At 42.0% G+C, this 1,136,299-nt stretch overlaps 3 protein-coding genes, 1 non-coding gene and 3 pseudogenes across 13 annotated transcripts; 2 read left to right on the top strand and 5 right to left on the bottom strand.

Annotated features, from left to right (window-relative positions):
- Nucleotides 1-61,994: 61,994 nt before the first annotated feature.
- LOC123831086 lies at nt 61,995-62,984 on the bottom strand (annotated as a pseudogene).
- A 7,672-nt stretch (nt 62,985-70,656) lies between these two features.
- On the top strand, nt 70,657-113,009 carry LOC123831087 (cyclin-Y-like protein 1). The gene is made up of 10 exons (XM_045857715.1): nt 70,657-70,885; nt 79,348-79,422; nt 81,408-81,442; nt 91,506-91,606; nt 94,994-95,029; nt 97,454-97,505; nt 98,550-98,669; nt 101,837-102,003; nt 111,150-111,312; nt 112,899-113,009. Exons 1-10 carry the CDS (start codon nt 70,657-70,659, stop codon nt 113,007-113,009), a joined length of 1,089 nt encoding a protein of 362 aa, XP_045713671.1.
- A 32,686-nt stretch (nt 113,010-145,695) lies between these two features.
- On the top strand, nt 145,696-177,709 carry LOC123831088 (annotated as a pseudogene).
- FRMD4A (FERM domain containing 4A) lies at nt 175,789-757,990 on the bottom strand. Of its 4 annotated transcripts, none has more exons than XM_045857669.1 (23): nt 757,865-757,990; nt 362,220-362,285; nt 324,266-324,360; nt 310,957-311,049; nt 300,175-300,259; nt 287,679-287,735; nt 287,188-287,210; nt 276,103-276,186; nt 270,924-270,989; nt 270,649-270,706; nt 267,581-267,667; nt 240,681-240,757; nt 235,494-235,632; nt 229,803-229,944; nt 209,131-209,264; nt 205,425-205,547; nt 202,633-202,861; nt 200,319-200,375; nt 197,673-197,910; nt 196,720-196,887; nt 194,125-195,044; nt 191,852-191,948; nt 175,789-179,020 (listed from the first exon to the last, which is right to left on the bottom strand). In XM_045857669.1, exons 1-23 carry the CDS (start codon nt 757,907-757,909, stop codon nt 178,918-178,920), a joined length of 3,186 nt encoding a protein of 1,061 aa, XP_045713625.1. In that variant the 5' UTR covers nt 757,910-757,990; the 3' UTR covers nt 175,789-178,917. The 4 variants fall into 4 exon arrangements, with proteins under 4 accessions (XP_045713625.1, XP_045713626.1, XP_045713624.1 ...); XM_045857670.1 differs by lacking the exon at nt 757,865-757,990 and adding an exon at nt 490,250-490,362 and having other exon boundaries at nt 194,125-194,993; XM_045857668.1 differs by lacking the exon at nt 757,865-757,990 and adding an exon at nt 490,250-490,362.
- A 143,317-nt stretch (nt 757,991-901,307) lies between these two features.
- Nucleotides 901,308-1,102,065, bottom strand: FAM107B (family with sequence similarity 107 member B). 7 transcript variants are annotated; one of them, XM_045858006.1, is made up of 5 exons: nt 1,101,652-1,102,065; nt 1,026,602-1,026,662; nt 912,681-912,864; nt 905,219-905,369; nt 901,308-903,990 (listed from the first exon to the last, which is right to left on the bottom strand). In XM_045858006.1, exons 1-5 carry the CDS (start codon nt 1,102,063-1,102,065, stop codon nt 903,874-903,876), a joined length of 927 nt encoding a protein of 308 aa, XP_045713962.1. In that variant the 3' UTR covers nt 901,308-903,873. The 7 variants fall into 7 exon arrangements, with proteins under 7 accessions (XP_045713962.1, XP_045713966.1, XP_045713965.1 ...); XM_045858010.1 differs by lacking the exons at nt 1,026,602-1,026,662; nt 1,101,652-1,102,065 and adding an exon at nt 1,015,907-1,016,017; XM_045858009.1 differs by lacking the exons at nt 1,026,602-1,026,662; nt 1,101,652-1,102,065 and adding an exon at nt 975,147-975,315.
- LOC123831383 lies at nt 997,580-997,642 on the bottom strand. Its single transcript, XR_006787904.1, has one exon. It is a non-coding gene; the product is annotated as a U7 small nuclear RNA (small nuclear RNA).
- On the bottom strand, nt 1,028,244-1,030,490 carry LOC123831041 (annotated as a pseudogene).
- Nucleotides 1,102,066-1,136,299: the final 34,234 nt, after the last annotated feature.

The following is a 1,136,299-nucleotide window of genomic DNA, read 5'->3' on the forward strand; positions in this document are numbered from 1 at the left end:
TCAAGTAGGAAAAGAATAACTCTTCACTCCTGAAGTGTGGGCTGCAGATTGTGAATTTCTTTCAAAGAGTACAGTATGTTGGGGGGTGGGGGGAGAAGAACTTTTAAAGTGAAGAAATCTCAGCCAGGTGACCAAGGTTAACAACAGTGATGTCATGTTCATAGGGTGTACTCTCCATATAATGTGATAATAGTAGATCACCTCTGTAGTCTTTCTCCCCATAACCCACAACTCAGTCCAGTCCTGAGAAAATCAGCAAACAATTCTAAGTGAGGGACATTCTACAAAATACTCCTCAAAATTGTGAAGGTCATCAAAAACAAAAGTCTGAGGAACTGTCAAAATCTACAGGATACGATTAAATGCAATGTGGCATCTCAGATGGGATTCTGGAAAAGAAAATACATATAAGGTAAAAATGAAGAAAGCATAAATAAACTACATATTTTAGTTAATAATCCTTATCATATTTGCTCACTAGTTGTGAGAAGTGCATCCCATGTGCAGATTATAAGGGAACATAGGTGTGGTATATGGAAACCCTATTATGTTTGCTATTCTTCTGTAAGTCCAGTTATTCTAAAATAAAAATTTATTTTATAAAAGTGTTTGGGTAACTGAATAACCAAATAATAAAAATAAAGAGTGCTCCCCACTTGGCATAACAAACTGGCATTCTTCCCTGGAAACTAAAGAGTTAAATGTAGAAACTGAATTTATATTTTATTACAATAAAATACACATGGATATGTATATTGTAGTAAACTATTTTCTAAATATAACACCAAAAAATAATCAAAAGATGAATTTTTAAAAATAAATTTGACCTTATAAAGAATTAAACTGTTTATATGAAATTATAATAAACACATTTTACATATTTACAAAATAAATGGCAAAGGGTTAGTTTCTTTAGTATACTATACACTATTATAAATCAGGAAGAATAAAAGGAATGTATCCAAATAGAAAAATGGGCAAATATCAGAACACATATACAATGTCTAAAATAGAAATGCAAGTGACCACTATGTATACAGTGAAGATTACCATCATAAATAATCAAATAAATTTTAATTAGGAGAAAAGTGAAATTTTTCCCATTATATTAGCAAGGCTAAAAAGAATAACAATGGTCACTATTGGCAAGGGTGTAAAGAGTAGCCATTCTCATATACTGTATAAACATATTTAAAGCTTTCATAAACATTATCATACTTAATCTGTGTGACAGAAAATTATCTCTAGTTTTAATTGGTGAAAATACATGACTAAACCAAGTTGTAGAGCTTGTCTTGTACCAAATTCTTCACATCTAAGTCTTGATTAAAATCTGTTAGAGAAATTGCTCCTGAGGTTTTTAACCAGTTCCCTTCAGATAAAAATGCTAAGTATCTGTTTAAGGAAGGTGATTGCTTTCAAGTAGGTATGCTTCCAACAAACACAAAATGAATTAACTAACATTTGTATTATGTATTTTCTTCCAAAAGCACTCTGAACTGTTGGGTTTCCTTCTATATTTGTTGTCAAGGTAATTTGCCATAGAAATAAAAGTGCTTGACATAGCAAAGGCTCACAATATTGGGTTGCTCAGTGAGAGGATGGGTAGGTGGATGGACGGATGGATGAATGGACACATGGATGGGCAAATGAATAAACCAAACATGTTTTTTAAAAAATTGCTATGTTGATATCCTCACTCATTTTCTTCTAATTGTGGCATCATAAAGTCATAGATAATTGGAAAATTCTTACCAAAAAAAGACAGTAAAAAAGGCAAAAGCAGAACCTTATTGTAAATTTTAACAGTTATAATTTCTCAAACTAAATGAAAATATATTCTTGAAAGAGAAATTAATGGCTATTCTTGGCATTAAACACTAAGAAGTCTTTTATGATAATAGTACAGATATTTTTTTAAATGTAAAAGCCTCAAAATTATTTATGTAGGGTTTCAAATATATTTATATAAATCTCTAAACTGACTTACATCTCAGGTTATAATGTATCTAAACATAATATGACAAGTTTTGAATATTTTGATGAATATTTAATATATTAAAGGAACTTAAAGTTTACTTTGGAAAAATAGTCAATACTTTCTAAAATAGACCATAAAAATAACACAGACATCCTTTTGATCCTCATGAGTATACTTTACTTGTCCTTGAAAAAAATATGTCCAATGTACCTTTCAGAATGATTTATTAGATGTTATTGTTACGGTGTTCAATATTGTTCAATACTGAACTACTATACTGATTACCACTCTCCACTCTGCTTTAGTTCTATCATATGCTTTTATTTACCTCCTGAGGCAAAAACATTTTAATTGGTTTAGAGAAGCTTGAACTCTCCTTTATCAATGACAGATTTTATCAGAATGGAACTAACCCAGGAGCTGTAGTCCCAGTGCACAAAACCATGATCCACTTTGGGCTTCTAAGGTATAAGACTTACAAACCAACAGGAAAAAAAAAGCCTCTTTGAAATCTAAGAACCTTTTAAAAGATATGCATATATATGTATGTTTGCAAACACATATATACACATACATGTATATGAATGTGTATACTAATGTATAGCACTTGGGTATGATTTTGCAGAGATGTTAAAAATAACATATATTACAATGTCTACAAAAGTCTTTAACATGGCAAAAATGGTTTGTAATTCTAATAGAAAAAATAGAAGAAATTACTTAATGGTTCTGCTATTTTGTTTTTTTTTTAATGTGCTGCTTGCCAAATTATTTACATATTAAATTTCTAGAACACTGCAGTTAATTTTCAAATAATTTATAGTTATAGTAAATCCTGCTAACTGCATAAATGTAGGCATATGGTGCTTTATTTTAATAGGTCTATATTTCTTTAAGTATTCATTTCACAATGCTTTATTATTTATGAACAATAGCACAAGAAATAATTTGCTTGTTGCACAGAAATTGTATTTATTTTATTTAATAGATTTTAATCTTATACAGATTTTACTACTTCAAAAACAAAACCTACACTGATTGGCACAGAGCCAAGTATTAATTGTAAGGCACATGCAAAACAAATGCTAACTGCAGAGATAGACACCTGCTTTTGGCTGTCACTTTACATCATGGTATTGGGATAAGAACCCGTAACATGAGACCTATCCTCTTAACGTATTTTAAGTATACAATATAGTACTAGCAAAAGAATAAAAAATAAATGTTGGCAAAGATGTGAAGAAATTGGAACCTCTGTGCACTTTTGGTAGGAAGACAAAATGGTACAGCCAGTATGGAAAACAGTGCAAGAGGATCCTCAAAAAAATTAAAAATAGAACTACCAGATGATCCTGCAATCCTACTTCTAGGTATTTATCCAGAAGAATTAAATTCAACGTTTCTAAGAGATGTTAGTACTCTCCTGGTCATATGTTTACTGTAGCACTGTTCACAATAGCTAAGATGTGGAAACAGCCAAAATGTCTGTTAGCAGATGATTAGCTGTCACTGGTTTAAGCAAGATGACACCAGAAGCCACTAGACACAGGAGGGCCAAAAAAGGTAAATTCAAGCTCTCCCTGCATCCTCGTTGCAAAGAGGCATACATAGCCTTTCCTTGCATTGAATTCGAGTGAAATTGATGTATATAAATCCAGTGGGTACTCTGCATAGGAAAGGTAAAATGGCTTAAAGTGTCTGATAGCTGCTGTCATTTCAGTAAATTCTCTTAGCTTATGCCCAGTGAGATCTTCCTTAATTTTTATTAAGTACCAATTTTTATTGCTTTCTCCATTACAGATTTGTTTGGGATTTTTTTTCAATTTCTCTTTCTATATCAAACTGAGCGAAAGCCCTTGAGAACTACAGACGTTGATCTTAATGTTTCTCTCGCACAGTTAGAACATTTGCTTGCACAGAAAGTTCATTTTAAAGTCACCTCATATTACCTAGTTGTGTTTCAAGTAATAGTGAATTATTTCAGTGAGTTGGTGGAAGAAATTATTCTCTTCTACAAGGCAAACTTGTGGAATAGGTAGAAATACAATGCAATGTGAAGGGTACAGAAAATATATTTCATTTATAATACATAAATCCAGTGCATTCACATATAATCTCCATGCACTGAATATATACATGTATCCAGATACTGCATTACTTTCTCTTTGTTAAAAGCAAACAAACAAAAGAAATTCTGTGAATGTACACTTTCATGGACAAACTAATCAAGTGTTTAGTGCTATGCCCTAACCCTAACCTCAACCCTAACTTAACCTTAACCCTAACCTAACTTTAACTCTAACCCATTCTTGCTCTTTAGCAGCAGCTAATAATTTGATTAGAAAAATCAAGATGAACTCATGAAAAACATCAACCAAAAAAGTTTATATTACTTGAATTCCTAGATGTTATGATCCCAACCAGAGGTCAGCAAACTTTTCCTGAAAAAAGGCAGATAGTAAATATTTTAGGCTTTGGAGTACCCAAGGTCTCTGTCAAGACTGCTCAGCTCTGCCATTGTAGCAGTAAAGTAGCCAGAGACAAGGCTAAATAATGAATATATCTGTGTTCCAATAAAAACTTTACTTATAAAAACATAGTAATGGAACAAATACAATACAGATTAAATAAAAAATACACTTGGTGGGCTGTAAATGATCTGCCAAGGTAGTTTACTACCCCTAAGTCTTAAATAAATGTGCTTACATCATGTTAATGATGGCTTGGGAAGATCAAGATTTTTTATCTTTGAATTTTTTATCTCTTAATCTTTAATTAAAATACATGTGATATAAAACATTTTATAAATTTAAGCTATGCAGTATGTTAATTTTATACATTTATATATTGTAATATGATTGCCATTGTAGTGATAATTAGCACCTCCATCACATTACATAATTATTCTTTATTTTTCATAATTGGAATGATTAAGTTCTAGTCTCTTAGCAAGTTTGATTATTATAATACAATAATTGTGTCTGTATTCACAATATTTTACATTAGATCTCTAGGGCTTATTTACTACTGATTGCATATTTGTATCCTTAAATACCATACCCGAATTATCCCACTACTCCTTATCTGATGACACTCATCATTCTACTCTCTGTTTATATGGATTTGGCTTTTTCAGATTCCACATATAAATGATATCATAGAGTACTTGTATTTCTCTATCTGACTTAGCATAATATGCTCAAGTCCATCCAGGTTGTTGCAAATGGCAGAATGTACTTTCTCATGGCTGAATAATATTTACATATATGTCATGTGTATATCTCTGTGTGAAATTCTTTACCTATCTATCTGTTGATGGGCACTTAGGTTGTTTCCATGTCTTGGCCATTTTTAATAATGCTTCAATAAAAGTGGTGGTACATATATCTTTTTGACATCCTGACTTTATTTCCTTTGGGTATGGGGGTACATATATCTTTTTCAGATTCTAATTCATTTTCTTTGTGTATAAACACAGAAATGGAATTGCTGAATCATATGGTAGTTCTATTTTTAATTTTTTGAGGACCATCCATATTGTTTTCCACAGTGCTTGAACAAATTTACCTTCCTCTCTACAATACAAAAGTACAAGGGTACCCTTTTCTCTACATCCTTGCCAACACTATGTCTTGTCTTCTTGATGATAGCTATTCTAACAAGAGTGAGGTGATATATCATTGTGGTTTTGCTTTGCATTTCCCTGGTGATTAGTGATGTTACACATCTTTTCATATACCTGCTGGCCATTTAGATGTCTTCTTTGGAAAAAATGTCTATTAATTTACTCTACCCATTTTTAATTGGATTGTTTAGTTTTCTGATATTGAATCATCCATACATGAATTCTCTAAATATTTTGGATACTAACCCCTATCTGACATATAGTTTGGAAAAAACTTTTCCCATTCTGGAGGTTGCCTTTTCATTTTGACAATTGTTTTTTTTTTTTTTTTTTGCTGTGCAAAAGCTTTTAAGTTTATTATAGTCCCATTTATTGATTTTTGCTTTTGTTGTTTGTGCCTTTGGTGTCACATCAAGAAAATTATTGCCAATAACAATGTCAAGGTATTTATTTTCTATGTATTCCAGAAGTTTCATTGTACTGGGTATTAAATTTAAGCCTTTGATATATTTTGCATTAATTTTTGTGATTGGTGTAAGATAGTGGTTCAGTTTCATTTTTCTGTATGTATTTATCCTGTTTACCCAACATAGTTCATTGAAGAGACTCTCATTTCTCCATTTGTTATTCTTCGCTCCCTAGTTGAGTATTGTTGATCATATACATGGAGAGATTTAATTTGGGGGCTTCTATTCTGTTCCATCAGTTTTTGTGTCTATTTATATGCCAGTACTATACCATTTTATTAGTGTAGCTTTGTAGTACAATTTGAAATCAGGAAGTGTGATATCTCCACCTTCATTTTTTCCCCTCAGGATTGCTTTGGCACTTTGAGGCCTTTTGTGATTCCATACAAATATTTTCAATTACATTTTATTAATTATGTTATTACAGTTGTCCCAAACTTCCCACTTTACCCTCCTTTACCCAGCACTCCCCACTCCCTCAAGCAATTGCCCCACTATTGTTCATGTCCACGGGTCGTGGGTATACATTCTTTGGCTACTCCATGTCCTATACTGTACTTTACATCTCCATGACTACTCTGGAACTACCAATTTGTTCTTAGTCCCCTCACCTCTTCATGCATTCCCCCAAACAACCCTGCCATCTGACAATCATGAAAACACTCTCCATACCCATGATTCTGACTCTGTTCTTCTTGTTGGCTTAGTATGCTTTCTATATGAATTGTTCATAGATATATATTCATTGCCATTTTATTGCACATAGTTTTGATCTTCTTTTTCTTAAATAAGTCCCTTAATATTTGATATGAAATGGTTTGGTGATGATAAACTGCTTTGTTTTTTTCATGTCTGAGAAGCTCTTTATCTGCCTTTTGATTGTAAATGATATCTTTGGTAGGTAGAGTAATCTTGGCTTTAGATCCCTGCTTTTCATTACTTTGAATATTTCTTGCCAATACCTTCTAGCCTGCAAAGTTTCTTTTGAGAAATCAGCTGACAATCTTATGGGAACTCCCCTGTGTGTAACTAACTGCTTTTCTCTTGCTGCTCTTAAGATTCTCTCTTTATCTTTAAGCTTTAGCATTTTAATTATTATGTGTCTTGGAGTGGGCCTTGGAGTGGGCCAAACAGTCTCATCCTGTTTGGGACTCTCTGTGCTTCCTGGACATGCACATTCATTTTCTTCACCAAAGTAGAGAAGTATTCTTTCATTATTTTTCAAACATATTTGCAGTATTTGCTCTCTCTCTTCTCCTTCTGGCACTCCCAATGATGCAAATGTGGGAACACTTGAAATTGTCCCAGAGGCTACTTACACTGTCTTTGTTTTGTTTGAGGGGTTTTTTGGATTCTTTTTTTTTTATTCTTGTTGTGGACTGATTAGTTGTTTTTTGCTTCCTTATGTCCCAAATCATTGATCTGAGTTTCAGCTTCATCCATTCTACTGTTTTTTCCCTGTAAATTGTTCTTTATATCAGTTAATGTATTCTTTGTTGCTGGCTGGATGTTTTTTATGTTGCTTAGGTCCTCACTAAGTTCCTTGAGCATCCTTACAATCAGTGTTTTGAACTTTGCATCTGATAGATTACTTATCTCCATTTGTTTAGTTCTTTTTCCAGAGTTTTGATCTGTTCTTTCATTTGGTCTGTATTTCATCTCCTCATTTTAGCAGCCTCTCTGTGTTTGTTTCTGTGTATCAGGTAGAGCTGCTATGACTCCCTGTCTTGGTAGTGTGGCCTAATATAGTAGGTGTCCTTTAAGTTCCAGGGTCACAGTGTCCCCTATCACCCCACCTGGGTACTTTAAGTGTGCCCTTCATGCTGACTGAGTACATCTTCCTCTTTTAGTTGAGCCTTGATTGCTGTTGGCTGGTCAATGGGAGGCATTTATCCAGGCCAGTCAGCTGCAAGGACTGGCTGTGACTACTCACCATCAACCTCTACCCTCTGTGGGAGGACCGGCTATTCAGTGGCAGGGTGGTGGTGCTATGTTCTATAGTCTCCTGGGTATGCAGGCCCTGAGGTTTTCTGAGTTGTGCAGGTGAAGGTCATCCCCTACCTGTATTCTGTCTGGGACTATGCTACAGGAGCTATAAAGTAATCTGAGATACCTGCTACTTGTGCTAGGCTTGGAGGTTTCCTGACAAAGACAAGCTGTGAATCTAGGCTGGCTGCTGCTAGTGCTGGGCCTGGGGCCACTCAGCAAGAGTTATGGGGAGTAAGGCCTCACTAAGGATGGCTTTGCTTGTTTGAAAGGATTTAGTAAGTTGCGAAGCATTAGCCAAAAACAGCCATTCATATGAAAAAGTCACTGTTAACAACATGGGTAGGGCCATAAGTTGGGTAAGATGGAGTCTCAGAGGGTCTCCAGGGCAGAGGAAACAGTGTTAGCCAGGTTAATAGGTTCTCAGATAAGGCACCTGCCTGCTGGTTCTGTGGGGGTAATAGTTCAGTAAAGGGACAAAGGGCTCTGCCTGCCTTTCTGTCTGGGAAAAAGCTTTCCCCTGCTCTTGCTTTGATGCCAGACACTTCATTTTCTCCCTGTGTGTCACTGGTATCTTTCAAGCTATACCCCAATGCTGGAGCTCAGAGCGAATGAGTCTGAGTAAGTCCATGTGTAGGTTCCTTAAGAGGAACTGCTTGGGACTCCAGAAGTTTCTTACACTGACTCAACCCCTTCTTGTTTTTGCAGCCAGAATGTATAGGGATTTATATTTATGGTAATGGAACCCTGGGCTGGTGGGCCTGGTATGGGGCTAGGACTCCTCACTCCTGAGATATCCCTCTCAAATTTTTACCCACCACATGTGGACCAGCCTGTTCCACATTTACACCCCTCCTACCAGTCTGGATGGATGTGGTTTCTTTAATTCCATAGTTGTCAGACTGTCATTCAACTCAATTTCTGACAGTTCTGGGTGATGGTTGTTCTATAGTTTAGTTGTAATTTTAATGTGGTTGTGCAAGGAGGTAAACTGTGTTTACCTATGTTGCCATCTTGACCAGAAGTCCTCCATACAAATTTTAGAAATTTCTTTTTATTTCTGTGAAGAAATACTTTAGTATTTTGATGGGGTTGGTCACTACTAAAGATGACTTTGTGTAGTATAGACATTAAAAACATTTATTCTGATTCATGAAAACAGGATGTCTTTCCATTTCCTGTGTCTTCTTTGATTTCCCTCAGCAAAGTCTTATAGTTTTCATTATACAGATCTTTCACTTCCTTGGTTAAATTTATCACTAGGTTTTATTGTTTTGATGCTATCATGAATGGGATAGTTTTCTTCATTTCCTTTTCAGGTGTTTCATTATTAATGTATAGAAATGCAACTGATTTCTGTGTGTTGATTTTATATTCTTCAACTTTACTGATTATTGACCAGTTCCAACAAACCTTTTTTTTGTCTTTGGGATTTGCTATATACAAATATGTCATCTACAAGGAGTAACAATTTTACTTTTTTACATGAATAAAACACATTTGGATGTGTTTTATTTCTTTGTCTTGACTAATTGCTCCGGCTATGACTCTCAGTACTATATTCAATAAGGGTGGTGAGAGTAGGCATCCTTGTCTTTTTCCTAGTCTTAGAGGAAAGGCTTTCAGTTTCTTTCCATTGAGATTTTTATCTGTGGGTTTGTCATCTTGCTGAAGACTCTTCTTTCTATACCCAATCTATTGAAGGTTTTTATCATGAAAGCATTTTTTTTTCTGTATGAACAAGATGTTTTTTAAATAAATCCTACTTTACCTTTTTTTTTAATTTTAGGGATGTGGCCTCTTTATCCTCTTCATGAAAACTTTTCCTAACCAATGCCACAATTGAGTCATGTTAGAATGATGAAAGAGCCAGCTTTAAGAGTCTTTAACTGACCAAAATTGTGATAGTTATGAACATTGAAAAGAATAATATGTTATGATTGTTGAATGTTCAATAAAATATTAAATCGATAAAAATTTATGAATCCATATTAATACCCACAAAAAAGAAAAATATCATAAAAAAACTAATAGTCACATTTACATTGGCTATTAAATTATTTTTTCTCTGAAATTTTGAAATAAAAGGGAAATGAATAAGAAACTAATAAGAACTGTATTTCAGAGTAACCATATGACCCAAGTATATAAGGGAAAGCTCCATGTAAGAATGCCAGCTAACAATCACAGGAAAAAAGGATAAAATTATAAAATAATCATTACACAATGGTTAATTGAAAAATGGATGCATATATGATACCAAAGTATACCATGTAAATTATTTTTTGGTTGTAAAGTGAAATTAATTTTTTGAATTGCAATTCATTTTTTATGTGTGGGATGTTGTAACATCAGTAAATTGCTTTTAAATTATGTAGAATAACAAGGATTAAAAAGAAAGTGCCCTCTATCCAACTACTCCACACTCTCCTATGCCCCATTTCCTGGCCCACTCTCTAGCATATGTAGTATTGTTTTCATTATGACAGTTATTTTAACAAGAAAGAATTGGTTGGTTGGTTGGTTGGTTGCCCTTCTCCCTCAGAGCATAAGTTCAAAGAGATGTGGGATCTTGCTTGTCATATTCACAATTATAGTCTTAGACCTTGAAACATACATGGCACATAGTAGATTATCAGTAAACATTGCTAAATGTTCTTTTAAAAGCACACTTACACTAAAATCACAATTAACATTTTATTTTTGAAAACCTTTTGAAGATTTCCTGTACTTAACAAGTGGCTTCCTGTTGAAATATGTTGACAAAATTGGGAAAGAGATGATTTTTTAAATTTAACATATGAATGTAGTTTACATTGTGTACTGCCAGTTAACAAACAAAGAGGGTAAAAAGATAGAAAGATGTGGGATTTAATTCAGTGTTATTTGAAATAACATGTGAACAGTCTGCTGTGCACTGCTGGAAGACATCACTAGGAACTCTGAAGAGCTGAGTGTTCCAGCACCTGTTTCTGAGCTATAACCTGTTTACACTTCCTTAATAAGATGAAATTCAATGTTTTCAGAAAGCCAATAGGTGAGTGTTCTAAACATATCCTGTTGGAATTAAATCTTCAGTCCTAAAAATAAAGCTTTCAGTGTTCAGATGAAAGAAAATTAAAACATTTTATTTAAAAAATATGACATTGAAAATCATAATCTAAAGTAACTGTACCAATGTGAATAACAACATCTTTTCTATCTATAGGAGGCATATATTGAAGTCAATATTATATTTAAATTTATAGATTACAGACACTTTTTGGCTCAAAAAAATACTAGCAACAGATTTTTGTCATATATAGACTGGATTCCAGGGAAATCTAATAAGACCATATCCTTATCATTTGATGTCTTGACACTGAAAAATCTGCCTTAAATAAAAAAGGCCATCCAAAGACATCCACTAGTGACATGTCTGATGGCTTTTTGTGTATCTCTCACTCTAATCAAAACAAGGTAAACTGGAAATGAGCATCACTGGTGCTACCGTTGCAACAGAAAAGCACTTGCATGAACATATTCACACCAGGTTACAATTTCTTACAACCAGATTTCTGCTTCACATCCACGTTTCATTGTGATTGAAAGAGAAGATCATAAGGAGAGGTATAGAAAGATACAAGGTGAAAGCTTGCCAATAACAAGAAATAAAATCAATCTTTATCCCCAAGCTATGGTAATCTCACCTAGTCAGCAGATATTTAGTGAGCTTTTACCACTCATCACACACTGTGTTAAGAGCTGAGTGTAAAAAAAACAAAGGGAAATGATCTTTGTCCTCAAAACATACATTATAGTGGAAACTTTCCTGTTTTTATGGTGTGTTCCAGCAGAAGCTACATCGGTGGGGCAAAAGTTACCCTAAAGCTACACAGAAATAGGTCCGGAAGTCAAGCTTTTGAAATTAGTGTTTCCTTAAGAAGCGCGGGCTAATCTGCTAAATAATCTGTTAATGCTATGGTCTGAATGTTTGTGTCCACCTGAAATTAATATATTGAAACTCCAACCACCCGGTAGTTATACTAAGAGATGAGACCTTTGGGATGTGATTAAGATTAAGTCATGAGGCTGGAGCCCTCGTGAATGGTATTAGTGACCTTATAAAAAAGATCCCACTGAGCTATCCCCTGCCACCATGTGAGAATGCAATGAGAACTCTGCGACCCGGGAGAGTGCCCCCATCAAAACATGACCATGCTGGCACCTGTACCTGGGACTTCCCAGCTTCCAAAAATACCAGTTGCAGTATTCTGTTATAGAAGCTACATAGACCACAAACCCCCTGCCTGCAAAAACAAACAAACAAACAAACAAAAAAAACAGTGAATATGTTAAATGCGTGTACCATCTGGTGATTGATGGGACAAGGTAAAAGAAAATATTTATCAAAGTTTAAGGCATTATACAAACACAATAAAATATTAGACTCAGCATCCAACTTACTCATTGCCACTGGTATAATTTTGGTCAAAATTGAGCAGCTTCAAAATACCATACATTTATCTAAAATACACAAATGTATAAAGGTATAATTAACTAACATATCAAGATCAAATAGAGTTTTTTCTAGGAATACAAAAAGATCTCAATAGAATTTACTATATTAATATAATCACCTATATGGATGTCAAAAGGTTTTTGAGAGAATTCATTATCCATTTAGAATAGAAAGAAATTATCTTGATTTGATATAAAGAGTGTCAGAGACCAATAGCAAACTCTATACTTTAACAGAGTTCCCGACCATGTTTCCAGTATAGAAAACAGCACCTATCTTCTGGCTTTATTGTGAGGACTGAGTAAGTTCATGCATATGATGCACTTATACAATGCTTGATGCACACCAGTCTTTTATAACTTTTACATTTAAAAGTGTTAGAACTATTCTCAGTTCATGAATCATACCAAAACAGGGCATAGTTTGCCAACCTCTATCTAGAACTCTATAACCAACAGAAAATATCCATCAAGAATTACAGCAAAAAAATATTTTCAGAAAAGAGAGTCTCAGTAATGTTCAAAAGATTGAATAATACCAAGCAATTTTCTGATAACAATGCTATAAAAATAAAAATTTTAAAAATTGCATTCCCAAACCAGGAACATTTGGAAATGAAACAGTAACTTCTAAATAGCCATGGTCAGAAAAGAAATTTTAAGAAAATGAGAAAATATTTAAATGATAAAATCAGTAAAATTTTACAAAAGAAGAATTAACATTTTTCTCTTCTTCTTTGAATCGAAGTGTAGATGACATGTGAAATTATATTCATTTCAGGTGTACAACATAGTGATTTAGTATTTGTATCCATTGTGAAATGATCACAGCAGTTAGTTCAGTCAACATCCACCACTGTACACGATTATATTTTTTACTGCAATGAGCACATTTAAGATCTATTTTCATTGCTACTTTCAAATATGCAATACAGTATTATCAACTACACTTGCCATGCCATCCATTACATCCCTGTAACTTATTTATGTTGTAATTGGGAGTGTGTGCCTTTTGACCTGCTTACCCATTCCTCCCATCCTGCCACCCCCTGCCTCTGGCAACCATGAGTGTGTGCTCTGCATCTATGAGCTTGGCTGGGTTTTTTGTTTTTGTTTTTGTTTTTATTTAGAGTCCACTTGTGAGATCATACACTGTTTGTCTTTTTCTGTATCACTTTTTCACTAAGCATAATACCCTCAAGGTCATTCTATGCTGTCATAAATGGCAAGGTCACATTCTTTTTATAGCTGAATGGTATTACATTATGTTTATTTTATACACACACACACACATTTCCTTTATCTATTCATATATCAGTGGATACTTAGGTTGTTTCTATATCGTGGCTATTTTAAACAATGCTACAATAAACATGGGGTTGCAGATACTTTTCAAGTTGATGTTTCCATTTTCTTTGGAAAAATACCCAGAAGTGGAATTGCTGGATCATATGGTAGTTCTGTTTTTAGTTTTTTGAGGAACCTCCTACTGTTTTCCATAGTGATTACACAATTTTTATTCCCATCAACAGTGCACATCCTCTACAACACTTGTGGTCTCTTGTCTTTTTTGTAACAGCCATTCTAACAGGTGTAAGGTAACATCTCATTGTGGTTTTAATTTGCATTTGATGTACCTGTTGATCATCTGTAGTTCTTTGGGGGAAAAAATGTCTATTCACATCTTCAGCCTATTTTAATAGGATTGTTTGTTTCTTTGCTGTTGAACTGTATGGGTTCTTCATATATTTTTATATAAACCCCTTATCATATACATAACTTGCAAATATTTTCTTGCATTCAGTATGCTGCCTTTTCATCTTGTGATGATTTTCTTCACTATGCAGGAACTTTATAGTATGATGTAGTTTCACTTTTTTTTTTTTTGCCTTTGTTCCTTCATGTTAAGTTTCAGATCCAAAAACACATCACCAATACCAAGTCAAGAAGCTTACTTCCTATGTTTTCTTCCAGGAGTTTTATGGCTTCAGGACTTACCTTCAAGTGTTTAATTCATTTTCAGTTAATTTTTATGTATCCTCTAAAGTAGTGATCCAGTTTCATTCTTTTACATGTGGCGGTCCACTTTTCCCAACACCATTGGTGAAGAGACAGTTTTTTCCCCATTATGTATACTTAGCTCCTTTATCATAAATTGTTTGAACATACATGTGTGGGTTTATTTCTGGGCTCTCTATTTTGTTTCATTAATCTATGTGTCTGGTTTTATGCCAGTATGATACAGTTTGATTACTGAAACTTCCTAGCATAGTTTGAAATCAGGGACCATGATGCCTCTAGCTTTGTTTCTCTTTCTCAAAATTGCTTTGGCTGTTTGTAGTCTTTTGTGGTCCCATACAAATTTCAGGACTGTATGTTCTGCTTCTGTGAAAAAAAAAACACCAATGAAATTTCAATATGGATTACATTGCATCTGCATGTTGCTTTGGGTAATAGGGACATGTTAGCAATATTAATTCTTTTTTTAATTTTTTAAATTTATTTAGTTTTAGAAAGAGGGGAAGAAGAGAGAAAGGATGCTTCTCACAGGGCCCCCTACTGGGGAGCTGGCCCACAACTCAGGCATGTGCCCTGACTGGGAATCCAATCCAAGGAACCTCTGGTTCCCAGGATGGCGCTCAATCCATGAGCCACCCCAGCCAGGGCTAGTTCTTCCAATCCATGAGCACAAAATATCTATCTTTCTACTATTTGCATTTTCTTCAATTTCTTTCATGAGTGTCTTCTGGATTTCACTGTATAGGCCTTTCACATCCTTAGTTAAATTTATTTCTAGGTATTTTATTCTATTTGATGCCATTGTAAATGGGATTGTTTTCTTAATTTATCTTGCTGAGAGTTCATTGTTAGTATAAAGAAACACAACAGATTTTTATAAAGTGATTTTGTATCCTGCAACTTTACTAAATTTGTTTATTAATTCAAAGAGCTTTGGTGGAGCCTTTCAGGTTTTCCATAAATAATATCATGTTGTCTGCAAATAATGACAGTTTTACTTCTTCCTTTTTTCTTTTGATGGCTTTTATTTCCTTTTCTTAGCTCATTGCTCCAAGACTTCTAGTACTATATTGAATAAAAGTGGTAAGAGTGAACAACCTTGTCTTGTTCTTGACCTTAGAGGGAAAGCTTTTTTTTTGGCTTTTCATTGTTTAGTATGATGCTAGCTGTGGACTTGTTATACAATATATGACCTTTATTATGGTGAAGTAAATTCCTTCTATACCCTCTTGGTTGGCAGATTTTACATAAATGGACGTGAATTTTGTCAATATTTTTTCTGGATCTGCAGTCATGCGCTACATAATGACATTTTGGTCAGTGGTTTAGTGCATATAAGACTGTGGCCCTTTAAGGTTATAATGGGGCTGAAAAATTCCCATCACCTAGTGATGTTGTAGCCATCACAGCATCAGAGCACAGTGTGTTACTCATATTTGTGGGGATCCTGGTGTAAACAAACCTACTACACTGACAGTCACTTAAAAATACACTTATACTATTGTATACAGTACCTAATTCTTGATAAAGAAAATAAATGGCTATGCTACTGGTTTATGTGTTTACTGTAATGTGCTTCTTATCATTAGGCTGTATTTCTTTTACTTATAAAAATAGTTACTGTAAATCAGTATGCCATATTAGACCGGCAGCAGCCTCATACACTTCATGTTTATCATGTCCCTTGACTGCCTCATTTTTTTCTTGTATTGATTTAATCTCATATTATTTTGTACAGTAACATGCTATATAGACTTGTGGCCTAGGAGTAATAACCTCTACCATATAGACTAGATGTGTGAATACATCTGTGACGTTTGCACAATTACAAAATCACCTAAGAATGCAAATCTGAGAATGTGTCCCCATCATTAACAGCACTGGGCTGAATTGAGATGATCATATAACATTTTTTTATTGTGATGTATCACACTGATTAATTTCTGGATGTTGAACCATCCTTGAATCCATGGAATAAGCCCCACTTGATCAGAGCACACGATCCTTTTAATTTATTTTTGAATTTGGTTAGTGAATATTTTCTGCAGTAACTTTGCATCTACGGTCATCAGGGATTTCGACCTGTAATTTTCTCTTCTTGTGATGTTCTTGTTTGGTTGAGATATCAGGGTAATGCTGGCCTCATAAAATGAGCTTGGAAGTTTTCCCTTTTCTTCTATTTTTTGGAAGAGTTAAGAAGACTAGATAGCAAAGTTTTTTCAAATGTATGACAGAATTTACTAGTGAAGCTATCTGGTCCTAGGCTCTTATTTGTTAGGAGGTTTTAATTACTGACTCAATCTCACCACTAGTAATTCATCTTATAGATTTCCTACTTTTCATGATTCAGTCTTAAAAAATAGGATATTTCTAGGAATTTATCCATTTAAGAAAAAATATTTTAAATCAATGTTCTCAGCTTCCATAAAAAGAAACCAGAAGAAAGAGAAAAATAACAACTAAAAAATGGTTAACTTCTCATCATAAAGACTGGAAGCCAAAAGGCAATGGATTAGTAAGTTTAAAAAGATTTTTTAAAACTGGCAATTTAAAACAGAGATCAGCAAATGAAATAGGAACCAGGAAATATTTTAGGGTTTTCAGAACAAGAGATAAAATTGAACAACTCTTTTCACCAAAAGGCTAAGACAAAAAAAAAAAAACACATTAAATTAAACCTAAAAAGGAAAACATAATTTTTAAAATTTATTGATTATTAGAGAGAGGGGAAGAGAGGAAGAAAAAGAGGGAGAGAAACATCAATGTGCAAGAGATACATCCATCATTTACCTCTCGCATACCCCAAACTAGGGACCTGGCCCACAACATAGGCATGTGCGTGCATTGATTGGGAATCAAACCAGTAACTTTTGGTTTACAGGCTGGCAACATTCAATCCACTCAGCCACACCAGCCAGGGCAGAAAACATAATTTAAGAGTGAAAAACCATAGACCAAGAAATAACTTAACAATACAGAATATCAAAAAGGAGAAAATAAGATTCTTTGTGAAGATTAATAAAATTGATGTACCTCCATCACGATTGATCAATAAAGAAGAAAGCATAAATTATTGACATCAGTAATAAAAAGGGAAACTATGCCATACTTATACAAATATTTAAAGAAATTTACAGATAACAGGTTAATGATATGTTATCAGTAATGTTTTATTGATTAATATGAAAATTGATATGAAATGGAATAATTTCTTCCAAAACACTACCTATCCAAACTGACACAAAAGATTTTTTAAATTAAATACTTGATAGCTATGAAAGGATGTTTATGTCACCGTAAAATTTCCTACACACACAAAAGAAAACTCTAGCCCAAGATGACTTCAATGCTGAATTCATTCATATACTTAAGGAGAATAAAAATTCTACACAAGCTTGTTCAGAAAATATAGAAGGCAAAAATCTTCCCAAGTCACTTCACAAAGCCAGTATATTCCTAATTATACAAACCCTAATAAAAGTTCAAATATATAATTACAAATGTCTTGTAAAGATCATATGATCATGGGCACGAAAATCAACAACATATTGTTGAATGAAACCCAGCAATAGATCAAGAGAATGACACATCATGACTGAGAGAGGGTCCCCCAACCAAGAATGCAAACTTAGTTTCACATTCAAAATTGTAACTCAATACATTAACAGAAAGGGAAAAAATGAAATGATCACTTCAATAGAGGTAGCAAAATATCTGAAAAAATTCAACAACCCTCATTAATTAGAAAAAGCTCTGTTCTTACAAACATACTGAGAGTGAAATATTTAAACCCTTATGATTGGGAGAAAAAGCAAGCATATCCACTTCTACTGCTTTATGCAACAGTAAAGGTTCTAGTCAGTGTGTTGAGGAAATAAAAATATTTTTAAATAGTGTAAATATTGTACAGGAGTTACACTGTCAATATTAGTAGACATGATTATGCAGAAAAGATGGAGAATTTAGCAAGGTTTTGGGATGCAAGATCAATATATAAAATCAGTTGTATTTCTATATAATAGCAACAAATAATGGGAAAATAATATACAAACGTATAACACCATTTAGAAATAGCTTTTTGAAAATCAAATACCTAGAAATTAATCTAACAAAAGACATGGCAGATCCCTAAAGAGAAAACAAAATTTACTGTTGATAAAAATCAAAGATCTAAAAAATAAAAAATAAACAGATCAAGTTGATTGTATGTCTTCTTAAGATATCTATTATCCCTAATTGATCTTTGAATTCAACCCAATTCCAATCAAAATTTGATCATATTTTTTAATAAATTAACAAGGTGATTCTACCATTTATATGGAAATGCAAAGACTATAGACTACGAAAAAAAACCCTTAAAGCAGTAAAACAAGGAGGGAGGAATTACACTACCTTATGTCAAAAAAGTTACTGATATTAGTTATCTGTTAATTAATCTAGGTTGTACCATAGACCATATAATAGATTAATAGACTAATGAAACAGAATAGAGTCCAAAATGGAGCCACACATGTAGGATCTAGTGAATTTCTACAAAACTGAAAGGCATTTCAAAGGGGAGAGTGGAAACTTCTTAAGAAATAGTGCTGAGATAATTGTCATTCCATACTAAAATGTTAACTTGAGATAAATCATAGCCAAAAATCTAAAAATATAGAATATGACCTAAGAAAATATGTTTATAATCAAAGATAGTTATATATTTCTTAAAAATAAAAAGTATTAACCATGAACAATAAGATTTTTAGACCTCATTAAAATTTTAAATCTTTTAATAAAAAAGATACTATTAATAAAATAAGTATGGAAACCCTGGTTTGAAAGATATATTCTCAGCACATATATCTGGAAAGAAGCCATACTCAGTGTATCTAAGAATTCCTACAAATCAACAATAAAAATATGAATAACTCAAATTTTTTATTTTTTTATTTTTTATTGTTGTTCAATTACAGTTATCTCCATTTTTCTCCCATTACTCTCCCCTGCCCTACCCACCCCCTACCTCCTACATTCAATCCTCCCCACTCCCTGTTGTCTTTGTTCATGTGTCCTTTGTACATGTTCCTTGATGACCCTTCCCTTTCTCTCCCCATTATCTCCCTCCCCCATCCTATCTGGTTGCTGTCAGTTTATTCTTTATTTCCATGTCTCTGGTTCTATTTTACTCACTTGTTTGTTTTGTTGATAAGGTTCCACTTACAGGTGAGACCATATGGTATCTGTGTTTCACTGCCTGGCTTGTTTCACTTAGCGTAACACTCTTCAGTTCCATCCATGCTGTTGCAAAGGGTAGGAGTTCCTTCTTTCTTTCTGCTGCTGCAGTATCCCATTGCATAAATGTACCATAGTTTTTTCAGCCACTCATTTACTGATGGGCACTTAGGTTGTTTCTAGCACTTGTCTATTGTAAATAATACTGTATGAAAATTGGGTTGTATAGGTTCTTTAAGATTAGCGTTTAAGGATTCTTAGGATATAGTCCCAGCAGTGGAATTGTTGGGTGAAAAGGCAGCTCCATTTTTAGTTTTTTGAGGAAATTCCATCCTGTTTTCCACAGTGGCTGCACCAGTCTGCATTCCCATCAACAATGCACTAGGGTTCCCTATTCTTCACATCCTCTCCAGCACTTGTTGATTTGTTAATGATAGCCATTCTAACCCGGTTTGAAACGGTATCTCATTGTGGTTTTAATTTGCATCTCTCTGATGGCTAGTGATGCTGAGCAACCTTTCATATGTCTATGGGCCCTCTGTATGTCCTCCTTGCAGAAGTGTCTGTTCAGGTCCTCTCCCTACTTTTTAATTGGATTGTTTGTCTCCCTGGTGTTGAGTTGTGTAAGCTCTTTATATATTTTGGAGATCAAGCCCTTTTCTGAGGTATCATTGACAAATATGTTTTCCCATACAGTTGGTTTCCTTTTCATTTTGCTGATATTTTCTTTTTTTTAATATATTATTTATTTATTTTTAGAGAGGGAAGGAAGGGAGATAGAGAGAGAGAGAGAGAGAGGGAAACATCAATGTGCGGTTGCTGGGGGTTATGGCCTGCAACCGTGGAATGTACCCTGGCTGGGAATCAAACCTGGGACACTTTGGTTCCCAGCCCGAGTTCAATCCACTGAGCTACACCAGCCAGGGCTTGATATTTTCTTTAGCCTTGCAAACGCTTTTTATTTTGATGAGGTCCCATTTGTTTATTCTTTCCTTTCTGTCCCTTGCTCTAGGGGACATATCAGTGAAAATATTGCTGTGTGGAATATCTGAAATCCTCCTGCCTATGTTCTCCTCTAGAACTTTTATAGTGTTGTGACTTATATTTAAGTCTTTTATCCATCTTGAGTTTATTTTTGTGTATGCTGTAAGTTGGTGATTGAGTTTCATTTTTTTTTTGCATGTAACTGTCCAGATCTCCCACCATTTATTTTAGAGGCTATTTTTACTCTGTTTTATGCTTCTCCTCTTTCTGTCAAATATTAATTGACCATAGAGACATGGGTTTATTTCTGAGATCTCTGTTCTGTTCCATTAATCTATGTGTCTGTTCTTATGCCAGTACCAGACTGTTTGTAATATAGTTTGTAATCAGGTATTGTGATCCCTCCTACTTTGTCTTTCTCAAAATTGTTGAGACTATTTGGGGTAATTTTAGTTCCATATAAATTTTTGAAATATTTGTTCTATATCTGTGAAAAATGTCATTGGTATTTCAATAGGAATTGTGTTGAATCTATAAATTGCTTTGGGTAGTATGGACATTTTGATGATGTTGATTCTTCCAATCCATGAACATGGTATATGCTTTCATTTATTCATGTCTTCCTTGATTTCTTTCTTCAGTTGAACAGCTCAATTGTTTTAACAGCAGCAGACAATTCACAAAAAATAATATACCAGTGGCCAATTAGCACTTGCTAAGGTTCTCCGAGTCCTTAACAATGAGGGATATTCCTATTAAAACATAAGATGTGATACTACTACAAACTCAATGCAATGGTTCAGATTTAGAAGGCTGGCAACACCTTGTGTTTGTGAGGTTAAAAAAAATTGCAACATTGATGCATTTCCAGTAGGACTGTAAAATGTGACAATCACTTTGGTAATTTCCTACAACATTAGACATCTTGCTACCCTAAATCCCATCAATTCCCCACCCCCACCCCTGATATATTTATGCAAAAAAATCATCATCAGAGCAGCCTTATTCATAGCAGCCAAAAATCTGGAAACAAGTTATCAAAAAAGAATGGAGAAACACCCTGTCATTTAGTTAATATCATAATAATACTCAGCAATGAAAAGGAATAAACTACTGAAATATGCAACAGCACAGATGAATCTTGAAAATTAATGATGAATTAAAAAAGCCAGATACCAAGGAGTATACTTTGTGATTTCATTTTTATTAAGTTCTAGAACAGTTACAATTAACTTTCAGTGGTAAAATTCAGAATAGTGGTTGCTTCAGAAGCACATGAGAACTTTTTAGGTGGTGATAACATTCTAGATCTTGTTTTCAGTTCACATTGTATAAAGATATTAAACTAATACTTAAGATCTGTGTTTTTAAAGTATACCCTTAGAAGTATCATAAATTAAAAATATATATAGAAAAACAATATAGGCAGCACTGGCTAGTGTGGTTCTGTTGGAGTGTCATCCTATAAACCACAAGGTCATGGGCACATTTCCCAGTCAGGGCACATACCTAGGTTGTGGGTATACCTAGGTTGGTTCCCAGCCAAGGTGCATACAAGAGGCAGCCAATTGATGTTTCTCTCTCACATCAATGTTTCTCTCCTTGTCTTTCTCCCTCTCTTCCCCTCTCTCTAAAATCAATGAGCATGTCCTCAGGTGAGGATTAAAAAAATAATAATATCTGCAAATATGTTTTATGGGAATATTGTGAATATATTTAATGCTGCTGAATTGTACACTTACAAATGTTGTTTTCAGTATATTTTAGTATGATTAAATATGCATAATTGCACATCAAATAGTCATAAATGTACCCAACACTGATATCAGTGGTCACAGTGAAAAATAATATGAAATGATGAGGGCACAGGAAACTTTACCATTAACCTGTAAACCTCACCTTTTACCTATAAATATCCAATATTCTCATTCATGGAGTTGTCTTTAACATAAGAAAAATGTGAAAAAGTATTGCAGTATGATGAGTAACCCTTGAGCTATGCACCTTTCAAACTTTTCTATCCAGTAATAGTAAAATATTCCAATAGTAAACAAGTCTAAATCTGAGCAAAAAATATTCCCCAATCTTCCATGCTGTCCATTCCCTTCCTTCTGTCCCACCTCCTTCATCCAAGCTCACTTTACCCTCACGACAATGTCTACAAAGAAATGTCTGATTGACTCATTGTGCAGCCATCGCAAGTTGGAGAAATGTTTTCCTAAAAGCTTGGCCAGTAAGTTTCCTGGGGAGGGAAGATTTTCTGGTATCCCTTAACGAGCTTCAAGACAGACTGAAGTTCTTGCCTTTTATTCGTGGCTCTGGTGCTTCCCCGGACTACCAATTCTTCCACTGGCCTACACTCCTTCAAAGATAGAAACTTGCCTCATACACCCTTTTCTTTCCCCTTCCTTCTTTTCTTCCTTCCTCCTTTTCTCTTTTCCTCTTCCATTCCCTCCTTCCCCTTTCTCCTCCTTTCTTTCTTTCTCCCGCTCCTCCTCTGTCTTCTTGGTTTTGAAGCTTGCTCCACTTAGAAGTAACACTGATGCCAGAGGGAGCAGCTAAAAGGCTGACAGGCTGAAAAATGCTCCTGACAGCCAGGTATAGGCCAAGGGAAGAGGACCCGAATGTGGGGCCCTCACACTGGGGAGGAGGGGCTTGCTTTAGGTTGGGAATCCAAAGAGGGAAGTGTGCACTGGAAGCTGATAGGCTGTGATAGGAAGCACATTCTAACTTCAGAGCATCTCAGTCTCTAAAATTGGACTGAGATGATCCCAGATGGCTAGGGCTCTCAGGGGCCCAGCAAAAGCACATGTAAAGCCCCCTCTGGAGGAAGATTACATCATCCAAGGCCTCAAATTACTTCTATAAACAATTCTGCAACTGCAATATCCAGCACAAACTAAACAGTAACTAAGCACCAAAAGAGGCAAGAAAACATAAAAGAAAATGAGCAGAAATGTCACACCATCTAATCAGACCCAATGGAGCTCCAGACATTAATGTCAACAAAACACAGATTTGAAAATAAGAATGAATCGGTCAAATAAATGGTATTTCTGTTCATGGGAATCACCCTTACTAAACTGACACAGGAAGGGGATCCTACCAGAAATGAGAAGTCAGAGGAGGGTCCAGAGATGCCCTGTCCTTATGTCCTGTTCCTGGGAACTGAAGGGACCAGCCGTGCAGACCGTGCTGTGAGACCGTCATGGGAGTGGAGCAGGTAACGGGAATGGAGGATCGGGGACTGAGTTGTGGAATCTCACACTGCCCACACTCTGCGTTAGGTGTCTCGAGAGGGATCCTGGTGTCTTGTGCCTTTCTCTGGACACAATTCAGGATTACTGACACAGAGCTTGAAAGCTTGAAGGGATCTCCAGGACTTGAAGAATAAGACAGGACATCCTTGACAACTGGAATACAAGACTTGCAAGATGATTTTTTGAGTTAGAACGATTGAAAAGATAGTGGTTTGGGTATCCCCTGACATTCAGAACCAACCCTAGCACTACAAGTTTACTCACCTGAATATCATCATTGGCTACTTGACCGTGAGCTTCATGGTATCTGGAACTATGTCCCTCTTACTGTGTTTTTTTCCCAGTATTTATCACAGGCCTAATATTGATCAGCGGCTCTCCTCAACGAATTTTTATGTTAATTAAATTAAACTGTATTGAGATTAACCTATGCAAAGTCACTCTAGTCAGTGATTAAAGTGGTATTCAATTCAAGAATTAATAATAACAGCTAAAGCCCTGGGCAATACCTCAGCTAGTTAGATGATCACCCCAATACACCAAGGTTGCAGGTTTGATGTCCAGTCAGGGCATATACAAGAATGAAACAATGAGCTCATAAATAAGTGGAATAACAAATCGATCTCTCTCTCTCTCTCCCCACCCTACCTTCCAATTTTAAAAAATTTCTGAAGACTTTAAAAAATAAAATAGTAACAGCTAATACTTACATAATGCTAATATATACCAAGCATTATAGAATTTTATACATATTAATGTTTAAGGTGCATTATATTCCTTTTTACTAGGTATTTTAGGATTCTTATTTTACAGATAAGAAAACTGAAAAACAAGAAGGACAAGTAATTTCCCTAAGCTCACATGACTAGTAAGGGGGTAAAACTTATATTTGAATGAAGTTGTACTTACATCACTTTTGATTGACTTGCCAGCTATACCAAATCAATTTTTTTAAAGGAATTCAGATTTTTCTAATTTAAATATGGTGTATTTTGTGATTGCAGGACACAATGTTTGCAATGACACACAAGTTTTACTCTGCTGTTTTGTGAATCGTCTAGTGGCTCCTAAACCACTGGTCTCCATCAGGAACCCAGGGCCTAAAGCATGTGTCTCGCTGTCTGCAGGCCACTAGCATATTTGTCAGAACACAAACTATACTTTCTCTTCTACATATACACATTTTTTAAAGATTTTATTTATTTACTTTTAGAGAGGGAAGGGAGAGAGAAAGAGAGAGAGAGAGAAACATCAATGTGCGGTTGCTGGGGGCCATGGCCTGCAACCCAGGCATGTGCCCTGACTGGGAATCAAACCTGTGATGCTTTGGTTTTCAGCCTGAGCTCAATCCACTGAGCTATGCCAGCCAGGGCCATATACATATTTTTAAAAACACTGATTTGCTATGTCAGATGCCAATTTCAGGTAAGTATCAAATATGTGCATCATAGCTGTGGTTTGATTACATCAATATGTATAAAAATCTTCTATTGTTGAGTTTATTTAGGCATCAATACCCTTTTTATACAGATTTGTGAAAACTGTTTTCTGTACAAAAATTTAGTACAGAAATTTAGTAAAGACCATAAAGTGAACTTCCACAGAATTAAACCACCATTTACTCAAATTTAAATTGAAGGAGGTGTACTAAAATAATATAGCACTTGAAAAAAAATGCATGTTGCAAGCAATCCAGCTGGAGGGACCTCTTCACATTTTTAAGAATACTGATACGAGAGGAAAGCATTTTAGTGAATTGAGAAACGTATTCCCTTATGGGAGGAAATACCTCATTAGTGCAAGTGTGGCCCTGAACTCTATATGAGGTGGACCAGAGGTCAAAAGCAATGCAATCTGCAGAACTCAATTCAACCACATTCCAGCTAATATGGCACAAGTGAAGGTTTTCATGGACTCATCATTTCTTGTCACCCATTGCAGTTCCTGAAGGTCAACATTGCTTTAATTGCAGTTAAATAAAAACAAATAGAAGTTAGGCAGTACTACAGGGGGCATTCAATTGCTGATTGTGTGGCTTTCTTTAAGCAGTGTGAGTAGTCCACAGAGAAAGCCCCTACATTGTAACAAACAGTGATTACCACACCCTGTATCTTCCATTCACCCCCAGATCCCCTCCACATCCTTCCCCATGGATACAGTGGGAAGTCACCCTGTAGGGACCGCAGCAGCGTGTTTGCTTGCTCCGTGGTCTGCTGTTGGGTTGACCATTTGGGAGCCTCGCAGATGAAAGGGAAAGAGGGGAGTTCCCTCAGAATGGTCGTGTCCCTGGACGGATGTCACAGTTTTTCTCAAAACACATGATTTTCTCCTTGTAACTCCCAGTACCCCTATCTTCACTCTTTCTTTGATCCTGGGAGTGGGCACATCCTGCTGATATTAGCCCCCAGGTACTGTCCTGTCTCTTAAAGTCTCTGTGCCCTGACCACGCCTCCTCCACAGCTCTTTTATAAAACACCCCCTCCCTCCCAGTGCATTATCCCAATGTGAGTGTGCCCTCAGATTCTATTTGGGGCCCTGATGTGTAAAATTAACATAAGAAAATATTTTTAAGCTGTCCAGTGTCATAAAATAGTATCTAGAAGTTCTGATCTAATTCTTCTGAGAATCAGGAATGTATAACCTCCCTTTTGCTTGTAAATAGTTTAAAACATTTTAACTAAAATAACCAAAAGAACTTACTAAATCCGTCTTTATCCCTTACTGGACATGAAAAATGATTTGATACTACTTAGAAGACTACCCTTCATTTTTTATGGAGCACCCATCGTATACCAGGCACTCTGCTAAGCCATGGAGATGCAATGATTGATAAGAAACTGTCCCTGCCTCCAAGGATCTCAGGTGGATAAATTGATAATTACAGTGCCATGTGACAAGTATGACGATGAATAAGAGAAAGAGCATTCGAAAAACTCTTTCTGGGAATACAAGTGAAAATTTCTTGTTGGAAGAAAGTTGGGGTCATATGTTTGTTTGTTTGTTTAAAATGGAAAAAAGTGAATCCTTTTATGGCCTGGAGAAAAGGAACAAATTTCAGGAAGAAATACCAGAGTAACAACGAAATTAAGGTGTCATAAGCTAATTGCATATCTTTTAGAAAAAAGAAATACACAAGAGATGCCTTTTGTTTACTTGGATGACAGAGGACAGAGTGTTGTAAGGTATTAAAATCAGTTCGAGTGCAGCAATCCAGAAGGACTGCATCTCAAAATCAGGATTTATTATCACGCAGCCATCTCTGACCAGCAGTCCCTATAGAATTGTCCCAAATGTATTCTCCAAATTTAAATCTATGATAGAAAAAAAACTAGTACCCTTGCAGTAGGTGAATATCTGAATTCATTTTGAACAGGTAAGAACCAGATACCTGATATTTTATATTTTCATGACCCTATGGACTAATGTGGAAATACATTACTCTATTGTAATAAAGTAGAAAGAATTAATTAAATAAGCTGGAGGCATGCTGACTGTGGTTGGAACACCAAAAGGCCTACAAAATTGCAGAATATAGTTTTAAAGATTTACTAGTAAAATAGCAGGAGGCTCTTGGGGGGAAAATATGTTCAGTTTAGAGTTCCTAGTCCCCAACGTGGTTTAAATTGAAAGATTAGTCATTTTAAAAACTTTCTGGAAAATGCATTTTAAATTTGAATGTCTGCAAGTTAGATAACATGCGTGTGATATGGTTGGCAAAGGGGCAGAGTGGACCTCATGTTCAAAGGGCAAAACATTGTTATAGAAAAATTGTTAATTAGACCCTCCCTCAGACCAGGAACAAGGAGCAGCAGGAGCTGTCAGGAGCCCCGGGCTGACTCTCCTGGCAGCAGTCCTGCACTGGGAATGTCTCCAAATGCCCACTTTTCCATGGGCCCTAGTGCTTCCCCCCAGGCCCCCACAGGGGTCCGTGCCGATGGACGATGGACGTGTCAGTTCTAATCTCTAACCTTCTTTATGATGAACAGTGATAACCGTGCCCTATCTTCCATTCACCCTTCAGATCCACTCTTTTTTTAATTAATTTCTTTTTACTTAGTGGTTTTATTTTTAATTACATTTATCAGGGTGACATTGGTGAACAAAATTATGTAGGTTTCAAGTGTACAGTCCTATGATAGGTCATCTGCATATTGCATTGTGTGGCTTAGTTATCCCCTACAAAAGACACAGAGGAGAGGGTCTGTCTGCTCAGACCACAGAGCAGGAGCAAAGCAGGTCTCAGCTGTCCCCTCCTGGAGTGCCCTGGAGACCAACTGTGCCCTGCCCAAGTCTGATGCTGAAACCCATCTCCAATGAGTTGGCATTTGGTGGTAGAAACTTGGGAGGTAGAACCTTTGGTAGTGATTAGGTCATGAGGGTAGAACCCACATAAATGGGATTGGTGCCCTTTTAAGAAGAGACCCCAGAGAACTCTCTTGCCCTTTCTGCCATGTGGGGACACAGTGAGAAAAAAGACTTCTATGGACCTGGGACTAGGCCCTTGCCATACACTGAATCTGTAGTTGCTTTGTTCTTGAACTTTCAGCCTCCAGAACTAAAAGAAAGAAATATTTGTTCTTTATAAGCAGCCCAGTCGATAGTGTTCTGTGATAGCAGCCCAGACTCTTACAGAGTGCCATGACCCCTGAGGCCACCACACAGGACGGCTGGATCGAGATGCCTGGGGAGGATAGATCTCAACAGAGGTAGCCGCAGGGCAGCGGCGAAGGGGCCCCTGTGAGAAGGCCAACCCTGAGCCTGTGACACCTGTGGAACAAGGGCAGAAGCAAGCCAGCAAGGGTTTGCTTATTAACTAGTAAGTCAGTAGACACACAAAGTTCATATGCCTGTTGTCTTCCCAGGGTCATTTTTGGCTCTGTCATCAGGAGCTGTGCACATCCCTCCTTCCTTCAGAATGCATTGGGGTCATCTGCACATTCACTTGTGTATGAGTTTCTGTATGTTTCCTTAGCGGGCATTTATAAAAGGGCTCTTATAGGTAGAGTGTATGACCTTTTTAGGGTCTGTAATATACATAGCCATAACCAAAATCCATTCTCAAGAAAACATACCAATTTTCATTCCCACCAACAGCCTATGAAGTGTTGCCAAATGTGAGTAGTATCATTTTTTAATTGTAGTGATAAATAAAACATTGTAACACATTGTTATTATAAATTGTATACATTTACTAAGATTAAAATTGTCTTCCATCCATAGACACCTGTGAGGGTGTGTGTCGGTGTGTGTTTGTGAATGAGTTGTTTTACACGCTGGTGTTCTTTTAAATGGGCTATATCAGCATGTCACCTCTCTGCAAACCAAAGCCATGCCATGCTGAGTGTGATGGAACTTAGTCATTACATTGTCCAAGAAATGGCTTTCAACTGTTTGAGAGAAGTTTCAGAGGCAGAAGAATATTTCTACTTTGATAGAGGAAAATTATGTTTCTTTTCTTTCCCTTCTAGGGTAATAAGTCCATAGGCATACAAAATTTGTATAGGAATGTCCTAAGTTTAGTTTAAGGTAAACACTTCTAAAATACTTTAGATCAAGTATCCAAAATGTATTTATTCAAGAAAAGGGTGTACATGCATGACACTTTTCTCTCTTTTTCAAAGGTGAAGTGGAGAATAAACTCATTGTTCTAAACGATGAGTATGCCTGGGGTACCATCTTTTTACAGCCTGTCTTTATTCAACACATAGTGCATCTTTAAAAATATTTTTCCTTGTAAGCAATATCCATAACCATTTTACATTTAATCTCCTTAACCACATAATATTTCTGAACAACTCAAAACGATATTTTAAGACAGTTAAATATCTTTCAAATGTTCCCTCAATGTTGACTGTTAAATCTTGAAGTTTCTAATTAGCCCAAAGTTCTTCTTGCAACTATATTGTTAGAATGAATAAAAATTCACTGTCAGCACATTAGTGTGGTATAATATAGATCATTTCAAAGCCACTGCTGTGTTCAAAAGTCATACTACAGTAACTGAGCCACATATGACATGTTCACGCTTTCGTTTAGTGAGCAACCACTATGAGATGACCCTGTGCTCTGTAGTCATAAACATGAATAAGATGAAAACTCTACAATCAAGGTGCATAGGATTAGAGTTACTAGATTTAGCATAAAAAAGCCTTATTAAATATTAATTCCTGATAAACATATAATTTTTGGTACAAGTATGTCCCAGATATTTCATGGGATATGTTTATACTAAAAAAGTTATGGTATATCAGAAATTGAAATATAACTGGGTGGTCAGTATTTCATCTGTCAAGCCAATTATGATGTAATGGCAGGGTAATAAAGGCCATTATTTCTTGTAATAAATATAAACAGTTGTATTAATGTTATAAGACAGGAACTTAACTGTGCTATGTAAGCTGAGAGGTAGGGGCTTAGAGGGTTCATTAAAGAGTTGTTTCTAAGCTGGGTATCAAGCCAGCAAGCAGATTTAGACAGAGGATAACCACGGATGTCCCAGAAGGTGGGGAAAGTATGAGTAAAAATGGCCAGGAACAAAAGGACCATAAATATGCTGGTACTGTAGTTCCTTTTGACTGGCAAGGAAGTTTATATTGGGAGACAGGTAAAAAGGAGCACCACCAACAACGCATGTAGCAGTTACAAGTTATAGATTATGAAGGAGGTATCATATTAGAATTCTAGGATTATAATGAGAAATTATAGGGTATAATAATTCAATAATGTATTACAGGTTGGTGGTGGTATTTCTGCAAGGGGAAAAAGACTGTTTATAGCAAGAGTAATAGCTCCCTCTACTGGCTGAAATTAGAAAATCCTCAGTTGATATCAAAAATAAATGTAATGGTTTAGACAAAGACTGTACATTTCATTATAAACTGTCTGGTAATATCAGCAATATCGTGGAATATCTTCATTTAAGCTAAACAGTTTTTTTCTATATACTAAAATTCATAAACTTATCAGTGACAATACTTAAAAATATGGTGATTCATTGAAAGACATTAAATAAAAAATGGTAAATTGCTAAAGAAATCTCACCAAAAGTCTTTCATCCTCACCATTGTTGTCCTTTCTACATAACCTGACTTAAAATCAGAGCAAACAGTAAATCTGCTATTAAAATCATTTTCTAACTACCTGGATACGGTGGTGCATAGACCAGACTCACTCCATGAGCATGTGAAAATACTGTTTCTCTCCCAATTCCACTGAAACATAAATGCCAGAGGAGAGGTTGCCAATTTTACTTTTATAAGTTGTCCCTACGTGATTTGGGAAAGTGCTTCTTCGATGCACATCTTCCTTAATAACTCTTCAGCTACTAACTTGTTGCTCTGACTCCTGATTATCCTCAATTAATTAGCACCACCTGTTTAACAAAAGTGAATCGCTCCTTATTGCCTATTAGATCAACTCCAAAACCTCTCCCTGGCAGGAATGCAGGCTCTCCGCAGGCTGCTCTTGTCTTGTCTACCCACATCCCCATCCAAGGCCCAATCCCACAGGCTTCTCCCTCACCCTCCCGCCCTGCCACACTGCCCCCTGCAGAACAATTACCCTCAGGAAAGTGGGACTCCGGCACTTCTTTTGAGACTTACCTTAAATCTCTGCATCTACAGCATGCTGTGGTCTTAACTTTACAGATGCTACATGTCCTTCAGGTGTTAGACTGGCTCCTAAATGCTGTGTCATATTCACTGGTTCACTGGGCAGCCCTGGCACAATGTATGTGTGATTAGTTCATCTGAAGACACCAACACTAAAGCACTAGAATTGCCAAATAAAAATTAGGAAATATCCTTGTTAACATTTCAAAGACAATACTTTTTAAAATAAGAGGAACAGGAAATTATCCAAATTTTTTTAAATTAAATGTTGGGCGTATCTGACACAGAACCAACCAGGACTCCAGTAATTAGAAAACAGATGTACTTGCTAGAGCAGAAGCCCCCGGAATATTCAGACTTTAAAGCTGTTCTGTTTACTTCTTTGACATAAAAATGTTTGTCTGCAGTTTTGTCTCTGCTATCCTGAGCTAGAACATCAAGCTGTTCTGACAATGTCTATTTTATTCAGAACTGAATTTCAGCCAGAGCCCCGCATAGTACATGAAATGTGGGAATATATCCAATGACAGTTTGCTGCTTGATTTGAGACGCCCACCTGCCCTAACCTAAGCACTAGTTGACAAGCACCAATTTGATGTGGAAGCACCTATTAACCATTAACTAAAGAAACAAATAAAGCAAAACAGACAAATACAAATGTGTCAAATTTATGTAATCAGGTTAAACATACTAGTTGTAGTGGTTTTCTATTGCTGCAAAGCAAATCACTACAAACTTAGTGACTTCCAACAACAGCCACTGTCCTCTTGCGGTTGGGGAGATCAGGAGTCTGGGGGGCACGGCTGGGTTCTCGGGTCAGGACTGAAATCGAGGTGCTAGCTGGCTCCTCTGCTCTCCAACAGATCTAGAACAGTGATTTCCAACTTTTTCATCTCACAACACACACACTAATTCCAGAAATTCTGCAGCATATCAAAATGTGTTTTATTTTTTTTGCCAATCTGACCAAAAAAATAGGTATAATTTTGATTCATTCACACTGAACGGCTATTGCTGTGTTGACTACTGTCATTTTTTTGAATTTGACAGACTAAGAGAAAAGAGGTCAGTACCCCTGACTAAATAGTCAAGTATTGCATGTTTTAAAAATTCTTGCTGTGGCACACTGGTTGAAAATCGCTGATCTAGGAGAATCCACTTCCAAATTTATTCATGTTGTTGGTGGAATTCAGATCCTTTGCTGCTATAGGATTGAGGTCCCATTCCCTTGCTGGCTGTCAGAGAACTGCTCTTTGCTCCTGGAGGCCACCCGGATTCCTTGGCGTGCAGTCCCCTCTGTCTTCAAAAACAGCATTAGTACATCCAATGCTCCTCAAGCTTCGGGTCTCTGACTTCCTTTCTTTCCACTAGTCAGTGAAAACTCTGCTTTTAGAGTGCTGGTGAGATCAGATTATCAACTTTTCACCTTATTACATAACATAATCATGGGAGTGGTATCTCCTCACATGCAAAAGTTTCACCGCACTCAAAGGGAAGGGGATTTTATAAAGGAGAGGGTCACTGGGGTTCCTTAGAATCTGCCTACCACAAGTGTGTTACCTGGTAGTTATGCTTTGTTTAAAAGAAGATTGAGCATGTACTTATTAATTCAACAGACATTTATGGCACCCCAACGATGGACCAGGTGCTGTTCACACAAAAACTAAGAAACCAGGGTCCCTCCAGGAGCTTGACTTGCAAATCAGTCTTTACTGGGATGAGTATACAGAGACTCTACAGGTACAGTGGTAGCATGAAGGAGGGAGAGATGGGTCTGAATCCTGATGCAGCATTTAGGTGGGCAGTAGCACAAGTGGATGGGATGTAGCAGCAGATCAGAGCACAGAGGGCCTTACATGTCAGGCTATGGAAGTTCTACTTTACTTCATCATTGAGATAGCGCCATTGATAGTTACTAAGCAAGGGAATGACGTGAGACTTCTCCAAACATCTGACATGCAGACTATGAAATTATCAGCAGCAATAAATAGTACAACACACCTAGAGCATATGCAGACTGATTCACTATTATTTGTTGCTACATTTAGGAGCAGTAAATTCTAACGTCCTAGTGGACAAAACTGTTAGTGCAATTTTCAAAGAACCTAATTATAAACAGACTGTCGCCTAGGCACTGGGAAAATCTGACTCAGCCTGGCAACTCCTCCATCACCATTCTGTGACAAATTTCTAATTTGTCATAATCTACTATGTCATGCTTCCAAAATTCCGTGGCTTTTCCGCCCACCCGCTGCCAGGCTTTTCAACTACCCACAAAAAAGGTTTTCTTTTATAGACCTGAATTAAAACTTTGCACACAAAAAGACGCTGTACATTTTATACCTGCAGCTGCTTCCAGAGAAAAGGTTACAGGAACCTCAAATACATTTTAATGAGTTAGACTTTTTAGATCTCAAATGATTTCTGTCAGGAAACATTTGAGACGTTGCAGTAAGTGCGTGGCTGACATGAATTACTGTGTAGGCGTGCACCGCTCCACACACATCGGTCTCTCGATGTGAAGAGTGGCCGGTTTACAGAAACGGAATAATTGTTAGATGTCACCATTGGATCTCTAATAATGATAAAGAGATAAGTATGTAGAAAATCAAGTTCCTGCTTTCCAGTTCCTTAAACTTCTCATTAAGTTTCTTTCTGATGACAAAATGCATTGCTTTAAAAAAAAAAGGAAGAAAGAAAGTTAGGGAGGAAAGACTATTTCCTGATGAAGATAAGGAGAATAAAAACGAAGTCCCTTCCCAGTGTCTTCTGTATTAAACATCCACACCTTTCTCCCTCATGTTACCAGACATGTGGATGACTCGTGAGAGTCCAGCTGAAGTTTCAGGTAGGCTAGTCTCCCCCCAGCAATGGAGTTTCCTGTCAAAATCCACAAGGGTGTGAAATGAAGGAGCCTGAGCATTCAAGTTTCCTGACTTCTTACAAGACAGGTCAACATTTTTAAACAGGAAAGATTGGAAATCAAATATTAGTAATAATTTAAGGGAACATTATGTCATCTTCCCTATAGATATTATTTAAGAAATTTATATCACTTTCAAGTAATAGGAAATTTTAGGGCTTCAAATTATTAACTTCTGAAATATCTAAACTTCTTGAAAAGAATTTTATTTTGTTCCATCAGAAGGATATTTTCTGAGTACTGGCTATGGCTGGCATATAGCATGGGAAATACAATAGTGAACAAGGCACTTAGTCAGACTGTGTTTTAACCACAGGTGTTGAGAGTTCTGTCCGATTTTCACACACCAACAGATGATGGCAAGATCTTCCTCTTTTTTTGCTTTTTCTTCATTTTTTCATTTTTATTGAGATACAATTGTTATAAAACATTGTGTAAGTTTAGGTGTACAATGTATTGATTTGATGTACTTATTCATTACAAAATGATTATCACCATAGCATTTGCTAACATTTCCATCATATCATAAAAGTTGTCCTTTTTCATAGTGAGAGTATTTAAGATCTACTCTTTCAGCAACTCTCAAGTATGCAATGCAATGCTATCAACTATAATCACCATCATGCTGTGCATTAGACCCCTAGAGCATATTCACCTTACAACTGCAACTTCACACCCTCTGACCAGCTCCCCATTTTCTTCATCCCCCAGTCTTAGCAGCTGCCATGCACTCTTTGCTTCTATGAGTTTAGCTTGTGTAGATCCCACCTGTAAGTGAGATTGTACAGTATTTGTCTTTCTCTGACTTACTTCACTTAGCATAATGCCCACAAGGTCCATTGATGATGACACAAATGGCAGGACTTCATTTTTCTCATGGCCAAATAACATTGCATCATGTCGCGCACACACACACACACACACACGTATGGCATTCATTATCCATTCATATGTTCACAGACACTTAGGTTGTTGTTTCCATACCTTGACTATGGTGAATACAATGATCTTTCCCACTACATGCTATTTCTTTCTCCTCTGAAGATTTTTGCTTTTAATAGAGCCCTAACCTTCTCTTCCTTGTATTCTACTTATTGATGTAATTGTCCTCTTAATCATCTTTGTCATACCATCACAGTTCACTACTCCACCTAAACATACCTTTTTATGAATTAAGTCTCCTGAAGCAAGGACTCTGTGTCTGTTTTTTCTGCAGTCTTCAGCACAAGTGTTAAGGAAATATATGTCAAATATAAATGTTTCCATGAATTAGATTTAGTTGTCTATAAGTTCAGTGATTCAATGAAGATTCCAAGTGCATGATGGGAAGACAACGGAGAGCTACAGGGAGCTTTGTGTTGTCTCACAGCGCCTATTCCTTGTGGTTTTGTAGAGTTAGAGAAGACTCTATAACTTTGCCCTTCCCAGTGGTATCAAAGTGGCCAAAAACATAAAGTTCATTGAAGAGCAGTAAGCATTGATATATTATTTTCTTATACAGTATTAGAAAAAGGAATTTCTAGAATTTGAGGGATGTCTTGGCCTATTTCAAGAATAACTCACAGAGTCAGTTGATATCTAAAACCACGCTAGACAAATCTCTGTGAGATAAGGGCCCCACATGGGCTGACATTCAATCTTTCCTCCTTGCCTGAAAATGATTGGATAATTTTTCTCAACATATATAAGGGCATTTAAATCTCCATTTCAGTGTTAGTTAAGATATTGAATATTTGGAGGATTTACAAATAGATACCTTTTGGAACACTGGATAATTAGCAAATAATAATCTTCAAAAATAAAATTCAATTTGCTTACCAACAGGGTCCAAATCTGCCAATGTCGGGTGCAAACTAGAACACCTGTCTTTTGGCTGGAGTTCAGCTTCTGGCAGGTAGCTTCAACTCTTGCTACCAAGAGCTAGGGGACATGGTTTATAAATGATTTTCTTATTGGTAAACATCAAATCTTACAGTTTGCATGGGTTTAGACATAATGAAAATAAAAATAACTGGCCAGTTTGCTCGGTTGGTTGGAGCATTGTCATGTACACTAAAATGTTGTGTGTTCCATCCCTGGTCAGGTGCACATGAGAGGCACCCAATCAATATCTATCTATCTATCTATCTATCTATCTATCTAAAAAATCAATAAACATATTCTCAGGTGAGGATTAAAAAGAAAAATATATAATTTCTACTCTGAATCACACTCTAATGTTCTAACACCCACTCCCTGGAATCAGATAGAATCCTTGTTGTACCTGCAAACATCTTTGCAAAGTCCTCTTTTAACTTAATCCCCCCAACATCGCCTAACATCAATAAGTATTTAGATTTTGGAAGAAACCCTACCAGGGCACTGGTAGCCAAAGCCTTTATTCAACAATGCTTGCCAGGAGGAGGCTGCCAAGGGGCACCTTTTGTGGGGAAAGGATGGCTGGGTGTTGTATAAGGCTCTAGCAGCAGGGTGTGACCGAAGTGTCAGCTGTGTGACTGGTTCCTGAGGTAGAGGAATTGTCCTTGCATGAAAGTAGCCATTGTTTGGGCAACATGATTTTAACCAGATGGTGGAGAGGAGAACTTAATCGGGTAAAATCTAATGAAAGAGGGTAGGGAGGGGCAATTGCCAGGGACAGAGGCATGCAAATGTCACAGTGCTAAAAACTCAAGTCTCCAGGCCTTCACAGACCTCAAGGGTTCCTCACAACATTAATAAGCATCTTGGGAGTAAATTGTAATAGGAAGAACATTGGCTTCTAACAACATACAACAACACAACTCCACAGTAAGTACAGAGCTGCTGGCTCTGCTCATTTTATCCTTTCTAATAGTGGATTTTATTAAACTCTTATCCAAGTCCAGCTGAGTAAAGGATATTAATTTTTGCTAACATTTTGTAAAATGATGGAGTTACTTCTTGGCAGAAATCAATTTTGTATAATGATTGCACTAAATCTTTTAGTGATTTGAAACAATAGTAGTCTTGGTTACATGATCTTTATAGGTATCCCTGTCTTGGTTGCCATGAAAACAACAGGATTAACTTTTATGCATTTGTATATTTACTAGTTCATTTTTTAAATAAGTATTTATTAAACCACTATTATAAGTAAAGTGTCTTGCTAAGTATTTATTAAACCACTATTATAAGTAAGGTGTTTTGTTAAAATATTGTATAAAATGAAGTATTTGATTTGGAAGTATTGATCTGCTTTAGATAAAATAGAGATAAAATTCAAATATGTTAACAATATTGAGAATCATTGGTACATGGTAAACATCTACATATTTATTTTCCATGTCATAGATTTTAATTTATTTTACTATTAATTATTTAAAACTAATGCTTTTTATCATTTTAAAAACCCAGAGAAATAGATAAAAATAAAATACATTTTTAAATTATCACCTTCTAGTGATAAACAGTATTATGGCTTTATTTTATATCTCTGTCTTTTCCCCACAGTTACACTGTTGGCTGGAAAGACACTGTGTCTGTCAGCAGAGTGCCTTGGTGCCTACAGAAAGCAGTGGCAGGAGAGAAAAGTAAGGCTCTAGTCCCCACTCACCTATTTCACTTTTGTTTCTTGTGCTTTGGGTGTCATATCCAAAAAAATCATTACCTAGACCCAAATCATAAAGTTTTCTTATGTTTTTTCTAAGAGTTTTATAGATTGGGGTCTTACACTTAAGTCTAATTCATTCTTAGTTGATTTATGTGTAGGCTCAAAGTCCAGTTTCATTACTTGGCATGTAGATACCCAGTTTTCTCAAAACTATTTGTCGAGGAGATTATCCTTTCCTCATTGTGTGCTCTTGGTGTTCTTGTATATGCATTCTGTTCCATTGGTCTATATGTGTTTTCATTCCAATGCCACTGTGGTTTAACTACTATAGCTTTGTAATACATTTTGAAAACTGGAAGTGTGATGCCTCTATCTTTGTTCTTTCTCAACATTGCTTTGATGATTTGAGATATTTTGTGGTTCCATATGAATTTTATAATTGTTTTTCTGTTTCTGTTTTTAAAAAAGGTCATGTTGATTTCAATAGGGATTACACTAAACCTGTGGGTCTCTTTGGATAGTATGGACATGTTAACATTATTAAATCTTTCAATCCATGAACACAGAATGTCTTTTCATTATTAACCGGCCATGATTCCATTTACATGAGATATCTCAAATAGTCTGACTCAGAAACAGAGCATTAGAATGGTGGTTTCCAAGGGCTGGGAGAGGGGAAGTGGGATGCTGCTGTTCAATGGGTATGAAAATATAAACAGAAAAAACGTTAAGGAAAATGTGCTGAGTATGTCACTATGAAGATTTAAATTACATTTTTTAATTTTGAGAGGATTCCACACTGCTATTTATTTAAGTGAGGGCCACTAGGTGAGGGCCAGATTCAGTTTCATGTGAATTATATGTTCACATATTTTTACATGACACCTGTGAGATTTCTGCCCGGCCATATTCATTCCCATTTTCAGTAATAGCATCAGGCCCCCCAAACACAGGGGGTGCCTGACAGCCACATTTCTCTGACACCACTCTGTTCCTCTGGCCATAATTAATTCACATTATATAATCATATATTCTTAGAGTGCTGGCAACATTTTAATATGTAGTTTAGTTGTTTCCTAAGAAATTACTCCAAAAGGGTAGTCTTTAAATCCATGAGACATTTTTTCAGTTTTACGATGAATTCCTTTTATTTTGCTTTGGCTAGCTCAAGTTGTTGTCTTCACTTTGCAATCAAAGACAGGCACACATGAACACGTTCAGTGTCCAATCCAATCAAGAATATTTTTAGCCCTGTCTGGCATAGCTCAGTGGACTGAGTGTAGGCTGCGAACCAAAGTGTCACAGGTTCAATTCCCAGTCAGGGTACATGCCTGGGTTGCAGGCCATGACCCCCAGTAACCGCACATTGATGTTTCTCTCTCTCTCTCTCTCTCTCTCTCTCTCTCTCTCTCTCTCTCTCTCTCTCTCTCTCTCCTTCCCTCCCTTCCCTCTCTAAAAATAAATAAATAAAATCTTTTTAAAAAGTTTAAAAAGAATATTTTTGCAATCCTGGCTGGTGTGGTTCATTTGGAGCATCATGCCATAAACCAAAATTTCATAAGTTCAATTCCTGGTCAGGCACATGCCTAGGTTAGGGGTGCATATGAGAGGTAACTGATTGGTGTTTTTCTCCCCTCCCTCTCTCTCTTTCCCTCACTCTAAAATCAGTAAGCATGTCCTTGGGTGAAAATTAAAATATATATGTTTTCTCATATTAATAAATATAGTTTTACCTCATCTATATTAATTACTGCATAGTTTTGTATTAACAAATACCCCACCATTTATTTAACCAGTCCTTATTTTTGTACATAAAAAATGAGCAAAAAGCTCTCAAAAACAATCCTTATACATATATATTTGCATACTTTTTTGATTATTTTCTTAGAATAAATTTTTGTAGAACACATTCTGGGTCAAGTGGATGCTTCTTTTAAGACATTTGAGACATTTTGACAAATTGTTGTTCAAAGATATGTAACAATTCATCAAAATGCTATAAAGACTTTAATTATTATCAATAGGAGGAAAACAAATATCTTGTTTCAAATACAGTGTTTTGGTCGCTAGAGTATAGAATATTCATGTGTGGGTCTTTGTATTTCTTCCTTTGTTATTTCTTTATGTTTATATTCTTAACTAATTTTATAAGGGTCTAGAGTTTTTCCTCATCAACTTGTGAAAGATCTTTAACATAAATATATTAGTTCTTTGCTTTAACACATGTGTCACACATATATTTCCATTCTTATTGATGTTTAATATTCTGGATTTTGTTTTAAAAATTTATGAATTTACTATATAGCAATCTTTATTTTCTGTTTCTTTCTTTGAGAATATACTTAGAAATTCTCCTGTATTCCAAGATTATACAACCATTAATTGGTTCTCTTAGTTTTTCTCAGGGAGATGATCATCTCTGTTCTATTATTGTAAACTATTTTTAATGTTTCTTCTTCCTTCCTTCTACTTGCCTGCCTACCTGCCTCCTTTTTTCTTAGTCTCATTAAATTGACTAGAATTTCCAGGACAATGGTTAAAAAATAGCACTGATAGTAGGCATCATATGTCTTGTTCCAGACTCCAGCAGAAAAGCATCTAGTGTTTTTCTGTTAAGAAAAATGTTTGGCAATTGGATTTTGAGATAGTCTATTTATATTAACAAGGTAACTTGCTATTTATAACTTCCTGGGAGATTTTATCAGGTTTAAACATTGACCTTGCTTAAATGCCTCCTCAGCATATAGAGCTAATTTTTTCTCCTTTGACCTATTGATGTTTTGAATTATATTAATAGATTTCCTGATACTGCACCATCCTTAAAATCCTAGAATAAATCCAATTTTATAATTTATTATTATTTTAATACATGCCTTCATTCTTTTTTTCCTTTTTACTGAATTTATTGGGGTGACACCAGTTAACAAACTTCTATAGGTTTCAGGTGCACAATTCCACAACACACAATCTGTGCACTGTACTGTGTGTTCACCACCCCAGTCATATCTGCTTCCATCCCCCTTTATCCCCCCTCTAACCTCCTCCATCTGCCCCTGACCAAGCTCCCCCTGAAAATCACCACACTTTTAAAACCTTAAAATCTATGTTCATAAATAATATTGGTCTGTAACATAGTTTCTATGTCTTCTCACGTACTTGTAGAGTGAATATTCTTCCTACATAAAAAGAATTTGGAGATGTTATTTCCTATATCTAATAACAGTGAACTATGCAGTGGAGGTCTATTCTATTACTCATCTCTGCTGAATAATTCTCACCCCTCTCTCTCTTGTTAACTGTGTGGGTGTTTTTAAACTTTTTTATTACAGGAATTCTTGAACATATATAAAAGTAAGAATTATAAACTAAAAAGAAAATGACCCCTTAGATGACCCTTTGTGTCCCTGAGTGTCACGTTTATTATACAACATAAAATCAGAATCTATGTGAAAGTACAAAACAACTGGAAAATTAGACAAAGAAAGAATAATCCAGAAAAGTGGGTACAAAATAGAGAGAAGTAAATAATATTTACATAAATCAACAACAAGGATTTAATAAATTTAAAAATATATCCTGGTTTTGTGAAAAATAAAATATATAAAATACCTAAGATTTAAATTAACAATAAAGATCAAGATCTAAAAATGAAAAAGCTTTAAGCTCCCTTGGAAATGAGCAAAGTCAGGTTTTAAAAATGTGAAAAGCAGTATGAACTCGATAGAACAGCCGTATCGACAAAACACTGATGTGGCAGTGGCTCGGAATAACAATTCTGAAGTTTCTGTTTTTCATGCCCAGATATAGTTAATATGTTTTAATTATTTGTTTTAAAAATTCTATAAAATTACTTGCTTTAGTAGGAGTGGATGCAGATTTGAAGAGTTTCATTTGTTCAGAACTGTGCAGATCACAGCAAGGTAAGTTCCCAGGGCCTTCTTCTTGAATGGGAGCGGAGCAGACAATAGCTCCTGGTGATGGGCACGGAGGGCATGGAGGTGATGGCAGAAAAGAAATCAACTTCTATTTAAGGAAAACCAGTAACAGAAAGTGTTTCCAGGTATGAATACAAAACTAGCTCTACCCTGCTTTCAGGTGGTTAACATGTGTCCTAGGGAAATGATAATTTTATTTCTGGCCAGAATGGTGTGAAACATTTATAGAATTATAACCCGCTACAATGGTAGTATTTTCTATAGAGTATGTGAAAAAGTATTTGTAAAGTTAAGTGAATAACTCTATAACCAGGGCATAATATGAATTTTATATTGGAAACAAAATTAATTAGTGTAATTTGGGGCCCAAATGTCACATTTACTACACAACATAAAACATTTTCCCTTGGTATAAATGACATTTAGAGAATGTTTATGATGGTTCATTGGAGGCACATTAAGAAACACCTTTGGCCAAGATGCTGCAGAGTAGCTAGAATCTCCATCCACTTGCTCCCAGCCCCGCACCAACTTGTAGCTAAACTACAGAGTAATCAACTTAAAAATCCAGCGGAGTGTGAGTGAGTGTGTACGTGGGAGTGTGTGGGCGCCTGTGAAAGTGTGGCCCTGGCTCTCTTGGCGGAGCAGCTGCTGCTGCTGCTGCCCAGCCCCGTGCCTCTGGCTGTGCAGATTGGGGGCAGGAGCCATTTTGAGGTATTTTAAAATACCCTACCTGGGAAAAAGCCTCCGGGGAGCCCACACCTGGGTGCCCACACTTGTCTCAGTGCTCCCCACCCCCGGAGGGCTGTGCAACCTAATGCAGTCTGGTGCCTCTGGATCCAGGGACTGCAGTACTTACTGGGGAAGGACCCGTCACCTCCCTGACCCAGGGCCCAAGGCCAAGTCTCACTGAGGAGGTAGTGGCAGAGACCACCCAGGGAGCGCAGGGGCACCCCTGTGGTGGCTGGGCAGCAGGAGCCTAGGCTGACTCACTGGAGGGAAACAGAGCTAGCACACCCAGCCACATGCCCATGTTGTGATGTAGCAGCAGAACTAGAGGCCCTCTCCTGGCAGAGGAGGTCGTGGTAGGGGCTGAGCCCTGCAGTGGGGAAGCTCCCCTTACCCCCGCCTCAATAAACAGGCTCTGTGCCTTGCGGAAGACAAAACTGCTGGAGACAAACCAAACATTTCTTTTTCTCCCTTAAAGAGTGAAAGCACAGATTTTGTGTGTGCGGCTACCCGCCTTGGGTCCCAGTGAAGGGAGGATGGTGCAGTCTGGACTTGCTCAAGGAGAGTCTGTAGTGGGAGGCACTGGGGAGAGTTTTGTGGGAGCAGCTGTGGGATTTTCAGGGCCCTGATATACCTGGGCTCCACAACAACCATCTGCCTTGAGAAGAGCTACCCACCCCCAGGGGAAAGTCAATCACCTTACCCTGTGAAATACTGTTTCTCCCACCCTCTGTAAACCTGTTCGCGCCACTCAACACAATCTTCTTCCCCCCCTCTGTTGTCAGTTTTGCTCTGTCTTGTTCTGTCTTTCTTTTCTTTTTTCTTCTTTTTTTTCCCCCTGCCTTCTCTCCCATCCTGCATCTTAACCCTTGCTAAGGAGACAGCAACTTAGACAGCAGCCAGAAGGTATTGGCAAAAAAACACTCCAAGTGATGAATAAGAAGGACCTGCACCCAAGACTACTCTATCCAGCAAGGCTCTCATTTAAAATGGAAAGTAAAATAAAGCATTTCCCAGACAAAAGAAAGCCAAAAGAATACATCTCCACCAAGCCAGCAATGCAAGAGATGCTAAAGGGACTGCTTTAAGAAGAAGAAGCAATAAAGAGAGAGAAAGACAGAACACAGATACAAAGGGAAAATACGGTAGTGACTAAGTACCTATCAGTAATAACCTTAAATGTAAATGGATTGAATGCTCCAATCAAAAGGGATAGGGTAGCTGAATGAATAAAAAAAATATAACTCACATATATGCTATCTACAGGAGACCCACCTCAGAGCAAAAGATATACACAGGCTGAAAGTGAAGGAATGGAAAAATATTCCACAGAAATGGACTGAAAAGAAAACTGGGGTAACAATACTTATACCAGACAAAATAGACTTCAAAACAAAGGCAATAACAAGAGACAAAGAAGGTAACTTCATAATATTTAAGGGAGTAATCCAACAAGAATACATAACTCTTGTAAACATATACGTACCCAGTGTAGGTGCACTTAAATATATAAACTATGGAGGACTTTAAGGGAGAGACAGGCAGCAAATTAGTCATTGTAGGGGATTTTAAAACTCTCCCATCAACAATGGATAGATCTTTCAAATAAAATATCAACAAAAATATTGCAGAGTTGAATGACACTCTAGATCAAGAGGACTTAATTGACATTTATAGAACATTTCACCCCAAAGAAGCAAAATATACATTCTTCACAAACACACATGGATCATTTTCAAAGATAGACCATGTGGTAGGACAGAAAACAAGCCTTAACAACTCAAGAAAATTGAAATCATATCAAGCACCTCCTCAGATCACGATGGCTTGAAACTAGAAACCATCCTTAAGGAAAAAATTCAAAAACATTCAAATACATGGAAGATGAATAACAGGCTATTAAATAATGAATGGGTTAACAATGAGATCAAGGAAGAAATCAAAAAGTATCTGCACACAAATTATATGAACACACAACCTATGGGACAGAGTGAAGGAAGTAATGGCAGGGAAGTTCATAACAATACAGGTGAACCTAAAGAAGATAGAGAAATCTCAAATAAAAAACCTAACCCTACATCTATCAGAGCAGGAGGAACAACAACAAACAAAGCCCAGAGCAAGTAGAAGGAAAGAAATAAGATCAGAGTAGAATTAAATGACATAGAGATTAAAAACACAATTCAAAGGCTCAATGAATCCAGGAGCTGCTTCTTGAAAAGATAAACAAAATTGACAAACCTTTAACCAGACTCATCAAGAAAAACAGAGAGAGGACCCAAATAAATAAAAATCAGAAATGAAAGAGGAGAGATAACAACTGATACCACAGAAATACAAAGGATTGTAAGAAATTAGTATGAACAACTATATGCCAAGAAATTGGACAACTTGGTGAAATGGATAAAATTCTAGAAATATACAATCTTCCAAAACTGAATCAGGAAGAAACATAAAACCAGAATGACTGATAACAATTAGCAAAATTGAAGCAGTAATAAAAAAAACCACCAACACACAAAAGCCCTGAACCAGGCGGCTTCAAAGGTGAATTTTACCAAGCATTCAAAGAAGCACTAATGCCAGTCCTTCACAAACTATTCCAAAAAATTCAAGAACAGGGAAGACTCCCAAACTCTTTTTACGAGGTGAATATTACTCTAGTCCCCAAACCAGGTAAAGACGCAACAAAGAGAGAAAGTTATAGGCCAATATCCCTGATGAACAAAGATGCTAAAATTCTCAACAAAATACTACCAAACTGGATCCAACAGTACATTAAAAAGATCATATGCCATGATCAAGTGGGATTTATCTCAGGGATGCAAGGATGGTACAATATTCACAAATCAATAAATGTGATACACCACATAAACAAAATGAAAGACAAAACTGCATGATCATAGCAACAGATGCAGAAAAATCCTTTGATAAAATCCAGAATCCACTTATGATAAAAATGCTCAGCAAAGTGGGAATAGAGGCCATATACAAAAAACCTACTGCCAACATCATTCTCAGTGGGCAAAAACTAAAAGTGTTTCCCTTAAGATCAAGAACAAGACAAGGGTGTCTGCTCTCATCATTCTTATTTGACATAGTACTAGAAGTTCTGGCCACAGCGATCAGACAAAAAGAATAAATAAAAGGCATCCAAATTGGAAAACAGACAGTAAAACTGTCATTATTTGCAGGTGACATAATGGCCTACATGGAAAACCCTATAGACTCCAGCAAAAAACTACTTAACATAATAAGTGAATTCAGCAAAGTAGCAGGATACAAAGTATTCAGAAATTGATGGCATTTTGTACACCAACAATAAACTATCAGAAAGACAAATGAAAAAAAATCCCATTTACTATAGCAACAACAAAAAAAATGTAGAGTACCTAGGAATAAACTTAACCAAGAAGGTCAAAGACCCATACTCAGAAAATTATATGACACTGAAAAAAGAAAATAAGGAAGACACAAATAAATGGAAGTGTATGCCATGTTCATGGATTGGAAGAATTTACATCATTAAAATATCCATACTACCCTAAGCAATTTATGGATTTAACACAAGCCCTATTAAAATATTGATGGCATATTTCAAAGATATAGAACAAACATTTCAAAAATTTATAAGGAACCATAAACAACCCCAAATAGCCTCAGCAATTTTGAGAAAGAAGAACAAAATAGGGAGAATCACAATACATGATATCAAACTATATTACAAGGCCACTGTCATCAAAACAGTCTGGTAATGGCATAAGAAGAGACACATAGATGAACAGAACAAAGTAGAGAGCTCAGAAATAAAACCAAGTCTCCATGGTCAATTAATATTTGACAAAGGGAGCAGGAGAATAAAATGAAGTAAAAATAGCTCCTACAATAAATGGTGTTGGAAGACCTTGACAGGAACATGCAAAAAAAAAAAATGAAACTAGACCACCAATTTACACCATAGACCAAAACAAACTCAAGATAGACAAAAGACTTATAAAATATAAGTCACGATACCATAAAAGCCCTAGAGTAAAACATAGGCAATAAAATTTCAGATGTCCCATGTAGTAATATTTTTGATGATATATTTCCAAGGCAAGGGAAATAAAGGGAAAAATGGGACTACATCAAATTAAAAATCTTTTGCATGGCTAAAGATACCATCATCAAAATGAAAAGGGAACCAACTATATGGGAGAACATATTTGTCAATGATACATCGGACAAGGGTTTCATATCCAAAATATATAAATAACTCACACAATTCAACACCAGGAAGATAAACCAACTAAAAAGTAGGAATAAGAAAGCCCTGGTTGGTGTGGCTCTGTGGATTGAGTGCTGGCCTCTGAACCAAAGTGTCGCAGGTTCGATTCCCAGTCAGGACACATACCTGGGTTGTAGACCAGGACCCCAGCTGGGAGTGCACAAGAGGCAACCATACATTTGTGTTTGTCTCCCTCTCTTTCTTCCATCCTTCCACTCTGTCTAAAAATAAATAAATAAAAAGTAGGGATAAGACATAAATAGACACCTCTCCAAGGACTTACAGATGGCCTACAGATGGCCCATAGACATATGGAAACATACCCAACATCACTAGACATCAGATAGATGCAAATTAAAACCATAAAACTATAATGAGATATCACCTCACTTCTGTCAGAATGATTATCATCAATAAATCAACAAACAACAAGTGCTGGCAGGGATGTGGAGAAAAGGGAACCCTAGTGTACTGTTGATGAGAATACAGACTGGTACAGCCACTGTGGAAAATAGTATGGCATTTCCTCAAAAAATTAAAAATGGAATTGCCTTATGACCCAGCGATTCCACTGCTCGGCATATACTCTAAAAATCCTGAAAGACCAATTCAAAAGGACTTACACACCCTGATGTTTATAGCAGTGCTATCTATAATAGCCAAGTGTTAGAAACAGCCCTAAGTGCCCATCAGTAGATGAATGGATTAAACACTGTGGTTTATCTATACAGTGGAATACTAGAAAGAAAGAAGGAACTCCTACCCTGTGCAACAGGGTAAATGGAACTGGAGACTCTTATGCTAAAGGAAATAAGCCAGTTGGTGAAAGACAAATACCATGTATCACTTGCAAGAGGAATCTAATGAACAAAATAAACTAATGAGCAAAACAGAACCAGAGACATGGAAACAGGAAACAGACTGACAGCTGCCAGAGGAAAGACAGTCAGGGAAAGGGGGTAGTCACAGGACATGTATGAATGACCCATGGACATGGACAACAGGGTGGGGACAGACTGTGGGAGCGGGGGTGGGGGGATGGGTGGAAGAGTGCAAAGGGGGAAAATTGGGACAACTGTAATAGAATAAATAGAATAAAATAAAAAATTCTTTAAAGAATGTTTATGATGAAGCTATGAAAAATAAAATATATGAAATATCTAATCTAACCAGTAGCAAATATTGTGTGCATGGAAAAAAACAGGGCAGAATGAGAATTACAGTTAATAAAGAACATTCATAATTCTTTTTTTATCATTTAATAATATGATATAAAATGATGCAACATTATTCTCTGGAAGAGGAAAAGGAATAATAAATTTGAATTTAATACAAAGTACAATCAACATGTAGTATTACAATAAATAAATTTGTACATTTTTGTACATACTATATTTTCCTCATTTTGTAACTCTATATAGACCATTATAGTAAGGGAGATTTCACTGTGATATCCCTCTGTACATATGAGAGTGGTATAGAAGTAGAAATTCAACCTGAAACTAGTGGAAGTGGGGCCAAGAGGACACCTTGTATGGCTCAGCACACTTGATTATAGAAAAATTAATTAAAACATTAATTAAAAAATCAGTCACATCTGATGTGATCCCTGTTCTGGTTCCTGTGAATGACCATGTTCAAATAATTGAAAGATGTATCTGAAGAAAGACTTGCATTAGAGTTATTCAAAGAACTAGTAAAACTCCACAATGAGAAAACAAATTCCTTTAATTAAAATAAAAAGGCTTACATATTAATAGGTTTTTTTGCCAGTCCTCGCCCAGTGGCTCAGTTGGTTGGAGTGTCATCCTGGCCACCAAAATTTGTTGGTTTGATGCCCGGTCAGGGCACATACCTAGGTTGTGGGTTCTATCCTCGACTGGGGTGTGTATGGGAGGCAGCTGATCAATGTTTCTCTCTCACATTGATGTTTCTCTCTCACACATTGATGTTTCTCTCTCACATTGATGTTTCTCTCTTTGTCTCCCTTCCTCTCTCTAAAATCAATAAAACCTACCCTCAAGTGAGGATTAAAAAGTTCCTTTCTAAAGAATACCTATAGATACATAGGAAACAAATATATATAAATTGTTCAATAATGGGAAACTACTGGAAAACAAAATGCATCATGCATTAGGAGAAGCAAATTAAATCACCAAATCGATACCTTACCCATTTATTAGAATGGCTTAAACCCCCAACTGACAACACCAACTGCACAGTGTTGGTGGTGGCACAAGGACTGGTGGTCTGAACTACACCTGGGGCAATTCAGGGTCTGGGAGGGGAGCCCATGGGTAAAGCACGGGAGAAGGGCTTTTATTGTTGGAGCTGCTTTGAGTTTTTCTCAGCAGGAAGTGGAGGGCGAGCAAAACTTGAGCTGGAATCTGATAGACCAGAAAGTGCCTGAGAGCCCAGATGAGGGAGCACAGGGAGAAACACAGAGTGAGAGCAGCAGAACAAACTGGCTAGGCTAGTGCTTTGTATTATAGGTGGCCAGCCCTTCCCACCTCCCAACACAGTCTGCAGGGGGATCCTTGGGGCCTGAGGGTTTGGGCATGGGGGCTGGGCTGGCCCTGACTGGGCACACAGCACACAGATCTCACAGTGGCCCAGCCACAGAGTTCTGTGGAGATCTCACAGACCTCTCCAGAGGCCCGGCCTCCATGTGTTGGCATGGAGATAGGGTCTTGTCCCAGAAAAGAAACCCTCTAGCCCTGGAATGCATGGACTCCGAGTACAATGGGCACCAGTGTGGTTTTACTACACCTGGGCTTTTCTGGAGCCCCAGAGAGGGGATGTCCCCTTACTTGCTGCCCACCACCATGCTTACTACAGCACTGCAGGACCAGCTGTAGGGAAACTTTCCCAGAGGAGTTTCCCTGACCCTGGGTCTCAGCTGCAACTCCTTGCTTGCTGGACAGGCCGGGAGTGGGCAGAGCTCCAGGTGAAGCAGGCTGTGGTACCTCAGAAGTTGGTGGTGTAAGTCCCCTTTCCAGTCCCCTAGACCCTAGCAATGAAGTCAGTTCAAAATTCACACTGTGGAGGGCACATCCATGCAGCCAGCCCCTAGCTCAGCAGCCTCAGACGATCTGACAGAGCCTGAAGCCTGGGAGGTCACTGGGGGTGGGGTGTGCAGCACTTTCACCCCCTAGTGTGGGTCCCCTGGCAGCATGGGCCACACACTCACCTGGGCTTGGCCCAGTTTGAAAACTGCTCTTATACCTGTTAGTACCAACTAAATGGAAACTAGGCACCCATGTGCCCACACCTGTTCTTCCAAGCCCCAAATGTCTGCAGGCAGGATGCAGAGTTTAGGGTCTTGAAAGACCTGCTTCTGATTTTCCCTGCTTCATCCTTTCTCTTCTCAGAACTACACAAGACCTGGTCTGCTCTCTGTTCAAAGTCTGGCCGCATGGGGACAGGGTCTAGCCAGGTTAGGACCCAACCTTGGCCAGAGCCCTGAGAGCTGCTGTATCATTGATCCCTAGACTGAAGGCCCATCCCACCCCCAGCAGGTTCAGCAGAGGGCCCAGAAGAGACAGTGCTGCCTGGTGCCTGGCCCTTTCCCCAGCCTCCTGCTCTCCCTACCCAGGTGAGCATTGAGGGTGTCCTGGCCCAGCCTGGCCATGGATCTAAGGATTTCAATCACCTCTGGAGCTGAGGAAGGGAGCAGGGAGAGGGCCTGATTGAGCTGTGGCACCCTCAGAAGATGTCTAGTCCTTCCTACCATGTTGTTCTGGTCACTTCCGGGCCAGGGGAACAGTGCTGGGCTAAGGTGAGGGTTGGATGGGGACCATCTTTTCAGGTAAGAGGGCTTCACCGACACCCTTGTATTCTCCCCAGACCTCATACCTAACCCAAATCAAGGCAAGGGGTGCTGGAATGCTGAGGCATGATGGTGAGCCTGCGTTCTCTCTGGCCAGCAGCCCCAGCCAGGCTAGGCCTAGTGGCTGATTGCCCCATCTGGGTTAGGTGGGCAGCTCCAGAGCTCTGGGGTTTAGGTCCTTTTCTTGCTCTCCCAGTGTCCACCCTCTCTGTCTTGGTTGTGAGTGTATTCTGAGCCAGCTGGGACCTGCAGCGATCCATAGTTCCTCATGGGGACATCCAAGGTGATGTGGGGAGCCTGGCCATAAGGCCCAGGGATGCTTTGAGCCCAGCGATGCTCTGCCCAGCCCATAAGGAAAGATAGCCAGATGGGTGTCAGCATGGGTGGGGGGTGACTGACCCTCTAAGGGAGTGGCACTGGGGCTGAGCTGCCAGGTGCTCAGACTGCCACAGGCAGCAGCACTCACCTAGGGCAGGAAACAATGGAGGCAGTCAGTAAGTGCCAGAGCAGGGCAGAGTGGCTTCTCCTTCTGGGGTGCCAGAGTCAGGAGGTAGGCATGGGGACAGGGCTGGGGAGCCTCAGTCTCTGGGCCAGGATCACCCTCCAGCTGGAGGTGGCTCCACCTGCCCTGCTCAGGTGCAGTGTGGCTCAGGCTGGGTTTGTCGACTCAGCTCAAGGCACCCTAAGCAGCGCACTCACGGAAGGCACAGGCCCACTTTTGTCTCTCCTGGCCTTGCCTCCTTGTCAAACCCCTGGGTCAGAACCCCAGGTGCATGGTGGGCTCCAGGGAGGGGAGGGGAGGAGAAGGCTTAGAAGCAGAGGGGAGCAAAAAGCTAAAGTTTCCAAAAAGTTTACTGAAGGGAAGAATTCCTTTTTCCTCCTAGCTAGTCCTCTCTCTCCATCTCTCCCTGTGGTTCTCAGTCCTGGTTGAATCAGATTTTGAGGTGTTGATACAGTGGGTCAACTGCCTTTGGCATCTGACAGCTGGTAGCAGAGGAGGGAAGACCCCAGTCTGGGAGGAGGTGGAGGAAGGGGCATGGCTGGCACCTTGTGGCTCCTTAGATACAAGGGCAGGCTGGTGAGGGCAGGACAGACACAGCCACTTGAGGAGCAACATGAGATGGCTTCCTGGGCTTGGAACTATTGTCCTGATGTTTCCAATAGTGCCCCATATGGTGGTGGGTCTCCTCTGTGAACACAGCAGCCCATGTAGATCACTCAGGTGCCAGTGCCTCAGGAAGGAGGGTTCCAGCTGCTGTGGCACCTGTTGCCCTCAGCCCTCGTGGGACCCATCTACACCCACTCACCTGGCACAGCCATGAGGCTGTGGTGACAGAGCTGTCCCCTGCAAGACTACCCAGTCTAGTCTTACTTTCTCCTTCCTCCTGTCTAGGGCTGAGCCCTGGGCTCCGTGCCCAGTAATCTACCTCCAAGCCCTCACTGCTGGCAGGTAGCTGCTCCTCCCACACCACCACCCACCGCTGTGCTTGGGGCCACCAGTGTGCCCTCCAAGCCCCAGCACCAACGCCATCACAATTGGCTGTAAGGCCCAAGGCTCAGGGCTGAGACCCACGAAGCTGGCAGTTGGAGGTGGCAGCTACACAGCCCTATGAGTGTGGTTCCTGCAGCCCTGGCCTCACCTGGCTGCAGGGAAGTGGTGAGAGCAGTGTGGAGTGAAATCCATGGGGCAAGAAATTTGTGCCACTTGCTCTTACCATACTCTCCTCCTACAATTGCCTGTGGAAAGGGCACCAGCTAGCTGTTGTTAGGATCCCTGCTCCACCACCAGTCCATTCAGTGTGCTCCTGCTTGGCCTATGCCTGAAGACCTGGCCCTGTGGCACTCAGGGTGGAGGAGGCAGGGTGCAGCCTCCTCCTAGTGAGGCTGGTGGGTCCAAAACTTGAAATCTGTCCAAGACAGATTTCAGAGGTTCTACTCTCTGGGTTCGGCACACAGGTAAGTTGGCTCAGTAGTTGTCCCTGCAGTCACAGGCTGAGCTTCTGGCTGCCAGGAAAGCAGCTCCTAGATCCTGCAGGACTCCGTGGACAGTCTTTCAGGGCCCCCTCTTGAAGGACTGTCTTGGTAGCCAGTCTCCTTGCCAGGGGCTCATGGCCTCATCTACCCCTGACCTCTGGCCCCATTTGGTAGGAAAAAGGCCCACATTTCTTAGCAGGTACAGCCTGCTGTACTGGTGACTCCTGCCTGTCAGCAAGTGCATGGGCCGTGCATGTTCCTGTGCATGTTCGTGTCTGTGTATGCACCGAGGGCCTTCTCAGAGTCCAGACCCCCAGCTGCAGTCCGCCCTGCTCAGGCCATCACCAAGGAAGGGCCAGAAGTGAGCAAGACAGTGGAAAGCAGCCAACCTCTCCTAAAGTGGTGTCCCCAGATCCTCACTGAAAATGAGAGCTTGGCTCAGTGCACCCAGAGCCCTGGAAACTTCCCACACCCACAGGCACCCATCTGGCCCTCAGCTGTCTATCTGCTGCATCCCTGCTAGGCGGGTAGCTTGCATGGATCAGGCTGTGCTCAGAACCTAGAATGGCACCTGGCAGTGAATTGCAGCCTAGCCTGAAGGCAGAGAATTGGGCCCAACAGTTAGGCAAAGTGCAGGTTCTCCCTCCGGGGAGTCCCTAGTGAGAAAAAGCACCAAGCGGCAGGTCCCTCAGGCCCAGACCGAGCTGGAGCCAGTACTGGTGACCCCTGCCACTGAGGCCCACCACTGGGACGGCTTTCCTCAGCCCTCTCCAACAAAGTAGCCCAGAAGGAGAGCAGCTTTGGCACCTACACGGCAGGGGGCTCTGAGTTGAGCTTTCCAAGGGCAGAGGCCATGATGAGTGTTCAGGCTGGGCGTTCAGGATGGGCTGGGGGTCAGCTGCTGGGACACCCACCACCTCCTTAACCTGAGTCTTGTAGGCCAGGGGAAGCATGAAGACCAGATGAGTCCAGGGTCCCCCTCACACAAGCTGGGGCAGTGCTGGCCTGTGGGGACATGGGGCTCTCTGTTCCACATTTAATGCCTGTCAAAAGCCTTGAGTTTCTGCCTGTGTTATGAGCTGGGTGGGGGGGGGGGGGCAGGTAGGGATTCAGCACAGCCAGGGAGCCCTCCTGATTTCTTCAAGCACAGCTCTGGGGCCTCTCTGTGAGGAAGGATGGGCCCCGAGAGACTGTGTCCCCCACTGAAACTGTCCCTGAGACCTGATTCCTGTGGAGGTACAGATCCCAGGGTTCTAGACACCGTGTACTTCAGGTCAGGGGATGGCATCCTCTGGACAACTGCTGCCTTTCCCCTAAGTCAGGGTAAGGATGGTGACCTCTGCCAGATGCAGCATTTCATATGCCTTGTGTGTGTTCCAGGGTGATGTCTGTGAGGACGGTATATGTCTGATACAAGGTGGAGGGGCCCAGGCTCCCTCTCCACTGGGCCCTGCTATTCTCCCACCTGTGGGGAAGTCTGCCCCTGCCACCAGTCCTCTCCACTGAGGCAAGATGGCAGCCTCCTGTTTGGATACCTGGAGGCAGGGTAGCAGCACCAGGAAATGTCTGAGGGTAGGGGAGCACCTACCTCCACTGCAGGAAGAAAATCGGAGACCTTGATGCCAGGCGCCCTGGGCAGTGCATGGTGCCAACAGGCTCTGGTTTTACCAATTGCCAGTGAGTGTGCCATGTCCCTAAGCCTACAGGAGGAAAAGGGGGTTGCCAAGTCGTTTGTAGAGTGACCTCCAGGTGAGCTCCCTAGGGAAGGGTACCTTCTGCACGCTAGGGTCCCCAGCCATCCAACACCAAGGGTCACCCTGCTCCTCCCATCCACCACTGTCTCAGAGCAGGAGCAGGCTGGGCCTCTCAGACCCTTCTGGCCTGCGGCTCCCTCGCACCCTGTGTACCCTTTCTGGGCAGACAGGGGGCAGGGGACCTGGTACCCTGTTTTTGTTGGCAGGTCAGGTGTTGGCAGCAGGGCTGGCTTAAGGCTCCCCACACTGGCACCTTGGGGGAGGTATGTGAGCTGGCTGGGCCACCTTGGGCTCCATCGTTCCTGTTTTATTCAACTAGGAGGAAATTAGGGATCTTTTAGGGTGCTGGAGCTGGTAATTAACATGATCTGTAATTAAAGTTTCAACAAAAAATTAGCCATGATTAAAAATCTTTTGAGTGATTTCATTTAAAAATTTCAAATAGTATTAAGTACAATTTATCAGGTTTTAAAAAATATATTTTATTGATTATGCTATTAGAATTGTCCTATTTTTTTCTCCCCTTTATGACCCCTCTGCCCTGCATACCCCCTCCCTTCAGCATCCTTCGCCCTTAGTTCACGTCCATGGGTCATACATATAAGTTCTTTGGCTTCTCCATTTCCCATACTCTTCTTAACCTCTCCCTGTCTGTGTTGTACCTACCATTTATGGTTCTTATTCCCTGTACCTTTTCCCCCATTCTCCCTGCTGATAACCCTCCCCATGATCTCCATTTCTGTGATTCTGTTCCTGTCCTAGTTGTTTGCTTAGTTTGTTTTTGTTTTAGTTTTAGGTTCAATTGTTCATAGTTGTGAGTTTGTTGTCATTTTACTGTTCATATTTTTTATCATCTTCTTTTTCTTAGATAAGTCCCTTTACCATTTCATATAATAAGGGCTTGGTGATGATGAACTCCTTTAACTTGACCTTATCTTGAAAGCACTTGATCTGCCCTTGCATTCTAAATGATAGCTTTGCTGGATAGAGTAATCTTGGATGTAGGTCCTTATCTTTCATGACTTCAAATACTTCTTTCCAGCCCCTCCTTGCCTGTAAGGCTTCTTTGGAGAAATTAGCTGACAGTCTGATGGGAACTCCTTTGTAGGCAACTGTCACCTTTTCTCTTGCTGCTTTTAAGATTCTCTCCTTCTCTTTAATCTTGGGTAATGTAATTATGCTGTGCCTTGATGTGTACTTCCTTGGGACTTCTCTGAGCTTCCTGGACTTCCTGGAAGTCTACTTCCTTTGCCAGATTGGGGGAGTTCTCCTTCATTATTTTTTCAAATAAGTTTTCAATTTCTTGCTCTTCTTCTTCTCCTACTGGCACCCTATGATTAGGATGTTGGAATGTTTAAAGTTGTCCTGGAAGTTCCTGAGCCTCTCCTCATTTTTTTAGAATTCTTGTTTCTTCATTCTGTTCTGGTTGAATGATTATGTATTCCTTTGTTCTAAATCAATGATTTAAGTCCCAGTTTCCTTCCCTTCACTGTTTGTTCCCTGTACATTTTCCTTTATTTCACTTTTCATAGCCTTCACTTCTTCCTCTATTTTGCAACCGTACTGAAACATTTCTGTGAGCATCCTGATTACCAATGTTTTGAATTGTGCATCTGATAGGTTGTCTATCTCTTCACTTCTTAGTTGTATTTTTGGAGCTTTGATCTGTTCTTTCATTTGGGCTATATTTTTTGTCTTGGTATGCCTGTTATGTAGTAAGGGGTAGAACCTTAGGTGTTCACCAGGGCAGAGCAACCCACTTTACTGCATTGTGGTGCTGTATGTGGGGGAGGGGTCCAAGAGTGAACAATGCCACTTGCTCGGCCCTTGGTCAGCTTTCAGTCACTTCCCTGCTTCCCACAAGCAAATTGGGCCCTTCTAGTGCTGATTCCTGGGGGGGGAGGGGGGGCTGCGGGGGCCGCTGTGGGTTGTGTATGTCCCAGGACCCTGTGGGTCTTTCCAACTAACTCTCCTGTGAGGCTTGGAATTTCTCCTGCCACAACCCCCATAGGTGTTTACATTCAGACATTTTGAGGCTTTATTTCTCTGCGCTGGAACCCTGGATTGTGCAGTCAGTCTGGTTCCCCAGTTGTTCTTCCTGGTTTATCTGCATGCAAATGTGGGATCACCCAGTCCTCCTGCCACCACCTTGACACTAGTCCCCTCCACCCAGGCTGGCCATCTCCACCCCTCCTACAGATCTGGATGAATGTTTCTTCTTTAACTCCTTGGTTGTCAGACTTTCATACAGTTTGATTTTCTGGCACTTCTGGTTATTTTTTGTTTTTAAATTTGTTGTTGTCCTTCTTTTGGTTGTATGAGGAGGCAAAGTTTATCTACCTATGCCTCCATCTTGGCTGGAATTTATCAGGTTTGGAATCAAACCCATGTGACAGGTTTTGGCTTCTACACCTCATTTCACTGGCACTGGAGACCAAGGGACACCCAAGGCACAGTCCTCTGGTGGGAAAAGAAACCTGGAAATGAAAAGAAAGTAGGCAGGTCTTTCTGTGTGTACAGCTGGCAGCAGCAGCCATAGCCCTTGGCCACCAAGGGCTCCAGATGGCATGGGACTGGCTGTGGCACAGAGTCTGGGGACCTTGGACTGAGCCTTTGGTCACCACTGCAGCTCCCTGTTCCCTGCACACATAGTGTCTGCCAACCACTGCAGGGTGGGAGCAGCATCCGCGTCTGCACTGTGCAGCCTGTTTGTAGCCATGCCTGTGCCCAACTCAGAGCGCTGCCCTCCTCCTCCAGAGTCGAGGTCCTGCCCTAGGTGTTTCTGCATCTTGACTTCCTGAATGGAGAATGTGGGCTCAGTGCCCAGATGTTTTTAAAAAACTAATCCTCTCTGGAGGATATTTTTATTGCTTTTTAGAGAGGAAGAGAGAGAGACACATCAACTGGCTGCCTCCTGTATGTGCCCAGACCAGGGATCAAACCTGCAACCTAGCTATGTGTCCTGACTAGGGGCTGAACCTGCAACCTTCTTGGTGTATGGGATGATGCTGATACCAAATAAGGCACCCAGCCAGGGCCCCCTCATACCTTTGACTGTCACCCAGATTCTGCAGGAAGGCAGGCCCATGTCCAGTTCTTCGTTACTGTACAGACCTGGGTCCAAAAAGGCCTCGGAGATAGCCTGGAATCTGATTCTAACTCTGGGCAGTGAGGGAAGGAGGGGAATGGAGTAAGGAAACTGAGGCAGAGGATAGGATTGAACTTTGGAGGACCACCCCTGTCTTCCTCTGGTGAATACAGGAATAATTAGCCTGAGGTACTTCTTAGACCTCGTTTGCATAATTATATTAATGATTTTTTTCTTTTCCCATTCTGTATGCATTTTACCAGCCACAATTTACTTTTTTGAAAAATAACATTTTTTAATATTTTTAAAGCAAGAAAGATGTTTGTTTAAAATTCATGTCGGTAGTTGCCAATTGGATAAATTCTAAAGACTTATATTCAAGTGCTTGAAGAATTAGTGCATAGAAATTCAATTACTAAAAATCTTTGCTTAGATATCCCTGGAACTCATTGAAGATGAAATGACATATAAACCAATAATGGCACTTAAAACGCCATCACTTTCAAGACAGGCTAAGATATATGGGGATCTGTCCAAAAAGTATCCATCCATGTACTATGAAAAATAGACATTTACTGAAGAAGATACAAGGTACAAGAAACCTTATACATAGGACAGTAACACCTCAGTCCCCTTCAAAGCAGGCACCTTGGGACTTCATACAGGTCTCCCAATTGCTATCAGCTGCTCCATCATATTTTCCTGAATCTCATCAACAGTGTGAAATCCCTTCCCTTTCAAAGGTGACTTTAGTTTTGGGAAAAGTCAGAAGTTGCAGGGCAACAAATCTGGCCTGTAGTGGGGCTGAGTCACTTGAGTGATTTGATGTTTTACCAAAAAACTCTGCATGAGATGTGATGCGTGAGCTGGTGTGCTGTCCACAAAAAAGCTGCCAGTCACCAGCTGCACATAGCTGTGTCAGTTTCCATTGTATTGCATCTCTCAACCCAGGAAGAACATTGAGGCAGTACTTCTTGTTAATTTGTTTGGCCTGGAGGGGTATACTCATGATGGACAACACTTCCTAATCAAAAAACACAGTTAACATGGTCTTGATCTCCCTGCGACTTTGCCACGCTTTCTTCAGATGTGGAGAACCAGGCGACTTCCATTGGGATGACTGGGCCATAGTTTCCAGATAAAAGCCATAGACCCACATTATGACCTTTGTCTCCAGTCATGACCTTCCTGAGGAAATCTGGTTCATCGGTAGTGGTTTGAATCAAGTCATTAGCAACTGCAGCACATTGTTCCTTCTGCTTTGGTAGCAGAAGCTGTGGAGTAGATTTTGCCACCACAACACATTTCATGCCAAGATCCTGCATCAGAATCTCAGATATAGTAGTTTTTGGAATCCCCAGATCAGCTTCTAGTTCTCACACTGTCAGTCACCAATCTTTGTTGATTATAGCCCATACATGTTCAACATTCTCAGGCATTCTTCTCTTTGCAGGCCTTCCGGAATATAGGTCACTTTCAACAGATTCTCAACCATCTTTGAAGTGTTTGTGCCACACTTTTATTTGCATTGCACTCATTGCATCATCCCCAAAAGCTTTCTGAATCATCTGAAAAGTTTCCACAGATGAATGTCTTAGCTTAATGCTAAATTTTATGCAGATTCATTGCTCTACTCACTCATTCATTTTGAATGCCACAGCCACACAGTACACATGCTCACTCAACAGTGTCTACTGCCCCCCACTGACTAGTACAGTGAAGTTATCATTGTTCATGTATGTGTCATCCAGACCACTCTCCTTGGCTGCAGGTTACATGGATGTCACACAAACCATTCTCATTACACTAACTAGGGCTGGACCTTTTCCAGACAGACCTCAGTAGAACTATGAAGACATTCCACAAGTGGGTTCATTGACACCAAAAAAATAGTATTAAAAAAAACCTCAAGGAGGCAGAAACATAAAATGGAGTAAAAGTAGCCTCTTCAACAAATGGTGTTGGGAGAACTGGACAGCCATGTGCAAAAAAATGAAACTCGAGCAACAACTTACACCTTATACAAAAATAAATTCAAGGTGGATAAAAGACTTAAATACAAAACATGACACCATTAAAGTCCTAGCGGAGAACGTAGGTAGGAAAATCTCAGATATTTCATGCAGAAACTTTTTTACTGACATGTGCCCTAGAGCAAGGGACATAAAGGAAAGAATAAACAAATGGGACCTCATCAAAATAAAAAGCTTCTGCACAGCTAAAGAAAACAGTATCAAAATTAAAAGAGAACCAACTGTATGGGAAAACATATTTGCCAATGATATCTCAGACAAAGGTTTCATCTCCAAAATATATAAAGAACTTACACGACTGCACTCGAAGAAGACAAGGAATCCAATTTAAAAAATGGGCAAAGGACTTGAACAGACACTCCTCCAAGGAGGACATACAGAAAATCCAAAGACACATGAAACAATGTTCAATATTGCTAGCTATCAGAGAGATGCAAATTAAAACCACAATGAGATACCACTTCACACCAGACAGAATGGCCATCATAAACAAAGCAACAAACAAGTGTTGGAGAGGTTGTGGAGAAAAGGGGTCCCTAGTGCACTGTTAGTGGGACTACAGACTGGTACAACCACTATGGAAAGCAGTATGGAACTTCCTCAGAAAACTAAAAATGGATCTGCCTTTTGACCCAGCAATTCCACTGCTGGGACTATATCCTAAGAACACTAAAACACCAATCCAAAAGAACCTATGCACCCCAATGTTCATAGCAGCACAATTTACAATAGCTAGGTGCTGGAAGCAACCTAGATGCCCATCAGTTAATGAATGGATCAAAACACTATGGTACATTTACACAATGGAATTCTATGCAGCAGAAAGAAAGAAGGAGTTCCTACCCTTTGCAACAGCTTGGATGGAGCTGGAAAGCATTATGCTAAGCGAAACAAGCCAGGCAGTGAAAGACAAATACCATATGATCTCATCTTTAACAGGAACCTAAACAACAAAACAAAGAAACAAGCAAAATATAACCAAAGACACTGAAATAGAGGACAGACTGACAGTGACCAGAGGGGAAAGAGGAGGGAATTTCAGGAGAGAATGGGAAGGGTTTACAGGAACAAATTTAAAGGACACATGGACAAAAACTAGGGGGAGGGTGGTAATGGGAGGGAAGAGGGGAGGGTTGGGTGGGTGGGCTGGATTGGGAGTAAAAAGGAGAAAATTGTACTTGAACAATGATTAAAAAATAATAATAAAATTTAAAAAAAAATCTCATATAGTTTGATGGCATTTTATACCAACCTTTGGAGGAGGCAGTAATATAGTGTTAGAATTCAAAATACAAGGTCATCACTAACTGTGGACTGTTCTAAAGCATGTATGTAAATTGTTAAAAATGTAATATAGTGAAGATATTAGAATTCATATAAACTAAGAATTTAAAAAAGCAAAGTATGAATATTTAGTGAATTTATTCAAATAAAGGAAGCTTAAGTGATAGAGAACTGAAACTATTAGAAAGATATAGAAACTATCTATATACAATAGGAAATGAATATAAATTAGCCAACACTATATTGAACATTTCCAGCTAAGGATTCATACAAATACATATTCGCTTTTTTCTTTTATATATACATGATATGATAATTCTGGCAAAATAAAGCCAGAGATATTAAAAATATTCTCAAATTTTGAAGATGGTGCAGAATAAGTTTTACCAACAACATTCTACATGAATGGAAACTCCTGATTTAATTCCATAGTTTTATCATGCCAGAAGCATGGTTGGTTTTAAGTTTCCAAAACAGATATCAGTATTATACACATTGGCTTATTAATAATTAAGGCATTTTTGTACCTAAGTGTGTATAAAAACTGTTGGCATTGATTATTTGCTATGATGTTTTAAACTTTCAGAGTCTTTTCATCATAAGAAAATAGCTGCACACATCTGAGTGTGTTCTTATAAAATACAACCTTAAAAAAAGTAATAATGATTGGTCTTTGTGGTTTCTAATAATACATTTTCTTATTATTTTCACATAGCATAAAGTATATTCTTATGTAGGTTGCATTAAGATCCAGTAGTTTTTAAACAGTGTTACCAAATAACCATAGAAATCCCAATGCAGCAAAGGTGAACAGTCTTCGGAGTCTACTCTCTCCTCACTGAAGTTGAAGCTACTCCTTTCCAATAATTATCCACTTCAATGTAAAGCAGATTGTTACAGTTTTGTTAATGTTTTCATTATGCGGCTTTCTAAAAGCCACATAACTGTGATTTTTTTCCTCAGTTCACAGTCCTTTGATGAGACGTTTTTTGGAAATCAAACAGTTCAGGGATGTTCTGAATAACCAAATGTCTGTAGTAGATGAAGTCTCTTGATGCAACTGTAATACATAAGCATCTACATCCTTAGCTATATTATCAGTATATCCTGGAACCAAAGTAAGATGGTTTTAATGTTCCCATAACCCACTTAATTACTGTTTTGAGATGTGAATATTTTCATTATGTACAATTTCTGCTTTGATTTATAGTTCTGACCACCACATTTTTATGACTGCTTGAAGCTAGTTTAAACAAACTATTATGTATTCTTCAAATATGCATTTAACTAGTGACTTTACTAGAGACAACAAGACTATATAGCAGCCAAGTGAGATGTATTATTTTTCCTCCTGTAAACTATTGCTGAGTGCAAGAAGGCAACCCACCACCACTCCACCATCATCTGTCCTCACCAAATTAGCTACAAGTTCACTTATACTCCTCTTTTCCCAGACAGCGAAAGCTGTATTCAATCTCAAATTTCTGCTGAACAAAACTTGTGCCATTGTTTTATGGTTCTGAGACCCTCTGGGGGGTGGGGGAGGGGTGGGGAAACAGTATTCTGACAATGGGCTTTCTGTTTGCAAAGAACCAGAATCACTGCTATCACCACGTGATTTTTCAGGCAGGTGGCCCCCACAAGCCAGTTTATTTTATTTGCCATGTCACTGCCCCAACTTCTAGGGGACTGTTTCTTTTTATAACCAGGATTTGGAAGAGGATGATAAACTTTCTTTCTGTGGTACATCGCCATATGTAGTTTATCCGGGCTCATTGCAGCTTGTCCAACTGTGCTATTTATGTAAGTGGCCAACTGTTGCGTGGATTTCTTAACCTCCTTCATGCTCTTATTAGTGAAATTAAAGGTCCTTTTTCTAGGAAGATTAATGAAATGATCCTCAATATTATTACAAAAGTTTCATTTTTTTAACACCGTAGGTATCAGATGTCATAATCTCTTGAATATGGGTGTCCCAGCCCAGCTCTGGCACCAAGGAACTGCACCTGGAAGCCCAGAGAGTTCCTTGGCTCCTGACTGAGCCCCACTCAGGGCCATTCAAATGCGCCTGTCTGCAATGTATTTTAATAGAAAAATAAACCAGTAGTGTGTTTAGTTCCTTGTCCCCTGAAGATGGGTGTGTTTAATTTCATTAAACTTTAATGCAGCTGACAACAAAAAGTTATAAAATCAGCTTTACACAGCCTAAACACTGGCACTTAAAACAAATTATTAGTGCATTAGCTGTCCCACTGATAAATCTAAGGAAAAATATATTATTGATGTTTTTATAGACCTTTGTAAATGCACTAATAAAATAATGTATAATCACTTGAAAACATGGCTGGGTCCTGGTAAAGATGATCTGTCCTCTAAATAAGGCTTCATGTTGTCCCAGGTAGATTTTACATACTGACCCCTGTGCCCTTCCCAACCCTTAACTCACATCTTTCAGGGCAGAGACAGTGGAGGCTGTCCTAATACAAACCTGTTGTGCATGGGTCACTTTTTCATTCTGGCCTGACCCTGCCCTTGAGGTGGAATATTTGGTGTTTTCAGAGACTCATCTGACCTATGCACCAGGTCCTAGGAACCCCTGAGGCTGGTGCTGCTGAGCCCTGGGTGCACCCAGCCCTGCCTCTGGCTCCTAAAGTGAGAAGAGGGCTTCATAAACATGCAGAACCACCTTCGCCCTGCTCGTCGCCAAACCCCTGCTCAGAAAAGCCGGAGAACCAGTGATCCGGAACACATGCTTTCTGAAACTGCAGCGAGGATTCTTTAAAATAAACCTGATTAGGAAATTCACCAGATTGGCGCTGCTTCTCGGTGCATAACACACTTCCAGGAGGGGTGTGAGACTTCAGTCCGCACCCCGTCCGACCATCTGTCTCTTGGTTCTGAGATGCGCTGTGAGGAGACCTCAGTTGAGTTGCTGAAGCCCCTGCAGAGTGGCAGCTGCTGGCTCCTCTCCAGCCTGCAGGTAGAGAAGAAACCCATTGGCCTGTGAAGAGACAAAGACACAGGTACTCAGCTTCCTTGCTGCCACTAGCCCTGTGCAGGCACCTTTTACTTCTAGGGCCTGTCTCCGTTCCAATGCCAACAGGCATTAACAGGAAGAAAAGACCTCAACAGGCTTGTATTGAGTCCCAGAACTAGGGATGCTGTCCTGCAGGTGAGGAAGAAGGGGTCCCAGGTGGCTTTCTTAGGGAATTCCCCGAAATGTCCTTGGGCACTTCCGCACCCCTTAAGGACTATGCCCTCACCACTACACCCCCACCCCCAGCCACATGCTCCCACACCCCCACTGGCACCCTCTACTAGACAGTGCCCCGAGGGCCCCCCACCATTGGTTCCTGGAGTGCACCTAAGTGCCCCTCTCCCGCTGTACCCTCCCTGCCTCTCTTCCAAGCCTTTGGCACCAGCATCTAACACCCAGTGGGTCCACGCTTCCGCGTCCACCCAGTGCTCCTGCGGGTGGAGCCGGCACCTGGGGCTGGAGCATGTCCACGCGCCCTTAGCCACCGCGCCCCCCTCGCTGCGTGGTGGCACCTTGGCGTCTGTGTCTAGGCCCCAACGCATCCACACGCCCCCCCTTGCCCTGCCCACCCCACCAAGCCCGTGCCGCCAGCCATTGGTACGGCTTCTGAGGACCAGGGCACGGGAGCCATGCAGGCAGGCGGCCATGGGTCTCAGAGCGAAAATGAAGTGCTGGGTAAGGGTCTCTGAGCTTCAGAACCACTGACCTGAGCCTCGTGGAGATGACTGATGGTGAGTATATGCAGCAGCACGTGGAGGCAGTGGCAGAAGGCAAGCTCAAGGCAGGTCTCAACACAGCCATCCTGGCTGCAGGGTGGTGAGGTGGGGGTGCTTCCCAGGGACAGCAGTGGGGCATGGGGAACTGCAGGGAAGCGCCTGTGTACCCATTCCTCTGCCTGCCCGCGAAGGGCGCTGGCCCAGGGCCTTCACGCAGGCTCCCTGCCTGGACCACATGGACTTTTAGAAGCTGCATTTTCTGCTGATGAATGAGGAGGGCAAGCCCCCTGCTGTGTCCTGGGTGCAGCAGTAGCCCGAGGTGCTGGAAGGCGGCAGGTAGGAGTTCGAGCCACCAGGGAGGGTGCACCAGGGTGCAGAGCAATTTAGCCCTGCACCTTTGCCTGGAGGACCTGCTTTAGGGACCCTGCCCAGCCCTTGCAGCCACGTGCCCTGGGGCTGCGCTGCACTGACTCTGCGCCCAGCCGGCCTTTCCTTCGACAATTTGGTAACTTTTATTACGCTTTCATTCCAGTTAATGAATATTTCTCTTCATCAGCAGCAAAACAGATATACAAAGTTCCTGAAAAATCAGACAGCTACTGCCACCTCTGCCCTGCAGATCACCTACACCTCTTCACTGCAAATGCCCGCTCAGCTGTGGGGGCACTAACCTGCCACAGAGTTCTGTAACTCCTGTTCCATTACTTGAGGCTGCCAAGAATCTGATATGGGGTCTCCTAGAGCATTTCCTTTCCCTTACCAGCAAGAAATTCAATCCACTAAGCAGACTTTAGTTAGTAGAAACAAAACTTTGCTTGAGCTGGTTTGAATTAAAGTAGGAGAAAAAGTGCTATGCAAACAAGCAATAAATAAGGAATCTGAGTAGAATAGTCATTTGGACACAGTGTGGAGGGAAAAGCCCTGGAGAGATTCAGAGTATGGCAAGAGCGCCACCTCCACCCAAAGCGAACCTGGCAGTCTAGGGGATCCTCACAGTCCCACCTTAGGGAGCAGGCTCAGAGCCCTGCGGAGGAAGGTCTCAGCTTAGAGAAGCATAATCACAGGGAGACAGAAATTACTGCCAGGGACAGATGGTCAGGTTCATCTGTAGGCACTGACCTTAGACACACAAGTTTATTGTTATTAGTAATAATAGGCAATTTATTGTATAAAATGAGAGTTTAGCCATTTCTGTTCAAAGCGAGGAAAAGTTGGCAAGAGTAACCATTGACTTTGTTTTACTAGGTGGATCCTGGACTCAGGGTGGGGCCCAAATACTGATTCATTAGGAGGACTCACAGCTTTGATTTATCACAGGGAAAAGACAGGGCAAAATTTGCAAAGGCTCCAGGAGAGAAGACCTCGGGGATCATGGGCTCCCAAGGTCCCCTCCCAGGGGATCACTTAACTCCCCAGCCCAGAGTTCTGGGACAGGTGAGAAGGTGCCAGCAGAGACTCTGTGTCCTGAGATTTTGTCAGGGGCCTGTGCTGTCGGCAACCCCTACCCAGCACATAGCCAAGTTCCAGACCCCAGAAGGAAAGTCCGTGTTTAACACAAGCCACACTGTACAAACTGTTTAGGCACAAGGAGTCCCTCTTTACTAAAGGTGGTGGGAACCCTCCAGAAATCTAAGTTCCCAGATGCCAGCCTGGCCAGCTTCTGGGCAGGCCTTCCTGAGAAGAGAGCGGCTGACCTCCCTGCACCTTGGGTCTCATGTTGGCCTGGTTGTTTTAAGAATGTTGGAATAGGAAGAGGTTAAAACTTATTTAAGTCATTTTCTCTGTAGGGTTTTATTTGCACTATCCGTGGAGTCAAAAGGGGGTTAATTTTTCTCAGACAGCTGGGTTTCTCAGAACATAAAATTAATTGCCCCAGGCATTTGTGGAGCACCATGTGCTGGTGTCTGTGGCAGGCTCAGGAAATACAGCCGGAGCAGGACAAAGATTCAACTTTGAAGTCCCAATGTTGAGCTGAGGCAGATTTTTCTTCTAAGGGATATAGTAAAGCCAGCTACCCAGCTAGGTGCCATTAAATATGTGATGCACACACACCTCACTAAACGAGTGTGAGAAGGGGCATTTTTCCTACTGACATTTATTTAATAAACATTTACTGAACACCTAAAAAGAGAAGAAAAGAAACCCCTATGCTCAACACTGTGGGCCCTTAGAACTTGTCTCATAAAATGCCCCAAGGTTAGGTACTATAATTCCACTGGACATTTGGCGCTGACACTGACCTGCCCAATAAGCATTAATGCCCTGATGGTATGGCAAACTAACACCCTTATTATTTTTTTCACAGCATCACATCAAATAAATTAACATTCTCATCTCAAATGGTTCACTTGGCAGAGAGAAACCCACATGCTGTTAGTGAGAGAAGACGGGAGAAGAGTTCAGGACTCATGGAGAGAGGCGGATGGAAGGGGCACTGGACAGTTCATTAAAATGTATCAGCACCATCATGTGCCCACTTCCTGAAACGTCTGGATTATAATTTCCTGAAGCTGGGAGTGAGAGTAGTTCCATATCCAATCAGATGCAGGAATTCTTGGCATTTTTGTTCACATATGCCTTTGAGAATACCATGATAATGATAAACTCGGCCTGGGAAACATGTATATATTTCTCATACACAAAATCCTGTTCTATAAGGACCACTAGCTGTAATACTCAAGCTGCAACCCTACTAGTCACAGCACACACATGCTGTGTGACCCTGATCACTTGACTGCCATGAAATCTCTCTTACATCTAACCTGGTTTCATTCTGTAGCTTAAGCCTCTCTGCATTGTTTCTGTCCTGTTTGCTTAAGAAAAGATTATTACAGGACTGCTTGTATAAGTTTTTCATATATGCTTGCAAAGGGTTATGAAATTTTATCATTTTTCCTGAAATTGAAACTTTTCTGATCTTTCCTTACAGAGTGTGGCATAGAGTGCTAGTTACTTTCCAATACCCAGTTCTCCCTTCAGTGTCAGTTATCACCTGTATGATTACATTTTTTTGAGCCTCTCTTGCAGCTAGGTGTAGTCAAGTAATATTTAAACCAGCAATATATAAGCATTGTGCAATGTGGATATTCTGAAAACTCTCCCTTTTCTTATCCCGCCCTGCTGTCTGGAATGAAGATGCAGTAGCTGGGGGTCAATGGCCGTCCTGAGCCCTGAGCTTGAGGTGTGATGGGCAACACTGTGTGCTGACCCTTCTATTAGAAATAAATTTCATGAGAAAAGGCACTTTGCTTTTCTCAGTCAAACCCAGCATCTAAATATATGTCTGGTGTATAGTAAGGGCTCAGGTATTGAATGGGCACTGAATGAATAAAATGAATGAGAAAATGAGTTTACTCCAGACTATGTAAAACACTTATCATAAAGTCCTCCCAGAGGATATTCAGCCCACAGTAGCAAATGCAAAGTCTCTGTTTCTTTCACAAAATCAAAGTCTTGCTTAATTCAAATCATATTACTCTTAATAGCTTCCCTTTGCTCTCTTTGACTTGCCACTGTTATAGACAGAGAGGGTTTTTTCATTTGTTTGTTTGTTTTTACTACTCTCCTTTTGTGCTCTTCAAAGAAAATATTTTAAAATCTACTTTCTTAATAGTTGTTCAATTTATTTTTTTTTGCTTAGCAAGTTTAAAATCCTTTAATTTTCAAGGTCATGCATTTCTGTTGGTGTGTGTTTGTTAAATACAGGCACTATTCTGTAACCTAATCTTAGGTATTGTCTCAAGTCTACAAGAATCATTCAAAATGGTATCTAATGACCTTACTAGAAGTGCAGACAACATTATTACCACCATGGAATGCAGTCATTGGGTCCTAAGGATTTAACTAGATGCTGCTTACTGAAACTGAGCTTCATCAAATCCTTCCCCATTCCACTGTGGTCTCCCACATTTCAATACATTGCTCATTCTTTTCACCAAACCCGACTTGTATCTTTTAAACTATTAAATTGAATATTAATCATCTCTGCTTCTCTGATTTTTGAGGTGACCTTTCTCTCCTGCTATCCTTTCAATAAAGTAGAACACTCCCTCTGGTCCTTTTTGTATCCCATGAGATTAAAGGGTTTATAAATGTTCACACTTTTTGCAACTACATGTCATTTTCTTTTTAATATTTTTTCTTTACTCCCCCAAATTGCTATTTTTGACTACTTGGGAGAAATGATTAGCCTCTTCTTCTTTTATGACATATCTATTTATAGTAAAGCTCCTTGGGTTTTGTTCAAATTTCTTTTCAATCTACCCACCTTTTTGTTAGGTATTTTGAGCTTTTTTAAAGTGTGGACTTCTCTATACACTATCCTCTTGATAAGGCAACTCGAGAATTAAAGATTTTAGGCTTTGTTAATAGGCTTAAGTGATTAATGCGTGTGGAAATCCAGTATTCCAGGAACTGGCATGCACGACTCTAAAAGGTGACAAACAATTCAGCCTTTGTGCCCCAGGGGTCTGCAAGCTGACAGAGATGGTGTCTGAGCCATTCCAGGGAGGGAACTCCAGACACAGATCAAGAATCGCTGACCAACAGATAATGAAGTACTAGGAAATTTGCTGAACTTTTTTCCAAACCCCTTACCTACCCTTTCTTCTCCTTATAAAAAGGTCAGCTTGAGATGAGATATTAAGACCATCTTTGAGGGCATATAACCTGCAGTCTTCTAAGGTCACCGGCATCTGAATAAAGTGCCCATAAAGATACAATCCATGTCTCTATTTACCGGTTCTGATAGTGACAGGCAGCATTAACTTGATGTCTAGTTTCACTCTCTATCCCAGAGTAGCTTTCCAAACAGAAGACTTAAAATAGAGAAAAATAGGGTCATCAGCTGAGCTCTTCCTAAATCTCTCCTCTACCAGAAATGCCTCAGTGGCCACACAGGTCCTTTCTCCCTTCCCGCTTTCCTATCTTCCCGAAGCTAATCCACCCCTGCTCTGGAGTGCGCCCACTTCTGCCTCCTTGGGGGGGGCTCTCTCTGCCATTCTCCCTTCTCCTCCAACTCCATCCTTTTTTTATTCCTCCATCAGCTCTTACTCTTTAATATACAAACATGCTCACATCTTAAAACAATGTATTTCATCCTTAAATAAAAAGTCCTAACAGTCTATCTCCCTCTAACTACTACCACATCTCTCTTCTCAGCCAAATGTTTGGGAAGAGACGCCCTCCGTTGCTGTCTTCTCTTTCTCACGCCCTACTCACTCTTCACTCATTGCCCGCCATCCTGCTGGCACACACCTCCAGTCATCCAGCTGCCATAGCCAACGGCATTTGCAGCTTTCCTGCCCTCCCCACAACATTTGACTGTGTTTAGGGAGTGATGTGTGGAACCCAAGGCTGGGCCACTGTAGGCAAAGTGGGGGGTGGGGGTGGAACAACTACAAAGTGGGGGGAGGAGCCAAGCATTCAGAGTGGCATGCCTTCTCTGTAAGGTCCGCCCGCCCGTGGAGAGAACTCTGGGTGCAGTTGGTCCCTCGTAACCAGGTGACCATGGAATGTGTTCCGTTGGCTGCTGGCCGCCAGGGGAACTGCCTTCAGTTGAGAGGCCGCTGTGGAAGGAGGAGGAGCTTCGGCTGTGCTCTCTTCTCGAAGTGGTTGTGGTTCTCAGCAGTTGTCCAGACCCCACACCTTTTAAATAAGTCGGGCTGCTCCGTGTCCTCACAGACTGGTCAACTCAGGGGAGGTGGCAGCAGCTCAACAACATCGCCGGTGGCAGCAGGGGCTGGCCGCCCCTGATCCTGGCCCGGGGTCCCCCAGTCCAGTGGCCCCTGCACTGCACAGGGCTTTGCCATTGTGTGGAGCGAAGGGGGCTGCTGAGCTAAGGTGGGGACAGCAGTGAGGAGTGGAGGCGCCTCATGGGGAACAAACTGACCTGTTGCCTAATGCCCACTGCCAGGCGCAAGCCAGGCCGGTGGCACTGTGGGTGGGTGGGGTCAGATGATGGGTCTGGTGTCTACCAGGGGGATTCCAGGAACTCGGCGGCAGCACCACCAGTTCCAACTGCCCTGGAACCTACTGGGTTGAATCTCCACGCCTGCGAAAGCCACCATGTGCTGCATATCAGTGACCTGGAGATGTCCAAAGGTAAGGAGGCGGCAGGCATTCTCTGCTCTCAGGTGCATCCCTATCTCTGCTGCTCCCCAGAGTCCCCTGGAAGGGAGCCACCACCTTGGGCTCCTTTGTGCCCCTAGCCAGCTGGCTCTGGCTGGCATCCTCTCCCCTTATTTGTTTCCCATCGTGCCTGCCCAGTTTCTTTCCCTCTTATCTAACCAAATGCCCAATTCTGTCTTCTATTCCCGTTTTCCATCCTGGCCTGAAACACTCCAGTCCTCTACCCTTCCTATTTATGTCTCTGTTTAATGTCTTGTGGGACTCTGAGAAGACTCTGAGTATATTTTCTCCCTTTTCTCAGTGAAAACTTGTCCCATCTTCAGAGTATCCATTCCATCTCCCTATCCTTACCTCTCCAGATGGTTCCTAAGTGAAGGAACCAGGTAAGGCCTAGTGGTACCCTTTCTCCCACCCATGAAGACATCTGATACTTGGGACAGTTCAGCCTAAGATTTTAGTGTTTGTTATTTCAATTTAACATAGAGACTGACATAAGAGAGTCTATATGGGGTTTTTGAGTAGGCTGTTTTCAGTTGCCTGGATAGAAGCTGCTTTATTCCTTCCAACTATAATTTGAACACAGAAGGAAAGAAAATGGTGGGAGAGGGAACTTAAAGTTACTGAATAGTGTGAAATGTTACTGCCCCTACAGAGAATAGTTTATTTTTGTTTGGTTTGGTTTTGCCCAAAGGAGAACCCACAGGGTTCTGATTACTTTAACATAGCCACTCAGGCACAAGTAAGTCTTCAGTCTTCCTTCAGTGGCTGAACAGACTTCACTTTCATGTTGCCTGTTCTAGAGGAGCATGGGGGTGGCTCGCCAGACTGTTGGTCTAAAGTTCCAGAGGAGAAGAATACAAATTTAGATTTTGTACAAAGTGTTGGGAGTTAAGATGTCAGGTCCTGCACCAGAATGTTTGTCTCCGTGGCTCCCTCTCCATTCTCTCCCCTCTTGCCAGTAGATTCCTGTTTAACTGTAAGAATGTTGGGTTCTAAAGACCAAACTGCTGATGGTGGGGGTGGGGAGAGGAAGGAAGAGAGATGAAATGTTTGGTTTACCCTGACTGGATAGCTTGGTAGGTTGGAGCATCACCCCACAGGCCAAGGTTGCAGGTCCCATCCCCAGTCAGGTCACATACAAGAATCAACCAACGAATTCTTAAATAAGTGGAACGACAAATCCTTGTTTCTCTCTCTCCCTCTGCCCCACCTCCCTCTCTCCTCATCCGTTCTCTCTCTCCTCCTCCCTTCCTTTCTCTCTCTGAAATCAATATATGAATTAATTAAAATAATTCTGGGTAAGAGTGTAGTTAATGAAAACTGTGTTCTATTTCATTTCATAGAGGAAATGCCTTATAGCTCTTATTCTATTTAAATTTTAATTGAATGCAGGTCATATTTTCTGGTCTCTCCACAAAGTGGGCCTATCTCAATTTAGTCCAGTCTTGATTACTTTCATGTGAAATTATTGTATGCAATTTGGAAGAAACATTTATCCTTCCATCCTGTGTCTATAAATGCTTTGCAATGGATAAGAATAAAAGTAGAAGTCATGAAATAGCATGAATATACCACATTTACTAGTTGATATATTTTAAAGAGTTTGTTCCAGTGACACATTGAAGCTGAGAATCCTCTGGACAAACAGGGACTTTAAGGGAAGCTGGCAGAGGGCAGCTCAAGTAACCAGGATGAAGGCTGGGCCTAATGCAGAAATGTGTTAAATCAGAAAGTTGAAAAGAAGTAGAGTTCATGGGTATAGAATTTACATATTGATGTTAAATATGATATTTAAAATGGTATTTCAACTTGTCTTTAATTTTGGGAGGGCATTTAATAAAGTGATAAGAGAAACCTCATCTTCAGCATTTGCCTATTGTTTCCATAGAAACAAGGTCAGAACACCAAATATAAAGCACAAGTACATTGAAAATTTGCTTTTAATGTATTTATTTCAGACAATTTTATATCAGTTTCCCTGGAAACTAAGAACTACCTACTTAGATGTAAAACATTCAGAGTTGAATTATTTGGTTACTTACACAAAATTACACAAGAATGATGCTCTGCCTTGTTCTTCTGAAACAGAAGAACACAATTTCTTTAAGTCATTTCAAAGAGACAATCTTAAGAACCTAGTACAGATTTCTGATAGACTTAAAAGTATTTCTCTACTACCTTGCCTTTAACAGAATATCTACTACAATTGGTGGTATTATCAGTAACACACAAAAAAGACACTAAGTTTCTGTTATCCTATTTTACTATTACTAATCAACTTTTCAAACAGCTTTTAATGTTCTAACCTTACAAACTTTGCTAATTTGCCAGCTAAAGGTGTCTCTCAAGTGACCTCTTCCTCCCCCTACCCCCGAGGAGTGAGTACATAAGAAACTGGCAATGTCATGCAGAAAAAACTCTGCGCAACAGATCTTTACTTTCTTGTAGCTATTTTAACCCAACTTTTTTGTGTGACAGTATTAATAAGCATTTGATGTAAAAGATTTGAAAAATACAGAAAAATCATTCACTTGTGCTCAGAATACTCGGCACTTTTTTAATATTTTAGTGTTTATTCTTCCTGAACCTTTGGGTATATATAAACTTAACATTGTGTTTATTTTACAAAAATGAGGTCAGTCTTCATGTGCTGCCTTCTAACTCTTTGTTATAACGAGAAGTAATGACATAAGCTCCTGGAACTGTGCCCAGCAGCTAGAGAGCACCCCCGCGTGTGTTTCCAAGCAGTGCTGGAGCCCTACCGCAGCCTTTCAGCAGCTGCTCAGTGCGCCATCGCGTGGTGGAGCAGCTCAGTTACCACCCGTTCCTTAGGACTGGCCATCTTTCTTCTTCTTTTTTTTTTCTTTAAGATTTTATTTATTTATTTTTGGAGAAAGGGAAGGGAAGGAGAAAGAGGGAGAGAAACATCAATGTGTGGTTACCTCTCACATGCCCACTACTGGGGGCCGGCCCCCATAACTCAGGGATGTGCCCTGACTGGGAATTGAACCATGGACCCTTTAGTTTGCAGACTAGCATTCAATCCACTGAGCCACACCAGCCAGGGCTCTTTTTTATTTTTTAATTGTATTTATTTATTTATAGAGAGAGGGGAAGGGAGGGAGAAAGAGAGAGAGAGAATCATGAATGCAAGGGAGAAACATGAAATGGTTGGTTCTCATACACAGTCTGACTGGAACTGAACCGGCAGCCCACACATGTGCCCTGACCAGGAATGGAACCAGTGACTTTTCACAACCCAGCCAACACTGGTCAGGGCTGGTTAGTCATCTTTCAAAGTGAAACCATGCCCTGGCTGGGTGGTTCAGTTGGTTGGAGCATTGTCCTGTGCAACTGTGTGTTCAATCCTGTCAGGGTGCATGTGAGAAACAACAGATCAATGTTTTTCTCCCACATCAATGTCTCTCTCTCTCTCTTTCTCTCTCTCTTCCCCTCTCTCTCAAATCAGTTAACATATCCTCGTGTGAAGGTTTTTTAAAAAGAGAAACCATACACATCTTATTGTGTACAGCTTCCTAAAGCATTCTGGGGACAGATATGAAAATGTATTCATTGTACCTACATGTAGAATTAAAATTATATACTTTGTTATAACTTAAGATGTAATTTTTGTGGTTAAGATATTTTAGCACTAGATGTTTTCATCCCACATTTAAGTTATCATTGGCTTTTCATTGGACATTAGAACTTCTCTTTTAGGTTTCTTGGGGGTTTGTGTCTTTAATTCTAAATAACTACTGCTCTAAGACCTGAAAGAAATGCTGATCTTAAATGACAAATCAAAAGATCGCGTTAGATAAAATCTTAAAAAATGTAAAACAGTTGGGAGAAACTTCACTGGTTTGGGGTACACGGAGACAGCTGTGTCTCAGGGCACCATTCCAGATGCAGGATGCACAGTGGCACACAAGACAAAGGCCCTCCTCTAACTCAGGTTTTCCATTCCAGAAGACTCCAGGAGCATACAGCACATGAGCAGTCAAGAACATCAGGGTGGTTAAAGACAGCTGCTCTCTTTAAGTGACACTGAGCAGTTCTAGAAATGAGAGGGAGCCCTGTGAAGAATGTGGGAGGAGAGGCTTCCATGCAGAGTTCCTCAGATGGGAATAGCAGAGTGCAGGCCAGCAACAGAAAACAAGGGGAGGGGCGTTGGGGTGGCTGTGACCCAGTGAAGGGGACATCAGTAGGAATATGGTAGATTAAGGCCTTGTATACCTAGTGGGCCTTGACAAAAATAAGAAATTTTGTCCAGTTGCAGTGTAGGATTACATGCAGGGAAACAATGCTAATTCTATAAAGAGTGCGAGCCACAGTGAGAGAGAGCAAAGCTGATGTGTGAGAATAGGGTGGGAGCAGGGAGTCCAGGTAGGAGGCTGGTACAGTAGCTCAAGTGAGAGCCAGTGGTGGCTCGAACAATAACAAATAAAAAAAAAAGGCCCAAAATAGGCTGACTTAAAGAAATGAACTACATCTAAATGTAGAATGAAGAAGTAACAGAAAAAGAAAGGCAGGTTACCTTTAAACATGTCTTTACACTTAAGAGAAATGCAAGCTATGCTGTAGTTTCTCTCCTGTTGGGAGAAGATCCATAAACTTGACATTGCATTCTTTGGTAAAGCTGTGAAGTAACAGTCAGCTTCATATATTGCTAATGGAAATGCAAAATGGTTTGGTGACAGGAAGGGGATGTTGGCACAGTCTCACCAACAATGTGAATGGCAATAATCAAGAAATCCTACTTAGAGGAATTTATTCTGAGGACATTGCCACAAATATGAAACCACATATTCACAAAGTTTTTGTTGAATTATTTTTAAAATAAATACTGGAAATAACCCATGTCCAGAAAGGAACTGGTAAAATAAACTGGTACATCTACACAGTACACTACGATGGAGCTGTAAAAAGGAATAAGCTACTTCTTTACTGCTAGGTGGTGATCTCCAGGATGAGTTATATTAAAAAAGGAACAGGACATACAGTAACCTACATGACAGAAACAGGGGAAATACTCATTTGTTTATTAAAAATAAAAACCCCCACTGAGAGAAATTCTTGCTAATTGTGTGCCTTTTCTTCCTTTCCCATTAAAGGGCAGTCAAAACATGTAATTACTTAAGATGCTGTTTGTATATGGGTAGTGAATGGACATTTCATATACTTTCCAACCAAATGCTAACTGTTCATATTTTGCTTTGAGTTAATTTGTGAAAGCTTTGTTTATGATTTTTCTGGGCTCTATATGTAGTATATAAATTGCTCTTGCATTTCATTTGCTCCTCACAATGTTTTGAGTTAGGTAATACAGGAATTATATCTGTTTTACATGTGAGAAGACAGAGTTCTGAGTGGTATAAATTGAGTTGTCAAAGGTTTGATAAATGATGCTTGATAGAGCAGGAATGTAAACTCCAGATATGTGGCACATAGAAATAGAATTTTTAGAATGACACATCATGTGAGCAGCTTTGAGAATACTACCTTTTCCCACACACACCCTTTTTCTAGTGTATTAACGTAATTAAACTTTAAGGTTAAAATAGTTAACATTACATAATGTGAAGTAAAATGGAGGAAATTGCTGTGCAGAAATCTTCTTAAAAGTCCAAGACACTGAGCAAAGTACTTTTTGAAAATACTGCATGAAAGCATCATGCAAATTAACAATGTTAGGGCCCTAGTGGGTACAATACATATAGTTATACACAGGACATGCAACTCAGCACAGTGGAAACGACACTGTTCACTGTGGTCAAGCTGTGTAATCAAGGAAATGCAAGTTACAGACACTGTGAGGTTCCTCATTCACATAACTAGAATTGTGTTTCAGGTATCCAGAGCTGGGGCAGACTGAAGCTGCTATGACTGGCAGCATTATCCACGAATATGCCCTCACCTGTTTTAGGACGCAGCTCAGTAGTACATACTGAGCCACTGAGCCCTAAAAACGATCTAACCTTTTGGTGTAGTCATTTTATTTTAAAGAGCTGTTCTGGGGAGGTTTTAACAATTGATTTAAAAATAGGATATACACTAAAGTTTTCTTTTTTAAAAGTTTTATAACAATGGAACTTTGTAAGTACTTCAACTCCAGTAAGAGGTTGGCTGGGTAAAGTACAGGAATAATCCTTGATGGGCCATTATGTGTCCATTAAACAGCAAATACACTTGCAAGTTAAAGAGAATCTATCTCAAAATAGCTTAAAATTTTTTAAAGAAAAGTATTGACTTGTTTAACCAGAGTTCACAAAGTAAAAAGCAAGGTTCTCCTTGAACTGGGAATTAAACCATCTCAGAATTGTCTCAGTTCTGCTTTCCTGTTGATTTCTCCTGAAAAAGGCTTTCCCCGAGTGCTGGCAGAGGGGAGTTCACAGCTCCACACTCTCTAGAGATCCCAGCACAGCTGTCTTTCTGTTCCAGTTCTTGGGAGGTCCCAGGCCAGCTGTGATTGATTGATTGGTCAGCCCGGGGCACGTGCCTGCCACAGAACCCTAGCTGTAGCACAGAGGAAAGTTCAGTTTTTGTTTGTTTTTTGTTACTTGAGCTAATTTTGATTTTTCTTCCCTGCATATTGTCATTTCTTTTCTTCCAGCATTCTTGATGTTTGCATTTAGAGCCCTAGCAGCACATCTTGGTTTGAGGCAAGTGTGTGAGTGAGTGTGTGTGAGTGAGTGTGTGTGAGTGAGTGTAAGCCTGCTTCTTCTTTGATTCTGGTACAAAGTTTTCCTGGGCTTCCCACTGAAAATTTTAATTAAACTTTATCTTATCATCAGCACTGATGCATAATATGGCTGCTTCTACAAACATTCGTTCTTATTTATTTTTATTCAATTGCAATATATTTGCTTTATTTTTGGTGGGAAGTAGTCCTGATTTCTATCAGAAGTCTAGCTTAGAGGCTGCTGTGACAGACTCTGGCTGTCACTTTGTATAAACTAAATTAATTTTTCCACATGGCTAGCATTGTCTAATTTTTCAAATGTGTGGGAAAACACCTTTAAAATAACTTTATGGGTATTTTACATTGGAATGTTGAATAGAATAGTTTCTCCAAAAGCAGTTTAAGGAATTTTCTTGAAGAAAAAAGCAGTTGGTTTAGCAGTATAAATTTCTAATGTTAACAGTGCCATTAAAATGGATGGCTCAGATGTCTCTTAAACCAGGAAGTCCCAAATTATGTTTGTGCAAGATTCTAACTGTATTACTTGGAAGGGAAAAAAGAGATTCTAGGTAAATAAATTTGTGAAATGATGTGTTAGACATTATTTATTACTAGACTGATTTGTTTTTAACATATCAATGAACATTTTGATTCTCTAAGAACTAGGCATATAGCTTATTTAAATTTGATCACCAAATCCCTTTAAAAAAATAAAACCATTTTTATGTGGCTTGGGAAATATTGCTTTAACCAGGACTGTCTTGGGATCTTGGTCTACTTTCTTATAAGATTGGTTAGGTGGTTTGAGATGGACGTTACTGAGGACTATCATAGGGTTTGTTTTTTAAATTGACAACTTTATTATTCCACATAGTGGCAAACTTTATGTTATTAAAATTCAAGTACCTGTTTTGTATTCTTGCCTAAATAGATCATTCTACCTTGGGGCAAGGCGGACTGCAGGCAGACCTACCTTTACATAGGTACAGCAAATTCTTTTTACAAGCAGCCTTATAATCAGCTCCATAAAGTATTTTTACTGAAGCCCCAAATTAATTATGTGGCATGGAAGGAAGAAGTGAGACTTTAGCTTTGGAAGTTGAGGATAAAATGTTAAAAATCACTTTGATGAGAGTATTGAGAGTCACTAGCATGAAAGCATTCCTGCAGATTGGTGCACTGGACTTTTATGCTGCCCTTCGAACTCTGCCACGATGAATAGCCCCAGGTAAACTATAGCTAACTGATTCATTTCTTGGATGGAGTTAGAATTAGCCTAAATGTCTAAAGAACATTTACCAAAAACAACTCACTTGGTTTGGGCATATTTGATGTATTAGCTGGCGTCTGCTACTCACTGGCCGCAGCACAGCTTGCTTCTAGAGACTGTTCCTGGAATTTGCTAGTAATATCAGCACAAAAAAGAGACTGTATTTCTAATTGATAAGGAGAAGGGGGAAATACATATGTGATGCATCTAAAAGTTTTATAGATTATTTAAATGCAAGTTTAAAAAAAGCTTAAGACATAGCCTGTTTTTTCCACCTGTATAGAGAGATTCCACAGTTTTGTATTTTCCTCATAGAATTTTTATATTGTTGCCTTTATTAAAATTGGCTTGTTACATCACTAAAAACTCTTCCCAACACTGTTAAAAGTAATTAAAATTGGTGTGTAGCTATTTAAAAAGTTATGTCTTTTTCTACTCAACTAAATTATTATGCCTTTTTCTCTTCCTCTTCCTCCTCTACAGAGTTGGCTTCAGAATTAATACCATCTGACCATCCAAGGGCAAGCACGATTTTTCTGAAGAAATATCAAATAGATGGTAAGTTAAGATAGGATTTAGGTCATAGTTAGGTTTTATTTGAACAAACCAAAAAATCAGGTGTCTATCTATATACAAGGATTGAATTTGTGATTTTGGCTTTGTTTTTATGGTTCTCAACAAAATGATCCTATCTCACATCTAAAGCTTTTTTATAACTTTATTTTTATTGTTAACACTATTACAGATGTCCACATTTCCCCACCACCCCATGCTCACCTCCACTCAGCCCCTGCCCCCCTCCCTGTGGCTGTCATCCCACTTTTGACGTGTCTGTGGGTTATGCATATAGGTTCTTTGGCTAATCCTTTCACCTTATTTCATCCGGTCCCCCCGCCACCGTCCCCTCCTCTCTAACAGCTGTGAGTCTGTTCCATGTGTCCATGCCTATTTCTGTTTTGTTCATCGGTTTGTTTGTTTGTTTCGTTAGATTCTACATATAAGTGAGATCACATGGTGCTTGTCTTCCTCTGACTGGCTTATTTCATTTAGTATAATATGCTCCAGGTCCATCCATGCTGTCACAAAGGGTAATAGTTCCTTTTTTTTTTATAGCCACTTAGTGTTCCACTGTGTGAATGCACCACAGCTTTTTAGCTACTCATCAACTGATGGGCACTTGGGCTACTTCCAGATCTTGGCCATTGAACTAGTCAAAATCATCTCATCCTAATGTAATGCTGCCAAGGTACATCAGAGCAAACGTAGCCTGATGGGGTTTCCTAGAAGCTTAGCATCAGCATGTGAAACTAGTGGCAATTTAACATGTCCTGTTTGTTTTAGGATAAGGATCAGAACTGTAGGATTCTACGTTTCTCTTTGCCTGCTTATTTTCTTTAATGTTTTGTTAAATCAAGTTTATTTTCATGGTGGGTGTCCATTTTGCCTGTCTGGCCGTGATTTTTTTAGTTAAGACTGCTATATTTCTCAGTTTCCTCCAGAGCCATGGGCTGCTCTCATGTAGAGTGAGTGGTGACAGTACAGGAAAAGCTGCCCCATGTCCCCCTCTTCTGTCCTGAGGAGTGTGTGGCTATGATGACCTTCCCACATGAACGGAGGCAGTGTGGGAAAACAAAGTGCAGCCCAGATCCACTTGGGAGCTTTTACTCTTCTGGCATTTGTTAGAGAAAATGATTTTGTGTGCTGTAGATATGTTCAGGCAAGTTAGCCACGGTCATTTTAAAATTTAAGTTTAAATGGGTTACTCTTCAAATGAGGAAAGACCCATTTAATTTTTTTAGTAAGATATTTTAGTTGATTATTTATAAGTGGTTCAGGATGCTTTTGGGGTTGCTGGTACATCTATGGATTAGTGCCTGAACAGAAACAGGTTCTAAGAGCTGTGAACTGTTAGATCCTAGTGATTCAAGTAAGGTGGATTCAAGTATATGTGTAAATGCAAAGTTAGAAACTAGCCCTGGCTGGTGTGGCTCAGTGGACTGAGCACCGGCCTGCGACCCAAGTAGTGGCCAGTTCAATTCCCAGTCAGGGCACGTGCCTGTGTTGAGAGCCAGGTCCCCAGTAGCAGGGTGCACGAGAGGCAACCACACATTGATGTTTCCCCTCTCTTCCTCCCTCCCTTTCCCTTTAAAAATAAATAAATAATATCTTTAAAAACAAATAAAATAAAATAAAATTAGAAACTACTACTGAATAGTGGTTCAGAAATGCAACAGGTAAACTGTTTTAACAGGTAAGTTTTTTTCCCTGGCCTAGTTTGCTTTGTCCTTTTCTTCTGTATGTGGAAAGACTTTTATTTGTACCTAATATAGAATACCTGTTAGGTCAAAAAATAAAAGTTAAATTTTACTTTATGGGATTAATCTTGCCAGGTGATTTAAATTATTAATTTTATTGGAAATTATTTAAAAGTAGAATAAAATTTTGTCTTATTTTGTACGTTGACAATCTGTTAGATAGTCAGTAACTTTTGTTTTTCTATGCCATTATTATCAGAATTGATCAGTTAATTTTTTTATTCTTAGTACAAGGAAAGAGGAAGAAGAACTTTTCATATCATGTAAGTAAACAGTTGAAAAGTTAAGTAAGAAACTAATAATTTGAATTAAAAATTGTCTTCCATGATTTTAAAAAAATATATAATGTACCCAGCATCATTAGCATGGACCTGTTTTTGTAGATTTTCTAAATCTCTTCTATTTTAATTATCAAATGTACATATTTAGGAAAGATTTGGCTTTGTAACGCCCATTTTTTTTAAAAGTTCTGACATTTAAGTTAAATTTCAGTAAGGAAGTTGGTGGTACCAAGAGCTGCATTAATTTTTTAACCTTGTTTTTTAACAAGATGAACTACAACTTTATAGCTAAGTTAATTTTTAACACTACTGACTTCCTGTCACAGCAACTGAAAGCTTAGGTTTCTCACTCCTCTGTCCCCGCATGTATGATGGTGTTTATTAAATCAGAATTGATGTTTACATTATTATGACTGTGCACATACGTTTTACTGCTGAGTCATGTAGGTCTCTGGCTGTGCCGCCTCCTTGTACACCCTTCATCCTCCTTCTCAAATGCGACTGCAGTCTGAGTGCTTCCACCCTTCTCCAGGACAGTCCAAACCCCTCTTCCTCCTTAACATGATCTCACGTAGCCAGATGCAGTGAGAGGCTTCTCTGCTGGTTTCTCTGCTTTCAAAAGTAACTTCTTTTGTACATAACAGTCTAGTCATTTGGCAGAGAAAGATGACTACCAGACAGAAATACTACATATATACTACATTAACTGAATACTTAGTTCATTTTCCCAAACAAGGCTTCATTTTTGTGTATCTGGAATTTTTTGACTACATACACTTTCCTGTTTCTAACAGCTCTTTTTTCCCCAAAAATGCTGTAACATTTGTCACAGGCTTGTCAAAAATATTTTCCATTTCCTAAACACATCTGTTACATTTTTTATTGGAAACAATCTTCCCCAGCCTTTTGTCATCCCACTCTGGTATAGACTGGTTTTCCCTGGGCCTGCTCTGTTCCTGTTTTTTTTTTTTTGTTTTGGGGGGCTTTGGGGGTTTTTCTTTGGCATGTTTCTTTGACATCTTTTGGGATCTCATATAACTGCTCTCTTGTGTCGGATCCCCTATGTCCTAGATCAATGGTTTTCAACCTTTTTCATTTCATGACACACATAAACTAATTCCTAATATTCTGTGGCACACCAAAAAATGTATTTTTTGCCCATCTGACAAAAAAATAAGTATAATTTTGATTCGTTCACACTGGACGGCCATTGTGTTGGCTGTTGTCATTTTTTTTAACTTCACAGTCCAAAGGAAAAGAGGTCAGTGCCCCTGACTAAATTGTCAGGTATTGCATGTTTTAAAAATTCTTGCAGCACACCAGTGTGCCACTCGTTAAAAATCACTGTTCTAGATTGCATGTTTTTCCCTTTCTTATTATATTCTTTTATTTTACTGGAACACATTTCCCTGGGAAAGGATACATAGACAGAAATTTTTAGAGACCTAGCCTCTCTGAAATGCCCCCTATTTAATAAACTATAGAATTCTAGGTTAAAATTAAGTATTGCAGTTCTAAGGACATTTTTACTCTTCTTATTACAGTGTTGCTCTTAAATCAGTTGGCATTGTATGATACACTGTATGTCACCAATTTTAATCATTTTCACCCCATCCCTTTCTTCTCTGGAAGCTTTTAGAACCTTCTCTATCCCTGGGATTCTGAAATTTCGTATGGTTTGGTACATACCTTTTTCATTTCCTTGTGGCCATTAAGACTGAAGATCTTCCCCTGCCAGATGTGGCTCAGATGGTTGGAGTGTTGTCCTGAAGCCAAAAGATCAAGTGTTCAATTCTGGGTCTGGGTACATACCTGAGTTGCAGGTTTCATCCCTGGTCCAGGCACATATGATCCCCAGCCCAGGTGGGTGTAGGAGACAACTAGTTGATATTTCTCTCTCACACTGATGTTTCCCTCTTTCCTGTCCTTTCTTCTCACCTCTCTCTCTAAAAGCAATGAAAAAAAGTCCTGGTGTCAGGGTTTAAAAAAACACAACAAAAGCTGCAGATCTTACTGAAAAGAATTTTTGTTTCTTTGATATTTTCTCTATTCCTTCTTTTTTCTAGTATTCCTATTACTCAAAAGGTGGAACTCTTAGACAAGTTTTCCTGCATGGATCTCTAAATTTTTCCCCCTCTTATTTTCCCTTTTGTCTTTTTCTACTTCCTGGATATTTCATTGACTTTATGCTCCAACTCTTCTATAATTCTTTGTTTTCTCTATTTTGTTTTTAATTTATAGTGTTTTCTTGTATTCTGTCATTCTCTTTAATAGCATTTCATTCTCTTACCAATGCATTTTTTGCCTTTCTGAGGTTAGGATTTATTTTTAAGTTTTTATTTGTTCCTGAATTTTATAACTCCCATTAACTTTCTTTTCTTTTTTTTATGCAATAGTTCCCTCCCCATAGGACAATTCGTTTCCTAATACCATAGATTCTAAGTTGCTCTATTAAAGTAATCATTAAAAAATGTGATGTTCATAGCACACAGATTTTAGGAAATATTTTCACTTTTTTATGAGTTCAGATTTTTGGGGGTTTTTTTCATTTTTAAAAATTGTATTATATTGATTATGCTATTACAGTTGTCTTGATATTTCCCCCTTTGCCTCCTTCCACCCAGCACACCCAACTCCCTCAGGCAATCCCCCTGCCGTAGTTCATGTTCATGGTCATATGCATAAGTTCTTTGGCTACTCCATTTCCTATAGTGTACTTTATATCCCCATGGCAATTCTATAACTACTTGTTTGTACTTCTTTATCTCCTCCCTGCTTCATCCACTCTCCCCCACACCCTTCTCCCATCTGGCAACTATCAAAACACTCTCTGAATCCATGATTCTGTCTCTGTTCTTCTTGTTTGCTTAGTTTGTTTTTCAGATTCAATTGTTAATAAATTTGTATTTATTGTCATTTTATTGTTCCTAGCTTTGATTTTCTTCTTTTTCTTAAATAAGTCATTTCATATAACATTTCATATAATAGTGGTTTGGTGATGATGAACCCCTTTAGTTTTTTTCTTGTCTGGGAAGCTCTTTATCTGCCCTTCAATTCTAAGTGATATCTTTGCAGGGTAGAGCTATCTTGGATGTAGGTCCCAGCTTTTCGTGACTTTGAATATTTCTTATCAGTCCCTTCTAGCCTGCAAAGTTTCTTTTGAGAAATCAACTGTCAGTCTTATGGGAGCTCACCTCTAAGAACCTAACTTGTTTTCTCTTGCTACTTTTAAGATTTCCTCTTTATCTTTAATCTTTGGCATTTTAATTATGATGTGTCTTGGAGTGGGCCTCTTTGCATCATCTTGTTTGGGACTCTATGTGCTTTCTAGACTTGCATGTCTATTTCCTTCACCATATTAGGGAAGTTTTCTTTCATTATTTTTTCAAATAGATTTCCAATTTCTTGCTCTTTCTCTTCTCCTTCTGGCACCCCCATAGTGCAAATGTTGTAACCCTTGAAGTCTCAGAGGCTGCTTTTGAAAATACTATCCTCATTTTGGGGGATTCTTTTTTTTTCTTGATGTTCTGATTGGTTGTTTTCTGCTTCCTTAAGTTCCAAATCATTGATTTGATTCTCGGCTTCATCCACTCTACTGTTGTTTTCCTGTAAATTGTTCTTTATTTCAATTACTCTTTATTTCAATGAAGTGTATTCTTTGTTTCTGACTGGATCTTTTTTATGTTGCTGAGGTTCTCACTAAGTTCCTTGAGCATCTTTATAAACAGTGTTTTGAATTCTGCATCTGATAGATTGCTTATCTCCATTTCATTTAGCTCTTTTTCAGGAGTTTTGATCTGTTTCATTTGGGCCATCTTTCTTTGTCTCCTCATTTTGGTGCCTCCCTGTGTTTGTTTCTATGTATTAGGTAGAGCTGCTTTAACTCCATGTCTTGGTAATGTGGCCTAACATAGTAGGTGTCCTGTAGAGTCCAGTGCCATAACTTCCCCTATCACCCAAGTTGAGTACTCAAGGTGTGCCCTTTGTGTGGGCTGAGTACATCCTCCTCTTATAATTGGGCCTTGGTTGCTGTTGGCAGATCAGTGGGAGGGATTTATCCAGGCCAGTCAGCTGCAAGGACTGGCTGTGACCACTGACCACAAACCTCCACTTTCCGTGGTAGATTAGCTGTTCAGGTGCAGGGTGGTGAGTGGTGCTCCCACATGGTCTGTAGCTGTCCACGGAGTGCATTGGCCATGGGGTTTCTCTGGTGGTACAGACCAAGGTCAGCTGCCACCTGTGTTTTGCGTGAGCTGCCCTTCCTGAGCTATAAAGCAATGTGAGATGCCTGGTACTTGTACTGAGCTTGAAGATTCCCAGGTGAAGACAAGCTGTGAACTAGGTTGGCTGCCACTAGTGCTAGGCCTGCAGGTCACTGAGGCCAGATGTTGCTTGTTTGAGGATTTAGGAAATTGTGAAAAGCAGCTTGGGTGGGCCCATAAGTTGAGTGGGGCAGAGTCTCTGGAGATCTCCAAACAGAGGCAAACAGTATTAGACAGGTTGATGGAGCCTCAGGTATGGCACCAGCTTGCCAGCTCTGTGGGGGAGGGTTTAGAAAAGAACAATGGCCTCTGCTCACTTTGATGCCAGACATTTTAGTTTCTCCCTGTATACCTCTGGCACCTTTCAAACTGCTACTCTGTTCCTGGAGATCAGAGGGATTGGAATCTCAGTAAGTGAGTCCATGTGTGGGTTCTTTAAGAGGAACTGCTTGGGATTCCAGTTTCTTCCACTGACTCAATTCCTGCTTGTTTTTGCAGCCAGAAGTTGTGGGGACTTATGTTCCTGGCATTGGAACCCTGTGCTGGAGGCTTGGTGTGGGGCTAGGAATCCTCGCTCCTGAGATATCCCTCTCAAATTTTTATCCACAACACATGGGTGACGGACCAGCCCATTCCATGTCTGCACCCCTCCTACCGGTCTGGATGGATGCGGTTTCTTTAATTCCATAGTTGTAAGACTTCCAATCAACTCAATTTCTGATGATTCTGCATGATTGTTCTTCTATAGTTTAGTTGTAATTTTGATGTGGTTTTACAAAGAGGCGAGCCATGTCTTCCTACACCACCATCTTGAACAGAAGCCATATTTTTTAAATTAAATTTACTGAGATGACACCTCTAAGATTATGTAGGTTTCAAGTTTATGTTTCTATGATACATGACCTGTATATAGCATTGTGTGCCCACCACCCCAAGTCAAATCATCCTCTGTCACCATATATTTGGCCCCCTTTACCTTTTACTAACCCCCCACACCCTTTCCTCTGGTAACAACTGTACTGTTGTCTGTGTCTGTGGTTTTACTTTTATATCCCACATATGAGTGAAATCATGTGGCTGTTAGCTTTTCCTGACTGACTTATTTTGCTTAGCATAATACTCACAGGGTCCATCCATGTTGTTGCAAATGGCAGTATTTCATCTTTTCTTATGGCTGAGTAGTATTCCATTGTATATATGTACCACATCTTTTTTATCCATCTATCGAAGGAAATCTTGGTTATTTCCATGTGCTGGCCACCATGGATAATGCTGCAATGAATATAGGAATACAAATATCTTTAAAAATAAATGTTTTCAAATTTTTCAGGTAGCTACCCAGAAGAGAGATTTCTGGATCATATGGTATTTCTATTAATTTTTTGAAAAAACTCCATACTGTTTTCTGTGGTGGCTGTACCAGGTTATACTCCCACCAGCAGTGAATAAGGGTTCGTTGCTATAACTTGTCTTATTGACAAAAGTCATTCTGTTTTGATCTCTCTTACTTATTGGCTTCCCTCACATGTGTGGTGGTCCCTGCCTATATTTTCATATCAAATTGAAAGAACTAGGAGTGAGCAGAACTTTAGTAAACTGATAGGGCTTCATTACAAGGATTTGGGGGCTAGATTCTGAGCCTGCCTTGGGTTCTGTAAGACAAACTTGTTTTCTTACTCCTGTAAGAAAAGTGCCAAGACACTCTCTTTAGGCACCAAAGTTGTGCTTCCTGTCCTTTGTTCTGCCTTGTCAGTAACCACTCCTTTTTTTAGCCTTCAACTTTCTTTTTTTTTATTGTTGTTCAAGTACAGTTGTCTCCACTTTCCTACCACCACTTTCCCTTGACCTACAGACCCCCACGGACCACCCTCAGTCCTAATGTCCTTCGGCTTTTTCAGTCTTCAATTTTCAAACATTAAAAATCATGTGCTGTTTATCCTATACAGTGTAGCTTTTTTTATGCCTTTAATTCTAGTAAGATATCTCTGAAAATGAGGGGAGAGGAAATAGATTTGTGGTCAGTCCACCATGTTTAACTGAAATTTAGAACCTATATTTAAAGTAAATCAAAGTTTAAAACTTCAATTCAATAAAATTAAAGATATTAATTCAGAGAATATTTTTTGGTTATACCTATAGTTAGCATACTACACTTTTCTACTAAAGCCTTGTTTAAGAATTCTATTCAAACCATGCACTGTGCCATATTGTCCCATTTACTTGCAACATAGAGCATTTTCATTAAAGTATAAAGTGTTAGAAAATTTAAAGTTAATTAAAAGTCATTAATTCTGAAAATATCCAAAACTGGTCTTATGAAAAAGTAGATGGAAAACAATAACTTTCAACTTTATTTTTTAATAAGCACAGTAGGTGGGGGCACGATTTCTACAAGTGCTTGACTTGATAGTAAGGTTTGGGGTTTCACTTAGGAAGTTTATGGGTATGGTTCTTTTTCTGGTCTTTGCTGTTAAACTTGAAGCCCACTAAGTAACGCCTTCCCTTTCTTCTGAAGACTATAAAAGTCCATCTATTCTGTCACTAGTGCTAAATGAATGAAAGAAGATATGGTGGGATACTTTTGTCCCTGTCTATTCTAGAGACCTACTGAAATACCTATTAACACTAACTTTTCAATAGTATTTTGCTCTTCAATTGTTTTTTGGTATTTGCACTTTTTATCTTTATGTTTGTCAGTATAGTTTATTGAAGTTGTAAGCCAGCAATAGTAAGGCTTTAACCATAAAGAAAAATTGTCTTAAATTTTTAAGCAAAATGAGGGGAAATTAGCTGTCTGATAGCCAATATATCCAGGCTTTGCTAAGAAGCTTAATTCTGTCAGGGGTGCCCCACCTGTGGCCTGCGGGCTGCCTGTGGCCCAGGATGGCTATCAATGCATCCCAACACAATATCATAAATTTACTTAAAACATTATGATATTTTTTGTGATTACATGTCACAATGTATTTAATTTGTGGCCCAAGACAACTCTTCTTCTTCCATTGTGGCACAGACACACCAAAAAGTTGGACACCATAGGATAATAAGTGTTTAGTACTGAAAATTTTGAATAGTTAGGGGTAGGCCTGAAATGATGGCAAAGTGCTCCGTGTTTCTTTGGTTGGTTTCTTAGAGCCAGCAGACTCTGAGTTGTTGATTTACTGAATGAGCCTCTATAGGGCTGTGAGCCATGTCTAATTAAAATTTTTTAATGTTTTAGGACTAGTATTTTCAAAGACAAATCAATATGCATTCATAATAGAAAAAATTTTAAATAGAGGAAAATGGGGGCATAGATTATCCAAAGCTTTACCAACTAGTCTAAATTTTTGTCTATTCTTATTACTACCCCGTATACAGGTTTCTGCTCATAACTGACTTTATTATGGCATATTACATGCCATATTATACCTTCATAGTAGTGATCTTAAAAGGTAATCTTCCATTTAGAATAAAAGTATTTGAATGAAATTTTATATTTTATACTATATTTGGTTTTTGTTGTTATCGTTGTTTTTGAGGTCCCAAAAGCAAACTGCATGTTAACTGCATAGCTTAGGGAACATATTAGAGTTTTAGCTATAATTAAACATTTCTAGCTTGAAGGAACATTTATTCCTCCAAATAGTGATTCTTTTAAAAAAATATGCCATCTGGAACTTTTGATTAATGAAGAATAAGTGACTTTGAAATAAACTTATGGAACAGGAAAAATGGTGTTTTATATAATATAAAGGTATTTCTGATTATTGGCTACTGGCAATTTTTAAATGCTCTGCATTTTAAAAGATATCAACTGGCTTGATTTTCTTCCTGTCCTAACTTTTGTGTATTTGTGGGGGATACTGATGGGAAAGTATGCTGGCATGATGAAAGCTATTATATATTAACATGAGGGAGGGAAGGCTTATCTGAATTAGTTTATAAAAATGCAACAGAACTGACAGAGTAGACAGTTAGACAGACATGAACAGAGAAGAAACAATAGGCCAACTATGGAAAGTCACCAGGGTGGAAAGCCCTGGGTACCTAGCAATAGGCAAAGTTGGAAAACCAAGTATTATAAGATGGCACCTTGCCTCCACAGTGACATTTCCTCCCCTAGCAGATTGCTGCTCATGTGGTTTAGACCCCTTAACCTTTCATATCACTGGCCATGTGGTTCAGACCCTCCTCTGAACTCTCCTCCCCTGGCATATCAACCCCCTGAGAGGAGGAACAAGGGGGCCGGAGAATAGCCTCACAGGACGCCCACACAGGCCCTTGCACCACCACTCCCTCAGACATTAAGCCCTCAGGAGAATGAGGTTCTGGCCTGCATCAATTAACCTTAGGAACAAAGCCGTAGTCTGTTGGCCACCGAGACAGAGTTTTGGTCAAACTAGAGATAACATCTAGGCTTCAGTTGTGTTTCCACTCCAGGCTCAGAAAAAGCAGCAAAACCAGGTGAGATGACACCATGACTGACATCAGGACCAGCTGCAATGACTAATGACCCCTGCCCTGGCACCAATCAATCAGTGGAGACCATGACTCTGAGGGGACACACCTGAAAAGCTGATGAACATTCTCTTGAGATCCTACCCTGAGACATCCCTAAAATTTCTGCCTTTGGATAAAAACCCTTAAGACGAAGGACCCAGCACGCGCTTGCGCTCTCTCTCTCTCTCTCTCTCTGTCTCATATCTGTGGCCTTCCCCACCCTCTTTTTAGGCATACTTGTCTTTGGAGCATGCCCACACTTTTTGGTCTCTACTTCCCTCAGGCATGTATATCCTTGGTTTCTTTCTCCTAAGTTTCAAAGGCCTTTCCTTTGCCTCTGTACCTTTTTTCCTGAGTCCACACAACCAAGCTGGCTCACTTTTTCTACCTCTGTAACTTTCTAACTAAACTTTCCCTTATAATTGAGAAACTTGGGTAAGTGGCTGCTGGCAGAGGTTTCTAGGAGGTAGATGCGGGGAGGGACTTCAGCTAGCTGGGAAAAGGAGGAAGAGAAAGGCCTTGTAGGCAGAGCAGCATGAGGCAAGGTGGGGTCCTGATGGGTATCAAGTAACTTAGAGAATAGAATTAACATTTAGAAATGAGTGGAAAGTATTCTCTGAGGTTCTCATTTGAGTAATGCACTGATAGTCTTACTTAAACATGAAGTGGGAGTTAAATTCTCAGAGTTGTTTGATCCGTTTTTTAGATGTGAAAGGATCTTAAAACAATACTTCTTCATCTTCTAGATGAGGAAACTAATGCCCAAAGAGGCCTCAGGTCCCCCAGCTCATCAGCCATCGGGCAGCCCCAGCACAGCACACACACCCCTCCTCCTCAGGAACATTTGTTTCATCATGCTGACTCCTGAACTGACATTTAGAGTTGGCTTTCATTTACTTCAATAAAAATGCTCTTGCTTCAATATTACATAAGGCATTATGTTTTAATGTAATAAATAGCAAAAATAGAAATCTCAGCTACTTTTCATTTCTTAAGAAAAGCTCTGAAATCTTATTCTAAGTGTTTTACATTATTATAAAGGGAATTTATCATAAGTGTTTGCCACATTTGATTATAGGTAGCATTTTATAACCCAATCCTCAAATCTCATCTGTGGAAGTTGAAGTATTTAGTGGGTTCCCCATAGAGCTGTCCCCGTTATCACACTAAAGCGGTTCAAGGAGTATAAGAAAAACCTTAATTCCTAATCGATTGGCATTTTAACCAAGAAGAAAAAACCCACAATTCTATAAGTTTAACTTACTGTAATATTTAAAAAAAACATTTCTCTTTCCCGTCAGGTATCTCTAAGTCACCTTACTGAAAAGTACAGCTCGTGCTCAACAATATTTTTAGATGACAGCACAATTTGCCAGCCTAACCTTGGAATCACTGTACAATGGTGAGTGCAAGTAAGTTGCCCAGGGCTCACTAACAAACCCCCATACTAAGAGCATCCTGCCCATATGTAATTTTAGTCATTCATTGTCCTTTTCAGTGATCAGGTTAAGAAAGTGATGTCAATCATATATTGATTTCAAGGACCTAAACATGAATTTCCAATTTCCATTTTACTCTTAGAGTAGATGGAAGAAAGGAAAGCCAGTTGGCAAATAAAAAATTCCCCCAAAAGTATTTATCTTTATTTCATGCATTACTGTTTTTGAGACATTGTTGAACACAATGAAAGGAGAGATGCTTTGTATTGAATGTTTCTAGAAAACATTTCTTTATGAGGTTCAGGCCTAAAACAAAGTGTACTACTTTTTTCTCTTTTAAAAAAATTATTGTTGTTCAGTTACAGTTGTTCCCATTTTCCCCCATTACTCTCACCTGCCCTACCCACTTCCCCACTTTCCACATTCAGTCCTCCCCCTTTCCTTTTGTCTTTGTCCATGGGACCTTTATACATGTTCCTTGACTTGACTCTTCCCCTTTATTCATCCTTCCCTTCTGGTTACTCTCAGTTTGTTCTTTATTTCCATGCCAGCTGTTCTTTTTTGCTCACTTGTTTGTTTTGTTGATTAGGTTTCACTTATAGATAACATCATATGGTATTTGTCTTTCACCACCTGGCTTATTTCATGTAGCATAATGCTCTCCAGTTCCATCCATGCTGTCGCAAAGGATAGGAGCTCCTTCTTTCTTTCTGCTGCATAGAATTCCATTGTGTAAATGTACCATAGTTTTTCGATTGACTCATTTATTAATGTGTGCTACTTTACAGGCTACTCTTGGAAGAAGGAACAGCTTTTCCCCTACTGACACCAGAGTGTATCTGCATTTAAATTTAATTGGATTTTGTCAGATTTCCCCCATGGTATATTTTTTCCCTACACTATTTCTATATTAAAATTCAATTCTTCCAAAAAAATGTATCAAACCAGTCTTAAGGAACAACTTTTCAAGTTAATTTTTTATGGATAAAATTTGTTCAACTAAGGCTTTAATTTAATAGACATATTAAATTTCATTATATATGTATATGTATAGACATATATACATATACATATATATCCAAGACACTATATCAGTCCATATATAAGAAAATCACAGCAGAAAAAAAGTGAGAGATTGAAGATGGGCTTTAAAAACACCCTAAGATGAAACATTCAAGCTTATTTAAGAGCAAAATAAAACCAAAATATGACATAGAGCTTCCTGAATCCTGCTGGGATCATCCAAGAGGCATTGCTGGTGTCTCCCTGGGATATGAGTGCTGATTTTTCAGAACACAGTTTGGGAAATACTTCTTTAAAATATTAATATTCTCATTCCTAAATTTTATTTTTCAGTCTTAAAAACATAATTTGCTTATAAACTTAATTTTGTTTCCATTGTACCAGCTTTTTTTGCTAATTAAATTATCAATAACTTCTACTTTAATTAAAAATAGCAAGTTTACAATCATAATAATGTAACTTTCTTCTCCCACTCACAACAGTAGTTGAGATCAGACTGTGTTTCAGCAAAAATTGAGCCCCTTCTCTCTCCCAAGTCCTGAGCTTGGCGTCTATCACATAATCTCCAGATGTTTTTATTCAGGCAGGACATGAAATCCATGAGTAAAAACCCCCTTGATTTTGCCTGAATTCCATAGCTTTTCTTGAATCCAAAGGTTCCAATGTTACAGTATATAATTCAAAAGTAGTTTTAAAAAGTAACCTTGCTCATACAAGCAGTTTTTATGTTTCTTATCTTTACATTAGTCTAATATTTGGAAATAGAATAAGTTTAATTTGCTGTCATTAAATGTTGAAAATGCTCATTCAGTACACTTACTATTGATTGGTAAAATAAAAGTCTACTGAGAAAATTAATTGAGCTAATTGGCTTTTCAGAATGGCTTTGAAAAAGTGTTTATATGGGGTAGTAGTGCATTTTTCTCAGTGGGCTGAGTGAGCCTTATTAGAATCGCTTATACAACTTTTTACAAAATATATGCCTCTAACCACATGCATTCCGTTTCCCCTCCCCCAACACACTCTCTCACTCTCACAGGCTTTTGATAAGCTGAGGAAGGATGAGAGGCATAATTACATTGAGAAAACCATCCACAGTGATTTTGATTTCAACCCTAATTCATGTGTTCTCAAACTTTGCTGCATATTGCAGTCACCCGAGAGAAGCTTTAAAAACAATCCCAAATCATACCCATCACCAGTTAAATCAAATCACCTAAAGGTGGAAGCCAGGCAGTTGTTAAGGCTCCTTTGATCATCCCAATGTACAGCCAAGATTGGGACAACTGCCAAGTTAGAGTGTCGGAGACAGAAAGATGCTTCTCATGATTGGCAGACCTAGAGCATGTCACTTCTAAACCTTGGTTACCCTATCTGTAAAATGGGTTGTTGAATTAAATGTTACCAAAAGTTTGTTTGTCCTTTTCAGCTTCTATGCTTCTATGATTTTAAATAGGTTTGAAGATGAAACTGTTTGAAGCACTATAAAAATATTTGTCTTTGTTGCTAACAATAGCGTAAGCCTTTTCACAAGTGCTAACATTCTACAGACCTAGTTATCAAATTCAGGTTTGCTTTCCTTCAATTATTTTGAGCTTCATTTTATAATAGATACTGAGGGCAAAGAGGAGAAGCATATAACCTAGACTTAACCTATAACTTAACTATATCCCTTTGTGCCATATTACACAGCATCTGTGAATAACTTAGTAATCCAGTAATTTACATAGTATTGGAGGACTTACATCTGTTCATGAAAATTTTATTTAAGCTTACTGGAAATACATGTTATTAATATCACACTGTGTACTATTATGCTGCATTGTTAGCACTACTTATTTTAGGAGTGTTAGACCTATTGATTTTTGTGGGTTCTTATATTTGCTATTAAATTTTCTAATAATTATGTAACAGTGATCTTAAATGGTATTATTTGGTATAGAGCATTTACTTACCTTTATGGAAATGATAGAAAATGGGAAAAACTACTGTATGGCTTAAATTCAAGCAAGCATACAAATAGGTATAACTTGTACCAGACAAAAGGTTGTGTGGGTAGAAGGACAGATGACAGGGGAAACATGTAATAACATGAAAATCAACTAAAACATGTCTTCTGTAAACATATTACCCAGCATTTTAGTTTTCCTAATTTCGCCAAAAGACAAAGAGCTACAACAATGCAAAAAGTGCCTGTGTGATACTGCCCTGAATTAGGATTCCATAGCCACTGGGCAGCTAGGAAGGTCTCCCCCCACCACAACCCCCTTTAAAGATTGTCTTCAGACCTAACAAAATCAACTGTTACAATTTTTTTCCCTCCACAGCCTGGCCTTAGCACTCTATTACCACATAAAAAACAGGTGAGTCTTTAAAACCTGTCTTGTTATTTCAGCTAATAAACTTACAAAATATAAACTTTAGTGTTAGGTGATAGCTATAGGCACTATTGGAGTAAGCTATAGAATGCTTTTATTATGTTATTGAAGTAAATCATTTGTTTTTGTCTTAAGACTCTTAATGCTTAAGTTACTGAGGATCCCAAAGAGTATTTGTTTATGTGGGTGATATTGATATTTACTGTATTAGAAATTAAACCTTGAGAATTTAAAAGTAAGTCCATTGTGTGTTAAAACATGGTTTGTATAGCACTGTTGAAATTTTGAGCTAGATAAATCTTCATTGTGGCCGATTGCCTTGTGCCTTACAGGACTTTCGGCAGCATCCCTGGCCTCTACTCACCAGGTGCCAGTAGCACCCTCTCCCCACCCCACATTGTGACAACAGAGAATGTCTCCGACCATGGCCAAATGTTTCCTGGGGGACAAAAATCACCCCTGATGTGGAACCACAGTATTAACAAACTTGTTATAGAAAATAATTATTTTCCACAACAAAAAACTAAGTGGAAATTGTGTCATTCACAGTTTTGCAAATCCCTTATTATCTGGTTTAATAGGAGAGAACGATTCTCATGTATACCCTGTCATCAGTCAGTTGTGATTACTTCAGTCATCTCCATAATTTTTTAAAGAATCAGTATGAAGAAGACCCAGCCTCATATAACTTTGTGGTTAGAAAAGGGGTGTATTTCTAAAGCCTTCAGATAATTGTGGATATTTTTTGATACTTCACCAAAAGTCCACAAATGCTGGTTTCTTAAATTAGTTACAGTGGAATTTTAAATCATACCTGTGAGCTGGTAGTAAGGTCTCTGTTAAATTGATATCCATTCATATATCTTGTTTGCTGAATGGATCTTTTTACTTGTACATAGTTTTATAGTAATATTATACATTGGTCATTTGGAAACTATTGGTTCACATTTCTCTGTACAGTGTTTAAACTCACTTTTGTTGGTATCATATCACCACCAGTCTTACCAGGAAAGCCTGTAAATATTGAAAAGCTTTCAAGCTCACAAAAAGAGATATAAGTTTTCCACAATCTTGATTTTTAGCCTGATAGCTTGAATTGTGTGATTGGCAACAAATATGCAAGTCATTTCCCCTGAAGTGACAGGCTCGCTTTTCAGTTGTGAGAGAATGACAGTTGTACTATCAAATAAAATGTTATTCTGTGGAAAAAGTGGCTTGTTCTGTTCACAACTAAGCCACCAATGGTTTTCCTCAACACAACCGTATTCCAGTATGCAGAAGTGTGTAATAAATGCTGCTTTGCATTTATTCAGAATATAAAACATTATGTAGAATTTAATTACATTGTTAATTCCTGCTTTATCAAAGATGTTCTTAAGTAAAGTAGAATTCTTTTCTCAGCCACAAGTGGCAGTAAGGGATAGAATGACTGCTAGTGCAGTGTGGTACCGCTGCCTTGATTCCATGGGCAGAACCAGTTTTATTGACCTTTGCTTTCACACAGCCTTTGCAAATGTCAGTGTAAAAGAGGCAATGCTGCAATATTTTTATAAAAACAGTTTTGGCCTCATGGGCCTCCTGGAAGGGTCTAGGGGAACCAGAGGCCTGCAAAACACACTTGGAGAACCACTGTTTAAATGAGTAAAGGGTGTTAGTGTGGTGAACTGTTAAAAAAAAAAGACTGGTCACATTTCACATTTAAAATAAAAAGGCAAGTTTTAACTCAAACTATTTAAAAGAGACAAGAAGAAATACACAATAAGAATATAATATAGTGCCCTGACTGGTATGGTTCAGTGGCTTGGGCATCATCCTGCTATCTGAAAGGTTGCCAGTTCGATTCCCGGTCAAGACACATGCCTGGGTTGCTGGCTAGGTCCCCAGTTGGGGGACATGTGAGAGGAAACCAATCAGTGTTTCTCTTGTACACTGATCTTTCTCTCCCTCTCTGTCCCCTCTCCCTTCCATTCTCCCTAAAAAATTAAATAAAATCTTTAAAAACAAGAATATAATATAGGATACTAATAAGAGAGAAAAGTAGGGAAAAACACGAATCTCCTATTGATGTCAATTATTGCCCATCACTACTGCTTTGTAAAATGTTCTCGTGTATTCCAATGTGAGGTGAGAGGAGTGTAAATATATTTGGTTTACTAACATTGTCTGTTAGGGAGGGTCAATGTTTATAAAGGCAACTCTGACTGCTCATTGTAGAAAAGATTTCACAGAATTTGGTGTGCCGAGTAAAAAGAGGCCAGAAAACACAGAATCCAAAAGAAGAATTTGTAGAAGGGCTTTGTTGAAGGTAAAGCTTCTCCCTCCACCCCTCTCTCTACTCCTAGCAAATGTGTTACTAAGACATAAGCAATTACTAAATTAGTTTTTTAAATGCATGTTCTTATTTTATAGAGATGCAGATAGATCCAAGGATATTTTTGATGAAAGGTTACATCCATTCACAGTAAGTGTCAGTTGTATTGATTTTGTATTTTTCTCTTATACAATTGTGTTTATAGTTCATGCTGATTTGCTTTGAAATTAATTACTAGAACAAAATGACTTCCTCCAGCCAGAAGTCAAAATGATCTTCCTTTAAGTTTTCTTCCCCACCCCATGTTGTAGCTAGTTATTTTACAAAAACAGTGTTGTATAAGAAATATGTTAGTAAAAACTGAGTTGCAGCTTTGTATAATTAGTGAAGGTGAGTAAACATACCCCCAAAACAAAATGTATCTTTTTAAAATTTTTATTGATGAGATAGAGCCAGAAAGAGAGAGAGATATCAATTTGTTGTTCTACTTGTAATTTACACATTCATTGGGTGTTTCTTGTATGTGCCCTGACTGGGGATCAAACCCACAAACCTGGAATATAGAGATGACGCTATAACCAACTGAGCTACCTGGCCAGGGTAAAGTGACTCTTTTTATAAGATCATTTTCAGTAGCATCAAACAATATAAATATTTGTAAGTAAACCTAATAGATATGTCACAATCTCTATGAAAAATATTAAACATCTATTTAAACTTTGAAACAATTAGAATGAGAAAAATTTTCAAATTCACTTCTTGAGATGCTTTGTCACAGAGCCTATAGCAGTATGTGGCTGGCGACTGCTGTGCAGGACAGCACGGCACAGCTCTGGAGCCTGGTGGCTCCAGGAAACTGAAAATGTATCTTCAGAGTTGATCACAGTTTGTGGCAATCAGTAAGGCTTTTGAGCCTTAAAATAGTTTATGTTTAGATAGAATTCTACAGGGAAAGGTGGAAAGAAACATATAAATTTTCTGAGGTTGTGCCTGTACTTTTCTTTAATGAGTGGTAGTATTGAATCAGTATTGTTTTTTAAGGTCCCATTGTTTATATGTAAAAGACTAGGAAACATGTCACCCAATCAAAATTATTTTACAGGGCACGTGGGCACAAGTAGAAGACTGGTATCATAAGAGTACTTAAGGATTTTTCCTCAGTGGATACTTACATTGCATTTTTTCTCCTTTCAGCAAGAAATGGTTCCAGAGGAGCACTTCAGTCGTGACCCCGACCCTGACTTCATTTACAGGTTCATCAGTCCTTTCTTCAGTGCCACACAGCTCAGAGCTGAATACGCGATAACAACTTTGGTAAGCTGGTTCTTTCAGCAAGTACCTTTTCTCTCTTGTCCACAGGGTATGATCTTAGTTTTCAAATAAAAGTAGGTTCCTGAAATGATCATCAGACCTTTATTAAGAGAAACATATCAAAGGAACTAAAATACACACATTTGAGCTTAATAGTTATAATTTAAAACATCCTTGCTTTTATTATCACCAAACAATTGCTATTAAAGGCAGCAGGAGAGATTTCTGGTTTTTCACTCTCCAACTCAGGAGACCTCTGCACACACAATGCACACAAATGTACACAGACAAGCCATAGGATGCAGCAATAACAAAACCCTCTGGTCCTCAGACAGAGGCTGATCTCATGTAGTTTTAAGCTGAGCCCCAAGCTGTATTCCCTAGGCAGTTCTAATGTGTGTCTTGATAGAGAACATAGCCCTAAGTTCTCTGTTCCTTGGATGGTGGGTGTTAATTCATCCCTGCTGTCTTCTCGTGTCTGCCTGTGAAGCTGTCTAGGACGTAGTGCCAGTAGTGCTTGAAAAGTGCTTTGCTGGTTTCCTCCCAAGCTACAGCAGTGCACTGACCTTCATGTCATCTGTACAGAATTCCTATGGTAAGAGTTTATCATTTGGAACACGTAGTCCTATTCTAGTGAGAAGTAATTGGGATTGTATTACTCTTCCCTCCAATAGTCCTAAAGGGTAAAGTCAACTGCATGGTCTGGAGGGAAAGAATGCTTAGGTCAGTGCCTCCTCCTTTAGTATCCAGTTAAAGTTTTGGAGAAGCAGCCTGTGCTTCTGAATACAGATCCCTCAATAGGCACTGGATCATACACAGGCCTTTTCATGGAGCTTTTAGCCATTTGGAGTGCTTAGCACATGCTGGAGAAAAGCAAAAGTACTACTTCCATGTGCAGAGCTAGGTGATACAGGAAGGAGAACATCTGCACTGGAAGAGCATGAGGTGTGGTAGAGAAGTTAAGCTTGACACACCTGCAAGACAGCAGAGTGGTAATTTCTTGTCATCATTTGAATATGTGGAATTAGAGCATGAATCTGACCTGGAGGTAGGGAATTAAGAGTAGCTGTTCAAATGCAGAGAAAGCATGTGAAAAATGAGTGTATAGAAGATACAATAGTGACAAAGAGTAGGTATTCTGTGGGTATTTATGGAATGAGCAAGTTCTTGGCAGCATTCAGCCTTTTGACCACACTCTCTTTCTTGAGCCTCACTTATCTTGACTTCTCCTGGTTTCCCCATCACTCTAAGCCACTCCTGGGGACTTGTCCATTAAGTGCTGATTGTCCTTACAGATCTAAGTGCTGAGGATAGAGGAAAGAAAAAGTTGAATAAAGTTTTTGCCTTTGTGGAGCTTGTATTCTAGTGAGGAAGACATAAGTATTTTTTAAATGAGTGTATTTAAAAAGATGAATATTTCTGGTAGTAGTAAATGCCAGGAAGATAAAGCATGGTAAAGTGATAAGGTGATTACAGAGTCTTACTGTTTTAGGTAGTATGATCAGGAAGAGCCTCTCTACACATGTAATATTTGAACTATGACCTGACTGAAATGAGAAAAATAAGACAGAGGGGACAAGCACAAGATTCTGAGACAAGAACAAGTTTTGTGTGTTCCAGGAACAGTGAGGTGTGGCCGATGTGGTCGAAGTGTGTAATGAGAGAAAGAATGTAAGAGATCTGGTCAGAAACGGAAATGCCCTATCTAATAGAGCCATGAGTTTGCAGGCAATGGGGAGAAGTTAAATTTTTATTTGTTTAATGGGAAACCTCTGGCAGACATTGAGCAGGGTGGTGAAGTGCTCTTAAAGAGACTATCCTGGCTGTTTTGGGAGAAGAGACTGTAGCTGTGAGTCAAGAGAAGTCAAGAAGTCAGGAGGCAGTACCAGTGATACAGATAAGAGGTCACAAATAGAACAGAAAGTGGTCAGATTACCAGTGACAGGTAGAGGTAACAAGAATTGCTAACAGATTGGAGCAGGCTAACATGGTTGGAGGTTTTGGGCTCAGTGCCTAGGCAAATGGCAGTGCCCTTTTGTTATTAGGGAAGGCTTGGGGGTGGAGAGTTGGGATGTAGGGCTCTGGTTTGTAAGTGCAAAGGCACAGATGACCTTAGCAACACTAGTTTCAGTAAGGTGAGAGTGGCAGGGGGCAGGCTAAAGTGGGTTACGGAGAGAATGGGAGGAGAGAAGTAGTATCAGGGCATTTACTGTGAGCAACATGAGAGGAAGCATTCTAGGGGCTGTGGGGGTGGGGTGGGAACAACATGAACACATCCATATTGGGGGAAATCTTCAGCAGACAAGGAGGATTTGCTTCAAAAAGAGGCAATTGTGGATGAATGCACATGAAAGAAATCATGAAACTGCACAAGCTATCTGGCAGGTTTAGAGGAGTGCCAGGGACACAAAGACTGGCAGCTCTGATAGCACCTTGATACCAACAGAACTGACCAAGCTTCAGGTTGTGTAAGACAGAGATACATTTCATGAAAGAATAATGGAGATGTGAAAATTAGGGGATATACAAAGGACTGTCCTCTGTATGCATGTGTGTCCCGCACAAAGGCACTAAGTACAGGGATACCTGACAGTCTTGCAGACCTGCCTCAGTCACACCTGTGTGCACTGCATGTCCTGCTGCACCATGCAGCAGCCAATGGGAGGCTCTCTCAAAGACCAGATTTTATCTTCAGTCTGTGCCACAAAGGACTAATTACTGTAAAAAGATGATGTAAATATGCTCAGTATTACCAGGGATTACATATTCAAGTATTATGTAAAATCACCACAAAACTACCGGCCAGGTGTGAAATACCGCACATGGTAGGTACTCAGGTATTTACTGAACAATGTGAATCTACGCTGGGCCTGTTTACACTGCCCTTTACAAGTACCAAGGTAATAGCATTTCTTCAGGAAGTCTTTTGCTAATATGTCCACTGATTTCTGTGACCAAAACTTGGGCTGGAAATTCACATGGTCAATATAGGCAGTAGAAGTATCTGATTTACAACTGTGACATAGCCTCTGGCTTTGGCTGGCCAAGCAGTCTCTGTAGAACCTAAGAATAAAAGGCATGTCAAACACAGATGGAATCTGTCAACCTAACAGTTCTTATTACAACACTTAAACTGAACTAAATAAAAAACCAGTGTTCTACTTTTGCAGGTTTACTTAGAAAGACTTTTAATTTATGCTGAGATTGACATTTGTCCCACCAACTGGAAAAGAATTGTTTTGGGAGCCATTATTCTTGCCTCTAAGTATTTGCACGATCTGGCTATATGGAATGCAGACTTCTGCAATATCCTCAGGAGCATTACAGTTGAGGACATGTGAGTTTTCACAGTTTTGGTGAACTTTCTTACCATTTTCCATTACCTTATTTTCCTCTTTAAAATTTACATATTAACAAATATTTTAAAGGTTATATTATTCAGAGGACTGAAATAGGCATATAATTACATACATTTTCTACCCACATTTGGTATAATAATTCATATTCCTCAACATTAATTACTGGGTCTTGATGTGTTTGTTGTAATAATCTACATGATAATTTAAATGGAGTTCTCTGGTGGTCTTTGCAAAACATTTTACAGGCCCACTTCTAAGAACAAATTTACTATAAATTTCTTCATGGCATAGAAACACCCTCCTGGTTTTTGGCAGGCCCAAACTCTGGACTTTGGAGGCCGCACCCGCTTTCCTACTAGTAGCTCCACCCCACCAAGTTTCAGAAAACAATCTGCACAGACTCAACATGTGGTGCGGGGATGGGGGAACATACTACCATCTTCTGTGAAGTCTGAATGGCATCTCCCACAGGAGCTCCAGGAGTCCCATCCTCCCCGGAAGCCCTTTCAGAACCAGTTCAGCCAGCAGCTAAGACTAAGACTAGTTTAAGACTGACAGCGAGTTAGCAGACAGAGGCTGGTGGAGGCAGACCTCACTGTGCCTTCAGTCATTTCCTGACCCCCTCCTGGGCCCTGTGTTAATAAAATCCAGCCTTGCAGTGCAGCAAGTCCCATTCCACATGCAGCCAAGCCTGAAGCAGAGAGCCTCAAACAGTGGATCATTTGTGCCTTTGAGTAGGCTACTAATGGCTAGACAGGGACAACATCTGGCATTAGCTTACACCAGGTTCTGACAAATCAGAGCCATACCCAAAGGGAGGGCCCAGCAGGCAAGCACTAAACTCTGCTGAGATGAATTTCACTTCGTTCTTTTTTTAATTTTCATTATTTTTTCTTTTGGATAGCATTTTCATATTTTTTTTCTTTTCTTCAACTATTTTCTCCCTTTTTCTTTATTTTTTTTCCTTTTATAGCTCTTATTTTACTTTTCCCTTTCCTTGCTCATTTTTCCTTCTTATTGTTTTTATTCTTTACCTTTCTTTTTTTGATGATTTCCAATTTCTATCCTTTCTCTTATTATTTCTCTTCCTTCCTTCCTTCCATAATAATTTTCCTTTTCCTTTTTTTTTTTTTGGCTTTTCATATTCTTATTTTTCATTTACTCTTCCATTTTTCTTTGTACTTTTATTATCCGTTGCTCTTTTGTCATTGATTCTGCTGTTGCTGTTGGGATCTTTCTTTGCTTGTTTTGGTTCTTTTTTGTGTGTTATTTTGTTTTGTTTTGTCAGCACTGGTACAACAGCATACAAAATGTGGTGGGGGTGGAGCCTCACAGTCAGCCAGCTGGAAGGGATATCCTACCAATGAACAGGGCAACAATAATCATCCCAAATACAACTGGAGAGCACACATAAGCCACACAGGGACATTCCTCAGGCATCTAGCTCAGGATATTGAGGAGACTGCACCACTAGGTACCACAACACTCCTACTATATAAGACTACTCAATGAAAACAGAGCATCAGAACAGATCTATCTAATACATAGAAACAAACAAAAAGTCAGCTAAAGTGAGGAGAGAAAAAAACAACCCCAAATGAAAGAAAAGGAGGAATCCCCAGAGAAAAAGAGTTCAGTGAAATTGAGGCAAGGAAATTATCAGACATAGAGTTTTAAGTAATGGTTATAAGGAAGCTCAAGAAACTTCATGAGAACTACGAGGAACTTAGTGAGAACTACATCAACATGAATAAGGACATAGAAACTATGAATAAAAATCAGTTGGAAATGAAGAATGCAATATCTGAAATGAAGAACACACTAGAAAGAATTAAGAGCAGTCTAGATGAAGCAAAGGATCAAATCAGTGAGTTTGAAGACAAGCTAGAAGAAAAACATCCAATTGGAGCAACAAAGAGAAAAAGACTTAAAAAAAATAAAGATGGTTTAAGGGAACTTAAGGACAACATGAAATGTAACATTATCAGCATCATAGGGATATCAGAAAGAGAAGAAAGTGAGCAAGGGCTAGAAAAGCTGTTTGAAAATAAAGACAGAAAACTTCCTTAACCTGGTGAAGAAAAAGTCACACAAGTTCAGGAAACCCAGAGAGTCCAAATCAAGATGAACCCAAAGAGAGCCACACCAAAACACATCATAATTAAAATGACAAAGTTTGAAAACAATGAGAATCCTAAAGGCAGCAAGAGAGAAACAGTTACCTACAAGGAAGTTCCAATAAGTCTGTCAGCTGATTTCTCAACAGAAACCCTTTGAGCCAAAGGGCCTTGTTTGCATGAAGTATTCAACATAATGAAAAACAAGTATCTACAACTAAACTACTCTATACAGCAAGGCCATCATTTAAAATTGAAGGTGAAATAAAGAACTTCCCACACACAAAAAAAAAAACGGCTAGAGGAATTCATTAACATCAAACCAGAATTGAAAGAGACTTTAAACACATTGCTTTAAGAAGAAGAAATAGAGAGAGAGAAACAGGTATAAATGAATAAAATGGCAATGTATAACTACCTTTCAATAGTAACTTTAAATGTAAATGGATAAAATGCTCCAATCAAAAGACATAGGGGAGCTGAATGGATGAGAAAACATGACCCATACATAAACTTTTTACAAGAGACCCACTTCAGGAAAATGATTTGCATAGGCTGAAAGTGAAGTGATGGAAAGAAATATTCCATGCAATTGTAGACAAAAAAAAAAAAAACTGGGGTAACAATACATATATCTGACAAAATAGACTTCAAAACAAAGGCTGTAACAAGAGACAAAAAGAAATATTAAAGGGATAAAACCAACAAGAGGATATAACCCTTATAGACATATATATACTCAATATATGAGCACCTAGGTATATTTTCTATACCTAGAAAATCTTGGTGGGCTTTAAGCAAGACATCAACAACAGTAGATTCATTGTTGAGGGTTTTAACACCCTGGTGTTACCAATGGATAGATCTTCCAGACAAAACAAAATCAACAAGGAAACAGTGACCTTAAACGACAGACTACATTAAATGGATTTTAGTGATATTTACAAAGCATTTTATCCCAAAGCTGCAGAATACACATTCTTTTCAAGTGCACTTGGAGCATTCTTGATGATTGACCACATGGTCAGACAAAATAAGTATTAACAATTTAAAGAAAATGGGAATAATATTAAGCACTTCCTTGGATGACAATGGTATGAAACTAGAAATCAACCTCAATTAAAAAACTCAAAAATATTCAAATATATGGAGGCTAATAGCATGTCATTAAGTGTATGTGACCATTCTGCATGGCATGGGCCCAGCTCCCACTCAGAGATGTACAGGACCCATGCCAGAGGATAGGTTCTCCTGTGGGGAATCAGGCCTGCAATGTACCTAGGCCACTTTGAGACTTGCTTTTGCTAAAACTCCCTCACCTTGATTTGAAGCAGCAAACATTTACTGCAAAGTAACTTCCTAAAATTCATGCTAAACCTTCCAAAAATGAGTGTAACCATTTCAACTACTTTTCCCTTTTCATGTGCAAATATCCTTCTTCTGTGATGTGATTATCAGCATCGGCTCCTTTGTTTTCAGTAAAAGGTAACCACCTAAAGTGAACCTGTGCATAGTAAATGAGGACCATCATGTAATGTGTGGAAAAAAGAAATAAAGGCCTGTCAAGGCAGAGGCCGCAGCTTTTGTTCCCCTTGAGAGAAAAGCCATGCTCACCCTATTCCTCCACAGGACTCAGTAGTTCGTGTGAATGTCTCATGTCTCATCCACAATGTGGCGGACCCAATGAGCCGGGGTCCGCATCAATTAAGTAATTAATGGGTCACCAATGAGATCCAGGAAGAAATCAAAAAGGACCTGGAACAAATAAAAATGAACATACAACAACCCAAAACTTATAGGATACAGCGAAAGCAGTCCTGAGGGGGATGTTCATAGCATTACAGAGCTATCTCAAGAAGATAGAAAAATATCAACTAACAATCTAAACTCACACCTAAAAGTACTAGAAAAACAACAAACAAAGTCCAAGGTGAGTAGAAGGAAGGAAATAATCAAGATCAGAGTGGACATATATGACATGGAGACTAAAAAAAATAATACAGAAAATCAATGAATTCAGGAGCTGGTTCTTTGAAAAAATAAAATTGATGAACTTTTAACCAGACTCATCAAGAAAAAAGAGAGAGAAGCCAAATTTTAAAAATCAGAATGAAAGGGGAGAAATAAAAACTGATACCACAAAAACACAAAGGATTGTAGGAAAATACTATGGACAACTATATGCCAAAAATTGAACAACCTGGGCAAAATGAATAAATTTTGAGAAACATACAGTCATCCAAAACTGAATCAGAAAGAAGCAGAAAACCTGAAAAGAGTGATAACAACTAATGAAATTGAAGCAGTAATAAAAAAAAAAAAACTCTCAGCAAACAAAAGTCCTGGGCCAGATGACTGCACCAGAAAATTTTACCAAATACTCAAGGAACTAATACCTATCCTTCTCAAACTATTCCAAATATTCAAGAAGAGTAAAGACTTTCAAGCTCTTTTTATGATACCAGTATTATTCTAACTCCAAAGCCAGGTAAAGACACAACAAGAAAGAAAACTATAGGCCAATATCCCTGATTAACATAGATGCTAAAATCCTCAGCAAAATATTAGCAAATCTGATCTAGGAATGCATTAAAAATTCATAAACAATGATCAACTGGGATTTATCCTGGGGATGTAAGGTTGTTACTATATTAGCAAATCAATAAATGTGATCCATCACATAAACAAAATGAAAGATAAATATCACATGATACATCAATAGATGGACAAAAAGTATTTCATAAAATCCAGCAGCCATTTATGATAAAAACTCTCAGCAAAGTGGGAATGGAGGGAGCATTCCTCAACATAATAAAGGCCATACATAAAAAACCTATAGCCAACATCATAGTCAATGGGCGAAATCTAAAATAATTTCCTTAAAGATCAGGAACAAGACAAGGGTGTCACTTTTGCCACTCTTATTCAACATAGTAAGTCCTAGCCACAGTGATCATACAAAGAGAAGAAACAAAAGGCATCCAAAGTGGATAGAAGGAAATAAAACTCATTATTCACAGATGACATTATATTGCCATAGAAAACCCTATAGACTCCGCCAAAAAGTACTAAACCTAATAAAAGAATCTGGCAATGTAGCAGGATACAAAATCAATACCCAGAAATCAATGGTATTTTTATACATCAATAATGAACTATCAGAAACAGAAACTAAAAAACAATTCCATTTACTATTGCAACAAAAAAATAAGATACCTAGGAATAAATTTAATGAAGGAGGTAAAAGACCTGTTCTTGGAAAACTATAGCTCACTGAAGAAAGATGTAAAGGAAGATGCATAAGTGGAAGCATATACCATGCTCATGGATGGAAGAATTAACATCATAAAATACCATAATACACAAAGCAATCTATAGATTCTGCACAATTCCTATTAAAATACCAATGGCGTATTTCACACATCTAGAAAAAATATTCCAAAAATTTATATGAAACCCAAAATAGACCCTGAATTTCTTGAACGATCTTGAGAAATAAGAGTAAATTTAGAGGTATCACAATGCCTGATGTCAAACTATGCTAGAAGACGGCTGTAATAAGAACAGCCTGCTGCTCTGGGCTGCAAAGCCTGGCGTGGGACTGAGAGCCCTTTCTTTTAAGAGGGGACCTTTGCAGCAGAGATATCCCTCTGGATTCTCAGCACAGCATGTGGGAGGAGGGCCAGCCCTTTCGGGATCTCCACCCTTCCGACCAATCTTAGTGTGGCTTCTTTGTAAATCCTTGGTGATAAGACTTCTGTTCAGCTATGATTCAATTGGTTATTCAGATTGAGTTTTCTATATTTTAGTTGTAATTCTAGTTTGGTCCTGGGAAGAGGCGACTGAACTTTTACCTACTGTGCCGCCATTTTGGATCCCATCCCACATTTTCCTGTTGTTTCCAGTCCATTTTTAAGGAGCATACACCTGGTCTTTGAAATAGATTTTTGGCCAGTGTTACAGTCTTAAGGCCTCATGACTATAGAGGGGGTTATTAGCTTAAACCTGAGTCACACATTGTATGTTTGCTTTTACTGATCTTTTCCTCCTTGTTATCTGAAATTCTGTTGTTAAAAAAGCCATGATAGAAAATTAGCCACATATAAAGGTGTAAGATCTCTGTGCTCTTTCCTGCCTTTTAAAGAACATTTCACATGTTTAAAAGGAGGTCTGATGATTTAGGAAGTTCCTACATCTCAGGCAGTCAGAGAAGCATCACTGGGCATCTCCCAGTGCTCATCCCATTCAAGAATTTTTAGGGACACTCGGCAACCACAGCAGTGCTTTGTGGGAGGCCACAGGTGAACCATGAGGGTGCCCCTCAGAGCTGGCACATGAACATGGGAGTGAAACACCAAACTTAACGAAGGCTGTAGATGTGGCTACGTTAACCACTGTGAAGGGCCCTGAGGGTGGTGGTCAAGATGAGCCAAAAATGTATTTTCCACAGACTCTCAAACTGCCTGCTGGACAGTGAAAATGTCTTTGTGTAAAGGGGGTCAAATATATGGTAATGAACAAGGATTTGACTTTGCATTGTGTACACACAATGCAGTGTACAGATGCTGTATCATAGGACCACACACCTCTTGATCATAGTGAACAGTAAAGGAAAATTGATATTATGGCAGGCGATGGCAAAAGTTTGTTTCTGTTATCTCTGCTCGTTACTTCAGATAAGACTCATTCAGAATAATCAAAATGCACATTTACAACTAAGGTGAGGAAGCTTGTGGCTAAAAGAAAGGACCAGGGGTTATCAGTAGTCGTAAAGTGGTTTTCAGTAAAATTACCCACTGTGGTAATAGTGTAAACTGAGTAGTCATGGTGATATTGCTGGTAGCTATCTTAGCAAGTAGTGTGACAGCAAATTATAAACTTAAAACCAATGGAAGTACTTTTGGAGGTTGCAGAAGGTAAAGTAACTTTGACACCATTGCCATTAGTCTTCAAACTGGTCCCCTGGAGGAAGGATAATTTGTACTCACAAACACTAGCCCTGCTAGGATAGCAGCCGATGTTTTCTCAAAACTGGCAACTAAGCTGGCTGGGGCTCTGGTCCTAGTTATGTCATCTGAGAACATGCAGGGAAATGTGTGGGTTTTCACAGGTGTGAGCTCCAGGGGCAAGGGTGGCCGTGTCCACCTTCAGGAAGACTAGTTGTAAAGAATGTTTTTATGTATGAACAGAGAAACACCAGGAGCTCTGCCTATAGTAGGCTGCTTTTGTTTATGATCTTTGGAAATTGGAAGGCATTACCAAAGGTATTCCAATGTGTTTAGAATACATTGGTATCATTCCCCTACCATTTTTAATGTTCTCATTTTGAGTCTAAGTTGAAAAATTGGTATCTATCAGCTTTTTCTTCAAACTTTCCAACATCTATGCATCTTTTCAGAATACTATTTCCCTTCAAAAGAATAAGTTAAGCTGAGCAGCTGCTATTCATAAAATTTGCTGCACCTATAAATGGTATGCTAGTCAACCATGTAGCCATAGAAAAAACAACGAAAACAGATGTTGCATAATCTGTAGGCATAATGATTTTCTTCCATGATTAACCTCTACTAATAGACATGGTAATCTGATAAAGGTACCATATTTTTTCACAATTACCATGTATTAGTAAAGACAATATAAAGGGATAATAATGCATTTATTCCTGTAGTATATTAAGTTTTATTGGCTGATTATCAAAACATCATGGTTTACATCTCTATAGACTTATGGCCAAATGAACAGGAAATTAAATTTGGAAGTAGGTTCAGTTAGGTTTAAAGTTTAGCAAATGGGAACACCTTATCTCTGCTCTGATTCTGGCTGCTCTCCATACAGGAGAAGGCCAAGCCTCTGTTGGCCCATCCAGTGGATAAATTATTAAAACTTTAAAACTAACAGACCAAATATGTTAGAAAATAAGCCTCTCTCATGTTTGTTCAAGGTACTTATCATTTTATTAACTCTATGAATGGGATGACTGTGGAAGTAGTACAATTTCCTCTGATTTTAATTTATTTAACCACTTGGCCAGGGATGGCAGTATGGTCACGTAGCAAAGGACTGCTCCAAAGTTTCCTTTCCCACTTTGCTGAACTCACCCCATGAGGGAGTGTTCCCCTCCTGTTCTGGCAGAGGGCAGGGGTGCTGGACATGTCAGGACTGCATTCCCAAAATGGGAGAAGCACTGTTTGAGTCCAGTGCTCTATCAGAGGTCATATTGTAAGATAGGTTTAGTCCAACTGAGATATCTATCTTTAATCTTTCTGCCTTCCAATTTTTAAAAGTGCATTCAGTTCTATCACAGTTACAGTTTCTCACCCCAGTAAGATTAAGGTGAACAGAAACTTGCATTATGCTGTTTAACCTTAGCCCCATGCACTGGGGCAGGGGAGGGATTTCCTTTTCCATTGAAAGTGGAGTATTTATTTCTTTATTAGAGGTGAATTCTTGTTGCCTCAAAAGTTTTCTCCCTCAGAGATAATAGTGGTGGCTTTCACATGTTGCTGTGGTGGTGCAGACTCCTTTGTCAGCACACTCTCTACTTCAGTAAGCCCCTTCCTGTTACCAGCCTAGTGAAAATGTCGGCAAGTTCTTCAGAGCTAAGAAACAGCATGCATCATTCCTTTCATCTGATCAGTACAGAAAGGCCTTGAGAGTGAATGAGGAGCATGAACCATACAGCTGCACTGATGGGACCCTGAACAGTGAGCCCCAAGGGCACCAGAGAGACACCACCTCCTCCCTCTTGTACCAAACTCAATATGCTGGGATGTAAAAAGGACCACAAATAGCTGTACCTTGTTCGCTTGTTCAAATGTTAGTGAATTAGGACAGGCTTTATTTGTTTCAAAACAAGACTAAGAGCCATCCTGGTAGCTTCAAATGATAATTTTGAAAATAGCCAAGTTGTCTACAGTCATACACCCTGAATGTGCCCAATCTCATATGAAAACAGCCAAGTTGACTAAAATTGTCCTGTGATGGTTTTGTCCTATTTTCTTCCCCAGGAATGAGATGGAAAGGAATTTTTTAGATCTACTAGAGTTTCGTCTTAATATTTCTGCCAGTGTCTATGCCAAATACTATTTTGACCTTCGGTCCTTAGCAAGGGACCATGGACTGCCCATTGTATTTGCTCCTCTTCAAAAAGAAAGAGCACAGAACCTAGAGGTAAGGCTGTGGAATCACTGAGTGGAGTTTTCTGTCAGACATCAAAGCCAACATCTGTGGATAAATCATATTAAGCAAAGATTAGGGAAATGAAAGGCTTTTTTAGATTAACACACTGAAGACTTATTAACCCTTTCATATCATATTTCTAGTGTCTTTTATGGTTTATATAAGAATCCCACATTATAAGAAAATTATAGCCCTGGCTGGTGTGGCTCAGTGGATTGAGCGCCATCCTGTGAACCAAAGCATCACCAGTTTGATTCCCAGTCAGAACACATGCCTATTGGTAGGCCAGGTCCCCAGTAGGAGGCAAAATGTGCTCAACCACACATTGATGTTTCTCTCCCTCTGTTTTCTCCCTCCCTTCCCCTCTGTCTAAAAATAAATAAAATATTTTTTAAAAATTATAGATCTATTCTGTGACCATGGTTCTGAATATTTTAAATCAAACAATCTGTTGATAGTTTATTTGAAACTGTCCTGTCCTAACTTATATATGAATATTTTTTTACAATTGTATCACTAATCATATCTACAAACATAATTTACTTACTACTCTTAACTCAATTTGCAAATTCATTCAATGTATATATGTCACAGTTAAGTCCCACAAGTTTATGAGACAAAGCTAACCAGAGAGACCTATACTTAGATTGTATAATATGTGTTTCAAATACTGGATGAAGAAAGTACATGAGTTTTTAATGGAAATTGTAAAATTCATGGGACAAAGTAATATCCATGGCTTATGACTTTTGGTGAGTATACAACAAAATTATTCACAAATACTTTGGTGGTACTTTGGAATAAGACATTTTCTACCTTGATTAATGCTCAAGTGAAATAGTACCTTATGGTGCTTCAATCATTAGACCTTTCCTACTTTTCAATAAAGTACAGCACATGCTTGTACTTAATTGAAATATAACTATTTCATAATAACTAATAAAGATTGGATAAAATTTAAGTAGCTGAATAAACACTGATTTTGCCCAAGTGTAAGTTTATTATGTTTAAGGAACCAAGTATACTGGCAACAGATGATAATGTTGTTAGGAGCCTATCCTGCCTTTGATATTGTTGAGAATACCTGAACTTTAAAAAATTCTAAGGTCCTCTTTGCTCTAGCAATCTAATCATAGCCCCTAAAAATTCACTTAGAGAATTAGCATAAAGTAGAATCCCAAGGACCTATCAGTGTAGATCACAGCTACCCTAAAAGTCAGTTACTAAATCTATATAAAGAAGTGGGGCCCTGACCCATGTGTCTGAGTTGGTTGGAGTATTGTCCTATAGACTGAAGGGTCATGGGTTCAATTCCTGGTCAGGGCACATGCCCAGCTTATGGACCAATCAGTGTTTCTGTCTCACATTGATGTTTCTCTTTGTCCCCTCCTCACTCCCTCCCCTGCTCTTTCCCTCCATTTTTTCTCTAAAAGCAATGAAAAAACATCCCCAGGTGAGGAGTAAAAAGAAAAGGATGGGAATGTGTGACTTATCAGTGATGTTTTCTTTGTTAAGGCTGGAACTCTTTTTGTTTTTAATTTTGACATACCTGTGTTTTATTTGATTTCTTCTCCTAGGCTATTTCCAGATATTGTAAAAACAAAAACCCCTGCAGAGTGGCTATAAAAAAATCTAGCAGTGCTGATAATATCACCAATATGCAGCACGCTAATGCCATCCTATCTTAAAGGAGCAATGAGGGGCTGTAACATGCTGAGCCCCTCATCTACAATGACTGGAGAAACATCACCTCTCCTGTTCGAAAACCAACAAAGCTAGAGTTTCTCACAAGGGAGAAATGAGGGGTTTTAATATTATAAGCCCCTCATCTACAAGGAAGAGAACTAACGAATGTATTACCTCCCCTGCACAAAAGCAAGCAAAGTTAGTATTTCCTCTTTTAAGGAAGAAATGAGAGGTTGTAACATCATGAGCTTCTCATCTACAAAAAGAGTCAAGACCTGGAGATAGATCACCTTTCCTGCTCAAAAACAGGCAAAGTTGGTATTCTTATAAACAAAGGAAGCGTTATAATGTGAACCCTCGTGTACAAGAACATGGACTGGAGAACTATCACTACCACTCCTGCTCAAAAACCAGCAAAGCATTTTCTATCTTAAGAAAGAAATGAAGGGTTGTAACATCATGAACCCCTCACCAACAAAAAGGAGAACTGGAAAAATAGCACCTTATTGCTCAAAACCCAGCAAATCTGTCATTTCCTCTCTTAGGGAAAAAATGAGGGGTGGTATGGTATCATCAAAAGCCCCTCATCTACAAATACAAGGACTGGAGAGATACCACCTCTCCTGCTCAAAATGCAGGATCAAAGTAAGTATTTCCTCTTTCAAAAGAGAATTTAGGGGTTGTATGAGGGGGAACCCAAAAAAACAGGAATTATCTTCTGGAGGGCAGGCCTGTTTGTAGTACAGGTTTCCCCCGCTACATGAGTGTTCTTCTGTACCAGTACCAGATGGCGCTGTTGTGAGAGGCTGCCTTTGGCTTCACAACATTCTCAGAAGTTTTTAACATCATGAGGCACTATTTTAACCTAATCTTACTTAATTCATGAGCCTTAGTATTTTTATTTCCATTTTGATTATTTTAACTTCTAGAGGATATTACATTTGTTTATTTTTGCTTTCAATTTTGTAGAAAAATGAAATATATCTCAAACTTTTTTTTAAAGTTCTAGTTAAACTTCTACTTGGTGGTATTTTCTTTTGAGCATTGGAGCCCTCATTTAGAAAGTTAAAAGAATATATTTCTATATACTTTAATTTCAAGTGCTTTAATATTTACTTTGGCACTGGGGGGGAAAGAGATTTTTTTTTGACATTAGAAAATTTCTTAAATATTTTTTGTTGCTTCTCAGAGCAAAATGGGCACTTTTTTTTTCATTATGTTTCCTTTCCGCCTCAACTTTTGGGCAGTGTAACTGTATGTGAATTATTTTAAAACAATTTTAATTATGAGTCTTAATTTTGCATTTATTTAAGTTTTCAGACTGGAGGTTTCTCTTCAAAAGAAATAAAAAAACTACTTTTCTTATAAAAATCATATATCCTGTGGTCTTCAGCCTTTGAAATTCTTATGTAACTGACCTGAAAACTGCCAGGATGAACTAGTGGTACAGAAGCTAGATAAAAAGAGTTGCTGTTCTGTTTTTCTTTTCAGGAACTATCTTGCTTGTAGGTGGCTTTTGATAATTGGTATTTCCAAGTGCTTATATTGAATACATGACTTATTCTACCCCTAAAGCTTTCCATTAACTATCATCCATGGAAGTTGTTATTAAAGAAATTAGCGGACTTCCAGAAAGAAAATTTGGATTGATTGTGATATACAGCTTGCTCTCCCTGTAGGACTGAGTGTCTGTGACTCACTGCTGCCCCCTGGAGCTGGAGTGTGTCTGCGATGGCAGTGTTTGCGCTCTGTACCACTGCAGGCACACCAGTGCATTTTTATGACCATGCGTCCGCAGGAAGAATTTTTAAAACTAACTCTTCAATGGTGTTGCTTTCTCCGCCCTTTCAACATAAACTTTCAAAAAAATTAACATATTTTTAGAGTTGATAATACAGTTGAAGGAAATGAGTAGAACATATTCACAAGAATAATAGTCAAAAATGGCATTAAGATTGGTTTTAAATATTTTCCAGTTTTAATGAGTTGCATGTAAGCATGTTTAAGAGTTTCATTAAGGATATTAAAATTTTGATGGGAGTAGTTGAACTAACTTAAAGTTCTTTTAAAGATTAGGAGCTTAAAGCCTGTCTCTATACTGAAATGTAAGAAAATAGTATGATCTTTTTTGTAACATTTTAAATTAATATCTTAGTATATACTGCATACTTATATTCTATAGTGATAGGTTAAATGGCCTCATAATATGTTACCATGGATACTTCAGTAACTAATTTAGGTGGGCTTACTATAGTGAATTCCCCTTTGAAAAATATATTTTAGTAATCTTCCAATTTACTTTGCCTCATTTTCTTTTTTCTTTTTTTAAATATATTTTATTGATTATGCTGTTACATTTGTCCCACTTTCCACCCTTTATTCCCCTCCATGCCCCCACCCCAGTTCATGTCCATGGATTGTACATGCAAGCTTCTTTGGCTTCTCCATTTCCTACATTATTCTTAACTCCCCCCTGTCTATTTTGTACATATAAATTATGCTTCTTCCCTGTACCTTTTCCCCCATTCTCCCCCTCCCCATTGATAACCCTCCATGTGATCTCCATTTCTGTGATTCTGTTCTAGTTGTTAGCTTAGTTTGTTTTTGCTCTTGTTTTTTGTTTTAGGTTCAGTTGCTGATAGTTGTGAGTTTGTTGTCATTTTACTGTTCATATTTTTGATCTTCTTTTTCTTAGATAAATCTCTTTAACATCTCATATAATAAGGGCTTGGTGATAATGAAGTCCTTTAACTTTACCTTATCTGGGGAGCATTTTATCTGCCCTTCCATTCTAAATGATAGCTTTGTTGGGTAGAGTAATCTTGGATGTAGGTCCCTCCCTTTCATGACTTTGAATACTTCTTTCCAGCCCCTTCTTGCCTCTAAGGTTTCTTTTGAAAAATCAGCTGATAGTCTCCTGGGCACTCCTCTGTAGGTAACTTTCTCCTTTTGTTTTCCTGCTTTTAAGATTCTCTCTTTATCTTAAATCTTGGCTAATGTAAATATGATGTGCGTTGGTGTGTGCTTCCTTGGGTCCAACTACTTTGGGACTCTCTGAGCTTCCTGGATTTCCTGGAAGTGTATTTCCTTTATCAGATTGGGAAAGTTGTCCTTCATTATTTTTTCAAATAAGTTTTCAATGTCCTGCTCTTCCTCTTCTCCTTCTGGCACCCCTATGATTCAGATGTTGGAATGTTTACAGTTGTCCCAGAGGTTCCTAAATCTCTCCTCATTTTTTTTTTAATTCTTATTTCTTCATCTGTTCTGGTTGAATGTTTATTTCTTCCTTCTGGTCCAAATCATTGATCTGAATCCTGATTTCATTCACTTCACTGTTGGTTCTTTATACATTTTCCTTTGTTTCACTTTTCATAGCCATCACTTCTTCCTCTATTTTGCAACCATATTCAACCATTTCTGTGAGCATCCAGATTACCAGTGTTTTGAACTGTGCATCTGACAAGTTGGCTATCTATTCATTGCTTAGTTATATTTTTAGAGTTTTGATCTGTTCTTTCATTTGGGATATATATATTTGGTCTGGGCATGCCTGTTACATAGTAAAGGGTGGAACCCTAGGTATTCACCAGGGTAGGGCAATCCACATTGCTGCTTTGTGACCCTGTATGTGAGGGAGGGGTCCAAGAAGGAGCAATGCCACTTGCCCAGCTCTCAACCAGCTTTCAGTCACTTCCCCCTCTACCCACAAGCAGATTGGGCTCTTCTGATGCTTATTCCCAGGTGGGTAGGCTTGTCTATGTTCTAGGACCCCATGGGTCTCTCCATCAAACTCTCTTGTAAGGCTGGGAGTTTCTCCTGCCATCTCAACTCCCACAGGTTTTTTCAGTCAGAGGTTTGAGGCTTTATTTCCTTATGCTGCAACACTGGGTGGTCAGTCTTGTTCCCCAGTTGTTCCTCCTGGTTTATCTGCATGAAAATGTGGGACCTTCTGCTCCACCAGCGGCCACCTGGCTGTGGGTCCTCTCTGTCCTGCCGCCTGTCTCCACCCCTCCTACTGGTCTGGATGAATGTTTCTTCCTTAACTCCTTGGTTGTCGGACTTCCATACAATTCAATTTTCTGGCAGTTCTGGTTGTTTTTTTTCTTTTAAAATTTATTGTTGCCCTTTCTTTGGTTGTGCGAGGAAGCACAGTCTACCTACCTCCATCTTGGCCAGAAGTCTACTTTGCTTCATTTTAAAAGTGGACATGAGTAAAACTGGATTTTAAATTTATTTTTATGGTTGAATAAATTTTAAAAGTTTCATTAACTAAAAATTTGAGAATTTACCTTAGTTGACAAACAAAATGAACTTACATCATAATTTTTATTCCGCGCAACAATCTATTTTACCTGTTCTTTCCTCTAGTCCCAGCTATATTCTTTTTCTTGTGTTTTATGTTTTCCACCATCCTGCCTGCTAAGCTTTTTATTCTGCTTGCCTCCTTTTTCTAAATCACTGTCTTGATGTCAAATTTTATAGTATATTCCCAGTCAAATTATTTAGAGATCGGGCGCAGAAAAATTAATACAATTTGGAAATGTTTAGAATTTTTATTTTATCCTGAAATTTTAAATGTGAAGTATTTTCCACATCATCAATATTACATTCTGTACAAACATCAATTTCATTGGTTTGTGTGGTGTGTATAGTTTTGACTTCTGGTAATGCACGCTTGTTTGCAGTAGTGAATACTCAGGTTCAATTTCAGTTTATTTCCCACACAAATGAAAAGATTATTTAAGCCACTGGAAATTTAAAGATTTTAAAAAGTAATTTGAAATATTTGCCAATTAAAACTAGACTTTGAAAACCTAGCATATTATAACTGTATCAGTTGCAAATCAAAACTTTTTAATTTTGAATTTTTGCTGAATCAATTTCCATAGTGAGAATTAAGTACTAAGATCTGCTTCATAAATATATATACACATAAGAAATTGTTCATTTTGATAAACTAGGGTTGGCATTTTGATTCGACTTTATCTGTGGGGAGCCGAGACGCTCTGAGTGGCAGTCTCAGCTCTGCTGCTGACTGCTGCGGGCACAGGGGAGGGTTCTCCTCTGAGCCCCTCCGCCGCTGTCTCTGGGACGTGAGGACCAGCAGGGCTGTGATGCGGAGTGAGTGAGGAAAGGGGCCTGGCACTTGGAAAGTGCTAAAGATTACCTTTGGTTTAAATGCTTTTCTTTTCATCTTTTAAATTTGCAATAGTACTGTATTAATCAACATAAACTAAATAAGTTATTGAAAACTTCTCAACAGTTATATGAATTAATGAAGAAACAAACTTAAAGCTGTCATTGAATGTATATAGTTTCAAAATACTATGCCTTTTATTTTAGTTTTTTAATTTAATCTTTATTGTTTTTCCCCCCATTACTATTTAGTCCCCTTACACCCCCCAGCCTCCAGCAATCACCACATTGTTGTCCATGTACATGAGTCCTTTCTCCTTTTTGCTCAGTCCTTCTACCCCCTAACCTTCCCACCCCCACAGCTGTCCTCCTGCTCTCCATCTGTGAGTCTGTCCCTATTTTCCTTATTAGTTTACTTTGTTCATTAGATTCCACATATGAGTTAGATCATATGGTACTTGTCTCTCCCTGCCTGCCTTATTTCACTTAGCATAATGTTCTCCAGGTCCATCCATACTGTCACAAAGGGTAAATTTTTCTTTTTTACAATCTATAGTTACTTTATCCACTCATCTACTGATGAATACTTCGGCAGCTTCCATATCTTGGTGATTGTAAATAACAGTGCAGTGAACATAGGGGTGCTTATGTTCTTTCAAATTAGTGTTTCAGGTTCCTTCAAATATATTCCCAGAAGTGGGATCACTGGGCAAAAGGCAAATCCATTGTTAATTTTTTGAGGTATCTCCATACTGCTTTCCATAGTAACTGTACCAATCTGCATTCCCACCAACAAGGCAAAAAGGTCCCCCTTTCTCACATCCTCACCAGCACTTGTTCTTTGTTGATTTATTGGTGATAGCCATTCTGACAGCTGTGAGATGGTATCTCACTGTGGTTTCAATTTGCATTTCTCTGATGATTAGTGACATGGAGCATCTCTTCATATGTGTATTGGCCATCTATATCCTCTTTGGAGAAGTGTTTATTCAGGTCCTTTGTCCATTTTTTAAGTGGGTTGTTTGTTTTTTTATGTTGAATTTTGTAAGTTCTTTATAAATTTTGGATATTAAACCCTTATCAAATGTATTGGTGAATATGTTCTCCCATTCTGTGGGTTGTCTTTTTATTTTCTTGATGATTTCCTTTGCTGTACGAAATCTTTTTAGTTTGACGTAGTCCCATTTGTTTATTTTATTTGGTTTCCCCTGCCTAGGGAGATGTATCCAATAAAATACTGCTATGAGCAATGTCCGAGATTTTGCTGCCTGTGCTTTCTTCTATGGTTTTAATGGTTTTGGGTCTAACAGTTAAGTCTTTGAACCATTTTGAATTTATTCTTGTGTGTGGTGTAAGAAGGTGGTCTAGTTTCATTTTTCTGCACATATCTGTCGTTTCCTAACACCATTTATTTATTCACATTTGTTTAATAATTAAGCATTAAACCTAAAGATTTTATATTATAAGGAGGAAGATTAGCTATGATGATTTCACTTGGCTCTATGGATTGAAATATTATTTAAAAGTACAAGACTTATTACAGTGATTTGTGAAGCATTGTAATTACAAATAATTTCTTATATTTTAAAAACTATACTAGCCTAACTGAATTGAAGTGTTTATTATTCAATCACCCTTCCACACTCTCAGTATTTTATCCATTTAGTTTTAATCAAGGTAACTAAGGTGTTAAAGTATAAATTTATATTATAGTAAAGTTGAAAATAAACTGAGAATTTTAAGGGAGTAAAGAAAGAGGGAAAATTTTGATTGCTTGAAATATTTACAGCCTGCTGTGTGTATCTTGTGTCATTTATTTGCCATGTGTAGTGCTGAAAAGTGTCTTTTATGTATAGCTGCCTTGGCTGTCGAAGAGCTTGGCTTTGAGCGATTTCATGCATTAATTCAGTAAGTAACATTGGAACATTTAAAATACTTACCTTGTGGACACATTGCCATTTTAAGTCTGTTCATACTGGGGAAATGTACTTAGACTTATATGCCTGAGGATTAATTTGTTTTCATATTTAAAAAATAATTTGTAAATGTGTACTTAAATTATTTGGATTCCCAAATTAACTCTCAAAATACACTTTTTATAACATTAAAAGTTTTCCATTATTATAATGAAAAAATAATTTTAGCTTAATGTTCCTATGGCCTGAGTGAGTAGAAAGGTTTCTAATAAAATAAATATTTGAATTTTTAATTTTTTTCAAAATATGCTTGCTATAATTTTCATTTAGAGCACCATGGTTTCATAAGAGCATTTAAACATTTTATTATAAAATAAATTGGATTAGCATAGGATACCTTCTATTAGCATAGGATACTTCTATTAGCATAGGATACTTCTACTAGCATAGAATAGAAGTATAGGTAGCATTTAATTTGAAATATTAATTTCTTTTAAAATAAGTCATAAATGTACAACTTATCTTTGGTATTTTCAGATATTTGTTAAATAATTTGTTTGTTCTTAAACTCATCTTAGAAGAAGGCCACATTCCCAAATACCAGTATAATTATTGAAGAATTTATCAATGCCAGACAGTGCAGCTAAGAGATGAAGAGATTCCCTACAAAATAGGCATTCTACCTTAATGAGATGTGTTGTATAGTGGGACAGTTGTCAGCAATAGCTTTTGCTCCTAATGGCTAAACTTGTATTTGAAAATTTCAGATACCTACAAAAAATCTTTTATTTGTATGCATACATTTTAATGTATAACACAGTTTAAGCATTTTCCCATTTATGGATGTAGTAAACATCATGATGGCACTGGTACTAATAGTTAATTCTTTTTACCCTCCAAAAAAATGATCATTCAGAAGTTTTCTAAATTAAAAGATGCTGTCTTGCACCAGTATTCAATGTGGGGAAACAAATTTGGAGTATTGCCTTTTCTGTATCCTGTGTTAATGGCAAAGTTTTGTTTAAGAAGATGCTTCTGTGGCTTTTATTAGTTTGAGTTTAGTATATTTTTCCTGCTATGAGGAAAAAATGTATTCTGGATGCTGCTTCTAAATCTCAACATGAAAATTTCTTATGCTGATAATAATTCTGTTTTGTAACTACTTGCTTATTACTTAACCACTTTGAAACTTAGGTTCACTCATGGCCTTCTGGACTTCAGAGGTTATCAATAATGTGCTAATTATGAAATGCACTCGGTTTTTCTAAACTTTATTTTCTTTGCTCTTAGCAATGTCTGGCAATTGACACCTTAACTCCTTCTGGAAGCGCCTTCTAACCTCCACTCCCTTTCTTAACTTAGCTAATAAATCATTGCACTAAGTTCTCTTTCTGTAATGTCTCCTAATTACTCTTTTGTTTATATCTTTTTGTCTACCTTTACCTGTTATCTCCTGGTTCCTTCTCTTCTAAGCTTTTATATTCCAGAAATTTCAGTCCCTCCCTGCATCCTGTATTCTGTTTTTTTAATGGGTACTTTATCCTCCTCTCAGGTTACCTTTCTGTGTTTAAATCCAGTAAGTATAGCCCCAGTCTCATATCTGTAGTAGTCTGTTAGTCTCAATTATCCTACTAAAGTAACCATGTCTACAATCAAACTTCTTTCATCGGACAAATATTTACTGAGTATTTACTTTTTATTAGGTGCTGGACTTATAATGTGGGATACACTTGTATTTAATGATTCCTCTTCAGTGTTGTAAACAACAATCAACACATTAATTACTTCCATTATGGCAGTGTGTGTGTGTGTGTGTGTGTGTGTGTGTGTGTGTGTGTGTCTGTGTTGTGTGGACAAAGCATGAAAGGAAAATAGCAAAGGGTATGCCTAAGATTATTTGGTGGGGCAAAGGAGACCTTGTATAGATGAGGCAAAGTTTTCTAGATGAAAGAGCTCTGGGAAGATTTTCCAAGCAGTGGGAATAACAAATATAAAGGTACAGTCAGTTGGGGGTGCAACATGTGTCTGGGGACCTTTAGGTGGCTCCGTACCACTGCAGCATAATACACCAGAAAGGCAACTGTGGGAGATGAGGCTGGGCAGTTATGTAAATGAGGTTTAGAATATGAAGATCTTTGTATATTATGGAAAAACAGTTTAGATTTCATGTGGCCAAAATTAGAACACAACAAGAATTTTCAACAAGGGAGTAGCAAGATGTTTTTGTTAATAAAAGATTCCAGAAATCAGGATAAGAGGTGTGCTGGAGGGAATTGGTGTGTGTGTGGAGTGTATGTGTAGGTTCAGGGAGACTAGAAACGTGGTTTTTGAAATAGATGAACCTAAGCTAGGGCAGCGACAGTGGAAATGGAAAAGGGCATATTTAGAAGCATGTTTTAAATTTAGAAATTTAAAAACACTTAGTAGGATGTTTAAGTGAAAGAAGCAAAAGTACCCGGTAGTTGGTGAGAAATGGTGAATGCCAATGGTGGAGGTATCTAAATGACTGGTTTCTTGTAACTTTGTCTTAACTGTTCATTATTCTGCCAGTTTTTTATGCTTAGGACTTTAAAAAAATTAATTGATTGATTTTAGAGAGAGAGAAGAAGGAAGAGAGAAACATCAATTTGTTGCTTATTTATGCATTTATTGGCTGATTTCTGCATGCACTCTGACCAGGGATGGAACTGGCAGCCTTGGGGTATCAGAAGGACACTCCAACCAACTCTATGCTCAAGACTCATGATACCTCCTCTGTCTCTTGTCCTTTACAGCCAATAAACCGTCATGTTAGTTGTTCTTCCTTGAGCCTGTCTTTAAAATGATGTCCCTTCCCTCCCTGATGATTACGTCACTTGTCCCTGTTGTTCATTTTGGCTTTATCAGAGCCTGCTTTGTAGTGTTGTTTACAAAGAAGGCAGGTGCAGGATCTCATGCTTGTTTTGTCCCCCTACAGGTACTTACACAGTCATTACATATTTTGATCATTGGTTAATCATCTCATTAATCTTTAGAAGTGGACTGTAGTCTGACAGAACAATGGTTTAATGAGTAGCACAACAAACGGCATATTGTCTTTGTTGTTTTGGAGCTGATCAAGTGCAGATGCCTATGACTTCTTACAGTGATCCAGTATCTAGACCTTTTGGGATATGGATGCCTTTTTGGGGATTAAAAATACCATAAAATTGTTTTTTTTATATTTTATTTATTTATTTTTTTAGAGAGGGAAGGAAGGGAGATAGAGAGAGAGAGAGAGAGAGAGAGACATCAATGTGCGGTTGCTGGGGGCCGTGGCCTGCAACCCAGGCATGTACCCTGACTGGGAATTGAACCTGCGACACTTTGGTTCACAGCCCAAGCTCAATCCACTGAGCTACACCAGCCAGGGCCCATAAAATTGGTTTTAAGAAAATCTTCCTGCCCTCTGAATTTATATTAATGTGCACTGACATAATTTGTCAGTATACATTTAAATTACCAATATTTGTGAGAACAATCAGAAACAAGCCTTCCATTTTCTTATGTATCAATTATACCTTTTGTGTATTTAAGTTTATATCTCTATCAACACTCATGTATGTATGTATTTAGTATCAATAAGGTTTTTAAATGATGTAAGAAAATATATCAAATACTTTATCAGGTATGTTAGTTTTGAATTTAATTTAGCCTAAAGTCAAATAAATATTAACTATGGTAAATAATTTTTTATCCTCTTCAGATTTAAATCTTATCTCTACCTATTTAACCAACATTAGATCTATTACTTTTATTCTTTATATAAAACCCATGAAAGAAAATAAAAAGATATTCTTGGAGAAACTACTTCTTACCATTATCATCTCAAGGGCAACCCTAATTCAAATCTGGTTAGTTCTTTGGGAGAAAATTTATTTAAATAATTGTGTATGAACTGGTCAATTTTTAACCTACTATGATTTCATTTCTAGTTTTTGAATAGCATATGATTTCACTTACATGTGGAATCTAATGAAGAAAATAACCAAAATAGAGATAGACTCATGGATATAGAAAACAGACTGACAGCTATTAGAGGGGAGACAGCTATTACAGGAGGGGCTAGATGAGAAATGTGAAAGGATTAAACAAAAAGAACTTATAGACACATGCAGCAGTATAATGATTACCAAAGGGAAAGGGGCATGGGGGAAGGTAGAAGAGGGTAAAGGGACAATAAATGTTGACAGGGGACTTGACCTTGGGTTGTGAACACACAATACAATATACAGATGATGTGTTCTAGAATTGTACACCTGACACCTACAAATTTCATTAACCAATATCACCCCAATAAATTCAATAAAAATTCACAATAAATAAGCCAAGACTATTTGGTTTCTTTAGGGTACTGGAAACATAAGAAGTGAAATAGAAGATTCCACTGAACCTTTGATATATCCCATGTATGGACGTGGCAGGTAATTAGCTAAAGCTATTGTCTCCTCAAATGGACTTTATTTTTTTTAAGAACTTGACTTAGAATAAAGTACTACAGAGTCAGAAAATTTTGCTCCTCAGTGTGGACAGCATTAAGTCTATGAATCTGAGCAGTCTTGTGCTTTATGCATTGGTTACCTTATGTATGCAATGTTAATTTCCACTTTAGGTTCATGTATGCGGTGTGTTTGTTGCAGCAAATATCTGGTCTTAAGATAGCAGCGGGCATTATAACAACTTCTGCGTGATGCCCCATTTATGAAGCTTTAACAGATGCAATTTATTCATTTTGACTTAGATATAAATATATTGTTACCTATTTATAAATGTTTTCCTGCTTGGAAGAAAGAAAATGTTTTCTTATTTTTTTTCTATGAGACTACCCTTCTTCTCAAGCCTTTTCATAGCTATTTCTATTAAAGTCAACATAACAGTGATTACTAACTCACTCTAAAAAATAAGTACTTCTTTTTAGAACTTTCTTCCTCAGAGGTTAAAATTCACATATGTTCCATGAAACATAAAATAATAACATTTATTTATGTATTTTAATGATGATTATAAATCTTAAGTAAATTATCAGTCTAAATATCATTTTTATTTAAATATGATATTTTGAATAAAGCTGTAAAATTTATCTGAATAAATAGAATGTTATACCATTGTGGTGGTTCATTTAGTGATAGAGTTAACAAGGCTGTTGTTGAGTATATAAAGTAAAAAATGTAAGGCTTTTCTCTAACTTTGTTTCTTAAACAACATAATTTAATGTAAAAATGATTACTTTATGCCCTACCACAAGGATGATTTTATTTTGAAAATTAGTTTATTCATATTTTAATTTTTATTGACAAGCAAAGCTTAATTAGCCTCCTATTGAGGAGACATGCTATTTCTAACATATGGGATAGTGAGAGAAAATGCTCAGGAGTGAGTATATTCTTTGTGTGTTTGTCTCATTTATGATTTATATTCCACAAAAATACAGTTGGTTGCTATTCATCTGTTTAATGGCTCTACATTACTTAGAGGTTCAGATAAGTGGTTTATAATAAAATCCTTTACAGTTTTCAAGGCACCATAACATGTAGAATATCGAGTTTGGAGGTACACTTGGGCTCAAATCCCAAGTTTCTTAACTTCTCGAGCTTTTAGTTTCCCCTAGTATAAAACTGGGGTTGCAGCAGTATCTTCCTTAGAAAAGGTAAAATATAGATTGCTCATTATATATAAACCTAGTACTCATTTATGCAGTAGTATCTATAAGTCTGGAATGCTATCACATTTTGCTAAAAATGGAGGAGAATTACTACAAGTATTGTGATTTGAAATATTTGCTTTGAGAGTCTAGTGATTTTTCCTGTATTACTTTTAATGTACATAATTTCCATTGAGATGCTGAGTGAATTCAATGTTATCTGAGAATTTTAAACCACTACCTCCTCCACCACTATTTCCATTTGTGGTCTCAATTATTTCTTTCCTATAGCTTCATGTGTTGCTAGGGACACTGAAGTGACACGCCTTTGGCCAGTTCACCCAGTTAAAGACACCTGATATGTAGTGCTGAATAAAATGTTCTTCAGCTTATCGCTGAGTTGTACTAAATTCATGTATTTATTCACTCAACTTACACTAAATGAATGTATTTATTCATACAATTTATATTGAATAACTACTATGTACCTTCTATTGCAGTATGTAGTATAGAACACGAAGTTCCATAGTCCCTATAGTTCACAGGGAAATTTATTTCTTCTATAATTAGATAAAACTGTCACCAAATGATAGAAGCAAGTATTATGATTAAGAAAATAATAGTTACTGATTTTTAATCCCACTTGTATAAGTGAGTCTTAAATTTGAATTATTCTCAAATTTTAGAAATAAGTGCAGTTAATTAACAAACATGAAAGATATTAAGAAAAATCAGTAAATATTATATAATTTCAGAATTAAAAAGCAATTCTTGAGAATATCATGCTAAGCAAAATAAGTCAGATGGGAAAAGTCAAGAACTATGATTTCACTCACGTGAGAGAAAACTAAAAGCAACAAGTGAACACGACAAACAAAAGCTCATTTACACAGACAACAGTGTGGTGGTTACCAGAGGGAAAAGGGGTGTGGGAGATAGTAAAGGGTAAAGGGGTCAAATATATGGTAACAGAAGATGATTTGACTTTGCGTGGTGGGCACACAATGCAATATATAGATGATGTATTCTAGAATTTTACACTTGCAACCTATGTCATTTTACTAACCAATGCCATCCCAAGTAAATTAATTAACATTTTAAAAATTGTATAATTTCAGAATTAAAAAGCACCTCAGCACAATCCAACCTTTCATTTTACTGTTTAAGTAATTTAAGAACTACCCTCCCTCCCTACATTAGATAATATAAGGAAATTATTCACTTCATGATAAGGTTAGAGTGAGAACCTAGTTTTACTAATTTCTGGTAAAGATTGACATTTAAACAATAATATTCACAGACAAATAAGTACTCAAGTTATCTTGCTCAGCTTTTGTGATAGAGCCCATCCTCTCTTCTTGAATCCTCATTCTGATTGACAGCTGAAAGCACTTCATCGTGCCCATTAAAGACATGACAGTCTCTCTGGGGTGATATGCAGGTTTCTCCCCACACTCCCCACCATGCCTCCTGCACATCTCCTCTTCCTTCTTCTCTCAATGGTTTCTAGGTACTGAGGTATCTTACATCCTATGAGAAGATTAGGGAAGGGATATCTGGTTCCTGCTGAACTTTACCTGAGGTCTCATCCCACCTGGCCTCTGTTCTGACTCCTATGTGCTGTGGCTCAGAACTCTTTCCACCTGGACTTCTGTGCCTTGCTCTGGCTCTTGGTGCTAGTTAGCAGGCTCCATCTTTCTACACATTCTGCAGATACTCCCAGGCCTCTCCTCTTCCCAGAACCAGAATATTCTTGATGTCTCCCTAAGTAATTCTTTACGAGCCAACCGTAGGCTTTTTTTCTTGTTGTGTACTATCTTTACAGAATATTAGTCAATTATCTGAGTTTTGGTTCTTGATATATACAAATTCATCCTTTTCTATTTCTTAAAATTCTAGCCTTGTGAATTTGTTTTAAAAACAGTTAAAGTAATAAAAATAAGCAATGACTTCGAAATAATTATTTTAGAAAAGAAAATACACAGTATATAAGGTCTGTCTGGAAAAAATCCAGCCATTGTTAATATAAAAAGAATGGTTTCCACACCATCAATGTAACCTGGCAGCCAAGGAGAGTGGATTGGAACACACATGCATGAACAATGAGGACTTCACTATACTAGTCAGTGGGGGCAGTAGACACCATTGAGTGAGCGTGTGTACTGTGTGGCCATCACATTCAAAATGACTGAGTGAGTAGAGCAATGAATGTGCATCACAGTTTACATTAAGCTTTAACATTCTTCCAAGGAAGCTATTCAGATGATTTAGAAGTCCACAGCTATGCACAATTGGTGATTGGCAGCTTCTACATAACAGTGCTCCAATTTATGCATCACATCTCCTGCAGAGTTTTGTAGTGAAACATCAAATCAGCCCCGCTACAGCCCAGATTTGGTACCCTGTGACTTCTGGCTTTTTCCAAAACTAAAGTCACCTTTGAAAGGGAAGAAATTTCAGACCATCAGTGAGATTCAGGAAAATAGGGTGGGGCAGCTAATGGTAACTGGGAGAACTGTGTGAGGTTCCAAGGTACTTACTTTGTCGGAGACTGAGGCATCATTGTCCTGTGTACGATGTTTCTTGTATCTTCTTCAGTAAATGTCCCTGTTTTTCGCATTACATGGCTGGATACCTTCTGGACAAACCTTGTAGTTCCTGAAACCATGTACTGTATTCTACCTTAACTGTTAGAACTGTCTTTTACTTCTGCAATAGACTAGAAATAAAACTGCACTGGAACTAGTCACCTATTTCCTTCTTGCCCACCCCCTCTCAGTCCTTCACAGTGGCCACCATCATGTATTTAATACTAATCCAGGTCATGATAGTCTTACTTAAAGCCATTCAGTGGCTGTCTTGTCCATGCACTTAACATCCAAGCTCCTTACCTGGGCTCTCGATCCTTTTGTGGTGTGGCCTTGCCTACCTGCCATCTGTCTCCATTCCGTCCTACTGCACGAACTCAGGCTGAGGTTTTCTTTGCTTTTGTTTTCCTATAGATCAGTTTTCCCATGGTATCTTTTTTGTTTAAAAGGAACCTCTCTGTATTTGTATACATATGCATTCTTCTGTAGGTTTACTTGATGATTATTTTTATTTTGTTTTCATTTTATGTGATTGAGGTAGCTCTTGTAAACCAAAAACCTAGAAAAGTATTTGGTTTAGCAGAATTTATGTGAGAAAAGATCAAAAGTACTTATTTTCTCAAAATTTTATAACTTGTAAAAATATATTTAATTAGCTAGAACTAAGTTTCCAGACAAAATATATGGAACTCCCAGTTAAATTTGAATTCAGATAAACAGTGGATATTTTTTAGTGTAAGTTTATATCATACAGTATTTGGAATGTACTTAAATACTAAAAACATATTTTCCATCTGATACTTAAATTTAACTGGGCATCTTGTGTTTTACTTGTTACATCTCGCAGCCCTAGCTAGATGCCAGCTCTCTAGCAACCTGACATCTTGGAAATCCAATAAACAACCAGCAAGTGGGTTTAAAAAGCTCCTCACTTTCAGAAATAGTTTTCACAGAGGCCGTGGCTCAAATTGCATGTACTTTGCCCATAAGATAACTAAGGCTTTCTTAATATGTTATTGCCTTTTATTTTAGCTTTTCTAACTTTCTTATTAAAAAGTTGCTTTTAATTTTTCAACTGCCAATTCCTTTTTTTTAAAGATCTTATTTATTTATTTTAGACAGAAGGGAAGGGAGGGAGAGAGGGAGAGAGACATCAGTATGTGGTTGCCTCTCACGCATACCCTACTAGGAACCTGACCTGCAACCCAGGCACGTGCCCTGACAGGGACTTGAAGCAGCAACCCTTTGGTTTGCTGGCTGGTGCTCAATCCACTGAGCCACAGCAGCCAGGGCTCAACTACTGATTCTTTATCTTACTTACCTAAGGACCTTATATAATTTCATCCCAGCTAACTTTTCAGGCACCATGAACCTATACTTAAACGAAATCATGCTACTTTGTCTTTGTTCATGCTACTCCTTGTGCCTGCACCCCTCCCATCTATGTCTGACCAGCCCTGCGGTGCCCCGGCCATGTGCGGTCCCTCCCCAAGGGAGCGTCCGCATTCCCACAGCTCCAAGGGGTTTGTCTTACCTCTGAGCGCCATACTCAAGGCTGTAACTATTTTTATTTGGGGAGGATGAATTTTTTAAAATTGTAGAAAGAATATTTTACAAGAGATTTACCAACTTAATGAAATTTCAAGTTAGGATACAGTGCAACCATAGAGGGGTTGTACAGCTGATGTGTAGAACTTATTCCTCTAACGTAACTGGGACTTTGCCCCTGTTGAATAGCAACCCCCCATTTCCTCCTCCTCCCGGCAACCACCATTCTACTTCTGTGAGTTCTACTTCTGTGCTTCCATGAGTTTGACTGTTTAGGAGATTTTATATAAGTGGGGTCATTCCGTATTTCTCCTCCTGTAACTGGCATATTCACTTAGCATAATGTCCTCAAGGTTCATCTATGTTGCCACATATGGTAGGATTTTCTTCTTTTGTAAGCCCGAACGATATTCTCTATCACATGTCCCACAACTTCCTTATCCATTCATCCCTTACTGGGCTGTTAGGTTGTTTCAGCATCTCAGCTACTATGAATAGTCTTCTTTGTCTTCATATTCCTACACTGTGCTTAGCATTGCTCTTTTCAATACTTGGCACTCAAAGTGTGTTTGTTAAATAAAGTTAACGCATCAAATTTGAAAGGCCCTAGAGGAATTTCTGTAGACACCCTATGACAGCCGTGGGAAGTGAGAGTTGAGAATGGAGGGGAAGACTATATAAAAGAAACTCAGAAATACAAAATTCTGCATATATGCAGTCAAACTGACTGATGCAAATAAGGGTTGATGGGGACCATTAACAATTAACCTTAAATGCTAGGCTAAGAAAACAAAATTAGATAGAAAATTCTAAAATATAATGACATAATTATTAGAATTTTCTGCAAATGTAAATAAACTTCTTTTATTCTATTACTCAAGAATTATGAACAGCTATTTTATTGTATTGAGTACCATGATATTATTATAAATAGACTATTCTAGATATTTGTTTAAAATTCTAAAGAAAAATATGATGTAGTATCTGATCATAACACTAGGTGGTAGTAACTAATTTTATGTAGAAACTAAAGTGTGAAACTATTTCTAATATACATTCTTTTGAACTTGAAAACATTCAGTACTGCTTACATTTCAGAAAAAAGGAAAGGAAAATTTTCAAGGTTATATAGTACCATTTCTATCTGTTTGGGTGGCTCACCCCCACTATCCTTCTTCCTTTGAATGTCCTTTATTTATACTCTTAAAAATTAGTGAGCATCCTGAAGACCTTGCTAATATGGGCCATAAGCAAATAATGATCAGTGTTTTTCTTGTTAGAAATTAAGACAAAAATTGTTAAAGGTGTATTAATTTATTTAAAAATAACAGTAATATTCCCAATACTTGTTAATATAAATATTTTTGATAAAAAGTAACTATTTTCCAAAACAAAAAAAATAGAGTCAGAAGAATGACTTTGTTTCAAATTTTTAAAATCCTTTTAATGTCTCGGTTATTAGTAGACAGCTAGATTCTCATGTTTGTTTATAGAATCAACCTGTTGGAATACAGCATATCATGTAGTCTCTGGAAAATTTCACTCTACATGCATGAGAGTGTAAAAGTAAAAAAAAAAAAGGCAATTAATGTCTTTTTATGAAAATCATTTTAATTTTGTCTATTTTCTCAAAGGGTCTTGTAGACCCCTAGGAATCTAAGACTGCAATGTGAGAACTACTGCTGTATCCTCTGTGCCTATAGGAAGCTAAAGAAGGCATACAAAATGTATGCATTCATGCCTTCTATTAATTTTGAATTTACAAATCCTAAACATTAATCTGCCAGTGTTTGGCTTATATCATCTAGATGTTGTACATAAGGACACATAGTAAAATATGTACAACAAAAATGACTGGTTACTACATTAATTGATAAGAAAAACATAATTTCCTGGTAAAGGACAAGAGATGACCAGATAGTTGAAGGATGCAAAGTTACATATACACTATGTTTTCAATAGACATGATTTTTAACCAGAAAAAGTACTTATTAGAAAAATGTAAAAACCCAGATTATTATAGTTCTATTTAATGTGCAGTAGCTGAAAACTGTGGTCTATGAAGACTTTGATATCATCACAGTTACAACTCTGCTGTGAAATAATCTCTTGTCTCTTCGTTGTCACTTTGTTCTTTCTGACCCGCATCCAGGGCGTCAGCGCTCATCTCTGTGCTGATGCTTCCCGGCACTGTGTGCCCGACCCTGGCCTCTGTTCCCGTCTTCCTGAGCCTCACTTCCAGTTGTGTCTCTGTCTCTAGGCAGAAGTCCTGAAAGTCCCTCAGTCTCAGGCTGTGTAAAACCAGCCTCATGTTCTCCCTTCACATCACTCCAGAACCTGCTCCTCCATCATTCTTTCCTTTTGTCAGTCACCATTAATCAGATCCCTAGGCCAGAACCCTTTAAGGAAGCTTTGTCAACTCCTTCATCCCTGAAATACATTGATTCTTCATATCTCTGCTGTTTCCTCTGCCTTGAATTTTCTTCTTATCCTGTTTTGACCTGGAAAATTCCTACATATATTTAAAGATCCATCTCAAGTGTTACCATTTCTGTAACAGTTAGCAGACGATCTTATATACTGTGAGTGTGTTTGTGTAAACAGAGAGAGCACACATTTTCCATCTTTCTTCTTTGTTATACTAATAGCCTTTATATGGCAGGTACTGTATTCTGTTCATCTTTATTTCCCAGTCTTAAGCGTACTGCCCAGGTTTATTTACGGGAGAGAGGGATGGTATCAGCTGTCCATGTCTCAAGTATTGTGCAAGTTCACCGCTAGCCAGTGATACATTTTACAAATTATGGTTAGCATATCCATTTGTTTTCCTGAATCAAAGTCAATTCAATTAGTCATTTTGCATGGATATGATAAAGTATCTTTCCTCGTTTATTTTTGCTAGTAATTCCTTAGTTTCAGGGTGAAAATATCTCCATTAAAAAGTTAACGCTGAATATAAAGTTTCTTAAATACAGTTTTTAAATGCTTACCCAAGGTTTGTTGATTTTAGAGAGAAGAGGAGGAAAGAGAGAGAGAAGGAAAGAGAAACATTGATATGAGAAAGAAACATCAATCGGTTGCCTTCTGTACGTACTCCAACTGGGGGTCAAACCCACAACCTATGTTTGTGCCCAGACAGAGAATTGAACCTATAGCCTTTTGGTTTATGGGACGGTGGTCCAACCCACTGAACCCCCTGGCCAGGGCTCATAAGTATATTTAATGTATATCTAAAGTATCACAAACCTGATCTAATGGTATTTTACAGTCAGTGGTACTATAATGATGACTTGATGTAAACTCTTAACAATAAATATGTGCTAGGTTTTAAGTATAGTTTTGGCCAAAAGTAAGTTTTGGAGTAGAATATATATATTATACAATGAGTATACACACACACACACACATTTACATAGAAGCACTTTTCAGGTTTGTATGCTAATACAGTGCTGACTTTTTTGCAGAACTTCTTGGTGTACATGAACAAGCAACTGTAGGATTCTTAACACTAATGGAAGCTTTAAGATACTGTAGGGTAAGTTGATTTTTAAGGTACTTTGAATGGTTTTTACTCACATGTTCACTCTTGTGGGTAGTATTTTTCTTCTGTGACAACGTATTTTAGCTTACTGCTGTTCTTCTAGGCTCTTCAGATTCTTCCTGGGTTCCCTTCCTAAACTGATGCGCTTATTAAAGGTAGAGTTAAGCTGGCTGATCAGGCTTTGGTTCCCGTGTTTGAGGTTTGGTCTTTTTGAGGGCTGGGCGGAAGAACCTTGTGCAGAATAATTTATGCAAATAGAGACATCTGTTGTTGGATATAAATGCACTTTTTGGTAAAGTGAGGGGAAAGGACATACTGTTTTTCCTCACCAACTGACGGTGCGCTTCACTGAAACAACTGGCAGTCCTCCATCCGGCAAAGAAAAAGAAGCTGCTGACTGCCTGAAATTCTGACTCGTCTGCTCCACCTGAAGAATGATGTCACACCAAAAAGGGAAGTCCAAGTATCTGACAGCATTAAACTGTGCAACACACATACTGAGTTCAGAAGCTCTCATTTGTTGACATATATTTCATTACTTTCTTAATTTGAGAAAACTATTGGATATTCCAAATAATTTTAAATGGGGTTTAAATCATTAATGATTTGCACTTAACATGTCCTCATTTGGGAGGAGGAAAGACCTACTTTTCTTTTCCGTTTATCGACAGAGTGGCGGTTCCATGGTGGTGGTTCAGGTGGTGGGGGTTAGTCTTAGTGACAGTGACAGTGTTGTGCCCGCCCGCCCTCCCTCCACCCCTCACTCTCTCAGTCCGTCCTTCCTTCCTTCCTCAGTCCTTCCTTCCTCCCTTTTTTCCTGCTTCCTCCTTCATTCCTTTTTTTTTTTTTAAACAGCATTCCTCTTTCATGACAACCCTTGGACACAGGTGATATGGTATGAAAATCAAACAGGTTTCATCCTGCCCTTGTTCATTGGTAGTGATCATAACGTTAAACAGTAGCAACTCTTCCTTTTAGTGATTTTAATTACACAAGCTAAAACTATTCTGAGTGAGCCTGACAACCATAGAATCAAGCTGCATCCCCTTCTCCTAATATACACACACTTAATATATCCTAAAAGGTGCTAACAATATAGAGGAGACGGATTTGGTAATTAGCCTAATTGTAGTGATCTCTACACAATGTATAAGTCCTTCTTCAAATGGTGCCCCGGAGACCCTTTCCTTGACCATGTCCTCAGTGACTCTTTTCAATGTTGTTTTATAGGAACAATTGCTCCATAATGATCTTTATTTATAATGTTGAATTTGTTTTTCTGTTGTTGTCATTCCTCAAGGAATATAGACTATTTGAAGCAATCAGGCACATTGTTTCTGGGTACACAGCCGGTGCTGAATAAATATTTGTTGCATGAATGAGTGGAAAGTTTCACCATAATCGTAAGCTTTTCTAAATGTGTGCCTTGGCTTTTCTCTAACTGTGAAGTACAACAGAGGAGTGTGTTTCCCCCAGGAGCTCAGTAGAAGTCACAGCTGCTGTGTGTTCCCCTGCTTACATGTTGCTCCCAGGGGTGTCCAACCTTTGGGCATCTCTGCGCCACCCTGGAAGAAGAAGAGTTGTCTTGGGCCACACATTAAATACATTGCAACACGTAATCACACACAAAAAAATCTTATAATGTTTTAAGTAAATTGACGATTTTGTGTTGGGCTGCATTCACAGCCATCCTGTGCTGCATGCAGCCTGTGGGCCACAGGTTGGACACCCCAGCAACTGTGCTGTTTGGTAAGATTTTAAAATTCCTTTTGTGGTAGACGCAACACTCTAGCACTTGGCTAGAGGAAAAGCAGAACAGCTAGTTACTGATGGCTCCCAACCAGAGAGGGCCTCTAGGCAGGGCCACCCAGGGTTATACCTGCAACCAAGCCTCCAGCAAGCGGCAACCCTAGGGGGCACCTTATGTATGGGAGTGGGGTCTTGAGTCAGCTAAGTTTCATGGACTCGGGGTGGTTTAGCTAATATGAATAGTTTCCATGAACTCTGAAGCTTAAGGGCTGGCTCTCCCACATCCTGTGGTACCAGCTCCAGGGCCATGAGGGCTGTGCCTAGTGACTTGGAGTGGGAGAGACCTCTAAGGAAAGGGGTTGGGGTGCAGACTGCCTCAGCAGTCTTTTTTAAGGGAACTGGCTGGCCTCTAGCCAAGGCCTCAAAACTGAGTGAAGACAACATTTTTTCTAAACAAACTTTATTACACTGTGTTGTTCATATGTGTGTACTGTAGGTATCGTTACCAAAATCTATATACATTTACTTTGTGCCAGATGTTTAGAGAAATGGCATTAAGGAAATACTTGTGCTTGTGTTAGTTTTGTGAATCTGAGCATTTCCCTATTTGGTAGTGTAGCAAATTGCCCTTTGGAAATAAAATTAACATTTTCATATCATTTTGACCATATGTGTTCATATTAATACAAATAAAGTAATATTTCTCCATTTCTCTCTCTCTCTGTATATATGTACACACATGAACAAACAAGGTGACTATGCCCTTTTAAAAATAGATATATAACACCATAAAATTTACTACTTTAATATGTATAATTCAATAGTTTTTATGTGTTTATCAGTTAATGGATATTTCCATTTTGGGGTATTATGAAAAATAGTGTTATGTACATTCATGTATAAGTTTTTGTTAGCATGTTTTTATTTCTCTTGAGTATATGCCAAGGAATGAAATTACCTGGTCATATGGTAATTATATGCTTAACTTTCTGAGGAACTGTCAGATCTGAGTTTTAATTCCAGCACATACTGGTTAGCTGTTTGTATTCTGACAAGGCACTGATCCCATGTATTTCTCTGTTCCCTCATGTAAAATTGAAGAACTTGTACTGCACATCTCTCAGATGCCTTCTTCTCTGACCTGGTGATCAGAGGTTTTCCCTTTTCATTGTCCTGTGGCTGTAGTTCTCTGTTGTCCCCAAACCAACCTTCGTATTTTGCTGGCTCACCATTGCCATCAGCACATCCAGCTCATCCCGTGCATCATAAGACTAAAATACTGCTTTTCTGTCCCTGAATATAAAAGAGTACCTGTTTTTTACTTCCCTCCCAGTGAAAAGGGTAAAATGTATCGGGGCCTGGTGGTGGTGAAAGCAGGGCATCAGATCAGGGCAGTTGGCAAATCGGGGAAGAGCTGGCCCCGGCTGCTGCAAGTAGCCACTGGGGATTTCCCGACCCAGGGAGTCTGTGTGAGAACAGAAAATTAAGCTCATTCACTTGCAAGATTTGTTTAAGTCAAAACCTTTGTCCTCATAAATATGTGGAATTGATTGACGTGAATGTGATTGGTTTTCACAGGTCTATTTTTGTTGAATATTAAACTTTCTTTTTCTCAAACACACAAAAAATGATACTTTCATGTTTTTGGTACTGTCGCTTTTAGACATTAGATATGTAACCCTTAACCCAAGCTACAGGTGTAACTTCTTATGCATTTTAAAGAGACTTCATATTGTAAAACTGTAAACTTTTACTTCCTACAGGAAGAGTCAAATGACAGGATATTTTTATATACTTAAATGTTTTCGAGTATGTACATATTTTGCTTTTTGAGAGATTATTTTATTATTCTACATTCTCTGAAGATAGGATGTTCTTAAGGCTTTTCCCCTTATTTATTCATAAATCTACTCATTTGTTAATTTAAAATTAGTTTCCTGCTCAAGCGTATAGTTTTAGGGTTTGAGGTGCCAAGCTGAAATTCTAGAAGTAGCCATTCTGTGTAAGACCTTTAGTGAAACCTGGGAACCATTCCTGAGGTCAAACTCATCATTTCCAGCTCTGTTAAATCTGTATGGAGGACAGCATAAGCTTAGTCCTGGTCGTCTCTATGGCATTCGTTTTGTAGTCACCCTTTAATCTTTATGGGCATTCCGGCACAGAACATTATTCCATTTAAATATGAATTGGACACTCATGCTGTGTTTCAGACATCCCTAGGCAGTATAAAATGTTCATTTGTTTGCTTATTTTGCAACATTTGTTCTACGTTGGTTCTACTTGAAATCTCCAAAATTCCCTATTTGGATTGTTGGCAGTGAAACTCGCCTCACCATGTTTTTTGCTAAGTAATGCTTACAGTAGAATTTTTTTAAAAATATGACATCAGCAAACAAGTAATATAAGTGCACATTTAGTTTGGATTTTTGTGCAAATGTCAGTGTATTCTCACTATCAAGTGGCTTGTTTGAAATCTAAAATACTATTACTGAAGAACATATTGTTATACTGCTCTGGTTTCGGAATCATTTTAATAAAATCTGTGATGACTTAGTCATTATAACTTCTTTATTTTTTCTGATTTTAGTGCTTTGGCTTTTTTTTTTAGAAATCACTTGTGTTACAATAAAAATAATTGACTTAAAAAGTTTTGGATTGTTCTTTTGTAGAGAAGACTAAAATGTCACTTACATGATATAAAATAATTTTAGTTATAACATCTCCTAAGAAAATATGGGAACTTAGAGTCAGAATTCTGCCTTCAATTCTAAGATACAATGTTTTAAAAACTTACCATTTAGAAAAATAAATATATCCAATTATAATTACGTGGTGCCCTCAATTGAAAGATACATCCCTTTTTCACTGAAGTTAAATGTGAAAAAAAAGCATCTTAAAGTAATGAAATATAGCCCATAAATGTGTTTTGTTAGATTTTTCTAACACTCAGGGGCTGCTCAGAGTCAGCTTTTCTCATCATCATCCCCATCGCCTACCGCAGTGTCTTGTCCCTCCTTTGGGTGCTAGGAACTGTAGGCACTGCTGTCACAAACAGGACCCTCCTCCCAAAACGAATAAAGTGTGTATTTTGGGTGTGGTAGTTAACACAGAAGAGGAGGGTAGCAGCCAGTGCTAAGGGATGGATGCTATGTATACCAAATGGCAGGTAGTTTAGGGAGGGTCTGGCAGTGTCTTTTTTACCACTCCCTTCTGGTCAGTTCCCAGCCCAAGCCCCAGCTCCTGGCAACCACCAACCTGCTTTCTATCACTATGGTTTTAAGTTCAGGATTTCAAATCAATGGAATCATGAAGTATGTGGTATTTTGTGCCTGGAACATTTCCCTTGCATAATGTTTTAACACTTTTTCATGCTGTCGTGTGTCTCAGCTGTTCATTCCTTTTATTGCAGAATAGTATCCCTTTGAATGGATAACACCACAGTTGGCTAACATTTGGGTCACTTCCTTAGCCCAGTGGGGAACTATTGAGTCTTTCACTGCTGAATATAACTTTAACTTTATGGGGTTTTTTTTAATGATCTTTCCTAGTTTGCTGTCTTTAGCCTGTTGATATGCTGGATTACATTGATTGATTTTTGGATTTTCATATTGTTGGGTGCTGGATTTTTTGTATTACTTAAAAAATGTTGGCCCTTCATGTGACATGCAGTTACGTTAGCTGGAATCAGTTTGATCCTTTTCAGTCTTGCCTATCTTCTGTGGCAGGGTGAGTCAGAGCAGCCTTCAGCCTAGGGTACTTCAGCCCCACTACTTGGGTGATTCCCTTCAGAATGCTCTCTTCCATGCCCCATGAGTGCCTATCCTGTGTGAGCTCCAGATGTGGTATAGCCCAGCTGTATGGTGTTTCTTACCTCCTGGGGAGTTTCATCCAAACATGTGCGGGTTAGGATTCAGCCAGTGATTAGAAAGGACACCTCGGCAGATTTCTCAAGAATTGCTGTGAACACCTCTCTCCTTTCTCACATTCTGCCCCACACATGTAGCTTCCTCAGCCTCCCAGAACTGTAATCTCCTTTCCCTCAACTCACTGGGCTCTGTGTGGCTCTCTGGCACCAGGGCTGTATCCTGGAAACTGCCTCCAGGTAGCACCCAGGGCTAGTGCTCATCTCGAGTGTTTCCTTTCTCCTAGGAGCCATAGCCCACTGCTGCCTGTTGCCCTATGTCTGAAAAATAATTGTTTCATATATTTTGCCTGTTTTTCTAGTTGATGGCAGGACAGAAGTGCCTGTAGCAGGTACTCCTTCGGGCAGGAGCAACACTCCTCTGTGCCTTTTCACCATTTCCTAACTATCGCTGGAAATGTGTACTCCCTTGTCCTCTTTAAGATCATTTTCTCCTCTTGCAAAACCCCATAAAAATTACAAGTGAAGTGTGCAATTTACATGCTGCCTTTGGGAAAGTGAACATTTGCACCAGAATTACAAAAGCAACAGTGAGTTTGCTGAGGCCCAGGCATGAATCAGAGCAGCGGCCCTGAGCCCTTCCTGGGCACTGGTGTAATCCACCCCTCCATTGTCTTTAAAGTATGGTTGTTCAGTTGCAGTTTCCATTCTTTTAATAATATTTCTGTCAAAAGTGTTTTTGTAAAAGATGAATTGTTAACTAATATATATGTAATCCATAGATAATCAGTATATTTGTGTAAGATTTCCAGGAAATCTGGAAATTCAAAGGAAGCGAACTCCAGCAATCCCACATTCCCATGCCAGGAGACTTGCTGACTTTGATCCATTAAAACCAAACCTTTGCTTGACCAGTTTCGACATAATCATAGGAACAGACTGTGCTGACTCACACAGAGAGAACTTTCAGGCCCCCTTGTCCTGATTTCTTTGTTCTGCTAATGAAAACCCCTGCCTGCGCTGGATTGTTGAGATGGGCTTTAGGACCAGAGTCTGCCCTCTTCTCAAGCTGCGGGCACCGAATAAACGGTCTTTGCTCCCATCAGCACCTGTCTCTCCAGAGTGCTTGCTTTCGAAGGGCAGGCAGCCAAACCTGACTTTGGTGTCACTCCCACACACAAAACAGCTAGTTTCACTTTAAAAATATTCTTAATAAGGAGTAAAAATTATTAATTCTGTCAAGTCTCAACAGTGGAGTAGGCACCTCTTTAATATTCTGTGGAGTGAAAGAGGCAGTGAGCACACAGCCCTTGTGCTACGCTCTGAAGGGTGACGCTCAGCTCTAGGAAAAGCAAGTGACTGAACTGCAAGATGAAGTAGCTCTTTTGTTGTTGTTGTTTGTTTTTTAAATGGGACACTACTTTCACTTGAAGGCTAATCAAGAGACAAATTGTGGTCATTTAGGCTTGAGTATTTGGCAGATGTCTTCTTACAGATAAACAGGGATCCTGTCACTTAAAGAAAAGGACTGACCATATTTTTTGCTAGTAATAAAATATGAGTTTTCAGTCAAAATTAGCATTTTACAATTAGCAAGTTGTATCCATCACCATGAGTTTATTATCTTCCTAATAACTGAAAGGCTTCTCTGATGGGATGAAGGGGGTAGTATTAATGAATGTGATTTTTAAAATATTATATAATAAAGTGTGTCAACATTTGGAAGATCTGTATAAATCAGTGAACTAATATTTTCCAAATCACCAGTGTTTACATCATGTGTGATGTTACAACAGCACGCATAAGTAAAAGATCTATTCAAACTTCAGGATAGACCAATGGGTTTTTAATGTAACCGTATGAAAAGTTTATGGATATGGTTTTAGATTCCACATTGCAACTGATTTTCAGAAAACTACCACCTGTGTTTGGATATAGTATCAAAGAACAATGTCCACAGTTATCTGATTAAGATACTGTACTCTTCTTTTTTCCAGCTCCACATCTGTGTAAAGCTAGATTTTCTTCATATACTTCAAACAAAGTTACATAACACAACACATTGAATGCACAAGCAGATGTGAGAACCCAGATACCTTTTATTCAGGCTGGACATTCAAGAGGTTGCATTAATGTGAAAGGATGGCATTCTTTTCCCTAAATTTTTGGAAAACATTTCTTACAATCATATATATTTTGTTTTAATGTGTATCATGGTATTGTTATTTGTAAATAAATTATTTAAATTTTTGTTTTAATTTCTAGTATGGTAAATATCGATAGTCATTACCCATATGAACAGAAGGTTTCTGAGGCCCTCAAGCATTTCTAAGAATAGAAGGGGTCCTGAGGCCAGTAAGTCTGAGTTATCTGTTGTTTAAAGATGATGTGCATCTCAGTAATAATCAAAAAGAAAAAACTGGATCTGCTGGCTTTTAAATTGAGGCACCTACAATCACCTCATCTTTCTCTCTGCTATAATTGCTTATCTCAGTTTTCTACTTTTTATTGAACAATTTTGGTAGCTTAACTTTTTGTTAGGAAGTCATTAACATCCTTTGGGTTTCTGACTTCATTGCTACGGATTTGCAGGTGGTATTTCTCATATTTCCTTTAACACTTTTTGTATCTTGGTTAATTCTCTCTAGCCAATATCCCTAGCCAGTCTGTGGCTATAGCTGATAAACGAATTCAGCTCTAACATAAACGCTGGTTGATATTTTTGCATAAATTAATGAATAAGACAAAAGCAAAACAACGAAGATGTATGTTCAAACTTCCCATTTCTCAATAATGTGACAAACTTCTTTACTGAAGCAGATAATAGTTTTCCAATTGGGAAAAAAATCTCATCTAGTCTTTTCCCACTTTACTATGTAACAGCTATAGCACTTGAACATTTAATTTGCTTCAGTGATTCTCAAGTGGAGAGAGATGTTGCTCCACAGGGGACATTAGGCAAGTTCAGAAACATTTTTGGTTGTAAAACTGTAGAAGGGGTGCTACTGGCATCTAATGGATAGAGTCAGGGACATCCCTCCTCCCCGAAATTATCTGGCCCGAGGTTGAAAAACCCTGGTCTGTATTATTAACATTTTCTCTATCACTCTTTAAAGTTTAGACAATCAAGAAAACAATAAATCAAGTCCATATTTACAGCATTTACCGATGTTTTGTAGTGCCAATATTCCCATTATGGCTGACTGCAAGCTGCCAGTGGGACATCCTCAGCTGTTTTGTCTGTAGAAGATGTGCAGGGGCCACATTATACAGTGTTTCCACTACAAAGATGCAATAATCATAGCTAACTCCAAGAGCATAAATAATAGTAAAATGTAGTAATATAATTAGTAATAGGCTCTGTATACTTATTACCTGTGTTTATAATATAATATGTTTAATTGTAAATAAATATTTACCTTTTAATAATGACTATGCTGAACAGCTGACTCACAGAATTCTTAAAAATTTTGCAGTGGGATCTTGCAGGTCAGAATGAGCTGCTCTGGACCCAGCATGCCACTGGCATGGCTCTTTACCACTCTCACGCTCACATGTCATGTTTCCTATGCATTGGAATGATTGACCCAATCCCAATCCCAGTTTCCTAGGGAACAGGCTCTGGTTGGCCCATTTGGGTTGGCCCCTGCTGGAGGCATAATCACACAGAGCAAGCATGTGACTAGGGCTGGATCCAAAGGGGGCCTGCCCCCTTCCCGTCAGAAATCGTAGGCAGTGTCACTGGGAGTAGGTGGGCGGGTGCCCTGAGAGGCACCCACAACAGTGTTGCAGACTCAGGCCTCGGCCTCCACTCCTGCTCACCAAGGCTCCAAGGAGACTGAGTTTCTGACTCATCCAGTTTTTTCCTCCCAGAGAGATTTCCAAATATGTATTAGACCAGTGGTTCAAAGTGTGACCCCTGGATCAACAGTAGCTGCCTCACTCAGGAACCTGATGAAAAAGCATGCTCCTGGGCCCCACCCACAAGCTCCCAAATGAGAGATGCTCTGGGGATCAGGACCAGCAGTCTGGGTTGCAAAAAGTCCTCCTCATTATTCTGAAGATTGAGGCCTCTGTATTAGATCATATAGTGTTTTTTTTTAATCAAAAAGAAAAGAAAACAAACAAAAAAACCAAATTACATTTTATCCTTTAGGATAGCAACAAAGCAAACCCAGGCCATCTTAATTGAATCTGGTATTTCCTCCAGTGTCAGGAAATGACAAATAATCTCTTAGGATGAGTTACTCCAACAGAAGAATAATCTTATTAATCATATATTGATTCTTACTATTTCTTCTTTTAGAAAATGGTCTGTAATTTCTATGAATATTTTATTATAGAACCATATATGATATTAAATCATATTTATCTTACCTAATTTACCTTTTCAGGATCTATTTCTTGATTCTCAAGTTAGCCAGTAATGTTCTCAAGGATAAGACTGTTTTTTTGTATTTGTTTTAAGCTACAGAATCTAAGGTAATACAGAGTTCATAAAAATATTTAAATATTGATTGAATAATTATAAAGATTTTAAAATATACTTTGTCTAATCCTTTGCTTTCTTTTACTGGTATTATTTAAAATTTATCATACACAATTTCTAAATTAATTATGCTGGAAAAATTTATGAAGAATTTCAATAATAATTTAATAAAAGAGAAAATGATTACTATCCAGATATTTTTTCTGAATTGTGGAATTTGTACCAAATTGTGGTGCAAATTGAAGAAAAGAACTCCCAGGAGTACCACTGACTGATAACAACCTGATAGTTTTATATGTTTTCTTCTAATCATTTTTCTGGGTTATATGCTTTTCCTACCACATCCAGATTATATGCTATATTTTTAGTTTCATTAATTATTCTTCTTAACTAAATATAATGACATGAGCACTCTCATATCATTGAATATTTTTGAAACGTGGTTTTTAATGTTTCACATTATTCAGTTGTATGTATGAACTATAACTTATTTAACAATTTTCTCATTTAGGACATCTGGGTTGTTTGCAGTATTTCACTTTGAATTCTATTTTGATGGAATGGGAAGCATATTTTAACAATGAATACATTCTCCCTTAGAGTCAGGACTCATTGGTTCTCTTGAGTGTTTCTAAGCTCTCATGGTCATCTCTTTTCCCCTTCTGCATTGAAAAGTTTACTCATTATTTTGGTTGTTCAAGTACTCACCTCTGTTACGTCTTCCATCTCAGGTCTTACATGTTTATATAAACATCAAAATCAATGCAAATCTGAAATTTAATAGGAGCCTGCTTATTTCCTCTGGTTTACACTAATTTTATCCAGGCTGGCCAGCTGTGCTTTTGCGTTCTCTGTAGACTTCCCTGATATTATCCTCTGTGGCAATCTTTCAGGTTTTTGTATCATAATTGCTAATCCCTAAATCAGGAAAATCCTAATAAATGATTATTTGCTTATTGAATTACAAGTGACTCAAGAAACAGATATTCATGTAAGAATGTTAGCATGTTTATTAGCTCAAGGACCTTTTTTTTTTGTAAAGTATCTTAAGCTTTTAAAAGCCTTAAAAATTAGCAAATCATCATAGGTCAGAGAGAGAAAGTTAACTCAACAATTTATTTCTGGCAAAAATCAGATACCTTTTGGATGCAATATAACCAACACACACATATATAATAAAAAACTTAAATTGAACTGAACAATTCTCTATGATTTTGATAAGCCATCTTACCCATTATCAATTGACTGAGAATATTTCTTTCTTTTTGAGTGGGAAAAACTAACATGTCAAATATTGTTCAGTGATTATCAGTAGAACAAAAAAAAATAAGATTCAATGGCATACAGCCAAAAAGAAATGCATTGTAAACAGTGTTTAGGGTCTTTTTACAATTAAAATCTCTGATGTAATTTTTCTCCACAGTTTATTTTTCTTCTTGGGTTTGACTAAAAACAAAATAATTCCTGATTGTGTCTCCAATCACATCGCTGAAAATCTTTATTGCTGAACACATGATCAAAAAGATTATCTAGGCTTGGAGTAAATGTTCAATTATGATGTAAACAATCTAGAACTGAGAAAGACAAATTGGGCATAGTTGCTTAACTTTACAGAGAATTTAACAGTCTAGCAATGAACACTGCCCTTCTACTTTGTATTAGTGAGCTTGTAGTATTGTTCAGGTTTTTCTCACTCTCTAGGTCTAGTACATCAATTTTGGCAAGCAGGAAACTTGAGAATCTCTGATGTGAACTTCTGGTATAATAAGTAAGGATCTGGCCTTATTTAACATAATTGAAGTGTTCTGTAAGGAGGTTTTTGGACCTGAACTAGACTAGCAAGTACAAGCAGGAATGACAGCATCTAAAAATGAAGCATGTCGACCTTCACACAAATTCAAGATTTCATGTTTCAGTTCACTTCACTTGTATCTGTAGTAGTGAGCAGTACAGGCGCACTTCCGGAGGGCGCCGCCAGGGGTCGCTAATGCACAGCGCCTTCGTCCACTACAGGCGTACAGGAGAGCTCTTTCCTCGCCTCAGTTTCTGCCGGAAGTGGCCCGTCCTGGTGTTTTCTCCCACTATTTGCTTGTGCATTTTCTAGTGGGCTTGAGGCTGGGGGCTGGATGAGGCCTGGGGCTGGAAGAGGCTTGGCGCTGAATGAGGCTTGGCGGGTAACTCGAGCTTAAACCGGGGTAACATGGATATTCTGAGGTCGGAGATCCTCCGGCAGCAGCAGCTGGCGGAGGACTTGAACCTGTCCGCGGTGAGGAGCCTGGAGATCGTGGGAGGGGTTGAGTAGCGGTTAGGGAAAGGGGAGGCTGGGGTTGGAAGTGAGGAGACTGGTACTGACAGGACTGCGGCGGGGGTGGGGCTTAACCAGGGGGCCCCGCCCCCTACCTGGAGCCGCCCCTACAGGTCCACCTTTGACCCTTTTTACTTGGGAGCCTCAGGGCGTTAAGTTGGGAAGTTATAGGAAAAGTCGAGATTTTCGTAATATTTCCCCTAGCTCCTCGCTATTCTCTCTCAGTTTCCCTAACTGTCCCTTATTCTCCATCTCATCTGTCGGAATTCTGCCCCAGTTCTTCTGGTCGTTCACGTTTGTGGTTTCCTAGCGGTTTGTGCCCAGCTGAAGAGTAAAGGGCGGGCCGACCCAGAATTAGTTTTTAAATCTTTGGTTCCGACTGGTAAAACCGGTTTTTTATTGCATTCTCTTCCCTACCCCCCAGCCCCCACCGTATACCCATAGAAAAGCCTGTTGGTCAGCTCTTCACTGACAGGAAGGCTGAAACTGTGTTGGAGAAACAGTGGAATTCTAAAGAGGAAAAAGAATTACGTGACCTGGCAACTTCCTTAGTTGATCTCCGTTACTTTATTGCATAACAAAAACTTAGATCACCGGTTCTGAAAGCTTTTGGTTTAAGGACCCCATACACTCTTCCAAATTATTGAGGATCTCAAAGGGGTTTTGTTTATGGGTTTATCGATATTTACTGTGTTGGAGGTTAAAGCTGAGAATCTTTAAAAATATTTATACATTGTATTAATTCATTTATTATTTGATGGTATTGGTTTACTGAGTTACATCTTCCAAATGTTGATATATTTCATTACCTCGTATTTTAAAAACTACATTATTTAATATCACCAGTGATGGCATGAGAAACATCTTTAAGTATTGGGACACCATCAAGCTTGTGGGGAGAGATCTAACATCTCCACAGTTTTAATTTTTACTCAAAAGCTAGCTTTTTATCATAGGCAGCTAATACTATCAGTAAGTGGCAGGTTCACCTTGTTAACTTTTGGGAAGTTGACCAAAGTCTGAATGACTATCGTTTGTAGGTATTCTTTCATGTAAAAATAATATTCCATGAAAAAGGCAGCCAGCTTAGTTTGTAACTTAATCACACAAGTGCTTTCCTTCCAGACAGTCATCATACTGCTTTATAAATGAGAAGTGCTGTGTATGTACTCGCCAAGGCTCAGGAGACTTACCCTTGCTTTTCGTGCTCAGTGCAAAATGTCCAGGCAAATAGTGCCTTAGCGCTGAAAAGATGTTTGACCTCACAGACCCTCGCAAAGGATCTTGAGGATCCCATGTCTGGGGATCACACTTTGAGAACATCTGCTCTGATACTGGATGTAATGTAAGATTAATGTATATGGTGAGGTGTGAGTAAATTGGGATTATTTGGTGAATGGAGCTCATTAAATAGAATATTATTTAGCAGATGAAGGGGGGAGCTTATTCATATTTGTAATTAAATTATTTTTATCTCTACTTCAGCAATGTTTTTCTTTAGATGAGTGGTTTGAGATATTTGAAAAAGTAATTTAGATCTTGGAATGCGTAATTGATATGAGTAGGACCAGAATGTTGAAAAATCTAAATACTTGAGAGGCAAAATTGAATCACGAAAGGCTGAGCTTTCCCTCCCAGGTTTATAATGTGCATATTTGCATAATCAGGTGGGTGAGTATTCTTGAATAATACAGATATACTTCATTTTATCGTGCTGTCTTTTACTGTGCTGTGTTTTATTGTGCTTTGCTTTGTTGCGCTTCACAAATGTTGCATTTATTTTTACAAATTTAAGGCAAGACTCTCCACCAGCAAAATAGTTACAGCTTGCTTTAATGCAATACTCACCTGATTGTACTTGTCTGGAGCAAACCTGCAGTGTCTCCAAGGAGTGCGTGCGTCTATAAGAAAGTGTGTAACTAGACACCTTTACTTTTTGTACCAATGGGTAGACAGCTTTTTGATTTGTAGCTGTATAATGTTATAGCTAAATAGAAACAGTTGCTTTTTAGTCTTTAACTTTCTGCATCATAGTGCCAGTAACTTTCATTCTTTTTTCACTGCTCCAACACAGTAAGAAGTACATTCTTATATTTTGTTGATATGTATATGAAAACTTTCATGAAACAATTATTACCTTAACCACATGTGATTCTATCATTTGTTTTATTATTTTAATCCATTCTGTTTCTTTTTTCTTTTTTTAATGCTGGTTGCAGATCCCTGAATTGTTTTCATTGCCATATTTGTAGCTGGGAAACCCCCATCTCTGTTGTATATTGTTCTTCCAGAAGAGCCTCCTCATCTTGGTTATTTCTAGTGGTGTCCCAGTTTTTTATTGTTGCCTGACAGTTGAAAATTAAATACCTTATGAGTGCCCCTTTGTTAAACTGGAGAAGCTCCTAAGATAAGCCTGCTATCACCTGTCCTGAAACAATTCTGTCTGGTGTAACTACTTTGAGTTAATTGCTCAAATGCTAGTGCTTTGGAGCCCTGGGGTTGGTGAGTCATCAGCAATGCCTCATTTATTTGGAAAACTGGGCTTTTGGGTCATAATTAGCAGTTTTATTAGTTGTAGTTATGAGGGTGGGCTTTGTGTAAAATTATAGCTTTTTCCCCCATTATTATATGGGGAAAAAGATGTTTCCTGTATGTGTGATATTGCACTCTGCCACAGAGGACTGAGAAAGTAATGCTTGATCGTTTTCTTTAAGGAACATGCATTCAATTTCACAGAGAAGAAAGAAGCCAACAGGCAAGGAATCCCTCCTCGTTTCCTCTAAGATGAGTGAGGCATTGGTTACAGCTTGATCCAAACCTTCCACCTGCACATTGGATCCCAGCTCCTCCTTTTAGCGTCACAGGAACCTTAATATCACCTACTCCTTTTCTTCCTGTGTCTTTAGTTTCTGTTCTGGCTTATCCCCATCAGCAATGAAACATACAATGCCTCCCACACCTTTAAAAAAGTGTTTTGTTTTTGTTTTTTAGCGACTCTTTTTTTTCTATGTAGCCAAGCTTCCTAAAATAAATCTTAATTCTCACTCATTTCCTCACCTAATACAAACTGGTTTCTGCCCCCACAGCTACACTGACCCCCTTCTAACCAGGGACAATAGTGACCTTCATTTTTGTGACTCACAACAGCACCTGACACTCTCCACTGGTCCTCATCCTTTTCCTTCCCTTGGCATCCCTTCCATCACAGCTGGCTTCTCAGGCTTCGTATTCTTGATCTCTCTGTCAGGCCGTGTCTTTTTGTTTGTTGGGTTGGTTTTTCTTGTTTATTTTTTGTCCTGTAAATGTAAGTTTTCATGAAAGTTCAGGCTTAGGCCACTCTTTCTTCACATTGAATATTCTCTTAATTTTATATTAACCTCTAGATTTCAGTTACCATCTGAGCCTTTTGGATGGACTAAAGAGTATCCATTAGCTCCTTGAAGTTTTATAAAAAACTTAGCATGTATATATATATTAGGTTGGCTAAAAAGTCCGTTATGGTTTTTCCATACAATGACAATAGTAGCACTTAGTTGTCTTTAACTTCATTTGAAACTATTTTGTTAGATTGTATTGTGACAGCTGTCCTATCCAGAGGCCACCTGTCTACCCTTCTGTCTCATACCCAGGCCTCTTCCTTCCTCCCATATTAATAGATTATATCAGTCTTCTTTCAGGTCTCACATTGTCCTAATGGGGTGGGGGAAGGAAGGGAAGAGTCCCGCCGCTATATCACAGCATGGGGCTGTGGCTGGGGGTGTAAGAACCCCTTCCCTCCAGTGAGTCAGCCTCTGGCTCCTGCTGCTGAGCTGCCTCAGCTGTGCCACTGCGCTCCCTGGGTTGTCCCTGCTGCCTGCTGGCTTCCTCAGTGCAACTCCGCCTTGGGCCCTGGGTCAGGGAGGTGACAGCTCCCTCCCCAGTAAGTACCACAGTCTCCGGAGGCAGTGGGGTGCACAGCCCTGCCTGGGGTGGAGGGCACCGAGACAAGTCTGGGCGCCCAGGTGCAGGCTCTCTGGAGGCCTCTTCCCAGGTAGGGATATTTGTTTTTTCAATTTACAAATATTTTTATTGCTAATAATGAGTCAAATCAGGATGCATGTGTTTTTTTCTCCTTGAATGCTGTTTTTCTTTTTTTTATTGTTGTTAAATTACAGTTGTTCCTATTTTTCCCCCATTACTCTCCCCTGCCCTACCCACCTCCCACATTCAATCCTCACCTCTGTTGCCTTTGTCCATGGGTCCTTTGTACATGTTCCTTGATATTTAAAAATTCCTCAGAATGGCTCCTGCCCCCAATCTGCAAAGCCAGAAGCACCAGGCTGGGCAGTAGCAGCGGCAGCTGTTCCACCAGGAGGGGCCATGCAACACTTCCACACGCGCCTATACACTTGCCTGCATACACGCTCACTCACACACACTGTCACTCACACTCGCCTGGATTTTCCAGGTGATTGCTCTGTGGTTTAGCTGCAAGACCAGTGCGGGGCTGGGAGCAAGTAGATGAAGCTTCCAGCTGCTCTGCAGCATCTTGCATTCCTTGGTCATTATTTCTTCGGTTATGTTTTCAAACCCATGATCTCTCTCTGGTAGCCCTATGATGCGAATGTTGGTATACTTAATGCTGTCCCAGGGGTCCCTTAAACTATGTTCATTTCTTTTTATTCCTTTTTTCTTTTTTTTAAGATTTTATTTATTTTTAGAGAGAGGGAGAAAGAGTAGAAGAGAAACATCAATGTGAGAGAGAGAAACATCAATTAGTTGCCTCCTGTACATGCCTAGGGCAAGGACTGAAACTGCAGCCCAGGCATGTGCCCTAACTATGAATCCAGCCGGCGACCTTTTGTCTCACAGGATGATGTTCGACCAGCAGAGCCACACTGGTCAGGGTTGGATTCATTTTACTTTTGCAGCTCCAATTGGGTGTTTTCTGCTATTTTGTCTTCCAGATGACTGAGTTGATCCTCTGCTCCATCTACTCTGCTGATGATTCCTTCCAATGTATTTTTCACTTCAGTTACTGTGTTCTTCATTTCTGACTGACTGTGTTTTATGTTTTATGTATCTGTGTTGAAGTTCTCACTGAGTTCATCTATTTTTCTCCTAAGTTATTGATCATCTTTATAACCAGTGTTTCAGTGTTTTGAACTATGTATTTGGTACATTGCTTATCTCCATTTTCTTTAATTTTTTTCTGAAGTTTTGTTCAGTTCTTTATTTTGGGACGTGTTTCTTTGTCTCATTTTGGGTGACCCCCTGTGTTTCTATATATTAAGTAGATCTCCTCTATCTCCCATTCTTGGCAGTGTGGCTCTATGTAGTATGTGTCCTGTGACACCTAATGGTGAAGTCTCCTCATCACCTGAGCCACATGCTCCAGGGATGTTTCCTGTCCCTCGTGTGACTTATGTGTGCCCTTCTTTTGTAGTTGAGACTTGATTGCTGTTGACACATCTGTGGATAAGATTGACCTTCACTCTGACTGGCTGTGAGGGCTAAAAATGATTACAGCAGACAAGCTGTTGCTTTTGTGGGATCTGGCTGCATGAAATGGGAGTCGTTTTAGGGGGGCTCAGGTGCCAATTAAGTCTACCTTTCTGGTGTGTTGTTTGTGGTGCAGTGCTCAGGTGTCATCTGAAGCCAGCCACTAGGTATGTCAGTTCTGGAGCCTCTGAAGAGGGGCACCCATGCAGGTCAATTCAGCTTCCTTTTGTGCCCAGGTCGGGGCCACTTGGTGGGAGTTACAATGCAAGTAGAGTGATCTGTGGTTGGTTGCTGCTTGTACTGGGCTTAGAGGCACTTGGGAGAGGCTATGCTGTGAACCGAGGTGAGCTGCCACTAATGTCAGTCTTGGGACCCACTGGTGGGCTCCACAGTGAGCTCCTGGCAAATTAGGTCCTTAATTTGCCAGGTTGAGGGCCACCTTACGGGAGTTACAATGCAAGTCGAGGCTGAGCCAGGCTTAGGCTTGCTTAGCAAGAGGTACAGGCCATACTGAGGCCAGCCACTGTGTTTGTTTGGTACTTTTGGGCCTCTAAAAGATTTTGGGGAAGTCTTCAGCACCAGCCGAGGTAAGCTGCTGGTGTGGAAAGGCCTCCACAAGTGGCTCCAGCCAGGTGTGTGATTTGGGTGGGGCGGGGTCTCAAGGAATCACCAATGCTGGGTGAACAGTTTTAGCTGTCAGTGGGGAGCTCAAATTTGGCACCTGACAGTTCATCCTCCCCAGGAGAGAGTTGCCCTTACCTTTGCCCTTCCAGCCCTTGCCCTGAATCTAGTCAATTTAATTCCTCCTTGTATGTCCCTAGTACTTGTGAGTTGCTGCCTATGTGTTGGAGCCCAGGGCAAGTGAACTTACAAGTCAGGGGGTCTGTGCTCAGGCCCTTTAAGAGCATGCCTTGGTCTTCATTAGTCCTCTTTCTTACTCAGAAGCAGTTCTTTGACGCGTGCTCACCGGCCAGCAGTGAGCGCAGAATGCTGCAGATGGCTCATGGAAACAGGAGAAAGACATACACAGATACAAGCAGTTTCTATGTGGAAGTAAAAACAGAATGGCCACTCTCTCTAGTGGGGAGAGTGCCCCATATCTAATCCCAAGCAGATTTTTGTTGAGAATACAGACTTAGTTTGTGGATTCACAGTCTGGCAGAAAAGATCAAAAGAAGTAGGTGACTTACAAAGGTGCAGACAGAACCCCCGCTGTGATTCTGGGCAGAGATTGGAGTTTTAACATATGAAAGGACTACAGGTTCCAAAGGTTTCCTGTCTGTGCCTTTAAATTCCAAGTTAATAGCATCCTCCAGCAAACAGATCTCACAGGATCTTGCATATTCTATGTCCCAGGCCTGATTACCCCGAGGGTCCGCCATTTCTGGTCTGGGCTGTACCGCCCCTGCTATTTCCACAGGCCTGAGTTAACAGAGAAGACAAAGGCAGCCAGGAGACTTGGATTTCTCACAAGGACTCAGGCTTTGACAAAGCCAAGGGGGCAGGGGTTGATGTCCATCACCCCTTCATTTCCACAGCTCCAAGTCTCTTCCCTTAGGGCATTCCCACGTGATCGCGTCTGTCTTAGATACATTCTCTTCCTTAGAGAATTGTTACCCATCATTGACTGCTGATCACACAATGAAAGCCAGGCATTAGAACAGACAGCATTCATACCAGGGAAATAAGTTTTGTCTCCTTAGTGGCTTCTGGTCCAGAGGTCTTTCACTCAGCCTAAGTCATGGGGGGTTACAGCTTCCTGAGACCAGGCAGGGTGGTCCCCAACAATTCTTGCTGGTTTTCACAGGCAAGTGTTATTGGAGCTCCTTCCTGGCACTGGTGTCCCAGTTTTAAGAACCTGGTGTGAGGCTGGACCCCTCACTCCTCAGAGGGGACCCTCTGCATCCAAGAAATCCTTCCTGATTCAGAACCGCCGCACAGTGAGCTCCATGTCTCTCTCCTCCTGCCAGTCACATAGTGGGGACTTCTTTATATCCTTAGTTATATGGTCCTGTTCATCTCTTCTTTAGGTGGATCTCAATGATGGTGGTTCTATAATTTAGTTGTAATTTTGATGTGGTCTAAGAAATTCCTACAAGTCCATGAACCCCATTTTGAGAATTGATCTTTTAGGCTTAAAATCTTGTCCAGTGTGTTCAATGAAATTGAGACATGAAGTTAAAGATATTATTTATAGATGAATTCATGGATTCTGGCTTGCTGAGTCCTTTACTTTCTTCCTGAGGGGAAGATATATCTTCTCTTCCTCTCATATCTGTTCTTTCTGAGAGGACATCATATGTGTTTGTCAGCTTATTTATTTAAAATGTGACAATTACCTGCTACATCGTCAAAGGAACGATTTATGATGCTAAAATAACATTTTAGGAGTGTAGAACTGTAGCTTGGAATACTGGACAATACAAAGGACTTAAGGATCAGAGTTCTAGTCCTGCCTCTGTTACTCACGAGACCAAGTTATGGGATTGTCACCCTTCTAATTCTTAACGTGTCTCACCTCTACCACGAGATTCATGTTATTTGTCCCCACCTTTCTCAGGGTAGTTTTGATATTCAGATAATAGCATCAGTTCCTTAGCCCAGGTATATCTTTGTTACATCTGTAAAGCTGTGCTGGGTGTGTGGTAGATGTTTACTGAGTTAATGTATGAACTTTTAATAAATTTTGTTATGAAAGTTTTAAACATACCTGAAAATGTAATTGTATAATGAGCTCCTGTCTACTCTTCACGTAACACATATGTAACTCTAGAAAATATGAACATGTTTTTTGACATAAATAACACCCCTTTTTATTACAAAATCTTTTTTTAATATATTTTATTGATTATGCTATTACAGTTGTCCCATTTCCCCCCTTCATTCCCCTCCACCCTCCACACCCTCTCCCACCCACATTCCCCCCTTTAGTTCATGTCCATGTGTCATAAGTTCTTTCCCTTCTATATTTCCCACACCATTCCTGCCCTCCCCCTATTTTCTACCTATTGTCTATGCTACTTATTCTCTATATCTTTTCCCCCTCCCTCCTCCTCCCACTCCCTATTGCTAACCCTCCATGTGATCTCCATTTCTGTGGTTCCGCTCTTGTTCTCTTTGTTTACTTAATTTGCTTTTGTTTTAGGTGTGCTTGTTACTAACTGTGAGTTTGATGTCTTTTTGTACTGTTTATATTTTTTATCCTCTTTTTCTTAGATAAGTCCCTTTAACATTTCATATAATAAGGGCTTGGTGATGATGAACTCCTTTAACTTGGACTTATCTGAGAAGCACTTTATTTCCCCTTCCATTCTAAATGAAAGCTTTGCTGGATAGAGTATTCTTGGATGTAGGTCCTTGCCTTTCATGACTTGGAATACTTCTTTCCAGCCCCTTCTTGCCTGCAAGGTCTCTTTTGAGAAATCAGCTGACATTCTGATGGGAACTCCTTTGTAGGTAACTGTCCCCTTATCTCTTGCTGCTTCTAGAATTCTCTCCTTCATGTTTATCTTGGGTAATGTAATTATGATGTGCCTTGGCATGTTCCTCCTTGGGTCCAACCTCTTTGGGACTCTCTGAGCTTCTTGGACTTCCTGGAAGTCTATTTCCCCTGCCAGATTGGGGAAGTTCTCCTTTATTATTTGTTCAAATAACTTTTCCACTTGTTGTTTTTCCTCTTCCCCTTCTGGTACCCCTATAATTTGGATATTGGAACATTTAAAGGTGTCCTGGAGGTCTCTAAGCCTCTCCTCATTTTTTTGAATTCTTGTTTCTTCATCCTTTTCTGTTTGGTTGTTCCTTTCCTCCTTCTGGTCCCTTCCATTGATTTGAAACCGAGTTTTCTTTCCATTGCTATTGATTCCCTGTGCATTTTTCTTCATTTCACTTATTGTAATCTGCATTTTTTCATCTAATTTATGACCAAAGTCCACCAATTCTGTGAGCATCCTGATCACCAGTGCTTTGAACTGTGCATCTGATAGGTTGGCTATTTCTCAGTCACTTAAAAAAATTGGCACAGGGGCTTTTAACTCTGTTTGAGCCATCCTTTTTATTTTATTTTATTTTTTTTTCCTTTGGTCTGGTCGCTCCTGTTACATATGAGGGGTGGAGCCTTAGGTGTTCACCAGGGCGGGGCACCTCAGTTGCTGGGTTGTGACGTTGTATGTGGGGGTGGGATCCGAGAGGGAACAATGGCACTTGTTCCACTCTCACCAGGACTCGAGTCCCCCTGCCGCTTCCCACCAGCAAATTTGTCCCCTCTGGTGCTGGCTCCCGGGCGGGTGGGCCTGTGCACTCTCTCGGACTCTGTGGGTTTCTCCAAGGAGCCTCCTGTGAGGCTGAGAGAATCTCCCAGCCTCAACTTCCACAGGTGTTTTTAATCGGTGCCTTCAGGCTTTGTTTCCCGGCACTGGGTCCCTGGGATGCGCAGTTTGTGTTGTGCTGCCCATTTTCCCTAAGTTCTGCGCTCGAATGTGCGGCTGCGGACAGCCAGCTGCCTTGTGCACCTCACTGGGTCTGCTGGTTGCCTCCACGCCCAGGGTTTGCCACAGGTCCGTCTGATGCGGGCTGTGGTCTGCGCCCTGCATGCGTGCGTCTGCCAACCACCGATTTTTCCTGCCAGTACCCCTCCACCCCTCTCCATAGGCCTCCAATTCTGCCCCTCCTTACCGGACTGGATGTATGGTATTCAGACTTCCCTTGGGTTCATTTCTCTCTGTTCTGGTTGTTTTTTGTTTGTAAATTCTTGTTGTCCTTAGTTTTGGTTGTGCGAGGAGGTACAGAGCAACCACCTATGCCTCCATCTTGGATCCTCTGAACATGTTTTTATATAAACAAAATGACACATAACAGAATTAAAATTAGGTCCTTAGTATCATCAAATACTCCTTTCATATTCAAATATCTGCAATTGAATTAAAATATACACATAGATATCTTTTTACAGTTGATTTTTTTAAATCAGCCCCACACAGAACACAGTCACAGTCCTTTCATCTGTTTATTTTAACCCCTGGTTTCTTGTAACTGTAAACATCTTTATTCTCCTAGATCTGCCCCTTTTGGATGCCATTAACTTGTTGGAGAAACTAGGGGTAGTTTTGTAAAACTTTAGTGTTTGATTGTTACTTGGTGGTGTTATTTACCTTATTCCTCTATTACCTTCATTTCTGGTAAACTTGAAGGTAGACCTGAATGTTTGATTAGATTCATATTGACCTTTTTGGCAGGAATGCTGTATTGGCGTGTACTTTCTACATGTATCACACAGGATAAAATGTTCACACAGTATATAATATAAAACATAATGTTTTCTTGATGCCAGGCTTGATCAGTGGGTCTGATTAGCAGCCTGGTCTTTCCATTGTCCACCGTCAACCTTTCCTGTCTTAACATCCATTGGTGGCCATTGCCTGAGTGAATGAGCTTCGGACTATGAGTGTTAAATACCTGAGAGGAGTGGTACTGAAGTACTATTAAAATTACTACTAATAAAATAGGCATCGTCTTTAGTTAAGCAAAGTCATCAGTGGAACAAGAACTTTAGATAGTAACAAGCCTCCAAATTAGGGACTATAGACTTAACAGCAAGTACAGGCAAAAATAAATGAATGGGACTATATCAAATTAAAAAGCTTCTGCACAGCAAAAGAAACCACCTCCTTCAAAACAGAAAGCTTCCCTGGCCGAGTGGCACAGTTGGTTGGAGCATTGTTCTGTGGAACAGCATACACCAAAAGGTTGTGGGTTTGATCCCTGGTCAGGCATATATCTAGGTTGCAGGTTCAGTCCCCTGTAGGTAGGGGTGCGTGCAGGAGGCAACCATTGATGTTTGTCTCCCACATGGATGTTTCTCCCCTCCCCACATTAATATATTCATATATCCTTGGGTGAAAATTAAAACAAGTTACTCTCAGCACCTTCTAGTATGCTATACAGTATTAACTATAGTCACCATGTTGTACATCACATATTAGTAACGTGCATATTTTACAACTGCAACAGTCTATTTTAAGTTGATTACAGTTTAATTTTGAACACATTCTAAACCTCTAAATTTTTACTTGACCGAGCCCATGTTTTGTTTTTGATGTCACATTTTACATCTTTTTGTCTTGTGTATCCCTTAGTTAATTAGTGCAGTTACATTATTTTTACTACTTTTGTCTTAACCTTCATACTACCTTCATACATGATTGACTAATTCACTGCCTTTATATTTACCAGAGAGATTTATACTTTCATATTGTTTCCTTGTTACTAATCAGCACCTTTTCTTTTCGGCTTAAAAAAGTCCCTTAACATTTCTTGGAAGTCCAGTTTATTGGTGATGTACTCCTTTAGCTTTTGCTTGTCTGGAACACTCGTCATCTCTTCTTCAATTCTGAATTATAATTTTGCCAGACAGAGTGCTGTTCTCTCCTGGAAGTTTTTTCTTTCAGTACTTGCAGTATGTTGTGCCCCTTCCTTCTGGCCTGCAAAGTTCCTGCCAGAAAACCTGCTGATGGCTTGAAGAGTCTCTCCTTGTCTTTAACTTTTGACATTTTAATTACAATGTATCTCAGTGCTTTCTAAGCTTTTGCCAACAGTTTTCTGCAGTAACACCTCCATTTCTCCATATCCTAGCCACCACTTGTTATTTTCTGGGGTGTTTTTGTTGTTGTTTTGGTTTGGTTTTGATAATAGCCATTCTAATGGGTGTGAAGTGATATTTTATTGTGTAGTTTGCATGTCCTTACTTACTAGTGACAGTTGAGCATCTTTTCATTTGCTTATTGACCCTTTGCAAGTCTTCAGGTCCTTTGCCCATTTTTAATCACATTGGTTGTTTTTTGTTCCCAAGTTGGAGTTTCTGTGTATTTTGGATATCAATCTTTATCCCATATACGATTTACAAATATTTTCCCCCTTTCCATAGGTCATGTTTTCACTCTGTTGATGGTGTCTTTGAGGCATAAATGTTTTTTAATTTTGATGAGGTCCCACTTACCTATTTTTGTTGTTGTTTGTGATTTGGTGTTGTAAAGAAGAAAGCATTCCCAAATCCAATGTCATGAGCTGTCCCCCTCCCTATGTTTTCTTCTAAGAGTTTTATCATTTCAGCTCTTACATTTACGTCATGGATCCATTTTGAGTTAACTTTTGTAAATGGTGTACGGTAAGGATTCAGCTTCAAGGCTTCCATTTTATTAAATGGTCACAAGCTGGATGTGAATAGAATGTAGAATTTGCCGCTGTTAGAAACGTGGTGATAGCCTGGGATATAGATGAGATACTAGTTTTATGCTGTTGGCACTTACGGATGTTTAGGGAGTGCAGGGCAGCCTGCAGCTGGTTCTCAGTGACGGTGGGTCTGTCATCCAGCTGTGATGGTGTTCAGTCCTGGGAGGAGCAGGGACCGCGTTTGCCGACTCCTCCATCTCCATTGGTCGTCTGAGATGAATTGTACTTATTAGTAGTGAAAAATTAAGTGAAACCTCGGTGAAATTTCATACTACGTTTAATTTTCACCTTTCTCAGGGATAGAGGAATGATCTGAAAACAGCTTTGGATAAGATCGAGCAACAGTAACTGAACGAACCTGTGGGTGATCAGGAACTGGGAGAGGAAGACACACAGAATGATTTGAAATTTCATTAAAAAAACACCACAGTTGAAGAGTTAGAGGTAATTGCTACACTTAGTTTACCTCATCCCCCGTCACACCTTTCATTCCCTGCAGCAAATGGTCGAGTTCATCAGTTTGCTCAGTTCTGAGAACACTGTCATCTTTGGTCATTAGAAAGGGTCTTCTTTCATTCCATGCTTTTTATTTATTCACTCTTTTTTTCCTCATTCTCTGTTCACATTCCCCTACTTCCTGCCTTCAAAAGCAGTCATTCTAATATGTGTGATATACATTGTTTTACTTGTTGGTGGTCTTCTAAAACCAGCAGTGTTTTGTGTGAATGTTTTTAATTTCCATAATAGCATTGTACTGTGAAATTCTTCTTCCTGTTTTTTTTGCTTTTCCTTTTTATACTTTGAACTATGTTTTTAATATCCATCTTTGATGCCTTATGTACAGCTAAATCTTTTCTTTTAACTGCTAAGTAATAGCTCATACCCTGTGGTACTCATTGCCTTTGACTTTTGTTCCCCACCCTCAGTCCTGTAATGACAGACAACTAGGTCACTTCAGCTCCCTATCCCCACAAACAGCTCTGTGGTGAATAATCTTGTACATCACCCCTCTGGACTCAGGAGTGGGATTGCTGGGTGTGTATACTTTAATTTGTCTAAGTACTGCTGAGTTGCTCTTCAGAATGGCGGTAGCAGTCTGTACCCCACCAGCAGGGTGTGTCTTACATCCCTTCATTCCTTTCAACACTGGCCAGTCTTTTGCCTTCTAATTTTTGCCAGCGTGTGGAATGTGAGCTGATATTTGTAATCTCAATTAAGAGCAATGTTGTATCATGTAAATAGAAAACAATATGGCTTAATTAAAGCTCTTAATACTTAATAAAATGTAAACTGTTAGTTTTCTTTTTCCTTTCATTCCTAGCTCTTGCACATGCAGACATCATTGTTGAGGAGGATTCCTTTTAATTGCACCTCCAACCCCAAGACCTGCCTGTGGACCCTACGTTTTACTAGAATAACTGGTGTGAGAAACCACTTCTGGGCTTTTTAAAAAAATTTTCCTTTTCTTTAATAGCTTTATTAAGAAATTTGAGCCCTGGCTGGTGTAGCTCATTGGATTGAGCGCGGGCTGTGAACCAAAGCATCGCAGGTTCGATTCCCAGTCAGGGCACATGCCTGGGTTGCAGGCCAAGGCCCCCAGCAGCTGTGCATTGATGTTTCTCTCTCTCTCTCTTTCTCCCTCCCTTCCCTCTCTAAAAATTAAATAAATAAAATCTTAAAAATTAAAAAAAAAATTTGCATACTATAAACTTTACTAATTTGAAGTGTACACACAATTCAGTGCTTTTTAGTATATGCATGAGGTGGTACAGTTATCACCACAACCTAATTTTAGAACAATTTCTTTCCCCTGAGAAGAAATCTCATGTGCATTAGCAGCCACTCCCCTTGCCCTCTCTCCTGTCTTTTGATCCATAAAGATAACATGCTTTCACAAGTTAAATGGCAAATTGGTGTTTGAAAAAATGTTTATCTAGAAATTCCATCAGGTTTTTAAATGGCAATTAGTTTGTATAATAAAGAGCCACATTTAGACTGGTGTTGATAACGTATCTATTCAGTTGTTGCTCTTCACTGATGAGCAGGAGCATTATTCTTCCTCAGGCTTTGGGGGAGTCTTTAGGGAAAGGTGATGATCATAAAGACATGGACATCACCACCAACTTCTGTAAGGTATGTGCTGTTAGTCTAAGAAAGGAGGACGCTTGGATTGGTTTTATATTTTTGGATTGTCAATAGTTAAAGACTGGGAAGGGAAAGCTCAATAAGCATTTCTGGCATGCGCACTGTTTATGATATTTCTCTGTACTTGGATGTAGAAGTTAATTGAAGACTGTACATTTATGTTCCTCAGACACTTTTTTAAAGCTGACTTACTAAAGTAAACACAGAGAAAAGAATTACAGCAATGGAATGAACAAGAAGTTTGGAGAGCTCTACTTTTTTTTTAAACACTAAGAAGTAGTGCAGTGAGGGGAGAGTTCTAGAAGCTTTTATGAGGGGTGATGATAGTAAGGAGAGGAAGGAGGACATTGGCAGTGAAAAGAGCAAGCACATGAGTAACCTTTCAGAGACTTCATTTTCTCAGCTCCTCAGACAGCTGCTTATTCTTGTTATGATAGGCCCATTCCATCTTCCTTCTCAGCATTTCTATCTTTAGTAAATAGTTTTCTTAGAGTGTGTGCAAATCCCAGATTTATTTCAGCATTTATTTACAACTTATTTGTGTTCAGATCACATGATTTAAATGCAGTAAATGCTTTTACTTGCATTTACAGTTTAAGCATAGCGTATCAGTCATCCAGATTCTGAGTCTGTTGAGGAAATGATATGGAACCAGGTAGGGCATGGGGACTAGTTATGAACTAGAGTTTTCTCTTAGGGTGGCAGCCTCTCCTTAAATAGGATTGCACAGGCCATGCCACTGGGGGCTATGTTCTCCTCAGTCTTCCCTGTTTATCTGCCTCTAGGTGCTCTTTGTGCAGGTAAACCCAAGGCACCGAGGTAGTTTTCTGGGGTGGGGGAGGGTCGGGGGAGGGTATGGGTCATAGTTTCTTTTACTTCTGGATCTTTTTTTCTTTCCTTCTTCTTTAGTTAGGCCCTTTGGTGGGAATTTTTAATTGGATTTTTTTTCTACTGCAAAAATAGTCTAAATGTTATCTTGGGTAATTATCACAGCACATATGGTATTATGGCTGATAATCTAGGTGGAGTGAATTTTACAATATGTAATAGAAATGAATAAAAGTATTTCTATCCAATAGTTACAATATTTAAATAATTTGGTAATTATTTTTAGGGGGAAATGGATTATCTTTAAGCTAGGAATATAGAATAGGGATGTTTGTGCATTGCTGAAGGCACTACTTGGAAACATACATAACAGAATAAGCAGATATAGTTCATTAATTAAATATTAGTGGATGATATTGTAATTAGTTGAGGTATTTACTCTAAAGATGACAATTATACTGTTTTTTGTGTTAGGAAACTTTTAAAGTTGTTCAACCACTGGGTGGCACTGTAGTCTAAATTTACCCATTCCTTCCACAGTTCCTTCTAGGTGTTTGGGCTGAACAATTGAATACCAGAGAAGATCCTGTGGCAGACGCACTGTGCAGGTAACCTGTGCAGGTAAGCTGACCAGTGCTACTTAGAAACAGGCTGAATCCTGTCTCAGACCCCTTTTCAGAAAGCTTCGGAAAAGGGTGAGTTTTCTCAAAAAACTGTTTTATTAACTCATTTTTTAAAATAGAATATATAAAATCAGAATAAATGCAGTCTGTAACTACACACAGTAGCTTCCAAAATTAGTTATGCTTTTATCCTTTTCCAGAAGTTTTCTGCTGATATTAAAGAATTCATAACAGATACTATTAAACTCATGTTACGGAGAGACTGTGTGAAAGTGTGCTCTCTGCCGCGCACTGGAAGCATGAGTATCAGCCTATTTAGGGTGTGTGCATAGTATGTTCATTTAGTGCAGTAGTGTTTTATGTAGGAGATTTAAGAATCAATGTGAAATGAATTAGTGGTTAAAAAAAACTTTTTTTAATGTATTGTTGGCTTTATTGTTGGGCATTCAGTATTAAACTTCCAGACCACACTGTATTTTTTATTTATTTTAAAGTAGATGTAAAGATTCTTTAAATCATAAACTTGGTATAGGTAATGTTCATTTCATGAATGAGACTGAATTTCAAAATTTATAAATTGGTGTTTATGGCTTAGAACAAATTTTCCCATAGAAACAATGTTACATAGATCCATTTCACAGGCCAGCTGTAAAAACTTAACTGAATTCATAATATAGCTTGCACAGTTGTACTAATGATAGAGTGGAATCTGACCGCCCTTTATACTTGCTTCTATGGGAATGTGTTCCATGTCAGCCCGCCAGCGCTCATCTCTCCCATTTCAGGACCGCAGCAGCGGCAGGCCCCTTGTTGGGGAAGACTTGCCGCTTGCCCCCTCCCGAATGGGCCCTGGGAGGCGGTGGCGTGGGGGAAGGGCTCAGGTGCCCAAGCGCAGCTGGGGTCGAGTTTAGAAAGGGGAGCGTGGAGGGCTCTTGGTTGGTGGAGCAGAAGGAGAAGGGCCTGATGCACCAGTGGTGGAGACGGGAAATGGGACGCAGCTTGGTGGGCCGTAAGCCGAGGGTGAGGAGCGGGGCTTCTGCTGGCTGTGCCTCCTGAGAGAGTGGCAGTGGAGAGTTTCCGCGCGGCAGTTCCCGGTCAGTGGTCAGGGCTCCAACAGCACGGTGGGAATGCCCTTGCTTCTTCCTGGGCTCTGCATGTCTGTGCTCAGAAGGGGCCGCTGACCTTCCTGGGTGACTGGGTGGTCTCCTTGATCAGAGCCTCAGGCTGATGAGGCTAAAGTATTGTTTTTACTCCCTGTATGGGAACCAGTTAGTTTTATCAAGGAATATGTTTTTGTTTTTATGGATATAAATTTTATTCTGAGATGGATTCTGTTAGTTGCATGCTGCTTACCAAGGACAGCATTGGAATGGATGGGTAAGGCCACCATCACTACAAAAGAACTCAGGTCACCTGCCTTTACTCTTGTTACATTTCTCATTCTCATGTATGAGAATCAGGTGAAAGTTTATGTTGTATAAATTGCACAAAGAACCTAGAAACTTTAATAACCTGTTTGGACAATTTTCTTTGGACATTTAGGCAATCTAAATATTGGAAATTTTCTCAGTTAATACCTAGTGTTAAAATGTACACACATGGGGATCAGTGATAAAAATGTATATATGTCCTTTAGAAATTAAGCTTTAAAAAATTGAGTAGAGCTATTTATGGTGTTTGACTTTTTTTTTTAAATTAAAATCTCTTTGAGGCCTGGCTATACAGGCTTCTCTGAAACCCTCAGGGTCTTTTAGAATTTCCTTACTCTCTATTTTGATTTTCATCCTCTTTTCCGTCTTCACAAGTTGCCAGGCTTGGTTTAGGAAAAGAACCATTTGCCTTTATTGGTTTCTGTCTTTATGTTTTATAGCTTTTATTTTAAGGTTCTTGTCAGGTAGGAGGTTTGGAGAGGCCCAAGTGAACCAATCCCATCCTTGAGCTGTTTGACTCAAGGGCACATATTTATTCTCTGTTTACACCCCCGCCATGGGCCTATGTAGTAGTCCCAGTGTGCAGAGCCCCCGCTGGTCTGACTGCTGTGCAGGGAGTGGGCACCGGTCAGGTTGGACTGTGGGGAACTAGTCAGCCTCTGTGTTCTGTGTGACCACTGGTGGGGAGGACTAGGTAGAAAGGAGGTCCAAATGAGAGTTTCTGGCAGTACATCAGATTACCTGCCTGCTAATTCCAGATCAAAATGCAGTAATATTCAGTGCTCAAAGGCTGCCAAGGAATGTTTGTCTTTTTACTCACAAGGTTAGCTTTGGTTTCTCTTTTTCCATGGACATTTGTGGTCTGGGCAGGGCAGTCAGTCATCCCATATTTTAATTTCTTTTGTTTGGCTAAGGGAATGAAATTTACACTATAAAGAGCTGTGAAATACTTGAAATAAAAATTTAGGTCAACATAACATTTCTGATTTCTGATCTCTTCTTAATCTTTCTTTTTAGGCTAATGATGCCTATCTTCAGGTGGCCATTGGAAATGCCCCTTGGTGCACTTGTGTCACTATCCATTCAGAGCTGGTAAGGAAAAGATGTTCTCCAAGATTTTGCACATGTTCCGAATGGTGAAACAAGAGTGGAAATACATTCAAGTAAGCAGCTTGGAGGGAAGACATTTCTCTGGAGGTTAACATTCTCCAGTTCCAAAACTGTACATTTTGAGAGCAAAAGAACTGTGGCAAATAAGATATAGCATCATAGGATATAAGTCTACTTCTTACAATACTTGTGTTAAGACATCTGCAGTGAATAAAATACAAGGAGAGACCAAAAAACCCCCCAAATTTATTTATAAAAATGTGTAGTTATTCTTACAAGTTTAAACTTCAGTCACCTTCAAAGTACTCCATATCGAGCCTTTTTTTTTTTTTTGCACTGCTCAAAACAGATTTTGAACTCATCGATTTTGATGCCTTTTAGTGCTTCTGCCATTTTTTGTTTGTTTGTTTCACCTCTTCCACATCAGTAAAATGTTTCCCTTTGAGGACTTTTCTCATTGGGGAAACAAAAAAAATCGCTTGGGGTGAGATCAGGTGAATAGGGAGGGTGGGGTATGGGGGTCATGCCGTCGTTGGTCAGAAACTGCTGAGCCCTCACTAAGCACAGTGTGGGCAGGTGCGCTCATAAATCCCCCGTCATGAAATGAGCAAACACGTTGAAAGAGTCTTCAAAAAATATTCACTGAAGCCGAACACAGCCTCTCACACCGTCAGCTGGTACACTGATACAGATGGGCTCCTAGAACACTCACCTGGGGGGGAAGCTTGTACTGCAAGGGGCCCACCCACCAGAAGATAATTCTGGTTTTTGGGGGTCCACTCTCATAAAGCCTTTTGAGTTTTATATATGTTGCAAGACAGGGTAAAGGGTTGTACTTCTACTTCCCTTAGCATTGAAATAAGACTATTGTGTTTGCTGTGGGAGTTTAGTGAAGAGCAGCAAATTTAGAGTATTTTGAAGTAAATCTCATTTTGTTACTTTTTAGGTAGATTTAATATCTACTAGGATAAAAGGTGTAAATTAGTAAAGATTTGGTTTTAATGAACATAATTTTTTTAAATAGCGTGAAACAACATTTCTCTACACAAATAGGTCTGAAGTGCTTTTAGTTTATTTTCTTAGTTGTATTACACATGCTTTACATGAACTTGTGTACACTTGTTACAGGTTAAATTTTTCTGCTTAGTGAGAAAAAAAAAACTGTATTCTTAGCTTTTGCCAAATTGCCAAAAATCCCAGGCTGTGGCTGTATAATGACTTTTGCTGAATGTTCATTCTAAAGCTGAAAGACGATACTCTAGAAGTTAACTTAAAGTTGAAAATTCACTTAAAATGCATAAAATGCTTTCAGATTTTATGCCAGAGAACAATCATTACCATATTCATGAATTATCTTTTTGTTTGTATTTCCATTCCAAGTGCTGAATGTTAATTTTTGTTATGCTTTATGCTTTATTCACATATATTAGCATTTTAAAAAATGATTTAACCTGGTTTTCTGTATAAATGATAGAATTTATAGAGTTCTAATATAGTTATGGAAATTTTAGAACATTTCCATTTTTTAAAAAAACTACCAGTGAATGTATTGAAGGCAGAAAAACTTTTAGTAGGAAAAGTTATTTGGCTTTAACAACAGAAAACAGTTTCCATTGAAAATTTGTTAGTGTTCAGCTATACCCTGTTCAAAGTACAGTGTATAGAAAAGTTCATATAATTATATAAATTATCTTAATTAAAAAATATTTTTTTAAAAAAAGGACCTCCTCATAAACTGATTTTCTTTTTAAAAGTATATCTAATATTTATTTTTAAAGCTTTCTGGTTTATATTGGAAGCTACATGTTGACCTGTTCTCCTTCAGTAGTTCATCCCTTTTAATTGTTACCTTCTCATTTTAAAAAATTTAATATTTTATTGTTTATGCTATTACAGTTGTCCTAATTTTTGCCCCTTTGCCCCTTCCACCCAGCTTCCACACACACACACACACACACACACACACACACTCCCTCAGGCAGTTCCCACACTGTTGTCTCTACATGGTGAATAGGGAGTGTCTGTGTAAAAAAAAAAAATTCCCTCCAAGATTATTAGGGAAAATTGGTGAATGTACCATATGTGAACTTTGGGAAGGTGTTGGCCTAAACCAAATAATTTCTTTATGGACAAATGTAGACACAACAGCACAGTTAGGTGATGGCTTGTTGAATGAGGAAAGCCGTGGAGCACTGAGTAATGAATCTATGCTTGGATGCGTGCTAGTGACATGCACCACAGGTTCTTAGTGACCACAGTGCTGTCCTGGTCAACATTTTAGTGACTTGTTCAGATGATTAAACAGAGAGGTATATTTATCAGATTTATAGACAACAAGATAGTAGAATGTATATGGTGGGTGCTAAGAGGTAGGAAAAAAACTGGTATACAAGAAGTTCTTGACAGACTGAAGAGCAGAGCAGATTCTAAAAATACAGTATTTAGCAAATAAAGAAATTGGGATCCAGTAACCTAGTTGTTTGAACATACATCTGAGCAATGTATAAGAAGAAGAATTTGGGAATTTAGTGGGCTATAAGTGTGATAAAATTAGTAATATATGGCCACTGCCACTGGGATAGCTTGATACATTATTAGATGTAATAATTTAGTGTCAGTTCCACAAGGCAAGAACAGTTCACTGCTACACCCCCAGAATCTAGAACGTCCTACACTCGTGGTGGGTGCTCAGTGAATGTTTGCTGATTGAATGAATGCTATATAGCAGCAGTCCCCATCCTTTTTGGCACCATGGACCAGTTTCATGGAAGACAATTTTTCCACAGACTGGGGTTGGGGAAATGGTTTCGGGATTATTCAAGCACATTACACTCAAGCTCGCCTCCTGCTGTTCAGCCTGGTTCCTAACAGGCCCTGACCACTGGTACCATTTTGCTGTCCCTGGAGGTTGGGGACCCCTGCTCTATAGGACAAGTGAGTCCTTGAGAAATGAGACTCTTGGCAGGGACCTGGGCAAGAGAGTTGTAGATAATGGAAGAGCTTTCTGATGGAAGAGGGATTAAACTTGTCATACAGTATGTGGTTACAGACTGATTAAGGTACAGGAAGGAAGACAGAGTTCTAATCAGTGTAAGGAAATGCTTTTATTTAACATTTAATTTTGAAATAAATATAGGCTCACAGAGGTTGCAAAAATAGTCCGAAGAATCTCTTTACCAGGCAGAATTACCTGAGGTAGGAATAGGGCCACTCTGTAAGAGATGGGGGAGGTCCCTACGACGTGATGTCGGCAAGCTTCGAGTTACCCATGCCCTTCCTGGTCCTTCTGGCCCTTAGATGCTCTGGTTCTTTTCTGCCATTGCCCTAGAGGCCACTGCTTACACCTGAGGGTGTGGACTAGCATGCCCTGTACAGTCAGGTAACAAGTGAGCTGTGAGTCGAGGAACACCTGTGTTTTGTGTCCCCACTTTTCCCACAGGCACTCCCAGCAGCAGTATTCATTTCCACTCAGCACCCCTGGTGAGAAAAGCGGGCGGTGCGGGCACAGAGTGACGTGTCAGCCAGTGCCGAGGCTGGTGGTGTTGGCGGCCCTGCAGCTCATTGTTTCCTTGTAGGAGTGTGCTTCCAGCGTTGCTCCATCTTTCTTTCTTTGTCTGAGCAGCCAAATCTTGGTGGTTTTTATTTTAAGTGGACACTCCTATTTTTAAAATATTAGCACCAAATTTTAAAAAATTAACACTGTGTCAAGACCAAATAAAATCTTAATGTGTGATCTGTGTCATTAAGCCCATAGTGCAGCTCAAGGCGAAAGAAGGCTGCCACCCCTGTGTTAGAGTTTTATCAAATTCTTAGTTACTTTAACTGAGTGATTTTCTAAGCTGTCCTGTGAATCTCCTTGTTACTTTGGTATCTGCATGATGTTGATTTGAATTATCCTAAAAAAAGGGACAGTTTAAAGATATTATTTGAAGTTTAAGTCTGGTGTCGGCAGACTTTTTTTAAAGGATCATAGGCCTCTGTCACAAGTACTCACCGCTGCAGCTGCAGTGCGGACGCTGCCTGTGGCTGTGCTCCCCTAACACCTCCTTTATAACACAGTGTAGTGTGTGAAGTGCACTAATCTTAATTGCAGAGCTCAATGATTCTTGATGTGTGTAGTTTGTATTAAGACGCAAAACACGATCTAAATATAGAACATTTCTAGCGGCACCCCGAAGTTTCCTTCACGCCTTTCCCCAGCCTGAGTCCTCCTCCTCTCATCAGACCAATAAAATGTTACTAGGGAAAGTTATTTCTTACAGTTGATATGCTAAGAATATCACATTTTTTGGTTATTGCTTTTGTAAAGCAACATGGAGTCTGGTTTTAGTAAATGAGGCATCCAGTGTAAAATAAAACTGTTAAATGAAAACATTGAAAAATTGTATTGTCATTAGAGTATATAAAGTAATTGAAGCCTTGAGTATAAAAGTGATTGCTTTGAAAGGTTATGTATAAGAGAAAAAGGGGACTTGGAGAATAGGGAGATTTAAGTAACATTTAAGTGAAGCCTGTAAAGGTGAGCAGTGGCGGTAAACAAACCTGAGTATTTTCAGGAATGCCTGACCCGGTGAGCCCTGTGAGGGATCACATCTGCCTCTCATTTCTGTTACAGCAGCCGCTACTTCAGTGCCAGGCTGGTAGGCGCTCCGTACATAATTTCCTACACACAGTCGAATGTTGTGGGGAGGGCAGGAAAGCTGCAAATGCCGTTGGCTATGGCAGGTGGATGACTGGAGGTGTGTGCCAGCAGGATGGCGGGCAGTGAGTGAAGAGTAAGTAGGGCGTGAGAAAGAGAAGACAGCAACGGAGGGCGTCTCTTCCCAAACATTTGGCTGAGAAGAGAGAAGTGGTAGTAGTTAGAGGGAGATAGACTGTTAGGACTTTTTATTTTAGGATGAAATATATTGTTTTAAGATGTGAGCATGTTTATATGTTAAAGGGTAAGAGCTGATGGAGGAATAAAAAAAGGATGGAGTTGGAGGAGAAGGGAGAATGGCAGAGCGAGCCCCCCAAGCAGGCAGAAGTGGGCGCACTCCAGAGCAGGGGTGGATTAGCTTCGGGAAGATAGGAAAGCGGGAAGGGAGAAAGGACCTGTATGGCCACTGAGGCATTTCTGGTAGAGGAGAGATTTAGGAAGAGCTCAGCTGATGACCCTATTTTTCTCTATTTTAAGTCTTCTGTTTGGAAAGCTACTCTGGGAAAGAGAAGATAATGTGTAGAGAAGTCTACACTTCAGAAAAGCTCAAAATTCCTAATAAAAGGCAAATAATATCTTTCCTCAAAAGCAGATTGAAAAAGAAATTTAAGCAAACCCAGCAACTCTACCATAAATAGGTATGTGACAAAAGTAGAAGAGAAGGCTTAATCATTTCTCCCAAATAATTAAAAGAAATAGCAACAACTTTTTGGAGTAGAGAAAAAATATTAAGAAGAAAATGACATATTTCAAAAAGTGTGAACATTTACAAACTCTTTAATCGCATAAGGTGCTAAAAGGCCCAGAGGGTGTGTTCTCCTGTATTAAAAGGATAGCAGGAGAGAAGGGTCACCTCAAAAATCAGGGAAAGTTAATATTTAATTTAATAGTTTAAAAGATACAAGTCGGGTTTGGTGACAAGAATGAGCAATGTCTTGAAATGTGGGAGACCACAGTGGAATGGGGAAGGATTTGATGAAGCTCAGTTTCAGTAAACAGCATCTAGTTAAATCCTTAGGACCCAATGACTACATTCCATGGTGGTAATAATGTTGTCTGCAGTTCTAGGAGTGTCATTAGATACCACTGTAGATGATTCTTGTGAACTTGAGACAATGTTTGAAATTGACACATCGAATGGTGCCTGTATTTAATAACAAACACACAAAAAGAAGTGAATGACCTTGAAAATGAAACAATTTTAAACATGCTAAGCAAATATATATGTGTATATACATATACACAAACACACACATGTGTATTTGGAAGAATTGTTAGGAAAATAGATTTCAAAGTATTTTGTTTGAAGATAACACTGGAGAGCAGTAACAAAATTATAGCCCTCTCCTTCTATAACAGTGGCAAATCTGGGAGAGCAAAGGGAAGCTAATAGGAGTAATGAGATTTTAATTAAGGAAGAGTTTGATTTTTGTGATAGAAACAGAGACCTTGCATTTGCTGCTGATGACTGAATATCCTCTGGGAGGACTTTACGATCAGTGTTTTACATAGTCTGGAGTAAACTCATTCATTTATTCATTTATTCATTCAATACCTGAGCCCTTACCATATGCCATGCACTTTTTAGGTGTTATTTTCAAATTTCCCTTAGAGTAAAAAATGGCTGTGCGTGAAGTAAACTGTTTTCTTAGTATCTATCATGAATATAAAAAATATATGAGAAAATGCATAATTGCAATTTTATCATTTGGGGGAAGTGTCTTGATATGCTTTGACTTGTTAATACTACAATTTTTTCTAAGACAGTGACTCACATGACACTAATATGGGCCAGAATAGTACATGTGTTTTTTGTCCTTGTAAAAAAAATGTTTTAATCTAAACTTTGGAAATTGGCCTCTCCTTTATATAATAGCAGATTTTAGAGCCGTTGAGTTTGTTTTGACTAGGAACGTGGGAACCACTAGTGAGTTGACCACCCACCACTCAGGTGAAACACTAGCTAGACTGCTGGTCGGTAGGTGCTGGTTGTGAAGTTGTTCGCTCTCGGCTCCCACTGCACCTTCCACGCTCTGCTTGATGATGAGACTGCAGGCAGGTCACGTTTCTCCTTTGCTGGCTGGCGTTTTGTGAGGTGGTTCCACCAGTAGTAAGCATGTGAGAGATTGGAACCAGAGGAAGGAAGATGGGATCTGCTGCTCTGTGTTAGCTTTGTCCCTAATAGCGATGCCACAGCCTTGGTTCTGCAGCCCACTGCCAACAGCTACTTCCTGAAGGAGGAATTGGTGCCACTTCAACGTTTTCCACACTTGTACAGTTTTGTCATTGCACTCAAAGATCACAGTACTGTCAGACAGTGCCCCGGCTATGGAGGTTTGAACCTGGCTCTAGGGTCCTGCTGAGGTCCCAGGGCACAGGTGCCAGCAGAGCAGCATCCACTCCTCAGGTCTGACTCCCAGCTCCTTGGGCTGCCACCTACAAGCTTCTACTTCCTAATAATCCCTTGCCTTTGTTTCCCATTCCTAAGAGCAGTAGCTGCTTCCTGTGCTTATCATCTCTGTGACATCTCACTGTCCTCCTTTCCCGCTGTCACCTCTTCACAATCTGGTTAACAATTTTTGTTTTTGAAATCTCTGTTAAAATAATTGGTGTGGGTTTGGTCTTCAGTGAAATAGGCAGCCAGATTCACAGCTCCTGCACAAAGCGAATGAGACCCAGGTGCTCACCCCAGCAACCCCAAGCTCAGATTGACATTCACTAGCATGTGTCACCGTGACAGAGGGACTTTTCCACTTTTCAGTTATTAGTTTGCATGGTTCACTCCACACAGGGATAGCCAAGGTTGTGGGAAAACAAGTATTTACCTACTGTCCGGTCATGAAGCCCTGGCCTTGCTCCCTCACTCCTTTATTTCAACTCTGCTGTTTCTCTGTCTCTTAGAGTCATCCTGTTCATTCCTCTGTTTGATGCTTTGTCAGCACCTTCTGGCTTCACTTTCTATCTAGTCCATCTAGAAGTCATTGTCATCATTTCAGTCACTCTCACCAGGACCTCGACTCTCTACCCTTTTGTCCCTCTGCCACGCCACACTATAAAACCTAAACCTGTGTCATTCCATCAGTCTCCTCCCAGGCCATGGCTAGTAAGTGCCAGGAGGGAATTCACAGCCACCAAGTGTCCAGTGGCAGCTCGGCCCTAAGTGAGGCCTGGAGGACATCCTCCATCTTTATTTCCTCTGGGGCTGCTCTATCGTACAACCTCTTCCTCGTGACTCCGCTCCATCCTGACCCGACCACCTCTTGTCCCTCTCACCCAGAGAGTGGTCTCACCTATCTGTTCTCACAGCAGGGTGAGCCTGGAGCAAGATTAAGGCCTCTTTGCACTTCCACTCTTGCCAGCAGCTTTTCTTGCCTGACTTGGAGGAAAAGGTATTCCTCCTGCTTGTCTGAGGCCAAATCTTCCACTGTTCCTGTGTTCTTATCATTTTATACACCTTATATAACTTACCTTTTCTTTTCTCTAGCCATCCACCCTGCACCCCCAAATATCACTTAAATTTTTTAAATGCAGGGATTTTACATTCATTTGTTTCACCGCAGACGTGAGGTGTGAGAGACAGAAAACGATCATGGATGAGTCCAGGATTTTTGGCCCAGGCACTGGAAGGCTGGAGCTGCCTGTAGCGGGGCTGAGGGAGATCTTTAATACAGCAGCCGTGACGGAGGGTCAGATTCAGTTCCGGACGCATTAGCATGTCAGACATCTGTGTGTGGATGTTGAGTAGGCGGTAGGAAGTACAGGTTTCAGAGAGGAGGTCCAGGATGTAGGGATGAGTGTAGCTGCCATCAGCACAGAGATGACCTTTAAAACCACGAGATGACATGAGAGCTACCAGAAGAGCGACTGTGGATACAGGAGAGAAGGAGCCCAAGAACTGAGCCCTGGGTCATTCCACTGCTAAGAAGTCAGGAGATGAAGAAAAACTCCCAAGGGGACTGGAAAGGAGTCCTGTACTCAAAGGAGGAAAACCTGGAGTTCAAGGAAGCTCTTAAGAGGGATAGGCTGTCACACAAAGTGAAAACAGGTGGACTTTGGCCTTGTAGGGGTCATCCTTGACCTTGACAAGAGTGGTTTTGGTAGAACAGGGGGAATGAAAGCATGATTGGAGTGAGTTTGATAAAAAATGGATGAATGAATGAGAAATAAAAGGATAATTCTAATTTGGTGGGACTTAGGAAGAAGAAAAAAGTTTCAGATAAAAAAAAATCTTGGGGGCAACTATAAATGAGTGAGCTGTATCAAATAATTTGCTCACTGTTCATACTCCTGAATTGCAATCCAGGCCCCCTGCCCCCTTGCCTGAATAGATATTGACGTGCTGGAGGCATGGCCTTGTCCCAGGCCACAGAGGCTGTAGCTCTGCAGGTTCTTTCGGCTTTTCTCTGCCATCTCTGGCCAGCCACCTCCTTGAATGAGGAATCAGTGAGAGCTCCTGTTTACACACTTGTTGATCTTTTACCCCTGGGACTCATTTTAATCCTTTCCTTCTGTTTCACGCTGGTGAACTGACCTCCCTCTATGCTGTGGCCATGTACCAGTTCTGTTTAATACTTCAGACCGGAAGCTTTTGAAGACTGGACGTAGCACAGAACATGCAATGAATGACTTCAACTACAGACCAGTGCCTGCTTGCTAGCCCTCGTCTGTGGTTTTCTGATGCCCCTCTTTTAGAGAGAATTTTATGTCTTGAGTTTTCTTGACCTGATTTTGTGGGAGAAAGAAAAGGCCTGGCTATATCTAATGCATCCTTTTAGGCTTTGGTGGTTTCTTTTGTGTTCTCTAATAACCAAGATAACTGGAATTGCCTTGTTGGTACTTTGTAAGGGGGCAGTGGGGGGGGGGGGCGGGTGAAAGGTAGGAAGGGGTGGGGAAGAAATGGAAAGTCCCATCCTGCTCTGTATAAATTGCTATCATGTGCTAGAACTTAATGAGTGATGCTAGATTTATTTTCTGAGCTGTGACATACTTACTTTTAAAGACTTATAGAAGATCCCTGTTTGTTTGAAATGAGTGTAGATTATCTTGAGATACAGGGGCCCTGGTTGCTTTCCCAAGAGGCTTTAGGAAATATAAAATGCTGTCTTAATGGGCTCACTTCCAGACATGCTTTGCATTCTCGGTGGATTGCTCTCGTTTTTGGCAGGGGTTAGCCTGCCATGGTGGCAGATACTTCAGCAGGGCTTTCCATCTGGGGAGGGCTCTTCCATCCAAGGACATTCTTAGCTGTGAGATTCTAGTTTCCTGCTAGTGATAAGATGTATGTCAGCTTAGGTTAAGAGGTGGGGATTCAATTATAGCACATCTCTTCTGAAGTCAGCCAGTTACCTTTTTGCCCATGAACATGGGACTTTTCATACTTGCAGAGTTAGAGCTGTGGTGTGAGCACAGAGGTGGACAGCAGTGGAGGTAAAGACCCTGAGCATCCTGCCTGGCTCCCTGATTGGCCCAGTGTATCCTACACAGAACCAGGGACCACAGGGAAACAGACTAAGGTTGACCTCCACAGCCCAGGGCCCCTCCTCAGTGTTTCTTCCCCAGGGCTGTTCTGTGGGAACAGTACCCATGCCTGGCACACATAGGTAACTGGTGGTAGTGAAGAGCAATACAAATACTAAAATAGCACCCTGAGAAGGATTTGATCTCTAATCTCACAGCCTTATGTGGAGTAGGAGAAGTACACAATTGAGAATGTATTATCTGTCTGAGTAATGAAAATAGAGTAAGAATTAGCATCTCCTAGATGAACTGAGCTTTTTGTCTACAACGTCAGGCAAGGGAATAAGAATAGTATCTGCACAATAGACAAGTAGATATAAAAGCTATAGTATACATGTACAATAATATTCGGTCATAAAAAAGAATAAAATCTTACCATTTCCAACAGCATGGGTGGACCTAGAGGATACTATGCTAAGTGAAATAAGTCAGACAGACACCATATGATTTCACTTACATGGGAATCTAAGAACAAAATAAACAACAAAAAAAATAGAAACAGACTTGCAGATACAGAGAACAGACTGATGGGCACCACAGGGGCGGGCAGAGGAGGGGCTGGGCGAGAAAAGAGAAGGGATCAAGAAGTATGGGTTGGTGATTACAACGTGGTCACAGGGATGTAGAGCACAGCGGGGAGAGTCAGCCACATTGTGGGTACCCAAAATGTCCAGGGGATCACTTTGTGAAGTATAGGTGGTTTGTCTAACCACCATGCTGTACACCTGAAACTACTACAAAATAATGTTGCATGCACACTGTAATTAAAAAATAAAATTTTAAAGAAATTTAATAAAAAGAAGAGCATCTATAGATTTACTTTAAAAAAATGAGCCTGGCAAGGACACAAGCACCTGAGTTACAGATTTCCAGAGCATGCTTAAGCATTTATCACTTAGAAACAAACAAAATCTCCAAGAAGCAACTGAGATCTCTTCATTTTGAAAATGCTTTAATAAGTGTTGACAACACTGTTTTGCAAAATGTAAAGGTACTATACAAATTCTTAATACAAAAAGAATAAATTAAAAGCAGATTTTTTTTAATTCTGCAATTTTGTCTACAACGTACATCTTTTCATTGATTACAGTTGAACAGAATCCAGTAAAATCATTTTACATGCTCTACAGTCAGTTTCAGGAGCAACCTAATCCTTTTCCCCCATTATTAAACTAGTGTCTATTTTACACAACTTGTAATAAACTGTTGACGTTAATGTATATGAAAAACTTTACACCTAGTTAACTAAGCAGTAACTGGTCATCTGATAGCACCAGGATGGGGTTTGCTATATTTAGAACTAAACTAATACTGAATGAAAACAAAGTGGAATTTTAACTTCTCCAACATTCACCTCCATATAATAAAATAAAAAACCCCACCTGTCTAACAACAAAGTCTGATGTGTTTTCACCAGTCTTCTGGCTAAACAGGCCATTTTTACACGTATCCACAGAATCCAATAGGGACTTGATATCAGACCAGGGGCTTCATGGTTCATCTTGCTGTTTTAAAGAAACAGGGACCTATAAAGAGCTTGCAAATGCTTGTGTACAATAACTGTATCGTTTCCCACCACATTGCTTATTCCTTAATTATGTCAGTCTCCAAGGACTAATACTTTATGTACACTTTGTAGTAACTGAACGCAGCTAAACAGTAAAACCTGTTTTACTTAATCTCCGTCTTTACTACCAGACTATTGTGATGTTTGTCTGAACTGTAATCCCCCTCGCACTCCACTCCTTTCCACTCCCGGAATCCAGAACCCAGGTGTTGAGAAAGAATTTTCATCTCTCATTCCTTGTAACCCAGTTGGGCTGAACCCTTGACCTGATTGACTTCAGTCTTGATGTCAAACTCCTGTACCGATTGTGTAACCTTATCACCTTTTCTTTTGTAACCTTTCCCTTTTGACCTTTCCTGTTGGCACATAGCTCAGTTTGATTATCCATATGTCAGCTTTTGGGAGAAAGAAAATCGACCGCATGTATAATGTTTCCAAATTGGGAAGGGAAAAAACCTGCTGTTTGTACTTTTACCATCGAAATAACAGCAACAAAAACACAGCCCCCCCCCCCAAATCAATCCTCAGAACCACTTAATAACATTAAAACCAGTTTTATTTATCCTTCCAGGTTCATCCCTAAAGTGTTCTGGGAATATTAATCCCTTCCACAAGCTGGTATTACCAACCCGGCCTCAGGCAGAGCCTCACAGACCAGGTCCTGAAGGGTCCAGACGGTCCCAGCCTGCTGAGTCCACATGCTTGGCCAGCTGCAGCAGAGGGTGCACCATGGTTAGTTATTTTGTATAGTGCTCATCCATGCCCTCCTGGTCTGGTGGAGTCTATTGTTATTCTTGGATTACACATACTTAAATAACAAAGATTTTTCTCTTTATGCTAAAGCTAACTTCAGTCCTGCTTTCCCACGAAACTACCCCTACCCCAGCTCCTGTCTCTGGCTGTCCAATGCTTTTCCCTTAGGAAGTCTTACAAGTGAGAAAAAAATATCCCCCCGCCCCTCCCCACTTGCGCTAATAAGCACAGCATACCACCTCTGTGGAGACCGTGTTTGTGCCATTTTGAATAACCCAACTAAGAGTGTGCACTTGTTATTATTATAAAAGTAGTTCTGAGGCCTTTTGAAGATTGATGGCTTTCCAGTTGTGTATTAAGCACAGCTTAAACACATGTAAACGTGCAGCTCCCCCACCTTATTTTTGCTCTTCTTTCTTCTATTGGTACCTGCAGACAAATGTGGTACGTCAAGGTGGCTGACGCTGCTGTGAGCATATGGGCCCCCTGGGAGCTGGCATTGTTTTCGACCCTGCTTTGCCTAGTAGACACGTGAGTAAAATCTTTCTACCGAAGGGCATAGTTGGGTTGAGTAAGTGACACATTGGTAACCAAAGTCGGATCTGAGCTCTTTGTCACACAAGTGCTAACAAACATAAAATGAGCCACAACAGTTAAACATTGGAATGAATTGCAATGTGCTTTTCCCTTGGTTTCCCATAAAAAGTAAAATGAAACACCTTGTGCGAAAAAACAGGATGCAGTTTTTACTGGTTGTTTTACTGAGAGAACCACTTTTGGCATCACCACCTTGCATTTCCTACAAACCCCAAGAGGAAAGCAGCTTTGTGTCCTGGGCACAGACAGGCTAACAGTACACTCCGCTGCTCCCCACAGGTCTGCTCCACTTCACGTCCAGACTCGCGGAGCTCCGCGTCAGCTCCGCGTCAGCCATGCCAGGAGAGGCCCCACCGACGTTACCAGCAGCACATCAGCTCAGTTCTCAGGCTCTCCACTGACAGAGAAGGTGAGTGTTAAGGGGGAGGGGTAGAGAGGGGAAACAATTTACAAATGGTTGACTCTGACGTGTGTGTTGTAGCAGTTTAGAATTTGAAGGGTATTTCATTGCACAAAGAATGTCTTCCTCTTGGCCCCTCTTATTTGTTTTTATTTTTTAATTTTTTAAATCTTTGGCAGCATAGAACTGATTGTGATCCTCTGATGTATCTCTGACATGTTAAGCTTCCTTTTTCATTCTTCATTACCTCCCCCTCCCCGCCAAGGAATATGTCAGGTGTCAACTAGACATTCCCACCAGGCTTCCTCTTCTTGAAGTGCTGGGTTGGCCTCCAGGTGGCAGGCTGGCCACAGCTTAAAAGTCTTTCTGGGTCACCCTGTATGTAAGTCTCCTTTCCTGTTTTCTGTACATGCTACTTGTCCACAGGAATGTGATGCCAGCCAGCTTCCCTGATGGTTCCTGGCCAGGGGGCTGTCATGGCAGGGGGAAGCCACCAAGGTGCCATTGAGGATAGGTGCCTGGCTGTCTGTAGGCAAGAGAGCCAGGGGACACACAGTGGGACCGGAACCTTGCAGAATGTCTCCTCAGTCAGGTTTTTGAGTGTGAGGGGATGCGGAGACAGGAGAAGAAAAGTGCCGAGGGTCGAAGCTGGTGCAGGGTGACAGTGCGTCTGGGTAAGGCAAATGAGAGGCAGTGAGGTGATCTCAGAATGGCATTGATGCGGTCAGATTGAGGCCGCTGGCTCACACGAGGGTCCCGGGCTTGGCTTTCTCCTGCCCGCACCACTGGACGTCAGCTAGTTCTGGATAGAGGGAGGAATCCAGGAAACAGCTATCACTGTAGCTCCTACAGGGAATCCAAGGAGAGAAGGTGGTTAGTTGGGAATGGCATTTACCTGCCTGCATTCAGAAGTGCATGCTTACTTATGTAGGGTTTCATACCGGTCAGCAGTTTTCCCTGGCCACGAGGAACTAGGCCTGATGCAGTGCTGAGTAGATAGAAAGCTTTCGTGGACTGAAAAAATCCATGTAAAGAGGACCTAAACCTTCAACATCTCTGAAAGGAGGGGAGTGGAGCTAACACTTCCTTATGCAGCTGGGCTGCAAGCTGGAATCACTTGGGAAATCTCAAAAATACTCAGTTATGGGCCACACTCCAGAGGTGCTGGTGTAATTGGTCTGTGGTGTGTTTGACTCTGGGGAGCTTTTGGAGCTCCCCTGTGCCCCAGTGGCACAGAACCCCTTGGGCTGGATCCCTGAGGATTCCTTTTCCACTGAACAGTTGCTTTGGGTTGTCCTCCCTAGGGCCCTGGGGCTGACCAGATTTCACCAGATTTCACCAGATTTTTATTATGTCCCAGAAGTATATTTAAAATGTCAGGTTTTCCCATAGTGAAACTGAAGTCATATTTTGAATTCAGTTTTTAAAAACTTTGGATCAGTGCTATTTTAAATAAGTGTTGTGATTATTAAAAAGGTACATTGAAAATATACAGGAAAGTATATAGAAAATAAAAGACTTTAAAAAGTCTCGCCCTGACTGGTGTGGTTCAGTAGGTTGGGCATCATTCTACAAAGCAAAAGGCCATCGGTTCGATTCCTGGTCAGGGCACATGCCTGGGTTGCAGGTTTGGTCCCCATTTGGGACATACGCAAGATGGATGTTTCTCTCCCTCTCTTTTACCCTCTCTTCCCCCTCTCTAAAAGTAGATGAATCTTAAAATATATATTTTAAAGGTAGGTATCACTATGTAGATTGAGTAGAAAGAATTTTTACATATCAAGAAGTGATCACACAGACATGTATGTTGAAGCCGATAATCATCACTAGGACTCATTTTCAGGAAAAGGAGCCCCTCTCTATGGTAGCTAGCTCTTTCAGGACAAGATGAAGGTTGGAATTTGCCCAGAAGGCCCCCTGTTCAGCAGGGAGCAGCCTATAGGGCCCGAGGAGATGGAGTCCCACATTCTCTCCCCAGCCCACTGCTGACCTCGCTAACCTGGGCGCTCCGTTTCTACAGTTGCAGTGTGGTCTGGAGTGACTTGTGTGTCATTCTTGTGTTTTTTGCTCTTACTAGTAGTGTATTTTCATTTATGCTGACTCCTGAAGGGATGAAACCTCTAGGCCTTTAACACAGCCTTCAGTTTTTGAAGTGACATCCCTGTGAATGACATTGGGCTGTGACTGTGAGTCAGTAGATTTGTGTGTTGTTAAGGCGGGATCTTCATGTTTGACCTCCCTGGAGCATATGCCAAATAGGGGCAGAAAGGTCTCTTTGGAAACCCCCTAAGGATGTTCCATAAAACGTCAGAAGATTCCCTCCCCCGCTGATCTGCCTCCCCAGACCTAGTGCTAGGGTTAGGGTTGGGATGGATGACAGGAAGAGCCCCCAGTGTGGGTCAAGAAAAGCTTTTTAAATGCAGCCTCATGAACCAGTTTATGATCCAAAATGATTCAGTTGTCGCCACTTTTCTGTTTGATTTGCTCACTTCTCTAGGAATAATTGGATGAAGGCATTCTGTATTTTGTAAATGTTTCTCATCTGCCTTAAAAAAAAAAACCCAAAAAACGAAAGCTGGAAAATCCTGAGGCATCTGTGAGCATCCTGTGGGCTTCACTGAGAGTCTCATGCCCAGAACCTTGGCTAATGCTTACATGCAGCTTCAGGTGCGAAGTGACAAAGCTCCTTGGTTATGTACAGACGCAGCCGTGGACATCAGACGCAGAAGAGTGTTTACGTGGTAAACGGCTGACTGCATTACACCCACCCTGCAAACTCCTTATCTGCCCTAATGAAACAGACTTTTGCCATTGTGCCTGAGGAATTGGGAAACTTTTTATGGCAAAAAGTACTTGGACCCCACAATGGACATAGGCTGTTCCTTGGGCGTGCGGGTGGAGCTGGCACCCTGATGGGGTCCCTCTGGAACGTCCTGTGGTCTTGGAGGTACTCTCTGCCAGCTGTCACCCCAGACTCTCACCAAGGGTAGACAAGTGCCTCAGGTGGGCCAACTAGACTCCTCCAGCCACCGTCACTGGTTCAAGGGTGGGCGTGTGCCAAAGCAAGGCCAAGCAGCTTTCACAGGACAAGGGTGGCAGTCTTCCCTGGAGAAGGCAGGACAGCAGCAAGAGTGGAGGTGGAGATGGAAAGGCAGCTAGCAAGCCCTGGCCCCCCCTTTGCTCTTAGCCATGAGCCGTAACTTCCTAGTTTAGAAAGAAGAGTTGGGTCCAAATCAGTTCTGGAAGATGGAAAAAATTAAGTTTACTTGCTCGGAAGGCTAAAACTTATCATTACTAGTTGTAGAGAAGACACTTAAGATTTTTTACTTGCCTAAGTTAAAATTTTTTTTTTCTGTTAAGAATTACCTCCCTGAAGTTTGCATTTCAAAGAGATAGCCCAAAGGAGAACTCCTGGAGAAAACCAGGCAGAACATTTATATCTTAAAGGCACAGGGAACAACTGTTTCCTAAATCCAGATCCTTTACAACCTTTTGCAATCCTTTTGAGACATGTAAGGGAGATTTGGGGATTGCTAAAAAGGATAGGCGGGATCTGAATTGCTTCTAGTACTGCTTTTCTGTTCTTGTAAAGATTTTCGATTCCTTGAGGAATGAAGGTACAATTTAACTGAATAAAGCCAGAAAGGTCTTGAAGTGTACTCAGTTGAGTTTTGCTTTTTAACAGATTGGTAGCACTGGTGGAACCTTAAGGAGCTATGTCATGGCTTCATGGACAAGAAACACAAGTACTCTTGTTTCTGTGAATCTTTTGAATTCTTTTTCTCCCCATTTCTGAGGGCCATGGGTGAGTTCCTCTGGATCCCAAGCTCTGCTCTCTTTGTGTTTTTGGCAATCTAATCGGCTTCCCAGTGAGTGGGTCAGTCTAGACCAGCAGGAGGCTCTAATAGAGCACCAGTCATTAGCTCTCGCTTAGTCCACAGCACCCATTTGTTGAGGTCTTTGGGTTCCATCCAGTTTCACTTTGGGAACTGCTGGCAGTGTACACCTAAGGCTTTCTCTTGGCTGGTCCACAGTACCATCTCTTTGGTTACTGCTGGTTTCTGTTAATGTGCACATGAGGTAAAGGAGTAATAGTTCTCTGGTTAATGGGCATCTTAGAAGCCAAAGCTGCAAAACTGATGGCCATAGGTTGGGCACCTAAAAGTTGTGAGAGTGTTTGCCGGCTAACTCTAAGACTCATGCTAGGATAAGTTGGTCACAAAACAGACACCAGACTGATACTAGATCACCTGCCAACCTCACAAAAATTTTTACGCATTTTATTAATTTGGCTCTGAGAGATCTAATGCTTAAATGAAGAAATGAAATCTTCAAATTTCTTCCAGAAACACCATTTGCATCCACCTGTTCTTTTAATGAGTTTTACATCATCATACTTGTCTCAAGGCTAATATTTAAAATGAAAATTGTCATCTATATGTTTATGTATGTATATTATAAATGTGTACTATTTTTCTACTTCTGGATGGTATTGCCAAAATTAGTTTGTAAATGAGCCCTATTTAATTGGCTTAAAGAAAAATAAGTACTTATCAAATTAAGTATTCTAAATGCTCTGAAATATACAAACTTAATTCAGATGTTTTTCAAATTTATGTGATCTAAAGTAAATATTTAGTAAATAAAAGCTAGTTTAAGTTTGTTAGTTTAGTTAAAATATATATGTATTCAGAGTTACCAGCTTTACTATAATGCAGAGAAGTACAGCTTTTATTCTACCTGGGCTTACTAGTCAAAGAAGTTTGTGATCTCTGTTACAAAATTTGCCATCAAGGAAGGCACTTAAGATTTGGTTTGATGTTTAAATCTTGAGAAACTGTCCTGATTGACCTAAGCACAGTTGTTGTGAACAAATATGGATTGGTCATGGTCTGTGTGTTTCTCACTGGGCAGAAGCTTTTCCCTATTGATAAGCAACTATCTTTTTTGTAGCAAAGACATTTTAGTTGAAAACATCATCCCTACATGGGATTTTTTTTTCCCATAGTGACCTCAGAACTCACTTTACTGGTCAGGCAATCCAGGAACACTGCAGAGTTGTTTCTAAGCTACATAGAGGCTGCATTGCCCATATCATCCTCAGGACTAGTCTTCAGGACTAGTAGCAGTGACTCGTGCGGCATCATTAAAACCCAATTAGGAACATTTTGTGAGTTTTAGAAACTTCACTGGACCAAGGTACTGTCACTGGTCCAAAAAATCTAAGGTTGTTCTTCCTTAACTTTTGAAAAACATAAGCTTGTTCCCTGCAAAATAGTACCCTGCAGGACCTTGCATCTGCCTCCGTCCCCATACTCTGATCATCACATTGCACATGGGACCTACGAAACATTGCTAGTTACCTGTTCTCTACTTCCAGAAACATCTCTCAAAAGTTTAAGAAGCCTGTGCTGAACAAGAATACATCCTGACATCTGATTCCCCTCATGACCTACTTTCTGGAGAATACCACTCCTGAAAAAGTCGTAAACTTAAAGGACTCCCTCTTCCTGTGTTGGAAAGACCTTTCCTGGTACTGCTCACCAATTCCTGTGCAGCTAAACTTGAAGGCATCTGTGTCTAATTTAAGGAGTCACAAGACCTAAAGGGACTAGGAAGGCCATCGGTGATCTCACACTCAGAATCTTCGAACAGCCAGAGCAGGCAGCGCTGGATGTGGACAGCTACCCGAAACACTTAACCAGGCCTGTAGAACATGAAAGCTTGATTTCTGGCACTGTTCTCCTTTACTATGAAATCACAAGGAGGGAATTGGACTCTTCTACTTTTCTCTTTTTTGCTCCTATTTGCTGTTTTCCCTTGGTCCTTGATCTTGTATGTATATCTAATACCTTTATCTGCATCTCCCGGGTGACTGCCAAGGGTAGTAACCTTCCAGGCCGCTGGATTTGCCACCTGAAACTCCATATCTCCTGTGATGTAGGACACCCTGGTCCTTCTTGTAACTGGTTTTTCTTCTGTCCCTAATGCCACCATAAACAATACCCTAATTCCCTTCGGTGTCAGCTACAGTGTGTACTTCTGCTGCCAGCCTCCCTGTGCGTCCTTTTTCCCTTTCTCTGATTATAATTATACTTTCTCAGTTAGACAAAAATACCTAAGCACACCGTAGTACACTTGTGACCCCCAAGTTCTTATGATTATCTAACTCATACCTGCCCCAATGATGAAAAAACCTTACCAGCAGCATCCACCTTTGCAAGGAATTTTAGGCTAAGAGGTTTAGGCTAAGAGGTTACTTCCCAGGTACACTAAAACTCTAAGCTATTCCTAGGCTGGCACATAAATGGACAATGTGCTTAGGTTACATACTATACCCCTAACTGTCCACAACCTGTCCATAGCAAACTGAGATACCTCACTAGTCAACTCTGCTGAATTTATATCAAGTTAAGATAGGACTTACCAGGAGCATTCAGGATTCACTTCCTTTGGCAGATCCCTACTTGTCTGGTGAGAAGTGAGTACAAAATGAGGCTATGATCACAAAACCCTTTAACCCTTGGAAACATCGCCAACTCTACACTAACGTCTCAGCTGCCCAAACAAAATCTCCAAGACTCTCTGGCTAAAGTTGCCCTTGAGAACAGGACAGCACTTGATTACCTCCTCCCTGAACAAGCAGGTGTCTGTAGTCGGCACCACTTGTACTTGGGTACACTTTTGGGAAACTCAAGATTCAATTACATAAAATTCAAGGTCAAGCACAATCTGACTCATCTTGTAATTTTGATTTATTTAGCTGGTTACCAGTGGGATTGGACTCATGGGTTTTCTATCCTATTTGTCACTTTGTTTTGACTTTTAAAATACTCAGTTGTTGTCTTTGTAAAAATAACAACATGATAGATTAATGCTTGCCCAGTGTTTCATACTGACACCTCACACCTGTACCCTTGATCCTCCACTTCGATCCACTACAGGAAGTTGCTCAAATGTGGCCTTTTAGTTGCTAACAACCCCGAAAACTTATCTCACCCTGAAGGAAGATGCCCAGTCGTGGCATGGTGGAGAGAAATAAACAAAATGGGTAGAGTCCATGCAGAAGAAATACCCAGTGATAAACTGAGTGATCAACACCCCATAACAGGGACTTGATCCAAAAGTAGAAACGTAGACCCAGACTAAAATGGAGTTACTTATGTCAGGGACAAAAGGGAGATGGTCAACACAGGCTTATACATGAAATAACCTTATCTTACAGGAATTTATAGCTCTTCTCAATTCCCCAGCCACCAAGCCTGTCCATCCCCAAGTCTGGACTTCCTTGTTCCCCTGACTCAGCTACTTTGATCCAAATACACTGTTTGTAGACATTTCTTGTTGTTCCAGTGATGCCCGTGAAATCCACTTGCCATTCCCTCTTCCACGGGACTAGACACCTGTGGGTGACCCTTCTCTGCTCCAGGGGACATATACTGCATCTTACAGCATCTTTGGTCAAGGGGGAAAAAAAAAACAGAAGGAAAACAACACCTAGATAACATGGTTGATCAGTGATACTTTCTGCAAAAGCTCTTGATCAAGAGGAGAAATGTGGCAGGATTTCAACCTAAAGTGGAACTGGAGGATATTAATTGGAAATTCCACCCAAGTGTCCTCAGAAAAGCAGAACTTAAGAACTAGGAGACCAATTTCCTGCCTGATTAACAGAAGACCAACACTTATCTCCCAACAAGTGAACATCCACCAAGAATTTCTGTCCATCCTCAAGCCAGTGAATTTACTGTTTAGACTCTGGCTGGACCCTCCTTGCCCACTTTTCATTCTTGCCCATAAATACAGCCCCCCCAACCCTCAATGGGCTCACCTGTAGCTTGCTATATCATGCATTTCCAGAATCTCAACTCCTCTGCTATTCCTGAATAAAAATCAGTTTCTGTCCATTTGAGCTTACTTCAGTTTACCTCTTACACAAATGAACAGCCATTATGGGAGTGTTCCAATTAGACCACAGCATTGATTTAAGTTATTCACTTGAAAGTAAGGGTTCCCCCAATCAAACAGAATGGGATACCTATTTTAATTGTCATGCAAATCCTCCAAAAGGCTTCAAGATTACAAAATAGCTTCACTAAAAGATTCACTGCACAAGACTAATACAAAGTTAAAGACACAGTGGTACTTAAAAGACAATAGGACTGACATGACTCTTACCATACTCCTCTACCCTCCTCCACCTGAGTGCTCAGTCTAGTTTCCAAGTTGCCTTTCCAGTCTACGGCCACACCGCCCTGTAGGCAACCAATCTCGTCTGAACTGCCTTTCCACTCTAAAGAGACTGTAAGACCTGAACAAAAGTCTGTCAAGTCTGTGGCCTTACAGATGCCCCCAAATGGGCCCCTCTCAAGGTTGATGGGACTCTAAGGGATTTTGCAGTAAACTGCTACCAGTTATTCCCTTAAAACAACTGGGGAAAACAAAAGTCAGTGGAAAAACTTGCCAAATTCTGGGAGATAGCAGGGTTGCACTCTCTAAACGCTACTCTCTCTGGAGCCTGCAGTGTGTGGAGTCTGCAGAGTGGGTCCTGCGAAAACTGGCAGAAGCTGGCAAAGGTTGAGAATTCTTCCCAGAGTTGGCACTCCCCGGTGTCTGTAGCGCCAGGTCTATCAGTCAACATGGTTTATGGCACACTGAAAAATTTACTGTGAGGGAGAACATACTTCTAAAAATTAAGAAATATAATAATTACAAGTTTGCCAGCCACAGAATGTTAGTGTAACAAACAGTTCACAATTACATCTTAGTTTTCACTAGGAATTAAGGATTCTAAGGGTTAGACTTCTAGTCCGAGCATTCTAGAAACTTTATGAAATTCCTAGAAATATGATATGTTCTGGTATTATCAATCATAATTCCAGTTAGTATTGGAAGATGTACATCACAGAAATAATCACATTCCCCTGTCAGTTTCATCACAGTGAACTCTGGCCCGATCTTTAGCAGTGGGCATCCCAGGCACTCCCGACCGCTGACACCACTGTCAGGTCATGAGGTGTCGAACTGTGGTGCGTATTTCACAATGAGCAAGGCTCACCTGACCTCTGGTCCTGTGCAAGAGCTGGAGACCGCACAATCAAGTGACTGGGGAAAACGTTGCTGACATCAGAGTAGACTGCTTCCCCCCACAATGTCAGATCAAGAACATTTCTTTCCATTCCTCCTTCCCTCTCTATTTTTCCCCTAATTCTTACACTAGGATTCTTTATGACTCCTTTGTCCACCTCTTTTGCTTTCCCTGGCCTGGGAAGATAATGCCATTGTTTCCATATCTCTCCGGCCATTGCAAAGGGTCGTCATCTAACCTCCAAGCAACTGCTGGTTTGCTATGATGGTGGTGATTCTCTAGTTCTGCTGGTCCCAAACTTCTCCCTGAGTTTCAATCCCTCTGATCCTTGGGGCACGCTCAGCCTCCTCTATTGTGTCAGAGTCCCTAGCCCAGGAGATCCATCTCCCTTTCTCTGGTTAACAACGCAGACTAGGGAAACTCTGCATCCATCCAGGCTCCGTGTCCAAAGACAGGGACGTGAGGCAAGGCTACCCGGATAAAACCACCTGTGCAATCTCCAGACCCTTAAAGTTCACTGGCCTGCACGGTTACCGTCTTTTAAGTCCTGTCCCACAGGCTGCTGTGACCAACACCACTTCTGCACCTGGACTGACACTTAGGGGACGTTGAGACTCAGCTGCATAAGATCGCTGAAGAAGCCAGTGAGCTCCAGAGCAGCAGCTGGGAGTAGAGCTAACGCTTTACATGGTGATCGCATTTCTCCGCTAGGCTGACAGTCTGATCAAAGAGTGGAAATGGTTCAAAACAAGACAATGGGCTCAAAATGGAACTGCCTGCTCCCAGACAGAGACTTAACTACAGTCTGGGCTCTCCCAGAAATGGCATCTGAAACCTGCAGGGGCAGCCCCAGTGCACGACCTGCCTGAGAGACCCCTGCCGGCCCCGAAGGGAAGTCGCTCTGCAGGGACCAAGCCTCTTGTTCACCCAGAGTGGCTTCCTTGTTCCAGCTGCCTCTGCCTGTAACAAGTTTACTCGGTCCGCTCCTCAGAGCTCCTTTGTCTCCGATAGACTGAATGCTGTCTGATTCACGAATCAGTGAATAAAGCCAATAAAATCTTTAAATTTACTCAGCTTTCATTTAACACCATTCCTTAAAGGCAAAGCCCCTGTTTTCCTAATCCTTCACCTGCCAACTCAGGGGACCTGTAGTTAAAACTGTTCCATGTCTCTCTCCTAATGTGTTCAGACTGAAGTCCAGCTCTCTCTCTCTCTACAGCAAAACGAGACTCTTTGCTGTTCCCCAGACACCCTGCTTGTTTCTGCACCTGTGTTTTGCCCTTGGAATGGCCTCTCAGCTGCCTCCTTTCTAAGCCAACCCCCCACCCGGCCTCTGAAGTCAGAATCAGGCAGCATCTACAAGAAGCCAGAAGTCCTTTCCCCTCAGATTCCTTTCAGCACTTTGTTCAAAGTCTCCAAGTACTTCATGCATAAGTGCTGCAAATTTCTTATTCCTCTTGTATACAAAATCCTGATAGGTTTACCAATTGGTGATTTGAACTTGAGCCCTTAGGACTCTGGTCTCTAGCATGGTTCCTAAAATATAGTGAGGGTTCAATTTGTTTGAAACTCTATTCACTTCTGAATACTATCCTTATCTTTTTAGTTAACCCTTGAAACACTACTTAATTTCAATGTCTCATCTTCCAGTCCAATTCTGCTGGTCCCCGAGGACAGGACCTGGACCCGGTGTTGCTGTTCTTATGCCCACCACAGCAGTACATTCGATGCACCCAGGGACCTTGTTAAAGTGCAGATTCAAATTTAGTAGGCCCAGAAGTGTAGCTTTCTAACCAGCTCCCAGATGATGATGCTCTTGTATCTTGCAGGGACCACATTTTGGAAAGCAGGACCCACCCTGCAGCATTTGGGAGAGTATACACCTGTCACTCAAGAATGCTGGAAGGAAATCATGGAGATTTTCCGATGCTCCTGGATCAACTCTGCCTGACTGTGGTGCTTTGGAACATAAACTGCACGATGCTTTTCTCTTCGTGGATGGGTTATTAAATGAGTAAAAGTATCTACCAAGTATTTGCACATATGTAGAACCTGGGGAGATCTAAAATACACTCTGGGGTCTTTTCTGGGAAGTAGCATAAGAATCTCTAACGTCTGATGTAAAAACATACACATAAACATATAGTTCCACATGTATCCAGAAATCAGACATAAAAACAATGGCTTCCACACCATGCAGATGTTTCCTTCTGGAAATTATGATATGGGCAAGGGCAACACATATGCAACACATCTGAGATCACAGACTTATAAGCAGTGAAGGGGGAAGAGCTGTAAGAACAAAACATTCCCTTACAATACCTCTACTCATCAGTACTTTGGTGAGTTGGAGACTCAGACCCGTCCATAATGGGCGAGTGTTCTGTTGCTTCTCTGAACAAAGGAAAGCAGAAGGAGGAAGAGAAGAGAGGTCACGTTAAAGAGAGGAACCGACACAGACATGATTTGTAGCTCATCGAAACACTGGAGAGACCAGTTGAATACACCCCCGAGTGTTAGTGACTAGTAAGTCATGCAGGACTTTCAACCCCGTGAGGGAGTCAAAAGACCTCTCTAGTTTGTTAGGAAGGCAGCTTTGGTGCTTTCTGCCCATTTCTCATTTTCTTGTCCCTTCACAGAGAATAGTTGTTAATGATCATTCAACTCAAACTGATAAAAGTTTTAGTACAAGGACCAAAATATCTTTTTGTTTCACATTTCTTGAGTCCTCACTAGCTCTGTGTGGTGAGACACAGGCAGTGTTAAGATCAGGTCAAGTGTGTAGGCATGCGAAGGGGACTCATACATTTCCAAGCTTGCTGTCAGGTAAATAAATCTGTTTGGATCCTGTGAGACTGGGCATGATCCAGAAAATCTGGAGGATTCAGAGAAAGAGCCGGGAATCTGAAGTCCCTTATTCAGATGAAATGGTTTACCACTGGAGGGGCCACAGATTACAGAAGATCAGTTGTTTTTTTTATGAATTGATCTTGGTGAGAGTCGGGCACTAGGCCTAGCAGCAGCTGCCAGACCACACAAGCTAGAGCTGGGGTGTGGATGGTGTGTAACGGGGTGTTTGCATGGTCTGCAGTAAGGACAGAAGGGAAGTTGCTGCCCCAAAACCAGACCCAGAAGTGGGAGTGGACATAAGAACACTGTCAAACTGGAGTGGGCATCAGAAGACTCTGGAGGGTTTGCTAAAACACCGACCGCCAGGCCCCACCCCCAGACTTTTTGACTCAGTAGGCCATGGATGAACCTGAAAACCTGCACTTCTAACAAGATCCCCCATGGTGCTCATGCTGCTGGTCTGGGGACCGCACTTGAAGAACCACCAGCCTGGTGGAAAGAGGGCTCTGGGGTCACAGAGTGCAGGGCTGACATTCCAGCTCCATCCGGCCCGTAACTTTGGGCAAGGCACTTACTTTCTGTTAGCCTTGTCTATAAAACTAAAAGATCAGCTACTTCCTGAGCGAGGTTGCAGTGAGGATTATGTGAGCTCATATACATTAGAAGAAGCTTCCAGCATTTGAGTACAAAGCAAGCACTTAATAAACATTAGCTCCACTATCTTCTGTCAAATATGAAGGCCCCATAAAGCCTGGTTTAAAATCACTACAGATATATTTGCAGGAACAAAAAATGTCTGCCAAGCACGAGAGTCAGAAATGCTATCAGTGGAACCAATTCTGGTCCTGTTGTTTTCTAATGATTCAACTCACAGAGCTTTCAGACTTTTTCAGACATCCCCACTGATGCTCCAGCAAATGAGAAACTCACTAGATCTGGAGGAAGGGACCCTTTAACTCCCAGCAGGCATTGGGAGTACGTAACCACTTAGAGGTGATGTCTTAGGAGCAACAGAAGAGGCGGGAACCGAGCAGAAAGCAGGCTCTGCGCACCCACAGACTCTGTAGCAGACCCGCACAGCCTAAGTGCCCTTGAGACCCTGGTGTCCGTGTACACTGCAAGCTATAAAAGGGGCTGTGTCTTGGTTTTGTTATCTTGCTGTGGGCCACGTAAAGGTCTCAAGGTACATGATCCCTTTTGTGTATCGATTAAGCGGTTGGCCAGGACAGAGACAGGACTTGAGCCTTTTTTCTTAATATGCATCCTGATACCAAACAGCGGCACCCTGAGGAGCAGGTCAGACACGGGACCGGGGCCGACACAGGGTGCTTACCCTGGTCTCTCTCCCCTCCCTCCTTCATGCCTGGCATCAGGAAGTTGTCCTGGTAGAACCAGAACCCAACTCACATGCCACCTGGAATTCTGACCAAGGTGGCGCAGTTGGACTGGCGGTACCACCTCCCCCACATTCCTGGGGCCACTGCCTACGTTACAAGACGGTAGAGAGAATTCTCCATCTAAAGGGACAGATGGAAAGAAGAGGAGTAGAAGGGGCAGTCCGTGAGGCTTCTTTGGAAAGGAAGGAAGAAGTTTCCAGAAATGAAGAACACTCATCATTCTTTTACAGATAAACCCTCTGTTACTAGGATCTCATACTCATTACACTCTTCCTGACTGACAAGGAAGGCTGAGGATCATTCTAGAACCTGGGAGAGGATGAAAGGTCTGACAGGACTCACCCAGTCTGCCAGGTTAGGATGTGGTGGGGACTGCTTGGGGGGGTTGCTCCAATTTCACTCGAAGGCGTTGAGCTTCTCTGGCTTTGAGGTAAGGCAGCTGTACGTAGGCGATGCAGAAAGACAGGGGTCAGACACCGGTCAGGTGAAGGGGCTTCTTTCCCGAGATGCTGGGTATGACCCTGTAGCAGGGCCACACAGTGGAAGCATGCACCTCCCCCACATTCACCCAGTCACATCTCCCCAACCACGCAGCAGCTGCACCCCTAGTTCAGCTAACCTGGGAGCCTAAGTCCCTGCTTTGCCACTGGGAAGTGGCCGCAAGGACTGCAGTAGCCTCCACGGGAGCACAGAACCTGCCGCCCCCACAGGCCCTGAGGGAGTCCTGGGCAGGGCTAATGCGGGAGTGCCTGTTTCCCTGGACACTAGGGCATTTGTAGGTGTGGCCCCAATGGCAAAACTGTGCCTTTGTCTCGAACAGAAAGGTTCTCAGCTTGCCCTCTGCCGTTTCAGACTTGCAGTCTACCCCTTTGGACTTTTCAAGGGGACTGGGGCTTTTAATAGCTCATCCAAATGTGACTACGGGGAATTTATTGACAAGGGCAGAATTTTTCTAGTTGGGAAAATTTAATAGGAAGTAAAACCTCCTTAAATGCATATCCTTTGCTTTCTTGGGAGTGGAATCTTTTTCATCAGGAAATCTCAGATAATACTTCTTAAAATTTTTAGTCTAAAGCATGTTCCAAAAGATTATAACTAAATCTCTTTAAATAAACCAAATCTACTACACAAGTGCTAAGATTTTAATGGAACCTGAACACCCCTGGCCCTCTCTCTGTCAGAGTGCTGCTGCTTCTAACAGGGTTGCAGAGGCCCGAGGTCCTAAAATGGCATGAATGGCATCCATTCATTCACCCTCATCACGCACTGGGAGGTCGACAGCAGGTCTCACTGGGCTATTGTACAGACGAAGGAGGACTGTGGAGATGGTTGTAGGACCATGAGGAGAGACCATGGTTCTCTCCTGATTGAACAAATCTTTCCATGATCATCTCTGGAACTTGTCATCTGATGGAGGCACCATGTAAAGGAGCCAACGGGATATGGGGATGGAATGCATTAGCCCTGCACACAGGGCAGCCGGCCGGTCCTCCTTTGCCCTGCTCTCTCCGGGCCCCCAGAATCTCAGGTCCCCAAACATGACCCCCATTTTCTGTCTTTACAATCACCCCTTTCCCCCCACCGTCACCCTCTTTCCAGGCAGAAGTCAAATCCTGACTTGCAGGTCCTTCCATCTGCTGCTGATTCTCATTTTATTCTACTTTTTAAATCATTTTTGTGTCAAAATCGTTCCCGTTTCTTTTCCCACTTTCAGCAAGAAGCAGTCCCCCTCTCCTAATGAGCCCTGAGCCTGTGAATGAGTGAGTCTCTGCAGGTGCCCAGAGCCCTGCCAGCCCCTGGGGTCTGCTGAACAAGCGTTGTTACCACCATGGTCGTCTCGGAGAGGAGTGGGAAGAGAGAGTGACTTCTTAGGACAGAGCATGGTTCCTGCCCTTGGCTCTAAGCATTACCTAATTCTGCACTGCTCAGTGCTCTGAGAACAAGAATGAGGTGAACCCTGCATTTGGTTGTGAAAATCTGAAAGCGCTTTCCAGAAACGGACTGTGGTTCTGTCATAACACCAGAGTAAGGGGATCGCGAGGAAGCAGTTATCCCCATGGTCACAGCGAAGTCCAGGGCCGCGCTCCGCACTCCAGTCCGTGGCCCGCCCCACCTGGGGACACACCAGCCAGATCGAGAAGCCAAGGCCCAGAGCAAGCCTTCCTCCGCAAGGTACCACCCAGGTCTCTACCTTACTAATGGCTCACTCTCCACCAAGGTGAAGGTGTGTTTTGCTGGATAAAGCCAGAGACACCATTTCAACTAACTTGGATTTCTGCCCTTACCTAGAGAAGTGGCTTCAGGATAGTTCGCACCCCACTGAGAAAGCTGAAAGGGGAGCAAGTTGGCCCAACCCACTGGTGCTGACCCACCCTCTCCGAGGTCTTTGTCACTCTTAGCAAAACCAGGCTCAGAATGAGAGGAGGTAAAAGGGGGAGAGCTGAAAAACCTCCAGTCTCACACATCCCGCAGACAGCTAGGTTTTAGAACCAACTACTTGATTCCTCCTCACTGCAGCCTCTGAGAAAATCTCCAAGCCCTTGAGACGAGTTAGTAATCCACACCTAGGCTGAGCACGTGAGTGTGCAAAGCCATGCCCACTCCATCCCACTCACCTGATGTGGCCTTGCACATCTGGGGCATCCGGGTGACTCTGCTGTGGGCCAGGAAGGTGCTCTGGGAGGAGGTGCTGTACTGGGAGCCACTGTCGGAGGAGGTGGAGCTGGTGTGCGACAGGCGGCTGTGCTCCTTGTGGGAGGCAGTGGAACGCTGGTACCACTGGCGCAGCTCATCTGATACAGCTGTGCGCCCTGTGCCCTTGTCATGGATGCCCTCGCGGCCCATCGACGGAGTCCCCAGAATCTGTGAGCGTGATGGAGTCAGACGTCCCGCGTCGCCCTCTTCGCTGGCTCTCCAGCTCTCCCGGAAGAGGCCACCCGCTGTGTAGGAGTTGGAGGTCTTGAACTGCGCTTTGACGCTGTAGTGACCCTCCTGATCGCTCTCCAGGCTGCGCACGACCACGGGTGTGGCGCCCCCCTCAATGTACAGCGGGTACTCCTTGATCCGGTACTGCGAGCTGGGCTGGCTCTGGCTGTGCAGGTAGACCCCAGGTGCGCCCCCGCCGCCACCCCTCGCCGCTAGGTTGGGCATGCTGCCCGAGTTCGCTGCGCCCAGCGCGCCCGCTGCCCGCTGTCTCTGTCGCTGCCGTGCGCGCGCCTTGGATGGTGAGTCCTCCGCCAATGTGGAGTAGTTGGCGTTCATCTGCGCTGGGTAGTAGTGCTCCGAGCTCGAGTGACTGGTGCAAGATGAGCAGTCGTCCATGGGGTCCGAGCCATTGCTGCTACGAGTCCGTGGGGTGTAGAAGTCAGGGCTCCCTGTGTCGTTTTCCGAGCCCAGGAGCTTGCCCTGGGACTCCAGGCTGGAGCTCCGCTGCCGAAAGTGCAGGGCAAGGCTGTGCAGGCGCGTTGGGCTGAGGTCCACGGACCTGCAGGGAGAGGCTGGTGGGTCTGGGGGGCCAGGGGAGGGGTTGCGGACTCTGCAATCAGAGGATTCAGAAAAGAGTCTCCAGCAAATGCTCAGCTGGGAAACAGACAAAAGCTGTGCTGCTCTGGGAATCCGGGGGCTTTGCATTGTTCCCAGGTGAAGAGGACAAGGGAGAGCAAGGCTGATCCCTGGAGTCAAGGCGAGCCTCGGCTGTGATTTTCGGTTCCCAGTGGGAGGTGGGACTGAAGACAGCGCCCACATAAGGGTTTCCCCTGAAAAAAGTGTGCCAATAGCCAGGGCTTTTTATTTTTTTAATTTTTTTTAACGTGGAAAGGGATTCTATAGATACAAAGAGAACCAAGGAACCGAGAAAATGACTACTCTAGCATGATGGAATACCTAGTATGCAGATGAAATGCCCACTTCTGTAGGTCAAAATGGGTCCATATGGTTCAGCCAAATACTATTTACAAGCCCACATAAACAGATTTCCACTCCCACAAAGACTTTACAAGGGAAGGCTGATGGAACATGGAAAATGCCCAATGCAAAAACTTACCATGCTGCCCCTTTGTTTATAATCAGTTCTGTTTCTCTGAACCCACACTGTGAATAGCCATCAGCAATGCAGACAGTGCCAGGGCCACATGTGAACTTCAGGGTGGCTCTGCTGGCCAAGTCCACAAACACGAGTTCCAGCTCTGACTGTCACCCAGGGGAGAGTCTGAAGTACCCACCATGTGGCCCTCTGGTCCACCCTGCTACATTAGTCTGTCCCAGCCATACTGGCCGCCTGGAAACACACCCAGTTCAGGCCAGTGTCCAGGGCTATGACTTTGCTGTTCCCCAGGATGTCCTCACAGCCTGCTCCCCACCTATTCAGATCTCTGCTCCAAGTTCACCTCATGCTTCTCCAAAGCTTCTATTTAAAAAATGATCTCTCCTTTCATTCTGTAGCCCCTTGCCCTGTTTGTCATTTTTCTTCTTTGTGCTTATCACTGCTTGACATGTATTTACTGTGACTCCCAACTAAAATGTAAGTCTGATGAGAACAGGGGCATGGTCTGTTTTTTCACAGCCTCATCCCCTAGGATAATGCCTGCTACACAGAGGCACTTTACACATACGCGTTGCATGAATGAACGGCAGTGTGATAGAATGAATGAGGCAATCTTGCCTGGAGCGCTCCATCTTATTTACCACGGTTCACTATGCTCAGAAGATCACACCATCTGTCCTTTGAGGTGTGGTCCCTAAGGACTCAGTTTTTGATAAAATGGAAGGGTGGCTTTGGTTTTGCCTCTTCATTTTTAGAAAATGAAGGTGTGGTGCACTGGAGCCTCACTTTCACCTTTCATTTTGTTCTTTTATGAATTTATACATTGAGACATGAAAAATCCCGGATAAATCAGGCCCCAGTAGAAAGCCACACAAGGGCTGTCCAGTAAAGACCACCCCATCGGAGCAAGGTCCCACACGCTTCCCTGCTAATTGGTCTGGCCTCGCTGCCTTCATGTCACTCAGGACCCTGCCACGCTCACTGTCTGATGCCCGGTGCCCACGGGCATGCTGCCAGCGTTCAGTTTTAAATTCTGCTTTGTTTTAAGAACAAACTACCTCACTAGTTCTAGTTCACCCATTACTTGAGCCATTTGGGGCCAGAGATGCCAGGTAGGGCAAGGGTGTGGCCTATAGGAGGGAGTGGCCTGAAGGCTGGATGGACTTACCTCGTGGAATGAACGTAGTGGGGACTCCGGACACGCAGGTCTGGTGTGGAGGGCATGCTGGACTGCGAGTTCCAGTGAGGGAGGCTGCGGATGGGGCTGTTCTGGAGGGAGCTGCTTCCCCCTCCTGCTTCAGCACAGCTCCCTGTGCTGGGGAAACGCTTGTGGCTGCTGCAAACCAGAGGAGGCCGTGCTGATGGTCACCACCAGACAGTGCCACCTGTGCCCAGGGAGCTGACTAGCCTCCAGGCATCAATCTGGGTGTGGGGTAAGCTCGCTCAGGACTCCCAGCTCCCCCCGCCACCTCAGATCCCTACTCTGCTTTTCAGCCTTTCCTCCAGAAGTGGGAAGAGGACGCTGTCCCTGAACCCTGGGCAACGTGAGACTAAGACCCTTGTCAGCCTTGGCTGGAACAGGAGCACGACTACTCTGTGAAGCCAAAGTCCTGAACCACAGTTTCTGTTTCCCAGAGACAAATATTTACCTGTCAGAGCACCCACTAGGAGTTTAAACGATGTGATTAAAGGAAATGAGAAAACCAGAGAAGCTAACCAAAACCCCCTCTCCAAGCTCAGCCGAGTAATGAGCTGATAATGCATGGATAAGATTACAGTTGTTTGGCTCCAGAATTCTGTTGGCTGACAGCTTAAGGTTCCGAACCATTGGGGATTCCTACGAAGTCGGCTCTCACTTGCCATTTTGGAACAGTGCTGTCCAGGACTTCCTAATTAATTGCAGTAGAATTTAACAATACATTAAAGCCATCTGCCAACACATTGATTGTGAGCCAAGAACCCCAGTTTCCCTTTGAATGACAAGTCCGCACCTGGACAGGGTCAGCAGCCCTGGGGAAAGGCGCATGAGGCTGCCCTGGGTTCCTTCCAGTGGGAGGGAGCTGTTCGGGACAGCACTTGGATGCCTATAGTGCCTCATCTGGCCTTCCCGACCCCACTCACCTGGAATGGCCGTGGGAGGAGCGTTTCTTGACCTTCTCATAAGGCTCATCTAACGAGGACTCACTCCACATTTTGGGCTTTATGGGTGACTTGTCATAGTCGTTGCGGTGATAGTGCATCTGTCTGAGTCCCTCCAGGGACTGGGGAGGAGGGGGCCTGTTATGCGATGGTGGCCGAGGAGGGAGTCCCTTGTGAGGAGACTGTAAGGGGGACAGTGTGCTGATGACCTGAGAGTCTTCTGCACAAAGATGGAAAGAGAGGAACTGAGCAAGGGTCATCCTTCTGACCGACCCCAGGCAGGCCCCACCACCTCTGCCCCAACATCACCACCTGTGAGGCATCAAAGACGCTTTCCCAGTTTTCAAGACAAGTCAGTCCAGAACAAACCAAACCTGAACTCTGAGCAACATTAAATGGAGACAGGAGGTTCAAACCTGATAAGCTACAAATGGAGGAAGCCTGATTTTCATTAAATACCATAGATGAATGATTGCTTTATACCAAACAGCAAAATGCCATTATTGTAAGTATTCTTTTAATAGACAGGAAGTGTCTAACTTGCATTGGGGGGGGTACTTTCAGCTCCATGAGGGTTTTCTCTAGTCTGTTAACTGCAATATCCTTAGTGTCTACAATGATTACTGACACATAGTAGGTGCTCAATAAATATTATAAAAAATGAATAAAAGCATATCTTTTTAGTGTAATTATCTACTGGTGGCTCTAGGTACCTACTCTGCTTTTTTCCGAACTCTCTCTGTACATTGTTTTGAACGTGTTCCTCTACAACAGTTTCATTTCAGAACTGTCTTGGATTCTTTGGGAAGGACACAGGCTCCGGCTAGCTCAGAGGAGGGGCATGCCCTCCCTTCAGTGGAGCAGCGCTCTCACACATCAGTGGGCTCTCGGACTTCAGGAGGAAGCGAATTCAGTCAGTCAAGGAAGGAGCTGTGCTCCAGGAGGGATTTTAGCAGTAGCCTGGCAGAGAGGAGGAGGAAAGAAGAGGCCAGGAGCACGTCCAGCTGGCAGAGCAGCTGGTAAGGAGGAGCAGAGGGAGCGAGAGAGGAGCTCTGATCAAGTGCAAGTCAACACCTACTGGGAGCACTGAGATAAGTAAGGTTCCCCCCACCCCCCGACAGGAGGCCTTCAATGCTAGCTCAGGCCTCAGGATCAGGTCTGAAAGCCACAGGAGTGTGAGGCATGGATGTGTCAGGCTGAAATTCCTGTTTAGTCGTCTGGCAGGGTTCACACATGGGCAGGGCCTGCAGGGAGGGGTTAAGGAAGAGATCCAGTGCTGAGAGTCCAGGGCAGGGCAGCAATAAGCAGAGAGTGGCAGGGAAAATTCAGTGTCCTTGTGAATGCAGAGGTGGGAGTTTGAGGGGAACGACACCCAGAAGGAAACCTCAAACCCCAATAACCATTCCCGTGATCCTCAGTCCATTTCCGACTAATGTTCTTTTCACAGCCTACTCCTCCTCAGTCCCCCAAGACCTGGGCACGTGCTGTGCTTCCATTGCTCCTGCACCTCTCAAATCAGTAGAGGAAAGAGCCTCTGGAGGGAGCGAGCCTGCAAGGGGCGTGGGGTGCCGGTGAGGCAGCACTGCCCCCAGGCATTCTGGGGGGACAGGATATGCGGAGGAAACTAATGATACATGAATCATCAGAATTAGTCAACGGTGATACATACGTAACTCCTGCAACACCTCCATTATAAAAGATCTCATGAAATTGTTCTCATTCCCTCCCCTGGAGAGACTGGACTCCACGGAGGCCAAAACCAGAGCTGGATCTCTGATACTCCAACCTCCCTGCTCCACTGAAGCCCCGCTTCCTCCCACCCACATAACGAAGCTGACAATAAAAATATTACGGTCAGATTGCTAATAGCAGAGCCCAGACAGCTGGGTAGATAACCCACCATCCTTTCCCCACATCAGTAGCAATTATTATTATTATTGCAATTATCCTTATTCCTCCCACTAGGTTGGACCTTTTCATGTTTTCTGTCTCAATAGGCACTTACCGCTGCCCACCTGAGGTTTCCCTATGGGGCAAAAAAAGTTAACTGCCACTTAACATATTTCCATTTCATTAACGTCTGGCCTCTCAAGTTTGGGGTTAAATCCATAGGAACGGGCTCAGAGACAGGTCTGTGTTTGGAAGGCACCCCCCACGTGCGGTGGTGAGCTGGGGGCCGGGCGAGGGCCCTCCTGTTCTGCCCGCTCCCTGCAGGGTCTCCTAGCAGGCTTCAGTCTTTGGTTTGTGATCCAAACCAGTGTCTGCTTCTTTCCTTCAGAAATTATGAACATTCAAAAGAAAACTCTGTACGGTGCTCAGATTTCTTTGATTAGTTAAAAATGTGGTTCTGGCAGCTAATAAGGTAAAGTACCACTCACTGAATGTCACCTTCAATGTGACCCCTGAGCCACAGGAAATGCTAAAATTCCAACAGACGTGGTTTACGTGGCGCCCACCCACTCCCACCCTCCCAAGTTGAGGACTCTCAGGAAGCGAGAGAATCGCAGGGAAGCCTGCTGCCATGTTGGCCCGGCTCTGGCCTTCACACGGGCCTGTCCCAGACCACACACAGCTTGATCCCCGTTTGACCTGTGCCCCTCATTCTCAAGCAGGAAACGGACAACCTACCATCTTCTAGAACGAGGGCATCTGAGAGAGAACTGTCTTCACTGGCAATATTTCCATCTGAGAAGACAAAAAGTAAAGGTCTGAGAGCTTATCACATCACTTCGACTAAAAATCATGTATTTAGCACTGTCCCATGTCCTTCTCTTTCCAATCGAAAGAACCCATGACATACAATCAAAATGCTATCAGGCATTTCTTTTGATAGCCCCTGTGGTGGGTTACCAGCTCATTCCCCAGCCCTGACACTGCAGTGTGCTCCTGTTTGTGTTCTTCTTTGAGCTCTTTGTGCTCTTGTTTGATAGGGCACCGCAGTACAGTGTAGCTTAACATCCATAATACAGGCCGCCCCACCTGGCTGGGCCACCCCGGCCCAGCCCAGTGCCCGCACGTTCTGACTGAACCGAAGGAGATGAACTGCGGTGCACCGTACAGACGGGGGGGAACTAGGTGAGGAACTCGGCCTCGCTCACAGGGCAATAAATGGCTCCTAAATGAACTTGAGTCATTAGTAGAGAAAACAAGCTGCTAAACACAGCTTCTGTCTCTCCAAAGCTTCGTTTCACAGACACCCTTCAATTAACTGTGAAAACATGCCAAAGAGGGGGACAGCAAGATGATCCTCCCCCTTGAACAGCTGGGGAAACCGAGGCACATCTAGGGAGCTGGTTTGCCTGGGATTGTTCCGCTCTCTTGGCAACATCAGCAAAAAGTCCCAGGTCTTCACATACCAACTCCAGTGTTCTACGTCTTGAAATAAAAACCACGCTAAGGAACTAAAAGGAATCTTAATTACTTTCTCTAATCCAAGTGGGCCCGTGTGATGAAAACATTATTTGAAAGAGGGAGCAAAATAGAGAGGCTATATTCTTGAGGGGTTAAAAAACGATGACTGCAGGCCCGGCTGGGTCCCGTCACGAGTTCGTACAACATGGAAACATGGAAACAGACGGTCAGCAGCCCTAACAGAGCGGCATTCCTGGGACAGATGCCCGGAAACCCGGGCTCTCTGGCTGCCCAGTGAGAGGCCCATCCCTGCAGCACCCCCAGACTGGGCTCTGAGGGCCAGCCTGGCTGTTCCCCTGGAGCCAGGACTGGCACATGCCCGCAGGGGGACAGAGGGGAAGAAGGGCTGTGGCCTGCAGCTCTGCGAGGAAGCGGGGGAGTGACAAAGTGCCGGTCACGGACAAGAGGGTGAGACGGGGAATGACAGTTGTTCCTCACTGACTAAAGCAAAAGGATATTTTACGGCCTCTCCTTTTATAAACCCAGGGATTCACTTCATCTGTGTTGCACAATGGACTGCGAACACCTAGGAGACACAGCCTTGGCTTTGGCACCTTGGAAGCCAGTATGTTGTTGTTTCCCCAGCACGCCCACATTTTTAGGTTGCAGATTTTATATATATATAATTTGGTAAAATACACATAAAATTTACCATTTTAACTATTTCTTCTGTGCAGTTCCGTGGCGTTAAGCACACTCACACTGCTGTGTGACCGTGACCACCGTCCATCTGAGAACTCTTCCATCTTCCCTGACGGAAACTCTGACCCCATTCAATGCTAAGCCCCCGCCCTGACCTGGGCCCTTTCTACTCTGTTTTCCTGGAGCAAAAGTGTTTGAAACATGCAAAAATAATAAAAGAATACTTAATATACATATTTCAAAGAATTTTCTTATTTAGGACAAAAGGATTTTAACACTTGGGGTACCTGATGGTTGTTGGTGAATTTTGGGGGTCCTTCTTGGGTTTGCCGGATATAATCTCCCAACCCCTGCTGGCCCTGGTTCAGGGCTCTAGGCAGTCAGGCTGGGCAGCCCAGGCCTCCCCAGCTCCAGCTTTGGAAGCGGAGCCCCTGACACAGAGCAGCACAGAGGGCTGGCCAGCCTGCAGTGTAGCCAAGCTCCCTGTATGTCCTCTCAGACCGGGGAAGGCCGATCAGGTGTCTGAAGTGTCAGAGGCTGGGCTGCTCAGACTCAGCTGAACTGGCCCAGTTACCTGGGCTTAGCTCGTGGGAAGGCTGGGAGGAACGCCCAGCTCATGGCTGCAGGCTGTCGCAGGGAGACAATAAATCGCGATAATGATAGTTTGATTGGCATAACCCTGTCATCTGTGAATTTGAGTGCACTTTATTACTCTCATCTCACCTCAGGGCTTACTGTCTTCATTTTATGGATGGAAAAATGAAGTCCCAGGGTCCTTAAGCAGCTTTACTTAGGACACTGGGAGCTGGGCTCTGAGCCACTCACAGGACTGGTGCCCATTCCCAGGGGCAGGGGGTGCAGCCCACTTGGGGGTGGGGTCAGCACTGACCGTCGATGATGAGCGAGGCCCTCTGGGTGGGTTTCTTCCCAGACTTGATGCGGTTCTCGTTGATTGCATTCTCAATCTCCTGCAGCTTCTTCAGTGCATTCAGATAAGAGGTTTTCCTTTGTTTCTTCAGTTTTTTACTGACATTGGGGTCGCTGGCAAGGCGGCGGGCAGCCTCCGTAATCTGGGATTGAATGGCAAACTCTCGTTCCAGGCGTTCCAGCTCAGCTTCCTGTGGGAGGGAGAGCCAGGGTTCACACTGAGGGGAGGCAGGGCTGGGGCACCCCTGTCATTTCTGCCCCTGCCGGTCCCAAAGCGAGCCAGCCTTCCTTACTCTTGGGAGACATGGGTACTAAGAACCCAGCAGTCCCAGTGCCGAACCCCCGCCCTGCCTGAACCCGCAGTGGCCCTGATCCTTCTGTCTCTGGCAGCCAGTGCCCTTGGCACAGGCACTTTGAGACTCTTGGAGACCACGACGGTCTGCACACGGGCACCAGCACTGAGAAGCAGAGTTGCCCGTTCTGAGGGTCTTGGAATTGTTAGCTTCATTTCCACCATCTCCAGCAAGGTTCACAAAGAGCAAGCCTTTGCAGAAATTCGGACCCATTTGGCTGGTATTTCCTTTCCATTCTGGGCACAGGATGCAGCACTGTTTTCAGAGCAGCTCTCTGCCCTGCTCTCCTGTGGGTCTGCTACCAGAGAGCACAGATGTGCCCTTCTCTGCCACCCTCCCACACTCCCGTCTCCTGTGTTTTGAGCCCTTCACGTTGGGTTATCTCCACTCGCCCATGTCTCTTTGGGAGCCCTTTCTGCAAGCTCCAGTGTCCCTCTCACACTGGCTACTCGTAACAGCTCTGCCCGGGCTGGGAGGCATGGATGGCAGGTGGTGGTGGGACCAGTGTCGTCCACTCCTAGGACTGAGTCTGGGCATGCTACTTCCTCTCCTTGTATACCTCCCTTCTACCTCTACTCCCTATTCTGGCCAGGAGGAGGAGATGGATGGATTTTCCCTCAGACAGGGCTTTGATCCTGGGAGAAATAAAGCTGTGTCAGAAAATGACCTGTGGACCCAGAGGACAAAACCCAGGACAGTGCGTTTGCTGCTGCCTCTCTGCCACTCATCAGCAGCTTCTTCAAAGCTGACTGACCCACAAGCCTGGGAGACCACACCTGCATCCTGTCCGAGGTGACCCACAGGCATGCCAACATCGGACAGAAACTCATCTAGCTACCTAGGAGCACAATGCCAGGTTTGCCAGGATCAACAAATCTTCCTAGTTAGTGGCTGAACAAAACACTCCAGCCTCAGGGCACCACACAACTGGCCTGAGGCCTCCATCCAGCACAAAACTGTTAGTTTGATTTCATTCTGAGCAATTCGAGCCTGAAGGGAGCACAGACCAGGAGTGAGAAAGAAAGGTGAAGGTTAAAGAGAATGACCTAGACAATAAAGAACTTTCAGATCCTTCCTAAGCCAGTGCACCCATTCCCTGGGAGGGAGAAGATTCTCGGGATAGACTCCAGCCTGGGACCCGGCATGAGTGTGCCTCCACCTGGCAGCTGTGCTGCCCGCCAGCCCTGGTTCCAGTCCCTGCCCCAAAGTTTTGTGGACACCAAGGACAAACTCTCGCTACTTAAACTGAGACAAGCAAATGCTGGCAGCCCTGTCTCACAGATGGCCGCCTGCTGTGTGAATGGGCAGCCAAGTGCATTTGCAGGAGAAACAGGGAGCTCTTCCCTCCCAAAGCAGCTGCAGTGGGCCAGCGAATCGTGCGGCCCTTCCTTTGAGTAATTTTGGAACAACACATGCAAGGAAAGGTGAGGGAGACGGGGATGCAGATGGGATGCGCAGGGAACTAAAGGCACCTTTGCTGACAAATGTGAAAGAGCAGCTGGTGAGAAGGTGTCAGGGGAGGGGACTGTAGGAAGGACAATGGGGTGGGGATGGAGGAACACCCACTAAGGTGGGCTCTCCTCATGAAAGCTAAGTGAGTGCCTGGTGTCTGCTGGGCACAGGGGAGAGGAAGTTCCTTGGGCAGACTGACAACAGATTTGAGAAATACTTGACCAGATGGTCTTCAAAATCCCTCCCTCCCTCACCCCAGTTGTGACCCTGATATAATCCTGCCCCTGCCCACAGCACAGCACCTGTCCTATAATATCCCCTCTCCACTCCAAGCCACTCCTGTTACAGATCATCAAGCAGTTGTGAAGACCCAAGTTAAATTTCCTCCAGCTACTAGCTCATTTAACCCTAGCGATGGCCCAAAGAAATAAGGACTCTGAACTTCATTTGATAGAACAGGAAACTGCCTGGTCGAGCTTAGATTTGGGTGAAGCATCCCGGTGCAGCCACCAGCATCGCCAGGACCTCCTAGTACAGATCTCAGGGCACTGGGCCACCCCTTCCACTGGCTCCAGGGCACCTGTGTGCTTGGGAATTCCCCTTTGCGCCAGCCCACAGGGGGCTGGCTCTCAGTGACAAAGGGCTGGCATGCCATTAAAAAGACACGCCATGGGTGTTATTAGAAGGTTCTTCCAAGATTAACTGAACAGCTTGCTACAGGCCTATTGTGTCAGACAAACAACTTACCCTGAAATCAATGCTAATCCTGCCATGGGAGCCACACACTGACCAGCCTGCCATGGTAACAAGAGGCAAAAGGAAAGCTACTGAGGAGGACAGGGGAAAGGGCACTTGGCACTGTGTAGGAGGCAGAAACTTGGAGGAGACCTGGAAGCCCTGGCAAGTGAGGACAGCGGGAGAGAATCCAGCACCAGGAAGAAGGACCCACCTCTCCCTTGGGCAGGATTTTCTGTTCATCCAGCTTGAAGGCCGTCCCGATTCTTCTTCGAACAATGGGTGGCTCCTCCCCTGGATCTAGGGGATATTCATCGGGCAGTTTGCCCGTCAGCTCCTGCAAACGTGCAATACCAAGAGAAGGTGACAGGAATCAGAGGGAACATGTGTGTCTAAGACACACGCACACACTTTAATGCATGGATTCAAAATAGCACCCCTTAAGCAAATGCCTAAAAAGACTTTCTGAAATGTGATTTCATTTCTCTAAAAATGGGTTTCAGCAGTCCTTTCTTTACAGAACAGAGGCACTTTGAAAAGCGTTTCTCACAGTCAATGTCTGCAGGTAAACAAAAGTGCGTTGGCTTTCCTTGTGAAACTTGCGTTTCACCCAAGTTAGTCCTGCCCCCACCCCCAGCCCCCGTCTCTGGTAGGCCAGCTGTGTGCCCACAGGGCCACGCAGCTGGAAGGAGCAGAGCCAACACGGGCCTCCGGTCTTTCTAGCTCCCGTGCTCTCTCTGCTGCATCAAACACTCCCTCACCAACATCTCAGGTTAAAATGCCTTTCAAATGAGCTTTCTTAGGAAGACTGGTATCTACATGGCAGATCCCAGAAAGAATGCATATGAACAATTTGAAATGGAACATGATAATAATTATTCCACTCAGGCCAGGCACTCAGGGAATGGGCTGGCTTAAAAGACATTGAATGTACACAAGTAAGAATTTCAGTACAAACTGAAAATAAACCCATAATATTGACGAGTCTATTAAAACAAACCTGTTGTAGGTACACTTTGGGCTCTGACAATCTAACTGTTGTCAGTGTAATGACAGTGAACTCAGCTGACACGCCACGATGACAACGATCCCACAGACACTGAGGGCCATGGGATGAGCCCTGATTAGAGCTGGGCTCCATATCAGGGGCTATGTCTGGCTGAATAAAGATCAAATCTGAGTCAGCAGCTCATCCACATGGTGACGCAAGGCATCAGCTGCAAGGAGTCACTTCCAGCGACCAGAAAACCCTGGGAGAGCCACTGTGTGCCACCAAGCACATAGGTGGCAGGTCCAGGCAAAGCCCAGCCCTGGTTTCTAGTCCCAAACAAACACCTGTGCTGCACTGACTCAAGAAGAGCTCACAGCTCATCATCCACACAGAAAGCTGTTGGGTCTCAGGGCCCAGTGCGAGGGCAGGTCCTTGGGAAGCCTGAACCATCAGATCCCAGGGGCTGGCCCACTGTCTAAGAGGAGGCATGATCTGGCCTCTGCCCTTTACCACTCTGTGTGTGTGTGTGCATGTGCTGGGTGTGTGTGCGCTGGGTGTGTGTACATGCACTGGGTGTGTGTACATGCACTGGGTGTGTGTATATGCACTGGGTGTGTGCAGGCACATGCACGCACACACTGGGGTGATGGGTATGTGTGTGAGTGCCTCTGGTGCGCACAAGAATGCCCACTCCCTGTTCTCCTGGGCCCCTTCCCTTCCATGCTCAGCCACCTGGGGACGAGCCCTTGGATTTTCCCCTCACTACAAGCGCTTTGGAGAACAAGGGCCGACTGTCTGAGTCTGGAATGCTCTGCCATCTTCCCCCATTTCTTCCTTCTTATAATGTGGTTCAAATGTTGCCAAAGTCATCATGGGCTTATTCTGTGACATTTTTGTCTGTTTCCCTAACAGTCAATAAATAACATACACACTGAGGATTTTATATTGTTAGAACTTTCTTCTTTTATCCTGAAACTTATAAAGAGTAGGAGAAAGTTGTTAACATGACTACTGATTCATAAGTCTAAAATATCTGTGGTTTTAAAACAAAATACATTTTTAAAAAACTGAGGCTACTGATTTTCCACCATCTGCTTGAAGGTGTTTGAGTTAGGCCTTGATTCTCCACATTTAATCTGATTTCATATGTAAAAAGAGCCACACGGGGAAGGAGAAATTTCATGCACTGTTGTGGTGACTTGGCTTGGTTCCTCTTATATTGGTATTTCTGCCAAATGCTCCCACCCCACCTCTTTCTGGCCACCCTGTTAGCTCCCCAAGAGACAAACAGTGCTGCTCAATAGTCTGAGCTGAGGGGTAAGAGCAGTGTTAGCCAGAAGGGTCACCTGTTCCTGACCACAGGTTGGTCGGGGGACCCCGATGGAAGGCTGCACAGAGCCATCTACCTGCCTGCGGCCAGTGCAGTCATCTTTCCTGCTCCAACTCTGTTTCCTGCTGTCATCATTACAAGAAGTGGGGGCTTTGTTTTCCGTATTTTGCTTTTAGTTTTAAAAGACGCAGGGAAAGCTTCCTTAGTGCACAATAACCTTGCCCTACCATGTTTCTCCACTTTTCTGACGCTGACTCCCTGCTGGGTTCAGGGACACTGCTGCTCTTAAAAACAAAACCAGGCTTTACACATTATTAAATGCAGACACCCAAAGCCATAGTTTTTTAAATTCTTCCAGCATATTTGTTATACAAACGCCTGTGGCTGCTGCAGACCAGAGGCAGCCACGCTGGTCAGCACCGGAGAGAGCCACACCAGCTCCCACGACACTGACCGGTCTGGGCCTCTAGGAAAAGCTGCTCAGGATGCCCGCTGTTCCCCCCAGGGCACTTGCTTCCTGAAGATTTGTAATGGGTCTGCGTTAACTGGGGTCTGCTTTGAGCTGGCTCCAGTTTCAATCACTCCAGCGCATAATTAAGCCAAGTGGAAATGTAATGTGATCTCACTCTCAGGCCCCTTGTTCCTGAGGCCTGGGGTGAGGCACTGTTCCTGGGGGGAGGGGAATACAGTTTGGGAACCTCTTTATGCTTCTGAGTCCCCACTGTTCAGTACAGCTCCATGTAAAGTTATATGAGCTCCTATGTCTCTCGGGAGAGCTCCCACGCTAGCCTGTCCAGGTGCGAGCACAGGCACACGCAGGTCCAGGCACGCACACGTGCACGGTAATGTGTGCTGCTTTAGAAACTCAGTTCTTCAAACGTGCTAACAGAATTGCAGCATAAACAAGAGGATGGAAATGGACATTCAAGTAAATACAACAGTGGCCAGTCCCAGCCTCTGAGTCCCCATGAAACAGGAGACCTGTGTAGAGACAGGAGCTTGAGGAAGTGTTGCTTCGCATAAAACTTAGAAATATCACTAAGATTTCTTTTTTTGAAAAAGAGTACAATCATCAGATGATGACTTTTAAAGGGCATTATATATATCAGGTGAAATCCTGGTTTCTTTGTTGATTCCAGTGACGCTTCTCAGTATGATTTCCAAAGATGTATCTGAAACAACCTCAAGAGGAACAAAAGCCACCTCAGCGGCCAACTCAGACACAAAGCCTCAGCAGATGGTGGCAAACCGCCCTCCTCCGGGAGGCAGTATCTCATGAGGGAATGCTGTATAAACTAAGGGGCACCATGCGCACATTATGATTTACAGAGGCTGCCATTATTGGAATTATTTCTTGTCAACTGGCCTCGTGTAAGGTCCCACTGGGGACCTTGCCAGGACTCACTTTAACGGGTGTCCTACTGTCCCACTGATGTCAACGACGACTTCTGTTTCTGACCCGGCACATTTGTGTGTGAGGAGAGGTCTCGCTTTCTCTCACCATCTCCTTAGGGTCCATCCTCTTTTACAAACATGTGAAGACAGATGAGGGAAAGAAACAGCCCCAAGATTCCCCCGCTCAGAATAGCAATTGCTTACAGCTTCTCGGAGGCAGAGTTTCTTGAGCTCCTCCAGCCGCTGGCGCAGTGTTTCCTCCAGAGCTTCCTGCCGGGACTTCAAGGCCGCCAGCATGTCTTTCTTGGCAGACTGGGAGCTATCTGATTCCTGAGAACCTGTCAATAAACAGTGGGGTTACTAGGCCAGCTCACGAGGGGAGGGGGGGACACACATCTGGACCACTAAGGAATTTAACTGGAGCCCACACTGTGGGTCTGGGATTTATCCCAGGAATCAAGGAAGTGTGAAATAAAACAGGTGTTTCGAGGTTCCAAGTATTAAAAGAGAATTCTCAGCACTTAGTGGAATTTACAGCTGGTCAGAAGCACTAGCAGGAAAGTTTACACGTCTGAGAAATGTCTGAAAAGACATTTCTCTCTCTTGATTATCTTAAGATATGCTGCATACCTGTTTTAATTTCACTAGCAAATTTTAATAGACTTTGTACAATGAAGGGGGAAATGAAGTTCAAGCCAGTAATTTTAATGCACAGCTTTAATTTTTTTCCCATTTAAAAATGCTGAATTTTTTTTTTGCTTAGTACAAAGAAAATGCATGTTGAATATGAACATTCTGAAAATGCAGGTGTGTATCAAAATAGTCCAGAAGCTGGGTGGCCAGAGATAGCCATAGTCATGTGTTCTCTTTTAACCTTTTTACATAAGCCAAACATTAAAAAAAATAAAATTAGATCTATATTGCACTTTTTAACGCAATGCTGTATCATGAGCAAATTCCCTCTTAATAAAAGTCACACATAGTTTTACAACATGGCAAAACAATCTGAATGACGACTCCAACCACAGACAGCTAGACACGAAATCTCTGCGAAAGGCAAACTGTGAACCCGACTAAAGGCAAACATGCTGAGATGCCGGCCAGAGAGATTTGGGTTAGGAGAAAGCATAACCTGTAGGCTGTGCCATTCATATTCTGAAACAGGTTTCCTGCAGTAAAGCCTCTGCACCTTCTCCACCGTGCTAAGTTAGGCAAGCTACACTGAGTCCGTGGAAGAGGACAGCTGAGTATTCCTTTGCTTCTCAGGTCCATGGGGAACAGAGGTGTGAGAAAGGGGCAGGTGACACTGGGTGTGCATCCGAGGGCCTCCCAGGAATCAAACAACATCAAACACCTCAGGAGAATTAAAATGAAAGCTACGCAAGGTATCTACAGTGACAATTACAATATCTTGCTGAAAAGAATGAAAGACCTGAAATAACAGACATGTAGCATCATCATGGATTGGAAGCTTGACATAACGAAAATGTCAGTATTCCAGGAATTAAGCAATAGAATCATTGCAATGCCAGTAAAAATCTGAGCAGGATTTTTGCAGTGAAGGGATAGCAGTTGCATTTCCATATACAACATTTTTGGACAATTCAGTCCAAAATGGGTGACACATGTGAGAAAATCTAAGTGGAATTCCCAGTCATTGGCCACTTTCTCCCGATGGTAAAGAAGGCAGCTCAGAGGGCTTTGAGTCAAGAGGGAGTATGTAAATGCTGTGTTCACCTCCTCCCACAAAGACATCAGAATTAGAACTAAATGACAGAACCACCCTCCTTAAGAACCACCTGAAGACTAGCTGAACAGAATCCTATAACTAAAAGTATACAAAAGAAACCACAAAGAGACTGGTGAAAGGTGCAGAGACACAGGCCAGGTCTCACCCACGTGTGGTGATTAAGAATCAAGAAGGACATCTTCATGCAGGTCCCCCGAGAGGAGCGAGGGGTCCCAGCCTCAGGCCCCAGTGCTGGAAGAGGAGTCCCCACAACATCTGGGTGTGAAAACCAGCAGGGATTGCATCCAGGTGACATGGAGGGCTGCTGTAGACTCAGGTGTCTCCTACAGAGCCCGAGCACAGGTTCACCTGCTCACAAACTCACTCACTCTGGGCTCCAGTGCAGAGGCAGCAGCTGGAAAAGCACCACAACATATGGGGAGGAATTAAATTGACTAGCTTTAGGGCAAGGGCTGGAAAGGCAGGGGCCGGGCTGGGCTGCCTGGGGACAGGAGTGCTGGCAGGCAGTGCTGTTCCCCTGTGAAGCCCTCTCCCAACCCAGACAACAGGAGCAGGTGGGCACCAACTCTGTACTCCCAGTAGCCGGGCTAACACTGTCTGCCCCACCCTGGGGATTCCCTGAGACCTGACCCAATTCATGTGCCTGGTCCCAGCCACCTTCCGCAGCTTTCCCACATGAGCAGCCTACCTCGGGTCACTGTTTTCCTAAACTCTCTCAAAAGTCCACAACCAAACAAGTAGTGGCTGGCCTCAGTATGCCCTGTACCTCTTCCTGAGCAGCCCCAAACCTGGCATAAGCTATGGCCAGGGTTGGACTGGAACATAGCTTCTACTTAGTGGCCACAAATCTGGCACAAGTGGTGGCTGACCTCGGGTCACATTGTGGTGCCCACCAAAGGGCCCCAATCCAAACAATAGTGTAAACTGTTCACAGCACAGCCTCTCCCAAGTGTCTCCAAGACCACCACAAGAAGGAACCAACCAGAGATAACCTTATAGCTCCCACCAGGTGGCCCTAAACTGGGCACGAATGGTGGCCAACTTTGGCCTGCCCCAGAACCCCTCCAAAGAGATGCCAGAGCCAATACACCTGGTGTCTGGCTTCAGAACACTGCAGAGCACCCCTCAACCAGCTCTACAAACAACACACCTGAAGGGCAGATTCTGCTGGCACTAGGGACCTGCCAAAGCAACTCCTGCTAAAGCAGTGGGAACTCTGTGGAGTTGGCTCCTGCACAACAGCTTATCCACTGTAGTCACAGCTAGCTATTACACGCAGTCAACCTGAGAGTCAATACCACTGACTGATGTACCAGTAGGAATCGAAGTTCAACCACAAAAGGAGGCTCACAAGCCCACACAGGGGCACTCCCGGAGCACCTGACTCAGGTAAACAGGGAGACTACAGCACTGGGCCTCAAAGGAAACCTACTACATACGCCACCCTGCCAACACTGGGAGATGTAGCAGATCTATCTACCTAACACATAGAAACAAACTCAGGGAGTAAAGCTAAACAAGACAAAGTAACATGTCTCAATGAAAGACTAGGAAACACTCTAGAAAAACAAACAAACAAAATATAGATAAACAATCTACCAGACACAGGGTTCACAACACTGGTTAAAAGAAAGCTTAATGAACACATGGGAAGAACAAATGAATTCAGTGAAAACATCAACAAAGAGATAGGAAAACATAAAAAAGAACTAGTCTAAATAAAGAATACAATAACTGAAATCAAGAATACATTAGAATCAACACCAGATTAGAGGAAGCACGGGATCAAAGAAGCAATTTGGAAGACAAAGTAGCATAAAATACCCAATCAGAACAGCAAAAAGAATAAAAATATGCAAAAAATGGAGGATAGGGAATTCTGGGACATCCTCAAGCATACCAACATTTTCATCATAGGAGTACCAGAAGGAGAAGAGACATAACAAAGGATTGAAAACCTGTTTAAAGAAAAAATGACTTAAAACTTCCCTAACGTGGTAAAGCAAATAGTACAAGTCCAAGAAGCATAGAGACCCCAAACAAGATAAAGTCGAAGAGGCCCACACCAAACTTCATCATAACTACAATGACAAAGGTTTAAGACAAAGAGAGAATCTTAACAGTAGCAAAAGAAGAGAAGTATAGCTAATACAAGGGAGCTCCCATAAGACTGTCAACTGAGTTCTCAACAGAAAATTTGCAGGCCAGAAAGGACTGACACACAATATTCAAAGGAATGAAAATTAAGACTTACAACCAAGATTACTCTACCTAGCAAAGCTACCACTCAGAATTGAAGGAGAGATACAGAGTTTCCCAGACAAGAAAAAGCTAAAGGAGTTCATCACCAATAAACCAGTATTACTAGAAATATTAAAGGGATTTCTTTAAGTAGAAAAGTCAAAAATATGAATAGGAATATATATTAAAAAACTTCTCATTGACAAAGGCAAACAATAAATGCAGTGAATTGATTAATTATAAAGCTAGTACAAATGTTAAAAGTCAACGGTAGAAAAACCATGTGTAATTACAACAATAAATTAAGGGATGCTCAGAAATACATGCACAAAAGAAAAATATAATGATGAAAACAGAAGTGTAGGGGATGAATAAAAATGGTACAGAATTTAGAAAGCAGTCAAACTTAAGTGACCATCAAGTTACAATAGACTGCTATAAACATAACTTGGTAAAAATGGAGCACAAAATAACCACAAACCAAAAATCTACAAGAGATATACAATAAATAAAGAGAAAGGAATTCAAATTCAAACACAACACTATAGAAAGTCATCAACATACAAGAGAGAAAGAGAATAAGAAAGGAACAAAGTACAAAAATGATGAATAAAATGGCAATAACTACACACCTGTCAACAATTACTTTAGACGTACATGGATTAAATGCTTCAGTGAAAAGACATAGGGTGCCTAATGAATAAGAAGACAAGATCTGTACATATGCTGCCTACAAGATACCCACTTCATATTGAAAGATCCACAGAGACTAAAAGTAAAGGGACAGAAAAAGATATTCCATGCAAATAGAAATTTTAAAAAGCTAGGGTAGCAATACTTGTATCACTCAAAATAGACTTTAAAACAAGAGGCAAAGAAGGGCACCACATAATGACAAAGGGACCAACCCAAGAAGACAATATACCCCTTGTAAACATCTACACAACACAGGAGCACCAGTGATAGGTATGTCATTGTATAAGCATAGTATAAAGCAAGTATGGCAGACATAAAGGGAGACACTGACAATCAGCGTGTGCAGGCTCTAGGAGAGGCTGAGTTGTGTGGCAGAGACCATTTTTCCCTCAGAGGAATATAACACCATTTGACATAAATTCATTAGATCATCCAGGCATAAAATCAAAAGGAAACAATGGCCTTAAATAACACATTGGACAATTTGATATTTTTAGCCCAAAGCAGCAGAATATACATTTTTTTTCAAAAGTAGAAGGAGTATTTTTCAGGATAGACCTCATATTAGTATCTATCTCAGTAAATTTAATCTCAATAAATTTAAGAAGATTGAAATTATATCAAGTGGTTAAAAAGATGGCAGTGGGGTAGGTGAAAGTTACTCTCACCACCTTGCAGGTCCAAACTGGAACTTAAATTATAGAACAATCAACCTGAATAACCAGCTGAAGACTAGCTGAAGAAAAGTCACATAACCAAGGATTTACAGAAGAAGCCACATCGGAAATGGTAGAAAGGACAGAGATGGAAAAAAGGCTGGTCCTGAACCCCAGTGTGGCAGCTGAGAAACAAAGGGATAACTCGACTTCAAAGGTCCCTCCTGAGAAGATTGGGGTCTCAACCCCATGCTTGGCTCCCCAGCACAGAGCACCAGAGCCAGGAAAAGAAGCCCACATAACATCTGTCTGAAAAAAATCAGTAGGGATTCTGTCCTCCAGGGAGAGACAGAAGTCTGCTTGAAACCCAGGTGCCCTCTTGAAGGGCCAGCGCAAGAAATCTCATTTGTGGTCACTTACCCTGGTCTCCAATAGAGTGAGGGTGGATCAGAGTGGGCCAGAGTCATGGAAAGACAGAAAGGCATCCAAGAAGGGGAGACAAAGCAACATGCCTCAAATGAAAGAGCAGGAGAAATCCCCAGGAAAAAAAAAAAAACAACTAAAAGAAATGGAGGAAAGCAATATACCAGATACAGAGTTCAAAACAATTATTATAAGGATGCTCAAGAAATACAGGAAAAGAATGGCTGAACTCAGTGAGAACTTAAGCAAAAATATAATAAATTTAGAAAAGGACATAGGAACCATAAAAAAGAACCAGTCAGAAATGAAGAATACACTAGAAAGAATCAGTATCAGACTAGATGATGCAGAGAATCATATCAGTGATCTGGAAGATAATGTATCAGAAAACATCCAATCAGAGCAGCAAAAAGAAAACATATATATAAAAACGAAAAGAGTTTAGGGGACTGATGGGCAAGTGTCAAACATAACAAAATCTGCATTAAAGGGGTACCAGATGGACAGAGTAGAGAACAAGGAACTGAGAACTTATTGGAAGAAAAAGTGATTGAAAACTTCTCTAACCCAGTGAAGAAAACAGACACACAAGTCCTAAAAAAGATTAACCCAAAGGGCCCCACACCAAGACACATAATTAAAATGGCAAAAGTTAAAGACAAAGAATCTTAAAAGCAGCAAAAGAAAGACAGTTATTTACCTACAAGGGAGCTCCCAGAGGACTGTCAGCTGATTTCTCAACAGAAACATTTCAGGCCAGAAATGATTAGCCTGAAATTTTCAAAGTGATGAAAAGCAAGGACCAACAATCAAAATCACTCTACCCAGCAAGGCTATCATTTAAAATTGAGGGAGAAATAAAGAGCTTTCCAGACAAAATAAACAAACAAACAAACAAACAAACAAACAGTCTAATGGAGTTTATTACTACCAAACCAGAATTACAAGAAATGTAAGGCTCTTCTTTAAGAAGGAGGGAAAAAAAGAGTAACATAATTATAAAGTATAAAAATGGCAATAAATACATACCTATCAATAATCACTTTAAATGTAAATGGCTTAAATGCTCCAGTAAAAAGATATAGTGTGGCTGAATGGCTAGAAAACAAGACCTAAATATATGCTGTCTACAAGAGACCTACTTCAGAAGGAAAGATACACACAGACTAAAGGTACAAGGATGGACAAAGATACTTCGTGCCAATGGAAACAAAAAGCTGGGGTATCAATACTGATATCAGACAAAATAGACATTAGGCTTCACAGGTAAATTTTACCAAACATACAAAGAATTAACACCTATCCTTCTCAAACTATTTCAAAAACTTCAAGAGGAAAGAAGACCTCAAAGCTCATTTTACAGGATCAATATTATCCTTACTCCAAAACCAGATAAAAACATGACAAAAAAAGAAAATTATAGACCAAATCCCTGATGAACATAGATGCAAAAATGCTCAGCTAAATGTCAGCAAATCGAATTCAGCAATACATGAAAAGATCACACACCATGACCAAGTGGAGTTTGTTCCTAGGATGCAAGGTTGGTACAATATTCACAAATCAATGAATGTGATACACCACATAAACAAACCAAAGGATAAAAATCACAAGATCACATCAGCAGATGCAGATGAAAAAACAACTGACACAATCCAGCACCCATTTATGAGAAAATTCTCAGAAAAGTTGGAATCTTCCCTCAACATACTAAAGGCCATATATGACAAACCTACAGCTGACATTCATACTCACATGAAAAAATAAAAGCATTTCCTTTATCATCAGGAAGAAGACAGAGGATGTGCGCTTTCAATACTCTTTTCAACACAATATTAAAAGTCCTAGCCACAACAATCAGACAAGAAGAAATAAAGAGTATCCAAATTGAAAAGAAAGAAATAAAACTGTCATTATTTGCAGATGACATGATACTGTTTATAGGGGATCCTAAAGATTTCACCAGAAAACTACTAGAACTGATAAATGAATTCCATAAAGTAGCAGTATACAAAATAATATTCGCAAATTGGTTATATTATTATATACCAATAATGAACTATCAGAAAAAGAAACTTTTAAAAATCCCAATTACAATTACATAAAAAAATACATAGGAATTAATTTAACCAAGAGGGTAAAAGACCTGTATTCAGAAAATTATGAGACAATGAAGAAAAAACAAACAAGGTACAAATAAATAGAAGCATCTGCTGTGATCATGAATAGGAACAATTAACATTGTTTCAATGTCCATACTATGCAGAGCAATTTATAAATTCTATAAAATTCCTATCAAAATTTCAATGAATTTCTCACAGAACTAGAACAAATAATTAAAAAATTGATATGGAACCTCCAAACAACACTGAATATCACACACGATCTTGAGAGAGAACAACAAAGTTGGATATCATCACTGCCTGATGATATCAAACTATAGTACAAGGCTATAGTAATCAAAATGGCATGGTACTGGCATAAAAACAGACATAAATCAATTGAACAGAATGTGGGCCCAGAGATAAATCCACACCTACATGGTGAATTGGTCATGAAAAAAGGAGAAAATATACAGTGAGGTAAAGACAGTGTCTTCAACAGTGTTGAGAAAACTGGACAGATACATGCAAAGAATAAAAATACACCACTTTCTTATACCATATAGACAGGCTATCTAGCTCACGTGGAAACGTCATTGTGTTCCCTCTCACCCCTGCCTAACCTCCCCACAGGAACTGTTGCTGCACAAAGTCAAGCCTACGAACTCACTGTGTTCAAGGATGACACAAATCATACAAAATTAAACTCTGGGAGGTAAAGCGCAAGGTTTTTAGATAATTTTATCTGCAGTTGTGGGATTAGTTACACTTTGGTCTTGAATTACAGGCCTCATTAGCGCTACCTGAATTTTTTTATTTATATTAATTAGCCTAAATACTCAACTCATGTAAGACAGACTGGATGGCTCAAGAGGCCCTCTTCATGTCTGGCACCCCTTAGTCTAGCTCTATTATACCTTTAATCTGGAAATTGTTTCATAAGGAATGTGGTGCTGGGCGCCAAGTTAAATCTCTGCAAATTGAGTCAGCCTCGCCTGGCCATGGGGATCGCCATTTTATTGGTAACTGGACACCTGAGTAGAGGGTCGAACAGCTCTGGGCTTGAGGAACTCTACACCACTCACTGGATGCTGACTGTGGGCAAATGACCTGTCTGCCTTATTTCTTTTTAACAACTAAGTGATATAATCACACACGGCACCACTGTGCCTGGAGTAGGTAGGTAACCCTCCAATCTTGGGTAAAGATTTAACACAAGCAAGCACGTATCTGCATACATGTACACACACAATACACACACACCTGGTAGAATCAGAGAGAGAGAGAAATCACTGAAACCACCTCTTCACCATTGCTCAGGGAGGTATTGGTCGAAGAAAAGATCCTCACTATGCAGTTCAGCATACCACTTGGACTACAAAGCTCACCTCTAAAAGGAGAAATACCAGCCTAGGCAATATTTTTTAACTGAGTCTCGAGCCCCTGGGTTTTCAGACATGCCTTTGGGGCTGTTGTGAATGAGGGTGGGAACAGGGTCATGACATTCCATGGGTTCTGGGACACCCCTTTTGTATACTTCAAGTTAGGCTACCTCCTCTTTAACCCGCTTCATGCATACAGGTTCATGGTCAGATTGCATCTGAAAAGAGTTCCCAGTGCCTTTGTTTGTTTCAAAGAAATCCCCTGTTCTGGGGCACAGACTCTGAGTTCTCTAGGCTTCTATATTTCAGAGCTTGTGGGATCTGAGCCTGTGAAATTGTTACCTGCAATCAGGCAGATAGACAACCATAAAGAGAGGTGGCAGAGTTCCTAGTGACAACAATGCCCAAGTAACAGCTCCACAGAAAGAAACTCAAGAGGCGTCAGAAGAAGGAGCCCCAAGTGGTCTATGATGGTGAGGAGCTTCCGGCATCCACAACAGTTCTCCAGAAAGCCCCTGAATGGCATGGTTGACACCCCAAATGGAGAACTGCAAGTTAGCCAGAAATTAGGAGACAGAGATTCACTGCTAATCACCCAAGGGATGAGCCTCAGGGGCGCAGGTCAATGGGAGTCTTAACAAACTAAAGGTCTGTGACCCTGTCAAAACTGATTCTTGCCCTGGCTGGATGGTTCAGTTGATTGGAGTACTGTCCTGTGCACCAAAAGGTGGTGGGTTCAATCCCTGGTCAGGGTGTGTCCAGGAGGCAACTGACTGATATTTCTCTCTCACGTGTTTCTCTCTCATGTGTTTCTCTCCTTCTCCCTTCCTGTCTCTCTAAAATCAGTAAACATATCCTTAGGTGAGGATTAAAATAAATTCTAGACAGAGAAAGAATTTCAAATCAGCACCTTAGAGGATGGGAAAGAAGCTCTGTTTCCATGATTTATTCATTTCCGGTTACTTGAACACACATGAGTAAGCAAGATCATACCACAGTTGTAAGGTTAGCCCCTCAGAAATTAAAAACATGTAAATCTGCTATCTTTGAGAGGGGCAGTGAAGGACCTGGATTATATCACATATGAGCTATTAAATGGTGTGATGCCTTGGCTCAAGATCCTCTCAGAGCCATGATGACCCTGTCTAGAAATGGCCAATTAACCAACATCCAGAGGTATCCAGACTTGAAGAATCTATTACTTAGTAAAGCAATTCCTTAGGCAGTTTCCTCTTGCCTCCAGCAGTGATTTTTGCAGTTTGTACAAAAGGAACTTCATATACATTGTCAACTTCCCTCTTTTCTTTACGATTCCCACCTTTAGAAAAGATAAGCACACTGCCAATGCTGTTCCTTACCCCAGTTACCACAACAGTTTGCCTCAAATTGGAAGGGAATGTCTAACGATCAACCAGTGCCTAAAGAATTTATCATCTTCTCAACAGACCAAAGCAAATTACCTGTAAGCTTGAATGCCAAACAAGAGTTTAATCTGAGTTGTCTTTGGGATTAAAAAGTAAGAAGATGGATGGAAAACTCTAAAATCAGAAGACTGAGATTTCAAAATTTATCGATTGATCAAACAGTAGCCAATTTACTTTGAAAGGGCTGTCCACACATAATGAGTGGGGCAGGATGCAAAAGAAAATCAGATGTGAGTCGAATATTTTTGAAAGATACAGGCAATACATAAATACTTCATTGTCAGTCCAAGTTTAGAGCAGCACCCAGGTGTATAGGGAAGAGTGGTCTAAATATGGTGTGGAACATACACTGGTGTTGCGGCCTCCAGAGGCCGAGTCTACATGTGGCCGCTTAGAGTTACCAGATCTGGGCTCACGTCCCAGCTCTGCAACTCGCTTGCTGTGGGACTTGGTAGAGTTACATGACCTAAGTCTCAGTTTCCTCCCCTATACTACTATGGGAATGAAAACAGGACTTCTTCAAAAGTTGGGAGAAATGGATGAGATCATGCTTGAAAGATACTTAGAACAGAGCTCAGAAGGTAAGTGCTACCTGAATATTCATAGTTATTTGCATTAAAGTGTTTCCCACCTTATACATTCAGGAAACCTGGGAGGAATAGCGAAAAGACTAAATAATGTTTTGGGGTTTTGGCTACATTATTATCATGTTTCAATTAAAATCCAAAGGATTTTTACAGAACTCTTCACAGGAGCTTCCCACATGTTCCACTTCATTTAACCCCCACAAAACCAGTGTCCCCATTTCCATAGACCTCACCGGGACATAGGGAGGCAGAGCTGGCATTCCAGCTCGGCCCTGTGAGGTCTGTACTGTCCCTAGAATGAAACCATCACGAGCGCAGGAGCTTTCTGTCTTGCTGACTGCTGAGTTACCACAGTAAAAATGGTACACGTGCAGTCATGCCTGCCTCTCCAACCAGACCCCTTCCACAGCGCTGCGTGGATTAACACGCAGGCAGAAGGCCAGATGAGGGGGAGCCAGGGGGCTTCTTCAGACGTGCCAGTGAAACATGTCTCTGGAGCACATTTGTGTGCAGGTGGGGTGGGGTGGGGTGGGGGGACAAACGACTGGACAGGGTCCCAACCTTGAGAGGCTTGTCTGAACATGAAAAGCTGCCCACCAGGAGGAGGCAGGAGGTAAGCCACGTGAAGGCGATAGGCAGCAGCTACCACCTGAGGAAGAAGCCCACAGCCCAGGGCCAAGCAGACAATCTGGAGAGCTGATGGCGACCCCAGTCTGGTCTGCACAGGTGAGGTGCTCCCGCTGTCTCACTGCCAGGTATCACCCGGGACAGACCTATTTGCATGATACTGGACTGAAAATACAGTGTTTCCATTTTTTGGCTACTTTATTATCATGTTTCAATTAAAATCCAAAGAATTTTATAGAAACAGACCACCAAAAACTGGGCCAGTAGAGAGGAGAAAAAGATCTGACCTCAAAGAAGGTTATTCCTACCAAACACGCTCAGGAGAGCTGAGTATGCGCTCAGGTCGGGCGGTCGTTTTCAGTGGGTGTCAGGGAACCTTCTGCGTGAACTCTCTGATGCCATGGAGGTTATTGGAGGAGATGTGGTAAAAACCTCTTCTGCTACCTGTATGTATCTGCTGGTGTGTGTAGGGGGACACGCACCAGCACACAGACACGCCAGCTCCTCTCTTGCAGGCAAACATGTGGAAGGATATCCTTGTTCAGCTGTGATAGAGAATTTGCTCCCATCTTTCAAAAGACCCCGACTACTCAGCACCGGATATGAGTGCTCATCCTACAAAGGGAATGTTCTCAGGAACTGTGGCTCATCTGTCCACACAGATGGAATACTGATGACCAGCCCGCTGATCTCAGGAGACAGAGGGGTGCCTTCCTCTCCAAGAGGGGGAGAAATTCAAAACAAACAGCACCCCAAAGAAGAAAGAAATCTGTTACCCTGAAAGTAAGCAAAGGAAATGACAATCTGTTTAGGCCTTCAGGGAAAAAAAGGAAAATGAAGAAGGCGTATTCAAGGCAGATATGTAAAAGCTGTCAGGGAAAGTTTTGGCAGACACCCAAGAATAAATATGAAGAAAAGGTTTGAACTCTCCTTTATGAAGAGACATTTATTTGCCATATAGAACCTCAATTATGAATTCCTTACTTAAAATATGTCCTAAGAGGCAGTGTGAAACAGTGCCACACGGCAGATTTCAAGACAAATGTGTGGTGCCTGGAGAAGGGCGTGGAGAATTAAATGTGATTTCTGTCAAGAAAAATGAATGCTTGGCAAACTTTTCATTACGGTCAGAAATTGAAAAAATGAAACAGCTCACTTAAAAGGGCAGAGAAATGGAAGTTCTCTGCAAAGCAAGCACCTTTGGGTGGCAGCGACAAGTGCCCGGGACAGCCTTCCTGCAGGCCAGGCCGTGGCTGCAGGCACTTTTGCCACAAGGTGAAGAGTCCAAGTGTCATGGGGAGAGGAGAGACACTGGGGAGAGGGAAGAGAGAGGAAAGGAACGGTTGGTTATAAAAACTAGCAGCAGCATCTAGTAAAATACCTAGATGAAACTGGTGTTCATGAGTAACTCATACAGTTTCCATTTCTGAAACTGAAACGAGGGGGCCCACCTTCCTGGCTCTGGGACTGCGTGATTCTGTTGCAGTGCAGAGGGGCTGACCTAAAGGGGAACAAAGCAGTGCCTATGAGACTGATAGTGATATTTCTTGTTGGGTGTTTAAAATTTCATCATTGGAAAGCCATTCATTCAGGTTATAAATTGCCAGTCTGTTTGCTTCTCTTTACTTTGCAAATATTCCTTTACTGGAACACCTGATGGCATAAATACATCAGCATAAATGACTTTAGAAGGTTTTCCTTCCCCACCATGAGAGGGGACAGGGACATTTGTCATCTCAGCTTTGACTCAGGCCTGTCCCACTCAAGCAAGTCCAGAAATGCCCACTCCCCAGAAAGAGATGTCACAGCTTCCCTGGTCACCCAATCCAGCCTGAACATGCCCTCCGGGAGCCGAGCCCGTGGGCAGCACTGGCAGGGCTGCGCCCACCTGCGGAGACCTGGACTCCCACTGTCATTACACCTAAAAGGGAGAGAGCAGGTGGCAGGTAACAGAACTCTCAAAGCTGGATGGAGACACAGGGAGGAGATAAAGTGAGAGCAAAAAAAGAAAGGATGAAGACAAAGAGAAACCTAAAAAACATTATTTACACCAGCATAAGGCGGTGTGTTTTTGAGCATAAAGCTGGCAGGCGCCTATCAAACCGCATGTCTGTATGGAGAGATCAGATAGCTGGCATCTTCATTGTTACATTAGTTATTAATAAACTTCCCAACAATGGGAGGAAGTGCTAGCATTCAGAGAATGAGAATGTGAGAAGCGTTGAGTAATGCGTGGGGACTGATCCCAGGGGCAGCGAGGCCCCATGGCCAGCACAGCACGTCTTCTCCAGAACAGAAACCACCAGAGTTGAGGTACAATAGCACACTGCAGGTTTTGTGTGTGTGTGTGTTAAAAGAACCAAATCATCACCACATTCTCCACAATCCTGCTGCTCACAGTGAAGATGTCTCATTCCTATTTATAGACACAACATGTCCTTTTGTTTTGTAGAGAATGGGTGGCTTATGCCCCTACACTTCTATTCAAGAAGGTCAACATCAGTCTTTTTGTTCCATTCCTTTAAGAAAAGAGGCACAGTAAGAGTTTGTGTTTGGGTGGTTAATGCAGTAAGTCACGGGGCTTGCAGAACACTGGGTATTTCCTCAGCAAGTTGGTGCCATTTCCCTCAAATGGCTGAGAACAAAAGCTCATCGCCCTTGGCTGCTACACTCCCACTGAAATAAAAATTGTCCTGTGACAGCAGATCCCTGAAACAATGCTTGGGACAATCCTACATGCTCTCTACGAACAACAAATCAGTTGCTGTTTTCTTTGTTTTGTTATTTCATTTGTCTCTCCTTTCTAATAATCCTTTTTAAGATTTCAAGAAATGGGGGTTGGGAAGAGAGGAAAACATCCTTCCAAGTTCCCACAAAAAAGGATTCCAGATGCTCCTATTGAACTCTGAAAACATCATAACCAAATTGTGTGAATTCATAGTTGTCCTCTCAAACTCTACTTGAGCCTCCAAAATTGGGTGCCCTGAAACGGAAGAGCACAGCAATGCTCTCGCAGGACAGAGAGAATACAGTGTGCCCTGCTCACCCCCTGCGGCGGCCAGTCCACAGGTTCAGTGAGGGCCCACCGTGCAGAGCTTATGGAGGGCAGGGGGTGGAGCTCTGCCGGCCTGGCCTGGGGGAGCTGCCCCAACATCCCCTCTTCCAGGGGACTCTGGCAGGCCAGGCCATCTCTCAGCACACGTGTTCTGGGGGCAATGGTCCTCACATCCTTTCCAAGCCCAGCCACCAAAGCCCCTTCAGCAATGGATTCAGAACATGGGTTCCATAATCTTCCCAGGGTCTGAATCCCATTCAGTGCTGGATCAGGAGGTGAGGAATTGATCCCTTTAATCTGACACGTGCCTGGCAGCTCAGACTCAGAAGGCTCACTGCCTCTAAGGTTTCCACTAGGATATGGGACTCCAGGTCTCACTGGTAGGAGCCCTGTGCATCACCAGCAAAGAATTAAGGTGCCTGACCCCAAGCCTTAATAAGTAATTCTAACTTCATGGACCTTTTTAATTTGAAATATTAGCTGCTGGCTCATGGCATGAGTACTTGTAAACTTCTGACTTTTTTAATAGACACAATGATGCTTCATCATATCTTTAGCATCTTAGACTTCAGTCATTTTAAAGGTTATTATATGCCCTTAGTTACAAGGAAAATCACCTTTAAAGCTGTGAATAGCTTGGAAATACTTTATACCTGCTTGGCACCAATAAACAGTATTCCAACTCTGTGAGGAGAGGGTTTGTAACTTTTTGAATGCTATGTCTAGTCCCTAGCAAAGTTTGGGAGCTGGAAAAATGTGCTTATACCATAGAAATGTTACAGTGTTAGTGTTACGTGGCTCAGTGATGCCACAACTCAGGTACAGACAAGGGTGGAAGGATGGATAAAAGATAACAAGGATGGACATGGTTTGCAGTAGGAGCCTGACCTGACAAGAGTCACTTTTAAAAGTCTGATACCAGCATGACAGAAGTGATGCAGCACAATTTGAGGGAAAATATTGGTGGCAGGTATATGGGAGTTTTGGACAAGGCCCAAGACATCATACACTCTGGGAACAGAGTAGGTCCCTAAAATGGGGCACAAGAAAAGGCAGGCTACTGAATGGGAGGAACTAATCAAGCACCGTATATCTGATCACATAAACTAGCCTAGCAGGCACCCCAGCACAGATTGACCTTTGTTTGGAGTTTCTAACTTTGCTTCGATTAACTGGGGACCTCACGCAGATCACTCTAAAATGTTTAAGGTTTGTGTGATGCTCTCTTGCAATTTGCTGAAAGTTGCATCCAAAGACCAAGACTTAGTGAGATGTTTATCCATACCTAGGCAATCCCTGACATTGATCATTGCTAGGAATGTTTCTCAGGGATGAGCCTGGATGTTTTTGCAGGACCAAGGGGTGAACCAGTGGAAACCACCTGATACCAGCTGGAGCGGCCCCAAGGACTCTATAGTAACCTCCTCAGGAACCTTCCTCATGATTCCCTCATTTCAGTACTAAAATCTGTGCCCAGGGATGGAAATTTGCTACCACATTGAACATGTGATGTACACAGGACCATGTTTCCTGACTGACCGTATGCTGGAACGCCCTCACTCACACACAGTGATGAAGACTACCTTGGTATTTATGCGTGGCTTCCCCCAATAAATAAATTAGATACTTTGCTCAGGGAAACACTGGTCTGAGAACAATCCCAGGGTATCCTTGCTTAATGGCTTATAGTAAAGCTCCTACTCAATCCACTGTTGTTTTTTAAGATTTTATTTATTTACTTTTTAGAGAGAAGGGAGAGGAGGGAGAACAAGAGGGAGAGAAACACTGATTGGTTGCTTCTTACATGCCCCCAACTGGGGAACCTGGCTTGCAACCCAGGCATGTGCCCTGACTGGGAATCGAACCTGTGACCTTTTGGTTCACAGGCCAGCACTCAATCCACTGAGCCACACCAGCCTGGGCAAAGCTCCTTCTCATAACATCATCTCAGAGCTGTCTTTTGGCTGACAACTATTAAATATTTGGACTTGGTGTGGTCTGGTAACAATCCAGGGTTACTATCCAAAATACACAAAGAGCCCATCCCATACAACTCAATAGCACAAAAGCAATCTAATTTAAAAATGGGCAGAGAATCTAAATAGACATTTTTCAAAAGGAGACAAACACATGCCCAAAGGCACATGAAAAAAAATGCTCAACATCACTTGTCATCAAATTAAAATCACAATGAGATATCACCTCACACCTGTTATGATGGCTGTTATAAAAAAGACAAGAAACAATAGGTGCTGGGGAGGGTGTGGAGAAAGGGGAACACTGTTGGTGTTCCCTTGCACACTGTTGGTGGGTCTGTACATTGGTGCAGCCACTGTGGAAAGCAGTACAGAGAGTTCTCAAAAAATAAAAACAGAACAAGCACATGATCCAGCAATTCCACTTCCAGGCATTTATCTGAAGGAAACAACATCAACTTCACCCCCAAGTTCACAGCAGCATTACTCATGAGAGCCAAGACATGAAAACAACCTGAATGCCCATCACTGAATGAACACATCACAGAAATGTGGGGTGTGCATGTATATATACATGCATCATACAAGCACAAAATGGAATACTATTCAACCGTAAAAAGAATAAAATCTTATCATTGGCAGCAACCTGGACGGACCTGGAGGGCATTGTGCTACGGGAACTGAGGCAGAGAGAGAACAGACTGGTGGTTGCCAGAGGGGGTTGGTGAAATGGGTGAGGGGGCAAAAGGTACAAATTTCTAATTATAATATAAATCAGTCATGGGGATATAATGTGAACAAATTTAAAAAATTGTGTAGTGAGCACCTACTGGATGTCAGGCACTGGGATAGAGGTAGAAAAAGAATACTTTTCAAATGATGATTAATTTCTCAAAAATGCTTTTAAGGACTATTTCTTAGATACCTTTTTGTTTTTTTAAGCATGAAGCAATAGGTGAAGGAGAGAAAACAACTGATCAAATCATATACTAGGTTGTATGTATCATGTTTGGTGAAGAAAAGGTGGAATATGGGGTCTGGCAAGTGCCAGAAAGAGGGCTCACGACCACAGCTGTCCTGGAAGAGCCAGGCCCTGACAGTCTGTGGGAGCATGTGACTAAAGACATTTTCAACAGGCAGTGAGGCAAGAGGACATGAGAGGACAAAGAGCAGGGCGGGACCCTCGCCTGGATTTCCACACTGTGGACCATGGGAAACAGGTGCCTTCCAGGTGGAACTTCCAAGGACTTGTGTCAAGTGAAGGCATTTTCTCCTGGCACAAGAAAAGAGAGAGGGGCAGTAATCAGCAGCCCCAGGAGCGGTGACCAGATCTGTGGGTTCTAGAAATTCCCTCTGAAGACTGATGGAAGTTTCCTGTCTACCAGCCTCTCCCTCCACTGCCTCACTGTCTCTCCTAAGTCAAGGAAAGGAGGCCTCCACACGAAGCCTCAGCCTCACATCCAAGGACCATTCCTGAGGCTCTAACTTGAAGGCCCGTCAGGGCAGAGCTGGATGTGCCGCCTGGCCAGTTCTGGGGCCCGGCTTACAGCTCCCAGCAAGGGGCCGTGGCTGCCTCCACCAACTTCCTAACAAACAGCATAGCCTGAGGCCTCCATCACCAGTTATCAAATATGTGAAAATCACTTTAATATCTTGGAATGAAGAGGCTTCTTTTAGGGGTGGAGGCGGATTCAGCAGTAAAGTTTTCTTTGGCTTTTCTCTAGCCCACCAGACTGATCATTAATGTCAAGGTGCTCTGTGTCTTAAAGGTGCCTGGGTCTCATTTCTGATGGTTGAAGGATGTCAGTTCCATGTCCAGGGGTTTGGGGCTCCTGGTCACAAGCCCATCTACTACAACTGCTGTTAGGTTATTGCCTTGGTCCCACCAGAGGCTGCCAGAGACGAGGGACCCGAGCAAATGGACCAGGACACAGGTATAAAAGTGGGGACACCTGGGTCCCATGATCCTGAGCACGGCCACCTCAGGCTTTTATCTCTTCTTCAGCAAGAAGAGTGTTCTCCAAGTGTGGTCTGATCCCCAGACTAGCAGTATCAGCATCACCTGGGGCCTTGTTAGAATTTGTTAGAACTTGTTAGAAATGCAAATTCTCAGGCTCACCCTCTGAAATTCCCTCTGAAGACTGATGGAAGTTTCCTGTCTACCAGCCTTCATTCCAGAGCTGGAGGCCAGTTATCTGTGTTTGAACTTGCCCTCTAACTGGTTCTGATGCCCAGGGAAGGTGGAGAAGCCCAGAGCTAGATGATCCATTCTCCTTCTGGGAATAACCATGCCACGTACAGAAAGGAACTAGATATCCAGATGGATATGCAGCCACAGCAAAAATGCACCCCTTCATTGAGAATGAAGAAGGAGTCCAGCTCCTCTGTGGCTGGAAAAGGAGGCTGGTGGGTGGATCCCTCCAGGCTGGAATCTGAGACTCTGGGTCTTAGCGGGGGTTAGGAAAGTCTAGAGGACAAACACAAGGCTGCTCTGGCCGGCCCCTGGCCATTCAGCCTGGGGCTGGGAGTGGCTGTAATTCCAGGCAGGGGCTCAGGCTCTGAATGGCATTCTCTTTGGTAAAAGAAGACAACATTCTCTTAAGTCTTTATTGTAAATCTCTAGGCCTCAGAAATAATGATTTGGCCCATTGCGTTAATGAAAAAACTTTGAAATCCTGAAGCAGGAAGGGGTTCATGGGGAACCCTACAGTGATCTGGCAGAGGCAGACCAAGGTGCTTTGGGGCTTGAAGCTTATATAATTTAGGTGACTTTTTAGGAAAAAAGAATGTGAAATGTCTTATGTTTGCAGATTTGGTGAAAACACACAGCCATGTGAACATGAGGCTGGGGCCCTTCCAGGGCCTCAGGAGGGTCTGTCCAATGAGGGGCCGTGAGCCACAGTGCTCGGCCCCTGTGCAAGCTGCCTCTCGGGCCAGGAAGGGCACACTTCCTCTCCCCATCCTGGCTCTGCCCACACTCCAGCAGCCCAGAGGGTAACTGGATAGCTTACAACTTCTCCTCCTCACCTGTCTCTTTTCCTTTTTTTCTTTTAAATCATATTGTTGCGAGCAGCCACTAGACATAGTTATAGAAATGGCTCTGGGAGTAAGGACGGGCAGAGACTTCTTGCTGTACTTTCATGGCGCAGAAGCAAGGGCACACTGTCCCCAAGAACAATCAGACTTTGACCATGTGGCCTGGGGAGTGACTTGCATCAGTAATATTTTCGGTAACATTTCCAAATAATTACCGCCTCGTTCTCTCCCCCTGCTTTTCCTGTCTCACACTGTAGTGAACTGAGTCTCTTCCGAAGACGGCCAGATCTGAAACTTCAGAGCCCTTCTGTCCCTCCCAACATCCAATGACACAATGGCTTGCCCAGGACCCTCAGAAACAGCGGAATCAAGTCCTTTGACTCTCAGTTTCAAAACGCACTTAATCACTCTACCATCCTCAATGATATCAAGCCTCTCCTTTCCAATGCTCAAGAGTATTCTGGACTTGTTAAAGTTTCAAGAAGTTCATCTAGGTACAGAATGTGGTGTCACTCAGCATGACCCTGACCATCAGTCCTACTCTAGTAAAATTCTCCTCTAATGACACACAAGTGAGTCCCACTTCTGTCCTGGGAGCTGACAGCCCTGACAGTCTGCCATCGACATTCAGAAGGCTCTGGAGGGTGCCTGAAGACACCTGTGTGACCAACAGTCTACCCCACACTGTGTGGTTCCACTGCTTCTTTCCCCGCAACCCTTTCCTACCGCTGGCACTTTTATTAGATTCCCACTTGACCCAAAACCTCAGTCTGCAAACTAGAGCCAGCTCCCGGCGAGCCTACCAAGCTGTCTCCTTAGCAGCTGTTGGTTCCTGCCTCTGCTGGAGCCACCCCAGGGCTGAAGCAGGAACTTCTTCCACGTGCTCAGGAAGGTGGCTCCCAAACCCAAGACCGTGCTTACCTGATGACAGGAGACTCCCGCTGCTCCCACTGATGATCTTCCCTTTGCTCCCCATGTTGGCCAGCTTTGAGGTCTTCAGTGTTCCAGTCTCAGTCAGGTCAATAGCGATCTCACTCAGGCTTCGTGCAGCATGGATTTTAGACTAGAGTGAGAAAGACAACCAGGTCATAAAGGGACAATCGTTCATCTCTGAGACAACAGGAATCACTCACCTGCTCGCAGTCCTGAAATTTGGCAAACTGACTCATCTCCTAACCTGCAGCATTGTTGTTGGTGTCCCTTGGTCCCAAACACTGACCACTGGAGCTCTCTCTCTGCAGGAGTAGGTATGGCTCAGGAGATGATACCAGTGATTACTTTTCTAAACCTATTATTCGACAGGCTACACTGTCCATCCTTAAGAGGAAGGACTTTGGAGTCAAACAGACCTTCCCCTCAGGCCCTCCTCTTTCCCCCTCCCCTCCCCCCCCTACCTGGTCCATACCTCTCAATAAACAGTAGTGATTATTGTATAACTATTTTGTGTTTAAAGGAGGAAAAAATATTTTCAGCTTTGTGAATGACCTAAGAGCTATCTGAAACAAATTCATAAAATTTCAATAAATTCTGAGGTGATTTAAACTTCTTAAATCATTAGCCATGTGACCATGGAAAGTTTAGAGGACAGGAAAGTGTCAGCGGTCCAGAGCACACATAGGGTGTGCACGGGTAAGAGCTCATCTAGACACGGGAGTCCCACCAATAAGCACCTGATGTGGTGCTTTGCCTCTGTTTTGATACCTAAATGTCCTTGCCAAAGTCCTCAGATTCTGGTTAACTTTCTACTCCATTTGTTCTGCATATTAATTGGCTCAATTTGGCTAACAGCAACAGCAGGTGAGAATAATCAGAAGAGGACTCCTGTGTTCACAATTACATAATTACATTTCTAAAAGTCACTGTTAGTTGGAAAGTCATCTGCTATAATTACCATCTTTGGTGAGAGCAGGGGCTAGCATTTCCTGCACGTGTATTTGATGTTTGTTTTTTCTCCTCTTCTTCAGGAAATCTATTTTTGTGATAGTTCTTAGGCAATGGGCTGCATGTATACTATGGATTTTATGAAAAACAGTGATAAATGCTGGGATAACCAATACATTTGCTAATCTTCCCATGACCCCTAGTGATAGCACACACATGGATGGAACTAGGTGAGGTTTTCAGTCACTTCACCTGTGTTCACACCTGGCACGTGTGGAACCAAGTCTTTCCCACACACTGGAGAAGCCACGGAGTGCAGATAAGGATGCCAAGGAGGCGAGGGGACGCCGTGTCCCAGGTGCCCTCAGCCGTCCAGCACAGGCTGTCTGAACCCCAGTGGCTCTGCCCTCCCCCTGCCTCCGTGTGGAGGCTGAGGTCGGGGAAAGACAATGACTTCCAACCACTGAGCACTTTCTCGCATCAACAAAATGAAAGTCTGAGCAACAGAGGAAATGCTGAGACTTTTGCTTGTTTTGTTCACCGGCCATGAACTGCCTCAGCCTCACTCTCTCAATCCCACTGGTCCTTCCACAACTGACATCTCCTTTCCGACCTCAGTTTGGCCCCTGTCTACAGAACCAGGTCACCTTCAGCTTAGGGCCTCCTTATTCATAAAATAAGCGCTCTGCAGGCCCTCGTAGGGTCCCCCCGTAGGGTTCTGACTGGCAGCAGAAGCAGGAAGGGCCTTTCACTTAGTTTGACACAGCGCATCAACAGCACCCACTGGGTGGACTTTTTCCTCCCCGCAAGCAGAGAAAGCACAATCCATCACTTCCCTTCTTTCAGCACTGGTTTTACCAATGCCCACGCTTTGATAAAAAGGGGCCCAGGCTTGCAGTTACATCACAACAACCCACGAAGACGCAGTCCAGTTCAGCGTGGTGGAGAAGGGCTGAGGCTCTGAAGTCAGAGAGATTTGAGTTGGAATCCTGACTCTTCCGAGTTCATCACAGTTTAACCTTGATCTTCAACCTCTGACCCTCGGGTTGTTGTTTTTAAAATGGAGATCTTAAAACCCACACCACAGAGTTGTGATAGGGACTCAATTAGGTAACACACAAGAAGGCCGATGGACTTGGAATAGAAATCAGCTGTAAGGCAGGACCTGGCAGTAATTTGCTAAATGAGGTTCAATCGATGACTCAACATGGTATTTTAGGGACCTCATTAATCACATGGAGGACCGGTCCCCACTCCGTCTCCACTGCTGCCACATATCAACCCCAGAGGCAGAAAACAAAATATGGGAAAGTAACCAACAGGGGAGACTAGATTCGTAGAAGTTTTAGGGACTGTTGGCTTCTCTCTAGAATGGAAATACTCAGATGAGTACTGATTGATTCCTTGCCAAATCAAGTCTTTGGCCCACCCCAAATGACCCTCTCCACTTCTGACCATTTTGCTATGAGGGTCTAGCCATACAAAGTGTTATTACTGACATGTTGTCAGAGAGGTTTAACTGTGCCCCATCATGCGTCACTCTGCCTCTGGTCCAGATGGAATGCAGACCAGCAGACTGGATCAGGAATCAAAAAGATGGAAAGATGTTGGGATGGGAGGCCATGTCAAGAAGTCTCCACTCAGAGTTCAGAGGAAAAGTGTCTAACATTTTTACTCTAAACATTTGACCTTTCAAACGTTTTCCTCTGAAGTCCACAAGACATTTCTCGGCTCTGGGCTACAAAGGTTGTGGGGATCCCGCTGACAGCATTTCCGATCTTGGGGGTCATTACACATGTGTTACCACCTGTAACTGGTGCCTGCAAACCTCTCATTCAGAATTCGCCACAGGAAATCAACAAATACAGCCTCCCTTGCACGCTGTCTTCAGTGATGGAGTGTGTGTGTGTGTGTGTGTGTGTGTGTGTGTAAGAAAGACACGGTGGGGGGGAAGGTTGATTTCCTTAGATGATTTACATAATGACGCTGAAAGGAGAACACAACCAAGTACCAGGGGAAGAACACAAGACTTCTTGGCTGCTCACCCTGCTGACTCAAACCACGAGACCGCACTTGTTCCTGGGGCTGACAGGCATCACTCGGGAGGCCCAAATTTTCTGAAGTGCTTCAGAGACAGCGGAAGGGTTGGCACGGCCCGATGCAGTAGGGTGTGAAGCAATGGACAGCGCGCTAGCCCACACTGGCGGCTCAGAAATACCTGGAAGCTCTTCCTCCCAGGCCTGGCCGCCTTCACTCACCTGGAGGCTGTTCTGCCCACCAAGACAGTTCACACCACAGTTGCATAAAGAACAACATTCCAGAAACAAAAGGTATTGCAATATAACTCCTACAGGGGATTTTATTATCTCTGATTTAATTTGGGGAACTCTTAGAGAATGTAAACTTTACGTAAGTATTGGCCAGGCAATAGTGTACTGGATTAATAATGATAATAATAAAATATAGCAACTATCTCCTAAGGCAATGTCACAAACATTGTGTCTTTGGGCCAATCAATAATTTCAGTCAGGAATTTCCTTTCCTGCTCCCTAATTGAGGAAAACACAGCAGGGTCACAGAACTGGAAAACAGAGCCCGTGGACTTCTCCGTGGGGGAACTTGCTCCTCACCCCTCCCTGGAGGTGGAGGAACTGGCCCCTAGCAGAAATGCACGGGCTCGGAAGGTCTGTGTGCAATCAGAGCCTGTGGGACCAAGTGCTCCGGCCCCGGGAGTGCCTGCACTCCCTTCAGTCAGGGCTGCTGAGGATGGCGGAAATTTTCTTGTTGCTGTGGGCATTTGGTTTGGCCTTTTAGAAGACACCTTGTTAATGTGCTCTTTGATCATTCCTTTTTGAGGTTTGCTTATTGCATCAATGGATTGCCCAGTAAGCCTGATGAACAAGGCTTCTCCGTCTGCACAGTAAGGTCACCTTTGAGAATGGGGCAATAGAGCCCTAATCCTGAGTTACCCAAGAGACTATCTGAGAAAAAGCAAACAAACAAACAAACTAAACAAACGGCATGGGGTGGGAGGAGGAGTTCAAACAGCTAATGTATATCCTTAGGGTGAAATACTCTTTTTTCTCTTTCCCCTGCTCAAAATCGTAGTATGATTGCATGGGGGGAGGGCATCTGCATGCAAGAGGAACTGGCAGTGGGGCTCAGGAGGATTGTCCTCACCCCCTCGTTGCTGAACACCACAGAGGGTGGATTCCGTGTTCTACGGTTTTGGCCTCTAAGTCCTGCCCCTGGAGGGCAAAGTGCTGACCCCCACCCACTGACTCCCTCCAAAGCGTGAGTCAGAACCCTTGGGCCCAGTTATCTTTTGATCTAATCGGCCCTCAAATTCCTGGGCCAACGCCCATCAACACTCAGAGAGCTGTGGGATACTCGCATGATTCCTAGCAAGAAAAATGCTCCATCCTGTGCCCATTTAGCTGGGAAAGTAACCAAAAAAGGGTCAGGAAGAAGACTGAGTGGAGGAGAAAATGTTACAAAGGAGACACTGCTACACAGAAAAGGCACTGATTGAAAACTGAATTAAACCTTGAAGGGCTACTTCTTTCTTCCCGCCCTACTATTTTACTATCATTCTCTTACCTCCCACTCAATCCCAGCTCTCTCCGTCCATGCCTCTCCCCAGTCCAGGGAAGAAGCAACTCCACCCAGATGGAAAATAAGGTAAAAGAGAAACCTGAAAAGACCCAAAATGGCCCCGATCCAACTAATCTTATGCCTGGTAAGCCCAGGATCCTGCCAAGTCCACCCCTCCCAAGAACTCATACAATGGGACAGAACCTCCTACAGGTGGTGGTACTGACCAGGCCAGGGGCCAAGGTAGCTGTCGCTTTGTAGTTCTGTATTCCACCCACCCCCACCCCCACCCCCACCCCCAGCCCCAAAGCAGCAAGATCCTGAGAAACGCGCAAGACCCATCTCAAAATGCTGTTCACCTGAGGGGTAGTGAATGGGAGTGGTTTGTGGGGGCAACGCCAGGGAAGCTGGCTGGGCAGACACGGCTGGAAGAAGAGGGGGCAGTGTGCTAGTGTTTATATAAGCTGTGTGTGAACTGAGGAGACGTCACTCTCCCACCCACAGAACATGCGCCCGTGGGGCTGGATGGAATCCCTCTCAGACGACTGTTTACCAAGGCCTTAGGCTCCAGGTCTACCTGAGGGAAACAGAGTTGTTGCTTTCCCCCTCCCCAGTTTCCTGCTTTGCATTTTTTTAAAAAATGGAGTTGGCTGTTGGAAATGCCTGGAGGGTTTTCACAGCAATTACCCTAAACAGTTAGGTGGTGTCTATTAGTTGAGAATGATTGCTTTTTTTTCCCCTCAAAAAGAAAACAATATGTCACTGTTTAAACACCAAAAAGGGCTTCACTGCGTGCTCCTAGAAGAGGTTCTTGAGGTTGAAGCATGGTCAGAATTCCTCCAAAGGGCCCTACCTGGCTGCATTCATGGCCTGAGTGGCTCTAACAGTGGCCTGGCCGGAGCCCCTTGACCGAGGTGTGAGGCATGTGCCCTTTTGAAGGGCTGCCTCATTCCTCCCACAGTCCCCACAGCAGGTCTGAGCCTGTGCGCATCTCAGAGCAAAGGACACAGTGCTGTCCCCACCCATCAGATCCTCAGTCCCCAAACAATGAGATCCAGGCAAGGGCTCTCGTCTGACCTCCCTTTGGCGGAAGTCTGGTCACAGCAGGGTCCCTCCCAGTCCCAGACAAGGACTTACCTTACTCTGCTTCCTGTCCAGATAGAACTGGTGCTGGCTAATGGCCATAGCCCAGATGGACTTGATCAACGCTGGACACGCGTACCACGTGTGTACCGCAATGCCACTGTGCCCGAACGTCCTCCTCGTCACAGACGCCCTGCGAAAGCACGAATCAGAAGGGTCGACCACGTTTCTGTGTATGATGAAGAACTCCACTGACCGGTCAACAGCTTTTCCTGAGCACCACTGGGTCCTAAATGCCCTGATGTGAAGGTGACAGATGAGCAGGCACATGTGCTTGCTTTGGGACACTGGTAGCAAAGGCCATATTTTTATTTCTTTTGAATAAAAATTGTATCCAAGGTGTACCACAGGATGATTTGATACACACAGACACAGTGAAATGATTCCTACAGGCAACCTTATAACATGTCACATTCTCACACAGTTACTACTTTTGGTGTGATGGGAACACCTGAAATCTGCCCTTGGCGAATTTCCAAGACACGATACAGAATCAGTAACTGTAGTCACCGCACTGTCCATTAGCTCTCGACTTATTCACACTACATAACTGCAACGCTAGTGCCCTTTTCCAACACCTCCTCCCTCCCCCCACCTCCCCACGCCAGGTAACCACTGTTCTACTTCCTGCTGCTATGAACTTCACTTTAGATTCTACTTATAAGTGAGATCATGCAGTTTTTCTTCTGTTTTTGGCTTATTTCGCTTAGCATAATGTCCTCCAGGTCCACCCATGGTGTTACAAACAGCAAGACCTCCTCCCTTTTTAAGGCTGAATAATACTCCATGGTGTAAAAATACCACAATTTCTTTATCATTCGTCTGTCAACAGACACAAGTTGTTTCCATATGTTGGCTGTTGTGAATAATGCCGATCTTCTGATTTACTGGCTCCTTAATGTTAGAATGCGGCCACGCCTCTGCTTGTCTGTGGTAAGACGGGGCATTCTAGGTCACTGGATGGCCCTTGCTGGTCTTTGGCTTCTAGCTTTGAGCCAAGACTAACTCCAGAGACAGGAAAGCCTTGGGGCAATGTCCTTTACTGAGCAGGTAATGCCGCCTGTGGTGAAGGGGGAGCCGGTCCTGGTCTGATCTCATCCTGTTGCACAGCCTGTGGGAGGTTCTGAGGGGATTGGGACTCCTTATATTGCTCTCGCTCCATGTTCCTTGAAAGAGTTGGTCATCAATTTCTCAAATGCACACAGAGGGCAGATAGGATATAAAGAAGCAGGAGTGGGCAGGCAGACAGAAATGAGCTCAGCCAGCCCCTTCCAATACCCTGCTGCACATGTACATGTATGGAGAAGACATGGAGTACATATATGTACGGAAATGAGACTTTAAAAATTAAAGTGGGAACACAGGCCCAACATAACTCAGCACAGCAGTGGCATTGGGGGAGAAAGAGCTGTACAACTGCGTCCTCAGGGGAGTGCATTTATTATAGCAGTGTCTGCACGCACGGGTGCACAGGGCAAGGTGACAGGACAGTGGGTGGGGCCTGAAGAAAATGTGCGTTTTCAAGATTAGAGTATCTAATTTGAAGGAAACTTGAGGTAGTCAGGACTTATGAATAATCACATTTTCTTTTTCACAGCACACTTTCCCTTGAAGAAAATTTAAAACCGCTCCCACCACCTTCCCTTGGGAGCTAACATTTAACAGTAGGTCTTCTTTAAATCCAGTTCTTAGGAGAAATTCAAATCTGGTGGTTAGTCGGTGATACTGATTTCAGGCAGGGTATTTTTCCCTTCAGTTAGAACAAAAGTTAAGAGAAAATGCCAGTGCATGAAAGACAGTTGATGGCAAGGGAAAAGGAGCTGGTGAGAGTGAGGAGGACACCCCCAGTTACCTGTAAATTTGTAAAGAAACTGATCTGAATGCCTCTTTTGGCTTCCATAGCAACAATGGCTGCTCCTGGGAGTAAATACATTTTTTTCTCCCAGTAAAGCAGAATTAGAAAGGAAAAGGAGCTTGCTATCTATTTTAGTGAAAGCGGTGAGCGTTGTACCAAGCTAGGTGCTTACACTTTCCAGGTAAAGTGAGTGAGGCTGAGTAAAAAGGCTTCGGGTCTGAGTGGTCCCAGGCTAGCCAAAGAGCATCTAATCAGACACTGAGAGTCCTTCTCCTGTCTCCCGTCGCATCATTAATTTATCTCCTCCCTACACGGTTCCCTTCAGCCTCTTCCCATCCCACCCACATTTCTGTTTCACCTAAACCTTAGAAACTGCCTGTTTTCCAGGCCTAGAGAACCACATGAACGCAGTGGGTGTTGAGTTGGGCACATGCACAGGGGAATAAATCCCACTGCATCTTCTGTGATCCCCTGTGCTAACACTTCAGGAAGTACCCTGTGCCCCTAGTTAGCTCCTTGCCCCCAACATGTCCCATGGACGACATCTCATATCTTCAGGACAAGTTCTCCCCTGGACTTCCATCCTGTTACTTTGGTTCTGACTTCCTTCCTGGTTTGGGGGAGGGGCTAACCTTTGAACCTTTCCAAAATCCAGTCACATTTGTTCTCCCTGCTCAAAACAAACAAGGACACAGCAACAGGATGACCGCTGAATTTAAGGAGCACCATGAAGCTGTGCAGAGCCCCTACTGAAGGCAGAGACAGGGCTTACAGCTTAGGCTCTGCCACTAACCTGAAGCAATTCTCTTTGTCCGCCTATTTGGAAAAGATATCTCTAAAGCTGCAGTGGACTTGGGCTTCCAGCTCTGACATCGATGACGACACCTCCCTGGCCTCTCCTGGCCTCCTCTGACCCTTCCTGTTTGCCTCGGGCCGGAGAAGCTGTTTTCCTCTAGGGGCCGTGACCCTGCTCTCTGCTGAGGCTGCCTCGGGCTCCTCGAGGTCTCTTCCCCTCCTGACACACCTTTGTCCCCCTGAGGGCCCACCTCGAGCTTTAAATCCTGGTCACCCTGGGAGGTTCTGCTCAGATCTCTCCTTCTCAGGAAGCCGCTCCGGCCAGCCCAGCTTTGGGTAGCCTTGAGCATTTATGCTTCTGCCATCTGGGCGTTGGCGCTGCTGCCCTGTGTACAGCATAGCAGTACGGTGTGTGAGCTCTGACGTCAGACTCCTGGGTTTGAATCCTGCCTCCATCACGTACTAGCTACTTACAACCCAGAGCAGGTGACTCTGCTTCTCTGTGCCTCAGTTCCCCAGAAGTAGGACCGGAACACTAGGGCACCTACTTCCTGGGGTTACAGGGAAGACCTGAAACAGTTCATGCAAACAAGTATTGAGAAAAGGGCTTGCACGTGGTGAACACACAATAAATATCACGTCCCTTCTTCTGCCTGTCTCTCCAAATATGCCAGAAGTTCTTTAAGGGCGGTGGGCCCTGTTCTTAGTGCCCAAACACAGAAGCTATCCAGCAACTTTGTGACTGATCGCTTTCATTTAATAGGCAAAAGGCCCACCTAATAGTATTCCGTGAGGTTTGGACTCTTTCCTATATCTTTGGGCCTTGGGGAAGGGAACTTAGTATTATATCAGAGATATGACTCTAGACTCAGAGAGAAAATGAAAATACACACCCACCCATACATGCAAGGATCTGTTCAAGATGCCCGAGTTAGCAGAATTTCCAGCAGAGCACAGACATGAAGGCGGCCTAGCCCTCAAGCTCGGCCCCTTACACTATCCTGTCTCTAGCTTTTCTCTGACAAGCACCCCCTCTCTGCATCTGACCCAGTGTGGCAACACTCACTTCATTTCACTCTTTTCACATAAGTTTCCCCTTCTTTAGCACTACTAAGACTGGTCTGGCCCAGTTCACCTGGACAAATAGCAGTACATTCCATCCTGGCTGGACTATTATTTGCAGTGTCTCTCACTCTCCCCACCACTCGCCTGCACAAGTGCATTCCTGCTGTGCAGAGGCAGGGTCTCCGGACTCTAAGACCCTTCTTAGGACCCTGAGAATGCTGGGCAAGTTGTTCTTCTGCACAATGCTATAGCCTTGACCTGACTGCAAGGACCAGACTCTCAGACGCTCTCCGTCTGCGCGTCCTGTAGTGACTGTGGGGCGTGGGGTAAGCGCTTCCCCTACCCAAGGGGCTGTTTCACGCAGATTGCACAACCAGGCAAGCAGCTCAGCAGCCTTCCTGGTTATCACCAGCTGCAGGACCCAGGCTGGTGTGTAAGCCTAGGCCCCTGGCCGGGTGATGCCTCCCTTGTGGCCTCAGCTCTCCAGGAGGCACAGCGCAGCGGCTTGTTCTGAGTGCGCACAGGCCATGTGCGAGGGGAGCGGGTGCCAGCTCCTCGTTCCCGGGCCAGGGCTGGGGCGGGGATGGCACCTAAAGTCCACATTTGCTTCTTCATGGAGTCTGACCTTTCTTCTGTCTCCCTAGACTGCCTTCTACTTGCTGTAAATCTGTTTTTTAGACTTATACAAAGCAATTTGCTCTTGGGAGTCAGGCTTGATTTTAGGGAATTTTGCTTCTGTTTCTGGGCTGCCTGAACTCCAGGACTGCTAGCAGACAAAGGGAGGAAAAGCAGCGGGCACGTACTGCCCCAGAACCTTCCACGCAGGGCCCGCCGCAGTGCAAAGCAGCACCCTATTGTTCAGCATCTGACTTAGCATTGATTTGTGCGCTAGCGCAGCCTGACAGGCAACGTGACGTGGAGAGAAAAGCAAGTGTGTTTCTTTCACATCCAGCCACAAGGCTAACACTCTAACATTACTGCTCCCAGAATCAACAATTTAGCACTTTGGGTGTGCAGCGTCCTACCAGACTCATTCTCAGAAGCTCTGACAAACCATCCTTCAGACGCTCCTCAGGCAAAAGCTTCCTAAACGGACTCAGTCTGCCGCTGCCTGGCTCAGTTTGGTGTTGGTTATGAAGAGCTACCAATCTTCCCTAAAATGCCCTCAGCATGTAAAGTCAACTCCACACATACAAGCAACTAACATGTGTGGGTAGATGAGATGACCGTGGAACGGCTAACTTCACACACACACACACACACACACACACACGAACCCGCCACATGTGTCAACACACACGGTACGAAACAAAGCTTCACTGTCTGATTCCAACTCTGTTCTCCATGACCACCCACCCTCTCCCCGCCAAAATGAACAGCAACAATGACAGCACAAAAATAGGGTCATAAATAATAATGCTGGGTGGGCCATGCCCTCCCAGAAGTAAAAGATTTTCCTAGCTTACCTGCGTGGGTCATGAACTTCCACAGAAAACTTCTTTTCTCTGAAATACAGGTTTTCCAACTGCCTCCACTGGAATATCTGCACAGAAAACAACGCAGTTTACATTGAGGAGTGCTTCCCCGCCGCCTCAGTCCTCTCCTTGCTGCTGAACTCCCACAGCTGGTCGTTTCCTTAGCAAAGCAGAGACTGCACAGTTGTTTTCGCCTCCTCTGCCTCTGGCTTCTCTCTCTCTCACTCACACACACACACACACACACACACACACACACACACACGCCGCTCTCCAGTTCAAAACCTGGCAACGTGGGTGTGGATTTTCCTGCAGGTTTCTGAAGGAGAACAAAACAAGTTCTTTTCAAGTTGTTGCCGGCTGCTTTGCCTTTGTTGAGTTCTCCAAGACAGTTCCCAGCTCTGCAGACTTTTCCCTCCAAGCAGAGGGGAGGGGGCGAGGACCGAGAGGGGGCAGGCTGGCGGGAGGGGCAGAGGGGCCAGCACAGAGCCGCTCAGGAGGAAGCAGTAGCCATCTGTGAGAGGGCTGCCCTAGGCTTCCTCCCTCCAGTGCTGAAATGGGAAGGCGCTCAAATTCCCAGCCTCCCATCGGGACTCGACTTCCTGCCACTAATGTGTAAGAGCTCGGACTCACCCCGGTGATTCGGCAGCTCAGGAAGCCTGCCTGAGAAGGGCGGGGGCTGCCTTGACCTTATTTCAGGCTAGGCAACTCAAGATAACAACGTGAGCCTGTCAAGCCCCTGCTTCTCTCTGCAGCACAAAGCCAGCCCAGGGTCCTGCAGCAGGGGCTCCAGTGGGGAGGGGTGAGAAGGGGAGTGAAGGGGGTTCTGAAAAGTGGGCAGTAAAATGAGCTCCCCAGGGGCCCCCCTCAGGCCCCGGTGGGCATTCTTCCTTCCAAGGGAGAACCCCTTAACTAAGAAGCTGACTGCGGGGACTGGGAGTAATTAAGGCTGCAGCATTGCTAGGGTGTGGGGAGGCTTGCCTTTCATAGAAAGAAAAAGAAAGTTACTTACCCCTCTGGGAAATGTCAGAAGAGGTTAAAGTTATGCACATGTTATTTATATCTGATTCACACTGTACCCCTTCTATATATTTAGAATTTTAATTTATTTTGTGAAAGAAGAGTACAGCAAGGATCCTCTTCTTGGCTGCCCAGGCTCCTCCCAGCAGCATCTACTTTTCAGGATGTCACCCTAGACCCACAGCCCCGTCATCTGGGGCTTCTGACCCTCCCCGACCTACTCATGGCTTCTCCTTAAAGACCTGAGGGCAATTTCCCTGTGTCCTCTCAACCCCTCCCTCCAGGCCCAGGACTGCTAGTCACAGCTGGGCTAGAGGACTCCACCCCTCTGTCAAATGGCTGGAATAAAAACAGTTTCTAGAATGACTGCATTCTTTTCTCCTCAGAACCTGTTGGGCAGAATTTTATGATTGTTTTGTCCACACAATAAGGAGGAGGACCCCCATTCTCCTGTGTCACGGAGCCACCTCCTTGGTCCACAGCTCAAAGCACACGTGACTCTGAAGCCAAGGGAAGCTGTAATTTTCTTTCTTCTTCAGGGGCAATTCCAAGTGGGTGGAGGGACGTTTCAAGGAAAGCAAGAGACCCAGAGCCCTGCCCTCGCTCAGACAGTTTCGTGGCAGGTCACAGCTGAAATGCCTCCTGAGGAGAACCCATAGGACTCAGATGACAGGACCAAGTCTCGGGCTCCGTGCTGATGCCCTGTGGTGTTAACTAAACTCTCCTCCGTGAAAGCCCTCACAGTTCCTCTGAGCCCCCGTTGAGAGACACTTACTGACACTCCACTTGAACTTAGCCACAGCCAGAGAAGCACCAGAACCATTGGATTCCCTGACTCTGACCTCATAACCTGGCAGGAGCATCCGGTCCCAAGAGGCCAGCACTCATGTTCTGGAGTCTGACTGGGTCTGTTTGAATCTAGGTTTTCCTACATCCAAGCTGCCTTATCTTCGGCAAGTGGTAGCACTTCCTTTAGCCTGTTTTCCCATCTGTGAAATGGCACTAACGGCCCCTTCCAGGGGCAGACCCTCCACATGGCTTTGGCAGAAGCTAAGCACCCCATGAACTAGATCTTATCATGATTCCTAACTGTTCTGACTCCTCCCAAATCCTGGGAAATAAAAGAATAGCTCAGAACCAAGATTACTCTTAAATTTCCCTGCTTAAGCTCTCAACTGGGGTTTAAGAAAATACAATTTGATTATTTACACACTGGAAACCTCCAAGGAAGTGTCCAATCATTCCCTGCCTCTTTCTCTCCCCGCTTTTGAGGACAAGGGTGGATGGATGATGGCTGGTCCCTGGGGGGACCCTCAGTGCCTGTGCTGCCCCCACCTTGGCCAGGACCATGGTCACGGGCGTGTGACCTGAGGGCCCGGAGCTCAGAAGGGCCCCTTTCTGGTGTAGCACTCCGCTGTCACCACGTTGAAATTCTCTAAATCTGGATGAAGGGCCCTGCACTCTCATTCTGCACCAGGCCTGCAAACTATTCCCTGGCCCCCATCTTTGGTCCCTGCTGGTTTGGGTGCCACAGGCGCTGTCCTGGGGTCAGCAGCATGTGTGGTAAGGTGCTCACTCTGCGTCTGCTGTCTCCACTCTATCAAGAAGAAAGTAAGGAAACCTGGTGCAGGCTTGCCTGCAAACATCTCCCTTGGGCCTTTTATCTGGAGCCCCTACTGCCTGCTGAAGGACCCTCCAGCCAACACTCAGAGCCATAGGCTCACTCCCTGGCAGTCCTCCCTCCCCCACTCCCTGCAAAACAGGACAAACTGGGGCTTCCCTTGCAGTGCTCCCCATGTGGTTGGTGCAGAGGGCCCTTCCTCAGCCTCCAGCCCAAACCACCTGGCTCTGCTGCGGGCCCTCCATCCGCCACTGCCACAGCTGCTGCTGCCACCCAGACTCCCGTCCTGGCCCTGTACCCTGGTCGCCTGGCTCTGGCTTCTCCCTAGGATGATGTCTGTAGACATTTTCTAACAGGGGCAGAGCCATGGCTCTGCTTCACATCTGCTCTAAGATGGGGTTTCAAAAACTATTTTTGCAAATGAAGTGCTGGGAAGAGAGGTGGGAGTGAGGTGACTGAACGCAATTGTTCAGGACAGCATTGCACTGGGACATTAGCAGGATCCCAGGAACCAGGCACACTGGCCTAACCCTTTCTCCTCCCTCGAGGGGATAGGAGGGGCTGGGCAGCAGGATTCCAGGGCAGCCAGCTGCTGCTGTGCATCCAGGGGGCAGGCCACCAGCTGGTTGCCCCTGGCCGCAAGGGCACTGTCCCTTCACCAGGGCTGTGCATTTCTGCCCCTGAGCCCCACCGCTCGTACGTAGGCCCTGCCTGTTAAACCCTCCACTGAAGCTGGCTGGGGAACAACAACAAGCAAATAGAAGACACTTGACTGTGCCTCTCGGACAACAGGCTACAACAGTGCTGGTTTGGGGGCAGCTCCTGATCATCTGTGTCACTTTAAGAGAGACTTCCTGGCTCAGTACAGCTGCTTCAGAACTCTGGCATGAGGCAAAGATGTCCATGTGCTTTGTGACTCCAAACAGAGACCCATCAGACACACACACGGTGATCACTGTGACTGTGCTAGTTCTTTAGGATTTGGCGTAACTCCCATGGCAATTATGCCCAAGGAGCTAATTCGAAGATAAAATACCTGGGTTGATTGATGACCGAGGATTTATTAATTAATAAATATTAAATCAAGGCCTTTCTAATACACTTCATTGGGGCTTCTTTTTATTAAAGATTTTATTTATTTATTTATATACTTATTTATTTTCAGAGAGAGGGGAAGAGAGGGAGAAAGAGAGGGAGAGAAACATCGATTGGTTGTTTCTTGCTCACCCACAACTGGGGACCTGGCCTGCAACCCAGGCATGTGCCCTGACAAGGCATCAAACCGGTGACCTTCTGTTCACAGGCCAGTGCTCAATCCACTGAGCCACACCAACCAGGGCTTCATCGGGGCATCTTTAAATGATCTGTGAACATCCCTTCTTTGATCTTTTAGCATCCTGAGAAGAGTGAATGGGAAATTTTCTTCTTGAGGAAAATGAGGCTCAGAGAAGCTAGGAGAAAGTGCCTAAGGCCACATAGCAAGTCAGTGAAGGAACCAGAAATAGGGGTCAAGGGCACCTGGCCCATTACTCTAACCTCCAACTATGTTCCTTTCCACACGGGTCACTGATTGGTGGGAAGAGGTCTTACTCACTAATGGCTAGTTAACCTTATGAGTAGAATGATTTTTACAAATGAGCAACAGTGTGACTGTAAGAAGTATAAAACCAAATCTGTTTAGTCCTCTAGAGTGACTTTTCTTCCCTTTTATGCTACAAGTGATGTTACTTCTTTCTCTTCTTACAGTTTTGGATTCCTCTAGTAGTCTACTCATAGGTGTCTTAGTATTCGGTAATGCTCAAGAGAAGACCAACAACAAAAATCATAATTAAGAATAGCCTTAATCATTTGTGCTTGCCCTGATTAAAATGAAGAGAAGTGGTTTTTTTGGAAGTGGTTTTAAGGAAACAGGGTTTGTCACCATTGTTGGGATGATGGCTGGTACTAGATGTGGAGTCGTTATTTCTGACTCAGACTTCTGATTCCCAAGAAATCACAGATCTTCTACTTTCCCTTTTGGGGAGAAAATGTCCTAAGGCATAAAATAGACAGAAAATTGTTTCCCATGGACAGCAAACAAGAGTGGCTAATAAATGCCACTTTCAGCCCCAAGCGGGACAGGGTGCATGCAGACACCTAATGGGCAGGACCTGGTTAGCGGGTCCCATTAACTGGTCTTCTGGATTCCCACATCCTGTGTACAGCTGCCGGCCAGAGCAGGAAAGGGCTAACGATACACCACCCCCCCCCCACACACACACACACCAGGGACAGACGAAGGAGCCCTGACTCCATGAGACTTCCTCCCTAAAAGTGTTTACTGAGTGCCGGGACAACACGTGGGTGGTGGGAGAGCTTACAGAATGATGCAGAAATAAAGTCTTGAGAGGAAGCTCACTCTAGTGGCTTTGATTCTTGACTAGGACTTCAGGGAGTCCTGTCTTCCTCCTGTCCCTGAAGCTGAATCACCAAGTCTCTTAATGACCTCTCTCTGAGTAACTTCCTGCTTCTCCTAGAGAGACCATTATACAGAATGCCAGCAACCATCTGGTCTAGCCCCCTCCTTTCGCAGATAAAGAAAGCCCAGTGGAGAGAGGTTAAGGGACTAGCAGAGGTTAAATAAGTAACTGCTGTTGGGACCCACTCTTGTGACTTCTGTCCTGGGCTCTTTCTAACACACCAAGGAGTCCTGACAATGAGTGAGAACAAGGCTGTTTCAAGCTGATGATTAAGTAAATGATCACTTTTTCAAAGGCCCTTGGCAGTCTACATGATGCTGAATGCTTTTCAAATACCAGCAAGGAGTTGTCTTCTAAGAAGACTAGACTCATGGCCAGGAATAATCTCTGGGCTCAGAGGAAACATACACACTATTCAACTTCTTTATTTTACTTCTGCTCTGTTCACTTTCTAGAAAGGTTGTCACTCACTACTTTCTGGGTATATTTATACCTTCAGTAAATAAAAAATGAGTTGCCATGAGGGCTATACCTCGAGGGCTACAGGACAAAAGGAGTAGGTGGAGTTTATTTAAAATGGAAATGTACCACAGGAAACCCAAGCCCATGTGCTTAGAGAACATTATCAGGTGAGCCCTGATGAGGTTCTGATATTACAGGAGAACTAATGCTAGGGAACAATGAAAGCATGTATATGTTTTTAGTGGGTTAACACCATATGTCAAACATTTTTTATATCAGTTCCGTAGGCATGCAATATATTTTACTTTATACTTAAAGAAGAAAGAAGCAAGGCCTTGGGGTTTTAGGCAACATGTAATCCCCATCCCCCTTTCAATCACTCAAGTAGTGGTGTCTGCTTTGTAGGAGCCTATGCTCATAGGAAAAGGAAGGACATCATGTCTAATGCACATTTGTATTGTAAGAAGCTTGCAATCTAAATCTATTTCAGAAGATGCAACATCCACAAAGCAGATGGTACTCATGTAGTAATAACTTCCTAATGGAGTTTAAAATCATCTACAGTTAATTGAACAAGACACAAAGAAATGGAAAGATATTCTGTGCTCATGGATTGGAACAATTAACATTGTTAAAATGACAATGTTTCCTAAGGCAATCTATAGATTCAAATGCAATCCCTATGAAAATCCTAAGAGCATTTTTCACAGAAATAGAATGAAAAATACTAAAATTTGTATGGAACCACAAAAGACCCCCAAAAGCCAAAGCAATCCATGGGGGGTTGGGGGGGGGGTGGGGGGTGGGGGGGGGGGGGGGGGGCAGAGGTGTCATACTCTCCAACTTCAAACTGTACTACAAAGCTATAGTAATCAGAACAGTATAATACTGATTGACAGAAAAATAGACACACAGACCAATGGAACAGAATTGAGAGCCCAGAAATAAGCCCACACATATAGGACAAATAAGTGATGACAATGGAGCCAAGAACATATAACAGAGAAAGGAAAGTGTCTTTGATAAGGGGTACTGGGAAAACTGGACAGCCTCATGCAAAAAAAAAAAAAAAAGAAAGAAAGAAACTAGACCATGATCTTGCACAATACGCAAAAATCAACTTAAAATGGATTAGAAACTTGCATGCGAGACCTTAAACTACAAAATAAATAGAAGAAAACATAGGTGCTAAGCTCCCGGACATCAGTCTTAGTGATGTTTTTGTGGATTTGACTTCAACAATGAGGAAACAAAAATAAGAATAAACAAATGGCACTATATCTAACCAAAAAGTACCTACACAGCAAAGGAAACCACCAACAAAACAAAAAGGCAATTGACCGAATGGGAGAAGATATTTGCTAATCATATATCCAATGAGGAATTAACATTCAAATTATAACAAGAATTCATATGACTCGACAATAACAAAACAAACAACCTGATTTAAAAATGGGCAGAGGACTTGAATAGACATTTTCCCAAAAAAAAGACATACCTATGGCCAATAGGCAACTGAGTAAATATTTGACATTACTAATTATTATGAAAATGCAGATCAAAACCACAATGAATTAGCACCTCCTATCTGATAGGGTGACTAATATAAAAAAGACAAGAAATAAGTGTTGGAGAAAGGGGAAACCTTGTGCACTGTTGGTGGGATTGTAAATCAGTGTGGCTAATATGGAAAACAGTCTGAAGATTCCTCAAAAAATTCAATTAGAACTACCACATGCTCCAGCTATTCCACTTCTGGCCATTTAGTCAAAGAATACAAAAACACTAATTTGAAAATATACATGCATCCCTATGTTTATTGCAGTATTATTTACAATAGTCAAGATATGAAAACAACCTAAGTGCCCAATGATGGATGAATAGGGAAAGAAGATATGATATGCACACACACACAGGAATTCTACTCAGCTGCAAAATACTTGGAGATGAAATCTTGCCATTTAAGTCGATGTGGATGGACCTTGAGGGTATTATGCTAGGTGAAATACATCAGAGACAAATATCGTGATTTCACTCATATGTAGAATAAAAAACAAAACAGAACAAAAACAAGATGTGGATGACAGATGGGCGGTTATCAAAGGGGAAGGGGTGAGAGGAGGGTGAAATGGGTAAAAAGGGTCAAATGTATGGTGATGGTTGGAAACTAGACCCTGGGTGGTGAGCATGCTGTAGTGCATACAGATGCCAGTTTACAATGTTGTACACCTGAAGTTCACATACTGTTATTAACCAATGTTACCTCAATTTGAAAAAGTAAAAAAAACCACCTGTAGTTTCTGTATCAGGCTTTTAAAAATCTATAGAGTTGTCACACTCTCTTACTGAGATACCTCTCATGCTTTTGTCTTAGATAATCAATATTCATTCATCACTACTCTCCATCGTTCAGTTCATCATTTTGAGGGGCAAGAACGCTGGTGTGGAAGTCAGGAGGCCTCAGTGGTTGCCCTGACTTTGTAAGTCCCTCTGCTTCTCAGCTTCCTTTCCTGTAAAAGGAGGGCTGTGTGTGGGCATTCCCACATCCTGTGGATGGGTTGAAGGTCAGCACTGTAAATCCCCGCATGTCACACTGCTTCTCTTTGGAATTTAAAAAATCCAGTAGCTTGTCTTAGCACAATTCCTACTTGGGAGACAATATAGACTAAGACTGATTAAAAGCATGGTTTTCAAAGCCTCACTGTCTGCCACTTACTGGCTGTGCATCATTAGCAATATAATTTGTGTTTTAGTCTTCTCACCTTTGAAATGCTACCACCAATAAGAAGTTTTGTTTTCACAGGGCTGCTGTATGAATGAATGAATATATATAAAGTGCTTAAAATGGTAGCTAGTATATTTATTTTTTATTTGTTATTATGTTCTTTTCCCTCCATCATTTATATGCAAGTATTCTTCTTAATGTAAAAAAATAAAATTCTGAATACTTTGAACATGTATCAGGCCAAAGTACAGGTCTGTGTAATTTTCTTTAAAAGATGGCTAACATGGTGTCACGGGCATTTAAAAAAAAATGTTCCCTGTTCACTGGATCAGTTATAATGCAAGCAGAGGCCCAACCCAGCTCAGGGGTTACTGCTGCTGTTCGCTGAATCATCTGTGGATTTCTTGGTCCCCGTTCTGAGCCAGTCAGCACCTGAGTCGGTTTTGACCATTTCCTGCTATAACTTCTAATCCCCAAACCTTCTCCCTGAGAAGAAAGTACCCAATAGCAATGCAGCTCAGTACTCAGGGAATGGGTCATACTGGGAACCAGACAGGCCCCAGCACTGGCCAACTACGCCCACAATCTGCTCACAAAGCACGTGTGAGCATGCCCTCCCTTACCTGCACTGAAAGAGGGCTCCTGGCAACTGTCACCTCCTGAGAGGGGCACAACCCCAGCAAAGGAAACAATGGCTAATTCTTCTCCGCAGCCAGACCTAATGCGATCAAGATGTCCCTCTGGCCGGCTGCTTCCTCCTCACTGTCGGAGGACACGAGCTCTAAATAGATTTGGTTCATTCAGTGACAGACACCCAAAGCGCTGGGCCTTGACCCCTTTCATGGATGGCCTCTTTTTAACCCATCAAAAACCTTTTAGCGTTGGCCTGATGAGTCATTACTACCAGAGGAAAAAGGGCAAGAGGGTCACCAAGGGTTAAACAGGCCTACAGAAAACATGCCATTTTATTTTTCCCCACTGGACTCAATTTCCTTTTCTTTTTCTCCTGGGAGGGCCTCTTTCTCTATATGATTTTATTCTGTGTACTTTGGCTTTTGTTGCAGAAAAACGTATAATAAAGCTTTGGCAAATGTAAAAACTTTACAAAGAAGTTGAAAGTATTTTTCCTTTCTTATCCTCCGCATACTCCTGTCATTTCTTCTCTTCTCAGAGGGGCCGCTGGGGCATGGACAAGGCTAGTGTTCGAACGGAGAAGCCGGCCAGGCAGCACCTCTGGGTCCAGCTGTGGGCTTTCTAGCCACGGGCGAGGTGACCCAGCTATGTGTGGCGTACCCTCTCTGTGCTCCAGGGTCCCCTTCAAAAAACATTTGAAAGCTAATTACACTTGCTATGACTATGTCAGTGGGAGGAGTCAAAGGAGGAGTTAATTCAAGGCATATCTGACATCTCTGAATTATGATGGGCCATGTCACCTGCAAGGGCAACTGGGATGCTGTAGGGGGTTTTGTTTTGGCTACTTTGGAGGGCAGACTTTGAGGAAAGCATATGGGCTTTTTTTTCTGTTTTTGTTTGTTTGTTTTGGGTAGGTGTTTTTTTTTTTTCTTTTAGCATGAGAGGCAATTTTCAGCTCTCTTACACCTGGCAGCTCTGTCAGAGGTGTGGCATCATGGTAAGTCTCCCGACTTCCCTGTGGAGGCATCTGACTCCAGAGAAGACAGGGGCAGTGGGACAGAGAATGGGTTGGCAACTGGCGCTATGTGGAAACAAACATATATACTCATGACTAAAACCTGCACAATCAAACTAAGAAAAAAAAAGATGAAAATGACAAAACTCTACCCAATGGTATCCGTGTGAAACAAAGCTGAAAGAAATTAGGAAGCCTCGAGGCCCGGCGGGAATAACTGTTTGCCAGAGGCTTGTGTACACTTTAAAACAGCAGTGCTTCCCAGGCTGGCCCATCCTGGTCCTGCCGGGGAGGGCCTGGTCCTGCAGGTGTGGTTTCTGCGGGTACCGTGCTGGGAGGAGGCGGATGCCTGCCGCCAGGGCCCTCAGGGGTGAGCTCTAGCCGCTCCTGGTTGGAGAGCGGCTCAGGGAGCACGGAGGCTGAGTGGGCACGGGGCCAGGGTTGGCAGCTGGCTTTTCAAGTCAGGCTGCTGCCAAAGACACTCATGGTCTTGCCGGCTGCTCTGCAGTGGCGGCTGCAGCCAACACAGAGGGGAACCCGGGGCCTGTCCCACCTCAGCCCTGACTTCCCACTGGAGGGTCTAACCCCAAAGCTGCCTGAAGGGCAGGAGGGGCCATCTCTGCAGGTTGGGCCCTAGTTGAATTTGGTGACTTCTCTCTCAGGATCCTCTTGCTGGGGCAACTGTGTATCTGCCCCACAATTCTGCCTTCCCAGAAAGAGAGATGAGGGCGTTTTCCAGAGGTGAGAATGCTAACTCTAGAATCTCTTTCGGGCGGGGGGCAGGGGCAGCTCCTATTTAAAGCTCTGTTTTGTTCCTGTTTCCCCAGAGGAATTCTGAGGGAGGGCAGACCAACTTGGGGAGCTGTGAATCTGGGGGTCGGGGGTGACATCAGAGGAGGAAGTGCAGTCTTCTACTCAGCAGCCTGCCCTACACCCCTTTCTTTTCACCAGAGTTGCCCCGAACCCCAGCCTCCCAGCCCCATCCACGCTAGTTCTCCCAGATATTCACATACACCCCTCTGCCAGAGCAATTACCATCCCATGTTGCAATTCTCTATTCTACTCAAATGTCTCCTCTACCCGACTAAGCTCTTTGAAGGTATTTTCCCGGCACCTAGCCCAATCCCTGAGGCATATTAGGCACTTAATAATTATTGTTGAGTGAACGAATGAGTGAAGAGCTTTATGAGGCAGGTATTACAGCAACTGAAGTGCAGAAAATTTAAGTCACTTTCTCAAAGCCACACAGATGAGGAGTGGTGGTATTTGAACCCTGATCTGTTTGCTTGAATTTCAGGCAACTTCCATGATAGCAGGAACCATCAGTGGTTGAACCCAGACATCTTGTTAAAAACATGTTTCCACACTGCAAGGCATGTGGCAAGAGGGAAGTGGCCGTGAGTGCCAGCTCAAGAGCCCAACCCAGGACCATAGCCCTTTCTCCTTCTGCGAGTTCTGTCTGAACTACGCTGGATTTCAAAGTGAATGGGGGGCATCTAAGATCTTGGGAGATTAGGGGCTCAAGCTGGAATCCTAGTCCTGACCTGCAGTGACTCCTCCCCACTCATTCTACCTGGAAACTGCCTCAGTTCCCTCCCTGTTCACCTGCAGGCACTGCCACTGAGCTTCAGGGCACTGGGAGTGAGGACAGGTTCACAGTGATGCCTTTGGTCTGTGCCAGGTTCACAAGTGTTACACAGGTTCACACTTTCAGGAAGGTCAGCTCAGCTTGGGCTTCCCCTTTGAACCATGTTCATTAAAACAACGACAACTCAAAGAGCTTGCTAAGTATTGGACAGCTCAGCAGAAACTAGCTGAGAGCTCTCTACTGAGACAAGGTGAAGTTTACCAGACTCATCAAGCAGTGGTTCCCAGCATAATGTTTCCTGTTTCAAGGAAAGAAGAGACTGTCAGAGAGCCCAGAATTGCTCAGTGGTCTGCCGTACTCCTGCAATTCACTCTCGGTGTCTAGTTACTGTAGGTTCTTGTGGTCCTTTTAGTTTAAGAGACAAAAAGTAGAATTGAGAGACAGTCCACAGGGACCGTTGGGACTCTGTATACTTTTCAGTTTCCCATCAACAGTCCGAGCTGTGAGAAGCCCTCATGCCTCCCTCCTGCCTTCCTCTCCCCATAACACCTCACTCTCAAACCCTTCCTTAGAGGAGCTTTACTACTCGTCCTTATTTCAATGAGGCCACCACATACACGCACAGAGATGTTCTTGAAATCGGAGATGGGTCACAACAAGCTTTTGGATATTCTGCCCTGAACGCTTTCATTCGTTAAACATCTATTTATTGAGTGTCTACCACGTGTCAGGTACCATGCTAGGCACACAATAATAAAAAAAAAAACAGACAAAACCTTCTATGTGTTTTTGTGAGGGGACAGGTAGGCAAGTAAGAAAACTATGCAGTAAGGCAGTCAGAGGATGAACATAAAGGTGGGTCAGAGGGGCTGTCAGAGCCTGCACCGTGTGAGGATGAACAGCAAGTGTGAAGACCCGAGGGCACCGGCGTGCTGTGTTACTGTGGAAGGCGCTGAAGTAAACATCAGAGGACAGGGGGATATTACTCAGCCCCGAAATAAAGTTCTGATTCGTGCTACATCATGGAGCAACCCTCAAAACATTAAGTGAAGCAAGCCAGATACAAAAGGTCCCAGATTGTTTTCCTCCATTTGAAATGTCTGAAATAGGCAAGTCCAGCTGGTCAGAAAAGTGGGTTTGTGAGTGCCTTGGACTCAGGGAGACACTCGAAGGGAGTAGGAGCTTCCCTGTTAGGACCGGTACATTCTAGACTGGGTTAATCATGAATCATAAGACACTCTCCAGTTAAAACTCCCTAAATTATTTACGAGGAGCTGGCAGTCCAGGAAACCCCTCCCCCCAATCTCTAATGATGCCCCTTCTTCATAAGAAACCTCCCTCCTGAGGCACCACCTCCCACCTTGTCTGGCGGTTCTCCTACCAGGCCCTCCTCTCAGATCTCTGGGGTGACCTCTGCAGATGGCAGCTGTCCTCCCCCAGTCTGACAGCTCCGGCTGTCACAGCTGAGGCACCTCACAGGGGTGTCCTCTGCTGTGTGACCACCGCTGTCTTCCATGTGTCAGCAGGTGAGAAATCTGGCCACTGACTCGTTTTGGATGGCTTTTCCAACCCCACAGCTGAAAGCATCAACTCAGTGACATATTTACAGACAGACAGGTGCACACATGCACACACAGAGGAAATTGACTCAGCTGTGGCTCCTCATGCATGTTGTAGGCAGGCTGGGATTTGGTTTCCAGCCAAACGTCAGGCCTGGAGAGCATGGCATCCAGACCCTTTGGAGTCTGTGCCCTCCTAAAAGCCTGGGACAAGAACACTCATCACAAGGAGGCTGGGTCCGCTCAGGGGTTGGGATTGGGGAGCCTACAGGCCACATTCGGTGCCAGGATGCACCTTCCAGAATGATTGTAAGGACTGGCAAGCAGACTTGCAAAGCTGCACGCAGTACCAGAAACACCTGGGGGCACTGCTGAACAGAACGGGGTGGTTGGATGGAAGGGCTCTCTGAAGTCTCCCCAGCTGCTGGCTCAGCGACAGCTTTGGCACAAATCATGCTATCTGTTGGGTAATGACTCCACAGCACAACCAGAGCCCCAGGACCTGAGAATGGAAGTCCGGGCTGAGACTATGAGATGATCAATCTCCTTAAAGTGAACAGTGAGCAGAAATGTACGGGGAGAGGGAAAAGAAAAAGACCAAGAGCTAGCTAGCTAGGCAGGTCCCCGTGCCGGTGTGACAGGCCACGACGGGCCCCGGGGAGCCTGTGAGAGCTGTGCTCGGTTTCAGGCTGTGTGATGATTAACCAGTGCCCTTGTTCACTTTCAGAAGTGTCTTAGTTTGGACACTAATACCCTATGGTCACAGAAAGACAAATGCTGTATAATACCATTCATATGAAGTATCCAAACTCATAGAAACAGGAAGTAGAACGGTGGTTGCCCGAAGTGAGGGGGAGGGGAAATGAGGACTGGTTTGGTGGGACAGCTCAGATTCTGCACGATGAAAAACTTCTGGAGATGTTTGCACAGCAGCGTCCATATACCTACTGCTACTAAACCAGACACTTCAAAATGGTGCTGATGGTGAATTTCATGTTACGTGTTTTTTTACCATAATTAAAATTTTTTTAAATATTAAATCCTTATGGTTCAGATGACTCTCAAACCCTTTCCCTCAGCTGGAGTATAAAACATTTAGGAAGACAGAAACTGAGGGAAGATTTTAGAAGTAAAAACATGTGCCCTGGGCGAGCCCTGCCCAGAGAGGGGCGCACGCCTTCAGCAAACCTACTAGCAGAGGGTAAATGAGGATCTTCGGGAGGATGAGGCCAGCATCTCCTGGGGTTAAGGCGCAGCTAAGCCTGTTGCCTGACTCCCGCCTGAGGAATCTCACCAAGCCAGTGTGGATGGGTTGGGGAGGAGAGGTGCGGCCAAACTGGGAAAGCGGAGACGGTTTCCCTTTAAATCAAGCTTGGAGCTCTGGTTCTTATAAAGGACGGGGGCACTCTAATTTCTTAATAAAATTCATTTTGCTACTTAACGTGACTGTGTGACTTTGTGTTACCTGGAGTGGTGTGAAAAGTCAAGGGTCCGACTGCATTATTTTTTATCTGAACACATTTGAAAGGGCAGTGTGAGATGAAAGCATTTTGCTTCTCGAGTCTCAGGTGGTGAGTGTTCTTCTCAGATTAGCAAAGGCTTTGGTTTTTCAGCCAGGAAACCCAACTGTGTTCCTCAGTTTCTGGGTTCGTGGCTCCTTTTGGAGTGGGTAAGGCTACTGGGCGCTCTTCTGCGGGGGATGCTCCTCTGGGATGCAACAACAATGCTCGGTTTTGATTTGTTTCTTTACGTTACATCCAAGGTCAGTGGGGCTCCCTGAGTGGTGGGACTCTGCTTCTGTGAGTGACTGAGAAGCTGTCAGCCTCAGGGGGCTGCTGGCCTGTCAGGCTGGGTGTTTATTTGCATGTTAAAAATATCAAATGTGTTTGACCCTGACAGTCCTCACAATCAACGTAGCTGTTTAAATGGCCTTTTCAGCTGTCACAGGTGCCTGTTCGTGCAGGGAGGACAAGCCTGAGACCAGTCCCTGCTGTGGGCAGTGGATGAGTCCTGGAGACCTCGCACCCCACAGGAGGGACAGATGTGTCAGTCTGGGCAAGGGAGAAAGAGGACCTTGGTCATCTAATCAGATCTAGCTTGGGCTTTGGCCAAACTTGAGAACAAAAAGAGACCTACCTGAAAATGAGCATTTTCTCTCTCTACCACTTTCTTCTGGGAACATGCTGCTTTTTTATTTTTCCTTTTATTTGTTGCTCCTTTCTGGCTGTGCAATGGGCTTATCCTTGATGCAGTCCTCTGACTTATTTCCACTTTCAAGAGTCTCTCAGCCTCGAGGGTCCTGATCACCTACAGCAACAGCCGTGTTGATGAGGACATTGAGCCCCCAGGGAAGTGAGTCGTCTTGCGGAAGTGGAGCTAGAACTGAGCTTTCTTGACTCCTAGAGCAGATACCTCTCCACTCCATTGAACAGGGTGGCTGCACGGGGAGCAGGTTTGTAGCACCCACAGGGTTATATGAGAACCCTGTGACCAGTACCCCAGGGGCCAGGTGCACTGTCCTCCAAGAGGTACCTCCATGCGTGTCACCCTGAGAGAGATGTGGACCTGCCTCTTCTTAAAGGTGTAATTCCACCTCTCTCTTCTGGCACCACTACAGAGAAATTATGCTCACATTATTGCTGCTCTCTAAGGGTTATCCACCCAGATGGGGCAATGCTCTTACTTCCTGCTCACAGCACCACCTTCTTCAGAGTGACAGTCTGACCCTAGCACGGGTACTGTGGGCACAACTTCAATAAGAATATGACAAGAATACAAGCTGGTGTCCTTGGAGGTTTGACCTACTCAGTGCCAGACTCCAAAACAGCCCCCACAGGAACCTGTGGGAACAGAGGGACCCTTGGTTCCCAGATCCCACGACCAAGAAAAAAATTAATCCTCTTAACAAAGAGACATTGTTTGCTCTTCGTGGCGATCCCACCTCTCACGTTAAGTATAAAAAAAAACTGTAACGATATTTGCAATGTCAAGGACAACAGCACTTTAATCTTGGGAACAGGAAACTCTTTGAGACATAAATGTATTCAAGATGAAGAAAGTTAGACTACTTCTCATTTCTTAGTCTCCATTTCACAGACATAAAAGGAGAGGCATAAGAGAGGTGAAATAAGTTGTTCATCACAACTTTTTTTGAAAACACTGTAAGTGACTTAATAGCATCAAAACGCCTCTTTGGTTGAAACATTGACATTTACTTTGGGCCTTTGAGTGGGTATGGAGGCATGTGGTTTACAAAATCTTTTGTTTTTGAAGGTGTAACTGCTCTAGGGAAAGGATTTGGGTTTAGCACAGACTAAAATATCTTCCGACACTAAAACTGCAGAGTAAAATCACATGGAAAGGTCCTCGCTACCTGTCTGTAGACTAGTGGTCCTCATGCTCCGCAGCCCAAGTCCGAATCACCTTGAGGCCCGTGAAAACACAGGCTGCCGAATCTCGCCCACCCTCCAAGCTTCAGAGTCCATGAGCCTTGGGAGGGGACTCAAGAGTTTTTAATTCTAACACATTGCCAGGTGACACAGATGCTGCTGGTCCAAGGGCCACACTTCGAGAGCCACTGACTGATATAAAAACTGCTATACTGACCTGCTTCTCCCTCCATTCAGGACTGAGGATTTCTTCTCTCTCCAGGAATCACCACCCTGCCCAAGGTCACGACCTTTTCCCTCAGAGTCACCTACATCTAATGACTGCTTGGTGCTGGGGTCCTCAGCCTCAGGACAATGGCCCTCAGGGCCGTTCCAAATTCAGAGCTTTATCCGAGATTTCAACACAGCTCAGCTTGTCACTCTGCCTGGTCCTGCTTCCTTTCCTTTCCTCACCAGCTTAACTCCAGAGCACTTCCCAACACACTTCCTGCACACGAATCCATCTCAGACTCTGCTTCCTGGGGAGCCCAGGGTGCTACACTCGCAGAACTTCTGAGAATCTCCTCTTTGGGAGGCCACTCCAGACCACCCACATGCCTCCCACTCTTTCTTAGTCTGATCTGTGCTCTTTGTAGAATTTGGTGCTCTAATACTATACATTACAGGTTTACTTAATGTTATCACTAAACCATTTTCCCCACCAGACTGTAAGCTCTGGGTGGGAAGGGACCTGTCCCTTTTGTTTATTGTCACATTTGCAGGGCCTAGAGTAGGACCTGGCCCACAGTAGACACCTAGTAATTCTCATGTGGGGACCCTTTTACTGGAAAGGATTTCATATTCAACACCCTCTACTGAAGTTCTAAAGCTCCAACTCAATGCTTTTAGGTGACTGCAATTCTTGAGTGAGCAGAGACTGGCATTCCCAGTGCAGAGAGAGAGATTTCAGCCATGCTTAATATTGATGCTTTGAGAAGAGCATGTCTACTACTAATGCTTTGAAAAGAGCATGCTGATTTTCTTAGAATGCAATTGCTTTTTGTGTTTCTTTCTTATAGTTATTTTAGATGGCAGACTCTCTGCCCTCCCCCCACCGCATGACTCCTCTGGCAGGCCTGCTCACAGCTGGGAGGCAGGCCCTCGTTGATGACCCACAGCCAGAGCCTGTCACCCCCAAGCATTGAACCCTTCCAGGTCTCTCAGCAGAGTGAGATCTGAAGGACTGATAGGGGACAACCAGAGAAGGCCCTTTGATCCAACCCTGTGAGAGAGCAAAGACTGCAAAATGCTAAAAATGCTAAAAGTATTAAGTGAAGTTTTTCTGCTCTGGGGTGCACAGGGTGTGCTTTCCAAGGGGAATACAGATAACGGAATGTGGAAGGCACCCACCCAGGGCCAGCCAAGGTGGAGGACTCAGCCACCCCCAAGTGAGCCAAGTGCATCCAAACAGAAACTGAAAACTAAGTCAGCAGTGCACTTAATGGAGTGCTTAGCACACTGAATAATTTAGCAGGCAAACTCCACTGGGAGTCAGTTCACAGTTAATGGAATATTTCCTGTAAATATTATTTTCTGTTCCTGTCTCATCATCTCAGACAGTTCAAAAATCTTTACTAATCTGGGGGGTGACAGTAATGCATCAATTCCCTGAGCTCATACCCCCACTTCTGAAATACTCTTAGGAACCAGAGGAAGCCACACTGGCTGCCTGGGGACGGGGGCAGGCCATTTAGTCTCGTTCTTTCTCCTAATGTCTCAGAGGGGACCCCACAGGGCTCCTAATTGTGCATCTAAGTGTACATAAAAGTGCCCCTAATTGCACATCAAATAAATAAGTAATTGCTGTCTGCTGAATATGTAACAAGGACCAGCATTGCCATTCTTCTCCAGTGGAGACAGCTCATTAAATATGGGCTGGTGAGTGGGATGGAGCCCTAAATGATGATTTGGAGATACTGAATATTCCTTTTAGGGAGGTTTTTTGGAGTCACAAGTTTTACACTATTTAATGCTCATAGTTTCAGACATGGCCGGCAGGAGGGGCCTTTATTCTAATTCTCTTGGCACCCCGTTCAAAAAGCATTTCATCATAATTTATAATGACTTCTGATGATTAGATAGCTGGTGTGTTTGAAGAGGGCCAACTATAAGGGTACGAAAGAATGCAGCTCAGTTTGGAACTGGTGGGGGAGTTGAGTCTCAAGTGTGGGAGAGGCTGACCTCCCAATGCCTCTGGTCCTGTGCTGCAAAGAAGGGTCAGATTGTCCCAGAGGTCGGAGCTTTTGGACGTTCTCAGGCTTTCACCTAAGGAAGGCAAGTTCACTTCTAAAAGAAGGAGCCCTATGTGACAGATTTCATAGTCTTATTTATCTCTGCCCCAGGTGAACCTAGTTCTGCAAGAATTAATAAACAGTGCCTCTTCAATATATATCACTAAATCTTCATTCAAACATTCTTAAGGAAGAAAAGGAAAAAGTCTGGCTTGTACCGGTGGCACCACAGCCCAAAGACAATGGGATAGCCAACCCAAAGCAAATCCCCACTGTGGTCACTTTATACACATGGCTCTTTCATTTCCTTTTTCTTAATTTTATTTTTAAAGATTTTTCTTATGTTTTTAATTATATTTTATTGATTAGGCTACTATAATTGTGCCAATTTTTCCCCTTTAGCTTCCCTGGACTGAGCACTCCCAACTCCCTCAGGCAATGCCCACACCATTACCCTTGTCCCTGGGTCACATGTATAGGTTCTTTGGCAACTCCATTTCCTATACTGTACTTTACGTCCCCATGGCTATTCTGTAACTACCTATTTGTACTTCTCAATCCCCACATGTCTTCACCCATTACCCACACCTCCTACCTAGCAACCATCAAAACGCTCTCTGTATCCATGATTCTGTCTCTGTTCTTATTCCCTTAGTTTGTTTTTTAGATTCAACTGTTGATAGATTTGTATTTTTTGCCATATTACTGTTCATGGTTTTGATCTTCTTCTTTTTCTTAAAAAGGTCCCTTAACATTTTATATAATAATGGTTTGGTAATGATGAACTCCTTTCGTTTTTTTCTTGTTTGGGAAGCTCTTTATCTGCCCTTCGATTCTAAGTGATATCTTTGCTGAGCAGAGCAATCTTGGATGTAGGTCCCCACTTTCCATGACTTTGAATATTTCTTGCCAATCCCTTCTATCCTGCAAAGTTTCTTTTGAGAAATTAACTGACAGTCGAATGGGAACTCCCCTGTAGGTAACTAACTTGTTTTCTCTTGTTCCTTTTAAGATTCTCTTTTTATCTTTAGCCTTTGGCATTTTAATTTATGATGTGTCTTGGAGTGGGACTCTTTGCATCTATCTGGTTTGGGACTCTCTGTGCTTCCTGGATTTGCGTGTTTATTTCCTTCACCAAATTAGGCAAGCTTTCATTCATTATTTTTTCAAATAGATTTCCAATTTCTTGCTCTTTCTCCTCTCCTTCTGATACCCCTGTGATGCAAACAGTGGACCTTTTGGTGTTGTCCCAGAGGCTGCTTACACTATCCTCATTTTTGTGGATCCTTTTTTCTTGTGATTCTGATTGCTGATTTTTTGCTTCCTCGTGTTCCAAATCACTGATGTGATTCTTGGTTTCATCCACTCTACTGTTGTTTCCCTATAAATTGTTCTTTATTTCAATTAGTGTATCCTTCATTTCTGACTGGATCTTTTTTATGCTCTTGAGGTCCTCACTAAGTTCCCTGAGCATCCTTATAAGCAGTGTTTTGAACGCTGCATCTGAGAGATTGCTTATCTCCATTTTGTTTAGTTCTTCTTTTGGAGTTTTGATATGTTCTTTCATTTGGGCCATGTTTCTTTGTCTCCTCATTTTGGCAGCCTCTTTGTGTTTGTTTCTATGTACTAGGTAGAACTGTTATGGCTTCCTATCTTGGTAGCATGGTCTAATGTAGTAGGTGTCCTATAGGGTCCAGCAGCACAATCTCCCCTATTACCTAAGGTAGATACTCAAGGAGTGCCCTCCATGTGGGCTGAGTATACCTTCCTCTTGTAGCTAAGCCTTGATCATTGTTGGCAAATCAATGGGAGGGATTCACTTATGCCATTCAGCTGCAAAGATTGGCAGTGACCACTTACCACAAACCTCTACCCTCTGTGGAGTATCAGCTATACGGAGGCAGGGTATTAGTACTCTGACATGATCTGTAGCTGTCCACTGAGTGTACTGGCCTTGGGGTTTCCCGAGTGGCGCAGGCCAAAGTCAGCCCCCACCTGTGTTTTTCCCAGTGGTACCCTGTCTGAGCTATAAAGCAATCTGAGATGGTTGCTACTTGTGCTGGACTGGGAGATTCCTAGGCAAAGCCAAGCTGTGGAACTAGGCTGGCTGCTGCTAGTGCCGGCCCTGGGGCTCACTGAAGCTGGCTTTTGCTTGTTTTAGAGGATTTAGGAAGTTGTAAAGCACAAGCCAAGACCACCCATTCATAGGGAAAAGCCACTGTTAATAGCTGTAAGTTAGGTGGGATGGAGCCTCAGGGAATCTCCAGGGTCAGGGCAAACCAAGTTAGCCAGAGATGGAGTCTCAGATATGGCACTCATCTGTGGGATCTGTGGCTCTGCGGGGCGTGGGTTCAGAAAAGGGACAAAAGCCTCTCCCTGCCTTTCTGTCCAGGAGAAAGCTATTCCCCAGCTCTTGCCTTGATGCCAAATGATTCACTTCCTCCCTGTACGCCACTGGTTTTTTTCAAGCTGCTACCCCAGTGCTGGAGCTCAGAGAGAGAGAATCTGAGTAAATTCATGTTGGGTTCTTTAGGAGGAACTGCTTGGGACTCCAGGAGTTTCTTCTACATACTCAATCCCTACTGGTTTTTGCAGCCAGAACTTGTGGGGACTTATCCTCCTGGCACTGAAAACCCTGGGCTGGGGGGCCTGGTGTGGGGCTGGGACTCCTTGCCCCCGAGATATCCCTCCTGAATTTTTATCTACCACACGTGAATAATGGACCAGCCCATTCTGCATCTCTGCCCCTCCTAACAGTCTGGATGGATGTGGCTTCTTTAATTCCATAGTTGTCAGACTTCCATTCAACTCAATTTCTGATGGTTCTGTGTTATGGCTGTTTTATAATTTACTTGTAATTTTGATGTGGTTGTAGGAGGAGGCAAGCCATGTTTATCTATGCCACCATCTTGGCCAGAAGTCTCTGGCTCCTTCCTTCCTTCTTCCTTCCCTCCCCCCATTTCTTCCATCCTTTGGCTTGGGTCTCTTTGCTTGGCTGTAAATGCAAACTAAGATGAAGCTCAAGATTTACTTCAAGTGCCCAAATGTCAATCTGACAATGTTTCATTATTCCCTGAAGCCAACAAAACTGTCACTTGTGAAATAAAGGACATATTTCTTATGCAGCACTACAATTCTACACATGTACACATGCTAAAATGGAGTTTGGCAGGTAGGAGCAAACAGGGTAAAATTATCTTTGACCTTCTTTCCACTTCTTTCACCATTGCAAACCCCAGACAGTTACATATGTAGATACTGCCATTCCCATACTCCGATACAACACAACTGTGCATAAAAACCATCAAACCCTAACTGTGGGAAAGAAGGTGAAGTGGGATAAGCAAAATGGATGTTCTGAAGTATCACATAGCAGTTTTAGTCAGTATATGAACACAGAAGTGGGGAGGCAGGCCAAGTGAAAGGGAAAACATGGTTGGGTGACAAAGAAAAATAGAGGGAATTAATGAATGTTGATGGCATGATATTTAAAAGCTTATAAGAAATTCTGTAACCTGTCCTCAGTTACTGTCTGTGGTTCTGCCTTAAAATAACTCATACATGCAAGCAAGGGCCAGTAATCTGAAGCTATAAATGATGTGTAGTTTTTTTAAGTCTTATTTACTGATTTTCTTTTTTACAGATTTTGCAGGGCTGTTCTTCTGCACATATAGTTCTAAAACTTCTGAAGTTGACTTTTGAGTGTCTGAATGTACACAAAAGCCAAAACACTGTCAGTGGGCATTCCCATGTTTCTGGCTATTCCCAACAAGTGCCCCAAGGGCAGAGGGGCTGGTTTAATTCTGACAAACATCAGCAGCCTGCATGCTGGGATGTACCACTCTACAAGGCTAGGTGCCCATTTGTTTAGAAGGCCCAGGCAGCATATAGGGTGTGTGATTGGAAGGAGCCCAAAATGTTCTCTCCCTCACACCTGTTAGGCACCCTGTGCTTGACTCCATGTCTCCCATAGCTGCTGTGGCTTCAAAAGGAGGATTAAGCAACTTAGGGTAGACTCTGTGACCAGAATGGCAAACTGCATCCCAACCAGAGAACCTGGAATAAGCTACTATCCTGCTCATTTATGAACAGCAATCAGCCACCCACTTTGTTTGGTTTGTTTTTGGTGGGCCATATGGAAATACTTGAGTACATTCTCAAAAGGAGGGTGCTGAGCTGCCTGGCATGCTCATGGTTTGCTGGTGCCATTAGAGCTGTGCACACCAAGGGTGCCAGAAGTGCCCTAAGGCTGTCCAGGGGAAAGGAGCAGGCCCAACCTGCCACTGCCTCTACTTGAATGTTGGCTCTTAGTATTGTGGTGCCACGTGACACAATTATAGTAGCTGGGTCCATGTGTGAGGAAGGACCTCTGTCTTGGCTGCAGGTCCAGCTGTTGCTGTAGAAGGGCCCCTAGGTGCACAGAACTAGGCTCAAGTCCCGGTTTCTTGAGCATTGCTGGGGGTTCAAGACAAGGAGCCCTGCCAGGCCTCAGTAAGAGGGAGTGGCACCACCTGGGGAGCCATTTCTCAAAGGGGCTGGGCCAGCCTTGAGCCCTGTGCCTCAGAACACCCCGGCTCCTCACAGATGGAGGCACTACCAGGCACACATGTAGCCTGGCTGACCCTCCCCAAGTCTGAGTTTGGAAAGGAAGCACAGATGTCTGGGTGATGGTCTCCAACTCCAGCTACACGCAGAGTCAACTGGGAGGCTTTCTAAACGTTCAGTGGCTAGGTCAAGGATGGGGTGAGTGGGATTGGGGGACACTAACATCTGCAAGTTCAAATGGTTTCATGTGATTTCTGATTTTCAGCCGTGGTTAAGCATCACTGGCCTAGAGCACCGAAAGCAGACTTTGGGCACCTTAAGCATGAATCTGCATTGAGAGTGGTTACTGTGTGCGTGGGGCCGGGCGGGGAGCACAGGGACTAACAAGTACCTCACAGGTAACAAAGATCAGGTCTTAGCAGAGGCAGCTACCCCTTGGGCTAATGAAACTTAGGCTTCTCTTCTCCTTATGGGCCTTTCAAAGGCCTGTTCTTAACTTCATACTCAGATTGTACATTCATTTCTTAAAGAAGACTCTCCAAATTACCTAAGATTCAGGGCCCATGCAACTTGGACCTGCCTCTGTCTCATAAGCAAGTCATAGTAGGGACCTGAAATCTACTCACAGCTACTGGTAATGTTTCTGATGTGCCGAGTGCCTCTCCCTTTCTTCTCTCTGTTCAGTCTCTAGTTCAGTTACATGTTGGAGGTTCTTGATACTCCTGAGCTCCAACTCAACACCTAACTGCATACTTGTCCCAACTGCCTACTTGTCTCAGCTACCCAAATGTCCCACCAAGCCTCAAACTCTGCATGTGCAACCTGAACTTACTGCCCCTTCTCTTATATCCCATGCTTTGGTAGAGCAGCCTGGCACCTTTCTAGATTCTCCTCCTGCTCCGACTGCCACCTTCTTTTACCACACAACTGGTTAATCATATCTACTTCCTACACATCTCACTTCTATTTCCCCTTATCCATCCCTATTACTGATAGCCACCCCCAACCCCCAACCTACACCACTGTAATGAGGTCCTGGTTTGCAATTCCTATCCTGCATTCTTTAGACCCACCTCCACAGAGCCGATTCTGTGACAATGAAAATCTGATATGGCCACTCCCCTGCTTCAAATGCTTGAGAGATCCCACTGCCTTGAAGATGAAATCCTCTTGGCAAAGCCTTCAGGGCCCTGGGACCTGGCTGCTGGCCTCCTCTCCAGCTGCCCTCCTCTCACCCCTAGTTCCAGCCCCATCAGGCCGTAAGGCTCTTTCACAACCAAGGGTATCTCAGCCTGCACATTTCCCCACCCCATCCATTCATCTGCAAAACTGTCCACCCTTCAGGACCCAGCCCCACTTTGCTGCCTGTGAAGGCTTATCTATCCTCCTTAAGCTTAGTTGTTGACTCTGATTCACCAGCGACCCTCACAGAGACCTCTGGTGTTAGCACTGAGGACCACTAATGCAATTATCACAAACACCTCTTTCCCTAATAACCTGGGCAAGCCTGAGGATATGACGTGTTTCTTATTTAGCTCAGCACCCTGCAGTCTGTTTGGCACATACCAGGCATACAGTAAACATTGTTTGAGTGAATCAATGAATGAATGAATCAATCAATCAGTCAACACTGACTCTGATGGCTTGGTTGTTCCTCACAGGCACAACTACTTCCTCAGAGGCCACAGAAGCATAAATTATTTTAAGTAATAACTCAGCTTGAGTAGAGCCAACAATCTAAATAAATATATTTGCCTTTTAACATTTTTAAATGTTAAATGACCTGGATAAGTTCCACCCATGAGAGTAAATTCTCTTATTTAGTAGCTGATTATTCACACCTCTGGCTTCCTACTTCTTACCTTGAAGCCTGCTTTAGAGTCCTAAGAGACTCTAAATTTATGGAGTTACAATTTATCAAGCCCTTGGAATGTATCACACCCTGCTTTTTACATACATCAATTATTATCTTGTTACCTCTTCAGTCTTCATTAGTACCTCAGAGAAATAAAGCAAGTTTAAACATATTAATAAATTAAAAGAACACATACGAGTACTTGTTAACATGTCTTTCAAAATGCTCTTAGTGGAGAATTCAACCGTTGAATTTTAATGAGCTCAGCTGTGGATCTCAAGTATCCATGCTGGCCTTGGCCTTCCCCCAATGTGGGCGATGAAGAGCTGGGTAGAGTATAACCAGGATTTCGTTCAAGTATCTGGGAGTATTTATTCCTGACTCTAGCAAGCAGGAAAAACTTTCAGACTTTCAGACAGGTTGAAAAGAGAAGACGGTCGATTAAAAAAGGAGGGGTGAAGAGAAAGCACGAGAAGAAAAAAACACAGGTGCTTAAAAAGCCACATAAGAAAGAGGCAGAGGGGAACTGGAAGAAAGAGACCATGTGACCAGGGAAAACAGAGGGGGAAATAAGAACACAGGGCCCACTCCCATCTCACAGGATGTGAGTGGAAACTGGAGAGCTTTTGAAAGTAGCCCCAAAATAATGTGCTCGGAACAGACAGGCTCCTATTGGACTGTTCCCGTAGAAGAATTTCTTCCCATTATTCGCTCAAGATCTTTTCTTAGAACTTAACTGACTTACTGATGAACTGAGTGAAAATCCTCAACACTGGGCCACTTTCCCGCTATCAACTTAATAAAAAGCTGGCCAAGGGTGGATGTTAACCAGATAGACAACGATAAGCCCAGCTACGCAGTATGGGTTTCAATCCTGCTCGTGGATAAAGAAGCTTGGAGTGCAATCTGGATGACATAATGGATCGAAATTGCTTTCTCTCTCCCAAAGCAAGTGTGGCTTTGATAGACTTTTACTCTGTATTCCAGGGTTTCAACTGCATACCGTCTTCTCTGCATGATCGTCTGCCAGAGAATCTGAATGACAGCTCTCGCCTCAGAGGTATTTTTCCATTATAATTTTTCAATTTGTTCTGGTCTGAAGAATGTGTGTCAAAGAAAACAGAAAACTCAAGCCCTGCACCCACTTCAGACATTCTGTTCTGTGTTTACAATGACTTTGCAGATGCCCCTCTGCTTCCCCTTCTTTTTGGCAAATGACCTTATTTTTTCCAGATTTCTGATCACTTCTAATACATGACAAAATATTTACCAGATTTGCAGGAATACCTCTCACGCCTCTTTATTTTTCACCTCTTTTTGACCTACAATCTCTTCTAGCTCCCCTGCACACGTGCATGCGTGTGTGCGCACCCCCCCCACACACACACTCTGAGAAAACTCAGATTAGCCTCAGGATTCAGGAGTGATGTTCCCCTCCTTTCCCAAGGGCACAGCTCCCCAAGAAATTAAGGAGCAGGACAATCCCTCAAAGTCCTTTCATCTGTTTCCTTTGGGAAAGCTGAGCCAGTCTCCTTACCTTAAATAATTATAGCTGCTCAGGTTTCCTTAGTGACAGGGGGGAAAAAAACCATTTACCCAGGGAGCTTGGACTGGATTTCTGCGCGGTAAATTGTATGCACTCAAAGCATCAAGGGCCTGGTGAGCCCAGAGGCCCTCGGGCTGCTCAGCATAACATTTTACTCACTTCTCTGCCTGCCCCCTCTCGTCTCACAGAGGAGAGCACACTTACCTTCCTTGGCTTCACTTTATCGTGGTAGTCATACTGGAAGATTCCTTTGTAGCTCAGACCCAGCCACCATGGTATCCCTTGCTTGTCCTAGGACACCAAAAGGAGTATGGGTCAGTATGGGGCCCAAGGGGATAGATACTAACCAAATCTCCTGGTTCGTCTCAAGACAGGGGAAAATGCAAATTCCTTGAAGTGAGTGGAGCCCATCTCTCTCCACTTTTTACCTTAACAGATGTGCCTGGCCATCAAATGATGCTCAATTATAAGAACAGGTGACCTGGCACGTGCCCTGGGCTGGGGACCCAGCTCTGCCCCTCACCAGCAGCACAGCCGCAGTCCTTTCCCCCTTCACAAGTAAGTGGCAGATGCCTTGTCCTCTGTTCTCTTTCTAAGATGTTAGGTGCTGGGCCCCTCACTCAGCACAAGGGAAAATCTGAGAGGTGTTAACATTCTAATAAAATGCCCCAGCAGGGCAAGGGCCGTGCGGGGCGGCCCATTAACTGAGACCTCTTGGCACCAGATTGTAAGTTGGGGTGACTGAGCTGTGAATTAAAGCTCCCCAATGCTGGGAGCTGGGAGTGGGCACATCGAGCAGCCTTTCCCTAGATTTGTCCTAACTGCCTCCTCCATGAATCAGCTGCTGCACCTCATTGCAGATGTCTTGAAAACTCAAAACTGGCTTATGGTTTTCAAATACTTGTGAGCATGAGTTCTGTCAAGGTAAGCACAAAGATAAAGGGGAAAAAATACATTTTGAAATCTTAGAAAAGTTTCAAGGTACATGATTTCTTAAAAAAAAATAATTTAAAGCTATAAAACCCCTGTCTCTGGAAAGTGCCTCTGTGCACAGCCATGGTTTCAGAGGACAAAACGAGAGGACACCCAGTGCTGCTGCTGCCTATTCAGGTCGACCAGGTACCAGTTATCATCACACTACAAAATGTCGTATCTGTGCAATCACAAGGCCACCACACAGGGCTCTTCCTACAGTTGGTTTAGGCTTATGGGATTCGTGCGATTTCTCCAAGCAAGCGGTAGAGCACTTGCTTACACCTGGGGACCCCAAAACCCAAACACACACGTGCACTTGGCACTCTGAAAGTCACAAGGTCTGCTCCTGGTCTCTAACACACTGCGGGGGAGCGAGCATGTTTCTAAAGTTTTACTGGAAGGCAGAAGGCACATATATCAGAGACCAACTTTCTATCAAGCTCCAGGGCTGACAAAGAAATGGAACACAGGTGTAAGCAAGTGAAAGGCAAAGCGAAGCTTTATTGCAAAGACTTCCAACCTATCCATCTCAATCTTAATTGTCTATCAGTACGTCTCTCAATGCATCTTGATGTCTATCAATGCGTCTCTACAGCCTTTCAACAACTAGAAGACTTTTGTGGGGGTAGCTGGAGAAGCAAATTTCTTAATCTCTTCTTTAATTAGAAGTAACAGAAATGAGATCAAACTAAGAACAAACAGAGAATGTGGTCCAAGAACTCCTGAGTTCCTGGTTCCCAGTCTTGAAAGCTGACCGCCTTGCTGCACATCACCAAGGAGTATTTCCACAACAGAGAAAGACTCACAGTGTTAATTCTATGAAATGCCTGTTATAATAACGTCAGGAACTATTGTTGGATTCTTGTATTTCCTTTATGGCCACAGCATGGCAAAGTGGAAATGGGCTCCACCACCCTCACCAGCAGTGAGTCCTACACTGGCAACCAGCAGTGGAATGTGAGCCTCTTTTCATGAAAAACCCAACTGGCTGCCCACTGACTTCAATGGCCACGTTCCAGGGCATAGCCTTATGCAGGGTAATCTCCTTAGAGAATTCATCTTTCTCGTACGGGATCAGAGACAGCTCCAAAGGTTCGAGCTATCATGCTCCTCATGACTGCAGTTCAGGCTTGTGAAGGGGAGGGATGGTTGTGATGGTTCTATGAGTTCTGTGAATCATGATGAAGAGGGATTAAGAGCTCCCATTGGTGGAAAGAGCTGTGGTAGGACATTAGGAAGAATTTCACCACTGCAGGCTTTGGAAGATACTGAGCTGAGCTGCTGGGTGGGACTGGAGTCCCTGCACATGCCTCAGAACTGGGCTCCACAACTAGTGTTCCAACACTTGTCCCCAGGATGGAAATGCATATATCCAACTACTCAGTTCAGTTTCCAATAAACACTCTGTAAATGTTTACTAAGCATTTGCTAGGTGCCAGGCTCCACACTGGGTTCCAGGAATACATAACAGAATATAACACACAGTCTTTGCCATCAAAGGACTGCGGTTCAGTGGAAGATACAGGCAAGCAAATGTGTCCCAAGGACACGCAAAGTGTGTGAGCTGCCACGAGAGACACAAAGGTAAATGGAGCATGACCCAGGTTCTTGTCTAAAGGAATTAACACTATGGTTGGGCAGAAACAAGAGAAAAGAAATTGTTAGAAGGGCAAGAGAATCTCAGATTTTCTGGTGAAAGTTAACATGAACTCAGAAGTGTCTTCCACTCTTGAGTGCTCCAGGGGCAATGACTTAGTTAAACTTTTCATGTTGGAGTAATTTAAGGAAGGGAAGTTATCCTTTCAAATCACAGGAAAGGATGCATGGGTACATGATTATTATTTCAAAGAAGGGGCCTCAGTCTTGGATATTATGAATAAAATTAAAGAGAATTTAGAATGGAGTCCATGTCACATTGGACTTGCCATCACAATATTGAAGAAAATTCTGCTTGAAGTCTTTGTTCTTTCCGCTTCCAAGTATTTAGATGGAATCTTCCTACTGAGGGCCCCTGGGGTCCTGATCTCCCAGGGCCCCCCTGAGAATGACAGGGGGTGGATCTGTCACACCCACTTCATGAAAGGGAACCTGAGTCTTGGAGAGTAACTGAATCGAGCCTTACTACCCTAGGGGAAAAGCCCCATTGCTCTACTCCCCCAAGCATGCAATCTTCCTGACCAAGCCCTCCCCAACCTCCACTCCCCCAAAACTCTTCAGGGAAATTAAAAAGAAAAACATGAGAATTTTAAGAAATTTTAAGGCCAGCTTGGCAACCTTCACCCAATGCGTTCACTTACCTTCACCGCATAGTAGTGAACTCCATAGGTGGGGAGAGACTCTACGATGCTCATGTAGCTGGGAAAGCAACACAGACACACAAACAGGGTGGTTATTTGGCAGAAATACTATCATGTACATATTTGCATGTCTGTGCATGATGATAAAGTTCTCAGAATAATTATTTACTTGGAAATTAAACTGAATCATTAACCCCCTGGGGATATGGCTCTTTGAGAAGAACTGAACAACCCTGGCATAACACACTCTCAGGAGCACTGGGAGGGCCACTTACTTCACAATTGCTTGACCTCTGGTCTGGCCGTTCAGTTTCTTGTAGTGCTCAATCACTCGGTCCTCACTGGAAGGACAAGGAAAGGACTCGTTAATACACTGCCTGGGTCCACAGCTGAGCACCGTGCTAATGCAGATGCTGCTTCTGAGCCCGAGCAGCCTCATGAGAGCCTCCAAGGAGCCGACAGCTCCTGGAAAAAGCGTTTGTCTGAAAGTGGCATTTCTGAACTGATTTGAAAAGTCTGTTTTCCCCTCAGAGGACTCACCCTGTCTTTATCTTGGATTTATAACCACTGAATTAAGATTAGAGCTCAGGTTTGGTGTCAGCTCCTTGCAACAAATGATTCCATGAAAGAGGAAGAAGCGGTGAGAGGCCTCGCAGTAGGGAAGGACCCGGTCAGGGGACAGGAAGAGAACTGACCAGCCAGATATCACTGTAGATGCTCTGGCTGGACTCCCTCAGGCCTCCTTCTACCCCTCTTCATTTTCCACATCCTGTCTACACACGGCCTCCGGGGGGAGAGTAGGTATTGACCTCAACAGAATTTCCACAGCCTACCTACGCTGAATTAGTCAGGGTTGAGGGCTTTGTGGAGGATGAGAAAGTTCTGGAATTTGAGCCTGGTTAACACAAGCCATGATAAAAGGCCCAGAGGGAACTCCTTTTTATCTTCTGAACGCTAAATTCTAAAACAATAAGAGATTAGCTCCTGCCTTGGGAGATCGTGGCCAGCCAAAACGCTTCTTTGACGGGGTGGAGGGCAGGAAGGGCCTCCCTGATAAGTGTCTCTGGGCCCAGGGAGATGGGAACTGTGGCCGCTCCCACCGTTGCCTTCGGAAGCTCAGAGCCAACCTCCAGAGTCAGAGGGGAAGCACTCCCACCTGCTGAGGAGTCAAGTCCGAAGGCCTTGGCCTTGTGACCTGGCCCCACTGCTTTCGAACATTATTTCTCACTCTGCTGCCTCACTCTTCCTCCCACAGGCTGGTGGATGTCATGACAGGACATGGTCCTAGGGATGGGCCCTCAAGACCTCCGTGACGGATCTTTAGTACCTATTGTTAACTAGCTTATTGTCCTAGGATTGATGAAAAGCCTTCTTTCAGCCACCTTTTTCTTTTCTAGCCAGACCAATCTCAGGGTCTGAGAATGAACATGTTTTATGTGTTCATTATCTACTATTTGAGGGTAATTTATTTATCTTCCAATTACTATCTGGAAGCAATAGATGTGCATAACCTTCATGAGCAGCTCTTCATGTCAGTGTTCTGAAATTTTGTGCATGCACAATAGTCTGACTCTTCACATGAAAGTGTCTTCACAAATGTCCAGAACTGGGACCAGCTAGCTACAGGGGCCTCGCTCCAGCTGGAGAGTCATTTCTGTGGAGTCCAGGCACTCTGTGTTCACAAAGGTGCAGAAGCAGCCTTGTGTCTCCTCGGCTCCCACACTCTATGGAAGTTCTACACCGAGTGTGACCAAGCCCTCTCCTGACAATTCTCCAGAAGCATCCTCTCGGGGGTAGACGCCAGCATCAACAGATATGCGGAGCTGTGTCAGGACGTCCCAGGATTGTTCTTCCAGCTTCTTCCCCACCCACCAACTGAACCAACGGTGGTGTGGCCACGTTTCCTACCACGGGATTTAGCATTTTGGGAGGTTGACTCCTAGATCCAGGCTCCAGCATGTCAGTGTAGTACGATCCTATTTCCTTCTTAGCTCTGGGAGAGAGGACCCACCTGGGCTCAGCTGGAGAGTCAAAAATCAATCTAGTGCTGTAGTTGCAAACACAAGCAAGGCTCAGCAAAATGACACTGAAAGTCAGAAACACTGTCGGGCAGCTGTTTACTGACTAAATGGCCTGACTGGGGCATCCACCTCCCCAACAGCTGCCGGACTCTGCCACCCAGCACCTCGCCTGCCCTGTGTCTTCTGCTGTCTGAGGCCATCTGTGAGGACACAGTATCTACCTTCTCCTTCCTCGGCTTCCTCGGCTTCCCTGCTCCTTTGCCCCAGTTGAAACACTGTGGCTCACGTGTCACAATGCATGCCAAGCAGACTACGAAGACTTCCTGCCTCCTGCTCTCACCAGTCCTCCTCTACAAGTTACAGAAGGCTCAAGTCACCGAGTTCTGCAGACGGCTTCCCAGCCACCCCAGGTCTGTGGTAGGGACTCCATGGAATAACTATCAGAAACCCTTTGGCCAGGGTAAACAGAATCCCAAAACACTGTTGGGAGGACACAGCATTTCATGGAGGGAAAAGACAAATGACTGCCACCAACTGTGTCCTAGCCATGTGCTGGGTCAATTGTGAAGCTAAATCATCTCTCTGCAGATGAGGGGCCCAGACATACGGGGTGAGGTAAAGGGAAATGAGGTGACAGAGATACGGTTCCCTGCCTCAAAGGAGCCACTGGCCTGCAGATGTCAATGACTCTGGAGAAAAGGGAGATGTCCCTGCACACCTGTCTGGGCGGTGTGCACGTTGGCTTTCGCAAGCTAGGCGCCCAAGAGAATCCAGGTCAGGCACCCGATCCGGACTCGTTCTGCGGCCCTCAGCACATAATTCTTCCTTTCCCGACAGGGAAATCACATGGCATGAGAAGCCCAAGCATGTTAAATGCCTGGGGAAAACTAGCAAAAAAGGATTATTGCACTGCTATTCAGCACTATGATATACCTACCACTATTTTCTAATTGTGTTATGTAACTTTTTACTTTCTCCCTCAATTATAGTCAGAATTAGGTTGGGGTGGTTACTTCCACTTTGCAGGTGGGGAATCAAGGCAGCAGAGAAGCACCAGCTAACTCAGGCAGGTTTCCTGGACAGTTGTAATCACCCCACAGTTCAGGGACTCGGCTGAGATTCGCAAACCCACTGCTCTGCTCATTGAGTGGAAGCGTGTGCCTCACGAGTGTGATGGGGCACCTCATGGCTTATTTTGGCCCAAAACTTGTCCATCGCACCTACGAAGGCCAGTGAGAGAAAGAAGGCCCTGAGGAACAGCAAATGTGCATCCCTTGGTAAGGAATGCATGGGCAATTCAAGGCTATGGGCACTGGATTGAGCCTGTTGTGAGGAGCGAGTAAAAGTCTTCTCCAGCAATAACGGTCACAGTGAGTCCTGCCAATGAGAATTACCTTCAAATAAGCTTGGGAGGCTGGCTCTGTCTTAGAAGAATAAGCAGCATTTATCCCTTTCCTAACACCGCTGCATTTTAAAAATCCAAATAATTAGGTAGGAATGTTAAAGGCAACCACAACCAGCCAATGATAATGAAATAAGGTGAAAAGACCCATGTTTGTTTTGCTTTGTTTTAGCAATGCATCCTCAGGATGGCCCATGCTACTTACTGACTTATTTGTTTACAAGCTGGGCCGTGAAGGCCCAGGGCAGAGGCTTCACAGAGCATCCCTCTGGCTGCCCTGCCTTCCTCTCAGTGCACTGAGATGGTGCACGGGCGCCACTGGGTCCACAGGAGGCCCAGGAAAGCACTGGCCTGGTCATGGAGATGTAGGGATGTTCTCACTAGATAGCTACAGATATCATGGAGGGGAAGGTGTTCATGCTGACAAAAGAGAGCATACAAACACAAAGGAAGGAGTTTCTGTGCCAGTGAAAACATGTGAGATAGGGCTGTGCAGACAGAGAGAAACAGAGACAGAGGCAGAGACAGAGAGAGGTGTATTAAACGGGAGAGAGGAGGTCACAACTCTGAAATGAGCATAAACTGTAAAAACTGTTTGGAAACAATAAATAAAGAGATAACTGGAGGATACATTAGGCTGCAAACCATTGTGACTCCCAAACACCCACCAACGTCATAGTCGCCACTGGCAAACAGTGCCCCACTTGGTGGAGGAACTACTGGTCCCTAGGGTGACACCCTTGTGCCTCCAGTTCCTTCACCAGCAGTTTCCTGAAAAGAAACAGCTTGGGGGAAGGGAGAAGATAAGCCCCAGGGGGCATGCAGACCTGGAGAGAGGGCCACAAAGTCCCATGCGCAAGGGAACAGGGACACCGTCTGCTGAGGCTCACACGTAACAGATCACCAGGCTGGAAGTCTGGAAGCTGACACATGCAAAGTTGCAGTTGAACAGATTCTGTCCTTTTGGGGGCAGATTATAATGATGTAAAGCCACCATATTGGCATCTATGTTACTGAAAAAAGAATGGCAATAAAACCATTCAGAGGGATGAAATCGGGGAGGCCAGCCCACTCGGCTCTCTCATTTCCAGCCCAGCCGCCCCATGCCTTGGCTTCTCGGGGTGAGAGGGTTCCGTGCTGCAGTTTGCTCCTGCCAAGGCCCTCTGCATCAACACACGCCCCACCCCAGCCGAAGGAATCTTCTCAAGCCACCCAGGCGGCTGAAAAGGTGTCTATCGAGGTGAATGATTAGCAATCTGTATACTTCATAAAGCACATCACAGAAGTACTTGCAAGGGTCAATTGCAGTTGATCAGGATCAAAGTGTTTTGTGATTTTTTTTTTTTAAAGAAGGTATGATGCTTTCTGGTAAGGGGTCAGAGGGAATGCAGGGAAGCTGCACTGTGCTTTTCTAAGGACAGTGTGGTCAGGGTTGGTGAACCCCCCAGAATTTCAACACACCACCCCGTAATGCAAGCCCCACTTAACAGTGACCCAAACCACAATCTGGGCACCTTTCATTCAGAATCCGTCACTTCAAGCCCAACAGATGAACTGCAGCATAATGTTACGTGGCAGCTAAAATTAGGAGATAGGAAACATTGTAGGAAAATGAAAGAATCAACCTTCCTCTTCTGCAAAGCAAAAAGAAAAAAACCCTGCAGCTCTCCCCCATCGGAAACGAAACCCCTTTGCATCTTGTCATCAAGCGATGAGGACTCCATGAGGAAACTTGAGCAGCACATGAAAGGATCTCCAAGGAAGCAAAGCTTTCAAAGTGAAATTTTAGAAGGTTCTCTTTTTTAAAAAATAAAGGAAAATGTAAAAAGGAGAGATGTCACACATACCACATCATTTAAATGAATGCAGAAAATGGTTTCATGGAGACCCAAGCCACTTAACACAATTGAGCCCAGGCTGACCCTGCAGTAGCCGGGACGGTGGACTCAGTCACCCGGCGCCCATACACCCCGGGAAGGGCTCACTCCCCGAGAGGCCACTCGAACCAGCGCTCGGAGAGAAGCAGCTTACCAGTAGGCCAGGGACGGGTGCTCCTTCAGGGCTTGGGTGGGAAGTGCTGGCAGCTTCTTCAGGTCACTCCTCACCACTTCATTACTGAAAGACGGGGGAGACAGAGGGAATGCCATGAAACTCACTCACCATCTAAGTAAACCAGTGCACCATGCCTCATCCAGGAGACCCCACATCTGTTCCCTTTTCATGAAAAGTGATGGGAGAAAGGGGTGCTTTCCATTTATGTATGTATGTATGCATGCATGTATGCATGTATGTATGTATATAATACAGAGGGAAAAGCACACACCGCATGCAGAGCCAGAGCTCAGAGGTGACTGCGGTTCCTTCTCAGACCCTGCACACAGAGAGGGAGGGGCACAGACCGGTGCCCCCTGAGCAGTGCAAATCTGGGAGGAGGGTCCCCAGTGTCCCTGTTGGGTCTCACAGAACCTAGGAGGAGCTTCTCGGGGCCCTGCCAAGGCTCACGGGGCTCCGAGGATGAGCCCCCTGACTGCTTTTTCCTGAGAATTATTTCTCTCCCGAACACATGCCCATTTTCTTTGCTAGGATTGACCGCACGTTGGAACCTATTTTCCGGAAAATGACAAATAAATAACTTCTGCGGCTGGTGAGGCACGGAAATGACTCTGAAAGTGTGAAGTGGATTATCTGGTATGAGGAGGCAGTCAGGACACCAGAAATTCTTTTCCCCACAGACTCACGTGTTCTCAGGTTTGGAAGATACTCTCACCTTCCCTAGTTTTAACCACTGTTCTTCAAACACTTGACTCCCCTATGGATACTCAGCACACATCTGGGTATTTCACCTGCTCTCTACCTCCACAAGCAGTTAGTGGCACCCACTTTGGGTGGTGCTGGTGTGTAAAGGGTCCACCAAAGCCCCTTCAGGGGTCACAGAAGCTCACACGGTTCTAACTTGGGCAGTGTCAGCAGATTCTGTGCTGCTTGCACCAACTGAGGCAAACACTGGCCACTGGGACCTTGGGCAGTAACATCTAAAAAGCCATGAGTTGGCAGCTCACTAATTAGATATGAAGGAAGGAAAGAACACACAGTTATACACGGGGAGCTCCTGAGGCATTTGGACAACAAACACCCCAACACCTACACGGCTAAGTAGAGGACGTGCTCTCCCATGCACCCCCACCCAGCTGGAAATGCTGTCCACAGCAACAGAATCAGCAGCTACCCTTCGGATGACAGGCGGCACTGGGCAAAGCCATTCTAATACATTCAGTTCACGCATGTGGTGACAAAGAAACACATGTACAGTGGGTGGTGGTGTCACAGCTGTTCCCAGAAAGGGCATTTTTCAAGTGGACAAGGAAACCCTGACAGTGGGTGTTTGCAAATTCTGGCTTTGAACAACCACCCAGAAGGAAAACTTCAACTTGTCATTGAATCAACAAATCCAAGGACTGGATCTGTTATCATGTAAGTGGGAGGCCAAGGATTTATCAATTAGTAACCCACAAGCTCCTGCTATGTGGGCAGTATGTTAGGAGATACAAAAGAAAAAGGAAAAAAATGAGCCGAGGTCCTCAGACAAAAGTTGCTCACAATTTAAAGCAGGAGGCAAGAAGTATGAATGAAAAGATAACTGACCATGTGGGCAGGGTTTGACCATGTTGGTTTAAACAAAATTTAAAAGTTCAAAGGAAAGAAGGGGCCCCCATGGGCTCTGGTGTGAGGGCAGGCTTTGGGGCAGGGCCTGCGTGGAGAAGGGAGAGGGGTGTCATGGTTCTTCTCGATGGAATGTTGCAGAGCACGGAGGTCGTGTCATCCGAACCAAAGAGAGTGACTGGAGTGGACGGTGTACCAGGAGCAAGGGAGCTAAATAAAAGGCAGATTGAGCACACATTTTGAAAACCTTTACTACCAGGCTGACAGAGTTCAAACGGATCCAGTACACAATGGCCAGCCACATGCAATTTTCAAGCAGGTAAGCTCTGGGTGGCCAGAAAAATTCAATTCCTAAGCAAGATTTGGAATCTTTTATTCACATTCTGTTAAGGCATAGTTTAAACAAATATTCAGTTCACCAGACACACAAGAGCCCAGGAGGATGAACTTCTGGATCTTCTTTCCTCTGATTAGCTGTAACAGGGCCCCTGAGAACAGGGACTGGAGTCACTGATTCATCAGCGCCTAGCGTGGCACCTGAAATGTCTATCAAAGGCACTTTTCTGGGATGACCTTTTACTGGATGGAACTGTGAGAAATGCAGTGAAGCTGAATTTGAGCTTGGGTTCACTCACGCTCTTCACATCTAGAGTTTATTTGGGGAAGGAAGGAGCTGAAGGAGGAAGCGATTGTCTTACCACCAAACACTAGTTTGTTGGCAAACAAGTTTCCCTGATGACAGTCCCAGGCTGGCTTCCTAGCTGGGGCTTGCAGTGCGTTCTCAAGCTTCCCCCCAGGGTGAGGTTACATAGACAAATATAACGAGAAATCACTAAGGCATGAAGCCTGTCCAAGTCCATTACATTCTGGAAGGGATCCACAGCTCTTAAACCTTCCCCAAGGACGTCGATGTAGAAATGTTCTATTTGCCTTTGTGCTGTCTGTAAACATCTGGAGTAACTTAGCGGTGGCCAGCCCTGTCCAACGAGCTGGCCAAACTCTGTGGCTGCATCACAGAAAGCTGCCCTAGTGGGGACTGGTCACTCAACCTCCAGAGACATGGGAAGCTAAAACCTAATGAATATGCTACATGTTCCACCCAACCATTTCCCCAACAGTTCAGCGCACCTGATAAATGCCACCTTACCAAACACCCTAAAATGGTTCAGGTTCCAACAGCAATCATGCTGCATCTGTAGGGGAAAAAACAGAGGGGCCCTGGCTGGGTAGCGCAGTTGGTTAGAGCGCTGTCCTGATTCTCCAAGGTTGTGGGTTTAATCCCGAGTCAGGGCACTTACAAGGATCAATCAATGAACACATAAATAAGGAGAACAAGAAACCAATGTTTCCCTCTCTTGTTTCCTTCCTCTCTCTCTCTCTAAAATCAATTTAAAAAAAAGAAAAGAAAAAAGGGCTCTGAGAGACTCAATGGCTAAACTGAGAATATCACCATAGTCTTCTTGTTTTAATACTAATCAGATTTTATTTTAAACTTTTAGGTGGTTATTAGTATTACCAGCAAAAAAGGGGTCTCTCCATGCTGTGCTGGTCTTGGAGGGGAGTTTGGAGATGATGGCCACTCTTCCACCACTCACACTGCTCAGAAAGCACGGGACTTTCAAATGAAAATCCTAAGACTTCTAGCAACACATCAACTAAGGAATTTGCCACAAGAGCAATGACAAATGTAACCAAGATATCATAAAGTAAAGAAACCAAAAATTAAATTTGATAGGATTTCAAAATCCACAATGTATTTGTTTTCCTAAAAGGGAAATCCTTCTCCAGAAGATTCCCTTCAAATAAAATTGGATGTCATAACTGGCAGGAGAAACCAGGGCCCACGGAATGCGCTCAGGTGGGAGAATTCTTCCTGAGATGAGTGGTGTCAATGTGCACACCAGAGCTGAAGCAGTAAACAGAGCACGAAACCTTGAAAGGTACACCCGAGTAAGGTAAAGACTAACATGAAACTCAGAAACCCAGTAGGCCGGTGCCATACCGACGCCTCCATGTTTTCTGAGCACACTGGGAAGGTCCAGTTCTCCAGAGAGAAGTATTCCACGAGTGAAAAAGGTCCTTATTGTCCACAGTTTCAAAACCGCACAACTCTAAGAAGCAACCTCTCTAGCCCACTTGGTGGCAAACCTTTTTCCACACGTTAATACTTGACCTTTCTCTCTCCCGTGCGGTGTGCTCACCAGTGCAGCGGAGCAGGAGCGGGAGCTGGAGCTGACTGGTGCTGTGGCCTGCCACCGGTGTCAAGGAACCACTGGTTTATCTGTCTAAATCCTACAAACTTCTGAATTTGGAAACATTGGGGCCCTACAGTTTCAGAGATACACTGTGGATCTGTATGTACTGCATATTCAATGATGCAATGGGTCTAGAAAACTCTTGAAACAGATTCATAACGTTAATAAGAACACTTTTTTCTTCTTTGATCTTTAAAAGCCACACAGGAAGCATTTTCTCTCCTTTCCTTTCCCTTTCCTTCCTCCCTCTTTCTGCTTTTGTGAACCTAGAAGAAGTTCAGGTTTCAGCAGAGAAAATGGGAACACTTGCATCTCTCTATGAGAGCTCTTCTGTCAGGCGTGCAGTGAGGGCGCCCAAAGCTGGCGGCTGGGGGCACTGCCTGGGAAGCCTCTCCTGACATCCTCCCACTGTGTGGCCATTTGCAGACAGAAGGAAGCACCTGGGGCCCTCCTGAGATTTTTTTCCAGCACAGGACTCTAGAGTCTGGGCACGTGTTATGGATGACTACGCCACACCAAGTCACCAATCGCAGAGGGGCAAAATTACGAACATATTTATGAATTACGTGCTTTTAGTTCTGATACAAGTTGCCAACTTATGGAAGGAAAGATTTCCTCCTTGACCAATGACTAGGGTTTTGTGAATGTTTGTGAAAATTTTGTGAATTTCTAGTTAAAAGCTTGTAAAATCCAAACAGAAACTTTTTATGTCTACAATTTAAGAGAATAGTTTTACTCAAATAGATAAGAAACAACTGATTAATTTTCTACAAAGTCACCCTTTAGATTGGGAATCTAAACTCTGAAAACTGACACAGCCTCATAGCCATGAACCTTTTTTATTATTCCCACAGTCAACTCAAAATGTGATACTGATATTAAGCAAATGCTTAACAAAACAGACAAGCTATCATAATACACAGTTTCCTCCTTGCTTTATGTCTAAATTCCCACAATATTTGAAGAATATTATCCTGCAAAATAACCTATCTGAATACTATTCTATACTTGGAAAATGTGAATTACACCCTTGAAAATCTCAGTAAAATGGACTTTTGTGCACAAAACAAAGCTTTTTGTAACAATCTGTAACTTTTCCCCTTGACATTTTGTTTCAAATTTTCATAGATTCTGTTCCTCTCAAAAGGTCTTGCTGGCTTGAAATGTTCCAATGGCTTCTCCCTCAGTCTTTAAAGCATGGGAAAACATCACACACCACTTTCTTCTGTTTTTGGTAAAATAATATATGAGAATTATATAAATTTAAATTCTTCCCACAAAAACTATTCTTTGGGATAATACATGTGTTTCAAACTTAATGAATAACTTTTTTCTAGGAAACTTCCAATAGTAAAATTTGAAGGTTTGGGTATTCCAAGATATTATTAGGTTATGTAAGTTGTATTCCAAATGTTGACTATTACAAACACAGCTGTTTGAGTATTTTTTACTAATTATCTAAAAGTCTCAGCAAATCTCTTACTATATGATTAGTGTCAGCTGTTTTCTTTCAAGAGGCTAATGAAAAAACAGTAGGAAAATATACACCAAATGATCAAATGCTCTAATAATGATTTAAAACTGAGCTTGCTTTGACTCGTAGCAGTAAAACCACTTATGTAAGTGCAAAGTAATGATATTAGTAGACTCAGATTTGTGATTTACAGACTGCTGCTTTAGATTAAGCAACTTTCTTTCAGTGCCATTAGCTGGGCAAGAAAATAACATTGTCATCTTTTTAAAGATAGCAATCTATACAAATGTTTATGCTACTAAAATGTCTTTAGAAGTAAACTAGCTTTTTGTCTGCTTTTCCTGCTGACCTTCTAAAATTCTCCCTTTAACCTGCGGCTGCCTAAATGACATCATATAGTTTAACATAATGGCCTACGAACCTGGAATTTTCAGATGCCAGTAGGCCAAGTTTCATTCACATTAATTCACAAATGCTCTTCATAAAGGAAGAACAGATTTCAAACAGAAAACAAAAATCAAGAGGGTTTTTTTTTGTCACAGAAATTTCATTTATCTTTCCTGACTAGTGAACACATGGTCCGATGGTTTACAGAAGATAAAATATTAAAAGGTTTGTAGTTTTGGCTTCTGACTGCTCTCCTAGAGCACAAAGAACATGCAGCCTGCGAAAAAGGAAAGGAATTTTTCAGCACAAGTAAATACTCCAACCTCTGTTCTGAAATGGAGGTGAAAATCAATTTCCTTTGTTAATGAAAGACTGCTATTCATTTCTATTGACTAAGTAATGCATTGCTCTATTTCTAAAAGCATTTTTTAAAATAAATAGCATTAGAAACCTGCAGGTTGATAGATCAGGGATACAGTAAGGTTTCTTATTGCCCAATGAACTCTAATAAACTGACACTCCCTCACAGGGACAAGCATTTACCTTTGTGCAGATGTCATACATGTGGACCCCTGGGTGTTCAATCATAGTTTCGCTTCTTGTCCTCTAGTCGCTGTGTTTATTTAAATAGAGAGCCTACAGATGCATGGCCCCTCTGTTGCCTCCCATGCACAGGACAGGCCCCACTGAACAGGTAAGCAACATGTGGCCCGTGGACCTTTACATGGAGTTCCCTTCATATCAGCCTTTTTCAGGTGCTGTTTGCTTACAGGTCCTAATAAATCTCATGCTGGTAGAAGCCTGTTTTCATGATTAGCATTAGTGCATCCGGCCCTCTGTAACACAGATACTTCCAGGTCCCAACAGATGGCCCGGATTAACAGGGCTGTAGTGATCTGGTTTTGATAAATCTTGTCAGCAAGAAAAATTCTACATAACAGACGTTTTTTACTAGCTCCCATTAATGTATGGGTGATTTTTTTAATAACAAAGGTAGTGTGATTTGGGCATTTATTAGTGCTATGCAGCATAAAGTATTTTTTAAACAATTCACTGATTTGCAAAATGTTGTTTAAAATAATTTTTTCCCTTCTTTTTTTGGTGGCACACTTTCAGACAGGCTGACAGAAAGTAAAAAGTGAGGCAATTCTTAAAATCAGAGTATGGAGATTGGCCACGGGGGTGTTTCAGTTAAGGTCCGCTTAGGGAAAGAAACAGAAACTCAAGTTCTTGAAACACCTCACTTAATACAGCGTAGCAATGTCTCCTATTAAACCAAATTAGAATGTAACTATATAATTTGAATGTCCTCTTCTGTAGATTAAATGAGGTGATTCCTGCATTTACCTATTTAAAGAAGAGACTGCCTGGCTGGTATAGCTCAGTGGATTGAGCGTGGGCTGCAAATCAAAGGGTCACTGGTTCAATTCCCAGTCAGGGCACATGCCTGGGTTGCGGGCCCGTTCCCCAGTGGGGTCCATGTGAGAGGCAACCACACATTGATGTTTCTCTCCCTCTCTTTCTCCCTCCCTACCTCTCTTTCTAAAAATAAGTAAACAAAATCTTTAAAAAAAGACAAGACTATTATTTTCCCACAATAACCCAAGGCATAAAAAATTTTTACAAAATAGGAAATGGGCAGTGTTCAGCACTCAAAACTACTGCAGAGTTCACACTCAATAAAGTATGTATGTCATAAAACATAGCTGACTAATGTTCAGCAGTGACTATCAAATGAGAACATTCTGTTTTTAAACTGTGTTGACCCTTTGCAACCCAATATTTACCTATAAAAGCTGCCATGGTTAACAGTTCTTAGGCTACTCAATTGTTTTTAAGCAGAAATGCCAACTCCACTGATTTCCTGATGGCTGATGAACATTCATTTTTCTACATAGATATGCACCAGGAAATGAAATACGATGACTACATGCTGTGCTAAGGAAAATAATACAAGAGAGAAAATATTATTTATAGATAAGACTATTTCCTAAATTTCAACGATATCTTACAAATTTGCCCACCATATGTTAGAATGTGAACATGCGTGACATATATTTCTTCCTATCACAGGCAATTCTTCTTATCTATCTATACCGGAGTCATTTGCTTTCAGCAGGGCTGAACCCAAGATTTCATTGTCAAGTTCAGTACGACAAGGAAGCGAGCATTTCCCTTAACTGGAAAGAAAAGGGAATGTTAAGTAAAAATAAGGCTTCAAGGGTCTGCTGAGAGAAAAGAGTCCAAAAGAAGACACAGAACAGCCTGTGGGTTCCCTGAGAAGTTACGGTTCTGGGCTGCCCTGCAGTCCACTTTCTATGACACTGTCTCAGCACTTTCGACTTCTCCCTTCGGTAAAAATAACCCTGTTCCTCTTCTTGTCTTCAAGAAAATTGCTGCCATAATTTGTAGGATTTTAATACTCATACTACATAAATTTAATTTGTATATATTCACATATACAATATAGGTAAAAAGAAAATATATGGAATAGTAGCATCCTGGGCAAAGCAGCCTAATAGGAAGTTACAGATTCAGGGCCCTGGGGCTGTGAAAGAGATACTGTGCCTTTTGGGTAGGACCATTCGTTCAAAAGGTTATTTGACTCTCCAGGATATTCTAGAATATTCTAGGATTATGCCCCGGACCATGTATTACAGAAAAGACTTCTCCTGTGTTCTGTGTGTTCTAAGCTGACATCTCATTTTATTAGTGTTGTTGAGGAAAACATAATGTATTTACAGGGTGTGTTGCAAGTCAAAGCCATGCAGTTAAAAACAACTAAGGTCATACAGCCCTTCATGAATGATCAATAGAGCAAAAATAATTTGCTATAAAATGAAATTATGAGAGTATGACATCTAAAATGCCTAATTAGTTCAGCCACCATGCCAAATGTAGTCATTGCCTTCAATGTTTCGGGATTCTTCCAGGTGTAGATGGCAAGAAGCACCAACAAGGAATTTAGAAGGACTAATTCCCAAACTCTGGGCCACTTGAGCCTACGGACCACAGGCCTGTCATGGACAATGGCTGTCTGTGAGGAGTCAGTCCCAGTGACAGATCACCCCCACTGGGAGAGGTGATGGGCATTTCATGGGGGAGATACACTGACCTCCTGGATAAGGTGTCTGACCTCTCCCTCCCTGACAGCTGCTGTTCCAAATAAACTGCAAGGCTGCGCTTTGACAAATGAAGCCAAACCAGGATCCTGTTCCTCTGAAGCCAACAAGCTGGCATTCCACAAGCTCATTAGGGGGCCCTGAATTACTGCCAGGCCGGGCCTGCACTTCCCCCTCCCTGTGGTCACGCGTTCCCATGCTCTGTGGGGCCAGATAATGCTGTCCACAGTGCACATTCCATCCTGTCAGGGCACTCTCGAAAATGAGTAATGGTTACAGCGGAGGTCAGAGCTGGCCAAAGAAAGGGGGAAAGTATCTCCAGAGTAAGTAGGCCAGACAATAGAAACCACTCGATCTGTGACTGTCAAACCATTTTTCACGGGACTCCAAAAATCTTCATCAGGAGGTGTGAACTTGCACTTACCAAAACTCCCCAACTCCAATACCAACTGAAGGGCATAAAAAGTAGCAAAGGAAGAGAACACAAAACAGAGTATAGTTTCTATATCCTGAAAATGTTTCATTCTGCAAATTCAGTGAGTGGTGATTGGCCACCTGTAGTGTTCAAGGTCCCTTGATAAGGCTGTAAAAAAGCCTCAGTTTAAAAAAGATAAAAAGGACTACCTCTGCTTTATAGCAAGAACTTGGGAAACCCAAATAGAAGGGGCCTGGAGGTCTCCTTATGCAAATATTCAAACTGAGCTAAAGGGACTACGTTTCAGAATCAGAGGTCAGCACACTACACCGTGCTGGCCCCATGCAATCCTCTGCTGGTTTTATATGGCCCGTGAGCTAAGGATGGCTTTTTTATGTTCAAATGGCTGGGGTAAGGGGAGAGATCAAAAGAAGAAGAATATTTTACAATACATGAAAATGTGTAAGAAATTCAAATTTTCAAGTCTATAAAGAAAGTTTTATCGGACCAATGCTGATGGTCTATGGCTGCTTCTGTACTTGGGGAGAGTTGAGTCATTGCAACAGGACTCCAAGGCCTGCAAATCCCAACACATTAACCATCTAGCTTTCACAGAAATCATTTGTCTATCCTTTAGATGATCAAATAAATTGTTGCTTTTGCTGAGAAATCTGAGGACATTTACCTCAGGGTTTGTTGTAAATATTTAGAAATGCACAGGAGAGAAAAGAAAAAGCAGCTAAGACCTGAAGAACCAGTCAGCATGAACTTGACAGAGCTAGTCAAATACAGGTAAGCCACCACATGAAGTAGTTAAGGTTGCATTTACAGATCAAACCCTCAAAGCATGACAAAACATAAAAGTTCCACCATGAAGGAAAGGTGTAATTAGTGCTTCTTTTTTAATACTGATTTTGCTAATTGCCCATTAATGAGACAGAATCCCATGCCCCGTTGCTCTGTTTTCTTGCGCATGTGGTTTGGTCTTTCTGCTTCCAGAACTTGACTCTAAAGAGTTGGCTCTCCTGGGCTTCCCCCATGGGAGCTGATGCAACAGAAGCCCAGGAATAACATCTGTCTCCGAGCAGACAGTCCCGTTGGTGGATGGCTACAGCCACCTATTCCAAGAAGGCTCCAGTAGTTGAGAGGCACTTCAGCCATGCTGGTCAGCAGGCAGTGCCTATTGAAATGAATGGCAAGGCTGAAGTTTGCACTCTCCAGGGTTACTACTAAAGCAGTGCACAGGTTTTGCAGTGGTCTAGTCTGTCTCTGTTCTCTCTAACATGACAGATGGACCAGGAAGAAAAGTAGAAGTGGGATATTACTTCCACAAACACAATCACCCTATGGGATAGCAGTCTGTCCCTTGAGGGTCAGAGACTAAAGCTAAAAAAGAAAAAAAAGAAGATGTCAACTTCAGTATGAAGACTGCCAGGGTTACCTGCAGCCTTATGCACACCACACTGGTGATTCACAGCATCACAGAGGCACTTGGACAACCTGATAAACCTCAATACCATGGCCATGTGTGGCCCTGGGTTCTCATCTCAGCCTTTCAGTGAACTCTAGGCTTTTATTTAGCATGGAACATCCTTCCTGCTATCACTATATTTTCTATGGCTGATGTATCTGTTTTAATAGACATGTTGAGAGCTGGATCTCAGCATAAATATTTATCATTAATAAATTGACCTCCTACTTTCTTTTAGCAGAAGACTTTCTTTTAGTAAAGATGCAACAGAATATATTTTTAACCGCCCCCCCCCCCAAAAAAAAAACACCAAAAACCTTTTGTAGACTTACCTAGAAAAATCTCCTTTCGCCTCCTGTGGAAGAAAAATTCAATATCAGTGAACCATTCCAGTTCAGTGTTAGAGACTTTAAAACACACTCTGTAGTCAGGGCAGCTCCGCCATGGAGTGAGCCCAGCTGACCAGCTACCATGGCCCTCTCTGCCACAGCAATATAATTGAGAAGACTGCATGCATTTGCCACTTAAATACGAGACACTAAATTAAACTTTAGAAAGTTACATACAAAGCAAGTGATTCATAACGACAAATTGCAAGTTTCCACCTCTAGGCCCAGCTCTAACTTTTTCTAGTTTCAAGATTTTGAATCAGAATGTGTGTCTGGGTAGAACACCAGAAGCTCCTACTGACTGCCTCGATGTGGCATCCCTAATTTTCTCCCCTCTGCTGCAGCAGAAATGATAGACACTGAGTAGCTGGCTGTGCACTCTAAGTCTTAGTCCTCCTTCTTCTGGGTGTAGCCAGGAGGGGAGAGCAACTTACCTGTAAAATATAGGAGGCTAATTCAAACACCACTTCACTATCTACATCAATCAGTTCCTGCAAAGAAAAACCAACAAGGTGAGTTTGGTACTTTAACGACTTCATTATGACATTTCCCTAAAAAGAGGCCTGGTCTTCCTTTTCTGAGGAATTTCCCACAATCTCAAACACTCAGGGAATATCTCTGGTAACCAAGGCAACTTCTCTGAATTACTTGGCCCCAAATGCTCCCTGACATCCCTTTACAACTCTTGGCCAGAATGGCCCCAGTGGAGCTGGGCTTACCCAGTCATCTCTTAGGTCTCATCTTCAAATCTGAATGAGAAATTAAGAAGTGGGCCAGTCCCAACTTGTTACAAAACAGTGAATCTGATTAATCGATGGAGTTAAGGTTACTTGATAATGAATCGTGTTTTCTTTGTAAACTCCACTTCAGAACCAGTAATAAGGCTTTACTGAAGGAACCTTTATTATGGGATTGTGACTCTTTAAATTAAAACAAATTAAAATTAAAAATCCAGTTCCTCAGTTGCCACATTTCTCTCATGCACTCAGGAGCTCAGTGTAGCTGCTGGCTGCCAGAGCATGTGTAGAGCCTTTCCGTCACTGTAGAAAGTTCTGTTGGTCAGCATGGTCACGGAGTTCAGGGTCAAAAACGTGTCTGTCCTATTGCTCCTTCCCCCAAATATTTAATCATGATCTATGGACATAACTTAAAAGGACATAAACCTTTTGGAAAAAAATCTAACATACATTTTTCTTTCACTTAATATATACTTGTTCAATTTGTATATAGTTCACATCTCCTTTCTAAACAGTTTTATTGAGGTGTCATTGATACACACACAAACACTGTGCATGCTGAATGTATACAAGTTGCTGAGTTTCCACAAATGCACGCCCGTGTGCAACATCGCCTCATTCAAAGTAATGAGCACATCCACCAGCTCCCAAACTTTCTTTGTGTCCCTTTGTGTGTGTGTATGGGGGGATCTTTTGGTGTGTGTGGTAAAAACACCTACCATGAGACCTAACTTCTTTTATTTTTTAAAGATTTTATTTATTTATTTTTAGAGAAGGAAAGGAGGGAGAAAGAGAGAGAAACATCAATGTGCGGTTGCTGGGGGTCATGGCCTGCAACCCAGGCATGTACCCTGACTGGGAATCGAACCTGTGACACTTTGGTTCGTAGCCCACGCTCAATCCACTGAGCTACACCAGCCAGGGTGAGACCTACCTTCTTAACAGATTTTAATTACACAACCCTGTATTATTATCTACAGCTCAGATCTTAAAGATGAGGGGAAACCTAGACTCCATCAGTATGGAAGAATTAACTGATGTTCTATTTCTCTTGTCAAACTGCTGATCCCTTTCTAAAATCACTAGATCCCAAGTGAGTGACTAGAGCACAAAAAGTTAGAGCTGGGACAGACCTGGACATAGCTAGCCCAGCCACCTGCTTTTACAGAGAGCAGAAATCCAGAACTATAAGGGACTCACCCAAAGTCACAAGGCCTTAGGGGCAGTGATGGTGCTGGAAACAGCCCCAAACTTCTTGGCCAGCATGTGACCTTCCTGAGGGTGTGCATTTCCCCAAATTAATCAGGACTCGGTCATGGCCAACATATTTTCAGAACCACATCTATCATCAAAAGTAGCTGAAACAAGAATTGCTTTTTATTTGAATTATACACTAACCTCTGATTCATGGATTTTCTAGTTATTTTTGTTTTCCTGTGGTCCAGAACTGGCCCCTGTAATTCAAAATAATGCACTAAAGCAAGCCTGTATCTTCTGAGGGAAGGCTATGGTTCAGGCTCTTTAGGGCTTAGAAATTTCAAAAGCAGATAATAATGTTTGCTACTGAACTGCCTTAGAAGTGTGGGCTACGAGAACTAATGAGAGCATATGGAAGAATGGAGGACAATAATTCTTTATGCTTAACCAGCTGAAGGGGCTTTATGACCACTGTAATTGATGCAGACTGTCAGGGCTGGGATGCGGAGGAATGCCTGGAATCACGTTTCTGGGATTACCAGGTCCCAGAATGTAAATCATTTAACAGCACACAAATGACTTAACAGAAACATGGTCCAGACTTTCCACAGGGGTTCATTTCTACTCAATGTTCATTTCCATCCCCACCAATCGGCTTCCTGAAGTTGCTCAGGTGTACTTGTTAGTGTGTCAGGATGTGTGCTCTTTGGTCAAACATTTACACCAACGCTGCAGTTGAGGGTCAATGGTGGGCTAATATTTAATATCCGAGGAGAGGCTCACTTATCGTGGAAGTCAAATCCAACCATCAGGAAACAATCCTTTTAAGTGAGGACACAGCTTTGAGCTCATCCTTTGACTCACCTGCTAAGCAAGAAGGTCTACACTGTGGGGAGAAGGAGGGTGGGGAAAGCGAAGGGAGGCCTTTTTAAGTTAGTTTGGTTTTTATATAGCCTGTCCTGCAGTTTCCAGAGGGACTGCTGGTCACCAGTCTGGGGCGAACATTAACTATAATGTACTTAGAGTTAACCTACTGAAAATGCACAATGAAGTGTCTGACCTGATTTACCCATATTCTTTCTCACTGTATTTGTCCTCAGGGTAAGTGGGAACCTTTAAGTGGGGGGGAGTTTTCACCTTCTCTGACTTTGATCATTTCCCAGTGAAGATATTAAACACAGAGAGAGCCAAAATCTGGTGGGGGGAAAGGATTAAAGAAGAAAGTGGCCCAGACATCCCACGCATTTGCAAAATCTGAGGGAAAAGAGAGTTGCATTATGACTTCTTACCATTTCCTACCTAATCAGGATTGTGCTCAAGACTCATCTCACCTCTCCTCAGAGAAGCCAGTAAAAAGATCTACACCGTGTGTGTAAGAACCAACGTAGGAACGGTGGGAAGACACAGTTCTAATTGTGAAGAAAGTACTTCTCTACCTTGCAGCCTCTGCCTACTTTCTGATGTCTAGTGTTCATAATACCTTTTCCCCTTTTACATTCAGCCCTCCCAGTTGACTTTATCTTTGAAACTCCACTGTGATGGCACAGAACTCTTGAATTTCTGTTCATGCCACACATTTCCCATTGTACTTCAAAGCCTGGAAACTGAGATTGCTGTGTAGAGGAGTGAACACATTTCCAGGATTCTCCTCTCAGACACACGCTGCCATATAATGTTAAAGAGACAGCTGTACCTTTTTCTCATCTGACTTCTCTGGCAGCCCAGAGGTGGCTTCTTTCATGTGTTTCTGCACATGCCGAGAAAATAAACTGAATGAGACCAGAAAGAGTGTGTGCAAAATCCCCATGCTTTTCCTGGGCACTGGGTTTTCCCTTGACTGGGAACAAAATGGGAAAGAAGGAGGGGGAACAGGAGAAGACATTTCATGGAAGACCTATAGGCATTTTCCATGTGGCACCAGTCAGACGCTGGTGACATGACATTCCTTTGCACCCCCAGTGCTCTTGGACCACTTGCGGGGATAGGGCTGGTGGGGGTGGCAGGGTTTGCTGAGCAGGAATCTGGCCTGGGAATCTAGGGTGCTCTGGTGAGCACATAATGATTTTATCTTGAGACTCACTGGTAAGGCGGAATGTTGGAGAAGGGAAGGTGATGTCTGGTAGTTATTGCGGCCATTTGGTGTGCATTTTGGGGTGTCTGTTTCATGCACTACTGAATAATGTGTGCAACTTTCTTTGATCTTTTGAAAAATGGCAGGGAAAGACAAAATGTGACTACCTGCAGGTGTGTGCATGTGTGTTCAGAGCCGGGCCAGGAGGATGGCCCCACTTCCTCCCAGTCAGCACGGCTTTCTCCCAGGTGATTAAGTAGCTGAAGGAAGAGGCCTGAGGTCATTTATCAACAGTGTAATACCTAACAATATTCTCAGAAAGCTTTCCATCTTAGGGTCTTCAAGTGTTCCAAACAAACTGCCCCATGAGAACCCCAAGTGGCAGGTGTTATGGACTTTCTCCAAAGGCCTGGGAGCTGCAGGATCTCGTCATGGTCCCCTGGCACTGAGGGCTGTGGTGGTGGTCTTTCCACTCAATGAAGAGTCTTAATGAAAAGCATTCCTCTATGGTCAGGAATAACAGAAATTCCAACTTTCACATAAGATTAATGAGATAATTATAACAAAATATGACTAACAACCATATGGTAAGTTGAGAAGATTCCAATGAGGACGACCTTTGCACAGTCCATTCAGAACGACTCACAGGGCTGACCCGCTGGTTTTCCAAATGAATCTAGTCACTGTGACTGCCTCTCTTCTCACCCACAAAATATCCAAAGATTATAGTTTTTTGCCGTCCTCCTTAAGATCATTCTCCATTTACCCAAAAGTTCTGGGTTCTAGTTCTAACACCCAAACCCCCAAACAGCTCTGGAACACTGAATAAATCCCTGATCTTGAGTTTTATTTTCCTTATTAGTCAAATGGGAATAGCGATTTCTTTTCCAATTATTTTACTGAGTTTGGTGAGGCATAAATGTACAAGTGATTTAGAAATTCTAAGATACCCTACAAATATCACATCTGTATTGCTTATTTTCACTGATTGGTGTTTACAGATAATCTGAACTCCACAGTCTTGCCTCTATTCTTCAGCATTTTGGGCATATATAGGAATCTTTAGTAAGACATATACATTGTTAAAGAGGTGGGCAGCACTGTGTGTGTATGTGTCTACATATGTGTATACCATCCGAGAGGGTCCTGATGCCCACACTGAGTCTTCCCTGTGGCTGTGCAGCTGTCCTGCCTTATTGCACAACTCACAATGACTACACAGAGTCGTCCCCAGGCCAATAGGAGCTGTGATGGCATGATAAGACTAATGCAATCTTGCACAACTTTTCCTAGCCCTTTGCCAGTTTTTCATCAGTCAAGTCACTTCATGTTTGTCTAATCATCTAGTGGGGTGCATGCCGTTCATGCTGCACCCCCATCTCTCATTCTGTGGCACAGGCATGGCTCCTGCTGTCTACAGCCCATTTAACGACCCTAAGGAATCTTTTAGAGGCCATGGGGACAGCCAAAATGAAGAGCCACACGAGTTCATTCCTAGACTTGAACACGAAAGGCCTCTTTGTCCTCACCTTCCCCTCTCTGTCAAATGAACACACACACAACACCTGCAATAATCACACTAGGAGCTACAGGTGAGGATTCTGTATGCCCGAGACTAATATTCACGTTGGTTCCTTTGTCCTGTGGGACTTGATTTTGGGCTTCATTTCCTCATCTTCAGAGGAAATGATATCATCTACTCATTAGGAGAGCTCTTTGAAGATCTTGGAGAAAGACCATTTATTTTAATTTTGTCAAGAGTAATGGTATTTAGACCTAAGTGGCAAACATGGCCCAAAGCTGATTATTTAAGCTGCAGTAATATGCGAAGCTCCCAGACCAATGTGGAAATCTTGGAAAAGAAGGGTGGACGGGACCCCCTAGCATATCTAACAGGAATTTTAAGATTTTTCTTTTATAACATGATCTTTTTTATCTCAGTGGGCACATGTAGGCATCAAATTTGGTAATTTCCCAGGAAATAAGTGAATCCTTGTTCTCTGGGTTGAAAACTAATCAATCAAAACAAATTTACAGAGCACTGACTATGTGACTAGTTCAGTGACCAGTCGCAGAAAGTGATCCTAACAATTCACTCAGAAAAACTCTCCTGCCAACTCTCCCTCCACCCAGGCAGGCGCCGGTCTGCCCTCAGATGGTGACTGTGGGCCCTGTTCCTTTGGTTATCGCTGTTGGACAAGGGAAGTGCCGAGATCAAGCGTAATTTAAATTTGACATATAAAGAGTTAACAGTCAATCCCTTCAGGTCTGGACAGGATTACACAGTCTAAACATGAGATTCATAATTGCACACTAATTTGACTAGTCCCTCACTTCACCCAATTAAATCATCTAAGTGTCAAATTACTCTAACAAGGAACAGAATGCAGATAGAAGGTCATTCAGCATGGGAGCCAATTTTCTTATCTCTCTGTGAAGAATATTAGGGGCCAGATCTCGCTTTATTTCCCTTGTAACCTTAAGGGAATACTAAAAAATTAAACAGATACTGACACTTTATGACCTGGCACTTGTTGTATATAAGGCTACTGCACACTATTATGGTGACTAACTTTTGGCATCAATCTCATTTTGTCAGTGGAGAAGTCGGAGCAGCAGGATTTGATCCTGCAGCCTGAAGGTGGGGACAGAGCTGATGAGATTCCACATCCACCCGACCGCTCTCGTGCAGTGGGACAAGTCTGCTGTCCCCTGGGAGGCCGACAGATGGGCCTCTCCAGCTGATGTAGGAGTCCACATCCACAGAGGGAGAGAAGCAGACACAAAGCTTGGCAGAAGAGCTTGCCTTCTCCAGCTGCTTCCCAGGGAACACACAACATCCCCAGGCATAATTCCCATGGGAGTTTGCCATGGGACTAGACAGACTTCTAAATGAATCTACCCATCCCTGGTCATAAATTTTCTTGCTGTAACTTACATTTCACCTTAGTTGAGTTAAAATATGTCAGCAGTGCTGTTGGAGCATGTGGGGCGTCAGTGGCCCCATTCTGCATACTCCCTCCTGCTTCACCTAAACTAGACAATTACAGCCCTGCTTTCTCTTGACCATGGTCTGTTTTTCTGCCACTTGAATAGATTAGGACAGTGTTTTCCTGCTCTCTTTGTAGAAAATAGGAGGGCTGTGAAGCCAAGGGAAAATGAGAAAGGAATCCACTTTAGTCATGGGTTCTGTCTCCTGGTGAAGGAAAAGTAGAAAGTAGGAAGGTGGTATTTGTAGTTTGGGAAAAATAATAAAACAAAACCTCTTTTCTCACTTTTCTGCTGTTGAAGCCCAAAGTTTGTTTCCTGGAAAAGATGAGCAGGAAGCTGGGGTGATGCGGACTGAAAGCCCAGGGGTTAAAAGGGAATCTCTACCCCAAATGGAGGCTGTTGCCTGCCCCAGACAGGAAGGGAAGACTTTCCTCTGGAGAGAGTGAGGATCCACAGAGAAAGGACACCCAAACACTGACATCTGGGGCACCCACTGAAAGAACCAGCTTGGTGTGGACCACTGCACAGGGACGCCCACCAGGGGTGCATCCCCACCTGGGCCTTGGGAGTGTCAGCTAGGCTTTAAGTGCCTCACTCTTAAATGTGGATGAACAGACCAGGGTCAACAGATAATTAAGGAAAGCCTCCCACATGAAATACACAAATTGCAATAAATAGTAAAAAAAAAAAAAAAGAACTAAATAGACAGAAACAGAACATGCAGGATAATTGATATTATCAGAGCAGTAAGAGAATATTAGGTTCAAAGACAGTAACAGAATAATATATGCACAAAAAGAAACACCAGATAATATGAAAGATGTCTTGGAAATTAAAAACAAAGTTTAAAAAGTCAATAGAGGAGATTAAAGATAATACTGATGAAATCTCCTAGAAGATAGAATAAAAAGACAGAGATGACAAATAGGAGACATGAGGTATCAAAGCAGGCAACTCTGAAGCAACACCTGTGATCCCCTGAGAAAAATCTTCATTCTGTATTTCCGCATCCAGTCAAACCATTAGTCAGAGATGAAGGTGGAAAACTTTTTTTAGATGTGCAAGCACCCCAACATCTTACTTCCCATATGCACTTTCTCTAGGTTTATTGTAGGATGTTCTCCAGTGAAATGATGGTGTAAAACAAACCGCAGGATGACTCAAGATCCAGTAAACAAAAAAGACTGGATGGGGAAGGGGTGTCACATAGTGAGGGCTGTTGGGTAGGGGGACTGGGAACGGGGGCTCTAAAAGGGGGGTCCCAAGAAAAACAACAAAAGTTGGTGACAACAAAAACAAAACCAAAAAGGACTGATGAATTAATTACCTGATGCATTTGGAAATTTACATTTGTATGCATTTAGGAATCTGTAGGAGCCTTTGGGGGAAAAATGATGGGCACATAGAAGCTAAACAACTAACAGCAAGGCAACGATTACCTCTAGGTAAAACATCTGGTTATTGAAAAAAAGAATCACAACCACAGGTGCTACCTGTATTAGTTATAATGATGTAATGATGATGGCTGTGGCTTTCACTCAGCACTGGGAAAATGGGAAAGGCAAAGTGTGGATGGTGATATAGGAGAACTTAATCCTCACCTATCTTAACAGGAACTCAATAAATCTAAAATGGGTAAATCAAGGACTAACGCCCTGTACCAATTATTTAGAAAGAAAGAGGCAAATACCAGAAGAAACAGCTAAAATTGTTGAAAGTGGCAGGACTGGGGGTAGGGTTCTTTTTCATAATTAGGCTCTTAGAAACATTTGGCTTTATATATATATATAAATTATATATATATATACACACACATATTTATATTTATATTTGTTTGTATTTATATTGATTTGAGAGAGAGAGAGGAAGGGGGACAGAAGGAGAGAGAGAGAAACATCGATTTGTTGTTCCACTTATTTATTCATTCGCTGTTGCTTCTTATATGTGTCCTGACCAGAGACTGAACCCACAACCTTGGCGTATCAGGTGGACACTCTACCCACAGAGCAACCCAGCCGGGGAAGAACCATCCTGCTTTTAAATGTCACCACAGATTGTGTGGCCACACACTGCTGAGCCGGCTCTGGCTTCTAGACACCCTAGAGTACTGTGCAGCGTCCTGTGCTCATAGCCCCGCTCAGCCCCTGCAGGCTCCTGCCTCGGGCTGCTTTTACAGAGTCAGTCCATCTCACATTTGGTCTTCTCTTTTCTTGCTGCTTTCTAGTTTTCCCAGCACTCTTGTTTGTTATATATTACTTTGATAAACAATAAATATTTATGCTTTTGAAAGTGAATGAAGAAGCAGGAATAAACAGCTTATTTTATCTGAACAGCTTGGGTTCCATTATACCATAGGAACCATGCCTGAAGAAACGGGAAGGGAGCTGATATTAAATCTATGCTGTGTCAACTGAAGCCTCTAGTGTCAGTACTATCTACAGGTCCTAGTCTGGCATCGCCCGCCAGCCCGAGGGCGGAGTGCCTGACACAAAGGAGATCAGAGCCAAGATGAACACCTGGGGCCTGAACCCCTGTGAGCCGCTCTATCTCAGCACTTTGCTGACTGCTGCCGTGCTTTATCGAGTTTCATTTTCTCAAGAAGGTTGTGGGTAGGGTTTCTTAATATTCTTGAAAACCGAAGAGGAACACTAAGCTTGGAATCATCACAGGTGCCCACATTTACAAAGAGGCAGAGCTGGGAAGGGAACCCAAGTCCTTGGGATACCAAAGCTAAATAAATCCCTAATCCCAAGCACTAGGCCACTGGAACTCCCAATGTTTTTGCACGTTTACAACTGTGCACAGTAGGTCACACCAGGTTCTTTGTCTTTGAGTAAGTCCCTTACCCTCACTGACATCAGTTTCCTCCCTTTGGAAAGTTAACGTGCCCTGCTCAGCCCCACTCACGTGGCTCAAATAAGAGTGTGAGCTTTTTAAAAATTAAATTCTCAGTGTCTATTTATGCAAATTTAAATGTTATTTTTGATGACAGGAAGGGAAACAGGTGGTTTGTGATGCTATTCAGTGTCCTACATAAACTGTAGGATGGCCATCCTTGGGTCACTGGCACAACCAAGCTCTCGCACAGCCCCAGAGACGAAGCAGCCGGGATTCTGAGCACACACACCACCCATGTCAGCAGGCAGGCTGATGCTGTGGGCAACGTGATCGTGAATGATTGCATCACCACCTTCACTTGGTTCTAAGGATTTATCTTTCCTTCTTTTTTATTTCCCATGAATCCCAGAGTCCTCAGAAGTGTTGTATTCCTCAGCTCCCACTTGGCATTTTGAACTAGAATGAATTGAGCAGCCCCAAAAGAGAGAGAGAGAGAGAGAGAGAGAGAGAGAGAAACTTTCTCTCCCTCTGTACAAGCCCAATTTGGGGCAACTTTTACTTGCCCAAGTCCAGTGTGATTTTGTCAGTTCAGTGACTCCAGGTATTCACTGCCCGAGTCTGCCACCTGGTGGACAGCACTCACTTTTTATTCCTGAACGTTTTCAAAGTGCTCTCACATTCATTAAACAAAAACCAACATACTCACATCTGTAAGGTACGTAAGGTTGGTATTATTATTTCCATGTTATAAAGAGAAAACAAGGGCTTGGAGAGAGGAAGGAATCTGCAAGTTCCTGGAACTACAGTTAACGACTTTTCCCTCCATTCAGCAAAAACCCAAAGTGCTAGTCTTGAGTGCTCTGGGTTTGAGCCCAGTTTAAGCCCTGTCTCAGCAACCATCACCAAGTGAGGTCCTTTCACAGAACTGAATTTGATCACTACCAGGCCCTCATTATTTTGAATTTTGCATTTGGTGGAACCATTCTGCACAACGAATGTGCTGAAGTACTTCCAGAAGGAAAAGTGATGACTGATACTACATTTCAACCTGTGTGTGTTAATGGTTATGGGTTGTTGAAATTGCCCAAAACTGGGTTTTGTTAAATATGAAATATAGGTAGTAGGATCTCCTCGGACTCCTTTGACTACAACCATTGACCATTTTATAACATGTGTACTTGGCTTTGAAGTTCTCTGGCTGCAGGGACATTTTCCATTCTAAGGACAGGATGCCCTGCAGGGCACAGGGTGACCAGCTCAGTTGGGATGGACACTGCCATTCACTAGACATGTGACCTTGGGCAAACTGTATAACCTCCCTGTGCCTCATCTTCCCCATGGGAAAACAGGGACAAAAAGTACAATAGTATTCCTCTCAGAGGTGTTGAAAAGATTCAGACCCCAACACCCAGCCTGCCGCAGCAGGGCCTGAGCAGGCATCATGTTATGGTGTGCTAACGGCCACATCAGTGAGGCACAGGGTGCATGCTGGGAGCCAACGGAGGGGGTGTTTACTTCAAATACGTTCTCCTGGTCATGGCTCTCAGCCCAGCTGGTGGTCTGCCCCTCCCCAGGGAGGGGGTGTATGCTGGAAATGCTGTGAGCATTTGGGTCACCCAATGAAACGAAACACTGCAAAAATGTGGGGGAATTGGATGTAGTGCAAGGGACTGTCCCACCCAATTGAGAACTGTCCCTTGAATAGACATTTCTCTACAGAACACGTGTAAATGACTGATGAGCATGTGAAAAGATGTTCAGTATCACTAATCTTTAGGGAAATGCAAATGAAAATCACAATGAGGTACCACCTCACACCATTAGGATGGCCATGACCAAAAAGGAAACAGAAGATAAGATTGTCGGTGAGAATGTGGAGAAATGGGAACCTTTATGCACTGTTGGTGGGAATGTGAATTGGTGTGGTCACTACGGAAAGCAGTATGGCAGCTCCTCAAATTAAACACTGAATCACCATATGATCCAGCAATATCACTTCTGGGTATGCACCAAAAAAATTGAAAGGAAAGGCTTGTATAGATATTTATAAATCCATGTTCATAGCAATATTATTCACAATAGCCAAAAGGTAGAAGCAACCATTGATGAATGTCCATTGACAGTGTCCACTGATGAATGAATGGATAAATAGGATGAAGCATATCCATGTAATTAAATATTATTCAGATTTTAAAAAGAGGGGATTTCCATTCCAACATGTAGTAACCTTGAGGATATAATACTAAGTGAAATCAGCCAGTCACAAAAGAACAAACACAGGGAGGGGTAAAAGTAGGCTTACAGTTGTGAGTATGTGAAACACAGTTTATCTTTGTATTACTTATTAATTATTATATTATTTTCCATATGAACAATTATAAATCTCCCTTTGCCCCACCCTGTACTGTGTGATTCCATTTATATGAGGCAGCTGCAGTAGTGAGACTCATAGAGACAGGGGGCAGAATGGTGGCTGCCAAGGGCTAGAGACAGAAGGAGTTAGTGTTTAATGGGTACCAAGTTTCAGTTTTGTAAGAGGAAAAGAATTCTGAAGGTAGATGGTAAAGATGTAAATGCACTCAGCACCATGGAACTGTACATTTATCAATGGTTATTAGAATAAATGTTATATCTTAGCACAATTTAAAGAAATTTGTCCCACCCAAAGTCCAATAGCGTCTCTTTGAGGGATACTGCTAGGACATCTAAAAATGGTGGTTTTTTTATGCATCTTAACCAAGATGCATTTGGTTACAAGAAATTCATTCATACTAGTGAGACGTAAGTTGACTAGTGCATTTGTCATACTTACCTAGGTTTCCTCTTTGCCACAGTTGTCAAGTTAAGGAGACCCCTAAGACCATGTTAAGGAACACCTCAAGGAGCCGAAACACAGTGATGGGATCAGAAGCAGTCACATTAAGAAACTGGTAGCTCTAGTTTTATGGAATTCTCATTTACTTATAGTAGTTCATTTATAGGTTACTCCTACTAATCAATAAAATCACATCAGAGGCAACAAGTTGGGATGTACAGCTTCAACTGATATTTTCAGATTTCAATGGGAAACTTTGAACAGGAAGAGAACGTTCTTACCTTGTAGATACAGGACTTAGCATTCAGAAAGAAGAGCTCAATGGTGGCATTATCTTTTAGGTATGAAATGCTTTCTATGTAGAACCTGGAAGGGAAAAATTGCAAATGAATCACCGAAGCACTGACCAACCAGACAATCAACCATTCTTTGAGCTACCGGATTTGACATGAGGACTTGCTCTCCCTATCCTAAATGAACAAAAGGAAAAGGCACCATCTGTTATTTTCAAATGACTCCTTTTTGAGAGAAAACAGTGTTTTTCAAGTCCATTTATAGTGGATTGAGACCATCAGGCTTGAGAGCCCTCACTGTGGCAAAGAACTGGGCCTGCCATCAACTCCTTAGAGTTGACTTAACCTTGACCATCTACTTTCTTTCCCCTCACCTGCTTTCCTTTCTTCTTTTCTTTGTACAATGTTATTTGTTTTCAGTATATCACATTTTTACCCTAATCATTGTTGAGCTGGATTTTTAAAAGATAATTTCTTCTGCTTCATCAAATGGGGGAGCATATTTCTCTTAGAAATGGTTATGAACTCTCTTCCCAAAGGTGGTGATGCATGGTTTCATTTCTGCACATCCAGAGGGCTGTGAAAGTATAACACTGAAATATTAATGCATATTAAGCCAAATGAGAATTTAATTTTTACCCAGATGGAGCTTATAAATTTTTTCAAGATGAAACATGCTGAAATGATCTAAGTTTACATTAAATGAGCCTTTACACATCCACCGTGGAGTTTATTAAATCCTGAATTAGTTAAGGTTCTTGCCCTTGTCTAAGGATCAGCTGCACTAGGGAGAGCAGTAGTGATAAGGGGAGGAGGTGACTGAAATGTGGAGTCTCGGAGGGGAAGAGGGCTCTGAGGGGGCCGGACAACTCTCGGAGGCACTGGACACCTGCCTCGTAGAAACTGGGGACAGCAAGAGGGTGCTGAGTGTGGAAAGAGAAGAAACAAGTGGTATAACGTTCTCGAACAGCATTACAAGTGATAGAAAGAGTCCTGAGGAGGAAGTCAGGAGGCCAGCAATCTGGTCCCAACTCTGAGATTTAGAGCAGGTCACACAATCTCTCTGGGCCTGTTTCCCAGATTGTAAGAGAAGACAGCAGGACTCACTCAGTGGCTTTACATCTGTGAAGTCTACTGCTTTCAAGTACTGGAAACTAATTCAGATTAAAACAACAATAACAACAGCAAAAACAACAAACCAACATTGTATGAGGCAAACAAAGTATGTCCATATGCTAGGTCAAGTCCATGGCCCATGAGTTAGCAACCTTTTGTCTACAGACAAAGTAAATAATGTATCCTGTCATTTTTCAAATGTGTGCAGAGGCTAGTGTGATTAATACAATACAAATTCATTTAAATTTGTGAGTGAATCCAGAGTAACGTCAAGCATTAGAGGATACTTTCAATCAGCAGGTATCAGTGCAATTACTGCCATGTGAGTGTCTACAGAATTTTTGGAAATTACAATACGGACTTCATTCTTGCAAAGCCTGGAAATGAGAAGGCTGGTTGATCTCTATGGCATCCTCTCCCCCACAAAAATAAACAACCAAACAAATACATGAAAGCTTCTGCCCCCTGGAGCAAGGCCTGAAAGGACTGCAAGGACTGGAGGCCTCCCTCCAGCACCTGCAGTGGTCTCAGAGGAGCTGCAAAGTTGCATATAACTCGCAGTTCTGTAACACTGGTGACTTGCAATGCAGTAGCATATTCTACATCTCAAAGCAAGGTAAGTTAAATTTAATTTAATGAAAATGGGCATCCGCTGTAAAGGGCTTCTGGAAAGGGTTAGTCAGAAGAGCAAAATGAAAAAGGAAAGAAGGAAGAAAAAGAGGAAAGAAGGGAGGCAAGGTGGGAGGGGGAAGGAAACTCAGGTAAGTAAAGGGAAAAGAAAAGAGGGGGAAGGGAGGGAAGAGAAGGGGAGGGGCGGGAAGAGAAGAGGAAGGGTGGTGAGGAGGGGAGGGAAGGGTGCCAGAGCCTTGGATCCCACTCTAGGTGGTTCAGAAGATCAGCAGGACAGCTTTCAGGTGTGGCCTATTACACATGAAGCTTGCTCTGTGTCTTTCTTCAAGCTATTCCTCTCACTGCCCCCAAAACAACCCTCCACACCCCAACCCACTCCTGCTCTCATCAGCCCTTGCTCAGGATCACCACACATTTTATCTGATTGCACTGACTCTCCCTCAGAAGAGCCCCTCCTGGCCACCATGACACGCTCTGCCTGTTGTGTTGCCTCATGGTCCTGTACTTGCTCCCTGGGATGTCTTCTTACTAGGCTGCTGCTGCCGCCTCCTCGTAGTGAGGCATCTCCAGTGCCACTACAGTGCCTGACATAAGCGTAAGCTTACTAAGTATCTGAGACTGAAAGTCTGATTCTCAGCTGTTCACTCACCATTGGTTGAGCTCCTTATAGAACAGTGAAATGGGCAATGAAGGCAATGCAGAAGGGAGGAGAACTACGGATGTCACCGAATTCTAGGTTAGGGAGTTTCACATTCCACCTCCAGCCCCTGCCCCCGCCCCTTCCCTCACTGTTAACAGGGAAAGTTGTTCAAACAGCGCTGCTGCTTGCCTTGACCCCCAATGCCAGAACAGCAGCAGAGGCTTCTTGGGCAATAATCATTTTGAGTCTAAACCCGTTGGGTCTAATGTGACTTTATTTTCAAGGTAATGCCTTAGGTCTTTATCGTATGTTCTGTAATTCTCAAGAATTAAACAGTGAAGGCATTCTGTCTCTCCAGCCCCTGTTTTCTCAACAGTGTAGTGAGGAAACATAACAATCCCCTTTCAACTCTCTGATAATGGAAAACTGAAATGAGATGGCAAATTCTACTTTCTGTGTGTGACAGCTTTAATTTCCACTGAGGTCTGTGTCGTCTGGCTGTCCAAGAGGCAAGAATGTAGAGGAAATAACAAGCATATTCGCAGATGAAGAAAAAAACATCACCTCCTCTTGACAGAAGTTGTAAAGCAGTTTCCTGTTAACCTTTATCACGGAGAAGCAGCCGGGAAAACCCTGTGAGTTCCAGGCCCGTCATATTATTATTCTGTAACCTTGGATATGTAACTCATCCTGAGGTTCCCATCTGCGCTAGGGAACTGGTGAGTCAAAACTGCCCGGAGAAAAACAGACCCCAGACACCTCTGTTCACGTGCTGAGGCCCAGCGTGCTGGGCAGAAGCGACTTCTGGGGAAATGGGAAATGGTAGTGGTTTTGGTTCAAAGTGGAGATTTTTAATTTCCTTCTTTTTCTTATACACAGTTCTGTTTTTTCTTTGTTTTTAAATTTTCCTGAGAGCCTTGTCAAGCATCCTCCTTTTCAGCAGTAGGTGGCGATGGTGCATTTCTTTAACTACCAGTGTGTGGCTTCCTCAAACACCCAGTTCACAAAGAAAATTCTAGGTCTCCGGTTAAACCCAAGAACTTGATTTGTAGATCCAGAGTGTCTGAATGGACAATTCCAAGTTTGGTTCTGTATTAACCACGGATTAATAAGACATCTGGGACCTCCCAGCATCAGCCAATGCCTAGAGATAGTAAAGGACTCACCTGTGAGCATGACTTTCCTATGCAGACCAACCAGTCCAGAGCCCACGCACCCTTCCAGTCTCCTCTGCTGGTCTCTCCCACTCAGGGCCACTATTCTCCTACCCTAATCTCTCCAGAGCCAGGACAGAACAACTTGGGACAGTCCCTCTGCCCCACAGTCCTCAGAAATTATTCAAAGTAGCCAATGACCACCCATTCCTTCCACAGAAAGCATACAGGCGGGCTCTTGCCCACAGTTTCCTGTCCCTCCTGACCCTCTGCCTCCTGACAGAGCCTGATGCACCCCCGCCCAGCCTGGTGTGTGCCCTCCTCTTGGGAACTACAAGCAGCCAACTTTCTTCAATGGCAGCTGTCTCCTGATCTATTGGCCTCACTGTACCTGAATCATAACAAAACCTACACTTTTAACAGGTTCTTCAGCAGACTTACCAGCACTGAATCTTAGGGCTTCTTTTCTGAGGCAAAGGGAACGGTGTTCCAGGCCAAAGGCGCACCTGGCCAAGAGTGTTCTTTGGGTCCCATGAACAATGTCACACAACACCTGGCCCAGATGATCCCTACCCAAGCATATTTTCTCATACTGTCTGAAATGGGCATCAATTTGTGCTATGTCGTGCATTTGCACACATCAAACACTCAAGAGGCCCTGACGCCTGTAACCTGTGGAAGCCTCAGCCTGCAGCGGACTGCACGCCGTCCCGCCAAATGACGTCAGCCAGCCCCCTCCTCTGCCCTCCACTGCTCTTCCCTCTCACATCCACCCTCTGGCACTTGGGAATCACTGACTATTTACAGCAAGTGTTAATTAAATGGACCAGTGATTTCATTTTGTAATAAACAGAAATGTCACATTCAGAATGCTGACTTTTGGTAGCAAAAAGGAGTGATCCTAATGAGAAGGATAATTGAGACTGCTGTGAGTTTATGTGGCCAAATCTCTCTGATGATCAGTTTCAACAAAACTGAAATCTTAACTGGCACACCCAGATGAGGTCTAGCAAACTCTGTTGGTAGGTGCCTCGCTTTAGACCCAAGCCATCGCTGACCCTGTGAGGGGCAGGAAATAGCACTGGGGTCTCCCCAAGTCAGGAAAGACACCAACAGTCAGGTCATGAACTGGCCGTGTATCCCCTCCCCCGAATTAAAGCTCCCTCCTTCTCTTTCTCTATTGCCCACTTCAATTCATTATTTGTGAAAGTCTACATTTGAAGAGACAGATCTCATCTCTGTTTAATTTCATACAAACAGTGCAGGTGACCAGAGAGCCCCAGGGACACTGAGGGGAGAATGAAAGGAACAGCCCAGACAGGAGGAAGCATTCTGAGCACAAGCTCGTGTCTACACAAAAAGACACAGACTTCCTTAGGTGGCTTGGTCAACATTCCTTGCATTTTTTTTTTCTTGACCTATTTCTCAAGCCTGCCTGGTGAACACTCTCGGAGGGTCACTGTTCTCCAATGTGGGGAGCTTGCCACACAGCACTAGCAAAGGTCTTTCGTTGCTAGTAAGATATGTGTGTGAAAGGTAAGGAGGTGGGGAAGATGGCACCAGGAGGGCACGAGGAAGTCTCATCACCATGGACATGCCGAGGACATCCTTAGTGCGATAATGGGAGTCCAGGAAAATTATGAGCAGGGCAACCGGTGAAACTTCTAATAAGATGCTCTGTGGTAATGTATGGGAGAGACTGCAAGGGGCCAAGACCAGAAGCAGAGATGGGCACAGAGATTTCAGGATACCCTAAGTCTGTAAAGGCCCTAAGTAGAGCCAACAGGGTGTGCACAGAGGGGAAGGTAGGGATGTAACAGCTAGTTAGGATGCAGACATCACAGGAGTTCATGACTGAGGGCAGAGAAGGTAGCAGGTAGGAAGAAGGATCAGGGTTGACACCCAAGTTTCTGGCTTGGGGGGCTGGATGGGTGGTGGTGCCAAGGACAGAGACAAGGGGGTACCACAGAAAGAAGAGTGAGTTTGGGGGCAGAAAGCTGACACCAGCTGACTCAAGCAGAAGAGGGCAGAGAAGCGCCTGTGGAATTTGGGGCCTAGAGACTTCCACTGACCATAGGGGTGATGGGACCAGAAGCTGGTCTGTCACAAAGCGTGGGCCCTGTGGGATGAGGGGAGGGTGGCGGCACATGCAGACCCATCTTCTGAACCTTTGCTGTGAACCGAAGGGGAAGCAAAGGGTAGCAGCTGAAGGAGGATGCAAGTTGGGAAAGTTTTTCCCTCTGTTTGGGTGGGAGCCAGGTGGCCATGTCAGGGAGGATCTGTGGAGAAGTAGCTGCTTCAGACAGAGAACAGGAGAAAGGAGATGGAGTGGGGCAAGCTCCAGGAGCTGAGGGAAGGGCTGGAACTGGAGGACACATGAACCTGCCAGGCTTGGATGACGGGACAGCGGTCACTATTCCTCTTCCTAGGTGTGCATGCACCGTGGGTGGGTGAGATGCCACAAAATGAGGCGAATGCAATTCAGTCTGTGGGTAAGGACATGGAAGGCTGATGGAGCTCACTCATGCTAGCTTGCATTTTCTCTTTGAAAATCATGTTACCTTCTTGGAACAAAGGGAGTGAGGTCTGGTTTGGAGCCTGCGGCTGAGGGAAGGAAAGCCGCTGTGGGCACACAAAGGCCCTGGGAGGCACACGATGGATGATCTCTGTGAGACGGTCACAACCAGCCATGCTCCAATGTGCAGTTGTGTGACTCCACTCCCTACCTGCCACCACATGTGGCAGCTCGGGGGCAGAAATAAAAGAAGTGTGTGATGGACTGGTCCAGCTTTACTGGGATGTGTGTGTGTGCGCACACATGTGCACACATGTATGTGTGTGCACCAAGCAGCAAGAGGAAGTAGGGTCCAGGGTAAGGGAGGGGCTGCAGTGGTGCACAGAAGGGTTTGGACTGAATTGGCAAAGAGATGATGACAAGCACAGCTGCTCAGATCTTAGAGGTTGGAGAAAATGCATAAACACCCCTCCTTCACTCGATGTGGAGTTTCCTACAGGCCGCCAAGCTCTGTGGCTGTGGCTTTGCCTTTCAGGGGGTGCCCTGCCAATGGTGTCTGAGCTGGCAGTGCTAAACAGGAATGCCAGGCCTGGGAGGGCTGCTCTCCATGCATCTCTCACCCGGCGCTGGGTGCATCTGTCCCCGACACCATCTCTGCAGAGGGATGCTGGTTCTGCAGACGGGGCCAAGTGTGGAATGCGAGATGAGCCAAGGTCAGGGATCTTGACTTGGGTGCCTCTGGCCCTCCTGCAAAGGGAACGACCGTGGCAGTCTCTATTAAACAACTGTCGTGTCACTTTTTGCTTATGAGGCAGGCAGCATGGAGAACGGGGCAGGGCCCAAGGTTTGGAGTCGGCTCTGACTGAACAGATGTCATAGCTTACTAGTCACGCTGGGGGAGAATTTACCTGACGCTCTTGGGCACCCACCTCCTATCTTTCATTAGGAATAATAAATAATTCCTGCTTCAAGGGTTGTTGTGAAGATTAACAATTATCCTGAGTAACAGGTTGCTCCCTTCTCTCTGACCTGTTTCCTTTGAGGTAATTAGTGAGACCCAGAAGCCACTGTGATCATTCCTGGTGATCTGACAGGTGAGTTGCAGGAGCAGATCCCTTTCAGGCTATGTTTGGAGTCAATGAAGATAGGTTCTTAGTCCTCCATCCTGTCATTTTGAGAATGTTCTGTAGTGTCACATAGCTTGAGACCCTCTGCAGGAGAAATGCTCATTAAAAAGATGCACTCCGGCTTCAAGGTTGAAGCAGAATTCTCTGAGTTCAAATTCATGTGATTCAATATACTTAGGTCCTACTTCTCCTATTTGGTTGAAAGGTGGCGGTAATTCTGCCCTCCCTCTCACAGGTGTTTTGTTTTGAGTATGCTCTACAGAGGAAGAATACAAAAATGTCAAATGACAAATCATCCTGAGACAGCAGCCTGAACTCAGATGCTCAGTGACACAGGGTTAATATTGCCACTCGATGAATTCCTAAAACTTGGCTTTAAAGAGCTTTATAGTTTCCACAGTCTCTTTTCTCAGGTGGTTTTATTCCACTTTCCCACACAGGCTGACTGTACATATATTAGAGAGGTGTAATGTACAGATGTTTAAACACGAGCAGAAAGGCTCTGAGGGACTGGAGGGTCGGGCTGCCTCCAGGTACGCGTGTGTGGCGGATGCTCCCGTCAGAAAGGTCGGTGTTCCCGCACAGGGAACGTGCTCAGCTGGACGGAAACCTTTGTTAGGACTCCAGCATATTCCAGGTCTGGGTCTTGCAGGAAGACAATATATCATACCACTCCTCTGGAGAAGAGGGCCCTGGGCATTCCTAGAAAGGTATCAAGTTATACATTGGGATTTCTTCCCAGGTTGATCACCAAGGTAAAAATGCAGAATTCACCTACATGAGAGAATCTGCTTCCTCTCTCAAAAGAAACAAACTATCAGTGTTTCATTCCTACACTGCTCAGCCAGCTGGAAGGTGGGGACTCAGGGTCATGGGGTTTCTGGGAGCCAGGGTCCTCTGTGGCCAGTGACGCCCACCCTGGGAGGCAGTTGCAATAGATCATGTGACAGAAGATGAGGAGAGGGCAGGACAGCCAGAGATTTGGGAAGTAGCAGCTGAAAACTAATGCACGTAAGAATGTGGGAAAGAAGAAAGTTTCAAGACCAAAAGCCTAGATGACTGAGCGGATAATGATGTCACAGATTTGAGGGGACCACAGAAGATTTGGGGATGTGGGAGTGGGAGAGAAGACAATGAATGTGGCTTTGGACCTGCTGTGTTTGAAGTTCTCAGGTGGCCAAGAGGTAACTGGAAATAGGAACATGAGGCTCTCCAGAAAGATCTGCTTTGTGATGAGCTGGAGAAGGAGCTCAGCCTATGGTCATACTGTTAGAAGTGTCTCCCTAAATGTGCATTTGGCGAGTTTTTCCTAAGATGCCTATGAGATGCCTGCTGTGGCCAAGCAGGGCAATGAGAGGCAGTGGCAGAGGCAGTGCTGGGTCTTCATTCACCCAGTCCCAGTTCTCTCTGCTGTCATCACCGGCTCTGCCTCTGCAGCTTCCTCCGTGCGTCTGGCTTCACAGACAGCAGTCAGTGTGGAGGGATTCGGAACCATCTGCATATTCTCAGGGATAGGCACTTCACCTGGCCACCTCATGGTGCCCCAAGCTTTCCTCTAGCAGGGGTGTCCAAACTGTGGCCGAGGATGGTTATCTATGCGGCCAACACAAAACTATAAATTTACTTAAAACACTGTGAGGTTTGTTTTGTGATTACGTGTCATAATGTATTTCATGTGTGGCCCAAAACAATTCGACTTCTTCCAGTGTGACCAGAGATGCCAAAAGGTTGGACACCCCTGTCTAAGGCATCATAGACACCTGAAAAAAAACAACAACCCTGACATACAAGCAGCCCAGTATTTTCTCTTCTTAGTTAAGGATGTTGAAAAGCCCCAGGAAGGAGGAAACAGCCTAACGCATGTATGGCAAGTGTGCTCAGCCACCTTCCATTACAGGTTACTCTTTGTTTCATAACACCACTTTTCCATTTATCTGAGAAAATGCAGACACCATTCAAAAGAACATGACATTGAAATCATGCCCAACAGTAATAAAAATGGCTAAGATTGGCTCTGATATGTTCACAGCTGTTAAGCAAACAAAAAAGGCATTAGCTCTGGCTGGGTAGCGCAGTGGGCTGGAACATCACCCCGTACACCAGAAGGCTGTGGGTTAGATTCCCCACCAGGGCACATACCTAGGTTCCAGGTTCAATTCCTGGCTGGGACACATATGGGAGGTAGCTGATCGATGTTTCTCTCTCTCCCTGCCCCACTCCCCGTCCTCTCTAAGATCAATAAACACATCCTCCAGTGAGGATTAAAACATTTTTTAAGTCATTAAATGCAAGTTTAACTTTACCCCACCAGCTGTGTAAAGATACACACCTCTGCCTGTTAAATGGGGCCCTTACCCCTGGTTTTAGCCCCTTCTAATGCCTCCTGTGGTATCAGGATGGCTGTGTCCAAATCTACATTCCTGGCCACGCTCTTTAAGAGGTGAATTGTAGTAAATTTGCAGTAAGTCAATATGTAGCTCTCGAACTTCTGTTCACACATTTTAAAAAAGCTGGGTCCATCTACTGAGTGGAAGGGCTGGTGTCACTGGCAGACCGAGGCACTCACACCAAATGTCTCTGCGATTGTGTTTCAGTGAAGGTTCTAGACAGACACCTGATAAAGCCAAAGGGTTCTGGCTCCACTGACTGGGGTTCAGACTCTAGTTTCGCTATGATTTGTGCTCTCCCCCAGAACCAATGACATGATGCCCTCTGGCTTCACGCAACCTTCTGCAAACCAATGTGGTAAGTCTGGCCGGCTTCCTAAGATTGTTGCAAATATTAACTACAAGAAGCAAATCCAGTTCTCTGCAGTCATTGAATAAAACTTACAATAGATTAGTGAATAGGAAACTGTTTCTGATATTATATTGTACCATATCTTATCCTCCATTACCAGAGAGTGCATTGACCTATGGTTTACTGCTGGGGTTCAACTCCTCCTTTTTGGGAGAAAGTGGTAATTTTCAAGAGGCCAGGTGGCACTTGTGATAGAAGGAAAGAATATACAAGCTTCTGTTATGTAGCTTCAAACAGCCACTGAAACACAACCCAAGAGTTTGTTATTGTAAAAGACTCAGTTTGAGATTTATGCCCCCCACAAAAAGTGAGGAAAAAAGGCCCTGGCTGGTGGGCTCAGTGGACCGAGCACCAGCCTATGAACCAAAGGGTCGCCAGTTCCATTCCTAGTCAGGGCACATGCCTGGGTTGCAGGCAGGTTCCCAGTTGGGGGTGTGTGAGAGGCAACCACACATTGATGTTTCTCTCCCTCCCTCTTCCTCTCTCCTTTCCCCTCTATCTAAAAATAAATAAAATCTCTTTAAAAAGTTAAAAAAAGCTTGTTTCTGTATTTCACACAAGCATCCCACACAAGAGCACAAACCCACGTGTCTGTGCACACACACTGACATGCCTCACACGCTCACGCTGCAGGTTTGTATCTACTGGAAATGTGGCTATGGCATGACCTCTGTTCCTGGTAATGAGCCGAGACACACTTGATTTCCCTTTCTTTTGATCACTATCCCCTCCCAGACTTTTCTGACAAAGAAAAGAAGAAACAGAAGAGTGGATACCGGGCATACATACCTGACACAGAAGTATAAAACCACGGGTCCTGACTTTTTGGGAAAGTCATGTTCCAATACTCTTCGGTCTAGCTGAAGCCAGTTTAAGTGTCCCCTGAGGAAAACAGAGATAAAGTGATTAGGACTTTGGACTTTGCATAAGTTTCTTGTGGCAAAGGTGTGTGTGCAGTGGAATGGGCTGGATCACAGTTAAATGGGGACCTTTGCCTCGCTATTATGTTTTCAGTATTTGAAGAACCCAGAGGGGTATCCAGGGAAGACCGCATGAGCCAGACACTCTGTGTGACGTGAGGGAGGACAGCGACGCTCAGAGCCAGGGGTCAGAGACCGGCTGCTGCTGCTCGGGCCACACTACAATGAAAATGTAATCATGCTCTCTCGTCCCAAATTCCCATCCCACCACGCCGTGGGCTGCCTTTTTTCCTGAAGGCCTAAAAACACACTTCAGAATTATGATATCAATCTTCACAACATTTTGCTGGGAGCAGATGGGTTGAAAAGTCAATAACAGTCAGTTTCTCAAAAAATTAAACTTACATCTACCATATGACCTAGCCATTCTTCTCCTACGTGTTTACCCAAGAGAAATGAGAGCATACGGCCAGGCCATGAAGACTTTCACATGCAGATGTTCAGAAATACATTATTTTTCATAGCTCAAAACTTGAAACAAACCAAATGTTTATCAACCAGGGAAATGTATAAACAAATTATGATATAATGATATAATGGAATACTATGCAGCAACAAATGCAATACACTATTGATATACAGAACAACATAGGTGAATCTCAAGATAATTATGCTGAGTAAAAGCAACCAAGCAAAAAAAGAGTACAAATTGTAGCTTCCATTAGATGAAACTCTAGAAAGTGCAGATTAATCTACGGTGACAGAAAGCAGATTGGTGGTTGCCTGGGGTGCGGGGAGGTTAGAGGGAGAGATTATGGGGGGCATATAGAAAATTTTGGGAGCATGATGGATTACATCCATTATTTCTTGGTGATGGGGATAGTTTATTCGTGCTTACATGTGTCAAAACTTATCAACTCATGCACTTTAATGTGTATCATTTATTGTATGTCAGTTACACCTCATTAAAGCTGTTTTAAATAGTGGACCACAGGCATACTTGATGATTCACAAGTGGAGCAACTTGCGTATTTGTTTCTTCTTTCCCTCCTTCCATCTCTTCTTTACTTTCATATATGTCAACTGACCACCTTCTTTGATAAAGGGTCTATGGGTGCAGCAGGGAGCAAAGTAAACACCATCCCTTTTCCCCTCAAGCTTACATGCTTGGAAGGAGACACTCAACTGCTACTTCCACAATTAATTACACAGTAACTAATAGTAGTAGGGCCATGAGTGATGAGAACATGTGAGGATCTGACCTAGTTTGGGGGTCTGAGAAGCATTGCCTGGTGTTTGAGTGAGATCTGCAGAATCATGAGAGTTACTTCAGCCAAGAGGAAGGGGAACCACTTTCCAGGCAGAAGAACCAGCATGTGCAAAAGGCCCTAAAGTGAGAAGAAACCCAGCACCTTGGTGTCATGTCAGTAGAAAGGGATGAGGCTGGAAGGGGCAGGGACCTGCTATCGGGACCTTGGAGGCCACGATGAGGTTGGTCTCGGAAGAGAGAGGCAGAGCCACATTACGGGTATGAGCAGAGAAATCTACCCCTCCTTTTCCCTCTCCTCACCCAGTCTCAGTCTATCACCTCAGAGGACTCAGAGCCCTAATCACCTTTACTTCACAAACTCATGCTGAACATACACAACTGGCAGCACAACGCCACTTTGGTGCCCAATGCCATGTCACGCCGATATTCAGGTGCACAAGCACAAGCGAAGGCGCTCACGCTGTGCAGGATGAGCAGCAGAGGCTGTTGGGACTGACTGCCCTGTCACAGTGTCTGCTCCTCAAAGCACGTGCTTACCTCCAGAAAGTGGAAACATGCCAGGGGCTTCCCTCTCTGTCTTAGGAACTCATTTAGGTAGTACCTTCTGTATACACACACACATACACACACGCACAAGTCTCTTGTTCCCTGAAACCCCCACCTGTGGCCTATGTAGGGCTGATGTTTGGATCTGCTTCTTTCTCCGCCTTTTCAGAATCTCCCTCTGGAAATAAACTTTTTCTATGAACTTTATTTTCACTTTTGGTTACTCTTCTCTGAACATAGTAAAAGTGAAAAATAATAGGGAAAAAAAGTGTTTTACATAAAATGACTGCACCAACTTCTTCCAGCCTGGGATAAATTCCCAGCCAACTAGGACATGGATCTGGAAAGAGAAAGCCAGGGTGCCAACTTTGTTTCTGGTTATACCAAAATGCTGGCCTCTGTGCCTTAGCTTATCTTGTTCCCTCTGCCTGGAATGCTCTTCCTCTCCTTCATTGACCCATCCTTCAAGACCCCGCTCTCCTGTGCCTCCTCCAGAAAGCCTTCCCTGATGCACCTTCCCCACACCACACCCCAGCCTGGGACTGGGCTTTCACAGCACCCATCCTGGGCACCTCTGTGGCTGTACTTCCTGCAGTCCAGAGAACTTACTCTGTAACACCTTCTCCCCCACCCCCCAACAGCCTTTTTTCATCTGAAAAGCACAGCAAGATCTTCCTCATAAAATAAAGTGTGTGTTTTTGATCAACTAAAAGGTGTTAAGACAAATGTGAGACCTAATTATTGGTAGTAAGAAGCTCCAGCCACTCCTTTCCTGCCTCTGAAACTGTCCCAAGTCTCCCCGCATCTTCTGCATGTGCTCAGCCTCCTGCATGCATGCCATATGCACACGCTGCGTGCTGACTTTGATCGTGCTGCTGCTCCTAATTGGAACAGTCTCTCCATCTCTTTATCTGAACGCTAGCCATTGTTGGAGGCTGAGTGCAGCCCAGTCTTTCAGTGAAGTCTCCCCTGATTGCCTAAGCCTGGGCTTCCTTTCAAACTCCTCCAGAGCTTCTGGTTTGTGTCGTCTGCAAGGCATTTATAGTACAGTCTTGTACATGTAGTTATTTTAAAAAATACGACCCATCTCTCCAACAAAGTTGTAAGTTTTCAACATTAAAAAAATCATCCCAGAACCAAGCACAAGACCTGGCAAATACTCAGTGCTCAAAAGCCTTGTTTATTGATTGGATGACAACCTCCCAAAGCAACTGATCTGTGCCCAGATTATTTTTTAAGATTTTATTTATTCATTTTTAGAGAGGGGGGGAAGGGAGGGAGAAAGAAAGGGAGAGAAACATCGATGTGAGAGATACATCAACCAGTTGCCTCTTGCACGCCCCCAACTGGAGACCTGGCCTGCCCTGCAACCCAGGCATGCGACCTGACTGGGAATTCAACTGGTGACCCTTTGGTTCGCAGGCCAGCACTCAATCCACTGAGTCACACCAACCAGGATTCAGATCTTAATTTATAAAAATAACTGAGCGACCACACAGAGAGGTCAATGTCATGGAAAGTAAAACTGAATGTTATTTACAGTTTCCCTAGAAATGAGAGGCACACCATGCCAGGCAGGACCACGCCAGGCAGGACCACAAGGGGAAGCACCAGTGTGAGTCAGGCAGAAAAGGAATGAGGAGGCCTAGGCCTTTGTTGGGGTTTCCATGGGGAAGGCAAGGCAGGACAGGGGAACAGCTTAGGGGCGAAGGGTGGCCCCAAGCTGCCGGGTGCCTGGCCCTGAGCTGATTCAGGACAGGGCCCTCCAGGGCTAGGTGTGCGAGGGTCAGACAAAGGGAGTGGTTCAGGGAGTGAGCTCTGCACAGCAAGAGAGATGTACACAACTCTAGCTGTTAGTTTGCCTCTCTAATGGATGTCAAATAAATACAGAATTGAAGAAAAGTCAAGAAAGCAATCCACCCAATGGCCATGTAAATTTAAATGTATTCTTTTGCCTTATAATAATTCTTGACAAATGGTCTTATGGAAATGACCTTTGCATAATCCCCAAGAGATAAACTCTCACCCCACCCCAATGGCACATGACTGACCACACAGACTGCTGGCACTGGTACTTGGTCTCCGGGGTACATGGTTCCTTCAGTGAAGAACCTCAAAGTGGGGCCCTTGTGCACTAAGAGACACAGAGATGGGTGTCTCCCAGCTACCACTCTGCTGGGTTTGCTCACAGCCTGTTCCTCTTCATCCATGTTAACAGAGGACAAAAGAGGGGTGGATTCCCTCTCTAGGTAATTTTACTCCCCATGTTAAACTTTGTAAAAGATGATATTTTAGCAATGAATTTATTTAAATGGAAATTTCTTTGTCCCCAGACATATAGTAGTTTTGCCTTTGTCAGGTAATGAACTGACTAGAAAGTAAGAAAATGGCCAGGAAGCAGAGAGAACAAGGAGGCCAGAATCACCCCTGTGGTCTTTAAGGAAAGGTAAATTTCCTTTCTCCACTCCCCTATTCGAACTCCTCAGCCCCAGTTCAGTGAGGGTTGGCATACGTGCAGGGTTCTGATGTCCATGCAGAGGTGGGCTCCCGCACATTTGTGTTGCTGGGACCCTCAGACAAAAATCTTTCCACTGAAGGGACAGGTGACTCATCCAAGGCCCCTTGCAAGTGCTCAGTATTTGGACAAAAGCCAAGAGATGGGTTAAGAAGCAAATCGGAAACCCTGGCTCTGAAACCATGCCCTCTGGCTGCAATAGGACTTAAACTATTTTCTGCTCCCTGTTTGGGGTTCAGTCATATTTCCTACACCCAGCAGTATTAATAATTCCTCACTTTCCAGGGCTTTTTCCTTCCTATGTGACACCTTATAGTCCTGACATCAAGCTCCTTTCACAATTTTTTTTTATTTAAGTCAGAATGGACCAGGGAGCAAGGAAGTAAAAAGAGCATAAAAACATTTTCTAAATACACCGTAACTAAGTAAGAGATGCCTGATAGCTTGGTTTTCATTATTCTCATTGATTTTTCATTTGAGAATGCATATCAGTGCATTTGCTAGTAACAAAGGACAAAAATTAAAAATGCCCCAGCAGACACTCAGTATTTTTTTATTGCTTGACTGATAACTATCTTTAAAGCTGCGCAAGATAACACTCATTTGGTTTATGGTAGCAATAGGTCAAACTGTTGGGTCAGTAATAAATACGCAGTTGCTTCTAGGCAACGGAAATTGGATGCATTTATTTAATGGATTGCTTTTAGCTTCTACATGTAATACAAATAGATTTCTGGTTCAAGTGTTGGCACCTTCAAGAGAGATGGCCATAAGGAGAGCTTTGTTTATGGAGAGTTACTGGAGGGTGGAGGTGTATGATACGATGATCCAAACTGATCATTCCTGGACTGCAGGGGAGAATGATACTCTATGACTTTCAGAGGTTTTCACTGTAGATGGCTGGCTTCATATGGAATGAGTTTCTACGGAAAGTCAAAGCAAGAGCATGAAATTCTTACAGATGTCCCTAGATGGAGGGGTGGGTAGGGAGCTCTTCAAATGTAACAGTGTTTAACTTTTAGTGTCCTGACTCAGAAATACATGTGCTCATCAACATCAGGTACAGTTAGGGGATAATGATTTAGCAAGAAACCCTCAAATAGTGGTCTTCCAGTGTGTGAGTGTGTGTGTATGAGAGAGAGAGGGTAGGGAGAGAGAGGGAGAGGGGTGGGGGGGGGAGAGAGAGAGAGAGAGAGAGAGAGAGAGAGAGAGAGAGAGAGAGAGAGATTGTATCTGCACCAGACACAGACAACCACAGAGAGAGAATAATGATAATGTATTGGGGAAACCAGATGACTAAAACATGGGCTATTTTGTCCACCTGAATTTATGGCTTTAATTTTGTTTAATCCTCACCCAAAAACATGTTTATGGATTTTAGAGAGAAAGTAAGGATAGGAAAAAGAGGGGGGTGGGAAGGAGAGAGAGGGAGAGAGGGAGAGAGGGAGGGAGAGAGGGAGAGAGGGAGAGAGAGAAAGGTGTGAGAAACACCAATTGGTTGCCTCTAGTATGTGCCCTGACTGGGAATCGAACTCTCAGCCTTTTGGTGTATGGGATAATGATCCAACCAACTAAGCCACCTAGCCAGGGTTATGGCTTTAATTTTCTATTTATGGAGACTTTGTTTTAAATCTTCTCCTATTGTTACAGGGTGCAGCCAAGAGGGGGGACCTGAAATGGGCATTTGAAATGGGGTCCAGAACTTAAGGTGTCCAGGAGATTTTAAGATGTCTCCATCCCCCCACCCAGGGTGTGGGTTGGGGGAAGGGACAAATGGAGCAAGGCCATTGAGAGCTGTTTTGCATAGCAACAGCCTTGCAGCTACGATCTGGCGTGGTCATTTAACATATCTATAGCCTTTGGCTGGTCGCTTAGATATGTTAAATAGCTGTGATCATCTCTGAGCCAGGGGAATGGAAGTAACTTCCCCACCAACATGTGACTGGGAGCAGATCCCCCCAAGCTACAGCGCCTGTGTGGGAGCTCGGAGAAGATTGGCTCCAGGACATGAGGCCACGCCTGCCCAGACTCAAGATGGCAGCCCAGTAAAGCTGGAAGGATATGAATTCTGGCAAGTGAAGCCAAGTGTGGGAGGAGCCGGAAATGAGGCTGCAGAGGAAGATTGGCCTCGGGGATTTAAAACCCAGACTTGGTGGCCATTAGGAAAGAGAACCACGCGGCTTTGGCAGAGTGGGGACTCTCCCCTTCCCGCAGCCCTAAGAGAGAGAACCATGCTGCCCTGAGAAGGAGAGCCATGCACAGCCCTGAGAAGGGAGAACCATGCTGCTTTAGGAGAGAGAACCATGCGGCTTTAGCAGAATAGGGAGGACCTCAGCCATTGAGAGAGAACCGTGGTGCTTTAGGAAGGAGAACCATGCTGCCTTGAGAAGGAGAGCCATGCGCAGCCCTGAGGAGGAGAGAACCATGCGGCTTTAGCAGAATAGGGAGGACTTCAGCCATTGAGAGAGAACCATGCTGCTTTAGGAAGGAGAGCCATGCGCAGCCCTAAGAGAAGAGAAAACCATGTGGCTTTAGCAGAATGGGGAGGACCTCGGCCATTGAGAGGAGGAGAACCATGCTGCTTTAGGAAGGAGAGCCATGCGCAGCCCTGAGAGGGAGAGAACCACACGGCTTTGGCAGAGTAGGGACCCCCACAGCTTTAGAAGGGGAACCACCACCTGGTTTTAGCAGAGATCCCGGTGACTCAGCTGAGGGTGCCAGGAACCCAGGGAGGTCTCCCAGTCGAGATGGAGGACTAACTGGGAAGAACCAGAGGACTGCCTGAGCCATGGACTTCTATTTCCTTTCCTGAGATACGGTACTCTGGACTGGGCAAAGGGGGAAGGAAGGAAGGACTGTGTCTGTTTGTGGGTGTTTTTAGGGACGTTAGGGTTTTTGATAAAGACATTAGGTCACTACTTTAAGTTAGTATAGCATCAAATAAACATTTCCTTTCCTTTTCACGAATCTCTGGCATTGAGAGACGTCTTTCCTCTGGTGGCGGACATAACGGACCCGGGGCCTTCTTTCAATAATAGTATATCGTCCCAGGCCCCCCTTGTTGTGTTCTGTAACACTATTGTACCTCCAATGCTATATCTTATTCACCTCCTAAACTAAAAATGCAAGCCATACAAGGGGTCAAAAAGTCTCATTATTTCTGGTGCTGAAGAGTGGATGCCAAATAAACATCTGCTAAAGAACCAGCAGGTCAACCTCAAATTTGCCCATAGACCAATATTATTGTCAGTCCAGGGCCAGCCAGCCATGTGTAGACATAGCTCCTGCCCTCAGTAAAAGAAGGGAGGGAGGGAGTCTCCACAGTCAGTGAGAATTCACTCTGCTCCCCCTTGTCCAGGATCTGAGCTCTAACGTAGGACTTTCCTTGGGAAAGGAAGAAGTCAAGACAAAGCCTGGATCCATTAAGGTCTCCTTGGATCACCCCATTCTTTTTTCATTTGTCTTAGCCACACACAGAAAGAGTTCTGCTAAAGCCCTTTTCTGGCCACAAAATAGAAGGCATGGCTGTTAGCCATACGTCTGCCAGTCTCCAAGGTGGCAATGAATGTCGAGTGCCATGTCCAGAAGCACCTGTTACGACTCAGGCCGAGAGGTTGTAGCCACTGATCTCTCTTCAGTCTCATGGTTCCGGGCATTTAATGAATGGAAATCCTAAACCTATTATTAAATATTAAATTGCTTCCCCAGAGCAACATTGTGTCATTGTTTCTTCCATGATTGGAAAACCGCTGTTCTACTTTGCTTATTTTTAAACTGTACATAAGCTCGTGGTTGGGAGTGCTCATCAACTAGACCCTGTTCAGAGGGCACAGCCAGTGCCAGGTGTGGTTCTGGTGGGACGGAGGGGGGTGCTCAAGGACACAAGGACCCGGCAGAGCAGAGGGTGTGCCCCTTTGTCCCAGCATTGGGTCTATGGACCCAACTGATTAAGGACACACTGGGCCTTAATTATCTGGATAAATCAGACTCTCCCAACAGTACTAGTCAATGTTCAATTAATTAAAACATTGCACCTTTTGTTTTTTTTAAATCCTTAATTGGTTCTTAAACTAGGATTCTGGATTCAGGATGTCTGTAAACCCTGTAAAATTTAAGCACAGATTATTTTAAGTGTAAATTTTTGTGCAGGGAAGGGAACATACCTCTTAAACAAATGTGAAAGGGGTCTATGATTAAATAAGAGGCTAAGAATTTCCTTAATTGATAGGTGAAATTTCTTAATTGGCATGTGAAAATACATTCTAACTGTACCTGGCTTTTAAAATGTGCAGTGATTTTTGACCAAGTTTCTTATCTTTCTCCCTCAACTTTCCAAATACCTCTTAAAGGTTTTCATTACATGGATACTCAGTTACAGCATCTGTCACACAATTCTTAAAATTTATGACAGGAGATTCATATTAAAATTTAAATACATTATTATAATCATCACTTCAATTTGGGGTATGTTTGACTGTTTCTGCTAAATAGTCTAAAAGTTGTTAAGTTATAGCTTTTGAGCATGGAGTCCTCTGTCAACAATTTTCTAATTTAAAAATTAAAAACATAGTATCTGTAAATGTCCAAGCTCACCAAACTGTACACATTAAAGATGTGCAGTTCTTTGTAAATAAATTACACCTCAATAAAGCTGTTTTAAAAAAAAGAAACCCAAACAGATGAAACAAAAACTATGATTGAGAATAGATCAGATAATTAAATAAAGGGCTTCACTGATTTAAACCATACAATCAAAGCCATGATCTCTGAAGACAAACAAATAAACAAAACAACAACAACAACAAAAGACCCCAGCAACATGAGTGTTAAAAATAGCAATGGAAATATTTCAACAATAAAATGTGAAAATAGCCTTCCTTCAGTGGTGAATGCCAGTGCTTCTAAGTGAAAGCCTCAGCCTGGCTGCGTGACCTGAAGGGTAAGCGCGAAGGTGAGCTCCCCTGAGCTGGGTCTCTCGCACTGCCGGGCTCCAGGCTCCGTCTGAAACGAAGAGACTCTGTAACTGTGCGGGTCCCTGCACTTATCACGACCCGCCCCAAATATTCTAAGTTTGAGTGATATCAGCTTCTCCCTGGATCTCGGGGGAGGGGACAGAGGAAATTTACTCCAGTGTTCCCCTCTCTCTGGAACTGGGGTTTTCATAGTGGGATGCGTGTTGGGAAAATCTTACCGCTCAGGCCACCCCCAGACAATTAATCACAATTCTAGGGGCAAGCCCAGGGCACTGGCACTTTAACAGAAAACCACAGCTTTAGCAAAACATAAACAATTAGTTTAGGATCAAATTAATACGAGGCGCTTCCTTTGCTTCAGAATGTGTTAAGGGTGGCCAAAATGTCACTGTTTGCTTGTATCACCACAATGCAGAGCACGTACAGATAACCATCTGTATCTCTTTTTATTACGGCAGATTTATAAAACGGAAAAAGGCATGCACGGGAAAACTGGTGACACTGGAATGAAGACTATAATTTAGTACCTATAATATACTAAGTTTAATTAACACAGTTTGTAAAATATCAACATTTGGGGAAGCTGGGTGAAGGGTACATGGAAACTCTGCACTGCCTTTGCAATTCTTCTGTAAGTCTAATTATTTTAAAATATAAAGTTTAAAAATTAAATTTAAAAAAAGAGAAGGTGAAGTTAGTAATAATGTCATGACAGTGTGGATTAGCTAGCAACATTAAATATCCATGGGCATAAAAGTCTTGCACTAGGGGCTCAGATACCTTATTTAAAAATACAACAACTTATGGGGCAAGAGAAGCTTAGAGATACTTCCAATTTTCTGTCTGCATTCTGCTGTACATAATTTTTCTCCAGGTCCATCCAGATCCTACAAAATGTCATCAACAGCAGTTACTACTGAAAGGCTCACTGATAATGTATGACCTAAAAGCCCTATATTCTACCATGAGTCATAACATGGCTGCTAATATCTTACACTTCTACAGCATTTTATACTTTATAACACTTTCCAAGTATTAGTCTTATTTGATTTGCATGAGGAAATAGACAATACACAGGGTGTGCCATGGGCCAGAATAAAGGCTGAAACTTTAACTGCATTTGATTATAAAACGCTGTGTAGCGCCTGCAGAAATCACACACACACACTACGCCAAAGCACAATGCACAATTTGAAACTGCGGTTTTTAAAAGGCCTTATGTTAGTGTCTAGGGGCACATGTTACAAGGCTAGTGCTTACTGACCTCATATGATCATCGACCTAGACTAAGTCCCACCCACAGGCACAGTTTTCATTCTTCCCTTTTTTGACCAGGAAAAGAAGAAAAGTTTAGATTATCAAAGAGGCCACCAGCCAACCTCCCTTGGCCCAGATGTTATCGGGCCATGACTTTGCCCTGAGTCATGGCTGTCCCCTTTGTTTCTGCTGTCCTTAACTTTCTGGGGGCCCCTGATACTCGCTGTTTCCCCCGTGAGTCAGGTCCACCTGCCAGGTCTTTCTCAGGAACTGTCTGCCAGCTGCTGCTCTTTTCCACTGATCTGGGGGCCGCTGGCCACTCCTGCAGTTGCTGAAGAAACCCTCCCACCCAGACTCAGGTGGTGGCCACTCTTTCTCTAAACCGTGCTAGGAGATGGCTCACATCCTCTTCATCACCACCCCCACAGATCCCTCCACGCCGCCAATGCCTCTCCAGGCTGTGGGCCACGTTCCTCCAGCCTAGTCTCACACACATAAGCACCTTCCTGGCCCACCCTGGGGACCTGGGCAGCTCAGACCAGAACACACGGTGCCACTCGATAGGATACGAGGCCTGTGCTGCATGCCCCCACTTTCCTTCCGGTGGTGTGGTTCCTGTTCTCCTCCATCCCAGGAGATGAGAGACTTTCTACCTGGCATTGACTCCTGGCTGGTGCCGTAAGGGAAGTGATTTGACACACGCAGCAGGCGCATTTCTTCCTTGTTGGTGCAGGACAATATGCTCACTCTTTGATTCTTATTTATTCAAAAGGGAAGTCTCACTGGGACTCATGGAGAGGTCATGGGACCTTTGAGAGGAGGAATGGTGTTTGAGAAATGTGAACAATGGGATGTGATTGACTGAAACTTCTGGCTTCCTTCTAATTAGTGCTAATGTATAAATAGCAATTTCAGGGGTTTACAGTGATTCTCAGGAGGAAGGGTAGAAACACCTGCACTTTTTCAATGTTTGTCTTAAGGCAGGGGTGTCAAACTCATTTTCACCGGGGGCCGCATCAGCCTCCCAGTTGCCTTCAAAGGGCTGAATGTAATTTTAGGACTCTAAATGTATCTACTCCTTAACAGTTAAGCAAGAGCTCAGCGATGCTGCCGGTTAGAAACAAGGTGCCAGGATAAAACAAGGTGGAGGGCTGGATTCGGCCCGTGGGCCTTGCTTTTGTCACCTATGTCTTAAGGCATTGGCTCCTTCCCTCCACAGCCCTTCACTCACAGCCATGCTTACTTAGCTGTACCCACAGGCACAGCAAACCCTCCAGAACAGGGGCCACATCTCCTGCCTTCCTTCTGGCTCAGTTTCCAACAGGCTCAGAGCCAGGGGCTGACCTCATTCCTCTTGGCCTTCTCAAGGAAGATGCGACTGCTCCTGCTGCCTGCTCCCTGACCACCCCACCATCTGAACTGTCACTAATTCGGGGGGTGATCATCTGTCTGTTCCAGTTTGCCCAAGACAGTCCCAGTTTATACCGCCTTTTACTCTAAGGGTCTCAACTTGTGGTTCCCCAAGCTCAGTGTATCCAGGTGCAGACATATCTGATCTCTCCTACTCATCAATGCAGCTGCCCCCTGTCATTGCCTCTGAGCCCATCCTGCCTTGACAGCACCATCTGCTTGATGGCACATGGCCTCCCCTGCACTGTCCCATCCAGCCACTAACTCAGCCCTGATCTCTTAGTATTTTAGAAAATCATCTCAGTAAAGCTAAAGATTTATAGAAGTGTGTGTGTGTATGTGTGTGTGTGTGTGTGTGTATAAACAGAGGAAAGAAAATTATTAAACATCTACTTAGAACACATTCTTATTAGCAATCTGTGCAGGTTTTTACTGTACTCTTTTGCTAACAGTATATCAAGAAGGAAATTCAAATTTTAGTAAAGGTGTTTCTTACTTATGTTGCAAAATGCCACTTCATAGACCCAAACTGAAAGACCACTGAGAACAAATGGACTTTTCATCAGATGGGTGATCAAATAGTTTTTTTTTTAATTTTTATTCATTGACTTGAGAGAGAGAGAGAGAGAGAGACATCAATTTGTCATTCCCCTTATTTATGCATTCATTGGTTGATTCTTGTGCCCTGACTGGGAATCAAACCCTCAACCTTGGCATATAGAGAGGATGCTCTAACCAACTGAGCTACCCGGTCAGGGCTAAATTTCTGATTTTTATATTCTCTGTATTTCAGCTTAGGCAGTGAAACTGCACAGATACTTTTCATTTTGAATTTATCATCAAATTCACTTCCTGTTATTGTTATTCCAACACTGGAGAGAAAAGTTTAATTTCCAGAAGTTTTCATTTAATTTTAATAGAAAACAAACCCATGCAAATCTAAAAAAAAAAAAAATTGGTTCCGAACACAAACATGGTTGATTATAAGAACTAGTTTACCTAATAATTTCATAATATGATCATCACCCTAATTATATCCTTTGGCTGTTCCAGGCATGATCACAAGGCCTTTGAAATTCAAATGATGAACTTGGGCTGACCCCATCCCACAGGACCCAAGTGGCCGGTAGCTGATTTCACTGCTGACAGTTGCAACAGCGTGATTTCACATTTCCCCTCAGGTTCCCCGGGCTCCTGGAGCACTTACGTCTCATCTGTGAAAGCTATTCCAAAGTACTCCTTTTCCTTCAGGTTGAAGTGCGAGGCCACGAGGTCAAGCAGCTCCTTGGCCAAAAGTTTGGGCTGGAGGGAGAACAAAATGGGAAAGGGGTGAGTGACAAGAGCTTACATTTCCTAAGTCATGCAATTTCCAATGTGCATAATTTTCTAAATGTAATGTATCAAAGTTCTAGCACATCAATACAGAAGGTTTTTCTAAAACCCAAAGGAGCAGACAACGAGGACGCCACTGAGCAAACAGCCAAGTACAGATGGAGACCTTCTGCCTTATCCCACAGTAGTGCGTCCTACCAACAAGAGTACTCGCTTACTGACAGTGCTATCAGACCCTGCGTCTCTCCTTCTGGCCCAGGAGAGCATGTCATGCTGAGCTGATAGGAAGATGCCTTATTTAAAAAGTGTGTCCATATGTACACAGTAAATATACATGTTATATGTTATAAATTATATAACACATTTTAACATATTTAATTGTAATATTAACATTATAATGGACAATTCTATATTCTATACTTCATGTTACACATATAATTTACATATACAAAATATTATAACATTTATTTAAAATATATCAATATACTTTTAAATATGTTACATCATACTTATATTAATGTTATAATGGCATGTCACATAATATCTATTATATTACACATTTAACATATACTTACATAGTATTTACTATCTGCCAGGCCCTGTTCTAAGCACTTTACAAATTCCAGTGTCTTTAGTCCTCATCGCAGCCCCATGAGGTGGTCCGATCGTTAACCCCATTGTACGGGGAGGAAACAGGCAACCAGAAGACTCAACATCTCTGTTTAGGTCTTGGGACTGGGATTTGAAGCCTGGCTCTGGACACTTCACATGTGAACACACTATATGCTCCTATAAGTAACAATCCAAGCAATAAAACAGTACCCTCATGCAAGAAATGTTAAGGTCATGGCCAAAGGGCGTTATGAATAGTATTTAAGCACAAACTGAAATATACCTTCCGTCTGCCGTTCCAAAGGTGAAGATCAGCCTTTACCTAAGGACATTTTTATCATACTCTTTCCCAAGCATCTCTGCCAATGTAAAAGACTGTTCCAGAGCTTTAGGCATGAAATCACTGTAGATGCCTACACTGTTAATATGCCATTCACTCGGGTCCATCACTGTTGAGATGACCACAGACTGCCAGGCTCGGAAGTTGGGGAGCCAGGGAAAGGCTGTCTGCTGGAGATGCAGGGTTAACCAGGGAGAGTCATCTGAAAATCGGCTCCCAGGGCAGGCACAGGCAAATGCACTGCCTTCATACTACCGCAGCAACTCCATTCCAAGAACGCTTGCTGGATCCTCCAAGCTCAGAGCAAAAACAGATTCCAGAAGAGAAAATGTATGTTTGTTTGTGCACGTACATGTACAAGGCCTGTCCAGCAAGTATCCAGCCATGTGCTATGAAAGAGAGATACATTTACTGACAAACATACAAGATACAAGAAACATTGTATACAGGATAATGATGCCTCAGTCCCCTTCAAAGTGGGCACCTTGTCACCTCACACAGTTCTCCCGGTCACCATCAGCTGCCCTGTTGTATTTTCCTGAATCTCATCAATGGCCTGAACTCTCTTCCCTTTCAAAGGTGATTTTAGTTTTGGGAAAAACAGAAGTAGCAGGGTGCCAATCTTGGCTGTAGAGGGGCTGAGTCACCTGAGTGATTGGATGTTTTGCCAAAAAACTTCACATAAGGCGTGATGCATAAGCGGGCACATTGTCATGATGAAGCTGCCAATCACCATTGCCCATAGCTGCAGACTTCTGGATTATCTGAATAGTTTCCGTAGAAGAATGTTCAAGCTTAACACAAAACTTGATGCAGATTCGTTGCTCTACTCATTCAGTCATTTTTAATGCAATGGCTACATAGTACCCATGCTTACTCAACAGTGTCTACCGCCCCCACTGACTAGTATGGTGAAGTTGTCATTGTTCACACATACACATTCCAGTCCACTTTCCTTGGCTGCCAGGTTACATAGATATTGCACAAACTGCTTTGGTCATATTAACAATGGTTGGACTTTTTCCGGACAGACCTTATATGTGCGTTTATAGCTTTCCTGAGTATATTTCCTATTCTGGTGTGTACTCTGTTGTAGTTCACTATAAGGAAAGTGCATAAGACATGTAAATCAAGATTTATGTGGCAGTTTTAGAACTACCATATGATGCAGCAGTTTCACACCTGGGTATTTATGCAAAGAAAACAAAAATATCTATTTGAAAAGATACAGGCGCTCCAGTGTTCAAGGGGGCACTATTTACAATAGCCAAGACATGGAATCAACCTGAGTGTCCATCAGTGGGTGACAGGATAAAGAAGATAGGTGTATAAGTGCAGTGGAATACTGATCAGCCATAAGAAATAAGGAAATCTTGCCACTTGCAATAACATAAATGGACCTGAAGATATTACACTAAGCGAAATAAGTCAGGCAGAGAAAGATAAAGATCATTATAATCTCACTTATATGAGGAAAATTAAAAACTTTTTTTTAAGAACTCATACAGAGAACAGATAGGTAGTTGCTGAGGAGGTAGAGGGGAGTTGATATGGGTAATGGTGGTAAAAAAAAAAGAGAGAGAGAGTTACATGATGGTACGGTTCCTTATTTTCTTGTTTGGGTGCTGTTCTGGACTGCACTGTGTCCCCAACCAAATTTCTATGTTGAAGCCCTAACCCCAGTGAGATGGTATTTGTAGATGGGGACATTAGGACATTATTAGGCTTAGACAACGTCATGAGAGCAGTCTTCTATGATAGGATTGGTGTCCTTACAAGAAGAGACACCCAAGGGCTTGCACTCTGTGTCTCTTCACCATGAGAGGACACAGTGAGAAGGTTACCCTGTGCACATCAGGAGGATAGCCGTTACCAGAATCCAACTCTGCTGGCACCTTGAGCTGACTTCCAGCCTCCAGAAATGCGGGAAAATAAATTTCAGTTGTTTAAGCAACCTAGTATTTTGTTATCACAGCCCTAGCAGACTAAGAAAGGCACACTTCCTTTAATTCAGCATTGCTGAGTGTCTAATGTGTGCTAGGCACTAGCCAGTTCTGCAGGAGATACAAAATGAGCAGCATGCAGCACCTGCCAGTAAGGACTCAGATTTTAGCAGGGGCACAGAATAAGGGCTGGTGTTCCTTTAAAAAAGCCAAAGCAGATGGTTCCCTGATGCTGCCTCACTCCTGGGTTCATAGGGTGCCAGGCCCTGCGCCTCAATGACCATCAATTTACCAGTGCAAACAGCTGGAAAGGACAGGAGTGGGTTTGAATTGAGGGCAGAGCTTCCTCCCCTCAAAGATGTAAATCAACAGGAGAACCCATCTTCACCAATCAAAGCCGTCTAATATCTATACCTCCATTCACACTAAAGTTTGAAAAGGTGAAAAAGCAATCTCTGACCAGCAGGGAATTCAAGACTTCATGTAAGACCCTCCTCTATGAACAGCAGCAGCCACCACGAGGAATGTAGCCAGTGCAGTATGTGTGGCTGGTCTCAGAACATCTCTGGTCGATTACTAAGTGGGATCCAAGAAGAGGGGTGCTCCTGAGGCTTCTGGCTGTGTTTGCTCCATTCTGCAGCAGGCTGTGTTGACGGCATCACCTCCACCCCCAGAAAATTCCTGGCTGCCCAGATACAAAGCATTTAATGTACAGGTTGTGACTGAATAGAAGGCAATATAGCTGATTTTTAAATTGCAACACAGCATAATCTATCTGTCCAAATGGTTGCTGGCCTTTTCATTGTGTTTCTACAATGCCTGAAATTTCTTGAAACATTTCTGATAATCTTTTGGATCTGCCTTTGAAGCTTGTGTCCCATTGGTAAAAGTATTCTCACTGTTGGTAAATCTTTGCGCTCAGAGTGAATGTTTTTTGGTTATTTTTTTAATTGTCAAAAGTCACTTGAAATCAAGTCTACTGAATGGAGACTGAGAAAGGGTGGTGAGCACACTGCTCAAACCAGTTTTGTAAAATGAGGTATGACTATAAAGTAATTATTGTGGGTTCTGAGGGTTATGGTGAGGTTTCCAGCCCCAACTTAGAAATGATAGAAATAAGATTGAGTTCTCTTTGAGAGGTAAACTTTAAAGCCAACATCTCAATAGAATTGATCAGAGATACAAAAATTTACCCAGAAAGAGAAATAATTACAGTCATGCACCACTTAACAATCGGGACACATTCTGAGAAATTCGTCATTAGGCGATTTCATTGCTGTGCGAACATCACTGAGTGCACCTACGCAAACCTACATGGGAGAGCCTAGTGCACACCCAGGCTGCGTGACAGAGCCTGTTGCTCCTGGATTACAGGCCTGCAGAGCATGTTACTGTACAAAAGAACAAGAGATCAAGTCAAGCACAAGAGAAAAGTGATGCCATCAGAGACCCGGTAAACATGAGATGTATGAGGTTGCTGCCAGCATAACACAGCACAGTGTTTTACAGCAAACTTTTTCTTTAATCCTCACCCAAGGACATTTTTCCATTGCTTTTTTTTTTTCAGAGAGAGGAAGGGAGAGAAACACTGATGCAAGAAAGAAGCATCAACTGGTTGTCTCTCATACACGCCCAGACCACGGATCAAACCTGAAACCTAGGTATGTGCCATGACTGGGAATTCAACCTTCAACCTTTTGGTTATGGATGATGCTCCAACTAACTGAGGCACATTGGCCAGGGCACAGCAAACATTTCTTTACAGATAAGTAGAAAGAGTACATTCTAAATTAACAATAAAATATATAGTAAATACATGAACCAGTACCATAGTCATTTATTATCAAGTATTGTGTACTGTGCATATTATATGTGCGACACTTTTATACATCTGGCAGTGCAGTAGGTATATTTATACCAGCATGACCACAGACCTGTGAGTAATGTGTTGAGACCATTACGAGGCTATGATGTCATTAAGCAATAGGAATTGTTCTGTTCCATTATAATCTTATGGGACCGCTGTTGTCTTATGTGGTCCACCATTGGCTGAAACGGAATGTGGAGTATGACTGTACTTTTAGGGCTGGAACAGTTTATGACATGATTAAATATAGTAATCATTCCACAGAAAGGGTGGGGTGAATGGGAGGTGTGTGTGGGGAGGGGCTGGAGGAGCAGTTTGGGAAAGGGAGGTGATCTGGGGAAGCAAACCTGGTCCCAGCCAGCAAGCCTTGAGCATCTGGGCTCCAGGGGTGGGGTAAAGCCTTTGATGTGGCAGCAATGGGGCTACTCTAACTAATCCTATTAAACACTCAAATTACCTATTCAGCTCCACTTTTAACTCCATCCTTCCAAGGAACTCACTGAGGCCTTGCTATCTTAGATATGGTGCTGACCATATACATTGAGTGGGTTACCAAAAGCAAGAGATCATTCCTTTGCCAATGCAGATTCTGGCCTGGAGATGTCAGGCAGGCTGGGACGCAGCACAGCCAGGTTCCAGATGAAATCCAGCTGGCCTCAGCGGTCCCTGCTGACCCTCTGCCATCCCTCCTTTTCTCTCCCTGCTTCTCATCCCTTCCTGCTTCTACTTCCTGGACAAGAGGTCAAGGATCACGAGCCAGGAAAGCCTCGTCTGGATGAGAGTTACAGTCTATCACTCACTTAAATCCAGTACACTGAAGTTTTAGACATCAGTACTGACATTCTAGATATCAGTACTGATAATGCATCAGTACTTTGAACTTGGTTCAAAGTGAGTCTTCCCTGAAAATGGAAAATCAGGTTTCTAAGCCTGTAGAGCTAAAGATCTGATGCAACACACACTGAAGGAAGTCACCAGAGTAACAGATGTCACCCTCGGAGCCTCATGGAGACTGACTTTTGGCCCTTCCCTGGTGACGTACCCCTATGATTTAGCTTGTTACCAGAAACCATTTTACATTGGAATTTCAACAGTGAGAAAATGGACTTTATTGGCAACTCATAAGCTGAAGGCAACTAAAAGGCTATCAGCAACAGCATCACCACTGGAACAAACATGGTCTCAAATGCACTCTCTTCAATGACTGGGCCCGTCTGGATGCCTGCTGTTGGTTTATAACACTTTGTTAGCCCCATTACTTCCCAACGAGGAAAAGCCTATATTTATTGTATTTTGCCATGTATAATGCACATTTTTGCCCCACATTTTGAGGGAATAATAAGGGCACACATTATATATGGGTAGCACTAAGCCATGGGTGTGTATTATATATAGGGGTGCATTACACACAGCAAAATATAGTATTACCCACAATTTACAAATGGGGAAATAAAGGCATTTTAAGGGGTTGATGCAGATTTGGGGTTACAACTCCCAAGTTTTAAGTCCCTCTGAAAGCCATACCCTACACAACTACCGAATCATTATGTTGTACACCTGAAATGAATAGAATGTTGTCTGTCAATCAAATCTCAATAATAATAATTTAAGAAGCCACACTCTATCGTCCCCTGTGATGGCTCCATCAGTGACAGCACTCCCACAAGCCGGATGGCCGTGCGGTGTGAGTGAGGAATGAACCTCACTGTGGAGTCACCGCGATGTTTGGGGTCATCTGCCGTCAACAGCATAACCTAACTTATCCTGACTGATCGGACACCAAACCCTTACTTCTCTGTATGGCCGGTTTAAGAGCATTTAAGGTATCAGACTTGAGATTTCCTGATCTTGCAAACTAAGACAATATCCTACCTTGACCCCATAGTGATTAATGTAGTACATTGTTCTAAAATTTTTTAAAACCAATTTAGAGAAAGTTGCTGGATAAGCAGAAAGCTTTATGCTCTTATGTACTTTGAAGGGATGTTTACAGAATCCTGCTGATTATAATTTGATGATTACTTGTACTATAAACATCTGTGGAGTTTGCAGGGATTGGGCTGGGAACCAGGCCAGGAAGGCTGTAGCCCAGTCAAGTTCCACAGCACAAAGTGGGCAAGGCCAAAGTGTGGACTCAACCAAGGCGACACTGTGCATCTCGGGTTAGAGACAGCCTGTTCTGGGGGTCACTGGTGATTTCCGGCCCTATGAGGTCACTAGAGAATGGGGCAAAAGTAAGTTTATAGTTGTGAATACATGAACAGTTTTTTGTACTATTATTTATTAGTTATTATATTACTTTCCTTAAGAACAACTGTAAACCTACTTTTGCCACACCCTGTGCATTTACAGCTGACTTTCTTTCAGCCTGTAATTAACCTTGTTTACTCAGTAACTTCTGGAAGAAGGGCAGAATAACTCCTTGCCATCACTGGTCTGACTCTACCACCCAGAGCCGAGTTCCCGAGCACTCTGGACCTTTCCAGTGGGAAACCATGCACATACCAGCGCACACAGGGCTCTGGAACAGGCCTGCCTACTTCTCCACCTACTTCCGAGCTGGGATGGGATCAGAATGTAATTCGCTTCACGCAGCTGCAGGACCATGCAGTGCTCTAGGCACATGCCCTGGACAAAGATCCTTTAGGGTGATCTCTGTGAGCCGCTCAGGCAAAGTCTGGGGAGAGGAATCTGATGACGCGGTGGCACCCTGGCACCTGCCCAGTCCTCCACAAAGTATTTTTACCACCACTGGGCCATGACACATACTGCCACTTTAAACTTCACACGGTCACATCCCAGACAGAGGCTCTCAGACAAACTGCATCACTTCTCTGGGCCTCAGTGACCTCTCTCTGTAAAACGTGAACTAGGCTGGTGAAATGGATTCTTGCCCAGAAAAATTACTCTTAATGTTATTATTAAATGGAGCTTCTTCAACCCTGACTTCCACCCTCAGTGGGCTGGGCAACATCCCACAAACCAAAAGATTGCTGGTTCGATTCCCAGTCAGGGCACATGCTTGAGTTGCAAGCCAGGTCCCCAGTTATGGGCGTGTGAGAGGCAACTAATTGATGTTTCTCTTGCACATCACATCGAGATTTCTCTCTTTTTCCCTCCCTTACTCTCTCTCTAAAAATAAATAAAATCTTAAAAAAAAAACAAAACATAGCTTTTTTCTTCCCTAAAAACTGCCCAACCTTCTCAAGGGTCTGTTTACCCCTTTGAAAAATCTTTATAAACATTTTGGATCCTGCCTTATAGCTTAAAACTAGTCAGTTAACACACGCCACCTTTCTTATATCATCTCAGGCAAGTCATTTAGCCAATCTGTGCCTCAGTTTCCTCAGCTGAAAAGAGGGGAGGATGACTATGTTCACATCATAGAGCTGCTATGAGGATTAAATGAGTTAATATTGACCTGCATAAGTGCGGAGGACAGTGCCTTGCACTAGGGGAGGGTTCACTGTTATTTCAGACCCTTATTACCTCAGTTAGCAATTATGGTATAGATTTCTAGATGGTAGCAAATGCCAGCCTGATAGTTAAGGCCACTTTCTGAATATGGGCCCAGTTTACCTAGTCAACCTGACTTCTGCCCAATCGCCTACAAAATCACTTCTTGCTGTTCAATCTATTTGCATTGGACTTAAAAAACACCACCAATTTCATTTTTATTTCCATACCCTACTAGCTTGCTCTACCCTCCCTTCCCCCTTACCATTTAAATTTTATCCTGCTCAAGAATACTTCTTTCAGGAAGGCTTCCTCGACCATCTGAATGGTGTCTCCCTCCTCTGAGTTCCTCTAGCATTTCCTTCGTCTGTGTACCTCATTTGCCCTTTGCACACATGCTCTTATGTAGAAATAAATTGATTTTAACTTTAAAATATTTTTAATTGTGGTAAAATACACAAAGCATACAATTTCCGGTCTTAACCGTTTTTAAGTAGATAGTGCAGTACTCTTAAGTATCTTTGCATTGTCATGCAACTCATCTCTGGAAGCTTTTCTTTTGCAAAACAGAAGTTCTGTTCCCATTAAACTTCCTACTGCCACCTCCCACCAGCCCCTGGCAACCACCACACTACTTTCTGTCTCTATGAATTTGATTACTTTAGACACATCAGATAAGTGGACAATTTGTCCTTTTGTGAATGGCTTATTTCACTCAGCATAATGCCCTCAAGGTTCATTCATGTTGTAGCCTGGGTCTGAATCTCCTGAAAGGGTGTCCAACCTCTGGCGTCTCTGGGCCACACTGGAAGAAGAAGAGTTGTCTTGGGCCACACATTAAATACACAAACACTAAGAAAAACTGATGAGCAAAAAAAGGTTTTAAGTCAATTTATGATTTTGTGTTAGGCCGTATTCATAGCCATCCTGGGACGCATGTGGCCTGTGGGACATGGGTTGGACACCCCTGAAGGGGGACTAATATTCTATCGTATGGTTACAGCACATTTTGTTTATCCAGTCATCTGTCACTGGACACTAAGGTTGCTTCCCTGTTTTGGCTACCATGAATAATGCTGCTAGGAACACAGTGAGTGAATTTTGTGTGACATTTGTTACACCCTCTTGGCCCAATGGTGGCCTCTAAAACGGTATATCCACACCCTAATCCCTGGAACCTGTGAACTTTACAAAACATGGGATTAAGATTGAGAGGAGGGTCTTATCTTGGATTATCCAGACAGGCCCTGATTACAATCATGTGGGGAGTGGCCGTTTTCACAGGAGACAGACCAGAGGCGGCCACGTGAAGAAAGAAGCAAGGTTCCTAGTGACAACGCCATATGTCAGGCAAGGCTGGCGGCCAGCAGAAGCTAGAAGGGGCGAGAAACGGGCTTTGCCCTCAAGTCTCCAGAGAAAGCAGGGCTCTGCTAGCAGTTTGATTTCAACTTCTGCCTTCCTGAGCTGTGAAAGAACCCTTTTCTGTCACGGTAAGCTACCAAGTTGATAGTGATTTGTTACAGCAGCCATAGAAAACTAATACGCACCTTCAGACTGAAACCCCAAAGATCTCTTAACTGCCATACTGCTTGGCACACACTTCACGATCACGGGAAACTAAGTATTTGTTGGTTGCTTGAGATGTGCATAAACTAGAATCTTGGTTGAAAGCCTTTATTAGTGGTGCATTCTGTCTTTACAGCATTGGTAAGGTAGACAAAGCAGTCATGTGCAGGAGGGCAGGCCTTTGTCTCAGAACTCACCCTAGGTCAGTCAATGGCATAGTGAGCTTCTCCTCGGTGAACGCTCCCCTTAAGCCCCTTTTGGTCACCCACCATTTCTTTGGGCATCTCCCAAATTCTAAATCAATGGAATTGCCACTTCTGAATTTAACTGCATTAAAAAATTTAAAACATCAAATGACTCCCATCTGTGTGCTTCCTGAGAAACCAGGGTCTGAAGACTGACCCTGTCACTTCTCCCTCCTCCCCAAGGCTGTTTTGGACAATTTGCTTTGCACACGGTGACCTCTGGGCTGCCGGGGTAACAGCTCTAGGGCTAGGCCACAGCCAGCCACCCTGATGGCACTGCTGGGCCTCAGGACCCACAAAAGGTGATTCCCTGTCCTGTAGAAGTGGCTGCAGCTACGAGCCAGCAGGAAGGGTTAGGGGGCTGAGGATGGGCAGAAGCATGGTCAGTCTGCCCTTTCTTTCAACTTTTCTGGAAACCTGGAGAGAGGGCAGTGAGGAAGGGAGGCTCTGAATAAATGATGCAGGAGCACTGATGCCTCTTTGAAGCCCTTCCTGTTATTGTGATTCCTGGAGCAGCTGGGAGCTTGGCTCCTGCCCTCCCCCTGCCCCTGGGGGCTTGGTAATAAGCAGGCAATGCTCATTGGCTGCTCTGTATCCCTTGGGAGGGGCCGTTGGTGAAGGGCAGAAAGCATGAGGTCATTCTGCACACAGACAAGGGTCTGGCTGCTCCCCCTCCAGGGCATCCTCCTGGTGCTCAGACAGATTAGCTGAGAGGCTCCTTCCTGCCTGCCCTCTGAGCAGGTCCTGGGTTCAGGGAGGCTACTTCCTTAAAGCAGGCCCCTGTGAAGGACAATGGGGCCTCTGCTCTTCTGGGGAGGCAGGTCCTAAAGCTACGTGGGTCCTGCCAGAGGGAGCACCTCTCTACCTTGCAGGTCTCTATTCAGCCTGAACCCCAGCTCATTAGCGAACATGAGATAAATGCTTTATCTCCATCCAGCTTAGAAGTGGCCAGCAGCAGAGTATCTCAGCAAGGCTGTCTGAAGACATGTGGTCAATGCTGCTTCCCTTTACTGTGTGCAGCCTGACTTCCAGTGCTGCCCTGATTTCCAGTGCTGCCCCGGGGTGCCGTACAGGAACCAATAGAGTCAATCCTCATCCAAGAAGTGGATGCCAGGATTAGCTCCATTTGGCAGAGAAGAAACAGAAGCTCTGAGAAAAGTAACTTGTGCAAAGCACGCAGCTGCTAACTGGCCGACCTTAACCCTACATACAGTAAGGTGGGTGAAGGTCACCTACAAATTCCGCATTACGGGAAGAGCCAGACAGACCAGCTACCTAACCCATTTCACTTTCCTGGAAGGAAACTAAGCCTCAGGGGGTTGGGAAGCCTGTTCAAGGACAAGGAAGGTCAGTTAGCTGCCAGCATGGGTGGGGCCAGGTACCTGACCAGCCTTTCTGCTATTCCAGTAAGGTGGGGACTGAGCAGGCCACATGGCTGCAAAGCTCTGACGCAGAAAGGAACATAGCAAAGTGCATTAATGACAAGGGATCCTCGAAGGCAAAAAGTGGTCACTGGCACACAGTAGGCGAAGGTCCAGGTTTCCTACACCACCTCATTTAATCTTCAGAGCAACCCTGCAACATTTACTGATTGCAACATGGGGCTTAGAAATGTTAGTGTGCCCAGGGTCACAATCCCCCGAGGGCCCACATGAGGAGCTTAAGTCTGGGGGTTGCCTCCGAAGCTTTGATTTTACACACGACGGTATCGATCCAACAAGGAACAAACAGCCCAATCAGGAGGGACTGGAAACTCCTTTTTCTAAATGTGGTAAAATATTGCCAGAGACAGTAAGTTCTGGGTGGGCAGGCATCAAGTTTTAGCAATTCTATAGCCTTGCACTCTAGCACAGTCCCTGACACACTGCAGGCACCTAATGAAGGTTGTATATCCATGTCGTTCCAGTGGGGTAGACCGGAAGGTCATTGTGTGATTGTTACACAGGCCCAGCAGGAAAGCAGACCACAGGAGACGGTGGGCTCTGCATACTCTCTCCAGACAGGCCTAAAGCAAAGAACTGCTGGGCAGAGACAGCGGTGCCGCAGGGAGCTGGATGGTACCAGATGCCATATGCTCAGATGCGAGAGTTGCCGGGTTTCAATCCAATCATCTGCCTCCAGGAGCCCGATGGAGAAGGTGATGCATACTTAGGCAACTTGCTTGTAAACGCAGGCCAGGAGGTGCAGTGTCTGTACTCCTAATCCTACCTCAGTGCACCTCTTCCTCCTAACCCAGTGTCTCCCTGTCACCAACTCGTTCACAAATGGCTCCTTTAATCACTTCTCTCCACCTCCTCCCCATTCACTAGCCTCCCATTTAATTCTGCCATTTAACCCAGAATGGGGGACTCCCAGGAAGCAACCTTTTTAGTTTCTCAGTTCTCTCCCCTCACCCTGCTTTTATACTATTCCTATATACTCTAGCTTATTCTCTAGTTCTTATTCTCTTATTTCCACATTGTTTCTTCCTCATTTTGCTAAGATGCACCCAATCTCAGGTGCAGAAAAGTTGGGATTGTTATCAGTCTGGGAAGCCAGTCTCCTCCATGCATTTGAATGATGCCCGTCGGGAAGGCTCTGACAGGCGTACATAATTATTGCTCCTCCAGAAATGCAAAGTACTTCTGCCAGCCAGCTGGGGAGCCCGCTCGACTCAGGACCTGCCCCCCCTCGGGACTCTGGGCTGCGGGCATGTGTTCATTAGGGAGCGCCTGCTGATTAACATAGAAGCCCCCAGACTCCAGCCTGCTCAGGGCAATGTCATAAGGACAGCTCATCCCGGGTGACTCTTCCCGGCAACCTGGCTGCATTACTGAAATGAGAACTGTCTCAGTGAGGCGAAAACACAAGATGCACAACACTCAATGTACCTCTCCCAGGGAGGGCTGTCAGGTCTGCAGCCCCAATGTGGAGATATTTCTAGCAAATATGGGGATGCACAGGTCCTTGTGATTCAAACTTCATCTTTCATGGCCTTGTATACCACTTCCATTTTTTTCCCTTTTAAAAGAAGCCTGTTCTGCACACCCTGTAATGACTCTACCTTGTCCTACTAGGAGTAATAAATTACTATTTTGGATATAAAGTGCCCATGCATTTTCTAGATGGAGTGAATTCTCCAGGACCAAAGTGGCACATCAGTAACCTTTCCAGGGGGCCAAATAGCACAGGACTAATTCAAACTTGGTCTCTGTGACATTGCACAGTGAATCACTCCCTTCACCTGATGCTCAGGGGAGGGTGGAAAAGGTGTGCAGGAAATCAGAGCTCTGAGATAGGGTCTCTGTGGGTACACATGGAGGCCGTGAAGGTTTCAGGGTCATTTGAATAGACAGTTTTGTAGTCAGGAGAGGCTCGGAGCTCTTAGGAGTCTTATTAGCAAAGGTTGCGTGACAATAGGCCAGAAGGAAGAGCAAGGTGGGGCCATTTTCAGGGACAGGTAAGTCAGTTGCTGCTACCTTTCCAGCATACATAGGCTCACCTGACACCCACAGTCCTTTGCCTGGAGTATAGCTTGGCTGGTGTTCAAACGATGTGGTTTGCCTTCCAGTGTGATGGTAGTGAGAGTGAGGAGCTGCATTTGGGTAAAATAACAAATATATTTACACACACCCAACATATGTGTGTGCATGTGTGTGTACCTATATACACATACTGCTGTGACTGAAAATGCAAACCCAGGTAGTAGATTTGTGGTGAGACCACAGGGTTTGAAACCCCAATTCTTTTCAACATGTAAATGGATCAGCATTTTCTTTCACTTTGAAACACTGGGAGGACAGTATCCCTCTCACAGTGTTGTTGCAAGGATTCCATAAATGGCCCTTTATGAAGTACCTAGTACATGGAAAGTGCTCAGTAAGAGTAGGCTCCCTCGTCTCCTTCAATTGGTAACTGAATCCCCATAGAAATTACTCCCTCATCACTGTGACAAGGACCTACTCTGACTAGAATCCAAATCCTCTTTTGAGTGAACTGTCATATCCTTTAACTCAGGAACCATGAATAAATCATCACTACACAGTAAGGAGAACAGAAAGCAGACAACTTCCCTTGGAATTGAACTTACTCGGGCAGACTCACCCTAAATAGCACACCTTCTCCATGCCCATTGTCTGCTCAGCAACACCCGCCTCCACGCACTGGGGATTAATTTACCTTCTCACATCTGTCCCTGCCTCCTGCTTCTTTAAAGTTAAAATAGCATTTACTGGCTAAAGAAAGAAGAGAAAGAAGTGTCTGCTTCGGTGATACACCCAGAGACAGGGCACTGGCTTTGCCATGTTTGTCAGCACTTGAACTTGGAAGTTCCCCGAGACTCCTCCCTATGGGTCCCTTCCCCATTGCTTTTGCTTTTGCAAACTGCTGGCAGGTACCGTGCTAGAAAGATACACCATGCTCTGCTGGTGATGTTATCTTCAGTAAAATGAAAAGGCCCCCTCACTGGGGTATAAGGGGGATGAAGAAGTACACAGGTACCGGTTTCCCAGGAGGGAAGATTAACTTAACGGCTGAAAAATATATACTGCTGAAGAGCAGTTGCACTGCAGTCAGACCAGCAACAATGCTGAAAGCACAGCAGCCCGTCCTTGCCCTTGCACCACGCTGATTCAGTGCGCGAGAACAGATGCTGTGCCTCGGGGGTCCAAAGAGAAATTGCAAGCTTATAATACCCTCATTCTTGACTCAAAAATATCATTTTACTATTTACCTGCAGCCCCCACCCCCGCTTCCAGAAGGTCTGGAGGAGGCTTACACAATTTTAAATAGTATAAAATAGGGGGATTAAAAACATAAATAAAACAGCCCACTGAAGACGATTGGACTATGAGATAAAGTACTGTCTGCTGCTGGCACAGTTTACTAGGGGACACAGGCAGACCGAAGAAACAGGCAAGCTCACACACACAGGCAAGCCTTTCCCTGGAAGTACACCCAAGAAGGAATTTCATGGTATGGTTCCACACATAAGTGAGGGACAGCAGAGAGCCCATCTTCAACCTAGTCCCCGGGAACGACAGAAGTACAGTTCACGGGACCCATTCCTGTGTCAGAGCCAGCCCCAAGGATGCCCGGTGCATGAGCACTCTGTGCACCACACTCCCTGTTTGGGGCGGATTTTAAAGCGATGTCCTGATGCCTGATGGGATGTTCTGGGAGAGACCTTATGTCAGATATTTGTATAAGTGAATTTGGCCAGGAATTTTGGAGGCAATATTTTATTTGTTTTTTAACACATGCGAAAGACAGCCATTGGGCAGCTTGGCATGGATACTCTGTCTTGATTCTGAAGCCAAGCCACATAAGAAACATGAAGTCAGTCCCAATTCAGGCAAAGCAAAGTAGCCCTCTGCAGCCTGATATGGCGAGAGGAAGGAATCCCATCTAAAAAACACACACTCATAAAAGCGAGAGCAAGTGAACTAAGCTAAGTACTCTTAGATCTGAGGGGGATGGATGTGAGGTGCTGTGCAGTCAGCCAGGAAGCAGGGAATGGCCTGGACTCGCACTGTCTCTTAGGCAAGTCTGCCAAATGCACTGCAGGAGTCGGACAGGGACAGGAGAAAGAAGGAGGCTCCTCTGCTGCCACCTGCTTCTGAGGAGCCCTGCTTATTACTGGGGGCTCTACCATTGCATATATACTCCCATGGCCTCCATGTACCCCCCTCTTTCTCTGCTGCTCAAACCACCTCTCATTCAAGACCCTTCGAGGGAACTGCTCTTTAGAGAGGGCTACCTTGGTCTCACATCCTTCTCTCCAATTTCTACCCTGGCTGCCCAGTGGCTCGATGGCGGAGCTCCACACACACAGTCTTTCCTGATGCACTCATCCCATAGCAGTTCCATCTTATCCATAGTCTATTTCTTTTCAAGAATGACATCTTGGGAGCAGAAATAGTGACCTATGTATCTTTGTTTCCACACATGTTCAATGACTGCATGGTGGGTGGGTGGATGGATGGATGGATGAATGAGTGAGTGAATGAATAAAACTGAGGTGGAGGTAGAATTTGAACAAGGGAAGCCTTCATACTGATAAAAACCAGCATTCTCTGAGTTCCATTTGTAGATCAAGGCCCTTCTCAATCTTCACATGGGTCTTGGGGGAGCTTATCTCTTTCAAATTCAGGTGCCCCCCAAAGCCAGAGATTTCTTCCTCAGTAAGCACCAGAGAGGCATCTTTAACTGCTGGGATCTCCACTTGTGCAGTAGGACTCTCCTGGAAAAGGGTCAGGCTTGGGGCCAACCCCTCTCTCAGTGGATTCTCCTTTGAGTCTCAACCACCGGCAATAAGTGGAGCTGAGGAAGTGGGTGTGTGTGGGTGGGGGTTGGGGCCGGGGGGCGTCTGTCAGTGTGAATAAAGAAAAGCCAGGATGAAGGTACACATTCCAGTCTCTTGTCACCTGCCTGTCTCTTTGTGTCAAAATCATTTCATCAACATAAATCAGGCGCCTGGCAGGGACATCTGCAACATTTAACTGGAAGACTTTCAGTGAGCTGATTCGCATGCGATGCGGAAGACCCACTGGCCCCTCTTGTCACCAGTGTTTGCGTCTAGCGATGGCCCATCTGGGGATCAGACCATGTACCTCCCCATCATGCCCTCACTACTCTCTCTTTAAGGCCTTACACTTGCCTTTCCAGAGTAGCATCAATACACTTTACATTCATAATAGTGTGTCAGTCTGCAGGGAGAGAAATCATCACAGGCCGTGACCCTGTGGCAGCAAGTGTCACTGGTTGCTAGGCAGGGTGTCTTCTGGGCAGGAAGCTGTCACTCCTGGCCCCCCTTCCCTTCACTTTTATGGGGAAAGGTCAGCCTAGGGCCCAGGTCACAAACATAAAAGAGATTCTGTTGTCTGTGCTGCTGCCTTTCAAAGCCTCTCTGAAAGGCTCTTGTCAAAGAAGTCAAGGATTAGGGATGGCACCAGCAACAGGATGAGACAGTGAAGAAATAATGAAAATATAGCATCTCTTCTGCCCAGAGCTTCTCCAAGGTCATGGTGCAGTAGAGAGAACCCTGGGCCAAGATCAGAGATCCAGGCACTTGTCCTGACTGTGCTGGCCATGGAGCTCTATGGTTCCAGGAGCAGAGAGGCTGGGATGCACAGTCAACTTCCAACTGTCCCATTTCTCCCAGTCCCACCCTGCAGAACCACCAGGAGGCTGCACGTGAGCCCAACACTGCCGTCCAACATTTTATTAGAGGCTGAAAGGAAAGTTTGACTCTGTAAATTTGTGTTCAGGGCCATACAGCGTGTGTGTGCACGCACGTTCACACAAATGCATACACACGTACACTTAGTATTGTTAACTTGCTTTTTAAAATTGCTCCAGACATATGTCTTTCCACAGGATACTTCTCAGCTGGACAAGGAGGCACAGAGAAAGTGGGACCCTCACCTCCACAGTCCCTTCTGGGTTTTTAGACCACATACAACTCCTCTGATCCTTGGAGTAGAGATCCCCTGGACAACACTGATCTCCCAAGCTGCCATCTGGAGACCTGGGTATCAAATCACGACCAGATGAACCCAGGATCACCGTCAGTAAACAGGAGAGCTTCAGAATCAGAGACCTGGACCTGAATCATGGCTCAGGAACTGCTGCAGGGCCACAGCCAATCAGTTTAATTTCTCAGAGCTTCAGCTTGTTTTCTGTAAACTGCATATAATGCTACCAACCTTATGAATGTTGTGAGGATAAAATAAAACAGCATGTGCACAGTGGAATTTGGTTCTGAACACGTGATTATTACCAAACGCTTGTAAATTCCACCTACACTTTCTCTCTTCACTTCCCCATCTACACCCCAGTCTCACATCTTCATTTCACATTCCCCCAGGTTGTCATCACTGGGGAATGTCCAGGCATTCACTGGGGGAGAGGTTGGGTTACTGTGCAGTAGTCCTCAAGTATGGGTGGACTCTCATCTCCATCAGAACTCATCAAACCCAGAACCTCAGGACCTTCTAGCTGAACCAGAAAACATCTCCTGTTGACACATCATGTTCAAGACTTTCACTTCCTTAGTCAGAGTGGAGGGAAAATTAAACAGCAAAATCAAAACCAAAACCCTGTGCTGACCTGCATTCTAATACATGTGAAGTGGGCTTTGGCAATCAATTCGACCAGAAGAACCAGTTCTCCCCTCTCAGGACCCTGGAAGGTCAACCTAGATGCAGCACTTCCTGAGGCTCTGACTACCTCCTTCAGCATCTCTTCAAAGGTATATCCTAGGCTGTCCTTTCCAGCTACTTGACTCAAGTGCCCTCCATGTGAACCAACAACAGCAACAAAGTCAAGGACTGTACACTGTACTCTAAAAACGTGTTCCTCCAAAGGTATCCTGGTGCTCTGCGCAGAGCTGGAGCTTCTAGAACACTAGGCGGGAGGTCTGGTCAGAATGTCACCTGGGATTTTGTTCTAAATTAGCGATTACCAGCCTTGACTGCACAGGAGGATCACCTGGGAAGACTAAAAAGCCAAGGCCCCCTGAGCCCCACCCTAGAAGAAAGTCTGATTTAATTGGTTTGTGAAGGCCCCAGGGATGAGGGGATTCTAATGTGCACTGGATTGAGATTCTGTGCCAAAGACATTTACTTATGATGTTACTAGAATTCCGGTGTCTTTCTACTTACAGACTACTTCACCTACATGGTCCCCCTGGACGTGGGGCAGCCTTTCTGGAGCACCCACCATGTGCTGGGAGGTGGACTATGTGCCAGGGGGCATGATGGGAAGCCACAGCCAAGATTTCCAGGAGCTCACAGTGAAGCAACCACAACTACAGACACTTAGGGGGCACCCAGTGCCATGTGGTTAAGAGCCTCCATTCAGGAACCACTCACCAGCGGGTGGCCTCAGGCAAGTTAAAGGAACCTCTCAGTAAAATACACCATCTCGTCCTTGTGTTGTGAGAATTAAAAGGTTCACAAAAGGTAAAGCCTTAGAATAGTGGCTGACATCTGGTTAGGTGGTTAGAAGTTTTCAGTACTATATATATTATTGTAATCTTCTCAACGATGTCGTGAGGCCAGTAGTACTGTTAGTGTTACTCCTACAGGAAAGGTCATAAGAGAGAGCGGGGCTTCAGGCCGGGCATTCTGACTCTAGCTCCTGTGCACTTACCCACGAGGAAGCTTCAGGTGCTACTTGTGGGGCCAGATGGTGAGGGGGATGGAGAATTAAAAACCAACAAAAAACCCACTAAATACAACACAATGGGTGAAGAATGTTATGTAAGCAGGGCCTGCATGACAATGAACCCGGGTTTGAGGTAACAAGGGCATGGACCTGTAAGGAAAGGTAATGGACTTCTGAGCCCTGCCACAAAGCTGGGATCTGATTCCACAGGTTTAGGGGGTGACATGACCTGATGTGACCATTATGATGATCAGAAACTCAAGAAAAATAATAATGGCCCCTTTTAATGTCTAGAGAGGCTGAGGCACCAAGATTAGGGCCAAGACAAGGACCAAAGCCAAGCCAGATCTCCCCGCCCCAAATCACAGAGCTGGCAAGGGGTAGATTCCAAATTCAAACCTGGTCAGAGACTGCCAAGTCCTCTCAAGCACAAGCGATACCACGTCCTGTCAGTGGAAATGCTTAAGACATCTCTACTTCCATTCCAAAGAGAAGCTGTAATTTAATGCTCTAGCATTTTGTCTGCATGACCCATAGGTTGGGTGGAATCCCATGGCCAAGGTCTATGCTGTTGGCCAGGAGTGGAACATTTCAGAAAGCCAGAAGGCACAACCCTTAGCAGGACTTGCCAGGAATCTCTGTGATTTCTAAAGGGAGGGTGAGTTTGGCCAGAGAAGGAAGAGGAGGGAGCAGCCTCTGACCATGACTTCGTGGGCCTCCCCCTTTCTGGAAGCACCTCCCGGCTACTCTCCTTCCCCAGGCATTGGTTCAGCAGCAGGAGTGACACTCTTTTCATCTGGATTTCCCATCATTCTCCAAGGAACACCCTCCAGGCAGCAGGCTGACATCGGCCTCTTTCAGGGTTGCCTGATTTTTCATTTCACTCCAGTGTTTCATGAATATAGCATATTGAAAATGTAAGAAATGAAGATCCTCAATAAATATGAAAGCCCAGTTGTACAGAAAACACACCAATTCCTTAAGAACCTGATCCTAATATTATTGTCTTTGTCCGTAGCCCACCAGCACTTTAAGAACAAGAGTCACATATGTTCTGCTATTTAAACTGAATCTGAAAACTATGGATTTTTAACTATCTTTTTTAAAAGAGCATCCTGAGCTCTGGCTGGTGTAGTCCAGTGGATTGAGCCCAGACTGCAAACCAAAGGGTCGTCAGTTCAATTCCCAGTCAGGGCACATGCCTGGGTTGCAGGCCAGGTCCCCAGTAGGGGCCACATGAGAGGCAACCACATACGGATATTTCTCTCCCTCTCTTTCTCCCTCCCTTCCTCTCTCTCTAAAAATAAATAAATGAAATCTTTAAAAAATATATACATATAAAAGAGTATCCTGAAAGAAAATCTTAATGAATTGAGACACTGACCCATATTTTCTCCTGGTCTGAAAGGGGGCAGGGGAGTAAGAGTCACATGCCTGTCACTTGAAGCTACATGCCCAGTTCTTTATGCACACCAGTGTTTGTTTTCAATTTTACTGACACAGACTGTGCAAAAGGTCTGTCAATCTCTTCACCCATTTCTTTCTGAATAAATCACAGCCCTGACACTGAACAGCAAGCCACAGGAACAGTCAAACTTAGAATCTTCACGGAGTGAGCACCTACTACGACAGGACACACAGAACTTAACTCAGACAGGTGAGATGTGGTTTGGGCCCAGTGTGTTTACAAAGCCTCAGAATGTAAACAAAGCTGTAGGACAGTTCACACACTGCACATGGACCTCGGAGAAGGGGGACCGTACCTCTTAGTGCGGGGCACAACCTTTGTACTTGCATTTCCAATAACTGTCTCTGTATGTACGTCAGAGGCATAAATAAGATGCGTATATTTGAAACAAGACTTTTATAACTCAACACTTTAAAAATAGCAGAATGCTGGCAAACTTTACATAGTTTGGTTTCTTGAGTATAAACCCAGGATGACAACAGGGAGCTAGCTCAGGAGTTGAAAGCCTGATGGTGAGGCAGTTTCCAAACCAAGAGAAAGAGAGGAAAGGTGGGGTCCCACGGGACAACCTAGTCGACACAGCAGGTCAACTCCTGCACTGACTCTTGCTCTAGTGTTCACCCCCAATGCCCACCCCACTCCCTCACTGCCTGTGCCCTCCTCCTTCAGCACTTATTTTAGGTTCAGTTCCTGTTGAAATGCTGTGTTCCTAGAACTCTTCCTGCCCAGTCTTCCTGTCTTGGTGCCAAGGAGGAAGTGAAACCCTCCGCCCTGCTGACTGTGCCCTGGGCCCAGCCCATGGGGGCTCGGGCCTCACTCCTCACTCTCCGATCCCCGTCAGCTTTTCAAGGCCAGGCCTTAGTCCCAGGCCACAAGGCTCTGGAGGGAGAGCCATGGAGAGGTAAAAATTCCTTGCCTTTCCTTCACAGAGACCCTGAAAGTTCCTAATGTGGTTCCAGAGAGCCCATAAGCACCCCAGCCATCCAGGGACCATGCAGCTTCATCAGAAAGGAAGAATGAGTGGCTGGGGGTCTCAGTGGGCTCAGGGGAGAATCACTTCTTGGCTGTGGCAACAGAACTAGCTAGACTTTTTGATGGTTTCACAAATGTATATACATATCAAAATGACTCACTGTATACTTTAAATATGTACAGTTTGACATATGTCAGTTATGCCCCAATACACTGTTAAAGATAGAATTAAAAAAAAAATACAGAAAGATGGCACATGATACAAACAGTAAAAGGTATCCAACAATGAAGAGCACAGAAGATTACCCTGGCCCCCAGGCCCCCAGTTCTAGGGGACTTTTCGGACAGAGGCCCTGGTCACACACAGAAGCAACTCTGCATACTCACAAGTCAAGCCTGAAGCAGACACTTCAGGAAGAGGTTCTCTTCCCTGAGGATGTGTGAGCCAGTATGAAAAATACCCAGTACTGACGCAGCAGAGGCTGCTGGTTGGTGCTCTTAAGAAACCAGTCTCTGGACACACATTAGTTGAGTCTTTCCTGAAAACACAACTTTGCCTGAAGACATGAGCTCAGTACCCTGTTCTCATTTCCAGGAGGAAGAAAAGTGGGGAGGAATCAACCCTCTTACCCCTGAGGCTCCTTTTAGCTTCCCAAGTATTAATTTTGGAATAATCAAAGGCTACCAGAATATGAAAGCCTGATGTTAGAAAGAAAACTTTTGAAGAGACTTACTTCATCCCCCAGGGCACAGGGAAGACTAAATTGATGTGGCTGAAATTTCTGGTCCAGAGAATAGTCTGCGGGGTTACAAAGAACATCAATAGAAAAAGGAACGGGGCCTGCAGGAGGCGAACAGAGAGAGCAGAGGCAGGCCCGTGTTAACATTCGACATACTTCCAGGAAGGCTATTAAGAGGGGGCGATTTAAATGAATTTGAGAGAGAGCCAAATGGCTTTTTAGCCGACAGTAACATTTCTCCTCTTCACTACACAGACCTCACTCTTGCCTCTGAAGTTCTCCTCTGTGCAGCTTCTTTTCCTTAGTCCCCCTTTGGTAAGTGGACTCTCAGACAATTAGATAATTCCCCATGAGGGCCATGGGCACAGAGCACCTATTAGCACAGCATCCTCCACCTAATACCAACGACTCAGGCTACCAAGGGAGGGCCTGAGACAGCGGTCATTAGAATGGACTAGAAAGAAATACACTTCTTTCCCTTTTCAAAATGCACTCATTCAGCCCTGGCCAGGTGGCTCAGTATATTGGAGCATTGTCCCACACACTAAAAGGTTGTGGGTTCGATCCCCCATCAGGGTACATATGGGAGGCAACCTGTCAATGTCTCTCTCTCACACTGATATATTTCTCTCTCTTTCTTTAAAATCAATAAACATATCCCCAGGTGAGTATTTAAAAAATGCATTCATTCAGCACAACAGCAAACTTGATGGTTAAGAGCAGGGCTCTTGTATCAGACAAACTTGGGTATGAGCCCAGGTACTTCACTCCTGGAGCTGTGGAACCTTTAGCATTTTACTTACTAACTCTTTGTGACTCAGTCTCAGCAACACTAGAATGGAAATAAGAACAGTTTCTCCCAGAGTTATAATGAAAAAAACAATGAAAACATACAATGAACCAAGAGGGTATTATGCTAAGTGAAAAAAGTCAGACAGAAAAAGACAAGTACCACATGACTTCACTTAATATGTGGAATCTCAAAAAAAATAAGTAAACAAAAAAGAAACAGACCCACAGATGTAGAGAATAAGCTGATGGTTGCCCAAGGGCAGGAGGTAGGGGAATCGCAATGAAATAGAAAACAATGTATAAAATGTTTAAAACTTAAAATAAAGGTATTGCAGTTAAAAAAAAAACATACTAGCATGTCATGTAAATATTAATAATTTTTATATATTTTAGATACTTTTTATATGCAGTTATATACTTTTTGTATGTTGTTAATTTTTATTCATTCATTCGATAACTATCTTAAGAGTGCCTACGATGGGCCTGGCACTATGCAGCTTAGCACAGAATTATTCATGGAATGAGCACCAGTCTTTCTTGGAAGAAACCCTTAAGACATTCATCTAACATTTAGGTGGCACCATCTTCCTAAGGAACTCAAAACATTTCTTGTTATTTCCTTGATGTTGGTAGCTTTCTTGGAAAGGAAAAAGAATGAACTCTGTAGAAATCAGTATCTTGACTAGGAAAACAGGGGCATAGAAAGGCCAAGTGGCTTGCTCAGAGCTGTCGCATTGGCCCCTGGTGGAGCTCTCACAGGACATGTGTCTTGACATGGAGTCAGCTGTAGCCTTTCCCAGAGTATTACGATAGAGGCCCTGGTCCCACAGGACCTCAATAAGCTGGACCGCCCAAAAGGAGTCTGTGGTCTAAGGGAGAGGGATTTTCTTGGGTAGGGAGGCCTGAGAAGACAGGCTAAGCAGGTACCTTTCCAGCAAGCCTCCTCAATGGTTTTAACAGATAAACGTGCCCACATCTTAGATGGGAGCGTACTGTGAAGCATTTCACAAACTCACTTAACACAGAACCCTTCCCTCATGGAGAACCTTCTGGGCCTCATATCCCATGGAGCACATTTTTGGGAATGCTGGCTCAGGGAATGGTTTCCTCAGAAGGTGGCCCTTGGAGATGACTATCCAAAATTAGCAATACAAGGTTACACCAACCAAACTGCCTCCTTTCTCTCTCCCTTAATATGGTCACTGAGAATGCTGAACTGAGCCTGGTAAGGATCAAGGTCCCTGACACTCAGGTTCTACGGTCCCAAATGGGTTCTGAATCACTGCTTCTCCCATAAAAAGCAGCAAGAAGCCAAGAATCCCAGCCAAGATTCCTGACCTGTTTAATGAAACTGTTTAGAGGTTTCCATGAATCAGAAAGTCAGCAGTGGGGAACATAAGACCGTTACAAAGGATCAAGGGTCATGTTTTCAGCCACCATGCTTTTTCAAACAATCAGTCAGAATGGCCAACTTCTGGTTTTTTATCCTCTTGAGCAACATTATTCCTCAAAGTCAACCTCCCCTCTGTGTCGGCATCGCACATATGTTCGCACAGTGCTCCGAGTCTGAGAGTCTAACCCTGCACTCACCAATAAGAAATGCGTGAGTGCGGCAGCAGCACAATTTCCTGCTTTCTTCCCACCGAAGCCCAATTCCGCTCCTGTTCTGCAAGGTGCCCCGTCGATCCACACACCGACTCCAGTTACACAGCACTACTGGGTGCCTTCTGCTCACCTGCTCACACTCGCCCTTTTGCTTCCTGTTCAGACCACACTGGCGCCATCCGTTGGTCTCTAGCCTCCATGGAACCCCACCCAGTGAGCATCTTTAAAAAGATGGGGGGATGGGGAACAGGCTCAACTCTGCCAGAAGTCATCCTTTCCATGACATACAGGGCATAACTTTTCTTCTCCAGCCATTCCCTATTCAGAACGCCATGGGAACGAATCTCTGATTCCCCCACACCATTTAAGGTGTACTTTCGCCAACTCATCTTTCACGACTGCACTTTTAGTTTCTTGTCTTGTCTCCTGTCTAGAGTTTTTCCCCCAGCATTTTTGCCTGTACTGGCATCATATTCTTTAAATGGTAAATTCCTGGGACATTATAAGCTACGCACTGACCATGACCATAACAATGAATAAAAAACATCTGCTGATGATCGAAATAAACACAAAGATTAACATAACTTTAGGGCTTCGCTAGAAGAATCACCATATGTAAAGACATTTTGAGGTGGTCACTAAGTATTTCGTCATCTATCTGGACAGGAGACTAAGGAAGTTATGAGGAAATACTTTTAAAATGACTCCCCACAGTGGCAATCTCAGCCAACAGGATTCCATTATACTCGGAGGAACCCTGTAGACGTAGATGTAAAGTCCAAGGTTTTCTTCGGTGAGGCGCCAATTGATTTGGCTTTGGGTTTGATCAGCATTCTTTTCTTTTTTTTCTCCTCTATGCTTACTGAATGCCAAGAGCTTAAGATTCAGACTCGTGTGCTTTTCCAGATTGCCACATAGCCCTGTCAAACACAGCGGCTCCATGTTCGCCAAGCCCGCACCTACATCACTGCTCGCAGCATACAGTCCCCTGGCTCCGGAGGAGAGAGGAGCCTACAGGCCATCCTCACCCGTGTTTATAGTGGTGGAGATTAGGAAGCAGTGGACCCCTCCGGCCACAGCCACAACTCAGGTCTGAGCTAGCCCCGTGCTGACCCATCTGTGAAACCCCGAGTCTGAGACCAGCCCCAGGAAACACCCCCTCCCAGGTAAGAAGCCTGAGGCTCATCCCAGGCAGCACAGTGGGTGTCCCTGTGAAAATGACAGCGTGAGGCCCCCACATGCCCTCAGGACATCAATGGCGGAGGTTCTACCCACACTGATGTGGTTCTGCTTCACCACTCCCCTTCAAAGGAAGGGTCTTTTATCTGCTTTTTATTTTCTTTTATTTACCTTCATTAAAAAAAGTGATGCAGATTCTAAGGCTTAACGCAGTCATTTTCTCAAGATTACTGTCATAGTCTGAGTTGTGTGCTCCCCTGCCCCAAGTTCATATGTTGAAGTCCAACATGACTGTATCTGGAGAGGCAATGAGAGGTAAATAAGATCATAGGGCGGGAACTTACAAGAAAAGGGAGAGACACCAGGGATGTATGAGCACAGGAAAGGCCACATGAGGACACAGTGAGGAGGTGGCCATCTGCAGACCAAGGAGGGAGACATCACAGGAAACAAAACCTGCGGATGCCTTGATCTTGGCCTTCTGGGTCCCAGAACTGCAAGAAAATGAACTCCTGTTCTGTAAGCCTCCCAATCTGTGGTACTTCATTATGACAGCCTGAGATGACTAACAGGGTCACACAGTTAAAAAGTGATCTGCTGTCAAAATTCATGGCTGGAGGCAGTAATAACTTCATACATTACCTTTGGTCTTGTTTCAACAATCTCAGCCAAGCCTGAGGATTCTGAATGCCTGTATCATTAGCTATTACTGCATAATAAAGAATTTGATTGGCTTTTGCTCCTGGGAGGAAGACTCTAAATCCTTGGAACAAGAGTATCTTTCATATTATCGTTATCTCTAATTCTCATCACAATCCTGTAAGGTAGTTATTATTATAATTCCCATCTTAGCAACAACAGAGCTAAGATTCACAAAGGCAAGTATTTCCCAAGGCCACACACCATCCACACAGGAACAGAGAACCAAGACTCCAACCCAGATCCAACCTGACCCAGAGAGCGAGTTTCCACACCAGTGCCTCCTCAGCCTTCGCACGTTTTCCCATGTGTTAGGGTTGAAACAAGAAAACTAAGCTTAATGTGTGTAAGCTTCACAAAGCTAAATGTGTCCAATGGAGGAGACCATTCTTTACTCTGCTTTCATATCCCTTTTGAAATAGTTTTCTTTTTTATTCTATAAGTCAAGGTTACAGTAGTCAGCAATATTTTTTTAATACCTTTCCATGGCAAAAAAAAAAAAAGAAAGAAAAAGAAAAAAGAAAAAAAGAAAACATTCCAGTCTTGCTTTCCTTTATCATTAAGTTTTCTGGTCCCTTAAATCCAAAAGTCTGGGGTGACTGCATTACACTGGCTGTGGGCCACAGAGGAGCGCTCCAGAAAGGCGCACTGAACAGCTCTCTCCTCTGTGTTCAGTCCTTCCTGCCTCAGTACACTGCGTGCTGGGGAAGCACGCGACTCTAGGGGCTGAGTGCCCTGGATCGGACTCTTCCAACAGGTTCCCGAGTGCCAGTGACGCTGCCAACCCAGGAACTCACTTTGAGAACCTGGTGAAGCCCATCACATTAAGTATCTCTTCTGCAGTGCCTGGTTCAGATATGGGAACGTGAAACAAGTATGGTCTGAGGTGGAGCAGGGAAGGGAGGCGTGGGAAGGTTCTTTGTCCATGATAATAAGATTAACAAGGAGAAACTTCCTTTCCTATTTTTGAATGTTGTTGTCAGAAGATGAGGTGCTGGGGGAGCCCCTCTGTAGCCGGCACATGACCCATCTCCTAGGTAGGTGCTAAGGACACAATCAAGGAGCCCACTGACCTTTCCAAGAACTAACTGGATTTAATGTCACTGTGTTAAAAGTGAAGATGAATGGAAAGTGTATTATTTTTTTCATGCTTACAAATACAATTTGGTGAGAACACTGTTGATGAACTAAGAGTTACATGGCAGCGCTACCCCCTAAGTAGCACTGTGTGCATGTCTTACTGAACCAGCTTTTAATGTGGAAGGCATTTTGCTATTACAGGATCAATAGTTTCCACAGGCATCACTTGTTTTATTGTGCTTTGCTTTATTGTGTTTTTACAAATTGAATGTCCGTTACAACCCTGCGTCGAGCAAGTCTATTGGCACCAAAAAAGTATTTTTGAATTACGGTGTGTACATTATTTCTTTTAGGCATAACACTGCTTGCACAGTTAACAGACAACGGTATAGGGCAAACATAATTTGTATACGCAGCGGGGAACCAAAACTGTGTATGGCTTGCTTTACTGCACCATTCACTTCACTGCGGTGGTCTGAAACAGCACTCACAGTGTCCCCAAGGTTTGCCTGAGTATCGTTTTCTTAACCTCTAAAAGGTGGATGAGAAGGCATTCACCCACCCCTCTGGCTCTGTTACGGATATGTGACAAAATGAAAGGTAACTTGAAGGATTATTACAGTTTGAACACATGTTTGTATGAGACTACTTATGCTTTGTTGTTTTATAAATCATTGGCACTATTACAAGAGTAAGGAAGGCAAAAAAAGGATTTTTATAATACTGACAGATGGCTCACTTTAATCTAATAAATGTTTCTTAAGACCTATCAATATTTTAATATGTAAGCATCATTGTACTGACCTATTGCCACCCTTAGAGGACTCTGCATGAGATTTTAAAATCTTCTTTCCTTAAAAGAAAACAAAATGTTGACCAGTTTCACACTGGCAGTTAGGCATTTTCAGAGCCCGGAGGTCCTCCCAGGAGCCACCGGACTGGGGAGACCCAGCAGGCCTGGCTCTTCTGCGCCTTGCAGAGCCACACAAAGCACTCCCGAGGGCTCCGAAACACCCCTCCCACTCTGTGATACAAAACCTGGCCAGAGCTCTGCACCCTCTGCAAAGGTTCCAGCCCTAAGTGGGAAACTTGTGAGTACTTCAGTTTGTGAGTGATGAGCTGGGAAACCAATCACCAACTTGTTTATGGGGGGTAATGTTTGTCCTCAGTTTTTTCCCTCCCCTATGTCACAGCCAGCACGATCCACTTGTGCTTCAGGATCATTTTAATGTAAAGCATTACAAACAGGATTATTTATAAGATACTGGGCTCAAACTGTCTGGTTTTTTTTTTCCTATTTCATCCCCAGGAATGATGAGTGATTAGCATGCTTTGACATAACCGGAGGTCAAAACCAAATTCACTTATCTGGGTGGTTATTAGTACTCTGCATTATGTCTTGCCTGTCCTTGTATGACCTTGGCATATGAGTTGTATATGACACTGGCAGGATTAGCAGTACATGAAGAGATGAGGGGATGATGTATTGGGAAGCCTGGAAAATTCGACAGTTAAGAAATTTTTGACAGACAGTCAACTGTCAATTGTCAAGTGAACTTACAGTGAAGTCTAAAACTGCTCCATAAAGCTGTGCACTGAGTCATAATAAAAACCAAATGACTAGGAATATCACAACAAATTATGTAGCGTTTCCCCAGAAGGCTGAGGTAGTCATTCCCATTTTATAGATGGGCAGCAAAGGCACACAGCTTGCCCAGGTTGCCGTAGCTACTAAGTGATCCAGCCTGGGCATCTGATTCCAGCTGAGCGAAGGCCCTCAGGTGCCAGGAAGTCTTCTGAGCACTTCACATGTCCTAATTTGCTGAATCCTAATCACAACTCTACAAGCAGGGACTAGTATCAGTTTACAGATAAAATTACACCAGAAAGGCTGGAAGCAGCTATCACTCCAAGGTTACAGATAAAGAAACTGAAGCTTAAAGAGGTGGTACAATTGGCCAAGGTCACGGAGCCACTAAGTGCTGGGGTGGGGCGCTCTGCGACCTTGGCTAGTTTTGAATTTTGGCCAGGTTCTGAAGCCAGGCCGTCTGGCCCCAAAGCCGGTGCCCTCCACACACTGGTTACAAGCTGCTCTTACTCTGGAGCCAGGCCGCCGGATTTTCAATCAGGTCTCCACAATTTACCAGCTGTACAACTCTGAACAAGTCACTCACTCCTCTGTGCCTAAATTTCCTCATTTGAAAAATGGGGACAATAACAGTCACCTACCTCTCTGAGTTGTGGAGCTGATTACCAGCGGATGAGTTCGCACACACGAACCCTTAGAACAGCCCGGTAGAGAGAGAAGTGCTCCAATCACTAATGTGATGATTAACCTCTAAGCTATAAAATTTCCTGAAGCATTTAAAACATGGCTTAGATAATTAAAACTTGATTTACATTTAACTGCTCAGGAATGTGTTTGTTTGCATAAAGTAAAGGGTATGTGTCCTTTTCTATCATCTGGTTTCTACCTAGAACAGTGATTTCCAAACCCTGGGGGGTTCTGCTGGACCCCTCAGGAGAGTCGCTCCTGGCGGCGTGGGACAGGCTGGCGGGGCTCAGCCCTCCTTGTTTATATGACGTCAGACAAAGGACTCTGAGTGAAAGAAGCCTGAGCACCAGTGGTCGACGAGATAAGAGGAGGGTCACACCGTTGCTTCTGCCCATGACTATGGATAACATTCCTGTAACTATAGTAACATCCAGGACCCCAGCGATGACACCATGGGGCACATCCCGAGAAGAGGCAGAGTCAGGAGCAAAACTACCTTCTTCACCTCTTAAATGTTCTGCTCTCATAAGAAGGACAGGGTCACACTGTGGAGGGATGTGATAGTCCAACAGAGGAATTCAAACAGGATGAAACTACGAAAGGCTCTGAGCAGAGACGTGCCACAAAGCAGCAGTTAAGGGACAATAACCCACTTGTGTTGTGCAGGACAGACTGGGGCGTCCAGGGCGTGGAATCATTGAGACTGGCGAGAAGCCTGCTACAGTGCTCCAAGCACACCGAGCAGGGTTGGTGAGTGCGCTGATAGTGTCAGGTCTGGGGTGGTAAACGCCTACACAAGGTGAAGGCAGGAGTGGGGAAGGAAGGGCATTTCCTTGAGACAGGAAAAAACTGGAAAGACTTCAAGGTGGGGATGGAGTTGAGGAATAAATCAACAAAGGAGTCTGGGTTCTTAAGCGGGGCTGCCTCGGAGAATGGTGGGCTCACCTTCAGAGCAGGTGCCAGAAACAGACGCCTTAGATTTGATGAGGAGCGGGGACTACCAGGTTTGAGATGGGTATGTGGAATCTGGGTTGCCAGCTCCGTAGTCACTTACACATTCCTAGCAGGCAACCAAGGTATGGGACCGGGGCTTGGCCAAATCTGGAATCTTCTGAGTTGCTTTAATGGCTAAGTTGTTAGTTCAGTGCTAGGCAAGTGAGGAAAGAGGAAAGCAGAGAGATTCAAGGGCTATGGGGAAGGCCCATTGGGGTGAAAGAACCAGGGAAAAATACAGAGCAGCTAATACTCCCTCAGACCTTCCGATTCCTTCCTCTTCCACATCTGGCGCTGGGCAACTCCTTGTTTCCTAAGAGAGGGCCTCCCTGCCTCCCTCCCTTCCTTCTTTCCCAGGATGGGACAAGCAGCAGCAGAAGCTGTCAGATGAAAGATCTCCACCCCCGAAACCCCCCTGCACCCCCTCCTTACCAGGAAGGACAAGGTGCAGCTGGTACAACGGCACAGAGAAGGGGGTGTCTCAGCCACAGGAGATTATTGAAGGAACAACAAAAAAACCCACCCACCCCCACCTGATTTGTAAAAATCATACAAAAAAGCCTGAATAATCATTTCTCACCTCTAGACATGACCCCTTTCTCCCAAGTGAGGAACACTTAGATCAGCACAGCACAGCAGCAGACAAACAAGAAAAATTCACCAAATGAGCAAGAGCTGGAACTGAGCGATGTAACCAAAATCAATCCCTGAGTTTGGGATGAGAAACAAAAACGCCCAGATTAACTCCCACATTCCGGGGACACCATCCTTTCCAGACGGTGAGCTTTCTCCTCACTTCCACCCTCTTCTTAGGGGTGTGTGCCTATGTGTGAGTGTGTTTCCCCTATAAGCATAATTATTCACATTTTGTTGAACTGCACTGTATGTTAAATTTGTTTTAATCCCCCCTCTTACCCTCTTGAGGAGAAGACAAAAATTAGGAGCCTACAGTTTATAGGCATCACCGGAGGTTCCTTATCTGCAAACACTCCCATTGGGCTGCCTTAGAGAGTATGTGGGAATGATCCTGTGAAGGGATCAAATAGAAACGTAACCAAGGAGTAACAAAACCAAAAGCAAAAACAGAAACCAGTTTTCCGGAGGAAGAAAATGCACTATCTTCCCCCCCTCTCTTTTCTCTCCTTTTACATTCAGTCAGAACCAAATGAAACTTATCTTTCAGTAGGGGAAAAAACAGCTAAATATTGGCCATTTCAAAATTGGTTAAGATCAGCATCAGGGAGAATAGGACACAGACATGGCAGTGGGGTGGGGATGAGGAGGGTAACGTGGGGGAGGGAAGCAAAGATGGGGCTGTTGCTAAGCAACCAGAGCTTGGACCAGACAGCCCAGGGAGATGGTCTCCTCTCCTCAGCCTCTGGCAGGCTGAGCTGTCTGGTCCTGGAGCTGCACGTGTGTGCTGGGGGGGAAGGGGGTGCAGGTCCCTGGATGATTGCATCAATCTGCTGTATCCTGACACTCTTCCCTCTGTCACAGCCCCACAGGGCGACTGGGACTCTCTTTGTTCCCACCCAGCACAGAGCTCACCACCTTTTCCATCAAGGCCTTAGCTACAGAAAGGAGGCGTGTGGTCCCTCCCTCCTCACCAAGAGGGAAAACTCTTTAGCGGCTTGTGTCAGCCAAGGGTATACTTTATGGACTGTTTCTGATGCCTCTAAGGCACTAAACAAACTTTTGATTACTGTGGGGTTGCTGTTATATTATGTCTCTAACCTACACCTTAAAACCCATTTGCTTCTCAGTGTATCTTTAAAATGTAAATATGGTCAGCCATCCCTAGGGGCTAGAAAGACATCTGTTTGGCTCATTGGTGTGGTGCCCAGCTTTGCAGCAAGAAGTAGAATGACTGATGATGGCAATCATGGTCAAGTTTAGGGTTAGCCCAAAGCAGTGTGGCCTCACACCCCTTTGGCTCTTATTTTATGGGGTGGGGTGGTGGCCTAGGGGGTCCCAGAGAGACAGTTCACAAAACCAAAGTCCTTGGTCTGTGCCCAGCTTCTGCACGTGGCTTCCCCTCCCTGGCTGACACTGGACCTCCTGGTGAATTCAGACCAGACTGGAGCAGATGGCAGACCTGGCTCGCACATCAGTAGATGGACCAGCAAGCAAACTGAGCCACCCTTCTCAATAAAAAGATACAGAATCAACTCTATTTTTTTTCTTGGCAACATGTGCTATGGGGGGAATTCCTGCTTTACTTGGGTTTACATCCAAGTAAATCCCTTGTATTTTTACAGAAGAACATTACAAACCACAGAAGTAGCTGAGAATGGGGTGTGAGACTGGGTGTGTGCGCACATGTATAGAACCCAGGTCTATTCATTTATTCTGTGTAGCGTGATTAGGGCTCCAGATTTTTTTTAAAAGTCATATACGTGGGGAGGGGGTTAGGGTATTATAGGCCAGAATATTTACTGTGCCTTCAACGCCGCTTTACTCAGAGTGCATATTAACTTAACCCTTCAGACAGTGTTACTAGCACCATTGCCTGAGGAGGCAGCACCGCTTTAATCTGTTTATTTAATTTTCTTCCACACCTGATACCCTCAGCTTTATATAAATGATGTGAAAATCCTTCATAACCATGTGTCACATGTCATCTTCACTAGGTAGATTGGAAACTGATGGCGAAAAAACAATGATCCGGGTAAGCCCATCTTCAGTTCTTAACCTGAGATGAGGGTCAAAGTCTTTAACTCCAGTCACTTACAAGGCTGGTGTTAGGGGCCAACGCAGCAGCCGCATCAGAGGTAGACTGTATCGTGTCCAGGGTTTTCCTGCATATACACTTTACAGTGCTGTGAAAAGAGACTAGGATACAGCAAGCCCTGTTGTTCAAGCTGTATGTACTATTGTGTGACCTTGAGCAAGTTATTTGTCCTTTGCATTTGTGTCCTCGGCTGAGATAGCACCTGCACTATTTACAGTTAATGTGGTGATTAAATAAGATGAACTTCCTAGAAACTTTATAAAGACTGTAAAATGGAGTCATTGCTGTGGAAGACACCCGGTATTACAATTGGGTGACCCTAAACAATTCTGCCACATTGATAATGGTCTCTCTGGTTTAGACGATCTCTCTATTCTTTAGAGAGAGCTTCCTAACAGAAACATAATGGGAGCCACAAATGGGACCCCGATATGAAATTTTTACTTTTTAGTAGCCATATCAAACAAGGGAAAAGAAATAGTTGAGATTAATTTTAATTCTATATATTTTAATCATTAAGGCATTTTACTCTTTTTCAGTGTGGGGACTCCCACACCGCGGTGCACATTTTATGCCAACGGCACATCCGGTTTGGACTGGCCACATCACGAGTGCTCCAACTGTACTTTCCAGCAGCTTTAAATCCTCCCTGGTTTTCTCAAGGTTAGGGACACCCTGTCATGTACAATAAAAACCCCACTGCTATCTTTAATTTTCTTGAAAAACACTGACTCGTTGAAGTTTTTCAGAATCACAGGACACTCGGTTCCTCTATTTTAACAGAAGTAGATGGTTATAATTTTGCTGCCAATGGCCATTGAGAAAAGGGGTCAGAGGGGCAAGACACTGTGGTCCTAGAATATTGCTTCATTTCAGCGGACAGCTTCCTAAACAAAACAAGAAGTGGGGTTCAACTAATTTGAAACGACATGTGCACTCTTATGTTCACTGCAGCATTATGTTCAATAGTCAGGACAGGGAAACAACCCAAGTGCCCGTCAATAGACAAATGGATGAAGATGTGCTACATACACACAATGGAATGTTACTCAGCTATAAACAAGAATGAACTCTTGTCATCTGTGACAACGTGGACGGACCTGGAGGGTATTGTGCTAAGCAAAGTCAGTAAGACAGAGAAAGACAAATGCCATATGATTCACTTAAATGTGGAATTTAAAAAGCAAAATAAATGAACAAGCTTGTAGACAGAGACAACAAAAATGGAGGGTCACCAGATTAAAGGGGGGTGAGGGTACACACAAAAGGTGAAAGAGATTAAGAAGTACGAATTGCCAGTTTTAAAAATAGTCATGGGGATGTAAAGTTCAGCGTAGGGACTACAGCCAATAAAACTGTAGAAACTACGTCTGCTGTGGTATGGGCACTCGCCTTAGCAGGACGGTCACTTCATAAGGTACATAAATGTCTAATAACTATGTTGTACACCTGAAACTAATATAATACTGTATGTCAACTGTAATTAAAAAATAAGGTTAATTGAAAAGTGTAGTTCACTGTGGCAGAGTTGGGGGATGGAGAAGACTCTGGAGACATAAAATCCGATGAGATGTCTCATTCTGGCTCTGGCCTGTCTTCCTGCGAGACCACAGATAGCCCAGTACCATGCGCCGCACGAGAACCTAATGAGGAAGGGCCACACTTCAGCCATTCCAAACTAAGGAAAACCCATTCGACTTTTAAGATAATCAAGAGAAAGAACCTGGAACCTTCCCTATTAATGGCTTCTATCTTTTGACCTTCACTGTCAGGAAATTCTTTTTGTTCTTATTTAACTATTCTTACTCAGGCTAAACCACATTTCCCTTTCTTTGCTCTCAAAACGGTCCCCTAAATATGCATTCAGATCGGAGAAAAGCAAAGAGTCATTTTAAGGGAACCACCGTATGAAGACAAGACTTGAAAAGCTCAATATCGAACATGCACGGCTCCCTCTGGTATGGCCAGGGAGGCCTCAGGTACAGGCTGACTGAGAGACAGACAAGATGTGGCCTCTCATTTTGACATGGGCTTTTCTAGTACATTTCTAATTGTATGAAACAATTTTGGATGACAAAGCAAAACACACTGTCTCTGGGCTGGATCAATGACCTGGGTTGATTTGTTGCTGAATGCTCACATCACCATTCCATTTGTCGTTAAGTGGAACTGAAAGATTTAAAGAGCCACACAATAATGTCCTAGGTGTCAGGGACCCGCCTGTGGATTTAGAGATGAGCCTTTCGAATATTAAATCCTAGTATGTGTACTCTTGACCTTCGTTCTTTTCCCCTTATGGGTAATATGGGATTTACACAGAGCAATCAGAGATTTGGAAGCACAGATTCTGCTCAGAAATCTCAAAGGGCTTTAGAAAAAGCATTAAATTTGGGGATCATGGCCATTTTGTTCTGTAACCCAGAGAAAGGAAATGTACCATCACAGGGGCCACGCCTACACCACTGCAGAAAATCATCTCTGGGGTTGACTGGTTACCAGCATTCTCCTGGTGGGAAGCAACTGTTAGTTGTTGATTCTGTTAGCTCAGTCTTGCCTGCTTTTGGAGATCTGAGGTGTAGCCTTTGATGCGTCTCCTACCCCAATGAGGATGGAAAAACTAGTCCTCCCACCTCTGCTGCTACTTAGGAATGTCTATAGGTCAGTCACCCTAGTGCTTATCTCCCTATGCCTCTCCATGGGAGATAAGCAGTCCCTGGAAACCTGAAACCCAAAACCCAACTCTCCTTCTTCTAAACCTTGTCAGGTAAACAGAGAGACATTGAAAGCCATTGCTTAGTCTAAGGCTTGCTACAAATATTCTGAAATTGTTCAACAACAACAACAAAAACTCTAAATGTACCCAAATGGAGGAATGATCAGCTAATAATGGTATATCCATTTCTATGCAGCCATTAACAAAGATGGCAATTTATAATAACTTGGAAAACGCTAGCGAAAGACAATGTTAAGCGGAAAAATAAAATGTATAGCATTATACCTACATAATGATCACAACCATGTAAGAAATATAAAATGAATATAAATATAAATATGATACACACTGAAATGAGAACAGTAGTTGAATTAGTATGCTGTGATTATGAACTATTTCCAATTTTCTGTTTCTTCTATTGCGTTTATAATGCCTTTATAATTTAACTCCTATTCAAAGTATTAACTTTTTAAACGGCAATTGGAACGTTCTGAAATCCAGTTCCAGGTACAAGGGAACACGAGATGAGGGTACTCAGATGTGACTCTCATCATGGAACAGCCCGGTCCTCCGCAGTGAATGAGCCTGTGGGTGTCATTTCAGCCAGCTGACAAACCGTAGCTTCTTCATGGCAAATGTGATGGATAAGGAGCACTGCCCTAAAAATCTGGTGGACATTTGAGAATGTCACGCAAATATAGTTACAAATGTTGGAGTTGAGCAACAGATTAGGAATTAATTTCTTTAAATCAAAGTTGGAAACTTCATCATTCTTTAGGGCTCTAAATAAACACTGTTTTTTTTTTCAAGAGTGAGCTGAGCAGGACCAGGGTCTATGATTCTAATTATTTCATGGACTTCTCTGACACGGCTGTGTTCTTAGTTTAGAGACAAACTGACTGATTTCCCCCGTGTCCGTTCCTCTAGATGTTCAGCAGAGACGGGGTAGGGGTTTACAGCTCTTAAGAGGGGAGACAGGGTCAAGAGATTGCTTCTCTGTCTCCATGTCTCTGAAAGCGTAAGTTGAAAATAATGAACTGTTTTCTAGACAACTAACCCAGTTTTAGCTGCAGCAAGAGTTATTTAGGTTACATTATAATTAACTTCTTCCAAGCATAAAGAATAGCTAATGGCAGTTGTGGAATTTCCTGTTCTAGAGATGTGCAACAATAGGTTAGATATACATCTGACCTTGAATGCCTAGGCGTGGTGTGCAAAGAAACAGAATGAACAAAAAAAGCAATCACACACATAAATACCAGGGTGTGTCCGACTCTTCTCTCACAGATTTTAACACATTTAAACTGAAAAAACAGTTTACCTTCTTGCCTGCCCCCCAGCTGAATCAGAGTGTGAACCACATCAGTCACAGAAGAAATTTAGAAAGTTGGCCCAAAGTCATTTACCTGTACCAGGAGTTCCAGCTTCCTGTCATCAAGAAGATGTACTTGACATCGACGGCCCTCCGTCATCTGAGAATAAAGAGAAATGATGGTCACTGAGGGTCTAGCAGCCTGACGAATGTACAGGGTCTTGTCTGCTGGACCCCCCACCAGGCACGCTCCTCTGGGTGAAACTTCCCCGGGCTTCGGTGCTACATAATGCCAACAAGCAGCAGGACGGGTTCGTTCATTCAAAAATATTTCTGAGCACTTTCTACGTGCCAGGTGCTACTCTGGGAGCTGGGTGTACAGCAGCACACAAGACAAGGTCCCTGCCCTCGCGAGCTTACATTCTTAAGGGGGAGTGTAACATAAAATAGCAAATACAAACATAACACAGTGTCAGTGGTGACAAATTTACTTATTCTTTAGTCATTCTTCCATTTGATAACTTTATCACCATGCATTAGGGACAGAGTTCAGTATCCAGTCTCTGCCATCTCTGAACTCGTCCCTCTTTAATGATCACCAGATGACCACCCCTCTGGCCACTGCTCTTGGTTTCTGTGTCACTCCTCCCCTCTCCTTGCTTACGACCCGAGTCCCACAGTGCTTTCACCTGTATGACAGAAGAACCCTGGAGATAAGCACTCACAGGGAAGCCTGACCCCTGCCCCTGTGCCTTTCACGACTAACACACCTGTGCAATGCAACAGAAAGAGCCCCCAGACAGCACCAGGAGGCCCAAGTTCAGCCCTGGCGCACATGTTGCTGGTTGCAGGACTTCAGACAAGCCTCTGCTCATCTCCACAGCCCAGTCTCACATAGAAAAATGAGTGGGCTGGGCCCAGTGGGTGCTGGTGAATATTTAATAACTGTCTTTCTGAATGGAAAAAAAAAAGCCTTAATTTGTAGCATTTGCTGGGGCCCTGGCATCAATCACCCTCAAAGGAAATCCCCTGAAGAGTGAGGCCTCTCTAAGACATCAGCAGGCCACCACTCTCACCGAGCACCGTCTCGCTGTGCCCCACACAGCCTCACCACATCCAAGTTCGAGCTGCTGTCACGACAACACTGACGGCATGTCCCACAGACACAACACACAGACGCAACCAACCTCAAGAGAGTGGATGGCAGTAAAGCACAGTAAGATAATTAGAAAGTGATTGATTTTGAGTACTTATTACCTTTATTTTTCATATAATTCATTTAATGCTATGTTTACATGATTTTAATAATGGCTATATTTTACAATTGGCAAGCAAAATTCCTGCAAATGTAACAATAACAACGAATGTTAACTGGCTCCAAAACTGCTCCCTGGACCAGAAGCCACATAGAGCTCCTTCTAGCCCTTGGATTCTTACTTGACTCTGTAGCCTTCCCTGAAGCCACCTTCTTTTTGCCCCAGCGACCCACCACTTCATGAAGATCCTGGCCTCACCTATTTGTACGTCCATCGGGACCAGGTCCCTCCTCCCCAGCACTTTCTCCACAAAACATGGGAAACACGGCCTCTTCTCTTCCTGTTCAACAGTGCTTTCTCTCAGCCCATCAGCCTGTCCAAACTGTCACACACGCCCATGAGAAAACTCTCAGTCCTTCTTCAAAACAAGCCAACCCACCATCTTCCATCAATTCAGACTTCCCTAGCAATGGAACCTGCTTGGAAGAGGCTAAAGCGATGGCCTCTTGAATCTGAGTTAGCATGGCTCAGCAGTCCCCAGCTCTGAGAAAAGCCATCAAGGAAAGTGTCACATACTTTCAAGCCCTCTAACAGAGGGTGAAATCGAGGAAAAATTGAGGGGAAGCTTAGGCCCAAAGGCTTCTACTTTGCACATGTAAGCGAAAGCAGGCGGCTGTGATGGGCCTTTATTCACTCTCTGAAGGCTTAACTTCAAGTGTTAATTGTCTTAGCCACAAACCAGGCTCAGATTCCATGAGAATCCATCAACCTTGCAAATAGTGGTCACCCAAGTTGAATGACTTACTTTAAAAATTCACCAGCTTCAAAAAATAAACAAGTGGGACTACACCAAACTAAAAAGCTTCTCAGAGCAAAGGAAATTGTCAACAAAGTGAAAGGGAAACCCACCAAATGAGAGAAAATATTTGCAAACCATGCTCCTGATAAGGGGTTAATATCCAAAATGCAGGAAAAAATCATACAACTCTATGGAAAAGACAAAAGAAAAAACAACAAAACAATGAACCAATCTGATTAAAAATAGAGGATCTGAACAGACATTTTTCCAACAAGGACATACGGAAGGCCCACAGGTACATAAAAAGGTGCTCAACACCAATGATCATCACGGAAAACAAATGAAAACCCTAAGGAGATATCCCCTCACAATTTCAGAATGGCTTGTATCAAAAACCCAGTGTTGGTGAGGACGTGGAGAAAAGGGAGCACTTGTGCAATGCTGGTGGGATTTAAATTGGTGCAGCCCCCATAGAAAACAGTGTGGAAGTTCCTAAAAAAATTTAAAATAAAAACAAAAAAAAACTCCACCATATCATGCAGCAATTCCATTTGTGAGTATTTATCTGAAGATGAAAGCACTAATTAGAGAAGATCTATGCACACCTACATTCACTGCAGCATTATTTACAATTCAATGTCAAGATATAAAGCAATGGGTGAATGGATAAAGAAAATGTGGTATATATACAATGGAATATTATTCAGCCATAAAAAGAAAAATTCTGCCATTTGGGACAACATGGATGGACCTTCAAAGCATTATGCTAAGTGGAATAGGTCAGACAGTGAAAGACAAATGCCATGTGATCTCAGCTATATGTGGAATCTGAAAAAAACAAATGAACTCATGTGCAGAGAATGGACTGGTAGGTGCCAATGGTGAGGTCGAGGAGGTAGGGGAAATGGGTAAAGGTTGTCAAAAGGTACAAACTTCCAGTTATAAAATAAGGAAGTCCTGGGAATGTGATGTGTAGCATAGTGACTGCAGTTAATAATACTCTACTGTATATCTGGAAGCTGCTGAGAGATTAGCTCTCAAGAGTTTTCATGATAAGAAAAACAATTTGTAACTATGTGTGGTGCCGGATGTTCACTAGACTTATCATGGTGATCAACTCGCAATCTATAGGAAGACCAACTCATTACGTTGTACACATGAAACTAATACAATGTTATAAGTCACGTACATCTCAGTTTAAAAAAGAAGAAAACAAATTCAAAGTCAATAAATGACTTTACTGCGGGGGAGAAAGCCCATCAGCTTCATTTTAATCATTCCCCTATTCAAATTCAATGAAAGATACTAAAATGTTAAATTAGACTAAAGTATGTACCTCACCCCAGAGAGTATAAACGAGTCTTTCATCAAAACAGTACACTGAAAGTGTCAACAGGGCCGTTTACAGCAATGGCACAGGCACCTTGAGTAAACTCTAGATAGTCAGCAATTCAGTCCTGATTGTAGAAAGAACCTGATTCTAATCAAGTAAACGTTCTAGGAAGGCAAGGGCTATGACCGTCCAGCATTTCATTTTAAAACGCCTGAGAAAATTCTCTGATCAGTGGGGATGGCAGAATTTTAATAAAGGAATTCTGTTTGTCCTTTGCATCTTTAAAACCCAAAGTTTTGAGCTTCACTGTACTGTAAAAGGTCAAGGATATAAACACGTTCTTGAGTTCCTTATTCATATTCTAATACATTTTATAAAAACAAAGGAATATTGGTATCTGAAAAACATTACTGTATCAAATAAACTTTAATCACAGGAATAAGAGGTAGTATGTCATTTTCTCAAAATATTTCAATAGATGCCAAGTGTGGCGTGACACTGTGTTTGCACCCGTGTCTAAAAGTTTTCTCTGAGATTACTGAAATATAAAATTCTCATTACATTACTCTCACTTCCTCTGCTCACCACTTTAAGGAAGCAACATGCATTGAGACTATAATATCCACCCAAGGTGTATCAAGTTCACTCGTCTCTTCAGCAAAGCCCGAAGCTAAGTCCTGGGGAATTTCTAAGCATGCTCCCTATTTGAATTGGGAGTTTATAAGCTGCCTCCCTTTTGGAAGGCAGTATGTTTCTTTAAAGAGTCAGGCCAGAAACGTGAGTCTAAACAGAAACTCAACTCTGAATCATCATATGGTTGAAAGTATGACTTTCTTTTAACAGCACTGCTGTAGTTTTTCCTCAAAAGAAGGACCCGTTTGTTTTCTCATCCTGAAGTAGATGGGAGTATCCTGTTATCAGTTCAGAAAAGGTTTACCATTCTGGGTGTGTGCGGAGAGCGCAGGGACATCTGTAGCTTTGTCTGGCTTCCAGGCATTCTGAAATTTCCTTTGGAATACTAACAACTGTAAAGTAATATTGCTCTCCTTGTTTTCCTTTTCAGCTGCTCAGGCACAATCAGAGCACTGGCATCGCCCTCCAAGGAAAGTCTGTCGGAGAACAAGGCTTCTCGTTGATGCCAGCCGGCTGGCTACCACTCCACCCATAAATCGTCTGGCTACCACAAAATTCTATACCAAGCAGAGGCCTGCCAAGTGCGCTGTAATTCCAAAGAATGTACGGAAAAGTGTTGTTTTGAAGGTAAAGGTGTCTACCCCATTTACCTAACTTTTCTGTTAAGATACACAATAAATTGCAAAGACGATGTAAAACGCAGACTTACGATGCTGGCTTAAGCGAGCACAGCGGAATGTGAAATGACATGTGAACTGAAAAGTCAGCTAATAAAGCTGTGCAGGGGAACAGGAATTAGGTGGCACAGATAAAACAGCTGATGTGCTAGGGTAGTAAGCTTACGGGTAGTTCCCCCCACTCCACCCAAATATCACACAAAATGTTGTTGGGGGGGTTGGTTAGAATAATAAAGAAAAATTATCTAGAAAAATGAATGAGAGTGTGTGAGGTCAGCCACAGGAAATGGTGCCTGAGAAGCTTCTTTTTCAGCAAATTCGTTTTAGATGGCCTGTGTTGTTAACACATTAAATCAAATTAATTAAGTTACAAATGAGAATTACAATAGTCACATAGGTCAGAAATCTGAAGATTGGAAGTCTGACACATTCTCTCCCTGCAGGCAGAATTAATAGGATGCCAATTGTGACCACAGTGGTTCAGTAACACAGAATCTCAAAGGGGGAATTACAACTAGTCCGTCTGAGGGCGTCTGCCTACAGCAGCTCGACCTGTTCCTGATGGGGGAAGGCACCGCTGTCCAAATGTGGAAGGGGAGTCACCCCACTCAGGGCATCACTAAACAAGAAACAACGAACTAGCAGTGACAACCCCCCAAATGGCGATTTGGAGTTGCTTTATATAAAAAACTCAGCATGTGAAAATATGCTTTAAGAATATTTTCTCTTCATATTCAAAATTAAGTACCAGTATATACTTCTTATTATCACTTTTTTCTGATATCACCTCCTCCCCTTTCTGCCACTTCTTGGATGTCTTCTCTCCTCTTTCCCCCTGCCTATCAACGTGCACACTATGGGAGACACACAGAGGGGAAGTGCTCGGAAGAAACAACCCTAGTTCCACTGTTGAATGTTTTTGTAGAAATCTAATGCAATTGTGGGAATGACTTATCGGGTAACAGATTCTGAAAAAAATATGTGGTTTATAAAAACAAAAGCTAAAATTATTCAATTAGCACATTATATTTCCTAATAATTTCATTATAATTCCTAAAGCTAATTTGTACTGAAATTGTTATCACTAGGGTGCAGGGGAGTGGGGGGAGGAGGGCTGGGCAGGGGGAGCAGAGCTGCTGAGAGGAATGTTCCCAGCCTTGCAGAAGCACTTTCCCCCCAGTTACCACATGCCTCCTTGTTTGTGTCCCTGTGCACAGTAAGTTACCAAGCTGTGACTCATATTCATTTTAGAGACAATACCTTTATAAGACAATAACAGAGAAATAGTAAAGATGAAGTAGAATTATATAAAAAGAAGAATTAACATTTCCCAATCATACTTTGCTTGGGAAAATTATCCATGTTCCCCCAAACAACCTGAAGTTTTATTTCATTATTATTTATTTTTAGAGAGAAGTGAAGGGAGGGAGAAAGAGAGGGAGAGAAACATCAATGCCAGAGAGCGACATGGATCAGCTGCCTCTCACATGCACCTTGACTGGGGACTGAATCCCCAACCCAGGCATGGGCTCTGGCCACTGGAATCAAATTAAGACCCTTTGTTCTGCAGGACCACTCCCACCCATCTAAGCCACACCAGTTAGGGCTGAAATCCTTTCTTTTAAAATTTTATCATCAAATAGAAAATTCGCATTTCAAAAGCATGCCAGTCAAGGCCCAAACATGGAGAGGTAAGTCTTCCAGCATGCCCTCCCCCATCACGGCCCTAAGACATGGGACTGAACGTCAGAAGAATCCGGATGTCCTACGGCAGCACCTCGCAATCGCCCCTTGACCCAGGCCACTTGGAGGCTCAGAAGGAAATTCCAGAGACATGACTACAACTTCCCAGTAGAACTCGTTGTGGGAGCTTCTGCCCCCAGGGTCACCTCAACACGTCCCTGCCCGCTCCACTTCAGCTTCTGCCTCAGAAAAATGAGGACCCAACAGCCCATGTAGTACCAGAAAGTCACAAGATCACAAAATCTCAGTAATCCTAAAGCTGTCACACCCAGGAGGTGAATGAATGTCATACATTCACAGTGGCCTTCAGAAACTCAACCCCACAGCAAATACACATATAGAAAGACTTCAGGCAAATTAAAATTTGTTAAAAATACTTATCCATTTACTGCTCACTTTCACCCATACCATGGAAATACCAGATATAATAGTAGTTATTATAAAGTAATATCATATTATAATATAAAAGCAATACATGGGGGGGGGTCTCAGCTCATAACCTTTGAAGGTACAGTGTCCATTTTCATTTTAATTTTTCCCTCTCTGATTCATCTCAAGCTTACCTTTTTTTGTGTGTTTGAGTGACATCATATTAAAATCAGATAATGGAAAAAAAGAACACACAAGGTGCTAGACACCAGAAATCTGAGTCAGAGAGAATGACGTTGTCCCCACTTTGCTCCATGACCTCTGGCAAATTATCTTACCTTTGTCTCTCCCATGAGTCCCCTGGATTCTAAAAAAGGACACACCCAGGCCTGTCCTTGAGACTCTTTGCTCCTCAGTACAGTTGTAGCTTATAAAACCCAGATGAAAGTGATTAAGTGAATCACTCTGTTAGAAACAAATTTACATGCCAATGTACTGTAATATAAAAATTGAAATAGCCTCAAATTCTTCAAAGCTCATCCCTCTCCTAGTCTGCATTTGATGAGATCATAAGTGGGGCCAGGGTTTGACTGGAGGATCTCTGTAAAGTGTATCTTTGTGCTGCTGTCATACTCAGATCCCTCTCTCCCTCCGTCCCTCCCTCGCTTCAGCAAAAGGAAGTAGGACTTAGGAACTGGGTAGGGCTGCTGTGTCTGGGGTAGACAGTTTGAGTCCCCAGTGCTGCTGCCCTGAAGAACACTGCTGTGTGTGGTCCTGTGGGACAATCCATTTCAGCCCTCTCCAGATGGTACCACAGGGCAGAGGATCAGAAAGCACTAATTGGCAGTCTCTTGGCCTAAAGTTTAGAAGGCAAGGAATGGACCCAGACAGGTAAGAGGTGAGAACATCCAGGAGCTCCATCAGTGGTCTTCTGTGATCCCAAGGAAGAGAAACTCCAGCCCAAAGCTAAGCTGTGGCATGTGGGAAGGAAGAGTACTCTTCACGTTCCAATAGGACATTGCACAATATTTGAGGACAAACTGTTGACATGGAGGTTGGACAGGTGAGTCTCAGACATGGAAAGCCAAAGTCCTTCCTGCATTTCACCCCAGGTCCAGAGTGTTACCAACAATCCCCCTCTTCAGTCTGGAAGACAACCCTCCAACGAAATGGATGGGAGAAAATGGACACTGGGAGACGAGAATGCATGGGCTCTGGAGTTAGGTTGCGTATCACGGCCACCACCCTGGTGAGCACACAGCAGGAAGCTCACTTCAGCTGAGTTAACTAAGGTGCTATTAAGGATCCACGAAGGTTCCAGCGCTCTCTGCATTACACTCTAGCCAACTGGACACTGAAAGAACAGTAACCAGACTGTCACACTTGGGTTCTGCAGCTGCTAGAGTAGCTTCTGAAGACAGGATTTTCTTTACCTCCATTTTAGTATATTATTAAACTCTCTTGTTAACACATTCACACACATCTGCAGGCTTTTGCTTTCTACCCAGGCTTTCTACAATGTTGGTTCTGTGACAGAGGCAATTGGAGTCTCTGAAGATATAGAGACTTAATCCCACTCCACATGGAATGTATTCTTCTTCTTCTTGGAGAGGCTTCAGAAAAGGGAAGAGTACGTACTCCTTCCAAGGGAAAGGAAGGTGGGAATTTCCATCAGAGAGTGAGTCCTGAGTAATCCGGAAGGAGGTGGACAGGTAACAGCAGGTGAGACTGGGTAGAGATCGGAATACTGAGCACATCTCAATGGAAGGCCTCGAGGATCCAAGGCTCTGGGAGCAGATTCCTGATGTTGTTGTAAAGCATCTCTCCCTCATTATGCACTGTACCACCATTTGTGAAATATGGATATCTCAGTGCTGGGTAACAAGTCCTCTGAGACCTGGCCTCACCTAACCTTATCTCCTTTTTTTCAAATGCTCTCCTTCCCTGTCCCCTCACTCCCAAGGGCTAGCCATGCAGGACCTCTGAATTCTTTCCTCCAAGGGCCACCCTCTCCCATGCCTCTGGGCCTGGTCCACACTTCTTCTCCACTCACGTCCTCAAAAGACCATCTCTGCATGTCTCCTCTATGCCGCATGCTGAGCCAGGTGCTGGAGACACGGTGGTGACCAAAGAAATCAGTCCCACAGAGATGGGGGTCAGGCTCTGGGCTCTGGTCAGGCTCTGGGGGTCAGGTCTGTTTTGTCTGGTCTGTTTTGTCCTCGAATCACCAGGGAGGAGCACTGTGTGACCCTCCACAAGTCACCACATCCCCTTGTGCCTCAATCCCTAGTCTAGGAAATGGAGACCACCCTAGCACCAACCTCGAGGGGCAGCTGTGAGGAATAACTAGACTAGTGCAGGTAAAGAGTATGTAACTCTGCTTGGCATGCAGTGGGCTCTCAGTCTGTATCCCCTTCAGAGGTCCCTACTCTAGGCAGGGACTGCAAGGTGCTTCTGGGCAGTAGTGTCAGAAAGTGTACTCGTCCCAGACAGTGTACCCCCAGGACCCCCCTCCCCCGCCATGCACACTCCATCAGGATGGCTGGGTGAGGCTACAGCTTCCTGTCTACTCACACCAGATTTTCTGCTACCGTGGAAGGGCAGGTAAGGAGGCTGGTCAGGACAGGGTTCCTCTGGGTGGCTGTTCCTAGTGCTGGGCAAGCACCAGGTTTCCACACAACAGAACTCCATGGGACTCTAACCAATAGGTAGAGGGGACACTTCATCCACAAGGGCTCTGGGAGGCCCAGTCCTTCACCTCAGAGTCATCCTGGGTGGGCTGGCACTCACCCGGAGAGCCAACATAAGGCATGCCGAAGCTGGCTTAAGACTGGAGGTTTAAGGAAGTCAGCACATGGCATGCGGGACACCACCAGCGAGGACAACGAGAACTGCCAGGCCACAGACTGCAATGTTAACAAAGGAGAAGAAAGGCCTCTTGCTAACATGAAGGCCTCGCCTGCTTCCCTTGGCAGGTTCCAGGGGTTATTCTAACACACACACTGTTCACAACACAGGTATCCATGCAGACATCCCTTAAAGGTAGCCGAGTGAGGTATAAACCCCGAAGAAACAAAACATGCAAAGAAGCAACAAGAACCGGTAAGAACCTACACAGCCTTCCAACACCCACGGCCCTCCGCGCAGTGAGGACAGATGAGAGTGACACTTGGGCTGCGACGCACATAGCTGTGGCTTCAGCATCTTAGGGACAGGCTGTTTTGGGTGGAACGAAGAGTTTTTTTCCAAAGGAAAAGGCAAATGTCTACTCTTTTGGGGGTTTTGGTGGCTGCACTTGGACTTTTAGAGAAGAGATAGAGTCCCAATGTACAATTCAGATGCGGACCACACACTCAAGGAAAACAATCTGTAAAATTCCAGAAACTCTACGGATATAAAAAATTTCATTTGCATGAGATGAAGATCTTAAAAGTAAAAATTTGATAACACGGTAAAAATAAAACTCAGTGAAAAAGTGAAGGTTGAGACTCCCGATGAACACAAAGCACCCGCGCGGAGCGCTCCCAGAGGAGACCAGATTTCAGCAGCGCGAGTGCGTGTGTCAAGGGCAGAGCGCGCTACTCCTGTCATGCCCATAGATGAGGGGCGGCGTAAATTCAGAGGGACAGGAGTAAAAAACCAAAGCTGAAATGTAAAACAAGGAAAGTCTCGGGACAATGAAAGACCCTTTAAAGATACGTTGAAAGCAAAACGATCAAGGAAAGGAATGTTTTCATTGTTCAGAACCAATGGATTTTTTTGTTAAAAGATGAACCGCTGAACTACTCATACTCGGTTCCTGGTTTGTTTCAATATTCTCAACCAAGACAGGAAATGGTAGGCCTAACCACTACAGAATATAAACCAACTGCCCCTTTTCCCCCAAATAAATTCCAGGTGGTTCATAAAGTTATATATTAAAAATACACAGGCAATTATTTATTAGACCTTTCTAAGCATAAAAGCAATGAATGAGCCAAAAAAAGAAAAAAGTAAAGATGTAACTACATTACAAATATAATTTTTTAAATTTCTACTCCACAAAGCACTGTAAACAAAAAGGAAAAAACAAATGTAAATTTGGGAGGAGGACAACAACTATGAGGGGTTAATATGTTAAAAATAAAATTATGTTATTAGTAGATAATTAGAAATTAATTGGAAGCCCCTACAGGAAATAAAACTAAAATACAAATTACTTTCATATTCTTTGACCCAGTAATTTCTCTTCTAGAGAAGAGATCTCTCTAGCAATCAAGAGAGTAATCTAGTAATCTGTCCTAATGAACTAGGGAAACTGGGGTTAAAGATTATACATAATAATGGCCATTATAGTGTGTGTTCATTCAGGAAGTGTTTACGATACATTAATTATGCACCAGACATCTTACTAGAAATATAGTGATGGACCCAATTTTGTTCCCATACTTAAGGGGCTTCCGTGTCCAGTAGATAAACTACCCAAATTAACAGGTGAATGCAGGGCAATTCATGTGACAACAGGGTGGGTGTAAGATGCCATGGGGCAGGGGTTAGGGGGACCCTAACTCATGCCTGGGGAATTGGTCACTCAGGTGAGGAAGCAGTATCTGCAGAACAGGGCATCTGGCAGAGGCGACCTGGTGTAAGAAGGCCTGGAATGAGAAGGAACATGGCACGTTCTGGAAACATGAGCCAGAGCAGAGTGGTGGGTGGGGGAGAAGCAGCAAGGAGTACAACTGGAGAGCCCTATCTTCACTAACAAGAAGGAGAAGTGATCATACATCCGATGGTCTGAGGACGGCTAAGTCACTGATGAAATAGTAAGCAGCCAGTGAACATTGTTTTCAAAAGCACTTAATCCTAACTGATGCAGAAAGGGGAGTCTGGAAAGAGGGCTCAGTGACTACAAGGATAAGCAAGCACTTGGGAAACTGCAAAGAACTACTAAAACATAAGCTGTCTTTCTCAATATGCGTATTACCAGGCACCCCCCACCCCCTGATGATTCGTGACCAGACACAGTGTGCTGATCAGACTTACAGTTGACAAAGAGGCTTAGGTGGTGGCTTCAATTTTTTTCAATTGGGATCATACTGTTTACAGTTTTATGCCCTACCCTTAGCTCACAGGCTAGAAGCACAGCATTGTGAATAATGAAATTAAGAGGTCTCTACTCTACAATGGTTGAACTATTTCTGGAAATCTGTGTTCAATTCTGGGTACCCGATTTCACGTAGGCAATGAAAGAAACTGGAGCCAGGCCAAAGAAGAGTGACCAGACTGGGGAAAGCTGTGGAAGCTGTGTCTTCTTGGGACAATGGGAAAATGGCCAGTGAGCCTAAATAGCAGATCCAGGGTAGAGTGCCCTATAATCTATTGTTCACGCCAACACATTTTCTTGAGTGAAAAGGGAGCCATTATTGATTCCATGGAGATAACAGGTAAAAACTGGACTGTCTTGGTCATGTCTGGATGTGCAGACTTGCCAATTTGATGACTTAATGCTAATTTGATGATTCAATGTGATAATTTAATGGCAAGGGAGAAGAACATTGTTTTGGTGGGCAGAAATGGGATCAATGAGCGGAAGTTCCAGAAGACTCAGCTGGACTCAACAGAGGGAGAACTGTCCAATGAGCATCCTTGTTCAAAATGGAATGGGATGTGCCATCACCACTGCAGGTGACCCGGACAGGGACAGACACACTCTAAGCCTTAGACAAATGTGCACACCTACAGACATGAATTCCAAGAAAATACATTCATTCTAATAACTCATACATTTACTTAAAATGCTTCTTATTACAATATTACACATAGCTTTGTAAAACAAATACTCATATCATCCATTTACTATTTCAGAAGACTTTTTAAAAAAAATCACACTACAGACCAGTAGACACAAACATTTTTCCACCTTTTTTCCCTACCAATTTCCTTTGTATAAACAGGCAATCAAATGTCCTCTATTTAAAATGCAATGTTGTGTGTGTGAAATGGTTATGTGTACCTGCTGCTGGTTTAGTATTCATTATTTGATAACAAGAACCTCAATAACATTTTCTTGGTAACGTGAATTTGCCTATTTGGCTCCAGTATTTAATTCAATGTTTGCTTATGTAGTGATCAGCAGAATGAAACAACACTATGTACAACTACATGTCTTAGGAAGCAAGAAGTAATCACATTTTTATTGATGTAAATATTTTGTTGATGTTAAAATGATATACATGTGTGATTAAAACATAATGACATGACTGTGATAATAGGCACTCTGTAAATATTTTACATGAATTAATAAATATAAAACCAAGTAACATATATTCTTACATATAACTTCAAGGGTGATTCCAAAATCCAGGTACTATACAATTTCATCTGCATTCAGGGGGACACACCCCAAACACAGACTTAGAAACAGGTGCATTCTCTGTAGCTCATGTTATCTACACCAGCACACACGGAACGAGCAGAACTGACACCCATCTGCCATCAGCGGGAGCTAGAGGTCTTGCCACACAGATAAGAATTTGGAAGTGGGTTTTCCTTCCATAAACATCCCCTTTGTGTAGCATGATAGTCCAACTCTCCATTAGCCCTGGGGATGAGTGTGCCCGGGGAGTGGAAACAGGGGGAGCCGGGAACCAGAAAAGGGTATTCTAGACCATCTGAAAGCTATTGGAATTCTGTCTTTGTTGACTCTTAATGCACAGTGGGAGAACAGCCACCTGCAACAGTGGGGCGGCCCTCCAGGCCACCTGCTTTCACAGAAGCTGCATGGGACTCGAAGCAGCCACCCACACCCTAAGCGCCTGAGTCCAGGGGCCCAGTGCCCAGATGCCAAGTCTTCTGGGTATGCAAGGAAGGACTCCAGCCCAATTGCTTACCCTCGTGAGACTCATGCTTACATCAGACCAAATTTCCAGTGACATCATAGCAGAGGAGATCCAAGGAACAAGGTATTCCCAGTCTGGAAAGCCACCAGTCCTGCAGGGTGGTCCCAGCTCTGGAAGGCAGCAGCAAGCCCTTACCCCTCCCCCACCCAATATCCCAATAAAAGGTGCCAGAAGAGCTTGGGAGCCAGCAGTGCATACACTAGGGACATTTTTACAGCTACCTTTGACATCTGTATGGTACAGTCCATCTGGGCTGGAGCCTGCATGTTTACATAACCGTGTTCTCTGGGAAGGATTCTGCTGGAGCCCGAGGGCAGGGACTTCTTCCTCCTGCATGAGCCAACCTGGCAGTTCCATCCCTCAATACATCTTGTCTGAGGTTTCAACACTGGCTGGTTGCCCGTGAACCACCCCAGACACCTCCCGGAGACCTGCTTCTGCTGCCCCAGCTCCATGCTCTCAGGACAAGTTTCCAGAGCTGATGCATTTGTTCCCCAAAAACATTTAAAAATAGGGGTGGGGCAAGAGGTTGGGAGAGGAAGGAAAATGGAGAGGGGTAGAAGGGGGAGGGAGAGGATTCTGAACCAAAAGTTAGTTTCCCTCCTTTCATGGAATTCTCCTCGGATGTAAATGCTGTCACAGGAAATCAGGCAGTGCCTTCTAAGGCAAAGGCCACTGCAAAGGGAAGCTCCAAGGATGTCCAGGGTGCGTGCCACGAGTCAGCAGTTCCAGCAATAAAGATGTTATGCTGTATCTGTTAGTCAAATCAAAATTCTAATTGGACACAGAACAATTTCTCACAGCTTTCTCACGGGCAGTAATTACGGTGTTGACTGTACAGACTGAGAAAGGATGACACCGAACCTACTGTTCAGGCTGCTCCACAAAAGGAAGGAGGGATATGTCTTTGCCTGTATCCCAGCTGATTAACAGATGGCAGTGCTCCTAATCTCTCCTCTTTCCTGGTGTCTGAGGGTTTCCGCATGTTTTTTCAAACCCTTTGGTAACGAGACTTGAGTGTGTTTTCAGCAAGTGCTTCAGGAAAGCCCTGGAAATAAGTGTGTGACTAGATCACTGGATAAGGAAAGCCAAAACTTTAAATCAGAGCAAATACATGAGGCGGGGGTAGTGATTACAGTTGATATCCTTCATAGTATCTAGCATGGAGCTTCAAACACAGAGGAGTCTCAGTAAATATGATTCATTGGAAGTAGGGAGTTATAATTCTTGGAGGCGGAGATGGTTTTATGGGTGCAAACATATGTCAAAAGTTATCAGACTGTATGTACACTGTTGATATGTGCTGCTAATTATATTAATACATTCAGTTAAAACATGAGAGTCACCAATGCTCCCTCCACCTATCAAAAGAGACAGACCACCAGGACCCGGAGAGTTCAATCTGTGCAACCGCACATCTCAGCGGGTTCTTCACATTTCCAGGAATTACTTTATTTTTTTATATCTCATGTTCCTTTAATCTGAAGTGTGGTAGTTACAACTTTTCTCAGACATCGTCATATTCAGGACTGAGCCATGGAGACGTTAAATACCACCTCTCCATGGCTGAGATCCACTTCATAGCTCTGCTCCGACTTTCTCCTCTCCCAGGCCTGGGTAAGACTGTATACAAACTTCGCCCCGCCCCAGCATCTCCATCTGGATGTCTGTTGAACATCCCAAATCCTACGCCCCAGGCAGAATTCTGAATTTCCGTGCTCCCCAAGCTCCCCCCACTGCAGCTTTTCCCTCTCCCGCAATGCCAATGTTCTGTCCCCATGCTCTGTTCTTTAGGCCCCCGAGTTTTGGACTTGAACTTCTCTCTCACCTCTCACATCTCACATCAACCCACCAGAAAATCATGTGAGTTCTCTTAAATTATCCAGAGCCTGAACACTTTTCATCATCATCACTTCGTCACTTTCTGGATTCTTACAATGACCACCCAACCGGCCACCCTGCTGCTACCTCTGCCTGCCTTGCAGTCTGGTCCGCACACAGCAACCTGACTGTCCTTGCGTGGCCCAGGTGCAATCGGGGTGCTCCCCAGGTTCATGTTCCGCAACAGTCCCTGCCCCCAGCGCAGAGCCTCTGTGCCCCTGGCCTGGTCTGCTTTCCCACACTCATCTCCTTGCTGCTCCCTACTCTTCGGCCTCAGGGCCTGTGATGAGCTCTTTCCTCTGCTGGTAATGTTCTCCCCCAGACACAAAGGGCTCACTCACCTCTTCACATCCTTTGAAAGTTTTGCTCAAATACCACCTTTTCATAACATCTTGTCTGTATATAAAACAGCAAACTTGTCATACATCCCATCCTCTGCATTATTTTTCTTCACAGCAATGACCACTTTCTAGCACACTACATAATTTTTACTAATTTATTATGTCTATTGCCTGCCTCTTCCCCTTAGAATGCAAGCTCCCTGAGGGTAAGAATTTTTGTCAGTTTTGTTCACGGACACATTCTTGGCCCACAGAGGAATACCAACAAGTGTGCGTTGGATGACTGACTTACTCACTGACCGACTGAATGACTGACTGAATGAATGAATGAATGAATGAATGAGTTGTGGTGTTTAGATACTTTCTGTCATCTCGCCAGCTGGGGTTTGCAAGGCCATACCCACATAAAGGATAGCTGTGCTGCACCATCCTTATTCTCTCCTCTTGGACAACAAATGTGTAGACAAAGTAGCCTGAGCTGAAAAGCAGAGAGAAGGACAGGTAAGGACACTAGGCCTTGGCAAGGAAAAAAATCATTCTAGCTATGTGCGAACAAAGAAATGAGAAACATGATATATGTCAATTATTACTCAATTTATATTTTGAGCACCTACCAAATGAGAGGCATACTGTTAGGTGCTGTGAAAGAAAGTAAGACATGGTCTTTCCCTTAGAAAGGTGTGGGGAGACACAGGTACAAAGATCAGTGCAACAGATTGGTAACTGATGAGGATGCTTTGGGAGAATACAGGAGGAAGACTCGTTCTGCTGGGAGGAAGAGGAGGAGGTCACTTTGGAGGTTAGAATTAAGGAGTGAGCAGGGGTGTCCTGCAAAGAAGGAAAGGGAGGGGCCTCTGCATCTGAAGGTTGAGCATTTGCAAGAGGATTTGTCCAGAAAAAGTCAAATGTGCTCAGGGAAAGGGAAGGGGTGTGTGTGTGTGTATGCGTGTGTGTGTGTGAGAGAGAGAGAGAGAGAGAGAGAGAGAGAGAGTTTAAAGGGACAATTTGTGATTTGTGACAATTTTGTAATAACCCAGGAAAGAAAGAGGAGGCCCTGAACTATGATGATGGCAGTGGACACCTCACCCCAGAAGAATTCGGGAAGGAACCATATGAACAAGGCATTAGAGAAACTAGTGTAAAAGGCCAGAGGAGTTAAATACTAACAATGTAGCAAAGAGGAAGAGTGAGGCAGACGTGTTGAGTCACTTATCACAGGACAATGATTTTCAAACTTTAGGAGGAAGAGAAACGGGAGTGATCAGAAACCCATGGGTGGAGCTAGTAACAACAAAGGGGACTCAGGAGGGCATTTGCTCACCCTGGAATACTCTGAGGGAGTAGTCCTTTGGGAAATCATACTTAGGGAAAGTTGATAAATTAGCCAAAGAATCAGGTGTTCCAAGCCCATCTGACAGGCAGCCTCCCACAGTGCAGGTCTGATGAGAAGGGGTGATAATGCTGTGTGCTGGGTCCATCCACCTTTCTGGTCAGCAGCGAAGGCCGTGGAACTGATCGTCCTTGCTGTCACCCTCCCCACCTATGAACAAGCAAATGTGCTCACACACTGACTTTCTTCTATTTCCACTATAAACCAACAGCCACACTATCAAACTTAAGTTTATGGAATTTTTCCACCAGTGTTCATCATTTCTCTAGGAGTGTGATCAATTCTATCCACAAGAAGAAAAGAAGAATCTCACCATATAAAAAACAGAGAACTGTGGTTTTGGATTTTATTCTCCAAGTATTGGGATAGCTTTCCAAGTGGGAAGTTACACAACGTAGATCTCTGTATCTAAATAGCAGCAAATCTCCATTGACTAATTTACAACCTTAGGAACAGGATGGCAGGAGAACCAAACTGTGGCAGGCAGCAGAAACCATATTTTCCACAATAAAGAAAGCAGGAACCACAAGCAAACACCAACTTATAACTTCTCCCTAAAATTACAGACACACTCCACCCTGTCAAGGCAACCAATGCCCACAAGCTGTCTCTGAGGCTTCACCTAAAATACACCCTTGTCCTGGATGTAGCCATCATGATCTATAAATACTTTCCCTGCTTTTATATTTGTTTCATGCTCTGATTCGACTGCCTGTGTGTGCCAGTTTAACTCATCTCCAGAAGATGGGGCATCTATCATTTTATTTTATTTAACAACTAGAAGGTTATTAAGTGCATAAATAATTTTTAATGACTAATACATAAATTGGCATGTTGATGTCTTGTGCTACAAGGAAACTCTCTCGGTATTTTCAGAGTGCCAGGTGGTGGGCTCAATGGAAAAAGAAAACCCACAGCCATCCAGGACACTCTTGGGTTCTAGGCTTATTTCTGCGATTACCTCACTGGACTAATTACTTAAGTAAAATATAAATTAAAAATAGGAACTAAAAATCTTCCTACTTAATGGCAATGAATGGAAAGAAACCAAAGAACTGTATACAGTATTTGGATTTTTGCCTTTGTTGCTAAGAAAAAAAAATGGCACCACCACTGATTAACAAACCTTGCTAATTAATTCTTATTTCTGTTATCAAATTTTTTCAAGACCAAAGCCCTAAGAACTTCCTGATAATTTCTGAAAATTGAAGAATTTCAGAAAGAAAGGGTGGCAGAATGAATTCACGCAAAGGCAAAATCCTATTTCTCCTCTTCTTCCCCTCCCCCAACGGACCCTCTCCGTATTAACATTCCAGGGTTCACTAGAGACTCATGGATGCAGCAGGATGTATCTGTCTGTCTCGATAAGGTGACGGTCACTAGGGCAAGGCCTTTACCTGCAAAACCCTCTCTGGAAGGCCAGGTGACATTTATGAAATATCAGAGCTAGCAGTTGTTCTCCTTAAAGCTCCTTTCTCTTTATAAATTTCATGTCAGGATTGTAGGTGAGGAGGTGCCACTGAAGTAAGTGGTACCTCCATTTCCATGGTGACTGGCCTTCTTACACCCCAGTGTGTTGCAGGCCCCCGGAGGTTGGCATTGTTGGTCACGTGACATAAGCAGGCCAAATGAGAAGTGCAGAACACAAAGATAAAATGTCTTATTTTAAGAGTCTCCCATATTTTTTCTTTTTTGTGATAGGTGCTTCACAGATATTATCTCACTGGCTCCTGTGAATATAACTTCAGTTCTAAATTAAAAAACTGGGCCCTGGCTGGTGTAGCTCAGTGGATTGAGCACGGGCTGCGAACCAAAGTATCGCAGGTTCGATTCCCAGTCAGGGTACATGCCTGGGTTGCAGGCCATGACCCCCAGCAACTGCACATTGATGTTTCTCTCTCTCTATCTCCCTCCCTTCCCTCTCTAAAAATAAATAAATAAAATCTTAAAAAAAAACACCTGGGGCTCAGGGAGATTTGGTAATTCACCCAAAGCCTCTCAGCTACGGAGGATGCAGAACGAGAAATCAAGCCAGGGCTCAGGGACACCACAGCTCCATGCGACCTGCCACATAGGCTGTGTCACATAAATGCTTGTGAGGTGGTAGGGGCTTGAGTCTTGGCATGGCAGCTAAGACCCTGGTGAGGTCTCCGAATATCTATAAGCAGTTCTTCATTTGCAAAAATGATCTACATATCCACCTTTAATTGCTAAGACTCCATCCATCCATCTGAAATGTTTGACTTGACTGATAAACCTCAACTCTCGTCTGTGCATGGTTCGTGGACTCCACTGCACATCTGGCGTGACTTCAGCTCTTGCCACTCTGCTGTACTGGATGTCTCTGCTCTCCTGCCAAGACCTGCAGGCTACATCTGTGCTACTGGTCACTCTGTAGTTACTCTGTTACAAAACACTCAACCATCCTAATAAAGGGGGATTGAGAAGGCAGAACACTGCCCTCCATTGTGTTCAGCTCCAATCTGGTTCTTGTCCTCACCACCCTCCCTCTCTTCTGCTCTCTTTCTTTCTGAGCAACAGAAAAAGAAATCTCCAGTATTTACTGAGGATAGCCAGTGCGTGCAGAGAAGTGGGTAAGCCCGCGCTACTGCCCAGCTCAGTTTGTAGGTGTATCACCCAGTCCAGATGGCTCCACACTATTTGGTTCCCTAGTTTGCGTTCATCACATCTATAATACTTGTTCACAGGCATGCAGTGAAAGCATAATTGTGCATTTTATGGTTATGAATGGCACAGCCTGGCAACTCTCCAATTATTATTTCCATTCACTGTCATGCATTATCAATCTAATTCCCCCACACCATTTTTTTCATACATCCTTCACCCAGCAAGGATAAAGAAAGGCAAAAGCCCTGTGAATAAGACTGCAACTCCAGAAGAACAGGCTGATTTCGATGGAAACTGGGAAGGTACAGCCTCAAGTTGGGGGGATTAGCTTTGGGCTAATCTGAAGTGAAAGTTGTTAAAAGGTTTATGCATTAGTACCAAGACTTCTGACCCCAAGGTTGGCAAGCCATTGCTGTGGTAACAGGGCCATACCACAGTGTGAACTAGGAAAAGGTCAGACACAGGAGGACCTAACAGGTGACATTTCACTTTAGACTACTTGGATTTCCAGGTTTCTAAAGATACCTAAATACAGGGTGCAGCACAAATAACACCCCTATTTTATGAGCTGCTAATCTATACCAAAACTTGTATTACAAAGTCATAAGCATGTAATTCTGTAACATAACAATAGCACACCCAAGCACACTATATGACATTTTAGGTAAAATGTTCAAATTGCTCTCCATCGTATGCAAAACATTCATGTACCCGGCCACCCACAGTCAATGGTATTACTTCTGCTAGACCCTGTACATCGATGTTGGCATGTGGCATGAAAGTTTGTCTCAGTGCTTTACTTACTCCAACAGGATCTACTGTGTGCCCACCATGAGCAGAGGTTCAATATTAAGTGAACAGAAGGTATGCAGTAACCATGAATTGGCAAATAACTGCTAATAAGGCAGGAGCAACGTGGAGTACGTGGATGGAGCCAGAGTTTGAGGAGAAAGGTGCACACAGACAAACAAACATTCTTGATCGTGGACAACTAGTTTCGTCTTGTGATGTGTTGTGGAGCAATTAGAGCTCCAAGTTTAAAACAAAACCCAAAACCACCACAGATAGAAGATCTGGCTTCCTCACAAGCTAGGTCCTACATGCTGCATTTCGGAATTAGCATTACCTCTGCTTGAACATTTGCAGCGGGACTACTCACTCAGTTCACACGCAGACTACCAGCTTATTGCTTCTTGATTATTTCGTAGTAATAAGCCCACTGAACTGAGCCAGAGCCCTCAGTCCTTCTGACAATCACGGCATTTATTCTTAGCAGTAATTTCTATCATCAAAGAGACAACTATTTCTCTTTTGGGAGAAACTACCTAATTTCAACTGATACAATTGAGAACTGGACACACACATAAGCATGAATGCAAGTCATTAAACAGTAGAAACAGCTCTGATCTTCCTTTGAGAAAGGCATAATGGTAGATATTTTTAGAATAATGCTATTAGTGGTGGAACAGGCTGCCTCAAATGTAAGGATGTGCCTAGATTATTCCTTTTAAGAGAAAGACAAGGTGATCCAATAGGTCAGTGGAAGGGTGGCAGCTGATAGATTTGGGGAACCAAAAGAAAACTTCTGTGGAGAGAATTTTTAATAAGCCAGAGTTATGCTGACTCAGAAAAACTTCTTACAGAGGAGCAGTAAAACTGGCAGGCCTTGGTGCACAATGGTAACCTGGAGGCCCAGAAGTCCAGGATCTGTTGGACCAGCTCTTGAGATCAAATGGCCTAGGAAAAATAAGCATCAGAATGAAACCACTGCCAAAGGACTTCAGTCTGATGATGGCTGGAATGAACACCACAAGGTAAAACACTCAAATCTCACCCTTCTCCAGCAGGTTTTATTTCTAGCCACCTCTTTCCCCAGATTCTCTTGGTATTTGAATTTGCTTAAGGTAGGAAAAGTTCTAGAACCTATATATCCTACAAAACTAATAGAATGATCCCTTCCCTTCCTTTTCTCACTTCAGCTCCTGTCTTTTAGGAAACACCCAATGTTTTCTTTTATTCCTTTAATTCCTTTGTCAGAGAGTAATGAACAGCAAAGAATCAGAAAGCAACAAGGGGGAGCGAAAGGATGACCAGTGTCCCAGGAGGTCACAAGGGAACCTGGGCCTGAGGCACCTACTGCTCCTGTCCAGGTAAGGCAGTTCCTCTCTTTCCCCTCCCTTCACTCAAGAAAAACACAGTTTTTAGGATTTAGGTCAAATAATCATTAATTTTTATCCTATGGTTTCTCTTCCTATGAGATCTTAGAACTCAGAAATTCTTTTTACTTGAGATGCTAGAAATTTCTTTCTTTTTTATTATTACTATGTTTTTAACTCTCACCCAAGGATATGTTAATTTAGAGAGAGAGAAGGGGGTGGGGGAGAAACAGTGATGTAAGAGAGAAACAACAATCAGCTCCCTCTCATTTGCACCACAACCTTGTGGTGTGTGGGATGGAGCTCCAGCCAACTGAGCCACCTGGACAGGGCAGAGATGCTGGAGTTTTCCACAACTAATACACCAAAACAGAGAATTTCTGCCTCAGGTTTTATTGACACATCAGGTACTCTCCAAAATACAAAAGTTACAAATTAAAGTCACAGGTGAATCCAAACTTACACACTCTGACATTGTGCAGAAGTGGTTTAAAATAACTCTATCAGCTATTTATCTGTTAGCATGTCTATTTCTCATTTTGGAATATTTAAATGGAAATTCTCCATAAGCTGTACTGTTCCTTTTTAAAAAAGTATTTACATATGCAAAATATCTAAGAATGAAGCTTTAAATTTTAAAGTGCCCCATCATCTTTTCATTCAGTTTGTCAGACTAAATGTGACTCAAAACAGATAAGTATGTAGCATGTGAGCAGAACTGGAAGTATTTTACACACACACACACACACACACACACAGATCAATGTGACCACAAGTGATATACTCATGCAGTAAAGTCAGTAAGGATCTTCCTTGGAGGAAGTCTCACTGTACCCCACACTCACGAAAAGAGACAGGTACCCCAAAAGGTCCCTTTGACACCAAAGTTCCTGGATCCGCATCTCATCACTGCCTCTCCCATCACAAACCATCCACACTTTTTTTTTAATCAACTTATCAGGGCTGACTCAAGAGCCCTTCCTTCACACCTCTGGTGTATGTATACACCATTCCACAGAGCTTTTTCCAAGTTCCAGAACCCAAGCAAGGACTCACACTTGGCTTTGCCTTTGACCCCAGACAGGAGCTTTGCTGTTATGATGAAATGGAGCACTGTACACATCTGGGATGCAGTTCTCATGGATTATGAAATCAGCAGCTCACTGAACCTCCAGGGGTCTTAGTTTCCCCAACAACAAGATCATGCTAATGGTAGGAGCCACCTGCCAGGCTATCAGGGGACTTGGCAACAATGTCTGCAAATTACACAAAGGCCCTGTGCCATAAATAACAAGTCTTATTAATAAAATTAGTTCAAGATGAGAGCCAAAAAAGATTATAGCAATAGCAGAGGCAGATCACCCTCTGTCAGAACAAAAGAGGGTTGGGAGACTTTCTGATCCTCATTTCCAGTGCCACAGTTCCCCTTTTCATACAAGAAGAGTTTTTTGTCATTGTTTTATTTTTCTAAAAGGTTACTTCTACCCACAACTTTATACATCAGGTGTTACTTCATTTCACATTATCTGGAGGCAACATTCTAGTCATTGATCAGACAATAAATATAGTGTTGATTCAAAGCATATCCAATATTGCTCCCATTAATTGTGCTATTTAACCTTGCAGTACCAAATGGATTCTAACCTATTGCATCAGGATCCTGCTTCCTGCTGTGCCTTAAGTAAACCCAAATTTCATTTGCACTGGAATGGGTCCCTCCCTCAACAGAAGTGGCTCATCCCCTGACACTCCAAACTGCAAGAGACAAGTGGCAATTTGAGGATCAAAATCAGATTTCTGCTAATCTGGAGATCTGCTCTTCTGGTCCCGACCAAAACAGACTCCAAAGAAATGGGGCAAAATTTTATGAATGAACTTGAAGCAATTCGAAGACTAGAAACAAAACAATTAAACCCCCATGTCCTCCCCCAAACCCCATTGCACATTTTAAAGATGGCACCCAGTTCTCTGAGTGCAAGTGATAGATTTTTGCATCCAGCTCCTGAGGTACTTTCCCCAGGGTCAGGGGTGGCTTCCCTGGGTGAAGTCAGAAGTTGGCTCCCAGCTCTGGGGTGCTTTCCTACAAGTCACAGTCATGCTTTTAGAAAGGAGGAGACTTATGGATGCTGAGGTGGAAGGGGATATGAGCAGTTGTTCAAAACTCAATCAGGTAAATGAAGATCAAGTCAGCCAGGCCAGGTGTCTAAATACAGGCAATTCCAAAATTGACCTGAATGGCTGGGATTTAGAAATGTGTCTGTCTTAGGTGTTCTGAAAATGCCTTCAATCAAAAGCAGTGAGAATTCACACTGAAAGAAGCCAGAGCAGCAGCGGCAGCAGCAGCCTCTGTTGGGATGTTCCATTCACAGGGGAGAGAGAGCTTCATCCATTCATGGTAGGGTCAGGGAGTCCTCTCCTGCGCTGGATGGCCTTTCTCAGTGAGATGAGCTTCCGGGGACACTGGCATGGCTGCATCTTTCAGAATGAGTATGTCTACTAAGTAGCTACAGCCAGAGCTATTATTAGCACAGCCATCCCTTGGATATCCCACAGAATTTGCTTGAATTTACGGAGCAGTTACTCTGCTAACAAGGCATGGGAGAAAGACACCGAGTTCCTGATTACACACCCGCAGTCCACACAGCTTTCAACATGCAGGGCTGGTTAATCTTTTCTAAATGTAATGTGTACCAACATTTGGGCAGCTGCCTGCAACACAGAAGCATTGCGTGGGGTCATTTCTAAATGACCACGTACTAAAGGGGGTTTCCTTCACTCCTCCTCCCCTTCCTTTCCGCATCAAACTTGCTGCAGCCATTTGGAATGTAAAGAGCAGTCCATTTTGGCAGTGCCCGGCAGCCGGCGATCACGGCCTGTCTCTGGCCACCCTTGTCTGAATCGCTCCCTTTTACACCCAAAGGGCAGAGCTCCCCTGACATTTCCACAAAAATGGTTTTTAAAAATAATCCCACGCGGTCTGCACACAGCCACGTCCTTTCTTTCTCCCTGGGTAAATTCAGAGAGTTCGGTGCCCGAGGAAAGTGCCTGTGGGAGGGCAGGGGGCTGCGGAAGGGAGTAGTGTGGGCCGCACGTGGGGTTTGCGTTGAGAAATGTCACGTCCGCGACACTACATACTCTACGTGCTCCTTATGAAGTGTCATGTCCCTTTCACCGGCCCAGCATTTAAAAAAGGACACACAAATGCTGCATAGTCAATCGCCCCCCTGTGATAGCGCCTGGAAAACAAAGACACATTCATTACCTTTTATTTGTTGCGCGTCTCAGGGAGCCGAGGAACTTCTGGTTTGCAGCGGCGGATCCACGGAAACCGGCGTCCCATCCGCCCTGGGAGCGCAGGCCCTCGGCCTACCCCGCGGCATCCACGCCCGCCCGGCGCCTCTGCCTCCTCCTCCCCGGCACCCGCAGCCGCCGCAGCCGCCGGCCGCTGCCCCCGCCCTACCGCCCCCGCCCCGCCGCCGGCCCTCCGTCAGCCCATCGCCCGCTCGCTTCTCTCCCGCCGAGCCTGGCCCTGAGCCAGGGCGCCCGCCGCCGCCGGCCCGCCCCTCGCCCGCGGAGCCCGGCCCGCATAGTGCGGGCGCCCTCCGCCCCTGGGCCCGGCGCCACGCCCCCCGCGCACCGAGCGCTCCCGCTCCAGCCCGCACCGGGGGCGCGGGGCTGCCGGCGCTTCCCGACTTCACTGAGCGGCTGGCGGGACAAAATGAGAGCCCCCGCCCGCTGCCCTCCACGGCCGTAAAGCCGGGACCCTTAGTGGCTCCGAGCTGGCCACGCACACGCAGTCAGGACAAAGTTAGATCCCTGAGCAGGCTGCGGGCCTGGGGAGGCTGTGCGGGAGGGAGGGAAGGGAATCTGGAACGGAAGGTCTGCCTGTCCCCCCCCACCCCCCCACACACGGACACGCACAAAACCTACCCTGCGAGCCGGGGAAAGAGGCGACTCTGGATGGCCTTGGCTGAAGGTGTAGCTCCCTCCAGCTAGTTCAGTTTTTTTTTTTTAATTTGAATTTTAATCTCCCCTCAACTCTTTGGGAATGGAAATTCCTGCGAGATAACCCAGCCAAGGGGCTATTGTCAGGGATTCGCAACAATTACTGGGGGAAGGAGACTTCCATTTCCAGAGACCCGAGCGGAGGAAAACCTGACAAGTGCTCAGTCCAAAAATAAAAAATAAAAAAAGAGAAACAAATTCGGAGAATATCCCTACCAAGAACAATAACTCAATTCACATGGTATGTCTAAATGTTTATTGCTTCAGGAGCTCAATTTGCCCTAGACACATTTTTTTCATGAATTGTCAAAACACAGTTGATAAAATAAAGAGTAAAGCAGACAGGGTCACCGCTCAGCTAGCGTGGAAGAGCTAGCTTGTCTCAGGGGTAAAATCTTTTTTTTTTCTCTAGAACGCAATCATCGCCGAATTTTCCAGCATCCATCCGTTCACCATCCATCCACTATTCAAGGGACAGATTGGTTCTCCTCTCACCACAGCTGAAGGAGACCCTGGTAGACCCAGCACCTGTATTTCCAAGGCACTGGCAGGGGTGAAAACTTAACAAACTCTGTAATGGGAAGAAATCTCACAGTCCTATCTTCCAATGGGTCTTTGTACAACACACCCACTGTGTTCTTCTCTAAATATCTCTGAAGAAAAAACTGGAGAGTTCATGATGTCTCGCAGCCAGTAAAGGGAAACTCTGAACACGGTTAGTGTCGGAGGAAAAGTTGAACACGTGCGCCGGGACGCCTGTCTCCAAGCTGCGTTGATCGTGCTGGTGACGGGTCATGACTCGGAATTGAGTCAGGGGAAGCCCTTCTGAAAGGGATGTGCCCCTGCGTTTGGGGAACAGTTCTACTGCAAAGCCCAGTTCTTTCCAAATGCAATTGAAACCCATCTTCTCCTGTCCTGAGACCTCCAGGGGAGTGTTGTTTCTTTGTATTTGACTGTTTCCAGCGCTGATTTGCTGTGACTGCTACACTTAGTAGGAAATAATTGAGGAAATGTTCAAATCTGCCATTTTCCTTCCTATAATTAGTTCCCATCGCCAGAATTCCATCCACCCGCGGCTTTACCACCATTGGAATTTTCAGTATGTCCTAAACTGAGCCTGTCTGACCAGAAGTCCAGGCTCCCTATCTCACAACATGTACCTATCCAACCCCCACAAGCCAGAAACAGGGATAAAGGGTCTTTTATTGCCTTCCATTCACTCATTCAGGTCATCCCCAAGCATTCCTCTTAAAAACTTTGAAAAGTTCCTTAAGAGCAGCACTTGTGACTTGTTCCACCAGTGCCTGGTTCTGGTTAATCTTTGTGGACAAGCAATCCTGCCCAGCCTCGCTGGGTGCACATTGCCTCAGGGTGTCCCCACTAGCCTCCTGACTGGGCTCCATCCAGTCTTGTCTCTGAAACACATTCTCCTCGCCAGCTGCAGTAACTCTCCTAAAACTCAGATCTGATCATAGAACTTTTTTGCTTAAACTCCCCAGGGCTTCTCTGGCTCTTAGAAATAAAGTCCACCCTTCTTTAGAAGGCTAGGATGGCCTGGGCACCAAACCCTCCTTATCCATCCGGCCTTAGGTTTTACCACCTGACCCCCACAGGGCCCCCACCTCTATACCCTTCTTCCAGATCCCTGTATTCCATGTTCTCACTCATCTCCTTGTTACCCAGCAACCAGTAACTTCAGAAACAACTCAGATCATGTCACTGCACAACCGAACCACTGCCAAAGGCTTCTCCTTCTCTTGAAGCATCCTCTCCATCTTCATCACATGTTAATCTCCCTGTCCCTTTATGCTTACCACACAGGCTACCTCTCTGCCCTCGAGCAACTGTTTTCTTCTCTTTGCTCTTCTTGTTCTTCCTGACCTGAATGTTCTTCCAACCTCACAACCCCACTCTCTGTACAGCTGGCTCCTTCTCATCCTTCAGGTTTTGGCTCAAAGTCTGCCTCCTAAATAACCGTTCCCTGATCAACACAAGGGAAAAGGCCTAGCCCAGGTACTCTTTGTATCATTATCCTGTTTATTTGTTTCTAAACACTTCGTCACAATTGGTATTCACAGCCCCATGATAAGGGCACAGATGGATTTCCGGCTGCCTGGGCTTGAATCTTGCCTCAGCCGCCTGCTAGCTATGCAACCTTGGGCCAGTTTCTCTGTGCCTTACTTTTCTCATCTATGAAATGGGGATGAGAATACTGCTTACCAAATAGGGTTGACATGAGACTAAATGAATCAATATAAGTGAAGCACTTAGAACAGGGTCTGGCAGTATACGCATAAGCCCTACAAGGGCCTTTGTTTTATTCACAGTTTCCCTACATGGCACAGAATCTTTTTACTCCCTAGGCCTTTTTGTTTTTGGTGCCCAAACAGAGAATGAATGAACATTTAGGGAAGACAGCCCTGGTCAGTGTGGCTTAGTTGGTTGGAGTGTCATCCCATAAACTGAAAGGTTGAAGGTTCAATTCCAGGTCTGGGCACATACCTAGGTTGTGGGTTTGACACCCGGACCAGGAGTGTGCAAGAGGCAACAAATCGATGTTTCTTCCCCTCCCCCCCGTTCCCTCTAAAAACAATGAAAAAAAATGTCCTTCGGTGAGGATTAAAAAAAATTAGGAAAGACAAACCTTATTTGTAGAATTTAGGTACTAAGAGAAAAAGGCCATGGTAAAACTTGATGAATGAGATAAAATTCAAAATTTATCTAGAAGTTAATGAAAACAAGGAGAAAATGTATTCTCTACATCATCAGTGAGATACTTAGAGTTGATGAGTGACAAGCTCTGCCAGTCAGAATTTTGTAACGGTCTACTTTCCGAAGAGCAGCCTGTGCCACCTTGGAGAATGCAGGCAGTTCCGCTTAAAGGCCTAAAAAATCAAAGGACCTTTGCAAAGTGTTGTTTCATCTGCCCACTCTAACAGGCGGTTGGGATGAAAGAAGATAGTGTTTCCATTTTCAGTTCCAGTTTGATACTTTTTGAAGAGTGTAACTGAAAAAAGAAACATTGGCAGGCTGGTTTCTGGACATTTGCCTTGGTGTTTTGATTTCACTGCTGCAGACCTTTCAAAAAGAAAGAGAAAGACTTTCCCTGTGCCCTTGCAGAGGGCAAGTAGGATTGAGACCTGAATATCAGGGGCTTCCCTTGCCTCTCTCACACAAAGTTAAGGAGCTTTGTTTTGAAAAGAGTTGAACTCCCAAAGAGAGGAGAGGTGCCCTGATGCTTGGAAATCTGGGGTATAAAAGGGGATGGGGAAAGGCCATAGCACGCCTGGAAAAGGAAAGGGGTCACATCTGTCTACGTGCCTCAGGAGGGCACCCGTGGTCACTGGGTGGGGGCACTAAATTTTAAGAGGTGTGTCTTAGGCAAAGAGTCTTGGGGTAGGGCCAGTAGGAATGGGGTCTTTCCTGGCTTTCTTGGCTTTAAAATGGACCTCAAGTTCTTGGATACTGAACATCTCAGTGGTAATGAGTCTGGTTGATGATAAGAGACCCTTTTCCCATCCTGAGATACAAGGTGAACTGAAGGAGAGGAAAGAGTGAATTCTGGCCTCTTGCTGACTGAAGATATAATTAGACTTAACTGGGTTTAGAGAAGTACTGTACTTTGCCGTGTATAATGTGCACTTCTTTGCCCAAATTTTTGAGGGAAAAATAAGGATGCACATTATATGTGAATAGTATTAATTCCATACCTATATAAATGTTTTTAATTCTTTTATTTATGCCTATGCATTAAAAATGTACTCTAGAAATCAATAATGATATCTGTATACACAATACTACCTTGGAATATAATAATTGGGTTTATTTCTAAATATAAGTAAATAAGTAATTGAATTAAAAATTAAAAGGAAAGATTTTTTCCCCCTGAAAGTTTGGGCCAAAAACATGGGTACAAGTTATACACACAAGATACGGCAAATTAATGGGATGTTTTCCCACGTTCAAAGTTGCATAGCAGAAATTATGCCCTCCATCCTAAATATAAAGTCCCAGGTTCTTAATTCTGAGATCTGGCGTCACAGCTTTTCCGACAAGTTCTGGGCAAGATGCAGGGTAATTAAGAGGAGATTCCTCAGCTAGAATCTTCACCAATGTCACTTATATGGGAGAAAATAAAAAAACTCTCCACTATGCCTTTGCTTATCTGCCTTGCTGAGGACAGAGGACAGGTGCCAGAGTGGGGGTGGATCTGAGTGAGAGCTACATAACCCCTTCTTAGGGGCCAGTGACAAGGGACAGCCTGGGACCCCTGCTCTGAAGGCCCAGTGTGACCTTCAGTCTCTCCACTTCTTGGTGCCCATTTCTTCACCTTTAAAATGGGCTGATAATAATGTCTCTCTTCAGCCTTGTGAAGACTGGATTCAACATAGATTAATTCCAAAACCATACAACTGATAACAACTGAAAGCCAGCTATTATTTCAGTATATACTCTGTACCAGGCATGGCACTAAGAGCTTTCCAAACACTAGTTAATTGGATCAGCACAAGATGCCCAGTGAGGTGAAGACTATTCTTATCCCTTCCTACAGATGCAGAACCTGGGATTTAAAAAGGTAAACAATGTGTTGAGACAACTCTGTTAGCCCAGAGTCATTATTTTGAGGTCCTGAGCACGACCTTGCTTGCCTGGACTGCCACATAGTATACAAATGAAATCTACAGGCCATCACAGTGAGAATGGCCACAAACGTACTTTACATACAACTATTAATTATAGATCGAATGAAGCACAGCTAGAGTTGGATGGCACGTGGGAGGTGACAGCAAGCTATATTGTTACATTAGTTACATTAGCTCCCAACCTGAACCATATGAGCAAAGGTTTCCATCTAATACCCTGTCTTTCTGGAGAATGACACTGGCATCTTTTCCTTCTATACTGCAACCAGTTTTAAGGAAAAAGACCCCTTTGGGGCAGGATACACTGCTTGACTGGTTTTAAGGGAACCCTGTTCTATTTTCATACCCAATCCTTTTTCTCTTCACTCCCAGGTCAATTAAAGGCCAATGGTGAACCACTTCAGTCAAAAAGAAAGAATTTCAGCTCCTCTCCTGGCCCAAGTAAGTACTTAAAACCATGGTCCATGGGATATATGAAGAACTCATTCAATAGCTGTGCTTTATTTCATTATTTTTCATAATAGTAATGTCATTTTTAATAGCTATGTTTTATAATCTTGTTATGTTCTCATTATATTAGATTGTTGCTTATAATTCTTTTCCTGGTTGGGAACCATGGTTTAGACAGCCACAACTCATGGCAACAAAAACCCAGGGCAAGTCTTTCTAAAACACAGAGAAGGGTCAATCAAAGCATCACAAGCTAATTAATGTAATTTGGAGCCCCTGGGAGCAGCTTTATTACGGTGAGTGCCATAGTATAAAATCGGTGTGCGGTGTAGGTACACTCAAGTACATAGGTAGCTCTATCACCACACCTTTTCTGTATATTCACTCAGAAATATATATTAATAACTAGTTAACACTTAGTTGGCACTTACCAAACACCAGACACTGGTTAAGTGCTTTACACACAATAACTGAGTTAATCTTCTCAACAGCCCTGTGAGGCTGGTACAATAGTACCATGTAGTAGGGAGGAGGCACAGGGAGAGGCTGCACAACCCATCTCAGGTCCTACAGATGATAAGTAGGCAACAGCCCATTCTCCAACTCGGGCAGTCTGACTCCACAGTCCACATTGTTGCTCCTCACTCATCGGATCTTCCAATTGTCCAGTATCTGGGGGCCTGGCATCCCTCACAGCATCCCTTTCAGCTGATAGGCCTAGCACAGTGCCTATCAGCTGAAACTCAGTAGTCACTACTTATTCGTTGGCCCATTGCTTCATTATGAAAAGGAGCTGTGAAAGAAATATCTGTGAAATTGAATGAAAAAAACTTTTCAGCAAATATTCCTTTTCCCCTTGTAACTTCCAAGTGTGAAGTTGTACGTGCAGGTGACAGCAATCAATCAGCCTCTCAGGGAAGCAGCAGGAGTGTATTAAAATGATGAGTCAGCGTGGGAGGAACAGCCCCAGGACTCAGCAGACACAGCCCCTGTGCCGGAGGGAGAACACAAGCCAGTCTCTCACAGGCGCAGGTGAGACGGGGCTGGAAGCTGTCACGGAGTGATGTGATGTGATGATTTCCCCTGCCACCGAGTACAAGTCACACCTGCCCCCGAATTATAATGGCACAGAATTCATTATAATCCACGTCATAAACAAGGTGAGCTCAGTGTAGCACATTTCTAGGGTTCTGACTTCACCAAATGGGAAGCTGGTTAGGCTATTTGTTAAGATGGGGACTGGATACACAAGTCTAGGACTCACAAAGAGATAATGGGGGTGGGGTGGGGGCAGGGGGTAGATTTCAAATTGGGATATGTCAAGTGGCAGTCCACTCCCAAATATGCCAAAGTGGCATATTGATTATTTTGAATTAAAGTTACTTAAAAAGCAGCTGGTACACAAGGTACTCTGACCCTCCTCTGTCCCTGAGAGCAGGAAATAAATCTTCCCTGTGAGAGGTACCCTGCCTGCACCAGCAGGAAAGAGGTGAATCCTTATCACCAGGGAGAGAGAATTCAGGGCAGAGAAGCCTGTATAGCAAACCTTGTTACCTTCTTCTAATTTCCTATCCCAAGCCCGCATTCTAGATTCCTTACTAACTAAGCACCCAAACCTAAGTTACTTTGTCCTGTCAAACACTCACAAATTTGTTGTTTCTTTGCATAAAAAGTATAAAAGCTGCTTGTTTTGGTCATTTTTAGTTCCCCATTTCTATGGGACCTCCTTATACATGTACATAGTTAAATTTGATATTCTCCTATACGCTGTCTCACGGTCATGTAATTCTTAGACCTGACTGAAGAACCCAGAAGGGAAGAGGAAAACTTCTTCCTCCCCAGAGGGCATCTGAACCTACAGAAATTGATGAGATTGTCTAGAAGAGATACTCTAGGAAGAAAGGACATCTTGGGAGGTAGCTCTAAGACAGTGGTTCTCAGATATAAGTCCATACCTGGTAGGCGACCAAAACAGATTCCAGGGCTCACCCTCTCATGCCCGCCAAGTTTCAGATTTGTACATCACTCTGGGTTAGCAGTGTAAGAATTTCGTTTCTAACAAGTTTGGTGATGTTGCTGCCAGTGGTTCATTAGCACCACTGTTCCACTGCTTAGGTCTTCACTTTGCTCCAGGCACCCTAGCTGCGCTGCTGCCCTCCCAGGCTCAGGCTTGCTCTGGCCCCGTGGCCTCTGCCCTTCCCCAGATTTCAGCAGGAGTCAAGCCTGGCCTTTGCAGGTCTCTGATCCAATCTTACTTTACTAACGAGATCTTTCCTGACCATCTTTCTTTCATTCTTTTATTTTTTTAGTAGAAGGAATGGAGCTAGTTTTATTTCTTTTTCAGAGATGTCACTCAATGTTTTAAATGCCCCAAATTACTGTGAACTATGATCATTCTTCTTAAAAAACAGCAACTTCCCCTGCTGCCCTTCCACTGCTATCCTCTCCCTAATCCCTTCCCTGTTTTATTTTTCTCTATTGTCCTTATCATCTTCTAGCAGACTATATAGCTGTATTTTACTTATGTGTTTGTTTATTATTAGTCCCTCCCCAGAGAGCAGGGGTTTATATCTGTTTTGTTTACTGCTGGCTCTCCTGAATCTAGATCCATCCCTGGCACGTACCGAACATTCAATACATATTCATTAAAAGAATAAATAAAATGAACCAACAAACATCCACATACGTAGAATTGTGGTATGAAGAATTTAATTCTGATGGAAACCTTTCCTAACTTGGGACCCCCATCTCAAAAATGAAATATAACCATGTTGTTCCATTCTGAAAAAGCTCTTCTCGTGGACCTGGGGTGCACAGTCAACGCTCCCTGGCAGGTGTTCGTCAGTAGGCACTGGGTCGGGCAGGGACGTGACAGGGAATAGACTCAGTGTGGTTCCCGGCCCCCTTCTGCTCTCTGCCTGGTTGTAAATAGGGCCCTCCTGCCTGCCCATCCAGCCTCACCGCTCACTGGCCTGCTGGCACGTCACCCCCCAGCCGTGGGGAGAAACTCACGCAAGTCCCTGTTGCTTCTTCCTTCTGCTCACACTCTACCTCTGGGCAGAAGGCCTTCCTCTGCGCCCACTCCTCTTCCCCAGGCCAACTCCTCTCACTCTGTGTGCTCATCCTCCTGGCCACCTTCCCAGAGATCCCCTCTCCAGTGCTCTAAAATAGCCCACGCATGTCTGTACCCATAGCACCTTATTATAACCCTTTCTGCACCTGTCTGTATTCCTTACTCCGCTGGGGGTTTCTCATGGGCAAAAATCAGGGCAATGCTTTGCTCATTTTTATTTGAGGGATTTTATTTTATTCCAAAGCCTTCAAAATTTGTTAATCTGTACATAGTGTATTTAATTTCACTTTACCGCTTTTTTGGGGCCAAACATTATGATAATTACCCAATAGAGTTTTATAATTAAATCCATCCAGCTAATAAAAAAAGAGGAGAAGCATCTGTGATGGAGGAGAACAGCATCTGACCCGTGTTTATATGCAATTTCATATAATTGTCTTAATAAAGACAGCCTAAATTATAGTCAGTCTGAAACTGTCAGTGGGCTCTGCCTCTCCTAAATGAACAGGAGTCGGCTGCAACGCTGCCGTGCAAACATCAAAGCCCAGTTTGGGGAATCACTACAATATGTTCCAAAGATTCCTAAGAGCTCATTGAGGTCTAACAAAAGCACTTAATAATCCAGCAGGTGTAATTTCTATCTTGAGATGGATGCGCCTTTCATCTCTCCTCTTAGTCCCTACTCAGTAATCTCTAAATTATGTTTGCTTTGGGAAACCAAAGGTGCTTCCTTTGTTTTTAATTCTTTAAACTTCTCTCACATGGTCTTGGGATGATCTTCCCAGGTCTCTTCCTGTCTCACCCCCCTTTTCATTCTTTCGGAACTTCTAAACAAGGCAAATCCACACTATGGTCTGAAGTTGAGCCTAAACTGGGGCCTGGATACCTCAGGACCATTTTAGTCCTGTGTTTTCAGTAGAAGAGGGGATGTGCTGTGGAGAGAAAGGAAACTATCTTTAGAATCTTCAAGGAAAGCCTGCTGTACTCTCTACAAAGGACATCTACCCTTGGAAATGGTTATAACCTGAATTGTTATCAGATGATATTGATGATGATGATGATGATGATGATGATGATGATGATAGCGACTATTATTTACTGAGTGCTGCCAGGCATATCAGGTGCATTATCTGTAATCCTTGCAGCAACATCACACAGTAAGGACTACAGCCATGTGATGGGTAACAACATTTTGCTCAAAGACGATGGTATATCATAGCCCAGGTTTGTAGTAGGCTACACCATCTAGGTTTGTGTAAGTGTACTCAGTGATATTTGCATAATGATAAAATCACCTAAGGATACATTTATTAGAATGCATTCCTCTCAATAAGCAAAGCATGACTGTATTAATTTCCATCATATAGATCTGGAAATTGAGGCCCAGAAACATTAAGGTCCAAAAGTCCAAACCCAGAAAGAGACAGATCTGAATCCAAGTCAGAGTTCAAGGTCTCCAAAGTATGTTCTTCGCCTGAGGCTTAATTTTGAGCAAAAGCAGAAACCGGTCATTCCAGAGCTCACAGCAAGAAGAATCTCAGGACTGCTTTCTGGTGGAGGTGGGGCCCAAAGGACCAAAGGTACTACTATTCATCTAGGTGACATTTTCTGCTGATTGCTGCTCCCAGCTGCCCGGTCTTCACAATCATTCCCACCCAAGCTGAGCTCTACAGACACATGGAGGTGTTCTCCAGCAAGGCCAGGTCCAATGACAGGGCATCACTGAGTCATTGCTGGCCCCCGTTTGCCAGCCTGGCATAATCCTTGGCTGTACTTCTACAACAGTTATCTGAGGATTGTTGTTTTTAATTTTCAACATAATGCTCATAGTTAGCAAAGTCACATCCCTGATTCTCCTCCTCATCCCTGAAGGGTGTTGAAAGAGTTAATATGACCTTCCTTACCCGGACCTTCCTTATCCACCTACACAGCATGTTGAAACTGGGGTTATGATTCACTTTCCTGCCCAAAGGCGCCAAGAAAGTAATCTTAATGGTTAAGAGTTTATGCCCGAGTTTGAATCACAAGGCAGCAACTTACTGGATGTATAGCCATAGGCTAATGAGTGCTAATCCTCTCAGTCTCACTTTCCTACTCATAAGGTTGCCATGAGGATTGCATTGCATAATATGTATAGAGTTTTGGGCACAGAGTGTGTGTTTAATAAAACATATGCTATTAATATCCTTATTTGCATTATCTGCATCAACTAATGACATAAAATCTGGCAACTTGGTCTATAAATGATACCCACTTGCCCACTACATCAGATGTGGATTCTTGGTTTGAGCCCTATACCTACGTGCTGTGAGTTTTAATGAGACCCAGATGAGTTAACTACTGTAAATGAATGATAAGAAATATCCCCGTCCTGAATAATTATGTCCTGAATTCCAGCCCTTTCCTCTGAGTTCACCCTCTCCTTGTAGAGTGTTCACCCTGCTCATCTGTGATTACCTTCAGAGTGGTTCAAGTCCATTTAAGTAGCCACTGGGGAATGTTGTTTGCTTTAAAAGGATGCCCCCTAGGAGTTACAACCAGTCATGGCACATACATCTAAAGGGTCTCTCCATCTGATCATCACATGTGTGGTGTAGCATGTCGACCACCCACAAGCTAACCTGTGGTCTGATGCTTGTAGCCCTACATCACTCAGAAGTCAGCAACAGCACCGACGAAGCTGAGTCAGAGCCCCAAAGTTTCATTCCATTTATTAGGAGTCTAAATTAACTTCTGTTTTTCTGGAAGAAAAAATCTGTAGAGGATGGAAAATGAGCTTGACTTTTATAAGTTTGTCCAATCTCCAGTTTAGTGGGAAACACAGGAGTTACTCTAGATTAGACAGAACAAATTAGGATGAAGCAGATTAGGATACAGACAGTCCTGCATGGCTGTGGTCCTATTTGCCATCCATCTGGCACTCTGAGGGGTGAAGGCTTGTGTGAGCACCTCCTCAGAAAGATGAGGAAATGAACACCGAGGAGTTCCTGGCCTGCCCCAGGGCCCCCGGTGAATTATGGGAGCATCCAGAATTAGAAGAGACGGCTTCTCACGCTTGGCCATGAGCACGGCTCACCAGTATCTGGCACCTACCAGTATCTGCACCAGTGTCGAGTTGTTGCTAGACCAAATTTTAGTACACTCCTAAGTTGGAGGTGGTGAGTTCCTCCTAATACAAACATATATAATTTCTTTTAAAATTTTGATGTCCTTCTTTAAGAAAGAACTTTAAATAATGGAACAGGATAAGCATTCAGAAAAGTACAGAAAATATATTAGACTACAGGATAACTATCATTAAGATTGAACATTTTGCCTTGTTTGCTTTAGACTGCTTTTCTTATTTTTTTTCAGACATGATTGACATATCAGTCAATTATGTGTAAGTTTCAGGTGTATAATGTGTTGATTGGATACATTTATATCCTGCAATATGATTATCACCCTAACACCTCCATCCAGTCAAATAATTGTTTTCTTTTTTGTGGTGAGAGCAATGAGGACCTGGTCTCTTAGCGACTTGGAAGTTTGCAACAGCGCATCGTTGACTAGAACCACTGTCTGTGCGCTACATCACATAAATGTCTACTGGCTGCAGTCTGCACCCTCTCACAGCGTCTCCCCAGCTCTCCCACCTCACACGGTCTGGTCTGTTTTTATGAGGTTAGCTTCTTTAGACTCCATGTATAAGTGATATCACCCATTATTTGTCTTTCTCTGACTTGTCTCATTTATCTGTTCTCACACTAAAAAACAAGTTACTTCTAAGTTTCCACAATTACAGTCAGGGCCTTTGCTCTACGGTTTCCTCTGCCTGGCAGGCTCACCTCCCAGTTACTCATTCATTCAACGATATTCTCATAACACCCACTTAATTCGCTCCTTTATTCCTTCAGAGTTTTATTCCATTGTCACTGGGACTGCCAGATAAAATATAGGGTGTCCAGTTAAATTTGAATTTCAGATAAACAATGAGTAGTATAAGAGTATCCCAAATATTGCATGGAACATGCTTATACTTAAAGTCACTGATTACCTGAAATTAAAATTAAAGTGAGTGTCTTGTATATTTATGTGTTAAATCTAGCAACCCTAAATGTCACTTTCTCAATGAGGCTGTTTCTTGTCCATCCTACTAATGTGTTTAACCCTCTTCTTATTCCCTTTCTCAGTTTTATTTTTGTTTCTGCCCTAATTACCAATTTACCTGCCATATATTTTCCTTATTTATCTTGCTTATTTTCTGTCATCTTCCTCTAGAAAGTAACTCCTAGAAGGTAGGATTTTTGTTTTTTCCCTTGCTATGTAGTAATACTTGAAAGAGTCTTTGAGACATACTATGTGCTCAATAAGTATTTGATGAATGAATGACTACATGAATGGAAGAATGCAAAGATTATCCTAGTATATGTTTCCTTAGTACATGATGAGAATCTCCAAGTGTTCTAGGATAAACACTTCGAGTTTTTTTTGTAGATATGTGTATTTACTAGGTGTTGCCAATTTGTTGTTCAAAGTGATTAAACTGATTTCTATTCCCATCAGCAATCTATGAAAGTCCCATCAGCAACCTATTGCCCCACATCCAGTGTCATTCTTTACCTTTGAACATGGAGTAATTTTAATTTTGTAACAACAGTCGAAACCAGCATGAAAATATAAGATACTGCCCCTGGCTGGCGTAGTTCAGTGGATTGAGAGTGGGCTGCAAACCAAAGTGTCGCAGGTTCAATTCCCAGTCAGGACACATGCCTGGGTTGCAGGCCATGGCCCCCAGCAACCACACATTGATGTTTCTCTCTCTCTCTTTTTCTCCTTCCCTTCCCTCTCTAAAAATAAATAAATAAAATCTTTAAAAAATATATATATATATGATACCCACCAGTGAGTTACAACTAGTGAATTCATAATAAAGAGTAATTGTGCATCCAAAAGGTATCAGATGTTCTTGGGTGCTTATTTAAAAGATGGTTAATTGTTACAGATGTCCAAATAATCTTAAGTCATGGTTTCTCTTGTGTAAGAAAACAAACAAAAATTGCATAAACCCATCACTATCAAAGTGACATGGTAAAGGCCATTTTCTACAAATTTTGAAGAAATGGCCTGATTATCACTATTTTTCAGCTAAAAAGGAGGAAGTCTTGGCTCAAGGCCATGAAATGAAAACACACATAAAACTGCATGGCACACTGTTTAAGATAAGATTCAGAATAATCAGAAACATGAAACTCATATTAAAAGAGAAAACTTAATAAAACCCTTTGCTATAGAAATGGTCAGTCTCTTCAAAGTCCAAAAAATGAACTCAAGCTATATAAAAGAGCTATGTGGTCAAAGGATACAACAATGTGACACATTCAAATGTTCTCAATACACTCTTGAGAAGTCATGAAATAGGTTGTGTGGTCTTTGCAGAAATGGCCACTGTCCTTTCCTTCTCCTGGTATCTGGGATCCTGGTCATGTGAGTGGGAAGTGATAACTGGAGGTGAAGTCTATTATCCTTCCTCCTGAATCTGGATCTGGCTTCTGACTTACCTTAGCTAATAAAATGCAGAAAAAGTGACAGTATTTAAAATATGGGCAAAAGGGGGTTAAATAGGGATGGAAAGAAAGTTTGCTTTGGTTGATAGGCACATGATGCAGTGTGTAGGTGGTGTTTTGTTGAACTGTACACTTGAACCTGAATGGTTTTGTGAACCAATGTCACCCCAATACACTCAACTAAAGATCAGTAAATTAATAAATTGAATAAAATGTAGCTCTAAAAGCTCCTTCACACTTCTACTTTATCTACATAGCTGTCATATAAGGAAGCTTGTGCTAGCCTGCTGGGAGATACAAGACCAAATGGATCACAGCTGAGTCAGTTTACTTATTGTCCCAGGTGAAGCCACAAAGAGGTGACAGAGCCCAGCAAGATCAGCAAAATTTCCTGCTTGACTTCCAGCTGGCCACAGATGCATGAGGCAGGCTAGAAGAACGGCTCTGCTGAGCCAGGCCTAAATTGCTGACAAACACAACCGTGACCAGAACAAATGCTGGTGCTTTTAAGCCACTGAATTTTATGATGATTTGTTACACAGCAATGGTTAACCAGTACACAGGTTCTGCAGAAAGCAGAGCTATAAATTTCTTCAGATTCTTTTCTTTTCCTCTATTTGTGCTGATAAAATTGAATATATTTTGATTTGCAAAGGGCTGATCATTTTTTACACACAATCTGTGAATGCTTTATTGAGCACAATGCCAACTGGAACCAATAAACAGTCGTGTGCAAAGCTGGGCAACCCTCGGTGACAGGCACCAGCGGCACTACAGCCTCCACCCTATGCACAGACTAGCAGCCATGGCCGCATTCACCAAGAACATGGTAACACGGCACTTTATAAGCCCCTGGGAGTTTCCTGACAAAAACCTAGTGATTGGAAAATTTGTCTTTTAAAGGAAATTGGTAAGAAAATAACAAGTACCTCTGAAATTTCACTTTTTTAAAAAATAAAATAGCATTCTGAGCATATCCTTTTCCCTCAACAGAAGTTGCTGGCTGAAGTTTTAAAACTCAGAAATAAATTGTTAGTTTTATTCATGGAAAGCAAATAAACAAAAACCTTTTCTAAACATTTTTTTTAATGTTTACATTTAAAAAATCAAAGTAAATAAATTTAATAATGAGGAAGAGTGGTTCCAGAGTTTTTTCAAGGCTAAACTTTCACAGCTAATCAGCTCTAAGCAAAGCTATGAATGTTTTTTTTCCTGCATGTGGGAAGATCATGTCTATAAAGAGAAATTTAAACAAATGAATGCAGATAGTTGATGGGGGACAGTAAGTCTTTTGTAACTCTTAATTTCATTTCACGCTATGAAAACCATAGTACTGGTGGGGGAAAACAAAAAAAGACACCCTCAGTCATCTTACTTGATGTAAAAAGTGTTAGATACCCAAGAATGTAAGAGATTGACTGGTGGCCTAGAGACTTCTAGTCCTCCGGTTCACCATATAGCAGAAGATGCATTTTTTTGTGACCCTCTGAGTTTACCATATACCAGAAGACATATTTTTTTTTGACATTTCCATCTGCAGAAGTCTAAAAATGCTCCATAGTTTGGTACTATCACAGAGGGTCTCTGGCACCGCATATAAAACAGAGGGAGAAACATTGCTTTTTCTACCCTCATATTTATTGACACCCAGCTTCTTAAAATGCTGAGACACCAAGACAGAGAAAAGAAACTCCCAGGATGCTGAAAGTGACAGCTCTGGCTTTCTTCAGTGCAGCTCAGTTTTTTAAAATGGATAGGATAGGCACAATAAAAATGCTTCACAATTTTGCTTTTCCTTTTGCCCCCTAATGGTAAATAATTTAAATTCAATATGTAAAATTTTCATATAATTTATTATTTTTTATGCTCACTTGAGGACATTTTTCATTGCTTTTAAACAGAGAGGAAGGGAGAGAGGGAAGGAAGGGGAGAGAGAGAGAGAGAGAGAGAGAGAAAGAGAGAGAGAGAGAGAAATATCAATGTGAAACATCGATATGTTGCCTCCTATACGTGCCCTGACTGGGGATCAAACCTACAAACTTTTGGTGTTTGGCTCCAACAATTGAGCCACCTGGCCAGGGTTCTGGTGCATGTCTTCACTCTTGTCTGCCATTAGGGTGCTTGGTGCTGGAGGAATGCTATAATTATTACAAAAAGTCAGGAGACACTTAAATAGGAGTGGAGTACACAATCTCCATTTTTAAACCTAATGAATATTGAGATCCTACAATGGTCCAGGCATTATTTTTAGTACTAAGGATACAGTTAGTGGACAAAATAGACACCCCCCCCCAAAAAAAAAGTCCCTATCCTTGCATTCATGAGGCTAACATTCCAGTGGGGAAATCAGACGATAAAGAAGTAAGTAAATGAGTGCAGAGTGTGTAAGATGAAAGTGGACTGTGGCTGGAAGGACGAGACCAAGGAAGCCAGACTGCAGGGAGGGAGGGCAGAGCCTCGGAAGGACAGTGGTCATGAGTGGGTGAGGAAGACTGGAAGGTGACATGCGGCCTGGCCACTCCTCTCCACCTCCCTGGGGCACCTCTGCATCCTAGAAAGGAGACAGCCATGGTCAAGATGAAAGGCCTGTCCAGGAACTCAGCTGTGACCCTGCTGCACTGGAGAAGGGGCCGGCACCAGTGGACACCTCTGCTGTAAGGGTGCTGGGGGCCACAGAGAGCACCGGCCTGTGTTCTGGCCAGGGCTAGTAGGCAGGCTGGACTTTGGTGTCAGTGAAACATTTCTCAGAGTTTCTCATCTACACTGGAATTCTATAACTGTAATAAAAGGTCTGGAGACAGTCACGTGAGCATCTATCCTCACCAGGTGTAGGTTCATAGCTACTAAAATCACCATGTACAAAGATGGTCAGTTAGTGAAATAATATAGTAGATATCAAGTGAAAAGATACTCAGTGTGCCTGTGATGAATACTGACAGTAATAACACTATCCACAGTATGATCAGTTAATATTATTATTAATAATATCAATAATTAATGACATTAAGTACTATTAACAATAATAATAGCTCTAGTCTAATAAGAGCTTCATGGGCCTCTGTACTTGGTTATATATGATAACTATTCTTATTAATTCCTTTGCTGAATTATGAAGAACTCTTACCAAATTAAAAAAAATGAAGAAAAGAGCACCTGAAATCTATGTAAATTTACTAACATATCACTCCAGTAAATTCAATAAAAAGTTTTAAAAATGACAAAAACTTAAAAAGAAAACTGAAAATCAGAATTCAAAAAGTCTGAAAATAGACAACTATGGATTTAACAATGAGAAATATAGGTTTCCCCAAATAAATTACATATATGTAGGATGAAAAAAAGTAATATTAAAAAAGGTATCCTGAATTTTATTGACAGAAAGCTTTTAATAGAAGTCCAAAGGGTTGTGTGCTGGCCCCCGAAGCTGGTGCAATATTAGTAACAAAATAAATCACGTGTTCTCAACAAGGGTGTTCCCAGGACCGATATATTTGGAACCTGTAGGAATTACTGTTCAGTTTCATCAGCTGCATTTGAAGATGAATGCTTGCGAAATTAGCTATGTCCAGAGGAGAGCAATTGAAATGAGGAAGCATTCAGGGCCACCTTCTGTGGTTGAAGGGGATGGGGATGGTCCCCAAAAGAATAGCTCCAGTGGAGGGGAAGTGGGAGCCAGGTGCCCGGAGAGCTGTCCCCAAGGAGTCCAGGTGTGTAAGGGCTGGAGCAGGAACTAGGACCACTACAGGGGAGAGGGTGCCCACAGGAGCACAGACTTCACAGAAACTGTGCTGAGGTCTTTGTGTAACTCACAGCTGCCAATCAAGGGGGTGGCTTCCTTGTGAGGGAGTAGGCAGGTATCCTAACACTGAAAGTGTCCCTGAAGAGGTGGGCCCTACCTGTGATCATGCCATGGTGGGGACCCCTGCCCTGGGTGGGCGGTTGGGTTCCTGACCCTGAGGTCCCTCTGTCCATCTCAGGCAGGGAGCAAACCCTGCCAACAAGGAGCTCTAGTTGGGTGGGAAGCTCAGACACTGAGGGTTCCCAATGCTCTAATTTGTATTCAGAGAGCGAACATAACAGTGTCCGAATTTCACTGCCACTGAAGGCTCAAGCTTGGAAAAGTGAGCACTATCTGGACTGCTGCTGACCGCAGGTAAATTAGAAAAGCAAATCTCTCCAAGATAGAAGCCTTCTTCTTGTTTGTTAAGGCCAGCACCCCCTAGTGCTGCCTGATGGGGCCTGGCCCTGGAGTCCTGAGAAGGTTCCATCCCACCCTCTGTCCCCTGTGGGCTGTTTCAGGGACCCCAGGCAACTCTGTCATCTGAACAGCCCATTCCAACCTGCCCGCCACGGCGGCACACTGTTCACTCTGGTTTGGCTTTCCGCCTTTTTTGGGGTCTTCTGGGTTGTCCCTCCTGCCAGAGGCTGCTTTCATCCAGTCCTGGGCCTCACTGTCCCCACATCTGCTTCACTCCACATCTGCTCTTGGGGGTCAGCCCTTCCCATCCACCTCCTGTGGATCTGGGGAATTGTAGTCCAAGTCCAGACCTTCGTCGCCCGGAGGGAAGACCAAGAGATGTGTGGTTGGCACTCGCTAGCCCCATAATAGTGTCATTCTTTGACTATGGACAATGTGCCAAACACTTAGTGGTCTGCATTTCATTTAATCCCTGTAATATTTCAGAGTGCTATGCCCATTTCACGGAAGGGGAACCTGAGGCCCAGAGGCTAAATAACTTGCCCAAGGTCACTCAAAGAGTCGTAGAACTAGAACTCAAACCGCTCTCTGTTTCCCAAATTTCCATTTTCCTCTGGTTATGAGTCAGCAACTTCCTAAAACTATGCCAGGTTTTCAGTCAATATTTGTTTATTTATTTCTTTTGGGGTTTTTTTTTTTGCTTATTTTTTAAGGGATGAAGAAAAATATCCCACTCATTTTCCCAAAAAAAGCCATAATCTTATAACTTTTATGTAAAAGGTGACTGAGTATATTGAAAATGAAAGCTTTGTGTTTGAAAATTTGCTTTAAGGTTTTATACTTGGATAATTTCAAGTAGGAAAAAAAATCTTTGTGGGTCTACTGAAGTTTTGGCTCTCAAAACTTAAGAATGAAATCTAAAAAAAAATTCACTGCTGTAGAGCAGGGGCGAGTTCTACTTCCTGATAAAGATGCTCATCACCAAGAAGTGGTTTTAGTTGGATGAATAACAAGTCAAGTGATGGTCCAGATGACAAACATGTGCACTGGCAAATGTGGCCGAGAGTGGCCCCAAGCTAGCTCAGAGTTCAAGGTCTCTAAGTACGGGATGGACAAGGAGGGTCACATCCCATGTTGTCAGGAGATTCTTCAACTTCACCCAGTTTTTCTCTCTTGTTATATCTTAATACTTTTCACAGACTTCATTTAATAATAAACACACACTATACTTTTATTCCCCTTGGGGAGAACAGAAACCAGGACCTGTAAACATCAAACTCCATGAAACGGCAGTCCTGAAAAGAACACACACACTCTGTTCCAGGCTTCCCTGGGCTGCTGTTGGCAGGAGTGACACAGATGGACACGCTCTTCACATTACCAGGCAGAGGGGACAGGAGATCTGGGCCAGCTCTGGGCACCACCACCCAGGGGCTATATGGCATTGGCCAAGCTATTTAATTAGTTTCTGACCCTCGGCTTTATCATCAATAAAGTGAGGACTATGGAGACCTCCAGGGTGCAGGTGAGGGGACTTGGGAGAGTGCACAGTGAACTCTAAATGCTCTACACAGAGTGGTCACTGTCACTTTGGTCCATAGACTCCTTCCAATGGGGAGAATTCAACTGACCTGCTTTTAAAAGGAGATCCCTTATCTAAAATTGCCCACATTTCCATCACATATTTGTTTTTCTCTTTTGTACTCACTTCCTAACATAGTACATATTTCACTTATTTGTTAATTGTTTGTTGCCCTATATTCAATGATTTCCTTAAAGGCAAGTTTTCATCCCTGAAGACTTTGTTTGTTCTCTGCTTCATCCCAGAGCATCAAACAGTATACAACACATTCTAGGCTCAATAAATTCTAGTTGGATGAATGCATGCTAAAGATATTTCTGGTCTAAATAACCTCCATCCTCACATCCAGCTCGAATAACACGAATAAGCAGCCACAAAATCGGAGTTTCAGGACCTTGAGTTTTGGAAGTGGGATTTGAGGTTTCTTCACCTATTCATTCCTTCACTTAACTGATGTTTACTGAGTATCTTCTATGAGCAAAGCTCTGGGCTAGGCAATGAATGAACCAGGCTAAGGGATGGTTGTAAATATTAATCAAAAGTACTATAAGACAAAGCAAAATGGGCTTTGTAGAAAAAAAGATTTCAAATACATATTTAAATGACAAGGGTTCCCCTAATTCCCAGAGATCATTCTGTCTGGAGTCTTTACAGCCCAGATATAGACATCTTTGCTTCTGGTGGCTTCTTTTTAGATTGAAGAGGTTTATTGTAATTCCCAATGTGACATCTGGTTGGATGCTAAGGGAAAGATACTGTATTCTCTGTTTTCTTCCAGCCTTGTTCCTAAAATAGTTGCAATTGCTGTAGGTGTGTGGTTTTAAAAGATAACATTAATGAGTACAGTTGATGTGAGAAGAAGTCCCCTTACGGAAAAGGTCAAAAAGAAAATCTGTGTTCATATGTGACGACTTGTCTTGATTTTGTTTACACTGCAGTTGGGTATCATTTTGCTCAGAAAACTGTTCATTCATCATTATGCTAATAAGTTAATGAGTAACTAGGCACCCATATTTTCCAATGATGTGTCCACTTCCTTTCTGGACAGCAACAGCACGAACATTTTGAAAGGAAGAATCCAAGAGGGAAGAAAACATAAATAGCTCAGAACCTTTAGAAATTCAGTTGTGGCACACAGATCTCAAAGAACACATTTTCACTTAGAGTACAGAAAATGCTTCCCAATGAAATACAGATGCCAAAAAAGCACCAATAAATTTAAAAGTAGCAATTAAGGAGAAAGATACCTGTTTTGAAATTGAAAGCAACTTTTTAAAACTTTGGGTTGAAACCGTGCTCCTGGATGAACATCTGACCTGGTTTACACAACACAATAGGGCTCCTCAAAGAGGCCAAGGCAAAGCCCATGAATTATCCCTCCACGTACCCAAATCCCTCCTCTCTATCGGAAGGAAAGCAGGACCTTCAAAGTAGTCGAGAGTTAGCACAACTGAAGAAAGCCCTAAGAGTGTAAGCAGCCATTGAGTTGCACCAAATCTTTCTAAAACCAGCTGTGTGGAGGAAAAATGTCAGACATTCCAGCCTCCTTGTAACACCAAGGCATTTTTGGAGGAAAGCAAACTGTGTAGCTCCTGACTCGATGCTTTCATTTTCATCCAGAGGTTCTGGCCTAGTTAGGATAATATGGCAACACTATCCTCACGGCTGAGATGAGGTCCGTTAACAGGACACCTCCGCAGCCTCCCTCACATTCTGCCTGCCCTCCCACTCCTGCCCCATTGTGTAGAGAGTATATTAAACTTGTTCAGCCAGAACGCAGACTTTCTGCAGAAGGTGATTAAGGAAATTCTTCCTAGGAGGTAAGAACGTGTCATATAATAATACCCTTTGGCTGCATCCAAAGTTGGGCACCCAATGTTACAACTAAATTCTAATACTGTAGGTGTGTTTTGGATAACCACAGTATTTGAAGAGTGTTTCTCTGACATCAGTAGGAAGTCAGATTAAGCACAGCATTCTCCTGACTGGCACCCCTCATTATTATTCCAAATGTTTTTTCATGTACCAGGCTTGTTTGGGCCCAGGAGGCAACTTTTCTTTTCAATGCTTTGCTTTCTTTTTATCATTTTAACCCTTCTGTAGCTCTTAAAATGGGACCAGTTATGTATAGATGCTTCAGTAGCAAAGTAGTAACTAACATTTAATAAATTCTTACTGTTTGCCAAGCATGGCACCAATCACTTTATCTCTCTTAATTCACTTAGTATTTGTAACTTTCCCATTTTACAGATAAAGGACGCTCACAGAAGTAATTCGTGAAGTTTAAACTGAGGCAGTGTGGTTTCAGTGCCCTTTCATTACTCTGTGTCAGAGGTCCCCACCTTTTTAGCACCAGGGACAGGTTTTCTGGCAGACTGGGGTAGGGGGTGGAAGGGGGAACTCAGGGGCGGAGCTCACGTGAGTTTCTAGCTCACTGGCTATGGAAGGGGTGGCAGGGAGGAGACAGGAGGCAGAACTCAGGTGAGTTTTGCTCTCTGCCGGTTCCTAACAGGCCAAGGACCCTACCAGTCCATGGCCCTGGGGTTGGGGACCCCTGTTCTATATTGCTTCTTATAGCAACCTTTGCCTCCTTATAGATTAAGAATTTAGAAATTTTATATAGTCACAGCTATAGACTGAATCATGTTCCCCCCAAATTACTGTTTGAAGCCCTGCCCTTGATGTGATCATATTAGGAGGTGGGGCATTAGGAGGTCACTAGGTTAAATGAGGTCATGAGGGTGCGGCCGGCACATGATGGGACCAGTGCCCTTGTAAAAGGAGGTTCCTCTCTCTTCTATGTGAAGACACAGAGAGAAGGTGGCCATCTGTAATCTGGGACGACAGCTCTTACCAGGAACCAAACCTGCTGGAACCTTTCTCCCGGACTTCCCAGACTCCAGAACTGTGAGAAAGAAATGTTTGTTGTTTAATCCACCCAGTCTGATGTTTTGTTACAGCCATCCAAGTTCACTAAGACAGTGACAAGTCACCTGTTTTTGTGTCTATTCTTGATATTGGTGATATGCAGTGAAGAATTAAAAGCTAAGGTGCTAGGGAAGTAAGCAGGTGGTCAGTGCTCTTTAAGATTGATGTCAATACATGTATCATAATAAAGATTGCAGAATTTCTCAGAGTCAGATAATGTGTTTGAGACTATGTGGTATGATTCTTTTATCCTATAGAAAAAAGTGGAACCCAGAGAGGGTAAGTGACTTGTTCAATGCCACATAGAAGTCAGTCCAAGGAGTAGATTTTATAGGATTAGAAAACATTGGTTTCTATCTATAAGGTAAGTGGACTTGGCTGTAAAATTAAAAAGCTCTCATTCTCCTCAAAGTGTGACTTAAAGTAGCAGGGAAAATTCCTCTTTTATTATACTAATGACAATGTCTCACTGCTTCTGACTAGAAAAACCAAAATGTGAGATACAATTAGAATCAGATGATGCCAGTTAAAAATTATTTAGAAACCAACAAGTTCAATAATTTGTATTCCACCACCGCCCCCCCCCCCCGCTGTCTTGGACATAGTAAAACTGAATCATTACAATGAGGCCTGTGACAAAAATGTTGACTATTTCTGCCATGTCTGTCTATTTATGACTTCCTAAGACTCCAGTAATTGTCAGTAATATGTGGACTGCATTCAGACAGTAGGATTGGTTTGCTACTCAGCATTACAACTGACTGTGAGTAGTTCATTCTTTGGTTAAATTATGCTTGTAAAAAGTGAGAAAATTGGGATAAAAATACATTCCATCCACAATGATAACCTAGAGTAGTCAGGTGTTTTCATGAAAGAAACAGCAAGGCATGCACCTGGGACACGAGTAGTGTGGTGAAAGACTCCAGAGGGGGAGGTCTCTGTCAGTGAGCCTTTCCAGGCTGCCATTTTTATTAAAAATATATATGTTTGAATTTAAGAAGCTTCCCCACATGTTTCCTTGAAGGTGACATTTAACTAAATCATGTCTTCCTTTTCATCTCAGGGGATTCTACAGGGTACATCTTCACATGTTAGCAAACCCCAAGGCCAAGTCAATATATCAAGGAACACCATGCACCAGCCAACAGACAGGTGTTCCTGGGCATGGTCTTTTCTGCTTCCAAAGTACAGGTATCACAGCATCAGAGTCTGGCTCTGCCTAAATCGACTTCTGGTGACACAGAAGATCATGTTGTTTCTGCTCACACAGGCATGTTCAGGCACACACACATGGAAATCTAAACCAGGCGTGTTAGCATAACATTATGTGTTCTATATGGTGCTTTTGGCCTGATCAGCAAATGGCCCAACTTGCTTAGACCATAAGACTTCATCAACTTATACATTTTAAAGCAGCTATATTCCATGTATGCCTCATACTAAGTTCAAGGTCTGCCAAATACCAGTTTTTTTGTTAAGCCTAAACTGTTAGAAAGATGGGCCTTATCTATCTTATACACAAGCAATTAATATTTTCTTCTTATTGGTACAAATCAGTCATAACAGGATGCTAAAGAATTCACTGATTCAAAAAAATTCTGTAAAATTCCTACTGTGTGTCAGTTTGGGGAATGGAGAGGTAAATAAGTTACCTTCCTGTTTTTAAGTGTGGTGCAGTGTTGAAGGGAAGAGAGATGACCAAACCCACAAGTTCTAGAGCAACATGATGCCTGCAGTGCGTGCCAACACTAGGGAGCATCACCTGGGAGTGTCTAACTGGGGTGGGGTATGGCTGGCAAGGGGCAAAAAGACTTCCCAGTGGAGGCTATTTAGGTAGGTTAAACATCAAGAATAAATGTTTTTAGATTCTTGATCTTGTTATTTTCCCCATTTTGTATTACTTGCATGTCTTAGGAACATACTTCCTACATTGGTCAGCCAGGGAGTAATGAAGACAAACTCGGGCTGTGGGGCCTGGCCTCTGATAGTATATTGTCTAGGCATCTGATACAGCGATCTTCGAAAACCATGAGCAAGGTTACATTATGCCTCAGCTAGAATTCTCAAAGACCCCCATCCAGTTAGGAATAATGTCCAAGTTGCTTACACCAGCCCCCCAAAAGCAACATTATTTGAAATACTTTCTCCCTACTCCAATTCATCTCCTCTCACTTTCCTTCTGTCCCCCTCCTTTTAGTCCAGTCCCTGGACAAGACTTGCTCCCACCTCAAGGCCATCATACTTGCAGTTCCTTCCGCCAGAAACTCTCTTCCCTTAGATATAGTCTCTCAGTGATAATCTCTGGAATCATATAGGACTTCTCTCAGAAAGAAGCCTTTCCTGATCACCCAATCTAAACAACATCCTTTCCCCTGCTATCATTCTCTATCCCCCTGACTGCTTTATTTTCTTCATAGCATTACCCATTATCTGACATAATGTAGGTCAGTTTATTTTCTGTCTCCCTGGGTCCTCTCAAAGTGGAACTTCCATGAGAGTGGGCATGCTTTGTTCTCTGCTTTATCTCCACTGTTTAGAGGAGTCTCTGGTACGTAATGGGTTCTTGACAGCCACTCATTGAAGGAATGACTTAATACAGAATGTAGTTTGAGTGTTTATTTAATATAGGCACAAACAGAAAGACTGTGCAGTCACTTTGAGAGATCATGAGGATTGTGGGGACTGATCTCATCATTGGTCAGGATTCAGATTCAATCACCGCACCAATGAAGGGGCTTGAACTTGACCAATGGGCAAAGGAGACAGAGAAAAATAGACATCATATGAAGAATTTCCTCTAATCAATCTTTACAGTCAACTAAAACTGGCTGTATGCTTATTTTTGTGTGCAAATACCCAACTTCTCAATGATCAGATCATTTCCCACTCTCCACTGTTGTTTATTCAGACCATTTTTCTAGGAAAGTTAATTTGTGCCAGAGGAAGAACACCAAAGCTCTTTAATTTTAGCTTCTCTCTCTTCACTAAAATCCATTTCCAGTATTGTACCATGAAACATTCTACTGCAGTGAAAGTTGTGTGTGTGTGTGTGTGTGTGTGTGTGTGTGTGTGTGTGTGTGTGAAGTTTCCCTTTACATAGGTGATTTCATGTTACCAACCAGTAGATTTATTTGGTTGACTGAGTATGTTGCATAGTAAAAAATTGCTACTCACAGAAGTCAACTTTGCATTTCTTCCCTTCAGGTGTCTTGTTCCAGGAAGAATTCTTGACTACAAAGATTTGAAAACCATAGTGGGGGAATATACTCAATTTTGACCCATGTCTGCTTTTGCACTTTAACTGAGAGTCACATGAAGAAACAGAACAGAGGAGACAGTGAGGTTATATACCGGAAAACATTTTTTCAACCTGCCCTAGCAAATAGTGCACACAGGTCCCCAGAGAGTCAGTGAAAAGCTTCTTGTTGGGGTTATTTGCAGTCGGACTGGTCCAGACACTTGATGTTTACGGTTGGGAATAATCCTGTTTGGACCCCTCAAGGCCCAGGGAAAGGCAGGGCAAAGATGATGTAATAGGCTATTCCCTTTTGTAATGGGTATTGATTAATGCCAAGCAATACCCAAGGCGATTCCAGTCCACAAAAAAAAGCTACTCAACAATAGTGCCAATAATCAGCCAGCAATTTAGAAGTCAAAGCTAATGATTAGAAGCCTGGATAGTTATCTGGAAGCTTCTTAATGCCATCTCCCCCAGACACTAGCATAAAACACATTATTCCTTTTGTGGTCCACCAATTGCTGTTGGAACAGTTTCAGCTGTAGCAGTAAGAAAGGAAGTCCATCTTACTCAGAGCTCCCTGACCATGTCTATTTTTATGTGTCTCCTTCTATTTAGGCTATTTCCTTACACAGACAAATAAAAACCATGTGCTTGAGGTGGAAAGATACAAGGATACACAGAATGGAGGGAATAATAAAGACATCCAGAGGTACCACCAAGCACCAGATGCTTCTAGAACAGCTACTGCAGGGTCACTTTGGGAGGCAATGTCCAACTTTCTTCTTACTTACAGCTACCCCTACCTTTTCTAAGAAGATTCATGGTTAAGTTCTTCCACGTTTAAAGAGTTCAATGTAAATCTCTATTTACAATTTCTATTTACAATGAAGCCCAAATATCAGTGTTCTCTCTCCAAGCACACAAAATCATTCATTTAGAAAGATTGATATCTATGACATTGGAAATGTTTCTTAGAACCGAGATATCTTAGTCTGTTTGGGCTGCTGTTATAAAAGACCAAAGGCTGGGCAGCCTATAAACAACAGAAATATATGTCTCACAGTTCTGAGGGCTAGAAGTCTCAGGTCAGAGTTCCAGCATAGCTGGACTCCTGTGAGCACCCTTTTCCGGGTTGCAGACGGCTGCCTTGTCCCTGTTTCCTCACATGATGACAGGAGTCTGGCAGCTTTCTAGGGCCTCTTTTATAAGGGCAACACTCCCGTCTATAAAGGCTTCACTCTCATGACCTATGCACCTCCCAAAGGCCCCACCTCACTTTGGGCATCAGGTTTCAAGATAAGAATTTTGTGAGGATACAAACATTTAGACCAGAACTCTAGACATACCCTAAATTCATTTCTGCCTAGGAATTTCTGTGCAAAGATTGATATTTACAGTTTACTGAATCATATATTGGTATCTGATTTTTCTCACACTACTCAAGAAGTAAAAATTTTGAACTTCAGTTGGGTTTAGTTGATTTCTTCCTTTTACCTGGACACAAGTTCTACAAAGATCAGCAAGATATTTTTCAAATAGATAAGAAATATCCTCTCTAGGAGGACAGGATCAGGAAAAAAGTCTAGTTATTTCCATTAGTCTGTCTTCTATTAAAAGCGTGCTAACATGATCCTGGATTCAAAGACCCTATAAATCCATATATGTGGCAAGACTGTCAGCACAGAAGAGAAGGCTGCAATTTCATAGCAACATATGGAAAGCAAACACAATTAGATATTTAAATTCTAAAATAGTTGGCAGTGTTGGATGTTCAAGATATTTAAGTTCTTTTGGAACATGTAAGTTAAGCCAATGATCATAAGAAATAAAATTGAATTTTTTCCTAGTATCATTTTTAGAGTCCATTTTCAGAATTATACTGAGTTGTATTCAGGATTTAAAATTATAGCTCAATGATCTATTTTTAAAAGAAGTTCAAGCAGAATTTTAAAAGAATGGTTATTCTTAACATATCTTTAGTTGATTTCACAACTGAGATTTTTTTCTTCTACTTAAAAAAAATCCTAAACTGTGAATTCTAATCATGAAAATCAAAGTACTTGCACAAATATTTGGATTGGTCATTTATATCTTGAGCTGAGGCAAACAATCCAGGTGCAAATTTTTTAAAAACCTGTGGGATTAAAAAAATACAGACTCTTTCTAAAAGACTAGTGGCTTTTTCAAATTGCTGATTTTAGAGACAGAGAGAGAGGCAGGCAGACAGACAGACAGACAAAGGGGAAAGAAACATCAATTTGTTGTTCCACTTATTTATTCATTCATTGGTTGAATCTTGCATGTGCCCTGACTGGGGATCACACTCTCCTTTATCTTTGTGTATTGGGACGATGCTCAAACCAACTGAGCTACCCAACTAGGTCGAGCAGTTGTTTTTTATTTTAATGATTTCATCTCATTTCTTTTTCCATTTTGTCAGTGATAAATGAAGATATATGTTCTCCTTAATAGCCTGTTTTGTGATTTCACACCGCACCGAGGCTCTGTGGAAGTGTCGCTAGGCAGGAGATGGGGGACTGCTGGGAATTATGGCCTATCCCCGTTCAGTCCACTCTAGAGCCAGCTGGACACTCAGCCACTCAGAAGGCCCAGTGGGTATAAGTCATGAAGGACTTTTTCCATTTCCCCTTTCCTCATCCTTCCACCTTTTGAGAGACATGTGACAGAATAATGAGAAGCAGGAGACCTACTTAAAATAAAGTCACATGGAATGTTTAATTTAGGAGGACCTCCAGTTTGCTCCAAACATGACTGAGCATTTGGTGGCATATTCGAAATTGGTCCCAACCGTGCTTGGGATTCTTTTCTTCCTGTGCCAAGCCATCTTGTTATTCTCACATATTATTTCCTTATTATTTGTAGATGTGTTTGGCTGCAAAGCAAACTACAAATTATCTGTGGGATGGCAGCCAGCAGCAATTTTTTATTTTTAAATTAAGTTACCACTTGACATACAAAATTTTCTGTAGCCATATAGTAACTGTGGCAGCCCCATCTTTTCACAATTTGTGGAGTCCTTTCTCTTCCCACATGGAATGACTAACAGATAGTCTAGAAGACTTCCTTATGTGTTCTCCAGGATGAGCTCTTGCTGAAGACTCTCCTGAGCTCCAGCTACAGGAGACACCCTCCATGGAAGCTGAGCACTGTGTAGAAGCAGCCCCCTTGGCCTCAAGTCTGCCCATGTCTTGGGTCTCCGTTAAGGAGTGATACACCTTTATAGTTTTCAGTAGTAAAGTTTGGAGAGAAGTGTTGTCACTTTAAGTTGAAAACTGCCTTATGAAGATGAGCATTTTAGTCACCAGTGGAAGGAGAACCCAGAACAACTAGTGTAAGAGGTGGCACTTAGCTTGATGTTTTCACCCCAGTAAAAAGAGGGGAGGGGGAAAGAGCTCCCCAAAGTGGGAGGCCTAGTTCCTGATGTGAGCTGTAAGGAATTCCCACATGTGAACTTACACAAATTTTTTATAACCTCAGTTTTTAAATTCTCAGCAGGCCAATGTCAATAAGGTATAGTGGTAAAGAGGCAGGGTCTGGGGCCAGCCTCTGTGGGTTTGCATCTTGACCATGCTATTTGCTAGCTCTTTGATGAGGCAAAATTAAGTCAAAAAGTCTGTGCCTCAGTTTGCTCATTTATTAAAAGAGGACATCACCTGTCATAAAGTTGTGGGAATTAAATGAGATACTTCATGAAAATCACACAGGCCAGAGCCTGGTCCATAATAGGCATGTAATAAATATTAGCTAAAATTATTATAATTATTATTATTCCATGTCAGGACATGGAATGAGAATTAGTCCTTTTCTCCAAAAAAAAAAAAATACTTTGACTTTCCAGAAAGAAGAGATGTACAATAATAATATAGCATTTCCAACTTAGTAAAAAGAGAGAGATGACTTCACCAGTGCACAGAATTATGATTTGTGGGTCACTTCCAGCTAAATCCCAGCAGACTAAGTCAGGTGTTTGTGGGGATGGATTTGATGCCCCTCCCTCACTCATTACACCCTGCTTTAATCAGAGACCGTGCACTGCATTTGGTGGCCTGTGGGGCTCTGGATGAGAACTACAATCAGGAGGTGATGAGTGACAACAGTGTAGGTTCCTGCCACTCCGACTTCTCCGTTAAGTGTTTGATAATGCTGGTCTCTGCTAGATAAGCCCAGGGGTTACTTGTCCTGTATGAGTTTTCCAGGGAAACAGAAAGGAAGCGGTCAGCTCCACAGGTCAGTTGATGCCTGTGGAGGCAGTTAAGATGGTCTGGGGGGTTGTTATCTCAGCAAGGTACAGTTTGTTTCTAGAGTACAGATGATGCTCTCCAATCTACTGTAAAATCCAGTCACAAGCAAAGAGCGTCACTGCTAGCCATTCCCAAAAGGGCTAGGAGGAAGAGACAGATACAGGGTTTCAACTTCAGGGGGAAATGTTGTTCGAACAAAAGAACATTTACAGAGGAACATCACAGTGTGGGGTTAAAAACAATGGTAAATGAGACCTTTAATTGCCATGGACTCCCAGAACAGTGGTCCTCCACCAAAATTGTGCTGGTCCCAGGAAACATTCTAGAATTTTAATTTAAGACATGATAGAATGATATAGAGGTAAGGGGGGAGGATTGGGTCAAGATAGTTCAGTTCTTCAACTTGTTGCCAGGAAGGGAGCTGAGCCCAGAGAGACTGATGAGTCACTCAAGGCCCCACTGCAGGACTAGAACCCAGGCCACTGGACCTCCCACTTGCAGCCATTTATAAAACTCCACATTCCCCTCAGGACTGGATGGCTCCAGCCAACTGGGAGCTTCATCCCAGGACTAACCAAATCCATGCTCCCTCTCTAGTGTTGCCCTCCTGAGGATGCTTTATAATGATGCTGCTTACTGATGAATTCCTCTGCACCCCTCATGTTTCAGAGCCTGGAGTCCATCTACTACACCACTCAGTCAGCAGTTAGGGCCTTTCCTGACTGCTCAGCAATAGCTGAATGATTTTCCCTGTGCTTCTGAAACCCCCATTGGGCTCCCCATCACCAAGCATCTCATGCTTGGGCATATATACCTGTCCTTGTGAAAGAAAATAAGGAGTTACACAGGAACATAAAGACCCAGAATTAAGAAACAATAAGGCAAGCCCTGGTCAAGTAGCTCAGTTGGTTAGAGCATTGTCCCCATACTTGAAGGTTGCAGGTTTGATCTCCAATCAGGGCACATACAAGAAGCAACCAATGAATGTATAAATAAATGGAACAACAAATTGAATTCATTCTCTCAAAAAAAGCAGTAAATAAAATTAAAAAATAAAGAAACCATAAGGGAAACCCTTGTACACTGTTGGTGGGAACTGTGAATTGGTGCAGTCCCTATGGAAATCAGTATGGAGATTCCTCAAAAAATTAAAAATAGAACTGCCATGTGATCCAGCAATTCCATTTCTGGGTGTTTATCCAAAGAAAATGAAAACACTAATTCAGAAATATATGTGTACCCTTATATTTATTGCATTACTTACCAGATCTAAGACATGGAAATAACCTAACTGTCCATCAATGGATGGCCGTATAAAGAAACCATGATAACACACACACACATATACACACAATGGAATAGTATTCTGCTATAAAAAGAATGAAATCCTGCCATTTGCTACACTATGAGTGGACCTTAAGGACCTTATGCTGGGTGAAACAAGTCAACCAGAGGAAGACAAATACTGTATGAATTCACTTACATGTGGAATCTATAAATAAATAAATAACAGGACACATAGATACAGAGAATAGATTGGTGATTGTTAGAGGCAGGAAGTAGGGGGTGGGTGAAAGGGGTAAAGAGGGTCAGAAGGCAGAAACTTCCAGTTATAAAATAAATAAATCCTGAGGATATAATGTACAGAATGGTGATTATAGCTAATAATGCTGTATTGCCTATTTGAAAGTTACCAAGAAAGTAGATCTTAAAAGTTCTCATCACAAGAAAAAAGTATACCTCTATATGGTATCCGGTACAACTAGGCTTCTTACTGTGGTGGTGATTTCACAATGTATACAAATACCAAGTCATTATGCTGTATGCCTGAAATTAATATAATGTTATATGTCAATTATAATTCAATAATAAAAAACAATTAGGCAAATTGTCTCTTTTCCCCAAAGAATTAAAAAGAAGTAGTTGCAAACCCAAACTGTATCATCCCCTAGGAAAACCTATATGTCTTGTCCCCCACTCCCCACTAACTCTAAGTTTGCAAAAGCAGCACCCTGGTCCTTGTCCTTTGCTCTTGGTGTCTCTTCCCTGGCACACAGAAGGTGTTCAACAAATGGGGTCTAATGATGGTTGAATGAATGTATTATTTTTTTAGAAGATGTTATTTATTTATTTTTTAGAAAGATGGGAAGGGAGGAAGAAGGATAAGGAGAAAAAAAATCAGTGTGTGAGAGAAACATTGACTGGTTGTCTTTTGCCTGGCCCCAACTGGGGACCTGGCCCACAACCCAGGCATGTGCCCTTACCAGGAATCAAACCAGTGACCTTTCAGTTCTCAGGCCAATGCCCAATCTATCAAACCACATCAGCCAGGGCTGAATATATTAATTTTAACTAAGAATCGATTTTTTCCTCCCTGTGTCTTTCTTTGTCCAAACTAAACATCTCTATTTTTTTTGGTTTGCTTTCTCGTAAGACATGGTTTTCAGAATTTTCATCTACTGAAAACCTCTCCTGGGCACACTATGGGTTATTGAAGTTCTGGTTAGCTGGTGACACTAAAGAGGCTATGCACACTCTAGGTGGGGCAGGCTGGACAGCCTGACTCATCCCTCCCATTAGTTGATCCCTGTGCTTCTATCAATGAGACTAAGATTTTGGGGCCTCCCTTAACCTCTGGGCACCACTCTTAGCTCATCTTGAACTTAGACTCATCCAAGACTACCTTCTATTTCTAGAAGGGCTATCCTCAAGGAACTTACAGTCTACCTAAAGAAATAAAGGACATTATCTGGACTTCTGGCAAGATGGAGGCATAGGTGGATGCACCATACCTCCACGCACAACCGAGATTAGAAAAACAACAATTTAGAGGCAGAATAACACCCGCAACTGACAGAGAATTTATCTGAATGGAAGTTGGACAGCCAAGAAGTTGAAGTAGACACGTTCATCCAGACCGGTAGGAGGGGCGGAGAGGAGCAGCCGGGTGCAGGTCGCGGTGCACGGAAAACAGGGAGAACTGGGCGCATAACGCAATTGGGAGCACATAAGGCATATGAGGCGCACAAGATCGCAGCGGGTGGACCCTGATTACACAAGCGGCGGCTAGCAGACCCAGTGAGTCGGCGATTGTGGACCAGGGCAGAGAGCGCAACCCAGGATCCCAGAGAAGGGACTGAGGTCCCAGGAGAACGGAGCTACTGCCATTGTTCCCTCCCCCTCCCACACCCACCCCCACCCCCACATACAATGTCACAATCTAGCGACTGGGGTGCCCAGCCCTGGTGAACACCTAAGGCTCTGCCCCTCACTGTAACAGGAACGACCAGACCAAAACAAAGAGAGAGAGAGAGAGAGAGAGAGAGAGAGAGAGAGAGAGAGATGGCTCAAACAGAAGAACAAATCAGTGCCCCAGAACTCACCCTTTTGAGCGACTAAGAGATAGCCAACCTATCAGATGCACAGTTCAAAACACTGGTGATCAGGAAGCTCACTGAATTGGTTGATTTTGGGTACAAATTAGATGAAAAAATGCAGGTTACCATAAAAGAGATGAAAGAAGATGCACGGAGAACCAATAGTGAAGGGAAGGAAACTGGGACTCAAAACAATAGAGTGGATCAGAAGGAAGAAAAAAACAATCAAACAGGAAAAAATGGAGAAATAAGAATTTTAAAAAATGAGCAGAAGCTTAGGAACCTCCAGGACATCTTTAAACATTCCAACATCTGAATTATAGGGGTACTAGAAGGGGAAGAGGAAAAGCAACAGATTGAACACATATTTGAACACATAATAAAGGAGGACTTCCTCATTCTGGCAAAGGAAATAGACTTCCAGGAAATCCAGGAAGCTCAGAGAGCCCCAAAGAAGTTGGACCCAAGAAGAAACATACCAAGGCACATCATAATTACATTAGCCAAGGTAAAAATGAAGGAGAGAATCCTAGAAGCAGCAAGAGATAAGGGGACAGTAACCTACAAAGGAGTTCCCATCAGACTGTCAGCTGATTTCTCAAAAGAGACTTTACAGGCAAGAAGGGGCTGGAAAGAAGTATTCCAAGTCATGAAAGACAAGGACTTATATCCCAGATTACTCTATCCAGCAAAGCTTTCACTTAGAATGGAAGGGTAGATAAAGTGCTTCTCAGATAAGGTCAAGTTAAAGGAGTTTAGCATCACCAAGCCCTTATTTTATGAAATGTTAAAGGGACTTATCTAAGAAAAGAAGATAAAGAAAAAACATGTATAGTAAAAGGACAGCAAACTCACAATTATTAACAACCACACCTAAAGCAAAACCAAAAGAAACTAAGCAAACAACTAGAACAGGAACAGAACCACAGAAATGGAGATCACATGGAGGGTTAGCAGCAGGGGAGTGGGAGGAGGAGAGAGGGGGAAAAGGTACAGAGAATATGTAGCATAGATTGTAGGTTGAAAATAGATAAGGGGAGGGTAAGAATAGTATGGGAAATGTAGAAGCTAAAGAACTTGTATGTATGACACATGGACATGACTAAAGGGGGGGATATGGGTGGGAGAGGGTGTACAGGGTGGAGGGGAGTGAAGGGGGAAAATGGGACAACTGTAGTAGTATAATCAATAAAATATATTAAAAAAGAAATAAAGGACATTATCTAAAATAATAGTGATGACACACTAATATACAGGTGTGGGAATACTCAAACAGGTAATTGATCTGTTTCACTGTAATTAAGAAATCATTTTGAACCTGGCTGGCATATCTCAGTGGATTGAGCGTGGACTGCAAACCAAAGTGTCGCAGGTTCGATTTCCAGTCAGGGTACATGCCTGGGTTGCAGGCCATGACCCCCAGCAACCGCACATTGATATTTCTTTCTCTCTCTCTCTCTATCTCCCTCCCTTCCCTCTCTCTCTAAAAAAAAAAAAAAGAAATAATTTTGACTACATTTAGAAAAGTAAATAGCCCTGGCTTAGTAGCTAGCTCAGTTGGTAGAGATTTGTCCTGATACACCAAGGTTGAGGGTTTAATCTCTGGTCAGGGCACATACAAGAAGCAACAAATGAATGCATAACTAAGTGGAACAACAAATCTCTCTCTCTCTCTTTTCCTTCTCTCCTCCCTTCCTCTCTCTCTAAAATCAATAAATTAAAAAAGAAAGAAGAGTGAATGGTTTCTGTATTATATACACAACTGAAGTCACACTCCAGATTTAACTAGAAGGCAACAATACAGAACATAGCAATAGAGAACCAGATATTTTTAAAACTCAGATTTGTCTATATTTAAAATTTTCCCTCTCAGTTTTTAAATGTAAGAAGTTTCATGATTTTTATTGCTATTTTGGTTAATTGTGGCCAATATATGTTGCCTATGCCCTGTATCTATTTCCCTGGGGACCCTCTGGGTACCGAGAGAAAGGACCCGTCATCCTCAAAGACTTGGGCAACAGATGAATTGGCCAAACAGTGGTGGGCAGGTAGAGAGAGAGAAGGAGGAAAAGCTCCTTTTACTATCAGCCAAGCCTAACCCTGGGAGTAACTGAGCAAAATATAGAAATATCACCAGTATAACTGCTGGGAAACATAGCATCCTTGACAGCTCCATAATTATTATGCAGAAAGTAGCAACAGCCAAAATCATCTAAGGTTGCAAAGAAACATTAAAACCATTATGAATGAAGATATAGAAGATGTGATAAAAAAAGTGCTACAGAATTTGGCAAACACCTATAGTGGGGTTAATTAAATGTTCACACTTGGGAAGGAAATCTATGAGTTCTATGCCTAAACAACACTGATGATGACAGCATTGGGGGCGGTGAGAAATGTGGAAGGGGGCCTGGAATGGGGGATGAAAGAACAGAGACGGGGCATGTTTATCTTATTTCTTATTGTATCTAAGTCAAATGACAACTGGAACAAGGAACAGATTCTAATAAAGTCTGGACAACCTAACTTTTTTAAACTGTGCTAGCCAGCCACACAGAGAGAACTATTCATCACGTGTGGATGTTATCTTGGAGAAAAGTCTGAGTTCTTTCCCTCAATAAATACTTAGGAATCCACTTTATTCATTTAATTGCTGGATAGACAGTCTCACTTTATAGCTGGAAAAACAGGCTTCTAAAAATACCCTTGCCATCCATTTCAAATGCTTGTAAAAATTGGAGAAGTTGACTGTCCTCTAATGTTCATTAACCAAAGGATAGAGGAAAACAAACTACCCAGTGATCCCGCTTCCATTGCTGTTGGTAAATACAGAAGCTTCCTGAGAGTATAAGCTCTTTCACAACACATTTGCTGAAAGACAATGGTCAGTCCCTTCTCTGTCAATCACTTACAGAATATTTTTACATGTATAGCATTAGACTAGAATGCTAAATAGGTTTTCATCCAGGTAAACTATAAGTAGACCACATAACTACCTTGTAAAAGTCCCGATGGCAGATTATAAAGGGAACACTGTAAATTTAAGACTGAAACAGCCCTCATTCTAGAAGTGACACCAGCTGCTGGATAGTACTCCAGAAAGTCCCATGGTAATTTGCATACAATATTTTAAGTAAAAATATTTTTATATAAGGTGTGCCATGTTTCCCAGAGAATGGGTGAAAACAAGTTTATGATCTCTGATATTTATTTTCCAGTGGTGAAGTGAAGCAAAGACCAGTTAGTAGAGAAAAGCTCCCTTCTCTGAGAGCCCACTACATACCAGCGGTACATCACACTCTTGCCACATAGGCCCCCACAGCATTCTCAAGCCTACCACAGCAACTTGGCTACCGCATCCTCCTTCTTACAGACCAGATGCTGAGGCTCAGGAAGGTACACAAATTCCCTAAAGATATGCATCTTTTGAGTTGAAAACCATGACTTCAACCAGTTTGTGTACTTCTTTAGTTCATGGGCTTCCCATGCTTTGCAGTCAATGACAGACAGCATGTAGGATGGTGGTCCCCTAAGATTAGAGTGAAGCTAAAATGTTTCTGTCATCTAGTGTCATGGCTGCCATACATCATAGCACAATGCGTTACCTGTTTGTGGTCATGCCAGTATAAACAAACCTACTGTACTGCGAGTTCTATGAGAAGTATGGCACATACAATTATCTATAGTACATAGACAAGGTAATGATAGCAAATGACTATGTTACTTTTTAATGTATTTACTGTACTATACTCTTTATTGTTGTTTAAGAGTGTACTCTTTCTACAAAAACTTGCTGTAAAACAGTATGACGTGTTATGTAGGCAACAGCCTCATGCATCTCTTGTTTACCATATTTCTTGATTGAATCATTTACTCTTGTGCTTGATTTAATCTCAGGTTCTCTTGTACAGTAACAGGACTGTAGTCTAGGAGTAGTAGGTTGTACCACACAGCCTGGGTGTAGTAGGTTCTCCTATCTCAGTCTATGTAAGTGCACTCCATGATGTTCTCTCAATGACAAAATCGCCCTAATGTTGCATTTCTCAGAACATATCCTGTCATTAAGTGGCACATGACTGTAACAATAAGATAGATATGTATGTCCAGAAAAGAAAGCTTCATGGAGTGATTACCATATGAGTTTAGAGGAGAGTCATTAGCTTCAGCTGGACTCCTTGTGTTAGGCAGGGCAGTTGTCATCATTTTAATCACCAAGGGGTGGAGAAGTGTCAAGAATGACCCAGATCTCGAGTCTGAGCTCCCAACTGGGCCCCTTGACACAGTCACCCATGTACTTTGGGTGGACCAAGAAGTGAGGGGTGAATCAAGGATGCTTGGTTTGCTTTGATCCCAAGGATATAAGGATCTATGTTACACTAATTAAAAAAAACTTTCTCTTACAGTGACCAGAGGGGAGGAGAGTAGGGGATAACAGGAGAAAGAAGGAGGCGAGGCAAGTCAAGGAACATGCATAAAGGAGCCATGGACAAAGACAACTGCGGGAGGACTGAATGTAGGAGGTAGGGGGTAGAAAGGGCAGGGGAGAGTAATGGGGAGCAAATGGGGACAACTGTAATTGAACAACAATAAAAAACAACTTTCTCATTATGTCACATGTTCATTATTTATGCAGTAAACTTGTGTCAACTGAGTTTTTTCCTTTAAAGAAATTGTTTTGACATTTCCTTGTGCTATATCTGATCTGCTTAATAAAAGCTGCCCATGACAAGAAGGGTACTAATAGCATTTTTGGCTGGACTGGCCAAAGGAGCTGTCAGTTGTCAGCAAGGTGGAAAGACTCCTCAAAGCGAATCAGTGGTTGACAAAGTCCTCTCTAGGGGTGACATTTTTGCAAACTTTTAGGTGAATAACCTTCTTTATCCCCTGGAAAGCTTCAAACACTTGCCATCCCCAGAAGCTATACATATTTGGAGATAATAGCAAACCTCAGGTGAGTTGTAAAGAAGGTTCTTTCCTCTTATTACAAAGGTGCTTCCAGCAAGATATGAAGTACTTGACCCTGTAGAGAATGTACTTAATGAAACAGAGAGAGTGACAAAAATAAAACAATAGCTAGCAAATAAACTAACAAAACAAAACAAAAACAAAACCCAAAAAACTTTAGGTTCACTCTATAGATGAAATCCCAAACTATAATTGCCTACCACCAGCATCCCAGTGCTAAGCCTTTCAGTGTCCTACTTATATTCAGGATGTTGTCCCTTTGAACATGGTCATGGATAAGGAGCAGTGGGCTTTTGGTTTAGATCTTCAACTAAGCATCAAATTTTCAGCTCTTTTACACTCACGCTGCTTTTCGGTTAAATGTGGTAGTGATATTCATTATCCTTTGTGAGAGAAGTATGCCAAGGCCCTCTGGGCATTGGTGCTCATAAATTAATATTTATGATGAAGATTAATAAAACTGAAATAAAAAAGGACTTAAAATTAAAATTTAAAAAAGCTCTTTAATCTGTAAATCCATGCCCAGAGAAAGGGACGGAAGAGCAGTTAGTACCACGCATGCTCTGAAACATTTATCAGTAGCCAAATCTCTTAATTGTAACCATTATATTATGCTGTGAATGATCCACTAATCTCTCCATTTCATTCTCCACCATTTCTCATATAAACATATTCTCATTTCCCTATCCCCTGTTTGCCTAGCTAAAGAAGGAAAATACTTCTGGTGAAATAATTTATTTTTCTTTATATTCTTGTATACTTACATGCCTTTCTGAGCATACTTTTTGTTAACAATAAAAGAAACCAAATGAAAAGTTTGAAAAAGGACTTTAAGGAAATTCTATTCTATTTATGTGCCTCCACCTAAATCACCTACAAATAGTCTTCTAATCTAATTTTTTGAAAACCTTCAAAGAGGGGCACTGAATACATATCATTACTAACCACCCTTAATTTTAGAAAAGCTTTACTTGTGCTCAGAAATGACTCCTGCTTTGGTTTCAATGGACTGTTTTTGCTCTGTTCTTATATAGTCTCAATAGATCATAACATATATTCATACAGAACAGATTTGGGGTAATTCTTGGCAAACTTTGTACTGGGCACTGAAGGGTTAACAGAGTGGTTCATCACAGGCAGGGTGACTTTGCTCCCCTCCAAGGGGACATTTTTAATTGTTACAACTTGAGAGATGCTACTGGCATCTGGTGGATAGGGCCCAGGGATGCTTTTAAAAATCCTAAAATGCACAGAACAGTGCCCATGGCACAGAATTATTTGGACCAAAATGTCAATCAATAGTGCTGGGGCTGAGAAACCCTGGGTTAGGAGGAAGTGGTGGCTACATGGGAAGGGGCGACCCCAGAAACAGCTGTAGGGATTTCACTCTGGTTGTTCATAGTCTCCTGGGACTAATCAACATAGAGTAAGATTAGAGAGAGAAACCAACCTGGAGATCATTTGGGGTTTTGAAAATTATTAACCATATGATTTTAGTTACATTTTGGATCTACTTCTTATTTTACCACAAGATTACCAATCCAATTTGCCTCTATTTTATTATCAGGTAAAATGTAATTCATTATTTGGGAATTCTAATTTTTAAGGAAATGTCTTTGGCTTGGCTGGCTTAACTGTCAGCCTCTTGACATACTTCCTTGGCTTAAAGAGTGGGATTTACTTGTAATATAAACTCTGGCTGGTTAGTCCCTGGCTCCAACTTTAGAAACTGCCACATTTTTGTGTGTGTACTGGTGGGGAGATTGTACTTTCCCAACATTAATGTGAGAGCTTGAATGTTATTTTTTCCTTCCAGAAAAATGTCTATGTGTCAAATGTCAATGATATAAAAGTATTCCTAATTTCATAGCAAGCATGACTAAATATAGAGTGGAACAAACCCTTAAATGACTCTGTGGAGCCAACGACAACAAGAATTATCTATGGTACTGCAGTGACCATCTTGCCTGACAACTTCTGAATGTGCCACACGTCTTTCAGCAGGACGGCCACAAAGGAAGCTGACATAGAGCCTACATTAAATCAGATTTCCCATCCTGGCAGCAGGAAGGTTTTTCCATCTTATCACCTTGGTTGTAAAATAAGGCTTAATTCCTGATAATAGATAGTTGAAGTACTTTCTAAACTGCAGAGGGATACACACTTGTAAGACTCATCGAGGTATTAACTCCCAGTGTTTTGGCGAAGAGAACAGCACAGCTCTTTGATTGAAATAGATATGGGAGAACAACTTGACACTTGCCGGAGTTCTGTCTACCATGAGCCATTTGGCCCCGTGAGATAGAAAGGGAGAAATACTACCACCACCCATGCTTTGCCTGGTGAACCTGAAGGAGTTTGTGCAATATCCTTCCTTCCCTGGGGTCTGACACTGTCTCACTCAGAGCAGTGTCAACTGAGGCCAAGGTCAGGGGGTGACACTTCCCAAGGGCAGTCAGCTTCTTCAAGTCCGGTGACCGAAGCCAGACTCCCTGGCCCTTTCCAGCTGTCCATTTAAAAATATGTGAACTGCTGTAGCTGGAAGAGGCAAGAATGTTCCATCGCTCCTCCTGGTCCACTTCCCAGAAAGGACATTCTTCAATGTAATGTTGACCTCTTGTGCAAAAGGCAGGCCTCTTTAAATTTAATATGATGCCATATGTGTCATCATTTCTTGCCTATTTTCAAAAATACAATGTTTTGTGTTAAAATTAGATTTCTGCATCTATTGGCCTGCTAACATTCCTCTTTCTCAATCTTGATGCTATGAGTCTGGAGCAGGAATGGCTCCATCTCTGCTTCTTCACACCACATTACCTGTCTTTCCCAGTGGATTCTGAAGAGTAACCTGGGCTGTGGGGGGAAGAGAATGCTCACAGGGCAGGGTCTGGGTGCTGCCTTGGGAGAACAGCTTCAAGGTGGGGCTTATCCATGCAACCTGACCTCTTGCCTTAACCATAGACTCACAGAAGGTTACAGCTCAGAAATGTCCTAGGCTGTCTGGACTAACCCTCAAGTAAACTGTGGAGCACAGTGGTTAAGCATGTTAATAGTTACCCAACCCACCCGTGGCCAGGTTGGGATTATTCCTTTATTCTGCTGTGCCACTAACTACAAAGGAAGGAAGCAGGCCTGAGGGGAGCCAAGAGGCAGAGAAGGGGTGATACCAGGAAAGGTGTGAGGTCTTCCAGAGCTGTAACTCTTGCTTATTCCTCAGGGCCATCCCCTGTAAACACCAGGCCCTGTTCTGGGCCCATTAGTAGCCCCTGCACCTGAGATAGAGACTGGAGGGGTCATGGGAAGGAGCAGGTTGGGAGCCCAGCATGCCCAGGACATACCCTGAATTCCTTGCTCAGATGACCTCTGAAAGATGCTGCCAGTGGAGCCTGCAAAGACAAAGGCAGGAGCCCCAGATCCATGGGCCAGCCCTGTCACCTCCATTCTGAGTGGTATTACATTTTCATTGCATTCTCCCTGTGATGGAGGAGGCATAGCCTTCCTAATGTTGCTTCCCCACTCTGTAAACGGTTCTGTGTCAGGCTAAATGACTCAGAAAGTTTCTGGTTCAGCCACAGATGAAAGTGGGAAAGGCTCATTAGAGGCACTAACGAGCTCCTTCTCCTCTTCAGTGCTATCTTGGTTTCTCCAGTGCTGGGACCCTGTGCTCTTCACGGAGAGTAGGAGATGCTGATAGACTGAGGTTGAACTCTAGGAACAGAATCTAAAACAAGACTGAAAGACAAGTCCATCTTGTAGGCATCTGAAAGAGATCGTGGAGCCATAGGTACCAAGGTTTCATCAGGGAAGGAGTGAGGATGGCTGAGGGCCCGCCTGGATTTCTATTATTAGAACAGTGTGAAGGACATACAGTGCTATAAACTGAATGTTTGTGTTCCCTTCAAATTCATATGTTGAAACCTAATCTCCAGTGTGATGGTGTCTGGAAGCTTTGGGTAGGAGTCCTCATAAGTGGGATTAGTATCCTAATAAAAGAGACCCCACAGAGCTCCCTTGCCCCTATGCCATGTGAGGACACAGTAAGAAGAAGGCATCTATAAACCAAGAAACAAGTGCTACACTGGCCGGTGTGACTCAGTTGGTTGGAGTGTCGTTCCATAACTGAAAGATTGCAGGTTCGATTCCCAGTCAAGGGCACATATCTGGGTTGTGGGTTCGATCCCAGGTCAGAGTATGTACAATCCTGGGTCTGCGTGCATATGGGAAGCAACCGATTGGTGCTTCTCTCTAGCATCAATGTGTCTGTCTTTTTTTTCTCTCTAAAAGCAATGAAATAATGTCCTTGGGTGAAGATAAAAAAAAAAGTCCTCACCAGACACTGAATCTGCTGGCACCTGGATCATGGACCTCCTGGCCACTAGAACTGTAAGAAATAAACTTCAGTTGCATTCAGGCTATTCAGTTCATGGCATTTTCTTACAATAGGCCAAACAAACTAAAACATTGGGCTTGAATTTTTATTGGCCAAGATGCCTAGCTAAAAAAGGCGTGAATAAATTGTTTCATACCATGTTTATGAAGATCTCTGAATTGTGTTCAAAACCAGAAAGACGTCTTTCCTGATGGCAAAGAAAGGGTTAAAAAAACTGTTCTGCTATTATTTTCTTTGAGAGAAACAAGATGTGTTGTGGTTTACATCATAAAATGTTTGATCATTCAAAGGGAGGGAGATTTCATGAATTATAAAATGCTGTGGAGTCATTCTAAATTTATGGGTTGGTTATATGTTTCATATTGTAAATTTCTGATATTTGTGAAGAACTTTTCATTTCCATATAGCAAAGTGTCCAAAACAAGGACATAAAAGCCAATCACAACTCTTGATTGAAATAGTTAATTTGATGAAAAATAGGCCTAAATAAAAAAAATGTATAATTCTCATTTTCTTTAGATACTATTACAGACGAATGTTTAACATGTCTTTAAAAATAGCTGATATGAAAGTAGGCTGGTGGGCTATGGGTTACATTGCTGTTGAAAATCCAAGTCAGAGTGGGCTGGAGCAGAGGTCCTGCCGAGGTGGCCAGAGAGGCACACCACGTGTCAGTGAAAGGGATACGACCATAAATGAGGGGAGCCATTGGTAAGAACACTCAAATGCTTCTTCCACCTGGAGACAAGGAAATTAAAGAGTTGGAGAAACCACAAGAGGCCATCTGTCCAGCGCCTCCCTCCAGGCAGGTGAATATTGAAACCATCAGGCTGTCAGTTTCTTGGGGATGTTTTGTGAAATGGAGTCCACAAATCCATTAGCAAAGTGTGGCAGAGCATGACACCATTTGGTCTGTTTAATGTTCAGGGTGCTTTCCCTGGCAGTAGGCAGGAACTCTCCTGTATGTATGTTCATAGTTCATTTTGGAGACCAATGCAGCCTCAGCTGCTGACTGACTATTCTGGAAGCTTCTTTCGTTAAATGGGAAGGCTTAATATATACATAATGACAATGTGCCTTCACTGCCTGGGCACACAGCAACAAATAGAAGGCAGCCACCCTCCCTCCAATGAAGAGCATTGACCCCCTGAGTCTTGGCAAGACCTGGCCTGATGAGGACAGTCTGTGGACAGCCTTCATCATAGGGAGGTCAGCATTATCAGGTGGGACCGACTTGCCTCTGATGTCCAGTGAGCAGGGATTAGCAGTGGCTTTACTCAGGTATCTCTGCCATTACAGCGGCCCCTCCATGCCTTTCCACCAGCAACGGTGCAGTGGGGGGAACGGGAGGCTAGGCAGATACCCAGCTGCCCAGACTGACGCCAAGTTTATACCCAACAGGCAAGAATGCCGCATAAGTAAATGAGGGGATAAAAGAAAGGCATTCCTCGGGTGGGTCTGGTGAAAACTGCCAGTCGGTGTCTTAAATATTTTCTCTCCAGTAAAATTTTAATCTGTTACCTTGGCATGAGGTCGGTGCGGTTAGTCTCCTTCTAAACACGGGTCCAACAGCATAGTTTGGTCATATGATTTTTCAAAAAATGCAATGGTGAATTTTTAATAGGTTCCTTTCTTCTCTTTCCCTTCTAAAACAGGCCTGGGAAAGGAGTTTAAAACCAGAATGCTATCAAATCCTTTATGAAACATTTGGGGTTAATTACCTCTGCTGGAAGTCTCAGAAATTTTTCCCCTTGCCTCTCTCTTTCTCTCCTTCTTCTTTTTTTTTTAATTTTAATGGAACACAGTGCATGTCTCATAAATGCTTAAATATGTAGTCGTAAAGTTTGAGATGTCTCATGGGCTGTGCTGTCTGCAAATCTGCCAGGCAGGACTCTGTGGAGGTTCCAATTTGCCTGGGTTCTGCCTCTCGTACAGCAAGTTATATAAACTGGGCTGGGAGGCTTTACACGTTCCATGCAACATCATTTAATAAAGCTTGCTCAATTCTATATCCAGGGTCATCCCTGGAAGTCTTGCCACTTCCACATCTAAACAATGTGGGAAAACTAAGCATTTGGCTGGTATTACTCTCTCCTTATCCAGTCATTGCCGGCAACTGAATCCTTCATTTCTCTGATCATTAATTACTCCAGGCTTTGGGGAAGAAGCCGGACCAGGTTAGAGTCAGATGCCCAGTTTCACCTTCATTTGGCTGAAACCAAATCCATAAATAGGTGCCCAAACATTATTCACACCTTCTAGGGTCCGCCTTCCCCTGTCTCAGAGAGATACACCAGTGGGTTCAGGGAGGTAAAAATAGGAGATTTGGGATCCAGAAAAAGCAAAGGAAGGGATCTGATCTACTTTGAACTCTGTTTGCTTATAACCCTGCCCTGGCCAATGTGGGGGCTGAGGGGGCTGGGATAGCCAGTGAAGTCAGAGGCACAGGCGATTGCTTCCTGAACCTCAGATCTAGAAGAACAAACTCAGCTAGACTACCTAGGCAGGCGCTTTCCTGAACTCAAGGAACACATGTGATGCTCAAACGCCTGGAGGCTGGAACCAGGAGGCTGAGATGTGCTGGTTACCCAGAACCCCCTGTGTTACTTCCTCAATCTTGTCAGAAGTCAGTCAATCCTGGAGGCTTCTCAGGAGAGAATTTTTTTTATCATAACAAAAATTTCAGGTACTCCTGTGTGATAGTCACTTTTTTTTTACCTAATATAATTTTCCCAAGACATACAAATGTGTCTTTTATTCAGTGAACACTGTTCATATCCTTTGGGTCACGACAAACTCTAGTGGCTGCTGACTCACTTTTAGTGGTACTTTACCACGGAGACAGAATCCAGTATTTCTTTTTTCTTGTCTTTTTTTTTTGTTTTATACCCTCTAACTTCCACTTATTTTCTCTCAGTGTCCTTTTCCTGGCTAAGGAATAAAGTGACCAATCAGTTAAAAATCGGCACGGGTAGCCTACAATAGTTATATGAAAACGATGGGCAGGCAAAACACTAAAAGGATCAGTGGTTGCTGGGGGTGGGGGAGGAGGTAGGCAGAGCACAGAGCACTTTCAAGGCATCGAAAATGCGCTGTACCATACTGTCATGATGGACCCATGTCATTGTAATTTTATCTAAACACCAAGAGTGAACCCAAAAGCAAACCAGGGACTGTAGATGATTATGATGTGCTGATATGGGTTGAGCCTTGGTAATATATGCGCCACTCTGGCCAATGACGTTGAAAGTTGGGGAGGCTGTGCATGTGTGGGGGCAGGGGGCATATGGGAAATCTCTGTACTTTTCTTTCCATTTTGTTGTAAACCTGAAAGTGCACTAAAAATAAAGTTTTTTTTAAAAAAAAATATTGCACATGAAAGAATTGGTGCAGTACAATACGTATCAAATGGGTGATGTGTTTAGTCGGTCGATCTGTCCGTCTTGGCACTTTGGGTCTGTGAAATTTTGGAGATGCCTCATTGCGTCACTTTCTCCATGTCATGAAGAGTCAATGAGGGTAACTCTGTCCCGGCCTTTTCAGGTACTCAGGCCTGCACATGTCTACTCACGTAAAAAATATGTACCAGAGCATTCCAGGGAATTCTTGTCATTGTGCAACCAAGGATGATTCCCACTGAACGGCCTTGTAATAAGCAAATTTGTATATGTTTATGCTGTTAAAATGTCATTCTTCAAATCTGTTTTATATACTGGGTGTTTAATATATGATTCTACATTTTAAAAAGTGTTTTTCTGCTACAGTGTTTGGTCCTGAAAGGCAGTTGGGAACCACAGAAGGTATCGATGCTCTAGCAGGCAAGTGACTTACCCAGTGACGGGTAAGACAAACAGAAGGTGAAGCCATTAGGATAAAAACGGGGAAGGAACTAGAGGCAGCAAGTGGGCAGCTCCAAGGTATGGGATGGGCGAAAAGGGCCTGAACAAAGGGTGGAGATGGGGAGAAGGCACCAGCAGAATGGGTAAGCCCTTGGAAAGGGAAAAGATTTTTGAAAGTTAAAGTGCAATTAATTTTCTTGATTATTCAAACACTTTTGACATTTGCACTAGATCAGTGATTTTCAACTGGTGTGCCACAAGTATTTTTAAAACACGCAACACCTATTTAGTCAGGGGCACTGACCCCTTCTCCCTCAGACTGTCAAATAAAAAAAGTGACAGCAGCCAGCACAACAGTAGCCATCCAGTGTGAATGGATCAAAATTATACCTATTTTTTGTCAAATCAGCAAAAAAATGTATTTTTTTGGTGTGCCACAGAATTTTGGTAATTAGTTTACATGTGCCATGAGATGAAAGGGTTGACAATCGCCGTACTAGGTACATACCCTTAAGTGTAGCTGCTAATGAAATCTTTCATTGAATATATATATTTCAAAACACAAAACCAAATGGTCTTTCATCATTATGTAACCACTTCTTTCAAAAGCCTTTCACTTGCAAGGTCAATGAACTCAGTGAAGGCAGGTCTGATGGACACTCAGGGCGAAAAAGAGTTGTTGATCCTGGGGAGCGGGAATCTGTGAGAGGAGCTAATGCTGTGTTCTAAGCGAGAGGTCTTCTGCTTGCATTTTCAAAAACTTAATTGTTTAGGTGCAGCTTTGCTTACTTCCACAGCAATCAAGTCCACACGGGAATGAGTACATGTCTTCAAGTGAGTGCTCTTTGTGTGCTCACAGGCCTGATCTGGGAGACACAGCATGGGGCCCAGGAGCTCATGTCCAGGGCCAGACTTAGTCAAAGGGAACTCTGGGATTATCTTGTTCTTGCAGCTCCACGTGATGGAGACTGGCATTGATGCTGCCAGCATTTTTCAAAAGCTTCAAACATACTTAAATTTTACAAGAACTTGTATGACTGACAAACCAATTTCACAAACTTGTGATCTTTATGATCTTTATATCAACTCTATTGGACAGATTTCATAAATCCCTATTTTATAGATAAGGACACTGAGGCCCAGACTGGGTGTGTGACAGTTAATAAATGCTACCTCACTGATACTGGAACCTATGTGTGATACTGTGATTTGAAATAAGAACTATAATATTTGGTCCTCATCCCTGTTCCTGGCACAGAGCTGTTAAAACCCTCTGAATTTCCTAAGTCAAAAGAGTGATAAGGTTAATGGCATGACTTTTGGAAAGTCCCCAGAAATGAGTGGGGCTTGGTTGTCGGGAGAAATAACTGTGTGATTAGAGACCAGCACTTCCAGTTCCAATCCTTGATTTCAGGAAAGGGGCTGGAGTTTGAATCAGTGGGTAATACCCAATGATTCAATCATGCCTATGTAATGAAGCTGCCATTAAAAACCCCAAAGCATTGGGCTTGGAGAGCTTTCAGGTTGGTGAACATGTGGAGGTTTGGGGACAATGGTGCTCTGGGAGAGAACATGGGTCCCCCATGTCCCTTTCCCAAAACCTTTCCCTATGATTCTTTTCCATCTCTCTATTCCTGAGTTACATCCTTTTATGATAAAATGGTGATCCTGTCAGTAAAATGTTTCTCTTAGTTCTATGATCTGCTATAGCAAATTAATGGAACCCAAGCAGTGGGTGGTGGGAACCTCCTACCTTTGGTGGGTCAGAAGCACAGGTGAATACCTGGATTTGGGATTGGCACCTGAAAAGGAGGTGGGAGGCAGGGGCAGTCTTATGGGACTGAACCCTTAAGCTGTGGGATCAGACATCTCCAGGGAGGTAGTTTCAGGATTCAATTAAATTATATGATACCATGCTGGTGTCAGAGAATTGCTTGATGTGTAGAAAGCTCACTCATCTGGTGTCAGAAGTGAAGTAGTGTTGCAGAAGTATTGAGAGTAGAGAAAAAAACATAAAAGTGTTTCCAAGCTGCACCCTAAACTACTGAGATTCCTCAGCTCCTCGTTTCAGAAGCAGTGGATATGGAGAGCAGACATTCACATCTATGTACTTTGCTGTTTGGAATGCATGAAATAAGATGCTAGTCATTTTCCATGTCATCAAGAGTCAACACTTCTTATGACAGATCACAGCATCTCAGAAAACGTTTCTTTAATTAGCAGCATTACTGACTGTGCAACATGTAGACGATTTCCCCAGGAGAGAGTCTCCTCAGTCAGTTCAGTGTGACCTTATTCTGTGTCAGGAACTCTCCTCCACCCACAGCTGGCCCTGTGGGGATGGAAAACATGCACACACCCTGAAATCTTGTCCCAGATGAGCAGCTTTGGGGGATGCTAAATTCCCAGTTAGGCGGAGGCAAAAAAGAACGGGACACTTGGCTTAGTTGATCTGGATAAATTTTACTGACGTTTCAATGTGATGTTATTTCTGGCATCATGTTGATGAGTGACTCAAAGGGTGGTTTTCACTCGGGGTAAGTCTGAATCTTAACAGATTTCATTTCTGTCTTATTCCCTTCACTAAAATTCAACTAATTTAATATTTTGTTGATCTGGTGCTGGAGGGAATAGAAAAACGAGTAAAATCTGATATTTTTCCCCACTCAAGACGCCTATAGTAGGAAATATAGATAATGCCATTACAAGGCAGAATGATAATGCAGGAATTTAACATTTCATGGAGGAGTCAACCTTTCCATTTGCCCTTTCTTCCACTCTCTCCCTTGCTTACCATGTTCTAGCCATGTTGTCTTCTTCTTCTTCTGAGAACAGAACACCTTTTTTTCTGCCTCAGGACCCTTGCACTTGATCTGCCCTCTGCTCCACTACAACTTTGCTGCCTAGCTCTTTTTCATCATATGTGTCTTAGCTAGATGCCATTATGTCAGGAAGTCCTTGATGACTTTCTCCTGATTATTTGTTTAGTTATCATCTCTCTTGCCCAAGAGAACATAAGCTTCATATATATATGAAGCATATAAATATATGAGTCATGGACAAACTACCATGAATATGTGGTACCCAAGAAATACTGAAATGCGAAGGGAGTATGGAGAGAGAAGAAAACAAGACTGAGGATTGACCTTTGGATTGATGTATTTAGGTGGAATGAGGAGCAAGAGAAAGTGGCAATGGAAGCTGAGAAGGGAAAGAAGGAAGATGGTACAGGGAGACAGAAGCCAAAGGTGCTGAGTACCTGCAGACAAAAAGATGATCAAAGCTACAGAAACACTGACCAGGAAGGGAAATCAGCATTGGATGTGACAAGTGCATGGTCACTGATGATCTTTGTGGGAAACAGGACAGCAGAGGCAGCGTCCAAGACTGGGAGGGCTTAAGAAGTGGGTGGCAAGGATTTGGTGGTGATGGTCAGTACAGAAAGGAGAGAGTTGGTGTGCCATCCTGAGAACACAGCAGCTTGAGAGAACTTGCTTTCTGGATAGTTGGGGAGATCTAAGCCTAAGTGTAGCCTGAGAGGAAACTGTAGAGGGGAAGCACTGAAGATGACAAAGCGAGGACAGTTTACAGAGGAAGCTACTGAGAGAGGTGGGAGAAGCAGGAAAAAAGAAGCACAAGTGAAGGGATTCGGCTGGCCGAGTTTGGGAGTGGGGGATGTCATCCGAATCAACAGGAAAAACATTAAGGACGATCAGGTATTATGACCTAAAATGTTACTGAGAAGTGAGAGGTAAGAATATCTGTTCTCTTTGCTTCTCTGGGTTTTGCGCTCTTAGCATGTTCTTTAAGATTTACATCTTAAATTAGAAGTGCCTTCTTTTAGAGTTAATTAAATGTGGTTTAATTTAACATCTCCTTGATGAAGCAAGTATGATTGCTTTTCACAATGTATATTTTTTCCACCCTTTTTTAATGCTTTCTGTTTTCTGATTTTTTAGGTAATATATGCTCATTATAAAAAAAAGTTGAAAAGACAGAGAAAAGTGAAAGGAAGTTAAAATATGTCTGCAGTCATACTACCCAGAAATAACTGCTATATTAGAGCGTAGTGGCCAAGAGCATGAATTATAGAAGCATCTGCCATGGTTCAGGATTGGCTATATCACATCTTACTGTGTCAACTGCCCAGCAGGGCTGTGGTGAGAACAAGATTAGGTGACCTCTCCAGAACAGATAGGCCGATCCGTGGCACGTGGGACGTCCTCATGTCCCACTGTTAGGATGCTGGCGTTTTCCACCTGACTCCTCCAAAGAGGCTCTTCCTCTTGTGAAATGGGGAGTGCTCTGCAGGGACAGCTGTGTGTCCTGTGTTCGTTCCCACATACCATTAAATTGTGAGCATTTTCCTATAACATTCACACCATTTCCTTTTTTATTCTGAAGTGAGTGAGGGCAGGATTCCCCCAAGAAACAAAAGAACTAGAACTGCTTATTGGCTTTACCTCTGCAGTGCCAACTCCTTTTACTCTTTGTAAAATTAAGAACCTGGCCTGTCATAATCACACAAGAGGCTCACTTTACAAAGCTCACCACAGGGCAGCAGCTGGTCCTTATTCCTTCTCTACGAAAACCAAACACAAGCAAAAATGAAGGATCCGTGCTGTGCTAGGACACCAGGGCAGAAACAGACCAAAGTGTGCATACTCCTCAGTTCTCCATCCAGTCTTTCCTGATTTTCTTTACATCGGGTTGTATTTGTATGGACATCAACTAAAGGAGAGACCTCTTTCTAATCAGAGTTTCCTACAGTGCTCAGTGGCCCTGGCTGTTCAATGGGGAAAGGTCGTTGAATGAGAAACAGGGCTTAAGCGCCATCAGACCACTCCCAGACAGGGGCTGCCCAGTCCCATCCCCACTGTGGTAAAGTTTCTCCAAGGTGGGAAGTCTATTGCAGACCTGCAGGCCTGGGTCCAAAACCTTGCACCAAACCTTCCTCGAGCGCCCATGTGAAATGCAGGGTCTCCACACAAACCTCTCTGTTGCTGCCCTTTTAATTTGTGATAGTTTAGATGACAGGTAGGCTATAAATAATCAGTGAATTGTCTTTCAAAGTAATTTGAATTTTCTTCTAAGAATGAATGCCGACTTCCATTCTTTTAGCCATAGACACAATTTTCTTTCTTAGACAGCCCCCATTTTTCAAATGCCACAGGATCTTAACAAAGCATACATCATATTCAAATGGGCAAAGTAGTCATCTAACCTGATTTAAAAAAATTCTTTTAAATTCCATTTAATGGATGACCCATTGTACTCCAACCCAAATTACTGAGGTGTCAATGCACAAAGAAGAACACGCCTGGTGAGGGTGACAGTGCAGCAGGGGGACAGGTTCTCTCTGGCTCCAGGTGCCTCCCTTCTGTGAGTGGGACTGTTAGCCCACTATTGCACAGGGCCAGGAGCTAACCTTTGAAGTCTGGGCTGCAGTTCCCTCCTTAATTAAAAACACATTGTAATACCTGAGGTGGTGCCTGATGGCAGGCTGATTTGTCAACGTGGAGCCAGGGCTCTGCCAGGGTCTGCTTTGCTTCAGAATTTCTAGTTTTAAAGGCCCTACAGAGAAACTGTGCTCCATATGTGCAGATAGCCTTCCAGAAAAGCAGATTTTAAGGGGAGGTGGGGGTTGATTAGTAGTCAATGCTGGGAGGGGGAGAAGGACATTGTTCTTAAACATAAAGCAGTATGTATGAATAATATTTCTGTATTTCTAGGCTCCTCCACTCTCGGTTTGAAATTGGTAACGCATGTGAAAAATATCAAGGTGGTTTTCATTTTAAGCCCTTTCAGATTCATGTCTAATGCTGCTGCAAAGGGTCTTCCTAGCAAAGCTAGATTTCCAGGAGTGCTTAAATGATGGATAAAGGATTAACAATGAAACTACTCCATTTACTGAACACCTTAGATGTGCTGTACCATATGCTAAGTGCTTTAAGTAGGACATATTATCCTTAAAACAATTGTATAAGAAATTGATTTTCACTCCATTCTCCAGAAGAGGAAACAAGCTCATCACAACTAAGTAGCTTGCCAAGTTCATGCAGCAGGTAGACAACGGGCCTGTATTTGTTGGAGACAGGTTGTTGGACCTGTATCTATCTGACACCACAGTCTCTGATCATCTCATGTGGGCCATGATGCAATCCAAAATTGTGAGCTGTACCCCTGTGTTCACTGCAGCATTGGTCACGTTAGCCAAGGTATGTAAACAACCTGAGTACCCACTGCTGCAAAGATGGATGAAGAACATGTGATACATACACACAATGGAATACTACTCAGCCACGAGAAAGAAAGAAATCCTGTCATTTGCAACAACATAGATGGAACTTGAGGGCATCATGACAAGAGAAATATGTCAGTCAGAGAAAGACAAATTCCATATGATCTCTCTAATATGTGAAATCTAAGAAAATATAATAAATATTAAAAGTAAACCAAATTTATAGAAACAGAGGTCAGAGGGTGGGGGGAGAGGGTCAAAAGGCACAAATTCAGTTACAAGATAAATAAGTGTTATGAGTGAAATATACAACACGATGACTATAGTTAGCACTAATGTATGATAGACAGTAAGGTTGTTAAGAGAGTAAATCTCAAGAGTTCTTATCACAAGGATAAAAGAAAGCTTTTTTTTCTTTTTTTATTTATGAGATGATGAATGTTAACAAAACTTACTGTGGTAACCATTTCACAAAATATGTAAGTCAAATCATTACGTTGTACACCTTAAACTTATAAGTGAAGTATGTCAATTGCATTCCAATAAAAATAGGAAAAAAGTAAAATTACTAGCCAAGGAAAAAGAAAATAATTGTGGATATATAGATGTATGTTTGTCCCCATGGCATGGAAAATTGAACTAATTTAGCAGTAAGTTTTCAGATTCAAATTAATTGACAAGAATTTCTGAGCAGCATTAACAATTTGGGCAACAGCATGAGGCTGGGTAAGAAAATAAAACAAACAGGCTACTCCCACGTCTTGGCCCTCAGCAAATGTCTGGGACGGGCCGAGAGCAGAAGATGGTGAGCATTTTTGAAAACTTAGGTTCACAATGAGCTCCACATTCAGTTCGGATCCTCCCTCCAGCCTCCACCCCAGACACGTCCTCAAGCCTGAGAACTGAGTGTCTGCTTGTCCAGGACATTCTTGTTAAATAACTGGCTTAGAAAGTTGTGAAAAGAGTCACAGGCTCTGAACCAGAGGGTAAGCCAAACAGTTTATTTATAGGATCAGCCCGCTCTCTAGCGCAGGGATGGCTGTGACTCTGCACAGACATGTGTGGGAAAGAGAGTCTGCCTTGAAGCTGAAAGATTAGACAAATAGGCACGTCCCTTTGAGAGGCTCTCCTGTCCAACTGTTTGTTTATGAATCTCACCACTTCTTTCTGGTTTATACTTTATCATAAGCAGAGACCAAACAAAAATGAGGTAGTGTAAACCTTCCTTTACTGGGGAAAGCACAGTGTCTCATATTGAGAATCTAGTGGGAATAGAGAATCCTTGGCACTATTTCTGGCAGAGATATTAATTCACAGAGTTAGCTTTTTCTGTCTTCAGTCCCATTCCATTCATTTCATTTTTGTCCTTGTGTCTCTTTGGTCCCCATTTTTTTCTCTCTCTCCCTCTACACTGTCAGCTACTTAGAAAGTTGATCATAGGTAGTAACTATGAACACATTACATGTTTTTCTTTTCTCCTGCATCTTTTCTTTTGCTTGCAATGTTTTTCCTATTTGGAAGCCCTCTCCTTTCTGACAGCCTAGAAAAATTCTGTCTATATCTTCCTCTGAATCCTGCTGACTACTGGTCTCTTCTTCCTCTGAAATCCAACAGTGATTAGTTGCTGTCGGAACTTCTCACTCGGCCTCTATCAGCTACTGCCTTGTATCCTAGTTACCTTTTATTGATTACCTGACTGATTTACTAGTTGCTTTGAAGGCTGTAGCAAACACCTCACCCTACCCTCTCCTGTTTCAGTATTAGCACGCTGACTGGCATGGAACGCAGTGAAGGTGTGTAGACTGGACTGTGAAGCAGTAACGTTAACATAACAGCAGCACCTGTTCTTGAAAGATCACTGTTGTGGGGGTTGGCAGTGAGTCCCCCCAGAAGGGGCTGCCCTGGCATGCATGTCATTTTGAGCTTATAGTTAAAGCCCATCAAACTCAAGGAAACGTTCTTTACCTCCCCCTTTCCTAAGAGGTTCAGATAGAAAATGCTGCTTCAAGGAGAGAAGTTTAACATAGTCATTTTAGCACATATGAATTGTGTGGCAGGCAGAAGGGATCCAAGCAAAATCTGTTTGCTATATCCCCCTTTGCATCCAATTGCTTCTGAATGGCCCTGTAAGAATTCGTTTACCAAAGGTTTGCTCTTTCTCACCTACCTATGAATTGTGTACCTCCCCATCCCTAGTCCAAAATGGCATATATATCTCACTATCTTTGGAATTTTCAGGCATATGTCAGTTCCCTGTGTGAATGTATTAAAATTTGATTTTTCTCCTATTATTCTGCTATGTGTCATTTAAATTATTCAAACAGCCAGAAGAACTAAAGGATAAGGGGACAGTTTCCCCAGTCAGACACTGTCTACCAGAACAATGCTAAGACTTATATGCAGTATCTCACTCATTACAACAAAATTCTGAGGTCTTATATATCCCTGTTTTCCAGTGGCAAAAACTGAAGTTCAGTAACAAGAAGCAAGCACACAGCTCTAAGGTGTTGGCCTTAGAGTTATGGTATGCTGTAAGTACCTTGTCATCCTGTCCTGATCAAGAACTATTTGATGAGTGATTAAAGCCACAATGAGACAAGACAGAAACATTTGAGTTTATGATTCACGTGACAATAGAAATGGTGGGAAGGCCATCAGAACAGAAGAAAGAATGAGATGACATATAGATTCTATGAAAATACCTTTGCAGTCAGCGGATTCTCCTCCTGTACCCCCAGTGCAGGCCACACTGCCTAGCACTTCAAACCTTGAACTCTGAAGTCAGATTTGAGTCTTGGACAAGTGATTTGGATCCCCATGACTCCATTTCATTGTGCATAAAATTGGATGGTAACAGTACCTCCCTCATCTGGTTGCCTTGAGGATTAAATAAATGCATGTGAAGTGTACTTACACTGAGCATTAAATAAATGTTAGCTATTATTATCAAGATTCCTTAACTTAGACCATAGACCAAAGTAATAGAATCTAAGCTTATAGGCAGAAGTTGGGTATTTTTCCAGATTTCAGGAGATGGGAAAGAGCTGTTCTTATCCTTTAATCTCAAACACAACAAAGAACTTGAAGAGAGATAGTTTCAGAAGGAGAGAAAGGCAACTCAGTGATTGTATCTTAAGGATTACCAAACATGGCATCCAGGCTGACCAGAAACTCATCATGACTGAGGTAGGTGAGAGAGATGGGGGAGGGAGAGGAAGGGGAAGAAAGGAGGAGGAGAAGAAGGGGAGGGGGGGAGGGACAGAGAGCGAGAGAGACTGACTACACTTAGATGGCTGTTGGAGCCAAGGTGGGCACCAGGAAGGACCTCCTATAGGTAGCTGGTTACACTAAGCATAGCGATGAGGAGCCAACCTAAATCTGGCCTATTTCTTTCTTTTGAGCCATGTGACCTGGTCTTGGTGATCTAACCTCCATCTCCTCATCTGTGAAATAAATAGTCATAGTTGCTACCTCATAGGCTCACTAGGAGAATTAATGCACTTGAAACAAATAAATATCTTTACTTTATTTAACTTTTTATAGTTATAACTAGTCTAGACAAGTAATTTCCTTGCTTGAGATGTAGCCTCTGACTAAAGAGAAGGGATTACCTTCGATTGAGTTAACAAGATTCCCCAGCACTCAAAACGTTTTATTCTGTAAAGTGCCTTAAGTATGGGAATTTTATTAGACAGCATTGGCTGGAATTCTCAGAATCCCTTCTTCCCAGCAACACCCTCCATGCAACCGTTATCCAATAATGTCTATACATATTCGAAAGCTGTGATTCCATTGTTGTAGTTGTTGCTAAGAGTTAATGTCATCAGGTGCCAGGCTCTAAATATCCTGTGGAGACATTTTAGAGTAAGGCCAGGTTGTGTCAACATCTGAGCAATTGTTTCCAAGGGTTTATCTAAGGCTTCAAGGGCATGGGAGGTGAATTAAATGTAACATCAGGTGTTAAAAGGAGGCCATGGTGACCTCATCCTCTTCCTCAGTTCCTGACCCCTGAACACACAATGAGAGCTGGCCCTTACAACTTATGCCTTTCTGCTGCCTGGCCCGGGTCAGAGCCCTTGGAGGAGGCATCAGCTGCAATTTGCCTCCCAGAGCTGGTCAACAAGCGCTAACTTCCTCTTACTCAGAAAATGCTCGAGGGTGTCCTGTGCTCTTGACTTGCCCAAGAGTGAAAACAAACTGTGGGTTATTTGGCCCAGACCAATAGACGCTGTGGAAAAGCCAGAGTGGCTGCCCTGGAACAGGGAAATTGTAAACAAAATGTTCACTTGAGGAAGCACAAACAGAGCTGCCTGGTGTGGGAGCAGCAGCCCCCGCGCTTGGACCCAGGCTCTTGCGGGGAAGGGAGAACAGAGGGCCCTTCAGATTTCTAGGAACCACTAATCTTCCTTTCAGCTGGGAGTCCCGGCAGTGTCTGTCACCTAAGACACCATAACTCCCACGATGAATCTTGGGCCATAGCTTACTTATTTCTTAACAAATCTATCTGTCAAAAAAATACTCTCTTAAATTTCCCCTGGAAACTTACAGGAGGCTCAGGAAGAATAATTTTATCCAAACTTTGATAATAAGGGCTGTTTTTCTTCTTTGCGAGACTAAGGTATATTGTTTTGTATCCCAACTCATTTCTGAGACAAAAGGATTACATTTGCTTTTATTTTGTGGCAAATGAATGCATCAATAATGAAGGTTTGATGTTTATTGAGTATGTACTATTTATCAGGATTGGTCTAAATATGTTACATGCAATGCCTCATTCAATCCTAAAGATAACACTATATGGTAAATAGAGGTGTTATTTCCATTTTATTGATGAAAAGATCTGATCTGGGAATTGGGACTTATATCTAATTCATTGACTTCAGAGCACACGTCCTTATTCCAGGCTAAGCTGCCCCTTTTTGACTGGTGAGTCAGCTGCCCAACCACCAGCATCCCTGGCAGTCAAGGGTGGCTATGTGATTGCATTTTGACCAATGGGATGTGAGTAGAAGGAAAGACCCATAAAAACTCTCATGGGTACTTCCCTTCTGTTTCCCTTTGCTCAATGAATAGGCCACTGAGACTTTAGAGGAGGGTAGTGTTCCAAGATGACCCTGAATGACCCCATGGAAAGTTGTCTACCATCCAGAGCATTGCTGGACTTACTATGAGTGAGGAATAAATTTCTGTCAGGTAAAGTCACTGAGATTTCCAAGGAATCACTGTGGAAGCCCAATTTACTTTAGTTGATGTATGCTGTTATAAAAATGGATCAATTCTCCAAAGTTAGATAATGACTGTCAGTATACCCTTAATCCAGAATTGGTACCTAGTTCTGAACTGCATGTCTTGTCTCAATCTGCAGGGTGTGTGGCCACAATAAGGAAATTCTCCTCTTAGAAAAATGGTAGAGACCCCATACCCTGCTTCCATCTTTCAAAGGGAGTCAGCATGACGTGAAAATAATCAGATTGTACAATTTTCATTTACTGGGAACCCATCTGGTGTGGTAATGAGCTCACACCCTTGGGAATAAAGAAAATTTCCAGCTGAGGCTGGGTGGTGAAGTTTTCAAAATAGGCCAGCTGGTTTTCACAAGGTCCAACGTGGGGTTGGGATAGTTCTTAATGAACAGCATCCAGTGGTCAAGCAGTATAGTCACCATTATTATAAATGATATAAAGCACATTATATTTATTAAATAAGGACTCATGATTGTTAGGCCTATCCAACTCAGTATTCTTGTCTTGCCATCTGCTGCAGCAACTTTGGGTTAGTACACTGTGTTATTCCTGCCCATCTCCCTTTCACCTCCTCTGCCTAGTGAGCTGCCACTTGTCTTGAAGATCTCTGCTCATGCACTGCCTCCTCAGGAAGGCTTCCCTGACATCTCAAAACAGGTAAGCTCCCCTGTTATACCTTCTTGGGCCATCACGTACCTTGTCCTCAAAGCATTGACCTCCGACTTTCATTTTACCTGAGTTTCTGTAACTACTGTATTAGCACTGTTGAGTAAATGAATGATTGTCAGGTTTCTACTATTGGAATGTAGCCTCTAGAAGAATATGGAATCATGTTTGATTTTGCTCACCATCCCATCTCCATAACCTAGCACAATATCTGGCACATACCAGGTGTTCCTTTATTATTTGTTAGATGAATAAACAAAACATGAATGAATGAATATGTGAATGAAGGAATCTTAATTTGTGGGGAAGCTGAGGCAGAAATATGCCATACCCTAATTCATTGTAAAAGCTGGAAATATAATTTAGAATATCTGACTTCAGCATCTGCTGCTAACCATCTCCTTCCAAACGACTGTTGAAAGGGACAACTCCAAATCTGGGATCCTTTCCCACAGGAGGCCAGCCACTAACTTCTCTGAGCTTAGTGCAGTGCCCCTATATACACCTTCCCGTGGCACTGAGGGTCAAAAATAAGAGGAGGCATTTCAAAGTACTCTGTAAACTCCAAAAAGACATGCATGTATATATTTTTTGAAGTTAAGATGTGTGAAAAATTGTCTTTTAATTGATAGGACTTTGAAAAGACACCAGTTTATGAGGAATAGGACTTTCCAAAGATGTTTGGCAAAGATTAACCATTTAGTTAAATATTTTTAAGGCAGTGACAGAGAAATTAGATCCTTCATATTCTCCATCAGCCCCACTCCAAGAGACTCCCAAATGAACATATAATTTAAGTAAAAACTGGCTACACACTTTCCAACAGGATTACTATCTCCAGACCCCACCTAAGCAGAATTTTAGAAGCCCTCACAATTCAAATGCAGTCAAAAGCTAAAATGCAAACTTGATTTTCACAATGTTTTGAAAGTCGATTAGCAAATGTTGGGAGGAACTGACCCAATGAGAGACAGCTGAGGTAACTGACAGAGAAGGTTAAACCTCCAAACGTATTGTGCTCACTGCAACTAGGAAAGTGCTTTCAAGGAGGATGAAAACATGCCCCACATCAGACTAAAAAATATTTTATGAACAGAGTAAGTGCAGAGCTCTTATGTTATTTACAAATACTGTCCATATCAAAGAGGGGAAATTACAGAATTTAAAAAATGAGAGTTTTGCTTCCACTCCCATTATGAAGACATGATTCTGTGTCAGTGTAAAAAAATACTGGGCCCTGGCTGGGTAGCTCAGCCCGTTAGAGCATCGTCCCGATACCCCAAGGTTGCAGATCTGATCCCCAGTCAAGGTGCAAACAAAAACCAACCAATGAGTGCACAAATAAGTGGAACAGCAAATACATCTATCCCCCCTCAAATCAATTAATATAAGAAAATACTGTTGCAGGAAACGAGGTGTGTGACATTTGAGTGCACTAGTGGGGATGCAGACACTTCCTCCTTTACTGACAGGCACCGCAGCCTTAACGACTATCAGAAAAGGTTCAAACCAACACACAGACTTACCGAAAGTTACAAACAAACATAATAAATTCACTAATTGTTCTTCTTGGTACAAACCCATCTTTCCCCCTTTAACTATAACACATGTTATAGATCATCAGAGAAAAGGCTAAGCCCCACACCATATGTAGGCATTAAATAATACAAAGGGCACAGCCCTTTGAAAACATACATTGCCATAATGAAATGATGAAAGAGGAACAGCAAAAATAGCAAATTGAGAATCAAAGCCTAACTTTCCACATGTGGAAACGTTTGTTTGAATCATGGTGTAATCCGTCGGCTCCAGACTGGTTGTACTAGTTGTTTAAGAAGATACAAGTGAATTATTGAAAACCCAATCTCATTTTAGAGGAAGTGCTCGTCATTAGAATTTACTACTGACATCATCATAATTAATCATGAGTATAACTGATAAAGCTGCATTTTCAAAACAGTTCATATTTCTAGAACCTTCCAGTACAGAAGCACAATTTCTACTAAGAAGAAAACACAAATCATTCTCTGTGATGACAACGCCCACCCCCCAGGATGATAAGGCAATCTCATATATTAGCTCACTTGTTGTCCTGTTTTTCGTACAGTGTTTGTAGGAAATGTGGTTTACAGGTCATTGCAGGCCAGGCTTTATGGACCGCAAAGAGTTATTGTTAAAGCATGGGGTTAGAATAGGTATGTATAAATTTAACAAAGGACCCTCCCCAAATTCTGATACTTGAGTGGTCACTCTAGCCAGTGGTCCATATTTTCTTGTAGAAGCAGCAGAAATGGGTGAACCACGGATGATTTTAAAACCATGCAACAAACCACACTTCTTGGAAGAAAGTGGGAATGTCCCCTGGGACATGGTCCCTCTCCTAGTTTCTTTGATAGACTGTATGTCTTAAAACCAGGAGGAGCAGAGATGTTGCCTCTTTTGTGCTTTGTCCAACAGGTATTAGGAAATAGAAAGCAGAAGGCCCTGGCCAGGTAGCTCAGTCTCTGAGAGAGTTGTCCCAATACACCAAGGTTGCAGGTTCGTTCTCTGGTCAGGGCACAGACAAGAGTCAACCAATGAATGCATAAATAAGTGGAGCAACAAGTCAGTGTCTCTCTCTCTCGTCTCTTTCTCTCTCTTTTCCCTTCCTCTCTCTCTAAATCAATAAATAAAAATTTTAATGAAGAAAATAAAAAACAGAAACAAAGTAGACCATTCTAATGAATGATGCATTTGCTACAAATAAACCAAAAACAAAACATAACAAATAAATAATGACATCCAACTTAAAAAAATAATAATCTAAAACAGGCTTACATACACCATACATATGTTCAACATTTTGGGGGCCAAAAGCAATTTATGGCAGGGCATATTTGAAGTTATTGGTCTTATTTATTTTTCCTATAGTTTGTATGGCACAACCAGAGGTGATGCGGGGTGCGTTGGAAGGTACGGAGGTAGATTTATCATGAAGTTAATCAAGCTTATACTTCAGTTGTGACTAATGTCTCTTTCCACAATAACTTCCCCTCTGTTAAACTTTCCTTCTTCATCAAGTAGCATCAGAATCACCATTAAAATTTTTTGGAATCCAGCAAAAGAAAAGCTGAGTTGGAATGCATATAGTTTGTGTTAAGTAGGATGTGTTTATGAAGTTCACAGTCACTTCCATCTATGAAAAGATGAAAATGAGTTGTATCCACGTAGCCATGGCCCCCTGCATGCTCCTAAGCCAAAGTCATAGATGGAAGTACAGGGCCAGGTCTTAACTGGGTATTACATCTCATAGCACCTGGCTGTAGAAGAATGTGGCCTCTACATAGGAGAAGGTTCAAAACCCTAGAAACCAGAAGCTAGTCAGAGGAGAAAACTTCTAATTATGTGACAGTAAATTATAAGTAGAGGGTCCAGTTCTCATAATCTGAGACTCCATGCTTCTCATAGAAGCATGTCTCCTGTCCGGGGTATATATAGTATACAACATGCACCATTACAAAAGTACCACATAACTTTTTCTTCATTAAAGGAAATAGAATTCAATTGAATTTTTTTTAAATTCAGGTGTTTAGAGGGCATACACCTGTTCTTTTACTATAAACAATAAGTTTGTTTGATAATAGAATATAAAAACAAAAGAAACTTGAAAGAGGGCTTTCCAGACTTCTGGTCAAGATGGCAATGTAGGCAGACAAGGCTCACCTCTTCGCACAACCACCTCAAAATTACAACTAAAATACAGAACGACCATCACTCAGAAACATTATTAATCAAGTTGAATGGAAGTCTAACTACAGAATTAAAAGAACCACATTCATTCACTCTGGTAGGAGGGGCACAGATGTGGAATGGGCTGATCCCTCACCCATGGGTGGTGGATAAAAATTCAAGAGGGATATCTTGGTAGCAAAGAGTCCCAGGCCCACACCAGGCCCCATGGCCCAGGGTTCTAATGCCAGGAAGACAAGTCTCTACAACTTTTGGCTGCAAAAACCAGCACAGATTGAGTTGGTGGAAGAAACTGCTGGAGCCGTAAGGAGCTTCTCTTAGTGAACCCACACATGGACTCACCTACACAGACTCAATCCCTCTGAGCTTCAGCACCAGTGTAGTAGCTTGAAAGGCACCAGTAGCATAAAGGGAGGAATTGAAATGCCTGGCATCAAGACAAAGAGAGGCCATCATCTCTTTTCTAAACCCTCCCCCAACAAGGCTGGCAAATTGGTGCCATATCTGAGACTCCAGCAACCTGGCTAACACTATTTGCCCTGCTTTGGAGATCCCCAGAGACTCTGCCCCACCCAAGATGCTTTTCCATATGAAGGGATAGTCTTGGCTCATGCTTCACAACTTCCTAAAATCCTCTCAGACAAGCAATAGCCAGCCTCAGTGAGCCCTAGGCCCAGTACTAGCAGCAGCCAGCCTAGATTAATAGCTTGGCCTCCCCTGGGAATCTCCAAGCCCATCACAAGTAGCAGCCATTGCAGATTCCTTTATAGCTCAAGCAGGGTGGCTCCTGGCAAAACAAAGGTCAGGGCTGACCTTGGCCTGTACCACCCGGGAAACCCCAAGCCCAGCACACACAGTGGACAGGCTACAGACCACATCAGAGCACTGTCACCCTGCCCCTGCACAGCTGATCCTCCACAGAGGGTGGAGGTTGGTGATCAGTGGACATAGCCAGTCCTTGAAACTGACTAGCCTGGGTAAATCCCTCCCATTGATTTGCCAACAGCAACCAACGCTCATTTACAAGAGGAGGGTGTACTCAGCTCACACAAAGGGTCCACCTCGAGTACCCAGCTTGGGTGATAGGGGAGGCTGTGCCACTGGACCCTACAGGACACCTACTACATTAGGCCATACTGCCAAGACATGGAGTCAAAGCAGCTCTACATAACACATAGAAACAAATACAGGGAAGCTGCCAAAACAAGGAGAAAGGAACATGGTCCAAACAAAAGAACACATTAAAACTCCAGAAAAAGAGCTAAAAGAAATGGATATAAGCAATCCATCAGATGCAGAGTTCAAAACACTTTTTATAAGGATGCCCAAGGAACTTAGTGAGCATCTATCAACAGTTGAATCTAAAAAACAAACTAAACAAATAAGAACAGAGACAAAATCATGGATATGGAGAATGTTTCAATGGTTGCCAGATGGGAGAGGGGTGTGATGGAATGGGTGAAGAGGTGAGGGAATTAAGAAGTACAAATAGGTAGTTACAGAACAGCCATGGGGATGTAAAGTACAGTATAGGAAATGGAGTCTCCAAAGAACTTATATGCATGACCCATAGACATGAACAATGGTGGGGATATTGCCTCAGGGGTTAGGTGGTACAGGGTTGAGGGGGCAAAGGAGGGGAAATCAACATCTGTAATAGCATAATCAATAAAATATAATTTTAAGAAAAAGAAAGAAGGCTTTCCAAATTTGATAACAATTTTAAAAACTTGAACAGTATTTTCAGTAAGTTGTGAATCAGAAAGAAACATGTCTAAACTAACATTAACATAGGGAAAAAGTTTTGATCAGCAATGCTAGAGGAAAGGTCATTTCATCTTCCTCTCTATCTCTACAGAAATATTACAAAATCATTTGAAGAGATCAAAGAGTAAGTGGCCAAACACTGAATGCTTTCCAGGATAGGCCACCTGTTAGGCTACAAAACAAGTCTCCATAAATTTAACACTGAAATCATATCAAGTATCTTCTCTAACCACAATGGTATGAAACTATAAATGAATTATAAAGAGAAACTTGAAAAACACACAAATAAAGAGGCTAAATAACAAGCTACTATACAATGAATTGGTTGAAAGTAAATCCAGGAATAAATAAAAAGATATCCTGAGACAAAAATAAAAACACAATGACCCCAAACCTATAGAACACAGCAAAAGTAGTTCTAAGTGGGAAATTCATAGTAATAATGAATTTAATACAGGTCTAACTTTCAAATAAGCTAAATAAACCCCTTCAGAAACTTAAACAAAACAAAACCCATAAGGAGTACAAGTAAGGAAATAACTGAGATTACCAAAACAGAAATAAATAAAATAGCCTAAAAAATACAAAATAGCAATGAATCCAAGAGCTACTCTTCAAAAATACAAACCAAATTGATAAACCTTTAACCAAATTCATCAAAAGTAAAAGAGAGAGGACCCAAATAAGTAAAATCAGAAATGAAAGAGGAAAAGTGATGAGCAACACCACGGAAATACAAAAGATGGTAAGAAAATAGTGCCAATAATTATTTGCCAGAAAATTGGACAATCTGGGAGAAACAGATAAATGCTAGAAACATACAATCTTCCAAAACTGAGTAAAAAAAAAACAAACAAACAGAAAAGCTAAACAAACCAATAACTACTAACAAAATCAATCAGTAATTAAAAAACTCCCAACAAACTTAAGTCCTGGACCAGGCAGCTTCATAGGTGAATTCTACTAAACATTCAAAAAATTGATACTTATCTTTTTCACACTATTCCATAATATGTAAGAGGAGGGCAGGCTTCCAAGCTCATTTTACAAAGCTAGTATTTTCCTGATTCTAAAACCTGACAAAGATACCGCAAACAAAAAAAAGTATAGGCCAATATCCATGATGATCATAGATGCAAAAATCCTTAACAAAATATTAGCAAACAAAAATCAGGAATACACTAAAAAGATCATATACCAAGTGGAATTTATTGCTGGCTTGCAAGGTTTGTATAATACCTGCAAATCAATTAATATGATACACCACATAAACAAAATGAAAAATAAGAATCATATGGTCATATCAAAAGATGCAAAATTTTTATGACAGAATTCTGCAGCCATTTATGATAAACCCCCCAGCAAAGTGAGAATAGAGGGAACATAACTCAACACAGTAAAGACTGTAAATGACAAACCCAAAGCTAACATCATACTCATTGAGGAAAAGGTAAAAGCATTTTACTTAAGATCAAGAATAAGACAAAGATGTCCACATTTACCACTTTTACTCAAAACTGTATTGGAAGTCATAGCCACAGTAATCAGACAAGAAAAAAATATAAAATGCAACCAAATTCAAAAGGAAGAAGTAAAACTGTCATTATTTGCAGATGTCATAATACTATATACAGAGAATACCCTAAAGATCACACCAAAAAACTACTAAAACTTATAAATTCAGTAAAGTAGCAGGATACAAAATTAATATGCAGAAATCAGTTGCATTTTTATATGCTAATAATGAACTATCAGAAAAAGAAATTAAAACAATCCCATTTACAACTGCATCAGAAATACCTGGGAATAAATTTAACCTAGGAGATAAAAGACTTGTTCTCTGAACATTATAAGACCTTGAAGAAAAAAATGGGAAAAAAATACAAATAAATGGAAGCATATACTGTGCTCATGGATAGGGAGAAATAATATCATTAAAATGTCATACTACTGAAAGCAATCTATAGATTCAATGCAATACCTATCAACGGCACTTTTTACAGAACTAGAACAAATAATCTTAAAATGTATATGGAACCACAAAAGACCTCAAATAGCCACAGCAGTAAAAAAGAATAACAAAGTTGGAGATATCATGCTATCTGACCTCAAACTATACTACAAAGCTAGAGTAATCAAAATGACACAGTACTGGCATAAAAACAGGCACATAGAACAATGGAACAGAATAGAGAGCCCAGAAATAAACCCATATTTATACAGTCAATAGTCTATGACATAGTAGGCAAGAATATAAAATGGGGAAAAAACAGTCTATTCAATAAATGGTGTTGGGAAAACTGGACAGATACATGCAAAAAATAAAACTAGACCACCTTCTTATAACCATATGTAAGAATAAACTAAAAATAAATTGAATACTTAAATGTAGGACCTAAAACCATGAAACTCCTGGAAGAAAACATAGACAGTATATTCTCTGACATTACTCTTAGTGTTGTTTTTGTTGATATAGCTCCTTGGGTAAGGGGAAAAAATAAACAAATGGAACTTTATCAAACTAAAAAGTTTTTGCACAGCAAAAGAAACCATCAACAAAATGAAAAGACAACCTACCAATTAGGAGAACATATTCACCAATGATATATCTGATAAGGGGTTGATATCCAAAATTTATAAAGAACTCATACAACTTGGCACCAAAAGAAAATCCAATTTGAAAATGGGCAAAGGACTTGAATGAACATTTCTCCTAAGAGGACATTCAGATGGCCAGTAGAAATATGAAAAGATGCTCAATGTCACTAGTCATCAGAGAAAGGCAAATTAAAACCACAATGAGATGCCATCTCACACCTATCAGAAAGGCTGTCATCTGTGAATTAACAAACATCAAGTGCTGGCAAGGATGTGGAGAAAGGGGAACCTTTTTGCACTGTTGCTAGGACTGCAGACTGGTGCAGCCACTGTGGAAAGCAGTATGGAAATAGCTCAAAGAATTTAAAAATGGATCTGTCTTTTGACCCAGTGATCCCACTTCTGGGAATATATCCAAAGGAAACCAAAACACTAATTGGAAAGAACAAAAGCACCTCTCTGTTCATTGCAGTGTTATTTACAATAGCCAAGGTATGGGAGCAACCCAACTGCTCATCAATAGACAAGTGGATAAAGAAGAAGTGGTACATATATACAACAGAGTATTACTTGACCATAAAAAAAAAAGAATGAAATCTTACCAACTGTGACAACATGGATAGACCTAGAGGGTAGTTCTGAGTGAGATAAATGAGACAGAGAAAGACAAATACCATATGATTCTACTTATATGTAAAATCTAAAAACCAAAGTGAACAAATAAAACATAAAAAGACTCACAGATAGAGAACATTCTGATGGTTGCCAGGTGGGAGGGATACTGGGGGACTGGGTGAAAAAGGTGAAGGGATTAAGAAGTACAATCGGTAGTTACATAATAGCTGTGGGGATGTAAAGTACGGCATAAAAAATATAATCAATAACATTGTAATAACTATGGATGGTGCCAGGTGAGTACTAGGCTTACTGGTATGGCATAAAAAATATAATCAATAACATTGTAATAACTATGGATGGTGCCAGGTGAGTACTAGGCTTACTGGGGGGATCACTTTATAAATTATATAAATGTCTACCCACTGTGCTATATATCTGTAACTAATATAAAAATATTGAATGTCAACTTTACTTTAAAAAACAAAAATTAAGAAAAAAGAGTAAGTAGCCAAAATATACAGGAGAAAAAAGAATTAATAGAGATGTGTTAGGCAGTTAATTAATCAACTTGTGCCATTTTTCTGGATTTTGTGATGCTCTTACATTTGTAATGTGCTGTAGTTTTCCTTGCTCACCTAAATTTGTATAATTTTTTTTCTCTTTTTAAAGCTTCTCCACCCCCAAATGTGGATGTTTCAGGCTCCACAATTAACTGTCGTCTGGGACAGTAATGTGATCGAGAAGTACTGGGTGAGAGGAGAGACCAAGTTCCTGCAGAAAGGAGAGTGGAGCTGCCCACGGTGCTAAGGGCACCGGAGCCACTCTGGGGATCGTGATGGGGATCTGGGGATGGGGCGAGTTTCCCTCCGGAGTACCAGAGAGGTCACTGCCATCCTGAGAGAGAAAGCGCACTCTCCTCATGGTTTTGGGTAAACATAACAAAAACAACATTTATTGAGTGCTTTGTATGGACCAAGGAATGGACTTAACTTGAACTGAGTTAACCTCTGATCTTTATTCTATTTATTTTAAAATCTTCGCCCAAGGATAAGTTTATTGATTAGAGAAAGAATGAGAGGAGAGAGAGGGACACTGATGTGAGAGAGAATCATCTATCAATTGCCCCATGTATGCACCCTGACCAGGACCCAACCTGAAACCTAGGTATGTGCCCTGACCAGGGTTCAAACCTGTGGTATTTGTGTATATGGGATGACTCTCCAACCAACTAAGCCACACTGGCAAGGGCAATACATACATTTTTAAAGTATCCTCTTCCTCCAGTGATTTTGTGCTGCCTGTTGAGGGTTTTGTAAGCCTCTGCTCACTACCAGATAGTAAAAGGAGCCTCCTTCAGCTCAGGGGCTCTCCAGTCGGACTGCACATGAGTCACCTGGAAAGCTTTGACAACATACCAATCACAGGCCTCGGTTCAATTAAACTAGGATGTCTGGGAGTCGGGTCTGGGCATGGGCGAGAGTAAAAGCTCCTGAGTTGACTTTCAAGTCCAGCCAGGGTTTGACAGCCATCACCTTAGCCAACAGAGAAACTGTGAACCATGAAAGCATTGCTATGAAGTAGCAGAAAAAATATATTTTGGTCTCTGTTCCCAGTTCCTGGCACAGAGCTCATAAAACCCTTGTCATTTCCTAAGTGATAAAAGCACTAGGAGCATCTTTTATTTTAATATTTGGCTTTTGACCTTGGTTCCTGACACAGAGTTAAAAAATCCCCTTAGAACTTCCTGGGTGATAGGAGTGTCTTTTGATTTAGTGATGTGATTCTGGGTGGGCTCCTGGAGGGGCTCTAACCAAGCCATGATTAGAGACTTGGAACTTTCAGCCCCACCCCCATCCTCTAGGAAGAGGAGAGGGGCTGAAGACTAACTTAATGACCAATCATGTTTATGAGATGCTGCACGCATCCACGAAAATCCCAAATGTAGGAGGTAGGGGTTCCAATAGTGTTCAGCAGATTGGTGAACACGTCTAGGTGTCAGGAGGATGACACTCCCCAATGTCACGGGGACAGGAGCTCCTGCCCTTGGGACCCTCCCAAGCTCTATGTTTGTCTTCATCTGGCGGTTCATCTGCATCCTTTATCATGTCTTTTGCCCTACAATCAAAGCGGTAAATGTAAGTGCTTCTGAGTTCTTTAAGCTGTTCAGGGAGGGGCTCATGAAAACCTCCAATCTGTAGCCAAGTTGAACAGAAGTATGGGTGGGTAATCTGGGGACCTACCACTCAGGATTGGCATCTGGGGTGGGGGGCAATCTTGTGGAACTGAGCCCTTAACCTGTGGGGCCTGCACCAGATCCAGTCAGTCAGAACTGGTGTGGGGGAAACCCTCGTGCATGGTGTGAGAAGTGCTGTGAGTGTGAGAGGAGTAGTGTGACAGTAAAGGAAACATGGCGGTTTTCCTAGACAATTAATTGCCTAAACAAAATACACAAAAATGGCCATTAGTCACCTTATCACTAAAAAAATAAAGACAGTCTTGGTGAACTTTTCCCAAGATAAAAAACAGTAAGAATACTGTTAAGAAGTATATTATAAAACAACATTTCCCATCTGTATACACTTAGTATGTGCAGCACACTTCAGCAAATGTGCCCTTATTTAATTCTTACGAGGCCATGAAGCTGCCGCCCTGCCCTGCCTCTGTGCAGGAGGAAGTAGAGGACGGGCACATGCTACTTGCTTCTCAGTAAGTGTCTGATGGACTGAACAGAGGTTGAGCAGCAACAAATTTTTTTTTTCCCAAACCTGGTAGCAAATAAAATTCAATGTTCTTTTCAGTGTACTTATAACATTAAGGGAAGTCCTGAAAAAAGCCCCTTGAGGTGAAGCAAATGCACCCTGCCCTCTTGATTTAAAATCTTGGCTTTTATATAACTTTCTGAGAAATAAAGAAGACAAGCAGGAGATTAAAAAGAAAGTGGGAGCCTGGGCTGGTGTGGCTTGGTGGACTGAGCACCAGCCTTGGAATCAAACGGTCTCCAGTTCCATGCCCTGTCAGGGTATGTGTCTGGGTTGCGGGCCAGGTCCCCAGTTGGGGGCATGTGAGAAGCAACCAGTCAATATTTCTCTCCCTCTATCTTGCCTTCCCTTCTTCTGTCTCAAAGGAAGAAGGAAAAAAAGGAAGGAAGGAGGGAAGGAAGGAAGGAAGGAAGGAAGGAAGGAAGGAAGGAAGAAAGAAAGAAAGAAAGAATCCAGGGTCCTCAAATTCATTCACAAGCACAGCAACAACTAAGAAAGAATTACCTTGATTAAGAAATTAAGCCCCAATGCTAAACTGTTTGAGATTTGACTCTAAAGCCACGTTTCTGAAAAATCTTCAAATGGACGAAACAATGACAAGACTAATTGAATCTCCCATCAGGGAGATTTTTTTCCAGATTTCTTTCAGATTCACAGCCTGTCATTGGAAACCTCGCATAAATGTTTCAGACTGTTGTCAAGTTTGGGAATGCTTCTCTCACATTTCATTTATGTAAGGTTGACTATGGACATATCTGCTGTTAATAGTAAAACTATAGGTATGTGCCCTTCAAACACAAAAATTCTGGGGGGAAAAAAATCTCATTTCCAGAAATCACTTACTGGTTTTCAGTCTGACTGCCAATGGGCAGCCAAAGAGGAGGGAGCAGGGTCCTGAGACAGCTGTGGTCCTCTGTAAAAACCAACCCAGGGCTTCTGGGCACATCTTCCCCAAAACTGTCGCTTCAGTGTAAGTCCAGACATTCCACAAGGAGGGGAGGGAGGAAGGGTGGCTACATGGTCCGTGTTGTTTAATCATTACAGTTCATTAAGGGATTATACACCGCCAAATTACGCCTAAAAATACAAAGGCCAGCTGTGCCTGCTTGGTTCCAAGCATGTGATGAGCCAGCTAACAAGGAGAGAGGGCCAAAACTACTCAAGTCGACTTAGTGAAATAAACTGGGTTACAAAACACCATCAGCTGAGGAAGAAGCAGTGACACCCCCATCAAGAACCAGGGCAGGAGAAGCCCTGCCCTGTCACCTCTTTGCCTTCACCTCTCCCATCCTGACCCCCACCCCCACCCAGTCTCCTTCCTCTCGGGGCTGGACTAGGGATGTGAGGACTGAAGTCTCCGTGGCAAAAGGACACAGTCTGGAGGGATGCACAGGGAAAACAGATGCTCTGGTCTCCCCCTTTTAAGGGCTCTGCACCCCCAGCCAATTGATTCAGAAGGGCTGCATTCCTACAGAGAATTTTTTCTTTAAAAGTTTGTGTGAATGTGTGACTTCAGAGGCCACTCTGTAAGCCACCAAAGAAACAGGGAAGTGAGAACAAAAACTGGATATTGTTGCTGAGCATTCTTCCCTCCTTGCCTCCTGTCCCCAGAGCCATACGCCCCTTAACAGCTTGCCACCCCCAACACACACTTTGAGAAAACAGAGACTCTTGTAAGAGGAGCATGAACTCATGGAAAGAGCATCCTCATCTTTGTGGCCAGAAAATCTTTGGTTTACATGGCAGGGCCCTGGCTTTACCAGCTGGGTGACTTCAAACCGCTCAAGTCCATCCCTGAGTTTCGATAACCTCATCTCCAAAATGGTAACATTAAGCACCTACTTTATTTGGTGGTTTGGAAAACAATTAGATACAGATTACAAGGCACCTCTCACAGTACTTGGTACCTCGAAGAGGATGTTCAATTAATGTTAATCACCTCCCCCTGCCCAGTTTAGCATAACACACTTCACAATCCAAAACACATGATAATAGTTTTTGCCCCTTTGCCACCACCCCCAACATTTCTCATGTGGCAAAGAATAGCTGCAGGTCCCACCTGGTAGACAGCCTTGGAGCAGCACCATGGTTTCAGCATCAGCTACAGGACCCGAAGGCTCTCCCCTCGGCAGGTCCTCAGCACCCGGCAAGCAGGTCCCACACCAGCTGGTCCCAGCTACAGAGCAGGTCCTCCGTGCCAAGCGACCCTGCAGCCCTGCAAGCTCTAGGCCCCGCCTTTACCCTCTGGTCCCAGGCCCCACATAGAGAGCTGGGTTCTTTTAGTAACGAAAAGTTCAAATGTCACTAGATTTAATCAGGCAAGGAAAAATGCAGTCAAAATAACTTCGTTTCCTCTTGTTCCACTCTCCTCTCCCCTACCTTCCCTCACCACCACCCCCACCAATCTTCAGGGACTGTTTTCCCATAAGGATTACCAAATGGCTCCTGATTGAAAATGATTTCTCCTTGTCTCTGGCAACTCTCCAGGGATGAGGTGAAAACAAGGCTCACCCTGCAGATAACTGCACATCCCTCCCTCTCCGGGACACCAAGCTGGCTTTTGGGGCAGAATGGAGGGAAGAGCATGAGCCCAGAGTCATCACAGAGTTTTCCTGGTTCTGGGAGTTCGTCCAGGGTGAGAAGCAGAGAGGAGAGAGCCGCAGCCTCCCTGCCAACATTCCCAAGGCATTTCATCTTTTCTCTTAACTCTTTCATACTTAGAAAACCAGAGTGTCTGCATGGCAAAGCAAAAAGGCCCATCTTATATCAGCTCTGGAGAAACTGCTGTTTCTGTGGCCAATTTGTAAAAACCCAGGCATTTTCTTTGGAAATTTCCCAAGTGGAGGTTAGGATTAAAAGGACTGTAAGAAAGCTTACCTGATGATTTAACATCAATATCCTCAACTTGGGAGGAAAGCAGATAAAGGAGGTAAAGGCAAAATAGCCCACATTTCCCCACCATGGGGCATTTCCTCCAAAGCTCTATCAAAGCTTTGAATTCCTGAGAAGGGTGAGACCTAATCAGGCTATTCTTTATTATATCAATATACTGGATCAGCCCTATATGAATTGCAACCCAAGGAAATCTACCAGCTGAATGTGGTACAGCAATTTGAGATGTCAACTCAGTTGTTTTGAGTTTGATTGCTTTAAACCATGTTTCATAAGGGCATGTGCATCCTAATTTAATAGATTTCAGAGCAGGAAAGAAAGGCAATGGGTAGGAGAGGTTCAGTCACAACATCACCTGGACAATTCAGAGAAAAAGTGTGTTTAGTCTCAATAGTATCTTGGTTGGATAGCCCTGAAAAACCATGGTAGTTACTGAGGAATATTTGCCTTGTGCACATTCTTCCTATTTCTCCTTCTCTCCTTTCCTTCCTTCCTTCATTCACATCTCTTCAACTTGAACATGTAATATCATCAGAACAGAAGTAGAGCCCTGGCTGACATAGCTCAGTGGGTTGAGCATGGGCCTAAGAACCAAAGGGTCGCTGGTCAATTCCCAATCAGGGCACATGCATGGGTTGCAGGCCAGGTCCCCAGTAGGGGGCGAGTGAGAGGCATCCACACATTGTTCATCTCCCTTTCTCCTTCCCTTCTAAAAAATAAAATAAATTAAAAAGAAAAAAATGGACGTAGTGCACAGACTCACTAACCTGAAGTCAGGCATAACTGAGTTTAAATTTGGCCCTACCACCTACTGTACGACCTCAGACAAATTATTTAACTTCTCTCACAGATTTCTTCATCTGTAAGATAGGAATCATAGCAACCTCATAGTGTTGTTGCGAGGATTAAATGAGACAATATACTTAAAGTGGATTACACAAGGCATGACATGTATCTAATTTTATTTATTTTTTGGAGCACTTTCCATGGCCAGGTATTTCAAAGATATTACTGACCGCTGATAACATGAAGGTCTTGAGATCATTTCAAAATCTGTATTTCTTGAAATTATCTTCTCTTAGTCCCTTTTCTCCTTCTGCTATGGATTGATACATTGATTAGTTCAATAAATAAGGGAAGACCATTTTCCTCTAAACTTTCCTTTGATGAATTTTATCATTTTTCCATGAGTAATAGCTCTGGGGTACAACATTATGCATGATTTCATTCCTGTATGCTATTCCTTTATTTCCACACACTCTGTAATAAAAGGTGTGGGAGGGATACTAAGGAATCTTGCCTTTAACACGCCATTAGCAGAGATAATTTTATTTAAGAAAAGAAGAATGGCAGAAAGGAAAGAAAGGGTAACAAAGAAATGAAAGACAGAAAGAAGCTAAATTAAAAAACAAATGGTATGTGGAAAATGACTGTCCCATTAACATTACCTAACCACCTTGGTATTTTCAAGGAAAAACAAAGACCAGCCATATCTAGTTAGTTTCGCCTGTGTCCCTGAGCCCATGCTCTTCACCCTCTGGGGATGTGGGCTGTGAACACAGCTCTTATCCAAAGCGTGCAATTATGGAGTAGATATGGACAGTTTTAAAGGTATTGTTTATCCTCTGATTAAATAATGTGACTTCAAATTTTTTAAAGTTAAATATAGATTTAACTTATGGTCTGGGAATCTTTTAAGTCTAAAGTTGCCATAATAAGCTTAAAAAAATGCCTGAATACCAACAGTATTAATTCCTGAAAAGGGTGAGACCTAATTAGATTGTTCTGAAGTCTTTACCACTTGTGGGGACAAGGACATCCTCCTTGCAGACTTGCTGTGGAACCTGCAATCTGAGCCCGGTGACACCAGCAGGTGTCTTCCCGCCCTTGGAAGCACAGGACACAGGAACAGGGTACATCCCCATGCTGGTGGGGGATGCTAGCCAGTCTCTTCAGTCATATCTGATTCTGTCATAGATTCTATGCTGATAATTCAGGCTTTAAAAATTTTTTTTTAATATTTTATGTATTTATTTTTAGAGACAGGGGAAGGAAGGGACAGAGGGAGAGAAATATTGATTGCCTCTCATATGCACTCAGACTGGGGACGGAACGTGCAACCCAGGCATGTACCCTAACCAGGAATTGAACCAGCAACCTTTCACTTTGCAGGATGACACCCAACCCACTGAGCCACATGGGTCAGGGCACTAATTCTCTTTCAAAGGGCAGCTGCCACAATGGAATCTGAGAGGCTATGTGTGCAAATATGATGCCGTTGACCATGATGTCCTTGCTTTCCCCCGCTTAATCCTCACCTGAAGGCTATTAGCTCCAGAGAGAAAAACATTGATTGCCGCCCTGTCTCCATCCCCACACTTCTGTGTTTTCTGTCCCTGCTCCCAGACCCTAGCTCACTGTTGTTGTAAAGATGGAGGTATATAATAAATTTTTAAAGCCATAAATGCCTTCGCCTGATTCTAGGGATGTTTTCAGCCCTAATTGCCACCTTGAGAAGAACTCAGAAAAATTCTAACTTGCAAGTAATGTGTAGTGAAATTATGAACAAAATTATCAAATACCTGAAGACAAGGGAAATTGCACACACACGGAGAAGTATACATATAGCAACTAAAGAAATATATGCAGAAATGCGTTGAAGGTAACCCATCTTAATTATCTGGTGATTATTTAGTGACATCTATTTTAGAAAGTAGCAGCCCTAAGATTAACTGGAGAATGCCTACACTCTACATCAGGTCAAAGGCACAAATAGTATGTTTAAAAAGATTCTCTTAGATGGGTTTTGTTATCTTTTCTGACAGAATCTGAAGGTAAAGGGCAGTTTCTCCAACATCAAAGCCCAGTCCAGCTGAGGCCCCAAATACCAAGACATTTCAACTTAAATTAAGGCCATACTATAAGCCACATCTGTTCTCTTGAAAGAACTAAAGAGGATCAATAGGCAAGTGACTCTGAGAAGGTGCTGGGAAATAAATAAATCCCCAACAGTAAGGGGAAGGCAGGGATGTTGTCAGAAACATCCATGAGCCATACTTTCAGGCTTTGTAGAAAACGAACTCCTTTTGGGTTTTGTGTGCAGTTGACTCTTCTGCACCACATGTGGAACTTCTCAGCTCTTCGCTGCAAATTCTCATCCTAATTCTACATTCCCTTCCTGACTTCCAGCACAGGACTCAAACATAGGTTTAAATCTATTGCACATTTTGTTTCTTCAATCCACTGAATGCTTTTATTATTGAATCCCCACGTGTAACCAAAATGCTGCTCTGGGGCAGAGCTGGATGTGTGTTCGTTAAGTGAAGGTAGCCCATAGCTCTTCACTAGTGTTCTTTAAAAGCAAAACACTTTATTGAGATATAAATTATGTACGAAACACTTTGTACACTTAAAGTGTACAATTGAGTGGCTTTTTCATTATATTCACAGGGTTGTATAACCATTTCCACAATTCACAGGGTTGTGCAACCATTTCCACAATCTAAATTTAGGGCATTTTCAACACCCCGAAAAGAAACTATATCCATTAGCTGGCACCACCACCTCCCATTTCCCTCCCTCCCCCACATTCATGGACACTGGCAACCACTATTTACTTTCTGTCTCTATAGATTTGCTTATTCTGGACATTTTACATAAATGTGATTTTTAGGACTGGCTTCTTTCCCTAAGCATAATGTGTCAGACATTCATTCATGTCATCATAAGTATCAGCACTTCATTCCTTTTCTTGCTGCATAAAAGCCCATTGGATGGACAGACTGCACTTTGTTTCTCCGTTCATCCAGTGGTAGGCATTTGGGTGTCCCCACTTTAGGGGCTGCTATCAATAATGTTACTGTGGGTATTCATGTACAAATTTTGGGGTGGATATACATTTTTCTTTTCTCTTGGGTTGACACCTAGGAGTGGCACTGGTGAGTCATATAGTAACAATGTTTAAGCTTTTGAGGAACTGCTAAGCTGTCTTCCATAGCGGCTGCACTGTTTTACATTTCCACCATCAATATATGAGGGGTCTGATTTCTCCACATCCTTCCCAAACGTTCCTGCCTGTCTTTTTTACTTTAGCCATCCTCGTGGATATGAAGTGGTAGCATTCCTGCATTCCTAAATGAATCCTACGACATGGCCAGGGGGCAGGGTGGGATGTGGGGAGCAAGCAGAAAGGGCTGGCTGTAGGTGCTGGCCTGCTGCCCCTGACTTGGCCCAAGCATGCTGCCATGGATGGGCTCTGGGGAAACAGGTGGAGAGCACCTAAGAGCCCAGCAATTTCTCTTCCTTTATCAGCAGGTCCCCTCCACCCCCTCCTCCTTCTGCTCCTGACACTCTCACGCCCACCATCTGGGGCAAAAGTCCAAACGATGTTGGGAGTTCCCATTTGTCACTTTATAATCCCAGTGCTAGCTCTTTGGGGAAAGGCTATTTAGAAATAGCACTTGTACGGTGAAGTGAGTGGACAACGTGCAATAACTGAACCCAAACAATCTTTTGAAATCCTGGAGCACTTCAAAACTGCTCACTAACACATTTAATCCCATATTTGGGTCTGGAAAATGTCCCAGCCCCGATGAAGAGTCATCAATGCGTCATTGTGCCTCAAACTGAGAACCTGAGAGACCCGTTTATACAAACGTGAGGGAGTGGACTCTGTTCATTTGGGGAAAGGAGAATAATTTTTGAAAAATGCTTGTCTGTGTATATAAAAATATTTTGGGTCCTTGGGAAAGTAGATGAAGGGAGGCAGGAGCTGCCCTCTGGTTTAAGTGCTCCAGGGTTGCATGCCAAGAGCTATGTTTAGAAATATTTTCCCCAAGCTTCACAAACTGTTATACAAGTGATCCTACAGCCATAAAAGTGATGTCATCCTATCAATTACCCTGGTTACAAAAGTCAGTTCTCATATACATGCCAGACCCCAATAAAATCAGGGCTGTCTGCACTAAATGGACCCAGTCCCCGAATGAGAAACCCAATGCCCCAGCTCCTCTTTTCTTAATCTCCTGGTATTTAGTTTCCATGGAACTGCGGGGCCAAGGATGATTTTTGAACATACCTTTCACAACATGTGTTTGTGTGATCACTGCCTTATGTGAAAACGTATAAGTCTTGTTTTATTTTTTTTAAGATTTTATTTATTTATTTTTAGAGAAAGGGGAAGGGAGGGAGAGAGGAAGAGAAACATCAATGTGTGGCTGCCTCTTGTGCACCCCCCATGGAAGACCTGGCCCCACGACCCAGACATGTGTCCTTACTGGGAATTGAACTGGCAACCCTTTAGTTTGCAGGCCAGCTCTCAATCCACTGAGCCACACCAGTCAGGGCAAGTCTTGTTTTATTTAGGAGATACACACACATGGAAGTTTGCCATGGTCCGGGGTCTGTCAGGAGTCAGGTTGTGATGTAGGGGTCCTATTCACAACAAATGAGGGTCTGCCTGCTTGAGAAGTGGGTCTCCACCAAGAAGGGCAAGAGCTGGAGAACCACCTCCTTCTCCCAGGAGAGGATGAAGATGAGTTAATGCACAGAGGAGAGTTGCTGAGAGATAATTAACACTTTCTCTCCAAGTAGGAACCTAGAAGCCCTTAGAAAATTTGTGTCTAGAAGTTGTGAAGTTAACATTTCCCTTCCAACATAAAGGAAGGCAAGTGGAATTTCTAAGAGGTAAATAGTGATAAAAACTCACTTAGTTTTTACCTGTAACTTAAATTCCATTTAACCCTTGACCCAATTGCTGGTAAAATAAGTCCTCTTAACATCTTTCACAGGTTCTGTGACTTTAAGAAAAATGACACACTGAAGCCAATTTTACCAATGGCTAATTAACATAAACAAGAGCTCATCAACATTATAACAAAATGACATTTATCTAAACCACGTTATTTGAGGATCTTCTTTAGTGTTCTGTTTATAATATATTAGAGGGTTTTCCTTTAAAAAAAAAGTATTACTCATTTCTAGTAAAGTCTTTTTCCTCTGTAAAATTCCTCCTTCTAATTTAACAATCTTACTTTATTTTTATCCCTAGTGTCTTGAACTTAATAGGAATGTCATGAGGACTGAATGAATGAAAATATGCATTTTGTATAAATGTGGAGGCTGTGACTTTTCCCGCTGCTCTTGCGTGACATGCCTTCAGAACATCTGCCCTGGAGTAGCTCAAACTCCCTAACAGGAGGGGCTGTTTTCTGTGTTTTGGCTTCTGAAAGAGCCTGCATATTAGCGTTAGTCCTGCATCCCCTTTCTTATTCAGCAATGAAGACTTGACATACCATGACAATGACAATGCAGGAGGTTGATAAATGGGAATGGAATGGCCTTGCTAATGTAGGTAGGGTCAGCATAGCTTCTGTGGGTCAGATGCAATTTTGGTGAGCTAATGACTTCGGGAAGCCATTTTCTCAGCTACATTTTTGTCTCTATTTCTCAGAATGCCTGTCTCACGGGGGGAAAGGACACTGACATGTAACAGCTGCCTGGCCATCCGAAGCACCCAACTGGGAGACTATCAGACCTCAGTGCTCTGCATCCTCAGTTAGCATCAGTAAGTCCAGGGGTAGAGACTACAACAAGCCCACAGTTATGCCTGGTTCTAAAGACTATATTCCCATGTGGCTATGGCAAAAAATCTGTTTTATTGTAGTCTGTCACATTTTGTGAACTTAACAGAAGTCCTCTCACCAAGCAATACCAATAGCAACAATGACAGAAACCCCTCAAACACATAAAACAAAACAAAAAGCAAGCACAAGTTCTGTGCATTGAGTTGGTCAATGAATGGGGATTGGATTAACCAGTGAATTGCCACTACAAGTTTGTATTACAAATTTAGTGTTATTTTAAGATAATCTTATTAATTGTTTGAGTTGTCTAGGCGACCACTGAAGATTTTAATCTGTACTTTCTCATTAAGATATCTAATAAATAAAAATATTTATTTGGAGTGCTGCTTTTTGGAACCATTTAAATTATAGGTAGCATGGTCTGTTTGTACCCAGGGCTGACCAAGGATAGTAGGGATGGCTTAGGATTTAGCAACAGAGCTAAGAAAATGAGGAACAATATTGGGGTTAGAGATCAAGGCAAATTATGATTAGGAAATTAAGACAGTAATCACAGACATCCAGAGTCATCCAGAATTTCAAGGTGAATAACAAGTTCAAAGCAGGTAAGCAAAATATCTGTGAATAATGAATTCAGAGTTCAGGTCAACCAGGAAGCCGGAAACTATGTGGTTTGAGAGCAAATATAATCAAAGATATATAACAAAATAGCCATGGTGATCACAGCTGGCTGAAGGGATAGCAAAACGGGCTGGACTCTGCTCTGTCTGCCAGGAGATTTTATATCCTCCCTGTTAGGGCAGCAGTCAAGCTCCCAGTGGGGCACAAGTGACCTGCAGGTGGATGTAGGTAAGTGGGGACCGCTGCAGGGCAAATGTGCAGGGGAGGAGAAAGTAAGGTTCTTCCAGGTTACCTTCATCAGCCATCTGAAATCCCCTCCACAGTTAAGCACCGCAGGTATAGCAGTGGCCCCATAGGATTATAAGGGAGCTGAACATTTTCTGTTTCCTAGTGATATCATAGCTGTTGTAATGCTGTTACACTGTGCTTGTGTTTTAAGCTACTATTACTAAAGAGCCAAAAGTTTAAAAGTGTTAAAAAATACATAAAGTTAAATGTTACAGTATGCTAAGGTTAATTTGCTATTAAAGAAAAAAATATTTTTAAATGAATTTAGCGCAGCCTGACTGTACGGTGTTTCTAAGGCTACAGTAGTAATATCACTCACGGTGCACTCACCGACGCACCCAGGACAACTTTCAGTCCTGCACACTCCATTCACGGTAAGTCCCCTCTGTAGGCGTACCATTTTTACTTCTTATACTGTACCTAGACACTCATATATTTGCCATGTGTTACAACTGCCTGTAGTATTCAGCACAGTGACATGCCGCATAGACTCAAAGTCTAGGAGTGACAGGCTCCACCTGGCAGCCAAGGTGAGCAGTGAGCCATACACCATCGAAGTGTAAGTGCACTCCATCACGATCCTACAGACTGTTTAACACCGCAGTTGACTGATGATATAGTTCTCAGAAGCATCCCTGTCGTTAAGTCATGCACGACTGTGCTGGGATCTCCTCCATGTCCCACCAATTTCTGATGGAGACTGAGGGGCCCATATAAGTGAAACATCCACTTAACCCAAGGCTTTGTGTGTTGCTGAATTTGCAAGAGGTCCTTTCCCCCAACTGGCAACCCCAAAAATGGAGAGGCAGGAGGACCAGGGAAGTAACCTATGGAAATAAATTGAATTTCCTTTAATAATTTAAGAGAAAAAATGTAATTATACCCATCTAGGCCATGAAGTCACCTGAAAATCTATAAGGAAAACCAGCTTAGAATTTATTATTTGATTTGTCATAAAAACAGAATATCTTTTTTTTATTTTTAAAAATGTAGTTGTAGGTAAACTTCCACTAGAGAAAAAGGAAATCGGATTAGGGTGTTGGTTATTTCCCCCTCGAGCAGAAACAAAGGTGATGATTTAAGATTCTCCTTCCAGGAGCCGCTTAAGAGCTAAGTGCCTTCTGTTAGTGTCTCTTAATAAACCTGGGACAATGGCTTTGTTGTAGCACAGCTGAGACCAGACTTCTCGTTAATTAAGCACCAGCAAAGGGCAGGTCTGAGATCTCCTTCCTGAGCTGGGCCACAATTAAGCAGCCTGAGGCACTCTCTTAAGGGAGTACCCTTCTCTAAAACTCAGGATGGATTTCAAAATGTGGAAGCCAGAGTAGCCGTCATGGCAGGGGTTTCAGGAAATTGTGTCTTTACAGCTCAGACCTAGGTCAACTACCCCTCCTCATGTCCTGTGTGACACATGAAGCATCCCCTGTCAGGTTTCACACCCCACAGCCCTCTGCATTTCAGACATTGTTTTAAAATTGCGATAATATGGAACTAACCATTTGACCACCTCTAAGTGGTATTACATACATATATTCACATCGTGCAAATGCCACCACCAACCATTTTCAGAAGGCAAGACTGAAATTCTGTACCCATTACAGTTCCTCACATGAGTGGAGTCACATGGTGTTCACCTTCTTGTGACTGGCTTAGTTCACCAGCATAACGTCCTAAAGGTTCCTCTACGTCAGAGCACGTGTCAGAATTTGCTTCTTTTATAAGGCTGAAGTCCACCATATGTATACATCACTTTGTTTGTCCTTCTATCCTTTGATGGACCTTGGGTTGTTTCCATCCTTTGGCCCTTGTGAGTAAGGCTGCTATGAATGTCGACACACATAACTGTTCAAGTCTCTGCTTTCATTTCTTTTGAGTGTGTACCCAGAACTGGAATTGCTGGATCATACAGTGATTCTATATTTGATTTTCTGAGGAAGTGCCATAACATTGGATACTAATCTTTTCACCTGCTGCTTCTGCCCTGTTCAGTCCCTGGGTCTATCCTGAGGAGGGCTGGGTCTTTTCCCACAGACAGCCACACTGTACTCACATTTAGCATCTGTTTGTCCCAGTGAGTCCTGCTCGGTGGTCCTGGGTGAACCAGTGCTCACTGGCCCTGCATTCACTACACCTCCTCAATCTGCGTTCTCAATTCCAGGCCAGAATTGAAGTGCAGCTCTGACCTCCAACTCACACGGTTGGGGCCAAGGCATCCTGCATGGCCCTCACACTTCCCTCCTCCTAGACATTCAGCAGTGACCACTCTGTTTGGTGTGACCATGGGCCCTTGGTGATAAGGCAGGCTGAGGGCCAGGGGCAGGGAAAGAGGTTGGGGTGGGTGGTGCCACTGAGCAAATCACACTGGCTGTGCCCCCGTTTAAATTATCCTGAACATTGGTTAGTGGGTGTAAGTCAAGGTCAGGCACCAGGACATGGAAAGCCACCAGAGAGGGATTAGGGTCCCTTCTTATCTGAAGAAGGGCTCCCTACTTGAAGCAGGGTTAGGAAGAGTGGAGCAGGATGTTGCGAGTGCAGCCCTGGCAGCTCCAGCCTCCATGGGAAAGCAGAGGCAGAGCAGGACCAAGGGCACTAGCCCCCTGGCTCAGCCTGAGTTTAGGAAGAAACAACCACACCTGGGGACATGCAGGTCTTTGGCACACCCTCAGCTACTGGATACCAGGCTTCTGAGCCAACAGACTCTGCCTCCTGGAAGTCCGCCAGACTTGATCAGAGCACGTTTAGGGATGACTGTTGGCAGTTTTCACACTGGTAGCCGCCCCTGTGAAAATGCTTTCACCCAGGCCCCACCCCAAGGGACTAAATTTTGTTCATGTGAGGGAGGCAGTTGGTATTACTATTTTTAAAAAGCAGCCTAGGGGTTCTAATGTGCAGCCAAGGAAAAGAACCGCTGCTATCGTCTGGCACGGAGGTCACTGTCCTGCAGATGAGCTCCTGTAACTCATGATATTAGTCAGTGGTTCGCACATGCCAGCGTGCATTAGAGTCGCTTGGAGAGCATGTTAAAATACAGATCTCTGGGCCTCACCTACAGTTTTTGGCTGAGTTGATCTGGTATAAGGCCCTGGTATAAGGCCATTTGCATTTCTCACATGTCCTTAGCAGAGGCTGAAATTCAGGCCAAGGGGTTCACACTTTGAGAACCCCTGATCTAGGCCCACAATGCCCCTTAATTCCTGGATGTAGGGTGGCTGACAAATAGATGTAAGAAATAGTGTCACTCACCGTAGTTACTGTTTACAGTTTCATCCTTGACACCAACACTCTCTTCTAAAGAACGGCCATTCACCTCTGAGTATCATGGAGGAAACCCCCCAGCAGGGCAGCTGGCCCTTCCTAGGGGCTAATGAACCACCCCTTCTCCGTACACAGAGTGGAAAATCCGCACTTAAGGACCTTCCACCCAACTCTTCCTTGCCCCTCCCCTGAAAAATAATTAAGCATTAAAAGAAACATTTTGTTGAAAGGAATCAAATTTTTCTTCCCACCAAGAGGGCCCACTTATTGACTTGAACAGCCTGAATGTTTAGCAACACACATTTATTTCTAAGTTAAAATGGTTCCTTACGATGAGATACTTTGGTGCTTGAGTTCCCCAAAGGCAGGAATGAAGCAGCCACCCTGAGACCCTGACTCACTCACTTCTTTGTCCCCGTGGCCCAGAGGCCAGAACATTCAGAGGTTACAATGTGCCTTCAACAAAGAGCGTTTAGACTCTGGGTTTAGAAATAAGTGACTCATCTTTGGGTTATTTTCTTGTCTATCTCCCTTCCCTCTCCCCTCGTACCCACCACCAGGAAACTGCAGGCAACATACTTTCTCTTCTTTATCTCAATGCACAAAAACCACAAATATTGCTGATCTCAGAACCTGACTTCCTGTTATTAAGGAAGACATGCTACAATTTAAGGGAGCAAGATTTCTAAGCAAAGCAGAAAGTGGAATGATTTCAGAGTTTGCTTCCCACCTACGATTAACTAGGTCACAGCTGTAAAGGAAGAGAGAAAACAAATTTAACTCTGTCCAAGGCAGGGGCACTTGACATCATCTGTGGCCAAAACACACACACTCAAAACTTCTTTTTTAAAAAAGGAGGAGCCCTAAATGTTATGGAAACAAGTTAATTTCAGATATGATAGAAAATGAAAAAGAAATTTGATCAGACAATAGACAAAGTATCCCAGGCCTACCTTTTTAATTTAATATTTGTACAAAACAGAGGGGAAGAGGGAAATGATCGCCTTTATATCTAGAGGCCATGAGCTGCCTTTAGTCCATGCAGAAGACTTCTCTAGGATTATGCACAACACATGAAGATTCCCAGTTGGTCACAGGGGCTTACACATTGTTTAAGGCCCAGGACTGTTTCAAGTCTATAGGATATCCAGATTTGCCAAATGTAAAATACTCCTAGTGGATTCTTTGACGTTGGTATGATGTTAAGGAGGGAGACTGCTTCAGAGTGGATTATATTTTTAAGGTCCACATATCCAAAGAAAGCATGCTTTTCAGAAGGAACGTGTCCATTGCTATGTTCCTTCCTCTCTCTTTTATGACCCCCTGCACCACGGGGGTTTCATTTCTCATTAAGTGGCCTGGAAAGTCACACTAATCTTGCCCAAATGTTTGTATGAAATAGTCCTGGTAGAGATGATAGATAGACAGGCAGACAGACAGAGAATGTGCAATAAGTAAATAAAACATAGATAGATAGATAGATAGATAGATAGATAGATGATAGATGATATCTGAAACAAAGATGAGTAGAAAAATAAATTGTGTCCATATACCTCAGTTAGGACACTTTACGATCCTGCTACTCGCTGAGTCCTCTGTGGACCCCAGGAGCAGTATGACCTAGGGGCTTGTCAGGAATGCAAATTCCCAGGCCCTGCTCTGGACCTGCTGAATCAGAACCTGCATTTGACAAGGTCCCCAGGTGATCCCTTGGTATACTGATATTGAAGACACATAACTTTAGAACCTAACAGTCTGGAACAGTGCTTTTCAATAACTTTTATTTTCAGTAATGGAAATCTTCGTCCAAATGAAATCTTCAGTGGAAACATAAGCAATATCTCAGAAGAAGAACTCCTCTGATGAAGGCAGGGGTGAGGAGTCTGTCTTCCCGGGCCCCTAATGGCATGTCCCACCCCCAACCCCTCTGTGACAGTTGCTTCTACTTCTGTGGGGGCGGCAAGGATTCCAAGTGCACATACCCTAACGCCTCCGGGCCTAGAGGACACAGGCTACCATTTCAAGTTTCTGAACAATTTCTAAGCACTGGCATATTTGGGGTAGTCAAGAAAGTAGATGATGACTAGCAATTGATTTTAAAGCCAGATCATGTGCAGGATTGAGCTCAGAAGTTCCACAGAAGGGCATAGGAGGAGAAACTAAAGAAAGCAGGGAGACAGCTGACTTAACAGGAGAGGAAGACAACACAGAGAGATGGAGAAATGGCAGTGGCCCTATGGTGAGGTGAACTACAGGACACCCGGTAACATTTGAATTTCAGACAAACAACATAAGTCATACTTATATTAAAGAGCTATTTGTTGTTTATCTGAAATTCGAATTTAAGTGGGCATCCTGTGTTTTCGTTTGGTGAATCCGGCAGCGCCAGTTCCTCTCTCAAGGGTGCTTTTCTCAGCAGCTTGGGCCCCAGAGACTCACTCCAGTTTAGACTTGGTCAGATTCCCTCTGGACTCAGACTGCCTGGGTCCAAATTCCAGATCTGCCCATGCTGGCTGTGCAACTCTGGGCAAAAGATTTAATCTCCCTGTTCTGTTTTCCTCTTTTATAAAGTAGAGATACACATGAAAGTCTGCCTCATAGGGCTGTCTGGGGATTAAAGGGGCAACTGCCAAGCAAAGCACAATGTCCTGTACACAGTAGGAGCTCAGTGAAAGATGTGCTTTATATTGTTATCTATCAGGTCAAGGTCTCCTGAGTCTTGGCGACTTCCTATGTGTCTGAATTTGTTTTTGGGACCTGAGATCAATCTGGATAGGCAAATGAGGGGAGAAGAGGATGCAGTGCCTGAAAAGCCATACTAGGAATAGGAGGCGCTTTCCTTTCTTTCCCTGGGGCCCTGGCCTGACATGTCCATCAGGTCAGTGCATTTCCTTCCTCCCACTCCCAGAGGGCCATGTCTGGGAATGAGCTAGGGAAGGAGGGAGGAAAACATGTCACTTGATATTTGCTCCTTGACCCTGGCTGACCCAGTTAATTCACCCCAGGATGGAAGGAAGAACATTCAGGAGACCTTCCTTTGCTGGAGCTTCTCTGCCTTATATCTTAGCAACCAGGGAGTAAGCAATGGGAGTCCCAAGGGGGGCAAGCCCTAGGAGAGTGACATCTTACATCTTGAGGTCAGAAATTCCCAGAAAGCTGCTATATACTGGAGTAGGCATTCAGGGATGTGTTATTTCTTCCTCTTGGTGCAAACCTGACCCACCATTGAAGCCTCATTGTCTACGAGCTTTTGTTCTCATCCTTTCATGAACTTCAAGATCAGCGACTAGGTTCCAGCAATGGTCTCTCGTAAACACTAAACAAATAAAACAAGAAAACCAAGGTATCTGGGAGCGTGCGGGCCTCCAAGTTCCCCTGGAGGAGATGCTGAAGCCAGCTTCTGTGGTGGATTCCGAGCCAGAGTCCCTAATGGAATTGGACGATTATCCCGAAACTGCTCTCTGAATGCTGTGGTTTTCCTAAAACAGTGTTCTTGGCTTTACTACTCCCCTTGGCACCGACCCATCGCCTACAGCCACAACTGTTTCCCAGGAAGCTATTGTTATTTGTGATCTGATAGTTTACAGTGGAGTACACTGACAGCAACATTTAGAAAGGAAAAGAAAAAAAGAAGTGTAGGTGAAAAGGACGAAACTCAGGCTTTCAACATCCTGGTGGGAACTGAGAAGCAGAAACCACCTCTTTTTCAGCCCTCAGCTCAGCCAAGTCAGGATTCTATAGCAAAGTGCCTCCCAGGCACAGCGCAGTTTGTATGGAAGGTGGGCATCAGACCTGGCGGTTCAGAATGAGAATACCCACCACTGGCCCTCCACTGGGGATCCCCTTTATAGTATATTCTCTGATCTTCCCAGGAATACCCTTTCAGCTGCCACCCGGAGCTGCACTATGTCACCGAGGACACACAGCATATACAATGGGGTGAAATGGAGTGGCTCTGTTTTATCTGGGCTTAACATTCCAGATAAATTTATTCTTGTCTGGGAAAAAGCAGCACCTTGTCCAGAGTACCATGTTCCCATGTCTCAGCTTACCATGAAGCATTTTTGATACACCTGTTGGGATCATTAGTCCTGTCAAGAGAAGAAAAGTAGCATCCTTTGTTCTATTTTTTGTACTCTCAGTGAACCATGTTTCCATTGTGTTGGTTTCTCTTACAGAAACTAACACAAACAGGAGAGAAAGTTACAGGATTTCATGCTGCTTGGCAGACGTGCAAAATATATACACATGAGCGCTAACTGGTGTGGCTCAGTGGACTGAGCACTGGCCTGAGAATGAAAGGGTCACTGGTTCAATTCCCAGTCAGGGCACATGGCTGGGTTGCAGGCCAGATCCCCAGTAGGGGGCACATGAGAGGCAACCACACATTGATGTTTCTCTCCCTCTCTTTCTCCCTCCCTTCCTTTCTGTCTAAAAATAAATACATAAAATCTTTAAAATATATATATATATATATACAGATAAATATGTACTTGGATAATAAGGGTGTAAACTAGGAAATTAAGGATAATATTAAACAGAAGAAGGAAAAGAACTACTTAAAAGGATGAGATGAAGGTGCAAAGGTATCTAGAATGAGTCAACTGGACCACAACCATAAGCTCTGAGTTCCTGGTAACAAATGTAGAAAAAAAAAGAAGTAATCATATTGAATCACTTATTTCTTATTATCTCCTAAAAGGAATTAACAGGGTAAAATTTATGTAAGGGATATTAAAAAAACATAAGGAACAAAATCTTTAACTGAAATTTTTAAAGAGCCTCAGAAGTATTTTTAACTGTTTCTTTTGTTGGCTTTCTGAGCCAAGAGGTGTCTCAGCCACTCCTTCCTGCCCACAGCCCAGGCTGCACCCAGACACCCCTGCAGCCTTCTGAGGGGTTCATGCTGTTCCTCAAAACACTGCCTTATTCCTTTTGCTATGAATCTACTTCTTCTCTGATTTCTCTGGTCCCCATCTGGCTGTTTCATTCCAGATACTTCCAGCTCCATCTAACATTTTCAGATGCATGACCCATTCCCCTGTCTGTGGGGCTTGTTTTACAGATCGCTGCCACCTGCAGTCTCCCACCTCTTGCCTGGGTTTCATATTCTGTAAATCTTTCCCACCCTGAGCCATGTCCTGCTGGATACCTGGGCCACTTGGCCCCAGTTCAGGCCCAGAATAGACAGCTGCATATCTAAAAAAAGAATACTGATCATCAGCCTTTAATAAAGATGAATTAAATCTTAACTCAATAAAATAATCTCAGCAGGGAGTTGAGAAAAAAATGGACCAGGTATATTGATATTTGATTATTTAACTTCATAAGGCTGTAGAATAAAGGGGGCAAAGTAATGAATAGCTAGCAGGTCCATTGATCTGCTTTTCTTGGGTATCAGATATCCCTAGGAGGTTTTGACTAAGTACCAGAAGGCAGCCAATTCAGTTGCCTTATTCCACAAGAGGCAGAAGTAAAGATATTCTAAGATTAAAATGAAAGTCGTACATCTCTTCTGTGGATATGACAAGTGAGGGCTGCTGATCAGAAGGGACTGTTGAGAAGGGAGTCTCCAGCTGGAGGACAATTTCACCTTGACATCCTGAGATAGGAGTTCCTATGGGTAGAACCAATGTTTTCATCAGGAAAAGACTTGTGAATCCATTCAGATTCTTGCTTAAGGACCTGGCTGAGGCCCCAGGATTCTCCTCTGTCAAGCACACATAGATGATTTAGAATGGAAAGGGTTTTGTTCAGCTGTTACCAGTCAACCACCTTGATTATAAAAGAACCTCATTTTGGCTCTCATGCTACCTCTGGTTTTGAATTGGACCACATGCTGCTGGTTTATAAATCTGAGTTAGTAGCAAACTAGAGCCCAAGGTGGTGGAGTGATTGCTTCATTGGATGAAATTGTTTGCTACGGTCACTTTAACACCAGAGAACATATGCCAAAAGCAAAACAATGTGGCTGATGCTAATCTGCCTTATCAGGTGATGATTAGACTGTAGGTTCCATTGTTTCTTAAGTTTTATTCCTCTTGCTAGGTAACAAAAGCATGCTCTAAGCAAACAGCCCTGGACAGTGTGGCTCAGTTGGTTGGAGTAGCATCCTGTGGACTGAAAAGCTGATCCCCGACTGGGGCCTATATGATAAGGCAACCAATCAATGTTTCTCACATTGATGTTTCTCTCTCTCTCTCTCTCTCTCTCTCTCTCTCTCTCCTTAAAAGCAATAAAAAAAAATGTCCTCAAGGGAGGATAAAAAAATTAATTAATTAAAAAAAAAAAGTAAAGGGGATGCTGTCTTCCTATTCCCCATAGCTGGAAGATGTGCATTCAATTTATCTAAGTGTAATTTAGAATTTGCATGTGACCTGTCAAAAGAGTTTTTTTAATATTTTGATTTAGCAGTAGGGTTATGATGCCAACTGGAGGGCCTGAGGACCTACTCGAAATTAGTTTTTTGTATCAACACGTGTCCTCATGAAATTCAAGACTGGAGAGAGAGGATCTACAATATAGTTAGTTACTTGGAGTGGGATAGCACTCATTCTGTTGTAGAAGTTGAAAAATGGCATCTTGGCCAAATGTGGCCTGCACATGTGCTTTATCTGCTACGCAATGCTTTTCTCTAGGCTTGGAATAGTAGACAGCATATAAATATTGAGACATTTCAACTCTCTTGTATATATTATTATAAGAAAAGTGCACAAAGGTTTTCTTTTGAAAAGTCTGAATTTCCGGAAGCACCAGCCCCAGTTTCCTGGTGGCAAGGCTAAGGAGTGGCAGACTTCGGGTGCTAGGCACCAGTTCTTTGGTCTGCAAAGCACCTCTTTCCTCACTGTCCTACACGCATTGACCAGTGTGGCTCCTAAACGCACTTGAGCTCCAGTGCGTGTCCGGGGCCCTATTTTATGAGACAACTAGAATGAATAGAAGCAGCCAGGATTAAGATGAAGGATTAGGTCCTTGATAGATACAAATTTTTGAAAATGGCCTGTTTCTGATGGGTAGATCTTGGAAGGAGCAAGAAAAGTCTTGCCCTGCACAGGCCCTGTTCTGCTACACATTACACATGTTTCTCTCAGGCCACCTTAAGGCCATTTCACTGAGGGGAAAAAGGAGTCAGAGCATCTTGAAAATACTTTTGTTTGTTTGCTGGAAGGCATATTGTTCCAGTATTGCCCAGAGGGGACCACAGAATACATGTCCAGGAATTACACTAGGAATAAAAGAAAATTAAGATGATCTGTGAATGGGTTCTGTGGTTGAACTAAATGCCATAGGATATGGGGTATTGCCCCCAGAAATGATGTTGAATGGATGGCATTTGGCCTGGGGAGCCTGGCTCCTGCTCCTTGGTTGGTCCTCAGGAGGGACTGCACAGCTGTCATTAGTGGTGAAGGTGTGAGGGTATCACTCTGTACTACTGATTTCAAATCTACAAGTGCCCTTGTGTATTTCCAGAGGATTTTGTTTCTTTAGTAGCTCCTCTCCCTAAGTGTTCTACTACTTGAAAACCCAGGGCTTCAGCCCAGCAGGATGAGGGGGTTCTCTCTCTATTCCCTCTCCTTAAGTACTGGGTTGACATCTTAATGACAGGGATTCCAGAACCTGGCACCCACACTGCTGCCTACGTGGACAGACCTGGCCACACAACACAGCAGTGCAAAAGCAAGGGTGTTACTGCACATGTGCAGAAGAATAGCTTTCTCAGAGCACTAGTGGTGAAGCTTATCCACACAGATTGTGCTTGGGGAATGAAAAAGGCTCATTCACCAACATCAGCCCAGAATTGTGGGAGGGACCCACAACATGGCTTCTGTTAAAACTGTTGTTTCACTCATTGGAGTTTGATGTGCCAGAGGCACCTTCTTACCTAAAAGGAAATCAAGAAAGGAACTATGTATTCTGTAACTGGGTGAACATTCTGTTTTCCCAAATATGGGTGGGATCTACATAGAGGACTATGTTCAAATTGCTAAAGGCTGTTACTTTCTTTAAGCTTCAACTGGCAGATGAGAGCAAAATTTTCTTTACACAAATGCCACGAAGACCCAATGAGATAGGACATGATATCAAAGACATGATTTCTTCAAGCTCAGTGCAAATCCATTTGCTTTCACAGACTAGGCCTGAGTCCTTAAATACAGAGTTCAAATTAGGACATGCTCATTTCTGGCATTTGGTGGTTGGCCCAACTATAAATTATGCTTCCTAAATAAATTATTGGACTCAGCTGGATTATGAAGTCCTGACACATTATAACATGAACTCATCAAAAAAAATTTTTTCAGAGGCATCCCTGGTCAGGTAGCTCAGTTGGTTAGAGTGTTGTCCCGATATATCAAGATTATGAGTTTGATCACCCATCAGGGCACATACAAGTATCAACCAATGAATGCATGAATGGCTAGAACAACAGATTGATGTGTCTCTCTGAAATCAATAAATAAAAAATTAAAATTTTTTTTCAGAGGCAACGAAAACAAAAGAGGTTTTCTTCAGATACATGTTAGGAAAGGCAAGATTTAGGAGTGAGTTGCTGGCTTTGATGCAGATGATCAACCTAAGACACTGAAATCTGTCTTTCACCTTCTCTCTTGCCTTTTTTTCCCTTGGCTGGACAAGTGCTAAGGGACAATTGCAGTTCCACTTTTCTGACATAGTGGTTTAAGGGGGTCCTTCTGGAAACAGGAACTCTGTGTTTCCAGGGTACCACAGGGAGGAAGGTTCATGGCTGGCCTTGGTTGTCACAACCTTCACCCATCATTCCCATTGTGGCCTCCATCCACTTGCTCTGTCAAGACTGACCTGAGGTTGACTAACAATCATCCTACCAGCATTTCTTTTTTCATGTCTGCATCATTTCCCTCTCTCTATTCTGTACTCTTTTCTCTACCTGATTGGTGCCTATTTTTCTGGAAAACTATACTTCAGATACTATTTCTCAAAGTTTCATCCATGTCATGTGCCCTAGAAGTTGAGACTCAGTGTGTCTGGGGTGGAGACCACACATCTGGATGTTTAGAGAACACCTGAGTGATTCTGATGCACACAATTTTCACACAAACTTTTTGATAACAGTGAGATGCTTTTAGTCTTTATCTTTGTTGACTATTGGCAACATCCCTTCTGAGAATTTCTCCTCAATTCTCTTTCTACCTGAGTGGTTACTCCTTATTTGTCTACTTTGCTGGTTGCTCCCCAAGGAACTGAACTCTAAACTTTAGAGTGGCCTTGGGTCCAATCCTCTGACATTCCCTTGTTCCCATCCACACACATTCCCCAGGCAATACCACCAAGTCCTGTGCCTTTAAACACCATCCTTCAGTGGTGTACTGATAAATGTTTGCCTATCAACTCTCTAGGGAAAAAAAGAGCCCTGATTTGTAATGTTTGCCAATTTCCATGGTGTAAATTCCCCCGCTAGGGCCCATTTCAAGCTACCCCTGTGTCATCCTGAATGTGTAGTTGTGAAGAGATGCACATGATCAGCTATTGAGAGCCTGGAGAAGCCAGCTGCAGCACACCCCAATAATGTCCACATTCATATCTCCAGTTCAGGCATCTCGCCTAAACACAGAACTTACATTTTAATGTCCTCCATTTGAATTTTCCATTAATCATCATCCAAACAGAGCTCTTAATCTCCCCTGTCCCTGGTATCATCACCAACCGGCTCTTCCTGCAGCATTCCCCATCTCAGTAAGTGTCAACTCCAGTCTACAGCTGCCCAGGAGTTACTTTTGACTCCTCTCTTCTTCTCTCGCTGCCCCCCACCGAACCCATCAGCCAATCCTATCAACTCTGTCTTCTCCAATCATTTCTTATCACCTCCAGAGCAAATCTGGTCTAAACCATCAACATCTCTCATCAGTTATTACACTAATGACCTAATGAGTCACCTTGCTTCCATCCATTTCTCTGCCAGCCTAGTGGCCACAGTGACTCCTTCAAAAAATGTCAGCTACTATCATCCTTTTGCCCCCAACCACTGGTGTTTTTTTGTCTCACTCAGGGTAAAACCACAATGTCCTTATCATGGCCCGTGCAGCACTTCGGCATCTGAGCTTCTAACACTTCTCTGACTGCTGCCTCTCCCCACGTACCCCATCCCCTTCATGATGCTCCAGCTCCAGCTGCCCCCTTGCTATTTCTCACATCCATTGAGTGCCCTCTAGCATCACACCTTTTGCACTTGTGGTTTCCTCTGTCTGGAATGTTCTTTCCCCAGATAACTACCTGGCTTTCTTCCTTACTCCTTCATGCCTTTCCTCAAACATCATCTTAAGAGAGAACTACATTATATGAAAACATGGCACACCCCATTTCCTCTTGCTTCTTATCCTGCTATATTTTTCTTTGGAGACCTTATTAGCACTTAACATGAAAGCAGATACTTAACTGTATTCCCTGGGCCTAGAACATTGATTAGCATATAGTAGGTACTAAATAAAATTTGTGGATTAATAAATAGGGTGTTGGGCTCTAGATATTACATTCTCCATGGTATTTATGTTCTGAAATTGATTTTGTCTGATTGAACTTAGAACACATTTCCCAGAAATAATCAATATACTCATAAGTCCTATTGGTTTTCCTGATTAATGTTCCAATTGAGAGGCTGAAGCAAGCATTTAAAAGAAATCTATCCACATGGAAATGTGACCTTGACATTTTTGAGAAAAGTCAGTAAGTAGTGGAGGAAAATACCCACAAACCGATCCTGACTGGGAAGGAAAAGGGCTGCTCACACTCTTTAAAGTGTGATCTGTGTGGTCAGATTTCACGTTTCTCAGGACCAAGTTCTCTGCAAAGAACTGCTTTCCTCACATTGTAAGGTCCATAAGTGTTAAATTATTATGTGGTTCACCTGAAACTAATACAATATTGAATGCCAACTTTACTTTAATAAAAAATATAAGTTAAAAAAAAGATAAACTAGCACCTTAAAATGGCACTGTGTGGATGCTGACCATAATGCAAATATCCTTATTCTGAATAAGGAGAGCAGGCACACAGCCGCCCTGCCCTTGGGGTGACAGTGCTGTGTGATGAAAGGTCTGAGTGTATGCCCACGAAGATATTCTTTTAAATGATTTATTCCATTTTATTTTTTATTGTATTTCATTTCCATTACCATTTATCTCCCCTTATACCCTCTTCTACCTCCACCCATACCCTCCCCCCTTCAAAGACATTCTTTTTATTCATCTACTCACATTCAGTCAATAAATATTTATTTTCCCTATGTATATGCCAGGTACTGTTCTAGGCCCTGGAGAGAAGTAGAAAAACTGACCATATCCTTTGAAGCAGTTGGTTATTGAGTTACTGGAAAAGAAAGAAAAAAAAGAATGAAAAACATCTACAGATGTGGTTCATCCACTCCCAGATTAGAAAACAAAGATCCATTGCCATAGTTTCCTCTATATTGTTTCCTACACATAAAACAATATTGTTCTCAGAGGTGTATTTATGGATCAATACAAATAAAAGTGGATTGTTTTCCACTGTGTGTTCAAAGAAACTCTTATGTCACACAGGTGGGTAGTATTCATTCTATTAGAGCAATTTATAAAAGATCTGATTTCAAAACACCTATAGAAAGTGTTCTGAGAATACAGGATTGTTTTTGTGAACACAGCTACAAGATGGCGGGTTGAGAAACCGGGAAGGGGCTCTTCCGTGCTCCAATGGGGAAGAACGATGCAGGAGGAGTTGGTTGGGGGTTTCTGATCTCAAATTGTCTGGAAGTTCTGCACAATATTAGCCTCTTTGACTTCAGAAGGCTGGTTTAATTATCCAGAAAGTGGCCTCAAAGTGCTAGTAACTGCATAGGATGTCCCAGGAATATGGACCCAACTTGCAAGGAGCTTAAATGTTTTTTCTCCTGATGGGAATAATGCTTTTGACCAAATATCCAACACAATCAACTCATTTATTTCCTTTTCATGCAAAGACAAAAGAAAACACAGGAACTAGCCAATCTTAAAATAAGGCCAGCATTGTACCCAATAATCTCACCTTGGGCTGCACACCAGAGTCAGCTGGGGGCTTAGATACTGATGTGTGGGTCCCTTCTGTAGAGATTCTAATACGCAGTGGTCTGGCTGACAGCCTGGGCATTGGGGCTTTTAGAGCTCCTCAGATGCTTCTAATGTGAAACCAAGGTTGAGAAACACTGCTTTAGGATGAGTCACGGAATTTGACTGATGGCAATAGTGATAGTCCTAAGAGGTAGTCAGAACTTGGGGAGGAGTCATCTCAATAGAGAAACCGCCATCTGGTTTCATGCTCAGCTTGACAGCCACCATTTGGTGCAGGACAGTGCCGCTCTGGGGGTCCTGACTTTTTTAAGAGAGATTTCCAGTCCTGTTTTCCACATCAGCATGAGGAGTAAAACTCAGGAGTGGAACCAGTAGGAACAGCCTTTCTACTACACAATCTCATTCTGGCCAAGATGACTAAGTCATTGGTTTAACTTGACATAAGCTGCTATCAGAAACAAAATTAATGTTGGTTAACCAAGCTGAGGTCATTTAAAATTGTGTGAGATTAAGCAACATGGGCAAAATGATCTTCAGCACAGCCTGTGAGCCAGAGGCCCGGAGTCCCTGAGATTCCATGTTCTTTCTTCTCCAGAGAGGTGTATATTTATAGAAGAAACAAAACCATATGCAGGATGAGGGGGTTAGATAATAATATGTGTGATTACCCTGATGTGTCTGAACAGTTTCTTGGCTGTCTGCTTTCAATGGTAATAAATATCCACTAAAAGCCGTCTGCTGTGTATGTTTCTGGTGAAGTCTTACACTTCTCTGCATGATTACACTCAGAATGTAAGCACCACACATTTGACTACAGAGGCTCTGTTGTACGCGGAATTCTTAAGTTATGCAGCTTAGCAGCTGTGATAATGTAATGGTTTGCAAAATGATAGACTGGCAATAGGTCAACCTGGAGCAACATGTCAAATAATGAATAATGTGGGTGCAAAAAGGTTTCATTTATACTGTGTTAAAAATACCGCTCCCAGAAATATCACACCATTTCAGTCTTTCCAAGACAAAAAATTCCTTTCACTTAAATATTCAAATAATTGTGGTAAAAGAGAGAATGCTTTCTTGCTGCTCTTTTTTTTTTCAAGAAAAATGTCAAATTTACATTAATCTGAAGAGATGTGTCATCGGAGTCTGGTCATTTGTTCACACACACACACACACACACACTTTGTAGGACTATAAGATTTATGGGATGGTCTTAGAGTTCAGAATAAATAGGAGAAGAGCATCTTTTGCCTCAGTTTGTATTGATATAAGACTGAACACATTTTCCACCAACAATAACGAGGCTTGTGGTAATTTAATATAAGAAGGGAGGCTATTCCTGTTAATATGTTAATTCTGATCCTCTTCCCACATTTTCTCACTGAGGGGAGTTTTAAGAACTCTCAGACTTCTTCCCTCTTCTCGTCTAGGAAATATTATAACACTCCTGCCATGAACAGGGCCCAAGATGTGCTCCCTGCCCTCAAGGAGCCTGTTGTCATGTGGAGGACTGACACGAAGGGAGCAGGGTGGAGAGAGGAGGATGCAATGCAATGTGATTCGTGTTCTTATGAGGGGAATGCAGACAGCTACAGGAGCCAGAAGGAATAGCGTGCTTTCAGACTCAAGGAGGGTATGGGGTACCTAGAAAAGCTTCCCATAGGATGTTAAGTTTAGACTGAAGGGTGTGAATAGGAAGTTAAGAAGATGGAGGGAGGAGGCAGTGTGTGTCAATAAGGCAAAACATGTGCAAAGGCCCTGAGGCAAGACGGAGCATGGCAGTTTGGAGGAACTTCACACATATCCAGTATGGCTGGGTATCACATACCCAGGGTAAGGTATGGGGAGAGATGGGGCAGGAGAGGGTATCAGGATCTTGATTAAGAAGGGCATGCCTTGTAATTACATTTGTGCTTACCTTAAGCAGGAAACCATTTAGGGTTTTAAGTAGATAAAGTGACACACTTAAGCTTATGTTTTATAACAGTGGTTTTCAATCTTTATCATCTAATGGCACATATAAAGTAATTACTAAAAATCTGCATATGCCAAAAAACATGTTTTTTGCCAATTTGACAAAAAACAGTTATAATTTTGATTCATTCTCACAGGACATCTATTGTTGTATTGGCTGTTGTCATTTTTTAAATTTGACAATCTAAGGGAAAAGCAGTCAGTGCGTCTGACTTATTAATCAGGTAATGCACGTTTAAAATTTTTTGCTGCACACTAGTGTGCCTCTTGCAGCACAACGGTTGAAAATCGCTGTTCTAGAAAGATCACATTGTCTGCAAACATAGAGTGTGGACTGGGGCAGACCCAGATCAGCAACTGTGAAAAAGTGAAACACGATGGTGGCCTGAACCAGAGGAGCAGCTGGGTACGAGAGATATTCTGGAGCTAGAACTGGCAGCATGTGGTCACTGACAAGGCAGCGGAGACCACCACCAGGCTGGAGGCAGGGAAGGTCCCTGGGTTCTAGTTTGGGTGTTTGGGGAGCTGGTGGGGTTGGAGGAGGTGCAGGACCGTGGGCGAGATGACGAATCCCGTTTAGGGTATATTATTGAATTTGAGGTGCTGAGACATTCGAGAGAGCAGGGATGTCAGGTCCAGTCTGGGATATGTGGGTCTGGACGGTAGAGAGAATGAAACAATGGGGAGACGAGCTCCCTGAATAAATGCATGCGCTAAAGCAACACAGGCTAGACCACATAAATAAAGCTTTGCCCCCTTATCCATGAAGTTCATTTTTACCTCTGGAGCAGAAACACCCATCTTTAGAGGGAAGAGGCCCTATGGAAGTAATGGGCTTGAGTAAGTCTAATTATTGACATTGGTGTGCAAAGAGTTTGAAACACTTTGTCTTCCATGTGTCTTACATAAGATTGGGAGTCCCTAAAAGAGACTTGACCACCAGGAAGTACTACTGTTTTGACTTTTTCGGGTGAATATCTCTTAAGAACCTCCCTGGGTAACAGTGAGGTGTAACTAAGAGTGTATGTAAAGGGCCACCAGTTATTAAAAATACAAGTCAAGTGGTTCTCCACTCGAAGATAGTCAAACTTGGAAAAAGAAACAAACTATACCTATTGTCAATGATTGCCTTCTGTGTGCCAGGTGTTGTGGTCAGTCCTTACCTACTGTTATCTCAAATCCTTAACAAATGAAAATAAATATTTATTTATGTAGTTGAAGAAACTCAGGCTGAGAAAGCCTAGGCCACTTTGTCAAGGCCACACAGTAAACAGTTCGGGACAGTGTGGCTGCAAACCTTTCCACCCCACCTGGCTGCTCCCTGTGGCACCTGAATTGTCTTTATTACTTATATAGCAGAATTAAAATCCTATTATAGTAACTTAAAATGGTTTCACTTATATAAACCTATAACCCTAATCTCTCCTATTTCACCAAACATAGCATCCTATATTTCTTTTATGTTTTCCACCCTGCATGGTGATGGGCTCATGGAAGTCTGTAAAATTATACGAACAAGAAGCCTGGCCCCCCGGGCTGAGCGAGGGTTTCTGTAATCAGGATTTGAATGTCTAGGTAGCACAGTTAAAAAGGTGCTCTTTTCTTTCAACTCAATTTCTAGGCAGCTGGAAAACAGGAACAACTGTTTCATCCTGGACACCTCAGGGCACATGACGGTCAGAGCCCTAGAAATCATTAGCTGTTCTCCTGGTGCTGGCATCCCTGCCTTAGGTAAGTCTTCCACATTCCCTTTCAGGTGAGGTTCTGCTGGCAGGCTGGCTCTAACGCACTTCTCAGGGCCAGGCTGCAATGTAGGAGCTCCCCAGGGAGCAAAGGTGATGGATCACGGGCTCAATGGCAGATCCTGCTCTGTCGCTGACTGTGTGCCCTGGACGGGAGAAGACTAAATCTCTTCATGCCTTGGTTTCCCTGTTCAAATAGGTCAAAAGTAACAGCCCCGTTCTTTGCATCTCCTTAATACCTCACGATGGTCAAGTGAGGCAACGGACGAGAACGTGCATTGGTGTGAAGGTGGCATAGACACGTGAGGCTTTGGCATCACCAAACACCATGAGACAACTCTGACGACAGTCACTCTCTCGGCCGCTGATGTAACTGAAAAAGCTGCCACTGCTTTGAATTCGGGGAGTCCCCATAACAGAGCGCTGGGCCTCAGTGCCTCCCCTTAAAGCAGATGCTGCTTCTCACCTCTCCTGCCCTCCCATCATACAGATATATGACTCTGATCCTGAAAATTGTCATAAAATCAGCAACAGTGTAAAACATCCCACTATAGTTGACACAGCGCTATATATTCTAATTAGTCTCACCCTCCCTTGTGGTGGAGGGTGAGATCATAGGCTCAGAGGAATGCAAGGAAGGGCGCTCTCCCTGCGATAGCACTCCAGGTGTCCCAGCGCTCCAGGTGTCCCAGCGCATCCAGCAGGGACAGTGGCAGCATGCCTGGTGCTCCAACGGTGGCCGTGCTTCTCTTAAGGGCCCAGAAGCTTTCAGATCAGACTCCTAAAGCCTGGGTAACACTGGCATGTGCCCAAGGGCAAAAAAGAGGTCTTTGTGTTTTAAATGTAAGCATATGCCAGCATAGACAAACACTGACATGTTTTATATATGACACTGTGTTCGCATATTGTCAGTTTTAATAAAATTGGTGAACAATGAAACAGAAATGGCAACTGCATACTCCTTGGATTTAGTGGGCATCCAACTGGAGATGATAATGGTTACATAGAGGTTACCAGGTCACTGTGAATTTTTTTGTGCCTGTACGTAGGATAACTCTCTCATTAGTATTGCCATGCGGTACAACTACAGTGGATGCAGTTCGAATTTCCAAGCAAGTATTGTGAACAGAACATGTTAAGTAACCTTAGTTACCATCCAGGTTGAAGCATTTTCCCCGGAGCCTAGGACCACATCAACATAAACCTGAGAAATCTGTAACTTTCCCCATAGCCCTTGGTCCTATGCTTTAAAGCTCCTGGTATAAAAGTGAGCACACAGTACGTACTGAATACACATGAGTTATTGACCCTGATATTGAGCACAAGAAAAATGTTTCAAAATAAGGACCTACATACAACCAGAGCAGATATGGAAGTTTTACATCGTTACTCAAATGGCAGAAAACATATAACTCATCAAATGTCAGGAAATCACCCTGCCTTAGAAGCCTAGACAGCCCTTCATATTTTTAAACCTTTAATTATATTTTCCTTAAACTTACAATTTACTGAGCACTAAGTATACAAACCAGAAAAAGCCACTTGAATTAAACACTCTTCCCCTTTGTAAGATGTGGCCAGTTGCTATCTATCAAGAGAGCTCCTGGCCTTGCTACGATCAAATTACACCTTAACCTGAGCCCTCTCGGTAGGTGCTCACAGCTCACAGAGCAGCTGCCATGATTCACACAAGGGCTGGGGGGGTTCCTGAGACCCACCAACGATTCCGCCGTGTGTGGGTGTAGGCCCTGTTCCCGCACAAACGAGCCCACGGTGTTTTGAACAACCAGCTTTGCATCAACTGCAGTTGATCCCCGAACAGCAGCAGTTGCTCCAGAGGAGGGCAGATCCTTAGTGTTGTTTTACAGCGTCTTCCCTGCCAGAGGCTACCGTGAAGTAAGCATGCTTTCAGAAAACTAACAGCGTAATTTTGAGCCAAAATCCATAGTAGTAAAAAAATAAACCAAAATGATAGCAAGGTATTTGAAACAACAACAACAACAACAACAACAGAGGGGGTTTTAGTCAACGGGCTGTGCAATTTAAATTTCAAGGCATCAGAGCTCCTTAACGTCATGGTCACCTCCTTTGAAGACACTGTCACCCAGAGAGGAAATTTGCAGCCTGCTGCACTAATGGATCTGTTTCACTAAACAGAGAAGAAAACAGGTTTCACAGTCCCTGCAGCCCAGACACTTTCCCCCACAAGCTCGCCCATCTTCCATATCCGTCACAGGGGACAGCCCCCACCCCAATCTTTTCCATTTTTCATCCTAACCACCCCCCACCACATGCACAGCAGACAGAAATTTCTATTTCAAATTTCTCATCATTATCAATTAAGAAAAAAATAGCATATGACTTAGTATCCTATAGTTCCAGCAATTCGAATTTTCCAGGAAAGCTGGACTAGTACAAGGATGCTATGTACAGTACAATGAAAGCAAACATCTCCCTTTCTTCGGAGCAACTGCTGGGTGAAGACAAACAGCCCGCCACGTTGCTTACCCTCTCCACGCTGCGTCTTCTCAAAGATCCATAAGGAATTTTCAGTAAAAGTCTTTGGGATCTATTCGGAGCCACTGCAGCCTGAACCACCATGGTGTAGAGCTGTGTGTGAGTGTGTGAGTGTGTGTCTGGGTGTGTGCGCACGCACGCCAGCGTTCCCAGCAAAGGGAGAGACAGACGCTTCCTCAAAACAAAGTTATGGTCTCCTGGAGGTTTCCCAAATATCAAATAACTGAAAGAGTTTTCTTTCAACCGTATGAGTCAAGATGTGGTCTGTCAGGAGGTGGGGGGATGGGGAAGAAGAAAAGTAGCCCCAGTTCTGCAAGTTGAGTTTCAGCTCCCTCCTGTCTGTCCCTGTGTGTCAGTCCCTCCGCGAAGCTGCACGTCCCAGAAGTGGGCAGGCGACGCTTCTGGGGAGAGTGATCCAGAAACGTCAACTTTGCTTCTCGTGGCTACAGATGGTAACCAGGTCAGTTGTCTAGTCAAAGCTCTATCAGACGTATTATTCATTCTGTCACGTGACGCCGGAGCCCCTCGGCTGTACAGTAGGTCACATGTTCACCTTAAAAAGACTATTTGGAACATCACCATCTGGTGTGGAGATTATGGTGAAATCCTGCATTCTGATTTTACTCTCTTCCCAACACAGGAAAAAATATTTGAAGGCCAGTGACATAGCACACTGGGGACTTGGGGGGGGGGGTGCATTCCTCTTTTCAGTCGTAAATTATACATATGAGCGTCAGATATGCATATCTGTTTTTTTCTTTCTGCTTTCCAACACAGGGAAAATAAATGTAGGCACACAATTTAATTATATATGTGAGCGCAGCCCACAGAGAGACAGTGTGAGAGACGGAAGGGAAAATGTTTGTGTCACGTGGCTGAGATGTATCAACTCAAACCTACTTGCATTTGGCACCTCCTCATTTAAGTGTCCATTGTAGAACATTTATTTTTATGTGTGCCAGTAAACATGAAGAAGTTATGTTTGATTTAACCAGGCTCTGAAAAAAGGGGTCCAAGCTTGTATGCATCTGTTACATTTGCCTATTATTTTCTAATCTTATTGTATAATTCTGTATCAAACAATGTCCTCGGGTTGTCTGAAGGTACACATGGCCTCAATTTTAACTTTTCTGTAATACTGTGTAACTGATATATTGTTTACCTTCCCCACCCCCCATTACCACTCCCCCCTAAAGCTGCTTATTTCTGTAGCAGAGAAAATTACTCTAAAGGAAAACGAGTAAGGGGCTTCCAGGATTGGAGGTATTTTAGTTTTCTTTTAAACGTATTTCTACATCTGCTGCTCTGGTCCAGTCTGGGTTCTATGAAAGAGATGCCATTTCCTTTGTAATCTTCCCATGCTTTTTGGGTGTTAACCTGATATCACTCTCATGCTTTGGGAACCAGCTTATATTTACTCTCTACAGGCCAGTTTATTGAAAATGATGGAAAAGAACGTTCTGTTTATTCAAAGAATCTTAATAGGAAGTGGGGGTGGGGTGTGAAGGGAAGGAGGGGATTTTATACCACTATAAAATGAATCAGGAAAAAGACTCTTGGAAGGAGGGTAAGGGTGGGGGCAGGGGCGGGCAGGCTGGAAACGTGGGTCTGATCACCCAGTGCAGACACACATTAAGAGGTAGTTAAAGAAAGCATCAAGTTGATGTGGGAAATTCCAAATATATAACAATCGGGCTTTGTTGGTAATTGGTTCCACATGTGCAGCCGCAGCGCTGGTGAGAGGGTGAGAGGGAAGGGAGAGGCGGGGAAGATGGAAGGCTGTAGTATGCCTTGCAAGCGTCTTTGGCGAGGTAGCTCAGGCTTCCAGACCTTCCCTCCTGTTTCTCACTTCCTGCCTGCACTGCCTGGTTTCAAACTATTTGGGGGTGGAAATAAATCTGGAATGACACCCAATTATTTGGCCAAATAATAGAATCCCTTTCCTTTATAAAGCCCAGCTTCACTACATAATGGTGTTGAACAAAGGACAGGCGCATTTTCAAAGCACTTTTTTGTCCCGAGTGTTGGGAATTTCTTCCTGCTTCCCCTGTGCAGTTTGAGAGGGAGCAACGGATCAAATCAACTGAGAAGTCACTGTCTCCTTCCTGACCCAGGCCAGGGCAAAGCCCCTGGGAGCTGACTTTATTTATATTTGACTGAATGCAACTTCCTGTTTCCCAGGGGCATTAATGAGCATTTCACCGGAGAACTTAAGGCCTCTGGCATAGTTCAGACCATGAGGGATACTTTGATGAACTAAGTGCAAATAAAACAAAAACATGTGCAATTGATTAAGGTTAAAATACATATAGAAGAGAATGTTAATGGAAACAAAAATAACCCTGGGCCAGACTCCCACACATTTGAGCCCCACACATTCCACCCCCACGGGGGTGGGGAGTAGGATCGTTTTGCATATCAGCATCAGCACCACCTTCCAGCTAATGGCGACAAGAAGGTGGCTCAGAAGCCCTCCCCAGCCCTCAGAGGGTAAGTAGCCACCTCTTCAGGGAAATTTGAAGGCTCTCAAAGGTCAACTTGTTCGAGACTATCTTTCTGATTGTAGGTGTTTGAGATTTATATGTTTAAAATTTATTGTTAAGTCTAAAGTGCTCATTTTAGAAGGCCGTTGCTATAATACAAACATGTTTCCCTAGAGGGGATATGTACCTATCTTAGTGGATATGACCGCTTCAGGACAGATGAGGGGATTTAATGTTTACTGAGTACCCAGTAGTCACCAGGCAACATGCTGGGAGGTTGGTTACCAAAGGCTGTCTCAATGGCAAAATTGAATCTTATTATCTATCTTTTACAGATGATGAAACTGAGGCTCAGAGAGGTTTATTAAGTTGACTAAGGTAGCACAGCTAGAACTGTCAGAGACAAGGTGAAAACTAAAGTCAACCTGTTTGATTTCAGGGATCAACTTAGTCTACTATACCCTCACCTGTCACAGAGGACTTTATCAGATTATAGCAGGTTGGAAATCCAAGAAGGAGACACATCCGTGGGGCCCAACAGGAAAATGAAAAAATCTGTCTTTTAAAAAAAGAGATAATTTCAATGTAGGAAATGGTATTAGATTTAGCAGTTCTCGGGTCTCTGGAACTACTGCTTCAATATCTGTGGGAGCTAAGCACAGGTGATGGAAGAGGAAGAAGCCCACAGGAGCTGGTGAGGCAGCCAAAGCCAGCATAAGCCTTGGCCTGAGAGACACAGGGAGGAGCTGGTTCCTGGAGCCAAAGGCCAGGGTCATGTACCAAACAGAGGCTGGAACACTGTGGACTGGACCACAGCTGGAGTCATCTGCTAAGGCCAAGTAGGGGACAGGAAGGACTGGCTTGCTTGTCCCTTCTTACTCTCTTCCAATCTTTGACCACTGTCTTTCATGCACTGAAGTCAACAATTGACACAGACTAGCCACCCAAGCCAGGGAGGGGAAAGGGAACAGATCTGAGGGTCAACAGCCAAGGACAAGCACTGAGGGACCCGGCATTCATAGGAACAAAGAAATGGAAGATGTCAAATTAGGAATAACTGAAAGAGAGCAGAGTATGACTTAAAAAGAACGTATTTCTGCCAGGGTGGTGGATGAGGGAGTTTTCTGTGCATCTGAGGAACAGCGTAAGGGCCATGGGACAGATGGGGAGGATGGGACTGGGATAGGGTGTCAATGAACCCTGGAGAGATGGGGTGAAGAAGACACCTTTCTGTCCTAGAGTCCCTGAAGCTGCTGCTTTTGAAGCCTCTTGGAACAGAGCACTCAGGCCAGTGAAGTTTCTGGGTTGTTAGTTTGGGATATTTCCTTCCCATCTCAATGAAAATGTTTATATTCAAACTCTGAAATTAAAAATGCATAAGAACTCAACAATATTTCAGAAAAATCAGTGGTCTTGACACACTGAAGCAAGACATATCAAATCAAATGGGTGCTCTTGATCAGGAACGACAGCAGGTTTTGAAAGAAGGCCAAGGGAACCCCACCTGGAGAGGCTGGGGTATAGGGTCTAGGTCAAGAGAGGAATCTTAAATGACTTAAAGGGAGGCCTCAATCTTGCAGGGAATTACACTGAGAACCCCTCACCAATGGGAAAGGGGAGGCAGGATCTTCAAAGGCCCCACAAGGTGCACCCCAAAGACAAGAATTGGGCTTAAATACCTGTCAGTCCCAGAGACAGAGAGACCTTCCTGCCCTGACCTCTGCTGCACAGGAATTAGAGACCCATACACCCACCTTTCCTACTGCAGGGATCACTCATACCAGAGCTGGGGAGGGGAGAAGCTGTAGCCTTGAATGATGTTTGCAGTTGTCAATTATTGTCACATAAAACAGGAGAGAAAAGAAATAGGATGAGATTAACCCAAATGCACATACGATGAAAACAAAGTCCTTACCGATTTGGACAATTCCTAGGGTAGGAGCAGGAGGGGGTGGGGAGTTTAGAATGGAAGTCCTGTCTTCCTTCAACATCCCACACCATATCCCTGAGCTCCTAACTCAGCTAACCTGGGTAATTCGTGTCACATCTCATTAGAGGAAGCTGTGACTGAGGTTATGCAAACAGAAACACTGCCTACATCCATAATTTTCTGTTTGAAAAGTGGCCAGAATTTAACCAAACATGAAACTTAATATCCCTAAGAATAGAACGGAGATATCAAGGAACACAGTTATCACCAGATCACTCATGGCCAGGGCCTGGGAGATTATCTACAGTTCACCGGAGCAGGATAGTTTACCATTCTCTTGGTTTTAAATAAGGTTTGCATTGCTGCAGGGCACTGTTGGCATTGCCCATCTTTGCATAGACTTTTCCTGCTCCTGTGGCATTTAGAAGAAACTGTAGGAAGAACAGTAGCTAGCTTAGGTGAGAAGACCAACTTTTCTTTCCCTCTCTGCCTTTTCTTTTTCCTTCCTTCTTTCCCTTTCCCTTGACTACTTGGAATACATTCTGGGTTTCATTTAATAGTTCTTCATGAACAGCCGGGCAAAAGCAATAAAAGAAGTTTAAACTGAATTGTTCAGTTTGATTTCTGAGTATCAAGGTTGGTACAGCTGGGTGGACCAGGTAAATGCCTCTACTACTTGCTTCAGAGATTACATTGTCTGTGCTCTTCTGGTCTTCGATGCCAAGTTCTGTGGTATTGGCCTTGGCCTTGTCTAAACCAATGTTATTATTCACTTTATTGCTTATGTCACATCATTCATTTACTAATTATTTTTCTGAGTGTCTAATAAAACAATGGCAACCTCCTTATATGGCACATTCCATTGCTGTAAATATTCTAAAGGTTTTAAAATATAGTAATTCACTTAATTCTTAACAACCCTTTATCAAATAGGTACTTTTATTTACCCTAAATGAAGATGAAGACACAGAGGCACACAGAAGTGAAGTAACTGCCCAGGTGACACTGTAAGTGGCTTCTGAGTCCATTAACCACTGTAGTGTCCTGTAGGGCTACTATGCATCACGCGCTGGACCAACAATTGAGGATATGAGGGAAGGCTTCCTCATGGGAAGAGTTTTCTCTTGTTGTTCAAACTCTGTTCCTGTCTGTGGAGATATCAGTAGTGAACTGGAAAAAGCTTATCCCTGAGTTTGCACCTCGAAAGTTACTGAACACCTACCCAACAGGATGGAATGAAGTAATGTTTGCCAAAGTCCTTTGTAAATGGCACGCACAGACACACACACCTCATTTGTTTCCATTCTCAATTCTGCATACTATTTTCCTTTTGCCTCTGTCACAACAGCCTTCCTGAACCTCATCGTCTATCTTTCTCCCTCTTCATACGTGTTCTGTTGTGATATCCATGTTTTATCCACCTGAATGGCCCAAAGGTGGTCCAGTTTAGTCATGTATTTTGGGTGGTAAGCAGGTTTCTTCTTGGATTCTTCTGAACTTTCTATTTAATGTGTTCCATTTAAGTAACTAGGAGAAGAGAAGCAATTAGCATAAGACCCTCTACCTCCATCAATGAAAAAACTTACAATCTCACCAAAAAGGAACCCAGACCTTCATTCTTCCAGAGTAGGAAGAAAATGCAGCATTTGCTGGGTGAAAATCTCCATGCTAACTGGGCATCCTAGAATCTCACTCAATCTTCATGGCAATGATCAAGCTGTAGAGGATGTCAAATAGAAAATATATTAATAGCCTGTGTAGAGCAGGGGTGCCACATCAGCCTTGCAGTTGCCTTCAATGGGCCAAATGTAGTTTTAGGACGGTGTAAATGTAACTACTTAATAGTTAATCGAGAGCTCGGCTCTGCTGAACAAGGTGCCAGGCCAGAAAAAACAAGGTGGGGGGTCAGATTCGGCCTGCAGGCCTTGTGTTTGCCACCTGTGGTATAGAGGATAAGTCTACATTTTCTCTTAGCGTACCTTGCTTCATGGACATCAAATACCATGCTCATCAGCATGCTGACAAAATCATTCAACTATTCACTGGCAAAAAGAGGGAGAGACCCTATCCACCAGCAGCGGAAGATTTTATTCCTTCACACACAGGGCCCTCACATCTGGTCTTGGTATGCTTTGCTCCATCAGAGCACCACTGGCCCTTCCCAGCAGGAGGCCAAGTCAGGCAGTCTATGGCTGTAGCGTGGGATATGGCTATTCTGCATGGTGGTAATGGCTTACTGCACATGCTGTTAGGAACGATGTCATGTGTAGGTCCTGACAAATCAATAAGATGTCCAGGATGCCTGTGTGATTAAATAGGTAATAAGCTGGCCTGTGTGGGGCAGGCTGTGTAGATTGGTTTTCGAGGCCATTTTGCACAGCCCTTTTTCATGTGCTATCAGTTGTGGATGGATTTTGATAACCAGCATTGATTTGCCATATTTATGAAGTGAAGTTTGCACAGGGTAAACTGTTAATTGCACCTAGAATGGTAAAATAAATAATGCCCTTATCTGTGGTATTGACTACCCAGGATTAGTGGAATATATATAGCACACATTCAAACAGTCAATGGATGTTGACTTTTGAGATTTACTAGGCTTAGTTTCCAAATTTCAGCTGTCTTAGATAAGCATTGGGTGGTTAATAATCAACTTTTAAATTTCCTTCTAATTTCTATGCAGGTTCCTTTTTCACATGTCATTTTCTTCAACAGGAGAAAGGTCCATCTTGGGTTAAGTAATCCCTGTGGTGCTTCAAAGGAGGATGGCTTTCTTTTGGGCCATCAGTCTGGAATGTCTCTCCTTTGCCCAGGAATATGTCACTTTCAAGAGCACCTGCCCATTTGCTCGGGGGTCTCTGGGATAAGCTACGTGGCCTGCATTTTCCCAAGGGGAAGAAAGAACATGTTTGTTATAAATCCATGACAAAGATGGGTGCCTGGAAGTCTCACATCATGGGAATATGGTTTATCTTGAATGTGCCCTAGAGGATTCCCAACATATCAGAAGTCAAATGCCAAAGGGTTTCTCAGCAGGAGATTATGACCAGAATGGGCAAACTCTTAGATATTTCTCCTTTAATGGACAAATCCTTAGATATAAATGAGGATGGGTAGGGGATTATAGTTGTAACTGCTTGCTTAGGGGTACTCCATTCTATTTGAATTTTAAACCTCCATAACATGAATACATGAATACAGAGTGTTGTTTTGAAAATTAAATGAGGTAGTAGAATCACATGTGTGAGAAAAAAGGCGGTAGCAAATGATAATGAGACCAGATTCTGAGTTGTACAGTATACAAAAATATACTTTAGTCCTTATTCTGTGAGCAAAAGAGAGTCATTACAAGTTATTTTTTTGGAAGGAAATGAAACCATCTAACTTACATTTATTGAACTTGAGTGACAGAGGATGAATGATACAATGGAAAGCCTAGGGGGGCAGTTACAAAGTTGTTGCAATTGTCCAGACAAGCAATGATTAGGTTCAGAAGTAGGATAGGGGTGAGAAGTTGAACACAAGATGCTGAGGAGTCATACAAGGTAGAGGAAGGTATACAGTGTTTCTCTATACTGAGGGCCTAGAGGAAGGATGGTTCTATTAGTTAAGTACACAGGAGGAGGCAGAGGTTTGGGAAGATGAAAATAAGTAGCTCTAGACATACAGAACTTCTGGTACTTGAACATTTTGACCTGGAACTTGAGAATCAAGCATGGAAATGCAGCTCTGGCTTTATCAGCAGACAAGTAACCACTAGACAAGTTATTAAGTGTGAGGGCAGATATTCAAGAACAAAAATTTTACTTCTTACTTACCTCTTCTCAGTAGTTTACTGGAATACAGTCTCCAGCAAATGAAAGTTAGACCTACACAGAGAAGAATATAAATGCCAAGAAAGAAAGAACTAATCACAGGACAGGTGAGTTCCCAGGGAGCTCCTAGAAAAGGGAGTTCCCAGAATAATGGAAAAGAGGAACCTCAAGAAGACAGCCATACTAGAGACTTAGAAGCTAGTGCAACTGTTGCAGGAAGATGAAGGGACTGAGAAAGAATGTCTCAAAAATTAGAAAAAAAAAGAGAATATGTTGATTATTCAGTGAATTTCCCAAATTGAGAGAAGATACAGTTCTACTGAAGAACTGAGAAATGATTGAGGGATACCTAGAATATTAAGCAGACAATGAAACAAAGTAGTTATTAACTCCTGGAAAAACATAAAGACATAACATCCAAGATATGTAACACTTCTCTGCCATAAACAATATTTGGTAGTCATAATAAAACTGACATTTGATTTAAACTGTGATATAGATATATTGAAAATAAAAAAGAGATACACGTGTCCTTGCAGGGCTGTGGAGTAAGGCTTTAAGTAAGTTAAAGCCTCATCCTTCAGGGTAGCAGCATAAAATGTCAGAAATTGAGTAATTAGCAAATCACAGTGTAATTATATTATGAGAGCCTAGAGTTAATTACTAGAAGGAACAGCTGAAAGAGATATCCACAGGTGCCCCTGGAGAGAGGGGCTCAGAGATTGAAAGGGTCTTAGTGCTTGTTTTCTTTATAAGCCCTGTAGTACTCTTGAACTTTAAAATGTTATTAACATTGCCAGGCATATGTATAATTTTGATAAAAATAAGAATTAAATTATAAACAGATGGAGCAATGTTAGAGAGTTTAAGTCAGATAAAAACTGAGAGCAGTGGGTAGCAATCAGAAGGTCACTGATGGTCTTGAGAAAGTGTGCATGGAATGCTGGAAGGGAGAGATGGAGCTGCCCAGCCTCTTTCTGAATGGACAAACTTGAATCTAGATAAGTGGGTGATCTAATGCAATAAATAGCTTTTCAGGTGGCCTGATTAATTTCCTGTTTTCTTTCCTTCCATGTACGTTATAGGTTCTTAGTCCATGGATCTGCTAGTGACATGGCAGCTGAATGCAAACTCTCCAACCTATGCTTTGGACAGAAGCCCCTTCAAGCCTTTGAAACAAGATGAGGATAGACAGAGAGAAGAAGCAATACAACTACATCAGCAATGGCATTGCCAGCAATTCTGGAGCTAGTCCTGACATGTCCTTCATAAGATTTGACTGACTTCACCTTTTGTGCTCTTTACTTTGGTGTAGTGGTATGTGTGTATGTGCATGTGTTTGCACGTATATGTTTGTTCACATGCACATGTGTATTATTTTTGTTCACGAATTCAGCAGCATTGCAGCAGCTCTGGGAGCCCCAGAGTGGTGACAACTAATTATGAAACACCAGATCTAATGTGTCCCTTTTATCTCATCTTGCAGAAGCCTTGCAATCCCACAAAACCCCCCAGTGGCCTTTTGTAATCCTGGAAAGGAAGTGTCAATATGGAAACAGCTGTTCTTGAGATAGTGGGACGACATCCTAATGAGAATGCTAGGAGCTATAGAGGAAAGCCAAGGCTAATGGCCCTCTGATGGAAATATTCTTTCTAGACAATTAGACTCCTGTGAGCAAGCCAGCAGTCCCTAGCAAGGATGAGAAGGGAGATACTGTCCTATGGATGTCAGGTGCCCTCATTGTTATGTGGACTTTTATCTTCCCAAGCCCTGTAGGATGTCAGACACTCTTATTGGCTCTCTCCAGGGAAGTGACTTTGGGAATGCATCTCAAAGTCACCTTGCTCAGAGGCCCCACCACAGAAGCCCAGCTGGAGAGCCAAAAAAACCCAGCACAGTCCTGTCCCCCAGGGCTCCAGCCCCCTGTTAGCTGCAGAGCTCGGGACCTAGTGCCTCTTGCCATTTTGGTAGCCAGAGAAACAGCCACAGCTGTGGTTAAAGTAGGGAGTAAATACTGTGCTTTGACAGAACACAAATCCCTGATAATTCAAGGAGATGCTTCTGTGATAACAATAAGAGAGAGTTTGAGGAGTAAAGGAATGAAAAGTAACTTTTTGTGGGTAGGGACTTAAACCAATACCTTTTCTAGGAGCAGAAGAGGGTTAACTCACCCAGTGCCTCCTTTGAATCAGGCATGGCCCTATTACTTGCTCTAAATTATCTCTTTTCAATATTCACTGTGATCCTCTAAACTGTAGTATTAGCTACATTGTATTGATAAGGAAATCAAAGTTCAGGAAGCTCAGAAAGATTAAACACTTGTAGACAGTCGCAAGACTAGAGAGGGTGCTGAGCTGGGATTGAGACCCAAGTCCATGCAACTTTAGAGCTCATTCTCAATATTCTTTAGGGATGTCTACATGGAAGTATGTCAGAGTATTCTGTTCTTCTTAACAAGGATGGCCCTAAAGAGAAAACCAGAGGAATTTTCCCTTTTACCAGAGGAAATGATACAGAGAAAGTATGTGAAAAAAAATCCAACACCCATTCATGATAAATACCCTCACTAAACTAGGAATAGAGGGGAACTTCCTCAACTTGATAAACAATGTCTACAAAAAGCCTACAGCTAACACCACACTTAATGATGAGAAACTTGAAGCTTTCCTGCTAAGCTCAGGAACAAGGATGCCCCCCTCCCCACTGCTGTTAATCGTTGTATTGGGAGTCCTAGCTAATGTAATAAGAAAAGGAAACCAAAAGTATACAGATTGGGAAAGAAAAAATAAGACTGTGATTGTTCACAGGTGACATGATTGTCCATGCAGAAAATCTGCAAGAATCGAACAACATACTTCTGGAACAATTATAGCGAGGTTACAGGATACAAGGTTAATATATAAAAGTAAATTGCTTTCCTCTATACCAGCAATGAACAAGTGGAATTTGAAATTAAAAACACATTACTAATTACATTAGCACCCCAAAATGAAATATTTAGGTGTAATTCTAACAAAATACAAGACCTGTATGAGGAAAATGGGAAACCTCTGGTGAAAGATATCAACAGAGGACTAAGTAAATGGACAAGTATTCCATGTTCATGACAGGAAGACTCAACAGTGTCAAAATGCCAGTTCTTCCCAACTTGAGCTATAGATTCCACATGATTCTAATAAAAATCCCAACAAGTTATCAACAAACTGATTCTGAAATTTATATAGGGGGCAGAAAGCCCAGATTAGTCACCTCCATATCAAAGGAAAAGAACAAAGTTGGAGAGCTGACATTAATTGGTGTACTGTAGAACTACACCAATTAAAACAGTGTGGTATTGTGCAAGAATAGACAAATGGGTTGACAGAACAGAGAGTCCAGAAAGAGAGCTCCATAAATCTAATCAACTGATTTATCAAAGGAGCAAGGGTGGTCTAATGGAGCAAAGATAATCTTTTCACTAAATGGTGTTGGAATAACTGAACATCCACATGGAAAAAAATGAATCTAAGCATAGACCTTATGCCCTTCACAAAAATTAACTCAAAATGGATCATAGACTTAAATATAAAACACAAAACTATGAACCCCCAGAAGATAACACAGCAGAAAGCACAGGCGATGTTGGGCATGGTCACACCGTCTTAGATACAACACCAAGACACGGCCTGTGAAACTCAGAATTGATGAACTAAACTGCAGAGCTCATTGAAATGAAAATTTTCTGCTCTGCAAAAACAACACTGTCGATAAAATAAGAAGACAAACCATGGGCTGGGAGAAAAATATTTGTAAAAGACATATCTGACAAATGACTGGTATCTAAAATATACAAAAAACCCTTAAAATCAACAATAAGAAAACAAACAACCAGATTAAAAAATGGACAGAAAACCTGAAGAGACACTTTGCTAAAGAAGATATGCTGATGGCAATGAAGCCTATGAAAATATGTCCCACATAATATATGATTAGGGAGTTGCAAATTAAGACAACAATGAGATATCACTACACACTGATTAGAATGGCTAAAATCCAAAACACTGACAACACCACATGTTGGCATGAATGTGGAGCAACAGTGTATGAGAGTTCACTACTTGTCAGAATTTAAAATGGTACACTTTGGAGGTTTAGAAGACAGTTTGGCAGTTTCTTGCAAAACTTAACTTACTATTATTACCATGTGATCCAGCAATTGAGCTTTTTAGTATTTACCCAAATTAATTGAAACATATGTCCTCATAAAAACTTGCATATGGATATTTATAGCAGTTTTATTCCTAATTGTTCAAAGTTGGAGGCAACAAAGATGTCCTTTAGTGGATGAGGGGATAAATAAATGTAGTAAATCAGACAATGGAATACTACCCAATGCTAAAAAGAAATGAGCTACCAAGCCAAAGAAAGACACGTTAGAAATTTAACTGCATATTGCTAAGTGAAAGAAGCCCATCTGAATAGGTTACATACTGTATGATTTTAACATTCTGGAAAAGACAAAAACTATGAAGACAGTAAAAAGATTAGTAATTGCCGGGTGTTAGAGGGGAGGGAGGGATGAGTACATGTAGCACAGAGATTTTTAGGGCAGTGACACTGTCCTGTACTTATTGCAATGAAGGATTCATGTCCTTACCCCGCTGGAAAACCTAGCATGTACAACACCAGGAGTGAACCCTAATGGAAGCTATTGACCTTGGGTGATAATGATGTGTCCATGCAGGTTCATTGATTGTAACAACTCTAGTGTGGAATGTCCATAGGGAGGGTGGTGTGTGTGTGTGTGTGTGTGTGTGTGTGTGTGTGTGTGTGTACTTACTGCTCAATTTTGCTGTGAACCTAAAAACTAGTCTAAGAAATAATTTTTTGTTAATTACAAAACTGGAGTGCAGGGTGGTTGCTCTGGAGATGGCCACTGCAGGATGAACTGGAGGGATGCTGAACGCAGGAGAACAGACGGCTCATCCGAGCGAGAGAACTCAGCTGGGGCCCTGAAACTGTGGGCTGTATTTACAGAAAAGGATGGACTGTATGACTGCATTTTCTTTCAAAAGGGAGTGAGTGCATCTTGGAGCTTCCAAACAAGATCATGGTGGTGGAGGTGTTGGGGAAATGGGGTGGGGTAGGGGCAGTTAAGGAGAAAAAGGGAATACATTAATGACTTTGCCATATTTAAATAAAACAACTCCCTAGTGAATTTTGCCCCCGAGATGAGCAAATGCACACGGGCCCTTTGGCATGTCACAGACCATCCCACAGGGGAGCCTACCCCGCTCCCCAAAGCCCCCACAGAGGCGGGCTGAGGTGGCTGGTCAGAGGACATCAGCTGTCAAAGAAACTTCCCCATCCTGCCGCTCATTCTCTATTCCTACTTCAGATAAAGTAAGGTCGCCACTGGCCGCAAACCTCCCATCACTGGAAACCCGGAAGGATGTTCTGCTTTCTTGACCCTTTCCTCTTTAAGTCATAACTTCCTTACCCTATGGTCAAATGAATTCTGGTACCCAGCCTGGAAAGGCTAATTCCTTCTAGGCATCCTGCCAGCAGAATGTTACCTCAATTTGAAGACAAATTATAAATTAATAAAGAAAAAGAGCCCCAGACTCTCACGTCTGCCAAAACACATCATTTCCTGAAGGGTTCCTGAAAGGGACCCAGTGATGTATGGTGAGAGAGCCCACCCTCCGCAGCCTTTTCCAGATTTGAGACGCAGACTGGCTTGTCCTCAAAACGTACCACAGCCGCCTTTCCCGAGGCAGCGCCCGTGTTGTTCTTGGAAGGAGAACACCTTTCAGCTGTGTTCCCACCTGCATGTTTTACACAGTCTGTAGTTCCCCAAACCCCATCAATAATGCAAAACAGACAGACCTGTCACCAGCAGAAAATCCTGAGAAAACACTAAGAAGGTTTGTGGTTGGTTTGGGGTAGAAGTGATGTTTAAGTTGCTACAAATGCCAGGAGTTTTCAAAGATTGTGTTTCTTAAAAGCATCACAAGAACAGAAGTGTCCTTGTCAGCTGCTGTTTCTTTAAAAATGAGTCACGCAAACAGCCTCATCCTATAAAATCAACTCTTGGTAACCTAATACCTATGGAAGTGGCCAGGGTCCAGGCACTGGGGCTCCGTGAGAGTGAAGTTCTCACTCTGTCCTGCCCTCAGCATTCTCCACCTGAAAAACACAGTATTTTGAGCCTCCCCTCCCCCTTTTTCTGGACCAATCATTCCACTTCACACACAAATCTGAATCTCTTAAGGAATGCCTACTGAAGCTGCTTTTGTCTCTTCTGACAACTGTGTTATATTTCTTCACCCCATTTCTTTAGACTTCTGGAAGTAGTTGATTTAAAAAGTCACTTTTCTGCTATGTAATCTGTATAGACCATCCCGCCCCACTCAGGCATTTAGAGACTTTATGGTTTTCTCCCAGCAAGGCTCAGGAGTAAGACGTAAGGACGCTGCGTGAGAACTGCACAATTGCGGAGCAGATTCAGATTCAGTAATGGGGAGAGTCGCAAACAAAGACTTTGGGGGTGGCAGAGGAGGAACTATTGTGTGTGGAGTAAACGAAAGCCTTTACTTACAAACACGTCCATGAGCAGATGTTCCAGCGTTACTTCAAAGTCTTCCAGTTTGGCAGCTAACGTCATAATGACTGTTCCGATTTGTTCTTAGGCTGACAGCCCAAACCTGCACACTCTCAGCTCAGAAACCACAGCTGGCGTCAAATTTAGTCACAAGGCAGAATTGCCACTAATGGGAAGTGGAAACCCTTAAAACAAAACAGAACATCGCAGACTGTACTGCTGGTGCTTTGTAGCCACAGATCTTAAAGGATTTTTTTTAAAAGAAAGCTATATTAATGGTGCTATGGGACCAGACTGGGCACAAAGTGATATCTCCAGGTGATGAATCTGGCCACTGCTTCCTCTTTACAGCACAACTTCCCAGTCTGAGGCGCTGCGCAAAACGCAGGGAACCTCATCGGTGGGCGAAAGAGAAAGAGACAGGGAGATGGGGTGAGAAGCCAGAGTGGGAAAAAATGGACTAAACTGTCTGGCTCTGATATTTATAGGGCCACATGTTTTTGACTCTAGCCATTTCTCAGTTCATTTCTGACCTTTCATAAATGGCCAAACACACTGGAGTGTATTGTAGATGGGGGCAGTGGGTCTCACAGAAGTTGGCTGTGACCAAGGCTAGGGCAATTCACACAGACATGCCATCAATAGTTCTTTGTAAAACACGCATCAGACCTTGTTCTGTACACGATGACAGAACAGCACATAGTCTTGTGAAAAACAAGGAAACGAAAATTGTGGGGGTACTAAATTTTTCCTCAGAATATTATTAGATACCCTCACACTCTCCCCCATCCTCCACCCCACCCCCTCCTCTGCAAGAGTAGATAAACATCAAGGGGAAAAACTTAATCTCTTGTGTCAACTCCTCAAGCTTCTGCCAGTTAAAGAATATCCACTAAACCATGCAAATGTCTTCTTTCTTGCCTCCAAAGTTTGCTTCTTTTTTACTTCAAAAGTTTGAATTGTGGTAAAATACATGTTACATAAAATCTACCAACTTCACTATGTTTAAGTGTAAAGATCAGTATTGTTAAGTACGTTCACACCGTTGGGCAGCCAATCTTCAGGGCTCTTTCCCTCTTGTAAAACTGAAACTCAGACTCATTCAAGAACAACCCCCATCCTCTCTGCTTTCCAGCCCCTAACAACCAGCATCCTACTTTCTATCTCTATGAATGTGAGTGCTGTTGGTTCCTCCTATGAGTGACATAAGACAATATTTGCCCTTTTGTGTTTGGCTCATTTCACTTAGCATAATGTTTTCAAGGTTCATTCAGGTTGTAGCCTGTGTGAGAATATCTTTCCCTTTCAAGGTGGAAATTTTATATCTTAAGAAAGACTATCCCTGTAGACAACTTCTTAGGCCTGAGAAAAGTCTCTTAGGAGCACTTGCTTATCAGACCTAGAGTGGCTATTCTTGCTGTGACTATGGTACGAAAAACAGCCATGGTCTGCAAGCAACTTCTGTTCCCTAAACATTTCCGAGCTTCACAATCCAGGCAAACTCCAGTCGTCTCTGACTCCAAACAGGGTGTGACCACTTAGCAGCCAATATTGATAACAAAAAATAAGGTAGCCCACATGAAACCGAGAAGAAACTATAAACATAAATGGTCTTTGCTCCGTAATAAAACTTCCCCTCTTCTCATCAGAGCTCTCTAAAGTGGGAACAGATGAAACTCTCCAGTTTAGTATCTTTCCATGAATTTTCATTTTCCCAGAGGACACACAGATCCACTTAATTTGGCACTTAACATTTAAACAAAGCAACCATGAAGTAAAGAACACAGAAAAAAATGATTAAAAAGCACCATATTATTTCTAAAGCGCATTTGGAGCCTGTCCGAGTGGTTTAGCTTGACAGTCAGTCATAAACTGTACATAAGCATTCTTTGAGTTATGGTTTGGATTCTGTTCTCAGGCCTCCAATAGAAGAATTGGAGTGGGCTTACTGACAGGCATCTTCTGTTAGGTAAAGGCACTAGGGAGGGGGCACAGTGCTGTGATGAGTGGCTCCAATAGCCAAAAATGTATAGAAAATATATTTCCCTGATGAGCAAACTCATATTCACAGAGCTCCCTATCAGCTACTGTGTTTGCCATGTCTGTACTTGATGCAATGACCAGTGCAAGCAATGCCAGCAATGAACATTCCACTAGCTGCTGCTATCTTCTGTTAAAACTACAGCTGCCATCATGTACTCAAAAAGCTGGGTGCCTCCTTTCACCAGCTAAGATGGGTGAGCTATCAACCATACACCCAGGAGACTATTGGGGAAGATTTGTGTTACACAGATGCAGTATTTTTCTGGTCTCCCAGAAACTTCAGGAGGGCTTTCAAAACCAGGTTTTCTCTAGCCCCTTTTCTTATGAATTTCATTGGATGAAGTATTTGGAATAGTTGAAACTTCATAAAAGATACACTTGTGTATTTCATTAATCCTCTTCTTAGAATGGATAAGGTATCAACTGATGGGGAACAGTTAATATTTTTCATTTAAAGCAGTATCCTATCCCCAGCAATGATTTTACATAGCTACTTTAACAAAATTGTTACATACTGATTTAGAGAGAGATATGAAGGGGGAGAGAGAGAGAGAAACATCGATTTCTTGTTCTAGTTATTTATGTATTCATTGATGATTCTTGTATGTGCGCTGACCAGGAATCAAACCCACAACCTAGGCATATCAGGATGATGCTCTAACCAACTGAGCAATCCAGCCAGGGCCACATGGCTATTTTCTAAGACCATTTTTTAGGCTTTAAGGACAGTTCATGGCAGTGGCTTCTTCTAGAGTATAAACAGCAAACTTCAAGGACAAGAAACTGCATCATTTGAGCAGTGTCAGTGATTAGTATCCTTGAGCTAGGCTTCCAAGGAGTATGTATCAAGAATATCCTATTAGCTTTGGGAGATAATCACTTTAACTATTTTCAAAAGGGAGAAATTGATCAGAAGGGTGTTAATGTGAAAAGAGAATGAGGAAATTGGTAGTGGACTGGGGACATTGGTAGTGGTAGTGGAATGTCTCATTTATGAGACACTTATTATGAATTCTGGTGTTAGTGGATGATATATATGAGCCATGTGGGGTAAGTTGGTTCCCTAGAAGCAGAAGGACCTCACCAGTCTGAAGGCAGGGAGACCCTTGAAGATACATTATAATAAGGCAGGTTTACTGCCATCAGTGCCTATCAGTAGATGAAAACACGGTAAAGAATGACTTGGGCAGATTGGGGAAGCTCTTTTAGTGACTATATTAATGTTTAATTGATATATTTTGGGTAATTATGGCGAAGTTTTGTTGATGCTTATGTAAAATCTGAGTATTTGTTTATTTATTCATTCATCCTTTCAACAAATATTTATTCAGAAACTGGACCAGATACTGGGATGAATATTAGTCCTGCTAAGAAGGTTAAGACACAGCTCCTTCTTCAAGGCCATGTAGTCTTGAGAAGACATGGCAAGATGTGATGTAATTGTATATGGTATATCCTTCTATCTGCTAGGGGTATGTTCCAAGACCTCCAGTGGATGCTTGAAACTGTGAATAGTACTGAACACTATACATATATATTCCCTATACATGTGTAACTATAGTAAAGTTTGACTTATAAGTTAGGCACAGGAAGAGACAATGACTAATAATAAAATAGAACAATTATAACAACCTACTCTAATCAAAGTTATATGAATGGCTTTAGGGCCATTATGAAGTAAAATAAGGGTGGCTGGAACACAATAACTGAGCTACTGTGACAGTAGGTCAGACAACCTACATGGCTACTAAGTGACTCATGGGCAATGGGCAGGAAGCGTGCACAGTGTGGAGATGCTGGACAAAGGAGTGATTCCCATCACAGGCAGGGTGGAGTGAGATGGTGCAAGCTTTCATCACAATACTCAGAATAATGCACAATTTAAAACTTATGAATTGTTCATTTTCAGATTTTCCATTCAATATTTCTGGACCGCAGTTGACTGGGTAACTGAAACCATGGAAAGTGAAACCATGAATAAATGGGGACTACCGTACTATCTTTTGGGGAGTGTGTGAAAAAAGAGTGTACTTCCTCATTGGCGGCACTCACTCTGGGACTTGGGGGATGAGGGAGAGCTCACTGATAAAAGGGGAAAGGAGAACATTCCTCCCTCCCCATAGGAAAGGCAATGAGCAAGAATGAGTGAGGTGCAGAGCATGCCTCCTGAGGAAGGGATTTGCAGCAATAAGTGACAGAAGCATGGCTGGGGGAATGATGGATCTACCGGTTTGAACCCGTAGACCACTGAGTTTCAGGAGGTGGCAACCAAGGACTCAGTAGAGGCAGCACTGGATCCTGATTCCACCCCAGAGATATCACTTTGATGGTATAAATCACAGATGGAAGAAATACACTTTACCCATTGATCAAAGATTACTGACCACCAAGAAAAGATCTGACCAGACCACCAGGCTGTGGTTCACCAACTGAGAATAATTACTCAGCAAAACACCTGATAGAGTAGACAAATGCTAGATTTGTTCTACATACTTAAATAATAATAATTATGGTTGTATTTTAAAATTTAGAGTTTGTTTCTGTTTGAATCTTGGGTGACCACCTCCTTCTCCCATGTCTATGAAAAATCTTCACAACATTTTGGTGACAGGACTCAGATAGAAGAAGAGTCTCTGGAGGGTGAGGATTGGCTGAAGTCCCCATACAGACAGGAAGCTGGTGTCCCCGCAGTCTTCCTTAAAGACACTGTGGGTACACCATCCTTCCAGAGAGAACTATGTTATTCTACAGACTTAAAAAGAAATTACGCACTTCAACAGCATGAGTACTCCGCAGAGGTGAGGTCCTTGCTTCAACTAGAGCACAGTTCCATACGTATCAAACAATCTCTGTGGAGTGCAACAGCATGCGACCCTGAGGCAGTGGGCAACAGAATATGCAAAATGTTTTTCCGGAATAGTCTCTCTGTCCACCCTAGTGCAGTGATTTCCTACTCAGCAAAAGCATTTATTTGAAGGTCAGGCACAAAGCAGTGGATCAGACCACCATAAAGTTGCCCTGAATTGGTCATTGAGATACCCTTGTTAACCATTTGTATACCTCGATTGGTGAAACTAAGCAGAAATTTGAAACAAAAATTAAATAATTACTGAAAAAAATTTAAAGGCAAAATCAGTGGCTTTTAGTTTGACCATTCAGTTGTAGTCTATAGACCCAGTTTATTCTGCAAGCACCCCCACAATACAGCAGTCATTCCTTATTGACGTTCTGTCTCTCAAGCTTCTGCCTTAACTTAAAACTAGAAAGAAAGAGGATTTTTAAAGATATTATGCTTGTTTTAGTGAAACAGTCTCTTTTGCTGGCCCCACAGACAGCTGCCTGTCTGGGTCTAGTTATAAAGGTTCTCCTGTCTGGTGTAGCTGTCCCTCAGGACAGATGTTAATTTAAAGGCTTGCCTCTGTAGGGACCCCCGCAGGCTGGCACTGCAGTGGATCGGGGCAGTGGTGCCAGCAGACCATGCTCGCAGTGTCTGCCTCATTCTTCCCGTGTTTGTGTCAGATCGTTGACACAACCAACCTTGTCTTCCCCACTCACAATGCATTTTCAATTTTGACAGCATCTCAGATAAGGACAAAGACTCTATTCCTCCACATCTGTCCCACCCACCCCACTCCAGCCCTGGTTCCTACATCCTCCCACCCTGCCTGCTCACAAGGATGAATTTCAAGACTTTTAAAACTAACAAACAGTGAAATTGGTGTCAGGCACATGCAGTGGTGCGCTGGGCTCATGATGGAGAGAAACGCATAATAAGTCGTCTGGTCTTTCAGGCTTGCTACCTGTCACTGGCTGTACAGTTTTGAGTAAAAGGTACTTGTAGAGATTCTGCAATCAGCACCAGCAGGCAAACTGAGAATGTTCCAGGATAACAACCTCAGCCCCACCACCTGCACTCTAACAAATGCAGGTTGCAGAACAGAGCCTTGCCATGTTCTCCCAAATCTTGTACAGACGTTTTGACAGTTCTTTCTCATTTGTAAAAGTTACACAGGGTTTAAAGATATCCAAGCCCATAAAGATATTATGCCTGGATATATGTGATGATGCATATATTATTTATATACATATATAATATATCACAAATAGTAGCATATTTACAACTGTAAATAGTACTTCATTGTTTGAAATATCTCATTTAACCTATTCCCTAATGACAGGTATTTGAATGTGTCACTAATACAACAGAAAGTGTGTTTTATATAAGTGCCAAAATATTTATAGGGTAGGCTTCTAGAAGTAGAATTTCTGCCTCAAAGGTCATATACATTAAAAACAAATAGATATTGTACATTTTACCCTCCATAGAGGTTGTATCAATTTACACCCCCCAACAGAGAGAATGCCTCAGTTAGTCACATGGTATGAGAGCCAACTTTTGAATTTGGGGCAATGTGATGAGGGAAAATGGCATCCCCTTTTTAATTCAATTTATAATCTCCTTTAATAAGAAAAATTACTGGTTCAGAAAATTCCCTAATACTAATTCCCCTTTTTAAACCAAGACTTCATTGATCAAAATGGGTCCAGCTGTGTCCCATGAACATTCCAATAATGGGCATAAACTAGTGATTAGCAATAAGATGTGAGATCCATCTACCCACGGAAGTTCACATTTACAGGCAATTTAAGAGAATCTTTATTAATGGTTCCCTTATGCATCTCTGTATGACCTATGCCAAACACACCTGTTGGGATGAATGGAAACTAAAACCACACTAAGCAAAACAAAGGGTAATTCATCCAAATATTCCCCTTCATAAAATTTCCCTTTGGCCTTGAGACAATATCAAAGCAAAGAAAATGTTGAATCTTGAAAGACTTTGGCCCGAGATACCTAATCAGATATGAACTGTATAAAATTGATAGCACTTGTCAGTTACTCAATTTCAAATCTCCCAAATTCAAAGCTAATCTAATAAAGGATCAGCAGCATAAGCAATAAAGGAGTTTAGAATTCCCACTATGTGCTAAGATATACGAGAGCATTGACACCTTAAATACGGTTGCATGTTCCCTTGAGACTTGGTTGAGCAAAGAAAGACTTGTTACCAATGACTTTTATCAGTAAGGCTGATCCCACTGCCTCCCTAAATTTATAGTAGGCCTCCAGTTCATTCTGTTGCTAATCTCTTTATGTTCCCACTTATTCTTAAGGTCACTAGCTGTGTTTGGAAAAAAAATGATAACAGTGACCTTTAGGACATCAGTTCTTGAGCATCTTTGAAAGGGACAATGTAGGTACCTTTACTTTCTTAGACACATAAATAATCATTACAAAATAGCAGCTAATAAACTGAATAATTCATTTAATTCATTTAACAAAATTGAACATTAAATATTTACTGAGTTTGCTATTTTCTATTAAACTTACATTGAGGTTGTAATGATTTTTGTTGTGTACTACGAACACCAAGCTATTAATCTTGTGACTGGAAATGCTGGAGTGGTGAATTATTGGAAGGCTATTTTTATGAACTATTCTTAGACTGTGTATTGGTATTGTTGTTTAATAACAGCCTTTTTGCTCACAATAAGTTAGATGTTAGATATTGTATAAGTGAGGCAGGTCTTTTACATCTAAGTATGTGCATTTGTAATTTCTAAGTAAGATCTTACTGATTGCTCATTTGCTTAGCTATCTATCTACTCATTTCTAATAATTTACTCTGTGCCTTATAAATATGAACTTATTTAATCCTCACAACAGCCCAGTGAGGTGGTTATTAATTTCACCCTTCCCATTTAGCAGACAGGGAAACTCAGGACCAGAATGGTTAAGTCACTTACTCATAGTCTCACAGCTAGTCCAATGGCAGAACTTGAGTATGAGCCCCATTCTTCTGGATCCAGAATCAGTGATATAACCACCACACTGGGCTTGTGTGTGTACAGCAGTCTAGTTTTGTGAACAATCACTTGTTCCCTTTTACTGAGGGAAAATTATTCTTCTGTTGAATAAAACAGAGAGAGTTCTTGTGAGGAAGCAAAGTTGGTTAAAAAGTGTATGTGGTGGTGATGGGGAGGTGCTTACTGGAAAATGTCTGGTATTCATTTACAAGATAATCTTAATAGCATCTCCATTGTGTAATGGAGAGATTCAATAACGGCACTAGATGAATTTAGTTGAGGTTAATGTTAGGGCAAAAAACATAGAGTGATGCAATTCTTAAAGTTGGGAGGGGTGTAAAATTGATCCCAGATGAACTGTGTTTGGGACATGAGGGAACAGGCCCTGGGGACTTTGGCCTCATTCCTCCCATCTGCTGAAGGCCAGCCTGGAGCCAGTGACCTGAATACAGACATCATATCTCCAGGAGCAGACAGCACTCTTCCTTCCTTTCTGCATGAACAGAACTTCAGACTCCCAAGGTGCCACAGATCAGCTCAGGTGTCTCCTTGACCACTCTGCAAATTCATTCTTCACAGGAACTGAGGTCACAGAGAGGCAGAGTTCAGCCCCTCCACAGACACAATGGTTCAGTGTTCACTCACGCAGGCATTCTATTTAATGAGGTGTTGTTGGGAAGGTGGCACAAACAGAGTATGCAGGGTATGCGGAGAAGGAACAGCAAGGTGTCACACCAACACGGCTGTGTAAATTTACTTGTCGGGACTGAACTAGCACACACCAGGCCTTCAGAGGGGAATAACTGTTTTATTTCCTCTTAATTAAAGAGATTATATGACTCCCTGGTGAAAAAGCAAAATGACTTATTTTATCTTAATGAAGCTCTGAGAATTGCAACTTGCAGTACTTCGAAAAAGTCACAGAGTATATGGAGTTACACTCGATTCTTCTGTTGTGTTTTGTTTTTCAGTTTTCAGGCTGAAATTGGCAATTAGAACACTTCTGCTTTCTCCAAATAAAACAGAGCTCTTTCTGTCTTTCAAATTCTTCAGAGCTGTTCTTTAAGGAGGCCTAACTTGGTTTCTTCATGGTGTTTTTCAAAAAGCCTTTCTTACGACATTCTTTGAAAAGTCTTGCTTGGCTGTGGTGTTTGCAGATTAGCTTTCCATCATTAAAATTTGTCTGTTTAGAACTTCACTTGTTTTCTGCACCAAAGGGGAAACACACTATAATCTTCCTACCTGAGCTATTTTGTTAAAGATTTAAAATTGGGAGACATTTACAAATAAGCTTCACATCTTGGCATATACCCAAAGAGATGTGTCTGTATGAGCACCAAAGTCATGCCCAGGAATTTCATAGCAGCATTATTCATAATAGCTTGAAAATTAACACTATCCAAATGCCAATTGGAGGTAGATAAACATGTTATATATTGATACTGACAAACCTTATAATGGAATGAGGCACAGCAATGAACGTGAATGAATCTCTGTTACACTCAACAACGTGGGTAGATCTAAGAATACATCTTTAAGTGAAAGAGGCTGGACACAAAAAGGTGTGTACCGCATGGCTAAACAATGTGAAGTTTAAAAACAGTGAGTATCTTAAAGGTACAGAGAGAGAGGACAGGACACAGAAAAATTTTTTAAATGGTGTCTTTACTTGCAACATGTTACTATGTTATCTATGTATTGACAAAAATGATTTCTTCATCGGAAATCTGAGCATATATAATATTAACATATAATATTAAAATTGCTGAGGATTGAATACACATATATATCTGAGGAATTATGTTTTTATGAGTAATATTTGCTATGTATTCCATGTTATTTTATGAAGAAATCCTAAAATTTCATGCATGTTGTCTAGATATAAAGGGAATGTCCTAGAATGCAAGTTTATATTTTATAAAAGGATTAAATCATGATTTATTAAAAAAAACAACAACTGTTCTTTTCTTCCCCATTCTGCTCTCAGTCCCTGCCCACTGGCTTCCCTCATTCTCCCTCTTTCATCATCTCTCTTCCTCCCCGGTATGCAGCTGAGCTGTTCTCCAAAATCCTGTCTCCGTCCTCTTCATTCACTGTCTCTCAGTCCCGGCTTCTATCCACTCTGATGATAAGTTCTCCTCTCCTTTTGCTGAATTTATCCTCAATGCCCTCTACATGCCTTAACTTCTGCCCAGCACTTCAGCTCTAAATGTCCGCTGCCTGGATAGCCACCCATAGCAACATCTTTTGTTAGCTTTGATCAAGGAAAAGTGACATCAAACTAATTTCTCACCAAACTAACTATAGCGTTCTCCTTCCTTACCTGGGTTGGGGGCACTACCCCTCACCCAGACACCCAGTCCCAGATCTCTAGGCCATCTTTAACTTCCCTCCTCCTCGAATCCAACCCAGCTGATTCTGCCTTTCATCTCCTCTTCATGCCTAGTGTTGCTGCTCTGGGCTTGGGCTCCTCACTGTTCTGTCTGCTGCATTGGACTCTTCGCTGATGTCTCTGAGTTGCCAATCCTTTCCCCCTGTTAATTTTTCCTACTTTTGACCTCTTAATTGGATTAAATAGTATCCCCCTGAAGTTCATGTGTACTTGGAACTTGTGAATGTGATCTTATTTGGAAATAGGGTTTTTGCAGAGGTAATCAAGTTAGGATGAGATCCTCCTGGATTAGGGTGAATCCTAAATTCAATATGATTGATATCCTTCTTAAAAGAGGAAAAGTTGGATAGAGACACACAGACACAGTGAGAAAATATTATGTGAAGGCAGAGGCAGAGGCTGGAGTGGTGCCCAGGATTGCTGGCAACCAGCAGAAGCTAAAACAGTGACATGGGACAGATTCTCCTCCAGCCATCAGAGGGATCATGGCCCTGTTGACACCTTGATTTCACACTTCCAGCCTCCAGAACTGTGAGAGAATAAATTACTGTTATTTCAAGGCACCAGGGTTGTAGTACTTTGTTACAGCACTCTGGGAAGGCAATAGAGCCACCACCGTAGGCTACATAAAACTACTTTTAACCATGACACTTCTCTGCTCAAGGACCTTCAATGCCCGTCCTTTGTCTACCAGATTAATTTCAGTGATGTTGTTATAGTCAGGCTATATGCTCTGGTCCTTCTGCTGTTACAACTTCATGTGAGTTATGCTGGAGCCTAATAAATCTCCTTGCTCCTTTGGCTTACCCTTGCCTCTTCTATCCCATGTGTGCAAAGTCTGCTGGGACTTCTCCCTTTGACTTTTCCCTAGTGGAACTATGCTACTTTTCTCAGGTGTTCAAATGCCCCTGTCCTTCACGACACTTTTCTTGATTCAGCCAGGGTATGTCTTCCCTCTTTCAATGGCTAACACCTCTATTATATACTGATCATAGTTTCCCTGTTTTATAGAGACTTATATACTTTACACAAATTTATTAGGAAATATTTATGGCATAAATATAAATAAATGCTGTTTTAATAGATTGAATCACTGAAATGTACTTTCAAGTTTACTAACCAAATACTGTAGCTATTGGGATCATCAGCTCTAATATATTCTGTTATAAACACAAATTCTGATTCACTTTCCTTCACACATTGGTTAAAATAATTCAAATATTTGTACAGGACATACTCAAACATTACATCGCTGCTGCTCTATAGTGACTCAGTGATCAGAATTGGTGACATTTTTCTCCGCATGAAACCCTGAGGTGAAGCTTGTTAAGGAATAGGAGGACCCGCTATCTTCCTCATCTATATTATGCTGCAGGAATGTTTTTCAATGTTATAAAAAGGACACATAGAAACATTCAAAGTTGTCCTATAACTTTTTGTGAAAAAGTCTTTTCTAGATCAGTTAAGTGCAAAGGGCTTAATTTGGCTATATTTTGGTGGGTAGGGCAGGAGAGAAATGGGGACAACTGTAATTGAACAATAACAATAAAAGAAAGTCAAAGAAAAAAGAAAACAAAGGCAGAATTAATTTAATACTTGTTAATGCCAAGGCAGAGGGAATTTCAGCTTTACTCTGTTTCTTGTGGTCTTACTCCTGGGTCCAGCCTTTCTGGTTCCTGACGCCATACAGGAAATAATCTGTTTGTTCAGGGTGAGGATCAGCCATTGGCCTTTCACAGGTTGATGCCTACATAGGCAGTGATACAGTGTCCTGCCTGGATTCACCCCAGACCTGCCCAAAGAGTGGTGAAACTAATGACCCTGTGTTTGCTCTAATGAGGAAAATCTAAATTGATCCTAATGTGGTGATATAAAATTCCCACCAAGCAGTCACTACTGCCATTGGGAAGCATGGTCATTGGGGCTGGTTGTGGGAAATTATCTGGAGAAGAGAAAGAGCAAGGTCTTTATAAACTATGGAGTTGTACCCCGGGCCATGCTACTCATATTCCTTCTGATCTGTGGTTGGGCTTCCTTCTCCGACACCACTCTTGGGATATTTTGATGACCCCTGTGAGGCACAGTGATGTTCTGATCTAAACCAAAGTTTGATGGCTCTTATGTCAAAATTTCAATTCCATTAGATTTGTTGAGTAAAGAATGGTTTTTTCATAGTGAAAATATGCCACTGCAAATTGCTTTAACATCTTTATCCTTTGGGATTTTGCTTTTGTTGCTGTCCTTTCTTCTTGGAAAAGATGAGAAGAACAGCTCCTTGGTTCCTTGGGAGTGACATCGGCCCCGAGATTCTGATGTGAGTAGATCAGCATCTCACAGTGAAGCCCCAGACAATGACACTGCTTTGGAGGTCTGGGCTCCAGGGGATGGCAAAAACATTCTCTACATGCCCGCCTGTTAGCATGTAGTCCATAGACACTCCCAACTCTCCTCTTGTCCCCTGATAAGAATGTTCACCCTCAAGGAGATCTGGAGGAACTGGCCTTGGTGGGGATTTCTGGAGTGGCAGCTGCCTGTGTCTGAGGGAGACAAAGGGTCTAGGCTGTCAGCACCATAGCCCACTGTGGAAACTGGCCTGGAGCCTGATATCCCAGGCCCAGGACAAAGGGACAGGTTGTCTTCTGGAGCCCAAGCCTGGAGTGATTGGCCTGGTGTTGCTTTTGCAAATGGCTAGGAAGGACAGAAGGCTAAAAGCTGGAGTTTCCCCGTAACTGTGGCCTGGGCCTAAGCTTGATCATCTGGTGGCTTCTGGAATATCTTCTTTTAAAAATTGTTGATTCAATGTTGATCACCTTCATGAGGATTCTTACTTTGGGGAGTCATGGTATCAAGGGTGCTGAGAAGCCTCAAAGACCATGCACAACACGTGCATAAATAAATATATATACAAGGAAGAAAGAGAAGCCATTCTATTCATTTCAGTTTTTCAAGCCAAAGTGGTCAGTTTCAGTGATTTAAGAGGCAGGGGGTCACTCAAAGGGGTTGATATGTACTCTAAACTATCTTTGTAGCATCTGTGATGAGTATCAGCTGATGGGGAAGATGATTTAAATATTCCTATTGATTCCTCTCCCAGCTGTGTTCTGAAAACTCAAAGAAGAACCTCATTGTATTTAGTTCTGAATAATCCAGAAAACAAAACTGACTGTAATATGAAATGTGAAACTTTAGGGATGAAAAGTACTTTCCATTTTAGAAATTTCCCCTTTGAGGGATTTCCAAGTCCAAGAAGTATGGGAGAATGTGACCCTTTTGGGTTTTAACACCAATGAGTGGCACAAAATAGAAAGAGGCTTTGGAGTTATGCAGAGCAGAGCTGGAACCATGGCGTCCCTGCTTCCCCTCTGCAGGACCTGTGGCAGGCTTCTGAAGTCCAGCCTCTGCTTCCTTCTCCACCAATGGGAAAGACAGTACCCACCTCACAGAACTGTTTTATCCATTTAATAAAAAATGTGAAGTCACTTAGCATGCAGCCTAGCACAAAGTCACTCAGTAAATAGTAGATATTATTTCTGTGCTGTTAATCAGTAAGATCCCAAGATAATGGGGGTGGAGGAGGTTAGAGTTCTTAAGGGGGAGGAGGAAATTGAAGGGAAATAGAGGAAGAATGTGGTGGGTGGGGGTGGTATAGGGCAGTAGCTAATGATCCTGAATCAGGTTGAAGAGTGAACCAGCCTACCAAAACATGACTGGATGGCTGTCACTGCCCTGAAGACAGTCCCTGTGAATATTCAACCCGATGGGGCTGGGATGAATTTGGATGGCAAAACAGGAGCGTGAGACTTTCTGACCCAAGAGCTTTGAGACTGCCCTATTCACAGCATTAGCCTCTCAGGAGCACAATCCCCCCATTTATATGACTAATTTTTTTTTCTTGAAACTCCTCACTTACTACATTATGGCGCAGTTATGCAGTAATTAAAACAACAGTAATTTTTAAAACAAAATGGGGCTCTCCCTGGATGTTACAAAGACAAACATGTTTCTTTCCTTCTGGCCATGGAGGTTTCCGTTCACTGACTATACCTCCAGTTCCTGAAGTCTGCTCAAAAATGTGATGAGAGTTGGTCTGCAACAAGATCTCTTACTGGCTGTGTGGAGGACCCACTTGGAGCTCCAAGAACGGGGTGCCTGGAATGACCGTGGCCACCAGAGTTCCGTGTTCAGGAAGAACCTGGGATCACGGAATTGTGAGGCAAGAAGTCTACAAGTCAGTCACTCTGGGAAGAAGTGCTAGCTTTGCCCAGGGCTCTGTTCCCGATTTATTGGTTTAATGTGCTGGTTTAATTTGTACCTGAAAACCTCTCTCTTACCTTTTTCAGATGAAGATGTTTAAAGGCAGTAAACACAACAATGAAACCCATTAGAATTACAAATGTGCGATGGGGGTTCTGCAGGGTGAGGAGATAACTGTCAATACAAAAGAGCAATTAAGGTAAAGTGTGGAGTAGTTTCAAATTAGATAGAGTATTTAAAATAGATTTGAGCCCTGGCTGGTGTGACTTAATGGTTTGAGTGCTGGCCTGAGAACTAAACAGTCACTGGTTCATTTCCCAGTCAGGACACATGTCTGGGTTGTAGGCCAGGTTCCTAGTAGGGAGCACACAAGAGGCAACCACACATTGGTCTTTCTCTCCCTCTCTCCCTCTCTTCCCCTCTCTCTAAAATAAATAAATAAAATGAGATAAACAAAATTTTAAAAAATTAAATAGGTTTGAGAACAGTAAGTTGGAGAACCCCACTGGCAAGCATTCCAGAACTTTGGGAACAAAAGGTAGACTCTGGCGGGAATCCCCCCAGTGAGGCTGTCGGCGCATCAGCCAGGCTGTGCCCTCCCGCTCCTCATGATTCATAGTGGTCTAACATGAATCATTTTCCGCCCAAATTTCCTTAGAGACTGTTGGATTTTATCTTTATTTAAAGTTGTAAGGGAAGGAGAAGAGACTCAGAGAAAGACACACACAGAAAAGAAGGCCTGTGAAGTTGAGATTGGAGGGATGTATCTATTGACAAGCTAAGGAATGCTCAGCATTGCAGGCTGGGAGAGAGGCATGGAACAGGCTGTCTCTTGGAGCCTCCAGAAAGAACCAGTTCTGCCAACTCCTTGGTTTTGGATTTCCAGCCCCCAGAACTGTGAGAGGAATAATTGTGTGGTTTTTAGCCACCCAGTTTGTGGGGATTTTTACAGCAGCTCTTGGAAACTGACACACATACCTTACACATCTTCCTGGGCCCTCCCAAGACACATGGGGGAAACATTTTGAGGGATTCCTGCACAGATGGTGGGGTCCAAATCACAAAAACATTGCTTTTTGATTCTCTGATTTTTGTTTTCTCTCCCAAGCTAATAATAGCTATGAAGAAAAGGAGGTCATGGAATTACGTCTCTTTACACAGTGGCATGTTAACAGAGACCCGGGACCACTGATCCCTAATGGCAGAGCGTGGCTGATTAGCTGCAGCCAAGGAGGATCAGATCACTGTGAGTCATTCTGCTCTGGCACAAGTAAACACTTTTCAAAATGTGAGGATCTTGAGGCGAGGGTGTGCAGGAAGCCCCCTGTGCAGTCTGGACACCATGTACATCACATGGCTTTGCTGTCAGCAGAACCCGAGCCCTGCAGATTTCCCCCAGTTGGAAGCTGGGATGTTCTTCTCCTCCATGTTCTTATGTCCCTAGAACTCCACTTCCAATGCACCTTTCCCATGATCTTCAGCTCACTGTCCTCACACAGCTCAGGCAACTCCTTTCTTCTATGTTCCCTGAGTGGCTTAGTCCCCTCAGGTTGCTTTAATAAAAAGACCACAGATTGGGTGGCTTGTAAACAACAAGAATTTATTTCTAACAGTTCTGGAGGCTGAAAGTGTGAGACCAGCGTGGCAGTGTGGTTGGGGTTTGGAGAGCATTCCCTTCCAAGTTACGAAGTTCTTTGTATCCTCACATGGCAGAGAACAGAAAGGGGGAGCAAGCATTCTTACAAAGGTACTAACCTCATTCATGAGGGATCTACCCTCATGACCTCATCTAACTCCAATTACCTACCAAAGGTTCTACCTTCTGCACTATCACATTGGGGTGGGAGGGTAAGGTTTCAACTTGTGAATGTGGGGGGATAAAGTCCCCCTTTATCTGTGGGGCATACATCCCAAGACCCCCCAGTGGATGCTATAAGCCACAGAGAGCACTAAACCTTACATATACTATGTTTTTCCTATAGTATATACCCATGATAAAGGTTCCTTTATAACTAGGCAGAGTAAGAGATTAACACTAATAAATAATAATAAAATAGAATAATTATAACACTATATTGTAATAAAAGTTATGTGAACGTGATCTCTCTTTCAAAATGTCTTATGTGCTGTACTGCCCAGGTTATATGATGAAGTGAGGTGAATGACATAGGGACGGTGATGTAGTGGCATTAGGCTACTGTAAGGGAGACTTAAACACAAGCCCTATGAAGCCATGACAGTTGATCTGATAACTGAGGTAACTAAGCACCTAAGCTGGGGGAAGGGGGAACATCTACGACTTGGAGACACTGGACAAAGGGATGATTCACATCTCAGGCGGGATGGAGCAGGACAGTGTAAGATTTCACCACACTACTCAGAACAGTGTATAATTTACAACTTATGAACTGTTTATTTCTGGAATTTTTCATTTAATATTTTTGGACCACAGTTGACTGTGGGTAAGTGAAACCATGAAAAAAGAAACCGTGTGTAAGGGGGGAGGTAATAGAATTGATTTTTCACTGCTATGACCTAAGAGTCACCCACCTTTGACATCTAAGTAAGGTTACACTTGCTTTTTTACACTCATTATGGTGTCAGTCTATCTCCATCAAAAAGGCCCCACTATTTCTGAACACTTCCTGAGGCCCTACAGTGTGCTCTGGAACAAACAGCACTGGTCCCTCAGCTCAGGGTCTTTCATCCACAGCTGCACCCCTGTCACCTCCTCTGCTGCTGGTGACTCTGGAGAGACGGCCTCTCCCGACCCAGCCGCTGCCACGGGCACAGGGCACAGTGCTGATTCCTGCCTGCATAACTCTGTCCTAAGAATGGACACAAACATTGCCCTAATTTTCCAAACTACATCTGAGACTAGGCTGATGCTTTTAATAAGTCTTTATTGAAGAGTCAACAATAGTGAAAAGAAAGATTAAAATTGCTTTGTAGGTGTAGACCCATTGTAGAGTCTGGTAGAGAGCCAGCATCCCACCTTGAACCTGAACAGTCTCCAGTGACCAGGGAGGACTCCCAGAACCCATCCAGGACCAGGCCTCTCCAGGCTCAGGTTCAAGAACTGCCTTCTTGCATTTCAAGGGAGGGAGCTTTTCCTCCACTCCTATCTCAAGTCCACTTTGCAAGTCTTTAATTTTTACTTCTTCCCAGGAAAACAGGAAATAAGAGTATGGATTCACTCTGGAGAAAACCCCACCCCAACAACATAGGTATCACCTGGACACTTGCTGCCAGTAACTCAGCTATGGTCAGTTTGTTAACAAATTAATTAATACATCAATGCACTATTTTCTTCCAAGACAGATTCAAGGAGCTTAGATTATCAGGTTACTTTAAGTGAACATACATTTGTGGATCAGTTCTTTCCGGATGCTGTGTTCATCTTATTGACTGTTCGATGTGTTCTGCCTACAAAATGAGATCCTCAGGAATAGAGACTAAGTTTTCTATTCCCTTTCTTCTGACTTCCTCATGCCCTCAATCCCTACACTGTTTCAGCTGCACACACACACAGATCTACATATGGATATTCACAGAGACGCACATGTCACACATGTACACACACATGCACAGATACACATACACACACTCAAAACCTAAAATCCATGAATTAGAGGTGGGGGGTAGTTGGGGGAGTGAGTGAAAGAAGTGAAGGGAAGAAGAAGAACAGATTGGTACTTACAAAATAGTCACAGGATGTAAAGTACAATATAGGAAGTATAGTCAATAATATTGCAATAACTTTGTATGGTACCATTTGGGTACTGGAAACATGGAGGGAAACACTATGTAAAGTATATGACTCTCTAACCACTAAGCTGTGCACATGAAGACAATACAAAATAAAGTTGAAAGAAAAAAAGAAAAAAATGTTATGCAATTACAGAGTCCTAAGCAACCACTCAATCTAATTCCATATTTATACTGATTAGGTAGGGTTTATAAAGTTTAGAGAAGTTATTCATAACTGTTAGCCTAGTATAAATAATTTACTCTTGTAATTTTTTTAAAAGACATTTTCTTTGAATTTTTCATGATCCTCTTAAAGTTTTATTTACTAATACACATCTTTCTTGAATAAACAATTCACAAAAATAACTAGTTCCAAAAATTAAGTAAATAAAAATCAAATCAAATCCATGAATTAGGTCCACAAAGCAGGCACTGAATGATCACCAGATTTGCTTGTTTTCTCACAAATCTCTGAAACAGCAACTGAAGGATCAAAAAGACTGTAAGGAGACCTGCCTTCATTCTAAAGATATTTGCTCTTTTCTGTTTTAACACACCTACTTCATTCCCTGTTAAGTTGAAAAAAAAATATTTTTAAAGATTTTTTTCAATATTTCTCCAATACCAGCCTCAGTCCACTTACCACTTCCCTAGCCCCCTGTTGTGTACATGGCATCACAGATTTGCCATTGGCTTTCTAAACTGCCACTTACACATCTGCCACCCTATGCAAACCCAGAACCCATCAGAACCCACCCCACCATCTGCTGGGTTCATTTACAAGCAAACACTCAGTCATTTCAAATGCATCACTAAGCTATTTGCTGCTTCTTTGTCTACTCTAGTGAAAGCAAGGAGTTCCTTCTAAATTCAAAAGAAAAGTAACATTATTACTTATAGGATATTTTGAAAATTCATTGTTCTGGCCATCTCCCCAGGTAGCAAGTGAGTTTTCTATGGTTATATTTAGCCTTACCAAGACTGGCAGATTATGTTTGGTTACAAAACCTTGAAGCCTTGGCAAATGGACCCATGTGTTTTATATCTCCACTTGTCATATCTAAGAAGCAGCAGACAAAAATACTGCAAGAATCTTCTTTAGTCAGGTGTAGGGGATGAGGACTCAAAGAGCTTTGCAATTAAAGCATGTTGCTTTTTAGGTCAGTGAAAGTTATGTAATATAGTATTGTCAATACAGATCTTAGACTCGGTCATTTGCCTCTCAGATGAGGCCATACAAGTGGAGAACACACTTTTCAAATTCCAATAAACACAACAACACTGAATTAAGTGAAAGCAATAAGAGGGAGGTTTTCTTCCTTCTCAGTGCAATCTGAATATATTATCTTCTTCGCACACTGTCTTCACCCTATAGAGCTGGGTTTATGAGAATATGTCATGTTGACAAATAACAAGAAAATAATAAACACCAGGCTCCATGTCTATTTTGTATTATTACTTCAACTCAGGAAATTTCAAGAAAAGTGGAAACATGAATCAAACAAGACAAAAGCTAATGCATGCTGCAAGCAATTTTGATACCAAAGAAGCCCTTCCCATCTGCTGTGTTCATGCACACCCTTGACTCTCATTTGATGCATCAGCCTCTCGGAACCACGCTCAGTTTGCTGGTCTGGGCAGTGGATATGATTTAAAAAACAATAAACTTACCCCAAAATAAAAGAACAGTTTTGATCAGGGAAGTGATATCTAGTTTCCTACAAATGAAACCATTCATTCATCTCCACCCAGGTCTTAAACTGAGCCTGGCATACGTGTGTTCCCTCTCTGGTTCCTTCAGTGGATGGAGCTGTAGAGAAATGATTAGAAAAGTCTGGCTTGGGTCAGGGGAGTGGGGCAGGCTTGGGGGCTTTCCTTTACCAAATACAGTCTGTCCCCAAATGCTGCTTTCTTCTTTTCCCAAATCCCTTGCGGGGGATTTCTGCTATTTTCATGCTAACTCATCTATCACATAGAATTAATTGATTTAGGGCCAATCTGAAGTTTGAACTTACATATCTTTTGGTTTTTCTAAGAGCAAATTGTAGTTAGATATATATGCAGTTTGAAATACATACTTTCAAAATTTTCATTTCTCATTCTAGAATCTTTTTCCCATTTATCTTTTAGATACACTGACCAGTCTCAATCAGTTAAAAAAAAAAACTAGTACAATATTGAAGAATCTGAGATAGAAGAAATGTAAAAGGTATTTTTAACACCTATGTCACTATTCTTATGAAGGACTTTCCATTTTCCAGAGTGTGGTAGAATCTAGAGAAAAAATGACCATGTTTTGCAGAAAGGATAAATACAAAATTCATTGTTGACTAAGGACCTAATCTAGGTGAGCACAGATTGGACCCTCCTGGTCCTCTCTCCACAACCTGAGTGGCCAGAGGGGATGGGCTGGTGGGAATGCTGCTGACAAGGGAGCATGGCTATCCCTGAGGGCAGCTTCTAGCGCCTTAGTGAAGGGACAAGCTGCAGAGCTCTCTGCAATTATAGGGTTTGTCAAGAATGGTCTGGCTGCACCAGTTTATACATACCCACTGGCTACACCACAGATCAAAATGCAACGTGCAGCACTTCCAGGCCACACGTCAAGTTTTAGGTTGCAGTAATCAGGTATAATGTCTACCCTTGGTTTAAAAGGTGGTTGGGAGCAGGGGAAAAATATGCACAAACAAGCTAAAAATGTTTCTCGTAGTCAAGGTGATAGTGATAGATTTAGATATAATAGATGAGAAAACAAAAAATAAAATGCAAAGGATACCTAATTTATCTGATAATTTTGGTTGAAAAATAACTAACTGAACAGCAAAGAGCTTATTCCAAATCATATCAGGGTGAAAGAGAGAGCCAATCTGGTCCAAATCTAGTTACATTTGTAACTGTGGAGTCTAAAACTTGTGTGTACATGAATCCAGGTGGCACTGTTAGCCTCTGTCTCCTCTGGAGCCCCAATATTACCCGAAAAAAAAAAGAATAATGTAGAAGCTGAAGGTGGAATTTTGTGGAAACTCTCCCTCCACCTATTGGGGTTTTTGGGAATGGAAGGTTTCTATGAGTTCCCACAGATCGTTCTTGTCCTCCTCTAGAGTTCAGAACTCTAGTCGGAATTCTGAAGCTGTCTGGACTCAAGTGACACAGCATCTTTTGGATAATAAAAATAGATTTTATGTACTTTGCATTTACTAAGTGTCAGGCATTACTCTAAGCACTTTATATGTATTGATTTATTTAATAATTACAATTTTTATCTATTTTATAGATGGGAAAACTGAGGCATAGAAAGTGAGGTGAAGTAACTAACCCAAGATGACTGACCCAGCTAGTAAGTGTTGGGAGAATCCCCACCCACTCAGTCTGTTTCCAGAGTCTCTGCAGGTAACCACTGTGTGCCCGTCCTCAAAGTTTAAGCAATAGTTAGCATGCATTACACTCTCCCTCTGTGCTAAACTCTAAGCACTTCGCATGAGTTCACTCATTTAATTATCACATCAATTCTCTGAAACAAGTACTATTATTATCCTATTTTTCTTTAGAAAAAAGTGAAGCACTGAAAAGCAAAATATTGTGCTTGAGGTCACATAAGTTCACAGTCTTTATAAGTGGACAGCTTGGGAATCAAACCAGTCACTCTTGGTCCAGTGATATTTCTAATATGCCCAAAGCACTTGCTTACAAGCCAATTAGGAAACAATAAATAAAACCAAAGGCCAAGAATATAATCTGGCAGTTTTATTTTTTAAAAAAGAGCCAAAAACAGTCAGTAAATATTTGAAAAGGTATTTAAGAGTCAGATAATTAATATAAAACAAGGTATAATTATTATATCTCAACAAAAGAGAAATAGTTCCCGCCCCCCCCAAAAAAAACAAATCAAGGTATTATTTTTTATGTATTATCAGATTGACAAAAGGTGGAACAGCAGGTGCTAATGGTAAAAATATAAGTAGATGTAATTGTTCTGGAAAGTAGTTTGTTAATATTCTCTTTATCCCAAGAATTTTCTAAGCTAACAAGATTCATTTCCATTAGTTGTCGAGGCCATTTGGTGAAATGATGCAAAGGGGAATTTGCTGGGAAATATTGTCTTTGTGAAGAAAAGAGCTGAGCAGAGAAACACTTTTTTTTTTCATACCAGTATTGTTATGTGATGCCTAGAAATGTGGCAACATGGTGTGACTCTGAGGGACAAGCTTGAGGACCGAGTCAACATATTGAAAACCAGATGATCCAGATGGAAGGAGACTTTGGATTTAGTGACATTACTAAGTTGGTAACTTAATTCTAGAATGTCCCAACTTCTAAACTTCTTATTTGACATCATTGATTCTTTATTTTTTTTTATTTCTTTCATTGGATGTCCTATACTTTGTAGATGGAAGCATTCTGACAAAATGAATCAAAAGTCAAAATGCACATACCCTCTGAATCCCAAATGTCATTTCTAGAAATATATCCCAAGGAGGTGATCAGATAAATACACAGAGATGTATATACAACACTGTTTATAGCAATGAAAAACTCAGAAACCACTTTAATGCTTTTCAAAAAGAAATTGGTTAAATATTGGGTAAAATCATGCACTTTTATATAGCCAATGAAATGATGATGAATATCTACCTTTACAGACAAGAAATTTTACTTTAGATATACTGCTCGGGGGAAATCAGTAAGATTTCATTTATGTAAGATGATATGTATCTGATTAAAGAGGTATGCAGTGAATATTCACCAACTTGAGGGTGAGTGTGGGGCTGCTGAGCCATAGACGTATAGGAAAGGAGACTCTCAGAGACAAACACAGGCACGGTCTGTCTGGCCCGTGCTCACAGGAAAGGGAGTTCTTTCCACTAGGTTCCCTGTACTCTTTTAAAAAAATTTTTATTTATTGATTGATTTGAGAGAGAGGAGGGAAAGAGAAACATTGATTTGTTGTTCCACTTAGTTATGCACTCATTGGTTGATTTTTGTATGTGCCCTGATGGGGGATTGAACCCACAACCTTGGGGTAGTAGAACAATGCCTTAAACAACAGTGCTTCCTGGCCAGGGCTCTCCTCTTTTTTTTTTCTTTTTTTTTAAGTCTTATATCATGTGCTTTAATTGTGTATCCTTAATTTAGTGATAAACTCCTTACAGTTCTGTTTTGTGGAAATTCATCAGAGTACAACAAAATGTTGGGCAGGTAGTTGCCCCTTAATAACTATCTGGCCACTGTCCAATCAAACTAGGTTAGCCCAGGGATCACTGTTTAAAAGCATACAATCTTGTATGTGGATTTAGCACACTCCCATCTGATACGCATTTTGAACTCCTTAGGATTTTCTATTTGCTGCAGTATAAGAAGACGCTGTAGTCAAAATATGAGAGTTACATCTATTTGCTATATGCATGCCGTTAAAAAATTACCCCAGGAATTTTAAGTGCACCAAAAATGAAAAAATCTGATATTAGAAATTTACAGCTTCCCTGAGACATTTGAGGCCAAGTGAATGGCTCAAAAGCTTAAGAGCAGCAATATATCTACCAAGGATTAGAAAAATCAAGTCATGTTTTTCCTGCTACTTAAGTCAATGCCAAGGGTAAAGATTTTGCAATCAGAAGCACACTAGCAATTCCACCAGGAAGCGCTCAGGATGGAATGCCACTTAATCCCACCCCCTCCTGCAGCTGGATGGGAGCTACAGGCCAACAGTAGCCAAGTGTGTCGTCCTCATAAGATATGACTCAGAAGCATTCACAGAGCCGAGATATTGAGGTCCTAAAAATAGCCTATTTTTATATTGGTGTTTTCCCCAACCACAGCTTCACTGAAAGAATGCATGTGTTCCCAGTTCCACTTTTCCTCACATAGCGCTTTTAAATTACATGTCGTTATGGCCACTTCCAGCAGTCCCAGAAATATGTTTTATTGTAAAACAGTGCCATGTGCAAGCTACCATCTGAGTATGTAATTCCTCCACCCCACATTGCCATGGCCACTGGAGAGGGATTCTTTTCTTTAGCCTTTGGAAAACAATAAATGCTTATTCCTAGGAAATCATGGTTTCTTCTGCATGAACTTTGAAAGGCACTTTGCTGGTGCCGGTTGCTGTGGCACTCCTGGTGAAATGCAGCCATCAGAATATTATGCTCACTTTTAACATTGAGGGACTAAATCGTTCATTGAAACAGCAACAGAGGCAATTTTAGAAATACAAAACTTGCAGTGATAATAATGTATTATAATAAAGCCACCAGCCATTTATCAGGTACTGTACCATTCTTCAGCATTTTCATAGTACTATTTTGAGTGGAAGAGAATGCTAAACCCATCATTGGCACATAGGGTCTTTGCTCACACCTATCATTGATGTTATATCCTACCAGTGACAAGAGGAGACTGATGATGAATGGTAGGCAGCTTTCCTCCATTAGGTCAAACTTTTTCTAGTTCTCATCTGAAGTTGCATCTGTGTGGAGGCCTCAATGCAGTCTTTCCCAATTCCCCACTGAAGTTCCTAAGTCATAGAAAATGGTAAGAACTCACTCAAGTACCTCCAAACTGAAACATCAAGAAACAGGAATTTGGGAGAAATTTCCACTATTAGAAAGGCTTTTAGAATCAAAGTTAAATAAATAGTGGCCTAAGCATGCTTAATGTTATGAAACAAAGAAGCCCTACACCCATGAAAGAAGAAAGACATGCTGTTCCTCCTTTGCATGCCCCCAAGGCTGACAGTCTGGTGTCTGAATAAAGCATGAAAAAGAAAGGCTCATAGTATTTTCTTCTCCATGGAATGCTTTAGAGGTGACTAGAGTCCTAGCTCCTGATTCTCCCTGATAACATAATTATACTGACATACACATCTTGTGACTTTCAGATAACAACAGAAAAGGAAATGAGAAGTGAAGAGTGTGGGGCATGTGTGTATGTTAGTGGGTGTTGGGCTCTGAGACCGTGGTGGCTCAGTGCCTCTGGGAAGTGCAGCCTTCTAACACCAAGTGTAATGGACTGAGTCCACTAGAAGCGCACAGCAGAGAGAATGTTGAGAATGACTCCGCTGATTCAGAGTTGTGGAAACCTGGGCAGCTTGAGGAGGATGAGACCCAGTGTGGTAGGACAGAGCCACATTAAGAACTGGGTGGTGAGCTGTGCACTCAGACCTGCTACTCTTATTGAAGATTGGAATGGGGGGCTGGCCCCACAAAGCACAATTGAGCCAATGTCCCACATCTTCCTCTGGTGAAGGTGACTGGGGACCCTGCCGGCATGCTCAGGGTATGGATGGGTACACCAGTGTTTCCTTGGCTCAGAACCTTGAGGTCAGGAACTTGGCTGATTAGCTTAGGTGTTTGTGAATGAAACAAGAGAATGCATTGAACCTGAATAGAGAGGATGAGTGAAGAGGATAAAAATTCCATGTATGTGTGTTGAAAATGGAGAGAAGATTATAAAAAGGGGACTCAGAAGAACAAGGAGCAAGAATCACCCAGCATTTGAAGGATTCAGAGGTGGAGCCTACACCTGTGTGCTGCACACTGAGCTCAGGGCCAAAGGACTCACAAGGACTGAGAAAGTCAAAGCATATTGTGAAAGGATAGAATCCACAGTTGCAATAAGCCAGGAAACTATATGTAGCAAATAACCTAACATAAAAAATACACAAAGCAAAAACCATTACAAAGTATAAAGATAATTGGAAAGAAACATTATTGTTATTGACTGATTGAATAAACACTTAAATAATAATATGGAATAATGTTAACAATCGTAGGGTTATAGCAATAGATGTACACTCAACCTTCTATCCTTCTCTGAGCCCATACAAAAGCTTGTAAGTCACATAGAAAATACATTTTTTATGGAAATCAGTAATAAAACACTAATAACCAGAAAATGAAAACACTATATAACAGAAAAGAAAGTGAAAATGAAAACACTATATAACAAAACTTAAAGAAAAGAACAGCTACACTTATAAACATCAGCCTTATTTATGACAGCAGAACTAGGAAATGACACAAACAAGTCAGCTCCCTGGCCTGTCACCTCATGAAGGACATCCACATGAACGCATACCGTGTGTATGCACATTCACAAAGAGGGCCGTCTCCTTGGTCGGAGCAAGCATGAGCACAGCCAGCGCTCATTCCAGATATCAAAAATAATAACTAGCACAGGAGGACCTCACTTGCACTGGGCAAGTTCCTTTCTACTACAAATATCTTCTCCATCTAGGTGTTGTCCCATCTGAAATTCTACCATTAAAGTCCATTTTGATAAGTTAAGCAGTGCACTTGGTAGGATTATCTTTGGCGTACACATAAGCCTGAGAGGAGGAAGGTGTGAAGTCACTAACAGCTTAGCTAGAATTGCTGGCCATATGAGAAAGTCGAGCTTTCCTAGATTCAGGCCCCAGCGAGTACGAAGGTGTAACGAGTGTCAGTGGATGGAACAGCGGGCCATTTTGTGGGTTGCTTCTCTAGGTGGTGATTATACCGCATATCTGAGGGGAACTTTTGAGAGAATAAGCCAGTTGTAATCAAGAAAGAATAATATATACCAGACCCTTGATGTGCATTGTTTTTCCTGTGATTTTATCATTTAAGTGTGGGGCAGAAAAAATCTAGTTCAATAAAGCTTTGATAAATTACAATGTAGTATATTTCTATTATTTTGTTCAACATGTTTGTTTTTAAATCTGACTTTGCTCTATGCTAAGTAGCTAAGAACTCAGAGTTCTTAACCTTGGGATCAAAAAGGCTCTGGGGGATGGGAGGGCAGTTTGCATCCCTTCCCACTGAACATCATTAAAATGTGCAGAAAGCATAATACTTTACCTTTGATATCACTTACTCATGTGTGAGTGTGAAGTTCTTGCACATATATTATCACAGACTGCTTGGCAGCAGCTGAACTCAGGATTTTCACCTACTAGGACATTAATTTTATTAGGGTTAATTGGAATTGTTTTCTGTCTCCCACGCCCCCAGGTTAAGTGAAATGAAGGAAGCTGTCTTATATAGTCAGCTCACTCTCTCCCTCGTAAAAACATATGGACTGATTTGTGGGTGCATTACTCTCTCCTGGCACAGTGCCTTGCTTTCATTCTCTCTCCAATGTCACTGTTTCCAATCACTCCTCCTCCCCCCGCCCCGTCAGTCTCCACTCCTGACTCCAAGGGGGAGAGAAAGTGGATTTGCTGACTTACTTTTCTGTGTGGTTGTCCTCTGTGTTATATTCTAGGAGTATTAAATAGTTTGGCTAAGTCAATGCTGAACTGAGGTCATGCGAATTTGATTCCTTGGTCTGCCACTAATTTACATGGTGATAGACTGTAAGTGACAGAACTGCCATGCATTAGTATTCACTGCCATAAAATGAAGAAAGATGGCAAAGACTACTGGCCATGGTATGTGTAAGTCAAATGACAGATCTCTATGATGTACAGGGTTCTCTGGAGTACAAGTGCTTATCTTAGAGATGAACTCTCTGAAGTTCTTTGCCAAAGCCTGTGTGCATGTGCATATTTCCTTGGGAGAGGATTCACAAACTTCATCGGAGTTCACAGGAGCCTGTATGCCCCGGGGCCTCTGGGACAGCTGTTCACAGACACTGGTCTGAGGACCCATGAAGAATTTTTTATTGCTCAATGATGAAATGTGAAAAATATGAACAAGTATAAGAGAGTTTCCACCAAAGCCAAATATATTCAGGCTTAAAGATTGTATTTTATTTTATAAGTATGCATTTTCCAGGTTTTTGGTGTCTAACTTTCTGTTATGATACTGCTAATAGGACAGTCATCCCTCCCTCTGTCCCAGTGGCTTCCATTGGCAAAATTTAGAAGTTGGGTTCAAAAAGCTTTTTAAAATTTCATGGCCTATAAAACCAAATATTTGGGACTTACAGCTTTTATAGAGGAGTCTCCTGGCCCTTTATTTCACTTCTAACTTTTTCTGTCTCTCTCTGGCTATTTTGAGAGTAATATTAATCAAGTATCATTGGGCTGCCTCTAGGGCCAGTCCAGTCCACACAAATCAATAGCCATCTGCCTTGAAGAATGAATAAGTCTTTGCCATGGCTGTTCTTGAAGGAATGGTTCACATAACACGTCACCATGTGTTCAGATTTTCTTTCCTCTCAAATCTCTCACTGACCAGAACTGCCCAGCTTCTTCCCCTCTGTTCCCCTGCATCCTCCAGCTCCTCTGAGCACAGCACCGTGCCCCATCCAGGGCTCCTCCCCAGGGACCCTCCACCTTGCACAGACTGCTGTTCAGTGCAATCCAGTGTCTACCTCCTTTCCTCTATCTCCGCCCCACAAGAGTCCTACTGGAATTGGGGAAGATTAAATCCTTCACCTTCTAATCGAAGTTACAGTAGTTCCCCCCACACATCTGCAGGGGATATATTCAAGAGCCCTATTGGATGCCTGGAACTGCAGGTAGTACCCAACCCTATATGCACTGGGTTTTTCCTATACATACAATACACTTAATAGCTTCTCTTTGGCAGATCTGAATTGCCAGCATCACTACACTTGCGCTTTGGGGTCATTATTAAGTAAAATAAGGGTTATTTGAACACATACACTGTGATATTGAGGCAGTTGATCTGTTAACAGAAATGGCTACTTAGTGACTAAGAGGTGAGGAGCATATACAGTGTGGAGATGCTGGAAAAAGGGATGATGATTCACACCCCAGGCAGGATGGAGTGAGACTAGGGGAGATTCTATCATGCTACTCAGAGCAGCATGCAATTTAAAACTTATTAATTGTTTATATCTGGAATTTTCTCTTTAACATTTTTGGACTGAAATTGATGGCAGGTGACCAAAACTGTGAAAAGCTAAATCACAGATAAAGAGGGACTACTGTGAAGTTCAAATAAGTGAGGTTTTAAAATGGCAAATAGAAGCATTCTTCATCTTAATCTTTCAATTGATTTGGTTTTTGCCCTAGTATTTTTCTTCTGTCAACATTTATTAGCAATATAGAAAGGCAGTCCACTGGAGAAGAACTGGATGGAAGTAAAACGGTCAGGGAAGGTAAACGCTGAAGAAAGGCAGAGACGAAAAGAGCTGGTCTTCTATCTGAGCAGGAATAGACTTGTTAATGGGATGCTGTCAGGGGGTTAGGAGCACTGTGCCTCTCATCTAACTCAGGGCTCTGAAGCTTCCTTGGACTGTTACACATGCTGTTATGCTATTTCTTGGTTCATTCACTTGTCTAACAGCCATTGAATGCCTACCATGTACTAGACACTGTGGCAAGGCCCTGAGGATGCAAAAGTGAACAAATGCAGACATGGTTTCTGCAAATGGGCTGCTCAGAGCAATGCTGAATCAGCAGGGTTGAGAAGGGTATGTTTCAAGATCATTGAGCTGACAGATTCATTGCCACAGGAAGTTTCCTTAACTTCTTAAAAGGAGATGCAAGGATTTACACCAAGATTGATGCACTAATCAAAGGGAATTGAAGGGTTGAAAGACAAGATTAATACCTTCAATCTTTAGTAAGTATTCTCTAGGGGAAAGACACAAACTGAGGTGACTAATGTACTAAGGCAGACACCACTTTTCAGAGAAAGAGCCCAGATCTCTGAACACTCATGTCCTCACTTTCTTGAGTGGCCTTTTTGTTGTTCCATGTGGCCATTCCATCTGTGAGGACATTCAGGGTCTCAGAAGCCAGTCCAGAGCAAATGTAAATTCAAGGCAGATTTAACATGCCGACGTAAAAAACTGCTATGCCATATTAAAAAAAAATTAATCAGGCTGCCATCTTCATTTGGCTGGGGAGGAAGTCTGATATCAATGACTTTTAAACACTATTAATATCAACACTTCCCACTATGTAAGTCCTGTTTTTTTCAGCAGAAAGGTAAATTTACCCTTCATATCTCATGCTTATTTTACCAAAACACAGGAGAAAACTTTGGTTTAAGATGAATTCCATAAAAAAACACTTTAATGGAAAAGTTTTCTTTGTAAATAATCCAGCAGTTTTTTTTTTTCATCTGAAAATACTTCATGTAAAGAACCAGTTTAGGAGAAAAAAGACCTACCTTGCATTAGAAAACATTTGTAAATCAGGAGAGGGAGATGTAAGATGGGGTGAGGGAAAAAGTTAACATTCAAATTATTATTGACCCTAAACTCTGTTCTTGAGGGGTGAATAGCCTGGAACTTTGGAGATTTGTCTGTGTGTGTGTATGTGGAAATAGGCAGAGTAAATGACCAGACATGTGTGGAAAGATGCACTTACTGGGCATCTTCCCCAAGGTAAGCATTGAAGGAAGAAGACTAAGACCTGGTGAGAAGACTGGGTGATGGTGGGCACTGAGGTGCACTTGGATGAGGTAGGAACTGGTGGCTGAGATGAGAGGGAGAGTGAAAGAAAGAAGTATTGGGAAGGATTTCTTTGTATTGCAAGATTTCTTCTCTTAATTTTGTGGCTTTACCACAAAGCACAAAGGACTATGACCAACATGTAATAAGTCTTCAATAAATGTTGATGTTTACACCTGAAATCCAGCCATTAGACATGGATTCATGTTAACAACTTCCTCATTAAAATAAAAACTCTTTTGGGAAGGTTCAATTCAATTGACCATTCATTCTTTATGATGAATGTTTAATAAGACTGCTTTCTTCTGGATATCTAGTTGAGATAAGTGGAACAGTGAGAGTTTCATGGCAGAGTGGATAAGGAGAGGCAAGACATTTTAGGGCCAAGGAGATGTTGGGCTGAGTTTGGGTGCAAATGAGTCTTGGGAAATCACAAGTTACAAGTTCTTTGGGATAATGTCCTCAAAGTGCCAAGTGAAGGAGGTATCAGGAAGAATAAGCCAGATATAACAACCATGGCTATGCAATTTTGGGCACAATGCAGGATTCACATAATTTCTTCTTCATTCTTAGCATTCTTTGGAAAAACTAAAAATCTAAAATATTGTTATGATTAAAATGTTGTGAGTCGATGCAGACTTGTTTTCAAAAGCCTAGTGCTCTCTGAGCCTCAGTGGCATTACCCCAACATGCAAGTATCCACATTTGCTGTCCAGATCCAGGAAGCTCTGATTTTCAGCAAGTTGTAGAGTAGGCATTTGACAACAGTAGAAGCAGCACCAAACCATCACCACAAAGGATCATTTATCAGTTATTTTGGGAAAGGGGGGGATTTTTTTGGAAGACAGGAAACTATGCTAATAAGCTCTTTGTCTGCACTCATTCCCCACTGAGACCCCATATCAGTAATCTCAGTTTGCTACATATTTAGCCTTAGAGGAAAATGAGGTGGGATGGAGATATTTGGGTCATAAAAGTAATAAATCATGCTTCTGGAAAATAGATGTCTATCCATCCCTACTCTGTACCTCCCAGTCATGAGGTTTCTTTCTTCAATGCAAGTCTTAGTAAAGCATAGTTAGGGATTCTGATTACTAGAAAAATATATACATGTGCTTATAATTTGTATGAAGGGAAGGAGAGAAAGAGTCAGAGAACAGGGATTAAAGAAACATAACATAGTGTAGAAAAAAAAGAAAAGAAACAAGGACAAGGCTTGCTCCATGAGGATACCCTGTAACATGTATCCATGCCAGCTTCCCCGACAACCCAGGGTGCCTCACATCTTTTGGCTCAGATGTTGATGTCAGGTAATACCTTCCATGCATGTGCTCTCCCTGATGATCTTGCTGATTGATATACCTCTTACAATCCCTTTAGTAGACTGTGAGTGGGAGTGACCTGCATGCTGGATTGTTGATGTGAGAGAAGGGCTACAAGGAATTTGATGGGATGAATCTTAAAAGCATCTTTGTACGAAAAGGTGGTGTTCTAGGTCATGAAGAACTAGATCCTTTGGGTTGTCTGCAAGAAGTGTTACATCCTCAAGTTCCTACGTGATTCACTAAATTTGTCCATCCTGTTTGTATGGTTGGTTTTGTATTGTGTGGTTGAAATTAAACACTAAGGATCCTAAATATATACTCCAAAACCAAAATACAACTGGTGCCCAATGTCAGATATTACATGGCTGGTATCCATGATAGGAAAGATGTCACACAATGGTGGATGTGGTTGGTGGTGTCTTGCCTGGTCTAAGGGCTATTGTTGGGGGAGGGATAAAGTGATGGACAGTTCAGGGAAAAGAATATACCATCTTCATGTTTTTTTCATGATCCTATTATGACCACCCAAATGGTCAAATTGAAATCTCTGATAACTCATGTGTTGGAAGACTGGAAGTTGTTCCGTATGAGTTGGGTCACCAAAAGTTCCCCTTCAATTTTGTGTAGGCAGTACCACAGCACCAACAAAATACTTAAGTGGCTAGTAGGTTGGTGGTCCAGGTGAGTTGTAAGGGTGCAGGTTATAGAATGGAGCTTCAGGGGACAAAGTAAAATAGAAAGTAGTGGAAGTTGGGAGGGTAGGGGAATGCTCCAAGTGTGTGCCAACTGCCCTGTGACCTAAGTCTTGTGCTCCAATCTTCTCTTTGTCCAGAAGCTGAAGATCAGAATCAAAGAGTGCAAATGTTTAAGACCTGGGTCTTCAACAAGACAAATTATCAGCAGTTGAGGAGACATCACAGATATGGTGAAGGCTATACACTGCTGCGCAGGACAGCAGCACTTCTGTGCCCTGGTGTAATGCCCCTAGGAATTAACACTTTTAGAGTTCATGCCTAATGAGCACAGAAAAGAGGAAATGTCTCACCTAGTGGTGTGTTGGCTTGATGTACACACATTTGGTTGTAGAACTAACTCCTCCCCCTAAATTTTTTTTTTATCTGGAAAGTGTCCAGTAATGAGTTTGTTTACTTACTGTTACATACAGATGAACTGGAAACAACCCCAGGGGACGAGAGGAGACTCGCACAGGGCAGGAGGGGATGTTAAGAAGGTAACACTTGTAAGCCATGGCTAACCACGTGAAGCTGGGTGATGGGAGGCTGTGTAAGAAAAAAGCCTTCAGGTCTTAACTTCAAGGAACTTAGTCTTAGATGATTTAGTCTAGGTTCTACAGAAGCCTGTAATATAGCAAATCCTGTAGACAGGGATCTCAGATTACCCAGAATTAGTTGACTCTCTCTATATTCTATGAAGTATAGTCAAAGAAAGAGGCCCCTAATAATTTTTTAAAGCTCTAATAACTCAAGCCAACTTATAGCCAATATAGCATTGCCAAGAACAGATTCTTCAAAATCATCAGCAATGACTAGATATGGCTTAATTTAAATGACAATCACATTCACATATAAACAACAAGTGATCTACATCTCTTAATTTTTTTCTGTAGTAAGCACTTTATGTCCTGATGAGATTCTGCTTATCTGGCTATTGGGAGGAGCAAAGACAAGGAGGGGAGGAAATATTATTTCCTTAATTAGCTCAGGTACATATTATATACTTCACCTTCATTATCATATTTAAGCATCACTACAACACTACGCATTACTTACTATTAATTCTGTTTTTCCAGATCAAGAAACCAAAGTCTGAAGAGCTTACAGAGCTTTCTCAGCCACTAAGAACAGACAGAACTGGAACCGGAATCTATCTTTTCCAGAAATGTTGCTCCTTCCAAGATACCATATTGCTTCCCAAAATCAACAGTGAAAAAAGTACACCTTAGTCCAACCTCAGCTGAAATATTTGATCTATGACTGAATGAAGTTTCACTGGGTATGTATGATGCACAATTTTAAAATATAGGCTATATATGAGGATGGCTGGAAAAAGTCCAGCCATCGTTAATATAATGAGAGTGGTTTGAGTGACATCACTGTAAACTGGCAGTCAAGGAGAGTGGACTGGAATGTGCATGTATGAATAGTGACGACTTCACTGTGCTAGTCAGTGGGGGTATACACACCACTGAGTGAGCATGTATACTGTGTGGCCATTACATTCAGCATGACTGAGTGAGTAGAGGAAGAAAATCTGCATCAAATTTTGCATTAATCTTGAACATTCCTCCATAGAAACTATTTGGATGATACAGAAGGCCACAGCTATGGGCAACTGGTGATTGGCAGCTTCATCATGACAATGCACCTGCTCATGCATCATGTCTTGTGCAGAGCTTTTTGGCAAAACATCAGATCATCCAGGTGACTTGGTCCCCCTATAGCCCAGATTTGGTGCCCTGTGATTTCTGGCTTTTTCCAAAATTAAAATCACCTTTGAAAGGAAAGACTTCAGACCATCGATGAGATTCAGGAAAATATGACAGGGCAGCTGATAGCAATTGGGAGAACTGTGTGAGATCTCATAGTGCCTACTTTGAAAGCGACTGAGCATCATTGTCTTATGTACAATTTTTCTTGTATCTTGCATCTTCTTCAATGACTGTGTCTACTTTTCATGTTATATGGCTGGATATTTGTGTTACACATAATATGTATATGCATATATATGTGTATATGTTTAGTATGTACAGTGTGTATGTATCTACATGAATAATGGAATGTACCCTATTTTGCCATGCATAATGTGCACCCACAAATTTGTGTGCATTATACATGGGATTATTATACCATTATTATACCCATGTTATGTAATCATTATACCCATGTATAATGTGTATCCTTATTTTTCCCTCAAAGATTTGGGCAAAAAAACTATGCATTATACATGGCAAAACACAGGTATATGCGTACTCTATTAAACATTAATCTAGGGACCACAGTCTCAATTAATGATAGTCCTGCATTGTTATTAAGACAGAGTAGGACTTCCCTAAGTTATAGGACTTTGTGTGTTGCTGATGATTTGTTCACAAATATTTGTATGTTGGGCAAAATTTTGCCTAAGACTTTTTTTACTTGTAACATACCACCTACCTCTAGCCACAGAAGGGTACTAATATTTACCAGAAGAATCTGACCTTAGCAGGATGGCTACTTGGTCTTGAGTTTGCCTGTCACTTCTGAGCCTCTGAAAAACCAGCCTCATTGCCATGACCCACCACATACCCACCATGCACCCCTTTCCTATTCACCCATCCAGAATGGGTCAATAATGCAGCAGCCCAGAACTGTGTCATGAAGGCCCAAGAGTGATCACTGAGGACCTGGGAGTTTTTGAGTATGGTTCGAGAATAAAATGTGCTTGAGTTTAGTTGTCATTTCTGGGGCTGGGTTAAAGCTGTCATTTTAAGAAGCTAAAATGTGGAAAGTTTTCAAATATATTACTATTACCTTTGGGTGGAAAAATAGGTATCAACATGGATAAAATTCACTAATTTTCCTTTTGCCACATTTGTTCATATTTCTCCTTAATAATTATTTAATTAATTTCTTCGTGTGTTAATTTCACACATTATACACCAAACTGTGACAACCTGCTTAGGATACAAAGCTGAATGAGGTGTGGTTTTTGTCTTCACAGAGCTCACAAGTAAGGGAGACAGGAGAAAACAGAGTGATGAAGATTTACTCAGCTGAGAGAGGAGGTGTGCGAGATTAAGTGTGTTTAGGTGAGAACACAGTCTGGACATTTATGGAGGAGCCAGCCCTTGGAGTTTCAAGCTTTGATCCTTTTAATGGAGGGCCTGGGTCTAAATGAACTTTGAAGTTTCCATAGGGAGTAGCTCTGTGTCACTCAAACACTTTAGGAGGTGAAAAGAAGCCAGGAACCTCAGGTTCTGCTACAGCACCAGGTAGGTACCACAAGGGACTAAAAATGTTGTTAGGAACTGAAGAAAACCCATTATTCAAGAAATACATGTAATAAGAATCATACCCAGGCCCCAAATTGTTTCTATCCATAGCTCTTCTTTCTTACTGGTATGCAAGATTTGGACCTGGGCAGCTGAAATGTGGGTCCCTCTTTTGCTGCTTGATGATGGTGAAACCCTGGAGGTGTAGCTTTCTCATTCATTAAGTAAGGATAATCATAATCATAATTATAATAATAATGCCTACTCCACTGACCTCTCAAGGTTGTTATAAGGCTCAAAGGGGATAATGCATGTGAAGGTGTTTTGTCAATGTTAAAGTGTGCCTGTGTATTATAGTCATCATTATTAGTATTGGCAAAATGTCAATTTCTGCATTCCCTTCCATTGCAGTGGAAATGCTTTGCCTCAGACTGCTATTAGGAGATCACTCATGTCAATTTGGAGAAGCCCTTTGCAACATGGGAGTTTGATGTTGCATGTTGTGAGGAAAGAACCATTTGGAGTAACCTGCCCTAAAGGTTTGATGAATGCATTAATTTTTAGAAGCAAATACAAGAGAAGCACATCTATTTGAATTGAGGTTTTCTACCTAATGCTCAAAGGATTATATAATTAAATCATAGACTACAGCTTCTGAAATATTCAGAAACAGTCCCATTCTCATATAGACTCGACATCCATCTTGAATAGTCCTGCTGCTGGTTTTTAGGAGAAAGTTGTGTTACACAGCATGTGATTACACATGCACAGTCACCCACACAAGTAAGGCATCAGGTAGAAAAGAAGATGAGAAACTGTCATAAAATGAACCCAATTGTACAAAACATTACATGATACTGAATATTTTCAGCCTCAGTGCACCTGACAATCACCCAGGCCCCAAGGATTAATGACCCTTGTCATTAGATTTCTGAGACAGAAAACATATCATTGCAGGGGACCATTACCATGAATGAATAATCCTAATAAATGCACACATAATAAATATGAGACAGATGTTCATATTCCACAGTCTGCTTTGCTGGATCCTGAGTGAACAACAGATCTGGTCATAGCATTCTCGGGTTTATTTTTTTGGAATCCCAGGAGTAGGAATGACCTGGGTGGAGTGGGGGTCAGTCTGCTTTGTCCCTTGTCTCTAGGCAAGATTTCCTGCAAACTAAACCAAACAGTGGTAGAGACCACTTTGACACTCCTGTGATAGTATTCTTAAGACTTTAACACCCTGGGTCTCAGGAGGTCTTCTTGCTGTGTGTCAAACCTTCCATTTTCTCATGGCCAGACTACAACTAGAGCAATCAGACTCATTTTCAGTGGCACACAGAAGAAAGCTGACTTTTCACACCCTCCAGAAGAGAGAGTGGGTGGCTTAGCTGATCTACTGCCTAACTGAAAACTGCCTCATTCAACAATCATTTACTGAGCACCTATTATGTGCAAGGTGCTCTCTGGGACAGATCGCATTTTGTAGTATTGGTATCTATTTTCTCCTGTGACCCTCACAATAACTTTACAAGTTAGGGTGTGGTGGTGGTTGTGACCCCGTATGATGGGTGAAGAAGCTAAATGCTCACTCTGAGAAGTTACGTGAATTGCCCGAAGTCCAAAGACGGTAAAGTTCTAACTCAGGTCTTCTGGCTCCAAACACACGTGTTTCCTGTTGCACCACGTCAGCCTCTCTTTACCCTGGCCACAGTCCCTTTCTGTGGAGATGTGTGCATCTGCACTCAGCCCTTTCCAGCTGTCTTCGTATCAAGGTTCCGTATTCTGGGCGAGACCTAAGAATTCCCTAATAGGGAAGCACAGACTACTGCTAGATTTCCCTTAAGGATTTTGAAGGATTTCCCTTAAGACTGGGACAGTCCAGGGTTTGGTCATCTTGGAGTGCCCAGGTCACCAAGGTACCTCATTTTCCATCTCATTGACCCCAGCCATCCAGAGCTGCTGCACAGAAAGAGGGGCCCAGCCTATGCCTGCAGGGTGGTTGGGAGGTTCGAATCCCAACTCAGCCTCTGGCCAGCTATGTATGTCAACTCTCCATGCTTCACTTTCCCCACCTATACATTGGGGATAACATCAGCAAATACCTTATAAGGTCAACATGAAAATTAAACATATGATGCCACAGAAAGCTCTTGAAACAGGGGCCAGTACTGAGTAAGCATTCAATAACTGTTAGGTATATTTCCCTAAATGAAAGAAAAGCAAATGAGATAAAAATGATAGAAAGGTTCTCTAACAGATCCATTAATGAAAATTATGAGTCCTGATTCCATCTCAACAGCCAACATTAACTTTCAGATAATAAGCCTATATAGTGATGGTATTTAATGAAGTGGGAGAAATCTACAGGGCTATTAGGCAACAAGTTTGCTGTGGCCAGAGAGTGACAGACTATGTGGACTTGGTTCTGTGTGTCCTTTGGTACCTCGAACGTCCCAATATTTAGCAAGGCTGTATGATGATAGGAGTTGGCAACTGAGTGATCCTCCCCATGTACCTGGAATGTCTGATAGAGTGACATTTCCCAACTATCCAGTTTTTCTGCCACTTTTCCACTTTTAAATTTGTTTCTTGTGCACCAATTGAAGGCTTTTATTATGTTCTGTGTTCACTTCTCCCTTCCTCCATATTTTTCCAGCCTCTCCTTTCCTCTATTTTTCCAGCCTGTGGACATTGGAACTGATTCCTAGCAGAGACTAGCCTAGGAAGGGAGCCCCCCAACACCAGATGTCATAAACCCTCCAGCACCTCACACCTTCTTTCATCCAGCTCTTAGGGAACAGACTTGACAAGCAGGGAGTGTTCTTTGTTGGTGTCTTGCCCTTTCCTCATCCTTCTCTTGTGCCTTTGGCCAAGATGATGAGCCTCTCCCAGGCTGCAGATTACATGACAGCACTTTGCTAGACCAGACGACCCTTTGGATCCTGGGCATGGCCTGTAATTATTAAAGGGGACACTGGAAAGTAATCATGCAAGCCCCTCATTTTGAAGGTAAATAAACTGAAGACTGAGATGGAGCAGGACCTGCCAGCAGGAGGCTGACCAGGAAAAGAACCCAGGGTGGTCAGCACCCAGTTGGGATCTTCATACCTCATCTGCTGCCTCCCTGATCATTTGCCAGGCTTGTGTCATCAGGGTGACAGACTGATCCCAAAGAGATAAATGTGTCAAGGCAGAGAGAGGCAGAACAGGCACCCTGGTTGAGGTGGGGAGCGTATTGTGCTGCTGGGCACCTAAGATGGCTCAGACTTGAGTGGTGGGTGGTCGTCATCTCTGTAAGGGGAGACAGCAAGCATCATCCTAACCAAATCACAGCTCTGGGCTGCTTTTATATAAAGATTACTCATTTCATAATAATGGCCCATAAATTAATAAATGCCATTAGGTTTATGGGCTTCTCCTACCCAGCGTCCTTTTTAGCTATCAATTTAGTTTTTAATAAACTCTCCAGGACTTGTAAAACCACAGTAGTCAATTTTAGTCTGTGCTAAAGTGACATTTTGAATATTGACGTCCTCCTGTATGTGTGTGTGATGAAGCGTAAAGGACCAATAGCAAACCGAAAATTAGGCCCCAAGACATTGGTTAGCTTATTACATGAGGGCAATGTGCCTCTTCCAGGGTCTGGGTGCCTGCATGGGAGTCTTTTAAGCACCTAACTGGGTAGCTCAGCTGGAAGAATAGATAGGAGAGCCAACTCTGATCAAAATACTCTGAAGCAGAACTGGGTGGGAATCATGGCGGACCCGGCATTTCAGAGTTCATAGCAGTGACTGAGGGTAAAACAGGTAAAAGTTAGTAGCAAGCTCTATGTCAAGGAAAATGTAAATGCTCAATAATACAATAATAACAACAATAACTATCATATATTGAGTATCTCCTACCATGTAAGACACTATGCCAAGCACTAGGCACCTATTACTGTTTTCAATCTCTGCATTTCTCTTAGGAGGCAAATATCATTCCCCTCGGACTCAGAGAGGGCAGGTAACTTGTTTGGGGTGACAGAGCTAGCTTATTGTGGCAAGTTCAGATTTTCAATGCTGGTCATCTGTCTCTAGTCATGGTCCAGTCATGGTCTTGCACTGCCCTAGACGATTCAAATTGTAATTTTTATTGAAGTGTATCCCAAAACACTAATTTGAAAGAACATAAGCACCCCTATGTTCATTGTAGCATTATTTACAATTGCCAAGTTGAGGAAGCAGCCCAAGTGTCCATTAACAGATTTGTGGATAAAACAACTATGGGACCTTTACACAATGGAATACTACTTGGCCGTAAAAATGAGAAAGTTTCACCCCTTTGTGACAGTATGGATGGACCTGGAGAACATTATGCTAAGTGAAATAAGCCAGTCAGAGAAAGATAAATACCATATAATTTCACTCATATGTGGAATCTAATGAACAAAGTGAAATAACAAGGAAAATGGGACTCATAGAGAGTAAGACGACAACTAATTGGGGAGTGAGGGGGTGGAGGAACTGAGCAAAAAGAGAAAAGGACTCATGGACATGGACAACAGTGTGGTGATTGCTGGGGAGAGGGGGTATAAGGGTACTAAATGGTAATGGAAAAAATGCTAAAAAAATTATTAACAGCTGATATTTTTGAGTCCTTATTCTGTCCATAGAATAGATATTTAATCCTCTAACCAATCCTATAATATAGGTTCTATTATTGTAGTTGCATTCTAGAGATTATGGAGGAGAAGCCTGTAGCTCAGAGAGCTTAGGTGACCATCCCTGGTCACTGAGTTGGTACAAGTCAGAAGAGGAACCCAAATGTGAAGCTGCGGAGCACTGGCTCTCAGCCGGCGGGATGTGTGACTAGCAGGGTGCAGAGCGAGGGTGGAGTGTGGTACACTGCTCTTGTCTCTATTAGGTTTTGTCTTAGCATAAAAGGAACTGGATTCTCAGGTGCCTCCAGGTGGAAGGAAGGCTGACAAAGGTGGTCCCTCCAGGCATGGCTTCAGTCTGAGGACACACCTAAGGGCAGAGCCTTTACTGTGCAGTGACAGGAAAGTTGAACAGTATCTCTAATCGCTCATCTTAATGCTACTGTTTAGTGCTCACCATTTAGAGCAGATTCCTCTCAGGCACAATTCCTTCATTTATGGTAGCAAAACAGACAGACGATTGCAAAAGACATAGGTAAAACAGAAAAACTTGGTATGAGCATCATGTTATTAAAAGCTCATGACATCAATAACTTTTTCAAGTGTCTACTCCCCACCTTTGTCCAACTAAAACTTCAGTTAATAAAACTTTGGTTGTTAATGAAGCAGATGATCATATTTCTAAAGGAATATTTCCATGATTCAAGCACCCAAGCTAATAAAGACTCATTAAGAGAGGTCACAACAAAGAGTACACGAGCACGTTTCAGTCCTCTTAGACTTGCAAACAGCCCATCTGCAGTGTGCTCTGAAAACGGTGAAATCGCCCCATAAAATGTTCATAGCCATGACTGACGCTTATGCTGTCATGGGGAAAGTAAAAAAGCTGCATGCACCGAGTGGTTTTAGGTGCCCTTTTGGATTAACCATATTTTTTATTTCCTGTGTTTTATGATGCTTTGAAATCTCGGCGCCTTGTGGACTGGAGGGCAGACTGCATCTCCCAGGGTTAACTCATTCCTAGAGGGAGCAAGCAATTTGCCTGCAGGCACAGGTTCATAAGCAGACTGATCAATTCTGAGTCCACTCCCCACCCACCTCCTTTTAGCAGGGTCCTGCAGTCTAGGATATCATCCCCCTGCCCTAACTCACCCCAGGTATGAGACAACTAGATACCAGCTCCGCAGCTCAGAGTCTGCCAAAATTAATTGAAGTATTCAGTCCTAAGCCTGCTCAGCTGCTTACCCTGCTTTCCCATGAAAAACCATAATAAAGGCGTTTGCCCATGCTTTCCCCCCCGCTCCTTCTGCCTGCTGAGTGACCCCAGTGCTTCCCTGCGTGGCCCTGCATGGTGTATACCCCCTACTCTTGGGAGTGGTGAGTAACAAAACTCTTCATTCCAATGTGCTCACCATACCTGAATAAAAACAGAACCCTGGGTACATTTTGAAACACTTTCTGCCTAAATGCCAGCATATATTCTCCTGATTTTTACTGAAGAAATCACTCCTCCATCTGTTTGTACATCAAGAGGTGTTCTGCACATGCCCTGAAAACCTTCTCACAAGGGAGGTTACCCCGTGCCATTACTGGGCAGTGGCTGCCTGTATGGAAGCTGGAGACAGAGAAGTGGTTGGTTCAACCACTGACTCCTATTTACTCACTGTGTGACTATGCAGTGGATTCCCTCAAGGTCTCGGTTATTCCATGTGTACATGCCAACGTGAATATGTAAAGCCTACAGTCATGGGCTTTACACGAGGTGGTGGATATGAAGAACACGGTGTGTTGTTTGACTTCCAGTTAGCACTACACCAAGGGGAGCTTTAGGCAGTTCTTATTTTCTCTAACTAGCAGCCTTGGCACTGTTGTACCTTGGTGCAACCCCTGAGTGAGGCTCCAATACTTTTCAGGGAATAGACACCCTGATCAGAAATTCTTTCTGTGACAGAGAGATTGAGCAGGTCTCAGAATCGCTGACCTGTCAACTCAATGCTCTTGGGTATGCTGGGAAAAGAGACTGCCTCGCTCACCAGACACTGTAATGTGCCAGCCAGAGCGCAGCCTGTGGAACGAGGGGGAGCTGTGGGTGTGTATTTTCCCATCTATTCATTTGCACTCAGCATCCTGTGAAAACCTCCTCTCTGTGAAATTGGTGCAGTCACGATTTGGGGGACGGACCATCTGCCTGATCCCCAATGTGATTCATGAACTTGGAGGGATTTCATTAACTGTTCAGTTCAGCAGCAGGGATTACCAATTCATTTCATAGCTTTGAGAATCAGCATGGCTTTTGGGGGACTGTAGCAGACATGCATTGCTCTGCCATTTTGATTACATTGCAACCAATTTTTCTTCTTCACAAAATCCTCTGCCTTCAACTTTAAGGTAACTGGCAGTAATCCTTTTGTAGCTAGGTCTCTTAAGAGCCCTCCATCATATACAATGGTATGTATTTCCACTGCATATGCATATATAACTTTAGTAAATGTATGCATTTAGTATAAGTGATATGCTTTTCCATTTATCTACAAAGAAATAAAACTAGGTAGACTGAGGAATGGAATATAATGATTAATTTAATTATTTAACTAAAAGCTGAACAGAAAACTCAGTGTGGTTGCTACCACTTTAAAATTTTTTTTTTCAAATGTACCAGCCTGCTTTTCTGCCTTACTAGGCTGAACATTTGATTGATCTTTGATAATTCAGCTTCTGACAGTGCCTCAAATTCACTAATATGAACATCAAATCTATCAACATAAAAGATTGGAATCAATGTTCATATATTCTAAACAAAGTTGACAAATTTATTTTAAAGAATTCTTAATAATTTCCTTTTTTATGATTTACACCTTACCTTTTATAAGTAGAAAATAAGGCTATTTCCCGATTTTGAGAGAATCAAGATTGATAAACCTGCTCAACTTCAACTCAAAGGGAAATGGCTGTTTCTGACATTGATTTAATGGATTTACTATTCTTTCAGGATCATTTTTGGGGCAAAGGTTGTGGCCCTCCTTGATCAGAATATAACATTGCCAAGTAAGCTTATGTGGACAACCTTTTATGTGTAAATCCCCTGTGAGAGTTTATTTACATAATGTGTGTTTTCTGGGAATTGTGTGTGATCCCCATGGCATACAGAGACATCACAGAGCAGACTCATCCTTCACCTTCTGCCCGACTCCAGGAGTTCCCCAGCCCTGCCTTCAGTTGGGCCAGTGACTTCATTGCTCTCCAGCTCAGCTTTCTGGTTTCCTGGATGTGTCTCAAAGTCCTTCCCAACCCCAGAAATCTGGGAATATATGGTTCCTTATGCTAGTGTGTGTGTGTGTGTGTGTGTGTGTGTGTGAGAGAGAGAGAGAGAGAGGTAACCATTCTGATTTGATCAGAATTGAGAAGGGTTCCTGAGACTCTGGAATTTTCCTGGGAACACTGGGAAAGTCACTGGCAAACCAGGACCAGGTGGCCAACCTAGTGGGGTGTGCGTGTGTGACATGTGCTGTGTGAGAGTAAAGGCTCTGGTTTATGTGACAAGTTATAATTGTATTAAAACTCCGAGGGTTGGGGTGAGGATGAAAAGGAGATTACATAGTTAAGTACTTAGCATATTCCTGGCACATAAGCATTAAGTAAATATTAGCTATTCATATTGTTGATGTGTTTCCACGACTTGTACCTCATATTCACAGCAATTCTGTGAGTCAGACAGAACACTTAGACTCCAGAAGGTGAAATGACTTAGACAGACCTATGGTTTGTGGTAGAATCCAGAGCAGGACATGAGCCTTCCCAATTGAAGGGCTGGAACAAGCATCCACCCTGGTACACTTATCTCTGTCTGTCTCTCTGAGAAATAGAAATTGAATGTGAAAATCCATTTTACATGGTGCCTCAAACCATCTCAGAAGATGACTGTGATTTAAACAGCCTATATGCAGCATAGGTTTCAAAGTAATTTACAATAAAGAATTAATCTGAACACTACTGTGCATGCTACATTATTAAAACAGAAGAGGAAACCTAGAGAATTCCTTTCAAAGGCTCCTGTTGCAGTGGCTTCTGTTAGATACTTAAAAGCAAATTCTAGTTGGGAATTGTCATTCATGAGAGGGGGAACAAGATTCCTTATATTCATAAAATCACCTTGATGTCTGGAAGAATAGCAGAAGCTATCAGATCTACTTAACAGTTTAGGATGTTAATTCACTTGGCCTTTTTTGTATGAATATCCTTATCTGTAAAGAAGGGGAAGAGAAATAGTGTCACTGTGAGGAGGTTTGACTGAGACAGAGACAAAGACAAAGGAGAGCTGAAGACCGTGCAGATCAAGCAGCCTGGGCATGTGGGACACTGCCTCCTATCTGCTCACACATCTCTCCTAGCTCAGAGTACAGACCCATCTATTTAGCCTCTGGGAAGCATGTCAGGATTATTTCTAAATCTTATGTGAACTATATCTAAATCCCCACTCACTTGTCCCTGGAGCAAGGCTATTTACAATAGACATTTTTGTATTTATTCCTACTGGACCCGGTGCCCTACTTCTACCCATCTACTCCTTTGTCTAACTATCCATCTGTCTATCGATTCATCTTCTACTTACCTATCTCTACCTGCCTGTGTCTGTATGTTCATCTGTCTTTCCATGTCTTTCCATCTATCTACTTATCCACCTATCAATCTGACTACTTATCATCTATTCTCTAATTTTTATTGACCCTTGGTAAACACTATGGTGTTTAGAAGCTATAGTCTCCCTTGCATATCTGAATGCCCTCCACTGCTTGTCAGCACTTGCCCAATGCCCTGGCTCATGCGAAGGCTCCGTCCTGCCACACCCTCTGGGAATTCAAGTGGTCTTTAGAACCTGCAGACAGAAGGAAAGTTCACAAAGAACTTCCGAGTGACTTCCTCCCATCAGACCTTCTCCTCACAGCTCCACATCTTTCTTCATATGACAGTTCTAGATATATTTGAAGATGGCTGTCCTGACTGCCCTAACTTTTCTTGTCTGGCTAGCCACAGGCAGGCCCTCCAACTAACTACTCCTGATCTAAATACACTATTCCAGATTTCCAAGCTCCTCCTTGAGGGCAGTGATGGAAATTGCTCATAAAACTCCAGAGGGGGACTGTAAGCTTGGAGTCAGAAAAAACCACTACTTATAGAGTTCAAAAAATGACAGTTCCGTGAACAGAGCTAGCTTTTGACAGTTTCAACAGTGTGTTGACTCATGGGGAGCTTATTGATAGTTAAATCCCCTGTGCCATTTCTGCACAGTTTACTGTCCACTAGGATCAGCTTTTCTTTCTCATGTGCATCTCACAGTTCCAGCCAGTTGTGGTCCTTCTAGGTACTCATTCTGTCATTGACAGATTCCCTACTCCTCCCAGCTTGTGTCATGGCCAAGTGCACAACAGAACAGTGAGCCTAGGAGGGAGACAATCACTGTGAAGCTGCCACTGGAACTGGCAGGTTTAATAACATAGATTGGGGCTGGCCCTGTTCCCAGCATGCTGGGTGAGAGGTTGGGGGTACTGAGTGTGATGCTCACTGGGTAAAACTAGAGTCACTGAAAGTTCACTATATGGAGTGTCCCAGGTATGTACTTTGTAGGTATCTGCTCATTTAATATCCACATTAATGCTATGAAGCAGGTACTCCTATCCCACAGTGTAACAACACCTCTGCTGGTGCCTGTTCTGATCCCCCCACCTGCGTGTGCACCCCTGCTTCTGGGGGCTTTGCTGCTATCAGCTTGCACTTGTTGCCTCCTTCAGAAACTGGCCCTCAGGTTACTGGGGCTGTTTTGCTCAAAGAAGAGAGCCAGAGACAACTTACGCAATGACTTGGCAGCTGAGAGGGTACAGAGATGGGGCCCCTTTCCTCCAGAGGCAAAAACTCCATGATGCAACTTGGACTGCAGAGCTGCCCAAGATCCAATGAAGTTGAGACTTACTTCACCTGCAGTCCCAATCTTCATGGCTTCTTTGCCCACCTACTCTGCTCACCCTCCTCTCCCTGCTCCTTTCCTGGATTTCCTGGAAGCACTTCCTCAATAAATCACTTTCACTCAGATGTGTAGTTCTGAGCCTGCTTCTGGAAGGACAACCCACTCAGTGTTGCAGAGGAGGAAAATGAGGCACAGGAAGGGTGAGTCACAGAGCAAGGTTACACAGCTAGTGTGTGGGTTCGGGGACTTGGATCCCAAGCAGGCTAGGGATTGGGCTCCTGTCACACCTGTTGCTGCTCTAATAATGAGCCTAATGGCAGCTTGTCTGGAAAGGGCAAAGGCAAGGGCAGGGGTGGACAGGGAGGCACTGGGAAAGGGCCCTAATGATGAGTCCTCATTTATGAGAATGCCAATGGGGCACGTCCAGCCACTTCTGGTCTCCAGCACTTCAAAGCCTCTTTCTTGGAATGTCCCCAGCGCTTGAAGTCCGTTTACTTTCCCAGCTGATTTTACTATCACAAAGGTTGCTCCCGACTTTACCTACTTTCCCACAGGCCCCTGGCAATGGCTCTCAGAAGGTTTTGTTTCACAAGGAGAGAACAGTGAACAGCTGACTGCCATTGGCTCACTTCCCACCCATTTTTCATTCTTTTCTCTCTCAGGGCCTCCAATCAGCCCCTCAAGCACATACCAGTGCGGTTCCCAGAGAGGATGGGCCAGCCCTACTCGGAACTGTTACCTGGTATAGGGACAACAAAGACCCTCTACCCAACCCCTCAGCCAGGATGCTGGGAACAGGGCCAACCCCACTCTATGTTTTTAAACATGCTAATTTTGGTGGCAACTTGGTGATTATCTCATTAGGGTCTTGGCCTCGATATACCTTATTTATTGTGGATTGAAAATAAAAGTTTACCTTCTCAAGCTTAAAAAAAAACAAGCCCTGGTTATACTGGAAATTTTTCACTTGTGGGAAAGTATCTACCTGGCCCCTTGAGAGATGCCATCGCCAGCAGTTCAGATTTATTAGAGGGGCTGGCCCGGCTCCATGGAGCAGGAGCTCACAGCCCAGATGTCTAGGTAACTTCCAGACCCTGCTTTGTTTCCTCCATCCCCTGTAGGAATCCATGGATAGAACTGCACAGGCCAAAAACCTCCTGATTGCTTTGTGTAAATTGCATAGATTTTTTTAATGAAACAAAAATAAATCTTGCTCTCTCCTGACAGAGCAGGGCTGATATTCTTTAGGAGAGAGGGGGGATTGTTGAAACGGCTCTAGAAGGTATGGCAGTTCTGTGATCACGTAACCCAAACAGCATGCATGAAATAGTGAAACTCTGCCGCAGGGGCAGACGGTTGCTGGGAGGATATTTATAGCAGGAGCCTAGAAATAACTGTAAAGGAAAAGCCTTCTGAGTAATAGGAGATGGGTCGTCAAGGTAACACTCAATCTAGAAGATATCCTTGCTTTTGTCTGGAGGGCTCCTCATCCTCGACCTCCCAAGAGGGAATATTTGTGGTATTCATAGGGTGCACAAAAATTGAACCATACCTCCTATAGCCCTGGGCTGCACAGATCTGACAGATAGGACTGAAAACAGGAAGAGAAGTAGCATTATTAGGAGGTAACTGGTGAGTCTTGCACTGCACACTGTGGAATTGCAGAGAGTCTGAGGACACTGTAGTTAGCACAATGGTGGGCACCAGAAAGTGATCTGAGTAGGGCACAGCAGGAAATGCAGAATTAGGTCTAGGGGGTAGGGTCAAATCAGGGTGCACCACCGAGCCACACTGTGCAAAAGCCTAAACTGGTTGCCCAAAGAGTAGGGTTACTAGTTAACACAATTAGGCCTGGGTACTATCTGTAATTTTGTCTATATTTCTAACTTGAGAAACTGCATCAGGAGCACCTTGTGGCATGGCTTCAATGCTCTGCAATAAATTTTTAGCCTTTGTTATAAATTCTCGAGCTTCAGGTTTCACTGAAGAGAAGCACCCAAACCAAGTACCTGGACGTACACCGAAGTCAGGACCCCCGGGCCCTGACAGTGTAGATTAGCGAAACACCAAACAGCACCAAACTGGTGAGAGCTCCAAGAAAGAGCAGAAAGAATGTTTAGACTCCTAAAAGGAATTTCTTAAGTAAGTCATTTTATCTTTTAACATGCTTTAAAAAGCAATCTGGTGGTATGTGTCTGTGTATGTGTATGCACACAGTGAAAAAGGTATCACCCACACAGCATTGAAAATGAAACAAAACACTACCATAACCAAATAATGGAGGGAATAACTGCATTAAAAAACTGCACCATGTTTTTAAAGATTTTTTTTTCTAAAGAGCATCCCTTCCTAAACTGATTTTTTTCCAATCCTAGTCTCCCTATTAGGGTGGTTTTTTTGTTTGTTTGTTTGTTTGTTTTACGTCTGCCTCATTTCAATGAGAGAACCAAGGAGGAGCTTGGCATTTACTTACTTGCTTTCCAGCTAGTAGATCACGAAGATTTATTATGTGTGTCTTTAAGTCCCCACTGGAATCACTAATGTTATTAACTACCCACACTGCTCACTTACAAGATAATCAACAGAGTATCAAAAGCACAGCTTTTCTAGAAGGTACAACTGCTCACTGCACATGGAAACAGCTTCAGATGATTTTATCTTCTTATCGAGGGATAGGTGATACTCTGCTCCATGCCACCTCGAGATCTCTTGATCATCTACACAATTAAAGCGAAGGTGTTGTGATTTTAAATATTTGGCACATTGATCCTTCTTATAGCAGGTTAACCAGGCAGGACTCGAGTGGTTCAGGATTTCACACCTCAAACCAGGCAGGTCCCTCATGCCTGCTCCGTGCTGTCCTTGCTTAGTGGAGATACTGGACCATGCGGATCCAAGAAGACAGTGACTACCTGACGATTCAGCACTCCAGTTCTCTTCTCACATTGAATAAAGGTAGCCCCAAGCTGCCTGTGGATAGCTGTTAAAAGAGTTTCACCTGAAACTGAGCAGGACACTTTGCTGACTTCAGGCACAGCCAGCCATGGCCCAGTTTGCTGCAACAGGACTAGCTCAGGGAGTGACTATGGTCTAGAAAAGGATCTGCCTGCCAAGGCTGGCAGGGCTGGGAGTGGACTCAGTTGCTGGCCTTGGAGAAGGTGCTGAGCCAGACCACAGATTTGAAGGAAGGCTGTAGCTCTCTAATATCAGGAACCACATCTCATATCCGTTGTATTTCCAGGAGCCAGCTTGGAGCCTAGCACACACTAACACTGTGCAAATGTTTGTTGAGTGTGCACATCAGCAAAGCTAGAGTTTTTAAATGGTGATTCTTGTTGGAATCACATGATATCCAAACAGCTCTGTGGAGGATACTGTTGGAAACTCAGAAGTTAACAATAACCATCAATCAGAGGCATGCAATTGGAAAAGGACATCTGTCATTATACAGTGGGCTCCCAGGACCAGGCTGGGATACAAAGATGGGACTTCAGACTTACTTTACAGAGTATATGGTAAGGGTGAAACCAGACCAGAAAGGGTCAACCAGTTACTAGGAAATAGCAGAGACCGAGGTGCAGAAAGGGATCCTGAAGTCATGGGGGTTGGAGTTGGAGGTGAGGGTTGGAGCAGCAACACAAATGACACAGTGATGCCATGTCTCTAAGAATGTTCGGCCAGAAACAGAGCTCCCTGCATCTCTTCTACCAAGGTTGGCCAGGCAGGGCCATGCATGGAGAGGAGGGGTGCAAAGGCGATGAAGTGACAGAGCCTGCATTCTGGACCTGGGGAGGTCAACCTCCCCAGCCTCAGGCAAGACAACAGTTCACAGAAACCACCTTTCCAGTTGATTTACAATTGTTTTCTTCTCTTCTGAACAAAGTGCTTTTAGGTTAAAAACCAGGTAGCATATAAATAAACTAACAGAGTGTATGCACTAAGATTTTGGTGTCCTCTCATAAATTTTAAGTTTCAGAGTCTGCCTTAAGCAGGCAATCTAAGATTCTAGGTCTTACCTGCTGAGAAAGCTGTGACCCTGAGTTTAATAGGGTGAAAGGAGTGTCTGTCTTGATTGAAAAAGGGAGATGATGGTTATGTAGAGAAAAAGGAATAACACTTAAATCCTTGAAGTGATCATGGGCTCTCTTGCCTTCAGAGGAAAACACACACACTTATACCCACTTGCACTTATACACAATCAGTTTTGACTGAATGAGTAGGACATAGCTATAATCATTATTTTCTGGAAGGAAATATGTTTATAGGCTATAAATAAATGTCTCTAGTTTTGACAATACTATGAATACAACCAGAATAGGAATTATCAACAGAGTGCTAAGAAGTTTGACGATAAATCTTGCATTTGATTATTTGGTAAGAACTACATGTTCCACTTAAAACTGCAGTTGGTCTTCCATCGCTAATGTATATCAGAGCCCACAGCTCACAGCAGGATTTCTTACACTCAGGGCTGGCTATCCTGGACTGTTCAACAGCACTGGCCTCTGAATGCCTTTCAGAAGCAGCCCTGTTTCTTTCACATTTCACTGCCATCTAGTGAACTTACTTGGGAAAGAAACACAGCTGGGAAGGAAATGCTTTGGAAAAAGCAACAGCTTTACCTAGTGACTTCAATTGTCGAATTATAATGGGTGCCTGAAGGAGGAAAATATAAGCTCCTGCCAAAAGAGCCATGGTGCAGAGAATGAAATCAGCCCCTTGGAGTGGAACACATAAACAAGCCACTATCCAGGGGAGCCTTCTGGAGACTGGGGTAAGCAGCTCATGGCAGCATAGCACAGGGTTTTGAGCAGGACCGTCTGGCTCCACAGAATTGGTCTGTTTCTTTGATTGCCCCTCAGGTTGAACCAAAATGGAGGGCCCCATGTCCCATTGCCCACCCAGTGCAAGTGTTAGGGGCTTGGTATACAAAGAGAATGGCTGGAATGACCAGGCCCATGTCAGGGTCACTGGACTGGAAGGATGCCTCTTCTTTCATCATTCCACATGTAAACTGCACAAGAGGTGAACATGGATGCTGATTCAGTGAGCACTGTGTGGCTTAGTCTGGTCTTCCTGGGAGAACCTGTCTGCTTCTGAATCTACCCTGCCTCTCTCTATTGGGATTTCGAGAGCCCTCAGCCCTGCCCAGGATTTAAGTGTATGCTGGAGAAGAGGATAGCTCAGATTCAGGGAGGAATACCCATATGGCTCCCTGGAGAGGAACACTGAAGATTTGCAGTGGCTACTGCCATTGGAATGTGTTTAGATGCATGTGTGCACATGTGTGTTCATGGCTGTATACATGTGCATGTGAATGCATATGTGTGTGCATATGTGAATACTAAGGAGCTAATGATATTGAGTCTCATTATCTTATTGTACATTGTCTCTGAATAGTGAATTTTAATGACTGTGAGAGTTAATGACTGTGAGAGTTGAGAGATGGCGCAAAGCTAAAAAAAAGAACCCAATGATTTTAATAATTAATTGAGACCAAAATGAAACTCTAAGATGTATTTGTTCACTCAGAGGATCACTGACCATTTAATTCATGACATCTCCCCCACAAGTATCCTCCAACTGTAAATGATTTTCTTTCCAGGAACTAGTTCAAGTTTTAAAAGATTGTACCCATAACTGAGTGCCTCCTGCTTGCCATCACTTTCACATTCAGATTTGCCCCATGGAGAAATTCCTGATATCAATTGGCATGGTACCATTTACTGACTTGATGCTACTTGTATTATGATTTATAATTGTCAATTGAATTGGAATGCTTGCACACTCCTTTGGGGATGTAAGTTATTGATAGAGCAAATGCACTAAGAGCACAACGATCCCATTGGTAGGGGATCACTCGGTTAAATTATTCTATGAATGTGCATACTTCCAAACATACTATCAACTTTAGCACTTTACACCCTGTGGGCCAGTGCGACTCACTGAATCCATTTCTCCAAAATCATTGTTTCTATCCTGTAAGGTGGATCAAATCCTTATTCCAAATGAAGTAATTAAACAAAGACCACATGTTTAGACATTAGCCCACCTAAATGTACACATAATTGAGCATAGCTAACATGCTTTCCAAATAGTAACCAGTTCCTCCGCGGCTTAGTAACACTGGGCTTCTTCCATAGGTTGGTGGTCCCACTTCAGGGCAAGCCCAAATTGCACCAATGCAAAACAACCAGAGCACTCGCTCTGCATGGATCAATAAAACCAGGAAAATAAGCTCCTGGTGTTGGGTGGCTCAGTTGGTTGGAGCATCGTCCAATACACCAAAAGATTACAGGTTTAATTCCCAATCAGGGCACAAACCTAGGCTGTGGGTTTGATTCCTGGTTGTGGGAGGCAACCAAACAATCATTTTTTTCTCCCTCACATTGGCATTTCACACTCTCTCTAAAATTAATAAACATTTCCTTGGGTGAGGATTAAAAAAACAGGATAACAAGAAAATTTAAGGAGTAAAAGAAAAAAAAACTGGAGCACTATGGTAGCACTGTGGATTTGGATCATCTGTAACCTATTGAGAGAGGCTATGAAAATAATCCTCACCATCCTGTTCTTGGGGAAAACAATGCCAAGCCTTCTCAATTAGTTTTTTCCCTGGTAGCAACTTTGTAGAGAGACCCTGTGATCTGCAAATCCTGCTAAATGTAAGGAGCTGGCATAACAGAAGTCCTCTGGACATTGAGAAAAATTACTTCTTAACCCAACTTTGCAAACAAGTAAGTTTTAAAATATTAGATATTTTCTTCCAAAGTTACAAAAGATATTCACTTAAAGAGGGTTAGTTTTAAGTGACTAATTTTGTATGGGGCTCACTCTGCTTGGCCATGAAGAGTCAGATTGACCTGGACTCTGCTGTCAGAAGTGGGGACCCAGAAAGGACACATGGGTCTGAGCCAAATAGGCAGTGAAATTAAAAAAGTTAAGCAATGTGTGATTTCCTATCCTTCCAGTAGAGGTCATTAGCAATGTAGCTTGTTTAGGTGCATTGAATTTTATTCATTCACTAAAGAACAAAAAATGCCTATTTGTGGAAGACATAAAGCTACACACCACAATTTCTCTACCCCGGTGTGTAAGAAACATTAGAAATATAACTTTTGAAAATTTGTAATTGTTTAAATAAGGTCATAATAAAATGTAAAACTTCATTTATTCTCATTCTCTGCAGGCTTTTGTTCTCTGGTTGATAGGAAGGATGAGGATAGTAAGGGATGTTAATTATTATAATGATAATAAAGTAGCCAGTATGTATTGAGCACTAACTATGTGCTAGGCAACTGTATTATAACTGCTTTTCAGTGATTCATCTTTTTAATCCTAATTTTCAAAATATTAACATTACTGCAATGGATTGAATGTGTGTGTTCCTCCCAAATTCATTTGTTGAATCTTTAGCCCCAGTAATATGGCAGTAAGAGGCAGGACCTTTTGGATGTGATCAGATCATGAGGGTGGAGCCCGTATGAATGGAATTAGTATCCTTTATAAAGGAACCCCAGAGATTCTTATGCCCTCTTTCTGCCATGTGAGGACACAGTGAGAAGTTGGCAGTCTACAACCTGGAAGAAAGGTCTTACCAGAACCCAACCATGCTGGCATCCTGATCTCAGACTTCCATCCTCCAGAACTGTGATAAACAGGTATCTGTAGTTTATAAGCCACCAAGTCTATGGTACTTGGTTATAGCAGGTCAAACTAGCTAAGACAATCATTCTCTCGGCTTTACACAGGAGGAAGTTGAATGTGAAAGGTAAACAATTTCTGTTTGACAGAACTGAGATTCAGACTTTGGATTGTCGGATTCCCAAGCCAGTGCCTTTAGTTTGGTTGTTATACATATGGATATATTATGCCTGTGTGTGTGTGTAAATTTTTTCTGTTCCCACTTTCCTGACCCAGAATACTCTCAGTGAATTATTTTAATAGTCTTAAATTTGTCACTACTGACTCCTATCTCTGCTCCAACAAATTTATCACCATAAGCTGCCATTAGAGTTATGTTCTTAAAATGCAAGTCATATCATTGCTTCCAATACCTCAAAGCTCTCAATGGCTCCCTTCACTGGACTGATAAATACTTCTGTATATAGTGCACAAAGATCCTATAACTCAGACTCATGTCCTATTATATCCCTCACATCCATTTGAACACATTTGTTCAATGTTCAAAAGGTCCAAGACTTTTGTTCATACTATGTTCTCAATTTGGCTTCCTTCTGGGCGGGGGGTGGGGGGGTGGGGGGTGCAGTACAATATATAAGCATGAATACAAGCTGTGAATTTGACTGTACTTTGATTGGATTCCCAGTTCTACCACCTGCCAGCTCTGTGACCTTGGACTAGTTGTGTAACTGCTCTAAACCCTTGTTTCCTTCATCTGAAACATGCATTGTTGAGAGCATCAAATGAAATAACAGATGCATTCTACCTAGCATAGTGCTTGACACACAGTATTTAGTAAGTGGAAGCTACTTTCATCTGCCTTGGGAAATTCTCTGCCCTTTCTTAGGTCTGTGTTTCAGGGGTACCCAGGCATATAGGACTCTGTCTGTTTCCATTGAGCTTCATACTCCATTCATGTCCAATTTAGGCCTGACTTTTGGCTTAAGCCAAGAGGCCAGCTTTCTTTTGGACTCCCAGATGCATCCAGTAAAACAGTCTTTATATACTCTAAATTTACAGGACACAGTTAGCAGAGGAATGGGAGGTAAAGGAAGGTAAAAATCAGAAAGTTGTATAATAATTATGATCAAAATAGCTAGTATTCATTGAACACTATGTGTGAAATCCTGCTTTATGTGGATATATATGGACTTACTTAGCAAATATCCAAAACATTTGTGCAATTTTTATGGTCCCTATTTATAAATGGAGATGCTAATGGTTAGAGAGATAAATAAGTTTTAAGAGACGGCCGGATTTGAAGCAAGGAACCTGGTTTTAGGGCATGCACCTTCTTCCTCCATCCACTGAGTGACTCTTACCTGGATTCCCTGCCCTTGCCATTTATACAGACTTCCAGGAGGTACACAGATTTCTAGTTTTCATCCCAATATGATAGCCTTTTTTGGCTCCCCAGTCCTTGTTTTACAGTGAGCCTCAGCAAAGCCAGTTGCAGTATTCAGGTTGCCCAATCACTTAAGCCATCATTTCCATTCTCATCTTGATTCATGGGATCTTATGAATTTAAAATCACTTAATGCATGTGGTAAAAGGAAGCATTTCATTTGCTATCACTTTTTTTTTTTTTGGAAGTAGCATCCATGCTGGTACTTCAAAGAATTTGTTAGAACTCAGCTGTAGCCAGAGTTTCATACACTTGGCCACTTGGGGAGAAAGATTTCTTGTTGCAAAGGTTTTCAAATTATTCTATCATTATCAGCATGGATTGGCTGGGTCTGGGTTCTGGGAAATCTGACTAGGAAGGTTTTAAGAAGAGATATTTCAAGAGGACTGTTCTACCATACATTTCTCCTCCGTAAAAATCTTAATAAATGAAATAGCTCAGACTTTCTGTATGCATATACAACCTAGAATTTGATTTTATATAGTTGCTGGGTCTCATGATCAACCACACAGTTGAATCAACATGAGAAAAGAGAAATCTTTTAGATCATTGAAGCTAAGATTATTGAAATTTATTTCATGCTGGAAATGTAGCATAGAATTGTTTTTGATTGGTGGGATTTTAGGTGGAGTTCATTTTCCCCATATACTTCCTATACTTTCTAGGTTTTCTAATAATCAGGAAAAAAATCCAAGGGAAAGTCAGTAATTTGATCACTGTTGTGGGGAAGCACCAAACTAGATGTGCTTCCCCACAACATGTTTGGAGTGTTGGATCCAGCTTTCACTTTTCTCTTCCTGGCTAGCAAGTCTTTTAACATCTCAGAGCCCAGACTTCTAGATCTTCACAAGATGCAGGTTAGATGGTACAGTGGTGTTTAGACTCCAGACCCCAATCCCAGGTGTGCCTTCAAGAATCTCTGGCATTCTCCCCCCCTCCCCCCTTGATGCCCACCTAGGTTTCTACCAAAACTGCTATTTTATCTCCTCTATGGTTTACATGTTAAGAATCCCCATACTGTTTTTATTACAAAATATTTCATGTATAATCAGAAAAGTCTGAAAACCTTGGGTCCAGGTAACAGCTAGGTAAAATTAGATAGCTTCTCATTTGTGATTTCATGATCCTTTCGTCAATCATGTATCTCATGAAAAATGATTGGATTTTCCAGAACTTCCTATGATTATCCTTCTTGGGGGAAATGAACTGACAGTAGAACTGATTCGCAATAGTTAACTTTACTAAGACATTCCCAGGCTTTTCTCTTAAACTAGTTACTTGCTGCACAGTTAGTCTTATGATTAGGTAAAAAAAATAAAAGTCTATGTGGTCAGTTGCTCCAAAGATGCTTCCTCAGATACTCACCACTGGCTGAAATTCCAATGAAATTTAATTAATTTACACTTTATTACAATTAAGGTATGAATTAATTTTAACAGATCTTTTTGAAACAGAAAAAGAGAAGAAAAAATGACACCAGGAATTGAAGGGGAAAAGACATCAGGTAAAAGACAAAATGGTGACGAAAGGAGATAAAGAGAAAACCAATGATACATTCTACCTACTCCATTCTCTACCATATTTGGACCCAGACTGTGTGGACACCATCCCCATGCTTGGGAACTTCTGCATTGCACTGTTAAGCCTGGGCTCTACTGCTAACACAACACATACAACACAATACAGAACATCTCTCCTCGTGATTAATGCCCACGAACTATTCACAGAGCAAATCACATTAGTATGTTGACTCCCTCCTCCTTTCTTCTTCATTTTGGCATTTCCTATGAAGGTCATCTCATCCAATTTTAAACAGATGTTGGGTCACCATTATCTCTCAATTATTTCTAGAGCCTAAATAAGAAAATTAAGCTGCTTTTACTGGCTTGAAGTCCAACCCTGTACTTTAGGGAATAGAAGATGCAGATTTCCTCCCAGTTAAGCATATTTTGCAAAACAAAACAAAAAGTAAGATGTAAAAGAACTCAGAAAAAGCTACAGGAAAAGAATGCAGGTAGGGTTGCCTACTGATTGAGAGATTCTTTGAAAAGTCACAAACTTGAAGGTACTACAGTAGCAAGATGGCTTCAGTAATATATATTCATAGCATGTTGCTTAATCTCTCCAGAGAAGGGGTGAATAATGCCCTGCTCATTTCTTATTAAGTAAGCTCTGATTACACAGTTATACCAGGCACCCTGACCATGGGGTATCCAGACCCCACTGAACCTCACATAATGCATATGATGTTGGTCTGCTGTATTACAATCTGCAATTTCAAAAGCTTTGGGAATTAAGAGACTTTTTAATGGGAAAGGAGACCTATGAAAAGATTTCCTTCAGGTATATTGTCTTCTGTAAGTTTTCTAACTTTAATACACAACAAATATCTGAACTTCAAAGACTTCATTAGATGGACTTGGCTTCTAGTACAATGTTATTGTTAAGTCTTGAGGAGAAAAAACATCTCACAGAATATATTCTTAAAAAGAGCAGGGCTTGGGTGTTCACACTTGGCATGTAGCCCTTAAATAGATCTGACAGCTCAATTTTCCAATATGATATGCAGGAAATATGAAATTAGCTCCCAATTATATCTGGCACAGTGGTTATGTGCATGGAAGGTTTCATGCAGGCAACCTGTCACAGCAACTTCCTGAAGTTTTATTTTCTAAAATTCTAAACCCAGCCTATAGAAAATCAATAATACTTAAAAAAATGGGAGGAGGATCATGACATGATTTACTTTTTGTTCTGTCTGTGTGTCTCCCATGCCTGGCTCCCTGACCCACTGCTCTCCTTTACATGGTTGTCTTGGACAACAGCAGACTCCACTACTAAAGTGACAGAGACTGCAGTGTCAACCCAAACCTGCTTTATTCTATCCTCTTCTCCACATAACAAAACATGTGTTTTAATCAGATCAGCAATGAGCCCATCTAAAGGGAACATACATGCATTCTTAGGCAGACATGTTCTGTGACTACACTTTGTCTCATGGGATGTTGATGAGAGTCTCCTTGAACAGGAGGGCCATAGGCTTTTCCCCCTTACTCCATACTGTAGTGTGGAATACAGATATGATGCTATCTGGGACAATGAGGCAATATGCTAAGGGTGGTGGAGCAAACAAAATACAAAAGGTTGGGTCCCTGCTGCCCATGGAGTGACCACCTCAGCCTTGGATTGCCTACCTGCAGACGGTTTATCCTGAGAGAGAGATAAATATTTATCCTGTTTGCACCACTGTTAGTAACCCTGATAAACCTTAGTTTTTCTATTATATTCAGCTGCATATAAACCTAGTTGATATAATTACCATCTTTCAAATATCAGGTTTCAATTAGTACATAATTGCTAAATTAAGACAACACTCTCTAAGAGAGGGCCTAATCTCATCTTTCCACTCCATGGGCCAGAATTTTATGTGGAATGGTTAGTTGGAAGGTCACCAGATATTTACCTTCCTCCTTTTCTTCTTTCCTGTCATGTATATTTCTTTCTATAATAACACTTAGAAGTTTTTTAAAACTCCGAAACTCATAAACGTGACATTAAAATGCTGACTTGGAAATGATGGAACCCAGTCTAAGCTCTAAGAATTACATACAGTCGGCAATTCTTTCTCATCTTAAGCCAACCAACAATAGATAAAGTATGGTAGCATTGTTGTTCCCCTTGCTGTGAAATGGATCAAGCAGAGCTAAGAGAAAGGTCTTTCTCATTCTGTTTTCCATGCTAAGTGTCTCTCACCATTCCCATGCCGGAGAGATGTGACGCCCACTTCCCTGTTCTCGCGTACAGTATGAACTACACAGACCTCAGTCTCTGCCACTAGAATTGCTTCATGTCAATAACCGTAACTAGGCCCTAACCTGGTTTTGTCTTCTCCAAGATGGTCCTGCTCCCCGAAAGTGAAGGCAATGTCATAAAGGTCCCATCTACTCCTTCCTGGTCTTAGGCTCCATGACGATCCTGCTGAATCCCTCAGGTTTCAAGTGTGTGCTGTAACCCTAGCCTGGCCTGCACATAACAATAAGAGATATAAAGCAAAAAACGATCCCCAACCACTCTTGTCCCCATGGGCCAATCCCAATATTCAGAATAGTGAAGTTGGACTATGTGAAATTGCCAAGAGTTAAGTACCATTGACCCAAGAAGCTGGCAATGTCCTGTGGTTCAACTTAGTACTATTGCTCTTACTGTCTGTGGCTCTCCCATAAGGTGAAAATGAAGTCATCTCACATGATCCTATCAGAACGGCAACCTTTAAAATATTCCGAGTTGCCTGTGCCGTAGGAGCAGGGCTGAGCACTGTGTCCTTGGATGGCCTCTGGGGAGGGAAGATCAGGGAGTATCAGTGTATAATGGACCCAACTTCAGTCACACCACACTCTCCCACACTAGGCAGGACTTCTAGGCATGGGGTGCCTTCTTTGTGGGGTGCCCTCCTATTATTCCAGATCTTCACATGGCAGATTACCCCTCATCCTTACAATCTCAGCTCAAAAGTCCCATTTAACCACCACTTGGTCCCTAGCACTGAGCCAGACAGACAAGGAATGGGTTATATTAAGAGCTAAATGTGTTCTCACTCACTTCTTTTCTTTGGGCCTTCTCTTTACAATTTTTTTCCAACTTTATTGATATATAATTGACATATAACATTATGTAATTTCAAGGTGTACAACTTGTATATTACAAAATATTTACCACAATGAAGTTAGTTAATATGTCCTTTACTGCACATAATTACTTTTTTGTTCTTGTTAGGGTGAGAACATTAAAGCTCTACTGTCAAAGCAATTGTCAAATACAGGGTATGGCAGCAGTAACACCCCTGAGTGTGGTTGTTAGGTTATGTGAATGCCTTGCATAAGAGGGACAACAATTTGAACATTTCACCTATGATGTTATATGGTGTGCTTGAGTGTGATATTGTTATGTTACAGAATTATGTGCTTATGACTTTGTAATAAAAGATTTTTATGTAATAAAAGGGGCGTTATTTGTGCCAGATGCTGTATCTAATACACTAGTGTTAACTATAATCATAGAGTGCATATCAGATCTCCAGAACTTATGTATCTTGTAACTGAAAGTTTGTGCTCTTTGACCAACATCTCACCACTTCCCCCACCTCTCAGACACTGGCAACCACCTTTCTACTCTGTTTCTATGAGTCTGAAGTTTTTAGATTCCACTTATAAGTGATATCATGTAGTATTTATCTTTTCCTGACTTATTCAATTAGCACAATGCCCTAAGGTCAGTCCATGTTGTTGCAAATGGCAGGATCTTCTTCTTTCTAATATTTCATTTTTATATGTATATAAAATACACATATTTATATATATATGCATATATAAAATGGAATATTAGAGATATATATACCACATCTTCTTTATCTATGTCTGTCAATGAACACTTAGGTTGTTTCCATATCTTGGCTGTTATGAATAGTGCTGCAGTAAACATGGGGGTGCAGATATTATTTTAAGATAGTAATTTTGTTTCATTTGGATGAATACCCAGAAATATTCATGCTGGGTCACATGGTAATTCTATTTTTACTTTTTTGAGGAACTTCCATACTGTTTTCCATTCTGGCTGCACCAATTTACATTTGCATTGAGTACAATGTACCTCAAGCTCCACAGTCTCCAGACTAGCAGGGATTCGTGTGCTTTCTGAATTGAATAAGAAATATGGGCTGGGAACATGCTAGTTCAGTAGAAGCATCTCAGGAAAAGCCTTGGAACTCACAACAATGGGTGAGGTACTGTGCCCTGCACAGGCTGAGAAGGACTCACTCATTCATTCTTCTCCGTAGTCAGCTGTATAGTAGAGCATAGTGTCCAGTTTGGTTCACTGTGTGTAGAAGTTACAAAGAAAGTGAAAGATCTGCCCTGGCTGGTGTAGCTCAGTGGATTGAGTGCAGGCTGCGAACCAAAGTGTCGCAGGTTCGATTCCCCGTCAGGGTACATGCCTGGGTTGCAGGCCTTAACCCCCAGCAATCGCACATTGATGTTTCTCTCTCTCTCTCTATCTCCCTCCCTTCCCTCTCTAAAAATAAAAATAAAATAAAATCTTTAAAAAAAATTCTAAAGTTTTTTCTAAAAAAAGAAAGTGAAAGATCTGCAGATAAGGAAAAAACTTAAAAGGATGAAGAATTAATGTTTTTAAGGAGTGGTAAACAGAATTATGTTTATTTCTTCTGAAGAAAGTAAAAGTAGGAGGTATGCCATTATTTTTGGGGGGTGCCCTTAAATTTGAACATATTCTACTGCTGGAAAACAAAACATATAAATGTATTTCCTTTTGTGTCTAAGCTGTCAGTAAAGTTTTTAGCAAAATTGACTGACAATTGCCACAAACTTCTCAATGTAGTTGCCTAAAAGTCTTCATTATTTCTATTTCTTATAAGTGGTCTCTCCTTTATTTCTAGATGTATTACCTATGGGCCACTTTTGACAATTTTATCAAAAATAGAGGAGGTAAAAAAATTATGCACACACAAGCACTGCTTTCAAATGTATAAGAAGGATTATATGAAGAGGCTACTAAAATCTTTCAGTCTAGTTTAGAAGACCAAACAAGGAGAAATTGGTTTATTTTTTAAAAGCTGAAAAGAATTCACTTGAAAGAAAGAGAACAATCTTTCTTGTCCACGATGAAACATGGAAACACAGAAATGGAGTGCGGAAATATCTGAGACATTCGTGTCTTGGAAAACAGCAAGTGTGAAGGTTTTATAAATTGTAAGGTGATTTATAAGGTTTTCTTGTTTTTATTATTTAAGAGGAAAACGCATAAATAAACATTCTGCACAATTGAGATACATGTATCTATTTTTTTTTTTAAAGGCAAGATTGGAAGACCTTCCAAGGAAGGGCCTATTTAATCACCTGAACTACATTCAAGCAGATTTCTCACTTATTTTGAAAAGTATCTGTTGATCCCTTTGTTATGCCAACAATCAATACATAGTAAAATTGTTGAAATTAAATTATTAATTGTTAAAATTATTATTTTCTGCCAAACACTGCTCCCACAATTCTCTCATGAGTTACTTTTTCCTTTTTAATAGTTATTTAAAATTTTTTAAAAAATTGTTGTAAAATATGCATTGGCTAGTGTGGCTCAGTTAGTTGGATCATCATCTGGTAGATGTAAAGCTTGTGGGTTTAAATCCCAATCAGAGCACATGCCTAGGTTTTGGATTCAGACCCTGGTGGGCGCTGCGAGAGGCAAACAATCGATGTTTCTCATGTGGATGTTTCTCTCCCTCCCTACCTCTTTCTCTAAAAATCAATAAGCCCTCATGTGAGGGTTTAAAAAAATGTCATAAAAATACACAATTTGCCATCTTAACTATTTTTTAAAGATTTTATTTATTTATTTTTAGAGAGGGAAGGGAGGGAGAAAGAGAGAGAGAGAGACATCAATGTGTGGTTGCTGGGGGCCATGGCCTGCAACTCAGGCATGTGCCCTGACCGGGAATCAAACCTACGACACTTTGGTTCGCAGCCCATGCTCAATCCACTGAGCTACGCCAGCCAGGTGCCATCATAACTATTTTTAAACATACAGTCCAGTTTTGCTAGGTACATTCGCCTTGTGGTACAGCCAATCTTCAGAACTATCTTTAAAATTGAAACTCTGTCCCTGTTAAACAACTTCCCACTTACCCTTCCCCCAGGCCCTGGAAGCCCCTATCCTACTTTCTGTCTCTATGATTTTGATTCTATGATTCTAGGAACCTTATATAAGTAGAATCATACAACATTTGTCATTTTGTGAGTGGCTTTTTTCTCTTAGCATAGTGTCCTTCAGGTGGATAGACAATATTTTAACTCTTACTTATTTCTGCTTTTTAAAATCACAGGCCTCTATGCCATGGGTTTCCCTGAGTTATGGATTCATTGAGAATGATGGGATAATATCCCAAGCTGCAACCTAGCTCACAGTTTTGTTGCCATTGGATAGTTGATAAAGTGCACAGATTCTAGCTCGGGGATTACTCTCCCTTACACAGTTATTCCTTTAAGACAGCAGATACTTAAGCAACACTATGTTCTCTTCCTGAAGGAATGTCTAAGCTTAAAACACCATGGTTGGGTCTACTGTGGGAAATATCCAAGCATAGAAATCATTATCCATCAATTCATTCATTCATACATATAAGAAATGCTTATTGAGCATACCTACCACAGGCAAAGCATTATATCAGGTGCCAAAAAGAATGTCATGATCCTTGCACTGAGAAACTTGAAATCTTGATGGGAGATGAGGTAAACACATTTTTTAAAATGAACAGTACGTGCTATAGGCTGAATGTCTGCTTCCCCCCAAAATTCGTATGTGGAAACCTAATCTTCAGTGCAGGTCCCTGGAGGGTGAGTAGGTAATGAAGGTGGAGCCCTCATGATGGGGTTAGTGTGTGTATAAAAGAGATCCCAGATTGCTCCCTAGCCCCTTCTGCCATGTGAATAAACACCGCGGGGGGGCCCTCATCAGATACTGCTGACATCGGCTAGCACCTCTGCCTGGGACTTTAACAATCTCTAGAGTGTGAGATACAAATTTCTATTGTTTATAAGCCACCCAGTCTGTGGTATTGTGCTATAGCAGCCTGGACAGCCTCAGACTGTGTACAATAATAGTATAAGAGATTGTCACAGGATTCTATGATTAACTGACAAATTAATGACAAAACATTAAGTGCTATGTGCTCCAGAGAAGGAGGATGTCCCACAGGGCAGGTAGAATGGAGAGTAGGGTTCACACACAGCTCCTGATACATTGCAGGTACTAAATGATTAGTGAAGGAAGGAAGGTGTGGCATTTGTTTAATCTTTATTGTATTTTTTCCACTAACAAGGAAAAGGGGGAAGGTGTAGCATTTGAAAAGCCAAAGAGAATGACAAAAGAGATCTGTGCTCTGGGGAATAGCAAGAGCGAATGCTTGGTGTTGGGAAAGTTCACAAATTACTAGGGAAACACTAGCAGACTGGTTTTTCAGAAGGAAGGGGACAATGTGGAGGTGCCTGAAGGTGAAGGTCAGCTATGAGAATGTGGGCGCTGCTGGGGAGGGCCTGGAGCAGCTGAGTCCATTTTTGAATTGAATTCTCTAAGTAATTCTCTTAGGAGCTATGAAGATGGGTGAGCAGGAGTAACATGATTAATGTGGCATTTTAGGAGGATTAATCTGGCAGGTATGTGCAATGGATGAGCGCAGAGAAGAGAGCGGAAGACAGAAAGAGCTGTTAAGAACACTTTGCGTGCTCTCCATGTGGCCGTGTCTGCACTTTCTCTCAATTGATTTCAAAAGAATGAGATGGCCTTTAAGAGATAACAATAGCTCTGCTGGGACCTCACCGTCTTCACACTGGAGGCTGTGCTCATAGGAAGGTAGTGATTAAACTTTATTTCTTTCCAAATTCAAAAGGACATCCATTGTATACTCCCATCTTCATCTTCACTTAGTGGGCATAACTATTATAATTAAGGAGATATACAGAGAGGTTATCAAATAGGGACTCTGTTTAAGTACATGTTAATTGTGAAACACATACCAAGAGGGTAGCCTGAATGACTTTAGGGTGGGGAGACAGGAGCTTTTGTATCTAATAGAGATTTGTACTTAGAATCTCTGTTAAAGACAGTGATTTTGCACACTTTAAGGGGAAACCAGCTCAAAAAATGCTGCATAGTGCATTGATTTTTATTTGTGTCACTGTAGTTATTAAATTAAATGTTCCTTTAAAAAATACAACTATACATAATTAACCCATTCTCAGAAATCATCTGTTGCCCATTTCTTCAAGTTTTCCAAATCAAAGACTAATTAGTAAAGCCCTAACTAGAAATGTACATATCCATATATATGTACATATATATGTATATATTTATTTACTGAATATATGTGTGTATATGTATATACATATATACATATACATGTGCATATACATACATATATGTATATATGTATATACATATATGTATTAATATACCTATATGTGTGAATATATGTATACATGTATATGTTTATGCATATATGTATATATGTGTATATATTTATATTTCTTCTTCAGAGAATTTCTATTATTAAAGAGAACACCTTTGTTTCCTACAGAATCATCATGGAATCAGACATCTTGACTTCCAAGGTCAAGGATCAGAAAGCTCTCCTTGTCTGTTCTCCACACCACTCCAACTCATTCTATCACCAAAGATGCTGAGAGCAAGTGTGGCTTGGCCAGGCCACAGAGCACAGACTGGCCTACAGTCTCAGTGGGCAGCTGTTTCAAAGCTCAGCATGCTTGGGTATGGCTTCCATTGGAAATTTTCTCTTTTCCCCAAGGCTTCTCTGAAAGTTTGCCCCTGGCCATTGCTTGCTGTGCATTCCTACAAATAGTCAGGGAGAATTGATGACTTGGGCAAGCTCCACCCAGACTTAGGGAGATCTATTCCATGTTCTCACTTATCCTTTTTCTTGGGCTTTCCCCTCCATGGGCAAGCTGTGGCCTTTCCACCAGCCAGGTCCTACTCTCTGAGATGTGGTTGGGCTTTGAGATCTTCATTCAAGCCTGCTTTGGTCCTACATTACTCATAGCAGCCTTGCTCCAGTAAGAGAGTACTCAGAAGGCATTTGGCTCAGCTTATTGGAGCTTTACAGAGGAGTAGGAGACCACAGCCCAGCTAACAGTGAGAGACTCCTTTACTGCTCTTGATTGTGTGTGCATGTTTTCCTAAAACAGTCATTTGGAGATGTAGGTGGGCAGATCTGTGTGTCTTGGCCAAATAATATCTAAACATCACCCCAGTTGCTTCTAACTTTCCAAATACTTCATTATCCTAGATACAGCTTAACCTCATTTTTCAGAGTTCACCTTCCTGGTAACACCACTCACCTCCAGCTAGGGACCAGCAGGAAGCAGAAGTCCTGAGACAGCCAGTGAAAAGAGAGAAAAGTCCATGTGCCAAACCCTCTGCCTACCCCTGACAGGATGGCCCCACATGCCCTCACTCAGAACAGATTTATTCTTATTTTTAGGCACAATTCTAAAAATCCTTTTTTTTTGTTTCCTCAGCCCTCATTCTTTATGGCCTATAATTTAGGAGAGGCAGACCCACAAAGAGCAGGAAAAAATGACCACGGGAAACCTGATGACGAGGGAGCAGTCTGAACAGTTACTCTAAACAAGAAAGGTGACCATACAACCAGCAGAGAAAAGAAAGGATGGAACACATTTCTTTTGGGTCAGCCCCCTTCAGAGAGTTTCTGAATCCTGCAGATCTGCTGGTAGGTGTCTCTGCTTGCAAAGCCCTTATTTGAGCTGCCAGGATTAGCACATGTATGGGGCTTTAGCACAGGATCCGTGATGACCATCTGCATATTGGATACCTTAGAGCAAGTCCTAAGCAGGCTCTTTAGAAGGTACAAAAGTGCTGTGGAAAGTACTGGTGGTAGCGTTGATATGTACTTCACTCACATTCATCCACTCAGCAAACATCTTAGACCACCTCACACATTTCAGAAAGTGGGCTGTGTTCCAAGGATACAACATGAGAACCCACCTCCTGGAAGCTTACAGTCTAGAGCAGCCCTGTCATCAAAATCCAGAGAGTAGTTTATACTTAGAGCACCCCAGTCCAAACAAGACACATTGCAAGCATACAACAGCCACATGTGGGGGGAACTGCTATACTATACAGTGCAGATCGTAGCATATCTGGCTATTCCTTGATCATTACTAATGCAGTGTGGTTGGACTATCTCTAGCCTATTTAGTATCTCTAAGGAAATCACAAAGTGCAGAGGAAACATAAAAACAACTCTTTTACCTAGGTAGATATACCATGACTAACTAGTCTTACAGTCTTCCTACCATAAACTAAGGCATTGCTTACATGACAGTTATCTCCACTACCTTGTGCATAAAAATCAATGTAAAACTCCATTTACCCCCTTGCACCCCACCTCTTTGTCTACCAGCATCTCTGGCTATACTACTGTATTCTCTCTAAAAAATCTGCCCATAATAGGCACTCAGTAAATATCTTGGAGTGAATGACTGAAGAAAAACTTTGTAAATGTCATCGGCACTTACTTATTTCAAAGCACTACAAAACCAGCACCAATATTCAGGAACACTTCAGATCTCGTGTGCATTAGTTGTTTCTCTCCCCGGGCTATCTCAGCTTTCATGCATGTAAATAGAGGGGCTGGCTATGAAAATTTCATGCCCTGCCTCATTGCACCATCTTATTAGGAACCAGAGCTGACGCAGAAACACAGGGACATGTTTCACTTCAGAGGCATGTGTAGCATCTGTTAGGAAAACCTGAACACTGCCTGACACCTTGGTTTTCACCTTGGATTCGAGAGAAGAATGCACACCAGTGGGTGGTTTTTGCATGGTTATTCCTGTTAATATCGGAACTGGTAGGTGGAACAGACTTAATCAAGTATTATGCCTCTTGTGTTTCCTGCCTCAGATGAAAGCAGATACTGAGAATTACCCCAAAACTTGCTTATACTGGGATCTGCCAACCTCTGATACTGCAGACAAAGAAGCCTGAGTATGAGATGGCAGAAGGGGGGAAAGAGGGTGTTCCATTGCAGGATCGAGGTCCTGGGACTCAGCTTCTTCACATGCAAAGACCCCATATGCAGCTGCTTTAAAAAACACAGCCCATTTCATGAAAACATCTGCACAGTCCACCTCCCACCATAGGTAAAAGAGTGCACTCAAACCAGCACCTGGCCTAATTGATAGTCACCTGCCCCAAATTATTCCTTTCCTTTACAAGATAGGAAGTGGCTATTGTCTGAGCAAACAAATCTAAGCCATCTCAGGATGATGGATGTAACTTCCTCTAATGTTACACCTGACTTTGTGCCAAAACCCCCTCATGCTCCCTTTCTCACTCTGGTTCTGGTTAAAGCATGACTCAGTGGCCACCAGAAGAATGCACCTGGCAGACCTCCGACGGCAGAGGGTGTAAGTGGTCGACAGCTCTGTGCTATGCATTGAAATCTTCTGCTGTATTAGCATGGAGGGCCTCACTTCCCATGGTCTGCTCCCCACCACTGACTGAAGGCAGTGGAGATACTAAGGCAGACCCATTCCTGGAAGATGCTGGATTCATTTGTTGGCCAATTTAGACTCAAGCACTCCCCATTGGCTCATTTAGGATGCATCCACACAAACTCCTTTTCCTGTCTTAGTCTGTTCAGGCTGCTTTAACAAAATACCACAGACTGGGTGGCTTATCAACCACAGCAATTTATAGTTGACCTTTGAACAGCAAGGGTTTGAACTGTGCAGGTCCACTTATATGTGGGCTTTTTTCAACAAATACTGTAAATGTATTTCTCTCCTTATGATTTTCTTAGTAACATTTTCTTTTCTCTATCTTCCTTTATTGTAAGAATACATTATATAATACATACTGGGTGGGACAAAAGTATGTTTACAGTTGTGAATATGCAAAACTGTTTATTCTTATATAACTATTTATTAATTATTTTATTCTTTTTCCATATGAACTATAAACCTACTTCTACCCCACCCTGTATAACACACAAAATATGTATTAATTGACTTTTTATGTTATTGATAAGGCTTCTTCTGGTCAACAGTAGGCCATTAGTAGTTAAGTTTTGGGGGAGTCAAGAGTTAGATGTGAGTTTCTGACACACAGGAATTCTGTAACCCTAATCCCCACATTATTCAAGGTCAGCTGTATTTCTCAAGGTTTTAGAGGCTGAAAGGCTGAGATCAGGGCACCAGTATGGGTAGGTGAGAGCCCTCTTCTGGGCCATAGACCCCTTGCTACATCTCCACGTGGCAGAGGGGGGCAAGGGGTCCCTTGGCAGCCTCTTTCATAAGGGCACTAATTCCATCCATGAGGGCTCTACTCTCATGACGAAAGCACCAACCAAAGTACATGCCTTTTAATATCTTCACCTTTGGGGGTTAGGACTTCAATATATGAATTGGGGGGGTGAGACAAACATTCAGAGTCTAGAACTCCCTCTTTCCTTCTCTCAAGATCAGACTTGCATTGGCTTTGGAAGACTCTTCCAGCCTTTCCTAGCCCACAAGCATTTCCTCTAATAAAATCCTTGCATGTGTAACTTTGTCTTCGTGTCTGTTTCTTGCAAGGCCCTGCCTCACACAGGCTCCTTTCCAGAGGAGACTGAAGACCCAGAGGAAGACAAGAATCCACTATAACCCGGATCTGAATAGGGCCTCACACACAGTAGGCATTCAAATAAAATTTGCTGAATAAATGAGTGAGTGAATGAATGAATGAGAGACCCTACACAGCTAAGGACACAGCCCTAGTTACACAGATGAATCTTTAATGACATGGTACAAGTGACAGCCTGTTGGCCTCCTTATTATTGAGGCCACTGCCCTGAATTCCTAAGGAATCAGGAATATCATTACCTAGAAGTTGATTGGGGTAAGAGGGTGGGGTGAGGGTTCTTCTAATGTCATGGGGGCCACAGTGAGTCCAGGTCTCTGAGACTCTAACTTAGAAGTCAGCAGCCAACTTTCATTGAGCTCCATGATCCTAAAGTGTAAGGCAACAATCACTTCCTTTTCACCTAGTGAGACCAGAGAAAGGAGGTCCCATTAAAAGCCAACAACTCCAAGTAAGACCTAAAATTCACTCCAAGCAAGACAGGTTGGTTACCCTGAGTAAGGGAGGGTAGAAGAGGATAGAAGAGAGCTTGAGAGCTGGCTCCTCTCTCAACATGAGTAAGTGCGGACATCTACTGATGCAGTGAAGCCTTGACTTGCCCCCATGAGGCATCCTTCTGACTCATGGGAGCACACTTGGCAACACCTGGAAATCCAGGACAGCTGTGATACATTTCCTCTGCTATGGAGGGTGATCCTGGCTAGACCCTGGGTTGAGGTATAGATTCCCTAAATATTCAAGCAGTTAGCGGTGAATTCAGTAATGGTGATATTCAGAGAGATTGTGGAATTGCCAAAGAATGGTAACTTTGAAGCTCTAGGCCAGTTTTATCAAACACCTACTACACCATGATTCTGGATCTGGGTCCTGAGAATCTGAATTTTATCAAGTGCCCAAGAAATTCTTGGCCCTAAATGTAGTCTGCGTGGGCTGGTATTGAAGACACTACAGTTGGCAATCTTGAGAGAGATAGAGCCAATTTGGGGGGCAGCAAACTGCAAAAGTTGGGAGATTACAGACAGAAATTTAACTGGGCAAACTTCCATTATTAGCCAAAAAGAATCAAAACTTCCATACCCTTCTTCTCCTGAATACCCAGAGTGTCAGAGGCTACCAGCCCCTGTTAGCAGGGAGGTAAGGAAACAACAGCAGATGTTTGCAACAGTCTGGAGAAATGGCTGGCAGAATGGACAATGAAATCGTTGTCAGAGGCTGAAAGTGTTAAGTGCCTGTTACGAATAATGTTACAAGCGAGCCAGTGTTGATGAATTTCAACCCCATCCCTCACAGGCATGAAACAGAAGCAGCCAACCACTAACCTCTTTTCTGTTTGTGGCATGTCCACAGGATGGATTTCTTGCTGGGCCAGAGGCAATTTCCTGCCATGGAAGCTAAAAGTATTTGGTGCTCATTCACTTTCCCAGGCTACCTGGAGGCAGGCTGTGGGCACGAGAACTGGGCACATGCATTGGCCTTCCACCTGGAGTGGGAAGTTGGTGTGGAGAAATCCTGGACACAGGAGACACCCCAGCGGCAGCAGCAGTGGGGGAGGGTCTGCCCCCCGGGCAGCAGTGGCAGCCATCCTCGTGAGAGTATCTGGTGTCCAGGTTAGCAGCTCTGGGGTACGAGCTGCAGAATTGGGGCCTGATGTGGAGGTGGTGGCATCCTCAGGGGGCCCATTTGGTGGTGGCATTTGGGGCATCTTTCCCGGTCATATAAGCCTGAATCCAGCAATACTCTGGTTCTCATGGAAATTTTTTAACCTCCTGGGTGGCTTTCCTTTTTACAAATTTCCTCCCTGCATAATCAGCCAGATGCATTTCTACAGTGAGAAACTAGGAACCCCAGTGGACTGAGTAGTCTTTTGTTGGGGGAGGTCTTGGTTTCAAACTGAGCATGCAGTTCAGGGAGGTGGCTGTGAGCAATCCTGAGGAATCCAGGGGTCTCCTGCCAGCAAGCAGGGCAAGCCAGGTGAGCATCCAAGTTCGGAGGGATGACAGACTCGGAGAAGAACAACTCATTCTCACCCCTGCTGACACCAGGGCTACAGGCTTCTGTGAACAAAGAGCTTCCAGAACAGCATTCTGCAGGACCATCCTTGGCTGAAAAGAGAAGGTCAGAAGAGGAGGAATCATGCTTTCAAACAAGACTTGAACTTGCAGTACAAGAACCTGCAGTCTGTAGGAGACAGCGTGACAAGGAGAGGGGAATTCTGGGCCTTTGGGAGAACTTAAACCTCCAGGAACCTTCTCATGGGTGCATTTGCTGTGGGACAGTTTTCAGGGCCCACAATAGGGGGAGGTGGGATGAGCAAGCTTCCTTGGCATGCAGATATTCCATTCACTTCCCAAGGGTTCATCAGGAACAGAGGCTGGGCCCATGACAGTGATGTGGGCTGTGATATATTCACAGTGTTTTGAAGCAGATCAGGAAGCGCTGCCAAGGTTGCCCCAACACTAAGCTTCAATCAACCCGTCTCTTTTGCTTTCAGAATATCCTGTGATTAATGGGAGCCCGAAGCCCAACAAATGAGAGGACGTGACATTGTGTGTATCGCTCTCTGCTCTGATTAAGTTATTAATCACTCCCTAATTATGAAAGACAGAACTTTGTGTCCTGTCCCACAGGTCTTCTAGAGGATGTGTGTGGGGCTGACAGGTTGGTGGGGATATATGGTCTCCAGCTTTTCAGAAAGCCCAGCGCCACCCACAACTGGCAGAAATGTGGGAACTCTGTGTGCTCCTCTCTAGGTAACGCGTCCTCAGACAAGGCAGGTGACAAGTGTTCCAGGACTAAAAATGTGGGGTGGTTTAAAGCAGCTGGCACCTCTGCTCCTGCAGAATTATAAAGGGTGCTTCAGTGAGGAACCTCAGTGTAGGGTGTGTGTGTTGCTGTTTTCTGGGTGACTAAGTGCGAGGGTAACATACAAGTGTGTGATCAGAACTGCTTGCCTCTTTTCCTGCCATCACGGGCCAGACCACAGGCTCTCTGCTTCCCCTCTCATAGGACACAGGGAACCCAGCCATTTTGAATTGCACTGCTTCATGTCCTTACCATCCCTGACACTACCATTCAGCTGACTAACATCTCAGTTTCCAAAATTGAGTTTCTCCATAGCTTCACACAGGCAGCTTGCTTGGCAGTCTGGAGTCTTCAGACTTCACTCTTTGCCGTGTTTATTCCTTCCACATGTATAAACTTGTCTCAGTATCACTTCCTCCAGGAAGCCTTCCTTGATATCCCCACCTGATACCCTCTCCTGTGTTCCCAGAGCAGTCCTGCTTACTGCTGTCCACAGTTCTCAGTCACTGGGCTGCTCATCATCTTTCCCTCTGGATGCTGGGCTCTTTGTAAGAAGGAGCAATTTTATTGATCTTGTGATTCCAAGTTCCTCCATACATCAGGCCATAACAAATGTTTGTTGAATGAATAAATGAATGGACGGATAAGTGAATCTTACTCATTATCCATTAAGCAGAAATTTGTTCATTTGCCAAATAAATAAACAAACAGTTGAAAGCTAAAAGTTTCTAGTTGAACCGTGGTGGAAACTGCTGGCTGCCTTTCCTCCCGAGCACATGTTCAGGTCACATTTCCCATGTTCCCTCACAGGGAGAGGGGGCCGCAGAGTCTGAGGGGGAAGTCATGGGCATTGCTTCTGGTTTGCTGGGAAGCAGGGCCCTCCCCACTGATTTGATTGCACAAATAAGAAATATCTATTACCTTAAGTCATGGAGACTTGGTTCATCTGTCAGAGTAGCTGCTGCTACTTTAACTAGCCCACCATTTTCTAGTGAAGGACTGTGTCTCCTGACTGATGTCCCTCCACACGGCACTGAGGAAAGCTGCTTTTCTCCACTCCCTGTCTTGGAAGTAGTGAGATCTGAGGGCATTTCCTCAGTGCAGCCTCATCCTGCTATGTCCTGGGTCAGAGTGTCTCAATCTTTAAAGTGTACACATGGCACCTGGGGATCCTGTTGAAACACAGTTGTGATTTGCAGATCTGGGTGGAGCCTGAGACTCCACAGCCCTAAGAGGCACCCAGGAGATGCCCATGGTGCTTGTTCACAGACCACACTTCAAGGAGAGAGAATGTAGGAAGAAGGGCCAGCTACTCTTCTGGGTTAACTGGAGAGAATGCCACCTACAGGTGTGACAGGGCAAGGCCAGATTGCCTGGTGCCTTGATTCTGGGACGAGGCCTGACAATCTGCATTTCTAACAAGTTTGAAGGCTGCAGTTCCCATGAGCACTGAGAGCCACGGGCTTCCTGGCTCACAGCGCGCACTTGGGAGCCATTCCAGCTGGCTTTAAAACCTGGCCCTGCCACACATTAGCTGTGCAAACTTGAGTGAATTACTTAACTCCTGGTGCCTCGGTTTCCTCATCAGTTGAATGGACATGATGTTAATAATAATATCCACTTTATCAGGTGATTGTAAGCATTACATGAATGAATGGAAAGTGTGTGCCTGCCACAGAATGGCTCTGTAACAGAATGAGCTATTACTATGACATGATTAGAGGTATGAGTGTGGACTTGGGTTCTAATCCTCGCTCATCTACCTCCCAACTTGGTCCCGAGACAAATTACCTAACCTCTCCCGGCTTCACTGTTTCCATTTGTTAAATGCAAATAAAAGGACTTGTTTCACAGGGATGCTGTAGGGATTAAATGAGAAACCGCATATAAAAAATTACGTGACTCAAAGGTATCTGCTGCTAAAGTTAATGACACAAGCCGCACTTCAGGCAGATTTAGGCATGCTCTTGCCCTGCCATCCAAGCCAGGCGATTGTCTGGAGCCACTCTGCTCTGCTCCAATATCTAATCTGCTGAGAGGCAGGTGGTTCACGCCAGCCTTGTCACTGGGCACCGCTGCGAGCTTGGGCTTGCCTTACTCTTCTGCTGTGCTCCAGACTCTTTTTTCATGCCAGTGTCTTCAGGTTTATGGCTGAACCTTTCAGCAGCTGTGTCCAGTTGCATTACTTTTAACACTGGGAGGGCTGTGAAAACAAAGCTGACTCCCATGGGATGGAGCACTCCCAGCTCTCCCCCTACATAAGGAAGCAGGGCTTCTCCAGGAAGGTCAGGCTTCTCTGCAGTCTCTAGGGCCACCTCACTTGCCTACCTCCAGCTTCCCCATCTTTATTTCTGGTTGTGAAGGGATCCCGGGCTGGGTCTGCTTTCTAAACCACGCTCCATGTACTGCCTTTCTCCTGTGGAAATGGCTTCTGTATGCTAGACATCCCATTTACCTTTCAAAGCCTTGAAGAATTCTGATGTGCTCTGGCTTCAGTCTGAAAAGAGGCCAGCAGGCTATTTCAGAGCTGAAGTTTATGTTTAAACACCCATCATTAGTTCACCTTTTTGTAGCATATTATATTCCCAACGTGCCCAGCAGTCACTTAGGTGCCTGAGTGGAGTGTCTTCATTTTCATCTTCATAGGCAGCCCCCCAAGTTTTTCAGACTGATTGGTCATTTTATTTGCAACGTACAATACAACTCATTTACTCTCCAGTGTGCCATGAAGGGATGTGGAGGGTTCTGGAAAATACTACAGCCAGCCGGGATTAGGGCAAATATTTGGCCCTAAGCCCACCATTCACACCCTCATCACCCTGCCACCTGGATAGTGCCAGTCTCTGGGTGCAAAATAAGTGAAGCTGCTTACTGAGCAGACACTACGAATGCCCGCTTTCCAGGTGTCCTCACTCAAACGGAGCTATATGGTCTAATCAGACCAGGCTCAGGGATGTGAATTTGTCCCAGCTTCCCAACAAACTCCTTTTGTGATTTTTGACATAATAATTACAATCCCCAGGAAGTGAACCCCTATTATGTGCCAAGTACCATGATCCTGGCTTGATCTGTGATTCCCTCAATAGGTGCTGGCAAGGCAGGTGTTTTTATTCCCAGTTCAAAGGAGAAAACTGAGGCTCAGACACACATAAGCAGCTGAATAGGTAGAAAGTGGTGAAGGTAGGAATTGGACCAGGGGGCATCTGATCACTAGAGAGGACTCTGTCAACACTGGGTACAAACCTTTCCTGGTTTCATTTCTCTCACCTGTAGAAAGACAGGTTTGGATAGTGCATAATTCTCTGTCACCTCTGGGTAAGCCCTTCCTTGATGCCTATGGTAGGACCTGTGAGCCTTTGAGTACAATTATTGACTCTGTTTGCAAAAGGATGGAGATAGGAGATGCTATTTTGTTTTGCCACATCAGCTTTTCTAAGCAGGTGAGCATGAACCCCTACATAGGGCTGTTTTCCAACTTCCTTTTACAAATGAGGTTGAAGAAAATAATGTTAATGAAGCAACTCAGCTATGACGGGAATGTAGCAGCAAGTAATCAAGTCTGGACCATGGGACGGTTGCCATGACGTTCCAAACCATGCACCGCGATTGCCATTTATGAGTATTCCCTCCCCTGATGGATGGCGGGTTGCCTCTTTTTTCTTGTAGGCAAATGTGATAACAATATTAAACAATTACAAGTAATGTCCCCCAGCTGCTTCTTCAGTGCTTTTGAAATATTATTTCCAATCTGCCAAAATAATTGCAAACCTATTAACAAGGAAACGTACCTTCCAAAGACAAAAGGGTGATAAGCTTCCTTCTAGGACATTCAAAGACACAACAACCCTGCCATATAGCCTGAGGCTTGCAAAGGTCCAATTGCATTTGGAAGAAGCTTGCTGGATGAACTCTAAAAATGCAACCAAAAAAGGCACAATCAGGAGTAAGGGGAGCTGATGAGGTGGGCATTTTGTCAGCTCCTTGGTTAAATGTAACTTTCCACCAAAGTGTGGCTATCTCACCTTCACAATGCTGCAGCCAAGCCATATCCAGCAGATATTTATCGACCACTTACTAGGGACAAAATAATAATTTGACATGAGAAATGTAAAAATGTGTGTATGTAATCCCATGCACACATGTACATGCATGTGCACTCATGTCTCCTGCTATCTCGGCACTCTCGGGTTGGTCTAAGGAGGAAATGCAAACGTTACTAAAGTCTGATACAAGGAGGGCTATGATAAACAGGACACCAGAGGGCCCAACACAGTACAATGGAAGCAAACAAGAAACCAAGATGAATTCAGACTCGCTTTAATTTATAAAACTGACAAGGAAAACTGCATGAAAATCTGGTTTGGATGACTCTCAGTTTACTCATGGTTTTCCATCCTGGTTATTAGAAACTCCATCCATCCATCTGTCCACCCAGGGGTCCACACCAGAAAAGGAGCCTTCTATAACACTACCTTCTTTATCCCTCATGTCCCCAAACATCACCAAGTCCTGTTCACTTTTACCTACTAAACTTCTCTCTATTATTTCCAACTCCACTAGAACAACACTGGCTACAAGCAGTTGGGGGCACCAGCAGCTGGGGCAACTGGCAGCCTTGGTTACCTACAAGAATAGCCTTCCCTCAGTTTGCTCAGGCAGCTTATGTCATGGGCCACACCTGGGCTAACAGCAGTTGCCAGAGATGTTAAATAATCAGAATCTCCTTCTGGAACAGGGGATTGCTGAACATGGATATCTGAATAAACCATAGGGTTTATAGGAAGGAGAAAGAAGATAACGCTTTTTGAAGGGTAAAAAAACAATAGTAATACATCTCAAGGAAAAGCACCGTACATATTCATGGCAAAATTAGTATTTTGCCATATTCCATATTTATTGTGGTTCTTGAGGTTTTAGGCACCGCACAAAGCTATCATTTATTCATTTGACAAGTATTTGAGTGGCAGACATTAGTGACACAATGTTGAACAAAAGTACATAGGGTTTCTTCCCTCAAGGAGCTTGGATTCTGAGAGGGAGAGCTGACATCAATGACAGGTTCACACAATAAAGAAAAGTGCAGCCCTGCTGCAAGGAGGAGACCCACCTGCACACAGGAGGCTTGGAAAGTGGAGCTGACATCTGGAAGGAGTCAGAACAGCTTCTGTGAGAGACAGCACTGGAGATGGGGAAGGGGATAGGCAGGGGGTGGAGGGAACACTCAGCCAGCATAGAGGCTGGCCCAGGAGGATGGCGGATGGCTAGCGAAGAGGAGGAAACACCTCTGTTTCAGAAGTTACTGTTGAATTGCTGAATTAACCAATGATGGCTCTCTCCTGACATCTGGACTTCTTGTTTTCTAAGATCAAATATCTTGTTTTTGGTTCAGCCAATTTGAGTTGAGGTCTGTCACTCACAACCAAAAGCAAATGACTGACATTGGCCCTGTGAAGTAGAGAGCAGGCCTCGCCATGCCTTGGGGAAGCTAAAGGTGGAGAAGGGGTTTCATGCATACAGACAGGAGGCTCTGGCATGTAGCACTTGAGGATGGCTTCTGGAGTTGGACTACCCAGACCCAGTTCCTGGCTTTGTGACCATGTTCTCTCTGTGCCTCAATTTTCCCATCTGTAAATGGAATGACGATAGTGTCCACCTCTGTCTACAACATCCTTAGCAATGGGACCAATTATCTACCTTTTATGCTTTTTACTCAGACCCTCTTTCCTGTGCCCTCTGTTATATCCCACACTTGGATCACTTATTATTCTACCAACATGGTCACGTTTTTCTCTTCCATGCCTTTGCTCAAGATATTTTCTCTTCCCAGAATAACTCTGGTCCTTCTCCTACCAAAATCCAACCTGTGTTCCTTCTTCAAGTACCTTCAGCCATCTTTGTTTTCTTTGAGCTCACTTTTACATGTTGGGCCATCTTCCCCATCACTTCTTATCTTTTGCTTTCTTATATAGTGATGGCACATATGTGATTCTTCCCCCTACTTGAATGTGAAATTATTGAAAGTAAGCACTCTTGGCATAGTCGTTGTATCCCAAGAACCCTAGGCACTCAAATCTGATGCAAATTTTGGTATGTTTTCTCTGGGCAAATTAAACAGATTTGCTGGTCCATACATAGCTTTCCATATTGTAGCTGGGCAATCTAGGATGTAAGGTTTTCTCCCTTCCAACTTAGCATCCCATACATTATTGCAAAACCACTTTTCCAGTTTTGTAGGGAGAAAGGCATGTGGCAATTCTGCGGATTGTAACGTACTCTATGCATATTAATTGCTGTCATCATCATCATCATCATCATCATCACCATCACCATCACCACCATGGCTGCTGTCATTGCTTTCAGGCCTGACACCATCTCCAGTGTATCTCAGCCCTCCTTTGACCTCACTGACCTCATCTGCCCTACATTCCTCATTGCTGGATTGTGAGAGTCAGGTAAGGTAATGAACGTGAAAAGTGCTGGGTGCATGAACAGAAGGGACACTGCTTGTTTTCCTGCTGAGAAAATAAAATTGGTTTGCAAGTCTGCCTATAAGTAGCGCAGGTGCTGTTCCCCCAACACCACATTCCTCCTCCTGACCCCATAACTTGCCTGATGTGGAAAGACCTTTCCAGGGGCAGCACCCCCATCCCAATAGCCTTTAATTTTTTTCTCTCTCTTTCCACCATTGTGAATGGCAGTGTAGCATCTTATTATAGTATATCTAGTTAATAATTCAAAGAACCAAAGCATAAAGACATTTTTTTCTTTGATCATTTGATTTAAATCACACACACAAAAAACCCAACCAAACAAAAGTCCCTCTGAGAGCTTCAGGGTTGCTTACTGATTAAAAATCACCAATAGTTTATAAAACTACCATTATTATTTCTGGGAACTGCAGAGTGCAATCAAAACTCAGCAATTTAAAAATGAGCTTAAGGTCACAGAGACGGTCAATACCAGAGTGGAAAGGACCAAAGCCTGACGTCAGCTAGTGCCCTGCTAGGAAACAAACCCCCGGTGGCCCATCGGCTGGGCAGGAGGCCCATCCCTTGAACCGGAGTCTCAGGTCACTCCCACTTGTGCAGGAGGGCCAGGTCTAACAGCTCTGCCAGTGGGGCCGTGCACACCCAGGGTAATTGGTCCTGTGTGCTGTTGCATCTGTTCCCTCAACTTTCGGTGTTCCTGGTAAATATCTGAGATAGAAGACAGGAAGTCTTATATTTCACCTTTGGATGATGTTAAAAGCTTTAATGAGCATTAAACAACAGGAAGTCAGTGGTTGATATTTGAAGTTGGCCAGCACCTTTGTCCACATGCACCCAAATTTTCTATCTCGTAGGCACCTGGCAGCTGGCTCTCCATGCCTGAGGCTTTTGGGAGCTATTTCATTCAGCTCCTTCCATGTTGTAGACATCCTCTCCACTCTTGTGGTGCCCCAGGGCCATTCTTGCCACCTCTCTAGTCTGTGGTCCTTCCTCTAGATTCAGGCTGCTTCACTGCTTGTGCACCTTCCTCGCTTGCTCTCCACCCAAGGCTTCCTCTCCATGAGCCCCAGGTGTCAGCCACAGGTGGAGGGAGCATATTTCCTTTTGCTGTTACCAACACTTCTTTCTCCCCATCCCTAGGATGTCTTCCATTCTTATCCTTACTATATCCAGAGACCTTTTGTCCTCCACTAACCTGGGGACTTTTCTTTGTGACCCTTGCCACAGTCAATAATCTTAAATTTCCTCTTTAGAATTTATTGCAAAGTTTGGTCTATAAACAACAGTTCTAGGTGATATTGTTAAGTGCAATCCCATAATTGCCTGTGATGTGATGATCACATACCTAAATATTACATATAAGCCACATAGGGCATAGATATCCCTACCTGTCTGATGTACACATTTGTAAATATATGTATATTTATTTAACACAGAAAATAAGGCTTGATACATTGATGTCAAAGCTCCTAACTCCTGGCTCTCGGGAAGCCCTGATACCATTTAGCCTGGCTTCAAGACTCTACAGTTTTTAAGTTCTCCAGTGGGACATGCAACTTGCAGTCCAGGTTAGAGTTCAAGCTTTCATCTGAGATTAAGGGACCAAAGAGGAATCTAGACCCTTTGGGTGGAATCTGGCATCTGAAGGGAAAGAGTAAGACTGCTATTGTTTCTGGAAAGGGCAGCCACACCCGAGAGTGTTAAACCCACTTGCAGCCTCCGCATGGTTCTCCTATAATTGGCCCTGTTGCACCATGAGTGCCTAGCTGAAGCATTTGTGATGTGGAATTTAACCACACAAATCCCCAAATTATACTTTTGCTAGAACAAAGGAAACAATGAATTGCAGAGTTCACAAATCTCTCCTCTAATTATGCCACACCCAAAATACCAGGACTGGCAAAACCACCAGAGAGAACAGAGGCTGAGGTGATGTGGAAGTACTGTGGGGTCTGCAGAGCAGGCTGATGATGGAAGGTGGGAGAAGGAAAGAGGAGAACCTTCCAGCTGTTTAACTAGTTAGCCCAAGGCACTGTCCCCCAGGCACCCCTCTCTCCTTTCTTTGGTGTTTCTCCTGAGTCACCTTGGTTCAATGCTCAGCCTTGATGACGAAATACAGTTAAGTGTGACTGTTCTAGCGATGGCTGGAAAGGACACAGGTCCAGACATGAGCAAAACAGACAGCATAACTTAGTAAACTCCCCTTGGCTCAGTTGTGTGGCTCCTCTGGCTCCCAAAACAAATGTCTGGAGCTTCCATCTGAACTTTTTGACCCACACTCATCAGCCCGTTTCAGGAAATTTGGGCATAAATGAAAAGACTTTAAAACCACGGCTCAGGAGATGCAGTCACATGGGTACTGCACTGCTAGATGGATAGGACCATTTTCTGCATTCCTACAACTCAGGAAACCTCACTCTTCCTTCCCTGCAGAGCCTATAAAATGCTGTCAGGGCTGAGAGCTGGGCTATTGAAATCATGGGCCTCTTGTCTTACCTTTTAACCCTCACAATACCCTCTTACCTCCTAATCAAAACACTCCCCACTCCATGCTCCCATCTGAAGACCCCTGCTTGGCTAGCAGTTACCCTCTGGTCTGCAGTCACACAGGCAATTTCCAATTTCTTTTCGCTGACCAATGGGGCAGAAAGCTCAAACACACAGTCAGGTGGGAGTTCCCACGGAGCTATGCTTTCGAGCTTGTCAACCAATCAGACTGAGAAATATTGGGAGAAAACAAGAGCAGAGCGAGTGTGCTGTGGATGGAGAGGGTGCCAAGGGTTCACAGGAGCAGAACACAGGCAGAGCTCACCTCTTAATACCTTTGACCCTGCTGACATTGTTGTAAACCTCATTGGTCCCTGTTTTCTATGAGCCTCCCCATGGCAGCTGGGAAATTTGTGAAGCCCTTACTGCAAGTTGGAGGCAGGAGGGAAGCAGAGATGGCTGGTGCTATGGACTGAGTTGTTGTCCTTTCAAATTCATGTGATGAAGCCCTAATTCACAATGCAATGGTGTTTGAAAATGGGGCATTGGAAGGTAGTTAGGGTTAGATTAGGTTATGCAGGTGGGACCCCACGATAGGAAGAATGACTTTATAAAAAGAAGAGGAGGCAAAAAAATTAATCTGTCTCTGTCTCTCCTCACTCCCTGTGTGTATTCACCAAGGAATGGCCATATGAGGACATAAGGAGAAGGCAACCATCTGCAAACCAGGAGGTAAGCCTCCACACCAGACACTACACCTGCTCACACCTTGATCTTGGACCTCCAAGCCTCCAGAATTGTGAGAAATGAACTTTTTATACCCGTCAGGCTATGCTATATTATAGCAGGCTGAGCTAAGATGACTGGGTTTTGAGTCTTTCCCACTAATCCCCATTTCTTTCTCCTAAAACCTTGCCTTTGGTGTGGGCAGGCAGGTAGTGGCTGTCCAAATGAGTTGAACAGCAGGACACACCATGGCTGTAGTGAAGCTCAGACATAGGCCTGGCTATGGGAGGACCACAAAAGTGATGCATCACCAGCTCAGTCCTGCCCTCTGTGAGTCACAGGATGGATGGAAGGAGGACACTTTTATTCCAATTTAGGCACAACCTGGTCCCAATTGACCTAGGCAATAAGAGTTGGGCTCCTATCATCATTTCAAGTAGATTCCACAACAGTAATTCCGGGTACCATTAGAAATCTGGAGGCAGAGAAGCAGACATCCTGCTGATCTGATTTATAAAGAACTGGCCCTCCTTTATGCCCACATCAGTAAGATCAGAATAAGAAGGCAGGGAAATTGATGAAACTGAAGCAATTTAATTATTACCAAACTTCAGAAGATTTGGTTCAAGACTTGACTGTGGAAGAAAGAGCATTGTTGACAAAAGTGATTTCAATATAACATACTACTGAGTCAGCTGATGTTGAATTAGCAAGAAAAGATGATGTTTTGCTAAGGGGTCCTTGGGACATTGCTATTTTTGGCCAAGCAAATACCAATTTGTGAAAGCCTGTATACTTTAAATATAAAGCTGGTGTATAAAAAATTGAGTAAATAATGAAACAGTTTGATTTTAAGTGCCAAAGCAATGTTTGGGAATACAAAAGTGAAGTGGACATTTGGCCGTAGGTTTCCAAAGCATGTGTGGGTCCTTCATGCCCAGGCAGCACAGCTTTCCCTAGTGCTTGGCCATCTCAATAAGAAACAGGGCCATGGGTCATATAAGAAGAGTCTGATGGCCACGGCTGGGGGACAACCTCAGCCAGCAGGGCCCTATCAAGTCCACTGGTGGCTGCTGAGGCCCAGCTGGCAGCCAACTGGAAGAGAAGGGACTCACTTCCCTATGGTTCACTGTCTCCTGTATGTTATATCCTTCATGGAGAGGTGGGTACAATAAACCTCTACTCCTTGTTTGTCTAGGGCCCTCCCCCTTTTCCATAACTGACTAGGACAATGGAGGTGGCTTTAAAGCCTGCTTCTTTCGGTTGGAATCTTGTGATTCTGTAGTCTCTGATAAAAGCCCATCATTTAGAAAACAAAGGGCCTATCTCTCCACCTCCAGAATTGAAAGCTGGTCTCACACAGGGTGATTCAGACAGGAAAATAGAGTTTGTTAGGAGCATGTGGGGATGGACAGAGAGGAGAAAATGAGATGACATTCGAAGAACCTGATTCTCTTTAACATCTGGTACGATCTATGATTCCTGGGACAGGCTCTTTTCCTCTGTTTGTTATGACTTCTAGAAAATTTAGAGCTACTTCTCTAATCTACCTATTGATAACTTTTATGATACTTCTGGTAAATATTTCTGTAGGGTACCTTCACCTTGGGCTTTCTTTGACTATTTTCCTTTTGTATGTCTTTGTTTCTTTTCTGTTGTAAAGCATTTTTTTGTAAGATGTCTTGAAGTCTTTTTGGAATAAACCTTGGGCACCATGAACAGATGAGTGGGTGGATGGATGAATGAATGGACAATCATATAAACAGAGAGTTGAGAAAGAGACAGTGATGGAGACTTGGGCAGTCAGGGAAAAAGCACAATATATGCTACCCCTCTCTGGCTGTTGACAAGGGAGAGAAAAGAAAAATAGAAGAATTACTGAAGCCGAGGATTCAACTACAGTTAGAAACACATGGTCACCAACTCTATCATGGCAAGGTTCAGAATATGATGCCCTTTATAATTACATAAAAGGGAAATAAAAATGATTTTAAGGGAATATTGGACTTGGAACTGCACGGGTTACCTAGATTTTTTCTATTTCTATTTAAAACATTTAAAATAAGAAAAAAGACTCTTTATATCAGCAGGATTGACCTAAAAATTCAGCTTTCTGATTCAGTTTTTCAAGTTCTTAGAATCAAGAGATGAATTCTAAATGCTCAACTGATTGTGAACATATCCTGGACCCTCCCTAACCCTGATCCCCCTTTCATCAAGGTCTGTCCTAACCTTTTCACTGGCCTTTCTAAGGAGGCTGTTCCAGGTTTTATCATCTCATTAATTAGTCCCTAGGAAATGGTAGGATTCAAGTGTTCATAATTAGCATTAAATTAGCATTATGCATTTGGCAGAAATGTGAAAGTGAGAGGAACTCAGGTACTGCCAGGGAAGCAAAGATGTGCCAGTGCAATTCCCACGGATGCACATAGCTTGCCCTCTTTCCCACAGGGTAAGCTCGTCATGATCAGTGTCATGGCCTCTCCACCCCTCAGTTATCAGCAGTTGCTGATTATTCCAACTTAACCAGAGCTGCACCCACCATTAGGAGAAGCCACCAAGGGTCTTGCTATTCTGAAATCCTGAAAGCTAGCATACATGGACAGGTTTTTATAAGATGACTCCTACTTTTCACCTTTACTGCCCTTCAACTGAAATGGAAGAAGCATAATTTGAACTTTAGTTCATTAAAAATCATCTTCCTTAGCATGAATAATTATCCCCCCCATTCTGACTCTGCAATAAGATTTGCAGTCTACATGCAAGTGCATTATGTCTTTTGAAGTGGGTTTTCAATTCTGCCTGGGAAAGTGTATATTTTGAGTGATGAAAAGTGATAAAAAGGTTTGACTCAACAGTAGCTTTGAGTTGGTTTTGTGCCTTTCTCCTTTTCTTCTTCTCCCATTGAAACTCCCACCCTTTGAATTTTGCCTTGCAACTCCAGAGCTATCAGCACACACCAATTTTGACATCAAGAAGTTGTTTGCCTAATGTGAGTGAAGTGATTGAAGTGGAGTAGAGATGAGCAGAGAGGCATGATAAAAATTCAAACTACACAGCCCAGAAAGACCTCTTCACTGCATGTAAACACCTCGGAGATGCGGTTCCCTGCTCTCACCTCCAGGCCCCAACTTCCTTGCCTACCCTTGATCATCTCTCTTCTCATTAGCTGCTGATTGCTTATATGTTTTTCCTACCTCTGAATATGTGTGTTCTGCTGCCCTCCTCCTCTGTTCTCTAATTTAATTTGAATTCTATCTGAGCACATTTTCATACCTGCTTCCTTTGCTTCTTTTATGAGATGGAGTTATTTAAGCCCCAAGTGCTTTTTCTCTGGGCACACCAAAATACTTTGAACAAAGTGCTCCACACACACCTGCCAGTAGCAAGCCTGGGCCAGCTCTTCACAATAAGACAGTGGTGAGACACAAAGGCCACTTTAGCATCCTAGCAGGTAAGCCAAGGACCAAAATGTGTCAAACATATTTACCTAAAGGGAATAGAAAATGGGTTATTGAGTTTTCAGCTAGCTCTGGATTCTGAAGGAATCAAAAATCAGGTTGTTCATTCATTCACATGCATTTATTGATCACTTTCTAGAACATATCTCAGTGTCAGACATTGAAAACACCAAGGTGACTCTGATGCGCCTTTGCTCCCCATGATTTCATGATACGATGAGCAAGACAAAGCAACTGAATCCACTATGTCTAGTGGAAAAGACTCTCTGCAGGGGTGTCACCTTTTGGCATCTCTGGGCCACACTGGAAGAAGAGGAGTTGTCTTGGGCCACACATTAAATACATTGCAACATGTAATCACAAAAAAAAATCTCATGTTTTAAGTACATTTATGATTTTGTGTTGGGCCACATTCATAGACATCCTGAGCCCCATGCTGCCTGCGGGCCAAAGGTTCGATACCTCTGCGTTGAGTCTACAACATCATAACTGACTTATCTTCTTTCTAAGATAATGATCTATTTCTAGCAATGCAATATATGTCTGATGTTTATTACCATGTTTGATGACAATGATAGCAAAGTAAATAAGTTCAACTTGCTTTGACAATGGACCTGAAAAAAATTGGAGGCCTGGTAATTTTAACTTACATACTTGCATTCTTGATGTTCAGCCATTACACCTGCTATGCTATACCAGTTGTTAAAATACTGGCACACCTCCCACTGGTTTAGCTAACCATGCTCTTGAGCTCCATATCCTGGACTGCCATAGTGTCCCCCTTCTCATTTCTTCTTTAAGGTGCACCTCAGAGTGCCTTTCCTGTGAAGCCTCACTTGATTATCACCCAGCCCTCCCTGCTCCTTGCCCCACCCACAGACAAGGTTAATTGCTTCCTTCCTCTACACTTTCACATCAAAATTGGTTAATTGGTTGCTTCTACTTTCTTCTCTCCAGTGCTTCTCACCATGTGGTCTTTCTGGTTTAGAATTCAATGTGTGTGTGTATATATGTGTGTGTGTCGCACGATATTACCATCTTCTTGTGTCATTGGATCCTCTGATGTCTAGCATATTGAGTGAATTCAATAAAGGGTAGCTGACTGACAAATTTCATTCCCTTGAAACATCACGAATACATATTGGCTCTAATAGGCTATATTGTCACAAAGAAAATTTCATGAAAAAAATGGGGTTTGAGTGACTGGCCTTTATTGGGATCAAAAATATATGATAAAAACTCTGTTGCAGATGGAGATACTACAAGGAATGAAAAAATATTTTTTAAACAGAGGTGCTACTAGCAGTAAAGTGTTTTTTCTGGTTAGAAAGTTTCAACTTCCTCTCTGCTATGCAATAATTGGTATTCAAGATGTGTACATCATTTATATACATGCTCTGGTGACATTCTCTGAATTGTTGAGCACAGGTTTTCTAAGTAAAGTGTATTCTTCACTATTAAGGGACGCTGTCACGCAGTTTAAGCAGAAAATGTCACCTAGTAAAGTGCTGACCCTTCAGAAACTGTAATCTCATGGTGATTACTTCTTAGAATACAAATACTGTCAAAACCCATCATACCCCCTAAGAGAATTAACTGGAAATCTGGCTCTAGGACATGGATTTGTAGAGTTTGTGTACAATAAGCTCCCCAAACCAACATTTGAATCATTATTATCATCAAGGACTTTCCAACCTGCAAGAGAACTTGAGAGATAATATAACTGTTATTACAGATGAGGGAAACTGAAAGCAGAGTGCAGAGAAGTACTTAAAGCCAGAGAGTACTTTAATGGCTGGAATTAAAACCCAAGTCCCCGAGTGATCTCAGCTTGGATCTTCCTGCCACTTCTGGCTGCCAAGGTAGTGTTGCTGGTGTAATAAAAATAAAGCACAAAGGCATTTTCCTCACTAAGTGAGGACACAAAGGGCGAGAGTGTAGAAGAGCTAGAATAGAATGTTAAAACAGAAAAGATGCTTAAGTGTGGGCAACATAAGTAAGTAGCAGAGGAGGCCCCATATGCTCCTGGGGAGGACTCGAGGCTCCCCCAGAGTCTTCCTGCACTACTGGCTCAAACTCAAAATGTCTTCCTTGGAAGTTCATTCATTACACTTAAGGTAGCATTAAAATGCAAATCAACATTACTCCTGGGAGCAACAGCACAATCAGTCACAGGGTCACTAGTGCCTCAGAGAAGAGGGTCAGGGGCTCCCCTGGAAACTGGTTCTGAGGGGGGAAGGGAGGAGAGAAAGCAGATTCTAATAACTCAAAGAATTCTTCCTTATTTTTCTTGTTCCTTTAAAAACATTTATAATGTGCTCAGGTGAATCTTTCAAACAGTACAAATAATTATCCTTGCTCTGCATCATACACAATTGACATTCCACAAGTTGAAAAGTACAAAACCCTGGTCGGTTTCCACTGTAAACCACAGCACTGGCAATAAATGTGTCTCTACTGCAGTTTTCTATCTGCTGATGGTGGCATTATCATATATTTGGTAATCGTCTCAGCATAATTTGTGTCACTCAGAAGGGCATTATCACCGGGTGGGAATCTGATCTGATGGATGGAATGGCCATCCTTGAGCCTGAAAGAGGGGGCACAATCTCCCAAACTTTAGGTGGACCATGGATTAGCTTTTGCATGAGAAAAACCTAGACTGTTTCACATTCAGCTTGCTTCTGGACTAGGTAGGAAGAACAATGAATGGGATGGTGAAACAATGGCAGAAAGGGATGTGGGGCAAAGAGAAAGTTTGGAGAAGGAAATTACTGGATTAGGATGAAGACAGGGAAACTGACACAGACTCTGTGCTTGATTGAACTGTAGTTAGGTTCCTCAGACCTTGACATTCAGTGTCCTTCCTTGTGTCCTCATCAATCTCACCCTGTCCAGGTGTAGCAAGAATCTCAGCAAATTGATGTACTCAGGATCCCCACCCTCAACAGCTAATCACTCTCAATAGCTAAACAATTTCCTCGCCTGTTGCCATCCCTGAGATGATGTCTAACTACCCTGGCTGGCCTTTAGCAAGAATCCTGTCAAGTCATTTTATCCAGAATCCCCCTTAATCCCTGATGTCTCCCCTTAGTAATTTTTCATCCACTGACCTCTCACCCTTGTGCTCGGCTATAAATCCCATCTTCACCATCCTGGATTCAGAACGGAGCCCAATTCCATTTCCCCTGGGTCTCCTTCCCCTGTTGCCATAGTTCCTCATTAAAATCTGTTTTTACTGCTTTAACTCTAATTTTCTTTTATAAAACAAACTCCTAAACAGAACTGAAAGGTCCTGCAAAGCCATTTAATATTGCCCTTTCATTTTACTGAGTCCTGGAGAAACTGCTGGGGTAGATAGATTTTGGTGGTAGAGAAGGGAAAGGAATCCAAAGTCACTTTGAGGTTCATTTCTGGGGTGCCTTGGAGAACAGTGTTGCCATGAGCAGACATAAGTTTACACTGAAACAGAAAGACAGAGCAAACACATACATAACAGGACCAGTGGAAGAAGTGTAAACAGCTCACAGGGTGGGAACAACCACAGGGCAGAACAGCCAAGTAAGCAAAAAAGCCACAAAAAACTGTAATTCTAATCCTAATTCTACCCCTGATGATTGAGTTACTTTGGGAGAGTTGATTAATCAACCTTCCCCAGATAAACCCATCACTCTCTTCTTTATATTGAGATAATGTATACATTAACTAATGCTCACAGATATAAAAAGTGAGCTCTATTTGTAGGTCATTGAGAGACTCAGTATCTCAGATCCTATGTCCTGTTCTGAGTCCTGCTCCTAAGTGCGTGTCCCCCAGGTTCAGGGAAAAGGTCCCAGCAACACTAACACCTATGGGCATTGTGCTCAGCCATCTTTTACATATGCAATTGATTAAAACATTATGACAAGGCTATTTTGCAGATATAAATACTATAAAATTTGTATTTACTTTATGAGAAAACTGAGGCACAGAGAGGTCAAGCAACATGTCCAAAGTCACAAAGCTGATGGTTGGCAGAACTAAGATCTGAACTTATGCTGCTTGCGTCCAGGAGACAGGCTCTCAGTTTCTCACTATGCTGCGTAAGAGATAGAAACTGGTCCAAAGAATTGGCGGGGGTGGAGGGTATTCACCTTTCTTAGAAGCGAGGACTTAAGGTCTCTGACACAGGATCAGGAGCATTTTCATTTTGGGAGAAGAGTGGGCTTATTGGTAGTGACATAACAAAATATGATTAGTGGATTGTGGGCACTTGAAGGCAGATTTCAGATGAAGCTGAGAACATTTTCCTAACAATATAATCTAGAAAGAAGATAATCATCTCAAAAGGCTTGCTTTAAGAGCTTTACTATCTGCTGATGTGTGACCTTGAGCAAATTACTTACCATCTTTGTATCTCAGTTTCCTCATCTCAGTAATGTCAGTAGTAACAGGACCTACCTCACAGAGCTATTGGAAGGATTGAGTTGATATGCGGGGAGTGCATAAAAGGCAGCTCACAGAAAGTGCTCAATAAACATTAATAAACTTGTCACTGTTCCCTGACTTTGTTGAATGTGGTAATGGCAGCTAGATGATCATGTGACAGGAATAATACAGGAAGGAAAAGATTCCTACACGATGTGGAAGGTAGTCAGGATGGGTGTTTCCTCCAAAGATTTATGAACCCGACAGCATTACAATATGATACATACAGTTCAACGCAATACAACACAATACATAGCAAAACAAGATCTAGCATTTTGATCAGTTCTCTATTCATCTTATAGTTGTTGATGCCTATTGTGGCTATTATCCCACATATAATGAAGTAACTGGTATCTGTTAGAATCCTGATAATAGAGGGATTAGCTCTCCCACACCTGACTGATTTTTAACCTGTCAGAACCTTTACTTTGAACATTTACCATACAGTGAAGCACTATATCATCTGCAGTCTGGTTCTCAGCTATCGGCTCTTGTGTGCCAGCCTTTCCCTGGCACTAAGTGTCAGCATGTAGTCACATCTGAAACATCTTTGTCTCAACTAGAGCACATAGCACTTGACTGGCACATGGCAGGTTCTCAGTAAAAATGAGTCTATTGGTGGGTTGCAAATATATATGAAATAAATATAAACAATAAATGTGATCAGTTGGGGCAAATGATAACAGAGTAATAATTAAATGTAATGCTTAAACTATAACAACTATAATCATGTATTTTCTTCATTTCCTTTTTAGGCTTGTAAAATAGTTTTCTATATTTAATTGACATATGTACATATGTCTTTATTATAAGCTGCTTCAGCTCCACTTTGTACACAAATATAAATTATTAATAAATAACCAAAATTCCAGACAGGCCAGGTCACTGGAAGATGGCCTGGATTTTGCAGGATTTAGAAGCCCTAGGACATATTGTCTTTTGGAAAGGATACAAGTTTTGCTTTTCTCATGCCAACCTGCAGATGAAGAACAGTGTATGAGCCAAAGCAGGTGAGAGTCTAAAGAGAGGCAGTGGGTGAGATGGTCCAGAGCCAACCTGAGAGGTGTTCATTATGTGCCTAAGGTAAGTCAGTTGTCTCTAGATGCTGGGGCCAAACCATAACTCCAGATCAGAGATGCCATAGAGCATTGCTAAGCCTGTGGGCTCTGGACTTTGTCTGCCTGGGTTCAAATCCTGGTTCCTTCACTTATTATTTGATGTTGAGACAGTTAGCTCAAGTTTCTGTGTTTTAGTTTCCTCATCTGTACAAAAGAGTAGATGGTCCAAATAATTCCTACCTAAATGAAGCTACCTTAAGGTGTTATAGTAATTTAATTCCAGTAGGTTCTTAGAACCCTATTTGGGCTGTTATCTGGTATCATTCCCTATGCCAATGTGTATTGTGCTACGGTGAGTTACCGAAAAACTGTCGGAGAAGATTCAGACCCCCCCAGTATTTGAGGAGTGCACATGTCCTACTTACCATCCTGGAGTCCATGAAATATAGTCAGATGTTGAAAGACAATAAGGTCTTTTAACCGCCCTTCTTCAGTTTCTGGATTAATGAGCTTCCAGGAGTTTATATGTCATGACTGTTTTATTCTTTTCATGTCTGTTATAGAAACTACCATTCCATCTTTCAACTCAGTTGACCAAAACTCATGGTCATGAGTTAATCATGACCTCAGCCAGGAACTCTCCTTTGCATATAATGAATAAACAAAGAAGACATTCTCAAAGGGATTAAGAATCAAGAGAAACCTCATGCCCCTTCCTTTTTTTGGAGAAACAATGAAAATAATCTACCTCCCTCCCACCCCAATTCTGTGAGGACTTGCAGATGCATGGATGTCTAACTCTGAGGTCTGGGGTAAGACTTTACAGTGGTAATGTAGTTCTGAGGTTAGAAGAGGGTTACTCTAGCACTTTACTTCCTGTATGTATGCTCAGGCAAATGCAAATACGTACACACTTGTAATCACAAACAAGCTATAATATGTGATAATATCGACATTGCTGAAAATAAGCTTAATTCACACACCAAAACACAGAAATGGTAAAATATCGATAAGGACGATTCTGGGAAGCCATAAACATCTTGAGCAAGTCAAAAACTAAGTTTTAAAATTTATGGATCTGTACCCATTTACAGTTAAGCTCCAGTCCTTCAGGGACCATGGCTTTCACAGAAAACTCAGGTCATAGAAGAATTACAATTGAAAAAATTAATTACAACATTCATAAGCAACTAAGTACCTCTCATAATATGCTTGATATTTCAATATTTATTACATTAGAGGCATAGAAGTATCCAGTGGGTTTGGAGCAAATGGCTTTTAAATACCTCCCTCATCATCTTAAATCCATAGGTCCATTTCCCACCCTCAGGAAAGGTAGGAGAAGGGGGCGCGTACAGACTGTTAACTCTGTATGTTTCATGTCCCCAAGTGGCATCCCCATCCTGGCCAGCTTTCTTTCACTTAAGTTCGAGGTCTGCACAGTTGATTATAAAAGGAAGTATGTTAAAGTGTAAGGACACATCACACATTCAATACATTGTCCCCCTTAGTGAAAACAAACCAACACCCGTGACTTGTGGTAGAGTTAAGTAGTGTCAACTTCATTCGCAGATGATAATTAGATTGTTATTTTCATTTATACTACAAAGCTGAAGTAGAGATAATATTATTTCCTTTGCACATTGAATAATATTTTGCATATTAATGAGACTAGACTGTGTTTTGCCCAGCCAATGTACTCATTTTTATTTCTCCCACTCTATACTGCTTTGACCTCATCAGCAGTTCCAAAATATTCCACTAAGAATAGAGCATTTTCTTTATTAATTGGGGCACAGCCAATGATTTTTTTCTTTCCCTGTGCATATTCACCTTCATATTCCTCACTCCTCTCCTATCTCAGAGAGCCCACGGCACTCCATCACCGTGGTTTCCTAGGAAACACGCTCACCACTGGGAACCCCAAACTACACATTTCCATTTTCCTCCCCACCTCTTCTGCTAAGCTTTAACTGGTGCACAGGTGAAAATACATCAGCACATTTAAAAATTACTCCACCGATTTCATGCTCATTCATGGAAAGACAACATAATTGCAGAAGATGGGCTTTTCCTAGAGACATCTCAGTTAAGAATCATACCTGATATCCTAAGTATTGGATTTATCAAATGCTTAGGGATTTTGCATACTGCTCAGAGGCTAAGACTGAAGTTATTAAAATTCTTGACTTCCCAGTCCAAAACTCCATGGGGTAGTTCCAGTGGTTACTTGCTGGTGTACGTGTGTGTGCAGAATAGTGTCTTTCCACTTAAGAGAATGAATGTCTGCCTGAAGGGACAGTGTTGGGAACCGCCCTGACTGGTATCAGAGGCTGAAACCCCCGCCTAGCTAAGGCTAAGGGAACACCCTTGGAACCGTAAGCCAGCAAGGAGACAAAAGCTTATCTTCCTGGCAGGAATGCTGCTTCTGCTGCTTTATTCATAACTGAACCCCCAAAAAGCTTGGTCGGTTAGCCAAAGATGGGTAAGATTCCCCACGGGGGAACGACCTAAGCCAGGCACGATCACTTTGGGAGGCCCCCCAAAAGAAGGACTTGGGGGGGGCTGCAGCAAAAGGGGGGTGATGGACCCTCGCTCCTCGGCTTTGACATAGCCTGAGTTCTCAGCGTCTGGAAGAAAATCTCCTTATCTCTCGGTTGCCTTAGTTCCCTTGCTCCACCTAAGCCTGAAACAATGACAGGGTGGTGCAGCTTGGTACTGAGAAGTGCGGATTCCCCAGGGTGATCAGGCCTAAGAAAGAATATGTAAATTACTGTGAAACCTCCTTTGTTTAGAATGCTCTCAGTTGAATGAGAAGGGTCTTAGGAGGAAGTTAGTTTGTTCCTCAGTCTTACAGCTCTTTGACCCCCCAACTCAATAGACCGGCAGAGTTCTTTGTTTTCTATAGTTCCTTACTTCCCCCGAATGAGTACTGTACTTTACCTGAATTATTATGCAAAATGAGCCTAATAAAAGCAGGTACGGAAGGTAAATCAGCGCGCTCCCCACTGGGGGGGGTGGCCATTCTGTCCCTACTTCCCTACAGAAACTAGTTTGTCTCTGTGCATGTGTCGTTTTTTCTCGCGTGTTTATCGTCGAGCCATCCACAGCGTTCCATGGTCACTGCTGGCCGGTGACCCACGCACAACAGGACAGAACTTTCTCCAGTGAGGGTGGCCCACCCTGCCTGTAGCTCTTTCTCCCTCCCGCTCCCAGGGTGGATTTCTTCAAAATGCTGAGGTTAATTTTTGGAGATGTTTAATTAGTTTTTATCCTTGTATTTTTCTCTCCTTTGTTTTAGGAAGGCAGCAGGCTCCAGGGCCCCTCACTTAAGCAAAGTTCCTACCTCAGCCCAAAGCCAGAAACTGCTTGCAGAACACCTTCCACCCCAGCTCTAGTTTTCTGAAACCAAGCTTGTTAAAGATGCCAGGATTCCCAGGGGTTGAAGAGAGAGGGGGTGGTACTTTGAGCAGCATGAAGGGAAGGCAATGTAATATATCTATGCTGTCTCTCAATATACTAGAGTTTGCCAGAAAATAAATAAATATATATCCAAACCAGGATATATTCATATACTCCCATTAGAAAACTCTAAAGATAGTAACTCAGTCCATGAAACTGAAATTAAAATAACTGGCTGGCATCTTGGTTGTACTGACCAACTAAGGACAAATATCTAAGGACAAATATCAAAATATCATCAGTTTGGGCCCCCTTTGTCGGGCAGTTGCATCTAAGAATGGAGAGAGGAGAGACCCCCTCAGCCTGTGAAGGGGGCAGAGGTCAGGTTCCATGATCCATGAATAGTAGAGATCTTTAACCCCACCCTCCCAGGAAGAGGCATGACATAAGGGACTTCTGGGAATAATGGCCTTGAGCACTGGGCTTCCAGGCTGTGGCAAAGACTCCTGGGTCCCACACAAGGCAGAAAAGCAGAGAACTACCCAACTTCCCTCACGCAGACTTGACAATGAGCAATCAGTGGTGACCATGATGGACTGGAGTGGAGAGGTCTTTCCTCACTTTCCACTCACCATATAAGAAGAATGATGAGATTGGAACCCCCACAATCTCATTGGAGAGATAAAGACTTAGATTCAAATTACTTCAATTTAAGAAACAAAAGAAGTCAACATTCATGCCCACCTGCATTTGTGAATAGCCTAAGATTCATATTGGCTATATAGAAGTGCTAACTTCTTTATGTTGTCTATTGAAAGATTTTTCTGATGAAGCCAGCAGATACAGATAGTATATACCAAATCTGGCCTCTTGAACTCATCACAGACATTGTTCATCATTCCATCACAGATGGAGTTGCAGGAACTTCAGCTTGGGCTCCAGGCAGCCACAACAGCCAATGGGAACTGGTGCAAAATGGGGATCCTATCTGCCTTCCCTACAGTGAGGTCATACCCATGCAAAAGGTGGAATCATCCAAAAAGGGTTCTTCCCAGAGTCAGTTATCCGAGAGAAGTGGGCAAGAGCACCGAGCTCTGGAGGAAGCCTTCATGTGCCTGTTTCCCTCCCTTCTCCCTGCTGTGTGTCCCTCTCTGTTGCCTTTGTCAATGGGAAGTCACGAGAGAAGGTAAAAGGGAGGCACTTTCCTCCCTGCTTCTCCCTGCTGCCTCCCCTTCCCTCTGCCCTTTCCTCCATGAACTTGGCTCCCAGCTGCAATCCCTGGTGATTCTAACTCCTGACACCTGGGGTTCAGCCTGATGTGTTCTGGTAACATCACCTCCTCCCTGTGTCCCTACAGCCTTATGGGGGTAGTGGCTTCCTGCAGTCACTTCACCACCCCTGCTTGGCTTCTTAGTTCTTCCAGCACCGGGGTAACTAGCTCCCGTCTTAAATAATCTGTGTTTGAAATACTATACTGGAACCTGACTGAAACAGGAAATTACCCCACACAGGTTGAGCAGGGAGCCTCCTCTCTTGATTTCAGGCTCGAGGGTATGGCTTCTGAGAGCCTCTGTCAGCTCTGTAGGAACTGTAGGGTGACAAAGAAGGAGGGCTTCTGACAGAGAAGGGAGCAAACAGTAGGCTCCACCAGGACCTGATGCTGAGGATGAGGGAATTATGCCTCTTAATAGAAGTTACCATAGCAAGTCTTCCTGTTCCTATTTTGTTATCATTAATACTTTAAAGTGATAAAGAAATGTTCCAGCTGGGTCTCGGCTGCACTGAGAGGTCTCATTTCACTTTGTAGATGTGGTGGACCCCTTTCGAGGACAACCTGTTCCCGCACTTCCAGTGCCGACCTAACTTATTTTTGTTGTAATTTTGTTACTTAAATGTGTACAAGCATAAAAAAAAATCTCTTTATGCTTAGAGTTCTTACACAACTATGAAGTCAAATTTGTAAATTATATATGTGCATGCATATAACTAATAAAATTCAAATTAACACTGTTGATTTAGCCTGATGATGATTTTTTTTCCCTAAAACAATATTGCTGCTTTTAGCATGAATACATTTCTAACTCCCATGTATCTGGTTCTTTCAAGGGTGCCATGCCGATACTACCATGTGCCAGGTGAGGAGTCAATTCTCCTATCATTTTCTTCCTGCTCAAACCTCTGCACGTTCTTTAATAATACAGGGTGAGGCCCTTGACCTACATTTGGAAAAACCACATAAATTATTGTAAGTAAGTCTCTACTCTTCCTCATTAGCCTGAAGGGAATATGGTGACAGTGCAATTGCAGCCAGTGCTCGGCTATGAAGCAGATATCAGATGGTGTACAATCCTCTCCTACTCTTTGTATTTTGAAGAGTATTGTATTGAAACATACAATAAAAATTCTTATAGCAGCTCCCTGAGAAATAGTACTAGTAGTCATGCCCTTGAGACCAGCTGAGTAGTGCTGGCAATAAATAACGAGCGGTCCCCAGGGAAGGTGGATTTCAAGGAAAAGAAAGAACAACTCCAAGGATTAGGTGAAGGAGCTACTGTCTCTTTCAACGTAGAGACTTGAACAGCCTCAAAGGGTGTGGGCTTGGTTTTAGCAACAGAGTCTAGCAGGTTCCCTTTGAGTTTTATGAATTTTGTGAAAATAAAATAAAATCAAGTAACCTCTGATCAGGCCATACTGATTACCAACACATTAATTAATCATTAATTAACATATTAATTACCTATATTAACACCATACATATATAACAAAATTCACACTAGGGAGGGCACTGAGACATCGGGGCAATGATATTGAAAGTACCTGTGAGAGTAGAATGAGAGTGGATGGAGGTTTTGGAGGGAATTAATCAAATCTCTCTCTTTGTTTTAAGGATGCAATGCAAGTATAAAAAATTCCTATATGTAGAAGGGACTATTTACACAGTTCCTTTTTTAGCATCATTCTCAATTATGTGCAGATGTACATACCACAAAACACAGTGAAGACAGAGGTGTTATACAGGGAAACAAAATACAGGTGTTTTGATAGTCACTGTCTTCGGAGAGTGTAAATATTGGAATATCCATACCTCCTAGCCAGTAATTCCCCTCCCAGGGGTAGACACTGGGAAGACCTTTCCCCATGAGCTCAAGAATGGATATGGCAATATTGTTTGCAATGATTAAAAAGAGAGAGAGAGAACTGTCCACCCACAAGAGAACAAATATACGACTGGTGATATATTCATGTGCTGTTGTGCTCAAGCAATTCCTTCAGGAGGGAGAATGAATGAACTACAACTCAGCATATTTATGTTGGTGACTTGCACACACAAATGTTTAGTGTCAAGGGCAAGTTGCAGAAAATTCATACACTTAGAATATACAAACATTCATACCATTTCTGGAAAGCACTAAAATATACATAGAATATTATTTATTTTCATTATAAATATTTGTAATAGAAATATAAATAAAGGTCTGAGATTACAAACACCAAATCCAGGGAATCTCTGGGAAGGGAGGAATAGGAATACAATTGGGGAAGGTGCACAAGGTATTCTACTCCTTCAGCAAAGTTGTATTTCTTAAGCTAGGTGATACACACACAGGTCTATGTGTTTTCATGTGTTTCGATGTACCCCAAATAAGTCGTGATACATAAAACATTTTAGCAAATCAGTCACCTTACATAAAACTCAACTCTGCTTGGAAAACTCTTTAATGGAAACCTTTGAAGCTTCCACAGACTCCTGGAACATAGCTTGTAAAGCTGAGCACAAGCTTTGCCTGATGATCTCATTGGGTTTCTCCATCAAAGAGGCTTCTTTGCCCACTTGTTATTTTATCAAGACTCTCGGCATGAAAACATTAGCCTGTAAAGCGAAAGAAACTTACAGCAATCTGGATAAGTGTTTTCTTAAAACAAATACACCCATATAAAAGTAGTTGGTGTTATTTTTGGTGGTGGTTCATTTGTTTGATAGAGGAAAAGCTCCTGGGAGCTGCATGAAGGAACACATATTTTCACTGACAAAACTTGCCACCCCTTGGGAACTTCAGGGTTCAGGTCTGAAAGCTGCAGCCCAAGTCAAACCTGAATCTAAAACTGAGTTGGAAAACAACTCCCCTGTGCTCCTCAAAGGAGGTCCCATACATCAGATCAATCTCACGAGGGGGAATACCGCCATTGCTCCCATGTCCTAGGATCTGGTCTTCACACAGACAGCCAGGGTCTTCTCCATGACCTCTCATCTATCTCTGTGTCCACATGGAGCTCTCTGGCCCACCCTTCATTCTTTTTCCTGAGGAACTTTGTCACATATCTCACACTCAGAATACAACCAACCACAAGACAAATCTGGGAGGCATTTAGTACAGTGGAACAAGGGTGGGATTTGTGGCCAAATAAAGATTCAGATCCTGGCTCTATCTCCTTAATGACTATGGGGTATTGGGAAAGTTACTTTGACTTTTTCAAGCCTCTGTTTCCTCAGCTTTAAAATGGGTATGAAAACACCTAACTCATGAATTCATAACAGCAGCTGGAAGTCAGCAGATGACATCATTGTCCCCAGCCTCCTGGAGCCCAGCCAATACCGGCACTGACACAGCTCCTGCTGCAGGAGAGCCCCGCTGCTCTGGGTGGGGTGAAGGCCATCTGGTCTTATGCATCTGGCACCCATACATCTGTAGGTGAATATTAGCTTTATATGGCATGGTGCACACAGCACATGAAGCAGATATTTAATGAATGAGATGCTAACTCTGTACCTAGCCAATCTTACAATCCATGGGGGATGATTCTGAGAGCTTACTCCTTAAATGACAGTTTTATCTGTTTTCATAAACTACCTACTGAACACCTATATAGCAGGTGTGACATGTATACAGGGTGGGGGGCAATGGGCGAAACCATAGGGACCTGGGAAAAAGTGACTCTATGTCTGCCCTCAAATCATGGAAGGATTCATGAAAGGAGTGACACTTTTGTCAACTTTGGGAGGACTACAGAATCTTCAGGAAGACAAGAGGAGAGCATAATCTGGACACAAGAATCAGCAAGGACAAAAAGCAGGGCCAGGGGAGCCATGAATTTTTGGTGAAGCATCTGTAATGGGCATAATATCCCAAAACGCAGTGGCAGCAGCAGAGACTGAATAGGTAGGTGAGGATCTAACTACAAAGGGCCTGAATGTCACTGTCACCATAGGGGGAATTTTGAGGTGAAAAATGACATGATCAGATTTGTGTTTAAGAACAGTGTTTCTCTCTGTAGTGAATTAATGGATTAGATGGAGTGGGTTGTGAACACCAGAAACCAAGCTAGAAGACTATGGCAAGAATTCAGTCCAAAGATGGCCGCTTGCACCAGAACTATAACCATGTGGATGGTGAAGAAGAAACAGACCAAGGTATACTGAAGAGATTAAATAACAGGATGTGGAAACTGGTGGAATATAAAGAGCAGGGACTAAGAGATGGTGTGTGAAGACCCAGGGGTTTGGCTTGAGCCTGGTTGGAGGAGGTGGCCACCTGGTGAGTAGGCAACACACAGAGAGGAGCAGCTTGAGGAGCTAACCATGAGTTCAGAGAGATAGAAATATCTTTGGAATATCCAGGTATTAATTTAAAAAAGCACTACAACAAAAACAAACAACAACTTGGGTAGCCATGAAACTTGAGAGAGAGAGGTGTGCTTCAGAGGTAGAGATTCTGGAGGCCTCACATAATAGTGGTTAACAAGACCGAGAACTTGGACCTGTGATTTAGGGTGGTGTGGAGGAAATGCCCCCTCTGCTGATAATGCCTCTACATAGAATGCCTTGGTATCTGCAGCAACTGGTTCTAGAAAATCCCTACAGGAATGCAGTTAAACAAAAGGGAGAGATCTGAAAGAACTCTTGAAATGGCAAAAAAAAAAAAAAAAAAAAAAGACAGAGAGAGAGAAACTCAAGATTAATGTTAAAGTGACAGGGAGAAAAATGTGGAAAATAACCACATTAACCACTTAGAATGACTATGTTCCCCTGTGTCCACACGCCCCCTCTGACCTGACACTGCGCCCCTTCTGCACACGGGAGCACTGAGCTAATTCTTCCTTTGTGTTGACCTGTAGGGGCCTGTAGTTTTCACTACAGGGGCCAAAGCCCTCTGGACATTCATCCCACCAAATATGCTTGTAATGGAGGCCCTGCATTCTGCCAGTCATTACTACAAAATAGCATTGGGGAGAGACTGCATCATCAATATAAGCTATTAGAACAGCAATTGTCATTTACCAATATTAGACAAAGCTCAGTTTTGTGGCTTCTTCAGTTGTACCAATAAATTGGTTAGAGCTGCCCTGTCCAGCACAGGGCCACTAACCACATGCATCTGTTGAGCACACAAAATGTGGCCAGTTTGGACTGAGTTGTGCTCTAAACATAAAGGCACATTGGGTTTCAAAGACACTATGAAGAAGAATGCACAATATTTCATTATTAGTTTTATATTGATTATTTAGAGAAACGATAATGTTTTGGGTATATTTAACTAAATGAAATATATTGTGAAACAATAAAAATAAAGGGAAAAAGAAAATACATTGTTAAAATGACTTGCACTGTATCTTTTAATTTTTTTAATGTGGCCACCAGAAACTCTAAAATCACGCATGCGACACACGTGGTGGTTGGAGCTGCATTCCTGCCGGCCAGCACTGCGCCAGAGACCTGAAGTGTTCTTCGCTCCTGGCCACACACCATGGCGCACCCCAGGCAGCATATACTATGGCATATCCTGGCACATACTATGCTTCATTGTCTTATGTATCCCTAAAATTCAAAACAAAGTAACTTACTGCAAATGTCAATATCTGTCCAACCTATGCCTCATAGACATGTGAAGAGCCCTACCCAAAAAGGGACCCATGATTTACTCAACCTGTGAAGTTAATAAAAAGTTGCTTTATGGCCTGTAAAGTAACATCTAAATCCTGCTCCATTCCTACCACATACCAACTGGCATTGGAATCACCTTCAGAAGCATTGACTTGGAAAGTGACTGATGGCTACATATACAAACTTGGTAAATATGAATTCTTAAGTGGACACTTAAGAACAACAGAAAGTCTATGTATATAGGTGGGGTTACTCTAGTTCTCAAAGCTCATTGTTTACATAAGGACTTTGGTCTTGATCAAGCTGCTCAGTATCCTACACTGTGTTTCCTACGCTGCCTTACCCAGTGTTAAACACAGTGTTTTACTTGGAAATCTTAGGAGAAACAACTGCAGTCTAGTTTCCCCATTTAGGAAAGATGTCCCAAGTTTACACTCTTTGTGTAAAATAAAGGAAATCTTACAACACTAAATAGGATCCTCCTTCGGGCATTTTTATCCCTTTTAAGACAATCAGTTATTACCATTAGCGTAGTAATTCCCTTTGAGTATCAATGTGGAGTTAATTTACCCAATTGCTATCATCCACTTCTTTAAAAGCATCACAATTAGTGAAAAGTGGCCTTTGGAAAAAATGATCATCTCCTGCTTCTAACTTCTAGCTCCCATTTGTTTCCAAGGGGAAGTGACAGGGTTGCTTTGTCTTGTTTGTGGACTCTTTAACACTTCCCCTTTTGTTTGTACAACCATGACAGAAGGAAACATGTTTATTGCCTGACACTTGATATGAGCACTTAATAAATCCTTGTTGGATGAATAAGTAAATGAGATAGAAACACTGCCAGATTACTTTTTCCTTTTCAACAGCTTTGCTGCTAAGTGTTCTCTCTTCCTGCTTGAGATGTAACCAACAGATCTGACTGGGAAAATGAATAGAATTACCATTAATAAATCAATTCCCCTGTTTTTTATATATCAGAAATCATGTCCCCTTCCCTCCCTCAGTCATGTTACATTTTACCTGCCACACTCACATTCCAGTATAACGATACGGCAGGAGGCAGAGGCCTGAGGCCTCTCCTCTTTCTTCTTTTAACCAATTGACTAGTGCCCCCAGCAATTGCAGCCCACCTGCCCCTAGTAGTAGCCACCCAGGGCCCTGTTATCCCATTTAATGAAGCCAGTGGCCCGTGTATTTTCTCATTTATCAGAGCCATCCAGACGGCTCCCACAGAGGCTTCATAAACTCTCCTGGGCCAACAGGAATTTTTTGGCACATGATGGCAAAAGGCTTTAAATCAACCATGGCTTGAAAACCCAGCCGTTAGCTGCCTGGCATTTGCTGTGTGTTGCTGGCTCTTTCTTCTACCGTCTGGGGTGTGGAGCAAGCCTTGAATCCTGCATTTGCCCAGGCCTAGTCTTAAAGTGCCAAAGCCATCCCTGTCTGGGACTAGGAGAGCTGTTCCATCTGGGGAAGCTGAGAAGGGGTGTCCCTGTGCCTACTCCTCGTGCTTCCTCTCAGGCAGCTGCCAAGGAACCCCAGGCTCCTGTACCCCAGGCAGCTCTAAAGACAGACTCTGCAGCCAGTTTCTGCAGCTCCTGTGATATGGTTTCCTCCGGAGTCAAGCTGTCTCAGGATTCATGTGGTTCAAATTAAATGAACTGGTGGATTAGACTAAGCTAACACTGTACACTTCACGCTCCCATTACTCCCGGTTTACAAGGAGGTAATGGCAAATTCAGACTCTCTTCCTCTGATTTCTTCATTTCTAAGTTGATCACAGGGAACAGAAAGAAGGGGGTTTTGGGGCCAGGGAGCTTTGGGTTCAAACCCCTGCTTTCTCCACTTACGATTTCCGTAGCTCTCAGGAACCCCACCTCTTGGAGCCTTCATTTCCCATTTACAAAATGAGGTTAAAATACCTACTTTTCAAAATTCTTATAAGTATTAGAGGTTTTTTAAAGTAAAATACTTGTCCTTTATAGTAAATGCTCAGTAAATTGCAATCATTATTATAATGATTATTAAAATATCATATTATTTAAATAGTCTATATTAATATTTTATAATTAATATATAATATATTTTATTATATACTATATTTATAACCAATACCAATATTATATAAATTATGTATTAACATTGACATTAATAAATATCTACTGAAATACATGTATTATATTATATTAAAATGCTAATATGACAGCTATTATAATATTTATATACTGTTACATTGTATTAACATAGTGTCATTAGTTCACAGTTACTTTAAAATATTGATTAATATTGCTTTGTATTGATATAAGGAGTTAACTTGTTTTACTGTTTTTCAGCTAGTCTCTGCTCCCTATTGAGATACTCCAGTAGTTAAAGAAAATAAAGTCAGCATTTTTTCCTATTTGCCTAGAGTAAATACCATCTGGTTTTATCTGGAAGAGTTATTTGCTTTTTTCAATGAAAGTAGAGTCATTAAGACACTTCGGAGTAGAAAGTTCCAGCTCTAAGTCAGGAGTAACAATAACCCTGAGCTGAAGTTAACATTAGCCCTCAGTTATCTCCATGCTACAGTCTCCTAACCCTGGAAACTATTAAAACATTCTGGCAATGTTAACTATTATTACTAACCAGAAACAACAAGATAGGAAAAGAAAAACTAAAATAACCTACCCACTATTTGTCCCTGAAAATTCAGTCTTAGGGGCAGTCACCCTGTGGAATTTGCCCATCCTATTTTGTGGAGACAGTTCTACACTGTATTTACCCAGCTATTCTGGCCTCATGACCTCTGCTCAATGCTCAGTATTTATTAAACCTACATGAGCCCTTAGAGAACTACAAGAGCTATGTGTCCTGCATTTAGTCACTAAATACATAGCGAGAGCCTGCAACTTTGCTTGCACCATGCTACCTAGTAGGCAAATAGGGCAAACAAAATATGATGAAGCCTGATTTCAAGAAGCTCCTGGTCCACTGCAAAGGAAGAAAATATACCAGTACATGTGGTTACTGAATGTGAGGAAGCCTGGGGCTGAGGTAAGCAGAGCATACTGTGGACCCACCCTAGTCTTGGGCATCAAAGATTTTCCAGAGGGTACGTTAGAGCTGTCACAGGGGCCAGACAAGGCAAGGTAGTGAGGGCAGGGTGGTGAGGGCAGGGCACGCTCAAAGATCTGGCATGTTCAGGGAGCTGCAAGGCCTTCCCTGAGGCGACTGGATGGATGTCAAGTTTTTCAACATGTGGTGAAAGGATTGCCCAAGTCAGCATCCTCCAGCCTTCCAACAAAATGTGGGTTCTTGGGCCTCATCTCAGACTTAATCAGGATCTCTGGGAGAGGTGCCTGGGAACTGTTGAAAACACTTCAGGTGACTGCACTGTGCAGCTGAAGCCTGAGAACTGCCAGGGTAGAATGTCGAGGAGGAGAATGAAGAAGCACGGGACAAAGTAAGTGAGCAAGGGTCAGGTCTAGACAAGCCTGGAAGGCCAGATACGCTGCTTGGACTTCACGCAGGTCCCAAGTGGTGGTGTGTTGGTAAATAGCTAAAAACCAGCTCTTGGGTGGGAGGGCCCTGTTTCATAGCTGGCTGATTTCTGAGTTGTAACTACTGTATGAAAGATCAGATGAGAGAATGTATGTTCAACTTCACAAGATTTAAAGCACAAAAGGAAGATTATTTTTATGAAGGGGTCAGTTAAGATTTGATAAAACCAAGGACCAGCACAGAAACACGATTTTCTTGAGGTCCTGGACAGGAAAAATTTTGGCTTAAGCTGAATCTACCAGTCTTTTCCACTAAACTATCTATTTACCATAATTATTTGTTGTGAAATTCCTTATTGTGATAAAACCTGACTATGCTACAAAGGCATCTGCTTTATTCTGAGCTCTCCATAGGCAAGGACCCAACTTCATAGGGACCTTGCAGGCAGGAAAAGTTTTCTTTCTGTGTCTGAGCTAACAGCATCATCCTGATGATAGATCATCTGTCTTTCCTACTGCATTCATGACTGTGATGACTTATTCTGCACATGTGTCATGACTTGCCTTTCTGCACATACTCATCAGCATATTTGTTCACACATTCATACCAGTAACAGTTGTGCCGAGACCTTATAGGCCTTGACTGTTGACTTCTCACAATACTCACTGAGATAGGCTATTACTGTATGCATCTTATACAGGAGGAAACTAAGGCTCTGAAAAGTTATCTCCTAGTAAGTGGTGGAGCTAAGGTTTGAACCCAGGTAGTCTGATTAAGATAGGGTTTGGTGCCTCATATCCCTCCTTTTCATTAACCGAATAAATTGCCCCGGAATCCCCAACTTCCTTTCCATGATTCACGGATGCCTTGAAAGTGGTCATTTGAAAATCAATAAGTGTGTCCTGTTTGCACCCAACTGCGTTCAGTGGTTCAATAAAAACATTACAGTACAGTAGCTCTTTGTAAAAGAATTTGATGCATGCCTCATAAACAAAACTATTTCTGCTTTTATTGGCTCTATGGAAAAAAACTCACAGCATCATAAAAACAAGGAATGTCTTAAAGGCTCCTCTTGACTTCTTAGGTTGGATCCTCCCTACCTGTCTCAGAGCCTCCAGACTAGAAACTGTATCAGCCCTTCCTCAGGAAAGCATGTTAATGTCAAGAAACATTGCCTTGAATTTAATCTAAAGCTGTCATGCTTCAACGCCAGCAGGTTTCCTCTTATTTAAGCCTCCATTAAGATAAAGTATAGCCTGTCGTTAGCTGGTGAATAATGTTGTGTATATTTAATGTGCTTGAAAGTAATTGTCAAGCCCCCCTCTAGTCTTTCCCTACTCAGGCTATACCATCCTTCAGTCCGTACTGTGGTCTAGTTCACAGAGTTCTTAAAAGGGAGATTCCAATATTTAGTCAAAACCCATGTATCAAGCAGGTGGAACACAATGGATCATTTCAGACATTATTCCCTATGGAGACCTGGCAAAGTTTCAGGTAGATTTAGCATAATTCTAAGTGATTTTAAGGGTTTCATATAGTGTATGATAATTGGCCCAAAGAGCCAGAGAGCCTTTGACTATGCTCTCTTGATTCTTTCCTTTGCTATCTATATTGTCTGTAATTTCAGAATTTTCACATCTCACATCTGTATCAAATGTACTTCCAAAACTGCAGTGTGGTTGAAACGGACACTCCTCGAGCTAACTGTAACTGTGGGGCACTTACCCCGGGTGTGCAAGAGCAGAACTTGCAGGACACAGTCCTTGTGTTAATCTCAAGGGCTCATTCTTTGTAAGTTCAGCATCCATTTCTCGGTAAGTGTCCCTTTCATAAATGGCCCGATCCTTTCAGAAGACATTCTTTAGAAAACTACTTTGTGCCACAAATCAGAAGTCATTCCTTTCAAAAAGTAACTGTATTGCAGTAAATGACACAATGTCTTTGTGGCAGAAATAAGAGCCATTCAGACAGATAAAAAGCACTTTCTCTAGGGAATTAACTAATTATAAAGGAGAGCAGATAGTAAAGGCAGCAGCATCACAGTATTCTGAAAACCCTAGTTAGCACACAAAATAGTTACTGAATTATCAAACTGAACTTTTTAACAATTAATACTCCATCCTTTATAAAGAGGTTAATTTTTGACATATAACATTATATTAGCTTTAGGTGTGCAACATAATGTGATATTTGTATATATTGCAAAATGATCACTATAATAAGCCTAGTTAACATCCATTCCCCAGGTTAACTACAATTCACTCACCATTTACTGTATCAACATTTAAGGAAAAACATCTGTATTTTTGTTTGGATATGAAAGATGGGCCTCCAGTCCCTCAAAAAATTAAACATAGAACTCTCACAGGCTTCCAGTCAAGAGGGCGACATAGGTGAACATGGCTCACCTCTTTGCACAACCACATCAAAATTACAACTGAAGTATAGAACAACCATCACTCAGGAATGTCAGAAATAGAGTCGAATGGAAGTCTGACAACTACGGAATTAGAGAAATCACATCCACCCAGACTGGTAGGAGGGGCGCAGACACTGAACAGGCTGGCCCCACACCCACATGGATAAAATTCAGGAGGAATATCTCTAAAGCTAGGAGCCCCAGACCCACAATAGGCCCCCCAGCTTAGGATTCCCATGCCAGGAAGAGAAGTCCCCACAACTTCTGGCTGCAAAAACCAGCGGCAATTGAGTAGGTGGAGGAGGCTGCTGAAGCCCTAAGAAGTTCCTCTTGGAACTCACACATGGACTCACCTACTCAGACTCACTCCCTCTGAGCTCCAGGACCAGGGTGGCATCTTGAAGGGCACCAGTGGTATATAGGAAGAGACTGGGGTGTCTGCATCAGGGTGAGCAAAGGCAATTGTCCCTTTGCTGAACCCTACCCCCTACAGAACAGGTAGGCTAGTGCCATATATGAGACTCCATCACCCTGGAGATCCATAGAAGCCCTGCCCCACCCAATTTACGAACCCACCTAAGTTGCATTTCCATAAGAATGGCTCGTCTTGGCTCCTAAATCCTATCAAACAAGAAACAGCTGACCTCAGTGAGCTCTAGGGCAGTCAAATTAGAGTTACAGCTAAGCTTCCCTGCAGATCTCCAAGCCCAGAACAAGTAGAACCATCTCAGATTGCTTTACAGCTCAGGCAGGGTGCCCCAGGCAACACACGGGTAGGGGCTGACCTTAGCCTGCACCACCCAGGAAACCCCAGGGGCAATGCAACCAGCAGACAGCTACAGACCACGTTAGAGCAACACCACCCTGCCTCCTGCACAGCTGATCTTCCACAGAGGGCAGAGGTTGATGGTCAGTGGTCACAGCCAGTCCTTACAGCTCACTGGCCTCAGTAAATCCCTCCCATTGATCTGCCAATAGCAACCAAGGCTCAACTACAACAGGAGGGTGTACTCAGCTCACACAAAGGGCACACCTTAAGTACCCAGTTGGATGGTAGGGTAGGCTGTGCCACTGGGCCCTACAAGACACCTACTGTATTAGGCCACACTACCAAAACAGAGTCAAAACAGGTTTACCTAATACACAGAAACAAACACAGGGAGGCTGCCAAATCGAGGAGACAAAGAAACATGGCCCACATGAAAAAACAGATCAAAACTCCAGAAAAAGAGCTAAACAAAATGGAGATAAGCAATCTATCAGATGCAGTGTTCAAAACACTGTTTATAAGGATGCTCAAGGAACTTAGTGGGGACCTCAGCTGCATAAAAAAGACCCAGTCAGAAATGAAGGATACACTAATTGACATAAGGAACAATTTATAGGAAAACAACAGTAGAATGGATGAAGCCAAGAATCAAATCAATGATTTGGAACATTAGGAAGCAGAAAACAACCATGCAGAACGACAAGAAGAAAAAAGAATTTAAAAAATGAGGATAATATAAACAGCCTCTGGGACAACTTTAAGAGGTCCAACATTCACCTCAGGGGCTGCCAGAAGGAGAAGAGAAAGATCAAGAAATTGGAACTCTATCTGAAAGAAAAGTGAAAGAAAACCTCCCCAATGTGCTTCAGGAAATAGATGAGCAAATCCAGGAAGCACATAGAGTCTAAATTATGATAGGTGCAGAGGCCCACTCCAAGACACATCATTATTAAAAGACCAAAGGTTAAAGATAAAGAGAGACTTCTAAAAACAAGGGTAAAAAGTTAGTTGATCCCCAGTAGGGGACACAGGAGAAGCAACCACACATTGATGTTTCTCTCCCTCTCTTTCTCCATCCCTCCCCCACCCCCAAAAAATGAAAGAAAAAAAGAGGTTAGTTACCAGAAGGTTGCCAGATGGGAGGGGGTGGGAGAGAATGGGTGAAAAGATGAGGAGATTAAGAAGTACAAATAGGTAGTTACATAATAGCAATGGAGATGTAAAGCACAGTGTAGGAAATGGAGTAGCCCAAGAACTTATACGCAAGACCCATGGACATGAACAATGGTGGGGGGATTGCCTGAGGGAGTAGGGGGTACTAGTTGGAGGGGGGGAAAGGAGGAAAAATCAGGACAACTGTAACAGCATAATTAATAAAACATAATTTAGAAAAGTAGAACTATCATATGACCCAGCAATTCTGCTTCTAAGTATAAACCATAAGAAAACAACATCACTATGTTGAAGAGATATCTGCATCCCCCATATTCATTGCAGCATTATTTACAATAGACAAGACACAGAAACAACCTCAGTGTCTTCAAATGAACAAGGAAAATGTGATATATGTGTGTGTGCGCGCACATATACAAGATGGAATTCTATTCAGCAATGAGAAAGGAAATCCTGCCTTTTGTGACCACATGGATGAGGCTTGAGGACATTATGCTCTGTGAAATAAGTCGGAGTGAAACAAATACTGTATGATTACACTTTGTGGAATCTAAAAAATATTAAATAAAAAAATCCCAATTCATAGTAAAGGAGATCAGATTTGTGGCTAAGAGAGGCAAGGGGTGGGGAATGAGAGAATTGGATGCAGGTGGTCAAAAGATACAAACTCCAGTTATAAGAGTGATAGGTACAGGGGATGTGATATACTGCATGATCACTATAGCTAATTCTGCTGTATGGTATACATATTTGAAAGTTTAAGAAAGTAGATCCTAAAAGTTCTCATCACGCACGTACACAAATTTTCGTGTCACTATATGAGATGATGGACATTAACTAAACTTATTGTGGTAATCATTTAAACATATATAAAGTCTTTCTCCTGTGCATTTTAAACTTACACAGTGCTATTAGGTCAATTACATCTCAATAAAATTGAAAGAAAAAAAGATGTCTCTCCAACCAAGTCCTCTTTCCTCCCTTCTCCTCTCCTCTCCTTTCTTCTTCTCTCCTCTTTCCTCCCCACTCCTTCTTCATCTTTTTTTTGACACTGCAGCTTCTCCAGAACACACTCCTTACACCCATGAGAAGTGAAGACTTGGCTTGATTTCACGTTGCAGCAGGCACTGGCAAGCAGGCAACACAAGAAGCTGAAAATAAGGGGAATTTTTTTGCCAGCCTCATTCACTAGAGGCAGTGCACAGAGGATGAAAGTGAATTGTGAAGGTTGGAGGATTGAAAATCAAATTTAAAAAGGACACATTTAAACAGTACACACAGATGATTAATCCTAAAATTCTCTCCTTTACTCTCACAGGAGAAAAGATTCGATCAACATTTCTCTTTTTTCCCATTTTCCCCTCTGCCTCTGCAAACATCATTTGTTGTGGTTAGAATCCTGAGGCCTGTGTCGTGGTCTCCCAGGAGGCCGGTCAGAAGTATATCCATCAGCCTAGAGACTCCATGAGATTGCATTACACATAAAAGGAAGGATAAGTAGAGTACCCAAGTGAATCCAGGCAAAAGCCAATAGCTGTGCTAAGCCCATGTATTGGTGACAACACACTGTGACATGGGGAAGACAGCTGCTGCCCTGTTTCTAGGTATGTCAGGTGTGGCCACCACCCAGGACACAGTGCATGCTCAGGTGCCCTCTATGCAACCATCTTAATTTTAACACTCATGAACATGTTGCCCACCCCATTTTGCCACTTCCAGTTAATCTCATGCATATTTATATGCCGATTATGCAAATCCCAAGATAAAAATGCATTAAGCACCCATGATTTAGACTAGTTAAGTATATTACATGGTGTAATGAAATTACTGCATGATGTCCAATTTACCTCAACACTTGCTTTAAACTGTCAGTAAGTTATTAAGTAACCATAACACACCAACACTCAGCGCTAGGAGGCTTTCTTTCTTTGTCCAGCCCATCACGGCGCCATGAAATCAGAAACTTCAAGCGACATCCTTACTGAAGGGGAGAATATTCCAGAATAGACTTAAAAAGACATAATGTGGATCAAGGTTTAAGAATGAAAACACATTGTCTCTGGCAAATAATTTGGATCGATTTTTCAAAGTCAGTGGGTAATATCTACAACACAGGACATAGCCATTTACAAACTAAAGCTGGTCTCGTCAATCAAAGTTTTACACTGTCAGGTCTTGTTCCCTGAGTCACAGTTACTGTAGGTCCCCGAATTCAAATGTAATTTGAATTTTTCAATATGGAAATATCTATTTCCAGTGTCATAAATAAAAATATTTTAAAAATTCACTAAAGCAACTTCACACACACACACACACACACACACACACACACACACACACCCCTTGAAACCTAAAAATTAAGGGGTTTGAATGAGAGTCAGTTTGCTCTGGAGAAATTTTGTTTGCTCTTTGGTGGGACCCAAGCCTTCATGGTATCACTGTTCATTAGGTGATATGTTGGTTAAGGAACAAGCTGTGATGTGGATCACACTGATAAACATAATATATGAGTGGCCTGACCCACTGCCATCCATCTCTCTCCCTATTACAACATGCCATTTTAATCAGCCCACAGTGTGATTTACACAGTGCCAGGGTCCTCACTCATTTGCATAGGGAACTCCTCAAAGTCTATGAGAACAGTATTTGCCTTCAGTTATGAGCTCAGATCCACTGATCTGATGGGAGCCTGATACAGTGCACACCACCGGGACGAAGTGTATGAGGCAGCAATTTCAAAAGTGCACAGAATAAACAGATGACATTGCCATCCACTAAAGCATTCAAACCTCATCCTGTCCATGAAGAGAAACAGGCATCTAGTGCTGTTTGCCATTCTCTTCACAGTGGTACCTCGATGTGAAGCAGCACCTGCTATTCCCACAGCACCTCGGATTGAGGTCTGCTGCTAGCAAGCATCATGACTTCATCATCAGACTCAAGGACAACAAACCAGTCACAGAGGGGCTCTCCCAGCAGATCAGCCAGGCAGCTGAGGGGCTGGGATTAGAACCTTTGGTGACAAACCCTCACGTGGGGCTCTCCTTCTAATGAATGATGATCAGAGGGCTACTGAGCATGACAGGGAGATTGGAAATTCTCCCAAATGAGGGGATGCTTTCATGCTTAAGACCCTAGTTTTAGCATTATCTTAAAACATTGTGGTCATGCTTATTAACTAACAGCAGAGAAAATGTTCAGTGACAAAAGAGTCTGTGCTGGAATCACTAAATTGAGCATCAAAGAGATGAGGTCAAAGCCTTTTCTGTTGGCATTAACTCTGCACGTGCTTATAGAGCCAGATTCCTCCTGATATTTTGGAAATTTCTGAATAAGAGAAGTAGTATTTCTAGCATAATTTAGAAATTTTGGCCCACCCATTCAGAGTTTTTTGTGGAATTAGCAGAAATCAAATAGCTTCCTCATTACCTGAGCTTTCAATGAAAGCCCTGTCCTGAGGCAACCCTTTCTCAAGTGAAAAAAAAAAAGAAAGCAAGCTCCCCCAGAGCAGAACAAGTTCCCTGAGCTTCCTGGAGACTGTCAGCAGTTCCCCCTGAACATTTCAGGTCCAAGTTCAAGATGTCAGGCTAGTCCAGTGTTCTGCATGCTTTTCTGCCTATCTGGCAGTTCTCTGAAAACACGCTGACTTCCAGAATGCATTAACCTACTTTCCACAGAGGATTCCCTGGCCTTCTTGCTCTGACGGAGAGGAGGTGGAAAGAGGAGATTTCAAGCCGGAGCTGGGCATGCTCTGCTTTCAACGTGTTACTACTCCTCCCGCTAAACAGCAATGTAGCCTGAGCAATTGGTACTTCCTGCAACGAACAGCTCCCAGGCTTGCCTGGCCCCCAAGGAAGAGTGATTGGAAATCCTGCTAAAATATGGCTGTCTAATCAACCAAGAGGAGAACTCATTTACTAAGATTTCCATTGTCCACACTGACAGATGGCTCTCTCCCCGCTGCGCTCCCCTTTCTGCACATCAGGCTCTCTATGAGGCGAACCTATTCTTTGAAAGATCCAGTTACATTTGCCAGCCTAGTTCTGAAACAAGACAAAAGCTCAGTGAGCTTCCCGTTCTCAGAGGCTCTCGGCACTTCAGCTGCCTTTTCTGTCCCTCCAAGCAGTCAAAAGAAACCGCGATTCATTCCCCTTACCTTCGTCCTCATCGGAGACAGGAGCCCTTCCATTTTGGTGGAATTCTCATGCCAGCTGCTCTCCTCTCCAAGTTACTCCCTCCCTGTGCAGGTTTTAAGCATCCCACACGAATAGAGCCATGTCGGGAAGCGCCCGCTGCTCCCCTCTCCCGGGCGGCGCCTCAGCACTGCCACCCTGTCTAACTTGAATCCCCAGTGCCTGAAAAGCGCGCTGTTCCTGGAGAAGCCTGCTCCTCTCCTCGCCCTCTTCCCTCTCTCTCTTTCTCTCGTGCACTCTCTCTCCTCCCTCTCTCTCCTCCCTCTTTCCATAATCTGCCTACAGCTCTCTGTGTACCATGCTCACTTGACAAACGATCCCTGTCTTAGGTACCACATTTGAGCCAAGAAAAGTGATCCGAACCAAACCGCAGGGGCGGCTCACACAGGACAGGAGGCGAGGGGACTGAGCTCTGCCGGGGTGTGCTCTCTCCCTAGCTGACAGCTGAAGGCACAGCTTTCCCTGCTCATTCATTCTTCTTCTAAGAAACTGGGACCCGACAGCAGTGGATCCAGTTGCCACCATTACTCGGGTGGTTTTCTGGTTTAAGTGCAGAAAACTGAAAAAGTAATCTCACCTCTTGGATGTTTCCACATACCCTCTTTTTAACCCAGTGTTGACCTAACATCTGGATAGTTAACTGGATTTTTTTTTCTGTATGACCAGATGTTCAGAAGCATAGTCTCTTCTTAGGAAAAGTTTCAAAACTAGAGTTATGGACTTGGTTCCTGACCAGCTGAGAATTAAAGAATAAGTGTGTGTGCTGTCAGGACTCCAGATAAACCAGGACTGAGTTTTATTCATCATGGACAGACACCTGTAAAAAGCAGACAGTGAAAAAATATTGCGAAGACCTGGATAATGAAGTTGAAAAGATGAGATTTTCCTCAACTTTCTTATGCTTGAGATATTCTCTGTGTGGAAATAATTCAACATCTCTCCTTTACCCGGTGACTCCTTAATCATAGCTGAGAAAATCTTACCAAAGCTTTCACGTCATGTATGTAATACACATGTACCATACGTGAGCTTCTCAATGAAAATTGAAGCTGATGCACCTCATCCCTTGGATTGAACTTGTCCTTCTATCTGCTATTATGCCAACTCCCAATACATCTCTGAGGTGGGGCAGTCCACACACTCTCGTCCAGATGGTGTCACAGGATGGCCCTCTTTTCCTGCCTCTTGCTTCATTCATGTTCTCAATTCTTGATTAACCCATTCTTTCCTCCTCCCATTCATATATCTGCATTCTGAAGAACATCAGAATCTGCACAACTATGTTACCTCCTGACTTGCCATTTCTGGGGACCTCTGGATCTTATTTCTCTTGTTATTGGCTTAAATATTACTTTTCCTTACTCAGCATCCTAGTGTTTGAGGTCTCTTACTCTTTTATTTTATTCATTTAATCATTCAACAAATAGTTGCAATGTGCCTACCATGTGCCAGCATCTGTTCCAGTTTCATGTGACAGTAAGGAACAGGGCAGAAAAAAAACATTGTCCTCATGCTCCTCTGTCCTCTCGCAAGTTTGACTTGAAACTCAACCAACTAATCAAGCCCTCCCATCAATCACCGCATTTTTTATATCAACCTCTACCCATGTTATTGTGTTTTTCTCTACAGGATTGTAAACTGTCCCATGAGATTCCCCTTCCACAACAGCTCCATTCCCCCTGCAACCTTTCTGCTAACTGGATAACCATTACTGACTTTCTCTGAGACAACTAAAAATGAATTTGTTCCACGAGAATTCCATTCTTTCACTTCCATCTTTAATTCTATTCCCCACATCCTCCTTTATTCCCTCAAAAGCTTTTTAATTCTTTTGGGTGGGGGAGAAAATTACTCTTGTCTTTTCAAGGCATATTCACTCTTGTCTTTTCAGGCCACATTTACTACCCTGGGCATTACAGCAGGCTTGCTACCCTGCTCATTGTTGAGACATCACTCATTTTATGTGTAACACGTAGACTTTGTCCCATTTGATTCCTCAGGGACTTGGGCAAGGTATATCCATTGTTTGCTTTTTACTTCCGACAATTCTTTTCTGAAGCATTCTGTCCTGGTCTTTGTCTCTTCCCAATCCCAGAGACCATCTCACCAGACTTACCAATCAGGATCACTTTTCTTGAATTTAGTCCTTGACCATTTTTGTCATTGGCACAACCGATCAACCCTGCTTCTTCTTACTCCCTTTGACCCTAAATCTCCAAAGGGGTTAGTTTAAAGTGGTAGAACAGAGTAGGACTGTGTCAAGGTTAAAAAAGTTAGACTGATTACATGTTTAAGGCTAATTGATTTCTTAAAAACTCCAGTCATATTATTCAGAACCAGAAAAGGCTTCCTGAGCCAGCAGAAGAGTCTTTAGAAAGGAATTTTGAATACCCTATATCATTACCACACTACATAAGAAATGTGTAACTTTTCTGGTTGTTCACATCATTCGTCTTGCCCCTGGAGTCTGGGGTAGTCCACCATGTTTTCACAGTGGTATGAGAGGCCTCTGACTAAACCAAACTCCTGGAAATAGACAAGACCTAGAACCAACTTAGAATATGGGTGGTGGTGATGAAAATGAAGATGACAATAGCTGTTGAACAATTCCCTTGTACTAGGTACTCACTGCACTAACTGATTTTCATGCATTAGTTCACACACTCCCCCGCCTCAGCTGCCCTATGAGAGAGGGACTACTCTTATTGCTATTCCTCAGAAGCTTCAGTTAAATAATTTGCCCACACAGGGGGCCTACGTTTAGCTCCATGAGACTATTTCTAGTGAGAATATTTTCTTCTCATCTCCTCCAGCAACATGAGACACATAAAGAGTTAAATGCATATTTAATGATGTATTCAGTATTAGTCAGGGACTGCAAATTTTTGAAACTATTATTTTAGGCTATAATGTTAACTTTTAGCACTTTCATTTATTTGTTCATGAAACCAATATTCATCAGCCATCCACCTAGTAAGGCACTGATAAATCTTATGTTATTAAGATAAATGGTTATTTGTAAAGTGGAACATACCAGTTAATTTACAACCTATCATTTCCAAGTCCTTTAAGTACTGATTACTCCATCTCTTATGCATCTGCATAAAGTAGCTCAATTTACTTGGGGGTGAGAGCGAGAGGAGGAGAGGTGGCAGTGGTGGTGGGTGCGAGGGGTTTAGGAAATCATCTAAGTTGGGCCCTCGATGTGCAATGCCAGTGCCCAATGATCACCAGACTATCAGCCATCCTGACACTCTGGAGAATGATCAATGTCACAAAAGATTCATAAAGGGCAATGATATAATTCCCAGATTTCTTTAAATGGGGTACTCTCTGCTTGCAACTTTATGTTCCAAAAGAGTTCCGTCAACTTCAAAAGGAGCAGAATTTACAATCTGGATTAACTCAGCCTTGGAAGAAAAAGTCAACAAGTATCAAATATATAGAACCTGGTAAAGTGTCAATTAAGTTTGCACTGCAGGGAAAGGGAGTGTAAGCTGAGATCTGGCTCGAGGAATTTCCACTGTGCAGGGAAGCTTCTGACTCACAGAGAGAAAGTCCCTGTACCAGGAAACTTCTCTTAGCAAATTTACTCATCCTGGGGACCATTCTTCTTGATAATAAACCTCTCTAGACCAGGAGCATTTGGAAATGTCACAAAGGCCATTAGACAGGTCACGATCAGATTTCCCCTCTCTGCTGCATTAAAATGCTGACCCTTTCTTCCCCACGTCTTTGCTATCTTCAAGGTCAATTTCTTTAGGCCCCTCGTAGTCTCTGGGGGCCTCAACCAGTCACACAGTTAAGGGTCATTATCTGAGGACTGTGTTGTCCTGCTTCACAAACAGTTTTCAATTTATTAAGGTAAGGGGATTGTGTTCTAACAACTGTATAGGTTTTTTTCCCCTCTGTGACCCATCACACTACTTCTTATTGGGAAATATCCTCATTAAGACCTGGGCTTTAGTGTGATAGAGAATAGAAAAGATTTTATTCCTGGATTGGCTGAGATATCCTGGGCAACAACTAAAAAAGTTACTACCTTGTGCTGAAAACCCTCTTCCCACTCCCATTCCCTTTTGCCTCTGGCCCTCATCTCAGGCCACACATTTGCTTCTCTTTATAATGTAAATGTCAAAGTATATCACAGAAAAAATTTCACTCGATACACGGTAATGTAAAATGATCAGTGAAAACTTTGATTTAATATCCAAATGCTTGAATTTACATTTGCATCTGTGTAAGGATAAGCATTCTATAAGTTACAGCAATACAAATATTATATAGCAATTGACATTCTTTCACATGCTTTCACATGTGTTACCTTTTTAAAGTCTCACAATAATCCTGTTAGGTGTGACAGGTAATAATCTCCATTTTGCAAGTTTGGAGAGGCAAATAGAAAGAAAGTAATATCTGCTGAGCATCAACTTTGTTCCAACCTTGAGCTAAGTACATAAGTGCCATCTCATTTAATCTTCAAAAGTGTAGGATTATCCTCATTTCACAGATGGAGGAATTGAGATTGAGAAAATTAAGTTTTGTGGTAGATTGCATCATTTAGTCTCAATTATTTATGCATTTTTTATCCATGCCATTTGCCATCCAGACTTTGCCACACTCTCTCACTTTCTCTATGTGGCTGATTTGGCCAATGGAATTTAATACACATGGTAGAAACAGAAGCTTGAACATACTCATGGAAGGACATTTGATCCCACAAGGGGGATGAAAGAAGACCCAACATTCAAACTTATGAGCAAGCTCAGCTGAGCCCAGTCTAGATCAGGGAACCCTGCAAACCTCTCAACAACCTATGTCTGCCATTGTGTCGCACTGGGCATTGTGTTTCTTATGCAGCTAAGGGATACAATAACTCATCTGAAATCACAGAGTTCCTAAACAGCAGAACCAGAACCCCAGACTCAGTTCTTCTAATTCCAAATTTTAAGTTTGTCCTGCTCTGAAAGCAAGCCATGTAGAGGAATAGAAATTCTTTTGGATGATGAACATATTTTCCAAATCTCTGGATCAATATTTGAGCTCTAAGATACCCATACCAGCAATTCTCTGTGAATGAATATCAAGTATAAGCCTTACAACATTTTACTCTCATGTTTTTCTCCCTCCACCATTTTCACCCTAAAATTGCAGAAAACTAGAGTGAGAGTGGTGCTAGGTTCTGTGCCTCAGTTGATCAGTCACCTTGTCTTTATGATCTTTCAGACTTTCCGTCCCATTTTCTGAAGAACAGCGACTGCCGAGAGTTATCAGCAATGAGTACAGCAGTTAATTGGAATCTAGCCCTGGGAGACTTCTTCCTTCAGCAGTTCTTGTCTTTTCTGGCAAAAATGCCACACAGGGGGAAAATAAAACTGCTGTGTTTTCATTATCCTGGAAATGGGTCTCTACCTACCCCTGTGTTTTATGAAAAAGTATGAAGAACGAAGTGACATCACTTTACAAAATGTTTGACAAGAGATATTTACATTCTTTCTTCCTTCCCTCTCTCCTTCCCTTCCTCCTATCCTTCCTTCCTTCTTTTCTTTAAGGTTTTGGTTTAAGTGCTTTTCTCAAGAGGGAGGAAACCAACAGCTGCCTCGAGACCTCAGATCATTACTCCAGTGTTGGCTTAGAGGACCTCTGGGAGCCCAGATAAGGAGAAAGCTGAGCAAGGGGCATCTGGTGGAAAGCACCAAGGAGGCTGCTGGCACTTTCCTTCCTTCTAATCCTCACAGAGAGGGAAGCTTAGAAGCTCCTTTAATTCTCTCCACCTGCAAAAAAGGGCAGTCACTTGAATTTTTATTCTCCTGTTTCTCCTGAGGCACTTATTTCAAAGCTCCAAAATAAAGCATTGTGCTGAAGGATATTATGTAGGGAAACTTTTTTTTTCTTGCTATTTCTCTCAAAGTGCTCAGGAAGGTCAGGACTTAGACAAATCACTACCTTTCTTTAATCCTCACCTGAGGACATTTTTTCATTTCTTTTAGAGAGAGCGGAAGGGAGAGAGGAAGGGAGAGAGAAAAACATCGATGCAAAAAAGAAGCATCAATTGATTGCCTCCCATACACACCTGGACCTGGCATTGTATATGCCTGGCTGGGGACTGAACCAGCAACCTAGGTTTGTGCCCTGACCAGGAATTGAACCCACAGCCTTTCATTATGGAAGTACAATCCAACCAACTGAGTCACACTGGCCAGGGTTAGACAAATCACTTTTAAAGTTGCCCTGCAATTCTTTATCAAAACCTGGACTTGGACTGGACAAAAATGACAGTGATCAACAGAGATGGGAATCTAAGCAGTTTCTGCTTTGGAAATGTCTTTGAATCCTCAAACTGTGTAAACAGAACACGAACTTCTTTCTCCAGTGGGCCCATCCCATGTTCTGGGGCTATGAAAGAACCCCTCCCCCCTCCCTGCCACTCCTCCCCTACCCCTGCTGCCCCATCTCCTACTGGAAAAGTGTTTCATTAACCTCTGAGCTTACCTATGCTTGGCCCTGGGGCACTGCAGGGTTCCTGCACTCCACACATATGTGTTAAGAAATGTCTTAGTCCATGTGGGCTGCTATAACAGAAATACGGTACTTATAAACAGCAGAAATTTACTTCTCATGGGTGTAAAGACTGTACGTCCAAGATGAAGGCACTGGCACATTTGGTGTCTAGAGAAGACTTGCTTCCAGGTTCATAGGCATTCCTCTTCTCCCTGTGTCCTCACAAGGTGGAAAGAGGAAGGGATCTCTCTGGGGTCCCTTTGATATAGGCACCTATCCCATTCATGAGAGCTGCACCCTCATGACCTAATCACTTCCAAAGGGTCCCATCTCCAAACACTATCACACTGGGGATTAGGTTTCAACACATGAGTTCGGGGGTGGGGGGACATAAACATTCAATCCACAGCAAGAACCTACATATGCCAGACCCTGAGTTTACCTAGGTAATGAATACCAATCATGGCTCTTGAAGAATTCCAAGGCTGTAATGACAATCACTTGAACAAAAAACAATCTAACAGACAGAGAACTATACTATACTGACAGAGAACTAGCATAGAGGGTTGGATAATTAAAGTGGACCAAAGGTGGGGGAAGTACTGATTCACCTGACTTTGTGGATTAAAACTTCATCAAGGGGACTACTCTTGTGGCTCTAAGGCTGCAGAGAGGATGTCGCTATGTTACTGCTTAGGATTGTCAAGATGGTAGATGGGCATGGAGACAAGTGGGACTGAAGAGAGGTCAACACATGCAAAGGAAACACAGAGGCAGAAAATAACATAACATGTTGCCTAATGAGCAAGACCACTGAGGTGTGCAGAGTGCTGATATATGGTCTTCAGGTTATATGATCTCAAGTGTTATCTTTTTAAAATTTAAAACTTAATTCACATTTCACCTTGTTTGATAAAACCTATACTCCATGCACAAATAAAATGAGACATAGTTTACTTTATGTAAGTGTTCTTCTGAAAAGTTACATATTAACTTATTTAAAATTCTGTAGGAAATTCTTTTCTATTATTAATTCTCATTCTTCTAAGTTATTTAATTTTACAAGATAAAGTGTGATGATCTCTTTAATTAATAGTACAGAGACCACCTAATTAATTAAATTACATGTATAATGTGACCTTTTAAACATCAACGCTGCCTTAATATGCATTATTTTCATAGCATTATTTCAAAACTCTGAGGAATTTCTCAAATCAGTCCTGCATCTAAAATTTTGTTGACCAATTTGACCTAAGTCACAAAGGAAACTAAATGCTTGGTCTTACTGTGTCAAAAACATGAAATCAATGCTAGTTATCATTGGGCATCTTTTATCCCAAAACTTGGAAGTATAGCCTATTTTACAAACTGTATATTAACCTTGGTATCTAAGTATGTGTCTTAAAAGTGAAACTACTGACTTTTTTCATAAACAGAAAAAGAGGCACCAGTATTTAAGGTCACAAAGTCACTGGCATTTTGATCAGACCCAAAGAATATTTTTGCCTCAATTCTAAAAAAATACATGATTTTTCTGATTCAGAACTTCAGCCTGAACCTGAGAAACCCAGCTTTGAAGGTGAAGAGTATTGACCTTGCACATAATGTAATCAATAATAATAACCAAGAGAAACTGTAAGACATGAAGCACAGCTGCAGAACAAAAGGCTTTATTTTAAAAACTTTGCTATGGTTTCCAAGCATGGTCATGGAATAGCCACCTGACCACCATCTGTGGAAAGGGATTAGACCTTTTTATTATTATTATTATTGATTGATTTTTTTTAGAGCAAGAGAGAAAACAGATTTGTTGCTACATTTTTTATGTATTCATTGGTTGATTCTTGTATATGCCCTGACCGGGGTTCAAACCTGCAACCTAGGTGTGTAAGCATGGTGCTCAAACCAACTGAGCTACCTAGCTAGGGCCAGGATTAGAACTTTTAAAACCAAATCATCAAAGCTCTTATAGAACTTGTTTTCTATATCTACCTTGTTGAATAATCTTGGTTATTTGCCTAGCTTCTCTTAGCCAACTTTCAATAATATTAAATGGAAAATGGAAAAATTACCTACTAGTTTTCTGCAAAAAAAGTATTATCTTTCAAATTTTAGTAAATTCATTTGTGCAACAAAGATTGAAGCTCTCTACATAGGCACCATGCCCATCTCCTGAGGGGTACGCTGAATGTTTGCAGAAGCACATGCCCAGGCTGGGCAAGGCACTACTTCTTTTTGCCTCTCAAAGCAATACATCTCCTGAAGCCTTTGTTCAGAGAAGCCCAGATGTGTGGCACATAGGCGATGCATCAGAAATGAAGGGAAAGAAGTTTGGGGAATAAAGACATGTTTCTTCTCTTTTTTAAAAGGAAGTGTTGGATTTCCTTACTGTGTCCTCATGCAAGGATCGCCAGGCTGCAACTCTGGGCACAGTGGAGCATAAATAAACATGACCACAAAAGTAGTTTAGGGTGTTTCCCTTTCATGTCTGAATATGTTTGGACAGTTAAACAACCAGAGAGCTTGGAATGAAAGAAAACAAAGGCCAGGAGAGAAGAATGCTTTGAATCTAAGGCACTGGAGCTTGATTTGCTTAATTTTCTTTGTGAAATCAACCCAAGGTGTTGCACATGTTGATCATCCTTTGCCAGAGACTGTGTCTGGACAGGTTTGGCCTAGGTATATAGCTCAGAAACAATCTTTCATCCTATTTTTCCTATTATGTGTATAATATGGCATAGCCTAAAGTTACTGCATGTCTGCATATCTGTTTCAAGAAGCCAGAAAAACATCATTTGCATAAGGCTCTTGCTTCCTGGGAGACCCTAGAAGAAGGATTTAAAAACATTTAGAAGAAATAAATTGTTTTAATCTTTTCATTTAGTCCTAGACAGCCACAGAAAAGATAAATGTGATTTAACCCTGACACCTGCAGGGTGTTCTTGCGGAAAGAGGTTCTGCCCCAAGCGAGATGGTGTGCTAAAGGTCAGAACATTGCAGCAGAGGCAGATCCCAGAGCCTGGGCAAGACCTGCCACATTGTGCCATTTTCCTGATCCAAGTTAACCTTTTGAGGACTTAGGCTAAGTCCATTGAACCAGAAAACTATATTACTAAAATGTCAAAGACATATTTTGGTAGAAAAAAAGAGAGGTCCAATGTACAGAAACGGAGTGTGCCTCATGGGTAAGAAGCCACAGTAGATAACCTATCACACTGGTGATAGCATCAGGAGTTGGCCATCATGGTGGAGAATTTCCAGCAGCCACATGAGAACAGTGGCCATGATAGCACGAGAGAGTGGCATCTTCAGCAGTTTTAGAAGGGTGTGATGGTGGTGGCAGTAGAGAAACCTGGTACCAGCCCAAACAACAGGATAATGTAATTCAGACTAGTCTCAGGAGGTGTGGGACTGAGCTGGGCTGGAGCCAGCAGAAGCAGCAGTGGCCAGGTTCCCAATAGAATGGGTTACAACGATAATAGTACTGATGCAGAAATAGGCATAGAAACAGCTTTAAAAAGCATCAGACAAAATGGCAGCAAGAGCAGAACCATTTTTGGTCAAAAGTAGTGATAGGAGCAAGCCCAGTGGATCAGCTCTACAGTCTGTGGTCAACAAAGCAATGGATTAGGTAGGGGTGTGGGCTGCGACCCATGTAGCTGAATAAAGGAAACATGGTGGGGACCCTGCTGCTCTTTTATTCAATGTTGCCCACATGTGACCCACAGGAATATACTGTGTGTCTTATTCTCTCTTAATTATATTTGTATCCTCCTGAAAGAGGAGAGGGTTATTCAGCCTCTGAGGTTGCAGCTGTTGGGTGGAGACCCAAGATTTTTGACTAGAGAATTCAGCCAAAGGACTCCATGGCCTCTAACCACTCAAGGTGGCCCAGAACATAAGTTGTACTCTTAAAGAATAATTTACAATAAGAAACAGCTCATGTTCTATAAACACAAGGATGCTACTTCTCAAAGGCATTATAAGCCTGCATTACAGAAACCCGTAGGATATTAGAGTTGAAAGCTATTCCATTACAGAAACCCACAGGATACTAGAGTTGAAAGCTATTCCAATTAGTCCATCTATCCATTTTACAGATAAGTAAATTGAGTATCAGGGAGCTCACTGGCTTTTCTAAAATCACATGAGTCCTCAGCCTTCCCAGTTTTCCTCCAACACACTATCTGCTACCTATATTCTTTGTAAATAAAGGCATTTAATTTAGACCAGCCTGACAAATGCTGGTGGAATGACTTGAAATCTTTTCATGAACATTTGCTCTGATTTGTATCCAATGCATTTCCTCACTCACACTGTAAAGCACGTAGGGAGAAGGACAGCCAGGTATGATGGCTGGAGTTACAGAGAGGACATGAGCCTATCACAGAGAAGATACTCAAGAAACACTTGCTGAATGAGGACATATTTTTGGATTAGAAATAGACTCACAGAATTTGTTTTTTATTTGAGTCCATGATTTGCTAGGAGAAAAGAAAGATATGAAAAGACAAATAAAGAGAAATGGAACAAAATGGAAATATATGGCTCACATTACCTTAGGGAACTGGCTGGAAGATTAAAAAACAAAACAAAACAGGTCCAATTCTGCCCTGGTAATTAGAATTACATGATGCCTAAGCAAGAGGTATTTTTCAATGTTGGCCAATCCCTGAAGAGAGCATAAAATGTGCCATTAGCATTATGGGTCACAGAGCTGTCGGCTTTCAAATTCCCCACAAGGAAAGTGAGGGGTAGCCCCCACAATGCAAATTTCCCACCTCTGACACCTTATAAGAAAGGTATCTCCATCTACTTGCAGTCCCCTCAAATTTTATATATCCAAAACTCAACTCTAACCTCTTTCTCCCAAATGAGCTCCCTTCCCAGACTTTCCAAATGCTGCTATCAACGGTAATAATTCCTCTGGTCAGCCTTATACTCATCCTTGCCTTCTGCCTCTCCTCCTATGCCAAGGCCCTATGACCCAGTGCCTAGGCCATTTGGGGGATCTCCTGTTTGCTTCTGCCAGTGTTTCTCTTTTAAATATTACAACTAGGTATATAGCTTTCCTTATTCAAATATGTACACTTGCTCCTCACTAAGGTAAATGAAGTTCAAACTCCTTAATTTGGCTTTTAGAGTTATTTACCATCTTTTTTCCTATTTACCTCCTCTCTCCTGCCAAACTCTTTATCCAGTCATTCCCACATCCAAGCGACCATTACCACCTTCCCACTTTTATTCCCTTATCAAGAATACCCCACTTCATCAATGAGATAAAGGGAGCAAGGCACCCAATGCCCATTACTTAATAGTGTCCAAGAAATAATAGCTCTCTTCAAAGTCTACATCTACTTCTTTTCCTTCAGGAAGCTTTTTCTTAGCAACCCAGCCCACTACTTATCCATATTGTCCATTTGACAGTTAGGTTAGGTTACTTTGGTGTTATCTTTTAACCTTCAACTGCAGTTTATCCTCAAGCAGACTCTCATAATTCTGTATTTCAAGCACTATGTATAGTATCCTGTACATAGTAAGAGCTTAATACTCTTACTTAACATTCAATACTCTTGAACTGAGGATGATTCTGTAGCATCATTAGAATGTTAACTTTAGCTCTGAACATGCTTATGTCACTGGCTCACATTTTAACTCCTATAGCAAAATTCTAGAAATGCAAGAATTTTAGATGGAGAAAGGGGTAGGTGGAAGAGGAAAACAAATATTTACTGGCTACTTTCTGTATAGAAGCTAACATTATTTGTTCTTTCATAAATGTCCTCTCATGTAAAGAAGAAATAATATGAAAGAGCAAATTACTTCAGTCAAGATAACATATGTTGGTGTCATTGCTTAGCACTGGAGCTTATAAACATCTGATTCCTGCTGAAAAACAGCCAACACTGAGGTGAGCTTAGAAGAATCTTAACTCAACCTAATACTCATTAATGAGAATGATGGTGAAAGTGTTGGGAACTTGAGTCCACCTCTGTAAGAAAACTGTTATAAATTTTATGAGTAATCCGAAGAAACTTTTATGTGTCTTAACTTTGCTTGTAAGATTCATGCTGTTTCCCCTGATTCTAGGTTAAGCCATATAGCACCTTGACACCCATCACACATAAATGTAACGTATTTGGGATTCTCTCAAAATGTACATCACCTTCAAAACACATTTGGCAAAACCTATTTAAATGTTTAAGACATTATCCTCTCTTTTTTCAATCTTCACCAAAGGATATGTTTATTGATTTTAGAAAAAAAAGGAAGGGAAAAAGAGAAACATCGATTGTTTGCCTCCCATATGTGCCCCAACTGGGGATCAAACCCAGAACCTAGCTATGTTCCCTGACTGGGTATTGAACCTGCAACCTTTTGATGTATGGGACAATGTTCCAACCAACTGAGCCAACCAGCCAGGGCAAGACTTTACCCTTTGAGTAAGAAAAAGGCTTTGGTCATCACTCCTCTTACACAGACGGGAAAACAGAGATACCCACCATTATAGAGACTTGTCTAAGGTTTCACGAGAAAACAGTATGACCCTACCCTAGTAGGCTGGTGTGTTGCTCATCTTAGAGAATGATAGACATTTCATGGTAGTGACTTCCATTCATATATTGGTGGCACCTTCTAAGACAACCAGGCATTACAAGAAGAAGGGGGTCATCTGCTTGAGGAAACTTTACCTAGTTGGACACATCATTCATGAAACAATAATATTGTTGATACACAGTGGTGGCTCATCAAGGCAAAGGTTGACACCCACATATAAGTGCCTGCAAACAGAAGAAAGGTTATCATGAGATGGCTCTTGCTTATAAGGCTCAGAACCATTGCTAATGAAAAGTCCCCCATGGTAACTCCCATCACTGTGTCACTAATGAGGAAGTACAACCAACTGCTTCTCTGTTTCCTATGCAGTGCATCAGGCATCATGTGACTACACAGAAGAACAAAAAGTAGCATCAGGCTGTTGCTATGGAGACTTAAGAACCATCTGAATTGCTATGGCATCATAAAAGCAAAATTCCAATCATCAGTCTTTAACGATAGGGCTGTTTAAATCAATCTCATTTTTAGAATGTGTGATATTTAACACATTGATGAATATTTCCAGCTCTAGAATACATTCCCTGCTTTCATATTTAGATGGGATTTCTCAGCTCAACTGGCTGGATTTTTTTTCTCCTCAGAAATGCTCCATTTCCTTATGGGTGATTGCAAAAATTTCCTAGATGTTGCTTCATTCTTGCTTCCTATTTTCTCCTTATTCTATAATTAAAATCATTTTCTCATTGGATGCTTATATCTACTTCTATCAGACTAACCCCAGTCAGATGTTTCATATCCCTACTTAAAACATCACCCAGGTCTTAATCCCCATGGGTCTTACGTGATCATACCATAAGCCTTAGTTGCTAATAATCTAGACTTCTAAGCCCCAGCTAAAGGTGCATAAGCTATTTCCCTCATGATTCTTTACCTCTGAAGCTATCATTCCTTTATCATTCAAGAGGATCTCAATGATCTAATTTTTCAGGCTTTGTATAAAATCTTTCTTTTGGATCTGGAATAATAAGTAAGTAATTTCCACTGTTCCACTAAGGGAATTGCTAACAGGATTTTGCTTAACTCTATACACCACCATTTTGGATACAAGTATACACACACCTACCCCTTCCACCACAGACTCACTCACAAATACATTGTTTATCTAATTTGAAAGATCCTAAAAGAAACTGATTAGCTTGTTAGCTTAGAAAAATTGTAAAAATGCGAATATATAATCAGGAAGTACAAATTCTGTGCAAAGAAACCTAAGTTAGTACTCTGTTGTGTGGTAAGCTTCCTCCACTCCACACTCCTTCTGTTTAGCCAGCATCAGCCACTTTGAACCTTCCAACCCATGTAAGAGACTTCTCCTTTGAACTTCTTTCCTTAAGAGGGTTTTAGGATCTCTTGGGTTATTTATTTTCTTCCCCTCTCAAACCTCTCCAGAGAAAAGTCTTCTTGCTCCCTCTACAGAATAGACAATAAGCTCAAGCACATCACTGAGTGAGGCATTAGCAAGGTGTGACTTTTATCTGTGAATTTCCAGGAACTGACACTTCTGCCTCTACATTACTGAATGAATTTAAAAATATAACAGATTCATTGAAAGCATTTTCGAGTCAATTTTCTTCTAGAGGTCATCGGAATCTTCCAGAAGATGATTTATTTATTCCCTATTACATCTATAATCACCCTTAACAAGCTGCAGTTGTCAGGACTGTGTACATAGCTATGTGAACTAAATATATTTACACAGAGAGTAATACCACAGGAAATAAAAAAGAATAACAGCCTGTATTTGCTGACTCCAACATCAAGGACTGTGCTGTTACCTTTGTCAATATCTAGGTCAGGTTAAATATTATATTCAGAAATTCCACTCTGGGCCAACCATGGCTAATTTTGTTGTTTGTTTGAATACGATTTCTGGCAAGCATGATCTGGTGAAGAACACACTCTTACTTCAGTAGATTTTAAACACATTCGACTATCTGCAAACCAAAGACCTGTACTTTACCTTGCTGTTTCCTCCTTAATCAGGAAATCAATATCAACCAATCAATCAATCAACAATAATGTACCAAGGGATTGAGAAACTGCACTGAGAACTGTGCTGCAGAGGCAACTAGAACCTTTGCTGAAGCTTTTACTAAACTGTTTCAGGTTTGAAGCCCTTGTCTTATCAATCGGAAACTAAACTCCAAGGAAACAAAAATATCATAGTGTATAGTTTTATAATCCCCACAGTGCCTGATCATGTAACAAGTGTGCAATAAAAACATAGGAAGTGAATAAAAGACCATAGGAACAAATGCAGAGCTGGACTCAGGTGAGTCTTCAAGAAGCTTACAAATTTGTTGGGTTGAGAAGAGACCAGAAACCATTCTTACTTAATAAAAGATGGTCTATGCAATCATACAAGATGGTGTAATAGAGACCAGAAGTGCTGCGAGGATTCCGGGAATGGTGAGGCCAGTTAAAGAGGGGAAAGATTGAGGGAGACATTATGGCTTCCTGGACATATGGACTGGGTGTTTGAAAAACAGGGAGAATCTAGAGATGCAGGATGTAGATAGAAGAGTGAGAGACAGAGTGAATGGCCTCAAAGGACTGCTCTACACAGGGAAAGAAGAGCAGACAATGCTTCCAGAACTGAATGATCCTTAGACACCATGGCATAGGTGTACTACATGTCAGAAATTGTCACTTAGTTCTCTATGCTTCCAGTTTCCCCCTTCAGCAATAATTAAAGGGATCCTTTAAACCTGAGGTTTTATAAAGGTCAGTGGATTCATAGGAAAAATGCAACTACCATGGTAATGGGTCAATTCACTTAAGCATAGTACATTAGCAATAAACTAAAAATTACACATACATGTATACATACATCTCTGTGTACACACATATATAAGATGATATTACTGATGTAGTCATAGTTTAATTGCTACTGTATTTGTAGTTTGCTGTCTACAAAGTTCTACTGTGAGCTCTAGATTCCTCTTAGTAAGCCACTGGCACACTCCTCAGTTTGGTGAGGCTGAGGGAACTGTATTGCCCCTTCCTAAGGCCTCTGTGCTTTTTGTAATCAATTGGTTAGGTTGTGAACATTGATCTCCAGCCTCTATCCCATGCTTATCTGAAATCTTATTTGTGTCAAGCTTTATACAAATAGTATGGACATTCCCATTCTTTCTCTAATTCCTTGAAGATCAGACTTTTAAAAATAGAATTGTTGTAACTATAATTGAACAACAATAAAAAAGAAAAATAATAAAATGGAATTGCTGTGAGTTAGATTTACATAACTAGCTGCACATGTTAGTGAAGGCACACACTGTAAACGAAAACCCCATGGAGGTTCATGCCCCTTCACCATGCACTCTGTGAGATGAGCTGCTGCTGCCTGCTGGTGCCCAGGGGTGACTCCTGCTCTCTGTGGTGTGTTCCGTGTGTATATGTATTGGGGGTGGGGGAGTTTGTTGAAGACTCTGAACTTTCACAGGAAGATAATTACTTCCAGGATGTAATTATTTTCTTTTTATTGAGGTGAATATTTCAGTGACATTTAGTACATTCAAAATGTTGTACAACCACTGCTACTATCTAGTTCCAAAATATTTTTATCACCTCAAAAGAAAATTGCAACTCAATAACACCAGCAAAAAAACCAACAAATAATTTGATTTAAAAATGGGCAGAGGATCTGAATAGACGTTTTTTTCCAAACAAGATATACAGATGCCAACAGGTACATGATGAGTTACTTAACGTCACTAATCATTATGGAAATGCAAAGCAAAACTACAATGAGATATCACCTCACATTCTTTTGAATGGCTACTATCAATAGGACTAGACATGACAGTGTCAGAGAGGATACAGAGGAAAGGGGATCCTTGTGTACTGTTGGTGATCTTGTAAATTGGTGCAGCCACCAATTTACTGGAAAGCAGTAACGGAGGTTCCTCAAGAAGTTAAAAATAGAACCATCATATGACCCAGCCATTCCACTTTGGTTATTTATTAAAAAAAAAAACTCAAAAATATATATGCACTCTCATGTTTATTGCAGCATTTACAGCAGCCAGGACATGAAAACAACTGAAGTGTCCATCAATGGATGAACGGATAACTCAAATGTAGTGCATATATACAATGTACATATACAATGGAATATTATTAAGCCATAAAAAGATTAAAATCTTGCCATTTGAGACAACATGGGTGGACTTGGAGGGCATTATGTTAAGTGAAATAGGTCAAAGAAAGACAAACCCATATAATCTCACCTATACAAGGAGTCTAAACACCCACACACAAAGCTTATAGATACAGAAAACAGACTGGTGGTTGCCAGAGTCAGGGGACAGGGGTGTGGGCAAAATGGGTAAAGGGGGTCACAAGGCAAAAGGGAGAAACTTCCAGTTACACGATGAATAAGTCCTGGGGATGTGATGTACAATGTGGTGATGGTAGTTAACAATATGGTGTTGTGTATTTGAAAGTTGCTAAGAGAATAGACCTTAAAAGTTCTAATCACAAGACAAAAAATTTGCAACTATGTGTAGTGATGGGTGTTAATTAAAGTTACTGTGTGATCATTTCACAGTATATACTAATATTGAATCATTATACTGTACACCTGAAACTAATATAATGTTTTATGTCAATTATGTCTCAATTAAAAAATCTAATAATGAATAATAACAGTCATGGGAAAACACAGAATGATAAGTTAACAGTTGTGACCTCATTAGTGCTTATTAGCTCCTTTTCCTCTGTGTCTAGACATAAATAAAAATGGGATTTCTAGCCATTTTTTAAAAGAGGAAATGGCATACCTAGTAAACACTTGCTCCACATTCCCCCCTCTCCCCAGGCCCCGGCAACCATCCATCTGCTCTCTGTCTCTGTAGACTCACCTACTCTGGCACTTCATTCATGTCGGTGGAATCATATAATATGTGACCCATATTGATCTGGCTTCTTCCACTTAGAATACTGTTTCTGAGGCTTACCATCTGTCATAGCATGCATCAGAACTTTATCCTGTTTTATGACTGAATGGTGTCCATTATATGGATATGCCAAAATTGTTTATCCAGTCAACAGCTGATGGACATTTGGGTTGTTTTCACCTTTTGCCTCTTGTGAATAGTGCTGTGGTGAATACAAGTATACATGAATTCATGTGAACATCGGTTTTTAATTCTTTTGGGTATATACCCAGGTGTGGAATTGTTGAGCTATATGGTAATTCTATGTTTAACTTTTGAGAAACTGCCGCAACAGTTGTTTTCTATAACAGCCGAACCGACATCTGGATTTAAGCTGGAAAATACTCAGAGCTCCAGGGATTCTCTTGGCCTGCTCCTCTCCCCCAACAGGTGAGTGGGGAGAGAAGTGGGAGTGTGTGCTTCCTGACAGGAGAGACGGCCCCCATCTTCCCCAGTAGAACAGACACCTGTATGCAGGTGCTGTGATGAAGCAAAAGGAGAAACACATGGCAAAGTGGATCAAGAGCTTGAAGAATGCCTTCCCTTCTAGATCTAGAAATTATCCTAAGGAAGTAATCTAAGATGGCATTAACTATTTATAGACAAGGAAATCATTAGAGAATTATTTTCACAGTAAAAACTTAAATCTGCAAGAAAAATTACTTATATCAAGGTACATTGAATCAAATTTTAAACAATAGTTTATTTGAGAAAACATCACAATACAGTACTAATTGGAGAAAGAGTTATTGCAACTATATTTACATCATGAAGTCAAGTTATAAAACTGATGTTATGGACTTATACACACACATCCGTGTGTGTATGCACATGTCTACATGTACACGTGTCTGAAAAACAGATAAATGTGCTAAAATATTTACAATGAAGTCTTATGTGATTATCTTCATTTTTATACTTTTCTTTATTTTCCAAATTTTCTACAATGACCTTTTATAACATTAAGCAGCAACAAAATAAAAAAAGGTAAACAACAAGCCACTGAGCGGATGCCAAAAGGCTCACTTGTTCTTCAGTAACTCATCCACCTACACACTCCTTCACTCACTCCTCAACCACGTACAGGTCCCTGTTCTCACAGCACTAGGCGAGGCACTGTCCGGTGGTGGTGAAAAACAAGGATGTTCTCACCACTACAGACTTTACATTTCTGAGCTGTGCTCATCCTCTGTGGAGAGGATGACATCTATGGTATCTCATATTTCATGATCCCCTCTCACTCATCTCCTTAAATAAAATACAAAAGCTTTTCCTTTTGTTGTAAAAAATATTGTTCTAAGGGTTGGCCAAAAAGTTTGCTTAGTATTTTTCCATGAAATGAAAAGCACATTCTTTCATTTTCACCAATAACTTTATTGATCTGGATATTTTGAGAATGTTGGCTGTCTCCCACTATTGACTTCTAGTGGCGGAGGCCAGGGGTCAAATGCTCACCATCTTCCAGTGCATAAGTCAGCCCCACAGCAAAGATTTGGCCAAAATGTCAATAGTACCTAGAAACTTCGCAAACCACTTTGACATGTTCAGTCACAGCACCTTCTCCAGACACTGCACAAATCTCTTTTTGCATTTCAGTTGCATGTCTACCTTTCTTGAAATAATAAAGCATAATACGCCAAAAATGTTATGTATCTTCTCCCATCTTCGATATTAAAATGGCTGCTCAAAAATCCACCAATTTCGATGTTTTTTTAAAAATATGTGCTGATATGACAGCTGTCACAATACAACCTAACAAAATTGTTTCGAATAAAGTTAAAGACAAATAAGCTCTACTGGAGCCATCACACGAGAAAACATAATGCGCTTTCTGGCCAGCCCAACATTTATATTTCAAATGTCATCTGAAAGCACCGCAGCTGACATTGAAGATGCTGTTAGATGGACATTGTGACGCACACCCTGGTTTTGGACAGGAAAGCCCCTGCTGCACAGAAGGTCAATTGAGGCACTAAATACTCTCTCTTTGCTCTCTTTCATTCCTTAAATATTAAATGGCAAATCTTATTCTTAAGGCAGGTGTAAATAGAACAATGAGAATTATTATTAGCAGTATCTGTTATTTCTTTCTGCTATAACATCAAATATAATCTACACTATTCCCTTGACACTTCTTTTTATGTAGGCTAGATGTCCTAATTCTTATTTTTGCCTGAGTGGAAACGCCCAGAGGGGTTGAGGATATTGCCTATTATAATACAGTAAATTAGAAATGGAGCAAGAACTGGAAACCAATCTCCAAAATCTAACCCAGGATTTCAGGGAAATTTAAAAAGAAAAACATATGCTGGAAGAGAAGCGTATCTGCATGAGCTAGTAAATCTTTCTCACAAAAATAAACCATCTCTCCTGTGCTTCCTTGCATAAGAAATCAGTTGCCATCAGGAAATAGCAGAGAGACTCAGGGCTGCAGTTATAAACTGAAAACTATGTGTAAAAATTATTTCCCTCAGGTTCCCCATTTATTCCATTCTCTCCTCGGATAATAAATAAACTTGCTCAGTTTTGAACATCAAGTCTGACTCTTCTTGCGGCAAGATCTCCAGGTGTCCCCTGTTACAGGAGGAGTCAAGCTGGATCCAATTAATTTCTTACATGATTGCCAGGAACAAGGCAGCAATATTCATAACCGAAAAGATCAGCATGAAACCATCTCCTTTTCTAAGGGCGTATCCCATTATGAAATTCATAGTAGCAACTCCTTGGGTTAGATCCACCAAAGCCTTCAGCACACCTACAGCCCAGGAGCAGTTACACAAAGGAAGGTGGCCCCTATATACTCTGTCATTGTTTCTTGTGCCCACGAGGAATATACACAAACTAAAAATCAAACTAAGTGTTTCTCACTTCTTCACAACACTGAAAATTTTTATTCAGTATATTCAGAAACCAGCTATCATGTCTCATTATTTGCCTTTTGCAAAAGATCAGCAGAAACAGAGATTCAACAAAGATTTTCCCAGGGAAAGGAAGTCAGTTAAAATAGCCAGGAACTGCAAAAACGTATTCTGATTTCCATGTTAAAATGCTCCCAGCATAACTGCAAACCACACACACAGACACTTGTACAAGCACAAGGGAATGTGGCAGGAACCTCATTAGTAGAAGCCTAGAATATCTGGGGCTGAGGGGGACCAACAATGAAACTAACAGCCTTGATCTACTCAAACCTGATCCGTCCTCCAAGGATTGATCCCAGGGTCTCAACAGGCTGACCTTCAGCCATGGACCCAAAAGCTCAAGCTCCAGAAGCTCCAGAAAGGTTGTAAAACACTAAAATGTACCTATTATCAAATGCCTTTGGGGTACCTGGAGAACATTAAAAAATCAAATTGAAGGCTACAATTCAATTTAAAGAAAATTCTGAAGGTTCTATTTTTATAAAAGAAAAAATTCAAGCACAAACCAAAATAGTACTTCCTACATAAGGCATAGTTACGCAGAAACATTGACCTCAATGGGAAGGTAGTTCCACTTAGGCTTATTTGGTGTTTCACTAGCAATGCCTTCTTAAGTGTTGGTCCATAGAAATCTCTCAGTAAATGTTAACTATTATTGTGATACCAATGCCAACTGCAAAACTTGAATTCTAATATTGAACTCAATAGAAAATGATAGACAATTTGCCCCCACCCTCTGTGTCTGACCCTAATTCTCTAAATAGGGTGGGCAAAGTTCTTAACTCAAGGAGGGACGATGTTGAAGGGAGGTTAAGACGAGTCAGGAGAAGACAGACAACTCTACACAGGATGAGTCCATTCAGTCCCGCTAGATTGTCAGCCTGACCTCCATGAACTGGAAATCAGCTACCTGGGAGAATCTCACAAGGGTGACTACTGTCCTTCAAGTCTCAGCCAGGAAGTACCACCACCACCCAGAACCGTCACTGTGGATACTCAAGTTGGCTCAGATGCTGCCACCAGATGGCGCTACAACAAGGCTGTGATCCATAGCTCACCCAGCTCACTTGTTCAGTTACCTAACCTTACAATTAAGGAATCTCATATTTTACACAGTTGACAAATTGGAACTCCTTATTGTGTCGTGGCTATGGTGGTTTTTTGGTTTTGGTTTGCTTTTTTGGTTTGCTTTGATTTGGGGCTATTGTATTATGATAGCTTTTAAGGGTGAAAGGAGACACTATAAAAATGTTGGAGGAAAAGACGAAAGCCAAAAATTATTCAGGGCAAATAGGATATAGAGTTACTCTAGTTATGACAAGGCTTATATCATCATCATCATCATCATCATCATCATCATCATCATCACTGTATGCCATTATATTGCTCTGAAGTTATTTGCAACACATGCAAACATACATGTAAACGTTGGTGACTAAAATGCCAACATCCTGCTAATGCCTGAGTGTCTAAAGCTTATTAACCTTAGAAAGTTAGCATATCATGTATGTAAGCCTTGATAAACTAATATCCCCACGTATTCCAAAGAGACAGTAAAGTCCTTCTTATTCAGTACCCACCACATGTCAGGCCAGTTCAGAACTATTTCCTGTAGACTCTGCTCCTCCGTGAGGCAGAGTCTACAAGGCGAGCCATGCCATTTTGGTTGCTTCTCAACACTCGCATTCAGCCCAGCAAAGCACATCTTGTTAGGAGATATGACTGAATAGTTTCTGGGAATTCCCAGACTTTGAAAACACATTCCCAAAGCCCAAGAGTTGAGATGGGAACACAACTCGAAGTAACAGATACCAAAGGGGTGGGACTGCTTGGACACAGAAGATCTTTTCTTTGCAATTCCCAGGGCAGATCTCTGCAAGGACTGGATTTCTTGTATGAGGATAGAGTCTCAGGGTGAGGGATTTGAAGGTATTAAGTTAGATGACTTCATTTGGACCTACAAGCTGGTGTGGCCTGGGATGCTGTGGCAAGTGCTGTGCAATTGTTATGAGTCTGTGAGACATGCACAAGTCAAACTAGGCAGGCCACACAGGGCCTCTGATGGGCCAAGGCTGCTTTGGAAGGCCTCTTTGTCAGACAAGATAAAGGCAAGGCCTAAGGAAGGGCCCAGGTCATCTCATTAAGCTCAAGGCAATGCACAGAGGAGACACCCCAGGCTCTGAGTGAACAGGGGACTGTCCAACAGGGAAGGTGAGGACCAGGCAAAGCAAGCCAGTTTCACAGGGGACTTTCCTGCTTTCCCAGATTCTTGATTTTTGTAATTTTGTTTCTTCCCATTTCCCCCTCATCCTCTTTTCTGATTTTGCCCTAATTTTATCTTATTACAATGTTGAACAAATCAGTAATTCAGCATTCTTTGGTATCTCATTACATTATATGTACTGATCAATTTGTTTTCCCTCTTTCTACTGCTCCTAAAAACTTGGGCTCTACATCTAGCTAGGTCTAGCTGAATTTAAATTCCAACTCCATAATTTTATGAGCTGTGAGAATGCTCTTACATTTCAGTCTTCCGATCTATGAAGTATGGGAACTTAACAGTACTAGCCTAATGAGGCTGCACGATGTAAATGAAACAATGCATTCATGGGACTTAGGACAGTGCCTGTCATTCATCCTCTAAATGCTTAGTAAGTGGGAGCTATTACTTTCTATTACATTTAAGCTCTCTGTTTCTATCTTCTTTTTTTCCATTTTTTTCTTCTCTTAAAATTAATTTCTCTCTCTTATCCAAAAAAGAGTTTTAAAAAAACCTTTGTTTAATTCATTTTTAGGAGGGAGAAAGAGAGAAACATCGATCAGTTTTCTCTCGTTCGGACTTCCTCCCCCGAGCCCTCCCCACACAGAAACCCAGGCTTGTGTCCAGACTGGGAATCAAACCAGTTGGTGTCTTTTCAGGACAATGCCTGATCAACTGAGTCACACTGGTAAAAGCCAAAAAAAGAGTTTAAATTCACCTTGTTGAGTTTTATTTTAAAGTTTATTTGTTGATGTTATCTCTTGTTTAAGTTTCATTTTTAAAATTTTCATCTTGTTTGTTAGCTATTGTTTTAATGCTCATTTATTTCACTTACCCTTTATGCATTAGATTTTTAATTTTCTTATTTTAATTAATTAATTAATTAATTTCTTGTGACAACATTTAAGTTATATTCTTAGCAAATTTCTATCAGGCAATATAATCAACTCTAGTTACCACGCTATCCATTAGATCCTTAGGCCTTATTCATCTTATAGCCAAAAGTTTGTGCCCTTTGGCGAACCTCTCCCCATTTCACCCCCACCCCAGCAATGGCTTTTCTACTCTCTGTCTCTATGAGTTTGAACTTTTTAAAAAGTCCACAGACAAGTTATACCATGCAGTATTTGTCTATCTCTGTCATTTTTTCACTTTTTTTTACTTTAAACATTTCTGTATTCTTGTTTCTTTTAATTTTTCCTTATCTCATTATAATTCATTTGAATCTTAATTTTTTATCCTTTTTACCTTCCCCTGAGTGACAAAAAGATACTATTTTAAACAGAAAAACATATAGACTTCCTCCGCCTTCTAAAAAAAGAGACTGATCATGTTTATTGCCAGGATGATGGTGCAGGGATGCAACATTGGAGCAGTTAACTGGGTTCATTTTTAAAACACAAGACAGCTATAGAAGTATGTAGAGAGAAGACACAAGAGGAAGAGAGACTTGATTGAGGGGAAGTCTTGACTTATTTTAGGGGGAAGGGAATCATAAAATGCTGAACACCCTACAATATATATTGCCTTTCAGATTTCTCTACAGAACCCTCAATAAAATCTGTATGACCCTCTGTACCAGTAATTTCAAGTATTGTTTCTCAGTTTCAAATCCACCCTTCCAGATACTTCTTTCTGATACCTGGGCTGGCTTACAGGTCACGTTGGACCACGAGTCTCTTTTAGGCTCTGCCCATAGAGGGCGCTGGGGGGAGCTCACCAAGCTGCCTGGGGAGAGGGGCTCATTTCTGCTTGTCTCCGTCACCGCGGTCTGGCTCTTTCTACCTAACCCAGGAATTGCGTTTCAGCGGCAGCTAGATCATTTGCAGTTTTCCAATACTGGCACCAGCTGATGATAACAACCCCAGAGGCCCCAGTACCCGCTTCTAGAGCTGAGAACGAAGCCCCATAGACCCTCTCCTCCCAGCCCGCAGCCCCACCATCACAGCGCCCCCTCCCCACCGGAGAAGTGACTTACAGCTCCACGGAGCTCTCCAAATTTCTCAGTCACAATAATCCCAACCTTCTGTGGTTCCCAGCACTGGGAGTGGTAACGGCTTCTCCAGGGTCCGTTTCTTGGATCTAGGTTTCCTTTCTTTGTCTTCCGCGTTCCCCAGTTAATAAGACATCTTTATATCAAATTCTCCCTGTTGCAATAACTGCCATGGTTTCCATCACCTAACTGGAACCTGACTGATACACTTTCTGAAAAGTGGATTTTACTTCTGTGGGGAAGGCAAAGAATTCTGAGTGTTGCTTCAGGGTTAGTTTGCGGGGGGAGAGAATCCCACGGGTGTTTCAGAAGATGACATGCCATGTTCAAGTTAGACTGATGCGGTATTCCCCTTAGTTTCTGCTACCACATAATTTATTTGTCATAACCCTCAGCAAAGAGTGTGGTCTGGGAGGAGAGAAGCTCCTCACTAAACACTGGAAGCGGCTGCTCACCCCTTCAGCTGTTCCCAAAGATGCCCTGCAAGACTCCCCACTCTGAGAAGCAAGAATCTTAGTTTTCCCTGGTCAGTGATTCCCCACAGCTGTGATTCTCTCTACACAGGTGGTGCGTGGCTTTATTGGAACAAGGCTGCTTCCTGACACCTCACACAAACCATTCTGAATAGGAGGACCTTCATGTTGTTGAAAACCACATAGAATCATTGGATTTTGGAAGCCAAGTCAGTGGTGGGCAGTAGTGTGCAACCAAGGAGAAACCCTCCTGTCTGTGCACAAGCCTGGCATTGGTCAAGAAGCAGAAGGTGGTGATGCCCCTTGAATGGGGGAGGCATAGCAAAGGGGCTCTGGAATGAAGAGAATTAAAGTGAAGAAACTGAAGTGAAGAAATTGATAACTGATATTGTTAGTTTCTTATCTTCCATCTCAAAATTTGGTAGGGACTGGCTCTTCTAAAATGAGCCTAATTATCACACAAGTCATCTTCCTGTAGCTAATGGAGAATGTTTCTACAAAGTCACATGCACAATAGGGGCCATCCAATAAACATGTGGCTTAGATAACAGTAGATTCTAGACAGTCTCTAGATCCTGCAAAGTCAGCGGCGATGTTAGTTAATACACAAAAACAATGCCAAGTGGCTTTTGTCTCTCCGTAGTGAACATAACAGATATTCACTCTTCCAAATGTACCCCTATTTTCCCATAGTCTTAAATTACTTGGTTATTGAATCAGTAAGTGCTTCCCACAGATATCACCCGCCTTGTTTGTCGTCTTGTCATCTTTGGCTCTGTTCCATCATATTAGAAATCTTTGCAACTTTCCCTTTATTTTGTTTCTGTATTAATTGGTAGTAGAGTGGATAAAAGGGGTCTCTTGCAGGCAATGGGAAAGCTAGTGTTTTACTTGGACTCATCAACTTTCTTACTGAACCAGGTGCCTTTGTTTGAAAAAGTACTGAAAAGAAGGAAGACTGACTTGCTTAAAGATACCACTATGTCATCCATAAATAACTATTAATTGGAATGACAAGGCTTTAAGTAAGAGTGGAAACTCACAACAGATTCAATAAACTATCTTACACAGAGTGAGCTGCTACAGCCAGGGTTAAATCTTTTTTTTCTCACAACTGTAGAGTCGACCAGCACCCACTTCACCAAGAAATACGAAAGATAGGAGACACTTGGTCTGTTAGGTTCCTTCTATGGGGTCCCCTATTTTCTTCATTCAGTTGTATTTTGTTTATTTTTCTGTGTGGACACATCATAGAAACTGTCACACTTGATCAGCGCCTGGAGAGAAAGATGACAGTGTCACACTCACATCTGTGCAGCTGGAACAAGCAGGGAGAAACTGAGAAGATTAAGCAGGGAGCTCTCCTGCCTGAGATAACCCAGCTGTGTGAAAAATAAGCCTATTGAACATGAAAGCACTGAACCACCAAAATAACCACTCTACCCAGGAAGGAAAGGAATAAAGTCTCTCGCAAAGCACAGAGAGGGACACAAACCCAGTCTCTTCACCCTCAGCTCTGTGCCTCTGCCTCAGTTTACCAAAGCTCTGCTCATTCCACCTTCTTTTTTCAGTAAATGGTTGCAACACTTCTTTGTATAAATCAAAAGTTTGTCTAAAATAGGATTTGGACTTTCAATATTGTTATCTATAAAACTAAACAGTTTTTTTATTGCTTGTAACCTCTGTGCTACCCAGGGGAGCAGCCAAAAGCAGCCACAGGTGACCACTTAAATTAAAATTCATTAGAATAGAATAAAATAAAAAATTCAAGTGTCATTTGCACTAGCCACACTTCAAGGTAGTTGTAGACGTAGCAGAAAGTTCTCGAGGCAATGAAAGGACTATGGAACTCTGCTCCCAGCATGCAACTGACTGTGCATTCCTATGAACTTCCTGACACTCAGAGAGTCTGCCTTCCCTCCTTCATGGATGAGCTCCTGATTTACTTCAAATGTGAACTCAGATGTTAGGAGTTTCCCAGGGACAAGGCAGCTCAGGTTATTTAGAAACTGTGTTCAGTCTTGCAGGCTACTCAGCCTCTGCTTCACTGGAAAACAAAAGGAGCCTTCTCTTCTTAATCTCTAAAGTAGCCTCCTGAGATCACTGTCATGGTTAATTTTGTAGGTCAGCCTGACTGGGCCATAGGTGCCCAGGTTAAACGTTATTGCTGGGTGTGTCAAGTGAGATTAGACTGGTAGACTCCATAGAGTAGATTCCCCTCCCCAGGGTGGCTACCCATGATCCAGTCCATCAAGTCCATAGAAAAAAAGGTAAAAGAAGGATGAATTCACTTTTTTTCTCATGCCTCATTGATTGACCTGGGACATGTCATCTCTACATTTCTTGTTCTTGGATGAGGATTTACACCATTGGCTCCCTTGGTTCTCAGGCCTTCAGACTTGGACTGAGTTATGTTGCTTGCTTTCCCAGGTCTCCAGTTTGCAGATGACAGACTATTGGCTTCTCAGCCTCCATAATATGTGGGCCAATTCCAATCACTCTGCTCATCACGGTAAGTGTACAGTTGTGCAGATGCTTTGTAAAAGCCAGTGGAAAGGCTAGTCCATAAACTTACTCTGCCCTGGACATGATGCCTGTCAGGCCCTCTCATCCTGAAAAGGGCCCACCTCCTGGCTTAAGCATTAGCCAATGCCCAGCAGTAAGAGAGTTCACACTTCCACTTTCTGAAATGCAACAAAAATTTTGGAAACCAAGGATAAATAGGGTAAGGGTAAATAGAGACTATTTGAATTGGCCAAGCCTCCAACTTCATTCCCAACCAAACAGGAGGTTTCATGTCTGCTCTGGTCTGAACTGTTGGGGTCTGCTGCTGTGCAATTATTAAACAAGAACAGTGACTAATCCCAGAACCTGTCACTTCCTGAAACTCTTATTTCTTCCCACGACTCACAGCATATTCCAGAGGGAGCGGTTCAGACAGAAAAAAACTGGGTTGCCAGGGGCCAGCCCCTGTGCCAGTGCCCCAGTCTGCCCTCTATTTGATGTGCAGCATGTCCAGCTACGGCCCAGCAAGTGACACGTTGTTTGATTATTTTCAAAGCTAAATATTCAGAATAATCCAACAAACCCCCATATAAATACACAGACAAGCAAGGTTCTCATAATCTTCTCAACATGAAAGTTCACATTTCTTCTTCCCATCCTGGCAACAAATTAACAACCAGCCAGCACTTAAATTGGAAAAAAAATTAAAAGAAGAATCAACCACCTATAGGTTTTCTTCTAAATTATTACAGCTGTTTTTTCCACACCAGAGGCCTAGGTTTTGAATTTTAATATGTATTCATCTATTTTATGCTTCATTGCCCATTTTAATCCTCATTTATTTTCACTGTCTCTTATTTGTGAGCTCAAATGTTTCATATTAAAAAGCAATTTCAAAACATAAGCTTTAAAAGGAGAAACAGAATATATTTTTAATTGCAAAAACACTGGAGGCAAGATCAACAGGCTCCTGCCCCACTGATAGGAATCCAAAATGGTCTGATATTTCTGGGAAGTAATTTCATTTAGACCAATCAATGGCTTTAAAAATCATTCACAATGGGATTCTGGTCAGAATGGTGGAATAGGTAAACCCTGTGCTCCCCTCCCCCCATGACCACCTCCAAATTACAACTAAAGAACAGCTATTACTAAGAACCGCCTGAAGTCTTGCTGAACAGAAGTCCCAGCACTAAGAAAATACAGAAGAATCCACGTGCAGACTGGTAGGAAGGGTGGAGAGGAGGAATGGACTGCCCTGTATCCATGGTGGTAGTTCAAAATCTGGAGGAATCGCTTGGCTGTTAGTCTCTCTTTCCTCAGTTTAATTTTCAGGGGCCCAGGCACTCCATCTAAGTGGATAGAGGAAAAAGTTCTTTCACCCCCATTGTTTCACACCTTGGGCCTCCAGAACTGTGACATAATAAATTTCTGTTGTTTTAAGCCATCAAGTTTACAGCAATTGGTTACAGCCCTAGCAAACTAATACAACCCCTTATTCCAACACATCCTCAACTTAAATTCCTGACCATGTCATGGGACATTCTGCCTGCTTATATGTGCTCATATTCAACAGTATTGCCCTGAACTACCATTTACTGAGCATCTACTATGTGCCAGCCTCTGTGATAGGTGAGAGAGAAACACAGATGGTGAAGTCAGAGTTCCAGCTCCCAAGTAGGTCTGTACACCTTTAAAGCCCAGCACTTATGTTGCACTTGTACCACAGTTGTTTGTATTTTAGGGAAGCGTTACCATAAAGGAAAAACTCAATTTTTAACTTACATGAAATGGATTTCTATTTCAGACACACTTCCCTGTTTCATCAATACTACTGAAATAAATTAATTATTGGTGTTGGAGGATATGAATGATATCCATAGCTAATTTCCATCGAGAGCTTAGGTTGTACCAAATGTATTCTAAGGACTTTGGTCATTTAATCCTTCTAACAACCCTGATATGGGTACTGTCATAAACCCCTTTGCACAGGTGAGAACATGAAGCTTGGTGAAGTTAGGGAACTTGCTCATGGTCCCAGAGCTAGCACTTAGATCGGCTAGATCTGAGTGGCAGATCCAGGATTTGAACTCACTCAGTCTGGTTTGGGGTCTCTGCTTTTAATGACTGTGTTATTACAAGAGCCCCTTAAGAGATCAATCTCTATTTCACAGACAAGCAAACAGAGACCCATAACTATTTCTGAAGATCTGCAATAGGAATCAGACCAACGTATGGGTATTGTTTGTAAAGGGCCACTTACTGTTTCTCTTAAATCCTCCTCCCACCCCCAACCCTACTGCCATGATAGGACCTTCAGGGGGCAAAGATTGTATTTCACTTATCGTGGATTCCCCCGCAGCTTTACCCACAGTCTCCAAGAGAGAAAATGACAATTGAGTGTTTGCTACGGGCCAGGCTGGATTATGAATTTCAATGATCCCAAGACCACAAAGTGTTTGGAGCTGGGATCTAATATTTAAGTACAAATCACAAGAATGAGTCAAATTAAGTGACTTGAAAAACTGTCAGACATTACAACACATTATAATTCAATTTCCAACGGGAAGCTACAGACAGGTTGCCAGGAGAGATATTTAAATTTGAAATGCTTAAAAGCCCCAACTCCATCTTAGTGCTGCCTCCACACAGGGAAATGGGCCACAGGATTTTCATCATCTCTCTTTAGTGGAAATCTAAGTGGGATAATGAGGCAGAATCAAACTCCAAAATGATGCCTAGGGTATGAACAGACACTCCCTTTGATGCTTTGAGACAGTAAGTCTCTTTCAGGACTGGAGAAGTGCCCCAGGATAGCTCCAAATTGTCCCTCCTCCCCCAGGGGGAGAAAGAGGACAGCCCTCCTCTGCGGGGCCATCCCTTGCCTTCCCTGTGGGACCTCACTAACAAGGCTGCACCATGATTCGGAGGCACTGAGGCCTTTGTATGGGCAGCCCTGGGAAGAAAGCCTTTGGGAAAATATTAATTATAAGAAACAGCACATCACAACCCTTTTACATCTTTCGATCTGCTTCTAGCGCGTGGTGGAGCTGTTCCAGCTGTCGTCCCAGCCTCACCTAAGTGCCCCCCATGCTCTCCACCTTATCAGAGAAGAAGCAGGCACATCAGATGTCAGCTCTGAGTTCCCAGCATCCAGTGATCTTATTTCCCCCTTAATGGAAGAACAGATCTGCACTCCCGATACTGGAAATCATTTAGTTTTTGCACTGCCAGCCACAAGCTCAGCCAACTCTTCTTCTCTAGACCGAGAATACCAGGAAAAGAAATAGATATATCCTTCAAGCATATGAAGATGCCTCAAAATCACAGCAGGAGAATGACTGGGTAATTGTGTGGTGCATACTTCTTGTAGGTAACATGGTGAGGTGTTTTTAGAGAAGGTATTTAAAATTTGAAAACTGTAACTGACTTAATGACATTTGAATGAATGGCACCGTGCTTTACAGTCACCAAGGGAGAGATGCCAGGAGAGCTTTGCTCATGAACGCATTTTTCTCAGCGGCCCAGGCACGTGCCTTTAATTTTGTTGCCTTGAAGAAAAGGTGGAGATTCCCCTCACCACCCCGAGGCCTCAGAGCGATTGCTCAGACAAACCCAAGACTAAGTTCAAAAATCTGGGGTGGATCACAACTCTAATAATTAAAAGATTAAACAGGCGTTTCACACTTACTGCTGTAGACTGAATATTTGTGCCTCCTCCCCTGCCCCTCCCCGCCCCCAGTTCATGTGTGGAAATCTAATCCTCAAGGAGACGGTTAGGGGAGGTAGGGCCTTTGGGGGAAGTGATTAGGTGTTGAGGGTGGGACCCTCATGAATGGCATTAGTTCCCTTACAAAAGAGACTCCAGAGAGCTCCCTCCTCCCTTCAGCCATGTCAGCACCCGGGGAAAGGACAGCTGTCTATGAACTGGACACTGAATTCACTGGTGTCTTGATCTTGGACTTCCCAGGCTCCAGAACTGTGAGAAATAAATGTTGGTCGTTTAAGCCACCCAGCCTATGGTATTGTTTGTTATAACAGCTGGAATGGACTAAGACACTTACCATAGACCAGGTGCTCTGATAATTGCTTTATATGCATGATTTCATTTAATTTTCACAACTACCCTGTGAAGTGGGCACAATTATTATCTTTGAATTCAGAGTGGTTAAGTAACTTACCCAAGATTACATAGACAGTAAGCGGGGGAGCCAGTATTTGAGTGCTAGTCAAGCTTTAGCATTGCCAAGGATTCTTGAAGCAACCAGTCCTGTTGATTTGGCTAGATTATCCCTCAGGGCTGCCCTGGGCTAAAGTTAGTCCTCTTAAACAGGAACACAGGCCGGGGAGCAGCAGAGCCAGAGGCAGGAAGCGCATCTCACCGCACCAGCATTTCACCTTCTCTGCCCATATGGATCCCACCCTTTGTGAGAATTTCTTCCCTCACAAAAGGTGGAAGGTGGTCATCAGAGTCCCTGGAAGGACACCTAGAGATGTACAGTGCCCAACCTCACAACTCTACCTGGAAGCTCTGAGTGTGGGCCCTCAAACTCAAATCCCATGGCAGCTATGAAGCTGTCCCTGACCCCCCACCTGGAGGAGAGGTAGGCAGTGATGGAACCTAAAGTGCTGGGCTGGGAGTTAGTGGACATTGGATCTGGCTTTGACTGTGCTGCACGTAAGCTGACTCACCCTACACAAATCTTTTCATCTTTCTGGACCTCCATTCTGCTTTTCCAGAAAATAAGGGAGTGAGACTAGGTGAGTCTGAAGTTCCTCCTAAGCTCTCAAATTCTATAACCTGTCTCTTCTGAACTCAAAACATTTGTAACTTAGCACTTAATTCACATTATCTTGTATAGCATTATTCTTTTCACATCTGTTTCTATCATATTCTCTAAACTTTGTGAGTTTCTTGCAGGCAGGGTCTCTCTAGATTCTCAATCAATACTTAATAACTTTTGATGTTCAGAGTTCCACTCTCCACAGATAACCTTGTATTTGACATATTCCCCATGTCTCTAGAAGTCCACCATCATTGTACCACATGGAACAATAGAAAAGGAGGAAACCAAACAGTCAACTGTGGTTTTTAAAAATCTTCTTTGTATTATGCCTAAATGTAAACAAAGAATTATCTAAGTAATAGCCCCCTGCTAATTTGCACTTTAATATCATAATCTATAAGACTGAATCACACCAATAAAGTTAAAAGGCATGTAATAAAAAGCACATTATCCTAATTTTTTTGGCAGTTTATTATAGTGGCTGAATTAAAGCCAGCATGATGAACTGGGTCACTTAATCAGATTAGATTTAAGATAAGATAATGTGAAATTTAAAATGCCCACGGTTAAACTATTAAATGGCAGGATAGAAACCAGTTAGGTCAGAAAAAGGTAGATGCTATCAACTCTAGAAGCCATTGTCTTGGCGTTAATGGAAAAGCCATGGAAAATAAATACATTCCAGGCGCTCAAAAGTGATTTTAAATTCCATGTGTACATGTACGTGAAAAACAAGCCAGGCCCTGAAATAATTAAAGCCATCAATCTGAACTGCTTAGGGTTGAAAGGGACTGATATTTCTTCCTCATAAAACATGAAACAAGATGTGCAATGTGGTTTCTTTGCCATCTGCTGCTTGAATTGCAGGTATCATTTAAAAGTTAATTTAACACCAGAATAAAATTATTAAGATAATAGATGCCCAATCTTAGCCAAAGCAGTAATGAAAGGCTTTTTTACTGTAATTTTTTAACTTTATAAACTAAAACTAACAGAGTGATTTTAGATTTTTCCTTTGTTTTCCCTCTTTTAGAGGAAAGAAAGCATTAAATGGAAACAAAATCAAATTTAATAAAATTGAGTGTAATAACACAACTCCCCACAGAATACTACGTCAAGGTGTTCAGCTGTTTCTCCCATTCATGTTGAAAGCTTTCCGTACAGGTACTGTTTATAGAGGAAAGCTTGACAGACTAGTATGATGAGTGAAAGCTATATTAACTAAGCAGTTGATAAATTTACCGGTTTTACTAAAGAACAAGGAAAGTCTATGGTGAAATTAACCATTTCATGCTCTTAAAGAATTTAGTCATGGGATTCTCAGTTGCTACTTCCCATTCCTCCTGGCTGCCTTGCATGCTTGGCCAGAGAACCTCACTATCCTAAACAGCCATTCCATTCTCTTATTGGAAGGAAAAAAAATGCTTTGATTTCTTTTCCTTTTGAAAACCCTGTCTGCTGGCATTGTAATCCCCACCGGGAAAAGTTCAGCCATGCTTTCTGGTGGTGACACCTCGAGCCTTGTCCTGCTGCTTGAGGATGTGGACTCTGTGTTTGGGCTTAGGAAACCCTACCAGCTTCGCATAAACTGTGGTTATTTGCAAATTCCCTTTAGCGTGCTGAGGTGAGCTGGGTAAGTATTCACCTGGTCCTTACTGTTCATGATCGAGTTGATTTCAGACATAATCAAAATCAGTTTGGTTTTCTCTCTTCTCTTCCTAAACATCCCCAAGTTGCAGGGCTTTTCCTTGGTTTCTTACACTTAATGTGAATCTCACAAGAATCTTAATTCCAGTTCCAGGTTGGGACACTACCTGAGTTTGCTTAAAAGTAAAATAGACTTGTGGGTTTTTTAATTACCTCTGTTCATGGGAAGAGGATGCTTCAAGTTTCCCAAGGAAAATACAAATGATTAGTCTTGTACCCACTACCAATTCACCAACGAGCCCTTCTCCTGGGTGAGATGGAGAAATCCCAGAGACCAGGGCCAAATCCTTCAATCCTTTGTGTCCAGAACATCCCTCTTTATTTTCCCCCTTTTCCTAATACCCCATCCTTTAATTATTTCACATATGTTTCCTAAGTGTCTATTATATGCCCCAAACACAACGGGCTGCTGAGGACACAGGAATGTACTCAGATCTCTTCCTGAAAATGAGTCTACATCATTTACTCCACTCCTACTTCTGCTTTCTCACTTTTGTCATATACCTGATGCATTCACCTTTTTTGTTTAAACATTTCAATATGCAGAATAAGTTTTCAAAATAAATATGCACTCTTTCCTGTAGACAACTTTAAAAGATATCAAATGAAATAACCCCAAGTACTGATCCTGAGAGGACCACATGGTTCCCACTCTGGACTGCCCAGAAGGGTTGACAGGTGGTGGCCTGCATGAGAGCACCTGGCCACAGGGATGTTGACTGGAATCCAGCCCAATTTCTGCAGTCCAGACCCCTCTCCTGGGACAGGGCTCTCTCCACCTGCAGGAAGAGCCACCTTTGGAAACTCTCACAAAAGTGCTGTGAATGCTGGCAGAGTTGCCTCCAAAATCATCACCATTTATCTCTACTCACTCTTTCTCTTGCTTTGCTATCCACATCCAATCATTGCCCAGTTTCATGATGATTAGGTTTGTTTGAATTGCTGTGAAATACAGTTGAAGATTTTCTTAAAGGTTATACACACTGATCCTTTCTTCATCCCATATGAAGGTTACACTCACACCAGCAGAGAATTTAATTGATTGTTGGACTAATTTCTTCTACCCAAAAGTCACAGTTGTTTAAATGCTCATTAACTGTCTTAGATTAGAACTCAAAACTGCTGAGTCCCCATCCATAGGGTAAACCCACTGGGTTAACCTTAATACAAGCATCAACCCCACCAGTAACATCATAATTTTTTACATTTGTATAAGATCTTATAGTTTACAAAGTTCTTTTGTATATAGAATCACAGGCTTTCTCACGTGATTCATCTAAATTGTGGTAGGTCATAGGGCTGAATTAAGATGGATCTTAGCTCTGGATTCACTCATTAAAGAAGAAGGTAAGAAAGAGGGCTGGGAAAATAGGAGGTGAGAAGGAAAAAGAGAATAAGCAAGAGAAAGCCAGATATACAGAGCTCAGTCTGTGTGAGAAAAAGAACTGAAAACAGAATGATAAAGACATCTCAAAAGCCAGTGTTTCTGTTTCAGTTGCATTGTCTGAGCATGGGGGTGAGTTCTCTTTGTGACTATGAGCACGTTGAGTTTCTGGATGCTCTTTGTCGGGGGCAGCAGCTATTCTCCTCTGTCCTAGGACACAGTCTGTCCATGAGGATGTGAATGTCCTGGAACTTGTATCAGGATTGGTGTGTTTGAAATGAGCTAAACTACCATGTTCCACAAATACTTACTGAACACCTACTACATGCCAGCACATTCTAATCCTTCCCCAAATCTGCAGAGTAAATATGACTCTTTGTGTTTTATTCGGATAATATTATCCTATTCAATGAGGAAACTGGCTCAGAGATGGCAAGACATTTATCTGAGGTCACAGTATGAGGCAGGCAGTGGCCGACTTGGGATCCCACCAAGTTTCATGCTATGAACCTTTGCTCCTTTTAATGAGTTGTGCCACCCCATGTAACCCTGTCTCCAATAACTACATTTTAATTTTATCATGTTTTGTTTTTCAAGAACTGAGGAACAAACAGACACAGCTAAGCCAAATAGAATACCTTCAGACAGGGGCTCTGAGAACTCCAGAAGTACCGAGGGAAAGTGGGCAGGTGTCTCTGGACATCCACAATCCAGACTCATTCAGGGAGCAAAACCTGACTGCAGGGAGGAGGAAATTTGGTTTGGGTCAGGGCCTGAATTTTTAAGATGAATCCTATTAGTCCTGCCTGAAGCTCTCAAGTGCCTGCAGTCAAGAGTATACAAGTATTTCCCCCCTTATTTCAAGACAAGAGAGAAAATGTGGCAATTCTTAGAAGCACTTTTACGAGATCTATTAGGAACCTCATCATAGAGACTACCCGTGAAGCAGGAGACTGATTTTTGAGGGGCAGGTCAGGGCTAACTGCCCCATCTACTTTGGAAGAACTTTTGGGAGGGACGCCATGCAGGGGGTTCGGGAGGTAATTGAGCTCTAATTTCACAGAGTGGAGAACTGCAGAGAAGGATGCCTGAGAAGTTGGGTGCAGTGGAGAAAGCATTGTGTGGGGGCAGGCACCAAGGATGGGCTCCCTGATTGTGGTGTTCCAAGTCTAGCCCTGGATGGCGTGATCTGGGGAGACGGACCTCAGCTTCCTTCAACACCAAGTCAGTGTGCTGTAGCTCTAAAATTATTACCTTTAAAAAGGTTAGTAGAAACTCTCCCTATGTCTATATTTCTTAATTCATGAAGTTTTCATGCCAGTCACTTTTTTTGAAGTCACCTGTGTTATTGGAAGGGGCACAGCTGGCTATTGCATAGTGAGGCCCAGGTTTACTTTTCTAGAAAACAGGCTTAAAAATGACAGATGCTTCTCTTGAGGGCAGGTGATCACTCCTATGGGCCTCGCTGTCCCTGCCTTCCCAAGAGAGAAGACCATGTGCTTGCCCCCCAAGCACACACATGCCGTTATGTGTCCAATGTCTCAATTTTAGCTCATCAGCGAAGTATGAAATTGTTTTAAAATGACATAATTTTTGATATTCAAATGAAAATCAATCTGGCAAGGAAAATTACATGATGCTAATTATCCTTTGTGAATATAAATCAGCTGTGAAATCATGTGAAACTCCTGTGTGTTTGGGTTCTTCATTAGCAGTGCAGAATAATTTTCAATAAACCTCATAAGCCTCACTTAGCAAAAGGTCTTTTTACACAGTGTGAGCGCAGCTTGGCTAGATGCTCCCTGGCATGCAAAATGCTAAGCTCAGTTTGTGCCCACCACGAAGCACACCTAAAGAAGGCACATGATGGTGATCCAGTTGCCCAACAATCAGAATCACCTTTGGAAAGCAGAAGGCATGGGAACCTGATTTGATTAGAGGGAAAGGGAAGAGAGAGAGAGGGAAGCTAAGCCCTCTGCAAAAGTGGATGTTCTAAATCTAGAGTAGCAACTGAAACTTAAAAATTAAAAGCTACTTCTTATGATGACAGTCATTATGTGATTCTTGTCACATGACCCCTTCCCGTCAACTTATGCTACTTGCCCCCTCCCCACTGCAGAATTAGATCATGACACTGAAATGAATAAGTTCAGGGCATGACTAGAATGAAAATACCTGGAAAAGGTAAATATTTACTCTTTCCTTATGCTTTCGGGTGGCACCATTGGCTATTGGTGATTATAGTGGGGTTCTGAAGCTAAATAACCATTAAGAGCCATTGGTATGGTGACTTTCCCTTCCCATGGGAGGGAGACCTCCATGGTCCAGACTGCTGGGGGAAGCAGGCACAATTGCTCAGCTAGGTCAGTATAGCCCTCTCTGCCTCATACCACCTTTTCTCTATAGGTCCCAGGAATGCATGCTCCCTCACTGTGCTGAGCAAGAACCATCCTCCTCCATCCCCCAGACCTATGCTGGAGACCAAATCCATGCCTATCTCTGTAGGAGTTGCTTTCTGGAAGGCAACAGACTCTACCACCATTGCCATGATACATTTTCTTTGAGGTTCTTGGAGAAATGCTTAAAATAGCCAAATGCAATTTAGGGGCAGAGGTATTTGTGACTAGGAGAGGATCTTTTGGCACCTTCCACCTCTGTGGCTGGCCTCTCCTCTGCAGCCTGAGAGACAGGTGTAGCATGGATATCTCCCTTTAACTTGTTTCTGCTAAGGGCTACCTAAGAAGATTTGAGGGGACTCCTCTCTAAAACTCATCATTTGCAGCAGGAAGTTTGGCCCTGTGTTCCCTCAGCTCACTCTCTTTGAAAAGCTGGTGTGCTGAGGTGACATTCACTGTCCATCACTCTGCTCAGGGAAGAAGTCCCGCCCATCTCACTAACAGGACTGGGTTGCTCTGTTCCCTCTAATGGAAAGAACTAGCCCTTCTCTTTCAAATCCATGCCCCACCTCCACCCACTCCCCCCTGCAAAAGTGAGCAGGAAGCCAACTCCACGGAAATAGCCATTGTCTTACCAGTCAAGGTCCTTCTTCCTTCATGAGTTGCACACACCAGCAGAACTAAGCCATCCTCCAGATGGGTTTGCCTGCATATCCTTATTCTTCTGCAACAGCCTGGGCTGTCTTAGAACACCTGCCACTGCATGGGTATTACTGGCCTGTGTATCTGTCTCCCCATCAGATACAGGCCCTTTGAGAGCAGAGCTGTGTTCATTTCACTTTGTTTTTCTTTCCTCACTTCCACACCCAGTCAGACCAGGAAGAAAGATTTGAAGTCTCTCCGATTAAAAGACACGTTAATACATTTAACTTGTTTTTCAGTGTGAAAATTGCCCCTTTACTAAATTTTGAAATATTTTTTTTCCTTAAAAGAGCGTTATCATACCAGCATCTTGCAAGCAAGCCTACGTGGGTAAAATCCCGACTGTTTGGTTCACCATTCAGGGCCACACCCCCATCACCATCCAGAAGCAGTGAAACATGAAAGAGGAAAGAAACTCATGTTTATCTCCTTAGAGCTGATGACTTTTCTGATGGATTGTGTTAAGAGGAGACACTTGATTAATTTAATTTCACTGGCCTGTAGCTGTGGAGAGAGAGGGTTATGTTTTGTCAACTTTACTGGTAAGTCCAACTTGGTGGGTGATGGACAGCAGCCCCAGAGAACACTATTATTCACCTACTCAAAGTAAAAGGAAAATATTCAAGAGGTCTCACACCTTAAATAAATGTACACTGCCTTTCCCATCTTGATACCCTATCATCTGAATTATAAAAAGCTCTAAAAGCAAAATTTCTCCAGAGTAGTAGAGCCACCTGACTCCAGTGAAAATTGGCATTCTCATTAGAATTAGCAGGAAGAGTGAAAGGGTGAACATTAAGCTGATGAGAGTAAGTTAATAATATTTTACAAAACAGCTTTTAAAATTTGCTGAAAAAAAATTAAAAAAGAAAGAAACTCTAAGGTAATAAAAAAATTGCTGAAAAACATTTAGCCTGAAATAATTACTAACAAAATTATTTCTTGAAAATATTATATTTATACCTATTTAAGAAACTGAAATAAGGGCTACAGTGAGTTTTTTCCACCCTTTTCCTACTTTATGGCCAGGAATGTGGAATGAGGGAAATTAAACTTTAAAATCAACACATAATGGATTAAAGCAGAAAAATACAGAAATATTTCAAAGAAGGTGAACAGGTCCCAGGGCAGCAAGACAAGCCCTTAATCTAATTGAAGATATTAATATTCTAAAGACAAACCTTGTCTTCATTAGACAGGTTGGGTCATCTATGGAAGCAAGGAAAGTCATAGAGATGGAAGTTGGCAGCATCCAGGGCAGAGAGCTGCCAGCTGAGGGCTGATGGGGACAAATGGACATACAGTCCACCTGGCAATCATCCCTTGATCCCCCATGGGGAGCACCACCTCAGCTATTGGAGCCTGATATCATTACCAACTCATTTCATTAAACTTGCCCCCTTGTTCTGGTTTCCTGTGCACCAAACAACCTCCTGATCATCTGTTTCTTTCTGTAACTCTTCTGTAAGTGATAGAAGAGGCTGGTTCCATTTACCAGTTCTATATCTTATTATAAATTCATCATTTGGTATTTCGGTTCTAGATATTACCTTCTGTAAGCTTTGTGAGTGTGAGTCAGAATCTCTGAGTCTGTCCTGGGACTGTCTCAAAGAGGCAGTACTTTACCTCAAGAGGTAGCCAAGGCTAGCCCCCAGGTGACCTGCCATTATGTTTGACATCCTGACCTTGCTCCATACTACTTTCTTCCTAATTCCTACAAGCAAGCAAATATTCTAAAACAGCAACAAATAACAGAGCCTTTCTTGTCTATGTGACATGTGAGGACAGTGTCTAGTACCAAAGTAGTAGTAGGGCTCTTTCAGTTCACCTTTCATCCTGCCCACTCTTCCCAAGGTCCATTCCCCTGGTGTCACTTCCTGTCTACATGCAATGATCTGGACCTGGAATGCCAACACAGTTGTCTCTCCTGAGCCCTGACTGCCCAATGGCCAGTTGGACTTCCTGACTCAGAGATTAAACAAATACCTCAAAGCCAACATGTCAAGCTGAGTTATCACCATCTTCCTTAATGTGCTTCTGCTCATTTGATCCTATTTAAAACTGCACGTGTCCAAGCTTAAAACCCAAGTAGCCATTTGTATTAGTTTCCTAGGACTGCCCTAACAAAGAACCACAAAAATAGGTGGCTTATAAAAGAAATTTTTTTTGTTCACTGTGTTGGAGGCTTGAACTCCAAGATCAAGGCGCCAGCAGGGTTGTTTGCTTCTGGGGGCCGTAGAGGAAGGACCTGTTCCAGGCCTCTGTCCTTGGCCATAGATGACTGTCTTCCCTGTCCTGGTCTGTGTCTAGGTATCCCCTTCTTATAAGAACACTAAGACATAGGATTTCAACATATGGGTATTGGGGGAAGACAATTCAGCCCATAAGAAAATCCTTAATTCCCTGCCTGCCCTCAGCTCCCACATCAAAGCCATTAATAAATCCCACTGATTCTACCTCCCAAATAGCTCTCCCTCACTGTCACTGCCCTCTTCTAGATCTCCACCATTTTCTTCTTATCATCTTCCTGTGCCTGCCACCCCAGACCCAAAATCCATTCTTCATATGTAGACTGGGAGGTCTTTCTCTAAAGCACTTGCTATGGCCTCTAAAGCAATTCAGTGGTGCCCCCTTACCCTGACAGTAAACTCAAAATTCCTCACCACAGTTTTTAAAGCCTTTTGAAGGTGGGGCCCACTCACCCAGAATTATTGCCAGACCACTCCCTCCCTGCCCAGGTCTGTGCATTCCAGGAAGAATAACCCACTTACAAAGCCTTGAAGGTGCCAAGTTCTCTCTTGTCTCCAGATCTTCGAACATGCCCTTCCCTCAACACAGAACTTTTGCTTATCTCTTCTATGCATTCTTGAGTCCTCAGTTTGGAGATCACTCACACATCTATTTATATTCCCATTGCATCCTTTCTTCCCTCATCATAAAATACTGAAATGGTCCTTTTATTCATCTCTATCCTCCACTAGACTATAAACTTCATGCTAGGTTGGACTGGATTTATTTGGCACACAATCACATCCCTATTGTCTAGCACAGGTGCCTGGCTCATACTAGGTGTTAAACAGCATTATTAAATCATTGTTAAAAATAATCACTTCACAGTTATTTTTTTCAAATAAAGCTTTCTGACCAAAAATTTTAATCAAATTGAATTTTAATCAAATCAATTTAGATCCAAAGTAGGCAACAATGTTGGAAGACTGTTACTATGGTTTTAGTTGCAAAACTCATAGCCTGGGAAAACACATCCTAGTTATATACTCACAGACAGGATACAATGAAAGTATTTTCAGACTAGTGTGGTGACCATATGTCCCCATTTGATTGGGCCCACTGGCTTAAGCTGATTGTTTGAGCATACTTATTGACAACACTCCTATCCAATCTGACAAGCACACTGGCTTGAGTGATTGATTATACAGTCATATATTCATAGACCAGTTCACAAATGTTTTCTTTTGTAAATGAAAACAGTGCTTTCCTAACTCTGTTTTATCAGGAGAAAGTAAATAGCTATGGTCCTAAGTGCAGAATATACTTTGTTTCAGAAAATGGGGTTCAGAAATAGGAGGGTGACAGTAGGTAAGGTTTGTAAGATGCAGACTTTTGCCAAAAAGCAATGAAACAATCAGTTTGAGTCAACTTGTGACTCATGTATCTAGAGTAATTGCATTAAAACAAATTAGATTTGGGATTAATACAAATCACTAATTTCTGCTTACTTAGTTTTTTTAATCATTGAGAAATACATCCAATTAATTTATTACATTTAGAAAAATTATAATCAAACCCTCACAGTGAAAGCAAAGAGCCAGAAGGGGATGCAGATTGATTTTATAGAATTCCCACATCAGATTTCCCAAGCTTGCTTTGTGAATTATTTTCAAGTGCTGAGAATCCCCATAGTATCAACTGAACCACCATATAATATAAGCACAAAAATGCACCCCACAGCCTAATATAAGAACTACTGGGGTTTTCTATTAACAGGGATTTCCTTGTCTTTGTTCCCCCTCCTCCAGCATCAATTTTGGAGAAATGTTTTTATAATAAAAATGGACCCTTTTTAATGATGGGAGGGTGGGCTGGATTTATACCCAGGATAAGATTACATTGTCATCTTTTGATGATTCACATTTTAAAAGTATGTTCAGAAACACAGGTTCTAGTAGAGATAGTGAAATGAAGGCTCTGCCTAAGCTTCAACACAGGGTTTAAACACATTAACTGAAGGCCAAGTGGGTTACAACAGGTGGGTATGTGGTATGTGGACATGCATGTGCATATCTATACCACCATTTAAATTTAAATTTGTACTATTTGGACCCTCCCATCCCCAAAGAGCCAGCGAACAGTCACCATATCTGAGTCTATATCAACCTGGCTAACACTGATGCTCCTGTACTGTTGACTCACAGAGGCCCCACCCCACCCTACTTGCAGGACCACTCAAGCCATTTCCAGAGGCTTTTCCATACAAATGGCCTCTCTTGCTCATGCTTCCTAGACTTTCCTAAAATCTCTCAAAAAAGCAGCATCTGGCCTATGAGTACCATGCACCTCTTGCTAAAAGGCCCCAGGTCTGACACTAGTGGCAGCTGGCCTTGGTTCATAGCTTAGCCTCTCCCGGGCACCTTCAAGCCCAGCACAAGTAGCAGCTATCTGCAGATCACTCTGTAGCTCATGCTGGATGGCCCTAGGCAGGGCGCAGGCAGTGGCTGGCTGACCTTGCATCTTCCTGGAGGCTCCAGAGCCAATGCACTTGGTGAACACTTCAGAACACACCAGATTAAAAACCTAACACCTCCATGAGTGACAAACTCAAGGGGAGGGCTCGGAGATCATCAAAGTCCCACTGAAGCAATTCCTGCTACATAGGGTCTGCTCCTGCACAGCAGTTCCTCCTCTATAGTTGCAGCTGGTTTTCACAGCTGATCAGCCTGAGAGTCAATCCTTCCCAGTGATGCTAACAACAATCAAGGCTCAACTACAACAGGAAAGCCCACACAGCCCACACAGGGGCACAATGGAGCATCTGGTTTAGGTGACTTGAGAGGCAGCACCACTGGACTCTACAGGACTCCTACTACACAAGTCCATTCTACCAAGTCCAGGAGATATAGAAGCTCTACTTAGTGCATAGATATAAATATAGGGAAGCAGCCAAAATATGGAGACAAAGAAACAGGTCTTAAAGAACTGGAGAAATCTCCAGAAAAAAAAAAAAACTAAATAAAAGGAGGCAAGCAAACTACCAGATACAGAGTTCAAAACAATGGTTATAAGGGCACTCAGGAACTTATTGAGAACTTCAAAACATAAAAAGGACATAAAAAAAACACAAACAAATAAAAACGCCACTCAGAAATGAAGGATACACTAACTGAAATGAAGAATCTGAGATGAAACAGAATCAAATCAGTGATTTGGAATATAAGGAAGCAGAAAACAGCCAATCAGAACAGCAAAAAGAAAAAATTCCAAAAATTGAAGATAGTGTAAGGGATCTTTGAGATAATCTTTGCACCATAGGAGTGCTGGAAGGAGAAGAAAGAGAGCAAGAAATTGGAAACTTATTTGAAAAAAGTAATGACAGAAAACTTTCCTAACCTGGTGAAGGAAGTAAACATACAAGTCCAAGAAGCTCATAGTCCCAAACAAGACAAACCCAAAGAGTCCCACACCAAGACACATCATAATTAAAATGCCAAAGGTCAAAGACAAAGAGAGAAACTTAAAAGCTGTTAAGAGAAAAGCAGTTAGTTACCTACAAAGGAGCTCCCAAAAGACTGTCAGCTGATTTCTCAACAGAAACTTTGCAGGCCAAAAGAGAGTGGCAAAAAATATTCAAAGTGATGAACAGCAAAGACCTATAACCCTGATTACTCTACCCAGCAAAGCTATCATTTAGAATGGAAAGGCAAAGAAAGAGTTTCCCAATGAAACTCTTTGAAACTCTTCCCAATGAAAAAGTTAAAGGAGTTCATCACCACCAAACCAGTAGTACATGAAATGTTAAGGGGCCTTCTGTAAGAAAGAAAAAAAGATTAGAAAATATGAATAAAATGGCAATTGATTCATATTTATCTACAATTGAATCTGAAAACAAAATGAAGAAACAGAACAGAAACAAATTCATAGAGAATATTTTTATGGTTGCCAGATGGGAGCAGAGTTAAAGGGGAAGGGAGAAAAAGGTGAACAGATTAAGAAGTATTAATTGGTTGTTACAGAATAGAAATGGGGATGTAAAGTAGCATAAGGAATATAGTCAATAATATTCTAATAACTATGTATAGTATCAGATGGGTACAAGGCTTACTGGGATGATCACTTAGTAAGTTATATAATATCTAATTACTGGGGTGTACACCTGAAACTAATATAATGTTGATGTCTACTGTAATTAAAAATAAAAATGATTTAAAATATAATAAAAAGAACACAGAAATTGTTCATGAATTAATATAGACTAATTTTCAGAAAACACTGCTAAATGGAAAAAATGAAGGGAAAATACTTTTTCTTCCTGTAAGAAAGAAATTATATGAAATAATAAATGTATCTGTTCATCTGTGCAAAGAAACACAAAAAGTTGCTAAACTAGAAACTGGAAAGGGATGTTTTAAAACTTGAAATCAATTCTGCACAACTCTGGACTATATTAAATGTACTTAATTATTTAATTTGATGAATTATATGGTATGTGTATTGTATTTCAATAAGGCTGTTTTTGAAAAGTCAAGGTGAAGTTTATTTTAAATAAAAAAATAAATAAATAAATTTATGCTATTTGAAATATTACACTTCCTTATGTGTTGACACTTTAAAATTATATTTTATTGATTATGTTATTACAGTTGTCCTGATTTTCCCCTTTGCCCCCTTCCACCCAGCACCCCACACTCCCCCAGGCAATCTCCCATCCTTGTTCATGTCTATGGGTCAGTCATGCATGCTAAGTTCTTTGACTACTCCATTTCCTATACTGTACTTTACATCCCATGGCTATTCTGTAACTACCTATGTGTACTTATTAGCCCCCTCACCTCTTTACCCATTCTCCCACACCCCACCATCACTTCATCTTTAACCTTTGCCATTTTAATTATGTTGTATCTTGGGGTGACCCCTTTGTGACAATTTTGTTTGGGACTCTGTGCTTCCTGGACTTGCATGTTTATTTCCTTCACCAAATTAGGCAAGTTTTCTGTCATTACTTTTTTCAAATAAGTTTCCAATTTCTTGCTCTTTCTCTTCTCCTTCTGGAACTCCTATGAATTGAATGTTGGATTGCTTCAAGTTGTCCCAAAGGTTGCTTACACTATCCTTGTTTTTTTGGATTCTTTTTTCTTCTCATTGTTCTCATTGGTTGGTTGTTGCTTCCTTATGTCCCATATCATTGTTTTGATTCTTGGCTTCATCCACTCTATTGTTGTTTCCCTGTGAATTGTTCTTTATTTCAATTAGTGTATCCTTCATTTCTGACTGGTCTTTTATATGCTGCTGAGGTCCTCACTAAGTTCCTTGAGCATCCTTATAACCAGTGTTTTGAACTCTGCATCTGATAGATTGCTTATCTCCATTTCATTTAGCTCTTTTTCTGGAGTTTTGATCTGTTCTTTCATTTGAGCCATATTTCTTTATCTCCTCATTTTGGCAGCCTCTCAGTATTTGTTTCAATATATTATATATTAGAGCTGCTATAGTTCTGCCTTGGTAGTGTGTCCTAATGTAGTAGGTGTCCTCAAGGGTCCAGTGGCACATCCTCCCCTATCACCCAGGCTGAGTACTTGAGGTGCATACTTCATGTGGGCTGAGTACACCCTCCTGTTGTAGTTGAGCCTTGGTTGCTGTTGGTAAATCAATGGGAGGGATTTACCCAGGCCTGTCAGCTGCAATGATTGGCTGTGACCACTTACCACTAACCTCCACTCTCCCTGGAGGATCAGCTGTGTAGGGGCAGGGTGATGGTGCTCCAATGCATCCTGTAGCTGTCCACTGGGTGTGCTGGCCCTGTGGTTTCCCAGATGGTACAGGCCAAGATCCACTGCCACCTGTGTTTTGCCCAGTGCCACCCTGCCTTAGTTATAAAGCAATCTGAGATGGTTACTACTTGTGCTGGGCTTGGAGATTTCCAGGTGAAGCCCAGCTGTGAATCTAGGCTGCTAGTTCTAGGCATGGAGCTCACTGAGGCCAGCTTCTGCTTGTTTGAGAGGATTTAGGAAGTTGTGAAGCATGAGCCAAGTCCAACTATACATATGGAAAAGCAGCTTGGGTGGACTCTGTGGGAGAGGTACCCAAAAAAGGGGCAATACTCTCTGTTCACATTGATGCCAGACACATCAGCCTCCCTCTGCATACCACTGGTTCCCCTCAAGTCATCACCTCAGCACCAGAGCTCCAAGGCAGTGAGTCTGAGCAGGTGAGTCCATGTATGGGTTCTTTAAGAGCAGGTGCTTGAGAGTCTAGAAATTTTTTTCCACTGACTAAATCCCCACTGGTTTTTGCAGCCAGAATTTGTGGAGACTTATCTTTGTGGCACCAGAACTCTGAGCTCAGGGGCCTGATGTGGGGCTAGTCCTATATGGTTCCCAAGATATCCTCCCAAATTTTTATCCACTACATGTGGATGTGGGACTAGCCTGTTTCACATCTGCACCCCTCCTACAAGTCTGGATAGATCTGGTTTCTTTAATTCCATAGTTGTCAGGCTTCCATTCAGCTATGGTTCTGAGTGGTGGTTGTTCTATATGTTAGTTGTAATTTTGTTGTTGTTGTGCAGAGGTGAACCATGTCTGCCTATGCTACCATCTTGACCAGAAACCCCCTGGTGCCATTTTTAAAAGTAAAATGAAGTATAAAAATATGGTAACCAGAGAAACATATATTCTTTTTAAAATGAATTTGAATATCCTGTTTTTTTCCTTAAGAGCAATTACACAGGGCTGTCATAGTACATCACAGATACACAAACACACACATTTTTACTTCAAAAACCAAGCAATTCAATGTCAACAGGTTCTATATCAAACATAAAACAAAAGTTTTGATTTCACAGAGCTCCCATACTGAAACAGAACTAGATGCTCAGATAATATAGGTAGCCTATCTTCTTCACACGTGGTCATTCTGCCACAAATCGAAACTTGAATTGTGCTGTGAATTATAAAAGTTGAGTTCATGCCCCTTGAGAATTGGAAGAAAATACAGTTTGCTTCATTTCATCCCTATCTCCAGAGAAAGGCTGATCTAATTGTCAGAGATGTTCTAGATCTCAGCTGCTCAGAGACCTTCTTGTCACTGCCCATCTTTCTAATGACAGCATTGGGTACACATCTCTGAATAAAGCATAAGTCAAGGTGTGTATCTCTCCTTTAAAATCTATAGAAGACTCATTATAGTTGCTTGTTTGGGGGCAGTGTTGCCCATTGTTGTTACCACTGGGAAATAGTTAAAAACTTGGAAGCTGGATACTGTAGACCTGGGTGTAGTGCTCAACTCCATTGACTACAAGTTGTGAGTCCCTGAGCAAATTTCTTTAGTCGCTCTAGGTGTCAGTCACCTTGTTTGTAAAATCAGGATAAAAATCATGTCTAAATCACAAAATTATTATGAGGATTACAAGGACAATGCAAAGACTGTGGCACCTGGCAGGTGCTCAGTAAATACTAGTCATTTGTTGTTGTTGTTGTTGTTGTTGTTGTTGCTGTTGTTGTTGTTATTGGGTTTATCATGGCTGTTATTATTGCTACTCACCAGAGCTACCACTGGCACTCCTAAGCCTGTATAATAATTTTTCATCGTACAGATAGAGTGGTGAAGTAAAAAAATACAGTTTATGAGCAGACAGTTCTGTGTTCCCACCCAGTTCTGACACATAGTAGTTATGTGACACTCTGCCATTCTCTTAACACCTCTGTGTCTCAGTATTCTTATCTATAAAATGTGGATAATACTTACTTTACAGGATTATTATGAATTAAAGATAATGTCTATAAAAGTAATTGAGAAAATGAGAGTAAGCAGTCATTAAATTGTTGCTATTGATTTTATTATCAATAATACTCTTCCACCTCCAGAATAACAGAATAGAACAATAATATTCTTCTACTTCCACCAAGGCATAAAAATAGGCAAAACCATCTGACTTCATGGTAGTGCCCTCATATAAAACACAATCATTCTGGACACTTTTGTGGCCCTAGTCATTTAAATGTAGGATGTAAAACCTTTACAGATTTACAGAAGGAACAGACTAGAAGAGAATAAAAAGAGGTGAGTGAAAAGAGACCCATTGGCTTTGCTTCCCTACAGAAGAATGCACTCAGCATAGGGAGACAGGGAGGGGCAGAAGCAGCTGCAATTAGAACCACTGTCTTACAGTTGACTGGCATTTGCAATTTGAAAGCAAAAGTCAGAACCAGAATCTGTTTCAGGTTTTAATTCAGCATGCAAGGGCTGGAAAGATGCTTTTCAAAGTGAGGCTGAAATAATAAATCAAGGTGACATAGGGAAAAGATTCTAAACAGGCAATGTTTCCCATTGCCGAGAATTCAAATATCTCTTCTTTGCTATTGTGCCATGATGAAGGGCAAAGAAAGAAATCCCAAGATGATGGCATAAAAAGCTACCATATACTCTTGTAACACTGAGCTCAGAGTACTCTCTAGTCTTACTGTGCTCAGGGGCAGCAAGCAGATAAGTGAAATGCATCTTTCTTGTCTGAACTCTTGACATAGCCTCTCTGAAGATAAGTGTCAAGGATATTGATTGCCTATTCACTAGGACTTCAGGGAAGGGGGAAAATTCATCACTGGTTGAATCAACCACTACAACATTATGTCGCTGGATTGGCTTGTGTCAGTCCCTGGTGAAAAGTCTATACATTTTGAGGCAGCCCATCCTACTGATGAAAACATCAGAGACTGATCTGTTTTACCTTTGTGTTAGCATGAAGCTCTTGTCAGCAACTTCCTCTCCTCACTGGTCCTCTGGGGCCCTTGGAGGGATCTCAGGGTTGATGTGAAATAGTCATGAGAGAATTTCTTATAGGCAGGAATCAGCCCATCTTACACACAGCTGGCTACTCAGACTTATTGCCCCAGTGGAGCCTGAGAGAGCTGCACTCCTGCACTTGAAAGGCTCACTCATCCCCAAAGCAGGTCTTGCGTGCCCTGGACAGTGAATGTTGGAGGTGGACCACACTCAAAAGGAGCACAGTCTTGCTTTAGAAACAGAACTCAACTACATGTGAACTTGATGCTAAAAGCCAATTCTTCTTTATTAATATGGCTGAAACCTTCAGCCAAGAGCAGCTGGGGAAATGTCTCTGTGCTGGGCATTCAGATGCTCTGCTTTTATGATCAAATTCTACAGTCGTCATGGTCTCACATCTAACAGCCCCCAAGGCTCCACATTAGATCACTGACTTCTGTGTCTTGTGCAGGATCCATGGATTAGAGGGAATTTTTAGAGTTGCTCTAAGCTTGTTCTAGTCTAGGCTTTAAAGTATTTATCTTTAACAACTGTACTTTTGTAGCTCTGGTTACTTTTTTCTTATTTGCTACTACATAGTTACATGCAGAAGTAGAAGGAGTACCTCTCTTCCAGTTAGCAATGAGTCCACCTATACTTGGGCTCATTACAGTGACATTTTCTGGGTCTGTGCTGCTTCCATGGGAGGCCTTTTGGGGCAACCCCCAACTTCCCTCACACACTCACCTCTGCATTGCCAGGAAGTACCGTACGTTAGCAGTCCCTATATCACACACTAGCACATCGTTCAGGCCATTGTTAACTACTGTCCATTTGTCACATGAATGGAGTTTTGATATTGAATATTTGTTATGCCTGTAACATATGTATTACAGAATCAGCCATTGCCACATGTCCCATAGGAGAGCGTCCCACCAACCACTCTCCAGTCAGCCCAAGACAGCTGTGTTCTTGCAGAATTCACAGAAATGAATCAAGAACCCCACGGTACAGCAGGATATCTTCTGTCCTTGAGACTATTTGCTGTTTTTGATATCTTGCAGGCAAAAGAAATCACTAAAATTACTTTATCAGCACTTTATAGAATAAGCATAGATCATAATCCTCATTCCAAATTATGTTCACTGAGGATTCTACTAAGGATCAGTCAACAAATCCAACCTGTGACATTAAAGATGCAATAACCCAGGGAAAAAGAGAGTGTCTGAGCCCCACAAAATCCCACAACAAGATTTGAGCAAGACCAAGAAAACGATGAATCAGAAAGAACTCCATTTAGTCCCATGAGTGACTGTCCTCCATGAGGTCTCTGAGTCTTTCTTTCATACCTTTAAGGCTGTCTGTCCAAAATGAATGTTCTTGTTGCTGCACTTGCCTTCAATCTAATAGTGAAGAAGAGCAAAGAAAATGCCTTTTCCTCAGTCACTTTCCATTCCTCAGCCTTGCCCCTATTCATAGGTCTTAAGGGGAATGTTTTTTTTTCCCCCAAATAGAACACCTTAACAGTTGAATGTGATCATGATTTATCAGCGCCATGGATGAGAATTCTTGACTATGACCAGGAAAGCAGCTCTGGCTGATTCTTGTCTGATTCAAGCAAAAAAGGCATTATTGGAAGGATGTGGACAGCTCACTGCACTGAGAGGGAAACTAGAGGGCCAGCATCAGAGAATGAGTGACAGCGAGGGATCTAGGTGGCAGCTGAGGAGACAGCTGAGGTCATCCCCTCCAATCAGCTAGGACAGCCAGCCCCACACCACCAGACACTTGATGCTGCCGCTGAACATGGAACATCTCTAACCATCTCTACATGCCCCTGTGTTGATTCACTGCCTCTGTAGATGCAAAGAACTGGGCACAACAGGCCATTGGCTGGGTCTGGGTCACTTGTCTGCATCCAGCTGCCAAAGCACAGGGAGAGGAAACAGGTTGTCCTGCTCAAATTCCAACCTGGGTAGCAAGACCCTGTCTTACATATGGTGTGGGAGATGCCCATAAATAGGCAGGGAGCTCAGATGATGGCCAACTAACAAATAAATCAATAAACAACCCAAGAGACAAACATTCAGAACAGATGAATTTAACAATAAGAACAATTAATGTTTTGAGGAAAATTATCCTTAATCCTGTGTGACCTTGATCAAATGACTTAGGGTTTTGGGGTCTCCATCTACTCATCATTAAAGTACAGATAATAAAGGCTATATTTCAGGAGGTCTGTAACATTTAGAAATACTGTCCATAAGGTGCCCACAGTAGGAGCTCAAACACATCAACAATGATTTACTATTCATATTTCAACATGAAAAGTGACTTCACCAAAGAGGGTGATGGTAAGAAAAGGTTCAACCTCTATTTGGCTCATTTGCTTTCTCTACAGAACTTAAAAACAAAGTCACACAATCTGAAGACGTAAAATATGGTACATTCTCTAAAAGAGAGGAACTGGGGAAGGATGGGATTGGGGAGTTCCTAGGGAGCTTTGTGATATCATTAGTACATAGCAGGGAGATCGTGTTGAGTTGAGAGCTTAGAAGATGGGGAGGGACTTTGTGGACACAAGAAAGGAGAACTAGGGACTAGAAGCTGGTTGAGCCAGGGACAGACTTCCTCACCAATCTGCCTACTGAAGAGACAGGAGTGGGAGAGCAGGTGGAGTGGAACGGGGTGCAGTGGAGGGCTTCAACCACAGCTGACTAGCAGAGGGCAGAAACTTCTTATGAGGAGTGTCTGGAAAGAAATGAGGAATGCTGGAGTCCATGGACTAGGTCCCAGAGAATGGCAGAAATTATTTTCTGGATTTCCTTTCAGTTAGGATGACCAATAGTTCAACTTTGTCTTGAACTGAGGGGGTCCCCTAGAAGGTAGGACTTCCCAGGCAAACTGGGACAAGTTGGTCACCCTGCTTCCAGTATTAGGCTAGATGCCTGGTGGAAATTCCAAGTGAAAGCAAGGCAACTGGAGTCCAGACAGTGGCAGGAAATGGGAGAGAGGCAGAGGACTATCATCTCCTCACTTTGGGTATTCTGATAGAGATGAAACAGAAGCAAGGTAAATGTGGAGCACTTCAGAGACCTCTATTTCCAGAAGCAATGCAGGGCATGGCTGAGGGAATACCATCCCTGAAGGGCCTGGAGAAAACTTTGTAGCAAAGTCTCCCACCATAGTATAACTACTGCTGCCTTGTGGTTGGCAACTACCCTCCACATACTGGGGTTACTGTACTTCGGAACCCGTTGGCTTCTTTCCACACTGAAGAGAAGCCCTGTGGGTTTCTCCTGCTAAGAGAATTGTTAAGGTGGTTGGAATGCACCAGGAGCATCTGGCTAACTGCTGAATGTTGCAGTGCCTGGTTGAGCCTCCATCCTTCACTAGCTACACTCCCTAGATTACTACGCCCAGCCCATGCTCTGAATGGCATAGGCATAATCATGTTGCCCAGATTTTTTTTCCTGCAGCTCAGATCTTTCTCCTAAGCTGAACTCATGTATCCAACTATGTGCCTAATTACCACTTTGATGTCTAACAGGCATCTTAAACCAATAAAGAGCTACTAACTGGATGCCTCTTCTAAACCTGCTCCTCTGTGATGGTAAGGAAAATAAAAATGGCCACAGAAAATTACAAATACCAAGTTTTACATTTCATCTTTGGAGTCCACCAGCAGAGGTTTGTTGTTTTGTTTGTTGTTAAATTTTATTTTATTGTGGTAAGAACATTTAATAAGAGATCTATACTCATCAAATTTTTTAGTGTGTGATACATAACTATTAACTATAGGTGTGATATACAAGAGAGCTCTAGAGCTTTTTCATCTTGCTTAATGAAAACTATACTCGTTGATTAGCAAGTTCCCACTTCTCCCTCCCTACAGCCCCTAGCCACCATTCTTCCATCCTTTGATGCTATGAATTTGACAAATTTAAATATCTCATTTAAGTAGAATCATGGCATATTTGTTTCTCTATGACTGACTGATATTACTTAGTATAATGTCCTCAAGGTTCATTCATATATTGCAAATTGCAGAATTTTCTTTCTTTTTAAAGTTGAATAATATCCCATTGTGTGTATACCACAGTGACTTTATTAACTCACCTGCTGATGGACATTTAGGTTGTTTCCACATTGTAGCTATTGTGAAGAGTGCTGCAATAAACATAGGATTTGAGCTGCCCCAGTTAAGACCTGAAGCCCTCATGGGATTTAGTGATGCACATTGATCATAATTTGACGTCAATGCATCAATGACCCACCTCATGCCTTTCATATCCTTCATTACTTAATTGGGCAGGAAAGATCAATAGCTTTCATTGTGCCATTAGTAGTAGTTGTCATACTTATTACATTAGCATGAGCTATAAATGTGAGTTACAAGAAAACATACACACGTGTTAAATCACTACAGAGACTGGCTACTGGACTATAACTGCACTTAGTGTGATTCCCCCAAGGAGAATCTGTAAACATTTTAGACATCAAGAAGAGTAATAATATTTCTGAATTTAAATTTTAAGGTATTTTTAAAAGTTATATTTTATGTACATGCTGAAACTTCCCAAGATTCAGTCTGTTTCATTATCAATGTTTATCGTGCCTTCAGCACTAAATAAAGAAAAATACCCCTTCCACTAAGGGATATTTGGTAGAAAGGGAACTTTTCAAAGTTTGTTACCTAGCACATTGATAAAACAAGCATTTGTTTTTTATATTAACATGTTTTCAATAAGCAGTGTTTATACAACAGATCAAATCTCCAGGAGTGCAGAAATCAGGACTTCCTTGTGCTCAGGAAAAGCTGGGGCTCTGCATTCTGAACTAGTAGCAACTCTGATGCTCATGAATAAATGATTTGTTCCTCTACTAGAAAAATATCCCACCGAATGGTTTTTGCTTTCTGATTTTGGTACCTATAGTAGTTAATTACTAAAGAGGTTATGATGACCCAGACCAACTGTATTGGGTCTCCAAAATCTCAGCTGTGGTGTGATTAAAAGAACATGCCCACTCTATTAGTCATTTATGCACAGGCAATGAAGGAGGGCTCTGAGGGTCAAGTTCACAGTGGCATGAGGGCACAGAGGCACCTGTCAGTGAAGGGGTGGTCAGAGCAGGCGTCCTGGAGGAAGTAACCTTTAAGCTGAGACCTTAAGAAAGAGGAATGGGCCAGTCAAAAGGGGTGTGAAGGCAGAGGGGGGACAGGCACAGGGAACAGCAGCCATAGGGATAGAACTTACTAAGCAACGTTCTTGTCACCTTTCTTCTTTCTTCTTCCTCCTATTCCTCCTTCCCCAACTCCTAAAAATTAATAACTGGCACTTGTTTCATTCCTTCAGTTTTCTGAATGCTTTCACATATAGCTTGTGTCCTTATTCATATAGCCTCATAAGGTATTTATTACCTTATTACCATCTTTATTACCTTACCTCCTTTTTCACAAGTGAAGACCAGAGACCCAAAGAGTTTAAGTGGCTTGCTCATGGCCACACAGCAGCCAGAAAAAAGAGCATGAACTCAAACCCAGAAGTTCTTGTACATCCCACTGAGTGACAATGAGGAACCCAGCTGGGGAAGGTGCTCAAATCTAAGAGCTCAGCCCTTCCTGATTTTCCACCGGCCCTTGCTGGCCTCCCACACAGAGCTTTGTGGTGGGATTTCCAAGGTGGGAGGTAGGGTGGGTGGAGAAATTAGATCATTTACATTTCTGTGTGAATACAGCAAAAGAAATGGATATTACGGACACATAAAGGGCTTTGAGCAGTGCTCCAGTGCATCCTGGGCCTGGGCAGGACCACTGTTAAGGAACAGCAAATTCCTAAGGACACAGATATCTGGCTCCATGAAAGACAAACCCATTTGACAACCCATGACAAAAGCAGGTCTTCCTTGTGCCCTGTTGAATTTTGAATCCCAATAATTTTTTTTCAATTTTCCAATATTTACAAAATAAGCAGCTTTGAATATGAACCTGTCACCTTCCTAAGAACATAGTTTTTGTTCTTAGTGATATGCTGGATTGAGAGCTTCTCTGTGAAAGGCTTGCAAAGCTGTCTTAGTCTGGATTTCCCTGAAAGCAGGGTATGAGTAGTTTGAGGGGAAACCTCAGGAATTATCAGTAAGAGGACAAGTAAGGGAGAGAAAAGGAAAAAAATGTTGAAAAAGGCTTATTACTAAGCTAATTACTGCTCTGACTAGAGGGCTCAGTCTCAAAAGGAGCACTCCAGGAAGCCTTGTAGAATGTACCTCAAAACTATCCCCATAGAGACTGGAAGCGGGGACATTTATCCACTGACTCCCACCCGCACTGGTTGAGGGGTCCCTCAAAGTGGGTTAATTTCCTACTTCAGGGTCAGGAGACTTCTGGGGAAATTCTGGAGTTTCTGGCCACATATAGGTGCTGTATCCTCAGCTGCACTAAAGCCAAACAGGACACAGGGATATGACATGGGTACAACAAGCATTGTCAGAGTACTTTAAGACTAGAATGTGGGATGTGGGGCAGAGACATGCATTAGGTCCTGGGGCTTATGCTTCTTAAGGCTGACTTATTTAATCAGGGAGGGGTAAGGCACAGATTTCAGGCACCAATTTCTCTTCCAGAGCAAGTCTCTCTCTCTCTCTCTCTCTCTCTCTCTCTCTCTCTCTCTCTCTCTCTCTGTCTTTCTCTCTCTCTCTCTCTCTCTCTCATCTCCCTTCCACCTCCAGGCTCCTTTTCACTGACCCATTCCTCTCTTTCTTCAGGTTTCAGCTTAAAGGTTACTTTCTCCAGGAAGCCGAGAGACAGAGAGTTGAGTCCCAGCCTTATTCATGCCAAAGGGCTGTTGCTAGGATCCAACAGGATAATGTGAGGAGTTATGAAGTGTTGGGCAAATGCTATTCATTATGTTGACCACTTAAGGTCCCTTCTGGGAATCCATTATTTACTCTGAGTCTGTGAGCATCACTGTAGGCTGCTCAGGTTATCAGTGAAGCCCCTCTCATCCCCCTCCTTCCCCGACAGACTGTTGGAGTAACAGGGCTGATGTGGCATTGGTTTCATCTGCTTTGTGTAGCATTTATTCCCTCTCCATCTGTGTCATTTTACAGAGGATCTGTGCCATTAACAGGACTCTTTCAAACTGCCTTTAAACTCAGGGTCTCTAACAAGATAGACAGGTTGCAAACACTACTCTTCCCATTCAAATAATTCACTGTCCTTTCTGAAGTTCTCCTTAACAACTTCTTTCCCAGCAATCTATAGTAAAAATAAGGTGTCAACCACCCTAACGTCTGTTATAAGCTTACCATGTGCCAGGTACTGTACTAATGGTCTTATGTACTATGTGTCATCTAATCTCATAATTATATATATAATATGAATATAATATATAATTATTATCCCAGACTTCCTGCCAAGATGGAGGTATAGGTAGATATGCTTTGCTTCCTCACACAACCAAAAGAGGGACAACAACAAATTTAAAAACAAAGAATAACTAGAATAGCCAGAAAATAAAACTGTATGGAAGTCTGACAACTGAGAAATTAAAGAAGAAACATTCATCCAGACTGGTAGGAAGGGCAGAGACAGGCAGCTGGGGTGGAGAGGATGTGTGACAAGGGAGCAGACTGGGTCAGTGAGGCAGCAGCTGGTGGACTGAGTGGTCCCACACTCATGTGAGGATAAGCAAGGAGGAAAAACTGGGGAGGGAGACAGACTGTGCAACACAGGGTTCCAGTGCAGGGAAACGAAAGCCTCAAAACCTCTGGCATTAAGAACCTGTAGGGGTTACAGCAGCAGCAGAAACTCCCAGCCTCACAGGAGAGTTCATTGGAGCATCAACCTACAGGGTCCTAGAACATATACAAATCCACCCACCTGGGAGTCAGCATCAGAAGGGCCCAATTTGCTTGTGGGTAGTGGGGAAAGTGAATGAAAGTGGTAGAAGTGACTGAAAGCTGACCAAGAGCCAAGCAAGCAGCATTGTTCTCTCTCTGACATCATTCCTTCTCCCACATACAGCACTACAACACAGTAATGTGGGTTACCCTGCCCCTTACAATGTATCACGTCTGCTGAGACAAAGAAATATGGCCCAAATGAAAGAACAGATCAAAACTCTAGAAAAAGAACTAAGCAATGAGGAGAGAGCCAACCTATCAGATGCAGAGTTCAAAACACTGGTAATCGCCCTGGCTGGCATAGCTCAGTGGATTGAGCGTGGGTTGCGAACCAAAGTGTCGCAGGTTCGATTCCCAGCCAGGGTACATGCCTGGGTTGCAGACTACAACCCCCAGCAACCGCACATTGATGTTTCTATCTCTCTATCTCTATCTCCCTCCCTTCCCTCTCTAAAAATAAATAAATAAAATCTTAAAAAAAAAAACAAACAAAAAACACTGGTAATCAGGATGCTCACAGAAATGGTTGAGTACGGATACAAAACAGAGGAAGATGTGAAGGTTATACAAAGTGAAATAAAGAAAAATACACAGGGAACTAACAATGAAGGGAAGGAAACTGAGACTCTAATAAACAATTTAGAACAGAAGAAGAAATATACATTCAACCAGAACAGAATGAAGGAACAAGAATTCAGAAAAATGAGGCGAGGCTTAAGAATAGGGGTGCCAGAAGAAGAAGAAGAGCAAGAAATTGAAAACTTATTTGAAAACATAATGAAGGAGAACTTCCCCAATCTGGTGAAGGAACAAGACATGCAAGTCCAGGAAGCTCAGAGAGTCCCAAAGAAGTTGGATCCAAGAAGAAACACACCAAGGCACATCATAATTACATTACCCAACATTAAAGATAGGAAGAGAATCTTAAAAATAGCAAGAGAAAAGGAGACAGTTACCTACAAAGGACTTCCGATAACGCTATCAGATGATTTCTCAAAAGAAATCTTGAAGGCAAGAAGGGGCTGGAAAGAAGTATTCCAAGTCATGAAAGGCAAGGGCTTACATCCAAGATTGCTCTATCCAGCAAAGCTTTCATTTAGAATGGAAGGGCAGGTGAAGTGCTTCCCAGAAAAGGTCAAGTTAAAAGAGTTCATCATCACCAAGCCCTTTTAAATGAAATGTTAAAAGGATTTATCTAAGAAAATAAAAGATCAAAACTCTGAACAATAAAATGACAACAATCTCACAACTACCAACAACTGAACCTAAAAAACAAACATGAACTAAGCAAACAACTAGAATAGGAACAGACTCATAGAAATGGAGATTACATGGAGGGTTATCAATGGGGTGGGAAAGGAGATAGAATGTGGTTAAAATATACAAGGAATAAGAAGCACAATTGGTAGGTACAAAATAAACAGGGAGAGGTTAAGAATAGTAAAGAAAATGGAGAAGCCAAAGAACTTATATATATATGACCTATGGACATGAACTAAAGGGGGAAGGAATGAGGGTGGAAGTGGGGTACAGGGCAGAAGAAATAAAGGGGAGAAAAATAGGACAACTATAATTGCATAATCAGTAAAATATACTTAAGAGAAAAAAGAAAGTCAGAAGCTTTCCTTAGCTGCCTTAGATTCTGTGCTCCTGTAATCTGATAACAGCAGCCTGATTTATGAAATCCTGCCATGCGAAAAGTGACTCCATGGGGCTGTCTGCACAGTCAGCTTCAGGGGTTTCCATATGACTCAAGCCTGACCAAGTGGGCATCAACTGCTCTGGTCAAGTGTTGATTCAAGAGTAGCTGTGTGACCCAAGACAGGCTAATAAGTCTTATTTTATGAATTTTTATTAGTATTAAGAAGACTATCTCTTTCTGTGGAACTTAGAGCATTGAGGATATACTTCTAGAGTTACCAGGGACTCAGGAGAACCCTGTCTTAGAATGAAGCTGACAGAGGGAAGAGAGGCAACTGACGGAAAACTGATATGAGAGGCATTGTTTAGGCATCTGGATCCAACCATGCCTGAAGCCCATATATCGCAGGAGGTTTTAATTAAATGAATAAATAAATTCCCATTTTTGTTTTAAAAATATATATATAATTATTAACCCAATTTTACAGGAGAAATTGGAGTTTATCTAGCTTAAATAACTTGCTTAAAGTGTCTCATCAGTAAGTGGTGGTGACAATAAATGAATCCAGGACTGACCCCAGAGTCAGAGTCCTGAACCAAGGTATGACCTTCCATCCAGAAATCACATCATCACCCACTTTATTTATTCTTTAGGGAAATAATAATATATGCTCCCCCATCACTTTTCCAAAGGACATTTTAAATTTTTTCTTTTTCCACTTCTTTTTTAAGCAAAGTACACTTTTGTCCCCCTGTTGATTAATTTCTACTCTTCCTCTTGGTGACCTATAAAAGTCTCTTCTAAATGCAATTCTAATGTTGAGAATACAGAAAGGCAGGTATGATGTTTCACCCTGAAGCTACTGTCATTTTAATTATCTGGCACATCCATAGAAAAATGTCCCAGAGACGCTTCCTTTTCTTTTGCTTTGCAGTAACATAGCTGGATCATTATGGCTGAAACCTCTGAATCAGGGATGTTGTTTAGAGTGTGTCACACCATAGGGATTAATATATTTATGTACCACCTTAATTCATTTTAATTAAAAATAGCTTTTTAATTCGTTTTTTAAAAAGTCTTGCTGAGAATTGTTTCTTTAAAACTGGTAAAGGCAGGGTGGGGTCAGGCAGGTTTCTCCTGATCTACAATCTAACTAATCAAACCACAGGAGTCCCAGCCCGACCACTGAGACTGCACAGCTTGGCCAAGTAGAAAAAGAATAGGTAGGGAAAAGATGCTGGCTCCATGCATTTGCTCAGCTCAGAGTGGTGTGATCTTTAGAAATACCCACTTGGGCCCTGATAACATTGAGCTAATCTATTCCATGAACAGTGGTGACATTTTGTGCTGAAATAGATGTAACACCTTTAAAAGAGCAACTAGACTTAATGTGGTCCTTTGTATCTCAGAAAGTGAATTACATCATGAGCTATTTGGTGATCTGTCAATCAAGTATGTATGGATTTAGAGAATGCTCTAAGCATGCGCTCGCTTGGGCTGTATGTTGGTAATACATGGTATGATGTTGACTGTTGCTAGAGTTACAACCCCAGTACTGATAGAGCAAGACATTGTCATTATGTCTTTTCTACTCTATCTTCCCTTCCCTTCCAAGCCTTCCCCAACAGAGGCAGAACAGTCACACAGTACATGTAATGTTGCCATACAACTGAAATGCCATGTTGGATGTTTTAGTCAGAAACCACACAGGCAGGATTGAGGTATCAGCTGCATGACAATGATTTCCGATTTCCCGGACCTTCCCCCAGTGTTTTCCTCTCCCAGTGTGTGCGTGACATTTCTATCATGTGGCACTCTCAATATCTGTGTCAGGCCTTTCCCTAAACAAGACTGCTGGTGTATGATGATAAATAGTGTCATGATCTGCAGTGAGTCCCACCCCTCCACATGCTGGCAAAGGTCGCCTAGCAACTGTTGTTAGGGGCAACACCAGCATGTTTAGTTTAATCCAGTGCAACAGGGCAGTTTTGGTCTCCTGGTAGAAGTTCAGGTTTATGCCCTGGAGATTCAGACCCCCTCACAAATCCTTACCAGTTATAACCCTCCTTGCACTTGCATAAGGTTTCACCATTACTACTAAATTTGCTCATTTGGCAAGATCAAAAGTGTCATTCTGAGTATACCACACCTTCCACACAAGCAGTAGGAAAGGGTTCCTTCCTGTCTGACTGTTACAACAAGGTAAGAGGTTAGCCCCATCCCCTCCCCTGCTTAATATTCACAACACTGACTTCAAAAGGTTTCCAAACTATGAAGCTCGTATAAAAATAAAAAAAGTAAAAAGAGGAGAAAAAGGTGTCTTATTAAGCCCCTGCTGGGATATTTTTCTCTTTAATGTACTTCAAAAAAAAAAAAAAAAAACCCTGCACAGTTTTGCATTCAGATACATCAATACATCAAGGGAACCACTCTGAAAATGTCTGTGTTGATGGATTACACCACCCCCTACTGATTGATCCTCTTAATGTTTCAGCATTTTGCAAATGAAGAGGCAGTTACCCCAGTTCTGTTGGCTATTAATTCAGTCTACCTAGTGTTCTGCTGATTTAATGAGAACAGAGTATCTCCCACTAGAATGCAGTGCTTTTGAGGTAATCATAAAACTTCCTATATTAAAAATAGCCCATAACAAAATAGTCACTACTGTAAAATTTAATTTTACATTACCATATTTATAAAACATCCAGTTAGTCTCCATTCAGAAAAAAAAAGAATATATCAAAAACATTTGACTTTGACGTGAGTTCTGTATATTAAACTACTCAATAGTGAAGCAGTTAGAACTGCCTGCAGATGTTATTTAAAATAGCTACTGAAACCTTTTTGCTGTTGTCAGCACTTTGAGGATAACCTTGTATTTAGTTGAGGCTGATCATTCAACTACAATTAAGATTTCAATTATGAGTTTATTTTTAATTCTTGGTTTTAAAATAGTCTTCCATTCTTAAAGAGCAGAAATATGAAAATTGCAATGATTTGATGGACAGCCATGAACCCAGACACCTGTGTTCAGAGTTTATATAGTTCACATTCAAATCAGTCATTAGCCAGCATGGACTTTCACAGTGATTCTAACTCCCTTCTACAGAGTGTTGGAGGGGATTCGTTTTTCCCCTTAAAAAAGCCAGCTGAGAATTAAACAGAGGTGATGTCAGGAGCAGAGATGGCACAATAAAATGAGATAATTAAGCAACAGAAGAACTGTCGCTTGCATGTGCATTGCTGCCTGGAAGGCTGGGAAGGTGGCTTCCTGGGGACTCCAAGACCATGCACGTAGGGATTCCTGGGGCCATATACCAAGTTAGGCACTTTTGTTTTCCTAAGCTTGTGTCACCACCAGGCTGCTTTTCCTGGGATGTGAAACACACAGGCAGGGGACACCGCTGTTTGCTGAGGCAATGCTGGTGGACAGTCTGAGTGTGGAAGTGAGTATCTGACTCTGGGAGAACTTGTCACCATTGTCTGTGCACCATGCTTGGAGCATTTAGACCTCTCTGAACATGCTAAGCACATGAGCTTAGGAAATTAAAGTCCCTTCAGGACTTGAGAGATGTGGAAAAAATTCACCATTTCAAAAGCAAAAGGAGATAGATTCTATTGAGAAAATGGGACTCTCTCCACTGATGGGATATGAGTGGCCATCTGGAGTTATGTACAAGGAACATTGCAAATTTAACTATAACCCTCAAGTATGTTTTTCCCCAATATAGTAGCACATAGTTAGATACATCCAGTACACCTCTGAGTCAGATGCTAACTAAACATCAAACACATTACTCAAATTAATTTTGCTTCCACAAGTCTCTAAGGGCTGTGTTTCTATATTAAGTTTTGCAGATATTTCTTACATGTCATTGCTAATGATGTTGAAGAAATTCAGTGATAGATAACCCAAAGGTATAGGTAGTATATTAATGGTAATAAAAAATGACAAAAGTCCAATAAAGACATACAAAGGATAACTTCTGCATTCACATGTCTTCTGTGAGGATTTAAAGTATAACCTATGTCTCTAGCTCATGACCTCTGAACAAAATTACAAAGTAAAACAGGATAAGGAGGCAATAAATGCCAAATTAAGTTATGATAGATGGGATGCAAGAGGTACCCTGTGCTTGGTGCAATAATGTGAAAGATGCAACTGATACTCCCAAGCTCTCTGCATGGAGGTCAGCCAGGGGGTAAAGAGTAAAAGGGACATGGCTGGTGGGAATGTAAAGTGGTGCAGTCACTATAAAAATGATATGGCAATTCCTCAAAAAATTAAAACTAGGATTACCATAAGTTCAGGCAATTCTACTTTTGGATATACACCTAAAGGATTTGATATTTGCACACCCATGTTTAAAGCAGCACTATTCACAAAAGTCAAAAGGTAAAAGCAACTTAAGAGTCCATTGATAGATGAGTGGATAAACCCAATGCAGTCTATACACATGATGGAATATTATTCAGTCTTCAAAAAGAGGACATTCTGACACATGATATAAAATGGGTTAACCTTGAAGACATATGCTAAGTGAAATGAGTCATAAAAGGTCAAATACTGTATGATCCCACCTGTAGGAGGTGTGTAGATTAGTCAAATTCACAGGGACAGAAAGTAAAATGGTGATTGCCAGGAAATGGGGAGTTATAATAGGCATTGAGTTTCAGTTTGGGAAGATGAAAAACGTTCTGGTAGTGGTTGAATAACAATAGGAATGCAGTTAATGCCACTAAACTAACCTCTTTAAACTAACCTCTTTAAGTTTTATGTTATGAGCACTCACCACAAAAGGCAGAAAAGCTGTCAGCACCAGAAGTACAATCTAAGGACTCTCTGGTTGGTGCTAAAATGTAGTGTGGCCCTCAGTTGTGTGTCTCAAATAAAAATGACCACCTCTGGGTATCATTCTGTGCCTGAGACATACAAACACTCACCCTATGTCACATGCAGAAAATCTTGCTCTCAACGTATGGTCAAAGTGCCTCCTTTTTATAACCAAATCTATGCAGCTCCATCACTACAGCTCAGAGAATAGTAATTGGCTTCAGGATATTCATAGATAATTCTCCTCAAGGGTGAGGAGTGAAGAGGACATGTGGCTAAATCACTTAGTCCACTTAATTAGATTTAATTAGGACTTGCTTGAAAGAGAGAAATGGAACAGAATACAATCGCTTCCAGAAAAGACAGGACAAGTTGTAAGAATGTCCTTACCCTTTACTGAACACCTATAAGCTAGTGAAGTGGCATCACTGCTATTTGCCCGCTACTCCTGCCTCCACCATGCAGGCACTGGGAAGTCTGCAGGTGAAACTCTCACCCACCCCCCCCACCCCCGCCACCCCAGTCCCAGGTGGAGGCATGTGACTAGGCCTGGCTAATGAGCCTTAAGCAGAAGTGACATGTATCACTTCCAAACTGAAACATTTAATTACTTGTACAACATTCTCCTGAGACTTCCAGTAACAGTGGCTCTTCTTTCGAGGGAGGAGTCATGGGAAGATATGCTGTATGAGATATGCAAATACTTGTAGTTATAAACTACTAAGATTGGGGGTCATTTGTCCCCCTTTAATGTTATTGATCCTAGCCTATTTTTGCTACAAAACAATAAACGACCTAGTGGTGAACTGGGAGCCTTACATATAATAAATAATCTATAATCCTACAAAGAGACAACATGGCAAAGAGATATCACATACCCATTTTTCAGCTAAAGCAATTGAGCCCAAAATATCACACTCAGTCAGGCAGCACTTATGATGAAAACTCCAAGACTGTTCCCTTTCCCTGCAGTAGAATGTTGCCTTTAACATTCTCATCTCATTTGACCATTTAGAACCATTATGAGTCATTTTGTTTACTTCTAAATGGCTATAATGTTCTCTTTCCTCAAGATAAAAAAAAGATGAGTTCTCTGTCTTGCATTGTTAGTGTCTAAATAAGCACCATGTTTCTGGAAGAACAATCTCTGGTAGGTAGAGAGCATCTGAGCTCTTGAATACAGGATCTTGCCCATGTCCTAGGACCCCAGGTGTAACACGAGGGTAATCATGACCCTGGTGCTCGTCCTCACAGACGTCACACAGCCAGAGCCTAGCTTGGGTCCTGAGAAGAAGCTGAGTCATGAGGGTTTCTCGGGGTTGGGATTAGTGGGATAGAGGAGGGTGGCAGGTTGAGGTAGGGAGGCGGATCAGCACAGGGAAAGAGCATGGAGCTGCGATCAGGCCTCTGGTTCATGGGTCAAGTGCCAGGTCTGAAGCATGGGCATATTGTCCTCTTGTTTCTTTATGAGATGGGGACAAAAGTAATGTCTACCCTAAAAGAGTGATGTATAGAGAAAATTAGTTCTTACATATAAAACACCCAGGTTTTCATTCAATGAGCATGTATCCTAGAGTTAGTATTTAGAGTTAATATCTAGAGTTAGTATTTTGGGCATCAGAGAAGAGGAGAGTGCTTTTTGGAAGCTGCATGAGGTCTGTCATGGGCTGGATTGTGTTCCCTCTCCAAACTCCATATGCTGAAGACCCAAATCCAGGACCTTCGCCTGTGACTCTCTTTGGAGATAAAGTCTCTACAGAGGTAATTAAGTTAAACAAAATTATTAGAATGGTTGTCTCTATTAGAAGAGGAAATCTGGACACAGACATACATAGAGGGAGAAGATGGCCATTTACAAGCTAAAGAGAGTGGCCTTGGGAGAAATTGACCTTGCCCACAACCTGATTTCAGACATCTGGCATCCAGAATTGTGAGAAAATAAATGTCTGCTATTTAAGCCACCCAGTCTGTGGTTCTCTGTAAGGTTATCTTAGCACACTAATACAAGCTCTTCTTGGTTGCCAGTGGCCAGAGCAACTCTGAGGACCCTCATTAGATACTGGTGCTGGACAACCAAAGCCAGCTTTGCCATAAGTCCTAGAATGGACAGAGCAGCCCCTCAGCCACAGACAACCCCCACCCCTCACCTGTCTTTGCTGCAGTCGTCTTGTGAACTGATGCAAAGGGAGGCTTCAGGGGCTCCCCAAGATCAGCCTCCTGCTCCCCAAAGGCAGCTGCAGTACGAGGCTCAGTAGTAACTGTCAAGAGAAATTGTGGGACAATGCTGGGTTTCTAGTTGAATCACCAAATTTTTCTGATGTCTAATTAAAGATCTAGGCCTTCAATTTAGAAGTTTTACAGAGAAATGGAGGCAAAGGCAATTTATGAAGAAGAAACTTTCTATCACGGAAAAACACAAAACCTAATGTTACTGGTATCAGGAAAGGGCTTTTCATACACCCACACGGGCCTAAGAAGTGCGACTTCAGAAATGACTAAGAAACACACACACACAGCTTTTGTCCACTAACCTGTAAGTAATTCAGTTATTTTGACAAGACACCAAGTCCACAAGGCAAAATGTTCAACCCTATTGCCAAAGGATGCATGGTGCCAAAAAAAAAACAAAAAAAAGGAGGTGAGAACCCTCCTCAAGAGAAATCAAGAAGAGAGAAAATATGGAGACAATGAGGGAATAGATACCCATCAGAGAAGGAAGACTGTGCTTCAGGTGAGAGAAGTATGTGGCAGGCAGGAGGAGGGCATCCAGGTTAGGGGCCTGGAAAAGGAGGCAGCTGTTGTCACAGGCACACAGCAGGACTGGAGAGACAAGGTAGGCTTTAGGGGCACGTGAAGCCATAGAAACCTTCAAAGGAGGCTTCTCCAAAGAATTTAATGGTGATGGTAGTTCTCCACTTCACTTTTTTAAAAAATATTATTTATTGATTTGAGTGAGAGAGAAAAAAGAGAGAGGGGGAGAGAATCGATTTGTTGTTCCACTTATTTATGCATTCGTTGTTTGATTCTTGTATGCGCCCTGACCAGAGATCGAACCCACAGCCAGGGAAATCCACCTCACTTTGTACATAGCTCTTTCAGTGTGGGTACCAATATCAGTTGGGGTATAATATAAACAGCTTATCCCCTCCAGTATCCAAATGTATTAAGTTACTAGCTACACAGAGGGTCTAGTGACCTAAAGAGAACAGTGGGAGCTATGTGACCATCTCCAGTGGAAGTCAGTTTGCTACCTACACAGCTAGGAAAAGCCTCAGAAAAACCTTGAGTTACCTCCCAAATGGTCCAAACTGCTAAGCATTGGCACATGAGAACTGAATTCAGACCTCAGGCCCGGGCATATAGACATATACCCTGTGCACAAAGCAATGGCAAATTGAAAATTCAGCTCATAGCACCTGTCAAAAGAAATAAGATCACATTAAAATTCTTGCCATTTCCTTTTTCCGAAAAACAAGCCTTCATGCAGATAGGGCTCACTAGCGCTCGCTCTTTCTCTCTCTGTCTCTCTCTCCCCTCAATAGTCAGTTTTCTTGAGTGTGGCCCAAGGATCTAGGTGTCACAGCCTGGCTGCAGAAGCTGACAGAAAATACACATTTATTCTTTTCCTTTCAAAATGTTTTGGGAAATTAGCTCCATTTAGGGAGGTTCAAATCAAGATAAGGAGAGGGAGTGGAAGGCCTCCTGGAGCACAGGACCCGCTCAGGATGCTGAAACCTCAGCCTTGAAGCAAAGCCCAGCCCCTACTCTCTGCTTATATTTGCTGTGAATGAATAGAATAGCTTGTTTGTAATTTTTAAAATGCTTGCAAGCATTGTATCAAAGTCAGAAAGCTCTGCTGTACCCTCACACAAAACAGCAACAAATAAAACAAAATTTGTTTTTGGTAACAGGCAAACGTACATGGCCAAACCCTATTTTCAGCCAGGTTGCCTTCTGTCCCCTCTGTCCAAAACCCTCCTGCTTCCCTCCACCCCCAGTACCCCAGTGCTCACCCAGAGTTTGCATCTGCTATCCGACTGCCCACATGACATGAGCTAGAATGGACTGAGCACTTGCTTTGTGCTGAACAGAGGGCTCAGCACCTTATAAACATCACATTTTCATTTTCACACAATGCTGTGCATTAGATAACTATTGAATAATATATCTGCCCAGATATAAGGAGACCCATCTTACCTAATGAGAAGATTCCCCCAATATCTCTTTTTTCAATTATATAAACTATTAGGGCTATAGCTAATAAAAATATGACTTACGAAATTTTATTAATTCAGCTGCACATACATATTTAAAACCACATACTATTTAAATAATATATTAATGTAGAAGTATTGCCTTTTTTCAGTCTTACATATCATTACATAATTTTATTCACCAATGGGTTCATTATTTCTAGAGCCAATTTTGAGTCATTCAGTTCATTTTTCCAGGACATATAATCTTCATTTCCATCTCAGTTGTTTGAGATATAGCACACTGTCACTGGAAATTTTATTCCAAGCCATGAATGCCCAATAATATAACATTAGGACAGTTGTTTTACTTATTTATGAGCCCACAGTGCAACCATTTACCTTGTTGCCTTTTAAAGGAATCTTCAGAAGGTTTGGGTACAACACCTATTGTATTCCACTATTTGCATTCATGAAGTCATATTCCCAGAAATAATTGCTAAATCTGTGTTTCATTTAGTTGCCTCTTCTCTATTTACTGATTCTGTCAGGAAACTTCTGTGAGCATCCCCAACCAACACTGACTGAAGCCATTTCAAGCCAGTGTATTTTCTTTAAACAATACCATTTTTTTACGTAACTGAGACAGCATTCTAAAATCTGAGACACTTGATAAGAATGTCAGCATTTGGAACTGACTTCTTTTCTAAGGGATGATTTTGGTAACCCTTGGACCTGTGTTCTGATTTACATGGGATCATTAACCTTATTTGACAGATCATGAAACTGAGGTTCAGAGGTGGAAGGAACATTGCTAAGATCAAAGAGCTCGTGTCTGAATGAAATGAAGCTGGACTGCAGCCTGGGAGGCTACACGTGGACCAGCCCAAGCACTGCCGGTGGCCTCCCACTGTGGCCCTGACCTCATGTCCACTCTCTGCAGCCAGTTCCCTCTCCAGAGCATCCTTGCCGCTCTCAGGATCTGTGATAACTCTTCCTTCCTTCCTTCCTCTGACTCAGTAACGTCACTTACAGGAATTTATCTGAAGGAAATCATCAGAAATGTGCACAATAATATTTAGCCCAAGGATATGCATAATAGCATTATTTTGAAGGGAAAAACCTTAGAAACAAACTAAACATCCATGACAAGGGACATTTTAAACTAACTTCTTGCTCACAATAGAATACTAAGCAGCTGTGTTTAACATTTATGAAATATTAAGTAGAAAAATGAGAGGTTGTATAATATAATTCTAGTTTTATTTTACTTCTAAATAAAAGCATATACATATCCACAAAAAAAAGGACCAGAGGGGAGCATAGCATGGTCACTTGGTTAATCCCTAGGAGAAGGACTTAAATGAGATGGCTATTTTCTTAATTGTAGTTTCCTGTTTCTGCCTTCCCCCAAATCATTCCTATTCCAAAACAATACCTTCAAAACAGTGAGAATTCAGGGACAAAGAGAGAGGAAGTGTGCCACATGGAATGACAGGAGAAATACCTGGGAGAAAAGGATGTCTTGTTTTATAAACTGTTGCCTATGCTCCTTTCACAAAGGAATTGCCCTGCAAGAGGATTTTCCAATTAAAGGGAAAAGATTAAGGTTGTAATCCTGGGAAGTTATCAAGTCCGAAATCTGTTTGGTCTCTGTTACAACTGCACAAGTGTAATAGCCAAGACAGGCTATTACAGACTATTATAGACTGTTACAACTGTACAGGTATAATAGCCTGCCTTATAGAACCAACTAAGTGTGCAAACCACTTGGCCACATTTCAGACTCTTGGCTATGGCCCAAAACCAAGTTCTCCTAGAGAATTAACCAGAGCCCTTTTAACCCAGTCCCTGGCTCAGGATTGTGCTAGGTGAGAAGTAACAGATTTAGCAAGAATGAGACATTCCTCATCCGTAGGGAGTCTACTAATCCAGCACAGACATGCTGATAAAGACATGGACACAACGAGCAGAAAGGGAATGGGCACTCTCTGAGGGTGGCCCAAAGTTACTGCCAGTCACCTGCTGGTTTGTGGGAGTAACGTCCAGTACCTAGAGGGCTAATGGTACTGGATGGAAAAGGTAACATGAGCCCAATTTGTGTTCATTGCCAGTATGAAGTAAGGCTGTCTTTTAGAAAGTTACCTTTCCATACGCCTGTTACCAGGTTTCTAGCTTCATTCAAAAACTGGCCTCTCTACTACTGAGCCTGGTATTGCAGCTGTCTTTGGGGAGTAGGAGGCTGATCTCGGGGAGTCCCTGGGAGAGCCCCTGAAGCCTCCCTTTGCATCAGTTCACAAGACGACTGCAGCAAAGGCAGGTGAGGGGCGGGGGATTGTCTGTGGCTGAGGGGCTGCTCTGTCCATTCTAGGACTTACGGCAAGGCTGGCTTTGGTTGTCCAGCACCAGTGTCTAATGAGGGTCCTCAGAGTTGCTCTGGCCACTGGCAGTCAGCAGGAGCTTGCTTTAGTGTGCTAAGATAACCATACAGAGAACCATAGACTGGGTGGTTTAAACAGCAGATATCTATTTTCTCACAATTCTGGACACTGGAAGTAGGAGATCAGTGTATGGGAGGATGATATGTTAATTTCTCCTCCTGCATGACAACCCACTCTCTACGAGCGAGTGACTCTTGGCAAGTGCCCCTCACTTCGTCTGAGGGGGAGAAGGACATTCCCTCTCAGGAGGGAAATCACAGGACAACCTGGCCACTCTATCTAAAGAACTCCCAACTCCCTCATCGTCTCAATCTTGCCTTCTCTTATACACTTGTACATGGGCTTGAAAGGGGAGCTGGCTAAGGACAGAAGAATCAGAAAACAGTCACCTGTTTTCCTTTCTTTAAAATATGAGGGTTTTTGTCACCTTCTGGACCTCAAGACAGGAAGTGTTATTTGACACTTGGTATAAAAGAAATGCTTTGTGAATTGTATTATTCCTCACTGCTAATTAAATTTTCATAAGAATGGCAGCCTAGGTTTCAAGGTGAAGGGCAGGTGGGGCAGTCAAGGCCAGTGCCAGTATTCAGCCGAACCCTCCTGTTCGCATGAAGGCCTCTGATGGAGGGGCCTGGTCTGCAGAGCACTGGATTCCCGAGTCGTGCTTCATTTACCTCCCAACTGCTTAATGTCCTGTTAAGGATCAGGCTCTCAGCCCAAGAAGCAAGATATACCAGTTTCCCACCAAAATACCTATGATGTAGGAGAAAAAGTTAAGAACTTATAGCCCTTTCAAAATTAGAAAGGGTAACCAATTTGTCGCTAAAATCCAAGGAGGGCAGGATATCTGTGTCTGCAAAGATGGCAGAAAATGCTAGTAAATGAACCAACCAACCTCCTTCAAGTAGAAGAAAAACCACTCCTGCTTCTCCCTTGTCTGTTTTTTCTGCTCATCAATCTGCATGAGGCTGAAATCTGGGTAGTCCCCTCTGTTGCCTAATTGCTGCCCTCTCCGGGCAGGGGGCGGGGACTGTAGTTCTGTCCACAGCACAGTTCTCCCCCATGAGTTTGGACAGAGGGAGTCCCAGCAAAACAAATCGGGCCTGAACTGGAATATAAACTGGTACTGGAACATTGTATCCAAGTGTGATTTCCAAAAGGCGATGTAGATGAGGACACAAGAAGAGCCTTGGCAGCACTGCTTACCAGAGACTGTACATTCTGACACACCGTAATATTGAGAGTCTCAGTGCACAAAGCAGTGCAGGCAGGAAACAATCAGATCAGCAGAGCAGCACTCGCCGGACCCTGGGAGTCTAGTTGTGAGCTGAAGACACCAACCTGCCCTCAAGCTGAAGATCTGAAAAGGAGACTAATCCAGTCACCCTAAAAAGAAACATTAAAGGGACCAAAAGAAAAAATAGAGTTTAAATTTTGGAGGGCAAAGGGGGATAAACATAATTTTTTAAATTATAGAATTAATAAAGGTTGTTTTAGTAAGCAAGCAAATAAAATATAAGTATATCAAAATCATTTATGCCCCTAAAATGCCAACAGAAACTGGTTTAAAAATGTAATAGGGAAAAATACTCCATTTATAATAAAAGGCATTAAGTGGAAAACATCTAGGGATGATGCTAATAAGAAATGTATAAGAACCCATATACTAAAAACTATAAAGCTTTGATGAAAGATATAAAAGACTTACATAACCGAAGGCATATATAGATTTCTCTGTGGCATGATTAAAATGGAAAAAGTGACATTTCTCACCAAAATTATGCATTGATACAGAGCTAGTTGAGAAGAAACTAAAATGACCAAAATTTTGAACAAATTATTCAAAGTTTCATCTTGAAGGATAAACCAAAAGAAATAAAAGTGATGACAGATTTTCCTCATAATTATTAAAACAAATCATAAAGTTATACTGGTTAGTACTAGTTAGTACAAATCTCAAAAGTAGTAATATAACAAAGTGGTCATTAAATTGGCCCTAATATATGTGCTTAAGAAGACCTTAGAGGAAGCACCAGAAAGGGCAAGAAATGAACTATTCCACAAGTAGAAAACAGCTATTTTTAGAAAGCGTATGTGCTCATACATATGCATTTATGTAAATTTATAATCATGTGTGTGTGTTTACAATGTAAAATAAAAAATAAGTAAATTGATTATTTGGGGGAAAAAACTTACAGTGTAACTACATACCTTATTCCCAAATTTACTCCAGATTTTAAAAAGTTAAATCATTAAACAAACTGAGGTTAATATTTAAACTGATCTCAGGATGAGCAAGGACTTTTGAATCTTAAAGCAATGAACCAAATCACAGAGTATAACTCATGTATACGGTCAAATGATTTTCAGCAGAAGTGCCCAAGTAATTTATACTGGGTTAAATACATGTCCAGCCAGAACCTCAGAATGCGACCTCATTTAGAAATAGGCTCTTTGAAGAAATAATTAAGCTATGTTAAGATGAGTTCATATGGAGTAGGGTAGCTCCCAATTCCAGTAGAGTAATAGTGGTGTCCTTACAAGTAGAGAAAACAGAGATACACACAGAGAGGAAAGACCGTCATGTGAAGATGGAGGCAGAAATGTGAGAGATGCAGCTGCAAGAGTTGTGGACTCCTGTGCCAGCAACCACAGGAAGCTAAAAAGAGGAGGGAAGGACTCACCCCTAGAGTCTCTAAGGAGAATATTAGCCCTACCAACACCTTGATTTTGAACTTCTAGCTTCTAAAACTATAAGAAAATTAATTTCCATTGCTTTAAGCCATGCAATTTGTGGTATTTTGTTAAGGAAGCCCTAGAACACTAACAAAATTCAGTGGAAAGAAGGAAATATTTTCAACTAATAGTGCTAGAAACACTGGATAGCCATATAGAAAAATAAATAAAACTTGGTCCTTACTTCACATTGTACAGTCATGCTCCACTTAGCAATGGGATATCTTCTAATCTAAGGAATGCATCATTAGGCAATTTTTGTCATTGTGTGAACATTGCAGAGTACACTTACACAAACCTAATGGTATAGCCCACAACATACCCAGGCTATATAGTACAGCCTATTATTTCTCCTAGGCTACAAGCCTATGCAACACGTTACTGTACAAAACAGCACAAGATTAAGTCAAGCATGAGAGAAAATAGAGAGATGGATGAGGCTGCTGCGGGTACAATAGCATGCCGCGAACCCACTCCCACCCCCTGCCATCTTTCCCTTCTGTACAAAGGTTTGGAAAGAGATCTATTTATCCTTGAGTAAGCTAATAAAGGAGTTAAGTCCCCACAAGTCAATGTATCTAGCAGAGGGAGACTGCCCAGTCTGCAGATGCTGACACCAAACAGTGACTGTGTCAATGGGTCAAGCCGCAGAACAGCTGCAACAACACAGGGAAGGCACTTATGTCCTCTTGGGCTCAGGGTTCACACACTGATCCAATCAGATGATTATCAGTTGTCCCACACACTCATTAAATCACAAGTAAAGAGTGTTTTCTTTCATGGTCTGATACCTCAATGAGAGGGCTGAATCATTTCTAAGATCAGAACTAAGGCCAGAAATATTACAATTCAAGGCACATGCTGATCTTAACCACTTCGAATTGGCCACCCCTGGCTACCTCCAGTCAAGTAACACAACAGATGAAAACATTCACAGCCACATTCGCAATCTTTACCTTAGTTCTCAAGAGAAACACCCAGCAATATTGAAACATGGATTTTGTTAAGGCAATCTATTTCCTGGACCATAAAAATGTATTAACATAAAACATGAATATGGGTAAAAATCTGGACATTTCCTAAGTAGCAAAGAAGATAGTTCAGAATTTTGGACTCCAAACTTAACACTGGGGTCAAGTTTTGGTTCTGCCACTAACTTTTTTGGGTACATCTTTTATCTTTCTGGGTCTCAGTTTTCTCTCTGGTAAAATGTGTTGAAGGACATGATCTCTGAAAGCATCATGCCTCATCACCTGGGAAGAATTTTAATACAAGATGGGATCTGGGCAATGAATGCATGATATTGAGAGAATACAGCCTGGTCTTGAGCCATAAGAGTGGTCCATGACAGTGTTCAATCTTTCCTTTTTTGTTGGGGGTAGGGAGCAATATGTCTCATGACTTAGCCTAGGAAGTAGAGGTACGTGGAATCATGACTTAAAGGAGTATCAAAACATACTGTTTACCCCTGGCCAGTGTGGCTCAATTGGTTGGAGCTTTGTCCCATAGACTGAGAGGTTGTGGGTTCAATTCTCAGTCAGGGTACACACCCAGGCTGTGGGTTCAGTCACTGGTCGGGCACATACGAGAAGGCAACCTCTTGATGTTTCTCTATCATATTTATGTTTCTCTCTCTCTCAAAAGCAATAAAAAAATGTCCTCGGCTGAGGATAAAAAAAAATCATACTGGTTAAATATTTGGAAATAATATCCCCACTACATTTGCTTATATGCTTGCTTATGGATTCCTAACACATGATGAGCTAAATACATATTTGGTAATTAAACTAATGAATGAACAAATGAAATGTGACTTCTGTGAAACACATTTTAATTTAGCTAACATGATTGCTCTTGTCTATTTGGGCACCAGCAGAAACCAATAAATGAAAGAACAGATATCAGAAAGTGAAGAAGAGATATTTAGAAAGCATTACTAATGGATATGTAGTAGAGTTATTACACAGTAAGCATTACGACACCATTATTAAATGAGCAAGTGATGCATACAGAACAATGAGCAGTGTGTTTAAGGATAACATATAAGAGGTACTTATGGCATTCTGAGTCCAGGGACTAAGACTTCTGCTATTTAAATCAACTGTTTGTGTTTCATGATTCCAGCCCCTATTAACAGTTTTGGGGGCTAGCTAGGTCTCTAAACATGTAAGCAACTCCCTAACTCATCCCAGTAAATGTTTCCATCATTTTGAGATACAGGGGAACATTCATACTGAAATTGAGAAGTGAGGAAGAGGAGACGCTGCTCCAAGCAGCTCTGAAGTCAGCAATCTTGGGCATGTGTGAGCAGGGAGGGACTTTCGGATGTGTAAGAGCATGTGATGCACCTGTTTGGGGGGAATTCCTGGGAACAACTAGGAAGCATGAGGTGGGCTAATTTTAGCTATAAAGACAGTGAGAGCTCATGCCTCACTGACACTGAAGGTATCAAAAAGAAGTGAGTGGCACTTACTAACCTGAGGTTGGTAGGCATCTGCTATTTGGACTCATCCAAACTAGTGAAAGAGTGGACTCATCCCTTCAGAGTCCTCCATCATCAGAGCTCCATCAGAGTCCATCATAAGAGCTAGTGCAAACTGTGTGCCAGGTAGTTTTAAATGGTTTATGAATGTTAACCTATTTACTCTTTATGAACTATCCTATGGAATAGGTACTATTCCAATCTCCAATTTTATAGACTAGGAAGGTGAGGGAAAGAAGTACAGTTTAACTATAGGCTTGCACATGGGCTAAGAGACAGGGCAAGGATTCAAACCCAGGGGTCTCACTTCCAAGTCCACATCCTTAGCCCTGCTACCATGAGCTCCTACACCTTGGAGGGAATGAGGTTGGAGGTATTTTTTTAAAGTATTATTCTCCATCTAGTAGCTGCCCTCTCAGAAGAAGAAGGAAAATAAAAAGGAATAAAACATAAGCTCAAAAGAAATAGACATTCTCCAAGGCTCTGCGAAGTGCCTGCCTGACATTCCAGAGTCACATTAGGACAAATCCTTTTCCGGTGATTACTTTCTCTGGTCACTATCCTGAGAAGTGATAAGATGGAGCTCTGTTGTGTGCCCGCGTGTATTTTGCTGCAAAACTGATTGTCAGACTGTGCCCTCTTATCTTCCTATCCAGGTAAGCCCTCAACTGAAAAGCAGCCTACTCCTGCCTCTTCCCTTTGAGGACTCAAAGCAAAGCTATCACATCTGTCATTGAAACAGCTCTCAGGGAAGCTGGTTCCCAATAGCAGCCTTTTCTAAATGTTATTCCTTCCAAGGAGCATGTCATTGCAATGCCTCCATGTTCCAGTTCAGTCTGGTGACCTTGTGCCCCCAGGGAGCAAGGTGGCAAGCACCGTGCAACAGAGAAGACCCAGGCCCCTAGTCCAGCTCTGCAGGTTGCTGGTTGTATGGCCTTGGGGAAACCATTTAAGTTCAGTGCATCCTAGTTCTTTTGTCTATAACCTGGAGGGTTATATCAATGAGCCAGGAGGGATCTATTCCCCCCCCCCAGAATTAATGTACTTAGTAAAGATCTTTTTAAAAAACTTTTTATTTATTTTATTTTGGGGGGTGGGGGGGAAGAGAGAGAGAAACATCAATGTGTGGTTGCCTTTTGAGCATCCCCTACTGGGAACCTGGCCTGCAACCAAGGCAGGTGTCCTGACTGGGAATTGAACCAGCAACCCTTTGGTTCACAGGCCAATGCTAAATCCACTGAGCTACACCAGCCAGGGCAGTAAAGATCTTTTAATACTTACTCAACTGGGGTCTTCAGTGCCCACCTGTGTCGAAAGCAAACTAAGAGGCTCCAACCCAGACACTGTTGTCTAAGGGGGTTGTTAAACTGTGGCTGGTGAAGGGCAGCTATTTATTCACTCACCAAATGCACGCGCGCGCGCGCACACACGCACACACACACACACACACACACACACACACACACACACACCTTGTTTCCCCTGTTTCTACTTTTCTCTGTTTCTGTCTCCATGTCTTTTCATCATTCCTCAACATACTTTCTTTGCCTCTAATCACTTCCAAAATTTAAAGAGTAATCTTTGGTTCATGAGTAGAAAATCTTCATTTAGCAAAACCACAAAATGCAGAGAGGTCATACTTTAGTCCTTGGCTTTCTCCAAATTTCAACATGAATACTGGGTTGAGAAATTACTTTCCATTACCCACCGAACATGGTGATCTCTTCTCCTGGACCCTAACACTAACTAGGTAACCCTGGGCAAGTTATCTCATTCTTTGAATCCTGGTTCTATACAATCAAATGCTAACTGCATGAAGTTGTCATGAGTGTTCAAATTTCAGTACCTCGCACAGTGTAAATTCTTGGTAATTATTACATGTAAATATTTTCAGTGATACTTTCTGTAATGAGATTTGTTCAGAAGGCTCTGGAATGCAAGTATGTATGGTGCTGTCAGCATGGTCAGAGGCCTAGAGAGGCAGGAGTGGAGTGCATGTCCTCAGAGGGCTGAACTGCCCTCACCTTATGCTTCTGACTCAGACCCTTGCTGGAGCTCAGGATTTAAAAATACATAAAGACTCCTGGGTGGTGAGTAGCAGAAGGAAATTGAAATTAGCCTCATCCTTTTCTTTGAGGAGCTGAGAGACAAACAATAGTTCTCCAAGAATTATAAAAAATGCACACAGCCCATCACAAACCCACAGTTGTCTTGGGGTTGCAGACTGCTTGGGCGTTTGATAAGGATCTCAGGTGTGTAAGTGGCACAGTGAGGAACACTCCGATTTAAAGAATATTTTTGTGTCTGAGTAAATTGCACAAGTCATCATACTGAATTGCTATGTGAGTCATCAGGAAAACCAGAGAGCAAGCCATGAAAGAAAGAAATAGCAAATCCAGTTCATGCTGTTCTCCTTCTGTCAGTCCGAGCCAGCAAGAGGGGTAAATAAACCAGCACAGCATCCTCTTGGCCTGGATCCCTACCCCATTCTTGCTCAGAAATCTCCTTTCTGGACAAATGACCTGGAGGGGACCTGTGTGCTATTTTCTGATGGCTGTGTTCAAGGAGATAGAGCCATAAATTTTGGAGTGACTTGATTAAAGAAAGCAGGACATGGACACCTATTCTTATGAGCTGGCATGAAAGCCTGATGACCCAGCTTGTTTCCCTCCCCACCAGCCCCATCAGAGCAAAGCTCCTGCCTGGCAGGGCTGAGGCCTCTGCACAAAAACAGACCACATGGCCTTGACTTCAGTCAGTTCAGGAGGAGGCAGTGGCAGGCCACATAAATCAATTAAAGCTGCTGGACAGTCTTACTGCTAAAAATTGCCCCAAATTTCCATCGTCTTCCTTTGATTCATAAACTTATTTTAATCCTCACCCAAGGATATGTTTATTGACTTTTTAGAGACAGAGGAAGGGTGGGGATGAGAGAGACAGACAGACAAACATTGATGTGAGAGAAAAATATCAATCAGTTGCCTCCCTTACATGCTCTGATCAGAGATCAAACCCACAACCTAGGTATGTGCCCTGGCCAGGAATCAAATCTGCAGTCTTTTGGTGTACTGGATGATGCTTCAACCAAGTCACCTGACCAGGGCTGATTCATAAGCTTTAAAAAAAATAGTAAGTGGATCCATTCCACGTTCTCTGGAACCTCAAAATACCAAGGTTCTTAGCATTATGTCCATCACCGTTCACCAGCAAGTCAACCCCACTCACAGTGGGCTCTGCGTCTATGGAATCTGTCCCTGCACCATACCCCATGTGCCCACTTTCCCAGGAAGCTACTGTGGGGATGATCATAGAGGTGTTATGTCAGTGGTGAAATCTTTGGATCCCAGAGTTGGCTCTCTAAACTCCTTAGTATTCTGGGTTTAAGGAGTGGGCAGTGCAGGGACAATGTTCAAGGAGGCCCTTGGCATCATTAAAAGACCTATAGGACACAATTTCTATCATGACTCATGCCTACCCTTGACAAGTGTCATAGATTAAATGTCTGTGTCCTTACCCCCCAACAAAATTAACACATTGAAATCTGTCCCCCAAGGTCATGTGGCAGAACCCTTAGGAATCAGATTAGCACCCTTGTAAAGAGCCCCCTTAAAGCTCCCTCACTCCTTCCATTATGTGAGGACACAGCTAGCAGACAGCTGTGTGTGAACTTAGAAGCAAGTCCTCACTGAATATGCCAGCATCTTGATCTTGGACTTCCAGCCTCCAGAACAAATTTCTGTTGTTTCTAAGCCACCGGTTTATGGCATTCTGTTACAGCAGCCCAAATGGACTAAGACAATATGCAAATCCCAAACCTAATTAAGACATTGCAGCAACCAGGTCAGTTGTCAGGAAAGGCAACCCAGAGGAGGCACATGGGGGTAGACTGTGGCAGAAGAATAAGCAGTCTGTGGGCATCAAAAGGAAGAAAATGGTCAAAGCAGCACTGCACTCTTCTCCCCTGAGTGAGCATCACGCTAAGCACAAAGAGTTGCTGCATTAATTACATGTCTCCTCACTAAAGATTCTCTCCTGAAGTGTCTAAGAAAACTAATGAGCACAATCACAGCACATCTCAAAAACATTTCACCTGCCAAGCACTTTGCAAGATTAGCTCATTAATCCACATTGCCCACCCGTGAAGCTGGTACTTATTATGCCTAGTTCAGAGATGGGGCAACTCAGCAGAGATGAAGCAAGTGTCTGGAGTTCCCTGTGCATGGCAGCCCTTCTCGGTTCATGAAGCAGAGCACAGGTCCCTGAGCTACACTGTTTCTGTCTTTTCTTTTATTCCAAGCTTCCCAACTATTATGAGTATTCCTGAAGAGGGTAGAACATGTATAGGCTGCATCTGCATGTCATGACATTCTGGGCTGGTGAATTCTTTGCACTGGGCCACTGTGCAGTGCATTGTAGTGCATTTAGCAGTATCCTCAGTCTCTATTGACTAGATGACAGTAGCACCTTCCCCCAGTTCTGACAACCAAGTCACTCCAGACATTGTCCAATGTTCTCTAGGGGGTAGGGATTTGGAAGGAGTGGGAATAAAATAGCCCCTAATTGAAAACCATTGTTTCTCTATCAAGTAGTTTCTCTCTAAGTCATATGTTGGAGGAGGTGCCTTAAGATTATTAGTAATATTCTCAGATACAATGCCATTGAACTACTGAATTAAATGTTCCCATTTCTGCTTCCCTGAATGCTTAGGATTCCACGTGTCTGTGTGTTTGTGTGTGTAAGGCTATGCAGGGTAGTTTCACACAAATACCCAGAAAAGCATAAAGTAGAAAAACCTATTTGAAAAATGTTCCCCAGAAGATTAATAACATAAATAGAATACATTCATAAAAGAGAAAACATGAGAAAGAAGAAAACTCATATTTTCATACTTGAGAGTATACATTAGTTTAACTGCCTTTATGTTCTTTCTCATCATGAAGAGACTCCAAGAAACATAATTGCAAATATAGTCAAAAGTTAATGATACTATTATAAATTATATCCTTTTACTACTCGCCAGGGAGCACTGAGAACTTTAGGGTGAATAGATGTGTATAAATGTGCACATTGTAGTCAATACACACTTTACATCATTGAGCTAGCATTAAATATAATGAATTCACACACTGTATCATGGAGATAATCAAGAGCAGAACTATTTCTTCTTTGGAATTCCTAAGCACCATTTAAGTTTCAGTGTTGCTAGCACTGTATATTGACAAAACACATTTTATTCAAGAGACTCAATGCCTGGGGCAGGCAGGCAGACACAGCGAACAAAGGAGTCAGAACAAAAACACGCAGGGAAGGCATAATTGGCTCACATTCTGTAAATCACATCTGTGGCTGAAGAAAGAAAGGGACATAAAAAAAGAGGTCAAGACTTTGGAATTTTTTAAAAATTATTATTTAACTACTGCATTTTTCTTTCAGACAAATGAGGCTGTGTGTGCAGTGTGGTTCTCGTGAACAATTGTCGGGGGTTTAAAAGGTGGAAGGAAGGAAGCAAGGAAAACACAAGCAGCTCAAAGGTGAATCTTCATGTATTGTCTCACATAATCCTCTAATATCCCTAGGAAGTAGGTGTTATTGATCCATTTTAAAGATGAGGAGACTAAAGACCCAGTAAGCAACTTGCCCAGTGTCCAGTGATAAAGACACTACAGCTGAAGCTCAACTCTATTAAATGTCAAGGCCTCCCTCTTACTCATAAGCTACTTGGCATAGGCAATCTGGCTAAAATATCTATTTTTATTTCCAGAATGAACTACTCTCTTCATTTTCTTTCAGTGTCTGCAAGTCAGCCAATTAGGAGTTCATTTAAGTTAACAAATAACCTCTTTAAAATTCTAAAAACTGTGGGTTAAATGATTGTACATCATATATGTGTTAGTGTGAATACATACAGGCAGGTGAACAGGTTTTCAGAATTTAGAGTCCTGACTCTGATTTACTAGCTGTGTTGCCTGGAGAATGTCATTTAGCTTTGTGGAAACTCAAGTGCCTTATTACAACATAAATAGACATTGGTGATCCAGCCTGGATACCTAATCATGGTGTAGGATTATTTATAGGAAATAATGCCTTTGTATTCTAAGTAACTGATTTATCAGTGAAAGATTATATTCTAACATTGAACAGAGGATACCTACATCTTAAGTATCTAGCTTGAATTTAGCCATTTATTAGTGAAATTACCTGTCTGGTTTTCATAATTTGTACAATGTTACTTTACCTATATTGTCATGATTTTGATATAGATGCCAAATGGATAACATATCCAAGTGCTTCCGAAAGTGACCATAAGGGTGCTATTATTACTATTATTGCTACTTAAGTGTGTGTCTGATTTTCAGCTAAGAAAAATTAATTACACTGTGTGTGTGTGTGTGTATCAATTTGTTTTGTTTTGCTCCAAGTCTAAAATACAACTGTCAACTCATGATACTTTTCAATAAAAATGTCACGTAGCAAAGTGCAGATTTTCCCAATGTTATAGGTCACTTCTACTGTCCACAGTAATACATACTGGGTTGGCCAAAAAGTTCTTTTGTTTTTTTTTTTTTCTGTAAGATAGCTCTAGCAAGGACTTTAGTTGTCCTTAACTTCATTTGAGACAATTCTGTTAGATTGTGTTGTGACAACTGTCATATCACCATGCATTAAAAAAAAAACATCAAAAATGGTGAATATTGGTGTAGCCATCTTAATATTGAAGATAGAAGAAAATATACATTTTCAGCATATTATGCTTTATTATTTCAAGAAAGGTAAAAATGCAACTGAAATACAAAAAAAAAAAAGATTTGTGCAGTGTCTGGAGAAGGTGCTGTGACTGAACACGTCAAAAGTGGTTTGCAAAGTTTCTAGGTACTATTGACATTTTGGCCAAATAATGCTTTGCTGTGGGGCCAACCTATGCACTGGAAGATGGTGAGCAGCACCCCTGGCCTCTGCCACTAGAAGTCAATAGTGGGAGACAGCCGACATTCTCAAAATATCCAAATTAATAAAATGAATATGAAAAACATGTCTTTTATTTAACAGAAAAATCTAAAGGAACTTTTTGGCCTAGTACAACAGATCATTGAATGTGATTTTTGGGGTAGATGCCTTTGTCTAATCAATGAACACCTTGGCCTCCCTTCATCCATAATACTTCAGCCCTTGATCTATTTATTTTCTATAAATAGGCATAAACACTACAATGTAATATATTGTAAGATTCCCTCAATTCATTTATGTTTTCATTCATCTTCATTTTTAAAAATAGCAATAAAATTGCTATCGTTTTTCATGTGCCACCTACCTGCCAAGGGCTCCAACAAACTAGTGAAGATTAATATTCAAAGACAGCCACTTATATTCTGAAATATCTGATGCCTTATGAAATCTCCATGATATCCCTATGGAAAGGCAAACTTAGCTGCTCTTCATTTGCAATGCACGTGCATGGACAAGACAGTCAGAGGCAATGTTCTGCCCAGGCTAAGCCGAAAGCCAAAGGAAGCAAGTCAGCATTTCCTGTGATGCCAAATCATCCAGGGAGCCAAGGCTAATTTTTCAGAATGTTTACACATTTTGTGCTTATCCTTAATTTATAAATGAAAATTGTATTTCAACATAGTGCCCTATTTGAGGCAGCCATTAAGTGATAGTTGTCCACTAAACACAGCTCTTTGGGAGTAAAGCCAAGGACAGGTGGCCAGTGACAAAACTATCTGAGGTTTGGGTAAAAAAAATAGGGTACAAAAGAGGGGACCTCATGTGAGTTTCTGCTTCTCTCTGTAGCAAGATGATTCACTACTGAGTTATGCAGTCATACTACAATAGCTCTGTGAAAGCCATTGGTTTGGCAAAGCCATGGGATCGTGCAATGGCTATTTGTGAAGGAGTGAGGGACAGGTGGGCTGTATTATTAATGCCATATTATTCATAAACTCAACAAAAGATATATTTGAAATGTAATCACAAGATAGGTAAGTGGCATGAGAAACACTGGCTGCTTTATGAGAAGTCTTAACATAGTCCATGGTTGTATTATTTTCCTATTGCTACTGGAGCAAATGCTACAAACTTAGTGACTGAAACAAGACAATTATCTCTTTTGTAGGTCAGGAAGTTCTGTAGGTCAGAAGCCTGGCATGGGGTCTCACTGGGCTAAAATCAAAGTGTCAGCAGGGCTGTATTCCATTCTAGAGGCTCTGGGCAAGAGACTCTTCCCTTGCCTTTTCCAGCTTCTAGAGGCTGCCCACATTCCTCAACTCATAGTCCCTTCTTCCATCTTCAAAGCCAGCAAAGAAGCATTGCTCTGACCTACTCCCATTGTCACATCTATTTCTCTGACCCCAGCTGGAAAAAGTTCTCTGCTTCTAAAAATTTAAGTGATTACATTGGTTCCACCTGGATAATCAGGCTACTCTTTCCATCTGAGGGTGCTGACCTTTATCACATTTGCAAAATCTTTTTACTATCAAGGTAATACATTCACAGATTCTGGGGATTAGGATGAGAACATTTTTGGGGAGCTATTAACCTGCCTACCAAAATGGTCCACAATCTGAAGATTCCCAAGTCCAATATCCATCTATTTCCTTTGACAGGAAATCCCTCCCACCCACTTCAGTGAGTGCTTTTGCCTGCTGCCTATTAACCCTGAGAACCTGTTATTATCATTACTCATTTATATAGCAAACTCTCCTCGGTCTTCCCGATGAGAGCCATTATGACAGTTCTTGGGATATAGCTATTCTCCATCACAACTTTCTTCTTTCTTCTTAAGGATAACATCTTCTTATAATATTGAGTTTGGTAGATCTTTGAATTAAATTATTTTTTTATTTAATAATCAGCATCTACAAAAATCTTAAGCTAAGTGAGAGGGCAGTGAGGCATTTTCCTGGTGTTCTGTGACGTAATTGGCATTTCCAAAAATGTACTTTATAGTGGTTACTGGGATAAAAGTAACCAGTCCTGCTCTGAACACTGCAGAGTGCCAATGTCATAGAATCAGTGGAACTCTGATGGCTGTTATTTAATAATTAGATTAATTAGTACACTTATAATTAATTTTCACTTTATCCAACCACCTTGGCAGAAGAGTCATAAAGAGACCTATTATACTGATCAGTTCAGGCTAGGCTCTGGTACAGCAGTAAACGAATCTTGATATCTCAAAAATATCTAATAAAATCAGGGTTTTTTCCCCCTCATATGAAGCCTAATGCCATTCATGTAACATTCCCCCATCTTATAGCTACATTATGTAGAAAGTATGGTTGCCAAGATTGCTGCTGTCAGGAAGAAAGAAAGAGAGATTATATCTACTCTTAATTGCCTTGGCTAGGAAATAGCCTGTGTCACTTCCCCTCACAGGATTGACCAGAAATAGTCACAAGACACTAACTATATTGCAAAGGAGGCTGGGAAATAGAGGGGAGTGCATGGGTCACTGGTGAAGGCTGTCTATACCATTCTGTCACCTTCATACCCTTCATTGACTTCCTTTGTCTTCTTATTGTGAACAATGAGCAAATGGAAGTAGAAATATCTGCAGCTAAACCAACCAAGCCACCGTCTATTCTCACACCTCCATCAGTGTTCTGCCATTTTGCAACTCTGGAATTTTATGGAAGGTAGGATCATTTTCTCTCTTTAAGAGAGAGTCTTTCAAGGTTGCCTAATATGACTAATTTCCATCAAAATCATGGCAACTCCAGTGACTTACACTTTGAGGTCACATCATTTGTCTTTCCCTGAATGATTTACCCTTAGGATGGTCAATAAGGTTGACTCATTCAAAGCTCATACTTCATAAAGGGGCTTGAATGCCACTTTCTCAAATATGTTTAAAGTTAACATTTTAATCTATTTAATTTGCAAATATTTTACTCAGGTAGACATCATAGGCTCTGAAACATCTTCTTATTAATTTTTTAAAACATACCTTTCCTGGGAGGAATGGAGTAACCAATTCTGCCACCTTAGAAAGCTATAGGGATTTGAAGTTACAAAGCCAGATGGAAAAATGCCAGTTAAAGATTCCCTGTTACTCTGTTGATCTATGTTCAAGTATTCAATCATCTCTTAATCATAACACTTCCTTCCTACAAAATTCAACAAAATTATTTTTGCAAATGAAATATTAAACTAGGTAATATAAAATGTATTGGCTCACATAAGCTGGTGATTTCTTTTTTCAAGTGAATGAAATTAGCAGTCTTCCCTGCTCACCTTTTCAAATTAAAATAGAGCCTGGATTCTAGGTAGAAGTGAATTCTAACCTTTTCACAGACCCTTCCAGATCCAGACACTCGACATAGGTATGATAAGAGTTACGGTGGGACCTCATCTCCATATACCTTCAGCTTGGGGCTCCAGGTGGCCAGAACTAGCTCTAGGATTCTTAATTATAACAGGGCTCTGTGCCCTCTGCATGAATGGGTAGGGGGACTTTGGTTCTTTTGACAAAGTCTCTGGAAATCAAGCCTCAGACCATCTCATAGAGAAGCTGAGATTCATTCAATCATTCAATAAATACTTCAGAGGCCTCACATTGTGGCAGAATATGTTATACAACAATGAACAAAAAAGACACCATCCCTGACCTTTCACGGTTAGAATCTGGTGAGAATGAGGCTAATGGAGATGGTAAAGGGGAGAAAAAGTTTCAATAAAATAATTACCAGTAATGCTGATTGCCATGGAGAAAATAAACAGTGCTAATGTTTGTTACATTAGCTAATACAGAGAACACCAAAGGGAGGTGTCGTGCATAAATGGGGAACACCACTAAAGAGTGGCAGGGACAAAGGGCTACTGTCCTGATCCATACACAGACTCAGGGGGAGGTACCAGACAGGCCATCGGTTCAGGCCTGGGAGCCACACACATGAGCTGTTCCCTGAAGGGGATGACAGAACTCAAGGACCACCTTCTGCCCAACTATTTGCAGCTTAAGATCAAAACCATTTCTTGAGGACTGACCTCAGCTCTAAGCATGGCATGTGAGTGAACTCATTTTACACATAGGAAACTGAAGCACGGAGAGGTGAAGTGACTCAGCTCAGGTCACACAGTGGCAGAGCCACACGTCAAACCCAGCCTGCCACACTCCAGGGCCCACATTCTTATCCACTCTGCTATTTTACCTTAAGAAAGACACAGACCCCTCTGGGGAGAGGAGATGCTATGGGAAATCCTTAAGCTTGGAGAAGGAGAGAGGAGCACCCAGCCAGTCATCTGGGAGGCTGTTAGAGCCAAAGATTCTGAATCCAACCAGGACCCTTCATATTTATATGCATGGCTAGAAAAGCAAGGGATGAACCTCAACCAGGGTGCCAAGGGAAGGAGATAGACGAAAGAAGGGACAAAGAAAGAGGATCTGCTTCCACAATGTAGAAACATCATAATAAACGCATACTTCAATGTGGATTTTTTCTAGTGCTTCCTGTCCAACCAAACTCCAAGCACCTGGCAAATCCCGAGACCAGCCAACCAGACAGGCTAGGGTACACCAAAGCTGTTCCAAGGAGGCATCTGACCCTCCCTTCTCCTGTTCCAGTTTAGCACCAAAACCCCAGTTCAGCTCTCACTTTTCCCCGTGGTCTTGGCATTGGAATTTGAGTTTGCAGGTTGACATCTGTCTCTCCCTCAGTCTTTGGTCTTGAACCATCCTATCAGGTAATCTGTGTTTCCCTCAGTTTCTGGTAGGACACTTTCTGTCTTGGTCAACACTTCAGAACCCAAACTCTGACTCTAGCTGCTGGCCAATGACAGGCAGTTCCACCCTGTCTTTGCAAGGAGAGGGTCTCATTCCTGGGTACCAGGCTTTCTGCCCCATCCCAAACACATGTAGACCACCAAGGAAAGATCTCATGAATCAATGACCTCTCAGGACTTACAATCAGATCATAGGACCTACACCAACGGAGAAACAGCCAGAAGGACTGCCAAAGTCTCAGCCCCTCCTAATAGAACTAAAGATAATAAAACCTACCTAAACTTTATAAGGAAAGGATAAAAAACCACAATGTTATATGGTGGAGATGGAAAAACTATATCAGGAAGTGTGTACAGCAATACTGCCTTTCTTTTTAGCTAAAATATTCTAACACAACTTGTATTTCTACAACAACATGATCGGTGTCCATTTGAAGATGTTGAGCACATATCAAAGACATCTGACAAAGCAGAGAAAAGGAATATAGAAAGGACAAATGAAGGAAAATCTTCAAGAGCAGAGAATCAAGCCAATTTATAGTTTCTAATAATATTTAAGTATATTCTAAAGTTTTTGCCTTTTCTTACATTAGGCAATCAAGGTGGTTGAATATAAACATCTCTGTATGCAGGTAAAAAATTAAGACTTTTCTACCAGGAGTTCACACAGGTTTTTAAAAATACAAAATGGTAGGGTACAGCAGGATACCAAGACTCTGGCTGGACTTGGCCCTGATGGTTTTTGACATTGGCCTCAAGGGAATATTTTTCTTTCCTACCAGAAAATAGTATGTCATCATATTAGTTAACCTGTAAGGACACTTTCATCTCTAAAAGTCATGCCTCAGAGAACAATCCCAAGGACTTCTAGTCTAGATGGCAGCACAGGTAAACACAGCTCACATCCTCACACACCCACATCAAAATACAACTAAATTGTGGAACAGCCATTACTCAGAACCATCAGAAATCGAGTTGAATGGAAATCTGAAAACTACAGAATTAAAGAAATCACAACCATCAAGACTGGTAGGAGGAGCAGAGAGGCAAAAGGGCTGGTCCCACATCCATATGTGATGGATAAAATTTCTGGAGGGATATCTTGGGAGTAAGGAGTCCCAGCCTCACACCAGGCCCCCCAGGCCGGGGTTCCAGTGCCAGGAAGATAAGTCCATATAACTTCTGGCTACAAAACCAGTGGGTCTTGAATTGGTAGAAGAAACTATTGGAATCCCAAGCAGTTCCTCTTAAAGAACCCACACACGGACTTACTCAGACTCACTCTGTCTGAGCTCCAGCACCAGGGTAGCAGCTTGAAAGGCACCAATGGCATACAGGGAGGAACAGAAGTGTCTGCCATCAAGGCGAGAACTGGGGGACAGTTTTCTCCCAGACAGAAAGGTGGGCAGAGGCCTTGTCCCTCTGAACCTTCCCCCCCGCCGCCCATAGAGCCACAGAGTCCACAGGCAGGTGCCATATCTGAGACTCCATCAACCTGGCTAACATTGTTTGACCTGCCCTGGAGATCCCCTAAGAGTCCATCCCACCCAACTTACAGCTGTTAAAGTGTCTTTTCCCTATGAATGGTAGGTCTTGGCTCATACTTCATAATTTCTTAAATCCTCACAAACAAGCAACAGCTGGCCTCAATGAATGCCCAGCTCCTGGTACCTCTTTCTAAGTGACCCCAGGCATGGCACTAGCAGCAGCCAGCTTGGATTCTTAGTTTGGTTTGTCCTGGGAATCTCCAAGCCCAACACAAGTAGTAGCCATCTCAGATTGCTTTATATCTCAGCCAGAATGGCACCTGGCAAAACACAGGTGAGGGTTGACCTTGGCCTGCACCACCCAGGAAACCCCAGGGCCTGTGCACCCAGTGGACAGCTACTGACCATATTGGAGCACCATCACCCTTACCCTGCACAGCTGATCCTCCACAGAGAGTGGAAGTTGGAGGTCAGTGGTCACAGCCAATCCTTGCAGCTGGCTGGCCTGGGTAAATCCCTCCCACTGACCTGCCCACAGCAACCAAGGCTCAACTACAAGAGGAGGGTGCACTCAGTCCACACCTCAAGTACCTAGCTTGGGTGATAGGGGAGGCTGTGCTACTGGACCCTACAGGACACCTGCTTCATTAGGCGAATAGGTGTCCACACTTGCCATAGTAGCTGCCACACTACCAAGACAAAGAGTCATAGCAGCTCTACCTAATGCACAGAAACAATTACAAGGAGGCTGCCAAAATTAGGAAACAAAGAAAGATGGCCCAAATGAAAGAACAGATCAAAACTCCAGAAAAGCACCTAAACAAAATGAAGATAAGTGATGTATCAGAAGCAGAGTTCAAAACACTGTTTATAAGGATGCTCAAGGAACTTAGTGAGGACATCAATATAGAAAAGATCCAATCAGAAATGAAGCATACACTAATTGAAATAAAGAATAATTTACAGGGAAACAACATTAGAGTGAATGAAGCCAAGAAGTTAACTACAGAGGAGTTCCATAAGACTGTCAGCTGATTTCTCAAAAGAAACTTTGCAGGCTAGAAGGGATTGGCAAGAATTATTCAGTCATGAAAAGCAGGGACCCACAGCCAAAACTGCTCTACCCAGCAGAGCTATCATGTAGAATTGAAAGACAGATGAAGAGCTTCCCAGACAAGAAAAAACTAAAGGAGTTCATCACCACCAGCCATTATGACATGAAATGTTAAAGGAGCTAATTTAAGGAAAAGATGATCAAAACGATTAACAATAAAATGGAAAAAAGTACTTATCAATAAACTGAATCTAAGAAACAAAAGAAGCAAACAAGAAGAACAGAGACAGAATCATGGATATGGAGAATGCTTTGATGGTTGCCAGATGGGAGGGTGTGGGGGAGAATGGGTGAAGATGAAGGGATTAAAAAGTACTAATAGGTAGTTACACAATAGCCATTGGGATGTAATGTACAGTATAGGAAGTGGAGTAGCCAGAGAACTTACACACATGACCTATGGTCATGAACAAAGGTGTGGGGATTGCCTGAGGGAGTGAGGGGTGCTTGGTGTAGGGGGGCATGGGAGGGAAAATTGGGACAACTGTAATAGCATAATCAATAAAATATAATTAAAAAAATAAAAGTCACGCCTTGGTGTTATGAGTATCAAACACTGCCTGAGACACTTGGCCATCTGGGGACATTGTGTACTTCTGAGAGCTGAAGGGAAACATTTGAATAGAAGCTAAATGTGACCTGCTTCACAATCTGAGTTTGACTCAACTTGGACACTCCCTCTAAGGAGCCTTCCCAAAACCCCCATAAAAGCTTCTTGGCACAAATCTCGCCACTCTCTTTTTGCTTTCCTCTTTACCTCTTGGGAAACCTATTCAGGGGAAAAGCTCCCTTCAGAATCTCTTAATGAGAAGGCCCCAGACCTTTGGCCGTACAGCTTAAGAACTCTGTGTCCTCATTTTCAAGGTCCAAGTTGTCACTTTGGCCCTCTGCCTCTGGCTTCTATTCCTGCCCTCAGAAGTGTGAAGTTGGTTAAAATCAAGTGAGGAAAGCTAGCCCAATCATGGTCCCACACAGGCAGAAAGAAGAGGCGAGAATCCTCACATCCCCAGAGCCAGAGAGGACTTTATTTTCTGTCTGTTTATGTGTTGACTTCTCTATGGTGTTAAGCCTGGTCTTCCTTGACAAGGGGATCAGTAGTCTGTATGCCCCCTCCATTGTTCACATCCCACAGTTTCCAAGTTTGAGGAGCAGATGTTGTGGGCACAGTGCCCTCCTTTCCCAACCAGATGTGATGCTCAGGAGAAGCCCTTTCAGCCCTTAAGGAGAATGGTCTGAATCTGAACCTTAGCCTCAGGAAGGCTGGACAAGTCAGGTTTTGAGAATCATCTCCGCAAATGGAAAGCAAGTTCTCTTCACACACTATTATTACACACTCTGTCCAGTCTCCCTTTCCAGCCTCTCTTCCTCACACCAAGTTGCCTACTGAGGATGCTCTGGATTGAGCCAAAGTTCTTTGTTTGTTGGGGAAGAGGGTCTCAGCTCGGCAGGTCCCAGGGACAGGGGAGCTTAGGTTTTCTATGACTTCCCAAGGTCATGTCCTCCCACTGGCTTGAGCTCTACAGTATGAACACCACTGTTTGATTATAAACTTGGCAGTTTAAATTCAACACCAAGGTAGCACCCATGGAGAGGTTCTATGGATAAGATCACAAAAGAATCTGGCTTGTCCTGGCCTGGGGTTTGAAGGAGGCCAGGCATTTTCCAGCTGAACATGTGAAATAGGCTGTGCAGTCTTTATAGCTCCCACAGCTTTGGGCCAGATGAAGCAGTTGATTGCATCCTGTCTGACAAATGTTACGAGGAGACCAGCCGATAGGAGAGTGGGAGGACAATCTTTATTTTATGCTTTTTTTTTTCATTTAATTTTGTATTCTCAGGATAGAATTTATGGTTTCTTTTTCCCAATTAATCACAGCTGTGCTGTTTCAGCTCTCCCCTTTCTCTTTAGTACTTCATTTCCCTTGGTATATCAGCTGGGGAAGGCACGGGCACCTGGCAGGGGTCCTAACCATTTCAGGACATACTCCATCAAGCACACCCACTGTCCTTGATTTATCAGTATTTGCACAGCATGAGGACATTCAACCCCAACTCACTATCAAAGTGAATTATTTCCCTGAGGAAAAGGGGTTATTCAACTTTTATAAAACTCAGGCAAAGAATCTGAATTTACTACTCATAATGTTCTTCCTTCATACTTCTTCCAAGCAAGGCAGTTACTCAGCACATCACATGGAATTTCCAGCATTGTGATTTAAAATCATAGAACCAGCCCTGGTCCGGTGGCTGAGTTAGTTGGAACATCATCCCATACATCAGAATGTTGGAGGTTTGATTCTCAGTCAGGGTGTATACCTAGCTGTCGGGTTGCTGCTTTGATCCCCGGTCAGTGTGCAGACAGGAGGCAACCAGTTGATGTTCCCCTCTCACATCGATATTTCTTTCTTTCTCTCCCTCCACCCTTCTTCTCTCTAAAATCAGTAAAATATATTCTCAGGTGATGATTTAAAAAATAATACAGTAAAATCATAAAACCAGGATGTTCTGAACTTGGAACAGAAGCTTAAATGGTGATGGTGATGTTGATGGTAATAATGAATGCTTACCATATGCTAGGTATTCACATGCATTATCTCATTTAATCCAAACAACTACTCCATAAGAGTCTATTACCTTCCCCATTTCAAAGAAACTGAGGGTCAGAAAAAGTAATCTGCTCAACCTGACACAGTCTTCTAACCCAGGTCTGTGTGTCTCAAGCTCGCATTCATAACCTCTACATACTCTTGCCATCTAGTGCATGTCCCATGCTTTACAAATGAAAAAACTAGGGCCCAGAGAGGTTCCATTGTTCAGTGTCACCATATTACTATATTTTGCCATGTTTAATGGGCACCCATGTTTTTGGCCCAAACTTGCAGGGAAAAAAATCTTTCACTTTAATTTTTTAATTCAATTTTTTATGTATTTATATTTCAAAACAAAACCAATTATTATATTCCAGGGTATTATTTTGCATATGGATATTGTTAACACTTTTTAGAGTTATAGTTTTAATGCATAAGCATAAATAAAAGAACTAAAAACATTTATATAGATATGGAATTAGCACTACCCATATATAATACACACCCTTATTTTTCCCTCAAAAATTTGGGCAAAGTGTGTGCATTATACATGGCAAATACAGTAATTAGTGATAGAGTGCTTAGGTCACCCAGGGCTCCTAACAACTCTTTATCTACTTGGAGTAGAATCTGATCCACCCAGGACATATTGGTCATTTGTTTTTAAGGACAATAATGCCTAGGGCTGGGGAGTGCAATGTGGCAGTGGAGGAGAGCACATGTAGCAGGAGGGAGATGCCCACTTCCCCTGTAACATCATCATGGAGAGACCCCCGCTTGCTGGGTCACATACAGTACACCTGGACCTTGGCCATACACACTAGTGATTGCCTCATCTCTCAGACCTGCCAAGATCAAAGCCACAATGTAACTGATTTGCATGCATAAACAATCTAAATTTATACAAATCAATTTTTAAAATTAAATACAAGAGTCATTTCCAAACAGATTCCATTGACTAATAGTTCTAGTTCTGGCTATAAAAGTAAGTCATTGGATCCATTATCTCCTGTCCTGCCAGACTTTGTTCCCAGGGAAGTATTTCAAAACACCCATGTATCACAGTTCTGAAAGTCTTTCAGTATTTGAATTTTGAAAATGCTTATAGACAACCCTCATGCCTCATTTCAGAGCCACAGAGCTAGAAATTGGACTCGTTTTGGGGGGGTGGAGGGCAGGGGAGTTCCTTCTAATAGCCAAGTATAATCTACTCTTTTTAAAAAATTGTTCTTATGGGCTCAATTATGTTCTCCACAAATTCATACATTGAAGCCCTATCCCTTATTTTAAGGTTTAGGGGCTTGATCCAGACCTGAAGCAAAGAGGCTCATGGCCTGCAAAGTCAACTTTCCTGTTCATAGACAAGATAAACTAGCATAACCCTAGAATGTGACTGTATTTGGAGAAAGGGTCTTTGAAGAGGTAATTAGGTGAAAATGAGGTCATTAGGATGGACCCTAATCCAATATGACTGTGCTTTTCAGAAGAGAATATTAGGACACAGAAGGGTAGATATGGAAGACCTCTGAAGACTCGGAGAAAAGACAACCATCTACAAGCCAAGGAGAGAGGCCTCATGGGACACAACTCTGCCAACACCTTGATCTCAGACCTCAGCCTCCAGAATTGTGAGAAAGCAAATTCTGTTCTACGTGTCACCCAGTTTGTGACACTTTGTTATGACAGTCCTATTACAACTGTGGTAAAATATACATAGCATAAAATTTACCATTTAAATCATTTTTAGGTGTGCAGTTCAGTGGCATTAAGTACATTGACATCATTGTACAACCATCACCACCATCCATCTGCAGAGCTTTTTTATCTTCCCAAATTGAAAGTCTGTACCCATAAAAGAACTAACTCCCCATTCTAATTTTTTCTGAGTCAGCACAATCTCTTCTTACTTGATTCCAACCCAGATGTGGCAAACTCATACAGGGACATGTGGAAAGAAGTGAGTCAATAAATTGAAGGAAATGCATGTGAGGATATAAAGGGGCTGGCAAGAGCCTTTCATAAAGGTTTTGGGGCTTGATCCAGACCTGAAGCAAAGAAGCTCATGGTGTGCAAAGTCAACTTTCCTGCTTACAGACAAGATAAACTAGCAACTATGGTTCATCTATTTTTCCAGAAGGCTCAGTAGTCTCCAGGCAAGTACTCTAATAAAATGAGTAATTGCTTTTGCTTTTGCCATGAGGAAGCAGTAACAACTCAGCAGATTAAGTAAGAGTAAGAGAGGTGGGGAAACTAATACATTCTAACACAGCCTTGTCACAGACTTCCAAGGAGATTTTCTTGAGATGCCTCCAATGTTAAACAAAGCTAACCACAATCTGAGAATGTGTGGGAAACTTCCAGGACAAAATGCAGAAATAAACTATATATGGAAAGAAATTGAGAATCAGCAAAACTCAGACTTCAGGTCATAAGTGAATTTTAAAACTGGAAAGGGACAGGTTGGATAAGAACACACCTGAAAAGAGGAAGGTTCAAGATTGTTTGCCATTTGATCAATCATTCAGCAGTGGTAAGAACTTGAAAACAGCGTCCCCCAAGCAAAACTTTCTATACACCACATCCTCACTTCTGCCTACTACTCTTACAAGTCTTCTTACACAAGGGGGAAAGTACTCCTTCCTTTCCTGTCCCTAGACTGTTGAGCCTAGAGGCACTGGTTAAGCCTTAGATACAACCAGAAAAAGTGGCTTCTTGGCATCAAAGTGCATCCCTCCAGAAAGGATTATGAAAGCTAAAGTCCAAATAACATATCTTCAAAGGACACTGTTGAGTTCCATGCATGAGCCTGAAGCTCAAACTCACAACTTTGAAGGGATTATCCATCATCAGTGTCAATGGAGAGCAGCACTTGCTAAATATCATTCATAAGCTTCTCCAATCATAGTTCTCAGCTAAATCTCCCAGCTTCAGATTTTGGTTCCTAGTGAGAGCTGACTTTAACTTAACAAGTTTTCAGGTTCAAATGGCTTCAAATCAGAATGACCACTGCCAAATTTTGCAATTTTTAAGGCAGCAGAGTTTAAATTGGTAATGGCCAAAAAGTTGATCACTGACAGAAAATAAGGCTAAATATAAAGGAAATTGCATAGCACACTTAACTACAGACTTACATCATTGTTTTAATCAATAATATATATTTGTACGTCAAATATGGTAAAGTTAAAAAAAAAGACTGGGAAGATTTCAAAAAAAAAGAGGGACTTAAAAAATTCAAGAAGGGAAGATTTTGGGGGATTGGCCCCATGTATTGTTACTCAAAACTCTCGAGTATTTAATCTTGTCTTGTGTTCACCTACATTTACTCACCATCTCATAATGACAAAAATTCCTTTGACTGTGTGTAGTGTTGACCTTCATTTATTTACTTATAAAAACTGTTGTTTTAACAACTTTATTTTGCAGATCTGCCTTGCAGGTCATTGAATCTGAGCTCTAATTAAAAAATATGCCATACATGCCTTAGAATCAGATACAATAGTGTTCATTTTGGGAAAAGTTTCTTAATCTCCATAGTAATAACTAAAAGTAGCTATACTTCATTGAACACATAGGTACTGGGTCAAGGGCTAGATATAGATCATCTCAATTAATCCTTCAACAACCCATTGATGAGTATATTATAATTACTTCCAGTTCACTGATGAGGAAGTGATATTTGGAGAGATTAATTCCTTGTTTATGGTCAAACAAATAGCTAGTAAGTAAGAACTTGTTATCTAGACACAAACAATCCAACTACATTGTTTTACCTGGGAGTTTCAGTTATCTTAAACATAAAATATGACCAAATATACATAACTGATAAGATGTTGTCAAATTTAAATGTGATTACACATGTAACCAACATCACAGAGGCTGACACAAAGTAGTTTCTCAATAAGCATTGGTTGCAAATACTGTACACCTTCCTCAGGTGGCCAACATTGTCTCCATGCATATCACCATCAAATAACTCTACTTACTCAAACTTAATGTAGGCATGCCAAATAACACTTTTAGATAGTGGTAATGATAACTGTAATACATAGCAACTAAATAAAAACAATTATAAAATACTGTTCCAGAGTGAAAGACACTAATCTTTCAGAAATAAAATATGTGTAGTGACTGTAAAATGTGCATGTTGCTATGTGCACTATGTAGTACTTATTCTATATGCTTGTGTGGTGGTAAATACATCTTGAGTTCTCATTCCTGCCTTCTTTTCCTAGAAAACCCTTATTCATCCTTGAAGGTCCGCCCTCAGTATTTCTTCCCCTGCAAAGCCTTCTCCTAAATCCGTAGGTGGGAACTGCCCTCTCTCTGTACTACTACAGAACTCTACTAGACACTCGACAGCAGTGACCAGATCTTAGGAAACTTTGATACACAGGTCCAACATGGGGCCTGATGCATAGAAAGTGCACTGTAATTGTTTACTTAATAAAGGAACACTTTTATCTGGTTTTGACTTCTTAAAAAACTGAATACCAGAGGTCATGTCAAGCAGGATTTAATATATGTTATGCAGAGTTTAACATTCATTAGACTTTCTGCATTAAAATAAGCAATGCCACTTCTCAACCTGGCTACATTACCGGTCAGACTTGGTGCAGTGATCAAAGTGTACTACAGACTCTGAAGCAAAACCTCTCTGGGGGTGAGAGTCACTCTGGGACTACAAGCTATGCTCCAACAGCTGCCAATTTTCAAAACATGAGAAAAGGTATGGCTGAAAAACACTAGTCTGAACAGTGAGGTTTAATTGGGGCACCTTAAGCGGGGAGCATCAGAGGCTTCACTGGTGAAAACTGGGTCGCACTTGGGAAGCAGGAACCTAGCTGACAGTGCTGCTTCCATCTCAGCCCTGGTGTAGTGGAAAGAGGGCAGCTTCAGAGGGATGCTGGTCTGTGCCCTGGATCTACCACACACTACCTGTGAGACCATAGGCAAGTTACTCAACTTACCTGACCACCTGTGAAATGGGATAATACTATGTCTCAAGTCTGTTGTGAGGAGTAGAAAGCACTAAATGTTAAGTACCTACTGTTGGACATAAAATCCAGTATGCTCAATAAATATTAGTTCCCTTATTCTTCTCTCCCTATCAGCTTCCTCTCTAAACTAATCTGACTCTCTCACTTCATGGTTTAAAATCACAGATCAGTGCCAGCTGATTGGTAATCAATAGATCAAAGTCTCCATTTTCCTCAAAGCTAACCAGTCAAATTAGGGTGATGATGTTTTTGTCTGAACAGTTGGGGGTGGGAAATGCTAGTTTCTTTCCAATCTAATCAAAACCACAAAATGGCAGATCTGTGAAAGAACTTCAGTTCCTAAAATATCACAGCCATGCAACAGAACATGTGGACCATTAGAATTCTCCTCAGGCACTATGGTGCTAATTTAAGATCAGAAATTGCCCCTCAATATTTTGTTTTTCAAAGCTTTGGCATTCTTACCTAAGCCCCAGTTCGTCTTGGACTCAGTAAATGGATTTGTATTTGGCTAGCTGAGAAAAGGAATAGCAAATGCTTGGTAGATATTTCTACTCTCATCCTCTCAACATTGAGAAATGCAGTCCAAAATAGAAGAAAAAGATATTATAGCTTTGGATTCTATTCTTGCTCAACTATCTCCTGTCTCTTAAATGAAAGGATGGGCAGGACAAGAAAGTCTCTCTTGAGCTCCTCAGCAGCATTGTCAAATCTCTAGGCTAAGTGAGCCTCTTGCCATAACAACTTTTCTGCTGAAAATGCATTACATGCTGCTCTCTCTTAAAGAATGGCTCCAGAAAAAAATGTGCCAGAAAAACACAAAAAAATTATGATTAGGTAAGAGCTACATGAAGAGAAACAACAATTCCCTACTCTCTGGTGAGGCTATGTATCTAACAGCATCCCAAAAGTCAAGAAGCTGTGTTTCCAGTTAGAGACCAGGAGCATGCCTGCTTTGATGCCACAAGTCACTTTTATTGTTGCAAAAGGATCTTTTTGAGGCCACAATCTTTACCCAGCAGGGGGTGGGGGATTTGGAAAATTCTTGGTCTGCTCTGCATAAAATAAGCCTAAAATATTAAACCCTCAAAAAAATCAGATTGGTTTGGAGGCAGGGAGGAGGTGGCAGGAGACCAGGTCCACATGGGGAAGTTTGCCAAGGACAAATGAGGGACAGGAACTGGTTACCCTCACTTACGAGGCCAGTGAAAGACTTGAAATGGTAGAAGTCAAATGGCCTCTTGTCATGCAATAGGAACAGCATATTTTCATTGTCACAAGGAATGTATTTCAAGTTGCCTTTGGAGCTCTGTTCGGTTAGGGTGAATCTTTAATAAAACTGCAAAGCAGGTGTTTATCTTCTAGTTTCACCTACCAGTGCCCCAATCCTTCTTGCTTTATCTTACTCTGGGCATGCCACACCAGCTGATGGGTACACTGGCCATTATGATGTTCCTCTTCTATGTGTGAGTAAACACCGACCCCTTTGCTGTAATTACAGCTTTCTGATGTGTATGACACCAGCCTGCAGGGTCCTTAAGAGGGCAGACTGATTCCTCCCTTTTAATATCCCCTGACCTTAGCAGTGGTTTTGGCATTTAGTAGTTAGTAAAAACTACATTTTTTAAAAAACAAATAAATTGAGACATTAGTTGATAACACCTTAAGTGTATTTTCTCTCAGACAAACAAAAGTGTTTACCAACAAAAGACCACACAACCTTTAGGAACCAAGGAGTAAGATGTCGGTCAAGAGGAGGGGATTCCACTAGCCCATCCAATACCTTTTCAGGCCAAATCATATTGGTAGTTACAGGTAACTCATAAACAAGACAGCGCCTGTTATAAATACATTTATCCTTTCACTAATGAGGGAGCAGGGTCCCTCTTTACCCTGCCCACGTCCCTTTCTCATTAGACACCACCCACCTGTGGAAGCATTCTCAATCTTTTCAAGGCTTTTCTCCCTGCAAGCTTTCATCGTCTCTCTTGCAAAGGCTTGTCAAATGGGAATAATGGTAAATGTCAGGTTTGAGAGAAATAAATGTTAAGACAATAATTCTTTAATATCAAAAATGACAAAACAACTCTTATCCAAGAAGCTCAAGGAGCCTTATAGACTAATGATAGGAATCTTTCCTAGACCCCATGGAGATTCCCTGTGTTTATCTTCCATTTTGGAGAAAATTGATTCTCTAAAATGAAATGACATTTTTCCAATGCAAGAGATGGGAATAACAGACCCTGAGAAGAAGGGCTTATGACAATCCACCCCCCTCATCAACCTTGACATCTTCATTACTTTTTTTCCAAAAATGTGAGTATGTATGACCTAGAGTATTTAAACAACTAGTTAAGAATGACAGCATTCATAATAAACCTCACAGTTCAACTTCCCAAAAGTAAAGTTGGATATTCCATTACACCAAAAAGAAATTGCAAAATCTTACTGTAAAATCTTCAGTCCTCTTGAAATGCACTGAGGTGGAGCAATCCAAGATGGTGGAGGAGTAAGTAGAAGCTACTCTAATCTCCTCCCAGGACCAATCTGGAATTACAACTAAATTGCAGAGAAATCATCTGGAATAAACAACTAAACAATAGCGGGAAAGAAACCGTATAACCACAGACAGAAGAAACAACTTCACCACAACGTGACTGGTGCAGGGTGTGGAGGAGATGTCAGAGGGCTGGCTGGACTCCTAGGGGAAGCAGCTGAAGTGCTGCTGGACTATTTCAGTGGCTGAGGGTTTCCCTCTGAGTAGTGTGGGGTCTAACCCCAAGCTGGACTCCCCAACCTATAGCACTAGAGCCCAAAAAGAACCCAGACAACACCCAGCCACAAATAGTGGCAGGGTTTCTCTCTGCTAGAGACAGATGGCTGGAGTCACAGAGAGAGCATTTTAAAAGGGCAAAACATAAAATTTCATGTGCAGCCACTTACCTTGGGTGCTGACAAAGGGAGGACAGAGAGGACTAGAAATTCTCGAGGACAGACTGGGGATGGTGGCTTAGGGGAGAGAACTGAGGAACATCTGACAGGATCCCTGTGCTGAGTCATCCCGCAGAGAGCAGAAGCCATCTTTCTCAGATGGAGCACTTCCCTCCAAGTGTCATCAGCCTGAGGGGAAGCAATAGCCCCACCCACAGGAATTACTCTGCTCCACCACCTGGTGCTTAAACCTCACTGCTGATAGCAGAATGAGTAGATTAACAGCTGAAGAAGTCAGCCATAGAACGTGGATGCTGGTAGTCTTAAACAGGCTGCCTAAGGCCAGACTGAGACACCACTTGACATCACCAGAGGTGGATCCAGTAAGAAAACACAGTGGTAAATACTAGGTACTACCAAGACAAATTCCACCATGGTCTTCTTCATGATTTGCAATATTTTCTCTCCTGTATAGCTTTTTAACATTCATTTCTTGTCCTTCAAGTTTGGGCATATTAAATCACTAGATTTTATGTTATACTTTATTTCAAATCTCATATTTTGCTCCTCCATTCTCTTATCCCATTTTACCTTCTTCTTTCCTCTTCTTATTTTCATTTTAAATTTTGTTTTCTCTCTTGCTATGACTTGTTTTCATTCCACATTCTTACCATTTCTCCCCACTCCAGCTTCTCAAATACATTTTTCTTGTCATTGGTCATCTCACATTCTTTTTCTTGCTCTTAAAATACCCCTGTTCTCTCTCCACCTTTATCAGTCTTTGCTTGTTGGTTGTGGATAGGGGGTTGTTGCATTTCAAATCTCAAATTTTACCATTCCCCTCTCCTACTGCACTCTGCCTTCCTTCTGTTCTTTCTTTTCTTCATCTCAAATTTTAATTCTTCCCTGTCTTAGTCTGGTTTTCATTCCTTGCTCTTAGTATTCCTTCTCCCTCTATCATTTCAAAATCACTCCCCTTTCCTCAAGACATCTCTTAAGCTTGTCTCTCTTTCTTTTTTCCCCTCTTATTCCTATCCCACCTATATTAATCTTAGCTCACTTGTTGTAGATAGTGCTGTGGTGGATCTTTTTCTCCAAATTGGTTCCTATTTTTTTAAATGTATTTACTTATTTTTTCCTTTTTCTTTCTTTCTCTTACTATATTTTGTTTTTAAGTTTCTGTTTAAACCTAATACTGTTAGGAACCGCCCTGACTGGTATCAGAGGCTGAAACCCCCGCCTAGCTAAGGCTAAGGGAACGCCCTTGGAACCGTAAGCTGGCAAGGAGATAAAAGCTTATCTTCCTGGCAGGAATGCTGCTTCTGCTGCTTTATTCATAACTGAACCCCAAAAGCTTGGTCGGTTAGCCAAAGACGGGTAAGATTCCCCATGGGGGGAACGACCTAAGCCAGGCACGATCACTTTGGGAGGCCCCCCCAAAAGAAGGACTTGGGGGGCTGCAGCAAAAGAGGGTGATGGACCCTCACTCCTCGGCTTTGACAAAGTCTGAGTTCTCAGTGTCTGGGAAAAAATCTCCTTATCTCTCGGTTGCCTTAGTTCCCTTGCTCCACCTAAGCCTGAAACAATGACAGGGTGGTACAGCTCGGTACTGAGAAGTGCGGATTTCCCGGGGTGATCAGGCCTAAGAAAGAACATGTAAATTACTGTGAAACCTTCTTTGTTTAGAATGCTCTCAGCTGAATGAGAAGGGTCTTAGGAGGAAGTTAGTTTGTTCCTCAGTCTTACAGCTCTTTGACCCCCAACTCAATAGACAGGCAGAGTTCTTTGTTTTCTATAGTTCCTTACTTCCCCTAATGAGTACTGTACTTTACCTGAATTATTATGCAAAATGAGCCTAATAAAAGCAGGTATGGATGGTAAATCAGCACGCTCCCCACTAGGGGGGGTGGCCATTTCGTCCCTACTTCCCCACAGAAACTAGTTTGTCTCTGTGCATGTTTTTTCTCACGTGTTTATCGTCGAGCCATCCACAGCGTTCCGTGGTCACTGCTGGCTGGTGACCCACGCGCAACATAATACTATACACTTCCTTTCTCTTGCTTCATTCTGCCTTCTTCACTTCTTTTTTATTTTAATGTAATTTTTACTGTCTTTCTCTCTCTTTGCCTTGCTCTGATTCCCTACTCTTGTTATTGCTCCTCCCTCTACCTTCTCAAGGTTTTTTTTCTTTCAGTTAGTCATCTCATTTTGCTGCAACCCAATAAACATAATATACCACATAAAAAAATGAAAGGCAAAAATCACACAATCATATTACTAGGCTCTGAAAAAGTATTTTATGAAATCCAACACCCATTTATAATAAAAACACTCAGCAAAGTGGGAATAGAGGGAGCATATCTCAACATAATAAAGGCCATATACGAGAAACCTACAGCCAACATCATACTCAATGGGCAAAAACTTCAAGCTTTCCCACTAAGATCAGGAACAAGTCAAGGATGTCCACTTTTACTACTTTTACTCACCATAGTATTGGAAGTTCTAGCCACTGCAATCAGAAAAGAAAAAGAAATAAAAGGCATCCAAATTAGAAAGGAGGAAGTAAAACTGTCATTATTTACAGATGACATGATAGTGTACACAGAAAACCTAATAGGCTCCACCAAAAAACTACTTGACCTATTAAGTGAATTTGGCAAAATAGCAGGATACAAAGTCAATATTCAGAAATCGAAGACAGTTTTGTACACCAGCAATAAAATATTAAAAATAGAAACTAAGAAAAATCCCATTTAATATAGCAACAAAAAAAAATAAAGTACCTAGGAATAAACTTAAGCAAGGAGGCAAAAGACCTATACTTAGAAAACTACAGAACACTGAAGAAAGAAATTAAAGGACAAACAAATAAATGGAAGCATATACTATGTTCATAGATTGGAAGAATTAACATAATCAAAATGTCCATACTACCCAAAGCAATTTATAGATTCAATGCAATCCCCATTAAAATACTGATGACATATTTCACAGATTTAGAACAAATATTTCAAAAAATTTATATGGAACTAAAAACAACCCTGAATAGCCACAGCAATCTTGAGAAATAAGAACAAAGTAGGAGGGATCACAATACCTGATATCAAACTATATTACAAGGCCACTGTAATCAAAACAGTGTGGTACTGGCAAAAGAACAGACACACGATCAATGGAACAGAATAAAGAGTCCAAAAATAAACCCATGTCTCTATGGTCAACTAATATTCGACAAAGGGGGCAGAAATATAAAATGGAGCAAAAATAGCCTCTTCAACAAATAGTGCTGGGAGATCTGGAAGGGTACATGCAAAAAAAATGACACTCGACCACCAACTTACACCATACACAAAAGTAAACTCAAGATGGATAAAAGACTTAAATATAAGCCACAACACCCTAAAAGTCCTAGAGAAAAATATAGGCAGTAAATTTTCAGATATCCCACATAGCAATATTTTTGCTGATACATCCTCTAGGGCAAGGGAAATAAAGAAAGGAATAAACAAATGAGACTACATCAAATCAAAAAGCTCCTGCACAGCAAAAGAAAACATTAGCAAAATGAAGAGGGAACCAACCATATGGGAAAACATATTTTGTAATGATACTCAGACAAGGATTTGATCTCCAAAATATATAAAGAACTCCTATGAGGAAGTTCAACACCAGGAAAACAAACAATCCAATGAAAAAAGGGCAAAGGGTTAGACACCTCTACAAGGAAGATATACAGAGGGCCCAGAGACATATGAAAAGATTCTCAGTATCACTAGGCATCAGAGAGATGCAAATTAAAACCACAGTGAGACACCACTTCACATCAGTCAGAATGGCCACCATAAACAAAGCAACAAACAAGTGTTGGAGAGGATGTGGAGAAAAGAGAACCCTAGTACACTGTTGGTGGGAATGCAGACTAGTACAACCAAGTGTGGAAAACAATATGGAATTTCCTCAGAAAACTAAAAATGGAACTGCTTTTGACCCAGAGATCCCACTGCTGGGATTATACCCTAAGAATCCTGAAACACCAATTCGAAAGAACCTATGCACCCAATGTTCACAGCTGCACAATTTACAATAGTCAAGTGCTGGAAACAGCCTAAGTGCCCATCAGTAAATGAGTAGGTCAAGAAACTCCTTTAACACTGAGACAACAGAATACCACACTGCAGAAAGAAAGAGGGAACTCCTACCTTTTGCAACAGCATGGATGGAACTGGAGAGTATTATGCTAAGTGAAATAAGCCAGGTGATAAAAGACAAATACCATAAGATCTCACCTATAACAGGAGCTTAATTAACAAAACTAACAAAGAAGCAAAATAGAACCAGAGGCATGAAAACAAGGAACATACTGACAGGGACCAGAGGGAAGGAGGAGGGGGATATGGAGGAAAGAAGGGGAAGGGCCTAGTTAAAGAAGAAGTGTAAAAGACCTATGGACATGGACTACAGGGTGGGACTTGATTGTGGGTGAATGGGGCAGGGGAGAGCAATGGGGGAAAATAGGGACAACTATAATAGAACAATTAAAAAATACAGATTGGTAATTACACAATAGTCAGGGGGATTTAAAGTACATCATAGGGAATATAGTCAATGATATTCTAATAACTATGCATGGTACCACGTGGGTGCTAGACTTATAGGGAATCACTCCCTAAGTTGTGTAAATTTTATGTTTAACTACTATGCTGTACACCTAAAACTAATATAGTATTCAATGTTAACTCTAATTGAAAAAGAAAAGAAAAACAAAAAAAGAAAGAAATGCACTGATGTGGTTTGCCTAGAGTTGGGGGAAAACACAATTTCATACAAGGGAAGATACATACAATTTTATATTGGGGATTTAGACTTCCTACTATATAAACAAGCCATCACCTTGTATTAAAAATATCTCAATAAACTGAGGGAAGTGACATTGTGGTGTAGGAGGAGAATGTTCTTGTGTGCCTCAATCTTGTGGGATCTTGGAAAAGTTACTCAGCTTCTCTTAAAGTCACTTTTTTCATCTGCAAAGTGGGAATTATGATAGTTACTTCACAGGGTCTTGGGTTCCAAACATGTAAAATATATGAGAAATGCCTGCTGTGATGCCTGGCACATGAGAACTCAGTAAAAGGTATCTATTGCTACCACTGAAATTTGACTTCTTTATAAATAACTGACACCTTAAGAATGTTGGATTTAACCACAGAAGGTTGGGAAGAAGATAGAATGAGAAACCCTAAATTGTGATCTTTTACCCTCAACAATTACCTCCTTAGTGTGAGACCTGGAGAAAGGGAAGATTCATTAAATTAGTTATTTTCTTGTTATTTTCAAGTTAGTATAAAGATAGTAAGAATGAAGAACATGGGTTTTCTTTTTCCTTGGACACAGATCCAGAATTATGGTAATAATAAAAAAATAAGAAATTGTAAAATATATAAATTACATGTATTTGTAATGCCACCTAAAATTTTTAATGAATTATCTGACTTTACAGGTGAGGAAACTGAAAATCAGAGGGAAACTAGTGTTCATTCAGTTAAAACCTGGTGGCAGACAATAACATTGAGACATGGATTTTACTGTATTAAAAAAGTAAGCTAGAAAGAGACTTAAATATAGATATTCTGACTCAGGGTATGGATCTTTCTACCCACTGCAATGTCTTAAAAAGACTACCCATCATATTTCCTTGGTTTTATGCCAGGATGAAAGATTGGCTTAATAGTTTAATGTAACCCCCCCTCCATTAACAACTTAGAAGACAGATAATATCTGATCATTGATGTAGATGCAAAATAATAATAATAATTCAACAAAATTTAACATCTATTCATGGTAAGAATAATCTTAGCATATTGGGAATAGAAGGTAAATTTATTTCCTTAATATCCTAATAAAATATATCTATATAAAACCTTCATTAAAAAAACACATTTAATGGTAGACCATTAAAAGCATTCTGTTACTTTGTAAGAACAGAAACAAGCTAAGAATCCTCACCATGGCTATACCTATTAGAATTCCTAGTTAGCAGAGTAAAATTTTTTTAAATGCATTTAAAAGAATTGAAATAAAGAACTGCCATCAATTACCATTGATATAAAAAATCCATGGATCAATAATTCATAGTGGAGTTTACAAAGATGAACTTAAATAACATATTCACTTAAACAATTTTTAAGCATTAGGTGTTAAAGCTACCATCCCAATAATTATACATATGTACATATTTCTCAGAAATAAATTTAAGTGCCTACAAATGCATTCACAGAAAATGAGAAATTTTTAATGAAAGACTTCAGAGATTTAACAAAATTGAGACCTAAATAATTCACAAATAAAAAGAATCAAGTAGTAAAAATGTTAATTTCCCCCAACTGATCTGTGTATTCGATGCAGTACTGTTGAAAATACCAAAAGGAATATTTTATGGAACTGGATCTGCTGATTCTACAGTTTATATGGAAACATAAAGGGTTCGAAATAGCCAAGATGCTCCTAAAGAATAACTTGGCTTAGAGATATCACACTTTTTATGAAGCTGTAGTAATTAAGACAGTGAGATCCTGGCACCGAGTATGAGAAACAGACCAGCTGAACAGAAAAGAATGCTCAGAAAATGCCCAGGCATACATGGAGGTTTCACTTACCACAGAAGGGCAGTGAACAAATGGAGAAAGGATAAAAAGACAATTCAGTAACTGCTGCAGGAACATCATTCCACATGATAAAAAAACCAGATTGCATATCTTTCTGATATGCTGCACAAAAATAAGTCCCTGGTAGATTTTATTAAAGTCCACAGGGGAGATGATGAAACTCTTAGAATACATAGGAGTCATCTTCATGACCTGCAGGTAGAATTTCTTAAACAATGCACAAATGTGTAATCTATAAAGAAAAGATCTGTAAGTTTAACTATATTCAAATCAGGAATTTCTCTTCTCTAAAAGGTATTATATTAAGAAAAGTGAAAATATAAGCCATCATAATGGAGATAATGCAATACTTATAACTGACAAAAGTTAAGAATCATGAGCATGTAACAGATTGATAGGAATTAATAAGAAAAAGTCACCTGGCTGGTGTAGCTCAGTGGATTGAGTGCAGGCTGCGAACCAAAGGGTCGCTAGTTTGATTCCCAGTCAGGGCACATGCCTGGGTTGTGAGTCAGGTGCCCAGTGGGGGCCATGTGAGAAGCAACCACACACTGATGTTTCTTTCCCTCTCTTCCTCCCTTCCTTTCCTTCTGTCTAAAAGTAAATAAATAAAAATCTTTAAAATAAGAAAAAGGCAATTGATAGAAAAATATGCAAGAGAACAGGAATTCTACAGGATAGGAAACATGCATGTCCACTAAACAGAAATGCTCTATTTCACTGACAATTAGGAAAATAACAATGATTCAATTGTTATTTCACAGTATCAGTTGGTAGTTCTAAATTTTGATGAACACATAGACAAAACAGGTAATGCTTATCCAATGCTAGTTAGAGGTTAAATTAACACAACCTTGTTGGAAACATTCTGCATTACACATGTATTTATCCTGAGCCACAGAAATTCCATCCTTTGGCATAAGCCCTGGAGAAACGCTTGCATGCGTACACCAGGAAACATACTGAAACACGTCCATACAGCATTGTCATGCCAGCAAAAATCCAGCAACAACTCAGATGTTTATCAGTAATCCAACGAATCAATAAGTTTGGCATATTAACAACTGAACTTTATATTACTGTGAAAGAACCTCAAAGATACTGTTAAGTTAAAGAAGAAAATTAGGGAGGGGTACATACAGGATGATTCCATCTACATAAAATTCAAAAATACACAAAAATGAATGTCTCCTATGAGAGTAACTACACAGTGAAACTACCAAGAAAATCAATGGAATAATTGACAGAAAATGCAGGTTGATCCCTCCAGGTGGGGTGGGACAGGGCGCGATCAGGAAGGGGCACCCAGGACTTCCAAGTGCAGCTGGTACTCTGCACCCTACTCAGAATGGCAGCACACTGGTTTTTATTTTATTCTTCCTCTTTAGACTGGACATACTTTCATATATTCTTTTGTGAATATGATCTATTTCCTACTTTTTAATTAAAGAAATGGGCATGTTTTGCTTTAAGCCATTAGCAATGCTAAATGTCAGGGCCTTTAAGACTGGAGTTCCAAATGGCCTAGCATGGACTAATAAAAAAAAGGACAAGTAAACAAACAGATTAGGTGTCTTCCACATCCCCCAAATAAAATAATAAGGCCATGCCTGCGGCTTTGCAGTAAGTGCAATATGTCTGCAAAATATTGCAATCCATAGTTCACTGACCCTTGATATGGGGATGATTACCAAGCTCCCTTCATGCGTAGCCTAAACTGGCCCTGAATTCAGGCAGACTCAAATGGATAAACCAGTGAAATCGAGGCCTTTAGTATCTTTCAAAAAAAAGTCTAATAAAGACATAAAGGGTTTTCTTCTACAACAGTGAGCACATTCTGCATTGCGCTAACCTGCTGACATTATTTGTAATGGCATTAAAAGGTCGTTGAAGCCTAAATCTGCTTGGCAACATTCCCTACCACAATGTTCTTAAAAATACAAGCTTTATTAAATATCAGCTCTCGTTGTATTTCCAAGAAGGCCACCTAAAGGTTATGGTGGGCTCAGGTGTGCGGAGTGGGGCTGTTATTGTGTCCTTCATTTGCATAACTCTGCCCTCTCAGTCACTCAGCATGCTTCACTTAAAGTCTCATATTAATATTCTATCTACCCTGGCCACATAGGGATGTGGTAAACTGGGCGTCCCTGCTTTTTGTAAATGGGGAAACTAGAGTCCAACTCAGAATGTTACTAGTAATGAGATTAATTATCTCCTTAAAGTAGTGACTCCAAGGAGGCCAGCCTCTTTAAACTCAGGTTTTGGGACAAGTGTGAATGGAGTGGAAGAGATAGGAGGGCACCAACATAATGTGACCAGTTCCAGGTTATCCTAGGGGCTTGGCCCCTTGAGACGCTGCAGCATCAGGTGTGTGGTGGGAAAGCTACCTCAAGATTACATACCTACCTCGGCGTGATGCCCTGGTTTACAAGGAGAATTTACTATAGCTGCTGAAACACCTAACTTTCACTAAGGCTCTAATCACCGGGAAGCTCTGATTTGCTGGAAAGTCAAGTGATTACAAAACCATAAACACAAGCTGATTTTGTTTCTGTTTGCTTTTGGGTGTAAAGAATGGTCCTACTGTAATCTCTCTGACCCCACATAACCTGTGAATTTTCCATTTCAGTTTTTGCTGCCTCGGTCTCTCCAAGCTTCCTAATTGTACCCAGGAAACAGCACACAGCTCTCATTTTGTGACAGGCTCATCAGAGTCATGTGCCAAAGGCACTGTTGAAACTCTGGGCTACCCCTTGTCCGGTGGGGCTGATGTGTGAGAAGACAGGGAGAGGGCACAGCATATAAAACATGTTTCCAGCTGGGCTATGAATGTACAGTTCACCCTAGAAGAAGTTTGTGAGGAGGAGGTGGGCAGGAATACAGAAATTGTAGTTTAATTCATGTTTGAAAGAATAAAATTGATTGCTTAATATGAACAGCCTCTGCATATACAAAAATGTACATGAATTCAATATTGTGAACTTTCAAAAATCTATATTATCTCAAAAATAATTTCAGAATACATAATGCAGCATTTTAAACTGGGACAAAGTAAACAAAATTAAATAATGTTTTTGGAAGTGTAGCAGTATGTTACAGTTCTCTTTGCCTAAGCACGTTATTAAGAAATCATCTTCTTGTTATTGTTTCTAGCTTTTAAGTTACCTAACAAAAAGTGTTTTTGTGCTTATGCAAAACGGAATCACCCAGCGTAACAGGGAACTACTATAGTCATCCCATAAGAAGAAAAAAGCCAAGAGGGACTGGGCACTGTATACAAACTCATAAACATTTGTCAGATGGGGCTATTTCCTGTAAAAGCTTTTGGCCAAAGTAATAAAATTCTGGCCTGATCCAACAAGGCTACTCACAGGCAGATACATGCAGATAGAATAATAGGGGCCTGCACCCAATAGAAAGAGCTAATGCGTGGGGTACAATGTGCCCTTAGACGTACAATAGGAACCCTCTGCCCCTTTACCTTCCACTTACCATCTGCTCAGAAAGGCTTCCTGTCCTTGTCTCTGGCTCCATAGACCTCAGGTCTATGACTCTGTCCATCCAGAGGTCATATTTTTGATCCCTGTGCCTTTATCAGCCTCCATCTGCCCTTGGGTATCTGTGAGATCCATCTCCCTACAATGCCTGGAATTCTCAAATGACCTCAGATACACCAGTAAAATGGGTTAGGACCTCTGGCTGCTTATTAGTATAAAATACCAATATGAAAGCCAAATGAGAAGAAAGACCAAGTGCTTACTGCCAAAAGGGGATTAACAATGAATTCCTGTCTACTGTCTCGTTTACTTTCTTAAGAGTCATTACCGTGAATCACAACACAATTTTTTCTGCCTCAGCCTCCTTCCTATTGGGTCCTCTCTCCATCATAGCATCTGTCTTCCTTAGAGCTTCATCTTCATTACTGTCCCAGAGAGGAACAGCAAGGGGGAAGAAAGCAAATTCAATTTCTCATTCCCTAATCACCTTCCTGTCCTATATTAGTGATGAAAAGATGTAGCCTGTGTGCCCCTTGCTTCCTTCTGTGCCAAGGCAGACATAGTTCGTTGATCACAAACTTGTCTTCTCCTGCCCTCTTTCTCTCTCTCCCTGTCTCTCTCCAAGCCTGAATACAGTCTCATAGCACTTCTCATCACAGTGCCATGGGCATCGTGGCTGCCTATCAACAACTGACCAGAAACAACCCACAAGTTCAAACCTATTTGTCATCTCCCTCTTCACTCTGCCAACTACAGTTCTGCCAGGTCCGGAAAACCCTACCTCTCAATAGGCTCTTTTATGAAGTTATTTTTCCAAACTTTTAGAAAGATAAATAAGATATAAAGAAAAATATGCACATCACTCAGTCCTCCATTTTAAGAAATCACACTTGGAACAAAAGTGAAGGATGAATACTTCTGAGGCACAAGAGGGTCAAGGTATCATAGACTACCAAGAGAAGAAAGACCACTTTGTCATATGTTCTGCTAAGCTCCACCACCTCTGCCTTCCATTCTTATGCCTACAGCTGCCATCATATCACTGTGTCCAGCAGGGCAGTATTAGGGCCTAGGGGAGGCTGAGCCAGCAGTGGTTGAATGAGAGCAAGAAATGGAAGGATCTGTGCCAGGCTCTTGAGAGTTAAAAAGCTAAGATCTGTAGGATGACCTACTGCTTCCACTTTCCTAGGACTGAGAAGACTTTTCTGAGCTTCAGGACTTTTACTGCATAATATACTGGAACAGATCTGGGGAAATGAACATTTGCTCAGCCTCACAGAGACAAAGAGACCTGTCTAGGGGCTATTTTGTAGGCCAGATGCAAGGTGATAGGACTGCTAAATGCAGAGGTCTTTAATCCATTCTGTTCTAATATTCCACTTCTTGCCAAAGTTTCCATAGAAAGAAATGGCCTCTTCTTGCCTCCATATGCACTGTTCCATGTGCATTCTAACCATGACCTTTCAGCAGCAAAACCTTACCCTGAAAGACTATACTGATTTAGTGTCAGGAACGTGGGCATGTGTCTGACTGTTGGAGGAGCTATTGGGTAAGAAGCTGAAGGGAGGAAATGGTAAGCTTGCTCCTGCAATAATAACAACAACTCCCATAGAAGGAGTACTTGCTATGGCCCAGCACCTCACTTAGTATTTATAACAACTCATAGAATGCAAGTATGGTTTTTACCCCATTTTGCAAGTGAGGTAGCTGAAGAGGTAACTTGCCTGATATCAGAGAGCTATTAAGAGTGGAAGCCAAAATTTAAGTTGAGTAATCCTAACCTCTCTGCCTGCCTTACTTCCCTCACTTCAGTCATCACCTCCTCTGTCCTTATGGGGGTCCTGGCCATAGGCATTGATGTTCACCTCCCATGAACTAAATGATCTACTTCAGACAAGACACGTCAGCTGCCAGAAAAGAGCCTGAGGCCTGAAAGGAATTCAGAGGAGATCCACATGGATAATCAAGGGCTGAGAAAGATTTCTCTGTCAGGAAAGATTAGAAGAATTCAATATATGTAGTCTGGCCAGGCTGAGACAGAGGGAGGAGGAGGCTGGGGGCAGGGAGAAGCAAGAGAGCAGAGTCATCATGGAATGCACAGGCTTTCCGTGCGCTACTGCACAAAGAAGCACTTGCTGAGAGGAAGACATAAGAGAGAAGAAGCACAAGAGGAAGATTCTAGAGTGATCTCCCATGAAATAAATTTTGTCCCGGAATTCAGAAAGAAACCCAGTCCAGACCCCCACCGACATAATGTAATCTACAAAGACCTACTGGGCAAAGGTCAGTGAATGTATAAAAGCTCATTTTCCCTCTTTCCAAGAGAAATGCATTTCCTTAGCAAAGCATTAAATTCAAGGCCTTTACCATGTCTCTCCAGCCTCCAGGTATTGGCCAGGTCTCTCACATCTGAAACTGAACTATTTTATTCTTTACAGAGTCATCTTCAACTAATCAAGAGAGAGTGGGCTTGGGGATGTGGAGGGCTAACACAGACATCCACTTTGCCAGGCCCCATCTCAAGCATCTCACAAATATTCAGTCCTTGATTCACTTATCCAAAGTCACATAAGTGGTTGTCAGCCGGTCTGCAAGTTGTTTTTTCCTAAAAGCACCAATCTGTACTCACTTGTTTCCTAGGTAATTTATTAGCACCCCCACACTGTGCCAAAAGCTGGACTTGCAGTGGTGACCAAGGCAGGCTTTGGTCCATGCCCTCATGGGATGTATAATTCAAGGAGAAAGACAGACATGAATGTGGTACTGATGCCAATAGTCTGGCGGCAGATTCCCCCACCCCTGGGCGAGATGGCAGCAGGAGGAAACATTACACTGAGCATGCACAAGGCTAGTAAAAATAATTGGATGGGAAAAGCCCTCTGACTCCCTTTCACTACCTGATTGGGGGTGGGACCAGAAGGCAGGCATGTGGGCCACAAAGGTCAGAAGGGTGGTAAGAGAAGAAAGGGATGTGCTTTTTTACCCACCTTGCAAATGTACTGGCTGGTGCTTTCATGAGACCTTTTGACCCTGGAAGTTGCATGGCCAAGGGTGGCACCAGCACCACACACAGCCTTCAGGAGGATGCCTGAAGCAGGACAGTAGCCCATTTAGCTGCTGTGGGCACCAAAGGACAGAACTTTAGAAACAGAGCAGGAATTCTGGGCATTGTCTTTATTTTTTGTCTGACTGAGGGCAGCTGGGTTTTCTCTGGATTTCTCAGAGAAGATGGTTTTTGAGACAAGGTATGTCATTCTCCCAGGTTGTGCAGCATTTCGATAATGACCTCTTTCCTTTCTAACCAACCTCTGCCTCTGGAATTTGCCTATTGGTGGATGGGCAGCCAAAGCCCACTTTGGTTCAGTAACAATACTTACTCAAGTCATTGATGTAAATGGTGTGAAATACTGTGAAGGAAAAAAAATATGGTGTTTATGAGACCATAAAACAAATGGATAGCTCAGTCTTAGGAGAAAGAAAGGCTTCCCTGAGGAATGGATGAAGAAACGGAGGCCTGAATATGAGGTAGGAGATGAGGTGCTGTGAAGAATTAACCTTCTCCAAAGAGTGGTCTCATGTTTGCCCTTAGCTACTGGAACGTGACATCTATAGAGGCTCCTGGACTGTCATGCTTGATAGAAGTGTCTTTGTTTGCCTGAGGGCTTTGGGCACTGGGCAGTCTAGTAATATGACTTATGATGGGGGCTTTAGGCCACACTGTATTAGTTCTGCCTCCAGAGGGTTGGAGGCTAAAGGCCAGCCATGTGGGAAGTGTATGTTCAAATTCCAGTAAAAACTCTGGACACTGAAGTCTCAGGGGAGCTTCATTGGCTGGCAACACTCTGTGCATATGTCAAACACCAGTACAAGGAAAGTAACACTGCCCTTATTCCATGGAAAGGACAATGGAATATGATCCAGCAACTCTACTTCTGTCTATACAAGGTCTGTCCAGAAAAAGTCCTGCCACTGTTAATATAATGAGAAGAGTTTGTGCAACATTGATGTAACCTGGCAATCAAGAAGAGTAGACTAGAATGTGCATGTATAAACAATGGCAGCTTCACTGTACTAGTCAGTGGGGGCAGTAGACACCATTGAGTGAGCATGAGTACTGTGTGGCCATCACATTCAAAATGACTGAGCCACAAATCTGCATCAGATTTTGTATTAAGCTTGAACTTTCAGATGGTCGATGAGATTGAGGAAAATATGATGGGGCAGCTGATGGCAATTCCAACAAAGGATTTTGCAGAGTTTTGAACAGTGGAAGAAATGCTGGGTGAACTGTGTGAGGTCCCAAGGTGCCTAGTTTTAAGGGGCCTGAGGCGTCATTGTCGTATGTACAGTGTTTCTTGTATCTTGTATCTTCTTGGATAAATGTCTCGATTTTCTATAGTTCATGGCTGGATATTTCCTGGGTGGATCTCTTATATCCAAAGGGACTGAAATCAGGATCTCACAGAGATATCTGACCTTACATGTCTGTCAATGGATGTCCAGATTAAGAAAATATGGTTTATGCATACAATGGAATATTATTCAGCCATGAGAAAGAAGGAAATCATACCATTTGTGATAACTTGAATACATCTTGAGGGCATTATGCTAAGTGAAATAAGTCAGAGAAAGACAAATACCACATGGTTTCACTTGTATGTGGAATTTTTTAAAAATCAAAACAAGCAAAAAATATATATATAGTCAATAATAGTGTGATAAGTTTACATAGTGACAGATGTGGTGTTCACATCATGATATATAAATGTTGAACCATATAATGAATTCACAAGACATGCTCACTCAGTATTAGAGAAATAGGAGGGAAGAAAAATAAACTAAGATTTTAATAAATGTATCCATTTTTAACTCAAAATTAATATTTAAATAATTAAATTAATTTTATGAAATTCAAAACTTTGTAAATATGGAAATAAAATTCTTTTCAAACATACCCTAAAAAAAAAGCACAGTGGTTAAAGCTGTGATCTTTGGTGTCAGACTCCACATTCCGACTCTGTTATGGACCCGTCTTGAGCAAGTTATTGAACTTTTCTCTGCTTCCAATGTGTAATGGAAATAATAATAGGACCTACATTATTGGGTTTTCGTGATACTTAAATTAGTTCACACATATGGACCTCTTAACATAGTGCTTAGCACATAATAATTATTCAATAAAGGGTCACACCATTATGTTCTACCCTGAGGTAACACAGTTAGAATGTCAGAGTACTGGCTATTTTTTAAAAGCATCCTCCAAGCCCATGATTCCAATGTGTAACCAGTGTTGAGAACCACTGCGATACAGCCTACACAATTGCTTTTAAAATTTTAATGTGCACAGGAATCATCAGGGGTTCTTGCTGAAATGCAAAGTCTGATTCAGTAAGTCAAGATGAGACTGCACAGCTGAGACTCCGCAGCTGAGACTCCACATTTCTAACAAGCTCCCGGGGAATGCTGCTGGTCAGTGGATTGTGGATGCTAGGACCTCCGTACAGGTGGAATTATACAATAGTAGTCTTTGTGTTTGTGCATGTGTATGTGTCACTGGCTTATCTCACATGCATAATGTCCTCAAGGTTCATCCAAGTTGTAGCATGTGTCCAAATTTCCTGCCTTTTTAAGGCTGAAATAGTATTCCACTGTGTGTAGACTACATTTTGTCTATCCATTTATCTGTCAACAGACACCTGAGTTGTTTCCACCTTTTGGCTCTTGTGAATAATGCTGCTATGAACCTTGGTGTATAAATATCTCTGAGATTCTGTTGTCAATTTGGGGGGTGTATTTCTAGACATGGAACTGCAAGATAATATGGTAATTTTATCTTTAGTTTTTTAAGGAACTTCCATACTGCTTTCCCTAGCAGCTGCACCATGTTACATCCCCATCTACAGTGCACAAGGATTCTAATTACTCCACATTCTTGCCAACACTTGTTATTTTCTGTCTTTTTAAAAAATAGTAGTCATTCTAATGAGTGTGAGGTCATCATCTCTTTGTGGTTTTGATTTGTACTTCCCTAATGGCACATGATGTTGGGAGGAGTATATTTAATAAAAATAGATGGTAGATGGCCTCACTATCAGCATTTACAGGCAGCCTCCCATTATGCCACAAGTGCGAGTTTCAGCTTCCAGCTAAACCAAAGACTGCTGGAATCATGAAGACAGACTGCCTCTCTCTCTCCTGTGGCCTCAGAGTATGTCTAGTCCAGCTAAGCCAGAGTGGCTGCTCTGTGCTCTGACACTATGGTAGCCACTCTCTGTGTCTGTCAGACTCCCTCCTCTATCACTACTGCTCACTTAAAAATTACCTGAAGACTTCTTAGCCTGGTAGAAGGAGAATCCTTTTCTACCACAGAGCACACTGGAAGTGCCAAATCAGAAGTGCTGTGGAGGAACTGGCCCCAGACCAGCCGTCAGCCAGTGATGGATGGAGGGCTGGTGAACAAAGACTGCAGCTGTGTCTTCCCCACACTGGGGGAACTCTGAGGCCTCTTACACCCTGTCTCTGAAAGTTTCTTGATTGAGCGGCAAATGCTCCCAGTGGAACTCTGTGACAACACTTCCTTACCCTGCTTCCTCGCCTTTCCTGCCTTACTTCTCCACTTCCCTTTGAGTGTTTTCTCTGATCGATTGCCTCCTAAATAAACAACCTGTGCTCCTATCCTTGCCTAAGGGTCTGCTTCCGGAGGAACCCAAATCAACACAGGCAATATTGTACTTCTTTTCAGTACCAGTATTTGCCAGCAGCATAGGTCTGGTGTTGGTTGACCTGAAAAAAGTTGGTGAAATTTTTTCAGATTGTGAAAATGCTCAGGATAGTCCATGCTTTTCCCTTAACCCATCTGCCAGGTTCTATAATTTACATTTCCCCGGAACATGCACATGCCTCAAGGAGATTTATATGTCCCAAACACCTTCAAGTCTTTGAAGGTAGCATAGTGCACACAGGAAATTGCTGAATAGTGGCAAAGCAGTTTATACAATATATATAAGTAATATGGTTTCTACCCTTTCCCATTAAAAAAATACTTGAGTCCCCAGTACAATAATGTAACATATATTACAACCCACATCTCTTTCCTGCCGAGGAAACACCTTCATAACATTTAATGTAAGTAATAAGGTAATACATTTAGTAGTCACAGCAGACCTGCATGCCAGGTGTTCTCTGCTGGGTGCCTCTTGGTGATTAGCTATAACTTCATAAATATCTGATTCATAACTATTGATATTATGTAAAAAGTGAGACTACAGAAAGCCACTGTTACATGAAAACATAAAAGGTTTTCCCAAAGGGCATTGTAGACATGTTTTAAAAGACAGTGAAAATTAAAATTAGCTAAGTTCAAAATGGAAAAGAGAGAAAGGAATGGGGAAGTGTTTTTTCTGAACCATAAGTATTATCCTGGTGGGAAAGTAGAATTTACCCAAGAGAAACTTGAGGACTACTCCAGCAGAAGCCAAAAGTAGTAACTAGTTAATACATATAATACAGCAAACAGCTGAGCAAACTGAGATGATACTGGAATGATCCAATGTTTGGTTTCAAGGTTATGGCCATAACAGAAGAAAGCAATAGTACCCAAGCAATTCTGAATTTCAGGATGTACCCACATCCTGAGGGTCTCTCTACCAGGCACCTGCTCATCCTGTTCTGACATTTTGATGTAAGTCCATAATTTGGACCCATGCACAGGTTAGAAAAAGAAGGAGAAGGAGGACAGGAGAGGGGAGGAGGAGGAAGAGGAAGAGAAGGGGGGAGGAGAAGGAAGAAGAGGAGGAGAAGAAATGCTGAGGTAACAATTCAGTAAACTTTCTGCAAAGTCGTCTCTGTTTAAGATGTAGTGGTTAAACTTTTTAATTTAAATTTCTACAGCTCTTGAAAGGGTAAAATGATATGTCCATTATACATCCAAAATTCTGAACCCAAAGCATGTTCAGTGAGTTTGTGCACAGGGGTACAGGGGGCAGGAGGGTGGGGGAGCTGGAAAGAGAAGCCAACAATATTTAACAAAATCATAATCCTATAGAGGAAAAAAATTTTAGCTTCCCATAAGACCCTATTTTTATGACTAATGCAGTAAGCAGGAAAGTGCAAAATACCTGAAATGTGACCATGTTGGTAAAAGGCAAGTGCTTTGGCTATTTACAAATTCATTCACACCATTAATTCTGTTGATTAATTTTCTTTGATGCTTGGTTTCTGACTTGTGACACTGCTCTTTGATAAAGCATTTGCATCCATTCGTCATAAGCAACAAAACACACATTTGTAAAGCCATTAATTCCCACCCAAGGATGGATCAGAGACAATTACACACAGAGGAAAATCAGCACTTCAGAAAGGGGTGGGGCCTTGTGCAAAGCTGTATTTACCAGATGCTATGGACTAAATGCTTCTGACCCCCAACATTTATATGTTGAAGCCCTAATCCCCAGTGTGACTATATTTGGAGACAGCACCTTTGTGGAAGTAACTTGGTGAATTGAAGTGATAAGCATGGGGCCCTAATCTGATTGGGTTGATATGCCTGTAAGAAGGAGAGGCACCGAGGCTGACTCTTCCCCATGTGAACACACAGTAAGGAGGTGCCATCTACAAGCCCAGAAGAGAAACCTTGCCACATACTGACTTCCCAGTACCCTGATCTCAGACTTCCAGCCTCCAGAATTGTGAGAAATCAATTACTGTTTTTTAGGCCACTCCGTCTTTGGTATTTTGTGATGACAGCCCAAGCTGACTAATATAGCAATCAAAGAGAACATCCCCAAGTGAGAAATCACTCTCCCTAAAAATGAACCGTGAAATGGAAAAGAGCATGAACACACGACATGTTCTGCTCATTCCGGGGGGAGGCTGTCATGAGTGACATTTACGCAGTGCTTTTGAAATAAATCTTGAAGAGCAATTGCTAAACCTCTGGTTCTTCTCCTTTTATGGCCACACCTTCCAGAGCCAGAACTACAAACATAGGCTTTGTCCTGCCTGTTGGGGCTGAGAAAACACCTCTTCCTGCTACACCGGTTCTGATAACTGCAAAAGAAAAACCCAAAGGGAAGAAACAAAAAAGTAACAACTGTGTGGCAGGGACCATTGATTCCATAGAGATTCTTTCAGAAATGAGGAGAAAATATCAGGGAAGTTCCATAGACAGTTTTTGTTGAGCAATATTTATTTCCCTTCTCAAACATTGCTTCTTACCAGATTCCACAGAAGGTAAAGGAATTAGTGTTAGTGGGGCCTTAAATTTCAGGCACAGTGTCTGGGCAAGAAAAAGATATTTGCCTTCCTCTTAGACCAACTCTAGTCCTGGATCCTAGTTCTTTCCTGAGGCCCTGACTCCAATTTTTCACTTCTCTGCTCCACAGATTCATTACAAGACACATGTTAAAAGTCAGATGCAACACCTGTGATGGAAAGTATCTAAGATGCACCAGACACTATTCCTTCTTGCCTAATCAACAGTCTTTGATGCAATAAAGGAAAAAAAATCAATTTTCAATACTCTGAAGCTCAGTCTTTTAAACAAAGGAGAACTTTCTCAATGAAAGTTCATTTTTTAATCATTTAGCTACAATATAATGCAGCCATTTTTTAAGAGCATTTCAAAGTCTATTGATATACAATTTGTACTATTGATTGGTATCAACTGTACACTCACTTTCTCATCCAAATCTCTTTAACTGGTCTTGAGTGACACCCTTTTAAATGACTTTTGGAAGAAAAGGGAGAGAAATATGCCAAGGAAAACTCAGACAAAGAGAATGCACATCCTGTCTTTGTTTCCTTTTCTCTGGCATAGACACTGACTACCAATTTACTTATTTATTTTTTTTCTTGAGGAAAGTAGTGAGAACATGAGCAGCAGCCTGGATTTTTCTCATTCTGTCACCATAATTAGAAAAGTAGAATAAAATTATGCAGGAGCAGACTGAGGGGAAAATATAGCTCTGCTCATATGAAAGAAAAACTCTTTCTTAAATTCAAAGGTTTTTCTCTGCCTATACATATATCTTTTACCTCTGAGTAGTTACTATACCTCTTTTCAATCTATTGTCAGGTTGAATGACAAGTGCACTCTTTGCAAAGTTTCAGGTGTTATGAAGTGTGTTCCTGGCCATCACCGCTATCACTATGAAGTACTGCCTTGGTCCATGGGTGTCTTCCTAGTGGAGGTAAGGGAAAGACCACCACACCATGATTACAGAATACTGACAAAATCAGATTGGAAATGGAGCCAGATGAATCATTTTCACATAAATTAAAATGTGACCTATCAAATCACCCTTAGAACAATCATCTTCATAGGCCACAGCTAATATTTGGAAGGACTGTGAAAATTCGTTCAGCGGATGCCCACTTTTTACGTATCAAAAGAGTTAATCAAGGGTTTTAGCGCTTTCTCCCTGACTGCTTTTCCCTCCATGCCCTCCTTTCTTGGAGGGAGAAAATGCTTTCTGCAAGCCCATATTCCAACCACAGTCAGTTCACATATACACATATTAGAGCAGAGAATTTCCCAACATGTGGTTCTCACACCATGTGCAACCAAATCATCTAGGGAAGTTTTGAAAAATTACGCATTTATAGACCCATGCCAGACCCAGAAAATTAGAATCTCAGAGGCTGCACTTGAATTTTAAACAAACTCCCAAGGCAGTTGTTGTATTGTCTAACATTTTGACAGCCTCTGAGGTACTTCAAAATGTACTGTCAGTAGGGCTTTGCTGAGCTGGCTTTCAAAACTCCAGTCACCCTGCACGTTCCTCCTGACTCCATACCCAGTAGATGTTACACATCCTCACCTCTCAGGTTCCTGTGTCTTTCCTGTGACCATTTCCCAACTGATGGGCTCACCTCCATTTCCTTTCCCCAGTAAAACCCCACCCCTGCCTCAAGAATCTGTAGTGGACCCTCATTTGTTACCAAATTCAAAGCAAACTCCTCAGCCTAGAATTCAAACCTTGAGAGAAGATTCCTTTCTGGCCTGAATCCCTACCACCACCTCACCCCTGCTCCATCTATCTAAACTTTCTGAATGACTGGTTGCTCTTCCAATGCTCCACTGACATCCTCGTGCTGTCCTTAGCTCATCTTAATCTCTCTGGTGGGCGGCCTCTCTCCCAGCGCCTCTTCTTCAACCCGACAGGATGAACTCCAATGTGACCTCATGGCTCACAACCTCAGGTGCCACCCTGACACCCCAGTCAGCTGGGATCTGCTTCTGCTTTGAACCTCTGCAGTACTTTGTCGATACCTTTCTTGGGCTCTCACCTTATCTGACCTTGCCCTTTCTTCTTCTGCACACTAAATTTGCCCACACTGTACCTCATTGAATGAAGGAACATTCTTTTTTTTTTTAAGATTTTATTTGCTTATTTTTAAGAAGGGGATGGAAAGAGAAAGAGAAGGAGAGAAGCATCAATGTGTGGTTGCCTCTCGTGTGTCCCCTACTGGGGACCTGGCCCACAACCCAGGCACGTGCCCTGACTGGGAATTGAATTGGTGACCCTTTGCTTTCTAGTCCGGTGCTCAATACACTGAGCCACACCAGCCAGAGCTGAAGGAACATTCTTGCTCAGCTTTTCACTGTCCTCCAGCATGGGGTTGGAACACAGTGGACCATAGATGAATACTTACTGAATTATTTAATAGACTTAACCCTCACCTTCTGCATGTATCACCAAGGCCTGTGGCTTCTGGCTTTGAAATTCCCCTTGAGTTGCACCCATGCTACTGTGTTTCCCCAGCAGCATGCCACTAGTCCAGGCCCTGTGAGTCCCCAGGCCTGCAGTCCTGCCCAGACCCCCACCCAACTCCCCAACCTCAATCTCCTCCTCCAACCCCCACCCAAAGGCTTTGTTTAAAGAAGAGTTTCTTGAACATCTATCCAGATCCTGAGAAACAGCTGTCTTAAGCTCAAAAGGCTTAACAAATTTAGATAAAGTCACAAAGCTTTGGAACAAAAGAAGGAAGGCATTTTTTATGTGGAACACTAAGAAGAATCCATTCCAAACTGAAGTTGATGAGAGCCCAGAACATGACCCATTTTGGATCTACAGGACCATTCTACATACATTACATAACCTCTGTCCCCTAAACACTCCTTCCAGTGTATCACACTCATTTCCTACTATTTCCTGTATATTCCTGACAAGCATGGCCTTTTGCTACGTAGTTCCAGCCACCCACCCAAACTTACTTCAGCCATCGCACACACTCTCCCTGCATAGCCCAGGCCTTACCCAGCTCCATATGCTCACGGCAGCCACACCCTCCTCCCAGTGCTTTCCCCTCTTCTCCCTCCTGCCCCACAAAACAAAGCCAACACCCATCTGTCTCACAGAATCCCTAACAGCTCCCACACAAAGCAACCTCCTTCTTCATTGCATTGCCCAGCATGAATAGTTAAATTATACAGCTTAGCGCTTATAGATTGTGTTTTCATTTGTCCTTTAATCATTTAAGTTTCATGTGCTGATTTCTCAACCTAGATTGTAAGGTCACTGAAGTTAGAGAACACGTGTCATAATTTTTCTTGTATGGCTTTCCTCAGAGTGAAACAATTATTGGGGCTCAATATGTATTGATGGACTAAACCCCAGCCCCAGATATCTGCTTAGTAAAACATGTAAGATAGTTTCTTTGTGCTTGTGTTTAAGATTAGTTGGTTATGTGAAAAAGTGCAATAAACCATTTCTTGAAAGTAAAACAAGAAGGTGGGGCACAATCTGAGGAAGAGATGACATTTGGGTATAATTTTTGGGATATAAAATTAAAAGGCCATCTGCCTTTGAGATGCAGCAGCTGCGTAATTGATATTCACTGCTCATTTGCCACTTGAATTTTGCAGACATTTAATGCTGTAATTGTTTATACAGTAAAATTCTAAATACCCTTTGGAGAATAGCCCACTTTCCTTTAGTCCCTGTATTCCCTACCAGCAGATAAGAATTGTTCCTTATATTCCTAGAGCTTCAAAAGTAGAATTTTTAAAAACAAATTGGCATGATGCCTTTTTGAAGACAGTATGACAATATCTATGAAAATTTGAAATGATATCCCCTTGATTTGGCATTCTTCATTTAGAAATTTATCCTACTGTATACTTAAGCCATCTGCACAAAGATGGATGCACACGAATATTCACTGCAGGATTGTTCGTAATTACGAAACATTGAAAATACCCTAATTCCATCAAGAATGGTTAATTAAATAAATTATGAGGCATTCTCATACAATATGATATTACCCAGCCTTCACAAAGAATGAAGTAGTACTGTAGAGAACGACAAGGGGATATGTTGCTTTTTAGTAGAGAATTTTGTGAAAGATACACAAGAACCTAAAGGATTAAGGAATGGGAGTGGGAGGCAGGTGTGCATTTTTTAGATCCCAACCTCTATAGTGGAAGAGAGCAATCTAAGGAGGGGGTGTGGGAGGAGACTGAGTAAACCAATCTTTAACAAGTCGCATAAGTGACTCTGTTCTGGCCAATGAAAAATAAGAGGAACTACTCTGGGTACCTTCTTGGAAAGATTTTCCTCCTTGACAGAAATAAAGAGAGACAAGAAGAGCTCTCTTTACTGTCCTTCTTCTTTTTGCTTTTGGACACAGGAAAAGAGGACATGATGCTTGGAGGTATAGCAGCCATCTTGGAACCATGAGGAAAAGCACTGCTAACATTCTCCCCAAACCCCTTGTATTTTTCATCTTTCGATCTCTGTGAGTTTCTGTCTTTGAATCTGTAGCAATCCTCCCAATTTCCTCATCTCTGAAATCCCTGTCTTGTTTCCTTCCACTCCTTAGACTCCCATCCAGTGTCTCTTCTCCCCATCTCCTACATTCACCACTGTGTGTTTCCTTGTTCACCTCCTAAAATCAAATCACCTAGCTTTGATTTTATCACATTCAGGAAGCTTCTCACATTGAGGTTACCACTGCTATCCTGATTGGCGAATCCAGTTAGTAGTTTTCAGTTTTTATTTCCCTTAATCTCTCTGATGTACTTGATGATGTTGATCATTACTCCTGTCTTTCTTGAAATTCTCTACTCTCTTGCCATCCAAGGTTATCTTCCAGGACCTCTCTCAATGTCTCTCACTTACTTCCTTTGCCCCTTTTATTGGCTTTCCTTCCACTCCCTGCCCCTTCCATTCCTCACCCAGGCTTAGACCTTCACCCAGTCTGCACTCCCCAGATGTTTTCACTCTCCCGTGTTGTTCTAATCATCACCTGGATACTGATGACTCTGAATCTGGATGTTCAGTCCATAAATTTTACCCAACTTCACATGCATACAACTGATGATGACTAAACACCTCTACCAGAGTGTCTCACAAGCCCCTGAAATACATCTATTCAAAATGAAGGTATCATTAGTCCTTTTAAACAAACTCTTCCCTTTGACCTCCATGTGCTTGCTCACCCAGCCTAAAGATCTGAGGTCATCCTTGACTCCTCTTTCTGCCTCACCTATTCAATTGAAATCTTCTCAACTGCTGATTTCATCTTGCCATGTGTTACTTGCATTCCTACAGCAGTTATCTACACATTGTTGGTAGAGTGATCTCCAAAAATACAGATTATTTCATTCTCTTGCCTAAACTGTTCCAATACCTTTTCCTTGTCCACAGAATGTGGTCCAAGCTCTGCAGCAGAGTACAGTCCTTCCTTACTTCTCCAGTCTTGACCTCTGCCTCTCCCTGACTTGGATTTTTGTCCCAGCAATTCAAACCTTTTTGGCTTTTCTGAAATGTATCATGCAATTGTATGGTTCTTTACTTTTGCCAATTTAACCCTGTCTAAAACTCTTCCTCTACATCATCACCTGGGTTGTGCCTTCAAGCTCAGATACTACCTCTTCCTAGATGCCTCTACTCATTCAACAACTATTTGCTGAGCACTTGCTATGTGCCAGACTCTGAGCTAAGAGATAAAGAATGACCAGTGAATGAGACATAGTCCCTGCCTTAAGAAACTTATGTTCCACCTGCTGACTTCCCTCTGCCTCTAATTCTCCTGCATGAATCGAGTGCCCTTTTCTGTGCTCCAGTTGTAGATGCTGTTGGTCATTTATGCAGCAACCATACCCACCTTCTTCCTTCCCCTTTATGGAAGGCAGTGGGAATTGACCCCGTCCCAAGCTTCAGTAGTAAATACTGATGTATCATGGCAAGCATGGTGACTCTGGGCCTCTTGGCTAGTGCCCAGTTCTGCATCCCAGGCTTACTTGACGTTTCTCTGGAAAGGGCACATTTGCCCTGAGTTGGCCCTCCCAACAAGAAAGGAAGAACTTATTATTCCTATTTTGAGGAGGGACATTTCTTCTCTCCCCACCAGGCTTAATCAAGGAAGCGTATTGAACAGTTGCTGCTGGCTGCCAAGTAATGGAAGCCCCCCTTGAAGACAAAGCCCCAAAACCACAGCCGTGCCAAGAGACTCAAGGGGTGGAGGTGGGGGTGGAACCAGAGCCAGAGCCTGGAAACAGCTGCACTTCTGGACTTGATATATGGACTAAAGAATTTCTCTATTTTTAAGCCAGTTTGAGCAGCCATTTATTTTACTTATTAATGAGAGTCATTACTAACAACCCAGCTTCATCTGCCCCTTCAATAGCTCACAAATATCAGCTCTTTTCTCCACTCCCTCAGCTTGGCATTGGTTCCAGCCCACATTATGGCTTGCCTGGATGACATCCACATCTTCCAATCTGGAGTCCGTCCCCTCAGGTCATCCCTTCTTTCAGGCCACCCTCCATGCTACTTCTAGAGTGGTATTTCTGCAACTCAAGTCTGATTGTGTCGTCCCTGCTTAAAATCATTCCTGACTATTATTAGAACTCAAGATGAAGTTCAAACTTCTTACCATTTATTCAGAAGACATTTTGTGTCTGCCCCTAACCAGGGTTTTGGCCTCCTCGCCTCCATTCCTTTTTGCCCTCTCCATACCAAAAATCACATAGTCGCTGGAACACACAGCTCTCTCATTTGCATTTGCTCTCTTATACGCTCTTCCCTATACCTGAGACTCCCCCACAGTCATCCACCTGTCCCACCCCTAGTCCTTCACAATTCACCTGAAACATCAGCACCCTATAGAGCTTCCCACTCTGGGCTCCTGTGCACTAAGGAACTTGGATGATTTCTTTGTTATAACATTTCTCTCACTGTGTTAAATTGTTTGTTTATTGGACTTTCTAACTAAACTCTAAACCTCATGAGAACAGGGATCACATGGTGTTTAGACATATGTCCCCATATCCTTCGTGCTTACCAAAGGGAGGGGAGGGAAGGGAAGCTCCAAATTTGCCCTGCCCTTGGTGCTTCATGCCTTTGGAGCATGAATTAAAAAGGCGCCTCACTCAGTAACTGTGGGGAATGGAGAGGAAACAAAGTGTTGATACAGGTAATGTTCATGTTCCCAATTGTAGCAGCATAAGGCACTAGTTGTAATGGCCTAACATAAAGCATTCCCAGGCAATACTAATGACCAACTGGGTTAATGACGGAGACTAAGCCTCAGGCCATGAACACATTCTCCCTCTCATTAATCCCCGGAAAATGACCTCAGCCATGTTCATTACAGCTCAATTACGCTCACACTCCTCAGGAGGAAAAAAAGCATTTCAGTCCTAATACCAAGCTATGCCCCTTCTTTTACCTTGACACGTGGGCAATAAGACACAAAACAAGTTATTAGTCCAAATAACAAGCATGTAATGGAAACAACACTGTCGCTTTATTAGCTCCCAGTGACCGGTGGGCACTGAACCTGAGCACCTTAGAGGTCACAGGGAAGGCAGATCAGGACACTCGTCATGATCCGCACACTCCCTGGGTGCTCTTTGAACGTACACCATGGAAGCAATGAGCACATGTGACTCCCTGGATGTTTAGAGTTTGGATGGTAATCTGTAAACTCAGAGGCAACTTTTGCTAATAGGCAAAAAAAAAAATTGGCTTCTTCCAATATCAATCATTCAATCAATCAATACTCACAGATTGCTTCTGCTGAGCAAAGTTCCATGGACACGTTGTAACAAATTCACAAAGTAAAAAACCCCTCAAAGACCAAGAAATTAAGTTACATAGAATAAATACACACTGCAGTGGTTTTAAACATATTGGAAAATATGTTGACACGTGTTCATCAAGAGGTAGGTTTACGTCCTTTCCCTTTACATCTAAACTTTAATGACTTACTTGCCACCAGGAAAATGCGGCAGAGGCTCGCCTGCATGACCTGTGAAACTAGGTCATGAAAGGTCACGCGGCTTTGCCTTGTTAGCTCAGATGCTCACTCTCGGGTCCTGAGCCACCATGAAAGCTGTCCAACTACCTTGAAAGAGCCACGTTGTGAGGGAGCCCAGGACGTGTGGAGAGGCCCTAAAAAAGTGCTGTGGCCCACAGACCCGGCTGTGGTCTGGCTGATAGTAGCACCCATAGCCAGACACGTGAGTGGAGACACCTTCCCGAGATTCTAGACTCCAGCGGTTGAGTAGCCCTCACTTCGGCTCTTCTCAGGTCAGGCCCCAGACACTACAGAGCAAAGACAAGCCAGTCCCACTGTCACCTTTTAGACCTCCTGACCCCCTAAAACTGGTGAGCATAATAAAATTGTTGTTTTAAGTCACAAAATGTGGGAGTAGTTGTTATGCAGCAATAGTAACTGAAACACACACACACAAAGAACCATCCAGCTGCCTTATGAATTTTAGTCACAGTTTTGCATATATACGCTCCTAGCCCAGCTGTGCCCAGAGAAATCTGTGAGGAAGTGCAGTCATCTAATTGAACTGCACTTAGCTTGCATCTAGCAAAAGCCTCTGAAGCTGCTTCAATGAGGCCACATAGTACTTTTATCATGAAAATAACTAAGGCCAAAGTCAAGGTAACATTGATGTGCTACAAATGCAGCCTTGTATCACAAGGTAGTATGAACTCTTTCTAATTGTGGCTGTTAGCATACCCCTTTTACAGGCTTGACCATCTGTTATTTTCTCTCTGTGATCTTTCTTCAGGATCCCTGTGCTTCAAGTCTCACTCCCAGACCTGCCCCTCCAAATTTAATCACTGACTTAACATGACCACTGTCTCCGCCGACTGCCGGTCAGCCATCCCTGCTGGGAAACTCCATCATTACCTCAGCACCTTCCATGCAGTGCTCCTAAGTTAATCGCAGCCTATTCTCCAACTTCTACTTCCCATCCCAAAGTTGTTCCTCTGTCACCACTCTCTGCAGCTCTGTGTCCAACACCCGGCCTGCAGTCCTGGCTCACTCCTCCCTGTGCACGGCCCCTCTGGTCCTGATGATTCTGCCTTCAGAATGGTCCTTGAGTTTGTCCACTTCCCTCTTTTCCTACAGCCATCACCATGCTGCCTCTTCACCTCCTACCTGAATCCCTACATGAAATGAAAACAGCAGTTGTCTCTAAACTGTTATCCTCCTTCCTGCCTCTCCAGCGCCCCCTGGGTACTACCACAGGATTAAACTTCCCAGCCCCCACACCCATTATGTCAGTCCCCCTTCTAAGAACACAGAGAAGCTCCAAAGGGCCTGTGGTCCAATCCAATCCAGGTCCTTGCAGGGACCATCTGCAACATCTGCTCTTATCTGCTTCCAATTTGCTTCACCAGCTTTCCTCCTTCTCCACAAGGCAAGTCTTCTTCATTCAATCTTACATGCTCCCTAATAATTTTTTCTTCACACCCCACCTCTGCCCTGTCCCCTTCCCATCCTTGGCCATTCATAATCATTTCTTCCAGAATTTCCTCCATCGCTTTTTTCCCTTTGCTGGGAAGACACTCTCTCTTCCCTCTCCCAACAAAAATAAATGCACCCTAGTCCCATTTCTGGCTATAGATCCAAAGGAGATGAAAACAGGATTTCATAGCAATATCTGCATCCCCCATGTTCATTGCAGCATTATTCACAATAGTCAAGACATGGGAACACCTGAGTGCTCATCAGCATATTAATGGATTAAGAAAATGTAAGAGAGGTGACAAAGAGGATCAGGGAAGAGGACCCAGGTTAGAAAGGAAAGGAGGGAGCAGAAACAATGAGACCTGGTGATAATTGGACAAGGTGGATGAGGGAGAGGAAGGAGTCAAAGGTGAATCCTGGGATGACAGGGAAATTGATGCTACTACAAATGAAAGTAAGACGTGTAGAGTAAGAAGATGGTAAATCCTCTGTGGGGTGAACTGGGTTTGAAGTACCTGTGGGACAAGCCAGAGGATAAATTTGAAAACATTTGCATTGGTCATCATCAGGAGCGTGGGGATAAGGCCTGAGCCATAGATACAATCAGAGAGCCATTAGTATAAAAATGAGAGTTGAAACCACAGCCATGCATGACTTTGCTCAGGAAGGGAACTGGATCTTATGCTCAGGAAATTGCTTCTCCAGGTCTAGACTGAGGGACTAAGATTTCAGTGTCTAGGGTCATAAACGGCACTCGTTGCTATGCAACATGAGTCACAGACCAGTGTTACTTTGACACTGGAATTTTGTCTCCTCATTCGGTATGCACCACATGGTCTTAGTCAAGCATGTTTCCAGGACCTTTGATTATGACCAGGTTAAATACCATATGTTCCAGTAGGCTTCATATTTTGATGTAGAATTCAATGAGAAGCTGCTACTGCACCAGTAACATATGCTCTCCAAACAACTGCTAAACTTCGTAAAGCAGCATACAATTAATTTTTAGCAGAGGTGCACAAATAGCCACCCAGTCATGTGGCAGAACTGGATGGCATGCATTTTGCATGAGAGAACATATTGCAGCTCATATTTTAGTCATCTCCCTTTGAAGGATAAGAAAATTTTGTTAGTTATTCCAGACAGGGATAAAAATTTAAATGTTTGCCTGACCTTATGAGCATCTGTTTTTCTAAAACCATTGCCTGGTTGTCCAAAGGTGGTCACTGATCGTCCAGAGACAGGGATGCAGAAAAAGAGAACAACTTTTTCTTTTAGACTGGCCCATTCAGGGGTCCAATGAGAAGAGTTCCGGCAGATGGTTTTTTCATATTATTTTAAGATAAAACAAGTGATTGCTAATATGTACTGTGTTTACTTTAGTCCAGGAACAGTGCTAAGTAATTTACATATACATCTCACTAAATTATGCCAAATCTTTTTATAAATTATGCTGCACCTTATGTGGTAGCTATTAAATATTATCTCACTTTGTAGATGATGAGACTTGTTCAACCTAGCATAAATGATTTAGATAATTAAGTTTTTCCATTTATACTTATTTTAAGGAAAACTAAACCTATGAATTAGGGTTTACAGATGCTTTCCCCAACTAGTATTATAAAAGCCCTATAATGGTATATGAACAAAATGCAAAGACCATTGTAATAGATTTCTATTGTTCTTCCCTTGCTATGCACCTTCCCCTCTTTTGGTAAAAGAGTTCTTTTCCTTTTGGAACCCGCCCTTCCTTTTCTGTATGACTCAGGTAGAGTTATCAGCCAATTGACCCACCTCCGTCCTCCCCACAGGTCTGGACAGAGAAACCAGGCAACCCATCCCTGGACCCAGCGACTGGCCTAGGATGAACCTACTATCCAACAGGGCCAAACAGATGGTAAGAGATGACCTTGTAAGGAAAGTCCTGTTCATTTGTCTGTGTTCACTAACTCTAAGGACAAGTAGTCCCAGAGCTGCTGGGGGAAGAATCTTCCAGGGCCGAAAATAAACACAGAGCAAAGTGGACTCAAGACACGGGGAGAGCCCTGGCTGGCATAGCTCAGTGGATTGAGCGCGGGCTGGGAATCAAAGTGTCCCAGGTTCGATTCCCAGCTAGGATACATTCCTGGGTTGCAGGCCATAACCCCCAGCAACCACACATTGATGTTTCTCTCTCTCTCTCTCTCTCCCTCTCTCTTTCTCTCTCTCTCCCCCTCTCCCTTCCCTCCCTAAAAATAAATAAATAAAATCTTTAAAAAAAAAAAAAAAAGACACGGGGAGAAGCGGAGAAACAGGGTCCTGACTTTGTCACCCAAAGTCCTTGTTCCAGCTTTTCCTGAAGCTATTACAGTTCTTGGACTTCCTGGTCGCATCAGCTAACACATTTCCCCCTTTGCTAATGTTAGTTTGAGGAGGTCTCTGTCACGTACAACCAGAGAAAGAGATTAGACAAAAAAAAAAATTAAATAAAAATACATTTAGCAAAAAAAAAATCCACAAGAACTTGTTTGGGTGTCTAGATTTCAAACTTCACCTTCTGAGAAAGACGAATATGTACATTAAACACTAACCACAAAAGTTATTAACATCAAGATTTCAGCTATGCCCATTAGGAAAGTACACCTTAAAGGTAGATAATTGAGTTTAAGAAGGATTTTAGCTACTGAATTTTATGACATCATAACATGACATTCTCCAGAGACTTTTTGATAACTATCCTATTTTAAATTCACCAGAAAAATAAACGATAAGAACCAGTCACACCCACAGACCTGAACACCCAGGGCCCCTGTCCTGGGCCCCACGGCCTGCTCTGGGTACAGGGCCAGAGAAGGCCATGCCCTGCATTCCCGCTGAGTTATCATTCTCCACATTTCCATACAGGTCTTCAAAATCACACTTTCACATTTATGCATTAACCACCATGGAAACCTGGGCAGTATCTCAGTCTCATCATCAATTAGCCGAGTCATCTCGGGCAAGCCATTTGACATCTCTGGGCCTCAGCTTCGCCATGTCAAAGAAAGATGGAGTAGCTGTCTCCTTGGCCCATAGACAACATCTGTGAGACAGCAACTGCAAAAGCACTCAGAAAAATAGTAGGATTATTTTTTATCAACTCAAGAGTAAGATTCCTCAAGACAGAATTCAATTCTATCTTATGCCTTTTGCCAACTGGGATCTGGAGAAAATCCACAATCTTACCAGATTTTCAGAATAGAGACCTGTCAGAGGTCAAATGTAGAGAAAACCAGGTTACAGTGAAAGAACTAGGACCTTGGTATCACTTCCAACCTAATTTTTTGACCATTTAGCCCTTTGTCACCTGTAGAAATTCTGTCTAAAACCAGTCGACCTTCTATCTCCCAAACACAATCCAGACTCTGTTGTAACCCACTCACTCTCTGCACCTCAAATCTGCTCCCTTAACTCATCCACCCCTCAGCACACTACTTTAAACACAAAGAACTAGTTCTCCCATGCTGATAAGCAGTGCACCCCAGGACTCATGAACTCAGGGAACCCAGAGCTCACTTGGTGATAGGTTACACATTGTATAATTAAAGTTCCTACATGATTCTCTGACATTTTCCTGAGAATTCCTTGTTATTACAATCTCTACGTGTCTCTACCTGGTCTCTCCAATTAGATTGTCAGTGCACTAAAGCCAGTAGCAGGCGTGTATTTTTCTTGTGCAGAGTAGATACTTAGCAAATAATTTTTGTGTTAATTAAAAATAGAAACGTTCAGCCCTGGCCAGCATGGCTCGATTGGTTGGGCATCATCCCACAAAGCAAAATGTCACCAGTTTGAATCCTGGTCGGGACACATGCTTGGGTTGTGGGCCTGGTCCCTGGTGGGGGTGTGTGCCAGAGGCAACCAATCAATGTTTCTCTCTCATGTCACCACTTCTCTCCCTTTCTCCACACCTTCCCCTCTCTTTAAATAAATAAAATCTTTTTAAAAGTCACCAATCGTTGTTTTTGGTTTAATTTTAAAAAATAAAAATAAAAATGTCCAAATGAGGAAAATGACTGAGGAAAAAAGAATCTATATAAAACAAAATGAAATGAAAGATTAAATTATAGGACAGAATGTTATCAATTGGAGTCTATTCAAAATAGACGAAAAAGCAGGTCTACTCAAAAGGATTTCCCCCCAAATTTTAACCAAATATTACATTTTTTTACTTCAGGGACTTAAATAGAAAGTATTGATGAAAAGGAAAAATCCTACCGTGGCTGGTGTGGCTCAGTGGATTGAGTGCTGGCCTGCAAACCAAAGAGCTGCCAGTTCGATTCCCAGTCAGGGTACATGTCTGGGTTGCAGGCCAGGTCCCCAGTAGAGGGTACGCAAGAGAGGCAACCAACCACACACTGATGTTTCTCTCCCTCTCTCTCTCCCTCCCTTCCCCTGTGTCTAAAAATAAATAAACAAAATCTTTTTTTAAGAAAAATCCCTTAAATACACCTCCTCTGTTGATAATATTAGCTAAAGGTTTATGACAAAATTAATTTTTACCATTAATCCTAAAGACTTAACCACATCAACTTCAATCTCTGGCTTTGCTGAACTTTCTTCCACCACATATAAACACTTGAACTGGATGATCAAAGTTGTACCAAGGCAAGTCTTTTATCAGGCAGGATTCAAACATCACTGACCAGTACGGGAAATGGGTTCTTGTGTGGTTTAAGGAGCTGGCAACTTTTAATGTACTACTAAAATTTTATTGGAAAGTATGGTCAGGCAGAAAATGAACACATTTCCTGGAAACACACAAACTTTAAGCATTCTTACCTTAAGCATTTTTGAATGAATATATTACATTTCCACATACTTTTACAACATTAAATTTCACAGCCAGGGAAGTGTGGGACTGATGGGAGTGGATGAGGCAGCCAGGGAAAATTTTGGCAGTAGTAAACAATGACTGGGGTGCGGGGGGAGGGGGGACTGGCGGTGAGATAGAGAGCGAGGAAGATCAAATTCTTAGAATGCAAAAAACCTTTAGGATAACCTAATTCACACCCTTTGCTCAGTAAAAATAATTACCCACTAATTTCTCTATTATAAATTAAGGTTTTACATATTTAATTTCCTAGTGTAAAACATGACTCTTAGAAATTTCTTAGAAACAGAGTCCAAGAGAATAGGACCTTGAAAAATGGCAAGTCTTTAATGGATATAAATATATTTCTTCTTCCTAGAGTCAAACCAGAGCTCTTGAGCCAGACTTGTGGTACCCCTTTTTGATTTTATATTCCAATGTGGAAAAGCACAATGATAAACAGGAAGTCAAGATATCTGCCTAGAAATGTGCAAAATGCGAATGGCTCAGAGGTGAGGCCCCTTTGAGGGCCTGATGCAGTGTTAGAAGATCCTGGTAAGTCAGGTTCACTAGCTTTGATGTGCTATCAAAGAAACTACTGGCTTAAAGTCTGAAGACCTCAATCTTAAGACTCTGAGCCGTCAATTTCATTTGTGTGACCATTGGTAGGTTCCCAAGTTCTTATTATTAATGTTATTATTTTGTCTTAAAACTGATTCTTAAAGGGATTGAGATAATATATATAAAGGCACTTTCAGAAAACCATAATTTGCATTATTACTTAGCCAGTTAACTTACATTAAAATCTATCTAATCCAGCTGTCTGAACATTCAGAGCCTAAGAGCCAAAATATCATAATACTACTTTTATGACCCCTTGGTTATGCATCTTTATCCTGTAATTAAAGAAATGGTCCAGAACTCCTTGGCTCTAGTATGTTCCAGCCCTTGCAGTGGTTCTCAAAGTCACGTGGCTTCAGTAAATAACAAATAACCAGCAGCTTCCTGCTCTACAGTTGCATCAGGCTGAAGGCCCCCATCAGTGTGGCGAACACAGGAGCATCTTTCTTGCTTCCCAAGATTTCTGCACGCATCTGTGAAGCTGTCCCGATTGCCAGCACCTCTACCCTCTCTCCGACTCCACCCTTCCTCATTTGAGAGGCTCCGCCTTGCTTGCCTGATAGCGTCAGTGAAATCCTCCCACCTCAAGAAAGTCAGCACATATTTACAACCCAGGACCCTTAGATGCCCAAACCCTGTATCAGCTTGGAAAAGCATCTTAGGTACTTCTCAAATGTCACCTGCTCTTGTTCAACAAAATAAATCAGGATCCCACTCCTGAAGCAGGTGTGAAGGAACTCTTAATGATCACCCATACCAACAAATAATCTGAGACATACTTGCCCTGGCATTAAAGCCATGTGGGTGGGAACAAGTCCCACCACCTAAAAGCAACACTGTTTATGTGCTAGGGTGCAGAAAAGACACAATGCTGAATAAAGCATCAGAGTTGCCTACCAAGGAGCTCTGTTCTAGACACCATTCTTAGAGGTCTTAAATGGTGTTTAACAGAGCTGAAAGGGACCTTAGTGATGAGAACACCACCTCAATTAGCAAAGGACATAATTAAAGTGCAAAGAAAGCAAGTGACATGCCCAGGATCACACAGTGAGTGTCAAAGCTGGGAACAGAACACAGGGTCTCCTCTTCCAGACCCTGTGGTCCCTTCCATACCAAACAAACACACTGCCTTGATTCATTGGAGTCTACACTGAATATTACTTCAGCTGCCTCTTTATTTCAAAGCAAGGGGCAAGGCCCAATGCTCTCCCTTGGTTCCCCATAGCCCAGCGACTCTACAGCACGGGATAAAAATTGCAGTCAGGCCACTTGACATCGGCCTGCCCCCAGACAGGGTGTTTATTGAGCTCCTCCTGCTCTTGCTCCTGCACCATGCTACTTTTCTCACTCAGCCGGCGCTCCGTAAGTGCTGAGATCTGATTGGCTGATTGATTAGCTAATAAATAATAATATTTACAGCTTTCTTCCTGAACTCACAGCCTAAGCAGCTTTGCTAAATGGCCTGTGTTTCTTCTTTCTTTCCTCCTCAACTTGCCTGTAAGTTTTGAGACTCATCATTCAGTAGGTCAGGGAAGCAATTACTTTAGGGTTTACCCTTAAAAGTGAAAAAGCAGTGCTGTCTACAGGGGGAAATCCCTCTACACCAGTCATGAATCAGAAAACAAGTATTGACTCCAATTATACACGGCACTCCAGGGTTCTCCAATCTAATGGCCCATCACAATGTCAAGAGGCCTTTCCCCAACTTCTGGGAGATACCTGCACACAATCCTTTAATCCAGACAGGAGGTGAGAACAAGGGGCAGATAGATCTGAAAAGGCAGAGGCTGCTGGCAACAGAGGATAAAGTCTCAGCTGCAAAGACCTCCAGAACAACAACTGTAATATTTGAGAGGCCCAAGACAAGGAGGGCATGGGTACATGTGTGTGGCAGGAGCAGCTGGACCAGGTGCTTCTTCTTGGGTGCTGGGGCGTTATCCTTAGGGCCCAAGTAAAACAGACACTTATCTGCTTGCTCGGAAGCACAGGGAGAATTCAGAGCAGGAATCTGGAGGCAGCAGGCCCCGCTCTCCCAGGAGCTATTATTCACGAACACATTTCTTATCTATATCAACATATGCAGGATTTAGTGATAGTTCTATTTAATAATATTAGAGAATATGCATGAGCATGCCTGCATGTGAGCATATGCACTTCTATTTTTTTACATATAACCCAGACCCCCAGTCTCCCAGAGGCCTTTTGGTCGTCGTGGACACTGCCACTTAGCACTGGCCACATGCACAGATATGTCAGAGCCTTTGCATCCACTTATGTGACCACAGGTAGACAACGAGGATAAAATACCATCAGACAATAGAATTAATGATGGAAGAAAGACAAAGAAAGGGTAATTTCTCCAGAAAACAACTTTCATTTTTTTCCACTCCTCCCCCAGTGAAATCGGAAGTCAGCAGAGGCCCATGAGGTTTCAGGCACTTCAAATGAATGTCTCTGTGGCCTAAATGATGTTTGGGGTCACAAAGAACCCAGATGTCTGTGTCTCTTAACTTGACCGGGCTGGCCACTCTGGAGGCAGGACCCCCATCACTTCTCCTCCATGCGGCCTTAGGAAACTCATGCGGATGTGCAAAGCTGCATTTCCCCTTCTCAGTCAGAAAACAGAGATCAACACACACAGCAGAAGCACTCATGCTTTGTTCATACAATCTCCCGTGTAACTGTTAGAAACATCCCCACGGCGGGCTCGCCAGGGCTACTCCTGTCAGCATCACCATGGTGTGTGAGCTGCCCTGAGGACGATGGAGGAGAAACAGGACAGCAAAAGCAAACTCTGAACCTAGAGTCAAGCAACATGTCATTCAGATTTTAAAAAGGTGATGCCACTGTCCTTGTTTGCTTAAATATGCTAAGAGCAATGGCCTTCTTAGCATAATGGAACTCATAAAGCAACCTAAAGTAGGTCAGTGGTCACACATGGACAAATGCCTGGACAAGGCCTGACAGTGTCTCCCAGCCACTGTAGCTGGGAGACAAGCTTCCTCAAGCTCCAGTGCCACAAAAGGTCACAACAAACCTCCTCAGCTGCATTTATGAAGAAATCTGAGCAGATACGCAGGCACCTCGAAAGAAGGTCCTATTCAATTGCCCTGTGGGCAAAAAATTCCACAGTTGCCATGAGAAGACATTTTTAAAAACCACCAAACAAACATAATTATCTCAATTTAGAAGCAAAAGGCATTGGGGAAAAGGATGCTGAGAGCCAGGGAGAAGCGTTGATGGGAAACTATTTCCAGGGGCTCTTAGCACCTGTTTGCAAGCACATCTCTCAAAATAGCATTAAGCAACAAGTTTCTAAAATGGCAAATCTAATGCTTCATTTCCCTGGGAGTGCCTCGTCATGGCTGATACTCTTCACCCAGGAAATCATTTCAAAAGAACCTGCAGGATAAAGCAGAGCAATTTTAACATCTGCAGCCATGGCTGCAGCAGCAGACCGCACAGGGGTGCGATGCAGCAGAGGCTACGGAGCTGGGCCCCACCTCCCCCCAGAGCACTCACCGTCAGCAGGCTGAGCGCGGAGTCTGGCACCAGCTGCACTGCCATGGTCTCCGATTCCCATGCACAAACACTTCTGCACAGTCAGTCCGCCTGGGCCCTGGGTGACTGCAAAGCATCCACAAATACCTGCAGAAAGACAGCCACAAATCCAGACTCAGGGTGCAAAAGGCTCAAGATGAAGACAGGCCACCTTTCACATGGGGTGGGGGGAGGTCAGGGGGATGTTGGGAAGAAGGGGTGGGAATTGGTACTAGGGAGAAAAAATAGAGGAGGAAAGCAGGTTATTTAAAGGTGAACCCTGCCTAGCTTCGCTAAGCTGCACAAGCACAGAAACCACATCAAACACAAATATAAAAGCTTAGAGCACAGAATTTTTAACTGGCACCTTAGTCTCGGCAGCAACTCTTCTTTTAACTGACAATTAAAATAAAACATTCCCTATTGCAGATAAATCAACCAGCTCCAACCCCCCCTCCCCTTCTCTGCATCTCTCAGCAATTCTGCTGCATAAACATGCTGAATGTCACAACCTACCGCTTGCAGTCTGGTCAGTGTCTTCTTTCCTGCAGAAAGGTGTGTCCCTTTTGCAAAATCAAGTATCTGGGAGTCAGGGAGCCGAGCCTGACCACCAGCACCTGGCGGTCACTGGAGATCAGCATATGCCCTCGTAATAACTGAGTAAGAAGTCAGTTATAAACTGACCCCTTCCACCATCCCCAAATCTACTTTTCCTCCCCAAGTGGACTGGCAAGCTTAGTTCCCAGTCGGGCTAATGCACTTCCGAGGAACATGTAATTACACTGCCTGTTCTGTTAGCGTTCAGATCTCCCTGCCTGCACCACATGTACGCAGAAGACAGACACCCTCTACCTCTCTCCCTCCCTTCCTCCCGCCCTTCCTCCCTCCCTTCCCTTCCCTCCCATCTCTCCACCAGGCTGCCTGTTAGGAATTTTGAAGGAGCCTCTCTAGCTCAGGGAGGCACGAGAGGCTAATTTGTAGTAAGGGACACTGCTTAACACAAAAAGGCAAATCAGCCTTGAAAATCATATCATGCAGCATTTTCCTTGGAAGATGTCAGTGGAGAAAAAACAGGAAGTCTGCCCAGTCTTGTTACTTAATGAGTGGCTCGAAAGGCTTCCCAGAGCCAAAGGCTTGAGAAATTTAAAGCATCTTTTTTATGAGCACCGCCAAGCTTCTATCTTTTTATGGAGTCTACTCATTCAGCTAAAAATAGCCATAGCCATTACTAATATTTATGGCAATAATTTTTATGTCCTCTTCCTTTTTCACTCACCTGCTGTAATGACTCCAAAAATCCCTTACAATGAACTAGACAATGTAAAATGTAGGGACACAGAAACCAACTTTCTCAATAGAAATGGGAGGGGAGAGGAATGCTGCTATGGACAAATATAGGTTTTGTCCCTATATACTTTATACTTTTAAAAGTATTTATTTGATCATCACAGCATTTGGCACGAAGTAAATGCTCAAAATGTTCACTAATTGGATTCCAAGAGTCCTCTCTCACTGCTTATCCTATGGCGGGCCCTGTTGTGTGATTGAGTTCTAATGCCCTTAACCTTAGGAAACTCTGAGAGTCACTGCCTATGGTCAAGTACCTGAAGAATCATATCAGATCTGAGTCACATGAGTGTGGCCTCGTACCTGAGCTATCAGAACATTTTGGACTTGATGGTGGGTCTCATAAAAAATATTTTTAATAATAATAGTGATTAATATTATTACTTAAGAAACACCTCTGTCATGTTACCTTAACCTTGCAGATAGGTTTCTAAATGTATTCAACTGATATTTGCTGATTGCCTACTGTGTGCAATAGTCCATGATAACCCTTCTAGAAGATACAAAGCTGAATCATACTCCCTGCCCTCATAAGCTTTTCATTTGGTAGGTGCATTGATACCCAAGAATCATTTGTGATACAAGACCATATGTGACAAATGTCCTAACAGGACTTACAAACAAATAGAGCAGGGAGAGTTTACTTTTGGCTTCAAGGTCATAGTAGTTTTTCTGCTGGAAATTGAGGAATAGGCAGAACAACTTTTTATGACTTTTGTTTTATAATTCTACATGGACTATGTGCTTGGAAAATACAGAACACATAGGGAAAAGTCAATACTGATGCTGTTGCAACTTGTGGATGTGGGCGGAGAGAGAGTATGCCCCGCAGAGGAGTGAGAAGGAGCAGCACCTGGTGTGGAAAAGGCCAGGGCACGCTCAGGGAAGAGAGGAAGGCCTGAGAAATGTGTTGACCACTGACGTTAGGCCTCAGCACACCTGCCTTCTGGTCTCTGTACCCTGCTTGGAAAGCCTTGCCCTGAATCTTCGCCCAGTTTCCCTAGACAGAGGCTGCAGCAGATTCATGTGTGAAGACATTACCAGGAGGTGCGATCTCGGGGCAACCAGAGTGAAGGAGCTGGTGAGGTACATCAGGGGAGGGCTGAGCATGGGAACATGGTGGTGATCTGGTTATAGCACAGCTGCTCAGTTGCAAGGAAGGGCTTTCTGGATGAACTGTGTCAAGGAATAGAGGAAGAGAAAGGGAGTTACCAGGCTGCTCCTGCATTTTTTACTGACTCTGGTTGTCAAATTGACTGCATATGGCATGAACTCCCTTGTACATCAGAGTTCTATTACCAGCTCCTCCAGGTAGCCATGAATGGAAGGGCATGACATCTGAGCCCAGAAACAAAGGGAGATGCCACGGCTTTGCAGATCAGTCAGATAAGGCTTGGGCACTGGAGCTGCCGAGGCTTCTTCCTCAGAGTGTATTATAGAAATTGTCCTAAAGCATGGCCACACCCTGGAGGAGGCTGGGATGGCCATGGTCAGCAGTACTAAGAATTGAAATGACAGTGGCAGGACATGGGCTCCCACCAAGCAAATAGCTAACCCCAGGGGCTATGTGGGAACCAAGCAAACCTAGAAGGTGCATAAACTGCATCTGATGAAAGTGTCTATGTTTACATAACTTTCAATGTCAAAATCCTCCATGAAATATTTCCGGATTATTCCATTTAGGCATTTGTATTTGCTTTGTTTATACCTCTTTAAGTGACTGTTTTTTTTATGACAGTTATTCACTTTCCTCTATTATCCCCCTGCTAGAGAGTAATCAGCCTGACATCAGAACTAGTACCATCCTTCCCCGCATACTCCTAGAGCTTGGAGCATCAAGCTCAGAGAGCAGAATTGAGCAGATGCTTAATAATGTTAAATGGGGTTCCAATACTGATGCTAAAATGTTAAATACAAAGAGAAGGAGGCAAGGACAGTGCCCAGGAGGGGGGTGCTGGATAGAGAGTCTATGACGGAAAGTAGCACCTGACAGAGAAGGGAACCCGGGAATTCTTTTGACAACGTTGGCTACACAAAGGTACCTGGAGCTTTTAGCAGAGTTATAAACATAGAAATCAAATTATGAAAAATTGTGGAATTTGTGAGGAAGCGGAGTTAATTAGTGTAATATAGACCCTCACCCAAAACCAAAAAACAGACCAGTGAGGCAGGAGCTCTCCAGGTCTTTTCAAAACCTTGTCCAAGAGCAATCAAGATCACAGAAGGAAGAAGGGGTGGGGACAGCACTTCTTTCCTCTGAGTAAATAAATTTCATCCTTGGCTAACCTTACCTCCCAAGAAAGTGACTAATTGCTTTCCGTGTAGCTCTTCCCCAAAGCTCCTCAGTTGAAGAGCAGTTCAATGTCATACCCACCAAAAGCCACTACAAAATAGCCATTAAAAACTTCTTTTAATACATGTGTAATATGATGCTATTGTGAAGACATGTTATTGTGATGCTATTGATCATGGGCTCTCTCACACTTGCCTGCATAAATTGCTCCCTATAACAAATGTCGGTTGGAATTTAGTACAAGGAAAATGTGTATCTCTTTTGCGGTAGCTGTGTGCTGGATGGCGCTGGCTCCAGAATCCCCACTGTGTCATTTTACTGGTGGAAATCAGGATGCCTATTCCCTCGTGTGCTCCGTGACCCCGGGTAAGTGCTACAAGGGCAAATCAAGGAAAATATTATTGTATCTTTTGTGAAGCTGCATATAGTAGGCATTCAATAACTTCATTCCCCTACATCTCTTTTTTCCTTCTGATAATAAAAACAAGGAACTAATCGCAGTTGGCACATTTGGCTGCCAGAATACCCAAAGCCCAATTTTACTTTCAATTAGACAGATATTATCATAGCTGGCATTATTACATCTTTGGTTTTTCTTAATCTTTTTTCTTCCTTTTAATTCATAATGTAACACTCTTATTTAGTAGGCCTTTTTGTCAGGAAGCCATCTGAAATCCTCTTTTCTGGAAGGAGGTGGAACGTAAATCATTCTTTAATGTATAAATGGCTCTTAAATTTGGCAAACTGTGGAATATTTTGCAGCTACTAAATAACAATTATGAAAACTATTTATAAATATGGAAACTATCTCTCTGAGCTATAATGTTTATTTGACCATCAAATAATACATATACTCTCATTACAACTATGTAAGTAGTTGTATTTTAAGAGGATACGAAGGAACTTATGGTCCCAGTCAAGATGGAGTAATAGGGATGAATTTGCCTTCCCACCAGAAATAAACAAAAAACAAGCAAATTATATGAATGAAAACTTTTCAAGACACTGAATATAGGACAACCAAGGACAATGACTCATGATAAGCCTTACAGGTGTTCTGGACTATTGAATTAAGAGTGTTTCCATGCCAAAGAGCAGAGAAGGGAACCCAGGGAAAACAAGTGGATTCCCTAAATAGAAGAGACAGAGCTAAGAGGTGCAGAGACCAAGATGAGTAGAGTTCCACTAGACAAGAGATAGGTGCAGAGAGAGAGGACTTCAGAGATTTGTAAAAGAATCTCCTTTGGGTATTCAGTTGAGTACTGACCACCACATGTGCAAGAAGAAATTATCTAAAGCTAGGGAAAGAACCACTAAAAAGAATTAGAAACACTGATGATCGGTGCTCACGCAAGGCCAGACACAGTGCCTGTTCACACCAGCCTGACTCCAAGGCCTCATAATTCATGGTGCATTAGGTAGGATGCTCAGAGGGTTCTTGCCTTGGTAGTGAGGAATAATTTGCCAGACTGATCGCTCCCCTGTGCCTGCCTGACAAATGTAAAAAGCAAGACCTGAAAAGATCAAACTGTTTCTAAGCAACTTAACTGTGTTCCATAACAAAGTTAAAGAGTGTTTAAGAAATACAAAAAATTAGTCAGCATCCAACAAGGTCAAATTCACAATATCTGGCATCTAATAAAAATTACCAGGTATAGAAAGAAGTAGGAAAATATGACCACTGAAGAGAAGACAAATCAATCAAATATCACCAAGAACTAACACAGATGTTAGATTTAGCAGAAAATATTATTAAAATGGTTATTATAATTTTATTCAATATGTTCAAAAAGCTGAGATATGAAAAATATAAAACAGAACTAATCTGAACTTCCAAAGATTTAAAACTACTCAAAAATAACAAGGGAAAATGGTTAGGATTAATGGAGATTAGATATTATAGAAGGAAAAATTAGTGAATTTAGAAACATAGGAACTATTCCAATGGAAATATAGAGACTTAAAAAAATTTAAATGAAACAAAATGAGCATCTGTGAGCTGTAAGACAACTTCAAGCAGCCTAATATACATGTACTGTATCTCACTAAAGAAAGGGAGACACAAAATATATTTGAAGAAATAATGGCTAAAATTTCCCCAAACTATATAGTGAATGCATTCTGAGCATTAAGAAAACTACACCAAGGTACATCATGATCAAATTGCTCTATATCAGTGGGAAAGAGAAAATGTTGAAAGCAACCAGAGGAGAGCAGCCATAGGAGAGCAAATTTCTTTCATATAGAAAGAAACAAAGATAAGGATCATTATCCCTTATGAAAAAGAATACAAAAACTCTAAACACAATTATGGAAAATAATACACAACAATGTATTTTTAAAAATGCATTGTGATTAGCTACAGCTTATCCTAGAAATACGATAAAAAATGTTTTTTTGTGTGTGTGGTTTTAAGTAAAAAGAAAAAAGAGCAACCAGGGTAACTCATTGGTAACAAACTAAAAAACAAACAAACAAAAACACATGGTCAGCCCAACAGACAGAGAAAAAGCAGTTGACAAAATCCTATATCTATTTATAATTTTTTTAAAAATCTACAAAAAACTGCCCTGGCTGAAGTAGCTCAGTGGATTGAGCGTGGTCTGTAAACCAAAGCATCGCAGGTTCAATTCCCAGTAAGGACACATGCCTGGGTTGCAGGCCATGGCTCCCAACAACAGCACATTGATGTTTCTCTCTCTCTCTCTTTCTCCCTCCCTTCCCTCTCTAAAAATAAATAAATAAAATCTTTAAAAAATCTACAAGATACTACAGCTATTATCATATTTAATGTGAAAGACAGAATGCTTTCTCCCTATAATCAAGAACAGGGCAAATATATCCACTCTCAGGACTTCTCTTAACATTATTATACTGGAGATTCTAGACAGTGCTATGAGACCAGCAAAGAACAACAAATATTCAAATTGGAAAAGAAAAATAAAACAGTCTTTGGTCACAGCCAACCTTATCTTTCATATAGAAAATCTGATGGAATTTACAAAAGAAAGCTACTAGAACTAATAAGCAGGTCTAGCAAAGTTGAAGGACACAAGAAATATTTTTAAAAATTGTATTTCTATACACCAACAATGAACAATAAGAAATTTAAATTAAAAATACAATATAATTTATAATAGCATCAGACAACATGAAATGCTTGGGAATAAACCAAAGATGTGAAAGATCTGTACACTGAAAACTACAAAGCATTGCTGAGAATAAAGACAATAAATACAGAGATATACTGGGTTCGTGGATCGGAAAACTCAATGTTATTAAGATATCCGTTGTCACCAAAATGATTTATAGATTCAACAGAATCTCAGTCACTAGCCCATCTGTTTTTTATTTTGGAAATCAACAAGCTGATTCTAAACTGATAGGGGAATGCAAGGGACATAGGATTGCCAAGACAACTTTGAAAAGGAAAAACATCATTGGATAACTAACACTATTTAACTTTAAAATTTATTATAAACTTATAGTACTCAAACAGTGCAGTATTATCATAAAGATAAACAAATAGGTCAACAAAACTAAACAGAGTCCAGAAAGTGACCCACAAATATATAGACAACTGACTGATGGCACAGGTACAAAGGTAATTCAGTAGAGGAGAATCTTTTCAACAAATGTTGCTGGGACGTGGATATCCACATGCAAAAGCATGAACTAAAGTTCCCAATTCCTTGCAACATATACCAAATTTAATAAACTAATTGTATCATAAATCTAATTATAAAACCTAAAACTATATCAGATTTATAGATGAAACATGGGAGAGTATCTTTGTGACTTTAGATAAAGCAAAAATGTCTTAGATGTGCCACCAAAATCAGAATCCATAAAAGAAAAGATTGATATATTTGACTTCATCAAAATTAAAACTTCTATTCTTTGACAGACAACATTAAGAGAATAAAAACACAACCCATGGAATAATAGCAAATACTTGGAAAGCATATTTTAGGCATAAGAATTGTATGCAGAACATATAAACGTCTCACCATACTCAATAATAAGAAAACAAGCAACTTAATGAAAAATACACAAAATATTTGAACACACACTTCACCAAAGAAAAAATGAATTTATATATATATATGTATATATAATTTATATGTATATATACACATATATATATGAGACAAAAAAGCACATGAAAAGATACCTCACATCATTAATCATTATGAAAATGCAAGTTAAAATCAGAGACACCAACATCAAACTATACTACAAGGTTACTGCAATCAAAACAGTCTGATACTGGCATAAGAACAGACACATAGATCAATAGAACAAAATAGAGAGCCCAGAAATCAACCCAAGTCTTTGTGGTCAACACAAGGTTCTATTAATATTTGCCAAAGGGGGCAGGAGCATAAAACTGAGTACAAACAGCCTCTTCAACAAATGGTGTTGAGAGATCTGGACAGCTACATGCAAAAAGAAAAAAGAAAAAATGAAACTCGACCACCAACTTACACCATGCACATAAACTCAAGAGGGATAAAAGACTTAAATTATAAGTCATGACACCATAAAAGTCCTAAAGGAGAATATAGGCAGGAAAATTTCAGATAGCCCACATAGCAATATTTTCACTGATATGTCCCTGAAAAGAAAGAATAAACAAATGGGACTACATCAAATTAAAAGCTTCTGCATGGCTAAAGAAAATATCAGCAAAATGGGAAGAAAGCCAACCATATAGGAAAATGTATTTGCCAATGATGCTTCAGAAAAGGGTTTGATATCCAAAATATGTAAAGAACTCACATGACTCTACACCAAGAAGACAAACAATCCAAAGAAAAAATGGGCAAAGGACCTAAACAGACACTTCTCCAAGGAGGATATACAGAGGGCCCAGAGACATATGAGAGGATGCTCAGAATCACTAGCCATCAGAGAGATGCAAATTAAAACCACAATGAGATACCACTTCACACTGGTCAGAATGGCTATCACTAACAAATCAACAAACAAGTGCTGGCAAGGTTGTGGAGAAAAGGGAACCCTAGTACACTGTTAATGGGAATGTAGACTGGTGCAGCCACTGTAGAAAACAGTATGAAATTTCCTCAAAACACTAAAAATGGAACTTCCTTTTGACCTGGCAATCCCACTGCTGGGATTATACCCTAAGAATCCTGAAACACCAATTCAAAAGAACCTATGCACCCCAATGTTCATAGCAGCATTATTTATGATAGCAAGTGCTGGAAACAGCCTAAGTGCCCATCAGTAAATGAGTGGACAAAAAAAACTGTGATACATTTACACAATGGAATATGATGCAACAGAAAGAAAGAATGAACTCTTACCCTTCACATCTGCATGGATGGAACTAGAAAATTTCATGCTAAATGAAATAAGCCAGGCGGTAAAAGACAAATACCATATGGTCTCACCTATAAGTGGTACCTAATCAACAAAACAGACAAGCAAGTAAAATAAAACCAGAGACATGGAAATAAAGAACAAACTGACAGTGACCAGAGGGGAGGAGGGAGGTGGATAATGGGGTAAAGAAGGGAAAGGGTCAAGTCAAGGAACATGCATAAAGGACCCATGGACAAGGACAACAGTGGGGAAGATTGAATGTGGGAGGAGGGGTGGGCAGGGCAGGGGAGAGCAATGGGGGAAAAATAGGGACAATTGTAAATTAACAATAAATTTTTTAAGATGTTTTATTTATTTATTTTTAGAGAGGGAAGGGAGGGAGAAAGAGAGAGAAAGAGAAACATCAATGTGTGGTTTCTGGGGGCCGTGGCCTACAACCCAGGCATGTGTCCTTACTGGGAATCAAACCTGCGACACTTTGGTTCACAGCCCACGCTCAACCCACTGAGCTACGCCAGCCAGGGCTAAATTTTTTTTTAAGTCAGAGATATCACAACACACCTACTAGATGGCCACAGTTAAATAGATTGACCGTACTAAGTGTTAGGCCTCATGTAGAGATCTTGTGGGAATGTAAAATTGTATAACTACTTTGGAAAACAGTTTTGCAATTTTTTAAGAAGTTAAACATATGCCTGCCTTATGATCCAGTGATCCCAAGAGAAATAAAAATTAATGATCATACAAAGGCTTATACATGAATGTTAATGGCAGCTTTATTTGTAATAGTCAAACTGTGAAACAACCTAAATGTCCATTAATGGCTTAATGTTTGAACAGATCATATAGCCTTAAATGAGATCCTATTCATCAATAAAAATGAATGAGGTACTGTTACATGCTGCAATCTGGACAAATGTCAAGATTATGCTAAGTGGAAGAAACCAGATGCAAAAGACCACATACTGTTTATTCCATTTATAGGAAAGACACAAAAAAGGTAAAGTGAATTTGCGGTTACTTGGATAAGACTGATTGAAAATGGCAAAGTATATTTCTGGATGGTGGAAGAATTCCTGAACTGGACGTTGGTGGTGGTTGCACTATTCTGTAAAGTTAGCAAAATTCATTGAACTATACACTGAAAATGGGTGACTTTTTTTGTATGTAAATTATACCTTTAAAAAGCTGGGGATTTTTTTAAAGAGAAGGAATGAATTATTGAAAAAGACAACAACAGAGATGAATCTCAAAAATTATACTCTGTGAAAAAAGACAAAGAAAGAATACATGCTGTGTGATTCCACTTATATAAAATTTTGGATAATTCAAATGAATGTAACGGGACAGAAAGTTGATGGGCAGTTGCCTGGGGAGTAGGTTTAGCATGGGAAAGGATAAGCAGGTAGCATGGGACAGGAGGGAAGGATTGCCAAGGGGCACAAGGAAACTTTTAGAGGTAATGCATGTATTAATTATCTTCATTATGGTGATGCTTTCATGGATGTATAAATAAATATGTCATAATTTATCAAATTGTACACTTCAAATATGCAGTTTATTATCTGTCAATTTCATGTCAATAAAGCTGTTTTGTAAGGGACATGAATGGCATAATAACTAAAAAACTAAATCAAATTAGTTCCTTTAGAATGGTGAGATTAGGAGTCATTTTTCCCTCTTTCAAGTTTGCTACCTTGTATTTACATCATATTTTCAATAATTAAAATGATTCTGATTTTAGAAAGTGGTCCTTACTTAAATAAGAAGGAAAGGATAGCCCTGGCTAGGTGGCTCAGTTGAGATATGAATTTCTATTTATTTCTCTTTAAGTGGTGTTAAATGTTTTTTTTCTTGTTTCTTTTGTGTGTATATATATATACCCACATATATTTGTCTGTTGAGACCTTGGTGTACTTTTGATGCTATAAGCTCTTTATATGTTTCATCTACTATATTAGCAGATTTGTCAAATTTCAGAAACTCTAAAGAACATTTAATAACACTGCCCATGAGATATAGTACTTGGACTTCCTGCAAGTACTTTAAAATATTGTCTTTATTTTGCTAAGATTTTGTCTTTGTTTCATTTTAATTGTACAGACATTTGGATTTATGTATATACCTTTGCCAATCTTTTCTTTATAATTTCTTGAATTATCAAAAATGGTTTTATTCTTTGGATAAACTATCTTTTTGTATATGATTTCATCTTTTAATTCTTTGAGATAAATTTGGGTGTTTTTTTTTTTGCCATATTGAAATAGTTACTCTAGCAGCATGTATAATACAATTATGTTCCTTATAATTCTATTACACTCATGGCCATATATTACATTTTCATATATATATTTGAAGTTCTTTATGTATGCTCTATTTTATTTCAATGGTCTATGTTTCTCCTTCTAAGTCAGTGTTAAACTGATCAGTTATTATTGTTTTTTTAAGAAAACACTCTAGCCCTGGCTGGTGTGGCTAAGTGGATTGAGCGCCCACCTGCAAATCAAAGGGTTGCTGGTTCGATTCCCAATCAGGGCACAAGCCTGGGTTGTGGGCCAGGTCCCCATTAGGAAGCATGCAAGAGGCAACTACACATTGATGTTTCTCTCCCTGTCTCTCTCCCTCCCTTCCCCTCTGTTCAAATAAATAAATAAATAAAATCTTTTTAAAAATGTCATGAGATAATTATTATTTCTTTATTAACTCTTTAGTATTTTTTCTATCTTCCCAACTATAAATTATTTTGAATTCTATAAAATGCCCATGACATCACTGGTATTTTAACTGAATGTGTTAAAAATGCAAATTAAACCAGAAATAATTGCCACCTCCATTCAATGTTCCCATCCAAGAGTAGGAGATATTTCTCTATATCATCAAGCTTTTCTTCACCATTAAAATTCTGTAGATTTTTTGGGTAGGTATTATATACCCTCATACAAGTTTAACTAACATATAATTCAATTTTGTGGCTACCATAAATTGAAAGTCTTTCATTATTATATTCTTAGCTGGGTAATAAAGACATATGAGTGCAAGACTGATTTGTGTTGTTCTATCTTCTGATCAGCAATTTTGTTCTACTGTTCTATTATCTCTAATAGCTTTTGGTTATTTACTTTAGCTCTTTTAGGTGTATAACCATAGTTTTCTAATGAAATTCCTTTTAAGCCTTATTTTTGATACTTTATTACATGTACAAGAAAATATAAATCTCTACAAAATAGTCATTGTGAAAGCCATTTTTTCTTTCTTGCTGTTCATGCCAAAAATATACTTATATCTGTATTTTGTGTCAGCAAAATTTGCTGGCTCCACCTTCAAAATACCCCCAGCACCCCAGCCCTCCTTACCATCTCCACTCCACCACCCTGTTCTCAGCCACCACCCCTCTCATGTGGATTATCGCCATGACCCCCAATCACCATTTAAAAGAGCAGCCAGAGTAATTTTGAGAACTATGGTCAGATGTTGTCACACTTCTGCTCAAAACCCTCCAAAGTCCAGATCATTCCTTATAGAGCCCTGCATGGTCTGCCTCCTCCATCTGTCCAAACTCCTGCTCTACTCCTCATTCCTTTCTTTCCAGCTCCAGGAAACTCTGCAATTTCTTGAGTGTACCAAATATATGCCTGCCCCAGGGCCTTTGCTTTTGCTGCTCCCAGTGCCTGGAAAGTTTTTCCTCAGGTGTTTGCATGGCTCATCAATGTTCTCAGCCAGGCCTACTCTGACTCTGCTGTGTAAAATTACCTTCTCCTCTCCTGCTCCTTAAGCCTTTTCTGCTTCATTTTTCTCCATTGTGTTTTTTGCCATCTGACATTCTACATACAGTTGCCCCGCCTTATCCATGAGGTATAAGTTCTAATACCCCCCAGTGGATGCCTGAAACCACAGATAGTACTGAACACTACATCTACCATGATTTTTTCCTATGTATACATATTTATAATAAAGTGTAATTTATAAATTAGACTGCTTTACAGATAAATTTGTTCTTACCATAGATCTCAGTAACTTTAGCATATGATTTCTTTTTCTTCCCTTATTAAGTCAAGAACTTCTTGCTTTTTCAATTAAAGGAATTGCTTTATGGTTTTTCTTTAGCATATCCAAACCACCAGCATCACTATTCATGTGCTTTGGGGCCATTATTAAGTAAAATAAGGGTTTATTGAACACGCGGAGATACCTCGATGGCTGATCTGATAACCAGGAGGGCAACTCAGTGACTAAAGAGCCACAGGCGTGAACAGCGTGGAGCTGCTGGACAAAGGGATGATCTGCATCCTGCGCAGGATGGAATGGGATTCACGAGATTTCATCTCCAACTCACAACAGTACACAATTTAAAATGGATGAATTGATCACTTCTGAAATTTTCCATTTAATATTTTTGGACTGTGGTTGACCACAGGTAACCGAAATCATGAAAAGTGAAACTGTGGATAAAGAAAACTACTGTATGTATTTATTTCTAATCTGCTTACTCACCTCCTTCCTACATCCCCCACTACCACCAAAACTAACATATAAGCTTCAGAGAGCAAGGATTTCTGTCTGTCTTGCTCATTACTGTATCCTTCGCATTAGAAAATAGATGCTTGATAGAGTATATTGTTTCATACCAAGTGGAAGGTGACTTACTCAGAAGACATATAAATTCAGTATGATTTTTATCTATATATCAAGTGGGCCTTCTATATTACAATAAGGAAGAATATTTTTATTCTTTTTTTTCATAGGCTTAATTAGGAATTGGCACTAAATTTTATTAAACAATTCATCAGCCGTGTGTAATTTTATATACCGCCATCCTGCAGTGGGTTAATGTATTTCACTAAACATTTCTCCCTTGAATGATAAAATGAAATTAATCTCCAGAAATTATTCCTAAAAATATTGGATTTATTGTCTGCCTGGGCTTACTGCCTCCTCATGGTTGCAGGCCAATGACTGTTCCACTAGAGAGCAAAGAAGAGGAAATTCTAGTGATTTAGCCAGAATGAAAAACAAGCAATATGAGGAGAAGATGCTTTGCTAACATGTTTTAAATTGCCCCCTGTGAATGTCTTATTTGTTTGTGTATATTACATTGATTAATGACTGTCTCTGGGTTAGTTGATGGAAATTTCGGTTATCAACCCCTTACTTCTATTCATACAGTGTTTTGTAGTTGTATTACATAGCCCATTAGTTACAATTTCTTTTAACCTCCTTGATTACCTAACTCTTTTAGCAACATCTGGCAGTTTCCCTAGTCCCTACTATTTCCTACCAAAAAAAATAGTCCCACAGGTAAAAAGTAATGGAGGTTTTAATTCCAATAGATGTACCTGTGATATCAGCACAAGAAGTGTTGGAATATTATAATGAATAAATTACATTAACCTTTATCTTTCAGTGTCAAAAGTCTGGTGTTTACAACAGTACAAGATTTACTGTTTACAACAGTAAATACTCAGTAGTAATTTTTGTGTTGTTTATATACTTGCAAATATTTAAAAATCAAATGAAATTTTAACCTGGTCAGAAATTCAAACATTTTGTCAATTTCAAGTAGCTTTTATTTATTCCATGCCTACACAATCTCTCACTATCCAAAAGTAACATAATGGTCAGAATTTGTTTCAAGTGAAAGCTGTGTTCCTGATATGTAGCACATGAATAAATTTCTTTATTGTCTTTAATGCTAGACCTGATCAATACTACCTCAGTCAGGTAATCAAGGTCAATATCAGTAGTGATGTCATGCTGATAACATGTCTTCTTGTTATGATGTGATGAAAATGGCACATTAGCCCTGGCTGGTATGGCTCAGTGGATTGAGTGCCTGCCTGCAAACCAAAGGGTTGCCAGTTCAATTCCTAGTCAGGGCATGTGCCTGAGCTGCAGGACAGGTCCCCAGTGGCAGATGCTCGAGAGGCAACTACACATTGATGTTTGTCTCCCTCTCTTTCTCCCTCTCTTCCCCTCTCTCTAAAAATAAATAAATAAAATCTTTAAAAAAATGACACGTTATTTCTAAGGTCCTCTTCCCCAAAATCCTTAACTCCAGTCTTCTCATGAGAAAAGCATCAGACAAATTCCAATTGAGTGATATTCTAGAAAACACCTGACCAGTGCACCTTAAAACTGTTAAAGTCATCAAAACCAAAATAAGTCTAAAAAAACTGCCACAGCCAAGAGGAACCTCAGGAGAGGTGATAACATAAATGTAGCATGGTACCCTGGATGGGAGCCTGACACAGAAAACAGACATTAGAGAAAAACTAAGGGAATCTGAATGAAGTGTGGACTTCAGCTAAAATTATGTATCAATATTGACTCATTAATTTTGGCAAATGTACCACACTAATGTAAGACGTTAACAATAGAACTTCTGGCCAATGGAGGTGTAGGTAGATATACTGCCTCCCAGTACAATCAAAACAAGGACACCAACAAATTTAAAAACAAAAAAACAATCAGAACTGACAGAAACTCAAACTATATGGAAGTCTGACAACCAAGGAGTTAAAGAAGAAACATTCATCCAGACCAGTAGGAGGGGCAGAGACAGGCAGCTGGGATGGAGAGGACTCTCAGCAAGGCAGTGGCTGGTGGGGTGGGCAATCCCATATTTGCATTCAGATAAACTGGGAGGAACAACTGCAGAGTGAGACAGACTACACAACCCAGGGTCCCAGTGTGGGAAAAGAAACCTTCAAAACCTCTGACTGAAAAAACCTGTAAGGGTTGCAGGGGCAGGAGAAATTCCCAGCCTCACAGGAGAATTTGGAGAGACCCACATGGTCCTAGAATGTATACAAAACCACCCACCTGAAAATCAGCACCAGAAGGGCCCAATTTGCTTGTGGGTAGTGGGGGGAGTAACTGAAAGCCAGCAGAGACCTCAGCAAGCAGCATTGTTCCCTCTCAAGCTCCTCCCCCATATACAGCATCACAACACAGCAACCACCCTGGTGAATACCTAAGACTCCACCCTCTACTACATAACAGACACACTGAGACCAAAAAAAAAAAAAAACCATGGCCCAAATGAAAGAACAGATCAAAGATCCAGAAAAAATACAACTAAGTGAATGAAGAGACACCCAACCTATCAGATGCACAGTTCAACATACTGGTAATCAGGATGCTCACAGAAATGGTTGAGTATGGGTGCAAAAAAAAAGAGGAAAAAGTGAAGGCTATGCAAAGTGAAGTAAAGGAAAATGTATAGGGAACCAACAGTGACAGGAAAGAAATAAGGACTCAAATCAACAATTTGTATGAGAAGGAAGAAATAAACATTCAAACAGAACACAAGAAGAAAAAGAATTCAAAAATATGAGGAAGGCTTAGGAACTTCTGGGACAACTTTAAATGTTTCAGCATCCAAATCATAAGGGTTCCAGAAAGAGAAGAGGAAGAGCAAGAAATTGAAATTTATTTGAAAACATAATGAAGAACTACTCCAATCTGGCAAAGGAAATAGACTGCCAGGAAGTCTAGGAAGCTCACAGAGTCCCAAAGAAGTTGGATCCAAAGAAGCACATACCAAAGCACATCATAATTACATTACCCAAGATTAAAAATAAGGAGAGAATCTTAAAACCATCAAGACAAAAGGAGACAGTTACCTACAAAGGAGTTCCCATAAGACAATCAGCTGACTTCTCAAAAGAAACTTTACAGGCAAGAAGGGGCTGGAAAGAAGTATCCAAAGGCAACAAAGTCAAGGTCCTACATCCAAGATTGCTCTATCCAGCAAAGCTCTCACTTAGAATGGAAGGTCAGATAAAGTGCTTCCCAGATAAGGTCAAATTAAAGGAGTTTATCATCACTGAGCCCTTATTATATGAAATGTTAAAGGGATTTATCTAAGAAAAAGGAGGTAAAAAATATGAACAGTAAAATGACAACTCATAACTATCAACAACCGAACCTAAAAAAAAAAAAAAAAAAACGAAATAAGCAAACGACTAGAATAGTAAGAGATTCACAGAAATGGGTGTCACAGGGAGGGTTATTAGCTGAGAGGGAACAAAGGAAGAATGGGGAAAAGTACAGGGAATAAGAAGGGTAAATGGTAGGGACAAAATAGGCTAGGTAAGTTTAAGAATAATATGGGAATGGAGAAGCCAAAGAACTTACATGTACAACCCACGGACATGAACTAAAGTGGTACACTGGTGGGAAGGGGGGTATACAGGCCAGAGGGGAATAAAGGGAAGAAAAAAATGGGACAACTGTAATAGCATAATCAATAAAATATATTTTTAAGAAGATGTTAGTAATGGGAAACCTTTTGCATATTATCTTCTCAGTTTTTTTGGTAAATCTAATTATAAAATAAAAATTTATTTGAAAATAGAGTTTTAATTAAAAAGTTTATAAACTGTATAAACTTGAATTTAGAAAATTTAAATATAATAAAATTAATAGAATAAAACATGATTTAAACTTAGTCACAATATTAATTATTATTATTATTTGTTTTCATAATTGATAATAAAAGAGTTCTAAACTTATATGTAAAAAATTTAGTAATATGCAATATTTTATAAGTAAGTGGTAATACAGATTCAGGCTGATTTCTCTTCAATTTTTGAAGATTTCAAGGTGATTTTTGGCCTGAATTACATAGAGGATTATTTGAATATTCTATGTTGCTTATATTTGTGAAACAAACCTATCGTTATAAAAATCAAAATAAATGAGATAGCAACACTGGGTCTAACCAGTGGTAAATAAGGAACAGGTGTGTATCTAAAGTTTATTAAATGCTATGATAAATATTTTCTCAAAACTAATGATTTCTTTGTAAAATATATGACAATTGGATTTTTCTCTTTGTAAATCTTGATTTTCATGCACTACATTTACCTAAAACAACACATACTTCTACAAACAGTAGTCTATACATTATATCTGGAGATGCAAACCAAAGATCACCCTAGGAACCAGGTGTCAGCTGACAAGTAATAACCATAATGATGTCTATAAATAGACAATTGGATAAAGAAGATATAGTACATGTGGAATGGAATATTACTCAGCCATAAAAAAGGAATGAACCCTTACCATTTGCAACAACATGGATAGATCTAGAGGGTATTATGCTAAATGAAATAAGTCAGACAGAGAAAAACAAATACCATATGATTTCACTGTATGTGGAATCTAAAAACCAAAATAAACAATCAAGAAACAAACTCAATTCAGAGAACAAACTGATGGTTGCCAGATGGGATGGTGGTGGTGGTGAAAAAGATGAAGGGATTAAGAACTACAATTACAAAACAGTTACACAGAAATGTAAAGTACAGCACAGGGAATGAGGACAATATATTGTAATAACTATGTCTGTTGTCAGATGGGTACTAGACTTATCGGGGGATCACTTCATAAATTACATAAATGTCTAATCACTATGCTGTACACCTGAAACTAATATAACATTCAATATCAACTGTAATTAAAAATAATAAATTTTTAAGTTATATCCAACTTCCGGCCAAGATGGAGGCATAGGTAGACACACTGTGCCTCCTCACACAACCAAGATAGGGACAACAACAATTTAGCAATAGAATAACAACCAGAACTGACAGAAAATTGAACTGTATAGAAGTCGGACAACCAAGGAGTTAAAATAGACACCTTCATCCTGACCAGTAGGAGGGGCGGAGTCAGGAAGCCAGGCAAAGAGGGGTCACAGCACACAAAGAGCGTTGGAACCAGGCACTTAAGACTGCAGCGGGCAGACCCGCTGGGGACACAAGTGGCGGCTTTCAAACCCCAGCAAAGGGGTGGCAACCGGCAGACCCAGCGAGGTGGCGATTGTGAAGCAAGGTACTGCACTCAACCCAGGATCCCAGTGCTGGGAAATAGAGCCTTGGGGCACTGATTGAAAACACCTGTGGGGGTTGAGGTGCAGGGAGAGACTCCCAGCCTCACAGGAGAGTTCGTTGGAGAGACCCACAAGATCCTAGAACATGCACAGACCACCCACACAGGAATCAGCGCCAGAAAAATTCAGTTTGCTTGGGGGAAGCAGCGGAAGGAAATTAAATTGGCAGAGAGTGGAGCAAGCACCATTGTTCCCTCTCGGACCCCCTCCCCACATACAGCGTCACAACCCAGTGACTGGGTTGCCCTGCCCTGGTGAACACCTAAGGCTTCACCCCTCATATGTAACAGGTGCAACCAGACCAAAAAAAAAAAAGAGAGAGAGAGAGAGAGATGGCTCAAACAGAAGAACATATGAAAGCCCCAAAATCCATCCTTTTAAGTGACCGAGAGATAACCAACCTATCAGATGCATAGTTCAAAGCACTGGTGATAAGGAAGCTCACAGAACTGATTGATTTTGGTCACAAATTAGATGAAAAAATGAAGGCTACAATAAGTAAAATGAAGAAAAATACACAGGGAACCAATAGTGATGGAAAGAAAGCTGGGTCTCACATCAATGGAGTGGACCAGAAGGAAGAAAGAAACAACCACACAGAAAAGAATGAACAAATAAGAATTCAAAAAAATGAGAGGCTTAGGAACCTCTGGGACATCTTTAAATGTTCCAACATCCGAATTATAGGGGTACCAGAAGGAGAAAAGGAAAAGCAACAAGTGGAAAACATTTGAACAAATAATAAAGGAGAACTTCCCCAACCTGGCAAAGGAAATAGACTTCCAGGAAGTCCAGGAAGCTCAGAGAGTCCCAAAGAAGTTGGACCCAAGAAGGAACACACCAAGGCACATCATAATTACATTAGCCAAGATTAAAGATGAGGAGAGAATCTTAAAGGCAGCAAGACAGAAGGAAAGAGTTATCTACAAAAGAGTGCCCATAAGACTGTCAGCTGATTTCTCAAAAGAGACCTTGCAGGCAAAAAGGGGCTGGAAGGAAGTATTCCAAGTCATGAAAGGCAAGGACCTACATCCAAGATTGCTCTATCCAGCAAAGCTTTCATTTAGAATGGAAGGGCAGATAAAGTGCTTCTCAGATAAGGTCGAGTTAAAGGAGTTCATCATCACCAAGCCCTTATTATATGAAATGTTAAAGGGACTTATCTAAGAAAAAGAAGATAAAAAACATGTATAATAAAATTACAGAAAACTCACAATTATTAACAACCACACCTAAAGCAAAACCAAAAGAAACTAAGCAAACAACTAAAACAGGAACAGAACCACAGAAATGGAGATCACATGGAGGGGCAGCAACAGGGGAGTGGGAGGAGGAGAGAGAGGGGGAAAGGTACAGAGAATAAGTAGCATAGATGGTAGGTAGAAAATAGACAGGAGGAGTGCAAGAACAGTATGGGAAATGTAGAAGCTAAAGAATTTATGACACATGGACATGAACTAGAGGGGGGAATGTGGGTGGGGGAGGGTGTGCAGGATGGAGGGGGGTAATGGGACAGCTGTAATAGCATAATCAATAAAATATTTTTAAAAAGATAAAAAAATAATAAATTTTAAAAGAAGTGTCAGAGAGCTCTGGCCCTACACACACAGTTGAAAGTAGTGCATCAGCCAGAAGAAAAGGTTTCTGCAATTTGACAATGAATAATAAATCCATCACCATCCCACAGAAGCTAACAGGATTGGGCTCTATCAGGTCAACAAATTGAAGACATACAACCCAAACATACAAAGTTAGCACTCTTTACTTATCACCCTGAGCTAATTCCAACACAAAATAGTCAAACAAAGAGCCAGGAGCAAAGAAAGTTTTGGGTTCATAAACTCAACATTAATATGAAGTTGAGTAAACATATCACTAAACTGGAACTCTTTGTGTCTGTGTCTTTCAGGATGGACTTCTAACATTGTCCTCAATGAAGAATCAAAAGCAAACATTCCCTAGCAATGTGTTTAATATAAAAGGGTGCAATGGGGTTTGAGAATGAATGGCAGGAGTTGTTTCCAAAGGTCTAGCTTCTATGTGCATGAGCAAATCCACCATACACACTGACTTGCTACTTTTTTTAAATTTTTTTATATTGTAAATATTTACTAACATAAAAGGATAGCAACATTAGCATTTCATAGGAATGTACTAAATGTGATATCTCTATTGAACTTCTCAGGAAGAAGTTCACTGAGAACACTATAAATATTAAAGGGAGAATGTTAATAAGTTAACCATACACATTATAGGAAATTTCCCATTCCAGAATATTAAAAAATAAAATTACTCAAGTCATGTAGTATAGAAAAGAGAGAAATTAAACTAAAAATCCCAAAGAAAAAAATGTAATGTAGCTTTCCTTTCTCTCCTAAATGTTGTTATATCATCTTATGAAATAGTTACCATTAAGTGCCTTATTTCCATGTTTTTCACTCATTCTTCACAATAACTTAAGCAACAATTTCTCCCAGGGCTGTATATGGGAGGTCCAGTGTTAACATGGAATTTAAATGTTATGTTTCTACTTAAGAAATAGTCAAACCAGCTGTTGGCAGCCCACATCTCACTCCCCCTCTTGGTTGCTAACAAGAGTGTCCCAGGAGACCCTGAGCCCACCCCAACACAAACACAAAAGACCGTTGAAAAGAAAACAAAAAAGTGATGGAGATATCTTCGCTCCCTATTTTTGCTAGAAAAGAGCTAAAAAAGAATGAATTATGTAATTTCTGAAGTCAATTCCCTCCCCCCATTAGTTTTCCCAAATGAAAATGGAAATGCAACCTAGTTAGATCCTGAAGAAATGCAGAGAATGTTCAACATAAAGTAAATTAATACCAAATGCCCAAAGGGTTAAAAACTAGATGGTAAATTTCAGACTCCTCTAGCCATCTATTGTGGAATGGTCTTAACCATGTAGTCATGTTAAATATTGATGCTCCTCTATGCTATTTGTTCACATAAAATGAGAGAAAATATGTAAATGTTGGGAATTCTACTTTAATTACTAGAGTTTTGTCCATTTCACATGTAGCTGCTGTTGGGGGTAGGTATTGAGTATATGGATGAAATATAGTTAAGATTAAAATTAATTATACATATTATCTACTCATCTCTCTCATTTTCTATCAAAGTGACCAAACAGGTCTCATTATGTCCCAATTATCTGCTCATTAGGGCTCTATAAAACCATTCCCAGGCTTGTACACTTTTTAAAGAGTTTTAAAAATAAGATTAGTCCTTCTTTTAGAATTTGCAAAGAGACAGTACTGCCAATTCTCAAAAGTCCATTCCAAGGACTTCATTTACATACTGAGTCACGCAACTGCTTTTTCCTGGAGCACCATGGCCCCTCTGTGTGGGGAGAGGATGGAAGAGCTCTAGGTGAAGGTGTCTGCCAGTCAGGTGGTGGATTGGCTTGAGACTGCCCAGGACAAATCCCTTGTTACCACTTTAAACAGGAGGCAGGAGGCAGTACTACTGAGTCATCAATCCTGGCTAGTAGTGTAGAAATTCTGGTGCCATCATTTTTGTTTCTGCAGAAACCAGTACTGTGTTTCAGACCCCTTCTTATCCCTGCAGCCTAAATCTAACTCCTTAACACAAATTTAAAAAGAAACACTGGCCTGAAGACCCAGAGTCCCAAGGCCCAGAACCGTTGACAGCTTGGTAGACTTTGAACAATGGGCTTATTAGAAATGTATAGTAATTGATTTTTCTGTTTTGATTCACTTCCTTTTGGTTGGTATGAATTGCTGTGGTGACAGGGAAATTCTGGGGGCATATACAGTGGGCAGCAGGTGAAAGTCATGGGGTTGAGACAAATGACCTAGCATCAAAGCTATTTGTTACAATGCTTAACTTTCCCAGCTTCTTAGGTGGTCAGTGGGTTGACATCTAACAATGAGGACAAGTCTAAGATAAGAGGCAAGCCCAGCAAGAGGGTGCACTCAAACTGAATTCAAAAAGGTTCCAAGAAGGAACTAGGCCTCTGCAGCAAGAGGGAGGCAGTGAAGCAAACAGCTGACTTAACAGGTCAGACTGCCTGCTAACACCTCCACCTCTCAACTTGGAGGCTCAAAGAGCCTAGTGAGGTTCCATACAAATTTATCTGAGAAGGTCAGATGTCCAATGTCAGGGCATGTGCTCACAGTTTGTATTCCATTTGTAATTTTGTGTCCCCACTGCTCTGTTTATTCTCAACCCTTGGACTCCACTGTTCTCTCAGTCCCTTTGCAGGTGACTAGCATCAGGATGCCTGTAGAAGCTCTTTCTGTGAAAACTCCCACTCCTTCCCCCATGCTCCCTCCTTCACCACTTGGGGCACATATCCTGCTGTGCATTGCAATTACTTATGAACATGCCTATGGAGCCAAGCTGAATACTCTTTGGTGGAGCCAAGGCTTCTGCATCTTTATGTCCTCCTACAGGACCCTGAAGATGTTGATACTCAATGAAGATTTGCAAAATTAATAAACACATGAAAAATGGACAGCACATAACTCATTCCAGATGACCAGAATTATCATAATTTTTAAATAAGATTTTTTTTAGATTTTATTTATTTATTTTTAGAGAGGGAAGGGAAGGAGATAGAGAGAGAGAGAAACATCAATGTGCGGTTGCTGGGAGTTATGGCCTGCAACCCAGGCATGTACCCTGGCTGGGAATCGAACTTGGGACACTTTGGTTCCCAGCCCGAACTCAATCCACTGAGCTATACCAGCGAGGGTAAGAATTATCATAATTTTTCATGACAATAAGATCTTTCTAGATCAACTTTGCTTATATCTGGCACTGTGCCTTTTTTATCCTCATGATTCTGTGACAATATAGAGTCCTAATCTATGATTATTAATTATATATGGGTTCAAGTAATTTTTTTCAAACAACAAATTAGAGAAGGTGCTTTCTATTTGAGCTTTAATAAATGCAAATTGGCATATTCAATGCAAAGAAGAACTTTTCTGCCCTTGAGGGGTCTTCTTCTTCTACTTATTTATAAATGGGTTCTTGTTTATAACTAAGATTTAATGCATGAAAAAAATCCCTGCTTATATCAGCATCAAGGTAGTAAATTAAAGATAGATATATAGAAGACAGACAGGCTTACATAAATAAACACACATGAGTAGAAGGTTGAACATGAATTTGGACTTATTTTGTATATTCATATAGCATAAATGCAAAATCCTAATCAATCTTGGAAAATTTCTTTCAAATGATGAGATATGACTTAGACATGAAAAAAATGTGGAAGGACAGAAGGTTTACCAGAGGGAGATTACCAGCCAGAAAGAGAAGCTCACATGGTGGACTGGGGAGGGAATGGCAATGAGCTCATAGCCAAGTGAGTGAGTGATGACCAATGGGCTCAGGTAGAGAAGTCAGAACCAAACAGTGGGTTTTAACCTTAATTATGTTGACTAAGTCATTAAAGATCAGTGCAGGTGGATTGGTAGGGATTCATTTACTATAGAAATGGTTTCATTAATTTTTCCAGAAGTTTCAAGAGAAATATCATTTATACATAAGGATATATGCTCAATATGGATAAATACAATTTATTTGCATATACAGAAACCCTGATAGGTTAGTTGTAAATTATATTCATGACAAATACACACACACACAGAGGATTCCCACAGATTATAGATTTAAATCTGTTCTGTCAAAAGGTAGGAAGTAATGTTACAGGACAGACTAATTAAGAAATTAATTATTTTTATATTGTTCTGTTTTGTTTTTGTACCAAAGTTTTCTCACCACAGAATTATGTATTTTCCCAGCACTCCAACATTCAGGAAGACAGTGCAAGGCATTTGAACCTGAGAAATCAAGTCTTATTTTGCCTGAGAGAAGGTAACACATTTTGTTTTAAAATGTAAGTTACTAAGTAAGAGAAATGACTTGTCCAAAAGAGGCAAGATCTGAGGATTTGAAGAGAGGAATCTGTCCCAACCCAATCTTGATTCCTCAGGACAAAAGGAGGGGAAGAGGGAACGCAAAGGGATAGCACTTCATAAAAGTGATGGGGACTTGCCCTCTGTCCCCAGGCAGCTCCCTGGAGACGGAGGCTGGACATTAAGCCCACAGCTTTACAAGCTGCTGCAAAGATCCCTCTGACCAAGCTCAGGTTCAGGGGAAGACCTCTGCAAGGAGCTCCCTGCATTCTCCCAAGGCAGCTGGCTGGAGACCAGGGCAACAAAATGCCCAGCAGCAGATGTAGCCATGGCAACAATGGTGCAGTTATCAGGATGTTTTGGTTGTAAGCAACAGTAAAAAAAAAAAAATGATACCAGTGATTGAAAAGGATAAAGGGTGTTACAGAATCAAAGAAAAAACTGGAAAACCATGTCTCCAGAAGGACAGATATCAGGACAGTTTAGGATAGCTCGAAAACCAGCAACATCTACTCTCCTTGTGGCTCTATTGTTAGAATGCTTTGGTTCCCACTCTTGTGTTCAGGTGTCAAGAAATCGATTTCAATTCAAACTCCCACAGAATTGAGTATGATTGACTTGGTGAGTTGGATGCCCACCGCTAGACCAAAAAAGGGCAGGGCACTTAGTTGACAATCCCCCTAAGAACTATACAACTAAGGGGGATTATTTCCCAAATGAACACGAGGGACCATTTGCTAAAATGGCAACACCACAGGTACCTGCTATGGACAGAGGCCTAAGGCCACTTCCACTGAGCTTCCAAGAGTCACATCGAGCCAGGGTTTTCTATGACCCAGTGTCATACAGGGGAGCCTCCTAATGATCAACAGGTCTTTGTGATCTACTATAAAAATAGCATCTCAAGCCAGTTTTGTCTTAATTTAGAAAAATAAATCGATGAGCTTTTTCTTATGCCCAACAATAGTGGATTAAACTCATTCAAGCATGTTCCAATGTAGTCGCTGGTGATTTTCCATTTGTTTTTCCACATTCCCTTGTAGCCTTTATTGATCCTTCAGCAGGCTGACCTGTGTAGGCTGCATGAGGGTTCTCTTGCCATCTGACTTCTGGCTGGGTTGGGCCAATGAGGGTTAAGAGTTTGAAGAGCCAGAGGAGTGCGAGGTTAGGGTGCTTACTCCCTCAGCCCTTCCCTGCTGGGTGGCCACAGAGTAACTGCATCTCTGAGCTGAAGGTCACAGCTCTGGTCAGACAGCCTTCTCTGTACAACCATTCTCCCCAGGTTCTCAGAATTTCTCCCTTCCCTTGTCCCTTCAGGGGAGATAACAGCTTCAGATCACAAAAGGGTCCTTCATCATCCCTTGTTGGTACCCCTAAATGATGCCCTGCCCCACATCATAAAAAGTCTCTTTAATTAACTCTGTACAATTATTCCAGTGGAATATTCCATCTGTTTCCTGCAGGCCTTGATTGATACACATAGTAAAAACAAATTCAAGTGGAAGAATCAGGAAAGCAATAGCCAGCATGACTCAGCCAATCACACCCTGTTGTCAAGTGTGAGTGCCAATGCCTCCTCCTCCCAAAATTAAATATGATTTGAGCAGCTGTGGCAGCAAATTCATGTCTGGCGCAGAGCTCAGGAAAGATCAGGGAGCAGCTTACTGTTCGGGAGAGCACGGAGCCAACAGTCACTGGAGATCCATGAAAACCTCCGCTCCTTACTTCACACCAAAGAACACAAATGCAGGTTCTGCCATTTTCACACTTGAAGAGAAGGAGCAAGATGGTGGCTGGGTTTGGACACCATCACAACCTCAAGCTCTTCCTCACCGGGTCACACATGTGCCATTGCCAGAGCGAGGTGCACCCCACCGGCTGTCGGGGGCGGTGCTAGGGTGATCTTGGAAGGTTTGTGCTCCAGCTGCCATAGTGGAAGACAGTGGCTAGACCACACACATTACATATGTGTAAGTGTGTACTGGTGCCAGTTAGTAGCATGTGTTGTTGATCCTATTTCAAAGGCACCCGACAGTCAGCTGCACCAGGACAGAGAGAGATGTATTGCTGATCAGAGGTGAATTTAGAGACAGAATGCCATGTGCTACTATTGTTAGACAGAGCTGCAGCCTGTCCCAGGAATAGAATTATGAGAACAAAAGCCATGGCAAAGGGAGGCGGTGCATAGAGGTTTCAAGAATCACCTTCTGTCTCTAACATGTTGGGAGGACAGACCAACCATCTGGTAGTCCCTCCTATGGATTGGAGAATAACTACCATGAATTGTCAGAGCTTTTTAAAACCAGAGTGTTACTGTCACCTTCACAAAGAAAAGGATAGAAAACAGTTAAATCTCAAAACCAGAGATTGCCAAAGGACAAGGATTGGAGCCTAGAATTTAATAGTATGCCAAAAGTAGAAACTATGTAGAAGTTCTGAGACAGGAAAGTCTCTCTGAATTGATCTGGAGGGTTTTTTCTTCCCGATATGAGCCAAGATTGTAAAGAAGCCTCCTCCCACCTCTAGCAGATGCTAGAGGCTGGCTCACTCAGTATCCATGCCCACTCCTTTGTGTGCCTTCCCAAAGATTCAAATGTCAAAAACTGCATTTCTCAGACTCTTCTGCATCCAGATAAAAGGGGCTTGGCCTTCAATATATCGTTTGGGGGGATACAAAAAGAAGTCCTTGTTTTCCCTTGCATGGGAGGGTCGAAGTTCACTCCGAATTCTTATTGTGGTAATGACGGCCTAGTTTGGTGGTTGCTGAGTGAATTTAAAAACATTTCAACTTTCACTCAATAGAATGTGTCTGGCATCTCAATTGATCCTTTTGTTGCCTTTAAAACAATTCAGAGCTTCAGTAGCCCCTATGGCATATAAGACTTCTACACTAAAATCTAAAAAGACACTATTGAGAGAAAACAAAAATCTTTGAATTAAATGAATCAAGGGGTAGGCTATCCTCACAGACTTTGGGACATGATATTGTACATATCAATTTTCCTCCTAATGAATCTATAGATTCAATACAATCCCAATCAAAATCCCAGAATTTTTTTAAAGAAATTGATAAGCCAATCATAAAATTCTTATGAAAATACAAAAGGCCAAAAAGAGCGAAGGCAATCTTAAAGAAGAGGAACAAAGCTGCCGAATTTCCACCTCTAGATATCAAAACATTATAAAGCTGTGGTAATTAAGATAATATAAGAATAGAAGAGCCCTCAGTGGATTGAGCTGCAAACCGAAGGATCACTGGTTCGATTCCCAATCAGGGCACATGCCTGGGTTGTGGTCCAGCTCCCCAGTGTGGGGCATGTCAGAAGCAACCACACATTGATGTTTCTTTTCCTCTCTTTCTCCCTCCCTTCTTCTCTCTAAAAAAAATAAATAAATAAAACCTTTTTAAAAATAGAAGAGACACAAAAATAAACAAACTGACCAATGAAATAGGATAGAAAGTCTAGATAGAGCCTTATGTATGCAGTCCCATCAGAGCATCCTTGGAGCACACAAAGATTTCTTAAATAGAATGCAAAAAATACTGAACTTAAAGAAAAAGTTGATAAATTAGACAATATTAAAATTAAGAAATTCTGTTCATTAAAAGACACAATTAAGAAAATTCCCAGAGCAGGAGAAATTATTTACACTACATATCTGATAAATGGCTCACATTCAGAATATGTAAATATTTCCTACTGATCAATAAGAAAAAGACAAATAACCCAAGAGAAAAACTTGCAAACGATTAAAAGCCAATGTTTCACAAAAGAGGATTTACAAATGGCCATAAATATACTGAAAGTGTTCACCATCACTAGCCATCAGGAAAATATAAAGTAAAGCTACAATGTGATACACACCTGCCCAAACAGGTTAAACAGAAAAGACAGGCGATAATTTGGAGCAGTGGAGCCCATGTGCACCGCTGAGGAGGCTGCAGATGTGCACGGCCACTGTGGAAGCCCATCTCATCGTGGCTTGTTGGGCTGAGCACCTGCAAACCCTTCTGGGATGCCAGTACCATTCTGGACCTTGGTCTAAGTGTTTACTTCACAAAAATTCATTAGCTGTATATTTTGTTCTGTGTACTTTTCTTTATGAATATTCCTTCCAAAAAGTCTGAGTTTTTTTTCTTTAATAGCCCTCTTGAATATTGCTAAGCAAAAACACCTAAACCTGTAGGACCTAACTGGATGGTCATGAGGACTTTGGAGCCTTGAGTCATTCATTACCCCAGGTATCCCTGTTTAGGTGTACCAAGAAGCAGACCCCATATCAGAAGAATGTAGGAAGAGGACCCAGGAAACATTGATAAGGGGAATAGGGAAAGGAAGGAAGCCAGTTAAAGGCCCATTATCAAACTGGTTATCACTAAGGCCAACAAAAGCTCCATTCCAGAGTCCTCTGGGGGATGGACAGTGAGGCATAAGAATGCCAGTGCCTTCCCACGAACTCCCCATCATGGATTCAGAGATGTTCCCCGGCCACCAGCTCCCTAGCACACCTGGCTTGCCCTAACACAGGCTGGGTGTGGTCCCAGGACCAGGAAGAAATCTTTGGGCAGAGTCACAGTTTTTCACCATAAGCTGCCTTCATTGTGGGGAAGAATGCTTCCTCGGAAGTGTCAGCTTCAGTATAGCATCTGTATCACTGAGCTCCACTCATGTCACATGGTAAGTCCACTCTATCTTTAAGATAGTGGCCAGCCCCCCGCCAAAAAAAATAATTAAATAATAGAAATGGGTTGCAATGGGGGTTTGTTAGTGGGACATGCTGCATATACTCAGATGGCCACAAAAAATGCCCACTGACAGCAGTGCTTTTAGAGGTTCCTCTGCTATTCTTCAGTGAGGTCCCATCCAGGCTGTGATGGGCCACAAGCATAGCTGCAGAGAGCAGTCTCCTCACCGCAGTGACTACCACAGTGCCACTTACTACATCTAGTTCCACTGCCACCAGGGCCAGAGAGCTGCCATTTGGGTACCCGCCATTTCCCAGACTGTGTCAAAGCACATCGTACACGTGCCCCACTGAAACCTAGGGCACAAGCCCACATCCCCGGACCCCTTTATGTTTCATTTTGTTTCGTTTCATTTCATTTCATTTCATTTCATTTCATTTCATGACTCCTTGTACAGTCCAAAATAATTGAAGGCCTGAGGAGTTTTCGCTTATGTTGATTTTATCTATCAGTATGGGGTGGGGGCGGAGAGAGAAACATCAATTTGTTGTTCCACTTATTTATGCATTCATTGATTGATTCTTGTATGTGCCCTGACTGGAGGTTGAACCCACAGCCTTGGTGTATCAGGACCAACTGACCTACCCAGCCAGAGCCCAAATGATGATTTTTTTCCAACCAAAAGACATTCCAGTGAGAAGAGTGGCATGCAAAACTCTTAAGTATCTGGTTTAGAAGAAAACAGCTGGATTCTCATATATGCTTCCACATTCACAGAGTTGTGATATCACTTTTCCTATCATTTCTGGGAAACTCCACCATACACTCGTGGGAGAATGAAAGTGGAGAAGGGCAAATATGTCCTAGTACCACTGTTAAGAACAGTTTTTGCCCTGGCTGGCGTAGCTCAGTGGATTGAGCTCGGGCTGGGAACCAAAGTGTCTCAGGTTTGATTCCCAGTCAGGGCACATGCCTGGGTTACAGGCCACAGCCCCCAGCAACCACACATTGATGTCTGTCTGTCTCTCTCTCTCTCCCTTCCCTCTCTAAAAATAAATAAACAAAATCTTTTTAAAAAAAGAACAGTTTTAACTAGAGGAAAGATAATAAAAGTTCCTAGATTGTTAAAAAGACTCATCAGGTAACCTGTGTACAGTGTACTCTATAAAGCAATTGTAGCTATTATTATACCCATTTTATAGATGACAAAACTGAGATAGAGAGGTTAAACAATTTTTCTAGGGTCACCATGATAGAAAGTGACAGTCAGAATTTGAACCCGAGTCCTAACCACAGAGCATTCTGTGTATTTTCAGTCCCACTCCTTTTCTCTACCAGCAGGTGCCAATGTGAGGTCAAGAGAGCGGGATGCTCTTTAGAAGACGCCCTTGTAGAAGAGTGAACTGCTAGCATCTTCGCAAATGTAACCTGTGGAGGCTGACTTATCAGTACTTTGGTTTCCTCTTTTGTAAGATGGGAACAGTAATTTCTAACTCATAAGTCTGCAAATCACTTAGTACATTATGTAGCACATAATAAGTGCTTATTAAATGACCATTATTATTATTGTCTACTTAAATAGCAACAATAGAAAGTATTCCAGGTTCCCTAGAATGGCATTCAAGGCTCCTACCTGTGTCCTCAACCTTGTCACCTCACTCTGTAACACTGTAATCGTAGTCCCCACTCAACTCTGTGACTCTGTATAAACTAACCTCTCCTCCTGGAATGCTCATCTCACCCTTTGCATTTGTGTTCTCTCTTCCAGGAAGCTTTCCCTGATGCCTCTGTCTCCTCCCTGTGACAGTGATCTTTGCTCGCAAGTACAGCTGCAATGTACTGAAAAGAAGAAAGCACAGCATGCCTAGACTGTCCAGTGGAGAAGGGCTGCTGTCCCGGGGCCACCAAGTGTCCCCACCCAACCGCCCTAAGAACCCTTGCCCCGCACAGCCTCTTCAGCCAGAGTGAGGCTGGACAGTGGCAAGGGAGATGACTAAGCTGGTGACAGTTCTAGCACACTGGTTGGCAAACGTCCCTATGCCTCCTGGTAGGAACCCATATGGTCCCTGAGGACATCGCCACTCGCTGTCAGCAAGTGCTCCCTCAGCCTGAGCTTTACCTCCACAAAGTGGGAACTACAGTCTGCACAGGACACCTTCTATGCTGATGTAAAGTTAGACTGACATCCCAGCCCATAGCTGCCCAAGCTTGTCCATAGTTGTTTAATCAGTTAGCTTGTCACACTGGACTTGCCTGTTTGCCTTCCTCCTGTAACTGCACTGTGGGCGGGACCAGGATAAAGAAGGTTTTAATTCATCATCACATCCCAGAAACCAGCCTCAGACAGGTGCATCAGCAGCACTGGTCAAAACACTGAGTTATCTGCAGACTGGCCAAGCTCTCTTCCTTGATTCAGCTGAGAGCTGGCTGTATAGATTCCCAGAGGCAGAAGAGGGAACAGGGCACTCAGCTGTGAGGACGACACACTGAGCTGCTGATCGCTCCAACTTCTCTCCTGCGCCTTTCTGAAGACAGAGGGCCCTTCCAGCAGGGCTGACAGCCACCTCCGGTCAACTGAGCCTTCAGGAGGTGCCACCCACACAGCCAGGAGGCCGAACTGAACAGGCCCAGCACCACATCATTAATCCTAGCTAGAGAAAGCCATCATCTGGCACTGAACGTTCTCTATTCCATCCAATTTAAATAATACTGTCCCCAGGCTTGTCGACACACTCCATTTTAATAGATCAGCCTACTATTTTAGGGATAGCTGGAGATATCTGCTGTTTTCAAATTAGCCTCCAGTGCTCATCATTAAGTCATCAAATCTTTTCCTGCCAAAACTCATATACCTTAAAGTTGAAATGTTTCCTGTTTTATTATCTCCAGTAAACAGCCGATTCTCCCCACACAGAGTCGGCTTTCAGCCAGTGATCTGCCCTCCGGCCAGGGATCAGCAGCACTGTTTCCTCATTCACGATGCTGTGCCCAGTGCCTTGTCACTGCTAATCGCCTCCTCATGCCGAAGCCCCCTTCCTGGCCAGGTTTCGTGCCCACAACTGCTGCTCCCCATGGGCAAGCTGCAACTATCCGTGGGATATTTGGGGAACATGTTGCAGACCAGTTGTGTGCTGTTCACCTGGGCTCTGCTACAGCACAGTTAGAGGGGGAAGTGCTCTGGTGCCAGGGTTCAAATCCCAGCCCTGTCATTTACCATCTGTGGGACCTCAAACAAGTCACTTATCCTCTCTGAATCCCAGTTCTACTGCAAAAATTAGCTGGTCATACTCATCTCACAGAGTTTTCAGTGTGAAAATTATACAGAATATCTATGTAGTGCCTGTTATATAATAGGTCTTGGATACATGCTAGATCACCTTTCCATTCCCTCCCCTCAACTAGAGTGGCATTAACTATTGTCTTATATTCTGTGAATCACTGAGAAGATTAGAACTGGGAGGAAATTTACCTGAGAGTCTTTGGTGCAAGCAGCTCAGTTTACAGGTGAGGAAGATGAGAGCTAGAGACCAACCTTCTCATCAAGCAGATAAGGATTAGTGGCTGTGCAAATCCTCCCTTCCCCCTGGCCTGGCTCCCCTGTACAGCCGGAACCCCTTCACATCCACCAGGAAAGAGACTCTGCCTGAGGCCTCAATACCGGCAGGTAGGGCTGCGCAGCCTGTACACTGCACAACTAATGAGTGCCTTCATATAAACCACTAAGTGAATGGCACCACCAGAATTTGAAACATGGATCCCTGGGCTTCTCCATGAGGAGGGAGACACACCTTCTTTTCTTAGCTGGAGCCAACCAACAAGAGGGACAGACACCTCACACCTGGTCACCAGCATGGAGCTCATGACATGGCAGAGAGCTGACTGAGGTGCTGGCCTTGGAAATCAGAGCAGAGACTCAGGGGCTTCTGCCACCTAACCAGTGTGGAAAGGGGCCAGATTGTAACCACTCAATTGGTAAACAGTTATGGAAATTCTACTCTGAGGTTTGCGATAGACTGCCACAATAACAGGCCCATATTTGTCCACACCTCTCTGTCTCCATGCCTCTAGGCACCCCCTTCCACACTGGCTTGGCCAGATCACTTGCTCTGGATAATAGGACTTTAGAAAATTGTGACAGAATCAGGGTCTTAGAGAGTGCTTGTGCCTCTTTGGTGCCCTTGGTCCTGGCCGTCATTCTGTTGGCAAGCCTACACAAGCCTGCTGGAGGATCAGAAGCCATGTGCAAAGGGGTTCCAGTCATCCAGCCATCCAAGGTCAGACTGTGACAACCCAGCCCTTCCCAGCTGGCCCTCCAGCTGACTGCAGACATATGAATGAGCCCAGGTGAGATAAGCAGAGTGCAGCCTAAACCAAAATTGCCTAAATAAGCCCAGCGCAAGTTGCCAACCTTTAAAATGATGAACTAAATAAACAATTGTTTTAAGTTTTAATGTAATTTGTTACACAACAAAAACTAACAGATACAGGAACATGCTAGGCTTTGTAAAGAATTCCTGAGATTAATTTTAAAAAAGAAGAAAGGAACTATAAGGCACATCATCTCATTGGGAGAAAGGCTTGTGCGTATAAACACACCAGAGTACAGCTAAGAGTTGAATGGGGGCTAAGTGCTCAGGGCTGGGAAACTTGAATTATCTTTGAAAGACTTCACTGGTTCGACCCATTTGTCATGTTTAATGGGGCCAGGAGCTGCATCACACATAATTTGTGTTTGATATGTTGCTGTTGTCATTTCTATTATGTCAGATGGGGCTGCCATCCCCACTTGCAAATAAGTCATTTTGCCCAAATTCACACAGGAAGAAAGTGGCAGAGCTGGAATTCGAATCCAGGCAGGCTCACTACAGAACCCAGAGTCATCATCAAATAGTTTTCCTAACTTCAAGGGTATATGTGCACAATTCAACGTGCAATTCCTGGAGGTGCTCTTGTGCCCTGCCCATCAGCTGTAAGATGCCTCCTTATTGAAGCACCCCTATAATTCCACCTCAGATACTTTATACTCACCTCATTCTTCCTGCCAGTGACAGCAAATGCCCAAGGGAATAATTTTTCCCATTTATTGCACCAACCCGGGTGGTGGCAGGTAAGGAGTAACACAAAGTGGCTCGGTGTTTGGTGGTCGAAAGGGTCAGGCCAGTTTCCCAGTTATCCTGACTCTCTTGATAGCCTGTGGCTCCATCGAAATTCTCTCCCACTGCACACAGTAGACTCCTGGCACCAGCCACAATGGCCAGTGGTCAGACTGACCCTCCTGTACCTGGGAACAGCCTAGGCCCTTCACCTAACCCATTGTCCCTGCTTACATCCTGGATCCCTGAGGCTGGAAGAACAATAAACTAACCTTTCCCCTATCCCCTCATAAACCCCCTGCTTTTTCTTTTAAAAACCCCATTCCTGCCTCCCCTTGGGGCTGCAGTCGATTCCAACTCAGCTCGCCGTATGCGCAGCATCAAATAAAGGCACTTGGATCAGATCATCTGGTTCCTCCCGCCTCTATTTCTAACAGTGGTGATGGTACTGGTGGGGAAAGAGCCTCCCTTCCCACAATGCTTCTGTCATCCAGGGGCAAGAGATGGGAAGGGGTCAAAGGTAACATAAATGTAAGAGGAAAGGGCAAGCATGACGAAGCCTGCCTGTGAGCATTCAGAGAAAACAATGCTAAGGAAATGATACCAGACTCTTTTTAAGTCTCTGAACAACTAACCAAATCCTTTCACATGTATTATCTTTACTCTGGAACTATAACCAGATCTGGGTTCTATTTACGTCCATGTATTATGGGAACTACAATGTCACTCCTTTGCACCTATACAGAGAAGATACATGTGGTTGGCTCATATAACTATGATTTAAAAGTGCCTAGAGGTTTTCAAACATGGAAGGTCATGAATGTAATAGCAGTTAATATTTATTGGATGGTGACCAAGCACCAGGCTCTGTGCCGACTGCTCTTCGTGTATGACATCAGCTGGTCCTCTCAACAAGGCTATGAAGGCAGGACTATCAGTTTCCTCTTTACAAAAATGGGGAAATGACTTATCTGAGGTCACATGGTTGGTAAGTGACAGAGGCAGAACTTGAATCCCAGCAATCTGGTGTTACAGCCCACGCCACTCTGCAATACTGACTTGACTTCTACACAAGACAGCAAACAAAGGAAATGACTTTTCAGTGGTTCAAAAAGCATTACCAAACAGACTGAGTGACATCTCCTGATTCTTTTTGCCTGTTCAGTACATTTTATCTGTTTGGTAATGTGTAAACCAGAAATATTCAGAGGCTGTACTCAGGGTTTCTAGCTTGAGTTAGACATGTGGAAGGGATATTAGATATATCAGAAACATTGTCCTAAATCACTAGGGATAATACAGAGTGGAAATTTAAAACCCATTTTAATTGGTATTGGATTTAGCTACAAGGAACAGAAAACTGTTATAGTAACTAAAACTACAAGGTCAGAAACTTATTTCTCTCTTACGTAAATGTAGGCACTTAAATCTCAATGCAATGTTCTATTCACCCCTACACATGTCTTCCAGCTGGCCCAAGATGGCTGCTCGAACTCCAGCCATCATGTCTGTATTCTAGCCATAGCAGGGGAAAAGGAAGGAAAAGGCCCACCCTCTCCCTTGAAGGGCATTTCCTGGAAGTTCCACATATCACTTCCATTTATGTCTCATTGGCTGGGGTGTGGTCACATGACCACACCCATTTGCAAATGAGGTCAGTACATATAGTCATTTATCCAAGAGACCATATGCTAAGCCAAAATGGGAGACTGCACAAAGGGAGCAAGGGTATTGGTAACAAAACAAGCACCATCTGTCACAGAACGTCAGCTAAGGACCTTTAGGATCAGGTCACATCTTCCCCTGCCTTTGCCACCAACCTACATTAACACCTCTCCATCTCAGCCATGTTGAACTACCGACATTTCCCCAACACACTGAACTCTGCCACACCTGGTTCCTCTGCTCTCTGCCTTTTTGAGCCCCTACGCATTCTCTCTTTCCCCAGCTTTCACTGCAACTCATTCTCCAGCCCCATTCTCCTGTGGGGGCTTCAGTGACCCTGTCCAGCCCTCCTCCCCGCTAGCTGCTCCTCCAGGCCCCACAGCCTCCTGCACTCCCCTCTGAAGTGCCTCTCAGTACAGTGTGTTGTCACCAGCTGTTAACTCACTTGTTCATAGGCGAGTGCCTCCATGGCAAGTCCTGTGTCTTTGTCCCTCTGTCTGGAGCCCCTGCCTTACACAGGTTGGTATTCAAAAAATTAAATGATTATTAAAATTCTTTGTACTGCCCTGTACCACTTTCAGAAGCCAAGCTGTGAGCCACTGAAACCTACATGTGGCTAGGTATATCTTTTCTTATTTTTAAAAATTTCTATGAGGATAAAGCATTTGCATGACTCTAATATCAAAACTCTAATAAAGAAATACACCGAGGGGTCTTGCATCATGCCCTTATCTGCTCCATTCCTCTTGTCCCCCAAAGGAACCATTTTCATTAATTTCTTTTCTACCTTCCAGTGTTTCTTTCTGAATATGCAAGCAAAATTCAATATATGCCTGTTTTTCTCCATTTCTTATGCAAAAGTTAGCACTGCACCATTTTGCTTCTTTCTTTCTCCCACAAATAAAATGTCCTAGTAATTCTGTCAGGAAAAAGAGTACATTCTAATTTCTCCTTTAGTGGCATAGTCTGCTGCTGTGTGTGTGCGCCGCTGCCTTTTCCACTGGTTTCTCTTTCTCCTCATGAACAATGCTGACAATGTTATTTCATATGCGGGGAAGTGAACCTACCAATTCCAAAAGTGGGAATTTCTGAGTGAAAGGTCAAACACTTTTGTTATTTTGGTAGCTATTACGGCATACCATTACTAAACATATAAATAAAAATCCAAGTCTAAAGAAGTCTATCTTCTGATCATTTTAAAAATCACCTTTTCTAAGGAAATAGACACGGAAGATAGGGCAAATGGTCTCATTGTCACTGAAATGTTTTGTCACATTCACAGTGGACCAGGAGGAGCACCAGGTGTGAAAAATCACTCTGGCTTAGCTCTTTTTATAAACACAGTGAATCTGAACCCAGTGATTTTCTTGGCATTTACAAAAAGGCCATTTCTGCCTGGGGTTTGTACCACTACACAGCTTTGAAAGGAGCTATGGACAAAATGACAAATTCCCTACATGGGAGGCACTTTCCTGGAAGCAAGCATTGCAGCCACACGTGTCACCCTGAGAGCTTTGCAAACATTGCAGCAAATCAAATCCCTGGGCCATCTGTGTTTTTCTGTCCATGGGTGGGGAGGGACAGGAGCTTCCTCCCTGGACCTCAGCAAATGTTCTGGGACCAGGCCATGGCCCACGGCCATCTGCATCCATCCAACAGATGTCCTTCCATGAGCTCAGAGTCCCTGCCTTCTGTGTGAACAGGCACAGAAACTACCAACTTAAACATCTTCCTTACGCGAAAGCTTGTCTTCAGAAAGCTCACATATTTAGTGGCAAGTTTGAGGTCACAAAGAGACCAGAGCTGACCACGTGTCAAGGACTAGAAAGAGATAAGGAGAGCCCAAGCCTCCAACTCTGCCACAAAGAAGCCTGAAGTCCTAACATGCTGTGCAGGAAGCAGGTAAGTGCCACTTGCCACAGCACAGGGAGTGGCTGCAGCAGGACACACATGACAGGTGACCCAAACTACAGGACCTGGGACATCAGGGTGAGTGGGTGACCCCTCCAGGGAACTCTGAGGTGATTCTGGAGCCAGATGTGTCTGTAAGAAGTCAGAGGGATTTGGGGCAAAACTTGGCATAGACCTCATTATGGAAAAGGTAGCGCTGGTCTCCAGGGTCTGAGTCCTCCTTTGTACAGACATCTCTTTGCAGTGTCCCCACTGCCATTTCCTATCTGGGCTGTGGCCCAGGCAGCCAGTGATACTTTCCCAGCTAAGTCTGACCAAGCAGCTCTGCAGCTCAGAGCCTACAGTGCTGCCCATTTCATTCAGAGCAAAGGGTGGTGCATGAGCTGTCCTCCCCTAGCCTCTAACCTCATCCCCTCTCCCTCCCCCTGCTTCCTCTCCACCAGCCACCAGGCCTCCTTGCTGCTCCCTGGTCACCATCAGAGTTGCACCTCCCAACTTTTGCCTTTGTCAGTTCCCCCTGCCTGGAACTCCTCCCACCCCCACAGCCACAGGGCTTCTTTCCTTCAAGTCTTTGTTTCTCTCTGAGGCCTTTCCTGACCATTCTACGTAAAAGGGTGTCACTAATCCCCCTTCCACTGGCTGTGGAATTCCACTGGAATTCCTGACCTCCCTGAGCTTTACCCTCCACCAAAGTACTTATCACCATCTGTATCCCTTGTGGGTGGGGAGATTGTTACTCTCATTGTTACTTATTTCTTCATTCTGTCCCCCTCCACACTAAAATATAAGCGCTGTGAGAGCAAGGGCTAGTATCTGTATCCCCCACATCTAAAACAGTGCCCGGCATGCAGTCAGAGCTCAAACGTGTATTGAATGAACGAATGCAGGAACAAGGGTGATGCATTCAGTCAAAGCGACCTGGTCTCCCTGGTCACTGAAGAAAAGAATACCATATAGAAACCCATGTAGGGTAAGGCTGGATCACTGTCCCCCTCCCTGTCCAGCACCAGTAGGAAGAACGGGTTGTCTTTGCTACATTTGCATGAGAAAGGCCAATGTTGAACACAGGGAAAGATCTCCCTCACTGCCATTTCATGTCAGTGAGGGAGATCATTTTGGATAGAGAGCCTTCCTTGGTGTCCAGGGCCACCCATGCCGTCTGTACCAGGCCAGCCTTGGGGAGTGACAGAGTGAAGGGGGTGCACAGCCAGGGTGGAGCTGTGTGAGACAGCAGTTACGACACCACGTCACATGCTGGGAGTGAACTCCAGTGCCTCAGACCTTGTCGGCCTGAGGAGTGGCAGCCGAGTATGACCCAAGCACCTGGCCACGGCAGCTCAGGTGCTATGACCTTCATGAGCAAATATGGGGGGACATTGTTCTTCTTCCAACACTTCCACCAAAGCCAACCTGTCCTAGCTCATTTCTATTAGACATCAAGGCCCACTGACAGTCGCTTTCAAAATATTTTATTTCTAAAAAGAACTAATGGTGGTTGATACATTTTTATTTTATCACAAAATAAAAAAATATGTAATATATTTATATTTATACATGCAGGGAACCAGGAGAGGAGGCCCAAAGTCCTCTGTACAGTCCTTTCTTCCCCCCAAGGGCAACCACAGGATCTGGGAATGTCTGTCACTCCCTGCACTTCCAGTTCCTAGGCTGATCATAAGACAGTTAGGCTAGAGTCCAGCTGACATCTTTCAAAATGGCCAGGTTTTATCAAGGCCAAAGCAGCCCATGCTCTGGCCACAAAGGAACATGTAAAGAGGCAACTAGAATAAGGTGATTATACAAGCTCTGGTGGATTCCCAATCAAAGTTTCCCAAAGCCCCCAGTGCTCCCAGCTTGCTTTCCATGGAGCCTTCTGTGGTTTGATGCAAACAGTCAGATACGAACTGCTTATCAGGATGATAACACATGTGGCCCAGTTCTGTGGAACCTGCTCCAAGTTAGGTTGTGCTGTCTGCTCTGACAGGTGTTTACAGAAAGGTCAGATATGATAGTGAAAGCCCGTATCTGTTTCACAACATAGACAACTAGCCATCCTCAGCTCCACAATCATTGCTACTGACAAGAAAAAAATTCTGAGATGTCATAATCAAATTATAGCAGGCTGGAGGGTGGGAGGAAGAGACAGGAGAAGCTAATCAGTAAACAGACACAGGCTGAAACCAACAACAGGCTGCTTGCCTTCCCGGATGTATGTTGAAATTTTGAACTAACTTCCAGGTGACTGTTTCCATGATTACCTAGAGAGAAGAGCTGAACAGTCATCCACCAGGTGCCACCCTGTCTTGCTTATGCATGAACTTTGCAGACTGTCGCACAAACCAACCCAAATGAGCAAACACCCCTTCCTTAGGGACTATCCCAGAACTAGCCAAGCTTCACCCTATCCCACAACCTTTATTTATAGCCTATGAAAATTCTTCCAAAACAACTAATCTCATTTTCCCCCAGACTTTAATAAATATTAAAGAGATCTATAAATCCCAGGGTGGCAAACAAGCTGTCCTCTTCATCCAGCCCTGTTGCAGGTGGTTCCAACTGCATGCCCCAGGACCTGGTCCTTTTCTGGATAGCGTATGGCTCAATAAACCCCTTCTTTCAGAAAATCATTCTGCTGTAAAGGTTTTTAACATATCTCATCATTTACATTAATCTAATCCATGCCCCAGGAAGACTGAAGTATGATTATCAATTTGAAAAATGATAAAAGTTCTAGCTTTGGCCATATCCTGCATTCCTAAAACAAGCCGGGCCATAGCTAAAGTTCTGCGTACTGAAGTCAAAGTCACTGACTGCCTCAGGTTGTCAATCCACTGCTCTCTTTCTAGAAGGCTTTCTTTCTTGCCTTTTTGTGTGCTGGGTGCCTGGACTTCCCTTCTGCTGACCAGCTGCATCCTCCTCTCCCAGCCTCTACCTGTGAGGTACGCTGTCTGGTGCTATAGTCTGAATGAAGCCATCTGTATACAGATGACTCTCAATTTTCTATTTTACACCTGGCTTCTGGGTGACAGGTTCACAGCCCAACTTTGCCTCTTTGGTGTCTCCATCTGGATGGCCAAGGAGCACCTCACACATCAGATGTCCAATGTGGTACACTGATTGTTCCCACCTCACCTAGATGCTCCATTGTAGTAAATGATGACATTCTCCATCCAAATCACATAAGCCTGACTTGAAGGCTATTCCTGGATCCCTCTTTTTCTCAAACCCTACACTGAATGGAGCAACAAGCCCTGTCTACCCTCCCTCAACAACACTTCCCAATCTCATCATCTGCTCTGAACAACTGCCTCAATCTCCAAACTGGAGTCTCTGCTTCCCCTCCTTTCCTACTCCAATTCATTCTCCCCACTGTAGCAGGGTGATGCTTTAATAGTGCACATGAGGTCTCTCCTCTGCTTAAACCCTTTGGTGGCTCCCAGTTACTTTGAGAATAAAGTTAACATTCACAGGCATGTTAAGGGCTCTGTGATTGGGAGATCCTCTTTGGCCTCCTATCCAGTCCTCCCTTGTTGGCTCTAGCACAAGCCACCCCCCTCTCCCTACTACCCAGGCTCTCTGGATTTCCTGTGTCCTCTGAGCACCTCTTCCACCAGTTCTTATTCAACTTCCCAGGCTCAGTCTCCATGTCACCTCATCAGAAAGGACCACCCTGCCCACCCTACCTGACATTCCCTGTTGTGTCACTTTGTTAATTCATTGTCCTCAGTGCACTCACAGTTTAATTATCCTACTTGCCACTTGTTTATGGCCTGCCTTCCCCACCAAATATCAGCTCCATTGGAACAGGGTTCTCATTCCTCTCCTTCACTGCTGTATTCCCAATGCTAAATACAGTGCCTAGCACATAGTACGTGCTCAACAAATAGTCATTGATGACTAAGTAATGTCAGGCACCTCTAAAACACCAGGCTTTGCTGTTGTTCTTTATTTTCACAATCTAACATGGGCATTTGTTTTAGTCCATTCTTCTAGTACCTCATTAAATGATGCTCCTTATTTGTACAGTGAAGATAAATGGGACAGCTTACTGTTGAGCATACATTACAATAGAGCTGTTAGCAGATATTAGTTATACACCACTGGGTATGCTTTGCAGCTGCAGTAATGGAGATAGCATCAGTCACACCTGATGGGCATGGCCATGCTGCAGATAAAGTGGAAATGTGAAATGAGGGTGAAATAACCCATCCAATGAGTCCACCTCCCAAGTCAGACATGCAAGCCCAACAAAACAGGAAACAACCCTGAAATGGTCTCCCTCTAAACCAGCCATGACCTGAGTAGCTGGTGGTTCACTAAGGACATGGCATACACCCCCACCTTTGAGAGTTTGGAGCTCTTCCCCACCTTGATGCCTATCCTCAGAGTAACCTCACAAGCTTCCCTAGTGACCACTCTCAGCCATTCACATGTGCTTTCTGAAATTTTACTTTCTGCTCCTTTCCAATTCGCCCCTTGCTCCCTTGGTCTAGGCCCTTGCAAGCCCTCACCTGGCCTCCAAATATCCTTTCTAATGGTCTTCCTGTTACCAGACCTTGAGTGCCAGGCTCTTTGAGTCTCAATGTCATAGAAATCAGTATGTAACCCAGTAAAAGAACAAGCAGAGTTTATTGAAAGAGCTTGTGCACACAGGAGTCAACCAGAACAGACAAGTTGACCTCTCATAGAGGTTCTTGTGGATGCCTTATACAGAGGTTGTGGGGGGAGGGGTATAGGGCTTGGGAATGAGGATAAGGTCAATTGTCCTACGATCGTCGTCAGGTGGCAGTTGATCCTGAGGTAGTCACAAATCATTTCCATGGTGAGTGGACCACTCAAAGGGCCTGTAAAATAATGCTTGCACAAATATTCTAGTTACCATTTAATTGACAAAACAACTATTTTGCAGAACATGATGTTTTAAAAAGGATGTTGTTTTATGTTCTTTAAGGATGCAGTTAGCTTAATTTCAACTATGGAATTTTATTGAAAGCAAGGAGTCATAGGCCTCTAAGGCGGAGTTCTTTCAGTCCAGGTGCGGTGCAGTGCTACCTCTCTACTGTCTCATTCCTGCCTCTGGGACTTCGTCCACATATGTCTAGAATTTCCTTCCTAATAGATAAGTGGGACCCCTTCACTTGCAGCACATCAGTTCAACATTTATTGAGTGAGGTATCAGACTCCCCCTTGTCTTCAAGGAGGGCAGCTTAAGGGGTGTTAATGGATCCTCACAAGTGCCAGCTTCTCAGCTCCTGCCTATTTTTCCAGCCTCACTGCCCACCCTTCTCTCTCCGTGTCCTCCACCCCGAGCACTCCACCATGCCCCCTCTGCTGCCCCTTTCTACCCTAAAAGCCTCCATCCCCACTTCATCTCCTGGTTGTTCAGACTTTTTAACCCAGAGTAAGTTCTTTTCCTTCTCTGAGATCTAATTGTTCCTGGGCATAATGCTACTAAACTTCTTTCCCATTACTTTCATTTCATTTAAATTGTTTTATTTTATTTTATTTAAATTGTTTTCTTTATCTGTCTCTCCCCTTAGCCTAGGCACCTTGAGGGTAAGTCTGTATTTGACTCACCTTTCTACACCTTGCCTGGCACAATTATGCCCTAATAAAAATTGTGTTCAATAAGTGAGTGGACGCTCAGAGAAATGAGTCAGTACTGGTTTCCCTGCTTAGATGAGGTCCACCCCGCAGCACTGCTGGAGGTTTCAATTACTCGAAGCACTTGCCCAGGCACAGCTTTCAGCCTCCTGGCCAACGTAGACAACATCATGGCTCAGGCCCCGTCTTTCCAATTTGCTCTCCCAAATCTGTCTTCAAGATAAAGGGCACCAGATCCTCATCCTGGCCTCATCAATTCTAACCCAAGTAATCCTGGCCTCATCAATTCTAACCCAGGTAAACCTTTTCAGTAGAATGCTATTGTAACTCCAAGAAAAGCATCTATGTTTTGAGTAAAACCACATACACCAGCGTTTGCATCCTCTGAGACTGTCAAGATGGGTAAACTGGTATCAGAAGAGCTAGACTGTCCTCTAAATATACCTAGAAAGCCTCTGAGTTAACCTCCCTCCCTCCCCTTTCCCTTCTCCTCCACTGCCCTCCTCCCATGCTCTCTGAGCCCTGGCATCCAGGTCCCTGTCCCCCCACCCTCCTTGAGGAGACTTTCTGCCTGGGGAAGGTGAGGAAACCATCAGTCCCCAGGTCATTATTTGGAAGGAGAAGGGAAAGAAAGAGTAGAACTACTGTGCCTAAGACAGTGGGGCATATTTTAGACAATTGTGCTGAGTGGAACAGTCAGAAGCCCCAAAATGGGGAAGAAGAGGAGAAATGAAGAAACCCAAGGAGGGAGAGAGGCCTAAGAAAATGGCAGAAAGCAAGACTTGGCCAACTGAAGCAGGAAATGTTTTTTTAGACAGTCACCTTGATAGTGCAACCCTACATTGTCATTTTCATTGTACTATAAGCCCACACCAGGACCTCACCTCAAACACCCAAACAGGCATCTGCAGCCCAATGGTAGTGGAACTTTCTAGAATGAACAGGAACAGGACCATAGCAGGCAAGCCTGGCTGGCAAGAAAAACAGCAGTCCCAGGAACAACAGCTAGGAGCAGCAAAGCCAGCTTCATTCTGCCAACCTATGAAAAACTACTTTTGTTTAATGAGCAAAAAGACACAGCACTAAGAAACCATATTCTCTATAATTAGAGACTTCCAGAAGCTTTTCTGTTCAGGATCACTTCACTAAGAATGAGCTATTCCCCTCCTACCTGGGAAATCCGAGGTGTCTGGGACACAGAGAAGCAGCCAGGATTTCCAGCCCAGGTGTCAGAGCTTCGGGTAATGAGGTTGTGGATTGAACATTTCTCTTCACCTTATAGTTTCCAAAGAAACAGGAGGCTGAGTCTGTTCCAGGCTGACTTTAATTCCTTTGGACACAGCCCTGCTTTGCTTTGAGCCAATCAAAACTGGGCCCCCTTTGAATTTAGCTGAATCCCACCACTTCCCCAAGTCCCATAAGAACCTCATGGCTTTCTTTGTTTGATGAGTTATTCTGGTCCCCTGGGGCACTGTCCATCAATCAACCTTGCAGTGGGAACACGTTTACCTCTGGTGATCCCCAGGTTTATTCCCTCAGGCATTCCAGGGACTGTGAGCCCTGAGCGTACACAACACCCTGTGGTAGATGAGAGATGACTTCAAAAAGCGTAAGACTTATGGCTCTCTGGGTTGTATAGATAAATAAATATAAGGAAATGGAGTATAGTAGGGAGTCACTGGGGATTTTTGGAGTCAGACAGTCCTGGGTGAAAGTTCCAGTTCCTCACTTTCTAACTGGGTATTACTCAACCTGTCTAAGCTTTTGTCATCTTTATTCTGGGGTGCTGTGAGGATTCAATGAGATAATGCCTGCAAAATGCTTATTATGGTACCTGCCACATGCTAACCACTCAGTGTTAGCTATACCTACTTGTAAACTAGGAGCAAATATGAATATGAAATGGAAAGAATCATGAAAACATAAAAACAGCAGCTCTGTTGAGGTTGTAGGATTTTGGGTGTCTTTCATTGATATTAATATTGTTTTCCTTTTATGGTGATGCCTCCTTTTCCTCCTGGGCTCACAACTAGTCCACAGGCCTGCTTCTTCTGCAGGTTTTCCCCTCTCAGTTAATGGAAACTTCCAGAGTCATCTGGATCCTCTTTCCCCATGTCACATCTAAATGAGTAAATCCTGTTGGCTCTTGTTCAAAACCCGACCACCTGTCACCACCTTTGCCTCTCCATCCTGGCCTAATCAACCATCCCCTCTTGCCTTGGTTACTGAAAGTGCATCCTCACTGGTCTTCCTGCTCTTCCCATTCCTCTCCTCCAGCACACACTCCCCTCAGCAGCAGCTTCTTCATATGTAAATCTGCACCCTTTTATGCTTAAAACCCTCCAATGACACCAACCTACCAAAATCCTTATAATAACTTACAATGTCCTACACCGCAGGGGGCAAACACAAGGCCTGCAGGCCGAAACCCATCCTCTACCTTGTTTTATCCCGCGGGGTACCTTGGTCTACCTGGAGGCAGTGCCGGAGTTCCTTGTCCCTAGTTAAGGAGTACTTACATTTACACAGTCCTACAATTACATTCAGCCCTTTGAAGGCAACCAGGAAGTTGATGTGGCCCCCGGTGAAAATGAGTTTGACACCCCTGTCCTACACAATCCAGCCCTGGTCACAGCTCTGAGTTTCTCTCTCATCCCCTATTTTTTTTTCATTACTAGACAACAGCCACACTAGCTCCTTAAATATTCCTTGAGATGCCAAGGGCACTCTCACCTGAGGGTCTTTGCATATGCCATTCCCTCTACCTACAGCACATGATTTCTATATAGTTCACTTTCCTACTTCCTTCAAGTCTATGCCCAAGTGTCACCTTCTCACAGATGCCTTCCTGGCCCCTGTGTGCATGTACACAGACTCACACACTCACACAAACACACATAATGGTAAATTCCTCCACTCCCAGCACACCCTATCACCTGTATTCTACTTTATTTTCTCCCACAGCATTTATTGCCATTGGACACACTACGTATTTACCTTCTATTTGTTTATTTTATATCCCTGTCACTAGAAAAAATGACCAGGGACTTACTTTGTTTTGGTCACTGTTATAGTTCCAACATGTAGCACAAAGATGGCATAAAGAAGATGTTTGATTAATATTCTTTAATAAATGGTATGGACAAAATTGAAGGTTTTATTGGGGATTAATTATTTCCCATACACTCCTAAGTGATAAAGATCATTTTTCTTTCTCATCACATGAAACAAACAGAAATAGAAATAGAATGAAATGGAAATAGAATAGAAATAGAAACAGAAGTGAAATAGAAAAAGAGTGAGTGATTTTCTCCCAACCACAACAAGGCCAGGAGTTCTCACTTGCTGCTTCTGCACAAAAAGCAGTGGTCTTTGAAACATCCCCAGAGGTCATGGGCTCACATGTCTGTGTACACACACACACACGCACTCACTCACTCACATGCACACTTTGCATACCGAGGTGCAGAAGAAAACCTCACCAAAAGAGGAAGGCAGTCTATTGCCAGGCCACCATGAACAGCAGCTGCAGCTACTGCTACTTTAAGAATTCTCAATCAGCTTGTTGGATTACCACAAAGAGCTACGCTGAGCATCCTCACACAGTGATTCTTCCAAAGAGTGGACCCAGAGCAGCCACAGCCACATGTCATGGGAACTTGTTGGAAATATGAATCTCTGACCCCACCAGAAACACGGGACTGGTCCAAGTGCTCTGTTCTGACAGGCCCTCCAGGTGATTCTGATGCACTAAAGTTTGTGAACCACTTGCCTTAATGAATAAACAAGAGCATATAAGCAGAACAGAAAGTATGAAAAACTGATAAAATTGTCAAGGGCTGTGTTGTCTAATAATGAGTTCTGACTTGAGTGAATCAAGCTGTATAAACCTGAAACAACATCCAGGGTGAGGAGAATGGGCACTCTCTGGAGATCGGAAATCCTCTTGCTTCCCCATCACTGATCTTTTGCTCTAATCCACCTGTTTCTGTCAGGCCGGTATGAAATGAATTAACAATGTCACCAGCTTCCCAAGGAACAGGTGTCACAGCCATCATCACAGCAACCAACATCACTGCCTGCACTAATTGGGCTCCCCTTGTCAGGTCCTTTAAGAATCATGGGGCTAAGTGGGTCCTGGAGATCGGGTCACCTGCAGGGGTGTCCAACCAGTGGCCCACAGGCCTCATGCAGCCCAGGATGGCTATAATGCAGCCCAACACAAAATCATAAATTTACTTCAAACCTTTTATTTGCTCATCAGTTTTTGTTAGTGTTTGTGTATTTAATGTGTGGCCCAGGACAACTCTTCTTCTTTCAGTGTAGCCTAGAGATACCAAAAAGTTGGACAGCCTCTGCTTGTCTTTGCCCCACCCCACCCCTGAAATTTCAGCCCTGAATATGGAAAATATGGGACACTATGGAGAAGCCTAGAAATATAGGACATTGCTGAAGTGTGTGGGAGGAAAAATAGAACCCAGGCCTTCTGTCCTAATTACATTACCCTTTTAGCTCCCACTGAACAAGGACTGCTGTGGTTAATGATGTCATCTACATCCACCCACTCTGCTTCTGGATCCAGGAGCCAGTATTACTGGAGAACAGCACACGAGCACTCAGAGATACACAGGCTCTTCCTAAAATGCCACTTCCCTGTTTGAGCTCACGATGCCTTTCCATCATACTTAAAATAAAATCCTAAGCCCCTTACCACAACCACCACCAACAACAATAACAACAATAAAACAACCCAATTAAAACATGGGCAAAGAACTTGAATAAGCATTTTTCCAAAGAAGGTATACAATGGTGAACAAGCACATAAAAAGATGCTTGATGTCTAAATCATTAAAAAAATGCAAATCAAAACCAATGAGGTATCACTTCACACCTACTGGGATGATTATTATTAAAAAGTAAAACAAAACAGAAAATTCAAAGTGCTGGTAGAACGGGGAGAAATTGGAACTCTTGTACATAGCTGGTGGAAATGTAAAACCACGCAAGCTTTGGGAGAAAAATATGATGGTTCTTCAAAAAATTAAACATAGAATTACCATATGGCCCAGCAATTCTTATTCTCAGTAAGTACTAAAGAACTGAAAGCAGGGACTTGAACAGCTATTTGTACATCAGTCTTTAGAGCAGCATTATTCACAACAGCCAAAGCTGGGAACAACTCAAATGTTCACGGGTAAGTGGATAAACAAAATGTGTTGTCTGCATGCAATGGAGCATTATTCAGTCTTAAAAAGGAATGAAATTATGACACGTGCTACAACATGGATGAACCTTGAAAACATCATGCTAAGTACAATAGGACACACAAAAGGACAAATATTGCATGATCCCTCTGATACAAGGTTCCTAGTCATCAAAGTCATAGAGACAGGTAGTAGAATGGTGGTTGCCAGAGGCTGGGGGAGGGGAGAGTAGGGAGTTAGTGCTTAATGAATACAGAGTTTCAGTTTGGGAAGATTAAAAAGATCTGAAAACTGCTGGTTAAGATGGTGGTATAGGTAAACATGACTCACTTCCTCACACAAACACATCAAAATTACAACTGAACTATAGACCATCCATCATTCAGAACTGTCAGAAATTGAGCTGAATGGAATTCTATCCTATAACTACAGAATTAAAGAACAAATCACATCAAGACTGGTAGGAAGGGCAGAGACACAAAATGGGCTGGCCCTATATCCACATGGAAGGTAAAAATCAGAAGGGATATCTCAGGAGCAAGGGATCCCAGTGCCACACCAGGTCCCCTAGCCCAGGGTTCCAGTGCCGGGATCAGAAGTCTCCATAACTTCTGGCTGTAAAAACCAGTGGGGATTGAGGCTGTGGAAGACAGAAACTGCTGGGATCCCAGGCAGTTCCTCTTAAAGGCTGACACACAGACTTGCACAGACTCACTGAACTCCAGAATGGGGGTAGGACATTGAAAGGTATCAGGAAACCTGAGGAGCAGCTTTCTCCCAGGAAGTTCTCACAAAGGCCACTGTTCCTTTTTTGAGCTCTCCCCCAACAGAACCACAGAGCCATCAGGTGGATGCCATATCTGAGATTCCATCAACCTGGCTCACACTGTTTATCCCACACTGTTGATTACTGGAGGCCCTGCCCCACCCAACTTTAGGGCTCACCTAAGCTGGCTTGTCTTGGCCTATGGTTCCAATTTTTCTAAATTCTCCCAAACAAGCAGTTTCTGGCTTCAGTGAGCCCCATACCTCTCACTAAGTTGACCCAGGCCTAGCACTAGCCGCAGACAGCTGTGGTTAACAGTTTGGCCTTGCCTGGGCATTTCCAAGCCCAGCACAAGTGGCAGCCATCTGCAGATCACTTTGTAGCTTATACTATGTGATTCCAGATGGAACACAGGTAGTGACTGACCTCGGATGTTCCAATAGTAATCAAGGTTCAACTACAACAGGAAAGTGGTCACAGCCTGCATGGTGGGCACACCTTGAGTTCCCAGCTTGGGTGATAGGGGAGGCTGTTCCACTGGGTCCTAAAGGATACTTACTGCATCAGGCCACTCTCTGAAGCCTGGAAGATGTAGCAACTCGACCTAATACACAGAAACAAACACAGGGAGGCTCCAAAATGAGGAGACAAAGAAACCTGGCCCAAATGAAAGAACAGAGTGAAAATCCAGAAAAAGAACTAAACAAGATGGAGAAAAGTAATCTACTGGATATAGAATTCAAAACTGTGGTTATAGTATGCTCAGTGAACACAGTGAGAACCTCAACATCATAAAAAAAGATCTGGTCAGAAAAAAAAGATACACTAATTTAAATAAAACAATTTACAGTGAATCAACAGCACAGTGGGTGAAGCCAGAATCAAATCAGTGATTTGGAACATAAGGAAGCAAAAAACAACTAATCAGAACAGCAAGAAAAAAAAAAGAAACCAAAAAAATAAGGATAGTGTAAGCAGCCTCTGGGATAACTTCAAGCATACCAACATTTGCATCATGGGGATACTCTAAGGAGAAGAGAAAGAGCAAGAAATTGGAAATCTATTTGAAAAAAATAATGACAGAAAACTTCCCTAATTTGGTGAAGGACATAGACATACAAGTCCAAGAAGCTCAAAGAGTCCCAAACAAGATGAACACCAAGACGCATTATAATTAAAATGCCAAAGTTTAAATGAGAATCAAAAAGAGAATCTTAAATGCAAGAGAAAAGCAGTTAGTTACTTACAAGGAAGCTCCCATAAGACTGTCAGCTTATTTCTCAAAAGAAACTTTGCAGGTCAGAAGATTAGCAAGAAATATTCAAAGTGGACTTCCCACCAAGATGGAGGCATAGGTAGACACACTATGCATCCTTGCACAACCAAAGAAGTACAACAACAAATATAAAAACAAAAAAACAACCAGAACTGACAGAAAATCAAACTGTATGAAAGTCCAACAACCAAGGAGTTAAAGAAAAAATATTTATCCAGACCAGTAGGAGGGACAGAGACAGGCAACCAAGGCAGAGAGGACTTGCTGGAAGGCAGATGCTGGCGGATCCAGCGATCCCACATTCACATTCAGATAAACCAGGAAGAACAACCGGGGAGCAAGACAGACTGCACAACCCAGAGTTTCAGGGCAGGGAAATAAAGCCTCAAACTTCTGACTGAAAACACCTGTGGGGGTTGAGGCAGCACCAGGAGAAACTCAACCTCACAAGAGAGTTCACTGGAGAGACACACAGGGTCCTAGAATGTATACAAGCCCACCCACCCAGAAATCAGCACCAGAAGGGCCCAATTTGCTTGTGGGTAGTAAAGGAAGCTCAATGTCCTACCCCCATGTTGGAGAAACCAGCAGAGAGTGGAGCAAATGACACTGTTCCCTCTTGGACCCCTCCCCCACACACAGCAGCATAAAGCAGTGATGTGGGTTGCCCTACCCTGGTGAATACCTAAGGTTGTTAGTAGCCCCTTACTGCTAACAGCTGGACTGAGACGAACAAACATGGCCCAAATGAAAAAAACAGATCAAAGCCCCAGAAAAAATACAACTAAGTGACAAAGAGATAGCCAACCTATCAGGTGTACAGTTCAATACACTGGTAATCAGGATGCTCACAGAATTTGTTGAATATAGTCACAAAATAGAGGAAAAAATGGAGGCTATGAAAAGTGAAATAAAGGAAAATGTACAGGTTACCAACAGTGATGGAAAGGAAACTGGGACTCAGATCAATGGTTTGGAGCAGAAGGAAGAAACATTCAACCAAAACAGAATAAGAAACAAGAATTCAAAAACATGAGGAGAGGCTTAGGAACCTCCAGACAACTTTAAATGCTCCAACATCCAAATTATAGGGGTTCCAGAAGGAGAAGAGGAAGAGCAAGAAATTGAAAACTTATTTGAAAACATAATGAAGGAGAACTTCCCCAATCTGGTGAAGGAAATAGACTTCCAGTAAGTCCAGGAAGCTCAGAGAGTCCCAAAGAAATTGAATCCAAGGAGGAACACACCCAGACACATCATAAATACATTACCCAAGATTAAAGAGAAGGAGAGAATCTTAAAAGCAGCAAGAGAAAAGGAGACAGTTGCCTACAAAGGAGTTCCCAGAAGACTGTCAGCTTATTTCTCAAAAAAACCCTTGCAGGCAAAAAGGGGCTGGAAAGAAGTATTCCCAGTCATGAAAGGCAAGGACCTACATCCAAGATTACTCTATTCAGCAAAGCTATCATTTAGAATGGAAGGGCAGATAAAGTGCTTCCCTGATAAGGTCAAGTTAAAGGAGTTCATCATCACCCAGGCCTTATTATATGAGATGTTAAAGGGACTTATCTAAAAAAAAGATCGGAACCATGAACAGTAAAATGACAACAAACTCACAGCTATTGACAACTGAACCTAAAACAAAAACAAAAGCAAACCAAGCAAACAACTAGAACACGAACAGAATCACAGAAATGGAGATCACATGGAGGATTATCAGCAGGGGAGGAGGAGAGAAGGGGAAAAGGTACAGAAAATAAGTAGCCTAAATGGTAGGTAAAAAATAGGGGGAAATTAAGAATGGTATAGGAAATGTAGAAGCCAAAGAACTTATATGTACAACCCATGGACATGAACCAAAGGGGGGGATGTGGGTGGGAGGGGGTATGCAGGGTGAAGTTGAATAAAGGGGGGAAAATGGGACAACTGTTATAGCATAATCAATAAAATATGTTTTTTTAAAAAAGAAATATTCAAAGTGATGAATAGCAAGGACCAACAATCAAGATTTCTCTACCCAGCAAAGCTATCATTCAGAATTGAAGAGCAGATAAAGAGCTTCCCAGACAAAAAAAAGCTAAAGGAGTTCATCACCACCAAACCAGTATTATATGAAATCTTAAAGGGTCACTTTTAAGAAAAATAAGATAAAAAATATGAAAAACAAAATGGCAATAAATATATATCTATCAACAACTGAATCTAAAAAAAACAAAAAAACAAAATAAACAAGCTGGACAGTAGTGGCATCATAGATACAGAGAACATTTTGATGGTTGCCAGATGGGAAGAGGGTCAGGGGAGTAGGCAAAAAAGGTAAAAGGATTGAGCAGTAAAAATTGGTAGTTACAGAATAGTCATAGGGATGTAAAGTACAGCATAGGGACTAGAGTAGCCAAAGAACATATATGTATGACCCACGGACCTGGACAATGGTGTGGAGATTGCCTGAGGGAGTGGGGTGCTGGGTGGAGAGAAGCAATGGGGGAAAAATTGGGACAACTTAAATAGTATAAACAATAAAATATAATTTAAAAAATAAAAAAATAAACAAGTTCTGAAGATTGATGGTGGTGATGGTTTCATAACAATGTGAATCTAATTTAAACTGTCAAACTGTAAACTTAAAAAGTGTGGTTAAAATGGTAAATTTGATGTTATATATATTTTACCACAGTAAAAACATTTTAGATCCCAAACCCCTCTCCTCATCTGAATTCTCCCCATCTCCTCAGTGCTCTCACATTGCTCCGTCCCTTGCTGATCATGCTCAGCCACCTTGTTCTTATTTCAGCTCCTCAAACATGTAAGCTCGTTCTTGCCTCAGATCCTTTGCACATATCTTTTCCTCTGCTGAGAACATTCTTCCCTTTCTTCTTTGCAGGAATAAGTTCTTTTAATCCTTGAACCCATGGCAGAAACTAGCTAGATGTTCACCAAGCTGTTTCCTCTGGACACACAGCTAGACCCTATTCCCCAGCCTCCCTTGCAGTTAGATATGCCAAGTGATGGCAGGCAACTATAACATGCATCACTTATGGGCTTGCACGCCCCTCTGAAAAAAAACCCTGATGCAGAAGAGCATCGTGGCAGTGGAAGTCATGTATTCAAACTGTGGAGACACAAGATGAAAGAGGCCAGGGTCCCTGAAACACTTCATGGAAAAAAGCCATCTACCAATTGGTAATATTCATTTTGGATTTTATCTGAGAAAAACTTGTCTTTGAGCCATTATCCATTTTGAGGTTTTCCTGTTGTGGTTAAAACAGCTAGTTTTACACCAATACAAATCTCAGGTAGGGGCATTCTCTGTCCCATGAATGTCTAAGAGCTGTCCCCTACTCCATTTTGTGTGTCACCAAGTAATTTCTGTGCCTCACTCCGTAGTTTGTAAATTATTTATTCATTTTAATACTTTGGTTTTGGTAGGTTTCCCCCAGTAGCTAGTAACTTTCTTTGATATGCAAACTGTGTATCTGGTTTATCACTGCATTTCCTGGTGCCTCATACAAGCTTAATAAACATATACCATATGAACGAATAAAGGTCTAAATTTTAGCCTAGGTATCAGTGATGCTTGTCCATTCTGTTAGAGTGTCCTCCCAATCACTCCATGTTACAGAATGTGTCTTCCTCCATCCCCTCCTTGATGGTCTCAGTGCCTTTTGAAACTTGCACTCATTCATGTTGACCCCTTTAAAATATTGTTTTGCAATAACATAGTTAATGTGATCTGTTCCCCACAGGCTGAGTTCCCCTAGAGCATATTTTCATTCCTAGTGTCTAAGCATGTAACGGGCAGTCAAATGCATTGAGTGAGCAAGTGAATATGTTAAGAGAAGGACTTGACACTGATCCCATCTCAAGTCAGAGCAGAACACAGCATTGGCAAGTATGGCCTCCTCCTCGTCTAGACAAGGATCATGAGTCACCACAGCCCAGGGATGGAGTGTGGTCTGGAAAGAGCCCTGACCAGGGGAGCAGGACATGTGGGCTCAGAGCCCACTCAGTTCCCACTTTCCCATGCACTCTCTGGCAAGTCTTCTTATTTCTCCCAGACTCAAATCTCTTATTTGAGCTAAACAATACTGAAAGACCATTTTAACTTTAAAATAACATTACTTAAACCTGAGCAGCCAAAGAAGAAATAAAGAACAGTGCTCTGTCTGCTCTATTTCAGAAGCCACTAACCACATGCAGCTCTCAAGAGCCTGAAATGTGGCTGGTCCAGATTGAAATGTGCTGTAAGTATAAAATGTAAACTGGATTTCAAAGACTTGGTATTTTTAAAAAGCATGTAAATACCTCATTCATAATTTTTATATTGATTACATGTAGAAATAATATTTTGACATATTAGATAAAATAAAAGATGCTATTAAAATTAATTTTGCCTATTCCATTTTGCTTTAATGTGGTTACTAGACATTTTTAAATTATACCCGTGACTCACATCATGAACAGCACCATTCTGTGCCTTTATTAGTGCTATAATCCAGCTACATACTCCAAACTCTAATGCATAAACCATTGCTCCTAAATTCTTTTTGGAGTTCTCTAAATTCATTGTGAAATAAGTCCAGAAAAGGTCCACTGAAGTGGAATTACCTGCATTGAAACTTCATTATAAATATGCATCCATGAAGATGGGACACACAACTGTGCTTCATAACCAGCTTGCTTTAGATTGAAACTATTAGTGAGAAAGAAAACAATTGCAGCAATGGAAAAACTATAAAGCTGAAACAACCTTCATGGAGACAGTGAAAGACACAAGAAGAAAAGATATCTTTTCTAGATATGGGACAGCCCTACTTGCGCCCCTAAACCCCATATGTAATAACTGTGTTACAGAGAAAGCGAAGTGAGTATCTTTTCTTTCTTTCACTCATTTTGGAAATGACCAGAGTGTAAGCTGAAATGGTGGTTGGGGCCAGGTAGAGTTTCAGAAAAGAAAGTAGGGTAAAATAAGTGTCCACATGAGAAATGAGACATCTGAGAGAAAACAGGAGAGAGATCACAGAGGTGTCTTGCAAGACCAGCAGCATCAGGTCAGCATCACCTGAGGGAAATACTAATCCCCATTCCCATCCCAAGTAGTATATATGGGGGCACTTGTCTCTTATCTAGGTCTTTTTTCTCTTCACAGAGTCTTGGGGAAACATTCATCTAGGACTTGGGTTTCCAAGGATCAGAACCAGCTATTGTCACACACTGTCCTCGTCATTAACCCAGCCCCACAGGGCAGCTGGAATTATCTGAAGGACTTGAGGAGAAAAGGCCCACCTGTGTCACTTGGGGATCTTAACTGTCAGTGAAGTCTTTCTTCTACTTGTCTATGTAGCTTACTCCAGCACTTTCCAAATGAGTTACCCAGACACTGAAAACATGTTGTTAAAAATTAATGTTTTTATCATCACCTGAGCACATTTTTTCATTGCTGAGAGAGAAAGAGAGAGAGGAAGGGGAGAGAGAGAAAGAGAAATGTGAGAGAAACATAAATTGGTTGCCTTCCACTTGCATCCCCACCAGAGATTGAATTTGCACCCTTTCAGTGTATGGGATGGTGCAGCAATCAACTGAGCCACACCAGCCAGGGCAATGATGTTAAAAGAAAATTTATCTCTAGACATAGTTTCTGGTCTCACTAATCAAGCACAAAAGATGATAGGGATGAAGAGCAACAGCCAGAAAATTTCTTTTTAATAGCAGCAAGAGTTGGAGTTTTAATTCTCAATTGTGCCCTTAATGGAAGAGGAATCTTAACAGCAGGCAAATGGAGAAGTTAATGTCTTTCATGCCTGGAAGTCACCTCCTCTGGGGAGCCCCATCTCAGTCAGTCCCCCATTGGTGAGCTCTCCCTTCACTTTTCTTCACAACACTTTCCACAATGGGAAATTACATGCATATGTATATTTATTTCTTTAATGTAGGTCTCTTCTACTTGATTATAACCTCCTTGGGAGAAAAAAAAAAACAAAACCTTGTCTATATTTTCACTTCTATATCCCCAGGTAACTGGTTCATATTGGGCATCAGTAAATATCTACTAAAGGAATAATTATCCAAGAAGTGCTTTATAATTGTGAAATAACTGTAAGACTTATTCCTTTAATTTTTATGAAAAGAAGACTGCCTCTGTAGAAGTGTTGTGGTCAAGAGCAGCAAACAGGTGAGAGAAAGGGCAGGGCACTGAAAGCTTCAGCCTCCTTTTGTCCACAACAGGTCAAAACACAGGGCAAAGCCTGTGAGTGTAAATCAGGACCAAAACCCCATCTGGCAGAGAGGAAAGGGGAGTTTTCTGAGAATAGAAGACGTCTAGATGTAGTTGACTCAGAACCAAATAAAGATGAGAAGGAAATTCCAGAAGTTGATTTTTGTTTTAAGAGAAAGCCTTGTGGATTTGATCCCTGGTCAGGGCACATGCCTGGGTTGCAGGTTCAGTACCCAGTTGGGGTGCATATGGGAGACAGCAGATCAATGTTTCTCTCTCATCTCTCTCTCTCTCTCTCTCTCTCTCTCTCTCTCTCTCTCTCTCTCTCTCTCTCTCTCTCTCTCTCTCTCTCTCTCTCTCTTAAAAAAAAAAAAGAAGAAGAAGAAGCCAAGCTTTATGATGAAATTTTCCAAATATGAATTAAGGAACAAATTCCTTCCCGAATTATGCCTAAATTGGATTAATTCACAACTGCATCTCAAGTATTTATTTGATCTTATTTACCACAGTTGTGTGGACCACACTTACCCATCACTTCTCAGTCTACACAGTGCTCTGATCTGAAACCCATTAACTCATGTTCCAGTGACCCATATTGACACCATGCTGTTAATCTCTAGGAATCCCCATGGTGAAGAAAGACAAGTCTCCAATGGTAACTGTGCCTAATTGTTCTTGCTATTCCTCTTCTACCAGAACATGTTCACCTGAAGATACCAGAGGAGTGGGAATAAAAAGACACATCTCAGGAACCCCCAGCAAAGTTTATCTTTTCTCTCCTCAAACCTACAATCCCAACTGTTCAGCAGGCAACATTAGTAGGACACTTCTCTTGTCCTAAATAAATAAATAAGCTTTGCAGAGATGAACAGATGGAGGAAAATTTCAAAGCAGCATGTGGGCGTTTCAGGCTCATGTCCCATTAACAGATAACAGCATTTATAATAGCAGCTCCCACACACAGCTTTGGAAAATTTAAACTTGTGTGTAAAAGATTGGGCTGCCCTCCCCCAAACTATCTGCATCGATGTCCTTTCATTTGGGTTGAACTTCTTTCTCCCAGCTAAAAAGTCCACACTGCCACTGAAGAAGTGTGTGTTAGGGGCAGCAGTGGTTTGGGGGGAAAGGGGCCTACAGGTACACAGCACCAGGTGTGAATATTCACATACCTTCTTAGTTCCCTCTTTCCTTCCCAGAGGAGATGTTCAAGTTCTGGAGGGGTGGTGGGATGGTTGTGGTAAATTGGAATCTTGACTCAAAAAAAGGAAAGAAGAATACAAGTATGGATGCTCTTGGTAACCCAAAGACATCACTGCCTGTTTTAACAAAACAAGAGAACCTTGACCCAAGTTAAAGTCAAAATATTAAGAGGTGCCACTCAGCACTCTAGCAAAGGTATTGACACAGTTAAGAAACCGCATGGTGAAAGGAATGAGGAGATCACATGGGACAGTCAGGAAAGGACTCCCAGAAGTAGGTGGGAGAGACCCCAGGAATCCCTGGCTGGTGAGGGAAGGTGTGCAGGCTGTGTTTGAAGAGGGAGATGTTGACTAGAAGCCATTGTTAGAGAGACCTGTGTTTACTGGTTTGTTTCCCTCAGTCTGATAGGAAGTAGAAACTTGAATTACCCTAATTACTAGTACTAGGGTAGAAAGAAAGGCTCCTAACAAGGTCATTGACTATCCAGGATCCTTGGGGATAAAAAAATCCATGATGGTCATGACTCCCAGTTGAAGAAAACCTGTAGGATTCTCTCTAGCCCCTGACTTGGGCAATGGCCTCATAGTGAACATCTCATTGAATCACCGGCCTCCAGAAATGAGGAGACAAGTGCAACCATTCTACAGCCAACTCAAGGGGCCTCTAGAACACAGTAATAGGGGGCCTCTAACACAGTAACAGGGAGTCAGGGTTCCCAGCAAATCTTAAAACCCAGTAAAAATGGCACCCATGCTACATGCCATTATACAAATGCTTCCACTCTATTTCAGCCTAAATTTCCTCAAAGAAATCTTTCCTGACTTCCCTTGACTCAATTATGTCTCCCTGTTAAATGTTTCCATAGCGCCCAGCTCTTCTTTATTGCATTCAATCTACCTATAATCACGCATTTCATTAGTTTCCATTATATACTTAGTGTTTGTCTTTGTCTGCTAGATTGTGAGCTCTGTGAAAGTGGAAAACATGTCAATTTTTCTCACCATTTGATCTCTAGAGCTTAAAAAGTATATGTTGACTAACTCTGAACTAATGGCCAAGAATAATTTAGGCATTATTTATTAAATAAAGAATTGAATAAATAAACTAATGAATTAATAGCATTTAAGAAGTACGGAGAGTTTATGAGATTCCTTTAAATGGAGATAGGGCACAAACACAAACCCCTGGTCATACATCATAAGATCAAAAAAATGTAAACAGAATTTGGTGGATTGGATGGGGATATTCACCTTGAAAAAAATCCAAGGAGAAGCCTCAGTTGAGGCCCTGGCTGGTGTGATTCAGTGGATTGAGTGCCAGCCTGCGAACCAAAGGGTTGTTAGTTCGATTCCCAATCGGGGCACATGCCTGGGTTTCAGGCCAGGTCCCTAGTAGGGGGCGTGGGAGAGGCAACCACACATTGATGTTTCCCTCTTTCTTTTTTCTCCCTTCCTCCCCTCTCTAAAAATAAATTAATAAAAAATCTTAAAAAAAAAAAGCCTCAGTTGAAGATGATGAGCCTAACACTGAACTTCACTCTTTGTCAAATACATATTTCTCCAATTTGGTATATCTTCAGCAGGTCAAGGTACACAAAGATATCTTGATATGTTTGATATGATGAACTGAATCCCTTGATAGAATTGAGGTATCCTTTCTAGCAATGATTCTTGATGGGTATTACTCAAGAATTCAGAATGTGCACTACACTGTGTAAATGACATTGAGTGCAAAGGGCCACATGGAAGGAATCTTCACTCACTTCTCCTAAAACATATATACATTATTCACTAGGCTATATTTATTCTAAAGGTCTAGAATATGGTAGCTGTAAACATGGTAGGTAATTATAGCCAGTGCCCTATATTCATTACACAACCTTGACTTCTTACTTTACTTAGATAAAATCAGTCAGAGTTCTAGTTAGATACAAATGGACAAATCCAGACATATTAATCTCACTAAATTCAGTGAGGCTGTTGTGTCTGATTTAAGAAGGAGTACATGCATTTTCTGTCTCTCACATCTGCTTGATGGCATTCACAAGTGTCTCAAGTTCTGGTGGCTGATGGCATCGTGGAAGTGTTAGTATTCTCATGCAAGCTTAACGACAGGTCTGACAGTCCACATTTTAGACCGTGTAAGATTTCTGAGGTTCTGTTATCATCCAGAAAGGGAGAGAGCCCCAAGAAAGACTAGACTTTGCATCTATCTTGGGGTGGGAGCTGTGGAAGAATGAGCATTCATAGCTGTGAACATAAAAAAGTACCTTATTTTACTTAAGCAGCTGGGTCTCTCAAAGGAATTCTGAGATATTTTTCTGAGCAGCAGGAGCATTTATCCAGTTTACAGAAGTCTGGTTATTAGTGAGTAAATTCAATTTCTTGTGGCAGAATTTATAACTTTCAGAGAACAAATACAATTTCCTTTAACAACTATTTTTTTAACAAACTTCAAGGTTTATGTAGGCATGCAGTTTTAGGTTCCAACATTTGGTGATAATTTTCCAAAAATAAATAATCCCTGGTGGAGAGACCTGATCTCATTTGAAGTATTCTGTGCCCTTCATTAATCAAAATTTAGGAAGAACTGTCTTGATATCTGCAAGAATCAGAGCATATAAAAATTTAAACTAAAAGACAAGATTTCTTCCTCTGGCAAAAGTCGTTGGTCCACTGTATTTTATGAACTACCAAATATAAGGACTGTTTAACTTAACCTTTCTTATTTTGCTGAGATATATCATTGCTTAGCCCTGCATTTTGAATTCTTGAACCAGTTTCATCAACAAAGTTTATTCTATTTCAAGATTTGACTCCATCAAACCTTCATAACCTTATTTTTTTCCAGCTTTAACCAAGAGTAAAATAAGAAAATTTTAAGGTTTTTTGTTTTTATTTTCACAGGCTAGCTTTTCATTTCATTTAGGGAAAGAATACTATTTATACTCCCAAGGGCTATAGAACAGTTTATGCCTGTTATTTATATAAAGACATAATATTGTATTTGCCACAGAGTAACCCTCATAGCACAACTTTGCACAGAAGTCCTATTCTACTTTCACCTGGCATCAGGAGAGCCGAGGAAGGGGACCAGCTTCCAGCAACGGTCTAAAAGTGTTTTGTTTGGGGGTTGGGGGGCGGAGTAGAGAAAATATATGAAAAACTATCAGTAACGTGCTTTATTCCCAGAGAAAAAAAATTATGTAAGAATGGGTTCCTGGAACTTAATGCACTGCTATCCTAAACGACAGGCTGAGTTACTCCCTCTCTCTCTCTAGAAGAGCAGATTTTAACCCTGCCCTTCTTTCTCACTGTCACTGTCACCCAAGATGTCCCAATTTCCCATCACTCTGTTCCTTAATGGAGCAAGCTTAGGGAAATATATGAGGTTAGTGCCATTGTCTTGACCCTTATTTACCCACGGCTCCTCTCCTCATTCCTCACACCACTCAGATGTCCAGCGCTCTCTTTCTCCCTCTTTCATCCTCCTAACAAAACCTAACCTCAGGAAGCAATCTGATAAAGTCATGCACATACAAATGGACATGTCTGAAAACAGATGAACTGGCTGCCCATCCCAGGAGCACTTGCTTTTCAATAAAGGAAAAGGCTCAAGTCAAAAGAATGATTCTCTGCTGGTCAAACTTCAGGACCCTTTTACCTGGTAGCCATGAATGGATATCCTGGTGACTTTGATGTCCCACTTCAGGAAGCCCCATACTCCACCACCTTCTTGCTGACTTGTCCGGTATCCAATTCCCCCACCACCCCAACTCAGTTTAATTAGTTATCTCAGCTTTGAAATTCCCTCTAAGGTCTAGAACACTCCACATTCTGGCATCATATAAAAAGAACAGGGTATAAATGTCAGCTTCAAAAGTTTCTTGCATTCTAATCATGGCACAGTCTCAGAACTGATGGCACCAATGGTTCCATTTAATTCTGAGAGTGAAGGGCAGGCATAGAGCCATGGAAATTTTAAGGAAAGTATCAAGACTCACAAAATGATATTGTCATCTTGAAGGCTAGGGGCCAAAAAAAATTAAGAAATCACTTGAGTGGTTAAATCTCCATGAATAGGACAGCAATAAACATGGCTGCTACTGACCACAAGCAGCATGGCTTAAACTCAACCTGTCTGCTGGACGTCTCATAATCATAAGCTATTCAGTGTCTGGAAAGCTCCCACCAAGCTCAAGCACAATGTGCCAGGTCCCACAACTGCACAGCTGATAATGTCATGCCAGGGTCTGGCCAGTCACCTCCCTTGCTCCGATCACTGCATCCAGCAGGTTGAATGGGGCCCACAGACCAGCTGTGTCTGATGTCCCTGCTGTGGATGGACCTCACCTTCCTTTTAACTCCACCAAGTTCTGGTTTCAAAAGAAACAAAAAGACACAAATATAAACAGTGCAGAAAACAGGGAATTTAGCAGAGTTTCCTGCCCAAACATTGTGGGATAGTCCTGAAGAAACTTGGGTTTGAAAAATCCTACAAGGACACTGGCAAATCTTCTGGTTCATTTTCCTGAGTACGTGTAATAGAAACACCTTTCTCTATGTCAGAGCTGTAAGCAGCAGTTGCTCGGTTTGTAGTGCATGACACCAGGAAAACAAGTGATAGAAAATCAGTAATAACATATGTTGAGTCTACTTTCTCATATTATTTTTAAAACAGGCCATCTTTGTGGGTGTATTCTTGTCACCACTTCAATTGACCAGACACTGTGTTCTGAGCCGCATGGGAAATTGAAGTGGCCACTCACCCCTAAATGTTGCTTATTTTACAATTATCGGAATGGACTTTCTGAATAAAGCTCTTGTTATTTGTTGAGAACCAGGGATGTGAAGGCACTTCACCAGGGCAGCTCATTCCTGTGTGACCTCACTTGAGCTCAGCAAGCTTGAGATGAAGGCCAGAGAGGTATATGTAAGCCCTACACAGAGAGAAAACAAGGACTGCCCTGTGATTTGCTGCAAATCTCAGAATTAACATAATCATTTATAAAATGAGGACTATAGCCCAGGTTATCTCCCTCTCTCTTCAGAACTTTCCACCATACCAGTTGGCTCCCCACTCCCAACAATTTCTCAATCTAGCTGGGAGGAAGAGAAATGCAAGTAACTGATGCAAAATATTATATAGCATATACCCTGTAAATAGTATGGTTAATAAAAACCAAAGGAAGTCAGGAGAAAAAAGGCTGGTGGAAGGCTAGAATAGTGAGGGAAGACTTCCCAAAAAATTTAGGACATGAGTTAGGGCTTGAAAATGTATAGAACAGCAATCATTGGAAAGAAGTAGAGAATTCTGGTATACAGAGTATAATTAGGGTGTTTTTAAGGAGGAAATTAACCATTTGGCTAGTCTGGCTATAAAGAACAATTTGTAGGAAAATAGTGTGAGAACAGTAACATCAAGTCAGATAGTAGAGATCTTGTAGAAAATGGGGAGTTACAGAGAATTTTGAACAGAAGAAAGGTATAAGATCTATAGAAACATTCTAACCTATTAAAAGTCTCATTATTTTTCTCTGGAAACTCCATGATTCTATGGCCCATGAAACAAAATCAGGGGAGAGAAGAGACTAGAAGTGTGAATAACACGTCCACATTTCCAAGTTAAGTCTGGCACAAGGTGATGAGGTGGTGAACTAATGGGGAAGTGGTGGGAAAGGCAGGGCTGAGTGACAAGGTGCTTTGAGGAGGGACAGTCACCAGGGTTTGTAACAAACTGTGCATATGAGTCAGGGTAACTGATACTAATGGTGCCCTGGCCTAGCCCCTGCTCTGCCACTGATGATCAGTGGTGTGACTTTGGATAAGTCATTTCTGCTGCAAAAATATACATATATTTCACAAAGATCAATAATACTTGGGGGTTCATGTATTTTACTAATCTCACTAAATTTTCTTTTAGTGTCCTCTACAAAGCAAATGTGACTCTACAATGCTTAAAATACTGGAAAACCCTCAAGGATATCCTATGAGGGTATGACTGTACTCTGACTGTACTCTGTACTGTACTCTGTACAGTCCATGACTGTACTCTGTACTTAGCACAGCAAGGCCCTCCACAATCTTCCCTGCCTAATCCCCTGCCTCCTCTCTGTGCTGGAAGGAGCTCTATGGGCTCCAGGTCCCTACCTTTGTTGATTTGCCCCTGAGCCTTTGCTTATGCAGTCAGCCCTGTACCTGATAAGCCCTTCCCTTCTTCCTGCCCTTTTCTCCATGGCACCTTTTGTGATTTACTTGATTCCTTCGCTCAGTCACCTCCCCCAGAAAGTCTGAACTGACACACCACTCCACTCTTCCCTTTCCTGTATTCCATCCCTGGCTGTGTTGCATGCTTTTTCTCTGTACTTATAATACTTTGAAAATAGCTCAAGCTTTGGGCTCACTATATGGCTTTATAACTTTTTGATTTTCATGTCTGTTCATCTCTAGACTATTGGCTCCATAAAGACAGAAGTAGTGTCTTCTTCATCTTTCTGTCTCTGACATGTAACACACAGTAGTGCCGGGACATAGAAGGTTCTCAATTAGTGTTTGTTGAATGAATTAATGAATGAGTGAGGTCTCACCTTATTTACTAGTCACAATCCATATTTTGTTTTGGTCTGTCAAACGATAAATGTTTCCAGTCACATTTCTCTGTTTCTGCCCCTCTGAGTATCAGAGCCCATGGTGGATTAGTACGAAGTTCCGCTAAAGCAAAGCCTATGGGTTTGATTCCTTCTAGTTTTGTTCCATTTCCAACACCCATATCTCACCCCATCAACAGCCAGCTGAAGCGAGCTGAATGGTGGTCCCCCAAAAGGGTATATCCATCCATGATCTGAAACTGTGAATGGGAATATGACCTCATTTGGAAAAGGGGTCTCTGCAGATATAATTAAGGTTCTCACAAGGAGATCAGAGATGAAATGAGACTCTGGATTATCCAGGTAGAGCCTAAATCCAATGACAAATGACTTTATAAGAGACACACAGAGGATAGACACAAGGAGGGCAGGAGAAGGCCACGTAAAGATTGAGGTAGAGGTTGGAGTGATGGAGAAATAAGGAACTCTTGGAACCACCAGAGGCTGGAGGAGGCAAGGATGGATCCTCTGCTAGAGCCTTTGGGAAAGCACAGCACAGCTGACAGCTTGACTTTGGAGTTCTTGCCTTTAGAACTGTGAGAGAATAAAGGCCTATTGTTTTAACCCACCAACCTCATGGTAATTACTTACAGCAGACCTAGAAGACTACTGCACAGACCAGTAATCTTAGACACTTCTTCAAGGGAACGCCAGAGGGTGCAAGCTACAGGGTTTGCCCTTGGTACACTCCTGGGCTCCAGGAAAAATGGTGCATGGAAAATGTTGAGTCGATAATAGAAGTTATTTTCATTAGTACAACAGTAGTAGTTTTATTTATTGAACTCTCATTAAGTGCCTGCCACTGTTCTAATCATTTCACACCTAGAACTCAGCCTCCTTGACAATCCTACGAGCCAGCTAGTGACGTTATCCCCGTTTCACAGGGAAGCAAATGGAGCTCCATGTGGTTCACTCACTTGCCCAGGTTCTCATAGAAATAAGCAGCAGGGCCCACTCGGTCATGTCTTTGCACACGGCACAGTGAAACAGAGGATAAAAACAATCCTGCCATCCTCATGTCTTCAGATACTTTGCGATGAATTTAATTCCCCTACATTCACAGGCAGCCTTGGCCTTGTACAGGTGGAGTTCTCCATTCAGTTCAATAGCAGAGGCTTTTCTGCCCCTGAAAATGCCCCTGACCTTCTATAAATGCCTCCAATCCCCTTACCGAAGACTAAAGGTCTCTTTTAGAGACAACATTCACTCCGGAGCGAAAGGGCCTGGTTCTCGCCTCAGATGTCCTTGGCAGGTTTCCCAGCTCTCTGACCTGGACCAAAGCTCTGGCTGGTCTCCCCAGCTCAGACATTCTAGGGTCTCCCAAATCTGTTTAGTTCTGAAATGGTATGATTGGAAAACCAGGTGTTTTCTATTATCAGTGGTCTGCTTCTCCATTTGCACTGTACCCTCCTGCCAGAATGTGGGCACCTGGTCTGCTTTGCCATTCTGCCAGCAAAAATGAGCAGAAAGGCAACAGAATCAGCACATTCCCTGAACATACGGAGGGGTGGTGAGAAATGCACCTCATATTTTAAAATGTCCTTCTCCCCCTGCAGCCAGGCCTCACTGACAAAGCAGGCCCTGGGGCTGCCAGGAAGCCAAGTTGCCTCTCGTTCTTATATTTAAATTTAATTTAACCGTAGCATTCCCCTGCATGTCAACAGTTCGGGACAAATTGATGGATTCTAGTTTAACTATTTAGCTGTGCCAGTGGTAATACGTCCAACCATGCATTAAATTAAAAATGACACTTGAAAATATGTACACCCTGGACCTCAGTTCTGTGCACCAAATAGGAAAAGATTTAAAATGCTGTCTAGTGTAGGATTACCACTGAAGAAGCATGAATCTCATTACTGCAGGCTGCATGGAACACATTTGCAAAGCTCTGTTTAAAAGGCTCTCAGACTGTACAGCTCAGTGATCTGGCTGGCTACACAGGACATTTCCTTTCCAGAGGAGAAAACCCAGCTGCTGCCAAAGCAGAGATGTTGTCAGTGTCTCCCCCGCCTCCTCACACCCACCTTGATTCCTGGACACCCACCTTTGGCTCATGTGTCACCTATTCCAGCGATCATCTCCCAACACCACCATCCTGTCCTTCACACAGACCCACGCAAACTCATCCATAAGCATAAATAATTACAAAATAATAGCAGTCACCATATATTAAGTATTTATGAGGTGCTAGCCACTCTGCTAGGCACCTATAATAAGTCATTCAGTAGCCCTATGAAGCAGTTATTAGTAAACCATTTTGAAACACACAGAAATTTCTGCTTAGGGAGAGCAGGTATATTTTCCATGGTCAGAGAGTGGTTAATGGCAAAGCCAGAATTCCAGGCCAGTCCTGTCTACTTTCAATGATCAGGCTCCTAACTGGGAACAACTTGGCTATTTAAACCATCACTCCTGAAAATACCCAGTTAACCAAGCTTTCATTCACCCATTGTACCTGTCCAAGCACCCAAATGAGCCTTGGGTACATCCTAGGTTAGAACTACAGAGCAAGGAGCATTTGCTGGGGATTCTCCCACTCCCTTTGCTGTGCCCTCTCCCTTGGGGCAGGCGTGTCCTAGACTGCTAGATTGTGAACTTTTTATGGGAAAGAACCAGATTGGTTATCTCATATCCCCAATGCTCAGCCACATGCCCAGCCTGGAGCAGATGCACATGCCATTTGTTGAGCTACAGTAACTGGGCGCTGGAGAACAGGAGAGAAAAGGGGGCGCCATCACGGAAAATAGGAGAGGGCAGACAGAGGAACATGATCACCAGAAATTCAATGACAAGAGAGAAAAAGCACATCATTTCCCCCTTCATGGCAATAGAAACTCATTTTCCCTCAGGGCACTAACTGTCACCAGAAACATATCAGCCTTCAAATTCTTTCATCTTCCTAAAATTTAAATTCAAAACATTTTGACTCTGGGTCCAAAAGAAATCCTAACAGCAAATTTACTCAATGTTAAGTACAGACTTGGGTCAACAAGTGAACAAAAGAGAATGCAGAGAAGGAAGATAAAGACAAAATTATCTAAACTCCAGCTGCAGTGGGTGGTGGATGACTGACCTACTCTGCTCTGCCTTCCTGTTTCTCTGCAGGGACCCACACTCCTGTCATGAAAGCAGAACTCAAATAAACCTTGTTGTTTCATAAAAAACTGAGCCACATAGCCCAGCTAAGTCGACTGTTCCTGAAATAATCTCAAGTTCTAGAAAACAAACACAGATCAAGTCCAAGACAGTCTTCTATTCACCTGACTCCACTTCTGTGCATGTCTCCTACTCTATATGTTCCAGCCTACTTCCTTGTCATAGTGAGAGGATGGAAATTTCCACCCCAAACAGAAGCCATGCACCCCCCCCCCAGTTTCATAGTTTTGCATTATTTAGCACATGCCTTACTGAGAAATAGCTGTTAGTGGGAGCTTTACCATGACCTAACCTTGCAGAGTTCTGGGTTGAGTTGGCATTGGCCACGAGAGGACAGCCGCAGGATGAGGCTGAAATTAACCTGATTTCAGCAGTTGGCTTCTGAGTGTGTTTGCATCTGCTATCTTAATGGACTGTGAGGGCTGCCAGGTTGTCTTCCAGAACCTGCTGTCAAGGTTGAAGAACACGGGCCCGTAGCCCAACGGGAGCCTGGATGCTCAGCAGCCACCCTTGGTTGGTTATCTCATGCTGTCAGGCAGATCTGTCTAGAAGCCTTTGGCTTCTCCTATTTCCCTTTTTATTTTAAAATTAAAGGAACGATTAAACATGGGCTGTTTGTTCAATCAGAACAAAAGTAAACATTTTCATCAACCTCATTTCCTAGGGATCATTTTAGCATCTTGCCCTTTGAGGGAAGGCAGACATTCCCACATATGAAATCCCTCGTTACAGAGCTCCCGCAAAGCAGACACATGAGGGATTCTGCTCCTGCAAGCAGACACCTTCACCATAAACAGAGATTTTGTCCAATCAAACTGAAATACAGTCTTGGCCTTTTACCGAAAAGTTGTAACTGTTATTATCAAATACGAAACAATAGCCTTTGTTTGTTGAACATTAGCTGCATTCCAAAATTTATGGTAAACACTTTAGCCCTATTATTGTCTCTGTATTACAGATGAGAAATTGAGGCATTAGAGACCTTGGAACTTGGCCAGGGTTGCATAGCTAGGAATGGAGGAACACGGCTAGAATTCATACCGAAGGCATTTGATGCCACAGTCCATCCTGGGGCTCTACTCTCAGGACCCAAATAAACTGATGGAGGGTCTGGCGAGCTAGGTGCTAGCTTTAATCTCATTGCTCTGTTCCATTCTTTCCCATCCTTTTTCAACATTAGAATCCCTTTATACTTTTCAAGAAAGATATCACGATAATCATTTTACTCTCAGTACACACTGAATAAGGCAAAAAAGCCAGTGTGAATTTAATAATGTTTATAAACAAGTTTATATCTTACTACTCCCAATAAAATTAGTGAATATTAGTATCCAGTCACCAAACAAAGCTTAGGGTGTATAAGGATTCTTGGGTCCCTTGAACTGAGTTAGAAAGTCACAGCCAGAAAAGATTTCTGCCTCCATGCCTGATGTCAAGGAAACCCAAAGGAGAAGATGTAGAGGTGGATAAGCATCCTAACTTAAAAATAACAATACAACAATACTAACAATAACATACATTTAACTGTTCAAATCAAGGGGTGATTTAAGGAGACACTGTCAATGTTCTTGTCTTCTTAGGGTTAGGCACAAAGTCAGAATTAAAAATTAATGGGCCATGAGAATGGGCTGCAGAAGAATTAAAAATTCTGGGCCATGAGAGGAACTATCCCTTTAGAGAGTTTCCACAGCCTTAAAGAAAGGACCCTTGTCTGGAATGAACGGTTTCTCTAACCAGGACAAAGTTCCCAGAACTGCCCACTCACAGCCTGGGCTCACCCTGGATTCTGTGATCTATGGCTTAGCCTTGTTGTCTTGTACCCTTAGTGGGTCATTATGTCATCACAGTCAGCCAGAGGACACCTGATTAAAATGTCTCTTCTTTTGGATCCAATCAGTCATGAATCAGCCCCAACAAAAAGCAGAGAAGCTTCTTTTAAATTAGTATCATTCTCTGGACTTTACTTTCTGAGTTTCTTGGTCTCAGATGCTGCAGGAAATTTAGGCGATCTGCTACCGCAAAGCTGCCTGGCCACAAAGACTCAAACATTTCCCACTGCCAAATATTTTGAGTTCTCGTATTCTTCAGGTGGGTTTTGAGTAACTTCTAGCCTCAAAGGAACCACTACATTCTAAGCAGTCCCTGGATTATAGGGAGGCTCACCAAGTTCTGAAGTTAATGTGGCAAGAGAATTCATTCTGAATGTACTGGACTAGAGGCCTAGAATTTAAGTCCATATTATTACCACCGCCACTTAACGCAAGGAGAAAAAGCTAACCAAGGATGACTGGTATGTGTAACATGACAGGTATCCCTGGGCTGGCTCCATCAAGTCAAGTAACTGTCTGTTTGGGTGGGGTTTAGTCTGTGGAGTCTGATGCTTTCTTCCACAATCATGGTATAATTCAAAGACCTTGCCTGCTAAATAGATATCTGGAAGAGCATTTCTGGCATCATCTCTTCTCACCTCCAATTCTCACACAGCAAAAGTGAACACCAGATTCTAAACCCTGCCTCAGGAACAGACCAGGATCCCAAGTAATCCTGGATTTGCCAAAGCATTTGTTTACAAGAGGGAGTGGAAGACCTCAGGATGATCACAGACAGATCCTGATTCACATAGATTCCACTAAGTGCTTTTCTCTTGAGTGGTTTTTTAGCAGGTCTTGACTTGCTAGTCTTCACAAACTCTCTATAAAACTGAGAAGCACAACATTTTTTAGGTCTGTTTTTCACTTGGGAAGATCTGACACAGAGATTTTTAAGCCCCTCAAAGTCCACAAGTCAGTCAGCAAAGCTACTCCGAAGACTGGCATTTTATGACTCATCTTTTCCACTGAACATTTCCTGGGAGAGAAGGGAAAGATATGTGATTGGGCCCCCAGATGGAAAAAAACAAGGAAGAATTTATTCTTAACTGAAAAATTGTTTAGGAGAGGAACAGGGTCAGACCTGGGAGCCGGCCCATTGAATAATGAATATGGGATATGACCTGTCAGCACTCGGTCAATTTGTGCAGTCTCTCTAGGTCTCAATTTCTCTTTCCTGCGAATGAGTTCAACAGCATAAACAGCTGTTATGAGGATTTAATACATACATTAAGATAGCATACATTAAGGTCAGAACCAATAGGCTTTGGTCCTTCAACATGGCTCTAGCTTAGGGTGAAGCTGGTCTCCTACAGCCCTGGCCCCCACTGCATAACGTGGATCAGGGTCACAATGAAAGAAGAATGGCTCAGATAGGAATATCAATCCCCACTTTTCTCTCAAACATTCAACATAGGTCAGAAAATTAATCCATGCAACTCTTATTAGCATCTCCTCTGGTCTCCAACCCCCCAAGATTGGCTCCATCTTTTGCCCTAACCAAACCCACCAACCGCCGTTCCGGCTACCGTCTTTGCCCCAGTTCCCTTGCTTCTCATGCATATTGCCTTTACTCTCTCCACCTCCAGGAAACTTTTACATGTGGCTTTTGTCATTTTTTTCCCTTGAAAAAAGTAGGGTTGGAGAAGATGGTGAGGCAAAGGGGCCTGGGAGCTATGAACTCCCACACATTAATAATGTTTATACCATTTCATAGAATTAAAACACAGGGTTCTTTATTTTCTCAAGTATTATCTTGGTATATATAGTTTTTAAATTTCCCAAGAGTTTAAATAAAACATTTTATATAGCCCATAAATTGTGATATTAGCCTTTGGATGGCATGGGAAACGCTCTAACTTTTTCCTAGCCATCAAAATCATGCCTAGCATCACTGCAATACAGCACACTTTACAACCCTCCCTGGATTTTTTCTTCATTCCAATTGTTATTTATATTTTAACAGTAATTTGACCAAAGACTCCTTTTTCTTTTTAAATTAACTGAAAATATATTTTCCACTTTTGACATAGCCATACTGAATTCTAAAATGTTAGCCCATTTCCATGGATTATTTATAAAATGTGACTATTTATTATTGAAAATATACTTATACTATAAGGAACAAGCTTAAAGACTGCAAATATACAAAGTTTAGATTTTTTTTGTTTATAAGTGTTAATTGACAAGGGAAATAATGGCTAATCAGTCTTAGGTGTGTTTAAGTAGCAAAAAAAAAAAAATCAGGAGAAATTGGATTTCTATAAAAACTAGAACCCTACCACTATTTTCAAATATAAAATTAGATGAAAAAAATGTCTTGACCTGGATTCTCCTAAGCCCAGACTAGACACTTTTGATCCTTTTTGACTTCTTGATCCTTTTTATTTCTGCATACATAGGTCAGTTCCCTGTCTTCTACCCTCACACCATTACCACAAATGCTTCTCACATCCCGGCCTTTCTCCCTGTCAGTGCCTATCTGACCTGCAGTGAGTGGCCGCCTCTTTTTTGTCTATCCCTTCAGTTTTGTCCCTTCAAGTAACCTCCATGTCCCCACCTTGTTACTATGAGAATTAAGCTAAAATGGGCACCAAAAGCTAAAAATATAAATACTCATTACATTTTTCACCTAAAACTCTTTGCTTCAAAACAAAAGATTTAAGTGGATCTGCTTCTAGGCAGAAAATCTATTTATCTGAGGACCTGATAGGAGACAAGGAAGTCACTGCTTTGAGTTGACATGAAGACAGAGAGGTTAAGCCAAGCAGGAGAACTCCTGTGTCACTGCCAGAAATCCCGAGTCAACCAAGAGGATGGAGAACAAACAGTGAAGAATGTAAGGTCTCAGGCTCTGGTTTGGTCCTCGCTTTGCCCTTGGTTTTGTTGTTTCACTTGACAGCAGCCATTTAGCTCTCACTGAATTAAATCATCTTGAAGTACCACTATGGTTATTATTCTCATTTTCCCCGACCATTTGGCAAAAGTATCCCACCTTCCTCTGAGCCACCTTCAGCAGGATGATCTTTGGAGGTGACCAGAAATCAGGGCAGCTCCTGACTAGCAGCTGTGATTAGCCAATGTAAACCACGCAGTTTCTAGCTTGTGACAGAAAACCACAGATGTCCTTCGAAATAAAACCATGAAAAACAACCACCAAAGTATTTTTTTCTGAGTCATGGGGTTATTGCAACTTCTTTTCAATGTTCTTTTTATTTATTCACATTCTCTAATTTTTCCTCAAGGGATGTGTATCGCTTGAATAGTAAGAAAAACATAAAGAATTTTATGATAGTTTTTATACCTAGTTTTTTTAGATGATAGATGTTTGTGATTTTTTTGTGGTTGTTCTACTCTAAATTACATGTAATTTTATGTAAATTAATAACTGGGTCATTACAGCTATTGACCAGTGAACTGCTATTGGTTTCAGAATCTCCCTCTGACATCCTGTGGCTATAGAACCCTGGAGCTCAGAGACACAGTAGTTCTTGTGAGTGACAGAAATCACAGTTTTTATCAAGAACATTCAAGTGCCTGTTTGTGCCCTTTGCTACAATTAAAGGCCTGTGTTCTGCAAGCCGCACTGGCGGTGAGCTTCCCTCTGTTCAGTGATCCTAGTGTCAAACAGGTGTTGTGGTGTGATGGCTTCCTTCAGATTTTCCTGCAGAATAAGGACGTTCTGAGAGTCTGTGCTTTCCTATTGAAAAGCTTTTGGTTAAAGTTTTTTAAAATAATTCTACTGAAAATGATTCATCCTTGTAATTAAAAGAGACAAATGTTAACTACAAAATGAGCATACCTACAGTTATCTTTGATTTTATTAGACAATACACACATTGACTCAAAAGTGTTAACACAAATGGCATTTTATAGAAACAATTAACAGAAAAAGCTGTTGTGTCTACTCCGGGCAGATTTCAGTGTGCTTGTGCTATCACATGCATATTTGAAGCACTGAGGAGTCTGCTGGATCCTGGGGAAGGTATACCAGAGATCATAACAGTATCTATCTCATAGGGTTGTGGTGAGGATTCATAGCATATTATACACATGAGAGCTTAGAATAATGACCAGCACCTACCAAACACTGCATGAGCAACAGTTACTGTCTTATTGGGACCACAGAGCTCTGTGAAACTCAGGTCTCCCTATCTCAGCATCCTTTCTCACACTCCCAGCTCAGGAGTAAGCCCTAGAAGCATGTGTTATGGGGCAGCTGGTTTACTCCACCCTCAGAGTCATCTGAATATTTATGGAGGGCAGTCTAATCCAGGTTTGAATCTCAGCCTTACTGCTTTCTCTTTGGAGCCCAGGTCATCTACAAAGTGAGGACACTACCTATCTGGAAGGCTGTTTTGAGCATGAGTCAGTGTGTGTAAACAGTACAGCACAGTACTTGGTACATCATAGGCACTTCATAAGTGCCAAATACAGCATTAGTATTCCTATGATTTCTAGAGAGGTGGGGCATGAGGTGGACCAGAAGAGATTAGCCAAAGAGCACATGTGCATATATGCATAGCCCACGGTCCAAGACAACACTGTGGTGAAGGGAGAAGAGGGGCAGGAGCCAGGTGGAGAGGGTCAAAGTGGGGGAGGAATGGGGGACATCTGTAATAGTGTCAACAATTAAAGAAAAGAAAGATGACATGGAACTTAATGGGAGCTTTATTGTTTTCCTCTCTTTCTTCTCTTGAACTTGCCATGGAAAGAAGAAGAGAAAAAGCTGAGGACATTCCTGTTCTCCGCCAGAGGAGACAACAGCTACAGCTGTTGAAATACAACAGCTACAGCTCTGTAGGAATGTGAGGTGTGTGTGCTGGTTTCAGCTTTCCTGTCTGAGTCCTGGCAGATCCAGAGGCCCCTGTGGAGTGCCCTTGGAGAATTATGAACAGCTCAATAAATGTGACAGCCTGATTTTACTCTAGAGGGACAGTGAACACAAACACCAGGTTACAGGCTGTGATGTTTGTATTCCAATACATTCCCTAAACCTAAAGTTACCACTCCCACTAAAACTCAGAATAACCTGGAGTCTAGCAAAATAAATTTACCATTGGAAGTGCCCTTGGGAAGTTACTTTGTATGTAATTGTCAGCCTACCTTGTGTGGGCTTCATTTGACTTAATTATTTGATTCATGAATGGTCAATATTATTGACCATCCACCTGCACGTAGACCCTTCCACTTAATAAAACAGTGGCCTATTAGCCATCTAGCTCAATAAAGAAGCATCGAAGGAGAGCTGTATCTGTGGGGACAATGCATGCAAGGCAGCTGTGCTCCCCTGGCTCCATGAGCAATCTGCAAAGATGGTAAAGATTTCACTTTGGATCTCTAGAAGCCCTGTTTGATTTTACATAAAGAAATTACTGTGATTGAACTCTAACTCAGTTCCTCTAAAGAGCAGTGAATATTGGAAAGCTTCAAGAACACAGCTGAAAATGTGTGTATATATATTTATATAAATTTCTATATATTTACATATGCATGTAAAAAGAGCATATTCATCTCATGGACTACTCAACCTCCCAGCTATGTGCCAAATATTACAAAGGAATTATTTCACTCATGTGGTGCTGGATTTGCTGCTCTCATAAATAAAGCATGGTAAGTATAGATCCCGTTGGAAAGAAAGCCTTTTATTATGCAATAATATTGTTTATGCTAAGGAAGCTAGGGGTTCCTTGAGAGGGTAATCCCAGCATGAGCACAAGGTCCATGTGTGTCTATTCCCTTTGAAGATTTACTGGATCTCAAAGGGTACAAAAGGATATAACTCTGGACCGTCATCATAATAAAATGCTCCCATACTCTGGTAGATTCTTCCACTCCCATACCCTCCACTATAATTAAACTGTACCCTAGGAGTTCTCATTTTAAGCACGTATAACAAAGATCAGAGTTTAATAACTTGTTTCTTGCTGTCTCTAAGCAGATTGTGAGTTCAGTCTTGCAATATAAAAGCACATTAAAAATTCTGAGTCTCTGACATTCTTCACTGGAAGTGATGCTTGGGACTTGCTTATAAATTTTACAACATCATGCCAACAGAAACCCAGCTCTACTATACACAGCATGTGGTCCCACAGAAAGCCATAGCAAATGGCACAATAAGAGCCTTCTGTGGCACTGCACTCGCTATCCACTATCTTTGTTCTGTTCTTTCTTTTCTTCAGGCCTTTCATGAAGGCCCCTGAGACTGCATGGGTACCTAGGAGGGCTGGAAAGAGTCTGGGGAGGGGCCAGTTCTAGGTGAACTGATCCTGTAGTGTGTTAGTCCTGGATATCTCCAGCTAGCCAGGCCCCCTGCCAGGGCAGAATTGACATTTAAATGTTATGGTCACTCAAGAGCACCTGGAAACTTGGAAGACATGGAGGATACAGGAGAGTTGAGACCTGAGAATATTTTTTTATTTTGCTAAATATTTACAAAGTACTTGTATTATTTATGATATTGTTTATGAATTGGTCCAATATTCTTGGGTCAATGATATTCAATATTTTGCATAAATTTTCATTTATACATATACATAATTTGTACCTTAATTTTGTTTTCATGGTTTTACATAGTTGTTATTCATGAAAACTGAGAAAAAAGTGTAATTCATGCTCCCTATAATATAAAATTTAATAGGAAAAGGAGAAGGAGGCATCGTATATGTATGTGAGTGATGGCATCTATATACACAGTTCTGTGTCATAAGAAATAAAATTGCTTAGAAAGTGGTATTTTTACATTTACCCATGCAACACTTCAATTTATTAAAATATAAATAAAATCTTCAAGTAACTAAAATGTTGCTCATTCCACTTTTGAATGGAAATGGTAAATGAAAACAAAGCAAACTCGTGTTAGCAATTTATTTTATAACTTATTTTATACCACCTAGAAGTACATGTAGATTATGCACATTCTATTGTACATGCACAGAACTGTCAACTCTGTAAGATGTTTTTCAAATATTAAACAAGGGCTAAAACAGACTACAGTACTTCAGCTTCCCAGGAGGTCCATTAATTTTATGACACCTTGCCAGAACCTTTTAATTAATCATGGCCTTCATGACTAATGAAGGCCTTGAGTACATGTGTGCCTCACTTATGATCCATTGAGCTCTGCAGAGAGATCTAGAAAACAATTACCCTGCAAATGTTCAGTTCAATAGATGTCATACACCTTAATCAACCCGGAGACATAAACTCATCAATGGATAACCAATAAAAGTCAATCAACCTGGAAAAAGAAACTCATCAACAGATACTAAAGTACCAGTAGTAGGTGAAAGCTTGATGAGAAACAGGACATTTCTGTAAGTCTCATGGTGTCTCCCCACAAATCACTCATTTACTACAAAGGGAGTGAGGAAGTTTCCACGTGAGCAAAGTCCCCGTTACCAATATTGGCACAAATAAACATGTGGCCCCTGACATGAGGCACTGAGAAGGATGCAAGAACTCTTCTGTGCTGTTCCTGCCAAAATCCAGAACCTGAATCTAATTATGAGGAAACGGCAGACAAGCCACACAGAGAAACAGTCTACAAAATAAAGGGCCTCTACTTTTCAAAAATGTCAAAATCAAGAAGATAAAGACAGGCTAAGAAACTCAATTAAAGGAAAACAAGCTATGACAAATGAAAGCAATCTGTGTTCTTGGATCATCAAATTATAGGCCAGGGAAAAAATGGCTGTAAAGAAAATTATCAGTTGCACCAACTGAAAAAACTGAATATGGGTAGACTATGGATTAAATAGTAGCATTGTATCATTAAATTTCTTGATTTTTATAATAGCATGATTATATAATAGAATATTTGTGTTTTTCAAAATGCATACTGAAGTATTTAGGGATAAAAGGGAATTATGTCTCTAATTTTCATATATGTGAGAAGAAATTATGTGTGTACAAAGAGAGAGAGAGAGAGAGAGAGAAAGGGTAAAGTGTGAACAATTGGTGATTCTGGGTAAAGGGTATTTAGGAATCCTGTACTATTCTTGTAAGTTTTCTGTAAGTTTAACACATTATTAAAATTGTGTCAAGAAAAAAGTCACAGCTAGAAAAATTTAATCCATGTTTGTGTCACAGTGGACATAGCTGGGTGGAATTTTGAAATTTCTCTAAGTGGCTCTATAACTCCTGTAGAGGACAACATGTGTCACCTTGAAGCTGGTGTTCGTGGCATGGACAAAGTCATGGGAATGGCCACTGTTCACCAGATCAAAGTAGGATGACACTTGAAAGGTGCTTCCCCTGCAGGCTCTGATGGAGACAGGCTGGCGGGGACAAGACGGACTAACAGCTTACTGGGAGAGAAGGACCAAGAACTGTTTGAAAAAGGTTACAGAACATCGGAAGTTTTGTTATTTGAATTACATGTTCTACTTAAATACATTTGGAGAATTCCTCCAAAACAATATTGCAGCACCTATTTCACAATGTGAACCCCTGAGCTGCCATCACATCATAATTTGTAAAAATATCGCTTCAAACAAGTTATCTCTGCAGTAGCATTTACATTTTTTCAGATGCAAACAGAGATATGATATGCTTTTCCCAAAGTCAAAAAGAGCAGAGCTAAAACCTTCATCTTGCAATTCATCCACTCATTTATTCAGTGAACATTGTTAATCACTTACTGAGTGCTCAGTAGACAAAGGCTCTTAAAACTCATCTATTTCCTATTGTCTGGCATTGGAGATGCATTTGTCTCTTCACTAGATTCACACATCCAGACCATACTCCAATCCCCACACTGCCTCCCCTACCCTGCTCTTCATTCTATCTTTCCCGTCTCAGCAAACAGCAGCATCGTTTTTCTAGGTGCTCCAGCCCAAAACCTTGGAGACGGTTTTGACTCCTCACTATATCTCACATCCAGCATCTAAGCTGAGAACAAACTCCATCTGTTTTATCTTCAGCATATATCCCAGTCTGACCATTTCACTTCTCCTCCACTTCTACCTCCCAGAACCAAGCATCATCACACCTCACCTGGCTTATTAAAACACACCTGTTCTTCCAGCTTTGGCCCTTGCCCCCATATCGTGCACTCACACAGAGGAAAGAATAATCTGTTTTAAAAGGAAAGTCAGTGCTTTAGTCTGCTTGGGCTGCTATGACAAAGTACCACAGACTGAGAAGCTGAAACATTTATTTTCTCAACATTTTGGAGGCTGGAAGTCCAAGATCAAGGAGTGGATGGAGTTAGTTTCTCCTGAGGTCTCTCCCCTTGGCTTGTAGATGGCTCTCTCTCCATGAGCCTTCACATTACCTTCCCTCTGTGTGTCTGCACCCTCATTTCTTCTTATAAGGGCACCAGTCATACTGGATTAGGATCCACCCATATGACCCAATTTTACTTAAATTTGCTCTGTAAAGGTCCTATCTCCAAATACAGTCATAGTCTGAAGCACTGGGGGGTTAGGACTTCAACATATGACTTTCAGAGGGACACAATTCAGTCCAGAAGAGCCAGACCACACAGTCCTCTTGAACTGGCAGTGACTCCCCTTCACACCCAGCATAAAAGCCAAAGTTCCTAGAGTACCTACAAGCCCCATATGATCTAACCCCAAGATTTCTCTGACCTTTTATATCTATAATTCTCCCCTTGCTCCCTCTACTCCCGCCTTCCTGGCCTCTTTGCTGTTTCTGTAATGTACTAAGTACACCCCACCTCAAGACCTTGCATGGCTACTCCTTCTGCCTGGATCTCTCTTTCCCCAGGTATCTACATGGTCTTTTCTTGATTTCCTTCAGGTTTCTACACAAATGTCACTTAATCAAGGTGAAGTCCTCCCTGACCATTCTATATATAATAGCAAACAACCCCCAACACACCCTACCCTTCCCCTGATTTATTTCTTTCCATAGCCCCTACTACCATCTGACATTATTTACATTGCTTATCACCTCTTTCCCCCCACTGAAATGCAAGTTTATTAAAGCACCATATCTTTCCAATTTATTGACCACTGTACCCCCAGCACTTAGAACATTGCCTGGCTCAAAGTAGGCTCTTGATGAGTATTTGTTGCAAGACTGAATAAATTAACTTATTTTACTGGTTTGCACTACAGATTGTGAGAAATATAAAAATAACTAGAGCATTTCTGCCTTCAAGTAGAAAAGTTTATAGTCTTGAAGAATGTTAGGAAATCACTTATTAGTTACCATGTTTTTTTAATGTCAAGAAACAGAGGGAAAAGCAAAATTCCCTTTAGTTTGCAGAGTGATGGAAAACTATTATCTAGCCTGTTTAGTTTTTGAAACACCTAAGTTCTGTGACAGCATGTACTTCTTTGATATAAAGTTTGTGAGCCTTAAAGAAGATGTTTTAAAAATAATTATGCCCGGTGATTGGCTTAATTGTCCCTCTCTAGAGAACTAAGTCTGCCACAAAATATGTCACTGCTCAAAGGATATTTTTAGGCTTCTTTTTTTTAAGACTATAAATACATACAACTCAAACAGCATTGCCTGCTCTTGTTAATTCTGCCTGGATAACCCCTATTTACACCATTGGTTCCAAAGTCTAATCTCTTTAAAGAGATCTCCATTGCCCTGGTTGGCGTGGCTCAGGTGGATAGAGCATTGTGAGTTCAAATCCTGGTCAGGGCACATGCTTGGATTGAAGGTCTCAATCCCCAGTCAGGGCAAGTATGAAAGGCAACTGATATCACATAGATGTTTCTCTCCCTCTCCCCCCACTTCCCCTCTCTCTAAAATCAATGAGCATGTCTTCAGGTAAGGAAATAAATAAATAAATAAATAAATAAATAAATAAATAAATAAATCTCAATTGTTTTAGGGGGAATTGTCCTAAAGACCCTAATAGGTTGAATCAACTCATGTAATAGTATTTAGTGACAGCAAAGGCTGAAAGTCTAAAGTGGAAAGGAAACCCTCCATGCAACCCCCAATTATTGTGATTAAATAAAACCTCTGACATTTGATTTGCTCTTTTTAGTTGGGACTCTTATTCTCTTTCATCATCTACAATCAGTGAGCAGGGAAGGTGATCTGCAGTAATGCGCTAACTCCTGGCCTGATGAAAGTCATTTCCATCACCACACACTCTCCATGCAGCCAAAGAAATCTCCAGACATGTCCAGCCATTTCAACCCCCAAGCCTTTGCCCAGATGTTCCTACTACAGGAAGCCTCTCCCTTGCCTATCTGCCTAACATTCCCCATCATTCTTTCTGACCCAGCTCAAGTATTATCTCCAAAAGTCCTCCTTTTGACTCATTCTGACAGTGAGCAGTATTTCCCTTCCCTGGGACCCTATAACACTTAGCTCATTCAAAACTGAATACTGGCAATAATCACTGTATTAGTTAGGTTAGGCTGGGTTATGCTTCAGTAACAATTCAACTCCCAAAGTCTTTTTTTTTTTTAATCCTCACTCAAGGGCATCTTTTTCATTTTTTTTTAAGAGAGACAGGAAAGGAGAGAGAAACATCAATGTGAGAGAGAAATATTGACTAGTTACCTCCTGTATGTGCCTAGACCAGGGATTGAACCCACAACCTTTTGGTTTATAGGACGATGTTCCAACCAACTGAGTCACACTGGCCAGGGTCCAAAATCATAATTATTATAAAAACAAAAGCTTATTTCTCTTTCAAGCAAAATCTGCTCAAGTAATGGTGAGAAGGACCCTGTAATGCACACAGACTCAGTGATCCCACCTAACAATGATTAGTCACTTTGGTCCTGCCTAACTGCCTAGGAGAAAGGCTCAAGATATGGATGTGCATTACAAGTCTGAATGCAGTTAATTTTTATTGTACTCCAGTCAAGTTAAATGTCTCCAATAGACTATGAGCATTTTAATTGGAAAAATAATAATTAATCACTTCACTGCAGTACCCCCAATTCTGAAAACAGTGCCTATAAGCTAGAAGATACTTAATAAATATTAAATAGATGAATGAATTAATTAAGAAATAATTTAGACTAATTAAGATCAACTGCTCAGAACTGAGGAAAAGCCCAGCCTCTTCGAAAGTACATGGCCACCCAATATCAAAAAGAAATCCAAGATGTGTTGAAAAAAATGAATGAGACAAAGTGGCTGTTAAGGAACCATTGGTGTTACTCACAGCACTTTACAAATATTTGTTGACTGAGTAAATGGATGGGTGGGTGGATGGCTGGCTGGCTGGCTGAACTGGTGGATAGGAGGATGACGAGATGAATAGTTGAGCAAACTATTGTTACTTCCCCATCCCTACTGCAAATGATTGTACTCTGCTCAAATCATCATTACCTAAGTTATTACAATGGCTGTTATACTAAACATTGTTGCCCACCATCTTTTTTCTACTTTTCAATATATTCTCTATATTAATGTCAGAGTCATTCTTTTGAAACTCAGATTGGACCATGTCTAACTGGACTATTTTCCTTCTTAAAAATCAATTATTCATCAATTAAAAAAATAAAAGAAAAACACCAAAGTCCTTCATATGATATTCAAGATTCTTTACAGTTTGATTGGAACTTGCACCTCTACCATCCTCTACCCGCATCTACCTACCATTGTGTTTCCACACTGACCCAGTTGGCTTTGGCCACATTAGACTATTTGTTGTTCCCTGAAAAGAATGTGCATCTTCACATCTCTGGTCTTCTGTTCATTTTTTTCTATTTCTCCTTATCATGATATGTCTAAGTCAACTGGTATTTCTTCTGCAAAGACTCTTCATATACTTTCAGACAGAATTAATCACTTCCTTCTATGTTCTCCCATTATATCTGATTCATACTTTTAAAAAAAATTACTGCACTTAGGATTACACACTTTGTTTAGATTTAAACCATTACAGCCAGAAAAAGGACACTTTAGTTGTATATGTGTATCCGTTAGATTGTGGTTTCTTGAGAGCAGGAACCATATCTGACTCTCTTCATTAAGATTGAAGTTAGTCACCTAATTACTCTTTGTTTCATTCAACAAATGCTATTGAGCACCAAATATGTGCCAGGCAGTGAACAAGACAACATTTGTGGAGATGAATTAAAACTTGAGTAGAAGCCTAGTTGGTGTGGCTCAATGGGTTGGGTGTCATCCTTTGAACCAAAAGGTCACCAGTTCAATTTCTGGTCAGGGAACGTGCATGGGTTGCGTCCCAGGTCCCCAGTTGGAGATGTGTGAGAGGCAACCAATCAATGTTCCTTTTGCATGTCGATGTTTCTCTCTCTCTCTCTCTCTCTCCCTCCCTTCCCTTCCTCTCTCTCTCCAAATGTGAATAAATAAAATCTTAAAAAAAAAACTTGGGTAGAGTTCTGTTCACCCAGAGCCCTCATGCTATTTTTACATAGTACACAATTAATAAAGCTGATTTCATAATTAAAAGTAACTTCATTATCTTGTCCAGATGCCTATATCACTTTTTTGTTTTGCCTATAGCACTCTTGATATACAATCTTAGAAAAGGTGAAACAGAGACCCTCGCTGTGATATACTTCCCTGATAATATCTCATATTCATTTCTCAGGAGATTGGGTTGCCACTCTCTGAATTTTATGGAAGTTTTTATTGGCCAACCTGACCTTTTGGATATGGGCTTGTATTGGTTACAAGATGCAGAAATTGAACTCCCTATTGTTGGTGCACATTTATTGCTGCACACATTCCCATTACTCAAGACGTAATGTTAGTGGTGTTTTTTTAAGATGATCCTTAATCTTTTCAATGGCCACATAAAATTGTTCTTGTGCACACTGGGCTTTCATTTTATTTCTTTTTAACGCATTGATAGAGAAAAATGTGAATGCTTCCAAGCAGCTTCTATTTTCTTCACGGTATAGAAGTTGGGTGTCAAAATATACACTGCATTTCCTACTGGTGTGTTTAATAGCCAGAACCAGCACTGCACTATAAGCCATCCATTCTCCCTTCAGACCAGGCCCCAGAACTCCCATTAAAGTTAATAGAGACAATTATGTCCACAAACCAAAGGGAAAATAAACCCCTTCATTTGTAAATTAGCCCAATCCCAGTAGATTTTCTATGTCAAACTAAGAAAGAGTATCATGAAAACATGTCAATCATGACACTCTCTACTTAATTGTCTGAAACAAATGATCATCTGGGAAACTTCCCATTCCCTCTAAGAAAAAAGGAGAGAGCAAACTCTCTTCAGCTACTTGGGAAATTAATCCGTGAACTCCTCCACTGTTTTCTTCCCAAAGCTTTTCTGCAAATGGTAAATGGCCAGTCTGCTGATTGCTTTTGCAGATCTCATAAATCTCCATGGACTAACTCCCACTTAGCAGAAGCCATTTCCCATGGAGATAAACTGGTTTGCTTTCAGCTGTGTTCATTGTTTATTAGAAAAAATAAAAAAGTAGATCTCTTTTATTATTATTAAAAACTGAAAGGTGTTTTCCCCTTTCAAAACACCTGCACTAAAATTTAGTTCTAACAAAATTATAAGTTGACTGCCTAATGCAGGCTGAAAATCCAAGACAAGTGGTCCAGAATAGGACCTGTAGTTGATAGTGAACTTTGGAGGGTGTTCCTTTCTAGGGAAATACACTCAGCAAGCATCCAGTCATCATTTAAATTTGGGGACTGCAAGGATATCTCTGATACAACAGTCAAGTATCACCTGCCCATTTTTCCCTCAGAGCAAAACTAATGTATTTCAAAAATAGCCCTGGCCAGTCTGGCTCAGTTGCTTGGAGCATCAACCCATAGACCAAAAGGATGAGGGTTCAATTCCCGGTCAGGGCACATACACAGGTTGCAGGTTTGGTCCTTGGCTGGGGCACATACAAGAAGGCAACCAATCAATATTTCTCTCTCATGTGAATATTTCTTTCTCTCTCTCCCTTCCTCTCTCTTAAAAAAAAAAGTCCTCACCTGAGGATTAAAAAAAAAAAAAAGAACCAAGGTGTGAAAATTTATCTCCACCTACAGACAACTGCTGCCTATGCAATATTCCCCTGAGACATTCCATGTTCATCTTCCTACAACTCAACTTTGGTCCTTCTCCTTCTGTACCACAGTGACTCCAGGCATAACTGAGAATGAGAATGCAGACTTTACTCTGTCTGGGCACTTTGCCTTCATGAGCATACACTGCCCCTAGTTGATAATGGTACCATAGCTATGGCTGCTGGGTCCTGACAGATAAACTCTCAACAGATAATTCTCAACAGATAAACTAAGAAACAGTTGCATCCTAATGTTCTTAGAATTCTATATCCAACATCAAACCTGTTATTCTTTGAAAATTAAGTTTTTTAAAAGATCAAACCCAGGCTTCTGGTCAACATGGTGACATAGCAGACCTCACTTGCCTTATCACACAACCACATCAAAATTACAACTGAAATGTTGAATAACCATCACTCAAGAACATTAGAAATTGAGTTGAATGGAAGTCTGACAACTATGGTGTCAGATAACCACATCCACCCAGACTGGTAGGAGGGACACAGATACAAAACAGGCTGGCCCCATACCCACATGGATAAAAACTTGGGAGGGATATCTCAGGAGTGAGGAATCCCAGACCCATACCAGACCCCCCAGCTCAGGATTCCAGTGCCAGAAAGATAAGTCCCCACAACTACTGGCTTCAAAAACCAGCAGGGATTGAGTCAGAAGAAACTTCTGGAGCCCCACGCAGTTCTTTTTAAAGAACCCACACATGGACTCACCTACACATACTTGCTGCCTCTGAGCTCCAGCACTGGGGTGGCAGCTTGAAGGGCACCAATGGTATACAGGGAGAGATTGAAGAGTCTGGCATCGGGGTGAGCAGAAGCCATTGTTCCTTTGCTGAGCCAACCCCCAGCCCCACAGAGCCAGTAGTCTGGTGCCATATCTGAGACTCCATAAACCTGGCTAACACAGTGTGACCCACATTGGAGCTCCACAGAGGCCCTACCCCACCCAATTTACAGGCCTACCCAAGCTGCTTCTCCATAAGAATGGCTCTCTTGGCTCCTAAATCCTATTCAAACAAGCAACAGCTGGTTTCAGTGAACCTTAGTGGCAGTCAGATTAGAGTCACAGCTTGGTTTTACCTGGGAATCTCCAAGCCCAGCACAGGTAGCAACCATCTCAGATTGCTTCACAGCTCAGGCAGGGTGGCCTTAGGCAACACATGGGTGGGAGCTGATCTTGTCCTACACCACCCAGGAAACCCCAGCACCAGTGCAATCAGTGGACAGCTACAGACCATGTTGGAGCACCACCACCCTGCCCAGCTGATCCTCCATGGAGGATGGAGGTTGATGGTCAGTTGTACCAGTCAGTCCTCACAGCCCACCAGCCTGGGTAAATCCCTCCCATTGATCTGCCAACAGCAACCAAGGCTCAACTACAACAGGAGGGTGCTCACTCAAAGGGTTCACCTTAAGCACCCAGCTTGGGTGGTAGGAGAGGCTGTGCCACTGGACTCTATAGGACACCTACTATATTAGGCCACACTACCAAGACAGAGTCAAAGCAGCTCTATCTACTACATAGAAACAAACCCAGGGAGGCTGCCAAAATGAGGAGACAAAGAAATGTGGCCCAAATGAAGAACAGCTCAAAACTCCAGAAAAAGAGCTAAATGAAATGAAGATAAGCAATCTATCAGATGCAGAGTTCAAAACACTGTTTACAAGAATGCTCAAGGAACTTAGTGAGGACCTCAGCAGCATAAAAAAGATCCAGTCAGAAATAAAGAATACACTAATTGAAATAAAGAACAATTTACAGGGAAACAATAGTAGAATGGATGAAGTTGAGAATCAGATCAATGATTTGGAACATAAGTAAACAAAAAACAACCACACAGATCAGTAAGAAGGAAAACGAATTAAAAAAAAAAAATGAAGATAGTATAAAGAGCCTCTGGGACAACTTTAAGAGGTCCAACATTTGCCTCATAGGGGTGCCAGAAGGAGAAAAGAAAGAGCAAGAAATTGGAACTCTATCTGAAAAAATAGTGAAAGAAAATGTCCCTAATTTGGGAAAGGAAATAGACATGCAAGTCCAGGAAGCTCAGAGAGCCCCAGTTATGGTACTTGCAAAGAGGCCCACTCCAAGACACATCATTATTAAAAATCCAAAGGTTAAAGATAAAGAGAGACTCTTAGAAGCAGCAAGAGAAAAGAAGTTAATTACCAGAAGTTTGCCAGATGGGAGAGGGGAGAGGAAGAATGGATGAAGAGGTGAGAGAATTAAAAAACACAAATAGGTAGTTACACAATAGCCATGGAGCTGTAAAATATAGTGTAGGAAGTGGAGTAGTCAAACAACTTAATACACATGACCCATGGACATGAACAATGGTGGGGGGATTGCCTGAGAGAGTAGGGGGTTCTGGGTGAAGGGGGGCAAAGGGGGGAAAATCCAGACAACTGTAATAGTGTAATCAATAAACTATATTTTCAAAAAAGTTCAAGCCCAATATTAAAGTTGTAAGATATAATATAAATTGATATATGTAATATTTTGCATAAAGATATATAATCAGAACAAAATGTAAGAAAAAAAGTCTTTCACAACATAGTAAAAATGGTCACAGCATTACTTTTAATGTGAGAAATAATTTCTGGCATGTTCACCACTGAGTCCCCAGTCCCTGTGTGAAGTTTATTGTAGAACAGTCATTAAACATTTGTTAAATTAATAAATGGTGAGTAAGGTATGGGACTTCATAGTTTAAAACTTTAATTCCTTTTGGTTAAGAAATATAATGCTCCAGTAATGGTGGCAGTAACCTTTGTAGGGATAAAGTATGGCTGGGATGGGACATCCTATGGGATGCTGGAGTTACTGATCTGGGTAGTGACTGTATGTATATATATATATATATATATATATATATATATATATATACACACACACACACACACACATACACACACAATATACACATTCACACACACATACACATACAAAAATTCACCCTGATTAACACTGAATATTCGTGTAACACATTACTATGTCTCTGATATCTTCAATTAAGAAAAAAGTAAATGATTAAAAGGCCTTTTCTTTGCTTTTGTATTTTGGGAGTCCTTTATCCCTGGGCCTGTTGGGCTGTGTTTTGATTAATATTTTTATGCTAGTCTTATTTCCCACTAGCTTTTACTTAAATGACTTGTGATTCCCAGATAACTGAATTTGTTTTGCTTTTCTGGGCCAGGGGGGGCAGGCGGAGAGGGGAAGCATGCGACCTGAAGCTGTAAAATGAAAACCTAAAAGAATATAACATACATACATAAATTTTCGAACACATTTAGACACACTATAAGACTTTAAAAAAAACAATATAAAGTTTGTAATCGTCCTTTGTTTTGGGAATCTTGAGATCTCTAATTAGGGAAGCACTAAAAATAATGTGGAAAAAAATCTCTCTAGTTGGCAATATTGATGGGCTCTCTTACCACCTAACTTTCTACACTGGAGAACACCTAACAACCTCACACCACAGTCACCAAGGGAAGGTGATGCTCAGGAAACAGACCCCATTGGCCATGTGACTTTAAACCCTGAAGTCACTCAACCCCTTCATTAGGCTTCAATTTCCTCTTATAAAACTAGAAACTACGGTTAGGTCTAAGGTCACAGTCAACTGTATCTTTCTGCATTTCAATGAAAGATGAGTTTTAGTTGTATTAGTATCACTTCTTAAGTCATTAATTTAATAATATTTGCAAAAACATTTTTTCTTTAACTTTTTGTCTACATAAAAATGGTTTTGTTTTAATTTCCCAATTCAATGATGCAAATGATTGTTGTGTCATATGGTGAACATTCAACAAATATTAGTTAGAAGCAAAAATCTTTTGTTTTTTACATTATGCTAAATTAACAATACCTCATGGTCTCTCAATAAATATTAATGGCTTTGAACCTATTAAAACTAATTAATATTTCCAATACCCCAGAGTTAATGAACCACCATTTTAGAAGTCCGCAGTGTCCCTAAAATTTTCTTAGAGTTTATGATCATACCACCATTGACATTATAAGTTAAATAATATTTTGACTAAGCTGGGTGAAAACCGGGAACACTCAGAATAAAGACTAAAACTCAGCTGTGAACTTGTTCTATGATCACAAAGGGCCAAAAATGAATGAGGCATATCAGGTAAGCTTCCCTCCACTTCTGCACTAATCTGCTCACAGGATTAGTTTAGTTGCTTTAGAGGAACTAAATGAGCTCAAGATATTGTCTTAACCTGAAGCAGAAACTTCCTCGTATTGATTAAGTATCACTGTGAACTACACAGACTCGTGTTTCTGGGCCACAGATATCTATCATTCTTCCCCACTGACAGTCCATTCTTCATGCAATGCTCAGAAGGGGTGACTAACCATCACATTAGCAAGGAGTAGGGGAGGCAGAACCTGATCTAGACTGGGCTGCCAGCTCTCCCCATGCAGGAATTTGGAACTGAGAAACAGATTCTGAATCAAGTAGATGGTGTTGGAACTGAAGGTTCATGTAAAGTTAGATCCACACAGCATGCAAAAGCCAAATACTAGTTATCATCTTAGTCCATCTGAGCTGCTAAAACAGCATACCATAGATTGAGAGGCTCCTAAACAACACAAATTCATTTTTCACAGTTTTGAAGGCTGGGAAGTGCCAGGTTAAGGTGCTGGCAGATTTGATGTCTGGTAAGGCCCTGCTTCCTGGTTCAGAGATGGTGACGTCTCATTGCATCCTCACATGATGGGAAGGGTGAGGGAGCTCTCTGGAATCTCTTTTATAAGGGCACTAATTCCATTCATGAGGGTTCTACCCTCATGACCTAATCACCTCCCAGAGACCCCACCACCTAAGGCCATCACCTTGGGGGTTAGGTTTCAACATGAATTTTGTGGGTGAACACATTCAGTCTATTGCAGTTATGGACAGCAGCAACTAGGATGCTGACTAAGAAAGCAGGTTAGCCAGGTGAGGAATATAGGAGGTTGTGTAGGGAAGAAGGTAGAAGTGGACCCAGAAAGAGCTGGATGGGGACAATAGATGCCTTACAGCTTCCCAGTTCCTGGAACACATGGCTGCTCTTCTGGACATTGGGTTTTAAAAGATCACCTGTAGCCTCAACCATTCCCCTCTTAGGTTTGCCACTGTAAAATGATACACGTGAGTTCTATAGCCTCTCACACTATTACTCACACACACAATTCACAAAACTGGTACATATTGCTGGTACAAAATTAAGTATACAGAAAAACTAAATTTGGTTTGTATTTGGGGAGAAAACAGAGCTACTCGACACAGGGGCAGGAGTGAATACGTCCTCGGGACAAACCATTGTGGGGAGAAGTTACAGCTATGTAGGGAGAATAAAAGAAGATTGAAGGCAGGTGCGATACTGAATGGGACATCAGGAAATATTTTACAAAATTTTGCTGCTTGTTTAAATGGAATTCTCTTCTGGTGCCTTGATTTTTGCGGCTGCCACCTAGGAAATACCTCTAGATCAGCTGGCCCTGGTGGCCAGTAAGGCTCACGCTCCCAGTCCTGCCAGACTGTATGTATTTGCACACTTCCAAACCTGCTGCCTGAGTCTGGCTTCCAATCAGCCTGAATCTCAGTGCTGACTGAGATCCTCCCCCATGAGACACGGGCAGGCCTTGGCCCAGTCTTGACTACTGGGAACCACCGAAAGTAAAGTAGGTTGCTTGGACAATCACAAAGGTTGAGAGACAACCAAGAGCTAGGGCAGGATTGAATTGAAAGATTCATCTCCTCCTACACAAGGCCCCTCCTTCAAGGTTGTGACAGCCAGCTGCTTTATCCAATGCATAGAAACCAATGCAGAGAGTCAAGGGAGATGAGGAAACAAAGTCCTATCTTCCAACCAAAGAACATGACAAAATCTCAGAAAATAGAGAAAAAGAACATTTAATGAAATCACCACAGTCTGTCCTCTCCTCTCATCCATTGTTCTTCTCAGCTCTCACCACTATTCGATATCCCATGCATTCGCTCATGTATTTGTCTAGGTGGGAGGCAATGTTCCCTCGCTAGAATGTGAGCTCCATGAGGGCCAGGACTTAAAGTCTTTTTTTTTTCATTCAGTGCCTAGAATAGTTCCTGATGGTAGTAAGCACTAAATAACTATATTTTGAATGAATGAATGAACGAATGAATTTAAGATTAATTTAAAAAGATAAATATATCATAAACATGTAACAAGTCATAAAAGAAGACTAGTGATGGTTAGGGTAGCTCTTGAATTCTTGGAGGTTGACAACATGACAAATAGACATAATGCCATCAAATCATTCCATAATTTTATGTCCCAGGCTGACTTTGGCCACTGGAAAAACCCCAGGCCACACCTCCCCCAGGGTCAAGGAGGTGTGCTGCCCCCTGCTGGTAGATTCTGAGAACACAAGTGGAAGAAGATGGGTGCTCCTGCATTCCTTATTTCAAACTTTGAGTGCTTACCATGTTCCAGGTGCTGATTAGCACTTAGCATTGTTTTCTAGAGACACAGCAGTGAATAAGACAGACACAGTGTTTTTAGTAGGGTCCCAGCAGTGAAGCAACAGCCCTGGAGAGGAGGTTTGCAGGGAAGCTCATGTGGAGGATCTGAGAAAGGAGAATTGGGGGGACAAGAGACTGATCTGGCCCAGCGAGGTAGAAGAATCAGAGAGCTCTTTCTATAACTGAAGTTAAATAATCCTTTCCATTCCTTTTTTAACTGTGGCAACATACACATAACATAAAATTTACCATGCTAACAATTTTCAAGTGTACATACAGTTCAACGGCATTGAGTACATTAACACTGTTGCACTATAATCGCCACCACCATCTCCAGAACTTTTCATCTTCCCCCAGTGTGATTCTGCACTCCCTACGTGACGGTGCCCCATTTCTCCTCCCTCAGACACTGGCAACCACCGTCCTGCTTCTGTCTCTGTGAATTTCACTCTTCTAGGTACTTCCTGTGAGTGGACTCAGTACTTGTCCTTTTGTGACTGGCTTATCTCACTTAGCATAATGTCAAGGTCCTTCCATGTCAGAGCAGTATCAGAATTTCATTGCTTTTCAAGGATTAATAATACTCAATTGTATGTGTTTACCACCTTTGGTTATTCATTCACCTGTCAACAGACACTTGGGTGCTTCCACCTTTTGGCTATTAGGAATAGTGCTGTTATGCGCATGGGTATACAAATACCTGTTTGCATCCCTGTTTTCATTTATTTTGAATATTTGCCATTTGTTCCTTGTCTCTCAGGCAAACAACATAGGTTCACACTCAAGGCTCGTGATGGGCTTGAGTCTGACATTGAACTTAGGGTTAATCCTTTCCATTCACGTGTTTGTGGTATTTTACTCATGTAGTACATTAATGTTAGATGAAGTCCAGAGCCTCAGCTCCTAAACACAATAAAGGCTCCGTGAAGTTTCTGGGGACTATTTTCCATCGGGTGACACAAAGACTGAGGATCCCTCCAACTTATGATGTTGCCATCTCAGCAAAGTTGACAGTCGTGGCACCAGGGGGAAAAAGAGAACCAGTAACATGACCCAATCTAACTGCAAAGTGGTTTTGAAACTGCAAAAGAGCTGATGAAATACTGAGTAAGCACTGACTGTGCTTACAAGCGCTACAAGCGCTTGGGCTTGGTTCATTGTCATTGCACTGTGGAGACCCTTTCAAAGAGCGCGTGCACAGGAGCCATTTTAAGGGTGCCCATGCGGCAGAAAGCTTCCAAGCCCTTCAGTCTAAAACCAGAATAGCTATGGAATTTCTCTAATAGCCTCTAACCCCACTAAAACAGACTCCATACAACGACTTTAAATGGTGTGTTCTCCAGAGTGGCATTTTGAAAAGAACCTAAGCTAAAGATGGCAAGTAGCCAACGCCAGCCGCTTGGCCAGCTGCTGCAGTGCTCACTGAGGCTTCCGGGCCTGGAGCCGCAGAAGGGAGAGCCGGCTGACAGTGAGCTTGCACTGTGCTTGGTGAGGGAGGGCAGGGCCGTGCTCGCCAGCGCTCTCCAGCGCCGCAGGCACCTTCCCTGAACACCTGGCCCCTGTTGCACCGAGTCCTGAAATACAACCCCGAAGGATCCTACCGTAGGGGCAGAAGTCATATTTGGATGACATAAATTTATTTTAAGAGTCAAAAGAACAGTAAGAAGATAGGAAAATCCAGTTGCATTCTTGATGGTCCTGCGATTCTGTTCTAAACTTTAAAATTCCTTTTTTTAGGGAAATAAATGAAAAGGTTAATAATGGAGTTGCAATCAAAAGATTGTGAAAGAAACTTTATCCCTATAGTCACATCAATTACATCATAATAGATGTATGTTGATTCAGACACCACAGTGATCATCTTTGTATAAAGTGTAAATAAACTGATTCAGAAATGAAAACTATCAGAAAAAATAATTTGGTGTAATAACTATGTCTCGTGCCAGGCGAGCACTGAAAAATATCAGGGGGGAATATGTGGCCACTATGCTGTACACTTGAAACTAATACAAAATAATATTGACTATAAATTGTAATTGAAAAAAAATATTTTTAAAAAAGAAATTTTAAATTATACAAATAAAAGAAAAATATAATTAGACTCTGTTGAAAAACAAATTTCCAAAACCTCAATCCCTTCTTTACTGTACTTTCCTATAAATAATTATGAATTCAAGTAATTATGTTTCATTATTAATTATAACATTTTCCAAAGCTATTATACGCTAGGTCTAGAGACCGTACTTGACCTAACAATGTTTTTCCAGCAGTAGGAGATTTGCGAGTTTTTTGTAAAAAAACATTTTTTTAACTGGGATGAGGGCAAAGAAAATTAAGGTAGGCATTAAATCATAGCCTTCATCTTTACTGAGACTCTATGGCTTCTAGAAATGTCCATCATCCATTCCTAATGATGGTTATTCAACAGATGTTCCTTGAGTCCTTGTGTATGCTACGCATGATGGTAAACTCTTGGAACAAAGACATCAGCAATTAAAATAGATAAATATCCCTGTTCTTCTGGAGTTTCCTTTCTGGAAGAAATTATAAAATAAGATTTTTGGACACTCTTTGATTATTTGACCTATTTATTTCTGTTTAGCAGAAAGTTTTGTAATTGTGTGGAGGATTGGAAAGAATCTTAAAATTGTTTCTGGCACTACTTATAAACCATCTCTAAAAATACCCATCTGTGCATCCACTCATGGTATTGAAAGCATTGCATTCAATTGTATTCATACCAAACCACGCACTGAGAAGTTTTTCTGTAGCAAGGAATTGTGCTAACAAGTAGGAGGGGATATAAACACATGGGACAAAGGAGAGGATACAGAAGACATTTCTGTAAACTTATCCTTTGGTAGGTGCACCCACACCATGGTTTCGAAAGAAAGTATTATCATCGTTATGTCATGATGGTTAGTCAACGTCATAATTCCTTTAAACATCGTAGAGTTGTGACTCTACCTTTTGCTACATAAAAGTCCCTTGTGGTTCAGATAAGTGCACCTTGAAGACTAAAATGAAAGGCAAAAAGCAAATGACAGCCTTGGCATGGAAGGTCATTTAAGCCAATCATGATCCTAAGCAGGATAAAGATCCACCAAAGATCACCAAAAATCCAGGCATAAGAATGGAATGCACCCTGCCTATTTGTCATCTGATAATCTGAGACCACATATTATTCTCTGCATTTAGGTCCACCATCAAGGATGCTTTATGATAGAAGGCAGTCTTGAAGGAGGTGGTTGTTTGATCTTGACAGACACAGTGCAAGTCAGCCAGAGCCGGAAGGAGCTGCCCCGTTTGTGCAGAAAGTGACAGAGTCTGTGCTGGGCAGGAGAGCAGGGGAGCATGAAGATGGATTCCTTGGCTAAAGAAAAACACTTAGCCACATTTTAAGTTCTAAACCATATTTTACAACTTTCTGGTTTCAAGTATTTGGCAAAACCCTCAATTTTCTATGTTTAGGTTTAGCATAAAGGTGTCAAGAAAACTTCTATGAGCTTCTCAGATTTTTCTTGACCTAAAGGGCCTTTAAGAACAGTATTTTTAATGTTAGGTATAAATGATGCAGAAACATGGACTGCACTTATTTTGACATATTAGAATTTAACACAAAGTGGATTAAAATATTTAGCTGTACCCTGTGTCCTAGCATAGCCAAATATTTGGAAAAATTGTGGCAACATGAACAACTCTGGGCTGCCTCCTGTACCTCACTGCTTTTGTATGCTTCTCCCTCTTTTTATTCTTTCCTTTTGCACTGCCTGGGATATGTACTAGACTTCAGGTACACTGTATGGAATAATAGCCAGCAGCATGAGGGATCCCCACTTCCATTGCCTAGGAGGCACTGGGATTCCCTGAGGTGCTCTGCTCAACAAAAATGAACAAACACAGCAAAAATCTGTGCTGTGTTTACACCGAGGCAGTCTTTTTTTATAGTATTTCATCCAATTCTAGCTTTCTTTGTGTCTGAGAGACCTATCAGGGTTGGTGGCTACAGGACCAGATCCATAATTCAAGGAGATCACTGCAAAATGAAAATGTGGGTCTCCTGTTCAGTAAGTATTAAGAGTTTCAAGATGGCAAAAACAGCATTAAAAGACGTATGGAGAGCATGGCCCGTGAAGTCAGCACTGCATGGTGATGCTATGAGGCATTTTCTCTTTTAATGTTCCTTATTGCTAACAAAAACAAGATGATATCAGCATAATCAGTGTGAATTCAGATTAAAAATATAGTGTGATAGCCCAAGCCATGTGGCTCAACTGGTTGGAGTGTCATCCAGTGCAGGGGTGTCCAACCTGTGGCCTGTGGGTCACATGCAGCCCAGGATGGCTGTGAATGCAGCCCAACACAAAATCGTAAATTTATTTAAAACATTATGAAAGTTTTTGTGATTATGTGTTGCAATGTATTTAATGCATGGCTCAAGACAACTCTTCTTCTTCCAGTGTGGCCCAGAGACTCCAAAATGTTGAACATCCCTTCAAGAAGTACATCAAAAGGTTTCCGGGTTCATCCCCAGTCAGGGCACATACCTAGGTTACAGCCTCATCCTGGTCCGAACACGTGCAGGAGGCAACTGATCAATGTTTCTCTCTCACATCAATGTTTCTCTCTCTTTCTCTCTCTCTCTCCCTCTCTCTCTCTCCCTCTCTCTCTCTCTCTCTCTCTCTCTCTCTCTCTCTCTCTCTCTCTCTCTCATCAATAAACATATACTCAGGTTAGGATTTTTTTAAAAATAACGTGTGTTATGAGATTATCATTTAAGGATTTGGATATTCCAAGCATTATTAACTAAAATCAAGGGATGGAATCATGTATCAATAAAGATTTCAAATGGTGTCACAGTGACAGCAAGAGTGGAAAGGGCTACAGTCTGGACTGAACCACCAGAAGTTCTGATTAACAAAGAGGTGAACACTTCCAGGACCGTGGTGAGGCTGTGGTTCTTGAGGCCCTCGTGCTGTTTCCTATAGGGGCTCTAGGATAAGAATTCTCTTTAAAACTGATGGCACCATTTTATAATAACACACCAAGGACAATTGTAAAGGAAGGTGGAGTAGCTCTGGGTTATTTAAGTGGGCATGTCTCTGCTTTTGCAATTTTTAATCTTACCATATGCCTTATTCAGTGTTGCTTAGGGAATCCTGCTATTCTTCCCTCAGTTTCCAGAGAAGAATAAATAAGAAAAGTAACAGTATAGGGACACAAATGTCACCTTAGTACAATCTCTTTAAGATTAGTCTTCAAAAATCCTAGCCTGCCCTGGCTGGGTGCCTCAGTTGGTTGGAGTGTTGTCCATAAACCAAAAGGTTGTGGGTTCAGTCCCCAGTTGGGCACATACTTAAGTTGTATGTTTCATCCTAGCCCTGTCCATGTTTCTCCTCCCCTCCCCTCCCCTCCCCTCTCCCCTCTCTCTCTCTCTCTCAAAAAAAAAAAAAAAATCAATAAACATATCCTCGGAGGAAGATTTAAAAAAAAAAAAAAAAAAGAATCCTATCACCTAAATGTAGGCACTGCCCATAAGCATTTCTTTAAAAATAATCTGCACATGGCATGTATTGTATTATGTATTTTTTTCTATTGATAAAATGTTGCCCATATAGATAGAGCACATTATTAAAATCCCTTGGTTATTTCAATCTCTGCTTCTATGAGGAGCCTTATACATATTTTCTAACTTTTCTATTTGTTATATTATAAAAAAAATTGTATAAATTCTATAGTTTTCAGTTTCTCATTAGTCCTTTTTGCTTGCCTATAGTGTCTATTAAGACTTGCTTTAAAAAAAAAAAGACAATACAGAATCTATTTTACATTCTTTACACAGTTTTCTCTCATTTTTAAAAGAGAATTGATTCTATTTTTTTTAGCTAAGGAGCATGAGGTCAGTTATTAAGCGTTCAATTGTTTCATGTGTTTCAGTGTATTTATTTGTGAAGATGGATGAATCTGATTTTATAAAAAAATAAGGTAACCAGTGCTTCATATATTACAGATAATAAATATTAACTCAATAAATAAACTAGAAAATATTCAAAATGCCAAAGACTTGGCTTTAGATAAAATATCAATTTAATTCCTTTCAACAAGCATTTGTTAAGCATTTACTGGGTACCTTCCTGGAGTTAGGTACTGCATATCTAAAGAGAAATTGGACTCTACTCTGGCCTTGTGGTGCTTTGCTATGTGTAAGCAATTATAGACATAAAAATGCCTGAACAATGCAAGTTGAATGCAGTACTGGAAAGATAGGAGCCTGGCCTGGCATAGTGAACTGGGTGACTCCATATGTCTTTCATTTCAAATCTATGTCATTTCATAAATAGCAGGGCACAGAATAACATATAAGGACTTTATTTCCTTCACAGACTCCACTAGGGGACACTTCCCAGAAGACTGGGAAGTATTTCAAACAATATAACCTACACTTATCAAATTGAGTGAGTAAGCCACAGAATGGGAGAACGTATTTGCCCATACATCTTATAAGAGGTTAATATCCAAAATTTATAAAGACTTTATAAAACTCAACACCAAAAAAACTAACAACCCAATTAAAACATAGGCGAAGGACCTGAATAAACACTTCTCCAAAGAGAACACACACATGGCCAATACACATGTGAAAAGATGATCAATGTCACTAATCGTAGAGAAGTGCAAATTGAAACCACAATGAGATACCATCTCACACCTGTCAGAATGGCTATCTTCAATTAAGTCAGCAAACAACAAGTGCTGGTGAGGATAGGGAAAAAGGGGCACCCTTTTGCACTCTTGGTGGGAATGCAGACTGGTTCAGCCATGGTGGAAAGCAGTATGGAAATACCCTAAAAGAATTACAAATTGATCTGCCTTTTGACCTACCAATCCCACTTCTGGGAATTTATCTGAAGGAACACAAAATACTAATTTGAAAAAACATACACATCCCTATGTTCATTGCAGCATTATTTACAACCACCAGGATGTGGAAGCAGTCCAAGTGTCCATCAGTAGATAAGTGGATAAAACAACTATGGGACATTTACACAATGGAATATTACTTGGACCTAAAAAAGAAGAAAGTCTTACCTTTTGTGACAGTATGGATGGACCTAGAGAACACTGTGCTAAGTAAAATAAGCCAGTCAGAGAACGACAAATGCCATTTGATTTCACTTATGTGGGATCTAATGGACAAACTGAACTAACAAGCAAAACAGACTCATAGATGGAGAACAGGACATCAGTTAAGGGGGTGAGGGGATTGAACAAAAAGGAAAAAGGATTCATGGACATGGACAACAGTGTGGCAATTATGGGTGTATGTGGGAGAGGGCTATAAGGCGACTAAACGGCGATGGAAAAAATGTCATTAAATTCTTTTAAAAAATAAAAACCAAAAAAATTAAAAAGTAAAGGAAGAATTTTTATTACAAGACTACAGGAATTCATTCATCGAAAAACATGTATTAAATAACTAACATGTGCCTAGGTAGATTCTAGGGATTCATCAGTGGAGACAGGCATACTCCCTGCTTATACCCTGGTAGAGAGACATAAATCCAATAATCACACAAATACGTATATCATTATAAATTGTATTGAGTGCTCCAAGGAAAGAACATGGAGTGTTTTAAAATGTGTAACTGGAGGCCACGATCCAGGTTGGAGGTTCAGGAAAGAATTTGCTGAGGAGTAGATGGATTCACTGATAAATCTTTCTAAGCCCTTTAGGAAGAAATTATACTGGATCAATCCACATTCTTTTAGAACATAGAATAAGAGGGAATACTTCTCAACTGATTTGACAAGGTCAGAATCACCATAATACCAAAACTACATAAAACTCTACCAAGAAAGATAACTAGATACTCTCATAAACACATATTGTAGGTAGAATAATGCCCCCTCCCATGTGTCCATGCTCTAATCCCTGGAACCTGCGAATATTACCTTACCTGTAAAAGCGACTTTGCAGATGTGATTAAAGAAAGGTCCCAAAGTGGGGAGATTATTTTAGATTACACAGTTGGTCCTGATGCAGCCGAAGGGTGCAGGAGGAGTCATAATTAGAGGAGGTGGCAATGTGATAACAGAAGCAGAGATTCCAGTGATGTGCTTTGAAGATGGAGGAAGGAGCCACAAGAAGCAGGAAAAGTCAAGGAAAGAGATTCTCCCTTCAGAGCTTCCAGAAAGAACCAGCCCCGTCAACACCTTGACTTTAGCCCAGTGAAGTGGCTTTCGGACTTCTGACCTACGGAACTGTAAAAGAATGAACGTGTGTTTTAAGCCACTAAATTTATGGTAATGTGTTACAGAGGCAACAGGAAACCAACACAACATAGATGAAAGAATCCTTAACAAAATTTTATCAAACCAAACCCATCAGGAGATAAAAGGGATAATACATCATGAGTGAGGTGTATTTCAGGAATTTAAGATTGGTTTAACATTAAAAACAATCTTAGTAATTAACTACATTAATAAGTTGAAAAAGAAAAGACATATGATCACCTCAAATTAATGCAGAATAAGCATTTGACAAAATTCTACACCTGTTCATGATAAAAAAAAAAACCCTCTGTCAACTGTGACTAGAAGAAACTTCTCCAACTGCATAAAGTGCATCTACTAAAATCTTGCAGCTAACATCAGACATAATTTTGAAAGAAGAAATACATCCATTTAGGAAAAAAGCAAGAACATCTATCCTCACTACTTCTACTCAATATTGCATCTACCCAATGTAATAAGGCAAGACAAATAAAAGACTAAATTAGGGAGGAAAAATAAAGAAAACTCTGTTTCTTTCCAACTGGCATGATACAAGTCTAAGAAACCCACAAAACCCTACTAGATCTCATAAGCGAATTTGTAGGTTGCAAAATATAAGACCAGCAACAAAAATCAATGCATTTCCATATATAATTAACAAGCAGTTGGGAAATGAACCTATGGAAAACTGGACAACTCTGATGAGAAAACAATTTTGAAACCCAAATAAATGAAGATATATACCATTTCATGAACAGGAAGACCCAATGCTGTTAAGATGTTGATTCCTTCTGAATTGATCTACATACATAATGCAATCTCAAAATCCCAGCATGCTGCATTTAAAATTCAACTTATAAAGTTCTTTGATAAAAAGTAAAGGTTAAAAAAAATAAAACTCAACCTCACACCATAAAAAAGAAACTCAAAATAGATCAAAGATCTAAATGTAAGAGCTTAAAGTATAAAACTTCCTGAAGAAAACATAACAAAACCTATTTGTGAACTTAGATTAAAAAAAAAAATCCTTAGGGCACAGAAAAATTAACATCAAAGAAAAATTTGGTAATCTGATTTGATAAATCAGAACTTTAAATTTTTGCTCTTTGAAAGACACTGTTAGAAAATGTAAAGGCAAATCATATCCTGGGAGAAAATATACAAAATTTACTTCCTGATTAAGGACTGATTAAGGACTTTCAGTAGAAATAGAGTGGATGTTTACAACACAATAAGGAAAGAAAAAAAACCTTTAAAAAAACCTAGAGGAGCAAAAGATTTTAACCTTCCTGGCCTAAGATGGAGCTAAAATGAAGAAGGACTTATGGGCGTGGACAACAGTGAGGTGATTGTGGGGAGGGTGGCGGGGGGATGGAGGTGGAAGAGGATGTAAGGGGGATAAATGGTAATAGAAAAAAATACAATCAAAATAAGCTATTGAAAGTAAGTAAATAAATAAATATAAAAAATAAGAATGGTAAACAGCTCATGAGAGAAAGTTCAACATTACTAGTCATTAAGAAAATGCAAATTAAAATGCAAGATCATACCACAACATAACCACTAGAATGGCAAAAGTTTGAAGACCAACAATATTTTTATTGGTGAGGATGCAAAGAAACCAGAATTCTCATTCTTTGCTGGTAAAAATTACATTATACAACCACTTTGGAAAACACTGACAATTTTTTAATCAAGTTAAATATATACTTATCATATAACAGAGAAATCCTCTTTCTAGCTATTTACCTAAAATATGCCCACCCAAACTCCTGTGCATAATAATGATAGCTGCTTTATTCACAATACCAAAACTGGAAACAGCTCAGACATCACTCAGTCAGTGAATGAATAAACAAAGTGATAACTCTATACATGGAATCCTACTAAGCAATGAAAAGGAATGAATTACTGACACAGATGACAACATGGGTAAATCTCAAGAGCATTATGCCAAGTAGAAAAGTCAGACACACTAGACTACAATATTATTACATTTATACTTAATTCTGAAAAAAATAGACAGAAAGCTAATCAGTTGTTGCCAGGGGCTGGGGGAGGAAAAAAAGGACTGGATACAAAGACCCACCGAGTAACTGGGGTGATGGAAATATTCTGTGCCTTGATCATTGTGGTGGTTACATGTTTATATACATTTGCTGAGACTCAATGAACTGTACACATCAAAAGGGTGAATCTTATTGTCAATGGTAGCTCAATAAAGCTGATTATGTGTGTGTACATACATACATACACATGCATGTATAAATATATTTTGATAGAACATATATAAACAAAAGCAAAAGGGTACGCATTATATTGTTTAGAAAGATGGCCTGTGGGGAAGGGAGGCAAATGAGAATGGGCGATGGAAGTAAAGGAAAAGAAGGGAAGGGAGAAGGAGGAAGAGATGGAGAGGGCAGACAGTGGAGGAGCTTGCATGAACCAATAACAACAATGTGTCATGAACTGAGGTGTTTGATGGTAAGCCCCACCCTCTGTGCCTGGGTGTGAGTGGGAGGAATGTCTTTAAACCAGTGCAACATCAAAGAAAGCCCAGACATTGTATTGCAGGTGGTGGGGAGATAATGGGTTACTCAAAAATGATGGGGGAATACTTGTTATCCGTTTGGGAAATAATGTTTGACCTGTAATTCACAGTACACACAAAAATGAATTCAGGTGAAATGGAGAATTAATTGTAAAAAGCAACACTTTAAAAATTTTGTATAAAAACATCTTCAGAACTTTCAATGGGGAACATATTCTGACACCCAAATGATCCTTCATACCTTAAACATAGATTCTGACATAAATCTTTTTATATCTGAATCATATTATAATAATTGTTAAGTCAACAAAAATATTTTTACTGAGGAAGGAAATAAGGAGCCATGGAATTCACATCTATCGGTAAACTTTGCTTCTCTACAATGTGTACCTTCAGCAGATTGTGCTACAAAGTGCTGTGGGACTTGGGGCATTCTCTGCAAGCGGCTTGTAATTTCTCATGGCCTCGACCTTTGCTTCAAGGCTACTGGCAGCAGTCAGGAGAAAAGCTGACTATGTCCCCTTGTTGACATTTTCCTTTAATCAAAGTATATATTTTAGGTTTTCTTATAAGAACAGACACTATGTGGGCACCCCTTTGGGTTAGAAAAGCAGTTTATTTTTCAGCAGTAAACAGATTTGTTGGCCATTCCAATAGCACAACATGTCAAAGTGGCTGTGTGGAAAAGGAAGGAGGGGGTGATTGCTGCAATATTTATTTGATTATCCCATTTAATTATTGATATGTCGAAGGCCCAGACCTATATGAACTTTTAAAAAATAATGTGAATATGCTATAAAAAAATACATTCTTGCAACCTACTCCATTTTCACACAGAAACCATCCATTTAAATATGCTCTAAACTCCTGCTCCTTTCTTCCAGAAATGGCAGTCATTGTTTTGTTTGTCGTTACTACAACTATGAGAGAAAGGAAAGGTATATCTAATGATGCATCTCATACAAGACTCCTTTAAATACACGAAGGGGTCTCTGTGCAAACCATTACCCCTGCCCCCAGGGAAACGAGTGGGGTGGAAACTAGGTGCATTGCCGTAGGTTAGACTTTGGTTCTCCTCCCAAATCTGAAGCTGAGAAAGCAAGAGAATGAGTTTTCAACCTTTAAAATGAAACAAAACAAACAAACAAAAAAACCTTAGTTTGCACAATAAAGCCCTGAAAATTGCTAGCAAAACAGAAGTTGAGTGGCTCTGGCCGGAGCATGGAGGATGTGGAGACAGTCAGCTTGGCCCCTTCCCAACAAGAGCGACTGACCACCACACCTGAGGCCCTGGCAGCCAGGGACTCCTGACCCTGAAGGTTGCTGAAAGGGGGAGGGAGACATAAGTTGGGGGGTTTCCTAACAATTAGTCTGGACCCCAAACGTTACAGTGTTTTGTTGATCCCAAACATGCAGTCTCTTTTGCCAAAGCCAGTCGGCAATTCTGGAGTGACTGAGTCAGGGAAGAGTTCAGGATCCTGACCACCTACAACTATGCCTGGCGCATAGTAGGCACTCAGTGATTATCTGTCACAATAAACAAATGAACAAATGAATGAGTATTAAAGGGGCAGCAGTGCCTAATCTACCTCCAATATGGCACCTAAGTTTTAGACCCTCTTGTAGCCAATCTGTCACGTTACAAATGAATGAATGAACATCAGAGCACAATGCCCTATATATCCTTTCACACCATAGTGTTGACACAGGTGTCCTCCCATTTGAGGATGGCTCATCTGCTCATTTTCCTGCTTTGCCCTCAGGCCACCCGCTTTCTCCTGTGTGGTTAGCTTTGAGTGATGGCTCCAAGAGCCATGGAAGGAAAGGGAGAAGTTGGTGCCACTGGCTCATGACCCACACCAGGCTGCTGGGGATGAGTGAAGGTGTCCCTTCTCTATAAATGAAATAGGAGAGTGAGGCTGGGCACAGGGGCAGGGATGTGTAGCAGGAGCTTGCTCTGAAGCCACAAACGGGTATCAACAAAGAAATCCAGCCACAACCTGGGCAGGAGAGGGGACTATCATAGAAGAAGCAGTGCAGGAAAGGGAGAGAGGTGCAGGATGAAGAGAGAAGAGGAGTGATAAAACGGAAGGGAGGGGCCCTGGCCAGGTGGCTCAGTTGGATGGAACATCGCCTCATACACTGAAAGGTTGTGGCTTCAATTCTCAGTCAGGGCACGTACCTAGGTTGTGGGTTTGAGCTTTGGTTGGGGTGGGAATGGGAGGTAGCTGATCAATGTTTCTCATTCTCTCTCTTCCTTCCTCTCTCTAAAATCAATAAAAACATATCCTCTGGTGATGATTTAAAAAAAAAAAGGATGGGAGGGAATCTGTCTTTTTTGATCCTGCTGAAGACACCATCTGGGCTGTGGTTCAAATGCTGAGATAGGAAAGGATTTTGACATCTTTGAAGTCTGTTCCAGTCGTGTAAGCTGTCTCAGTGAGGAAATTCACATCTCTTCAGCCTTTAAAATCACCACTTCTGCTGGTGTCTTTGCTCCTCAAATCATAACACTCCACTTCCAATACACACACGTATGTGTGCACACACCAACATACAAACACACTCACATGGACACATAACATGCACACATATGCAAACAGATATACATAGAAATACAATGCATATGGACACACATGTATAAGCACACATGCATGAAGATGTGCAGATCCTCTTGTATGCAAAGAAACAGAAAAATAACATAACACAGTCATATACAATGTGTAAATGCAGGCATGCATGCATGCACATGTGCATGTGCAGATATACGCATAAACACATAGGTATATATGCACACACGCATACAAGCATGTGCGCGTGCACCAACACGCATGTGTGCATGCATTCACGTGGGCACAAACACCCATTCACTCATGCACAAACATGCATTCACACACAAACAAACGTGTAAAACACATGCACGGGCACATGCATGCACACACATACACACATACTGTGACATTTAATGCTAGGGTGGTCATGCTTCATTCCAGGAAAGGAAACAGAAGAGAAAGCCAAGTGCAGAGGAGTTTCTGGATCTGATATCCTGACCACATGAGTAGAAGCGGGTCCTTTGATTCCGCTGAGACCTCCCTGAAAGAGCTGTGGGAAATCTCCTCCAGGAAGGGATGAGTCTTTGTGACCCTCCAAGTCCAGCAGTCTGCGTCCCTGGCACAACCAGAGGAGTTTCCCCTCAGACTAAAGGGGTCCAGCCCACCTGGCATGATAGTCACAGGGGGACTCCTTAGGGTCACATGGACAGGCCTTGCTGAGCTAGGTTCCCCACTGTCCCTTCCAGGCTGAGGAAGGTCATCAGACAGGGCTCCAGGCCAACTCAGTGTCTGGTTTACAGTTGACCCTGGTTATTTGCAGTAGTCATGTTTCGTAAAGTCTCCCAAACTCTGAATTCATGAATGCTTTTTTTTAAAGATTTTATTTATTTTTAGAGAAAGGGGAAGGGATGGAGAAAGAGAGGGAAGAAAACATAGATGTGAGAAAGAAACATCAATCAATTGCCTCTCATACATGCCCCAGCCAGGAACTGAACCCACACCTCAGGCATGTGCCCTGACAGGGACTCAGGCTGGCGACCTTTTGTTTTGAAGGACGACCCCAGCCAGCTGATCCACACTGTCAGGACTGGATTTGTGAATTCTGAACCACTGCTTCCTGGGGAAGTATGTGTGTGCACATACACAGACATCTCTCTCACACAGATTACAATTTTAAATCCTAAAAATAAACTCATCCTGTAGATTCTATTTTTCTATTTTTACAAAAGAGAAAACAAGGTTCAGCATGTTAAGGGACTTGCCAAGGCCGCCCCACTAACAGGTGCCAGAGTTGGCATCCAAGCCCTGTCGGCCGGCCCCAGGGCCTGAGCTCCTTACACTGCCTGCTGCTGACCATCCACCCCCATCCTCTGGTCATCTCTCAGTGGGGTTGGAACAAAAAGGTCCGGCCCTGCTCAACATCAGCTGGGATGAGCACATGTGGCCATTTAAATATTCATCAGTCTGTGCATATCTGTGAATGACTAACCATGAATATTGATTCTGGTTTACAAATAAACTACAGCAAGTGGGCGAATATGCAGACTCCATGAATGATGAGGGACTGTACTTGTATGTGGGATTTCCACCTCTGATATCACCTGAAGAAATAATTCTGCTGTAAAAATTGTGGAAAACAAGTGATGTATTTTACCCCTCATTTTACATGAGGAAAGGCCGGACATAGGATTTGAGAGTGCCTGGGTCTAGTCACTAGTGGCATTCTGGAGTCTTCTCCTGCCAGTGGGGGTCAAGGAATACCAAGGCCCCTGCTGACCGTCACGGTTCTCAAAGAAACTGAGGCCAGAGAAGCTGCCCGGGACCCCACAGCGAGCTAGCGATGAAGCTGGGACATGCAGTTAGGCCTCTTGGTCACCGGCCTGGAGTACTTCCCACTGTTCTGAGCTACTTTCTGTCATGAGGTGAAAAGAGAAGTGAATTTAAAACCAAGGCACTGAGCTCCCCTGACCAGGCTCTGTCACAGCCTCTGCCATGTCCCTGTGGACAAGGCACTAACTATATCCCAAGCCAAAGCCTCAGCCTGGGGCAGGCTGGAAGGGAGGGGGAAAGTGATGAGGGCTGGGCCTGGACCACCAGGCATCCCTGCAAGTCCTCCAGCCGCTGAGTCTGTTGTTGCTGATGAAGGCTTGAGAGGGAACACAAATAGAATGCAGCCATATGCGTAGATAAGGCTTTTAAAAGCCTTGAACCACATACTAATGCAGGCAAACATCTGGAATTCCTCCTTCTGGCATACATAGACGCTCTCTGGGAAGCCTCTTGGGACTGGAGAGGGAGGGAGCAGGACAGCTGCTAGGAGAAAGCAAGAATCCCATTGTTCTAAAGGACACTGGTCACGTGGCCATGGACCCATTCAGGACTTAGGAAGACACATGAAGGAAGCTGAGAGGCAAGTCTAGGAGACAGGTGCCAAGGGGGGCAGCGGGAGGGTGAGCTGCCTGGTGAGGAGCCAAGAGTTCATGCTGCTTCGTAGGGGGTAGGTAGCTTCATTTCTGCAAGCCTGTCTTCCTTCTAATAGATAACGGGATAACTCTTTCCTTTTGGAAATACAGCAGAAGAAAGAGAAGTAAAAGGATTTATAAGCAAAGCTGTAAGCTTAGATTGAGTGGAAGTTTAGGGACATAGTGAGTAGCTAACATCTGTCCCCTCTGAGCACAGAGTGGCCCAGTGCACCCCTATTAAACAGGGGGAGTGAAAATTCCAGCCATCCGCAGGCCTGGGCCTGGAAGCAAGCCCCCGAATAAACCTCCTCTCCTTGGGGTTGGAAGTTTCCCACAGGCCTGCTCAGGGCAAGGATCTGAGGGGCAGAGGGAAGAAGGAGTTTGCTCACAGAATAATTCTCCCTCCATTCTTTAGGTTCTTCTGAGTCTAGGCAGGAATCAACCATACCTCCCTTCAAGGGGTTTCCTGAGCTGGTTTCTTCTCCAAGAGAGACTATTATGGGCTGAGTGTGTCCTCTTAAATTCATATGTTGAGACCCTAACACCCAATGTGATCATGTTTGGAGGTGGGGCCTTTGGGAGAAAATAGATGGGTGGGTCCCCCATGATGGAATGAGTGCCCTTATAGAAGAAAAGACAAAGAGATTCCTCTCTCCCTTCTCACACACAAAGAAGACGTCGAGTGAGCATACAGCAAGATGACTGTGTGCCGACTATAGGCCGTCGCCAGGACCCAAATCTGCTGGGTGTTGTTCTTGGGTTGCCAGCCTCCACAACCAGGAGAAATACGTGTCTGCTGTTTAAGCCTCAGCCTGTGGTATTTTATTAGAGCAGCCTGAGCTGCCCAAGACAGGGAGTTCTCTGTCATCTAGAACCCCAGGATTCTCTCTATAAAGTGCAGTCTAATAGATGCACACAAAAAATACACCCTGAGGTTTTAAATCTACAGGTGTTTAATAAAACACTCCTTTAAGGATTGCACCTTCAGCCCTACTACCCAGCTCTAGCACCACACAGGGCACATTACGAGCCTGAGACAAATGTTTGTTGAATGAAGGCAATAAAGAGAGGCATTTAATATCACCAGTTCTCCTAATACACGTTACTTGGGGTATTTATGGTTGTTAGCTCCAAAACTGGATCCCAAACTAATGCAGAGGGATGAAATAAAAAGGTCACTATCTATTTGGTAACTGCCGTTGTGGCCCCCAAATTTGACACTCTCTTAGGATTCTAAATGTGTCCCATGTCACTATATGGTACCCGGAGAGAGCAGGAAGCCTGGCGGCCCTGCCTTAGCAGCACCAGAAAGTTAAAGTACCTGAGGATCTTTGCTATGAAAATTACATGTACCTCTTCATAGTTAATGCAGAGCCAATTATTTCTCTGTCCAGAAGAGTAAATGCATTCTTCAAAACCCTACGGTGGAAAAGCATTCATGACACGCCCTTTCATCTCTAACAAAAGATAATTTGCACATGCTCTTTCCATGGGAGAATGCCATTTAAACTAGAATACACTTCCTTAAAAAAAAAAAAAAAAGCAGGGGGATGAAAAAAGCAAAAGAATTAATGAGACAGAGGAAAAAAAATCACCAGAATATGTCCCGATCCATGCCAGAATGATCATATCCATGGGAACTACGTTCAGAGCATCATTATTGTATTCCCTCACCTATCACTATTTAAAATTTAGAAGACTTAATAAAAATCACTCATCAGACGCTTGTAGCAATCACTATGGGCTGTGTTCCCAGCCACATTTGTGGGCCTCAGATGGAACACGATCCTGAAAGGCAACAGAAGCTGTTGGTTTATTTATGGCGTAGGTCTTTTAATGGAATGGATTATTTCCTTGATGTGATTACGATCAGCTGCCTTTGGTGCCACATTCATTTGGTCTGCATAGCCTGACTATGAAAGTGAGCTGCCTGCAGAATATATTTTCTTTCTACTCCAAGATCCAAGCTGTTAACAGAAAATTGCTACTTCGTGGGTGTAAAGAGTTGGCCCAAAGTGGAAAATGAATGTGTGATACCAAAACTGGGCTTTTGCAAAACTATACTAGTAAAGTTAGACTAGATCCTAACTCCACATCTCCAAAGAAGGCAGAGTACAGCCAGCAAATTACCATCCTCATAGCAACAAGAAACCATAATGCAATCACCCTACATGGTTATACTCATTCACGCTTTTCAACATGTTCTCCATCCCCACGTCCATCCCCGGGCCCAAGCCGCCATCTCACACACCTGGGCCACCACCCTAGGTTCTCATTGACCCCCGACTCCATCAGGATTGGAATTAGGGGGAAGCAAGTGGTCACTTCAGGTACAAAACATAATAGGGTGTCAAAACCCATAGGAATCAAGATAAATAATATTCTAGTGCAACACTTTTTAAAAAACTAAGTTTTTAAAAGCATATCCACAATGACAAATTATCACAATTGTAAATAAAGACTTTATACACAGTGCCACGCCAACTTAAACTGGAGTCTGAAGCTACAAGGAAATTGTGTACCTCTATCCACAGGCTTTTATGGAAAATTTTAATAGTAACATTTTTTCAGAACACTAAAGTAGTTCAGAGTATTGAAAATTTGAAAAAACAGAGGGATTAAAACTCACAGTGTTATTTTAGGTTTATATAACCCACACAGAATGTATTACAATTCCACTCTCTTAGATAAAAGAAATAAGAAACGGCACAGGAAGCAGGGAGAGCTCTGGTGCCTGTGCCTCGGGGACAGACAGGCCTGGGCTCCAGGGTCAGGCTCCCCCTTCCGGGGAGGGGGTAGGGACAGCAAGAAAAGGAAACCCTGAGGCTCCAGGCGAAGTATGAAAATAGAATGTTCAGGCCCAGGGCCTAAGGACAGGTCAGTCCCCAGAAACCAGAGAATCTGTAAGAAGCAGGATTTAAGAAAAGAATACATTCATTGGGACTAATAGAGAAAGTCACTGGGTTCTAATTGTCAGAACATTCGAGAACTAACGGAATAAGCTAACTGGTCTGTCTGCTGTTGCCCTTGCCTGGACGGTGTCTTCTCCAGACCCAGTGAGCAGGTTAAAGCACAATTGGATCCTATCAGCCCCCTCCCCAGGAGGTCCATCTTGTGTAAAATTCAAATTCCTTACAATGGCCTTCAAGACACTGTGTCATCTGACTCCCTTAAACCTGTCTCCTGCCCCACCCCATCCTGCTCCAACCCGACCAGCTACCTGGCAGGGCCTTCACCTCTCCCAGCATAGTCCTGCCTTGAGCCTTCACCTAGGACACTCCTCCTGCAGGTATACCCACACTGCTCCCTCACTTCCCTCAGGTCTCTGTTCACAGGTGGCCTTATCAGAGTCCTTCCCTGACCACCCTAGAGAAAGTGCCAGGTCCCCCTGAGGCCCTCTCCCGAGGAATCAGCTATTTTTAAATAGTACTGATTATATCCTTCATATGCATTTGTTATCAGTCCCACTAGGCTGTAAATTCCCACTAGAATGTGAATTCCCATGAAGCAGGGGGCATTTTGTTCACTTCTGCGTCCCCAACATGTAGCATTGTGCCCACCAGTGGGGCCAACAGCAGAAGCTGGGGACTAGACATTGGCGCATTTGCAGGATATCCATCCCTGCAGGGATTACACTTAAATCAACTCACAATTAGTCAGGGACTAATGGAGAACAAGATGGAAACCAGGATACAAAGAAGGTGCCAAGTTCTAGGCCTGGGAGTGGAAACAGGAAGGGCAGCACTGGACAAGCTCCGCCATGATGTCTATTTCCATCACCGTGGGGGTAGGGCTGCCTCCACCCTGCACAGCGTGCCCACGCTGAGCACTATCCTCCCCCAGACGACTGTGACGGGTCAGGAATAGATGTGCCAGGCAGCACGGAGAGTAAGGTGGAGTAAGGCCATTCTTCAAACATAATCTCACCTGCCTGCCCCAGGTGTGGCTGCGCCTCTCCACGCAGCACTGCGTGCTCTCAGCTTCTACTTTGTCATTTCTTGCTGCATATAATGTCACAATAACGTCCCTCTTTTATTACAAAATATTTTACTACAAAATCATAAGCGTGTAATTCTGTAACATAACAATAGCACACTCAAGAACACCATATGACATTTTATGTGAAATGGTCAAGTTAAAACTACAAATTATTACACCAATATTATTACTCTACCAACCACACTCAGGCCTCACTTCTGTGGGACCCTGCTGTATACTGTTAAAGAAAAGTAAGCAGAATAAAAAATGCAATTGCTCTAACTTGTAATTTTTTCTTTTCATTCCCATTGACAGCCTGATATTTTGTCAAGCACAAGTGAGAGACGATGTCAGGTTGTGCCCAACCTAGTATCACGGGCAATTCTGCACTCTTGGCCCTAACATTTGCAAAACTGTGAAAGCCTAGCTAAGCTATCACCAGTGTGGTTTTCTGGGAAATGTGTCGTGCTGCCCCAGGGACGAAAAGCAGCAAAGAGACTTGAGCTCCTGTCCTTCCTTTCTTGAAAGCATGCTTCATTTCTCTATCAATCTGAAAGTCAGTCGTGACTGATAGACATGGAGAAAAATAAAGCAGTGGCGTTGTGGGGATTTGGAACACATCAGAACTGAGATCAACCAGGATGGTAGCTGGCTTTAATGCTCGAAGCTATGGTATTGGTCTCACACTTGCTGCTTTTAGTTATCCTTGGTTGTTACCTAGTATTCTTTTCTTAATACACACACACACACACACACACACACACACACACACACTTGGCTGGCAAAGGACCCCGCCCTACTAGAGATCTCCCACATGATTTAAAATGGATCTGACGAATCTGATCTGACAAAGACATAAGCATCAAGATACTGCCAACAAGGATGGGATTTCACTGGATTTAATTTTAAGGCAGAAAAAAATAACAGTGAAACTTAAAATTTAGGATATAAGTGGATATATTAGTTCAGGTAGAGTAAAACGAATGTTGTGTGATGGCAGTGTCCCCTCAGGTGCTGTTCTAGGACTCAAAAGGAGGCAGAGGGACCATGGTGGGAGAGGAGAGCTAACAAGTCAGTGAAGAAGTACCAGACCAAGACCTGGGAGAGAAAAGAGCTCTGGGGAAATCAGCTGATATTTAGGACTTATTTTTCATAGAAGTGTTTGCCCATTTCTAAGAATATAGCTGAAAGACTGAGCACTGCCTTTGACTGATGAAGCAGTTTAAGGTCTAGAGTCCTGCAAGGGAGAAGTCCTGGTGAATGCCCTCTTTGGTTAGGTCTTTAAAGAGCTAATTCCTAGGAGCAGGGTCTTTAAACCTGGAGGTATGAGGGCCTTTTTAGGCTTCTGGATGATCTCAGTCCGTGAAACTGTATTAAAGAAATCTTAGATGTTAGTGCCAACCAGCCTATAGGCAAAGGAAAATAAAATCACCCTAGGCCTCTTATTATTTCTACAAATAATTTTGTAAACTTACTATAAAAATGGACCCAGCATATGAATATGTAAGGTGACCTGAATAAAACTGAGTAGAAACATCAGATGAGAGAAACATACCTATAAGATTCTATATTAGACTTCTGGCCAAGATGTAGGTGTAGATAGATACACTTTGCCTCCTCGGACAATGAAAAGAAGGACAACAACAAATTTAAAAACAAAAAATAACCAGAACTGCCAGAAAATTGAACTGTATGGAAGTCTGACAACCAAGGAGTTGAAGAAGAAACATTCATACAGACCTATAGGAGGGGCAGAGATGGGCAGCCAGGGCAGAGAGGACTCACAGCAAGGCGGCTGCTGGAGGACCAGGGCAGAAGAGGTGGAGACTGGTGGACTGGGGCGGTCCCACATTTGCCTGCAGATAAACCAGGAAGAACAACTGGGGGGTGAGACAGACCATGAAACCCAGGGTTCTAGTGCGGGGAAATAAAGCCTCAAAACCTCTGACTGAGAAAACCTGTGGGGGTTGTGGCAGCTGAAGAAACTCACAGACTCAGGAAAGTTTGTTGGAGAGACCCACAGGGTCCAGGAACACCTGCACAAAACCACCCACCTGGGAATCAGCACCAGAAGAACCCAATTTGCTTGCAGGTAGCAGGGGAAGTGATTGAAAGCTGGCCAAGAGCTGAGCAAGCAGCATTGTTCCTTCTCAGACCCCTCCCCCACATACAGCGCCACAACACAGTGACAGTGATGTGTGTTGCCCCACCCTGGTGGATTCCTAAGGCTCCACCCCTTATTACATAATAGACATGTGAAAAAAACATATGACCTAAAAGAAAGAACAGATCAAAGCTCCAGAAAAAAAATACAACTAAGCAATGAAGAGATAGCCAACCTATCAGATGCAGAGTTCAAAACACTGGTAATCAGGATGCTCACAGAAATGGTTGACTATGGTTGCAAAATAGAGGAAGAAGTGAAGGTTATGAAAAGTGAAATAAAGGAAAATGTACAGGAAACCAACAGTGAAGGGAAGGAAATCAGGACTCAAATCAACAATTTGGACCAGAAGGAAGAAATAAACATTCAAACAGAACAGAATGAAGAAACAAGAATTCAAAAATATGAGGAAGGCTTAGGAACCTCCAGGACAACTTTAAATGCTCCAGCATCCAAATTATAGGGGTTCCAGAAGGAGAAGAGGAAGAGCAAGAAATTGAAAACTTATTTGAAAACATAATGAAGGAGAACTTCCCCAATCTGGTGAAGGAAATAGACTTCCAGTAAGTCCAGGAAGCTCAGAGAGTCCCAAAGAAGTTGCGTCCAAGGAGGAACACACCGAGACACATCATAATTACATTACCCAAGATTAAAGAGAAGGAGAGAATCTTAAAAGCAGCAAGAGAAAAGGAGACAGTTGCCAACAAAGGAGTTCCCATAAGACTATCAGCTGATTTCTCAAAAGAAATCTTACAGGCAAGAAGGGGCTGGAAAGAAGTATTCAAAGTCATGCAAGGCAAGGACCTATATCCAAGATTGCTCTATCCAGCAAAGCTCTCATTTAGAATGGAAGAGCAGATAAAGTTCTTCCCAAATAAGGTCAAGTTCAAAGAGTTCATCATCACCGAGCCCTTATTATATGAAATGTTAAAGAGATTTATCAAAGAAAAAAAAGAAGATAAAAAATATAAACAGTAAAATGACAACAAACTCACAACTATCAACAGCTGAACCTTAAAAAACAAACAAACTAAGCAAACAACTAAAAAAGGAACAGAATCACCGAAATGAAGATCACATTGAGGGTTATCAGCAGAGAGGGGAAGGGGAGAGAATGGGGGAAAAGGTACAGGGAATAAGAAGCATAAATGGTAGGTACAAAATAAACAAGGGGAGTTTAAGAATAGAATGGGAAATGGAGAAGCTAAAGAACTTATATGTATGACCCATAGACATGAACCAGGTGGGGGATGATGGTGGGAGGGGGTTACAGGGCAGAGGAGAATAAAGGGGAGAAAAAAATGGGACAACAGTAATAGCATAATCAATAAAATATATTTAAAAAAGAAAAAGGTAAATATGTGAGTAAAAATTAATCATTTCTGACTTTTAAAAACAAGCAAAACATTTTGTGGGATATAAAATTAAAAAATATATATACAGCAGTGATCACATATATGTTGGGAAAAGGTTAAATTTAGGAAAGTGTTGTAAGGACCTTGTTTGCTCCAAGAACAGCTAAAAGCATCAGTTATTAATTAGTCAAAGACTGTGTTGTGAAACCTATGATAACCATCAAACTATAAGAAAAAGAATTTAAAAATTTTAAAAAGCAACAACAAAGAATGTCAACTTTCAAGCTAAGAGCAAATTGTCTTCTCAGCTTCTTCCCTAAGGAATTTATCTGAAATTCAAGCAAAGAACAATATACAAACTGGTTCACTGAAGGGGTATTTATGATAACAAATGTTAGAATCAAATGTCCAGCAATAGAACTCTGTTTGCGATGAACTATTATGCGGCCATTTAAAACGATGCCTTCCAATAATATTTAGCGGCACTAAGGAAATGCTACGGAAACAGTAACGAATGAAAAGAGCAGAGGGATAGTGTCAGTAGAGCACACCCAAATTCAGTTCATAAAGGACACACACACGCCCTGGCTGGCATAGCTCAGTGGATTGAGTGTGGTCTACGAACCAAAGTGTCGCAGGTTCGATTCCCAGTCAGGGTACATGCCTGGGTTGCAGGCCATGACCCCCAGCAACTGCACATTGATGCTTCTCTCTCTCTCTTTCTCCCTCCCTTCCCTCTCTAAAAATAAATAAATTAAAAAATCTTAAAAAAAAAAGGACACACACACACAAAGCAAACACCACTAAAATAAACAAAATAGTACTGTCAGGCCTAGTGGAGAAATTACAAGTGATTTTAATTTTTTTCTTATTTTTGCTGATTTTCTACCATAGGTATACATTAATTTTATAATCAGAAAATAAGTTCTTAACAGGCAACAAACTGATTGTTTTTCTTTAAAATAAAATGATTTAAGATCCTTCTTTCTCTGAGACAAAAGGAGACTCAGGCAGGATGTATAAAAATAATAAAGATTCTGATTTTGTTTTCTTCAATCCTTTTGGATAAATAAGGGGGATCTAATATCACTATAGCTTTTCACCCAAGTAGCTTTATTTATATGTGTGTTCAGTCAATTTAATGCATTCATTCACTCAAAGTCTCAACTATTTTTGCTTTATACATTTATGGGGTTTATTTGTTTTGTTTTGTTTTTCTTTTGCTTTTTTGTTTTTTATACTTTAAGTGAATAAATACAGAAAAAATAAAATAATTATTTATTGGGAACTGGGATTCTGGGTACTTTTTCCCAAATCTCTGTTATTGCTATAATAGCATGGTTTGTGCAATTTTCAAAAAAATAATCTCAGCTTGGTTTATCTGGTTCCATAGTAACCTCTGGGAAGGTGAAGTGCAATCTTCCCAAAGCACCCATCAATCTTCCACACAGTGAGATCTTGGAACTGGAGGCATGACTCACAGGCCAGCCATCTGTGACCTGGACTTGTGTCCTTCATGGCTCTTGAAAACCACCAGTATGACATGCAGTCATCCTGGAAGAAGACAGACAGCGTGTGCAGAACCCCTGGAACAGTGCCCAGCCTTTAGAAAGAAACAGGCATCAGTTTGTCTTTGGTGCAAATGTCTTCTCCATTTTTGATCTCTGTTTCAAGTTCATTTGCAGAGCAGGTGACTAAAGATTATAAGAAAGGTACCCTGGCTTGGCTCAAAGGTTTGTTGTGTTTTGTTTTTAATTTCCTAGAATATTTTATCTCAATTTCTTTATCCATTATATATATTTTTTTTCTCTTGTTAGACATGTAAATAAAATTGACTAAAGAGCAATATAAATCAGAATATGTCAGGTAGGTATTCTGCCCGCACGTTTCTTCAGAACTCCCTGTAGGAAGGAACATCACACGTACAAAGCCTCACAGTGGCTTTCCTAGGACACAGCCCGCACTCCTAACAAAGCCAGCTGCAGAGAGAAGAGAATGCATGGGGTCAGCTGTCTATGGACAAGTCAAGCAAACCAGCCAGGGTCAAGGCTTCACGCAATCATTAGGCATGCCCTGGGGGCCCACCAGGAGAAGTGCCACAACACCCCAATTCCTCAGGGCCCTTTTCTCCTCCTTCCAAGACAGGACTGGTGGTAGCCATGAAAATCTTTGCAAAAGGACTACAAATATTTCACTGAAATAAAATGAAATTCAGGTGCCAGCTTGAGTTTCAGCTGGGATATCTGTTGGTCTCAACTGGCAAATTGGTGGGACAGACTCACTACTGGCACCGGCACTAGCATTTCCTGGGAGAGAACTCATTCTAGGGGGAAAGGAGCCAACATGGACAGCCGGGTTCATAGGAGCAGGGTTCACTGGCTCTTACTAGGGTCTGAGGGAGAAAGAAGGATATAGGTAAAATCAGACTGGCTATTTCATTCAAATAGTTGCAAAACTTCATGGTGCAAGCATGACTGCACACACACACACACACAACATAGAGTAACAGAGAGAGAGGTGTTGGTTCTCCCCAACCTGGCCACAGACCTTGGTACACAGCTTGGTACCAGGAGTGCCCCAGTGAATTAGGAGCAGTGCCCAGAGACAGATGCCTTGGTATCGGTGGAAAACCAAAAGGCCCAGGAAAAACCGTGAGACAACAGATGTGCCCAGGGGGACACTGCATGCCCTGAATAGGGACCATACACCAAGGGGCAGCCTTATTCAAGGGCAAGTGAGGCATGCCCCAAGGAGCTCCTGCAATGTGTTGGGAGAGCCTCACACTGAAATGGAGGTCACCGGGGGAGCAGAGGAGCCAGGGAGCATTAGTAGGAGACAATAAAATCTGAGTTATGACTCATAATGTGACCCCATCAGACACAGAGGCTGGCGACAGCCAGGGAAACACAGGCGGCAAGACTGTATCTGAGGCTGTAATTATCAGACCATTTATTTTCACCGATGACAGGGACAGAAACACAGTAATTGGGAGAGAGTTGTGCAAAGACTCAGACAGATTGTGTTCCCTCTATTCCATATTTTATAGGGAAAGCTTACAACCAGATGAACTCTGGGACACACTACGGCTCGTTACTTTTGACACGTTGGGCCAGAAAACATGTATCGCCAAGTGATTCATCACCATTTACACCCAGATCATAAATCTTTATTTTCCAAAAGCTAAGCTTTGGATTCAGGACAGACTGTAGTGTTTATTCTTTTTCGTTGGCAGTCAGAATAGCCTCCTGACATCCTTCCCTATAGATTTTATCATTTCTTTGGGAACCATTTTGTACACTTTCTTGTGACTTGGTTTCCACCTGACTGAAAAAATACGGTTGCTGTGATCAAGGAAAGGGTTTTCACAAGTCAGTTTTCAAATTCCTTCGGGGTGACAGTGTTGGCCTGACCCTGCCAACCTGTAGTTCACGGGTCCATCTGTTATACAGAATTACAAACTGCATCTAAACCTAAACTAAACTCTGGAATTGCTAAGGAAGTGAAATTGCTACTTTAAAATTCTTATTTTTGAAAAAGAAAATCTTTTAAGACCCCAAATTATCATAAGACCATAAGGGGAAAGAAAAGAACTTTGGTTTATCACTTACCAGGTACCAGGTCCTTCAGAGAATTGAAATAAGCCTCATTTAATCCTCCTGACAGCCTTGCCAAGTGGCCACTGTCACCCTCCCAGCGCTCTCCACTCCACAGCTGGAGTCCTCTGGGCTCCTCAGATAAGTTAAAGACTGAAACCGATCTGGCCCCGAGTGTTCCAAGGAGATTCTGTTGATATGATGTCAGCAGGACACCCTGGGAACCATGGGTGTCCACAGCCACATGGACATTGTGACCAAGACTCGGCCTTGAAGAAGCAAACCTGACATGCGCAGACCACATCCTGTGAGCAAGAGGCTAGGAGAACAGGCACCGGAGATTCAGAGTTCATGGGCGTTCCTCCAGAACCTTCACTCTCAACACTGGTCCAGGAAGCTTCCTTCTATTTCCTCTTGGACAGCCCCTGTCACCCTATCACATTCAGATAGACATTCGGGTCTTGGGACCCTCCTTTACATCCAGATCAGGTGACAAACCAAAACCACGGAGATCCTTTATGTCATTTGGGAGAAACCTGAAGGCAAAATAGTCAAAGACAAAATGTAATGCAGGTTAACATGAGAGGTATCTTAAAGAGAAGAAAATGCAGGTTTCCATATAGCAACAGGGAAGAAATAGTTTAAAAAACAAACAAAAAACAAACAAACAAACAAACAATAAACGTAGTTCTGCCCCAGAATGGTTTCTCCTTCTGTAGGGATGGAGAATGCAGAATACTCCCCCAATTCAGATAGTGCTTCAAACAGCGAATCCCACTATTCAGATGTGAACCCCAATTCATGTGCCCTTAGGGCTTATAGAAATCTTAAAGGAAAGAAAACTGACCAGAGAGGTTAAGTTGTATGCTCTAGGTCACGCAGTGACTAATGGGGGAGCCGGGATGGGAAACCAGTTCTAACCACAAGGTTCGTCATCTGTGCACCATGCAGTGCCGCCTCCCATGCAGGACCGAACTGCCCAGGATTCAGTGCTTGGTTACGAACAACTGGAGCTCAGCAGATGCTGTCGTTGCCCTTAGGAGTGCAAATGTGTAAGTGACACCCATCACCAAGCTCAGCACTTAAGTCCTGGAGACAGAAGGAAGTAAAGACATCCTGCTTGTTAAAAGTCATGCATTGTATCACTTCTAAAAGATTAGACCAGAACAAGAGTTAAAAGAGTAATTCTACAATGGAGACACCTGGCTAATGGCACCCCATCACAGGGGTGGGGTCCACCTCATCCACGCTGCCGTGAGGAGGTCACGTGCCTCTGATATGATGGGATAAGAAGGGAACTTCACCTCTGCAGCCTTTTCCCCAAAGATCCACAACTCAGACAAACCCAAATTGAGGGCCTTTCTACCAAATACCTGACCAGTACTCCTTAAATTCTCAAGGTCATTGGAAACAAAGAAAAACTGAAAAACGGTCCCAGATAAGAGGAGACAGAGGAAACACCACAACTGAGAATGATGTGGGACCCTGGAAGGACTGGAAGCTGGAACAGAGAAAAAAGCAGTAAAGGCAATACAGGTGAAATCCAAATAAACTCAGGTGTTCTGTTAACAGTACTGTACCAGGGTTGTTTTCTTGGTGTGGGCCAATGCACCACGCTAATGTGAGACGATACCACTACAGAAAACTGAAATGGCTGAGGGAGCTCTCTGTACCGGCTTTGCAACTTTTCTGTAAATCTAACATTCTTCCAAAATAAATGGTTATTTTTTAAAAATCAAAAACCATCCAAGGAAATAATAAACCACTTGGAATGAATTTCTTTATTAAAATACGTATTTTATTCATAGACACACAATTGTAAAGTAAATAGTTGTAAACTAAAATTAAAGCAGAAGGGATGCACCAAGGGGCTAGTTGAATTAGTGGGCAGCTTGAGTAAAGAGGGACTTCCTGGTAAGGGGATCGGCCTCTCTTCTCAGTTTAATTAGGACAGGCGTCCTGTGGAGGGGAGGTTCAAATGAAGCGGAGAGCGTGGCCACCTGGCCAGAGGACTCTTCCAGAGCAACAAGGAAGCTTGAGGAGACAGCAGCAGAAGTGGGGAGGCCAAAGAGAAAACATTGGCTGGAAGTGGGCACAACAGCAGCACCCTAGAACCCACCCCCAACACTCACTCACACACCCTCCTACCACCACTCACCCCCACACCAGCAGCTGAGCCCTGGTAATTTTAGCTAGAAAACATTTCTCAAATCTTCCCCTCCTCCTCGTTGCTCTGATCATGGCCCTAGGTCAGATTCATGATGACCTGGACTCTCACCAGAGTCTCCCAACAGATTTCCAGGCTCCTGAACTCCCCTCTCCAATCCCTCTACTCAGCCCTCAGAACAATGTGTATGAACACAGAACTAACAGTTTCCTATCCCTTCAGAAAACCTTCCTTGGCCCCAAGTCCTTGGATGGCCTCACCTCTGGCCCCATTTGAGTCCACATTCCCCACCTCACACCTGCGCCTCTCACTCCAGAGCCCTAGCTACATGGTCCCCGGTAGTCCACACTCCACTCCTCCTGTCCTCAGTCAAAGCTGGCCCTGGCTCACTCCACACACAGCCCTAGGGGTCTGGAAGATGAAGCATCCACAGACCTTTTTCTGATTCACCTCCTGTCCTCGAAAGCTTTCACTAACACATTGAAACTCTGTTTATGGGTCCTAGACCTTGAGCTTCTCAAAGACAGAAAATATCTGTCTGGCCTGAGATGGCTGTTCTAGAAATGTTAGCTGAACTGACAGAGGTATGTACAGAAGCACTGAGAAATCAGAGCATCCCAGAGCCGGTCAGGAGCAGTGAGACTCCAGAAGCAGTGAGACTCCAGAAGTGTGGCAGGAATTGTCTGGATAAGGTTGGGAGAGGCAGGAAGGTGATGGCAGAGCCTGCAGCAGAAAGGACATTGAATTGAGGCTGCCCTGTGTGACCCACAGAATAAGGGGGGTTGACAGTGATGACTTCCCAGACTGGGCTGCAAAGGCCCTGACCCAGCCTGGAGGAAGTGCAGCTGCCCTGAAGCCCAACACTAGAGACGGCACGTGGGTGCAGAGATGAAGAGACAGAGAAGGTGTGGAGGTGGCCTGCACCATCCAGTCATCCCAACTAAGGCCCAGGTGCTGTGGAGCAGAAACCAGTCATCCCTGTTGACCCCTGTCCAAACTGTACATTGATGACACTAGTGGGCTAAATTGTGTCCCCAAATTCATAAGTTGAACTGTGACTATATTTAAAGAGAGGGCATTTAAAGTGGTAATTAAGTTACAGTGAGGTCGAAAGGGTGGGCTCCACTCCAGTGTGACTGGTGTCCTTGCCCAGAGAGGAGACGAGGGCACAGACACACACAGGAAAGACCGAGTGAGGATGCAGGCAGAGACGGCCTCACACAAGCCAAGGAGAGAGGCCTCGGGGGAAACCAGCCGGCCCACACTTTGATCTCCGGCTTCCGGCTCCAGAACCCTGAGAAAATACATTTCTGTTGGTCAAGCAGCCCTGTCTGTGCACTTTGTCCTGGCAGCCCTAGCAAACCAATGCAGTGACCATAAGCAAATGTGGTCATCTAGGCCACTGAAGTTTGGGGGCGATTTGCTACACAACACTTTATAACCAGACTACCCCAATCTCCCAGAAATACACATTTTTTAGTTACTGGCACAACAGAGGCTCTACTACACCTTCCAAAGAAGTGCATTTGACATAGGAAAGCGATCATTATGTTTTGAAACAGACATTCTTCTTACGTACAAAAGCTTGACTGTTGTTTTCGATGCAGTCCCACGGCGAGGAGACCACGGGTGGGAGGGCGGTTTCTGGGCACCTCAGGGTGAGGGAGGGCCCTGCCTGCGGACTCCAGCCCTCCTTCTGGGCTGCGGTAAAGAGGAGAAGTTAATGCCAGGCTATAAAAACGCCATGACGATTAGGTCCCGCAATGCGCTATCATCTGTTAGCATCGTGATGACTGCGGAATTAGGGGAAACAAATCCGCTTTCCGGCCTCCTCGCTGAAATACTGCTAAAGGTTAATTGGATTCCATTTCAGAATCTGCACACCTCAGAGGGGATTGTACACGTTCATCACCAAACAAAACACAAGATGCCAGGGAATTCAGCTCACTCTGGGTTCTGGGGTTGCGCACTGGCCCTCCCTAAGTTAACACCATTGTCAGGTTTTGAGTTTTCTTTCCCCAAAGTTTTAAGCCATTGCAGGTGTTCCTACTCATTGATGTGTGCATTACAGACGTCTCTGAGTGGTATTTCTTTGCAGGGAGAAGAAAAGCAGTGAGAATTTTCGGAGTTACTTCACTGCTGGGGGTGAGGGGCAGAGTTGTAGATAACACATAAAACACAGTAACTTCCTTCCAATCTGTGGCTGGGTCACAGCCAGGTAAGAGGCCCCGCCAGACCCCAAGGAGAGTTCCAGGCTGGCAAACCTGTCTGTGGTCTGACGTTAGGCTTCTGAAACGGAGGTGTCAGATATGTCAAGAGCACCGTTCCCAACAGGACGGTGTGTCTGTGGCACCCCCTCCCCCTTCCTTATTCTTTGGCTCTTCACACTCCCAAGTCATTGTTTGGACTGTGGTGGTAAAAGCCACACGAAAGCACTCGGCACAGGCCCCCCAATGTGTTTGATCCCTTTTAGTGTGATCCATTCTGCACCCGGTCAAACATCACTTGGGGACAAGTCCAGGCACCGGCGACTATGTAGAATTGCCTGATACCTTGCGCAATTTTCTACCACTTCCCAGCCAGGTCCCAAGTCTCCAGCAGAAAGCCCACCTTGACCAAGCACTTGTTGGGTTAAATTTCCCTTGCTACTCATATTCTGTGCCAAGTTTAAAGCCAGTGGATTTGGCAAAAAACCCTCGAGAACTCAGCCACTGGATACGAGAAAGGCAACTTTGGTTGGATCAGTTGCAGGATATTCCTTGGTCCCGAGTTGAAAAGGCTCCAGCTCAGGCGACCACTGGACACGGAACCAGAAGACAAAGGAACCAGGAATGGAAACCTTCCGATAACCCAATATCGCCTTATACCTGGGCAACCAGGGCCCCTGCCAGGGCCCTGAGCTGGTCCTTCCCCAGGTGAGCCCCTCAGGTGGACAGGGACATTCACTAGGCTGAGAGGATGTCCCCTCCCCATCCAAGTCCCAGAGCTCAAGCCCTTTCCAGGGCTGGCACGGACCCTCACCCCAGTTTTGGGCTCTGCAGGGTGGCTCGGGCTGCCTCCCCCTGCATCTGCAGGCACGCAGAGCGCCGTGGGGTGGGAGCTCCCTGGGGAAGGGCCGGGGGCCCCTCTGGTGCAGGAGAAGCAGGAGGATCGGCTCTCTGAGGGGCCTGCGAGGCTGCCTCAGCAGCAAGGCAGCTCACGCAAGATCCGTCCTGGAAAGGCTGCACATGCTTTAGCAACAACGAGGCCATAGCTGTACTTCTCCTGCCGCCCTCTTCTCCACGACTCCCTCACCACCATGGCAAAACCCCGGAGCTTAGTCCCTTCAAAGTCATCTTTCTATTCTTTATTTCCTAACATGAGTTAAATTTTCTGTTTCTCATTTCATAAGCAGTGGTGAGCCTTTTCATGGGCTCCTGTGTTTATTCCTTATGAGTTGTTGATTCTTGTGGAAAAATTGAACACGATCACCGAGGTTTTCCTCTCCAGCACTTGCTAGTGGCACGTGAAGAACCAGGGTGCTTGGTGGCTGCGAGGAGCCCCGACCCCTGGGGTGAAAACCTCGTGCTGGACAAGGCACAGCCTGAGCCCCAGGACCCTGGTATCCTTGAGTTTATCCTCATATTCTTCCCGCCTGATGGAGTGAATTCACGTTTGGGAACCGCCTTAGTGGAGGCCACCCAGGAGCCCAGCCCCGTCACAAATCTAAACCTAAGTTGGCTCGCACGGAGAGGAAACACCAGTCAGGGCCCTGAGCTGGTATTTCCTGACCCAAGAGACCTCACCCACAAGCATCGAAGCCCCCCAACTGAGCCTTCGTCACCCACGTGACCCCGGAAGCAGGGCCTGCTGGCCTTGTGAGGCAATCCCAGCCTCCCAGTCCGGCCTGCCCGGTTCCTGAGTTGCCGCTTCCAGTGATCCATTAAAGCCACTCTTCCCAAAATCCTCGGGAAGAGTTTCCACTCCCTGTGGTGAGTGTGGTGCCGCGCTCCCCCATTTGTGGGGTGTTTTCCCTTGAGTAAAAGACACCAATCTTGTCACTCCACTGTCTCAGCTTCATCACTGGACACGCCACTCAGAGGAACAGGGAGGACTATTCCTTGCTTATTCCCCACAGTGATGTTTTAGCACAAAACCGGCAGCCAGACACAGTGTGCCTCCCAGATGAGGGTGAGGTAAAAGGACCTGAATAAAGTCCCATGGTTAATGGAAGAGCCATATATAAATAAAATAAAATTGAGCTGGGACTAGGAGTGGGGGGAAGAAAACAGCTCTTCTCTCGTGGCTCTGGCCAGGGCCGCGGCAGTGCAGGCCTGATGTGTGAGGTTGAATTTGCCACGCCACAGACAACTCACTGGTTCAGATTTCCTTTGCTCCTCACTTTGTGTTCCAAGTCAGAAGCCACTGAAGCCGGCGAGGACCCTGGGCAGAGTCCCTGGATCACAAGGAGAGAGGGACCCCTAGTGCCCAGCCGCCTCCCTGCCACCCAGTGGCGCTGCCGGCTCCATCCCTCTCTCTCTGACGGTTACAATGTTGTTTCCCGGAAGAAGCCTTTATGTGAAAGTTTAAGGGAAGCATTTGTCTTTCACTTTTAGCTTAGCTTTAATGCATTTAAGAATGGCAAAACATCACCTGTAACACACGATATTAAGGAAATCCTTATGTAGCCAAAAATATTTATGAAGGGGCTATTAAATCTTTGGCCCTGGGACAGACACTAAAATTTCAAGAAATCTAAGATATGCAAAGGCGACTAAAGGACCAGTAGCCAGTAAGTCCTGAGTGAAGAAATGAGGTTATTAAGGGTACATACATCTTTCGTTTGTAAACTCAACAGACACTCAGGGAGTAAATCCCATGTTGCAGGCACATGACTAGGACTCCAGAGACGGAAGACCTAGCCCCTGTCCTTAGGAGCCCAGAGATGGTCAGGGGAAGCAGACACATCACAAGGAGGACCGAACAATATTCACACAGCAGCACGTCTGGCCAGGGCTCCAAAGACGGATAGGAGCTGGACAGGCAGGGGAGTGGGGGATGGATGTCCCAGACCCAGGGAAGCCCTGAGTGAGCAGCTGGAACCTGGGAAGCACAGCCAGTGCTCGGGGCTGGCTGGAGTTCCCTTTCCTGTGTACAGGGCACGGTGGGAGGGAAGGTTAAGGCATGCATCCTGCTTCTCATTCAACTGACTTGTGAGCACTTTCTGTTATCAGGCCCTGGGCTCTGCAGAGAGGTCAGTAAGATGGGACACGGGGAAGGGAACAGGCCAGCGACCACCCACGATACCATGAGATAAGCACAGCCCGAGAGCAACGCCAGGATCCAGCATGATGGAGAGAGCAACTGGTTGGATCTGAGCCCAGGGTTCACAGAGGAGGCTGCATTTGGTTGAGTCTTTAAGACAAGCAGAGGGCCCTAAGCTGACAAGGGGAGGAAGAGAAGAGGAGAAGGATACTGCCGGAGTGGCCTGGCCTCTGCAAGCAGCACGGGGCAAGAGGTTCCAGCCAATCAGAACCCAGCACAGTGGCTCTGGTGGCGAGTGAGAGTGGCGGAATTCTGGGGTACCAAAACCGGGGGTCTGTAGGGGCCTCCACGGGGATTTGGAGGCCTTTTTTTCCCCCAGGATGCTGAAGGTGGGGCAGGAAGTGGCATGGTAAAATTTTACTTTTAAATAATATCTGGAGATTTTGTGAAAAATGGATCAAAGGGGCACAATCACCCAGCCTGTGGTGACCACAAGCATACACTGTGGAGGGACCCTTGACTTCAGTGTTGAGGGATTCGACTGCCCAGAGAAGATTCGGAATCAACTTTGTTTGGGCTAAAATTCCTTCCCATTATTCTTTCAAATGAATAATAGTAGCAAGCATGCAAATGCAGTCATTTGTTGTGCATTTAGAATATGCAAGGCCTGGTTCTAAGAACCTTACCCAAGAACCCATGTGAGAGAAGCCCCATGTGCACAGGTAAAGAAATGGAGGCTCCCAGGAGCCTCGATCCAGGTAATTAGCTGGATTAGTAGCGGATCATGGATTTTTTTAGACTCCTAAATCCACATTTTTAACCCAACAGGATCTTCTAATTTTTCAAACCATTAGTCAAGGCTTCTTGTTGACAACTGTCCCTGCTGCCAGAATTTACACAAGTGTGTTACTTGCCTGAGGCATGACTGAATAGGGTGGGGAACGAGTCCAGTGGTAACTTTGTTCCCAACATGGCAAGTGAAGGCTGGAAGTTTTCAGTGCTGACTGTGGGGCGTTAGCTCTCTAACCTGAGCACGAACCTGAAGAGCCTGCCAAGGCTGAACTACAGGCAAAACCTGCACGGTGGGATTCTCTCCGTCTTCTCTGATTGTACCACACCAGTTAATGCTGCATCTGGTCCTGGGGCCAACAGGAGAGCTAAACCAAGAGGGAATTCTGGAGTGTTCTAATGAGAGGAGGGACTTTCCCTTTAACATATCTTTCACCTTTGAGCTAATCTCAACCTTTGTCCATCGTCTGCTCCAACCTGGCAGCTGGCATCTGCATGGCTGTCACGTCTGCCCACTGGTATCAGCTCTACTTACAACCGAGAGTCTCTCAAAGCCTGACATCTGCGCCCTGGAATGCCCAGTCAGGAGCTGAAGATCTCCAGAGCAATTTTGGCGACATCAAAGTACTTTCATTGATTTCTGTAGTATCATCTCCAGAAATCGATAGAAAAGGAGAACCAGTTCTTGCTCTACTTAACAAGTGCTCTGGATAGAAGACCTCAGACTGAGGTCAGTGAGCAAACTTCTGTTCCTGTGATATTCTATCACTTTGCAACAAAAAACAACTTTGTCTTTTTTTACTCCTCCTCTCTGCCTCTCCTGCCCACTCCCTCCTCCCTTGTAGCTATTATTTTTCCTGACTTACGTGTCTCTCCAGGAGGACTCTGAGTACCAGTAGTCCCTGCGAATTGCTAACAAGATGGCCAACCCTCGCCATTGCCCCAGCACTGTTCTGGAAGGCCCGCCTTCAGTAGGCAAACATGCTCGGTCCTCCTCAGAGCCTTCTTTCCCACCTCACCACCTCCTGGTACTTAAATTCTACATCTACCAATTACTTTCCACATTGAGGAGTTGGTTTCTATTTGAACAGGCAGCTGGAGGCAGTCAAAGCATGACTTAAATGATTGCTTGCTATTGTAAAGCTCCTTTCATCCACAGGCTTACCATTAATCACACTGGAAAATAATAGAATGGTAAGGAGTGACTGCTGGTATTAATAAAATCGGGCCAGCCACAGGCAGAACCAACCAGACACGGCCACTGAGAACTGTGGTGTCACCTCATCATCTCCGAATGATCGTCCCACTGCTGGCCAAGCTCACAACGGAAGGTCCCAGACAGAGGGACACCCCAGACACCAGGAGGGCAGGCAGTGGGCTGTAGGCATGGTTACATGTGCAGGCTGTGTGATTCAGGAAACCAGGGGTCTGAATTGTTAACCACAATGCCAATTTATTACTACACAATGAGATGTACGATATTTTTAAATACAGGGCTGAAAAAAACAACTAGCAAGACTATAAGGCAGTTGTTGTATGGCTCTGACATGACAGAAAAGGAAGTGAGGACGGTCAGTCAGCTACCCCAACAGGACTGGTCACCCTTCTCATTGCCACAGGTTCCTGCCACAGGGGCAGATGCCCCTGTTTGACACTGTTCTTGGTGCTGGGACTAGAGAAGCTGGCAGACAAAGCCTTGCCCTCTCGGAGTTTATTCCTATTGAGAGGAAAGGCAAGAGGCATAAGTACATCAGATAAATATATCATACAATGTCAAGGAGTGGTAAGTGCTCAGAAATAAAAATAAAGCTAGGAAGGAGAGGGAAGATAAAGGTGTTTAGGAGCCATCCCTCTCAGAAGGAGACATCCATGCAGAGAACTGAGTGGAGGGCAGAGAGCTCTGTGAGCGCCTAGCGCAAAGGCAGCCCCCACCCTCAGTGGGGAGAGTAGTGCAAAGGCCCTGGGGCAGTGAGCTTGGTGTGCTCCAAGGCTTTGTTTCCTGACAAACCTATTGTCAACAGAGGAGACACACCCAAATTAGAGTTTTTATCCTCAGGTAAACAGAGTACACCTATTATAACTAGATCACTGTTTTGCAATTGCCCTTTTAGAATCATTTTCAGCTTGCCATTTACATCTTTTGACTTTCAAACTCCCACTGAAATCACCAAAGAACATAAACCTAAGCAAAGAAAAGAGGGCTTGGAAATAGAGGGTCACCAGCAAGCCAGAAACTTGTTTTCTCGAGGGAATTACAAATGAACTTCCCTATGATGAGACGCTAGTACTCCCCTAGCCTCACGCCAGGGGCCAGTGTAAGAGGACAGGAGTCTGGGATTTGCACTGACCAACACACGCGGAAGGCCAGCATGCACTTGGCAGATTGGTGACAATTGTTGCCAGTGCTATTGATTTTTAAAAACTAGTAGGTGACGCAAGTCTTATCTAAATCCCTCTGATGCAATATTAATGTGCCCTGGAGATGTAACCACATCCAAACCCTGGGAACAGAAAAATGTGTATTTCCACCACTGCGCACGGGCAGTTGCCAGAACCCTCTGGGAGTGCTGGGTGGTGTTTGTACAGAGCAGTGGGAGAAGGACTTGCTCGGAGACGAAGGTAAACATCCTTTCCAGGAGAGACGGTTCTGTGAATGCCTCCTGCTTGGCTTCTGGGCACCAGCCCCTGGCTCCTTCTCCTCTCTAGGTGTGTTAGTGTCCGCTTCCTAGGTCAGCGAGGTTTCTCTTGTAACGCCAGTCATAGGTTTCATTAGAAATTCACACTTTAAAAAATGTACCTGGCTGGCGTAGCTCAGTGGATTGAGCGCGGGCTGGGAACCAAAGTGTCCCAGGTTCGATTCCCAGCCAGGGTACATTCCTGGGTTGCAGGCCATAACTCCCAGCAACCGCACATTGATGTTTCTCTCTCTCTCTCTCCCTCTCTCTCTCTCTCTCTCTCTCTCTCTCTCTCCCCCCCCTTCCTTCCCTCCCTAAAAATAAATAAATAAAAAATCTTTAAAAAAAAAAATGTAATGAGAAATATCTCATATTGTAGAGGAGTGCATCAAACATATGTCTCCGCTGTATGCATATAATTGTAAAGCAAACACTGAGGGGCCATGGCCCCCGCTAAGAAGTGGAAGGCAAGATCAACTCAGATGCCTCCTGCTCCCCTCCCTGGCGCCTCCTCCTTCACAACCCCCAAAAGTGAGTGAAGCCGCTGCATACTGAGTTTTTAAAGAATCGCTCCCTTCCCTTTCTTATAGTTTTGTCACATTTCAGTGCGTCCCTATGCAATAAATAAATTTTTGTCACACAATACTCTCATTTTGTCTCTATCTGTACTTTATGTAAAAGGAGCCAAATGGTATGCATTTCTTTGTGATAAATCTCTTTTGTTTAACATGATGCGTGAGATTCATCCCCATTCACAGATGTAGTTGTAGTTCACTTATTTCTGCTGCTGCACAGAATTTCATCTTACGGCTGTATCACAATGTGTTCACCGGGACTCTGGTGACAAACCCTGGCAAGTACTCACTTGTTTGGGGGTGATTATGAACAACCTTATATTTGGCTCCGAGGACACCTGCAGAGCAGTTTCTCCTGGGTACACATGGGCTAAGGCAAAACGCTACAAAGCCTCCCAAGGCTTCCCACCCTCTTCCCTGGAATCGTGATTAGGAGGAGACAGCGTACACATGATGATGTTAAGTTATGTGGAAGAGATTTTGCATATATAATTAAGGTCTGTTGGCTTTGAGTTCATCAAAAGGGAGATTATCCCAAGGGCTTAATCAAATCACATGAGCCCTTTAAAAGCAGAGGGTTTTCTCCAGCTGGTCACTGAAGAAAGTCAGAGAGATTGGAAGCAGGGACAGGATTTGATGTGCTGTCGCTGGCCTGAGAGAGGGCCCAGGACCTCAGGGTGACCCTCCACCCCCACTAATAGCAAACAAGCAACTGAAAACCTCAGCCCTACAACCACAAGGAACTGAATCTACCAACAATCTGAATAAGCTTGGAAGTGGATTCCCCAAGACTCTAAATAAGAGCCCAGCCCAGATGACCTTTGACTTTGGCCTTTCAGAGCTTAAGAAGAAAACCCAATCAAGCTCATCTGACTTGGGACCTATAGAGCTGTCAGCTACTAAATGTGTGACAGTTTAACCTGCTACATTCGTGGTGAGTTTTGTTACACAGCATGAGCAAACTAATACGACATCCATACAAGTGAAATTCTTAGATCCCAGAGCATGCACATGCCCAATATTACAAAGTAATACTGACTGTTTTACAAAGAACTGCAACAATATTTACCCCTGCCCCAGAGTGTCATAGTTCTAGTTGCTCCACATTCTTGCCAACACATGATATTGTCAGTCATTTGCACTATGGTTTTAATTTGTGTTTTTATAACTACTAATGAGGCTAACCATCTTTTTATTTTTTTTTGACTGTTGAGTTTTCCTTCTTTTCTGCAATATTTGTTCACATCTTTTAGCCCATTACTTTTTGGGTTCTTTATGTTTCCTCTTATTAATTGATAAGCTTTCTTTATTCTGGATGTGAGTCCTTTGTCAATTATCATTTTATTTGTATCTTCCTTACAATTTTTGTCTTAAGAAATGCTTCACTATTCATCCCAAAGAGAAAGGATTTCAGATTTAACCTTCCTAACCCATCTCCCAAAAAGAGGAAAGTGCCCCCCCTCCCAGGCAGCTGTCCTTTTTAACACACCAGTGGCAGCGCTCTGTGCTCCTCCGTTCTTCCCTGCACTTGTAGGTTTTAAATTGCACAAGTAATGTACATTCATAATCCTCCGCAATGCCCACCATTTTCCAATTAGTTAGGCTCCAACTTACAGGCTAGCAAATTGATTTCTAAAATCAATTAAGTGACTCCAAGTAATGAGGCTGAACAGCCAAGATCTGATGTACCTTAGGACTGGAGAGCACCTCAGAAATCATTTTGGAGCTCCTTTGTTCCACTGAGAAGGTTAATGGAATTCAGCTGGTGAGGGACAGAGTCCCAGCAGCAACCAAGCCCCTGTCCCCGAGGCCAGGGCCCCTTCCATCGCCTGGCATGGCTTTCCCTCCCTCTGGGGTCACTTCGCTGAAGCTTGTGAAAGCTCCGTAAGGAGGGTCAGACTTGCGTCCATACAAAGTCTGTGCAGGATGGTTTCATAGCTCTCTCTCAGTGACAACAGAACATGTCCCCATGTGGTGACCTCTGGTGAAAAGGGCAGCAGCAACCTTTAGTTGACATGGAAAGTGGACTAAAATCAAAAGGGAGACAATGCTCAGGCACAAATGAATATTTCATGTTCCAAATCTGTTCACACTTTATAAAAAATTTTAAAAGCATCTGCTGGCTCTTGTTTCTCTGATGTTTGATGGTTTACAGAGCACTTTCTCCCGTGCTGTTCATTTTCTACAATTCAGCGAACCTCCATGCAGGTCAGACTGCTGCACAGGTCTACAAGGCCTCCTGCGCCGTGTCCAGGGAGGCAAACATGTGCCCCACCTCTGACATGTGTGACAGGGCATGACACATGCCGTGGTGCTTCTAGGGCTGGGGTGGCAGAGCAGGGGCAAAGTGAGTTAGGAGCAGGCTGGTGGTCGGGATGTTTGAGCTGGGTCATGAGCAGCAGGTGAAATTGCCACAGGTGGCCATGGAGAGGCAAGCACACCGGGGTGAGGTGTGGCCGTGAGACCTACTGGCTGACGGTGTGGGCTCTGCCATCAGGTGGGCCTGGGTCAGAGGTGCAATGCAGTGCCTGGTGTTTACTGGTCCACTAGGTATGTTCTTCGCCTCCCTCTGCCTCCAATTCCTCATAGAAAAACAGAGGCACATAGAATCACAGGGCACAGCTTTGGGGTCGTTGTGAGGAATGACAGACAAAGCACTTGGCAAAATACCTGACTCACGGTGAAGGCTACCTGCTACTATTTCAAAGGCTGTACATAGCCTGACGGAACTGGCCAGGGCCATTAGGGCCAGAGCCTCCATGACATTATAAACTGGATTTTATTATACTGACAAGAGAGAGGTTTCTGAGCAAGGGAGTGATATGCTGAGATCTGTTCCAGGGAAGAACTGGCAGTATTACAGAAGGAGGAAGTGTGGAAGCAGAGAGAAGGGAGGAAGAGAGCCTTCCATTGTATTAGTGGTGTGAGGAAAGGGTTAATAGTTTGTGCATAGTGTGCATGCGTGCATTTCATCCCCCAGCACCAGTGCCCGGCTGGCAGCACCCCGCCTTCCTTACTCCCCTGGGGGTCCAGTGCCAGAGCACGGCCAGCTTCACCACACATCACCAGATACGCAAAAGGGTGGGTGAAACGGCCACCTTACATGGCTACTCCGCTGTGGGCAGGAAAAGGATGGTTGGCCCCTTTCACAGACAGGAAAAGAGAGCATCGGAGGCTAGTAACTTGCCCAGGCCCCGTGGCAGGAGGCAGCCCTGGGCCTAGAAAAGAGGGCTTTTCACTCTGTGGTATCAACCCTGTCCTGACGGGGTTGCTTAACATTAGTTCTCCTCAACCAAGAACAGAAGATTAGCATCCTAAGAATAAAATACAAAGACCAAACACACGAATAAATAATCATAAATTTCAATTCTGTGAAAAAGTAAAAACGTTCTGCTGATGCCCACTAGATGGCAGCGTCTCACATGATTTTAAGGACAGCAACAGCGGCAGCTACACCCCTTCATCGAGGGTCTGTGCTGACCTGACCCCGAGGTAGGGCTGAGCTAGAGCTTGAATTTGTTATTCGATTTATGCCTCACAACCACTCAATACTCTAGATTAAAATCTCCTAGCAAAAAATATCAAATTCCGACTTGCCGAAGCATAATGTCAGCGACCTTCCTGTTGCCAGGGTGGGCGTGGAAAGAGGTTTCATTAAGCTGCCTTTCCTCTTCATTAGAGACATCCCCAGGGGAGGCCTTGATTCCTAGAAGCGTCTTAATTGGATTTTTCCGGGTTAAGAAGGTGCAGCAGAACCAGAGGCTTCCCCTGGCCTTGGAATGAGCCGGCAACACCTCCCACCCTCCTCCCTTCCAGGCCCCTGGACTTCAGCTGAGCTGGGCCAGCCCCACACTCACTGCTGAGAGCCACGCCTACCAGTGCCCAAGATTCCCCTTTCCCAGCGCTGTCATTTAATGGCAAGTATTTATGGAGCACCTACTCTGTGCCAGGCATGCTGCCCCAGACACCAACCTGCCACCTCCCAACCCCACATCCTGTTACCCCCACAGGATCCATCCCCATCCACCTCCCCTTCCAGATGCCTCAGGGCTCCTGGTCGGTGTCCCCGGGGCCTGGCTGCTCACGACCTGGCAGCCTCCTCCCTTCTCGGGCCAAAAGGGATTGTCCTGACTGTTCCCAGGGCCTGAGAAAGAAGCAAGGGGTCTCTGCTAAGCAGTAACAGACGGCTGTGTCTTGTCTCCCCAGGTAACGACACATCAGAACTGTAATAGATCAATAGTGTGGTTGGGGTTTTAAAGACTAATGCTATAGGCTTCCAGAAGAGGAATTCAGAGGCAGTTGATGTTGTGGCTTTAAATCCCACAAGGCAGAGGTCTCGTAGGGAGGATCGCCCTGGCCCTGCCCGTTGATTCTGTGGGCAACACAGTGCTACGACCATCCCACCCCACTCAGGGGCCCGATGACACCCCAACTTGCTCACACCTCGTAAGTATAACACACAGATAACAAACAAGGAGCAGCGACAGTATTAACTGCTAATGTTTATTAAGTACCTACGCGACCTGACTCCTTTAACTCGTACAACTCAGTGACGTGATACGTGCATTATCCCTGTATTTCAGATGTGGAACCTGAGGCCAGAGAATTCCTTTTCTCAGAATCACAAAACTAGAAAGTGGCGGGGCGAGCTTCGCTCTGGCAGAGCCTGTTCTCCTAACCTGACCCCACCGCACACTCACCTTCCCCAAAACTCCAAACCCATATCCCACCTGAACTCCATCCGACCTTGGCTATGGAAAGCAGCCCTTCCTCGCCCCTGATGCGCCCTGGTTCCCGCGGTCAGCCAGGGAGAGTTAGTCTGACAGTTCCGAACTCGTTGCCTTGGGTTTTACTGCGTTTTGCTTTTACACAAACAACATGCATGTGTGAGTGTTTGGCTACGTTCATGTGGTGACGCAGACAAGACCCTGTGACACCTGCATCTGAATTTCCCTCGCCCCCTCCTAGGGAAGCACAAATTGCACTTCATCGCTCCCACAGCACTTTCCGTATCCACCTTTCCGAGGGCTCCTTGCCTGCTGAAGACACTGTGTACCTGTAGGGCCCCCAAGGAGGGGAAGGTCAAGAACAAAGATTCTGTCCTACTCACGTTTCATCTTCATGCTGACAGCACACACAGTAAGTGCTCAAAAATTGTTAGTTGACACCAAATAAAGTGTGAACACACCCTAGGGAGAGGGGAGGGCGGGCTCAGGGGAGAATGGGTCTCTCTAGGTTCCTGCCCCCTCACTGCCTGGGATGGCTGCCCCACCTCGCCACCCCCACTAGGCCTCTCACTGCTCCATAAGAGACCTGAAGGAGGTGTGAGAAAGTGCACCCAGAGGGAAATGAGACAGGAAGAACACTCTGTCGCACTGAAGAAAGAGCCAGCACAGCTTGCACTAAGGTGACATAGGCAAGGTTCCTCAAGACTTCATGCAAGAAACAGGGTGCAAGAAACAGGCCGCTGTAGAAAATAAAGTAAAAAGAGTATACAGGCCTCCAACACAAAAAGTTCATTCATTCCAGCCTCAAGGTCACTGCTTTGCAAAAAAAGAACTCACCTGGCTAAACAGTTCATGATCAGTCCTTAGATACCTTTGTCTTTTTTTTTTAATTATGTAAGGAGGGAGAGAGAAAAGATAGAGAGGGAGGGGGAAGTTAATAAGTTGCACTGAGAATGAGGGGAGAGGGCACTTAAGATGAATAGCTTATCAGTAAGAGTAAATAAATAGCCTATTTTGGAGATCATCCAAGTGTTGATTATAGGTTAAACTTCCTTGCCTGAAAAACAAAATGTGAAGGAGAAAGGGCAGTTATGTATTGATCTAGTGAGACTCGTCCATGGCTTTGCCTGACGTTTCCTATCAGCTAGACTGATTTGCAGTGACTTGCCCACCTTCACTGCCTGGCTTCTGCTTCTTTGGGGGGCGGCTTTGCAGCACTCAACCAGAACTCCCATCTCCTATTCATTGGTGCAACTCTTTAAAAACTACTTGTCTGCTAATAGGTATGTTAAGTTCCAAAAAAGGCAGGGAGTGAATATGATTTTGCTCAACAATGTGTCCCCAACACTGGGCACTGAGGGAAAAAAATGGACCCACAGCCTGAACACAAAATGCATGCTTCCCCAGAACTCCATTCATTCCTGTGTGCCAACCGGAGACAGGTACACAGAGCTGGCCTGCCACTTGGCCGCTGTTAATGATGCCAAGCAAACCACACCATTCTTCAGTTCACACTAGAAAGCAACTCTGAATTCACCACATCCTGCCCTCAAGCAACTCGGGAAATTCTTTGTAAATAAACAATGACAGATGTTACCCAGCAATGAAGGGGGGAGGCTGCGGATTACTTTTCTGCCCCTTCCTCACCACACTCCACTCTATCGCTGGTACTCACAAGGACCTGGGTTTTCAACTGTCCAGTTGTTTTCTGGAGTCTCTGAAACAAAGAGGAAGGTCAAGACTAAGGGTCCCACTTAATTTAAAACATCATTTGAACTGTTCATTTCCACTGCCTCCCTCAAAGAGCATTTCTATGGGCATCTATATGCAATAGAACGTTTGATTTAGTGTTTAATTCTTTCCTTAATTTGTTGCCATGGTTCTTATCTTCTAGGTGTTCATGTGGCATTTTATTAACATAATGCTTCTTATTTATTACGCCTTCTGCAATGTCTTATCTCTGAATAAGATGATAAAGACCTCAAGGACTGGAACCAGCTCCCAGCAAGGTAACTTGTAACCATATTCTGTCAGTAATTTCAGTTGACAGATCTGGCTGCTTATCTTTGAGAAACGTGGAAGTCACTGAGAGGGAAATAAGAATGGAAGGAAAGAGCACAAATGGGGAGGGCCCTCTCCAGAAAACAAAGTGCGGACTCATCAAATTTACAGGAGCCAGAAGATCGCCTTTGCTCATTTGAGTTTACACAGTAAATTTTGTCCTCGTTAAGGTCCTAGGGTGGCTACCGGCCCCCAAGAGGCTGCCTATGACCACAGCCTGACCTGGCTCGGAGTTCGCTGGGTAAGATTTTGCCCTGCTGGCTAGCAGGTTTTCAGTGGTGCTGCTCGCCTCTTTGCCAGCGCCTGGCTGACACAGGCATGATGGTTTCCCGGGACCTCGAGAGTGAATGAATGAATCACTGTGGGCCAATGACCAAAGACATACCATGTGGGCGCACCTCAGGCTTCAACAGTAAAGGCGGACAGGCGATGCTGCCGCCCACGTCCTCTGCTGCGCATGCATTTCGAAGCCAGCCTCTTTGGCTAACCCGGCATTCCCCCAAGGCCCAGGGCCCAGGAGCTCACCGCAGAGCTGCACTTCCTCACATTCCCAATCGCCTTGATCTTGGCCAACAAAAACAATGATAGGATAAGCCAGTCCTGTCACCATATTACCTTAAATTGCAACAGCAGAGGAAATATTTAAAGGGCAGAGCTGTTTTCACGGTGAACCCTACAACTGGATCCCTTACAAAGAAACCCAGCTTAGGTCCCTGTTCCCTCATAGGGGGTTGACACAGTCAAAAGTTTCTCACTGCCCTCTGGGGTCTCAGCTCCTCTTTATGCCTTCACTGGCTTTCTCTCTCGGACTCACCATGCATCATTTACAGGACTGTGCACTTAAAATTGGGCTGCTGGTGGTTTCCTAAGCCAGACTCACTTTGACTGCATGGCTTGGGGCCATGAAACCATTGTGTGGTAGCTTCTCACCACACGTGCACCCTATACACCATGATGTGATGAACAGCATTTAACCTTTGGGAAATAAATTTGTATGAAGCATGCATATTTTCCAGGTTTTTCTTTCCTTCTTATGCCCTTTTAAACACGAGTGATTCAAGAACACATTCTCATTGTACAAAATGTTTCTTTTTATTGTTAACTATAGTTGTCCCAATTTTCCCCATTGCTCTGCCTTACCCTGCCCACCCCCTCCCACGGTCAATCAAATGTTTTAAATATAAAAATACATTGATTGAACACAGAAGTCTCCCTCTACTTCTGATTCCAACTTCCTTCCCCACTGTTGACATGATAGATTCCCGGTCCTATGTATAAGCATTTATATAGAAGTATGGATCTATGTACTTTTGACTTTTTTCATGTAAATGAGATTATACCATGTATATTTTTCTGCAGCTTGCTTTATTATGCGACAGTATAGCTTCAGTCTTATTTCTGTACATGCAGAATAATGTAATAATCTTATTTTTAGAGTCATGCATCGTGGTCCATATTAGGAAATAGGGATGTATCATACTTAATCTAGTAAACTACTACCAGACAGGTGGGCTGTTTCCCAGAGAAATTATGGGAAATACTGCAGGTATATCTTTGAACAATCTTTGTGTGTGTAAGTAAATACTTCTGAAGACCAAATGCCTGGAGATGCAATTGTGTATCAAAGAACATGTGTATTTTAAAAGCTTTATTGATGGTATTTATTTATGGTATAATTCAAATACCATAAAACACACTCATTTTAAGTGGATATCGGCATATGCACACTAACTTGATCGTTAGTATAAGAGTTGCCCAACCATCACCACAATTTTATTTGTTTCCTCACACCCACTTCCTGTCACTCCCAACCCCCACCAAGCACACCCCCAGGCTGAAGCAACCACTAACCTGCCCTGTCCTTACAATTTTCACTGTTCTGGACATCACTATGCATGTGTAACCATACCTCCTGGGTTTGCCCTCTTTCACGAGCATGATGTTCTTCAGGTACATTGACACTGTGGAAGGAATCAGTACTGTGTTCCTTTTTACGGCTGAATAATATTCCCTTGCGTGGAGGTACCACCTTTGCTTATCCACGCACCGGTTGAGAGACACTGGGGCTGTCTTTTTAGCTATTATGAACAGTGCCGCTGTGAACATGTGTGTGCAAGCCTTTGTGTGGACGTAGGTTTTCATTTCTCGTGGGTACACGCTTAAGAGTAGAACTGCCGAGTCACCATCTTACATCGTCACCAGCATCCTAGTCAACACCTGTCGTCTTGTCAATGATCTCCGTTCCAGTGTGTGGTTTAAAATCGAGTGCCTGTCTCTACACATGCTCACCGACAGTATCAATTATCAACCTGTTTAACTTTTGCTTTGTGAACATTTGTGTAAAATTACCTCATTGTTGTTCAAATTTCCACTTTCCAGATACTAGTGAGATTGAGCATCTTTTCATGTAATGGGTCATTTGTGTTCTTTTTCTGGAAATGCCTGTATATATTTGGTCATTTTCTTTATTGGACTGATAATTATAGACACTCTGCATGTAATGTAGGTATTATATATTTGCTGCCATGTATGTAATATGCCTTAGTCTGTTACTTGTCTTTTAACCTTTTTTTATTTTACTTGTTGTTCAAGTACAGTTTTCTGCCTTTTACTCCCATCCCAGCCCACCCCCCCAGCCCTCCCCACCTCCCTCCCGTTTCCACCTGCCCCCCTTGTGTCCATGAGTCCTTTATATTTGTTCCTGTAAGCCCTTCCCCTTTTCCCCTGAAATTCCCTCCTCTCTGGTCACTGTCAGCCTGTTCTCAATTTCAGTTTATTTTTAAAAAATGTTTAATTTTCACCAGCTAAATGTTTTCTTTGTTACAGATTTTGAGTTAGCTGTCTTGCCTGGAAAAGCCTCTCCCACCCCTAGGATTATAAATAATACTCCCTTATATTGTCTCCTAATGCATCTGTAGTTTTATTTTTACACTGACCACTTTAATAACTTTGGAAATTAGTGTTACATATGGTGTTAAATAAAGGAATCCCTTACTTGTTTGGTTCTAGTGGCCCCAAAACCTTTCATTGAATTGTTTATCCTTTTGTAACTAATTTGGAATAAAATTCCACCTCATCAGAAATTTCTGTATGTGAATGAGTCTTTTTCTGAACCTTATTCCATTCTATTGATCTATCTGTGTCCTTGGGGCCAGTATCAACCCAGTGAAATCACTATTGCTTGCAAGTGTGTTTTGGTATCTGGTCAGGCAAGTCCTCTTTCATAATTTCTACTTTAAAAGAAAATCTCTCAGTAATTCTTTGTAACTGTAATGAGAAGCTTTCTGGCCCAGTGAGACTCACACTGTAAGAAATATGAGGTCGAGTCTCATCAGGGGGTAAAACGGAGAAGCCAGGGTGACTCCGCGTCCTGTGGCTCTGTGCCCACTCACAGTGCAGGAGCACTTCCGTCCGCCAGCGACTCCCCAGTGCCCTCGCACTAGGTGTGGACCTCTCTCCCTGCTCCCCATCGGGGAACCAGTGCTCCCTGACAGGCACATAGTCCTGCGTCTTGTGTCAGGAAAGAAAAATAGGATGGTCTGAAAAACCCTACTGTTGTAACAAAATAAGGATGTTCTTGTAACTATTAGAAGCAATATTTTATAAAACAAACAAAAAAAACCCCAAAGAAATAAGCTTGAAGAGCTTCCACTAGCTGAGTTTTAACATTCTGATTATCTAAAAAAAGGAGATGAAAATTTTAAGTTGAATATATTAAAGGCCACAGACTCATGATGGGAAAAAGAAAAAGGAACTGTAATACAAAATAAGGATAATTATAGTATATGTGTTTAGGGGAATGTTCGCATATGAGGGTAGTTAACTTGTTCTACTAAGAATATACATTTGTATAAAGTATGGGCATATCTTATCTCTCGCTGTGTAGACAGGAAAGAAGAAACGAGGGACACTGTAAAGATAAATGAGGAAACTATGGTATGAAAAAAAGACCTACCGCCGTCAGTGCCACCACGTACGATAATTCAGGAGATAAGGAGGCCAGCTGATCAACAGTGATAAAAAATTTCAAAGGACCCAACAGTATGTCCAAGATAATAAAGAGCCAAATACCTCAACCTACAGAATTCATCACACAGACTTGATGACTCTTAGCAGACAAAAATCTCAAGATGATCCTACTCATTATACGATATTGATAAAGCACACCTAAGTTTTCAGTAATGCTAATGGACAAGACCAATACATCACAAAGGCAGAACAAGAGATAATGCTGACCACACAAAATGGAAGCACACGACTTCTGGGAATTACACCAAGTTTCAAAACATTAAAGTGATATAAATGGCGAGATATTAGAAGTTCCATGACAAAATAAATAATAATTATAAAAGTACTCATAAAAGGACTTACCCTCCCCCTGGAAAAGACTTACCCAAGGCCTGTGACTCATGGGTGAATCAGCTTGTACAATGTACCCAGTTTAGGATATCTTCACGTCCGAAGTAAGAATCAGTCAACAACCCAGATTACAGATTATGTTCTCTCAATTAGTCTGAGCAACTATTCCTTTTTTTTCCTTTTAGGGTTTGGTAAGATTACTACAAGCCCAGGAAACATAATAAAATATAACCGAATCCCTAGGGAGATATGATAATATATATATGGCCATAAAAATAGGGAAGTATTTTTAATGCAATATTATTGGACATTTTAATGCTTAAAGGTTGATTTGTAAAACAGATTTTTTTAATGTTTAATATGTGTTTATCATTGTATTCCATTATATTATGTGTCAACTCGACTGTTCAGCTTTACACCTGGGTGTGCCTGGCCGGTGTGTCCGAATGAGACCACCATTTGAACTGACTGTTGGGCTCAGTGGGTAGTCCCCTCTGATGTGGGTGGGCATCCTCCAGTCAGTGGAGGGCCTGAATAGAACAGAAAGGCAGAGGAAGGGAGGTTTTGCTCTCTCTCTGCCTGGTGGCAAAGCTGGAATATTGGTCTTCTCCTGCCCTCAGACTAAGATTTACATTCTCAACTCGCCTGGTTCTCAGGTCTTCAGACTCAGACTCACTACACCACTTGATCTCCAGCTTACAGAGGCCAACTATGGGACTTCTCAGCCTCCATCATGGTGTGAGCCAATTTACCTTCCCTATATATCTATTTCCTAGTGGCTCTGATTTTCTGGAGCCAGTATATCAAGCACGGTTCATGTGCTCATAAGGAGTTTGAAAGGTTCAACACAATCAGGCATACTAAACTGCAACTGTAATTTAAGTTGTTTGAGACAGTTTAATTCAATTCACAATCACTGTTTAAATGCACAAGGAAAAAAACAGCGTTTCCTCGTTTCCTTCCTGAGCAATTCAGGCAAGGTCAGAGTGGAGATGGTGGCTGAGCTACATCTGACATGACCAAGAAGTAAGGCTGTGGAGGAGGGGGCAGCCGGGTTCCCCCTGCTGGAAAAGGGGGCTACAGATGCGGAAAAGAAGAACGCTAGAATGTGCTATTGGGTCAGAATTGGGGATATTGCTGTTAACTAGTGATTTCCAATCACTATAAATATCACTGCAAATGCACGAATACATATTTACACTCACACACACGCCTGTTTCCTAACCTTGCAGGGCCCAGGAGCAGCAACATCCCAGCAGCGATCAGCACACTGTCCGTAAATAACCAAGTGCCCCAGGAAATCTAGGAGCAACTGAGAAGACACTCAAACAGCTTCAACTGATAATCAGAATGCATTTTCTCATGAGAAAAAACGTGGAAATAGTAATTACAGGGCTTACTCATAAAGATTTTATTTACCCTAAGACCTCAGAAAGAAAACACTTTGTTTCTCAGTATACTGGTAAACGTAAGCCTAGTGGTAATATTCTAATACTTCTTTTAGCTGTACGACAGCATTTCAAGTCTTAACCAAAAACATTAGTTGCTGCACCTCCTTTCAAATCTACCGATTACTGTAAGAAACAAACATCCGGTGGCCCAATGCATGGACTGGCTGCCTTAAAACTGTCACCTTGTGAAAATGCCTAGTTGTTCCAAGGATGCAGCTACTGTTCAAATAATTTTGGAACCTGTCTTCTGTGCTGGCCTTTAGAACTCATGGTATATATAACCTTAGAGGAAACAAATCTTTACTGCCCTGAGTAGATCTGATTTTCAAAAGAGTCCAAAGATACTAGGAATCGGGTGATCAAGCTGAGTAATAATCTGGGCTTGCTAAAGTAAAGAGATTGAAACCTCCAAACTAATTTAACCAGCAGTGTAATAAAATCATGTGTATAGCTTCCCAGAGTAACTTCTCCGAGGGTAACATTATTTTAGCTGCATCAGCAAAATAATTTTATGGTCATACTTCAGACATGCCAGGTGTACCAGTTCACAAGCACCAAAAACTGTTCCTTCCCCAAACATATCTCCCAGTGTCCTGCCGAGCTACCTAACATTCAGAATACTCTGATCTGCAGTGCTGTCAGCTGCTGCTAAAACACCATGTATTCTACACAAAGTGTAGCATAGTGCCTTAGCATAAATTCGACATCATAAATTGCCAGTCTTGACTGACACAAGGCCAGAGGACATCACTAATTTGGGGACAAGTGTATACAAAAGGAGAGTCATCAAAGCGAGACCTTAGAACCACCTTCTGATCTTTGAACTGATCATAATCCACCTTTCCTGCATTCAGTTCCACACACACATTTTAAAAACACCAGACAAACAGTGCTGCGTGGTCCAAGCATGTGGTGATTTTTATTAAGAATAACTTTGGTTCTAAGAATTCCACCCTCGATTCTGTAATACTTTCATTAAAAACAATTATACAAGAGCAAATACAAAAAATATTAAATTATGAAAACAAACCCATTAAGGCTCCCTTTATATATATTATATACACTCAAATGAGTCAAGATTTTTCAGAGTAGAAGAATAAAGTCAACTGTTATAGCTTAGAAAGCAACACTACTTTACTACTATAAAACAATGAACTAGAGTAAGAAAACCATGGAGTGGAAAAATGGAGCCGATTTTGTCCAAAAGTGGCTCAAAGCACAAAGCTGCTCGGATGTCATGAGTCCTAGGGGTCTGGGGCATACAGTGTTAAAGCGCTGAAGGAGGCTGAGGCCTTTTACAACTTGGGCCCATGAGCTAAGCTGATGTGATGACTTCAAGGAGCTTCTCTGCATGTACCTTCCACTAAGACATCACTGTGTGCTATTTACAAGTCTTGGTTTGGCCAGACCTTGTACTACAAACTACAAATAAGTCTGTGGATTTGTGAAATTGGGAGGGAAATGCTTGCGTAATTTATTTTTTCCCAGGGAAGAATGAATTCTAGCTAAGTTCTAGAAACAGAGTTAGTCCTTCTAAAGGAGTCTGCCAGAGCCCTTGAGAATTTCATCAAGTGGCAGAACTGCTTCAAGGACACAGGATCTGAAGATCTCACGTGCAGTAAAGGCTACGTCCGAGCCGGTCCCGAAGCCTCGCCTTACAGGTCACATCATTAGCGCGCACGCACGGAGAAAGAACTACAGTCAGTGTGCGATCGGAAGTGTGCTTTCAAGACAATCAGTTAACGTACTTTCTTCTCTGAAAAGGAAGTGATGGAAAAAGTTGCCATTCCATCCTTCAAAAGCCAACTATGATAGAGCAATATATTCTCTTAAATGCCTCCTATTTTATTCAAATAATACTTACTGATGAGGGAAGTCATCCATTCCACATGTAATCTACATATTCTCAAACTAGCAGTATACGATCACTGCATTTACTTATATCTTGTTCACATTAGCATTGAATATGAGCCTAATGGTCAACTATGAAAAGCATTCCCACAGAAAGCCAATTTCTTCTATGTTTATTAAGAATTCAAAAGTTCAGAACCCAGCTTTCTATGTGCCTTTAGAGGAATTATAAGAAGGCCTTCAATGGAGAAATTACTGGCTGAATCGTCGCTATGGAGAACATACTGAATCCACACAAACTCTTCCGGACCGCCCCACGTCGAATGTGCCTCACCATCAGTACAGAATGAATCCTGCCTAAGAACTTGGCTGTTACTGGCACGTGGGCTTCACTTTGAGTAGCTTGCTAGCTAGAGTCCGAAAACTAAGCAGCTTCTCCCTTCACGTTGGCTTTTCCTGAGATGCAGAATAGTAGTCATTAATGTCATCATTATCAATAGCATCATCGTAACTAAGAGAGTGGGGAGATAGTCTTTCTTCTCAAGAAAAAAAAATTAAAGAAATGGGTGATCATTACTCAGAAATTTTCAAGGCTTGGATTTTGATAACTTTCAACACGTACAAATGCTATGAATCTTCCAACCAGGCCTCCTTGAGACCAGTCTACACTTGCTTCACATTACAATAGCCAAAGAACTCCTCCTTTCTAGGCTCCCAATGGGAGCATTCCCCACACTGCTCTCAGAAGGAATCAAAAGATTTAGACCCTCTACTTTTGACACTGAAGTTGGGTTATGTGGACTAGCTTTTATTCTCCAAAGGATGGGGGAGATTATTTCATATAAAAGGACTAGCTCAGCAAGAAATTTAAAAAAAAGTTATCAAAGCAATAAATGGATTTACATAATGTGCCTTCTCTGAGCTGGAATGTTACCGTGGAATATAACCAAAAAAATTAAAATAAAGTCAAGATGGCCATTTACGTATTTTTGTTTATGTACGTTTGTTTACATATTTTAAACCCTCTTCACCCTATGGCTGTCAATAAAGGTAATAGCTGTGCTCAACATTAACACCTACATTCTCAGGTGTGAATTCACCTAACAGGGGTGGAAGTGTAAATTAAACAAGAAAATTTGGGGTTCTCAAAACAGAATTACTGAATATTGGCTGTAACAGATCAAATGCATGTCCATGTGATCTAAATTACCTAGTAGGTAACTAAAGAAAGAATAAAACACATTTTCTTAGTTTTCAAAAGAAAAAAGGCTCTGTGCCCCACTAAACTTGGATCGGCAGGAAAACCAAGTAGTGCAACTCTCAAGAATTTAATCCAGTGTCCTGTTCCTTTACTTGTTGTTTTTAAAGAGTCTTTGAACACAGGTCCATATCCCAACTTGAGTGCTGGTCAACGTCCTTCGTTTGGCGAATAGGAACTGCAGCTGTCACAGGTAATTTACCCACCCAGATAGTAGGTGAACCAAGGCCAAATCCTTTTTAAGTGATGATGCTCTGCTGGCTGGGATGCTCCCCAGGGGCTTGTGCCCCGAGATGAAGCCTTGAGGAGGCACCTGCTCACAGCTTCAGCACAGTCTCTGAGGCCTGGGCCTACGACTCCTGGGCTTGGGCCACTTCTTGGCCTGTTCTCCTAAGATTGCCTTTAACCTTCACAAACTCGGGGGCATTTTCTTGTTCTTCTTGCAGTTTCTGCTTCTCAAGTTCAAGCTGAATAAAATTCAGAAACAGGAAAATTATTTACAAACTGAGAGGCTTTTCAAAACACTCCTCTTTCCAAAACACTCCTCTTCCCAAAGTCCTTAATGGCTTTGTTTCTCCTGGTTTCAGTTAAAAAAAATGCACACACACACACATGTATATAGGTCCTGGTGTAATTCTACACAGGAGCAGCAGCCAATGGGTTGTAACTACAAGCAATGCCAGAGATGAAGAGAATCTAAAAATCATGGTTAAGACAATGAGATCCTGAGATCGACCCAGGTCTCCTATACTCTCAGTGAAGTTAAAGTTCACTCAATTGCTCAGCTCCCAACACTGTGAACCCACTGAGAGCCCCTGGTGTTAGCTTTGCCTCCTGAATCTCTTCTAGGTCCTCAGCAGAACCTTGGACTTTCACTTAAATGCATTTAGGCCATTTGCTGATATTTTGCCTCATATTTTCCTTTCATGGTATAAACATTTACATCTGACATGTCTGGTAAATTTTTTTTTTAGTACGAGAAACGGGGGAAGAGAAAGGGATTACTGAGAACATTTTTTCATTGCTTTTTAAAGATAGGAAGGCAGAGAGAGAGAAACAGTGATGTGAGAGAAAAACATTGATTGGTTGCATTCTTGTACACACCCTGACCAGGGATGGAACCAGCAACCTGGGTATATGCCCTGACTGGGAATCAACCCGCATCCCTTTGGTCTCTGGGACAATGCTCCAACACTGATCCACACTGGCAAGGGCAAATTCTGCTTATTCCAACATTCTTATGTTTCAAGACATAAAAGACAACTTGTGAGATAAGTCAGAGAAAAAATACTGTATCATATCTCTTGCATGTGCAGTCTTAAAAAAAAAAAAAAAAAGCTTGTGATGGTTACCAGGGGCTGGAGGTGGGGAAATGGAAGATGGTGGTCAAAGGGTGCAAACCTGCCACTAGGAGATAAACAGTCCTGGAGGCCTGATAAAATAATAGCACAGTAACTGCAGACAACAAAACTGTGCCATAAACCTTCGACTTGCTGAGAGACTAGATCTCAATTGTGTCCAACTACAGAATAGTCATTATGTGATGCAACAGAGGTACCAGCTAAGATGCCAATGGTGACCGTATTGCAACATAAATGTATCAACTCATCATGCTATACACCTTAAACTTACACAGTGTTGTATGCCAAACTTAGCTCAGGAGGAAAAAGACCACCTTCACCCAGTTATCCTTACCTGTTCCAACTTCTGCTGTCGTTTTAATAGTTCTATTTCCAAGTCAGATTTCTTCTTTTGTGCTTCCTCTTCCTTCTGCTTTATCACTTGATCTCGTTTTCTTTTTTCCATCACCTTCTGCAGCTCTGGCTTATTCTGAGGGGCAAGACCCCTGCAAAAAAACAAATTAACAAAATTAAAAAGTTGGAATCAAATGGACACATTCTTTCATGAATAGAAATCCAAGGCATCAGCCACAGAGAAAGGGGTCTCATGAATTAGCGTGATGGTGACACCTCCTCCCAGTTAATTAGTCGACACAGGTGGTCTCGGAAATTCATGAGCATGAAAGGGCAAGAGTATCTTCCAAAAGGAAGCAATATCCATTGACTGAATAAAAAATGCACTGAGTGCCAGACACTGGGCTATACAAAGGAGGTTAGTGGGTGTGGGGTGGGGTACGGAAGGGGACACAGCATGCTCATTCAATAGTGTGACGACCACCTGAAGTGGACCTGGAGATGAGATGGCTTCACCAGAAATTTAAATGGCAAAATGGCCAAAGTTTCAGATTTGTAACAAGGTTCTTGCATGTGTGAAGGCACTCCCAATGTTTCATTATTATTGTGGGGCATGGCCACGAAGACCTCTGACCCCGGACACCTCACCCAGTAATGCATACAGCTGAACATTTCAGATGTGTGGTCGACTACATGACTACAATACACGGAAGTCAGGCTCCAGGGATGTCCTGGATAAGTTAGGCTACCAGCTCCTCCAATGGGAAGACACAAAACCAAAGCTTAAGCGTAGCAACCCTCCTTCTAAGGAGTCTGTAGCAAGTCAAGAGAAGAGCATTGCCTAGAATTTCAGCCAGGCTCCACTAGCTCCTAAGTAATTTCCACTTGGTATTAATATTTACTGAGAGCATTTAAAATAAAAATGAAACAAACCACAGAACAAGAAAAGGGTGCGAAGGGTGATAGTCAGTCAACAAATGCACTCTCATGCATCCACACATATGTACTTGACTGTTGGAAACCGCCCTGCCTGGTATCAGAAGCTGTAACCCCCGCTAAGGCTAAGGCTGAGGGAATGACCTTGGACTGTAAGCCAGCAAGGAGACAAGAGCTTATCTCCCTGGTAGGAGCACCGCTTCTGCTCCTTTTACTTCACCCTGCCTGGCCCCCAATGCTTGGTCGGTTAGCCAATGACAGGTAAGATTCCCCAAGGGCGGGAACGACCTAAGACAGGCACAATCATGTGGGAGTCCCCTAAGGAAGGACTTTGGGCCACAGCAAAAGGGGGTGATGGACCCTCGCCCCTCGGCTTTGAAATAGCCTGAGTCCTCATTGTCTGCAAGAAAATCTCCTAATTTCTTGGCTGCCTTACTTCCCTTGCTCCACCCAAGCCTGAAACAATGACAGAAGGTGGTGCAGCCCTGTGCTAGAAAGGGAGGGTCCCCTGGGCAATCAGGCCTAAGAAAGAATATGTAAAATCCTGTGAAACCTGCTTTATTTAGAATGCTCTCAATGAAATGATAAGGGTCCAAGCAAGAAGTTAGTTTGTTCCTTAAAGTTTTTTACAGCTCTTTAGCTATCTGACCCTGACTCAAAATAGGCCCTCAGAGTTCCTTGTTATTTGACCCTTACTTCCCAGCAATGAGTGATGAGCTTTACCTGAATCTCTGTGTAAACGAACCCAATAAAAGCCATTGAGGAAAAGGCTCTTGGTCCTTCTCCTGTGAGAGATCGGCCACCTTTCCTCCCCAAGCAGATTATGTCTCGGCAGACTTATTCTCATCCATGGCGGATGGGGGGCTCTGCAGACAAAGCTCCCCCACACTTGACCAAATAGTATCTCATGCTCTTCTGGGCTGAGGAAAGTTAGTACTACTGCTGAATCAACCCGGAACTGGCCTTCAGAGAGATGGGCCTGTGCACCTTCCCGCCACTGTCTGGTCTGGTCTGGCTGAGGATGACTGCCAGTCTGTACCCCACAGATGTCTACCTCTACCTCGATGGCTTCTTCCCAAATACTTAAATTAAGTAATGGAACTGATCAACTAATCATGTGAATAACTGTTAAGTCAAATAACTTCCATAATGTGTGCTCTGGTTATGAGAATCTCAACTGCACACTCATCTATCTCTTTGAAGTTCACAGTGTCACATCTGTGAACTAATCCTCAAAATCATATTCCTTCCTCATGTCTAGTTGGAATCTTTAAAAAAAAATGCTGGCATCTCTCTAAGCTATATATTTTTAAAAATTGCAATAAATTTCTCAGTTGTTTACAAAATAAAGATCAGTATATTCTATTATTGAAGATAAGGGATACATAGTAACATGTCTATTATTTCCCAATTTTCATTAAAAAAAATTTGGTAAAAAATGAGGAAGAAAGAAGAGGAGGAGGAAGAAGAGGAGAAAGAAGAAGAATGAAAGAAGGTGAAAGGATTAGTCAAAGAACATGTATGCATGACCCATGGACAGAGACAATGGTGTGGGGACTGCCTGAGCGAATACGGGGGGTGGGGGGGGGGGAGGCCTGGGTGGAGATGGACAAAGGGGGAAAAATTGGGACAACTATAATAGCATAAACAGTAAAATATAATTTAAAAAATAATAATAAATTCAACCAAATTTCCAGTGATACAAAAGAGACAGGCTACTTTTGTGATTTCACTATGGTTTCACAGTCACTAAGATAGTATGACAGAGACAAAAGTACATACAATTCTGAAAATTAAATCTTTAATCAGCACAATAAAAGTTGCTGATGGTATTTTGTTCACAATAAACCTAAGTGCCACTGAACACAGGAAAATGTGTTTGCAAGTAATCTGAGTAAGGAGTCATTCAGTTTCATGACTATTAAAAGGCCTCTATGATACTACAGACAGATTTAAGGATTTAAATTTTAGGATTAAGGACTTAGCTATCTACATAATTTAAATTTCAAACATTTTTCTTTTCCCATTATTTCACAGGCAAAATTAACCTCAACTGTTATTAAATTCTTCTGGATTACTCAGAAGCTATTGAGCGAACTTTGATGTGTGACACACTAAGCTGACATTCCGCTGCAGCTTATGAATGGGCTTAATTAATACCCAGTATTCATTTCCTGTTCAGAGACTTTACACCATGGTGGCAGGAAGATAAAATATTTAGTAACAGCTCAGGAATGGTGCTCCTACGATAAATGTTCTTCACTTGTAACAGTCACGAAGTCATGCAAATTCAGTTAATATTTTAACATAGCCAACCACTTAATCTGTGCTGAGTGGGAAAAGTCAGGCAAGCCCTGCCTGCAGATTCCCTGCGTCTAAAACTGGGTCAGACTGGGGAGAGGAATGAGGTTCCGGAAATTTCATAAAAACTATAGTATCTCTCTGTGCATGACAACAGTCGATTCTCTTTAATCAGTCCTGACACATACAATTAACAACTACTTTAATCCCTTCACGACTGACAGGTGCTCAAATCCTGGTGGCTTTGTAGCACTCAAAACCAACAGTTAATCCTGAGCCTACTAGCTGTGACTATTACAGTGGGCCAGGCCAACTTTTAAAATTAGTAAGTGCTCCTCGCAAAAAAACAGGCGGGGTGACTTATATATATATATGTAAAATAAAAAGTGAAAGCACACCTGAACTCTCCTTGTTAAACAGATCTTGAGAGCGCCATTTATGCTGTATTTTATGTCAATGGTCCCCCCAGACTGAACAAGGTGGGCCCTCCCCCACTGGACCCAGAGATAAGTGTCGCGGAGGCTCCTCCATACTTTCTATACCTTTACAAACAAAGCTCTTCCTCAATCTTTTTAACACCTACACAAGACATCACAGTACACACAGAAGTGCCATACGTTTGCCACGCCCACATGGACATGCATTTAGGTTGTTTCCAATTGTTCCCTATTAAAAGGAATGAAGCAATGACCTTTCTTGTACACTTATATTTGCACTCTTATATAAGTATTTCTGTTGGCTACATTCATAGAATTGCTGGCTAAGTATCTGCACATCTTATATTTTCATGAATATTGCCAAACTGCCCTCCAAAAAGACAGCGACACGTTATATATATATATTTCACATGTCACAGAAACCACTGAATACATCCAGAGGTGGGCTGGAACAGTCCATATCCACTCCATCTTCATCTCCACTCCAGAGACATTTGAACCCACAAAAGTGAAACTGCCTCCTCACCTGGGAGACCTGAGCCAGAGGCGAGGGCCGGCACAGACCCTAACAGCACATGCTCCCCTGACCACCCAGCCACACATCTCCTGGCCTAACTGTTCTCTTAGGGTAGAGGGCAGAGTGCATTTGGATTCCAAGCCCTTGATCTTTAATCTTGGAATCTTCTGGCCTGCCTGCCTTGTCTCCATTTCTGCCCAAACCATTTGATTTCTACCTGCATAGATTCAAATGCAAATACTTCTACCCCAATTTCCCATATTTTTCCATGTTGTATAGCGACAGGTATTTCTTGAGATAATATCTGTCTAGCAAAGCATGCCAAATGAAGATCAACTAAACACACTGGGAGTAAAAACCACCGACTGAAGTGTGCAAGCTGAAGAACCACTGTCAGGGGTATGTTTGAATAGTTGGGAATTCTATATTCACCTTCCAAAAGAACTCTTGTACAGAAGATAGAATATATATTATATTAGAAATATTTTTAAGACCCCTTAAACACTAATCTTTCAACTTAAAAAAAAAAAAGCAAAACCCAAAACGTGCCTCTTGAAATCTGCCCTTCTTATGTTTTGGGGAATGCCTATAGAACCTGAGAACCTGAACTTTATGGCAAACTGTGACCAGCTCAGAATGTAAAGACTTTTAACCTGAAACTTAGTCCAAAAGAGAACAAATAGAGGAGCAGAATTATATACTTAAAAGAACTTAAATTTCAGAATTAGAAGACCTATGGGTAGAGTATTTGGTCTCCTAAGCGGTGACTTTGCTTTTATCTTAAGATCTTTTTAAAGTAACTCAAAAAAAACTCTTTGAACTAACTGCTATGGGGCTTTGAGCCAAATTCCTGCCATGTGGGGCAAAGGTACAGGGCTCCATGGAAAGCTCGTTTTATGTTGACCTCATTCTTGTCTCCCCCTCTCATTTCCCTGTCCCTTTTCTAATTTTTATTATTACTATATTTGATTCATCTCTGCCCTTCATTTAAACTGCCTTTAGTTGTATGTTTATTTCTACCCTTTTGATCCCAGAAAACTGCTGTGAGATCGTGAGAAGATTCCTTAGCCTGTTACTCTGAGCCCTCTCCTGTTGGTGTGTCGAATTAAGGTGACCCCAAGATAACACAGGCTGGGTCACTGGAAAGGTCATCGAATTGGCCGAGATAAACTATGGGAAGACCCTTTACAAATTATAGAAAATGAACAGACCTCCCATTATGGTACAAACCAGTAATCAAGTATAATTATCCTTTAACCAAACATATATTTATTATTGATGTAGTACTTCTTACATTCTACCATTAAAATTTAGAAATAACCCCCCCCCCCCACAGTCTTTGAAACATGTGTGTGATAGAAGATGAATAAAAGGAGAAACTGCTTGAGAAGTCTGCACTTTAAAACCAGCTGCATTTCTAAGAGAGGACCCTACCACACTCAGATTTTACCTTGAGAAACCTGAAGACACAGGATAAGATACGTTCATTTGATTTTGAAACCTTGTTTTTCTTTCTTTCTTTCTTTAAATGTACTTCTATACTCAGACCAGAAATTTTCAAACAAGAAGGGAAAAAACAATAGGAATTTCCTGATGACACTACCTAGAAAGTGGACATGTGGTTGGGACTGAGTACTTACTATACGCCATGCATTTTAATAGGTATTTATACATGCTACTATTTACTTCTGTTTTTATAAGAAAGATATTTTTATATATCTTTCTTATATCTACTTTATATATGCCAGTTTTTGTTTTATCTTTGCCTACTCCATCTGACTTGGAGCCTTTTCACAGATATAGTAGGAAAAAACACAACAGAAAACCAGTGTGACCTCAAGTGGTTCTTAGAGATCAACGAAACCCCCTACCCCCATTTTACAGGGAAGGGAACTGAGATCCAAGATGCAGAGACAATCAGAAAGCCATTTGGTTTAGAAAACCACTTAGCTACTCTCTTTTGGAGTATACTAAACTTCATCTTTCCCCTAAAATGCAGACTTTGCCAGGCAGGACTGTCTCTAAATTGTGTGGCCTGCTTAGGAAATTGGCGAGCCCTATTTTTGCTTTGGGCATGATGATAATGAACCCATTTTTTCCTTTTGATGTGAGAGAAACCAGGAGAAGCTAAGTGCTGCTCAGGAAGGGTCAAACTCGATTTCAGTTTATAAGCACTAACCCAGCAGCACACTCATGCGCCTGGGGCTGAAGGGGGTGAGGTCACACTCCCGCAACCCAGAGGAAGAACGCGTCTATAAAAGAGTTCCTGGGACAGGAGTTCTGCAGGAGGCAGTCGGGAAGAACTGATGTAAAAATGCCCCCTCATTTCCTTCACAATAATTTTTAAAAATTTCTAATGAGGCCTTCCCTCTAAAACATGACTCAAATACTTAACTTGATCTACGTATCTTTCAGTTCAATGGGTAAGTACCAGGGCTTAGCAAAAGCTGGGTGTTTGAGTGAGCCATACAGACTCACAATTTGGATCAGAAGTGTTCCTTCTGAAGATCTGAAAACAGTTCTAAATGCAGCTTAACTGACCTTCAGTAATGAAGGTAGCCCTGTGTCCTAATCGATAAAAAAAACTTTGCACCCTCTGCTCTTCCTGTTCAGCATCGCTGTCTGCTTGCCCTGGCCAGCATCACCTAAAAAGCTACACCACAACCCAACATCCAAAATTACTCATGACACTGGGGAACTAACAAATGGTTTGCAAAGGAAATAGAAGGCAAAGAAACCGTCTCCACAAAAATTACAAACAATACAAATGTCAATAACAATAACTAAAATGCTACTTAAAAACAGAGAAAAAGCAAGCATTATTATCTATGAAGACTGATGTAGTTCTAGAGGCTCCAACCTGCCAGTCACAGATGCTAAAGCAGCAATATTTACCTCTGACTCCCACATATTGACATACATAAGGGGAAAATTCAGAACTTTTACAAATCTAAGAAATAATGTATTTCTCTTTGACATAGGACACTCCCTTTTATCCTCAGTGCAGACCCTTCCACCCAGGTTTAAAATCTGTGTCCCTCTGAGAAGGGGACAGAGGATCGCAGACTTGTGGACAGGCCGGTGCTGGCAGCTGCGCCTGCTCTAGCCTCACGGCACGGAGCGACGCCCCGGCTCAAGGACACGGGAAGGAATACGGGAGCCTCAAATACAGTGAAGAAACAAACAGTTCTTTGAAGCCTTTCTAAATGTAATTAAAGTTATACCTAGTCACAAATCCCCTGAGAGGAACTCTGCTCATGAAAGCACCTTACCTTTTCTGATTCATAAGAAGTTCTCTGTGAAGATCTTGGTGGTTGCGGGACGTTTTGACAGGATTGACGAGTTTCTGAGGCCTAATTAGTTCAGGGTTGTCATCTTCTATATAGTCTGGTTCAGCCATGATATTTCTTGGAATGAGATATGCGTCCTTAAGGTCAGGATCCTCAAATGGGCTGTCTGCAACAGAAAGACAAGACTCATTTGTGGTCTCTTCTGAGAAGACACCTCACACAAACGCAGAGGCCCAGCACAGCCATGCAGGTAACACAAGCTGAACACGCCATCCTCCTCGGCCCACGTTGCTACTTCCTTCAACAACTTTCTGAAGCTCTGGGAAAGCAACTGGGGGAGTAAAGGAGAGAGAAGGACATCCGTAGCGTTCTGTGCTGCCTACGACTAAAGCAAATAATTCCCTAACCTGGCTCTGGCCGCACCTTCGATTTCAGGTCACACAGGACACTTCCCACCACCACGTCCAGAGACCAACTCAGTCCCACATGCAGTAGGTGCTCTGTGAGTGTGTTACATGAGACACTACCTAGAGAATACAATGAGACAGAGCAGGATAAATGCTCGCTGGGGGCAGAGCCGCGAGGACCGAGGCTGGCTGAGCATCAAGCACGGCAGGTCCGTGTGGCAGGCGGATCTTACCGCCGCAGGCCCTGACGTACGCCTCCTGGTACCCGCCCCAGCCTTGCTCCTCTGCCCCCAAAAGCAGATCTGGCAAATATTTCAAGATCCTTAGCACACCATTTCATGCTTCCCTGTCCCTGTAAGATTACTTCATTTTCCAAACCAAAAACCAGATGCAGGGCCCGACACTGCAGGCTGTTTGACACAGGGCCTTCCCTGGAGAGTTCAGAGGACAGGCCGACTAATTCTCTGGCCAGTTTCCTGCCCCTAAACGAAGTGGCGATCCCTACGGTGAACCAGCTAATGCCCAAGAATGCCCCCTCCGCCCATCTAGGCTGTGCGTCTGGAGAACGAACAGCCGCCTCCATGCCCTCGGCACCCCAGCACGGCGCAGGGGTACTTCCATCGCAAAGGCACCCTAACAGAGGGTAACCCCAGGTTTCTGTCTATTCTCTGCAAAGTTAGAACCCCTTTCTTTCCCTGTTTTGAATCCCAAGATCCAGCAAAGTGCCTGGCACGTGGCAGAAACTAAACAAATGTTGAACTAAACCAAATCTATAGTAAAAAGAAGTGGAGAGGCCCTCCATGGACATACTCCTAGAGAGAAGAAAGGCTCCATCTTTATTTCAGGCCACGGAAGTCAAACATCCGAGGAAAGTGTGTGTGTGTGTTTACACGTGAGGCAGGGCTAACAGGAGGTGAGAACATGGGTGTGCTTCCAAGGTCTTGGGCGTGGTGAAGGGGCGCTGGAACGGAATAAAGATGTGTACAAAAAACACCAGAACACAGGTCTAGTGGCCATCAGCTGATACATGCATGAGTTTGGTTTCAAAGTCATCGATGATGTTCTCCTGAATCCCTGAAGTACCCCAAAACACTGCCGTACTCTGACACACACAGTAAGAAACACTGTTCCAGGTGGCAGCCAACAATGACCCAGGCTGTAGATACAGCGCTGATAGGTACGTGACCACATCTGACCTCAGCAACAACCCTATGCGCAGAAGAATTAGAATCTTCACTTTACAGATAGTAAAATGGAGAAGCAAAAACTAAATAACTCGTCCATGCTGACACTGCCAGTAGTGTAAAGCTCAAATGAAAATAAATAAAACTGCATGTTCTTGTGATCTTAAAATTATGTTCTGTTTACCCAATTATGATGCTTAATATTTTTGTAGAAAAATATTGTGAAAATAAACATCCAAAGAATAATCAGTGAAAACCGAAATATTGTAGATGTGTCATCGTTTATAGATTTTAGGTATAACTACATAATCAAGGCTCAAAATTATACCAAACATTCCTTAAACCCTACTGTGCTGCCTCAATCTGTTAAGTAAGAACACCTTCAACCTTCTGACCACACAGAGAATTACGAACCTCGCGCATGCTGAGTCAGCGATCCCACCATGGCCTTCCTGACTGCGATGTGCTGGACCTCAGAAAAGTACGTTCCTCAGGTGAAAAACGAACCCCGCCACACACAGCTCTGTGCAGCCCAGCTGCCTTTAAGAGCTAACAGCAGTTTCATCCTAGTTAATCTTTAGATGAGAAAGCCCATGTGCTTCCATAAAAGGATCTGTTTCTCTGCCCTAAACCAGGGTCAATCTCCATGACCCCAAATCAAAGCAGAGCACTGCCTCCTAATGAGTTCAGTGTCAGGGAGGGGGAGAGAAGCCCTGTGGATGGGGGGCGGGGGAGAGCGTTCCAGACAGAGGAACAGCCAGTGCAAAGGCCATGGGCAGGAGTGTGCCTGATGGGTATGAGGAATAGCAAAGAAGCCAGTTTGTGAGGATTCTCGCCTTCACCGTGAGGGACAGTGGGGAGCCAGCCACTCAGGATTTTGAGCATAGAAGTGATAAGATCTGACTTGTGTTTTTAAAAGATCACCCTAGCTACCAAGTTTAGAACAGACCTTAGCAGGCAAAGAAAGGATCAGGGAGGCTATTACAGCAATGCTGGTGAGAGAGGGCTTATAGCAGAGGGCGGCAGTGTGGGTCAGAGGACACACCATCACGACATATTCTGAAGGGAAAGCCTCTGGGGTTTCCTGCAGGACTGGAGACGAGGTGTGGAAGACACGGAGGAATCAATGTTTCTGGCCCGAGCAACTAGGAGGTTAGCAGTGTTGATGGGGGAAGGAGGCTGTGGGCAGGGTGGACAGGCAATGAGACCAGGAGTTCCACTGGGGACAGGCTGAGTTTGAGATGTCTGCTAGACATCTTAGTGGTGACCGCGAGAAGGCAAAGGTGGTCAGTACACACACGCTGGGTGACTCTTCCCTCTGTTTTACTGATTTGGCCTCCACGATGTCTCACTTCACTGCCCCCCTCCCCTGCCCCGTCATCCCCACCATTCCCACAGGTAGCGGTGGCACAAGGGCCCCACTCCCGGTCTTCCCCGAAGGCCAGCGCCAGAGTGCAGGCCTGTCTTGGGCTCGGAGCCAAGAGGTGGGTTGAGCTTTCAGAGTGCAGAATGAAAAGGCTTCAGTCCCAAGTCTAGGAAACAAATTCTGGCTTGGGTGATTTGTTCTGGCTTCTCTTCAGACTCAGTGTCTGGTAAGTCCTTCTTTTCCCACAGGACCAGCGTAGTCAGATGGACCTTGGCCCGTCTCCTGCTGGGGAGAGCAGACGGGCGGGGGCTGGAGTTCTGCTGCACTCGAAAGTGCGAAGGCGGCCCTTCTTTCTCACTGGCTGGCCCTGCTTCCCAGCTGGAGCTGGGGCAGGGGGCACGGAAGCCCCCGGGGGAGAGTCAAGCGCATAGACTTCAGGCCTGCCTGTGGGCCAGGCTGAGTCCCTATGCCTGTCATGCAGTAGACCACGCTGGGATCCAGGAAAGGTCGTTTAGGAAGGAGGGGCCGAACCCACGGGGAGCTTCCTCTGTCACTCGGCGCACACACAGGAGTGCTGGTGGCTGGGGAAGTGTAGAAGCTGGTTCGGGCCACGTGTCAGGGACTTTACACCCTGGAGCCACGACCGATATTGGGCAATAATCACCGAAATGACCTTGTCCAACTTCTTCCCTTTGCCAGCCAAGCTCCTCGTTGCCACCAAGGCCGGGAAATGCCACTCTGGTCCTAAGGGAGTGCTCCCATCTCCCAGGCCCTATCCGCATGCCCTGCCCCTGTGTGTGCACACCTCTCTGCCTCCCTCACCGGCACCTTTGCAGCCCCTTCCCTCCAGCAGGGGAGCAGGGCCTCCTCCTACCCATCCCTGCACTGCCCCCTCTTCAGGTCCCAGTAAGTGTCAAACATTCTGCGATGCCTTCCCTGATTTCCCAGTTGCAGTTAAACACTCTGACCTCTAAGCATCTACGGAATTTTCTTTGTTTCCTCTTCCTAGTATTCACTGACCTCCACCTTGTATTACATCAATACACATACAAATATCCTACCACCTGTTCACTTTGCAGACCAGGCCTGGTTTATATTCACATTCCTCCAACCTCTTGGACTGACTGGGTCAATGAATCCTAATTACATAAATGAAGTAACGGAGTGACACCTAACTACCAGCAGAGGGAGCCCGTGACCTGTCGATTTCACAGCAACAGATAAAAAGCACCGACCATGGAGTTGGGAGGACCTTGGAGTTGGGAGGACAGGCCTGTTTCCTTGCTGAGCACCAAGTAATAAACACAGAAGCCTGACAGGCAAGACGAGACAGAAATGTCTGAAAGTAAAAGCATGTTGTAAGTGGTTGTTATTATTACTACAAGAAACATTCTTCCAGACATAAACAAGGGCATGCTTGTCATATTCACTTCTCTGGTTGAGTAAATGATTCATAAAGTTAATTCCTTTTTAAAGTATCAAGCCAGTAAAGAAAAACTAGTGTCAACTCAGTGTAAGAGGAAGAAAACTGCCTTGAGATCTTGGACAAAGCTTCCTATGTCCAAAACTTCATCCTATGAGATTTAAAAATCAGAACTTAGAAGGTTATGTTAAAGTTCATGTTTACCTAAATACTTCAAATCTAATTGTACCTTGAAGCACTAACAGTTGAACCCCTTTGAAAACAATTCCTGAGGTATGATAATGTATACAGTTTACAGATGTACTAAAACCAATCAAAGCTAAACAATTTAACTTCTGAATTGCTACAGCTACTTCTGGAAAATTACAAATAATTCCAAGACATTCTTTAAGACAATTTGCTTCCCAGGCTGTCTCAAAAAGATTCTAGCCATCCTCTGACACCATCTGAGAGATGCCAGTCACTTCTGATTGCGGGCCAGCAAACTCTCTGGGCCTGGGTCAGCCGGAAAGGGGAAAGGCTCTCCCTGGATCCCCAGCCATCTGCCTCAGCTCCCATGGGTCCCAGAGGGGAAGATGCTGGTGAGGAGCGAATGAAGGCAGAAATTTCTCCCAAACAGCAAAGCCTTTTACTGACAAACTCCTGACTTGCCTGACCCCGAGGCAAACTAAAATTCCATCCTGGACCAGGAGAGAGTGACACCAGCTGATACCCATATGCACTGGACAAGTGCCCAGGGGACCTCTAGGGCCACAAACCTAAACTAAAGCTTAAAAATGGCACCCAACCAGAGCAATCTACACAAGTGCAGAACCGTGACTTTTCACTCTGCCCAGCTCCACTACTGCGGGGACTCCAAACTCTCAATAAATTGGCTGCCAATGTGCTGCTGTACACATGTCAAATAGTGAAACTCTTGGGAAAATATCAAACTTATTTTCTCATCAGTTTTTTTCATTCCCCTCAAAATGTATTTTTACCAAAAAAAAAAAAAAAAAAAGGGCATGTATTTTATATTTAGAAAGTGAGCGAGGAGGCAAGAAACTTCAGGAAGACAGAACACAGGGCCAACAGCCACTATAAGCTGGTCTGGGTGCGGCGAGACCAGTAGGTGGCGATGGCTCCACAGGTAACTTGGTGACCCTTTCCTGACGGCCAGGAGCAGAGCAGAGACGTCTGGCCCTGGACTCCCAACATGTATGGTGAGTGAGTGAAGAGAAAGCACAAGAAACACACCATGACAGGAGCCCATCACAGAGTCACTGTGTGCCTGCCCTCGGTATTGTACGCAAGCCTCTCCCCATCAGTTAATCCTCTCAACAGCCCTGTGAGGTAGGGGTTATTATCCAGGCGAGTTTACAAAGGAGGCTCAGACAGCTTCAAGATCATGGGTTCCAGATCACACTGACAAAGTTTAACTTCCAGCTTCCTCGTTTACTGTACGTGTGACTTTGAGCGCATTTCCTCACCAGATTAAAAAAAAAAAAAGAACAGCAGATGACCTCATAGGGCTGTTAGGAAGAGCCAATGAGAAATGCATACCACAGCATCTGATTCGTAGAAACAGTAAACCTTCGGTGACTGTCACTGGCAACAAATAACAACAAAACCAGGACGGAACTTGAGTCTGATTCCAAAAGGATGCTGGCTACGCACTCCACTCTCTGGGCTGGAATAGTGAGGGGGGAGAACTGGGTTTCCTCTTAACGGGATGATTTTTCTGTCTCCGAAAGACTGTAGAAGCTTTCTATCATAGCTTTATAATCTTGAACAAAAAATACCTTGGAGAAGACCACAGTAAAGTGAGGAAAAAAGCCAGGAAAGACCCATTTTCCTTAAAACATGTAAGTATTTATATAAGAATGTTCACAGCAGGGCCATTCACGACAGCCCCAAACTGGAAGCAACGCAAATGTCCACTCTCAGCAGGTACACTGGAAAGAAAACTAACTACACAGCTGTGAGAATACACGGGCCCCAGCTGTAAGCAACAACACCGCTGAACCTCACGAACACAACACTGAACAAAGAAGCCAGACACAGAAGGGCCCGTACTGGAAGCCTCCATGTACATGATGTTCAAAAACAGGCAACAACCAACCCTTGGTGTCAGCACAACAGTGGCTGTTTGGGAGTTGGGGGAAGTGGAAGAGGACAAAGGGGGCTCCTGGTAACACTGTCTCCTGGTATGAGTTCTGGCTACACAGGTGTGATCACTCTGCAACGTCACCAGTCAGTACTTTACTGACTCCTGTGCTGCTCTGTATATACAATATAACTCCATAAATATGGTACATATTAAATAGCTATTAAAATTACTACCTAGACATCATTTGGTTCCTGCTAGATTACAACAATTTTATTATTTCATCCACTTTAAACTGTGTTCATGAGAAGCAATGTGGTATAATGGAAAAGAGCAGCAGGTCTGAAGAACACCTCTCCTGAATTAGAATACTGGTTCTGTCACTCACCAGCTATCTGATTGGGTACAAATTACTAGACCTGAGTCTTGATTTCCTCAGCTGTAAATCAGGGCCAGCACACCTCCATTTGCAGAGTTGCTGCAGGCATTAAAGAAAACTTATGGAAAACATTCACCAAACACAGTACCTGCTCGTGTGGCAGATGCTCGATAAACTGGACAGTTAAATAGTCCCAAAAAATCAATTCATTTATCTAACTCTCCACTAATTAATGTCCTAAGTGAAAATGGCTGACCGTATGTTGGGAACCGCCCTGCCTGGTATCAGAAGCTGTAACCCCCACCAAGGCTAAGGCTGAAGGAACAACCTTGGACCGTAAGCCACCAAGGAGGCAAAAGCTTATCTCCCTGGCAGGAGAGCCACTTCTGCTCCTTTTACTTCACCCTGCCTGGCCCCTAATGCTTGGTCGGTTAGCCAATGACAGGTAAGATTTCCCAAGGGGGGAACAACCTAAGACAGGCACAATCACATGGGAGACCCCTAAGGAAGGACTTTGGGGCCACAGCAAAAGGGGGTGATGGACCCTCGCCCCTCGGCTTTGACATAGCCTGAGTCCTCATTGTCTGTGAGAAAATCTCCTAATCTCTTGGCTGCCTTACCTCCCTTGCTCCACCTAAGCCTGAAACAATGACAGAGGGTGGTGCCACCCTGTGCTGGAAAGGGCAGGTTCCCCAGGCAATCAGGCCTAAGAAAGAATATGTAAAATCCTATGAAACCTGCTTTGTTTAGAATGCTCTCAATTAACTGATAAGGGTCCAAGGAAGAAATAAGTTTGTTCCTTAAAGTTTTTTACAGCTCTTTGACCCTGACTCAAAATAGGCCCTCAGACTTCTTTGTTATCTACTGTTTGATCCTTACTTCCTGGTAGTGATTAATGAGCGCTACCTGAATTCCTGTGTAAACAAACCCAATAAAAGCCTGCTTGGGCGGGATATGAGACCCTCTCCCCTAGTGAGGGTGGCCGTTTCGTCCCTATTTCTCCACAGGACTCAGTTGTCCATGTGTATGTTTTTCTCATGTTTTGACGAGCCATCTGCAGTGTTCCAAGGTCACTGCCGGTCGGTGGCCGTGACAGCCATACACTACAAGCATGCTAGTTAAGAGCAAGTTTAATAAGAAAAAACCCATGTTGGTCTCTGCACATTTTTCCAATTCGGACTTAGATGGGTGACTGCGAGGAACAGGGAGGAAGAATGAGGAGCAGCAGGAAAGGAAATCCAGGGCAGGTGAGACCAAAGGCTGGCAGGCAGCCTGGCACTCTGAGGCCTTGAACATCCTGGTGATGTCCCAATCTCCATGCTTTGGTCTTCTTATCTGCACAACTAAAGGGTCATTAGTTCTCATTTCTCAGTGATCTGTTTTAAATAACTATTCTGAGCACAGGGCAACTATATAAATGAGGTATATACAAAAACATAATGTCTCCTAGGTTAGTCCAATATAAAGAATTTAACTCTTCAACGTCAACTAAACCTTATCAATGTTCACAATTTATTTAACCTCCCACATCCCTCCTGAAATCTGAACTAAGGACCCATCGGTACATAGCAATGCTATCAAAAAGCCAAAACAGAAAATAGGCAAGATCATTTTAGAGGCGTGTTTTGCATAATGTTTAATTCAAGGTGTTGGAAAAAGAGTGGGCAGATAAGCAATGGGTGGAAGGCAGGCAACAAAAATGTCCCTGAAAAGCACTGCACTATTTTAAGCTTCTGCCTTTCACTCTTTTAATACAGGTACTGCTCACAAAGCATACTGCTCCTGTAAGATTCCAATTGAGTTTCTGGACTATTAACAATTTGTTAGATGTGATTTACACTCACATCTAACAAAAAATTACTCAAATACATACAAGGGATACCCAGAAAGGAAACAACTGGGGTAGGGTCTTGGAGAGCACTCATACCCAAGCTGGGCACCAGAGATCCTGCTGGTGCCCGACCATAAGACAGTGATGCTGACAGTTGACAAAGGAAAATTTGGGCTGCTTCCATGGAAACCAGCAAATCAATCAATCCAGCAGCTGAAATCCTTCTGTCTCCTATACCCCAAAAGGCCAAAGCTTTGCTAAAAAGAGGAGCTTTCAATATTGCCCAATGATACCATGTTCAAAACCAAAGTATAAGTTTAAAAAAAAAAAAGGAAAAGCAGCTCTTGAATAACCTGGTTTTGCTATAAAGTTGGATATTCGGCTAACCTGGAAACATGTGAAAACAAAATATACATAGAAAAGGAAAACAAAAACACACTGGGGATGTGAGGAAAAAGAGTCTGTAGGTAGAACTAAGTTAACATAAAATAAACATTCACTCAGGTGCTGGGTTGGGGGTGGAAGTGGTTAGAAAGGTAAATAAAACCCTACAGAGCTCGTAGCAACTGTGACATCCCCCTGTCCTGGCAGGCGATCCTCGGTGGCTTTTTCACTCAGATACCCTCCGCTGCCAGGGCAGATGCTAGGACCCCAGTTCTCTGAGCAGTGCGTGATGGGAGGGAAACACCCTGGGCCCGGCCAACAGCAGCCCCTGTCTGACAGGAGAAGGGGCGACCGGATGTCTGGCGTCACCACGGTGGGGACGACACAGGGCCCACCCGGGCAGAGGCGGCCTGTACCACAGAGGGGTCAGAGCTGCTCACTTTCTCGGTTCTGCACGTCCCAGCCTGCTTAGTCCTCCCTGAAGCACAAGGTGGTTTCTTAACCAAACCCAAACATTTGGGCTTACTCCTCAGAAAATGGCTGGGTACTAGAGATATTTCTTCCAAACTGGAATGGCCTCAGCAGATGTCCTCCTCACCAACTGTTATCTACTGGGCAGATATGTTCCTACAGATAAAAGGTCCTGTGTGCTGGCCCTCAGTATGACCTGTGAGGCAGCCAAGGACAAACAGCTGCCAATGAATGGATTGTTAACCAAAACATGACAGAAAACAAATTTCATGCAAACACATTCACTACCCAAACATTCACTACCTGGGTAGTAGGTGCCTACCCGCATAACAGTCCACATGCGGGGTTTTCCCCAGGGCTCCCAAGGCTCCAGGCTTCTCAAGGTACATTCTCCTCAGCCTCTCCCAGAATGCCAGGCCACTGTCAGTCTCCTCGAGTTGACCACCAGCCCTTGGGCAACCCTCCCTGCTTCTCCCTGCACCCGTCTGCCCAAGTGTCCTGTCCCTTTCAGTCTCGTGGTGCCAACCGTCCTCCAGGAATAGGTCCCTAGCCCCACACTCTGTCTCTGTCTTGGCTTTGGAGGCCCCACTCACCCCCTGCCCTTCTACCAGGTGAGCGATTCCTACAGCGTGTGTGAGGCTTACCTCTCCATGAGTCCCCCCAGGACCACCCCTCAAGAGCCATCTCCTGCTTGTCTGCACAACTGAGTGCAGTTTTACTTGATCTCCCTCCCCCCACAAATGTGACAATTTTTTGTGTCTCCACGTTGTCTCCTTTCCAGGGTGTCCCATCAGAAGGGAACAAACCTCTGACCGACTGAAATCGCTCCCCGCAGCTCTAGCATATGCCTCACACCTAAGCCATACAGTAGCCACACGGTGACTAGTTGATGCAGAACTGGTAGAGCTGGGGCCACAGACGCCCTGTGCCTTTGGCTGAGGTCACAGGGGCCAGCAACACACCTGGCGTTACTCCCCATTTCGTCCCCAGTGCTGTGCCCGGGTCACACCATGGACACTCTACAAAACTGTGCTGAATGAAGGGGGCAAACACGGAAGGACCCTAGCATCCACATGAAGTAACTCCTTCCAGGGAACCTTTCCTGGTTCCTCTGGAGTTTGAGGTTTCCTTTCCTCCTATTTCCCCAGGACACTTCTCTTAGGGTACTTCCATCTGCTTCCATGAAAACTAGAAGTTTTCTCATCCCTCACATTAAACTCACAAAGGGAGGGCCTGACTCATTTCTTATCCTTAGAAACACCTCGGTGTGCCTTCCACATACTGCTCAACTAAACCTGACCCACTGACACTCGGCTCAAGGGAAGCGTGGAGTTCAGATTTACAGAAGGGGCCAAAATCAGGGGAGGGGAGGGGAGGGGAGGGAAGGTGAAGTCATGCTTTGAACAAATTGTCCAAACTTGACTCTGAAGGAGCTCAAAATGAGTTGACAAGTGGCTGATCCTCTTGATAACAGATCAGAACAGAGAACCCGATCTGTTTTCTAAACCAGTTGATTATGTTCCCTCTGGAATAAGATGACACAGTAAAACCCTCCCCAAAAGTTCATAACATCAATCGCTGCGTATGAGTGATGAGTCTTTTGCCACAGAAAGAATTCAGGTTGTTTTCTGATGGAAAATAGATATGAGTACAATGGCTTACATAAATATTCCCAGGAAGTAATTAGCACTTCATTAATATGCAGCCTATTAATCTGCACAAACTGCTAAGCAACTGAAATGCTGCCCAATTAACAGGTTTCTTCAATAATCAATCACCTTAAATTCACTGGTCTTAAAAATGCCTTAACAGATACATTTATCAGATGACATTTGATAGATGACCATTAAGTGATTCAGAGGTTCTCTATCTCCTACATAAAGCAGCTTGATGAGATCTGAAGTTCAAGGACCCTTCATTTTACCAGTGAAGAATGGTCTGTGGTCTAACAGTGTCACCAGTGGTAGAAGGCACAGTTTGTGTTCAGAGCAACTGTTGTTTTTTAAAAGAAATATTGATCACATGTGGGGGTTTTTTTCATTTATAATTTTTTGTAATCCTCACTGACGATATGTTTATTGATTTTAGAGAGATGAAGGGAGGGAGAGAAAGAGAAAGAGAGGAGAGAGAAAAACATCGATGTGAGAGAGAACATCCATTTGCTGCCTCCAATATGTGCTCCGACCAGGGACTGAACCTGCAACCTAAGTGTATGCCCTGGCTGGGTATCAAACCTGCAACATTTGGTGTATGGAACAGCACTCCAACCAACTGAGCCACCTGGCCAGGGCACATGTGTTTTGTTTTGTTTTGTTTTGTTTTGTTTGTCTGCTTTACTACCTACCATTCAACCACTTCAATTCTCAAAAGCTCAGCTCTTCCAGAACAAGGAAAGAAAAACCCGCCAATTCTGTTGCAAGGCTGACTGATTTTAAAAATGTTTAATTGAAAATAATGAATTATTTACTTCCTTACCTGTAAAAAGAGAAGACTGAACCAGATGACCCGTGAGATCCCTACTAGTTCTAACATTCTGATGATACAGAAGAATCTGGTTTATCTGTTGTCTCCACTACAGGGGGCTTAGGAGTCAAGGGATGCAGAGCTTGAGCCCCACAATTAGGACCAGGGGAGGACACTCCTCTTAACATTCCACACATACCTCACGGAGGCCTCCACGCGTCCTCGCCCATTCCCTGAGTCACAGACTTCTCCACAGGACATCTATGCCAGTAGGTTTTCTCCCAGTGATCTGAATTTCCCCAAGTGCAGCCCCCCTCACTCCAAGTTCCTCTAGAAGAGTCTCAGCTGTTCGGTCCAGGGCTAGCAATGTCCACACCGGATGGAGCATGGACCAGACTTTATTAAACCAAAATTCCAAATCCAGGGGGTTTCTGGATATCACAGTCACGAATCAGTATGTGCCATAGCTGATCAACAAAAATGAAGCACCATGTAGTCTTCTTTGCATAAAATCACCTATATTAAATATGTATTACACCAGGGGCCCCCAACCCCTGGGCCGAGGACCCGCACCGGTCTGTGGCCTGTTAGGAACCAGGCTGCACAGCAGAAGGGGAGCAATGGGCCAGCCAGCGAAGCTTTGCTCACATTATCTGCCTCTGGGGCCCCTCCCCAGCCCATGGGAAAACTGTCTTCCACAAAACCGGTCCTGGGTGCCAAGTGGGTTGGGGACCACTGTATCACACCACATTTGAATCAATTCAAGTCGGAGCCCTGAGCCTCCTCTGAAATCAAGCCACAAGGCAGTCCCTACTGCTCCTCCCCTAGTTTCCCGTGATTTACCTTTGTCCTTCTGTAAATCCACAGGCAGCCTTCTTGCCTACTCCCACGAAGCCCACACACCTAAGCTTTATAAAGTTAGTGAGCTGTTTTCTCCTCACTCCTTACATGTAGACAACCAGTGTTTCGTCTCACAGACTGCTCGTAAAAAGATACATTTTTGCTACTTCCTTTCTGAAGAATTTGTTGGTAGTATGTGACAAAAGGCTTTAATGTGTACCCCTTGAATCCGTTAATTCTACTTCGAGGAATTTACTCCAATGAGACAATCAGAGATGTACTCACAATGTATGTATAGGTATAGTTTATCTATGATAGTGAGGAAAAAAGGAAACCATTAACTATCTAATAGTGGAATACAATGCAGCTTAAAAATCATATTATTAAAACAAATAATGAAAAAGAAAATAATCACAATGTATCAAATGGGAGAAAATATCAGGCCCCCAAACAGAATGCCCTTGATTTCCTAGTATACGCATTTGTGTGTACAGAAGCCATTTAGAGTGCAGTCCGAAGACCAGCTGCATCAGCACAGCCAAGGAACTTAGTAAATGCAAACGCTGGACCGGAGAGCTACTGACTCAGAATCCCTGGGGGTGGGCCAGCAATCTGCCTTCTCATGCTTACTAAGTGCCACACAAGCTTTGAGGTAGATATAAAAGTCACCCTATTGTACCGACAGAGAAATTGAGGCCCAGAGAAGCTAGGTAACTCAGCCAAGGCAACAAAGCGGCATCACACAGCTAGCTCCAGAGTTTACACTCTTAACCACTTGGTTCTAGAACTTCTCAAGGTTAACTCCTATAGGATTTGGAAATGTGCTCTGTGCTCTTTCCCCTACATTGACAGCATGATGCATCCCACCTATTGTTTTGTCTTCCTCACCGAGTTTCAGCACCGCTGTTATTGACTGGGGTGGGGAGCATTTGGCACTGTCACATTGACAGTCCCCTTAGTGAATACCTACCTGTCTGACATCTCTGAAGGCTGTAATAACATGTTTAGATTAACACGCACATTAAACACTAGCCCACATTAGCAGGAACCTTTATGCCCGCCAGTGGCAGATGGCATGGAGGGCATGACACCCACTAAAGACGGAAGGCCCTCCTGTCTCCAGCTAAAGCGAAGCTGCCGTGTGGCAATCCCATAAACACTGTCTACAAACCACTTGGCCCATGGTCTTTGAAATTATGCAACTCTTGATGAATTTCTTTTCTTTTTTTTTTTTTGGTTTCTACATTATTTCAAAATGTATACATAATATTAATATTTACATTTTTATATTATGCTTTTCTATATTCAAAATTTTCAATTTGCTAACAAATGCTACCAGATTTTATCCCCAAACTGCAAAATTCCTGAATAAAAAGGCCTCACTTAGCATTTTTATTTTACGTTATTTTCTAAGTAGGAAGCACCTTGGGCAGTCATTTCAGGGAACTACAAAGGGGATGGACTGGGAAGATGGTTGATTTAGGCCTGTCACCCCTGAGAGGAAGGAAACTACACAGACTAGAAAAAATGTCCAGCTAGACTAGCTTTCAAAGCCCTCACACATTCCTGTCTTCAAGAGCGGAATAATAATTCCATAAAAATTATGACCTGGCCCTACTGGGCAACCAAACAAATATTTTCAAAAGAAGACACTATTTTCAAAAGTACTTAATGACAGAAACTTTGGAAGAAACAGAGGCCATTTGTTCAACTTCCTCATTACCACAGATGAGGAAACTGAGGCCATTACTGCAGACGGCTTGGCTAAGCTCACAGAGAAGGTCGCAAAGCCTGGACCACAGCCAGCATCCGACTGTGTCTCACACTCCACTGTACCACACTGCCTCTCGCACTTCTGACTCCTATATTGGATTTTCTACATTGATTTTTCTATATTTTCTACTGATTCCAGGAGAAGTGTTTTTGGCACTATCATTAACACCACCATTAACATTATCTCCTGATCAATAACTGGATGGCATCTTTGACGATGATAATACATTTAAACTGTAAGTATACTTTAATAGCAGCACCTTAGTTCTAGCTGATTTTCTATCCTGCCAAATTCCAGAAGAGTACAAAGTCATTGTGAGATTAAAAACGAAACAAAAAACAACCCTCTCAGGTATGAGAAAACTACTCATTTGGCTTTTTTTTTCACCTGAGATATTAACACTGAGCAACTGCAATGTTAAAAAAACAGTGACCGCTTAGACGCAGTAACTTCAGACATCCTCTTTTAGGCTCTCCATTTACATCTCATCCTTCCTTTATTAAAGCCTGTTCTTCCTCAAACATCAGCATTCAGGATATAATTAAATAACAAACTACTGAAAAAGTAAAAGTCAGCCCTACTGACAAGTGGAAAAGACAAGCCCGACTTACTGACCCCAGTGTTGCCATGAGAACATAAAGAATGCTCAGAGGGATCCCACGCTGCCACTGCAGAGTGACTAGACATCTGCCTCATCTCACCAGCACGTGGAATTGAGAGTTCTCCACTGAGTGGCAGCTCTAACCGCACATTCATCTCCCACCACATAGATAAACTATATTTAAGGTACCTGGTCACCAAACTGTGCCTGTTTCCTGACCATACCTCAACCAGGTCTGGCCCTACTTCCCTAAGTCCACCTTTTAATCACCCAGCACAAGCACCAATCCAATCCTGCCTTTCCAAAAATCCAACAATCTTCTGGTCTCCATCTGCTTACTGCAGCAAGCTAAAGGAACCAAACCTTGGTATGCCTACCCCTGGGGTCCTGGTGGTTGCTGACCGACTGGATTCAACACGTTTTGTTTTAACAAGTTTCCAATAAGGTGTAGCAGAGTAAAAGAACCTGAAATAAAAGGCCCACAAACCTATATCCTGACTTATCCTTTCTCTGGGTGATAGCCAGCAAGCCATCGTTTTAGAATTTTTCCTCTCAGATCTGCTATTTCCCAAATTTCAGCCATACTGTGGGTCAAACAGACTCCCCCCATGAAAGGACGTGCTTCGTCCGCCCACCACGATCACACTGTCCGAGTTCGTCTGCAGAACTTCATTTTTCAGTCAAAGAAAAAGGGAGCCTTTCATGCCAGAAACAATGATGATGTCTTTCTAAATGGTTGTGTGTTTTTCAAAATGGCTATCGTGCTTCATAGTTATAAGAATATAAATGGACTGGTACTTGATTTCTGCTTTCCCAATGAAAACAGGGCACATCTCTGTCTGGGTCTCCAGAGGGCCGTCTGGCCCTCACTAAACCCCAGAGAGCAGCTATTTACACAGCCCAGGTACTTTTAATTAAAGTCTGTTTCCCTCTTACCTCTCTTCAGGTTACCTCACGGGTCCTCTGGGACCAACAAAGAGAGGGAGTCTTGTTAGGGAGGACTCCAAAACCAAAGTGGGGGTATTAAACCAACAGCTGTCAGCAAGACTAGAAGCGTACTTAGACAACCATCGTGTGCCCCTGCGTGCAATGTGGGCAGCGGGTTGGGCCCGAAAGATCTAGAGAGGAGTAAGACATGGTCCCTGGCGTCCAGAGCTCAATTCCAGCGAGGACAAACACACACAATAAATACGGCGCGTGGTGCATGCACCACAAGGGGGAAGTGACAGACATCAAGACCATACCGCCTCGCACCTCCTAGAGGAGGAAGGCTTTTCCTCGTGGACGGTGTCCCTGGTGATGCTCTGGGGCGCATGTAACTACACTAAAACTAAAAGTTGCTGAAGCACAGGGCGTGCTTCCACCTCACACTAGATGCTGGTGCTGGGCTGTTGGCGGCTGTTTCAGAGCTCATGGGTGACATCAGCACCCAGGGCTCTTGTCATCCTCCTGCTCTGCCTCAGGGGCCCCAAGAGGAGAGACAGACTGGGGAAGCCCCGCCTCACAAGCCTCTCTATCTTGGAAGGAAGTCAAGATAGGCTTTAGGGGATTTCTCCCACATCATTACCCAGAGCTGTGCCATGTGATTACAGCTACAAAGGAAGCTGGGAAAATGGGAACAGGGCAACTGTGAATGAAGAGTGTACAGCATGGCTGTCGATCAGGCAATCACGCTATCACATACACAGGGGCTGAATGTGATCCCCCCCCCACCCCATTCTTTATGTGGAAGCCCTATTCCCCAGTGCAACTGTACTTGGAGTAAGTCTTTTGTGAAGTGAATAGGATCAGATGAGGTCAAATGGGTAGGGCCCCATGATGAGATTACTGTCCTCAGAAAAGGAAAAGACACCAAAGTTTGCAGTCTCTCTCTCTGCCCTTGGACGAAGGCTGCCATCTACAAGCCAAGGAGAGAGTCCTCACCAGGAACCCAATCAGCCAGCACCTTGATACTGGACTTCCCAGACTGCAAAACTGCGAGAAATAAATATACGCCAGTTAAGCCACCCAGCCTATAGTATTTTGTTAGGGCAGCCTAACAGACTAAGCCACATACTCAGTTCAACTGTCTTCAAAGGCACCGTGACCTCCTTAAGGGGCTCATCGGGCCCTTTGCATGAGGTCACCAAGCTACTCTAGACCTCAGCTCCAAAGCTGAAAGGGAAACTACTGCAATAATAATTTCTTAGAAGTGTTTAGTCCGTACGGTATCTATAATGAAAGCTTCAATAAGCAACAAAGACAGGAGACTTTTAATGGAAGACCTTTCAGCCTTAGCTTTTCCATCTCCACAAAACCTCCCTTTTTAAACTAAGGGGGTTCTGGCAAAAGTTCAAATGTAAGCACATTTGTAGTGGGTGTGAGCCCCGGAAGAGGGAGTAAACTATACTGACGGCTCTGCACATTAATTCAACTCCCTCCAGAGGCTTGTCATTCTAAGACGCCAGGCCTTACCATTTTCCCACAGGCTGTCTCACCGAGTCACCAAAAAACAAAAGCAAGGCACCCCCAGCTCCTTGAGACCGCCTGCTTATCACAAGCAGTCATTTTAGTCAGCCTCATCTCACAGGCACATGCAGTCCAGAAACTGGGACTGATCACCCCCTAAGGCTACACCAAAGCCTTGACTCTCTGTACACAGTAACAGGCAGAGGAAAACGAGGATGGGCAGAGATGGCAGCACCCCAGACAAGGAACAGAGAGAAGTGAGTGCTAACAACAAGCAGCCTGCACTGAAACAAGCGGGCCTGCGAGGCCAGGTTGTCTGAAAAGCGGAACGGCCTTTTTCCTTACTGACACGGCAAGGAGGCTCATGGCTTTAAAAAATATTCGTGATTTCAAAAATGCATTCACTGTATTTCTGGAATAAACGGAGGCCTGATCACAGGTAAATAGAGACCTGAGAGAAATAATGACTTAGTTTTAGTGATGAGGAATCAATACCTCAGTCAGAATCCAGATCCTACAGAAGTTGAGTGATTGCATTCAATTTCATTCAAAGAGGAGTCTTCAAGTACAATTTATGACTACTGAGACACTTACTGTCAACTGAATTTATGATCATTGCCTCTTTACTTTGTAGCTTCCATCTTCAAGCAAATTCTCTCAAAATAAAGCCTTAACTCCTTCCTCCTCCCCATGCAGGGATGGAGAGCTCAAACCACCTGCCCCACTGTGTCTACAGTCCCCACGTCCTTGGCCACCAAAGATTAGACTTTTCTCCCAAGTACCAACATGTCCTCCATCAGGCTACTCACTCTGGCATTTCAATCAAACCCATTTCTGTTTAATAATACTACAGTCAGGCCCTGTTTTCCCCAAGTCTTGACACATCATCAAGCTACTCAAATCCTACAGCAGCAATACTGATGAAGTAAAGGAACAGGATGGGCCGATAACGAGTAATGCTCCGCAAGACTCCAGTTCCGCATGAAATGGAGAACTCTGCTTCTCTCCCTGAAGTTACCCAAGTTTTAAATGTTTTCATTTCTCCTGTTGCAAGAGGCTCCCTGTTACTCAAGAACTCAGCTTCAGAATCTTCCCAACAGCACTGACTACTCTCATTTTCAAAAAGTCTAAGACTTTATTTTAATAGTATCTGTTTTAAAATCCACACCAAAAGGAGTTAGTTACTGGTTAACTTAATTAAATAAGAAGGGCAAGAACAAATGGCATGTCAACACATTCCTAATGGAAACTCGTCCTCTACTTACAGCCAGTTATAAAGGAAATCATTAATCACTTCCAGAAGAACAATTATAAAGTAATTCCCTAACAAGAAACTACAGATGCATCATGACAGCTAACTTCCCTTATGCAAAAACAAATAAACAAAAACACCCTAACCCAAAAAGCTTAATTAAGATAATCAAATTAAGTATTCAAAGTAAAATGTAGCCAAAGGGCCATGTGAAAAGACTTAACTCTTTTCAAAGTTTTTAAGGTAATAAAGAGTTAAAAAAACAAAATCTAGAAATACATTTTCTACTCTTTAGTCTGTAATCCTACAAATATTAAACTGATAAGGGTCCAAGTATTTTGGAATAAAATTTATCTAAGATTTTAAAATTCAGTTTATAGTACAAAATCTACAAGCACAATGGTACATGTGGCATGTTAATTAGGAAGGACACTAACAACTTTATTTTCCTGATTTTATCTACGAATCTTCAGAATTGAAGCCATAAACCTTATTTTCCATTTATAAACTATATTAGCTCTGGAAAAATATCAGTTACCAAAAGACAAGTACCATATGATTTCACTCATATGTGGAATCTAATGAACAAACTGAACTAACAAGCAAAACAGAGACAGACTCATAGATAGAGAGCAGATGACAGCCAGTTGTGGGGTGGGAGGAGGATAGGAGGTGGAGGGATGGAACAGAAAGGGAAAAGGACTCTCAGACATAGACAACAGTGGGGTGATTGCTGGGGGGGTAGGCGCGCGCAGGTATAAGGATACTAAAATGGTAATGGAAAAATATACCAAAAAAGTAAGAAAAAAAATAAAGTGATGAGTTACATACAAAAAAAAATCTGTTGTTACCATTCCTAAATTTCATTATATCTGATGAAAATACACAAAAACCAATGCCAAAGACTCAATTATAAGCACTTCAATTCAGAGTTAGTCTAAAGTGGACAAACTCCCTAAAATCCCTAAGATCAATGGCTTTCAAACTTCGTCGTCTGTAATCCTCTTTGCACAGTGACCCAAAACACACCCACACTAAAATCAGCTGAAATAAATTTTCCAGAAGCAATACATAGCCTTTACTACATGCTGTACACCCTGACATTTCCATTGTTTCACTTTTTGGTAATGCTTGTCCTGACCCACTAAATTGATTTCATGACCCGCTAATGGAAGCTGCTTGAACAATACTGCCCTAATTCATTTATTTAAACTTGCCACAATAATTTGGCAGCACTCCGAAGACTAGGGAAGGCATCTGAAAACGTCCAACAAATATGCAAGGTGGGTGAGCTGCTAATGCCAACGGTCATCATTCCCCCACATGGAAAACACTTAAAAACCATGACCTTTATAAAGCTGTATTTGGGCTAGTAGTAATGATATTAAAGCCACCATCTTCTCTTCTACCAAATCTTTGAACTATCCTTAACTCCAGTCATTAAAGAATGACCTCAAATCCTTTCAGCTATGTATGAAGGAGGAAAGGAATAACAATGAAAAATTAGAGAATTATATTTGTTCTTAGGTAAGCCATTTTCCCCACTGTGATGGAGCATGAGGAATAGAGATGACCCAGAACATACTTCCTTGCCTTACTAAAATATTTTTAAAAGCAGTTTCAATAGTTTCTACATCCATAAATAAAATGATAGCTACAGTACTTCATTATTTAAAACTAACTTTAATGGTATTTGCCTTTATAAAAAAATTACAGTTAACTCAAATAACATGTTTCTTAATATCAAAACAATCCTGTTTGCATAACTTTTTAAGGAGAACAAAATTCCACACACTTAGCTGGAATAAACAATGAGTAAGAGAAAGTTCTCTAGTCCCGGGTATCTGGAGCCCAACAGTCCAAGGCCATTTATCCCCACCACACAGGAAACAATAAGAAACGAAGAACTGATCTATTTTTCTTCCTGGTGAAAAAAAAAGACAGGGCAACAGTGATGGCGGTCCGGAGCAGAGCAGCAACCCGAACCCAGCTCTGCCATGTATCGGCTGCATGATCTCAGTTCCACAGTAAAAACACACCGAATCATAACTCAGTAAATATTAGCTGTGGGCTGGGCACAGTCCTAACTGCCCACATCCATTACCTCGCTGAATTTTCACAACACTCTAAGTTAGGTTCGGAAGGTCAGAGAGGCTAAGAAACTTGCCCAGATTCACAGTCAGTAATGGGAAGTCAGAATTCAAACAGACCCATTTCTAAACCTTTGCAGGGGATCATATTACCTTCTGAGCCCCAGTTTCCTTATCTTTCTCTCTCACCATTATTATAGGAGTTAACTTTAATCCATAGAGTAACAAGTGCCTCTAGCCTGTCCTATTGGTGCAGAACAGGAAGGAGCTAGAAAAAATTCCTTGGCAAGTGGAGTGGGGAAACTAAGAAAGATAGCTAAATAAACTGGCCAAGCAATTCACAGCCAGATACAGGTCACCAGAGTGCAAGGCCCTGGGTGCCTAGCAACAGGCACAAGCGGTGCTGGACGGACCTTGGCCCCAAGGTGGCCTTTCTTCCCCTGGCATGATGCCGTTCACACAGGTTATGAACAAGAAACTACAGATGTGCCATGAACTTTTGTATTGCTGGTCATGTGGTTTAGACCCCCCTGACTTTTCTTCCCCCAGACATAACATCTAGGCCTCAGTTGTATTTCAGCTCCAGGCCCAGAGAAGCAGCAAAACCAGTCAGGTGACACCAGAACCAGCTGCAAGGACTAATGACCCCTGCCTTGGTGCCAACCAATCAGTAGACACCATTAACCCAAAAAAGCACACCTGGAAAAGCTGATGAATATTCTATTGAGATCCTTCCCTAAGACCTACCCTAAACTCCCACCCTTTAAAACCCTCAAGACTGAGGATCCACAGCGATCTCCCTCCCAGGAGCACACTGGTGCCTTTCCCTTCCCCTCACCCTTCCCCTCTTCCTCCCCCACAGGTTTGCGTCTCCTCAACTCTAAGGGAGCAGAAGGCAGTGACAGTTCATCCCGCACTAACCCTCTGAACAAGCCCCCGAGGCCCGTTTTCGCTGACTCTCTCTCTGGAGAGCCCCGGCAGCCCCGCCTTGGCTCCCTTCTCTCCCATTCAGTTTCTAGAGCGCAGAAGCAGCCACACCTGGTCTCTCTCCTGTTGCTTCTTCTGTCCCAGGCCCTTCTTGTTTCACTGCCCCAGCTTTCATAAATGTCCTCTCAAAATCACCTGCATGCGTGTTGTGAAATCTTTTTCCTTCATGAAGTCAACCCAAGCGCTACAGGCCGGCCCTGCGCAGACCTGCTCTGGGCCGCTCGCCTTTCCGGCCTCATCAACACCTGGATCCAAACACAGCTGCCACCAGCACAGGTCACAGAGTATCTTAGGTAAACTGGCTTCCTGCGTTGTTTAGAGTCAGAAACTTCTTTATCTTTTGTTCAGAGTCAGAAGCTTTATCTTTTTTTCTTCCACCCTCCTACTGCCCCACCCCTCAAACACACCTCCCCCAGGAATACCTTTCCCTGATCTTAGGAAACAGGACCCTCAGTCATCAGTGCTGAATGTCTGAGTAATAGAACACCTACCATGAGCATATTTACTAAAGAAAGGACAGGGAATGTCTAATGTTTGTAAGACAGGGCAAAGTTGCCAGGCTTACTCAAAGCCAAGACAAGGACAGGCGGAGAGCCACAAGGCTGGGAGTCGGAGGCCGCAGCAGGAAAGCGCAGGAACCATCATAGGGTTAAGTTTATTTACCCCACAAGGTCTTTACCACCAGACAGCAGGAAGGCAGGGGAGAGACTAGGCGGTAGTGCTGTCTGAGATGGACTGGGCTAGTTGTGGCTTAGGGATCTGGCACAAATTAAAGGGGCAGGGCCTCAAATATGCCAGGAATTCTGCTGAAGGCAATAAACAATCTCAGGATGAAGGGTAGGATTACATTAACATCAGATTGGAAACAGGAAGTACCAGTACCAAGTAGCTAATAAATGCGGACAGAGGGTTTCAAAAGAGGGTTGGGTTACATTCTCCCTTTCTTTCCTGCCTACATTGGTTGGCCAATGCTTTCCTCTCCAGTTCCTTACCAAAAAAAAAAAAAAAAAAAAAGAAGTGTGTGAATGGTGGCAGTGAGAGGCTGCTCAATGGAAATAATCAGGTTGACAAAAGCCATGTTGATAATATACCACTGCCTAACCTGACCAGGTCAGTTTTTAAAATAAATATACAATAACTGGGTGTGTGTGTCCCTATGGTGTAACAAGTTAACTGTTAATGTTAGGCTTAAATTGTTAGTTGTCATAGCAACAGTGGAGCATAAAGCCTCCTCAGATTGGTGCTGAGCAGTCTAGCTCTTCTACATTACACATCTATCACTAATTATTACATAAACTACCTTTCAGGTATTAAGAAATCACAAGTTTGCCAAACCAAAAGGGAATGGATCACATTGATCCATAACCTTGGCTTGGAAAAAAGCCGTAAATCTAAACGACACTAATTGAATCTATGAATGCTCACAAAACAGGTCACTGTTGTTATAAAGCTATTTACTAATCTGAAGAGATACCTTGTTTGTTTTTCACCCTTAGGAAAAAAATTAATTATGGAACTAACTACCAGATTAAATAGTACTAGGGAACAAAAGTAGATTTACTAATACATCTATTATTCAAATTAACTTAAGTACGGATGACATTATAAACCCAGGATCATTAACGTTACTCACACTGACATAATTTAATGCTTGATTAGAAAATAAACATTCAAAGTATCCTAGACAAACATTTTGTTCCTGTCCTTAATTTAGTTTTATTTTGCCTTGTTCTTATTTTTTTTTAAATAAGTTCTGTTTCCTCCTCCATTAGGAGCACATTTTGTTTTAAACTGCAGAGATAAAAAGATTCAACTCAGTGACTTGGAATAATTGGACATTATTTATTTCTGCATTACGTTTGTTACTGACCATTTTCTTCACAGCTAACTAAGCATCACGCTTTGTCAAAGGGCACAGGTCCCAAGGGGTTCTATCACCAGCTCTGCGGCCCTCAGGCTGTGTGCCTTCAGAAGAGGGCAGGGGTCCTCGAGGTCAGTTTCCTGATCTGTGAGCCTCAGGCCAGATCAGAGGGTCTCACTAGTCAGGACACTCGGCTCCAGACTTGCAGACTCACACACATACAGGCTCTGCCCTGGGCACCACTACAGCCAGGCTCTTTCAAAGCCACACACACTGCCCGCCCCTCCCCCTCAAAACAGGGAACTGTGAGAAATCTGTACTTTACCTGTCTGCAGCTATAATACAAAATAATAATAGTGTGACTCCTAAGAGACCTAGGATCCATTAGAAAACTCTATCAAAGCTTGTGTCTGAACGTAGCCCCCAACGGCTGCGACGGGCCTTTGAACACGTGGAGGTGACCAGGCAGAGGGAGGAGGCCAGGCGCAGCAAGAGCGTCACATTCCCTTCTGGACATCAATACAGAAAGTGCACTGTTTGGTGATGATTACTTTAAAATGGCCTTCCAAAGAGCCCCTCTCACTCCTCAGAACCAGCTGATCTGAAAGTTGGTATCTGATATCAGAAATTTACAATATAGTTGTCCCAGGTTACTCCAACCCAAAGCCTAGAAGATCGACAGGTCCTGATCACAGAGTTTCTGGACTGTTCCTGGCTCAGCCAGGATGCCGTAATTGTTGAAGGAAATAGACTGGTCAGCACTCAGCACACCAGATATTGGCTGGGTCACAATACTGTCATCTGTCACAGCCCTGACTGAATGAATGAGAGTTCTGCTCTTGACGTGACAAAGCTGTGCAGACCTCTGGCTTGATGAGCAACCTACTGTGTGTTCTGCTGGACAGGATAATGGGGCTCCATGTGATGCGATAAAGGCCAGAGGCCACCAGCGGACCTCCCCAGTTCAGCAGCAATGTAACACAGGGTGAAAATTCAGAAGGCCGCCTCGGCATTGAGAAACACAGGGTGTGTTTCTCAAACACACCCAGGTACCAACAGCTCCATGGCTAAAAACAAAACAAAATACCAGTCCCGATGTTTACAATATTGAGTAGAAAAATGTCAAAACAGGCAACCTGCACCAAAAATTATCTTTCTTACCTTAGGCTTATCTTAAAATATAAATTGGGTTAGGTCACTCCCCAATAGCTTCTGACCCTCACTCCCAGGTGACCTGACCAGGGCCTACTTCTCACACCTCATCTCAGCCCTTCCTCTGACCCTGCCCCCTGCACTCCGGCCAGGCTGGTCCCTTCATTTCTTACCTGGCCAAGTCTTTGCACACACAAATCCCCCCCCCCCCAAATCTCTCCTACCTCTGGCTCATCTTCACCCTTTCATCTCTACTCAAACACCACCTTTCCATATCACCCCATTAGCTTGGGTTTCTCCCCCATCAGTCTCTGTCCTAAACTCTCACAGTCTAGAACTGTCTAGTTTACTGCTGAGGACACATTATTTCATCATCTCCCCTCTAGATGTATAGCTAAGGACCAGGGCTATTCCTCTCTTGTATAGCACTCTACCGCCAGGATTTAAAATACATTACATATTCAATTATTAGCATTTGCTAACACGAGTCAATGTCTCAATAAGTTTTGCATGAAAAAGAGATACAGGCCATAAACATGTTTATTTGTCCTAAATTGGTCATGGTACCAAAAATACAAGTTGTTCACTGATCTTGGGTAAAACTGACTTCTACTTTCTATTTCTCCCTACTAAATACCCACCCTGGTTCCATCTGTGCTCTACTGCAATGAGATTTTTAAAAATGGCTTAAAATATATAACAGAAACTAGATTATCAGTGATCGTTGCTTCCCAGGTAATCCACAGACATTCCACTTCTCCCACTAGCTAATATTTATTCAGTGCTTAGTACTGATTACAATGGTTCCAGGTACCATTTTCAAAGCTGCATAGCTCACCTCATTGAACCCCGGCACAGTTCTACAAGGGCAGTATTATCACTCCTACTGATAGAGGAGTAGCTGAGGCTCAGGGACAACCTGCCCAAGGTCACAGAGCTGTACAAGCCAATCAGCACTCAGCCCAGTGGGTCTGCAGCCAGAGCTTGAGCTCTTCACTGCTGCACTGTTTTATCTCTTGCTAAAGTAGTCCACAGGCTAGAACATTTTTTTTAAGTTTTAGAAAAAAAATTAATCTTTTGACCCACTATACTTCAATCTGGGTAATTCCCTCCTAGTTCCTCCAAACTTGTCTTCCCTGTGCCCTCCCACTTCCCTGAGCTCCCCCCTACCCACCACCATGCTTTGGAATTCAGGACACAGTCCATAATGACTTTCCTCTCCCACCTGTGTGTGCACACACACAGCACACACACACACACACATGCACACACAAATGCAGATGTGTTTTCAAAACTCCTATTTGCTCCCTGTAGCGTTTAGAGGTCAGGAAGTAAACAGATCACCTAATTATTTCACCCTGAGTTATAAAAGGTAAATAACTTGACCTTTCTAGAGATGCCAAAACACATAACTTTTAAAATGTTACTTGTGCACAAAGTAGAGTTTGAATTATTACACGGCCTGAAAATTAACAAAATTGGATGGAAATTCCAAGTGTCCAGGAATATAATTAAACAGAGAGGTCAACTGGCAACCCCTGAGCTGATCCCAATTTTCCTAACTGTATTTCCTCCCTTGGATTCTGAACTCAAGAGTCTAATAACTGTGCTTCCAGTGAGTGCAGGGAGGGCTGGAAATCTGGGGGAGGGGTGGTGAGTTGAGCAGGAAGATTCTAAATCTAGCACTTAGAGCTGGAGACCACCTACGCTCTTACACTATGTTGCTGAATCTTTTAAATCACATCAACACCTTAATAATATGTTCTGCCAAGTATAACAAAAATGTGCCCAAAGAGCTTAAATCTTATTAACTGCCACACTAAACGTGAAAGGACGCCCAAAGCAGCAGCCGAAGATGTAGAAGAAAGAAACCCCTTTCATTACTGAATTGTATGGGTCCAACTGAAGAGCAGAAAAATAATATATACTGTGAACGGATATGCCAATTTCGTTTATTTACATGTAAACCAACGGCTTAAGTTAACCACCATTTTCCTTCAAACACTCTATGTTTGTGATTTTCAACCCTGGCTTGCACATCAGAACCTCTGGAACTTAAAAAAAAAAAAAATAGTGTCTAGCTCCAGGAGAGCACCACAAAAGGAGCCTCAATCATGATCAGCCACTCCAAAAACATACCTTCTCTCTTCCCACGTAAAGAGGGAAGGCTGGGGAGGACTGTAAGAGCCAATTAGATCCACACATCTCCTCTCCCTCCACCTCCAAGACCAAGCAGCTGAACCAGCCCACCCTCACAGAGCACCTCTGAGCCAGCACTGAGTACCAGGTACACATGACGGACATTCTGGTGGACCCAGCCTCAAGAGTTCCCACCCTAGTGGAAATCATACCAAGGAGCTTTGTTACTTTATTCTCTTAAAAAAAAAAAAAAAACTTATAGAACTTTTTAAAAGTTCCCCCAAGCAATTTCAATCAATGCTATTGAACTTTAGTCCTTCTAGCACAGAGCTTCTCCTTTAGTCATCAAAGAAGTACAGTGCTGTGTTGTGCTGTGTTGAAGGAATTGGTACGAGCCTTCTCTAAATGTGGAGAAAATTATACTAGTTTAAACTTTTAAATCTCAGCATCTTCCTTCCCAGGTCAAAAAATTCTACTTCATTTAATTTTTCACACAATCTCCAGGTTTATAAATCCACACCCCCTGCCTGTTCACTATCAGTTCAGCTGGCAGGCTCCACACCACCCAACACACGGCCCTACTCAACAGCTTGCTTAGATCGTCAACCGGTGCTGGCTCAGTGCCACATAAGCGCCCACATCCTCAGACTGGGGAACTGAGTGTTCCCCAACCAAAAGCTGGTCCCACCGGCATTCGGGATTTCACATCTTTTCTTTAATTTTTTTCACCTGAAACAAATGCCCATCATAGGATCAGGGGATATAAAAAGTGTGTAAGAGGAATCTCTTTTAGAGAGTATTTAGTCTTCCTGTAAAAACTAAACGAAGATATATTAAGTATTAGTGTCACATAACATCGCACACTGATTTAGAACTAAACTGTATGACTAGTGGGGACAAAAGGTTGGACAGGGTATGAGATCTCATTGAAGCAAGTCTAGAAAAAAGGGTTTGGCCGGGCAGTTAGCAATGACCAAGCAGGACATTTTAAGGAGCACCAAGGGCCCACGAATGGGAGGAACAATGGAGACACCAGCCTGGTTGAACCAAGGAGGACTCAGCCTGTAAATGGCAGAATCCAAGGCTGAGCAGGTAGGAGAGGCAGTTAACACAGGGCTCTGAAACCAGCTGTGGTCTGCCTGCGACACAGTCAGGGAGACAGAGGTGTGGCAGGTCCCTAGGAAGGCATGACGGAAACTGTTTTTTCAGCCATGTGGCTGAATCACAGCCATCAACTCTCTGTCAGAACCTGTGATAAATGCCTGACACACCAATCAATTGTTGTCAACAGGAACTTCATCGAGGTCGTTCAACCACTTCTACTCCTAACATCAAAAATCATGTCAAGGAATGCCAAAGGCCCAATATATTTACAAATCAGGAATTCAAAACCGCTTCCACCCACTTCCCTGGGCTTTTCATGCCCTCGTTTTCTCCACCTACAGAGCATGTTACTGTTCTGGGAGACACTGACAAGACATGGACACACAGCCAACTACCTGCCCATCCAACTGGAATTTTGTTCTCTGAACATTTGACCATCAATTACATGTCAGGCATGGTTTTTGGCAAGTTTGAGTCAAGCCTAAAATGTAACAAAGCTTTTGAGTCCCTGTCTTTCAAAAGAGTTATATAATCTTGTGTACAGAGAGTACACAAGAGACCATCTGAGTTCATTCTTCCATTAATTCATCAAGTATTTATTTTGTGTCCTAAGTGCTAGGTACTGTTTAAATAGGGCAGAATTAGCAATTAGCAGCCAAGAAAACAAAGCTCCTGCCCTTGTGAAACCTGCATCATGGGGGGCAGACAGACAATAAGCAAGTAAACAGAAATATAATATCAGCTACTGATAAGTACTGTGGAAAAAAATACAGGTAAGGAAATGGAGAATGGCAGGCTATACTGTTTTGGATGTTCAGGGAGACAGCTGAATGGTATTTGAACAAAGGTCTGAATGAAGGAGGGGAGCAAGCCATGTGCTACGTGGAGGTCCATTCCAGACAGAGACACCAGCAAGCACAGAGGCCAAGGCCAGAATCTAGGAGGCCTGAGGACCACAGCACAGGGCAGACGGGAACAGTAATCAGTGTGGAGAGCAGGACTTAACTAAGATGGTGTCAGTCCTATCAACTAAGAGGCAGTGTTTACAACAGGCATAGGGCAGCAATGACTCAGAAGGGTATAGTGCAACCCCTCCAGCATGCGCAGTACAACGTGGTAGACAGCATGTGCTTATCTGCGGAACAACACTGCCCTCTCAGAGTATGTGCAGTGGAGCTGCAGGGACAATGTACACTTATCTGAGGGGTAACCCCATCCTCTCTGAGCATGAACAGCAGAGCAACATAATCAGCACGTGCTTATGGAGGTGGCAAAGACAACATGTGTTCATCAAAGGCTGATGCAGCATTACATCGGACAACAACACGAAAGCAAAGGCCTTCAATCAGACAGCTGAGACAGCTGAGAGAGAGAGCACAGCACGCAGCTGCTCCTACCGATCCTGCTCTAGCTGACTCTGAAGTCACTGCAAACTCTTGCAAGACACTGACCAGCTGCCTCCAGGACCCAGACTCTAATCTGGACTCTTGGACTCAGGTTTGTTACCCCCCAATTCTCTGGTGTGATGTTACTGCTGACTGTTTCTGAGTGATTATTAGTGTTATAGATTTGGATTGAATCTGCATTAATAAAAGCTGAGTGTACAGCATAGTCACCTGTGTTAACTCACTGTCATTCTTGGTGCTGCGTTACCTGTAGGGCTGGTGGCCATATAGGTGGCCCAGCATTTTCTGTCCCTAAGGCCTGGGTCAGACAACCCGACCTGGGGCGTCTAGGGCTGACTTACAGGGAAGACTACATCGTGAAACATTTGCTCTCAACAATCAGGACCCAGATTATGGCAAGGATTTCAGATTTCATTCTCAAAACCACAGGTAGGCAAGGATAAACCGCCCTTGCAGTTTATGGTTATGGTAAGACAATAATGACACTCCTCATTCCCTACTTAAGACTCTGCAAATCCTTCCCAGCCCAGACTATTACATAAAAGACAATGACAGATCCAAGAAATAACTAAATGCAAAAGGCAGTTTCAATAATAAAAAAGAAAAAAAACACTAGGTATATTTAGAGTATATTTTCTGGACTCCAAATGCTCAACTCATAAAATCTGATGGATATTAAATTAGAGTATTTCCAAATTTAATGACGACTTTAACCATTAGGGATGCCAAGTAGAATATTTAATTGGCTTAAGCAAAGGACAGAAAGACTTTTTATTTTTATTTTTTAATTGTATTTATTGATATGCTATTACAGTTGTCACAATTTTTATCCCTTTGCCCTCCCCCACCCAGCACCCCCACTCCCTCAGGCAATCCCCACACCTTTGTTCATGTCCATGGGTCATGTGTGTAAGTTCTCTATCTACTCCACTTCCTATACTGAATTTTATATCCCCGTGGCTATTCTGTAACTACCTCTTTGCACTTCTTAATCCCCTCATCTCTTCACCCATTCCCCCACATCCCTCTCCCATCTGGCAACCATCAAAATGTTCTCTGTATCCATGATTCTGTCTCTCTTCTTCTTGTTTCCTTAGTTTGTTTTTTTAGATTTAATTTTTGATAGATATGTATTTATTGCCATTTTATTGTTCACAGTTTCAGTCTTCATTCAGGTGACTTTTTAAAGCAAAGCAATATTAGCATAGGCAATTAAGTAGTTTCCCATCACAATTTACACTTCAAAGTAAGCTGTGCCTTTTAGTAAACAGTCTTGGGAGACACTGCAAACTCTGCACGTCACTAACTTAGGAACTGAAGTCACAAAACTGTAGTTCCGCTGGAATGTCAAAGCGATGATGTTCTCATCTTTAAGATTGTAAGTATAGGATGTGAAACCGCTAATTTCCTACATTATGGATATTTTGTAGCTTCTGTAGACATCTTAATAATCACATAATTATGTCATAAGGAACATAAAACAAAGAAGTACCAATAATGGATGACAACCTCCATTTTTCAGGAAAACAGGCCATCAGCAGATTTAGATCTGGTCTACAGAGAGAGGACAAAAGCCTTAATGCGACAACACTTCAGTACAATACAGCATCAGCAACTGAACAGTGAGCAAACATCCTTTCTAAATCCAGCAGTAAAAGCAGGAAGCCAAACCCCAGATGTGAGCTGCCCTTTTCATTTCTCTGAAGCCCCTTCAACTTCTAGCCATAAATTATAAAGAGAAACACACAACTAGCAAAATGACTCTGAGGCAATAACCGAGAGGTTAACTACATGCTAATTTCCAAGATACTTCTCCACTTCTAGATGAGAGTAACTCGATTATCACTATAGGACCAAATCCTTTTGCTATTTACTTCGATAAGAGTTAGTACTTGCCTGAGGTGTAACACAAATTAGGAAAATTAAATTATGTCTCTGCAATTAAGTTCAATATTAATGCTTTTCTTGACTAGGTCTTGAATAAAGTTTCTCTAATAAATCAATTAATTGCTATTAAAATAAAAAGGAAAAGTTCTGAGGTTTAGAACAGTCATAGAAAGGGTGTATTACCCTATTAAATAAACAAAAACTTTAGGTGGAAAAAATGAATCTTTGTTACCACTTATACTGGGGTTTTACTTATAAAAGGTGGCCCATGAACGAGGGAAACATCCTATTTAAGGATGTCTTTAATAGACATCCTTATTTCTGTACTTTTTAAATAAGAAACTTATTTTCCCCTAATTTTAGAAGCAATGGTTGATCACTGGAAAATATTGAAAAGAATAAAGAAAATAAAATATCATCCATGAATGCATCACCAAGCATATTCATACTTTGATATATTTTCCTTTCAATTAATAAACACACCTCTTAATTTTTTAGCAAAATTGGGATCATACTTAGTAGACAATTTGTTTATTACATTTGTAAGCATTTCATCTGTGAGAAAATACTTTTTAAATATGGTTGCATAATATACCATTATATGCATGTGTTGTAACTGACTTAACGATCTCTCTTCTGTCCTATTCAAAATGCAAGATAACTTAATGAATTTTAATGTAATAAAGTAGGAAAAGATCTTTGTTATGATTCCAGAATCCACATTGTACCTAACCTTTAAGAAAACTACCAGTTGTCAAGTTTTGGTTTGGCATCAAAGAAGAATATCCATAACTATCTGAAAAGGTTATTTCAGTGCCCCTGCCTTTTCCCAATTGCATATCTGGTGAGATGGGATTTTCTGTGTACAATTCAAACAAAAAGAACAGAGCAACAGACCGTGCAGAACGAGATATGAGAGCCCAGCTATATTCTGTTAAAGCTGATTATGAAACACGCAAAACAATGCCACTCTTCTCACTAAATTTTTTATATTTTGAAAGTTATTTTCATTTAAAAAATCATTGAGACTTGTGCAAATGCTAAACAATGTCATTCACCTCACTACTTTGTTTCAGAAAACTTATTTTTCATTACAAATGATCTTTTTAACATGTAATGTGTTATTGTTATTTTTGTTCATTTTAAGTGAATTTTAGGTTTCTCAGTTTTAAAGCCTAACACAGTAAATATCAATAGATGTAACAACAGAAAAAGTTCTCTGGGCCCTCAACTACACTTTAAACCAGGTAAGGAGTCCTGAGATCAAAGCGATTGGGAACCACTAAGCTGTAGGAAAAAGGATCACTTTAACAAGTAAATAAACCCATCCATTATTTTGTTTGCTTGTCACTAGCATCTGCTAAGGCCCCCAAACACTTAACATATTTCGGCATTCCATTCCCAATCACGTTTTAAAGAAGCTATTGCAAGGTTTAAAAAATAAATATATCAAACTTTATCTGGGTAAGAGCAGAGTGCTTCAGAGGATGGTACCTGATACATACCTATCTTCGCGTCCTCTCAGGTTTTTACTTCCTCCTACCAAAATTACACAAGCCGTTCTGGGCACTCTGCAGGCCAATGACGCGGCTGCCTTCCACCTACCAGTGCCCAGAACTACACAGAAATAAGAAAGCACCCATTTAGTTCCTGTTTACATTCCAATCAACAACAATGCAATCAAAGGCCCAAAACTCTAATAACACTATAGATATCCCTAGCATCTCAAAAACAAAAATTTTAATATGTCACTGTCCTGTTTTTCCAGACCATGCAGTTTCTACAAAGGAACCATACAAAACAATCATACTTTTGAATAATCAAGCTGGGGGAAAAACACTCATTGAAGCACACTGAGCATGTAGTAGGTGCCTGGCACACTTCTCAACACTGAGGATAAAGCAGTGACAAAACCAAGTCCCTGTTTTCACGATGCTTATATTCAAATGGGGGAAGCAGACATTAACAAAGGAGCAGCAAGAAAGTATTGCATTTTAATAAAAGAAGCCCAGGAAACCCTGAGGACAGGCTGCAGAAATCTAGGAAATTCACCAGATTGAAATACAGCCCCAGGGGAGAACTCTGCATGGACATGTGGAGACTCAGACTTGAGGTATAAGCTTAACCTCAGTCAGAAGAACAGGGATACATATACACGAAAATCCAAACTCACCTGGGAAGATGGTGAAGCACCTGCCAAAATGGAAGACACTGAGGAGGAACAAGCTTGGTGGATCAGAGAAAATACAGTGATCAGTTTTACACACACTGCATTTCAGATGTCCAGAAAACACGCCAGTCAACGTGTGAAGGAAGCACTGGACACAAGCGCTTGAACTCAGAAGAAAGATATGGGCTAGATACACAGGTTTGGGAACCAAAAGTCCACAAGCAACTTGAAGCTATGGAAACTGCTGCTATTCCTCAACAGGGTGATGAAGGTGCCCCCTAAATCCCCAAATATAAAAGAGTAGTAAAGGAGAGGTCTCTGCCACTTCTCCAAGGGGGACACACAGAGAGCAAATAGACATGAAAGGATGTTCAACATCACTAGCCATCAGAGAGACGCAAATTAAAACACAATGAGATACTACTTCACACCTGTCAGAATGGCCATGGTTAACAAATCAACAAATAACAAGTGCTGATTAAAGAAAGGGGGACCCTAATACACTCTTGGTGGGAATGCAGACTTGGTGGGAAAACAGTACAGAATTTCCTCAAACAACTAAAAATGGAACTGCCTTTTGACCCAGTGATCCCACTGCTGGGATTATACCCTAAGAATCCTGAAACACCAATTCAAAAGAACCTGTGCACCCCAATGTTCACAGCAGCACAATTTATAATAGCCAAGTGCTGGAAGCAGCCTAAGTACCCATCAGTAAATGAACGGATCAAAAAACTGAGGTAAATTTACACAATGGAATACCGCACAGCTCCTACCCTTCATTCCATGGATAGAACTGGAGAGCATTATGCTAAGTGAAATAAGCTAGATGGCAAAAAACAAATACCATATCACCTCACCTGTAAGTGGAACCTAATCAACAAAACAAACAAGCAAGCAAATAGAACCAGAGACATGGAAGTAAAGAACAAATTGACAGTGACCAGAGAAGAGTGGGGAGGATGACAATGGAGGAAGAAGGGGCAGGGGCTAGTCAAGGAACACGTATAAAGGACCCAAGGACAACAGGGTGTGGACTGACTGTGGACAGGCGGTGGGGAGGGGTGCAGTGGACAGGGCAGGGGGAGCAACAGAGGTAAAAACTGGGACAAATATCATTGAACAACAATTTTTTAAATTTTTCAATAAAAAAAGGAAAATTAAAAATAAAAAAAAAAGAGGAGTCTGCAAAGAAGACAGAAAGAAAGAAACCCAAGAGAGCAAGGTCTCAGAAGCCCAGAGATATGAGAATGTCTCGGGAAGGAAGACGTTCTCAGCAACGGTAAACTCAGTCAACAAAACTGCTGAGTGATCAAGTGAGAGACCAGGAAGCACCCTCTGGACTTAACAACAGAGAGGACTGCTTCCCCGCAGGGCTGGCTTCACAGGCAGGCATGGGACCTTCCCAGTCCCCATACTCAGATGGACCTTGCACTTGATTTAATGCTTTGCTGTTTCTGTGTTGAAAATCTTAATTTTTGAATGAGGAACCCCACATTTCATTTTCCACTGGGCCATGCATGTTATGCAGCCAATTCTGCCTCTCTAAGTTTCAGTGAAGTGCAGAGATAAAGAATATAAATAGAATATATTGGTTTGAGGATTTAAAAAAAATAGAATATGGTAGTTTAAGGAGAAAGTGAGGAACGAGCCAATCAAAACATGTGGTGAACGGACTTTCAGGTAGCCCCCAGGATCCTCATCTCCTACTGTTCATCCCCCACCCCCAAGTGGGCAGGACCTGTGAGTCACTTCTAGCCAAGAGAATATGGAGAACGTGATCAGATATCATTTCCGTAAGCCTGCTAAAGTCTCTGTCTCTCTCCCTTGCCATCTGTAGAAGCTGTCATAAAGTAAATAAAATCCCATATGGCATGGAAGTGCAAGTGACCTCCAGGAACTGAGACAACCTAAGTCCCACAACTGCAAAGACATGCATTCTGCCAACCTGAGTGAGCTTAGAAGTGGATTCTTCCCCAGCTGAGCCTCTTATGAGACCACAGCCCTGGTGCACACACGGACTGTAGCCTGGGGAGACCCTGAAGCACAGGACCCAGATGCAATGGGCCTGGATTTCTGACCTGCAGAAACTGTGAGATGATAAATGTGTGTCGTCTTAAGCCACTAAGTTTACGGTAATGTGTTGTGTAGCAGTAGGTAACAAGGACAAGCCAAAAAGTAGAATACTCCTCTCAAGAAGTGGAAACGGAAGGAGAATATGGTAGGCAGATGAGGAGGGCGCCAGGGAAGGCTGGGTTTCACGGTGTTCAGCTTCTGTTTTATGACAGGTGAGACCAAGAATTTGTAAATCCTTATGAGAAAGAAATGCCAAGGTAGAGGTTGAAATAGGAGGTGGGAGAAGATGGCTGTAGAGAAACTGATTTTTAAAAAGTGAGGGGGTGCCCCTTGTACTGCAAACAGAAAAATGAGCAAAGGCTCCAGGAGCAAGCAGATTTACAGGGGGCAGTGGGAAGAAGACAGAACGGCCTCCACAGAACTGCCTCGTATTAGTAGTGGGAAGGTTATCTGCTGAGGGTGAGGCACAAGCGAGGGATGGGCTGACTGTGAAATGGGAGGTTTAAGAAGTGTGGAGAAGGTTGAAAATAGTCATTATGCAGATTAAGAGCATTGATGAGGAAAACATTTAATTTCCAGGCAGCGTTGAGGCCCTGGTGAAGCTGGAGACCAGGTCTTGACAATGGCATTTACATGACATTCTCTGGCAGAACCCAGCAGTCCAGGAACAAAGATGGAGATAGATGGTGGGTCCCCTGGTCCTCCAGTGTTGGGATGTGCCAAGATAGTAGATGGAAGGGAATCTGGTGTATTGAGAAGCATATCGTGAAAATGTTGGCCACGGAACTGGAAAAGTAGAGGGGAGACATGCCTGACGTGTAAGGTGACAGCAGGGGCAAGGGACTTGGAATGGGCTTGGAAGAGCCAGAACCCAAGTGACTGATGTTACTTGGGACAGTCTGTCAGATGAACCAGAAGGATAAAAGGTTCTAGCCAACAAGTGGGATCTCTGATTTTCACATCAGAAGTAGTTCCTGATACTAACAAGATCTACAGCAGTCACTGAAAGTCCCAAGTCCGGGGAAAAACCCCAGTTCCAGACAAACTGGGTTGGTTTTAAAACTGAGAGTCCCCCATCAAAGAAAGCCCCACCCCCAGTCCCAGGCAAACTGAGACTTGCTGGTCACCCACTTTTGGCTACCATTTTATAAATATTGATACTTGGAGCATAAGATCACCTTCCAGGTGCCAAAATTATCAGCAAAGCAGATGGCCAGTAAGTGACAGCACTGAGGAATGGAAGATAGAATTTAACTGAAATGAGCAACCAGTGGGCAAGAACAAAAAGTGTAAAGATCTGAATGTGACCATGAGGAGAGGGGCCCCATCCCATGTGTGGAAGCAGGCTCACTCTCCACTCACAAGGGCCCCAGACAGCAGCCAGCTCAGACGGCCAGGACTCAGTCAGGACCAGGAGGTGGAGACTTTGGGGGAAGAAGCTGGCTGATCATGGAGGAGACTCGGAGCACACAGTGGAAAAGTCTGACAGTCTAGAGGGAGTGGGGGAAGCACAGAGCAGACCTAGTAGGAAAGTCCCAGGAATCCCAGGGCTGGAGGATCCTGCAGAGGTAACTTCAGGGAAAACGGGAGTGGGGTGGGAGGTGCACCCCATGTGGTTTGCAGGATGGATGGCCAGTGACATGCTAAATGGCAACTCCAGGGAAGCTGGTGTCCCATGATGTCTGTGGGACATAGCACAAGTCATTTAATACGCTGAGATGGCTATTTGGTACAAAGATTTATATTTATCCTGAAGAAAAAGATTAGGAATTTTCTGCCAGAACAAGCTCCTCTGGTCTTTGTCTAAAGTCCTTTCATCTTGGAACTCAATTCTGTTTCACAAATCATCATGTTTGTTCTGATGTTTAAACCTTCACCCAACCATAAGATTCTCCTTGAGTCTCTCACATTTCACTTATACACATGTGTATTAATTGAATCCAGAAAATCCTCATGAATTTGCTAATATAACTGTCAATAACTAATATAAGAGTACCAAAATATACTTCTTGACAATAAAATGCCAAAGGAAAAAAGGGGAGGGTTTGCTTTGTGTGTTATCATGATTTGTTGTGTTTTCTGTTTTGTGTGTGTGGATACCACTTGGAGATTTAGTCCTTGGGAAGCCAGAAAATTCAGCAATAAAACATCCTATATCAGCAAAAACTTTCTGGCATTATTCAGAAAAAATATATACCAAAAAACTCCAGACTCCAGAACAACTCAAGTACTTCTTTTCAGCCTAACCTTGCTCTCAAATTTTGGAGCAGACAGCCTTAAGTCAGGCCTGAGAGTGCAGCCCCTAAACAAACAGAAAAGGACGGTAAACTCATAGGTCACCAGGAGACAGGATGGTTATTGGACACTTAGGACCTAGAAGGGAAACCAAGGGCCCTTTGCCTTCTCTCACACAGCCCACAAGTTCTCTCTCCCAAACTGGCCCATCGATTCAAGGTTGGGCTTCACAAAGGAGAACCTGGACTGTGCCTCACGGGTGTGCTTTGGTGGTTTCCCCAGGACCCAGGGGAGCGACGGAGTCAGACACCCCCCAGCCTTGGCCCAGCACACAACCACGCAGGCTGGGCCAGCCAGGAGCTCGTCAAAAAACATGTAAGTCCTATAATTTTCATTGGATTGTCACTTTTTACCAGAAGTCGATATCTTTAAAAAAAGAGCACAATTTAATCATCAGGATCCCATAATCCCATATACTGAATGAAACATGGGATCAAATAATGGTGATAAAACTTAACATAAAAAGATTTGTTGCTCAGATAAAAATATTTTTTAAAGGTAAGCAAAAAGGAGCTCATGACAGAGATGGTTGGACATTTGAAGAAATCTGATGGAAAAAAATAGTTTATGACTGCAGACAGCCTATGGAAGAGTTCTTACCCTGGCAAAGGCAGGATATCCAAACCTATAAACAAGGTGTAACTATTTAGTCTTCTATAGATCTGCTGTTTATCAAGCCCAAGTTCAAGTTTACACATTTGAAGGACTTGGTTATTCAGTGACTGATAAGCATATCTCAAGATTTATTCTTACCTCTTGTTTATACTTCAATCATGAACATTCAAAGTTTTAAAAAACCATCCTGTAGTAAAATAAAGTTTGCCTCACACTTGCCATCTATTTCAAGGCATAAGCAACAAAAGGTTACACAGAATGAATGCTAACCTCTGGGTATGCATAGACTCCTTGTTCAGGGCTACAAATAAAAAGATCACAGTAAGAATGCACCTCCCAACAGTCATAGTTCCTTCTGGCAGTGAAGAACACCCAAAACAAGCATTTACCACCCGCATCCCCCCTCCTCCACACAGAAGCTCTCTTTCTGGAAACCGGGGCGGGGGGGGGGGAGGCGGGGGGGGGGGACCTGACTTCAAGTTCAAAGGGAGACACTGTAGCAACTTCATAAGGCATAGAAACGAGAGCAAACAATGAAAAACAACAAACTGTTCCAACTCTAGTACCAGCTACAAACCTTCCAGACGAATGGAACATGCTGTCATAACTTCATAAGGCACAGAAACTAGAGCAAACAATGAAAAACAACAAAGCTCTCCAATTCTAGTACCAGTTAGAGACCTTCCAGACCAATGGAACACGCTCTCTCTGGCAGCACAAGAATAATGTTGTTATGCATTAAACATCAATTACTCTGCTTGAAAGCAAATACCCTCTATACAAGTTAACCAAAATCTATTAATGAAAGCCAACATTTCCTCCCATGGATCAGCTCCCTCATTAACCGGTGTGAAGACACAAACACATAAACACGTCAAATGCACTAGGAACTCCCCAGGCCTGCATGTGCACGGCCCCAGTCCCACATTCACACAGCTTAATTAACCATGCTCCAGTCACCTTTCCAACTACTTAAAAACACCACTCCCCTACCAGAGGAGATTGAGTCTCAATATTCACTGCAATGTCACTGCAACGCCTACAGCATACAGCTTTAAAACAACTAAAACTTGCACTCTTAAGGTTAGTAATGCGTGACATTACAGTCCACTCATGAAATACACTAAGATTTTTATTTTTTGGTTTAAGTGTTTAATAGAGCACGGAAAAGCCACAATGGGGGAAAAAGGGCCTGGAACTCTAGTCCGAATTCTGTCCAACTACCTGTGTGCTTCTGGGCTGACCGCTTCACTAAACCAAAGACATTTCCTTCCAGTTCTAGAGTGTTATTTAATTAGTAGGAAATATCAAATCCAAACTGAGGGCAAATGTGCAAAATCACAATTGCAGAGGTACATTAAAGACACAGATTTAGTGAGCTAACTGCAGGTGCGGTCCAGCACACCCGCGCTCCCGCCCCAGGCCTGAGGAAGCACAGGGCATGTGGGCCTCTCCGGGTGACACAGCCCTATGCCGTGCGGGGCACTGTGAGAGCAGGAGGCTCTGTGGAAAACCCTGAGAACATTACAAACAGTGCTGTTAGGCTCACATATGATTCACCTGAATGCCTTCCAAGTGCATCACCGTGGACATGTGATGTAAAAAAACAAGTGGGCAGGCCCTGCTCTTTCTCCCTCACACCACCCTTCCCACAACACAGGAAAGACTGTGTAGCTCTCTACATGAAAAATTTCACAAGAACTGGTAGATACTTAAGAGTACAATTCTACCCTGCCTGTAAAAAATGTAAAAAACCAATGGAGTTTTTGGTACAACACACACATACACGTTTCACAACATAGTACTGATCCTTAATGTGGGCACATTTCCTATTGCATTTTATGTTTTAAAATGTTGACTGAGACCCACAGTATAAAAAACAGATCCACTGAAGGAATAAATAAAATATGTTATCGAAATACAGTGGGATATCATTCAGCCTTAAGAAGGAATGAAATTCTCACACAGGCTACAACATGGGTGAACCTCGAAGGCCTGGCACTAAGTGAAATACGCTTGTCACAGAAAGATGAATATTGTGTGACTCCACTTACATCAGGTGTCCAGGGTAGGCCAATTCACAGACAGAAAATAGAACAATGCTTCTGGGGACCTGGGAGGGAAGACGGAGTTATTTACAGGTGTAGAGATTCGGCCTGGGAAGATGAAGAACTCCAGAGAAGCGGTGATGATGGCTGCACGACAATGTGACTAGATTTAATGCCACTGAATAACACAATTAAAAATGGATATGATGGTAAATTTTGTTAGAAAAGCAGTCAACAATTGGGAAATTTCCCTGAAAAATGAAGGCTGTCTATACTATGTGATGTAGTGAAATCAGCACAACTGGGAAGAAACATATATAGTAATGTCCTGCAGCATTTTATTAGTATATAACAAAAAATATATACTGGTCTCAGCCCTGGTTGGCATAGCTCAGTGGATTGAGCTTGGGCTGCAAACCAAAGTGTCACAGGTTCGATTCCCAGTCAGGGTACATGCCTGGGTTGCAGGCCATGACCCCCAGCAACCACACATTGATGTTTCTCTCTCTCTCTCCCTCCCTTCCCTCTCTAAAAATAAATAAATAAAATCTTAAAATATATATATATACACACAGACACACACACACACACACACACACACACACACTGGTCTCTGTCCCTGGTTTCTGGCACTCGGGTCCTGAAACCCTTGTGGCCTCCTGCATGGCAAGAGCACTGGGAGCACCTTTTGTTCTGATGAGGCAACTCTAGGTAGGTTCCTGGATGGGGGCTCTTCACCAGATTGCCCAAGGCGTGGTTAGAAGCTCGGTCAGCGATGCCCCCTCCCATTCTCCAGAGTGAGGAGGGGCTGGAGACTGTGTTAACAACAGCTCGTGCCCACCGGAGGAGGTCCCCATAGAAATCCCAACGGGGGTTCGGAGAGCTTCCGGGCTAGTGAGCACACCCACATGCTGGGAGGGCGATGCACCCCAAACCCCACAGGGACAGGGGCTCCTGCACTCAGACCCTCCTGGACCGCGCCCTGCGTCTCTCTCCATCTGCCTGTTCATCCGTACCCTTTATTGTGTCCTTTCATAAACGGCAAAAATAAATGTTTCCCTGTGTCTCGGCCACCGACCAGCAGTGACCACAGAACGCCACAGATGGCTCGTCGAAACACGAGTAAACATATACATGGACAACTGAGTCCTGTGGAGAAATAGGGACGAATGGCCACCCTCCTTAGGGGAGAGCGCCTCATATCCCACCCAAGCAGGCTTTTATTGGGTTCGTTACACAGGAATTCAGGTAGAGCTCATTAATCGTTACCAGGAAGTAAGGATCAAACAATAGATAACAAAGAACTCTGAGGGCCTATTTTGAGTCAGGGCTAGATAGCTAAAGAGCTGTAAAACTCTGAGGAACAAACTTACTTCTTCCTTGGACCCTTATCATTTCATTGAGAGCATTCCAAACAAAGCAGGTTTCATAGGATTTTACATATTCTTTCTTAGGCCTGATCACCCAGGGAACCCTCCCTTTCCAGCACAGGGCTGCACCACCCTGTCATTGTTTCAGGCTTAGGTGGAGCAAGGGAAGTAAGGCAGCCAAGAGATTAGGAGACTTTCTCACAAACAATGAGGACTCAGGTTTTGTCAAACCCGAAGGGCGGGGGTCCATCACCCCCTTTTGAGGTAGCCCCCAAAATCCTTTTTTGGGGGCCTCCCACATGATCATGCCCGTCTTAGATCGTTCCCCCTTGGGGAATCTTACCTGTCATTGGCTAACCAACCAAGCATTGGGGGCCAGGCAGGGTGAAGTAAAAGGAGCAGAAGCGGCTCTCCTGCCAGGGAGATAAGCTTTTGTCTCCTTGGTGGCTTATGGTTCCAAGGTCATTCCCTCAGCCTTAACCTTGGTGGGGGTTACAGCTTCTGATACCAGGCAGGGCAGTTCCCAACATCCCTGAGTTCTGAGAGCTGCCCTAGCAAATTATTCAAACCAGAGGAGGGGTTTGTAGGAACCTCCAACTTGTACCCAAGTCAGACCTGCAGCCCTACTACTCGAGGTGGGCACCTGAAGAGCAGGGAGGGGCGGTCTCTTGGACTGAACCCTTAACCTGTGGGATCTGATACTATCTCTGGCAGATAGTGTCAGAATTGAGTTAAACTGCAGGACACCCAGCTGGTGTCACAGAGAATCGCTTGGTGTGGGGCAAGCCCACACACACCTGGTGGCAGGAGAGCTGTGGGTGTGGTAGCGGTGTGCGAGGAAAGGAAGGGACATGTGAGCAAAGACTGGGCAATTTTTTTTCCTGAAAGAATTAGAATCTCAGTAGTGTACTCAACTTACACTATTGACTCTTAGTTTTTTCCAACTATAAAAGGGTTAAAAATGTTTACTACAAAATTAAAGCTGCAATGCTCAAAAAATATTTATTGATGAAAAAGTTGAGAACACTGAAAATTGAGTTAAAAATAGAAATTAGCAGATCACTGAATAGTGAAGGGATATTTCGTTAGATTAAATCCTCCTAAAGTATTGATATTTTGATATGTCTCTTGTATTAAAAACTAGGGGGGGAGAAATTAAACACTGATTTTAAACAGTACATCAAAGAGTATAATCATGTGAGGTTTCTTTTGATCAAAAAATTACTTCTTTTTAGAAACTTTCATTTTGAAGACACGCTGATAAATATCAGTGTTTGCCCTTGCTTTTAAGTTGGGATCTGAGGAATTGGGCTCTCAAGAGGACAGGAGGGGCCTTGTTCTTTTACCCTCCCTCAGGTCCAGCTTCCCCAAGGGCCATGCCCTTGCACCTTAGACCTGTAGCCTGTGCTACAGGCATAGACACAACTACCCGTGTCCATGGCAGGTACTCGGATTGAGGAGGCCCCATGTTTTCATCACAAAGGTGAGTAACAGCATCTTACAATCCACAGTCTTCTATTCACATACCACTTCAGTAAAGCTTTTTTTCCTCCAAATAGACATTTCAGGCAATTAATATTCCTGTGGCTGCAGCAGGGCAGGAAATACAATGAGTTAAACTAAGTTTTATTAAAGGTACTAAGACTGCTAATACCACCTAAGGATGATTCCTTTTCCCCCAGTTCTTCCCAACAGAACTCAGTCCTAAAGCTGACACTGAAACAGTGTGCAGCCAAGAGGGGGGACCCCAAATAGGGATTTGGAATGGGGTCCAGAACTCAAGGTATCCAAGAAATATTAGGATGTCCTCACCCCTTCCCCCACAGGTATGAGTTGGGGGAAGGGACACATGGAGCAGAGCCATTGAGCTGTTTTGTACAGCAACAGCTTTGCGGCTAACCTCTGGTGTGGTCATTTAACACATCTATAACCTTTAACTGGTTGCATAGATTTGTTAAATAGCTGTGGCCATGCTCTGAGCCAGGGGGATGGAAGTAAATTCCCCCCCAAAACATAACTGGGGGGCAGGTCCCCCAAGTTACAGCACCTACGTGGGAGTTTGGAGAAAATTGGCTCCATAACATGGGGCCACGCCTGCCCAGACCCACTATCACAGCCCAGTAAGGCTGGAAGGAAATGGGAGTGCTGGTAAGTGTAGCCGATTGTGGGAGGAATCGGAAATGGGGCTGCAGAGGAGGTCTGGTGTCGTGATTTAAACCTAGACCCCTGCAGCCATGTGAGAAGGAGGTCCACAGCCAATGCAGAGAGGACCATGTGGCTGTGGCCATGTAAGAGAGAGCCACGCGGCTTTGCCAGAGTGGGGATCCCTGCAGCTTTAGTAGGGGGAACTACCATGTGGCTTTAGCAGAGAACCACCACTCAGCTTTGGCAGAGTGGTGACCCGCCCGCTCCCTGCAGCTTTGGTGGAGAGAAGAACCATGTGGTTTGGCCAGAGTGGGGACCCCTGCAGCTTTGGTAGAAGAGGACCACACGGCTTTGGGGAGCTCCCTTTGGCCATGTGGCCTGGGAAGCAGGAGACACTTTGCCTAGAAGAAGGGTGAAAGAACTGTTGCCAGTAGGCTATGAGAAGATGTCAATTGGCTTTGGATTAATTGGAGATCCTGCCTGAATAGCGACACAGCTGATGGTACTGGGAACCTGAAACACGGCCCTTTGCTTCTTTTCTGGAGTTAAGGTACCCTGAATTAGGGCAGGGGGAGAAAGAAGCACTCTGGGCATCTGTGGGTATCCTAAAGGACTTTGATATTTTAATGAAGACGTTAGGTCACTACTTTAAGTGTGTGTAGTGTTAAATAAACATTTCCTTTCCTTTTCACAAATCTCTGGCATTGAGAGACATCTTTCCTATAAGGCAGTGGACATAACAAACCTGAGGGGTTTCTTTCGGTAATTGTATATCTGCCCCCCTTGGCCCTGTGTGTGTGGGTGTGTTCTGTAACAACACCTCCTTTTATGTTTAAATCAGGCCTCATAGGGATCTCAAACTCTAGGCCCAGAGGTAGGACAAGGGAGTACAAAGCTTTCTTTCAATCAGAAAAGTTCACGAAGCAAAATGGCACCAACTTCACTTCCAACAGAGTGAGCAACTAGTTTCCCTAACATATTTGTTACCTCTAAGCGTGTGCCTAGCCACCTTAATTAGATATAAACTCCCCCAGGAGAAATATCCTGTAGACATACCTGTGCCCAGGATGCTGGGTCTTTCATCGGTTTAATAAACATCACTTGGATTAATACACTCCACAAGCTCAATCCATTTTTTTTTCATCTTTCTTCACTTTGCCAAATGTCTTTGAGTAATTTTCTCAATGTACAGTGAAGAAAAATCTAGAATAAACAAGTTCCTTCCTTATCATGGATACACATTTCCTTTGGTCATTCTGAAATCACACCACCAGATTATATATAAATATTACAAGTCCTTACTGAGGGGAGTAAATCCACTTCAGGCTTGCCAAATGGTTCCCTGCTGGGTGCCGGCCATGAAGTACTGATAAAGAGTAGCATTCTTCGTTTAGGATCGACACCCCACAAGGAGGCATGGATAAGGCAAGAAAACACAAACTGCATCCTCTGTTACTAGAAAAAATTATTTACGTAAGAATTCTTGTTTAGCAAAAGAAAAACATGACTATTTTGGAAAAGATTTTCTACAAGTTTTCACAGGCCCCTCAGGAAAACTCTAGGAACAAACACCTGGAAAAGACGTATCTACTCGCTACATTAACCGTTAAGCCCAAGTCACTAAACAAACTGATTTTCTAAAGGGAAAGATATTTCCTTAATTGCTTAGGAAATACTTACTAATTTGACACACCAATTTTGAAAACCAGTTTGCTAGAAGGTAAGCCTCTTAAGAGGAGGTTTGGCTAGTTAAGTATCACTTGTAAACATCCATATCAACTAGTGTACACCTTGGAACACAGGAAGGCACTAAGTTACTGAATGAAAAAACTCAAATCCTTTGGAAATTGCAAGCTTAAGAAATTATATTGTAATACCCAAAAGCCTGTTTTCCTCTAACAGTGCATATTTGGTTTCAAGCCCTGGAGTGCAAGTAACCAAACACTTGCAATTGGAATAAACCCGATAAAGCCAATGAGATATTTACCTCAAAACTGTACTCTGATTATTTACAGGTTCCTCCCTCCCCACCCAACGGGCAACTGATCTAAAATTGCTTCCCTGAGCTTATCTGCCAAAGAAGTAGAAATTCTACCTAAGCAAACAGATTTTTCTGTTGGTAGCATTAGTCAAGTACAAACACACAAAGGCAACCAAATTTCAAAACCAAGTTGGCTACTCAATACCTCGTATTAAGAGATGAGGTGGGAATTAAATTGTGTCCTTCTCTAGTTCTTCCCAGAGACCTGAAGTACCTCAAAATAAAAGTCATACATACAACTAGATGGGTAGAAATTTAAAAGTCAAGGCCATCCTACAGAAGAAATAGCAGAAATGTGATACATTCAAGCTAGTATAATTCCCAGATCTAAGTATTAAAGGTGGTTTTAAGCTTCCTAGTGGCAAGGACGGAAAAAAAGGCTATCTGCTTTCTATTATCAGGGAAAAAACAGCATCCCCATCCTCCTCCTCAGGAGAGAAGTCAAAGCATGAAGAAACAAATCATGGCACATGGCCCGAGGTCTAAAAGGGTTTACCCGCCTGGGACCTTACACACAAGGACCAATGGAAATAGCGTGGACAATGTCCTGTGCCATTTACCCACAAATAAAGGTTCATGGACCACAGGGCTATTTTCTATTAAAAACAGCCTGTCAAAGGCTGAAGGCAAAGGTTTATGCCTGGCCTTTAATTTACTGGCCTTTAACTCATTTTAATTTACTGAAAGGAAGTACAACCTGATCCTCCTCACTGGCATCCAAAATATGGTCCCATACAAGGGTGAAATTTAAAGTAATGTATTCTGCAGAGTTTTTCTTCCCAAATATTTTCTTCCTGTTGAGAAGACAGATGATTCATTCAGTAGTCCTCAACGGTTAAGGGCTATGGGACGCGGACCCTGCGCTGCTTCAGAAGTACGGTAGGAGAAGCCCTTTCACCTGGCGGAGGGACACCTGGGGTCACAGGAACCACTGCTGTAAGAACGAAGCAGACTCCCTGTTGCTGGAAATGCTGGTCCGCGGACTCTCATCTCCTAGTGGTGAGGTGAGGTGAGGGGAGAAGGGAGACAGGCAGAAACGGAGGAGCACACACTGTCTGCAACAGGTCCAGTAGAGACAGGAAGGCAAATAAAGCAGGCAAGAAGGTGCAGCAGGTCAGGGGGCTGCTTTTAAAGGGTAGCAGTGAGGCCTCTGTATCTGGTATGAGCTTTCCAGAGAGCAGATCTGAAGGGCCCCACAGAACCTGGGCTAGCGTGAGCTTGGCTTGTTCAGGAAAAACAGAACAGAGGCCAGTGTGGCTGGAGCCGGCAAAATAGGAAAGCGGTTGGAAACTAGGGCAGGGAAGTGGCAGGGGCGAAACCACTTCTGATTCACTCCACACTTGGAGACACGGTTGATTTAGGTCTGCTTCATGCCACTGAGCCTATTGGGACCCTGAAAGATGTAAGATCCCCTGCATAAGGGGATCTTTTATAAGGCTGATCCCCTGTATCAGCCTTATAAAGCCACTGAGAGGGTCCCAAGGGACATCTAACTTGCACTTCACCTGCAGCTGTCCACACCAGCAGGAGTTTTGAAATCAGTGCCCAGTTACTGTAAGAAGACATGCTATAGGGAGTTTAGGATCATTGTTTCAGATTGTGTAAAAGGCTTGACAGTTTCAGTCTGGGCTTCAGTTTCACATTCTTTGTGACAGCAGTTAAAATCCCAGATTATGGTATATTAGACTAGAACTCTTCAACCCTAGAGCTCACCCTCACCATCTCACTTGCCACAGGTTAAACCTGGGTTTCCTGGGACACTCCTGTTTCAAATATTCTCCTTTGCTGTCCCCAGAAATGCATGCATAGTTCTCAAACAATAGACTCTAGTCATGATTAGGGAACAGCCGATGACCAAACCTGTAGGAGATAGCTAATAGTTCTTCTAAGAACAGTACCAGAGTATTGAGGTATGTTTTTATCAACAACATGACCACATTTTTAAACATTCTGTTGAGCGCTTACAGTAATGCACTAGCCGGGTTTCTATAAAACTCTGTAAGGTGTACACTATTATTATCCTCCTTTTACTGATGTCCCAGAAGGTGAACACAAGTGGCCTGACCCCAGAGGCTGCCAAATCACACTACTTTTCTACTGAAAGAAGTGGGATGGAGAAGAATTGCTCATTGATAGAAGTTACCCAGGGACAGAGCAGAGGACATATTCTTTTCTTTTCAGCTAATAAGGCAGTCTGTGTGTTATTTAACATCCAGAATCAAGACTCTTTAAGGAGATATATGTAACCCAAAGCTACAGGGAAAGGTTCTACTGTTTCTTAGTGACAAGTGACATGAAACAAAGAACCACAGTATGGACCACAGAACTCTGAAAACAGGATGCTGGCTCACCTTCCTCAGCATGCAACCACCACCCACCAGCTGCCCCTCTCTTAGTTTTATATTCTTTTATCTGTGGGAGGTCACAGGCTTGTTGCACAGCCCTCTATCTGCTTTATTTTTTTAAGGGGTCACGGAAGTTGTGTCCTGACACCCCACCCAAGTCATAAAGATATGGTGGGTAGGGATGGAGGAGGAAGGAAAGAATCAGCCCAACCAACCTGCACATTTACTTGCCAACATCAGATGCCACAAAAGAAGGGGGAAAGTTCAGAAAGCAAGTCAGCAACAGAAGGAACGGAAAACATACAACAAACACACCATCCTCCCCTCCCTAGAATGATCTTCTGTATTTGTTCAGGGCTGGGACTCTCTGCAAGGCACCACAGGGCCGCTTCTTGGGACTTAGGGTCTGGGGACACAATACAAAGTACAAGACAATGCTTTCCCCTAAAAAGATCTGTTGTTACTATGTGTGAGTATACGCATGAGTATGTGTGTCTTGTGTGTTTCAGGGCAAGTCCTCAGGAGGGAGGGTTTGAAGCTGAGAAAGTGGGGCTGAAATGATACAAAGATGGAAGAAAGTGATGCCTCAGCTGCTGGCACACTGAGTCTGACACGAAGGCTGAGGGAAGAGGCCAAGGCGTCGTTGTGTGCCTCATGACTTCAGGACTGCAGCCAATCCAGTCCCGTCCAAACAGACAGCGACACTCAGGTCCGAATCTGGGCCCTCAGTGTCCCACCTAGAACAGCAGCAGTAATTAGGAAGAAGCACTGACTCTCCATAGGATGAGATTAGGAGGACACAGCCCCCACCCTCAGAGTTTCCAACCAGAGATGGAAAAACACAATCCACGATCAAGCGACCACAGAGAAATCCAAGGTGGAAAAGGACTTGCCAGCGGGGTAGGCGAGTCCTGCTTCCTCATCCCAGGGCACTCAAGTGCTCTGGTCTTTCACTCCATTTCATCACAGACAAAGCAGCCTCCGCGAGCCAGTGTCCTGCGCCACGCTGGTGTCCAAGTCAAACATTTCAGGCGGCACCTCAAGGAAGAACATTAACTCTTCTTTTGGGGATTGAACTTTTACCAGAAGGGACAGAGGACCCATGCCACAGGGAGCATGGGGGTGCGTTAGCAACAACACCGGGATGGCACCCTGGGCCCTGCTCACCCCGACCACACCTACCCCAACCCCTCACACCCCAACTGCCAACAACGCAGATAAGACTTCCCAAAACACTTCTGACCAGGCTGACCAGTAAAAGAAGGCAAAGCCTCCTCTCACTCTTCTCTTCCCCTTTCCCTCTCTCACCACTTCCTGCCACCAAGGGACTGGCTGGGTGGGGTACTGCACCCCAGGGCACCCAGGGGAAGGGACAGAGTCTCCTGAGAACCCCAGGCAGAGATCCAATTACAGATGCTGCTGGGTGTGTCTGTATTAAAGTTTACAGCGTTAAGGAGATCACTGCCAAAACTGACAGGCATTGAAAACAAAAACCAAGAGAGAAAAGAACACTGAAAAATATAATACGGAAAATTCTTCAGAGTTCAAATACTAAGGAAAGAGACGACAGCCAAGCTCCCCCAATGAGGCAAGCAGACCTTGGGCTTAAGATAGAACCTCAAATCAGACAAACCAGTGATGAGGATCTTTATCCATCATAGTCACCTGCACCATGGGTGTGTACATAGTAGGAGAGGTATATTATTTGTCAACGAGACCAGGTCTGGTTGGATAGAATGTGGATAAAGGCTCTACTAATAATTACCTGGACAAAAAAGATAGGAACCAAGCTCATCCCAGACAAAACAGGAAGTGTGCCTGGCCTGTGTGTGAGGCACCAGGATCAACCACTCTCCTGTCATTAACTGCTGACCCTGAACCCCTCTTGTTTGGGGGTATAGGGATGCCCTCACCCAGCAATCAGTTCCTGTGCACACAGGAGCCCATGAACCAACAAATGAACTGGGTGAGAACCTTTATTCAGCATCACTGTGAACTCCTGGCTACTGATGACCTACTGACCTGATTTTCTCTCTGCTGGCTCAGATTCCTGACCCACAGCTTCACTCACTTCTCATCATATCCTCCTCCTTCCACTTCCATCCTGGTCTCTGAAAACCTACCTTCTCTATAGAACACTTCTTTGTTTCTTAGAACCCCGCCTGCCCATACATTCTAAACCTCTGTTCCTTGCTATGGGCCAAATATTTATTTCCCCAAAATTCAAACCTTGAAGCCCTAATCCCCAGTGTGATAGTACTTGGAGGTGGGGAACTTGGGGGTGTTTAGATCATGAGGGTGGAGCCCTCGTAGATGAGATTAGCACCCTTAGAAAAAGAGACATAAGTGAAATGATCTCTCTCCACCATGTGAAGACACTAGAAGACGGCTACCTACAAATCATTAAGTAGGTCCTTACCAGGCACCAAATCTGCCAGCACCTTGACCTTGGACTTTCTGCCCTCCAGAACTGTGAGAAATAAATGTCTGTTGTTTAGACCACCCAGTCTATGGCGTTTCTTGTAGCTGACTAAGACAGACGTCTATACCTTTGAGCCCAGTGGCCTCTCTCCCACTCTCCAATTGGCCCCAGAACTCCAGCTCTGACCTTTCACCCCCAGCTTCCTAACCCAGCTCTCCATGCTACCACTGCTTATAAGGCCAACTCAGTAATACAGGTGTAGCAGGCCCATGAGGATGGTATAAGCAAAATAGGCACTCTTCCTAAACCTGGGGCGAACTCTAACGGAGTCCTAACGGAACTGAATAGTTTTGTTCCACTGGGTGAGTGAAACCAATCATGTAAGACACCGTACCCAGATGGCAGTCAGGGGGCAGCACACACAAGGAGAACACCACCATTTGTTAATGTATGTGCAGCCACTGTGCCTGGTGCTTTACCTGTACTACCTCTCTAATATTCACATCCTAGAGACGAGAAAATGAGCTCAGAGAGGTAAAAGAACTTAGCACATAACCCCAGGGCCATCTAAAATCAGGTCTGTCTTCCTTCTAGGATGCCGATGTTAGAACTAATCAATAGTAACAAACACTTGAAAAAGCCTTGAGGGGCATGGTAATAGGAAAAGCATCCTTCCAAAATCATGGAAAGAATTCATATTTATTTAGAAACATATGCTCATGCCCTAGCTGGCGTGGCTCAGTGGATTGAGTGTCAGCCTGCAAACCAAAGGGTTGCCAGTTGGATTCCCAGTCAGGGCCCATGCTGGGTTGTGGGCCAGGTCCCCAGAAGGGGGCACGCAAGAGGCAACCACACATTGATGTTTCTCTCCCTCCATTCCCCTCTCTCTAAAAATAAATAAAATATTTTTAAAAATAGAAATATATACTCATATACTATGTATTTAGAAAGAAATCGTGTATGCATTCACTTAGTGGACAATAGACTACAGTTGGTCAAGATAGTTCTCATACATTTAAATAAATACCTAGGCTTTTGTTTATGCTATGAATAACTATATTAATGTTTAATGCTTTTAAGACTTTGTATTAATGTGAAGAACACACATGTAAAAAAGAAAATTTGGGGGGATGACAGAATTGTGTGAGGTTTTCTTTAAAAAATTATTATTTTTCTGCAATAAAATCATCACCATCATCCCAGTAATGAGGAAGTTTTTGGTTTTGCTTTTATTCTTTTGTGGGGGCAAAAGAAAGCACAGGTGGGAGGCAGGTTGAAGCAAGGCAGGGGAGGGGACAGCAGAGAAGACTGTACTGACTCAGGACTCAGGAAGAGAGTTCTAGTCCCAGATACGCACTAAGGAGCTTTGTAAGAGCCGGGTTCATCAGCATTCCTGCACTTCCGTTTCCTCTGCGGATCTGAGAGCTCCATGTTCTAGGAGGCCTCGCTCCCCACTCAATCCCATGACTATTGTGAACACACCAGCGCAGGCTCGTGACTGGAGTGACACACTTCAGAGAAACCATGGGTGTGTATTTGAAGAGGACTATCAAATGAATCATCCATGAGTAAGAAAATAATTTATCTTCATTGAAAAAGTCATGTTAATCTACAGGATGTCAGTAGAAAGAACATCTTACAAATATTCTGAAGAGGCCATAAATAGGCAGTATTTGAAATTAGTCAGCTACGTGCCATGGCTCACCAAGAAGCACATGTATGCAACATGTTGCAGACTGCATTTGCAAGCTGTTCGGTTTCTAGCACAAACGGAGAGGGGGAGAAACCAGTGTTGGTGAATCCAATCATTACAGATTCCAGCTGTACTCATGAAACAGGAAGCTCATGAAGAATCGCAATTTAGAAGCGTTTAAAACAAACAACACAAGAAAACCTACTTTGGGTATATACATGGATGGCTGCAAAGCCAACTGTTTTTGTTTTACACCAAGCTGTTTAAAGTAACCAATGGTCCAGAATACGAGGCACATCCAAGTGCAGATTTCCCTAGACTTGACCAGAGTCCATATTTCCCCCTCTGTGTACTCATTTAACGCACATTATAGAGTATAATGATCAGCCCCGGGGCACCCACATCAGGCTCCGTGTGGGCAGCATGGACAGAGAGAAAGGTGAGTGCACCAGTCTTAAGAATTAAGAGGCTGACAACACTCAGAAAATCAACACCTTATCCTGTTTTCAGAGGGGTGACTTCTCACCTCCATTGCTCCCTGCCCATCACCCTTCACACACTTGCTCCCAAAAGCCAACTTGTTCTTTATGAAATCTTTACCACAGGGCTGCCCAGGATGTGACTGAGGAGGGGGAGGGAGAGGAGGAAGAAGGTAAAAAGAGACCAGAAGCTCTCACGTAAGAAACATTTGCTTCCCAGACTCATTATAAGTCAGTTCTTTGGTGACGTTTTCAATCTTTAAGGATAAGTAGTGATTAAAAAAAAAAAAAGGAACGACCAGAGGAATTATTTTTAAAGCTTAGGGTTGGTACAGGCATTTACAAAAGAAAGAAGCTATCAGTTCAAGCCTACCTAGACATTTTTTAACAGTCCTGAACTATCACCCAAAAACTCTTTAAATGTTAGGAAGCCAAGCAAAATTACTAGTTATTTAAATACTTATCATAGTGAGTGTGTCACTTTCCAATAATAAATTATTTACAATAAGTTAGAGCTGGTAAGTTTAACATAGATCTTTAGAGTATGTGGAAGGCCTTGGAAAGGCCATGTTTATGGACTATTAGGAACAAGGCATTTTTAAATAAGATACAATAAGGTTAAAATAATAATAAAAAGGAAAGAAGAAAGAAAGGAAGGTGGGAGGAATAAGAGAATGTCAGTGCCCCCGAGTGGATAAGCACACATTCCCTGCATTAAGAATATCTGGAGTTCTGTGTGATCTTGGGTAAGTTACTGTGTCCGCACCTCAGTGTCCTCCTCAGTGAAATACAGTATATAGTCAATTACAGTCCTACATCACGGGGCAAGGCTCAAAAAAAAAAAAGATGCATGTAAAATATTTAGTACGTGTGTCAGAAACACTCAAGTATTTAGGGATTGTCATTCTGGGATGAGTTTTAGTTCCAACTCTACTAACAACTAGCTGCATCGTCTTGGGCAAGCTAGTTAACACATCTAAGCACTGGCTTATTGACCAAAAACCAAGGAATCCAGATTAAATGATCTCTTAGTCTCTATGGCTTCTCCAAACTTGAGCCCCCCATAACAACACAATATAGTTTATAATTTCAAATTATTTTCAATTTCTGATTTTCACTCCTTTTTTATGACTTACTGGTCATGGCCAAGATTTATTTGATACAAGTGTGTGGTCACAAGCGCTACTAATTATGAGGCTGTGCCTACAAGAATCCTGAAACCTGCTATATGATGATCCTTTTCACAGTGTGGTTTCCAGGAACACGCTGGGACAAAGGAAGGCCTGCCTGTGGCAAGACGAACCAATTCCATCCCAGTGGCCTTCAAATGTTAAGGCTGGCCACAAATCAGGTGTACTCTATCCCTGTGCAGCCTAGCAATGATGGGGCGTATGTAAATTCACTTGCTATCACCACCCCCTTTGAAAGGCACTCTCAATTACTTCCTGCTGGGAACACTGCAATAATCTGTCTTTTCTGATCTCAACAACCAAGTCGGAAGTGGCCATCAGAGGCCCATTTCTCTTACACGTACCTTGGCACAACAGCATCCAAACTATTTCAAATTTATCATTTTTCATTCTCCTCTTGTATTTTTAAACTCATCAATGACTTACTTTTTCTTTTATAAGGAAAGACAGAACGTGAAAGTCCTTACAAATTAGGAAATTTTAAATTATTACTGAAAAAAAATAACCTATTATGGTTTGCACCATCATGTGGAATTCCATCTCAAAACCCCATTTCAATCTTTTAATTTTGGTGGGTGCCAGGTATTCATGTTCTGTAAGCAATAAAATTAGCATATACAGACAGAATTTAACATCTCAGCTAAACAACTCAATAAAATTGTGATGGTTGCTCACAGCACAAATGTACTAAAAATGATGGAACCATCCGTATAGAATGGGTGAACCGTAGAGTATTCATATATAAACTATTTCTCAATAAAGCAGTACTTTTTTTAAAAAGGATGTTTTGGAAGTGTTCACACAGCTCCTTTCACTCCAATCTGTTATGACAACAAATTCAGATATTTCCCACAGTATAGCAAAAACAGCTGAGAACACGAGGCCTGGGCAAGAGCCCGACGGCAGTCCCAATCCTGACTTCCTTCCTCCGTCAAACTTCTTTACTTCTCTGACCCTCGGTTTCCACATTTGAGAAATGGACATCGTAACAACACTAAGTCAGAGGCTGTTGTGAGCATTACATAACCTTCCCCCAGGTTTCCCCTGTCAGTCAGTGGCACCGCCCTTCAGGTGCTGAGGCTACAAATGTAGGTGCCACTCCTGATTGCTTTCCTTCTTGCAATATTAGCTCCAATCCTTTGCGTGTGCTGATCGTCCCATCATCCAAATATACCAGGCACCCAAACACCTCTCCCCAGCTGCATCCCAGGCCTGACAACATCCCCAGGGACTCACAAGAGCTTCCTGTAGGTCCTCCTGCTTCCACGCTGACCGCTCTGCAGAGATCACTACAATCCAGGCCAGAGGGTTATTTATTACCTGCAAGGCGGACTGATCTCCACCATCCCCTACTCAGAACTATCCCACCATCTCCCCATCAGCCAAGACCAGACCACACGCGACAGGTCCCACATGATCTCACCCCAACTTGGACCTCATCTCACATCCCTCCCCACAAACTAGCTCTATCCACATGGGCTTTCCTGACATTTTTCAAGATGGAGCTCCTTCTCCAATCTCTGGGCCACTGTTTGCCCTTGCCTGTGCACAGACAGATGAGAGCAAGGCTCCCCCCTTCCTTCATTCAGAGCTCAAATTCTCCCCATCAGAGGGGCCTCTTACCCCATTAAAAACACCACCTCTTTTCCCACCAGACTCTAGCCCCTTGACCTGATCTACTTTTCTTACAGCACTGACACTAGCTGGCATCACATTATCTATGTAGCTATTTCCATTCTGTCTTCCCGTGAATATAAGCTCCACGCAGGCAGGGATTTTGTCAGTCCTACCCACTACCCTATCCACATATCCTCAGCATCTGGCACAGCATCTGGCATATGGGAAAATGTGTTAAACACTTGCTAAATGAATGAAGAAATTTCATCAAGCACTGAGCCCAACGCCTGCAGGTAGGAAGTGCTCAAGAACTGTTAGTTGGTAACAATAAAAATAATATTACATTTATTATTATTATATTTCACAGACAAGAATAGGGAAGCCCTTCTAGGTTAACTGACTAATCCAGGTGGAAACCCTAAGTCTGACAGTCTAGAATTTCCCAGATGCTTATTTTCATTCCTGGAGTGCAGAATAACTGCTGCTCCCGCCGCAACAGGAATCTAAAGGATGATAAGGCCAGTTCTCCTTACCATTCTGTGCCCTGCCTCCTGTCACCTTCAAAGAGTCATCCCTATCCTGGAGGGGTGGCCCTCACACAGTAGAAGCCGAGAGCAGTCCCAACAATGGCAACTTAGAGTCACAGGGTGCTCTGCCAGATGTCAAGAATGAGGCTTTCATGTCACTCTCAAGCACTCTAAGAGGTAGGCAAGTGTGATTATCTCCATTTTACAGATGAAGAAATAGAGAAACAACTAGTCTGCTCAAAAATCATACACTAATAAGTGGGGAGCTTGGGCCTAGGATTCTGAAAGTTAAAAAGACTAGAACTCTCTCTTTCCAATACACCACAGTACTCTGGGACTCCATGAAAAAAGGAAAGGGAAAAAAAGAACCCTGGCCACAACTTTACCTATTTTAAATAACATTAAGTTATAAAGGAAAGAATATTATTTTAAAAGTCCCTCCACATATCCCTATCCACAATGACATTCTTAACTTCCCCTAGGACATGGGAATTTTAATACACCTACATCAGACACTCATAAACTGCTAATTATGTACACTGCAGGAGTTATAATATGACTGTAGGATTTTGTAAACTCATTAGCATGCATCAGGCCCAGAGGCCTGACAAACTTGGATAAAATGTGAGTTTTAACTTTAATTCTCACAGAGTGTGCATGTTTCATGTATTAAGAACGACACAGAGAAGCTTACACCACTGTCAGAGCCCTCTCTCCCGTACGCTTTATTATGACACGACTTGCATCCCAGAACTGAATAAAACATACCATTTCTAATATCAAAGCCAGGCTGTCTTTATAACACTCCTGAAGAAACACAGGCAAGCTGAGGAGCCCCATGAAGACAGAAGGGAGAAAGTCTCTCACCCTCCCCATTCGTCCCTCATCAGGATCACAGCATCATTGCTGCTAGGTTACTAAAAATCTGAGTCAGAAGCGGCACAACAGCCTAAACACACAGCTGGCCATGTCAGGGACCACATGCTCAGGGCTTCGTGACCCTGCATGGCCCTCACCTTGCTGTGGGAGGTGTGTCTTACTAAGTTCATCTCACAGTTGAGAGCACTAGAGCTGCCAGGGGTCTGTGACTTACTAGACATCACAACACTGGGGTCTAGATCCTAACTCAGATGTGTCTGGCTTCAAAGGTTCAAATCCTTCCCCAGACCACATTTAAAAATGTACCCGGTTCCTAATCCCACCCTTTTAGTTCAGAGCTGGCACCGAGGAGGTGCTCCAATGTACCATTAGTGAGCATTGATGACAAAAAGGACAACAGAGAATGAGGTGACAAAATCTTCCAGACTACATGTAACTACAACCAGCCAAGGTGTGGCTAACTGGTCTACCTGTATTTTTTCTATCTTGTTTTTAGAAACCTCCCAACACATATTCAACCCCAAAAGCTGTCTGGGCTTGGCATTCCCCCCTTAAGACTTCTCATGCTAAGGACTGCTAAGGATTCATGATTTAGGGGTAGGAAAGGGCACTAGAGACAGCCTGAGGCTCCTCCATTTCATGGTATCTAAAGGGGATTTTCTTCACGCACCTGAACCCTAAGACTTTGCCATGCGCACGGAACATTACAGTCACCAAACCATGCTTCCAGCCCACCTCCCCATGCACACACAACACTACAGAGCACAGGGAAGGGTCACTGCTCTGCACCGGCTGCTTCCAATTCCATGAAATCTGTGACAGAACCGGACTCTCTTAAAGAGCTCACCCAGTGCTAGCGTGACACTCCGTTTCTGCACCTCTCCCGTTTCCCTTCCTATAGTCCACCTGAGTTTGAAAAACATTATTAAGTAAGTCTTCCCACAATTTCCCCACAAATCCGTGTCAACTCTCTGGTGGTCACAGGGGTAGTCAGTTCCCCTCTGCATAACACTAGTCTCCAACTTCCAGTAATTCCTCAGAACAGCTCAGGACACCACGTCCCCACAACAGCCTTGAGGTTCACGTTTGGTGAGAATACTGGAACAATACCATGGTTCCCCTCCTCTAGACAAAGGCGAACAGTCAAGATCCCACCACCACGTTCTTAAATTGATCAGCCCTAAGACCCGAATCCAGGTCCCAAATCATCAGGAACCAGAATTGAAGGCCTTAGCTGTAATTCACATCACTCTTCCCAAGTTACCTTAATTCACAAAGAGCTACTTTCTCCTCAGAGCTCTTAACATAACTGTCATTAAATATGTTTTGGGTAATATCATGCAATTTTTTAACTATCACCCTTGCCTGTCCTGCCATGAGGGACCACATCAGTCTTGTCACCTGCAGTACACGCAGTGCTAGGCCAGTGCTGGTGCATAAGCAGCTCTAAGTAACTGTCTATCAAAGGAGTGAATGAAAAGCAAGAAACAGCCTAAGTAACAGCCCGTCGACTTACCAGGACTAAATGGCAACCTACGCCAGTTTGCCAAATGAGTTTTTCTTTCTTTCTTTCTTTCTTTCTTTTTGTATGTCCATTTTTGTCCATTTTTAAAATTTTATTGTTGTTCAAGTACAGTTTTCTGCCTCTTCCCTCCACCTGTCCCCTCACCCCAGCCATCCCCACCTCCCTCCCTTGATTCCAACCCCCTTGGTTTTGTCCATGTGTCCTTCATAGTTGTTCCTGAAAACCCTTCACCTTTCCCCCCCACCCCATTATCCCTTCCCATCCTCCCCTCTGGTTACTGTCTGTTTGTTCTTCATTTCAATGTCTCTGGTGATATTTTGCTTGCTTGTTTGTTTTGTTGATTGAGTTTCTTTCCTTATTGACGAGGTACTGGAATCAATACCAGATAGGTAAAGTGCAGATGCCTTTTGGCTGAGTTTTAAGTACTTAGCATAAGGAAAAAGTTCAGATGGAAAAGGCCCAGCACTTCTTGCACTAGAAAGGAAAAGGGAAGAAAAATGTTTTGCTTCACGAAAGAAAGGCAAAAACAGGCCTAGACGAGTGAAGGAAGTGAAGCGAAGTCTCACCCAGTCATCGCAGCACTACAAGGCCCAGGGCCACGCACTCTGGCACAGCAGCTTTCCTGAGGCAACGCATGCCCACAGTGAAATGCAAAGTGGGCAGTGGGCCCACGCCCAGGGCTGCGTTCTCTAGACTTAGAGAACAGTCACGACTCCCGCAAGATACCTGGGGACTTCTAGAAGCACCTGAAATCCGGATCTCATATAACCAAACTTCCTGACCCACAGAAAGTTCTGGAGGGAGGGAGAGGTAGGCAGGACATTAAAAACAACAGTAAGCCATAGTTCTAATAATCTACTACATTTCCTCTTTTGGAGAAAAGTCTTCCACCCCTCTACTACCACTCAACCACCCCTCGACCACCCTTCGACCACTCCCAAAGAAAATCAGTAAAAATTTCTTCCACCTTTACTTGCAATATTTTAAACAATTAAGAAATCAAAGGAAAAAAGAAAAGAAGGGAGGGAAGATGGGAGGACCCATCTATCCTACTACAGTGCAGGAATGGGATTTCTCATTGCACCACTCTCAAGCACAAAGCAAATCTACTTTTCAATGTCCCAGGAATGGGCTTTCCAGTCCGCAGGGATATGAGGCTGGCCACTGCAAATAACCAGAGCAAGGCCAGCACAATGGACTACTACCAAACTTTTCTCCTTCCTGCAAAGGTAACATTCCAGAAAAAAGGTAAAGCAACTGAACTCTGACCTCAGATCCAGCTTGGTTACACTGCTTACATTGCCCAAGGCCACAGGAGGGTTGACAAATAAGATTTAGAGATTGTGATACTTTCCATTTGAGTTTCTTTTTTTACTTTAGTATGGAGAAAGGTACCATTATTTCAGAAGGAATGTTGATCAACACAGCAGATTACATACTTCACACATTCACTTACAGGTTACTACTGCACTGCAAAATACCCTAATGTATGCAGATTACGACTCCCCAAATAAGGAACAGTAACAAGGATTGCACCTGACAGTATATATAACCACAACTTCCCTCTTTAAATTCTGCTAACTTCAAAAAGTATTGCATCATCCTAATGATCAACTTACTTCTAAACAGTTGTCTCCAAGACCATTTTTTCATTTTGCACATTGGAGAAATGAAATGTCCAAAATTTTATAAGTGGAAAATAAAAGTACATAAACAACAAAAGCATTCAGTGGCTAAACCTGAGGCTACACAATGTGCTGGTTTTGTTTTTCATAAAACACACTCAAAACTACTCAGTACTCATAGGGAAATCCCTTATTTATTTTCTCAATGCAAAGTCTTCGAGAAGCATCCAGCTCTAAAACCACTGCTACTTCTTGTGCTACAAAGAGTTCCTTTCCAACTTATATTTCTCATGAATCTCAATTTTAATTTTTAAACATTATGAAAACTGAAAGATTGACTTTTCTGTCAGTCTAGTCTTCAAAAGTAGAAATTGCATTGCTTTTCCTCTTTCTTCCCTCCCCTTTGTGTACAGGTGCTTATTTGCAAGGGTATAAGAAACTGGCTCATATTCATCTTATGTAGAAGTGGCAAACCACTGCTGAATAACTGACTATGCGATGTACTTTAGTCTGATGTGCCTGGTAAAGGTGAAGAATCAGTAACTCTCCCATTTTCACACACACCCCACCCATGGCCGTCAAGTCAAAAATCAAGCAAAGATGCCTTCATCCTCAGGGTGCGTCTTGGTGGCTGAGTACATGAATGACTTTTCCTTTTTATATTTTTCAATTTTTAATAAATACATATAATTTTGTACTTAAAAGTTTCTAACTTTAAACTACTAACACTAAGAAATATCTAGGCAGGCATGCTGAATACCATTTCAACTTAAAGCAACTTAGACAGCTAATATCTCCAAAGCAGTGTACGAAGAACAAGACCAGAGGAGAAAGAAATCCTCAAGTTTAAGAATGTAAATGTAGCAGGCCTCATGTGGTTTTTCTGTACTTCCCTTGACTATCACACTCATTCTAACCAAATGACTACTCTATTGGCATTGATTAAGGTCCTGTAGGGGAAGGAAGACCATGGTACCTTGTTGCAGACAGCAAGATCTAAAATTTATCCTCTCAAGAGGATCCCTGTCCAGATTAAAGAAGGGGCTTCACCATCCCCTACCCATTATGTTAAAACAGCCATCAGCATCCATGCTATCCCCGAGGGACCTGGAGATGCTTGGGGAGCAATTCGAAACTAAAATTTTTGGACTTCTTAGGTGCAGACGCCACCCAAGATACTGGGTTCCCTGGAGCGGTAGGAGAGATGTGTCAAAATGAAAAAGTTACTTAGAGACGGGAAGCAGTGACGATGTCACCTTTAAACTAGCCGGGCAAACCCCCACGGCCCCTCCTTTGTTTGCCCGGGCTGCGGCTCCTCTGGGCCCCGGAACCCGCATCCGGACGCCCCGGGCAGTGAGGGGCGCGCCGAGGGCTCAGCATCTGGCCGCGCGTGGCGCACCCCCGGTGGGCAGCGCATCCCCGCTCCAGGCGGGGTCTCTTCATTTTCAGGGCCGACGAAGCAACAATAAGGCGACCGGAGCGGCAGTCCGGGCTCCCTCCTTCGCGGCGCCCACCGCCTCCCCAGGACCCCTCGGGCCCGGGGTCACCGCGCCGTGTCCCCGCACAGCCCGGCCCTGCGCCCTCCCCGGGAACTACGTGGGGTGACCAGCGTATCCCGCACGCCCACCGCCCTGAGCTTCTCTTTCTGGTGCTCGCAGCGACCCCCGCCTCACCGCCCGCGCAGCTCTGACGGCCAGCCGCGGAGAGGAGAAGCCCGGCGGCTCTGGCCGCCGGGGGTCCCTGGGGCCGGGGTCGGAGCAGGGCGGGGGCCGCACAGTCTCCCGGCGGGCACAACGTCTCCCCGGAGCTCCCAGTCTTTGTGTGCAAAGTAAGTGCAGAAGGCGAACCTACCTCAGCGCGCACAAAGGCGCTAGGCTCCCTCCTCGGCGCTCGCTCGGGGCGGCAGCGGCGGAGCTCAGAGGCCCCGCGACTCCAGACGGCTGACTCTACGCTAGAGGCGGCTCAGAAGGTGGTTGCTGCCCAACCGACGGAGGGCGTCTCTTTCACACCCCTGGCCCCGCGCGTCCGAATTAAGCGGCGGGGCGGGATGGGGGCGGGGCGGGGCGAGCTGCTGAGACCCCGCCCCGGCCCCGCCCCGCCCCGCGGCGCTGGCCTGGAGCCCCGCTTTCCCGCTGCAGTCTCCGAAGTGGGCTGCCCCGGGAGACACGGGAGCTCCGAGAAAGTCTAGGAATTTGGTTCCGGGAGGTTTTCCTTCTGTAGCTTTGGTTCGTAAGTTTTGGAAACTCTCGAAAGAGGAGAGGGAATGTTGTAATAAAAAAACTGTCACCAGATGAGAAAGATGTGGGAAATCGAAGGTGGCTGCTGGGTGTCTGGCCTCCACCTCCATTCCACGTCTGTGACGTTCAGAGATGACTGTCCCATTGAAATCCTGCTAGTAAGTCCCGGAGGAAAACTCCAAAGGAATCAGGGAGGAAAAGAAAATAGATTTGCTGTAATTCTACAAACTTCAAGCTGGAGCTTGAAACCCGGTGACCTAGGAGTTTACTCATATTCTTCAACCCCTTTCTCTCCCTCCCTGCGAAAAAGTAACTGGAGATTTTAATTTGTGAGCAAGGAAAAGGGCGTTTGTTTCACTTCTTTTTTCTCTCTGATTTTCTTTCTTTTTTTTTTTCCAACTCCCTTACAGTAAATTACTTCTCTGCCCAACCCTAAGATTTTTAGAGTAGCATCCACCTGAATCCTGATAGATATAAAAACGGGAGATACCTGTTACAGAGTCACAAACAAGGACATCAGGTTGATGGATTTTAGATCAAAAGTGATTTTATTTTCTTGGAAACAGATGAATAAGTGCTTATTTATTGGGAAGCTCTTCTGACTAAAACAGCTTGGGTCATGATCACACAGAAGAGTCATGTCAATTATGGATTTCGATAAACACATTACTCCAAAGACACTCTAAAGCCACAGCTCTTGAAGGCCATCAGTTCTGGCCATCCTTAGGTCCCTGAAGCCCACCGAGGGGTGGAATCACCAGCCACAGGATTCAGAGAAGGAGCAGATCCTTCTTAGCCTGAGAAACTGCCCCATGTAAATTTCATCCATGGTGTTCCCCACCAGTCTTCCCTCTCTCCCCTCCTTGCATTATGCTATTTCTATTCTTGACATTGGGTCCACCAGTCACCAAACCAGAACCTGGATCCAGCCTACATTTTCCCCTCACTCCTCACATGGGATTCAATTCCAAGTCCTGCACATTCTACAGGATGCCTAGATTGTCCCATCCCCATCCCACTGGCACTGCCACAGTTGACCTTTGGGCTCTATCACCACACTGTGGCACTGGTCTCCCAACCGTCGTCCCCAGCCTTCAATCTCACACTCTTCTTTTCCAAACTGCTTCCCCAGTGAACTTTCCAAGTGCAAATATGCCCAGGTTCATCCTCTCCTTAAAGGAGGATACCCAATTTCTATTACATGATCAAGTCCAAGCTCCTTAGTACAGAACACCAAAGGTCAAGGTCGGCATACTTCTTGATATCACCTTTTAACCACTTCTGTGAGCTCTTCCTACATCCCCCAAACACCCAGGGCTTCACTCAGCCAGAGTGCTGTGTATGCTAAATGGCCCTGCTCTGTTCCCATGAAGGCTGGATGAAAGAATTTGTAGCCTGTTATGCTCTTCGCCATGCCTCCCCTCTGCCTGACATACCTTAACCTTAACCCCCACCCCCTCACCTTCCAAGAGCTTCTCTCCTTCCTGAGACTCAGGTTCCTCTAAAAAGACTTCCTTCTCCTGCTCAAACTGAATGGGCCTTTTCTGCCTTCCCCACACCCATCACAGTCTTGTTATTATTGTATCGTATTGTAAATGTGCGCCCTCCCAGAGCAGCAATGGTGCTTGATATATATGCATATCTTCACATCCTTGTGCTTAACACAGTGTCTGGTGTAAGAGAAGTGTTAGGGACTAAATGGTGTTGTCCTCCACCCAAATCATTTGTTGAAACTCCAGCCCCCAATGTGATTATTTGGAGATAGGAACTTTACAGAGATAATTAAGGTTAAATGACATCATAAGGGTAGGGCCCTAATCTGGTAGGACTGGTGATCTTCAAAGAAGAGGAAGAGACTCCAGAGATTTGACTCAGTCTTTGCACACACAGAGAAGAGGCCATTGAGGACACAGCTAGAAAGCCACCATCTATAAGCCAGGAAGAGGTCTCACCAAAAACCAACCCCTGCTGGCACCTTGATTTTGGCCTTCCAGAACTGTGAGAATATAAATGCCTGTTCTGTAAACTGCTGCTATGGCAGCCCAAGCAGATTAACACACACACAGAAAAACATGCGTTAGATTCCAGACTCTAAACTTGGAAAAGCACTAACCTGCCAGTGAGCCTGTAATGCCCCCCCCCCCCCCCCCCCCCCCCCCCGCCAAAACAGCCTGCACAAACTTCTATGATGCCAGGACAGTGGGCAGAGTGTCTGAAAGTGATAAGTGACCACACAGCCTTTTCCTCGCCCTGTGAGAGAGATAGAAACATGCAACTTATTCCATAGTCTGAGGTATAAACTCTCAGCCATGGCCCTTCTCTGATGTCAAGAGCTATAATTTCTCCTAAACCAAAAACAATAAGAGGAGATCAAACATGACTTTGAACTTCTTGCATCAAAGCTTCATTAAGAAACAAGACACCAACACTCATTTATTAATGACACCATTAATGACTCATTAAGACCCCAACACTGTTTGGGGCCTGAATATTTCACATTGTTCAGGAATCTTAGGGGGATTTTGATCCATGTAGGATCAAGTATCCAGTTGGGTTTGGGGTGCCTGGAGTCATTGTGGGTGGACCCCAGAAATAAGACCTTTACAGTTATGGACTAGAGTGATATTTTTTTTTGTATCCATACCATCTACCAACAGCGTCTGGAACACAGTAGGTACACAACTGATGCTTGTCGAATGAATAAGCCTGGATTCTCAGGGCACAGCTAGACTCCCCAGGATTACACCAAATGACAACAGACTCTCAGCCAGAGTCTGATGTTCTGTGGATTTTATATTCTGGATGAGGACAGGACTCCAGAAAGGTCAGATTAGCCAATGGCCCAGGCCCCTAGTGCTCTACGTGGGTTTCTCCTCGCAGGATTACATGGTTTATCAGGCACGTGGAGGGCCTTTGTGACTTGCTTTCTCCAAATACAAGACAAAGAAAATACTTCTCTAGATGATTTTTTAGACATTTAACCCATCATCGGTGGGAGATTACCTAATCACACATTACTGAAAAACATACACAATAATTTTCCATCCTACAACCCTCACCCACAAGGTCTCACATATACTCAGCTTTAACCTCACCCTTTAGCTTTGGCATCTAGGGGCCTTTTAAATTCATTCCTAAGGAAAACAGAAGAAAGCAGAGACAAACATTTGAGGACATAAAGTAGAGCAAAGCAAATCAATTAGGAATGTTATGTTGTTTTTTCCTTAATCTCTTACATTAATCACTTTCCCAATGATTAATCTTGAAATTGTTGCATTACACCCTTTCATTCTGAAGAGCTCCAATGAGATGAGAAAAGCTTAACAAAGCCCTAAGTAAGGGAAATTTATTTTTATATGTATACTCTTTTGTGTCTTAAATTTTTTACTGTGTACATAGACTTTGAATGAAATACAATTTTAATTTTAAAATCATACTTAAAGTCATGTTGTTTAGTATCTGTATCAGTTATCTTTTACTGTATAACAAATCACTTCAAAACATAATGGCTTTAAATTAGCGCTAATGGTCTGCTCACAATGCTGTGGGTTGGCAATTCGCATAATGCTAAACTGGGGCAACTCATTTTTGCTCCATTTGGTCTTAGCTAGGCTCTGTCATGCATCTGCAGCCAGTTGGGAGGTCAACCAGGGACTAGCTTGTCCTGGGTAGCCTCAAAGTCCAGATGTTACCTGGAGCTGTCTGCTTGGGTGCCTCAGGTGCCACTCACACAACTGTCAGCAGACTCACTGTGATCTCCTCACAGGGCAGCTGGGCCCAAGAGGGTGAAAGAGGAAGCTGTAAGTCCTCACAAGGTTTAGCCTCAAGGTCATTCTGCTTCATTCTACCACTCAAAAATATCACAGAGCCATCCCAAATTCAAGGTTTGGGGAAATGAACTCTACCCCCTTGATGATAATTGTATTACAAAGGGACCTGAGTACTAAAATAGGAGAAATTGTTGTGGCCATCTTTGCAAATAATCTTCCCCTGAATCAGTTGTGGAGGTACACAGTGGGGTAACCATGACAGGTGGGTAACAGTAGTCTCACGGGAAATCATTCTGATTATAAACAAACCAAGAGCCATTTGCAATTGAACATAAAACCCACAACAGATTCAATAAAGAACTAAGGCTTTGGGACTCTAAAGAAGCTAAGGCTGATCAGGTTCTAAATGGGAGTATTATTTATTGCTACATAACAAATTACCATCGACTTCGCAGTTTAAGCTCATCCCTGCTTTGTTCACATATTTCCTGGCTGGATTCTCTGATCAAGTTCCCCAAATTAGAAATCAAGATCTTGACAGAACTCATAGCTCATCTCACAGTGGAGCTCAAGATCCTATTGGCTGAATTCAGTTCCTTGTGGTTGTAGGACTGAGGTCCCTGTTTCCCTATTGGCTGTCAACTGGGAGCCACTCTCAGCTCCTGAAGGCTGCCCACATACCTTAGTGGCCCTCTCTATCATCAAGTCAGCAATGGCACAAGAAACCTCCCAGTGCTTAGTGCTTCCAATCTCCACCTCCCTTCATCTGTGAGGAGGTAAGGCTCACCTAGATCATCTGTCTTAAAGTCAACTAATTTGAGACCTTCCTTACATCAGCAGTACCTAGATTATTCTATGATTGAAAATTGGGAGAAGGTATGTGTACATGGAGGTCCAGAAATCTTAGAGCCTGGCTTAGAATTCTGCCCACACCATCAGAAATATACCGTATTTTTTGGACTATAATACACACTTTTCCCCCCAAAATTTGGGAGGAATAATGGTTGTTAATGCTGCTGTTGAGTTCTGTTTACATTTACATTGGTGAAATATTATGTTATTTATGTTATTAAATATTTTACCACATTTTTTGCTTCAAAAATTTTTTTCCTATTTTCCTCCTCTAAAACCTAGGTGTGTCTTATGGTCTGAAAAATACAGTAGATAGATAGATGAATAGGCAGACAGATAGACAAATGTTCCTTAGTATAAAACATAAAATGTGAGGGCAGGCAGAAGATGGGAGCCCTGGGGAGATACCACATATAAGCTCATCAGTTACTTAGGTAAACCAGAAGCCAGGCCTAAGAAGGAATTCTGATTAGGTAATAATCTAGCTCCCACACAGCTCAACAGATAGTTTTCATTAAATCCTGATGAACTGATTACTAAAAAAAAAGGCAAAATTAAGAATATTAACTAATTTTATCACTTAAATAGCATAATATGAATATAATACTATTTTCTTTATTTTGCTTAACTAGTTTGCACTGTTGTGAACATAATCATAACACAATGTTCTGTAACCCATGAAGAGAATGCTTTTCAATGAAAAGATGTATAGAACTCATTTGTGGAAAATGTTTGTGAAAAAAATGTATGGCTTGCCAAACAAATATAGTAAGTACGTACCTTTTAAAATTAGTAGTGCTTTGAAAGGATCAAAGTGATGTACCCAAATCGAAGAGAATGTGCCATAAGCAATATCATGAGCTGTTATGTTAAAATAGCCTTCTTGCATGAGTATTTGTGAGCAAAGGAATGGAATAATTTCATTAAATATGCTAATAGCACCAATAATAAAACTGAATCCTCCTCTTTAATAGGTATCCACTCGACATCAGAGCTGGATTTTATAATGTAACTGAACACTACTATTTCTAGAGAGTTTAAAGTTTAGGAGTTTTATTTTATTTTATTTTTTAATATTTTATTTATTTATTTTTAGAGACAGGAATGGAGGGAGAAAGAGAGAGAGAGAAACATCAGTGTGTGGTTGCCTCTCATGTGGCCCCCACTGGGGACCTGGCCTGCAACCCAGGCATGTGCCCTGACTGGGAATCGAACCTGCGATGCTTTGGTTCGAATCCCGTGCTCAATCCACTGGTACGCCAGCTGGTACGCCAGCCAGGGCAAGATCAGGAGTTTTAATTTAAAAACTGTTAATGTATTTGTTGTCTAAAATGCTTAATTTAGTTTTAACAAAACATTTGCTCTTTGTTATTCATAATTTTAAAATCAAAGGGACTCTGTAAAATGGTGATTCAAATTTGTAACTGCATATCACTTAAGAATCAAGAGAAACAGCTGTTAGTCATATAAACAACTACTGAATTATGCAAAGACCTGAGTTTTACATCTTTTTCTTTACATAAATAAAAAAACAGAAAAAAAGGATTTCCTGAGAGTCTTCCTGTGTTTGAAAACTAAAATTTCCAAAAAGCAGTGAGGGGGAAAAACATTCAAACTCTCATCCTGTCAAAAATACTAAGATATTTTTAAGTAGATTTTATTGATTATGTTATTACAGTTGTCCCATTTTTTTCTCCCTTTTATTCTTCGTCCTGCACACTCCCTCCCACCAGCATTCCCCCCCTCCTTAGTTCATGTCCATGGGTTGTACATTTAAGTTCCTTGGCTTCTCCATTTCCCATACTATTCTTAATGTCCCCCTGTCTGTTTTGTTCTTACCAACTATGCTTCTTATTCCCTGTTCCTTTTCCCCATTCTTCCCTCACCCCTCCCCACTAATAACCCTCCATGTGATCTCCATTTCAGTAATTCTGTTCCTGTTCTAGTTTTATGCTTAGTTTGTTTTTGTTTTGGGTTTTTTTTTTAGGTTCAGTTGTTGATAGTTGTGAGTTTGTTGTCATTTTACTGTTAATATTTTTGATCATCTTCTTTTTCTAAGATAAGTCCCTTTAACATTTCATATAATAAAGGCTGGGTGATGATGAACTCCTTTAACTTGACCTTATCTGGGAAGCACTTTATCTGCCCTTCCATTCTGAATGAGAGCTTTTCTGGATAGATAACCTTGGATGTAGGTCCTTGCCTTTCATGACTTGGAATACTTCCTTCCAGCCGTTTCTTGCCTACAAAATTTCTTTTGAGAAACTAGCTGATAGTCTTATGGGAACTCCTTTGTAGGTAACTGTCTCCTTTTCTCTTGCTGCTCTTAAGATTCTTTCCTAGCCCTGGCTGGCGTAGCTCAGTGGATTGAGCTCAGGCTTTGAACTAAAGCGTTGCAGATTCGATTCCCAGTCAGGGCACATGCCGGGGTTGCAGGCCATAACCCCCAGCAACCGCACATTGATATTTCTCTCTCTCTTTCTCCCTCCCTTCCCTCTCTAAAAATAAATAAGTAAAATCTTAAAAAAAAAAAGATTCTGTCCTTACTTTTTTTAAGATTTTTTTTTTTAATTTATAGAGAGGGAAGGGAGGGAGATAGAGAGAGAGAGAGAAACATCAATGTGCGGTTGCTGGGGGTCATGGCCTGGAACCCAGGCATGTACCCTGACTGGGAATTGAACCTGCAGCACTTTGGTTCATAGCCCGCGCTCAATCCACTGAGCTATGCCAGCCAGGGCCTAGATTCTGTCCTTATTTTTAATCTTAGGTAATGGAATTACAAGTGCCTTGGTGTGTTCTTCCTTGGGATCAACTTCTTTGGGACTCTCTGAGCTTCCTGGACTTCCTAGAAGTCTATTTCCTTTGCCAGATTGGGGAAGTTCCCCTTCATTATTTTTTCAAATAAGTTTTCAATTTCTTGCTCTTCCTCTTCTTCTTCTGGCACCCCTATGATTTGGATGTGAAACATTTAAGGCTGTCCCAGAGGTTCCTAAGCTCCTCCTCATTTTTCTGAATTCTTGTTTCTTCATTCTGTTCTGGTTGAATGTTTATTTCTTCCTTCTGGTCCAAATTGTTGATTTGAGTCCTGATTTCCTTCCTGTCAGTGTTGGTTCCCTGTATATTTTTTTTTATTTCAATTTCATAGCCTTCACTTTTTCCTTTATTTTGAGACCATACACAGTCATTTCTGGGAGCATCCTGATTATCAGTGTTTTGAACTGTGCATCTGATAGGTTGGCTATCTCTTCATCCCTTAGTTCTATCTTTGGAGTTTTGATCTGTGTTCTCATTAGGGCCATATTTCTTTGTCTTGGTTCACCTGTTACATTGTAAGAGGCAGAGCCTTAGGTATTTGCCAGGGTGGGGCAACCCACATTGCTGTGTTGTAGTGCTGTATGTGGGAGAGGGGTCAGAGAGGATACAACAATACCGCTTGCTTGGCTCTCGGTAGGTTTCAGTCACTTTCCCTTCTACCCACAGGTAAACTGGGCCCTTTCCAGTGCTGACTCCTGGATGGGTGGATCCTTGCATGTTCTAGGACACTGTGGGTCTCTCCAATGAACTCTCCTGTGAGGCCAGGAGTTTCTCCCCCTGCCACAACCTCCACAGGTTTTTTCAGTGAGAGGTTTGAGGTTTTCTGTCCCGTGCTGGAACCCTGTGTTGTGCAGTCTGTCTCACTCCCAGGAAGTTCCCCCTGGTTTATGTGCACACAAATGCGGGACCACCAGCCGCCACTTTACCATGCATCCTCTCACCCCGGCTGACCATCTCCACCCCCTTACCGGTCTGAATGAATGTTTCTTCTTTAACTCCTTGGTTGTGTGATTCTCCCATACAGTGCAATTTTCTGGCAGTTCTGGCTGGATTTTGTTTTTAAATTTGTTGTTTTCCTTCTCTTGGTCAGGTGTAGAGGCAAAGTGTATCTACCTGTGCCTCCATCTTGGCCGGAAGTTGCTGATCTTAAGATATTGTAACAGCAGCTAATAATGAGTAAACAAACCATCTCTGCATTTAAGCATAATAAAGTCAATTTCTGTATGTTTCCTTATTCAAATAACTAATGTATAAAACAAATGGCCAATTGATTGAGAATATTTTTGCTCCAACACTTTTTTTCTTTGATATACTTTCCAGACACACACATTTCTATTAACAGGAAGTATCCCTTGAAACTCTTGCATTGGTAATAAATAATTAAATGCCATTTATATATAATCATGTACCTTTTAAGCAATGCAATAAATAAGTGTGTGGAATAGTAAAATGAAGACTAGGCTAGGTTAGAAGAAATGTCAGTCCTGGCTCTGCCACCACCTAGCTTTGAGACTTAGGGCAAGATATTTAACTCAGTGGCAGCTGTTTGCTCTGGATTTAATTCTTAATGACTCTATAGCAAGATATAGATATAGACATGATCTTCTGTATAAAAATTGAAGTACTCTAGTATACATATATGTATATATACTTGAATATATATGTGTGTATATATAACTTCGTGTGTGTGTATGTGTGTGTATATGTATATGAGATATATATGTGTGTGTGTATATATAGGAGAACTCAAAATTTAAACTTGTCACCTTCAAAGTACTCTCCATTTGATGCAACACATCTATTGAGACATTTTTCCTACAGCACAAAACAATTTTTGAACTCATTGATCTTGATAACTTTTAGTGATCCACTATTTTTTTGTTTTACCTCTTCTACATCTGCAAAGTGTTTCCATTTGAGGACTTTTTTCCTTTGGGTAAATAAAAAAAAAGTCACAGGGCTGGATCAGATGAATAGGGAGGGTAGAGCACAGGGGTCATGCCATTTTTGATCAAAAACTGCTGAACATTCAGTGCAGTGTGGGCAGGTGTGCTTGGAAATCACCCATCATGAAATGGGCAAATGCATTGACAGAGTCTTCAAAAAAAAAATTCGCTGAAGCCAAATGCAGCCTCTCACTACACCAGCTGGTACAGTGATACAGATGGATTGCTAGAAACACTCACCTGGCAGGGTAGGCCTGTACTAGAAGGTGCCCACCTTCAAGAAGATAATTTCAGTTTTGGGGGGTTCTCCCTCACACCTTTGTGTGTGTGTGTGTGTGTGTGTGTGTGTGTGTGTGTGTATTATAGCACTGAAGGTGTTTCTGTTGCTGCCCAGGCTTGGCTGGAAAGGGGTCTTGCTCAATCCAATTTTAGTTTAAAAGTAAAGTCCAAACTGCAGTTAAAGTTAAATTTTGCCAGAGAAAGTTTGCTTATTAACTTTGCTTAGAGAACTGGATCACCTAGACATTGACGTATAAATTCCTGAGCTTTTTGCATGCTAATGTTCTTCTATTTGTTCCACCCAAATTTAACATGAATTAAAAGTCTACTTAGTGTTAACTTTAACAAGATAATGTTAATATTAATAAAGATTTGCACTTCATAAGGAGAAAGAATGAATGAGAAAAGGCTAGAGTCTACTAGGGCACCTAAAGGCAATTTGTGGAGATGTTTTGTAATTCTCCTCGTTCACCTCACAGACAGCCACTGTCCTTGTTCAGAACAACCTGCCTTGCTCTGGTTACCTCACTTTTGCAAGTCAACAGCTGAGACACATAGCAGGACACCATACTTTGACACGCACCTGCTTTCCCCAGATCATTTTTTACTACGACAACTGGTTAAGCCATCTGCTGTCGTCTACATCGGCGCATAAAGGACTGCTTAAAAGGGTAAAAGAAGGAAAGACATGCAAAAGTATAATGGAAGTTAACTTTTTTTCTTTAAAAGACCAGTAAAATTGACAAACTTCTGTCCAAAATAATGAGAGACAGAGAAAGACACACAGAAGAGAACAAGTAAAACAGTATCAGAAATGAAAATACAGACCTAATTACAGATATGCAAAGGCTAAAAAGAGAATACAAAAATACTGTGAACAATTAAAAGTTTTATTTGAAAATTTAGGTGAAATGGAAAAAAGTATTACAACTGACTTGGGATGAAATAAGAAAATGGAATGTTTCATAAATTTTCAATGAATTGCATCAGCAATTAAAATTTTCTCATAAAATAGGAGAAACTTAGTACTATGGACATTGATTTTAAGAATGATTTGCTAATGGCAATTCTTAGCTTGGCTAGAGATATTCTTAATCTTTTTGAGAGATAATTTACAACCATGACTAACGGAAAACAGAACTTCTCTTTTCACTCTTAACTTCTCTACTTACCCATGTACCCCTTTTCAAAAAGACTCCTAATAATCGTGGCCTCACAACCTTAAGATAATCTTCACTTCCTCTCTCAGGCTCCAGATCAGCTTAAGTCACAAAACCAAGCCATTACTGTCTCTAGCATTTCTCAAATTCACCTCTGTCAAACTCTGCCTGAACCATGGAAACTTAGTCCTCATTGAATGGACATCCCCTGGGAGGAATACTACTTTCCTTCCAACCCCGACCCATGCAGTGCACACTCTCGCCCAAGCCGTAGCACCAGCAAGCCACATCCACCAGGCTAATCCCGTACAAACTGTATAATACTTCTCTGAGATCCATAGAAGTGGCTCTTATTTTATTTTTTTCTTTTATTAAAATTCAAAATTGCTTCTTCCTTTAAGAAATTTTTTTTCAAAAAAATGTAACTGCCATATGACCCAACATTCTTTCTTCTGGGTATATACCCAAAAGAAATGAAATCGGTGCTTCCAAAAGACTTCAGCACTATCTCCTCACTGCAGAATTGTTCACAATTGTTGGGAACCGCCCTGCCTGGTATCAGAAGCTGTAACCCCCACCAAGGTTAAGGCTGAGGGAATGACCTTGGAACCATAAGCCACCAAGGAGACAAAAGCTTATCTCCCTGGCAGGATTGCTGCTTCTGCTCTTTTTACTTCACCCTGCCTGGCCCCCAATGCTTGGTTGGTTAGCCAATGATGGGTAAGATTCCCCGAGGGGGGACTGATCTAAGACAGGCACAATCATGTGAGAGGCTCCTAGGGAAGGACTTTGGGGGCTACAGCAAAAGGGGGTGATGGACCCTCGCCCCTCGGCTTTGAAATAGCCTGAGTCCTCATTGTCTGTGAGAAAATCTCCTAATCTCTTGGCTGCCTTACCTCCCTTGCTCCACCTAAGCCTGAAACAATGACAGAGGGTGGTGCCACCCTGTGCTGGAAAGGGCAGGTTCCCCAGGCAATCAGGCCTAAGAAAGAATATGTAAAATCCTATGAAACCTGCTTTGTTTAGAATGCTCTCAATTAACTGATAAGGGTCCAAGGAAGAAATAAGTTTGTTCCTTAAAGTTTTTTACAGCTCTTTGACCCTGACTCAAAATAGGCCCTCAGACTTCCTTGTTATCTATTGTTTGATCCTTACTTCCTGGCAATGAGTAATGAGCTTTACCTGAATTCTTATGCAAACGAACCCAATAAAAGCCTGCTCGGGTGGGAGAACGGGGCGCTCTCCCTTAGGGGTTCTCTTCCCTAGGGAGGGTGGCCATGGCGTTCCCCACTAGAGAGAGTGGTCATTCCGTTCCTACTTCCCCACATGACCTGGTTGTCTCTGTGTAAGTTTTTCTCATGTTTCAACTAGCCATCTGCAGCATTCCACGGTCACTGCCGGTCAGTGGTCACGACACACAATAGCCAAGACATGGAAACAACCCAAGTGTCCATTGATAGATGAATGGATCAAGGTTTTATGATATATGTATGCAATGGGATATTATCCAGTTTTTAAAAAGGAGATCCTGCCATTTGCAACAAAATGGATGAAGAACATTATGCTAAGTGAAATAAGCCAAACATAAGAAAAGAATTGCATAATCTCACTTACAAGCAGAATCTAAAAATGTTAAATACATAGAAGCAGAGGGTAGAATGGTGGTTACCAAAGGTGGGGAGGTGGGGAAGATTGAGTGATGTTGTTATGCAGGATGAATAAGTCTGGAGATCTAATGGACACATGACAACCACAGTTATCAATACTGTATTGTACACCAGAAATTTGCTAGGAGAGTGGATTTTAGATGCTCTCACCACAAAAAATGGTAGCTGTGTCGGGAGATGATATGTTAATTAGCTTGGCTGTGGTAAGCATTTTACTATGTATGAATATCAAATCAGCATGCTATACACTTTAAATATAACCATTTTTATTTAAAAAATGATTTTTCCCCCTAAACAGTTGTCCTAAGAAGCCAATACTAATGAATTCAACTGAGCTAAATATATAAAGGCTGGGGAAATTTACTCCTATAAAATAATGCATTTTCTTATGAATTCCAGTTGCTGATCAGAATTATTATTTTGAAGAAAGAACTTTACACATATTCAGAAATAGTAGACTCTTAAAAATTTAGAAAGAGCTGGGTCTTAAATATTATATATAAATAATATCAAAATATGTGTCTAGATCATTACTTTCTAATTAGCTATTTCCTTTGTATATTTAACATGAAAATGTTAACATGATAAGCCAGATTATGAAGGACTCTGAATATTTTTTCTGTCATGAAATGTTTTAGCCTACTTTACTATTCTGGGTAATACATTTCATTCAATTTCTGATTTTTTCCTATCTTCTCAAAATACAGATGAATTCTAAAATAAAACCTTTAGTGATCTATAAAATGACATGTGGATTTGGAATTAAGATGTTCTTTTATCGCTATTTATTTTAATCTTCTTAATCTTAATTAGGTTAATACAATAGTGCTCTTCTTTACATATTGCTACAGATTGTCAAGGGAAGAGTTTAAAACGTTAACATGAAGATGCTGCATACAGGTGATAGGACTACTGAGTGCTATCAAATGATGCTGCTATTGTGTTGCTGTATATTTTCTTACCTTTTTCTTTCAATTTTATTTTGTATTGTTTTCAGGTAAACAGCTTAGTGGTTAGATAATCATATACTTTACATAGTGTTCCTCTTGATATTTACAGTACCCCAACTATAAAAGAAGTTGTGATACAAATATATGCAATGGAATATTACTCAGCCATAAAAAAGAATAAAATATTACCATTGTGACAGCATGGATGACCCAGAGGCTATCATTATCCTCAGTGACATGTCAGGCAGAGAAAGATAAATACCATTCTTATTTATTTTTGAGCAAGTTATGAATTCCAATAATGGGGAAAATATCAAATTTTTCATGTTATGGGGAAGTTATCATAACATAATAAAAAATGCCTTGAAAAACAGTGTCATGCCTTGTGTAAGATAAAGAATGGTTGCTTTGCTGATCAAAAAGCCCAACATCATAATGATTATGTCCACAGTCCAACTGATGTGAGTTTGCGTCCAAAAGCTCCAGCTTACCAGCTGAGTGAGCTTGGTTAAGTTATTCAACTTCTCTAAGACTCAGTTTTCTCATCAGTAAAATGGGGGTTTATTCACTCTTTTGTTTAACAAGTGTTTCTCAAGCACATTCTTTGTTCCCGGCACTGTTCTAGTTCCTGAGAACACAATAATGAACAACACAGAAAAATAATCCCTGTCATTGTGGGGTGTATATTGTATTGTAGAAGAGGGAATCAAACAGGAAAGGAAGAAGGAAGGAAGGGTGGAAGCAAGGGAGAAAGGAAGGAAAGGGAAGAAGACAAGAAAAACAAGACATATACTTTGTCAGAAAGCCTTCATTATTGATACACTATAGAAAAATAATAATAAAGCTGGCCAAGTGATGCAAAGTGGTGACAGGAATGTGTAATTTTAAATAGGGTGGCAAGGGGAGTTTTCTCTGAGAAAGTGTTATTGAGCAAACACCCAAAGACATGAGGAAGTTCCTTCTGCCGGCATCTGGAGGACAAGCTCTCTGAGCAGCTAGAATAGCAGGTGCAGAGGTCTTGAGGCTAGTCCACATGGCAAATTCAGGGCACAACAAGAGTCCAGCGTGGCCAGAGAACATGAACAGGAAACATGATAGATGATGGGGTCAGAGAGGTCATGGGGGGAAGGCAAAACAAATTCCAGAAGGTCCTATTGTAAGCCCCTGTAGCAGGGAGTCTGGCTTTTACTCTGAGCAAACCGGGAAGCCACTGGAGGGTTTTGGGCAGAGGATAGACCTGGTCAGATGTACATTTTAAGTGGATTGCCTGGCGATGGGTTGAAAATAGACTCTACGAGAACAGAGGTAGACTCAGAAGGAACATTCAGAAGGCTGTTTCATTGATCCAGGAGAGTGAAGGTGGTGCTTTGAACCAGAGTAATAAGAAACAATTACATGATGGATATTTTGAAGGTGGAATTAACAGGAGTTGTAACTGGATTAGATGTGGAATGGGAGAAAAAGAGAGTCAAGGGTGACTTCAATTTTGGTGCCTGAGGCCCTGAAAGGATGGATTTCCCTTTTCTGAGGAGGAGGAGGCTATGAGAGGAACTGCTTTTAGAGAGAACACAGGAAGTTCAGCTTTGGGTATGTTGAGTCTGAGATGCCCTCCATGATCCAAACAAAGATATCAAGTAAGAAGTTAGGTATGAGTGTAGAATTAGAAGGTCACAGCTGAACCTAAAATTTAGGAGTCATCAGAGGGTATATGATACTGGATGCCAGGAAACTGCATGTATCACTGAGTAACTGAGGTCTAGGCCCTGGCTTACCCCAACTTAGAGAGGTCAGGAGGTGAGGAAAATTGGCTTGGGCAGTATTCATGTTATCCACATCAGTAACTAGAAGAGCAGATTGAGAATGAGTGGTCAGTGAAAGAATAAAAACCAAGACAGTACGGGTCCTGGAGGCCAAGTGAGTCCAGTGTTTCAAGGAGCAGAGAGTGGTCAACAGTGTCTCGTAGGTCCAAGGAGATGGCAACTGAGAGCTGACTGTCGGATTTACCTGCTCGAATGTCACTCGAGGAGCAGCAGGGATGGCAATCTGGCTGGGACAGCTCCGAGCAAGACTGGGAGGAGAGGTGCTGGAGGCAGCTGGTCTAGGCAAACTTTCTCCAGGGCAGTGAATAAAGGACAATAGAGCCAAGAAAGGTTCTGTTTAATTGTTTGGTTTGGTTTTTAAATGGAAAAAAATCAATGGCATGTTGAGATCTCTGTGTAATTCTTGTTAGGTTCTTTGTAAGCTGGTGGGAATGATCCTGTTTGAGAGAATTAATGATTACCCTTACTGGCCTTTTAAACAGTAAAACCGGACCTGGCTAACATGAACACTGCTCCAGCCAATTTTCCTCACTCTGGCATGAGCACTTGCTCCCATCTCTGAATTCTGTTTATGCTGTTTCCTCTGGCAAGAATGCTGTTCCTCCCCCGTTTAACAGGTCCAAATTCTACCCGTATGTTAAGTTTCAGCTCACGTTCTACTTCCACCAGGAGGCTTTCCTAACTCTTGTAATCTAGATTAATTGCTTCCTTTATTTTACTTTTATAACACTCAGTATTTTTAAAACACTTATCAGGTATCTCTGTGTGCAAAGGAGTGAGCTAGATTTGGGAGGTGAGTTAAGTAAGAAGCAGAGTGCCCGTACTCAGGAAGCTAATAAACTTGTTATCTGTTGTGCATTATAATTTTTTGTACATATCTTTTTCCCCTAATTACCTTGTAAATCTTGGAGGCAGGCAAGGGTCAGTGTTTTCATACTCTCAGTGTTTAGCACAAGGAGAGAGCTATCAGTATGATCATATTATTTAAATTATTTAAAATATTACTTTCCAATAATGTAAAATAATTACCCCCAAACCTTTGCCTAACAGTTTATTCCTTCAAACATTTTTATTACAGTTATTTTAAGTCTTTCTAAAAGACTATAGACATTTCCCTGCTGTGTTTTATAAAGGTTCTTAGAGATGATATGTTCAAAAAAGATTCTATCTCCTTGTGGAAGGCCAATCTTCATTGGGAGTTTTGATAAAGCTGAACTTAGGGCACATTGTCCATTTGCTAGAATAATGTTCTTAAGACTCAGGAAAAGAGTCTGATAGGAAAAGACTAGGAAAAGAATCTGATAAGCAGTTCTACGGGGAGATTGGAAACGGTGCTCCAAAAAATATCAAGACAAATGAAAAGACAAGGGGCATTGTCTTAGCTGAGATTTCCACAATTGCCAGTGCTCTCCTGATGACTGAGTAAGCCTGGGGGACTACTAATGAGGTAGGAAATATGAATATGCATGAACTGGAATCACACCAAGAAGCTGATAAAGGGTATTGTTCCTCGCCGAGGTCTGCCTGGTACAAAAAAAGTGGAAGGATCCAATGAGTGTATGGTTGATAAGTTTGCAGCAGATTTTTTCCTAAGCTTTTTGGAAACACAAAACTGTATTAAATAAAAACAGCAATAATGAAAGATACACATTGAGTCTCTTATAATAGCCAGTTAAAAAGAGTGAGGAGTAGGAAAACCTAAGTAAAAATTAGATGTGCAGGTGAGCAGAAGAAAGCTGAAGGAGGAAAAGAAGGAAGGGCGAGGGAGCAATAAGAGAAAAAGAGAAGAAGGAAGACGGAGAGGAAGAACTGACCAGGGACGGGAGTGAGGCGGGAGGAAGAGGAAATAAAAAGGCCAGAAAGGAAAAGGAAGTTAGCAGGGAGAAAGACATCAGATATTTTAAGATTTTTTTCTTAAAGGTCATACCCTGGTTTTCACTGTGAATTAGAGATTCAGGAAACAAACCTTCCTGTTGCATGTGTGTTATTCTTGTTATGTTCCTTATAAGCACTTCTTGCGTATTAAGATAAGAATATCTGCAAAGAAAGGGGGTTGCACCTGAAGGCTGGGGCCCTTTCCTCGGGGGAGATACATGTCTGCTATACTTGAAAAAGGAAGTGAGCGAGAGAGCCTTGGTCTTGCTCAAGAAGGACTCAACTCATACAAGACACTTAGTCTAAATAAAATAATATGATTTAACATAACATTGTGTGTTCTGTCATTTGAAGCTTAATATATCATAACTTCACAAATGGTGGCTTCTTTGAATTGAAACATAGAAGTACAAGGGGTGGCAAAAGTAAGTTTACAGTTGTGAGTACAAAAAACAGAGTTTATTCTTGTATTATTATTTATTAATTACTGTATAATTTTTTCTTTTTTTCAAGATTTTATTTATTTATTTATTTATTTATTTATTTATTTATTTATTTATTTATTTATTTAGAGAGGGGAAGGGAGGGAGAAAGAAAGGAAGAAAAACATCAGTGTGTGGTTACCTCTTGAGCACCCTCCACTGGGGACCTGGCCTGCAACCCAGCCATGTGTCCTGACTGAGAATCGAACCAGTGATCCTTTGGTTCACAGGCCAGCACCCAATCCACTGAGCCACACCAGCCAGGGCGTACTCTATTACTTTTCATAAGAACAACTGTAAACCTACTTTTGCCCCACCCTGTATGTATTTTCTATAGTTGAGTTCAGATAAAAGTAGAATGCCAAGTCCAAGCCAGGACAGATGAAAACCAAGAGCATGTTGCCCTGTCAGGGAAGGCAGAATACAGCCACATCTGGGGGAGGGCTGTCAGAAGAACAGAACATTCAGGTAGATGCCAAAGAAATAGCCTGCGGCACACCCAGGAGCCAGGTTGGGGGCTTCATTGCTGCTTACCATTTAGGTTTTCTAAGTCTCAAGTTGTCTTAAGGGCTGCTCCCTGTAATTATTAGAAGACCATTCCCCCAAAGTATGCACCGTGACTCTTTAGAGGTTTCCTTTCTTGATTTCCAGCCAAGGGAATCTACAATGATATTTACCAATTCTCATTAACCTTAATATGTCTAACGATCTTTATTAGAAAACTTAATTCCTCAAATTATAATAGTTTATATATAGTTGACCCTTGAATAAAAAAACATGATTTGAACTTCTGGATCTACCTACATGTGGATTTTCTTTTTTCAATAAATACCTGCACCTTTTTCTATCCACAGTGGGGGTCCTCACACATGGAGGCTGACTGTAGGCATTGTTCTACACCATTTTACGTAAGGAACTGGAGCACCCATGGAGTCTGTGATCTGCAAGGGTCCTGGAACCAATCCCGTGTGGATACCAAGGGACAACCAAGTTTGGGCAGAGTCAGAAGTTGCATGTGAATTTTCAGCTGCATGGGTTGGAGCAGCAAGGGGAGGAGGGTTGTCAGCCCTCCCCACATTGTTCAAGGATCAACTATGTAGGTTGCCCACAGTAAGATCTCAAAGAACCTTGGGTTCTATTTTTTTAAGTACTTTTGATGTTCAAATTGTAGTACCTAGAATTTTTGTGAAAGTTTTCTTAAGGTATAATTTATATGCAGTACAATTTACTCTTTATAATTAAAGCATAGTTCTATGAATTTTGACAAGGGTATATATATATGTGGCTGTATAATCACCACAACAGAAAGAGAATATTTTCTTCACCTGAGAAAGTTGCCTTCTGATCCTTAGTGACCAGTACTCTTCTGGCTCCTACCTCCAGTCCCTACTGAGGGTTACTCCTCTGATTTTTACCCCTTTAGTTTTGACTTTTCCAGAATGCTGAATAAATGGTATTATATGGTTTTTATTCTTTTTGATATAACTTTTTTCACTTAACATATTGTTTTGAGATTTGTCCACATTTCTTGCATGTATTAATAATTTGGTTCTTTTATTACCATGTGGTAAAATGGTATCCCATTGTACAGGTGTTTGGACCACAGTTCATCCATTTACAGTTGCTAGATGTTTAGACTATGAATAAAGCTGTTATGAACATCTCACACAGGTCCTTATAAAGACATATGTTTTCATTTCTCTTGGGTAAATACCTAGCAGTGAAATTGTTGGTGTGTATGATGTTATGAGTTGAAATGTATTCCCCCAGTAAGATAGGTTGAAGTCTTCACCACCCCTCCCAGTACTTAAGAATATGATCTGATATGGAAATAAAGTCATTGCAGATAGAATTAATTGATGAGGTCATACTAGAGTAGGGTGGTGTCCTTATAAGAAGAGGGGAAGAGACACAAAAATAGAGACATGTAGAAAGAATACAGCCATGTGACAACAGAGGCAGAGACTGGAGTGATATATTCATAAGCCAAGGAATGCCAAGGACGACTGGCAATACATCTATCTCTGGACTTTCTAGTCTTTCCCATGTGTTTATCTATCTATCCTTTCAACAACACCACACTGTATTATTTGTTTTGCTTTATATAGTACAGTTATCCCTCCCCCCCCCATGCATAGGGAATATATTCCAAGAACCCCAGTGGATGCCTGAAGCTTTGGATAGTACCCTATGTACAGGAAAGTACCATACATAGTGCCACATGTATACCACATATACATACATTTTTACTTAAAGGAAGCAGTTTATGTCTCCTCTTCAGCATATCTGAATTGCCAGCATCACTACTCTGGCACTTTGGGGCCATTGTTCGGTAAAATAACTGTGACTTGAACACAAGCGCTTTGATACTGTGACAATAGATCTGATGACCAAGATGGCGGCTAAGGCCTAATGCGTGCAGAGCATCAATAGCGTCCAGCTGGACAAAGGGGTGATTCACACCCTGCGTGTGACAGAGCAGGACATTGGGAGGCTTCCTCACACTGCTATGAATTGTTTATTTCTGGAACTTTCCATTTAATACTTTCAGACTGCAGTTGACCAAGGGTACCTGGAAGCATGGAAAGCCGAACTGCACATAAGGCAGGGACAGCTATAGCACTTACAGTCAGGCACTGTGGGTTGTTCCTCTCTGTTCTTCAAAATGATGTTGGTTATGCTGGGTCTTCTGCTTTCCCACACATAGTTTAGAATCAACAGGCCAATGTTTTTCAAAAAATTTGTTGGAATTTTAATTGAGATCATCTTTAATCTATAGATAAATTTGGGGAGAACTGACATCTTAATATTTAGTCTTCTAAAGCATAAGTATGCTGTATCTTTCTATTTATTCTTTTAAAATTTCTCCCACCAAAGTTTTATAGCTTTTGGCATACAAACCTTGCAAATATTTTGTTACAGTTATCCATGCATATTTCATGGTTTTGATGTTATTGTAAAGGATAAATTTTAAAATTTTAATTTCCAATTATTTATTTCAATATATAGAAATACAATTGATTTCCATGGGTTGACTTTATATCCTATGAATTTGATAAATTCTCATGCCATTCTAGTAGTTCATTTCAAGAATCCTTTGGGACTTTTAATAGAGATAATCATGTCATTTTCAATAAAGAGAGTTTTATTTCTTAGGTTCCCTCTTTTTTTAACTTGGCGTTCCTTTCCGGGGACTCCAGAAAAGAGGCAGGCTTATATGAGAAGCATCAGATTCAGTATTTATATGCTTACAAAACCCACATTAAACTGCTGCTTATCATAAATAGATTCATTTAAAAAATTGCTATTAAACTGTGCCTGTGTTGTCTGTGTTTTGTGACTGACTCCTACTGCAGACCATTTGGTTCTAAATGTTTAGGGGTCCAAATGATAATGTTCACTTTGGATGAAATATTTCCTGTTGTGGGCCACTTTTCAAAACGTATACAAAATGGAACCTTTTGTGGCTAGGCATAAACCAAATGCCACAGGGCAAGGGAAAATTAAAGCCAGACATTTGATTAGAGAGTTAAGACCAGGGAATTAAAGAATGTAAAAGACGAAAAGGAAGCTAACACTTAGCTTAGTTAGCCTGGAAATCTATTAAAGGAAACAGGATACAGGGCCTTAAGAACTCCTCTAGATTCCCAGACTAGAAGCACATGTCGACTGAGACTGGGGAAGAGAGGAAGAGTCAACAAGACTTGAAACAGAAGGATTCAGATTCTTTGAAGCTTTCCCAGCCAATGTAGGGTGGAAGCAGCCCTGGTCCACAGCTTGCTTGTTAGCTGTGGGGAACAGAACACAGCACGTGGAGAGCAAAAAAAACAGGGGAAGGAAAATTCCGCAGGGTGGAAAAGACCCACAAAAATATCTTGCAGTTAGAATATGTGTCAAAACAATGCAAACAATAAATATATTTGAGTTGCTCTGTGACCCCCAACTAGTTTCTCTTTAAGCTCATGACATAACACATATTAAATAACAGAGAAATGACTCCCATACCAACAAAGTTTTTCCACGGTCTTTCCACAAAGTAATATACCTGGTATTTTTAATCTCAGTTGTTCCATCAACACTTTAATGAAGTCTGTCTTTCAACATTCATTCAGTGAGCATTTGTATATTATCCTGGGGCCAGGCAGTGTTTTAGGACCTAAGACTATGGAGATTATAATAGAGTTCCCTGCCTCAGCAAGGTAACAGCCCAGTGGAGAAGACAGACAACAAAGCAAACAGTTATGACCCCATAAAATGCTGCGATGGACAAACGGCCAGGAGCCAGGATGAGGGATTCTTCACCCAGACTGGAGAGGAGAGTCAGAGAAAACTTCCTGGTAGAAACTGCACCTAAGAAGTATATTAAAGGGTCTGTACATTGGAAATACTTTTATCAGCTATTGGTTCAGATAGATGGGCTATTTTTATAATTGTGGGTCTTCCGGTAAAGACAGGAAGACCTACTAGACAAATTCAAAAAGAGCTGTAAGCACTGATAGATGGGCTATTAATCAGAGCAGTATATTATGTAAAAACAATGGATGCCTGAAACACTTAATTTAAACAGTAACATATATTGAGCATTTGTCCACCAGTTTACTTGATTGTAGGATCAAGGTTTTCTTTTAAGCATAATCCTTGTAACTGGAGTTCCCTTGTTTTCTTTCCTATACAGATCACACTAATAACCCATTAACTATTCAATTTCCAGTTTCTTTAAACAGGAGCCAGAAAGTGGAGAAAATTGTAAACCAATCTGAGTAGAGAATCCTTCTTGATTTTTAGTACTTTATTTGTCTTATATTATTTTCTTGCCCATGCCTAATTTGACAGCATTTGTCTTAAGATGCCCATTTCATTCTTTTCCAAGCATTTGATTTTCATAATAATGACCTTCTTCCCTTTGGCACTCAAATTTTGTTGACTCATTTAATGCTTAATTATTTTACAGTATTACAATAACAACTGGTGTAAACAAGTTTCAGGCAAACATATCTTATTTTCAGTTATCAAACAACTCAGTCAGTAAAAGCAACAGTGTGTAGGTAGGGGTAACCATCAGCTGCAAGGATCTAGCATGTCCTGGAACTCACCCTGCACATCTCACAGGGAGAATTTAGAGTGACAGTTAATCCAGGAGGTAGGTAAGCAGAGGTCTCTTAAAAGGACATCCACTAGAGCAAGGATACAGACATTCCAAGGAGAGTGAGCAGCACACAGATATGGAGATGGGCACAAACGCACAATTATGCAGGAGGAGGATGAGTTTAGATTTTAAGCTACATTGGTCACAGTTAGACTTTGCATTTTAAAGGCATATAAAACAGTCCATTTTTCCCTTAATTTTCTATTGTTTAACAAAGATGTCAAACTCATCTTTCTCAACATGAACACTAAACGTTGCTGAGGACCCCACACTTGAATAAACTTGCCAACATCAGTTACAGGGCATTCTTCTGAACAATGGAGCATTGTAAAAGTCAGTTGTCTGTGTCATCAACTTCCATGGTACATGCCCTCAAACAGTTCCCAGCAAACATAAAACAATGTAAGCAGGTGAGTTTGGGGCCCAACTCAGAAAGCACATGCAGGGCAATTAAAGAGCCACTGGAAGCTCTGAATGAAACCTATTAACAATATAAACCATCTAGTGGTCAAAAGAACAATAAGTAAAACCACGAAGCTCTTCAGAAGATGTGAGAAATGTGGAAGGTATTCCAACGTTGGTTGGAAAGGGGGTGGCGCGGGGGCGGAGGGGGAGGAGTGGCAGAGCCAGTTCCCACAGGGCCACAGTTTTGTTTGGCCCACTTGATCTCAAAGTGCAAAGAACTTGGGAGTCAGTTCCAAAGGAGCTTGAAGGTCCCTGAGTAGCTTTCCATATTTGGGCACCTCAAGCTTCACGTATGACAAATGTAGTAAAATAACTCAAGCAGCTGACAAATGTAGGGGAAATGTAGGCAGTGGAACTATTAAATCAATAATACAGAGGTCTTATAAACCAAATCACATACATAAAGTTTATTTATCTTGATCAGTAAGTATTCAAGAAGAAGAAACACTTGTACTTCTGGTGGCCCATTGACCTAGTTGCATTTCAATAATTCTATTGATCAGAATGTCATTTGTGTGTGTGTGTGTGTGTGTGTGAGAGAGAGAGAGAGAGAGAGAGAGAGAGAGGGAGGGAGAGAGAGACACACAGAGAGAGGGAGAGAGACAGACAGATACAGAGAGAGAGAGGATCTTACCCACCCCTGCCAAATTTTCAACTTGGCAGTAAATCTCTGCCCAGTCTCAGAGTCATCCTTCATTCCTTCTTCTTTGACCTTCCAGCAAAGCCTCATCTAGTCCCTACATGCCTTCCCAGGACAGTGAGCAGAGCTGGTCCCTACTCTGTCATTGCTCCAGCCAGGGTCTGAGAGTCATGAATGTGACTCTTCTGGCAGCCCTGCAGGGAGCTTATAAGAACAGACAAACAGAAGGGACCAACGCTGCTTTGCAGCTGTGACATGACATGCCAAAATAGGCATTAATGTCACGTGGAAGAGAAACAGGCATAAGGGACAGAAAGAATTTGTCTCATATTAGAGCTGAGCTGTGGTTTACAATCCAGATCACATTTCTTGGTCATTTTTATGGTGCAATTTGAGTGGTTTTAGAATCTAGTGCTATTGCTAAGAAGAACGTGGCACAGAGAAATAATTGAGTTAAATAAGTATTCAGGAGTGCTCCAGTCCCACTCAGTTTGATACTACAAGCAAAACTGTCCAACACTGTGCGCAGCTGCTCGTGGATAAATGAACAGCTAATTTCAATAGGGCTGCTGAATAATCAAGACTTAAAAGGAGACATCCTAATGGAATCTGATCTCCTGCCTACCTCATTAGAAAACCTACAGCTGTACATCAAAGCCAAGCACATCCTCCTCCTTCATTAGGGCCAGAGGGAGGCTGGGACTCTGGGTGCCCCCAAAGTACACTTGGGACTCTTTTAAGACAGTGGTTGTTTTGAAGCTGCCAAAGCAAAGAGAAGAAAAAAGCCATCTCCTATTATGGTGATGATTTTATTTAGATTTCTGAGGGCTGGTCACTGCTGGCCACTGCTGGCCACTGCCAGTCCCTGCCTGGCCTTGGGTTTACACAAGACCTTTCTTGTAGCATGAATCAACTGAGACCCCCTCCCCTCTCCTCTGTCTACAACATACAATTCATTAGTGGAACAATAAAAACAATACTGTTTTATATTTGAATGGTAATTTATAATTTTCCATTCAAATTATACCATGCAATTGTCCAAGAGTTGAAGATCTTGGAAGTCAGATGCAAAAGAGCATATTCTCCTCTACCACTTCTGCTTTTCGGTTCCTCATTTGGGGTAACAGTGTTCACAGGAACTAACTTTCATGGAAAGATTGTGGCATTTGATATGGACTATTTCATAGCTTTAGGTGTCATATAAGTCTCCATGTATCTCAGCACAGGTCTTGGGCCATGCATAAAAAGTACCACTGAGGACATGGTCAACGGCCTCCGAACTAGTTTCTGGTCTGCCCCCATCTGAGACATTTGCATCTCATTCTACCTCTTGGCCATCACTTATAAATCTTGTGAGAGGGCTTGGCAAAGGACGTACCAGTTCGCCTGCTTCCTCCCACGTGTCAGTTACCACCAGGGCAATTTAGGCAAATCGTCGTTGCTCCAACAGCACAGTCTAAATTGTGGCCATATGATTAAAAAGGAAAATTTCTGAAATGAGTGGTTATTCATTCTTAATGTACTTCAGTCTGATTCTATCAAAATACACTTCTCTCACAGTCCAAAATTTCCTACTTCCCCATATGTTTAATGTTAATTTGGAATATTATAACTAGAATGACTTTAGAAACTGACCATGCCACTAAACAGTCAGGAAAGACACCCAGAATCTAAAGGGTGTCATCCAAATATCTGTTTAAAGTAGCAGCTCCGTGTGGTAGAGAGAATATAAAGGAGAATTCAGAGGAGAAACAAACATTTAACATATTGGTTGAATGCAATGAAGGGAATAAATCTGGGTTTTGGAGGGAAGTTAACTTAATATAATTTGCCCTAATCAGAAGACACAATTGAGAGTAATTAGAGAAAATTAGCATGAATTCAGGGGCCCTGGGTGTGGGACAGGAGTACTCTGTTAGCATAATCCATTATTTAAAAAGTCTCAAACATCATTAGTCATTAGGGAAATGCAAATTGAAGTAGGTGTGAGATACCACTTCACACGTACTAGAGATTACTAAATTTTTTTTTTTAATGGGAGAAAACAAGTGTCAGTGAAGATGTGCAGAAATTAAAACCCTCCTACATTGTTAATGGGGTGAAAAATGGTTGAGGTACTGTGGAAATGGTTGAGGTACAGTTTGTCAGTTCCTCGGAAAGCTGAACCTAGAATTACCACTTAACCCCGCAAAGTTAGGTATGTACGGATGCTCACACAAACCCATGTGTGGGCATGTTCATAGCAGCATTATTCACAATACTGAAAAGTTAGAAATCCCAAATGCTCATCAATGGATGAATGTAGTACATCCACACAATGAAATATTATTTGGCCCTAAAAAAGGAATAAAGTATTGCTACACACTATACAATGGATAGACCTTAAAGAAGCTGGACATGAACGTTTACTTATTGTGTGTTTCCATTTATATAAAATATCCAGAACAGGTAGCTCCACAGAAACGCAAAGCAGGTTTGTGGTTCCCTAGAGCCGGGGGCAGTGAACAACAGGAGCCACCGTATGGTGGGCACCCAGCTTTAGTTTGGAGCGATGGAAATATTTTAGAACTAAATAAAGGGGTGAGGGCACAACATTGCGAATGCACTAAAAGCCATCGAATTTTTTTTTTATTTTAAAGTAGGTAATTTTATGTTCCATAATTTTTTAAAGGCTCAGTAAGGCAGTCTATTAGTGAAAAAAATTATACTGGACGTCTGCAGCTCCTCGTTCCCCACCCAGGCCAGTCGCTGGCCTACCTGCACCTCAGTCTCACCCAAGGTCTCTGGCACTTGCAATGGAAATCCCACTTCCTCAGCACAGTTTACCCAAAAATGCTAGGAGAGGAAAATGAAATTAATGTGGGGCACTGTTACTGGTTCCTTGGTGGGTATGTTTATTTTAACTCTAGCCAGCTTAGAACTAAATCTAAAGATGACTAAGTAAATGCAGTTCATAGTAGTCACACTTTTTGTGATCTCTATATATATTGTTTGTGTCTTGTATTTGAAGTATTTATATTGTCTAAATTAATAACTGATATGGATAATTGATTCAGACTCATGATCAGTAAGTTCACAAAGTAAAACATAGTTTGTAAACAGTACTGAAAAATGTAGAAGAATTTAGCATTGTATTTAAGTCGATATGTGTAATTTATACAGTATCATATTATATATATTAGATTCATATGAAGTAAGTTTTGGTGTTAGAGAGACAGTTGAAGACTTGAAAATAAAGCTAATATATAAACTACATACATATACATGTATTTAAAATATTTAAAGGAGCTTAGGTTTTAAATGGGACCAAAGATTAATCAAAGAGCTTTTAAAGTGATTTGTAAAAATATTCTAGCATTATATATAGCAAAATAAGATTTATAAATTAGGGGAAAATTATGACTTTTAATACTTTTAAAAATCAAGTATTAATATTAAAAAACAATTAAGCCACAGAAGTGTGAACAAGCTTTCAATCTAAAGTAATGAAAATACCTGTATACTCCTTAGGTCACACAATGAGTGAACAGCATGTGTCACGGTGAATCTCTCTAAGGCAGCTTTGTCTTCTTCTACAGGATGCTGTGCAGGGATAGGGGTTTCCTTGGCTGCAGAATTTTCTATCCTCTTACCTCAAGCTCAGTGTGATAATCAAGACTTTAAAGAAAGCACGCAAAATGTCATTCTCTTGCTCGCTTCAGCAGTTTGTATTAAAGTAAACACTTTATGCCCCATACCCAATATTAAAACTTGGTTGTTAGTTCAATGTACCCTCACTTCCCCCTCAGGGCTAAAACACACATTGGAAATAGACTTGCAGAAAAATATCTGAATGCATGATTGAGCATGATAATCAGCAGCAAAATTTATGATGGCCTACAAATACCCACTGCTCCCAGAGAATCCCTGAAAATAAGAGACAATGCACCTGATAGAGCTGAATTCTACGTATATATTTTACTCAGTTCTCAGTTTCAAAATCATGCTTTAAAATGAACTCTCTTTAAGAGTGGTCAATTTTCTGGATTGAAAGCATTTCAGCAAAGGGTCTTCAAATGCTATGGTTTGAAATTCCATGAATTATAATGGGATCTAGTTTGTTTGAAATGGTTTACCTAATGGATTTTTATTATTATTTTACATTTGTTGAGAGCCAACAAAACAATGAACACAAGCAAACAGATTTGCAATCTCAACTATGCTTCTGTTATTATCATGTAGATCATTATAAAAACCATTCTGTTTAAATTGATGTAGACAGGTTTTTTATTTTCTGGACAGTTTGCAATTACCTTGCATATTTTTCTTTGTTTCCTTCTCACACATGAATCTCACTGTTTTTCCCCGGAGCTCTACCTGAACACCACTCTAGCACCTCTTCAGCAAAGTTTTCCCTTCCAAGTTTCCTCTCCCAGGATTTCTTTTCTGAACCTCTACCACAACATATTATATCCAACATCCACTAAACAAGTGCCTTACTGCTACTTCTAAGTTGTTCATGACTTTTCTGGGATAAACTTGTCTTTTACATTAGATTACCTATTTAGATGAAAGAGATGTTTAAATTTCATGGCAGGACTATTAGAATCAATCTTTACCTATTTATTTATTTATTACTTTTTTAACCCTTACACAAGGATATGTTTATTGATTTTAGAGAGACGGGAAGAGAGAAAGAGAGGAACATCACTCAGTTGTCTCCCATACGTGCCCTGACTGGGGATCAAACCCACAACCTTTGGTGTATGGTATGATTCTCCAATCAACTGAGCCAGCTGGACAGGGCTAGAATCAATCTACTTTTAGAGATAGGTTCCTTTTCTAGATTATGGCAGGGATTCCTCAGGAAGAGGTTAAAGTTGACTATGGTCAAAATAATCCCTGGTTGACTTAAAAGGAGACTACCACCATGCCCTTCAACACCAGCCTGCGCTTTAAGGAAATTCCCAGGGGAAAGAGAGCACCACTGAAAGATAATCCCATCTTCCCTCCTCCTCTAACCTCCCCGACCTCTCCCTCCCCCACACCAATGATGTCATAAACAGCCCTGACTGTTCCTTTTTCCTAGTGCTTTGCACCACTCTTGACCCTTTGAGAACACTCCGTGCTGCAGGACTGGCTACATAGCTCATGGGGCCCAATGCAAAATGAAAATGTGCAGCCCCTTGTGAGAAAAACTGATTGAGCCTTTCAAGGTGGTGACAACACAGCATTGAGCCCAATGCAGGGCCCTTCTAAGTTCAGGTCCCTGTGTCCAGGAAAAAGAAGTCCAAACTTCTGACCGTCAGAATCAAAATCTCCTCCCATAGTATTCAGAAATCTGCATAGAAAAAGGATTACGTAAAGGATATCCAAAAGTAACTTTTCCTTAGGGAAAGGATGGGCATGAAGAAAGGCCAGGAAAGAGAAGATAAGCACGATGTGAGATAGGGAAGCAGAAACACAGGCCGTGGCAGAGGGACTGAGAGGCTGACCTGCAGATGACAGAGAAGACAGGGTCCAGGACAAAAAGTGCCAGAGAGGAAAGGGGCTCATAGGTTAACTGGAGGCCTGTATAGGAATAAACAACCTATGTACAATCTTACAGCTAGTCAAAGGCATCTCATTGAATGGAGGCTCCCTTCAAGAGATCACAGCTAATTTACATAGGTCTTTCATTGTGAAACTGACAAATAGAAAGAGAACCTTGACATAACACTTTGAGAGAATCTGTACATATACTACATAGGGACTCCTGGTTTTCAAATAATAATGCAAGAAGGTATAAATGATGTTAGAATTATCCTGAGCAAGTCTTAATCAATGTGATACTTCAGAGAGCGTCTCAGGAACTTGCAGTGCCTTGTAATAAACATTAAGAATTCAAGTGACCAGAGGGGAGAGGGGAGGGAATTTCAGGGGAAAAGGGGAAGGGTTTATAGGAACAAGTATAAAGGACACATGGACAATAACAAAAGGGGGGTGGAAACAGGAGGGAGGTGGGGAGGACTGACAGGGGTGGCTGGGATGGGGGGTAAAAGGCAGAAAACTGTACTTGAACAACAATTAAAATTAAAGTAAAAATAAAAATTTTTACCCAAACAAAAAAAGAATTCAAGGATGAACTAAATAACTTCAATGATTTCTTCAAAAATTATCTAAATTAAATTCATAAAACAAATTAATTTATTGATGAATAAAAGCATGAGCAGACCAAACTAATCCTTAACTCACAAATTACTAAATTACCTCTCATTAAAAAAACTAAATTAAATAATACATAAGAGGGGTCTAACAAATATTTGTTGAGCAAATGAATAAATAGATGAATGCAGACTAATTCTTTATTGGCCCCCAAATCTCAGAATTATAATTCACCAATCTGCAAGCTGACAAATTTTATTCACAAAGTGACCAGAGAAAATATTGATTCAATAAACATTTGATTGGCATGATTAGCCTTTTATTAGTTCTACTCCCACAAAAAAAAATTAAAACACTTCTGGTCACTTTTTGTGCCACTTTGTGGAGCATAGCTAAAACTAGGGAAAGGCTGAAATGAGTTGTAACCATGAGTCTCAGCTCACAGTGGAGGATCGTGTGGCCATTGCACGCAGTCCCCTTAGCACTAGACAGTGGACTGGGATGGGGTTTTCCTGTCTTTGTATTATGCGTTTAAGACATCACGTCTAATTCTCATATTTTTATTTACTTATGTTCTTTATCACTTTTAACATTCTTATTTTTTAGCCTTTTCCTTTTTGTACTAGTTTGCTAGGGCTGCTGTACTAAAATAAAATATCACAGACTGGGCAGTGTAAACAACAGAAATTGACTTCCTCACAGTTCTGCAGGCCAGACATCCAAAATCAAGGTGCTGACAGAGTTGGATTCCTCTGCAGCCTCTCTCCTTGGCTTGTCGGTGACCGTCTTCTCCCTGTGTCTCACATGGTCTTCCCTCTGCCTGTGTCTGGTTCTTAATCTTGTCTTCTTCTAAGGTCACAGTCAGATTGGACTGGGGCTTCATTTTAACCTCATCACCCTTTTATAGGCTCTAACTCCAAATGGGTTACATTTTGAGGTGCTCAGGGCTAGGGCTTCAATCTATGAATTTGGAGGGGACACAATTCAGCCCATAATTAAGTTCTTGGAGATTTATTCCTGTTTCTTGAGACTGCTGCCTCTCACTCACAATGAATTAGCTCCTCATAGGTTTCATAATTCGGAATTGTGATCTTTGCCTTCAATGGAGCTTTGTCTGTGGTATTCTTTCAAAGGACATGGGCACATCCTTCCAAAGAGGTTTTCCATGATTTTTGAGAATTTACTGATCCAGAGCATTTTGTATGTTCATGTTTCAACTTGGAGAGTCACAGGGCTCTGCAATAAGCTTGAATCTCAAAACCCATGCATCCTGTAGACTTTGATCATGAATTTTCATGAGAAAGATTTTCCCCCTATAGTCTGTGCTGAGACAGAGAAGTTTCCTTGATATCTCACTTGAAATGAGGGTGTAGTTCCTCAAGATGGAAGAACTGGTTTAATGAAGGGGTCTCATTTACAACACCATGCCTCTCACAGGACCCTGTGGCAGTCAGAATCTTGGGGTGATCCCCCATGATCTCTGTCTCCTGGAGTTCATGCCCTTGTGGCATCTTCTCTCCAGTGCGGGCAGGACCTTCTACAGCTTCTAAACCACAGACCATTGCAAGGATGATGGCATGTACATGATTACTTTACATATGATTCTAGTACCCATCCCGCTGGAGCACTCCCTTCCTGCGAAGAAGAAAGCTGCCCTGTTGATGCTGCTGTTTTTAGGAAGCTCACCTGGCACTGAGGGCAGCCTTTGGCCAACAACAGGGAAAAAAATAGAAGCTCTCATTCCTACAACCATGTAGGATCTAATTCTGCCAACAAACGTGGCTCCTTCTTCAGTGGAGACCTCAGCCCAGCTGACATTTTAATTGAGGCGATGGAGACACTGTACAGGGTCACTAAGCCAAGTTCAGACTCTTGACTCACAGACACTGTGAGATAACAAATCTCTGTTGTTCCTAGACAAATTGGTGTAATGCCTTGCACAGAAAAAGATAACTAACATTCTCCCACAATTCGCGTAAGCACCAAACCTAAGACCCAAGATTTCCAAGACATCCTACCAAGGCCCTGATGTACAAGATCACTAGTTGGTTTTTAGTTGCCTCTTTCATTTTGGTCCCTAGGAATTTCCATTCTTTCTTTAACAATTAGCTGGACATTTACAAAAAAAAATTGTTAATGTTTATGTAACATATTTAGATTGTTTTTTTCTTTATTTTTTGTCAAACCAGTATTTCTCAGTTTATAAAGTCCTCCATATTGTTAGAAATGGAAGGACTTGTTAAAAGTTTCTAATCAAACTGGAAGCATTATGTTCTTTTCTCTTTATATTCTTCCTACAGAAAATTTATCTCCTTACAAAGTTCAAATAAAACTTCTCTGTAGACGACACTCAAGTCTTTGAAATGTTAAAACAGGGCAAAATAACCTTTGGATTGGGCCTAAGCAATCTTGTTCCCTAAAGAACTGTTTTCAAAGATAACAAGAAAACAGTTATTACGATTATTGTTATCTTAACCATAGTGACATCTCTGAGTTCCTATTTACATCTAACAGAGAGCTTGGCCACAGTAACACACACAACACTTAACAACGAATGACGTCTATGTGCTGGGCACTGTTATCAATATTTTATATGTATTACCTTATTTATCCTTCATAACAAGTCTTTCAGATGAAAACTATAGATGAGAAATCAAAAATTTAGTAGCTTGCTCAAGGCCTCAAAGCACATAAGTAGTAGAACTTGGATTTGAACCCAGGGTATCTAACTCCAGAGCTTGAAACATTAAAACATATACTGTACTGTTTTAAAATAAATGTCAGTTAAATGAATGCATGCATGAATGGTTTCTCCAGAACGATAGGAAGTAATCAACCATCTTTTTCATTTGCCTCCATTGCTCACTTTAGCACATCCTAGGTGAACTCTCTTTGGATCCACATCTCTCAAGGGATATTTTTGTCTGCTTTAGTTCTCTTGGAACTTGTACCAATAGAGCTCTCACATGAACCTAATACGACCAGTCTGGGGGGCAGATACTGGATAATAAGGGGGTGCTTTCCTCCAAGTTAAATAAAACCAGCAAGTTTTCTTTTCGCTTACTGGATTTCCTAGGATAGCACCTTACCTAAATGTTAGCTAACAGTACAGAATTTTAGAGCTAGAAGGGCCTTAGAGATAATGCAATGTATTCCAATCTCTTTCTTCCTTCTTCCCTTCCTTTCTCTCTCTCTCTCTCTTTCTTCTCTCCCTTCCTTCCTTCCTTCCTTCCTTCCTTCCTTCTTTTCTTCCTACTTTCCTTCCTTTCTTCTGTTTGTTTATTTTTTATCTTCACCCAAGGACATGCTTATTGATTTTAGAGAAAAGGGAAGGGAGAGAAGGAGAGAGAGAGAAACATTAATGTGAAAGAGAAACATCAATCAGTTGCCTCTTACACATGCCCCAACTAAAGACCAAACTCGCAACCCAGACATGTGCCCTGACCAAGAATCGAACCAGAGAACCTTCAGTTTAAGGGACAATGCTCCAGCCAACTGAACCACACCAGCCAGAGCCCCAATCCATTAATTTAATGATAAGGGAGACTGAGGCTCCAGTCACCAAAGTTGTCAAACTTCCCCTGACCACACAGGTGTGATCCCTAGGCCAGAAGCCAGAGGAGACAGAATAACCCAAAATCTGTTAGCTCATCCTTTACCTCCAAAGGACATGCCCAGTTCTGACATTTTTTTCCCAATCTTTTTTTAAATAGAAAATTTGCTTTAAAGATGTTATAATCCAATTATAATGATTTCACCCTTTTCCTAGTATAATTTTCTTCCACTTTCAAGTGGGCTTAGATTGAAAGGATTTATGCAGGTTCTGTTATATCCCACCAGATGAATGTTCTTTTGCCTCACAAATGAAGAGACTGCTTTCCGTACCAGAAGCTTTAGCAGAAGGAGAAAATGTGCTTTAACCAAATGTGTTTGCTTAAATAATATAATTGATCATCAACAAAGTCCTACACACTATGCAGTTTTTTTCTAGGTAGATAAAAAATCAATTTGAAACTTTCTAATGGACTCAATTGTAGTATGCATATTATATATACATAATATATAATGTTATATGTATATATAAAATACCAATTTGATAGATAAACAGACAAAACACATGTTGAGAGTGTGGGGTCCTCTGCCACATGAGACTTCTGAATGATTCAAGCCAACACTGGATTGAAAAAATACAAGGTGCTGCACTGAGCACAGTACTTGGGTTTCACGAACTGATGCAAAGGCGAGTCAGGCTGGGTTCGGATGACGGACCTTCACTCAGTACAGAACCTCAGCAGCCATCGCAGGCAGACAGGCAATCATTCCAGGGGTCAATTTAAAGTCCTTTTGGGCAAAGACATAAAACAACAATTGTTCACTGTAAGATTTTTTTAAACTATTATCATAATATTTATTTGGGAATGACCTAATGGTGCCAATAACAAGGAGGAGAGATCAAGTGCAAGGAGGAAAAACATGTCCCCTCCCCCTGTGACATCTTATTACCCCTCTCTGTCCACTCAAGCCGTTAGTGCCGTGAGATGGCAGAGCTGTAGAGGGAGGCCAGTGTCTCCAGGAATCTGCAACAACAATGCAATAACAGTAATAACATGCTGATGGCTAACATCTATTGAATACTCACTATGTTGCAAGCACTCTTCATATTCAATTTTTATTTAATTATGTACTGTGTACTTGGCATTGTGCATTTTCCATACATTACATTGTGTTAATCTTTACACCTAGCTAAGAGATAGGTCTTCTTATTCCTATTTTACAGCTAATAACATTTCCCAAACAACAAACCAGAGCTTGACTTTCTTAGAACCTCACAATCTCTCCCACTTATGCCACCTGCTACTGCCAAGGCCCCTCAGTACCATGCACAGTGGCAGACATAATTACTACAAATGGCTGATGTTTTCCTCTACGCTAGGAGCCAGTGAATGTAAGGGTCTCATCTTGGTTTTGTTTTCAATTTGCCACATGACCTTAACAAGTCACTTACTTGCTCTATGACTCAGTTTCTTTATTTGTAAAGTGAAAGTTATTATCTGTTCCACCCTATGACAAGATATTTTAATAACAGATTTGATTAAATGATTGCAAAAGCATTATGAAGGATGCTGTACAAACGTGGGCATTGGTAGGATGGTGTTTAAAAAATGCAGAGATCTTTCTTCTTCTTTGCCAGACAGGAGAGGTCTCTCTTTATACTTTATCCTGTGTGTCCTAGGATAGAAATCACCTATTTGACTACAAAAAAGCTCCTTTATTGCCTGTCTCATATTCTCCACTTCATCAACTGTAATAGGTGTCTACTCTGCAGAAGGCAGTGGACTATTTCAGTAAGTCTAAAATGATCCCCAAATATTCGTTACCTGGACACATTAACATGACTTTTCCATTCCCCTTTAGTCTCAGGCAGCCTAAGAAAGAGCATGCTATGGCTGTCTGACTTCAGCTGACACTTTCTTTCCCACATCTCCACTGATTTATAACTCGATTTGTCTGGTTGACCGTGACCATGGTGGTGACAGCGCACACTACCCTGGGTAGACTCCTCAGTTGGTGGGGGGATATGCCTATTAAAGGGAGAGCCTGGCTCCCTGAGGGTTTGTCTCCTGAGATGCATTTTTCTTCCTTTCTCATTTGCTAGGAGAAAATAAAGCCTGGGAGGAAACTAAGATAAACAATGGTTATTCAAATGTCCCCTTAGCTAGGATTTATTTTTTTATTTTTCCCAGATCCCAGATAAATTCTCTTTCTGGTTTCTGTTTTATGTCACTCTGGCTCACATATGTCAAACTCTTAACATTAACTAAAAATAGCCCATTTAGATGCAAACAGAATATCATGACACAGGGGATTCTGCTGTTCCATTTTGTTGTTTTTATAAACGGAAGGTTAATAAAAAGAGCTAAAAGAATAGTCTTGGAGACCTAGTCTTCTGTTTACCCATAGAACAGATGTAACTTCTCAGTCTTCCTCCCTCACACTCACTCTACTGGATTACTCAGAAAGCTGGGTTCACCCTAGCCTCCACTGCTGCCCCCTTAGATAGAGCTGATTAAAGAGAACATCTACCATTGCATCATTATCTTCATTTAGGCTACAATCCTGCTTGATAATTATGTGGGTACAAATCTACCACCTCTTTAAAGTGAGACTTCCCTAAGATTACAGATTATGTCATTCATGTTTTTCCCACAAGACACGACATGATGTCTTCCACAGAGGACACACTCAATTACAAATACTTGCTGGTTAAATGAATAAGTGAACTAAAATATTTTAAAAGGTATAGATGACAAGAATTCTAGAAGCTGTTAGGCTCAATCATAATTAGCCACATGCTGTCTGTCATGCACCACCAGCAGCCTTGGGTGGAGGAAGTTCAGCACTACCAATCAATACTGGCCAATTGGTAGCTAAAAATGGATAACCATCTCCTATAAGATTGTTGTTCTCATGCAGATTATTATTTGAAGATGAAACAAGGTGTTTCCAGTCAGCAGTTTTGAACCCAGGCTAGAGCTATGTGCTGTGGACTGTACAGATTTACACTCTAAAATAGGGCCCTGGGGCTGGAACAGGAACAGGACCAGTGCCCCCAGTTAAGGAGGACGGTCCCTAGAAGCTGTTTTGCTAGATTGAGGCGATGCTGTAAAAAGATATTTTATTGTTTCCCCAGCCATTTTGTGTATGAAACTGTATACTGAGATGTTGACAATATAATTCTGTGGAAAAACAAAGAATGGGGTAAAAATAAACTCTTAAAGAAGAAGAAAGTCTATTCAACTTTTTCTGAAGAGATTTAGCTCTTTTGAAAAAGGTGCAAAAAATATTTTTTTCTTTAAAAAAAAACCCTCAAGTAAAATGGTCTTTGAGCACCTCAGCATTTTCCATTTCTGGTCAAAATCTGAAAAACAAAAACAGAAGTGTGATCTGAGGTAATTATCATCTAACCAGGAGCAAAACAGGCCCCAGACCTCATGAAGAAGCTTAACCGAAAGAGGAACAGGGCCCTCCGACTTAGTAAAACTGAACTACGTGAGTTTAACTGACCAGCCCTAATTCAGAGCAGGTGCAGTCACTGCCTTTTGCTGACGCGCAATATTGCGAGAGAGAAAACACAAAGCTGGGAGAAGCACTGAGCGCTAAGAGGCTTTCAGAGGCTCCTGTTGCTAGGGAACCACTTCCTCTGTGCTCATACACAGCTAACTCAAGCTATTCAGATATCACTAGAATAATCTCTCTTAGGCTTAGAAGGAAAGGAAACAGCTCTCAAAGCTCAGACGTCATGGTAACACCAGGCAAGACTCGGCTTTTCCAGTGGACACCACAGAGCCAAGGATGCCAGGAGAGAACCAGAAGTGAATGGGCATCTTGTTTTCATTCAGACAGCCTATCCAGGTGTGCCACTTGCAAACCATAACAACACACGTGTGCACACACATGCGATTTTATTATCAGTTACCTGAGAGCAGAGACAATGTTTTATTCATCCTCAGATTCTCAAATCATTCAACATGGTGCTTCACGCTTAGTTCTCCAAGTTTGTTACATTTAACTCCTTCATTTCACAAAGATTTAATCAAGATTTTGTTCTTTGTGCACTGTGTGGAGTGCCATGATGGAGACAAAAATGCACAGATATAATCCTGACCCTAAGAAGTTTCCCGATCTTATAAGAGAAATGTTAAGAGAGGATTAGGTTGGTTTGCAAAATTAGCTTATATAAGTCATTGGGAGGGATGGTGGTGCGTAGGATGTATAATAGTAGGTAAAGCCCGGATACAGAAATACTAGTTAGGAGACTATTAAAATATATTCCATCCTTGAGCAATGCAGGGACTAGGGACATCAAACTCTTACACAGTTGAAAATCTGCATAGAACTTTTGACTCACCCAAAACTGTACTAGCATCCTACTGTTGACCAGAAAGAAGCCTTATCAACAACATAAATAGTGAATTAACATGTATTTCATATGTTTATGTGTTATATACTATATTCTTATAATAAAGTAAGCTAGAGAAAGCATTATTAATACAATCTTTAGGAGAAGAAAATATATTTACAGTATTTATCAGAAAAATATGTGTACAAGTGGACCCACGCAGTTCAAACCATGTTTTTCAAGGGTCAGCTGTAGATTGGGTGTGAGGAAATAATGACCTAGGCTGGAGAGTGACAACAGGACTGAAAAAGCTGAAACAGATATGAGAAATACTGCAAAGAGACTCAGTGATTTGGAGGTTAAGCAGAAAGAAGGAATCAAACATGACCTTGAAGCTTGAAGCCAAGATGGATGTTGACACTATAAACAAAAATTGTACAAATTGTACAATTGGAAAGAAGAGCCAAGTTTGGGGTAAATTTGTTATTGTCTTTGATTCTACCAGATTTAAACAATGTTCCAACAGAGTGAAACAGATTTAAAACAGAGATACTCAGCCTCACCAAATCTTTTTTTTGTTTGTTTAAATGAGGACTCTCATTTCTATTCTTTATCTCAATCAAAGTGTAACTTTATATGCCCAGGGCAAATTCCAAGAACTCACCCTACCTACCCCAGCACTTACTTCTTAAAGGAAACCAGCAGGGTTAGGCTTTCTAAAGAATACCATATCTAAGATCCCTGCTGATAAACTTGCTCAATTCATGGAGATGAAATCAACCTTCTCAGTATGGTAGGGGATTTTTTGCATATTTGTTGAAAATGGCTAGGAGTATAGGGCTGTGGACTCAACCAGGACTACATTGGGTAAATTAGCATTTTAAGCTTTCGTTTCCTTATCTGCGAAGTGGAGACACAGACTACCTATTCTTAGGGTTGTCAAGAGGATTAAAGAAGAAATCCATGTAAAGCACTTAGCATGGTGCCTAATGCATTGCAAGTACTTAATAAATGTTAGCTAGTGTTATTGTTAGAGTACCAGACAAGCCTAGTTACCAGATGTTTTATGTTCAATTGTTAGAAAAGAACAATTCAGATAAGGTGACCCTGAATGTGCACAAATTAAAAATGGCAGCTGGACCAGATTAACTCATATACAATCAATGGGTTGTAAGTGGCAAGGAACAGAGAAAGTCGTAGTTATCTAAACTGATGCAATTATTCATTTTCTTTAAGCCTTTTTAAATTGTTGGATGGAATTACATACTGTGGACCTACTTAGGGCAGGGAAGACATGAAAATAATTCAGGCACAGAAAAAATGGTAAAGCATAAAGTCTGGAAACATGGCTATTAGGGTTGAGGGCAGTAACAGGTTCTGGATAAATGAAAAACCAAAAAGATGAGACTTAAAGCCCTATCTCAGTGCCCAGCATAGAAAACAGGCTCCATAGGCACTTACTGAACACGTGAACAAATTAACCATGTGACCGAATGAATGGATGCCACAGTATTTACAATTATGGCCAACTACTAGAATCAGGCCTTTGCAAAACATACCCCGACTTTTTGGGTCCTTGGTCTGTTCTGCTATTATGGCTCAGAAAAAGCCAAAAGCAATTTATCCCTTTTGTCAGTTGCTCCTTGGATAGAAAAGCTGAAATTTTCCATGATGATTACACATACTAGAGCCGTGCTTGATTGACATCCATCTAGAAGATGCCAGGCACACAGCCAGATGGGAATGTGCTCACAAAGGGAATTTTATATCAGCCTTGCTGAGCAAAAGCAGAAACAGAAGGCCTTCACTATAGCCCTCTCAGTTCCTATGATTGGAGAAGGCTCAGAGGAAAAGTTTGTGGCCCTGTAGCTTTTCTGGAGACCTCAATGTCCTATGTCACCAAGGTGCCAGCTGGAACTATACTTCTAGCTATTTAGCCACACCCATCCATTAAGTGATTCTGTTTCCTTGTGGTACCCTTACTAGTTGTGAAATACTTGTCATCCTCCATTACTGAAATGAGAAGCCTCTGAATAGTACAGTATTAGCCTCTTACACAGAAGAAAAGGTAACTGCAGGAGCTTTGGGGAATTGTGTAAAGATCACTAGCTGAGGTAGTGCTCTCCAGCTTGATGTTAGCATTTCCTTGCCTGTTTCCATAGCAATGGTCCCCACACAATCTTATCTGCTCTGCAGACCACAGGCAGGATGGGAAGGAACCTCTAGCAAATGCAACAGCAGCTGATTTTTTTTTAACCATTTAGGAATGCAGGTCTGGGTTGGTCAGTTCTTGCAATTTCTCAAGAGAAATTGGAACGTATATTTTTTACAAGAACTTTTCCAGTTTTTGAACATTGACAAACAATTTTTAAAAATTTTAAGAATTGCAGACCAAACAAAACATATCTACAAGCTTAGTTTGCCCTGTTTGCAACCTTAGTCATAAGCAGTTAAAATCACCTTTCAGGTTTTCAGAATTACTCACCCTGTTTAAATATTTGTGTGGAATGTAGATTGCATATCAGCTCTCAGCCACGACTTGTTGGAGGCCGGTCTTCATTAACATTTTACTATTGCCTTTTATTACCTCTTTCTCTTATTCTTTCTCTGTGCTGAAAATAAGGAACTTGAGGTGTTCTTTTCTAAGCTGTTTTAAAAATCAGGCTCAAAACAGAACAGATGAATATTCAAGTTCACACAGATCAAGTCAGAAATTAAGCTGAACTTTCAGGCCCATGTTTGGAACTTAAGAGTAAATGACTTTGTGATGCAAATCCACTCTTACACCGAAATCAAGCATGCTCCAATGGAGCCAAAATATGGCAGTATCTAAACAAATGTTTTGTGTGATTGTTAAGTTTCAGAGAGAAACAACCCATTCCTTTCTACATTAAATATCCCCAATGGACATGTAAGGATAGAACACAGAAGACATTCAGAAAAGGTCAGAGAATTTTAGGAAACTTAAGAATGCCATCATTTTCACCAGGTAATATAATAATAATCAAAGTAGCTATTTTGCATTTAGGGGGTTTTTTAGATCTCTGTCAGGATTATTGATGCTTTTAAATATGTTACAGTGTGTTCGGTGCAGTGAATGCACCAAGGGTCCCTCTTAGTTTGGGTTCCCCCAGAAGCAATTTATTGGGTTGGCCAAAAGGTCTGTTTCGTTTGTTCTGTAAAATGAAAGACACATTTTTCATTTTCACCAATAACTTTATTGATTTAGATACTTTGAGTATGTTGGCTATCTCCCACATGGTGTAACACTGATTGTTCTCAATTAATGTCTCAACTTCAACTGGTCTACCTGACCATAGAGCGTTGTCCAGTGAGAAATCTTGAGCACGAAACTTCGAAAACCACTTCTGACACATCCGACCAGTCACAGTACCTTCTCCATACACTGCACAATTTTTTTTTGCATTTCAATTGCATTTTTACCTTTCTTGAAATGATAAAGTATAAATAATATGCCGAAAATGTTGCATAATTTCTTCCATTTTCAATATTAAAATGGCTATATAAAAATTCACCACTTTTGATATTTTTTTAAAAATGCATGTTGATCTGACAGCTGTCACAATACAATCTAACAAAATTGTTTTGAATGAAGTTAAAGACAACTAAGCACCACTAGAGCCATCTTCATGGAAAAAAAACCCAAACAAACCTTTTTGGCCAACCCAGTATGTGGAGGTGAAGGAATACCAGGAAGGGAGAGAGCAATGAGACAGGCTCTGTCCGGCCAGCTATGTCTGTGGGTGACTGGGGCTTCGCCATATTGGGGCAACTCCAAGAGCCTATGCAGAATGTGCTCCGCAGCTGTTCTGCCTGGGAGGCCAGTGAGCAGGGTATTTCATCAGCCAGTTCCATCAGTGATTACTTTGAGGGCTATTCTTCAGAGGCATTAGAACAGCTTCTGGAAGAAAATGCCTCAAGCAGAGACCTGGGGGTGCTGGAAGTAAGGCCAGTGTGCACTGACGTGAAAGGCAGGGAACCAGCAGGGATGGGGCACTGAGTGTTGTTCTCACCGTGCCCCCCAGGGTCATCAGTCCTGCCTCCCTTATCTTTGATACAGACAATGATATTTTTTCAATATTATGTGAAGTGTTGAAAGATTGAAAAGCAACCCTAGGACAAATCCCTTACTATCTTTTCAACCATATTGCTTAACCCTGTGCCCCTCCCATGTACAGAATCTGGAGCAGTGGCTGATCGATCCATCAGGAAATGTTTAAGTGTGTAGCAAGGTTTGGTTGCCACCAAGTCAAGTTAAACTGAATTGTGGGGCGAGCAGGAAAATAAAGAAGCTGACTTCAGAAAACCCTAGGACAAAAAGTGCCATTTCATTTAAATGCTTTCAGGAAAACATGGGTAAATAGCAACAACAACAATGGAAACAATCTTTGAGACTTAAAACTTCACATTCTCTCCCCTAAGAGCATCTATGACAATAGTCACCTGGAACTTCTAGATGGCGATTTCCACTCCCCATATACTGCAAATGAGAGGACAAGTATGCTCCAAGGGCAGAGTTGGTTGGGTATCTGAACACATAGCTTGCTGCACAAGTTCCGCCTTTTTATTCACGTGCAGGGAAAGGAAGTGAGAAGTGGGTAGAGAGATGCCTCCAGGATGAAAACAGTTAAAGACCATCACTTTACAGTTTGAGCAGTTTAATATGTATGCTACTTCAATCCTTGCTGCTTTGTATATTAATGTCACCTTCCCAATTCTTTCTACCCTAAGAGATTCTTTTTTTTTTTATCCTTACCTAAAGACATGCTTGCTGATTTGAGAGAGAGAGGAAGGGAGAAAGAGAGAGAGAGAAACATCGATTTGAGAGAGAAACACAGATCAGTTGCCTCTTGTATGCATCCCAGCCAGGGGCCAAACCCACAACCTAGGCATGTGCCCTGATCAGGAATCAAACTCACAATCTTTCGGTTTACAGTATGACACTCCAAGCATCTGAGGAACACCACCAAGGCATCCACTAAGGCATTCTTATAAAGGCCCAATAACAACTTTTAAACAAATAAACAAGAAAATAAAGTGAAATAGCATAGAAATTAGGTAATTCTGCTCCAAGTATTACCACACTGAAAATGTCATTGCTCGTAACTGATTCACATTATGACCTAGAGAAACTTCTAGAAAATTCCATACCACCATCTTCACTGTGCTAAAGAGACATAGGATTGGATAGAGAATCGTAGGTGATAAAACTACTGAGGTGTCTCATGGAGTGTGTGGGCACAATATCAAAACTAAACATTTGCTGTGCAGGTTCATTTCCACTCCTCTTCAAGGCACAAGTGCAGTGGATCAGCAATGCATCAAGTGTAGCTGAACACAGAAGGCTAAACCAAACCCTCATTTTTATTCACATTTGTGCCTTCCCATGTATGAACAATAAGTGGCCTGTTGAATTTCCATAATAAAAAGAAATCTGGAAACGATTAGCTCTCTGCCCGTGGAAATGGGAGAAAAAGCAGAGTCTGATCTCTGGAGATTCTGAGGAGAATGGATGCTGTGGTTCAGAGCAGGAGGTGGTAATGTCACTTCATAGATTTTGCCTGGGAAATGCTGAGAATGTGAAAAGCAAATTTCATTAGTCTGACACTGTCTCAATGCAACATAAAGTGAGCTGGGAGCACGCTGCTCCATCTGTAACAGGAAGGCCAGGAAGCCTCTCCTCACCTCAGTCCAGAGCATGACCTTGTTCCTTCTCCTGCTTACAACAGACAACACCTTCACCCGCCATGTCCTCCCATCCCCGTCACCAGAGAAACGTCTCTTTAGATTTTAAGGCAAGTTCACTAATTTCACAGGTGAAGAAAATCTAGGCCAAAAAAAAAAGACTTTTTTCCTACTCATGCCGATAATGAAGGATCTTAACTAAATTCTGAAAACATCTTGCTCTTGATGAATATAGCACCCATGGCCTCCTGCCCAGTGGTGTCTTATTCTTGGAATAAGGAATATATTACCTTCAAGGTCTGTGTTCCTCTAGTAAACCTCTTACAGCAAGTATGTTGCTGCCTTCCTTCTTTGGGAAGAATGTATGTGATAGCAAACCCCCAATCGGCATCATTTGAAGTTGAGACAAAATAGTAGGATTCCTTCAACTAAAATAAAATTATAAGAGCTAAGTCCCATAAAGGGATTTAAGGGTCAGAACTCTGCTGAAAGTCATCTACAACCCCACTAGCATTTTCTATAATAAAAGGCCTCCCAGGAAAACCTCAGACTGTTCTACTGTTAAGGGACTGGAAAGAAGAAAAACTCAGGTTAAAGGAAGTACATTTGGTACCTTGAAAGGGAAAACAAGTCATCACATCTTCACCTACCCTGTGGATTAGCATGCTTCACTTCATGTTTATTAAATCCTCCCTCAATTAAATAGCAGTTTTCATATCAAAAGTTGTGTTGTAAACCAGACTCAATCATTCGTCCGTGCATGTATAATTTACTGAAACAACCATTTATTTTGAGTTCTTCCACATTTCAGGCATTGTGCTAGGAGCTGAGGGAAAAACAAATAGGAGACACTCCGTGTTCAGTTTCTGATCAATCTAATTGCTTCAGCAAGAGTTTAATAGGAAAGAGCAAGCATTAATTTTTCATCCAACAAACGCTGATTGAGTGGCCCATAAGTCAGGCTCTGTACTAGGCATTCATTCTGTAAGCAGCAGCAGCAGCAGCAGCAGCAGCAACAGCAGCAGCACATAGAAGGTTTAAACATCATGGAGCCTTCATGGAGCTTATGTTCTGGAAGGGAAGACACCAAAGAGCAAGTGAAAAAGATGAAGTGTCAGAGAGTGAGAAGTGGTTTGCAGACAGCAAGCAAGGCGGCCAAGGAGTTAGGAGATGATGGCAAAGTTACAGTTCTGCTCAAGGTGGTCAGGAAAAGCCTTCCCAAGAGCAGAGGCCCAGCAGGAGGTGGGGATGTGCGCCTTGCAGACCGAACATCCCACACAGGAATTGAGTGATCAGGTCTTAGCTGAAAGCCATCTACAACCTAGTGACGCTGTCTCCGGTAGAAGACCTCCCGGAACCCTCAGACTGTCTGTTCCAAGGTTAAGGGAATGGGAAGAAAATACTTTAGGAAAAAGGAAGTATACCACCCTTCTGTTTTCTAACTTTCCTACCTGAACAGTTTTCTATTCATTCTTTGGCTAGAGCCTCAGAAAAATCAGTAAAGAAGATAACTTTTATGCACAAGCAGAGCAGGGTGTGACTAAAATACAGCTGTTTGGGCCAGAAACCTCATTTTGACTTTTCTGTGATATGAAAGTAAAAGCAGACACTTTGTCTGAGTTATCAGAGAATGGGTCTCATTTGGTCACCTCCCAAGGCTCCGGTCCAGAAAGTCTGACCTCTGAGTGCCCACAGCTGGCCTCACACATAGTAACGCCATGCTGCTCATGGCAACCCTGGTCTCACTTCCGCATAAGGGTTACAAAAATACATATATTTTTCCTCACTGAATCCATTTTTAGTTGAAGAATTTTAACCGTTTGAGGTTCATTACTTCACACTTGAAAAACCTACAAGCCACAGGAAATGAAAACTTGACTAAATGCAGAAGACACAAACAGCCAACCCTGAGAGTGTGCAGGGCCCGGCTCAGCCCCGGGTGACCTTTAGCAGAAAGAGAATATTCTAATGAAACTCCTTCACTGTCACAAAAAGGGTTCAACTTATAGGATTCTCCCCTCTTTTGATCAAAATGGCACAATATTGGAGTCTTTTTTTAAAGATTTTATTTATTTATTTTTAGAGAGAGGGGATGGGAGGGAAAAAGAGAGGGAGAGAAACATCAATAGTGTGCGGTTGCCTCTCACATGCTCCCCACGGGGGACCTGGCCCACAAGCCAGGCATGTGCCCTGACTGGGAATCAAAATGGAAACCTTTTGGTTCACAGGCCGGCACTCAACCCACTGAGCCACACCAGCCAGGGCCAATCTTAAAGTCTTGACCGCACAAGTTGAGTGCAACCCAAAAGATAATAAGGATTCTGTAAAATCTTGAATTTTCAACACATTTAAGGTTGTTTCAGCATTCAAAAATACTTGACCTGCTTCTAAAACAATGCATGGGCAAGAAAAATGGCAAGAGCCAACCAACACTTTAAAAATATGTTTTACTTTTTTAAAAAAGGCACCAGAAAGGGCACAATTCATTTTTAAAAAGAATTTTCTCCAGAAAGCATAACTGGCCCATTCGTTGGTCTTCCTGCCTGCAAGGGAATAAATGAACAAGTTAAGACATGATGTGACACCTCTGAAAGGTTGCTCATCCCCATCTCTCCCTGGGAAAGTGGTATGACATTTCCACTCATTTGGCTACAAATAAGAATGGTAAAGACAACATCTATAGTTTCTTTATGTGGTCTATAAACCTCAGTTTCTGTACTAAGAAAGAATGTTCAGTTTTAATCTTATTCGATGTGATGGTTTCATAAGCTGTTGTATGTATGTATGTTTGTTCCAAGGGCCTTTCAGTTGAATAGAAAGAAATCCAATGAAGACTCATAATAAAACTTCTTCTCTAAAATAAAAACCAGAGCAACTGTAGAAGAGTCTGGAAAAGGAACACATTCCATGGAAAGGCAAAAAAGAAAGAGAGACTGACTACCTATGGAAAGAAAGACCAGAGAGGAGGTGGGGACAGGAGCCACGAGGACCAGACAGTCTTACCACTTCGATACAGCAGTAACTGAAAAATCAGGCATCAACCCACACGAGAACACGTCAGCTGCTTCTAATAACTGGGTTATCCTCAGAGGGCTATGGTAACAGGCTCCAAATCGTGCCTTCTTACTCACATACTGTTCTCTCTGTTTGGAATCATAACCTCTTCCTTGTAACTATTAGTAAAGTGTCTTTGCTTTTTCTCTATTATACAAACAACATCATGGTCACATCAAAGGAAGTCTGAAGCATGGACATCTTTCTTCTGCCACATCAAAAGAAGTCTGAAGCATAGACATCTTTCTTCTGCAGTACCTCCACTTGCATCGCCATTTTTCATGGATCCATTACCTCATTGTTCCTCTACCTCATGCATAGCCCAGGTTCAGTTTTTAATCCATTTCTTTATTTTTACATTGAATGTTACACCAGATGCACTGCATCTTTAAAATACCACCTTTTGGTAAAGGATATGACGTCATGTGAACAGACACAGGTTCTTAGAAACACACAGTCTGATGGGAACTTCGTTGACTGTCCCCATAATTCAGGGCCTTGCTAGGTTCAGGTCAAGATAGTGGCTAACCATGCATTGTGATTGTAACCAGACATGCCCCTGCTCCACCTTCTTTACCTGTTTGCTGATGTTTCAGATCCCTTTAGCAGCTACCAAATTTTTCCGTTCTGTAGGTAGATTTACAACTTAAAATACCAATAGGCTGAAGAAGAGGCAACACAGTGGTGTTAATTAACATGTGCTGATTGCATGTCCTTCTGATGGAGAGAAACTGGGGACCAGAAATAGTGAGGAGGGAATCCCACTGAGGAGGGGCAGGGTACTAAGAGGGCAGGCTGGAGGCAAAGGTACACTTCATCCATCTGCTGAAGCTGCCCTGCACTGGTCTTACAGAGATGGAGCACCAGCTGATGGCAACCCACATGGCATCATATTAAAAAGGACTTATTATAAATGGGCTATCCTATCCACTCAGTTAATATGTCCATGAAGTCAAGAACAATCACCATCTGATTCTGAGTAAGCATTAGGCTTCTGCCTATTATAGGCAGGCCACTTACAAAAAAAAACAAAAACAAAAACAAAAAACCAACGACCCTCAAATATGCATAGACACTGAATTATTAGAGGAAAAAAAACAGGTAATGAGGGTGGTGAAGTTTAATGCATTCCTCCTAATCAACCTGTTATTATCCCCTGGGTGGGCCCTACAGGTATAAATTATAGACCTCAACATAAAGTGACAGATGCCTTAGGATTAAGTCACCAACAAAAAATGGGTGGAACTCCAAATAGGTATCACTTTGTATACCTATGAGTAACAGTATTTGGTTTTCACTTTATAAATACCCTGGCTAATGTGTCTCCTTTCACAAATGGATTTCATATCTATCCTTCAAAAGTCAGCTCATGCCACAATTTCTCGGATAACTTCCTAGACCCCCCAAATGCAATTTCTCCCACCTCTTTAGCACTCCCACCCCCCTCCTATCTTTCTTTTAACCTGTACTGTATCCTACCTTTCTGTGTCCATGTTTTATTGGCCCTATTTCACTACAAGCTCTGTGAAACCTGCCTTATCTGTAACTTACATTTTACTTGTTTAAAGGCTACAATTTCTCTCTAATTCACATTTTTTATATGTATAATGGCTGCATTTCTCACTTTCCCATAAGCTCCAGGAAGCATGGAGTTGTGTCTGTTCTATTTACCACTCTAAACATTGCACAGTTCCCAGCACAGGACGTAGCATATAGTAGACATTCAGTAAACATTTCTGAGTCAATATGTTACATGTTCATACTTTTCAAATAATCTAGCAGACACAAGTTATACCAAACAGGATTTCAAATAATGGCTAAGTAAGTAGATTTGCATTGAATGGACTAAGACCGGTGACACAGTCCCGTAAAGCCACATTATAAAAACACACATTTGGAGTAAATCCTGAGGAAAGAAGAAGGGCTCTACAGCAAGCCCCAAAGTCAGTGGACACAAGTATTTTTTAGGAAATGGTGAAAAACATTGCATTTTCTGCATGACATTCTAGTTAGAGAATGGGGTTATTAGGTGTTTTTCTTTTTTTAAGAAAACAGGGAAATGATCCATTTATTTGTAATCCAAAATCTAAAAACTATATAATCTGGTCACAAAGAAACTAGGATTATAGATTTCTAACTCAACTGTGTTCCTCTTGTTCTGTGGGATGATGTTCCATGGAAATCACTGACTCTACATGTATTAGCTGAGGGAAATCTTTAGCCCTACACTAGATTTCTAGTAAAGCATGCTGAGGCTCCAATGACCTAGGAACCAGCAGGCCTGTGAAACTGGAGTCTCTGATTTCTGACCCTGAGATGTCACAGTAGAACTCACTGAAATCAACTGGTCTTAGAAAAGTCTCCATGAGTAGTGGCTCCTACACAACACATGGAGTGATCAAGGCTCTGGATGTGAACAAATGTCCTCTGTATATAGTGGACACTATACCAAGAATGAAAATAATATAGCTTATAACAGCAGCTGAGAAACAAAATCTCTTGGTTGGCCCATTTGCACTGAGCCAGTACTGGCTGTCACTCCAGCCTTCTTCTCTAGCTGGGGAACTTAAGATCAGTAGTAAGTGTGCAAAAAGGGGCACTCAGGACAGTTTTCAGGGCTATAACAGCAAACTCCAACTCTGTTCTCCAATACTTCCCTTCAAACTCCAAAATGCGGTCCAAGAACACTTTTGCAAATGTAACCCCAGGGGACTTCTTAGATGCTACTTCCCCAGTGCAACGGTATTTGCCCCTTCCTCAGTGCTTCCAGTAAAGATTTAATTGGGTCAGCCTTTTTAAGTTATTTCTCATGTGCTAACTTCATCTGCCTCTTAGACATGGTTTCCCAGAGGTCAAGAATCATGTCATATTCTCTTTTATACCCCAGAAATCCAAAATAGGCATGGAGTTGGCTCACATCAAGCCCACCCCATCTGCATCTCCATTACAGGCAAAAAGAATGCCTCTCACATAGTAGACATGAGGGCCTCAGTAAGAAATTAGTGACTGATTACTATGTGCCAGGCACTGTCCAGCATGCTGGGATACCATTAAACAAGCAGGTGAGCCCTGACTGGTGTGGCTCAGTTGGTTGGGTGTCATCCTGCATAGCGAAAGGTTGCCAGTTCAATTCCCAGTCAGAGCTCAGGCCTAGGTTTCAGGTTCAGCCCCCAAATAGGGCATATGTAAGAGCCAGCCAATTAATGTTCCTCTCACAAGGATGTTTCTCTTCCTATCTGTCTCCCTCCCATCCCCTCTCGCTAAAAAAATAAATAAATAAGATCTTTTATTTAAAAAAAAAAGGTAAGCTCTTACTCTCTAGGGAACATTAAGTAGATAAACCAAACAACATAAAGATTATTTTGTATCATAACAGGAATTATGAAAAAAATTAAAATGGGCAATGGGATAAAGAGTGGTTTGGAGGAATGATAAGGTGGCCTAGGGCACTGAATCTTTCAGCTGAGACCTGATTGATGCAGGGAGCCAGTCACACAAGGTTCTGTGAGGGGAGAATGTCCTAGAAGGAGGTACTACGCTAACGCAATTTTTGTCATTGGTGGGGGTAGACACCGGGAGGCATGCAGAGGGAGATGACTGAGCTGGTTAATTGCTGATTCTCTCTCCTCCATCTATACCAGAGGAAGGTACCATCTTTCCCTTCACTTGGCATGTTCTCCTCATTACCATTTGCATTTTCTTAATTCTGTTCTCTGATTTCCATTTAATTATCGGAACATGAGCCTCTGCCAGCAGCTAACACATCTGGAGCCCTCTGCTAACCTTTAATCATGTAAAATACCAAACAAAAAAAAAACCATTGGTAAATTGAAGTTGGCAGTATTAAGATTTAGCTTTTATTCCTTTTAGGTCCATTCAACTAATGTTTATTTTTATTACTATTACATCTCATTATCAGTACTGATGATAGTCAGAAACTAAATTATGAATTTCTCACCATTTGTTTCTTTCCATATTATTGTATAGAAGTCCTATTATGTGGTAAATATCTTTGGCAAAGCTGCACATTGAACTATATACAAACATAAAAAAACACTAGCAAATGCATCTAAATAACATTTTCCAAGATAAGCATAAACATTTTATTGAATAACTATGCTACTTATTTTAGTATTACTGATTTGAAATTTCTTCATCATTATTATCATGTACTTCACTGCAAGTATTTATGCATCAAAAACAGTAATCAATAAAAGAAAAAGAAGGAGAGAAGAAGCTATTTTCTACATCATGACCAGATTGTCCAGATGTCATGCCTGGAATACATCACAAGTGACATTTCTAGTCATGTTTCCAATTGTGTGGAACATACAGATTTTCTGTTGCAATCTGAAAGCTGTGAGCCTGCAGTCCGCAAAAGCAGCCCAGGGGAAAATGCATCACACAGAATGTGCTCTACCTGATGTCGTCTTCTCTTCCAGCTGGAGGCATCTAGGCGCTTCTTGGGATTCCTCTTCTTCCTGAGTTCCAGCCCCACAAACCAAAAAAACAAACAAACAAAAAACAAAAACAAGGAGAAAATCAAAATAATGCATTCCTTACAGCAACATTTTTGCAAATCTGATTAATATGAGATCAAGATCTGAAAACGTTATACCAAGCCCTTTTAAAACTGAGACTTTGGAGAAGCAACAATGCAACCGTAGATGCTGAGTAAACAAATATGGGGGCCCTGCATTACAAACTACAGGGTACTCCCTACATGGTTCCGTCTATAAACGCTGCCCCTGAGTAGTACAACTGAGGGGCCTCTCTGACTAATACATCTGGGGGCAGCAATTACTTAGACATACTAGGGATGAGTCTCTCCATAAGATAGCAATTCTGCCAGTGTGGTACAACACAAGAGAATCATGTTTTAGTTTTTATAATTCAAAGCCTGATTTCATGTACTTTTGAAAATGCTATCACTGTTCACAATTATTTTTTTGAATGTTCACAGCAGTTTTATTAGTAATGGCCAAAAACTGAAAATGACCCCAGTGTCCTTCAGTGGGCGGATGGTCAAGCAACCTGTGGCACATCCACACCAGGACATGCTGCTGAGCAATAAAAAGGAACAAACTATTGACATATGCAGCAACTTGGATGGGTTCCAAGGGCATTATGCTGAGTGAAAAAAGTTAATCTCAAAGGGTTACATACTATATGGTTCCATTTATACAGCAGTTTTGAAATGACAAAATTAGAGAAAGAGGACAAATTAGTGGTTGCTAGAGGTCAAGGTTTGGGGGCAAGGAAGGCAGGTGGCTGTGGCTATAAAAGGGGAGCACAAGGGACCTGCGTGATGAAACTGTTCTGCATTTTGCAGTGGTCATCACATGAGTCTACACATGTGAGAAAATTGCATAGAACTAAATACACATAAATACCCCAAAAGAAAAAAGTTCAAGCACTTGAGCACAAATATTTTAATTTCTCTAAAACAGAATTTTCCTTAAAGAGCTATCCGTAGTTCAAAGCTCATTTCTATGAGGTGTTACATCCGTCACTCTTTTAAGAGACATAAAATTGTGAAAAGATACCACCAGAAGCTACTGAAACTTTTCAGCTGAGAGTTAAGATAAAGCTAAGGATGTTTCCATGCAGAAATCCAAAGAGGGCAGTCTGAATGAAACAAGTTCCCCACGGTCACACAAACCCTGGAAAAGAAACTAGAGAGGGAAGCCCAAGCCGGTGAGCAGGTGGGAGAAGGAAAGAAAACATGGTTCGGCCAGACCACATGAGGAAACTCAGTGCAGATGCTGGCTCCAGCATTATCTAAGTAACCCTTATTTTTTGTCATAGGTGAGTCTAATGACAGTCATATTGTTGCAAAACCAGTCCAAATTTTATCAAGTTAAAAAGAAGTCTCTCATCAACTTATTGGGTGTAGGTAGCAGGTAACCCGTGTCCTCCCACACCAAGAGAAATCAGTTCTGTCAAGTCCCAACGGGCCTCGATGGTGCTGTTGGTGGGCCAGGCACCTCCCAGTGATGTTTTACTGGCTGGAATAGAAGCAGGGTGGGGTGGGGGGGGCGGTGTGTGGAGAGTAGGCCTTATTACTCAGTCAACTTCTTGCCCTTGAAAGAGAAATGAAGGTAAAATAAGGCCTTCCAAGTGGCTAGTCCAATGAGGCAGAACATTGAAAAGACACTACTGAAGTACAGGCCCCGAGTGTTGACCCACTGGTATCATGTATCTTCTTCTCTGGCTTTTTGACATAGGCAAAATCATTAACAATAGACTCTGAAATTTCTCTGTGTGTTATACCTCTGCCTCTAAATGTTTGAGCTTCTCAACTTTTGTGATCACTTCATAATTTTTTGCCTCCACTCCATGCTTCATGCCTAGGGTCATGAGTTGATAAGGTATCTGTCCTGCTCCCTTGCTCTCAAAGTGCACTTCCATGTTATAATCTTTAGTGGTAAAGGCAAATTTCCCCCTGGCTGTAACCTCCTTTTAGTATAGAAGCTGGTGGCAGAATCTGTGATCTTGAGGTGGGTGTACAGGTCACCAGCAGGTCCTTGAGGATCTCCCCTTGGAAGCACTTGCAGGAGTTAATGGGCATATGGAAGGAGATGGCAAGAACCTAGCTGGGGCCAAGCGGAAGTAAAAGGGGCAATACTAACCAGCAAGGACCATGCTGGGGTTGTGGGCCAGACAAGAAAGACCTGATGCCACACAATCATTTTTACCTCTAGGAAAGGGGGTAAGCATATTCTCTGAGTCCTGGTATGATATTCTTTAAAGACAATTGTAACTGCTGTAGCATTAATTAGCATTAATATACAAGCAGACCCAGCTAGGACTGAGGGAGATAAATCAAGAGGGACGTCTACATGGTACTTTTCTAGTTTTGTCTGCAAGATGGCTTTATGCCGATTCCTTCATTTATTTTTCCTTTCATTGAGTAAATATTTGTTGAGTGCCTGTTCTGGGGCTATTTCTGTGGGACCTTAATCTTTAGGCAGAATCCCTTCCAGCATCCTCTGAATTATACTGCAGGTAATTGCCTTCTCAGCTTCCTTGCTAAGCAGCACACTTCCCATGTGCATAGTCTGATCAAAGGTGTTCTGGACCATAATAAACCATATGGGTACGGTTCCATGAATGATACCTGAAGGTACTCTGCAGCTAGAGTGGAGCAATGGAACTCAATCACTGATGCAAGTTGGCAGTTGCTGGGCCATATCTCATCGCTGGTGATGAGAATCCACTGTCTCTCAAGGCTGGTTATAAGATTTGAAAAAAAAATGTTCTTTTCAATTTATAAAGATTAGTTTCCTTAAGTCACCATCAGTAGCCACTCATAAGGGAATTGATTTCACCTGTATGGGAACAAATATTTTTTTCCCTAGAGATCAAAAATCAACTTCAAATGTTCATCATCAGGGACCAGTTCCAAAAAATTGTCCTGCTTTTAAAATCCATGAAATAGCACTCTCATGGGTAATTTGGGGTAAATAAGCCTTCAGTTCAATTATCTTGAATTTATGTGTTATAAGAAGTTTTAATAAAAATTGCTTTCAAAATTACATTTGTGAAGAGTAATGGGGTAAAGTATTAATGTGAATTAACACTATATCAAAAGACATGTAAATGGTTTTTTAAAGACCCCCATCACCCAGCAACTAAATGGAGCAATAATTTCTTGTTTCATAAGGCCCAACAAGACAGTGTACAATAAAAACATGAGGACCTATTTTATAATACAACCACAGAGAAAGTCTCTTGAGATGCCAAGACAACCCAAATAAAGTTGTTTCATAGTTTAAAGGATTCTCCTTCGAGCCAGTAAGACTGTTTACTTTTTTATTGCTCTGAATTCCAGAATGGTGAAATAACTCAGCCCTTTAGCTTTCCTCCAAACATATTTATTACTTCATTTTAAATTGCTCCTCCTCCTCCAACTTTCTCATAAACTAGTAAAATTTGCAAAGCCCTGGAATGATCTGCAGATGGAAGGATATTTGGAATACTTTTGACTGGAGAGCTCTCAGAATAGAATAAATAAGCATCTGTCTTCGATAGTATAAACTATGCTGTAGTTGGTGAAAAAAGGCTGAGCTCCTTAGATTCTTGTGTTTGTGCTCTTTAGTGCAAGTCTGTGATTTGCTGAATTTGTTCTTACTGGCTTTTTCCCAGCAGAGCTAGAATTAAACGACAATAGTCCAACTGTAGCAGCCATCTGTTGATTTTGCTGCCTGGCATTCGCACACTCTGTCTAGTAAGTGTGTCCTGATTTCCTCTTTAAGTCACTCTTTCCCACTCTTACTGAATTGTGATTTTTATAAAACCAACCCCATACTCCGCACAGGGCCGTCCTCATCCACCACACATGTGACTGAGGGCTGGGCCCATCAGTCCAGTGCATTTCCCTGTGACTGGTACAGGATGGTCATGTGACCCAGAGCTATGTTTATCAATCCACTGCAATTTTCCCTGAGATTTAGAGTAGTCACGTGACACAGGGCTGTGCCTGTTAGTCCACTTCATTTCCCTGTGATTGGTTCACAGTGGTTATGTGGCCCAGTCAGGGCTAGTGAGAGATACTCCCTGAACTTATGGGAATACGACTTTTACTTTTACCCACTGATCCTGAAACCTGGCAGAACTGTGAACATTGGAACTGCTGCTGTCACTTGAGGCTGAGACAAAAGTCCACACGAAGTGAGGCGGAACCAAGAGAGAGACTGATGATACAAATTCCCCGTGATATAATTTGAGCCCCCAAACCAGCCATGCCTGAAGCAAGTTAACCCTGGACTTTTCAGCCTGTCAGAAATTATGTTCCTTTTAATTTTTTAAATCTACATTGATTTTTTAAAATCAAAACCATTTCTATCAGGTTTTCTGTCACATCTGATGGAGAGGATTCCAGCTGGTATTTTAGCTCTGCAAAGCCTGGAGTAGAATTTGATTATTGACTTCTGGACCTCACACACCATCATGTACTTCACAACCTAATTAAATGGAAGGTGACAGGAATGATGCACTGAGGAGCTGCCATTAAAATTTGGCAGATAATTGGACTTTTCATCTGTTTCTGAGGACTAATTCCAAGGTGTTTTATTGAGAGGCCACGTGATTTATATACTTTAAGAGACGGTAAGTGAGGTGTGGCCCTCACTGGGAGAGACAGGGAAGAGGTTCAGGAAAAAACAAAGTTTGTTGTACTCACAGGTCCTAGAGAAGGAGGCATGACGCCCCTCACAGGGATGCAAAGAAAAGACACCAGGGAGGTCAGGAGCAGAAGACAGGAGCAAGGGAGACATTTAGGTCTCGGACTTCACTAGGGATTCACAGGGTGACTGAGGCACGGCAGGGAAAGCCTATCAGATAACTGTAGATGCAGGGGAGCCCCAAAAGATGGAAGGTGTCACTCCTGCCTTATCCACTTCAGCACCTCACCCTGGCCCCCTCTGAGTTCATCGAGGATCTATGTATGCTTCATGAGCAAAAACTGCAATTCGCCAAACTACTCAAGACTGGGGAGACTGGGCCTTGCCCAGAGGTTTGCTTCATTCACTGCCTATGTGGTGCCATAGAGCGCTAAGTGCTATTCTTCTTCTCTGCTTGTAGCAAACCTAAGAAACTACAGCAAAAGAGGAGAGGCATCAATCTCGTACTTGTAAAGCTGTAGTTCTTAAACCTGGGTGTGTATCCAAATCACCTGGAGGATGTGGCAGAAATACAGAGAACCATGCCCTTTCCTATTTCAACAAGCCTGGGCCTCTGGATTCCTTATTAGCTCTCCCAGCAGTACTGATGCACACCCAGCGTTGAGAATCACTATTGTAAAGGATGGAAATTGGGTCTCATATTCATACACTACCATCCAAGGCCTCTCCTTTTCTCAATATCTCCACTTGTGTGTTTCGGTGAGTTTATCACTTCTCAGTTTGCTTTTTCATGGCATGGTCAAGGCCACTAAAAATTCTGAAGCCACATCCTCTCAGCTCAGTGAGATATCAGAGAAGTATCTCTGAACCCCAGTACACAGAGAGCATCTTCCAAAGGGATAAAGAGCACCTCAGTCCCTTCATTCATAATCCAGACTTCTAGCGGAAGACTCTGACTGGTCCATCATGAGTCACATACTTACCCCTAGTCACAGGCACATGTTGGTGAGGAAATGGGGACTATAATTTTCCAAACCTACATCACTGCCCATCCTAAGAGCCACTGGACAGAGAATGTTGCAATTGGAAACCTCACCAGAATCTCAAAGAATAGGAAAGTTTCAGGTCCCTAACGGAAAAAAGTCTGTGTCCCAAAGCTAGGCAGGAAGAGGCAGGAAGGGATACTGGCTACAGTACTGTCCAAAATATATACGCCTAGGTAGACTGAATTCTGCAAAACCACAAGAATAGAAATTCCTGCTGACTATTTAGTGCCTAGTATGTGGTAGGAGCTTCATCTATGTTACATATAACATGGAGTGATATTCAAAATATTTAACAGCATGGATGTTACAGACCACCAGGTACTCGGAATAGGAAGAGTCCTGGAGGTCCCTGGGGTACAGGTCTTAACACTTTAGTTCAGGGATCTGAAGGGGGGATAATGTGGAACAGGGACACCATTCAAGGGCTTGGGGAACAGTTATTTACCAATCAATACAAAGGTGTTTCAATATTTTAACAGCCAATGTGTTCTTACTAATGCACACCTGCTGAATATTTTCAGTCCTGAGTATCATCTGATCAACCACACTTCTAAAGGATGGGTACCTCCTGGAAATACGCTGTCATATGCTAGAGGAATGGAAAGCCTCTCTTTGGAGCATCAATTTTACTCATAGATATTGGAGGGAAAATGTGGTTTGTATATTTAAACAAATTTGAGTTCATTGTGGAAGAGTATGCAGAACAGGTATAAATGTTAAGGATGACCATGGAATGTTGAGGAAGTCTGGATGTGGGGTCCCTGATACAGAGTACTCCTGTGAAAAGGACTGAAAAGCATTGTCACAGCTACTCAATATTGATATTTGTGACCCCATTTTACAGAAGGAGCTCTGCAGGGGTGAAGACTTCATTAAGTGTGCATGCTTTCAAGTGGGGCAAGACTCACACCATCTGCCTCGGTCAGAGTGAGCCCATATTTGCTTCTCGCTGGTGTTATTTATAGAAAATTTAACCTTAAGTGGAAGGACAGTTACTTATTAAATAGCTATATTTAGCGAAAGGACTAACTGAAAAGAACTCTGGGTAAGGAAGAGCATAGACCATATAGTTTTACAGAGGAATGAGTGATTGCTCCTTGGAGCTAGGGAAGGCCATTATAAAGACAGACCATTGTGTGTTTTGAGGTTTAGAGAGTCCCAGGCCAAGAAAACCACAGAACAAAACAACACTTATCACGTGGAAATTTCAGAACCAAGAACGTAGGAAAGTTTGACACAATCTTTAGGGCTGTAATTCAGCATGCTGGCCCTAAGTTTAGAGTTACATAATGATTGCAAAAATATTCAAATTAAAATAAACTCTCAAACTACTGGAGAATGGAAAGGGTAAGACTGGTGCCCATCTTGATTGCTATGGTCTGAGCGTTTGTGTCTCTCCAAAAGTCATATGTTGAAATCCTGATCTCCAAGGTGATGGGGTTAGGAGGTATAGCTGTTGGGGTGATTGGGTCATAAAGGTGGAGCCCTCATGAAAGGGATTAGCACCCTTATAAAAGAGTCCCAAGAGAGTTCCCTCTCCCCTTCCCCCATGTGAGGACACAGGAAGAGGACAGCTGCCATCTATGAACTGGGAAGTAGATTTGCACAAGACGTCAAATCTGCCAGTACCTTGATTTTGGGCTTCTTAACTGTTAGACTGTGAGAAATAAACCACTATTGTTTAGGGCACCCAGTCTATGGTAGTTTGTTATAGCAACCTGAACAGACTAAGATACTGATTTCCTGCAGATTAGTATACTTGTATATCCCATGTAAAGATTTGTGGCACAGATCTGGAATGAGTGATGAGAGAGAATCATGGCTCTCCAGCTACTTGTAGTTTATACTCCACAGGCACTCTATAAACACTTGCTGAATGAATATCTGTTTTAAAGAAAAAATTCCCTCAAATCTTTTTTTTTTTTTTGCATAAAACTGAAGCTCCAGAAAACTATGCATGCATACCCCATGGCTTCAAGCTATGCAGGGCACATAGCCAAATGTCTCTGGAAGCCAATGCAGGTTTCAGAGACAATGCACCAAAGGACTTCATGCATCCTTTGGTGCATACATCAAAGGATTGAGAACCAGAGAACAAGAGTTTTTGCTGGAAATTTGGGTACCAGCTTTATTTCTGTCTCTATGTTGGTTCACAAAAATAGTAATACCTCATATCTACCTAGTACCTCTCAATTTATAAAGTGCTTCCAAATACATAGTTTTATTTAATTTCTTCAATAACTCTCCATGGTGGGCAGAGCAGGCATCTCCCTGTCTTAAAAAAAAAAAAGCACTGTTTTCCTATACTCACATTTATAAAACCAGATGTGTGGGGTTCTATCCCAGATATAACAATTCTCCAACATTAGCCAGGTGTCCACAATTCAATCAGTTCTGACACTAACCATAGTTAGCAATGACCCCATAGGCTAAGGGCTCAGTTCCATAAGCATGCCCCTGCTTTAGATGCCAATCACAAGTAGTAGGTCCCCAGGTTATCCATAACTTCTGTCCGACTTAGTTACAAATTGGAGGTCCTCTTGGACCCCTCCTCAATTTCGATATTGTGCTAGAGTACCTCCTAGGACCCAGGAAAACAGTTTAATTTCTTTGACAATTTATTATAAAGGATATTTTTGAGGATATTTTTGAGGATATATATGAATAGCCAGATAAAAAGGTGCATAGGGAGAGGTCTGGAAGGGTCCCAAATATAGGAGCTTCTGTTCCCTTGGAGATGGGGTGGGTAGACGTGTTCACCAAGTCTGAAGATTTATAAAACCCATACTTTTAGGATTATTATGGAGGCTTCCTAATGCAGGCACAATCAATTATTATCTCCATTTCCAGCCCATCTTCTTTTTCTGGTGAATTGGGCAGGTGAGGGGTGCTTGGAAATTTCCAAACTTCTAACCATGGCTTGGTATTTCTGATCATGGTTTGGGTGCTCCAATCCAGAAGCCCACACAGAGTTGCCTCATTAGAACAAGACACTCCTATCAACCAGGAAATTCCAAGGGAGTTAGAATCCCTGTGTCAGATGCTCCTGCAACTTATAAAATCACAGGGTTTAAGAGCTCTGTGTCAAGAACTGGGCCAAGGACCCAATATTAGAACCATGATTCTCCTAGCACCCCTATTTACAAGGGTTTCAGGAGTCCTGTATCAGGAACTGGGGGCAGAGATAATTATAATATAATATAATATAATATAATATAATATAATATAATATAATTTCTTTTTACTTTACACTCTCATTTTCCACATGAGGAATTTGAGGAATTATAGTCACACAAGTATCAAGAAAGGCAAGGCCAGACCCTCAGCTCACTAGCCATTGAAGGAACACTTCAATTTGCTCCCGTCCATTTTTCAGAGTCCAGGAAGAGGGACCAGAAAGTAGGGAGTCTTCTACCAGCACTCAAAAAGTAGGGGTAGATAAGAGATGCTGTCAGAGACCCAAACAGCACCAGTGTGGACACTTCTTAGAGCTTTTGGAAGAATTCTGGAGGTGACTTCTCAGGGCTGGTTTCCATATCCTAATCAGTCAGTCTCCCTTTCAGAACTTATTCTAAGCCATGACATTTGTGGAAGCTGGAATTATGTCTATGAGCAGAAGTTACACCCCTAGACAGTAATACCCAACAACTCTTTTGGTTTCCTGTAGAACTTTCCAGAATAAATGCAAATTGGAGGGTGGATTTTTTTTTTTTTTTTTTTGTATACCTAAATATTCCTAGTCCTAGCCAAAGCTAAGCTATGGTAAAGGAAGTTTGAGACTCAAGTTCTAAAACTCAACCTCTTTTTTCAAGCTTGAATTGACATAAAGTACTACTGCATTTTTCAGACTATAAGACGCACTCCACCCCCAAATATGAGAGGAAAGTGGGGGTGCATCTTATAGTCCGAAGTAGCTTACCTGGCTCACTGTGGGGTGGGGGGACAGCGGTGGAGTGGGGACACAGATTATTAAATATTTTACCACATTTTTTGCTTCAAAATTGTTTTCCTATTTTCCTCCTCTAAAACCTAGGTGCATCTTATAGTCCTAAAAATACAGTATTTATTAATTGCCCAAACAAACTTAAAATATTGTCTGGATCCATCCTGGAAAAAAAAGTGCTGAACTGGAGTTGTTCAATGCTGTCCTGCCCTCTTCCAGATTCCACCAACATGCAGGGTCCTGACCAAGCATACCTCTTAAAGGAACTTTTAAAACATCATTTGAGAATGTAATTGTGTGGGCTCTTAATCATGGCTGTTCAGGAACTTCCCCCACAGAAGCTTCATGCTCAAAAATCCTGGAAGGCCTGCCAGAGAGGACTCAGGGTTTCCCTGGGCCAGTATACGGCCTTCATATTTCAGGCTGTGTTACAAATAAAACAATTAAAAATAATGTCCTTTCACTAATTCTTGTTAACAACACTTTAGAAGGGCAATGATATCTAATGACAATGAGTCAGAAGAACCATCTTCCAACCCATATAATTATGGGAACCGGACCAAGTTCATAACGCCTGGGCTTTATTTTCTCCTTAACAAAATGGAGAGAGCAGCAGCCCTTTGCAATGTCATGGCCATGTTTCCAGCTCAAATAAGGGAGAGAGCAGAAAAAGCACCCGAGCTTTTCTAAATAACAGACAACATTCTTGTTATTTGCAAAAAGATCCTTATAAAGGTCAGTATTTATCTTTTCACTTCAGTAGAACCCATTCAATACAAAATCAACACAATGACTAGAATCCTGTCACCTTACACACAGTGATCACTTAGCAAGTATTTACAGTTTGGAGGCTAACCTCCCATGCAAACAATTAGGTGTGTGTGCTGGGGGCTGGGACAGTGTGGGAGGGGAGGCAGGTCATAATGAAAAGTGCTGTCGAGAGTGATCTTCTGCCATTTCATTCCCACTCTGCCTATAAATGCTTCTCTGCCCAATTATTACTTCTGGATGGAGCCTGATAGAACCACTCACTCCCAGATTATAAGGGTCAGAGTAACTTATACACACATATACACAAACAAGCACATACATAAATACATACACACACATAACACACAAAAGCACAAACACACACATACTCAAACACACAACTATACAAACACATACACACAGAGGCACAAATACACACACAAACACACACATACAATTAAACATGCATGCACATATAAGCACACGTTTATGCATGCACATACACAAACACAGATGCAAACACCAGAGTACCAAAAGTAACCTGAACAACAATGAAGAAGTCTGGTAAAGAGATTTTTCTGTCGCTCAGCCTCCAAGCCGCTGTCAATGTCTTTGCCCTTCCTATCAGGACGCATGCTGTTGATTTCAGAACCTCTTTTTGTCAGAGCTTCCAGAAAGAGAAGAGTAGTTACTGAATAACCGAGTGTTAACTTAAGTGATGCCCAAGGTTCCTGTATAAGGAATTAATGAACGAAGTTGCCTTTTCCCAGACACTGCTCCATAGTCTGAGCCCACTGCACCCACCTTTCTGCTGGCCCACTGCTTCCCACAGCAACCGTTGACACACTCCAGATGTGCAGTCTCCCCAGGACTTGCTCACCTCTTTCTGTGGGCCTTCTCTTGCCTCCTCTTCTGGGGAAGAAGAGATATTCTTACTGGGGACGGGGTTGATTTGGGGCTTTAATCTATTAAACCACCACAAATGGCAAGACTGGTTTCTTTTCATGAGAAACTTAATCATTCAGCAAACAGTAACTGAGTACCTACTGTGTGTCTGCCTGTTGCTAGGCTGTGTGTGGGAGAAATGAGGACCAAAACACAGTCCTGGCCCTCAAGGAGCACCTAGAGGAGGGAACCTATCATTAGAATGTGAGGAGTGCAAGGAGGGAGTTAAGAGAAGGGCACTCAGGCACCTACAGGTGCTGACAGTTGAGAAGGAAGGCTTCTCAGGGGAGATAACACCCTGTTCCAAGAAAGGGGGGCTGGTGGGTATTCTACGTAGGGAACAGATTCAAGAAACACAACTTCTGATAATGATTTTCCATTTTAATTTTCTCTTTAAAATGTACCTTGCATTTCAGAGGTAGCTGTGTCCCAATACCTTTTACATACCCCATCCTTCTTCTCAGCCTGCCCATTAATAAATACATCATAGGTCCTCTTGCTTCTGGCTTCCTACTGGGATCAGCCATGGCAATAATGAGCAGGAGGTCTGAAGGAGGGAGGAGAGTGAGGTCAAGGCCCTAATTCCACTCTCCTATCGAGGCAGCCTTCTTAGGAAATGCTCTTTTTTCCAAATTCCTGTTGTGGCTTCCTCCCGCCCTCATCCCTTTGGGCCTCTGAGTGGTAACAGCTCTTTTACTGTTCAGAGTATCCCTTGTAGTTCTTCTCCATCCCACCCACACTTTTGTAAACAGTAGCTTTATTAAGCTCTCCTTGAATTATTCCAGTGTGAGGGCCATCTGTTTCCTGTTGGGACCTTGACTGACAGAACAAATAGCAAATATAGCATAAAGAACAGGATGCAAAAATGATATAAATATATATGCGTGTATACACACACACACACACACACACACACATGGGCCAGTGATGGTAGTGACAATGTCCAATTGATTCATTCATTTATTCCATAGACATTTATGAAGGTCAACTATGTGAAAAGTACAATGGGTAAGGGAACTACACTTTCAGGATTTTATGAGACGGTATCAGTTACAACATTATTTGTTATGGTCAGACTAAATATTTTAATTTGGGGTTCATAAAATATGACTTCAATAGTTACGCGCAAAGGGAAAATGAGTACTCTTAGCTTATACTCTTGTTTAGCTTAGTCCTCCAAAGTCCAAGTCTTTAACAGAAAAAAGCAAGGGGAGAAAGTCCTAGTCACAATCAAGTAAGAGCTCTACATTCTGCAGGTTATGCTCTGGGCACAGCTCCCTGCTTGCCCACTGACCACTGAGTCGGCTGCTTTGGGGCAAAGGCATCGACAGTGATAATGAAGGCTCATGATGGACCAGGCAGTGAACTGAGAGCTTCACATACAATGTTGAGTTTATTCTTCATGAAAATTTCTATAAAACATGCATGGTTTTCCTCATTTTGCAGAAAACTGAGGCTTTAAATGCTCAGCAGTTAGTAGTAGTTGTCAGTGTCTGCTAACCCAGGCCTATATTCAAAGTCCATTGCTCTTAACTGCTCTGCTGCAGTGTCTCTTCCAGGAATAGACAATTCACAGCCAAGACTGGAGGGTGTTTGGTCAATGAGACAATTACAGGTTTGGAGGCAAGGGGCTATCCTGCAATTTTGGCTTACTCTCTGTTATTATATCCGCACAGTGAGAAACTGGCTGAGGAACCAACTTCACAGGAGTCTTTTGATGCCATGTGGTAGAATTAGCCCTCAGCTACCAATTTCCTCAGATTAGATTAGGAAGATTACAAAGAATCCTTAGGAGGAAGGGCAGAGGTACACCAAACAAGGTGTACCCCAAGGCCACACCAAAAGTTTGTTTCTGTGGAGGCTCTGACTCCCTTTGAACAATCAAATAATTATTGCTTTGGGGAGGTAGTGGGGATTAAAGTGATAACAGGAGTGGTGGTAAGGGACACGTTTGAAATTTAAGGCTGTTCTACTTGTGATTAGTCACACTGGGGTAGGGGTGGGCAGCTTCAACACACACTCTTTTAGGTACAAGGGCAGCCAACCTAGCCACGCAGGTGGATTTTATAAGAGGCAAGCAATGCAAATGCTTGTAAATTTAAAGTACCCCATAGATTTTGAAGAATTTAAGTTTAAGACCTGTTGATGCTCTTATAAAAAATATATCCTGCTTTTCCCCCACACCTAAAATACCCATATATCATGGTTTATGCCCGATGTCCCAAATGATTATTAATCATGCCCCCTTTCGCTCTCAAAAGTGTCAATTTAGATGATAAATTTTCACCCCACCTTTGATGTATGTAACTGATCAACAAAAGGTGAGACAAAGGGTCCCCGAGATTCAAATACCCCAATCCTGGTTTCAGAATGAATGTTGTCTTCTTGTATGGGCCTAAGTGATGAAATTAACCTCTCTGATCCTTTATGTGCCAAGTGAGAATAAAATATATGGTCCTTAACTTTTATGAGCAATATAAATAGAAGTAGTTCATAGAGTTATAGATCTTAGATAGAGACCCAACCTGGAGAGATCATTTAGCACATGAGGCTATGCAGAAACATACAGAAGTCATGATGATGTAATTGGCCTTCCCAGTGGCCCTCTGCTGTTTTGGAGAAATCTAGTGACATAACCCAGCCATGGTAAACTACATGATGGAGCACTGATGGCCTTTTATCAAGTGGAATTTTAGCTGCCAATCAGCCTGTGTCTGTTGCCTGTGTTTACCACAACAAAATATCCAGTGGTCCCCTTGTGATGTTAACAAACCTCAGAAAGGTATACAAACTGGACTCAGCTCCTGGTTTTCAATGGGGATTGTACTTGCCAACTCATTGGTAGACTTCATAGAGAAGGGTGGGATCAAAGGACCCAAAGCCAAAGACCCACTGGCTGTGACCAGAGGCACTGTGTCTGGTCCCAGTGATTTGTTTCTTCAGTGTCTCTAAAGACTGTCACACTCTGCTCCTCTCTGTCCTGTTTACTCTTGCTTTGAATCAAGTGTGTCCCCAATCTCTACTATTCAACCAGGCCTAACAATTTTATTCAGATGATGGCTGATAAATTGGTTGTGCAGGGAGAAAAAAAAGTCACTGAAGTACATGATATTCAGCCCCAAGCCTGGAATGCTAGCCAATGCTATTCTTGGGCCTCTAGCTGAGGCTATGGATGGAAAGGATATAATAAATCAGTTCCTTAGAGAAGGAGCTGGAAAAGGCTGACTTGGTTCCTCTGCTCCTTCATCTGCTTGTAGCTAACTTTCCTTTCCTCCTCTCCAACCCACCCCACACCCCCAACCCTGCCTTCTCCAAACCCAACGGGGGTCCAGAAATGGCAGTGAGCCATTCCTTCAGACTTGGAATGCCCTAGAATCTAGAATCATTTCCAGGGCAAGTACCACAGGCTTTTGAAATAACACAGGGTTTCGTGTTAATGGAATTGAAAAGTTGGCCACAACTACCAGGGAATTAATCATACGCCAAATTGAAATTTGGGTACCAATAATTTATAAAGTATTGTGTTTCAGAATCTGTTTTGTGTGTGTGTGTTTTCACTCTTACAATAGTCATATAGGAAATGGGAAGGGGCAAATAAAATAGGCACTTTCCAATGCCTTTAATTCTAGGGAAAGTGTAAGGGTGACCTTGAAAGCTACTTTATCCCTTTGAAAAAATGGGTTGCCCATGGGCTTTAGTGAAAGAATATTGTTTTCCTTCATATACAGTTTGTGACTCCCATCTCTATGTGTCTCTACCTAGATTTCTTCTATTATTTTGCTCCTTTATTATTATGGGGCCACTTGCCACACATTGGTCCAGCTCCAGTTCAATTTCTGGTCTTAAAACACAAATACCAAGATTAAAAATAATATCCATGGTAATTTAAAAACTCATAAAAACAAATCATTCATTCACCAGTACTCCTTGGCCAAGTTGAATCATGGTGGATTTGCTTGGAGAGAGGTAGAGATCTACTGTGAGCAGTTCCCCTGTCTTTTAAATTTAGTGATCAAAGGCCCAGTTGAAAGAGTTATTTGTGTAAAAGCAGAAAGAAGTTACACTAAACATGGATAGAGCTAATGCAAAACCTAGAGGGTTATTAGAATACCTGTGTCTTGGAGATTTTTGGAAACTATGTGCAAACTTCGAAATTTAATTCACAAAACATTTACCATTTACACCTATATGTATATTTTACTTTATAATTTTAAAAGATATTTCACATATATTATTTCGTATGAGCCATGCAGCAGCCCTTTGAGGAAAATATTACCATACTCACTTTACACTTGGCTCAAAAAGGTTATGTGATTTGACCAAAATCATATGGCTAATACTAAACTCCAGATCTGTCCGATTTTCAGCGTGGGGTTCATTTCACCACATCCCTGCTGACTTGTTTCTGCTTACTGTATACAAAGTAGTGTTCTGGGTTTCAGGGAACTACAGATTAGAAAACATTGCCCTGCCATCTTTGAGGCTAAGACAGAAACACAAATAACTTGTAGCACAAAGTAGATGTGATCACCATAAAACTCACAGGAGCACATGCTGTGGAGATTCTGGGAAGGATAGAACCATATTTTGTAGGGGGACTAGGAATACTTTCACAAAACAAAGTTTAAGTTGAAGAGTGGAAACTGGGCATAGTGTGAGCAGGTAGAGCTGGGAGGCAGGGATACATTATGAACTAAGCGGACCTTGTGAAGAAAGGAAGGGAAAGTACGACGCATGATGAGAACAGTGAGACACAGGTTCTGGCCAAAGAGAGGGCGTTTGTAGGGGAGGAGAAATAGGTTAAACACACAGTACAGTGTTTGAGGGCCATGGTAAGGCTTTTTACTCAATTTGCCCAGCTGTGGGGAGCCCTCAGTGAAGCGTAAAGATTGCCCATTGGGAAGATTTCCATTGGTCTGGAAACAGTGTGTGGACTGGATTGGCATGTGTACAGCTTTTGAGTAGGGAGGACAATGAAGACTCCTTAAAAAAAAGCTGTAATGACAATTGTGATTCAGGGAGAGTAGCTGACAAAATAAGGTCAAGCAAAATCCAGAAGAAAATCAAGAGTCGAGAAATAATCCCCAGTGAAAAGATGATTCTTTGAAGGCAAGCCATTTCTTTGGGCAATTAATGAGGCTGGAGGGAAGCCCTGTCACATTAAAAGGCCATTAAACCTAGCATCCTCTAGGGCGCCTTGAGGGGATGAGAGAGCACCTGGCTCCACAACTGCTAACTTTCAGAACTCAGGAAAAATGGAGTGGATGGCTTTCTTCCATATGGAAGCCTTGGAGGCATTTCAGTGTTTGCAGTGAATTTAATGTAGGGAGAGTAATTGGTGCCGACATCAGACATCAGATGAGATCCAATAAAAAGATGAATATCCTGATTCTAAAACAACAATAAAAATGGGGGTGGGGCTGGGGGCCGGGGTGGGGGGGGTGGTGTGGAAGGTAAAAAACCCAGCCTGGGCTTCTCTCTGTATCCCGAGCTGGATCCAGGATGCATGATCTGCTGGAGTTCCCAAGGCACCCGTTTTTCTGCCACAAACAATGATACTCTCCTTCCCAGATGTTGAAACAGACTGATGTCTACCATCCGCTGGCAGCTCTGACAGATGTTATTTGAAATCTCACCTGCTCTGGATGAACTACAGGCCTGGCTGGTCTCTTGGATGCCGTAAGCAAGAGGGGGAAAAATGCCACTGAGGGTGAGCAAAACTACAGCTGTGTTCACTAATAACCCTTTGGGTTACAGGTAAGCACCAACACAGTGACTGACACGTGGGATGCACCCTGGGGCATGCACATACCCACCTACATTCACACACTCACGCACACGCACGCATGCACAAGCACCCACGTCCAACCTCACCCCTGACGTGGCCCCTCACGAGCTCTGAACCGGCAAGCACTTCATCTTGCTGCCAGACTAGAAGTGAAACCCAGTCATGTTTTTCTTTAAAAATTTCTCTTTACTGCCGACTTCTTATGGAAATAAGTACTGAGTTCATTTGATTTTAAGTCACATCTATGAAAGCATTGTTTAATGTCCTAATTTAACCTCCTGTTCCCTGACATTGTGCTGAAATTCTAACAAAATTATTATTTTTAAAACATTAGCACTAGGCAAGCCCTCCATCTATCTTACTTTTCTTTCTTTGTTCCTTCCTTCCTTCCTTCTTTCTTTTTGCCATTTTAAATAGTCACAACAGCTCCAATTCTATTTTTACCTGTCTCTCACAGAATTGTGGAACGTGGGAACAAAAAAAGAATGCAAAGGCCATCCAGTCCATCCGCTGGAGTTCAACATCAGGAAGGAGAGCAGACAGAAGGCATGGCTGGCCCCAGGCAAGTAGTTTGGTTTTCTGTTTTTGTTTCATTTGGTTTGGTTTTCCCCAACAAAAGGGGTGAGTGAGAGAGGAGGGGATTGTGTGGTGTCATAGTGGTGACCTTCTGCAACACAAGCCCATTGCAAACTTGTCCTTCTGGTGGCCTTTTTTCCCCTTTTTTAAAATTTATTTTATTCTTTAAAGTTAAATTTATTGGGGTAAATTAATTAATGACATTATATAATTTTCAGGTGTACAAAATTATAATTCAGTATCTGTGTACTTTATTGCATGCTCCCCACCCTAAGTCAAGTTACCTTCCATCTTTCTCCTTTTTGAACCTCACCCCCACCCTCTTTTCCCTCTGGTAACCACCATTCTTTTGTTTTTATCTGTGAGTTTGTTTTAAAAAGTAACAAACTGCTAAACGAACAAAAACTCTGGTGGCCTTTTGAGACCAGCAATGCAGCAGTTTCTTACTCATGGAGGGCTGAAGAGATGTGAGATGTAGTTAAGCACACTCAAATGTACTTTTAAGCAAACAAAATAAAATAAAACAATTGTCACAATGTTAGCGATGTTGTAAAACAAACTTTTAGAGATTCAGGGTTCAGGTGGCTAGCAATAGCAAGCCTTCCTACTCTTCCAAAATAATCCAGAAATATTTTTCTCCTTTCTTTCCAAATGAAAAATAGGGAATACTCAGATAACTAAATGCAGACATTTTGACAGTTTGTTCCACAAATAAGTGCATTTAATGAGATACTCTTAACAAAGAGAAATACATGGTTTATTCATATACATAAACAATATTAAATGCATGGGTTAAATATGTATGTGTATATCTAAAGGCTGTCTTCTGCTTAGCAATTTTCCTTGGCCAGATGTGATTAACTTTGTATTGAGATTTTGTTCCTTTTCATAAAGACTTTATTTTAATCATCAAACTTATTATCGTTCTAAAAATGCAGTAGAGGGACATGCATTTGATGCTTCACAGCTGGAAGACCAGCTCTCCCATAGTAGATTAAAGTTTGCATCTTCCTGAGTTTGCACAAAACACAAAAAAGTCTTTAAAAAGTGACATTTTGATTGATTTCTGAGTCTTCTTTGTGTTATAATGAAATGCAGTAACCAATTCTGCTTTTAGTGATTAGTAAGGAAATGCTCCCACTTTTCACACCTACATCAGGGTTTGACATCAAGTGTGATCTTAAAGTCATCTTTTTTCAGAAATGCTGCCTCAATTTTTTTTTAGGTTGTCATTCATGGTCAACTGGTCATCACAGATGGCAATGTCTGGTTTCTTTCCAGGTTCAGTAGCAACAGATTTGGTCATGCAGGGAATCAGGCATGACAATAAAAAAAATAGTTTTGAATGTTGGAGAGGAAAAATGCTAAAATGTTTGGACAGAAAACTAAGTTCTCTTCCCAGCAGGTGCCAAGTAAACCCTGTACATTCTGTGTTACCTGCCTCTGGAGAGAAGCGACAATCATGGTGCCATTTTTAGATGGCAGGAGTCACTCTTCTGTGCTTGGAGAAGGCACATGCCTGTGGCTGAGGTGTGGGTCCTGAAAGACTGTTAGGTGATTGAATGAAGTCTACCTCCCTGAATCAAGACTTAAGGATTTGAAGGCTTGAAAGGGAAAATTCAATCACTTTACTTTCTCTTACATGTCTAAATATTGTAAGAGGCTAATAGTAAAAGTGTGGGCTAATTGCTATGCAAAATAAATATAATAAATGAATTACCCAAACAAAAAGGAACAGGGTTTTTTGTATGTGTGTGTTTTTTTGTTTGTTTCATACATTACTTTATTGTTGGTCAATTACAGTTGTCTGCATTTTCTCCCCACCACTCCCCCCACCCCATCTAAACCTACCTCCCTCCCTTGCTTCCACCCTCCCCCTTGGTTTTGTCTCTGTATCAAAAAGAAACAGGTTTGAACTGATAGCTCACAAGGTACTAGAATTCATAGGAGAATCCACTAACAAACGATTTTCTACTGTTTACACTAAAAATGTTGACAGGTTATAGCCCTTCCTCAGAAAGATGGGTCTACCCAGAGACAGGTCCCTGACAAAATCAGGAAAAAATAGAGGGGACATCTGGCTCAGTTGGGGTGATTAAACCTTAAACAGGATGTATCTGAGGGAAAATCGAGACAGAGTACTACTCACAGAATGAAAGAAAGACATTTTCAGATCATATATCTGATAAGAGGTTAATATCAAGAATATATAAAGAACTCCAATAACTCAAGGACAACAACAAACAAAAACTAACAACCCAATTCAAAAATGGGCAAAGAACTTGAATAGACATTTCTCAAAAAAAAAAATACAAAAATGGCCAATAAGCACATGAAAAGATACTCAATATGATTAATCATTAAGGAAATGAAAATCAAACCACAATGAGATTTAACTTCACACTCATTATGATGGCTAGAATTTAAAAGAAAAACAAAAACAAAACAAATGTTGGTGTGGATGTGCATTGTGGTGACGTAAAATGGTGCAGCCACTGTGGAAAACAATACGGTAGTTCCTCAAAAGCTAAACATAGAATTACTATATGACCCAGAAATACTACTTCTAGTATATACCTAAAAGAACTGAAAGCAGGGATTGAAACAAACATTCGTCCACCCATGTTTACAACATCATTATTCACATATAAAAAGATGCATATGCATACAGACACTGGGATTATTACTCAGCCTTTAAAAGAAATGAAATTCTGATATAACTACAACATGGGTCAACCTTGTAGACATTATGCTAAGTACAACAAGTCAGACACAAAAGGACAAATACTGTATGATTCCATGGGAGTAGGCAAACTCATAGAGACAGAAAGTAGAATGGTGGTCACCAGGAATTGGGGGAGGGAGTGAAATGAGGAGTTAGTGTTTAATGGGTAGAGTTTCAGTTCAGTTTGCATCCATCTGCAGATGGATGGTGGTTATGGTTGCACAACAGTGGGAGTGTAATTAATGTCACTGAACTGTACACATAAGAATGGTTTAAACAGTAATTTTATGTTATGTATATTTTACCGCATTAAAAAGGGGTAAAGATGATTTTAAGTGGTCTAACTCTGATTCTGTCACAGCCACCTCTGAAGTGAGTTGAAAAGCTGTCATTACCACCTTTCATCCACCTCTCCTAATTGCTCCCACAATGAGAGCTCCTCAAGGACACAGAGAGACAGGACCTCTGCTTCAGGGGATCATCACTGGCAGCAGCTCAGAGAGTTTGTGCTTCCAGGTACCTCCCAGAGATCTCTACTTAGAACCAGGATAAAAGGAATAATGATCGCTAGCAGGCTGTCCCCAAGACTGAAAAGAGGTGAACCCATTCCTGCCTCCATGGGCCAACATTGTAACCCGGCAAACTCTAGTCTTTCAAGAGACAAATGTTCTGCTCCCTGCCAAGAGCTGTGGCTACAGGGGTACTTTAAGAAGACATTACTGCTATAAATAGGAGGACCCAAGTATTTATACTTCTTTTCTCTTCTATTCTTCATTCTGTTAAATCACTTTGGCCATTTATGCTCATGATTCCCTACCCTCACTTTATATTTATGAATAGTGAAATACTCATATATTTTGGATACTTAAAAACGTAATTAGAAAGACATCATTAGTCTCACAATGAATCTCATCTTGTGGAGGAGAAAGCAAATTTACAAAGAAAAAAAATAATGAAAATTCAGGTCAGGCTGTGAAAAGCACAACTCATGTTAATGGCTATCAATGGGAGAGCCTTCCGCCCCTAACATCACTGGCAAATGGTATAGCCATGACATGCTGTCCCCACACTTTCCCTTCCATTTCCCATCTTGCTGTCACTTTGTGTGATTGCCCAATCTCTCCACCATAGGAGGTTTGAACTCTAGGTCAACATGACAATTTCCCTTTCTCATGACTTCATGTGCATTTCTACAGACATCTGCAGGAAGGATATGACAGAATTACATCCCACTTTTTCATGATCTGTGGAGTTCAATTTCCCAGGGAAATAGCCTTGAGATCAATGGGGAAGTAAAAATGCAGCCAGACCGTATTTACTCCTTTCTTTAGTCATTGGATCTCACCCCTGGCAGTGTATTTGAAGAAAAAAATGGGAAGTTGGACTTTATTAAAATTAAAAATGCCTAATCTGCAAAAGGCACTGTTAAGAGAATGAAAAGATAAGCAATAGCTTGGGAGAAAATATTTGCAAAACACATATATGATAAAGGACTTGTATTCAGAATATACAGAGAACTCTTAAAACTCAACAACAACAAAAAAAAATTTAAAAATATACAAAATAGCTGAACAGAAATCTCATCAAAGAAGATATATAGATGGTAAAATAGCATATGAAAAGATACTTAACATCATATATTATTAGGGAATTGAAAATTAAAACAACAATTCAATACCACTATATGAAGGTCTGCCTGGAAAAAGTCCAGCCATTATTAATATAACAAGAACATTTGGTGCAACATCTGTGTAACCTGGAGCCAAGGAGAGTGCACTGGAATGAGCATGTGTGAACAACAATGACTTCACTGTACAAGTCAGTGGGGGCAGTAGATGCTGTTGAGTGAGCATGTGTACTGTGTGGCCATTGCATTCTAAATGACTGAGTACAGCAATGAACCTGCATCAAATTTTGTGTTAAGCTTGAACATTCCTCTGTGGAAACTATTCAGATGATTCAAAAGGCCACAGGTACAGGCAACTGTGATTGGCAGCTTTGTCATGACAATGCACCTGCTCATACATTATGTCCAGGCAGAGGTTTTGGCAAAACATCAAATCACCCAGGTGACTCAGCCCCCACCCCCACAGCCTAGATTTGGCATCCTATGACTTCCGACTTTTCCCAAAACTAAAATCACTTTTGAAAGGAAAGAGATTTCAGACCATCAGTGAGATTCAGGAAAATACATTGAGGCAGCTGATGGTGATTCGGAGAACTATGTGAGATCCCAAGGTGCCTACTTTGAAGAGGACTGAGGTGTCATTGTCTTATGTACTGTTTCTGGTATCTTGTATCTTGTTCAATAGATGTCTCTATTTTCCACATGACATGGCTGGACACCTTTTGGACAGACCTCATACCCCTATCAGAATGGCTAAAATTCAAAACACTGACAACACCAAATGCTGACAGGGATGTGGTACAATAAGAACTCTCATACTGCTGGGAATGAAAAATAGTGCAGCCACCTTGGAAGACAATTTGGCAGTTTGTTACAAAATTAGACATAATTTCAACCATATGACCCAGCAGTTACACTTCTCAGCTTTTACTCAAATGAATTGAAAATGTGTGTCTTCATAGAAACCTGCACATGAATGTTGATAGTAGTTTCACTAAGAATTGCTAAAACTTGGAAGCAGCAAAGAGGCTTTCAATAGTGAATGGATAAACAAATTGTGGCACGTCCAGACAATGGGACATTATATTCAGATATAAAAAGAAATGAGCTACCAAGCCATAAAAAGATGTAGAGGAACCCTAAACACTCATACGTGTAACCAAGTGAAAGAAGGTAATTTGAAAAAGCTACATACTCTTTGATACCAACAGTGAAACACTCTGGAAAGGGCAAAACTATGAAGATAGTAAAATGATCGGGGGATGAGGATGGGAAGGAGAAACAGGTAAAGCACAGGGAGTTTTTAGAGCAGTGAAACTACATTGTATGATACTATATTGATGGATACACATCATTGTACCTTTATCAAAACCCATTAAAATATACCACACAGAGAGTAAATCCTAATGTAAACTATGGATTTTAGTTAATAATGATATGTCCGTTTTGGCTCATCAATTGTTAACAGATGTATCACATCAGATATTGCTAACAGGGGAAACTTTGGGGAGGGAGCAGGGAACTTTGAGAACTGCCTGGATTTTCCACTCAATTTTTCTGTAAACCTAAAACTGCTATAAAAAATTGATAAGACAAAAATTATCTTTATTGAGTTAAAGATAGATAGATAGATATTTAAAAATGCCAATGCCTAGATGCCACTCCAGAGGTTCTGACTGGGTCAGTGTCCAGAGACACACATGGGCGTCCCCAGGTAGTCAGAGGCTTACATTCACAGCTTCTTGCCAATGAGCAAGTTTACGAAGACAAAATTTTCAACCCTGTCCCATCAGCATACTTAAGAAAAGTGCAGGTTTATTGCTATTTTAGGCAGTTACCAAACTAGGGGCGACTAACTGGAGGGCAAGACCATCGGTATAGTCTAGGACTTAAGGATTTACAGAAACCATTGCTGGGAAAAGGTTTAAGAGACAAAACGGTCAGAGCTTCAGATGAGAAGTGTATTTTTTTTCCTTAAATTCTTTTTCTTAAAAGTATGTAGGAAGGTTTTATTTTCGAAAAAAAGGCAGTCACTTTGGGCTGTAGTTTCTGGCGCTGTTCTTCACGGTGACTAAGACTAAAACTGTGCCTGCCTTTCACTTCAGGGCTTCTTGTTTTCTTGCACTTCCACTCCTGAACTTCAGGTTTCTGCTGTAGCCCCTGTCTCGGCTACTGAGCTTCAGAGTGGGCCTGACAACCACCCCCCCCCCCACCCAACCCCCGTCCCAGAGACCGAACTCCTTGCACTCTTTGTTCTAGTCTAGGTACAGGTTTGGAATCTCACTCAAATTCATGCTGTCTCCAGCGAAGCAGACTCAGTTAACCACGTTGTTGTAGTGACAGATAATGGGTTATTCTGTTACTCCTCCTTAACAATTGACCATATGCACCAAAAGCCTCCACATTGCTCATGGCCCTTGGCCCAGCAATTTCCTAAATGTCAGCAAAGCTTCATCCATAAGGATGTTCATTTAACAGCATGGATAATGTTACACACAAAACGTTTTGAAAATATGTGACAGGGGACTGACTACTCCTCAGAAAGTTTCCTTGTAACATTCTCCATTCCTGCCCCACAGATTGCAGGGATGGAATGCCACCTAGGGTGGGAAGAGTTTATGAAACAGGGAGAGTCTGTGAGCAGGAAGAAATAATGCAAATCTCTTGCCATTTCTGGAGAAGAGTGAAAAGGGTGGGGAGCTGAGTTGGGGGAAACTGGCAGACGCTGGTGTTTGGTTTTCCCTGTTCTGCACCAGAACTCTAGAACGGCATGTTAAATGGGTTGAGCAGAAACAGAACTTCAGGGTTCCTGGTTGTCTAGTATGACGGCTCCTGCAAGCATCTGGGAGAAGGTTCTTATATAGCCACGTCCCACGTGGGGTTGGAGAGCTGCTAGCTCAGGACTGGTGGTAGGAAGGGGTCATTGAGGGGCCCTGGGGCCATGTAGCTGGACCCTCAGAGTCTCTGTTGGCTCAGGGACTTCACAGGTCTCTCTACATGCCTCAGTATGGGCACAGACGATGGGTGAGCTTGTGACCTTAGCTCAGGACACAGAGATGACAGTGTGCTGGGACTTTAAAACAAGATATAAATGGCTACTACAATAAAATCCACATAGTGGCTCAAAAATGCCAGAAGAGACTGTCACACCTCAGCAGAGAGCAGTCCCGGGGCAAGTCCAGACATGCCAATCTTCATCCGAGGGCAGCGAGGGCACAGATGGCAGCGCAGGGATCCAATGCCTTTCCCCAACTCTGCCACCCTCCTCTCAGAAATCCAGACTCATTCTCAGGAAGGTGCTGATGCAGGGGCCCTGAAAACTGAACATTTCTCCAAAGAAACCTACCTGATTAGGACTCCTTAACCTGAAAAAACTGAGAGAATTTTCATTTTCTTCCTACAATAATAGTGTTGGAAGCCAGAGAAGCAGGCTTGGATCAGTGATGGAAAAGAAACCACATTTCTTCTCCCTCTAGGCAGTGCTGCACTAAATTTTCAAACCACTATATTTACCATACAGCCAGGTTACCCTCAAGGCAGAAGGCTGGAGGACCCTTTTCTAAATACTTAAGCCAGAGAAAAGTGTGTTAGCTATTGTTGTTGGGATGTTTACAATAAGAAACTGGTGACCCTCTTGTGTTCTCTAGGGAAATCAGTAACTGGCAGCCTCCAGACCTCAGGAAGACAGTTCACGGAGCGTTCGGGCTCCTCTCTACTTACCACCTCTTTTTAGAACGTGAATGGGCAAGCAAGGCTCAGCAGACATTTGAGGACAACTTCCCATGTGAGAGACAAACAAATAAAAGAACTCAGAAGAATCAGAGACAACACAAAGGATAGGAGAAATATTTTTTAAATCATGAATATTTTCAAGAGAAAGAAGATCCATATAATGATGACAGGTTATGTGCAAAAAAACCCAATCTGCACAGGAAAGAACATTAGAAATTACAAATATGACAGTTAAAATGAAAAGAGATGAAGATAAAATCAAGGAAATTTCTCAGGAAATAATTTTAAAAAGACACAGGAAAAGTTCAGTAGGGTAGAAAAACATAAGAAAATAAGCACATCAATTCAGGGGTTGTATTAGTTATCCATGACTGTGTAAACAAATTGTTCCCTAGTTTGCTGGCTTAAAACAACAATAAACATGATCCCACACAGTGTTTGCAAGTCACGCTGCACTCATCTGAGTGGTTCTGGCTCGGAGTCTGTCCTAGGCTGTGGTCAAGATCACAGTCACCTGCAGGGTCACCTCCAAGATGTCCCCTCACAGGGCAGGTCCTCGCTGGCTGTTGGCAGCAGGCCCTGGTCCTCTTCATGGGGACCTCTGCCTGGAGCTGCTTGAGTGTCCTCATGACATGGCAGCTGGCTTCTGCTAGAGCACGTAATCCAAGAGAAAGAACAAGTGGAAAGCTGCAATGCTTTTCAGAAGTAGCAAACCCTTCCATCACATTCTTTTTACTAGGAGTAAGTCAGTAAGTCTGGCTCAGGGAGAGGGAGCTCAAAAACAGCGATAGGCTGACTCCCAGCAGTGTGGGAAAGTGGTATGGCAAGGTGGAAAGGACACAGGTTCTGATGTCAGCTAGTCATGGGCTTGAATCTTGGCTCCTCCTCAAGCAAATCATTTAACCTCTCCTCAGTCTTTCCCTCTATGGAATGGGTATAATATTGCCACTACACAAGATTTTATAAAGTTGCCAATAAACTGTTTAAAGTGACTTGCACGTGGCAGGTACCAAAAACCTCAGTTATTATTATTACTACTGAGATGCCTTTGGGTAAGACAGAAAGGATGTGGTTTGCTGTGAAGGTCTGGCTAAGTTCCAAACCAAAACCAGAAAGACAGCAAAAACCCCTCTGAACAGCCTGAGTGATGGACAGTTAGGCAGTTGGCGTGCACCACTCTCTCACTTCTGCATAATGTCAGGGTTGCTCCTTAGGACCCAGAGAAACCATATGGGTCTTACGGATTTGGAGGAAACTTTTCAGCTGATGATAGGTCATATTTTGGTTTATAGTTCTTGGAAGGTCTTTGCCAAGTGAGAAGGAGAAACGGTGTGAGTCTCCAACCTCACAGATTCAATAACAGCATGATTTCATGAGTAGCAAGAAGGAATCAACCATCCTTAAGTCAAAACTCCCCCAATAAGACTAGCTTCCATAGGCCTAATGGGTTCTCCACCTGCCCCTGAATGTACAAATGCATCTCTATTTATAACCTACTTGGCTTTTGGGAAATAGGCGACATAGGATACAGAAAAACAAGACTGCTTTTTGCGGCGATGTTTGGCTCAGATTGTTGCGGTGTATGAGATACATTAGTGATAATGCTAACTCTGTTTTGTATCTGCCTCCCCACTTTCCACAGCCATTATTGCTTTTGATCCTTAACAACCTTGAGAGTTGGGAAAAGTCAAAACTTTTATTTCCAATTCTACAGAAAAGGAAACAGAGACTCAAAAAGATGAAGCAACATTTCTGATATTGTACGTGTTTGTGCAGAATTAAGACCAGAGTTCAGGTCTTCCTGGGGTCCACTGTGGCTCCCGTCACCTTGCCATCCCATGGCACCTTGCTGGCGATAGGAGGGGATGAACCTCCACAATCAGATAATGGTGTCATAGCAGTGGCCCTCTAATCTGGGGTCACTGGACAAAGCCTGCCCTAAGGACACACACTTAGGACTGGGTCTTGGGCCTCAGGAATCAGTTAGAGACACATTCTGTCTTGGCCCTATTTTCTTTCCTCTACAATAAAAATTCTGGCCTACTTTGTTAGACTTTGCTCAGGGAAGAGATCAACAATTTTAAATTAAATTTTAAATGTATTTGTAAATGTCCTAATGCAACATAATAATTCTTTGCCTTCAATTATGCTTTTTTCCTTGATAATCTAAAAGAAGATTATTTATATTATTTCAATTAATGAAAATATTTTATGGAAAATGAAAAATACAAAAATATTAGTAATTTCCTCCAGGGAACCCACACAAGTCATTTGCCTATTTGATCTGATTTGCACTCTGTTGCTCCCCCAGATGCTACATTTCCCAGGCTGCATTGCTCACTGACTTTCTGCCACAGATGGCCAATGGGAGGCACAGAGGGGTTAGGAAGTGGAGAGGAAGGGAGAAACCAGAGTACTTATCATTCAGTTCCTCTCTTCTTCAGGCATCATTCCCTACAGTGACTGTGTCTCCTTTCGGGTTCTAGCTCCTGACAACAACCTTCTCTTCCCTGGACTCATCCTGCTGCTGGCCCCACCTCCCAGGCTTGCTCACACCAGCTCTTTCTTTTGCCCTTGTAGCCTCAAGAGTAGTAGCTGCTTCTAGCTGTTGCTACTCTGAGTTGCCTCACAGTGCCCTGTAGGCTTTCCAGCTCCTATAACTTTGTCATAGGCTATTTGGGTTAAATTCTACCTGTTAAACTCCATGGTGCTGGCTCTGTTTTCCTCATGGGGCCCCAGCTGTTTGGGTCCCCACAGAGAAAGTGGAGTAGGGGGATGCCTTCACCTGGAAGGAGATCTTGGCCTGTGTTGGGGTACTCCCTCTCACTGGTTTATGATTGTGGGCAAGTCACAGTCTCTTTGGACTTTGGTTTCCTTTTCTGAAAAATGAAATTACTAAACTAGGTGATTCCTGCCATCAATTTTATAGTTAGCCTTTATTTAGTAAGTAGGTGATTCTCTGACTTTGCCAGAACACCCAGCTTCCACTCCTGTTCCTAATAAGATGTTTTATTAAAGTAAATTTAAAAAGTTATTGGGCCCTATGAAGGCCAATTCATCAAGCAACTGATAGGCCATGTGGGGAATATGAGAAGCGGATTAACAAACTGAATGATTCCCTCAAAATTCTATCAGACACCATTGTCTAAACAAATGCGAGCAGTCTTCAGGCAAGTATTTTAAGGAACAGAATAATCCAAAGGATTTAGAATTCATTGGCAAATGCTGTTTATACCACCTTTTCCCTCTCTTGTGGAATACCTAACAGTTTTGAAGGAAAATACTTTTTAAAATTTACTTTAAAATTTTTAAGTGTATAATCAGTGGTTTTTAGTGTGTTCACAAAGCTGTGCAGATATCACTACTAATTCCAGAACATTTTCGCCACCCCCAAGAAAAGAAAACTCACATCTGTTAGCAGTCACTCCCCATTCCTCCCTTCCTCCAACCCCTGAAAGACATTAATCTACTTTCTGTCTTTATAGATTTGTCTATTTTCAATGTTTCCTAAAAATGAAATCACATAATATATGTGGTCTTTGTGCCTGGTTTCTTTTACTTGGCATATTTCAAAGTCCGTCCATGTTGTAGCATGTTTCAGTTCTTCATTCTTTTTTAAAAAAACCTTGGCTTTTTAAAAAAGATTGTATTTATTTATTTTTAGAGAGGGGAAAGGAGGGAGAAAGAGAAGGAGAGAAACATCAGTGTGTGGTTGCCTCTTGTGCGCCTCTATCCAGGGACCTGACCCGCAACCCAGGCATGTGCCTCAACTGGGAATCGAACTGGTGACCCTTTGGTTTGCAGTCCAGCTCCCAATCCACTGAGCCACACCAGCCAGGCCTTCATTCCTTTTTATTGCCAAATAGCATAACATCGTATACCACATATTGCTCATCCATTCATCAGTTAGACATTTGGGTTGTTTCCACTTGGGATTATTATTAATACTACCACAATAATCATTCCTGTACAACTCTTATACAGACACAGCTAAGGATAGAATTGCAAGGTCATATGGTCAATCTATATTTAACATTTTGAGGAACTGCCAATCTGTTTTACAAAGCAGCTCTACTATCTAACATTCCCACCATCAGTGCATGAGAATTCCAGTTTTCCACATCTGTGTCTTTCTTATTGTCTTTTTTATTATAGCCATCCTAATGGCTGTAAAGTGGTATCATATTGTGATTTTGATTCATATTTCCCTAATGACTAATATATCAAGCATCCTTTCAGATGTTTCTAGCCCATTTCTGTGTCTTCCTTGGAGAAATATTTAGTCAAATCCTTTGTCCATTTAAGAATTGGTTTATTTGTCTTTGTATTATTAAGTATCAAGAGTTCTTTACATATTCTGGATACAAGTCCCTTATCAGATACACAACTTGCAAATATTTTCTCCCAGCCTATGGGTTGTCTTTTCAACTTCTTCATGGAGTCACTTGAAGTATAAAAATGTTTAATCTTGATAATGTTGAATTATCTATTTTTCTTTTATATTTGGGGTTAATTTTTGTATGCAGTGTGAGGTAGAGGTTCAACTTCATCTTTTTGCATGTGACTATCCATTTGTCTCAGCACCATTCTCTGAAATAATTATTCTTTTCCTCTTGAATTTTCTTGGAACCTTTGTCAAAAATCAGTTGGCCATAAATGTAAGTGTTTATTTCTAAACTATTAATTCTATTACATAAATGTTTATGTTCCCTTATGCCAGTGCTAGCCTGTCGTGATTCAAGTTTTTGAAATCAGGAAGTTTGAGTCCTTCAACCTTACCATTTTTTAAAGACTGTTTTTTGTTGTTTTGGGTCCATTGCATTTTCATATAAATTTTAAGATCAGTTTGTTAATTTTTGCGAAAAAGGGGGCTGGGATTTTTATAGGGATTGTGTTGAATCCATAGACCAGTGTGAAAAAAATTGACATCTTAACAATAATAATTCTCCCAATGCATGAACATAAGATAGCTTTCCATTTATTTAGGTCTTCTTTAATTTCTTTGAATGATATTTTGTAGTTTTCAGTGTACAAGTATTATGCCCCTAGTTAAATTTTTTTCTTAAGTATTTTCTTCCTTTTTAATAGTATTATATGGAATTATATTCTTAATTTCATTTGTGGAGTTTAGATGCTAGTGTGTAGAAATACAATTTGTTATTATACACTTCTGTTGTACCCTGCAGCCTTGCTGATCTTGTTCATTGGTTTCAAGAGTTTATTAAGGAATTCCTTAGGTTTTTCTGTACACAATATCATATTATCTGCAATAGAGACAGTTTTACTTACTCCTTTCCAATCTGGATGTCTTTTATTCCTTTCTCTGACCTACTTGTCTGGACTAGAACCACCAATACAATGTTTAATAGACATGGCAAGAGCAGGCATCTTTGTCTAGTTCCTGAACTTAGGGCAAAAGCTTTTAGTCATTAGCCATTAAGTATGATGTTAGTTGTTAGTTTTTCATAGATGCTCTTTATCAGGTTGATGAAGTTCCTTCTATTTTTAGTTTATCAAAGTATTTTTACCATGAAAGAAATACAGCTTTGTGCCCTGGCCTAACCCATAGATCTTTTAGTCCCCACTGTTCTGAATTTCTTTTATCTCCATGGCAATGACAGCAAACAGCTACTCCCCACTCGCTAGCTCATTCCCTCGGATTGAACAAAGCAGTTAAATTGCTTGGAAAGGTATCTAGGATATTCCATAATGTATAAACCATACATGGTACCAAAATTTAAAAAGCAAGCAAAGAAAAATGTTATGTGGTAAAACAAAATGTGTGTTTTATTAATGCCAGATGTCTGTCGCTGCTTGGGCCGTCCCCCCAGCCCTGTTCTCCCATAGCAGTTGGCATGAGTGGGCCTCTCTCAGTCATTTGTGGGAAATAGGTGGGAGTGGGGTTGTGCTTTTTTACTTTGTAACCTACAGTAAATTACTTAATTTCTCTGGCCCTTAATTATCCCATCTGTAAAATGATCCTGGGTACTGTACTTATAAAGATACAAAATAGCCTATCTATATAAAGAAAGTACTTAAGTTACTTCCTGACACTTGGCAAGTACACAGTAAGTTAGCTCCTATCATTATTTGAATCATTTTTATTACTAATACACTTAGCCACATATGAGCTCTGGGTTTCTATTTCATATTCTACAGGTTACTTGACATTTGTGTATGAAGAAGAGACCATTTAGGAAGCAGAAAGGAATTCTGTGATAGTCCAATAACCACCATAACTACCATTTCCAGTTACCACTTCTATCAAATGCTAACCATATCTGAGTCTGTAGTTTTAAAGATCAACTTAGACATAGAATCACTGAAAGTCATTTTTAAAATTCAAACCCATAAAATTTTTATTTTATCCTCTGTATTTTCACTAGCTTAAAAAATTCCTAGAAATAAAATTAAAAGAAACTAATGTACTTAATTCTTCTCAGTGCTATTAAATAGAAACATTGAGCATGAGATACTTTTCACATCCCAGAGGGAATAGCTCCTCCCACATACATACCACAACCCCCAGGAAGATGGGCTCACACTCCCTGTTGCTTCAGTGTTTGCAAGGCTGGGGGTGTTGCGGGGAAAGGGGATGTGTCCCTGGGGACAATCCCTTCCTAAGCCCTGTTGCTGGATTTCTTAATGCTGTCAATCTGTATCACCATCAATTTGGGGAATTTGGGCTGAAACTTTCTTGTTTCTTTATGGCAGAGACAGATAGTTGCCCCCCAAATTAATGCTCCCTTTCCCGAAATGGAACTGTCACTGGGAAGTGGCTAGTCAGCCAGGGACCACATTCCATGCAGCTGGGGGTTACCATGTTCATTAATGGAGCATCCAGAGAAGCAATGACACTTCTTGGGCTGCTCATAGAATTTTGTGGGTCACCTCCATGCTCTTATTTCTTCTTGCCTGGACTAGAAATAAACCCCAGGGAACTGAAGATGGTGAAGCCTCCATCACCCTGGGTCCCTGAATAATGGTAGGCAAGAAGCTGCTATACTGATCTCTACCTACCAGTACTATGCGTCAGAAATAAATTCTGCCATGTTAAACTTCTGAAAGTTCAGCATTTGTTTAATCAGCTAACACTACTCTAACTCAGTGATTTCCAACCAGTGAACCACAAGAATTTTTAAAACATGCAATACCTGACTATTTAGTCAGGGGCACAGACCTCTTTTCCCTGAGATTGTCAATTAAAAATGAGGACAGGCAACACAACAATAGCCATCTGATGTGAATGAACCAAAATTATACCTATTATTTGTCAGATTGGCAAAAAATATATTTTTTGGTGTGCCGCAGGATGTTAGTAGTTAGTTTATGTGTGTCATGAGATGAAAATGTTGAAAATCACTGCTCTAAACTAATTCAGCTTTTCTCACTTTGACAGACCCCAAATATTTATATAACTCTGGTTGATTTTATGGCTAGCATTTGTCTTAGTCTCTCTGGGATGCTGTAGAGCAAATTGCCACAGACTGGGTGGCTTATAAACAACAAAAATTTATTTCTTACAGTATGGAGGCTGGAAATCTGAGATCAGGGTACCCACATGGTTGGGTTGGGTTGGGGCCATCTGCCAGGTTGCAGACTTCTCACTGTGTCCTCTCATAGTGGAATGGATGAGCTAGCTCTGTGAGGTGTCTAATCCCATTCATGAGGGTTCCACCTCATCACCTAATCACCTCCCCAAAGGCTCCACCCCCTAAACCCATCACCTTGAGCAATAGGTTTCAATATATGGATTTTGGTGAACATAAACATTCAGACCATAGCACCATTATAAGGGGAGAAAGTCTTTTTCTTTCCCTAAGTAGTGAAAAAATATCCACCTTGATTTACTTTAGAACCTCAGTTTATCAGGCTATGTTAATTTAAGAGGCATTAAGAACAAACTGACAGTAACCAGAGAGAATGGGGTAAAAGGATAATAGGAGATAATAGGGGAAGGGCCATCAAGGAACATATATAAAGGACACATGGATAAAGACAAAGGGAGTAAGTTCAAGGGTTGGAAGGCAGGGATGGGGGGGAGGGGTGAAAATGGAGACAACTGTATTTGAACAACAATAAAAAAATAAATTAAAAAATATTAATAGGTGAGTACTTACATGAATATATATATATAGCCATATGTTTATACATATCTCCCTTATCTACTGAGTAGCCATCTGTATATTCTTTAAGCATCGAGTACCTACAATATGCCAGTCCCTGTTTGACTGTAGTAGAATAAAGGTTAATAAGATACAATCCCTAGTCTCAAGGCACTCACAGAAAGCTGCTAGCCTAGTTTTGCAGATATTCCATATGTTCAGATAGTTTATCTACTAGTATGACATAGAACACTGTGAATTTTTAGATCAACTCTAGAAATTCCCTGGAGCATGTGCTCACTTTTCATGTTCAGGAGGAGTATTCTCTAGGATCAGAAGCTTGGACTAGAATCCTCCCAACAGGAAAAAATCAGTCCTCAGTCTTCATGAAGATTCCCAGGAGCCGGGCAGCAGTGAGGACAGGAAGAAGGCTAAGGAGGAAATGCAATCACAGAAGCTCATCCACATCTGGGGAATAGAGAAGTTCCCAGGCCTCAAACACGCAAAAGACTTAAATCTCTTCTCTTCCGAGGTCACTGGCTGTGTGAAAATGAAACATGGACATTTCTAAAGCTGGTTTGAGAATGAAAGCGCAAAAATACACATTTGTGGAATCTATGCATAAAGCTCTCATAACTTCAAAAGGTTGCAAGGGAACAACATTGTTAGGAATTTGGTATGAATGAAACAGAAACATATGATTTAGATTTCTATGAAAATAAACTCAGCTCCAGAGGAGGAAGAGAAACAGCATCTGAGGGCCATATGCCTTTGGGTGGGCCTTTCTGTTTGTAAACCCACGAGCCTTGCAGAAACAGTCGAGAATCTCAGAGCCTCAGCAATATCTAGCTCCCTGCAGAGCCAGGCTCAATGAGCTGGGTAATGAAGCTTGGCTGGGTATTCTAGTGGCTAGAATCTTTACTTGAAATCAAAGACACTTAAAGACAGTATGAGAGAGAGGGAGAAGGAGAATAAGATTGAGATTTACTCCACAAAAAGCAAGGTTTGTGAAGCACAGAATGTCTTTTTAGCTGGATTTTATGTTAAATCAAAGCTCCTGTCTTAGTCAGTTTGGGCTACTATAACAAACATACTATAGACTGTGTGGCTTAAACAGCACACATTTCTCACAGAGGCTGGGAAATCCAAGATTAGGTTGCCTACGATGCAAGATGCAATGTCTAATGAGGTCCTGCTTCCTGGTTTGGGATGGCCACTTTCTCAGTGTGTCTTATAGGGACACTAATCCCATCACTAGGGCTTCACTCTTATGATTTCACTATCTCTCAAAGTCACCACCCTCTAATGCCATCACATTGGAAATTAAGATTTTTAACACAAGAATTTGGGAAAGGTAGGGGTGAAGGGCAGAACACAAACATTCAGTCCATAACAATTCCTAATCAAATCTGGAGGCTATCGGACAACATGGAATTATACCAGAAGGACAGCTGTTTGTCAGATCTCTGGGGATACATTTTTTTTGATAATATTCCAAAATTAAGGACAATAGTGTCGTGCTTCCCTCTAGAAACCACATCTACTCACATGGCAGCTAGAAATCTGTACAGCCAGCTTTGTGCAAATGGCTTGACCCTACACAGGACATACTGCCCAAAGGACCAGGACAGATTAAATGACTCTTCCACGCTTCCCCAATTATCAGTTGTTCTCTTGTGCCTTCCCCACCCCATAAAGGGGTCCTTTAAACTCGGATCATTCTCTGATCTTCAAAAACAGATATGTATTGCTCCAGAAATAATACCGTCATGCTTTGGGCTGAGCTGTCTCCAAATCTTAACTGAGATAGTGTGTTCCAGCCTGGACTTCCAGCTGTCATCTCATAACTGATAACTCTTGGGAGATGTTGTGTAAGTACCCCAACTCCTTCAGCTCTCAATGGGATTATGCTAGAGCATGTGTTTTACATACTTCTCAGAGTATCCCCATGATATTAAGTTCCAATGTCCACTGTGGTAGCTAACTTAATAACAGGTGTCCTTCCCTTGGACCACTTCCCTACTCTCTTCCTGGGACCTCTAGGGAAGCCTACACTAAAGTAGACCTCCAATGCTTAGCTTGAATCCCCATGCTCCAGCAACCCACCTCACTTCCTATTTTTAAGTAAAAAGCTTATAAAGTGGTTTCAGAAAGTTTGAGATAAATAGAAAAGCTCTAAGCAGACAGAAGATGAAATGCCCTCTAGAAAAGTCTTAAATTCCAAACAAAGGAAAGAGAACTGCACTAAGCGCTGGGGTCACCAGCAACCTCTATTATCAGTCATCACTCACTGTCACATTCTCTCTCTCACATTTATGGCTAGACTCACCCTCATACAGTTAAAGAACAAAGACGTCTATTGACTAACCCAACAAGTAAAAGGGAATGAATGTCCAGGCAGCACAACATTGGTAAGCTAGAGGATGGTCTCAGATCTGGGCTCAAAGCCATGGCTTCTGCTATTATTTGAATCTTTAAGATCAACTGCATTTGCACTGTTTTCTTTGGCCAGAGCTTTTCCAATGATCAAACTTACTTCAATCCACCATATTTTTTTAATAACAGTCAACAATTTTCTTTCACCTTGTTGGTTATTTATTTCTTCAATGGTGTGGTTTTCAGTGTGTGCTGTATCATGTATGGCTATGTCTTCTTTTTAATTGCCAGTGTAGAAGTCATAATTTGAAAGTAAACTCAGTGAGAAGTATAAAAACAAAACACTCAATAGAAGTGAAAGGGAAAGGAGAACAGAACCACCCCAGGGTATCTATTCCAAGTGGTGCGGAAGCCCAGCTGGACCAGCAGGGGTAATTTATGTGGGCTATCCATCACTGAGGGCTTCCAGAAATAGATTCCTTCTCTTTGTCAAGAGCTTCCCCATCCTGACATATTCTTACAGACCAGACTATTGGATTGAGAGGTCCTATTTCCCTCGTAGTGCACGGTGATTTACTTGCAAAACTCTGAGTCACAGATAAGCTTGCAAAGCAATCAGCTGGAAAGGACACAGTTGCCATTGTATAACACTACTTTTCCTCACTTCCATCTTCATTTTGAACATGTACACTTTCAACAGCATGTTCAAGAGAAATTTTGGGTGATGGTACCCAAATGTCAGTCAATTCATTGATTCATTTATTAAGCACCTACTAGATCCTAGACACTGAAAAAACAGCACAGAGTGGATGTCTGCCTTTATGGAGCTCTCAGTCCAATGGGAGAAAGAAATTAAATCAATCATTTTACCAGCACCCCCCAATTAATTTCTCAATTCATACACTCTTCTGTTTTCACCATGCTATTCCCGTTACATCTAAAGTGACCAGACATCTTATTTCCCTGGGCCAGTACCAGTTTACCCCTACTGTCTCCATGTAATTATTATTAATGGTCCCTTTCACTCTCAAAAGTGCCTCAGTTTCTGTGGATTAAATTGTGTGATTACCTGACCATAACCTTCCTCTCTATACCACCTCAATCATACTATTGATTTTCTTAATTCATTTTCTTACAATAGCTAGCCCTCAGCAGAGACATCACCACTCAGCGGATATTGACTACATTCTGAACACCCCATGAGCAAGAGCAGGGAAATGAATCGCATCTATTTCTCCACTCCATAAACCAGTCTTTCCCGGAGATGGATCATTCATCAACTTGTCAGGGAGGCAGTGCTGTCGTGGGAAAACATTGATTAGACCAGGAGTCCAAAGAGCTGTTTTCAGTGATAGCTTTGTCATGTACTAGATTTCATTTCATTTACTGGAGATAAGTGGCCTTATCTTCAAAATAGGGAATAATAATACCTGCCTGGACTATTTTAGAGGGTTCTTTTAAGAAGCAGATGTATGTGAAAGTATCTCTAAACTGTACTGTGTTTTCAAACTTAAGGTATTATAAATATGAAAGTACAATACACTTGATATTTTATATTATAATTGACTCCTACTGATAGAAACATATGTTTGTGTATAAAGTACAAATATTTTGAGGAGACATTATTAAAAATATTTAATACTATTATATGTAATATTTAATAATATTAGCATTAAACCTGGTTTTTGAGAATATATTTTATATAATATATGGTATAATATTTTATATAATATTTGATATTTGGAAATAAAATAAATTTTTCAAATCACACAGTATTTTAACTATTCCAGCCACCATGCCAACTTCTGTCACCAAAAAGAATATCAGGCACAATACATGCAGTTGCCTGCACCCAATTTTTCAAAATTAAATAGCCCCAAATGCATCTGATTCAGTTTTGTCCATGAACATCACATGGGCTTTTGACTTTGTCAGTCTCATGCAGAAATAGTATTTTGTTAACCAAATGCCACCAAGTTTCATGCAACCCTGCCTAAAGTTACGCGTTAAGCAAAAATGATTTCCACTGAGATGGTGTTGTATTACCCATGACAACAAACTAGTTCCTAAATGTCAGCTATAGTGACAGGAGCCTGCCTGTCACAACCAGAAAATCACTCTGGCAAATGATGCATCATGAGGCTCTTTCCAGTAGCAGAGCTGACAACATGCAGCACTGAAGAAGGTTTCTTCATGAGACTGGAAAGGAAACTACGGTAAACTCAGTCCCTGCTCTCTGACTTCTTCATCTCACAGCCCTGAGAGGTGGGTTTTATAATTCCCGTTTCACAAGACTGTGGCTCTAAGAGACTGTGCAAGTTGCCCAAGATCAAACCACAGGTGATAGCTCAGTCTGTCTAACTCTGGAGTTCATTCATGTTCTTCCCAGAAAAGCACAGTGCTTATCAACATTTTTTTCTTCAGTAGATTCCCAATTTGGTTATACTAACTGCCTAAGCCTTTCGGAATTAATTTTAGTGAATGTTCCTTATTAGGATTCTCCAGAGAAGGAGAATCAATAGGATATAAAAAGAGACATTATGAAGAATTGGTTCACACAATTGTGAAAACTGAGAAGTCCCACAATACCCAGGGACACCAGGAATGTAATCTGGTCAGAGTCCTACGGCTGGACAACCAAGGGAACTGATTATTTAAATCCTAGTATGAGGGCAGGAGAAGATGAGATAAGGCGTCCCAGTACAGGCAGTGTGGCAGAAAACAGGGGCCCATTCCTCCTTCCTCCAGCTTTCTGCTATGCTCAGGCCATCAACAGACCACCTGATGCTCAGGCACACCGGAGAGGGCACTCTGCTAAATCCACTGATTCAAAGGCGAATCTCACCCGGGAACACCCCCACAGACACACTGAGCAATAATGTTTAACCAGACATTGGGGTATCCCCTAATCCCATTAAGTCAACACAAAAAATTAACTATCACAGTCCCTATAGGGTATTTATTCGGGAACTTGGGGAAGATAACTGGTGCTAAATCAACGTTGTCATCACTTGAGCCATTGACTCAGATAAATGGATTTTTAACCACACCCACATAAACTGGGGACTAGATTTGTTCCAGCACACACACAGATCAGTAGAGTGTTCTTCACTGAAAACAACACTAATCAATTTGTAATGAGATTAAAATGACAAGATAACAAAGAAAATAAGCATCCTGCCAAACACTGAGTCACGAATCCATTGTATCATTGTTTTATAAGCCATGGGGGGGGGGGCAGTGAATTAAAGGTCAGGCAGACAGGTTTCCATGGTAATGAATGGAGTGCTCACAGACACCAATATTGTCAGACCCAAGCTATAGCCCAACTATACTTTCCTTGCACTGGCATATTTAGATGGAGGAGGAATTAGAGCATCTACTAAATGATTATAAAAGTAATTATTAAGAATTAGTTGGACCTAAGCCCCAAAGGTGAGGGCATGTCTTCATTGCTCACACTGAGTGACAGCTTGGGTCTACAGAGTTAGCATTTCTCTCTGCATTTTTATTTTTAACAGCTCTGTGCTTTAAAATGCTTCAGTTGGCTGGTAACTTGGTAGTGAAACACAGTGGGTACGGTTTTACAAACGCCTTACAGGAAACAAATTAATATACATCATCTCCCCTTTTGGCACACAGAAGCCCATCTGTCCCAGTCTAACCTGCCAAGTCATCTCAGTCCTGAGCCAGTCAGTGCTGGCTGCCACACAGGCTGGTGTCCTGCAAGATGTCACTCACCTGCTGTCTCAAGGCTTGTATTGCAAAATTGGGTTTTATTTCAGTGTTCAGTCATTCTGAAATCCCGTGCATGCTGCAGGGGAAAATAAGTGGAATTCATCCCCCAACATCTGATGGCCTTTAATGATGGGCCTCATACAGCTTTGTTGGAACTGTTTAGGTGTATCCTTGACTAAAAGCAGGATAACAGCTGGTTAAATAACCCCTCAGGATGTCTGTCTGCCCAGTAAAGGAAAAAGAACTTGAATTCCAGATACATTGGGGAAAAATGCATCATTAAAAAGCTAGCAAGAAAAATTGAGGCAAAAAACAGTGTGCTTTAGACTGGTTCTAGGAAGGATTCCCTACTTGCAAGGAAATAAGACATTGGAATGCATTATTTAACAACATTGGGAAGACTCCTTTCCAAAGAATTTAAAGCAAAGGGTGGCTAATGTTCCGCCAAGCTTCTCTGAACCAGGACACGGACTGGAATGCTACTCATAGTCAACTTCCACAGATTGTCCAGCATTGCAAGGATTCTAGAGTCCCTTCCTAGGAAATATAGTAATGTTAACATTTAATTTTTGCATATTGCTCTGTAATTTCCCAAAGTGCTATTATATATTATGTTTTATTGTTATAGGAAACTATGAGGAAGGTAGAGCATGATTATAGGTTAAATGTCATCAAAACACGAGAGATTTTAGTTATTGTGCCCAGTGTTGGGAGGAGGACACCAGGGAGGGAGGGCAGACAGTGAAGATGGCAGTCCTCAAAAAAGACTTTCTCTGTGGCAACGCATTGATATGTGTCTCTAGAAGATTATATTGCAATAACCAATCTTAAAATGGACAAGCCAAAAGGGAATGAGAGACCATCCATTTATTCTCGAGTTTTTGAATCAAGAAATGGGCCCATAAAAGGAAAGTGATCCGGCCAATTTATGTCAAAAGAAAGGCAGAACCAAACAAAAGCATAGGTCACAGAACTCCCAGCCCTGTTCCCTTCCTGTTTGTCTGCACAGTCTCCTTTATAATTCTCCCTTTTTCCAGTTTCACACCTTCTCCATACCAGAAACCTGAGTTTAAGACTGATTATAAATGATCAAGAAATAATTTTACCTGTTGTCTGTGAAAAAAACTGTAAGCATCGCTTTAAGTACCAGTTTTAAAGAACAAATAAGCAGAAATAAATGGCAACTTCTAGTAAGAATGATAATAATTTCTATATATAAATACATCACAGAGTATTTGTCTATTGAGGTGCATTTCGGTTACCTACAGTTGGGTTATTCTGAATAAAGCTGCTAGGAACATTCTCAATCATGTCTTTTGATGGCTATAAGCACTCATTTCTGCTGGGTATACTTAGAAGTGGGAATTACTGAATCATGGGAGATCCTTAATGTTGCTCCTCATGCCACCGCCACCTGCCTAATTTCCAAGCTCCAAATCTCTGGTATCTCACCTTCTATCCCACTACCATTCACTCATCTGTGAGTTCTTTTGACTTAAAAATGTAACATGAGCCCTGGCCACATTGTCCCACAAACGAAATGCTGCCAATCCAATTCCCTGGCACATGCCTGGGTTGCAGATTCGGTCCCTGGCCAGGGCACATGTGGAAGGCAGCCAATCGATGTTTCTCTCCACATCAATGTTTCTCTTCCTCTCCTTCTCTCTCCCTTCCCCTCTCTCTAAAATAAAAAAAAAATAATAATAAATTAAATTAAAATGTGCCTGGCCAGTGTGGTGGTGTGGCTCAGTTGGTTGGACATTGTCCCGCAAACCAAAAGGTTGCCAGTTCAATTCCCCATCAAGGCACACGCCTGGGTTGCAGGCTTAGGCCCCAGTCGGGGTGTGTGCAGAAGGCAGCCAATTGATGTTTCTCACATCAATGTTTCTCTCCTTTTCTTTCTACCCACTTCCCCTCTCTCCCTAAAAAAAAAATAAATTAAAAATAAAATTTAAAAAAATGTAATATGAATATGTCTACTTATAGCACTGTTATTCTAACATCCTCTTTAAGCTGCTATTACCCTGTCTCGGGGCTACTGAAATGACTTTCCAAACATCTCCTTGCTTCCACTTTTGTCCTCCTCAATTCCTCTCTATAGAGCAACCAAGGTTTTAGTAATGTAAATCATATATAATTTGCTTGCTTAAAACCACCCTTCACTTGGCTATTGTAAATTGTGCTACTATGAACATTGGGGTGCATAGGTTCTTTTGGATTGATGTTTCAGTGTTCTTAGGATATAATTCTAGCAGTGGAATTACTGGGTCAAAAGGCAGATCCATTTTTAGTTTTCTTAGAAAATTCCATACTGTTTTCCATAGTGGTTGTATCAGTCTGTAATCCCACCAACAGTGCACTAGGGTCCCCTTTTCTCCACAACCTCTCCAACACTTATTGTTCATTGTTTTGTTTATAATGGCCATTCTGGAAACCTATGTGCCCATCAGTAAATGAATGGATCAAAAAATGGTACATTTGGTACATTTACACAATGGAATTCTATGCAGCAGAAAGAAAGAAGGAGCTCCTACCCTTTGCGACAGCATGGATGGAGCTGGAAAACATTATGCTAAGGGAAATAAGCCAGGCAGGGAAAGACAAATACCATATGATCTCACCTTTAACAGGAACCCAAACAACAAAACAAACAAACAAGCAAAATATAACCAAAGACATTGAAATAGAGAACAGGCTGACAGTGACCAGAGGGGAGAGGGGAGGGAATTTCAGGGTAAAAGGGGAATGGTTTACAAGAACAAGTATAAAGGACACATGGACAAAAACTAGGGTGGATGGAAAAGAGAGGGAGGTGGGGAGGGCTGTGGGGTGGGCTGGGATGGGAGTAAAAGACAGAAAACTGTACTTGAACAACAATTAAAATAAAAAAAAAAAACCTTTAAATTTTGAATAAAATCCAAACTCCTTTTCTGGTTTCCAAAGTCTTATTTTTTATTTGGCCACTACCTACCTCTGAAACTTTAGCTGTTATACACAATGCTCCAGCTACCTCTGGACTTCCTTCTTGAGAGCCCCAAGCTCATTCCCAGGGCACTGGCATCAGTTATTTTCTTCAGCAGAGAAGGCTGTTCCCCAGATGTTCGCATGACTAGCTCCTTCTGTCAGCTCAGATCTCAAACCCAGAGTCACCATGCCTGAGATGTCTTCCCTAAACACCTGAGCTGATGTAGCCATTCGGTCACTGGCTTTCACAGCAATGTAGTTTAATTCTCTGCAAGGAAATTATGACTACCTGATATTTTTATTTATTCCTTTCTTTACTGGGTGTTTCCATACTATAATGTATGCTCCATGAGAACAGGGAGCACTGCCTGCTCACTGCCACACCCATGCTCATACTGTCCCTGGCACACAGAGTAAACACATGACTTTAGTGACAGCAGGGGTCCACATAAACATCTTCCAGCAGTGCTCAGAAACTGATATGTTAAACTGGAGAGAACGGATGGTTGGAGTAATTCAAGTTATAAGTTTGACAGTAGGACACAGGCTTCGTTCAGGAGGTGATTGTGTTGCGGGTGTCAGCAAGAGAACACTAGAAGTGATACAGCCCAGAGTCCAGGCTGGATAGCAAAGGGAAGAAGCTATGTGGGGTGAAAATATGGTGGTGGGGGGAGGCACGACTGGAGGTCTTAACACAATAGAAGAACATCTATATCCACAAGATTATGTTGAAAACTTAGTTGGAAAGGGAGGACAAAATAATTGAGGAAGTACTCAGACTTAACATTGCCCTCCAATGGTTCAGCCGCATGATTGAGCTTTCCTGTATAAACTTCATTTATACAGCTCAGTGCTTGGCACTAATCAGCAAATATTAATTGAATGAATGAATGGATAGATTGGAATGGAAGGATACTTAAAATAACAAAGAGATGGTAATAATTAAATGAATTAATGATAGAATTCAAAATTCATTCTACCATGTTGCTTCTGGAAGTTAAAAGAAATAATATCTTTATGCAAATTTGTAAACCTATTTTCAGCAGGTCTCTGATGATGTGGCTAGTTTTCCCGCTCCCCCACCTCCAGTCTAAGGGATACACCAAACTGGGATAGCTTTCCTACAGACTCACGGTTAAGACTCTACCCATATGTATGTTTTTAACTTCCAATTGCATTAAATTGAACAATGTTTAATGTAAGCACAGTAAGTTTGCTGCAAAAAAACCCCATTATCACTCAATTCTTCTGCGCTGTCTCTATAAATCTATAAATCAATGCTATTTTTTAAAGTTCAAGATACACTAAAAACTTTTACTAAGTACAAACATCATAAATCATTTACTGATTATTTCTAAAAATTTATTTTAACTCCAGCCAGAGGTAACTATTACTGGGATTTTTTTCCACTCACAGGCATGAAATATTATTTCAGGATGGTCAATGCTGCAATTTTGAAAGGGTCATCTAAAAATAGACCTTAAATGAATGCATGGGAAATATTGCCAATAGAATACAGAGTGAATGTTGTGGCTTAAAGCTGCAGAGGAACCCACTGGGGCCTTGATAATGTCATTTCCCAGCAGTCAAATCGGAAGCCAGCACCAGGTGGCCTTGTTGACAGCCTGCCCTGTGAACCCACAGAAGGATAGAAATAAGGGAAGGAGTAATGAAGGACACAAAAAAGCAAATGAGCCCAGAGACATTCCCAGAGCATGATGAAGCCAGAGACTTGCTCATCAGAGTGCTGAGCAAAAGCAAAGAGTCTCCATTCATCTCTGCTTTACAGTAGGCCCTTTTGTTTTGTTCATATGGTTTCTCTCTTATTCATATATCACAATGTCAGGACGCTATCGAGAGCAAAGGGAAGTAGGAGAGAGAGAAGGGAGGGGAGAAGAGTGAAGACAAGCACTTCTTTCATTGGAAAAGTGTTTTCTTTCCACAGGGAAATAGTCAAAGATAAATTTACCTTCCCCAACCTTTGAGAATGGTCTCCAGACCAACAGGCCAGTCCATCCCTGTGGGGCACTGCTCTCTCCAGCTAGCTTGTTGGCTTTATTTACACCAGGCATCAGCTCAGTGCCTCAGTTTATCTTTTTTCTTCAGCTGAAAATTTGATTGATCCCACTGACTGACAGTGATGCTGTAAAGCGTGCTAAACATCCTAGAATGAAACCTGTTCATGGACAAAAGTTCCATCTCTATGTGTTTAATTCCCATGACACTAAGCAGCAGCTAGTATCACCATAGTGGAGCCTTTACCATGCATCAGCATTGTCAGAAACAAGTTACTTACAAAACCTCATTGGAATTTAACAATATTTTTAGACACAAATGTACAAACACCAGGGAGGGAGACTTTCCCATTCTATGGCTAAGGAAGCTAAAGCATAGGAATTGTAGGTAACTTGTTATGAAAGTAATAAATGGCTGAATTTGGACCTGAATTCACATCCGACTCCAGATCCCAGGTTGTCTTAAAATAGTCTTAAATTAGGTAAGATGAAACAATCAGAATAGTGAATTTGTTGGGAGTGGGAGTTAGGGAAAAGATAAAGCGGATTTCAAAGAAGAGTTGGAGTTATCCACACTACCCTCAAGCTCATGAGTTTGGACAGAGAATTGATTGTTGACTGGTAAGTAATGAAAGTGACGGTCATCTTGGGTTCCAGAACTGGCTCTTCCTCCTAACCACAGTCATGCCCCTTTACCTCCTTAGGTCTCTTTAAATATTATCTGTTAAGTGAAACATCTCTTCGGGCCCTTTCAGCTCCAAAATATTCCCAAGAGATTCCCAGCAATAGCCTATTTCTGGGTAGCCTGAGGCATGTCACATGCCACCTGGAAAAGGAGATTAGATGAGTAATTACAAAATTAGGTCAACAGCACCTGCAGGACTGCCTGTAGGAATAGTGAATACAATGTATTCAGACATTAAAACAAGCCAGTGAATTGGGTCAATGGGTTGGTATACTAAGTTTTAGTTGATTTTGTTTTCATACTAGTTGCTATCTGTGGATATTATTGCTGCATAACAAGCAACCCCAAAAATAGTGACTTAAAGCAACTACTTGATTTTGCTCACAATTTTGTGGGTCAGAAATTTGGAAATAACTCAGCGGAGCTGTTTAACTCTGATGCACATACATCAGCTGTGGTGGCTGGAACTGGAGGATATCCTTCCAAGATGGTTTCCTCACCTGATGTCTGGAGACTCTTTCCTCTTGGCTGCTCATCCACCTGGCCTCTTCTTGTGGCTAAGACTTCTCCCAAGATGGTGGTGTCAGGGTATTCATACTTCTAATGTGGCAGGTGGTTTCTAAAAGACTCAGACAAAAACTGCCAGCCCTCTTAGAGGTTATTCCCAGAGTGGAATAGTGTCACTTCCATCATACCCTATTAGTTAAAGCAATCACAGAGTAGTTCAGATCAACGGGAGGAAAAACAGCCTCCTCTTCTTAATGGCAGATGTGGCAATGTACCCTGGTGTCCTGCCTCAGGATCTGGCTAGAAAAGACCCAGGTAAATGTTGGATTTGGAGAAAGTGCATGATCCAGGACACACAACTCCAGCCACCCACCAGCAAGAAGAGGCTCTGTGGACAAACTCAGCAATGGTTTTGCCTGCCCAGCATCCATGATCCAGCCAGCTCTCTTCTGGCAACCATACCTTGGGGAACTTGACCTCCTCAGCTCTAAAATCAGTTCATGTGCTTTGGATGGCAGATAGATTTTACCCCTGGAACATGTGATTTGGGCCTGACCCATCATCATCGGTGCCTAGAACAATGCCTGGCACTGTGCTCACTATGCACGTGCTCACTATGAATAAATGAAAGAAAATAAATTCATTCCTCTGGCCACAAGGCTTGTTTCAGGGATGGAAACAGACCCAAGTTCTAGGACTTCTAGAATGACTAAGTAAGAAGATCCTCCTTATGTTAAACTTGGAGTTGTGGGTATGTGATCCTGGAGCACTAAGATACCACAAGGAAACAAGCAAAATTTACTTTAATAGGAGAATAGATAAACTGTGATACGACCCTGGAATGGGCTATCATTCAAGTATAGAAAGAAATTAACAATTGAGGCATGAAAAGACATGGAAGAAACTTAAACGGATATTGCTAAATGAAAGAAATCAATATTGAAAGACTAAAGGCTCTACATTGTATGATTCCAAATATATGACTTTCTGGAAAGGGCAAAACTCAAGAGGGGTTCAAGCAGAGGGAGGGAGGGAAGGAGGGGGTGAATGAATAGGTAGAGCACAGATTTTTAGGGCAGTGAAATTATTCTGTATGATACTATGTTAGTGGATGTATGTCATTATACAATAGTTAAAACCCATAAAATGTACAACACAAAAAGTGAGGCCTAATGTAAACTATGGGTTTAGCTAATAATAATGTTATTAATATTGACTTACCAATTGTTATAAATGTGCCACACTAATGCAAGATGCTACTAATAGTGGAAATTATGTGCATGGGAGGGAAAAGGGGTAGATGGAGATTTTATATTTTCTGTTCAATTTTTCTGTAAACTTAAAATTGCTCTAAAAAATAAAAATGCCTATTTTTTTAAAGCTATACAGTCTTGATGACATAATTTTCATACCTAAATTAGTCTATCCCCTGGACTATTCAGGAGAAGTCAATACATTCTCTTTTTAGCCTAATCAAGCTTGGGAGGAAATCCAGTTTGGTGACCACAAAACAGCATACAAAGACTATGACAGAACCTGACTGAAACAGACAGCAGTCAGCAAAGTATACTAGGATTTCCCGATAAGCAGGAAGTGCTTGGGTGGACCTTCCTGTGTCTCTGGTGATCAGAAAAATGGCAGTCAATATACCATCCAGAATAGGGTTACCAGGTGAGGGCTCAGGCAAGACTCCAGACTAGAGAATGAGGAATGGAAAGAGCAAGGTGAGAGCTGGAACACTGAACAGATTGTCAAGACGATTCCCAGAAAGCAAGTCAAAAGCCAGATATCAAGAGCAATGAAACTTACTCTGAACAGACCATGTAACATGTCAATTGCATGTCACTCAGTAAAGACTCCCAGTCTCCCTTATCTTTCCTACTTTTTCTTTTATATATATACATATAATTTATTTATTTTTAGAGAGAGGGTAAGGGAAGGAGAAAGAGAGGGAGAGAAACATCAGTGTGTGGTTGCCTCTCACGCACCCCCACTGGGGACCTGGTCCACAACCCAGACACATGCCCTGACTGGGAATCAAACCAGCAAGCAACCCTTCAGTTCACAGGCCAGTGCTCAATCCACTGAGCTGCACCAGCCAGGGCCCTACTTTTTCTTTATTCCTTAGCCATTTATCACTAACAACTATATAATTTATTTATTATTATGTTCCACTTGGGAAAATCTGAACTCAATGTGGGCAGCAGTTGTCTGTTTTGTTCAGTTGCTCCCTAAATAACTGTTAAATGCTGAATGAATTACTCTTATTTTCATTCTCAGTTAAGATGATGGGAGAGAATAAACAGAGGCACTATAGAGTGCTTCCACTCAAAGATCAGTATTGGAATGGGTAATAAAATGCTAGAAAGGTAGTAATGGCCAGATAGATTTTAGCAATTGCTTCCTGGATCCTACATCACCCCTTAATCCCTGGACCATCTCTTTCTTTTGCCCTTATTCTTCTAGATTTAATTTATGTGTTACCTCCTCTGATAGGTATCCCACTACTTCCTTCTCTCACAGCACTTACTACACCATACTTATCCTGTTTTTCTACATTCTCCACTAGATTCAGGGCCACTTGAGAAGATCATTCTCTTTTATCTCTGTATTTCCCTCAGAAGTAAACACAGTGCCTGGCTCATAATAAGTGCTCGGTAAACATATATGTTGAATGAATGAATATCTTCAAGCTGGGAATAAGGGTCAAGGTTAGATCTAACAAAGGATAATGGACATTTATCATTCTTTTTGACCACTCAATATCTGAACCTTCCTCCCATATCTAGAGAATTCCTTTGAATCTCAGTGGGAAGCAGAGCCTACCTTCCACTCTTGATGCTGAAGATATCAGCAGCTCACTGTCCCAGACTTTCCTGTAGCTATAGCAAAGGCTCTACCCTGACTTCCTGTGTACAGATGGGCAAATGTTCATTCCTGGGCCAGCAACAGCAATGCTGCTAGTAGCAGCATCCAGGGTCCAGAGCCTATAAAATGGGAGGAGCAAGCTGCAGCATCTATTCTAGCAGGGGCCATGGAGCTGCCCTCACAGGACCAGCCCTGCAGCACAGCATGGGGTGTTGTTCCAGGCTGTGTAGCCCAGACCCCAATTTCTCAGCCTCCTGATGACTCTATGACTACCTAGCCATGACTACCTATGACTACCTTTGATCAATTTTGTTTCCATCAACCAGAGTCAATTTCTGTTGCTTGCAACTACAAACTCTGATTGGTACACAGAGGTTTCAATGGTATAACAATTAAGCAAGATGCAGCACAAAGAAAACCAGGTAAAATCCCAGGGACATCAAAGCCTCAGCTGTCCTCATGGTACTGTGTGACCTACTTGCTCAAGGGCCAGCTGGCCTGGATTTTACCCCTCTCCTTCCTCAAAGCAAGGTGTAAGAATAAATTTGATTATACCTTTGGGGTCCAGAGTAACTTTTCTTTAAAAAAAGAAAAAAAATCCCAAATGCTTGTCAAAGAGTCAAAACAAAAATGTTCCGTGGTGTGCCAGAGTTTAGCAGCTGATCGGCCTCTTAAAGGGCTGCAAGAGAACTGGAGTTTGGTTCCAGCCAGCCTTTCTGGGAAGATGAATCATTGAGGTAGAATGGCTGTTTGTAAGCCAGGGAACAATGCCATTCAAGAGAGCAAAAGTCCAGATCATGCAATCTGCCAGCCTTTGGAAGCCAGTTTGTCTGATGACTTGGAACCGAAGTGACACTCGGAGGTTAGGCTGGTGACCAGACAGCCTTTCCCTGCTCACCTCATCGAATGTGTTGTTTGCTCATCACCCTCAGTGAGATTCTCACATTTTGGTGTTTCTCTGATACCCTCCTTTCCCTCTCAATCAGCCTGGTTTCTGCGATACTAGGGCCTCATTCCTCTTTCTTGGTAAAAATCTGCTCTATATATCAAAGATGGGCTATGAGTTCATCTAAGTAAAATACACAGACTATATAATAACTTCCCCTGGTGCCAGCACCCTTACTCCCTGGCCAAATGAATAATGTACTGGCCTTATTAGAACTGAGGCATAGCCAAAGTTCATGTCCCAGTCATAATGAAGTTGTCACAGAGACATGAAATGAGTCAGAAGGACAGTAGTTGCTATATGTCAGTATTGCTCTATTTGCATAACTTCTCACCAATGGCCTCTCATATCTCAGGGAGCAGAGATATAAAATTCTTCCTGATATTTTGCTATAGTGCCTAAAATCACCAGCAGTCACGTCTTTGAGATAAGGCATAATCTCTAAACCACTCAATGACAATGCAAATGAGTTATGGAGGGATCATTAACAGCCACAGCCAGTAGACCTAGAGGGAATGAAACCTGAGATAGGAAAGGGGGAAGAAAAAAAAGGTCTAATCCCATCATGGGAGCTGGTAGTGGCTGAGGCATCTCAGTCGTCGTCCTGAGGAGTTGGGGCACTTGGGAACTCGGAAAGATGTGAGTGGACAGCTCGTGGGGAGCGCACCTAGGGAAAAACCACCTGGAGCCAGGAGAACAATTTGGAGGCAAGGCTAGAATGAAAACCCATTAGTAGTGTCTCCAAGGCCCTTTCCTATGGACGCAAACTCCATGAATGCCTTTTAAATGCATCTTCCCCCAACAACGACTGGCCACGCTCCGAGCCATGTCTTATGGCATAGGACATCTGTGGATACCAAGGAAGTTGTCTCATAATGGAAAGACATACAAATGAAATTTGCTGGAAAAGAATATTTAAAGTACTGTAAAGCTCTCAAAGACAAGAACATTGAGGTCTATGAAAAGTATAAATATAGCTGTGATTTTTACTGATATTATGCCAAAATGTCATGGACCTACAGGACCCAAAATCTAACCTTTAGACCCAGGCAGTCAGGGCTTCTGCCTGCAGCACTTTGCTCTAGAGACTCCCACTCAAGAGTTCTGGGCCAGGGGACATGCCCATGCAGCACCCATCTCCCCTCCAGACCATGTTCAAGGCACTTGGGACCCAGGAATTCCCTGACCCAACCACCCCCAGTGGAGGCTTCTTCCTCAGGTCTATGCTTCTAAAGGACCACAGGGCAGGTGTGTGCACCTATGGTCAGGAAAAAGGTTAAAAAGTGTCTCTTTGGTGTGGGATGGACAGCATCGGGACCTGCAGACTGAGGTGTATGGACATGTGTTAGAGAGCCTTCAAAGTGCAGAGCACAATTAGGAGTGGCAGGAAGAGGGAGCTTGGCCTCAGGCTTTTTCTTTTTCTTTTTCTTTTTTTTTTTTTTTACATCATTGTTCCAGTCCTGCAAATACTAGGAGCAGGTCTGCCCCGCGCAATATTTCTATGTCAGCACATCTGTTAGGGGACTGGCCCCATATGCTTTTAGACATCCACTAGGTAACAAGAAAGGGGAGAACAACAGGCCCCAGCTGGGCAGATGGGGCATGCACATCTGCTCCCTTCCTTCCTCATTATGATCCTCCGGGAAAGGTTGAATCCCGATACAAAGACCCCACCTCCAGCCACCCCAAATGAGAGGTAGTTCTGAAGCAAACTCACAAATGTGGGTTTTTAAAGAATCTCACTTTATCATTAAAACTAGAGGATCTTTTGGGAAACCATTCCGTTTTCATATAATTTCTGACATGTGGACCTTGTCCTGCAAGGGGCTGAGCATGCTTTTATGACACAGCTTGTCCTCTGTAACTCTTTTAGAGTTTATCATTTAAGGATGGGGAACTTCCCCTGAAAAGGAAAATCTGAACAAGCCTTGGATGTCAAGCATTGGGTAGAGTTCCTAGAGGAGGCAGATAGAGTGGAGGGACCTAATAAGCTAAAACTTTGAAAAATTGTGGGAAGTCCTGGGAGGTCTGTAGTTCCCTAGGCCATCCCCAGATGCCCCATAGTTGTCCCTGGGTGTCCTTCTGCCCTGGTCCGTGGCTTGAGAGCTGCAGGGATAAGAAGGCAAGGAAGTGTCAGGTGGTCACACATTCAGACTGAAGTCTACCTGCTCTAAGGTCCCACCTCCACCTTTAAAGGAGGTGAAGAGCTGTGAACCATACCAGAGAGCTTTCCCCAGTGGTGGGGAAGGCAAGGAGGCTGTGAAAAGAATGAAAGGAATCAGGGAAGAGATTGAATCCACAGCTTTTCTCTCGCTATGGGTTCCAAATGTTTTTTTGAAATACCAGCTGGTCTCTTTTTTTGAATAGTTAGTGGGCCAGAGTGGATTTTTCCATTTCAAGCTGATGTCATTCCTGGCCTGCAGGTTTCCCAGTATCCCGTCTGCTGATGCCACTGACTCCTGCTGACCCACTCACTCTGGCCTGAGAGAGCATTCTTCCTTCCTGGTTTTGCTGCAGTCTGGAAAGTGATGCCTGGAAAAAGGAATTCAACCTATTGCTTATCAAGTCTCTATAACGTCAGAGTTCCTTCCTTTTTGCTCCTCACTCATCTTTTCAAAGGTGGCCCTCTGAACTACCCCATATAGAACCTCCAGAAGGGACAGAATGCCTGGAAGGGACCCAGCTTTCCACTCAAAGGTTCCATTTTCCCATTCGGCTTGCAAAAAGTTCAGACAATCATTTTCCTTCCTCTCCAGGGCCAAGTCCAGACATGCAAAAGTATGAATATATAGCTTCTAGTGAACTGTGATTGGAGTGCAGTTAATAATAAGAAGAGTTTTGGATAGAATATAAACAGCCAATTCAAATTCCACTATAAAATGTGAACTAAATTTGTGCCGTGGTGTGTAATCCTACCATGTGTGTGAGGACCTCCCTGTGTGTGACAGTATCTGGCCATGATTGTAAGATGTGGTGGGTTAGGCTCATGTAATCTTAGCCATCCAAACATTATATTGTATAAAAGAAAATGTAAGAATGTGCAAGTTCTATCAGCCTAAGTATAATTTAGTAAGTGTTCCCTCAGCACAAAACTTCTAGTTCAAAAGCTATATATGATATTATTGAAAGGATAGTGATAAAGAGTGGTAACATGTCAGTGCATGTACACACACACAAACACACACACCGACATGCACTGACACACATACACTAAGTTTTTATAGCCACCCTTTTTCTGACAAACCAAGCTCTACTACTCAGTACTAACCAGGGTAGCAACAGGAACTAGAAGTTCAGAATGGGAGCATAAAGTGCCATTATACTGAAGACATGGAGATCAGAGTAAAAAATAAGTTCTTCCTCCTGCTTCCCACACCTTAATCACACAAGGGGCTACCTTAGACTTCTTGATGCTTGGCCAAGATTCATTGTACACAGAAGGAACTTCTAGATTCACTGTAGAGAGCCATTGTGATTGCTTAATACTCACTTAATGGTAAAATAGAGTTTGTTTTTAGTTCCTCATATCCATGTTATATTTACTGTGCGTGGATGAGTGGAAGGAAATAAAGGAATAAGGAATAGAATAGTTAAATGACTGACTTTTTTGTTTATTCCAACTTTTTACTTTACATCTATTCTTCAGTGGCAAAGAGGACTTTTACTGCTTTTCAAAAAAGGAAAAAGAGTATGCTAACTTTTCCATTTTGATAACCAAAGGAAGTATTTTGTATATTGTTTTCCAAATTTTCAACATCTTCTTTTTCCCCATACAAAATGTTGTAATGGCTTTAAAAATTACCTTGAAATTAACTAACACATTTTTCATATAAAAGTTGTTTTAAATCCAAACAATTTCTGAAATATATATGTCTGTATGGTTGAGTCTCCTGTGAAGCCATTATGCCCATCCCCCAATGAACACCAAAGCACTGTGGGTAGGATGGCCTTGAGCTCAGCTCCAGAGCTAGGTTCTACCTTGTCTAGCCAAGCAGTACAGTTCCATCTCCTTGGACATCAGGACAACAAGAGTAAGTCCAAGGCTTGCTTTATGGTTGAAAAAAAAACATAAAAACTCACTGATCTTCCTCCTCCAACTGAACAAGGATGTGAAACCCTGCGAACTACGAACAGCCATGCAGTGACTAGGAAGGGAGCCAGCCTTACAACAAAGGGAAAGCGACACTGTGAAAGGCAGAGAGTAACACGGAATGAGCTGGTCTTTGGTGCCAACTTTGAGCTCCTGTATCAAGCAACTGCAAAGCTTTCCCTGACTCTGAACTTTTCAATAGTGACAGCTGTACTTTCTCACTTGTTTGAGTTGGGGTTTCTTCAACTAAGACACAGTGTAGCTTGCCAGGTGTGGCACATCTATGTGTCTGCAACCCTATGGATTATTTAATTTTTCTCCTAGAAATCTATTACATACTTAAAATTATGACCTTCTTTCCTTTTAAAGTTATTCAGTCAAAGATGAAACACAGATCTGCAGAAAATGAAAAAATACTTAACACCAAAGCTTGGATTAGATTCCTAAGGGCAAGATATAGTAAATAAACAGGGTGGAGGCCACTTCTGTTTGCCAGGGCAGGGCTAGGGCCAGGGCCAAGGCTAGGGCTGGGGCCCAATTTAAGAGTTGCTTTGTGACCATTTAATTTATCTGCCAACATTTCATTATCAGAGTAAAGGCAGATTTTAAAAGTATAAAACTTGAAAACTGACCATTTGAACCAACTCAGTGAACTTTGACACTTCTAAGGAGTACTTAACACCGACCATGGCCTAAATTAAGTGCAAAGTGACTCAGTGGTCCTAGAGAAACCCTTTTTAAGCAAGAACAAGTGACACTAGCTTATAGGCCAGAGTTGATTTCAGGAGAGCAAAGTTACTGATAATTGAATAAAAATAACTCAGAGATCCCCCAAAGCAAAGGCTCTCTATCACAATACTATAGCATCATCCTCAGTGCATACCCTTCCAATCAGTCCCATTATCACTGTTCTCTCCAGGAATCACTCCATCAATTCCCTTTTCCTCAGAGAACCCATTGTTCCCCAGAGAACATCTTTTCACTCACTGCAAATCCCTTGTGAAAAGAAGCACAAAATCCATAGCCCAGGAACATCTATACCTTCACGGTGAGGGGGGAAGACAATAAGGGCACTGAGTGGCCTGGGAAGGCTCTAATAATTTTAGAACCAAATCAGACAACACTGCCTTAGAAACTTCTTGTCTATGCTCCACCCCCAAATTTCTGGAAGAGTAAAATCAGGTTCTAAAACTTTGTGAGATGTGTTCAAGATTCATTTAGCAAGAATCAAGACTAGAGCCCAGGTCTTCTGACTCAATCCATGATGCTTTTCTCTTCATCAAACTCCATGATAGTCTTACGTAACAACTTGGCTAGGCTATGGTACCCAGGCATCTAATCAAACACTAATCTAGGTGTTGCCATGAAGGTACTTTATAGACCTGGTTAACATCTACAATCGGAAGACTTTCAGTAAAGATTACCCTTAATAATGTGAGCAAGCCTCATTCAATCTATTAAAGGCTTTAAGATCAAAGACTGAGGTTTCCCAAAGAAAAAGGCATTCTACCTAAAGACTGCAGCAAGTCCTGCCAGAGTATCAGCCTGATGGGCTGGCCTGTGGATTTTGGATTTGCAGGTTCCCACAACTCTGTTAACCAATTCCTTTAAATCTCCTGATAGGTATGTAGGTAGATAGATAGATAGATAGATAGATAGATAGATAGATAGATAGATATTGAAATATATATAGACACACACACACACACACACACACACACACACACTTATTATTTCTGTTTCTCTGGCGAACTCTGATATATTGTTCAATGAGCCAGATGGGGCAAATCCAAAATTCCCCTGATGAAGATCAAGAGATTGAGAGGGAAATCCTTTGGGTGAAAGAAACCACTGCTTAATGACTCCTGCAGGGAGATAGTGGTGTGTGAATAAGACTTGAAAACTGCTATGCCACATAGAGAAAACCATGGGGAAAATAATCTTTAAAACAATGAAAAAACTTTGCCATTGAGGATTTCTTAAAGCTGGCAGAAATTTTTTATAACATTCATAGATAAAGGAAAAACAACATTGTCTCATATCTATTCATGATTCTATCTCTTTGCTTCTTTCAGCAACTCTGAAGGCAACCAACATCTGGACTTCTACTTATGTAAGATAAGACATGTCCTTCCTATATAAGCCAAGTGGAGTTAGGTCCTCAGCCACTTGCTGCCAAAAATGACTTTCTCTGCTATGCTCACCTGGTGAACACCTTCTTAGCTTTGAGACCCTGCTCTTGTGCAGCAGTGATCCACTACCTTCCTTCTTAGTGCTCCACAGTCTTACCACAGCACCCACGCTCTCATGGACATTTCTGTGTCTGTTGGCCTTCTGCAAGCTCCGTAAGAGAAGGAATAAGCCTTAATCATTTTGTTTTTCCAGAACTAAACGAGTGCCTGGCATAACAGTTGGAAGGTGGAAGGATGGATGGATGGATGGATGGATGGATGGATGGATGGACGGACGGATGGATGGACGGATGGATGGATGAGTGAGGGAGAGAGAGAGATGGAGACTCTGTGATAGAAGACATGCTGAAGCACAACTACGAGTTGGGGAAGAAGAGTCAAAAATGACAAAGGACATCATGGAAGTGGGGAGGAAGGAGACAGCAAAATGGGAAAAATTTGAGATTTGATTATGAAAAACTGATATGTGATCCAATTAGGGTTTATGGAAATTTCTTTGGGTAGGGAAGAAAAATGTGTGTATAATTATATAAATTCCTTTAACACTAAGCCATAGAAATGAGATAAGTGTTCATGCCATTTTGGCATTTGTTACCTCATTTTGCAGCTGTTTATTTGCCTGGCTCATGTCTCAATGGCAAGCAAGTCAAAGGTGAAACTGGCACTTTGTTTTCTGTGGCTTGCCCGGTACCTAACACAGCACGTGTTATACCCTGGCCAGAGTTTGCTGAACTGAGGAGTGAATGAAGACTTTAAAGCTTCAAATTTAGACTTCACACTAATTTCTGAAACACGGAAGAAATAACCTGCTGAACACTTTATTTGAAATTATCTGTTCCTCGTTAAATCAAATTATTTCTGTAACACTCTCTGACTTAACAATAATATGTAAATCATTGGCTTTTAGCTTAGTTTTAGAAAGTAAGCCATTAAGTGCAAAATCATGTGCTCCATACATAAATCAGATTAACTAACAACATATTTTAGATATTGAGCTCTCTGCAAATCACTAAAAAATTTTTTCAGGCAAGAGCATTGGAAAGCCAGAATTGTGAAAACAAATCAAACCATTCTTGAAAGTGCTTTAATGTAGCTTGGTGTCTTATTAATGTGAACAATATTGTTGTATACTTTCCACATGCTATTAAAGTAATGAGATAAATACATGCCTTTGTCTTCTTCTGCTGCCATTTTAATGGCATCATTATTTGTGTTATTGATATTCTATATTTTCTCCTCTAATGCCTGAAGTTCTACATGGTCATTTTTTTCAGTATAGCACTGGAATCATAAGAACTCCATTATCCTCATTTTGCAAATAGGAAAACAGAAGCATAAACAGGTTTGTCTTCTGCCATGTGGAAGCTCACTGAGGAGTTCAGAAAGTGGACTAGAAGGGCAGTTGGAAGGAAACTGCTTCCTCTGGCTGAGTTCACTTGCAGATAAATGTGTCTGGCTCCTTTGTCTCAAACCTGAGTAATAAACAGTTTATTCTTCAAGGGGAAAAATTATCTTGGCCCCTACCCCCTAGTGTGGTCTTAAATTATTTCCATGCATTTCTAAAATAATGAGGGTACAAAGACCTTGGCAATACTAAACATCAATTAAGTGATAAGAATATGAAGGTTCATAAACCTCTCTCCTGATTTTAATGTTATTAATTAATACTTTAATTTATTTAATAAATATTTATTAAGGATCTTCTACACTCCATTGTTCTAGGTACTACCCACAATAGATAAAAAGAAAAACATATACAGCCCTTGCTGTCAAGGTCCTCACAATCTAGTAGAAGAGTCAGACAAACAGGTGCAGTTTGTTGTGCTTTCATCGAGGCAAACATTGAGTGCCAGGGGCGCCCAGGCGTGGGCACCAGCCTGGAACTAGGTTCTGGAGATGGTGTCAGAAAAGGGTGACAGAAAGGGGACAGAGAAGGAATTGTCCAAAGTATGGAGGTAGTGGGGGAGGGAGGAAGCCTGTGGTCCAGCAGCTACTGGTGGGTGTTTCATAACCACAAAGGCGATCACTGGTAGGAGGAAGCCAGTGTTGCCGATGGCTGAGCAGAGACAGAAGAGGCTGGATGCTCAGTGGCTTCATTGAACTGCTGGCTCCATCCATCCTACCTCAGGGCTTGTTTTCAGGTGAGGTAACCATTTCCATGTGGTCTAAATTTAAGTAAGATTTCCTTTTCTTGCAGTTAAAAGCATGTTAAGTGATAGATAAAGGCTTGGGGGAGAGTTTGTTTCTGAACACATTGAATTTAAAGTGGCTGTGGTACCACTTGCAGATTTCCCAGGGACAGTTGTGCCTTGATAACCCTTGTTAAACCAGTTTGTAATTATTTTAAAATACTTCTGTGTCAACACTTTGAGTATCTATACCTTAAAGGCAATTGAAATGGCTCCATGGCATCCTGAAGAACCCAGGTGCTTTCTTACCTTCCTGTTCTGCCATCTCCAGATCATTTGCTTTCATTTACAGACTTGTTCTCTCACACTTACAGGATGGCAAGTGGGGTGCCAAGCACCCCATCCTCACCCAACAGTGATCTAAGGCCAAACTGAAGCTTATTTTTCCTGCATTCCTTCTTGAGAGCAAAGAAAGTTTTGGAGTCACTTCTCGGACGTGGTTAATTAGTATTTGTTGGGCCTAATCACGAGTTTGCATTCAGAGGGGGCTACAGCAAGAGTTTCAATATTAGCTGAACCTGAACCAGAAGATTCACTAATTAGCATAAGAGACTTTGGACATCGTTTTTCACTTGTGAAATGAATGGTACTCAAGTACATGACTGAGCAGCACTTTTGCCTTTACAAAATGAAGTATAAGATTGTAGCAAATTCAGAAGTCCAACCCCTTTTACAGTAGCATCCTGGATCTTGAGCTCTTTTGATCCTTCATACACTTTTAACAGAGGGCTCCTGCAACCCCTGTGACTATCAGGCTTGCTGGTTTTGCCATTAGAATATTGTTGCATTCCTATATATCACTTTATTCACACAAGGGGCTACTGTGTAAAAAGGACAGCAGTTGGAGAACTTCTCTGGCACACAGAACTAGGGAATATGCTTCTTTTTGTGCCTGATTGCCAAAAAAATATTTGTAGTGGTGGCAGAATTCATGTGAGACTTACTTTATTGCATCATATCCCAGGGGAACAAGTTGTGGGTGGGCTGGACAGACGCGTAGCCTCTACCTGCCTCTAATCATTGGACACAACTACCTTGCAGAATCCTGGAAAGGGTTTGGGAATGGGAACCTTCTGGGGGAGCCATCACCTCACTAGGTACCAGAATCTATTCATCCAGTCCCGTTTCTCCATCACTGTTTCATATATCTCTCTCCTGAAGCACCCAGGAAAGGAAAAGAGCTCCTAGCTAAGAGGAATGACTACTGTTTATAAGCATATTCATTAATGTTCCCATTCAAGAGCTTCCTTAGATGGGACTCACCCTTTATTTGGCCTCTGTATACGTGATTTTCTCAGGCCTATCACTCACAGTCATGGACATGGCCAGCACTTCCGGATGACCAGCACCTCCCAGCTCTGTCTCCTTTATGTCCTCTTTGGGTTATTATACCAGAAAGAAATTGAGTGACAGCACTATTTTTGCAGCTTTGTTGAAGAATAGTTAACCAATAAAAATTGTAAATAGCCCTGACTGGCATGGCTCAGTTGGGAGTTGTTCCACGAAGCAAGGGGTCACTGATCTGATTCCCAGTCAGGGCACATGCCTGAGTTGCAGGCTAGGTCCCTGGTGGGAGAGGGTGCAAAAGGCAACCAATCAATGTTTCTCTTTCACATCGATGTTTCACTCCCTTTCTTTCTCCCTCCCTTGCCCTCTCTCTAAAAATAAAATAATCTTTTAAAAATTAAAAAATTGTATATATCTCAGGTGTACAACATGATGTTTTGTGTTTTGATATATGTTTACATTGTGAAATAATTACCACAATTTACTAATTAACATACCTATCCTCTGGCATAGTTACCTCTTTTTTGGTAGTTTTTACTATTAAAACCCAAGATCTACTTAAGATCTACTGTTTTAGACAATTTCAAGTATACAATACATTGTTATAAACTATAGTCACCATGCTGTACGTTAGGTCTCCAGAACTTATTCATCTTATAACTGGAAATTTACATCCTTTGACCAAAATCTCCCCCTTTCCCTCACCACCCTCAGCCTCTGGCAATGACCACTCTGTTACTATGAGTCCAACATTTTTAGATTCCACATAAAAATGAGATCATACAGTATTTGTCTTTCTGTTTCTGGCTTACTTTATTTATTAGAATGTCCTCTGAGTTTATTCATGTCGTCACAAATGACCAAGACAGATTTACTTCTTTCTTAAGGCCGAATAATATTCCTGTGTGTGTGTATCACGTCTTTAAAATCCATTTATCCATTAATAGACACATAGGACTTAGGTTGTTTCCAAGTGTTGGCTGCTGTGAATAATGCATCTGTGAACATGGAAGTGCAAATATTTCTTCAAGGTAGTGATTTTATGTCCTTTGGATATTTACCCAGAAGTGGGGTTGCTAGATCATATGATAGTTCTATTTTTAATTTTTTGAGCAACCACCATAATGTTTTCAGAATGGCTGTACCCATTTATATGCCCACCCACAATGTATAAAAGTTTCCTTTTTTCCACATTCTTGCCTCTTTTGGCTTTTGGATAATTGCCATCTTAACAGGTGTGATATTTCAGTGTGGTTTTCATTCGCATTTTCTTGATGATTAGTAAAATTGAGCATCTTTTCATATAGTCATTGATCACTCATATGTCTTCTTTGGAGAAATCTCTATGCAGACTCTTCATGCATATTTTAATTGGGTTATTTTTATGTTATTGAGTTGTATGAGTGCCTCAATATATATTTTAGATATTAGCCTTTATCACTCAGATGGCTTTCAAATATTTTCTCCCAGTCTATAGGTTGCCTTTTAATTTTGTTGATAGTTTTCTTTGCTGTGCAGAAGTTTTTTAGTTTTATATAGTTCCATTTGTTTATTTTAGCTTGTGTTGCCTGTGCTTTTGAGGTCAAATCCAAAAACTCATTGCCAAGACCAATGTCAAGGAGCTTTCTCACCATGTTTTCTCTTAAGAGATTTAAGGTTTTAGGTCTTTAATCCATTTTGAGTTGATTTTTGAGTATAGCATAGGATAGGTGTCCAATTTCATTCTTTTGTGTGTGGATATCCATTTTTCCCAACACTACTTATTGAAGAGACTATCTTTTCCCTATTGTGTGTTCTTGGTGCATTTGGTGAAGATTACTTGACCATATATCAATGACTTTGGGGATGACATTAAATGAGCTCTAACCACCAGTATACATACATCATTTTGAAATTTTTATAAGACTATGAATTGTTTTAATAAAAATAAAAATTTTAAGTTTTTAAAGTCAGTTTATTATTTGCAAATTGCAGTACATTAATTACTATTAGTAATAAATAATGTGAGACATCTCTGAGATTTGACATTTTAAGATACAAAAACTGACTCTCCTAGTGCAGGTGGTTCATTTGAGGGGAAGGTTCTTGTTTTCTATAGACAATCAAATCACGCCTGTGTGTTAAGGTTCTAATAGTTGCCTGAGTTGTCCTTTTCATTTTAACTGAATGTGGGACACCCACAAACCAGTTTCCCAAAACAAAATTGTAAATACTTCCCCCAGGAGTACCTATGCCCATTAGGGAGATTCCTTCTTCCTCTAATTGTCTCAAATTTCCAAACTGTCACCTCTCCTGGTATGGAATTACAAAACTAAGTGTGTCACCTTTACATTGGAAAAGTGTTAACTTGATGAGCTCTATTTTCTTTGGAAAGAAGGAACTGTGAGTGCAAAACCTAAAGCAATTCAGATCAGGTTAACACATGTCCTTGGCTGAGAAAAAAACCTTCTGATTTCCCATGATCAATATAGCATATTCATTTAAGTAGCTTTTGTGGTTCCTAGAGCATAAGAAATTTTAAAATTTCCAGCATACCCAGCAAGTACAGTATTGGATTTTTTTTAACTGGAGTATACTGCATTTTATATAATCAAGAGGATGGAAATTCCAACTCTATAGATGCAGGTATTTGGGGAAAATGGGTCTTGTCAATGAATTAGAATATCTTTGGTGGTGCTTTGGTTAAACACTCCAGGCCATTACCTACATACAAAGTAAGCCCTGCTCTTTTATTAACCACCTGTGCAAATGAGGGCAAAGGATCAAGTAGGTCATGGGCAGATTGCCAGTTTCTCTCTAATGAGCTAGAAATAGGTGCTGCTCACACATGGGATGACCTCTTCCTTTTGTACCTTTCTCATTCTAAAATATCAACATCTGCTTAGAAAATATGTATCCTTCTTATCTGAATTGTACATGCAGGAGTAACCTCACTTGAAAATTATGCTTTAAAATTTGGTGAAATTATACACTCAACTTTTATTTCATAGTTTGAAATATATGTGCCCATCAGCTCTAAATGGTCTGAAAATTTTGCATTTGTGCCAATCTCTGCCACTATTAATGACAGAGAATAGTCTGTAATAGTCAAAGCTGCACAATGTAAATTTTCATGGTTTTATGCAGACTATTTATTTTAGTTTATTCTAAGAGAAGCTAAGAAGCTCTCTCTCTCTTTTCCAGTTGGGATGCAACTGAATATCTAGATTGGAAGATTCTTGTCTGGGTACACTGGGTATATCATGTACTATCATGACACTATGTTTCACATCTTTTGAAAGTAGAAACTCAGCATAAGAAATTATCAGGGCTTAAAAAGAATGAGAAGGGATTCCCACAAGCTCATGAGATATTTTCCTTGTTTGGGGTGGGGACAGTTTATGATTTTGCTTAGGAGCATGAAAAGGAATTAGAAAACTAACATTTGGTTGCATGGATCTATAAGCTGTTTTCTATTAAAAATTCTCATGTCAAATCATCTGTCTAGCAGAGAGTTTTCTTAATAGATATTTGTTTTTATAGGTAGCCTAGAATTATCTTCTCTTCTATTAGGGCCCATAGGAAAAGGGAGGGAAGATTTCATTCTGAAAAAAACACACAACTAGTTTGTACTAGAAAACGGAAATGCAGCCTAGAAGAGTTACCCCCAATAACGCATAAATAAGGATGAGGCAGAGTTAGGCTGGGAAGAAGGGTGATAGAAGTTTACACATAAGTTTACAATATGCTTCTAAGCAGCACTGCCCTCTACAGATACTCCCAAGGCTTGACTTCAAGACAACTATAAAATGTAGAAAATTAAAATCAATTTACTGAAAGAGATCAGTTTCCTATAGCGGTGAACAACTCCAAGAGCTTTTCTGTTCATAGGTATCCAGGAGTCTCTCCAACACCAAATTCCAATTAACATGGGTTTGATGTATCTTCAAGAGAGCATGGCTGGAATATGATTCTAAACAAGGAAGCTGAAACCCAATTAATTAAGCTACCTTAGGTTTTAACAAAGACTGTGCCAAGAAAAGAGGAAGGATGGGCCTGGAGCCTAGACAAGGAGAGCAGACAAAGCAGCTAGTTAGTTATTGGTGGTGCGAGTTCAGCACTGCCCAAGGAAGTCATGCTTTGACCAGTTGACTTGGGTGTCTCCTTCTGCTGGAACAGTTACCCTTAAAGTAGAAATAGATCAAATGTTTAATTCCCAGAGTCCTAGTGTCCCCATCAGTAATAATAGTAGGTCGTGAATTTGGAGAGGTGTTAGGGATAGTTTGCACAGGACCAATGGGCCACTGTGAAGACCTGACTTTTACTTTGAGGGAACCAGGGAAACTTTGGAGGGTTTTCAGGAGAGGATTGATTGGTATTATCAGGAACTAACATTATAAAAGGATTAGAAGGGTCAAATGAGCTAATCCATGAAAAGCACTTAGCACCAGGCCTAGTCTATTTATAGTGCTTAATAAGTGGTTATAATTACCATACTTCAATGATACTATCAAAGTAACTGTTCTTCAACAAGACTGAATTATTAAGAAGTCAAAAATATGAATAGACCTATAAAACTAGTAAGGAGATTGAATCATTAATCACAAACCTCCCAAGAAAGAAAAGCCGTGGACCAGATGGCTTCACTGGTGAATTCTAACAAACACAGAATGAATTAACATGAATCCTCCTCAAACTTTTCCAAAAAGTTAAAGAAGAAGGATCACTTTCTAACTCATTCTATGAGGCCAGCATTACCTTTATCAAAGCCAGACAAAGACACTACAAGAAAAGAAAACTAGAAGACCAATATCCCTGATGACTATTGATGCAAAATCCTCAACATAGTATTATCAAAAAGAGTTACACCATATACTAAAAGCATTATATCATGTTCACATGGGATTTATTCCTAGAATGCAAAGATTGTTCAACATAAAAACATTATTCAGTGTAAAACACCACATTAACAACATGAAGGGGAAAAAACATATGATCATATCAATGGATGCAGAAAAACCATTGACAAAATTTAACATACTTTCATGATAACAATACTGAACAAACTAGAAATAGATTTAAAAAACTATTTTAATGAAATAAAGGCCATATATGAAAAAGCTATATCACACTCAATGGTGAAAGACTGAAACTTATTGTCTAAGATCAGGAACTGAGGACATTCATTTTTACCACATCTAAGCAACACATTGTTGTTGAATAGTATTGGAAGTTCCAGCCAGAGCTCTTACACAAGAAAAAGAAAAGTCATCCAAATTAGAAAGAAAGAAGTAAAATTATCTCTGTTCATAGATTATATTATTTTGTAGGTAGAAACCATAGAGATTCCATAAGCACAGACACATGCACGCACTCACACAATTAATAAACAAATTCAGCAAAATTTTAGGATACAAAACCTATGCACAAAAATTGATTGCATTTCTATACACCAACAACTAACAATCTAAAGGAAATTAAGAGCCCTGACTGGTATGGCTGAGGGGTTGGGCAGCATCCTGCAAAACAAAAGGTTACCAGTTAAATTTCTGGTCAGGGCACATGCCTGGGTTGCAGGCAAGGTCCCCAGTTGGGGATATGTGAAAGGTAATGGATCAATGTCACTCTCATGCATTGATGTTTCTCTCCTATTTCTCTTTCCCTTCCCCTCTCTCTAAAAATAAAATCTTGAAAAAAAATAAGAGAAATTAAGAAAATTTCATTTACAATAGCATCAAAAAGAATAAAATATTTAAAGATAAGCTTAAGTCAAAAGACTTGTATACTAAAAATTAGAAAAACTTGCTGAAAGAAGTTAAAGAAGACACAAATACATAGGAGAACAAACCAAGTTCATGGATTAGAAGATCAACTGTTATTGAGATATCAATACTACTCAAAGCAATCTATAGTTTCAATGCAATCCTTACCAAAATCTCAATGATTTTTTCTAGAAATAGAATGATTTATCCTAAAATTTATATGAAATTTCAAGGGACCCTACAAGCCAAAACAATCTTGAAACAGAGAATGAATTTGGAAGTCTCAAGTTTATGATTTCATAACCTACTACAAAGCTACAGTTATCAAAGCAGTATGGTACTGGCATAAAGAAAGACATAGAGAACAATGGAATAGAATAGAGAGCTCAGAAAGAAACCCTCACATGTGTGATCAAATAATGTTTCACAAGGGTGCCAAGACCATTCAGTGGAAAAAAGGTGTTTTCAACAAATGGTGCTGCAAAAATTAGATATCCACATGCAAAAAAAATGCATTTGAAGTCTTACCTTACACTGTATTACAAAAACTAACTCAAAATGGATATAACTTCCCATCAAGATGGTAGCATAGGTAAACATGGCTATCCACCTTGCACAACCACATCAAAATTACAATGATACTATAGAACAACTATCACTCAGAACCGTAAGAAATTGGGTTAAATAGAAGTCTGATGAGAACAGACTTAAAGAAACCACATCCATCCAGAATAATAGGAGGGGCAGAGATGTAAAATGGGTTGATCCCATATCTACATGTGGTGGATAAAAATTCAGAAGGGATATCTTGGGAAAAGGAGTCCTAGCCCCACCCTAGGCCACCTAGCCCAGGGTACCAGTGACAGGAATATAAGTTTCCATAACTTCTGGCTGCAAAAACTAGCAGGGATTGAGTCAGTGGAAGAAACTTCTGAGGTCCCAAGCAGTTCTTCTTAAAGGACCCATACATGGACTCACTCTGATTACTCCCTCTGAACTCTAGCAACAGGGTAGCAGCTTGAAAGGCACCAAAGGCAGAAAAGAAGAAACTGAAGTGAGAGCTGGGGGACGGCTTTTGTCTAGACAGAAAGGCAGACAGTGGCCATTGTCTCTTTTCTGAACCCTCCCCACAAAGAGTGAGAGCATACACAGGCAGGTGCCATGTCTGAGACTCCATGAACCTGGCTAACACTGTTTACTCCATCCTAGAGATCCCTGGGACCTGCCCAACACAAATTACAAACCCACCCAGCTGCTTTTCCATATGAATACTGGTTTAGGCTCATACCTCATAACTTCCTATATCCTACCATACAAACAACAGCTGGCCTCAGTGAGCCTCCAGCCCATATCACTTGCTAAGTGGACCCAAACACAGCACTAGCAGCAGCCAGCCTAGATTCACAACTTGGTTTTGCCTGCGAATCTCCAAGCCCAGCATAAGTAGCAGTCATCTCAGACTGCTTTGCAGCTCAGGCAGGGTGCCCCAGGCAAAACACAGGTGGGGGCGAACTTGGCCTGTGCACCCAATGGAGAGCAACAGACCATGTTGGAGCACAACCAGTTTGCCCCTGCACAGCTGATCCTCCACAAAGAGTGGAGGTTGGTAGTCAGTGGTCACAGCCAATCTTTGAAGCTGATGGGCCTGGGTAAAGCCATCCCATTGACTTGCCAACAGCAATCAAGGCTCAACGACAAGAGGAGGGTGTAGTCAGCCCACACAGAGGGCACACCTCAAGTACCTACCTTGGGTGATAGGGGAGACTGTGCCACTGGACACTAAAGGACACCTCAAACAATATGTCATGCTACCAACACAGGGTAGCATACCAGCTCTACCTAGTGCATAGAAACAAACATGGGTAGGCTGTCAAAATGAGGAGACAAAGAAACATAGCCAAAATTGAAGAACAGATCAAAACTGCAGAAAAGAAACTAAACAAAATGGAGATAAGCAATCTTCCAGATGCAGAGTTCAAACCTCTGGTTCTAAAGATGCTCAAGGAACTTAGTGAGGACCTCAACAGCATAAAAAACATCTAGTCAGAATGAAGGATATACTAACTGAAATTTTTAAAAAAACACAATTTACAGGGAAACAACAGTAGAGTGGATGAAGCTGAGAATCAAATCAATGATTTGGAACATAAGGAAGCCAAAGACAACCAACTAGAACAACAAGAAGAAAAAACAATCCAAAAAAATGAGGGCAGTATAAGCAGCCTCTGGGATAACTTCAAGAAGTCCAACATTCACACCATAGAGGTACCAGAAGGAGAAGAGAAAGAACAAGAAACTGGAAGTCTATTTGAAAAAATAATGAAAGAAAATTCCCCTAATTTGGTGAAGGAAATAGACATGCAAGTCCAGGAAGCACAGAGAGTCCCAAACAAGATGGAGGCAAAGAGGACCACTATGAGATATATTATAATTAAAATGCCACAGCTTAAAGTTAAAGAAAGAATGTTTTTAAAAGATTTTATTTATTTTTTAGAGAGAGGGGAAGAGAGGGAGAAAAACATCAATGTGTGGTAGCCTTACATGTGCCCTTCACTGGGGACCTGTCCTGCAACCCAGTCATGTGCCCTGACCAGGAACCGAACCAGTGACCCTTTGGTTTGCAGGCCAGCACTCAATCCACTGAGCCACAATTTTAAGAGCAGCAAAGGAAAAGCAGTCGGTTACCTACAGGGGAGTTCCCATAAGACTGTCAGCTGATTTCTCAAAAGAAACTTTGCAGGCTAGAAGGGACTGGCAAGAAATATTCAAAGTCACAAAACACAAGGGACCTACAGCCAAGATTGTTCTGTCCAGCAAAGCTATCATTTAGAATCAAAGGGCAGATAAAGAGCTTCCCAGACAAGAAAAAACTAAAGGAGCTCATCCTTACCAAAACATTATTATATGAAATGTTAAAGGGATTTATTTAAGAAAAGGGAGATCAAAATTATGAATAATAAAATGGCAATAAACATATACCTGTCAACATTTGAATCTAAAAATCAAAATAAGCAAACAAGAAGAACAGAGACAGGATCATGGATACAGAGAGCATTTTGATGGTTGCCCAACAGGAGGGGTTGTGAGAGAATGGGTGAAGAGGTGAGGGGATTAAGAAGTACAAATAGATAGTTATAGAATAGCCATGGGATGTAAAGTATAGTATAGGAATTTGAGTAAAGAACTTATATGCATGACTGATGGACATGAACAATGGTGTAGGCATTGCTTGGGGAGTGGGTAGGTTTGGGTGAATGCGGGCCAAGGGAGAAAAATTGGGACAACTGTAGTAGCATAATCGATAAAATATAACTTTAAAAAGGTCCCCTCAAAATATGGATCAAAGACCTTTTAAATACAAGAACCAGGAACTAAAATGTAAAGAACAAAAACTCTTAAAAGAATACATAGAGCTCTGGCTGGTGTGGCTCAGTGGACTGAGTACTCATCAAAGAGTTGCCAGTTGATTCCCAGTCAGGGCACATGCCTGGGTTGCAGGCCAGGTCCCCAGCATGGGGTGCTCGATGTTTGATGGGGTGCTCGATGTTTGATGGGGTGCACACATTGATGTTTCTCTCCCTCTCTTTCTCCCTCCCTTCTCCTCTCTATAAATAAATAAGTATAATCTTTAAAAAAAGAATACATAAAGAAAAACTTCTCAAGATTATATTTGGCAATTATTTCTTGAATATGACACTAAGAGCACAAGCAGGAAAAGAAAAAATGGGTAAACTGAACTTCATCAAAATTATACATTTTTGTACATCAAAGGACACTATCAGCAGAGAGAAAAGGCAACCCACAGAACAGAAGAAAATATTTGCAAATCATATATCTGACAAAGGATTAACATCCAGACTATATAAAGAACTCCTATAATTCAACAACAAGAATTTTTTAAAAATTAAAAAGTGGGCAAAGGACTTGAATAGACATTTTTACAAAGAACATAACAAATGGGCAGTGATTTTTGCGCTTTATAGATGCTCAATATACCTACTCATTAGGAAAATGCATAGCAAAACCACAGTGAGATAGCACTTCATATCCATTAGGATGGCTACTATCAAAACAAAAACTCCAGAAAGCAATACGTTATGGCATGGATGTGGAGAAATTGCAGTCTTGAACATCACTCTAGGAAATATAATTGTATAACCACTGTAGAAAATATATCAATTCCTAAAAAAATTAAACATAGAATTCTTATGATCCAGCAATTTCACTTCTGGTACATACTCAAAAGAATTGAAACCAGGGTCTTGAAGATATTTGTACACACATATTGATAACAGCGTCATTCCCAATAGTCAAAAAGGAGAAATGACCAAAGTGTTCATCATTAGATGAATGTGTTAACAAAGTGTGGTATATACATTCAATGGAGTATTACTCAGCCTTAAAGAGGAAGAACATTCTGATACCTTTCTTCCTTTCTTTATTCCTTCCTTCCTTCCTTCCTTCCTTCCTTCCTTCCTTCCTTCCTTCCTTCCTTCTTTCTAACTATAGATCCAGGAAATTTTTTAATTCAAAAATTCAAAACACCTAGAAATGGTAAGTAGCATCACAAAGCAAAGATAACTCATTAGGAATTTAGTCAAATATTTTGCATGCTACTAAGTCAAAGAAGTAAGCCATATAGTTGAGGATGGCTCTCAGGTACTTTCTTCCTGTAATAGACATGCAACTCTCTGGACCAGAAGCAGTCAGCCATGAGATCATGTCAAGTCACCTCACACAGCATAACCCACCCTCCACGTACCAGGCCTGCTACTTAATTGCCTCTCCTTGAAATTAATTGTGAAGCTTGACACTGGGCAAGATCTCCAATTTACATGATTCTGATTTGACAATCTGATTCTTTGTGTTATATCAGATTGTAGATTAAAATTTTTTTAACATTTTTTTATTTTTCAAATACAATACTATATTACTTTCAGGTGTACACTCCAGTGAGTAAACATTATAAGCCTTACTAAGTGACGGCTGCAGCCTCTGAGGCTCAGTCCAGGCCACCTTCTGGTTTGGGGAATGTCCTGGCTACCACTTCTCTGTCTAGCAGCAAAACCAGCCTGGTACAAAAGGCAATGCAGTTGTCTACTTCAAGTTGGGCCCTGTTTCCTTTCTTCTTGTAAAACTGACTTTTAGTTAAAATACCGAGGAATGGTTTCCTAAACCACAATTACTTTCTCTTCCTGTGTCAGGCTGACTACTCTGTTGGAGCAAGAACAAGATAAAAACTTACAGCTGCTATGGAAAGACTTTCTGAAACTACCAAACTACTCTGAAGCTGCTTAGTGTGGGAACTGTACCTTTCTTACACTGCCAACTCTGTTAAAGGGCAGGGAGAGAGGAGAAAAACAGCACCATTCAACTAGGAAGGGTACAGTGTTGGGTATTGTGTAAAACTATAAAAGAATTTTAAAAAACCCTTTTTCTCCATATACAGGGTCCAGCACCAATAATGCCCCCCTTTTTTATTACAAAGTCTTTTATTACAAAATCATAAACCTATAATTCTGTAACATAACAATATCACACTCAAGCACACCATATGACACATTAGGTGAAATGTTTGAATTGCTGTCCATCTCATGTGAGACATTCACGTACCCTACCAACCACACTCAGGCAGACCTTCTGCTGGATCCTGTATTTCAGCCTCTCCTGTCTTCCCAGGGCTGAGAGGAGAGCCTCTTTCATGGGCTCTTCTGGTGCCCAGTGCTGACCCATAAGCCTTCTCTTACTGCATGGACACTGCCTTTTTACCCGACTGTGTCTCCCACCAGAATGTGAGAACCTTCAGGGACTGTGTCTTAATCACCTTTGTTTCCCCAAGGTTAGTGCTGTCCTGGCACACACTGAGAACACAGTAACTCCAGGCTGAAAGAAACGAGCAGCATGCTTTTGTATTTCATCGGCTCTGTGGCCCCACCAGTTATAAGACACTTCAGTTGCAACACCACTAAGAAAGAAAAAATTATGATCAGAAGATGGAAGACATATTCCAAATTTAGGGTTACCATTACCTTGATTTCAAGCTGGACCTGGGAAGAGATGACCATAAAAAGGTTGAAGACTAATCAGTATCACTTTATAAATACGAGGTACATGTAACTACACACACAGAAACCTTTCCTTTTTACTTAGTTCACTTGGCTTCTCTACCTTGAGCTTTTCCTCTAAGACCAGATGTTTCAAATTGAAACGAATCACACTCCTATCTGAACCCCACTAACTCAAGACAGATAGAAGGATTCATTTGTCCCCATTTCTTAGCTATGGTTACTTCCTGAGGCTGAATGACAGAGAGAGAGAGAGAGAGAGAGAGAGAGCGAGAGAGAGAGAGAGAGAGAGAGAGTTCTTTGTTGTCTCTACCAAGGCAGCTTAAATGATGAGGATCAGGGCTCCCAAAAGGGAAATATTTTTGCTGCTGGGCAAGACTATAATAAAAGAAGCTCATTTATCATCTAATGCAAGGAAACATGTCACAACAAAATTGCTAGGTAATGAAAAATCTGGGCATTTCTCTGGCACTTTTAATCAAAAGATCTCAAAGCAATCCCACACTGTCATTAACAAAGCCTTGTCACCAGCAAAAGGCAAAATGGAAAGTGTCCCTTTCCATATTGTTATACACCATGAAACCAAGATAGAAATAGTTAAGAAAATTAATAAAAATCAAATAATAATTATTATTATACACATAGATACCTTTATATATAAATATACACATACACACACAAATAGAATTTGATTGCATACAAAGTGAGATCATGTATGAATATTTGATTGAAAATTATCAAACACCCCACAAATAATAATGAGCTGTAGAAGCATGGTGTAATTCCAAGGCCATACTTTGGAATCAAACAAAACTGGGCTCCAAGCCCTGGCTGGTGTAGCTCAGTGGATTGAGCACGGGCTGCGAACCAAACTGTCGCAGGTTCGATTCCCAGTCAGGGTACATGCCTGGGTTGCAGGCCATGACCCCCAGCAATCACACAACCACACATTGATGTTTCTCTCTCTCTCTCCTTCTCCCTCCATTCCCTCTCTAAAAATAAATAAATAAAATCTTAAAAAAACAAAACAAAACAAAACCTGGGCTCCAGTCCTGGCCCTACCACTTCCTTCCTCTGTGACCTTGAGCAAGTGTCTTAGCCTCTCTAAGTGTCAATGTATTCATCTGTAAAATGGGAATTATAAGAATATGTACCTCATATTCTCATATGTGACTTATATTCTTCTTGTGACAGGGGTTCAGTGGGATGCTCTATGTAAAGCCCTTAGAAGAATGACTAGCAAACAGCAAGTGCTCTATAAATTTTAGCTCATTGCATTTGAACTAGGTTAGGTGCCCATTTACCACGTCCACAGGACCTGTTCTTCCTGTAAGACCAGGCACTTAATCATCACTACCAGTGTGGTCTATCCAGTCTGGACCCCAGAGTCAGCTGCCACATTTGCTACCCCTTCTTTGTCTCTCCTACCTTACCTTCCTACTATTCCTTTTATAACTGTCGTCAGGCTGGGATTATTTCAACGGCCTCTCAGCTCTGGTCTCCCCAACTCTAATCCCCCCTACACAGCTCTACCTTTTTATCTTCTGAGAACGAAATCCCAAGCATGATGTTTCTCTGTTCAAAATTCTCAGGTGTTGCCATTGTCAAATAAATTACTTTTTCACCACAGCACTCAAGACTGTTCACTTTTGGTCTTAATCTACCTTTCCCACTCTCTCTCCAATTCAGCCAATCTGGTGTACTATTGCCACATCACATTCCCCTACATCCATGATTTTGTTCATAGTTTCCTTTTATTGAAATGCCATGCTCTTCATCTCTGCCTCTGAAAACCCTAACCTTCTTTCTAGATCAATCTCAAATTCCACCTTCTTAAAATGTACCTTTCCAGACCCTCCAGCCTCCTTTGAAGCATCTGCTGTGTGTCTCTCTTTGGGACACTTACATTTAGCCTTGCATTACAGATGTTTCTATCATGAGGCCTATCTAACCGCTGTCATCTATCCATGCCTTTGCTCATAGCAAGTAGATAATAAATATGGATATTACCTCACTGTGTCTAATTGATTATATTTGAATACACATTATTTACCTTGAGGCCCTGTATCACATATGCTCCTAACATAGAAAGATAAAATCAAATCAAACCTCTGACGATGCTGATGTACTTAGCAATATAGGGTAGGTCCTGGGTTGCTGGAATGTTTACCCAACAAAGCCTTCAGTTTATTAAAACAAGTACATCATTAGTTCATTTAACATGCAAGAAATACAAACTTTGCTTTGACGTCCACTCAGCTAACTACAGTACTCCTAAAAATATTTTAATATTAAACTGAAAATTAAACAAATGTTTTAGGTTTTGTTTGTTGTTTGGGATATTGATTTAGTGGTGCTAGAAAAAAATATTACAGTTCTTGCTGTAAAAGAGGGCTTGGTGAAATTCTTGGTTCCTTTAATCATTTTATATAAGCTTATAGAATGTCAAGAGAAACTATTTTTTAAATTATGTTTTAATCCTGTCTTCACCACTTGGCAGTTTTCACTCATTGGTAATGAGGCTTCTTGGAGTCAAGTCAGTAAGTCAAACAAAAATGATTTGTTAAACTACATGGAAGAAAATGATTTTTTAAATCAAAATATTTTTGTAATGGGTCCTCAAAGACTACTCAGTTTTGTAAGTCTGGTCCTAAGCTATTTGCCAGGAATATGACCAAAAAATGTTTAAGGGGCATTTGGTATTTGGAAAACACTATTCAAGAAACCCTGTCTCTATTCTGCCTCCCCAAATTGAAATTACCAAAAAACTTTGAAATGATTGTTCAGCTCAATTTAAACAGAATATTCAACAATTAAAATTCAGCAATGCCAAAAAAAGAAAAGAGATGAATAACTCACAATTGCAGCTTTATAAGAGCAGCAGCACCATACTTTCCAAATAACATCCTTCTCCTGCCTTTAGGTCTCAGAAAACAATCACAGAAACATCCATATTATAAATAGCTGCATCCATCAGTTCCTTTTTTGTTGCTCTGCATATAGTGCTCATCATTTCCAAAGTTTCCAAGATTGCTTTAATATCACATGATTCATTTTAAGTAAAGGCCATTTGTTAAATCCTATAATCTGAACTTTCATAGTGTGGATTTTCATATAAATAAACTCACAGACCAATTTTTTAAAAAAAGCTTTCCCCCAATATATTACTCCTAATCTTTTATTGAGATACTGTTGGCTCAGAAGCACTATGGGCAGTTACTTAAACGTCAATATTGGTCATTGCTAAGGTCCCAGTGCTTATTGTCATTGCCTCCCTCCACATCTCTGAGAACTTTATGAGGCTTTACACACTTCCTCTCACTGTTTTCCTCAATGTCTTTTATACCTATAGTGTTAAAAAAGTTTGTTTCCTGAAGGCATTCACTACATGATCAGAACTCCTCTCTAACACCATTCCTTCTGTAATAGCATCGGGAATACTCACCATTGGCATTTCAATAATTGATGGTCTGGGGATAGAAGTCTGAAAAGTAACTGTTTCACAGGCCACTTCACCACCTAGGGACCCAGGCACACCCTCAGAACTCTCAGCAGACTGGACAGCACTGTGGTTACTTGAATTCCGATTTGCACTGCCGTTTCTCTCTGAATGGGTACCGGAATCTCGCCTTTTCTCTGGAGTTCCTTCTTCCCCTCTTGGGTGACTTGGGTGTCCGTCTGCTTTAGCCATGGGCTGATCATAGATGGTGGAATGAGTATCAGGCACGTTGGGCTGATCAAAGGGAGCATTCTCTCTCGTATTCCCAAAACAGGTCAGCAGAGCTGAACATGGAAATGGATGCATCCTTCTAGATGGAGCTTTCAGTCTTTTGGTGAGCCTTGCTTTCCACGTGGACATGACCTGTAGTGAAACATGGCAAAGTTCATGTTTTGGAAAGAAAAATTTCCAGGTGCTCAAGTTGCCTCCAGTTTCCTTATCGTAAATAACTATTTCCTTGCCTGAAGGAAAGGAGAAGGACTATCTAGGAGAAGGACTATCTAGCAGTTGACACTAAATAGAAGATTAGAAGATGGCAAAGCCACCCTCACTCTCACTCAGCGGCTAATCCCCTCTCAGAGGCATTCATCCAGGGAGATTTCACGGCTAAAGAAAGCTGTCTGTGAGGTATGTGGTTGGCTTGGGTTACAGTCCCCAGGCAGGGCAACCGCTTCAATGTAAGACAGTGCCAAGTCAATAGACAGTTGCTTCAGGTTACCTTGGAGGCATAAAGATAATGTAGCCTGATAGTATCCGCCATAATAGCGTCAGCCTGTGTATCAATAACCTCATAACAGCCGCATAACCTTCTTCAGTTACTCCCTTCAAATATTTATTCCCCCAAACAAAACAAACACCACCCAGATATCTATCACAAATGAAGACCCCAAGGGGGTCCTCGACCTTGGCAGCTGTTTCATTACTAAAATGCGAGGTAGACTTGAACCTTTCATCTGGAGAGATCCAAGTTTGGGTTTGATGTCACAAGGACTTTTCTGACTCTCTCCAGAATCTTTGCCTCAAACAAACTTCCTGGCTTTATTAACTTGCCTTTTTACTATCATGCTGAGTCCTTGATTAATTTTCAACAACACCAAAAAATAAAAAAACAAAAAAGTGAGCCATTATGAACGATTAACACAGGCATTACATGTGAATGTCTATTCTGTCCATTTACTTTATATATTACTTAATTTCAGAAAACAAACTCCTCTTGAACATAGGTCTTCTACTTTTCAACACACTAATATGTGAATGGTGAAAATAATAATAAATTACAACCATATTCTAAGACAGTGCTTGAAGTGGAGATTTTTCTCCTTAGCCAAGCATCTGCGAGGACTGTTGGAGAACTATAATACTGTAATGATTTTACCACTGATAGTGACTTTCAGGTCAAGATTTTAGGGTATATTAACCATTCTAATTTATTTGGTTGCTCTCTCTTTTAATTTAATTTCAAGATGGGCTCATAAGCCCAGACAGGTGGTAGATATTATAACACTAATCCCCATGTTACAGATGCAGAAACCAATTCTTTGAGATTTCAAAAAGAAAGGTTAAGCTGCTGAGGAGGGCTGGTTATAAGCCCAAGATCCCTGCTACCCTATCTGGTCTTTGAATCTCATTCAGTCTGACAATCATGTTATCGACATAACAGCTGTACTGTTACACTCAAAGTCAGACATAAGGAAGAGTAAATACAGCATCAAATGCAGGCTTCATTTTAATTTTTATCAAAACTTAGAATAATACATAAAATCTATCACTTACTTACAGGTTACCATGTAGGAGGCCCTGTGCTAACCCAGATATACCAGAATTTCCAGCTTTCAGAAGATATTCTCTTTTTAATACCCAAGTACGAGCAGTCCTCCAGGGTAGCAGGCATTTAACAGGCTCCACCACAAGTACTCCTGGGAAGCCCTAGGAATTGTGTTTGCCACTGTTCTGCACTACTTGCTCCTGGGACCTCAGACAGAGTGACTCCATGATGCTTCCCTCACTTGCTCCTTATCCCAGGGCCCCTTTCTCCCAAGCATGCTTTACAGTACAGTTAGGCTGTAACAGTTAACAAGGCTTTATTGAAGACTTGAGGATGACAGGAAAAAATTAAAGAGAAGAAAAAATTAATTCTTAAGCCTAGTTTTATTCACTCACTCATTTATTCACTCAACTATGTGTTGACAACTGTCTAGAACTAGAGGTACAGCAGTGAACAATGTGGCTCTCAAGTGGCCACATTCGGCTGACTACTGGGTCAGAAGGCTCCAAGCCCCTCCCTAAGGTCAGCTGTATCCCTCTTGTTGTCCCCATTTGCTGTCCTGCTGTGGGCTTCACCTTACCTCCCCCAAGGATTGTGCCTAGGAACACTAGCCAGAGTGCCTGCTCCAGCCCACCAAAAATGATGAGCTTTTTTTCACTAGTGTGATTGCTAAGTTTTTTTCTTTTCTGCATTCCTTGTTTTCTCCTTTATTTATTTATTTTTTCGGTACAGTAACTTCTTTTTTAATATTATGGTTGCCAAGCCTCTGCAAGAATAACAACATTAACAGACAATAGTTATTGAGTGTTTATTATCAGCCATGAATCTCAGCAAATTAACTTATTTAATCCTTACAAACCTAGGAGAAAGGTGATATTATTAATTCTCATTTTTACTCATTAGAAAAACAAGACCCAGAAACTTAAGTAACTTGCCCAAGGTCACAGCAATGCTGAGGAAGAGAGAGAGGATTATGAGCCCAGGCAGCCTGGCCCCAGAGTTCATGCTTTTAATCACTGTACAATATCACGTTCCAGACATACACACACATATACTTCAAACAGGAAGTTTCCCAAAACCTTCAGTGCAACACTCTACCTTTAGAAATTTATTCTACAGATACACGTGTGCACAGAGGTATTTCCAAAAGTGTTCATAGCTGCAGTTTTCAGAGTCACAAAATGTATTGTTAATCAGTAGAAGACAAGTTAATATATAAGAAAACACATGTAACAGCAATTTTCCACCAGTGTGCCTCAAGAATTTTTAAAACATGTGATACCTGACTATTTAGTCAGGGCACTGACCTCTTTTCCCATAGATTGTCAAATTTAAAAATGACAACAGCCAACATAATAGTTGTCGGTGTGAATGCCTTGTCTTGAACCATAAATACATAGGTCATATAGTACAGCTGCATGATATCAGTCACGTTGCATAATAAGGTTGCATCTGATTGGATAATTCTAGGTAACAGAAATCCTTATATGCAGTATAGGCACCTGATTTTTTAAAAAGTCACTTTGGAGCAACAAGGTAGGTAACTACTGTTATTTTTTTGTAAGTCAATCAAAATCATACCTATCTCTTTTGTCAGGTCAGTGAAAAATATATTTTTTGGTGTGTGGCAGAATTTTAGTAATTAGTTTATGTGTATCATGAGATGAAAAGGTTGAAAATCACTGATCTATACAGCTGATTACTATACAGCTATTAATAAGAAGGATGTAGAGACTTCAGGTTTAATATCGAATGGTAATTAAGCACACATATTCATATCATTCAGTTTCTAAGAAACCATTAAGATAACAATAATGGACTTCTTATAAAGGCTTAAATTCACAACAATAAGGAGAATAGAAGAAGGCTATGGATATATTAGAAACTCAATAAGTTCCTATAGACAAAGAGCAGACAATATGTTATTAATTCATGGAAAAGAAAAAAACGGAAAGCCAGCATGCTGAGTAGAACTCCGTAGAAGCTCTTGACTCGGTCCAGGTACAATGGAATGTGAGAGAGTTTTGAAAATGTGGGATTAATTGAAAATCTGTATATGGAAGTCAAAAGTTTTCTATACCCTCCTCCATCTGCTATAAAATGAATACATGGATGAATAAAATAAAATAAAATAAAACAAATGAGAAAGTAAAATAAAAATTAAGCTAGTGTTTTATCTAAACTGTTTAGTGAACTCTCTAATGAACTAATAAGAATAGCTTGTGCAGATGTCCGTTTCCAAGTATAGACACCCTGTTTAGGATCTAACATAATATCAGAATCTCCCTGCCTGTTAACCAAAAGTGGACCAGTCAGTTAACAAGTCCCACCAGCATTCATAGAGCTCCTGATCAACCTTTCGACCTTCAAAGTCCTTCCTCCTTTTTGTAAAACTACAAATACATTATGACATGACAAGAGATTTAAAAGAATTGCAACATCAATGACAACAACCAAGGAAAACAAAGAAAACATCCTATCTAGGAAAAGTAAGGGGAGGCAACTGGGTAGGCAACCATATCTACCATTCAGAGTATGGTACATGCATGCAGGAACCTGCAACACCTCTGGGGTCTGAGCAATGGGTTGAGAGTAAGCGAGGAGAATCTTTGCAACTGGATACCAAGAACATCCTCCTTCATTGCCACAGTACTTATAACAGGGGTCCTAGAGAACTTGAAACATTAATTCACTCTGCTATAAAAACTGGTTGTGTTTTTTATGTAGTAAAATACTATAAATACTATTTACATCTTTTAACTTTCAGAATTATTATACAGACACATAGTTGCACTGTGTAATAGAAAATTTATTACACTGCTGTTAGATCCCAGTAACCATCACCATCTGTGTCTTTCACTCATTCAGTTCACAAGTTTATATAAACAGAACCCTGAAGCCATTGGAGTCTGTGGTCTAGGGCGGGTGTTTGTTATTGTTGGTATGCAGCCTCCTATCCTCCTTTCTTTTGGTAACACACCCTGGTTTCCTTTTGGGGGAACTCCTTCTATGCTCTGGGTAGAGCTCCAGTTGTGGTTCCAGAGATGGGAGTTAGATGATCAGCACACCCAAAGCCTCTGCTCACAGCAGTAGGTTCAGGATTAAGCATAAGAACACAGTATCCCAATCAGAATAATTTCCCAAATTTGCTTTACTGGATTTACTGGGTTTAAACTTAAAGAGTGAAAGTCTAGAGCAGCTGCCAACATCTTGCCTCTTAAAGCAGCGTTTAAGAAATGCAGAGGGAGAAACTGGGTCCTGATAACACTTTTGGATGAAGCTTCACGTGAGCCTGCATCTTGTCTTACACTTTGGTGTCATGTGAGCAAATTAATTTCCTTTCCTACTTCATTTATTTTGAGTTGAGTTTTTTGTCATTTGCTACTAAAAGAGTCCTAATCTCCATATGATGCATAGGTACCAGCAAATCACAGAAGACTTCATTATAGTTACAGATAGAAGGAAAGCTTTATAAACCTTGATAATGGCAAAACAAAGGGAGAGCTGAGAGGTTTTGAAAGATAAAAAGATTGTTGTGGAGACAGTAATATAAATGGAAATATTATGCATCTATATTGTAGATGCATTAATAGTCCTGCATTTTAGGACTATATAATGCATCTATATTATAATGCATCTATATAATGCATCTATAATATAGATGCATTAATAGTCCTGCATTTCAAAGTCAGAAGATGGTCTCCATAATTGATATGAAGAGAAATAAAGTTCAAGTTTGGTGTTTGAGGCTCCAGAGGTAACCAGAGGGGAAATTGTAACTAGAGATGGAACAATATTGGGAGGAGGTAGGATGGAGTAAGTAGCTAAATGCTCACCTATCTCATTAATAAATTGATAGATAAATAGAGACAGTCACGTAAGTGGAGTAGATCCTCAACTATCATAGCAGGATATCAATAGATATTTTAAGTCAATAAATTAAGAAACAGAAGTATAAACATGTTATTTATCATCTATTGCTATCCATCAAGAAAAATAAAGACAAAAATAGGTGTAAAAGGTTGCCTTTGGAAGCAGGGCCATAAGTGAGGGGGTGAGGCAGAAGATGATTCCCCTCCATTATATGTTTTAAAACATAAACATATGTTTTATATGTTATAAAACATAAACATGTTTTATATTTAAGTCAGGTGCAAGGATTAGTTCACTATAATTTTATTAAAAAAGGAACGAGGTCAATTTACATGTGGCAATAAGGAAAATCTCCATGATATATATTTTTATTGAGATATAATTGACATAAAACATTGTGTAAATTCAAGGTATACAACATGTTGATTGGATACACTATGTATTGCATTATGGTTACCGACATAGTATCAGCTAACACCTCCATCACATCACATAATCACCATTATTTTTTGTGGTGAGAACATTTAAGATATAGTCCCTTAGCAGCTTTCAGTGCTGTGTACCATATCCCCAGGGCATTCATCTTCTAACCTGAAGTCCTTACGCCTCTGACCAACATCTCCCCAATTCCCTCTCCCCACCTAAGCCTTTGGTAACCACAATTCTACTCTGTTTTTATGAGTTTGGCTTTTTTAGATTCCACATATAAGTGAGATTATACACTTTTTTTTGTCTTTCTCTGCCTGACTGACTTCACTTAGCATAATGTTCCAGGTCAATCCATGTTGTCACAAATGGCAGGATTTCCATCTTTCTTGGGGCTGAATAATATTCCATTGTCATGAGGTCTGTGCAGAAGGTTCCCAGCCATGTAATATGAAAAACAGAGACATTTATCAAAGAAGATACAAGAAACATTGTACATAGGACAATGACACCTCAGTCCCCTTTAAAGTAGGCACCTTGGGACCTCACACAGTTCTCACAGTCGCCATCAACTACCTCCTCATATTTTCCTGAATCTCATCAATTGTCTAAAATCTCTTCCCTTTCAAATGTGATTTTAGTTTTGTGAAAAGCCAGAAGTTGCAGGGCACCAAATCTGGACTGTAGGAAAGATGGGTCACTTGGGTGATTTGATGTTTTGCCAAAAAACTTTGCAGAAGATATGGTGTATGAGCAGTCATGTTGTCATGATGAACTTGCCAATCACCAGTTGCCCATAGCTACAGCCTTCTGAATCATCAAAGTAGTTTCTATGAGGAATGTTCAAACTTAATGCAAGATTTGATGCAGATTCATTGCTCTACTCTCTCAGTCATTTTGAATGAGAAGGCCACACAGTACACATGCTCACTCAACAGCATCTACCACCCCCACTGACTAGTACAGTGAAGTCATCATTGTTCATGCATGCATATTCCAGTCCACTCTCCTTGGCTGCTGGGTTACATTGATGTCATACAAAATGTTCTCATTATGTTAACAATGGCAAGACTTTTTCCAGACAGATTTTATATATATTATGTGTATATATACATATAGTTTATATGTTATATATGTGTATTATATATTCTATATGTGTGTGTGTGTGTATACACATTATGTATAAATATACCTCACATCTTCTTCATTCATTCTTCTGTTGATGAACACATAGGTTGTTTTCATATCTTGGCTATTGTGAATAATGCAGTATTGGGCACACAGATATCTTTTTGATATTCTGTTTTCATTCCCTCTGGATATAAAGACCAGAAGTGAGATTGCTGGATTATATAGTAGTTCTAGTTTTAATTTTTTGAGGAACCACCATACTGGTTTTTATGGTGGCTAAAGCAGTTTACAATTTGTCAACAGTCTACATGGGTTCTCTTTCCTCCACATCCTCACCAGCACTTGTTATATGTTGTCTTTTTGATGATAGCCATTCTAACAAGTGTGAAATGTTATCTCATTGTGGTTTTGATTTACATTTCCCTGATGATTAGTGATGTTGAGCGCTTTTTCATGTACCTGTTAGTCAATTGAATGCCTTCATTGGAGAAATGTCTATTCATTTCCTTCAAAATCTATTTTTAAATTGCATTGTTTGGGGATTTTGTTGTTATTGAGTTTTATGTGTTCTCTGTATATTCTGGATATTAGCCCTTTATCATAAATATGGTTTGCAAATATCTTTTCACACTGATAGATTGTTCATTTCTTTGTTCTTTTTTAAATATATTTTATTGTTTATGCTATTATAGTTGTCCCATTTTCCCCCCTTCATTCCCCTCCACCCTTCACACCCTCTCCCACCCATATTCCACCCATTTAGTTCATGTCCATGTGTCATAAGTTCTTTAGCTTCTACATTTCCCATACAATTCTTACCCTCCCCCTGTCTATTTTCTACCTACCATCTATGCTACTTATTTCTCTGTACCTTTTCTACCTCTCTCCTCCTCCCACTTCCCTGTTGCTAACCCTCCATGTGATCTCCATTTCTGTGGTTCTGTTTCTGTTCTAGTTGTTTGCTTAGTTTGCTTTTGTTTTAGGTGTGGTTGTTAATAATTGTGAGTTTGCTGTCATTTTACTGTACATGTTTTTTATCTTCTTTTTCTTAGATAAGTCCCTTTCACATTTCATATAATAAGGGCTTGGTGATGATGAACTCCTTTAACTTGACCTTATCTGAGAAGCACTTTATCTGCCCTTCCATTCTAAATGAAAGCTTTGCTGGATAGAGCAATCTGGGATGTAGGTCCTTGCTTTTCATGACTTGGAAAACTTCTTTCCAGCCCCTTCTTGCCTGCAAGGTCTCTTTTGAGGAATCAGCTGACAGTCTGATGGGAACTCCTTTGTAGGTTACTGTCCCCTTATCTCTTGCTGCTTCTAGGATTCTCTCCTTTATTTTTACCTTGGCTAATGTAATTATGATGTACTTTGGTGTATTCCCCCTTGGGTCCAACTTCTTTGGGGCTCTCTGAGTTTCCTGGACTTCCTGGAAGTCTATTTCCTTTGCCAGATTGGGGAAGTTCTTCTTTATTATTTGTTCAAATAACTTTTCCACTTGTTGCTCTTCCTCTTCCCCTTCCAGTACCCCTATAATTCAGATGTTGGAATGTTTAAAGATGTCCTGGAGGTTCCTAAGCCTCTCCTCATTTTTTTTGAATTCTTGTTTCTTGCTTCCTTCTGGTCCACTCCATTGATCTGAGTCCCAGTTTTCTTCCCATCACTATTGGTTCCCTATGCATCTTCCTTCATTTCACTTAACATAGCCCTCATTTTTTCATTTAATTTGTGACCAAATTCCACCAACTCTGTGAGCATCCTGATTACCAGTGCTTTGAACTGTGCATTTGATAGGTTGGCTGTCTCTTGGTAGCTTAGTTGTATTTGCTGTGGAGCTTTGATCTGTTTTTCTGTTTGGGCCATTTTTTGGGGGGGTGGGTCTGGTCGCACCTGTTACATATGAGGGGCAGAGCCTTAGGTGTTCAGCAGGGTGGGGCAACCCAGTCACTGGGCTGTGATGCTGTATGTGGGGGAGGGGTCCAAGATGGAACAATAGCGCTTGCTCTGCTCTCTGTTGGATTTCAGTCCCTTCCACTGCTTCCCCCAAGCAAACTGGGCCTTTCTGGTGCCAGTTCCCCTGTGAGTGGGCTTGTGCACATTCTAGGACCCCGTGGGTCTCTCCAACAAACCCTCCTGTGAGGCTGGGAGTCTCTCCCTGCACCTCAACCCCCACAGGTGTTCTCAATCAGTGCCCCGAGGCTCTATTTCCCAGCACTGAGACCCTGGGACTGCCGGGGTCCCAGGCAGTTACCTTGCGAGCAGTGCCTCGCTTCACAATCTCTGCCTCACTGGGTCTGCCCATTGCTACCCTGGGCTCAGGGTCTGCTAGCCACCGCCTGCATGCCCAGGGTCTGCCTGCTGCACTCTTGCTAGCCCAGGGTACCTTATGTGCCAGGTGCCACTGCTTTTTGTGCCGCAACCCCTCTCTGTCTGGCTGCCCAACTTTGCCCCTCCTACCATTCTGGATGAATGTGTCTATTTTAAGTCCTTGGTTGTCCGGCTTCCATATAGTTTAATTTTCTGTCAGTTCTAGTTGTTATCTTGTTTCTAAATTGTTGCTGTCCTTATTTTGGTTGTACGAGGAGGCACAGTGTGTCTGCCTATGCCTCCATCTTGGCTGGAAGTCCTATTTCTTTGTTCTTTTGATGTGCAGAAGCTTTTTAGTTTGATTTAGCCCCACTTATTGATTTTTGCCTTTATTGCTGTTCTTTTGGTGCCATATCCAAAAATTTATTGCCAGGACTAATGTCAATGAGATTTTTCCCTATGTTTTCTTCTAGGATTTTTACAGTTTCAAATCTTATGGTTAAGTCTTTAATCTGTTTTCAGTTATGTTTTGTGAGTGGTGTAAGATAGGAGTCTAATTTCATTTTTTGTATGTGGTTATATAGTTTTTCCAGTACCACTTATTGAAAGGATTATCCTTTCCCATTGAGTATTCTTGGTTCTTTTATCAAATATTAGTTGATTGTATATGCAAGGGTGGTTTCTGGGTCCTCTGTTCTGTTTTACTGTTATATGTCTGTTTTTATGCCAGTACCATACTGTTTTGATTACTAAGGCTTTGTAGTATAGTTTGAAATCAAGAAGTGTGATACCTCCAAGATATATTTTGAATGACAAAAGCAAATTGAAAGTTAAGTCATTAAATATGTGTGCATGTCTATAAATATGGCCATATAAATATATATGTATGTGTTTACATTTATAGAGAAAGTTTATGGAAGTGTGCCTGAGAAGTTAACTATCTGCATCTGGAGAAAACACTAAACATCTGGCCCAGGAAGATGACACTTTTCATGCTATACCCTTTTATAGTGTTTGACTTTTTAAAACCATATGCAAATATGGTTAAAGATGTTGTAGCACCCATATAATCATTTTTAGACAGGGACTCAGATAAAAGTCAAGGATTTGGTTCACATGATCTGTTCAAAGAGAAGATCAACAGGGTTGATGTCAGTCACATAAGAGTGAATGAAATCATTCCATCATTAGAATTTCTTAAGAATATTAACCATTTTCCATACAGAACTTAGAGGTAAAACACTAACATTGTGACTCATTTATCTAAACAATATTTATTAAGAAACCAATACATAGCAGATTCTGAGTTAAGTGCTACTATGGAGATATGAGCCAAACAAGACAGGATCCCTGTGTTCTTGGAGCTCAGAGGCCAGTGGCAACACATGAGCAAGTAGGCTAAGTACAGTAAAGAAACCCCACTGGCTCCTGGAGATAGTGTAGTGACTTCTGTAGGGGAGTTGTGACTTCCGTGGGGGAGTTGTGGCTGACCTTGTCCCCTGACATTCACTTTCCCCTTGGGGGTCCCACTCATCACTATTATGATACAATGGCCTTAAGAGACGCTGCCCTCCCCTTTACAAATCAGCCCCAGAAAAAAATCACACCTGTCCCTTCTCCTACACAGTTCAGCTAATTCTAATCTGTGTTTGTGATGGTTGATTACATGTGTCAACTTGACTGGGCTACAGGATGCCTAGATACCTGGTAAAACACTATTTCTAAGTATGTCTGAGAGGACATCTTGGGAAGATGAGCATTTAAATCAGTAAACTAAGTAAAGAAAAACTACCCTCCCCAATGTGAGTGGACATCAGCCAATCAACTGAGGACCCAGATAGAACAAAGGCAGAAGGGCAAATTCGCTCTCTCTGTTTGAGGGAAGACATCCAACTTCACCTGCTGTGGGACATCAGTGCTTCTGGTCCTCAGGCTTTCAGATTCAGATTGTGATTTACAGCATTAGCTCCCTGATCCTCAGGCCTCAAAGTCAAACTGAATTACACCACTGGATCTCCTGAGTCTCCAGCTTATGGATGGCAGATCATGGGTCTCCTCAGCCTGCATAACTGTTTGGTCCATTTCTCATAATAAATCTTCTCTTATATCTGTCTGTCTGTCTATCTATCTATCTATCTATCTATCTATCTATCTTATTGATTCTGTTTCTCTGGAGAATCCTAATGTAGTGGTGTTTCAGCAGATATTACTGAGTACAAAAGGGAATCACTTCTCTCAAAAAAATGTTGTGGACTTCCAGTCAAGATAGCGGTGTAGGCAGACATGACTTGCCTCTTCACACAACCACATCAAAATTACAACATAAATATAAAACAACCATCACTCAGAACCATCAGATATCGAGTTGAATGGAAGTCTGACAAGTATGGAATTAAGGCAGGAGTGTCAAACTCATTTTCACCAGGGGCCACATCAGCCTTACAGTTGTCTTCAAGGGGCCGAATATAATTTTGGGACTATGTAAATGTGACTAGTCCTTAACTAGGGCTAAGGAGGTTGGCGCTGCCAGGCAGAAACAAGGTGCCAGCCTGGATAAAACATGATGGAGGGCCAGATTCTGCCTGCTGGCCTTGTGTTTGCCACCTGTGAATTAAGGTAACCACATCCACCAGAGAGCAGGGGCACAGAGGTGGAATGGGTTGGTCTCTCACACATATGTGGAGGATAAAAATCTGGGAGGGATATCTGAGGAACAAGGAGTCCCAGCCCCACACCAGGCCCCCAGGCCCAGGGTTCCAGTGCCAGGAAGATAAGTCCCACAATTTCTGGCTGCAAAAACCAGTGGGGATTGAGTTGTCGGAAGAAACTACTGGACCCCCAAGAAGTTCCTCTTAAAGAACCCACACATGGACTCACCTATTCAGATTCATTCCCTCTGAGCTCCAGCACTGGGGTAGCAGCTTGAAACGCAGCAGTGGCATACAGGGAGGAACTGAAGTGTCTGGCATCAAGGGAAACAGAAGCCATTGTCCCTTTTCTGACCCTCCCCTACAGAGCTGGCAAGGTAGTGCCATATCTGAGACTCTATCATCCTAGCTGACACTATCTGATACACTTTGGAGATCCCCAGAGACTCCACCCCACCCAGTTTAGGGGCCTGCCCAAGCTGCTTTCCCATATAAATGGCTGGTCTTGTCTCATGCTTCACAACTTCCTAAATCCTATCAAACAGCCAGCAGCTGGCTTCAATGAGTGCTAGGCCCACCACTAGCAACAGCCAGGCTAGATTCACAACTTAGCTTTGTCTGGGAATCTCCAAACCCAGCACAAGTAGCAGCCATCTCACATTGCTTTATAACTCAGTCAGGGTGTCCCTGGGCAAAACACAATTGGGGGCTGACCTTGGCCCACACCATCCAGTAAACCCCAGGGCAGTATACCCTGTGGACAGCTACAGACCATGTGGGAGCAACACATCTCTGCCCCTGCAGAGATGTGTGATCCTCCACAGTGGGTGGAGGTTGGTAGTCACTGGTCACAGACAGTTTTTGCAGCTGACTAACCCAGTACTTCCCTCTCACTGATCTGCCAACAGCAACCAAGTTTCAACTACAAGAAGAGGGTGTACTTAGCCCACATGAAAGGTACACCTCAATTACCCACTTTGGGTGATAGGGGAGGCTGTGCCACTGGATCCTATAGTACACCTACTGTGTTAGGCCACACCACCAAGACACTGAGTCAAAGCAGCTCTACCTACCTAATACATAGAAACAAACACAGTGAGGCTGCCAAAACAAGGAGACAAAGAAATATGGCCCAAATGAAAGAACAAATCAAAAATCCAAAAAAGGATCTAAACAGAATAGAGATGAGCTATTTATCAGAAGTAGAGCTCAAAACACTGGTTATAAGGATGCTCAAGGAACTTAGCAAGGACCTCAGCAGCATAAAAAAGATCCAGTCAGAAATTAAGGATACACTAATTGAAATACAGAACAATTTACAGGGGAACAACAGTAGAGTGAGTAAAGCTGAGAATCAATTCAATGATTTGGAACATAAGGAAGCACAAAACAACCAATGAGAACAACAAGGAGAAAAAAGAATCCCCAAGAATGAGTATACTGTAAGCAGCCTGCAGGACCAGCTTCAAGAGGTCCAACATTCACATCATAAAGGTGCCAAGAGGGGAAGAGAAAGAGCAAGAAGTTGGAAATCTATTTGAAAAAATATGAAAGAAAACTTCTCTAATTTGGTAAAGGAAATAGACATGTAAGTCCAGGATGCACAGGCAGTCCCAAACAAGATGAATGCAAAAAGGCCCACTCTAAGACACATCATAATTAAAAAGCCAACGTTTAAAGATGAAGAGAGAATCTTAAAAGCAGCAAGGGAAAAGAAGTTAGTTGCCTACAGGGAGATCCCCCATAAGACTGTCAGCTGATTTCTCAAAAGAAACTTTGCAGGCTAGAAGGGACTGGCAAGAAATATTCAGTCATGAAAATAAGGGACCTACAGCCAGGAATGTTGTACCCAGCAAAGCTATCATTTAGAATCAAAAGGCAGATAAAGAGCTTCCCAGACAAGAAAAAACTAAAGGAGTTCATCACCAAACCATGATTATATGAAATGTTAAAGGGACTTATTTAAGGAAAAGAAGATTAAAACTATGACCAATAAAATGGCAAAAAATACTTATCTATCTATCCATCTATCAACAATTGAATCTAAAAAACAAACTGAGCAAACAAGATGAACAGAGACAGGATCATGGATACAGACAGCATTTTGATGGTTGCCGGATGCAAGAACGGTGTGGGAGAATTCGTGAGGAGGTAAGGGGATTAAGAAGTACACATAGGTAGTTACAGAATAGCCATGTGGATACAATGTGAAGTATAGGAAATGGAGTAGCCAGAGAACATATACACATGACCCATGGACAGTGGTGTGTGGACTGCTTGAAGGAGTGGGGAGGCTGGGTAGAAGGGTGCCAAGGGGGAAGAATTGGTACAACTATAATAGCATAATCAATAAAATATAATTTAAAAATGTTGTAGTTTTGTTTGCTTGTATTTACTGGTTGCTAAATAATAACATTGCCACTGTCCCAAAGTACTAGGTTATCACTTTGGGGTCTCCCAAGGCTTCCTCCCTGCCTCCTTCCTATCCAGTCTCCAAGTGACAGTTTACATCTTATCCCTCCATGCCATCTAGACTCCTCAGAGACTAGGCTTAAAAGACAAGGTCCTGAGAAAGGAAGGAGCCCCCTCTCCCTCCCGAGAGCCACCTTTCTAGTCATTTCCTGTCCCCAGTATGATTGACATTGAGACTTCCCCTTGCCCCCAGGCCTCAGCCCACATCCCAGCAAGACAAATAATCACAAAAGAATTTATGAGTCCAGTATCCGGCCCTCAAAGTAGCAAGAGGGGTTTGCTTCTTTATAAGGGTGGAGGAAGGAAGGTCCGCTAACCAAAAGAGGAATGGTGAGGGGTAAAGAGGCAGGAAACAGGTCATCAGACCCAGAAACTTCACTGTGGTTCTAGATCAGGCCAAAACAGTCATTGTTTGATTTCACATCCTTTTCCTTTCCCCATATTTATTTTAGAATCAAAGAGAATAAAAAGGGGTTATGCTTCTCATTTTTCTTCATTTGGTAAAAACTTCTCAGTCTGAGGCCATTGAAAATGCCCGAATTTGTCGCAAAACTAGTTTTGACTACCATGAGATGTGCCTTAAACTAAGACCGCCCTACCCTCACACTCTTAGCTTTCTTTACCCCTCTTTAATCCTCAAACAGAAATTCTAATTGATTACTATATGATTTTTCTTAGGGAGCAAAAGCAAACTTCTGCTTTCCACCAAAAGCACAGCAGACATTAAAAAGGCTGATGGATCAGGTAGGCTGAAAAAAGCAGACCCTTTCTGTTTGATGCTCAGCAAAGCTCCAAGCTTCAAAATTATATTTACATTACTATAGCTTCCACCAACACTTCTGAGGGAATACTGATCTATCAAGTTCCTAATTAGCTTCCTTTAAGTGCTCTTGATCTTTGGGTGAATTCTGAGATTCCCCAGATATGCCCATTTCCCAGCTCCTTTCACCATTCTTCTTGGTCACAGCCTACTACTCAGGGGTGTATTCGACCCCCTGGAGTGGCCGTCAGAAAAAGCAGTGGGTGTTGGGGTCAGTGCTGATGAGCTAGTAAAGACCAATACCACATGTCCTGAACCACATTCATGTCCTTTCCCATTGGCTTCCCCCAGGCAATGGTTCATCCTGTACTCACTTTCCACCCTCCTTAGGACTTAAAATACCTCCCAATCTTCACCTTCCCAGGACCAGTTGTGTTAACCATGCTAGTTTTCCTGCATGGCATACTATGGGTGGATGGTGACAAAGGAATAAGGAAGGCAAGTCCCCTGGCAATTTGGTGACAAATCAAAAATTATTATATCATATAACTTTCAAAAAGATTATAAAGCATCATATATGATGTCTTTGTTAAATAAAGAGAAATTGAATTTGAAAGTAAAAAGTGAATGTATTTTTTGATTCATCTGGTTCAAAGCACTAATGCAGTTTCTAAATGACTAAAGAGTAGTAAAATAAGAGTAAAAGAATTTAACTAAAGTAACAGCTCTGGCTGCTTTAATGAAATAATATAGCCTGGGAAGCTTACAGAGCAGATATTTATTTCTTACAGTTCTAGCCTGACAAGTTCAAGATCAAGGTATTGGCAATTCAGTTCCTGGTGAGGGCCCTTTTCCTGATTTGCAGATGGTCACTTTCTCATTGTGCTCTTACATGGATGGCAGAGAGAGATATCTCACACCGTGTCTCTTCCTGTTTTCATAAGGACACTAATTCCATCATGGGAGTCCCACCCTCATGACCTCAGCTAATCCCAATGATCTCCCAAAGCCCCCACCTCCAAATACATTTGGGTATAGGGCTTCAACATATGAATTTGGGTAAGACACATTCAGTCTGTAACAGTAACTTAAAGGATTAAAATCTATAAGGACAAAGAGGATAGCAGAAGAGACAATAGAAGGAAGACCAGAGATACAAAAGAAAAGTGGAGGGAGAGTGTTAACTGTCTTAGATGACTGAAACCCGAGTGTCTGAAAGGATACAGGATGATAAGCCAATTCTTCTCCAGTAAACTGCCTCTTCACCTGCTACTCTTCCCCGCCCCCTTTAGAAATAGAAGGCAACAAGTAATCTGGAGGTGAGGAGGAGTGGGAGATTATTGAAAATTTGTTAAAGAGCACTTACGCACCACGTCCTTTCACTAGTTCAGGTCACCAAGGAGTTGCTACCTCCTCACTCCAGGGAAAACTAGATTGTTATTCTCTGGAGAAAATGAATCAGAAAGTTCTTGAGCTTGGTCTAAGGAGAAAAGAAAGAATGGAAATGAAGAAGAAGAGAATAGAAAATGAGAAGATGAACTCAGGAGGTTCAATATCTGGTGAATATAAATTCTAGAAAGAGAGAATGAAATCAAGTGCGAAGACATTGTTAAGAAAGGAAGGAATGATGAAGGAAAGGAGGAGAGGGAAGAAAGAAGAAAAAAAATAATCCCTATCAGCCTTTCATTGTCTTCTCCAACTCACTGATTTTCTCTAGCAAAAGCTATCTAATTCCATATTGCTTATAATTACTAATTCGTCTTTTCCAAAAGGTCTAAAACAGTGCACCCTCTAGTGAAATCCCTTCACTAGCCTTTGATCCCTATTCCACACTAGCACAGTTGAACGATGGTAATAGTGCTACACCCCCTGGAGTCATCTCCAGACGGCTGGTAAGTGACCCACCCTCAAAACTCAATTTCAGAGTCTGTTTCCTAGGACCACTCTGGTGTAATACTGTTCAGATTGGGTTCCCTGGCAAGCAGACTCTGAGTCAGAGATTTATATGTAGAAAGTTGATTGAGTGATTTCTGTCAGGGAAGAGAAAAGAGGGTTGGGTAAAGAGAGAAGAAGAACTGCAATGCAGTCACATCAAAGGCTTCAGCTGGTCCCAGGCGGAGCTCAAGAGCTGGATGGCTCTTCAGAGTTGTTCCAGATTAAGGCACAGGGGCTGGGCCTTTTTACATGTACATTGGCCAGGCGTAAAATACTATCTGCCCCAGAAAGGGAGCCTGACCTAGATACACGTGTATACATGTAATATGCTTATACCGACACATTTGTATACATATACTCCTTAGCATTTTCACTGAGAGGACTTAGACACCGTGGTGGCAATGAGCACACCTCGTCCTGACACCCTCATTTGTAAATACTATTCTCCAATAAAAGGAAACAGTGCTCTTTGGAGGAGTGACGGGCGAAGAAAATATCAGATGAGCCTGGAGCATCTTATGGTCCCAGGGAAGGAAGTACCAAAAAGGAAGGGGGCATGGGAAAAGAACACAAAGCCAACCTGGAAGAGCTCCCAAGGGCCACAACTAGAACAAACTAAGTAATAAAATAAATAATGATGATATTGGGTTATAATCCAAAGATCAAAATTAATACCCACAGGACCATACTGATATAAATAAATAATTGAATAACTAAGTAGAAGGAAAGGGATAACTTTTCCTTACAGAAGAACACAAATTAATAAAGGTAGAAATGAGAGAGACAGGAAATCACCACTGGAATACCACATGGACTGCAGAGAATTACTGCGAAGTAAAGGATCACAATTTCCCAAAGGAAGCAATTGGCCACCATAATATTTACATTTTCCCAAGGTAATATATTTGGTTACTGTATCAGTCAAGGTCTAAGCAGGCAACAGATGGTGCACTCACATTTGAACTTAAAGGCGCTTAATGAAGACTTGTACAGAGGTGTGGGCCAGTTAAGGGGACCAACAAGGGAAGGCAACACATCCGGACTCATGGGTTTGAATAGTCAAGGGGAGGTACCATGGACCCAAGCAGAACTGGAGCTCTGGAAGCAAGTTTGCCTCGCAGAAACTATAGTTGCAGCAAAATGCGCCTACTGCCAACACTGCAGAAACACAAGCAGGGAATGAGGAAAATAAACACCCAACCTCTCACTCCCCTGTCCTCTGATCTCCCATTGGAGCCTCCCACTGACCCAACCCAGCAAGAAGTCAGGAGGCAGGCAGCCCACAGATGTCAGCACCTGGGACACACAGCAGGGCCAGAAGCATAGAGAATGCTTCTAGGAGGACAAATGGAGAATATGTTAACATAGAGAAGGAAAAATCATGAGTTTTAATTTCATTAATATGTGTTATGGGCTCAATTGTGTCTCCCAAAAGATAATGTTGAAGTCCTACCCTCCAGAACCTCAGAAGGTGACCTTATTTCGATATAGTGTCATTGTAGGTGCAATTAGTTAAGAGGAGGTCATACTGAACTTGAGTGGTTCCTTAATTCAGTATGACTGCTGTCTTTAAAAGAAGAGTCATAGAGACAGACACACAGGAAGAATGTCATGTGACCATGAGGCAGATATTGGAGTGCTGCATCTGCAAGCCAAGGGACATCAAGGATTGCCAGCAAACACCAGAAGCTAGAACAGCCAAGGAAGAATTCTACCCAGAAGGTTTTGGAGGGAGTGTGGCCCTGCCAGCACCATGGTTCTGGGCTTCTAGCCTCCAAGACTGTGAGACAGTGCATTTCTGTTGTATGTAAGTCACCCACTTTGTAGTGCTTTGGAATGGCAGCCCTAAAAAAATAAATACAAAGTGTTTACATATATCAGAGAAGGAAACCACGCATTTTAATTGCTGCCACATAGAAAACTTTTCACAGTGAAATCCACAATTTTCTTTTCTTTTTTTTTTAAGATTTTATTTGTTTATTTTTAGAGGGAAAGGGAGGGAGATAGACAGAGAGAGAGAGAAACATCAATGTGCAGTTGCTGGGGGTTATGGCCTGCAACCCAGGCATGTACCCTGGCTGGGAATCGAACCTGGGACACTTTGGTTCCCAGTCCACACTCAATCCACTGAGCTATGCCAGCCAGGGCTAAAATCCACAATTTTCTTAATAGTCATATTTCACTTTTGGATGACAGCATTTTAAAAAGTAAATGATTTCAAAGGTTTCAAAGATTTGTTTTTAAAACATATTATCATCAATACTCTGCAATGAGAATTGATATTGACATAGTGTTAGAGAACTCTTTGCTTCAAAGAGCAAGTTGTACTTCACATATTTCATTTACTCATGCAGGAAATGGACTAATAACAACTTAAACTGTCCACAACTAAGGTCAGTATTGAACAGCTTTTTATGTTTACTCACAATTAACCAGAAAATTGAACATCTGAAAACAAGTTCCCAAACAGACATTAATAATTTTTATTATGTAACAGTTACCCTCACCCTTTATTTGATTTTACTTTTACTATCTCAAGCATCTTGTGACATCTGACAACACAGCTAGTGAGAGGAATTTGGCAACTGCAGGCTGCACCCACTACCTGTGAGGAATGATCAGGGAGCAGCAAGCTACAGATCCATAAGGGAAGAAAATATGTTTTCAAGATTTCTCAATAGATTGCCATCTGCTGGCTGGAAGATCGCATCTGTGTGTAAACTTGTTTCTCTTACCATGCCAATGAACGATAAAACAAGTGTGTTTGGGGCCATGGTGATGCATTTAAAATAGTAATGGGCTACAAGTCACGGGTCTGACATTATAGTCCCAACACTGTCACCGAACACATGACCATGAACAAACCATGATATCTCTCCTGGCTTGTACTTCTACAGGCAGGAAATAAAGGTCTTGGGATACTTCTGTTATGTGACCATTCTAGGAGGGTTTCTTTGTCAGAGATCAATGAGTTAAGGTCCATTACTAAATGATTTTAATTAATAAAAAAGATATACAAACCTCTGATTTATAAACATATCACCCCTCAATTACTGTAATACAGTAGTGTTGCAGTAGTAACACTACTGTAATACAGTAAAATTTGGGGGATTATGATGTGTGTGGATTTTCAGGTGCATAAGAAAATATTCAGACTGCACAACAGACCACGCCCTGAGTGCAGGGTCACTAGGGCGCTGCCTTGTCAGGGGTGGTTGTGGGTTTTCCCTGGAGCTCCAGCTCTGTGAAGCTTCGCTTTGGAGGTTCCCAATTTCCCCTGCCTTTAGGAACAGGCTCACAAATAATCACTCTGCGTTTCTAAGACCACTTTAATGTCAATTTGAAGAGCTGAGCTCAGAACACAACTATAGAAGTCCTCCTGAACTTTTGAATCTCAGTATCTGACTTTCTCTTCTTTCACCTAAATTAATTTTACCAAAATTAATTCTGCAACCAGAAGCCTAGTAGGACCTGAAGCTAGCTGACAGAGACTGTAAGTAAATATAACCAGCATCTATCCAATTTACATGACTGTATGTGTATATATATGTATATACATGTATATACACATGCACATATCTTTATATGAATGTACATGTGTGTATGCATGTGCATGTGTGTACATATATCTACATGTGTGTATATGTATATGTGTGTATATACATGTATATACATACACACATTTTTACCAGCAAATACAGAGAAAACTCTAAAATACTTGGAATCAAACATTTCAGATGTAGAATAAGTCACCAAAGTTCCCTTAAATGACAGTCCTATTCCTTTGCAATGTTATGTTGTTTAAGAGGTAAAGAGAATCACTCAAAATAATATCATGGATAACCCCCCACCCAAATAAATAGTGGAGGACTTCCAGTCAAGATGGCAGCACAGGTAAACACAGCTTGCCTTCTAGTACAACCACATCAAAATTACATAAAGACAACTAAGACATAGACAACCATCACTCAGAACATTCAGAAATCAAGTTGAATGGAAGTCTGACAACTATGGAATTAAAGAAACCACATCCATCCAGACTGGTAGGAGGGGCGAAGATGCAGAACAGGTTGGTCCCACATTCACTTGTGGTGGGTAAAAATTTGGGAGGGAAATCTTGGGAGTGAGGAGTCCCAGTCCCCCATCCAGGCCCCCCAGCCCAGGATTCCAGTACCAGGAAGGAAGTCCCCACAATTTCTGCCTACAAAACCATCAGGGATTAAGTCAGTGGAAGAAACTTCCAGAGTCCCCAACAGTTCCCCTTAGAGAACCCACATACAGACTTACTCATATTTACTCCCTCTGAGCTCCAGCACCGGGGTAGCAGCTTGAAAGGCACCAGCAGCATATGCAGAGGAACTGAAGTGTCTGGCATCAAGGTGAGAGGTGGGGGACAGTTTTATCTCAAAGAGAAAGGCAGGCAGAGGACATTGTCCCTTTCTGAGCCCTCCACCAACAGAGCCATAGAGCTAGCAGGCAGGTGCCATATCTGAGACTCCATCAAAATGGCTAATACTGTTTGCTCTGCCCTGGAGATCCACTGAGACTCCACCCCACCCAACTTATGGGTCCACTCAAACTCTTAACTGTGACTTTACCATATGAATGGCTGGTCTTGGCTCATGTTTCACAACTTCCTAAACCCTATCAAACAAGCAACTGCTGGTCTCTGTAAGTCCCTAGCCCCCAAACCACTTGCTAAGTAGCCCCTGCACAAACAGCAGCCAGCCTAGATTCACAGCTTGGCTTTGCCTGAGAATCTCATAGCCCAGCACAAAAAGCAGCCACTTCAGGCTGCTTTATTGCTCATGCAGGCTGGGTCTTGGGCAGAACACAGGTAGGGGCTGACCTTGGCATGCACAACCCAGGATATCTCAGAGCCTGCATGTGCAGTGGACAACTACAGACAATGTCAGAGCACTACCACCTGCCTCTACACAGCTAATCCTCCAAAAAGGGTAGAAGTTGGTGGTCAGTAGTCACAGCCAATCCATGCAGCTGACTGGCCTTGGTAAATCCGTCCCACTGACCTGCCAACAGCAACCAAGGCTCAACTGCAAGAGGACAGTGTACTCAGTCCACACAAGGGCACAACTTGAGTACCCAGCTTGGATGATAGGGGAGGCTATGCCAATGAACATTACAGAACACCTACTATGTTAGGCCATGTGACCAAGACAGAGTCATAGCAGCTTTACTTAATACATAGACACAAACAAACAGTAGAGTGGATAAAGCTGAGAACTGGTTCAATGATTTTGGAATATTAGGAAGCAAAAAACAAATAATCAGAGCAACAAGAAGGAAAAAGAATCCAAAAAATTGAGGATAGTGTAAGCAACCTCTGGAAAAACTTCAAGAGGTCCAACATTCATGTCATAGGGGTGCCAGGAGGAGAAAAGAAAGAGCAAGAAATTGGAAATCTATTTGAAAAAATAATGAAAGAAAACATCCCTAATTTGGTGAAGGAAATAGACATGCAAGTCCAGAAAACACAGAGTCTCAAATAAGATGGATGACAAGAGGCCCACTCCAACAGACATCATAATTAAAATGCCAGAGGTTAACGATAAAGAGAGAATCTTAAATACAGCAAGAGAAAGGCAGCTACTTACCTACACGGTAGTTCCCTTAAAACTGTCAGCTAATTTCTCAAAAGAAACATTGCAGGCTAGAAAGGATTGGCAAGAAATACTCAAAGTCATGAAGAACAGGGACCTACAGCCAAGATTGCTCTACCCAACAAAACTATCATTTAGAATTCAAGGGCAGATAAAGAGCTTTCCAGACAAGAAAAATCTAAAGGAGTTCATCATCACCAAACCATTATTATATGAAATGTTAAAGGGACTTCTTTAAGAAAAAGAAGATCAAAACTATGAACAATAAAATGGCAAAAAGTACATATGTATCTACCCTTAAATCTAAAAGACAAAGTAAGCAAACAAGAAGAACAGAGACAGAATCATGGATACAGAGAGCATTTGGATGGTTGCCAGATGGGAGAGGGGTGTAGGGGAAAGAGTGAAGAGGTGTGAGGATTAAGAAGTACAAAGAGGTAGTTACAGAATAGCCATGAGGATGTAAAGTACAGTATAGGAAATGGAGTAGCCAAAGAACTTACATGCATGACCATGGACATGAACAATGGTGTGGAGATTGCCTGAGGAAGTGGGGGGGTGCTGGGTGGAAGGGGTAAGCAGAGGGGGAAATTGTGGGAAAAGGATGAAAACTTTAATAGTATAATCAATAGAAAATAATTTAAAAAACAAATACAATACCAACTCAAATTATATTTGTAATTTTACTACATATTTTATAATAACACCTTTGTTTTTCAGAGCTTCCTGCTTTCTTAAAGTATTAACTATGTCCAGTAAGTTTTAAAATATTTTATCATATATTTAATGTTACACAACCTATGAAAATAGATATTAAAATTTTCTAGACTCTTACCACCCTAGGACTAATGTAATTTCTAGTCTTTTTATTTGAATATTTTACCTTCTATTTGAATACTTTACCTGCCTATTTTTTAAAGGCCCTTTCCTCAATATAGTCACATTCTGAGATACTGGGGGTTGGAGCTTCAACATATGAATTTGGGGGGAACATAATACAGCCTATAGCAAACAGTAAATTTTGTGTTACGTGCATTTCACAACAACTAAGAACTTTTTTAAAAAACCAGCATACATGTATGTTATTGGAAATGATCCGAAAGAGGGGAGGTGCCCAAGGATGCAACAGAGAGAAGGGTGCAGGAACCAAGTACCCAAATAGGTGAGAAGAAATGAGCATGGACTGTTCATCATTTGTAACAAAAGAGAAAGCAAAGCTGAGTCTAAAGGTGAGAAGGTTGGTAGATTTGTGGATAAAGTTAAGGATGTCCTCTTGTGATCATTTCTATTCTCTCATTTGGAATCAAGAACGTCAGCTGAGAGGGAGGACCAGTGAGAAAGTTCTGGAATTTTAGGACAAAAAAGAAAATGTGAAATGGTCTTCTCTCAGAGAAGAAGAGTTCACTGGCTTAGTGAGATAGGACTGCTGGGTGCACTGAGGGCTCCCTAAAGTTGACTGTCAAATAGTTGATGTGAGGCAGTTCTCAAGGTTAGGAGCCTTTCTCCAGCCACTTCAGCTATTTGGGTGCAGGGGCACATCCAACCAGAGGTACATTTTATTAGGGCTTGCCAGGAGAGTACTGGGCAGGGATGAAAGGAATTGAGGATATATGCAAAACATTGATTGTAACATTGCTAAGCTTGGTGAGAAGGAAAACAAAGGTATGGGTCAGGGGTGATGGATTTCGACACAGTAAAGAAATGAGCTATAAGCAAATGTTTGCTAAATGATGAAAGTAGCAAACTCAGCAAATGCACTGAGATGATACATGGCTTAAGTTCCCCATGGTCCCCTGTCACCAACACCCTTGGCATGTACCTTTCCTCTTTCCTTCCATCTGCACTTCACATGGAGTTTCTTTTTTTAATTATATTTCATTGATTATGCTATTACAGTTGTCTTGAATTTTTCCCCTTTGCCCACCTCCACCCAGTATCCCCCTACTCCACTCCCTCAGGCAATCCCCACACCACTGTTCATGTCCATGGTCATGCATATAAGTTCTTTGGCTACTCCATTTCCTATACTGTACTTTACACCCCCATGGCTATACTGCAACTACCTATTTGTACTTCTTAATCCCCTCACCTCTTCACCCATTCCCCCACACCCCTCTCATCTGGCAACCATCCAAATGTTCTCTGTGTCCATGATTCTGTCTCTGTTCTTCTTGTTTGCTTACTTTGGTTTTTTTAGATTCAATTGTTCATAGATGTGTATTTTTTGCCATTTTATTGTTCATAGTTATCTTTTCCTTAAAGAAGTCCCTTTAACATTTCATATAATAATGGTTTGGTGATGATAAATTCCTTTAGATTTTTCTTGTCTGGGAAACACTCTATCTTCCCTTATGATAGCTTTGCTGGGTAGAGCAATCTTGGCTATAGGTCCCTGATCTTCATGACTTTGAGTATTTCTTGCCAATCCTTTCTAGCCTGCAAAGTTTCTTTTGAGAAATCAGCTGACAGTTTTATGGGAACTCCCCTGTAGGTAAGTAACTGCTTTTTTTTTTTTAATTCTTTTATCTTCTTGTAGTTCTAATTGTTTGGTGTTTTTTTTGTTTGTTTGCTTGCTTGCTTCCTTCCTTCCTTCCTTCCTTCCTTCTTCCTTGTGTGCCAAATCATTGATTTTATTCTTTGCTTCATCCACTCTAGTGTTGTTTCCCTATAAATTGTTCTTTATTTCAATTAGTGTATCCTTCATTTATGCTGGTGATGTCCTCACTAAATTCCTTGAGCATCCTTGTAACCAGTGTTTTGAGTTCTGCATCTGATAGATTGCTCATCCCCATTCTGTTTAGCTCTTTTTCTGGAGTTTTGATCTGTTCTTTCATTTGGGCCATGTTTCTTTGTCTTCTTGTTTTTGCAGCTTCACTGTATTTGTTTCTATGGATTAGGTAGAGCTGCTTTGACTCCGTGTATTGGTAGTATGGCCTAATGTAGTATGTGACCTGTAGGGTCCAATGGCACAGCTTCCCCTCTTACCCAAGCTAGGAAATCGAAGTGTGCACTTTTTGTAGACTAAATACACCCTCCTCTTGTAGTTGAGCCTTGGTTGCTGTTGGTAGATCAAAGGAGGGATTTACACAGGCCAGTCAGTTTCAAGTATTCACTGTGACCACTGACCACCAACCTCCACCCACTGTGGAGGATCAGCTGTGCAGGGGCAAGGTGCTGGTGTTCCAACATGATCTGTACTTGTCCACTGGGTGCGCTGCCCATGGGGTTTCCCAGGTGGTACAGCCAAGGTCAGCCCCCATTTGCATTTTGCCAGAGCTATAAAGCAATCTGAGATGGTTGTTACTTATGTTGGGTTTGGGGATTCCCACACAAAGCTGTGAATCTAGGCTGGCTGCTGCTAATGCCAGTCCTTTGACTCAGTGAGACCAACTGTTGTTTATTTGATAAGATTTAGGAAGTTGTGAGCATGAGACAAGACCAGCCATTTATATGGGAAAGCAGCTTGGGCAGGCCCCTAAACTGGGTGGGGTGGAGTCTCTGGGCATCTCCAAAGTGTATCAGATAGTGTCAGCTAGGATGATAGAGTCTCAGATATGGCACTACCTTGCCAGCTCTGTAGGGGAGGGTCAGAAAAGGGACAATGGCTTCTGTTTCCCTTGATGCCAGACACTTCAGTTCCTCCCTGTATGCCACTGCTGCGTTTCAAGCTGCTACCCCAGTGCTGGAGCTCAGAGGGAATGAATCTGAATAGGTGAGTCCATGTGTGGGTTCTTTAAGAGGAACTGCTTGGGGCTCCAGAAGTTTCTTCTACTGAGTCAATGCCCACTGGTTTCTGCAGCCAGAAACTGTGGGACTTATCTTCTTGGCACTGGAAACCTGGGCCTGGGGGCCTGGTGTGGGGCTGGGACTCCTGGCTCTCAATATATGCCTCCTGAACTTCTATCCTCCACATGTGAGGGCCCAGCCCATTGTGCCTTTGCACCCCTGCTACCAGTCTGGATGGGTGTGATTTTCTTTAATTCTATAATTGTCAGACTCGATTCAACTTGAATTTCTGAATGTTCGGAGTGATGATTGTTCTCTATTTTAGTTTTAATTTTGATGTAGTTGTGCAAAGAATCTTCCATGTGTGCCTAAGCCACCATCTTGACCAGAAGTCCACACGGAATTTCTGTCAACTAATATACAGCGATGCATTTGCTGAAAAGGCTGAAAAGTTATTATGTTTTAAGCAGACACTTTCTTGTTGATGAATAAAATCTTCCAGACACAAAGTTCTCAAATTTTCATGGGTGAAATTTCAAACCACTAGTATATAGTGAAGAACAAATTTTGGGTAGAATACCTAGCATATACCAGTATGTTCATTAAATGAATGAAAATATAAAGATGGTAGTACTAGAACAGGACCCCAGACTGGTGAGTTTTTATGGACATAAGTAATAGGAAGATCAGTGGATCCTTAGAGGAAATACTCAAAGAGCTGCAAAGCTAAATTGAACTTGGACTAGTATCCTTTAATTGGTTATGGGGTAAAAAATTCCAAGAAAAAAAAAAGCTAACTTTTACATATTTCTCTTCCCCTTTTTCCTCCCCCAGTGCCAATATAGTGTTATGTAATTTTTGAGAACATATTTACAAAATGACCAAGCACATGGTCAGTGGACCAGCCAGATGAACTGACACCAACATCAAAGGCAGAGCAGATGAGCCCATGAGTCATTGTGTGCATCTCCCTTAGAGCGATGATCCCTCACGTCCTTTGAATCCATTCCAGAGCCTCATTTGCTCTCCCCAACACCTCAGCCCAGAGGAGCTTCAGTGGAGCAGCACTTGAATAGAAAAGGCTGGCACTGCTGTGTCCCTGGAATCTGGGCTGCAGCCAGCTTCCACAGTAGGTGACTCATTAATGATCCAAGAGTGAGGAAACTTATTCCCTGGCCTCCTTCACCCGGGAAGGAAGGAGCTGCCAAGACAGAAGTGCCCACCAGGAGGAGTGCACTGTCCACAAGGTGCAGCATACACCCTGGCATGCTTGCTGACTGCTTTGTGGGGATGTCATATTATGGGGTTTAGCCAGTAAGGCTCAGGAAAGTCAGGGAGTGGTAGCCAGAGGGAACCTGGTCCTCACCCTGCAAAGGAAGAGAAGAGAGTAGAAATTCCAGAATGTTAGTTCCTTACACCCAAGGACCTAGTCCCAAATGTAAACAGTTAACTTTACCTGATCAGATTACCAGTGATAGCTATTATCTTATTTTTGCTTATCTGCATTTTCTAATTATTTAGTGACTATGTTTTCCTTTTGAAAAGGGGTGGAAGAAGGAAAATGTTCCACTTCACACACTGGCAAATATTAGTTGGTTTGATACTCACACAATTTTCTAAAAGGGAAGCCTACATCACCATCCTCAGTTTGCAAATAAAAAACTGAGTCTTAAATTTCCATCATTCTGCACCAGGTTATAGTTGTCTCAAGTGAACCAATGCCATAGACAAGCCCCCTTTTGGACACTTCCCTCCCAGCTGGCTGGTACAGCCACCCACTGCCCTGAAGCCTTCTCCTACTGTCCACCCCCTGTGGCCTTCTGGGAGTTACTGTTCGTTGTTCAGTCAATGGCTACTTGTCAGGAAAAGGCAGAACCCTTTATTCTGAGACTCAGGATCTATGATACCCAAATCAGCAAGAAGCATCAAAGTGGCCTGCTTTCTCCTGCTTGGGGGTTCTTTCTGAAGAGAGGAATCTTAGAGACAAGAACCAGTTTACTAGTTTACCAAAGATCACACAGTGGCACAGCTATTATGTAGACCCGACATTCAGTCTGTGGAGGTCTCTCAGTCCTTCAGTAAAATCATCAAGATTCATTCAAAGCAATAATGGCATGGGACTCTCAGCTGGCCCGCCACCAGAGCTAGGAGAGTCTTGGCTCTTAACCTGTGCTGGCCAATGTGAGTCAAAGCACTGGGGCTGGGAAGACAGCCACCACAGATGGGAGATCAACTGCATCCAAAAGAATTAATGAAATATATTGAAAAGAGTGGGAGCCAGGCTTCTCACTGGTGAAAAAGGGAGGTACCAAAATGAAAACGGGAAAACTAGAACAAGTCACATGATGTTGGATTGCAGTTGGAGGCACTGGCACGAACATAGGCTTTCCAAAACACACAGACACAGATACAGACAAGCTGTACATGTGTGTGCATAGCTCCACCCACTAAGGGACCTGGAATCGATAGTACCCTGGAAGCACTGAGCAATTTTAATGCCTAAATCTTGAATTATAAATATTTTTCTCAACTAAAAGAAGCTAGGGCTCCATGGAAAAAGGCTGATTCTGAGAGTGGAGCAGGAAAATATCAGGTGAGCCTAGAATTTTCTGTGATGGGAAATACGGAAGCTCACAAAGAATGATGGGAATAGGAGCTTGAAAATCTGGGCCAGTTTGAGCATCAAAGGAAATAATACTGGTAATGAATTGTAACTCATTCAATGAAACAGGAATCTGTGAATCCATACTGATGAAATAAATAAGAAGGGAAGGCTCTACTTTATAGTAGCATACCAAATAATAAGTATCAAAAGAATGGTAGCAGTATATAATTATCTATCAACCACTGTAATAATAATTAGGTCAGGTAAGAAGCATCTGTGGATGACAAAAATTAATGTGTAAAGGTATCATGGGGAACCAGATATTTACAGTCTCAAACTACCTCCCAACAAAATATTAATACCTTAATAAATACTTATCAATACTTATTAATATCCCATCACAAACTACTTAATTATATGTGAGAAACCTGATAGACACCATCTTAACCAAATAAAAAAGTCAATATCACCATTAATAAATTAAATTCATATCATGTACCTTCTGACAACATGCACTGAGAACACACCATTGTTTCTGTGATCTTCGCATAATGTACCTGAATCTAATAATCATGACGAAACATTAGACAGCCCCAAACTGAGGGGCGTTTACTGAAGATGACTAGGGAGGCATGTTAACTACACACAATGCCCAGTTCTGGAAGTACAAAGGACATCATTGTGACAATCAGGGAAATCTGAGTGGGGATCTTTGGATTAGAAAATAGTATGCTATCAATGTTAATGTCCTGATTTTGATGGGATGTTTGTGGTTATGTAAGGAATGTTCTTATTTTAAGGAGATACACATTGAGGTATTTAGAGGTAATGGAACATCACAGCTTTGTGAGTAAATTTCAAATGCTCAAGAAAAAATAGTATGTGTACATAAATATATATAGAGAGAGAAAGATAGAAAATATGGTGGAATAATAACAACTGGTGAATCTGAGGAAAGGTATTTAGGATTTCTATATCCTATCCTTGAAACTGAGAATTTTCAGTAAATTTAAAATTATTTCAAAGTAAAAATTAACCCCCCCAAAAGTATATGATAAAATTCAGCACCAACAAAAATAAACAAATAATACATATATGAAGAAAGAGAGAAAGAGAGGCAAAAACATAAAAGGAGAAGGGGAGAAAGAGAAAGAGGTATAATTTGAGACATTTTTCTTTGCTTATGTGCATAGAAGTTTTGTGGCTATTTTTAAAAAATGAGATCACATTATACAAACTCTTCTGCAACTTGCTTCTTTCAGTTAATATACATCTTAGAGACCTTTCCACATCAGTAGAGGTATATCTAAATCAGTCTTTTAATTGTTGCATAGAATTGCTTTATTTTTATATTTTTTCAATTTTAAACCAAATCCCCACTTGACAATATTTAAGTTGCTACCTAATATTCATTAAACCATCTATTTTCTTTGTTAATTTTTACTACTAGGTAAGATCATGTACTTAAAGTCAGCATGGGAATGACTTCATGTCATAGGAGGAAAATATCCCCAGACTTGGGTTACTGAAGTGTTCCAAAGTAATAATAAGTTCAAGGTAAAGTTTATGCCAATGAACAAAATCATTAAGACCTTTCAATGGGGCCTGAATTTTCCATGTGCCAATTGGCAGTGCAACTAGCAAATTTTCAAGGTGTCTTATTGCTTTCTAACAGTCTATTCTCTTTTAAAATTCTATTTTGTTTTAATTTAGGAGGACTCTTTGTAAGCCTACTTAGGAATGAACATTGCAATTTCTTTTCTTCTCCCACAACTGTGAATGCTTTACAAAAGGCATGCTCATGTGAAATTATTCAGGCATATTCATAATCAGCAACAGCATAGTCAGAGGAAACCATTTTGTCTGCTGTGTTTGTTGCTAAAGAAGAGTTTCTCCCTTGATAAACTCCTTGGGGATAACCAAGTTCATGCATACATGTCCTTATCCTGTAATTAAAGGGGGGAAATGGCAGAGGCATCCATGAAGGAACATAAGTTCCCCAAGCAGACGGGACTGGGTCAGAGGTAACTACAGTGCCATCACCCTGCAGACATCCCAGGGAAATGGTGAGCACAGTAGGAGCAGGGCTTTGGCTAGGGCAAGCACCCAAAGCCTCGGACATTTCTCTTGCAAAACTGACCCCCCAGTTACCTGGGAATCACTAGAAATACAAGGCATGATTTATGTGTATGCACAAGGTAAGCTTGTTTGTGGTTATTTTTGTGAGGCTTTTGAGTTTATACATTGAGGCCAATAAAGCTAAAAGAAAGGATATCCTAGGAGTCCTTCCTGCCTGTTTCCAATTTCTTAGGAAGTGACACACTCCTCAAAGAGCCAAGATCTTAGGAATGAAAAGTTTATAAACGCCACTGTCCCAATCATCCCTCAACTCAAACTGCACGTGATGGTCACTTTAAAAACATTAAATCATCAAATCATCATCATCCTGACAGCTGGAGGGGAAAGCATTTGAGTGATTATTTAAAGCTTTTAAGCGGCTTTTCTTTTTTAATGTAGTATTTACTCATGAAGGCTTACGTTTAAAATTAAGGCACATGTAGGCTTTTAACCACAGCACATCTATAGATACTCCTTGACCTTCCCAAGCACTATATATATATATATATATATATATATATATATATATATATATATATTTCCCCTCCCTCCAGAAAGGAAATATGTAATTTACAGTGTGTTCCAATAAGTATAAGTTAGGTGAAAATAATTGATACTACTATGAAAACAGGAAAAGAAGGTCAACCCCTACATTTTTTAACAATTTAAACAACTGAAAAGCAATTCCTCAAAATAGAACAATAGAGTATGACATTATGTTATCTTTTTGCCTCATAGAAAAAGAAAAATACATGGGAAAATTACTGACAGTCACTAGTTCAAATAAAGCACAACTCACAAAGTGCTTCATTTCAGATTGCTGAGTTTCAAGAGTTTTAATAGGCATTCTAGAGACATGTGCTGATCAATAAATTTCCCAGGCGTTTCCAGAGAACTGACAGATGTGGCTGCAATAAAAAGATCCATGAACATATTCGTCATACTTGTTGGACAAGACAGCTGACCTCAATTCTCCTGCATCTCACATGACACAATAACTTCAGGGAGGCACGTAGAATTAAAGAATGCTCCAGAAACATTGAGTCATCTCAAATAAGAGAGCCCACTACTGATCACAGATGCCATTCGAGGACACATTATATTCATTATTTATCTAATGCCAATCACCTGAGGTCATTTTTATTGGACTGTTTTTTTCAATCCCTTTAAAAACCGAGAGGCACAAGGTGTGAATATGCTGGCTTCCCCAAATCACTTTGAAGTCCTAGTTTCCAAACCATCAACCTCTCTCACCCCTGAATTTCTCAGCCTAAAAATTACATCCGGTCCAGAAGTCAGGTGACCTGAATTCACTTCTGGGCCTTAATATCGCCTCTGCCTCACTTCTTCATCTATAAAGTGGACAGTACTCACCAAGCCTCCATGTGGAATGCTGTGACAATAAATGAAATCTCTAAAGGTGCCAATCAGATTAAACTAATATCTATCAAGGTATCTACCCTGAGATAGGCACATTTTACTTATAGTTTTTCCATTTAATCTTCATAATAACTCAATTAGGTAAGCATTGTTAGCTACATTCTAAGATGAAAAACCGAGGGACAAAAAGTTGAATGACTCTTCTCAGATAGCACAATTATTCACAGGCAGACCTAGGACTCAAATTCCAATTGAGCGCTCTTGCTGTCTTATTATTTATGCTTCTATCTTTATATATTATGAATCTTATTACAGTAATAAGATTTTCCAATAGAATGAAACTTTTGACAACTACCAATAAGCTATATTATAGAAAGCAAAGAGGACTGCAAAGGTCATTTGCAAGTGGGTCTCAACCAGGCTTTTGAGCAATTACAGCCTAAGGTCAAGGTGCTGTGACTGAACTTTCTGGGGAGGCAAAAATATACACATATGAATATAATCTGGAAAGGAGAAAACTCCAGACTCCTTTCTGAAAGAAACAAAGAATATATTAATTTAGGACTGAGGATGAACAGAGATATATAAGAAGTAAATATTTGGCTGATGGTGGAAGACTGACTCAGAAATGAGGAGAGCCCCTAAATTCCTGGGATACACACACGTTCTTAGATAATATATATATCAGGTGAGCAAGTTCACTGCCTGCTAAAAATTGCACAGCCCGAGATCCCTCAGAACGTATTTAAACCTGCCTTGTCACTAAGGCGCCAACATTTGATCTGTTCTTTCCAAAATAGGTTTTAAAAAATTCAAAAGGAAAAAGGGCAAGAGCCCTGTAAACAACAGCTTCTGTGGTTCCTGTGAACACTGCAGCTATAGTGAATATCAAACAGTTGGTGGCAAAGGCTGAACAGACTTTCGGGCTGATGAGAGAAAAGTCTCCAGGGCAGTGGTTGCAGAAAAGAGGAGCAGCTTCTCCTTTCTGCTGCTTGGTTATCGTGACCTGAAGAGGAGAAACCACAGCTGGCCCACCTTTTTGAAAGGAAGACAGCTTGGTGAGCATGTTTCCTTGGTGGGTATTTGTTGCTTACCCTGCACTATGCTCTAGGAGGGCATATGGCCAAAGCAAGAAGTGAGACACACACAGTCCTAATTTTCTGAGGCCCCCAGCTGCTTTTCAACTCCTTTCTAGGAGAAAGAAGTTCTGTCTGTGGGACACCAGTCCATGGGAGACAGAGGTTCTATCAAAAAAGGACCAAAGTCTTAGTTAAATGAATAATAACACCAAAATTGGAGTCCCCGCAAAATTACTGTGCTGCAGTCTCTCATCCAAGATTCAGAAATCCAAAAGCTCTGAAAATAGAAGTTTCTTATTTGTAATTCATTTGACAAGCAAAGCCTGACCCGACTTCTTCTGTTGACAAAACCAGATGTGGATTTATGGGAGGGTGTAACAGGGTGCTGCCCCGAGCTCCTCGGGGTTGGTGAAATCTTTACTAGATGCACCATAGTATCTTTCCACAATCTGAAAACAAAATTATGAATTGAATTCCAAGAATTCATGGCTCCAAGTGTTTTGGCTATGGACTGTGGACCTCTATTCCACGTCCTTATGTGTTCTTTTTCTTTCTTTCTTTTGTTCTAAATGCAGGTTAATCCATCTCTTACACAGTATAATTCAACTAATTCATAGTATCTTAATAAGCAGGTATATGTTCACAGGAAACCCACAACTTGACAGACCAGGTTGCAAGGTCAACCACCAAACCGTGGAAGAGCCAAACTGCACAGGCTGAGCTTTGCGCACCAAGGAAACAGCACCAC

This window comes from Phyllostomus hastatus, unplaced genomic scaffold, assembly GCF_019186645.2.
Source record: "Phyllostomus hastatus isolate PE091 unplaced genomic scaffold, TTU_PhHast_1.1 phas_scaffold_1674, whole genome shotgun sequence".
In the NCBI taxonomy this organism is placed as follows: domain Eukaryota; kingdom Metazoa; phylum Chordata; class Mammalia; order Chiroptera; family Phyllostomidae; genus Phyllostomus; species Phyllostomus hastatus.

What these genes read in the sequence shown, in the direction of transcription:
- FAM107B (XM_045858006.1), bottom strand. Translation starts at nt 1,102,065, where the DNA reads ATGTCCACGTGGAAAGCAAGGCTCACCAAAAGACTGAAAGCTCCATCT. An exon ending in CAATTATTGAAATGCCAATG is followed by an intron (nt 1,026,663 to 1,101,651) that starts GTGAGTATTCCC and finishes GCTGGAACTCAG; the next exon opens with GAAGAAGAGGAATCCCAAGA. An exon ending in CTTCTTATGAATCAGAAAAG is followed by an intron (nt 905,370 to 912,680) that starts GTAAGGTGCTTT and finishes GTTTTTTTGCAG; the next exon opens with GGGTCTTGCCCCTCAGAATA.
- LOC123831087 (XM_045857715.1), top strand. Translation starts at nt 70,657, where the DNA reads ATGGGGAACAAACTGACCTGTTGCCTAATGCCCACTGCCAGGCGCAAG. An exon ending in CTTGGAATCACTGTACAATG is followed by an intron (nt 91,607 to 94,993) that starts GTGAGTGCAAGT and finishes TTCCCTCCACAG; the next exon opens with CCTGGCCTTAGCACTCTATT. An exon ending in TATTACCACATAAAAAACAG is followed by an intron (nt 95,030 to 97,453) that starts GTGAGTCTTTAA and finishes CTTATTTTATAG; the next exon opens with AGATGCAGATAGATCCAAGG.
- FRMD4A (XM_045857668.1), bottom strand. Translation starts at nt 490,342, where the DNA reads ATGGTGGTTCAGGCTGCAGTGGCTCCGAATAGATCCCAAAGACTTTTA. An exon ending in CTAAGTCCTGTATCTACAAG is followed by an intron (nt 287,736 to 300,174) that starts GTAAGAACGTTC and finishes TTTTCTTTGCAG; the next exon opens with GAACTGATTGATGTAGATAG. An exon ending in AGAGGTCAAGCAATTGTGAA is followed by an intron (nt 270,707 to 270,923) that starts GTAAGTGGCCCT and finishes TTGCTTTCCCAG; the next exon opens with CTACATGAGCATCGTAGAGT.